Below are 1,153,433 nucleotides of genomic sequence, written 5' to 3'. Positions count from 1 at the left end.
TCATTTTATCTGCATCAGTTTTCAAAATAACGAGTTGATTCCTAGCATCTTCCATATGTGACCAGTGAGGTCTTTTAGTATCATTACTGACTAAAGGATTGAGACATATCTGGCATATTTCAATTAAGGGTGGTTAATATTCCTTCAAAATTCCAATGGTCCCATATTTGGCTAGTTGAAGACTCTTCAATTTGACTCCTTAAGGCATTTTGACATGATGATTTAGGCTTGTTTTGGCACAGAATATTTCAGATTTACAAATTTTTGGCATTTTTAATGCCAAATATTTTGGCGTTACAAAATATTTGTGTGTTTCTTGCCCTAGACCTGCAATTAGCCATTTGTCCAAGAAGCTCTGGTTTCTTTTAGTGCAAAATAGTACTTATATTCCACAACGTAGACACCAGGGGTACTCACTGCTACTTGGCCTATTATTATTAAGCCCCCTTTTTTTTTTAGATGGAGTCTTACTGTGTAATCCAGGCTGGAGTGCAATGATGTGATCTCGGCTCACTGCAACCTCCACCTCCCAGGTTCAAGCGATTCTCCTGTCTCGGTCTCCCGAGTAGCTGGGATTACAGGTGTATGCCACCACAACTGGCTAATTTTTTTTATTTTTAGTAGAGGTGGGGTTTCACTATGTTGGCCAGGCTGGTCTTGAACTCCTGACCTCAGTTGATCCATCTGCCTCGGCCTCCCAAAGTGCTGGGATTACAGGTGTGAGCCACCGCGCCGGGCCTAGTAAGCCCTTTTAAAGAACAGAACTGACATCTATATGTGTGTGTATATATTTTAAAATTACATTATTAGTTCATATTTACATTTCCAATTGAAATTTTAGGATTATAAAGTTTTAATGTATTTCTTTGATTCTATCTTTTGTTTTCTCATGCCAAAAATTCTGGTTCCTAACAGCATGCACATAATTATTTACTTCATTTCTCTTATATAGTATGTAACAGCTTGGCCAGGCATGATGGCTCATTCCTGTAATCACAGCACTTTAGGAGGCTAAGGCAGGAGGATCACTTGAGCCCAGGAGTTCGAGACCAGCCTGGGCAACATAGCAAGACCCTGTCTCTATTTTAACAAAGTAATAGTTTCAGAATAGCCATGCCAATAGTATTAGTAGAAATTTGAATGCTAAAAAAACAGTTTAAGACTTTCTGCTTGTTTGATTTTATGGTACATACCATTAGGGATGTAACCTCAGATTACTGTATTTTAAAGTGACTTAAAATACTTCCTCTGTCTGTGCTTATGCCACCAACTCGTGGAACAGTTAGGTTTATTCATTTCATTTTGCCTTGCTTTATAAAGATAGCTTTTAAAAACAATTGTGTTTTAATTGTTTACAGTAGTATTGTATCGTACATCAACTACATTTTATAGGGTCACCCTTGTGTCCATCATGTAGTTGCTATACGTGTTATACATTGTTATACATGTAAATATATATATTCAACGCCCACCTGATCCTTATGCCAATTCCTCTTCAGTCATTTGTTTGTCTTTTTCTAGTAGGTTCCTTACGAAGGGCACAGAGAACAATACTCCATGAGTTCTGGCATATTCTTAACAGTTTCTGCATGACTTTAAACTTGACTGGATATAAAATTCTTGCCTACATTTTCTTTTCTTTTCTTTTCTTTTTTTTTTTTTTTGTTTTGGAATGGAGCTTTGCTCTTGTTGCCCTGGCTGGAGTGCAGTGGCATGATCTCAGCTCTCTGCAACCTCCGCCTCCTGGGTTCAAGCGATTCTCCTGCCTCAGCCTTCCGAGTAGCTGGGATTACAGCTGTGTGCCATCATGCCTGGCTAATTTTTTGTATTTTTAGTTGAGACTGGGTTTCACCATGTTGGCCAAGCTGGTCTCAAACTCCTGACCTCAGATGATCTGCCCGCCTTGGCCTCCCAAAGTGCTAGGATTACAGGCGCGAGCCACCGCGCCCGGCCTTGACTACATTTTCTTACTGTTTGTAATATACTTTATTCCATTGCCCTATGGTATAAAATGTTGCTGTTGAGAAATCTGTCAGTCTTAGTTTCTTTCCCTAATGAGTGGCTTGGTCGTTTTACTTTGATGTCTAAAGATTTCATTTGGTTTTTCCCTTTTCTTTCAGTTCAATAAATTTACTTTAAAAAAAAGTCTCATTTTGGCCACTATCAATGGATTTTCTGAGGTACCTCATGTGCCCGTTAAAGATGTGGATTCTGATGTACTTGATATCAAGAACATTTTTCTGAACTATAGTTCCAGTTTGTATTCACTCCCCTTGCTTTGGCTTTCTTCTTTTGAGACTCTTATTACATGTATGCTAATATATAAGTAATAATCTATTACTCCCTCTCCAAACCATTTTCAAAAATTTTTAAAAATATGTTTTTTATTTTTATAGAGACAGAATCTTGCTATGTTGCCCAGGCTGGTGTTGAACTGCTGGCCTCAACCAATCCTCCTGCCTTGGCCTCCCAAAGTGCTGGGATTACAGGTGTGAGGCACCAGACCTGGCTTCTCCAACCCTTATCTTTTTTTAAAATTTTGTTTTAATTTCTTATTTTCCTCTCATTCTATTTTCTCTTTTCTTCTTATGATGTTTATTTGTCCTTAAGCTCATCCTACTTTGGTCTTCATTTCTGAAATTATTTTTACTTTTACTCCTAGTTCTTTTTAAAATTCTCTTAGCTCACATTTCAAACTTTTCTTTTGTCCAATAATCTCATTTTCTTTTTTTTTCCTCTTTTTAAATATTTTTTAGAGACATGGTCTCACTGTGTCACTCAGGCCGGAGTGCAGTGGTGCAATCATAGCTCATTACAGCCTTGACCTCCTGGACTTCAGCCATCCTCCCACTTCAGCCTCCTAAGTAGCCAGGATTACGGTAGCACACCATCAGGCCTGGCTAATTTTATTTTTTGTTTTTTGTAGAGACAGGGTCTTGCTATGTTACCCAAGCTGGTTTTGGACTTTTAGTCTCAAGCAGTCCTCCTGTCTCCCCCTCCCTAAATGCTAAGATTACAGACTCATTTTCTAATTCTGATTTATGGCATTCTTCCATAGCTACAATCATTTTCTGAAATTCTCTAAGCTCATTTGGAAATATTGGGCTAATATTTTTATTATTGTAAGTTCATGTCTTTATGACATGATTTCATTATCTATAGGAATAATATTCTCTGTTCACATAATCTTTTTTTTTAATTACATCATATGGGATATTCAAGCACAATTACGCTTTAGCTCATGGCTTTCCTATCCTCTTAGAGATGAGGATGCCAGGAATATCTTCCCTAGGGCCAGTGTTCTAGGGCTTCATTTTCTGTTGTTACTGTGCTGCATTGAGATCTATGAACTGAGATCCAAACACAGACTTAGATCTGAACACACCACATTCTGAGATGTGTTCCCTTTCCAGCTTGGTGTGGCTCTCCTCTTTCTTAAGTTTTGGTGTCCCTGTTTTGTTCTGTTTCATTTCAATGCCTGGCAGTCTCTCCTCAGTATGGGGATTTGTCCTACTTTATGAAAGCGGTGTTGAGCATTTCGGTGCATAAATATTAACCGTTTTCTCTTCCTTGTGAATTTTAACTTCTAGAATTAAAAAGACTCTTTTTTTTTTTTTTTTTTTTTTTTGAGACAGAGTCTCACTCTGTTGCCCAGGCCGGAGTGCAGTGGTGTGATCTTGGCTCATTGCAACCTCTGCCTCCTGGGTTCAAGCAATTCTTCTGCCTCAGCCTCCCATGTAGCTGGGATTATAGGCACGCACCGCTATGCCTGGCTAATTTTTGTATTTTTAGTAGAGGTGGGGTTGCACCATGTTGGTCTGGCTGGTCTCAAACTCCTGACCTCGTGATCCGCCTGCCTCTGCCTCCCAAAGTGCTGGGATTACATGCGTGAGCCACCGCGCCCGGCCAAGACTTCTCTCTTTTTAAACACATTTTCATCTGAGCAATCACAGAGTTTGCAGGAGATCTGGAGCCTGCAAAGGCACCCCCTTCCCCCACCAACAGTTTTGGCTGCTCTTGTCAGATTGACCTGATGGTCTGAGAGTGGACTCATCCCCTGGGGAATGGGTGGCTTCCATGCTGACAGTGGACTCTTCCCTTTGGGAATGGGTACTCCAGCTGAGAGTGGAGTTTTCCTTTTGGGAATGGGTACCTTCCATGCCGAGAGTTTGCTCTTCCCTTTGGGAATGGTATTTTTCCAGGCTGAGAGTTTACTCTTCCCTTTGGGAATGGTATTTTTCCAGGCTGAGAGTTTAAGCTTCCCTTTGGAAATGGTATTTTTCCATGCCGAGAGTGACTCTTCCCTTTGGGAATGGGTAGCTTCCATGTGGAGAAAAGACTTTTCCTTTTGGGAGTGGTTGCCTGTTGCTAATTTGCTTTCTAGGCTGTTTTTTGGAAGTCATTTTTCTTTCTTCTGTTTCTTCCTATGGCCGTTACCATACATATGTTATTGCTGTTAGTGGTTTGACCCCTGCTCCTCGTGGGAATATCTTATCACTTTTGTTGTAGATGTCCACAAGATTTTGCTTTGCTGTATCAGTGGTTCTGTCTATTTTTGTAGGGGAATTGGGGGAGATTAAAACTTTTTAGCTGCTGCTGCTATTTATTTGCCTATGGGTAATTCTGGAGCAAACATGGCGCTGTAGACGTTTTGAAGCATGTTAAACCCAAGCTGATGTTTTATATGTTTTCTTTATAATAATATTATCCTTTCCCTCTCCTTAAACCTATCAGATAATAAACATAATACTGATGGAAAATACGATAAAAATCATTGAACAGGACCCGTAAAATCTCAGAGATCCCAGGAGAGAACGCTGTTTTGTCTATGTTTGTAACATTATGGAATAACATTCCAATCCCCTTCAAAATAAGTACTGAGAATTATGACCTTTTCTCCCCTATGATAAGCCTCTTAGAAAGTCAATAAAGAATGTATGAATAATAAACCAAGAAACACAAACTGGATGAATGAAAATGAAATCAATTTCTAGACTTTCAAGATCTGTCTGTTACCATATAATATGCAGCTGACAACATCTTATGTCACTTATTTTCTATTCAAAATGATTAATAACCCATAATTTCTTATCACATGGTATGACAATTAACTTATATAATTGTTTCTGGGTTGTTGTTGTTTTTGTCTGAAAAGAATTTGATTCTTTTCATGGAGTAACTAAGTACAGTATGTAACATACAAAATCATTTCAGGGCCAAGCGCGGTGGCCCTGAATCCTGTAATCCTAGCACTTTGGGAAACTGAGGCAGGTGGGATTGCCTGAGCTCAGGAGTTCAAGACCAGCCTGGGCAACATGGGTAAACCCGTCTCTACTAAAATACAAAAAAAAAATTAGCTGGGCGTGGTGGCATGTGCCTGTAGTCCCAGCTACTACTAAGGAGGCTGAGGCAGGAGAATTGCTAGAACCTGGGAGGCAGAGGGTGCAGTGAGCTGAGATCACGCCACTGCACTCCAGCCTGGGCGACAGAGTGAGACTCTATCTCTTAAAAAAAAAAAAAATCATTTCAGTTAGCAATTTCTATTGTGTATACAGCTACTACCTTAATTGATATGCCCAATCTCCCAGAAATGACTCTGCCAACCACTCAGTTGCCCAGGCTGGAAACTCAGGTATCACATTAGACTCCTTCTTACACCTCACCCCTCCTTTAAATGAGCTATCACATCCTGATTACTTCATCTAGAGATGTCTCTACTTCTCTCTTCTCGCTGCTACCACTTAGCCCCAGGCCACTGTCTCTCTTGCCTGGGCCACTGTAATATGCACCTTCTCTCTCCTCCTATACCATCTCCAAATTTTAATTTTCTATTTACTTATTTACTTTTGGGACAGGGTTTTGCTCTGTCACTCAGGGTAGAGTGCAGGCATGATCACAGCTCACTACAGCTTTGGCCTCCTGGGCTCAAGTGATTCTCTCATCTCAGCCTCCTGAGTAGCTGGGACTACAGGCAGGCACCACCACTCCCAGATAATTTTTATTAGGAGGAGGTTTAGAAGGAGGATCAGGTTAGGAGTTTGAGACCAGCCTGGCCAACATGATGAAACCCTGTCTCTACTAAAAGTACAAAAAAATTAGCTGGGCGTGGTCTCACGCACCTGTAGTTCCAGCTACTCGGGAGGCTCAGGCAGGAGAATCTCTTGAACCCAGGAGGCGGAGGTTTCAGGGAGCCAAGATCGTGCCATTGCACTTCAGCCTGGGTGACAGAGCCAGACTCCATCTCAAAAAAAAAAAAAAAAAAAAAAAAAAAAGCCCTGTTGCTGTAGGTTCTCCATGTTCTTTGTATTTTCTCCATAACACTTATCATCTTGACTGTTTCATGTACATTTCTCTCACTGGACGGTGAGCTTCATGAGGGCAGGGACTGACTGTCTTGCTTACTACTCACTCCCTAGAACTGAACCCCGTGCCTGATACTCAGCAGGTGTTCAATCAATATTTCTTAAATTGCTTGGACTGCCATGAAATCCACATACATAACACAATACCCGTGGCCCAGAGCTAGAATTTGGCTGGTCCAGGGCCTCACTCACTTCTGGTGTAAAATCTCAGAGGGTACAAAAAAAACACTCAGTAATTAGGATACATAATATTTACGGTGGTTAATGTTCTGTGTCGACTTGACTGGGCCACGGGATGCCCAGATACCTGATTAAACACTATTTTTGGGTGTGTCTGTGAAGGTGTTGAATATATTTTTGGAACAGCCATCTCTCTGTTGCCCAGCCTGGAGTGCAATGGCATGAACACGGGTCACTGCAGCCTCAAACTCCTGGGCTCAGGCGATCCTCCTTCCTCAGCCTCCCAATCTCTTAAATACTAAGAGATTAGTATTTAAATGGAGGAACTGAGTAAAGCAGATGGTTCTGCCCAATGAGGGCAGGCACCACCCAATGCGTTGAGGGCCTGAATAGAACAGACAGGCAGAGGAAGAGGAATTTGCCCTTTTTCTGCCTGACCACTGAGTTGGCACATCAATATTCATTTCTCCTTGATGCTCCTGGTTCTCAGGCCTTCAGACTCAGATTGGAATCTACACCATTAGCTCTCTGGCTCTTAGGCCTTCCAACTACACCGCTGGCTTTCCTGGGTCTCCAGCTTGCAGAAGGGAGGAATTTTTCACCTCTATAATCACATGAGCCAGTATCTTATAATAAATCTAAAAAAAGATTTAGATTGATTCTCCTATCTAAATTGCTTCTGTTTCTCTGGAGAACCCTGACTAATGCAATATTTAAGATATCAAAATTAATGCAAAAATATCCATGATGAACAAAATATCAAAATTTTAGATAAGGCAGGCATGGTGGCATGTGCTTGTATTCCCAGCTCTGCAGGAGGCTGAGCTCAGCAGGAGCATCCCTTGAGTTCAGGAAGTTGAGGCTACAGTGAGCTATGATCATGTCACTGCACTCCAGCCTGGGGACAGAGCGAGACACTGTCTAAAAAAAAAAATTCCAGATAAAGTCAGAAACAGTCACAGTGCTGCATTGAGCCAGATTTGCAGCCTGAGGCCAAAAGAAAAAAAAATTCAGTCATAATGATCCTGGCTTTATTTAAAAATTGGATATTTGTCTATTGTGGGTCTTTTTGCATTAATTTTGATTTATTAAAATATTGTATGAAGGCTGGGCACCATGGCACACGCCTGTAATCCTAGCACTTTGAGAGGCCAATGCAGGAGCATTACTTGAGCTCAGGAGTTCGAGACCAGCCTGGGTAATATAATGAGACCCTTATTTCTACAAAAAATTTAAAAATTATCCAGTCATGATGGTGCAAACCTATAGTCCCAGCTACTTGGGAGGCTGAGGCAGGAAGATTGCTTTAGCCCAGGAGGACGAGGCTGCAGTGAGCCATTTTCGTGCCACTGCACGAACACTGTTTGAAACAGAGTGAGATTCTGTTTCAAAAATATATAAATATTGTATGAAAACACTATTTGTCTGGATCACCAAGTGTTCTGGAGCACCCTTAAATTTTTATTTTTATTTTTTATTTTAAGTTCCATTAGTTTCCTCCATGCATTCACCTTCTTAGAGTCTGTTGTTCCTAAAAGCCCAAAGCCCTTTTCCTTTGTCTTGTCATTTCTCTGTAAAATCATTGTTCTTTCATTATAATGCTATATAAGCCCAGATTCTAACCACCCCTATGAGTCCCTCATCACTAACTTCTCCTGTGTGTATGAAGGATGCACGTGTTAATAAACTTTTTGTTGTTGTTATTTTGAGACACTGTCTCACTCCATTGCCCAGTCTGGAGTGCAGTGTTGTGATCTCGGATCACTGCAACTTTTGCCTCCTGGGTTCAAGAAATTCTCGTGCCTCAGCCTCCTGAGTAGCTGGAATTTCAGGCATGCACCACCATCCCCGGCTACTTTTTGTATTTTCAGTAGAGACAGGGTTTCACCATGTTGGCCAGGCTGGTCTTGCACTACTGACTTGATCCACCCACCTCGGCCTCCCACGGTGGTGGAATTACAGGTGTGAGCCACTGTGCCCGGCCTTTCTCTTGTTCATCTGACCTTCAGCAGTCTAATTTGCAGGGATCCAGCTAATGAACCTAAGGTGAGTAGAGGAAAAAGGAATTCCCCATCACTCTGTCCACATTGTACTATCTCCTCAGTTCCCACCAGAAAACACAAACTTTTCATACCCATCATTTAATTATGCAAAACAAGCAAGCACCTTTGACTAAATTCTTCTCTCTATGACTTGCCCAACGACCCCTATTTTCTAAACCGAATAAGTTCATCTAGGTGTTTTTTTTGCCAACGAATATCCCATTTTCTACAAAAATATGTAAGCAGATGCCTCCACTCTCTTAGAATGCAAAGCTTAGCTATCATTCTTTCCTAAATAACTATGAATTTTCTTTTCTTACATATGGATCTTATATTTATTAACAGTTTACTGCTTGCAAGGAACTACGCTAGATACTTTTCAAATATTTTTATACATTTTCTGTTCTTGCAACTATGCAATATGGATATTATTGCCTCCATTTTATAGATAAGAAAATTGAGGCTTAAAGTATTTTGGATGTGAGGCGGATCTGGCTGTGGCATCTGTCACTCCATTGATTGCCAGGGTTGATTTGGCTGATCTGGCTGGCTAGATGGGTGTCCCCTTCCTCACTCACTGCCCCATGTGCATTCCTCCTGAAGCTGTGTGCTAGGTTGAAGAGGATGACCATCCCCGATAGAGAAGGACAGGTCTTTCGTTAAGGGTATATGAGTAGCTGCATTCCCCTGCTAGAACCTGCAAACAGGCTATCAAGAATTGTAGTATTTTGCTTGAAGTCATATAGCTAGTAAGTTGGTGAATGAATTTGAATCAGATCTAACTTCCTAGTCTGCGCATTTGTAATGAGACTATGTCGCCTCCCATAATTTAGCTTCCCCCCTCCCTCCCTCCTGCCTTCCCTTCCTCTCTTCCTCTCCCCTCTGCTCCCTCTTTGCTTCCTTTCTTCCTTCTTTAAACAAATATTCACTGTAAATGTCGCAGTGTTCTAGGTGCTGAGGATACAGCACAGAATAAACCAAGTCCCTGCCCTCATAAAGTTTATATTTGAGTTACTGAAACCAATTTTGCAAAGATTATGACAGTGAGAGGAATCTAGCATGGCTGATTCCATCTTGCTTCTAGCCTCAGAGGCCACCTGTCCTCACTCAATTCTGGGCAGAAGCCAAACTAACCACGGCAGGAATTTAGTTTATAGTTTAACTTGGAAGGAAGGATGATAATAGACCCTCCCTAAAACTGATCCCGTCCTTGTTCAGGGACTGAAACTGCCTTTGTAAGGCTAATAAAAGGCCACAAGATTAGGATTACAAGAGGGGCCTGAAATCTGCTAAAATGTGGGTGTAGTTTCTATGATCCTTTACTGCTCAGGAGTCATGTGGCCAGAGGTCACAAGATTTGTGACTTCCCCAGGCGCACCCATAGACAACATCACTATTGTAGAACCTAACATTTGTCTTTTGAGATGTTTTTCAGACTTTTGCATTCTGGAAACTGACTGACCCCACCTGGATTTGTGATTCTTGACTCAACTGGATCTGTGGCCCCCTACTCAGAGATGGACTCAGTGCAGGAGGACTGCTTTCCACACCCCTATAGTTTCACCCACAATCAGTCAGCAGTACCCATTCCCTGGCCCCCTATCCACCAAATTATCCATAAAATCCCTAGCCCCTGAGTTCTCAGGGAGACTGATTTGAGTAATAACTCCAGTCCTTCCACTTGGAGACCTTGGGTTAATTAAACTCTTTCTCTACTGCAATACCACAGTTTAAGTGAAGTGGTTTTGCCTGTACATCAGTCAGGAAGAACTCACTGGGCAATTACATTAGGACTGAGTGTAGAGACAGACAATAAACAAATAAGCAAATTTGTATGTTTGTGTGTCAGGTGGTGGTAAGTGTTGAAGCTCCCACCATCATTCCTCCACCCACCAAAAAGGGCAACAAGATTTGAGGAACAGGGAGTGCTGGGCAAGAGGTTTGCTGCTTTATACAGGGCATGCATATATGTAGCACAAGACCCACATATTTACTATTTATTACAATAGAAAAATCTCTCCATCAGCCTCTTTCCCACATAAATCTTTACTAAAGTGAAAAATAATTTGTCATTTATGTCATTCTTTTTTCTGTATGCTCTAAATGCTTTTAATGAATATATAGCAATATTGCATGCTCTTCTGTTGAATGTTTCTCAGCTCTCATCAACACAGCTTGGTGGTAAGACAAAGCTGAGTTTACTGCTTACCACGGTCTGGGAGAACACTGCCTTGGCAGAGTTTCTACAGGGTTTCAGGGAGAAAGGCAAGGTCACATTTTATTGACAATTGGAAGTTTGGTTTAAGGTGGGGCTTTCAAAGCAAGAGTTTGACTAGGATTGGGTCAGGATCATGTTTACCAGTTTAGGGTTAGTGGAAACAGCATAGCGAAGAATTTGAGGCAAGCGGTTCAAGAGTCTGACAGAATTGTAAACCAACAGTTGATGCTTCCCAGTGAAAAGCTGACAGATCTTTTGGGAACTTCCAGTAATGAGCAATCAAGTCATTTCCCAGGGCAAGAGTACCCTGGAAGAGTCAAGTGCCAATCGAGTTATAAGGTACAAAGACAACATAGTAAAGTCATGTTAATGTAAACACTTTGAATATATAAATAGATGGCATGCATAGTAAAAGTGGAATAAAACAAGTTCATGCAATTCCTATAAACCATAACATAGATACATTTTTAAATTTTTGAAAAGTTGGTTTCGGGAACTGTATGAAATGTCATGATTGGAGATGATTGTCAGTGTCAAATTTGTTTTCTCTATTTTCTGTTCTGAAACTTCCGAGGTGTTTTGACATCCATTCTTTTTGTCATCTGGATCCACAGTCTAAAATAGGACAAAAATGGTGTTTCTGACCCATTTTAAATCTAGATTTAAAATCTAGATAGATTATATGAACACATATTATTCTATTTGCTTAAATTGGCTGTGATTCAAATAGGGGTGATTCTAGGCCAAAATATTTGTTCTTTGCAACTTTGCAATTTGGCATTTGATCACCAAGTCTTCACTCCACTTTTTTCACTTTTCACACCTGGCCCCCAATTTTCCACACTGCTTCATATAGATGTGCTTCTTTTATGATGGTGGCAGTGGTTAGAAAGAGGTGAGGAGGTGGAATGGAAAAGTCTTAGCTGGCAAGTTCCCCAAAATACTTTTTCAAATTCTCTGGCCAATTTGGAGAAGTGATCATCATTCATGGGTGGCAGGTGGGGCCATTCATCCTCTTTGATGCATTTCAGTTTCAGCACAGCTGTCAGGCCAAGGAAGTTATAAATCTTCCTACATGTTAACATTCACATTTAATTAATAATGATAGGCAAAAGTGTCCCTAGAGGGAGATGATGCTATAGGGAGAAGGAAATTTAAGAAGCAGATAATAAAGTATGATAGTATTATATCTGGATCAATCCAGTTGGATTACTAACAATATTACCTTCTGTTGATATTTGCCTTTTTTTTTTTTTTTTTTTTTTTTTAGAAGCGGCTCTTCTGTCATTTGGATTTGGAGTTTTCTAATGCTTACTTTAAAAGATTAGATATCTCTCCCTTTTTTCTTTGGAAAATGTAGGAGAACAAACTCAGACCCTTCCAATTTCTCATGCAAGATTTTAGAACTTTTATACCCATTCCTGACATCCATCAGTTTAATGGAAGTCCCAGACAGTTTCTTTTGGGCATCAGGGTATGACAATGTCCGGAGGCTGTGATTTCTAAATGGTCCTTGGGCTCAGCCAAAGTCAAGTTGACTCAGCAGCCATGAGTTATGCAGGCATTAACAGTCCTTTGACGATTTCACCCTGCATTTTCTACATGCTAAAAAGCAGCCTAGAGGATGACCTTCCCTTAGGCGCCTAAGGCAATCCCTATTTAGATAATGAACAACCCATGCAAATTTGGGGGAAAAAAACCAAAAACCACAGCATACCCAGAACAGTCCTATTTGGTTGTGTTCAATGAGTGATATGCTTCTGAGACGGGTGATGGGAAAGGAAGCCTCATTTAACCTCCCTTCTTAACGTGCATACTCTTCACCTTCGATCTACGGTATGCCTGATACAGTGGCCTCCCAGGGAATTTCCAAATATTACCCTTCCCCAGGTCATGTTTTTCACCAGAGATGATCTCAGGGATTGTCTGAGTACCTTGTAGCCACCTACAGAGTGTGGAAAAGTGGTCAAGTAGTCCAGCAACGTCGCATCTGGATGAATTTACTTTCTTCTCCAGGCTCTAGTGAGGGTAACTTCCCTTCCTTCCAGATTAAAAGTCTGACTATCAATGTGTCAATATTGCCAATTGTTAAGACTTCTTTTTATATTTATTTACTTCTAGAGATGGGGGGGGGGGTCTCACTATGTTGCTCAGGTTGGCCTCAAACTCCTGGGCTCAAGTGATCCTCCCATCTCGGCCTCTCAAAGTGCTGAGATTACAGGTGTGCATAACTCCACCCAGCCAAAGCCTCTTAAACAATTCCTGTATCTGATTTTTGGCTTTTCGTTAGGATGGTGAGCCACGATGGGTTGCTGGCTTTCTTTTCCCAAATCAACCTTGGAGAATCTAGTAGTAAGACAGAAGCTTGGAGCTGAGAAACTAACATAAATATGGCATGAACATCCTGGGGAATGTGAACAGTGGGGTGAACTCCTGTGTGTGGATGGTGGGTGAAATGGGGGCCAGGTTGGAGAGACAGAGACAGCTTGAGTAGAAGGATCTCACAGGCACAGTGAGAGCACAGCTTGAAAAAAGCTTTTATGTTCTGCTGTTGCTTCTTTCTTCCAAGATCTTGGGTTAATGGTTGCTACACTCTTCACTGCAGGAATCAGCCATTATAGCCTGGGTCTTCAGGTTAACATCAGAGCAGAACAAAAGCCTTCCAAGAGTGAAGAGTTTATAACAGTATATGAGAAATGACTAGCCACACTCTGGCACTTTCTTCACCTCTGTCTCTCTAGGGCAAGTAGGTTGTAACTGAGGTAGACTATCTACTCACAATGCCTATTCTTTTGAGGAGTTTAAAGATGAATTCTTGACTGGAGCAGGTGCTCACCAAGTGTGAAGCATGATGAATACATTAAATAAATAAACAGCAACAAAAACTCCCTCGCCTAGATGCCGTAGTCACATTTCAGAACGTCAAAGACAAAGAGAATTGTAAGTTTCTAGAGATAAACAGCAGATCATCTACAGATAAACAAAAATCAAACTTTTCAATAGCAATGCTGGATACAAGAAAACAATGGCTTAGTATTTTAAAACAAAGAGAAATGAACTTTGAGCCAAGATCTTTATATCTAGCCATATGGCATTTAAACATGAGGGTATACATAAAAATTTAAGTACTTTCTCCAAGTGTGTGTTGTTTATACAACAGCAGTTCAGGATTAATGTGGCAATTTCATGGTATGGGGGCCTATTCTCCTTCGATTATGTTGATGTGTCATCCCGAGGTGCTGGCCTCATCTGTATGATCCACTGTTGTTACTCTGGACACCACCATTATATCCTCATTTCAGCCATCAGAAATGAGGAACTGGAAGATATACCCATTTGTGAGATGGGTGACAGGAAAGGAAGCTTCATTTAACCTCTCTTCTTACATGCATACTCTCTACCTACAGAAGCAATCTATGGGATTCCTGATAGGGTGGCCCTTTTTAAAGTTACAAGCAAAAGATGATCACATCACTTCTACTCATACCCCATTGACCAGAACTTAATTACGAGGTCACATCTAGCTGCAAGAGAGGATGGTAAAGGCAGTCTTAATTCTGGCTGGATATAACTAGTTAAAATTCAGAGTTTCTGTAACAAAATGAAAAAGTGAAAAAAGGAGATATTTTTCCTACCACTATATACCCCAAAACAAAAAAATTCAGTTTATAATAGAGGAAAAGACAACAATGTACGTCTCTAACACCACTACTGCTTAACATAATTCCAGTGAATGCCATAAAAAAAAGAAAAACAAATGGTGTATAAAGCTTGGTCAAGAAAGAGATAGATAATATAATTTACCTAGGAATGGAATCAATAGATAAGCTACTAGAACAATTAAGGGAGTTGATCAAGCTTGCTGCATATATGATCAACATAAAAATCAGTAATTTTTAATACTTGTATTAACTGTCTAGAAAATACAAGAAAAATAAGGCATGATTTACAATTTCAATAAAAACTAAAGGTATTTAGCAATTAACAAAGAATAAACCTTTTTTGAGAAAAAAATTTTCAACTGAACAAAGGACATAGCAATTAATCCAACTAAATACACTTTCAATGTCTCTGGATGGATGTTAATATTATAAAGATGTCAATTCTTCTCAAATTAATCTATACAGTCAAGGAAATTTCAATGAAATTCAGGGTTAAATTTACTACAAAATTCATGTAAAAGACTAAAGGTCCATGAATGGTCAATTTGATCTTTAGAAAAATGAGAAATGTGGCTTCTTCTGTTCTATCAGATACTAAGACATACTACAAAGCCTCACAGTGCTAGAAACAGTGTGATATTGGTAGACAAGCAGACAGTAAGACAATGGAACAGAACAGACAATTCAGCAACTTAATATATGATGAAGATGGCTCTACAGATTAATATGAAAGCATACATGTTAGCAGATGACGTTGGAAACACTGACTCCCATATAAAGAAAGATGAAACTGGTTCCTATCTACCATGTGCAAAGTTGGACTCCAGATAAAGACTTGGATATGAAAAACAGACATATCAGATTTAATAGAAAATATAGCATGAGAATATCCCCTTACATGAGGGATAGGAGAAGGCTTCTTCTACTTTTGCAAAAGATATATCATAAAGAAACAACTAAGGATTTCCATGCAATGAAAGATGCCACAGACAAGCTTAGAAGTGACAGATATTGAGAAATCATTGGCAAGGCCTAAAGCTGACAAGGAATCAAAACCTAGAAAACGCAAGGAACTGGGGATTTCTGCACATTAACCAGAAGAAGGTAGGAACCCTGACAAAACAAAACAAAAAATCTAAGAATACAAATAGGTGATTTACAGAAGGGAAAATCCAAAGAAAAGTTAACAAACAGCAGAGTTGCTCCAATATATTATTCCTCAGAATTGTAAGTCAACATACAATGAAGTATCATTTCCACACATTAGCCTGGCAAAGGATAGGGATGTGGAATTACAGGCACCCTCATGAATAGGCTGTGGAAGTATAAACTGGTGTTGCAGTCTTGAAGAACATCCTGGCAGGAAATCTTTAAACTGAGTATGCATATTTCTAGGATACAGGAATTCTCTTTCTTGGTATTTCTGGAAGGAATTCACATACAGGCCCACGTTGGAACAGGCTTACGGATATTCATCATAGCATTGTTTGTGGGAGGTGGAGGCCATCAGGGTACCCATCTCTGGGATAGAGGATCGGTATTATGTTCTGTATGTCTGCTGTGGAACACAGGGCAGCCCTTAGAAGCAATGCACTCAACGTCCACACAGCAACATGGCTCATTCTCAAAGACAGAGTGCTGAGTAACAGTTGGAAGAAAGAATGCTACCTGTAGCTCAAGACCATTTACGTAATGCAGTAAGAAATGCACACAAGACCGGGCGCGGTGGCTCATGCCTATAATCCCAGCACTTCGGGAGGCCGAGGTGGGCGGATTACTTGAGGTCAGGTGTTCGAGACCAGCCTGGCCAAAAGAGTGAAACCCCGTCTCTACTAACAACACAAAAACTAGCCGGGTGTGGTGGCACACCCCTATAATCCCAGCTACTCGGGAGGCTGAGGCAGGAGAATTGCTTAAACCTGGGAGGCAGAGGTTGCAGTGAGCTGAGATTGTGCCACCACACTCCAACCTGGGCACCACCACACTCCAGCCTGGGCAACAGAGCAAAATTCCATCTCAAAAAAAGAAAAAAAATAAATGCACACAAACCTAAAATAAACTTCTTGAAAGAATAAACACAGACGAGAGGATATGCATCAGAGATATTAGAAAGTTTGGTGTGGCAGGGAGGTTGGAGGAGTGGGAGTGGGAAAAGAAGAGAATAACTAGAGAAAGGAGGGAGGAGTCCAGCACAGACCATTACTGAAAGCGTTTTCTGTTTGTTTCCCTCCTGAAAACATTAGGATGGGTGAGCCCTTGGAGGGATCCTGGCTCTGAAGGCACGTAGGTGAGAATGGATGAGGTATAGTGTGAGGGCATGGATGTGAGGCTGGTGGATGGGTGAACGGATGACTTGAAAGGTGATTTGCTACTGATAAGGATCCCAAAGAGGAGAAAATTAGAATCCAGGTGAGTAGCGCCTTCTTCCTAGTTTTGCCGGCTTTTCCTTGGGAAAGCACATAATATTTATGTTGAAAAAAAAAAAAAAACCCAAGGCCAAGTAGAAAACACAGGGGGGCACTTTTCCCTTATTAAAATTGAAGATCCAGCATCTTAGAAAAAGGAGTCCAGAGAACACGGTGGGAAGGCTCCCTTTCACGACACTGGGGAGTTTCTGGCTCTACAATTAATTGCCAACACCTGGGCTAATTTCCCCAGGTGTAATTTGTCTCCACAAGGGGCCAACCTTCAAAGTCTTACAATGCATCAAATATAGCAGAGAAAGTACAGTTGAAAGAAAAAAAAATAGCCATTCAAACCTTAACATCACCTGATCGAAATAAAATTAAATAGCATAATACTGGTGCAATGGTATATTTGTTTCTTCAGATTCCCCAGAAATGCTTTATGAGTCTATACTTTAAAAATATTTAAACTCTTCTCTCTTAAAAGCCTTCCTAAATCCTAAAATATTAGTTTTGGAAAGCTCTGATTTATTTCTTCCTAAAGCTGGGATTTTGTTTCTAATTTTGCTCTTGAAAATGATTTCAAATTCATTTACAAACAAACGAAATAACATAATGAAAATTTTTGGAGTATGGCTGTAACAAAAAGGTCAACTTAGTAATATAACAGCTCTATAGAATATCATCTTATATAGAGACTTTAAAATACCAAAAAGTATATTATTTTATTTCTTATGAATAAAGGTAGTTGGGGCAGATGTATTATCCTGAATTCAAAAAAAGACAAGTCTTTTAAGTGAAAATTTCAAGGGAAGTATTGGTATTTGAAGTAGATTTTGAAAAATGGGTAGACTTTAAATGACAAAAAGGTCACTGAAGGCAGAGGGAACAATTGGAACAAAAGTTCACATATTAGTCCTTTTTCACATTGCTATATAAGAACTGCCTGAGACTGGGTAATTTATAAAGGAAAGAGGTTTAATTGACTCACAGTTTCACATGGCTGGGGAGGCCTCAGGAAACTTACGATCTTGGCGGAAGGGGAAGCAGGCACGTCTTAAGTGGGGGCCCACAAAAGAGAGCGCAGGAAAAACTACCATTTATAAAACCATCAGATCTCGTGAGAATTCACTCACTATCACAAGAACAGCATGAGGGAAACTGTCCTCGTAATCCAATCACCTTCCACTAGGTCCCTTCCTTTACACAGGAGGATTACAATTCAAGATAAAATCTGGGTGTGGACACAGAGCCAAACTGTATCAGTTGAGAAATGATAAAAGTGAAGACATGTTTGGGAAATGGTGTTTCTATTTGTTAGGTTCTAAGACTGGTCATAACAAGAAACACCAATATAATACCTACTAAGTGCTTGGTACTATTCTTAGTGCCTAATATCCATATATTAACTCAATCTTTACACAACCCTAACAGAACACTTTTCAAGTGAAGTTACTGACACATAAAAAGTTGATATCTGAGCTCACACAGATGTTGAACTTTGGTGACCCGGTGCTGATAATAACAAGGGCATAGTTTGTAGTTTGGATATTGACTGTGGAGTTAATGCAGGACAGGTGAGCCCCCAAAGTGAGGCTAAGCCCACGAAGTTTCTTGGCTTCACCCAGGAAAGAAGTCAAGGATAAGCCAGTGGAATTAAGACAGCAATCTTTTAATAGGATGCTACTGCTTCCTGTAGAGTAGAGCTAACTCACAAGCAGGGCACCACAATCAGCAACAGCCTGGGCTGTTGGCCACTGTATTTATACTCACGTGAGCCCACTTTCAGTTACATGCAAATTGAGGGGAAGTTACTTTGACCTTTTAGGAAATGAGGCAGTAACTTCCAGGTTGTTACCATGGAAAGGAGAAGTCATTTCCTGGGTTGTTGCCATGGCATTTGTAAACTGTCATGGAATTTGCAAACTGTCATGGCGCTGGGGGGAGTGTCTTGTGCTAGTAAGCAATGAAGATAGCTGGTGATCACTTTCCTCATCTTCTGCTGGTTCCTGCTGGTTGGTTTCTTTCCTTTTTTTTTTTTTTTGCCTTTTCTTTTTTTGAGACAGGGTCTCACTCTGTTGCCCAGGCTGGACTATGGTGGCATGATCATAGCTCACTGCAGCCTTGATCTCCCAGGCTCAAGCCATCCTCCCACCTCAGTTTCCTGAGTAGTTGAGACCACAGGCACAAATCAACATGCCCAGCTAATTTTTGTAGAGACAGGGTCTTGCTATGTTGCCCAGGCTCGTCTTGAACTCCTGGGTTCGAGCCATCCTCCTGCCTCAGCCTCCCAAAGTGCTGGGGTTACAGGTGCGATCGCAGCCTAGTTTCTTCACTTCATTGCCTTGCAATTGAGAGAAACTGCACATTTGCTCTTGGAACAGCAGCATGGCATGAGACCGACATATGACAACTCTGAAGAAAAATATTTTGGAAGTTCCATATAGGATCAATCAGGTTAGGAAGTAAGTGAATTCAAGGGACCAGTTTGGATGCTAGAAGAGGGGAAGGTGGTGACAGAGAAAATATATTGAAGAGGTGAAAAGAGAGGAGGAGAAATTAAAGATAAAGATAAATCTAGGAAATCTAACCTGAGAGGCTTGACAGTGGCTCAATAGCATCATCATAGGAAATAGGCCGAGAGGAAGGTTTAGTTTGGGCAGGAGGAGCAGTTAAACAAGAACTTAAGTGAGGTGCTGGTGGGAAATCACGGTGGCGAGATATCCAGGAAGCTTCCAGAAATAGGAGTGTTTTCTGTTCACTAGAGAGGACAAAGCTGGAGATCAAATTTAGGAGTCATCCAGTTAAGGAACAAGGAAGTCAATCCATGCATGCGAAATGTTCCCTGAGAATCACAGCAGAGGGACAGAACTAAGAACTGGACCACAGAGAAAAGCATTTTAGCCTATATTTTTCGAAGGTTTTTGACTTTCTTCCACCCGCTAAATCCAGAGCCATATAACATACTCATGCCACTAACAAACCCTTTAACTGATTATTACAGGACTCAACATCACTTTACGACAAGGCGGCCTAAGCAGAGCCTCTGGGAAGGCCACTCTCAGATGTTGAGGCTGAAAATCTCTTGCTTCTGTGTTAAGAATGATTCTCTTTCTGCCTTCTACCACTTGTTCCTATGCTGTGAGTGGGTGTGGTGGGTCCACTTATTATAGCTGTGGATCTTGATCAATAAGCTATTATTTTATGTTTTATTTATTTTTTTGTACAGATGGGGTCTCGCTATGTATTCCAGGCTGGTTTTGAACTCCTGGCCTCAAATGATCCTTCCACCTTGGGTTCCCAAAGTGCTGGGATTACAGGCACGAGCTACTGTGCCTGGACCCAGCTATTATTGTATACTTTCTGCTTTTTCTGTTCCTGAAAGAATGCTGCAGATGAGGACATCACTGGAGAACTCGCCTCCTTTCCCCAGTAAAAATGGAATTTAGTCTGGCTTGCCAGGGGTTTCAGAAGGAGAAAATGTTATGTTCTGTGTGTTTATCATGCTTGTGAATTCCATAGATCTGCCATTTTCAAATTCAAGAAGCCTCTGAAATTAAAAAAAAATCCCAAGATACTGTCTGGGCCAAGTGAAAACTTTCCCTTCACCCTCTGAAGGTTCACTGGAAATCACTGAAAAGAAGCAGATTAAGGAGAAAAAGCATACACATTTATTTAATCTTAATTTTTTTTTTTTTTTTTTTTTTTTCGTGAGACAGTGTCTTGCTCTGTTGCCCAGGCTGGAGTGTAGTGGTGTGATCTTGGCTCACTGCAAGTTCCACCTCCCGAATTCGTGCCATTTTCCTGCCTCAGCCTCCCAAGTAGCTGGGACTACAGGTGCCCGCCACCATGCCCAGCTAATTTTTTGTATTTTTAGTAGACATGGGGTTTCACCATGTTAGCCAGGATGGTCTCGATCTCCTGACCTCATGATCTGCCCACATCAGCCTCCCAAAGTGCTGGGATTACAGGCGTGAGCCACCGCGCCCAGCCTTGATCTTAGTTTTATGTGACATGAGTGCCTTCAGAGTGAAGACCCAAAGATACAAAGGTAATTGTCAATTTTTTACTTAGGTGCAACAGAATATGAACAGCCATGTAGAAATAGGCTTGGACAAAAAGGTCTGATCTAGTGCTAATGGACTAAGTGGGGAAACCCAGCAAGGAATGTCTATCTAGATTCTTCTTGGCCTCTCTGTGCAGCGGCAATTTTTCCATCTGGGAATGGGGCACAACCCTCTCTGGAATGAGGGTCTTATGACCTATAGTCAATGTATTAGTCTGTTTTACCATTGCTGATAAAGACATTCCCGAGACCAGGAAGAAAAATAGGTTTAATGGACTTACAGTTCTGCATGGCTGGGGAGGCCTCACAATCATGGTGGAAGGCAAGGAGGAGCAAGTCACATCTTACATGGATGGTAGCAGGCAAAGAGAGAGAGCTAAGCAAAAAGGGGTTTCTCCTTGTAAAAGCATCAGATCTCATGAGACTCACTCACTACCATGAGAACAGTATGAGAGAAAGCAACCCCATGATTCAATTATCTCCCACCAGCTCCCTCCTACAACATGAAGGAATTATGGGAGCTACAATTCAAGATGAGATTTGGGTGGGGACACAGCCAACCGTATCAGTCAAACAAGGTAGATCAAAGAATTTCCTTATGGCTTGTGGATTTTTTGTTTTGTTTTGTTTGAGACAGGGTTTTACTCTGTCACCCAGGCTAGAGTGCAGTAGTGCGATCACAGTTCACTGCAGCCTCAAACTCCTGGACCCAAGCAATTCTCTGGCCTTAGCCACCTGAGTAGCTGGGATTACAAACTTGTACCACCATACTCATCTAATTTTTTAATATTTTGTAGAGTCTGGGTCCCAGGCAGTTCTCAAACTCCTGGACCCAAGTGCTTCTCCCACCTTGGCATCCCAAATGTTGGGATTATTCAAGAGCCACCACACCAGCCCTTATGGCTGGATTTTACGTGAAAACTTTATGGTGGGAGAGTTAGAATGGTATTTTTAGGTTTTTTAGCTGGTTTGGGGGAAAAAGCATTTCTGGTTTCTATGACCTGCCTTGGGGAAAGAAGATTCTGGTTTCCATGGCTAGCCTTGGGAGAGAATGGGATGAGAGATGGAGGGCAGGAAAAAGAGAAAAACTTTTGCTTCTGAGATCTTCATTTTGAGGTATTATTTTCTGAGTCCCAACAATACTATGAAATTTATTTATATTTATGAGACATCATCATAATGCATATTTTGCCAATGAACTCCTAATCTGTGTCTTTAATATGTTATGGATCCATTCATTCTGCAAATGTTTTCTATCACCTACTTAAGTAACAGTATGGTTCAAAGTGCTCGGGATACAGTGTGAACAAGACAGTCAACATTCCTGTCCACTAAGAGTGTTGACTACCAAACAGGAAAACTGTGAGTTTGAATGTGTTTCCTTAAATGAAAAGAACAATTATAAAGAAAATAAGAAAAGAAAAAGGTAAAGTTAAATTTCTTAAATATAGAGACAAGTAAAAATCAATTTAAAAAGGTTAATTGGTCATTCCTTTAAAAAAAAAGTATGGGAGAACTATCTGTTACTTTTATGTGGGGCTCAAAATAAGTCTTATTATTTCAATATCTGTATTGAAACATTATAAATTCTCAATATGTGTTTTATGTAAAAATGAATGGATGAGAAAAAGGCATGCGGAATTTTCCTTCCCTCAGGTGTCTATTAAGTGCTGTTTGTTTCAGAGAGAAGGAATCTTCCTTTCCTAGGCTGGATAATATTCATCTGTTCAGCTCTGCTTAAACCTGATGACCAGCTATATAAAAAGGCGCATTCTTAAAATGTCAACTCATCTTTAGTCTGTAATTTTAGATTTTGCAGTCTTTTGTATTAAATTTTTATTATCTAGCTGTCCTTTCTTCTAATTAAATCTTTAAACATTTTTTGTGTGTGTGTGGTGACACTTGTCTATTCCTATATCTCTATCCTATTATATCATTGACACATGCCTATAATTTATACTTACTTAACAATACTCCTAAGTAAAAGTTGTTTCATTTTAAAGGCATTTTCTCTGAAAACGTGAGTCCCAGTAATACCACTGATATTATTGCACTTATTTAAACTATTTTCCAGAACAGATTTAAAATAACTAGGACAACATCAGTAATTCTAAGGTGGAATGAAATCAGTAGCAGCAATAACATGCCATAGTTCTCAGAAGAAAGGAAAAATATCTTCTTCCAATTCAGTGGCAACATGAGGTCATATTTGATGGGCACCTGTGGAGACAGTAGAGATTCCTAGGTTCACAGCTGCTAATAACTTGCTTTGGGACCTGGAAAAAGAATCGTTTCTCTTCCCACTGGTTGGCTTTCACAGCTGGAATAGAAAGGGTAATTAGACTGTTGTTTGGATAAGGCAGGAAAGAAAATTGGAGCCGTGCTCTCCTTAGCCCAATAATCTAAACACAAAATATGATATTGGCTCAAATGATCTGAATAACTCCTTCAAATTTTTATTTTGTGTGTATGTTGGAGACTTGATTGAACAGACAAAGTGGTCATCAAAGAAAAATTGTCAAAGCAAAACAAATAAAAATGCCTGTGTGGGAATAAAACAGTGAAAATAATTGGCCGCGAGAAGTTCCAAGTTAGTAAGTTTCTCAGAGAAAGCAAGAAGAGAATGCCAAGTTGTCCTGGCTCTATAATATTAGTTATAATATAAATTTGACTAAATTTCTATAAGATGTTAAATATCACTGAAACATCTTAATAGATGGTGATAAGATAGGGTACAAAATAGAGGTGATAAGATAGGGTACAAAAATGCCAGCTAGGTCAGACATGAAAAGTTCATCATCAAAATAGGCAAAATATAATTATATTCATTCTCTAGCCTAGATAATCAATTCATTAGAATCAGGTGCCTCTGAACACAGGTGCAAAATAGGACTCATTCAAATATGCAAAACATAATTAAAGGAACATTTTCCAAGGGAAAACTAATTAAGCTGGATAAACATACAGTTATCTCATAACTTAAAAGTGAAATTACCACTTAGACCTCGTGTAGAATCTGGGAGAATAAGAATTCTGGTTTATAACCTAAGCGATTTGGAACAGTGAGGTGATCAGCGTCCTTGGGATGGAGCCATCCTAAGTAATTCAGCGAATGTAAGAGTGTAAGAAAATGCTCTCCAAAGGCCAGGCACGGTGGCTCACGCTTGTAATCCCAGCACTTTGGGAGGCCAAAGCGGGTGGATCACGAGGCCAGGAGATCAAGACCATCCTGGCTAACATGGTGAAACCCCGTCTCTACTAAAAAGTCAGCCAGGCATGGTGGCGGGCGACTGTAGTCCCAGCTACTCGGGAGGCTGAGGCAGGAGAATCACTTGAACCTGGGAGGCGGAGGTTGCAGTGAGCCGAGATCGTGCCACTGCGCTCCAGCCTGGGTGACAGAGCAAGAGCTCATCTCAAAAAAAAAAAAAAAAATAGCCGTAGCTGTCTCTCCAGATAAAAATAAAATTTAAAAAAAAAGAAAATGCTCTCTGGAAGCATGGTGAGTACGATGATGTGAAATGCTAAACAGAGGTCTTCTCATCGAAAATTCTTCTGAGGGATTATCATTTCCGTGGCCAAATACGAAGGAACGGAAGGGACAACGTCTAAAAGGAAGAGATCTGAAATGAGGCATTTTATTCATCAAGGATTTTCTTAATTATCAGAATGTTTTGGCTTTAAATAACGATTCCTGTGCTATTCATGTGACTCTAGATCAAAAAGGCCTCCAGATCTTAATTTCTCACCTCCTACTCTTGTAGGGTACAGAAGAAGAGAGATTTAATTTCTGTGCAATTTCCTAATCACAATAGTACTATTTGTTAATCCCCAAATGACAACCTTTGATATTCCATTTGGACATCCAATTTTCCATATTTAGCTTTTGGAACAAATAAGTCTCTTGAATGAGTGTTTGATTTTACTGAATTGTACTTTTCTGGGCTCTCAGGCTTGCTTTTTAAAAACTTTGATAGTGATCCAAGAAACCTATTTTACCTGTGGAAAGCAATGGTGAAATGTACTTGGCTTTGAATAATTTATAGTATCTTTTTAGGAAAAAAGGTAAACATTTTACAGTAAATAAAATATATATTTAAAAGAACAACATAAACATGAGATAGGTCCCTGGGTCACTGTTTGTTCAGAATACCTTTGCACAGAATGTGTTATATATTTAGACCCGCAATATATTTTATTTATTTATTTATTTAGAGACGGAATCTTGCTCTGTCACCCAGGCTGGATTGGAGTGCAGTGGTGAGATCGCAGCTCACTGCAAACTCTGCCTCCTGGGTTCAAGGGATTCTCCTGCCTCAGCCTCCTGATAGCTACAATTACAGGCCTGCACCACCACGCCCGGCTAACTTTTGTACTTTTAGTAGAGACGGGGTTTCACCATGTTGGTCAGGCTAGTCTTGAACTCCTGACCTCAAGCAATCCACTCACCTCATCCTCCCAAAGTGCTAGGATTACAGGCGTTTTCTTTGCAACAACTCTGGGAGAGAGATATTCTTATTCAATTAATGAATTCATTAGAATCTTTAAAACACATACCTTCCACTTAATTCTAAAAAGGCCAGAGGAATATACAGTGGAATGTGAAGTCTCATGCCACTCCAATGCTTCCTCTCCTGAAATAACCATGGCTACCGCTTCGCTTTGTGTATACAGAGTGATACTTGAGTAATACGCTACTTTTCCTAAACAAGGCAAATGGGACCGCACTATACATAGTTGTGCACCTTGCTTTGGGCACTTAGTATCAAGAATGATATTTTTGTCCTTAATTTATAAATGAGGAAATTGAGGCTCAGAGAGGTTAAGTTGTCTTAGCAAACTGAGCAGAACTGAGAATTCAGGTCTCTCTGACCCACGTCTCAGGTTTATTTTCTTCTCTCTTGTTGACACTTGAAAGCACAGGGATGCCTTTTCATCTATAAATAGCAGTGACTGCCACCAAGCCTGGGTGGATTTACAAAGCACCGGAAGTCCATCTTTTCCCCTTCCTTTGTGAATTCTTCTCCCACCTCCCAGAACTCTCTCTCCCAGCCCTAAGCTTCTGGTGCCTTCATACAACTCACAATGCCCTACTTTAGCTGTGTCCTTATTATAGCTCTCTATCCTTACGGTTTTCTCCAGAAATGCCTAATGCACCCCCTTCCAATTCTCTCTCCTTGACACCTCTCACTCAAGATCAGAAATTCTTTTTCTAAATAAAATAGCTAAGTATTGAGCTCTCTGGGGAAAGTACCCCACAAAGGGGAAAGGGAGGGATCAAAGAACTCTGCAGGTGACGGCATGTGACTGCAGCTAGACAGCCACAGCCTTATCCCTCTTACTAGAAAGATGAGCTTCTGACTCCAGCTGGGTCCTGTGCAAGGATTTTTCTAACTGAAGCTGGGGTGAAAGCCATCTCTTCGGGACAATATAGGGCAATAGGTGTGAAGCTGCCTACAGCTGCTAGATGAAGAGAGCTCTCTTGCATTAGAAAGAAGTAAGTTCACATGCATTGTGTTCAAGAAAGGCTTTCTGAGGGAGTTTGAAGCTGAGATCCAAACGACAAGTAGACATTAGCCAAGTGAAGGATGGATGTGTGGGTGTTGGGGGGTGTTGAGTATACAGCATACAGGAGAGGGTCTTGGAGAAAACACGGCATATGCAAAAGTCCAGAAACAAGAGAGAGTATGTCACGCTAGCTCAACTGCGGGAGGATGAACGTGGCTGGAATACAAAATGAGATGAGGAAACTGGAGAGGTGAGAGATGCTTGACTCCCAGAGCAATGCTAAGGATGCAGGCATGAACAGGAGGCCACTGGAAGCATAGGTGGGTTTGAAAGGGATGGAGGGAGCAGACATTTCATGATGTGCCAGTCAGTGCTCCTGGTTACAAGTAATTGACCTGGGCAGCAGTGGAATTTAATGGGAGGATATTTATTGGCTAGTTCTGGAAACATCAGGAGGACTAGAGAACAGGGATTGGGAAATAGACATAAACCCAAGGAGGCCAGGCAACAGAAACAATCCCACCAGGCGTCGGCTACAGACACTGTTGTGCAATAGATCACTGCACGTTTGTCTTTTAGGGCCATCATTCTTTCTGCTTGGGGAATGGAGGGGAAGTGGTGGTGGTGGGCAAACTGACCACAATAAAATCAGATAAGAGGCTGTTGCAATAATCCAGACAGGAGAGAGAGTGGTGGCCTGGACCATGGAAAAGGCAAATGGCAGTGTGGATGGAGAGAAAGGAATGGGTTCAAGAGGTATTGATGACATTGAAAGTGTGTTGATGTGTTGGATGTGGTGGCTGGAGGCACTGAAGAAGAACAGGGAGTGAGGGGTGACACTCATGTCTGGCTCTGGCATCTTGCTGGCTGAGGGTGCCCTTCATTTAGAGAAATGGTCCCCAATCATTTTGGGACCGGGGCCTGGTTTTGTGAAAGACATTTTTTCCACAGATGGAGTGGGGGTGGTTTCGGGATGGTTCAAGTGCATTATATTTGTTGCACACTTTATTTCTACTATTATTGCATTATAATATAGAATGAGATAATTCTACAACTCACTATAATGTAGAATTGGTGGGAACCCTGAGCTTGTTTTCCTGCAACTTGATGGTCCCACTGGAAGGTGATGGGAGACAGTGACAGATCATCAGGCATTAGATTCTCATAAGGAGCAAGCAACCTAGATCCCTCACATGCGCAGCTCACAATAGGGTTCGTGCTCCTATGAGAATCTAATGCTGCTGCTGATCTGACAGGAGGCGGAGCTCAGGCGGTGATGTGAGTGATGGTGAGCGGCTGTAAATACAGATGAAGCTTCGCTCACTGGCCCGCCACTCACCTCCTGCTGTGTGGCCTGATCCTAACAGGCCATGGACTAGTACTGGGGCTTGGAGACCTCTGATTTAGAAAACCCAGGAGGAGGAACAGAGTCCCTAGTAGGTTCACTTCACCCTTATTTTGCAGATGAAGAAACTCGGAGAAATTAAACATCCCACTCAGAGTCACATACCCAGTTAATGGCACAGCCAAAATCCACACCAAACCTGCTTAAATAAAAACGTCATGCTCTGTATCTTACAACAGGGTGCTCTGAGTACCAGCATGGGAAGACCGCGGAGTAATCTATTAAAATCTCAGTACTATATTTACGCGTGATCTTTTCCAGAGAATTATGACCAAGTGAAATTTTTAGTGGGAAAAAATATTTTCATGGGAAAACAACTTGCTTGAAATTTTTCAGTCTGTGGCTGACACATTTATCTGCCCTTTCATTCTGCTTTATTCTGCACTGTTTACTGACGCAAGCTTCTCCTTATATTTACTTTTCTATCATTACTGTGATTGTACCCAGCATTTCTGAAGGCCACTGAAGTTTTCAGAGGAAAGGCAGTGGTTAGGTTAGCTACAGAAAAATGTCAGTTGCATATTATAAACACTTTGGCATTTACATTCATTTCTGTATTTAACAAATGCTTATTTTGTCCCTTCCATGTGTTCTAGGCACTGGCAACGCAGGAATAGGGCAAAATAGACCAAGTCTGTGCCTTCATGGAGCTTCCATTGTAATTGGGAGAAGTCTCTAGCAATGTACAAATAAATACATAATGTATTTGACGGTAACAAGTGCTAGAGAAAACATAAAGCAATGTAGGGAGGTAGGAGATGTTGAGTGTCTAGGGTTGAAAGGTAGTTCTTATTTTATTAAGGCAATATTTGATTGGACTAAAGAAAGAGGGGATAAGTTCAGAACATACCTGGAGCAAGAGCTTTTATGGCAAAGAGAACAGAATGGCAAGAGCAAAGGCACGGTGACAAAATCATGTTGACCCTGTGTTTTACAATCACATCATACATTTCCTTCCCAAGTGTACAGAACTGATAGAAGGGATGTAATCAGAAAATGATCTTAAGTTTATGCCTGATTCCCAAATATCCCTAAATATTTATCCTCAATCTTGAAATATCAGATCATGGTCTAGAAAGATGCCTGGGAAAAAGAGGGCTTTAAATGAAAAGAAAAAGTTGGATTGCTTGTGTCAATAGACCTGGAAATTTTCTACCAAGTCCAAAACCTACATGCATATAAGTAGGGACAAAATTGGTCCTGCAAATCAGTAGTGAGGATTATTATTCTGGTTAGTTGCCAATGACTGTAGAATCAGCTATTTGCTAATTTTCTGTTCTCTGTTGTCAGAGATAGGTACAAAATCAATACTAATTTTTAGTGTTAAATATAGAAATGGAACAACTGATACTTTTCAGTTATACTGATTCTTAAGCTATGGATAAAAGTGTTGAGTATTTTACATGGTTTTATTTAGGTTTAATGCTTCAATGATATTAAGAAACTTATTTTTAGTATGTTGAGTAGTCAAATGGCATGTCAAAAACCTGCACGGGACCATGGACACACTTCACTCAAACAATTGTTAAGATCCTGTCTCATTCTTGGTTTGAAAGAAATTGTTTTTATTAAGCAATTAAGCATCTGGCTCCTTTTTGATTTAAGATGTTAATTTGTTTTATCATTCTGTTTGAAGATGCTGTCAAACTCATCTTGTTTTACTAAAGTTTCTTTTCTTTTCTTTTTTTTGAGATGAGATCTCGCTATGTTGCCCAGGCTGGCCTTGAACTCTTGGGCTCAAGTGATCCTCCTGCCTCAGCCTCCCACGTAGCTGGGATTACAGGCATGAGCCACTGCACTCAGCCTCAGATTTTTTTTTTTTTTAAATTTAGGAAAGGTTGCTAAATATATCCTTTCTAAGATGATAAAGGTTTTCCTCCAACACTCCAATAATATGGTAAATAAAATTAGATTTTCTCATGTTGAACCATCCTTGCACCATAAGAATAAATAGTAATGGTTCTTGTATTGTAATTTTGGGGATTTATGGTATATAAACTTTGTTCTTTCATTTGAATTGCTGAATAAACAAGCCACACAATATTATTGCTCTACTGAGGAATAATTGCATAATTTCTATTTCCTTTCTTGGTATAAAATTCTAGGTTGGAAGTAATTTTGCCTTATAATTTTGAAGGTGTTTTCTAGCTTCCAGTATTGCTACTGAGAATATAGTAGTTATTCACTTATCTAGTGTTTATTACATGCCGGACACTGTCCTAACCTCTTTATATGAGTAACTCTTTAATCTTTACAATAGTATTATGAAGTATATATTACTATTATTATTATCTCCATTTTAAATATAAGGAAATTGAGGCACAAAAAGTTAAATACCTTGCAGGCTAAGCAGTTGCAGGTAAAATACCTCGCAGGTAAGTGAAATGACCGAGATACGAACCCAGGTAGTGCATCTTGAGAGTTCTTTTTCAATCACTAGATATCACCACCTCTTATGACAGTTTAATTCCCGATTCTTTGTATGCGACCTCTTATCTGGTGTCCAATGCTTAGGTTTCCATATTAGTGCTGTTGTAAACTTCAGCTTCCCAGCATACCTCTTCTTCCTGGAGCTTTTTTGATACCGTGGTGTCATGGTGATATTTCTGCAGGAACCGACCTGGTCCTCACACATGTGCAATGTGAAAGTGTGAGGGAATTTACAGCTCAGGAGACAACCCCTGACAGATGAGGAACAGTGGTGGATAAAGGCCCCTTTTCTCTGCCCTTCAGGTGAAAGATTCTGAGACTTATTCCATATGGTGTTCCAGTGGGTGCCTAGAGGGATTGGGCTCCAGTTTCCCATAGAATGGACCAGATGAACCATTTCGCCATCCCTCATTCTTGCTGCTGGAGAACACTTCTCAAATAAGCTTCCTGCTTGTAAGCCTTTGCCTGAAGCTTCGCTTGGCGATATGGGACATGGTGAGCCGGTCAAGCGTTGGTATCAGAAGTGGCCCTGGAAAGCAGAACCTTAGGAGGGGGCTCTGGAATTGAATCTTAGCAGTTAGATAGCAATAAGGATCCCTTTGTTGGTGGTGGGTGGAGTGGTAAGAACCCTTGACATCCCAATGAGAGTCTCACTGACATGAAATCAGGCGAGGTGCAGGTAGAGATGAACCATCCCATTGAGAGACAGGCAAGTCCTTTCAATAGTCTGAGGGCAATGGTAATGAAATGAATCATGAACTGCCTGATTTTGGTTAATGCTTTAGAAGTTTTAAATTTAAAAATACCAGCCTTAGGTTAGCTAAATATCCACTCAATGCTGGCTTTGAAAGCTGGAAGACCTCTATGGCAGCATTGAAAGAGGGGATTATCACTTGCAGCTGCAGATCATTTTGGCCCAGGATTTAATCTTATGGGTGGCAGCGCTACAAAAAGGATGGAACCTACAGCCTTGACAGGTCACCTATGCAAACGGCAAGGTTATGACAGGAAATGAATGAGACTTTGAGAGCTGTCGTGGAGACATTTGGGTGGATTAGCCTGAGCATCTTGAACCTCCAGGCTCCCTTAACTCTCTGGGATGGCAGAAACAGCCCTTTCCTTTTGATGAGAGCAGCTTCATCTTATCTGGGTATACCTCGAAGACCTCAACAGAGGCAGATACTTCTTTTAATAATGTCCTCCTCAAGAAGTGGTTCCACCTCTCTCATTGCCTCCAGACCAATAACTAGGGTCAGTCACAGGATGGCTTAAGAAAGAATATGCAGTCTGGACTCCGGGAGAAAAGAGCATACCCACCAAAATAACTGGCCAGGTGCAGTGGCTCACACCTGTAATTCCAGCAATTTGGGAGGCCAAGGTGGGCAGATTGCTTGAGGCCAGGAATTCAAGACCAGCCTGGCCAACATGGTGAAACAGTGTCTTTACTAAAAATACAAAAATTAGCCTGGCATGGTGGTGGGTGCCTCTAATCCCAGTTACTTGGGAGGCTGAGGCAGGAGAATTGATTGAACCCGGGAGGCGGAGGTTGCAGTGACCTGAGAATGCGCCACTGCACTCCAGCCTGGTGACAGAGTGAGACTCTGTCTCAAAACAAACAAACCAAAAAGAATTGCAGCACTTAGTAGCAGAAACTGAGGGGGCATATTTGGGCATGTACCTTGAAGGCCTTGGGACAGACAAGGCAGAATATAAGACTGAAGAAGGGAGAATTTGTTAACATAGGAACATTGTCTTGAGAATCAGTCTAATGTGGGGACACAGTCCCTCTGCAGGATGCCTGTCACTCATTCTTGTGTAACCCGAAAATGCAATGTGCCCTGGGACCTGAGGGAGTAATGCTAACCTGCTCTCAAGCAGAGAATACTGAGGCACTTTCTACGAAGCTCATCACAGACTCCCTGGCATGATCAAGTCTGTTACTCTCAGGAATGTCCAATTTGATGATATGTTTTACACTGGCTTTCTCTCCTCTGCTTTTCTTTGTCTATGTTCTCATTTCTCCTCCAAGGGATTATTTTTAAATAAACCACCTGGCTGGCACTGTGGCTCATGCCTGTAATCCCAGCACTTTGGGAGGCCCATACAGGAGGGTCACATGAGCCTAGGAGTTTGAGATCAGCCTGGGCAGTATAGTGAGACACCATCTCTACAAAAAATAATTTGTTTTTTATTACATAGCATACACCTGTAGTCCCAGCTACTTGGGGGGCTCAGGTAGGAGGACCACTTGAGCCCGGGATGAAAAGGCTGCAAGTGAGCTGTGATCACGCCACTGCACTCCATCCTGGGTGACCGAGTGAGACCCTGTCTCTATAAAAAATAAATAAATAAAAATAAACTACCTGTACAAAAATCCCCATCTCAGCTTTGCTTTTGGAGATTGTGGGGAAGAGCCAGGCTAAGATAACCTATTATTTAGATGACAATTTCCTTAGATTGATCTCCCAATTTTCTTACTTTTTTTTTGTTTTTTTTTTTGTGTGTGTGGGTGACAGAGTCTTGCTCTGTCACCAGGCTGGAGTGCAGTGGTGCGATCTCAGCGCACAGCAACCTCTGCCTCCCAGGTTAAAGCGATTTTCCTGCCTCAGCCTCCTGAGCAGCTGGGACTACAGGCACGCACCACCATGACCAGCTAATTTTTTGTATTTTTAGTAGAGACAGAGTTTCATCATGTTGGCCAGGATGGTCTCAATCTCTTGACCTTGTGATCCGCCCATCTCGGCCTCCGAAAGTCCTGGGCTTACAGGCACGAGCCACCACACCTGGACCTTTTCTTACTTTTTTATTCCATTTTTGGGGAGCATATTTCATATTCTTTGGGTTTATTCTGCTGTATTTTTCCTAGTGTTTTCAGTTGGATGCTTAGCTCAATAAAGCTCAATTTTTCATATTTGCATTTAAAGCTATTCATTTTCCTGTTTTCACTACAGTCCACAATTTGGTTTGTAGTTTTTGCATTATTGGTGTTTTATAAATATTTTCTAGATTTAATCAAGATAACTCTTTGACCTATGAATTACAGACAGTCCCTGGTTCATGATAGTTTGACATACAATTTTTTGACTTCATGATGATACAAAAGCAATATGCATTCAGTAGAAACCATACTTCAAGTACCCATACAACCATTCTACTTTGCTTTTTCTTTCTGTCTTTTTTTGGGGAGGGGTTGGGTTCTCACTCTGTCACCCAGGCTCAAGTGACATGGCTCACTGCAGCTTCCACCTCCTGGGCTCAAGTGATCCTTCCACTGCAGCCTCCCGAGTATCTGGGACCACAGGTGTGCACCACCACACCCAGCTAATTTTAAAATGTTTTTTGCAGATACTGAGTCTCTCTGTGTTGCCCAGACTTGTATTTTCAGTGCAGTATCCAATACACTACATGAGATATATTCAATCTTTGCTGTAAAATAGACTTCGTGTTAGATGATTTTGCTTAAATGTAGGCTCATGTAAGTGTTCTGAGCCCTTTTAACGGATGATAGGCTAAACTACGATGCTTGGTAGGTTAGGTGTACTAAATGCATTTTTGACTTAAGATATTTTAAATTTACAACATGTTTATTGGGATATAACCCCACCATAAGTAAAGGAGCGCTGTATCTGAGTGTGTTAGTATGGGGATCATCTTAATCTGTAAAAAATTGGTTTATAATTTGTCTGATTTCTGATCAGAGAACATGGGGTTTGTTGGTAGTTGCCATGAGAACTGAAATATGGTTAGTTTTCAAAAATAATCCAGATTAGTTTGGGAAACATGTATTCTTTTGAATTGTGTTGCTCAATCTGTGTTTTCTGCTATTTTGTCGTCTCTTTGAGTGAGAGAGGTGTTGAATCTATCAAATTTGTCTTGGATAATTTGAAGTTACGTCGTTGGTTGTTTCACACAGATACAGGACTGTATCTACTGTGGTGTGCCTTTTATTATTATGAAATTTCCCTTCCTTTCCTCCCTTCCTTCCTCCCTCCCTCCCTCCTTTCTTCCTTCCTTCCTTCCTTCCTTTCTCTTTCTTTCTTTCCTTCTTTCTTTCTTTCTCTCTCTTTCTTTCTTTCTCTCTCTTTCTCTCTCTCTCTCTGTCTCTCTCTCTCGTTCTTAGACAGAGTCTCACTCCATTGCTCAGGCTGGAGTGCAGTGGCATGATCTCGGATCACTGCAACCTCCGCCTCCCAGGTTCAAGCAATTCTCGTGCCTCAGCCTCCCAAGTAGCTGGGATTACAGGCATGCACCACCACGGCTGGCCAATTTTTGTATTTTTAGTAGAGATGGGGTTTCACCGTGTTGGCCGGGATGGTCTCAAACTCCTGACCTCAAGTTATCTGCCCACCTCGGCCTCCCAAAGTGATGGGATTACAGGCGTGAGCCACTGCGCCTGGCCTTCCCTGTTTGTGTTTATCAATACTTTGCACCTCCATATCTGTTTCGTCTGATATTATTTTAGCTTTCTTTTGGCTAAGATTTTCTTTGTATATCATTTTACATACTGTTACTTTCAATTTTTTTCTGTGTCATTTTTCTTATTTTCATCTAATCTGTGAGTTTCTTTTAACTGATTATTTCACGGTCATAACTGATGTACTTGTATTTATTTACACTATCTTATTTTGTGCTGTTTTTTTGACTTCTTATTCCCTACCTCTTCCTTGCTTTTCTGTCTTCTGTTGAATGGATTAATTTTTTTTTCTATTTCTTTTTTTCCTTCCACTGGTTTAAGAGTTATACTTTTAAGGCCAGGCACAGTGGCTCACGCTTGTAATCCCAGCACTTTGGGAGGCCAAGGCAGGCGGATCACGAGGTCAGGAGATCAAGACCATCCTGGCCAACATGGTGAAAACCCGTCTCTACTAAAAAATACAAAAATTAGCTGGGTGTGGTGGTGCATGCCTGTAATCCCAGCTACTCAGGAGGCTGAGGCAGAAGAAGTGCTTGAACCAGGGAGTTGGAGGTTGTGGTGAGCCGAAATTGCACCACTGCACTCCAGCCTGGCGACAGAGCCAGACTCCTTCCCAGAAAAAAAAAAAAAAAAAAAAAGAGTTATAACTTTATTTTTCAGTAGATGTCTTAACATTCACAAAGTGCCTATTTGACGTAATACTGCATAAAGGTAATGATTATTTCTTCCCACCTTCACAATAATACAAGGATCTTATTATGCTTGAGCTCTGATCCCTCCTGTCTGTCTTCCACGTTATTATTGTCTGTGGTTTCAGTTCAGTCTTGTTTTGTAGTTCCCGTTACAGATGAGTCATCATTGTTTTGTGTTATGTAGTCAATGATGGTTTGCCATTTTCCTTTTTCATTTTTATTCTTGCATCTCACTCCTTCTTTCTGGGGTCAGTTTCTTTTCTCTTAGAATGTACCATTTACAGCCATCCCTTGGTATACCCAGGGATTGGTTCCGTGCCCTCCTGCATAAAGCAGTCTGTGTTTATACAGGTCCTACTGTCAGCTCTGTGGAACCCATGTACATGAAAAGCTGGTCCTCTGTATCCTTGGGTATTGCATTTTGTGAACATGATATTTTCTTCTCTCTCTCTTTTTCTTTTCTTTTAGAGACAGGGTCTCACTCTGTTGCCCAGGCTGGAGTGCAGTGGCACAATCATAGCTCCCTACAGGTTTACTTCCTGGGTTCAAGCCATCCTCTGGCCTCAGCCTCCTGAGTAGTTAGGTCTAGAGGCGAATGCCACCACGACTGGCTTATTTTGATATTTGGCTATCAAGGATATTTTGCATTAATTTTTAACAACAAAAGAGCTTCATGCATGAATTTCAATTCTAACTCTGTCTCACTAGGAACACAATCTTCTTTTTTCATTCTGTGCATAGATGTGAACACTGGCTGGGCAGGTTGACATGTATCTGTAGTCCCAGCTCTTTGGGAGGATGAGGCAGGAGGATTGCTTGAGTCCAGGAGTTCTGGGCTGTGTTGTGCTATGCTGATCAGGCGTCCACCCTAAGTTTGGCATCAATATGGTGACCTTTTGGGAGCAGGGGGACCACCAGGTTCCTAAATAGTGGTGAACTGGCCCAGGCCAGAAACAGAGCAGGTTAAAACTCCCTTGCTGATTAGTAATGGGATAGTGCCTGTAAACAGCCACTGTATTCCAGCCTGGGCAACATCGCAAGAACCCATCTCTAAAAAAGTAAAAATGAAAACAAACAAAACCAAACCTCCAGGTTGCCAGGATGCTAATGCATCCCATGTGAGCAGCTGTGTCAGGTAATACACTTGCTAATCTTTTTTTCTGTTCATTCCTCAGTTCTGGTACTCGTGGATTTCTCTTTCATTATTAAGAGGTTAGCTGTGCACTCATTTCTAATTATCATATTTTATAAAACATTGCTAAGTGTTTGTAACAGATCCCTACATTGCTTGTGTCAAAAGACAAAATTTTAATAAATTTAGTTAAATGATCTAGTTGGATTTTATTTGGGAGTCATTAACCCAGCAGCATGTCGTCTGAAAATAAGGAGGTGCCACACTGGATGTGGCAGAACGGTTGGTGTTCATAAGATAGCTTAAGCTGGAACCAGGAAACAGCAAAGGAAATTAGTTACTATCAGGTTACTTTTGGTTACCTCCTTGCAAGGGTTAGGGCAGAGGGAATTTCCTTATCCTGCTAGCTAGAACTGGTCTGTTTGGAGATTTGGCTGTTATTGCTCTCACCTGATTTCTTAGAAAGTCAAACTGCTTAGTTTTGTAGCAAGAGTCATGCCATTTTGGTTTGATCTGTTGGGGCCTAGTACGGGAGCTCAGTCCAAATCCATAGCCTCTTATAGACTTTATTTAACACTTATTGGTCCCCTCCTTCCTTCCCTCCTTCTCTCCTTCCTTCCCTCTCTCCTTCCTTCCCTCCCTTCTTGCCTCCTTCTTTTGTTCCTTCCTTCCTTTGCTCTTTGTCCCTCTCTATCTCTTTCTCTCTCTTTCTTCCTTTCCTTTCCTTTTTTTTCCCTTTCATTTTTCCCTCTTTCTGTCTCACTCTGTCACCCAGTCTGCAATGCAGTGGCATCATCATAGCTCACTGCAGCTTGAAACTCCTGGGTTCTAGTAATCCTCTTGCCTCAGCCTCCCAAAGTGCTGGGATTACAGGTGTGAACCACTATGCCTGGGGAATCGGTATTCTTTCTATCATTTGCTTACAAGTCTGAGTTTTCTTTCTCCCTTCTCTGAAAGCTTTTTATACTTTTTTGGGGAGGAGGAGGATAAAACAATAATTACTTTTTCTGACTAGCAGGATTTTTAATGATTTAATTATATCTATGCATGCTGAAAGATGAAGAAAATAATGTGCTTTTACTACCTACATCATTTCCCTTCTTATTTTATCCTTTCCACTATTTGCCAGAAACTGGAATTTTCCTTTCAAGATTTATTACTTCAGTGTATTATTTCATATTTACCTAGCTATTTTTATACAAAATGTTATACTTATATTGTGGAATTCTAATATTTAAACTTAATTCTATTTTTACATTGCTTATTTTCTCATCTGAATTATTTATGAACAAGACTTCATTGTAAAGTCCTTATTTTGATTCACGTTTTACTGCCGAGCTATGGCTCAAGTTGATTTTTCTTTTTTTAGGATACACAGGTAAGTGTTGTGTATTCTGAGTTCTTAAATATTTGAAAGTATTTGAAAATCTCATAGTTAAAAACACTTGCTTTTCCCTATGAAAACCATCATGGCTGGGCATGGAATGTGTGAGCCACATCTTTTCTGCTTAAAAACTCTGTAAATATGATTTTGATTTTGATCCTTTTGTTTAAAGTTGCTGAGGTGAAGTTGGAAGCCAGGTTAATCTTTACCTTTTTCTTCTTTGTTGATGTTTTTAGAATTCTTTTGTCTTTGAATAATGTCCGCAACCAATAAGTCATGAGGTTAGTCATTCTCTATTAAATTTGTCTGTAACACCATGAGTCCACATAGTGAGTTCAGACAACAAGAAGAAATGTTGCAGATTCACATGTTCCTTTGCTTCAGGAAAGTTTTCTTCTATTATGTCCTTAGTGTTTTTAATGTTTCATTGTAATGCTTTTTTAAAAAGAACATCTAATACCTACAAAAAAAAAAAAAATAGATGTGGCCAGGCGTGGTGGCTGATGCCTGTAATCCCAGCACTTTGGGAGGCTGAGGCAGGCAGATAACGAGGTCAGGCATTCGAGACCAGCCTGGCCAACATGGTGAAACCCCGTCTCTACTAAAAATACAAAAATTAGCCTGGGGTGGTGGCACTTGTCTGTAATCCCAGCTACTCAGGAGGCTGAGGCAGGAGAATCGCTTGAACCGGGAGGCAGAGGTTGCAGTGAGCCAAGATTGCTCCTCTGCACCGCAGCCTGGGCGAGAGAGTGAGACTCCATCTCAAAAAGAAAAAATAGATGTATATTTAATATCTGTCTTTGGGCCAGTCACGGTGACTCATGCCTGTAATCCCAACACTTTGAGAGGCTGAGGCGGGTGGATCACCTAAGGTCAGCAGTTCGAGACCAGCCTGGCCAACGTGGCAAAATCCCATCTCTACTAAAAATACAAAAAAATTAGCCGAGCATGATGGCCCACACCTATAGTTCCAGCTACTCTGGTGGCTGAGGCAAGAGAATCGCTTGAACCTGGGAGGCAGAGGTTGCAGTGAGCCGAGATCATGCCACTGCACTCCAGCCTGGGCAAAAGAGTGAAACTCCATCTCCAAAAAAAAAAAAAAATCTGTTTCTGATACATATATATATTTTTGATCAGTGTAATTTCCCTGTCCTTTTCCTGTGTGCGTTTTCTTTTTTTTTTTTTTGCAATTGTCACCAGTTCAATCTGACATTGATTCAGATTTTTGCCATATAAGTTCCGCCAGATATTCTAAGTTCTGCAACATTTTTCTGTTTTGTTTTGCTTTAATGTTGTCAGTTCACTTCTCAACATATTCTATTGCCTTACTACCTCTTTTTCAGTTTTTCTTTCTTTGGACTTTCCTACCATAGTGTTTACATTATATTTAGTTTCCTGGGGAGTATGAAGTGATCTTGCTTAAATTTTTCTGCTGTTTCCTGGAGTAAGTCTCTTCCAACACATTTTCTTCACTTCCCTTTTTACTGGTTACATTTCTTTCCTTTTATCTTATATTTTCCAGAACATTTGCATAATTTCCTTTCCTGTCTGGTCATCTTTGAAATAAGTCATGCCTGTTTCTTTCTGCTACTTGCTAGGAATATTGTGAATGGAAATTCTCTGGCAGTCCTTCTTTTTTCTTTGTGTACTTGTTGAAATTTAGTTTTGCATTATGGGCTGGCTGTCGATTTTTTTTTCGGTTATCTGTTTATAGTTTAGGTTATATGGAATGAAGAGGTGGGGAAGAGAAATTGGAGGAAGAAATTTTGACAGAGTTTGACATATTATCTCTGCATGCTCACTCTCCATCCCTCAATCTATTGAAACAACTGAAGTTTTGCCTGGTCTGACAGGGTTTAGAATTAGGCAGGATATTCTGACCCTGGGAGAGGCCAGTTTGGTGTGAAAATCAGTAACTCAAAAACTTTTTGTTTATCAGATAGGTAGAACAGATACTCATTTTTCCTTGGTAAATTGACTTTAGTCAGTAGCCACAACATTCTTTTGCAGCATCTCTCCCTAAGTTTAGCAGCATCTCTAGGTAACTAGCATTCCTCTGGCAAGAACACTACATTTGCTGAAAACAGAAATGTTAGCTTCCAACTCTTTTTTAATCTTGCAGCCCTGGCTATTCACACTGATTATTATTTGTTTTTACTGTGGTCTACTCCTAGCCTTTGCCCTTTCAAATTGAGAATTAGTAGGGCCTTAACAAATTTTCTACTTTTTTTTTTTTTTTTTTTCAAGAGACAGGGTCTTTCTCTGTCACCCAGGCTGGAGTGCAGTGGCATGATCTTGGCTCACTGCAACCACCGCTTCCCCGGGTCAGGTGATCTTCCCACTTCTGCCTGCCAAGTAGCTGGGACTGAAGGCATGAGCCACTGTGCCTGACTAATTAAAAAAAAAAGAAGACTTTTTGTAGAGACGAGGTCTTGCTGTGTTGCCCAGGCTTGTCTTGAACTCCAGGACTCAAGTAGTTCTCCTGCCTCAGCCTCCCAAAGTGCTGGGATTACAGGCATGAGCCACCACACCCAACCAACTTTTCTACTTGTTTCCCACAAATATAAGATCATAAATAGAGGAGACATGTCTTGAAATTGGCATTCTTGTCCAATTAGTTCACCTTCAGCAGGAAGTTTGTGAAATGGGATTGTTGCCATTTTATAGTCTTGAGATACTAATAAATAGTGTGCATTTCCCCTTTTAGTCCTTTATAGTGTTTTAAGTGTATTCCAAAGAGAGGGATTTTGGAAATTTGAATGTTTATATGTTAAAAATCTATTTTATAAAGTGAATAATTCTTATATTTTGTCCTGTAGTTTTAATAGTACTCTTTAAATTAAAACTACTTTATGTGTAGAATTACTTTTTTTGTTTTTTTTTTTGAAACAGAGCCTCACTCCATCACCCAGGATGGAGTACAGTGGTGCCATCTCAGCGCACTGCAACCTCCACCTCCTGGGCTCAAGTGATCCTCCCACCTCTGCCTCTAGAGTCGCAGGGACCATAGGTGTGCACCACCATGCCCTGCTGATTTTTTTTTCTTTTGGTATTTTTTATAGAGGAAAGGTTTTGCTATATTGCCCAGGTTGATCTCGAACTCCTGGATTCAAGCGATCTGCCCACCTCGGCCTCCCAAAGTGCTGGGATTACAGGTGTGAGCCACTGCGCCTGGCCCCCATTCTTTAATATTCAACTAACAGCGGTCAAAAATCTGTAATAAGACAGACTTGGAGAGATACTGAGGTCATTGATTTCTTCAAGTCATTTCTACTTTTATTTATATCCTATGATTTATTGAAAATACGTAGTCTTGGTTATCATAGTCTTATAAACGTCCTCCCCAAGGTATAGTTTAATGTTATAAATGACCTATTGTCCTGTAGTCCTCACAAATCTTTAATGTTACAAAAACCAATCAAGCAGTCTGAAACATCGGAAATCATCCTTTCTAAACAGAGAGGTAAAAATGTCTTCTGAATGAAGAAAAGAGTCTTTGGTGCATCAATTTTTTGTGCGTTTCTCACAGCATTCGTTTTTTTCCTTATATTGAAGATGTTCATACATACCAGTGAGATATATTTGTATCTACTATGTATATAGTGTGTATATACATAGTATACATCTATATGCATTCTATATACACATATTTGTTTATATAGCGTGTGTATATATACATATGATCTATGTAGAGATATAGCATATTGATGTACACTCATTCACTGTTATGTATCAGTAAGAATCTTCAATATAAGGAAAAAAATTATGTAGATATATTATAGATATCACTATATATACATACTATAAACAAATATATGTATATATAGTTTCTATACATTTATATTATATACATAATATATAATCATGTATATATACAATATAATATAATATATTATATATAATATATACATAATATTATATAACAATTTGCACATGCATAATTATTATACGGAATGTATATGCACAGTATATATAATATACATAATATATAATGTATATATACATACATATATAGTATAATGTATCTAGTGTCTATATATACATTATATATTATGTATATACATAGTATATACTATGTATATAATAGATACATAGTATATACTATGTATATAATAGATACATAATATGTATACATAATACATATGTGTATACATGCATATACACAATATGTATATACACAGTATATCTTCTGTACATTTCATATTATGTATATAGTGTATATACATATATATTATGTATATAGTGTATATACATATATGTTATGTATGTATCAAATGTCAAGTAGACACTTGATATTTGTGATTCATCTTTCTGAATCCCCAAATCCACACTTATGGAAATCTCACACGTTTCTAGCTTTCCCCTGAATCATCTTTTTTGTGGAAAGTCACTCGTTAGCCGAATAAGAAACCTTACACTCCAAAACAGAAACTTCGACTTTCAAGATTTCCATAGGCCTGGAGAATTTTTATATATCAAACTTCCCAATCATTTTTTAAAAGTTATTTTATGAAGGTAAAGAGATTCATCATGATGAATACAGAATAACAAAGACCAAATGGGAGGCCCATGTGGAGTGGACTGGGTGAGTGAGGTAGGCTCGCCACTTACCACAGGCTTGGGAGCAGCGTCTGGATGTCAACCCGAGTTTACGTTTCAATTCCTGGCCTCAGCAGCATTTCAAATTACTACATGGCATAGATCTTTAGGGTTGCAAGTCAAGCCTGCAAATATTAAGCTACCAAATGCACACTTTTCCAGTAGTGGTTCTATGGCTAATAATGTTAAAGTATCATGTTCTTGTCAGGTTTCTTTCTCTCTCAAGGATGAGCAAGATAATTCATATCTTACCCACCCAGGTCTTAAATTAGAAAGCTTGTGTTAAAGTTCCCTACTGTCAAATTTTAACACTGGGCTCAGAATTCCCATTGCAAATTTACACTTGTTTTTCCAATTAAAATGGGCTTTTGTGAGTCCCCTGCTGATAGCCATTGGCTTGATAAAAAGTAACTTCATTTGCAGCAAGGGTGTTTAGGGAACCCAGTGCAAGGCTAACTCTTCTGCTGTTGCCTTGAGCCCAGCTGTGCTGAAATATTAAACTTTAGTAAATTAGGTGAAATTGCAGCTTCCTGGCTGATACAATAATGCCTTTTTCTTTTTCTGCAAACTATGTTCAGCATTAGTTTTCTGCACAATTTTCTGCACTGAGATAAAAATTGGAATATCTTTCAAATCCAGGCAACTCTTCATTTTCTAGATAATTGTGCCATATTCTACTTATTTAACAAACGGCTTAAACTTTGAAATATGTAGAATTAGATTACTGTATTATTCTATCACTACCTGAATATAGCATTACTTTATGTCATACTCAGATGAAGCAACTGAATCCCTATAAATATTAGTTTTACATAAAAGTAGAAGCCTATTTTTATTCTTGATTAGTACATATATTAACAGCAGTGATGAGCTATAGAAGGAAATCATATACCTAGTCACATTTATTTTTAGTTTTTTTGCTCCATTTTCTCTTTAAAAATGACTGTAGTTCTTATGTGTTTTTATTCATTGATCAAACATTTTTTGATCAATTATTATGTGCAAACTTCTGTTTTGTATTCAACAAGATGTTTTTAGAGTAAATCCAGAATTAGCAGAAAGAGACTAGGGACACTGGTATCTCTTTCCTTGATATATGTTTTCTTGTGATGGAATCTTTGGTGACAGCTTTATTTAGCTGTCTGGACTGGTTGCTCCCAAATGGCTCTCACTTTGGCCTCTTTCAGGTGAAGACCATATGCTTCTAGGAGATGTCAGTTGAAATATCATATTTTTGTTGCTTGGGAAAGTTAACTCATGAAAGCCTTTTCAAAGTTGAAGTCATTTCAAAAGATCTTATCAAGGTACTCCGAAGATGGTGGAATCCAAGTGTTGCATTTGGAAAAATCTCAAAACTATACAAAAGTAAGAGTGAATAGTTTTATAAGCCTGCATATAACCACAATGGAATTAAAACCTAGGGAAGTGGCTAAGTGGGGGCTTGGGCAGTCAGGATAGTTTAGGGCATAAAGAGTTGAGACCCACTTCTAAATAAATAGAGAGCCAGTCTGTTTCATAGTGTCATTGGATCACTCTCCTGCCACAGATGAGATACTAACCAATATGATCTAGACCGTGGTTTAGTTCTGGCGGCCATAAGAAGGATACCATAGGCTGGGTGACCGAAAGAACAGAAATTTATTTTTCACAGTTCTGGAGGGTAAGAAACCCAAGATCAGTGTGCCAGCATGGTCAGGTTCTGGTGAGGGTCCTCTTCCTGCTTGGCAGAAAGCTGCCCTCGTGCTGTGTCTTTACACTGCACAGAGCAGAGAGAGAGAAGGCAAATTCCCTGCTGCCTGCTCTTATGAGGGAACTAATTCCACCAGGAAGCCTCCACCCCATGAACTAATCAGGTATGAAAGACCCTACCTCCAGATACCACCACATTAGATTGGGGATTTGAGTTTCAACATATGAATTTTGTAGAGACACAAACATTCAGCCCATAGCAGTGTTAAAAGAAAAACATCAGACAAATTAAATGTAGCACAGTTTATTTGAGCAAAGGATGCATGAATTGGGCAGCATGCACAACCAGAGGAGGTCCAGTAAGGTCCACCCCGTGGTGTGAGCAGCAAAGCCTGATAGGACAAACTCACAAGCACAGTGGAGAAACTGATTGACTATAGCTATGCAGGCTGCCTTGTGGGGCCTGGTATAATGAGTTGGTTGCCTGTGATTGGCCAGTAGCCCCCTGTTCATTACAGCCTAATGTAGGTTTCCATTGTTAGGTGGGAACTCAAGGCACAGAGACAGCCTCAAGCTAATGGCCTCTTGCTTATTTAAGAGCAGTATGCAAACTTTTTCTGGAAAGTTTCAAATGGTAAATATTTCAGGCCCTGTGGGCTATGCCACCTCTGTCATCACTACTCAATTATGCCCTTGCAGCCCTAGATCATACAGCCATATGCAGTCACTGATAATACAAAGCCATGGGCATGGAGGTTTTCCAATAAAACTGTTTGCAAATACAGGCAGGGGCTAAACGGGTCTCCGAGGAGTAGTAATGTGCTCACGCCTAAAGGTCTCCTAGCCCCTCATACCAATTCACTGTCCCTCTGAATCTGGGTTGAAGTAAACACAGGTTACTGCTTCTGTTCAGTGTCGTGATCCACCTAGCAATTCCCCAGTCCCCAGCTTTCTTCATGCGTGGGAGGATCCAGCCGAGCGACCGCAGAGTTTTGAAAGTTTTGGAAGCGGCCCCTTTCTCCCCTCCTCTCTCCGCAGGCAGAGTTGTGGTGTGGCCGGGTGGTCTGCGTGGGCTTCCAGGGGACTCCCGGGCACTCGAGACGAGGCGAGGGCGCAGAAAAGTTGGAGCCCAATCAGCACGGAGTTGAGCTTCCGCGCCCCAACCTTCAGGTGACCCCGCGCGGCGGCGGCGGCGGCAGCAGCAGTGGCAGCGGCGACCGGAGCCCGCAGCAGCTCGGAGCGCCTCCGGGAGGACAGGCGGCGAGCTCGGCGAATCGTTATCTGCCAGCCGATCGCGGCGCTCGGCGGGCCGGGGCCGGGAGCCCGGAGCGAGCCCGAACGCGGTTTCTTCTCCGCCCGCCGCGGAGACTCTGACGGGTGGGCTGCGGGCGCCCCTCGCTGCCGCCTGTGAACGCTGTGAGTGCGCGGGGCTGCGGCCACTGCGGCGGTGGCGGCGGCGGCGGGAGCCGCGAGTCGGGGCCGCCCGGGCTGTGCTTCGCCGCGGCAGCAGCGGTGGCGGCGGCGCCTGTGGCTCAGGATGCGGCCGGGGGGCGCACTGCTCGCCTTGCTCGCCAGTCTGCTGCTGCTGCTGCTGCTGCGCCTGCTCTGGTGCCCGGCAGACGCGCCCGCCCGCGCCAGGTAACCCACCCACCCGCCCGCCGCGCCCCGCGCCGCGCGCTCCGCTGGCGCCCCAGGACCCCCAAGCCGCCCATCACTTCCCCTCGGGCGCGGAGACTTTTGGCCGCGGCGGGGAGCAGCCCACGGGCGGCGACGGCCTGAGAGTGGAGTGGGGGAGGGGGTCGCAGAGAGGCGACCCTCAGACCGGTGGACAGCGGCTGGGGAGCAGAGGGACCGGTCAGGGCTGCGGGGGCTCTAGCGCGCATCGCTGTGGGCGAGGCAGCTGTGGAGCGGGACCTGCCGTCGGGTTCCCCATCAGGATCCCGGGCTCCCCATTCTGGTCCTTGCTGTCCCTTCCTTCCCGCCCTAAGGCTCTTCCAACTCTGGGGCTGGGGACCTGGCCTGGAAGCCGGGGAGCGCGAGATCTCCCTGCCAGGCAAGGAGCGCGACTCCCAGCCTGTCAGCCAACGGCTCCCGGCGGGGTGTAGCAACTTAAGTTTTCTCCCCGGCTATGCAGGATCCCGGTGGAGGAAAGCAGGGAGGCCACCCACGGCACCCCCGCAGCGCTGAGGACGCTCCGGAGCCCGGCGACCGCGGTACCGCGCGCCACGAACAGGTACAGCGGCGCCCAGCGCGGGCGGACTGGGGCTCGGGAGCTGCGAGCCGGGCATGGGGCGCGGCTGCACCGGCTTGGACTCGCCGGGGGTAGGCAGGCTGGGAAAGCGCGATTGAGTGTGAGAGTGTGCGTGTGTTTGAAGAGGGCGCGGGGTTGAGGGGGGCACCCTTCACACTCCCTCAACCTTGTAAGCCTCGATGTGAACGGTCTTTGAATCAAGGGGGATCCTCCAACAGCTGCATTTGAAAAATGGGTGCTGAGTTTTCCTCTCGACAATGGTGTGTTGAAACCACCCCCCCACCCCGCCCCCCGCTCCACCCCGCCACCTTTCGAGAGAAGCAGCTCTGCCTGTCTTTATGGAGGGATTTGGTTGGTTTGCTTTTTGTTTTCTATGCTTTAAAGTGCACCAGTGTTAAGATTCAGGTTTCTTCTGCGTGCTAGGAATGATTTTGTCCTTAGTGATTGGAGGCTTAAATTTTTTTTTCTTATCATTCATATGTGTATTTATTCATAGGCAGTAATTGTTTTTTTTTCTGATTGTAAAAGTAATACAGCTTTGTGCAGAAAGTTAGAAAATAGAACTGTATAAAGGAAAATGTTATTCATTCAGAGTCCTTACCTCTCAGAGACCATATTCAGGGTGGTTTTGGTCTATATTTCTTCCAGTAGTCTTTTCTATATACATATATTTTAAAAATATAACTTAGATTATACGTTGTAGTTTATGTTCTGACTTTTTTCTAAAAATCCTAGACCTATACCTGTCATTACGTTCCCCTCCCCCCACAAAAACATTGCTTTGGATTGTTGCATAACTTAGTATCTGAACGTGCCATAATCTATTTAATAGTTTCCATTTTCAGACATTTAGGTTGCTTCTTGTTTCTGTTTTATTTTGTTTGCCATCAGTAATTCTATGTATGTAAGCATCCTTGTATGTAAATCTTTATCTTCATTTCAAATTAATTACCCAGAATGGACGGATAGGAGTTGAGATTATTAAGTCAAAGAGTATGTACTCTTTAGATTCTAAGTCGCATTGTCAGTTGCTTCCTCGAAGGGTTGAATCAATTTACATTTTCACAAGCACTACTTCCTGCCTTAGCATTGCTATTATGATTGCAATCTTGTATACGGTCTCTTTTCCTCTTTTCATCTCTTGCAAATCCCTTTTCTTCTGCGTATGCTTCTCTATATTCTTGGCTCTTGGATCCACCTTAATCTTCTGATGGTATGACTCCAGGAAGCTCTAGCACGGCTCTAAGAAGGGTCTGGAAGTGGCTGGATAAACCCTGAAGTGAGGAATACCACTGCCTGCCACCCCGTCACTGGAATTTCACAGCATATTAGAGGCATTAGGACCTCCTGGAGTAACAAAAGCTTTTGAGAAAAATAGTGTCCTATAGTTTTATTCTATTCAGGTTGGTGTACTATAGGTAGCCTAGCTTTCTTGATGAACTGAGAAGCATTCCATCTTTTCCCAAGTCCTGTGGCTATTACACATTCGAGGGTTGACCCTTTGGGAAAGTTTGAAAGAATGTACTCATTAAATGGTTTGATCTCAGGTCGTTTTTAGAGGTAATTCTTTGATGAATTTTTCACTTTCTTTTGACATACTTGTTTTCTACTTGGCATACTTCTTCGGCTAATATAGGTAACTCATAATTCTGAATATGGCCCATTTTATTAAGCTTTTTTAAATTTATACCATTTTTCTGTGTTTGTAAAAGCCTCTTTAAGTTTTGATTTATTTTATGTCCCCTTTATCATTTATGATTTTGGTTATTTATGGAGCAGGGGTGCAAGTTTTAATCCACCATACTACTTAGTTGTATAGAGAAATTGTAATTTCCTCATTTTTCTGGAGCTAGTCTGATCTTCCCACATGAGCCTCATGGGAATGATGCTGGTAGGAATAAGGAGAGCCAACACTTTATGAACTCTTCTTATGGGCCAGACACTGATCTAAGCACTTGACATTTCTAATTAAAAAATTTTTCAAAATAGGTTTAGGGGGTAAAGTGCATTTTTGTTACATGGATATATTGCCTAGTGGTGAAGTTGGCATTTTAGTGCAACCATCACCCAAATAGGGTGTACTCATTGTACCCAGTGGATAATTTCTCAGCTCTCCCCTTACTCTCACTCTCCCACCTTCCTGTGTCTCCAGTGTTTATTATTCCACAATCTGTGTCTATATGTACACATTATTTAGCTCCTATTTATGAGAACATGTGGTATTTGACTTTCTGTTTCTGAGTTATTTCATGTAAGAGAATGGCCTCCAGTTCCATCCCTGTTGCTGCAAAAGACATTAAATCCTTCTTTTTTATGGCTGAGTTGTAGTATGTGGTATATATATGCCACATTTTCTTTATCCAGTCCTCTGTTGAGGGACACTTAGGTTGATTCCATTACTTTGCTGTTGGGAATAAGCACTTTACATTTAATTCATTTAATCCTTAAAAAATACTAAGAGAAACTATTGTTATCCTAATTTTTATAGAGGGGCAAATCGAGGCAAAAAGATTAAGTAAATTGTCCGCAATCACAGAGTTAACACATTGTGGAGCCCAGAGTGAAACCCAGGCCTGGGGAATCCAGAATCCCACACGTTTAATCCCCCACTGTGTTGCCTGCCGTAGGTGCTGGGAAAGATGCTGTGTGTATGTGTTTGTGTGTGTGTGCGTGTTCAAATATTCAATCCAGGCAAAAGCTTAGAGGTGACAATTGAAGAGCCTCTTTCTGGCAATATTTGTTCTTTCTGAGGAAAAATGCCCAGGCTCTCGGATTGCTCCTACCATCTCATCTCACTTTAAGATGCCATCCAAGTACGCCGAGCACGGAGGCTCATGCCTGTAATCCCAGCACTTCGGGAGGCAGAGGTGGGTGGATCACTTGAAATTAGGAATTCGAGACTAGCCTGACGAACATGATGAAACCCTGTCTCTACTAAAGGATACAAAAATTAGCTGGGTATGAGGGTGTGCACTTGTAGTCCCAGCTACTCAGGAGGCTGAGAGGCGAGAATTGCTTGAACCCACGAAGGGGAGGTTGCAGTGAGCCAAGATCATGACACTGCACTCCAGCCTGGGTGGCAGGCCAAGGCTCTGTCTCAAAAGAAAAAAAAAAAAGATGACATTCAGGTATATTAGGGAGGGGGCCTTAGGTGATGCAGCAGTCAAGAGTTGGAGCTCATGATTATGGTATCTTTTCTGTCTAATCTACAGGGTGATGTTGATCCTTTTCCATCTGGTGGCCAGGCACCCTGTTGAGAGCCAATGATAAGTTCTGCAGCTTGTGGCTCTTTCTATTCCCTCAGGTGTTGCACCTGCTGTTGCTCCTGGCTAGTCTTGGCCTCACCTGAGATCTTACTGATGTTACCTTTCAGGGATCTAGCAAAGATTCTCTTTTGGTCCTATCTTGGGTTGTCTCTCTGTGACATTTGCTATGATGCTACTCCCTCAGCTGTTGCTAGCTAGCTCCACAGCCACCTCTCATCTGTTTCTGGGCCTCATCTAAACATATAAGAACCAAAACTAGTTCAGAAAACTAAATATTAAGGCCTCCCTCTACTTGCTCCACCAAGTAGATGTGACCCTACTCTTAGTTATCTCAGGATGGATATTGCCATAGAAGTGATCTATTTCAAAATCCTAATTGGAGGAGGAAGCAAAGCTTTTTTGTCTTTGTTATCACTCTTGTCACTAGCTTTTTATTGCCCCCATCTTTCTCTCTCTCCGAGCCAAAACTTTCCTCTTTCTTTTTTCTCTTCTGCTCCTACTGACTCAGTTCCAGAAATTTGCAGGCTTCCCTCTGTTTCATATTCTATTTGCCCTGATGCAAACCTCCAGGTCTAACTGAAACTCAAGCCTTAATGATAAATTGTGGGGACTAGAGGAAAAGGATTGGGAAAGTTCAAGGAGCTGTGTCTTCCAGGTAAGATGGTTAATGTGCTAAAGTGGGAGAATGAAAATAATTTGGAATATATTCTCTTGAGGCTGCAGAAAATTTTATTTTACTTGTCTAAAGTGGATTATTACCTTATCTTCTCTTTTTGCATTCTTTCAGGAAAAAGCCTTAATCTCTTCTTCCTCCCTGCAAAGATGTTTCAAGTGGGCTAGGGTAAGGTCATATACTCAGAAAGACAAAAGAGAAAAATAAACTAGTAGTTTTCAAAATATTACCCCATTACAATGGATCCTTTCTCTTGCTAATAAGCTTTGTCAAAGTTTTTCATTGGCTTTCTTGTTCTTTAAATAACCAGCTCTTGGATTTATTTCTCAATTTATATATATTTCCATGTTCTATTTCCTTTGTGGTACTTTTATCTTTTAAAATATTCTATTTTTTCAACTTAATATCTTGAAATGAATACTTGATTTATTTATATTATTTTTCCTCCTTTTTTGTAACAAAAATATTTAATACTATGAATTTTCCATTGAATGCAGCTTTGGACTCATTTCTTCAGTTTCTATATATAATGTTTAGATTTTTAAAAATACATTCTAAACTATTTGTAATTACATTTTAGAACTTTTTGTTTATCTTCAGAGTCATTTAGGTGAAGACTTTGAATATTTTATTCCAAAATATTATTTTCTTAAATAATATTAATTTCATTTTGATTATGAAAGAAGCTCAATAAAATCCTGCCAGCCGGGAACAGTGGCTCACGCCTGTAATCCCAGCATTTTGGGAGGCTGAGGCGGGCGGTCACAAGGTCAGGAGATTGAGACCATTCTTTGAATGGTGAAACCCTGTCTTTACTTAAAAAAATATATATATATACAAAAAATTAGCCTGGCATGGTGGCGGGCACCTGTAGTCCCAGCTACTAGGGAGGCTGAGGTGGGAGAATGCAGTGAACCCAGGAGGCAGAGCTTGCAGTGAGCTGAGATTGCGCCACTGCACTCCGGCCTGGGTGACAGAGCGAGACTCTATCTCAAAAACAAAAACAAAAACAAAACAAAAAACAAACCCTGCCATAATGCCATAAGTGAGTACCCAAATATCCAATCATTAGAAATGAGAGGTTGAATTATTGGGAGATTAATGAAACGGCCCACATAATCTTGTGTAACTAGCTAATTTGGAGTTCCATGGGAACATCCATGTCTTGGCTATGATTTGGCACCTTTTGGTGGCAGCTGTCCACTTTGGCTTTAAACATCTATGGTGATGATTTGGGATTGTGTGGCTGGTTGTGACGTCCTGGACAGCAGCTGCTGTTATTCTTTGAATGTCCTGGTTAGTTGGTGTCTGTTTCATTATCCCATCTGGGATGATTGAACCATGAGTTTACCAGAGACAGGGGACCTCACCTTCATGTCTCTGTTTTCCCATAGAGGTTCGCCTGCTATTTATCTTAATGGCCTTTCTCTCCCTTTCCTGTGGCCCTTTTTCTCTGCAGAAGGACTTTGGCCTCTACTTGCTAATTGCTAAAGCTAATTAGAAATCCTCAAACTAGGCCAGGCACAGTGGCTCACACCTTTAATCCCAGCACTTTGGGAGGCCAAGGCAGGCAGATCACTTGAGGTCAGGAGTTTGAGACCAGCCCGGCCAACATGGTGAAACTCTTGTCTCTACTAAAAATACAAAAATTAGCCAGATGTGGTGGCGGGTGTCTGTAATCCCAGCTACTCAGGAGGTTGAAGCATGAGAATCACTTGAACATGGGAGGTGGAGGTTGCAGTGAGCCGAGATCGCTCCACTGCACTCTATCCTGGACGACAGAGGATATCTGTCTATCTCAAAAAAATTTTTTTTTTAATATTAGTTAAATGAATCTACATAGTTTTTGGGGTCATGTGGCAAAGGGGTGGGCTTTTTAGTTAGTAGTTATTATTTTATTATACACTTTTTCCTATGAAAATTATTTTTTGATTTGAATTGAGTTATTGCTTAACAACCTAGTACTATTTAGATTATCTTTTCATTGCTTGGAATTTATCATTTTAAATGATCCCCTCCTCATTTCTTCAGTTCTTTGTTCTTTATTTCTTTCTTGGTCATAAGCTTAGTATTTATTTGCAAAAGTCTAATAGTTTTAACATTGGAATATGGATTATAGTCATGAAACTTTAGATATTTGAGGGCACTTTTTTTTTGGTAGTTCATGGAAGCTTTTATTTTATTTTAAGGACAAAATTCTTTTTGTTTTTTTCTTTTGAGACAGAATTTTGCTCTCGTTGCCCAGGCTGGAGTGCAGTGGCACAATCTCAGCTCACTGCAACCTCCACCTCCCAGGTTCAAGTGATTCTCCTGCCTCAGCCTCCTCAGTAGCTGGGATTACAGGCCCACGCCACTGCACCTACCTAATTTTTATATTTTTTGTAGAGATAGGGTTTCACTGTGTTGGCCAAGCTGGTCTCCAACTCCTGACCTCGTGATCCGCCCCCCTTGGCCTCCGAAAGTGCTGGCATTACAAGCATGGGCCACTGCTCCCGACTACAATTCTTATTTTTCATACATGGATTCTGTTATTCGATCACAGCTTTATTCTTTTTTCTCTTTTCTTATCTTTTTTTTTTTTTTTTTTTTTTGAGACACAGTCGGTAATGGCACTGTCTTAGCTCACTGCAACCTCCGCCCCCAGGGTTCTAGCAATTCTCCTGCCTCAGCCTCCCAAGTAGCTGGGATTACAGGCAGCATCCGCCACCACGCTCGGCTAATTTTTTTTTTTTTTTTTGTATTTTTGGTAGAGACCAGGCTAGTCTTGAACTCCTGACCTCAGGTGATTCACCCGTTGCAGCCTCCCAAAGTGCTAGGATTACAGGCATGAGCCACCGTGCCCAGCCCTTTCTTTCTTTTTATTCTTAAAGCTTTGTAGACATTTTTCCTCTATTTTGTGAAGTGAATCTTTGTTTTATGTCTCGCATAGTTCTTATTCTGCCTTTTTTTTCCACCATCCCCTCCCCAAGTTAATAACTTTATTTCTCTTTCAGATTTTGGCTTTTTCTTTTTCCTTTGCTTTCTGGGATGTCTTCTCAAATTTGTCTTCCATGTTACTGAATTACTTTTGCAAAGTGTCACTTCTCTGTTGTGCTCTATCAAAAACAGTAAATTGGCTACATTCTTATTCTTTACAATTCTTTTCTTCTCTCAGCCTGAACCTCACTGTATCAGTTTACATCTCAGAAAGCATTTAAGTAGCCTTTTACATCTCACTTTCCATTTGTTATTTTGTGTTTTCTTATATTTCATTGAGTCCACCAAGGGACTGTTTTCTAAAGATTTCCTGTTTCTTGTAGTTAACCGTTTTTCGAAAGTATGATTTTTCTCTGCATTTTAAGAGCAATAGCCTCCTCCTACATTATAGAATATTTTCATAAGTTTTGTGATTCTTTTTGTTTGTTTTCGACCTAGATGTCCTCAAGTGAGGAGTCCTCTGTCGCACTGTGCTTATCAGATTGGAGGACTTAGGACTTCCTGCTGTCCACCTCAGGGACTAAAAGATTTTCCTTTTCACAGCATTATGGCCACCAGAGCCATATACCCCTTCAACAAATCTCTGAATGTTTAAAGTTTGAGTTTTTTTTTAATTGTGATAAAATACACATAACATGAAATTTACTAATTTGAGTTTTTGGATACCAGACCCCAAAACTATCTCTTGCTCTCGTGCCTTGGTTTCATGACTGTCAGAAGTACATGCATTCCTAGGTGATCCTGGTCACCCTGACCTGGCAGCACAACAAATGTCATCTAATAACCCTGAGAGGGCTGGGTCCACCGTGCTGTCCCAGTATCCACCACCCTCTTCCTATCCTCAGGGTGCAAGGGCCAATTGACTCCCTTTCCCGTTTCCTTTCATTCTTTCAGTGTTGCTGTATTATATAATACAATACAATAGAATATAATGTAATCAACACGTAATCTCAAAAGGATGTAGGAAGAGAGAAATGAAGGGGCACTGGGGACAGAGGCACCCAAGCAGCCCTTTCTGCCTCAGGCAGCAGATCCCTTTCTGTGTGGGAGAAGCTACCTGATTTTCCAGTTGGGGCAGGCTCTCTATTCTTTGGAAAAGAAAGGCAGACCGTGGGAGGAGAATCAAAACCTCTCTAGTTTTTTTCTCCCTGGACCTGGTCTGTTTCTGAGGTGAAAATTTACATCAGGTGCTGGTAATTCCTCAGAGTGGTTCCATATTTGCTCTTGTTAATAATATCTCTTCCCCAAGCCAGATAAATTTCTGAAGCAGCTGATCTGTTGCCACCGAAATGTGCGCTTGTCATTTTGTGTAGACTTGTGTCTGTTTGTAAGAATGTAAATAGTCTGGAAGAGAGAAAATCAGGCACTGTTTACTCTCTGCTGTCTTATATTGAAAGTTGTAATAATGTTTTATTTGACATTTTTTGTTGTATAGGTTCACAATGGGATCATAACTACAGGCTTCAGAAAATTCAAGATGAGTGTGAACTAGAGCTTGAAAAAAGAAAACTAAACCTAACTCTAGAACACTTGATTTTTACCCTTTTACCCCTTTCCTTTCCACCTCATGCTCCAAATAGATGAAGGCTATTAGATTTTACTTCCAAGAGCAATAAAAGGTTTTTCACTGTTGTGTCTTTGCTTTTTGAAGTAATGATACTAATATGTGTTCTCATTTTAAAAATTCAGAATGCTTTAAAGTTGCCTTGAGTCTGGTTTCTGAAAGGCTTTGAAATAGGCTTTAAATTTTGCATTCTGCTTCTTTTTCTACTTCCTAATTCTATCTTAATTGCAACCCTTCTCTTTTAAGACTCAGAGGGGTTTCTCCCCCATCTCTATTCTGATGTGACTTGCTTTTCTCCTTGCCTTCCCTGTTTGGAAATGGGTTTCACATTTGCTTCCCAGGTTGACATTTTTCAGTGCCTTCATTCTCTGTCACCTCTCTGGCTGCTCTGCTCTGGAAAAGCTATCGGGTGCAATTGTCTGGGGCAGCTGACCCAGGTAGAGGGCTATAGAGTATGGGCTGCAGTCACCCCTGAGCTTCTATGGGTGTCTTTTCACATGGACAGGAGAGCTAGGGAGAGCTTGAAGGACACAAGGAAATGCCCTGCTATTTGTCTTTCCTCTATGGACTGGGTAGAGGAACAGGGCAGCAGTTCATGAAGAAATGGTGTCTGAATGACCCACCTCCCATTTCAGAGGTTGTTGGAGGTGGAATTTTATTTTCTGTCTCACTCATATAACTCTACTACTTACTTGACAGCACTTCTCTTAACAAAGAGGCTGGGATGTTTCTTTTTATGACTCACGAGGCAACGTTCGGCAGACAATACCGTTTACACACATATGTCAAAGCAAAGGTGGTTTCCCTGCAACAAAAATCAAGACTTCCTTAGTGGGGTAGTGTTGTCTGGTCTTGTGTATTAATTAAGCGTCTCCTTATTAGACATTTCCTTTCAGGCAACAGGCATTAGCATAAATCTGAAAGAAGAAAAAAACCTGACTGCCCAGGGGAGGCAGGAAGGATATCTTTGGAGGGGTGGTTATAGAGAAACACAGACATTTTGGCCTATTAGGTGCTAACGCTGGAAATAATGAGACCAGAGGCTTGGTTACAGCAGAAGGGACATGCAAGGAAGAAAAGGAAAGAAATACATCCCCCCTTTGCAAGGGTGCGAGGGTTCCGAAATCTCTCATTTGCAGGGCAAAAAGAGAAGCCCTTTAAAGAGCCACTGATGGTTTGGTAAACATGAGAAAGGTGCTCTTTTCTTCCCCGATGCCTTGTTTTATAGCTTCCTTTGCCATTAGGAAGATGATCATTGCTGTAGTATATTTATCTACATACACTTAGGAGTTTAGCTTGTCCAGGGCAGCTAAGCCCATCTTTTCTATGTCCTCAGATTTAAACAAATTTATTATGATTTTTCACCAAGTACTAAGAATGATTTGTACATGCTGTAGATAATCAGTCATTAATTCTCGGGAACATTCATATCCATGGGCATAATTATTTCTAAAGATAATTTTATAGGGCATAACCTGTGCTTTTGCAGTTATGGTAAAACAATTTTTGTTATCTTGCTAGTTATTGTTGTTATTGTAAAATACACCGAAATTCTCTACCGTATAATTTTTAAATGCAGCATTCCAAGAAATTGAGGTTGTAAAGAGACCATTAATTTTGCAAATGATTAAAGTCTCTCACTGGTTGCTGGAACCTCTGTTGGAATGCTGTCTTTAGAAGCTGCATTTGGATTCCATATATTCTTTTTTTGAGATTATATCCCCTTATTTCCCAACTCTATAAATGTGTGATTCCAAAACCTGGTGTTTGCCAGGTGTCTTCTAAGTCTATAATATGTATTTTATAATATTGTTGGTACTTTGCTATTTCAGGAGGACACCTATATCCTACATATTTATATTTGCCAATGTCGCTTTACTGTTTGCACATTAAGTTGTGGGCATATTTTTGTGTTTTTGAGCTGGGAGTCCATCCAACACACCATGTTCACTTTGGGTATACCAAAGTATTTATGCTTCCTATATCTAGGGAATATTATACATGCAATAGATTGTAGTTCTGGAAAGTCAGAGCCTTGTCTATCTTTTTCACCACTGTACCCCAATTATAATCTAGAACAGCAGCTTTTTGGGATTTGAGTTTTGTTGCCTTGTCTAGGTTTTTGGTGGTGCACTTTACCATGTTGTATTACAGGATAGACAGATAGTGAGATTTACGTGACAAAATAGCCTGAGTTTATAGTTGTGTGCTTATGTGTGAGCATATAAAATAAAATTTTCTAATTGGAAGAGGATGATTTAAACCTGCACAGTTGAAAACCCGTATCTATAATTATTTCTTAAAGGCAGACTGTATATTAACAAAGAATTTGAATAATAAGCTGGTATGAAGTCTTATGATATTTGTACTTAGGAGAATTTTTTCAAATAAACAATTTGGAGATTAATGATCACATATTTCTTCAGTCAATGCTAGCACTTGCTTCTGGAGGATTTTGAACACTCTTTGAAAAGCTACAGATCAATGGAAACTTTGTATAGAAATGTAACTTTAGAAAAATAATGATTTAAAGAAATGCATCTCCAAGGCAGAAATTAGTGTTACTCAGGTTTATGCTGGGCTGCTGCTAGACAATCCTTTTGAAGAAAAATGGCATATTCTAAGCTAAAAAGTATTCACATAAATTTTTTGATTTTGTAGTATATCACTACTCACATATGTGAGTAGTAATATTGGTTTCTTGGGCTGGTTTCTTGGAAAAAGCTGTAACAACCTGGAAAATATTGCATTTACCAAACATTGCCCACTGTATGCCCACTGTATAAGTTTTCTTCCATTTTCCTTAAGAGTGTGTTTTGGCAGAATGAGACACATATAACATTTTAAAAGATTGTTTTGGCCAGGTGCAGTGGCTCACGCCTGTAATCCCAGCACTTCGGGAGGCCGAGGGGGGTGGATCACAAGGTCAGGAGTTTGAAACCAGCCTGGCCAACATGAGGAAACCCCATCTCTACTAAAAATACAAAAATTAGCCAGGTGTGGTGGCAGGCACCTGTAATCCCAGCTACCTGGGAGGCTGAGGCAGGAGAATCGCTTGAACCTGGGAGGTGGAGGTTGCAGTGAGCCCAGATCACGCCACTGCACTCCAGCCTGGGTGACAGAGCAAGACTCCACCTCAAAAAAAAAAAAAAAAAAAAAAAATTGTTTTATATCATCTTTACTATAAAAACAATAAAAATTACAGCTTGTGTTTAGGGTCAATTTCAAATGTGGAACTTTCAGATAAGTCTTTTTAATAAATGTAATTTTATTGAGTTTGACAGATTCTTTCCAATGAAACTTAATTAAATTAATTAACAAATTTAGAGGTGGGACTTCCAGATGGTGGAGCGAGGATAGTTTTCAACAAATGGTGCTGGCACAATGGGATCTCTATAAGCAAAAAGATAAGCTTAGATCCAGGGGCCGGGTGCGGTGGTGCACGCCTGTAATCCCAGCACTTTGGGAGGCTGAGGCGGGTGGATCACCGGAGGTCAGGAGTTCACGACCAGCCTAACATGGTGAAACCCGGTCTCTACTAAATACAGAAAAATTAGCCAGGCATGGTGGTGCATGCCTGTAATCCGAGCTACTTGGGAGGCTGAGACAGGAGAATCGCTTGTACCTAGGAGGCGGAGGTTGCAGTCAGCTGAGCTCGCGTCATTGCACACCAGCCTGGGAAACAGGAGCAAAACTCCATCTCAAATAAATAAATAAATAAATAAATGTAAGTTTAGATGCTTACCTTACACCATACACAGAAGAATGGTTTCCACATGGATCATAGACAAAAGCTACAGACATAAAATGTCCAAAAGAAAACATACAAGAACAATTTTAGAACCTTGGATCAGGTAGAGTTCTTAGATGTGGCGCCAAAAGCATAATCAATAAAAGAAAAATTTGATAAATTATATTTTTCCTAAATTAAAAAAAAAGTTTGTGCTTCAACAGACACCATTAAGAATATAAAAAGATAAGCCATCGACTGAGAGAAGATATTTGTATATCACACATCCAATAAAAGACTTGTATCCAGAATATGTAACGAACTCTTGCAACTCAATTAACAAGAAGACAACCCCAGTTTAAAAATGGGCAGATGTGAAGACTTATCTTCAGCAAAGAAGATAGACAGATGGCTAATAAGCATGTGACAAAATGTTCTACATCATTAATCATTAGGAAAATGCAAACCAAAACCACAATAAGATATAACTCCATGCCTTTTATAATGGCTTTTGTAGCAATGCCACCGTGACATGGAGAAGGCTTCCTCCCAAGGTTAGCTTCTACTGCCGAAGCTCCTGACAGTGGTTCTTTAGTGGGATCACAGAAAGGTTCATTACTTACATAGGCAGGAAGTCCTGGGGTAGGGTTAGAGGAGGATAAGAAGTTTCAGAACAGGGAGAGTGCATAGCCGGTGTAGTGCACAGTAGTTTTGTCTACTCCTTATGAATCTATGGATAGCCCTAAGACCTTGAGGCAAAGTTTTACATTTGAGAAACTATTACAAATTACATTTGAGGCTGGGCGTGGTGGCTCACACCTGTAATCCCAGCATTTTGGGAGGCCGGGGCAGGTGAATCACTTGAGGTCAGGAGTTCGAGACCATCCTGGCCAACATGGTGAAACCTCGTCGCTACTAAAAATACAAAAATTAGCAGGGTATGGTGGCGGGCACCTGTAATCCCAGCTACCTGGGAGGCTGAGGCAGGAGACTCGCTTGATCCTGGGAGGCGGAGTTGCAGTGAGCTGAGATCATACCACTGCACTCCAGCCTGGGTGACAGAGTGAGACTCTGTCTCAAAAAATATATATATATATTTGAGAAACTATTGAGTTGACAAACTATTACAAAACTGACTAAAAATCAGTATCCCTTTGCCTCCAGGAGTTGTGGAGTAATTTCCTATTGCTTATGATTATGAAAGCCATAGGCATTGTTATCCTGAATCCCATAGTTATACCCCATTCAAATTGCTGTAATGGAGTGAAGCCAGAGCTGGCATCCGATTTAAGGTTGTTGGCACTGGGAGTTTATTTAAGGTCTTCCTTTCCTCATTGGAAGATCCACGTAGTTCTAGGGAGTGTTGAATCTTTGTTGTACAATTGAAAATACCTCCATTTGTGTTCATGCACTTTGCAGGAACAACTGCATAGATATTTTATTGCTCTAATGATTTCTAATGAGCCATTTCCTCCTGGGAGATAGTCTCAGCATGCCTTGTAGTGATTCCTCTTCTTCACGTGCCGTTGGCCTGGAAGTCTCTAAATTGACACGTGGGAAGTTGGGGTAAAGTGAGCCTTGTTAGGATTGTGCAGGAGGCAACAGACATGGCGGGGAGATGAGGCTTAGAGATTGCTGGCACTAGGTCAGACATACTTGGAGGTCCAAGTGCAGCTACTTTGGAAAAGAGTTTGGCAGTTTCATAAAAAGTTAAATATCTGCTGGACATGGTGGCTCATGCCTGTAATCCCAGCACTTTCCCGAGGCCGAGGTAGATGGATCACCTGAGGTCAGGAGTTTGAGACCAGCCTGGCCAACATGGCAAAACCCTGTCTCTACTAAAAATACAAAAAATTGCAGGATGTGATGGTGGGTGCCTCTAATTCCAGCTACTCGGGAGGCTGAGGCACAAGAATCACTTGAACACAGGAGGCGGAGATGGCACTGAGCCAAGATTGCACCACTGCACTCCAGTCTGGGTGACAGAGAGAGGCTCCATCCCCACCTCCAAGAAAAAAAAAAAAAAAAGAGAGAAGGAAGAAGCACAGAAAGTAATGCATGACCTGTAAATCACATGTAGTGAGATGTGTAAAAAGCTGAATACCTGAACACTTGAGATATGAATCTGAAAAGCTGGAAGAGGAAAATTCTATCTCAAGAAATGAAATTATCATTTTAAATGAAGAAGATAGCATTTTCAACTTGAAATTAAGTAGAAACTGTAAAACTGTAAAACTGTAAAAAGCTATAGTTTGGAAGGTGGTTTGTGTTTTTTATTTGCCATGATATGTCATCTTAGGGAGGCTGTGAAGCACCTTTTGGGTAAAGCTGTTTGAATCAGTGACCAACACACTGGGTTGAAAAAGAATTGTTAACTCTGAAAATGTGACTAAATGTGAAGAGGCTCAAAAGGTAAGAGTTATTCTAACAAGTTCTGTGCACTATTCTCTTGGTCTCAACCCCTTTTCCTCAAAGATAAGAGTTTGCCTTTCCTTTTAGTACAGAGGAAGTGTCTTTTACATGGGAATTTAATCTTTTGCTTTTAATAAATACCGCAAAGATCAAAATGATTTTCTTTGTTATCTTCTGGTTTCCAAGTGTCTTTAAATAGTCAGTATGACAGAATAGCTGAGGGGTTTTGGAGAAAGAGAGCTTAGCTTAGAGAAAGATAAAGAGGAGGAGGTGTAGGAAGGGAAGGGAAAGGCTTTGGACTGGAAAGTCTTAGCTAGCTCAGAGGCAGTCTTTGAGTCCTGAATGTGTTTTGGAGCCTTCAGATACCAATTGAGATATGTGTCCTATTTGGACTGTATGATTTTATAGGTGTGATTTTTTTTTTTTTTTTTAGTTTAGTTTTCAGAAAAACAGACTCTTTGAATGATCTCCATAATGTTTGTATATGTTACCAGCTGGGGTCCCAGAGCTGGGAGCTGTATTGGCATGCTTTGAACTTTGAGAGCCCATTTGTAAATAAATTTATCTAGGTGATTCGGTTTAATGCCGAATACACAAAAGCCAAATTAAACTCTAAGTGTGCAAATGAATTGGAGTACAAAGTACATACTTATCAAGAAAGATGATAACTCTACTCCAGTGGGGAAAAGTCCCTGTAACCAGGAGAGGAAAAAACCCTTTCTAAACAGGAGATCTCATAACTAGGAGAGGGAAAGACCTCTCATAACCAATTCCCAAATAAAATCAAGCTCAGTAAAATAAAATAAAAAGAGAGTTTAATCCAAGAGAGACTCAACAGGCAGTAAAAGAGGCAACCTACAGAAACAGGGGGGCACGGCCAGGCATGGTGGCTCACACCTGTATTCCCAGCACTTTGGGAGGTTGAGGTGGGTGAATCACGAAGTCAGGAGTTCGAGATCGGCCTGGCCAATATGGTGAAACCCCATCTCTACTAAAAATACAAAAATTAGCTGGGCATGGTGGTGCCCACCTGTAGTCCCAGCTACTCGGGAGGCTGAGGCAGAAGAATCACTTGAACCCAGGGGAGATTGCAGTGAGCTGAGATTGGGCCACTGCACTCCAGCCTGGGTGACAGAAGAAAGAAAGGAAGAAAGGAAGAGAGAAAGGGAAGGGAAGGAAGGGAAGAGAAGGGAGAAAGAGAAAGAGAGAGAGAAGGAAGGAAGGAAGGAAGGAAGGACGGAAACAGGGGGTCCAAGGGGCCTGAATGTGGGTACCACAAGCCATAGTTCCACGGCCTGTTTTTGATCTCTCCAAGTTGAGTCTGCTTCAGACCCCACTTCTGACACCAAGTATGCTGAAATCAAAATAAAATATAGAGATTGTCCAGGCATGGTGGCTTATACCTGTAATCCCAGCACTTTGGGAGGCCAAGCCAAGAGGATTTCTTGAGGCCAGGAGTTCATGACCAGCCTGGGCAACATAGTGAGACCATGTCTCTATAAACTAAAAATTAAAAAATAAAATAAAATTAGCTGAGTGTGATGGCACATGTGTAGTCCCAACTACTTGGCAGGTTGAGGCAGAAGAATTGCTTGAGTCCAGGAGTTCAAGGCTGCATTGAGCTGTGATTGCGCCACTGCACTCCAGCCTGCCAGCCTGAGGCAACAGAGCAAGACCCTACCTCAAATATATGTGAAATATGTATGAGAGAGAGAGACAGAAATGAATCTGTAAGTGAAATGTTTTATTTGGGAATCACAGAATTGCAATTTGGCGCATACACACAGATGGAGTGGTCTTGGGTATGCCTGAAGAACAAAGAGAAGGTTGGGAGTTTGTATTAGTTTTCATGCTGCTGATAAAGACATACCCGAGACTGAGCAATTTACAAAAGAAAGAAGTTTAATGTACTCACAGTCGCACGTGGCTGGAAAGGCCTCACAATCGTGGTGGAAGGTAAAAGGCATATCTCACAGGGTGGCAGACAAGGGAAGAAGGCTTGTGCAGGGAAACTGCCCTTTATAAAACCATCAGATACTATTCACAATAGCAAAGACTTGGAACCAACCCAAATGTCCAACAATGACAGACTGGATTAAGAAAATGTGGCACATATACACCATGGAATACTATGCAGCCATAAAAAATGATGAGTTCATGTCCTTTGTAGGGACATGGATGAAGCTGGAAACCATCATTCTCAGCAAACTATCGCAAGGACAAAAAACCAAACACCGCATGTTCTCACTCATAGGTGGGAATTGAACAATGAGAACATTTGGACACAGGACGGGGAACATCACACACCGGGGACTGTTGTGGGGTGGGGGGAGGGGGGAGGGATAGCATTAGGAGAGATATCTAATGCTAAATGACGAGTTAATGGGTGCAGCACACCAGCATGGCACATGTATACATATGTAATTAACCTGTAGGTTGTGCACGTGTACCCTAAAACTTAAAGTATAAAAAAAAAAAACAAAAAAAACCCCATAAGATCTAGTGAGACTTACTCACTGTCATGAGAATAGCACATGAAAGACCTGCTCCCACGATTCAATTACCTTCCCCCCGGGACCCTCCCACAGCACGTGGGAATTAAAGATGAGATGTGAGTGGGGACACAGCCAAACAATACTGGAGTTTTATCGGTAAGAGAAGTGTTACGTATTGTTTTGAAAGAAAGCTCATTGGTACGATAGAAGGTTTTGGGAGCTGGCAAGCTCTGACTGGTGAGTGACCGTGGTAAGTAAAACTAGTCTTAGAGTCACAGCAGGTGATTCCAGCAGCTGCTAAGTAAAACTCATCTTAGGGTTACAGCACATTGTTTTAGTAGCTGGGTTTGTGGATAATTTTTGAAACAGGTGCTATGTGTGGAGTGCTTTTCCCTCCGCTGGTCCCTAGACTCTGATTTATTTGGGTATGGCAAGAATCGCCCAATTCACATAATCAACTTTCACAGAAGTAATTTTGTTTTTGGGATACGAGAGGATGTAACTGTTTTTGAAGAGCATCAGCTTTTAAGAAGTCTCGTTAGGGAATCCACATTGTTATAAAAAATATCTTGAGGTGAGACACAGAATGGGCAAAATTCTCCATTAATATTCAGATTTCTTGCATTGCCCGCCCCCCACCCCCCACCCGCCACCCCCCATTTTATAAGCAGTTCAAGTCAGGGCTGAAATGCTGTCTGTTTAAGATAGAGAATAGTCACCCAAATGGGAGTCCCTGTGATGTATGGGGCTTTGTGTCAAGCTCAATAGAACCAAGGAAGTTTAGCAATTATTCAACTGTTCCTAAGTGCCAGGTTTCAGCAGCTTTGTATGATTTCATTTAATTCTCACCACAACGTTATTATGTAGAACTGGTAATATTCTCATTTTACCAAAGGAGAAGCCAAAACACAGAGAGGTCAGTAACTTGTCCCAGGCCACAAAGCTGAAGGCTGTGCTCCTCATGGTCTTTGCCCTCATGGGAATTAGGCTCCAGATGGTGAAACAGAGATAAGCTGCAGTGTGTCTCATAGGAAATGGAGATAAAGCTTTCCCTAAAGCTTTCTGGACATTTAGGGGACTTGGAAGAAGGAGGTGAGCACATGTGACAGGCTTTTGGGGACAGAGGGCCTTGGGGAGACCCGGAAGTGATAGAATTTGGCCTAGAAGCCACATACCATACTGAGAGGCAAGAGACCAGCTCAGATCTTTGAATCTCTTCAGATTATGAAGTCAAACTTAATGAATTCAGATATGCAGGAGCAACAAGGAATGCAGAATAAGCCACGCATGGTCAGCTTCAGGGGGCTGGCATCCCCCTAGGTGTAATTTAGGCCCCAGGCCATTTTTGAAAATAACCTGGAGAGCTTTCTCAGCATGGGAGTCCTTGCCGAATCTGGGAGCTTGGAGCTGCCCCAATCTGTGTGGGTGGGTCGGAGAGTCTGTGCCCAGCCTTAAAGGCGGAAGCTGGTGTTCTGGTGGCCACCTCCAAAAACTTGCCCTCTCGTGTCACAAGAGAAACCATAAACCATGCCAGTGAACATGCACTGAGGCCTCATTATTTACTTTACCCAAGTTGCAGTTAACCAACTCAGTTTCCCTTTCCCGTGTGTGTGTGTGTGTGTCCTCCCAACACCTACAGACACAGGTTCACCCTTCATTCCTGCTGAGTGCAGGCTGTATTTGTGCGACTGCACTGTACTTTCAGGAAGGTCCAGGGAATAAGCACATCCGCTTCATTCACCCTGAGTTTCATTAAGAGCAAGTCCCCTAAGAAAAGAATGAATTTATATCCAAAGATTCTATCCCAACTCACTCAAAAAGATGATTTTCTTTTCTTTTGAAAATATTCTTCTCAGCACAGTACTGACTCTAGCACACAGTCAAAAGATTATTAATGGCTTCGTTCATCCGTTCAGTGGATATTTATGCTGCAGGAAACCTGTGCTCTTATCTTAGAGCCTGGATACCAACAGGGTGAATATGCAGGTGGTACCTAATTTGATCGGGTAAAAACATCCTTCTTTCCTTAGGAAGGCAGGTGCTAGGTCCAGCTCTGCAGTGTTTGTAGCAAAGCACGTCAACTGTCGAATCTTAGAAGATTTTCTGGGACTCTGCGCTGGTCAGCCGGAGTTTCAGAATCTGTGGACATAGTCCCAAGAAAGCATCTGTCCCTGCTCCCAAGGAGTCCCCCATCTACAGAGTGGGAAGCAGCATGTGTAATGACCATTCTGCATAAATGCTGTCCTTGAAATATGTCTAGGCATGAAGAGGGGGTAGCCCAGGGGAGAGAAGCCAGGGGAGGCTAAACAGGTACAAGTGCCTGTTTTGAGTCTTGGAAGGATAAGTAGAAATTCCTTGAGCAGGCAAGGAGGGAAGAAGACAGTTGCACCACATCTAAAGGCTTAAGGATATAAGAACAAGATGGGTTTGTGAAGCTGAAAAATCTCTCGGGATGGCTGGGTCCCAGGATATGCGTTGAGGACAGGTGAATGTGAGGCTGGAAAAGTAGATGGGGGGGCTAGAAAACAAAGGGACACTCCTTGCTAAATAATTCAGGCATTATCTCACAGGTTTTGAGACTCTATTGAAGGCTTTTCAGGTGAATGACCTGATGAAGTCTGTAATCTGGAGAGATTACTGGGGCTACAGTGAGGCAGAGCTGATGTTCAAGCCAGGATGGCCATACCAGTTATTAAAGTGCCGAGAGGGCTGCATCCCTGAGTCCCAGGTGCTCTGTCCCCAGCCCCTGGCCCTCCTTCCAGGGACTCCAGAGGTGGATACCTGGTTGAGTGGCTGTCTACACTGGGGAAGTGCCTACCATGGGCCCAGCATCTGTTTCTGATCAGTTGGGGTCTATCATGAACATTAAGTATTATTATATTTTTGTTAGCTTGATGGACGAAAATGGTATCTCTTTGTTTTAATTGGCATTTCCTTGATTACCAATGGTTTGGATATTAAAGCTCTATCTTAGATCTTTAATCTGGCAAATAAATTAGTGATGCCCTGTGATTATTTTTTTGGACCACAGGTGTTTAACAATTATTTAAGCAAGGGTGTGTGTAACAACTTGATATAGATGTGTCACGTGTGTTTAACAAGCTGATATAAAAATGTGTTATTGTCCCGTTGAGGAAAGGTACAGGTTATTTTTTTCCCCCAGATTTAAAATGTTCATTAGTTTCCTGAGTCATATAAAGAAGCCAGAGAAGTTGGGATGTGACCTGTCATTGGTCTGTTAATAGAGAAACTTCAGCCAAATTAAATTTAAAGGAGTTTAATTGAGCAACAAATGATTCATGAATCGGGCAGCCCCCAGAATCACAGCAGATTCAGAGAGACTCCAGGGATGCCTCATTGTCAGAGCGAATTTATAGACAAAAAAAAAAAAATAAGGAAATGACACACAGAAATTGGCAGTGAGGTACAGAAACAGCTGGGTTGGTTACAGGTTGGCATTTGTCTTATTTGAACACAGTTTGAACACTTAGCAGTCTATGAGTGGTTGAAGTATGGCCGCTGGGATTGGCCAAAACTCAGCTACTGTTATAGTCACATACTTTTAAGTTAGCTTTTCAATCTTGTCTGACTATTAAGCTAGGTTACAGTTCGTCCACAAGGACCCAAATATAGAAGTATGGAGTCCTCAGGCCATATTTAGTTTGCTTTAACAGGTCTCACTCATCTGTTTCCTTGAGCCATTAAGTAGGATCTAAATCAGATACCAATTTGGTGTCAACTCTTTGAAAAGCTGAAAAGTGTGTTTATCATTGTCTGTGAGCTCATATGCAACTGCATTTGTTGGCTATATTTTTTCCTGCTAGCATGTTTTTAGCATAAAGGTCATAAACGGGCAATAATAATGTATCATAAACGCAGGCAGTCTCTTGAAATTCACATTCGTATGCATTATATCACGGCAAATCCGTGGGGTGGAAAAGGACCTTCTCCTCCTGTCTGCCTGGATTGTTGTAATTGCCTCGGAACTAGTGCTCCCTTCCAGAATCTATTCTCAAAACAGCACACTGAGTGGTCCTTTTCAATACAAACTCCATCCTGTCCTCTCCTCCAGTGACTCCTCAGTTCACTCAGTGAAAGCCGAAGTCCTTTCCGAGGCTGGTAAGTCATTAAAAAATCTGGTCCCCACTGCTTCTCTGACTTCATCTCTTTCAATCCTCCTTGCTCACTATGTTCCAGCTGCATGGAACTTCCAGTTATTTCTAGAACATAGTATGCTCTGGCGCCTTGTCTCCAACCGTGTTCTCTTCCTGGACTAAGGCTCTTTCATGAGCATCCCCCAGATACCCACCTAGTCTACTTCCTGCTTCCGGTTTTCGGCTTCTGGCTTCCAGCTGTCTCTCCCTTCAGACTCCACTCCTAACCCTACTTTCTGCTTCCTCTTTCTTTGCCCTATTTTTTCCTGTACCACTTTTCACCATATGACACCACATATATTTCACAGTACTTGTTCTTATCTATCTCCTCCTACTAGGCAGCAAGCTCCACGTGGACAGAGATGTTTGTCTGTTTCCTTTACAGTTGTGCCTGGAATAATAATGGCATATAGTAGAAAGTGACTATTTGTTGGGCAAATTCCTTTTTTTTTTTTCTTCCAAACGAAGACCATGAGGCACAGAGAAACTGCAGTGATTTGCCTAAGGTCACACAGCTAGTAGGTATACAACTTGGGACTTGAACCCAGGATGCCTTCCTGCAGGGTTGTTTTTAGGACAGAGAGGATCTCACGCTGGCTTTCTGAATTCTTTCCTTGTTTTTGCAGCAGGCTTTGCGTTGTTGTTCTAACAGTTTATGCTTTTTCTACCATAGCCCGGGCGGGCTATATTTTTCAGAAATCCAAATAAATCTATATTACAGTCACACCCTTTCCCCCCCTTTAAAATGAAACTTTTATTCACTAAAATAACTGCTTTCGAATCGGTATATCATTATTCCGGTCACACTTTGAAATGATGTGCTTGAAATACCCTTAAAACAGTACTGTGAAGAAATTTCTTTTATATAAATGTTACAAATGTGGTTCAAAAGACCTGCCCTGACTTTCTCTTACTCTCCATCTCGGGGTGGGAGCTACCTGATTCTCAGGTGACTTCCAGCCATCCTCAGCGGCTAGTTCTCATCCTTATGTTGGCCAAAGGTGGCAGCCCTTGGGGCAGTCTGCATCACAGCTGAGAAGGAAAAAAAAGGACAAGAGCAGAGGGCTTCTTCCTAATGAGGCTTTGCCTTTGTAGTTGAAAAGGAAATCCCTACTCAAAGATTTCTGCCTAAATCTTTTTAGCCATAAGTGTCACATGCTCAGCCTTGGCTTCTGGAAGTCTAGAAATATAAATGTCTGGCTTGGTGCCTGTGTATTGAAGGCAGGGAAAGGAAAGGGGTTTGGGAATGGCTTTGGGCCACTGTCTACCACAAGAGGGAGCCCCAGATCACACTAAGCAAGTCTTTCATGTAACCTTAATAAGAATATAAAAGGAATAATCAGCAGAGTAAATAGACAACCCACAGAATGGGAGAAAATATTTGCAAACTATGCATCTGTCAAAGGGCTAGAATCCAGAATCTACGAGGAACTCAAACAAATCAGCAAGAGAAAAAGAATCCCATCAAAGAGTGAGCAAAGGACATGAATAGACAATTCTCAAAAGAAGATGTACAAATTGCCAACAAACATAGGAAAAAATGCTTGACACCACTAATCATCAGGGAAATGCAAATTAAAACCACAGTGAGATACCACCTTACTCTGGCAAAAAATGGCCATTATTAAAAAGTCAAAAACAACAGATGTTGGCGAGGATGTGGGGAAAAGGGAACACTTAGACACTGCTGGTGGGAATGCAAATTAGTACAGCTTTTATGGAAAACAGCATGAAGATTCCACTAAAAGTGGATCTACCACTCAATTCAGCAATCCCACTATCAGGTATCTAGCCAAAGGAAAAGAAGTCTATATGAAAAATACACATGCACACACGTTTATAGTAGCACAATTCACAATTGCAAAGATGTGGAACTGACGTAAGTGCCCATCCAATGAGTCGATAAAGTAAATGTGGTGTATATACACCATGGAATACTACCCAGCCATAAGAAGGAACAAAATAATGTCTTTTGCAGCAATCTGGATGAAGCTGGCGGCCATTATTCTTAATGAAGTAACACGGGAGTAGAAAACCAAAAACTGTATATCCTCACTTATAAATGGGAGCTAAGCTATGAGTATGCAGAGGCATACAGAGTGGATATAATGGTCTTTAGAGACTCAGAAGGGGGAAGATGGGAGGAGGGCTAGGGATCAAAAAACTACACATAGGTACAATGTACACTGCTCGGGTGATGGGTACACTAAAATCTCAGAATTCACCACTGTACAATTCATCCATGTAACAAAAAAACACTTGTACCCCAAAAACTATTGAAATAAAAAAAATTTTAACAAAGAATATCAATATTTGGAAGAGAAGCGATGCTATAGAAGAAGGTACCAGATGCTAAATGAAGCTCCAAATGGTAAAACGTGAAGTACAAATAGAAGTTGAAAAAGTAAGGCCAGGCATGGTGGCTCACGCCTGTAATCCTGACACTCTGGGAGGCTGAGGCGGTCAGATCGCTTCAGCCTAGGAGTTCAAGACCAGCCTGGGCAACATAGTGAAACCCCGTCTCTACACAAGATACAAAAATTAGCTGAGCATGGTGGCACGCACCTGTAGTCCCAGGTATTCTCAGGAGGGTGAGGTGACAGGATCACCTGAGCCCGGGAGGTGGAGGTTGCAGATTTCATGGGCACACAGGGAGAAACACACAGGGAGAAAGTGAGAGGGAGGAGAGGCAGTTGGAAGGGCTTCCCGAGAAAAGCAGCCGCTGAGCTGTGTATCCAGGGAGGAGCTAAACAACCATCCAGGTAGAGGAAGAGGCAGCCAAGCAGAAGGAACGGCAAGTAAAAGAAAAGCTGATTTCATGCCACTGCACTCCAGCCTGGGCAACAGAGTGATACCCTGCCTCGAAAACAGAAAAGAAAAATAGAAATAAAAGGTAGAAAAAGTACTGAGGAGTATGTGGGGGTGCTGGTGGTGGGGTTAGTCGTGGTGATGATCTATTAATACCCCTAAAGTGAAAAACTGGCAGTATAAATGAATAAGCGATCATAAATTGTAAGGGTAATTGATGTAGTCCAAAATATGAAACCAAGTTTTAAAGAGATATATCTACTAATACTAGATATAAACCAACAGAAGGAGGGGGCACTACAGAACAAAACACAAGATGTTAAATGAAGCCCCAGATCGCGCTTACCGTATGTGCTACTAACAGCATCATGAATCCCCACACACAACAGGAAGGGGGTGTGGTGGTGCAGCTCAGGCCACAAAAGCCACATAACATGTTGACAGCGTTCAACCCCCATTCATGTCTCAGGTTATCACGGACTGACTTCTGCCCCACCTACTGTTCTCCCAGCAGGCTTTCTGCCGAGATGGTCGGCAACGTAGCCAACAGGCATCTATCCTTGTATTACTTCCTTCCTGGAATTTGACCACGCCTTCCGCATCACACAGTGCCAGCTCTGTGGCTGTCCTCTGCTTCTTGGCGCCGCTCTTCACCTTCCTGTCCCCTTTTCTATCAATTCAGACACATTCTTCTGTCTGGCCTCTGCGCCCTTTTACTTGCTGTTCCTTCTGCTTGGCCGCCTCCTCCTCTACCTAGCTGGCTGCTTAGCTCCTCCCTGGAGACACAGCTCAGCGGCTGCTTTCCTCGGGAAGCCCTTCCAACGGCCTCTCCTCTCTCTAACTTTCTCCCTGTGTGTTTCTCCACATAGGTCAGTATCACGCCAGTGTCGACTGACTTTATTTGCCCACTTCTTGGGTAGATTGAGAACAATGCAACAGCAGGGACTACCCATCATTTTTATATCTCCAGCATTTATGGAGGGTCATATATCGAATAAAAATAAGCATTTGCTACATGAGTGAATGAATGAAAGTATTAGGATTTGTAATGTGCTCTACAGACAGGAAGCCATCAGCAAGACAAGGAGGACGACAGAGTGTGGGGAGGGGAGAGGAAGGGCTGATGGCGGCTGCACCAGGACACACCCAGCTGGGTGCTTGGCACATATTATCTGCTTATCATCACAGCAACCTATGGAATACATGTTCCAGTTTTTATGTGATATCATTTAAAGAAATGGACTTTGAGGGAGATTTGGTCACTCACTTTAGTGAGGAAATCTGCTAGAGATAATACTAAAAGTTAATAGGGCTTAAAATGAAGTCAAAACAATGTCTCAAAATGCTCTGACAATAAACACGATGATCTTGTTTCTTTTTCTTCATACAAATAGAAGGACTCTTGTGTACTTCTTGCCTACTCGAACTCAGAAGCAAAAAGAGAAACTGCTAGTCAGGGCTGTCCTCTTTTCATCAGCAAGTGTGTTTCCATGAATCCAAGATACCTGGCGATTTCCAATAGGACATCGCTCCTGCTCCTTCAGGAATAAAGGACGAAGGGCAAGGCATCCCCTTATCAATAGGCAAGTGTCCAATGATTGCCTCTGTGAGACTGAGTCTGACTTCAGTTCTCAATATTGTCTTTTTTGGAAACCCCTTGTCATCCTGTCCCTGGAGAAGAATGTCCACGTATATCAGGACTTTGGCTGAATTCACATTCAGCTGCCATCCTCAAGTTCTTGTTTTCACTTGCCTGTCTCCTTGGCCTTGATCTATAGAAAGGGAATCCCATCACCTTCTCCTCTCTCACTGTGAGGCAGCAAAGACAAAGCTGCTGATTGTTCTATGGCTTCAGCTCATGCTGTGATGGTGCAGCGCACTTTGAAGAGGCCTCTTCTGGAATCATTCTGACTCTGTCATATCCCCATCCCAGGTCTCAATCAGGTCTCCATCGCTCTACATTTGAAAACCTTTGGTTGTAGAAGCTTGGCCTAGAGCCAAGTGTGGTCCCGAGACCAGCAGCATTGGCAGCACCAGGGAACTCCTTAGAAACACAAATTCTCAGATCTCACCCCAGAAGACTTAATGAGAGACCCTCCAGTTGAAACCCAGTCCCTCCTAATGACTTTGATACATGCTAACATCTGAGAACTCTCATTCCTCAATGCTGGAGGTATTAGCAGTATCTTTGATCATCAGACCGTGGCATTGAACATTTTTCTGTTTTTTCTTTATCCCCCTTTCCCCCTTTCATGCATATAACTTTTTTTTTTTTTTTTTCAGACACAGTCTTGCTCTGTCTCCCAGGCTAGAGGGCAGTGGTGGGATCTCACCTCATTGCAACCTCCACCTCCAGGTTCAAGCTATTCTCCTGTCTCAACCTCCCAAGTAGCTGGGACTACAGGTGCACACCACCATGCCTGGCTAATTTTGGTATTTTTAGGACAGACAGGGTTTCACCATGTTGGCCAGGCTGGTCTTGAACTCCTGGCCTCAAGTGATCCTCCCACCTCTGCCTCCCAAAGTGCTGGGATTAGAGGCGTGAGCCACTGTGCCTGGCCCCATGCAAAGAACTTTTTCTGTAGCAAAAGATGAAGTCTTTCTGCCAGTAGATCCATGAATTTTGTGGAAAATATCAAGAAGGGACAGGATTTTGGTCTAAAAGACCACCACGCTTTTACATTGTAGCAGCCAGGCTCAGCCCGTAGCCCCTCAGGTCTTACAACGAAAGTGCTTGCAAGTCAACTTCCACCTGCCAGCCTGAACATTTCTTTGCTTGAGGGCTTTCTCTGGCTGGCTGAACCACTTTCCTTGAGATGTGGGAGAATTAATGTCCCTGGGAGCAGCCTTCAATCAATGACTGACAAGTGTTGGCTTTTAAAAACGCCAGCTCTTTTTCCCACTTGGGTATCTCTGAAGCTGGTTCTCACTGGCTCCCAGAACTCTCCACACCGTTTTTTTGCTGCAGTTTCTCAGTTAGCCATGTAAAAACTTGCTAGATAGCATGCATTTTATGACATGCATTTCCTTATGTATCTGTTTTAATTGCCTCCTAGTCACCCCATTGGTAAAGGGAGATTCTCACCCCAGGATTATGGGGATGCCTAGACACATGACACCCAGCACTGGATAAGGAGATGGATGGCAATGTATTAGTCCCACATGTTCACAGCAGGGCAGAAGAGGACATCGTATGCTACACAGGGTCACCAGCACTTGGGAACAGAGTGAAGAAGCAGGGGCTGTGGGAGGCTGGCTTTGTAGTATCAGCAGGGTGGAGCTTCCTCTAGTGCCTGTGGGAGGATGTGACTGTCTCGTTTGAATAATGCTACAGGGTGGCAGGCAACTGAACCCCACTACTCAGAGATAAGCAGGAACCGTGACTGGTTCCTGTAATAAGGAGGATGGCTTGGCTAGGGTACCTTATCTGTGGAAAAAGAGTGGGGATGGGAACTTGCAGTTAGGGCATTTGAGGCCCTCACAGTTTTTCCCAGATGTCAAAGCATGCATAATATTGGATCTTAATTTTAGGCCTTATACCACCGTATCTCCACCTTCCCGCTCCCCTCCCATTTTACCTGCGATTATCTCCTAAACAACCTACTTACATTTCTTTCTTTCTCTTCCTTCCTTCCTTCCTCCTTCCTTCCTTCCTATCTTTCCTTCCTTCCTTCCTTTTCTTTCTTCCCTTCCTCCCTCCCTCCCTCCTTTCTTTCTTTTTCTTCTCTCTCTCTCTCTCTCCTCTCTCTCCTCTCTCTCTTTCTTTCTTCTTTCTTTCTTTTCACAGGGTCCCACTGTGCTGCCTAGGCCAGAGTGCAGTGGCATGATCTCAGCCCACTGCAGCGCCGCCTCGCAGTTTCAACCATTTCTCCCACCTCAGCCTCTCAAGTAGCTGGGATTACAGGCGCACCACCATGTCTAGCTAATTTTTATATTTTAAGTAGAGATGGGGTTTCATCGTGTTGGTCAGGCTGGTCTTGAACTCCTGATCTCAGGTGATTCAGCCTCCTCGGCCTCCCAAAGCACTGGAATTACAGGTGTGAGCCACCCATGCCTGGCTTATATTTCAGTCCTTGTCTTGTGGTCTGCTTTTGGGACAACCCAAATTGAGACAACTATATGTATATATGTAAGCATATCCTGCCACTTGAGATGTGTGTGTGTATATGTAAATAAATATATATATTTTATATATATTATATATATGTAATATATATATATTACAAATATATACATATATGTTTGTAATTTCTGAAAGTCATTTCACTTTATAGAATATTCCTAGGTTATTATTCCAATTTTGAGTCCCAAATAGCTGGTGGTAAGTTGAAGCACTTTTTTTAGAGTTAACATTGACGGGTGGCTGGGTGTGGTGAGTCATGCCTGTAATCCCAGCATTTTGGGGGCTGAGGCAGGAGAATCACTTGAGGCCAGAAGTTTAAGACCAGCCTGGCTAACATGGAGAAACCCCGTCTCTACTAAATAATACAAAAATTAGCCATGTGTGGTGGCTTGTGCCTGTAATCCCAGCTACTCAGGAGGCTGAGGCATGAGAATCGCTTGAACCTGGGAGGCAGAGGTTGCAGTGAGCCGAGATTGCGCCACTGCACTCCAGCCTGGGTGACTGAAACTCTGTCTCAAAAAAAAAATTTATGATGTCATGTATTATTTCTTCCTAAAAGAAAAATAATTAGTGGTTGATGGGCACAGCTGCAAGTAAAACGGGGAGATAATGAAATAAGTATGAATAAATGGAGTGAGGAGAAATCTCATATTAGACCTGTCAAAATATCCTGTATAATGAAAATACGGTTTGTCTTTTATCATTGACAATCAGAGCACAGTCTTTAAATGAATACATTAATAGATGGCAGGCTTACACTCACACTCATATACTCACATACACACTGTGCAGGGGCACAGGCAGGATTGAAATATGGTGTCTGTTACAATGATAATGATGCAACAACAGAACTTGGAAATAGGCCAGGAACGGTGGCTCACACCTGTAATCCCAGCACTTTGGGAGGCTGAGGCAGGCAGATCACCTGAGGTCAGGAGTTTGAGACCAGCCTGTCCAAAATGTTGAAACCTCATTCCTACTAAATATACAAAAATTAGCTGGGCATGGTGGTGTACACCTGTAATTCCAGCTCCTCAGGAAGCTGAGGCACGAGAATTGCTTGAACCTGGGAGGAGGAGGCTGCAGTAAGCTGAGATTGTGCCACTGCACTCCAGCCTGGGCAACAGAACGAGACTCCATCTCAAAAAAAAAAAAAAAAAGAAAAAAGAATTTGGAAATAATGTTATAGAGGTCAAAGGTAAGGCAGTTAAGGCATCAGGTGGGGTGACAGAGAGAATGTTGCTGCAGGCGGAAAGTTAGAAAGTGTGAGCATGACCATAGCTGGACAGAAGGATTCAAGGGAGATTTGCTATCTGTCTGTCCTTGATGTGGGATAATTTTGCAATAAATGTCACGTGGTAGGTACTGGATGAACATGTGTGGTTTCTGCATCACTTTTGTTATCTACAGAGCACCTAGTAAGATATATACTGTGTGGTTCTGAAGATGATTTCAGACAGAGATGTAAGATTCCTGTGAGATTATTGCCTATGTATTTTGGGGCCCATCAGGGATGCCCGACTGCACTGGAACAAGTGATCTATTTTGGTGTGCAGAGTACAAAGGGGTGGGAGGGGCATGCCCCTTTTCTGTAGATGTCGTGTTGTTCTAGGGATGCTGTCTGCTATTGTATTCTCATCAGAGTGGTGGTGGAAGAGAAAGGAAGAGCATCTAGAGACAATGCAAGTAACAACCCAGAAAAGACTGGAAAGTGAAGAGAACTGCTGGTGTGTGAGAAGATTATTAATTTACTAAAAAGTATATTTGGAGCACCTGTAATATAAACCCACACTGCGCTAGGAGTGCAAAGAACCAAACAGACATGAGGTCTCTGGACTCATAAGCTAGTTGGAGGAGGGAAACACAAATTACTGAATCCCAGGAATATTAAGTTACGTGTAGGAAATGAAAATAAGATGCTACGAAAACAGATGACAAGGAAGCCAACTCTGGGGGATTCCAGAAGTTTCCCCCAAGGAAATTAATTATTAGGATTTCGAAAACAGGAGTGAGCAATTGTAAATATAGTGAATTTTACAAGCTTCCACTTATTTGTTTTAGTACATGTTTGGAATTTCTGGGATAGCTGCTGTTCCTGGTGCAGTTTCAATGCTTCTGTCTAATTACTTGCTAATTTGGCTGCATAATTTATCAGGTCCATATTTTTTGTTACCAAGCATTCCCTGAGTGTCTCCTTGGCTCCGGTGCAGCCAAATGAATGGCAATACTATTCTATTAAAAATTGCACCCATGCACATTTATTTTCTGTTACGTTGAACGGGATTTTCATCATTTTCCACTTGGCTGTATTCAAAGTGAAATTAGCCTTGTGCATCATCCTATCTAGAACGTATTGTTCAATAATTTCTATCCTTTCTATCATTCGCTTCTCTATCTCTTAGCATGCTGAAAATTGTTCAGTATTTCTTATTGAATTTTGGAAATTTTAGCAAAATTCAGTTGGCTTTTAAGTGATACTCAATCAGTGAAACCCAGTCATTCCAGGTAATTTTAAGTACCATTGACTGTAAAGACATAGACACAGCATCGTCATTAAAGTAGAAGAAGACAAATTGTTGCCCCTCAGAGTCAGTAAAATAGTTTTTTTACAGTCCATTTCACTAAGGGTTTAGAATGTGTGTTACCTGATCAATCAATGTGTCTTGAGCCATGACAATGTCAACGTATTCTCACTGTTCAGTACAAGACTGGCAGCAAGAGACGAGCAGAATTCTTGAGGTCTATTTGCCATGAAGTAGCACATTATCAGGCTTATGATTAAAGTAGCTGTTGGCTAACATTTGGTAAAGAGAACATCAGTATGATGGGAGGACAGAAAAGGATATATACATTTTGTCTTTCTGATTCAAAGTAATTGGATCTGACCGGCTAACTCTTGTCCCATAAAATAACTCTTAATTACTTGTGGGAGGGGGGAGGTGCTTCAGGCAAAAATGTGGACCAGGGAATAAATTCATTATTTTGGACATTGAAAATGGTATTTCACAAACGTTTTAGAACAGTTGACTCTTTCAAATGTAAGCTTTTCCCTAAAGATTTTTATATTTATTTTGCTCTTCAATATTCAGTTTTTTTCTCTTTTAGCGTGATTAAAGACTGTTTCTATTGGCTTAAAGATTGTCCTCTTGATTAAAAGTGAAAGAGATCATTGTTAGATGTTCTACTAATATCATTGTTAGGTGTTCTACTTTATTGATGCAGATTTAGGATTGAAGTTATCTTTATGTATGAAATTATAAATTCTATATTATACTAAATAAAATCTATAGTATAGTCTATAATAAATTCTGAAAAGGGCTGTATAAAGCAAACACTTGCAGAATCTTTATTCTTCTCTACTTGTTTCCTTTATACTTTAATGGCTGCGTACCCATGGAAAATGTTGTCATCAAAAGGAAATAAAATTGAAGGCCAGGCAGAGTGGCACCTGCCTATTATCCTAGTACTTTGTGAAGCCAAAGAGGGAGGATGACTGGAGCTCAGGAGTTTGAGGCCAGCCTGGATACCATAGTAAAACCCCATCTCTACAACATTTTTTTTTTTAATTAGAAGGGCACGGTGGCACACTCCTGTAGTCCCAGCTAGTGGGGAGGCTGAGGCAGGAGGATCCCTTGGTCCCAGGAGGTTGAGGCAGCAGTGAGCTGTGATTACACCACTACACTCTAGCCTGAGCAACAGAGCAAGACCCAGTCTTAAAAAAAAATTAAGTTTAAGACTTGTTCTAATTTGTATGAATCCTTTTAGTTCTAAGATCTCACTCATTCAGGGCTAGTTAATTGGGCAATTTATACACACAATTTTTTTGCATGCCTGTTAGAAGCACAGGTCAATTAAACTACATACTATACAGTTTCTTTTGTATTATGGACTGTTGTAAATTGGATTTCCTGGGCAACACTCTCTGGGATACAGATTTGTATATAGGACACTTATTAGGAAGTGCTCTCAGGAACAATGCCCATGAGGAAAACAGGACTAAGCAGCAGGAGAAGACAGATAGATCCTAATGCACTTGCAGCAGAGGACTCAGCCAGTTCCACAGGGGGCTTGAGGCTGGCATGGCCCTTCCCAGTTGTTTTCTACCCCAGGTAAGGAGCTAGGCATCAGTCAGTCATGACGTGGCTGCCTCTCAGGAGCTGTGATATGGTTTGGCTCTGTGTCTCCACCCAAATCTCTTGTCAAATTGTCATCCCCATGTATCAGGGGAGGAGCCTGGCGGGATGTGATTGGATCATGGGGCTGGATTTCCCCCTTGCTGTTCTCCTGTTCTGTTCTCATGACTGAGTTCTCATGAGATCTGATGGTTTAAAAGTGTGGGTACTTCCCCCTTTGCTCTCTCTCTCCTGCTGCCCTGTTAGAAGATGTGCCAGCTTTCCCTTTGCCTTCTGCCGTGACTGTAAGTTTCCTGAGGCCTCCCCAGTCAGGTGGAACTGTGAGTCAATTAAACCTCTTTTCTTTATAAATTACCCAGTCTCAGGTAGTTCTTTATAGTAGTGTGACACCAATACAAGGTGTCACCTTGGAAGAGACAGTTCCTTCCACAGAGGACACCTGTGTGGGAAGGATCCAGTGTGGGCCATCAGCAGACAAAACTCCCAGTAGCTGGCAGGATGAAAGTAGAGGGCCTGGGTGGCATGCCACAGCATTCTGTACAGGTGTTATCAACTACTACATGGTGCCTAAATCAGCCCCAGGAGATACGCATCAGCATCTAGTCTCTAGACGACCCTTATAGAGTTTTTGGGTATGATCACATGTAATGCAAATATTCACATGACTTTCACCATAACAAAAATGTGCACTAGCTCTTTTATTTATTTTTATTTATTTATTTATTTATTTTTTTGACGGAGTCTCACTCTGTCGCCCAGGCTGGAGTGCAGTGGCGCGATCTCGGCTCACTGCAAGCTCCACCTCTCGGGTTCACGCCATTCTCCTGCCTCAGCCTCCCAAGTAGCTGGGACTACAGGCGCCCACCACCACGCCCGGCTAATTTTTTGTATTTTTAGTAGAGATGGGGTTTCACCATGTAGCCAGGATAGTCTCGATCTCCTGACCTTGTGATCTGCCTGTCTCGGCCTCCCAAAGTGCTGGGATTACAGGCGTGAGCCACTGCACCCGGCCCACTATCTTTTTTATAAAGCACTTTAGAGTCTTTAGTCTTTGAGGTAATAATTTTTTTAAAAAGTTAACTATATCATGGTTATCATTTTAAAACCTCCTTCTTATCTATTTGGAAAATGTGTGTCTATTTAAGGCTCCACCAGGTGGTAATATTTTTTTGAGGAAACTCTGATGATATAAATGCAAATGAAAAAATAGGAAAGCATCTTTCAAATTAGCATGACTGCATGATATCAGATTCAGAAAGGGTAGGTGGAAAGATAAAGTGTGTGTTAAAAAAATGTGTGCAAATCAATGGCTGTGAAGTTGTAAGAAGATCATAGGAAAAAAGCTAAAGGATACAAGAACCTCCAATGTTTTTTGATAGCTATGTTTTAAACAAAAACAAGAAAGGGATAAGATGCTCATTGTTCGGAGCAGATTGCATATTGTTCCCCGAGGGTGGGGAAATCAGAACAGCTCGTTTTTCCTTCTGTCTATGACTTCCTTTTCAAAGACAATGATCTTCGTACTGGAAACATCTAGCCATAAAGGAGGCAATGGAAACGTGACTGTGTGGAGTCGCTTTTTATTTTTGGTTTTTTGCTTTTGTTTGTTTTGAGACAGAGTCTTACTCTGTCGCCCAGGCTGGAATGCAGTGGCACAAACATGATTCACTGCAGACTCATCCTCCCTGGCTCAAGCCATCCTCCCACCTCAGCCTCCCAAGTAGCTGGGACCACAGGCACACACTGCCATGCCCAGCTAATTTTAAAATTTTTTGTAGAGACAAAGTCTCACCATGTTGCCCAGGCTGGTCTCGAGCTCCTGAGCTCAAGCAATCTTCCTGCCTTGGCCTCCCAAAGTGCTGGGATTACAGGTGTGAGCCACTGTTCCCAGCTCTTTCAGTCATTTTAAGCAAATTTCATTCTCCAGATGGAGACAAATTACAGCCTGGTACTAAAGGTTTTTTACACATATAATTCGATACTTACTATTGGTGATCATTAATGAATCACAGAGAAGTTGAGAGATGATAGAAAATGACAAGGGGAAAAATGTTATTTTGATATGTAAAGGGAAGATAAAGATTTATTTTGGAAACCATAAATTGGTGAGCATGACTTAAATTTTTCTTTTTTTTTTTTTTTTTTTGAGATGGAGCCTTGCTCTTATTGCCCAGACTGGACGGCAGTGGCACGATCTCGGCTCACTGCAACCTCTGCCTCCCAGGTTCAAGCGATTCTCCTGCCTCAGCCTCCCCAGTAGCTGGAATTACAAGCGCCTGCCACCACGCTCAGCTAATTTTTGTATTTTTAGTAGAGATGGGGTTTCGCCATGCTGGCCATGCTGGTCTCAAACTCCTGACCTCAAGTGTTTCACTTGCCTCGGCCTCCCAAAGTGCTGGGATTACAGGCATGAGCCATTGCGCCCAGCCAGCTTGACTTAAATTACTGTAAACAATTTGAAAGGAAAATGCTAACAATTGGAGGCCATATGTCTGGCTAACCTCATTTCTTGCTTTGGAGGGAAGCAAGGAGAATGCTTATAACAACAAGGGCCCTGTAGGTAAAAGCCATGGGTTTGAATCCTCCTTTTGTCATCTATCAACTGAATGACAGTGGTCATGTCCTATGAACACTCAGAGCTTCAGTTTTCTCATATGTATGTAACCTTGTTGAAATCACAGGCCCATGGCATTCAGCCCAGGCTGGTATTTCAGGAAGCACAATTCAATATGCCAGGAAAAAAAAATTGTGTCCTTATTTTCCTTCTTCTTAAAGTACATAAAAAGGGCACCAGGCTGCACATGGTGGCACATGCCTGTAATCCCAGCACTTTGGGAGAATCACTTGAGCTCAGGAGCTTGAGACCAGCCTGGACAACAAAGCAAGACCCCATATCTGCAAAAAAATACAAAAAAAAATTAGCTGAGTTTGGTGGCACATGCCTGTAGTCCCAGCTACTTGGGAGGCTGAGGTGGGAGGATTGCTTGAGCCCACGAGCTCCAGGCTGCAGTAAGCTTTGATCGCACTGCTGTACTCCAGCCTGGGTGACAGAGTGGCCCTAATTCAGAATCCTCATCTATGCTGCAATCGCCTTTACTCTTCTCAGTTATTTATTTCCCACACCCTCTCCCAAACTCAAGTTTGACAAATGCTGAAAGAACTTTCTCACTTACACCTGGACTATATAGATTTCTTTACCCTTCCTGTACTCCCTCCCCTACCTCCTCACATACATCTCTGTACTTTATTATTTTTGACTGACAACGGATTTCTCCAAGTCTTTCCCCTCCTAAGCCTTTCAGGTTCTATCTTCTATTAATTCCCTGTCAACTCTCTAACTCTGATGTGTGAAGAGCCCAGGACTGGTCTAGCTGAGACAGTTCTCCCTAGGAGACAGATGGGGCAGAAACAAAAGGAGAAGCAGGGAAGGCAATTAGGGGCTTGTTTTGGCAGCCTGGAGCTGGGTGGAGAGTCTGAGATCAATTTCATTCTTTCAGTGAACATTCATTGTGTGCCAGGTCTGTGCTTGGTGCTGGAGAATATGCAGGGAGCATGCCAGACAAAAGCCTGCCCTCCTGGAGCTCATTGTGCTAAGTGGTAGGAAAGAAGTAGAAATAAATGCTGAGGGCAAGGATGGGAGGTGAGCGTTCCATAGGGAGTAGCAAAAGTCACTCTGAGGGGCTGACATTCGAGTTAAGACCTGAAGGACGAAGAGGAATGTTCAAGGCAGAGGGAACGGCAGCCCTAAACGTGGCATATTTGAGAAGCAGAAAGAATGGATGATGGAGGGTGATAGGGTTTGAATGTTTGTCCCCTCCAAATCTCATGTTGAAATGTGAGCTTCAGTGTTAGAAGTGGGCCTAGTGAGAGGTGTTTGGGTCATGGGGGCAGATCCCTCATGAATGTCTTGCAGTAATGAGTGAGTTCTTATTCTTTGAATTCACACAAGATCTGGTTGTTTCAAAAAGCCTGGCACTGTCTCCTCTCTCTCTCTCTCCCTCTCTCTATCCATGTGATGTGCTGGCTCTCCTTTACCTCCCGCCATGATTATAAGCTTCCTGAGTCCCTCACCAGAAGCAGATGCTGGCACAATGCTTTGTGTACAGCCTGCAGAACTGTGAGCCAAATAAACCTCTTTTCCTGATAAACTACCCAGTCTCAGGCATTTATTTATAGCAATGCAAATGGACCAATACAGAGAGCAAAGGAAGAAATAGATCTACTGTCAGGTTATGTTGTAGGATGCAAGCCTTGGTGAGGATTTGAGTTTTATTCTAATAATAAGTGAAGCCTCAGAAGGGTTCTGAGCAAGGGCATGACAATATGTCATGTATGACAAGTATGATTTAAGTTTTTAAAAGAGTACTCTGATAGCCACATAGAGAATGTGTGGCAGTCAGGCAATTGAAGCAGAAAGACTACTTATGGGGCCATGGCTTCCATCCAGACAAGAGCTGATGTGCCTTAAATGAGGCAATAGAAGTACCGATAAAGAAGTAGATGGATTTACGGCTGAATCGTCAAAAGCCCGGGTATAGGAGAGAAGAGAAGGAGAGAAATCAGAATGATAAATGTTTGGCTTGAGCAGTTCATTACCATCCATAGAGATGGGGAAGACTGGAAAAGAGAGAAGGAAGTCAAAGGTTATGTTTTGGTTATGCTACGTTTGACAAGACTATTAGACTTCCAATTGGAAATGTCAGATGGGCATTTCGACCATATAAATGAGTATGGAGCTCAAGGGAGAGGTCAGAGCTGCACATATCAATCTGGGTGTCATCGCCAGAGAGATAGGACTCAAAGCCAGAGAGTAGAATGAGCTCACTTAGCTCTGGAGATAGGTGGAGAAGAAAAGGGGATCTAGGAGCAAGTTCTAGGGTATTCCCACATTTAGAGGCTTGAAAGATGAGCAGAAGCCAGCAAAGGAGAGGCAGAGGGAGCAGCCGGGGATGCAGAAAGAAAACCAGGAGAGTGTGATGTACTTTCAGGGAAGAGGAGCAGTTGACTGGGTCAGGTGTTCTTGAAAGATCGAGTAAGATAAGTGCGGCCCAGTACAGTGGCTCACGTCTGTAATCCCAGCACTTTGGGAGGCTGAGGCGGGTAGATCACTTGAGGTCAGGAGTTCAAGACCAGCCTGGGCAACATGGTGAAATCCAGTCTCTACTAAAAATACAAAAATTAGCTGAGCATGGTGGTGCACCTGTAATCCCAGTTACTCGGGAGGCTGAGGCAGGAGAATCGCATAAACCTGGGAGGTGGAGGTTGCAGTGAGCAGATATCATGCCACTGCACTCCAGCCTGGGTGACAGAGCAAGATTCTGTCTCAAAAAAAAAAGATAAGTGAGGAGTCCATTGAATTTGGAATATGGGGGCTGTTGATGAGCTTGAGATGAGCCATGTTGGGTGAGAGATCCCTTTCTTTCCACTCTGGATGTTCGATATTTGAGTCTGAGAAATAAACTAACAGATCACTTAACAAGAGAAAAGGCAAGCACATATATTATGTGTACGCGTGCATCCCAGGAAGGTGAGTGCCCAATGACCCAATGGGATTTAGAAGCTTATATACCCTTCTTCACACGGAGGGGGAAGGGTGGGATGCAGACAATTTAGAGAGGAGTAAATGAGTTTTAGGGAAGATAAATGGGCCTGAAGAACAGATGGTAGCCTGAGACAAAGCCCATCTGGGGTCCTGGTGTGGCATCAATTCTAGTCTTCTTTTCCTGGGATATGCTTCAGTCTCCTCCCACTTGATGAGATACCATGGGGAAGTGATTGATAACGATTGAGTATCTTAGGAGAATCCAGCGTTTAGGTAGGGAGGGACCTTTGGGGAAAGCCCTTCTCTGCATTTGCTGCTCTCCATGTGCTCTCAGTTTGAAGTCTGAAGTGTCATATTTTGGGCTTTCATTTTCTGAGTCCCAGAAGCTACATTAGCCAGTTTTAAGTCTTCTGATGAGGGAATAAATTGTTGAGGAAGGGGAAGCAGTAATTTTAGATAATTTGTTAGAGAACTGGTGCTTACGGGGGTAGAAAAATGAGTTGGGAGATAGAGAGGGATTATGGAGTCAAGGGAGGGGCGTGTTTGTGTGCTTGTGAGAAGGATAACCCTAGTTATGTAAGAGAAGGAAGAGATGAGGGGGTCAGTAATGTTAAGAGAGTGAGACGGGCAGGGGCCAGAACATACTGGGGGTTATTGATTTTTGATGAGAGCAGGGACATTTTTTTCTGTTGTAACATATGGTAAGATGAACAACACAGGCACTATGAAGGACTGAATTCTGTCTCCCCAAAATTCATGTTGAAGCCACAGTCCCAAATGTGACTATATTAGAAGATAAGGTCTTTAGGGAGATAACTGTATTTAAACGAGGTCATAGAGCTATCCCTTAATTTGATAGGGCTGGTGTCTTTATAAGAAGAGGAAGAGACACCAGCACTCTCTCTCTCATGCATGCACCAAGAAAAGACCATGTGAGGACCCAGCCAGCAGGCAGCTGTCTGCAAGCCAGGAAGAGCGCCCTCACCAGGTACCAACCATGCCAACATTTTGAGTCTTCAGAATATGAGATGAAAAATTTCTGTTGTGTAAGCCACTCATTTTATGGTATTTTGTTATGGCAGCCCAAGCTGACTAAGACAGGCACAGAAACTTAGAGATTTTTAGATACAGTGGGAGCAGTATGAAAGTGTTGCTCCTCTGCAGGCTTCTATTTTTTCAATAAAGCATGAAGTGAGGTCATCAGCGGCAGAGAGTCAGTGTGGAGGTGGCGACATGGAATGCTGGAGGAGACGGGAGAATAAATAACAATTTTGAAAGAGGAAAATGAAATTTATTAGGAAAACATAGTAGGATTGCCAGGTATCCTTAAATGCCCATTTGAAGTTCATAGAGCTGAGTTTAGAGTGAAATCATTCAGGAGAGTTTCTCTAGCAGTATTTGGCTAGTCAGGGGTAGCCCCAAATGGCAAAGAGGTGGGTACACCCATGGCTCCAAATTTGCCAGTCAAGGACAACAGAAAAAGAAATAAGAGAGATAAGAATGTTTTCAAGGGTGTGAGTTGGAGAAGGAGGGAAATGAAGATAGGAGGCACGTATGAAGATAGGATGCATGTGTTGGGCATGGGGGCTTCTCAATGAGATTAAAGAATCACTGCAGAGAGAATACTAGAGTAAGTGAGCTGGATAAATAGAATGTATTGACATCAACAGTAATATGTTCATTATATGAAACTAGTGATAAAAAATACCCACTTCACAGCATTATTCCAAGGAACAAATGGAAATACGTGGTAAACGATAATGTGAGTTATCAGTCTCTTAACTAAAGTAATGTAGAAGATAAAACAGATCTGGATTTCTTTAGGCCATTCTACTACAACTATCATGAACACAATCATAATACGTAAATGATAACATGCTAACTAGATTTATGACTATGACCATTGACGAAGAATATCAAAATTGTTTATTCTGCTTATTTTTAGCTCTGGCCCAATTCTAGGGCCATTCCTTTGTCAAAATGGTCAGTATTTCTGTGTAAGACAATCCTTTATGTGAGAAATTTCAGAGTGGGATGCCGTGTAAGTAAGCCATTTGGTGTCTTCCAGGTATCAGCAATGATTAGACAGAAGCGATGTCAAAGAACTATAATTTCAATTTCAGGAATTTTAAGCAAATAGTTGGAGGAACTCTGAAGAAATGTAGACAGTCTGTTTTTCTTATATCTTGAATTGCTCAAGCAGAATGAGAATGTGATAAGACTCGTAAATTCCAAATTACATTCAATTGTATCTAATAAAGAGATTTAAGAAGTCGAGAAAATATATGTTATTACTGGGAAAGAAACAGCAAGTTAAGCAAAAAAAAAAAAAAAAGAAGAGGAGAAGAAAAGATAATAAGTAGTTGAACTACATGGAAGCATTCAATGCCCAAGGAAAAAGCCCATAGCTGTAATAAAAATAATCATCCTGAATATTATATTCCTTGAATTTAAAAATGCATTCAATCTTTGATAGAGTTGAAAAAGAGGTGTTTTAGATAACAAAATGCTAGCACTGTGTAAACATTGATCTCAAATTCTTCTTAGTTCTCTTACACTAATATGCACTTATATGGATTTACGGGTACTTAGAAGTACTTACTGATCCATACATACTTTTATCTTTTTTTAATTGATGCAAAATAGATGTACATAGTTTTGGAGTACACATGACAATTTAATACATTTGTATAATTTGTAAATATCAAATCAGTATACTTGGGATATCCATTACTTTAAGTATTTGTCTTTTCCTTATGCTAAAAACATTCACCTTTTTCTCTTTTAGCTATTTTGAATTGTACAATAGATGGTTGTAAACTGTAATTACCCTGCTGATCTATCTAACATTAGGTCTTATTTCTTCTATCATATTGTATATTACCATATATACTTTTAAGTACTTACAGATATTTACCCATTCCTGTAAAATTCTTGTAGTCAAAGTTCCTACAGACGTGAATATTAGGAAAAATGCAGGTTTAGTCCTAAAAAGGATACGGTGATGCAGCCATTGATGTAGCAGTGACTGGCTCCCCTAGGCTCAAACAATGCATTGACCTTTGGAGGGCAGTCAAGTGGAGCTCACGCAGGTTAATTCCAGTGCGTGGCCTTGTTAGATCACATCATATCCCCTGCCTATTGCCAGACACTTAATGCAGGAATACTATGGTTTCAGGAGGCCCTCTCTGTCCAAAATTTGGTACCTGCTTCAGAGTCAGAATCCCAACTTTAGTGCCTTTGATTGGATTAATAATTTCTCTGAGCTCCAAGTCTGGGGACTGGGCTTGGCTTGGCAGTTGGGTTAGTCAGTGGGATAGGATGTGGCTCTAGAATTGGGGTGGCTGGAGGTTGGAGGGCCTGGGGTGAGGGATAGGCTAGCAGGGAGAGCCGGCATTGTCCTAAGAAACAGAAGCCCAAAAATCTGTGATGTGAGGATGGTCACAGCAATTGCTAACCACGGTCAAGAGGGATCCCCAAAGGTGAAAGCTGAGAATGGCAAATCTGTTCAGCTGGAGTGGGGGTAGAAGTTGAGACAGGGGCAGACATGGGCAGGCTAGGGAGGCAAGAGGGGCCAGAGTGCAGCGAGAGGGGCTTAAGTGATTGCAGCCATCTGAACAGGCTGGCCATGGCTCTCTTTGGTTTTGCTTACAGGCAACCGAGTTGGGAGTGAGGGAAGAAAAAAAAAACGTTCCTTAAAAGCATTTTCTGAAATGCAAATATATGTTCATCATGAAATGTGAAACGTTAAAAACTCATTAGAACTCATTGCCATGCATGATCCTGCTCACAAAGACTAGTTTTTCAGCTGAATAGGAAATAGGGCCAGGAATTAAAGAACAAGAACAGATATCCTCCAGGTGGAAGGTGCTTTAGAGGGAAACCTGAGATGTCTTGGAAAAGAGGTCTTGCAGGCAAATACAGACAAAGCACCTGGGCTCTGCCAAGTTAGAATGAAGACAGCAAAGCAAAAGAAAATCTGCAACAAGACAAAGTAGCTCCAACTTAACTAGATGCAGATTATTCCAAATTTAAGTGAAATAACAGTGGGGCATTTTATCAGCTGGGAAATTGGGAATAAGCAGATAGAAGATTAATACACTTTCATGCAATCAAGAGTTCAAGTCTGGGCCAGGTGCAGTGGCTCATGCCTGTAATCCCAGCACTTTGGGAGGCCGAGGTGGGAAGATCACCTGAGGTCAGGAGTTCGAGACCAGCCTGGCCAACATGGTGAAACCCCTTCTCTACTAAAAATACAAAATTAGCTGGGTGTGGTGGTGGGCACCTATAATCTCAGCTACTAGGGAGGCTGAGGGAGAAGAATTGCTTGAACCTGGGAGGCAGAGGTTGCAGTGAGCTGAGATCGCACTGCACTCCAGCCTGGGCGACAAGAGTGAAATTCTATCTCACATACACACACACACACACACACACACACACACACACACAGAGTTCAAGTCTGTTGGGTAGGGTTATTCCTTCTCAGTTGTCTGAAATGACACGTGATTGATTGCACTTCTCAGAACCGACCACCACATTCAAGTAATTTTATTCCATCTTTTTTGAGGATCATTGTTTTGTGTGTTTCCTTGTTGAAATTCATCTGTAATTGTATCACTTCATTTTGTGATTGATAGGTCCCTTGGGATGCTCTGCTAATTACAGTTTACCTAAGCACAGTAAATTTGGTTAGCCAATTCTCTTACACTTTCATTAAATATTAATGAGAACACTTGAGTAACATCATTTTAAATACAGTAAAATCTCAATTAACTAGAATAAACAAGGATTGAGTTTTTCTAGCTAATTAAATCTTATAATTAGCTGAAGGTTAACCAGGGGATCTTTTGGTTTGAAACCCTCCTGGTGATTTTTTTCTAGTGTCTTATTTTGTTTTTCCACCTGATCCACTCCAGATTTTAATTTTCCCTGGATGAGTTACCATCTTGCAATACCTCATGCTTAGTTGTCTCTTATTCATTCATTCATTTGTTCAAATTTACTAGGAGGCTACTAATAGATGAGGAAGTCATACCAGAGACAGACATGAAAACGGTAAAATACCAGATAAAGGGCAAACTCTAGAAGTTGTTCTTTCAACAAATTCTAGTTTATAGTTTTTGTTATTATTGTCTTACAAAGCGTGGGTCATAGAAAAAAAAATCTTGGTTGATGGGGAGATTCTTGTGTGCTTCCTGTTAACTGAATGAAGTAGTTTTCCCCCTTTGCATTTCAGAATTTTGAAAATCATCATTATTTTTTGACAGGGCCTTTGCCTCATTTATAAAACTGTCTCAGTATGATGAGACATTTCACTTGCTATTTATACTTTATTGTGACATACTCTTCTTGCCATTTCATTTCTTATTTAAGGTGCATGCAAATGTTTGGGCATGATTTCTGAAAGATTTTTTGCACTAATCTTTGTTCTGATGACCCTCAGCTGAACTCCACAAATAAGCCCCAAACAGTCTTTAGAAGATACACAAACATTCTCCAGTTTTGAATGTTAAGCCAGCACATTAGAATTCTGTTCACTGCTCACATGTGTCTGACAACTAGTTTTTGTAGGGTTAGGTTTTCATGGTATATCATTTCCGTGGGGCTTCCAAATTAATTAGGCAGCTTTTCCATATTGGCTCCCAGACTTGGACCAGTTTTCATTGGTTCACTTCTTCCTTGCTCTGTTGGCCAGAAATCACTCTATGATTTTTGTTTTTTGTTTGTTTGTTTGTGATGGAGTTTTGCTCTTGTTGCCCAGGCTGGAGTGCAATGGTGCAATCTTGGCTCACCAAAACCTCCGCCTCCCAGGTTCAAGCAATTCTCCTGCCTCAGCCTCCCGAGTAGCTGGGATTACAGGCATGTGACACCACGCCTGGCTAATTTTGTATTTTTAGTAGAGACGGGGTTTCTCCATGTTGTTCAGGCTGGTCTCAAACTCCTGACCTCAGAAGATCCGCCCACATTGGCCTCCCAAAGTGCATTGGTACGACCACAGCTTACTGCAGCCTCATACTCCTAGGCTCAAGCAATCCTCCCACCTCAGCCACCTGAGAAGCTGGAACCACAGCTGTGCACCATCACATCTGGCCAATTTTTTTTTTTTTTTTTTTTTTTTGGTATAGGCAGGGTCTTGCTATGTTGCCTAAGCTGGTCTTGAACTCCTAGGCTCAAGTGATCCACCTGCCTTGGCCTCCCAAATTGCTGAGATTACAGGCATGACCCAACAAACCTGGCTGCTCTACCTATTAAACTTTGTTTTGTCTTGTTTTGTTCTTTCAAAGAAGATTCCCCAACACCCTCTATAGGAGTTCCTAGGTATTGAACCTGATGCTTTCCTGAAAATGAATATAAAATATGAATATGTAAAAGTTGAGCTATAGACTTCCAGACTGTAAGAGAATCTTCACTCTTAGATGAGTAAACTTATTTTAAAACTGTAGTTATGGTTCAAATAGTTAAGTATTTGTACATTCTTTAATGTTACAGCACCTAATGGCCATCTCAAACACTTAAATTAGCATGGAGTCAACATTGAATACAGATAAAATATATTTTCCCATTAAAATTCTTATTTCAACTGGATGCTGTGGCTCACACCTGTAACCCCAACACTTTGGGAGGCAGAGGCAGGCAGATAACTGAGGTTGGGAGTTCGAGACCAGCCTGACCAATATGGAGAAACCCCATCTCTACTAAAAATACGAAAAAAAAAAAAGAAAGAAAGAAAAAAAATTAGCCAGGCATGGTGACACATGCCTATAATCCCAGCTACTTGGGAGGCTGAGGCAGGAGAATCTCTTGAACCCAAGAGGCAGAGGTTGTGGTGAGCCAACATCGTGCCATTGCACTCCAGCCTGGGTAACAAGAGCGAAACACCGTCTCAAAAAAAAAAAAAAAAAGAATAAAAAATAAAATTCTTATCTCAAAATTCACTTATTTGAGTTTTAGTGAAGATATATTTATTTATTCGTTTATTTATTTTATATTTTTCTTTTTTGAGACAATCTCGCTCTGTCGCCCAGGCTGGAGTGCAGTAGCACGATCACGGCTCACTGCAACCTCCACCTCCCGGGTTCAAGCGATTCTCCCTGCCTCAGCCTCCCAAGTAGCTGAGATTACAGATGTCCCCATGCACAGCTAATTTTTGTCTTTTTAGTAGAGACAGGGTTTCACCATGTTGGCCAGGCTGATCTTGAACTCCAAATCTCAAGTGATCCACCCTCCTCGGCCTCCCCATCTGCTGAGATTAGAGGCGTGAGCCACGGTGCCCGGCCTGAGGAAATATTTAATTAGCAGAGAAATTTACTTATTTTTTTGGTTGGGAAAAACAGCTTGCTGATGGTGATTGCATAGCTAATATGGACATGTAAGCATGGATATAACTGACATTTAATGACATTTCCAGAACTTACATTCTTGGATTGGGTGTTTTCTCAGAAGAGACAGGGTTTCTTCGGTCGTCATCCAGTTTGCTTGCACAAACCCTATTCAAGGGTTGCATTTGTCGGGCTGGACCCAGAGTGGAGCCTGACTGGGGGCTTTGGCCATGATGGATGGGGGTTATTCTCTTCTCTGTAGCAGAACTCCTGGGAGACTGAACCATGCCACTGAATCAGGAAAATAATTATGTTAAATGTTCCCAGTAACATAAGTCTCCTCTTCCATTATTTCCTTTGTTATGGTTTTTATCTGAAAATTAAAAACAAAACAGAACACTTATTGGTGACATGATGACTTAGCTCACTTTACTTTTGTAGCTTTTAAATGGACTCATTGCTTTTCCCAGAAACCCTTCTGCCTATGAGACAGTCCCACTTTTCTTGTGTGTGAAGTCTTGTTCTAGACTCTTATGAAAAAGACTGTCAGGGCAGAACTTGATCCAGGAGACTTTTAAGAACTTGTTACTCAAAGTGAGACCCTTAGTCCAGTGGGATTGGCATTGTCTGGGAGCTCGTAGATATGACACCAAACCAGGTTCATTCTCCCTGCACACAGTAAGCCAATCACAGTGACAGTGGGTCTTGCAAAAGAGAAAAGATTTATTCACAGGGCAACCCAGCCAGGAGATGGGAGAACAGTTCTCAAATCTACCTTCTCAAGGATAGTGCTTAGGGATATTTACGGAGTAAAGAATTAGGATGGTCTAAGGTGGGGAAAGGTGATTGAGGGTAGGGAGAAGTGAGATAACTGGTGATCTGAGCAAGTGCAGTCTGGGCGCATGGCTCTTCCTAGGACACATGGTCAGAAAATAGCAGTGTTAACATGATCTGAGGGTGGAGTTTTGGCCCTCTGATGGCAAGTGTCACTTTTCGGACATCCATGCAGGTGCATTCAGAGGGTTGGTGGTCTCAGCTGGTTTGAACTGGACAGGGGCCGCCCCAAGTTCCTAAAAGACAACTTAAGCAATTGTTACTATGGTGACATATATGTCAGAGTGTTATTTATAGGGAAGCTAGTGAAAGCTCAGTTATAGCATTTAGCAGCCTGACTTTAAGCTATGTGGGTTTAAAAAATCAACAAGCAGCAAAAATCAACAAGGTGCAAGCAACTTAAAAGATTAGCCCTCAGTAGCCGGGCGCGGTGGCTCACACCTGTAATCCCAACACTTTGGGAGGCCAAGGCAGGCAGATCACCTGAGGTCAGGAGTTTGAGACCAGCCTGGCCAACATGGAGAAACCCTGTCTCTACTAAAAATACAAAAATTAGCCAGGTGTGGTGGCACATGCCTGTAATCCCAGCTACTTGGGAGGCTGAGGGGGGAGAATCACTTGAACACGGGAGGCGGAGGTTTCGGTGAGCCAAGATCACACCATTGCACTCCAGCCTGGGCAACAAGCAAAACTCCATCCCCCAACCAAAAAAAAAAAAAAAAGATTAGCCCTCGGTTTCAGAAATGTAGAATATTAGGGCCTACCCTGGATCTACTCAACCAGAATCTGCATTTTAACACATTTCTCAGGTGATTCATGGGCACACTGCAGTTGAAGAAGTGCTGCCTTAAGAGGCCTGCCAAGACAGTAACAACCGCCACTGTATAGACTATGAATGGGAGAAAAAAGTAACCCTTCCTCAACCCTCGTATGTTTGTAGTTGGGATAGACTCACAAGAAAAGACAGATTAACAAGAGAAAAACAAGCAAGTGTATGAATGCATGCAGTGCATGTCCCATGGGAGGAAAGTAACTCAAAGCAGTGGCTTTAGGAGTCTGGCTTATGTCGTATATTCGACAAAGAACAATACAGTTCAGAGAAGTAACAAGAAAAAGGGGAGGCTGTCCCAGGATCCTAGAAGTGGGAAAATGTGGGAAGGCAAATTTATGGGAAATGAACGGAGTGAAGTCCACTGGCAGAACCTCCTGGCTTTGTTGCTGAGCTGATAAAAGGTTGTAAAGGAGAATTTACATCCTGGCTTTAGGTGCAAAATAGGGGGAGGGTAGAAGACCTTTTGTCTTTGCAATTCTCTGCCCTGCTTTTAGGCAAACAGAAGGAAGGCAGAGAGCTTTTCTGTCTGCTTCTTAATTGCCTTTAGCTCAAAAAACATTTATCAAAGAGGCATATTTTGAGGTGACACATTCTGGTTTCTTTCAACAAATACTCCTGAATACTGATTATTAAGCAGGGTCTCCACTCCAATGACTGTGCTAAGTGTTTTTATGCATTGTCTCATACAGATTTTGCATCAAATGAATCAAAGAGAGGATTATTCTCATTTTGCACCCGAGGAAGCTGAAATCATAGAAGGGCTAAATAACTTTCTTCCTTTTTTTTTTTTTTTTGAAATGGAGTCTTGCTCTGTTGCCCAGGCTGGAGTGCAATGATGGCACGATCGTGGCTCACTGCAACCTCCACCTCCTGGATTCAAGTAATTCTCCTGCCTCAGCCTCCTGATTAGGGGGCACTACAGGCACCCGCCACCATGCCCGGCTAAGTTTTGTACTTTTAGTAGAGACAGGATTTTGCCATGTTGGCCAAGCTGGTCTTGAACTCCTGACCTCGTGATCTGCCTGCCTTGGCCTCCCAAAGTGCTGGGATTACAGGAATGAGCCACCACATCCGGCCAATAACTTTCTTAAGGTTAAGCATCTAGTGTGTATCAGAGCAGGAATCTGAGTGATTGTCCACTTGCCTTTAAATTTTATCCTCTTGATCACTGTAATTTGTTTATTTGATTCAAAAATGTTGTCAGCACCCTCATTTGAGGTGTTAAAGGATAATTTTCATATAAAGCTAAAACCATGTATTTCATACAGATACGAAAATGATCACTTTTTAAATATTTATTTTATTTTTATTTTTTAGACAGGGTCTCATTGTTGCCAGGAGTTCAGTGGCGTGATCGTGGCTCACTGCAGGCTTGAACTCCTGGGCTCAGGCAATCCTCCTGTCTCAGCTTCTGGAATAGCTGGGACTACAGGCATGTACTACCATGCCTGGCTATTTTTAAAAATTTTTTTATAAAGATGAGTTCTTGAAATTTTGCTCAGGCTGCTTTCGAACTCCTGGGCTCAACCGTAAAGATTTAATTTAAATCATCAGTGAGAAAACTGGAAAGGTGTTATAACCAGTTCAAAGGGGAATCCACAGAATAGATACATTTACATTACAGATCAGAACTATTGAGATGAGTGTGTCAATGGAGGCAGAACTACTTTTTCCTTGTGGTGTGGGAGAGGGAGAGTTGCCTCTCCCCTGGACACAATTCATTTGCATACCTATGGATATGCACAATTTATAGAACTGTAAAATAGCTCTGTTAAAGAAGAAAGTATTCATGACACGCGTTAAAACAGTACGGCAGAATTTATTCAGGACTATTGTGGTAGGTGTAGAGACTACTGCAATGGGGTTTGCAGTAGGGAAGAGAGACTGGGGTCAACTTCGAATGCAAGGAAAAGTGGGGATTTATAGGCAAGGAGCAGGGCAGCGAGCTCAGTGGATGGAAAATCACTAAGAGGAAACATCAGAGGTAAGGTGCAATTCTGGGTAAGGCTGACTAGGGTGATCAGACATCACCTAGGGCATGGTGAGGGATGAAGAATTTTATCAGAAATCAAAGATGGTCAGATATTAAGCGTAGAGAATTCTGGCCAAACTGACTTAGTAAGATCTTTGCTAAGATGAGTTATTGAGGCTGTGTCCAAGGATGAGGCCTTGTTGAAAAAGAACTGAGGTAGCTTGGTTAAGGAGAAAATCTTTGTCAGCTCCCATAGACTCAGAATTCGATACAATGGAGGGGCTGGTGGTGCTATGGACAATGAGATGGTTCTCCATTGAATGGCAAACTTTCCCCTATGAGGGAGGTAGAACGGCATAATGTCTGAGTTCAAAACTCCACTCCACTTCCAACTCGCACAGTGACTTCGGGTATGTTATTTAATCTTCCAGTGTCTCAATTTCCTCAGTTTATAAAATGGACCTAGTACCTAACCTATATGTTCAATGTGAGAAGTAAATGAAATGAGATGACACATGTGTAAACTTCTTAAAACAATACACATGGCACCTAATGACTATTCGATATACTTCACTCTTATGACCTTCATTCTTTTTTTTTTTTTTTTTTGAGACAGTGTCTTCCTCTGTCGCCCAGGCTGGGGTGCAGTGGCACCATCTCTCTGCTGCTCACTGCAGCCTCTGCCTCCCGGGTTCAAGCGATTCTCCCACCTCAGGCTCCCAAGTAGCTGAGATTACAGGCATGCACCACCACGCCCAGGTAATTTTTTTTGTACTTTCAGTAGAGACAGAGTTTCATCATGTTGGCCAGGCTGGTCTCGAACTCCTGACCTCAGGTGATCCACCTGCCTTGGCCTCCCAAAGTGCTGGGGTTACAGGCATGAGCCACCGTGCCCGGCTCCTTCATTCTTAACTAAGATGGCATATGAGGATTTTTACATCAGGGAATGTGGATATTAATATTAAAAAATAATTAGCGTATCCAAGATTTTCAAATTCAAGGCACACTCAAGAAAGATCAAAATAATCTTAGCTGTTTAGAGTAAGAAAAAATATGTATTTTAGACCAGACAAGTGCAGTAACGAGAAGGGGAAAAAGAGTAGAACGAGGAATTCAATCTGTAAATGATGGTGAACAATCACTTGAGATAACTCACTACCTTCAGACCAGCCTAGAGTAAGAGAATATCGTTGGAAGTCGGTTAAAAAAGACAGAAACACTGCACTGTGGGTGAATTCCACACTGACTCTACACTTTTAGGCTTGCTTCCTACAGCCAAGGACCTGTCACTCCTGGACCAGTGAAATGAGACACGGATGCTCATGTTTGCAACTTGTTTTCAATCTATTTTATTTTATCTCTACTCGCCTAAAGACACCATTTCCTAATTAGGGTCCTAATTTTGCACACCGAATTTGAGGTTTTTATAAATCTCCATATCAAATCTGTCCTTTTGATAACTCCCACTTCAGGCAACTGAGGCAAGCCAATACTTTCTGACTGCCCAAAGGACTCACGCCTGAGCCAGGTCCATCTGTTTCCCTGTTTGGGGTAATCTGTGGGGTGGGGGGAGACTGAACTTCAGAAGAAGTGAGTCTGTGAGGTTCATTCCTGTGAATCCTTCCCTTAACATTAGAGTGATGGGCGGCAATAGTGTTCATGGTGTAGGGAAAATTTTGTGCCACAATGGATAGGTTTGCACTGTTGAGATCACATACTTCTTTGACTTTGTTGTTTTCTTTTTTTTTTATTATTATACTTTAAGTTCTAGGGTACATGTGCATAACATGCAGGTTTGTTACATATGTATACATGTGCCATGTTGGTGTGCTGCACCCATTAACTCGTCATTTACATTAGGTATAGCTCCTAATGCTATCCCTCCCCCCTCCCCCCTCCCCAACAACAGGCCCCGGTGTGTGATGTTCCCCTTCCTGTGTCCAAGTGTTCTCATTGTTCAATTCCCACCTATGAGTGAGAATATGTGGTGTTTGGATTTTTGCCCTTGTGATAGTTTGCTGAGAATGATGGTTTCCAGCTTCATCCATGTCCCTACAAAGGACATGAACTCACCCTTTTTTATAGCTGCATAGTATTCCATGGTGTATATGTGTTTTCTTAATCCAGTCTATCATTGATGGACATTTGCGTTGGTTCCAAGTCTTTGCTATTGTGAATAGTGCCGCAATAAACATATGTGTGCATGTGTCTTTATAGCAGCATGATTTATAATCCTTTGGGTATATACCCAGTAATGGGATGGCTGGGTCAAATGGTATTTCTAGTTCTAGATCCTTCAGGAATTGCCACACTGTCTTCCACAATGGTTGAACTAGTTTACAGTCCCACTAACAGTGTAAAAGTGTTCCTATTTCTCCACAACCTCTCCAGCACCTGTTGTTTCTTGACTTTTTAATGATCACCATTCTAACTGGTGTGAGATGATGTCTCATTGTGGTTTTGATTTGCATTTCTCTGATGGCCAGTGATGATGAGCATTTTTTCATGTGTCTTTTGGCTGCATAAATGTCTTCTTTTGTGAAGTGTCTGTTCATATCCTTTGCCCACTTTTTGATGGGGTTGTTTTTTTCTTGTAAATTTGTTTGAGTTCTTTGTAGATTCTGGATATTAGCCCTTTGTCTGATGAGTAGATTGCAAAAATTTTCTCCCATTCTGTAGGTTGCCTGTTCACTCTGATGGTGGTTTGTTTTGCTGTGCAGAAGCTCTTTAGTTTAATTAGATCCCATTTGTCAATTTTGGCTTTTGTTGCCATTGCTTTTGGTGTTTTAGACATGAAGTCCCTGCCCATGCCTATGTCCTGAAAGGTATTGCCTAGGTTTTCTTCTAGGGTTTTGAAGTCTCTCATCCATCTTGAATTAATTTTTGTATAAGGTGTAAGGAAGGGATCCAGTTTCAGCTTTCTACATATGGCTAGCCAGTTTTCCCAGCACCATTTATTAAATAGGGAATCCTTTCCCCATTGCTTGTTTTTCTCAGGTTTGTCAAAGATCAGATGGTTGTAGATGTGTGGTATTATTTCTGAGGGCTCTGTTCTGTTCCCTTGGTCTATATCTCTGTTTTGGTACCAGTACCATGCTGTTTTGGTTACTGTAGCCTTGTAGTATAGTTTGAAGTCAGGTAGCGTGATGCCTCCAGCTTTGTTCTTTTGGCTTAGAATTGTCTTGGCAATGCAGGCTCTTTTTTGGTTCCATATGAACTTTAAAGTAGTTCTTTCCAATTCTGTGAAGAAAGTCATTGGTAGCTTGATGGGGATGACACTGAATCTATAAATTACCTTGGGCAGTATGGCCATTTTCACGATATTGATTCTTCCTATCCATGAGCATGGAATGTTCTTTCATTTGTTTGTGTCCTCTTTTATTTCATTGAGCAGTGGTTTGTAGTTCTCCTTGAAGAGGTCCTTCACATCCCTTGTAAGTTGGATTCCTAGGTATTTTATTCTCTTTGAAGTAATTGTGAATGGGAGTTCACTGATGATTTGGCTCTCTGTTTGTCTGTTATTGGTGTATAAGAATGCTTGTGATTTTTGCACATTGATTTTGTATCCTGAGACTTTGCTGAAGTTGCTTATCAGCTTAAGGAGATTTTGGGCTGAGACAATGGGGTTTTCTGGATATACAATCATGTCATCTGCAAACAGGGACAATTTGACTTTCTCTTTTCCTAATTGAATACCCTTTATTTCTTTCTCCTGCCTGATTGCCCTGGCCAGAACTTCCAACACTATGTTGAATAGGAGTGGTGAGAGAGGGCATCCCTGTCTCATGGCACTTTTCAAAGGGAATGCTTCCAGTTTTTGCCCATTCGGTATGATATTGGCTGTGGGTTTGTCATAAATAGCTCTTATTATTTTGAGATACGTCCCATTCATACCTAATTTATTGAGATATTTTAGCATGAAGGGCTGTTGAATTTTGTCAAAGGCCTTTTCTGCATCTATTGAGATAATCATGTGGTTTTTGTCTTTGGTTCTGCTTATATGCTGGATTACGTTTATTGATTTGCATATGTTGAACCAGCCTTGCATCCCAGGGATGAAGCCCACTTGATCATGGTGGATAAGCTTTTTGATGTGCTGCTGGATTTGGTTTGCCAGGATTTTATTTTGGAGACAGAGTCTCACTTTATCACCCAGGATGGAGTGCAGTTGCATGATCTCAGCTCACTGCAGCCTCCACCTCCTGGGTTCAAGCAATTCTCCTGCCTCAGCCTCCCAAGTAGCTGGGATTACAGGTATGCGCCACCACGCCCGGCTAAGTTTTGTATTTTTAGTAGACATGGGGTTTCACCATGTTAACCAGGCTGGTCTCGAACTCTGACCTTAGGTTATCCACCAACCTCAGTCTCCCAAAGTGCTGGGATTACAGGTATGAGCCACTGTACCTGGCCAGATCACACACCTCTGAGTTACCTGATTCTGATCCTGTGGGAGCTATTTTATAACTCCAAGTTGCAGTTAACTGATAGCAATGCAAAATAATTCTTGTCCATAAATATGCAAATTACGTCCTGTGTGGTAGAGGTCCTAATGACTCACCCTGCCCCTCACTTTGCCAGTTCTTTTACTGGCACATTCATCTCAATATTCCTGATCTGCAAAGGTGGTGGTGCTCTGCATTCTCCTTTGAACTGCTTCCCTCCTTATGAGTAAAATAAAAGCTTTCACACATGTTCATTTTATATGTGCATGAGAGTTACAATTTTACTTTTTTTTTTTTTTTTTGGAGACAGAATCTCCCTCAGTCATCCAGGCTGGAGGGGAGTGGTGCAATCAAAGCATACTGCAGTCTCCACTTCCCAGGCTCAAGCAATCCTCCCATCTCAGCTTCCTGAGTAGTTGGGACCACAGGCACGCACCTCCACATCTGGCTAATTTTTAAATTGTATATAGAGACAGGAGTCTCACTATGTTACCCAGGCTGGTCTCAAACTCCTAGGCTCAAGACCCTCTCCTACCTCGGCCTCCCAAAGTGCTGGGATTACAGGTGTAAGCCACCTCACCTGGCTGATTTTACATTGTTGAAAAGTATCTTGCAACTATGGTAGGAGGGCAAAATACATTATGGTAACTGACTCAGAAGCAGAGAGCTAGCTAATTAATCTTCATTGAGGGTAACTGAAGGCAAATAAAAGCCAACTAAGCAGAGATTATTTGCAGACATTTTTGCCATTTTAAGCTGCCTGCAATGTTTGTGTATAAAAGAATGAACTTCTATGAAGTCATTTTAAGAAAAGTTCCTCTATTTTGAATTAAATGGCATTCACCAAAACATAGAATCATGGTTTCTTGAAATTAATATGATTATGGAAGATAGCCGGCTTTCATTCTGCAAGCTCAGATGGTAATTGTGTGTTTACTTGTCTGTCATCCCCACCAGGCTGTTTGCTTCAAGGCAGCAAAGAAACTGTTTTCTACCTTGTTTTATCTCCAGAATTTACCATTCTCTGGCACAGATATCAGGTGAAGGACGAAATTAAAAGGCAGCCAGAATCTGCCCCTCATCTTTGTAGGCACCGTGACTTGATTTTGTCAGTTCTTGAGTATAATGGATATACAAAGGCAGACTCTTGTTAACCAGATTCATACAAGATGATTTATAAACCAGAATATTCATTTGTTAATTAAAAAGAGTATTCAAACCATGCAGTAGACTACGATGCTTGCCTTTCTCCCTCAGGAAAACTATATGGTGTGTGTGTGTTGGGGGGGTGGTGGCTACATTACAATTAGAAGTTTGCTTAATGAGCTGGAAGTTGGTGCACAGCTAATGACTGTGGCATCTGTCCCAGGGGCAGGTCAGCCTGTTACATCCCTCTACGGTGCTCAGGATGCTGGTGGCTAGGGTGCTCTCCTGGCTCCTCATCCCTGGAATGAGGACAGAGTGTTTCTAAGTATATGGAAAGAACCTTATAACCCTTTGGGCTTTCTGTTCTTTGATAATATTCCCTGTCTGTTAAAACATTCTTTCTTCAGAGACAGTAACATTGATTTGGTTTTAAGCTTTACATTTAAATTCACAATCCAGTTTTAGCCCCTGTACAGTCACTGTAAATACAATTTGGGATATTCTTGAAACTCCTTTGTCGCCCATGTGCAGATTATTCTTCGGGATGTTTTACTTGGCCAGGGGACTGACTGCATGATTGTATTAATTACAAGTCATATGCAGAGGGTGACATTAATTCTATGTTTTAGAGGTCTTTGTGGATGATCGGTAAGCACTGATGGCATTATTTTGTAGGGATTGAATAGTTTGTTTCCTTCAAGAGGCATTCTTCACACTATCAGTCTTAATTTTTTTTTTTTTCTTAAGATGGAGTCTTGCTCTATCACCCAGGCTGGAGTGCAATGGTGCAATCTCAGCTCACTGCAACCTCTGCCTCCCGGGTTTAGGCGATTCTCCTGCCTCAGCCTCCTGAGTAGCTGGGATTACAGGCATGCGCCACCATGCCTAGCTAATTTTTGTATTTTTAGTAGAGATGGGGTTTCGCCATGTTGACCAGCCTGGGCTTGAACTCCTGACCTCAGGTGATCCACCCACCTCAGCCTCCCAAAGTGCTGGGATTACAGGCATGAGCCACTGTGCCCAGCCCAGAGTCTTAATTTTTCTTACTTGGCAGTAGCCATTGTAGTCTCTAAGCTTTTGGCTATTCTGTGGAATCTTATCAGCAGGGCTTGTAAAGTGATCACTTTCAACTCAAGAATGACTTATACAGATCTAATTTTTTAAAAGTACATCAACCATATGTGGATAACAGTAATAGCAGAACTGCTTGTTTTTGTGTATCTTTTCTTTCCAACCTTATTAAAGATTTTTCCCCCCAACATACTGAAGTGATGAAAACATGCCTAAAGTCTTGGTTGCCAGTACCAAACAAACAAATTCTGTAATCAAATAATAAAAGCAGCCAGAAGCCATAATATAAGACTGGAAGGAATTAAAAAAGGGAAATGTGTACCAATTAATGGTTAACAAATGCAGGCAGGGGCCAGGTGGTAGATGGCTTTGCATGCCCAGTTAATAAGGAGTACAGAGCACATCTCAAGAGTGATGGGGATGGAAGGTCTTTGAGCAGGGAAATGATGTGATCAAATGTGCACAGGAGGCCAGGCGCGGTGGCTCACGCCTGTAATCCCAGCACTTTGGGAGGCCGAGGCGGGTGGATCACCTGAGGTCAGGAGTTCGAGACCAGCCTGGCCAACATGGTAAAATCCTGTCTCTGCTAAAAATACAAAAATTAGCCAGGCGTGGTGGCAGGCATCCTGTAATCCCAGCTACTCAGGAGACTGAGTCAGGAGAATCACTTGAACCCAGGAGGTGGAGGTTGCAGTGAGCCGAGAATGCGCCATTGCACTCCAGCCTGGGGGACAACAGCGAGACTTCGTCTCAAAAAAAAAAAAAATGTGCACACGAGACAACCCCCCGCGGAGAAAATGAGGATGGAGCTGAAGGGGAAAGAGGTTGGCAGAGGTGTTTACAGGAAGCCAGCAGACTAAGACACGAGACATGGAGGCAGTGTATGGGGGAACACCAGTAAACTGAATACCAGCCACTTACTTTAAATTCACATCAGAAAAAGAAGACTCATGGGAAACACCCACTCTTATGCACTGGCCCAAGAAAGAACCTGCGAAAGGACCTGAATAGTAGTCGGAGGTCAAAGGACAAGAAGAGAGGACTGCCGTGGAAGCCAGGTACTGAGTGAGTTGTCAGTGGTTCAGATACCCTCGGGGGTCAAATGGCAAATGTTGAAATAGCTCTTGGACTTGGTGATGCTTTCCAAGAATGGTTTAGTGGATTTGCAGGTAAAGAAAAAGGACAAGAGTTAGTTGCACTTTGAACGAAAGGTAAGGCAATAGATGGAGGAGCATAGCAGAATGGGTGATTTCGTTTGTTTTTGATTTTGAGATGGAATTGAGTTGGGAAAGGAGACGGTGGTAGGGAAAGGGGAAAGATTCAGGAGACAGAAAAATCAAGGGATGGGCTGGATCTCAGAGGAGATAGAGAGGGATGTGATGGCAGGTGGATTATTCTTTTGTGAGAGGAGAGACATTTCTTTCTCTGAGAAGGAAAGTCAAGGTGGCTTGTACTTACAGGCCAATGCTCACCCAGCTGTACCATGTTTCTCTGAAAAAGGAGCACAGTTAAATGAGAAGTTAGGAGTCCAGAGAACAGGCAAAGACAATAAGAAACAGTGGATGCCTAGTGTAGCCATGGAGGGAACTGGGCATGTAATAGAATTGCCAAGGTATATAAAAGGCCCTACAAATTGGACACTATGAATTTACCAAGGCACTAACTCACCTGCATGATTTTTTTTCCAGCACTCCTCATGGGTCAGGTATAGGAATACAGGATTCCAGTGGCTGTATTGCTACATTATTGCAGATTTGCCAGGTGACAAGATGTCAATGGATCAGGGAATTGAGAAGGCTGTCAAGATGTGACAAATGCTACAAGTGGGCAGAAAAATAATCTTGCACAGTGACATGTGAACAGAGATTGTGATCTTCTAATGGAGCAATTAGAGAAGTATTGGCAGAACAGTTAGAGCCATCTCCACTCATCGGTCGGAGGCTTCTCATGCTAACCCGACTACAGAGTTCTTGCAGAACACCATGAGGGTCGCCATGGTCTCTCCCATGACTTGTGTCTTTGGGGGTGCTCTCAACTGTATAGTTTGGCAGTTCTGATGTGAACAGGTCATTATTTCTATTTCAGCTAATTCTGGTATGAAGTGCTTCTATTTTTTTTTTTTTTTTTTTTTGAGTTTCGCTCTTGTTGCCCAGGCTGGAGTGCAATGGCGCAATCTCGGCTCACCACAACCTTCGCCTCCTGGGTTCAAGCAATTCTCCTGCCTCAGCCTCCTGAGTAGCTGGGATTACAGGCACGTGCCACCACACCCAACTAATTTTTTATTTTTAGTAGAGGTGGGGTTTCTCCATGTTGGTCAGGCTGGTCTTGAACTCCGGACCACGGGTGATCTGCCTGCCTTGGCCTCCCAAAGTGCTCAGATTACAGGTGTGAGCCACCACACCCGGCAAGTTTTTAAGAAGTGCTTTTAACAGAAAATTGGAATAAAATTTAAAATTTTTTTTTAGTCTCAGAATTGACTGAAACAGAATTCATACTTTGAGCCTGCAAGAGTCTGGCTTCAGGGTTTTGGTTCTTAGAGTTTGCTTGGCAACCCTACTGAGTCCTCTTCTTTTTCTCTCCCTAGACTCAACTGCTCAGACTTCTAACTTGGTTAGTTTTAGGTGGGTCCCTCTGCATTCATATGCTGGACTTCTACCTGGAAAGGAGTTCTCCTGCAGCAGGATGTGATATGATCCCCAGTATATTAGTCGATTTTCATGCTGCTGATAAAGATAAACCCAAGACTGGGTAATTTATAAGAAAAAGACATTTAATGGACTCAGTTCCACGTGGCTGGGGAGGCGAAAGACATGTCTTACATGGTGGTAGACAAGAGAGAGAATGAGAATCAAGCGAATGGGGTTTCCCCTTATAAAACCATCGACTTATTCACTACCATGAGAACAGTATGGGGGAAACTGCCCCCCTGTGATTCAATTTTCTCCGACAGGGTCCTTCCCACAACACGTGGGAATTGTGAAAGCTGTAATTCAAGATGAGATATGGGTGGGGACACAGCCAAACCATATCATCCAGTAATCCTTCCTGGGCTTACAAATCAGCCCACGCTTGTCTTGCAGCCATCTCTTGTGCCACCATGTTGTTCCTGGTTTAGAGTCTTTGCAATTCCTACTTTCACCTTGAGCAATTTCTCTCAATCCCCTATGACTTGTCTGAGAGATGTCCCCACATCAGCATTTTTTAAAAAAGGACTCAACCCAATGTCTTCACTTGTGGTGTGCCCCAACCTCTTAGATGGGATCTGCTCACAGCTAGTGTCCTCTCTTATCCCAGAATTGAGAAGGTCTCTTTCTGGAGCAAGTTTGAATGACATTAGATGAAAAAAGGAAGAAAACTCTGAAGACTCTTGAAATGAAAAGGAGGGGACAGGGAAGGTATAGAGGCAAAGATAACTAAAAGGGCTTCTCTGTCTGTACCTTTCATTACTGGGTGACTTCTTACCAGTGTGAGATGCTTCCTACCTCTATGGCAATAACAATGACTGATTTGAGGAAGTAATGCAATAACAACTTTGAGAGAGTAAGAACACATTTATTTACTGACTTCTGCTTGTCAGGTGTTTTTATATACATCCCATTAAATTCCTAAAATTCCTTTATTGGGTAAGGATTTTTTTTTTTTTTTTTTTTTTTTCTTAAAGGCAATCCCAAATCTCAAGAGCTAAAGTCAGAGAGTGGAGCCCAGATTCAGAGACTGGCCTTGCTGACTCCGAAGACCCTGTCTGGTCCCCAGGACTTCATTCTGTCACCTCCACTTCTACCCCAGATCCTCTCATTTGTTTCCACGTATCTTCTGTGATTTTTGTTTGCCCAACTAAACCTGTTCTGAGTTTTTATTTAAAAAGATACCCTCTCTGATTTAAGAAGAGGCATAGGAGACACAATCCTATTGGTGCATACTGGTCACAGTTTCACAATTCAATACTGCAACGCCATCATAATTCAAAGCATTGCTGGCTTGGTAATTCACTTCATTAACAGTCCTGCCTGCATAAAATACAAGGCAAACGGGAAACAAATCCTTGGACAGTATAATACATTCAGAAAGCACAGAGGGTGATGCAAGGAGACTGAACTAGAGGGAGGTGGGAAGGAAGTAGCGGGGGAGATATTCTATCAGGATTAAGAGGGACTTTTGTGAGCCCATGTGTACTCTGCAGGCAGTGTTTTTAGAAAGGATTTCTGAGAAATATTGGAGAATTAATTATGAATCTGTCTTGTTTATTTCTTTACCTTTATGTCTTCCTATCCCTCACTTCCCACATCCAATCTCCTAGGAAATCCCGTCAGTCTTGCCTCTAGAATGGATCTCCAAATCTGTTCACTTCTCTTCCTGCCGATGGACACAGGTGTGGTGAAGTCTCCAGTTACACCTGTGTCAGATCTCCTCTCTGGGGACACAGGAGGGTGGCTCATTTCTGACTCCCACGTTGCAATCAGGTGGGGCATGTGACCCGCTCTGGCCAATGATGCATTGTAATTCTGGTTCAAACATGTGGATACAAGGCAAGACCTTCCAGCATGTTCTTCTCCTGCCACATCAATTATGGAAGCAGGTTATTGAAATGAAGGTGCCACAAGACTGAAGCAATTTAGATCCCTGTATTAGTCAGAGTTCTCTAGAAAAACAGAAACAATAGAGAGATAGCAAGAGATTTATTACGAGGGATTAGCTCCCATAATTAGGGGAGGCCGAGAAGTCCCATGACCTGCCTTCTCCAAACTGGAGCCTGAGGAAAGCCAGTGGTGTAGTTCAGTCTAAGCCCAAAGGCTGAAAAGACTTTGATGGAAACCATGGGGCCAACAGTATAAGTTCCAGTCTGAATATGAAGGTCCTAGAACCAGGAGCACCGATGTCCAAGGGCAGAAGAAAACGACGTCCCAGCTCGAGAGAGTGAACTCACCCTTCCTCCACTTTTTTGTTCTATCCAAGTGCTCAGCAGATTGGATGCTGCCCACCCACATTGGTGAGGGCAGCCTTTACTCAGCCTACTGATTCAAATACTTATCTGTTCCAGAAATACCTTCACAGCCACACCCAGAAATCATGTTTTACCAGTTATCCGGGCACCCCTTTGCCCAATCAAGTTGACACAGAAAATGAACCCTAAGCCCTAAGCCACATGGAGCACAGCTGCCGTAGACATGCCTCCAGACATACAGTGGGCATTTCATGGGCAAGAAACAAACCTTTGTTTTGTAAAGCAATTGAGAGCTTGATGTTGTTTGTTATCACATCATAGTCTATTCTATCCTGACAAGTAAAAGGAGTTGCCATCAGCTCTCTCCTAGAATCCTATAGAAACCTCCTAACTTTTTTACTTCCTCTCTTGCCCCATTTCTCCTCATTTCTCTGCAATCACCCCATGGCTCTTCAGCCTTGAATCCTATTATCTTTTCATTTCCTCAGATAATCCAGGCTGCTCCCCATTTTGGAACCATTGCACATTTATTTTTTTGAGACAGGGTCTTACTCTGTCACCCAGGCTGGAGTGCAGTGGCCCGATCATGGCTCACTGCAGCCTTGGACTCCTGGGCTCAAGTGATTTGCCTGCCTCAGCTCCCCAAACTGCTGGGACTAGAGGTGTGAGCCACTGCGCCTGGCCTGCACACACTTTTTCCTCTGACTTGAACGCACTACCCACTTTGTTTGGATCATCCTTGGGTGTCTCCATTTAAATGACACTCCCTTGGAGGCCTCCTCTGACCCCTCAGTGTGAGTAGAGACCTACTCCTCTGAGCCGCCTACTCTGGTTCAACCATAACCAATCACAGTTCACAATTCCATATTCATTTGTGTGGTTATTTGTGGATTGATATCTTTCTCCTTAATCAGACTGCAAGCTCCATTAGGGAATGAGACCATGTCTATTTTCTCCTCCTCTCTGTCCTAAATAACCTGTGTGTGGGCCCAACCCATATTAGGCTATCGACGAATACCTTCAGGATGATGAAATAAATGCATTAACAGCAAGTTAGAGTTGCACATATATTTTTTAAGTCTAAGGAAAGAGATAGTTGATTTTTTTTTTAGCACTTAATATATGTGACGCATGTTACAAGTGGTTTACGTTGTTTTCTTAGCATACATATATCATGGCAATAACACTATGAGGTAAGCACAATTATCCTTGATTTAGAAATATGGAAGTCTATGCCTGGAGTGGGTTAAATAACATGCCTATGTCCATGAGGCTCATTAGGCAGGCTAACTTTGTAACCCATGTCCTTAACCTGACTTTGGATTTTTTTTCTTTTGTTCCACCTCCAATTTTCAAAGTTTATAAAACAAATAGCACCAGGCCAGTATATTGCAGCTATCGGAATAATTAAAGGCCAGATTTGTGTTCATTATGGAGAGAGTTAATGATCTCCTACATCTGCATATTTTCTACCAAAGAAAACATCCTTTAAAAATAAACGCGGCTGGGCACGGTGGCTCACGCCTGTAATCCCAGCACTTTGCGAGGCCCAGGTGGGCGGATCACGAGGTCAGGAGATCGAGACCATCCTGGCTAACATGCTGAAACCCCGTCTCTACTAAAAAAACACAAAAAATTAGCTGGGCATGGCGGCAGGCGCCTGTAGTCACACCACTCGGGAGGCTGAGGCAGGAGAATGGCGTGAACCCGGGAGGCAGAGCTTGCAGTGAGTCGAGATGCACCACTGCACTCCAGCCTGGGCGACAGAGCAAGACTCTATCTCAAAAATAAATAAATAAATAAATATAAAATAAACGCACAGTGATTAAAACTATTAAGTAACTTGTTCATTGTAAATACTAACCTCAGGATATGAAAACCTAGCAGTATAAAGTCCTCAAAGGCCAGGCGCGATGGCTCACGCCTGTAATCCCAGCACTTTGGGAGGCTGACGCGGATGGATCATCTAAGGTTGAGAGTTCGAGACCAGCCGGACCATCGTGGAGAAACCCCGTCTCTACTAAAAATACAAAATTAGCCAGGTGTGATGGCAGGCGCCTATAATCCTAGCTACTCGGGAGGCTGAAGCAGGAGAATCGCTTGAACCAGGGAGGTGGAGGTTGCAGTATGCTGAGATCGTGCCACTGCACGCCAGCCTGGGCAACAAGGGCGAAACTCCATCTCAAAAAAAAAAAAAAAAAAAAAGTCTTCAAAATAGAGTTATGTTTGACTTTACAGCATAAGTTGTTTTTTTTTTTTTTTTCATTTAGACCCATCAGAGGTGAAAATATTAATTTCCTTTTCCATGGAGAAATCCAATAATGGAGTAAAAATCAGACTTCATTTGGACACACTTTATCAATTAAATCTGATTTTTGTTAACAATATCTTATAAGCTCTCATTTTAAATCAATCTTTTTAAAAATCTCTTTCATGAAACAGCACATATCTGAATGAGAAGTCGCTCCAACTGACGGAGAAATGCAAAAATCTGCAATATGGCATTGAGTCTTTCTCTAACAAAACGAAAGGGTAAGTTCTACTCTTCACATTTAATTTCCTTTTACAAGGGTTTTATATTCAGAATGTTTGACAGTGTCTCTGAAGTCATTTGGAATATGAGACTGTGTTCACTCTCAGGCTTACCATTGGGCTCTGAAGCTCCTGTTAATGAGCATGATGGACCCGGGGCCAAACAATGTGTACCAGGGTCAGACCCTGGCAGTGGGACTCAACTTATTTGTCCCTGGATCCGCATTTGTTAAAAATACCATGTAGGGGCCAGGTGCGGTGGCTCATGGCTGTAATCCCAGTGCTTGGGGAGGCAGAGGCTAGAGGATTGCTTGAGGCCAGGAGTTTGAGACCAGGCTTAGCAACATAGCAAGACCCCCATCTCTACAAAAAATAATTAAAGTTGGGTGGCATGTGCCTGTAATCCCAGCTACTCAAGAGGCGGAGCCAGGAGGATCGTTTGAACCCAGGAATTCAAGGTTGCAGTGAGCTATGATGGCACCGCTGCACTCCAGCCCAGGGGACAGAGCAAGACCCTGACTCTAAAACTAATTTTTAAAATTTAGCTGAATGTGGTGGCTCAGGTCTGTAGTTTCAGCTACTCAGGAGGTTGAGGAAGAATTGCTTGAGCCCAGGAGTTCAAGGCTGCAGTGAGCTATGACTGCACCACTGCGTCCAGCCTGGGTGACAGACCGAGATCTTGTCCCTAAAATCAACCAAAAAACTCCTCAAAACACCATGTAGTTTTACTTGCTAAATTTTTATAGGCCCTCAATCCTTTTGAGAACCTGATGTGTATTCTGAAAGCTATCCTAGAAAAATACACACTTGTACAAAATTGTGCTTACAGTTTCAGCAGGTGAATGATTTACCCCCATTCTCAGCTGTGACACTCCCTCAGCTTCCCCTGCGCTGCTTACAGTCCTAGATTTTAGAGGGTTTGCTACATCATCTCCTTTAAAAAAAGGAAATCCAAGTGCTCCATGCCTCTTCTACATGGAAGAGGCACTGGTGGCCTGAGACTCTGATGTGAGAAGCACAGTGCTGATTGTTCCTAGTAGGTGCCCAGTCCAATGGTGCTGGACAAAGGATGTGTGTGTGTCGGGCAGGGACACGAGGTTATGCCTGTAACCTCCCTGAAAGGAAGTAATCCGAGTTTCATCTTGCTTTATGCTTGCCTGACAACATTTGAAGATAGTTCAGGATAATGTAAACGCCCAATGGTTTCACCTTGCCCACTGCCTACACAGAACCGATTTATCAAGACAGGGGAATTGCAATGGAGAAAGAGTAATTCACGCAGAGCTGGCTGTGTGGGAGACCGGAGTTTTATTACTCAAATCAGTCTCCCTGAGCGTTGGATCGGTGATCAGAGTTTTTAGAGATAATTTGGAGCGTAGGCGCTTGGGAAGTGGGGAGTGCTGATGGTCAGGTTGGAGCGAATCAGGGAGTTGAAGTGAGTTTTTCTTGCCATCTTCTGTTCCTGGGTGGGATGGCAGAACTGGCTGAGCCACATTACGAGTCTGGGGGGTGTCAACTGATCCATCCAGTCTAGGGTCTGAAAAATATCTCAAGTACTGATCTTAGGTTTTACAATAGTGATGGTATCCCCAGGAGCAACATGGGGAGGTTCAGACTCTTGGAGCCAGAGTCCGCATGACCCCTAAACTGCAATTTCTAATCTTGTAGCTAATTTGTTAGTCCTGCAAAGGCAGACTGGTCCCCTGGCAGAAGGGGGTCCTTTCAGGAAAAGGCTATTATCAATTTTGTTTCAGAGTCAAACCACGAACTGAATTCCTTCTCAAAGTTAGTTCTGCCTACACCCAGGAATAAACGAGGACAGCTTAAAGATTAGAAGCAAGATGGAGTCGGTTAGGTCTGATTTCTTTCATGTCATGATTTCCTCAGTTATAATTTCAAAGATGGTTTCAGTAAGAGGTATTGCTGATTTCCACATGCCAATCCTATACAAGGAAGACCCAGTGAGTGGTCTTCCTGCCTTCATGTTTTTCGCTTTCTCTTCCTAATAATAATTCTCTTTCTCTCACTCTCTTTCACACACACACACACACACACACACACACACACGCCTCTTCTTTTAATGTTAGAAACAGTGTTTATGCAGCTGCCTCTAATGCATTCCTTCCCTTCCCTGGGGGTGTTGGAGTTTGACCTGGGGATAAAGAAACCAAGGTAGGTAAACTGGTTTAACCTGTTTCTCCACTGAGCCTCTGGGTAAATAGACTAACGATATTTGCTTAGAGGAAGAGACACATCCATTGAGTGTCCCTACCAGGCTGATCTCTGGCTGAGGTCCTGCTTAAAGTTAATGGCATCCAGGATCCGGGAGGCAGGACTCCCTGGAGAATGGCTCAAAGGCTGTGGAACTCCCTGGGTCTAAAAGAGAAACCGTTGAACAATTCAAAGGTTCCTGCTGTGTGAGGAAGCCCACTGACCTCACCTAGAAACCTCACCTACTATCCTGGGCCATGTGCAGTGTGGGAAGACAGGACTGGGGTGTCCACCCTTGATGTCCCAAGCCTGTCTCTGCTTTGTCTGAGTCTGTTGACACAACCAGAAATTATGTTTTACCAGCTATCTGGGCATGCCTGAGCCCAGTCAAGTCGACACAGAAAATGAACCATTGCAAGCCTTAAACCACACGCAACACAGCTGTCCTAGATGGCCCTCCAGATATACAGTGGGCATTTCATGGGCAAGAAACAAACCTTTGTTTTGTAAAGCAATTGAGAGTTTGGCGTTGTTATCATATCATAGTCTATTCTATCCTGACAAGTAAAAGGAGTTGCAATCTCTCTCCCAGAGTTCAGCACAAACCTCTTAACTTTTTCACTTCACCTCTAGCCCCATTTCCCCTCATTTCTCTGCAGATCCTTGAAATGATTAGGAAAGCCTGATACTGGCTAAGATCTCTGATTTGAGTTAATCGATTTGACAGCATTCCAGTCCTGTATGTTAGCTCCGTTTCTCACAGAAGGATAGCCCTATTAAAATCCTTGTTTTCTGGGCCGGGCGTGGTGGCTCACACCTGTAATCCTAGCACTTTGGGAGGCTGAGGCGGGCGGATCACCTGAGGTGGGGAGTTCGAGACCAGCCTGACCAACATGGAGAAACCCCGTCTCTACTAAAAATACAAAATTAGCTGGGCGTGGTGGCACATGCCTGTAATCCCAGCTACTCGGGAGGCTGAGGCAGAAGAATCTCTTGAACCCAGGAGGCGGAGGTTGCGGTGAGCCAATATCGTGCCATTGCACTCCAGCCTGGGTGACAAGAGTGAAACTCCGTCTCAAAAAAAAAAAAAAGTTCTTGTTTTCTTTTCCTTAAAGTCCAACTAGCGGGCCTTAAGCTTGCGAGGGGAATCCACGGTGCTGTGTGTCTTCCACTGGCCCCACTCAATCCACTTTCACCCTCATAGCTTTTCACCCCCCATTTCATCTCTGCCTGACTTTTCCCAGGGAGGCTGACATACGTGGAACTTACCAATAGGTTCTGGGCTCTTTTGCCATCCGGTTTTTCTTTGGACCAAGGAGGAGCATGAAAAAGAGATCAGAAAGAGGGAGGTGAAAGACTTTTCCCGGGACCTTGAAGCTGGCGGAGGCCTGAATAACTCCTCCCTTCTCAGGCCCAGTCCCAGGGCGCAAGGCCACTTACGTCATCAGCGTGCGTCAGCAAGATAGCAGAAGCCGGGAGAGAGCTGTTCTGAAGACCCAGAGAGAGGCCGACCGGGTACCACGTAGCAGTTACATCAGACCCACTTCCTGTTTACAGGAGACTATAAAACCCCTGCCCGTCCTCAGTTGGGGCTGACGCCATTTTAGGTGTCGGCCTGTCTGCTGTCAGGCACTCATTAAAACTGCCTGTTGCTCCACACTGCCTTGTGTTGTTTGTTGGCGTTCTCTCAGGGTTCGAACCAATACAAGAGCCTTGCAGGAGGAAGGAGAAGAAACTCTGTTTTTGGTGTCGTTGCGGGTTAACTACATGCTTTTGTTTCTTTTTTCTTGGAGATAGAGTCTCACTGTCACCCAGGCTGGAGTGCAGTGGCGCGATGTCAACTCACTGCAACCTCCGCCACCCGGATTCAAGTGATTCTCCTGCTTCGGTCTCCCGAGTAGCTGGGACTACAGGCACGTGCCACCACTCCTGGCTAATTTTTGTGTTATTAGTAGAGGCAGGGTTTCACCATATTGGCCAGGCTCCTGACCTTGTGATCGATCTCCTGACCTTGTGATCTGCCCGACTCAGCCTACCAAAGTGCTGGGATTACAGGTCCGAGCCACCGTGCCCGGCCTGTGTGTGTGCGCGTGTGTGTGTGTGTGTGACAGAGTCTCACTCCGTCACCCAGGCTGGAGTGCAGTGGTGAGAAGACAGCTCACTGCAGCCTTGACCTCCTGTATTCAAGCGATCCTCCTGCCTCACCTTCCTGAATAGCCAGGAAGACAGGTGCATGCCTCCATGGCTGGCTAATTTTTATTTTTTGTAGAGATGGGGTCTTTCTGTGTTGCCCAGGTTGGTCTCAAACTCCTGGGTGCAAGTGATCCTCCTGCCTTGGTCTCCCAAAGTGTTGTGTTTACAGGCACGTGAACCCAGAAAATCTGAGACAGGTCTCAGTTAATTTAGAAAGTTTATTTTGCCAAGGTTGAGAATGCGCCCGTGACACAGCCTCAGGAAGTCCTGACAACACTTGCCCTAAGTAGCTGGGGGACAGCCTGATTTTATACATTTTAAGGAGGCATGAGACCTCTGTCAGGCCTCTGAGCCCAAGCCTGCACGTATACATCTAGATGGCCTGAGGCAACTGAAGAACCACAAAAAGAAGTGAAAATAGCCAGTTCCTGCCTTTACTGATGACATTACCTTGTGACATTCCTTCTCCTGGACAATATGTCTCCAGAGCTCCCCACCGAGCACCTTGTGACCCCTGCCCCTGCCTGCAAGAGAACAACTCCCTTTAACTGTCCTTTTCCACTACCTACCTAAATCCTATAAAACTGCTCCCACCCCATCTCCCTTCGCTGACTGCTTTTTCCGACTCACTCTGCCTGCACCCAGGTGATTAAAAAGTTTTATTGCTCACACAAAGCCTGTTTGGTGGTCTCTTCACACAGTCACGCATGACAACATCAATCATTATATGTAAGAAGTAACTTGGTTTAGTCTGGAAAGGGGGTGACAACTTGAAGCAAAGGCAGGAAGACTCGAAGTGTGGGGGGAACTTCCAGGTCACAAATAGGTGAGACACAAATGGTTGCATTCTTTTGAGTTTCTGGTGAGCCTTTCCAAAGAAGGCCATCAGATATGCATCTATCTTAGTGAGGGGAGGGATAACTTGGAATAGAATGGGAGGCAGGTTTACCCTAAGCAGTTTCCAGCTGGAGTTTTCCTTAGTGATTTTTGGGGGCCCAAATATTTTCCTTTCACATTTCACCCTTTTTCTTTTTTAAAATCTTTTGGAGAAAGGATTTTACAAAAAAAAAAAAAAAAAGAGTCTCTGGTCTCAGGTTTCATCTGATCTTTCATGGCTAGGATGGTTTATTCCTAGATGGGTAGGTCCGGAAAGTTCATTTTAGCAGGTTGTTTAGTCTCCTGTCCTGTGAAAAGAAAATTAGGAGGAGGAAGGGGGAAAAAACAACAAACAAAAGAACAATCCTGGAAAAATCGATATAGGCCACATTACTCAGAAGTCCATACATTAGTAGGTAGGTATGAAAGTGGCTTATGTATGTAAATTGGTTGCTGTTATTTTCTTCTTAAGTTTAAATTGTCTGGCTTCAGTTCTCATGGTTTGAAGAAAGCACAGCTTAGATTTTAGTGACTCCAAATTAGGAAAAATGGAAAAAAAAAATGGAAAACATTATTTTGAAGACTTGTAGCCAAGAAAAATTAGAATTTGGTTGAAACTGTAGAAAATAATAAAAATGGAAAATAAAACATTAGGTGAGACTAGAATCTAACACGTGTACTATCGTTCTGAAACACAATTTTTTTCTCTCTCCAGTTTCCCATGTTACTAAAGACAAATCATGGTAGCACTGGTTTGCTTATTATACTTGGCCTAATTATTTGTATACAGTGCAGCATGAATAATTATTTTTTACGTAGTTTTTTAAATTGGCTTTGATGGAACTCTGTTCCATAGACAGAATCTCAGATAAGACTTTTTAAAAGCCAAGCCCAGCCATGGATTTGTGCCATCAAATACTTAACTAGTTTCGTGAATTTCCTCTCCTCTTGAGGTTCCAAGTTTAACCTGGGGGTTCTGTGCCTGTCAGAAAGTGACATTCTGTTTTTACCACAGGTCAGAAACCCTGTACAGGGACTGTGTACACAAAATTTGAGGCCAGTTTTTCCAAGGGCTTTATTGGCTCCATAAATCAAGTTTGATTCTTTAAAGGAAAGCACAGCATTCCAGTCAAAGCCTTGGTAAAATAACCAGTTTCTCCAACTGTGTCCTGTTACAAATGAAAACACATTCCTATTGTGCTTATGCACATAACTGTATTGCCATAAGTTAAGAATATTCACAAATAGTTTCCAAATTCCAGAGAAATCAGTTAGAGACAAACATGCTCCAAATTTCGTTCATGGGAGTATACTAAATTGTTAAAAGCTGTCAATAGCTCAAAAGAAATGTTTTAAGACTCTGAAAAACAAAACAAAGGATCAGTAAACATTTTAAGCAAAAAGTCAAAAAGATTGGTTTAGTCCATGCAGTTAATTCCTGTGTTTTGCTTGATACTCATGAATATATTAGCTCTCCCTGAGTTCTGAAAGTTTTTCCTGCATTCTGATATCACAATCTACAAAGTTATTAGAAACCTGCATTTAAAAGCACCTGTTGAAGTTTTATAGCTGATTATAAAACCACCCTCTAAAAAGGAACAAAACAAGACAACAATTGTCCATGGATGAAAAAGAAGTTTTCACACAGCCATAGTCAAAAGACAAAATTGACAAGAAAATTTGTTACCTCTGTGGCACACAATGATTATAACAATTATGATTATTACTGATAATGTACACTAAGTTAAATCAGAATTACAGGAGTTTCCCATAATTTTGGAATGCATATCAATAACATATTTATACAAACACAGCCCTAAGAAAACTAAATACCACTTTATATTTGACAATGCTTCCCGTATAATTTTTATACCAAATAAGCCAAATTATGTCATTTTTTGGACTTTAGGGAACCTAATGTCTTAAAGGATTAATTAGATTAGAAAAAGACACAATTTATAATTTGATTTTAGAAAGTTTGTCATATATCCAAGGTTTAAAACACTTGATATTACAAAATAGGATTACAGGTCATTGTGAAGTCATTTATTTAACCAAAGTGATAATTCAAGTATTAAAAAAAAAAGTGAAAACCTTCATTCTTTGTGAGAAGAGACTTAATTTTCTAAACAAGAAGCCCTAATAAAAACAGCATGAAGCCAATTACATTTGTTCAAAATTTTGTAAACAGTCTATAAAATTTAATCTTGATTATAAAATATAACTTCCACAAGCCTTTTATAACCTTTATAACCTTTATTAAGGAGTTGGTTAATGCTTCTAGAAAATCTTGTTAATCTGACACAGGGATCCATATACTAGTTTTGCATCAGTGTGCCTTTGACACTAATGATTAATTTATAGAGAAACTGAACTTATTTTAACTTTCAAAATCGGCCCTTACGATCTTATGGGCCCACCTCTTTCACAGTAGTCCCTGGGCCTTGAGGCGTTGAATAGCTTTAATTTCTTGCCCTGTATCTCAGGCATGCAGTTTATTTTGATTGGCATCTTGTATGGGGCCTGAAGATAAGGCTTTAATTGCTATCAGTGTTTAAGATTTAGCAGGACTTGATGTCCTTTTTAAACCCAGGAGTTAAAGCCCTGTAACTCAATGTTACAAGGACTTCAAAAGCATATAGGGGCCAGGTGCAGTGGCTCATGCCTGTAATCCCAGCACTTTGGGAGGCTGAAGCAGGCAGATCACCTGAGGTCAGGAGTTTAAGACCAGCCTGGCCAACATGGTGAAACGCTGTCTCCACTAAAAATACAAAAATTAGCCAGACATGGTGGCGGAGACCTGAAGTTCCAGCTACTCTGGAGGCTGAGGCAGGAGAACTGCTTGAACCTGGGAGGAGGAAGTTGCAGTGAGCCGAAATTGTACCATTGCACTCCAGCCTGGGTGATAAGAGCAAGACTCTCTCTCAAAACAAAACAAAACAAAAAGCACCTACAAGAAGATACATGGATGTAATAACCTTAATTTTAAAAAAAATTTATCACTGAAACTTCTTTTATTGGAAAATTCCCAAATAATGAAATGTCTATTATTTAATTTATTACAACTTTATATTCTAAATTATGACCAGTTTGTCTACAAGTATTTATCCCATTACATTTACCTAATTATTTATTTTAATAGTTTACCTAGATTATTTATGAAAACCGTGATAGTCATGATTTAAAGTTATGAAACCACCATTGCAAAATTATAACTGAGACCGTGAAAAAATTTTGACTTGACTCCGTCTTGCTGTTAACCTCCAAGCTGTCCTTGTTCATTCCTGAACACAGGCCAAGCTAACTTTGGGAAAAACTTAGTTTATAGTTTAGCTTTGAAACAAAGACGATAACAGTTCTTTCCCAAAACAAACCTCTTTATTTTCTGTGGACTAGGCTGCCTAAAGCCACAGGATTAGAAGTTATGATAATCTTACTAAGTTTGAGATACAGCTATTTTCATTAAACCCATATCAATGTCTTACTTATTAAAAATTACACAAGCAAAGATCATTCTGTTTGGGGCTGGGTTTACAGTTTTGTAACCCATGCCAAATTCTGACACGTCATAGTATTTGGCAAGGATAAGTATGAAATTGCTTGATTAATAAATGCAAACAAAAATGTATGCTGGCAATTCTTAAGACACTTATAATATTACTTTACCAATAATTTTAAAGCCAGCTTATTTATTAAAGATTTTACTTAAGTTATATAACCTTTAAAAGCATGTGTCTAGTCTTTTTTGGTATTTGATTTAAGCACTTTTTTTAAAAGCCAATTAATTAGAGCTCTTTTGTGTATTTTTAGTAGTGAAACACTGTGTACACAACACCTAAATACATATAAAGACGTATTAGGCATGCCAATGGAAGTACATTTTATAGATTTATAACCCCACCCCCTTTTTCCTATTATAGACTTTCAAATTCTTGATAATCTGTTTTACAACCCTAGGTAGTTGTCAGCTAAATAGCCTTAAGTTTGCAAATTAAAGGAAACAACTCAGATGAAAATCAAATAGCAAAATTTACATCATAAGGTATAGAGAGAAAAAGTCTGGTGGTACTAGAGGGAGACACTTTCATGTTTATTTGAGTCAAATTAAACATAAAATTAAACTACACTCTTCCTTAAAAACCCAAGTAACCTCTGTTGCAATAACTATGATAGTCAAAAAATCACGTGACAACAGAACTCAGTCAACTGAGAAGATAAAGAAAAAAAAAAAACTTTTGCTCAAAAAAAGACAAGATCTTAGGAGAGAAAAACAAAAAAACCCCTCAAAACATGAAGCCCTTTCAAATACAAACATGTACACATACCCACAAACACACACACACACACACACATACACAGAAACACACATACACACACACACAAACATGTACACATACACACACACATACACACATACACATACACGCAAACACACAAACATGTACACATACACACAAACACAAACATGTACACATACACACAAACATGTACACATACACACAGACACAAACATGTACACATACACACATACACACAAACATGTACACATACACACACACACAAACATGTACACATACACACATACACACAAACATGTACACATACACACACACACAAACATGTACACATACACACATACACACAAACATGTACACATACACACATACACATACACACATACATCTTGGCTGTTAGCCTTTTCATTAAGCTGACTTTTAATCATGGAGCGCCTTACACAAATTTGTTTTTTAAATCTTATTACCATATTTCAGCTAGGACAAAATGCTGCTATTTCAGAAGTACAGCCATTGCTCTTTCAGTTTGGTCTGGCTGGCAAAAAGGTGGCCTTGTTATGTAAATAAAGCCCCTTTTGTAGTTAAAATTAAAAATCTTTTTTTTCCTTTTGATGGCCATTTTCCTCCCACTTCAGAGATCCTGTTGCCCATAATTTAGGGTTCCCCTTCGGATTTGACCAAGACAGAAAGAAACAACAAAACCATTAAGCAAAACTAACAATGATCACACAAATTATATGACTTCTGCGTGCTGTAAGTGAAAGCAGAAATTAACACCAGTTGGTTGTTAAACACTAACTTTTGTTGTTTAAAATAATTGGCAAGACGGAATCCCAAACCAGTTTCTTACTTAGTGATGGGTCTCAAGCTGTAGACTGTCTCTACCATCCTAGAAGCAGGAAACAAACAAAACAAAACTTATCTTCCCTGTTGGAAGCGAGCTCAAGGTCCATAAAGGAGGTACTTGACTTCTATCGACATGGAAGCAGCAAAACTTGCCTTCCTGTTGGAAGCAAGTAAAGTCCCCCCAAAAAGGAGTTGTACAGAAAAATAAACTTTAGATCTCAACCAAATTTTGGGAGATCGGAGATTCTCTGGAGGGTGCTCTCAGACCTCAGCAAATTGTCCTACTGGTTTGAGCTATAAAGTTAGCTCATGCTGGTACCAGGCACCAAAAGGAGATTTGTCAAAGGTGAGGGACATCTCCACTCAGAATCCCTTCATGGTTACCAAATGTGAATCCAGAAAATCAGAGACAGGTCTCAGTTAATTTAGAAAGTTTTTATTTTGCCACGGTTGAGGACACACCTGTTACTCAGCCTCAGGACATCCTGATGACATGTGTCCAAGGTGGTCGGGCATAGCTTGGTTTTATACATTTTAGGGAGACATGAGACATCAATCAATATAAGAAGTACATTGATTCGGTCTGGAAAGGTGGGGCAACTTGAAGCAAAGGCAGGAAGCCTCCAAGCCAGGAGGGAACTTCCAGGTCGCAGATAGGTGAGAGACAAACGGTTGCATTCTTTTGAGTTTCTGATTAGTCTTTCCAATGGAGGCAATCAGATATGCATCTGTCTTAGTGAGCAGAGGGATAACTTTGAATAGAATGGGAGGCAGGTTTGCCCTAAGCAGTTCCCAGCTTGAGTTTTCCTTAGTGATTTTGGGGGCCCAAGATATTTTCCTTTCACAGGTGTGACCCAACACTCCTGGCCTACATCCTTGACTGAATGAAGTGCTGTATCACAGAACAAACGCTAAGGTGATTATTAGGTCTCTCACCCTCTCCTTTTCTCATTCTTACTCCTTCTCTCTCACTTTCACTCTAGCTTTCCCTCTCTCTCTCCCTCTCTTCCATTCCCTCCACTGGACCCTTGAACTTAGGGATAAGCTGTTAATAGTCCCCTACGATTGTACCTGTATTTCTCTACAACCTGCCTAGCTAGATCTTTGGGAAAAGTCCCTTCGGTTTTTTTTTTTGAGACGGAGTCTCACTCTTGTCTCCCAGGCTGGAGTGCAGTGGTGGGATCTCAGCTCATTGCAACCACTGCCTCCGGGATTCTTCTGCCTCAGCCTCCCCGGTAGCTGGGACTACAGGCGCCTGCCACGCCCGGCTAATTTTTTGTATTTTTAGTAGAAACGGGGTTTCACCATGTTAGCCAGGATGGTCTTGATCTCCTGACCTCATGATCCGCCCGCCTTGACCTCCCAAAGTGTTGGGATTACAGGCCTAAGCCACTGTGCCTGGCTGAAAAGTCCCTCCTTTAATCCCTTCTTAAATTCCCTGATTGGAGCAGGCCATCATTCTTGCCAGGACTCTAGGTTTCTATAGACTGGTTGGAACAGACACTTTTGCAGATGCTTCTCCCCTTTCATGATAAAGCCACTGATTTTGGGGGTGGACTTAAAGTAGTTCATGCATTGGAGATGCACTACCTGCCGGTTTTGATGTTGAAGCTGTTGTTTTGTCTGTTGTTTGTTGGGTATGTGCGTATTACAAGGATCTTTATGAAGCTTTTCTTTAGGGACTTGAGTTCCAAACCTTTTGTGGCACCCTCCACACATCAGACATATGACAAAATGATGCAGGAAAAGTAGAACGGGAAAATTGGTCTTTGCTCCACCGGACCCTGTGGAAAGCTGGCTATATTCCTTGACAGATGTGCAAATTAGTGAGTAAAACTTGCCTTTGACTCTCTTCAGTGGTCTCTGACATTACCTGCTTTTGCTTTACAAAGTGACAAAAGTTCTCAACTTGAGAGTGACAAATAGCTGTGTGTTTTTGCAAAACACCTGAGTGAGCGAGGGAAAAAATTCTTTAATCATGGAAGGCATCTTTTTCAAGGCAGGGAATTTGACAACTCTTTGATGTGCATCAACAAAAGTGGTTAACTGCAGTATGCTAATGAGAATGCCAGCTGCCCATACCCCCATGTTTGCCCTCTCACTCCTTCTCTGTTATTTTGTTTTTTGGTGCTAAGACCTTTTCTCAGCTATTCTTTAAGGGGACGCCTTTCCATTAAACACACGCAATTTTCAGCTAGCTTATATAATTAGCCTGCACTGGTATTCTGTTCCGCAAAGGTCTAGAGAGAGCAGGCATGAATTGCCTGTTGTTATACAAATGTTATTTTGCACACAGGAGACTGATTTTTTCAGTTGTATTGTCTATGGTCAGGGGTTGTGTGTTCCATAATCAGTGCTATTACAGACTTAGGGAGCACAATGGGGAAAGCCATTCAGTGTATGGCGATAAAAAAGTAATTTCATTTTCTTAGAAATAATTATCTGGCCCTATTTTTGTCATGGTCTGTTAAAGACTTAGAATTTTCTCTTTCTTCAGCCTATCTGTCCCTTTCACATTGCTAAAATAGGATTTAGAAAGATGGAGTTACAGTGGGAGGGAAAAGTGCTCTTTTTCTCCCCTAAACTATATTTTTTGAATAAACGAAAATTAGGCAGTTGCCATTAGGAGAACAAGTGGGATAGGGTCTTTTGTGCCATAATTCTTTATTCTGTATTTCCGATTTTGAGCTCCAAAATGAATGGGACAATTTCTTGTTCACACGTCTATCCCCTGGTGCCAATCACAAGGGTTCAGCATACAGCAGTTGCTCAATTAATTTTTGTTGAATAAACAAATAATTGAATGAATGTTTTTCTTAGGTTTTCAAAGCATTTTTATACCATCTCTGTTAGGCGTGTCCATGTGAAGAGACCACCAAACAGGCTTTGTGTGAACAATAAAGCTTTTTAATCACCTGGGTGGAGGCAGAACAAGTCCGAAAAGGGAGTCAGCAAAGGGAGAGAGGGGTGGGGCAGTTTTATAGGATTTGGGTAGGTAGTGGAAAATGACAGTTAAAGGGGTTTTTTCTCTTGCAGGCAGGGGCAGGGGTCATAAGGTGCTCAGTGGGGAGCTCCTGAGATTCATTGTCCAGGAGAAGGAATGTCACAAGGTCAATTGATAATTAGGGTGGGGCAGGAACAAATCATGATGGTGGAATGTCATCAGTTAAGGCAGGAATTGGCTATTTTCACTTCTTTTGTGGTTCTTCAGTTGCTTCAGGCCATCTCGATGTATACCTGCAGTTCACAGGGGATATGATGGCTTAGCTTGGGCTCAGAGGCCTGACAAACTCTAATTCCTAGATTTAAAAAAAATTATAAATCAATAAACCAATACTTTTTTGAAAACTATTTTAACTTCTTTGACTCTTTCTCTTACTTTGAGTCTGTACTTTTCTGTTTTTTTTCTACCCCATCCTCTTCCCTTGAATATTTCTCTGCCTTTCTGCAGCTCTATTCTTTCTAGTAGGTTATCTCCCAGATAAAATATTATACTGTATTGAAAATGCTTTATAGCCATCTTATCGCTGCTAGTTTGCTCATTTTTCAGTATGGCAAACTTATTACTTGTAATCTTTCTTGCTTATATTTTTAGAAAAATGTCTCTATGGATATCCAAGCTGTCCATCTTATTCCTCATTGCCTCAGATAAATGAAATGATTTTTCTAAGAGCAGATACTTAGAGGTGCTGAGCCAGGAAATCAACTCATTTCCTTTTCTTGGGTTTTTCTGCTTCTGTTGTTTTGCCTTCTCTTTTTTATGCTTTTCTTTCATTTCCCCCAAGAGTTGGCTCCCAAGAAAATGGACCATTAGATTTGTTCAGTTTCTACCATTTGGTTTGAGTAGACACACTGCTCTAACAAAAGCTCTCAAAACTCGTAAGTCTGAGCACAAAATTTTACTCTCTCTCGCACAGTGTAAAATATTCCTTCTTTATCAGGCAACCCTCCTGGGTGGCTTTCCCCCCAGATGTTGATTCAGGGATACTGGTTCCTTCCATCTTAAGATCAAGCCATTTTCAACCATCTTGCTGCTCAGAGTGGCTACTAATAAAGAGAAAGCAGATACTGCCCGCAGCCTGCAGGGGGCGCACATCACCCGCCCCCCCCGCCCCCCCCGCCGCAATTCTCACTCTGCCATCTGGGACTGGCCCTTCTAGATGGTGGAGACATGTTGGGGGTTTTGACTAATAAAATGCAAGTGGCATTGATGTGCGGTGGGTGTTTGGGAATGGAGTGTCTGGCTGGGCAGCTGCTTGTAGCAACAAGTGTGTACTACAGAAAGGGAGCACCAATCAGTGGTAATCCGCCAGGCATCTCTGCCACGTATGTATTAAATAACTCTACCATTCTGATCATTCTGTTGATTATAGGCCTCTAGGGTGTCTGTTAAAGGTGGGAAGAAACATTTTTTTAAAAACAACAGCAATCTTGTACATCTTCTGGGCACCAGAGCATTTAAATAGATCCTCTACTAAGGGATTGAGATGTCTTCTAAGGAACAGCATGTAAGCCACTGCCTTGTAACTTTCTGCACAATTGCTAGGGCATGGTGGGCTCACTTGTATTCAGATAGCTTTCTGGGGTGAAATACAAATGCTCAGAATCAAGATTTGGAACATCTGGCTTGCACAGACTGAGTGCAGCTTACGCCATAGGTGAGTGTCTATGTTTGATGAGCTATTTCATGCTGTATCACTTAAAATCACTGAGAACAATTGAATTTTCTGAAAGATATCTTCTTCACGGGGTGGACAAAGTTGTTACTTGGGAGGCACCGTTTTGCAGGGTGAAATGCAAAGTGAACTGAAGACTTGCCCTAAGTGTTCTTCACTCTATCATCCTGGAGAGAACAACATGACGTGATTGCTGCTTGAAAAGAAAAGGCATAAATTATGGCCGATCAAACTTCAAAAAGCCCAAATGTGAGCATATCACTTGAGAGCCTGCTAACTATGCAAGCAGTCCTAAGTTTCAAGTTGTCCATCAGGAAGAAAGATTTTTGGTCATAGACAAGATTTTCTTGGCCTAGAATGGTGCATGACTTGTTTCCATTCTGCTTTAAATCTATGGTGCTTTGATTGCTTTTTGAAGCGGTGTGTACATTTTTGTCTTTCTACTCACCTCTGACCTTTTAACTTGCCTTTTCTCATCAGTTTTTAAGAGTTCCAGAGCTGGGCATGGTGGCTCACACCTGTAATTCCATTGCTTTGGGAGGCTAAGGCTGGAGGATCGCTTGAGGCCAGGAGGTTGAGGCTGCAGTGAGCTATGATCACAACCATGCACTCCAGCCTGGGTGACAGAGTGAGACCCAGTCTCCAAAAAAAAAAAAAAAAAAAAAAAAAATGTATATATATATATAAGAAATTGGAAAAAAAAGGAGCTATAGATCAGAAAATAACACATCAACACAAAACAGCCATTCATACCAACGCACTACATTCTTAGTATTTTGGGAAATTTTTCTTGGTAATCAAAGCAAAGGCTGTGTTTGCTGATACAAAATTTCAAGTTGGGAGGGCAGTTGAGCTAAATATATATATATATATATATATATATTTATTTATTTTTGAGACAGCCTCATTCTGTCACCCAGGCTGGAGTGCAGTGGTACGATCTCGGCTCACTGCAATCTCCGCCTCCTGGGTTCAAGCGATTTTCCTGCCTCAGCCTCCCAAGAAGCTGGTGCCCGCCACCATGCCTTGCTAATTTTTGTATTTTTAGTAGAGATGGGTTTCACCATGTTGGCCAGACTGCTCTCGAACTCCTGACCTCAGGTGATCCACCCGCCTTGGCCTCCCAAAGTGCTGGGATTATAGGCATGAGCCACCGCACCCGGCCAAGCTAATAATATTGAGAGTGTGATAGAAGCCTCTGAAAATGTTCGCATTTAAACAAAAGTTATGTCAAATTTATTAAAAGGTGGTTTAACAATCATTCTGTACTTCAAAGAGTACATGAAAAATAATCACAGTCTAACAGTTTGAAAGCATAGTCTCTCTTAAATTATTTGAATTCATATATTGTCTGTTTCAACTATGAGCATGTATGACTTTTTTTTTTTAACTCCCTCAGTTTAAAGATTAAAAAACGGGATTATGACTTGTTCAAAGTCACGCAATCTGTTAGTGGGAGGATGAGAAATAAAAGACTATTTTTCTCGTGTGTGTGTGCGTGTGTGTGTGTGTGTGTTGTGGTTGTTGATGTTAAAAGATAACTAGCATAATCCTAATCTGAATTCCTTAATTAACACTTGGTAAGATTTCCTTACTATCATTTTTACTATGCTGAAGATTGGAATCATGTATTATTTTATTACAAGTACTTGTCAGTGGAAACAAAACTGAATTTCCTCTCAGAGAAAAATGGAAACGCTGGCTTGCTAGACTACAATGTTGATTACGCATTCATATCAGAAGGCTTCCTCATAGTTCCTCAAATAACTAGTCATTTGAACGAAGCCTTTCTGGGAAGACCATGGCAATAAAAATAATCAAACTTATTTAAAGTCGTTGAGAAATAATTGGAATTATTTTCTATTTTAAAAGTGGCACCGGGAAAGATAGCAAATCTGTTGCTGTTTTCAATGTCTTCAAATATAACAGGCAATGTTAAAGGTATAGTTTATTTGCTATTTGTAGTAGCCAGAGCTGCAAGGTGACTGTCATCCAAAAGATCATCAGAATGGCTAAAATAGTAGAAAGGAGGGCTTTGATTGGCAGTATCAGTTTGCAAACTGGGAAGAGAGTCTCCAGCGTGGACCATAGGTGCTCTCTCTTTAAAGAGAGGAAGAGCAGGTTGGGTTTTATGCCTCGCAGGGTCTGTATTACATGGTAAAGTCAAACATATTCAGCAGGTTTTGGGGAAAAGTTATGCATATTTATAAGGGGGAGTCAAATGCATGTGCTATATATGTAACATACATCCCATATTCACTTTGGGGTGGGTTTTAGCATTTAAATGAGGTGGAATTTGGCTCCTTTATGTCAAAAGGTGAACTATAGGACACAAAGACAGTTTGTGCACAGCCTCTATAAGCTGCCGAAATTGGCTTAAGGTCTGCTGGAGTTGTTCGTCAGAAAACAATGTAAGGCTGTCCTCCGTCCAATCAGAGGTGAGGTTATCTGGGTTATAAATCAGCCTAATAAATTGCCTGATAGCTCCTGTTAGGGAGTTTAGAAAGAGTGTGTTTTTTCTTGCAGCCATGGGAATTTATGGAGTTGCCATGCTGGATGCCCTGTACCCTCGATCTGTAGGTAACTTTTGTTTTCCTAACCTTGTGGTCCTTTCCAGTTCATAAAAGGGCATCTATTTTGGTCTCTCAGATCACAGCCTCAAAGATCCTCTCTTCCTGGTATTGATACACTTCTATAGTCCCTGTCAGCCTAAAGAGGGCTGCCCCATGAAACCAATAGAATATTGCAGAAATAATGTGTGACTTTCAAGAAAGGTCATAAGAGACTTTGTGAGTTCTGTGCAATAATGAATGTTTACTGTTATTTTAAGCCACGAAGTTTTGGAGTAATTTGTTACATAGTCATAGGTAACTAGCCCATTACTCAGTTCATAATCCTTTACATTATTATATTTTTGTCATAATGATGATAATTATTATTACTGTAATTATCAATAGTGATAGTCACAATTACCATTTTTGTGGGCTGACTCTCTGCCAGGTAATTTAAATGTATGTATAGTTCTTGCAATATTTCTTCAGAGTAGGTTTTACTATTTTAATTTTACAAATGAGACAAATGAGCTCTGAGGTTGGCTTGCAGAATATCAGACAGTTACAAATAGCAGAGCTGGGATTTGGATAAAATTCTAACTATTCTCTTTTCACTACTCCGAGGCACCACTCTTAATGACAGCAGAATTTTAAGTCAGAAATTTGAAAACAGAAAGCATTAGATTTTGATTTTATAATGTGAAGCTATTCAAAAGTGATCCAGCTCCAAAATAGTAACACACATTCCTCACTTTTTGTTACTTATTTTACACAAGCGTCCATAATAGAAATATACTTAGATAGCATTATCTTACGTAGCAGTACTCTACTTGCAGCTTGGGTATCAGTATGGTTTCTCTTGGTAAGATCCTGGCTGATGGCTAATTATTGTCATTGTTTAAAATTGGTGTCTGAAAGCTTTGGACATTTTTAAGTTCTAGTCATATATTAAATATTAATTTCAGAAATACAAAGCAACTACTAAGTGCCCAATACCATGACAAGCATAGGAAGAGTTATTTTCGACCTGGAGAGTGCATTAGACTCACTGGTGAGCTTTTTCAAAGTATACATAGTTGAGAATGGATTTAGAACTCTTGTATATAAGGAACATGACAATAAATATATTATTTCTATTTCTTAGCAGTCCACAGTATATTAAGAGAGTTGTATATTTAAACAAATATTTATCATACAGTGGCTTTCCCTTCTCATTTTTTACTTTTTTTTTTTTTTTTCATGGAGTCTTGCTCTGTCACCCAGGCTGGAGTGCAATGGCATGACCTTGGCTCACTGCAACCCCTGCCTCCTGGGTTCAAGCGATTCTCCTGTCGCAACCTCCCAAGTAACTGGGATTATAGGTGTGCACCACCACGCCCCGCTAATTTCTTGTATTTTTACTAGAGAAGGGGTTTTACCATGTTGGCTAGGCTGGTCTCAAACTCCTGATCTCAGGTCATCCTCCCACCTCTGCCTTCCAAGGTGCTGAGATTACGGGAATGAGCCAATGTGCCCAGCCCCTTCTCATTCTTCATTGTAGATTCCTTCTCATGTCTCCTTATTTTTGACACTGGATGCCCCAGAATTCAATCCTCAGGCCTCATTTCTCTTCATCCTCATCCCTCAAGGACCTCATTTAGTCTCATGGTTTTAAATACCATACTGACAATTCTCAAATTTCTATCTCCCACCTGAACCTCTTCGCAGATTTGTATGTATCTCTGCCCAGTCAGAGCTTTCCTGGACTGTCTATAAGGGATCTCAAGCCTAGTCTGTCTCACACTGATGTCCTGGAATTCCCTCTCAACTTTGCACTTTAGCACTCTTCCCTGTATCAGTTAATGACACATCTATCTTGTCAGCCCCTTGGGCCTGAAACTTTGCAGTTATCCTTGATTCCTCTCTTTTTAGCCATACCATGTCCAATCTATAATTAAATCTTACTGGCTACCTTCAAATCAAATCCAGAAACTGCTGATTTCTTCCTAACCTCACCAATCCCACTTTGGTTTAAGCCACCTTCATCCCGCTGCTGGATTATGGCAAACATCTCTTAATTTTCTCCCAGCTTCCACCTCTTGTTCTCTTAAGGACTATTTTCAACAAAGTAGGCAGGGGGATCCTATTTCTGTAAGTAGACAGATAACTTCTCTGCTCCAAAGTCTTTCAATTTCACTCAAAATAAAGGACAAAGTTCTTCCAGTGACCTACAAGTTTCTTACAAGTGCGTCTCAAATATATATGCATATATTTGCCATTAACAGCACAAAGGAAGTGGGTTGGAGCAAAGGTATACTGTGCTATAGAAATGACAAGAGATGATAAAGTAATAATGATAACAAGGTATAGTTGGGTTTGTAACATTAATAGGCATAATACCTATAATAATAATATCATAATTAAGGAGAAAAAAGAATAGAGCTATGTAGGAATAATGTTTCTATGTATCCCTCCCTACAATTAAACTAGTATAAATCTGAAGCTGATTCTGATAAGTTGTGTATGGTAAACCTTAGAGCAACCACACTGAAAATAGTTAAAATTATTAAAGATGTAAGACGCTACATTAGAAAATATTTACCTAAGTCAACACAAAGCTATAAAAGAAGAATAGAGAAACAAAAAAGAACATGAAACATACAGCAAACAAAAAGTAAAATAGCAGACATAAATCTAACTATATAAATAACAACATTAAATTTGAGTGGATTAAATCACCCAGTCAAAAGTCAGAGATTGTCAGGCCGGGCACAGTGGCTCAGGCCTGCAATCCCAGCACTTTGAGAGGCTGAGACAGGCAGATCACGAGGTCAAGAGATTGAAACCATCCTGGCTAACACGGTGAAACTCCGTCTCTACTAAAAATACAAAAAAAAAAAAAAATCAGCCAGGCATGGTGGCAGGCGCCTGTAGTCCCAGCTACTGGGGAGGCTGAGGCAGGAGAATGGCGTGAACCCAGGAGGCGGAGCTTGCAGTGAGCCAAGATCGCGCCACTGCACTTCAGCCTGGGCGACTGAGCTAGACTCTGTCTCCAAAAGAAAAAAACAAAAAACAAACAAACAAACAAAAAAAAACAAAAAAACCCCAAAAAGTCAGTGATTGTCACACTGAATTAAAAACATGATCCTGTTCTATGCTGTCTACAGAAGACACACTTCAGACTCAAAGATACAATAGATTGAAAGTAAAAGGATGGAAAAAGGTACATTGTGCAGATAGCAACCACAAGAAAGCTGGAGTGGCTCTACTGATATCAGACAAAATAGACTTTTAAAACAATAAAGTTAACAGATAAAGGAGATTTTATATGATAAAGGTCATCCATTAGCAATATATAATAATTATAAACATGTATGCACCTAATAACAGCACCAAAATACATGAAGCAAATAAAGAGAGAAACAAGTCAACAATAATAATTCAAAACTTCAATATCCACTTTCAGTAGTGGATAGAACAATGAGAAAAAGATTAACATGGAAATAGAAGACCCTGAAGAACACCATAAACCCACCAGACTTACAGCACTCAATGTAACAACAGACTGTGATGATCTTCTCAAATGCACACAAATCATTCTCCGGGATATACCATGTGTTAGATCATTTTTTTAAATGCAGTATATTTAAAAGAATAGAAATAATACAAAGCATAATATCTGATCACAATGAAGTGATATTTGAAATACATAGCAGAAAAACAATTAGGAAAACTCCCAAATGGGTGAGAATTAAATAACACATTTCTAAATATCCAGTGCATCCAAGATGAAATCAAAAGGAGAATCAGAAAATACTTTAAGATGAATGAAAATGAAGACATAGCATACCAAAACTTATGGGATGCAGGGGGTAATAAAGGATACAGGATTTTTTTTTGAGGTGATTAAAATGTTGTAAAATTGACTGCGATGATGTTTGAACATATCTGTGAATATAACCACCACTTAACAGTACACATATGATGGGTGAATTGTGTGGCATACAAATTATATCGCAATCAAGCTACTAAAAACTCTTAACTACATATCACCTGTGGGATTTTGTTTCAATATAGATTCTAATTTTGTGAGTCAGGGATGGGGCCTGAGATACTGCATTCTTAACAAGCCTAGCCTATGTGATGCCAGTACCACTAGTTTCAGGTCCACCCTTTGAATAGCAAGGCCAATAGCATCAGACTTCTTATTACCTTTCTGATCTCATCTCCTGCCACCTTCATGACTGGATTCATGAGTGACTCAGAGGTGGATTACAGCCACCCACATCATTTTGTGTCCCTCCAACACACCATGCCTGCCTTTACCTCCAGCCTTTACAATTTCTTTCATTTTGCCCAGAATGCTCTCCCCACACTTGCACCCCCTTCTATTTGCACAGCCTACTTATTACTTTATTAATTACTTAACACATTTTTCAAGTATTTGCTCAATTATCACCTCTCAGTGAGGGCTACCGTGGCCACTCTACACAAACTGCAACACTATTCCTCGTACTTTCTTTCCTATTGTCCTTCTTTCCTTTTTTTTTTTGTATTACTTAGTACATTGAAGTACCTAGCACTTTAACATGCTATTAATGTATGTATTATTTCAGTTTGCTATCAACCCTTACTACAATATAAACTTCACGAGAACATAGGTTTTTTTTTTTTTTTTTTTGTGACAGAGTTTCACTCTTGTTGCCCAGGCTGGAGTGCAATGGTGCGATCTCAGTTCACTGCGACCTCCGCCTCCCAGGTTCAAGCAATTCTCCTGCCTCAGCCTCATGAGTAGCTGGCATGTGCCACCATGCTTGGCTAATTTTGTATTTTTTTTTTTTTAGAGATGGGATTTGTCCATGTTAGTCAGGCTGGTCTCGAACTCCTGACCTCAGGTGATCCACCCACCTTGGCCTCCCAAAGTGCTGGGATTATAGGTGTGAGCCACTGCGCCTGGCGGAGAACATTGATTTTTGTGTTTTGTTGATTATTACTGATGCATAGAACAGTGTCTCATGCATAGCAAATGCCCAATAAATATTTTTTCAATAAATACATGAAAATAAAAGGATAAGTGCTGTAGGGATATGTAATAGATATAGGGGTGGCGCAAAGGAGAGTCAGGAGGGAGGGAAGGGTCAGCTCTGCTTATGTGTGTTCGGACAACTAAAGATGCAAAAGGTTAATAGCCACTCATATATGGCTTAAGAATCTTTGCAGGTGTTCTATGCATGCTTGCTCATTCACTGTTGTAACTTCAAGAAATGGTGAAATAGTGAATTTATTGGTTTTATCAAACTCTGCAATTTGTAGGTCTTACTTGTAAAAACTGATGGTATAAGATCACTAAATTGTCACTTTCATCTCTGAATATTCTCTTATAGGTCTGGAGATTTCATTGAAACTTGAAAAATGGGTCATCATTTTTTTCATCTTCAGAAATCTTAACAGTGATTGTATGACAAGAGGAAATACAAAACTCTTAAATATCAGACTCTTTATTTGTTTACTGATTCTCTTTATCCTGGTGATATATTTGCAGGTTGCAGATATTTGTGAAGAAGAAGTGATATGGTTTGGCTGTGTCCTCACCCAAGTCTCATCTTGAATTATAGCTCCCATAATCTCCATGTGTTGTGGGAGGGACCTGGTGGGAGGTAATTGAATCATGGGGGCGGGTTTTCTCATGCTGTTCTTATGACAGTAAATAGGTCTCAAGAGATCTGATGGTTTTATAAAGGGCAGTTCCCCCGCACACATTCTCTTGACTGCCACCGTGTAAGACATACACTTGCTCCTCCTTTGCCTTCCTCCATGTGTGTGAGGCCTCCCCAGCCATGGTGAACTGTGAGTTCATTAAACCTCTTTTTCTTTATGAATTACCCAGTCTTGGCTATTTCTTCATAGCAGTATGAAAATGGACTAATACACGAAGCTTCAAGATACTGAAAATTCTGTTTTGTATTTTGCTGTGAGCTACTGCTTGATTTTGGCATTGTATCAAATTTTCCATTGAAGTACAATTCAGTTACCCCAAAATAATGCTGAGAAGTAACATTACGAATAGATTGCTGTTTGTGCTATAAGTTCTTGGCTGATCATTCGGATCTACCATCCGTGCTTTTTCTTCTTGCTGCACGTCCTTGAGGCTGACTTCCTTGGACTACATTAGTTGGACCCTCTTTCTCTTACCCTTTGGGTTCTGGTTAGGTTTAGCCTATGGGAGTCATTGGCAGGAGAGTGGAAGGTGGAAACAGAGACCGTTTGGGGGATTTACTCCCATGGATCCCTCTCTATGGGCTGGGATTAGGGATGACTGCATCTTCTACCAAAGGCTACCACCCTTGTCTTCACCTACAATCACAGCTCTTTCTGGGTCACCTGTAGATTTGGGGGTGGTAACAGCTCTCTTACTCTATCCTGTTGACAGCCCTAGTGTGCTCCACCCATCTATAGCTTTTGCTGCATCACATCCCACCTCTTTGTAAATAGATACACCATTCCCTCTTGGTTGGCTGAGGTTAGTCACTGCTCACAGCATTTCCTAGCCCATCTTGAGTATATACTTAATACCAGTACCCAACAAGTTAATTTTGTAGAACAAAGGAAGCATCCGATGAAAAAAAAAAAAAAGAACGCCTGGCTTTTTCAAATAATACAGTACAGCACTTTGGAGATTTCATTGGGGCTGTGAAGAAGTACATTGGCATCTTCAGGAGTTAATCTCTGAAGCTGTGTTCTAATATTTATTTAACTTGTCTTAGGGACATTAAAAGATACAGAGAAAATAAAAGTTGCAGATCCCTTTTTCCCATGCCAGTCGACAATACCCATGACACTCTAATTAGAAGTTACCATCATGCATAGCTGAAAACAATGTAAATTGAACTCTTCTACCTCTAGTGGATAAAATGTCGGTGCCACTACCTAGCTCAACTCAGTCTACCCGCCACACACTTCTCCTAGTTTAGCTTTCATACACTCATTAGCTATTCCTTTAAAGAGTATTACCCAGTGGAAATGATTGACTGTATTGACTGAAAGTCTTGTAGCACTGTATTCGTTTGCAGAATTTATTTTCAAGCATAACTGAGCTCTTCAGGGGCTTGGTGAAAATGCTGCAAAAGACTTTTGATCTACACAGAACATCACTCAGAAAACTACTGACTTAATATTACTGTGTTGTCCCTACCTGTTTCAATGGATGAAAAATGGCTGGCTTTCACCATGAAGAGATGTCATAGGAAACCAAATTGGTATCTCAGCTGCTTACATAAGACTAGTAAATGAGTATCTCCAAGATAACTTCTATGTACGTAGTAAGTACCCAATACAGTAGTCCCCCTTATCTGCCTGGGATATTTTTCAAGACCCTCTGTGGATGCCTGAATCCACAGATAGTGCAGAACCCTATATATACTATGTTCTTTCAGTTTCATAACTGAGACGGCTACTAAATAACTAAGTCAGCAGGCAGGTAGCACAGACAGGGTGGATCTGCTGAACGGAGGGATGATTTACATCCCAGGCAGGATGGAGCAGGACGATGTGAGATTTCATAGGTCACTCAGAGCAGTCACGATTTTAAACTTACGAATTGTTTATTTCTGGAAGGTTCCATTTAATATTTTTGGACTGTGGTTCACCATGGGTAGCTGGAACCCAAGAGGATGAAACCATACGTAAGGGGGAACTACTGTAAATATTTAACCATTTAATTAATTAACCATAAATTATAGTGCTTGAAAAGCCCTATTTATATCTTAATTGAGATAAAACTAGTCACAGCATGTGGGTCTTCATCTTCAAAGAGACGTTTCTAGAAAAATGTTTAAAATTTTAATATGACATTTATTGTCATTTAGTAGGTTATTTATAATTTGTGGTTCATTTTCAGTATTACTAATAATGATTTAAATAGACATTATTTATTCTTTTGAACATAACTTGCTACATTATTTAGTGTGATTTATTGTATGGCTTGGGACAGAAAACATTTCTGATGGGATTAATTTTCAGTTTCATTATGAAAATAGATGAGATACAACATGATATATTGGAAAGAGCCAGAATGTGAATCAAAAGACATGAGTTTAATTCTTAGCTCAACTACGTACAAGGCAATATTGAGCAAGCTGTTTATCTTCTCAGAACTTTCAGTTTTGTCATCCAGAAAAACAGAAATGATATCTGAAGCAGAGCTACCTCCCAAGATTTTGGGGTGAGATCTGGGCTTTATAAACTGAAAATCAATTATATATGTAAGTGTGCAGAAAATATGATGTGATTTAGAACAATTTTACTTGACAGGAAGCTGTTGCAGAGACACACCTATCCCCAACTTGGCCCAAAGCTGGAGCACACATGTGGTTTTTCCTCCTCAAATGATTTTTGGTTGCAACCATGCTTCCATTTTATAATTGTGATGATCCTGTGGCAATCTTAATTTTCTCAAAAAGCTTTTGGTGATTTAACTTTCACTAAAAAGGACAAGCACTTAGAAAAAAATTTCCTTCGATATCCCTTATTCTTTTGACTTCTCCTCTATAATGTCAGAGGATAAGGCTTCATTTCCAGATTGGATGTAAAAATGACTTTTTGAACATTTAATCTCAGGGAGAAATTACCCTGAGTACTGTCTTCCAATTGTAAAATGGCCAGAAGTATATCTAATAATAGATGGCTCTGCTATAAGGTATTCATTTGGTTTTACCTATCAGTGACCATAAAGTCAAAGGCCATTTTATTCAGCTAACTTACCAGTAAGCTTAGATACATTATGATTGGCGTCTTTCAATATTAGGTTAAATTGGAACCAGCTACAATATATTGGGGGAGGGATGTTTAAAACAAAATATTTTAAAGACTATCCATATTCTACAATGCACATTTTTCCCAATTGTCCATGGATGGCAATTTTAATGTTCCAGACTAAGCTCAATATACAGGCAAGAATGATTGCAAAAAAATCTCTGCTTTTCAAGTAAGCTAAAGTAAAAGTATCATATACTCAGGAGCATTTGCACACAATTTTTGTGGTAATAAAGTCATCTTTAATTTGCCAAGGTAGTACTTGCTGTTTGGATGTTATATGATAGTTTTGTATAACCCAGAACCTCTCTGGATCAGTCTTATTTGATGAGTTAGATGTGGCAGCAAAGTCTTACCTGGCCTTTTCAGCAAGCCTCAGTGAAGCTCAAACTATGGGGATAATGAATGAGTATGAGCCAGGCCAACAGGCTCGCAGCTGGGATGAGAAGTATAGGAGCTATGGTGAGCTCATCCATGTTTTACTATTAGCTTGGGTGGAGGGGGGAAGCAGAGAAACCTGATTTGTCAAATTTGCCAGTTCCTGTGGTATAAATGCTTCCACTTTGGCTGATTTCAAGCTACCAATGGTTTAATAACCTGTTCACAACATTCCTGAAAACTTAACAGTCAGCTCCCATAAGCTTGTATGAGCCAACTCCAGTATATTAATAAGATAAAGTATGGAGGAAAGGAAGAGAGGATCCTCACACCCTTGCCATGCCAACAAAGAGGGCTGAGAAAGGAGATTACCCTCAAGTCCAAGAGTCAGCCAAAAAGAGAGGGATTTATTGTATTCTTTAAGTTGCAGAGGTTAGATCACTACTACCAAGCAATATAAACCCCTTTCTCCATTTCCTATGTGAACTAATTGGCAAGTTCTACATTGATCACTATTGAGGGAGCTCAAAAAGGAAGATGGGTACAGTTAGTGTATGAGTTACTCATGGAAAAAGGGGGTAGTAGTTTAACAGGATACACACACACACACACACACACACACACACACACACACACACATGCATGCCTTTAATGCTAAGAAACTGGCTGAATTGGATTACTGGACTGAGAAAATTGACTAATGAGTTATTGAGCTCTAATGTGAGAATTCTCAAGTGATAGATACATTGAAGGAGGGCTGGGCTTTAAATGGGGAGATTTGTAAATAGGAAAAGTCAGTGGAAGTAAGTCAGTACTGAGGGAAGTTTTAAGTGGAAATCATAATTCAAGCTTTGAGCTTATTCAGAATAGTTTATGACCTCATTACATGTTGTATTTATATTTAAACATGCATTTCCAGGCCAGGCGCAGTGGCTCAGGCCTGTAATCCCAGCACTTTGGGAGGCCAAGGTGGGTGGATCAAAAGGTCAGGAGTTCAAGATCAGTCTGACCAACATGGTGAAACCTCGTCTCTATTAAAAATACAAAAATTAGCCGGACATGGGGACGCGCGCCTGTAATCTCAGCTACTCAGGAGGCTGAGGCAGGAGAATAGCTTGAACCTGGGAGACGGAGGTTGCAGTGAACCGAGATCCCGCCACTGCACTCCAGCCTGGGCAACAAAGCGAGACTCCATCTCTAAATAAATAAATAAATAAATAAAATGTATTTCCTAGGTTAATAAAAACAAATCAGCATGTCGTAGGGATTGTGCTGGGTGAGAAATGGTCAGTCCTCAAAGTCCTGAGGGGAAAGAAGAGACCAAGAAACCAACATGTAAACTCATAATTAAATTTAACGTGAGAGAGGCTATTATAGAAATGTTGGTCAAAGCAGTCTGAGAGCTCATAGGAAGTAGCAACTTATTAGCTATCCAGGGAACTCTTTAAAAAAGCATATCAATTTAAATATACTGTAGGTTCATAATAAATCAAATTTCAAATTTTAGATATTTGATCCTTAAAAATGGCTGATATGTAATGCTTATTATCTTAGTTATAGCATCATTGAAAATATAATTTTTAGTTTAGTAATAAACAAAAGTTTTTTGAGGAGTAATGTTCAATGAACTTAAGTGTATAATTAATTTGTCAAGTGTTGGCATACGTATACATCATTTCTACAATCATTAGATGATTACGTCATCTCCGAATAAAGACAGTTTTACTATTTCCTTTTTAATCTGGATGGCTTTATTTCGTTTTCTTCTTTATTGCATTGGTTGGACCTCTAATACAACGTGGAATAGAGATGGTGAAAGTGGACATTCTTGTCTTTTTCCTGATTTTAGGGGGAAAGCATTCATCATTCAGTCTTTCACCATTAAGTATGATCCTAGCCATAGCTGTTTTTGTAAATGTCCTTTATCAAATTGTGGAAATTCTGTTTTACAGTGAGGGTTTTGTCATTGCTGAATGTTGGATCAGGTCAAATCCTTTTGTGTGCTGAGATTATTATTTGTGTTTTTTTATTCTGTTAATATGGTGAGCTGCTTTGATCAATTTTAAAATAAACCAAATTCCTGATATACACTTCAGTTGGTCACAGTGCTTTATCCTTTCTTCTTGTTTTTGGATTCAATTCAATAATATTTTGTTGAGGATTTTTTTTTTTTTTTTTGAGATGGAGTCTTGCTCTGTCGCCCAGGCTGGAGTACAGTGGTACAATCTCGGCTCACTGCAAGCTCCATCTCCTGGGTTCATGCCATTCTCCTGCCTCAGCCTCCTGAGTAGCTGGGACTACAGGCGCCCGCCACCACGCCCGGCTAATTTTTTTTGTATTTTTAGTAGAGACAGGGTTTCACCATGTTAGCCAGGACGGTCTTGATCTCTTGACCTCGTGATCCGCCCGCCTCGGCCTCCCAAAGTGCTGGAGTTACAGGCTTGAGCCACCGAGCCCGGCCTTGTTGAAGATTTTTGTATCAGGGTAACCCTGTTCTCATATAGTGAGTTGGGAAGTGTTTTACCCCCTTGAATTTTCTAGAAGACTTTGCATATAATTGGTATTAATATTCCTTAAATGTTTGATAAAATTCTCCAGTGAAGCCATTTGGGCCTAGTGTGTGTGTGTTGTTGTTGTTTTTTTCTGTTTGTTTGTTTGTTTTTCTGTAGGAAGAATTTTAATTACAAAATCAATTTTATTAATGGCTATAGGACTATTTATGTTATTAATTTCTTCTTGAGTGGGCTTTGGTAGTTTGTGTCTTTCAACACATATCGCCATTGCATCTAAGTCACCAACTATTTTGGCATAAAGTTATTATACTTTTAATGTTTTAAGGATTCTTAGTGCTCCATCCTCTCTCATTTCTGGTACTGCTCATTTATATCTTCTCTCACTTTTTTCTAATCAGTGTGGCAAGAGTTTTATCAATTTTATTGATGTTTTCAAAGAACGAGCTTTTGATATCATTGAATTTTAAAGATTTTATCAATTTCTACTCTAATCTCATTTTTCATTAATATTCTTTGCTTGGGAATATTATTTTCTTGTAGTAATATTCCTTGCTCAGAAATATACTATGAATATAGCCCTTCTAACTTTGTTTTAATGATTGTTTTTACTTTTATTTGCTTACTTATATAAAATATGCTTCATGTAGACAATATGTGGATTGGTTGATTCTTCTTCTCCCTCTTCTTCTTCTTCCTCTTCTTCTTCTTTTCTTCTTTCTTCTTCTTCCTCTTCTTCCCTTCTTCTTCTTCCCTTCTTCTTCTTCTTCCTCTTCCTCTTCTTCTTTCTTCTCCCAGTTTGACATTTTTTGCCTTTTAATTGGTATGCCTAGATCATTTATATTTATTGAGATTAGTCACACAGTTGGGCCTAAATCCGCCATCTTGCCATTTGTTCTCTATTTACCTGTTCTTTGTTCCCTTCCCTCTTTTTCTGCCTGCCTGTGGCTTGAGTATTTTTATGATAACATTTTTATGATTTTGTTTGGTTTTGCTCGTTGTTTTAGGTGAAGAGTGTTCATCTTTTTCTTATTGCTGTCAGTTGTCAAATGATTTATATCACTCCTATTTCCACTTTCCCGCCCCTACCTCTTTCTGGCCTTTGTTCTATAGCTGTCATGCATTTATGTCTACATTTATAACCCCACCTCAAATATTATTATAGTCACTTTAAACAATTTTCTTTCAAGACGACTTAAAAAATAAGAAAAAGTCTTTCACATATATTTTAATATTTTCCATTCCCAGTACTCTTTATCACATTTGTCAATCTAGGTATCGGTCTGGTTTCATTTTTCTTCTCCATTACGTCTTCAACATATATTCTATCTCATTGTTGTAGAGCCTTTTATCACTAATAGCTGGCAACTAATGAGTAAGTTACTAATTGAAATAAAATTTAAGAGTTTTCTCACTCAAAGGGATATTTGCATTTCAAATGAGAACACAAAGACTAAAGGATATTCTGTGCTTTAGAAATTAATACTTAATGGTGGAATTTCAGATAGGGAGAGATCTAACAGGGACTGGGATCCTGCTCAGTGCTTCTCAAACTATACCACTCTACCTATAGATTTTTATGTCAGTAAACTTCTCTCTCAATAGTACAATCTGGGTGTTGAATGTACAGTTCAAAATTATAACTTAATTATTTGGAGGAAAATTTTGTCTTTACATTCCAAGGTAAATATGGGAACTTAGAGTCTGAAAAAATCTATCGAGTACATATTTATGGCAAACATCTATAAAACAGCTATAAATATATATTTATTTGTCAATTATTTTAAGCCAAGGTGGAATGTCCATAAGATACATATGCGAGTTGGTGTGTTGTCATGGTTTTTAATACTACACTTGGCTTATGATATGTGCAAATTATAAATCCCTAAACCAACATAATAATCATTTACTAATTGTATTTTCTCGGTGTTTTGAAATGAGTATGATTTTAGTTATTTCTGCCTCACCTTATATCAAAAAATATTTATAGACTAAAGTGAGTAGATTATAGAAGTATCTTCTAAGAAGACTTACATATGAGATCATTATTTTCTAATTATATTGACATTTAATTTTTAGGTATTCAGAGAACGACTACCTTCAGATTATCACAGATATACAGAGTTGTCCATGGAAACGGCAAGCAGAAGAATACGCAAATTTTAGGTAATTTTTTTCATAAATAATATGAGACTTTAAAAATGTCTTGTTCATTTGCTTTGTAGAAAAATAGGCAGTATGTTATTAAAAAGAGAAGTGGAACCAACCCCAGCTGGCAATGAGGCCGACTGAATTCTAAGACCCTCTCATGAGGCACAGGGCATTCCATCTCCATCTCTTGTGTAGAAATTTGCATTATGTTACTGTTTTAATTACAAAAATTCCCAAATTAACAAGAAAGATTTTAGTATGTTTGTAGGTTATATTTTAGAAGATGTTGTGTTTTTTGGTACCATTTACATTTGGTATTTATTTGTTTAGTAAATAAAATGTCATCGTATTAAAGAATGTTTGGAAAACATAATCTATAATCCCATCACTTTAGAACAACTTTTGTTTCCTGCGTACACTCTTCCAGTTTTTCCTCATTGACTTTTTAACACAAGTGACATTCAGGGGCGTGAGTTGCTCTAAGTAATAACCCAGGAAGGAGGTGTCAACTGGCAAAACCAGGTTATCACTTGACCATTATAGGGCTGTGGTTGGAAAACTTGAAGCCCATCCAGACAGAAATAAACTTTGTTAAAGCAGTATGCAGTGAGGGAGCATCAGTACTTATCTGATAGTTCTTACCCCCATATCTCCACATATCATAGATCAAGGTCAGTTGTCTCTGTGCTTGCTTGGTCTAGATTGCTCTGGTTTTTGTTTTGGGGGGCGGGGCTTCTTTTCTTTTTCTTCCTCCTCCTTCCTCTTCATCGTCTTCTTTCTTCTCTTCTTCTTTCCTCCTCCTCCTTTTTCCTCTTCCTCTTCTTCTTTCCTCCTCCTCCTTCTTATTCTTTTTCTTCTCCTTCCTTCCTTCCTTCTTTCCTTCCTTCCTTCCTCCCTCTCCTCTTCCTTCTTCCCCCTCTCCCTCCTCCTTTCCTCCTCCTCTTCCTCCTTCTTTTCCACATTCTGATTCTTTCCTGTACATCCCATTCCAATTTCGTCCTATGCCAAATTATTTTATCTTATTACAATCCAGAGACTTGTCTTTATCTTTACTCATTATTTTCAAAGTTAACTTGAAGCATTAAACTTGTAAAAAATATTGCTAAAGAGACTTTGCTTTCCCCTAAAATACTCTAAGAAATACCTGCAGTATGGTTCTCTTTTTTTATGTGGGAAGGCAGTTCTTCTCATGTGCCTTATGTAGTGGCTCTGCCTGATCCTTCCTTAGTCAGAATATGCTGGTATGATTAGACCAACTGCCTTTGATTCTGCTGCCAATGTGAGGAGGGTTCTGCTCCACCTCCAGTAGGTGAAAGAGTGCCTTCCTGGTGGTGTCAAAGCTAAAAATGGGTGTATCTTCCCTCCACTGGGTAGACACATGGATATCATGACTTCCTGCAGGATAGCATTAAACATCTTTCCTACCTGATATTTTAGGAAGAGAGGCTGGAAAGGGGATTCCTGTTTAACTATTTCATTTCCAGGACGTTTTATGCCAAATTCAACCTATTTGAGACTGCATTTGAGAGGTCCTGGTGGCAGGAAGATGAGATTGAAAATTGCACAATTATAACCTAAATGATCACAGGGTCAACAAGTGATAACAGAGTCTGATTTTGAGAAACCTTTCTGCATATGCAGAATAGACAAAAAAAGAAGAGGAAGAGATTCAGGTAGTGAGCTATTGAGGATCAATCTAAGATAATTAGCTGGAAAGATAGATTTGTAACGACTGTAATGATCAAAGTAGGGAGTATAGGAGGTTTTACTTCTGGCTGTTAAGTTCAGACCAAGCCTCTTGAGAGTAACGAAAAGAAAACAAAATCTACCAAACACCTGTGTGAGGACACTGGCGCAGGTCCTCCCTGCCACCAAGGCAGGGAGAATTTAAAGGACTAAAGCCCAGAAGGTGAAGGGAACCCATCAATTTGGGCTGGTTTTTCTCACAAAGAACTTGCCAAATACAAAAGCAAAATTTGGCTGAGAGGCAGAGAAGCTGAGCAGAGCTTCCAGCAATCCCTGGAAAAACCAGTTTTCAAAAGAACTGAAGGCCAACTTTGAATCCCTGGAAAAACCAGTTTTTAAAAGAACTGAAGGGGCTGGGCGTATGGCTCACGCCTGTAATCCCAGCACTCTGGGAGGCTGAGGCTGGTGGATCACGAGATCAGGAGATCAAAAGCAGCCTGACCAACATGGTGGAACACGGTCTCTACTAAAAATACAACAACAAAAAAAATCAGCCAGGCATGGTGGCACGCACTTGTAATCCCAACTACTCAGGAGGCTGAGGCAGGAGAATCGCTTGAACTCGGGAGGCGGAGGTTGCAGATCACGCCATTGCACTCTAGCCTGGGTGACATGACAGAGCAAGACTCCGTCTCAAAAAAAAAAAAAGAACTGAAGGCCAACTTCGAAACATTTCCATCCCGAGCTGGATTTAGATCTGCCCTTAGCTTAGATGCCGGATAGGAGCAAAAGGAAATCCCTTCTTGGGGATTCCCTTGGGGGAAGGGAACTTTATTCAGAGCCTTAAATCATCTCTATAAGTATTCACTCACAATGTCTGGCTCCATTTAATAACTATATTATCTGTAAATCTTTTGTCTTCCTTTCCTTTCTTTTTTTTTGACAAAAATCAGTCTCTTCAAATCCAGAGCTGTATGAGAGTCACTGCTGCAGATTATGAGGTATAGAATCTGTATAGATGGCTGGTCCATGGAGGGTACAGCCATTCTTACCTTAGTACCATTTTCACGTTAAAAAAAAATGCATCAGTAACCATGACAATTACTCCCAATGGCCTATCCATCCCTTCAGGGCCAATTTAAGTAAACATCTTAGGCCAGGCGCAGTGGCTCATAACTGTAATCCAAGCACTTTGGGAGGCTGAGGTGGGTGGATCACTTGAGGTCAGGAGTTCGAAACTGGCCTGGCCAACATGGTGAAACCTCATCTCTACTAAAAATATAAAAATTAGCTGGGCATAACGGGGCATACTTGTAATCCCAGGTACTCAGAAGAATCACTGAGGCGGGAGAATCACTTGAACCTGTGAGGCGGAGGTTGCAGTGATCTAAATTGTACCACTGCACTGCAGCCTGGCTGACAGAGTGACTATGCCTCAAAAAAAAAAAAAAAAAGTAAACATCTGGGGCTATAATACACTTTGTTGTCAGAGAAGAGAACAGGCACACAGACATATATTTATTGACTTGAATATTTATTATATTGTAATGTTCTTTTTATGGGCATATTTCTAAACTAAATTATAGAAACCCTCAACAGAAGTCTATGCAATTAAATAATAATAAACCACCCACTTTCCTGAATTTTTACCAATATAGCTAGCCAAATCTGGGGAATCTCTGGCTTGTTTATAAAGCTGGTATTATAGATATGTTCCCTGTAATTATAGACGTCAGGTAGCTAAATTATTTTTAATTTTCTTTTATTTACTTAGAGCATTTTATACCAAATTGAAAAAAAGTAGAATGTGAGTTTTTCAAACGTGGTAATTTTTAAGCAGCAATTACAAAAGTTACATTAAATTTGTAAGAATACAGACAAGTCAATATATTTTAAACTCATCTGCAACCTGATTGTTGAAACTTCCAACAGCTGACACCTAGGGATTATTTGAAAATTATAGGACTCCGGTGGTCAAATGATCTAACAATGAGAGAGCTTAAAAGTTATTTTTCTTAAGTAAGTATGTCACTTGCTATCAAAAAAGATAAAGTTTACTCAGCCACAAATATTTAAGATTTACTAAGTCAGAGCACTGTAGCCTTTTTTCGTTCCTGGTAGAGTGCTGGGCACAAAATAGGGCCTCAATAAAAAAAATATTGAAGAAATGGATGCATGAAAGTAAACAAAAAAGTGTAATGTTTTCTTACTGAACTCAAAGAATTCATAGTCACTTTAGAAAGACAAGAAATATAAATATGAATTTATATGTAGACAAGTAACTACAGAATGGTGACCACCTACAACATCAATGGTAGCTATGAAAATATCAAGAGAGAGATGCTTGACTATGAGCCCTTTGGAGACATGGCATTATCTTGTTTATCTTTGTATCTCCAGTGCCTATCACATAGATGGTACCCAATAAATTGCTCTATGGCTGAAGACTTGGTAGGACTTGGTTACTTGTTGACTTTCAGTTCTCTCATTGAAGGAGAAGAAAAATAAAGTCAAATGAGAAATCTTGCATCTGGAATACTCATGCTGCTACTGACAGAAAGATTTCAAAGAGAAATTGGATTGAGAAGATAAAAGCATCTCGGACAGGATGTGTTTGAGCTGACTTTAGGACAACTGGATACAGAAGACCTTTTCCTTGGTCTGGGGAAAATATAAATGCTAAGAGAAAATGAATTCTCTCAAAAAAGAAAAGCAACTGCAGTTTAAATCTGGCTTTTGTAAGAGATAGGGCTTCTCCAAGTCTATCTTCTCAGCAATTTTATTTTAACTTTCTTTTTGTGCTACGAGGGGGTTTGTCCTCTTTTTATATATTCCTGAGCTTTTACTCATTCAGCACTTAATTGTGGGTCTGAGAACTTGGCAGCTTGGCACTTGAGTCTCAAACTTCCTTCAGCTTTTACCCGGAAACATGAAAGGCCTAACTAGGAAGATTCTTAATCTGAAGTCCATGAAAGTGGTTTCCTAAAACACTCGAAACTGTGAGATTTTGTACATGTTTCTGGGAAAAGAATCTGTGACTTTCATCAGATTCTCAAGGAGTCTAGGACCTTCCACATGGACTAATGTATTTCTAAGGATTTTTCTGGCCCTGAGACTCTGTTTGGGATTCAATTGCCTATCCAGGATGCCTATCCACTCACCTTCCAAGATGGCATGGTTATCCCAAGCATAGGTGTGAATCTGGCTCAGATTTACCTGAAATTTACCACAGATTCTAAGTTTCCGCTATGAATTTGCATTTTGTGAGATACTAGTTGAACTCAGTTAAAGAGAGATTTAAGTAAGAGTTGAAGATGTCCTGCTCTCTGTTCTTTCTTGGTATCTAATTTCTTTTAGGTGTAGCTGTACAAAGTCAACAATGTTGAGGTGTCTGCCTTTTCTGCTTTTAAAAGCTTGATTGATTCTCCTATAAGAGGTCCCCACCCCCTTCCCTCCAAGGACAAGCTAATGCACAGAATAATTTGTGAAAAATCTACCCGGATTTCAGTCTAAGAAATTATTGCTCTTCACAGTCTCTCCCTCTGATTTTTAGAAAACTGATGGATAATCATTTGCTTGAGCGTGACACCCAGCTATTTGAGAATAACATTGAGATGCTTAAATTTAAATTAAACTTGATATGAGATGCCCTCTACTCCTCCTTCCCCACTTCTTCTGCTTCACCCTTGAAGGCTTCTTTGTGAAGCTCTGGAAACTTCTGGTAAGCAGGTTTTATCCCCACAGATCTTTGAGCTCCAGTAATTAGTCTTAGATTCCCTAGGTAACTTGCATGGTAATTACTGCATTAGCTTTCTTGAATGGTTTTCTAACTTAAAAGAACCGTATTCATTTGTGTAACCAATTACAGAAAACTAATAGGTACACAGTAACAGTGCTTAATTTCTATTTTACTTTCTTCCCCCCACCACCCGAAATACACAAATACACACACTATTATTTTGTTTCTTAGTTTCTTTTGGAGCCACTAATACCATTTGATTTTTATAGACATCGTCATGTTTCAAAGAGATGAGCTGGAATCCAAGATGACTGAATATTATCAATCACATATTTACTGAAAACTTAGTGGCAGGAAACAGTGCTATTATGTCAACCCACACATTTATGACTCATGCAAATGAGATACCTTTCAAATGACTTATAAAACAGGTATTTCATGCCTGATTACTTTGTTACAGATAACTATTACACTGTGGCAATTTTATTAAATCTTGTATTATCCCCTCAGGTTTGATTAAAATTTCTTGAAAGTTATTCCTTTGTCTTTCTTGTGTTGGATATGTAAGAAAAGATTCCAGTGCTGTATTTGTAGATTCATTGATATTTCTAAAATAACAGTCACCGTGTTGCTTTTTTATTTATGTTCTTTGAAGAAAATAGTGTTAAACAAAATACATATGCATATCTACCACCTATGTTAATTGTTTTAGCTATATGGCATTTACATTATTCAAACCATACCATTTAATGATTTAATTTTGTGAAAGGATATAAATTATGAAAAGAGATGGGATAAGTTAATCAAATTTTTGCATTAGATCATAAAACTGGAAAACCACACTTAGTTTGACCACAAAGTTTTCACTTATTTTCTGAATCATTTCTGCAAAAGCAACGGTATTGTTTGATTTTGGTAAGTGTTCTGTGAGCTTACACTTTTTCATTCAGTTAACATTTATTGAAACTTATTATGTCCCAGGCATTTTGTTTTGTGGAACAAAGTTCTTGGAGAAAACCAAAAATCATCCCTGCTAGGGGCTTCTTTCGATAATACAAGACTAAGTTCATTTTTCTGAGCCGCTAAATGTTTGCTGTTTACAATTCATACAGGGTGACTACATTGACAGCTGAAAGCAATACATATTTTATTTTTTTTTAATTTAAGAAGATGTGTACTTTATGATAGGTGATTTGAGTCAGTTGTCAGATTGAAAAAGCTTTTTTCTTTGTTTCCTCTGCATTAAGACCATTTTTCATCATTAATATACTGTCATATCATCTTCTATTTGTCATTGCCACACAGCAAGGCTGTGCATTTAGAAAAAGCAACAGAAACCACACCATGTCATTACTTCTGCCGTATTTAATAACAGAAACTAACTCTTGCACATTTAGGGACTAGCTCCTCTCCTTGGTCTTCGGAATATAAACTTTGCCATCAAAGTATATGGAACTCACGTGGGGTTCACTGGTCTTCTAAATTCTACTTCAAAATTTATCTCCCAAGTTGTACTTAATATTAGGTGTATATTTTTATGTTCACATGTCAAATAAGCTCCCTTTTAGGCTGCCTTGTGTTTCAAATTCTCTTTTTCTTATAACATTGCTTGCGATGTGTTCATTGGTACATTACATTGTTTACACTGTACAATATCCCAGTAGATAGATCTTTCTCCAGTGTTTTAACATTGTTCCTTCACTCATGAGTTTATATTTCAATTGACTTCCTATCCTTTGCTTTAATCATCATATTCTTTTATATTTCATTTTACCTTGCGTTAGTTCTGACATTCTACTCAAATATGTGAGCTGATCTTTTATAAACTTAACAATATCCGCGAAGGCCCGCGGCGGGTGTTGACGCGATGTGATTTCTGCCCAGTGCTCTGAATGTCAAAGTGAAGAAATTCAATGAAGCGCGGGTAAACGGCGGGAGTAACTATGACTCTCTTAAGGTAGCCAAATGCCTCGTCATCTAATTAGTGGCGCGCATGAATGGATGAACGAGATTCCCACTGTCCCTACCTACTATCCAGCGAAACCACAGCCAAGGGAACGGGCTTGGCGGAATCAGCGGGGAAAGAAGACCCTGTTGAGCTTGACTCTAGTCTGGCACGGTGAAGAGACATGAGAGGTGTAGGATAAGTGGGAGGCCCCCGGCGCCCGCGCCCCCCGTCCCCGCGAGGGGGCGGGGCGCAGGGTCCGCCGGCCTCGCACAAACAGAGAGCCAAATCATGAGTGAACTCCCATTCACAATTGCTTCAAAGAGAATAAAATACCTAGGGATCCAACTTACAAGGGATGTGAAAGACCTCTTCAAGGAGAACTACAAACCACTGCTCAAGGAAATAAAAGAGGATACAAACAAATGGAAGAACATTCCATGCTCATGGGTAGGAAGAATCAATATCATGAAAATGGCCATCCTTCCCAAGGTAATTTACAGATTCAATGCCATCCCCATCAAGCTACCAATGACTTTCTTCACAGAATTGGAAAAAACTACTTTAAAGTTCATATGGAACCAAAAAAGAGCCCGCATCGCCAAGTCAATCCTAAGCCAAAAGAACAAAGCTGGAGGCATCACACTACCTGACTTCAAACTATACTACAAGGCTACAGTAACCAAAACAGCATGGTACTGGTACCAAAACAGAGATATAGATCAATGGAACAGAACAGAGGCCTCAGAAATAATGCCACATATCTACAAGTATCTGATCTTTGACAAACCTGACAAAAACAAGAAATGGGGAAAGGATTCCCTATTTAATAAATGGTGCTGGGAAAACTGGCTAGCCATATGTAGAAAGCTGAAACTGGATCCCTTCCTTACACCTTATACAAAAATCAATTCAAGATGGATTAAAGACTTAAATGTTAGACCTAAAACCATAAAAACCCTAGAAGAAAACCTAGGCATTACCATTCAGGACATAGGCATGGGCAAGGACTTCATGTCTAAAACACCAAAAGCAATGGCAACAAAAGCCAAAATTGACAAATGGGATCTAATTAAACTCAAGAGCTTCTGCACAGCAAAGGAAACTACCATCAGAGTGAACAGGCAACCTACAAAATGGGAGAAAATTTTCGCAACCTACTCATCTGACAAAGGGCTAATATCCAGAATCTACAATGAACTCCAACAAATTTACAAGAAAAAAACAAACAACCCCATCAAAAAGTGGGCGAAGGACATGAACAGACACTTCTCAAAAGAAGACATTTATGCAGCCAAAAAACACATGAAAAAATGCTCACCATCACTGGCCATCAGAGAAATGCAAATCAAAACCACAATGAGATACCATCTCACACCAGTTAGAATGGCAATCATTAAAAAGTCAGGAAACAACAGGTGCTGGAGAGGATGTGGAGAAATAGGAACACTTTTACACTGTTGGTGGGACTGTAAACTAGTTCAACCCTTGTGGAAGTCAGTGTGGCGATTCCTCAGGGATCTAGAACTAGAAATTCCATTTGACCCAGCCATCCCATTACTGGGTATATACCCAAAGGACTATAAATCATGCTGCTATAAAGACACATGCACACATATGTTTATTGCGGCATTATTCACAATAGCAAAGACTTGGAACCAACCCAAATGTCCAACAATGATAGACTGGATTAAGAAAATGTGGCACATATACACCATGGAATACTATGCAGCCATAAAAAATGATGAGTTCACGTCCTTTGTAGGGACATGGATGAAATTGGAAATCATCATTCTCAGTAAACTATCGCAAGAACAAAAAACCAAACACCGCATATTCTCACTCATAGGTGGGAATTGAACAATGAGAACACATGGACACAGGAAGGGGAACATCACACTCTGGGGACTGTTGTGGGGTGGGGGAAGGGGGGAGGGATAGCATTGGGAGATATACCTAATGCTAGATGACGAGTTGGTGGGTGCAGCGCACCAGCATGGCACATGTATACATATGTAACTTACCTGCACATTGCGCACATGTACCATAAAACCTAAAGTATAAGAATAATAATAATAATAATAAAAGAAAACAAACAAACAAACAAAAAAAAAAAAACAAAAAAAAATATCAATATACACATTAGCTGTTAAGGGAAAAACTTAGACATCTGAGTTGCTGATTGAATTTGGACTTTTTGAAGAGTTTTACTTATTATTCCTTTAAATTTAAATGTTTATTTTTAATTGATGAATATTGTATCTATTTATGGAATAAAATATGGTGTTTAGATATATGCATACATTGTGGAATAATTATATCAAGCTAATTAACCTATCCATCAGCTCACATGCTTAACTTTTTTTCCTAGTGAGAACATTTAAAATCTACTCTTTTAGCAATTTTGAAATATGCAATACATTATTAGGAACTATGGACACCATGCTGTGCAACAGATCTTGAAAAATGTATTCTTTCTGCCCAAGTGAAACTTTGCACACTTTGACCATCATCTCCTCCTAACCTCTTGTAACCACCATTCTACTCTGTACTTCTATAAGTTCAACTTTCTTAGATTCCACATGTAAGTGAGATTATGCAGTATTTGTCTTTCTGTGCCTAGCTTAGTTCACTTAGCATAATGTCCTCCAGGTTTATTCTTGTTGTCTGCAAATGACAGAATTTCCTCATTTTTTAAGGCTGTATACTATTCCACTGTGTATATATACCACATTTTATTTATGCATTCAACCATTGATGGACACTTAGGCTGATTCTACATCCTGGCTATTGTGAATCATGCTGTAGTAAACGTGGGAGTGTAGATATCTTTTTAACATATTGATTTCATTTCCTTTGGGTATCTATTCATTTTCTTTCTTTAGCTGTCATGTTATGTGGGGCCCTAGGAGTTTGGGTTTCATCTAATATGTGATGGTGGAATAATTTAACGTAAAATGAAGGTTAAATATAGATGTCCTGGTTACAGTACTAAAAATTTTTTTTACTTTTATCCTGGAAGAAATTTAACTTTTTTTTTTTTTTAACGCCATTTAACAAATGAAGAGGTAGAGGTTCAGAGAGTTTAGGTGAATTTTCCAAGGTGTCATCACTAGTAAATGAAGGAACTGGATATCTAGTCTTGGAATTCTCGATATCCATTGCCATCACATGTCAAAATGATTAGTGCAGTAGACTTGTGCAGGATAGTTAGGACAGGTGGCCTCTTCTGCACTGGGCCAGGTGTGAAGTGATGAAGACTTGGACTGAGAAGCCCAGTAGAGCAATTAGAGGAGAGATGCTGGGGTGGGGGCAGGGAAACTCAGCAGTTTCAGGGAAAGGGAAAAGTGGCAAGATGATGACATGAGGCTTCTCCAGTTGTTGCGGTCTCATTCTTGGCTTTTCTGAATACCATGTCTTCCATTTTGTATCTCACTAGATTCATTAAGGGGCAATCACTGATGTCTGACTTTCCGATTCTAAATGTATAGGTCATGCCACCTTCCCAATTTTTTGAGGGAGCCAAGAGTTTGAAGATCAAACTCTACTCTGAGATTAGTGTCATGGATTAACCTGAAGCAGGGATAACTATCAATGGCCGTATCTTACCTGTCAGTGTGATGTCAGCCTGATGATCACACAGACTACAGACAGCTCCCCTGTAGGTTGCTGGGATTTTTCCCAATGTACCAAGTGGCTAGTTCAATAGACAACTCTATTTTAACTGAGGTATAGATGTGTTGCTAAAAAAAAAAAAGGGTGGTGTCTATTTGAAGCTCTTAGTTTTCCTCCAATCTATTGGGGCCGAAGTGGAATGTTTTCCTGCCTTTGGAATCCCTAAATCACTGGATTTCTTCGATCATTTTTGTTTTGTTTTGTTTTGTTTTGTTGAGATGGGGTCTCACTATATGGCCCAGGCTGGTCTTGAACTCCTGGGCCAAAATGATCCTCCTGCCTCAGCCTCCTGAGTAGCTGGGGCTAGACCATTGTTTTCTTAATAACATAAACTACTCCTTTAGTATGAAGCAAGCATTCATTGTGAGCCAGTCGATTCTAAAATCACAGTATGTCAGCATGCCATCTTGATTTTATTTTTTGTTTCATTTCTTAAATACTCGAAGTTGCTTTGTCCTCCATGACACAGCCAAATCCTGGCAGGAGTTGTCTATACCCACTCTCTTATAGTACCTTCTACTTATTCCATGACCTTCAGACTGGTCACCATGAACCACCATGAACCATGATGAATCCTTCTCATCTACTTCTGGCCCAATAACTGGAGGGACTACGGACTTTGGCCACATCACTCCAACCACTTCCACCCCTGCCCCAACCAGTTTAGAGCCAGTTATCCCTTCCTCAGGGTAGCCTTCCCTGGACAACCTGATTAAGTCATTGCTGATGTATTATCCTGAAATTCACCTTCATTACACTAGCCACAATTAATAAATTTTCATTTTTGTGTGTATGTGTGTGTGTGTTTATTTAATTTACAGACCTGGTTAATCTGAGTCATGTGTTTTATGTAATGCATCAGGAAGAACAAAGGATCTTTCTAGGTGGTTCAGAAAATAGGTCAAGACTCACTATAGGAACTAGGAGTTGGAAAGGGCTGGGGAGTACAGTCTGGTTTCTAGGCTCAGCTTTAAGTTGACTCCATGTGTCTTGTTTGTTTCAGGCATCTTATTATTGATGTTTCTTGTTTGTTATCCCTAATCTTTCATTTTCTTTTAAATTCGGTCTCCCCTGTAAGTGAATGAGTTCCTACTAAAACATCTTAAAGGCAGCATTTTACCTTCGCCGCTGGTTATTGATGGCAACGTCTTTATTCTTATTAGGCTAAGTCACTTTTCCCAGCCAGTGTCTTCATCAGTAAAATGGAGACAATACTTACCTCTGTGAGTTTTTATGAGTATTCAATATGTCAAATGCTCAGAACAGAGTCCATTATATATTAGAATCTCAGCACATGGTAGCTATTCTGATTATTTCCAGTTTAATATCATTTTTCTGGCTTACAATTAATATTTTACTAACTAGTTTAAACTCTTGGTATCTGCAATAAATACAGCAAGTCTATGATGGAGCAATAACGCTATAATAGTTTCTGTTCCAGTCCTCTGCCTAGGGAGATGTGTAAACATTTATAAACCCCGGTTTTGCTTTTGTGACCATTTCATATGGATTATACCACGTGCTTGGTAAGGACCAACTATTCCTGTTTAGTTCGTTCTGTCTGAACTTTCTTTGGTCTTTTCATGATGGAAAGCAGGTCACACCACACGAAGCAGAAAGTATTAAACTTCAACTTTCTAGGTTATCGTCTTTCTGTGCATTATTTTCCGTAGAAAAGGATTTACCTTTATATGAACTGTCTGCGGCTTCTCCCTCCCTTTCCAGTTGGCCGGTCAAACCACGTGCTCTGAGGTCTAATCAGGAATCGCTCTGAATTCCCTGAAAATTAATCAGCTCGAGTATAGGCAGAGCCAAGAGTTACGCTTCCCGCCCCGCCCCCAGATTACTTAGCCCTTCACTAGGGCTAAGTAAGGGCTGACGAACCCAGGGTAGGAAGGGATCATTCTTATTTGAGATTCTGCTGGGTGAAGCCTAAGGGCATAGATGAAAAGTTAGGATTTGGAAGGCAGCCAGAAGCCAAAAGCAGTTCCCAGAGGCCAGGCAAAAACAGAAGCTGAGTGTGGGGCTGAAGCCAAAAAGCGGAAGATGATGAATTCCACAGCGAACCGTGGGAGCTGTCCTGGAACAATGCCTGAGATGTGCGCTGGCTTTCTGGGAGCAGTTAGGGCCCCTTTAGGTATGTGAACCCGCCTCATTAAATGGCCATGAGCAGAACTGAACTGCCTACCTGTTTCTCCACCTGTGCAAGACACAGTTTCTCAGAGCACAGACGAAGCTCCTTGAAATAAATGTGCATTGCTGGCCCTCGCCGAAGCCTACAGTTAGGACTTGGTCTGGTAAATTGAAGTTCATAAAATAATGAGACCTTTTATAAAAGAGGGTGGCATAAATACAAAATATACCAGGAACATTTCCTTTAAGAAATGTTTCACAGAGTAGCATATTGGTGTAATTACACATAAGACTGATTCAGCATTATAATTACAAAACTGTTTTCATAGGATTCAGTGTTAATTCAGGCTCTCAATATGTTGCCAGACAACGTCTGCAGAAAAAAAAAAAAAAAAAAAGTTTCCTACTCTTCCCTTTTCCTTTCCTGAAAATATCTAACTAAATAAAAGTTTATAATCTGTCAACAAGAATTGGTTTCTTTACATTCTCTTCTTCACAGTTGAACAATAATGGCAGTGACCTAGATTTTTTTTGTCTGCAAACTAAAATATATTCTGAAATCTTAACATTCATCTTAACTGTTGATTTTGTATTTTTAGAACTTGTGTTTTTCACACTTAGCAATTCACAATCGGCTTTAATTTTTTTTTTTTTTTTTTTTGTTGCCCAGGCTGGAGTGCAGTGGCGCGATCTTGGCTCACTGCAACAGCCATCTCCTGGGTTCAAGCAATTCTCCTGCCTCAGCCTCCCGAGTAGCTGGGACTACAGGCACAAGCCACCACACATGGCTAATTTTTTGTATTTTTAGTAGAGACAGGGTTTCACTGTGTTAGCCAGGATGGTCTCGATCTCCTGACCTCGTGATCCACCCGCTTTGGCAGGCAAAGGACACTCATGCAATTAGACCCCTGGGGGGATCCTTGCAAGTCACTCCTGTCACAGCTTTATGCTCATTGCAAATGGCACCTGAAGGCAGCCGGATGGGTGCACCCCTTACCTCTTTCCAAAGATTTCACAGTCCTGCTTTTTCAGTCTCACTCCGATTCTGCAACGTGATCCCGTTTATCTTTTTCTTTACAAGTCTTAGCATGAATTAAAACCACAACAGGTCACCACCTTCATTATTATCATTGCCCTTTCCCCTCTCGTTTACGCTACTCTGTGTGTCAGAGAAGTCAGCATCCTTCTCCCAGTGGCCTGAATCAGAAACCCCTGCATGACCCTTGCCGTCTTCTCCTTCAGTGCCCACTTCTAGTCCATCGCCAAACTTTTGCTAAAGTCTCACACCCTAAATATGTTTTAAATCTATCCTTTTGCAATCTCACCATCCATCTCTGGTCTGGGTTACTGGGATGGCTAATTGTATGTGTCTACTTGGCTAGGCTATAGTACCCAGTTATTTAATCAAATGCTAATCTAAGTGTTGCTGTGAGGTACTTTGTAGATGTGTTCAAAGTCAACAATCAGTTGACATTAAGTAAAGGCGCTTTCCGTTGATGATGTGGGTGGGTCTCATCCCAATCAATTAAAGGCCTTAAGAGCAAAACCTGAGGTGTCCTAGAGAAGAGGTATTTCTGCTTCGAGATTGCAGAATCAACTCCTGCCTGGATGTCCAACCTGCAGGCTTACCCTACAGATTTCAGATGTGCTAGCCCTTGCAATTGTGTGGACCAATTCTTAAGTCTCAATAGATAGATAGATAGATAGATAGATAAATAGATAGATAGACAGATAGATACATAGATACATAAATACATAGATACATAGATACATACATAGATAGATAATATAGATATAAGATAGATAGATAGATGATAGACTGTTGATTGTATTTTTCTGGAGAGCCCAGACACACATAGCTATTGTTCTCTCTTAACTGGCATGTTGGTTATCTATTGCTGCATAATAAACTGCCCCCAAACTGATGGCTTAAAACAGTGATTTCATATTCTCTCTCAGTTCCGTGGGCTGCCTCGGCTCAGCTGGGGATTTTTGTTGTTGTTGTTGTTGTTACTGTTTTTGAGACAGGATCTCACTCTGTCACCCATACTGGTGTGCAATGGCACCATCACAGCTCACTGCAACATTGACCTCCTGTGATCAAGCAATCCTCCTTCCTCAGCCTCCTGAGTAGCAGGGACTATAGGAGCATGCCACCAAGCCCAGCTAATTTTTGAAATTGTTGTAAAGATGGGGTTTCCCTATGTTGCCCAGGCAACTCCTGGGCTCAAGCGATCCTGCCACCTCAGCAAAGTGTTGGGATTATAGATGTGAGCCACCACACCCAGCCCAGGGAACTCTTAATGGAGGGCTTTCATAGGGTTGCGGTCCACTGGAGTCATCTGAGAGCTTGCCTGAGTTGGACATCCAAGATGTGACACTCACATGTCAGTTAAGTTACCATTGACTGCTTACTAGGAATTCAGCTACAGCTGCCATCTAAAGGATCTTCAAAGGAAACTCCATATGTGACTTGAGCTTCTTGCAGCTCAAGAAGGCTCAATTCCTTTGGGGAATGGCTGGATTCCTTGGGGAAGTGTCCAGAGAATGAACATTCAAAGAGATCCAGGCAGAAGCCACAACACTTTCTATGATCTCGCATTGGAAATCCCAGAATGTCACTTCTTCTGTCACATTCTACTGGTTCAAGTACTTTCTAAGGCCAGCCCCGATTCAAGCGGAGGAATTTTAGGTTTCATTTCTTGTCACGTGCATGTAGGGACAGAAAGAGTTGATGGTGGCCACTGCAACACTGGGTCATTGCCTATCCTTCTAACTGATTAGTGGGATCTTTCTGCAGACCAACTAATCTATCCTCACTGAAGCCAGGGTGCACATCCTAAAATGCATATCCCATGTGTCACTTCCATAACTAAGATCCTTCAATGCTTTGCCCTTTCCCATAGAAGAAAGCCACATTGTTGATTTTGTGATGCCTGTAAGACTCTTGCTATAGTTCTCCAGCATTCTCCACCTAGTTCTCCATCTGCCAAGCCACACAGGATTTCTTTCAGAATTTTGCACATTCTATTCTCTCTCTCTCTCCTCCAGGCTTTCACATTCCCTCCTTCCTGCTTCTCAAACAGTCTTTGCCCCTCCATCTCCTTCTCCTGCCTCACCTGGCTAGTTCTGTTTAAGTTTTCGGCTTAAGCTTTGTGTCTTCTGGGGAGCTGAGTCCCCAAACCTTGGGTGGCTTAGGTACCTTCCAACGTGCTCTTGATGCCATGGCTGGCCCAGTTCCTTGGGCTTGCATGATTGTGGATTTGGACTCAGCCAAACTTGCTTGTAGTTTGCTTTAATTACGGAACCAGCAAAATATAAACACAAGATCAGGGAGTGGATTGTCCCACTCAGAGCAGCACCTGAAGTGCTCCAGGCGTCTCAGTCTCAAAGGAGAGGAAACGGGCCTTCGTGCTGCAGTCTCACCCCTCCCAGCTCCTTCTGCGAAGCCTCAGAAGCATATAGTAGGCCTGGCCTAGCCCAGCTCTTCCCTCCTCCTCCTCCTGTTGCAGTGCAGACGGACGGCACCATGTTCTAATTATTTACTGTTGTCTCTCTCCCACCAGCTAAGAGTTCTCCATGGGATGTTCTCTATCTTTTTTTCTGTTGTATTTCTGGTAGTAAGAATAGTAGTAAGTGCTTGATTTGTTTATCCACTCATGTCCACGTGAATTGTATTTGTTCATCTGAGTATTTCCATCCTATCATTTTTGCAGGAGTTTGTCTTGGTTCACCCAGCCCCAAGCAATCCGTTGCCTGGGCAGGGATTTTCACCCTTAGCCTTGACTCCATGCACTCCAGTTTCCAACCTGCAGCCCCTTAACCTGTATCTGGCTGGGTCTTCCCTGGCCCTTGCGAGAGAGGGATTTGGACACTGTTTCCCTCTTTTCTTATGCATATAGCTGTGAACATTCGGCACAGCTTAAGAATATCTAATCACAATTTCCAAAATTTCCAAAGATGTAGATATTTTCCCACGAAGGACAGATGATGTGGTTTGGCTGGGTCCTCACTCAAATCTCATCTTGAATTGTAGCTCCCCTAATGCCCATATGTTGTAGGAGGGACCCAGTGGGAGATAATTGAATCACTGGAGTGGTTTCCCCCATACTGTTCTCATGGTAGTGAATAAGTCTCATGAGATCCAATGGTTTTATAAGAAAAGAGACCCAAGTGGTTTCACCTGGCTCTCATTCTTTCTTTGCCTGCCACCATGTGAGACGTGGCTTTGCTTCTCCTTGCCTTCTGCCAGGACTGGGAGGCCTCCCCAGCCATGTGGAACTGTGAATCCATTAAACCTCCTTTCTTTATAAATTACCCAGTCTCTGGTATGTCTTTATTAGCAGCGTGAAAACTTACTAATACAACAGAGTTTATTCATGTCTTGTGACAGTGACTGTGTGGGCTTTCTTCTTGACTTTTTCCCCTCTGTACATCTTTGCCATGGTTTATTTGTGCATATATTAGACAACAATTAGAGGGATATAGGGCAGTATTAAGAGTACACAGCTATTAAGACTAGACTGCCTGTGTCCAAGTCTCAGTCATGTCATCAGCTAGCTGTGTGACCTCAGGCAAGTAACTTCACCGCTCTGACCCAGCTTCCACATCTGAAAAATGGGGACAACAACTGTGATGATAATAGTGCTTCCCTCATAAGGCTCTTATAAGGATTAAATAATACATAAAGTGCTTGGAAGAGTGCTTGAGACAGTAAAAGCCATGCATGTATTTATTATTATTATTTATGCATCTATAGACATGAGCTTCAAACACACATTTCCCTTTTTATGCTCCTACCTGAGCCACTGTCTGGCGTCTCTCTTTCTGGGCACTTTCTGTGGAACATTCTGTCTGTGTAAACCTGCTCCTCTGTGATCACGTGTTTGCATTTCTATCTATTTAATGTCTCTATATCCTTGGTTTCTGTGGGTGACTGTCTTTTGCCTTCTGTCTTCATCTCTTCTGTTTTTCTCAGGGCTCTCTTTCTGTGTTTTATTTCATGTGTCCATTACTTTTCTTTCCTCCTCTGTTTCATGCAATGTTCACCTGTTTCTTCTTCTTCTTTTCCCTTGGTTTCTGCAGTCTTAGTTTGCTCTTTCTCTTTAACCTCTCCACCTCTCTTCTGCAGGTACCAATAACATCAGAGCTGAAATTTAGAAACTATCCTCTGAGCTCATTAAATAGTTTTCTATTCCCTTTTCAAACATTTATGAGCTTATGAATACAATATTTTCTATGGCTCTCTAGGGGAGAATCAAATTGTTGTTTGCTTGCACAACCATCTATTGATTTTTCTTCCTGTGGTTCAGTGACCCTTTGTAGAGAAAAGATTCCCTCTATCTTGCTGACCTTTCTTTCTGGACCATAGTTAACAACCGTTGTTCACCTTTGTTACCTTGTTCAGAGGCTTCATCCACCTTCTGCTTCTCATCTACATTGTGCTGTCCCAGGAGCAAGAAGAGGACAGGCTGGGGGTCTGGGTCATTCCTTGGCATACCCCCAGAGCCTAGCACAGTGCAAGGCACCCGGGATGCCCTTGATGAATATTTGTGAAAAGAATGATTTGCTCTGGGAGTACTGAGGTTTAGGGGAAGACCAAGAAGAGCATCTCATATCGAGCCATTATCATAACGCCCTGCTGCCTTTGTCACTCTTATTTATTTTTATTTTTTGAGAGGGTGTCTCTGTCACCCAGGCTGGAGCATGGTGGCACGATCTCAGCTCACTGCAGCCTCTGTCTCCTGGGCTCAAGCAACCCTCCCACTTCAGCCTCCTGAGCAGCTGGGACTACAGGCGTCCACCACCACGCCCAGCTAATTTTTGTATTTTTAGTAGAGAGGGAGTTTCACCATGTTGGCCAGGCTGGTCTCAAAACTTCTGAATTCGTGATCCATCCGCCTTAGCCTCCCAAAGTGCTGGGATTAGAGGCATGAGCCACTGTGCCCAGGCTGTTCTTTCCACCTACTAAATATATCTCAAGTCTCCTTCCTCCTCTTTTCAACTTTAAAATTACTTGTTTCATGTAGGCCCTTTTAATCTTTAATTAGGTGACTCTAGTAAAAACCTGGCAGCCATGTCCCAGCTGGCTTTCCTCCCTCTGATCTCCTTCCACTGCCATCCATCCTATATGACCCAAATAATTATCCTCAAACACAAGTTTATTCATTCAATGAGGAAATATTTATCAAGTGCCTCCTGTGCGCTGGGTTCTGTGTTAACAGCTCCATCACAAAATCTCCCCTAACTTCCAGATTGGTTAAGTGCCCCTCCCCTGTGCTGCTCTCATAGCCTCATATTATAGTGAAATGATACTTAAATGCCAGTGATGCTTTGTGTCTGTCTCTCTTAATACACTTAAGCTCCCAGAAGGCAAGGCCCATCCATGTTTTATTCATATTTGTATTTAATACTTTGCAAAGTGTAATACCATGACCTTGGGCCATGGACATCACCACTGGCTGCTCAGTGAATGTGGGCTGAATTGCTCTATGTATTGGTCTTTGTCTCAGTCAGCTTGGGCTGCTATCACCAAATGCCATAGACAAGGTGGCTTTAACAACTCACATTTATTTCTCACAGTTCTGGAGGTGTGAAGTATAAGATCAGGGTGCCAGCATGGTTCTGGTAAGTTCTTGTGAGGGCCTTCTTCTGGGTTATAGACAGCCAGCTTCTTTTTTTTTCTCTTTCTTTTTTTTTTTTTGAGATGGAGTCTTGCTCTGTTGCCCAGGCTGGAGTGCAGTAGTGCAGTCTCCACTTACTGCAACCTCTGTTTCCTCGGTTCAAGCGATTCTCTTGCTTCAGCCTCCTGAGTAGCTGGGATTACAGGTGCCTGCCAACACACCTGTCTAATTTTTTGTATTTTTAGTAGAGATGGGGGTTTCACCATGTTGGCCAGGCTGGTCTCAAACTCCTGACCTTGTGATCCTCCTGCCTCGGCCTCCCAAAGCACTGGGATTACAGGCATAAGCCACCGCACCTGGCCCCAGCTTCTTACTGTAACCTCACATTCATCAGAGCTCCACCTTCATGACCCTAATCACTTCCCAAAGACCTCACCTCCTAATACCATCACACTGGGGCTTTGGGTTTCAACATATTTATTTTGGGAAGACACAAGCATTCAGTCCACATCAGTCCTCATTCTGTATCTTGAAGCTACAGAAGTTAAATCTAATTATTCTTTTACCTTATGGTCCTTAAAATATTTGAAGAGAGCTATTGAATCCCCCAAATCTGCTCTTCTCCAGCCGGGACGTTATTAGTTCTTCACCTACCATGGATTTCAATCTGTTCCCTCCAGACAGGCCCTGGTTTGTCAATTGCCTTTGAAAGTAAGCTTCCACAACAGATCCAAGCACACTAGGCATGGTTTTGAACATTATAGAGTAGTATGTATCTCTCTCTTCCCTTTGTAGCCATGATTCCTTTAAATATGCAATTTAAGATCACACTTGAATTTTGGAAAGCCAGTGCACACTGCTGGGTTCTAGAAAGTCAAGTGAAAGCCTGTAAATCTTCTTCTTGCCTTCAATGGCCTCTAACCAGAGATGACTTGTTCTCAACCTGTAATACCAAATTATTCTTTCTCTTTCACCTTCTCCATGCCTTGCCTCCCATAGCTGTACAACACAAGCCCACAGGCAAACACACAGACTCCTGCAAAGTCTAGAGCAGTCACTGGGACATGAAGACTGTGTGTGGAGCCTGGGCAGCTAGGGTGCAGGGCGTGGGTCTTCTACAATATGTGACAGCAATGGAAAGGCCCCTTGAGCCCAGAAAGCTCTTTTATTTTTTGATAAAGAAGTTCTTCCAAATACAAACTTGAGAAATCTAGAAAAATATTTTGGGTTGTTAAGATACAGTGGCTCAGATAAGAACATTTTAATTTCACCCATTGCACACCATGGTTTTGTTGGAAATAAATATTCGGTGCTGTGAAAGAAATAGCACTTGAACATAAATTTTCTCAGCAAGGCAATTTTACTTCTATAGAAGGGTGTGTCTCTTGAAGGGAGCAATGGCGAGAGCACACCTGAACAAGGGAGGGGAAGGGGTTCTTATCCCTGACACAGGTAGCTCCTACTGCTGTGACATTCCCCTATTGGCTAGTGTTGGACCACACAGTCTAAGCTAATTCCGATTGGCTGTTTTAAAGAGAGCAGGGGTACGAGCCAGAGTGGCGGGGTGAGCAGTTTTGGCAGGAAAGACAGTTATGGAACAGGTGACTAAAGGTGACACAGGTCAGAGCAGGTGACCGGGGGTGACTCAGGATGGAGCAGGTGACCAGGGGTGACTCAGGACAGAGCAGGTGACCAGGGGAACAGATGTGAACTACTGATGACAACTGGTGGGAAGGTTGTTTACTGAAACTAGGGGCAAGGAGACGAAGAGTATAAGGAAGTTAAACTTTAAAATGGAGAACAAAGAACTGAACATATCGACATACTGATTCTTTGAAGAGAAACTTAGAACTCACTGTATTTAACAGTTCTTTGCAGTGCAAGCCCCGGCAGTGGCTTTAGAGGAATAGTTTGAATTCTGGGTTTGAATCTTTGCTTTGCTACTTACTGCTTTACAAGTCATCTTTCTAAACCTTTTTATTTTCTTTCCTACTGGATCACAAACACTATAAAGGCAGAGACAATGCTTGATTTATTGACCAATGTGTAGCCAGCACTTCTCATAGAGCTCAATATTTAATAGGTGCTAAATAAATATGAATGAGTGAATGAAAATGTGTCATATGTGACCTTCTTAACTTTATGATCCTAAGTTATCCCCATCTATAAAATGAGAATATTAATTGCATCTATTTTATAGGGCTATTGTAGGGTTTAAGTGAAATAATCTACGTAAAATATTTAGCGTGCAGTGAGAATGCACTAAATGTTGGTTATTGTTATTATTGGTCAATCCATGAATTACATGTCAAATGAGGCAAGAAGAGAGGCAAAAAAAGGGGGCCTCAACAGGAGAGAGGCAAGTGCTGGATTGTTGGCCTATGTATGTTATGTTTTCGTGAAGAAAAAGAAATGTGGCCATTTTAGAAATGGTTTGGATGGTAAATAAATCCTTTGACTTTCTGCTGTGCTTACCTTTTTAAAACTCTTTTTTCCTAGGACCCTCATTAGAATCATAGAGAATGAATTCTGGAAAGGTAGCTTTTTATCAACCCTGGAAAATGTCTGCAGCCTCTACCTTATGGGAACTTTTTCACATCTCATTAAGGAGGCTCAGAGTTTAATAAACAGAAGAGGTGCCTGGGAGCCATGGGTTTGGGCCTTTAGGTCGTTAGCCTCGCTCTGTAAACTGTGAGCCTTAAATAGTTGTTAACACTTCATGGAAATCCAGGAAGCACTGCATTTAGAACTGAAGAAGAATTTTGACCTGAGACTTGAAACAAATAAAAACAAACAAAAGAAAGAGAAAAGGAAAATAGCACCTACAGTGAAAAAAAAAGGAATTTTTACAATTTTAATAAAGATCCCTTTCTCAAAAGGAACTTGTAATGCAAAGATGATTTGACATCTGGATGCAGATGCAAAGGTGATTTTGCAGAGCTTCGATTGCATCTTTATAGATCCAGGTGAAAAGCATTAAGTCAGATTCTCCCAGAACCAACCTACTCCTTGAAAGTTAAGCATTTTTCAAAGTGTATGAACTCTCCTGAATTCTAGAACTTGGTGCAGTACAGAAAGTCTCAATTCTTTCCTTGGGGGATGCCACATGGATGAGCAGTGTATTCTCTTTTGAACCTGGGTTGCATGGAGGAAACTGCTGAAGGTAGGACGCAGCAAGAGTTAGACTCTCATCAAGCCAGAGGCTTCTTTTCAATTTATTTTTAGGGCGCATTGTTCGGGTCACCTGATAATCCTGCTCCCATAGGGCAGCTTATACATCTTCCACGTAAAAGGGGAGCCTCAAATGTCTCAGTTATACAGGCTTTGAAGCATTTATATGTACATTGTATGGTAGCCTTTGAATTGAGTCTAGGTAGGTTTTCAGCAAGATGCTACCAGCATTACTTTGGGAACAACTACCTATGCTATGGTGGTACCATTTTGGAAAGCGTCCAAGGGGAACAGGCTTAGATAATGACATTTCCCCAATTACAACATACTCTAGTGTAAACTGTAGACAAGTGGATGTCAAAACACAAAGGTGTGAGTTGTTTACAAACTGTACGCTTTGGTCATATAACTTACCCTCTCTCAACCCCAATTTTCTCATCTTTAAGATGGGAATAATAGCCGGGCACGGTGGCTCACGCCTGTAATCCCAACACTTTGGGAGGCCGAGGTGGGCGGATCACTGAGGTCGGGAGTTCGAGACCAGCCTGACCAACATGGAGAAACTCCTTCTCTACTAAAAATACAAAATTAGTCAGGTGTGGTGGCACATACCTGTAATCCCAGCTACTTGGGAGGCTGAGGCAGGAGAATCACTTGAACCCGGGAGGTGGAGGTTGTGGTGAGCTGAGATCACGCCATTGCACTCCAGCCTGGGCGGGAAGAGCAAAACTCTGTCTCAAAAAAAAAAAAAAAGGACTAATAGTATTTTCTGCCGCCTTGTGTGCTGTGGAAATCGGGTGGGGGTAATGGCAAAAGTGTACAGTGTTTTACCGGGTTAAGCCTTGTGCCTACTAATCTGGTGGGGATATTTACTGCTATGGAAGGTGAAACCTTGCATTATAGACAACTGAGATGTCATGGAAATGGCAGGATTTCTGATGAATACTCACAGTGTCCTCCATTTCTTAATGTATCCTCTTCTTTTTACCAAAGAAGGGACAATGGCCATACCCATTATTGTGAACATGTCTAGCTGACTTTAGAGTCACCCAAGATCAGAACTGACTCTGACTTTAGGGGTGATGGGAAATAGCGTAATAAAGATAAAAATTCCATTTTGTTTTATTTGTTGTAAGCAGCTCAGCTTTATACCAACACTGGCTCTTACTCTCTGTCACATGGATGAGCTGGAAAGTGACAAAGAGCATATGCTTATCACTCCGCCACTGCACACAAAAGCTAGAAAAGTCCCCTTAGCCTGTGACATCTTAGATTATCATTCTGATATTTTTCCTGGGAGATTATAACGAGTGCTTTGGGGTTGAATGTTGATTTTTGATAGTGAGATCTTCAAAAGTTGCAAGGGGGATGGCTAAACCAACTCTGGTACATCCATACCATGGAATACTACTCCAGCAATAAAGAACAATATGCTGCTACACAAGGTGTATTAGTCTGTTCTTGCACTGCTCTGAAGAAATACCTGAGATGGGGTAATTTATAAGGAAAAGAGGTTTAATTGGCTCACGGTTCTGCAGGCTGCACAGGAATCATGGCTGGAGAGGCCTCAGGAAACTTATAATCATGGCGGAAGACAAAGAGGAGGCAGGCTCATCTTAAATGGCCGGGCCAGGAGGAAGAGAGACAAGGGGGAGGTGCTTCACACTTTAAAACAACCAGATCTCGTGAGAACTCAGTCACTATCACAGAACAGCTAGGGGGAAATCCACCCCCATGATCCAGTCACCTCGCACCAGGCCCCTCCTCCAACACGTGATTACAATTCGTCATGAGGTTTGGATGAGGACACAGACCCAAACCATGTCATATGGTAGCATATATGAATCTCAAAACACATTTAGGCTGAGTGAAAGAAGTCTTACCTAAAAGCATACGTGTAGGCCAGGCATGGTGGCTCATCACGCGTGTAATCCCAGCAATTTTGGAGGCCGAGGGGGGGGCGGATCAACTGAGGTCAGGAGTTCGAGACCAGCCTGGCCAACATGGTGAAACCCCGTCTCTACTAAAAATATAAAAATTAGTTGGGCGTGGTGGCAGACGCCTGTAATCCCAGCTATTCGGGAGGCTGAGGCAGGAGAATCGCTTGAACCTGGGAGGTGGAGGTTGCAGTGAGCTGAGATCGGGCCACTGCACTTCAGCCTGGCTGACATAGTGAGACTCCATCTCAAAAAAAAAAAAAAAAAAAGCATACATGTGATATAATTCTGTTCATATACTAGAAGAGGAACACGAAAAATGAATTTGTGGTGAAAAATCATCACAAAAGTGTCCTCTGGGGCTTGGCGTAGGGTCTGGAGATAGGAAGTGTTTGAAGGTGACATGCACTCAGATCTATAATTTACTTTGAATTGCAACAAGTACAACTATAAAATTGGATTAATGGACAGATACACAATAAGGCAAATATAGTGAAAAGTTAATTGTCAAATCTAGCTGCTGGTTATTCAAGTGCTTATTGTCCAGTTCTTTTAACTTTCCTATAGGTTTGGAAATTTTATACGATATTTAAAATATATAATTTCAGAAAAAGGCCCGATGCGGTGGCTCAGGCCTGTAATTCCAGCACTTTGGGAGGCTGAGGCGGGCAAATCACTTGAGGTCAGAAGTTCAAGACCAGCCTGGTCAACGTGGTAAAACCCCATTTCTACTTAAAATACAAAACATAAGCCGGGCGTGTCGGTGCACGACTGTAGTCCCAGCTACTCGGGAGACTGAGGTAGGAGAATTGCTTGAACCTGGGAGATGGAGGTTGCAGTGAGCCGAGATCCCACCACTGCACTCCAGCCAGGGCAACACGGTGAGACTCTATCTAAAAAAAAAAAAAATCAGCAAAAACTCTATTAATATTTTTAAAAAGCATAAGGGGAGATCTGATTTGGTGTTTTTGATGATACAGTATTCTTGTAGTTACTGAAAATCCTCAGAGAAATTGTTTGCCAAAGGTAAATGAGAATTTATTATGTTGCCTTTTCTCAAAATGCTAGATAAAAGAGCCATTAAAAATGATATACACGTAAGAATTTCTGAATTTGCAATATGTCACACAAATTTTTATCAAATTAAATGTATAATTAAAAACTACTTAGTATCATATTTTTGACTACACACCATTTCATTTTCATTTTTTTCTTTTGTTAATCTCCATGAACCATCTTTTTTAAATGGTAGGTTGTAAAATACAGAAAGAAATAATAAGTGGGTGACAGAATCCAATTAAGAAGGATATACTATTTTAATGAATATTTTAACATATTTAAGTTAACTGATAAGAAGTATTTTTAACTTTGAGGTGCAAATATTACCCTTACTTTTCATGCCTTGAGAATTATTGGAATTCAGAAGACTAACTTTTAGATGACCTTGACAAATTAGAGCATTGTACTTCTTCAAAAGGACAAAATTCAGTAGAAACATGTTTGGAAGCTTACTCTTCAGGACTAAACCAAGAACAGAAGTGTGGGCTGAGGAAGGACTATCTAGTGACTCACTACCACCAACATTTCTTGCTGAATGTTCACTGACTCTTGTCTTACGACTGGATCCGGCTTGGATACAGATTTTTAAGTAATATGGAGAAATAAGTTGAGGTTTAAAGAGAAACGAGATGACTAAAATCATGAAAAACTGGTCCTATGAGGAAAACCTGAGAGAAGAGAAAATTCTGTAAACTCTTCAAGATTGAAAAAGGCTAAAGCTTTGCTTGATTTCCATTTTCAAGTACCTGAAGTATTTTCATAAGGAGATTCTATGAAAACCTAACAAGGAAAATAGATTTATGTTAAAACATAGTTTCGTTGTGCAAATGCAGAAATCTCTTTGACTTTAAGATTGATTAAACCCTGGAACAATTATCAAGAGACTTTAAGGCATCTACATCATTGGAGAATTAAAGAAATGAAATATGAATTCTAAGTGGTTCTACATGCACTTGCCAGAGGTTGGGGGTTAACTCAGATGATCCTTGAAAGCACTTCCTAGGTCTACATTCTAATAATAATGTTTCACTCCATGGTAATCATTTTGAAACGTAGCTTGGTATTAATTTAAGCTTCGCTGGGCTTTCTATAAGGAATGGCAAATTTAAATTCGCCCCACTTAAAAATTCACTGTATTAGATATTTCTTTTTTTCATTGGATTTTTCTCATAATAAATGATTATGTATTGTTTTAGTGACTGTGATACTGTTCTTAACTTAGTTTCTGTATTTTATTATAATAATAATAATAATAATAATAATTTTTTTTTTTTTGAGACGGAGTCTCGCTCTGTCTCCCAGGCTGGAGTGCAGTGGCGCGCTATCGCGGCTCACTGCAAGCTCCTCTTCCCGGGTTCACACCATTGTCCTGCCTCAGCCTCCCGAGTAGCTGGGACTACAGGTGCCTGCCACCGCGCCTGGCTAACTTTTTGTATTTTTAGTAGAAATGGGGTTTCACCATGTTAGCCAGGATGGTCTCAATCTCCTGACCTTGTGATCCGCCTGCCTCGGCCTCCCAAAGTGCTGGGATTACAGGCATGAACCACCGTGCCCAGCCTGTATTTTATAATTGTTATAAAATCATTACAATGAATCCTCTCATTTTTTGTCTTTAGTGTTACAACAGTATCATCAGAAGAAAGTCTGTATTTTTAAAAATGTTATATTCATGAGCATTTTGTATTGGTGAGTAGGTCCCTACCTAAGTGTGTTTAACTGCTTTGCCATTTATCTTGCCAAGTCACCATGCTACAATCTAGGGCCAGTTAGAAGTCTAGTGAGATTTAAAAAAAAAAAAACCAGGTGCAGTGGCTCACGCCTGTAATCCCAACACTTTGGGAAGCTGAGGGCGCAGATCACTTGAGGCCAGGAGTTCAAGACCAGCCTGGCCCATATAGTTGGACCCTGTCTTTACTAAAAATACAAAAATTAGCCAGACATGGTAGCAGGTGCCTTTAGTCCCATCTACTCAGGAGGCTGAGGCAGGAGAATTGCTTGAACCCGGGAAGCGGAATTTGCAGTGAGCTGTAATTGTGCCACTGCACTTGAACCTGGGGGACAGAGCAAGACTCTTTTGCAAAAAAAAAAAAATATATATATATATATATCCCAGCACCATTTATTAAATAGGGAATCCTTTCCCCTTTGCTTGTTTTTGTCAGGTTTGTCAAAGATCAGATGGTTGTAGATGTGTGGTATTACTTCTGAGGCCTCTGTTCTGTTCCATTGGTCCATCTCTCTGTTTTGGTACCAGTACCATGCTGCTTTGGTTACTGTAGCCTTGTAGTATAGTGTGAAGTCAGGCAGGATGATGGCTCCAGCTTTGTTCTCTTTGCTTAGGACTGTCTTGGCTCTATGGGCTCTTTTTTGGTTCCATATGAAATTTAAAGTAGTTTTTTCTAATTCTGTGAAGAATGTCAATGGTAGTTTGATGGGAATAGCATTGACTCTATAAATTATTTTGGGCAGTATGGCTGTTTTCACAATATTGATTCTTTCTATCCATTAGGATGGAATGTTTTTCCATTTGTTTGTGTCCTCTCTTATTTCCTTGAGCAGTGATTTGTAGTTCTCCTTGAAGAGGTCCTTCACATTCCTTGTAAGCTATATTCCTAGGTATTTTATTCTTTGTGGCAATTGTGAATGGGAGTTCACTCATGATTTGGCTCTCTGCTTGTCTGTTGTTGGTGTATAGAAATGCTTGTAATTTTTGCACATTGATTTTAAACTAAAGAGCTTCTGCACAGCAAAAGAAGCTAGCATCAGAGTGAACAGGCAACCTACAGAATGGGATTTTTGCAATCTACCCATCTGACAAAGGTCGGATATCCAAGATTACAAGGAACTTTAGCAAATTTACAAGAAAAGAAGAACCCCATCAAAAAGTGGACAAAGGATATGAACAGACACTTCTCAAAAGAAGACATTTTATGCAGCCAACAAACGTATGAAAAAAAGCTCATCATCACTGATCATTAGAGAAATGCAGTTCAAAACCACAGTGAAATACCATCTCATGCCAGTCAGAATGGCAATTGTTAAAAAGTCAAGAAATAGCACATTGGGTGGCTGAGGCAGGCAGATCACTTGAGGTCAGAAGTTCGAGACCAGCCTGGCCAACATGGTGAAACCCTGTCTCTACTAAAAAAATTAACTAGGCATGGGTGGTGCACACTTGTAATCCCAGCTACTCAGGAGGCTGAGGCAGGAGAATCACCTAAACCCAGGAGGCAGAGGTTGCAGTGACCCAAGATCATGCTACTGTACTCCAGCATGGGAGACAGAGTGAGACTCTGTCCCAAAAAATAAAAAAACAAAGTCAAGAAATAGATGCTGGTGAGGCTGTGGAGAAATAGGAACACTTTTACACTGTTGGTGGGAGTGTAAATTAGTTCAACTATTGTGGAAGACAGTATGATTATTCCTCAACGATCTAGAACCAGAAATACCATTTGACCCAGCAATCCCATTACTGGGTATATAGACAAAAAAATATAAATCATTTTACTATAAAGGCACATGTACATGTATGTTTATTGCAGCACTGTTTACAATAGCAAAGACATGGAACCAACCCAAATGCCCATCAGTGATACATTGGATAAAGAAAATATGGTACATATACACCATGAAATGCTATGCAGCCATAAAAAGGAATGAGATCATGTCCTTTGCAGGGACATGGATGAAGCTGGAAGTCATAATCCTCATCAAACTAACACAGGAACAGAAAACCAAACACCACATGTTCTCACTTATAGGTGGGAGCTGAACAATGAGAACACATGGACACAGGGAGGGGAACATCTCACACTGGTGCCTGTTGGAGGAAGGGGAGGGAGAGCATTGGGACAAATACCTAATGCATGTGGGGCTTAAAACCTAGATGACGGGTTAATAGGTGCAGCAAACGACCATGGCACACGTGTACCTATGTAACAAACCTGCATGTCTGCATATGTATCCCGGAAATTAAAGTAAAATTAAAAAAAATTTTAAAAAGAAGTCAAAATAGGATTAAACAAAAGACGAAAAAAGAAAGAAAAGAAAGAAAGAGAGTCAGTCCCAATCCTCAAGGGATATAAAGCCTGGAGGACAAAAATCAAAGTCATGTTTGTGAATAATTATCTTCCTTTTGAAAGTCAGTTTGGCAAAATCCTCTTTTGCATTGTCCATTGTGGTCTGTATTTTCGGTTTCTTAATCTTATACCTTGGCTTCTTTTTTATTCTTTTCCTTTGCAGAGCAAAACTTGCTTCCTGCTGTGATGCTGTTCAAAACTTTGTTGTTTCTCAGAATAACACTCCAGTTGGGACTAATATGAGTTATGAGGTGGAAAGCAAAAAAGAAATCCCAATTAAGAAGAACATTTTTCATATGTTTCCAGTGGTGAGTAAAGATTTGTGGTGGGTTATTTGTGTTACCATTCCAGGTGAATTTTCTTTTACTTTAAGCTGTGACTTATAATTATGATGGAATCAATTAAAATACCATATTATTATGTTGTATAAAATTTGGATAGTGGGCTATTTTTTAAAAGGTCCATTTTGAATGCAGTGTGGCTCTGTAGGGAAGGATTATTTATATCTTAAATGATAAGCTCTTCCAGTTGTGAGTATTCCAGACTCTTCTTCGAATGAGATGAGACACTTGGGCTTCCAGCTTAGTAATTACTGAGGCTTGTGAAGACGGCCATTTTTCACCTCAAATAAGATTCTTCCAATTGTCAGTTGTGGTGACTAAATCAATTCCTTCACAAGAAATGGTGCGTTTATGTGGCTCATCTTTGGGAAGTAAATATGTAAGAATTTATAGTCAATAAACGTACCCAACATAAGACAGAGATTGTTGTCTGCTGTGTTCACTGATATATCCCAAACCCCTAGAACATTTCCCAGTACGTATATGCACTCACTACCTATTTTTAAAATTAGAAAAATGAGTAATGATATGATATAAAACCACTTCACACAGTAAGGAGAAACTCGACCCTTAATGCAAATCCACACGTGGGGAAGTTTTGGTTCTGAGGAACATAAACATCTCATTGCTTATAAACATACACTCTCCAGCATCTTTCTATGATTCCATTAAAAAGCAATTAGGCCATATCAAGATGGTCAAAATAGGATCCCTTTATATATGCAGTATACTAACTGTAGGATATGAGATTCTTACAGTTTTGTTTTGTTGCAGCTTTGACCTCTTTCAGCTAATTTTTGCTGCTCACGTAAATTGTTCCAATTTTTTTTATATTAGGATTCAGAGGAAGAATAACTTGCTGAGCATGAGTGAGAAATAAATAGAAAATGATAAAGAAAAAATACTGTAAATTTTCTGGAAGGAAAAGGGGACAAAAAATATAACTTATAAAGCTTTCTCATGATGCCCTGAAATGACCAGTGATTGAAAAGATGATAAGGAAAGAGTATTTATCTTTCCTATCAGCGAAAGCCTTGGAAAGTTTGACAGTGAGCCCTTTCACTCATTCATCCATGCAGGTTTTGCCAGTGTCTGCCATGTTTTCGACTGACCAGAACAGAGGAGCGGCAACTACCCTCATATGGCACTTTGAAAGGATTAACTTAATATAGGCCTGATAATTATGTATGCAACTGGGAACTGCATCTGCTTTCCAAATTTATACTGATTTTCTTTTTTAAACTGAGGAGAGGAAATTCTGCAGTCAATACAGCAGCAATTGCAGAGCCAGGTCCCTATTTTTGTGTTGCTCCAGCCTTCTCCTTTCATGGACGGGGCTCGTGGTGGAGATGTCCTCTTTCCCATGTTGCTTACTCTGCCTTTATACACAAAACTCTCCAGGACGAACTGCTGGGCACACAAGAAGATCGCATTAAATGTTTTAATGAAATGATGTGGAGCTACTTCCTCCACAAACTTTGCAAAGTTACTTGCAGAGAAAAAAACAAAAGTTGATTTTCAACCAGAGTGGGCAATGAGCAGGCAGTGGAGCGTGCACATTTGCATTTTCTTAGGAGGTTTATTTAAGGAAACGTTGAGATTTGTAATTTATTTAAATGCATACTGAACATGAGATACTAAAGCATATAGATGTTTTCCTCCCAGTTGACCAAGAAACCAGAGAAAAACATTCCTTATTGTGAGTGCATAATTTGAGATATGTTTCCTTCAGTAATCTTTTCTATTTTATACCATAATGAGCCTATTTGCATTTTTGCATCCTACCCTATCTATAAAATTCAGAATTTATGGTGGCACCATTTAGTAGATACTGGCTGAAGACATCTTGAGCTAGAAGTTCAGTGACATGAAATAGCCTGAGGTATCTAGGAACCATTCATTTAAGAGCCAGTCACTCTGCTAGCCATTGCAGATATAACAAGGAATAAGATACATAATTATACATAATTATCATTTTAATCCATGGAATTGTAAGAAACGATAATGTGTAGTGGTTTAGAGCAGGTACTCTGGAGCAAACTGTCTGGGTTCCTATCCCAGTTCTGCCACTTTCTAGCTGTTAGTTGGACTCATGCCTCCATTTTCCCATCTGTGAAATACTCAAAAGGTTGCTGTGTAGGTTAAATGTGCTAATAAAGTATGTACTTGAAATAGTGCCTCTTGCATAAAAAGTGCAATATGACTTTTATGTTTCAAAGACAAACCTACAAAGAGAGTTGTACTGAAACCGAGTTTCTTTGCTAGTTGGGCAGCTCCCAGAGCCAGCATTAGGGGCAGACAGCAGTCACAGCGGTTCTGGGGCATCTTCTGTCACTCCGGGCTGCTCAGAACCACATCGGCCCTGGGCTGTTGCCAGTAGGGCTGGTAAACTGACTTTGACAAGGGCAATGTGCCTTGATTTTGTAACCTTTGCCAAATTCAGTGGTGTCAATACCCCAACCCTGGGCAATTTTTAGTCCAATGCTTTAAAAAACCAGCTCACAAAATTCCTGAATGTTTACCAGTGGCCCCTTCAATGGTTACAGGCCAGGGTCAGGTTCGTTCTGCACACGTGCAGTCAATTAATTACCGTGATACAGGTTTTGCAAAAGAAATAAGATTTATTCACAAAGCCACCTAGTGAGAAGGTGGGAGAGCTCGTTAAAGCCCATGAGATGGGTATTGAAAGCTGTGCACATTGCACTACGCAAGATCGGGAGGGAAAAATGAGGGGAAATTAAAAAATAATAAACAGCCTCTCTGCTTTTGAGGACTTACACCTTAATCCTACAGACAAAATCGGTAGATCAGGACCTCATCACTGGGAAGCATGAGCTGGCACCCTGGCTGTGGGCTGAAGGTCATATTATCATTACTTGATGGAAACTGACCAAGAAAGGGAAGGAAAGTGCACCAATGAATTGAAAAGTTAGATTTCAGTCTGCAGAGAACTTGGGGAAAATAGGAAACCTTCTGGGGTAAGCAGGCCGGGTCCTAAAAGGAATAAAAAAGATTCAGGTCTTGGAAATTAATCTGAAATATGTCAATCCAGTTGGTTAGGCCTCCCTGAAGCATGCTGGCTGGTCATTCGCAGAGACGGCAGGCATAAATCTAACGCCTTACTGAGCCTGAAGGTATAACTATTTAAGAAGCAGAGGAAATTTTTGCTAAATCACCTATTAATTGTATGCCTTAGAATAGATTTAATGCTGCTTCCTAATTTCTTTATTTTCTCTTTCTTGCTGAAAAAGTCCTTGTTTATCAGAAAGGCAGAATATGGGGTTTTGCCATTCTAACTTTTTTCCTTAATTATGTGACGAAAAATACATGACACTGTATTTTGTATTATTACATTATGCCGTGTATCCTATGATGTCTATTTCTCTCAAGAGAAATGAAACTTAGGTTCACATAATGACTTATTTTATTTTATTTTACTTACACATTTTTTAAAATTTAAGAAACATGGTCTTACTCTGTCGCCCAGGCTGGAGGGCAGTGGTGCAATCATGGCTCACTGAAGCCTGGAACTCCTAGGTTCAAGTGATTCCCCTACCTCAGCCTCCCAAGCAGCAAAGACTACTGGCGCTCTTCACCAAACTCAGCCAATTTTTCTACTTTTTGTAGAGACAGAGTCTTGCTTTGTTGCCCAGGCCCATCTTAAACTCTTGGCCTCAAGTGACTCTCTCACACCAGCCTCCCAAAGTGCTGGGATTACAGATGCGAGCCACTGCACCCGGCTGGTTTTTTGTTATTGTTGTTTTGTTTTGTTTTGTTTTGGAGATGGAGTCTCATTCTGTCGCCCAGGCTGGAGTGCATTGGTGCCATCTTGGCTCACTGCAACTTCTGCCTCCTGGGTTCAAGCAATTCTCCGCCTCAGCCTCTCGAGTAGCTCGGATTACAGGCACCCACCACCACGCCCAGCTAATTTTTTTTGTATTCTTAGCAGAGACGGGTTTTCACCATCTTGGCCAGGCTGGTCTTGAACTCCTGACCTTGTGATCCACTCGCCTTGGCCTCCCAAAATGCTGGGATTACAGGTGTGAGCCACTGCGCCCAGCCCCGGCTGGTTTTTTATACTAAGCCGTAATAAGTTGATTAGCAAACTGGGCTGCTGCTTTTTCTTGTTCTTATTCTTCTCCTTAGCATGTATAAAGAGTTAAGTTACTAGAATTAAGCTGTTGTCTATGGTTCCAAAATTAACGTTATTTCATGGTAGTTTTCCACTTTCTCCTGCTAGTCCCAGCCTTTTGTGGAGTACCCTTATAATCAGTGTGCAGTGGTCGGAAATGGGGGAATTCTGAATAAGTCTCTCTGTGGAACTGAAATAGATAAATCCGACTTCGTTTTTAGGTAAGACCTGTGAAATTGGTTTCTTTGAAATAAAAGATCAGTTGGGTATTTCAGAGGGGGATAGTGTAAAGGTATCTGTTGTATATTTTCACCTTTGAGCTCTGTTACAAAAGTTTACTAATTACCCGGGAAGGTTTTCCTGAAGTGTTACGTGGCTCATGAGTTCCTCAGAATCTCAATACCAGAAGAATCAAAATGTGCTATGTTTATGTATGTTTAGGAAACTCTGGGTGAAGTTGTGGTGAAAGAGGGTTTGGGAGTGCAGGACCTTTCAGAGCGTTCAGTATGTTAATGGCTACCTTGGGAGGACTCTGGAGGGCAGCATGTCTCAGGGTCACCTGACCTTGAAGATCTTTTTTTATTTGTTTGTTTGTTTTCGTTTAACAGAGCATTTCAAGGATGTTTTGTTCTTATACAGTACTTGGGAAAATGCTGATCAAGACATTTTTCAGCCCTGCAAACTATATCATTATTTCGTTTTCTGGCTTGCAATTTAAAAAACAAATTTGTACAGCTTCTAAGTTCTGGTCTTTTAAAATGTTTTCTATCTGAATATCAGCTAGCGTGCAAAAATAGAAACAAAATGGTTTTTCTGCGTGCCTTGTACTAATAAGCCATACCAAAGCACCTCCACTGTCTCAGTGTAATGGAAAGGTAATTCATCCTTCTGAGGATGGGTTTCAATTGAAATGCACCTTTTCAAAGAGTGAGTGGAAGTCTGGTTCTTCCTGTTTTAGGAGCACTGATTTCATACATCAGAGGAGATGCTTTGATCCCTCTTGATTTAATGCTGCCCTTTTAAGCAACTGAAAAAGAAACAGGGTTTCTAGTAAACAGCTCCCTCCCAATTTTAATCTCATTTTTACATTTTGTGCTGCAGGTAATGATGAAGCCACAACAGACCTGACAGTGCAACAATTATTGAATGTGTTCTTCATGATTACTGTGAAAATGGCCAATATCTGAGTGGTTTACCCATTTTGTTCAAGTACCCAGTGTGAAAAAGCCATAAGGAAGATCATTCTTCTTGCAGTAGACTTTTCATAGTCTTAAAATTCCCAAAACATCTGTGATGAGGATCAGGCCTAAACATTCATTATACTTTATAGCAAGTATAGGCAATACAGTAAGTTTTGATTTAAAACCCAGAAGAAAAATATCTCAGCAGATATTTCATTTATAATTCTAAAATAACTGTCTATGTTTCTAGATTCCACATTTGCTGATGACAGGTATTTTCCCGAATATTGAATTTCCTTTAAAAATAGCCATTTGAACTGAGAGGCAAAATGAGGGCTAGACGTGTTTGGTGTCATTAAAATATATTTAATTTTTTAAGCCTGTACTTATTTTGGTGCTTCAGGTTAATAGTTCATAAAACAAACTTTTATTTTTCATCTCAAAAGATTTGGAACTATGAATTAAGTGTGTGAGGAACAAAAATAGGCAATGACTATATATACTACTGCTATATATGACTATACCAGTTTATATACACACATATATGTATTACAGTAGTAGTAATATATATAATCACATATATTACAGTAGTAGTAATATATATAATCACATATATATTACATTAGTAGTAATATATAATCACATATATATTACAGTAGTAGTAATATATATAATCACATATATATTACAGTAGCAGTAATATATATAATCACATATATACTGTAGTATACTGTAATACATATAATCCAGTAGTATTCATATATTACATATTATATATACATATTATACATATGTATGATAAATATATAATACTGTATTATAGATTGTATGTAATATATTGTACATTGTATAGTATATAATATATAATAGTATATTGTATACTATATACTATGTAATACAGTATTATATGTAATTATATATGTATATATGTATACATTACATATATACATATTATATAACATAATATGTATACATTACATATATACATATTATATAACATAATATGTATACATTACATATATACATATTATATAACATAATATGCATACATTTTATACATCTATAATAGCATATCTACATATATTCTTTATAAAATTATATAACAGTATTATATATAATTATATATGTATAATATGTATACATATATTACATATTATATATACATATATAATAAATACAATTATATAACAGTATTATGTGTTATATATGATATGTATACATATTATATATTACATATTATATACATATGTGTTACATATGTATATAATATGTATGCATATTATATATTACATACTCTACCTACATGTTATATAATATACATATCTATTACATATATACATATATAATATACTAATACTATATATAATATATAATCTATATGTATGCATGTACATATATAATAACATATAATGCTGTTATATAATTTAAATGTAACATATATGTATATATGTATAGTACATACCATGACCTATACTACTGTGTGTGTGTGTTTGTGTGTGTTGTGTGTATGTGTGTGTGTGTGTGTGTGTGTGTATACTCCATATTCAGGAAAATACCTGGCATCAGCAAAAGTAGAATCTAGAAACACGGGCATTTTAGACTCATAAATTAAATATATTCTGAGATTTTCTCTTTTAAGTTTTAAGCCCAAACTTATTGTATTTCCTCTATAAAATACCCTTCCCTATGGAATCTCCTATGATATTCTACTAGAAATCACTTTTGATTATTCAGAAGAATGTGAGACTGTTCTAGAAAGGACATTTGTTGTGGGAGGCCCACTACTGAGATCACCTTTATGGCCTAGTAGCTATGATTAATCTTTATCATTTAATATTTATTGTTAATACTTGATTCATATTTATTTTACCAAGGTGCCATATTTATTTTATTTTCTGACATAGCTTTTATATCAATGAGGGAAGTTCATGTTTCACATTCAGTCATGTGTTTTATAGGACATGGTACGGCTTATTTCATCTTCCGTTATGTTATAGACCATATCAACTTTGAACAACTTTCCTTAGGAAGCACTCAGAGATGCTTCCTTCTTATGTTTAGCCTTACTACTTGAAATTCAGTAAATGATACTTAGAAAGTCATAACCGATTTTTCCTTTTTTGTGACAAGAATATAATTACTCAAAATTAGAATTCTTAATTTGTTTTCCAATTTAAAAGCAAATTAGTACTCAAAGGAAGATGAGAACATCAGTATGAAAACATCTCTATAAGAACATTAGGATTTTATTTATTAACACCATAATTTGGTGGCAAAACTATCCACATGGGAATCGGGAGGTTTTGATTTTTTTAATTTAGTCTTTGCTTCTGGCAGACTGTATAACTTTAGTCACAGCACATCAAATTTTTAAGAATATGCAAATTGGTGATCATACCACTATGGGAACATAATCAATAGAAATAATATAAATAACAATTTTAATAAAAGGATTGGGAACTCTTCTAAACTTAGACAAGGTGTAATTGTCATTTCTGGTTTTGATACTTATAAAAGTTATTATCCATATTGAAAGCATCTATCAAATTTTTGTATTTTAGCTGGGCAGGGTGGCTCATGCCTGTAATCCCAGCACTTTGGGAGGCCAAGGCAGGTGGATCACTTGAGGTCATGGGTTCAAGACAAGACTGGCCAACATGGTGATACCCTATCACTACTAAAAATACAGAAATTAGCTTGGTGCATGCCTGTAGTCCCAGCTGCTCAGGGGGCTGAGGCAGAAGAATTGCTTGAATCCGAGAGGCAGAGGTTGCAGTGAGCCCAGATAGCATCACTGCACTCCAGCCCAGGCAACAGAGCGAGACTCTGTCTCAAAAAAAAAAAAAAAAAAAAAAAAAAAGTGTATATTTTATACAACATTGAAATGTCAACTAAGAACTGAGTAATTACTAAAGTAAATAATTTAAAATAGAAACCAAATGGATTCTGAGGGTCTCTTAATAGCAATGATTTCTCCAACATAAGAACAATTATTATAGATATGTATGTATGTGTGTGTGTGTGCATATGTGTGTATACAATCTTTTTTCTACAAGTTCTATTTTGAAAATGATTTTCTTTTCAAATTTCAGGTGTAACCTCCCCCCAACCACAGGAGATGTTAGTAAAGATGTTGGCAGTAAAACAAATCTTGTGACTATAAATCCTAGTATCATAACTCTGAAGTAAGTAGCTGCAAGTTACATAACTGATCAAGAACATTTTTTCATTGTTCAACATGATTCTCAGCTTAAGCACTAATCTTGTTTCTGAGGCTGACTTGCAATACAGGTGGAATGAGTTTTTGGAAAAATATATAAGAATTCATTTGCAAATTGTGGCATTCTGTCAAGGTCCTTTTTCATAAGAGTTATGATTCAGTTGTACTTTCAATGTCATAAGCTAATCAAATGAGAACATACTTATTTCATCTCTTTTAACAATAATGAAGCCACTTTTTTCCATTTTCTTTTAGAGTGTTAGCATTACTCTTCTATCTTGGTAGCACTTTCTTGATAAAACTTACTCTATTTAGAAACTTCGGAGAGTAAGGGCTAAGACAACCTGGCAAAATACAGTTATCACGTTGAAGAGTTTATTACTAAAAAATAATTACCATCTTTCATTTCTGCAGTGTAACTACCATAAAATTGTTGGCTAATAAATAATCTTATACAAAGTTTTTACTCCATTGTTTTCATCAAAAGTGACTGATTAGCATTAGTAATAGAATATGTTCATGCTAATAGTTATAGCATCCCTTGAAAGAAAATAAAATAAATATTGAACTTGCCTTTCAAAGTATATTTTCTAAACAGTCACAGTTATACTTATAAGGATACTAAGTTATTTAAATCATACATATAGATACTACAATGCATGGAGGAAATTTTAAAAAATAACCTATATGTATATCTATATTTGCATTTAGATATTTTAAATCTTCTTTCCTTCTTTCCTTCCTCCCTCCTTCTTTTCTTTCTTTCTTTCTTTTTCCTTTCTTTTCTTTCTTTTCTTTTTCTTTCTCTCTCTTTCTTTCCTTTCTCTCTCTCTCTCTTTCTTTCCTTCTTTCTTCCATCTTTCTCTCTTTCTTCTCTCTTTCTCCCTTCCTTCCTCTCTCTCTCTCTCTTTCTTTGTCTCTCTTTGTCACCCAGGTTAGAGTGCAGCAGTGCAATCACAGGTCACTGCAGCCTCAAACTCCTGGGTTCAAGGGATCCTCTCACCTCAGCCTCCCAAGTAGCTGGGACTACAGGCATGCACCACCATTCCCAGCTAATATTTTTGTTGTTTATAGAGATGTGGGGCAGGGTCTCGCTATGTTACCCAGGCTGTTCTCGAACTCCTGGCCTCAAGTGATCTCGCCTCAGCCTCCCAAAGTGCTGACAAGCATGAGCCTCTGTGCCCGGTCTATTTTAGGTTTTCTAAAGGAAACTTATAATGAAATATGTGCAAAAGATGCGCAAATCATAAGTATGCAGCTCAATGAATTTTTTAAAATGTATTGATATGCATACTATGCTTGAAAAAATATTTTATCATTATACATTTGGAAGGTGTTTCAATAACAAAAAGCAACTTTAGGAAAAATTAACAAATAAGAATAGAAAATAATACAAGAAATGTCTGTTCAGTAAGGGTATAGCCCAGTAAGAAAGCAGAAATTGAAAGGATTCCAAGAAAGAGAGATGAAGAGCTAGCCGTTGATATTGACATGATGCTTACTTGAATGAGTTTTCTCTGAGTCCACACTTTATCTGTTTTATATACAGTATACAAATCGTTCAGTGTTTTGACCAATGGTAAATTCAGCTTTATGTTATCAAAACTGCTACTTTGATTATTATTCTTGGGATTAATATAATTTTTTTTAATTTGGCAGATATGGGAACTTAAAAGAAAAAAAAGCCCTATTTCTGGAGGACATTGCAACCTATGGAGATGCATTTTTTCTTCTGCCAGCATTTTCCTTCAGGGCCAACACAGGTACCTCTTTTAAAGTGTACTACACACTCGAAGAGTCTAAAGCAAGACAAAAGGTTCTATTTTTCCATCCCAAGTACCTGAAAGATCTGGCCCTTTTCTGGAGAACTAAAGGTGTGACTGCATACCGCTTGTCCACCGGCTTGATGATCACAAGTGTTGCAGTGGAACTGTGTAAAAATGTGAAGCTGTATGGATTCTGGCCCTTCTCTAAAACTGTAGAAGACACACCTGTCAGCCATCACTATTATGACAACAAGCTCCCTAAACGTGGTTTCCATCAGATGCCCAAAGAATACAGCCAGATCCTCCAACTTCACATGAAAGGAATCCTCAAACTGCAATTTAGCAAATGTGAAGTCGCCTAAACAAAGTATCTTAAAACGGGAATAATTTTAATATAATGCAGTAGGTGATTAACAATGTCTCCAAACACCAAAGGAGGTGGCTACAGAGTATTCTTAGATGAGCCCCAAAATTTGGTTTGACCAAAGCTTCCCCACTCATTTTGCAACGATGGCAAGTCATTCAATCCTTCTCATCTTCATTTTTTCTCCTTATAACATGGACATCATGATATCTGACTCATACAAATTTTTATAATTTATGAAAATTATTGGCATGGTCTTTGGTGTGAGGTAGAGACTCAAAGAATATTTCTTTGTTACTATTTATACCAGCCATCTCCAACTTCACCAGACCGATAATAAAAGCCTGCTTTCTTGGAGATCTCTTCTAAAGAGAATTGCTGCATTACCAGTATCCATTGGATTTCTGTCTGTGGCAGGTCTCTATCAATAATATCCTTCCATTTTTCTGTCTCAAAGACTGCATGCAAGAAAATTATATACTTAAGCAAAAAATTCTTGATCATTTGGGAATGAAATTCTTCTCTGAGTATGGCAGTATGCCTGCTTCTGATTAAATTCACTTTTAATAGTAGCTGTGATGATATTTTGGTCAGATTTAAGCCATTTATTTTCCTCTTATGTCTACATTTTTTCATCACTTAATAATTTTATTTTAACTTCCTGCCTCATTCTTACACTTCTTTCTCTCTCACTTATACGATGTACTTCAAGGACATGAACAGTTACAATACCCAGTCTTTCTTACCTGTTGTCTTGTCTGTGGGGTCACTCACTCAATTTTGTTTTAAAATTACTGAATAACTACTTCATGCCAGGCCCTGCACCAGGCTCTGTGAGAGGACAAAAAGGATTATTGCCTCTTGTAGGAAAAAACAGATGTGCATATCATTAATTATGATGGGGTATGATAAGTATTACAATGACAAAAGCTATGAATAAAGTGCTACAAGGAACAGAAGCAGGGATAATTAAATCCATTTCAGTGGAATCTATTTCAGTGTACAATAGTCTCCCCTAATCTGCAGATATGGGAAGACCCCCTGTGGATGCCTGAAACCATTGATGATATTAGAAATATGTAATTGATTAGTAAAAGTAACAAAACATACTGAAATAATTAAATATACAATGTGGGGACTTTATATGCTATTTTAATAAAAATTACATATAGTTAGGACATTTAGAGCTTACTTAAGTTTTTTTCCCATATAATATCCTATCTTAAAAATTTTTCTTTAGAACATCAAAACAGAATCTCTAGTGTCACTGATATGGATTTCAGAAATATTCCAAATGGTGTGAGATCAAACAGCATAATGATACCCATGTTCCAGTAAAAGCTTAGGAGAAAAAAAATGTTTGCGGGTTTTCTTTTGTGGAGAAAATTGTAGACATTTCCAAGTTAACACATCCGAAGTTTCTGGTTCGACATCTGTGTTGCCGTCCTAAAAGCACATTTGAAATTTTACAACAATCCTACCCAGATTCATGTTAGCCAAAAATCTTTGGCTAAACAGACACCCCGAGATTTCATACAGTGTGTTATAGTCAGAACTGGTGGTAATTAATCTACAAATCTGCAAAATAGTGTTCATAGTTTTTCTTTTTATTTTGATCTTGGTGAAAAACTTGCAGTAACTCACCATTACAGAGCGACAAGAACTGTGACTTATGTTTTATGATTTACATAGCTGATGTGGTGTATTATCGATATCCATATTCTGTCATATTTAGACACATTCATTGTGACACATATGTGCATTCTTTTTATCTTTTTCTCAAGTGGGTCTATAGTTGTGATTTCACAGCAGACTGGGGTTGTTGGCCATTATTTGAAGCTCTCCTACTCTCTTTCTAGCATAGTCAGTGTGTTGCAGAGAACTAAAGGGAGTGAAAGACACAGTGCCTCATTCAATCCTAACACTTTCTTCCTGGTAGAGCATATACCCCACCTTCCATATATCCTGCTGTGTGGTGCCAATAATGTTCTTTTGTTCCAGAACAGAACATTACTTAGAACTTTCTAAAATACGACAGAACATGAATGTTGACAATACAGCATGTCAGCTATGTAAACTGTAAAACATAAGTCACAGTTCTTTTTGTTCTGTATTGGTGAATCATTGCAAATTTTTCACCAAGAGCAAAACAAAAAGAAAAACTATAAACTCCATCTTGCAGATTTGTAGATTCACCACAACCAAGTCTGACTGTGACACTCCCAAGAAATCTGTATGTAAGCAGCATTGCTTAAATGTTGTTAGATCTAATGTGATCTTCTGCTCTTAAAACTCAAGTACATCTAAGGGCATTGAGAATGGAAAGTCTGAGTTCTGGTACTAGACAAGAGTAGCACTTTAGGCCAGGCGCAATGGCTCACACCTGTAATCCCAGCACTTTGGGAGGCCAAGGTGGGTGAGTCACTTGAGGCCAGGAGTTTGAGACTAGCCTGGGCAACATAGTGAGTACCCTTCTCTACAAAACCAAAAAAATTAGCTGAGCATAGTGGTGTGCACCTGTGGTCCCAGCTACTTGGGAGGCTAAGGAGGGAGGATCGCTGGAGCCCAGGAGGTAGAGGCTGCAGTAAGCTGTGATCGTACCACTGCATTCTAGCCTGTGTGACAGAGTGAGACCCTGTCTCAAAAAACAAAAACAAAACAAAACAAAAAGAGTAGCCCTTTAGTTAGGATTCTAGCTCATAATGCTACATAGTACCAGTGTCTAAGAGAAATACTAGCTTGCTGGATTCTATTTTCCACTTGTTGTTCAGCCTCATTGAGCAATGAAACAGAATAACAAGATTCCAATATCATTTTCAGCCAAATCCAAAGGCAAGGCAGAAATATTCATTTAAGTATATAGTCCATAGTACTCTGTGGTCCCTGCAAAGGGCTTCATGATCAATTGCATAGTGTTAATTTTTGTGCAGTATAATAATCCTCGAACATCCTTGAAGTCTCTGGTGCTTTTCCCTTGGAACAAAAGGCAATGACAAATAGATCATGGCTTTCACTAAAGGAGATTTCCTTCTTCATGTAAGTCCTAACCCAGTAACTGCGTGGGCTCTCAGCCAGGTAATCAGTCAAAAAGTCTTTTTTTGAGGACTCTGTGTAGAATACAGAATTAAGCAGTAAATCAGACCTGTGTTTGCCTACATTTTTCCTTGCAATTAAGTATTATGTAATGTCAAGTACCCTAAATCAATCCATGAATTAGGAAGCTTTGGGAAAATTGGAAAATTTTGTGGAAAACAGGTCCACTAACATCCTAAACAGCTACTGCAGAAGTATAGTTAAGATGTGATATATAATATATTGTGACCTTCAAAATGTTTCATTTATCTAACATGACATTATTATGCCATTAAAAACTGAAGGCATTGTAGGAATTCATCTGATATATCAGATCTAATACGATTATTTCTTTCTTTATACTTGATTAAAAAAATCCACTTGAGGCTGCTAGGAGTGTTGAAGTTTTCCTATTTACCTGTGGCTTCAGAAAGCTGATCCCATAGTGAGGAACAGTGCCACCAGCACCCTCCTGAGAGTGGAAAGGCAAGAATATTTCTCATGCTCTTTCTTATTTTGGGTCTTCCAGAACGCTCTTCCAGAAGCGTTCTTCTTTTTATAAAAAAAAAATGTGGGTGATATATGATAAAGATGCACTACTTATGTAATGGAGACAGGGCAAACTCTTTAGCAGATAATATTGAAACATTGGCTCACTCTATGGAGAAAAATAAATGCCTACATTGCACCAAATAAAAAGTTGGGCTCCAGAGGGATGAAAACGATGGATTAAAAAGAAAACTTTAGGGGGAGGAGCCAAGATGGCCGAATAGGAACAGCTCCGGTCTACAGCTCCCAGCGCGAGCGACGCAGAAGACAGGTGATTTCTGCATTTCCATCTGAGGTACCGTGTTCATCTCACTAGGGAGTGCCAGACAGTGGGCGCAGGTCAGTGGGTGAGTGCACCGTGCGCCAGCCGAAGCAGGGGCGAGGCATTGCCTCACTCGGGAAGCGCAAGGGGTCAGGGAGTTCCCCTTCCAGAGGTGACAGACGGCACCTGGAAAATCGGGCCACTCCCACCCGAATACTGTGCTTTTCCGACGGGCTTAGGAAACGGTGCCCCAGGAGAGTATACCCCGCACCTGGCTCAGAGGGTCCTACACCCACGGAGTCTCGCTGATTGCTAGCACAGCAGTCTGAGATCAAGCAGCAAGTCGGCAGCGAGGCTGGGGGAGGGGCGCCCGCCATTGCCCAGGCTCGCTTAGGTAAACAAAGCAGCCTGGAAGCTTGAACTGGGTGGAGCCCACCACAGCTCAAGGAGGCCTGCCTGCCTCTGTAGGCTCCACCTCTGGGGGCAGGGCACAGACAAACAAAAAGACAGCAGTAACCTCTGCAGACTTAAATGTCCCTGTCTGACAGCTGTGAGGAGAGCAGTGGTTCTCCCAGCACGCAGCTGGAGATCTGAGAACGGGCTGACTGCCTCCTCAAGTGGGTCCCTGACCCCTGACCCCCGAGCAGCCTAACTGGGAGGCACCCCCCAGCAGGGGCAGACTGACACCTCACACGGCCGGCCAGGTACTCCAACAGACCTGCAGCTGAGGGTTCTGTCTGTTAGAAGGAAAACTAACAGAAAGGACATCCACACCAAAAACCCATCTGTACATCACCATCATCAAAGACCAAAAGTAGATAAAACCACAAAGATGGGGAAAAAACAGAGCAGAAAAACTGGAAACTCTAAAAACCAGAGTACCTCTCCTCCTCCAAAGGAACGCAGTTCCTCACCAGCAACGGAACAAAGCTGGACGGAGAATGACTTTGACGAGCTGAGAGAAGAAGGCTTCAGACGATCAAATTACTCCGAGCTACGGGAGGATATTCAATCCAAAGGCAAAGAAGTTGAAAACTTTGAAAAAAATTTAGAAGAATGTATAACTAGAATAACCAATACAGAGAAGTGCTTAAAGGAGCTGATGGAGCTGAAAACCAAGGCTCGAGAACTACGTGAAGAATGCAGAAGCCTCAGGAGCCGATGCGATCAAATGGAAGAAAGGGTATCAGCCCTGGAAGATGAAATGAATGAAATGAAGCGAGAAGGGAAGTTTAGAGAAAAAAGAATAAAAAGAAACGAGCAAAGCCTCCAAGAAATGTGGGACTATGTGAAAAGACCAAATCTACGTCTGATTGGTGTACCTGAAAGTGATGGGGAGAATGGAAACAAGTTGGAAAACACTCTGCAGGATATTATCCAGGAGAACTTCCCCAATCTAGCAAGGCAGGCCAACATTCAGATTCAGGAAATACAGAGAACGCCACAAAGATACTCTTCGAGAAGAGCAACTCCAAGACACATAATTGTCAGATTCACCAAAGTTGAAATGAAGGAAAAAATGTTAAGGGCAGCCAGAGAGAAAGGACGGGTTACCATCAAAGGGAAGCCCATCAGACTAACAGCGGATCTCTCGGCAGAAACCCTACAAGCCAGAAGAGAGTGGGGGCCAATATTCACCATTCTTAAAGAAAAGAATTTTCAACCCAGAATTTCATATCCTGCCAAACTAAGCTTCATAAGTGAAGGAGAAATAAAATACTTTACAGACAAGCAAATGCTGAGAGATTTTGTCACCACCAGGCCTGCCCTAAAAGAGCTCTTGAAGGAAGCGCTAAACATGGAAAGGCACAACCGGTACCAGCCACTGCAAAATCATACCGAAATGTAAAGACCATTGAGACTAGGAAGAGACTGCATCAACTAACGAGCAAAACATCGAGCTAACATCATAATGACAGGATCAAATTCACACATAACAATATTAACTTTAAATGTAAATGGACTAAATGGTCCAATTAAAAGACACAGACTGGCAAATTGGATAAAGACTCAAGACCCATCAGTGTGCTGTATTCAGGAAACCCATCTCACGTGCAGAGACACACATAGGCTCAAAATAAAAGGATGGAGGAAGATCTACCAAGCAAATGGAAAACAAAAAAAGGCAGGGGTTGCAATCCTAGTCTCTGATAAAACAGACTTTAAACCAACAAAGATCAAAAGAGACAAAGAAGGCCATTACATAATGGTAAAGGGATTAATTCAACAAGAAGAGCTAACTATCCTAAATATATATGCACCCAATACAGGAGCACCCAGATTCATAAAGCAAGTCCTGAGTGACCTACAAAGAGACTTAGACTCCCACACATTAATAATGGGAGACTTTAACACCCCACTGTCAACATTAGACAGATCAACGAGACAGAAAGTCAGCAAGGATACCCAGGAATTGAACTCAGCTCTGCACCAAGCAGACCTAATAGACATCTACAGAACTCTCCACCCCAAATCAACAGAATATACATTTTTTTCAGCACCACACCACACCTATTCCAAAATTGACCATATCCTTGGAAGTAAAGCTCTCCTCAATAAATGTAAAAGAACAGAAATTGTAACAAACTGTCTCTCAGATCACAGTGCAATCAAGCTAGAACTCAGGATTAAGAATCTCACTCAAAACCGCTCAACTACGTGGAAACTGAACAACCTGCTCCTGAATGACTACTGGGTACATAACGAAATGAAGGCAGAAATAAAGATGTTCTTTGAAACCAACGAGAACCAAGACACAACATACCAGAATCTCTGGGATGCATTCAAAGCAGTGTGTAGAGGGAAATTTATAGCACTAAATGCCCACAAGAGAAAGCAGGAAAGATCCAAAATTGACACCCTAACATCACAATTAAAAGAACTAGAAAAGCAAGAGCAAACACATTCAAAAGCTAGCAGAAGGCAAGAAATAACTAAAATCAGAGCAGAACTGAAGGAAATAGAGACACAAAAAACCCTTCAAAAAATCAATGAATCCAGGAGCTGGTTTTTTGAAAGGATCAACAAAATTGATAGACCGCTAGCAAGATTAATAAAGAAAAAAAGAGAGAAGAATCAAATAGATGCAATAAAAAATGATAAAGGGGATATCACCACCGATCCCACAGAAATACAAACTACCATCAGAGAATATTACAAACACCTCTATGCAAATAAACTAGAAAATCTAGAAGAAATGGATAAATTCCTCAACACATACACCCTCCCAAGACTAAACCAAGAAGAAGTTCAATCTCTGAATAGACCAATAACAGGAGCTGAAATTATGGCAATAATCAATAGCTTACCAACCAAAAAAAGTCCAGGACCAGATGGGTTCACAGCCGAATTCTACCAGAGGTACAAGGAGGAGCTGGTACCATTCCTTCTGAAACTATTCCAATCAATAGAAAAAGAGGGAATCCTCCCTAACTCATTTTATGAGGCCAGCATCATCCTGATACCAAAGCCTGGCAGAGACACAACAAAAAAAGAGAATTTTAGACCAATATCCTTGATGAACATTGATGCAAAAATCCTCAATAAAATACTGGCAAACAGAATCCAGCAGCACATCAAAAAGCTTATCCACCATGATCAAGTGGGCTTCATCCCTGGGATGCAAGGCTGGTTCAATATACGCAAATCAATAAATGTAATCCAGCATATAAACAGAACCAAAGACAAAAACCACATGATTATCTCAATAGATGCAGAAAAGGCCTTTGACAAAATTCAACAACCCTTCATGCTAAAAACTCTCAATAAATTAGGAATTGATGGGACGTATCTCAAAATAATAAGAGCTATTTATGACAAACCCACAGCCAATATCATACTGAATGGGCAAAAACTGAAAGCATTCCCTTTGAAAACTGGCACAAGACAGGGATGCCCTCTCTCGCCACTTCTATTCAACATAGTGTTGGAAGTTCTGGCCAGGGCAATTAGGCAGGAGAAGGAAATCAAGGGTATTCAATTAGGAAAAGAGGAAGTCAAATTGTCCCTGTTTGCAGATGACATGATAGTATATCTAGAAAACCCCATTGTCTCAGCCCAAAATCTCCTTAAGCTGATAAGCAACTTCAGCAAAGTCTCAGGATACAAAATCAATGTGCAAAAATCACAAGCATTCTTATACATCAATAACAGACAAACAGAGAGCCAAATCATGAGTGAACTCCCATTCACAATTGCTTCAAAGAGAATAAAATACCTAGGAATCCAACTTACAAGGGATGTGAAAGACCTCTTCAAGGAGAACTACAAACCACTGCTCAAGGAAATAAAAGAGGATACAAACAAATGGAAGAACATTCCATGCTCATGGGTAGGAAGAATCAATATCATGAAAATGGCCATCCTTCCCAAGGTAATTTACAGATTCAATGCCATCCCCATCAAGCTACCAATGACTTTCTTCACAGAATTGGAAAAAACTACTTTAAAGTTCATATGGAACCAAAAAAGAGCCCGCATCGCCAAGTCAATCCTAAGCCAAAAGAACAAAGCTGGAGGCATCACGCTACCTGACTTCAAACTATACTACAAGGCTACAGTAACCAAAACAGCATGGTACTGGTACCAAAACAGAGATATAGATCAATGGAACAGAACAGAGCCGTCAGAAATAATGCCACATATCTACAACCATCTGATCTTTGACAAACCTGAGAAAAACAAGAAATGGGGAAAGGATTCCCTATTTAATAAATGGTGCTGGGAAAACTGGCTAGCCATATGTAGAAAGCTGAAACTGGATCCCTTCCTTACACCTTATACAAAAATCAATTCAAGATGGATTAAAGACTTAAATGTTAGACCTAAAACCATAAAAACCCTAGAAGAAAACCTAGGCAATACCATTCAGGACATAGGCATGGGCAAGGACTTCATGTCTAAAACACCAAAAGCAATGGCAACAAAAGCCAAAATTGACAAATGGGATCTAATTAAACTAAAGAGCTTCTGCACAGCAAAGGAAACTACCATCAGAGTGAACAGGCAACCTACAAAATGGGAGAAAATTTTCGCAACCTACTCATCTGACAAAGGGCTAATATCCAGAATCTACAATGAACTCCAACAAATTTACAAGAAAAAAACAAACAACCCCATCAAAAAGTGGGCGAAAGACATGAACAGACACTTCTCAAAAGAAGACATTTATGCAGCCAAAAGACACATGAAAAAATGCTCACCATCACTGGCCATCAGAGAAATGCAAATAAAAACCACAATGAGATACCATCTCACACCAGTTAGAATGGCAATCATTAAAAAGTCAGGAAACAACAGGTGCTGGAGAGGATGTGGAGAAATAGGAACACTTTTACACTGTTGGTGGGACTGTAAACTAGTTCAACCCTTGTGGAAGTCAGTGTGGCGATTCCTCAGGGATCTAGAACTAGAAATTCCATTTGACCCAGCCATCCCATTACTGGGTATATACCCAAAGGACTATAAATCATGCTGCTATAAAGACACATGCACACGTATGTTTATTGCGGCATTATTCACAATAGCAAAGACTTGGAACCAACCCAAATGTCCAACAATGATAGACTGGATTAAGAAAATGTGGCACATCTACACCATGGAATACTATGCAGCCATAAGAAATGATGAGTTCATGTCCTTTGTAGGGACATGGATGAAATTGGAAATCATCATTCTCAGTAAACTATCGCAAGAACAAAAAACCAAACACCGCATATTCTCACTCATAGGTGGGAATTGAACAATGAGAACACATGGACACAGGAAGGGGAACATCACACTCTGGGGACTGTTGTGGGGTGGGGGGAGGGGGGAGGGATAGCATTGGGAGATATACCTAATGCTAGATGACGAGTTGGTGGGTGCAGTGCACCAGCATGGCACATGTATACATATGTAACTTACTGCACATTGGGCACATGTACCATAAAACCTAAAGTATAATAATAATAATAATAATAATAATTACAATAAAAGAAAAAAAAAAAAACTTTAAAGCTCATAGAAGAAAATGTAGGAGAATTATGTTTAAGATTTAGGTGAGGAACTGTACTTCTTCAACATGACCCAAAAATATTTTTTTAAATAATTGGGTTAAGAAAGGATGGCTATGACTGTATTAAAATGAAAGAGTTCTAGTCAGTGAATGACACCTTAAAGTTAATAGGCTGGGGACAGACTGAAATAGCTTTTAGTAATGCATAAAATTAATGACATTAATAGAGAGACATTCCAAGGAATTGTAAATCAACAAGTAAAAGACAGGAAACTCAATATAAAAATGAACAAAAGATAAGAATGTGATTTAGAAAGGGGAAAGCTGAGTAGCTAATAAGAATAGGAAGTGATACTCAAATTTACCAGTAACCTGAGAAATGCAAATGAAAGTGAGATACTACATCCACTGCATTGGTAAAAATTAGTAAGGTCATTAACTTCAAGTGCTGGTGGAAGTATAAGCGGATTGAATCATTTTGGAAAGCAACCTAGGAGTACTGAGTTAGTAAAATTCATCATATGTCTGTCCTATAATCCAGTAATTGCACTTTTGCATATACAGCCAAGAGTACCTGTTCTGATCTGCACAAAAAAACAAGTACTAAGATATTTATTCCATTATTGTTTGCGGTAGTAAGTAGACAATTGGACACACAGATGTCTGTCTCTTCACAAGTCAGTGAACTAACTTGACTGGATCCATAGTGTGGAATACAATACAGCAGTTAGAAGCAACTTACTGGACATATATACAGAAATAAGGGTATGTCCTTTAAATTTAGCATAAAGGGAAAACAAGAGCTTTAGCACAATGCCATTTAATTACTTTAAAGCATATGCATGTATACATACAAACATATTCAAGGCTACGTGTCAAATACAAGAAGGGTACCCATTAAGAAGAGGGTAATCGGAGTGGGTTTAGGGATAAAGAAGAAAAATATACATGTTATTATATTTAATACAGCAAGCCTTTGACATATATATTCTTATACTCACATACGATATTCTTACTACTACATAAATAAATATAGAAGCTGACTCAAAATGGTAAGTAACTTATATAAGGTTGCATTATATATAAGAGCAGAGCTAGTATTCAACTCATATGTCTGACTCTAAAGCCAATATTATTTCCATTATGCAATTAAAAAATGAAAAGAAAAATCAGTATTATCCCATGTCATTGACATGTAATAAATGGCACATATTTACGTACATGCATATACCCATGAAACCTTCTCTGCAATTAAGACAATGTATATATTCATTACCCCAAAATGTTTTCTTGTGCTACTTTGTAATCCCTCCCTCTTCCTCCTCTCTGTCCATCCCACCCTGGTCCCCAGAAAATTCCTAATCTGTTTTTCTATAGACTAATTTACATTTTTACACTATAGACTGATTACATTTTTTAGAATTTTATATAAATGGAATCTTACTGTCTGTATTCATTTCTTGTCTTGCACTTTTGCTTGACACAATAATATTAAAATTCATTCATGTTGATTGTGTATCAGTAGTTTATGCCTTTATTTACTGAGTAGAATTATGTTATATGGATGGACCACAATTGGCTTATCCACTCATTTGTTGATGAACATTTTAATATCTCCTGGTTTTGGCTATTACAAATAAAGGTATCATGAACATTTATGTGCAAGTCTTCTTGTGAACATATTTTTATTTCCTTGGGGCAAATATCTAGGATTGGAATGACTAGGTCACATGGTCCATGTATGTCTAACACTTTTAGAAAACTACCATGCTGTTTTACAAAGTGGTTATAACATTTCATGTTCCTATCAGTAGCCTATGCCAGTTGCTGTTGCCTGACATCTTTGACAAAATTTGGTTTGAGTAGTATTTCATTTTCGACAGTCTATTGGGTACACAGTTTTATCTCTGTATCTCATTGTGATTTTGATTTTCATTTCCCTTATTATTTTTTCATGTGTTTATTTGACTTCCATATATCTTCTTTGATGAAGTGTCTGCTGAAATATTTTGGCAATTTTTAATTGGGTTGTCTTCTTATAAGTGACTTATAAAGGATATTTATATATTCTAGATACAAGTCTTTTATTAGAATGTATTTTGCAACTACTTTCTCAGCCTTTTCATTTTGTTAACAGTGTTTCTCAATAGCAGAAGTTTTTAATTTTACTAAAGTCTAGTTTATTAATTTTTAAAATTTTATAGTTTGTGTTTCTGGTGTCAAATTTAAGAAATCTTTGCCAAATCCAAGGTAACAGATTTTCTCCTATGTTTTCTTTTAGAAGACTTATAGTTTGTTATATTTAAGCCTGTGAGCCATTTTGAGTTAATTATTTTACATATGTGTTCATAGTGTAAGGTAAAGATTAAATCATATTTTTGCATATATCTGATGAGTTGTTCCAGTAGAATTTGTTGAAGAGATTTTCCTTTGTTGTACTGCTTGGCACCTATGTTGAAAATCAATTGATTTATATTTGGGTTTATTTATTTGTAGACTCTATTCTGTTGCACTGATTTGTCTGTTGTTATGCCAATATCATACCATTTTTATTACTGTAGCTTTATAAGTCTCGAGATAAAACTCCAATCTTAATTCTTTTTCAAAGCTGGTATTGGTTTTGTTTGTGTTTATGTTTTGCTTTTTGCTATTCTGGAAGAATTTGCATAAGTTCGGCATTTTCTTCTTTACATTTGGAAAAATTCACCAGACAAACCATCTGACCTACAATATTCCTTGAGGGAAGATTTTTAATATTGAACAATTTCTTTAATAGATGCAGGACCATTCAGACGGTTTATTTCTTCTTGAGTGAGATTTGGTAGTTTGTGTTCTTCAGGAAATTTATCTTCTTCATCAGAGTTGTAGAATTTATCGTAATAAAGTTGTTCATAATATTCCCTTATCTGTTAATATTGTAGAGTCTGCAATGATCCCCCTGTCTGATTTCTCACATTGGTAATTTGTGTCTTCTCTCTTTTGCCCCTGGTCTGTCCATTGTGAAATTTATCAATTTTATTGACTGTCTCGAGAACCTGTTGTTTGGTCTCTGATTTCTTCTCTGGTCCTTATTATTTCTTTTCTTTAGTTGTATTTGCTTTTCCTTTTATAGTTTCCTAATGTCATCGATTTGAGATACCTTTTTTTAAACTTGAGAATTTAGTGCTATATTTTCCTCTAAAAACTGTTAGCTGTTTCCCACAAATTTGTATATGTCATGTTTTCATTTTCATTCCTTTCTAAATACTTTCTAACTGCCTTTTGAAGTCTTCTTTGGACAAAAGGGTTATTTAGAAGTATACTATTTAGTTTCCAAATATTTCTGATTTTTTTCATATGTGTTACTGTAGATCATTTTAAATTAATTTCACTGTAGTCAGTGAATATGCTTAGTAGGATTTAAATCCATTTAAATTTATTGAGACTTTGTTACAGCCGAGAATACAGCCTTTCTTGGTAAATATCTTGTGGGCATTTCGAAAGAATGTGTGATCAGTTGTAGTTAGGTGGAGTGTTCTACTAATGTCAATTAGATCAGATTGATTGATGCTGTTAGTCAAGTCTTATCTTTCCTAATTTTCTGTATACTTCTGTCAGTTATAGAGAAAAGAGTGCTACATGTTTGACAATAATTGTGGCTCTATTTCTTCTTGCAGTTCTAGCAATTTTTGCTTCATGTATTTTGAAATTCTGTTTAGTATATGCATGAATATTTAGGATTGTTATGTTTTCTTGATCAATGACCCATTATTATAAAATAATCCTCTTTATCCCTACTAATATTTTTTCTCTAAAATCTAATTTGTCTGATATTATTATAGCCACTCCAGCTTTTTATGTTAGTGTTAGCATATCTTTTTTTCGTTGTTTTACTTTTAAGTTGATTCTTTATATTAAAAGTGTTTTTAATTAACTGAATATAGTTGAGTTTTGCTTTTTGATACAACCTGGAAATCTGCCTTTTATTTGGTGTTTTGTAATTAATGCCACACATTATTCTTATACATATATTGTAAACCCCCATGACATTATTATATTTCTGCTTTAAACTGTCAGTTACCTTTCAAAAATATTTTTTTAAGGCTGGGCATGATGGCTCACACTATAGTACCAGCACTTTGGGAGACCGAAAAGGCTGGATCGCTTGAGCCCAGGAGTTCGTGACCAGTGTAGGAAATATAGCGAGACCTTGTCTGTACAAAAAATACAAAAAAACAAAAAAACAAAAAAACCCAGCCATTGTGGCACACACCTGAAGTCCCAGCAACTTGAGAGGCTGAGGTGGGAAGATCGCTTGAGCCCAGGAGGTCGAGGCTGCAGTGAGCTGTGATCATGCTACTGCACTCCATTCTGGGTGACAGAGTGAGACTGTGTCTCAAAAATATTTTTTTCTTTTTAAAGAAAATATTTTTTTCTCTTATCTTTCTTTGGTTTTTTTAAATTAATTATTTATTATTTTACTTTAAGTTCCAGGATACATGGGCAGAACATTCAGGTTTGTTACATAGGCATACATGTGCCACGGTGGTTTGCTGCACGTATTAACCTGTCATCTAGGTTCCCTCCCCTCAGCCCCCAACCCCCCAACAAACCCTGGTGTGTGTTGTTCCCCTCCTTGTGTTCATGTTTTCTCATTGTTCGACTCACACTTATCAGTGAGAACATATGGTGTTTGGCTTTCTGTTCCTGTGTTAGTTTGCTGAGGGCAATGGCTTCCAGCTTCACCCATGTCCCTGCAAAGGACATGATCTCATTCCTTTTTATGGCTGCATAGGATTGATTCCATGGTATATATGTACCATATTTTCTTTATCCAGTCTACCATTGATGGGCATTTGGGTTGGTTCCATGTCTTTGCTATTTTAAATAGTGCTGCAATAAACATATGTGTGCTTGTGTCTTTATAGTAGAATGATTTATATTCCTTTGTGTATATATCCAGTAATGAGATTGCTGGGTTGAATGGTATTTCTGGTTCTAGATCCTTGAGGAATCGCCACACTGTCTTCCACAATGGTTCAACTAATTTACATTCCCACCAGTGGGGTAGAAGCATTCCTATTTCTCCACAGGCTTGCCAGCATCTATTGTTTCTTCATTTTTTAATAATTGCCATTCTGACTGGCATGAGATGGTATCTCATTGTGGTTTTGATTTGCATTTCTCTAACGATCAGTGATGTTGAGCTTTTTTTCATATGTTTGTTGACTGCATAAATATCCTGTCTTGAGAAGTATCTACTCATAACCTTTGCCCACTTTTTGATGGGGTTGTTTCTTTTTTTCTTGTAAATTTGTTTAAGTTCCCTGTAGATTCTGGATATTAGCCCTTTGTCAGATGAGTAGATTGCAAATATTTTCTCCCATTCTGTAGGTTGCCTGTTCACTCTGATGATAGTTTTTTCTGCTGTACAGAAGCTCTTTAGTTTAATTAGATTTCATGTATCAATTTTGGCTTTTGTTGCCATTGCTTCTGGCGTTTTCTTCATGAAATCTTTGCCTATGCCTATGTCCTAAATGGTATTGCTTAGGTTTTCTCCTAGGGTTTTTATAGTTTTGGGTTTTACATTTAAGTCTTTAATCCATCTTGAGTTAACTTTTGGGTAAGATGTAAGAAGGGGTCCAGTTTCAGTTTTCCACATACGACTAGCCAGTTAAGAAAAGAATTTATATTTACTTATATTTACCATTTCCAGTGTTCTTCATATTGTGTGAAGATTTAGACTTTTAATGATTATCATTTCCCTGAGGGATTTTCTTTAACATTCCTTACAGTGCCAGACTGCAGGTAATAAATTTTTTCAGCTTTTGTGTGTTTGAAAAGTGTTTATTTCTTCATTTTCAAGTGATATTTTTGCTGGTTATGAATTCTAGATTGATGGCATCTTTCACTACTTCAAATGTGTGCTATTCTGACTTGTATCGTTTTCAATGCAAAGTCTGTTGTCATCCTTATTTTTGTTCCCAGATACATCATATATCTTTTTGTTATTGTTCCTTTTAGGATATTGCTTTCTACCACTGGTTCTAAGCACTTTTATTTTTATATCTATTGGTGTCATTTTCTTTATGTGTTTTGTACTTGGAATTCTTTGAGCTTCTCATTAATAGATCTGTGGGCTTATAGCTTTCATTAAATTTGGAAAGTTTTTTTGCCATTATTTTTAAATCTTTTCTGTGTACTCCCTTCCCCTTTTCAGGGACTTCAATTACTCATACATATGAAGCCACTTTAATTTGTTCTGTAATTCACTGATTCTCTGCTCATTTTATTTGTTTTTTTCTTTGGAAAAGAACTTTCCAAAGTAAATTCTTTAGATAATTTCATTGATTCTCTGTTCATTTTATTTCTGGTTTTTTTTTCCTTTGGAAAAGAACTTTCCAAAGAAAATTCTTTAGATAACCTCTGTTATCTTTGTATACTACATAATTTTTGTTTGGATCATTTCTGTTCCTATTTCTTCAACCTAACTAGTATTTTCTTTTGCAATGTCTAATTTTCCATTAATCTCAATCTAGTGTGTTTTTAATCTAAAACACTGTAGAAGTTTGATTTGTGTCTTTTTCTATCTTCCTTGTCTATTGTCTTAGTCCATTTGCACTCCTGTAACAAAAATATCATAGACTGTCTGGCTTACAAATAACAGAAATCTATTCTTTCTCACCGTTCTGGAGTCAGGGAAGTACAAGATGCAGGCACCAGCCTTGGTCTAATGAAGGCCCACTTCCTGGTTCATAAATAACCTTCTTCTTACTGTGTCCTCACACGGCAAAAAGGCGAATGGAATTTTCTGGAGTCTTTTCAATAAGGGTGCTAATCCCATTCATAAGATCTTTGGCTTCATAAGCTAATCATCTCCCAAAAGCCCTACCTTCAAATATCATCACATTGGTGATTACGTTTCAACATATGAATTTAGGGGAGACATAAACATTTAGTCTATAGCATCTCTATTTGACATGCACTATCATTCTTCTATCCTCTTCAACACATAAAATATAGTTTTAACTCTTCTAATGTCCTTTTCTACTAATTTCATCATCTGTGTAATTCCTGGATCTGTCTCTACTAATTAATTTTCTTCTCATTATGGGTTATATTTTCCTGCTTATTTGAATGTCTGGTAATTCTTTTATTGAGTGCCAGACATTGTGAATTTTACTTTGTTAGATGCTGGATATTTTAATATTCTGACAAATATCTTAAAATTTATTCCCAAAGCATTTGAGTTACTTGTAGACTTAGAAACAATTTGTTTCTTTCAGAGGCTTACTTTTAGTCTTTGTTGGAATGAGAGCAGTGGTTATTCTAGTTTTTTGGTGTTTAGTTTTCTCTTGCATCTATTTTAATTTTTTCCCGTTCTCAGACAATACCCTTGTGAGTACACTACTCCAGTTCAGGGTCACAGGTGGCCAGAGCCTATTCGAGCAGCTTCAGGGCAAGGAGGGAACCAACCCTGGCAGGATTCCCCTGCATCCCAGGACACATTCACACCCACACCCCACACCCCACACCCAGTATTCTCATTAGACTGCAACCATGTTGACACACCAATTCATGTAATGTGCACATTTCTGGTATATAGTGAGAAATTGGAGTACCCGGAGAAAACCCAGGCAGGTGTGGAGAGAACATGCAAGCTCTACACGGACAGTGGCCCCAGCCAGCAATTAAGGTTTTTTTTTTTTTTCTCATCAACAATATAACAAAACAATGTTGAATGAACCCATGTTGTTCAATGACCTGCTGGGCAAGGCTGTCCTTTCTGTTGGGTGGGAGCATGAATTATTGCTGGTCTTCAAAGTTTCAGGGGATGTTCCCTTTGCTCCTTTGGGGTGACTTTTCCCAGACTCAAGTAGTGATATGGTTTGGCTGTGTCCCCACCCAAATCTCATCTTGAATTGTAGCTCCCATAATTCCCCTGTGTGGTGGGAGGGACCCAGTGGGAGATAATTGAATCAAGGAGGCAATTTCGCCCATACTCTTCTCATGGTAGTGAGTAAGTCTCACGAGACCTGATGGTTTTTTAAGGGGGAAGCCCTTTTGCTTGGCTCTTATTCTCTTCTTTTTTCTGCCACCACGTGAGATGTGCCTTTCACCTTCCACCATGATTTTGAGGCCTCCCCAGCCACGTGGAACTGTGAGTCCATGAAACTCTTTTTTTTTGGTGAATTGCCCAGTCTCGGGTATGTCTTTTTCAGCAGCAGGAAAACAAACTAATACAGGTAGTTTCCTCCCACACATGTGCTGGTCAGGACTCAGTTGAAGACTAGAGGGAACCCTCTGCTGAGATCCATGAAGCTGCCTTCCCTCTGCAGCTCCCTTGGTGTTCCAGGCTCCTAGATCTGTAACCTGTCTACTCAGAGAGACCTCTGGACCCCACTGAGTTCCTCCTGCCTGCGCTGTAGCCTGCAAACCCTCCAGGCAGTGGGCTGGGCATCAGTAGGTTCACCTCATTTCTTTTCTCTTTCTTGGGGATCACAGTCCTGAGTTGCCTGATGTCCAGTGTCTGAAAACCATTGTTTCATATAGCTTGTCTGGTTTTCCTTTTTACACTTGTTTAGATGGGGCTAAATCCAGTCCCTGGTACTCCGCCTTATTCAGAAGGAGAAATTACCTTCTGATTTTATTTTTACAGTGTTTGTCTCTTGTCTTTATTGGGGTTGCTGCAAATATCTTCTAGTAGTTCTCTTTGCCCATCTGAAATTTGAGCCTGTCTTCTTAGTCCCGAGATTATGTGATCACTTTCAACTTAGACCACCAGAAGTCAGTGGGATCCCACGGCACTAATTCTATTAGAAGAAAGTTTTATTTTAATAAAAACATTTCATTGGCCGGGTGCAGTGGCTCCTGCTGTAATCCCAGCACTTTGGGAGGCAGAGGCTGGCAGATCACTTGAGGTTGGGAGTTCAAGGTCAGCCTGGGCAACGCGGCAAAACCCCATCTCTACTAAAAATACAAAACTTATCCCGGCATGGTGGTGCATGTCTGTGGTCCCAGATACTTGGGAGTCTGAGGCACGAGAATCGAATCACTTGAATCCAGGAGGCAGAGGCTGCAGTGAGCAGAGATCACACCACTTGCTGAGGTATTGGTGGTTAGCATAGCTGCCTTCCAAACCACTGCATTCCAGCCTAGTCAACAGAGTGAGACCCTGTCTCAAAAAAAATTTTTTTTTATTAAGTGCTTACTATATATTTGGAACCTATATAAGCACTTGGCCTAGATTATCTTATCTTATTTAAACCTAAGTCAGGGTAGAGTTTTACTATCTACATTTTATAAATCTGAAAACTGAGGTTAAGAAAGGCTAAGAAACTTGCCCTAGGTTATATAGTTACAAACATTAGGGGCAAGTTTCAAATTCCGATTGTATACCCAGAGCCCATGTGCTTAATCAATATCTTTTAGTTTCATTGTTGTTGATGGTTGAAAAAAATAACATCTAAAATTTTAAACTTTTGGAATTTTACGATCACTATATTGGTTTTTTGTTTTTTTTAATTGTCTGGTTCTTTGTGATTGGTTCCAAATTTTAACTTTTCTCAATTAAGGAATTATCACTCAAGCTTATACTATAAATTTGGTTTATTCTACTGGATTTATTTTAAAGTTTAATTAATTTTGGAATTATCCAATATGTTGTACTCTGATAAATTAGTTTATTTTCTGAGGCTTTAAGAGTGTGTGTGTATGCATGTGTGTGCGTGTGTGCGTATGTGTGTGTGTGCGACATCCAATAAAATACCACTGCATTATTATTCTATTCTTCGTCTTTTGAGGATCTCAAAGAGCTTGAAAACCCTTACCTCAGCGATTACAGTGTCTTCCCTGGACGCTAATATCACCAACTCATCTGATGTGAAAATGCAAGCAATCAAAAATCCAGGCTGTTAAACATTTGCTTAATTGTTCCCTAAGTTAGTAGCAGGTATTCAGTGTGTAGACAACCAACACCCCACGTCTGGTGTCCTTTACTAAAAGCTTGCTCTGTGTCGAGCACTGTGCCTAATACTTTACATGTATTATCATGAGTTATTGGAAGAATGCAATATAGCTACCCAGTTGACTTTCACAGATAAAAAACTGGCTTAGAACCATTAGAGTGCTTTCAGCCACAAATATCAAAAAGCCCCATCAAATTCTTTTACACTGTTTGGAATTCTTGGCTCACAGATCTGGAAGTCCAAAGACAGGGAAGCTTAACAGTTGCCTTCACCCTTTGGTTCTGGCTTCATTTCCCTGTGGCGTCTTAGCCCAGTTTACCTCTGTGTGATGACTTCATGCTGAGACCAGCTGTTGAACAAGTGTCATACATGCAGGTCTCACATCTGTACATCTGTATATCTGCAGTGTAGAGGAGAAGGTCACTTCTGGACTATCCCAGAAGAAAGAACTTTCCTTAAAGCCCCTACAAACCTTTGCTTGTTTCTCATTGGTTCAAATTGTCCACATGCCTATTCTATTCTATTCTATTCTATTCTATTCTATTCTATTTATTTACTTATTTATTTATTGTTTTTATTTTTGAGATGGAGTCTCGGTCTGTCACTCAGGCCGGAGTGCAGTGGTGCGATCTTGGCTCACTGCAACCTCCACCTCCCAGGTTCAAGCGAGTCTCCTGCCTCAGCCTCCTGAGTGGCTGGGATTACAGGTATGAGCCATCACACCTGGCTAATTTTTGTATTTTTAGTAGAGATGGGTTTCACCACGTTGGTCAGGCTAGTCTCATACTCCTGACCATGTGATCCACCCGCCTCAGCCTCTCAACGTGCTAGGATTACAGGCCTGAGCTACTGCACCCGGCCCACATGCCTATTCTTAAAGCAGCCATTGGCAAAGGGATTTGGGGTGTAACCTTCACCTTTAGTCTCATCCCTAGGGGTTCTAAGGGGGACACATATGTACCTGAGCAAATTGAGGGTTCTGTCGGGAAGGAGGAAGGGAGGAATAAATGATGTTGGATGGGCAACTAACCATAGTTAGTATTAAGTATCTTCCCCTATCTCCTAAGTGACTGAACTAGAGTTTGAGCTCAAATAGTTCGGTCTCCGCATTTCATGATCTTAAGTCCTGAAGCTTCTTAGAATGCCATCCTGCTGATCACTGAGCAGATACGCTGTAGGTGACATTAAATTTTCCCCCATAAAATTAGTTACTGGACACGACATGCATTCACTCTAGAAACAATGCTTATATCGATACCTTTTAAAAATTCCTTTTATGCACTGATTAAATTAAATCATCAATATTTTATTAATACCACAGTGTGTAAACACTAGAAGATATTATATAAATATCATCGATACTGTGTTAATAACATAGTGTGTTACCACAAGATGATATGAAATAGATAAATATCATTGATATATTTTATTAATATCACGGTGTGTTAACACTAGATGATATGGCTGGGCGCAGTGGCTCACACCTGTAATCCCAGAACTTTGGGAGGCCAGGACGAGTGGATCACCTGAGGTCAGGAGTTCAAGACCAGCCTGGCCAACATGGTGAAATGTCGTCTCTACTAAAAATACAAAAATTAGCCGGATGTGGTGGTGCATGCCTGTAATCCCAGCTACTCTGGAGGCTGAGGCAGAATTGCTGGAACCTGGAAGGCGGAGGTTGCAGTGAGCCGAGATCATGCCATTGCACTCCAGCCCACGCCGACAACAGCGAGACAGTATTACAGGGGAGTGTACACACCCCCTGTGATATAGGGGTACTATCATCCTTTCTCTTCCTGGATGTTACGACCGCTATCATAGGGTGTATACATGCCCTGTGATATCGGGGGTACTATCAATCTTCCCCCCGCTGGATTTTTCGATCGGTATCATAAAGGGGTGTACAAACTCTCCGCTATATTGGGGTCACTATCATCCTGTCCCTTCCTGGAAATAATATCCGGAATCACAGGGGAGTGAAAATGCCACGTGTGGTATGGGGGATACTATCATTCTGTCCCCCCGTGGATACTGCAACCGGTATCACAGGGGGGTGTATACATCCCCTGCAATATGAGGGGTACTATCATCCTATCTCCCTCTGAATATTACGACCACTATCACAGGGTGGTGTATATATGCCCTGCGATGTCGGGGGTACTATCATCCTGTCCCACCCTTGATATTTCGACCCGTAGCATTATCCTGCTTCTCCCTGGTTATTACGACCGGTATTACAGGGGTGTGTACACACCCCCTGCAATATTGTGGGTACTATCATCCTGTCCCCTCCGGAATATTACGTCCAGTATCGTGGACTGTAATTTTAGGAGTAATGTCTCTGTAGAATACGATAAATAATATCACAGAATGTACACCAACTGTGATATTAGGTGTAATATCTCCCTAGAATATTAAGAATAATATCCCAGTGTGTACACCCCCTTGTGATATTAGGAGTAATATCTCCCTAAAATATTGTGAATAATATCACAGGGTTTACACCCACTATGATATTAAAAGTAATATTTCACTAGGAAATTACGAATAATATCACGGTGGGTCTACACCTTTCATACTACCTGTGATATTGGGTGTACATCCACCGTGATATTAGGAATATTATCTCCCTGGGATATTATGAAAAATATCACAGGGTGTACAACTACTGTTATACTAGAAGTAAAATCCTTCTAGGATATCACGAATATCACAAAGGGTGTACACACATGGTGTACATCCACTGTGATATTAGGAGTAGCATCTTCCTAAGATATTACAAATAATACTCCTAATTATTTACTCCTAAATATAATTCCTAATATCACAGATGGTGTATACTCATGATGTACACCCACTGTGATATTAGAAGTAATATCTCCCTAGGATATTACAAATTACGTCACAGGGTTTACATAAATGGTATATGCTTAATGTGATATTAGCAGTAATATCTCCCTAGGATACGTACAAATAATATCACAGGGTGTACACACATGGTGTACATTCACTGTGATATTAGGAGTAATATTTCCCTAGGATATCATGGATAATAAAACGGGGTGCACAGACTTGGTGTAAACCCACTGTGAGATTAAAAGTAATATCTTCCTAGAATGTTACAAATAATATCAAAGGGTGTACTCTCACTGTGATATTAGTAGTAATATCTCCTTAGGATATTACAAATAATTTCACAAGGTGTGCACCCACTGTGATATTAGGAGTAATATATTCCTAAAATATTACCATACTATCACAGAGCCTACCCCCACTGTGTTATTAGGAGTAATACCTTCCCAGGATATTATGAATAACATCACAAGGGTGTACACCCACTTTGATATTAGATGTAATCGATCCCTAGAATATTATAATAGTATCATAGAATGTACACCTATTGTGATTTAGAAGAAATGGCTTTCTAGGATATTGCACATAATATCACAGGGTGTACACCCACTGTGATATTAGGAGTAATATCTCCCTAGGATATTACGTATAATATCACAGGGTGTATACTCACTTTGATATTAGGAGTAACAGCTCCCTAGGATATTATGAATAATATTACAGGGTATACACACATGGTGTACACCAACTGTAATATTAGGAATAATATCTCCCTAAGATATTATGAATAATAGTGTGTTAACACTAGATGAAATTATACAACTATCATCGATGTACTTCATCAATATCATAGTGTGCCAACACTAGATGATATAGAAATATCATTGATTTATTTCATCAGTATCATAGTGTGTCAACTCTGTATCAACACTAGATGATATTACATAAATATCATCCATATTTATTAGTATCACTAGATGATATATAAATATCATTGATATTTTATTAATATCATATTGTGTTAACACTAGATGTTCTGTATTAAATTGAAATGTAATGTGGAGGATTTGATATTCTTATTTTTCTTTTTCATAAGATAATACCTTGATTAGTTTTTTCATCAAACAAGTGTAATGAAATGTGTGCTCATGTGTGAAGTCTTAGAAATAGCTATTAAGACTAGACTTTGTAGTAGACTTTCTGGACCTACTGATCTTTGGGTAAAGATAGTGATATTTTAACAAGTTTGTCTAAAGAGCTCAATGCTGATGGCTTCCTAAAATAGTTGCCCTTTCATTCAGTATTCACCCAAGCTGCTCTTCTAAGAATGATGCAATGTCTTGTACATTAGCAGCACCATAGTAGTTCTACTCATAGGACAATGGTTTGTTTCCTAGCAATAAACATCTCTGAAGAGAATGCATCTTTTCATTTTGCATCAGTAAGTCAACAGCTTATAAAAGTTTATTCTGTTTTGTTTTCTGATTTTATTTTAAAAGTCATATATTTGAATTAGTAAATTAAAAAGAAAGGTATAGAGTAAAAAGTAGAAGTTATGGAGTAAAAAAACTCCATGAACAAAATGAAAATATAGTACACAAAGGATTATTCTCCTGACTATATAATTACTGACATTAAATCAATACAAAACATTTTAATACAAAAAAGTTAATAATAAAAAGAAGTAATTCACAGTTTTAAAAATCTAAGCTTCATGTATACTCAGGAAAATGTAATCGTTGAAATCACACCGACATACCATTTTCAGTCCAAGAGACTTGGAGGGGAAGTTATGAATAACGCTAAATGATTAATCTCAATCTACAAGTAAGAATGTACATTAGAATCACTAATTTAGAGAACAATTTGACAATATCTAGTAAAGATGACCACGCACACGCCAGAGACTCAGAAAATGAATTTCCAGGTATTCGCCCAAGAGAGACTCTTGCCCATGTGCTCAAAGAGAGATATGTACTGGTAACTAGCATTGTTCATAAATGCAAATAAAAAAGACACATTAATCCAGATAGTGGATAAATAAACTGCATATTATACACTACAATACCACGAGAAGATAAAAATTAACTAAATTTAAAAAGTATATGTTTCAATGGGTTAATCTCAGAAACACAGTCTGGAGGGTTTTTAAAGTAAATTTGCAAGTAGTAGAAGAATATGTGCAATATTATATTATTTTATAAAGATACTATTTAATAGAGTAATCATATGTCCTAGTTTGCCCAGACAGTCCTAAGTTTATCCTTTTTCATTCTCAAAGTTGTCCAGTTTGAATGGCAAAGTATATAGTCACCAAGGTTCTTTGAAATTAGAATTTCATAAACAGAATTCAGTAAGAATGTACCATATCATTACTGAAAGGTTTAAAGTTCAGGTTTTTAAAACTCTTAACCAGAAATGGCATATTTCTAACTCTCTGAGATTCAAGAGGACATTGATACCTGGTCACACGGGTGTGTAAAGGTCTTTAGGGGAATTGCCTGAATTTTGAACGCTTTGTATCTCTACTGTGAATGGATTTTGTTTTCTGAATGGGCAACTCTCTAGAAATGATGCATAATTAGAAAACTATGAGGTCAGTTCCAGTACTTCCCTGATTCATTCCAGTACCAGCTTCCAATTGCGGTCATAAATATATTTAATCTCTCTTGTTCTTTTGCTTCATTCTAAGAAATGTAGATGGAAGTACCCACGCCACAAAATATCTTCATAGATTAATACGTTCAGCATTTTAAAGGCAAATGCAACCTATCACTTAAATATCTTAACATATTTATTGTCAGCTTGTCAAAATATTTCTGGATACAATTAAAGCTAGACATTGTAGTCACCAGAGTAATTACAGTTCTCCTGAAGATCAGAAAAAGAATTCACTGTGTGAAAAATAAAACTGGTCCTAATTTAAACACAGGTTTCAAAAGAAGACCTTATGCAGCCAACAAACATATGAAAAAGAGCTCATCATCACTGGTCATTAGAGAAATGCAAATCAAAACCACAATGAGATGCCATCTCACACCAGTTAGAATGGCAATCATTAAAAAGTCAGGAAACAAGAGATGTTGGCAAGGATGTGGAGAAATAGGAACGCTTTTACACTGTTGGTGGGAGTGTAAATTAGTTCAACCATTGTGGAAGACAGTATGGTGATTCCTCAAGGATCTAAAACTAGATAGACCATTTAACTCAGCAATCCCATTACTGGGTATATACCCAAAGGATTAGAAATCATTCTACTATAAAGACACATGCACGCGTATGTTTATCGCAGCGCTATGGACAATAGCAAACACTTGAAACCAACCCAAATGCCCATCAGTGTTAGACTGGATAAAGAAAATGTGCACATATACACCATGCAATACTATGCAGCCATAAAAAAGAATGAGTTCATGTCCCTTGCAGGAACATGGATGTAGCCGGAAACCCTCATTCTCAGCCAACTAACACAGGAACAGAAAACCAAACTACACATGTTCTCACTCATGAGTGGGAGTTGAACAATGAGAACATATAGGCACAGGGAGGGGAACATCACACACCAGGGCCTTTTGGGGGGTGGGGGCAAGGGGAGGGATAGCATTAGGAGAAATACCTTATGTAGATGACGGGTTGATGTGTGCAGCAAACCACCATGGCACATGTATACCTATGTAACAAACCCGCATGTTCTGCACACGTATCCCAGAACTGAAAGTATAATTTAAAAAAAGAAGAAAAATAAAACTGGTCCTGATTTAAACACAGGTACCAGCCCACTCAAGAGGAGGAGCCAATACTTATTTTCCTGTTGACAAAGTATTCCTCCCATCTCCATAGCACAGTAATAACAGTAAACAGGCTTCCTTGTCTATACATGCCAGAGACAATTATTAATGTTATTTTTTTTTAAGACCAGCAGTCTCCCTTTGTTACCCAGGCTGGACAGGCTGGAGTGCAGTGGTGTGATCATGGCTCACTGAAGCCTCGAATTCCTGGGCTCAAGCAATTCTTCCACTTCACCCTCCTGAGTAGTTAGAACCACAGGTGTGTACCACCACGCCTGGATAATTTTTTAAGTTTTTGTAGAGATGGGGGTCTCACTATGTTTTCTAGTCTTGAGCTCCTGGCCTCAAGCCATCCTCCCTCCTCAGCCTCTCAAAGCACTAGGACTACAGGCATGAGCCACCATGCCTAGCCAATTATTAACATTTTTATGGTATACTGGAAAACTTAAGAAAACATTTCTTTGCTTCTTGCTTTTTGTCTGTCTTTTCTGTGTTTTGAGAAGCTACTAAAAATTCCATACCATTTCTAAATAAATCTTAATGTCTGATAAATTTCCAGTTCTTTCCATTTCATTTAATACATCTTTGGGTGAATATGTTTGTTTTATAACTAGAGGGCTTCTGTGATAAATAGCCTGTTTTACAATGTTTGCATTTGTAAATATTGAATATCATTGAGCACCGATGGCAATGTAATAAACATGGTATCAGCATATTTTCTTATCATAGTAGATATCATATAAGGACTCAGCTACTTGTAACTGACTAAAACCAAAATACATAATCTGTTATTTATAAATAACTTTTGAGATTTGTATAAACTATCACCAACTTTTCTTGAGTTGCCATTTTATTGAATTTTTTGAGGTTGTCACTAGTGTTTTATCCTCATTTTATAGATAAGAAAATTAAAGATTCAAAACTTGAGCTAGATTTGCAGCTGATAAGTGGAAACTAAAAAAAAGTTTAATAACTTCTTATTTTGAAATATTTTAAATTTCCTAGTAATAATATTTTCAAGAATAGTATAATAAATTTCCCATGTGCTCCTTTACATGAAATTACCAATTGATTTGGGGTTATATGAATGAGACTATGATTCTTCATCCTAAATTCCTAAATCAGCAAGTCCTTTCTTTTTCTTTCTTTCTCTATTTCTCTTTCTTTCTTTTGTTCTTTCTTTCTTTCCTTTTTCTTTCTTTCTTCCTTCCTTTCCCTCTTTCTTTCTTTCTCTCTTTCTTTCTTTCTCTTTCTTTCTGTCTTTCTCTCTCTCTCTCTCTCTCTTTCTTTTTTGTTTTTTTGAACAGACTCTTGCTCTGTTACCCAGGCTGCAGTGCAGTGGGGCAATTTCGGCTCACTGCAGCCTCCACCTCTTGGGCTCAAGTGGTCCTCTCACCTCAGCCTCCCAAGTAGCTGGGACTACAGGCATGTGCCACCAGGCCCAGCTAATTTCTTTTGTATCTTTTGGTAGAGAGAGGGTCTCACTATGTTGCCAAGTTTGGTCTAGAAATTCTGGGCTCAAGCAAGCCTCCCACCTTGGCCTCCCAAAGTAATGGGATTACAGGTGTGAGCCATTGAGCCTGGCCTCACCAAGTATTTTCTAGGAACAGTATCATTTGCTTATATAACTACAATATAATTAGAAATGAATTGCAGAAAACCAACTTCCTTCTTTACCAACATACTCGATTGCCTCCTCCATCTGGGTAAAGAACAAGAGTATTATTTATGTCTGCAATCCTTGAGTCAGTTATTTATTCGGTTCCTGAGAAGAATTTTTCTAGTGTTTTTGCTATTCTTTGGCATATTTGTAGGCAACTGGTGAGTGGTATTTTACTTGTTAGGAAATACAGTCTGAAAATACTTCACAAAAATCTTATTATTATAACTCATTTTTAGCTAGCTTTTAAGCAGCCTACATAGCCTCTGGATGCAAATTAGAAAACTGAGCAAGACTTGAGAGTCAGCAGATTTTCTCTTCCAAAATATCATTCAATACATTTACTGCAGTGAATCAAACAAAACAGAACACTTTGGTCTTCACAAGTCTTTGGTTTCTTCTGTATGCCTTAAGAAAATGTTAGGGTCATTCATTTTTGTCACAGCCTTTCTGAGGATTATTACAAAACACTGGAAGGTTTTAGGGTTCCCGTCTTCATTTCCAGCAAAGGGGTGAACACTGGTTTTTAAAACATCTTCAAGCAGAGGACTCTGTAGGCTTCCTATGACATGTATTCCAAGGATGTTTTTCTTTCTTCTGCATAATAAAATTTGGAATCAATGAATTCTGACCTTAAGGACTTCACTACATTTACTGGTCGAGCCACGAACCTGGAAGTATTTTGTGAGCTCTCAACCTTGGCACTGTTGCAAGGCAAGTGATATGGTTTTGCTGTGTCCCCACTCAAATCTCATCTTGAATTGCGGCTCCCATAATTCCCTTGTGTTGTGGGAGGGACCTGTGAGGAGATCATTGAATCATGAGGGCAGTTTCCCCCATACTGCTCTCATGGTAGTGAATAAGTCTCATGAGATCTGATGGTTTTATAGGTGGAAACCTCTTTCACTTGGTTCTCATGCTGTCTTGTCTGCCGCCATGTAAGACGTGCCTTTCACCTTTTGCCATGATTGTGAGGCCTCCCCAGCCACGTGTAGCTGTGAGTCCATTAAACCTCCTTTTCTTTATAAATGACCCAGTCTCAGGTATGTCTTTATCAGCAGCATGAAAACAGACTACTACAGCCAGACACAAAAACAAACCAGCCACATTACAGCATCCCATCACAGGTAACAAGTTTGACTTTTCATCCTAGTTCTTCAGCAGATAGGCAGCAAAATTGTATGTATAATATTAGGCACTTGGAGGTATGACCTGTCAACCTCTGAGACAATGGGGATGGCAAAGCACCTCCGTTTAATAAAGAGCAGTATGAACTGGCACTTCTGACATTAAACATAACGTCCATCTTTCCCCAGACACTTCATGGAAGCTAGATTCCTGATGAGACAATCTCATTCCCATTTTATTTTTCATAGATCTGCAGTCACAAAGCTTAAAGCTGGCATACTTTTTTGTTCCCAATATTTCAACCATATGTCAGATTCACAGAGTTGATGAACTCAAGCCCCTTGGCATGCTGAGGGCTCTGCCTGCTTAGCCACCCGCCAGGTCTCAGAAGAGAGCTCAGAGATTCCTGCCCTAAGAGGTTTGCTGTCCTCATCTCTAAAGTTCTTTCCTTCATTCCCCCAAATCAACAAACCAGTGATGACTACTTTATCCAAGACAAGGTGGGTGGGGAGGACATTTTAAAGGCAGGATGGGGCTGGACATCTTGGCTCACACCAGAAATCTCAGCACTTTGGGAGGCCAAGATGGGAGGATCACTTGAGCCCAGGAGTTCGAGACCAGCCTGGACAATGTAGTGAGACCACATCTCCACAAAAAGTTTAAAAAATTAGCCCACTGTGGTGGCACACACCTGTAGCCCCAGCTACTTGGGAGGCCCAGGTGGTAGGATCACTTGAGCCCAGGAGTTTGAGGCTGCAGGGAACCACGACTGCACCACTGCATTTCAGCCTCAGCAACAGAGCAAGACTCTGTCTCTACATTTAAATAAATAAATACTAATTTTAGATGCAGTTAATTATTTCTTTGAGTTGCCTTCCCCATAGGGCTGTGGGGTAAATGGCCAGGAAAAGTGAGAAGCGCATAGGGTCTCAACACATGTAGCCATAGCTGTTTATTACTATTATTATCATCTCACACACATTTCTTTTTTTTTTTTATTTTGAGACAGGGTCTTGCTCTCTTGCCCAGGCTGGAGTGCAATGGAACAATTACAGCTCACTGGAGCCTTCAGCTCCTCAGCTCAAGCAATCTTTCTGTCTCAGCCTCCCAAGTAGCTGGGGCCACCGGTGCACACCACCATGCCCAGCTAATTTTTGTATTATTTTTTTTTTTTTGTAGAGATGGGGTCTCACTATATTGTCCAAGCTGGTCTCCAACTCCTGGCTTCAAGCAATCTACCTGCCTCAACCTCTCAATGTGCTGGGATTACAGGTGTGAGCCACTGTGCCAGGCCTACACATTCCTTTTATATCCTCTAAATGTATGGAACAGAGATGTGTCAATGAGAACATCCTAAAAGCTGACGGTATGCAAATGTAACTTCTAGTGAAATAAAGTCAATATTATATATGTAAAGAGACTTCTGCCATTATATTTAAACTGCAATTAATCAAGACTACATTGTAAAGCATCTTATTCTTTTTTCTTTTGAGGTATATAAATGGTTGTCTCTTAGTTTTGATTTCCAAGTGCAGAAATTTTTAGTAGGTACCCTGGACTTCCCCTACATTATTTTTGTTCCGGTGAAATGCAGCTTCTCATAGGTTCTAGAAATCTATACTTGAATGAAGTCATTTTTCAAAATAAAATAATAGTAAGTGTTTTCAAAGATATATTCAAATGACTGGATTTTTAAAATATTAATCGACATTCAAGAGAGGCAAAATTAATGCACTGTTTTTAAAGTATAAGTCAAGTATTGTTAAGCTATTTCAGTCAGGCCAGGTGCAGTGGCTCATGCTGGTAATCCTAGCACTTTGGGAGGCTGAGACGGGAAGATCACTTGAGCCCAGGAGTTTGAGACCGGCCTGGGCAACATGGCAAGGCCCTGTCTCTACAAAAGATTAAAAAGTTAGCTAGGTGTAATGGCAAGCACTGGTAGTCCCTGCTACTTGGGAGGCTGAGAAGGGAGGATTGTTTGAGCCCAGGAGGCTGCAGTGAGCCATGTTCACACTGCTGCACTCTAGCCTGGGTGACAGAACAAGACCTTGTCTCAAAAAAAAAAAAAGAAAAAAAAAATCCAGGCCATGTGTGGTGGCTCACGCCTGTAATCCCAGCACTTTGGGAGGCTGAGGCAGATGGATCACCTGAGGTCAGGAGTTCGAGGCCAACAAGGTGAAACTCCGTCTCTACTAAAAATACAAAAATTAGCTGGGCCTGGTGGCAGGTGCCTGTTATCGCAGCCATTCGGGAGGCTGAGGCACGAGAATCACTTGAATCCGGGAGGCGGAGATTGCAGCGAGCTGAGATTGTGCCATTGCACTCCAGCCTGGGCGATGAAGCGAGACTCCATCTTAAAAAAAAAATCCAATAACTACTTTGTGTTTAAATCTTTGAAAAAGTATAAAGATGCATTTGGTTCATTTGGCGACTAAGTAATGTTTTAAGGAACGAGCAAAGACATCTTTTTATTCTGTATTTATGGTTTCTCTGCCAATGTGATTTCTTCAAAAACTTAAGAAAAGCCTCTGAAATTTTACTTCCAATCAGTTGCTTGTGTTAGTAACCAAACCTGTGTTCTTTCCTAGATGTAATCATCAAGACCAGTTAATTTTTTTTTTTTTCTATCTCTCCTGCCTGTTTTTTTCCACTTATTTTTAATTACCTTAAGGCCGGCCGGGCGCAGTGGCTCAAGCCTGCAATCCCAGCACTTTGGGAGGCCAAGGCGGGCAGATCACGAGGTCAGGAGATCCAGACTATCCTGGCTAACACGGTGAAACCCCGTCTCTACTAAAAAAAAAAAATACAAAAAAATTAGCCGGGCGTCATGGCGGTCGCCTGTAGTCCCAGCTACTCGGGAGGCTGAAGCAGGAGAATGGCGTGAACCTGGGAGGCGGAGCTTGCAGTGAGCCGAGATCGCACCACTGCACTCCAGCCTGGAAGACAGAGCGAGATTCCGTCTCAAAAAAAAAAAAAAAAAAAAAAAAAAAAATTACCTTAAGGCCGTGCAATGTAGATAAGGCAGGAGGGAAGGCTTGGAAAAGTTGTCATGCTGAATCAAACTTTTGGCAAAACTGTCACTGCAACAAATTGGGAAGAAGACCACGTGCCTACTAAAACTCTAGCTTTGAGGAAAGAACTTGGAAATCAGAACATTAGAAGTGTTCATTGTTATCACTTATATTTAGCAAAGTGTTTTAAGAATGAGATGAGCTCACATAAGAAATGGCTGCTTTGAGACACAGATAGAAGGGAACCGAGTGAGACCATCCATCTGGCGATATGAACTGTTGAAAAATCCATGCTTTGCACTATGCAAGGGATGCTTTTGGATCCTATGCAAAAGAGGAAGACCCCCAAAAGTTTTCCCTGAGATTGCCACTGACCAAGCATCATAATTCTAAAGTACTAAATGCTACTGCTAACTCCTTTGTTTTAGTTGAAAATTCTAGCATTCATAAATATAACTGGCAGTCCCCAGCTTATTAAGTGATTGCATAAATAGAAAAATCAGGCCAGGCACAGTGGCTTATGCTTGTAATCCCAGCACTTTGGGAGGCTGAGGCAGGTGGATCACTTGAGGCCAGGAGTTCGAGACCAGCCTGGCCAACACGGTGAAACCCCATCTCTACTAAAAATACAAAAATTAGCCAGGTGTGGTAGCAGGTGCCCATAATCCCAGCTACTTGGGAGGCTGAGGCAGGAGAATCACTTGAACCTGGGAGGCAGAGGTTGCAGTGAGCCAAGATTGCACCACTGCACTCCAGCCTGGGTGACAGAGTGAGATCTCTCTCAACAAAGAAAAAAAATAGAAAAAGCATGTAATAAAATGTAATGTAATCTTTATTAGATGATATTCAACTGCTCTTATTATAATTGTAATCTGAATTCAGTAAGAGATGAAAATGCATTATCTTCATCTATAAAACACATACACAGCACATACATATTCACACACAAGTACACAACAACACACACACATACACCTAAATTAGAACTCTGTGACTCCTTGGCAGTGCCACTGGGAAGCACAGATGACAGAAACTTTATATTTGGGTTTCTAGGAAAGCACATTAGAATAAGTTATAACAATGATATTTTCTACCAATTTACAGTTTCCTTGTTATCTGCACTTACTTTAAAATCTCCCCAATAATGGTCTTTACTGCAAGTATATTCACAGTTTACTTATAGGAAAAATGACATAACCATAGCTACCGGCCTGGTGCGGTGGCTCCCCCCATAAACCCAACACTCTGGGAGGCCAAGGCCAGCAGATTGCTTGAGCTCAGGAACTTAAGACCAGCCTGGGCAACATAGCAAGACCCCATCTCTACCAAAAATACAAAAATTAACTAGACATGGTGGTATGTGCCTGTAGTCCCACCTGCTTAGAAGGCTGAGGTGGGAGGATCGCTCGAGCCCAGGAAGCCAAGGCTGCAGTGATCTCACCGCCCCTGCACTCCAGCCTGGGTGACAGAGCAAGACCCTGTCTCTAAATAAATAAAAACAGTAGCTACTATTTATTGAATGTACTTGCTGGCATTTTATACATATCCTCTAACTTTCACAGTTGCCCCCATATTTAGGTACTATTAGCCTTGTAGTGGGTGTATTTTATTTTCTACTAACAGGAAATTCACTTTAAAATATCTAAAAAAAAAAAAAGGAAATTGACTAAAATATACTGCCTCAGTCAAGAGCAGTTTGACCTCTTGTGTGACTTAAGCCAAGAAACGAAAAGCCATGGGATACCAAGACAGCCCCCTCTTCGGTCACGCTCCCTATGTCTGGAACCACATTGACCTTGATTTCCACATATGGCTTCTAGTTCTCTGCTGTCTGACTTTCTTAGCTTTTTCTCGCACCTGCTACCCCACCATTCTCTGGTGGCAGTCACAAACAGAGATTCAGTGACAGCTATTTCTTGTCAACTACAACTTCCCTGGAGAGGAAAGCTAATGGTTCAGTCTGGGTCACACATCACATCCACTCCAGATAACAGTCATGCAGTAACAAACATGGCTGCTAAATGATTCACAATAGCCAACATGTGGAAACAACCGAAGTGGTGAATGGATGAATGGATATAATGTGAAATATACATACATACACAATGGAATATTATGCAGTCTTAAAAAAGAAGGAAATCCTGCCATTTGCAACAGCATGAATAAACTTGGAGGACATTATGTTAAGTGAAACAAGCCAGACACAAAAAAGACAAACATTGCATGAATCTCACTTATTGTGGAAACTAAAAGAGTCAAACTCACAGAAGCAGAGGGTAGAGTGATGGTTGCCAGGGGCTGGGAGTAGAAGGAGAGGTGGGGGAATGGGGACATGTCAATCAAATGGTACAAACTTTCAGTTATAGATGAGATAAATAACTTCTGGAGACATGATGTACAGCATGGTGACTACACTTAATAATTACATATTGTACACTTGAAATTTGCTGAGAGGAGATCTTAAGTGTTCTCAACACACACACACCCATACACACACACAGAAAATAATAAATAATAACTGTGAGGTGATGGATATGTTAATTCAGCCCTCATAGAAACACACAGCATATTTTAATATGTTAATATATATTAATTGGCTTGATTGTGGCAATCAATTCACAAAATAAACATATACAAAACATCATATTGTACTCTTTAAGTATTTGCAATTTTTTTGAAGACAGGGTCTTGCTCTGTTGCCCAGGCTGGAGTGCAGTGGTGCTACCATGGCTCACGGCAGCCTCCACTTCCCCAGGCTCAAGTGATCCTCCTACCTCAGCCTCACAAGTAGTTGGGACTACAGTTGATGCCACCACACCTGGCTAATTTTTTGTATTTTTTTTTTCAATAGAGACAGGATTTCACTATACTGCCTAGGCTGGTCTTGAACTTCTGGGCTCAAGCAATCTGCCCACCTTGGCCTCTCATAGTGCTAGGATTATAGGCGTGAGCCACTGCACCTGGCCACAATTTTTATTTGTCAATCGACAAAGTTTTATTTGTCTCAATAAAGCTGGGGGAAAAAAGCTCACGTGGCTGCCAACCCTCCAGTCTGAGCAGGAACATAGGAGGAGGGGACTTACTTAGAGGAAGGATACTATGAGGTCTAAGCACACACCATAAGGAGATATTCTACAACCACTATCTTAAAAATAAGAAAGCAGAGACATTTGAGAAGGTGAATAATTTATCCAAAGCTGCTAAAAAGAGGAGAAGCCAGCAGGATTTCAACTCGGGTCTGTGTGACTCCTAAGCCCATATTGTTAAGCTTTGCTCTCAGCTTCCTGTAGAGCATTCACTGCAGTTCTTTGAATCACCATCTTCTGATTTTATTATCTGAATTCAGATACATACAACTCCTAAGTAAATGAATAACCCATGATCATCATAATCCTCAACTCCTTTAGAAATTTTAATAAATTTTCAGTTAACCTGTCTTCTCTTTAAGGATTTATCCAACATGAATACACAGTGGAGAAATAAGTAAAATTTAAAAAGCCTTTCTATTAATTTATTTTCCCACTAAATCCAGTAGATTTCCCAGAAGTTGAATCTTCTGGGAAAAAATATTTACTCATTGATAGGCAGAAATGAGAGACCCATTGAGTAGATAATATGGTTCCTCCGGAGGTGACTTTTTTTTTTGCTTTGAGATAGGGTCTCACTCTGTCGCCCAGGCTGGAGTACAGTGGCGCTATCTTGGCTCACTGCAACCTCCATCTCTCCCGCCTCAGCCTCCCGAGTAGCTGGGATTGGCACTTACCACCACCCCCAGCTAATTTTTGTATTTGCAGTAGAGACAGGGTTTCACCATGGTGGCCAGGTGGTCTCAAACTCCTGGCCTCAAGTGATCTGCCTGACTCAGCCTCGCAAAGTGCTGGGATTACAGGTATGAGCCACCACACCCGGCTGACATTTTTAAATTCTTAAGGCCTGCTATTAGTTGTAGTTAGAGCCTTGTAATTCTTCTTCATAACCAAAATAAAGGAGCGCCCCTTGAACCAGCTGGTATCTTAGTTATGACACTTCTGTTCTGCAAGAAGTCAAGGTGAATGGATGGTAAAATGTTTTCTGCTATCAGAAAATAAAGATTTTATGATTCTGAGAAAACAAAAAGTAATAAGAGCAATTCCTGGTGAAAGATTCTGTGCAAAAATTGGGTAAGCTTTTAATCTTACCGGAAGAGGAGTGATTCCGCTTTGTGGTGCTTGAACCTGTCTAAATGGAAACAGGCTGTCACATAAAATCAGCATGAATTCACACATGCAATGGCTTTTTGATGTGGATTGACTATCCTGTAGGGCCCTCTAGGGACTGAACTGTAATCTCCAAAACTCGTTTCAATCAGACCCGAGAACCAGAGGTGAAACCACTGTGTTCAGGTGACCCACGTCTTCAGCTCAATCTTGCCTTAAAGAGATTTTCTGCAATATGTCATTTGACTTCATTCACTAGGTACAAAACTAATATTTGAGAGAGGAAGGAAGAGGTGCATCATCATATTTTCTTAAAGGATTATTTATTTTAGTGGAGAGTAGCTATCAGGGAACCGAAGTTTCATAATCATCACTACCTAATAACCTGCACTGTGGCTACATCAGATTTGCTCTTCTCCTGAAATGAAGGATTAGCAGAATTGCAGGTGCTGAAATGGCAATTTAATAGAAGCTTCTATTTTCTACAGTTTAACAGAGGTGAGAACGGTTGGCACTGCTTGGGACATAAAGGTGTCCAGTGGAATGCATAATGCTGACAGCCATGTGGAAATGCATCTGCTCTAATAGATGATTCTTTCTCATTATACACAGAATGCTACTCACAAGCTATAAACTACAGAGAGTCAAAATGTTAGATCACAAACACAGGACACATTAAAAGTTAAACCGGCTGGGCGCGGTGGTTCACGCCTATAATCTCAGCACTTTGGGAGGCTGAGGTCAGGAGATCGATACCATCCTGGCTAACACGGTGAAACCCCGTCTCTACTAAAAATACAAAAAATTAGCCAGGTGTGGTGGCGGGTGCCTGTAGTCCCAGCTACTCAGGAGGCTGAGGCAGGAAAATGGCGTGAATCCAGGAGGTGGAGGTTGCAGTGAGCAGAGATCGCGCCACTGCAGTCCAGCCTGGGCAACAGAGCAAGACTCCGTCCCAAAAAAGAAAAAAAAAAATTAAACCAAGCTCTCCAGATTGCTAAATGGTGACTTGGGCTGATAGTTATTTTCAGCTTTTGGTTTTCAAAGCTTTCTGAGGGTGCTTTGGGTTGCTCACGGGTCAATGTTCCTCTTCTTTTTGTTTCATAGGGAAATAAAATTCTCACCTCCCGGGTGTTGGGAAGAATTTTCATCCTCAAAAAATTAGGTGGTGGGGAATAGTGGAGATACTCCAACTTGCTCAGGATTCAACTTGTAAAGCCTCCAGTATTCATAAATTTCAGCTCATGTAATCTTTATTGTAGACAATTTAAAAAATTCTAGCCTGGATCTCTTTTATGAAGTGGGTCTTCTGTGTTATAAATCATTTAGTGGGAACTCAAAAATATTTATTGGTTCACAGTTTCATAAATGTGGTGCAAGTGACTGTGGAAAACGAAAAAATAGTGTTTCTTTTAAAATAAAATAACACTCGATAAAAAGTTAGTTCTTCTTCTCTCCCTTCTCAGGCTAGACATTAATCCCATGGTGTTCTTGGCATTCTGAAATACAGCAATCCAAAGGAAATATTTCTTTCTTTCCATGCACATATGTATGTTTGAATGAATGTAAGCTACCTTCAGTGTTTTCAACTGATTCTGAATTACTGGCAAAAGAGCAATCGTAGTGCCACCACAAGCCATTTGATCAGCTTGAGTAATAGTGATACCAGGTTATAAAAAAGAATTATGACTTCTTCCCTTTTATCTTTTTTCCATGAGGTCTTCAGGGTGGCAGCTCTTAACCAGTAGTTCAAAAGAGCAACGTTTACATTTTGATTTAAAAAGAAAAAAAAGTAACTCTCCACCCAAACAATACTGACCCAATATTACAAAAAGAGATTGTTGAGAAGAGAGATTATTTAGGCTTGACCTGGTATGCCTAGCAGCAGCCTCTTTTTTTGCATATTATTATTATACTAAGTTGAATTTAGTTTATTCACACTAGAATTGTTTATCAAATGATTTTGTAGTCTGTGTCACCTGCACATACAGCTTGAATCCTTAAAAGGTGCATGGTAAATATATACAAATTTACCTATAAAAGGTGCAGAGTAAATGTATATAAACTTACCTGTAAAAGGTGCATGATAAATGTATAAAATTAATGTCATACATGCATAGTAGCAGGTGGAGTGTTGCACAGAGTGGAAGAGAAATGCGTTATGGAGTGAGTACCTGCCCCTGCAAATGATTGGTCTCACTTAACTTCATGTCGCTGTCAAGGAAGGAAAAGCATTTAGGAAGCGGGTGAACACTTGAACTCCTGAGTAAACCAGAGAAGGCTGTCAGGATAGGAAACTGTTCTATTCAAAAGATGCTAAGGGCAATTAATTGCACAAGCCGAGGAAACCCTCAATTTCACACCATGATGTATTCAAGAAATAATTATTACTGTGGAAACCCATTTCTGACCATTCGTTTTGTGTTATGTGAACCCAAAAGTATCTGAGACATATCTCAATCAATTTAGAAAGTTTATTCTGCCAAGGTTAACGACACGCCCGTGACACAGCCTCAAAAGGTCCTGAAAACACGTGCCCAAGGTGGTCAGTGAACAGCTTGGTTTTATACTTTTTTTTTTTTGAGACGGAGTCTCGCTCTGTCGCCCAGGCTGGAGTGCAGTGGCGCGATCTCAGCTCACTGTAACCTGCGACTCCAGGGTTCATGCCATTGTCCTGCCTCAGCCTCTGAAGTATCTGGGACTACAGGCGCCCGCCACCACGCCCGGCTAATTTTTTGTATTTTTGGTAGAGACGCGGTTTCATCGTGTTAGCCAGGATGGTCTCGATCTCCTGACCTCGTGATCTGCCCTCCTCAGTCTCCCAAAGTGTTGGGATGACAGGCGTGAGCCACCGCGCCCGGCCTGTTTTATACATTTTATGGAGACATGAGATGTCCGTCAATATGTGTAAGATGAATACTGGTTCGCTCTGGAAAGGCCGGACAACTTGGAGCCAGGAAGAGGGCTGCCATGTCATAAGTAGCTAAGAGACAATTGGTTGCATTCTTTTGAGTCTCTGATTAGCCTTTCACTGAATACACAATTTACCTGTGAGATGAGAGTAGAGGAATAGTCACTCAAGCCTTAGTGTGGCTCAGTGAAACAACGCAGAGGAAGCTATCAGATATGCATTTGCCTCATGTGAGCAGAGGGATGACTTTGAGTTCTGTGTGTCCCTTGTCCACAAGGAATTTCCTTGTGGGCGAATCGTGACGGAGGGAGGTAGCTTGTTTATCTTTGTAGCTTTTTTATTTAGAAATCAAATGGGAGGCAGCTTTGCCTGATGCCGTTCCCTGCTTGACTTTTCCTTACGGCTTAATAATTTTGGGATCCTGAGATACGAGTCTCTAGGTCCCTCCAAGTACATCCCAGCTTTGCACATTTGCAAGAATAAATCAGACATGGATCCTATGCTCAAGAATGCAACACACTATTTAGGGAAGTAAAATATGTAAGAAGCAATTCTAATAAAGCCTGGAAGTGAGCCACAGCGTGTGAGAAATAGAGGGGGATAGCTCAGCTGTGCTGTGCAGACTTTCCTGCGGATCCTCCGGGAGGAGACCTGCTGTGGGGAGTGGAGTTAGCTAAAGAGCTCCACCAGCCCACCTCCAGGACCCACTGCAGACTTCAGCCAGGGCCATACACTCTCTGGGCTGCTCCCAGCCAGTGAGGATGGGACACCTGAGCCAAACCATTCTGCTCCAGTGCAGGACTCTAACAATCTTTGCTCCAGGGCACTCCATCATCCTGGCCAGACTTTCTCAGAGCTGCACTGGAGTCTGAGGTTCTTCCTGACTCCTCCTCCTTCCTCTTCTTTCGCAGGTGTCAGACTGCAAGCCTGGTCTGGAAGCTTTGCCAACTCTTGTTCCTCCTCTCCTTTACCTTCTACAGGGGATTCCAATTCCCCTAATAAATTTCTTGCATGTGTTATTCTATATTGATATCTCTTTCCTGGATGACATGAACTGATACTGAAAGCTAAAGTCTTTGAAGGTTCGGAAAAGTGATCAGTTTTCATTCATTTGCAGAGATTAGGAAAGAAGACAAAGATAAGGGAACATTTGAGCTGGGCCTCTCTATGAGGCAGATGGGAGTAAAAGTAAAACAGAGTCTTTAGCACATTTAAAAATATAAAATAGATTATATTAATGAATGAATTCTAAGACCATTCTTTGAGACTGCCATAGTGGTGATCCATTGATTTCAACACCAACTGGTATGATTTGGATCTGTATCCCCTCCCAAATCTCATGTCGGATTATAATCCCCAGTGTTCAAGGTGGGGCCTGGTGGGAGCTGCCTGGATCATGGGGTGGATCCTTCAGGTACGTATGGTCTAGCACCATCTTCTAGGTGCTGCTCTCATAATAGTGAGTAAGTTATCACAAGATCTGGTTGTTTAAAAGTGTGTACCTCTGGCCGGGCATGGTGGCTCATGCCTGTAATCCCAGCACTTTGGGAGGCCGAGGCGGATGGATCACGAGGTCAGGAGTTCGAGACCAGCCTGACCAACATGGTGAAACCCCGTCTCTACTAAAAATACAAAAATTAGCCGGGCATGGTGGTGTGCACCTGTAATTTCAGCTACTTGGGAGGCTGAGGCAGGAGCATTGCTTGAACCTGGGAGGCGAAGGTTGTGGTGAGCTGAGATCGTGTCATTGCACTCCAGCCTGGGCAATAACAGCGAAACTCCGTCTCAAAAAAAAAAAAAAAAAAAAAAAAAAGTGTGTACCTCTCCCTTTCATTTCTCTCTGGTCCTGCTCCAGCCACATAAGATGTGCCTGCTTCCTCTTCACCTTCCGCCATGATTGTAAGTTTCCTGAGGCCTCCCCAGAGGCAGAAGTCATCATGGTTCCTGTACAGCCTGCAGAACCATGAGTCAATTAAACTTCTTTTCTTAAGTTGGGCGCAGTGGCTCTCGCCTGTAATCCCAGCACTTTGGGAGGCCAAGGTGGGTGGATTACTTGAGGCCAGGAGTTTGAGACCAGCCTTGCTAACATGGTGAAACTCCATCTCTACTAAATATACAAACAAATTAGCTGAGCATAGTGGCAGGTGCCTGTAGTCCCAGCAACTCGGGAGGCTGAGGCAGGAGAATCACTTGAACCCGGGAGGTGGAGATTGCAGTGAGCATGCAGTAAGCCAAGATCACAAGACTGCACTCCAGCCTGGGTGACAGAGCGAGACTCCATCGCAAATATATATATAAAAAAATAAAGCTTTTTTCTTTGTAAATTACCCTATCTCAGGTATTTCTTTATAGCAGTGCAAGAACAGACTAATACACCAACTGCAGCAAAATTCATCATTGGGATTCCATGACATCTCTTTCCCACCAGGTATTCTAGCAAATGGCTTACCTTGACCCCTTCTGCCTTCCCTGCCTATGCTGCAGATGAGGGAACTACAGAGTTGTAAAGTTGCATAAGTCACTGGGGGCAGCTGAGGGACAAAGCGAAGGAAAAAATATTCCACTAATGATCTCAGCCTTAAGATACTCAACTACCCCACTGGGATTTATGTCTTTGAGAAGAGAAACCATTGTTATCTAGCACCTCACTTCTACATTAATTTTCCTAAAACATTTACTAGCTTGCTCCAAAAGCTTCTGTGGCTCTTCACTCCCTAGAGAAGGTCCAAGAAATACAAGAATCTCAAACTGCTTTCCACTTCACAAACAGGGCAGGTGTTGGGCATCCTATGGTTAAATAAGATCTAGAAATAGTTTGTACCATAGCATACACTGAGGGGGATTTACCATGCACATACACAGAGAAGGTCTTGGAAGTTCTAAAGCAAAGAAAACATTCAACTTCATTTACTTTAGTGTTTGCCAAACTTATTTGATCACAGTGTTCTTAATTCAGCCACCCCTAATAAATATCTCACACAATTTGTCCTCTTCGAGAAATTCTGGCTTGGAAGTTTCTTTTATTTCATAAAAGTTTTATTTATTTTTTTTTAGTCATAAAAGAACACTGTGATGGTTAATTTTAGGTGTCAACTTGACTGGGCTAAGGGATACCCAGATAGCTGGTAAAGTATTATTTCTGGGTATGTCAGTTCAGGTGTTTCCAAAAAAGATTGACATTTGAGTCAGTGAACTGAGGAAGAGAGATCTGCCCTCACCAACGTGGGTGGGCTCCTTATAATCCACTGAGGGCCCAGAGAGAACTAAAAGGAAGAGAAAAGGTCAATTTCCTTGCTCACTCCTGGAGCTGAGATGCCAATTTTTTCCAACCCTTGGACGTCAGAACTCCAGCATCTGCAGCTGTCAGACCCTGGGATTGCACCAGTGGCCCCCCAACCCCAGATCTCAGGCCTTCCGACTGGGGCTGAGCCACAGTATTGGTTCCCCTTGCTCTCCAGCTTGCAGACAACCCATTGTAAGACTTTGCAACCTCCATAGTCTTGTGAGGCAATTCCCCTCATAATTATTCTTTCTTTCTTACTTTCTTTCTTTCTTTCTCTCTCTCTCTCCTTCCTTCCTTTTTCTCTCATTTATCTATCAAATCATCTATCTCTATCATCTATCATCCTACCCATTTATCTCTACCATCTCTCTCTATCTATCTCTCTTAGTTGTTTCTCACACTGCTATGAAGAAATACCTGAGACTGACTAGTTTATAAAGGAAAGAGGTTTAATTGATTCACAGTTCCACATGGCTGGAGAGGCATCAGGAGACTTACAATTATGATGGAAGGCAAAGGAGAAGCAGGCACCTTCTTCGCAGGGCAGCAGAATGGAATGCGTACAAGCAGGGGAAATGCCAGATGCTTATAAAGCCATCAGATCTCATGAGACTCACTCATTATCACTAGAACAGCATGGTGAAGACTGCTCCCATAATCCAATTACCTCCACCAGGTTTTGCTCTGGACACATGTGGATTACAATTCAAGATGAGATTTTGGGTGGGGGCACAGTCAAACCATATCATTCTGCCTCTGGCCCCTCCCAAATCTCATGTCCTCATATTTCAAAATGCAATAATACCTTTTCAACAGTCCCCCGAAATCTTAACACATTCCTGCATTAACCCAAAAGTCCAAGTCCAAAGTCTCATCTGAGACAAGGTAAGTCCCTTCCACCTATGGGCCTGTAAAATCAAAAGCAAGTTAGTTGCTTCCTAGATATGATGGGAGTACAAGCCTTGGGTAAATTCTCCTGTTCCAAGTGGGAGAAATTGGCCAAAACAAAAGGGCTACATGCCCCATGCAAGTTTGAAATCCAACAAGGAAATCATTAAATCTTAAAGCTCCAAAATGATTTCCTTTGATTCCATGTCTCACATCCAGGTCACACTGATGCAAGAGGTGGGCTCCTATGGTCTTGGGCAGCTTTGCTTCTGTGGCTTTGTAGGGCACAGTCCCCTACCTCAGCTGCTTCCACAGGTGGCATTGAGTGTCTGGCTTCCAGGTGTATGCTGCAAGCTGTCAGTGGATCTACCATTCTGGAGTCTGGAGAACAGTGGCTCTCTTCTCACAGCTCCACTAGGTGGTGGCCCAGTGGGGACTCAGTGGGGGCACCAATCCCATATTTCCCTTCTGCACTGCTCTAGCAGAGTTTCTCCATGAAGGCTCCAACCCTGCAGCAAATTTTTGCCTGGACATCCAGGAGTTTCCATACATCCTCTGAAAACTAGGTGGAGGTTCCCAAATTTCAATTCTTGACTTCTGTGCACCCACAGGCTGAATACCACATGGGAACTGCCAAGGTTTGGGGCTCACAGTCTCTAAGGCAACAGCCCAAGCTGTACTTTAACCCCTTTTAGCCACAGCTGGAGCTGGCACAGCTAGGATGCAGGGCACCAAGTCCCAAGGCTGCAAACAGCCGCAGGACGCTGGACCTGCCCCACAGAATCATTTTTTCCTCCTAGGCCTCTGGGCCTGTCATGGGGGTAGGGCTGCCATGAAGTTATCTGTTATGCCCTGGAGACATTTCCCCCACTGGCTTGGTGGTTAACATTTGGCCCCTCGTTACTTATGCAAATTTCTGCAGCTGGCTTGAATTTCTCCCCAGAAAATAGATTTTTCTTTTCTGTTGCATTGTCAGGCTGCAAATTTTCCAAACTTTTATGTTCTGTCACCTCTTGAATGCTTTGCTGTTTAAGAATTTCTTCTGTCAGATACCCTAAGTCATCTCTCTGAAGTTCAAAGTTCCACACATCTCTAGTGCAGGGGCAAAATGTTGCCAGTCTCTTTGCTAAAACATAGTGAGAGTCACCTTTATTCCAGTTCCCAACAAGTTCCTCATCTTCATCTGAGACCACCTCAGCCTGGACTTCATTGTTCACATCACTATCAGCATTTTGGTCAAAACCATTTAACAAGTCTTTAGGACGTTCCAAACTTTCCCACATCTTCCTTTCTTCTTCTGAGCCCTCCAAATTGTTCCAATCTCTGCCTGTTACCCCGTTCCAAAGTCACTTCCACATTTTCAGGTAGCTTTATAGCAGGACTCCACTCCTGGTACCAATTTACACTGCTATGAAGAAATGGGTAATTTATAAAGGAAAGAGGCTTAATCGACTCACAGTTTAGTATGGCTGGGGAGGTCTCAGGAGACTTACAATCATGGCAGAAGGCAAAGGAGAAGCAGACACCTTCACAGGGCAGCAGAATGGAATGAGTACAAGCAGGGGAAATGCCAGATGCTGATAAAACCATCAGATCATATGAGACTCACTCACTATCACAAGAACAGCATGGGGGAAACCACCTCTATGATCCAATTACCTCCACCTGGTCCCATCCTTGACACATGGGGATTACAATTCAAGATGAGATTTTGAGTGGGGACACAGCCTAACCATATCACTATCTGTCTTCCTATCCATACATCTATCATCCATCAAATCATCTATGATTTATGTCTTCCTATCTATCTCCCTATCTATCATCTAACTATTTCTCTTCCTATGTATCTATCTACCTAAACATCTATCTCTATCTGTCTATCTATGTCTATCCACTATCTTCCTATCTATCTCTCTATCAAACTATCCATTAAATCATCTATTTGTCTCTCTGTTTATCAAATCATCTATTCTCTCTCTCTCTCTCTGCCATTGGTTCTGTTCCTTGGAGAACCCTGAGTAATACAAACAGACATTAATTAAAATCAAGACTCAAAAATATGTGAAAGACAGAGGCAAAACCATCTCTGATATCTTGTCACATGATACTATTTAATTTTGGAGACCTGCTTTTCATATATTTCTTTATATCCATACACATATAGAATGATGCATAGATATTGATATGGTTTGGCGCTTTGTCCCCACCCAAATCTCATGTCGAATTGTAATCCCCACATGTCAGGCGAGGGTTCTGGTGGAGGTGATTGAATCATGGGGGCAGAGTTCTCCCATACTGTTCTTGTGATAGTGAGGTGTTCTCACGAGATCTGATGGTTTAAATGTGTGGCACTTCCCCCCTCAGTCTCTCTCTCTTCCTACCATGTAAGAAGTGCCTTTCTTCTCGTTCACTTTCCACCATGATTGTGTTTCCTGAGGCCTCCCCAGCAATATGGAACTATGAGTCAACTAAACCTCTTTTCTTTATACATTACCCAGTCTCAGAGAGTTTTTTATAGCAATGTGAAAATGGGCTAACAGAGATATCATACATATTTTTTAATCTTGGGTCTCTCTCTCTCTTTCCTTCCCAAACATTGGCGTTACTACTATCTCTCTCCACCACCAGCAGAAGCAGGGTACCTTGTGTACCAAGCTACAGAGCATTCTTCTGGACCTTCCTTCATGCTTTTATACAAGCATAAACACAGATACAGTGTGATTTAATTTTTTTTTTTACTAAAATGAAATCATATTATGGAAATTCCTCCATATCTTAGCTTTCTCACTTAATACATTGAAAAAATATTCTGATTTGATCTATTTAGATCTAACTCATTTTAAAATTTTATTTTACAAATTTGTTTAAAGTTTTTTAAATTCTTAGTAGAGGTGGGATCTCACTATGTTGCCTGGGCTGCTCTTGAACCCCTGGCCTTAATTATCTTCCTTCTTCAGCCTCCCAAAATGCTGGGATTACAGGCATGAGCAACCATGCCTGGCCGTAACTCATTTTTAATAGCTGAACAATTGTACATGGTATGGAGGTATTAATATGTTTTCAGCCATTTTCCTATTGATGGGATTTTCTTTTCTAAAAATTTCTACAATATTGCTGTAAAACCTCCCTGATCATATATCCCTATAGATTGTTGCTTTTATATCCATGGGATGGATCCCTAGAATTGGAATTACTAAACAAATTATACACACACACACACACACACATACACACAACTTGAACTTAAATGGATATTATTGGATTGTTTCTCAATAGGTTGTGACAATTCATATTTCCACCACCAAATATAAGAGAATCTTTTTTTCCTGTGGGCCTCCAGCCATAAGCATCTGTAATTCCACCTTGTAATTGCCAACATTATGGGGCACAATGATGTCTATTGTTTTAATGTGCATTTACTTGCCTACCAGTGCAATTAACATATTTTTGCCCTAGTAGTTGTTGCAGATACTATCAGTGTTCTGTCAGGTCCTCTTACTCTTACCTTTTTCTGTGAATGCCTGCTGGACTTCCAGCTGCCAACACCTGCATCTCCTTGCTAGAGGGCTTTCCTCAGCTGTGACAATATCTTATACTGCTGTCTTTCTTAATTGTAGATCTTTCATTATCTTTTCCATCCCTTCCATGGTAATTTGTTTACTCATGGTTTTTCCTTCCTCTGCGATCAATAGTGGCAGCTTATATTTTGCTAAAAAAAATACACATTTCCTCCAGCTTTTGACCTTTATTTCTATGCATCGTATTTAGGATATTCTTAAAACTATTTTAATGCCTTATCTATGGTCTTGTTTTCTTTCTCATTCCTAAGCTTGGATATTTCTGTCCTCCTTAATTCTTGATTAAACTCAGGAAAGTTTGTCTGTTTTATTGGTCCTTTGGAAGAACTGGCTTTGGGAAATATTTAACCTATTATTACGTTTTATTTCTTTTTGTTATCTTAATTCCTTTTCGTGCTACTTTTTGTTTTTTTATTTCTAATTTCTTAAACCAAGCATTGCATTTTTAAAAAAATTTATTGCTTCTTCTATAATCATGGAGGCATTTGTGGAGAAGGTGCTAACTACAGGTCTGGCTGCTAAACTCCACATGTTCCCAAAAAAGGCCTGCCTTTGGGATCAGCCTTAGCTGGCTCCTGGGAGCTGAGTTCTGAGATGTTGAAATATTCTGCAGGATCAGAGAGTTTTGCATGACTGAGGCCTGGGGCTACCTGGTACTAGTTTAGTCAGATCATTTATGCTAACAATGTCATTTATGGTGATACTTATTTTTGCTATTTTTGCTCTGAGAGGCTGAGGTCAATCATGCATGTACTACATCTATGTTACTGACTCTGCCAATAAAAACCCTGGACACCAAGCGTCAGGTAAGTTTCCCTGGCTGGCAATATTTTGCCACACATTCTTGCTGGGAGAATTAAATGCATCTGTGTTTCTCTACTGGGAGAGGATATCTGGAAGTTTGCACTTGGTTTCTCCCGGATTTTGCTCCATGACCCTTGGCATTTTGCTGATTTTAATCTGCATCCTTTCCCTGCAATAAACTGTAATTGTGAGCACAATGGCTTTTCTGAGTCCTCTGAGTCCTTCTAGTACATTGACAAGCCTGAGGGTGGTCTTGGGGACCCCCAACATAGCTTTCAAGGTTGTAATCTCCCACTCAGTATAGTTTTCATTGTGTACCAGATGCTTTCATTATTATTATTATTATTATTTGAGATAAATTCTTCCTCGGTTGCCCAGGCTAGAATACAGTGGCGTGGTCTCGGCTCACTGCAGCCTCCACCTCCTGGGTTCAAGCGATTCTCCTGCCTCAGCCTCCCAAGTAGCTGAGATTACAGGTGCGCACCATCACACCCAGCTAATTTTTGTATTTTTAGTAGAGATGGGTTTTTACCACTTTGGCCAGGCTGGTCTCAAACTCCTTACCTCAAGTGATCTGCCTGCCTCGACCTCCCAAAGTGCTGGGATTACAGGCAGGAGCCACCATGCACGGCCTGTGTGCCAGAGGTTTTAGAATGTAGTGGCCTTCCTTTCACTGGTCTACCTATAGTTGATGATTTTGACTTTTCTCTTCTATCAGAGATTTAAGTAGAAGTGGATTTATTATTTTCTGAGTAATAGAGGCATAGTTTTATTTTTTGCCTGTGTCAGATTATAATCAAGGAATGTGGTCTCTTAAAATTTCTTCTTTTGAAAATGTATTAGTTTTTTTTTCTTTGTTTGAACAAGTAGCTTCATAATTAAATACTGTTTCTTGACTATTACATGAAAGCAAGATAGAATTCCTATATACTTCAGATACTCTATTTCCCTATTGCTTTTATTCATACACCAGAAAGAAAATAAATTTAAACTACTTTTAATTTTACTTAACTCACTCCCATCCCCTCAGGGCCTAGCTTTTGCTAAATTTATAACTTTTAGTACAAGACTGTTGTTAGTATTTCACACACAGTGCATGGAAGAAAGAGGCTTTGTACTCTATATGGATCAGATCTGTCAGAGGCAGCTTAAATCACTTCTATACCTGTTGGGAATAGAACTGGTAAGGGAAGAAAAAGCTCTCTAAAAAATAGGAGAACAGGCACAGTGTGGTGGATTCATTATCACAAGGCCAGAAAGTTCACATCCTGAGTGGTAGGTTACTTATCACAAAAGTGATGAGTTAATTTACAGCTGAAGTGAAGAAAATCAATTTCCCATAACAAACGTTTTAAAGCTTTGTGATTAAACCATTGTATTTACAGGCCTTGTTGTCAAACACTTACCATTTCTCAGGAATTTTTGTGGTTTTTTTTTTCTTATAACTATCAGTAAATTTAGGGACAGCACCTCTAACTGAGCTAGCATATGGTTTGTTCTCCCAGACCATGAATGCTTTTAGTTTCTAGCACTGTTTGTTTGTTTAGACTGCTCTCGTGGTCACCAGGAAATAAATATTCTTTATCTTTTTTTTGTTATCTTGCTAATGTTGGAAGTAAGAGCTCGGGGTCACAAAGAAAATGAGCACTAAAACAAAGAATTTCTCAGCAAGGCAAATTTACTTCTGCAGAAGGGTGCTGCTCATAAACCTGGCTGCCACAAGAGCAAGCAGAACAAAGGAGAGTAGGGGGGTTTCTTCCTAATGCAGATTCTGCCTCTGTGTCTTTCCCCCATTGGCTGGGGTTGGACCACACAATGTAAACTAGTCCCAATTGGCTAAACATTTAAACTTTCTTAGATAAGGTAGGCAAGTGATAGAGGAGAGAGGGAGAGGAGGAAGGTGTCAACTACAGGAGACTAGAAAGCTAACCTATTCCCACATAAGGAAAGGAATGTGGACTGGGACTCCGGCATGTCTAAGTATATTTAGACAGGTTAAGGCGCAGCAAAAGTGGGGGTGGGGGGCAGGTACTTGGAATGAGAGAATAACGAACGGAGGAACTGGGCAAGCTATCTGAAGAGGAACCTAGCTGTATCTAACACTAAGAAACACAATATTAGCACAGCCCTTAAGGACTTAAGTCACCAAGCCTAGTTTCCTCACAGGGCTTCTCATCAGATAAAATGGCAAATTAGATTTCTATCACTAAGATCAGTCAAAAAAATTAAATGCATAATTTCTAATTTTTTATATTCTACCGTTCTCTGTTTAGACTTAACAATGTATACATTTTTTGAAATGTTCATTATTGGTCACTGTTTAATCTTCTTTTCCCCTTTCTCTGTCCTCTGATCTCTGAGATATTTTGTTGTTTGGCTAAAAGTTTTTTCTTGAATATTCTCCTTGAATGTTCACAGATTATATAGTTTTGGAATTCTGGCATATTTATAAATATCTTTGTTTTCCTTGATGGGTGAATGATACCTTAGATGGAAACACATTTCCTGGATTTTAGTCTGTGGGTGTCCAAACTCTTCCATATTCATTCCATAGATAAACGTAATGCTAATCTTATATGTGTATGTATACATTACTAAATTTTATGTCTAGAACGTTGTAAAAATTTATCCTTCATTTTGGAATTCAGCAATTTTGACAAAATGCATAGAGACGCCCCAGAACTCTCAATTATTGAATTTTAGACTCAGTTGGGAAAATATGCAGAATAGTGGTCTTCCAAAGATGTCTAATCCCAAGAATTTGTGAATATGTTCTATTACAAGGGGAAATTAAGATAGTGGATGGAATTAAGGTTGCTAATCAGATGACCTTGAGATGGGGAGGTTATCCTTGATTATCTAGGCGTGAGAGGCAGGAGGGTCAGAGTCCTGTAGAGATTTGAAGAGGCTCCTTTGCTGGCTTTGAAGATGGAGGAAGAGGCCATGAGCCAAGGAATGTAGGTGGCCTAGAAAAGGTAAGGACATGGAGTTTTTCCCTAAAGCCTCTTCAAAAAACACAACCCCACCAACAATTTTCTTTTAGTCCAGTGAGACCTATTTTGAACTTCTGACCTCCAGAACTGTAAGATAATAGATTCGTGCTGTTTTTAATCTGCTAAATGCATGGTCATTTGTAACAGCAGTAATAGAAATCTCATACAGTTGATCTGGCATCAAGAGGGAAACAAATCCTGCCTAAGCTACTTCCTGTGGGCCTGGGTAGAGGCTTTGCTGACATCCTCCAGGTCTGCTAATGGCTTGCAGGTGCCAAACTACAGAGAAACAGCTGGAAATTGGAGTCCAGAGAAGAGGACAGGAGGAAAGCACTCTGGAGTCCTCTCGGTAAAATCCTCATTACTTAAGCTTTTCAACTTTCTCTCCTGCCATTCCCTAGCACCGTATCTTCATGTTAGCCCTGGGCTTCGTTTCTCTAGTAAAACCAGGCTACATACTGTTTTTCCATGCCATTTGTTTGAGTTGAAATATTCTATTGTGTAACAAACATAGAGGTTGCAGGCAAGAGAGAGGGAAAAAAAAACACCTAGATCTGAAAAACAAACAAAACCATTGTCAGGTATTGCTCTTGTTGTCTGGGAGATAAAACCAGAGTTATGGGTCACAGAGATTTTGACATTCCCTGAACTGTGTAGGGTAAGAGAGCCTCTAACTACAGTAAACAAATAAATTAGTGAGAATAATTAGCATGACCTACAGTAAGACCAGGGTTAGGCTAAAGAAAATAACTGACAAAATAGAGTTAAAGCCATGCCTGAGACTTTCAGTGAGGGAATTAAAAAGCAACAGATCTAATTAAGTAGTCTGGTACACCATTTGGAATTTGGAATTTGCTTGTTAATTAGAAGCGTTGCTCTATTTGGCAATAATTATTGCTGACTGGAAAATGTATACATGCAGCAGTACTCTTTTTAATGAGGCAATGCACTCTCAAACACACTTCTCTGTCAAAAGTACATATTACCACAGGCAAAAATAAGATAAAAGGCACAGGAATGTTTCTAGATATCAGACAGCAGTTTAAGAAATGTAAGTAAAATAACATCAAATGTTCAAGGAAAAATAAGCTACATCGGATTTTGTTTGGAGGGGAGAGGATGGTGAATTGCAGAAGAGAGAAACCCACCAGGGATGGGCTAACACTGGATGATGAAGGGAGATGAGGGTCCTGTCTGAGTCCAAGAGTGGACAACAGGTGGTAAGAACAGGATTGGGGAACTACAGCCCATGAGCCCAATCAGCCTGCTCATCATCGCAAATAAAGTTCTATTGGAACATAACTAGCACCCATTGGTTGAGTCATCATCATCTACAGCTGCTTTTGTATTACAGCAGCAGGGCTGAATAGTTGTGGCAAAGACCATATGGCCCCCAAAGTTGAAAATATTTACAGCCTCACCCTTTACAAAAGTAGTTTGCTGAGCCTTGGTTAGAGGAAAGTCTCTGGTCATAGCTCTCCATAGAAGCACTGAGATTAGTTGTGAGGTACATTGGGATTCAGTGGTAACTTATAACAATTTAATGGCCCAAGTTGACAAATGATTCACTTTTTAAAAATTAAAATAGAGCGGATGCAAAGTTATCCCCATGAACAGCTCTCCTATACTCTCCTTGGGAAAGAAAGAGATAGTAGGCCACGTGTGGTGGTTCATGCCTGTAATCCCAGCATTTTGGGAGGCCAAGGCAGGTGGATTGCTTGAGACTGGAGTTCAAGACCAACTAGATAACACAGTGGGACCCCCAACGCTACAAAAAATGTAAAAATGAGCTAGGCAAGGTGGTGCACACCTGTAATGCCTGCTACTTGGGAGGCTTAGGTGGGGGGATTGCTTGAGCCCAGGAAGTCAAGGCTGCAGTGAGCCATGATTGTACCACAGCACAGCAGCCTGGGTGACAGAGTTAGATCCTGTCTCAAAAAATAAAAGCGAGAGAGAGAGAGACAGAGAGAGAGAGAGAGAGAGAAGAAGAAGAAGGAGGAGGAGGAGGAGGAGGAGGTGGAGGAGAAGGAGGAGAAGGAGGAGAAGGAGGAGGAGGAGAAGGAGGAGGAGAGGAGGAGAGGAGGAGAGGAGGAGGAGGGGAGAAGGAGGAAGGGGAAGGGGAAGGGGAGGGGGAGGGGGAGGGGAGGGGGAGGGGAAGGGGAGGGGGACGGGGAGGGGAAGGGGAGGGGAAGGGGAGGGGGAGGGGAAGGGGGGGAGGGGAAGGGGGGGAGGGGAAGGGGGGAGGGGAAGGGGGGAGGGGAAGGGGAAGGGGACGGGGAGGGGGAGGGGAAGGGGAGGGGGAGGGGAAGGGGAGGGGGAGGGGAGTTACAGCTACCCAGCAGAATTTTATATTCCAAGAAAGGAAGGAAGAAAGAAAGGAAGGCAGGCAGGCTGGGTTGCAGCTATCAAGCAGAATTTTATATAGAAAGAGAGAGAAAGGAAGGAAGGAAGGAAGGAAAGAAAAAGTGAGTTACAGCTAGCAAGCAGAATTCTATATGTCCAGGAAAGAAAGTGAGTTACAGCTACCAAGCAGAATCTTCTGTTCCCTGGACATGAAATGAAAGTGAGACTCTATCACGTGACTCACTCTCAGGGTTAATCCCAGCACTCCTTTTGAGTGAGTCGTGTGGTAGACATGACTCACATCTATCATGAATACCTGCTGAAAACACAAAGTAAAAACTGCTTCCCTAGAGAAGCCTGAATTAAGGGTTTGGGGAAAAGTTTGTGTGTGTGTGTGTGTGTGCACATGCACGTGCATGCGTGTGTGTGTGAGAAAGGTGTCAGTGATGAGGAGACCTAGAGGACCTTTCTTCTTCAGCAGCACAGCCTGAGCTAAACCTCTACGAGGCTCACCTTGCATCCTCCAGCTCTGATTCAGGGGTCATCGTAGGGCTGCCTGTTTGACAGCCCTCCCTCCTAGTTGTCCATCCAAAGGTCAACATCAGGTTTTCCTTTCGATTCACTGAAAAGGCCTAAAGGTGATTTCAGGTGTTCCTTGTATCCTAAAAATGTTCTACTCTCTTTGTTGGAAGTTTAGGGTGGTGAGGGTGGTGGGGAGGTGGGTATGGAGTTGAGGACACAGGATGAGAGGTTTAGAGAAAATGCAATGTGTGACTGAGCAAATACCTAAGAGTGAATCTGTAAGCTACATGGACGTGCTTTGGTCAAGAATTAGGCTGAGGCAGACATCCAGGCCTGCATGACTTAGTGAGTTTAGGGCACAGGCGCAATACTCCACTTGTTATATAACCTGTTTGGGTAAGCTCATACCTGTCTTTGAGCCATTATTGTTTGAAAAGGTATAACTGCCCGGCTGACACTGTGCATATGGCTTGGCTCGGCCCAGCACGGAACGGAATGGCTCGACATGGCTCGGGCGCTGGTGCCCAGAGAGAGAGTAAGGCTACTTACCCCTGTAAGGGAGAGTGCATCACCTTGAAGGCAGGCAGTGGGGAGCCAGGAACCAGCTTGTGCTCAGAGGGTAAGAGTTAAGCTGCTCTCCCTGTAAGAGAGAGCTGGCCTTGTAGGCCAGAGAGTGCAGCTGCAGGCGTGGGGTGGGCGAGAGCCACAGAGCTGGAGCAAATAGCCGAGATAAAGGTGGACAGTGTGAGTAAGCGGCTGATGAGAGAGCTGCTGCATAAAACCATATTCACCTGCCTATGCCCCCGCTGAGTGTTCTTTCAGCTATCTGCCCATCCACCCACCCTCCTCAAACCTCAGCTGGGGCTCACACCTGAAAGAATCGCTTTCTGTTAGTCCCTACTTAACTGATACCAGATTCTCTCTGGTTTGGGGAGTGGAAGGAGGTGGAAAGAATAATGGCAAAATGGTCTCCTAAAAAGTAGAACGTCACAAACTTTTCCCAAGGCAGACCTGGGAAGGTATTGAAGGCAGAGACGGGATCTGGGGAGAGAAATTTTGAAGCTCATAATTTTATGAAATGCTGAGCTATTTACCTTCAATTCAACCAGGAAAAACAGAAGCTTTATGTCAAAACATGTCATTTTTTTCATAAAGGAGACTCCTGCTTTAGATTACATAGAAAGATATTTGAGTTTGTCTTGATTACTTTAGTCTTGTTTGTTTTTTTAAAAAATCATATATGTAAATTCCATATGCTTTAAAGGTTGGGACTTTATCCTATCTCATGTTAAATGCATCTGTTCTAGGGCCAGATAGCACTCAATCAATGAGTTGATTGCAATTAATCACAGACACTTCACAAATGGTCATTTAACAAAGTTGAGCAATGCTTATCCAGGTGTTTAATATGGAGGAGTGATTTCATTCCTGGAGGTGGGGGAAGAAGCTAGTGCTTCATTTGTGAGATCCGAAATATTTTTTGATGTCTACCACCATAAACGTATTGTTCCAAATTCCCCCTTACACTTATGGGCTCAGAAAGGAAATAGAAAATGGGAAAAATTCACCATATATATATGTGTGTGTGTGTGTATATATATACCCACATATGTGTATACATACATACATATGTATACACCATAGATATATACCATGTATATAAGTATACCGTGTGTGTATATATATGACATATATACCATGTATGTATACAATAGAAATAGAAAATGGGAAAAATTCACCATCTATATGTATATATACATATATATACACATAAGTAGTATATAATTTAAGCACCTGGAGGGCAGAGTCTTTATCTTGTTCATTGTGTATCCCCAGAACTTAAAATCTTATCTGACACACAGAAGAGACCAAGTTTTTTCTTTTCTTTTTTTTTTTGTTTTTTTGTTTTTTTGAGATGGAGTCTCGCTCTGTCGCCCACTTCGGCCTTGGACTTGGATCTGCCCGCCTCAACCTCCCAAAGTGCTGGGATTACAGGTGTGAGCCACTGTGCCTAGCCTATTTATTTGCTTTTGAGACAAGGTCTCTCTCTGTTGGTAGGCTGGAGTGCAGTGGTGCAATCATAGCTCACTGCAGCCTCAACCTCCCAAGGTCAAGCAATCCTCCCACCTCAGCCTCCGAAGTAGCTGAAAATACAGGTGCACAACACCATGCTCAGCTAATTTTTATATTTTTTGTCAAAACAGGGTTTCACCATGTTGCCCAGGCTGGTCTCAAACCCCTGGGCTCAAGTGATCCTCTTGTCTCGGCCTCCCAAAGCTCTGGGACTCCAGGCATGAGTCATTGCACCTGGCCAAGGCTAAGTACTTTTAAAATTGTACTCTTAACAGACTTTTTTTCTTGTGTTGCTGTAGTTTTAACTCCTTAAGTCAAATATTCTGATTTCTGAATGTCTTTCTGCAACCACAGGGAGCACTATACCAGATGTTATGCAGATCAAATTTAAGATGTGAATAAACAAGAATAGAGAAGTAGACTTTATATATATTTGATTTCTCAAGAAAGTGTTCCTTTACTTCCCTTACTTTATTCTGTCGCATCTTATTTATTTTGCTTTATCAATTCAAAGATATCATCTCAGTGTTTATTTTCACAGGGGAGCCTGTGAGGTTGGGGGAGCTACTGTTTCTTTAGGGAAAAAGAAGCAGTGGGCCGGGCAAGGTGGCTCATGCCTGTTATCCCAGCACTTTAGGAGGCCAAGGTGAGTGGATCACTTGAGGTCAGGAGTTCAAGACCAGCCTGGCCAACGTAGTGAAATGCTGTCTCTACTAAAAATACAAAAAAATTAGCTGGACGTGGTGGCGGGTGCCTGTAATACCAGCTACTTGGGAGGCTGAAGCAGGAGAATCGCTTGAACCTGGGAGGTGGAGGTTGCAGTGAGCTGAGATGATGTCACTGCACTTCAGCCTGGGTGACAGGGCGAAACTCAGTCTCAAAAAAAAAAAAAAGAAGAAGAAGAAGAAGTGGCAACCACAATGTACTCTTTACACAGCAAGGACTTTGTGTAAAAAGAGGGCATTTATATGAGTTTGAGGTAAATATAAAAATAACTTCCTCAGGCTTCCAAAACCCTTCACTATGCCCTATATTCTTTCTTTAACAAGAAATGAATAAAAGTGAAATCTAGAATGAGGTTAATATTTTAGAAGTACTGTGATCCCATCTGTTTGGTAAGAGAGAAATAATATAACCTTCACATTTTTAAAGTTCTTTCAAGAAGATTTGAAGTAAGTACGAGAAGGAATATAGGTTCATAACTTTGGTCTACTACAAGTCATAGATATTTTAGGCTTCTATAGGAGGGATGGTGTGCACCATAGCTGAGCCTGGTGTACATCATTCTTTTATAGCTATACATAGTGTTCATTTGCCTTCAAATTTGAGATATCCATTAACCTGATATTTCTATATTTATGTCTCAAGATAGCTGGAAAGAGCAAGAATCAGCAAAAGGTGATGATTTAATAGGGGACAATTGTGTCATATTCTTAGACTAGTGAGTGGGGAAGACTTTAGATTAGAAAATAACCAAAAGTAAGACTTTATTATTATTATTTGAGAGGGAGTCTCACTCTGTCACCCAGGCTGGAGTGCAGTGATGGGATCTCGGCTCACTGCAACCTCTGCCTCCCAGGTTCAAGTGATTCTCCTGCCTCTGCCTCCCAAGTAGCTGGGACTACAGGTGCACACCACCATGCCCAGCTAGTTTTTGTATTTTTTGGTAGAGATGGGGTTTTACCATGTTGGCCAGTCTGGCCTCAAACTCCTGACCTCAAGTGATCCTCCCACCTCAGCTTCAAGACTTATATTATTTTAACATTGAATTGGAGACTATAGGGTGAGTTTTAAGGAACTGAATAAAAATTATCATTTTCTTTAATTAAAAAGTTGTACGATGTTTATATTTCTAAATAAAAGGAGGTTACACTATTATTTTGAGTTTTTCTGTTTGATGATCTTCAACTCACTTATTTCTGGAGTATCAAAACAAGGTGGGAATTGGGTCCTATCAAGTTGCTGGGCTTCTGTATTTAAAAAAAAATGAAAAGTTAAAAAGAATCATCAAGTTCATGTCATTCACACTTTGAAGTTATTTTACATAAACTTTAAATTTCGAAAAAATCACCATAAATTGAAACAGAGCTCAAGGTTAAGAAAGCAATTAGAGGGTTTGGAGCAGAGGCAGGAAATAGCTATTTGACTGAGCCAGTTTCTGAATAATGCTATAATTTGGATTTAATCTTCTGGCCGTGTGGTTTGTTATTCAGTCCGCTTTAAGACTTTCTCAAAATATTGAATACTTTTATGGAGTTCTTGATTGCTAGCTATAGATTATATCATGCTAACGTGGTTTTATTTCTCAGGTTTTAATGAAACTCTTATGCTTAAAAGAAAAATTCAGCATATTGATTCTTCTTTACCCATGTTATAAGCTCTGCAATATCATAGTAAAACACACTGGCTTCATTTTTTATGTTAGTAGTGTTTTGATATAAAATTCCTGTTAATTTTCCAGCTAATAGAACAGCAGTGTGTTCTGATTCAAATTGAGACTGGCCAGCTTTGTTGTGCATATTTGATGGAAAATAATTGCCCTCCCTGCATGTCACCTAGCTAAATGGATTTTATCTTATTTCTGAGATGTTTTATATACCATAATCACATGGAACTTGAAAGGCACATGAAAGCTTGCCTGTGCTGGCAAATCTCACCTTATTTGAACCATTATTATGTGTTAATTTCCTTCTGTGAGTTTTTGCTCTGCCACTGATTATAAATCAGAGTCTGTTTGTTCCAATGTATTAGTCATCAATAATTATGACATTTATAGATGGGTGGAACATGGTAATTTTCAGTGATTTTTCTTATACGTTGTCCCATTTGGCCCAAGGGGGCATTCTTCTTCATTTTGCAGAAGGGAAGGCCACAGCTCAGCAGAATCAAATGGCTCCAGGTAGACCCACCGTGGATGAATGACAGAGCCAAAAGCCATGTTGTATTTCTGGCCTTGAGGATTGGTAGAGCTCTCATTCCACATGGGATGAGTTTTTAAGATGTCCATCATAAAATGCCAGCAACAATAATCTATGGTAATCAACATAGATCTTGGATTGAAGCTTCAATTTTCTAGAACCACTGCCTCTAAAGGAGCTCTAGTGTATCATACAAAAGGGTTCTATTTCATCTTTTGGTGTACTTCAGGAACTAGAAGTTTTCATACTAGAGATTCTGCAGAAGATACTGAATTATTTAAGCCACTGAAAAGCTGCCCTGAGAAGAGTGAGGGAACCACTTGAAAGATCAGTTTAATGTGGAAGGATAATGGAACAATTTGCTGAGTTTTAAACCACCACCTTAGCAAGCCGGTTGCTAAGCTAATTAAGCCTCCAGTCCCGTGTTGTGCCACTGAAAGCTGAAGTCCTCAACCAGTTGCCTCATTTCCATTCTCCTGCTTTGAGAGCCTGCGTTTCTCCCAATGAAGAGGTAAACTGTTTCTTCTCTGGGAAAGCAGGGGGCTGCCTGCCATTGGCTTTCATGCTGCACCCTTTTGTGCTTATTATCCCATAAAAGGGAGTCCCTGTCTCCTGCCACTGAAGTGTACCTAACACCTGGATTGTTGTGATACGTGCACACTTTGCCTATGTGAACTGTGCATTTTTGCAAAAGTGTATCACTATTATAAAGGGCCCTGCCCTACCCTGTTGTTCATCACATGCAGGATGTATAGTAAATGTCAGCTGATGGAGTAGTGATTCTTCTAAGACTTTCCAGCTCCTTTTCTTAAGCTGGCAAGCACCTGTGCTAGGTGCTTTTATGTGTGTTTATTTTAAAAGAGAAGAAGGAGGCTTAAAGGGGAGAGCAAAGAAGCTGGAAAGCACCAGCTTAAGAAAAGTGTTAGCAATTAAGATAGTGGGAGAGGCTGGGCGACGTGGCTCATGCCTGTAATCCCAGCACTTTGGGAGGGCGGGGCAGGTGGATCACTTGAGGTCGGGAGTTCAAGACTAGCCTCGCCAAAATGGTGAAACCCCGCCTCTACTAAAAATACAAAAAAATTAGCTGGGTGTGGTGGCGCACATATGTAGTCCCAGATACTCAGGAGGCTGAGGCAGAAGGATCACTTGAACCTGGGAGGCAGAGGCTGAAGTGAGTCAAGATGGTGCCACTGCACTCCAGCCTGGGCAACAGAGAGAGACTCTGTATCAAAAAAGATAGTGGGAGATAGGGCCGGGCACAGTGGCTCACTCCTGAATCTCAGCACTTTGGCACCAATCCCACATTTCCCTTCTGCACTGTCCTGGCAGAGTTTCTCTATGAAGGCTCCAACCCTGCAGCAACTTTTTGCCTGGACATCCAGGAGTTTCCATACATCCTCTGAAATCTAGGTGGAGGTTCCCAAACCTCAATTCCTGAGTTCTGTGCACCCACAGGCTGAATATCACATGGAAACTACCAAGGTTTGGGGCTCACACCCTCTGAAGCAACAGTCCGAGCTGTACTTTGACCCCTTTTAGCCACAGCCAGAGCTGGCACAGATAGGATGCAAGGCACCAAGTCCCAAGGCTTTGGGAGGCTGAGGCCAGTGGATCACGAGGTCAAGAGATCGAGACCATCCTGGCCAACACGGTGAAACCCCATCTCTACTAAAAATGCAAAAATTAACTGGGTGTGGTGATGCGTGCCTGTAGTCCCAGCTACTCAGAAGGCTGAGGCAGGAGAATTGCTTGAAGCAGGGAGGCAGAGGTTGCAGTGAGCTGAGGTTGCACCACTGCACTCCAGCCTGGTGACCAAGGTGTGAGCCCCAAACCTTGGCAGCTCCCATGTGGTATTCAGCCTGTGGGTGCACAGAAGTCAGGAATTGAGGTTTGGGAACCTCCACCTAGATTTCAGAGGATGTATGGAAACTCCTGGATGTCCAGGCAAAAAGTTGCTGCAGGGTTGGAGCCTTCATAGAGAAACTCTGCCAGGACAGTGCAGAAGGGAAATGTGGGATTGGTCCCAAAGTGCTGAGATTCAGGCATGAGCCACTGTGCCCGGCCCTATCTCCCGCTATCTTCTTGGATACAGAGTCTCTCTCTGTTGCCCAGGCTGGAGTTCAGTGGCATGATGTCGACTCACTTCAGCCTCTGCCTCCCAGGTTCAAGCAATCCTCCCGCCTCAGCCTCCCGAGTAGCTGGGACTAAACATGCACACCACCACACCCAGCTATTTTTTTTTTTTTGTACTTTTAGTGGAGGTGGGATTTCCCCATTTTGGCCAGGCTAGTCTTGAACTCCCGACCTCAAGTGATCCACCTGCCCCACCCTCCCAAAGTGCTGGGATTACAGGCATGAGCCACGTCGCCCAGCCTCTCCCACTATCTTAATTGCTAATGCTTTTCTTAAGCTGAGACTCTGTCTCAAAAAAAAAAAAATACTGAGAGATACCCACTGTGGAATCAATGCTGCAGTCTACACAGGTGAGGTCGGGAGAAGCCAACTCAGGCTGCTTTCTTCTTCCAAAACAATGGTTTGTTTAGTTATCCATGAGAATTCTTTCTACAATGCCTACCTCCATAAGAAATGACTCTCTTTAGTATTTCTAACTCATGAAGGTACATCTCATGGAATTCATGTCTTGACATGAATTTCTAGGCAATATCAGCTCTGAGCCTGGCCACAGCCCAGATTCTGCAGAGCAAAACAAAAGCAAAAATAAAGGAGGCAGTAGGGAAAGAATTCCTTGAATAATCCATATCATAAACTATCACACAAAAACCACACTGAACTTCTTTGAAGCCTGAAAGCTCTGAAGCTGACCTGTAGATAATTAGATATTTACATTCTCTAGAGTTCTAATTTAAAGCAGAAACAATGGCAAAGAAATCAGATGAGACAGTTTGCTAGTTTACCAGACATAAAAACCGTGTGTGTGTGTGTGTGTAATCTTATTTTCCTTTCTGAAAATCTGGAGCAGATTTTTTTTTTCTTTTGAGATGAGGTCTTACTCTGTTGCCCATGCCGGAGCGCAGTGGCATGATCTCAGCTCACTGCAACCTCCACCTCCCGGGCTCAAGCTTGAGCAGGTTTTCTGAAAAGATCATTCACTCCTGACAAAATGAATTTTCAGGAACCACAGTATAAGATACATCAAGTCCATAGAATCCATAGATGGACTACTGTTAACCCTCAGATCAGAGTCATAGAATTTAGTCTGCCTACTAAAGAAAAGAGAAGAGGAAGCGAAGCAACACCTATTAAGCCCTCATTTGAGGCCCTCCCTGTGCTAGGTGCTTTTATTTGTGTTTGTTTTTAAAGTGAAGAAAGATGCTTAAAAGGGAGAGCAAAGAAAGATGACTTAGAATAACCAGGATGCCAAATGCTTGCTTTGAGTTTACAGCTTGACTCTATCACAAGGTAAAGGATATAACCTTAAACTAGAGAACACTCTTTCATATTCTCCACTCTAAAATACAGTGTCTATTTAGACAACTAATGGTCCTTAAAATGCCTCATCAAGGAAACTGTGGAACACGTCTAAGATGTAGAGTTGTTTTTCCTTTCTTTTTTCCAGGTAATAAACACTTGACATTTAGAAAATGCAGTTCTAAATTTACAAAGAACACCACGTTTTCAGCTGTGCTCACAGTCACATATGTAAATATTTCTTATCAAACAGGCTTCCATTTATTACTGTGGGAGTTACTGTCAGCTTTAGAAAGGAAGATTACTGCCTGTAATCTCTCTGTCTGTAAATGGAGAATACAGTGATATTCAATTTAAAATTTTGGAAGGAGAGATAACTACTTTGTAATTACTTACCCTGCCTTTCTTGGTGCCTTATGTACCTTGCACAATTATGAATCATGGCTTAAATTGTATTCCCTCAGATCATCACAAGAAGGTTGACAGTAGCTTTAGGGAAAAAATAAAATGCAGGCTTGGTTCATTAGGGTTTTAGTGGCAAGCCAGATGTTGCAGGAAGTCAGGGACGCCGAACGGAGGGACCGGCTGGAGCCATGGAAAAGGAACATAAATTGTGAAGATTTCAGGGACATTTATCACTTCCCTAATAATATTCTTATAATTTCTTATGCCTGTCTTACTTTAATCTCTTAATCATGTTACCTTCATAAGTTGAGGATGTACGTCACCACAGGTCCATTGTGATGATTGTGTTAACGGTAAAAATTGATTGTAAAACATGTGTGTTTGAACAACGTGAAATCAGTGCACCTTAAAAATGAACAGAATAACAGCGATTTTAGGGAACAAGGGAAGACAACCATAAGGTCTGACTGCCTATGGGGTTGGGCAAAAAGAGCCATATTTTTCTTCTTGCAGAGAGCCTATAAACGGATGTGCAAGTAGGAGAGATATCACTAAATTCTTTCCTAGCAAGGAATATGAATATTAGGACACTAGGAAAAGAATTGCATTCCTTGGGGGAGGTCTATAAATGGCCACTCTGGGAGTGTCTGTCCTATGCGGTTGAGATAAGGACTGAGATATGCCCTGGTCTCCTGCAGTACCCTCAGGCTTACTAGGATTGGGAAACCCCACCCTGGTAAATTTAAGGTCAGACTGGATCTCTGCTCTTGAGCCCTGTTTTCTGTTGTTTAAGATGTTTATCAAGACAATATGTGCACAGCTGAACATAGACCCTTCTCAGGAGTTCCTGATTTTGTCCTTGCCCTGTTTCCTCAGAAGCATGTGATCTTTGTTCTCCTTTTTGCCCTTTGAAGCATGTGATCTTGTGACCTACTCCCTGTTCTTGCACCCCCTCCCCTTTTAAAATCCCTAATAAAACTTGCTGGCTTTAAGGCTCAGGTGGGCATCACAGTCCTACAGATATGTGATGTCACCCCCAGCGGCCCAGCTGTAAAATTCCTCTGTTTGTACTCTTTCTCTTTATTTCTCAGACCCACAGACACTTAGGGAAAATAGAAAGAACCTACATTGAAATATTGGGGGCAGGTTCCCCCAATACCACAGACTCCACCTCTGGCTATCTTGAACTGCATTTCCAATTTATTGGAATGAGATGGGAGTTGGAGAACCAGGCTTGGAAAAAACAGCCAAGAAGCCTGGGGAAGCTAGAGAGCTGGGAATCACACAAAAGAACACGCTGTGTCTAGTCCATAAATCATCAACGATGTGGCCATGAACATAAACCTCAGACATGTCTCTACCTTCCTAACACTCATTGAAGATTTGAAGACCAAGGAAAGAGTCCTCCATCCCTGACTGCTTTGTGGTAGAAAGAGGAATTGTCTGTTACTTAGATTTCAGTAGAAAGACTTCCACACTATGGGAGATTTCCTAAAAGGGAGAATAGGGTACTAACAGAAGAATAGTGTCGCTGTTGGACGATGCTTTGGATGACATTATATCCTCAACATTCAAGGACAAGCTTATCTAAAATAGAGAACATAATATATTCTTATATTTAATCTTATCTTTTGTTATAGGTAAAATGTTTATTCAGAAACAGAACACTTGTTCCTTGGTACTGCAAGGAAAAATCACCATTCAGGCAAAAAGTTTTCTCAGCAGGGCAAATTTACTTTCTGCAGAAAGGATGCTCCTCGCAGACAGAATAATGGCGGGAAGGAGGGAAGCAATTTTTATCCCTTAAACAGCTTGTCCTTGCTACTGTGTCCTGTCTCCATTGGCTGGAGCCAGACAGCACAATCTAAACTGAACCTGATTGACTACCAACTTAAAACCTTTCTAAATAGATAAAAGCAATGGACAACAAAGGAAAAGAGGAAGTTGTTTATGAAAAGACTTAGAAAAGTGTAACATTCCTAAATAAGGAAGGGGTATAGGCTGCGAGCTGGGACATGCCTGTGAGCACATCCAGCACAGATATCTTGGTTAAAGTACAAGGACATAGAATGTACTCATTCCTTTATATCTAACAGCTACATAATATAGGGCTTAAAAAAGAGTTATTAGTATGAAGCAAGGAGGTTTGAAGAAAGTTAGTCTTTAAAAGAAACTATGATTTCTAACACTTATGATTTATTCTTTAACAAGAGGGGATAATTTGAAGAGGAACTTTTTACTGTCTACATCTCTCTTCCTCTGGCAATGAACACTGTTAAATCAAGTCTAGCCTAAAGTTACCTCCCTACATATTTTAAGTTCAGCCTAAAGGTTTCTCTGTACATAGTGAACCATAACCTAAATGGAATTGTAAACAGACTGTAGCCTACTCTTGCGCCAGTCACCGTTTTGCCAATCACATTGGCCAACTGTTCAAACCATGTTCTGATGAGGCAAATGCCAAGCAACAACCAATCTGGCTGTTTCTGTCCCTCACTTCCATTTTCTGTATGTCATTTTCCTTTTTCTGTCCATAAATCCTCTTCCAACACATGGCTGTCCTGGAGTATCTGAGCTCACTCTGGCTCAGGATGCTGCCTGAGTCATGAGTCATTCTTTGCTCAATTAAATTATTTTAAATTTAACTTGGCTACAGTTTTTCTTTTAACCCCACCATCCCTACAACCAGTTTAAAAGCAAAGAAGACTATTGGCTATGATCTAGTTCAAAGTCCTCCTTCTACAGGTAAAGCAAGAATCTGAGATAACCATAGTTTTGCTCAACACCACCAGTGAAAAGTAACAGTGCTGGGCCTTGAACACATTTCTTCTGAGCCCATATACAGTGACTTTTTCCATCAATCATGCTCAAGTCTCAATCACCCAATAGTGGCAAAAACACAGAGCATTTTCACCAATTAAATAGTACTTTCTGCTCCATGAGGCTCTACCTTAAGTTCTGTGGGAGTGAGAATACCTTTCATTTGTCAACTACATGGTCTTAAACAAATTGCTTAATTTCTCTGAATTCCTGTTGCTTTGCTTGTAAAATACATAAATAAATAAAAACAAACTCACCCTTCCTACCTTACACCATTGTTTTACAAAATGATGATGATAATATGTAAGGAAAACATTTGTTTACCATAAAAAATTATCTGTGGGTAAAAATACTTTAAAGTATCATTTAACTAATTACAATAATTAAAACACGACTTTGGGCTGGGCATGGTGACTCATGCCTATAATCCCAGCACTTTGGGAGACTGAGGCGTGTGGATCAGTTGAGGTCAGGAGTTTGAAACCAACCTGGCCAATATAGTGAAACCCTGTCTCTATTAAAAAATACAAAAATTAGCCGGGCATGATGGCACACGCCTGCAGTCCCTCAGACCCCTCAGCTCCTCAGGAAGCTGAACCAGAGAATTTCTTGAACTTGGAGGGGGAGGTGGCAGTGAGCTAAGATCACTCCACTGCACTCCAGCCTGGGGTGGAAAAAAAAAAAGCAAGAATCTAGGTAGAGGAGTCAGCGGAGTCTAAGGAGCTACCAAACCTAAGTCAGAAAACACTTTATCAATATTAATATCCCACTGTATGGCTGGGCACGGTGGCTTATGCCTGTAATCCCAGCACTTCAGATCTTGTGGATAATCTGAGGTTAGGAGTTCAAGACCAGCCTAGCCAACATGGTGAAACCCCGTCTCTACTAAAAATACAAAAAACTAGCCAGGCACAGTAGTGGGCGCCTGTAATCCCAGCTACTTGGGAGGCTGAGGCAGGAGAATCACTTGAACTCGGGAGACAGAGGTTGCAATGAGCTGAGATTGCGCTACTGCACTTAAAACCTGGGCAAGAAGAGCAAAACTCCGTCTCAAAACAAAAACAAAAACATAAACCAAAAAGCCCACTGTTGTTAATAGCAACTAATTTTGAGGGCTGATTGCATAGCAGGACTTGACAGAGTTTTCTAATCCTCACACTGCCTACATTGTCATCTCTCTATTGTGCAGATGAACCCTGAAGCCCAGAGATACTATATAACCCAGCCTAAAGTCCTCCATCATTCTGGTGGTGGAACTAGCACTTAAACCTGCATCTTACTTCCTGCAAAACAGCATTCTGTGATGTTCCACTGCTTGCTCTACCACACTCTTCCCCAAAGCTACAGTGCTATGCTTAAAAATTAAGGGATGACTCTTGCCTGTAGTACCAGCTACTCCGGAGACTGATCGCTTGAGCCCAGGAGTTCAAGACCAGTCTTGGCAACACAGAGAGAATCCATTCTCAAAAAAAAAGTGTGCTGGGGAGAAATAACAGCTGCATTATTTTGTCTAAAAACAATTATAATACAATCATTATTGAGCAGTCTATGTGCTAATGTCTTATCTGTCTTATCTCATTGAACTGTTCACAATATTCACAATATACTCTGAGAAATCTGAGGCCTAGAAAAGTTAAGGAAGTTGTCTATGACCTGCCAGATGGCAAGTTACCAAGTCAGGATGCAAATTCACCTGTGATTCCAAATCCCCTTAGCTTAATTGCTTGCCATTGCCAGATTCTACAGAAAGCCTAAAGCTGAAACAGAACAAATTAACTACTGGGATTTAATTCTGTCACCCTAGCTGGAGCAACCATGAACTTCTGGGCTCAGGCGATCCTCCCACCTCAGCCTCCTGAGTAGCTGGGACTACAGGCATGTGCCACCACACCTGGCTAATTTTAAATTTTTTGTAGAGAGAGGATCTTGCTATGCTGCCTAGCCTGGTCTCAAACTCCGGGGCTCAAGTAATCTTCCCAATTCAGCCTCCCAAAGTGCTAGGATTACAGGTGTGATCTACCATGTCTAACCTATGGGGGCATTTCTGATTCAGAACTCAAACACCTCTTCTCTCTCATGATAAGTAGAATCTGTGTATTGGGAATGGATGTTAAGTAAATTTTTAGTATTTATTTATTTATTTATTTGGAGAGGGAGTCTCTTGCTCTGTTGCCCAGTCTGGAGTGCAGCGGTGCAATCTCGGCTCAGTGCAACTTCCACTTCCCCGGTTAAGCGATTCTCCTGCCTCAGCCTCCCGAGTAGCTGGGACTACAGGCACGTGCCACCATGCCTAGCTAATGTTTTTTGTATTTTTAATAGAGATGGGGTTTCACCATGTTGGCCAGGATGGTCTTGAACTCCTGACCTCAGGTGATCCACCCACCTTGGCTTCCCAAAGTGCTGGGATTACAGGTGTGAGCCACCATGCCTGGCCATTACTGAGTGTGTAATGTGAACCACAGGCGCTTTGAGTTTGTGGTCTATAATTACTGACAGAGTCATTTAGGGCAGGTATCCTCAATTCTCATTTCTAGCTGAGAAAGAATGAGATTTGGGGGACTAAATAACTTGGTAGAAATTACACAGCCAATAAGTAAAAGTTCCTGGATATGAACACAGGTTTATCTTCTGACTGAGCAGTATTACTTCCCATTCTTCTTGCTGTTTTTCAAAGCACCATTTTTGATGAGGTAGGTCCTGGGGTCATAAAGAGAAAGGAATTTTACTCTTCCCTGGACTGTGTGAAATATTTCAGGTATAGAGACTAAGTCAATGATTATCTATCTGGTGGGTTAAAGAACAGACAATTCAGAAATGGTCTTGATGGTCATAAGTTAATTTTTAAAATTTGTTTAGAAGGGATCCTCAGGAATGCCTAATTGTATCCATTGGATTTTAATTCTTTCAATTCCGTGCAACTAAATGTGGCCCTTGGAAAAGTCCTGTGACTTCCGAACCCACCAGTAGATGTCAGTATTTCTTTGGACACCACAATGGCCACTCAAGTTTTTGCCCTACCAGGCTCTTCATAAGATCCATTGTGTCTGAAGAAGGAGCAGCGTCTTTTTTTCCACATTTTTACTTGGTTGGAACAATCTTCTGAGATATCTTCAAGGGTGTTAGTGACCCCAAGGCAATATTCTCTTGCTCTCTCTCTCTCCCTGTCTCTCTCTGTCTCTCTCTGTCTCTGTATGTGTGCGCCTCTTTCCTTCTCTTTCTCTCCCTATTTCCTCTCCCCATACTCCTACACTGACATTTTTTTAATGAAAAAGATGATTTTCTCCCATGAAGATATGTCTGTGCAGATGTTGGAAAACGACATTTAAGACACTAAAGTCAGATTTTGTCAAGCCCTCTGGCTGGTAAACCAAGCAGATCCCACTCTCCAGGAATGAAGCAACTATTATGTTGGGGCTAAAGTTATTGCTGTTACTTTTAATGGCCAAAAAACACGATTTTTTTCCCCAACCTAGTACTACCATGCTAAATGCCAATTCAAAAAGGATTGCCCTTTGAAGAAAAAAAGTCAGAAGTTAGCAGGAATGATAGCTCACTTGAAGTATCATCAGAGTTAGCTTAGGTAAAGACTGTAGCTTTCTACTAAGGCGTAATTTATTTCTCAAAGAATATTTTATATGCAACTATTTTCTGGGCTCTGTTCTGGAGCTTTATTAAATGTGTAAGAAGGCTGAATAATTGATCAGGTTAACCGAAGACTAGAATTTAAGCTGACAGGCATTTGATTTTAGATGTTGGTGTCTCATTTGTGTGGCTTTTTCATGCATCTGCCAGCAGCGGGTATGCTAAGACAATTATGTTCTTCCCACTAGACTGCTTTTTCTTGTCTCCTTTTCAGGACGATCCTTCTATTTTTTTTAGAAAAACCTTTGCTCTAGGTTAACCACATAAAATTATTTGACAGGTATCTGAAGAGACTCACTTCCTTGACAAGGGAGGTTAATAGTAGCGTCTCAGTGAGGAAAAAAAAAAAAACGCTGAGAGGGATTAAATAAGAGAAATGCTTTCTGAGTCATTAGATGCTAGACAGGTTAAAATACCAGAAAAGTACACTGTAGCATTCAATTTGGCACGAGGTAATGACTTAATGGTTTTCTCGATTTCTGATATTCGGTGTGGAACACTTAAGCCTTTCTGAAGCCTGATTAGCCAACAGTTTTATTCCCCTTTGCAGAAGAGGATGTAATCAGTTGTTAGGTAGACAATTCAGAAGTGCTTTAGGATTATTGACAATGCTGGTTTTATAATTTAGCGATTATGTAGCTTGATGGTGAGAGTCATTATGTTCAAGAAGTTTGGAAATTGAACTAGTTCAGTGTTTCCCAGAACCTCATCTATTTACAAGATAGAGGTTTTTGGTTTTTTTTTTGCTATTAATATTCTATTGTGGTTGAGGACATATAGTGTGTAACTGCATTCAGAGCCCAGCTTTGTTATTTACTAGCCGAATGACCTTGTCAATATTACTTAACTTCTATAAACTATAGTTTCCTTATCTGCATAATGGGGGTGATAACGCTTTATTTGTAGGATGATTGTGAACTGCCTATAATGTTATTGGTTCTCTATCCCCATCCTCCACTCTGAGAACTGGTTTTAAGTATGTATGGGGGAGGCTGGCCTATCACAGATTTTATCTGCTCTTTCAAAATAATCACAAATTTTGCACATACTCTGTGCCAGGCAGTATGAACTGAACACCGAAGATACTCCAGTGAACAAGACAGAAGAGGCTTCTACTGGCGTGAAACTTACATTCTAATGGAGGACACAGAAAATTATAAAGTAAACAAATACATAAATATAGAATAACATAGATAGTATTGAGTGTGTAGAAGAAAAGTAAGGTAGGATAAGGAAACAAAGTAAAGAAGAAGATCAAGGAAAGTCACTTTGAGTAAATGACTGTGTTAGTCCCTTCTCACATTGCTATAAAGTACTACCTGAGACTGGGTAATTATATAAATTACCCAGTATAAATTTATAAAGAAAAGAGGTTTAATTGACTAACAGTTCTATAGGAAGTACAGGAAGGGTGCCTGGGGAGGCCTCAGGAAACTTACAGTCAGAGTGGAAAGGGGAAGGGGAAGCAAGTATATCTTCACGCAGCAGCAGGAGAGACAGAGCATGAAGAGGGAAGTGCTACACACTTTTAAACAACCAGATCTTCTGAGAACTCATTGTTATCACAAGAACAGCAAGGGGGAAGACCGTCCCCATGATTCAATCGCCACCCACCATGCTCCTCCTCCAACACATGAGGATTACAATTTGACATGAGATTTAGCTGGGGACACAGAGCCAAACCATATTAATAACATTAAAGGAAAACAATAATTTTAAAACTTTAGTTGGGCCTTCGTGTAGCTGAGGAGGCCATCAAAAGATGGCTGGATATGTAATGAATTCCTTTTCTCAAATGCAGAGAGAGCCAAGGCACAGTCTGAAAAAAAGAGAATAAACAGAGACACTGTTCTGTCTCAAAATGTAATATTTTCTCCTCATTGGAGGCTCAGAGGAATCTGCAGATTCTGCTGCATTTACGGAAATACTCTTCTTTAATAAGAAGTAGTGTGTGGCCCTGATGACCAAACAGATGACTATGGAGGTTCAGAGCTCCCTTTGAGAAATGGAATACAGCTGATTGAGAGTCTCAAGCTGTCATACCTCTGCATTCTTTCTAAACCAATTATACCACTAGGCTGTTCCCACCCAATGATGTAGCCTGGCATGTACACTGGCATAGGACCATTTGCCTGATGAAAGATTCCTCTAATGGGCAACTTTTGTTCAGGACTCCCCATAGTCCTAGCCAAGACTTTTCTTAGAGAAGCTCTGTAAGCTCAGACTCTTCCAGATCAATTCTTCCTTTTTCCTCTCTTTTTACAGATATAAAACTTACACTGTGATCTGAAGACTTGACCTGCCTACTTCTTCTCCAGCTTCCTTTATCTGTCACAGACTGTATTAGTCTGTTCGTATGCTGCTGATAAAGACATACCCAAGGCTGGGCAATTTACAAAAGATAGTGGCTGAATGGACTTACAGTTCCACATGGCTGGGGAGGCCTCACAATCACGGTGGGAGGCAAGGAGGAGCAAGTCATGTCTTACATGGATGGCAGCAGGCAAAAAGAGAGCTTGTGCAGGGAAACTCTCATTTTGAAGACCATCAGATCTTGTGAGTCTTATTCACTATCATAAGAACAGCACAGGAAAGACCTGCCCCCATGATTCAATTTTCTCCCACTGGGTCCCTCCCACAACACATGGGAATTCAAGATGAGATTTGGGTGGGGATATAGCCAAACCACATCACAGACATTTCATCCAATGTATCTTTTGTACATATAATCCTATCTTGGCTTCTACTTCTTAGAAGACCTGAACAGACACAGTTGGAATCAGGAGTGATCAGAGAAAACAGCTAGTAAGATAAGGTCTACAGGCCTGGACTGATGGTGCAGGATGGGATGTCACTTAACCATTAGAAGCCAGGGAGTCACGATGACCATAGGGACCAGCAATCTTGGAAAAGCAGCCAAAAAGTCTTGGCCTACAGAAAGTTGTGAAGATGGTTAATAGAACCTAGCTCCTTTAGGGGAAAAATAGACAGTCAACCAGCAAGGAGGCTTCTTAATTTCTACAACAAGAAAAAAGGCAAGAATGTAGAAGCAGAAAACTACTAGTGATCACCTAATAAAAAGTTCTCATACCTTGCTCAGTTCTCAGACTTTAGTAAATTTTCAGATCTAGAAGCTATTGGCTCAAGAGGTAGCTGGAGCCCTAAGAGAAAGAACTCTGCAATGCTGCAGCAATAATTCCTGTAATGATTCCCAAGTCTTGTCTCCAGAGAGATCTGCAGCTGTTTACCTGAGCAACTGTACACCGGGGTAAGTGGAATGTCTAGACCTTTTGGGGACTTTTGGACACAGGCTCTCAACTGATTATAGTACCCAGAAATCTGAAGCAACACTATGGCCCCTCTGTTAGAATGGAGGATTTGGGGCAAGGAAACAAACAGGGTGCTGGGTAAAGTCTAATTCAGAGTGGGACCACTGGGTGCATAGACAAGTCCACTCATCATTTTTCTAGTTGGTAAGTGTACAGTTGAAATGAATGTACTTGAGAACAGGAATATCCCCACCTTGGGACATTAGCTTACGAGGTAAGAGCTATCACAGTAGAAAAGGTCAAATAGAAGTCTGAATCTTGCCCCACTCCCTGGTCAAGATGGTAAATTACAAACAGTATCACATACCTGGGGGATGGCAAACATAAATACCACCATTAAAAACCAAAGGAATGCAGGAGTGGTGGGCTCTATCCGATCTCTGTTCAATTCACCACCAGCCTGAGCCTTGCAGAAACTGGCGGATCCAAGAAAATATCTGTAGACTAATACACACTCAACCAAGTAGTAGTCCCTATTTTGGCTGCAGTGCTGAAAGTGGCATTGCTAGAACAGATTAGTAATGTCTCCAGTAACAGCGTGCTGCCATTGATTTGGCAAATGTGGGTTTGTGGTGTTTTTTTTTTTTGAGACGGAGTCTCATTTAGTCACTCAAGCTGGAGTGCAGTGGTATAACCATGACTCAGTGCAACCTCTACCTCCCAGGTTCAAGTGATTCTCCTGCCTCAGCCTCCCAAGTAGCTGGGACTACAGGCGTGTGCCACCATGCCTGGCTAATTTTTGTATTTTTAGTAGAGACGAGTTTTGCCATGTTATCCAGACTGGTCTTGAACCACTGACCTCAGGTGATTCGCCCACCTCGGCCTCCCAAAGTGCTAGGATTACAGGCATGAGCCACTGCGCCCAGCCTCTATTCTTATCAGAAACAGTTTGCATTCACGTGGAATGGAGAGGAACATTCATTGACAGTTTTGCTCCAGGCTTCTGTTAATTCCCCACTCTCAGTCATGGTGGGATCCAAGGAGATCTAGACGTCTCACAGAATATCATATCCATTCCCTATATCAATGCCACCATACTAATTGAGCAGGACTAGGAAGAAGAGATGGCCAGGACACTGAAGGCCTTGGTAAGAAACATGCACAGCAGAGGGTGGAGGATAAACCCTGTGAAAAGTCAGGGACCTGCCGCTTTATAAAGTGTTAGGGGTCAGAGGTTAGGAAAATGCCTGGCTATTCCCTCCAAAGTGAAAAATAATTGCTGCATCTTGCATCCCTTTCCCCAAAGAACAGCACAAAGCCCGTTAAACCACTTTGGAACCTTCTTGGTTTATGGAATGCTGCTCTGGTCCATACACCAGGTAACACAGAGGGCTGCCTGCTTTGTGAGTCCAGAGCAAGGAAGGACTCTGCAGCAGGTCCAGCCCATGGAAAGAACAGCCTTGATTCATTGGCCATAACATCCAGCTGACGTTTTGATGTTGGAGGGGTCCTCGGTGAGAAAAGATGTAGTGTGTCATTTATAGAAAGCCCAAACAGGAAAAATACTATGCAGACCCCTGGATTCTGAAGGAAGGCCATGTCATCTGCAGAGAATCACATCATTGAGGAATAGTTACCATTACTGCATCTTACTAAAGATGAAAATGATACATCCCAAGTTAAGCCTGAACAGGGCCAGAGAGCACAGGTAAGCTGCAGGATCAGGCAGCCCAGAGGTCCCCAAGTCACCATCCATGGTTGCATTAATCTCCCTTTCCCAGCTCACACCCGTGGCCCTATGGGGAGAGATGCCACACAACCAGATGAACGAGGAACAACTTGAGTTTGGTTTATATATGGGTTGGCTCAGTTTGTGGGTATATGATGAAAATATCTGGTGGTTCCATTGCTGACATATTCAGAGGTGGCCTTAAAAGATAATGGGGGCTGGGTACAGTGGCTCAGGCCTGTAATCCCAGTACTTTGGGAGGCCAAGTTGGGTGAATCACCTGAGGTCAGGAGTTCGAGACCACCCTGGCCAACATGGCGAAACCCTGTCTCTACTAAAAATACAAAAATTATCAGGCACGGTGGCACGTGCCTGTAATCACAGCTACTCAGGAGGCTGAGACAGGAGAATCTCTTGAACCCGGGAGGCAGAGGTTTCAGTGAGCCGAGATTGCACCACTGCACTGCAGCCTGGGCGACAGAGCAAGACTCCATCTCAAAAAGAAAAAAAAAGATAATGGGCAGGGGAAAAAAGTTTCCTAATGAGCAGGATGCAAGTGGTGCTTCTGGTATAGAAGGAGAAGGAGCCCAAGGTAAGATTATATAGATATCCCTAGGCTGAGACCAACAGCATGGCTAGCGGGTCAAAGGCCTGGAAAGAAAAGGACCAGACCATTAGACACAAGGAGAGCTGGGGTAGAGGCAGGTGGATGGACAAAATGGAGATGCACAGCAATAAAAACATTAACATGTGATCCAAAAAATTTTGTACACAAGGTTTTTGTATCACATGTTAATGGCCACCAGAGAGCATCCCACCACAGAAGTCACACTGAACAGCCAAGTGGACAAAATGACACAGCCAATTAATATTAGCCAGCCTCAGCATTGATCGCTCTGGAACTGGGAAAATGAGCATAAAAATGGAGTGGGCATGGTAGCCAACCAGAGGTTACACATGGGCCCAAAGCTATAGACACCCATTTCCCAAGGACAGGGTACCTACTGCAGGCACTGATTATTAAAGTCAAGCAGGCCTGCCCGCCCCTGGGCCACGTGATAGCTTTGCACTTAGTATGCATAACCAGAGACCCCCAAATCTCTCTATGTTCTCTGAGCAGCTGGCTTGATTCCACAATTTATCTTCTCTAGCTTTGAAGACAGTAGTCCATCCTTAGCAGAAATCCATTTACAACATATTTTTAGAACATCCAAAAAAACAATATTTGAAATTCAACTTTGCATCATTCTACTATGCTCACATTTTATAACCTCAAAGTTTATTTGCAGAAACCTATTAAAAAGAAGGTCCATTAACAAAATTATAAGAATGCAGAGTTGCTTTGGAATAGGCCGCCTTGTCGTTTTTCTGATGGACCTTCTTTAGATAGTTGTTGGCATTACCAGGTCCTGCTTTTGTTGTTGACTTTAGCACAAACAGTAAAATCTCATCCACACAATATTGTCAAGAGAATTTTATAGTCAAGCCAAGAAATGTCATTAGCTCATGGTACTGAAAGCCAGGCATAGGTCTGAATATATCAAATTCTTGAATACAACAGACTGGAACTGCCTGGGTGACATTCTGTTTTCATTTTGCTCCGTCAGTTTGAGGAAAAAAAACTCAAATAGTAACTCATGGCTTGAAAGGTGGCTACTCAGAATAGGCAGAATGATTTGCTAAAGCACATGGCAATTGGAACAAAAATTGTCTCTATCTGTCAAACCCCATAGGGAGAAGCATTTTGAAATGTGTACTGTCTGGCGCCCCTTGCATTGTTTTATAGGCAGTTCATCCTACCTACCACCTGGGGACAACGTCAACCTATCCATTTCTTTTTTTCTCACAGTAAACCAGTTTATGATCAGTGAATCACAGAGGGGAAGAGAATTCATCTGGAGGTGGTAAGGAGAACATTCAGTTATCTGACTATACCCATAACCCTACATACACTGGATTTTACAATGGTAATTTATATTATCCATATTTAATTGGAATTCAAAGATAAGATTTCTGAGGTGAAATTGGCAACAAATAGGAACAGAAACATTTTTAAGATTGTCAAGCATAATACAGGCTTTCCAGAATTAACTTCAGACTATGTATTTATCTAAAATTAATTTTGTTTGTAGTTGGTGGACAATTAGATATGACATTTGTGTATTGTCAAAGAAATCTTTGAAAAGTCATAAAGGGACATTAAAACCATCCATTCATCATCTTTTTTCCTTAAAGAAGGAACACATTGCTTCAGGTCAGAAGACAGGGGACAGAAAGAGAATGTTGGATACGTGTTATAGCAAACTGTCAGAAAAACTTTTGGGTATATAATGCTGGCATCTCCCTTTTAAGGGTCCTCCTCAAGGTAATTTTCTAATTAACACATGTTAGAGCAATGCTTGCTCTATCAAAAATAAAATTTCATACACATGGGTTCATTCTTGAGTACTTTATTATGTTTCCTTGGTGCCTGTTTCTGTACCAATCTACACTAGTACATTTTACTACAGCCCTATCTGGTAGGATATGTTTTTCTGTCTTGATATTTTCCTCATCCTATCTTATTCTATTCTTATCTCATCCCATCTTATCTTACCCCATCTTATCTTATCTCATCTTATCTCATCTTGTCTTATCTTATCTTATCTAGGGTGTCTTATCTCCTCTTGGCCTTTTGCTTTTCTTTATATATAACTTATCTGTAAATAGTTTTGGATTTTCATGACATTTTAATCTCTTTTATTACTATGTCTTTTAACTCTTTATTTTTTTGAGACAGGGTCTCATTCTGTCACCCAGGCAGAAATGCAGTTATATGATCATAGTGCACTGCAATCTCAACTTCCCAGGCTCAAGCCATCCTCCCGCCTCAGCCCTGCCTGCACTGAGTAGCTGGGACTACAGGCGTGGACTACCACGTCCAGTTAAATTTTTAATTTTTTTGTAGAGATAAGTTTTAACTATGTTGCCCAGGTTAATCTCAAACTCCTGGGCTTAAGCAATCCTCCCACTTTGTCCTCCCAAATTGCTGGGATTACAGGGATGAGCCGCTGTGCCTGACTTTTTTTTTTCCCCCCTATGGTACAATATTGGATAGGAGCGGGAATGGATAGTGTGTATTCTTTTTTTTTTTTGAGATGGAGTCTCGCTCTGTCGCCCAGGCTGGAGTGCAGTGGCATGATCTCGGCTCACTGCAAGCTCCGCTTCCCGGGTTCATGCCATTCTCCTGCCTCAGCCTCCCGAGTAGCTGGGACTACAGGCGCCCACCACCATGCCCAGCTAATTTTTTGTATTTTTACTAGAGATGGGATTTCACGGTGTTAGCCAGGATGGTCTTGATCTCCTGACCTTGTGATCCGCCTGTCTTGGCCTCCCAAAGTGCTGGGATTACAGGCGTGAGCCACTGCACCCGGCCCAGTTAGTGGATATTCTTGTTCTTTTGATCTTATAGGGACTAGTTGTATTATTTCACTATTGTTTTTTATATTTACTCTTGGTTTCTTTCTTTTCTTTTTTTTTTTTTTTGAGATAGGGTATCAGTCCCTCACCCAGGCTAGAGTGCAGTGGCACAATCTCTGCTCACTGCAACCTCTGTTTCCTGGATTCAAGTGTTTCTCCTGCCTCAGCCTCCTGAGTAGCTGAGATTACAGGCATGCACAATCATGCCCAGCTAAATTTTTTTTTTTTATATTGTTAGTAGAGATGAGGTTTCACCATGTTGGCTATGCTGGTCTTGAGCTCCTGGCTTCAAATGAACCCCCACCTCAGCCTCCCAAAGTTTGGTTTCTTATATATCCTTTTACCAAGTTAAGAAAATTCGTTATATTCCTATTTTTTCAAAATTGTTTATAATGATTAGATGTTGAATTTTATGGAACATTTTTTTCTATATCTCAAGCTGATCACGTTACAGCCTCGCCAATGCACCACAATGAAGCAGTATCTCGTTGTGAGGTATTACCTGGAGTTCTTTGCCTCATGACCAAGAGAATTAAGGAGTGTGGACACCAAGGGTGAGGTTGGAGCAAAAGTTTAATAAGCAAAAGAAGAAAGCTCTCTGCCATGGAGAGGGGGCCTGGAAAAGGGTTGCCATTTTTACAATTGAATGCAAGAGCTTTTATAAAAAAACCAATGAGGGCTAGGCATCTCATTTGCATAAGGTGTGAATTTCTGGTAGCTCCACCCTGTCCTCCTAATGCGCATGCAGGCCATTAGGTTGAGTTACTCCCTATTACTTTGTTCCCCTTAGTGTGCACATGTTAGGGGACAGAATTTTCCATTGCAGGCATGTCTGGAAAAGTCACCTGTGTAGTGTTTCTTACCTGTGTGGCTGTAGGCATGTCTCAAGCAAGCCGCCTTATGCAAGCTCCTTATCTGTGCCTGCAGCTTGAGTTTTCAGGCTGTTCTTTTGTTTGAAAGAATTCAACTGAGGACCCACCCTAACTGCCTGCCTGACAGGTTTTTTCCTTTTTCCTCTCTCCATCACATGATTTTCTGCTTTAATTTTTTTTCTTCCTCTCTTTTTTTTTTTGTTTTTTTTTTTGAGCTAGGGTCTCACTCTGTTGCCCAGGCTGGAGTCTAGTGGTGCAGTCATAGCTCACTGTAGCCTCAACCCCTGGGGCTCAAGCAATCCTCCCACCTCAGCCTCCTGAGTAGCTGAGACTACAGACATGCAGCACCATGCCCGTCTAATTGTTTTTTAAATTATTTTCTTTTTAATTTTTTTAATTTTTTGCACAGATGAGATTTCACTATATTGCTTAGGCTGGCCTCAAACTCCTGGGATCAAGTGATCCACCCACCTCAGCCTCCCAAAGCACTAGGATTACAGGTGTGAGCCATTGCATCTCACCATTTTTCTCCTTTAATTTCTTAATGTATTAAATTGTGTGAATCAATTTTGAATATTAAAATAATATTAGTTTTCTGAGCTATATCCAACATGTGTATTATCTTTATACACTGATAATACATTTAAACATTTTAAAATATATTGCTAGATTTGTGTAGTGGCAAGGAAAATAGATCATGAACATCTCTTGTTTCAGGGAGCATCATTAACTGACAGCTCCACTTGCCACTCTTCTGGATTCATCACTACATCTAGGTCAAAAGCATGCTTCCCCCAGCCTCCTCCCAACCAATGACTACATGTGGTAAAGATCATGTTACTGACCCATTCCTATGGGACATATAATTCCTCTAAACTGTGACTGACTTAAGGACCCCCTCATTGACTTGGCCAAAATTTTCTTGAGTCTTCCCTGCGATCTGAGGTACTCCTATTCCTCCATCCTTCCCTCTCTCCTTTCGCTGGTGTCAGACTTAAATTAAAACCTGAAGTCTCAACTGCCTACTCCTACTTCTTCCCATTTATCCTTCTCTATAAGTCTCTTGTACATCTAAGCCCACTTTTTGCTTCTCAGAGAACCTTAGCCAACACAATTGTTTTGCTGATACTTCATTAGGATATTTGCCTCAATATCCCTGAATAAAGTTAGGCTGCAATTTTCGTCTCCTGTTGCATCTCTGTATAGTTTTGGAATTAAGGTTATGCTACTGTTTTTGTCCCCTTCAAAATTCATGTTGAAACCTAATCCCCAATGCAACAGTATTGAGAGGCGTGGGCTTGAGGGGGTGATTGAGCCATGACAGTTACACTCTCATGAATGGGATTAGGTTTCTTATAAAAGTCTTGACAGAGGGAGTACAACGCTTTTCACCCCTTCCATCTCTTTTGCCGTCTGAAGACACAATGTTCCTCCAGAGGGGAAGATTACAGCAACAAGGCACCATCTTGGAAATGAAGAGCTGACCTGACCAGACTCGGAACCTGCTGGCGCCTTGATCTTGGACTTCCCAGCTCCAGAACTATGAAAAATAAATTTCTGTTCTTTATAAATTACCCAGTCTCAGATATTTCATGACAGTAGCACAAATAGATTCACAAATATAGTAAGTTTGATAATGTTTCCTCATTTTCTGATCTGGAAGCACTTGACTTGACTTTGTATATTAAATGCTTGGCAGAACTTAACTGTTAGGTCATCTTGGTATTTTCTTTTAAGAAAGACTTTTAATTATTGACTTAACTCGATGGTAATGAGACTATTGAGATTTTTCTTTCTTTTCTTTTTTTTTTTTTTTTGAGACAGTTTTTCTCTTGTTGCCCAGGCTGGAGTGCAATGGCGCCACCTCTGCTCACTGCAACTTCCGCCTCCCGGGTGCAAGCAATTCTCCTTTCCCAGCTTCCCATGTAGCTGGGATTACAGGTGCATGCCATTAGGCCCAGTGAATTTTTGTGGTAGAGATGGGGTTTCACCATGTTGGCCAGGCTGGTATTGAACTCCTGACCTCAGGTGATCCACCCTCCTCGGCCTCCCAAAGTGCTCGGATTACAGGCGTGAGCCACCGCTCCCACCCTATTTAGATTTTTCGTATCTTCTTCAGTCAGTTTTGATTGAGACTTCCATTTAAAAGATTTATGGTGTTTCATTAACCTAGTTGAGGTACCCTGCAATAAACTCACCTTCAGTCAAGGAGCACACCAAATGCATGTTACTTTTGCACCATCATAAAGTGGAAAAATCATAAAGTAAACAATGGAAGAATAGGTTGTATCTATGGTAGATTGTATTTGCCAAAATTGCACACAATCTTATCTCATCTCGCGTGCTCTTCTGTAGTGTGACCTTGCCACTCTCCCATGAAGAAGTGGAATCTGTTTCTCTACCCTTGAATTTGGGTGGTCCTTGTGATTTATTTGACTGACAAAATATAAGGGTAATTATCCTGTGCCATTTACAGATGCAGCCCTTATCAAACCTGGACATTTCTGCTTTCTGCCTCTTAGCAGTGAGTCACAATGCCAGAAGCATAAATAACCTGAGATCTTGCTGTGAGATGCCTAGGCCCTGGATTCTGAGATAATTAGTAGAAAGTTAAATAAGTCAAGGAGCACTGAAGAATGAGACAGAAGAATGAAGAAGCCATCTTACAAGTCCAGTACAGTTTGCTTCAGATAACCACAGCTCAGCTGCCATCTCATTGTAATTGCATGAACATTCTCAAGTAAACTCTCCAGCTAAGCCAACTCATAGAACCATAAATTGTTGTTTTAAGCCACTGAGTTTTGCAGTTAGATGTTTCAGAGTGGCAATAGATAACTGGAATGCAAATGCTCTTCAACTTGTGATAAGATTAACTCCAAGTAAACAAATCTTAAGTCAAGGAGCATACTCAATGCATATCTCTTTCACACCATTGTAAAGTGGAAAAATCATCAAACCATTGTAACCTGGGGACACCTGTACCTCTCCCCTCCATAAAAACAACTGTAGTGTTTGGAACACACACACACACACACACACACACACACACACACACACACACACCCTTACCTGTTTGAATGCCTATGAAAGCAAACAACGCAGTCATGAATTGAGTTGGAGAGTTATACTCCTTGAAAGAAGAAAACTATCCAAGGTAAAATTCATGTTTACCTGGCTTTTCCCATGAGGGTAATTTCCAAACGAGGGAGAGAGAACTCAAACATAAAATGGAATTCTTATTGGGCTGAGGGGACAGGAATTCATTCCAATTATTGGCCATCTCCTAAGCTGCATGTTCAGGAAGAGACTCCAAGAAACACAGCAGAAAACAGCACCCAGGGAGCTAAAAGTTGGGCAGAGATTTCAGCACCTGAGTAGTGTTGGAGAAACAGAAGTTAGAGTTTAGCTCTGCCAAGGTGGAAGGGCTTCGATAAACGCACGCAGGTTGTAGTTGAGGCCAAGAAATACCCCACACTAGGGCTAAAGAACGCAGTTGGGAAGTAAGTACCAGTACTAAGATAATGTTAAAATAGACCAGCCCTAAGAAAGGCTAAAACTAACTCTGGCCAGGATTGAGGTAATGCCTGGTTCTCCCTTTGCCTGTAAAAAAGAAAACTTTTCTTGTTCTTTAGAGGAAGAAATCCTCATCCAGGTCCTACATAAGCATTCATTTAAAATGTCCAGCATTAAGGAGAAATTATGAGATGTGCTAAAAAATAAAAAAAGAGAGACCAAATGATCATAACAAAAACAGAAGATGGATAAATGTAATTCACATATTATTCACATGTTGACATTAGCAGAGAAGGGCATTTAAGCCACTATGAAAAATAAATAGATAAAATAATATAAGTACAATTTATATAATTAACAACATAAAGGAGAAGGTAATAGAAAAAATATCTCATATTCTGGAGAGACAGAGGCCTATATTGAGTTATGAACAGCATCAGGACTGGAATCTACTGTCTGAACTCCAAGGACAGAACTTGACCCTCCTTCAGGTTACCTTGTGTCATGGAGAATTGAATTGAACTGAACTGACCTGGTGGCCTGCTTTGCCACATTTACCAAGTAAAACCGGTAGGCCGTACTGGTCAACATTCCTGCAGAAGATAGCTGTTTTGTGGAGACTGGAATTAATGGACTACAGTTGATTTAAGAAGTAGACAGTGCTTGCCTGTAAGCATGTCCTGTAGGCTTTACTTGTGCTGTATGGCTTTTGTATGTACTATGTACAGTTAAACATATATATATAGTACACCTCATGCATTTTCCTTATGTTCTCTGTTCTTTCCCACTAGGCTGATAGACTGTGAACTCAGTAAGGGAGGAAACTTTATCATTGTACAGCCAGCACCTAGCATAGTGCCTGATACATACAAGAAACTGAAACTTCCTAAGAAATCTGCCTTCTGGTATTGTGGAATGAGAAAAATTTTCATTGGCGGGTACCCTACTTGTTGACTCTTCCAAGGTCTTCGACAGCTGCTTGCTCACCTCCTACAGTGCCCTAAAAGAAGTATTTGCTTGACATGAAAGATCTTTGTAGAAAGACTCCATGGAACTGACCTCAAATTGCCCTGACTCTAGACAAGGGACCAAAAAAAAAAAAAAAAAAATGGAGAAGCCGAGGAGTCACAAATGATCAACAAATCTGTAAGCCATGCATTCCCTATCAATGATTTTGCAAATTTACAGCTTTTGAAAATCTGTATCACAGACCTATTGTGAGTACAGACAAGCAGAGTGTTTCCCAATGTTTAATGGTGATCCTAGTATGAGCTGAAGTGTGTTTCCCCAAAATTCATATGTTGAAGCCATAACCTCCAGTACTTCAAAATGTGGCTGTATTTGGGCCGGGCATGGTGGCTCACACTTGTAATGCCAGCACTTTGGGAGACTCAGGTGGGCAGATCACTTGAGGTCAGGAGTTTGAGACCAGCCTGGCAAACATAGCAAAACCCCGTCTCTATTCAAAATACAAAAATTAGCTGGGCATGGTGGTGTGTACCTGTAATCCTAGCTACTTGGGAGGCTGAGGTAGGAGAATTGCTTGAACCCAGGAGGCAGAGGTTGCAGTGAGCCAATATTGCGCCACTGCACTCCAGCCTGGGTGACAGAGTGAGATTCTATCTCAAAAAAAAAAAAAATTGTAGCAGTATTTGGAGATAAAGCCTTTAAATAGGTGATTAAGGTAAAAGGGAGCCATATGGGTAGACCCTAATCCAATGTGACTAGTGTCTTTAGAAGAAGACACTAGGACACAGACCAAACAGACTAAGGGGTGACCGTGTGAGGTCACAGGGAGAATGTGTCATCTGCAAGCCAAGGGGAGAGGCTTAGAATAAACCAACCCTGCCAGCACCTCTATCTTGGACTTCCAGCCTCTGTCACTGTGAGACAATAAAATTCTGTTGTTTAAACCACCCAGTCTGTGGTATTCTGTTACAGTAACACTAGCTGAGTAGTATAGACCCTTCTTCATGTAGCTGGTCTGGCAGGTTGGAGAGGGAGCCTTCGTGTGGGCATAGTGTCTGCTTTATCCTTGCTTCCTTCAAAAAGCTCATGAGTGATCCTTAGGATGGGGCTGTCTCAGGCTGTTTCGGGTGCTGTAACAAAAGCATGTGCACTGGGTGGCTTTTAAGCAACAGAAACATTTCTCACTGTTCTGGAGGCTGAGAAGTTCCTGATCAAAGCACCAGCAGATTCCGTGTCTGGTGAGGGCCACTTCCTGGTTTATAGAAGGTGACTTCTTGCTGTGTCCTCGCATGATGAAAGGGACAATTGGGTTTTTAAGGGTCTCTGTTTTTTGAGGTGGGGTCTCCTCTGTCACCCAGGCTGGAGTACAGTGGCACCTTCTTAGCTCACTGAAGACTTGAGTTCCTGGGTTCCTGTGATCCTTCCACTTCAGCCTCCAAAGTAGCTGGGACTATAGGCACGTACCACCGTGCCTGTTTTTTCATATTTTTATTTTTTGTACATATGGGGCCTCATAGTGTTGCCCAAGCTGGTCTTGAACTCTGGTCTCAAGCAATCCTCCTGCCTCAGCCTCCCAAAGTGTTGGGATTATCGGGTTTATTTTATTTTATTTTATTTTTTTGAGGTAGGGACTCACTCTGTCACCCAGGCTAGAGTGCAGTGGCATGATCTTGCCTCATGCAACTTCTGCCTCTGGGGCTTAAGTGATTCTCCTACCTCAGCCTCCCGAGTAGCTGGGACTACAGGTGTGCACCACCACACCTGGTTTGTTTGTTTTTTGTTTTTTGTAGAGATAGGGTTTCACCATGTTGCCCAGGCTGGTCTGAAATTCCTGGGCTCAAACAGTCCACCTGCCTCAGCCTCCAAATGTGCTGAGATTACAAGTGTGAGCCACCACGCCCACCCCGGAGTTTCTTTTATAAGGGCATTAATCTCATTCATAAGGGCTTCAGCCTCCTGATCTAATCACTTCCCAAGAGACATATCTGAATACCATCACGTTGCATGTTAGGTTTCAACGTAGAAATTTGGGGGGGCACAAACATTCAGACCACAGTTGGAGTGAAAGTCCGTCTCCCTCCCCCATCACTACACACACTCACTCCGTTAGTCTCATAGCCTGGGAAGAGATTTTATTTTTTTAGCGCCTTTGTTAGCAGCTAGTTGTGGGAAGACAACTCACTACATTTTAGGCTAAAAGCAGACATTTGTTTCATTCACCAGCAGCCTCTTCCATCTGTCACTGTGAGAAAACTTAGCAGGACTTTACAGTCACATGAGTTCCATGGATTTCACCATCCCCTTAGTAACTTTTTTCAGACTTAAACACTTTATGCCACCATTTCCTTCTCCCCATCCCCCTACTTTTTTCCATCTCCTTTAATCTTGGATTAATATTATACATGAAGGAACCAAGCATTAATCTCTCTTTCACCATAGGTGGTGAGAACATAGTTTCTTTTTATAAATTTTTCAAAGTGGAAGATAAGGAAAAACACTAACAGTATAACTAAAGATAAAATAAAAGAAGACTGAAATAGATTTGAATTCTTCTGAGACGGGGCCCCTGAGAAGCTTTTCATTATGGTCTAATTTCTGACAGTCACAGATAACGGAGGCCCACTCCTCTTTTCCATTTCTGGGATGTGACTTTAGAAAGAGCTGTAAGAGATTTTTTTTTTTTTAATTGAGATTCAGGGGGTATATGTGCAGGTTGGTTACATAGATATATTGTGTAATGCTAGAGCTTGGGCTTCTACTGAACCCATCACCCAAAGAGCGAACATAGTACTGAATAGGTGGTTTTTCAACACTTACCCTCCTCCCAATCTCCTACTTTTTTAAGTCCCCAGTGTCTGTTGTTTCCATCTGTAAAGGATTTTTTTTTTCTTTTTTTGAGACAGAGTCTTACTCTGTTGCCCAGGCTGGAGTGCAGTGGCACAATTACGGCTCACGGCAACCTCCGTCTCCTGGGTTCAAGCAATTCTCATGCCTCAGCCTCCCAAGTAGTTGAGATTACAGGTGTGCACCACCACCCCTGGCTAGTTTTTGTGTCTTTAGTAGAGACGGGGTTTTGCCTTATTGGCCAGGCTGGTCTTGAACTCCTGACCTCAGGGGATCCACCCACCTTGGTCACCATGCCTGGCCTCCATCTGTAAACGATTTTTAAGGGTGGGAGTCTACTAATCTCAATAGGTATGAGCAGAACTTGCTGTCCTGGTTCTCTTCCCCTGAAAGAAAACTGTGGCTTGTTGGAATCTGGTGTGTGAAGAAAGCCAATATGGGGCTGAGGTCTTCCCTGGATGACCCTTATAAGCCAAAGGTGGGATAGAAGTGGAAGAGGAGACAGGGATCATAGGGTTAGGAGGCTGTGGGGAACAGTGGTGATTATGGCTAAAGACCAGAAAACAAAATGAAAAATCAAATAGAAAAAGTTTTGTAAGGGCCCAAAGACCGGGATGTTTACACTAATAAAATTAATTATGCCATTTTCCATGTCAGTTGTTTGAATATGGGGGCTGAGGGGACAGACACATTTTCTGTAAGATTATGCTAAGGGTAGCATGACCTGACCACATACAATCTATTGTCCAAACTGTTATTATTAATAATTATGCTTACACAACAGTCATAAACCAAGAGTGTCCCAAGTAAACTAGAATGTAAAGTTTAATTTTACATTTAGAATGGCTAGGAGTTACTTCAGCAGCCAATCCTTTTTTTCTTTTTTTTTTTTTCTAAGACAGGATCTCGCTCTGTCACCCAGGCTGGAGTTCAGTGATACAATCTTGGCTCAATGAAACCTCTACCTTCTAAGTTGAAGCAATTCTCCTGCCTCTGCCTCCTGAGTAGCTGGGGTTATAGGCATGCACCACCATGGCTGGCTAGTTTTTGTATTTTTTGTGGAGACAGGATTTCGCCATGTTGGCCAGGCTAGTCTGGAACTCCTGACTTCAAGTGATCCACCCGCCTCAGCCTCCCAAACTGCTGAGATTACAGGCATGAGCCATTGCATCCAGCCCCAATCTTTTCTTTATTCATGCAGTACCCACAGTAACCAAAATGATGAAAATCACAGTGAACATTCCTGCAAATGGGCAGGGCTTTGTGAGAACCATCTTACTAGGCAACTCCAGAGAGAGGCAGATGCAAACACAGAAAAATTATGACACTGTCTACCACATCATTCTCAGAGGAGAGAAGATAATAATATTTCCAGAATTTGAAACTTAGAGAAGTCCGAGAATGTACTCGAAGGAGTTTTTACTCCAGAACACACATTATTGACCATTACTACGCTATTGCCTCTCGGCAATACCTTCTCTCGTCTCTTTATATAAGTTCTATGCTCACACTGAGTGCTTTCTAGGGAGCTTTCCATGACTGCCCCACTTCATTTTTATTGTTGCAGACTTTGAAACCTTATTACACCTACAGTTAGCACCATGTGATTCACATGTAATAATCTCATCTCCCCGGAAGAAAAGGTAGGGGGTTTTATTTTGTGCCTAATGCCATTCTCCAAACACGAAGGTCTGTAAAAATATCTGTATCTATAGATAGATGGATATAGGTATAGATATCACACACATACACAATAAAGCAGAGTGGTTTCATATATTAAAACTTGGTGAACTAGGCTGAGAGTGGTGGCTCATGCCTGTAATCGCAGCTTTTTGGGAGGCGGAGGGAGGATTGCTTGAGCACAGGAGTTCCAGACTAGGCTGGGCAACACTTTGAGACCCCATCTCTACAAAAAATTAAAAAAATTAGCCAAGTGTGTGGCTAGTTGTGGGAAGACAACTCACATCTTAGGCTAAAGTTAGACATTGGTTTATTTGTTTTGAGTACTAGCTACTGAGGAGGCGGAGGTGGGAGGATTGCCTGAGCCTAGGAGTTGTTGGCTGCAGTGAACTATGATTGAGACACTTTACTCCAACTTGAGTGACAAAGTGAGATCCTGTCTTAAATAAAAGAAAAACTTGGTGAACTTTTTCCATTTCTCTGCATCTTGCTAGCAGAAGATAAGCCCCTGTATCTTGGCAACTTCCCATGCTTTAACTCCCAAAGTGGAATTTGTGTTACTCATATGCTGTATGTACTGAAAAAGTTTTTATTTTTTAATTTTAGGAAGTCTGTTTGTTATGATTAAAATCACAGAGCTGAGCTCATTTTATAGAGACCTATCTTCATTTTGGTACAAGTTATTTTATTCGACAGCACTTATTTGTAAATGTTTTTAAGTAATAATAAAAAGAAGTGAGGTCTATCAAAAATGACAAAATTAAGAACTACATCTCAAGCATACATAACCTGAATTTATCAAGTTACATGATTGTAATGACAAATTAACTAACAGGACCAAGTAGAGAATTGTTTAGATATTATCCAATAAATAACACAACAAAAGAATTTTTCCAAAGATTTATTGAAGCAGAAACAAGTTGATCGGATACTTGCTGGAAAAAAAAGCAGTTTTAATGGTATTCAAAATACCTTTTAAAAAGTATTCTAGCACAAGATTTTTCTGTAAACTAGATTATTTTGTAAACTTTTTTCTAAATCTTTTAGGAGTGTCGGTTGTTAAGAACTAGAGCTTATTCCTATTCCAAATCTATCTTGCGCTCCTGAAAAACTGCAGAAAGGCACTTGAAAGCTGTTTCTTTAAGATATGGATTTCTTTTTTATTCTTGCTGGTAATATATTGCTGCACTGAGTGTGTGCAATTTTTATTCAAGGTCATCGTGATGCTGAGAAGTTTCGTTGATAACCTGTTTTAAAAAAAAACCAAAATAAATATAATGCCACATGCCAAAGATTAAATTATCCTATATATCATGGCAAATAAAAATCCTGCTAAATATATGTAATTTATTGTGCAAATCAGAAGCCTATGTTGCTTCTGCATGAGTGAACGCTAGAAGGGGCAGACACACAAGACCCTCTTCCACTTGGATCCTTATATTGGATCCAGGCAATATAAGGATCCAATGGAATGTTGTAACTTACAAAAAGAAATTTTTTAAAAAACTGTGTTTATAAAAGATGGTATAATAGTTGTACACAACACAGCCAAGTTTAAAAGCAATTAAAACATATTAAAATGTGCAGCAGGTACATTTTAAATTTATGTGCAAGGGAAGATTTCATGATGACTACAATAAATTGCAACTATTTCTTTCCTGGCATAGGGAAGTAATAAGAAACTAAATGATCATATGGCACATGCTTGTATTATATAGATGGATTTAGGAATCTATAAAGTATGGAGGTAGGAAGACGCCATATTGTCCAGGATCAAAACATTCCTCATATTGAGGTAGTCTAGTGAAGCTGTTTCATGTAGCTGCTTTAGGAAGTGGTTTAAGGAAGCTTACTCCCACTTCAAATTAAGCACCAAAGCAAATCACTAATTTTGAAGCGCAGGAAGATTGCTATCTCAACTTCACATCCAGGAGCCAAATAATTAGTTGGCTGTGTGTACTGCTGGAAGAAGTAGCCTATTCTTTTTTTAGTAGGCATGAATGAAACCTGAACCTCTCAAATTAGCCAGCTGTATCTGAGATGCAGATTCATTGATTTTAAAATATATCAACTCCTGTCTGAGATTACTCTATTTTTTACTTAAAAGATACCAACCTGTCCATCTCTAGTTTCAACCGTCTTAATCAGAAGTGTCCTTTTTGAGTGGGTGTCAACCAGAGGGAGTGAATCCAGATTAGTTTCTAAATAAACAAACAGGCCAAAAATGAGTAAAAATGAGTTTTTTCTTGGAAAAACCAAGTAACCATTTTACTGAAACAATTATGATTTGTGGGGGAGAGGCAACAGTGTAAAGTACTGCTCCCCAAATAATTTTAGAGTAGTCTCTGTTTGCAAACCCAGGCCCTGACACACTTGAGCATCAGGATGAAATAGTACTTGCAGCAGGAAGAAGGAAAAAGGAGTTTGCATTTAACGTAAAGCATAGAATGCAACAGTGTACTTGGGTTTGAAAATTATAGATGTTTTATAGAGTTTTCTCTTCTATGGCATTTTTCAGATATCCTAAAAAAAATGAATGCTTTGACATAAACACAGTGGTTACAAGCTGCTGATGTTTTTCTTAAAGGGAAATAAAATGCTTACCCCTCAGGTTCAGGGAGGAAAAGTTTGGAAGAGGCAGAGAAATCCTATAAACAGATGAAGAGAAACAGTAAAATTCTTGGCAAATAACTTCAACCACTAGGAACAAATTAACACACTTTTTGTTTTTGTCACGTAAGAAAACGTACTGTTTTAAATCATAAACTAGAGATTTGTCTCAGAAACATTTTCCCATGACTGGTCTTGTTAGTACATTTAAAATATGTTACTACAAGCATTTTCTCCACAGGGCCATGAACAGGAGTTAGGAGTGGAGGCTTTGACAGAGTTGTGGGTTCAAATCCCAGCAAGTCACTTACTCTCTCTCAATTCAAATTCCTCCTCTACAAAAAGTGGAAAGTAGTTACCTCAAAGAAACTTTCTAAAGATTAAATGTGACACTGTGCTTAGAGCCCAGTGGCACAGGGCCTAACAAATGGTCACCATTTGTTCACGCATCCAAGTCTGAGTTCCCTACCTGCTCTCCTCGCCTTCCAGCAGCTTCCTGTAGGTGGCAATCTCAATGTCAAGGGCCATCTTAACATTAAGCAGGTCTTGGTATTCGCGAAGGTGACGAGCCATTTCCTCCTTCATATTCTGAATCTCATCCTGCAGGCGGCCAATAGTGTCTTGGTAGTTAGCAGCTTCAACGGCAAAGTTCTCTTCCATTTCACGCATCTGGCGTTCCAGGGACTCATTCTGCAGGAGGTGATAAAGATGTCTGGTGTTATTTCTCAGAAAAACCCAGCCGTTCCCAGAACCATTTACAGACCTTCTGCAATAATTTCCATTAGCGGCAAATGGCGACCACTCTAATTTTAGGTGGAGAATGCAAGTACCAAGTCCTTCATATTAGAAGCAATGATATATGCAAGCTAAAACCTTCAGGAGTTCCATCAAGTCCCTTTTGAGTCTGTCTTGATAACTCATTTTCTTTGCATTATGGTATAAATTTTTACTCACTCAACATTTTGTTCAGGTATCACCATGAGCTTAGTCAGCAGAATGGATCATTATTTTCCCTCTTTTACTGCAGAGTTGGTACTCACGGTTCCTTTAAGGGCGTCCACTTCACAGGTGAGGGACTGCACCTGTCTCCGGTACTCAGTGGACTCCTGCTTTGCCTGGCGCAGGGCGTCATTGTTCCGGTTGGCAGCCTCAGAGAGGTCGGCAAACTGTCGAGAAGAAAACAGAAATGTAGATTGCTCACATTCAAGTCTTTTGACTCTCTTGGAAAAAAAAAATCATATTTCTCACTGAATGTCTTCCAGTATAGGTTTAAATGTCTGTTTTGAAAGCCAGGGAAAGAGCAGTGGAGTACTGACATTAGTATTTTCAGAGTTCACTCTACAGTGCTCATTTCAACACACTGGAGGTCAAAGGTATGGCATTGGGGTTTACTTGGAGGCAAGGTTAGGGGGAGGGGAGTCTGCTATTCTGAAGGAGGTGATGTGGCCAGGCGTGGTGGCTCACACCTGTAATCCCAACATTTTGGGAGGTTGAGGACGGTGGATCACCTGAGGTCAGGAGTTTGAGAGCAGCCTGGTCAGCATGGTGAAACCCCATCTCTACTAAAAATACAAAAATTAGCCAGGCATGGTGGTGCTTGCCTGTGGTCCCAGCTCTTAGGGGGCTGAGGCAGGAGAATCACTTGAACCTGGGAGGCAGAGGTTGCAGTGTGCCAAGATGATGCCACTGCGCTCCAGCCTGGGCAGTAGAGCAAGACTCTGTCTCATAAATAAATAAGAAAATAAATAAATAAATAAAGGAGGTGATGTGAGTGGTCGGGAGGCTGTGGCGACAAACACAATATGAGCAAGAAGTCAAAGCCAGCTTTGCATTGGAGCTAGAGGATATTTAGGAATCACACACAGGTATGGGGTTTTGAGAACACAATGCTTTTCTTTGGTTGAAGCCGCACTGATTTGTTTCCTACCTTGGACTTGTACCATTCTTCTGCCTCCTGCAGGTTCTTGGCAGCCACGCTTTCATATTGCTGACGAACGTCACGCAGGGCAGCCGTGAGGTCAGGCTTGGAAACATCCACATCAATTTGGACATGCTGTTCCTGAATCTGAGCCTGCAGCTCCTGGATTTCCTGCAAAAAGAACAGACAGACGGTCAGCTCTGCCAACCGTGGGGGCTGCCTTACCCCATTCATTCTCTGAAAGTCACTCCACTAACCTCTTCGTGGAGTTTCTTCAAAAAGGCAATCTCTTCTTGCAAAGATTCCACTTTGCGTTCAAGGTCAAGACGTGCCAGAGATGCGTTGTCAACATCCTATTTTGAAAAGAGAAAAGACAGGACATGGAGGATGTAAAAGTCTATGGCTTATCTCCTTTATTTGTCTTAGATTAACCATCTGAACCTAGTCTTCTTACTATAGAAAAGGTGTTGACACATTTTATGACCCTTGAATAGGTTTATAAATCATTCAGTGCTATAATATGCTGTGCTTTCTCCTGCTCACTAATATATTTTAATTGTGACTCCTTGTGTTTTACTCAAGGTGGTGATTGGACAATTTTAAAATAAATAAATGTCCACACACGGTAAACTGCACTCAATCATGACCGAATCCACATTTTACCAGTGACATTTTAAAATTACTTTTTAAGGCTGGTCATGGTGGCTCATGCCTGTAATCCCAGCACTTTGGGAGGCCAAGGTGGGTGGATCACTTGAGGTCAGGAGTTCGAGACCAGCCTAGCCAACATGATGAAACCCCGTCTCTACTGAAAATACAAAAATTAGCTGGGTGTGGTGGCACACACCTGTAGTCCCAGCTACTTGGCAGGTTGAGGCAGGAGAATTTCTTCAACCCAGGAGGCAGAGGTTGCAGTGAGCCGTCATAGTGCCACTGCACTCCAGCCTGGGCAACAGAGTGACACTCTGTCTCAAAAAATAAAGTAATTCATTTAATGTAATTACTTTTTAAATCCAGAAAATCTATGCCACAACATTTTTAAGATTTGGTTTGTAATTTCATGGAATAACATGATGATAGAAGTGGACAAATTTTCACAACTTCATGTACACTTGAGTACATGGAGAACAGAAACTTGTGCTTCAAGAGTTTTAGCTTTTTTTCTCCACTCAAATCTTCTGAAACTTATCCTTAGGCGCCAAAGCAAATATGTAGTCATCTGGCATCCATTGTACAAGGCTAGATTTATATTCAATAACCCAATTCAGAATATGCATGCCAAAGATTCAGTTCAGGAAAAAATGGAAAAGAAATGTAACTCTGAACTGTATTTGCTTTGCTTTCTCTGGTGGATTTTTCTTCTAAAACTCCTTTGACTCATCCTATAAAGGCGTGTCTTTTTCATTGGCCACTGTATCAGTTCAGTTAGCCTGTTTCAGAATGACTGGTCAAGCTTGCAGAGAATGAAACTACATGAAGGATTTTTGCGGATTCAGCTGTCCTTCTATGTTTCCATTTGTAAAGCTCAACATTCCAAATCAGAATATGTAATCTTGCAACTAAGATTTTATTTCCTCTCAAACAGATGCGTGAGGATTGCTTATCTTGTCAGCAACTATATTTGGAGTTTATAGCCTTATGGTCTTAAACTATTGAGACTTTTCTATCACCTTAGTGGAAAAATGAATGAAGAGTGGGTGATAAAAAGATCAGACTTGATGAAAACATTCATTTTTACTTGTTAAGCCCTAAAAAAATACATAAAAGATATTTTACTAACCTCCAAAGAAAGATCAATGTGGTATTCTATTACATTGAAGAGAATGAGAAATTTTGCTTAATCTCGAAACAGAGGATCTTTTGTATTGATGTTGTTTTACGTTAACTCACTACTCTGCAGAAAACATGACAGGTATGATAATCAAAAATGCTCAAGGACTAAAACGAACCACACATTGCTGTGGTTAAATTAATTTGGTAAATGTATTTCAGTTTCAAAATGTTATACTACACTATTCATCTGAGAGTGCTTTGCAGTTAATCCCAGTAAATATTCCAGGGAATAAAGTATAAACTATAATGGAGATCTTCTGGCTTTTTGGATTCCAATTTTAAGTTAAAAATTCTGTAAGTCCATTTAATTTTGGTGAAAAAAAAAAAAACACGCACAAAAACCCTTTAGTTAAAATTCAATTTTTCAGCCTTGGGTTTATTACTATTACTATTTTTTATGGCGAGAGTGCTAAAGAACACAAGAACCCAATCAAAAAAGGACTTTCAAAACGTGAGGTATGCTTGTAGCTTTAAAAACTTTTTACATTACATACTTCTCAAGTCTAGGCCAGATATTAGATAACGGATGTTAGCAAATACTTGTGTCCAATTAGAACCGTGCTTACATCATTACATATTCAGTAAGAATATAGCCTGTTGCAAAGCTTCCCTGGGAACACAAAGACTCCTATTATTTCTGTCCAGAGCCACATTTGCCAGAATGTCTGTATCTACATTCCATAGTGAAGCCCATAGAAACCATTAATACCCCTCAGCCGAGGGGACAGATGGCTCCTTTTCACCCTTATTAGATCACAAAATAGTTGTGCACAGTGATACTTCCACCGAACTTTAATGCCACAATAGAAGTTGCAAAGAAGAAAAGAAACTTGCTGGCTCCATTCCAGTTGGAAACTAAGTTTTCTTATCTTCCAACACGTTTTCCATTTTAAACTGCAGGGCATAACTGCGCTTTTTGTGGCCTTGTAAAAATTAAGCAACTTGACTTTGGTAAACCACAATCTAAAATTGTAACCGTTCGAAACCAGAAGGTCAATGTGTTGCAAAACTGTGCAACATTTTGGAAACAAAGTAAAAAGTTAAAAGATTTTTATGTCCCAAGGAACTGCTTAGAAATCATTCAAGGATCGTTTGAACCCGGGAGGCGGAGGTCGCAGTGAGCCAAGATCTCGCCACTGCACTCCAGCCTGGGCGACAGAGTGAGACTCCGTCTCAAAAAAAAAAAAAAAAAAAATCGTTCAAGGGGTTTTATTAATATTTTTTCTAATCATGAGAAGCTCCAATCTGTGGTCTTCCCGCCACTAGAGGGCTTTACGCGCAGCCCTGAAGTTTTGCACTTTTTAGACGTCAGTTAAGCAACTTTTAGAATTGCTCGTGGGTTGTGTTGGGTGGGGTCAGGCGACTGCGAGTGGGAAGAGAGTCTACAAACCTGTCTGAAAGATTGCAGGGTGTTCTCGGCTTCCTCTCTCTGAAGCATCTCCTCCTGCAATCTGAAACAGTTGCGCATTAACCAAAGGGGAACGGGGAAACCGCCAGGGGCGGGGCGGCCACACCCAACCACCACGTATTCGCTCTGCGCCTCCAGAGCAGCTGCGCCACCTCCGCGCAACTAGCGCCTGCAGTTTTCAGACCTGCTGCCCTCGGCAGGTTTCAGCGGAACCTCGGGCACCGCGCAGAGGGTCAATCACGGTGGCCGCACAGACCTGCTGGACAGCCCCGCCATCCCCGCCCCCGAGGGACCATCCCTTTGTCTCGCTCCCTCCACCGCCTTCCCCTCCTTCCTTCTCCCGCCCGGTGATTGGCAGCCCGCCAGAAGGGGCAGGAAACTTTCTAAAAGTTTGGAGGACTCGCTCTCATTGTGCCCAAGGGCCTTCAACTGCACACAAAGTAGTAGTTTTAAGAAATCTGTAACTTGAAACGGAGCGTCCTTGGGCAATGTGTGGGGCCAGAGGGGGAAATGCGAGCTGCAAGGTCTGGGTTCTGGGCGGGGCTGCGCCGCCACAGCCACAGCCCCGCTCTCCGCTGTCCCCCGAGCAGGCCTCCCCCCCGCCACATCCCCAAGGGCGTGGCAGCTCTCGCGGGGGCCGGGGGGGCGTTCCCCTCTCCCTCCAGCCCCCTCCCGAGGCCCAGCGAACTTGCATGGGCGCAGCCTTACTTCTCCCGGAGGCGCATGATGTCCTCGGCCAGGTTGTCGCGCTCCACCTCGACGCGGGCTTTGTCGTTGGTTAGCTGGTCCACCTGCCGGCGCAGCTCCCGCATCTCCTCCTCGTAGAGGTCCCCCAGGCGCGACTTGCCCTGGCCCTTGAGCTGCTCGAGCTCGGCCAGCAGGATCTTATTCTGCTGCTCCAGGAAGCGCACCTTGTCGATGTAGTTGGCGAAGCGGTCATTCAGCTCCTGCAGCTCCACCTTCTCGTTGGTGCGAGTGTTCTTGAACTCGGTGTTGATGGCGTCGGCCAGCGAGAAGTCCACCGAGTCCTGCAGGAGCCGCACCCCGGGCACGCTGCTCCGCAGGCGCACGGCAGAGGAGCGCGTGGCATACACGCCGCCCGGGGACGAGGCGTAGAGGCTGCGGCTAGTGCTGGGGCGCAGCGCGCTGCCCAGGCTGTAGGTGCGGGTGGACGTAGTCACGTAGCTCCGGCTGGAACTCGGCCGGCTCGCGGTGCCCGGGCCGCCGAACATCCTGCGGTAGGAGGACGAGGACACGGACCTGGTGGACATGGCTGCGGAGGGTGGCGATGGGCTGGGCGGCGGCGGTGGCGCGGACTGGCTCCCGGAGAAGAGGCGAACGAGGGCGCGGTGGGTGTGGGTGGTGGGAGCGCGGCTGCGTCTCTGGCGCGGGGACCTCGGAGCGAGAGTGGCAGAGGACTGGACCCCGCCGAGGGCGCTGTTTTTATAACCCCGTTAGGAAAGAGGGTCCCCTCCCACTGCCATCCCAGCCGCGGAGCGCGCCAGCCAATAGGGACCTAGCGAGAAGCGGGGAGGGTGGGCGGGTGGGGTGTAGGCGCCCTCGAGTCTTCCTGCTCCGGGGGCTGGGACTGGGCACGGTCCCGTTACTTCAGCGCTGGGCTGGGACTTTTGGGGGCTTTCCGGATGATAGTCTGAGCTGGGCTTACCCTGGGGTGCTGAAAAAGGCGGGGTCATGCGGTGAGGGGGGGATCCGCCCCGGACTGAACCAGAGGGGTCCGGTGGCACCGCGCCAAAGGGGCGTGGGAGGAGGCGCGCGGCGGCCTCAGGGCTGCGGTCAGGTGGGGAGACCCGCGGGCAAAGGAGGCGGGAAGAGGAAAGAGTAAGGAATCCAGCAGATCTGAAGTCTTGGAGAAAGAAACAAAGAGCGCCTGAGATTGGAACGCGGGGTGGGGGCGCGCACAGCGCAGGAACGCAGGGCTCGGGCCTCGCGCAGCCTCGCGCAGCCGCGCGCACTGCCCGCTTGGAAAGGGGAGCTGCTCCGGCCCGCGCCTCTGTCCATCGACTTGCCTTGTCGGGGAGATGTTGGGGGGAGGGGAGGTTCTGTCGAGGGACCTAACGGGCTCAGTACAGCTTCGGACGGCGGGAGTTGCGAGACGGCGGTGGCAGAGGAAAGCCCGAGGGAGAGGGGTGGGGTCGCTTAGTCACCGGCGGTGACTCACCGCGCCCTGCTGTCCCGCCGATTGAGGGATCCTAGCGGTTTAGGGGAAACCGTTACACCAGATTGATTCAAGTCTCCGCGGGCTCCTCGCGCGCTGCTACTTCTCAGTGCTACCAACTTAGAGCTGGGCCATCGCTTTGATGTGTGCGGTCGGGCCCTGTGGGGGACAAGAGAGCCCCTAAGTTCTTAATAACTTGCTAAAGCCTGGCTTTGCTCGAATGTGCGGACTTTTTGTTAGCAAGAAACTTCTGCAGCCTTTGGAGAGGCGCCATACGTGGGCCTCCCGGATCACGATTGCACCGGGAAGGTTTTTCTTGCAGAGTCCCCGCCCCCGTCCCTGCGATCTCCTCTCGCTCTTCCCCCTCCCCCCATGAAACCACACCCAACTTTTTAAACAAGATCTGAAAATTCTGGGTGAAAGAGGAAACTCGACGTCCGTAGTTTCAAAATCGAACTCAGTGATCAGTGGTTTTTACCCTGGTGGAAGTCATTAAAGGTATAATGTGAGCCAATTAAAGAATTAATTAGGTGTTGCTTAAAAATCCCAATTTGATTAATGAGTTCAAATGAAAGGCAATTATATAACACAAATGACAGAATGTTTGGTGGCAATGGATTTATGTGTTAATTTTAGGACAGCAATGCACACACAGTACAGGGTTCACGGTGATTTGTCTGGGAAATGTCACAGGTCCTGTTTTCCAAAAGATTTCGTGCAATTGACCTTGGGGTGACGGGGATAAAACTGTCTACGGAGCAAAAAACTTCTTGTCCAAGACACGGAGGGAGTGTTCAGATTCGGTCACCTTAACCTTTCTAGGGAAATCACTCAATTCAAGGGCTGTTGTTTCAATATTAGTAACGAGCAGAGCTGAGCACTTACCCGCCAAGGGAGATAAAAGGAGCCTATGTAAATCAGTCTTCTTGTGATTTAGTAGCAATTGAAAAAGCACAGGTTTTTGGGTATTTAGATTTATGGTGTACTGAAAGGATTAACTGCAGAACCACTGTAAAATTGATTCTGCAGTGGATAGGAGAAAAAAAAGTATTTCCCTCTTTTTTTTTTTTTTTTTTTTTTTTTTTTGGTGAGGGCAGGGAGTACTGCAGGTTACCTGGTATTTAAGAAAAATAATTTAGAGGCAAATGAAGAGCTTATTCTGACTTCTTTGGACAAGCCTCTTTTAGGCAATATTTTGTTTACCTTATCCCAGTTCGTTCTTGCAAATGGTGCTTGCCAAGGTGGAATTACAGGACTCTCTACTGTCCAGCTCGCCTGCTGGGGCTTTCTTTTATTCTCTCTTTCACTGGGAGGCTGCAGGTCATTCCCCAAGAGCATTCCTGGGGCTGGGTGCCCTGGAGGACAGGCCTATGCTCTGAGTTACATCTTGCTTTCTGAGAGCCCTTTATTCAAGCCACTGATCAGCAAATGTCACCATTGTGAGTTTGCCTGGAACCCTTAGAATGAGAAAAGTGATCTCCCTATGGGAGGAAGAGAGTGTGGAACTCACTTCTACATGCAGTGCCCATCCCAGGGCAATGTGGCGGCACTGTCAGGGGATGCTTGCTGACTGACTCACTATGGAAAAGGAGGACAGGGCATTGGCGCGGTGTGGCACTGTGCCTTCCTGGTGCCCATAGCTGATTCCTCAGGGCTGTGGTGATGTCTCCTGGAACGGGCACTGGTCTTCTTCATCATCTCAGGGATAGGTGGCTCCTCTTTCCAACCTGTCCCCATTCTGAAGTCTCTGGGCTGTGATAGGCTGCTCTGTTGCCACAGACATATGTTTGTTTGATGCATATAGAATGTGTAAAAGCGTAGGTGTTCTGTAATCCCAGCACTTTGGGAGGCCAAAGCAGGCGGATTGCTTGAGATCAGAAGTTTAGGCCAGTTTAGGCAACATAGTGAGACCCCATCTCTACAAAAAAAAAAAAAAAAAAAAATATATATATATATATATATATATGTGTGTATAATAAAAAAAAATAGCCAGGTGTGGTGGTGCACACCTGTGGTCCCAGCTACTTGGGAGACTGAGGCAGGAGGATTGCTTGAGCCTGGGAAATTGTGGCTGCAGTGGGCTGTGCACACCACTGCACTCCACCCTGGGCAACAAAGTGAGAACCTGTCTCAAAATAAAGTATATGTATGTACTACACACACATCTACATACACACATACACAGCATTCAATGTGTCTTTCCTATTAGAAAATACCATTGTTTTTGGTGGGCTGTAAGAGAAGTGCAAGTTACAGAAACACTTTCACTCATTCACGTAGAATTCATGAGACTAAAGAATTCATTTCATTCTGAGATAAGATATACAGTGCCTCAATCAATGGGTGATAGTCATCAGTCAGGGAGGTCAATGAATCTGAACTCACATCCTCGAGTGAGACAACTCAGCCTGCTCTCTATGCTACTGTGTTCTTAGCTATCTTTTGGGTACACAGACATAGCTTTCCCGGGTTTTGTGGTTATTTTTTGATTGCTATGAAAACCTATCTGAGAAGTATTTTTAAGTGCTGGACTAGGAAGCTGCTTTCAACACAGCATGATGCAAGTTGCACATAAATAAAGACACGGTGGTATAATTCATAGGCCAGGCATAAACACTACCACATATAAATTACCAACAGTGATTTTGGAATTTGCAAGCTGTCATGATGTCAGTTGAACTGGGTGACTTAAACTGACGGACCAGCCAGCCGTGTGGACAGAAGCTTAGTGGCCTATGGAGGCTTTGGGAAAGCTGGCTAGCCATGCCAAGAGAACAGCATCTAGCAGGACTGTTTGGATGGAATGTTAGAAAGAAGAAGGAGGGTACAGTGAGAGCATGAAAACCATAGCAAAACCTAAACTCCATGGAAATACAGGTAATAATAAATAGTATAATAAGTGATGTTGATGCCAACTGAATGACAGGCCCTGTGTATATATTTGATTTAACTTAATGCACTCACACCCTCCTGCAAGACAGACTTGATCATCCATTTCACTAATGAGGAGCCTAAGATGCAGGCTAGCAATTTTCTTGTGGTTGTATGACTAGCAGGGGCGGGAAGAAGGGGACAAGAATTTGAATCGAGGCCTTTCTGCCTCTAAATGCACTTCTCTTTTCTGTTTGCCTTGATAACAAAATTTTGCTTACTATCAACCAGTTCAATTCACAAATATTAAGTGCTAGACTTATTATTTAGGGACCTACTGTGTTCCAGGAACTGAAGAGATGGGATGATTAACACAGATCTTGCTGCGAAGGGGCAGATTTTTAGAGGAATTTGGCAGACAGCTATAACACCATGTTTACGATGTAAAATGGTGTAAAAAACAAAATCAAATGATGTAACAGTGATCATACTATATAAGAAGGGAGATTTGTTTTCACCTGCATTCTAAAACATTACTTTCATTTGTGAGTTAAAAATTTTCATTTAGATTCCGTTTTGCCTTTTAGGAGGAATCATATGCAAGATTGGGTTTAGCTCGTCTCACGCCCTAAAACCCATGAACCACTGTCGCTTCCCCTGCCAGCTTCCCTGTCTATTCAGGGCAACACAGCAAAACAACAAGATTGGAAACTTTCATCACTGCCACTTCCTAACTCTTCCATCTCAGATCCAATGGGTATCATGCCCTGCTCTTCTGGATCCACTCCTCTGTTACGTTGCTGTCACTCAGATCCAAGCCATTTCATACCTCCTTCCTGCAATACTGCAATTGGCTTCGGTTCCTCCATGCTTGCTTGCTTGCTTTTTTTGTTTTTTGAGACGGAGTCTCGCTCTGTCCCCCGGGGCTGGAGTGCAGTGGCGCGATCTCTGCTCACTGCAAGCTCCGCCTCCCAGGTTCAGGCCATTCTCCTGCTTCAGCCTCCCGAGTAGCTGGGACTACAGGCGCCCGCCACCACGCCCGGCTAAGTTTTTATATTTTTTTAGTACAGACGGGGTTTCACCATGTTAGCCAAGATGGTCTCAATCTCCTGACCTCGTGATCTGCCCTCCTTGGCCTCCCAAAGTTCTAGGATTACAGGCGTGAGCCACCGCGCCCGGCCCCTCCATGCTTTCTTTTCTCCCACCAATGCATCTATCTTCAAGCCATCACCCCTTTTTCTTTAAAACTTACATATATATATATATATACACACACACACACACACACACACACACACACACACACACAAAGGCTTGCTCTGTTGCCTAGGCTGGTGTGCAGTGGCACAGTCATAGCTCACTGCAGCCTCTTAACTCCTGAGCTCAGCATTCCTACTGCCTCAGCTTCCCTAGAAGCTGGGAGTGCCACCCATTCCCAGCTAACTTTTTATTTTTTGTAGAGCCAGGATCTTGCTATGTTGCCCAAGCTGGTCTTGAACTCCTGGGCTCAAGCAATCCTCCAGCACTGGCCTCCCAAAATGCTGGGATTACATGCATGAGCCTCCACATTTGGCCAAAAACTTCCTTCTTTAAACTTCTTGGCAGGAATTGCTCATCTCCTCACTAGAATGTAATCTCCCTAAGGGCAGGTAGGAATTTTTCTCTCTTTTGTTGACTATTGTCTTCCCACTGGCTAGAGAAAAGCCAGGCATATCTGTTGAATATATACATTAATACATGTGTAGTTCATAGAAGGAAGAAATATAGTGTGGGGGGCTAATATTTACTGGTGCTTATTATGTTTAAGCATTGTGACTACATTTAATCTTCACAAGGTATCGTGATACACAACTTTTACTCATTTACTCCAAACATATTTATTGAATATTTGCCATGTGCCAGGCAGTCTGGTAGACACTGGGGAAGGGACCAAAGCAGGTATTGCCCAAAGCTTCTTGGAACATAGTGTTGAGTCTGTGTATATGTATATGATACAGAGAGACGATATTCATAAAGGAACAAACAAAATAATTGCAACTGGTGATAAATACTATGAGGGAAACAGAAATTTTCCTGCGGAGGAGGTTGAGGATCATAGTTAACTGGTGGCCTTTGGAAGCTATGTTAAGTAAGTATATCCATCCTCATTTTCCACTGTTCCCCCCAGGCAGCAATTTCAGTAGAACCCTAAGCTCCTTCTTCTTCCATGAATATAGTACATTTCCCCCACCCTCAGGTCTTTCCTCATATTCCATTCAACAGATAGATGTATTCATATTTTTTTTGCACTACCTGCAATGTTTCTTAGTATATTTCAGTAAGTAAGATACTTTTTATGCCTCTAGGGATCTCATAGCCTTGTATAAGGATTAGAAAGCAGATAAAGAGTTGGAATACATAGCAGAATGTGGTAAGTGAGTGCTGTTGCACAGATAGGATAAAATGCTGAAGAGTTTAGATGGAGAAATAATCATTGCAGTGCTATTCACAATAACAAAGATATGGAATCAACTCAGGTGCCCATTAACAGTGGATTGGATAAAGAGAACATGGTACATATACACTGTGGAATATTACATAAGCATAAAAAAGAATGAAATCATATCCTTTGCAGCAACATGGATACAACTAGAAACCATAAAGCTAAGCAAATTAATGCAGAAACAGAAAACCAAATACTGCATGTTCTCACTTCTAAGTGGGAGCTAAACATTGAGTATACACAGACACAAAGATGGAAACAATGAACACTAGGGATTCCCAAAGTGGGAAGGGAGGGAGGAGGCAAGGATTAAAAGACCACCTATCAAGTACTATGTTCGCTATTTGGGCAATGGGATCATTAGAAGCCCAAACCTCAGTATCACACAACATAACCGTGTAACAAACCTGCACAGGTACCCCCTAAATCTAAATTTTAAAAAACTGTAATACTATACCTAAAAATAAGTTAAATATTGTTGAGAAAACACATGATCATATCTACTTGGAGGAGAACAGAAAATGTCATTAGAAAAGATAGTATTTGAAGAATGAGTACAATTTCTACAGCTTATCATGGCAAAGAAAGGTTGCTCTAGTGCTGACCAAACAGTATAAGCAAAAACTGTGTGGGTGGCAGAGTGCTGAGGACATTTAGGGAACAGGAATAATCCCAGGGTTGCTGGATTATGGAGTATTTGTAGGGGAGAGAGGGAACTGAAAGTTAACGTGGGGCCATGCGCTGGATGAGTAAATGCCCGGAAGAGGAGTTGATAATTAATGTGGTGGGCAGTGGGAATGCACTGTGAATTTCAACTAGGAGAAAGACATGCTTTTAGCTGTATTTTAGGGGTTGAGAATGAGGCTGATTTGAGGTCTGCTTGAGGTAGAACAAGTGAATGGTAAAGGGAGCCTGACGCGGAGATGATTTTAGGAATTGTGATGTTTAAGGGCAAGGGGATAAGCAAAATCGAGTGGGCTCTGAGCCTTGTGAACAGGATAATTAAAAGAATAGATGCGGCCGGGCGCGGTGGCTCACGCCTGTAATCCGAGCACTTTGGGAGGCCCAGGCGGGTGGATCATGAGGTCAAGAGATGGAGACCATCCTGGTTAACATGGTGAAACCCTGTCTCTACTAAAAATACAAAAATTAGCTGGGCCTGGTGGTGCATGCCTGTAGTCTCAGCTACTGGGGAGGTTGGAGCAGGAGAATCGCTTGAACCCAGGAGGCGGAGATTGCAGTGAGCCGAGATTGTGCCCCTGTACTCCAGCCTGGCGACAGAAAGAGGCTCCATCTCAAAAAAAATAAATAAATAAATAAATAAAGAATAGTTGCCTTCCAGACAGAAATAATTAGTTGGAAAGTTAATTTGAGTTGAAAGACGCTTAATTCAGGTCCCTTAACCTGGATGTATCTTCCCTTCTCTAGTCTATATAAATTATAGTCTCATGAAGGTGAGCTATAATTGGATAGTGTGGTTTTACATTATGCAGCAGTGGTCCTCAGCCTTTTTGGCACCAGGGATGGATTCCATGGAAGACAATTTTTCCACGGACCAGGCTGGGGGATGGTTTCAGGATGATTCAAACATTTCTATTATTATTACATTGTAATATATAATGAAATAATTATACAACTCACCATAATGTAAAATCAGTGGGAGCCCTGAGCTGGTTTTCCTGCAACTATATGGTCCCATCTGGGGATGACAGGAGACAATGACAGATCATCAGGCGTTACGTTCTCATAAAGAGCACACAACCTGGAACCCTGGTATGCACAGTTCACAATGGGGTTCACTCTCCTACAAGAATCTAATGCCCACCGACCACTATCAGACCATGGCCCAGGGTCTACAGCATTTCTAAGCACTTCTAATCTGTTCACTTAAAGGAATAAAGTAGATGGTCTTATATTGTCATTTAGCTGCTTTGAGTGTGTTAGTCTTGTTCGCACAGCTAGTATAAAATCATGAACTTCATCACGATTCTCTAAAACAGTGTTTAAAACATCAGAAGGGAAAGAAAAACCTTAAAGACACTCTCTGGGAGGTATCTTTGAACATTTGAAGGGGAAAACACAGCTAACAATTCCCTGTAGACTATAAGTGATTTTTAACTTCATCAATGTCTAATTCACAGTCTATGACAGAAGAAAGAGAAGGTGGCAAGTATGTAGGGGGAACACAAGAGTTTAATTAACACATGGATGAGAAATCTAGTGCAAAAATAAGTTCCAGCTGATGTTGGACAAAGAATTAAAGCCAGATTTTCAGTATTAGTTCACTTGATCAAAAAACAATAACAACCAAAAACAAACAAAAAACCCATCAATCCAGTTATAAAAACCCCATGTCACTTGAAAGAGCCCTAAATGACATCATCTCAGTTTGGTTACTGGCTGAGTGAGACTACCATAAGAAAACTAGCAGGTATTTGCCCAGTGGCCTATAATATTGTTTTTCCTTTTTTTTTTTTGTAGCGAGAAAAAGGTTATGCCACAGCTAGAAAATTTGCCAAGTGCAATTGGCATCTTGGGAATTTACCCTGCCTACTTTGAGGAGGTCATGTAGTTCCCCAGTGGTAGAAGTTTTTTTTCTCAAGATATTTAGGTAAGGGAGCTAATAATAATTTTCTTTAATAGCACAATTTTCTTTTTTAACTTTTATTTTAGGTTCAAGGGTACACGTGCAGGTTTGTTATATAGGTAAATTCATGTCATGTGGGTTTGTTGTACGGATGATTTCATCAGTCAGGTACTAAGTCTAGTATCCAATAGTTATTTTTTCTTATCTTCTCCCTTCTTCCACCCTCCACCCTCAAGTAGGCCCCAGTGTCTGTTGTTACCCTCTTTGTGTCCATGTGTTCTCATCTTAGTTACCACTTATAAGTGACAACCCGCAGTACTTGCTTTTCTGTTCCTGCATTAGTTTGCTAAGGATGATGGTCTCCAGCTCCATCCATGTTCCTGCAAAGGACATGATATCTTTTTTTTTTTTTTTTTTTTTTTTTTGTGAGACAGAGTGTAACTGCCTCCCAGGTTGGCATTCAGTGGCATGATCTTGGCTCACTGCAACCTCTGCCTCCCAGGTTCAAGCAATTCTCCTGCCTCAGCCTCCCAAGTAGCTGGGATTACAGGTGCATGCCACCATGCCTGGCTAATTTTTCTGTTTTAGTAGAGACGGGGTTTCATCATATTGGCCAGGCTGGTCTCGAACTCCTGACCTCAGGTGATCCTCCCACCTTGGCCTCCCAAAGTGCTGGGATTACAGGCGTGAGCGACCGTGCCCGGCTGATGTTCTTTTTCATGGTTGCATTGTATTCCATGGTCCATTTTCCTTAGCCAGTGTCCCATTGATGTGCATATCAGTTGATTAATTTTCTTTTAAAGAACAGATAAATTTATAGTATAAATTTTTATTTGCCTTCATGGTAACCTGTGATGTTGGAAGGGGATTATTGACCATCTATATAGTCATAGTCTCTTTCCTATAAATCTGCGAAATATAATGGAACTCCATCGTATGTATTTCAAAACTGATTAATGAATTGACTGATATTTTCAAAAATGGACAATTGGGAGATGCTTTAACTCTGGCATATCACATTCACTCAGCCAGTGAGATGATTTTCTTCAGTATATTAAATATTATATTTAATTGTGAATATGTTTGATGAACTCAGAGTTGAAAATAAACCTCTCAAGCTTTGGTTTTTGTGTATGGTGACAAAGATCAGTATGATTTGCAGAGGTTGGAAATGAAAATCAAAGACAAATTCTAGAAAAAAAAACACAAAGTAACCCTAAATGAAGCCATGTAGCAAACGGAAGGAAATATAAAATGACATAATGACAATATACAAGGATGAAAAGATAAGAAAATTCATTAACATTACAATGAGATATGAGTAAAGAAAGACCATTCAGAGTTAACTGTAGCAGAATAAAGGATTTGGCAGCCCTCTTTGTAATTCTACCGTGACGATTTCCAAACCACTGAATAAGGTTTTATATTTCTAATTAGCTAAGTACTAGAAATATGTTCTCTAATGTGACTCATATGGATATGTGGCATATGGACAAAAAAATTCTGTGGTACTCAAGCTTAATATAGATTAAGTACATGTTCTTTGTAACATAAATTATGAGAAATTTTTCCGATACAATATTGTAATTTACTTGAACGGCATCTCTAGAACTTCAGACAGGTGTGATAGAATACACTGAAGAGATATTTATGTGTTTGATCAGGCTTTTTCTTTTTCTTTTTTTAAGACAGAGTCTCACTCTGTTGCCCAGGCTGGAGTGCAGTGGCACTATCTCGGCTGCAACCTCTGCCTCCCAAGTTCAAGCGATTCTCCTGCCTCAGCCTCCCAAATAGCTGGGATTACAAGTGCCCACCACTATGCCTGGCTAATGTATTTTTAGTAGGGATGGGGTTTCACCATGTTGGCCAGGCTGGTCTCGAACTCCTAACCTCCAGTGATCCACCCACCTCAGCCTCCCAAAGTTTTGTAATTACGGGTGTGAGCCACCACGCCAGGCCAGGGTTTTTCCTTTGCTAACTCTAGGCTAGCTTTCACAGTCCTTGACTAATACTAGGTCCTTGAGTGAACCCCAAACAACCATCACCAGGCCCACTTTGATATCATTGCTAAAACTGGAGTCTGACCTGGATAGAAAGGCTAATGGTAACCATAATGACTGCTTTCATATATTGAGTGCCTACGACATATGAAAGCAATCATTATGTACTGCCCATGGGTTAACTTATTTCATCCTCATGACAGCCCCGTTTGACATATGAAGAAACTGAGGCACAGAGAAGGTAAGTAGCTTACTCAAGTTTATTCAGCCAAGAAGTGGCAGACCTGAACACAGGACTTCTGGCTCCAGTCCCCAAACTCTAAACCTCACTGTGCTGTGGTAATTTATATGCCATGGTAATTTTGTGCTACCACTGGAAATGTCCCCAAATCTCTCTGGCATTGTTACCGTGTTTATCTCTTTGGTGTACTTTTTTCCTGTTCTGATGCAGCAACAGGACCCATTTTGATTCAGAGAATATGGTGCCCTTAATGAATCATCAAGAAGTCCATAGACAGTTTTAGGGGTTTTCTGTGGAGATCTCATTTCTTAATTCTGACTCAACCCACCAGAATGAATGGATAATTATGGCATTTGAATCTTGCATACGATTAAGTGAATAAAAATGCTTTGCCCCATTTGCTAGTAGAAAAGAAATAAAACCACATTTTTGGAATGCAATACTTGTATCAGTTAAAAACAACTTCTCCCTATACTTACCGCCTATTAGTTTGATTTTTAGGGAGATTTATTAATATTTTAGTCCTTCATGGTAGTACTATTGTGCAATCCAAGAATTATGGGGGAGTTTTTGGAAATGAGAGGAGACTCAGGGAATTATAGGCAAGCAAGATTCTCAAGGCCAAACCCAACAGCGTTACTGATAATATGTATGTGCTTACTATCCAGTTTTTAAATTTTCTCATGCAATACTAATCTCACTGCTTTTGTATGTCAGATTTTCCTGAGTAGTGCTCTTCAACACCAGGTTTATTTTAAAATAGAGCATGCTTAATGTCCTTCACATGTCTGCAAGGGCAAGAGCAGCAAATACCACACTCCCATGGTAAATATAAGGGAAAAAGAAAAGCATATATGTGTTAAAAAGTCTGATGAATGGCTCATGCCTGTAATCGCAGCACTTTGAGAGGCCGAGGCGAGAGGATCACGAGGTCAGGTGTTCGAGACCAGCCTGGCCAACATGATGAAACCCCGTCTCTTTTAAAAATACAAAAATTAGCTGGGCGTGGTGGCAGGCGCCTGTAATCCCAGTTCCTCGGGAGGCTGAGGCAGGAGAGTCGCTTGAAACCAGAAGGTGGAGGTTGCAGTGAGCTGAGATCGCGCCACTGCACTCCAGCCTGGGCAACAAGAGCAAAACTCCGTCTCAACAGCAACAGCAACAACAACAACAATAACGACAAAGCCTGATGAAATCCTAACTCAGTAGTGGCACAATTACTTCATAGATTGGATTATTTTGAAAAGAACCAGCAAACTCCATTTGGTGGACGTATTTTGAGTCTTTTTTTTTCTGAGACAGGATCTTGCAATATCACCCAGGCTAGAATACAGTGACTCCATCACAGCTCACTGTAGCCTCGACCTCCTGGGCTCAGGCAATCCTCTTACCTCAGCCTCTCGAGCAGCTGGGACTACAGGCACATGCCACTATGCCCAGATAATTTTCTTAAAATATGTTTTGTAGAGACAGGGTTTTGCCGTGTTGTCAGGCTAGTTGCAAGCTCCCGAGCTCAAGTGACCCCTCCTTGGCCTACCCGAAGTGCTGGGATTACAGGCATGAGCCACTGCGCCTGCGCGGCCTGCATTTTGAGTCTTTAGGTGAGCTGGTTCCCTGCTAGGTGCTAAGGACACAGAAATGAATACCACCCCTCCCTTCCTCGCAGAGGGCTCCCAATCTGCTCCTCTTTTCTCTGTTAAATCATTTTGCCTTTGAGTCTTGCATAATGATGTGGCCACATTGAGACCTAGTTGAACAGTTTCACAATAATTCCCTTAAGTCAGAGGGCCTTGGTGAAATAACATTGACTTTTACTCTGAAATCCATGGAAATGCAAAGTTTACTGTTTTGTTCTCCTTGATAAAATATAGCATAATAACTAGTTGCTGGGTTACTACCTAAAACACAGGCCCCAAACTACAGCCAGGAAGGACAGTTAGCAATTAAGTAAAGGAAATGACTATGACTAGTGGGTTTGAAACCCAACACACTGCCCATATCCTTCTTAGCATAGGGAGGCATTGATGTTACTTAGGCAACTTTTATCACTAAGGAAGTAGTTTTGGTGACTCATGCTCATACAGAATGACTTATTTCAAGACCTGAATGTTCAGTAACCTTACCATTATGCTTCTGTTTTCTTTTTTTGGACTCAGACAGCAAAGCTCCCTTTGGATGACATAGATTTATTACTTAGTAGTATATCATGTATTGGCCGTCCCACATTTTGAAATTTAATGGACTCGTGGTGATCAGAAGAAAAGGTCAGTATTTCCTACAATATATTGATACATTAAAGGTAGAACTAACACCTTATTTTCTAAGCAGAAATATTATCTTATTAACATATCTTATTAAATGTCTAAGTTGACATTTCTTGCCAATTATTTTTTACTTAATGTAACAGTGCTGTTTCAAATACTAGTCATTATTTAATAACTAAAATGGAATGCTGAAGAATTTTATGCTATGACATAGAATGCCTTATTTTTTTCCCCAAATATATGAAAAATGGAATTAAAATCTCCACTGAGTGTTGCCATTACAAAAGGAAGAAATGCTAAGGAAATTCATTGGCTAGGTTCTCAGTTCAGATTTACAGCCTACCTGCTGATGGCCCAACAGCATTTATTTCTTGACAACTGACATTTTTTTCTGTGTTAAAAATAGCTGAAGAGTTGTAGAAAAATTAGTTAATTAAAAGAGTTATAGGATGCTAATGTGTTTGGAGAGCTATATGGAAGAACTTACTGTTGACAGAAAAAGCAAGCCACAAGCCAAGGACCTGAGCTGGCTTCTGGGGTAGTGCAGGAGCAACTTGGCTTGGGTTCCAGGGTTTGTTGGGAGCCTTGGAGATGCCAGCTTCCAGTGTGGTCAGCCTAGGACTTACCTGAATCACTAGTATACCTTTTGTCCTAATTCCAGAAATCATGCCATAAATCTCAAAACTTGTACAGTGTTACTTGAGCTGTTTTTATTTTGCTTTCAATCGAGTCCTTTTCTGGCTTTAATTTTGTAGCTGGAACAGCTTGAAAAAGGCAATGAGTCATGACAAATATTTCTTCTGTTCTCGATATAGAAGCCTTCTATGTGAGGCCCAGGCATTGAGTACCATGTGTGCGATTCATGAGCCTTGGCATCTGAACAGGTTTTTGGAAGGATCCATCAAGACAACACATCGGGGGCGTACTAGTGAAGTGATTTTCAAAATGTGCTACTCAGACCTGTAGCATCAGCATCACTGGATAATTTGTTAGAAATTCCAACTGTTAGGCCCCACTTTACACCAACTGAATGTGAAACTGGGAGTATGTGGGGCCCAGCAATTTGTGTTTTTACAAGACTTACCAGGTGATTCTGAGAACCACTGTGCTAGTGAATTGTTCCTGTCTGTGGCCACGTAGAATAACAAAAGTATAGGGTTGGAAAATGGGGAAATTGATGAGTGTTCACTTATGAGGAAATGAAGAATAGATAGAAAAGAATTAGTTAACTTTTGGAATTCGAAAAAGAAGCAATTTGTAAAGCCAGGAATTTGATTTGAAGGACTAATTGCTTGCAGAATCTTTGCTTTCTCATAGAGGGGCAATCCAGATCACTAGGTTACCGTGAAATATATTGGTATGGCTCTAAAATTCTAGAATAATCTCTCTAGTGAGAAAAGGCATACCTTTCCATATTAGGACAAAACTTCAAGTCAGGTTTGTAAAATCCTATAAGATTATTGTATCCCATTGCCATGCCCAACTTGTTTGTCTCTGGAGGTCCCAGTTTCTACATCTGAAAACCATCTGCATTTCTGCTCACCAGGAATTGTCTCGCTGAATGAAGCAAGAGATTCAGGATGTGTAAGAGAATTTATGAAGCATTTGGATTACCAAGAAATGTGAAGTATAAAGATCAAGAATTATTAATACAAACACTGATGGTAAAGAGGTGTTTCGAAGTCGATACAAAAAATGAGTTGCTTATTTCAGTCTCTCTTTGATATATCTGCCTTTTTAGTGCTGACTCTATCATGTATTCACTATATGATTTTAAGTGAATCACATTTTTTAAAGCTTTTCATCTGTTTCCTCCAAAAATATATTTTTAATAATATTTACTCACAGGATTGTTGTGAGAATAAAATTGATTCGATTGATTTGCCAAAAAAAAAGGAAATATATTTTTAAAAAATAAAGCAGTACCATTTTTGGATATGCTAGTGCTGTGACTGTTATTTTATGTCTGGGTGAGGAATCCTAAAGGATTGTTGACATAATGACATCATCCAGGGGTTTGGAATAAGAGTATACATCAGCAAGTTTTCTGATTACAAAAAGTAGCTATGTTTACTTTTCTGTTAATTCTCCTTCAGTGGAATGTTTCAATTTTCTCATGAAATGGGGGAGATCCATTTTTTTGAGAGCTCTGTTTTATTAAAGAAAGCAAGTCTGGTGGCTCATGCCTATAATTTTAGCACTTCAAGAGGCTGAAGTGGGAGGATCACCTGAGCCCAGGAATTCAAGACCAGCCTGGGCAACATAGCAAAAACCCATCTCTATGAAAAATTTTTAAAAATTAGCTGGGCATGGTGTTGCATGCCTGTAGTACCAGCCACTCAGGAGGCTGAGGTGGGAGGATCATTTAAGCCCTGGAGGACTAGGCTGCAGTGAGCAATCGGCTATGATCATGCCACTGCACTCCAGTCTGGAAGACAGAGCAAGACCCTGTTTGTTTAAAAAAAAAAAAAAGGCAAGTTTGATACTTTGTATCCTTTGAACTGAGAAAATACATTTCATTCATTCTTTCAGGGAAAAAAGTGGGGCTCCGGAGTCAGAGTACCCAAGCTAAATTTTTCAGCTCCTATGCTTACTAATTATGCTACCTTGGAAGAGCCTCATTTTCTTGACATAAAAAATGGAGGTGATAATAACAGTTGCATGTGCATGAAATGAGAAATGTATATAAAATACATTATCGATTGTCTGGCCTAGAGTAAATCCTCAATAAGTGTTGATGGTTGGTGATGGTATTATTGAAAACTATGGCATAAACAGGAGAAGAAAGAACCTGTGTCCAAAAACCAAGGCAGGAAGGAATAAGAAGACAAGAGAGCAGTTGCTAAACAATCATTTTACAAATGAAAATTCGTGCAGCTCCTGTGACTTTTCCAGTCATTTATTAAAACCAAACCATTCTTTGATCACTTCTAAGGAGAAAAGTGATCATAGCAATTTACAATGCTCACATGTATGTAACTTTCAAAATTTCAATCTTGCCCAAGAGTTAATATCCTCCCACCCGTGGCTTGACTGTGCCTTAGGAAAGGGAAGTCCTGGGTGTCTCACTCTCCCTACTTAGGTGCCTCCCTTCCTCCTTCCTCATTTTGCTAAGGTTTCTTGCCACTGCAGGGTTAGAGCTCACAGAGGGAAAGAGGTGCAGGAGATAAGAAAACTCTTACTTGACAAGGGCTATTGGTGATCTGGTGTTTACACCTCGAGGTTTGGCATATGCTTAAAGCTGGCCCTTTTTCTAGCAGGTGCTTCTTTGGGGTTTTCTTCTCTCTCTCTATCTCTTTCTCTCTCTCTCGATTTCTCTCTCTCTCTCTCTCTCTGTCTCTCTCTCTCTCTTTCTCAAAGCTTCCCTGACATGCAGACATGCCCTTGTGTCCTGCTTCTCTGTGACTGCTGCCACAGCCCCTAGGAGTCATTCAGTGGTATACGCCTTGTTCCTTTTTGCATGACACCTTTTTTTCTTGTGAGTGACCCCTTGAACAGGGCTTAAAACAGCTTTCTGTCTTGTATGGCTCAGATCTATCCAAGGGAATTACTTTGCCTCCCCAAACTCAAAGGTTAGAGGGTTACATTCTAAACTCTCTGGGTGGTTCTCTGAATCTCCTTGTCTCAGGCTTGAGGTGAGAAGCAGACAGCCTCTATAGCATGCTGATAACTTTCTCCAAAGACCTTCTCTTTGTCTTCAGGAATCTTCAACTCTTTTATACCTTCAACATAAGTGTATGGTTGTAAGAATTACGTAACTATTTCTGCACCCCTTCCTTTGAAAAATTTGCATTATACTTCTATATTTCACTTTGGAATATGTTTCTAGTGTTTGGGTATCTTAGGCAAAATATACTCACTTTTTTTTCCTTTTTCTTTTTGAGAGACAGTTCTCACTAGTCACCCAGGCTGGAGTGCAGTGGTACAATGATGGCTCACTGCAGCTTCAAACTCCTTGGCTCAAGTGATCCTCCTGCCTCAGCCTCCTGAGTGCCTTGGACTACAGGCACACACCCCCACACCTGGCTAATTAAATTGTTTTGTTTTGTTTTGTTTTGTTTTGTTTAAAGGCTGGTGTTTAACTTCTGGCCTCAAGGGATCCTGCTGTTCTGGCTTCCCAAAACACTGGGATTGTAGACATGAGCTACTGCACTGCAATGGCCAAAATGTGGTCTGTAGCACCATATTAAAGGTAAAAGGGGGAATAAATCACTTTGTGGATGCCCTGACTTTACAGAGCATCATCCTGTAGGAGCTGAGGCTGCTGAGGAGAAGATGCTTTACACACGCAAGGGTTGTAATTATGACTTTCATGGTACTCAGTCTAATCACAAAATAGAGCTTTAAAGGTGAATTATTTTTGAAATGTTCATATTTAGTTTTTTCCTCATAGGCAGAATTTTGAAAGAGTGCTTATCTGAGGCCTGACATATTGTTTTGGGAGCTAAAATGTGTTTAAAATGTAACTTTCAGAGGAAGTTAACTGCTAACTTTTCTCAGTTGTGAGATGATTCCAGATTCCCGTGTATATAAAATACATCAGTCTTAAGACAAATTAAACAAAATGTATTATGTATTTTCTTTAAATTATTATTTTTTGCACTTCAGGCATAAATATTTTTAAATATGAAAACTCCACATAAACATATGCATACAACTCTGAACTCATGTCAAAAATGTCTGTGACTGCCTTGTCATAGTTTTGGAGATGAACATCTTTATTAAAAGACATTCAACAAACTTAAAATTTTTTTTAAGGGGAGGATGGAATCAAGGTTAACAGAAGGAAGTGCCTTTATTTTTTGTATACCTTTGTAATTTGTTTTACCCCTGGAAATTAGCATGCATTATTTTTAAAATTCAGAAAAATAAAGTCAGCATTTAAAAAGGGTATATATCTTTGATGTGTTTAATGAAGTACAGAACTGATAATGATAACATATTAGGTGAAAAAGAGCTAGGTATAAAACATATATGCAATAAGATTCTGATTTGGGTAAAACACAATTAGTTCAAAGACTATGGGGGAGAAACCTCAAAATGTTAGCTATGGTCAGGCACGGTGGCTCACACCTGTAATCCCAGCACTTTGGGAGGCCAAGAAAGGCAGAACAGTTGAGGTCACGAGTTTAAGGCCAGTCTGGCCAACATGATGAAACCCGTCTCTACCAAAAATACAAAAATTAGCCAGGTGTAGTGGTGCATGCCTATAGTCCCAGCTACTCAGGAGGCTGAGGCAGGAGAATCACTTGAATCCAGGAGGTGGAGGTTGCAGTGAGCTGAGATCACACAACTGCATGCATATTTTACTATTAGCAAAAAAGAGAAAAAATGGTCAGAAGAGAGACTCTTGCAGTTATATTGAGCTTTCAGTACTTTGGGCTTTTCCAGTGTTTGTTTATTAAGTCCCTTTCACTTTAGGTGATAATCACAAATTTATTTTCCAAATAATAATGCCTCATCTCTCTAGGGAACAAGTAACATGATAAAACTGCTTTTTGATTTTAAAACTGTGAACTCTACAAAGATATATAAATAATGCTGTTTGTTGCGTTCTTTTTTCACTCTATTCTAGGATTTGGTCCTAAAATGAAAGGAAAAAAAAAGACATGCAGATTCCTGACATTCTTTCCTAACCAGAATCCTGTCTAACTCCTAATATGAAATTCTTCCTCAAAATATATACTAACTCCCTTTCATTTTTATTTGATGACTTCCAGCCTATTTTTTCCTCAAAAAACTAGAGTTATCGTCTAAATTCCCTTCTTTTAAAAATATGTTTGTGTGATTTGTAAATAAATCTGTTAACCTGAACAATGTTAACTTTTGTGACTTTGAGCAAACGACGTGAAGTTTTCTACTTTTTATTTGTAAAAAAGTGAATATTAAAAAAGAAAAGCTGATAGGTCTCAAATGCGTTAGGTCTCATAAATAGGTCTCATAAGCATTTTAAACATTTATAAAGTTATTTGAAACATTCAAGTCATTATTGTGTTATTATTGATATTTTTCTGTTAGTCAAACATACTTTTTCTGTCTTTTGGAATGTGGTCTATTTTCATCAGCCAGTATTCTCTGAGTGACTAAACATAGTACCAATCCCATTGGAGGATTTATATATTTTAACTTAGCAGTAATTACCTTAAATGGAAATAAAACATTTTAGTCTTGATCTGCAGGAATAAGTTTAACTCTCTAAAGTAAAGATTGATAGCCTCTAGAACATGAGGCTAGAGGAGAAAGTTTGAAATATGAAATGTGCTTGTATGTTGTAATATGCTCACATAAGTGACTTCGAAACTGATAAGAAACGTTTTAATAATTTTAAATAACATGAAGTTTTTTTCTTATAGAGTGAATAGATACAGTCATGGCAGTACTATGAAAGTGTTACTACATTTTAGTTATATTTGTCATTATTGGATCATATGAGAACAATTCTAAGTGATACTGTTGTCTACCTAAACTAGTACGTAAGTAGGGTAAAATTAAAAGTCTTTGTCTTTGAATTTTCTCTGGGTTTTAGTTTATCAGTTCTGATGATGTAGCAATGCAGAAAAAAGACTATGAAGGGGTGTGTGCCTGTGTATGTGTATATGTGTATGTGTGTTTTCCCTTTCCTGGTGTGAGTAGGTTTGATTTGTGTTCTTTGGTTACCTTGAGCAGTTCTAAATGTTCAGATAAATTACATGAGAAAAGAAGCAAAGTACTAATAGCTCTCCAAGGTACTAAATTCTGTCTCCTATATTCTCAACATGGATTGTGTTTTTCCACCTGAAAAGATTGAAGGCTATAATAGAAAACAATAAGGAAAGACATCTTGTTAGGTAATATGCAAATTAATCTCTTGGTAATATACCCTTTATGAAAACATACTAGGAAAATAATTCTCTCTATTGTTAGAAGAAATGGGTTATATATTATGACAAAGTTGTTCAGAAAGTGAAAGGAAACCAGTATTTATTGTTCTAGGCACATTATTGATATATATATCTATCAGTGTGTGTGTGTACATATGTATATACTGATATAATACATATATACACACTTATATACATTGTGTTTATATTGAAATGTACATATATACATTGTCTATATACACACATTTTATATATAGATATGTACACATATAAATGATATATGTATATATTGATATGTACACATATATAATTGATACATGTACAATTATATTATATACACATGATATATATATACACACAGTTACCTTGTTATCAGATATTACCTTGTTATCAAATATTACCCGTTTAATATGTGAAGAAAGTGAGTATTTGAGGCAGGATCCATGGTAATCCATCTAGTTCTAAGGACCATACTCTTTGTACTGTATCAAGCTGTCTTTGCAGGAGTGATTGCGCAGGGGATCTGTTGTAAATGTTAAACGTTAGTTTGTGAGATAGTCTATTTTGTGCAGCTATGTTAACATTTTTGTCTGGCTTTTATAACATGCATTGCCATATCAGATCAAGTTTGCTTCATGGATCTCTGAAGTTGCCCTCAGTCCTCAGGTCAGCCTGTTCTCAGGAAGTGACATATTGTGGCTCCTAGGATTGCTTTGGTTTAGACCCCTAGCCTTGCTTCTGGGTGTAGAGGGGCAGCAGGCGGGACCAACTGAGTCTACTTAGTTATCTTTTATAGAAAGTTACAGTGTAGCTGTTGCTCTACCTCTCTATCTTTGCTCCCCATTCCAGAGGAGATTTTGTTTGAACAAAAGGCTTTATCTCTAAAAATAGTTTAAAAAACAGTGTATCAAATAGTCCTTAAGAAACTTTCTAGTTCTAACTTTCTGTGAAGTTAAGAAAGCAGTTTTAAAGAATGGATCCCACTATATTTACTTTGAAACATCATCTTTTAAATTTGCTGCAAAATATTTTTAAATTGGGAATTTCAGAATGAGTGTCCAAGAGCAAAATCCATGTTAAAAATCTATGAGTACTTTGAAATGGCAAAGTATGAGGCAAACTGCATGGTTTCTATTTTATTTGGCAGAAAATGTATAATTAACTTTATTCATGATCCTGATTTTTAAAAACATGTTTTCTTTTTATTCCTTCTGAGGTAAGTGTAAGATAACATATACACAGTCAGAAGTCACTAGAATATACTTTATAACAGAAAAGTACTACTTCTGGCTGGGCGCGGTGGCTCATGCCTGTAACCCAGCCTTTTGGGGGGCCATGGCGAGTGGATCATTTGAGGTCAGGAGTTTGAGACCAGCCTGGCCAACATGGCGAAACGCCGTCTCTGCTAAAAATATAAAAGCTGGGTGTGGTGGTGCACACCTGTAATCCCAGCTACTTGGGAGGCTGAGGCAGGAGAATCACTTGAACTGGGAAGGCAGAGGTTGCAGTGAGCTGAAATTGCACCATTGCACTCCAGCCTGGGTGACAGAGTGAGACTCTGTCTCGAAAAAAAAAAAAAAAGTACTACTTAAAGACGTCATGAGGTTCATTTTCCATCTGTTCTTTTTCTCTTGAAAGTTTATCACATCCACTGACAGAACACATCTGCTGTTCCTGTTTCTTTTCCTCCATGACAGTTTATCAGTAAGGTGACTGGATAATAGAGAAAGAGAAAGAATGTTTAGCTGCAAGGTTTGCTTTGAGTTCGTTTTGCCCCATATTTTGGGGGACATTTATTTAAAATTGGTGCTCAGTATCCAATAATTGATGCACACATTCCAACACTGGTCATTTATTGATGGGCTATTAATAAAGGCTGTAACTAAAAGGGGCCATGACTGCAGAGCAGCTCTGCCCAATAGAACTGTCTGTGATGATGGAAATATTCTACATGTGTGCTGAGCAATACGGAGCACTTGATATGTGCCTAGTATAATTAATTTAATTTTAATGTTAATTAAATTAATTTAAACTTAATTTACCAAATGTGGCTACTGGTTATCCTATTGGATGGTGAGAATCAATTAAATTAGAAAAAAATGCCCTATGCTTAGGAAATGAAAGTACTCAATTGCATTTTTTACTATTGGCACTTTTATGGTCTGAAATAGATTACAAAGTTTTGCACTTTGTAAGTTTTTTGTTTGTTTGTTTGCTTGTTTGTTTGTGTTTTGAGACGGAGTCTCGCTCTGTCAGCCAGACCTCCCAAAGTGCTGGGATTACAGGCATGATCCATCACTCCGGCTGCTTTTTAAATTTTTTTAATTGCAAATCTCCTCAGTGCCTAGTATATGAAAGAGTCAACACATGACTAGCTGCTATTAATAGGTTCCCCTCCTCTGCACCCCAGATCTCCCCAGTTCATGCATCCTGGTTAAGGTCACTGAAAAAATTTTCCCGGAAGATTGTCAGAGCTGTAGCTCTGGCCTTCACAGCAATCTTGGTTCTTCTGGAAGTTAAGGGTTAAGCGGTGTCTATTTTACTATGAATTCTGCTGTCTATTCTCTGACTTCCTTATTTCCATGCTGAGGCAGCTTCCAGACTTTCAGTCTTTACTCCACGATGGTCTAAGCCAAGGAACCCTGAACACTTCCTACAGGGCCCAAAGCTGCCCTAGAGCCCTTAAATGTCTGTAGCCATCTGGTTCGCTCTACCATATGCTGATCTGACTATGTTCAGTTTGTTTCATGCAGTGTTGGCTCCTAAAATGGGTACCACCAAGCTAGGCTGTGAGCAATGTGAGGGATCTGAATCATGCCATGTGATAGTTCATAGCCGACAGGACTGAGAATGCATCACTTAGAGGATGTCATTGTACAGGCACTCTTTATTTAACACACATTTATTTGTATTGTGCTAGGCACTGGGCTAAGTGCTTTTAATCTTCATAGCAACTGCATGTCCTATTATTTATACATTTTAGAGGTGCACTTGGGCTCAAAAGGATGTAGTGACTTTCTCCACGTCACCTAGCTAGGGAGCAGCAGCAGCAGATGTGTGCTTCCTGTCTACAGTGGCTCTCAAGCTTGCATTCTTAACCACAAAGCAAATCATTATAGAAGAGAAAAAAATCTTTTTTTTTTTTTGAGATGGAGTTTCACTCTTGTTGCCCAGGCTGGAGTGCAATGGCACAATTTCGGCTCACTGCAACCTCTGCCTCCTGGGTTCAGCGATGCTCCTGCCTCAGCCTTCCGAGGAGCAGGGGATTACAGGCATGCACCACCACGTGTGTCTAATTTTTGTATTTTTAGTAGAGACGGGGTTTCACCATGTTGGTCAGGCTGGTCTCGAACTCCTGACTTCAGGTGCTCCACCCGCCTCGGCCTCCCAAAGTGCTGGTATTACAGGTGTGGGCCACCTCACCCAGCCCACAACCGACTAATTTTTGTAATTTTAGTACAGATGGGTTTCGCCATGTTGACCAAGCTGGTCTTGAACTCCTGACCTCAGGTAATCCACCCGCCTCTGCCTCCCAAAGTGCTGGGATTACAGGCATGAGCCACAGTGCCCAGCCAGAAGAGGAATAATTCTTTAAAATCAGTGCAGAGGGCAAATCTAAAAGAAACTGGAATTTAGGAGACTATAAGGAAGAATTTTCTAGTAATTCCAGCTGTTAACCATGAAACATTTCATTAGCAGTTTGCAAGCTAAGGCTTATTGCCCACGGATCAGGAAAATAGTAGAAGGCATTCTCAAATAAGTGGGAGCTCAGAAGTGGTAAATGAGCTCTGTGGGCCTTTCCAATTCAAATTTGTAAAATTTACTCTCTTGAGGACATTTCTTATTGTCAATTTCTTCTCATATGGCTTTTTCTTTTTCCATGCAATTCATAAAGACTTTCTTTTTCGGTATAAAACCAGAATGCAACTTATTCATGACTGAAATTGGCATAAGCAGGGTGTCCTCAGCCTGTAAGCGAGCCTGTATAGGAATCCACATCATGTTTTGCTGAGAAATAGAGGGGCCTGGATCATGGAAATTCAAAGACGATTGCAAAAGCATTTTCAGCACTTGGAAAACTTTATTTCTTTTAATTAGATATTAATGATCAGTGAAAGAACACATAAGGGAAGAAGATAAAAATGTCATTAGATTCCAAGCCCAGTGCCTTCAATAATTGAGTGTGTGTGCTATTACTTTTAATACGATCGTTAGTATTGTGATGTGCCCCTTAATTATTTCTGATATGCTTTATATGTGCCTTTATTTTCCAGGTGTTAATTAATGTGTTTTTTTTAAAGAAACGCATTTTCTACTTTTAGAGAAAATGTAGTAAATATACTAACATTCAAGTTTTGATATTTGCTTGCTTTTTTAAAAGTATGTCTAGTTTCTCTAATTAAAATATAAATAGTATTGTACATATCATTGAGGATGACTTTATGGGAAACTATGGGACTAAAGAGCTTTTCTTCTCTCTTATGAGCCTTCAGGATTTGCTTTGGGAAAAAGTAATCAATATATACTTTCGTTCTGCTCACCTCACTTTTTTCCTCAACTACTCCCTATTGTACCACCTCCACCAGCCCTCCCACTCTTCCACCACATCATGTGATTTGTGCCGGTGATTGGAAGACGTTTGCATACATAATCCCAGGGGGCCTAATATCTACAGATGCTTCCATGGAGATAGTTGTAGATGATGATTATGGAGAGAGTTGTCATTCTTGAAATAATTATCACGAGATAAGCCTTAGAGAGGAAATAATACATAAAGATATGGCACATATGAGGTGAAAATTGGGCTAGAAGAACTGGAAGGATTGAATCGCAAGTACAAGGGTGATCTGTATTTCAGAAGATGAGGGAGACCTAGGAGTTGTAATGTGTCAGGATATTTTAGGCTGGGAGTCTAGAAGGAAGGTTCCACTTGAAGTATAGGTCTTGAAGAAGTCTAGGAGATTTCTAGAGAAGGGAAAGAACACAAGCAGAGAAGTGAAGTGAAGGGTATGTTTGAGGAACACCAAGTAGTTTCATTTATAGCAGAGTTCAAGAAGAGAAAAAAGTTAAGGAAGAAAAGTAAGTTCAGGGCTATACTGTGAAGATCCTTAGGTATCAGAGTAAACAGTTTGTAATCAGCCTGTGTGGGGAAGGGGTTTGAGGCTCCTTCCTCTCAGGAAGTTGGTATTTTTCATTAACTCTGCCACGTTTCTGTACTGTCTCTTCCCTGTAGGTAAGGTCTTTTGTCACATTTATTTGATTTATAGCATGAATGCTGAAAATTCCAGATTTATTTAATATATTGGTTTTTGGCTATATATAAATCACTATGACTACATAGCTCCCTTTACATTTTATGTACTGATGTTTATTTCTGGTACTATATGTAATAAATATTAGAAAAGTTTGCTTCATGCATTATACATATGTCAGTATGTACATGGTTTCTGTAAGTTGAGTTAGTTTAAGAGTACATTTGCTTAAAGCAGGTAACAAGTCTTCTTTCTACATATTTCAAATTCAATAAATCATTAACAGGTTGCCAAATCAGGTCTCATTTTTTCTAATTTGAATTCAGCCATGAATTCATTTCTTGGAACTAAAACACCCTCAACAATCCATCTCTTTCTGTTCCCTTCTCCTTTATCTTATTGATGAGGAAACCAGGGTCATCTCAAAGTCACACAATCAGTTAACTGGCAATGCCAGGGCTAAAGCTGGGTTAGCTGGTATCTTTCTACCATACACCTCTTCTTATCGGAAAGTGACTAACAAAAAGCAAAGCAGTGGCCAATGCACATGTACAATTTAAAAAGTTAATTTCATAGACCACATCAAAATGAACCAGTGAATTCTATAATTTGGATGCAGTCATTATACTTTTATTTGTTAACAGTATTACATCAGCAGGCATGCAACATTTCTAACAAATCAGTTATTGTTACTACAAGTGGTACCCCCAAGTTCCCCCTAACAAAAGCCTGTGGCAGTGTTGGGAACAAAGAGAAGAACACTTCACAACGGGAACATTTTCCATCCTCCATATGGGTACATTATTTTCATTTATAATTGACTGTAAACACCACCCCCCACCAAATTTCTAAGCTCCCCCCAACTGACTGAGTGAACACCTCCACCAAGCAGATTCCGAAGAAACCTGAAAAACTAGTTCAGGCCATGCTGGGAAGGGGAAGGTCAGACATGCCTCATTATACTCTCCTCTCTTTGGAGTTCGGACACAACTGACCAGTATTAATATTAAAACAAGAGATCTTCATACAGACAAAACAGACTCTTCTTAGCAATAAGATACCAAAATTCCAACCTGACTCTAGTATAGCATCACATGAAAGATAGCAGGCCCTAAATCAAAGCATTTTACCCTAAAATAAATTTCTTTGACACATTTTGAAATGGTCCTGCACAGCCATCTCTCGTGGGGAAAATCTACATTCTATAGAGACTCCCTTTCCCTTTCTAGGTCTTTTCCTGATCCAAGAGAGATTTAACTAAGAGTCTGGCATCTTTTTACACGTGATAAGAGACGTTTGCCAATTATTCTCTCTGAAGCCTGTTACCTATGAGACTTCATCTACATAATAAGAACCTTGGTCTCCACCTTATCTTAACCCAGACACATTCCTTTCTATTGATTCCAGGTCTTTAGGTCACAACTTAACTCTTTCAACCAACTGCCAATCAGAAAATCTTTGAATCCACCTGTAACCTGGAATCCTTCCCCTTTTTGAGTTGTCCCATTTTTATGGACCAAACTAAGTACACCTTGCATATATCAATTAACATCCTTATGTCTCCTTTAAACCATATAATCCCAAGCTGTAGCCCAACCACCTTGGGTACATGTTCTCAGGACCCCCTGGGGTTGTGTCGTGGGTCACGGTCCTCACCTTGGGCTCAGAATAAACCTCTTCAAACGTTTTACGGAGTTTGGCTTTTTTCGTCAACATGAGCCTCTAACAATTGGTTACTGGATCATCCTGAGGAATCAAGGCCCTAGCACTTAAAGACCCATAAATAATCCTGCATGATATTCACTGTGTATTCTATGTAGGTGTAATTTCCAAGCTAAAACATAATTAACCCCACTAATAGACACAACAAACATCCTCTGTATTATTAGCACGCACACAGGGCTTTCTCTGCTGCGAGTGGACTTGTGTCCTTGCTTATAATTCTGGAACCTTCTCTAGGAGAGAGGCTGGTCTAATTTATCTCTGTTGACCCAGGGCAGGCATGATGCAAGGCACACTGGAAAGAATGTTTGAATGTTCAGGCTTATAAGTGACAGAAAAGCAGCTTGTCTGAAAAATGATTTTTTTCTGGCTTCTAACCAGTGTTAATTCACTTGGAAACCAAGGCAGTTTTCTCCCCTTTACTGAACTCCGGATTTCTTTTCCACTCAAGGCCCCTGACACCAAAGAAGGAAATGGAGCGTAAATCAGGCTACAGAGTGGCTGCCATTCATTCGGTAAGCCTTACTGTTTTCCGTCCTTTGTTCCCCTCTCCACCCTTGCCAACCCCCAGGCCGCGAGGACCTCTGAAGCCCTGAGCCTGGAGCGGTAGGAGACGGGGGAACTGAAACGCCGCGGAACCAGAGGCTGAGGGAGCGGCGCGATGAAGGGAGGAGGAGCGACGGACCGGCAGGCCTAGCTCCGGGGCTGCGGCGGCTGAGGCGCGGGGATGGAGCCCCTGCGGGTGCTGGAGCTGTACAGCGGCGTGGGCGGCATGCACCACGCGCTGAGAGGTGAGAGTCCATCGAGCACCCCTCTCTATATTCGCTCACGGGGGCTGGTCGGAGCACCCGCGCCGGGAAGGGGCGGAGCGGCGAGACGCTAGGGGCGGACACTGTGGGGCGGACACTGTGGGGAGGCCCTCGGTTGTCCTGGAAACCGCTCCTGCGCGCCGGCCCGTCCACCCCTCCAGACGCTGACTCCCTTCTCCTGGCGCCGAGTCTGGCTCGAGGGGCAGCACATGGCGCCTCCAAGGGCTCAGCTGGGAGTCGGGATTCGCAAGGCAGTAAATCGAACTCAAAGGGTATCAAAGGGGCGAGACCCTCGCCCGGTGCCAAGCCCCCATTCTAAGTGTGCAGCCACCGAGAAGCATGGAGACTCGGTCCTTCATCCTGGGGGGCTTCCCAGCTGGGGAGGGAGGGAGCTAGCTGGGGCTCCCCCTGGTGAGAGATGGATCTTGGAAGGGGTAATAGCTACAATTCAAGGTAGAAGTTTGCGAATGCTAAATAGGACGGTAGAGGAAGCTTGAAGAACTTGGAAGTCTGATCGTTGGAAAGAAACGTGTCTTCTATAGTTCTGCGTTTAGATGCCAGAGAACTGAGTCCCAGCTTGGTGGCAGTGTGACGTTGGGCTAGTTCGTGAACAGTAGTGAACCTGTTTCCTGATTTTAAAAGAGAATGATTATTATAAGGATTAAAGTCTGTCAAGTGCTTGTTAGTGCCTGATACATTGTAACCACTCCAAATATTATACATTATTATCTCTATTACTTTAAAACGACATCACGAGGTATTATCAAGCAAACTATTACTTTTATGCACGTCTTTGATTTTGAGGTTTTTTTATTTCTTTCGTGCTGAGTTGGAACTGGAAGGTTTACTTTTGGTGATATTCACTCAAAATTATTTATTGGGCTTCTATTCTGTGCCAGATTTTGTGCTAGGAGCTGGGGATATAAAGTGACAAACAGGCTTTGAAGGTGCATGTTTATTCTTAAATTACTAAGACAACCACTAAACTGAAACTTCCTTGCTTCCTTATTTAGGACCAAGAGTACAAGAGACTAACTGTAAGATACAGACAATATTTAAAGGGTTTAGCATATAAGTTTTTTGAGCAGATTTATTGAGTTTCAATTCTAGACTAGGTTAATGATCATTAAGTTTTTAGTACTTGTTTGCTGGCTTTCTATCTTTATTTCTCTTATTAAAACTTAGCAGCATCAAAGCAAAACTCAGGTACTATTTACTCTTTGTTAATTCTCTAAAGTGATATAATGTGCGCGTTTTCCCATATCTTGAAACTCCTTAGTGAATTGCTTAGTACTTTATCATAAGCTGTAATTCAGCCACTCCTTAAGTGTCGAATATTTAGATCATTCTTCAGTTTTTTTGCAAGTACAATGTGCTACAGTTACATTCTTGAGCATAATGCCGATTTTCTCTTTAAGCATGTTTCCTAACTGTTGGAATTAATTCAATAGTAAGACTTAACTGTGTGCTAGTTACTAAGTGAAAAACTATGAGAATTTTTAAGGCTTTTGAGAGAGAGGATAGCAAATTGCTTCTCAGAGATTTTTGAGTGCCTTAACTACATATTCATCAGGGTTATGTATTATCAATTTCTAATCCTTGCTAATTTGTTAGGGGAAATTGTGTAATTTTAAGTGACAGTTTTGGGATTAATGAAAGAGTAAAATATTTTCTCTCCTATTAGCCAATGCAATGTGAATTTGTACACGTTTTTCTATTGCCAGTGCTACTGTTGTGACTCTAAGCTATTATGTTCTCTAATTTAAATTATTAACATAGCTTCCCAGCTTCTCTCCTTACTTCCATTCTGCCTCCTACTCCATCTGTTTTCCTTCTAGCAGGCAGAATGATCATTTGCATAGTAAACCAGATCACGTCACTTCGTTGCTTAAATGGTTCCCTTTGAGGTTGTAATCACAGTCCCATCTTCTTAACAGGCTTGTGAGTTCTGGCTTCTGTCGTCTCTTCAATTTTATCTGCCACTTCATCCCGCTTCACCGTCAACACCCAAAGCTGAAATTCTAATGAAACGATTCCCTGAATTCTTTCCTCAGACTTTCTTGTCGAGGCTTACTGGTTTTCTTTCTCTCTACTCCTCAAACCCTCGAAGTTCTTCGATGTTCTGGCCTTTGCTTTTGCTGTTGCCTCATCTAGAGTGCTCCCTAACCCCAGACTTTTTCACTCTAGCTTCGGTTCACATTTCATGTCTTAGTTCATATATTGGTCTTCCCTGGCTGACAATGTAATCCAAAGCAACTTTCCTGCCTCCCTGTATCTCTCTGCTCTCTCATCTTTTGGGTGGAAATCTGCATATTAGGGATATAGACTCTTCATCATATTGATGCAAATATTTTTCCACACTTGTTTGCCTTCCAATGTTCACTTATTTGATGTACTAAAGTTTAAAATTTACCTGTAATGAAATGCATTGCTCCTTTCCAGGTGGTTTTTAATATAATAATAAAGACTAATAACAGCAGCTAACTTTAGTGTTTATTAGGGATCTTTTAAATTCAGGTCCTTTTTTAAGTATGTAATAAACTAGTTAGCAGTAGAACCAGTATTCTAACCTAGGTCTACCTACCTGACCTTTTAACCATGCTATGTTGCCATTGTTCTGGTTAGATCTACTAACTTCCTTGGATCTATATATTAAATAATATAACAAGCAGCACAAAAGGAATAATATTGAACTTCAGTTTTGACTGATTTCTAGATAAGGTTCATCATGGAATTTTTTTCATTGTGGTAAAACACAACATGAAATGTATCATTTAAACTATTTTTAAATGTATAGTTCAATGGCATTAAGTACATTCACAATGTTGTGCAACCATCCCCCTTGTTCGTTTCTAAAACTTTTTAATAATCTCAAACAGAGCTCTGTACCTATTAAACAATAACTCCAAATTCCCTTTCCCCCCATTCCCTGGTAACCTTGATTCTGCTTTGTCTTTATGAACTTGTCTACTCTGTGTACCACACATAAGTAGAATAATACATTTGTCCTTTTGTGTCTGGCTTATTTCACTTAGAATAATGTCTTCAAGGTTCATTTATTTTGTAGCCTGTATCAATATCTCAATTCTTTTTGTGGTTGAATAATATTCCATTGTATAGCTGTACAATTTTGTGTATCCATTCATCTGTTGATAGACACTTGAGTTGTATCAATTACCTGCTGACCATTGTGAATAGCGCTGCTTTGGATATTGGTGTATAAGTATTGTTTGAGTCCTTACTTTTAAGTTTTGGGATATAGACCTAGCAGTGGAATTGCTGGATCATATGATAATTCTGTTTAACTCTTGAGGAACCACCAGACTGTTTTCCACAGCAGCGGCACAATTTTCCATTGCATGAGCACTCCGTTTCCTCCATCTGCATATTCTCCACTTGTTATTCCATTTTTTAAAAATAATAGCCATTCTGATGGATATGAAATCATATCCTATTGTGGTTTTGATTTGCATTTTCTTAATAAGTAAAGATGTTGAACATCTTTTCTTTTTCTTTTTTTTTTTTGAGATGGAGTTTTGCTCTTTTTGCCCAGGCTGTAGTGCAGTGGCGTGATCTCGGTTCACTGCAACCTCCGCCTCCCAGGTTCAAGCGATCTTCCTCCCTCAGCCTCCCGAGCAGCTGGGATTACAGGTCCCTGCCACCATGCCTGGCTAATTTTTTGTATTTTTAGTAGAGATGGGATTTCACCATGTTGGCCAGGCTGGTCTCGAACTCCTGACCTCAGGTGATCCACCCACCTTGGCCTCCCAAAGTGTTGGGATTACAGGTGTGAGCCACTGTGCCGGGTTGTTGAGCATCTTTTCATGTGCCTGTTAGTCATTTGTTTTCTTCAATATAGAGAAGTGTCTTTTCAAGGCCTTTGCCCATTTTGGAATTTTCTTTTTGTTGTTGTTGAGTTGTAGGCTTTATATATTCTGGATCTTAATGTCTTATTAGATATATGATTTGCAAATATTTTTCCCCACATTACTGAATTTTAAGTTATAAAAAGTATATTTAATTTCTTTAGCAACATGATAGATTTGCCTCAAACCCAGTGAACATTTAAAAAAAAGTCAATAAAAGTTTTTCATCCTTATCAGCATATCCAATATGCTGTTGCATTTTTACAGTCACTACATAGATGCTTCTGTATTTTCTAAATTTCATTTAACTTTATTTGTATCGATATTCCCATGTATTTACATGGCTTAAATGTAACATCCTTTGTTGTTCCCTTCTGTTCCTGAACAGCCTCTAGCACAGTACCACACTCTTTCTAGCTTACTATTCAGATTACTATTGAATTGATAATCATTCTGCTATCGTTTTATCAAATGATGAAGGTTTATTTAGCCCAGATTCTTTTTTTGTATTATATGTAGTTCTTAGTTGCAACCCACAGAATCCACTCTAGCTAACATAATCAGGAAAAAAAAAATTAAAAACATTTGGAAACTCACAGAATCTCCAGGACACCCAACAAACAGGTTAGGTGAACAGGAGCACTGCCCACACTATAGTGTGGGTATTGCCACAGTGAAGCTTTATCCCGACATCACAGCTTACACCAACAGTGCTGGGGTCTGGAAGCCAGAAGTGCTGTTGCAGTTTTCCCTTGAGAGGTGGATGCCTCTTACCACCTCCCTTGCCAGAAAGATGGGTTTCCTCATTTGTTTAAGTCCTTACATTGCTACCTCTGAATTGAAGTCTCTCCTCACACTGCGAACTCTAAACTGAGGTCTTATCATGTGGATGCAGGTGGTTGGTAGGCACTAGATCCCACTGCCAGACAAGGGAAGCTGAGAAGGTGAGTTCTGGCTTCTATTTGGGGAAGGAAGGATCCATACTGTGGCAAATTTTCAAACACAGGAAACATAGGCAAAGATTCTAGATGGCCACAGCATAACAATGTCTATTACATTTTTAAATACATATTTGACCTATACAGAAACTACTTATGCACACTTTGATATTTATGTCTGCACAGTCTACAAAGTTTTGGCTAATGAGAATCTTCCAAGTGAAAATATCTTCTTTCAGAAAGCAGTGGAAGAAGTAGTGTCATAGGTTATATATCAGTGGAGCCTGCAAGGTCACCTGCAAATATATGCAAATAAGATTCTGTATTTTTCTCATTTTAAAATGTAGTATCAGGAGAAGAGTAAAATGTGGTTTAAGGTGGCAAATAAAGGAAAGCTCTAGCTGGATGACTGTTTTCTATATAGTCAAATATTGGAGTCAGCCTTAAAAGCAAAAAAGGGCTGTCTGCCAAATAGCTTCCAAAGCTCTTCCAAGGAATTGGCTTTGAGTTTTATCCCATAATACTTCATTGTGTTTAATAAGAATTACTCAGCCTTAATATTTTCTTTTAAAATGCTAAGCCTCTCGTTTGTCACGTATTAATTATTCATTTTCTGAATTTCTTTTGTCTTTGTTCCTCAACGACTTACATGCCAACTTGGGAGTCTACCAAACCAGTTTGTAACTGGGTGTGTTTGTAACTGAATCAGGCAACTACATTATGATGAAGTGTATTTGTATGTAGATATGAATGTCACCTAAGGATATTTTTATAGCATCAGTTGTTAGGGGCTGGCATATGAACCGCTTAATTTTTTTTTCATTTATACATACCTGTCTTTGGGATTATAAAATTTTCCTTTTCATGCCTATTTCCTTCTAGTTACTCTTATATAGCATGTCAGATTTAAAGTGAAGCAACGTAAAAAGTTGTCCTATTAAAATAAATTTATCATGTCTTCTCTGGCACCTGTGGAAGTTAATAAACTTGAAATACAAAAAAGAAATATGTAAGATGAATTTTGAGTATTCTGTAAAAGAGAACTTTAACTTCCCATTAGACAACTGAATTACTTATCTTTTCTTGTGAGGAGTAATGTGTGCTTACTTCACTGGAAAGTATTTTTTGGGGTTGGGGTAAATGTTTTTTTTTTTTCTTTTTCAACTTCTAGATTCAAGGGGTACATGTGCAAGTTTGTTACTTAGGTATATTGTGTGATGCTGAGATGTGAGGTATCAATGATCCCACCACCCAGGCACTGAGCGTAGTACCCACAGTTAGTTTTTCAACCTTTGCTGCCCCCCTTCTCCCTCTAGTAGTCCCCAGTGTCTGCTGTTGCCATCTTTTTGACCATGAGTATCCAATGTTTAACTCCCACTTATTAGAACATGAGGTATTTGGTTTTCTGTTTCTGTGTTAATTTGCTAAGGATAATGGCCTCCAGATGCATCCATGTTGCTGCAAAGGACGTGATTTTGTTCTTTTTTATGACTGCATAGTATTCCAATGGTGTATATATACCACATTTTCTTTATTCAGTCCGCCATTGATGGGCACGTCTTTGCTATTGTGACTAGTGCTGTGATGAACATGCAAGTGTATGTGTCTTTTTGGTAGAACGATTTGCTTTCTTTTGCATATATACTCAGTAATGAGCTTGCTGGGTTGAATGGTAGTTTTGTTTTAAGTTCTTTGAGAAATTTCCAAGCTGCTTTCCACCATGGCTGAATTTATTTACATTCCCATCAACAGTGCATAAGGGTTTCCTTTTCTCCGCAGCCTTGCCAGCATCTGCGTTTTTTTTTTTTGACTTTTTTTTTTTGAGTCGGATTCTTGCTTTGTTGCACAGGCTGGAGTGCAGTGGTGCACTCTTGGCTCACTGCAACCTCTGCCTCCCGGGTTCAAGCTATTCTCCTGCCTCAGCCTCCCTAATAGCTGGGATTACAGGTGCGCACCACCACGCTTGGCTAATTTTTGTATTTTTAGTAGAGACAGGGTTTCACCATGTTGACCAGGCTGGTCTCAAACTCCTGATCCCAAGCAATCCACCTGCCTTGATCTCCCAAAGTGCTGGGATTACAGGCATGAGCCATCACACCTAGCCTTTTATTGACTTTTTAATCGTAGCCATTCTGACTGGTGTGAGATGCTGTCTCACTCTGGTTTTGATTTGCATTTCTTGAAGATTAGTGATGATGACTATTTTTCTTCATTTTGTTGATGGGCCACTTCTTTTGAGAAGTATCTGTTCATGTCCTTTGCCCAGTTTTTAAATGGGGTTGTTTGTTTTTTGCTTGTTCAGTTGTTTAAGTTTCTTTTAGATTCTGGATATTAGACCTTTCCCAGATGCATAGTTTGCAAATATTTTCTCCCATTCTGTGGGTTGTCTGTTTACTCTGTTGATAGTTTCTTTAGCTCTGCCAAAGCTCTGTAGTTTAATTAGGTCCCACTTGTCAATTTTTGTTTTTGTTGCAATCGTTTATGAAGACTTAATCATAAATTCTTTTCCAAGGCCCATGTCCAGAGTGGTGTTTCCTAGGTTTTCTTCTAGAATTCTTATTGTTTGAGGTCTTACATTCAAGTCTTTAATCCATCTTGAGTTAATTTTTGTATATGGTGAAAGGTAGGGGTCCAGTTTCATTCTTCTGCATATGGCTAGCCAGCTATCATAGCACCATTTATTAAATAGTGAGTCCTTTCCCCATTTTTTTTTGTCTACTTTGTTGAAGATCAGATGACTGTAGGTGTGTGCCTTTATTTCTGGGTTATCTATTCTTTTTCATTTGTCTAATATGTCTGTTTTTTACCAGTACCGTGCTGTCTTGGTTACCATAGTCTTATAGTATAGTTTGAAGTCCAGTAATGTGATACCTCTGGCCTTGTTCTTTTTGCTTAGGATTGCTTTGGCTATTCAGGCTTTTATATGGTTCCATATGTGTTTTAGAATAGTTTTTTTCCAATTTTATGAAAAAATGATGCTAGTAGTTTGACAGGAATAGCATTGAATCTGTAGATTGCTTCAGGCAGTACTACCATTTTAACAATATTGATTTTTTGAATCCATAAACATGGGATGTTTTTCCATTTGTTTGTCACATGTATGATGTCTCTTAACAGTATTTTGTCATTCTCCTTGTAGAGATCTTTCACCTCCTTGGTTAGATGTATTCCTAGGTATTTTTATATATTTTTTGTGGCTATTATAAAGAGGATCACATTCTTGATTTGACACTCAGTTTGAACATTATTTGTGTATAGAAATGCTTCTAATTTTTGCACATTAATTTAGTATCCTGAAACTTTGATGAAGTCATTTATTAGTTCCAGTAGACTTTTGGTGGAGTCTTTAGAGTATTCTTCTCACTCTGTCACCCAGGCTGGAGTGCAGTGGCTTAATCTCGGCTCACTGCAACCTCTGCCTCCTGGGTTCCAGCGATTCTCCTGCCTCAGGCTCCTGGATAGCTGGGACTACAGGCATGCGCCACCATGCCTGGCTAATTTTGTGTTTTTAATAGAGACGAGGTTTCACCATGTTGGCCAGGCTGGTCTCGAACTCCTGACCTCAGGTGATCAGCCCACCTCGACCTCCCAAAGTGCTGGGATTACACGTGTGAGCCACTGTGCCTGGCTCCTTTATTTCTTTCTGTTGAGGGATTGCTCTGGCTAGTACTTCCAATACTATGTTGAATACAGTGGTGAGAATGGGCATGCTTGTCTTGTTTCAGTTCGCGAGAGGAATGCTTCCATCATTTGCCCACTGAGTATGATGTTGGCTGTGGGCTTGTCATAGATGCCTCTTATTATTTTGAGGTATGTTCCTTTGATGCCTACTTTCTTGAGCGGTTTTTATCATGAGGAAATGTTGGATTTTATTGAAAGCTTTTTCCACATCTTTTGAGAGGATCATATGGATTTTGTTTATTCAGTGTACCTTGATGTTCAAATACGTTTAGAAACTCTCCACACAACATCTTTCCTTGAGACCTTCTCAAGACACGTGAAATGTATCAGAGGTTTTGAGAAGTGAAGAAGCTGTTAGGCTTAAAACAGTGCTTTTCATATGTATTTATATTTGGGCAAGGACCCTGCTGCTCCTGTCTCCCGCCCACCCTTTTGTTTTGGGGGGAAGGAGAGCACATCTACATTGTGAAAACAATGTTCCTTAGTGCGTGTTTCAGGAAATGTCTGATAGGCAACAAAAGGGTAGTGATGGAGCTTTGGGAGGCTGGGGTTGTGAAAGAGAAGAGGCGCCAGGGCCATACATATTAGCCAACTATGTTCACAATTTGGACGAACTTTGAAATAAGCTTCTCTGTAATTTTTCTATTAAGCAGGTATTGTCGTTCTTACTATCTCTGTTTTCTCCTAGAATGCCCAAAGCTGAACTACTGGTCTCTGGTCCCTTCCAAAACTTGCCACTCTTGTAACCTGCCTCACCCCAATAACAGGTGGCTTTGTTCTTCTAGTTGCCCACACCTGAGCCTTGGAGTTATCTTGTTTCTTCTTTTTCACCCATATCAGCGAGTTCTACAGGCTCTACCTTCAGACTATGTTTATAACTCTATAATTTCTCTCCATTTTCACCTTTACCCCCTGATCTATAATCTTTCTCCTGTCTTGTCAGACTTAATTTTTGCACTGCCTAGATTTGCTTGCCCCCACCTACCTCCTGGCCTGGGGCTGCTTGTTCAGTGTCACACCCTTACTCATGCCACCTTGCCTCATCTGACACTGTCAGGGGGTGATGGCCGAGCATGACCCTCAGGATGATTGTCGACCCCTGTACCTGGACTCAGGTGAAGCATCAGGCTGTGGGCATGCACTCTGGCTGCTCAGTAGCTGTCTTGAGGAGTCAGATCACAAAACCTGACTTGTGTGTGTAGGTAGCAGGGAGGTGGGGAATCACGCTTTGGGGGGACTTTTGACCAATAACAGACAGGATGAGAAAGGAGCCAGCAGATACAACTCTCTCCTTCCTCCCCCTATGGTGCTCCTTGCTCAAATGCAGTGAGAAGATGGGAAATGCTATTTCAGACCCAGTAGCATCTCTACTGCAGGGCATCTCATCATCTCCCACAGCAGAGACAGCCCTCCCCTGACAGCTCTGAGGTGTGGTCATCCCATCCAGCCTGGCTCTACCAAATCCCTCATGCCAGAGCAGTTGGCTGGGTTTCTGGGAAGCATTGACCGACGTGCTGATGCACTCCCTCCTTCTCTGCCTCACTGCCTTAACTCTTGCCGCTTTGGAGTTTTCTTTCCAGATAAAGCATCTGCAGCTAAGCTTGGCCTGAGCAACTTTTCTGGGACCCTGGACAAAGGATTATTGCAGTAGCCTCTTTACTGATCTTGCTTCTGCTCTGGCATCGCAAGTTTGTTTTCAGTAGAGTGGCCGGAGTGATCTTTAAAAAATATATCTGATAAGTTATTACTGTGATTAAAACTCCTGAGGAACTTCTCCGACCACTCAAAAACCAGAGTCCTGAATGGGTCCCCAGGCCTGCTTGGTCTAGAGCCCGTTTCTCTCTGGAGCCACATCTCCTGTGGCTGTCCCCTTGCCCACTCTACTCCAGGCTCCCTGGCCTCCTGGTTGTTCTTCCTACAAAACCAGCATGTTCCCATCTCTGGGCCTTTGCAGTGGCTCTTCTCTCTGTCCTAGAAAGTGCTTCTCCCTGATATCTGTCAGGCCCATCCCCTCATCTCTTCCAGTTTGCTGCTAAAGAGACGTTCTGTAACTGACCTACATAAAACTAGAACCACTCTCTTCTCCCATGCTGTCTTGCTCTGGTTTTTAGTTTTCTCCATAGTACTTTTTATTGTTAGGCATAATTTAAACTTGTTTGTTTATTGTCTGTCTCTCTCCTCTAGAATGTAGCCTCCATGATAGGATAGGCTTTGTCTGGAATAATCCTTATATATACTTGTTGAATGCATGAATGAACAAATGAAAAAATGAACTATAGGCATGTTTGCTGTGAAATATCTGCAGCTTGAAGTAGATATCATCCTACTGTGATAAGTTTAAACTTAAGTATTTAAGTGTCAATCATGAAGAGTTTTTGTAGGCATGGTTGTGTGTGAGATTTTAATAGATAACAAATATTTTTCTGTAATACATGATAAAACTTTTTTGTTCTTTTTATTTAAAACATTTTAAATATTGTCAAAATAATCAGGGCTTTTGAGAATAAGTTGGTCTTTACTCACTGTGAAATGTAAATCATATGCTAACAGTGAGCTATGGCCAAAATAATTAAGCTTAAGTGGTTTTTCTTTGCTCTTTTATTCCTGTCAAGAAATATGAACTCTTTATTTTTCAAAGTTGAAAAGAAGTTGATGTATGAGAGCAAGTCTACACATAATTACACAGTGATTATTATCATAATGATAAATGAGGTCAAGGTTACATGTACAGTTTGGTGTTTGGAACCTCTTTAGAATCTCTGTTGCCTTTTGCTTTCCCATGGAACATTATCAGAAATATTGGTGAAAAGTGCTACCCAGGAATAGTGCCAACCAGCTCTCATTTTGTCTAAAAGCATAAAATTATATCTCACTTTTAGGGACTAGGTAAAGTGTATGTTGGAATTTTAAAAATTACCGTTACTTCGCCTAGACCAATGATTTCTTTTACTTACATCCACTAATTATTTTCATTCTGAGACTTTAAATCACCACAAACCTAGCCAAACCCCTTTGTCTAAAGTAAAACAGCTCTATTAGAGAGTTGAACATGAATATTAAATAGTTCTTGTGCATCCATTACTGATTTTTGTTCGAACTCAATAATGAAGTTAATTACCCTCTCGTACTCAATGAATGAGACTTAAGAAACAAATGCCAGAGTCTTTTAGCACATACAGGACCCCATAGACTTTGGCAGATGCCTTCATTAGAGTTGAATTTTGGTTCAAAAAGAACCTATAATTCAAAGGATTTGTAGTTTAAAAATTCTAGTTAAATTTAAGTCGTATGTTAGCATATGATTTTAACATCATGTTAGCATATGATTTTAAATTAACTAGAATTTTAAAACTATGCTAAACTTTAATAGATCGCTAAGGTTTAGATGGTAATAAAGCACCAGAATAATTTCTCTGCTTCTTCAGAACAGATGTTATTCTTGTGTTCTCAATTTATTTTTGTGTTATTGTTTGCTGAGATAATTGTTAAAACCATATTATTTGAATATTCAAATTAAATGATGTTCTTTGTTGATTGTGACTTAATCTCTAGCTTGTTCTCCATCCAGTGAGATTTCTTTTCATTAATTTTGAACTGTCAGAATGTTGGTACCATGGTTTGAAGAAAAAGATGTGAATCTACCATTTTTCTAAATTTTTTATGGCTTTGCGTATCAATATATGGCAAAGGCAGTATATTTAAAATCCAAGCATTTTTCGCTATGAAGACATCATCTTTTGCATTTCCTTCATGACTGTAAATTCAAAAGGTTTGTGATCCCATTATTTTAACTAAGAACAAAAACAAAATACAAACGTATATACATATACTCTTATAGACATGTTTGGCATAAACTCTTCTATATGAGATATTCATTTTACCCGAAAAATTATACTTCAGAAAGAGAGTGTTGCCTTATAATTTAGTCTTCAGAAAGGAAATCTCTTCGTATTACTCAATTACTAAACTTTTCAAAAATAGCAAATCAAGAAAGTACTGCTTGGATAAACTACATTAGCCTGAAGAAACTTAATACCAGTTCTACATGCTTATTGAGGTCACTCAATGGAATTGGCCAAAAACCATACAAATGAATTTAAAGATCTAGAAGTAATTTTTAGGAGGATGACCTCACAATTACAAGTGTTGGATGTTGTTGTAAACAAGCCTTTTGAAAATTACTTTATAAAGCAATACAGTAGGTGATTACTTTGTGGAAATCACAAATAGCTACTGGGTATTTGTGGTGGGCATAAAATTTCCAGTGACATCATTATACACGAACTCAAAAAGGGCTAGTTCTCAAGTAACTCTGACTGAAGGAAAGTTGGTGTGTCCTTGAACACTGTTAGATGATTTAAAAGGTAGCTCTGTTGATGATAGTGACCCTGATTTCAAAGATGCACATGAGAAAGTAGAATAAAATCATTTCATGAACTTTGAGTAGAAAATATACAATATTTCCAAATGAACATGCTAAGGTAGTGTTATATAAAATATGTTGGAGGCTTCTCCTTGTGTGAAGCTCTGTGGGAGCAGGGATTCATTGTTTTATCGTCTTTGCCTGGAGCCAGAGCCAGTGTCAGTCATGCTCAATAAATATGTCTTGAATTCATAAATGAACCTGGTTATAAACTCACAGGAAATACTTGCTGAAAATATTTTGCAGAGCATGGATAAAAACTTGACAGGGTTGGTAAAAGGTTTTCATAAGCATTGTCCAGTTCAGTAGTCAGGGGATAAGAAATCCTTTCTCTATTTTTTAACGATATTACCTGGAATTATATCTTTATAAATTCATAACAGATCCTAAAGATTACCTCAGATGGCTTCTTCAAGCACATATTTATTGAATACAAGCTAGCCAGACCTGTTAAATGGGATAAATACCCTTTTCCCTTCCCATGTTAACACTTAAGAGCTGTAATTCTTCATGCCAGTTAAAAAAAAGTTCAAAAAACAGAGTTTGTTTTACTAATGTAGGACTTAATTTTAATATAAAAATAGTAATTAAACTGAATATAAAAAATAAAATATGTTTAAATTATAAATTATACAATATGAAGTCATTTGACTATTTTGGCTACATCCTTAAACATTTATGTAATGAAAATGGCCAGAAATCTAATTTTGGATATTCTCATGGGGAAAATAGGGGATTAACTTTTATTCTAGTTGTCTTATATTTGGGCACATACAGTGGGTATGTGTGTAATGTATTTGTGTTTAGACACAGAAAAAGGTCAGGAAAGATGCACAGTGAACTGTTCTCAGTACCAACACTTATATCCTCTGCCCTGCCTGCCTATCCTCTGGCCTGTTTTGTTTTTCACTTTAGCACTTATTACTGCCTATCATATTTTGTATTGTACTTGTTTATCTTTATAATTGACTGCCTCCTCTTCTAGAATGTAAGCTCCATGAGGGTGGGGATTTTTTTGTTGCATTTTGTTCTGTTTTGTTCACCATCGTATCCTTGGATCTAAAAGCACCATTGTATAGTGGATGCTCAACAAATATTTGTAGAGTTAATGAATAAGCTATAGTACCTGAACATTTTAAAGGTTGTTGATGATTGTCAAATTATTTTCTTAAAAGGACATACTAGTTTATATTCAATAATGTCTCTGTGAGCATAAATATGCCAATATAATATGTTAACCTATATAATTTACTAGGTGAAATTGTTATCTTAATTTTTGATTACTAGTGAAGTTGAATATTTAAAAATTATTATTATGTGCATTTCTTGTTTTTTATTTTTAGCAATATTAATAATACATTTGTTAAAAAATTGGGACACACGAAAATGTTCATTTATTCAGTACGTAACTATGGAGTGATTTTTTCTTTGTTGCTTACTGTGTTGTATGGTGAGGATACAGCATTGAACGAGACAGTCATGTTCCTTTTTCCAGAGATTATGCTCTACTGGGCAATACCAATGCTACGCAAATAGAGAAGAAAATTTAAAAAAATCACCAATGATGCTAATGCAGACACAAACACTGGTGAAGGCTTAGATTATATTTTTTAAATCTTTATTCTAATGTGACCATGAACATTAAAATAAATTATAGCTTTCTTTCTTTACTTAGAATATCTTGCATATTTTCTCTTGCCATTAAATGTAGAATTTATAAACTTTTAATGGTTGTATGATACTCCACTTTATGAAAGTACAGTATTTGTTCGAATTAATCGTCTATTCTGGGACATTTAGATCATTCATAATTTTGCACTATTATAAATAAAATAGCATCACTTACCCTATATATAAATATTTTCTTTGCATCTCTAATTATTATCTTATGTGTGAGTTTCCTATTGCTGCTGTAACAAATAAACATAAACTTAGTGGCTTAAAGCAACACAGGTTTATTATCTTATAATTCTGGAGGTCAGAAGTCTTAAAATCAAGGTATTGACAGGGCTGCATTCCTTCTGGAGGTTCTAGGGGAGAATTCATTTGCTTGGCTTTTCTAGCTTCTAGGGGCTGCCCATACTACATGGCTCATTATCCCTTTTTCTATCTTTGAAGCCAGAAGTGTAGCATCCCAAAGCCTTCTCTCTGACCTCTACTCCATCTCCAAATCCCCTTCTCTGATTTTAACCTTCCTCAGTCCTTCTTGTGATTATACTGGGCCCACCTGCATAATTCAGGATAATCTCATCTCAAGTTTAATCACATCTGCAAAATCCTGATTCCCATGTAAGGTAACATTTTCACAGGTTTCAGGGATTAGGATGTGGACGTCTTTGGGGATTATTATTTTGCCTATCAAACCTTAAGAAATGTGCCAAAACGTAAAACTAAAAAATGCAAAGTAATTTTTAAGGTTTTAAATGTATACCGCCAAATATTCATTGAAATATTGAGTGTTAATTGATGCTCACAACTGCATTGACGATATTTATTTATTTGTTTATTTATTATACTGTAAGTTCTAGGGTATATGTGCACAACATGCAGGTTTGTTACATAGGTATACATGTGTTGGTGTTAACTTGTTATTTACATTAGGTATATCTCCTAATGCTATCCCTCCTCCCTCCCCCAACCCCACAACAGGCCCTGGTGTGTGATGTTCCCCACCCTGTGTCCAAGTGTTCTCATTGTTCATTTCCCACCTATGAGTGAGAACATGTGGTGTTTGGTTTTCTGTCCTTGCAATAGTTTGCTCAGAATGATGGTTTCCACCTTCATCTATGTCCCTACAAAGGACATGAACTCATCCTTTTTTATGGCTGTGTAGTATTCCATGGTGTATATGTGCCACATTTTCTTAATCCAGTCTATCATTGATGGACATTTCGGTTGGTTCCAAGTCTTTGCTATTGTGAATAGTGCAGCAATAAACATACGTGTGCCTATGTCTTTATAGCAGCATGATTTATAATCCTTTGGGTATATACCCAGTAATGGGATGGCTGGGTCAAATGGTATTTCTAGTTCTAGATCCTTGAGGAATCGCCACACTGTCTTCCACAATGGCTGAACTAGTTTACAGTCCCACCAACAGTGTAAAAGCATTCCTCTTTCTCCACATCCTCTCCAGCACCTGTTGTTTCCTGACTTTTTAATGATCGCCATTCTAACTGGTGTGAGATGGTATCTCATTGTGGTTTTGATTTGCATCTCTCTGATGGCCAGTGATGATGAGCATTTCTTCATGTGTCTTTTGGCTGCATAAATGTCTTCTTTTGAGAAGTGCTGTACTGACGAGTTTTAAATCACACCTGGTCCTTTCTAGCATTTGATATTCTCATTTTTAAAAAGTCTTTGCACTTTCAATAATAATAATGGCAAAGATTTATTATATGCCAGACACTAATCAAATAATAATCTCCAAAGATGTCCCCATCCTATTATAGTTATTAACTCATTTAATCCTCTGAAAACTTTATGGCATGGGTACTTTATTATCCTCTTAATAGGTGAAGATACTGAGGCTTAAAGACACAAAGAAACTTGCCTAAATCACTCAACTGGAAATAGCCATGCTAGGATTTAAATGCAGAATTCTAGCAGAGAAAGAGAGAAAGAAATACACAAACAGATATCCATTTTCTAAATCTTCATCAGGACGTGTGAACACACACACACACACACACACACAAAATTCCATAAGAATGTCCCTAAGATAGCTTTGATAAAAAATAAAATCATAATGCCTAATGTTGAATACTGTGTGGCTTAGTGGAAAAAGATTTGTAGAGAATGATATAGTTAGGAGGAGACTTGGAAAGGGGAAATGAGTGAGGCAGTTGAAATTGCATAGGTCTTATGACAAGCCTATACTTTCTGGCCTAGTGCAAATTGTAAAACTTAACTCTTCTTTTAGAGGTATCTGTAGCAGAAATTATACTGCTAGTATTTTGCAGGATAGGATTTGAAATTTTATTGAGTCAATAATGATGAAAAGTAGAAGCTTTCAAGGAGGGCTAATTATAAAGCAAAGAAGGCTCAAAATGGGAAGACAAATTTAGAGAGGATTTTCTTAGGCTAATTTTAGGGATCTTTGTGAGTTAATTATTTTATATATTATAGTATATGTTATAAAATATTAAAATAATTATAATTTTACAAGACTTTAAAAAATTCAGTTAACTAGATATAGAGTACTAATGTTTATATCACTTCTCATTTTTTCATTGACTTTTCCATAAATATGTCAGAAATGATCACCTTATAAATTATGAGAAAGCATCAGTGAAGAGGACCGTAAATATTTTATAGTAAGGAACCATTCATGAGTGGTCATTCACTCAAAACAAATTTATGTAAAACAAAATCAAAGTCTTTGTTGTTCACACCTGTAATTGACCGGATCACGTGTGTTTCTGTTATTTCTTGACTTTTTAAGTAGTTTATATCTTTCGACTTCTATAAGCATGTGAATAGGTTACTTTCAGCTCTACATTTTTTGGGCATATGCTAGCTACTTGCTGATCTTTAGAAGACTTTCATAAAGTAGTTAAATTTTTAGTTTTTCTTTTGATTATTGTTGAGTTGGCAGATAAAATAATGCACTCAGTTATAATTGTTTTAATTATAATGAGTTATAATTGTTTACTGGTGTGTATGTGCCTGTGACAGGTCACAGTGCAATTGGCATGCTTTGAGAAAAGAGCCAAACCTTTCTTGTCTGTCCTCGTTACTTTCCTTTTGTTGTTTTTCAGGGTCAAAACCAAGAGCAGCATTGAATTCTTTCGTTCCAAAATAAAAGTCATTTTTTGTTTGCTTTTTGCCAATTATAAAAATAGTACATTCTTGCCAGGCGCGGTGGCTCATGCCTGTAATCCCAGCACTTTGGGAGGCCGAGGCAGGTGGATCACGAGGTCAGGAGTTCGAGACCAGCCTGGCCAATATGGTGAAACCCTGTCTCTTACTAAAAATACAAAAATTAGCCGGGTGTGGTGGCACGCACCTGTAGTCCCAGCTACTCAGGAAGCTGAAGCAGAAGAATCACTTGAACCCAGAAGGTGGAGGTTGCAGTGAGCTGAGATCATGCCACGGCACTCCAGCCTGGGCGACAGAGCAAGAGTCCATCTCAAAAAAATAAATAAAGATATAAATAAAATAATAGTATATTCTCAATGAGAAAAAAATTCAAATTATTCAAAAGAGTTTAAAGGAAGAAGAATTACCTCCAAATCTCACCACCAGGAGATAGCCTCTGTTGATATTTGCTGTTTTCTCTGTTTTAAGGTGCACACATACACATACACATACACTTTATAAAACTTGGATTTTTACTCAAGATATTCTGTAACTTCTCTATGTAGTAAATAACATGGATATTGCTTTGTGAGAGTAAATATGGATGTTATCTTTTTAACATCTCTATTTTCATACATGTATGTAATCTTACACTCTTATCTTTACATACTTGTCTACAATTTCCTTAGCAAACATTTCCAGATGTAGTATAACTAGGTCTAATAATCAGAAGAATTATATCAATTTATACCACAAATGACATGAGGGACAGCACATTTTCTTAAATCCTTGCTGGCATTAGACAGTGTTCATTTATTCAATCTTTGCCAAGCTGCTGGGTAAAACTGGTTAATGTGGATTTCTGTCATTATTGATGAGGTTTGGCATCTTTTATATGTTTATCGATCATTTAAAATTTGGTATTTTTGAATTGCTTGTAATGAAATTTCTATCTTAACTGTTTTACTTTCAGGACTTGAGCTTTGTAAGAATTGATGAGACTGGGCAACTGAAAATATTCTATGCTCCTTAAAAGACGTGGGAGCTACAGTTTATAAGTAGCTCTCTCTCTGTATTTGTTGTATTTAGTATCCATATATAGAAATAGGTAATTGGGTATTACCATAAGGAAGTCTTCACTCCCCAAATTGACGACTCTTGACCTTGTTTCTTCAATTTAGAACAGTTTTATCAAGAAAAATACTTCTATTTTGTAGATGCATGGTTAATTAATTACTTATTTACAGGACTTTTGCATTCATATTGCTCTGTTTGCCAGTTTGGAATTTGAAATGCTTCTCCTCGCAGGAACAAATGGCATATTAGTTTGTGTTCACTTGAATGCCACTTTGAAGTGTTATTTGCAAGTGACAGAAACTTAGCTCAGACTGGTTTCCTAAAAGTTGTAAATATGGACTCATTTAATTGACCAGGTCCAAATGTAGGCCCAGTTAGGGGTAGAGTCTGAAGCAGGGGCTCAAATCATGTCACCAGAAACCAGTTTTTTTCTCCATGTATCTCAGCCTTGTTTCTTCTAGGTTGGGTGCATTTTTATATATGTTCTCCCCTTATTGCATCAAAATGGCTGTAGTAGCCTCTGAACTTATCTCCATCCAAGGTTTAACCTGGTAAGAAAGATCAAGCAACTCTTGCTATTAATAGTTACACAAGAAAAAGCCAGGGGTCACCTCTTATTGTGCCTAATTGGCTTGTTTTGAGTTGCATGCCCATCCTGAAACCGGTCTGGCTAGTCTTACTGGCTCAGGCACTTGACCCGGGCTTCTAGAAGCTAGGAGAGGGGGATGTGAGGCCATCTGAACCACTTCAACAGAGCATGAGTGAGGTAAGATTCCTCCAAAGAAAATCTGGGACTATTGCCAGAAAAGGAGGGGCCAGATGCTGGTAAAACAGAAAACAACTGTCCACTCATTTTGTATCCTCAGTAGAGTGCTCAGTACATGATAGGTAATCTCACAGATACTTACTTACTGCCTGACAATAGCACTATTGGGACTATATTTAAGATATTTGTAACATAAATAGAATTTTGTAGGTTTCCTGGGAACTTCATTGTAGGTGTTTCCAAGGTAAAAAATTTGACCTAAATGTCAAACAATTACTTAAAAATGAGCATTCAGATAGATAATCTTATAAGTTCAGACATATTAAATACTTTTTAAGCTAGCAGTGTTCTCAGAAACAGGAGAACAAGGAGGATAATCAGTAATAATCAGGAGTTGATTTTAGGAAGTATAATTCACTTATTCTCTTGTATGTATTCAGTCAATAGACGTTTATTGAGGGCCTGTTCTGTGCCAATTACTGCAATGCCTGGGTGCTGAGAGTACCCATATGAATGAGACATGGTGTCAGTACCCATATGAATGAGACATGGTTGTCTAGTGAGGAAGCCACTGTCCTGGGAAAAATGTGACAGTAGAGTGAACTGGAGTGTGATGAGAGTGCACAGATCAGCCTTCATGGTCCGTCACAGCAAACGGAGCTCAAGTCATTACATCTGCTTTTCAGACCTCCAGTGGAAAGGCCAGAAAGCATAGGGAACTACCACTCTCTTCCTTTATAGAACACTCTCTGAGAGTCTGATGCACTTATTCTGTCTCATTAGTCTGACCTTAGTCCATGGCTGCATCTAGCTGTAGAGGGGTGGCAGATATCCTTTTAGCAGGGTGCATTGCCACAGTGAATAAATTCGATGTTTGGTTATTGAAGAGGAGGAAGAAATAAATGATGGGATATGCAAATAATTTTTGCAGAGATAGTATAACTAGAAATCATATTTTTGAGTCATTAGTAAAACATATTAGTACGATTTCATTAGTAAAATTTTAATTTAATGTAAAATTTACTTCAAAGAGACTGAGCACTAAGGAGAAATTGTGAAGTTCCTTGAGTTCTATAATAGGAAAAATATGTTGTTTGCTATCCATCTTTCATACTGTTTCTTAAGTACTCATTTGCTTAGTGTTGAGTTTAGCATATTGTTAGAGAGTTTGACAAGGGAATTGAAGATTGATATCATCAAAAAAGGCACGGCACTATTTCACCTAAGGTCCAGCTTTGTCTGGGAAATATTAGTTTCTCTCCCAATAGACAGTTATAAGTAGAAGGAAAAAATTAAGCATTAATGCAGTGTTACTTCATGTTGATTCCCACAAATCAGGTTTTCTCTGTACCGAATATGGAAAGAGAAATTTTTTTTTTTTTTTGAGACAGAGTTCTGCTCTTTTGCCCAGGCTGGAGTGAAGTGGCACGATCTCGGCTCACTGCAACCTCCACCCCGTAGGTTCAAGTGATTCTCCTGCCTCAGGCCCCGAGGAGCTGGGATTACAGGTGCCTACCACCATGCCTGGCTGTTTTTTGTATTTTTAGTAGAGACGAGGTTTTGCCATGTTGGCCAGGCTGGTCTCCAACTCCTGACCTCAGGTGATCCACCCACCTCAGCCTCCCAAAGTGCTAGGATTAAAGGCATGAGCCACCACACCCGGCAGAAAGAGAAAATTTATATTGTTTGTCATAGTTTACTTATAGACTTACTATTTTTATTCCTTAATAGTTATTTTAAATGTAGTATCTAGGAAAGGCAAATTAATAGACAAACATAACCATAAAAGAGCATTTCTCTTGTATCAGTTCTTTAGTTTCTAACCAGTGAATTAGGGTGAAAAGGCCAAGATCTTTGTCAATGATGGCAGGTAGTAAAAGATGATCTGAAGACCTACACTTCTTACCTAAATGCTCATAGAGTATTAGGGCTAGAAAGTGTCTTTAGAGGTTTGCTTAGTGGGACTATCCTCCTCCAAATTGGATAAAAGAAGTAATAAATATCCTGGGAAGAAAATTTTTCTGCCCTGTGTTAAAAAAATCCTTTCCCCAATACCTCCGATTTCTCTCTTTCATTCCAGGGTTTGATAGCAAGGTCAGGAAAGCTTTTCCCATCAATACTAGTCTCTTGGGATTAAATTTTAGCCCGTTTTCTGTTTTTCCTTTTTTTTTTTTTTTTAAGTAGAGATTGGAATCAGCTAGTTTTTGTCATTTGTGAAGATCTCTTCTTACATTACTTGAAACTCTTTCAAAAATATTTCTCCTGCAATTCATCTCCCAGATGAACAGTATGAGTCTTAAGCTTTTGTCACTGGTCTAATTTTCTAACCTTAATAATAATGATAATGATTGTTGTAATTTTGATTTTTAAATTTTAATTAAAATAATCATTATCATTATTATTTTATCTATTTAATCTATAATATTTCAGATAAATGCCAAGCAGTGAATATGAATTTTAATAATTATTGAGCGTTTACTATATCCTAGGCGTTCATTACCTATATGCTTTTTAGAGACCAGTTTATGCCCCTGGAAATTGAGGTCCCTGCATCCTCAGGACTAAGGGTACTGCTGGGCTATGTGGCCTTTCTGTAGCCCCTGCTGAAAGTGGATAACTAAATTGCTTTTTCTCTTCTCTTCTGCCAAGGAAACCTGGTGCAAAGTTGTGGGTTGAGGGGCTGGGGAAACTGTATTAGCTACCTCATGACATTAACATGACTTTAAATAGGCTTTCCTAGAGACGTTCCGGAAAGATTATTCATGCCTTAATTTTCTTTCTCAAGGTCCTCCTCAAAACTCCAAATTGCATTATACTATCTGACATAACATCTTTATTTTCCATTCCTTGTAAATTCCTTCAGTGTGCTCCTTTTTTTTACATTAATTTGCCATATTTCTCTCTTACACCACTTCTCTGGCTCTGGTATGTCTTTTGGTATTTTGTTGAAAAATAAATTCTCCTAAGATACAGTGTCAAGGACGTGATAATTTCATAGATCTCCAGCAGTTCCTATCCATATTTTGGCTGGTGGTCTCTTATATTTAGTCGGGTGTTAGTAACAATAATAATCTAAGGTATGTCTTGACACAAAGTAAATTTTTTTTTGACTATTAGCTGACTATGGAAACTTTCTAAGGAAATTGGATCTTTGAAAAATATTTTTAATGTATTTTTTATTTTATTCTTGGAAATAATTTATCAGCAATTTTTAAAATGCAAGAACTTTTTTTTTTTTTTTCCGAGACAGAGTCTCATTCTGTCATCTAGGCTGGAGTGCAATGGTGCAATCTCAGATCACTGCACCCGCCGCCTCCAGAGTTCAAGCGATTCTCCTGCTTCAGCCTCCTGAGTAGCTGGGATTACAGGCACGTGCCACCATGCCCGGCTAATTTTTGTATTTTTAGTAGAGATGGAGTTTCACTATTTTGGCCAGGCTGGTCTCAAACTCCGAACCTCAAATGGTGCGCCCTCCTTGGCTTCCCAAAGTGCTGGGATTACAGGTGTGAGCCACCTCACCCAGCAAAATACAAGAACTTTTAAAAAGAACCAAGCAATATACTTTACTAATAGTGATAAAACATTTGGCAGCAATTTTAAGTTCAGATCCTTATAGATCTGTACGTTCTTTAGTACTTTTATTCCTAACTAAGCCAGCACTTTGAATGAAAGGACATTGGATGTATTCAACTGATCTTTCATCTTACAACTAGATGTCAGTGTTAACATAACTGATTAAATGTCTCAGGTGTGAGTATAATGAGTAATTCAGTAGTTACTCACCTATATGAGATATAGATTAGAAAATAAATAATAAAGAAGGAATAGAATTTTAAAAATTTCTTTCCTTATTTCAAAGTGGACTGGTTATGCCTTAATTTTCTTTCTCAAGGTCCTCCTCAAAACTTCAAACTGCATTATGTTATCTAACATAACGTCTTTACATTTACATTTTTTACATTTGCATTTACATTTTGTAAATATTGATTTTTTTCCCACATTAATAACTACACAAGAACAGTTAAATTTTTTTATTTATTTGGTTAGGAAAGTCAAGAAGAGTGTGAACTTGTAAAGCTTTTCACTACTACCAACAAAAAGTTCTTCCCTACAGCTTTTCCAGAAAGAATCATCAGAAAAAGAAAGTATTGCTATTCAAAGTGTGTATGTGTGTGTGTGTGTGTGTGTGTGTTTCTTATCTATTTTGGTAAGAAGCATATTGAAAGCAAGAATTATGTATGTATCCTCAGTGACATTTCTAACATCTTACCTAGAAGTCTCTCTTGAAATAACTAAATCTACCTTTTAAATTTAGTCCTCATATGAATGGAAGCGTGATGTCCTTATGTATTTCCTTTCGGAGCAAATCTGACGACCTTTTAAAATAATTTCTACTGTGTTTCTCAGCCAAGTGTCGTGGCTCAGACCTGTAATCCCAGCACTTTGGAAGGCTGAGGCAGGCAGATCATTTGAAGTCAGGAGTTCGAGACCAGCCTGGCCAACATGGTGAAACCCTGTGCCTACTAAAAATACAGAAATTAGCTGGGTGTGGTGGCACGTGTCGGTAGTTTCTGTTACTCTGGAGACTGAGGCAGGAGAATCAAATTGCTTGAACCTGAGAGGTGGAGGTTGCAGTGAGCCGAGATCATGCCACTGAACTCCAGCCTGGGTAACAGAGTGAGACACTATCTCAAAAAATAAATAAATAAATAAATAAATAAATAAATAAATAAATAAATAAAATAATCATGTTTCTCTAAGTAGGATATCTCACCTTTTTTTAAAATCAGGCTTCCTGTTAATAAATATGAAATCCTGAATAATAACTGAAATATCATGAATAAAGTCTAGGCAAAGTAATACGTCAAAGTACTGAAAACACATCCTCTTCGTCTGTTTCAATGAAAAGATACTCACGAATCTCTTTCCCAAATTCTGCCTCCTTTTTGAGAATTACTACTCTTGGATCACTCAAGTGATGGAGCTCACATAGGCAAAATTCTATAGAACTATATTCACTTTGACATTTTTAATTATACATTTTCAAAATCTATATATGTAACTTAAAAGTAAAGAATTTTGGAGATTATAGATTTAAACTGTATACTAAGAAATATCAAGACAACTAGTCTTTGGAATTCAAGTTAAGATTTTGACAGAATTGACAGGTTTGCTTTTTAAAACTTATCTGTAAGTTTAACCTTTTCCTTAGAAACAATAACCGCCCCCCAATTCTATTTTGAAAAGGCAAGTTGAATTAGTGTCAGTAATATCTTAGTACATCTATTTCTCTTAATGGAAATAACTTTTTAAGTTATGCAGTAGGTCCTAATTTTATAACAGTCTAAAATATGTGCATCAGTCCATGCAAACAGTGCATTTGCTTATTGGCTTTGAAAATCTATTCTTTCCTGAGAAAGAACTTTCAGTTCATCAGTTTTTGGATCACCATATGGAATACTCATTTGGCAGTTGATTTTCGTCAGTTTTTGTGACCTCCAGGCATATAACACAAGAACATAAAATTAATTATTGATTACAGTACAGATTCAGCACATCACTGTACGTTTTCACTCTGCCTGAAAAAAAAGATACAAGTCCTATTAATCAATATCAGGCAATCCCAGTTTGCTTCATATATGGTGGAAATACAAGCAGGCTACATCATGCTGATTACAACATATTTAACAAAACAGTAAAATAGTACAATGAAGTTTATTTAATTTTCAGCTCTCTTACAGTGATTAGTAGTAGCTTAATTCTTGACTTGAATTATGATAGTTTTGTGTTTGCAAATTGATCCTTATATATTAATATTTTCTTTTGTTTAGAAGCCTTCTTGATATATGTTTCAAGATCTGATGGCTTTAACAGATATAATTTATAACCTTAAATTTATTTTATACTAAGGCCAGTAACTAGTTATTGCATTTAAATGCAGAAGAGGCAGCTGTCTATGGCATTACTAATTAGACCACCAAGTTTGCAGCATGCAGGCGATCTTACTTTTCAGCAGGGTACCTGCTGAGTGTCTTGAGCCTAGCAGCCATTTAGTATAAATCCTTGGAGACATTTGTGCCTTTCTTTTCTTCCTGGCCTCATCTCTTCTAGGCCTCAGTGGAAGGTGATGATTGTTTTCTGAGCGTGTGTGAGCCTTTCTCTTTGCTGTGTCTCCTGTGGTCTGCTTTTATTTCCGGGTGCCTGCTGCATGAGTCCTAGTTCGTCACACCATTCTTTTTTTTTTTTTTTTCCTTTTTTGATATTTGGGATAAGCTAATCAGCTAACTATTAATCAGCTAGTGGTATTAAAGAATTGGCTACTTGGATCTACTATGTAATATTGTATTGCTTTCTCTGATGATTTTCTTAAGTCTCAAATACTTTTATTTTTAAAACTTCACACTTTCTTCTGACTTGGGTCAGGGCATGCACATAATTGGTTTTATACATATTTGGGGAAAGAGAGTGATCATTGTAAAATATAGCTACGGCTACAATTGTGGAGTTGCAATTTTGGCTAACATTAAAGAATATGCTGGAATTCTCTGAATCTGAAAACATTTTGAAAATGGTTTTTTTCACCAGCAAGACAGAAAGGCAGTGAAGGCGTTCCTTTATAATTATTTCCCTTATTCTTCTTATATTCTCTCCTGGTCTGTCAACATTTAAAATGTTGGTAAATGAACCATTTACATTTGGATACCAATTAATTGTTCATCTCATTTAAAAACTTATGTAAGCTCTAATTGGGTGAATTTTGTCAAATGTGAATTACATCTCAATAAAGCTGTTACTAAAAAAAAAAATTAAAGCATTTTCAATGGTACTGTGAAGCAACTTTGTATTAATGTGAGAAGGTGCAGAACAAATGGTAGTTTATTTATATAAAGTTCCAAATCATAGGGTTTTTAGAATATATCTCACTTTTCAACTTTTGGTTTTTTTAACTTAGGAAAACTTTCTATTTGACTTATAAGTGTGTCTCTTAATGAGGGAGGAAAGAAAATATAAGAGGTAAGCACTAAAATATTTAAATCTTATCTTTAGCATTGGAATGCTGTTTAGAGAGATGAACCGGAAGTCCGTGTTCAAATATTTCACTTCTTGCCTGGCTTCCCCAGGCCTGACCTTCCACTGACAGTCTGAGATGAGGCTAATAAATGAGGAAATAAGGAAATGGATTACTAAATTCTGCTATTTTGATTTCTTTCTATAATGAACTTAAGGACTTTTCTTTTCAGGATATTCCATTTATCATTACAGAAAGCTGTATACCTGCACAAGTGGTGGCTGCCATTGATGTCAACACTGTCGCTAATGAAGTATACAAGTATAATTTTCCTCACACACAGTTACTTGCCAAGACAATTGAAGTGAGTAATTGTCATTGTTTTAATAAGTATGTAGCAAGGGAAATGTGATTGAAAAACACTGCCTAATACTGGTTTCCGTTGGCTTAATTGGAAGATAAAGCATATATAAATTTAAGAGTTCAGGAGAAGGGAATTAACATTTTGTATCCTATCAGAAGATAGCATGCTTTTAAAAAAAAAGCCCAGCTACAGACAGGGAGATCAATATTTTGGTCTCTCAGAGAAATAATTGAAAAGTAAGGATATGCTTGACTTCTAAATGCTTGGTTCTGTGGTGATATTGAACTTCGAAAAAGTATTTACTTTTATTAAATACTTATGCAATATATATAGCATGCAGTAAGAACAAGGGAGAAAATCATTGGCTATTACTGAATGCTTCTTATTTTAGCAAACCTGTCAAGGTTAACCTTTTTCACCCGTGGTGACTTCAGCACAAGTATTGAAACACTGATTTATGTTGAGTTATTTTTTAAATAATGTGAAATTGGCTGGGCGCGGTGGCTGACGCCTGTAATGCCAGCACTTTGGGAGGCCGAGGCAGGTGGATCACGAAGTCACGAGTTCAAGACCAGCCTGGCTGACATAGCGAAACCTGGTCTCTACTAAAAATACAAAAATTAGCCAGGTGTGGTGGCACATGCCTGTAGTCCTAGCTACCCGGGAGGCTGAGGCAGGAGAATCACTTGAACCCAGGAGGCGGAGGTTGCAGTGAGCCGAGATCGCGCCACTGTACTCCAGCCTGGTCGACTTTGTCACAAAAAAAAAAAAAAAAAAAAAAAAGAAAGAAATTGTGTTGTTTCTCCTAATTTATCATGAAAAATTTTACAAACAAATTTCTCATGGAATTTCTCATAACTTACATGCAATAAACATGTAGTTTATTGTATGTAATTTTAAGTGGGCAGTTTGAGTTTCGACTCAGTCATCAACTGTGTAACTACCACCACCACAATCAAGACTTAGAACATTTCCATCATGCTAAATTGTTCTTAGTGCCACATTTCTGTCAGTCTCCAACCCCAACCCAGGCGACAATGGATCTGCTTCCTTTCATTATGGATTAAGTTTTCCCTTCCTAGTGTATCACAGATAAAATCATAAAAGTGTAATTCTTTTGAGTGGAACTGCTTTTTTTTAGTGTTGATGGTTTTGGAATTCATCATGTTTTGTTGTATATCAATAGTTTGCTCTTTTTTATTGTTGAGTAATATTTTGTACAATAGAATATCATATACTACAATATGTGTATGTATTCACATTATTTTAGACATTTAAGTAGTTTCTAGTTTTTTACCATTACAGGTAAAGTTGCAATGAACATATATGTACAAATCTGTGTGGATCTTAGTTTTCATTTATTGTAGATAAATACCTACATCTGTTAAACTTTATGAGAAAATACCAAATTTTCCAAGTTTTTGAAGTGTTTTTACCATTTTACATTGTCACTATTAATGTTTAACTGAGAAATTTCACATCCTTGCCAACATTTGATATTGCTGGTCTTTTAAATTTTAGCCATTACAATCATTAAAAAGTCAGGAAACAACAGGTGCTGGAGAGGATGTGGAGAAATAGGAACACTTTTACACTGTTGGTGGGACTGTAAACTAGTTCAACCCTTGTGGAAGTCAGTGTGGCGATTCCTCAGGGATCTAGAAGTAGAAATTCCATTCGACCCAGCCATTCCATTACTGGGTATATACCCAAAGGACTATAAATCATGCTGCTATAAAGACACATGCACACGTATGTTTATTGCCGCATTATTCACAATAGCAAAGACTTGGAACCAACCCAAATGTCCAACAATGGTAGACTGGATTAAGAAAATGTGGCACATCTACACCATGGAATACTATGCAGCCATAAAAAATGATGAGTTCACGTCCTTTGTAGGGACATGGATGAAATTGGAAATCATCATTCTCAGTAAACTATCGCAAGAACAAAAAACCAAACACCGCATATTCTCACTCATAGGTGGGAATTGAACAATGAGAACACATGGACACAGGAAGGGGAACATCACACTCTGGGGACTGTTGTGGGGTGGGGGGAGGGGGGAGGGATAGCATTGGGAGATATACCTAATGCTAGATGACGAGTTGGTGGGTGCAGCGCACCAGCATGGCACATGTATACATATGTAACTTACCTGCACATTGCGCACATGTACCATAAAACCTAAAGTATAATAATAATAATAATAATAATAATAAAAGAAAAAAAAATAAAAAATAAAAAAAAAAATAAATAAATTTTAGCCATTATAGTGAGCATGTAGTGGTATTATGGTTTTTAATTTGCATTTCCCTGATGACTAATGAAGTTGAGTATCTTTTTATGTGCTTATTGGCAATTTGTATATCTTCTCTGTCAATAAATTTCTTCCCCAATTTTTATTATTTGGGTGTTTGTATTATTATTATTTAATTGTAAGAGTTGTTTATCTTTTCTGGATTTAAGTTGTCAGAAATATGCATAACAAATATCTTCTCCAATTCTGTAGCTTTTCTTTTTATTTCCTTAACTATGTCTGTCAAAACACAGATGTTACCTTTTTTTTTTTTTTTTTCTTGTAGAGGACATGTTTTTTGTGTCCTAAGAAATCTTTGCTTACTCAATTTTTCTCCTGTTTTCTGAAATTTTATAGTTTTAGTTTTTCATTTAGGTCTTTGAACATTTAAGGTTACTTTTTTGTGTAGATTGTGAGGTATGGGTCAAGATTTATTTGTTTTCTTACAAGGGGACATAACATCGTCCCAGAACCATTTACTGAAAAGAATGTCCTTTCCCTAATCAATTTCTTTGATGCCTTTATTTTAAAAAATCATGTATGTGTGGTCTATTTCTGAACTCTCTCTTCAGTAGTATTTATGTTTATTATTATACCATTAACACTGTTTTGATTGCCATAGCTTTATAGTATATATTAAATTCAGGCAGTGTTAAGTTCTTGAACTCTTGTTTCTCTTTTTCTAAGTTATTTTGGCTACACTGTTCTTTACACTTCTGTGTAAATATTAGGATCATTTTGCCAATTTCTAAAAAAAAAATTTGATTGAAATTGCACCGATTCATTTTGGGAGAACTGACATCCTAATAAAATGGAGTCTTCCAATGCACAAATATGGTATCTCCTTTTATTTAGGTCTTCTTTAGTTTTTATCAGCAATGTTTTCTAATACTTAGTGTATAAGTCTCACACATATGTTGGTTAATTTTTCCCTAAATATTTTTGGGGTTTGGTGCTATTATAGGTGAGTCTTTTTAAAATTCATTTTCCAATTGTTTGTTGCTAGCATATAAAAAATATACTTATTTTTGTTTATTGCTTTGTATCCTGTGTCTTCTATATTCACTTATTAGTCCTGCTAGCTTTAATATGAATTTTTAAAGGATTTTCTCCATATGCAATTATATTGTCTGAAAGACAATTTTACTTTTCCCCTTTCAATTTGTGACTTTTCTTTCTTATCTTATTGCATTGTCTGGGATCTGTTGTACAATGTTAAATAAAAAGGGTTAAGGTGGATATCTTTGCTTTTTTCCAAATGTTAGGAGTGGAGTATTTAGTCATTTATCATTTAGTGTGGTGTTAGTTGTAGTTTTTCATAGGTGCCTATTATCAGGTTAAAAAAGTTCCCTTAACATCTGATTTCTGAGAATTTTTATTATGAATTGGTGTTGAATTTTGTCAAATGTGTTTTCTGAATCTTTTGATGTGACTATATTATTTTTCCTTTTAATGCTTTAATATGGTAACTATATTAATTACTTTTATGAATATTAAATCAATCTTGCATTTCTGGAATAAATCCTACTTAGTCATGATGAATCATCTTTTTAATGTAGTACTGGATCCAGTTTGCTAATATTTTATTAAGAACGTTTGCATTTACCTGCATAGTGTTTTTTTTGTGGTTTCTTCATAATGTTTTAGTATGGTTTCAGTATTAGGATAATAGTAGTCTCATATTTTCTGGAAGAGTTTGTGAGGAACAGATATTAGTTCCTCTATAAACATTTGATAGAATTTTGTTAGTAAAGCCTCTTGGTCCTGGGGTTTTGTTTTTTTGGGAGGAAGGTGTTTATGAATTTAACTTTTTAAATTGCTTTAAGTTTACTGAGGCTATTTGTTAATGTTTGCACATATACTTTCATCCTTTTAATCTTACCCTAATTATGTTTTTATATTTAAGTTAGGCTTATCGTAGACAGAATATAGTTGGATCTTTTTTCTTACTCATTCTAATAATCTCTGCCTTTTAATTGGAGTCTTGTAACATTTACATTTAATCTTGTTACAATATGGTTGAGCTTAATTTAACTACCTTGTCACTTGTTTTCTATTTTTCTAATCTGTCTTTTGTTTCTTTTTTCCTCTGTTCTTGCCTATTTGGATTTTTAAAAAATTCATTATTCTTCACTAATGTCTTTTTAAACACAATTAGTCATAATATTTATTCAATGTAAACTGAAATTTCTTTTTAAATATCTATAATCTATATCTATCTTTGTTTTATTTTCTTATTGGATTCTCTAGGGTTTGCAATATGCATCTATTACTTGTGGAAGCCTGCCTTCAAATAACATTATACCACTTTATGTTTAAATTTTAACAGTATTCCTCCAGTTTCCCCTACTGGTCTATTTTAATATTTTGTCTTGCATTTTACTGCTACGAATGTTATAGGCACCAGCATACATTGTTTTGGATTAAGTAGTCAAATATCTATTAAAGAACTTTTAAAAAGCACAAAAAGTCTTTTACATTTATCTATATATCTACAATTTTCAGCACTTTTTATCCTTGTATTTTAAATCAAAGTTTGCATGTGATATAATTTTTCTTCTTCCTGAAAAATCTTTTTTAGCATCTCTTGTTGGCTATATGTGGAAAGGGACAAATTACCTTGGTGCTTTTGAGTAAAAAAGTGTTTTATTTTGTCTTCATTGTGAAATATAATTTTTACTCATTTTTTTTTTCTTTTTTGGAGAGGCAGGGTCTCACTATGTTGCCAAGGCTGGTCTCAAACTCTTGGGCTCAACTGATTCTCCCACATCAGCCTCTCAAAGTGCTGGGATTACAGGCATGAGCCACTGTGCCTGGCCCACTGAATGTTTGATTGCATTCATTTTGAAAGATATTTTTGTAAAAATCTGTTTGTTTTCTTTTAATACTTTCCAGTGTTATCTGGGTTACTTAATTTCTGACTTAAGGTCTGTAATAATTTCTGTTTTCATTCCTCTTAATATATTGTGTCTTTCTCTGTCTACATTTAAGATTTTATCTATATCACATGTTTTGAAAAGTTTTATTTTGATGTGCTCTTTATGTTTTTCTTTTTGTAGTGCTTGGACCTTGTGGTGCTTTTCTTATTTATAATTTTCATCAAATTTGGGGATTTTGACCATTAATGCTTCAAAAATAATCTCTGTTCTCTTTCTTCACTTTCTCCAGTTACATACTGTAGAGTAAATGATAGCTACTGAAGACAGAGTGATCCATGATAAATATCATTAATGCCTCTGAAGAAGAGAATGACTCCAGTGGAACAAAAACTCTTAATGAAAATAGATAAAAATTTTTCTAGAATGAAATTTACAATATAACATCCATGAGCCCTTCTGGAACAGATGACTGCATCACTTCATCTAGCTGAGGAAGAGATGAATCAAAGTAGAAAACCCAGGAATGAAGCTGCCATGTTAGGAGGAAAACTATGGTTAGAAAATAGGTGAAAATGTTGTAAAGCTTTGCAGTGTAGAAATAATAATGTAATCGCAGTGGGAAGAGGCAGTGAGACACAAAAAATATGTCTTTGCAGATAAATGAAACTATCAATTTTTTAGGACATTATTCAGTGTTATTGTAAGGGTCTCAGCAGAGATGGGAAAGAGAAAGCTCAGCTGTCAACAGCGTTATAGTAGCTGATGAAGGCCACAAACCAAAAACGAAAGAGTTAAGCCTTCACTCACTTATGGTGGTGTTACTGGCAAGAATCTAAAAGCAGAGACAATGCCACTCTCCCGGTTCCATTTACCCATGGATCAGTGTATATGTGAGGGCCCTCTCACTGTTGAGGGAATCTTGGCCTTAAAGGAAGGGAAAGCAGGGAGGGCTAGCAGTGGAAAAGTGCTGGGGACTGAGTCAGAATGGCACACTCTTCAGGTGTCTTCAGTGTCTTCAGGGTTTCCCACACCTCCCCACATAAGGAGGCCTTGGCAGAGAAGTTCTGCTCAAGGCCTCAAACAAGGAGACCTCAGAATAAAGGCTCTGGGACTAAGAATGCAAATGTTAAGAGCATGACTGCTGGCCTGGTTGCCTGAGACCTTGACTACACACACACACGTCTAAATCTAGTAACATACCAAATGGTGAAACTTTAAAAGTATTCTCATTAAAATAATAAAAAGACAAGGATGTCCACCATTAGCACTATTACTTGATATTGTTGTGGATCTGTTAACTAATGTACTTACACAGAGAAATATCATATAAATAGAAATAAAGATTTAAAAATGTGATTGAGTATGCCGGAAACACCAACAAGTTAAGCAAAAATAGTATATGAGGAATAATTAGTGCTTTAATAAGGAGGCTGTCTACAAAAATATGCTAACCTATAGCATACTATATACTAACAAAAACCTACTAGAAAACATAATAGGAGAAAGTTCCTATTTTTAGTAACAACACAAGAATCTATATAACAAGAAATCTATATAACTCACATGGGAGTTAAAGAGACTTGAAAAATGATGAAAGCGTACTGTGGTCTTGGATAGGATGGCTGAATATTGTAAAAATATTGGCTCTCTTTCACTATAACTTCAATAAAATAGTCAAAAGTTGTTGTTTTCTAATCTGCCAAGTTCTTCCTAAAGTTCAAATGAAAATTAAGTTTAAGAATAGCCAGAAAACTTTCTGAGAAAATAAGCAATAAGGCAGGCAGAGGGACAAATACACCTGCCAGTCAATACAGGATGAACAGTGTTAGCACACTAACTTGATCTAATATTATCTGAAAGCAAAAGCATTTTCCTTAACTTGTATAGTCATATAATGTAAAAAATCAATTTCCATTGGCTTTAAAATATTTAGTCATTAAAAATAACCTGTGTATTTCCATGACTACTTTATTTAATACAAATACACTTTCATTGACCTAGAATACCAGGTTAAATAAGTTGTGAATGGTTCAATTTAGTGATGAATTTTTTGCCTAACTGCCTTATCAGTTGGCCTACACTATTAAAAAAAATCACCATTTTCAAGAATCTGTTACAGCTGTAATTTTTTTAGTGGCTAGCTATATTAGAGACGTTGACTCTGTTTACTTCCTTTTGATTCTAGACATAGGATGCCCCTGGAATAATTGCTATGAGAAATTGTTGTTTTATTTTTACTTTAGTTTTAGGAATTTAGCTGTTATCATTCCACGTCCAGTTGCTTATCATAATGGCCCTGTATGTACAGGCTGTTGAACTTGAATGCGATGTGCTAATACCCTGCCCGTGTGTTCTGGCAGACTGCTTACTGTAGGATTTTCAGATTGCTTTCCTTAGCACTGGGGAGTCGAGAAGTGCTTTAGGAAATTTTCAATATCTGATTTTGATTTCATTTTCACAGATGTATCTTTAATTATTTAAAATCCTATGATCAAAAACTGATAGACATGCACATTCAAACTGTTAATACAATGGAGACAACTAACATGTTCCCACGTTAACTCATTCTTCACAGAATTCAGAGTAAAGCTTTTCCTGCTTTGTTCATGTGCTTGAACTTCTTAGAAGTGGGCTGTAATTAGGAAGGTTTTGATTCTGGGCTCATTTCTTTAAGTTTCTAGCTAAAGATGTGCACTGAGAGTGCTTAATGTGAGTTGGCAAACCCCTGACGTATGCTTCCCTGTGTTTGTCTTCTGAGATATAGAAAGGGAGCAACATAGCACAGTTTTTCAGCTACTTAGCCCATTAGGAATTCTTTTGATTCATCTTGTCAACAGTCATTTGAAGTTCATTGCACACAACTGCAAAACAAAATAATTGTGGATATCTGAGAATGAGGCCCTTTTCCATTTGATAATATATTAACAGATGTATATGAAAGGGATGGTGACTGGTCTGCAGATCACATTTGCTTAATAAAGAACATTATTGACAGGTAGGTATTTAAAAATTTCCTAGACCCCATCCCCATGAAAATTGTCAATTATAAAATAAGGTTCTCCACATTTTGCTGCAGAAAACAATGTTACACTTGAGGCGTGATACAGGCCAAATGTGCTTAGGATCCAGGAAACAACTGTTCCAGCTCTGGGCTGGTGCTGGGACCTTGGGGGAAGTCACTTAATTTTTTGTAGCTTCAGTTTACTGCCCCACTTCCTTCACAGGATTGCTTTGAGAAGTTAGTTAACCAAAGTTGATTTGACAAGCATTGTATTATAACTGTTTCAGTTTCTGATATATTTAGTTATACTTGTATTTTCCTTCTTCCCCATTCTATCCATGTTTTTATGTTCTTTTTTCCCCCTGAATGTTCATTCCTCAGGGCATTACACTTGAAGAGTTTGACAGATTATCTTTCAATATGATTTTAATGAGCCCTCCGTGCCAGCCATTCACAAGGTATGTGTCATAAATATTTCACTGTTGTATTGGTCCATTTTCATTCGCTGATAAAGACATACCCGAGACTGGGCAATTTACAAAAGAAAGAGGTTTACTAGACTTACAGTTCCATGTGGCTAGGGAAGCCCCACAATCATGGCAGAAGGCAAGGAGGAACAAGTCATGGGCAGCAGGTAAAGAGAGAGAGGTTGTGCAGGGAAACTGCCCTTTATAGAACCATGAGATCTCATGAGACTTATTCACTGTCACAGGAACAGCACAGCAGAGACCTGCCCCCATGATTCAGTTACCTCCCACTGGGTCTGTCCCACAACTTGTGGAAATTCAAGATGAGATTTGGATGGGGACACAGTCAAACCATATCAAGTGTAGAGAAAGTGCTTCTGAAGGACTTACTAAATCAGATCATACCGTAGTGTCAAACATGGACACTCTGAAGTTTATTAGCTGCATTTCATGGTTTGGAAATTTTTTCATAAATCCTTTTATCTACTTATGTATGTATTTATTTGTTTTTAAATAATAATAATTATTGGGACAGGGTCTTGCTCTGTCACCCAGGCTGCAGTGCAGTGGCATGATCACAGCTCCCTGCAGCCTCAATCTTCTAGGTTCAAGCAATCCTCCTGCCTCAGCCTCCTGAGTAGCTGGGACTAAAGGTATGTACTGCCATGCCCAGCTAATTTTTAAATTTTTTGTAGAGATGGTGTCTCACTATGTTGCCATGGCTGGCCTGGCCCTGGGCTCAAGCTATCCTCCCACCTCGACCTCCCCATATGCTGCGATTATACGCGGAGCCACCATGCCCAGCCTCCATTCATATTTATAATTAAGCATTAATCACAAAGGAAATAGCAGTTGCTACCAGATGAGCAAATTAATTTGGTCAAAAGTAGATATGCAAGACTGTAGGATGCCTCTTTTATACTTACCTAAGACACAATGTTTATTTCCAGCCCAAAGTACCTTAATTCATTTAAACTAATGAGCATTCAAGAATATCTTTCTAATACTGATTAAGCAAAGTGAATTTCCACAATAAATATTCAAGTCCTAAATTGCTTAATTGTACAATTTAAAAGCTAGTTAAGCATGCACTTGTGAACTTTACATTACTTAAAATTCATATGTATTTTCATATGAATTTTGAAAAATTCATATGAATAATTCTGACTTTTCATAGCAACATTACAATCTCTTCATTTAAAAAATTAAATATATGTGTATATGTATATATATTTGGCTATATGTTTCAGGAAATTATGTCTTCGACCAAATCTTGACTAATTCATTTTCATTTAGGTATTTTTAATAAGAGTATTTTGAATTATTTTAAATGATAATAGCAATAGTAATCCTCTAAGTGTCTGTGTCTTACGCAGAGGATGTCATTTAACAAGCTTATGGGGTAGCCATTGCTGTTATAATGATTTTACAGATGAGAAACTGGGGCATAGAAAGGTTAACTTTCTCAAGGATATACAATTAAAGAATGTCAGAGCCAAGATTTGTCAATCATTTTATATATTCCATGATTTTAAGTAGAATATCATATGTAATAACCAGTCTAATTCAGTGAATGAATATTCTAATGCCAAATTTCCATCTACGTTTGGATTTATTTAAACAATTCTCTAGGAAATGAATTTCCCAAGGATTTGTTGTTCACCTACAAGCCAGGCATTATTTTTGATGCTGTAGTTCCTGTCCTTTGGGAGCTCATAGTCTAATGGGAATGGCTGACAAATAATTATCTTATAATGTTATCTCAAATTATCTTATAAGCTATATAATAAAAGAATGCTGAAAGTGTCACAGGAGTAAAGAGGAGAAAAGGGCTTTCCGCATACCAAGAGAAGGGAATTCTTTCAGAGGTGATGTCTGAACTGTGTCTGGAAGTAGATTAGGAGTTTATCAGAGCAGGCAGAGGCCATTCCATCTCAGGGTGGCTCTAGGCATGTGCAAGAGTGTGGCCTGTGGAGTACAGTGAGCAGGATATACACAGCGGAATGCAGCTCCAGCTCTGTGAAGCCTCAGGTAATACTGCAGAGGGCCCCGTAGCTTTCCTACTCCCACCTCCCCCTTGTCTTAGCACAGCTCCCGCTGCTGATGGCAGGAGTAACTGATTCTGTAGTCCTCATGTGAAAGTGACAGGAAAGGACAAATAAGAACTGAAGATTTCTGAGAAGTCTGTTCACATCCAGTCTAATCCCATAGCTGAACCTCAGATCCACTGATGGTTTTGGTCCTGCCATCAGGTATGAGGAAACTGACCAATGATGCCAGGTAACTTATTTAAGACTCTGAAGATAAATAGCATGCTTTTTTTTTTTATTATACTTTAAGTTTTAGGGTACATGTGCACAACGTGCAGGTTTGTTACGTATGTATACATGTGCCATGTTGGTGTGCTGCACCCGTTAACTCATCATTTACATTAGGTATATCTCCTAATGCTATCCCTCCCCCCTTCCCCCCACCCCACAACAGGCCCCGGTGTGTGATGTTCCCCTTCCTGTGTCCCTGTGTTCTCGTCGTTCAGTTTCCACCTATGAGTGAGAACATTCGGTGTTTGGTTTTTTGTCCTTGCAATAGTTTGCTGAGAATGATGGTTTCCAGCTTCATCCATGTCCCTACAAAGGACATAAACTCATCCTTTTTATAGCTGCATAGTATTCCATGGTGTATATGTGCCACATTTTCTTAATCTAGTCTATCATTGTTGGACATTTGGGTTGGTTCCAAGTCTTTGCTATTGTGAATAGTGCCACAATAAACATACGTGTGCATGTGTCTTTATAACAGCATGATTTATAATCCTTTGGGTATATACCCAGTAATGGGATGGCAGGGTCAAACGGTATTTCTAGTTCTACATCCCTGAGGAATTGCCACACTGACTTCCACAATGGTTGAACTAGTTTACAGTCCCACCAACAGTGTAAAAGTGTTCCTATTTCTCCACATCCTCTCCAGCACCTGTTGTTTCCTGACTTTTTAATGATCGCCATTCTAACTGGTGTGAGATGGTATCTCATTGTGGTTTTGATTTGCATTTCTCTGATGGCCAGTGATGATGAGCACTTTTTCATGTGTCTTTTGGCTGCATAAATGTCTTCTTTTGAGAAATGTCTGTTCATATCCTTTGCCCACTTTTTGATGGGGTTCTTTGTTTTTTTCTTGTAAATTTGTTTGAGTTCCTTGTAGATTCTGGATATTAGCCCTTTGTCAGATGAGTAGATTGCAAAAATTTTCTCCCATTCTGTAGGTTGCCTGTTCACTCTGATGGTAGTTTCTTTTGCTGTGCAGAAGCTCTTTAGTTTAATTAGATCCCATTTGTCAATTTTGGCTTTTGTTGCCATTGCTTTTGGTGTTTTAGACATGAAGTCCTTGCCCATGCCTGTGTCCTAAATGGTATTGCCTAGGTTTTCTTCTAGGGTTTTTATGGTTTTAGGTCTAACATTTAAGTCTTTAATCCATCTTGAATTAATTTTTGTATAAGGTGTAAGGAAGGGATCCAGTTTCAGCTTTCTACATATGGCTAGCCAGTTTTCCCAGCACTGTTTATTAAATAGGGAATCCTTTCCCCACTTCTTGTTTTTGTCAGGTTTGTCAAAGATCAGATAGTTGTAGATATGTGGCATTATTTCTGAGGGCTCTGTTCTGTTCCATTGGTCTATATCTCTGTTTTGGTACCAGTACCATGCTGTTTTGGTTACTGTAGGCTTGTAGTATAGTTTGAAGTCAGGTAGCATGATGCCTCCAGCTTTGTTCTTTTGGCTTAGGATTGACTTGGCAATGTGGGCTCTCTTTTGGTTCCATATGAACTTTAAAGTGGTTTTTTCCAATTCTGTGAAGAAAATCATTAGTAGCTTGATGGGGATGGCATTGAATCTATAAATTACCTTGGGCAGTGTGGCCATTTTGAAGATATTGGTTCTTCCTACCCATGAGCATGGAATGTTCTTCCATTTGTTTGTATCCTCTTTTATTTCATTGAGCAATGGTTCGTAGATCTCCTTGAAGAGGTGCTTCACATCCCTTGTAAGTTGGATTCCTAGGTATTTTATTCTCTTTGAAGCAATTGTGAATGAGAGTTCACTCATGATTTGGCTGTTTGTCTGTTATTGTTGTATAAGAATGCTTATAATTTTTGCACATTGATTTTGTATCCTGAGACTTTGCTGAAGTTGCTTATCAGGTTAAGGAGATTTTGGGCTGAGACAATGGGTTTTTCTAGATATACAATCATGTCATCTGCAAACAGGGACAATTTGACTTCCTCTTTTCCTAATCGAATACCCTTTATTTCCTTCTCCTTCCTGATTGCCCTAGCCAGAACTTCCAACACTATGTTGAATAGGAGTGGTGAGACAGGGCATCCCTGTCTTGTGCCAGTTTTCAAAGGGAATGCTTCCAGTTTTTGCCCATTCGGTATGATATTGGCTGTGGGTTTGTCATAGATAGCTCTTATTATTTTGAGATATGTCCCATCAATACCTAATTTATTGAGAGTTTTTAGCATGAAGTGTTGTTGAATTTTGTCAAAGGCCTTTTCTGCATCTATTGAGATAATCATGTGGTTTTTGTCGTTGGTTCTGTTTATATGCTGGATTACGTTTATTGATTTGCGTATGTTGAACCAGCCTTGCATCCCAGGGATGAAGCCCACTTGATCATGGTGGATAAGCTTTTTGATGTGCTGCTGGATTCGGTTTGCCAGTATTTTATCGAGGATTTTTGCATCGATGTTCATCAAGGATATTGGTCTAAAATTCTCTTTTTTTGTTGTGTCTCTGCCAGGCTTTGGTATCAGGATGATGCTGGCCTCATAAAATGAGTTAGGGAGGATTCCCTCTTTTTCTGTTGATTGGAGTAGTTTCAGAAGGAATGGTACCAGCTCCTCTTTGTACCTCTGGTAGAATTCGGCTGTGAATCTGTCTGGTCCTGGACTTTTTTTGGTTGGTAAGCTATTAATTATTGCCTCAATTTCAAAGCCTGTTATTGGTCTATTCAGAGATTCAACTTCTTTCTGGTTTAGTCTTGGGATGATGTATGTGTTGAGGAATTTATCCATTTATTCTAGATTTTCTAGTTTATTTGTGTAGAGGTGTTTATAGTATTCTGTGATGGTAGTTTGTATTTCTGTGGGATCGATGGTGATATCCCCTTTATCATTTTTTACTGCATCTATTTGATTCTTCTCTCTTTTCTTCTTTATTAGTCTTGCTAGCGGTCTATCAATTTTGTTGATCTTTTCAAAAAACGAGCTCCTGGATTCATTGATTTTTTGAAGGGTGTTTTGTGTCTCTATTTCCTTCAGTTCTGCTCTGATCTTAGTTATTTCTTGCCCTCTCCTAGCTTTTGAATGTGTTTGCTCTTGCTTCTCTAGTTCTTTTAATTGTGATGTTAGGGTGTCAATTTTAGATCTTTCCTGCTTTCTCTTGTGGGCATTTAGTGCTATAAATTTCCCTCTATACGCATGCTTTTGAACCCTGGTCTTCTGTTCCTGCTGCTCAGGCTCAATTCAAGTCTTCATTTCTGCTTTATCCTCTGTTCCTGCTGCTCGGGCTCAATTCAAGTCTTCATTTCTGCTTTATCTTTGGTCATGTTGTGAATCTTACTTGTAGGATCTATTTGCTAGCCCAAATACTGCCTGTTTACATGACATGTTTTGACCCTAGTTACTCTAACCAAGTTGCACCTCCTGCTTATAGAATCTAGACTTCAGCTTAAGTCTCTCCTATTTACTTTGGACAAAATTGTGTTAGTTTTACCTACTGCTTTGATTGGCTTAGATTGGCCACCAGTGCCATTAGCTTCGGGTTGCTACTCCATTCAGCAGCTCATTCATCTGAACTCTGGTTATATCACCAAGGGGAGAGCAAAAAGTGTAGTCAGCCAGCACATGTGTGTGTGTTTTCCTAAACAAAGTGATTTTAAGAGAGCAGTTGGTTTTATTCTGCGTTGACTTCTTGTTCTTTTTTGATTAATGTAAGTCATTTGTCATATTGTTTTATAAAGATAAATTTTAAGTGTATTTATTAGATATGTAAGGATTTTTTTCTTTTAAACCTCTGCCTTCCAGGTTCAAGTGATTCTTGTGCCTCCGCCTCCTGAGTAGGTGGGATTACGGGCCTACCCCACCATGCCCGGCTGATTTTTGCATTTTTAATAGAGATGGAGTTTTGCCATGTTGGCCAGGCTGGTCTGGAACTCCCGGGCTCAAGTGTTCTGCCCACCTCAACCTTCCAAAGTGCTGGGATTATAGATGTGAGCCACCACGCTCGGCCTAATTTTTGTATTTTTAGTAGAGACGGGGTTTCGCCATGTCGACCAGGCTGGTCCCGAACTCCTGGCCTATAGTGATCCACCTGCCTCACCTCCCAAAGTGCTGGGATTACAGGCGTGAGCCTCTGTGCCTGGACCCCTTTTTTCTTTTTAAATGAATAAATGTATTTTCTTCTCTGTAACAACAAAGATGACCCTATTTTTTGTGAGGACCAACTTATTTTTATTCTCTGTTTTGACTTAAAAAGTGATTTGACATCTTTTTATCAGATTCCTAATAAACTTGTGGTTTTTTTTTTTACCCCTTTAGGATTGGCCGGCAGGGTGATATGACTGATTCAAGGACGAATAGCTTCTTATATATTCTAGATATTCTCCCAAGGTAAAAACTTAGGTTCCTGTACAAGTTTACCTTTAATTTGAAACTCCAGGTCTGGAAGAATGTGACGTTTGTCATTTTGTAGAGGATAGCCATTTATACATGCTGCCTTGAGATATTGGGCATGTCATTTATCTTCTCCTGCCATGACTAATAGAGTAACTGCAAATGTTTCACAATTCCATGCTTGCCACCACAGTGAGTGACAGGGAATCACAGCCTACTAGCTAGATTCTGCTGCCTCTGCTCATAGTGTTGATGCAGATGGTGCTAATGTTAGTGAATGCTGTTACCCATGGCCTGGAAATATGTGCAAACCCTTAAAGCCACCCTTCTATGTGAGTAGCAGCCCTTTCAGTTGTCACCACAGAGGCTCTGTGTGAACCCATGCTTGAGATAAACTCCAATGGAAATCAACATTTCAAATGTTAACTTTATCAAGTGTGCTGTGTTTAAGGAAAAAATGAATAAAATATAAGTTGTCTGCAGCCTTATAAAATTCCATTTTAAAAAGAGTTCAGAAAATTACTTACCTCGTATTTCCCACAAGTAATGATTTTCTTTACTTTTTCTTCTTAGTAATGAGATATTTAGAATTCCATTTGTTTATTTTTTTTATAGATTACAAAAATTACCAAAGTATATTCTTTTGGAAAATGTTAAAGGTTTTGAAGTGTCTTCTACAAGGTAAAAAAATGTATTTGTCTTGCATGCATCTTAGGCTTGGTATATCTTATAGTGGGAACTGTTGTGAAATAAAAATCTTAAAAACCAGTGCATACATTCTGACATTTTATATATTAAATGTCTTATTTATCAGTATTGATTTTGACTAATAATGTAAAGTATTACAAAGTTTTGTTCAACTGATTCTCTTCTATTTTGTATTTTCAAATTTTTCTAGAGTAAGTGGTTGGTAAGAATGGCATTTCTCGATTTTAGTCATTTATATTGGTGCTTATTTCTGTGGAAGTAGAAATGTTTTCAGTAAGAATTGGTCCTGTTGACAAGTATTTTCTGCCCTACAGTTGGATGCAGGAAGAATCCCTGTGTCGGGGTTCTTTCAGATGGTGGCTCAGCTGGAGAGAAAGCATCCACCCGAGTCCTTGTGTCAGCTGCTGTCTGTAACAGTGCTCCCATCTGACTGGCCACCTTGAATATAAAGTTCTAGTTCCCATGGGAAATTGATCATCACTAGATTAGCAATTCTGACTTTCATCAGTGTGGATAATTTATCTGGCAGCTTTATTTATTTGTAATAAAGAATTATCTATATCTTTTGATTCAATATTATTTCTGAGGTGCTGAACTTAGTAAAAACGTAGGGTCATTATCTTTCTAAACAAGTGAAGTTACAGTTTTCACTTAAAATGAGGTTTTGTGGGCCGGGTGCGGTGGCTCACGCCTGTAATCCCAGCACTTTGGGAGGCCGAGACGGGTGGATCATGAGGTCAGGAGTTCAAAACCAGCCTGGCCAAGATGGTGAAACCCCGTCTCTACTAAAAATACAAAAAAATTAGCCAGGTGTGGTGGTGGGTGCCTGTAATCCCAGCTACTCAGGAGACTGAGGCAGAGAATTGCTTGAACCCGGGAGGCGGAGGATGCAGTGAGCCGAGATTGCACCATTGCATTCCAGCCTGGGCGACAGAGTGAGACTCTGTCTCAAAAAAAAACAAAAAAAAACAGGAAAACAAAAGAAACCCAGTTTTTGTGTACATTATTTAAATAAGAACCGCCATTCCAAGTAAAGAATTAAAGCTTTTTTTTTTTTTTCTTTTTAGAGACCTCTTGATACAAACAATAGAAAATTGTGGCTTTCAGTACCAAGAGTTTCTATTATCTCCAACCTCTGTAGGTACCACAGTTATAAATGCTTATATGAATTATAATTTAAAGGCTTTTTTTCCCAAAAGAAATTTGATTCGATAATCAGAATGGCTTTATTTTGGATAATATTATAGGTAAACTCTGAAAATAGTTTAGATTATGGGTCTTCCTTCCCAAAGAATTTAGTGCATGCATATAAATTCATTCATACCTATTTTATGAAAAAAATTATATAGCTTGAAAGAGAGACTATATTTCTCTTTTAGAGAGCAAAGGATAGCATATTTTGAAAATATGTCAAATTTGGTATTTCCAAACTCGGTGTTAATAATGTTAATAATTAATAATGTTAATGTTTCAAAATAATCCAAAATAGAAAACAAAATAAACATGTAGTAACTTTCTAATTACTGCTTTGGGGACATAACATTAAGTTGAAAACACTGCTTCATGGATAAGAAATGTAAGTAACTGATCATGATAAGACAAGTTATTTGACAGATTTGAATTTTGCAAGTGTTGCTGTCAGCTTTTTGTTATTGTTCTTGTTAGTTTCTTGTCATCTTTAGCCATATTATATTGTTCTTTGCCCAGAAATTAATAGAAAACCCATTACAAAAATTCAAGATACAAGCTGTGGAAATTGGCAACATATTTGATCTCTTTAAATTTATTTCATATTTATTGCCTTTTAGCTTGTAAAACATAGTGAATCATCCTTTTTTAACAAAATGAGGTAATAAATAGCCAAGAATAGCTATATTTGAATTTTTAAATTATTAATATATTATCAATAATGAATGTAAAAATATCTATACTACGTCTTAGCTGGGAAATATAAAATGGAAGTGACTTGTAGATATATTTGTCAGCTTCAATCTTTAACTCATTCAAATAAAAGTACAAAGTAGCAACTTAATAGTTTAGAATGTACTACAATGGAGTCTTCTACAAATCCGTAGCAAATTTTGCTGTGGTAGAAGCTAAATGTAGGCTCGTATGAGTTTTTTGTTGTTGTTGTTTAACTTGGTGCTAAAGTTAGTACCGCTCTCTTTAATTTTCTAGAGTAACTAACTGCTTTGCTTTGCTTACAGCTTGGCATTCCAAATTCAAGGCTACGATATTTTCTTATTGCAAAGCTTCAGTTAGAGCCATTACCCTTTCAAGCCCCTGGTCAGGTATTATTATTGGAATTTTATTATGAGTATTATGGCTTATTTATTATAAATATATATTAGTCTGCTAATTTATTTTCAAGAACTACTTTGTGTAGGTGTCTCTGTGTCCTATAGAATCTAAAGTATAGACCATGCCCTACGTCCATCTTCAAGGCCGTTTTCCTCTTGCCACTTTTATTGTTTTAAAACAAAACAAAAACAAAACAAAACAATTTTTCTTTTCCTTATTAGAAAACAAATGAGTTAAAAAACTTATCATTAGTATTGTTATCTTCCTCCTTCCCCCATAATTTCCCTTTTGACTGTTGACTATTTTGCATTTATCATTTTATCCTTCCCATAGAAGCCATTGGTTACTTTTGATAAAATTTAATATTTTATCTTAAAAGTGGCTTACAAATATTTTAATACATAGGTTGCATTTTCTTTAAAGCCAATGCTATTTAGCTTAATTGATTAAAATATAGTAATGATTAGTACAAGCTAGAATAAAATGCTTAATTGCTACAGATAGAATCTCTAATTACGCGAGCAGTTTTACATGCTTAGTTCAAAAAATGGGGATGGATAACTGAGTTTCAGCATTTTGGCGAAACTCTCCTTAACTTTCATAGGTAAGGACACAAAAGTCATGTCTACTAATAAGGGATTGGTAGTGTCACCTCAATCCCTTTATAATATAATACTAATATTGCTCCCTTTCCATAGTAGCCAATTCCAATGTAAAGTTAATATGCCTTACACATTGTATTAAGTTAATAGTAACTTTATACATTGACTTCAAAAACTTCATCATTAAAAATTCCTGGAATGGTTTTCCTTTTACAAAATAGGACTTTATACATGGTTATATGTTTTGCAGAAACAAGTTTTTCCCATAGGACTCATGAGTAGAAATAACCTTTCACAGTGAAAAGCGCTTTTCTTTTTTTAATTGCTAGTTTTCCTTTAGATCATAGCTATGTTTCGGTTTTTCCTTTTTAATGAAGGAGTATGGCAAAACTTGATTCAAAACACGTTTTCTGGAAATGTTAGTGTTGCTTTCTAAACTTCTCTTCCAAATAGGATACAAATATGATTTATCTATATTCAGTATATACTTACTGTTAGTTTATTGAATGTTTTTATTAATAAATACTGTAAACACTAATCCATGAAATAAATCATCTATAGCCTGATGACAATATAGTTATATGATTAATAACTTGTAATAACTTGTACAAATACAAGTAAACCACAATTTCTATCTTTTAATGGCAACCCCATAAAAACTAATGAGGTTTTTTTCGTAATGTTGACTGGACGTTATTAATTTCTCTTATTTTTAATGCAACTTTTGACGATTTGTATATTTTTATGTAATGCCAGGTACTGATGGAGTTCCCCAAAATTGAATCTGTACATCCACAAAAATATGCAATGGATGTAGAAAATAAAATTGAAGAAAAGAACATTGAACCAAATATTAGCTTTGATAGCAGCATACAGTGTTCTGGAAAAGATGCCATTCTTTTTAAGCTTGAAACTGCAGAAGAAATTCACAGGAAAAATCAACAGGATAGTGATCTCTCTGTGAAAATGCTAAAAGATTTTCTTGAAGATGACACTGACATGAACCAGTATCTTTTGCCACCAAAGTCATTGCTGCGATATGCGCTTCTATTAGACATTGTTCAGCCCACTTGTAGAAGGTCCGTGTGCTTTACCAAAGGGTAGGTTTTAAAGATCTATTCATCCTGTATCCAAAATAACCAGGTTTTTTAAAGCTGTTGTTTCTTTAAGTTCTTCTAAAAACAAGGAGCATTTTATAAAATGTTTTTGCTAGAATGATGTATTTTCCCTTAATTGCCTCCTTCATGTTCCAATAGAACACAAGTAAAAATTCCATTTGGCAGAACATTATGTGCACCACCCACAAAAGTGCTCATAAAAGACAATGTCATTTGTTTGGTGACCTTCACAGGAACTTAAATACCCATAGTGGAAACATGGTTTCTATAGACTATTACTTGCTAATTCTTTAGCACTTCTGTGGCACATCATACCTCAAAGAATTGTGTTCACTCTTATGATCAATGTATAATAAGAAATTAAATTTTAAGCTAAAGAAGTAATATTGAGTCATCTGGAGAATATTAGGGTAACTTTTAAATTTAAATTTTATTCAGGTTTTTACATGAGTAATATATGCGCATGGTTTCCAATTCAAAAGATAACTAAGATTGTAAGACTCCCTTCCATTTCTGTCTCTTGACCATTGAGTCCTTCTCCCTACATGCAACCAATGATATCAGTTTACTGTATAATCTTCCAGAGGTATTGTATCTGAAAGTGTATTTAAATATCAGTGTATATTTTATCCCCCTTTATAAGTAAATGGCAGGATACTATATATATGCCCCTTTTTTCACTGCACAATATAAATAGAATATTATTGCATATCAGTACTTAAAGGACTTTCTGTTTTCATGGTATAGGTATATTATATAATTTACTTTACTGGTTACCTATTCATGAACATTTAGAGGGCTTCCTTTGGGTTATTTCTTGAACATTTAATACATTTCTCACTAATTTTTTTTAAACCTAGAAAGGGGAAAATTAGACCTTTTTAAGAAAAATTTTGGCCGGGCACGGTGGCTCATGCCTGTAATCCCAACACTTTGGGAGGCCGAGGCAGGTAGATCACCTGAGGTCAGGAGTTTGGGACTAGCCTGGCCAACATGGTGAAACCCTGTCTGTACGAAGACTACAAAAATTGGCCAGGCATGGTGGTGGGCACCTGCAATCCCAGTTACTTGGCAGACTGAGGCAGGAGAATCGCTTGAATCTGGGGGGCAGAGGTTGCAGTGATTCGAGATCATACCCCTGCACTCCAGCCTGGGCGACAGAATGAGACTCTGTTTCAAAAAAAAAAAAAAGAAAAATTTTGCCTAGGATCTCTATCTCTGTTTTCTGAATGCTACTCAACCTCATTTGATAGGTAGTTGTATGATTTGTCAATTCAGGCTTTCTGTTCTTACCTTCTAGGCTATTAATATCTTGTATGATACACTGTACCCCAATAGAACCATACCAGAGTCATTCTGAGTTTATTATACTCTGCCCTTGTACTTCAGGGGAAAGGTTTATTGCTTTCCATTACCTTGAAAGACTTCACTGGGCTGTTGTCAATTACCAGTTCAATAGGTTCTGTTTAGGACTCTCATAAAATAAGACTTAGCAATTTTGTAATAAAAAACAACCTTGAAATTCTTTTCTAATTGTAAAGATGGCATAAAAGAAGCCTGATGGTAAAATTTATTTTTGGTATAGATACTGTGTGTATATACACACATATTTATATGTGTAATATATATGAAAAAGACAGTTTGAAAAAAATTATTTTTTTCCTGGTTTGACTTTTTCCCTCTAATTCTTATTTTAAACTGTTTTCTTTGTGAAAAAGAAATAATGCTAATATGTTGAACGGCCAGCTTGGCAATAGTCTTAGAGAGAGAAATACTGCTAATGACTTGCATTTCTGAAGTGTTTTATACTTTCTATGCAGTTTTTTATATAATGGTCTGATTGTTTTATGAAAGTGATCATAAAATCGTACTGTGTTAAATGACAAGCAGACATAGGCTCAGTGGCACTGTGTTTGCTGTGGTGTTAGAGAGCAGGGTGGTGGGTTCCTGAGAGGAAATGATGGTTCAGGCATGACAAAAATGGCAGCAATTTCTTTTCATCTATACAACATTTAGGTTAATGTGGCAAGAGAGCCAATATTGAATTATATTTGAATATGAAGTGTGTCCTTTCCAGTGATGAACATTCAAGACAAGACAATTAATAAAAAGAAATGACAATTTATAGTTCATCATTCAGTAGTGTTTACTCAACTCAAAAAACTGTGCCATGTTTCATTTCTGATACATTTATTATTTATTATTTATTATCTTTTTTTGAGACAGAGTCTCACTCTGTTGCCCAGGCTGGAGTGCAGTGGCGTGATCTCAGCTCACTGCAACCTCCGCCTCCCAGGTTCAAGAGATTCTCTTACCTCAGCCTCCTGAGGTAGGCACGCACCACCACGCCTGGCTAATTTTTTAAATATTTTTAGTAGAGGCAGGATTTCACCATGTTGGCCAGGCTGACCTCAAACTCCTGACCTCAGGTGATCCACCCGCCTGGGCCTCCCAAAGTGCTGGGATTACAGGCATTAGCCACTGTGCCTGGCCCATTGATGAGACGTCTAAATGGAACTATATTATGTCTTTTTCCCAGTAATTTTTTACCTACAAAGGATATTTATGTGACATTATTCAAGATATTTCAGAAGGATGTAACTGTGTAGATTGATTAATTCATTCAATAAATATTTAAGAAATTTAGCATTAACACATACATCAGGTGCCACATAATAGTTGTGTTGATTTTTCAGATATGGAAGCTACATAGAAGGGACAGGGTCTGTGTTACAGACTGCAGAGGATGTGCAGGTACTATGCATGTTTTAAAGCTAAAACACTTTAAAACTTTTAACTAAAATTGTTTAATACTTTGAGAACATTAAAATAATTTTATGCATTCAACTGGCCGTGAATATATATTTTATTCATTCATATGTATATTCATATATATAATATTTTATTACTGTTGAATAAATCTTTTTCTTGTTGCTCTACATGAGTATATGCACAAGGAATGTTTTATGTTTTTCTTTTTCTTATTTTTACCTTCTGCTTTTCTTTTATTCCATAAATAGTAGTTGAAACTCAGCCTACAATAGTTAATGTTCTCTAAAATGTTGTACAAACATCTTAATATTGGAGCCCTCCTTTGCAGCACACACTATAAAACTTCCTTTTAAGGAAAAAAATAATCTTAGCAATGTGCTTTATGAATACTTCAGTTGTTAACTCTTCATGGTGTCATGGTTGAATACAAGTCTAATATATAGCAAGTTTTTTTTTTTGAATAATTTTAAAGTGAGATCACATTATCTTTTATACTGATTCAAACTTTTAACTACTAATAAAATTTACCCATGGTAAAAATTCTGTTATAGGCAATTGAATGTCTGGATTTGAGAAATTGTAGTTGCTTAATATATTTAATCATTTTAAGGAAGTATCTTGATGAAACTGAGTATAAAAAAATAAAAGTTTTAATGATTCTCCTGTTTTATTGTAAATCGACTTCATTATTTTGTCAAGCTTCTTTTGCATTTTTCATTATATTTCTTTTATATTGTCATTTATTGTTTATACTCTTATGATTTTATTTTAAGGGCTCAAAAATGACAGACACCCTGAAAAATATCCTGATCTGTTGAATGTTAACCTTTTTTTTCGTTTCAAAGTTTGCATTGCCCTTATCGAGCCAATATGTAGTCTATTGCACAGAGCCATTTTGCCCTGTGCGCTTTGCCACTGTGTGTTACAGCAGACTGTATGTCCATCGAGTTTAAACTATCTCACAGCAGGAGATCTTAAATCTAGTTGCACATTACTTTTTTAGTTATCTTGGGTATTTTCTTACAGGTTGAGAATATCTACAAATCCCTTACCAATTTGTCACAAGAAGAACAGATAACAAAGCTGTTAATGCTTAAACTGCGATATTTCACTCCTAAAGAAATAGCAAATCTCCTTGGATTTCCTCCAGAGTTCGGTATGTGGGATACATGCAGAATTCAGCTTTCATGTATTAAAACTCTCAAAAATCTTTAGGGACTTGTGTGTCTAGGACTTGCCTAAACAAATAGGATCAAGAAACCTCTTTCCTTTCCTGATCATGCCATTTATGGCAACTTTCTGCCCTCTTTCCCCTCATAACTGCCTCATTCAGTTCTCTCCTGACTCATTCTCCCTCTCTCTAACTCCACTAGTGGGCCACAGAGGTTGGCATGGCTAGAAGGGTCACATTGGCAACTCCTCGCTTCTTTCCACAGATGGCTGTGCATAGCATCCCCTTTCCAGCTTATTTTCTTTTCCAGAGGTCCTCTCCTAATCACCCCACACTAGAGCTTGCGAAAGAATGCTTTCGATTGCCTTTTTTATAAATTAAAAGGCAGTTGAGGGATTATTTTGGAAGGGTGGGGGTGTATTGGTATTTATTCTCCTCAGAGATACACCTGTGTCAGCTGCGTGCCCCTATCCTTCCCTACAAGGGGTAGGTGGAGAAAGAGGAGGTGGAGAGGCTGTCTAGGAAGGAGCTTTCCTAATGGAACGAAAGGGGGACTCAAGATGAAATTGACACAGGAGATGAATTGATACAGAATTGATGAAAGATTGGGGACCTACAGCAAGGAATCTCAAGAACAAATGGGAAGATTTAGTTGTAGAGTGATAAAGTCAAAAGCCTAACTCCATTGGCAGTCCAGGAAGTCCAGGGATTGGTGCTCTGAAGAGATTGGACACACTGCTTTGGCCTTCTCAGAGATGCCCCAGCCCTCTCCCTGATCCCACTCCCAGGGCCAGTGCTCTCAGCTCTGAGGAGGCTGCGGGTTTCTTAGGCCTGGGGTGGGCATGCTCCCAGTACCTGGCTGATGGGCTGGGAGAAAGACTGACCTCCCTAGCCTGCTTCCCTGGCTAGAGAAGGAGGAAATGTGCTTTTGAGGACTCTGAGAGTTTGAATGCAGAAAAGTCAAACTTGGTTAAGTCCAATACTTTCGTAATATTAATATGGCACTATCCTTCAAATAAATAATGGGTTTAATAGATCATGTTTCAAATTCTAAATAATGGATTTAAGCTGAGGTTTTGGAACACAACCATTTTGTACATAGGGAACAAACTGCCAATATAATTTGACTACCCTCTTGGTAATTGATTCTCTGAGCGTAGTCGCAGCAACCAGGTTTATTTTGTACTCCCTGCCTCTTTCTTGGTGATCTCATTTTTGTCCTAAATATCCTGGGGAGAGTTGTTTAAGAAAAACACAAACTTTCCTTTAGTTTATGTCACGCAACGAGTGACAGCATTACAAAACAAATAAAGAGCTGAGAATTAGACTCAAGAATTCTCATTCCTAGTCTGCTTTCCTAGCTACTATTTTTTTTTCCTTTTTTCAGATGAGCAATCAGACATACTCTTGAAGACAGAAAAGAGATTAACTATCTAATTAAAATGAATTCCTCAGCTTTTTTCTAGGGCTTTTTTGTTTTCAAAGGGCAGTAGTCACTTTGGTAATACTGAACCTTGGTAAGGAGCACAGAGCCCAGAGTCAGACTGAGTGATTTCATATCCCAGCCCCACCTTAACCATTCCCTTCTTTAGTTTACTTCTCTGTAAAATGAGGATAATCATAACTCCTGCTTCATAGAGTTATTGTGATAGTTAAATGAGTTAATGTTTATGAAATTCTTATATAATATCTGAGACATAATGTAAAATTTGTTTTAGCTTTCATTTTTAGAATGAGCCATTTATTTACTTTTATAATCTTTATTTCATAAATATTTTCTCATTTTTAAAAATTTTAAGTGGGTAAAATAGAATTTTTCAAAGCTCTCTGAATATATATGTATAATACTTAGAAAAACAGCCTTTGAAATTACTGAACCTCCTTTTGAAATACGTGATATGTTTGTGGAGTTGAGCTTACCCTGTTGTCGCCACTGAGCAGCACCGTGACACAACTGTCCTTCCTGTGTGTTTCCAACATTATTGACCTTGGGTCCAAAAATGGGCATTGTTTGAGCTGTTTGTCTACTGGCAATGATGGATCTGCATTAATCCTTCCAAACGCTCTGTCCTGGTTCTGTGACTGGTGGTGTGTATTCTGTGGTAGCGGGCTTTTGAAGAAAAACACTAACCTGCCCTTATGGGTGAAAGCTGATATCTTGACCTTGTTCATCCCGTGTTTCTTTGTTTTTGAGGATTATTATTGTTATTTTTAATGTATCTAAGTTTTTTAAAAGTTGTCTTTTAACTTAAAAAATTATGTCATTTTTTTACAAGTTGTTAGGCTGGTACAAAAGTAATTTGCCATCACTTTCAATGGCAAAAACTGCAATTACTTTTGTGCCAACCTAATAGTTTAGATTTAAAGAAATGTGCACAGATGCTTTACTTTCAGTGGCAAAAACTGCAATGCTTTTGTGCCAACCTAATAATTTAGATTTAAAGAAATATGCACAAATGCGCACACACACACACACATGCGCGTGCATACACATAGATATAATTTGTACAAATCTTACTTGTTTGTTTTTCAAACCTTTCTTTCCTTCTGAGGTAACTGTAATATTGCAAAAGATCATCTCTTGGATAGTCTAAAAGCCTGTTTGTAGTTACATTTGTACCTCTGGCTACTTTGAAGTAAATAATTTTAGATAAGTAATGTGCTTGCCTAAGATATTATCTTTAGAATAGAAAGTTTATGATCATGTTTAATTGCAACAGTAATTGCTGTTATTTTATTGCAGTTAATAAAATGTCAAGTGTCAATGAAGCAACTTTATTGTAACTAATTCTACATTACTTTCCTCACGAGTATGTGAAATTTTGCTATTCTTAATGCTCCTAATTTTTTTTCATTTTCTCATCTAAGTTATTTTTCCTTTATTTCCTTGCTATGCTAGAGTATGCTGAATGTGAAATCCTGACATTATAACTAACATTATAGTGCACACTCTTGTACGTGGACAGTCTTTTATGCTGATATTTGTTTGCAAGGCCTTCTTCCAGCATATGAGGGATCCATGGGCCTTTTTGTTTTAAGAAAGGAATGTAGCAAATGGAAGTCCAGTATGAGAAAGGCAATTTGTGGAAGCAGAGTGTAAAAACAACCGTGGGGGACTTGTATCCAGAATATGTAAAGGACTCTTACAATTCAACAATTAAAAAAAGATAAATCCAATTTTAAAATGGGCGAGGATTTGAGTCAACATTTCTCCAAAAAGGATAGATAAATGGCCAATAAGCACATTAAAAATATGTTAGTTAGTTATTAGGGAAATGTAAATCAAATCACAATGTGATATTACTTCATACTCATTAGGATGGCTAAAATAGAAAAGACAAACAATAATAGTATTGATGAAGATGTGGAGATATTGGAACCCTCATACACTGCTGGGTACAAATGTAAAATGGTGCAGCTGCTTTGAAAAAAAGTCTAATGGTTCCTCAAACATTAAACATAGAGTTACTGTGTGACCCAGCAGTTTCACCCCTATGTATACATCCAAGAGAACTGAAAATATGTGTCTATACAAAAACATATATGAATGTTCATAACAGCATTATTCTCAACAGCCAAAAAAGTAGATACAATCCAAATGTCTATGAATGAATGAATGGAAAAATAAAATGTGATAAATCCATACAATAGAATATTATTCACCGACAACAAGGAATGAAGTATTAGTACATGCTATGATGTGAATGAACCTTTAAAACATGTTCAGTGAAAGAAACCAGACACAAAAGACAACATATTTTATGGCTCCATTTATATGAAATATAATCCAGTAGACACCCCTAGAAACAGAAAGTAGATTAATGGTTGGGGGCAGGGAGGTAATAAGGAGTGACTGCTAATAGGTACGAAATTTTTTTTTGAAGAAATGAAAATATTCTGGAATTAGATAATGGAGATGTTTGAAAAACTCAGTGACTATACTAACATCCTCTTAATTGTACACTTTAAATGGGTGATTTTTATGCTATGCAAATTATATCCATAAAATGATTATTAAATCAGAGAAAGAACTGTGAAATAATGGCAGCCACAGCTTTTTAAAAAAGTGCACTAATACATGCATTTCTCTGAGTTCTGTGGATATTATATGTGTACGTGTGTGTGTGCTGAGCATAACACATAATGTGATGTGTTACTATCTCACTGTGTAGGCAATATAATGTTATAGAATATTTTTGGCTCCAAATTCTCTTTTGTTAATAAAACTTCATGGAGACCTTAGTGATTTATTTATGAAATGACCACTGTGCCCTTACTAAAGGATACATCCTTTCATCTCTGGAAATTGTGATTACAAATGATTTCTTTAAATTGTTCTTTGTCTTTTTAGGATTTCCTGAGAAGATAACAGTGAAACAGCGTTATCGCCTACTTGGAAATAGTCTCAACGTGCATGTAGTAGCTAAACTAATCAAAATCCTATATGAATAATTTTGAAATAACTCTGAAAGATGGTCATATGATATTCCTTCATTTTCAGAGAGTAATTCTGAAATTCTATTTTGAATTCTGGTGAAATTTAACTAAATTATTTTAATCTGTCTTTAATAAGAAATTTGGATTTTATAAAAAAAACCACGTGTTTCCTCAAATTTATATTACTGTATTTTATAAAATACGAACTATTGTTATGCTTTGTGGAGAGTATATTTTCATATGAAACTGGTAAATATATATGTGGAATATTCTTTTTAAAAATGATTTTATAAACAAATCAAGGAGCACTAGAGCTTTAGTTTCTACATGAGTATCTTGTGAAATGTCATAACAGGCATAACATTTTTATGTTAATTAAAGAAGTTTTTTATTTCTAATTTTAAAATAATGATTCTAATTCTAGCCCATTGAATGTTTTACTTAATTTCCAATCCTGTAAATATTTCTTTATTTCATCTAAACAAATGCATATGATATGTAAACCAAATTATCATTATTCAATTTATACAGCAGTCTGAAGAATATTTCAGGAAAAATAATCCTAAATGTTTGATTACCTCTCCATCAAGCGGCCACAGAAACTGTTGGTGCACATTATCTACATTTTCCTCAGCCTCTCATCTGAAGGACAAAACTCATTTTTCCTTCTTCATTTTGTATGTACTTTCCTTTAGTTGGCTATTATCAAAGCTTGTTTTTGTCTTCTCAGCTTCTGAGTTGAATTTGCCTTTGCACACTGAGGAATGTAGCATGACGTTAAGATTTCATGATCAGAGGAAGTTGCCCTCTGATCCCATGTCATATGACACTACTCCCCTCCCCGCAGTTGTTCTTTACTGTGGCAACATACACTGTGAATTAACTTTTATGACTTTTAACTTTCTCTGTCTCTCTTCCTCAGCAGACCTCTTGGAATTAGGGTTTCTAATCAAACTAAGTGTTGCATCATAAATTCTATGGTTTGTGATAAAAGCAAGTGACAAAGAGAAGAGAGATGGAAAGAAACAAGTCCAGAAATCGTATTACAAGATTTTAATTCAAATTTTTCTTCTTAAAAATCAACTATTTTGAGGTGGATAAATTGGAAGTTTGTGCATTGCTTGTGGGAACGTAAAATGGTTCAGCTGCTGTTGGAAAACACTATAGAGGTTCGTCACAAAATTCAACATAGAATTACCCTATGATTCAGCGATTCCATCTCTGGCTATAGACCCAAAAGAATTGAAAGCAGAAACTTGAACAGATATTTTTACACCAGTGTTTATAACACCATTATTTACAGTAGCCAAAAGGTAGAAGCAGCCCAAGTGTCATCCCATTCACCCATGAATGGATGCAGGAAGTGTGTTCCGTGCATGCAGTGGAATAGTACCAGCCTTCCGCAGGAAGGAAATTCTGACATACGCGGTGACACGGATGAACCTTGAGTACATTATGCGAAGTGAAATAAGCCACTCTGCGGGGAGGGAGAATGGGTAGTTAGTGCGTAGTGGATACAAAGTTTCTGATTGGGGTGATGAGAAAGTTCTGGAGGTGGATGGGGAGGATGGTTGCACAACAGTGTGAGTGTACTTAATGCCACTGCAACTGTATATTTAAAAATAGTTAAAATGATAAATTTTACATTATGTATATTTTACTGCAATTGAAAAAATCATACTTTATTACCAATTTTTCAGGACTCATAGATAAATATGAATATAGGGAAGCTGTAAGACAGCCCATATACAGAAACTATCACTATCTACATTTTTCATATGTGTTCAGACAGAGCCTATTACAAGTCTCATAAATTTCAGTAAACAATCGCAAATTATTTTGGCACACTTTCATGTAGGTTCTGTTCACTGTTGAAATATTCTAAATAAAATGGTTTAGAGTTTCACTGTAACTACGAATAATTATGCTATAATTATAGTATCCCACATTCAGTTGAGCAACATTATACAAAATAAGTGTCGAGTTACTGTGCACCAACTATAAACACTTGAAAGGTCTGTAGAGACATTTGCTTACAAACTGGAAGACAGAATGTAGCTTAGTGGAATTCTTAAATTATGGAAATGTATTCACAGGAAGACGGTGATTCTTGCCCTTAATTCATAATTGAAAATATACAGTAACAAGCATAAAACTCACATCTTAATGAAGATGTATCTACCAGTGTCATTCAATTAGCAGATGTATATGTATGCATAATTAATTTGGAAAATGTTATTTTATGGAATGTCTGCTATATGCTTTTGGTAATAATGCTGTATATAAAATTTGCACTGGAAATTCTGTTTCCTGATATTTGGACTTGTACATTTATTCAGATGTTGGAAAACATAGCTTCTCATTTTCGGAGAACTATGTGTAATTCAGTCTTCACCATACCTAACAGTAAACTGATTTTTCATTCTCCTTTTCCCATCATCCCTGCTCTTTTAGTATGTCTTCAGGATCCAAAACTAAAAGATGACCAAATCAATTAATGTAAACAAAATGAGTCATAATTGGAAAATGATTTTGAAGAGGTGGGTAGTCATTTTAGGAGGGGTCAGAGCCTGACAATCCTCAGTGGCAGGCAGGAGAGAGGAATGACAGCATCACCTGCACAGAGGACCCTGGACATGGTGTTCTGGCTGTTAAATCACACCTGCACCGTGGGCACTGCCCTATGTCTGGAAAGATGAGAAAATACCTCCAACCTTCAGCCAACTTATTCTTCCTCAAAAAGTAGAGCCTTCTAAAGAAGCAAAAACAGTAGTCGAAATTGTGAACAGTGAGGGTCCACCCAGCACTTTTTTAGAAATTTGAGGGTAAACTGTTGCTTGAAATGATCCAACTTTTCAAAGAGGTAAAGTTATTTAGTAGAGAGGCTTTTAAGTTGCCCTGAGAGGCTGTATTGCTACCATGTGGGATGTAAAATTGGATGGGGTTAGAGATGAGTGCAGGCAATTCAACGCATTGGTAGGGGTGGAATTCCTTGGCAGAAATCACCATCTGGGTTTTGCTCCCATCTCAACCTAGTTCAAGTCTAGAGTGATTCAGTTGGAGACTTCTGAGGAGAGAGAAATGAACTAAAGATAAATACAACTGATTTGATTTTAGCTATAGCAGAACAGAACAAAGAAGCAACCACATTTCATCTAACATCAAGCACCTACTAAAGGATGCATTCTGCAGGCCAGCTGCATCTGCATCCAAACCAAATTCACTCTGGTTGCTCTTTTGCTTTGATAACTTAAGAGTTTAGAAACAAGAGGTTTCTAAAAAAGCCAAGATAACACAATAAGGACCAAATTTTAATCCCACATAGACAAAGAGATTAAAGTGGGTTTTCCTGAGTTGCTTATGTTATGAACAGAAGGTTACCTTGTCATAATTTGGCCTTTGGCTTGGGATTCTAACTGTTTTAGGCCACCAGTTATGACACTGACTTACTAATAGCTTTGGACTTTGAAACTGTGTGAGAGTCATATAGCCTCAGCAGTTTTCTTGTAGCCTGTGATTGCACTGAGATTATATAATTTTTAAAGACATGGCCTTTGGACCTCTGTCTACTAGTTAATCTCTTCCATCTACCATTCAAATGTGCTATATACAACTATCATATCAACTTCTTAGCAAGCACTTTTCTGGTCCTCCGTCACACCCACCAAGATGTCTAGTTGTGCCTTTCATTTGAGAGTTTCCCTTTGCTGTTTTTTTTTTTTTTTTTTTTTTTTTGAGACTGAGTCTCGCTCTGTTGCCCAGGCTGGAGTGCAGTGGCGTGATCTCGGCTCACTGCAATCTCCCCCTCCTGGGTTAAAGTGATTTTCTTGCCTCAACCTCCCTAGTAGCTGGGATTACAGGCATGTGCCACCACACCTAGCTAATTTTTGTATTAGTAGAGATGGGGTTTCACCACGTTGGCCAGGCTGGTCTCGAACACCTGACCTCAAGTTAATCCACCCACCTTGGCTTCCCAAAGTGCTGGGTTTTACAGGCATGAGCCACCACACCCGGCCTCCCTTTGCATGTTTTTTAAAAAGGCATTAAGCATCTTGCACATGTTCTTTAGTTTCAGTTTGCATGAGTCAACCTGTCTGCATCATTTTCCCTTTCACTATTTCTTGTCTTTGCTGGTAAAATTTTAAAGCTTCATTTAAAAAAAAAAAAAAAAGTCTTTTTTGTTGTTGTTTCTAGCTTCTGTTTCTCTCTTTAGGCTGTCTAGGAACATTTTAGGGTACTCATGCTCTTCAAAATCTTACACAATCAAGATCCAAACTCCGTCACCATTCGTGAATTTCTTTCTTTTTAAATATATTTGTTCAAGAAATATGAGCATGTGCAACGAGCTGTTTTGGCTTTGTATTCCCCAAGTTCTCATATAAATTGGCTTTATACTTACCATAGATTCTGAGTCTTACTTTCAGCCACATCCAGCACTTACTGAAGTCTCCCTCAAGTACTCCACACTTGACTCCTAAAGCTTCCAAAATCTCATTTTTCCTATAAATATGAGACTGGAAATTTTCACAAAAATTACGATATAGGAACTGAGTTCTCCCATGGAACTCTTTTCTGAATAACCCTAGAGTTTTTTCATTTCTGTGCTTGTACCTAGCATGGCTTCAGTGTTTACTTCAAATATTTGCTCTGTATTTTGTTTGCATTTTGATTTCTATTTTTATCAGGACAGATTGAAATTATAAGAGTGTACATAGAGAACATGTTTGTTTAGCTAAATTAGCTCTATAATCAGATGAGATCACCCAGAGGGTCAGAGGATGAGAGTGAAAGAGAGAAAGAGAAGAGCAGAGGCTTGGAGCTGACTTATCTGAAGATTCTGTCCTTCACTTTTCATGCCATTTTTCTCAGAGATTCTCACCCTTTCCTACAACTTCAGCCATTTTGCCGATGACACCCAGATGACTCTAAATCTGCTGTTTTCCTAAGTCTTATTCTAGAATCTTCATGCTGGGACATTCTTAACTTGGATATCTTGCTATTCAAGTTGTATCGAATTTGCATCAAATTTAGCATGCTTGCAACCTAAGCACACTCCATTCTATAGTCAGTTCTGCTCTTGACTTTAATATTTATGGTACGGTTAGTCTCCACATCTTCCAAGTTCAAGCCTCATAACCAAAGATCATCTTCACCTTCCTTCTCACTCTGCATTCCATTGGTCAGCTTCTGTTAAAATGGCCTTCCTAAGGCAGGCCTCTGAACAATCATTGATTTTTAGGAAAACTTATAAAAAGTCACTGAGATTTAAAAACATCCACACATATATTTGCAATCATATTTGTGTGCTTGGTTAAACATGTCGACATTTAACAGATTTGAGCCTTCTAAATTTAATCCAGCATGAATGTCATTTTTACTAAAATATTTGCTATTTTACTCACTTAGCTGGTTCCTTACACAAGTCCAGTTAAATATCACATGTGAAAAAAATGACTGAAAACACCTAATGGAATGTGATACTCCTTGTGTAGTAGAAATGAGTTGAGTTTCATATTTAAGAGCTGATCCTATGAATGAGTAGACAATAAGCTGAATAGTTGTTAGGATCTGAGTTTTAAAAATGGAAAATGTTTCATGTTTTAGAGAATGTAAACTTCCACAAGGGCAGAGATTGTTAATACATTTTCCCCCCAGTGACTTAAAACATTACTGGCACATAGTAAGCACTCAATAAATATTTGTTGAATGAGTGAATGTAGGAACCATACTGGAATCAATATTGAAGCTACATAGAAAGCATCACACTGTGGAGTTCAAACAATGTCTTTAAGTTGTTCTGTTGAAAACTAATTTGTCTGTTACTGCCACTTTTTCCATGCCCAGAGGAACAGCCAAAGTTACTCAAGTCCGGAACACATGATTTAAAAAATCATTCTGGGTTAGGCTTTTGGCTTTTGGAAAGTAGTGCAAATAAAAATTTTTAAAATACTGTATTCTGACTTCTGCTCTTGACAAGAGAGTGTAGATTTATTTCTCCCTGCTCCTCCTGAAAAGTACAATTATAAACTCTGCGTAAGTATAATTATAAAATAATGCAAGAGGAATCAGAGAATTCTGAAAGGTGGGAACAGGAAGACACACTGGGGAGGGACCCCAGGACTCGAGGAACAACATGGTTCCAAGACATCTGACCCCTCATCCAACAGAGGAAGATTACCTAGGCTTGGTGTTTCCCGACCTACAACGACACAATAGAAGGCAGCCCAGAGAGGCTCGTTCCTACAGAAGAGGGAACTGAAGTCTGGTCGGTAATACCAGATGAGTCTGGTTCTACCAGCATGGGGGTATATCAGGAACCCCACTGACAAACATCCAGACCTGAGACTTGTCTTTTGTGCTGAGAGATGAGCATCCAGGGGCCTCTGGCAAAAAGCATCTGACCCGGGAAGATTTTTTATTACCCTGAGCCCGAGACTCCCTTCTCCCAGAGGTACCATGGGACCTGGCTTGGGGGAAAATCCTTCTTTCCCTAAAGAAGCATCATGAAGGACCATTCGGGAGCCCCAGCAGCACCAGATAAACCAAGCAGAACAAAATAACACTGCAAAGGCTTTAAAAACTAAATTACCACTGGAGTCATAGCCCACAAAAACTAAGCCAGGGCTTGCATGCTAAACATAAACGGAGTGACTGCCTACTAAAAATAAAAGATTAAAATAATAGACAAAATGTTCAGGATACAATGTAAAATAGCCTGTCATACCAAGAATCAGAAAAATCACAACTTGAATAAGAAATGATAGTCAACAGATGACAACACTGAGACAAATCAGATGTTGGAATTACTTGACAAGGATTTTAAGCAACTCTCATAAAAATGCTTCAACGGGTAATTACAAATTGTCTTGCAACAAAAAATAGAAAAGCTCAGCAAAGAAATAGAAGTTAACAAAAGAACCATTATGGTAGGTGCACTATATGCCAATTTTTAAAAATAGAAATAAATGGCAGTTATGTAACTGAAAAAATACAACCAAAATAGAAAACATTCTGTGGTAACAGATAATCTGATTTGATCCTGGACATTTTGTCTGTTAACTTTATTTTCAGAAATTTAATTATGATGTGTCTTGGCGTGAATTTCTTTCAAAGTGGCAGATATTTCTAAGTGAATGTAATATCCTGTTTGGTGTTCATTCACCTTCTTGAATCTGTACATTTATATCTTTTGCTAAATTTGAGATCAGTAGTAGAGAGGAAATGACAGAAGATAGAAATCAATGAACCTGAGGACGGATCAGTAGAATTTACCTGATCTAAATGATAGGGCAAAGATGGGCTGACAAAAAAAATTAACAGAGCCTTGGGGACTTGTGGGACAATAACAAAAGAACCAACATTTATATGTTTGGGGTGCCAGAAGTAGAGGGGAAAATATGGAGCTGAAAGAGCATTCAAATAATGGCTGGAAACATCCCAAATTTGGCAAAACCTTAAAAGCAGCCGGAGGCTGGGCACGGTGGCTGACACCTGTAATCCCAGCACTTTAGGAGGCCAAGGTGGGCAGATCACAAGGTCAGGAGATAGAGACCATCCTGGCCAACACGGTGAAACCCCGTCTCTCCTAAAATACAAAAAAATTAGCCGGGCATGGTGGTGCATGCCAGTAGTCCCAGCTACTCGGGAGGCTGAAGCAGGGGAATGGCTTGAACCCAGGAGGCGGAGACTGCAGTGAGCTGAGATCATGCCACTGCACTCCAGCCTGGTGACAGAGTGAGACTCCGTCTCAAAAAAATAAAAATAACAGCAGCTGGAGAAAAATGACACGTTGCTATGGGGCGGGGGACACAATTTGGATGACAGTAGATGTCTCATCAGAAACCATGAGGACCAGAAGGAGGTGGCATTGTCAACTATGAATTCTATATCTAGCCAAACTATCCTTCAAGAGATCTCTCTTATATCTATATATGTATAGATACACATATACCTCTATGCAGCTCTTTACAATTATTAGGGAGAGCAGGTGGTTACATGGAATTAGGCTTATGTGATATGTGAAATAATCAAAGATGAAAGGAAGAGACCTAACGTATAGCTAATGATTATAACTGTGAAATTATTCATCTAAAAATAGATTGGAATAAAATAATGATAGTTATGTTAGAGTAATAGCATTTTAATTTTTCTTGTTTATATTTTTCAATTGAATGTAATCTTTTTTGTTGTTTTTGTTTTCATCAATGTGGCATAATATTAGCTTTATAATTTAAAATGTTCTTTCTTTCAAAACACTCCATTTCAAGTCTTTACTGTAGAGTCTGGTCGTTGTAAGCTTGTAAGTTGCTACCTCATTTGCATCTTGATGCTATGTAATATAATCCCCTCCCCTGCTGACTTTTTTCCTCCGGACCAGAAGCTACATCTTGCCCATTTGTGTATCCTCAGTACCTTTCTCAGATGCTGACAGATAGTGGGTACCTAATAAATAATTGTCCAATTAACTGACTTAGATATGAGTATGCTGAGTATGATAATGGAATTGTAGATTCTTTCATGGCTTGGGGGATTGTTTGAATAATTCTGTCAGCTAAAAAGAAAAGAAGCTCTGGGCATGGTGCCTCACACCCGTAATCCCAGCACTTTGGGAGGTCAAGGTGAACGGACCATGAGGTCAGGAGTTCAAGACCAGCCTGGCCATGATGAAACCCTATCTCTACTAAAGGTACAAAAAAAAAAAAAAAGAAAAATGAGCCGGGCGTGGTGGCACGTGCCTGTAATCTCAGCTACTCAGGAGGCTGAGGCAGGAGAATCGCTGGAACCTGGGTGGCGGAGGTTGCAGTGAGCCGAGATCGTGCCATTGCATCATTCCAGCCTGGGTGATGGGGCAAGACTCCGTCTCAAAAAAAAAAAAAAAAAAAAAAAGAGAAGCACATTAGATGTTACTGGAAGAATATTTAATGCCAAAATTGTGTATAACTCCTAGGGTATTGTTTATGTCTCTTCTAAACATAGTCTAGGAATTGTTGACGAAGCTTGATTTAGCAGTACTTCCGTAATAAATATAGTCCAAGTCACTATAAAGAAAACATACAAAGGTGTTGTTTTTTATAGATCTTAGAATAATGGCATTGAAAAAGACAGAAGTGAGGTCATCTCATCCTTTCTGCCATTGATGACAGCACCTTAAATCTTCCCACAGATCTATGTGGCACTTCAATTAACAAATCCCCTGGGAATGATGTCCCTTTGTAAGGCATCAGCCTTGTTAAATCACTCCTTCCGCCATAAATCACATCCATAATGCAAAGCTTCCTCTCACAAGATAAAGATGCCTGTGTGTACTGCTTCTGCGTCTATCTTCCCAATTAAAGGTACAAGAGGCAGAGTCTGAAGAGTGCCAAGTATCCCCAAACTTTGTTTTCTTTTCTTTTTTTTTTTCATTTTCCTTCCCAGAAGAGAACCAAACTGTTTTTTTCTTCCCCTGTTCGGTGGTGACATCCTCACCTCTCTTGCTCTCCTCCCCTAATAGAACACAAAATATTGTCACAAAGATGTACTTTCCCCTTTTCCTAAGATCAGATCCAATATAAGTTGTTTGCAGTTATTTACCACCTACATTTCTTCTGTCATTCATGCTGAAGTCTGAGTGCAATCAGACATTTTCCTTTGATTATTGTATGAATGGTGTCTAAATATTTAACTTCACCGCCTTGTTTGGGGAATTTTAGGAGTCACCAAGTAGAAAACTCATTTTGTCCTTTTTAGGTTGATTTGGAACAGGATGGCAGGAGGGTTCACCTATGGTAAACTCCGCTTCACTTCTTCACACCTTCTTGGAAACCAAGCTTGGATTAATCTAATGGAGTTGCTGAAGTCCCCATTCCGGGAGCTGTTGGAGGTAGAGAAAGCTCTGTTGATTTTTTTACTAGCTTTTGGAGCCTTTAATCCTAGCAAGTAGTATCTCCTCTGCTATGGCTGATCCTTAACCACTCCCTGTCTCATAATGATGCAAGACCTTCCAGTGCATATTTTATGTTTTCTGTAACATTTGCTTGAGTTACAATTAGGAAGCTGTGTGTGCACATGTGTGTATACATGTGCCATGAACACCCCTGTGCTCCTCCTCCAAAGCCCTATTCCCCTATTGCGGTTCTCCCTCTGGATTTGAATTTCATTATTTTATTCTCATTGTTTATGAAGGGATTATATTACTTAAAAAAATAACTTGAAAAAAGTGGAAAAGTTCTCCAAACTCTCAACAATCTGCTTTCTCAGGAAAAGCTCTGCCAAACCTCAGTAATTTAAATGGTAATGATTAACTTATAATTCTTTTTCATTCTACTCAAAGATAATTGTAGTCATTGTAATAATGAGCATGGAGAACAAATGTCTGCTTTATGTGCCTTGAGCCAAGACCACACTGCTTTCAAAAAGATCAGTTCATCACAGTAGTAGACTTGGTAATTTCCTAGGTGGTAATGCACTTCCCATGAAATGAGCAAAAGAATAGTTTTAAAGGTACCTTGATTTCCATAATTATTTTATGTAATCCTTCATGGAAAATGAATGAATTGGAACAATGTTATATTGCCCCGAAATTTTGCAGAAAATCGCAAAACTGACATATGTAAATGTATCCCTTAAGCAATGTTACATCCCTGAAAAAGAGAATGAATTAAGTGTCATGAAGGTTAAAAGAGCGTTATATTCACAAATGTTTCCATTAACGACTAAAAACCAGATTAATTCTACAGTGTTCTGTTTTAAACTGATATGAAAATGAAAAGGGACTAAAAAAAGCATGAAAGCCAGATTGAAACTATAACACGTAATGGGAGCTAGCATTAGGGGTGTGAAAATCTTGCCAATTTGTCCATCCTCCAATGCACCTCTGCATCTCAACCCTCTCCTCATTTTTATGACTCCCACATTGATCCAGTCCTCCAGATAAATTCAGCTGGCCTAGCAGAAATATCACATAAGGATTATTGCACTCAAGATAAAAGAACATCCCCCTATTAAAAAGATTAAATCAACATTCTTTAACCTGCCACTTAAGGCCTTCTGTCGATGTCTCTTCCTTTACCCAGCCACTTTCTTCCAAAGTCACCCTGCTGGACAAGTGGAACAACCTTTTTTTTTTTTTTTTTTTTTTTTTTTTGCAGAGTTTCGCCCTGTCACCCAGGCTGGAGTGCAGTGGCTCTCGGCTTGCTGCAACCTCCACCTCCTGGGTTCAAGCGATTCTCCTGCCTCAGCCTCGCCTCCCGAGTAGCTGGGACTACAGGCGTGTGCCACCATGCCTGGCTAACTTTTTTGTATTTTTGGTAGAGACAGGGTTTCACCATGTTGGCTGGTCTCAAATTCCTGACCTCAAATGATCGGCCTGTCTTGGCCTCCCAAAGTGCTGGGATTACAGGCATGAGCCACTGCGCCCGGCCAGTGGAACCACTTTCTATAGTGTGCCCATACTGGGCCTTGGACATCTTTCCTAGTTTGGTACCTGCTGTTTACTTAACAGCATGTTACTGTATATTCTGTGCCATCTTGTCACACTTGTCTTTGTAATGTTGCCTAACTCCGGCTCTCCAGATTTGTACATTATGACTTTATTGTAAATCAGAGAAAGTCAATAAAATAAATTTACTTCTTTGAAATTTCCCCCATGGTCAAGGACTTCATATATCTTCACTAAATGCTTATGAAGCCTCTAAAACAATGTAATTTAGATAAAGCTGGTAGGAATAAAAAGTGAACCTTGGTATAAAAAATAGTAGTGAAATATACTAATGTGGCAATGAGATGCTCTTCAAGAATTTGGAGAAAAATATAGAAAATAAGAGGGTAAGTAAAGTCTGTACACTTAGTATAAAATCTCCAGTCACCTCTACTAGTCCAGGTAGAAAACTGGAGAATTTTTTTCTGGACAAAGTGAACGTCTCTAGGGGAAAATCCCTTCAAAGATGGGCATTTGGGTTTCTCCAGTGAAATTGTCAGTTTGCCATTCAGTTGCTCTGTGGCAAAGCCTACCAGTTATAAACACCACCCATGCACACAGAGCCTATCATCCGCTCTGTAATATTTTTAAATGTCAATGAACGTATAAGGATCCATAGGTATTTGAGGAAAGCCTTTAGCATGAAATAGAAAGACCTAAACCAGCAAACAAATGGGAGAAAAACAACTTAGAGAAAACAGAGCCCACGTAGGAAACAAGAAAACGTCAAAAAGCAACTATCTAAAAATTACTAGATGATGTTACAACTATGAAACAAGAACAAAAAAGTGGTTTTCAAATTTAAAATGATAGCAACATTTTAAAACAAATTACTAGAAAATTAAAAGATACTTTCTCAGAAAGTATAACAAAACAAGACAAAGAGGTGGAAAATAGAAAATTATTTAAAAATTGGAGAATCAATCTAAGAAAAATGTAGAAATGGAAATGCAGACGCAGTGGCAGGGACTTCTTGACTCTCTTCATGAGTGAAGGTGTCTTTGTGCTCCTAGGTCACTTTAATGAGTGTACAGATAATTGGCAGGGAGAGGGATCTTTGTAAAATGAAGATTCTAATTCAGCAGCTTGGTGGTAGCACTTGAGATTTTGCATTTCTGACATGCTCCTGAGTGATGCCTGTGCTGGGTCTGTGGAGCACACTTGGAGTAGCAAGGTTCTAGTCTACGCCATCTCGACATCTTGCCGACTCCCATCTTAGATGGTTAAACCACTTGCAGAGAGTGAGGCCTGTGAAGCAGCAAAGAGTGGTGGATATTCCTTAGAGCTCTAGGTATCCAAATCTGAACTGTCTTTCCTCCAAAATCTTCTTCGCCTGATTATTCTCTTAATGACATCTCTTTCCTTCCAATTTTCCAAGCAAGAAACCTCTGCATTAACTCATTAACTTCCCCCTAGTTCTCTTTTTTTTTTTTTTTTTTTTTTTTTTTTGAGACAGAGTCTCCCTCTGTTGCCCAGGCTGAAGTGCAGTAGTGCAATCATGGTTCATTGCAGCCTCCGCCTCCCGGGTTCAAGTGATTCTCCTGCCTCAGCCTCCCAAGTAGCTGGGACGACAGGCGCATGCCACCACGCCTAGCTAATTTTTGTATTTTTAGTAGAGACAGAGTTTCACCATGTTGGCCAGGCTGGTCTTGAACTCCCGACCTCAAGTGATCTGCCCGCCTTGGCCTCCCAAAGTGTCAGGATTACAGGCATGAGCCACTACACCCGGCCAACTTCCCCGTCTAATAGTTCTAATGAAATATTAACTGCCCAAGTATTTCTTTAGCCTGTTTTCTGAATATCTTTCTCACTGTCTCCTCATCTGACTGTCCATTGCCTTAAGTCTCCCCAGGTCACATCTCTTTAAATGTACTCTAGGCGGGTGGATCACGAGGTCAGGAGTTTGAAACCATCCTGGCCAACATGGTGAAACGCCGTCTCTAATAATAACACAAAAATTAGCCGGGCGTGGTGGTGTGCACCTGCAATCCCAGCTACTCGGGAGGTGGAGGCAGGAGAATTGCCTGAACCCAGGAGTCAGAGGTTGCAGTAAGCCGAGATCGCACCACTGCACTCCAGCCTGGGTGACAGAGTGAGACTCCGTCTGCGGGGGGAAACATGTACTCTAACCTCCTTTCTAACTCTGGGTCTCAGACATGGCTCCACAGGGATGCCTGTAAAATGCAAACATGACCATGTTAATCTCTTCCTTAAGAGACTCTCATAATTCTGCAGTATTAAAAGTAAATAAAATCTAAGCTCATTAAAATGATATTTCAAAGTCCTTCTTGATTTGGCTTCGTGTTCATTTTTAAAACTTCATCTCCCACATATACACACTGCTGTAGCCCTGCTGAGCTACTTTCTACTGGAAAGCTTTGTATATGCCATTACTCTGCCTGAAACTCCTCACTCCACTATTCTACCTGGGAACTACTCAGATGGACTCCTGGGAAGCCTGCATTCCCCTTCCAGGCAGAGTTAATTCTCTCCTCCATTGTTCTCCAATAAAGCTCTCTCTCTCTCTCTCTCTATCCCTTTGTTTTTGTCCTTAGCCATATTCTGATTACCATGACCCCTTCTTAACCCTAAATTCCCCTCGTGAAATTCTAGTATACTGGGATTAACTTTCATGTATGTTTTTGATGACCATTGGAATTTTTATTTGTGAAGTCTGTGGGAATTATTTAAAGGAGGAGCAAAGAACTGAGCGTTCAGAATATAAAGGGAGGAAAAGTGGATGTCACAGAAGGAGAAAAGGTTGCACAGAGATATCTTGAAAATCATAAAAAACAGGAGAAAGGAGTAGTTCATTCTAATTCTTACAACCACCTTCAGGTGGTTTTGGAAGGAGGGAGGGAGGGAGAGAAGGGACCTAAGACTTCTGTGAGAAAGGCTGTGGAGCCAGGATGAGGAAGAAAGAGAAAGGTGAGACCATGCGACAGGACCGGAGCAGAAGTCAGCAGGTCATGAATTATGGATGAGCAGTACACTGAACATTTGGATACCACCCTCATTCCATGTACCATGTATGATATCAGCAACAATACAAAATACATTTACATGCATCTTGCTGAAGAAGTCAAAGAGAGTAAAGGCTGATGAGTGCAAATCAAGAGTACAGCGGACACCATTATAAACTTAAAGTCTACAACATGCCATTGATGTTATCAGTGTTCTGACCTAAGGGTTTTATTTATTTTTTATTATTTTATTTTATTTTTATTTTTTGAGATAGAGTCTCACTCTGTCACCCAGGCTGGGGGGCAGTGGCACGATCTCAGCTCACTGCAAGCTCCGCTTCCCAGGTTCAAGCCATTCTCCTGCCTCAGCCTCCTGAGTAGCTGGTACTACAGGCACCCGCCACCAGGCCTAGCTAATTTTTTGTATTTTTAGTAGAGACGGGGTTTCACGGTGTTGGCCAGGATGGTCTTGATCTCCTGACCTTGTGATCCACCTGCCTTGGCCTCCCAAAGTGCTGGGATTACAGGTTTGAGCCACTGTGCCCGGCCCTAAGGGTTTTATTTTAATGAATGCATACAAATGTGCATAAGGGTTCATTAGGTAAACTGTCCACCTAGGTGCCCTCTTCCAAATACTGAGCAGCCCCCAGAGCAGACCCTCCCTGTTTGACGGCTCCATTGCTACCACCCCATACAAAAGCTTCCTCACCCCGGTTACTCAGTTCCACTCAAGGACGATACCATTTCTTTTGGATTGCCTGCTCTTCAAAACTCTTGGATTTAAATGGAATCTTGCTCTCCACCCACCAATGTGGAGTTGTTGTGTGCTTCCTGGAGTCACCTTGCCTTGTTCTTAGACATCAGTTACCTTTTCCTCACACCTCTAACTCCAGGTCAGCAATCATCTTCCTCACTCAAAGTCCCCAATTCATCTCTCTGCTCCAAAATCCTCTTTTATAGGAGAAGTGATCAGACACCCTTGCTTCTCCTTGTACCCAAGATTATAAAGACAGCTATGAATTCTTTTTGTCATTTTTTCTTTTAAGGAACCTAAACCCAAGAGAGGATAGAGGAGGGTGAGGATTATTATATTTCTTTACATGATATTGATAACAGCTTATATTCAATGAACACTTATTTTGTGCCAGAAACCTAATGTGCTAAACATTTTACATAACTTCAGTGCTGTTATTATCTGTCTGCTGATGAAAAAACAAGGTTCCATGGTCAGTAAGTGATGGAGTCAGACTTTGAACGCACATAAATGAGCTTCAGGCCCATGTTCTTAACCTTCAACCATGTGGTCTTCCCTACACTGGAGCCTTCAGAGGGAAGAATCTGCAATTTATTACATTTCGTATTGCTATCATCTTATAGATGGCTAATATGTAAAGGGCACATGCAGAATATTAGTGGAATGCATTCTAGATTAGTGAACAGACAGGAGCTTTACTAGTCAATGAAAGATAGAATCTCAGGTCTATAGAATGTTTACCTTGGGGGAGGAGAAGAAGAGAGGTTATTTACCATATAGATCTGAAAGTCATAGATTCGAAAACTACTTTAATTCATCTTTCCTGAAGTATTTCTGAATAGAGTAAGTAAACAGAATGAGTGACAATGCCTTTGAAACAGCAATTGATTTTTATATTGCTTTTCACAGAGTCAACATATGCAGACAGTCTGCCTTGCCTATTGATCTGAGCTACAGTTGAGTGAATGAGCTGGATGTAAAATTCCCTAACTCATCACTAAAAGTCAGTCAGACCTTGAAAGACTGTTACTTTATTTTTTTTTCTAACATGGGGGACAATGAGCAATTGAATGCTTAGATTGGGAGCTGAGAGATTATCTTTACTTTGTTGAGTAATAAACACATCAATTAACAAAACAGGAAAATCCTGTCAAAGAGGAAGTCCTTATTAAGATCATGCTGGAGGCCTTTTCTATTGCACTGGAAAGATTAGCCGAGTTCAGTGGTCTTTAAGAAAGTATAATGATGAAAGTAGTTACGTCCAGAGCTCAGAGAGTTTGAATTGTCCTTTTGGTTGGAAGATTCTAGCCCAGACTATTTTATCCTATTCTAAACTTGCCAAAAATTTCGTATTGTCAAGCTTTCCCTCCACCCCATGCCAGGTTGTTAAGCTTTCAAATAAACAAATTTATTATGATAAATTTCATCTCTATTGATGTAAAGACTATTGTATATCTTTTCTTAGCATTTAATTTAATACCAAATTAATATTTTGTATCATCCTGATATATGAAGACATTTACAAATATAGAAGAGAAATAATTTTAATCAGTTTTATTGTGCTGTAATTTACATCTACCAAAGATTATCTATTTTAAGTGTGCAGCTTTATGAGTTTTGACAAATTTATACAGTCATGCAACCACAACCACAATCATGATACAGAACATTTTCATCACCCTTAAATATTCCCTCATGCCTCCTTGCAATCAATCTCCTCCCCAACTCCTGGCCTCTGATTTGTTGTCTATCAATGTAGTTTTGGCTTTTTTAGATTTTCATATAGAATCATACGATATAGAATCACTTAGGAAGCAATCTTTTGTGTCTTACTTATTGTTGTCCTTGAAAAATATTTTTAAGCAAACAAAATGACATGCCACAGGTTGGCAGAAAAATATTTGCAAAATATATATTTGAAAATTCTTGTATCTAGAATATATGAGCTCTTACATTCAATAAAAGACAAACAACAAAATTTTTAAAAATAGGCAAAAGATCTAAACAGACAGTTCACTGAAGAAGATAGACAAATGGCAAATATACATAAAAAGATGCCCAACATCTTCGGTCATTAGGGAAATATAAATTAAAATCACAGTGAGATACCTATGTTGACACGAAGACCTGTTCACAAATGTTCATAGCAGCTTTATTTATAATAGTCCCAAACTGGAAACAACTCAAGTGTTTATCAGCTGATGAGTAGAGAAGCAAACTATGGGATAGCCATATGATGAAATAATACTCAATAATAAAAGGGAACCAATTATTGATATACACTACAGCACAGATGAATTACAAAAGCGTTATATTGAGTGAAAGAAGCAGATACAAAAGACATATAGAAGAAATTGGGAAGGTTTAAAAAAATTTTAAAAAGCAGTGACTATTTGAGTATCACAAGTAAAGAGTTTTTTTTGTTTGTTTGTTTGTTTTTTTTTGAGACGGAGTCTCGCTCTGTCGCCCAGGCTGGAGTACAGTGGCGATCTCTGCTCACTGCAAGCCCCACCTCCCGGGTTCACGCCATTCTCCTGCCTCAGCCTTCTGAGTAGCTGGGACTACAGGCGCCCGCCACTATGCCTGGCTAATTTTTTGTATTTTTGGTAGAGATGGGGTTTCACCATGTTAGCCAGGATGGTCTCGATCTCCTGACCTCGTGATCCACCTGCCTCGGCTTCCCAAAGTGCTGGGATTATAGGCGTGAGCCACCGCGCCTGCGCCCGGCACAAGTAAAGTATTATATGCTATAGTATATAATGATCCTATCCTCAAAGAGCCTACATAAGTAAGACACAAAATAAGTTAAACACAAAGAGGCTTGTCCTGAAAGAGCCTGCATGGGTATTAACCAATGCAATGGTAATTACCTAGAGATTTTTCTTAGAAGTGAGATTTTATAGCTCTCCCTCAAATTCAGTTTTGTCTGTGTGCTCATGGAAAGTCTGAGTGCATCAATAGTTGATTTTACAATCGAAATGTAGGATATTTTCATCACTCTCAGTGGTTTCTGTAGTCCCAGCACAGAGTCAGTGGGGACATCAATGCTCCATGTCCTCAAACCATATATCCAGCTGGAAGGGTGTATAGCGCAGTGTGGAAAGTGGGAATGGATTCCACAGCCGTCCATAGGTCCCACAGGGATGATGAAAAGTAAAAAGTACAAATTCTTTGTACATTCTGGATATTAACCCATTATCATATATATATGATTTGCAAATATTTTCTTCCATTCTGTGAGTTGCTTTTTCACTCTGTTGATGTATTTTTTTGATGCACAAACGTTTTTAATTTTGATGTATTCCAATTTGTATCTTTTAGTTGTCTGTGTGTTTTTCTTTTTTTGCCCATGCTTTTGATATCATACTCAAGAAATCATTGCCAAATCCAAAATGCAAGGTCATGAATTTTTCTCCTATTCTTCTGAGTTTTATATTATAGTTTTAGATTTTTTGAACCATTGTAAGTTAATTTTATAGTTTTAGCTCTTAGATTTAGATCTTTGAACTTTTTTGAGTTAATTTTTGTGTATGGTATGAGGTAAGCCTCCAACTTCTTTTGCATGTGGATATCTAGTTTTCCTAGCACTGGGTAAAATTGGGACTCCTCTGCAAGGGAGGTGAGGAAGGAGGGGAACAGAGAAAGGTGTAAATAATGACCAGTTTACTTTTGTTGAAACCTAGTTACTTCTTAAGCAAAGATTGTTTAAGTGGATGTTTTCAAAGCTGCTTGTTACTCTTTCAAAGGTCAAATAGATAATGATTAAGTTGCACATCACTTAAGGTAGATTTTGACCTCTCACAAGTTGAAGAGTACTGAAGATCTAAGATCATTTACATCCCTCTGGAAGAAAAAATAACATAGGCTTCTAGGGCAAAGAAGAAAAAACTCAACAGTTACAGGATATTCCATGGTTCAAAGTACACCTGCCTGGTTTGCTGTTCTGCAAAATCCCATACTTGGTTGGAGTGGCCTCACTCTTACCTGCCAACCTGGGAGGTTGGTGATGAACATGTCTTTACCTTTTCTTTGGAGTTTGCTTACCTTATTAACATTTGCTGAAGTAAATGGCGAAGCTGGAGGACTTGAGCTGCAGAGACAAAAAAGAAGCATCAATCTCCAACAGTAAGTAAACACATGGGTCATTCCTGCTTAGGGACTAGGCTAATTCCTCACCAGTTTTCCCAAATAGCCAGATAAACAAAGGTGCAGTTTTTCTTGAGGCAAATTATGTTGAGAAGCAAACAGGGAAAAACATTTAGACTGAGGTATGAAATTACTTTCCTATGCACAAATTATTATCTGTCATTTTGCAAATAATCTGTTTGTAATTGCCAGGAGGTATCTCCAAGAAATGTGCAGAGAAAAAAGTGGCAGATGAGCAGGGGCAGTTGGGTTGAGTTGATCAAAAAGTGAAGATGTATTTGGCCTGAATTATTCAGTAAGAAACTTTGTTATTTTGGTTTAAAAATTGTACCTGCTAATTACTGAGGCATTCTCTGGTTTGAATTATATAGGCCTCGAATGGCTACAGAGAGAGGAAATTTGGTGTTTCTTACGGGGTCTGCTCAAAACATTGAGTTTAGAACCGGATCCCTGGGAAAAATTAAATTAAATGATGAAGATCTCAGTGAATGTTTACATCAGGTAATATACTGGAAATATCTTGAAGTCATTTTGTATATCCATATATGGTGACTTAATTGAACAAGTCTAGATTAATCTGTACCTTGAATCTTTTTTAATTATTATTTTTTATTGATACATAATTTGATGCATTCCTATAATGTGTAAAGTTCAAATTAGGGTAATTGGGATATCCATCACCTTAAATATTTGCCTTTTCTTCATGCTAAGAACATATGAATTGTCCTCTTCTAGTTATTTTGAAATGTACAATAGATTAATGTTAACTATAGTCACCCTACTGGTATGTCAAACACTAGGTCTTATTTCTTCTATCTAACTATATATTGTACTCATTAATCAACCTGTCTTCAACCTCCCTCCCCTTCCTGGTGTACCTTGAATCTTTAGCATAGAGAACGTAACTGGGCATCAGACACGTTCTTGTAAAGGACAATGGCCTGGGGTTAATGGTGGGTAGAGGGAGTATGCTAAAAGATAGAAGCTCGTTGTGCCAGACAATGCACCCTAGTCCAGAGAAGGCACAGAGGGTAGAACTGAAACTCCTCCACAGGGGATGCGAGGAAGGAGGGGATCAAGGATATGTGGACATGTGACCAGTTTGCTTTTGCCGCAGAACAGAATTGGCCAGTTATTCTCCTGCCTTACTGGGTGTTTTCAGTTCCCAATAATCACTGCATATTTCAGTCATAATGTTAGAAGTCAGCATTATTCAGAGCTTACTGTGGGCCATCCACTGTGCTTAGCACCATATGGATGTTATCTCATTTGACCTTCATGGCTGTCCTATGAGGTGGCCTTTATTGTCACCCTAGTTTTACGAGAGGTAAAGAAACCCTGAAGCAGTTAAGTAACTTGCCCAGGACGTGCAATAAATAGCTGAGCCAGGACTTAAAACCTAAACAGTCTGCTTCTAAGCCAGGTTTCTTAATAAGCACCCTAAACTGGTATTATAGGAAAACATACAAATGGAAAATACCTTGATCTATTGTTACTGAAAAGCATAAGTGGAATTATGCTGTGGCTATTTTAGCCCAGTGTTTATTACACATGGTGTTGTTTTGCTTTTTATAATAATAGGCAAGATCTTAGTGCTTAAAGTAGAATACTACTCAAGTTTTTAATTATATTACTGTAAGATAAATATGATATTTTCACTAGTGCTCTTCATTTCTTCTTCTTTTTCTAAAATTAGATCCAGAAAAACAAAGATGATATTATAGAGTTAAAAGGGAGTGTAACTGGTCTGTCTCAAAATATATCTAGTCAAATCTATCAGCTTAATTCCAAGGTAAGTCTGACATCCACATCATAAGAACCAATGAGTTCTCCCTAATTCTATTTTATAAGTAACTGTTTTGTAGGGGATATACCAACTTTGCGTGCTTTTTAGAGACTTAGCATGTAACTACGCACTGTTTGGTTAAATGATACAGCTGTAATGGAGGCTGTAGAAGTGATGGACAGAAGGCAGGAAATGCTGTGCAAGCACTTGTTGCAGAAGTAGGCCTTGGGCTGGGCGCAGTGGCTCACTGCAAGGGAATGGATGATTAATATAAAAAACTGCCTATAATCCCAGCAATTTGGGAGGCCACAGAGGGAGGATCACTTGAGCCCAGGAGTTTGAGACCAGCCTGGGCAACATAGTGAGACCCCGTCTCTACCAAAAAAAATAGCTGGGCATGGTGGCATGAGCCTGTCCTCACAGCTACTTGGGAGGCTGAAGTGGGAGGATGGCTTGAGCCAGGGAGGTTGAGACTGCAGTGAGCTATGATCATGCCACTGTGCTCCAGCCTAGGCAACAGAGTGGGACCTTGCCAGAAAAAAAAACAAATGAAAGAGAGAGAGAGAGAGAGAGAGAGAGACAGACAGACAGACAGAAAGAAAGAAAGAAAGAAAGAAAGAGAAAGAAAGAGAAAGAAAGAAAGAAAAGAAAGAAAGGGAAAGAAAGGGAGAGAGACAGAAAGAAAGAGAGAGAAAGAAAGAAAGGAAGGAAGAAAGAAAAGAAGCCTTGCTGAAGTTCTGAGAGCAACCTTCTTATTGTGGAAGTGGATGTATCACTGACATTTATGAACATTCCCGTAGTCACTGTGTACAGAGAAGCAATCAGTCAACTCATCAGTGGGTTGTACTTTAAAAAAAACTTAAAAACAAAACCAGAAATCTATGTGATAGGAGGGAATAGGAAGGAAGAAAATCCTGAGGGGAGAGGAATGAAGAGGAAAAAGGGAGTAAAAGGAGGAATGAACAAAGTGTGTCCCTAGCAGAGGGCATTAGGACAATATGTCAAGGATATAACATCACATGTGCAATGCCTTTGAACCAGCTAACTGAAGCTTTTTCTTCCCTATCGCCAGCTGGTGGATCTTGAGAGAAAATTCCAAGGCTTGAAGCAGGTACGTCTCATCCTACTACATACCCAACATCTTTCACAGAAAACATACTAGAATCATTAATAGAGCTGCTATTCTTATTTTAAAGGTGAATGGATGATTAATATTAAAAACTTGCTTTTTCCCATAATTTAATTCTCCTCCCAGCATATGCTTCCCAGGATGCAGATGCAGAGCTGAGTCTAAGACAGATGAAATGACAAGGCTGAGGTCTCTGAGCCTGTTAGGGCTTCTGACCCTGAGTTTGTAGCCCGCAGCCCACATCCTTCACCATTGCCCTTTAGCTCTGTGTGCTGTGCTTGGTCAGCTAGTGATCTCCCAACTTGCTAATTCTCCCATCAGGGACTGAGGCTTGGAAAGCAAGCATCCTCTCTGACACTAAGCTCGGAAGTCTAGGTGTATCACAAAATAGTCCAAATTTTCTTAAAACGACATTTGCTGGTAATTAAACTTGAACAGCTTCTTACAGAAAACATTCTATAACTGTACTACATGCTTGTAGACTGATCTGTGTAAACTTAGGCTTCCTACCTCTTTTGTAGGAAGCTGACCTTTTAAAGACTTTCATGGAAGCCGTAACCTTCCATGCAGAGAAATGTGCAGAATCTCTTCATATTTAAAATTTTGCATAAAAGCCTGGGGATTCCAGTGTAAGAATTTCTGCACAAATATTCTTCATCTGTTTTGCTCATGCTTCAAGCATTTTCCTCTACTTTTAAGTTTGATCTGTCCCACTGTGAAGGACAGATACAAAAAAAGGACTCATGCAGATTGAGGCAGGTCCTACCGTTCCGGCAAGGATTGCTGCTGCAAACCCTTTTGTCATTTGATGAACAAGTTCGTGTATTCCTTTTCTCCACTTAGATAATACATTGACCCCTCAGCTGTCATTTTTTAGAGAGTAGTTGAGCGAAAGAAAATGAGTAAAGAATAGTGCTGTGGACCATGACACTGCACTCAAGTTTTGTCTCCTGGAGGGCTTCATTATTTTCGCTCAGCTGGTCCTCCTACCCCCCATTCCCTCAGGAGGAACATTGAATGATTTTCAAATGTGAGTGCCTTTGTGCCTTTGGATAGGGCAAGTGCTTTCTGGCCACCACAGTCCCCACCGCTCCCTATTGTCTTCCTCCTGACTCCTGATTTCATTTTCTACTGGGCCCCTGCAGGCTTTTAAGTTTTTAGTCCCCAGACAGTGTTGCTTTTGTCCGACAGAAAACCTTTGAATGAGTTTGTGGTTAATGTTCTAAAGAGCATTCTATGATGGACAGAGCCAATTGTTGTGCTAGCACAAAGAGAAAAATAGAATAATGGAATAAAACAGGGTTCATAAAGAGACCCCCAGATGTATAGTCATCTAATTTATGACCAAAGTGGAGAAGGAATGTGCTTTGCAGAAAATGGTATTGAGTCAGTTGGCTATCCTCTGGCTTTCTATTTCACCCATAAAATGAAGGAAACAGATGTAATTTTTTTTTGTGAGTCACTGTGTATAGTATGTTGTGTTTGTATGTGTGTATGTATGTGTGTGCATATATATAGACACATATATAATATATATGTATGTGTGTGTGTATACATATATATGAAATGTAATGAACAGTTTGCCCCTATTTTAACTTTTTAAAAACAGATAATTAGGTTGGGTATGGTGGCTCATGCCTGTAATCCCAGCACCTTAGGAGGCCGAGGCAGGTGGATCATGTGAGGTCGGGAGTTTGAGACCAGCCTGGTCAACATGATGAAACCCTGTCTCTACTAAAAACAGGAAAATTAGCCAGGCGTAGTGGGACATGCCCATAGTCCCAGCTACTGAGGAGGCTGAGGCATGAGAATCGCTTCAACCCAGGAGGTGGAGGTTGCAGTGAGTTGAGATCATACCACTGCACTCCAGCCTGGGTGACAGACCGAGGCTCCATCTCAAAAACAAAGAAACAAACAAACAAAACAACAATACTAACAAAAACCCAGATAATTGGACTATGAGTGAAATTCATCAAATGGCCATCATTGCATAATCAATTGTTCCCTCTAAAGAAGTTTTCTCTGGCTGGGTGCGGTGGCTCACGCCTGTAATCCCAGCACTTTGGGAGGCCGAGGCAAGTGGATCACAAGGTCAGGAGATTGAGACCATCCTGACTAACACGGCGAAACCCCGTCTCTACTAAAAATACAAAAAATTAGCTGGGCGTGGTGACGGGCGCCTGTAATCCCAGCTACTCGGGAGGCTGAGGCAGGAGAACGGCGTGAACCCGGGAGGTGGAGCTTGCAGTGAGCGGAGATCGTGCCACTGCACTCCAGCCTGGGCAACAGAGTGAGACTCCATCTCAAAAAAAAGAAAAAAAAATCAAAAAAAAGAAAAAAAGAAAAAAAGAAGTCTTCTCTGCACCCAAAGGCAATAAAAATCTTAACAAGATTCAAACTGGTAGCTGACATAGGGACAGATTCCCCAGGTTATGTAGATGTAGATGTAGACAAAGGTAGGTCTGTTTGTGATCCGGGCTGAAAGCAGTCAGGTGAGCACCAGCGTGAAGGGTATGTCTTAGCTGGCCACATTTCAAACAAAGGGACTTGGAGCAGGAGTTCAGTCACCTTAACCCATGGGAGGAGGGGCAGCAGCAGCACCAGATGATTATATTTCAAAGGCTCACCTCGAGGGACCAAAGATAAGAATCACGGGTAAAAGAACCGGAATCTCCATTTTATTTTCTTTGTGCAATAGCAACATCCGTTATTATTTCCACACCTGAAACCTTTACTCTTGTCTACTGAGGTCTCTTTCTCAGGTGAATAATACTTTTCCAAGACAAAGTGAGAATCTTCTCCCCTCAGACTTCATCCCAGCCATGGTCAAAAGCATGTTGAGAGTTAAGGAATAGGAACAAGACTGATAATAGAAAACGCTTTCTGTTTTTTCACAAGAGAGGTGATTTGAAGAAGAACATAAGTAACGGCTTTAAAGTGTAGAAGGAGACCCCCACTGATTAAGAGTTAAATGTAATCCCACGTGCACGGTAACACGCATTTTGTTGCTGCTGACTGCAAGCCATCTCATTGACTGTCCTGTTTTTGTTTCAGACTGTTGACAAAAAGGTTTGCAGCAGCAATCCTTGCCAGAATGGTGGAACCTGCCTCAATCTGCATGATTCCTTTTTTTGTATCTGTCCCCCACAGTGGAAGGTGAGTCACTTGCTCTTTGGTTAAGAATGATGGCGGGTCAGCATCTGTGGTTTCCTTGGAATCATCAGGAATATTTAATTCTCCATCTAAAGTTTCTAGGATTCTGTGACCTCCGAAATCAGATTGAAGTATACCAGGTATGCTAAAACCCAAACAGTGGTGAGTTTGATTGTATAACCCACTGAATACTAAAGCCATTGAAAGGAGAGTTTCACTTGATTGGATAACTGCCTGGAAGAACACAATATTTCTGTTAACATGAATTTAAATTGTTCAGCATTGGAAAGTACCAAACAAATCTTGACATACCTATGCAAATTTTCTTGTTTTGTTTGTTTATTTTTTCTGATAACGGTGGAAACTGTCTCCAGCATGCACATAAAAAAAAAAAGTAAGTATTCCCAGATGTAGCACCACTGTGAACTGAGGATTCTATGATGTTTAGATAAGGATTCCTCTCCTGTGACTGCTGCGATCTTGTGAAGAGCTCTTGGGTTTTATTAGGTGAAATCTGAGTTCCAGAGGAAGAATAGCCCGGGGTTAATATCAGTATTATTGTATCTGGCTTTATGAGGACTTATATACTGTCCACGTAAAAATCCTTAAACGTATCATGTGAATGTTGGCTCCAGATACCTCTGTGACCTTTGGCACCTGACTTTGTTATATGATCACAGGGTCCTCTCTGCTCAGCTGATGTTAACGAATGTGAGATTTACTCAGGAACACCCTTGAGCTGCCAGAATGGAGGCACATGTGTTAATACAATGGGAAGTTACAGGTAACTTTTTTTTTTTTTTTGGTAAATATCAGGTATATTTTTGAAGGCCTAAAATGTCCCATAGTTAGGAGCATCCTAAATTAACTATCTGTATTCCAGCAAAAGTTGGTACTCCATGAGGAAATATTTAGCTCTTGCTTAATGTCTGCATAGCTATTTTTACTTAATTGAAGAAAAGCTCAGGAGTCCTTTACTCTCACCCCGTGAAGAAATCCTTGCTCTAACATCCCCAAGGAACTGGAGGAAGGCTGCCGTGATTGGCACAGAGAGTAAGCATGGCCTGGTGCAAGAGAAGCTGAAGACTTAGGAGGAGCCGGAGCATTGAAGGGGAGCCACTGAGTGGCCCTAAGTAGAAAAGGGGACACCCCACCACACCAGTGCCCCCAGCTGCACTCGTTCCATGTATTAGCAAGCTCATAGTTTTGAGTAAAGAGAGCTTTATTCAATGCTATGTCAAAATGTGACCATAACAAGGTCAAAGATTAAACTGAGGTTCAATGAATGAAGTAACTGTCTCTGACCACAGTCATCATTATCATTACAGCTCTATCTTCTCTTCCGACTTACTCTGTCAAATGACTTGTCCACAGAATTCTCCTGCTCAGCTCAGGCATCACTTTCTGCAGGAAACCTTCCCTTCCCTTTTTAAGCAGAGTGAGGCATCTCAGGGCCTCTATGTTCCCATCATGCTCTAGGGATATCCATCATCAAAGCTTTGCTGATGACACACACATTGTCTTTCTAATAACGAAGTCCAAAAATTTAAGGCAGATCAATGGCAAACTTACCTTTGTACAGTTCTTTGAAGTCACCTTTTAAACTAGACATTGTGTTTCCTTATAGTTTGGCTGGTCTCTTTTATTGTGTGATTTTTAAAAGATTAATAAATAAATTCTGCTATAGAATGAACAAATCCTTTCAATACTCTGGAGTAGAATCTCATTGGATTAAAGAGCAATTATTTGCTCTCTTACTGGTGTCTCTGCTATCTTGTTCTTCAATTTCCTCATAACAATATCCATTCTAGTCTTTCCAGCCAAAATGAGTGCAGTAATTTTGTTTTTTAAACCATCACTATTTTTTTAAATTTTATTATTATTATACTTCAAGTTTTAGGGTACATGTGCACAATGTGCAGGTTTGTTACATATGTATACATGTGCCGTGTTGGTGTGCTGCACCCATTAACTTGTCATTTAGCATTAGGTATATCTCCTAATGCTATCCCTCCCCCCTCCCCCCACCCCACAACAGTCCCTGGTGTGTGATGTTCCCCTTCCTGTGTCCATGTGTTCTCATTGTTCAATTCCCACCTATGAGTGAGAACATGCAGTGTTTGGTTTTTTGTCCTTGTGATAGTTTGCTGAGAATGATGGTTTCCAGTTTCATCCATGTCCCTACAAAGGACATGAACTCATCATTTTTTATGGCTGCATAGTATTCCATGTTAAACCATCACTATTAAGGCACACTCCTAAAAATGCAGTCACAAGCCTTCTCTTTTTATTTGATACTTTTGTTTTTTTGATCTAATCTTTAAAACTTTTACTCATTCCCGCTTATAAACTCAAATCATTCAAACTTCTACTAGATATGTCTATGAGTTCAATCATTATGCAAAACTAAAATTAACCACTTCTGACTTAAATTTAGTGTTATATTATTAAAGAGCTTTTTGATTCCAGGACTCTGTTTCTCATTTAAATGAAGCCTTTTTTGCCTGCCTTTGTTAGGCTTGGGCTGGAAGCAAAATGCAGTCTAGTCTCTCATTTCCTTGAACCCATTATCTCCTGATTTCTGTTTATGGGCATTTATCAAGGAGGATTGCTACGTAGAGGTATTGGTGGCAAATGTCCAGGCTCCTAGAACTTCTGCTTTCTGACCTTCGTGATATCTAGGAATGTTATAGAGATTAGATTTCACTCCTAGTCTTCCTTTATCGTCACTGTCTTTTGGAGTCTTGTGGGCCAATAGAGCGACAAGTATGGGCAAACTGCGATGAGATCCATAGACCAAGATAAAGGCTGTTGCTGTTTTCAGCACGTTATTTTTTGCCCCCTGCAAAATGAAAAACAAAACAAAAACCCCTTTACTATTCACCACTCTTTGCAGCATGTCAGAGGTTAGAGTTCTTTATCCACACACACATGATAGAATAAGAGCTAGGAGGGAAGGAACCATTTATTTGTTGAAAGCTGCATTTCTAAATGACAGATTCAACTTTGTAGGAACAGTACCAAATTCTCTCTTGCACTCTTTTATAAAGGAGAGCAAGAATGCAGAAGAACTGATGATGTGTGGATGGCTTTGGAAATGATCTTGATTCCTAGTCTCTGCCCTTCATGGATTTGCTGGAGGACATTAGAGAACAGAGCATTTAAATCAGGGTGCGTTCTCTTAATAGGGGAACAGTTTCTGAAACCTCATGAATTCCATTTCATTATCTACACTTTAAGTCCCCTAATTCAGGCATATGTTGGAGACTTTTTGAGGGAATAAAAGAAAATGAAAAAAGGTGCATGAGCGTAAGATTAAATTATTGCTTTGTGGAATCCACGTGTAATGAAACAAGTGAACATTTAGATACTTTCTTGAGTTCTGTTAATTATGTGAGGTTAAATTCTTGTTAATCAGGATATTCACTGAGGCTAGAAAACCCTTTGGGAAACTTCAACACACATTAGCTAAAAGAAAACTTGAGCTTCAGAATCATCTGGACCTGCAAAAATGTAGTCATGGCATCAAAGTGCGCTTTGGAGTTTGGACCTCCTTCAGTTTCTTTAACTCTTTGAGCTCTTTTACTTGGATGGAAAAAGGAGTCTTTAACTGGATTAATAATTTGCCATTGTAAAGACCTCTGAAAAGGTGCAGATACTCATTCATGGGATGTCCTGTTTCATAGGTAAACTTCTGGTAGAAATTCTTTTTTAGAACAATGATTATAGCACAAGAAACATCATTTTCTGTTTCCACTGATTCTTTTGGCTTGAGGTCTAGACCCAGAGCTTCAGACAACTAACACAAGATATTTCGCCACTTCTCCATGCTGTTACTGCCTCTTTGTTCTGAAGACTTGATTCTTATTGTTTCCCTGCTTACTTTGTTTTGTTTTGTTTGTTTTTGAGACGGAGTCTTGCTCTTGTCACCCAGGCTGGAGTGCAATGGCTGCAACCTCTGCCTCCTGGGTACAAGCAATTCTCCTACCTCAGCTTCCCGAGTAGCTGGGATTACAGGCACCTGACACCACACCCAGCTAAGTTTTGTATTTTTAGTAGAGATGGGGTTTCACCATGTTGGCCAGGCTGGTCTCAAACTCCTGACCTCAGGTGATCTGCCCACCTCAGCCACCCAAAGTGCTGGGATTACAGGCGTGAACCACCGCGCCCAGCCTCCCCTGTTTACTTTGGATTTAAGACAGCCCTTGGGATCTGAACTTGCCTTGCATGGATGGTGTGTATTGTACATATAAGGCTCAGATCTAGAAGGCTTTCCAGAAAAACAAAAAGTTGAGTTTGTCTGGTTTTCCAGAAACATGATGATTAGTAAATTTTATTTCATTTATTTCCATTCATATCACTGGTAGATTTTACATCATACAGAGCTTAAACAATGAGGATAATCTGGTTTTAGCTCAGGTGGTAGTTAGATATTAAACTTATTACCTTTTTCAGTCAGTCAGTAAAATTAGTATTGAACCATGGACTCCAACACAAGTTAAACTATGACTATCAAAGTGTGTTTAACCTCTTCTCAATTGCCAAAATGCACTTGCAGTGTTTTCAAAGAAAAACCTAGATTTGTTCTACTGGAACCAAGTTGGCAATAAAAAGTCATAGAAAAGACACTTCTGCTATATCAGTAACTAATAACTAAAGGAGGAATAGTAGTAAGTTGGTTTTAAAAATACAATATATGGCTTTTATTTTCACTTAGGGAGGTATGTAAGTAATTGTTCATTTTTAAAGGCCATATCAAGACACCTTGAAAATATATTTTGCCTGTTAACCCTGTTATTTTTAAAAGGTACATGAGGCTGGGCACGGTGGCTCACACCTGTAATCCCACCATTTTGGGAGGCTGAGGTGGGTGGATCACCTGATATCAGGAGTTCAAGACCAGCCTTGCTAACATGGTAAAACCCTGTCTCTACCAAAAAATGCAATACTTAGCCGACATGCTGGCACACATCTGTAGTCCCAGCTACTTGAGAGGCAGAGGTGGGAAGATCGCTTGAACCTGGGAGGCAGATGTTGCAGTGAGCCAAGATCGCACCACTGCACTCCAGCCTGGACACAAGACCCTGTCTCAAAACAAAACAAAACAAAACAAAAAGGTGTATAAAAATGCAGCATCTTCATATAACTCTACTTTTCAGAATGTAAGAATATAACATGCAGGAACAATGGTGCAGGAGTTTGGTAGACCTAAGTGTCTATTTATCTTCTGCCAATTATTCATTTTGTGGTTTTGGGAAATGTTAGTCTGTAAAATGGGATTAATAATACTTGTCTTTGAGGATCATAGGAAGGAATCCTATGGTTTACTTGACTTTCTTCTTCCCTTTCTCTATCTTCTCACATCATCTAAACTTAAGTGAAAGAAGTATACTCTGTAGCTATTTAGAGAACAGTATAGGCTTAATGCCTACTCATCTCCCAGTGATAATAGCAAGGATGAAGGAAGAGAGAGATAAAGAGAAAGGATTTAACTGTAGGTCCATGGACCAGAATCTCCTCCCAAATCTTACGTAATTTTGCAATAGTTAAGCACTTAGTGATAAAATAAAGACAATCTTCTTAGCACTTCCTACAGGGGAATGCCTTTGTACTGCAATATGACCATAATTCACAGAGATTACCACAATTATTTCATAAGAAATTGAGGCAGAGGGAGTTACTACATTGTCTGGGTGAACGGTTAACAGGAAGGACCAAAATTTAGACCTAGGCAATTTAAGCCCAGGGGTTTCCAAACACTCAGATCTCCCAGATATAGAAAATAGAAAGCTAGTAACAGTTGGTTTAAAGATTCTTCAGCAGGGTGTGGTGGCTCATGCCTGTAATCCCAGGACTTTGGGAAGCCGAGGTGGGCAGATCACCTGAGGTCAAGAGTTCGAGACCAGCCTCTACCTCTAGAAAAGAGACTTCTGCTAAATCAGTAACTAATCAGTTGGTTTCACCACGTGGTGAAAACCCATCTCTACTAAAACAAAAATAAAAAATTAGCTGGGTGTGGTGGCATGCACCTGTAATCCCAGCTACTCGGGAGGCTGAAGCAGGAGAATTGCTTGAACCTGGGAGGCGGAGGTTGCAGTGAGCTGAGATCACACCACTGCACTCCAGCCTGGGTGACAGAGTGAGACTTCATCTCAAAAAAACAAAAACAAAAACAAAAAAGATTCTTAAACATTTTTGGCAGGTGTTGGGACAGGTGGCAAAATAAACTTTTAGTAATGAAGCCTCCTGGATCAAATGCTCAAATATGTGTATGAACTGTTTTAAAGTTCCATAATCCTCAAGAGTCTAATTAAATTCTCTATACAAATATTCTATGTAAAGATGGGAGGACAAAGAGGAAAGAAAACAATATGAGAAGGAAAGTAGGGAGAGATGCAGGGAAGATAAATGGCTATGGGGGGGATGGATAATTCAATTTCTCCTTAAGTTTAATTATTTATTGTTATTTTCCTATGACTTTATCTTAATGAGCCATTCCAAAGGCAACTTTGGAATGCTCAGAAATGTCATGTATTAATGAATCAGCTTTTATGTAAATATATACTGATGTTGTAAATTGCATGGAACATATCTATACCAAAAAATATTCATTTATTGGAAACTCACATTTATTTGGGCATGCTGTATTTTTATTTGCTAAGTCTGGCCTCCCGACATGAATGCATGGATGGTGCTCCCTGCATTCTTATTCTCCATTTCTGGCCACAGTCATTGCTCTCCTCTTCCTTAGAAACTGCCAAAAAGCTGCCACCCCAGCAACTGCTTCTGTGGCCCACCACGGGCAAGCCGAATCCTGTGCCTGGAGTTTGGTTCTTGATGCCTTTCAAACAGTCAAATGCTAATTTCCCACAATGTCATTCATACATTGTCATCCATGGGCATTACTAAGCTCCTTGTACCTCACTGTGTCTTGTTAAAATAGCTTTTTTCCATTGTAGAATGGCATGGGAGGGAGGCCTGACCACGCAGGCATGCCCTGTTCCTTGTCTCTGACCCCTGGCACCAACAGTCATTTCCCCCATGAGAGCTTTTCTTGCCAATTCTGCTCAAGTCGGGCAATCAGCAACCTCTGGGCCTGGCCCTCCCTCTCCATCAGATGTGCCCTGGCATGTGGGGATAGGCTTAGGCTTCTGGGACTCCTCTACCCTCCTCCTCCCCTAGCTCCCATGCTCAGATCATAGACGTTCCCATTAAGCTGCAGAGATAAGGCTTAAGCAGCTTTAACAATGACAAGGGTTTAAAACAACATTGCTTATTTGATTATTATTGAACTAAAATCTTCTAGTAACAAAGCACCCACTGCTAGCTTAGGCATAATGTAATAATTACCACATTTTGTTGGAAACTCAAATCTGCCTATGAAAGAAATGTCACTATATTATATTATATAACTACACCTTTTATGGATAGAAGACATATTGCCCTTTGTAATATAATAATAACGATCATAGACTGTGAGATGTGGACACTGGATTGCTTGTGGGGTTATATAATCCTAGAGAGCATTTGGGAGTTATCAGTGTAGCCCACGTTGCCTGTGCTTTGTGGCAGGTCCAATTGGACAGATGATGAATGGTTTTGCTGATCTCTCCCTTTACCTTGTTGAACTAACTCTATTACCTCTGGCTTATACACATCTGACCTTTGAAAATGCTGTTTGATGACCTGATAGCACAAGAATTTATAGTGCTAGGCTTACCAGATAATAAGTTGTGATTCACCAACATTGTATTTACTCAATCCACCACTTGGAGCAGAGCAGAGTGATTTTCTCCCGAGACTCCAGTCAGTAAATTTGCATTGCTGGCTGACGATTCCATGTTAACATCGTTGATTTGTAATTTGAATTATTTTTCTCATTGATATTAAGAGACAGGCACTGGCCCCAAAGCACATGACCTGACATCGTGCTCTTTTGTAACCAACAGTTGTCACTGCCCACCTGAGACATACGGACCCCAGTGTGCATCCAAATATGATGACTGTGAAGGGGGTTCTGTGGCACGCTGTGTCCATGGCATCTGTGAGGATTTAGTCCGAGAGCAAGCTGGAGAGGTGGGTCCCTTCCCCAAATGTGCCTCCTTACAGAGAGCCATGGTTAGTAGCTCCTCCTCCTCCTATGCCCACTGTATACAAGCACTGCCTAGAGCTTGCAGAGGTGAAGTCACTTCCTGTCTGTAAGTGGGATGTAGGCGAGGAGGGGAGATGAAATATGCAGGAAGTAGGACCCAGAGATTAAGATGTCATTATGTAAAATAGGATCTTTTTTTTTTTTTTGAGACGGAGTGTCATTCTGTCGCCCAGGCTGGAGTGCAGTGGCACGATCTCAGCTCACTGCAACTCACAACACCTCCTGGGTTCAAGCAATTCTTGTGACTCAGCCTCCTGAGTAGCTGGGATTACAGGAGCATGCCAACATGCCTGGCTAATTTTGGTATTTTTAGTAGAGACGGGGTTTTGCCATGTTGGCCAGGATGGTCTCGATCTCCTGACCTCAGGTGATCCACCCACCTCAGCCCCCCAAAGTGCTGCGATTACAGGCATGAGCCACCATGCCTGGCCGAAATAGGACCATTTTTATTATCCCGTCATGACTCTCTCTGAGATAAGACCTTCTCTTGGCCTTGTAAGTTTTATTTGAACAGTGACAAAACACAGGACTATAAAAGGACCAGTCTTGTTGGCAACATGTGGTTTCAAGGAGTCTGACTTTTCCTGGCCTGAGTCTCTGGAACTGCTGCAGACTCTAAGAGCCCACTCCCCAGAATGCCCCTCCATGCCCTGGGTCCTGATGACTTTGACTCCTGACCCTCAAGGTTGTCCAGTCTTGGCTGACTGGGCTCTTCATGAGAACTTTAATTCTTTATTTTTAGTTGTATTTTTTCTACCCATGGGATGGAAAATAGTTCCCGTCCAATGATGGGGATGGAAGGGTTGAGGAGGTGGGTAGGAGGAAGAACTTTCCAAAGAAAAACAAACAGAATTGGTTTTCCAAGGTCTGTGCCTACATGGGTGTTTTTCCCTCTAAAAACATAGCAGGCTGAGTTGATAGACTTTAATTATATTGACTTACAGTTCTTGATTGTTGTTACTCTTTCCCTAGCATCTTCGGGAGAAATTATAGCTTGCTTTTACTCTGAAATAAAGATGTTTCCCTTTTTGCATGGTCCGGTCTAAATGCTTAATCATATGGGAAGAAAAAGAGAAGCCAGCGGATGGCCTTATGGAAATGAACGTTAGAGGATAAACAGTTTGGGGCTTGATGAAACATTCAAAGGCTTTTCTTGCTGATTTTCATGATTGTCTTTATTCACGCTGTTGTCATCCTGCCAGCCCAAGTACAGCTGCATCTGTGATGCTGGGTGGATGTCTTCACCGAACAGCCCTGCCTGCACGCTGGATAGAGACGAGTGCAGCTTGCAGCCTGGGCCTTGCTCCACACTTGTGCAGTGTTTCAACACTCCAGGCTCTTTCTACTGTGGGGCCTGTCCAACAGGTACATTCTCAGGGCCACGTGCCAGGGCTCTGCATGCCGAGTTGGCGAGGTGCCAGAACCAATTTTCTTTCACTATTGATGAGTAAGAAGACCATTCTTAGGAGATGTTCAAGTCCAATTTTGTGTCCTGGTTCACTAGCTTCTGCTCGACGATCTCACTGCTATCACAATTCCACGTCAAAAGGGGGAGGCTTGTCCAAAACTGTGCTAGAGTCAGACTTTGGGGCAAGGTTAGCCATAGAATTTGTAAGTTAGACACTGCATTGCAGTGACCACCAACTGACCAGATTTGAGATCAGAAGAGATACTCTAGTCCCACCTTTCATACTAACCAGATGTTTGTACACGTGGGGAAATTATTTGACCTCTTTGCATCTCCACCACAGTCTAGTAGCTCTTGCCTGGGTGTGTCATTAGAGTATCTTGCGGCCTTGACATGAACAGATATCCAGCTCCATTACAGCCCCTCAGTGACTGAATCTCAAGGGATGCCATATGTTGAGTCAAGGAAAACATGGGCTCCATGAGTCAAAGACTGCCTGGGTTTGAATCCGAGGGCATCTTTTGTTTTATGAGATAGTCATCATACATTCCACACATTTTTTTTTTTTTTTTTGGTAGGATGCCTGCTATGAGCAAAGCACTGTGTTGGGTGCATTGGTAGGCAATTAGCCAGACCTCAGGTTCATCTGTGCTCCAGGGGTATTCTTAGAAATGGAGCCGCAAAGATAATGTAATAATAGTAGCTGATTTTGTGTTGTTGTTGTTGTTGTTGTTTTGAGACAGAGTCTCTCCCTGTCGTTCAGGCTGGAGTACAGGGGCATGATCTCAGCTCACTGCAACTTCCACCTCCTGGGTTCAAGAGATTCTCCTGCCTCACCCTCCTGAGTAGCTGGGATTACGGGCACACACCACCACACCCAGCTAATTTTTGTGTTTTTAGTAGAGACAGGGTTTGCCATGTTGGCCAGGCTGGTCTCAAACTCCTGGCCTCAAGTGATCTGCCCGCCTTGGCCTCCAAAAGTGCTGGGATTACAGGTGTGAGCCACCACGCACAGCCTGGTTTTTATTTTTAATAAAAGTGTTATTAAGGCACTGTATAAGCAATTTTTAATTCTTTTAACTACAACCAAACCAAGACATGGTAAGAATAAGTATTACTCACATTTTACAATATGAGAACTTGAGCTTGAAGAGGTTGAATTACTGGCCCAAGATCGCATAGCTTTACAGATAGCCAGAATTGAAACCCAAGTTTCTTGGCAAGTTTCTTCTTGCCAAGATAGCCCACACACCTATTGCCCCATGTAGTGATTTTTGGTTTAGCGGTTTTCTGCGTGTATATATTTAGATCTTGTAAAACTGGAAAGAAATGGAAAAAAAAACCTGTAAAGACTTTTTCCGTCTTAGTTCTCAGGGGCAAACACAATTTGCAAGCAATCACATTTTGAAGGTAATTTATCATGGACAATCTTTAAAAACTATAAATCAGAAAAATAAGTTGTTTAAATTAGAGGATTCGCAATGTGTTTTTACATTCTTCTTTTTATTGTTGGAGAGGAAAAAGAGAAACAATTTTTTTTGTTTTCTTGTTTACCACCCTATTTTTCCTGAAATATATAATATTATATTTTATAAGCAGCAAAGCAATATATGCTGCTTATAAAATATCACTGCAAAAATACGGAAAAAATAGAAAAAAATACCTTTGATCTTATCACACAGAGGGCCATGATGAACATTTGGGCATTTTTTTCTTCCAACTTTTTTTCATGTACACATTTTGCCATGCACAAATATGATATTTTTCTTAGGTAGAGTCTTAGAAGAGGATTCTACTTAAATCAAAGAATATAAATATTTTTAAGTCTTTAAAGGTTTTTAAGGATTCTAGTAATTTTAGCAATTTGAATTATAAATCTACAACCATTGAATAAAATGGGAACCACTAAAGTAAAATTATTAAATCTCATCTTCCTAATGATACCATTAGTCATGTTCTCTCTCCTCTTCTACCTTATTCTTCATTCATACAAGCACATATGCAAGAGTTTAAAAAATTCTTTCCCAAAATTAGGAGTATGAGCCCAATCTTCCATATGATTTTAACAGTTAGTTTGTTTTTGTTTTTGTTTTTGAGACAAAGTCTTGCTCTGTCGCCCAGGCTGGCGTGCAGTGGTGCAATCTTGGCTCACTGCTTCCTCCACCTCCCGGGTTTGAGGGATTCTCCTGCCTCAGCCTCCCAAGTAGCTGGGACTATAGGTGTGAACCACCACATCCGGCTGATTTTTTTATTTTTAGTACAGATGGTGTTTCACCATGTTGGCCAGGCTGGTCTTGAACTCCTGGCCTCAGGTGATCTGCCCACCTCGGCCTCCCAAAGTGCTGGGATTACAGGTATGAGCCACCTTGCCCAGCCACATTTAGTATTTTAATTAATGTATATACAAAAATTCTTTCAATGTGTGTGTATGCAACTGTAGGTACACAGGTGTACACATGATATTAAAAAGTGTTTTTAGTATTCGGTCACAAAGATGAGTCATAAGGTGTTCAGCTATGCTTCTATTGATAATTGAGGGGTTTTTCCCTATTAAACAGTGCTGCAGTAGACATCCTCTTACCTACTTATACCAGTATACTACCATCTTAGTATACTGGTAGTTTTATCACAATAGGCTGAGTTTTAATAAGTGCAATTGGTAGTAAAAGTCTATGTATTTTAAAAATTTTAGTGAATACTGCCAGAGCTCTTTCCAAATAGGTTATATCAATTTAATGTCTAACTATCAGCATATAAGAGGAGCCCATTTGCCCACTTTGTTGTCAGAATTTGATTTTAAGAATTCAAAACAACTTTTGCCAATCTGATAAGCATATCTCATTTTTTATTTTATAGTTCCTTAGGTGGAGAAGGTTTTTATATGTTTTGACTCTTGTATTTCTTCCTTGTTGACTTGTCTATAGAGCTAAACTTTTAAATCCTCTTGTTTTTCTAGGCTGGCAAGGCAATGGATATGTTTGCGAAGATATCAATGAATGTGAGATAAATAATGGCGGCTGTTCTGTGGCTCCACCTGTTGAGTGTGTGAATACACCTGGGTCTTCCCACTGCCAGGCCTGTCCACCAGGTGCTGCCTCAGTTCAATGTCAACCTCCTGACCCCAGTACAGGGAACACAGACATATGAATACGGAATCTAGTGCTCCATTTAAAATATGATTTCTGGCTGAGCGTGGTTGCTCACGCCTGTAATCCCAGCACTTCGGGAGGCTGAGGTGGACAGATCACATGAGGTCAGGAGTTCGAGACCAGCCTGGCCAACATGGTGAAACCCTGTCTCTACTAAAAATACAAAAATTAGCTGGCCATGATGGTGCATGCTTGTAATCCTAGCTACTCAGGAGGCTGAGGCACGAGAATCGCTTGAACCTGGGAAGCAGAGGTTGCAGTGAGCTGAGATCACACCATTGCACTCCAGCCTGGGCAACAGAGTGAGACTCTGTCTTAAAAAAATAAAAAATAAAATACGATTTCTGTCTTAGGAGAGAAAATAGTACAGAAAGTTTTGCTTATCTTGTGAATTCAGGACACATTAGTACAACTCTATGATAAGAAAGAAAAAACATTTTGAATATCAGTAGAAAACAACAAGCTTTACAAACTGTCAAATAGCTACAGAGATAATGCAGAATTTGAAAAGTTTTCTGAGTGGATCACAGACTTACTGTTCCGTTGCCCTCACGAATAATTTATTAATGTCGTGCACTCCTGAGTTGTTTTGCATATACCAAGTTTACTAAACCACAGGCATCACAGTAGGCATATATCGTAATTGTTGGTTTCCCTCCTTTTCTGGAAAGAAGTCTTTTCTGCTATTCTCTAATCTAAATTAAATTACTACCCAAGAAGTTCAGGGAGTACTAAGGGATAAACTGAAACCTTGTATGTTTTAATAACATGGAACTACAGTACTTTGGGCTTCTATAATAATTGACCTCTAAGAACATCAGAGTCACTGTAATGTAAAAATATTAACTTTCTTAGTGTCAGCACTTTCTAAGTCTACCAGTAGTTTTATACATATTTTTTTCATTAGAAACAACCCAGAACATTGTTTATGAAATCAGGTTACTAATTCTTGTTATTTTTCTTTTTTATGAAATTTCATTTGTTGATGACATTTTATACTTACATTTTTTGTTTTGATGATAGAGGATCCCTGATTGGTCTGTTTCATGATATTTGAATCCCAGACAGGCATTGTCCTCCCATCTTCTTGACATTGTTTCTTATGCCCCGGCTCTTGTTCTCATCAGGGTACCAGGGTGATGGAAGAGTGTGCACACTCATAGACATCTGCTCAGTCAGTAATGGAGGCTGCCACCCAGACGCCTCATGCTCCTCAACTCTAGGTAATGACTCATCTCTCTCTTTGGCTTTGGGTACTGTAATATGACCTTCTAAACCAATTCAGCATCTTACACACAAAATCCTCTGTTCTCAAAAATTGTTATTTTGACCTTCAAACCTAAAATTAATCCATGTCATACAACTACACATTTGGCTTTCTTAAAAATGTAATAAACTATGCTTTTTAATGGTCTGCTCTGATTTAGGAGACAAGATAATTAAGCCAGCTAATTAATGACTGTATTCCAACAAGAAGGCAGGAGAAAAGGAGGAAGAAGGCAATGCCACCTTCTTTTAAAGGAGTCTTACATTTCTAGGCCGTTGCTTAGAACTGAGTCTGGCTGCAAAGGGAGGTTGGGAAGTACAGTCTATATTTCAGGCATCCTAAGTCCAGCTGAAATAAGGAGTTCAGAACGAAGGAAGTAGAAAATAGATCTAGGGTGACAACCAACAGTGTTTGCAATGCTGCATAAAAGGGTTTAACCCTGTAATTTAACAAAATACCTACTGCTAAACTTTCTCCAAGAGAGGTTGTATCCATGTATGTATTCATCGACAGTGTATAAGAATACATATTTACTCCATCTTTGACAATAATAGATATTATTATTATTTTTTGTCTTGGTCAGTTTTATAGGCAAAATTAGTTTTTCCATTATTTTCATTTATTCTTTTTGATTACTAATAATTAATACTTTCCATATTTTCACTGGGCATTTTTCTACTTGTTCATCCCCTTTGCTCTCTTTCTTTCTTACTGATTGGTAAAATTTCTTTATGCACTAAGGACATTATCTCATTATCTGTCTTATGTTTTATAAGTGTTTTTCCTGGCATGTTGTTTTTGTTTTAATCATGTAGTGGTAGTGCTATTCAGAAGTTTAGAATTTTTATGTAGTCAAAAAGATAAATCTTTTCTCTTATTATTTCTCCCTTCACAGTGATGTTTAGGAAGGCTTTCTTTACTGAACTCTAAAAATTGTCAAGTACATGTTCTTTTATACTTTTATGGTTTCTTTTTTTATGGTAAGATATTTTATATTTTTAGAATGTATTTTTTATCTGTAGCATCGAATAGAGATCTGGCTTGGTATTTTTGCTCAAATAAGTGGACCCAATTCCATTTCTTGAATAATCATATCTCTTGCTATTTCAAGATACCACCTTTATTTTTTATTAATTTGTCATATACTTGCATATATAAAGAAGAACATATATGTGTATGTAAACACACACACACACACACACACATATATACTTGTGACTAAATGCTTATTAAATGATTATCAACATACCGAAGTGGTTAGGAGCATGATTTCTAGATAAAGACTGCTTGCATTTTTCCCTGGGCTCCACCATATTTTAGCCGCTTGTCCTCAGTCAAGACACTTAATCTCTATGCTTTAGTTCTTCATCTGTAAAATGAGGATAATAATATCACCTACCTCAGGGTGCTTCAGATGATTAAATGAGTCCTTATATGTAAAGTGCTTGTAACAAATACTATTACAAAAATAACTCTTTTTTAATATGGAAGACAGTCATAATGTTGATGACATGAAGTATTAATAACATTTTATGTACTTTTAGGCTGCCCTTCTTTACTACAACCTGTAAGCTTACCCTGGGAATCCTAAAACATTGCTATGCAGAGCTGCAACAGTTTTAGAGCTTACTTACTCCATTTTTCCCTATAAATATTTTTAAAAGAAGTAATTAACTATAAAAATGCATTTCTAGGCAATTATTTATTTAAAAGAAACATTTGTGTTTTTTAATATTGAAATGGAATCTTGCAAGTAATATAAGCTGAGAATATAAGAAAACTTATATTGTGGCCAGGCGCGGTGGCTCATGCCCGTAATCCCAGCACTTTGGGAGGCCGAGGCGAGTGGATCATGAGGTCAGGAGATGGAGACCATCCTGGCCAACACGGTGAAACCTCGTCTGTACTAAAAATACAAAAAATTAGCCGGGTGTGGTGGCGGGCACCTGTAGTCCCAGCTACTGGGGAGGCTGAGGCAGGAGAATGGCGTGAACCCAGGAGGCGGAGCTTACAGTGAGCTGAGATCACGCCACTGCACTCCAGCCTGGGCGACAGAGCAAGACTCCGTCTCAAAAAAAAAAAAAACTTATTGTCATTCAATTCTACTGTAAATCTGTCACACTGTATAATTTGTTCTATTTTTAAAATTATTCAGCAGGGTTTTTCTATCCATCTTAAACAGTTCTTGCTGATGGAGGAATGTAGTTAACTGCCACATTGATTTCCTTGTTTATTTCAATCATTGTGCAGTAGTAGAAAGAACATATATTTCTGCAATGAGATGTGGCTTTTTGCTATTAAGTGAGAAATCTGGAAAAGTCTCTGGATATTAAATTTAGTAAACTTTTGTAATGTCTATGATGAGTGTTTTTTACTTAACATTGCGTAAGAAAACTGTCAAGACACTGGATGCTCTAATACTATTATTAGCTATTACCTCATGTACATCATAATTAATCATGGATGTTAATTCATGTTTTAAATAGACTCAATGATTTCAAATTCCTTTTGACCAAGTTCCTTCCCAACCCAGTTCGATTGCCATTGTTTTAACCTTGTACCATGGTGATGAGGAGCTTATCAGAAGTGTAGGAGAAGTTTTCGTGCTAGTGTTTTGTTGATGTCCCCATATACTTATGTTACTGTATTATCTTCAATCTGTGGTTTTATTGCAAACATCTTTTAGAGACTTAAGTTCATTCTGTGATGGCTATTTAGCCTGTTTAAAACTGGCAGCATGCAATCTGCACATCCAAATAACTGGGGACATGCGGCCTGCCTGTGTAAGCTACACTCCTGTACAGATGTGCTGTACGCACCCTACACATGAGGGGGCTGCTTGCTCTCTGGGCTCCTCCTCATTCTAGCTGTGTGTTTGTATCCTTGGCCAGGACAGGCTGTCTGTGCTCTGGCTTCATCTGTAAAATGGGGATTATAAAAGAGTACCTATATAGGGCCTTTTTTTTTTTTTTTTTTTGAGATGGAGTTTTGCTCTGTTGCCCAGGCTGGAGTGCAATGGCAGGATCTTGGCTCACTGCAACCTCCACCTCCTGGGTTCAAGCGATTCTCCTGCCTCAGCCTCCTGATTAGCCTGGACTACAGGCCACCATGCCCCACTAATTGTTTTGTATTTTTAGTAGAGACAGGGCTTAACCACGTTGGCCAGGCTGGTCTCAAACTCCTCACCTCAGGTGATCTGCCTGCCTCGGCCTCCCAAAGTACAGGGATTACAGATTCCATAGGGCTCTTTATTATTATTAAAAAATTTTTTTTTGGAAATGGAGTCTCACTCTGTCACCCAGGCTGGAATGCAGTGGCACTATCTCAGCTCACTACAACCTCTGCCTCCTGGGTTTAAGTGATTCTCCTGCCTCACCCTCCCAAGTAGCTGGGGTTACAGGCGTGCGCCACCATGCCCGGCTAATTTTTGTATTTTTAGTAGAGATGGGGTTTCTCCATATTGGCCAGGCTGGTCTCGAACTCCTGAACTCAAGTGATCTGCCTGCCTCAGCCTCCCAAACTGCTGGGATTACAGGCGTGAGCCACTGTGCCCGGCCCTCTATTGGGCTCTTGAGAGGATTAAATCAGTCAGAGTAAGTCCAGTGCTTGCAACAGATAGTTTCATCCTAAGAATCTCCTTTTCTGCGTTAACTCCTCCATGATGAGGAATGTCTGTCTTCCGCAGATGCAGCTCACCTTTGTGCACAGCTCAGGACCGACCATCTGACATATGGGCTGACAGCACCCATGTCAACCCAGTACGTCAATAATGTATGGAAGGCATTTAATGGCTTTCTTATTTTAAGATAAGAAATACAAAAATAAAGATTCTAATATTTTCTCCTCATACCTTGTTTTGTCTGCCCATCAAAATACGCAGACTGGATGTTGGTGGATCCTTGTCTAGACAGCAGATTCTGAGTTTAGATACTGCATCTGAACAGAGGAGCAGACCTGTATTTACACATTTTTTTTTTTATTTCTGAACAGGTTCCTTACCTCTCTGCACGTGTCTCCCGGGTTATACTGGAAATGGTTATGGGCCAAATGGATGCGTGCAGCTCAGTAATATTTGCCTAAGTCACCCTTGTCTAAATGGACAATGCATCGTGAGTCCTTTGTTCTTCCTGTGGACAGAGAGTACCTGAGAATAATTTTAGTTTCACACCTATAAAATGTATCATTATAGGATTCAGGAATGTTAAGATAATGAGTCAAGTTTCAGATAAGGAACTGTTGAGAACTCTCAGATAAAAGATAAATAATGATTTTAGTTCTCAGGAAAAAACACTGAGTTAATTTTTTGTCTCAGTGGTTTACGAAGTACTAAACTATGTCTGCAGTTTGATCTAAATAAATCTGACTTATACTTAACAATTACATTTAAACTTATTAATAACAAGCTAGACCACTAGAAAATACTTATATATACATATATATACATATATACATATATACACACATATATATATATATATTTGTAGCACCTGTTAAATTTATCAGTAGGCCGGGCATGGTGGCTCACGCCTGTAATCCCAGCACTTTGGGAGGCTGAAGCCGGTGCATCACGAGCCAGGAGTTTGAGACCAGCCTGACCAACATGGTGAAACCCTGTCTCTACTAAAAAAAAGTTAGCCAGGCGTGGTGGCACGTGCCTGTAATCCCAGCTACTCAGGAGGCTGAGACAGGAGAATTACTTGAACCTGGGAGGCGGAGGTTGCAGTGAGCTGAGATCGCACCACTGCACTCCAGCCTGGGCAACAGAGCGAGACTCCATCTCAAAAAAAAAATTATTATTATCAATATAATAATTATATAGATAATTGTATATATTACAATTATCTATATAATTATACATATATAATTATTACATATATAATTATTATTTTTAATATATAATAGTTATATATTATTTTATATATAATAATTATATATAATTATTATTTATTTTTTATATATACTCCATGGCACTACATTCCTATTATTTGGATTGATTAAAGTGTATTGTGTATCCATTTGTTTTATGGTATTATGTGTTTTTTTTTTCCTTAGGACACAGTCTCTGGTTATTTTTGTAAGTGTGACTCAGGTTGGACAGGTGTCAACTGTACAGAAAACATCAATGAGTGTTTGAGCCACCCCTGTTTGAATGGAGGAACTTGTGTTGATGGCGTTAATTCTTTCAGTTGTGAATGCACACGTCTCTGGACTGGAGCTCTCTGTCAGGTTCCCCAGCAAGGTACAGTCAGCATTTCTTATGCCACGGATGCTCACAGCATAGCAGCAGCATCCTTTAGTGAGTCCCTCAGCAGATTCCTCTGCTGAACCCACTTTCTTGTCCAGTTGCTCAGATACTGAGAACTAAGTCTTTCCCTGCAGAAATGGTACAAAATTCACATGGTAAATATTTATAAATCTCACGTAAGAATTTTTATTCCAAAGAATAATTACATTAGTATTTGCCATTTTCACTATGTCCTTTTTGAATATAAAACATGCTAAGGTATTGTCTTTTATGGAAGTTTTCTGAGGAGCAGTCACTTAATTTCCCTTAGAGTACTGCATTGAATCAAGTCACTCTCCCTTCCCAGGATACACAGTGGCTTCCCGTTGCCTGTTAAATAGAGACTGGGATTATTTTTCAATGATCTTCTAGAACCAAGTCTCACTCGATCCATCTAACGTTTTTTTCACTAGTTCCCTAGAAATACCTTCACTCAAGCAAGTTTTCTTTCATCACCAGACTCCGTGTGCCACCATGAGTTTTTTCCACTGTGTTCATTTATTTGGAATGTTTCTCCCGATAAACCTCCTCACACGTCTTCCTTGTTTCTCATCCAGATGTGTCTGTCCCTCAGGAGCACTTCCCCCTCAGCTTCCTCCATAAAGTCACTTTTGACTCTTCTGCCCCTCACTTAAACTCCTGATTTGGAATCAACACTTATTGAGAGGTTGTTATATGTTTAGGACAATAGTAGGCCCTATGGAAAAATAAGAAAGTATAAAATACTGTCTCCACTTATGAACTGCTCACCTTGCAGTTGAGGAGACAAGACCAACCCCAATGGGAGAACAGATACAAGAGTTAAAGATATGAACTACGTTGTGTGGGGTGAAATTGGGTGTCACAGGGACATAGAGAATGGGAATCAGTGAAAACATAAGACATGGCAGTTCATGGAGCAGGTGATGAGGCATCAGCTGAGCTTTGAACAAGAGGTGGGATTTCCATGGAAGTTGACAGAAAAAGGGGACAGAGGAGAGGGAATGGCAGGGCTTTTGTCTCCAACCTTCATTACTCAAATTTTCTCTAAGTTTGTCAGCAGCAGGGTTACAGTTGCCCAACCTCTTCCTTTTAGAAACCTCTGAAAAGCACAGTTCATCTTTTCCTTTGCAGTCTGTGGAGAGTCCCTCTCAGGAATAAATGGAAGCTTCAGCTACAGGAGCCCGGATGTTGGTTATGTTCATGATGTTAACTGCTTCTGGGTTATCAAAACTGAAATTGGAAAGGTAAATGTAGTAACTGTTGCCCAAATGCATATTATATTTGTATATATAAATATGGAGTATGTGTATACATTACATAAAATACATGCAATGATAATTCAACTATCATATATTGAGTGTTTACTAAGTACGGAGTGCCATTATTTTGGCTAGACATATACCTACCTTTTTATAACCTTACATTAATTGTTTGAAATAAGTCACAGGGGCCAGGTGCAGTGGCTCTTGCCTGTAATCCCAGCACTTTGAGAGGCTGAGGTGGGTGGATCACCTAAGGTCAGGAGTTCCAGACCAGTCTGGTTAATATGGCGAAACCCTGTCTCTACTAAAAAAAAAAAAAAAAATTAGCCAGGTGTAGTGGCACATTCCCGTAATCCCAGCTACTTGGGAGGCTGAGGCAGGAGAATTGCTTGAATCCAGGATGCGGGGTTTGTAGTGAGCGGAGATAGTGCCACTGTACTCCAGCCTGGCCAACAGAGTGAGACTCCATCTCACAAAAAAAAAAAAAAAAAAAAGTAACAAGGCCAGGCCTGGTGGCTCACGCCTGTGATCCTAGTACTTTATGAGGCCGAGGCGGGCGGATCGCCTGAGGTCAGGAATTCAAGACCAGCCTGGCCAACATGGTGAAAATCCGGCTCTACTAAAATGACAAAAATTAGCCAGGTGTGGTGATGGGTGCCTTTAATCTCAGCTACTCGGGATGCTGAGGCAGGAGAATCACTTGAGCTCAGGAGGCAGAGGTTCCAGTGAGCTGAGATTGTGCCACTGCACTCCAGCCTGGGTGACAGAGCAGACTCTGTCTCAAAAATAAATAAATAAATAAATAAATAAATAAATAAATAAATAAATAAGAGGATCCTCCTTTTATAGATGAAATAATGAAAAGTAGGTGAAGCTAAACATTTTTTGTTAACACTTCTTAGCTTGTAATTGTAATAGTTGAATTTAAAAGTCAAGTTTGTCTGGTTCCAAAGTCCATGCTTTCTCCAGTATGAATGATTCTCTACACTGGTTGACTGACTGCAAGCCACTAGTTAATTTGTAAAATCATGTTGTTACTGAGACAGTATTTTAGAAGATGGTCGCTCAGTATTATGTTGATTATTATGCAAAAATGGCCACTGATATTAAGATAGTTTTCTTATCAAATGTCTTTGCTCTGCCATGTTCTATGCTAAGTGCTTCATATACATTACAGCATTCCATTTTTAACTCTCATAACCCTGAAAGATAGAAATTATTATCTTCATTTTACACATGAGGAAACAGAGCCTAGTGCCATTGAGAAGTGTGTCCGGGTGCATGTGGTTCCAAAGTGGCATGCAGAGACTCAGACACAGGCCGGTCACCTCCACAGCCTGTCACTCTGAGCCGCTCCGTGAACGCTCTTCAAATTAAGATCCAAGTCCAAGGTTTTTAGTGCTCTTATACCCGACATTAATTACCCAGGCATTTCTAAATATTGTTTCTCAACCACCTCCTGCATTCATAAAAATAAAGTGGTATGTCTGAAGAGATAAAATTTTCCCTTGAAATCCCTATTAACTTTTTCCAGCAAACTATTACAGAGGGCATTGTACAAGGGTCAAAAACATTTTTTTTTCCCTTGAGGAGGGAGGACTATTTGCGACCTGGTAACCTCACACTAAAATAAACTCCAAAATAAATTTCCCAGTGGGTATGCTATGTGAATTTCCTTCCTTCCATTTAGTTTTCATGAATTCTGTTTCCTTGCATTGAAAACATTCTTTTGAAAAAAAAATTCTTAGGTGAGAAACTTGTAATACTTTTATGACCAATTTGTAAGAAAATTCATCTTGTTTGTTTTCTTGATTATTGTGATTTTATATCTTCTCACTCATAATGGACATAATATGGTAGAAAATATATACAAATCAGGATAGTTCAATTAATGAACATTTGAGTTTCATTTAAACTGTTTTAAGAAAGTCATGTAGTAATAGGTAACTGATCTTAAAATACCCTAGCACAGAATTTCAAAAATTCCTTATATTCTTTTTCACTAGCTGAATATTGTTGTGATTTTACATTCTGATGAAAATTAAATTCGACAGCCTTCTTTTGATTGTTTATCTCAAATGAGGTTGTCAGTACATTTCGTAAGTTATATTACTATATTTGAAGTCTGTATTCTAATCCACTCGGACACATTTTTGTGTTTATTCTCTTCTACTTGTATGCTCAGTATTTTTCCTGTTACCTTCCTCTCATTCTCTACTCTTGGTATTACTCATCCTTTAATTATATCCAGTCCCTGAAGCCTTCCAGGCCTTGCTTGTCTACATCCCGCCTACTCCGCCCACACCTGAGCGTGTCGGTCTGGGCTGGCATCAGAATCTTAGCCCCTCTGGAATCAACATCCCTGGCGGGCAGTGATGAATGTCTGTGTGTTTGATACAGGCCACAGGTTATTCAGGGAATCAGGGTGTACATTCTTGTGAATGGTAATATTAGCCAGTTAAACTTAATTCAGGTAGATTTTCAAATCTCCAATTTATTTTACTGCTTTGGAAACAATGTCAGTTATACAATTGAAATACCTTGGTCTGGTGGACTTGACAAGTTTAATGAAATTGGGGTAAATCTATGTTATTAACATTAAGATTTTTTGATATATTTTGATATTAGTTGGAGTTTGTTTTTAACAATATTTAGCACAAGTTATTTAATATATAGATTGCCGTATGTACTGGTGGATAATTAGGGAATGATAGATCTAGCTCTTGAAAGTGCCTCAGTATGAATGCTGCCTAGGAAGTGGGAGAAATACTTTAAAATTAACATGGAAGTAAAAGATAATATATGTGGCCTTTGTGTTTTTAGGTCCTGCGTATCACTTTCACTTTTTTCCGGTTAGAATCCATGGACAATTGTCCACACGAGTTTCTTCAGGTGTATGATGGAGATTCCTCCTCTGCTTTTCAACTTGGAAGATTTTGTGGCTCCAGCCTCCCTCATGAACTCCTCAGCAGTGACAATGCTCTCTATTTTCATCTCTATTCTGAACATTTAAGAAATGGGAGAGGCTTTACAGTAAGATGGGAAACACAGCAACCAGGTATGTGTGAACCTGGAGAAAAAAACACGCAAAAATTTTGAGGTTATTAAGTTCTCTTAATCAGTGTTAGACTTTTGGATACATGAGATGTTTTGGAATCTGAAGATATATAATATTTTTATAATTTATTTTATTTTATTCATTTATTTATTTTGAGACAAGGTCTCACTCTGTTGCCCAGGCTGGAGTGCAGTGGCCTGATCAGGGCTCACTGCAACCTCGACCTTCTCTGCTCAAGTGATCCTCACACTTCAGCCTCCTGAATAGCTGGGACTGCAGGTGTGCACCACCACTCCAGGCTAATGTTTTGTGTGCTTTTTGTAGAGGCGGAGTTTCTCTATGTTTCCCAGGCTGGTCTCAAACTCCTGGGCTCAAGTGATCCATCTAATTTGGCCTCCCAAAGTGCTGGAATTACAGGCATGAGCCACTGTGGCCAATCATAATTACTTTAAAATCAAATCAATCTAGAATGAATTAGAATTTATTTTGTGTCTAAAGACAACAAAATTAGCATGAAATAGAAGGGATTAAAAAACATGAGTCTTAGTTGGTCCCTTATCAAATTACTGAACAGCCTTTTTATAAGCTCTGCTAGTAGTTTATTGCAGAAATATTGAGGACATTGTCCACCCCTTCATGTAGTATTCCTTCATCTTAATGATCACTCAATAATTTTTTCTTTTTGTTATTATTTTGTTTTAATTATTCTATTTTCTTTTAAGTTTTTACTATGAAAGTTTTAAACAAATAAAAAGTAAAGAGATCACTATACCAAGCCCGCAATTCATTCATCAATATATCTGTAGATCAATTTCAGCATTTTCTCATCTTTTTTACTGGTGTTTTTATCTATCCTGATGCTACCTAGGCTTAACTTCTGAAGCTTGAAATCTGAGAGTGTAATTTCAACTCTGTTCTTTTCAACGATGTTGGATACTGTGCATTTCCATATAAGTTTTTGAATCAACTTGTCAGTTTTCCCAAAGAATTTTATGGGAATTACATTGAATCTATAATTAACTTTGGAAGAAATGACCTCTTAAAAATATTGAGACTGCCAATGCATGAACATAAATTATTTTTAAATTTAGTTCTCTTTTAATTTATCCTGGCAATGTTTTATAGCTTTCAGTGTCTAAGTATTCCATATCTTTGTTAGATTTATTTATAGATATTTGATATATTATGCTTAGTGAAATATTAATTTTCTAAAATTTAATTTTCACTTGTTATGTGAAAATATGTATTTTTAAAATATTTGATTTTGATTCCATATACATTGTTAAATTCATTCATCATCTCTAATTATTTTTTGTAGATTCTTTTGGATTTTTTAAACATACACAGTTACATCATCTGTGAATGAAGGATATTTTTACTCTTCCTTTCCAGTCTTTGTAACTATTATTTCTTTTCCTTGACTTATTGCCCTGGCTAGGACCTTCAATACCAAGCCGAATAAAAGTGGTAAAAAGGAAATCCTTGTCTTTTCCCCAGCTGCATGGGGAAATGCTCAATATTTCATTGTTGAATGTGATGTTAGCTGTAAGTTTTCATAGTTAACTTTTATCAGATGAAGAGCGTTCTTTCCTATGTCAACTACTATTGCTGTATAACAAATTTCCCACCAATTCAGTGTTGTAGAACATTAATCATTTGACTTTGTTTCTGATTTTGTGGGCCAGGAATTTGGAAAGAACCTAACATGACAGTTGCTACTTGAAATCTATTCAGCAGTTATAAGCAAGTGTCAGCTGGGACTGTAGCTGTCTAAAGGCTGGACTGGGCTGAATATCCAAGATGGCCTACTCCAATGGCTACCAATTGATGCTGGCTTTCAATGAGAGTTCAACTAGGCTATGGACCTGAGTGCCTACATGTGGCTACTCTAAAAAGTTTGTCTTAGAATAGTGAAACTTTTTTCGTGGCAATTGGCTTCTCTCTGAGCAAGCATTACAACAGAACCAGACAGGTGCTGCATGGGATTTTTTCAGCCTATGTTTGGAAGTCATTGTGTTATTTCTGCCATACTCAATGGGTTAAATTAGTCACAAGCTGACCCAAATTCAAGGGGAGGGGACATAGGCCCACTTCTAAATGGGAGAGGTGTCAGAATTTATAAACCATTAAAAAAAATCCACGCCTTTTGTTCCTAGTTGCCAAGAATTTTAAAAAATCATGAATGAATGTTGAAACACATAAAATACTTTTTCTGACTCTATTGAGGTGATCATATGTTTTTTGTCCTCTGTTCTGTAAATATAGTGAGTTAAATTGATTGATTTTGAATGGTGAATCAACTTTGCATTCATCAAATATTTTCCATTTGTTCATGGCAAGTTATGCTTTTTATACATTGCTAGATTTTATTTGCTAATATATATTTTTAGGATTTTTATATCTATATTTGGGAGATATTCTTTTGTAATTTTGTCAGGTTACAGTAATGTCAATCTTTTAAAATTAATAGAAAAGTGTCCTCTCTTTTTATATTCTCTGGAAGGATTTGTGTAAGATTGACAATATTTCTTAAATGTTTGAAATAATTTACCGTAAAGTTAGTTGAGCCTGCTGGCTTCCTTGTGAGAAGGCTTTAAATTACGATTCAATGTATTTAATATAGATCTATTCAGACTTTACATCTCTTCTTTTTTCAGTTTTGGTAATTTTTTTCTCAAGAAACTCATCTGTACTTTCAGAATATTTTCTTACTATGTTTTAGTGTTCGTAGGCTCTGTAGTGATGTCGTCTCTTTTCATTCCTGATATTGATAATTTATGTTATCTTTTTTACCTTGACAAGTCTTACTAAGGGTTTGTTAGTTTTACTAATGTTTTCAAAATTCCAACTATTGGCTCCGTTAATGTTTTCTGTTGATTTTTATTTCATTGATTTTCCTCATGGTTTTATCATTTTCTTCCCTTGTGTTATTTTGCACTTAATGTACTGTTACTTTAAAAATTTTTCCTAGCTTCTTGATTTGGAAGCATTGACAAATGAGTTTGAACTTTTTAGAATTTCTAATGTATGCACTAAAACTAATGCATTTTCCTTGGAGAACTTTTATTTGCATCCCACAGGTTTTAATATGTATGTTTTCATTAGCATTCAGCTGAAAGTATTTTGTCATTTTTATTTTGAATTCTCTGTGACTATAGGTTTTATGAAAATTATACTGTTTATTTACTGATGTGATCACTAATCATGCAGTATATTATTTCAATCTTTAAAATTTGTTGAGATTTACTTTATAGACTAAAGTCTATTTTGGTGCATTTATCATATGGACAGGAAAGAATGTATATTCTGCAATGGTTAGATGTAGTCCTCTACATATATTAACTTAGTCAAGTTGGTAAACAGTGTTTTTCAAATATTAAATTTCTTTACTGATTTTAAAAAATATTTGCTTTATTACTTAGTGAGAAAGTTATAGTAAAATCTCAAACCATGATTATAGATTTGCCACCTTTTTGTTCTGAAACTTTTGCTTTATATATTTTCTTATATTATTTTTATCTTCTTTTCCCAATCTTTCAAGCGTTTATGTTTTTCCAGCTTTATTGGAGCTTAATTGACAAATGAAAGTTATATATATATATAAGATGTACAATGTAATGTTTTGATATTTTGATATATGTGTACCTTGTGAAATGATTACCACAATCAAACTAATATATCTATCATACATAGTTACCATTTTAGTCAATATGGTGAAAATATTTAAGATCTACTCTCAGCAATTTTCAAGTGTATAATACAATATTGTTAATGATAGTCACCATGCTGTACATTAGATCTCCAGAACCTATTCATTCCAGAGAACATAAACGTTTTACCCTTTGACCAACATTTCCCTATTGCCCCCACCTCTCAGCTCCTGGCCACCACCATTCTACTTTCTGCTTCTATGAGTTTAACTTTTTTTAGATTTCACATATAAGCAAGAGCATGCAGTATTTGTCCTCCTATGTCTGGCTTATTTCACTTAGCATGTCTCCCTGTTTCATCCATGTTGACACAAATGACAGGATTTCCTTTTCTTTTTAAGGATAAATAATATCTCATTTATGTCTGTGTGTGTGTTTGTGTGTATTTATATATTGCACATTTTCTTTATCCATTTACCTGTTGATGAGCACTTAGATTGATTCCATATCTTGGCTATGGTGAATTTATTGTGAATAATGCTGCAATGAACATAAAAGTGCAGATAGCTCTTCCAGATATTTATTTAATTTTCTGTGGATATATAACCAGAAGTGAGATTGCTGAATCATGTGGTAGCTCTGTGTTTAATTTTCTGAGGAACCTCCATATTGTTTTAAATATGGCTGTACCAGTATGCTTTCAACAAGGGTTCCCTTTTCTCCACATCTCATCAATACTTGTTGTCTTTTATCTTCTCGATAATGGCCATTCTAACAAGTATGAGGTCGCATCTTATTGTGGTTTAGATTTGCATTTCCCTGATGATTAGTGATGTTGAGCATTTTCTCATATATTTGTTGGCCATTTGTATTTCTTCTATTGAGAAATGTCTATTTGGATCCTTTGCCCATTTTTAAGATTGGGTTAGTTTGTTTTGTTGATATTGAGTTGAGTTTTTTATATATTTCAATTGTGCTTTTCTGGTCATATCCAAAAAAATCACCACTCAGACTAATGTCATAGGGCTTTTCCTGTATGTTTTCCTGGATTAGTTCTTCAGTTTTAGGCCTTATGTTTAAGAGTTTAATTTTGAGTTGACTTTGTATGTGGTGTGGGATAAGGGTTCAGTTTCATTTTTCTGCAAATGTATATCCAGTTTTCTCAGCACCATTTATTATAGACTATCCTTTACATGTTGTGTGTTCTTGCCATGTTTGTCAAAAATCAATTCAGCATGATGTATGGACTTATTTCTGGGCTGTCTATTCTGTTCCATAGGTCTAGATATCTGTTTTTAATGCCAATACCAACAGTATGGTATTAATGCCAATACCATACTGTTTTGATTACTACAGTTTTGTAATATATTTTAAAATCAGGTAGTGTATTTTTATTTTAAATATATTTTTAAATCAGGATGCCTCCACGTTTCTTCTTTTTGCTCAAGATTGCTTTAGCTATTCGGGGTCTTTTGTGGTCATATAAATTATAGGATTATGTTTCTATTTTGTGAAAAATACCATTGGAATTCTGTTAGAGATGGCATTGAATCTGTAGACTGCTTTGCATAGTATGGACATTTTAACAGTATTCTTTCAATTTGTGAACACCAAATACATTCTTTTTTTCATTAATGTGATATAGTTTTCAAACTACAGATATTTCACTTTCTTGGTTAAATTCATTCCTAAGTGTTTAACTTTTTGACACTATTGTAAGTGGGATTTTCTTCTTAATTTCCTTTTTGTATAGTTAGTTGTTAATGTATAGAAATGCAACTAATTTTATACGTTGATTTTATATCCTGTAACTTTACTGAATTAGTTTGTTCATTTATTAGTTCTAAAAGTATTTTGGTGGAGTCTTTAGGGTATTCTGTGTATGAAAGATCACGCCATTTGCAAACAGACCATTTTACATTCTAATGGGATCATTTTTCTTCAGCCTGAAGAACACCTTTTAATATTTCTCACAGAGCATGTCTGTTGAAGTCGGATTCCCTCAGCTTTTGTTTAAGAATGCATTTTTCACCTTAATTTTTGAAGGACATTATTACACATAGAATTTAGGTTGACCATTTCCGATTAGCTCTCTAAGAATGCCACATCAGTGTCTTGTGACTTCCATAATTTTTTTGGGGAGAGGAACCTCAGCAGTAATTCTTGTTGTTCTCCTGAAAATAATGTGTCTTTCTCTCCCCCCTCACTGATTTTTTTGTTTGTTTATATTTAATTTTCCACAACTTGATTATGGCGTATCTAGATCTAGTTTTCTCTGTGTTTGTCCTGCTTGAGAGTCACTGAGAGTTTTGAATCTATAGGTTGCTTTCTTTTATACAATTTTGAAAAATTTCAGCCAATATTTTTAAAATATTGCATTGCCACTTTTTTTCTCTTTCTTCTCCTTCTGAGACTCAAATTACACGTATGCTGAAGGTTTTGACTGTTTCTAATAGTTCTTATGGTTTTATATCCTTGCCTTCTTTTTTTGCTTTGATTCTATTTGGTTATTTTGTTTTGGAAAGTCTGTAAGTGCTGTTGAAATATTCTTCAACTATTTTGTCAACCTTTTCCTCTAAGTTTTATCATAGTTATTTTGGAGTCATTGTTTGGTAGACTCAGTATCTGGAATGTTTCTGGCTTTGCTCAGATTGCCTGTTTTATTTATTATTATTATTATTATTTTTTTACTACTTCCTCACAGGCCTAGTCAGTTTTTATTGTGAACAGGACATTATACGTGATATGTTGCAGGGGTTCTGGATTATATTATCTTCCTCTCAGAAGGGTTGGGTTTTGTTCTACTAGGCACTTATGTTCCTGGCAGATCACTTTCATTCAATCAAGGCTTGAATTTGCAGGGGACCTGTTTCAAATTTTCCATGAATCCTGGTGGATTGCCATATTTCCTAGAACATGAATCTTACTCCTGTAGCATACTTTTCTCACGTTTCAATTCAATTCTCAGGGTTTTCATAAAAGTATCTCCTTTCTGACTGAATGAGGCAACACATCCCTTCAGTATTTATTATGCAGTCTCTCTTCAATTCTTAGCAACTTCCCTCCCCTCCGAAACTTTTCTCTGTTAGACCTGCTGTCTTCTCTGTGCATTTGCAGCTTGGGAGTGAGCTAAGGACCCATGGAAATGCCTGTACATTTTTGAGGTGCCATTTCCATGCAGCTGCTTTCCTTATAGTATGCAGCTCCAAAATCCCCAGATGCTTTGGTAGCCCTAAATCGTGAGTTGTTTGTTTACCATAGCAAGGGTATTGCTGTCTCCTTGGGCTTCACTCCTTTGGATTCTTGAGTGTGTATGGGACACACTTCATATGCTTCTCTTTTCAGAGATTACAGTCCTTTGCTGTTTGTTCTCAATGCCCAAAAATGATAAAAACTAAAACAAACAAACAATAATTCCTTACTATTATCAAACATTAATCATTGTTCATTTTTTCTTGAGTGAGAGCAAGTTTATTAAGAAAGTAAAGAAATAAAAGAATGGCTACTCCATAAGCAGAGCAGTGGCATGGACTGCTTGACTGAGTATACTTACAGTTATTTTGTGATTATTTGCTAAACAAGGAGTGAATTATTCATCAGTTTTCTGGGTAAGAGGTGGGCAATTCCTGGAACTGAGGGCTCCTCTTCTTTTTAGACCATATGGGGTAACTTCCTGATGTTACCATGGCATTTGTAAACTGTCATGGCACTGGTAGGAGTGTCTTTTAGCATGCTAATGCACTATAATTAGCATATAGTGAGGAGTGAGGATGACCAGAGGTCACTTTCCTCACCATCTTGGTTTTGGTGGTTTTTGACTGGCTTCTTTACTGCATCTTCTTTACTGCATCAGCAAGGTCTTTGTGACCTGTATCTTGTGCCAACCTCCTATCTCATCCCGTGACTATGAATACCTTAAACTCCTGCAAATGCAGTCTGGTAGGTCTCAGCCTTATTTTATCCAGCCCCTGTTCAAGATGGAGTTGCTGTGGTTTGAATGCCTATGGTTTATTACCCCACTATCTTTTAAAGGGGACCTTTAATCCTAAGGGTTGTAGAGGGACAATGGTCCATTTTCTGTAACTCCTTCAGGATGAATAGGGGTGATGATATTCCTGCCTAACTATTAGGGTCTCTTGTATTCAGGGTAGAGAGGAGCTTAGTCAGAAAGCATCAGTATGGTGAGGCCCATTCATAACTCTGATAAAAGGTGATATCCACAGTCGGCCAATTGGTGCTGCAGTCTGCTTCCTATGGGTCAGGGGTTTCCTCCGTATCGTCCCTATGGGGTTTGCCAGGATGATGTTACCAGAAAGGAGTCCTGATCTAGACCCCAACAGAGGGTTCTTGGACCTTGCGCAAGAAAGAATTTGGGGTGAGTCCATACAGTAAAGTGAAAGCAAGTTTATTAAGAAAGTAAAGGAGTAAAGAATGGCTACTCCATAGGCAGAGCAGCCCATTGTTCAAATTTATTTGTGAAAGAAATGGATTGTTTGTTCTGTAGATCATCCCACATCTTGGATTTTGCTGTTTATATTCTACATGCCATTTGTCATGTTGTTTGTAAACTGGTACTTATACCAAAAAGTTTGGTTAAATCCAGGAGGTTTTATTTGGTAAAAAATAATCTTTTCAGTAGCTACATGAAATCTGCTTTTCTATTATGACGTTAACATTGGTCAAAGTGTTCTGATCTCCTCAGGTTGAACTTCGCATTAAAAGCCTGTTTTGCACTTTCTCTAATGGTTTTAGCATTCTTTAGGTTCATTATTTAGATGAGTTATTCACTGAGACCTACAACATGATCATAGTTTGATTTTATTATTTTTTCTTTCTTTATTTATTATTTGAAGTTCTTTAATGGACTATAACTTACTCATATCAGCTATTTGGTTGCTCTCATACAGAGATCGTGTAGGAAAGATAGGATAAATGCTTGATTTTCTCTCTTTTTCTTTTTTTAAAAAGTATTCAAATTAATAACTTGGTTCCTTAGCATTCTTCAAAATGGTCACTTATTCCACTTTATTTTATTTTGTTTTTGATATCTGTACATTTATATATTATATCACATTTGATGTGCTTTAATCAATTCTAGGCATTTAAAAATGTTTCATTTTTCTATATTTTGTTTGTTATGTTTGTTAATAATTTGTTTTCAAAACTCTGGAAAATTTTCCAGTTAGTTTCTGAACTTCTTTAACCAAACTCCAGTTACCTTTGAAAGCTTCTTTGCTTTCTGGTCAGAAAAAAATGTTCTAGGCTCTTCCTGCACGTTATTTACTCTCAGGACTGAAAACCCTGATTTCCCTAAAGAGCTCTGACTCTTTCTGTGGGAAATGGTATTTAGATCTCACAATCTGGGTGCTACGGATGGCTATTGGTACTGGGTGTGTCATTGTCCCTAGACCTTTCATTGGACAGAATTAGAAAACACTTTCTTGTTGTTTTTAAAGAAAAAATACACCATATAGTCATAGTGATCTCACACTATATTGGAATATTGAGATTACAGAGTTGCATATTTTGTTTCTTTTTTTTTTCTTTTTTTTTTACTTTTCATTTGTACCTCTTCTGTCATACAGTAAAAATCTTGGTTCCTAATGACATGAACATATTATTTATGTACTTAGTCCTACTGTACACATTTTCAAAATAACAATACTAGTATTATTACTAATAGTATGATAACTGGAAACCATTTAAGATTTCTTTGCTCTTTTTTGTGTATTTAAAATATGTTTTGCTTGAGCGGTATAGTCAAATTACAGTGTTTAAGGTCCCTTGGAATATTTCTACTCTCTATGGTTGTCAGCTCAATGCAATTATTTCATCAGTTTCACTTCAGTTGTGATTTTAAAGATTTCTTTCATTTTTCTCAAATTTTGCTTTATAATTATGTAAAATATATTTATAGTTCCAAAGCCAAATCAATGGGCATGGTAGATTAAGAGAGCTCTAGCTTTTTTTCCTGTCCCTTCCACTCTGTTCTGTCTCCCCTCTTAGAGAACAGTTTTTATTAGTTTTTGATTTATCCTTCTATTTAAAAATTAAGCAAATGATGTCATATAATTGTATTTTCCTCTGTCTTAGATAAAAGGGAGCATAATATACACACTGGTCTATAATTTGCTTTTTTTCACATCATATATCCTGGAGATTACTCCATAATCAGAGCATAGTATGTCACCATGCAATGTCTCATTTTCTGTTCAATCAGTATTCTATTGACGGACATTTGGCTTGTTTCCAGTCTTTTGGCCATTTTCTTTCTAGTCTTTTATTTTTTATTTTTGAGACGTGTGAGATCATGGCTTACAGCAGCCTCAACCTCCCAGGCTCAAGTGATCCTCCTGCCTCAGTCTCCCCAGTAGCTGGGACTACAGACACACATCACCATACCCAGCTAATTTTTATTTTTTTGTAGCGATGGGGTCTCCCCATGTTGCCCAGGCTGTTCTTAAACTGGGCTCAAATGATATTCCTGCCTCGGCCTCCCAAAGTGCTGGGACTACAAGCGTGAGATACCACACCCAGTCTTGTTTCCAATCTTTTGGAATTCCAAATGTTACTGCAACAAAATACCTTATTCACTTGTCATATTGTATTTTTGCCAATGTACCTTTGGGATATCTTTCCAAAGGTAGTATTGTTTGGTCAAAAAAAAAATGAAATGCATACTTTTTTGCTAGGTATTGCCGTATTCTCTTATGTAGTGATTGTACCATCTTGCATTCTCTAGCAATGTGTGAGAATGCCTGTGTCCCCACAGCCTCTCCAATAATTTGTTTTCAAAACTCTGGATTTTTAACATTCTGAGAGGTAAGAAATGGCATCTCAGTGAAGGTTTTATTTGCACCTTCTTTGTGATGAGTGAGGTTGAACTTTCATATGTTTAAGAGACATCTGAACTTTTTTCAGTACACTCTATTCATATCTGTGTTCTTTTTAGAAGTTCTGTATATTTTAAGATAATAACTCTTTGTTGCATATTGCATTTTTTCTTATTTTGTCATTAATCTTTTACTTTGCTTATGGTATTTTCTGCGTTTAAAACTGGTAACTTTTAAAGTATTACACTGGGAAATGCCTCTTTTTCTGAGGAACTGAGAGGTTTTCTCAGTAGGAACAATGAGACTCATGGAACTAATTTGTTTCATTTTTTACTTTGGCAGCAAAATTTTTATTTGAACAACCTGTATAGCTATGTAAATTTCATATCTTACACATCTAAAATGTTACCCTCTCACTTATTTCTAATGTCTGTATTACTACAGTCTAGATTTTTATTATTTAGTGTTTCTATCATTTGATTTACAGTAGCATTTCTCATAGAAATCTAAGCCACTGTAGAGTCTTTGTTAAGTAAATGTGGGTATTAATGAAGAACAGGTTTTTCCAGTCACTGGTCAGCAACGTAAGGGGGCTGGTGTGGTATAATGAGGATGGTAGTGGGGTCAGCATCAGAATGCCTGGATTGGTCCCTCACTTGCTCCATTCTTGGAAGAGTGGCTCGATCACCACAGACATTTGAATTTTTTCATTTATAAAATGAATGTTTTAACTATATGATAGTATTAAGAAACTTTCTCAAATGAAAATTATGTAGCGCTTAACCATTTTAATATGCAAAGTGATCTGGTTTGCTGAAACACATAGAGGTTGGCAGAAGTTCTGGAATTCTTTACAATTTCACATACAGAAATTAATACCCTCAAAGTGAAAAAGATGACTCTACAATCCTGGTATTCATCCCTCAGATGGTTCAGCCCTGTTTAAATTGTGTCAGCATGTGATGGATACAAGCACAGAGCTTGACACATGGGTGATTCATTTATTTATCAATTGATACTTCTAGACTTGTAACTTTGTAAAACTGGAAAATGTAAGTCTTTTTTAACTTATGAGGGTGTCTAAAACTGCTCATAGTTATTTAAACAAAGTTTGGCTTCTTACGCCAAGGGCTCTGATCATTCTCCATGAATTATAACATCTATACAAATGTAACATTATTTTTCCCTCTTATTTTAGAGTGTGGAGGTATACTGACTGGTCCTTACGGTTCTATTAAGTCTCCGGGGTATCCTGGAAACTATCCCCCAGGAAGAGATTGTGTCTGGATTGTTGCAACTAGTCCTGACCTCCTGGTAACATTTACTTTTGGGACCTTGAGCCTCGAGCACCATGATGACTGCAATAAAGATTACCTTGAGGTAAGTAATTATATTTAGATAAAACATATCACAATATGATTAGGACTCGGGGCACTATGGTCTAGCCATGCCCATGGATGACCCCAAAATATTAGCAGTAGTTAGGTGTGTTTCTCAATAGTCAGTCAATATCTAACTCTTGCAAAGTCTCTATTTTTAATTGTGCCTGTTTGTTGCTTCTTCTTCTGGGTTCCATTTGAATCTGGGAAACATATTACCTTGCCCAGCTATGGTGTTACCTGGAAGCCCACACCCCTGCCATGAGAATGCAGAATTTATGAAATAAACACTCAGTAATAGCCATCTCCTTCAATGCAGATTCAAACCTTCAGTTGTCTGTGGTAAACTGGCAAGGTCTTTCACAACTTAACTATAGTATTCCATGAAGAGGTCGGGCGTGGTGGCTCAAGCCTGAAATCCCAGCACTTTGGGAGGCCGAGGTGGGCAGATCACTTGAGGTTAGGAGTTGGAGACAGCCTGGCCAACATGGTGAAAACCCATCTCTATTAAAAATACAAAAACTAGCTGGGCGAGGTGGCGGGTGCCTGTAACCCCAGCTACTCGTGAGTCTGAGGCAGGAGAATCGTTTGGACCCGGGAGATGGAGGTTGCAGTGAGCTGAGATCATGCCACTGCACTCCAGCCTGGGTGACAGAGTGAGTCTGTCTAAAAAAAAAAAAAAGAGAAAGAAAAATAATAGTGATTGTGTTGAACTGGGTTAGTTCCTGGAATAAATTAATCATTGTTACTGAGAGGAGAGGTATCAGCCAAAGCTCCTTCTGCCTACCCATTAGTAAAAGATGAAAATATGGAGGAGTAGAAAAGGCTCTTATATTCAAATGCCATTTGAACATAGGTGCATCAAAAAGTGTTGCTCTTCATTTGTAGACTGACAAGATAATGGAGAAGATTGAGTTCCTAGGTTGTCCTGTATTTTTTATCACCATTTTTTAGCACCCCTTTCAGTAGTGCTAAAAAGACAATATGCATTTCCAAGTCCATTAGAGGGAAATGGAGTTCAATGGAATTATTCATAAAGGATAGAAGGATGTGGTGTCAAAAAGGGGCTCCGCAAGTAAAAGTCATTAGTAATTCAGCAATAATGGATTTGAAACCTTTGGGAATGACTGGAAGATCTGTCTTTCTCTGGAAAATTTCTGCAAAATGGTCATTTAAATGTTGACAGAAAAGTGAGTTATCTTGAAATTAATTTTCAATAAATTCCATCAAGTTAAAATTAGAGGCTTTAAAAAATTCCTACACATTCATTTCTGGAGACCATATGGTAGAAAGTGTCAACCACTCTGACAATATTGAAATGTCTCTCATTTCTCTTTAAACTACAGTATTTCAAAGAACCAGTCAAATATTAGAATAAAGTAATGCTGCCATATAACTTTGATCTCAGTAAGAAAAGTAATTTGAATGACAAAATTGACCATATTAAAATATTCTTTAGTTCATTGACTCCTCGGTGGTCTATATAGTATAGAATTTGCAATTACAACAAAATTATAGAAAGATTGACATGATTACATAATAGATTAAAAACCAACAATTAAAAAAGGATTTCTAAGGTCACATCATTATCATTGTAGTACTTACTTACTATCAAAGTTGCATTTTTAAATTCACTAACCTGTCTTTATGTTGTGTCTTATCTGACGGCACTTCCTCTCTACCTCTGACCCTTCTGAAAACCTGGACCAAGTTATGAATCAGTTGGCATCAGTGGTGTTCCTTCTTCTGTTTTCTTTGTTTATATTCATTTTCTTCTAGATCACTAAGAATTTATAATGAAAAAAATCAAAGGGGAAAGATATTTGATTAGTAACATCATGAGAAAAATTCAAACTATATGTCCAGCTTTGGAGTTGAAATTCAGTCACAGGCCAGGCGCGGTGGCTCATACCTGTAATCCCAGCACTTTGGGAGGCCGAGACGGGCAGATCATGAGGTCAAGAGATTGAGACCATCCTGGCCAACATGGTGAAACCCCGTCTCTACTAAAAATACAACAATTAGCTGGGCGTGGTGGCAGGCGCCTGTAGTCCCAGCTACTTGGGAGGCTGAGGCAGGAGAATTGCTTGAACCTGGGAGGTGGAGGTTGCAGTCAGCTGAGATCGCGCCACTGCACTCCATCCTGGTGACAGAGCAAGACTCCATCTCAAAAAAATAAAATAAAAATTCAGACAGAGAGAAGGCATTGGGGTGATGGGAGAAGAAGACACCCTTTGCTGAACCTCAGCCGTGAGTTAGATTTGGATGTGATAGAGAAGCTTCCTTGAGCGATCACTTTTAAATGACAGATTTTATGAAGTTAATATCCAGAGTGACCTAGTTTGTTAAAAATCTGACCACTTTGAGCTTAATGATTCATCCTTTTGTTTTAGATTCGAGATGGTCCTTTGTATCAGGACCCCCTTCTTGGGAAGTTCTGCACCACTTTCTCTGTCCCACCGCTCCAGACTACTGGCCCCTTTGCCAGAATTCACTTCCATTCAGACTCCCAGATTAGTGATCAAGGCTTCCATATCACCTACTTAACATCACCTTGTAAGTAACCTACCAGTTGGGAGCTTAAGAGGGATTTGAAGGCCAATGCTATGCTTACATCTGTTTTATATTTTAATGTGATTCAGAGGATGACTGACTGTCTTAGACCAAGAACATTTTTTTATAAATATTTCTCTCATAGCTTCAGATTTTTTCTTTATCTTCCCAATGCTTTATTATTAATACTGCAATAACCTTTGATCCCTAAATTATGGGATCCACATCATGATAAAGATGTATGAGATACACAAACTTAAATAATTCCAAGCCCCAGGTCCCTCGTGGTGTTTGATGTTTCGTTGTGAGAGAGGTTTGTGCATGTGAGCAGTGCAGTCTCTCTGGATTTTATCCTTGGATCAAGTCCAGCTGCACAGGGGCTGGGGCTGGCTTCCAGCATCACAGTGTCCTAGACTCTAGAGCTTCACTTCCAGCCAAATACTATTAGCTGTTAGGACCTCACTTGCTTTGATACTTTAAAACAAACAAACAACAAAACACAGGAAATACTATATGATTTGGATTTTTTTAGGGAAGTGGAGGATTTTGTTTATGACATCTATTGTTGTGCCCTTAATAAGTGTTCTCAGAAAAAGTATCTTTTAATTTCAATATCAGGAAGAGTAACAATGAACATCTTTACTTGTCCCCTTTCTTCATTTCCTTTTGTTTCCACCGAATCTGGTGCCAAACTCCTGTTTCCCTTTCAATTGTTTTCTGTGCAAATCAACTCCCCCTGGCTACATCTTGCTATTCTGTATTCATTTTTTCTTTAATTTGCTTCATGTATACAGTTATGTAGTTTATTTTGTTACATGTTTTTAATAACCATCTCAAATCTTATTGGAATGAAGCAGAGCATTAATGTGTTTAAAAAGCAACTTATAGAAGAGAATGGCAGATTGGAAGCTAGATCACACATCTCTGCATCTATTTCTTTAAGCCACTACAGAGATGTCCCACAACACATCAAATTGAAAATCTTAAAATTAGAGGCACAAGCCTATAGAGGGTGAATAAAGTGGGTATGTGCTTGTGTGTGTGTGTGTGTGTGTGTATGTGTGTGTGTGTGTGTAAATTTTTAGAAACTGGATCCAATGCCTGCAAGCCAGAGCAATGCCATTGGCGTGACCTGTTCATCTCTTCCCTGTTCTTAGCGGATCTGCATTGTGGTGGGAACTACACGGACCCAGAGGGTGAACTCTTCCTGCCTGAGTTGTCTGGGCCTTTCACTTACACCAGGCAATGCATCTATATGATAAAGCAGCCCCAGGGAGAACAAATACAAATCAACTTCACCCACGTGGAGCTGCAATGCCAGAGTGACAGTTCTCAGAATTACATTGAGGTAACTTTTACTACTCAATCGCCCTTAGATGACATTCATCAACATTTTTATATTCTGCAGAGTGGTGGTCTTCAAAAGATTGTTGGGCCACCAGCAGCCAGAACACCTGAGAGTTTGTTAGAAATACAATAATAACTAAGCTCTAATGACTAAGGTGCAGGCAAATAAGGCTGATAGGATGTACTAATAAGATACAGATTTATTATCTAGAATAATTGATACAGGAAAGAACTCAACCCAGGAAAGTGAAGGGATTTGCCCAGATGACCCAGCTAGTCAGTGGTAATAAATTTGTGTTGAATGACCCTTGTTTTGGAGGTTAGGGTTTTTCCTTCCTTTATTCTGCTTGCTCTCCTCCAGAAATCTTTAATTTTGATTTAAGTGTGGGTAATGATTGTAATACAGGGAATATTTGAAACAGAGACAGGCTGTTTTTGTTTGCTGGGCCTGGTATTTCTTATGCTAAATTATTGGTCAAGCCACAGATTAAAGTGTTGAGCAAGATAAAACATTGTTTTTTGGGCATAATCATTTTACATAAACTAGAGAAGAATTTACAATTTTGTTTGTTTGTGCAAGTTAAATCCATTTATTCATCCAGGAAAAACCTATGTGACCTCCTGTCCTCTTCTTTCTGCATTTAGACAGAGGAAACAGAACTTTAGCATGAGATCTAGCTAGACTTAGTTGAAGTGCATTGACCAGAGCACTACAGCAGTATGTATGTATGTAGGTATGTATGTATTTACTTTTTTTGAGATGGAGTTTCTCTCTTGTTGCCCAGGCTAGAGTACAATGGCGTGATCTCGACTCACCGCAACATCTGCCTCCTGAGTTCAAGCAATTCTGCCTCAGCCTCCTGAGTAGCTGGGATTACAGGCATGTGCCACCATGCCCGGCTAATTTTTATTTTTAGTAGAGATGAGGTTTCTCCATGTTGGGCAGGCTGGTCTCAAACTCCCAACCTCAGGTGATCCTCCCGCCTCCGCCTCCCAAAGTGCTGGGATTACAGGCGTGAGCTACTGCACCCGGCCTGCATTTTTTTTAATGCAGAAATTTTTATTTCAGATCATTTCAGAATGGGTATATTTATTCAGTTTAGGTTTTCCAAAGTCTCTTATAAAGTATATTAAAGTTTTACACTATGGAAGAATTTCAAATATTTTTATGTAAATCAAAATTAAATTATTAACCATTTTTTTTAGCTTTTGAGAACAGCAAAAATAGCTTTCAATTAGAGAGTGCTTCCTATACTCCAGGCACTATTATAAGACTTTAAAATAGCATAACAAATTAAATAGATAATGATTTTTGTCGGCTTACTGCCTGCCATGTGTGATAAGTGCTTTTCATGAGTTATTTCATTGAATCCTCTCAACAACCATTATTATTTCTGTTTTAATCTTAGGGAACTGTAGCCCAGAGAAGTTACTTGTCCACAGTTACATGTCTAGCAAGTAATGGGACTGGGATTCAAATTTGGGAGATCTAGTTGTACTGATCTTCAGTAAAAACAGAAATGCAATTGTGCGACTTTGACTACAAGAAGTGTCTCATCTTCCATAGGGAGGAAGGTCTTGTGAATTACCCAATTCCATACCTGGCTCTCCGATCATGAGACTAAAACATGAAGCCGAGCATCATGATTTTCTCAGATATGCAAGAATGTAATTATAATTTTCAGGGAAATTTGGGGCCCTTTCTATTAAAGCCTTCATGGCACTTCTGTGGTTCTAAAGAACTATCAGTACCTCTGAATGGTTCATCCTCTCAGGCTTTGCAGAACACTAGAACTGAATTTCAGTGAGCAGTGCCATGAACTCCTCTGAATTGTTCTGAAAAGTTCGCACAAAAAATCATAAAACTGGCTTTGGAAGGCTTAATTTTATAAAGTAGAATGGTGGAATGTTTTGTAGCCAGAAGGGGATTAAAGTTAGTTCACCTAACTTCTTATTTTAGTTCATTTGTCAGATGACCATAAAACCTTGGACAATTCTTTATCTGGATCTTTCAGTTCCTACTTCAGTAAGATGTCCTATCTATTTCTCTAAACTTTGGGGGTAAAATCAAGGAAATAAATGAAAAAAGAATCTTGAAGTGTTAAAAAAATAATGCAAGTGCAAGGTTTTTCTGGAACAAAGTTTTAACTCTAGCCTTGAATTTATCAGTTCAGAGACAGCCGATGTGACTGTCACAGTTGGCCAGCGAGGTATCTACATTCTGATGTAACCACATATCCTCAAAGTCTTGACCAAATTTCCCTCAAGGATTGTTTATTGAAAAAAAAACTGTATTATTCAGAAGGACAGGTCATATACAGTGATTTAAATATTAATAGTTAGATAAATTTTTCTATTATATCTTTGACCAACCAACCTAAAGGAATAAAACCAGTCAACCTGTAGAATTTTGACATCAGCAAGGACCTTAATTTTACAAATGAGAAAATTGAGGCTCACAAAGGTCAAACTCTAGTTATTGTCAAGGTAGAACTTAGATGTACCTCTATGAGATTCTAGATAGACATACATTGACTTTGGTTAAAGCTCTTGTCTTTAAATCATCTCTATCCATTGGGAAAATTTGTGAACTGAACCCATTTTCTAAAAAGTATATTCACTTCTCTTGTTGCTCTTCAGATAGTGGTCATAGAAGAAAGTGATACTGGAACCAAATTCTAATGACATTATTGTGACTCAATATATTGTTCCCTAAAATGATGTCTTCATTTTTTAAAGCTATCTCTAAAAAGTGAAATATTTATGAAAAAGAATTAAAAAAAGAATGTTGGTATTTCGAATACTTTGGTGGTTTAGAGGGGGGTTGACTTTGTCCTTTACTGACTCCATTGATGAGTAAAAGCAGTCCACCCAAAATTTTAGAAAGAGTGGAGAACAGAAAAGAAATTCTACAGAGATGTGGGAGAATGATCCTAAGGACATTTACTATGAGTGTGAATAGGTGTACTTTTAAGAATCCTAGATCTTCTCTTTGTGTTGTTTTAGGTGCCTTGGTTGCCAGGCAAACATATCCTTCAAATGAAGATTAAGGTACCATTGCTGAGTGTGTATCTTTCATAGATACTGTGCTTTTGAAAGACTTACTTTTGCTCAGTAAGAGAGTTCCATAAGCATTCATTAAAGAATAGATTTTAACTGCAAAAGATAAGAATGGTATTGACCCAGTGTAGCATATCTTTCTTTTTTTTTTAACACAAGAAACACACATTAACATATTAATCCTTAGATTTATATATCTCTCTTAAGTGAAGTTTCTACTTTTAAAGATATACATTACCTATGGAAGATGTGACATGGCTACAAATGAATGAATACAAGAACAGATCAATTGTTAGTTCCTCTGTTTTTGTCGAAGAGAGCTTTTAAATTGTATAGAATAGTTCAAATGAAGGTGATGGAAGCATCTTTCCAGAATAAAAAGCAGCACCTCTCATTAATATTTCATAAGTGATGTAAGCCATCAGAACTCTGAGTGAAGGACACATAGGTAATAATGAAAGTTTAATTTTAAATCCCAGAGAAGGGAAGTTGTAGGCTGAATAATAAATTCAGAAGGCTATAGGATGTTAAGGTGAAGGCTTGAGGTAGGATACGAAGGGAAATGAGTAGAATTGTTTACCCATCAAATCTCCTTGACCAATCCCAAAGTATCTGCCTCCTCTCCCTGAAGACACTGAGGAACCAGAAAGGGAGCTCTACAAGAGAGGCAGGGAGAGTGATGTGCCTTCTGGAGAAAGAGAAGGGCTTTCGAGAAGTTGTTCTTTCTTAGATGTGGAAAGCAAACACAAACAGAAAAGTTGGAAAATATAATCAATAAGACAGGAAGGAGTAATTTACATTGAATTTTATTTCTGAAATCTAGGGAATATACCTGTTCTACAAGTGGCATTGAACCCCAAATTCATCATATTTTAGACCTCTATGACAATCCCAGTAAATTAACAAAGCAGAAATTGTACATCTCTTCACAATATAACATAACCCAAGATTATTTATAAACATTTTAAAATGCCCAAGTGTGTGGAAGTATGTGAACTCTCTCCAAAATAATCATTGGATTGAGAAAGAAATAAAAAATGAAAGACTATATAGAAAATGACAAAGAGGAAATGCTGTGTATCAAAACCTGTGAGATGTGATGAAACTCAACTCCCTGGTAAAATCTTTAAGATTTAAAAGAAGAGAACCAAAATAATTGGGAAAGTGGGAGAGCAGAAGCTGAGGCAGGAAGGTCTGTCCTCCATCTGAACCTTTTCTTTCACCACCTTCCCCTCCATCCTTCCCTCTACCTCTCCCTCCCCGCTACACTCCTGCTTCGGCCTAAGCAGCCCTCCCGCATCTCCCGCATGTCTTTAGATGAATGCAAATCCACAAAGGACCTCCTTTTGTGACTTCTTGGGCATTGAGATGATTTCGCTATGAGCTTGGGACTGGGTGGGGGAGAGCCAGGACTTGTGGAATGCATGAGGCACTTGCTTCCTTCAAGTGGACCTGCTGCTCAGAGTCTCATGGCTGCAATTCACAGAATACACACCTAAATGTCAGAAAAAGAATAAGTCCTGGAGCAAGCAAACACACCACATAGGCTGAATAGTATTGTGTTTTTCAGGTAAGTACATATTGAAATTAATTGTAGGTCAGAAAAATATCTTTCTAGAGAGGGTAGGGTAAAGGGAAAAGGGGGAGATCCTCAAGAGTTTTCATTCTTGGCTGGGCATGGTGGCTCATGCCTGCAACTCCAGAACTTTGGGAGGCTGAGGCGGGTGGATCACCTGAGGTCAGGAGTTTGAGACTAGCCTGGCCAACATGGTGTGAAACCCCATCTCTACTAAAAATACAAAAAAGTAGCCAGGTGTGATGGTGGGCACCTGTAATCCCAGCTACTTGGGAGGATGAGGCAGGAGACTCACTGGAATCCAAGAGGTAGAGGTTGCAGTGAGCTGAGATCACGCCACTGTACTCCAGCTTGGGTGACAGAGTGAGACTCCATCTTAAAAAAAAAAAAAGAGTTCACATTCTTGAGCATATTGGATTTAGGGTTTTGACAGAGACTAGGAACATTTGGTTAGACTCTGAGCTATCTTGTTGTCAGCACAGTTTTTCCACAACTGCTGGGCCATCCTGATGCTTTTTAGTAAAGGAAGAAGATAGGCCATTCCTCTAGTGAAATAATTCTGTAGGTCGGTGTAGTAGGAGGCAGGAAAAAGACTGAGAGATGATAGAACACCTAATTTGGAGTTGTGAGAGCTTTTAGAGAATACATTTTTGCTGTGTTTGAAGGAGTTGCATGCTCATGTAGAAGTTGCAAACCCATTGAACATGCGTGATGTAGAGCAGTGAGCAGCAATACGAGGATATGGATGGACCATTATCAAGAACATTACAAATTCCTAAGTCAAATAGAGGGTATGGCTAGTACTTTTCTGATATAAAATGGAAACAATATTGCATGGAAACATGATAAAACCCTTCAGCTCCCTGTGTTACTAAAGGCAAGATACCTGTAAGCCATAGCTTCCTCATGTGTAATAGGGATAGCAATAGTACTTTCCCAAAAGGGACTGAAAGAGACCATTCATTCATTTATCTATTTATTCTCTAAATATTTATCAAACCACTTAGGTTCCAGTCACCATGCTAGGGAATGGGTATGTAAAATAGATATTAAATAAGTAAGCACACACTACATAATTTCAAGAGGGGATAAGTATGGGCAGGAAAGAAACAGTACCGTAAGAGAAAAGAACAGGGCTACTGACTTCAGTGGAGTAGTCTGAGTTTGCTTCTCAAGTGTCTTTGTATGGCTAACTCGTTCTCATCTATAGACCCTGTATGTAGGATCTGCAGATGGGGAGTCAGCAATGCAAAGAACTGAGAGAAGGAGGACTCCAGGTAGTGGTGCTAACCCAGCCCTAGAGACTGAAATCAGAAAAAATAAACTAAAATAATTGAAAATAGACCAGGGTTGCTGGAATCACACAGGGATGGAAGAGAGAAATATGAGTTAGGCAGGAGCTAGACCCTGAAGGGTCTTGTAGGCTGAGATAAAGAGCCTGAGTTATATTCTATATGCAAGGATAAACAATTAGAATGTTCCTTGTACAGTGCCTGTCACACAATGAATGCTCACTAAAGTTAACATCATGATGATAATGACGATGATGATGATGATGAAGGGGAGAAGAGAGGGCAGGAGAAGGTGACCTACTGGAGTTTGCAATCATGAAGGAAGACACTTCTAGGTAAAACTTATTCACGTGTTCTTTATTTTAGAATATCAGTTCTTAAAAGATCAGATAAAGGATATATTTATTAATAGAGATGTTAGAAGGGACACTGTTTCACAAGGCATGAAAAGGTTTAAAATATCAACTCTAAAAATCATGAAACATACTAATAAAGAACAAAGGATAATAACCAAAGTAAATGATTTTGAGATCCTAAATGGCTTCCCTCATCTCTTATCCTCCTCACCCCTTATTCTCTCATTGGGGCAGTGCCTCATTCCTCTCCTGCTCACCCAGATTAGCCCAAGGCTCCTCTCTAAGATCCAGTCCTTACTTAGCTAAGATATATGTCAACCTGAAGCTCACTTCACAGAAAGCCACATGTTAAACACTACCATATGGTTTGGTTCTGTTTTCAGCTCTCAGATGGACTAAGTGTAAGTGCCAGCATATTTGATTGGCTTTGAATTAAAATTTAATGCTTCTTATTTTAGAAACTATAGTATAAAACCAAACCTGGATTCATAGTGGAGGAAGACAAATGAGCGTGCATATTAAGACATGGCTTTGGGACTTGACTCATTCCAGATGTTAAAGCTCACGACTCAGTGGGCTCAAGAGCCCACATTTAAAATTTCATGTAAATGGTGTTTCTCAGCCCAGTAAATTTTAGTTCTTTCTAAAGAAAATCATTCCTTTACAAAAACTCGTTTTTTTATGAGTAGTTTCTCTTCTGGAACTAGTTTAATCTGATGAATGTAAAAATTGGAAGCCATTTGGAATACACCATATGCTGAACATCCTGGAACCTGAAACCTTCAGTGTTTCCTGGACGAGTAAGGCAACCCACAAGAAATCTGAACCTGGTCCATGAAACACTAGAATTTTGAACTGGTCCTTGTTGTTTCCTTGCAAATGCGTTTCACTAAAACGAATGAATTCACTGTGACTCCTCTGCAAGTGATCACGGCATGGCTTCACCTGACTTAGAAAAATTCAGTTTTTCTGCACAAACCAGACTCAGATATTGGTCATCTTTCTCTAGGTTATGCTGCAATAACAAACAATTAGTAACAACAACCAGAAAAATCAAAAACAATAACAAACCAAAAGCATCTGTGGCTTTCAACAACGTGTGTTTATTCTTTGCTCGCAATAGCACGTTAGTTTTGGATCCATTGCAGTTCTGTTTCCTATGTCAGTTTCCTGTGACTTCACCGTCCTGAGACCCAGGCTCTAGAGCTTGCTAGGGGAAAAGTAAAAGATGGTTGAATTACGCAGTGACTTCCAAAGCTTCTACTTGGAAATTGGTGTATCACTTTTGCTCACACTCTGTTGGACAAAGCAAGTCCTATGGCTAAGCCCATAGTCAATGGGAAGAATATGTATTAATTCTCCCTATGGCGGTATTGCAAGTCACATGGCAAAAAGCATAGACAGTCAATCCTTTTACAGGAAGGGAAGTGAATAACTATGTAAAATAATGCCATCCATCCCAGTTCATGAGCATAAAGGAAAGAGGTTTTTTTTTTTTTTTTTTTTTTTTTTTTTTTTTTTTTTTTTTTTGGTGGGGTTGCAAATTTATCAAGTCCTAGATTATTGAATGCAATACATGCTACAGAGGTAGTTAGGGTCACTTTAGAACATCTCATGAATTTTATTCTAGTGTCTCTTTCAAAGGAGTCGTAGTTAAAGTATTGCCATGTCTAGGATCCAGGGAGAATACAGGCTTTCAGAATTAATAAGGTTTCATTTCCACAGAGAGAGAGAGAAACAGAGCCAAAATCAATTGCACCTTCTAGGTTCAGGGCCCTTGAGCCCTATAAGTTCCTCTTAAAACATTTGGACTACAGCTGCCTTTCTCTTTGTTAAAATCCTTGAATTTCATTAGTTGGGGCCCAGGGGAATGGCCCACTTTAGCTTGCAGCGATGCTATTTGGCTGTTTTTTTTTCCTTCTTGTCATCTTCTAATGGGCAAAATAGAAAAGAGAGACTACAGTCTTCGAAGAAGCAAATAGAACCCTGGAGGATTAGCGAGCAGGAAGATAGCTTACTCTGTGTTTCATGCTATCTAGTTTTCAAGAACTGCAGTATGTCTCTATCTCTAACAAAAACCGAACCATCATACTGTACCTTAAAATTAATGAATCAACAAGAATTTGTCAAATACCTATTTGCAAAGTTTTTCTTATTAAATGCTGAAGGGCAAACAGAAATTTTTCCCTTCCCTCGGAGACTTACTGTTTGGTTAGAGATAAATTTAGCATAACTTTACTACAATATGTGAAATTTGTGTTACAGATGTTGTAAGAGCTCAGAGAAAGGAACTAGTATGAGCCTGAGTCAGTGGAGAGGCATGTGATTTTTTCGTGTCTGTGTGAGACTCTATCATATGGCTGAATCATGATTTATTTAATCACCTCACTATTATTAGGCCTTTAGAATGGTTTCAATTATTGTTATTATAGAGCAGACTTGGATGTGGATCTGTATGTGTCTTTTCCTGCATCTTGAATATCCTTGTGATACAGTGTTAGAAGTGAAATACCCTTAATACATATCGTCAGTTTATTTTCCAGAACTTTATACTTCCACCAGTTACGGATGAGAGTAATTGTGTCGCCACATCCCTACCAACTTCGAATATCATCCTTTTAAAATCTTTCCTTTACTGGCTAGGCACGGTGGTTCACATCTGTAATCCCACCACTTTAGGAGGCCAAGGCAGGCGGATCACCTGAGGTCAAGAGTTCAAGACCAGCCTGGCCAACATAGTGAAACCCCATCTCTACTAAAAATACAAAAATTAGCTTGGTGTGGTGGCGTGCCCTTGCAGTCTCATCTACTTGGGAGGCTGAGGCAGGAGAATTGCTTGAATCTGGGGGGCGGAGGTTGCAGTGATCCGAGATCATGCCACCGCACTCCAGCCTAGGTGACAGAGTGAGACTTCATCTCAAAAAAAAAAAAAAGAAAACAAAGAAAAATCTTCTCTTTACTACATGTATGCCTTGGCCTAGATAACTCCTACTCAGCTTTCAAGTCTCCGCTTAAATGTTATTTCCACTGAGTTTTCCATAATACCCTGGGTGAGTTCAGAGTCTTTGGTTAACCCAGTGGTTCTCTACATTTTGAGACTTTTTAATATAATTCCTTGATTATTCAGAAATGAAATTCACTGATATAACCCCACTAGACACATTATATTTAAAAATATGTAAAGTTGTAAGAATAACATTAAGAAAAAACAAAGTAACAGAATAAAATCACATTTATTTCAGTATCTGAAAAGCTAGGCAAGCTGTACTTGAAGACAAAATAAAGTAGTTGATTGTCTGGACCCCAAATTGCTATGAGTATGACAGTACAAATGCAGGATGACATAGTTATGTGGGTTGGTGACTAATTTTTCAGAAGTAGTGACCAACTCTTGACAGATTTCCAGGAGAAAGAATCTTCAATTTACACTTTACTTGTAATCCTGGAAAATTCAGTATGCATTAAAATTGCACAAAAATACTTTGTGCTTAATATGTAAAATAGAGCGAGATTTTACATGCAATAACAGAACTTTCACTTATGTGAATGTCACACAGGTTCAGGAGAATTCTTGTTGTGTGTGACTCTCATATTTCATGCTGCCTTGTGTCTTTGGTCCCTTGCTACTTACTAAATGCCAGAATGCCGCATGATTGCTGTGATAATAATTAACACAAAACCAAAAACATACTCTCAAACATTTCCCAAATGCTAAATTGTGGTCCCTGCTGAGAACCATTGGTTAGGTAACAATGAAGCATCCTGTGCTTCCCCAAAAACCACAGTCATCATGCTTTTCAAAAATGTTCCTGCCTATTGTAAGTTCCTTGTGAGCAGTGACTGTTTCATGGTATTGTCACCTGCACAGTTCCTGGCATTTATTCATGCCTTGATAATGTTAATGAAGTGAATGAATTAATAGTTGGATGGCTATATCCTTCAGAATAATTGTACTGAACAGCGGGGGTATATATATCCATTGAATAATTCCTGCTCATAGTAGCAAGCCTCCAGTGTTTCACCTCTGAAAATGTCCAGAATAACAACAGCTATCCTTAGTCAACATTTTCTGTTACCAAACATTTGGCTAAGGAATTCACACTATTGTTTCATCTGTTTGCTTCAACAGCCCCATGAGCTTAGATAGAGAAACTTGCTCAAGGCTATTAAGTGAGGTGGTTTGTAAGTGACAGAGGTAGGTTTTGAACCCAAGTCCACAGACTGTGTTCATGGCCACTATACTATAAGAGCTGGCTATTTGGCCAGGCACGGTGGCTCACGCCTGTAATCCCAGCACTTTGGGAGGCCGAGGCGGGTGGATCACCTGAGATTGGGAGTTTGAGACCAGCCTGACCAACATAAAGAAACCCCGTCTCTACTAAAAATACAAAATTAGCTGGGCATGGTGGCATATGCCTGTAATCCCAGCTACTTGGGAGGCTGAGGCAGGAGAATCGCTTGAACCCAGGAGGCGGAGGTTGCGGTGAACTGAGATCACGCTATTGCACTCCAGCCTGGGCGACAAGAGTGAAACTCTGTCTCAAAAAAAAAAAAAAAAAAAGAGCTGGTTATTGATTTAAAATCAGTAGTCTATTATACGAAGGAAATTTCTTTTTTCTTCTAATAAAACAGGAATGCTAACAATGGTTTTTGAATTTATGGAGTTATCACATGGCTTATCTTATCCGATCTACTGAGGAAGTTAATTTATAGTTTATAATTTCTAACCTTTCTTGCACTATTATTATTCCCGTATTTGATCTGGTATACAAGCTGGCAATGGACTGTGAATTTACTTTTCTAGAACTGTGTTTAGGATTTGTGTATCTATATTAATAGGTGACATCAGTCTATAGTTTTTATTTCTATAATCTATGTTGGGATTTGGTAACAGCGTTCTGACAAAAATTAGTTGGAAATTATTCTATGTTTGAGGATGGCTTAGAATAAATTATACGTGGGAATTATCTCTTCCTTAGAAGTTTTAAAGAATGTACTAAATAGAGCATCTTATAGGAGATTTTTCTTTTTGGGGGTTGAGGGTGGGATGGGAATAATTATTTGATAATGTTTTCAATTTTATTTATAACTTATGTCTGTCCAAATCTTATTTTTCTTCTCCTTCAGATAATTTTAATGTTATACTTTTTCTGAAAATAGCCCATTAAAAACATTCATAGAGTTGTACATAGATTTCATATTTAAAAAATCTTAGTATCTATGTCTTTGTCATTTTTAATTTTGTATATTTGTGCTTATATATTTATTTTCTTATTAGACTTGCCAGAGATTTGTCTTTTATATCCCCAACCATAACCTTCCTCAGAAAAACAGTTCTTGAATATATTTATGAATACCACATTCTTTTGTATTTCATTTATTAAGTTTTGCTCTTCTTTTTACTGTATTCTTCCTCATTTTAAGGATTTTTTTGTAACTTAAAAAAATTGTACATAGAGCTGGGTCTCACTATGTTGCCCAGGCTGTCTCCAATTCCTCCCGCCTTGGCCTCCCAAAGTGCTGAGATAATAGGTGTGTGCCACCGTCCCTGGCCTTTTTTCTAAGTTTTTAAGTTGACTCCTTACATTCTTTTACTTTCTCTCTCTTTCATCAACTTTTCTTTTTTTCCTTTTTTCTTTCAATGGCAAAAATAGTTTAGTCCATAACTTTCTTTGATTGCAGATTTGGCTAACACGTGTGTTTTTTCATAGGTAATATTCTCATTTTTTATTGTTTTCCAGGTAGTCTAAATTGTGAATTTATTTCCTCTTTGACATTGTGAAAATTATTAGGAGAACATTGTTTAAATTCTTATGCTTTGGGACTTTATTGGCTTAAGACTTTATCAGCATTTCATGTTATTGCATTGTGCTTAAAAACGACCTACTACTTTTGAAAATAATAGAAATATGTAACTCAAATTAGATTATCATTCATTTTGAATTGGCCATTTTTTCATCTCCAAGTAATGCCACCATTGCCGATGTAACTTTCTTTATTAGAATTACATCTCTGTTTTATTTTTCTCTTTAGGTTCGAGATGGTGAAACCTTACTTGGAAAAGTCTGTGGCAATGGAACCATCTCTCACATTAAATCCGTTACTAATAGTGTCTGGATCAGGTTTAAAATAGATGCTTCTGTTGAAAAAGCTAGTTTCAGAGCTGTTTATCAAGTCGGTAAGGAAACATATATAATTTTTAAATGTCTAATTTGCCTGATTGTAATATTTTAATTCTTCGAAATAATTTAGTCATTTTATGTCCTCAAGTGTTAAGTGGAAAATATTCTCATAGAAATGTTATATTTGGTTATCTCCTCAGGCAGTATTAGATTTTGCAATAAAATCGAGATAAAATTGTTAATATCTGGACAAACACTACTATAATTTTTATGCTTACAGCTTGCGGGGGTGAATTAACTGGAGAAGGGTTCATTCGCTCGCCTTTTTTTCCTAACGTGTATCCTGGAGAAAGAATCTGTAGGTGGACCATCCACCAGCCCCAAAGCCAAGTCATTCTCCTCAACTTCACTGTCTTTGAAATTGGAAGTTCTGCCCACTGTGAAACAGATTATATTGAGGTAAGAGGGAAAAAATCTTTGAATTTGTATTTGGTTGTATATTATAAAAAATATTATGGGTTGTTGTCTTCAAATCTGTTATAGGAAATGAAAGTAGTTTATGTAGACCAATATGTCTTATGGATATATATGTAAAAATCCTCAACAAAATACTGGTTCAGTGAATCTAGCCTAAAAAGAGGATTTATATACCATGATTAAGTGACATTTATCCCTAGAATTCTAGGTTGATATACAACCCCAGAATCAGTTAATGTAATAGATGGTACCAATAAAATAAAGAACAAAAACTCCATGATCACCTCAATAGATTTGAGATCTGGATTTTGCTAGATTTGACAAAATTCAACATCCTTTCATGATGAAACACTCAACAAACTAGGAATAGAAGGAACCTTCCTTAATCTGATAATGGACATTCATTTAAAACCCACATCTAACATCGTATTTAATTATGAAACACAGTGCTTTGCCCCTATGGTCACAAAAAGACAAGAACGTCTGTTCTCACTACTTCTATTCAGCGTTACACTGGAAATTCTAGCTAGAGCAATTAAGTAAGGAGAAGAGATAAAATGCATCCAGAATGAAAGGGAACGAGTAAAATTCTCTCTATTCACAGATAACATGACCTCTTATATAGAAAATCATAAGGAATCCACACACATAAAAAACTATTAGAACTAATCCATTCAGCAAGGTGTGGGTTATGAGATCAAAATATAGAAATCTTTCTTTTTTTATACACCAGCAATGAACAATTTGAAAATGAAATCAAGGAAACAATTCCATTTACAATAGCATTAAAAATAATAAACATCAAGGAATACAGTTATAAAAATAAGTGTAAAACTTGTCCTCTGAGACTATAAAACGTCCTTGAAGGAAATTTAAAAAGACCTAAATAAATGGAAAGACATTTAATGTTCATGGATTAGAAGACAATATTGTTAAGATGGCAGTACTCCCTAAAGTGAGCTAAAGATTCAATTCAATCCCCATAAAAATCACAGCTGCCTCTTTTAAAAAAAATACATAAGCTGATTGTAAAATTCATATGAATATGCAATGGAACCAGAATAACCAAAATGTTCTTGAAAAATTACAAAGTTGAAGGACTCACACTTCCTGATTTCAAAACTTAGAACAAAGCTACAATAATCAGGACAGTATCTTATTGAAGTAAGGATATAAATATAGATCTATGGAACACAATTGCAAGTCCAGAAGTGAACACATACTTTTATGGCCAATTGATGTGTGAAAATGATGCCAAAACATATCAATGGAGAAAAATCATTTTTTCAACAAATGGTGCTCAATAGCCACATGCAAAATTATGGTGCTGGACCCCTTCCTTATAGCATACACAAAAATTAACTAAAAATGGATTATAGACCTGAATGTCAGAGCTAAAACCATGAAACTCTTAGGAGAAACCTAGGAGTAGTTTCTATGCCCTTCAGTTTAGGCAAAGCCTTCTTAAATATGACACAAAAAGTACAAAGAAAGAAAGAAAAAAGAAAAATAACTTCCTCAAAATTAAAAACAAATAACTTGATTTTTAAAATGGGCAAAGGAGGCTGAGCACAGTGGCTCACACCTCATCCCAGCACTTTAAGAGGTCAAGGTGGATGAATTACTTGAGCTCAGGAGTTCGAGACCAGCCTGGGCAACATAGTGAGACCCCATCTCTACAAAAAATTTAAAAAATAGCTGAGTGGGGTAATACACGCCTGTAGCCTCAGCTACTCAGAAGGCTGTGGTGGGAGGATCACTTGAGCCTGGGAGGTAGAGGCTGCAGTGAGCTATGATTGTGCCATTGCACCCTAGCGTGGGTAACAGAGTGAGACCCTGTATCAAAAAAAAAAAAAAAATGCCAAAAACAAAAGGACACACCCATAGGATGGCTATATAAAAAGAGTCGGATAATGGTGTTGACAAGGATATGGAGAAATTGGAACCTTTATACACTCCTGGTGGAGATGTAAAATGGTACAGCCACTTTGAAAAATAGTTGGCAGTTCCTCAAAAAGTTAAACATAGAGATACCATCTGATCCAGCAATTCTACTTTTAGATATATTCTCAAGGGGAATGAAAATTATGTGTCCACACAAAAATTTGTATGTGAATATATCTACAGTCATCATCTATAATAACATATACAAATAGCAAAATGCAATCATTATTTTTAATTTTAAAAGTAGAAACAACTTAAGTGTCCATCAACTGGTAAACAGATAAATAAAATGTGGTATATCTTTACAGTGGAATATTATATGGCATTAAAAAAGAATGAAATAATGATCCATGCTACAACGTGGATGAACTTTGAAAATGTTATACAGTGTGAAAGAAGCTAGTCACAAAAGACCACATATTGTATAATCCCATTTTGTTTGAAATGTCCAAAATAGGCAATCTACAGAGACAGAAAGTAGATTAGTGGCTGCCTGGGGCTCTGGTTTCAGGGGAATGAGGAGTGACCGCTAAAGGATATGAGTTTTTTTTGGGGGGGTGACTAAAATGTGCTAAAATCGATTGTATTCTCAAATTGATTTGTACTCTGTTAAAAACATTTCAGAAATAATTATTCTTGAAGCAGTTTTCAAAATTGATACACAACATAGTTGAACATATCTTCTCTAATTTTAGATTGGTAGCAGTTCCATTTTGGGTTCTCCTGAAAACAAAAAGTATTGTGGTACAGACATACCTTCATTTATAACATCTGTGTACAATTTTCTTTATGTCACATTCGTGAAAAGTTCTTCTACTGAAAACCATGGTTTCATGGCTAAGTTCAGTGCTGAGGATTTGGGTAAGAGATTGTCTCTTTTTTTTTCCTCCTCTTGAGCTTGTATCAGAATAAGTGAATGATAGAAATAAATTATATGAAAATCATCTATACTGTGAAAAATTTTAAAGTACACTCAAAGACAAAGAATATATATTTTCTAATCAACATTTATATCAAAAGTTAATTGTTACTTATTAACAAGAGAAAAATCAAGTTATCTTAAGTGGTATCTAAGAAACATTTTTCCTTTTAATCTTTGAAGAGGTTATTATCAGAGCCTTTTAATTTGAAATCCAGGTAGCTTGGTTACTTGCTGCGGTAATTATAATTTTTATTTCAACAGCTTGTGGAGAAATTCTTACAGAATCAACAGGGACCATTAAAAGTCCTGGCCATCCAAATGTCTACCCCCACGGTATCAACTGTACTTGGCATATATTAGTCCCACCTAATCACTTGATTCGTTTAATGTTCGAAACATTTCATCTAGAGTTTCATTACAATTGCACAAATGACTACTTGGAAGTTTATGACACTGACTCTGAGACATCCCTTGGAAGGTAAGGTTATTTTTGTTTGTTTGTTTAACAATAAAACTTTACTGATTTCCTGCTTCAGTGAAGGATCTTAAAATCGACCACGTTGTGTTATGAAAACCAGGTGAGGTCCTCATGCTTCTTAATGACCATTTCTACATAACTACTCTGTAGTTTTGGCCTGCAGGCATTAAGTTTTGACATCTGTATATATTCATGAAGTCAAAACCAAAATTGAAATAATGCATATATCCACTACCCACGAAACTTTCTTCCTTTCCGTTATAATTCCTTGCTTTTGCTCCTCACCCCCACCCACAGGAAACCACGAATCTACTTTCTATCCCTGTAGATTCGTTTGCATATCATCTAAATGGAATCGTACTATACATACTGAATGTTTTTCTGACTTTCCTCAATTAGCATAATTTTTTGTTGAGCTTCTTGGATCTGAAGATTTATAGTTTTATCAAATTGAAACATTTTTGGCCACAAGTTCTTAAAATATTTTTCTGTCTTTCCTCCCCATTAGGGACTCTGATTTCATGTATATTAGGCACTTGAAATTGTTCTACAACTCTCTTGATAGTCTGTTTGATTTCAAGCCTCTGTTCTCTGTGTGTTTTACTTTGGAAAGTTTCTATTACTATATATTCAAGTTCACTCATCTTTTCTTCTGCAATGTCTAATCTGCTATTAATTTTACCAAGTGTATTTTTCATCTTAGATATTGTAGTTTTCATTTCAGAAGTTCAATTTGAGTCATTTTATATATAGTCTATGTCTCTACTTTACACATGAATTTTTTTTCTCTAGCTTAAAAAATCTATGAGATATAGTTGTAGCTATTTTAATGACTTTATCTACTAATTCAAACATTTGGATTGTTTCCTGCTATGGTTTTATAGATTGATTTTTCCTCTACTTTCCCACGTCTTTTCATGTCTGGGTAATATTCAATAGGATACCAGACATTTTCAATTTTATGTTTTTGGCTGCCGGACATTGTCATATCCTGTAAGTATTCTTGAGTGTTGTTCTGGAAAGCAGTTAAGCTACTTGGAAACAGGTTGATCCGTTTCAGTTTTGCCTTTAAACTCATTTGTTTCCTGTCTCCGAAGGTTTGTTGTCCTACATTGCTTGATATCCAGTGTTTTGAGAGCCATTGTATTATACATTTTGTCCAGGATTTTTGTTGTTTCAGGTGCAAAGTTAAATCTAGCCCCTGTTATTACATTTCTGTTGGAAATGGAAACCTTTTGATATTTTAAAATTTATCTTGCATTTTATTTTCTTTATTTCTCATTCATGTTTTAAACATCTTTCTTATCCTAATCTTTCATCTTCTTAACTTTCTTCTTTTTCTTTTTTGGGAAGGTACTTAACATATCACCACTGCAAAATACAGAACGTTTGCTGAATGGCATAAACTATAATGATCTTCCTCAAATTTCATATACATGGGCATATACGAAGGCATTTAAAATATCAATTAGTTCACCTACCTTTATTTTGATCAAGATATTAAATTTTTTTTCACATTGCAATGGTATTATACACCAAAGTTTCTTTCTTTTTCTCCTTTAGCAATTAACTTATCCATTTCCCATACTCAACATTTCCTCTTTTTTTGGTTTCTGTATTTGTTTTCTTTATCATTTCTTTTGGTTAATTTTACCAAGTGTGCTTTGATTTGAGATTCCTATTTTATTGTCACTCCTCCCTACAAGTATTTCTTCAGATAAAAGCTCAAGGCGTTCTGTCTTTTATCACAACTCTCTTTTTAACATTAATAGAATAGTTTTTCTGAGCTAAACTACTTTTGTTCAGCAGAAACATGGCATGGCTGAATCATCACTCTTATCTCTTTATAAGTGAGCTGTTTAAGGACAATAGATTCCCTCTATAGGGATTACGATTCCAGGCACTGTTCTAAGTGCTTTATATACAGGGTATTAACTCATCACATTTTCAAAACAACTCTATGATGTAGGTACTGTCATCATTCCCATTTTAGGGATGAGGAAGGCAAGGCACAAGGATCAAGTGATCTATGAGTTTAGATTAGAGAGATGACTATGATTTTATGATATATTGTTTCCCTTTGTTGTATATGTTTATTACATTTCTATTAAAAAGTGTATTAATATGCTATATGGCAATCTAGTGTAGCTTTTACTAAACTTCTCATACATGACAACTCACATAGCCAGTCACATACCTAAAACCATTTCAGAGATATAATCATGAACAGGACAATCTTTAGTAAGTTTGCAAATCTTTTTTGCCTGAAATATATTTGTGTTTTAAGGTTGATGAGAGGTAGAGAACAAAACCTATTATTATATTTACATGTCCTAATTTTTGGTACATCATTTTCAATATACCAAACTAAAATACACATATCTGTCCTTTCTTTGTTTGGAATAGATACTGTGGAAAATCGATCCCGCCTTCTCTCACAAGCAGTGGTAACTCATTGATGCTGGTGTTTGTGACTGACTCCGACCTCGCTTATGAAGGCTTCTTAATAAACTATGAAGCAATCAGTGCAGCAACAGGTAACAAAACAGCATTGCATACTCGGTTTTATTGACTCCATGCAAAACAGTGCTAATAGCTAAAACACAATGAGAATACATCATCCGCAAACCTGTGGCACACAATGAGAGCTATATTTAGAATAAAGGGTACTGACTTAAATACCTTCCTTATTGAAAGTAGTGACTAGATAAGAATATTGTATCAATATTAAATCTTCTAATTTTGGTAATTGTACTGTGGTTTTGTTAAAAGAATGTTTTTTCTTCCCTTAGGAACAATACACTGAAGTTTTTAGACGGTAAAGAAATATAATGTCTCCAAAGTACTCTGAATTGGCTGAGATAATAAGTGTGAATGTTTGTGTGTCTGTGTGTGTGTGTGAGAGAGAGAGAAAAAAAATGATAAAGTAATGCGAGCAGAATACAAATACATAACAAATCTGGGTAAAAAGAATTCAGGAGCTCATTCTTGCATCTTTTAAAATTCTATCAGAATGAAAAATTACCAAAGAGACTGAATACTTATGTTACGAAATTAGAAACAGAACAACAACATATAAAAATTAGAGACTACTGCATGAAATTCCAGGGAAAGGAATGGAAGATTTCTTGGCAAAATATGCGTTTCTCAATTTGACCTAATGAAGTTAATCTTTTCAGCATTTATTCCTTTCATTGTATTTTTCCTACTTCTTAATTTCTCATTATTACTATGCTCTTTGCAAATGAGGTATAGGAAACAAATCCCTTTTGCAGGCACAGTCTTTGAGGTAACATATGAACCAGAGATGATCCCAGCCCCAAGAGCCTGTGCATGGGATTGATGAAGGAGTCATATTTCGTTAGGCTCATGTTTCCCTAGGATGTGTTCTTTTTTAGAGACTCTGAGCTTTCCTTTTGCATCATTGTATTAAAGGACCCAAATAACATCCAGTATAGACCCATAGTAGGCATATGGTGACCATGCCTTCCAAGCATTTCTCAGCCTTGGGATTACCCCAGCAGCATGGTACAATTCACTGAGATCCCTCCAGAAAGGACTGGTAGCTTTTCCTATGTTGGGACATGCACCCTCTGACACACTCTTGCATCCTCAGAACCCCAGATGCTTATCTTTTAAAGTCCCCACTCCCTAGAGTAAATAAAAGTTTAAACATCTCCCACTCAAAATCTTACCCAATTTCCCATTTATTTCTCCTTCAGAGGGGCTGGCCACTACTCTTGATTTCAGGCAAAACTCTGCAGCAGTTCAAGTTGTATGTTTGAAAGCATGGCTTTAGATTTGCTCCAGAATCCTGAGTGTGACAGAATCAATCAATACTTTTCTCCCAGGTGGGAATCTCTGCAGGAGCAGTTCATTATCCAGCTCAAGCGCAAGCGCACGCGAAATGGAATCTCTGGCAGTTACAACAGGCTATGGTGTGTGATTGACGTATTCACTGGACTTCATTCAGTGGTTAATATCCAGTGACCAAAACTGGTTTCATAAGAAATTATAGGGTGCACACCATTTTTCATGCTGTTGTAGTTTTATCTGTCTCGTATGTTTGGCCCCAAAGCGTGCGGAATATTAGATCAGGTTTTGGAGCAAGTCACTTGAACTCTCTAGGCCACAGTTCTCTCATCTGTAAAATTAAGGAATTGGATTTGGTAAACTTTGAGATGACTTCTGGCTTTAATCATCTATGAACATAATTTTAATTTGCTGCATGAATAAACTGGCTGTATCTTAGATAACATATAATACAGGCAGGGCCTCCTAAAAATGTGGAAATCTTTGTAATGATATGCAAAGTAAGACATACCTTTGTAAAGCAATTCTATTACCACCCTAGCTTGTAAGGCAATATTTTGTGCAGAAAGAACCCAGAGCAGTTAAAATAATTGGGCAGAGAGGATATTAGATTTTAATTGTAAAAGTTTTCAGAAAGATAAGATACAGGTAAAATAAAAATGAGTCAGGAAAAGAGATGGAAGCAAACTGGACAGGAAAGGAAACTATAAAGAAAGACAGAAGAAAAAGCAAGCGATAAAAGTGAAGGGGAGACGATGTTTTCATAGAAACTCAAAAGATTCTCCAGCCAGCTTCCCTGTGTGATAATCATTACTTTGGCCTCTATTTGGTCTGCATAAGGCTGAAATCACAGACGAGGGAGTGTTCGCTTTCTGTCCCTGGGCTGAGCCTGGCTGGTCACTGTGCCCGCTTGTTGTTGGATGAACTCATAGGTCTGACTAACACAGTCAAGCCATTCTAAATAGCAATCAGATGACGAGATCCAGGAAGACACAACACACCTTCTGTTTATAATTCTGGAGCCTGTCACAGTTTCCCATAGATCAAGACCCGAGAGATCGGCTCACATGCATTGCTGAGGGGGGGTCCTGCAGCATTTTTTAGGGAAGGGCTGGTGTCAGGAGACTGAGCTGGGGTTGGGCTGGTGACACCAGGTGGTCGGCTAGTCCTCTAGCGCAGTGGCTAGACCTGGAAGGCAGCCAGAGTCAGAGTGAGCTGCTGGTGTGGAAACACAGAGATGCTAGGACTCATTCTTTTCAGGTGTCATTGTATGTTGGATATTTTCTGCAGAATAAAATAGCATCAGGGAAAAGCATCAAGGGAAGCTCAGTCATTGGCCCTCATCTTACTTTATTGCTCTAACAGAAGTTATTTCCAGAGCAGTAATGTTGGTATTTGGTTGTTGATTTCTAGCTCCTCGGCCCAACAGGTGTGCGTTTGCCTGCTGAAGTCTTTCCTGGCTTCATCTGATAAAGGTTAAGTTTCCGGATTTGAGTTCAGATACTTTTCCATCTGTAGTCTGTGCCATGTGGCTATGATGTCAGCCCCAAAATATGTGTTTGGGAGAAAAAAGATTGGCTTCTTTTGATTACTCGGACTTCCTCCCTTGTTAGTTTGTTTCTGCCTTTATCCAGATGTGCCTGGGAAAACAGGAAGAAAAGAACTAACAAGTACAAGGTTAACAGGTTAAAACTCTTATGAATTTCTTAGGAACTACAAGACTAAGCTTTAATTTAAAGTATTAGATTTTGCTCGTTCAAACTACGAAATATTTGAATCCTGAGAGAATGTAATTGACTAATGTTATCAATTTAAAGTAAAATTTTATATTCTATAACATGTATTGCATATACATTAATATATAATCCTGCTAAGAGGGAACTTTAAAAGTATAAACAGGAACAGATAAATGTACCTGATTCATTTTCAACTTTAATATTAGAGGAAAACCTATTTAACATCTAGTCCAATGTTTTTCAAACTGCAATTCATGACTCATTCGTGAGTCATGAAATTAATTTATTCGGTTGCTACTTGTGACTGTTAAAAGTATGGAGTAGAATAGAAAGGAATAGGAGAGAAAGTATCAGAGTTTATCATACAAAGTAAGGTGCCGCTTCATGAGACCTGTTTGCAGTATCTCTGCCCACATGGGTGGTTAATGTAAATGTATTTTTTAGGGTATGTCAAGAAAGTTTGAAGCACAAATCTATTCCAGTTACCTTAATTTTTAAATGAGGGAGATAGAAGTCTAGGATGTTGAATTTATCCTCCCAAGAATACATAGCTAATTGGTTTGAAAGTCAGACTAAACAACTGAGTCCAGTCTTAGAATCCATTTCTTTTGCCATGTCTAGGTTAGCTCTTAGAAACACTCTGAATGAACTGCATATAACAGCTAGTAACATTTAATTCAGGGCTATCATCAAACTGTGGTGGATTTTTCATATTTCCTGCAAAGCGAAAACCTTCACAATTGTCCAGGGAAATGGCCAAGGATGATCACAACAACAACAACACAGGATTAGAGATGAGCCCTACTGGTCTTTCTTGGCCTCCCTCCTTCCCAAGGCAGGATTCCCACCTACTCATCAGTGGGTGGTTAGTGCTGTTTTTTATCAGTGATCCTGGAATGAGCTCAGAAGAGGCATCTAGGAGTGCAAAGTTAAGAAATGATGACAAACATGCCCAAAGAGGCCTTCTTTACACTAAATGGGTAAAGAGAGTTCTGTTCTATTTTAAAACTTCAGTTTGGGAGTGTAGTGTTCTCAAATTCTAGTGTTCATAAGAAATTTGAGATGGGGGATTTTCTTCCTATAAATTCAGGCATCTGGGCCCCACCCAGAAATTCTGATTAAAATAGGTCTAGGGTGCATGTTTACCAAGCAATTCAAGGGGTTCTAATGAAACTTTGTAGTTTATCGAGGACTCTAAAAGTCAAGCCTTAGCATGTGAATTGCTGTAGAATTACAAGGGAGATACAATAGTGGATTGGACTGTAACTGCTCATGATGGAAAGTACTATTCATGACACAGGGAAAGGGGATGCTGTAGGGAGGTCAGAAGTCTTGGTCCTACTCTCAGCCTTGATACTAATTAGGAATACTTTTTTTTGTTTGTTTTTGGGTTTGTTGTTGTTGTTGTTTGTTGGTTTGTTTGTTTTTTGAGATGGAGTTTCGCTGTTGTTGCCCAGGCTGGAATGCAATGGCAAGATCTCGGCTCACTGCAACCTCCGCCTCTTAGGTTCAAGTGATTCTCCTTCCTCAGCCTCCCAAGTAGCTGGGATTACAGGCATGGCCACCATGCCTGGCTAATTTTGTATTTTTAGTAGAGACAGGGTTTCACCATATTGGTCAGGCTGGTCCTGAACCCCTGACCTCAGGTGATCCCCCCGCCTCGGCCTCCCAAAGTGCTGTTATTACAGGCATGAGCCACCGCACCCGGCCATAATTTGGAATACTTTGGACAACTCACAAGCCTCTCTGATTCTTTCTATCCACCTTGAATTCTGTATTCTTTGCTATGAGAGATTCAGATATTTTCCCTCTGGAAAAGGTGTTGTAGTAAGTCGATTTGTCTGTTAAAGATTTACTTTCTTACTGTCTACTGTTTTCTCATAATTTTGTATGTACAGGTGTCCCAGCACTTCTCCACTCAGTTCATTTATCTTGTTTGTTATATTTCTTACTCCTTAGAATAAAAATGCAACAAAATGCTTAATCATGATATTCTGAGTTCCCTACTTGTCTTCATCCTTAAATTAACATTTCCTGTGTAGAAAAACCAGGGATTGTGGCCAGGCAGGGTGGCTTATGCCTGTAATCCCAGCACTTTGGGAGGCCGAGGCAGTTGGATCACCTGAGGTCGGGAGTTCGAGACCAGCCTAACCAACATGCAGAAACTCAGTTTCTACTAAAAATACAAAATTAGCCAGGCGTGGTGGCTCATGCCTGTAATCCCGGCCACTTGGGAGGCTGAGGCAGGAGAATTGCTTAAACGTGGGAGGCGGAGGTTGCGGTGAGAGAAAATCGCACCACTGCACTGCAGCCTGGGCAACAAGAGCGAAACTCCATGAAAAAAAAAAAAAAGAAAAGAAAAACCAGAGATTGTTAAAGAGAATAAGATTTGGAAAGAGGGGACTTGGGTTCATATTTTATGTTGGCCATGTCTGAAGTAAGTGTCTTTTAGAATTTAATCTCCAGGAAACTGAGATCTCTCATCTACACCTCTCTAAAAAGTGTGGTGATAATGCCTGGCTGTTTTGCAAAGTTGAGGAAGACAAAATGAGATATTCAATGTGAAAATTACATTATAGTTGTAAAGGAACATGACTTTGCCAGATATAAAATATGGTTCTCAATATCCAAGGACAATTTTACAATAGCTACTTTGCTTATTTTTATATGAATCTGCACTGGTCATCTGAGAGGGAAAAGAAAAAGCAATGACGATGACCACCTAGCAGAAAATTGTAGCAAAATGTTGGGTTTGATTGAGAAGGCTTCTTCTTTCTTAAGGAAGAAACTGAACCTGTAATTATATCTTCCCTTGGGTCTTCACTTTGAAGGATGCTAAACCAAATATGTCTGTGGAAGCAGATGATGGCTCCTGGGTTGGCTGTTTTTTTAGCACATTCCTAGAATATCTGAGGTCATATGGATTCATTCACAAACCAAACGTTTCATAAGTGATTTCAGAAAGCATAGCCTAAAGATTGAGCCTCAATGTAATTGGATAATCACATAAATCATCCCATAATGCAAAGCAGGAAGGAGCTGGAGCAGTTCCCCATAATCTAGAGTCTCCCTATGAGATGCATTCCTCTCTCCACAGGATCAGTTTATCCTATGTGGCTCAAATTTTATGGGACTGTATCATTGTTGCTTTGTGGTTTGGAAGGTTATAGATGTTTCTCATTTTCCCCTTTGATAATGAGCCAAGTCCTGTGTTACAAAAACTTATTTGAAAATGTTTAGTGAAGGCAAAGATACATTGTGAGGTTTAGAAAAGTCTCGTTTTGTGATTTTTGTAATGGTCCACAGAAGGCATTTGTATGTTTTCTCTTTTCTTTCTTTCTTTTTTTTTTTTTTGAGGTTGGTCAGAGAGAAAAATATGTGAGTTTTGCCAACAGTTGTCTTTGATCCTCAGAGACATGCTTTTCCATTGCTAGTTCAGTTAAATTTAGGGGATAGAAAAAATGTACTTTGATTTTTCATTTCTTCGTAAATGTTCTTAGACCATAATAAAAGGCTAAACTGACATTGGATATGAATTTTCCTTTGGCAATATAAAATAAAATAAAAGGCATAGATACATTTTTATCTTTGCATTTTGTATTGATGTAATAATAAGCATCATGCCAACACATAAATATCCTTGTATGGAAACACATTCTAATTTAATCATTTGTGCTTTGTTGAAAATCACAAGAGGAAACCAAAACTTAGTATTGATATTTTTCAGTATTACTATTATTCTAGGAGCCATTTATATTGTCAAGGGAAGAAATGTAAACATCTATAGAGTTCAGTGGTAGTTAAGAGGGGTTTTTAATCTTTCAAGAAATAGATACATTAAGTTCAGAGAATAATAATTTTTCTCTCTATGAAATTTGAATCACATAAAACTACCATCAGATTTTAAGATTAAATATTCTATTATTTAATATGTATAGCAGGGGTCCCTTCAAATATGATATTTTATTTCTCTATTTCAATTTTATGTATTCTTTATTAGATATCTGAGTTATTTGTTGGACTTTCTCTAGAGAGTGCAGACTGTCTGTGCACAGAACTTTCAAGCTTTTAACATAATATGGATTTTTTTCCTGTAATTTCAGTAAATTTATCCATAATTTTCAGAATTGTGTACACCCATTTAACCACCTCTCCATTCAAGCTGTCGAATACTTCTGTCCCTCCAGGAGGGATCCTCGTGTTCCTTTGATTAGTTTCCTCAACACCCTCTATGTCAGCAACCACAGACCTGGTTTCTACCAATATAGAATAGTTTTAACTGTGCAACAGGCAGCTGTGAACAGGAATACATAGTATGTACTCTTCTGTGTTTGGCTTCTTTTTTTTGAGACGGAGTCTCTCTGTCGCCCAGGCTGGAGTGCAGTGGCGCGATCTCGGCTCACTGCTACCTCTGCCTCCCAGGTTCAAGCGATTCTCTTGCCTCAGCCTGCTGAGTAGCTGGGATTACAGGCGCACACCACCATGCCCGGCTAATTTTTTGTATTTTTAGTAGAGACGGGTTTTCACCATGTTGACCAGGCTGGTCTCGAACTCCTGACCTTGTGATCTGCCCAAATTGGCCTCCCAAAGTCCTGGGATTACAGGTGTGAGCCACCGCACCCGGCTTGGCTTCTTTCGTTTAGCATAATGTGTCTGGAATTTTTTCATGTTGCTGTATTTATCTGTTTTTTTTCTTTCTATTGCTGACTAGCCTTCCATTGCATGGATGTATCGTAATTTGATTATCTGTTCACCTGTTGGTAGATAATTGAGCTTTTCCCAGTGTTTAGCTATTACAAAAAAAGCTACCATGAACATTGACGTGCAGGTTTTTTGTGGACTTATTCATTCTCTTGCGTAAAATACCTAGGAGTAGAATTTCTGGGTCTCGCATGGTAATGATATGTTTAACTTTATAAGAAAGTGCCAAATTGTTTTCCAAAGTGGTTATGCCATTTTATATTCCCACCTATATGATTGACAATTCTGAAATAGGAGTTGGGGCTCAACACCAGACCAGATGGAAGACTGGCTAAAACAGGGAAGAGACAGAAGCACCTCTGCATAAGACATGCCCAACAGTGCCATGACAGTTTGCCGTTGCCATGACAACACCCAGAAGTTACCATCCTTTATCTAGAAATTTCCAAATAACTCACCCCTTAATTTGCATGTGGGTGTAAATATGACTGCACGACTGCGCCAAGCTGCTACTCTCAACACGTTCCCTATGGGGTAGACCTGCTCTGCAGGAGCAGTCACGGAGCTGGAACACTGATACCTCAGTGAAGCTGATTTTTTCTACCACTGGCTCACCCTTGTATTCTTTCCTGGGCAAAGCCTAAAACCTTCCTGGGTGGAGTCCCAATTTGGGGGCTTGCCTGCCTTGCAGTTCTTTTCTACATCTTTCCCAATCCTTAATATTGCCAATCTTTTCATTTTTAGCCTCTGGTAGTTGCATAGTAGTATCTGATGGTTTTATTTTGCATTTCCCTGATGACTAATAGTGCTGAGTCCTTTTCACATGCTTTTTGACAATTCACTTATTTTCTTTTGTGAGGTGTTCATTAAAACCATATGGCTCATTTTTGTTTGTTTCTTCTTAATGAGTCATATGTTATATATTCTGCATACAAATATGTCCTTTGCCAGATAAATGTATTGCAAGTATTTTCTTCCAGTGTGTGGCTAAACTTTTCTTTTCCTTATGGTATCGTTTGAAGAACAAAAGTTCAACATATCCTTTTATCCCTTTTATGGTTAGTGCATTTTGTATCTTGTCTAAGAAATATTTGACTACCGAAGTTATCAGGATCTCCCACGTACATCCTTCTAGAAATTGTTTTTTTGTTTTTGAGACGGAGTCTCACTCTGTTGCCCAGGCTGGAGTGCAGTGGCGTGATCTCAGCTCACTGCAAGCTCCGCCTCCCGGGTTCACGTCGTTCTTCTGCCTCAGCCTCCCGAGTAGCTGGGACTACAGACGCCCGCCACCACGCCCGGATAGTTTTTTGTATTTTTAGTAGAGACGGGTTTCACCGTGTTAGCCAAGATGGTCTCTATCTCCTGACCTCGTGATCCGCCCTCCTCGGCTTCCCAAAGTGCTGGAATTACAGGCGTGAGCCACCGCGCCTGGCTCCTTCTAGACGTTTTATAGTTTGAGATTTTATATTTGTTCTATGATCCATTTTGAATCAATTTTTCTATATGGTGTGAGTTGTGTGTCCAAGTGTGTTTAGCAAATGGTATTTAATTGTTCAAGCACCATTTATTGAAAAGATTCTCCTTCACTCCCACTCCCACGAAATTGCTTTTGCATTTTTGTTGAAAATCACCTGCCTGTGTTCATGTGTGGGTCTGCTTCTGGAATCTCTATTTCATCACACTGATGTACATATTTACCCCTTTAACAATAGAACATTATATTACTTAATATTACATAATTTCATATTGTTTATTAAAATCTGGAAGTATAAAACCTCTAGATTGATACTTTTCAGAATTGTTTGGGCTATCCTAGATTTTTTGTATCTCCATATTCATTTTAGAATCAGCTTTTCAATATATAAAAAACTTGAGAATTTGATTGAGATTGCGTTGAATTTACAGACCAATTTGGGGGTAAAGGTCATCTTAAATTCAGCCTTCCAATCCATGAACATATTTTACCTCTCCATTTATTCAGATCTTCCTTCATTTCCTTCAGCAATAAAGTTTTCAGTGTAGAGTTTGTGCATATTTCTATTAAACTTGTTATCAAGTGTTTCGTGTTTTTATGCTATTATAAAATGACATGCCATATTATATATGCTATTTTAAAATTTTACTTTCTGGTTGTTTGGCTGATATATGCAACATAAATGGATTTTTGTATACACGTATCTTGTATTCTGCAGTCTTGTTAAACTCAGTTATTAGTCCTAATAACTTAAATAAATCCTTTAGTATATACTATATAGATGACAATAACTGTGAATAAGTTAAATAAGTTTTATTTTTTCCCTTCTCTCTCTCTGTCTCTCTTTCTCTGTGTACGTGTATTGCTGTGATGGCTAGAACTTTCTGTGCATTCTTGAACAGAAAGGGTAAGGTTGGAATGTTGACCTTTTTCTTACTCTTGACAGGAAAGCATTTAGTCCTTTACCACTTAAGTATGATGTTAGCTTTGGATTTTCCATAGATGCTATTTATCAGTTTGTGGAGTTCCCTTCTGGGCATATTTGCTGAGTTTTTATCCTGGGTGGGTGTTGAATTTTTCTGCATCTTTTGGTATCTTTCAAAGCTTTCCTTTTTTTTTCTGTTTAGGTGGTAAATTATGTTGATTTAGTTTTCTACTGTCAAACCAATATTGTATAATACATCAGAACTCCACCTGGTTCTGATCTATTATAATTTTTATGTATATTCAGAATTGTTATGCTAAAATTTTCTTATGGATTTTTGCATCAATGTAAGACATACTGAACTGTAATTTTTCTGAATTTCTTTGTCTGGTTTGGTATAGGAGTAATATTGGTCTTGTTAGTTAGAAAATATCTTCTCTGTTTTCTGAGTTTGTGGAATATAAACAATTTCTTAATTGTTTGATACAATTTCACCAGTGAAATTATTTGAGCCTGTAGTTTTCTTCGTAGGAAGGTTTTATATTACAAATTTAATTTCTTCAATTAATAGAGACTATTAAAGCTTTATATTTCCTTTTGAGTCAGTTATGGGAATTTTGAAAGAATTAATCTATTTTATGTATGTTGTCAAATTTATTTGCACAGTTTTTTGTAATGGTGTCTTTCTATGATTTTAATGTCCAAAGATTCTATAGTGACATCCCCTCTTCATTTCTGAAAATGGTAATTTGTTTTTTTTCTCTTTTTTCTTTGATCAGTTTTGGTAGAATTCTATCAATTTTAATAATTTTCTCAAAGAACCAATTTTTGACATTGTTTATTTTCTCTATTGCTATTGCATTTTCCATTTAATTGATTTCTGTTCTTATATTATTTCATTTAATTATTGCCTTAGTTAGCTTTTTTCTAGTTTTTTAAGATAAAAATTAACTGCAGATGGATATAGATATAGCCTTTAAGCACTACTTCACTTCACCTCCCCAAATTTTTTTTTTTTTTTTTTGAGATGGAGTTTTACTCTTGTTGCCCAGGCTGGAGTGCAGTGGTGCAATCTCGGCTCACTGCAACCTCTGCCTCCTGGTTTCAAGTGATTCTCCTGCCTCAGCCTCCCAAGTAGCTTGGATTACAGGCACTCACCACCATGCCTGGTTAATTTTTGTATTTTTAGTAGAGACGGGGTTTCACTATGTTGGTCACTCGGGTCTCAAACTCCTGACCATGTGATCCACCCACCTTGTCCTCCCAAAGTGCTCGGATTACAGGAGTGAGCACTGTGCCCGGCCACCTCCCAAATTTTAATGTTTTATTTTCACTAACTTCCAGTTCAAAATATTTTCCAATTATCTTGTGATTTCTTCTTCGTTCTATGGATTATTTGCAAATGTATTATTTAATTTTCAAATATTTGCAGGTTTTCTAGATGCCTTATTGATTTATAATTTCAGTTTTATTGTGGTTAAGTGATATACTTTCTAAGTTTTCAATTGTTTAAAATTTATGGAGAATTGCTTTACAGCCCTGCATGTGGTCTATGTTGCTGACTGTTTCATGTACGCTTGAAAAACTGTGTTGTCTGCAGTTATTAAGTGTAGTGCTCTCTGTCAATTAGCTTAAGTCGGCTGATAGTGTTGGTCAGATTTTCCATACCCGTATTCATCTTTATCGGTTTCATTTTCAGTTACTGAGAGAAAGGTGTTAAAATCTTCAACTCTAATCATGGTTTTATTTTTTTCTTTAATTTTTGCCTTTTCACTTTCCTTCATGTGTTTTGAAACTATTACTTTGTGCATGCATATTTAGGATTATTATGTTTTACTGATAAATCGTCCCCTTTGTCATTATGAAATGTCTTTCTATAAATCTAATAATATTATCCCTCTTGAAGTCACTTTTGTTTGATATTATTTCAGTGATTTCGGCTTTCTTACATTTACTGTTCATATGGTATATCTTTTTTCATTCTTTTGCTTACAACGTAACTTCACCATTGTATATAATGGTGTCATTACATATAATGTGCATGTATAGTAAAAAACATATAATTGGTTCCTGCTTTTTCTGTGTTTTAGTTGAAGTATTTAGACCATTTACAACTAATGTAATTATTGTTATGGTTGAATTTAACATACTATTATGGTAGTTGTTTTCCATTCGTCTCTTTTTATGTTGCCATTATTCTGTCTTCATTTTGGTTTACAGAATATTATTAGTATTCCATTCTATTTCCTTCATTGTCTTTTTAATGATACCTTTTTTTTGTATTTTTACATTAAGGCTAAAAATATACTCCTTAACTTAATAAGCAAGTTTTCTTAGAGTTAATATGCAGCTGCTTTACATTTCATACCTTCTAATTCATACCTGACACTTCATATTACACACATTCGCCTTTATACTTCACAAGTGTAATAATCTCATACTAGTGTAATTCCATGTGCCTGTCCTTCTGTGTGCTGTTTTAGTTATATCTTTTACTTCTCTGTATGTTATAAATTCATCTTATGATTATTTTTGCTTTAAATCACTAATTCTCTCTCTCTCTTTTTTTTTTTGAGTCTGAATCTCACTCTATCGCCCAGGCTGGAGTGCAGTGGCATGCTCCTGGCTCACTGCAACCTCCATCTCCCAGGTTTCAGCAATTCTCATGCCTCAGCCTCCCGAGTAGCTGGGGCTACAGGCATGTACCACCAAGCCTCGCTGATTTTTGTATTTTTTTTTGTAGTAGAGACAGGGTTTCACCATGTTGGCCAGGCTGGTCTCAGACTCCTGACCTTAAGTGATCTGCCCACCTTGGCCTCCCAAAGTGCTGGGATTACAAGCGTGAGCCACCACACCCAGCCTACTTCTCTCTGTATTATAAATTCACCTTACTATTATTTTTGCTTTAAATCACTAATTCTCTTTTAAGGAGATAATGAAAAGAAAGCCTAGCATTTATATTTATACAATGATTTATCATTTCCAGTGTTCTTCATTCCTTCTTGGAGATATTTTCTGTTTGGTATCATTTTCCTTTGGCCCAATGGATATTATTATTTCATACAGTACAGGTCTTCCAGTGACAAACTATCTGAGCTTCTGTTTGTCTAAAAATGTTACACTCTCGTTTTTTAAAAAAGTAGTTTTGCTGGATATTTAAACCTTTTTTCCCCATCTCAACATTTTAAAGATGTTTTCCATTTTCTTCTTGCCTCCATTGCTTCTGATTAGAAGCCAGCTGTCATCCTTATCATGATGTCACTGTATGTGATGTGGCTTCCCCCCGCCCCGCCCCAACTGGCTCCTCTGTTTTCCTTGTTTCTGTTTTCTAATAGATTCACTCTGACATGTCCAAGTGTGGTTTTCTTTTATTTCTCCTGTTTAGTATTGACTGAACTCCTATATCTTACTAGACATTTTTCATAAAATTTAGGAGAATTTTAGCCCCTATATCCTTCTCTTTTTTTGACCCATTTTTATTATCTTCTCCTTCTGGTTCTCTAATTGTATGCATGTTAACCTATTTGTTGTTTTTTCTTTGTTTTTTTAAATATCTGTTCATTTTCCTGGAGTTCTTTTTTCTTTGTTCTTTAGATTAAATTACATCTATTAATACATATTATAGTTTACTGACCTTTTTTCTTCTGCCTACAGTTTACTGTTAAACTTATCATGAAGTTTTAATTTGAATTAGTGTAATTTTAAGTTATATAATTTCCATGGTTCCTTTTAATAATTTTCTCCCTTTTTGGGCCAAAATTTCTCATCTCTTTTCTTTTTAAGGCTTTTTCTTTAAGTCTTTGCACTTATTTTTAATGGCTGCTTTAAAGTCTTTCTCTTTTAAATCTAACACCTGGATCATCTTTGAATCACGAGATGACATTTTTTTCTCGATTATGACCACATTTTTCTTGACTACTGATCACATTTCTTTTCTTGATTTGATTCATATTTTCTCATTTTTTGTTTTGCTTTGTTTTGTTTTGTTTTTTTAAAATGGACTCTCACTCTGTCGCCAGGCTGGCGTGCAGTGGCACGATCTCGGCTCATTGCAACCTTCACCTCCCAGGTTCAAGCAATCCTGCCTTAGCCTCCTGAGTAGCTGGGACTACAGGTGTGCACCACCACACCCAGCTAATTTTTTGTATTTTTGGTAGAGATGGGATTTCACCATGTTGGCCAGGATGGTCTTGATCTCTTGATCTCATGATCCACCCGCCTTGGCCTCCTAAAGTGCTGGGATTACAGGCATGAGCCACTGCACCCGGACCATGTTTTCTCATTTTTTTTTAACATTTGTAATAATTTTGGGTTTTATAGTGGACATGATAGGTTGGGACATGATATAGGTGTCCCATATCATGTGGGTAAATTATGTGTTGTAGACACTCTGTATTCTATTATCTTCCTCTGAAGCTAGTTTGATATCTAACTGATTACTTTGTATCTGCATAGGTTTATATCTTTACTTGCTAAAGAATATTTGTGAACATCCCTGTTTCTCAAGCCCCTCTAACTTGGTAGGTCTCAACCTCCAACTTCTATGATTCCTGCAGGTCTTGTTAAGACTTATCCTTTGGTAGGGAAGTTCTAGAGAGCCCTACTCTTGGCCATGGTCTTCCCTTGTAAGATATGGCCTTTTAGTTGTCTTATTTGAATGCCTGAGGTGTTAAGGAGGTATCCCCATTCTGGAATGGGAGAGAACTCCAAATGATCTTATTTCTGCTTCCAGCCTAGTAGCAGCTCCTGTCTGACATGCTTTCTGAAGTCTCACCTTATGTATTCTCAGCCCAGGCTTAGCTAAGAATCCATGGGAAGCCCTACTCAGATGTCCGGCTTTCCTCTCTATATACTTCTTCTCTGTAGAATTTCCATATAGTTCCAGCTGCTTTGGCAACCCTAATCTTTGCATCATCAGCTCAGTAGGACTGTCATTCACTACCTGGGCTTCAGCTCCCTTCTGTGGTCGGGAAATTCTGCCCAGGTAGAAAGTCAAGGAAATCAAGAGTCGTACATCACGAGTTTCCTTTCTGTCAAGAATCACAATCTTGTACTGCAGATTGTCCAATATTTTGTTCAGTTTTACAGTTCTTAAAGAGAGGAGCTAGTTTAGTACAGTTGCTTGTCATAGCTGGAATAAAAAAAAAATTAAAGAACCTCAGCCAACCAGGATAGAGTACAGGAAGAAGAGAGAGAGGAAAAATGAGGTGAGAAAAATAGAAGTCATAGGATTGGGGTTTAGGGGTAGCTTGAAAGAGAAGAACTGAATGGAGTAGGGAGAGTGGGAGGAACTTAGATGCATGTACCAGTCCCCTTCGTTTCCAACACATCATGTAATAATATTTCAATAACTACTTACAGGGACCTCATCTGGGCCAGGTACTACAGTGATAGTAAATAATGGTTAATAAGGTCTTATTCATATCCCAAGGTTTAGTAAGGTAAATATACTCACATAAAAACAATTACAAAATATGTGTGGGGTTCAAATTGCTATTTGCATAAAATTTTATTATGCGAGATAAATTAATTCTGCTTGGTTGGGAAAGGTTTCAGCCAACCTTAAATAATGGGTAAGAGTGTATATGTAAAACTGTGTATTGTCAGGGGTTGTGGGGTGGCAGGTTAGGTAAAGGGTAAAGCATTTCAGACAACGTGAATGGTGTAAATATCATTGGAACACATCAGGAACTGTAGTTTACTTTTGTGCCAGCAATATAAAAGGAGCTTGGTGAGTAAATCAAAATTTCAGTAAAGATTAACAGACTCCCACCAGTTGTTCCAGAATAATCACATGCATGTAAGCAAGATAAAGAGAAACTACCCATCATTATTGCCCCAAAATGTCATTAATTCAGGTTCCTCCACCTGAGAACCTGATCACACTTAACATTCTCCCGCAGACAAGTTGCATTAGAGATATGCGAGACAATTGTATTTCCCCTCTGGGAGTACAGTGAGTAAGCAAGGAGCATTGTCTCTTTAAGAGCAAACAACAACAGATAATTTCCTCTAAATATTTGATATACTGGCTAAAGCTCTCTGAGTGTGGGTAAATGAATCTGTCTATTCTGTCAACTCAGGGATACTGGGTCATTGCTTTCATTTGATGTCCTTTTTTTAGCTTAGCAAGTTTCATTACTGGGTCTGAAATATTAATAGACCAATGCTATACTCCTCCCTGCTCTCTTTATCCCTCTTTTCTACCTTTCCTGTTGTCTCCCTTCTGTCTCTCTTATTCCCTTCCTCTCTACCTTCCTTTCCACTTGTGGAAATATTTTGGCAGACTACAGAAAAGCATACTTTTCTATACTTTGGGAGTTAAACATAATCTTTGGCGTTAAATGTCACTGCGAATTCCTTCAATAAAGTAAAGCCTTGATTGCTTGCTGTTTAAAATAGAGTAAAATCAAATATCTGGCGAACGCCCATTACTTTGAGAGCTATACACAGATGGTAGAACCTATAATACGTTCTATGCATCTCTATGTTTTCAATACCAGTGATTCTTCTTTTCCGAGTATGGGGATTATATAGCAGCAACTAGGGAAACAGCATAACTAAACATCCTTATTATTATTATTATTTTGACTCACAATGAAACACTTTTACTGTATCCAAAACCTTTTAGTAGGAGACCTCTGTCTACTCCTATACCCTAGATCTAGGTTATGGCTGGATGCAATTGGAAATACATTAAAAATGCATTTATTTGCTGGCCATGGTGGTGCATGCTTGTAGTCCCAGCCTCTGGGGAGGCTGAGACAGGAGAATCGCTTGAACTCGGGAGGCAGAGGTTGCAGTGAGCCAAGATCCCACCACTCCACTCCAGCCTTGGCAACAGAGCAAGACCCTTTCTCAAAACCAAAAACAAAAACAAAAGCATTCAAACAAGATTTTCTTTGTAAAATATTTCAGATTTGGAGGGCATAGGAGATTGAGTGGGTGGTAGTAAACACAGAATCAACTGAATAGGTGATGTTAAAACTGTTAAACTAGAAAAGTTTTTAAAGAAGATATTTATTTAGGACTTCAAAATTGTCCAGGTACTATGCTAAATGTTTTATAAATGACCTAATGTCTTCCTTATAACGTAAATGACCACCATTTACTGAGTGCATATCATGGGCCAAGCCCTCGTAATGCATTATCTTTAACTCTTAAACCTTCACTCAAAGGTAGCAACCCTCTTCATTTGAGAGATGTGAGAACTAAGGCTTAGAGAAGTATAGTAACTCTCCCAAGGCTGCAGAGCTTGTCACTGTTTGAGACGGTTTTCATTTGAGATCACTCTGATCCTTCAGCCTGGGCCCCTAATCTTCACCCCATGGTGGAGGTACCTGCTTTGTCATTTCTCATAAATACATGCTTTGGTGAAAACCACTTTAAAGGAAGCTTAAGAAAAGACAAGACTGAATTATTTCTAGGACCTCCTGCAGTGGATCCTAATTTTTAACGTTTATGGTAATTTGCAAGGATTAGAAAAACGTAACACTTTCAAGACTTAAAGGGTTGTTTACTCAAGATATATGTAACAATTTCCACTCCATAGCTTAGATTTACTGTTGGTAATTATTTTGTCTTTAAGATTACAACAATTTTGTTTCAGAATGAAATCTTTATTTGCACATTCCAGAATGGCTTATTGAAAATCAAGTATAGGCACAAATTAATGAAATACATGTTACTGGATGTATTATAAACGCATCAATATTTTCTATTTTCTCTCTTATGGTCTGTTTCTGTTCACAGCATGTTTGCAAGACTACACAGATGATTTGGGGACATTTACTTCTCCAAACTTCCCCAATAATTACCCCAACAACTGGGAATGCATTTATAGGATCACAGTGAGAACTGGCCAACTGATTGCAGTGCACTTCACAAACTTCTCCTTGGAGGAAGCCATTGGAAACTATTATACAGATTTTCTGGAAATCAGGTCAGCATTTTTATTTATTTCATTATAATCTTTTCATAATTTATTCTCATTAATAATCTTTCCTAGGAAGATTAAGGAAAAAAAGTATGGAAATTCTCTGCAAAGCTCCCTGCTGTGCACTTTCTTGCAAGAAATAAAGTTTGTCATTTGGAGCCTGACTTAGGAGACATACAGGAATTACATAAGATTCTGTGGTTATTTTGAAGTGATTATTTTATTGGAAATACTTGAAAATAAACTCCAGATTTTATGTGGGCAAAGAAACAGATGTGCTACTACTCTGAAATGACATAACTTGCTACTGTTGAATACCTACTTTAATTATGTAAAATCGATGTAAATTTTAGGCTGTTTGCTGTTCATTTAATCTAATTATATTATAAAATGATGGCAGGATAGCAATCTTAAAGTTTTCATGTTCAGGTAATAAAAGTCTAGGCTTGTGAATTTCAATACAAGGCATTATTCTTTCATTATCATCACTCTGAAAGAATGTGTTTAAAAATTTATGTTTGCAGTAAAAGTAAGTTAACTTATATGTTACTATCTCTCCATGGCACTACTTTGAGTCAAATTAGGCTAATCATTCTGGTGGGCGTCTATATCAAATATTTCATTTGGGATTTTAAATCTGGAATCTTATGTATTATAATAAGTGTTATTCTATAATATAAAGTAAGGTATTAAAATAATAAATCATAATTGGACCCTATCATGCTAAAATGACATAATTTTCTTAATTTACAGCAGTTACTCACTGGACTTTGTTGTTGAATAAATCCCTTTTTTTGTTGTTTGTTTGAAAAAAGCTGCAGATTATAAACTAGATTTAAGGCCCCAAAAGTTTTTAGGAAAATGCTATTTCCAGAATTTTGCTAAATATATCAAATACGATATATTACATTTCAAAAATTTCCAAATCAGAAGGAAAACATTGAAAGATTCTCTGTAAAATACAGCAGTATGTTTATATTGTTAATAGTATAGTTTCTTTATCGTGTTTTCTCTGACACATTTGCCAGAGGCTTTATTTGAAAGGGTGAAGATTAAACACATTCTCTCAGTTTGTGATTGGTTATATAAAACACCATGCCAACCATGAATGAAGGTTATTCTTTGTTAAGTCATTCAAATACGATTTTAAAAAATTTAAAAGTTAAAATTGTGTTTTTTAGAGTAAGTGTAGTGTTTGAGAGAAATTACTTCATCCAATAAACTGCTAATGTTTGCAATCCCAAAGTTCAAATTATGTTAAATGTTTACACAGTAATATTGTCAGTAACCCAATAAATTTTAATTTCTGTATTCTGCCAGAGATGGAGGCTATGAAAAATCACCAGTGCTGGGAATATTCTATGGCTCAAATCTACCCCCAACAATCATCTCTCATAGTAACAAACTATGGTTAAAATTTAAGAGTGACCAAATAGACACAAGGTCTGGATTCTCAGCTTACTGGGATGGGTCATCAACAGGTAAACAGCAAAGAGCTGTCTTTGACTGGAGAAGCCAATCTGATTGGTTTCTGGATTCTGGAATTGTCATGCTCTGTCCATCACTCGTCCCTGTTTGCCCAGCTGTATTTAAACTTCAATATTGCAAATAATTTTAAATTAACAGCAGCCATTCCTTTTTAACAGACAAAGGGAGAAAGTTCTAGTTTCTTTTTACCAATAAATAAGAATCCTGGTTAGAATAAGGAAATTGCATTAATGGAAATTGGGGCTGGGTGCTGTGGCTCACTCCTGTACTCACAAACACTTTGGGAGGCCGAGGCAGGGGAATCACCTGAGGTCAGGAGTTGGAAACCAGCCTGGCCAATATAGTCTCTACTAAACATAGTCTCTACTGGCCAACCCCGTCTCTACTAAAAATACAAAAATTAGCCGGACGTGGTGGCTGGTGCCTATAGTCTCAGCTACTAGGGAGGCTGAGGCAGGAGATTCGATTGAACCTAGGAGGTGGAAATTGCAGTGAGCCAAGATCATGCCACTGCACTCCAGCCTGGGTGACCAAGTGAGACTCCATCTCAAAAAAAAAAAAAAAAAGAAAAAAATAGAAATTGGGTTTGTAGGCTAACTACTCTTTCGTGATGCCATTTTGCTGTGCAATTTGATTTAAAGGCTAGTAGAGTGGCACCCGTTTAATGCAGACAAAAAGATTCAATTTCCCCAGAAGGAAAAGGGTGTGTGTCATTCCATTTCTTTCTCCTCTAGGTTGCGGGGGTAATCTCACCACTTCAAGCGGCACGTTCATATCTCCCAACTACCCGATGCCCTATTACCACAGCTCTGAATGCTACTGGTGGTTGAAATCTAGCCGCGGCAGCGCATTTGAACTGGAATTCAAAGAATTTCACTTGGAGCATCATCCAAACTGCACTTTAGATTACCTGGCTGTATGTATAACGTTTCCGTTGTATCGTTCCCTGCTCCCATCTCACCCAACACACAATGCACTTATTTTTATTTTCAAGATTCAGGAAAGGGGAGTGTCTAAACCAAACATCCATATAAAAATTCAAACAAAATAAAAACATAAAAGAAATTTGGTGAAAATGACTATCTTCGAAGTACTGAATGGCTTGATACACTAAGTGTTTAAAATATATTGATGATAGACTATTAAGATATGGTGAAAATCTCCTGAAAGGGATTACAGGATTTATTATAATCATTATTTATGTTATTTCCACATACGCATTGAAAAAATCACAATTTAGAAGACAGTTTTGGCTAAGTAGAGAAGATAATTTGAGTCATTCAACTAGGACTTTTCACGGTACAACAATTCACCATTGTTCATTTGTTAAAAATCTAAATAAAAATGTATTGAAGTGTCATGAATCATAAACTATGGAATCAAAGAACAAGGAGGACAATTGACATCAGCTATGGCATTACAATATGTATTGGGCTTTCATTTTCAATCTTCAGCCTTCAGCATAAGCTCACATGCTTATTAATGCTGCACGTGTCCACAGCTTAATTGCCTGAGTTTATGGCCTGAATTTATAAATACCTAAATATAATTTGTAAGGTTATTTTATTTCATGGCTATTCTTTTGTGATGTCATATATATAACAAAAAATATATATTTATTATATATAAAGATAGATTTATTTTATATATATTTATGTTTACATATAAATATTTCATACATATATAAATATATGTATTTAATACATATATGTATTTAATACATATATAAATATACGTATTTAATACATATATAAATATGTATTAATACATATATAAATTTATGTATTTAATACAAATATAAATATATATTTAATACATATATACAAATATATGTATTAAATAAATTTATTTTAGAAATATATTATATAATTAATATTTATAATATTTTATATATAATTACATATAATATATTTATTTATAATATATATACATAGTAAATATATATTTTTTCTTCCTCACTTCTTCTGGATTATAGTCCTTTACATAATGTTTATAGTCTCAACCATCTAACATTCAAAATGTTTTCTTAAAGGTGTATGATGGCCCAAGTAGCAACTCTCATCTGCTAACTCAGCTTTGTGGGGATGAGACACCCCCTCTTATTCGTTCTAGTGGAGACAGCATGTTTATAAAACTGAGGACAGATGAAGGTCAGCAAGGACGTGGCTTCGAGGCTGAATACCGGCAGAGTAAGTGTGAATACCGGCAGAGTAAGTGTGAATACCGGCAGAGTAAGTGTGAATACCGGCAGAGTAAGTATGTATACTGGCTGTTCAGTGCCTAGAGTGGGCCTTCAAATTCTTGAAACAAACTGAAATAAGTGTAACGCATTGGTGTGAGCAATTGAACTTCATCTTAGTTTCTTCTATGAATAGTTTAATTCCATTTAAGGGAGAAATACTTACGTATTAAATTTAATCTCATATAACTAAAACATCTGGCAAACTATAGAAACTTAGAAGAGTATTTAATATGCTGAGAGAGTTGCAATTCAGCGAAAGATCAGTGTAACAGACTAATGACTAATAGCTTTTCATTTGCCTCACACATTGCAATCTTGCAGTGTACCTTATAGTATTCCAATGTACATAGTATTCTATCACACTAGTCTCTACCTTAAAAGGTACCTTAATTTTATTAAGGAAAGCTGTGGTCCATGTGAGTCATGCATGGAATAAGCATGTTCTTTACAGTAGAAAAATCTGGCCATTGTACAGATGCCATTTTAAATCTACTTTTCCCATATAGCAACATGGTGGATTTAAAGGAACATTGAGCAAAATGTCAAGGGGCCTGGGGTTTGTTCTGGCTCCTAACCTTTGAGAAAGTCACTTTTCCTTGTGGTCCCACGGTTTCTTCTTTTAGAAAAGGAGATTAAATTAGATGGTCTCTAAACCTGCCTTCTAGCTCTAGAATTAAATGCTTTTTGAAGTTAGTTCCAAAATGGACATTCAAGAAAACAATATTTTCTTGAATTTGTTATTTGATAGAGACTTTTACTTTATCAAAGTAAAGTCTAGGTTTTGGAAACATAATTCTACTGAATCAAAATTTATCCATAATTTTACACAATTGTCTTTTCCCACAGAATCAAAATGTATCCATAATTTTATGTAATTATCTGAAAATGGAATTAGAAGTCACAAATTATTAACTGAATACACAATATCCCTTGAATTAACTGAAAGAGTAATAACATTTAACCTTGATTATGTATGAATTTTAAGACTCACATTGATTTACATCTGAGGATTAGGCTGAATCCTAGATAGTTTTGAATATTGAGTTTTAATATATAGCTTTGTTCTTCAGAAATGTATCACTAGTATATAAAAAGGTCTCCTAAGTTCTATCAGAGATACATCTGTTTGACTATATAATCATTTCTCTAATTTTATTACTGCTGTGCTAATCTATTTCTGGTTATAATCAGATTGTTTAAGGGTTTCTTTTTTTTCTTTTTATTTCTGAGATATTTTATTTTTCTCTCATAATTTCAGAATCCTGAAAGTGTAAATGAGTGAACATAAGAGGCAAAATCAGAGCAAACTAGTGAGATTATCTGTAAAATTTGCCATGGGAAATTGGAGATTTACAAATAGTGTAAGGTCTGAGTGCTGAGAGTGGCCCGTGTGGTTTACTGGAATGTATTTTCCTGGGCCCTGTGTTGCCCCTAGTCATCGAGGCACGTGATACCTATCTGCCTAATAGGTGTACCTTCTCACAGGCTTCTAAAACAATAAGATTATTCTTTAAAAATCCTTTATGGACAAAACTGTGACCTAAAGATTTTCAAACAGAATGGGTTTAAGTATTCTCCCTGCTCCAACAAAGCAATATTTTGAAGAGCCACAAATGTACACTTTTTTAAACCAAAGTTATAAATGATGTTCTACCCACCTTCAGAAAGCATACTGTAGTAGGAATACATCTATGAATCACACTTTCAGAGACAGCTCATTCCATATAATGTTTATTTCCCATTCTGTTTTATTGCACATCATAGAGATAATATATTCCTTGTTTAAGTCATTAGGATTGGCTGAATTGGGCACCCAGGATTAGACATACTTAGAGGTATCTGGTTTGGTTTTGTTGAAAGCTCAGCTCAAGAAAATGCCACCATTGGACTGAAGACTTTTTTTTCTTTAAATTCACATTTTCATTTCTTCTTTAAATCCTTTATACTCTGTCTATTCGCTTGGTACTTCCTGATGACTAACCAGAGGAAGAACGGAGTCTTTATTGTGAATTTCACGCAGACTTTTGAATGTTCAACAAAGCCATGTTGTTACTAGTTTTTAGCATTCACATAGGATTTTGAGTTTTTAAACTGTTGAATTTAAAAGTCAGAATTTCTGTCCCTTCTGAATGTTAACATTAAAAAAACAGCAGCACAGAACATTGAATGCGCTTCTCTAACAAACAAATCAGACTGATCCCTGAATATAACCAAGTTATTCTGCTCTCCACAAATTCAAGGGAATCTGATGCCTATTTTAACATGACTATTTAATTTTCATGACTCTTTAGTATGAATTCACTTCAGTATGATTTCACATTTCTTCTAAATGGAAAACCTTTCACTATGAAAATACTGCACCAAATATATATGTGTGTGTGTCTCTGTGTGTGTATATATACACACACATATATACACATCGTGTGTGTGTGTGTACACACACAGATGATTTTTATTTTTTTTTAAAGGGAAATCTCATCTTGGAGCAATTATAAAGTATATAATAGTGGTTCTTAACAGTCATTTTTTTTTCCAGCATGTGAGAATGTGGTAATAGTCAATCAAACCTATGGCATCTTAGAGAGTATAGGGTATCCAAATCCTTATTCTGAAAATCAGCATTGCAACTGGACCATCCGGGCAACAACAGGCAACACTGTGAACTACACATTTTTAGCATTCGACTTGGAACATCATATAAACTGCTCCAGAGATTATTTAGAGGTATGTATTATAAAGCTTAATTGATCACTGCATTTTCAGATCAAGGGAGACAAGTCAAGTTAGAATCCATCATGCTTTTTAGAATCAAATCCCTAACTCTGCCCCATGCATCTATAACACACCAACCACCCATGGTATTTGAACAGGTATATTTCATATTTAATGTATTAAATTGTGAATACAGAGAACTATCTATGTTTTTAGGTTTCAGTGTAACTTCTGGACTCGTTGACCTCATATTACTTAACTTACATGGAAGGAGAGTAATAACCTCTATTTTTTGTTGATTGTTTTTGTTTGTTCTCTGTGTATAAGAGATCAGAAAATGTTTGGGTATCTTGGATTTATTTAAGATGTCATTTGCCTAGTATGAGGTATCATGGTTTTAATTGTTGTTTTTATTTTTAAATGTAAGTTCATTTCAGTGTATTTTTATTTTTGTAAAATTGAAGTTTCAATTGTTATAATCATGTCCACTAGTAACATTTATTCAACTGTCTGTATGCAATTTTAGGCAATAAATTTTGCTTAAATATTAGGCAACCTTGAATATAAGGTAATCTGCTATTTTTGCAATAAGAAATTTTATCTTAAAAAGCTTTTTGATAACTTGCATAAGTAACTTTTAGGGCTGTAAATTGGGAGGTTATTTTGGTATCTACATTTCGTCATCAGTAAAATCACTTTTTGAGTCATCTAACACATTATCTTTATTTCTGTCTATATTGTTAATATATAATACTTCAAAAAATCCACATATAATGTTTTCACTAGATACCCTTTCTGAAGCGATAAGTACTTGCTCTGACAATAGGACATTTTTTTCCACCTGTCCACCTGCCTGCAGCCTAGTGACTTAAGGTAGTTGTTTTTAAGGTGGTCAGTGATTTTTAGAAGTCTTACTTGCAAAGACTTCAACATCCATTGCTTGCAACTCTGGGGTCATATTCCCAGGAAAAAATGTTATTCTTGTAAAATGTTCTTAATTGTGTTTTTACAAGTTCTATAGGAAAACTAGCATTGGTTGAGGTTGTTTGAGGTTAACATATATTTTCCAAATAGCACTTTTGTTTATGAAAACAAAGAGTGACAACAAAGCATTCTGCACTTTGAGAGACTCTGTGAGGTCCTAACTATAAGTAGATTCCCTTGTTTTTCAGAGAGAATTTTTTGGGAAAAAATTTTGCCTTATATTTACAAAAGTACAATATTATAGAAATATTAGCCATAGTGTTTACCCATTAGAAAGTTTTGTTTACCAGTATTCTAAGAAAATATGACACAATATGAAACAAACTTACAAGCACGTACTTGGCAATGGTTTTAAAGTCCATCTTCCTTGACCTGGAGTTCAACTGGTCTTCACAAGCTTAATGATACCAGGCTGGTATCTTGATGATAGAATAGGCATCCATTTCTTCACATGGTGAGACCTTGTTCATGTTTTAGAAAAAGCAGAAAAGTTGCTTTCAAAGCCCTTTGTTTATACCGTGAACACAGCAGTTGGTCATACCTCTTTTTACCAGTTAGGACTATCCTGATTCCCTACTGGACTGTGGGCTTCTCAAAGGTCTGTGCTGTCTCCTACTAACTTTGTAACCCAGACACTTATTATACAGGTGGGACATTATAGGAGTTCAATAAGTTCAAGTTGAATTGAATATCACAGCCATATTTTAGAGTCAGTCTAATGATAACTACTAATGAATGGGAAAGATTGAATTCCAAACTGGCGTTTTTGTATGACCTCCTACACATTCAGTGCAATCCTACAAATTGGAGCACAAACCAAAATAGAACTCATGACCTTGCCGAGCGTTGCACGTGTAACAGTGTGCTTGGCAGCATAATCATTATTTGGTAAAGCATAATGGAGAAAGCTACAGAAAGGAGGATGCTTTTGATTGCGCTTTAAAGGAGGCTTTGGCAGAAAGAGGGCGGAGGAAAAGAGATGAAACATTTCCAGGACCTGAACTCCACTTCTTTGGATTCATTTGAGGATGGAATGGTAACAAAAAGGTGTTTTAAAATTCAAATTAAAAAATGCTTTTTCCGGCAACTGCAGAGTAGCTCATTAGAGCCCCTTATGGATGACGTGTCTGTCATGTTATGATCATGCCATTTCTCTTGTGCAACATTGACGGTGAAAGAGCAAAAATACAAAATGAGAACCAGAAGTTCAGAAAGGCCTTCCAAAAAACGGCACTGTTGCCAGAGGGAGGAGATTGTTTTCCATCTCTGTGAGCCAAGAGGCCAGACCAGAGCAATAGCTGCAATAGCTGGTCTATGATGGAAATTTTAACACAAAAACAACCATTTACAGAGAGAAAACTCACAAACACAGAAATCTAGCTTCCATTATTTTAATCGCTTCTGAGTTTTTCAACTGACTTCCCCAAATCCCTATTGGACGCCTGTTACTAGAGACAGAATTTAGTTATTCTGAATTAATAAAATGAAAACTATAAAAAGACTTCATTATGTGCTGATCAGACACTATCCCGCCTTGATGAGAAGTATGGGTTGGTAAAGATCCCATTGGAAACCAAATCCATCCTTTATTATTTCACCCTCTGGGCAAAACAAAATGTTTCAGATCTGGAAATAAAGTATGCAGTGGGAGAAGGGACCATTTGCTTAAAGGAGTAAGAGCGTTTGCCCATGCAAACATGGGGAATCAACCTGAAGAGTTCTGGCTGTATTTTACAACTTGATTTCAGTCTTCCATTTTTATTTTGAGTCTGAATCTCCATGCAGAAGAGGAGATTTCAAACGCGTGATTGAATATAGAAATGGAAATGATAGATTTGGGAGAAATCAACACGGAGATGTATAGGAAGCCCAGGGTATTTGTTAAGTCAACAGGGAGCATGTGTGTAGTGAGAAGAGGAAGTAGGAACACTAAGAGGTGATTGTGGCTGGGCGTGGTGGCTCACACCTATAGTCCCAGCTACTCAGGAAGCTGAGGCAGGAGAATCACTTGAACCCGGGAGGCGGAGTTTGCAGTGAGCTGGGATCGCACCATTGCACTCCAGCCTGGGTGACAGAGTGAGACCCTGTCTCAAAAAAAAAAAAAAAAAAAAAAGAGGTGATTCTGTCATGGGAGCCAAGGGAAGAGCAGTTGAGAGAGGTCGTGGTTCAGAAGGGTCCCTTGGAGATCAGTGTGACTCTGGTCAGAGCAGTGTTTGTGGGGTGGCGAGAGCAGGAACCAGACAGTGTAAAGAGGTACAAAGAGGAGAGTTAGTGTAGACTGAAGTCTAGGTCCCTGAATTCTGAGGCTGTCTATAACAAACCAGAGTAGGTGATGGCTTCTTTTCTCCAATCCTTATCCTTCGTTTCCCTAACTGGTCCTCATCTAGTTCCCGTGTGTGGGACACACTCCTTTGCATGTTCTCTTGTATGTCAGTGCCTCTTTAAACGTGGCCCCAGAATTGGATGCAACAGTTCAACTAAACCTGGCTAGGCCCAAGTAGGTTAGAACTATATTATCCAGTTCATATATTTCTGGTGTTGTATGCTGAAGTTAAATGGGGTTTATTGTAGCTAAGTCATAATATTGGCCTATATCAAGATTTATAATCTCCATATCACTTTTACATGAATTATTATGACTTTATAGATGTAGTTTATATGATTTTAAAAAATCTAAACAGAGATATTTTTCTTAATAAGTCAGATTTGATTTTGACTGAAAATCCCAACACATCATGACCTCCCTAAATCTTCATTCATTGCTTTTCAGAGCATTATTCATTTGCATATAGACTCACTGGCCACTGACCTAGTACTTCTTCAAAAATAATTGATAAAATGTCAAACAAGATTGCGTCTATTTCAAATACTCTTAAACGATTAGTTCTTTTGGTTAAAATTGATCTATTATTAAGTGCTTTTGGAATAGCACTATTCAAACCACTAGATAATAAAAGCTAATATTTATTCAGCATGTATTATTTGCCAGGTAATTCTCACAGCAACCCTGTATTGTAAGAAATATTATCCCCGTTCGTTAGGTGAGAAAAATGAGGCAGATATAGGTTGTTCATATTCAGAAAGATTAAAAGTGTCAAGGCAGGCTTTCTAGCAGGCACTGTGACTCCACACCAGTGCTCTCAGCCATTACACCACATACCCCGGGAGCACTCTCACAGCTTCCTGTCACCCTCACAGGGATCATGGGGAAGTGTTCCCGCAGCCCCCAAGTCTACCATTCTATTGACACTGTCGCAAAGAGAAATCAGTGTTTTGCATGACTCCATAGATAAGCAGGTGTCATTTATTATAATCACCTCTTTCTTTGCTTCATGTTGACAAATTATTTTTACTGTCTAGTTTAGAATTTTTCCAAAAATTACTGTTACTCTTACTGATCTACAAGATTCTAGAATGAATCTTTCCCCATCTTGGAAGCTGGAACGTTTTCCCTTCAGCCCCCTGGCAGCCCTGCTGGTTCTCCTTGACTGGGCTTGCACTCTTGGTGGCGGCACTGAAACACAATCTGAGCCACATGAAGAGATCAGATGCGTGTGACAGGCTGCTTACTTTGAGAAGGCTCACACCTCCCCACACACAGGAGAGGCTGAGAAGCCGGGAGAAAGTGGGAAGCCAAGACAGTGAGGCGGATTCTCCACTCCCACTTCCTAAGGCTCTGCTACTGCTCCCTGACCGGATTCCCATCCATTCCCATCTCTCTTCCCAAAGGCTTCCTCTGAGCTTCAGCAACCTCAGAATTTTAGCTTCAACAACATGACCACCCCAGCCTTGACCCTACAGGATCATTTACCTCAAGTGCTTACATACAACCAGACTTTCCCTTGGTGACAAATCCCCAGCACAGGGAGCTCATGTGTTTAAGCTCGACAGCAAATGCATGGGTCTAACCTGCCTATGGACAGTACCCATTAGGGCAGTGTAGCCAAGCCCTCTCGCCAGTGATGTTCACAGATTATGTTCTGGGCAGAAGCAGAACTCGTGAGCAGGGGCATAGATTCTGCAGGAATGCTAAAACTTTTTTTTTAATTTAACTTTCATGTTCAGGGTATGTGCACTACCCTAATAGTAGTACACATACCCTGAACTTATTTATTATGTAGGTAAACTTGTGTCATGGGTGTTTGTTGCACAGATCATTTCATCATCTAGGTATTAAGCCTAGTTCTCATTATTTTTTTGGATCCTCTCTCTCCTCCCACCCTCCACCCTCAGGTAGGCCCCAGTGCGTGCTGTTTCCCTGTCATGTGTCTATGTGTTCTCAGCACTTAGCTCCCACATATAAGTGAGAACATGCAGTACTTGGTTTTCTGTTTCCTGCATTAGTTTGCTAAGGAAAATGGCCTCCAGCTTCATTCACATTCTTGCAAAGGACCTGATCTTGCTCTTTTTTATGGCTGCGTCAAAAACATTAACCATGAACTAAGCACCCATGAATTCACCAAGATTAGAAAATCAGCTCTGTAATGACTATACCTTTCAGTGCTGTGGAACATAATTCCCTTAAGCCTGGAAATTTCATTGAAATGAGTTGACTCTTTTATCTTCTAAACTGGAATTCCATGTCTCTTCTTCCAGTGTCAAAATCAAACTAGGCATATTTCTACCTCCTCTTCATTGACATCACACTCTCTTCTGAAAGCATCCATCCCATCCATGTTTCCATCTTTCATTTGCCCTAGTCACAGACTTAAAATTAGACATTTTTTCTAATGTTCAATGATATTTTTCTGTGCCATTTCCCAAAGTTTAGCTAGTTCATATGTGTACCCATAAAATGATCAGAATGTTCCATGGAGCCTCTTGGGTTTCTGCTTAGATTGATTTCTTTAGAGGGTTCTCCTTTTTTGCACCCCCCAAAATTATTTCTGATTTTGTAGTGAGAATTTAGTTTTTCAGAATTTGCCAATTTTCTAGAATTTTCTTTCCTTTTCAATTGCTTTTTCATTTGTTTATTTTTTTAATCCATAGGTTTATATCTTGTTTTGAAGTTTGAATCCCCAAAACCTTAGTCTGGTTAAGTGGTCAGCCATCACGGGCTCTAAGTTAAGGCAAGGCGATCACTGTCTCCTAATGTTTTGGTCACTTCCATATTAACAACCAATTCTTTGCTAGCCAGAGTTAGTCCAGAGTTGTACTTGTCTCCTTTATATGAGGAAAGCATATAAAGAATTCAACAAATGCTATATTTTTGGGGGAACAAGACATCTCATAGGTGTCGAGATGGTTGAAACAGTCTCCCTGTCACCACTCCTGTAGATCTCTTTTGGTACATTAGTGTTAATAGATTTCCTTTTCAAAAGATTGCAGTCTCTACTGAAAAGAAGCTGAGGTGGGAGGATAAAGTCCTTATAACTGGCTACCAAATCTGGCTGCATTCCAGAATCATCTGGGGATCTTGTTAGAAAAATTTATTCCTAGTCCTCATCCCAGACTTAATCAAATCCTTGAGGATTCCCCAAGAGCAAGCTTTGCACAAGCCCCTGGTCCAGCACTTGAGACCACCGTTCATAGCCCACTTCCACCAAGATAGCCTGTTTTATCCTCACTTCAATGCTCTCTCCTGGGAAGGGAAAAGTATCTTAATAGGTGTCTTGTTAACATACATTTGCCTGCTATTAAATGTTACTTTCCAATGAGGACTTACTCTTCCATTGCTATGGCTGAGTTATGTATTTTATCTCACCAAGGCCTGGTCATACTGTTGATATTATGTTTACCTCATTATATTAAAAATGTCAGATTCACTTTACAGTTTTTGTATTCTGATTCTAAACTTTCTCCCCCTTTTCCTTATCGGGCACCTTGACCACTATCATCTTCCATTAAATCATTTTCTTATTCCTTCCCCTTTTCCACTAAAGTCCATTTCAAGTCCTCGTGATAGTGTGGGGGACTTCAATCAAAGGCATTTCCCTCCAGTCTGTATAACATACATTTCATCTCTTGCCAAATCCTTGCTGATGTCATCCTGTTCACCCCAGATGCTTATATCACAGTTTGTTGCACTCCCGTATCCTCCTTTCGGTTGCAAAATAATGCATTCCAAGTGGAAGAATGGATAAAAAACATCACCAGTATCCCTGAATCTTGCAGTTTCACATCCATATTCTCCATGTCTATAGCCTAAACAATATATTCTATATACCATGACTGAGAAACATCGGGCTCATGGGATATTGTCCATACTTAAAGTGATGCTAGCTGTTATGGAGAACTCATACATTCTCAGATGCTTACTGCAACACAAGGTTATTTCTAATCACATCAGAGTCAAAGGCAGGTGTTCCTGGCTTCCATGTGGTAGTTCATGAAACCAAAGGAAGGGGAAGTCAATTTGCGGAAGCCACATAACTGTCTCTGCCACAAATGTTGATAGATGTTTCACAAATAGAGACCTATATTCTAATAAATCTGGGATATGCCAAATTAAAACACAATTAAGCAGGGTTTGTTGTTTTGTTTTGTGTTTGCTGTGGTATTTCCTCAGGCTGTCACTACCCTAAATATGCATTCTTCATTCCTTTCTCCATGCATCCAGTCAGTAGGATATATTTTAGACACTTAGGCTATGGACATGTTACTGTTTTATCATCAGTTTTCCTTGTCATGATGGAGGAAACACACCTTAATCAATTTATCACACAATAAAAATTTAACCACAGGCAGTGTTAAGTGCTGGGAGGGAAAGTTATAGTATATCCAGAAGGCATGAGATGGGAACTGAGCTCCTTTGTGGGTCAGGAAAGGCCTCCCTGAGGATGAATAACACACCAGGTGCCAGGAGGCTTGAGATGTGAGGGACTGGAAGGAGAGCAGTGTGAGGCTGTCAGGTGGACAGGGACCTAGCCTGCAGAGCAGGGTGGGCACGTTAAGAGTTTCAGAGACCTCCCGGAGAGCAGCAGGAGGTCCTTCAAGGACGTTGTCAGATCTGCACTTTTGAAACAATCACTCTGGCTACCAGAATAAACTGGAGGGAGGTAAGAGTAACAGTGGAGACCCAGTAAGGGGATTGCTGTAGGCCAAGGGAGAGAGAGCTCCAGGTTTTCACCATTGCTGGGGAGGAAGCATGTGATCGAAGGATTTCAGAGCACTTAGGAGGTACAATTGACAGAGATGGATGAACAACAGGTTGAAGGAAAGGGAGACATCAGAATATAGCCTGATAGATAGAACTGCATGCAGGGACAACCACCAGGGGAGATTAGTCCCAAAGAGATTATCCTTGCCCAGAAGTCTGATTAATGAACATCTATTGGACATTTGTATTCCATAGAACATACTCAGGAAAACATTATTCTAGAGATATTTTCCCAGTTTATTTCATTTCCCCCCATACAAACAAGCAAACTTTGAAGTTCATGAGGCATTAGAGAGTTATTCGCATCTCAGATGTTTATTTTGAGAATTACAGTAATATTTGTCATTAATGGAATGCCCATCATGTGCTAGACACTATTACCAATACTTTGATAGATATAATTGTCTATCCTTATAATAGTCCAGTAACTGAATATAATTATGCTCACAGGAGAACAGGGATTGAGATGGGGAACCATACTCAGTGCAGGAAGTGTCATCACTACAGGAAGTGATGAAATTATGTTCACACTCAGTGCTGCATGAATACAGTGTGGGCTCTGGAGTCCACCTGGTTCCAAAGCTCTTTACCAGCTGTGATCTTGGGCAAGGAATTTAACGTCTGGCTGCTTTGGTTCTCTCGTGTGTGAAATGAAGATAGTAATCCCCACACCTGGAAAATATTGAGTCCTCAGGAAATGCTTATTACTCCCCTCCACACCCCTTCTGGAGAGAGCCCAGCTCCTGCCTGGTCATTCAGCTTCTTCCTGGGACACTTCAGGAAATGGTTTCTCACCCTTACACCAGCCGACCTCCACATCTTGGAAATGCCATCTCCATTCCTTGTGCCCTGCCAGTTAGGAGTGGTGGCTCCTCCCTAGCGAGGTCTGTCTTTCTCTCCGGGCAGAGTTCACATTTTGTTTTCTTTCTCTTCCGAGTTCCCTAACTCGATTCATGGACTCCTCCATAAGGGCTTTGCTTTCTCTCTGTGCTCTCAGAATCTGTTTAAAGGCAAATTTCCTCTGTCCTTGTAAAGACCTTGCATCCGCTCTAATAAGTGAAGCGTAAATCAATGTTTGTGTTTGCAGTGCACATCACTGCTGGTCACATGACGGCATAACAGATTCCAAACAGGTGCCAGGGATGGTTCTTCAATTTCCAAATTGCTTGGTATAAGGTAAACGCCAGTCTTTAGCTCCCTATTGAAAACAACTCCAGGCACTGTGCTTTCTATTGTTCTAGAGGGGAGTCACTGGAATTAGAACTGCCTCAGCCAGCACTCTTCTATCTGCTGACTACCATGGGATGCTAATGACAAAGATATAGTAAGTCCTCTAGCACTCATTCGCAAGAGAATGTCTTCTAGGCACCCAGACACATGATAGAATGTGCTAAGTTGGTAGTGTCTGTACCTGCTTCAGAGTGAAGCAGGTAACTTCAGAATGAAGTTTAAACCCAAACTCCACTACTTAGTAGCTAGGTGACCTCGGGCAAGTTCCTTAGTGTCTATGTGCCTCACTTTCCCCTTCTGTAAAACAGAGTAATAAGAGTCAATGAGTCCATATATGTAAAGAGCCAAAACAAAGTCTGGCACATAGCGAACACATCTATAAATGTTCACTGTTATTATTTGCACTGATGCTGTTGTAAGAGAAACACCTCAGTAAGGTGTAGAGAAATTCACAAATAGAGAGCCTTCAGTTCTTTAGGCTGAGATATAATTAATGATTCATTTCTCAAGACATTTAATTTTCCCCTTGTTTTCTGCCGGCAGCCTGCATGGTTAACGCATTTTGACACTTCTCACTAAGGATAAATGACAAATGGTAAATCCAATAATTTTTGTCCACTTATTTTACTCAAAGCTCCATTAAGAAAAATAATGAAAAAAATTTTAATTTCAGTGACTAACAGGAGTGTTCGTATTGTCCCTATCATTTTAAAAATTGTTTTGGTTACTCTCTATTATTACAGAGAATAAAGACTTGCTGTATCCTGGAGTTTAACAACTCTTATTTTATTTTAGAGACAGAGTCTTACTCTGTCGCCCAGGCTGGAGTGCAGTGGCGTAATCTTGGCTCACTGCAACCTCTGCCTCCCAGGTTCCAATGATTCTCCTACCTCAGCCTCCCGAGTAGCTGGGACCACAGGCACCCACCACCACGCCTGGCTAATTTTTGTATTTTTAGTAGAAATGGGGTTTCACCATGTTGGTCAGGCTGGTCTCGAACTCCCGACCTCAGGTGATCCACCCACCTCGGCTTCCCAAAGTGCAGGGATTACAGGCATGAGCCACCAAGCCCGACCAACAATGCTTATTCTTAAGAAAAGAATTGCCACTGAAGGAAATAGGAAAAATTCTTTTTGAGTAGTTGATGCCTTTCAAAGTATTAAATTACTAAACCTCTACCTACCTCAGTTTCCAGAACTCTAAAATGGAGATAACAATACTACCTTCATTACATAGCTGCTAGGAGTTTTAACTTAGAATAATGACCAGCATGGAATAAGTGCTAATACATATTATCTATGGTTATTTTAACATAAACATAGTCTCATGGATTATTTTTTGTGCTCTGAAGCAGGAGACCCCAATCTTTTTGGCATCAGGGACCGTTTTTATGGAAGACAGTTTTTCCACAGACCAGGGGTGGGGTGGGAGGGTGGTTTTGGGATGATTCAAGTGCATTGTATTTATTGTGCATTTTATTTCCATTATTCGTACATTGTAATATATAATGAAATAATTATACAAGTCACCATCATGTAGAATCACTGGGAGCCCTGAGCTTGGTTTCCTGCATTAGACAGTACCATTGGGGGGTGTTGGGAAACAATGACAGATCATCAGGCATTAGACTCTCATAAGGAGCACACAACCTAGATCCCTCGCATGTGCAGTTCACAATAGGGCTCGTGCTCCTATGAGAGTTTAATGCCAGCAGTACTGGTCTGGGGATTGGGGCCCTTGCTCTATAGCATTTTGTGGGAAATAAATCTGTGGTTTTCAGAGCAGTCTTCCCAATTGTAATTAACATCAATTGGCCCCACTGTGTTGAAAGCAGTGCTGCTTCTCCTGCCTCCCAGTTTTCCTACAAAAGCCAATGGGACTGTAGATAAAATCCTGTTTTCCAGTTGGCGAGATGCAGAGAAGCAGATGAGATTTTGTCTGAGCAGCGGTGGATCCGAGCCGACTTTGATTATGGCTCTACCGCCAACGCTTCCTGGGCAGATGAGTCATGCTTCCTGGAACTGTCTGTCAGAGGAAGTTTGCTTCTGGCACTTTTGCATTTTGCTTAGAGCTTAGAGATAAGCTATTATAATTCTAAGTTCAGCTGCTATTTAAAAACATGCATAAAAGCTGGGAAGAGTTTACCAAACATTTCAATTTATATCTTGATACCAGATATGAGTCCAGCACCATATTAAGCATGATACCTAGATTCAAAAAAAGTTTAGAATGAACTATATCCGTTAGTTAGTGAAGCCAGATGCTTTATAGTGTCATTGAGTTTAGCATGAGGCATTTTAGAAGAAATTTTAGTTTTAAGATGGCCTGAGTAAAATGTGATTTTTTAATTATAAAAAATTGAAAGAAGAAATGTTATTTCAGTGTGATCAGAATCCCTTTCCTTAAAAAGAAATTCTGATCTTTTCTGACCATCTTTCACAATGAAGGATTTTCATATGATTGCATTAATTTGCAGCAGTTAATGAACCAAATGTTCCAACCTTCAAAAGAGCCTCTGCTCTCAGATTCAAAAGAAACTCTGCGTGTTTCCTCTCTTCAAACATGAAGGACAGAATTAGGATGAATAATAATCAAACCTAAAATAATTTCTGAACTACTCTGAAGCAGTAAAAATTCCATTAGATGCTCAGAACTTGAATTGCCCTATGCACACTGTCTTTGCTGGTTGACCTCAGGTTGCTCTGCTCCTCAGACTGGCCAAAGGCAGGGCGACCGAAAGGTCTCTTCCACTATCAGACAGGCTCATGGTATGAATAAGCATGCATTGAGCAAAATGCTAAATTTTAAACACTGGTAATCACAGTTGTGGATTTCAGCTAACTATATTGACTTTCTACTTTTTAAAATGGGAAAGATTTCCAATTGCAACATTACAGAATTTTGTTTAAACATATCTTTACCCTGCAGTTCCTACATTGGCTCTTTATTTATTTATTTATTTATTATGTTTTCTTTCTTTATTTTTTTTGAGACAGAGTCTCAGTCTGTTGCCCAGGCTTGAGTGCAGTGTTGCGTTCTCAGTTCACTGCAAGCTCCGCCTCCCAGATTCAAGCCCTTCTCCTCCCTCAGCCTCCTGAGTAGCTGGGATTACATGCGCCCACCACCACGCCTGGCTAATTTTTGTATTTTTAGTAGATACAGGGTTTCGCCTTGATGGCCAGTGTGGTCTCGGGCTTCTGGCCTCACATGATCCACCCACCTTGGCCTCCCAAAGTTCTGGGATTACAGGCGTGAACCACCGCACCCGGCAGGCTCCTTATTTAATAGACTTTCTTTTCCTGCTCTCACTGTCTTCAGGGAGATCCCGGATGGCTGTCCTCCGGCTTCTTCCAGCTCAAAGGCCTATGATTTCACATTGTTCTACGAACCAGGTTCTTCTCTGTTCCTGAGACCATCTGCAGCGGGTGGCGAGAATTTTAAGAGGCATAATAATAATAATAATAATAAATGTTTAGTGTTTTACTGTAGCAGGACAATTGGCAGAGGGAAGGCCGAGGTTTATGGAATTAAATTTTCATGTATACACAGGAGAGTATGCTTAGCTTTCAAAGCATTTCACTTACCACTAGGGAGGGATTTAGGAGCCCTTGCTCCATCAGTGACTATCGAAACTTATGTTTACATGAAGCCGTCAGTCCCTGAACATCTGAAGACATTATTATTTTTAAAATTTTTAATTTTTGTGGGTAATTAATAGGTGTATATATTATGGGGTACATGGTGTGTTTTGATACAGGCATGCAATGCATAATAGTCACATCATGGGAATAAAGAAATATTTTTTTATAAATAGCCTAATTAATAATAAAAATCTAGTTATGATAAAAGGAAGCATTATAGGCAAAATATGATTTTAAATTAATGCTGGAGCAGATTACCTTACATGGTAACATTTCAGTGGATTAATTTTTACATATAACCTTGAGATACATAAGAAAAGATTATGGAGATAGACAATATAATATTTTTAGTAGGCCAGGTGTTTATTTGACAGTCTAAAAGGGTATGAAATTCTGAGATTGGAGAAGCATTACTAATGCATATCTCTACTGCCATGTCAATAGGTCCCCAAAGATATTGCTTTACAAACAAATTTATCAGATCACAAAGGAATTTATAGTCATTATAGGAAATTGGGAAAATGTAGAAAAAGCTAGATTAAAAAATCCTAAATTATATCACTATTACTAATATTTGGTGGTATTGATTTCCTGTCATCGCTCCTTGTATATTTATTTTATTTTAATATGCGAAGGAGATTATTCAGTACATACTAACCCATAATGATTTTTTTCACCTAACAATAGCTTGTGACTATTTCCGCATGTTATTTATTGTGTCATTTTCAACATTGCACATTCCATCATCACAATACAGCCACCAATTCCTGTTGTGAAACACTTAGAATCTTTTCAAATCTTCACCATTATAAACAGTTCTGAGATAAGTATCTTTGTAGTTAAATGTTTTCCCATATCCATGATTAGACAATGATTTAAAAAATAAAAAGACCCAAATTGTGGCTTCTAATAGGAGTAATATATAGAAAGCAAAAATAAAAATGTAAATTCACTAGTAAAAGCAGACAGCAACTAGCTACCACATAGAAAGGAAACACTGGTTTTTGTGTGAGACAGACCTGTAACTCAGGGTGACACCAGGTAACTCAAAATGTGGTCTTTTGATGGGTTTTTTGCTCTCATGCAAAGCCCGACATTATGAGTAATTGTTACTTTTAGATGATATTTCATATTTCCTGTGCCACCCTGTCAGCACATGGCAAGGAGGCTTTTTCTGTGCCTATGGCAGGGAGCGTGCTATGAGTGGCCATGTGCCTTATGGAGGGGACTTAGCCTCCTGAGGGCCATCTTGGAGTCAGCTGGGATCAACCATGCTCTGCTTATCAGCCTTCCTCTACATTTGCCTCATTTATCCACCATGATTTGATTTTGCATTTGCCCCCTTGGGCTTTGCTTATCCACAATGGGAGCGCTGTGTCTCCTCTGTGATTCTTATTTTTTGTTTATTTATTTTTTTTGAGACAGAATCTTGCTCTGTTTCCCAGGCTGGAGTGCAGTGGTGCGATCTTGGCTCACTGCAAGCTCCACCTCCTGGGGTTCAAGCGATTCTCCTGCCTCAGTCTTCCAAGTAGCTGGGATTACAGGCGTATGCCACTACACCCGGCTAATTTTTTGTATTTTTGGTAGAGACAGGGTTTTGCCATTTTGCCCAGGCTGGTCTTGAAGTCCTGGCCTCAAGTGATCACCCGCTTCGGCTTCCCTAAGGGCTGGGATTACAGGTGTGAGCCACCACGCCCAGCCTCTGTGATTCTTGTTTTGCAATTTCTACTGTTGTTACAGGAACATTTCAAAGCCCTTCAAATGTAAAGTAACCTAAACTTCGATAAAGTTCCAAGTTTCTCCAGGAGATGTGAGTGCAAACCTCAGCAACAACATTTTTAACAATCACCCTAATGAAGCCTCTCCATAGATCCTGCTGTGGTGGTTGTTGGGGGTGGGGAACATGTGAGCAGATGCCCTGAGAATTCCCTAGGTCCCATCCTTCTGGAGCTCCAGTGATTCAGCAGCAGGAACTACAGGGCTGGGTAGGACCCAAAGGGGAAGGGAGGCTGCAGCAGGAAGAAATGCTTCTCACTTTTAGCATGAGAGCCACTTTGCTTGCCAGTGGACTCTCTCCACCTCACCGTGGCAGCCTTAACAGCCTCTGTTTCCTAACTCTCTTTGCTTCTGTCCCCCTGCATGGTCTGTCCTCCCGCAATCCCTTCCACACACACAGCATGCTTATCTCCACCCCACACAGGATGATTCTCCTTGGTTTCTGCATGGCTATCTGGGATGCCTCAGTCTCCACAATGCCCAAGTTGTCATAGCAACACACTGCAAGGAATGGCCTCCACCTCCTCACTGAATTCATCACTTCCCCATCTGCCCTACCAGTGATGATTTCTATGAACTCTTTTATGTGAGTCAGCTCCTGTTCTCTAATCCCCAACATCTTTCTTTTCTCATAGCTATTTTGGGTGGTTTCTCTGGAAAAAATGTTGATTCCCTTTGCCTCTGACAAAGAGTTAGAGTAACAATTTGAGCACATTCCATATGCCAGGCCTCATAGCAAACGTTTTACATTGTTTATCTCATTTGCTGTTGGCAACAATATTATAAGTACCATTATGGTGCCAGATTTATAGATAAAGACATTTTAGCTTGAAGAAGTTCAATAATTTTCACAAAATTGTGTTCTCTAAATTTTAGAGCTGGGCTATGAACACAGAGCCTGGCTCTGGCTACATTGACATTAGTCTAGTACGTTCTACAGTAAAATGGCTTTCCTGCTTGTGATTGAAATATAATCTTCTATTAGTGACACTGACTTCAAAATGCCACTCTATAAACTCATTGAGTATAGTTCTCAAAAATTTAACGATCGTCTTTTCATTAAGTAGAATTTTTATTCTGTAGAAAGAATAGGGGATTCTCTACTACACCCAAAATTTCTCCTCACAGCAGATGAATTATTTCAATTACATATTAAGCTCTAAAGAATAGAGGTTTTTTGGAATTTGCAAAGATTTATAATTGGAAATCGACCAAATTATTCTCCAGAAGTTTCTCCATGTTTTAATGATATCATCCTAAAGAAACTCTTGAGTTGCTTTTTCTACATGGACTATATTTAATTAATTCTTAAAATTGATCTTCTCCTATTAAAAAGAATTTTCTTCCAGAAAACCTTCCAGGAAATAAAAGAAACAACATTTACAAACAGTATGAATTAGATGTCAATCTAAAACAGAAAGGGCTGAGTTTTAATTGTCACTTACTGTGATTCTAAAGTGAGTTTGGGGCTGGGCATGGTGGCTCACACTTGTAATCTCAGCTCTTTGGGAAGCCGAGGTGGGCAGATTGCTGGAGCCCAGGAGTTCGAGACCAGCCTGGGCAACATGGCAAAACTCTGTCTCTACAAAAAATACAAAAAAAAAATAGCTGGGCATGGTACTGCATGCCTGTAGTTTCAGCCTTCAGGAGGCTTAGGCAGGAGGATGGCTTGAGCCTGGGAGGGTGAGGCTACAGTTAACCTTATTGCACCACTGCACTCCAGCCTGTGCAACAGAGCAAGATCCTATCTCAAACCAACGAACAAAAAAATAGTTAATCTCTACATCCCAAGCTGATATATATAATTACTTGTAATTTTAATTTATTACAGTTTTAAATTTTTAGCCATAAAACAATTTAGCAAGCAAGGCACTTGAAAGGCATATTTTTGTTCTTGGAGATCCTGCAATTCATAAAGTTGATTTCTACTGAGGGGACAGGTGGGGTGTCTGGGTCTCTGCTCACTTAGAACTTGACTGTCAGTGACTCCTAAGTACCCTCAGTCTTACAAAGAAATTGGATCTCTATCAGTGATTGACCACACTTGGTGTCTTCAGTGTTATATCCTCCCCTTTGTTATGGGTCCTTCCTATTTAGAAGTCCACAGATCATTTCCTATTGCAACTGGAGTCTGAATTCACTAATGGTATTGTAAACTATGTGCCAAATTATCAAACCCGCACAAAGGAAGTACATAGAAACTGGTAAGTGTGGCTAAGGCAAGAGATTTCCTTCCTCTCTGAGTGTGTCAAGAGGAGTTGAGATATTTGGGGGTAGGGTGGGGGTGGGGAGACCTAAACCACGAAAATCCTAAATGAATAATCTCTTTAAGAGAATAACAAAAGATTTCACAGAGGAAGGTTTTGTAATATACACATCTCCACATCTGAAGATATATTTAATGGCCAATTTGAAAATGTAAGCATTATTTTAGTAATTTAGAAAAACACCCCTAAACACAGTTATAGAAATTAGATCTGCATATTCAAGGTGAGAATCGCAATCTTTCTTAGCTTTTACTAGTTTCCTTTCTGTAACTCAATTAGAACTTCAAGTATTGTTCACTCTGAGCAGTGAACTTTTAGGCTCTCTAAAAGCAGGGCCACTCCAGCGAGCTTGTCAGTAGTCTCAATGAGTCACAGCTGGAACGTCCTGTGGTTAACATTCTGCTCTGAAAACAGAATCAGAATCAGTGAGACGGGTTTCCATGGTAACCTGTATTTGTATACTTTGAAAAATGACTGTTCCTTTTTGTGTGGTTTTGGGTGGTCAATCTGCGCGGGAATGAATTGTAGAGGTGACGTTACCCATCTGTGGGAATATAAACAAAAAACCTGATTTTATTAACGGCAAACTTTAAAAAACGAGGTATGAGGTTTTTTTTTCCCTTTTCGAGACATTGTTCTACACATTTATTACTTGATTGGATATTTAAGCATTTTCATAAATGTCTATTTGATGTTTATTTTAATGCATAATTTTCTCCCCCTCAAAGGCAAAAAGAAACTAATTGTCATTCATCAGTGTTGCCCCCCAAACCTACTGCCTCGCCCCTCCACCCCCACCCCCACCCCCACCCCCACCCACTACTTTTACAATGTGTTATTAAAGACCACTGAACAGCCGAGATTCAGGGGTCTCCTTCAATGTGTAATCCCATCTGGAAGAAAGGAAAAAAAAAATCCCTCTAAGTCATGTGAAAATGCCACGTCTCTTAACCTTGCAGAGCTGAGAGGCAAAAATGCTATGTTGTTCATGACCTTGTGCAGAATTAAAATATGATTCCTCAACATGTTGCGACCTAGTATTCCATAAGACCCATCGAGCTTAGGGTGATTATAGTTATGGAGAAATCTTACCTTATGTTTTGTTGGATAAGGGTTATGATGGCTTAGCTTGGGCTCAGAGGCCTGACAAAAATGAAATAATTTATGCTTTGGTCACTAAATTACAATCCAAAGGTTAAGATTTTGGGAGTGAAAGATGGTAGAGCATTTGCTTGCTAATTACTCCACTAATTGGGAGCAGTATGTTTGTTTCTGTGCTAATTAGTTTAAAACTGGACTTCATGCCCTAGAATTAAGAAAAACTCTAAAGCTGAGATGAATCTCCTGCAGGGAAGCAGGGATTTAGAAGCACAGACTGCAAGGTTGGCCTCTCGCCCTCCCGTTTCTCTGCCTGCTTGAGAGGGTGGGACTGAGCGCTAAGGTGAAAAGCTTCTGTTCCATTTCGTTTCTCTCTTCATTTTCTGTTGTTTATTATTCTCTCATTCTCCCCTATTCATTATAGGGGAGGCTTCTGATAAATGTGTAGAATATTAGAAACTTGGTAATAAATATACACATTCAAAGCAGCAGTACGAAAAACAGAAAAAAAGGAAGCTACAGCAGTAAGCCTGAAAAATAAAACTCATCTTTATTCATTTGCTTAAAATGCTTAGGTTTAGTACTTTGGGGTGAATGACATAATGGGCTTCTGAGCTTGTCTTTTTAAAAATGTCTGCTGACCTTCCCTGAAATCTCACAAGCACTTATGTTGAGCAGCCAATTTGAGAACTCAACGAGACAGGCCAAGGTTTAAAAATCTGCCATTTATCATGACCTTAAACAAGGCCCTCACCTGGTTCTCCCTTCTACGGAGTGGCACAAAGGGTCCAAATCCTTTATGGTCTGAGAGGAGCCTGTTGAAATTGAGGATTGTATGGCACTACTACCTCTCTAACTATACAAAGTGCAAGTCATCATGCAGATTGGGTCCTAAGTAAAATAAATACAGCTGGCGGGGGAAATCACTGCCTTCATTCATTGGAGATGCACGGGGAAACTGCCTTTATCAAAGCCCTGCTCTGGGCAGTGAGGGGAAGGCCAGAGGTGGTCTGTGCTTTAAGGCGACTCACAATCAGTAGGGGAGGTAAGACACACAAGCCCATAACAAGAATGCCTGGGGATGTGACCATTTCCACAAAAGAAGCACAGACGAAAAGCTAAGGGCTTTCAAAGGCAGACTAATTTATGCCTGACTGCAGGGATTAGGGGCGGCTCCATGAGGTGCTTTGTAACATTTGGTGGTAAAGTTCTCCACACTCAAATCAATATATTTCAAACAATATTTCATGTCATAACGTTTTTTTCAATGAAAATAATTTGGTCAGTCCAGAATTTATTGAATCCAGATTATACATTTATGCACGGACACGTGTGCAAACACACAGACACTCACACATACTCTTAAGTAGATGTACTCTCCAAGGGAATCCTCGAGGAAATCCATGAGTCCATTACCAGGTATTTTCTGTTTCATTGTCATGGGCAGCTTATCCCAAGGGTAACTGGAACAAAGTGTTTAAAGGGAACATGAAGGCGATTAGGTGACAATGTAATGGCCTTAGTCCTGAGGAAGCCAGTCTTTTTGGATTGCCATTATCTTTCTCAAGTGAAGAGATATACTAGAGAGATTTTTGTGTTTTTTAATTTTTATTTTTCAGTTTGGAGATATACAGCTGATAAAATCATTAAATGAGGTAGGTTAAGGGGACACAACCTTGCACCCTCCATTTCTCCTTGAAGATGTATAAATACCTCAATGGAAAAATGGGCAAAGACATCAGTAAACAATTTCCAAGAGAAGAAATCTAAATGCCCCTAAACATGAAAAAAAAAAATCCTTCAATGTCAAAGTGATCAAAATAACACAAATTAAGACAATTACAAAAAGGCAATTTTTCACTATCAGTACTAGTTTAAAACATGATCGTCATCATAACTGACAAAGCTCTGCTGAAAGAAACACCTCTGTTAACTGCTGGTGGGAGGACAAGTTGGTATAAACTTTCTGGTAAGAAATTTAATAATATTTTATAAAAAGCCATATGATTATACTGTTTGTTATTCCCTTTCTAGGAATCTTTTAAAAGACACATTTGAAGTATCAAACAGCTATTTATATCAGCAAAAGATTGGAAATAAATGAAACAACAATAGAATTATAATATAAATACATTATATTTGTGGCATTTTATGCCAAGGGTTACACAATTAAGTGATATGTTCAATGAAAAACAAGAAACACAACTAAATACATAGCTCAAATGTATAAACACATATATAAACCTGCACAAATAGGTATATTACACATATATACAAATGAAAAAAGTATCAAGAAATTTTTGGATTTAATGAAATATTAACAGTGTTTGTCTTTAGTCGAATCAATGTTTGTATTTTCCTTTTTCATATATTTCTAAAATGTCTGATTATTTTACAGGTAGCATTTATTTTAAAAATTACCTCTTGAGAGGATGGCTACTCCATTTTCTATGACATGATTATTACACATTGCATGCCTGTGTGAAAGTATCTCATGTACCCTATAAATATATACACCTAATATGTACCCATAAACATTTAAAAATATTTTAAAATTATATCTTACAATTATAATAGCTGCTATTCATTGAGCCCCCCTATGTGTTGTTAATATGTGAATGCCTACTATTTCCCTATTCTGAGCCTGAATTATACTTTGGACTTGCTAGGTTGACATAAAACCAAAAGTTACTAGTTGGGTTTCCAAATTTATTGGCTTAGGAATCAGATCCATCTCTAATACCCTCTCTATGCAATTATCAATTTTTAATTCTTATGTTGAGTTCTGTGTACTCAACCCTCCTCAGGAGATTTACCTCTAACTTTTGAACCAAGGAACAGCTTTTGCTACTTGGGTAGACTTGGATTTTTCCATCCGACCAACATGTGTTTTTACATGGGAAAGTTTCTCTTTGATTTCAGCTCTATGATGGACCACGGCGGATGGGACGCTACTGTGGAGTAGACCTGCCCCCTCCAGGGAGTACTACAAGCTCCAAGCTTCAAGTGCTGCTCCTTACAGATGGGGTTGGCCACCGTGAGAAAGGATTTCAGATGCAGTGGTTTGTTTACGGTAAGCCAGGTGCTGATCTCAGTTGTATTTGCAGTTGCTATTTGACCAAGAATTTTTTCTTTTTCAATTCCAAACTTAGAAACAATACCATGAACAAATAATGGAACCCTGGTAGTAATCTTATGCAAGGGTTTAAGAAATATACTTAGACATTGATGGAACTTGGAGAGTTAAGTCTGTTAGGATTAAGAGAGGAAGTGACATCAAAGTGGAAAGAATTTGGTTAATTGTAGGTGTAGTAATAAATTGCCTTAGATGAAGAAAGAAGCAGAATGAAGTTTCTAGGGATGAAGAGTTGAACCTGGGTATAGCAAGCTAACTGCAAGTTGGGGTGGGAGTATCTCAGCAATGGAATAGAATGAGACTTAAGGCTCACCTTGACGTTAAGCAGAGAAAGGGTAGGGATAGACTAGAAAGAATGAAAGTCAGTCAGACAGGGTTGGGGAAAAGGAAGGGGCAGGGTTGGCCTGAGAGGAGGAGAATTTGAGTTGCGATGCACAAAGCCAGGGGCATGTGTTGTAGTTGTCAAACAGGAAGGGTCACATCTGGATCCCACCTATGAATTGGTGGTTCAGGAAGCAGGTAGGGATCATCATTCCTTTGAAGATGAAAGGTCTTCCTTAACAAGAGATCTGAAATGTCTTCAAATCTCAGGTGGGCCAATCTGCAAGTGGAGAGCCCCTGAGCAGTGGTTACCAAAATGTGGTCCCCAAAATGTGGTCCCTAGAAAGCAGCATCAGCATTACCTGAAACCTGTTAGAAATTCGAATTCTTGGGCCCCATCCCAGGCCTACAGAATCACAAACTCTGAAGTGGAGCCCAATAATCTGTGTCTTAACTGGTCTCCCTGGTGATTAAAGTTTGGAAACTACTGAGAGGTGAAGCCGGCTGAGGTTCTAGGTCAGGTGGGGACTTGGAGAACTTTTCTGTCTAGCTAAGGGTTTGTAAATGCACCAATCAGCGCTCTGTGTCTACCCAAAGGTTTGTAAATGCACCAATCAGCACTCTGTAAAAACCCACCAATCAGCGCTCTGTGTCTAGCTAAAGGTTTGTAAATGTACCAATCAGCAGTCTATAAAAACGGACCAATCAGTGCTCTGTAAAATGGACCAATCAGTGCTCTGTAAAAATGGACCAATCAGCAGGACGTGGGCGGGGCCAAATAAGGGAATAAAAGCTGGCCACCCTAGCCAGCAGCGGCAACCCACTTGGGTCCCCTTCCACACTGTGGAAGCTTTGTTCTTTCACTCTTCACAATAAGTCTTGCTGCTGCTCACTCTTTGGGTCCACACTACCTTAATGAGCTGTAGCACTCACTGCGAAGGTCTGCGGCTTCATTCCTGAAGTCAGCGAGACCATGAACCCACTGGAAAGAAAAAACTGCGGACCCATCTGAACAAACAAAATCCAGACACACCATCTTTAAGAACTATAACACTCACCACGAGGGTCTGCAGCTTCATTCTTGAAGTCAGCGAGACCAAGAACCCACCGGAAGGAATAAATTCTGGACACATTTTGGTGACCCACATGGGACAATCACCAAGCGGTGAGTACCACTGGACCCCTTTCGCTTGCTATTCTGTCCTATTTTTCCTTAGAATTTGGGGGCTAAATACCGGGCACCTGTCAGCCAGTTAAAAGTGACTAGCATGGCTGCCGGACTAAAGACACGGGTGTCAGGCTTTCTGGGAAAGGGCTCTCTAACAACCCCCAACTCTTTGGAGTTGGGAGCGTTGGTTGGCCTGGAACCAGCTTCTGCTTTTCTTGTACTTCTGGGCTGAACTGAGGGTTGACAGAGAGGAAAGCCATTCAGCTCCAGGGTCCCAACAACAAGTTGGTTGACCCTGCAGCCATGAGTGGAACTCTCAAAGTCATGTCACCCAGGCAAGACTTGCCCATCTATCCTATCTATCCTGACCCTTGCCTCCTGGGTCCTAATGCCTGTCAGACAAATTTCCTCTCGCCTCTCTTCTCTGAGGCTAGTCCTGCTTCTAAAAACCACTCCCTGTCTCTGGTGCTTTTCTAGTTTCTCCTGTAAGAATGATTTCTAATATAAACTCCAGGACTCTGTTATCTTCTTTAGGCACCTGGGCTCACCAATCAGAAAGACATAATTTTTGCCCAAAGCCCCATCATAGGGGGTACTATCTGGAATCTTAGGATCCCTCCTCAGACAAGCAGGCCTAACAAAAGCTATTCCTGAAGCTAGGATATGGGTAGCCTCAGAAATTGTATCTTTCCTATTCATATAAGTGAGGACAAAAGGCATCACTCTTCCAACTCTGGAGATCCCTTCCCTCCCTCAGGATATGGCCCTCTACTTCATTTTTGGGGCATAACATCTTTATACGATGCAGGTAAGGTCCCAGTACTAACAAGAGAATGCTTAGGACTCTAACAGGTTTTCGAGAATGTGTCAGTAAGAGCCACTAAATCCAATTTTTCTTGGTCCTCCTTGTGGTCTAGGAGGACAGGAAAGGGTGCAGGTTTTGGAGAATACATTGGTAAGGGCCACTAAATCTGACCTTCCTCAGTCCTCCTTGTGGTCTAGGAGGAAAACTAGTGTTTCTGCTGCTGCATCGGTGAGTGCAACTATTCCGATCAGCAGGGTCCAGGGACTGTTGTGGGTTCTTGGGCACAGGGAGAAACAAAACAAACCAAAACCATGGGCAGTTTTGTCTTTCAGATGGGAAACACTCAGGCATCAACAGGCTCACCCTTGAAATGCATCCTAAGCCATTGGGACCAATTTGGCCTGCAAACCCTGAAAAACAGGAAGCTCATTTTTTTCTGCACTATGGCCTGGTCCCGATATTCTCTCTCTGATGGGGAAAAATGGCCACCTGAGGGAAGTATAAATTATAATACTGTCCTGCAGCTTGGCCTTTTCTGTAAGACGGAAGGCAAATGGAGCAAAATACCTTATGTCCAAGCTTTCTTTTCATTGAAGGTGAATACACAACTATGCAAAGCTTGCAATTTACATCCCACAGGAGGACCTTTCAGCTTACCCCCATATCCTAGCCTCCCTATAGCTCCTCTCCCTATTAATGATAAGCCTCCTCTAATCTCCCCTGCCCAGAAGGAAATAAGCAAAGAAATCTCCAAGGGACCACAAAAACCCCCGGGATATCGGTTATGTCCCCTTCAAGATGTAGGGGGAGGAGAATTTGGCCCAACCCAGGTATATGTCCCCTTCTCCCTTTCTGATTTAAAGCAGATCAAGGCAGACCTGGGGAAGTTTTCAGATGATCCTGATAGGTACATAGATGTCCTACAGGGTCTAGGGCAAACCTTTGATCTCACTTGAAGAGATGTCGTGCTATTGTTAGATCAAACCCTGGCCTTTAATGAAAAGAATGCGCCTTTAGCTGCAGCCCAAGAGTTTGGAGATACCTGGTATCTTAGTGAAGTAAATGATAGAATGACAGCCAAAGAAAGGGACAAATTCCCTACTGGTCAAAAAGCCTTCCCCAGTATGGATCCCCACTGGGACCTCAACTCAGATTATGGGGACTGGAGTCATAAATATCCAATGACCTGTGTTCTAGAAGGACTAAGGAGAATTAGGAAAAGGCCCATGAATTATTCAGTGATGTCCACCATAACTCAGGGAAAGGAAGAAAATCCTTCTGCCTTCCTTGAGTGGCTATGGGAGGCCTTAAGAAAATATACTCCCCTGTCACCTGACTCACTCAAGGGTCAATTGATCCTAAAAGATAAGTTTATTACCCAATCAGCTGCAGATATCAGGAGAAAGCTCCAAAAGTGAGCCCTGGGCCCTGAACAAAAGCTGGAGGCGTTATTAAATGTGGCAACCTTGGTGTTCTATAATAGGGACCAAGAGGAACAGACCCAAAAGGAAAAGCGAGATCAGAGAAAGGCCACGGCCTTAGTCATGGCCCTCAGACAAACAAACCTTGGTGGTTCAGAAAGGACAAAAAATGGAGCAGGCCTATCACCTGGGAGGGCTTGTTATCAGTGTGGTTTACAAGGACACTTTAAAAAAGATCGTCCAGTGAGAAACAAGCCACCCCGTCGTCCATGTCCACTATGCTGAGGCAATCACTGGAAGGCACACTGCCCCAGAATGCAATGGTTCTCTGGGCCAGAAGCCCCCAACCAGATGATCCAACAACAGGACTGAGGGTGCCTGGGGCAAGTGCCAGCTCATGTTATCACCCTCACTGAGCCCCGGGTACATTTAACCATTGAGGGCCAGGAAATTGACTTCCTCCTGGACACTAGCATGGCCTTCTCAGTGTTAATCTCTTGTCCTGGACGACTGTCCTCAAGGTCCGTTACCAATCCAAGGAATCCTGGGACATCCTGTAACAAGGTATTTCTCCTACCTCCTCAGTCATAATTGGGAGACTTTGCTCTTTTCACATGCCTTCTTGTTGTGCCTGAAAGTCCCACACCCTTATTAGGGAGGGATATATTAGCCAAAGCTGGAGCTATTATCTACATGAATATGGGGAACAAGTTACCCATTTGTTGTCCCCTTCTTGAAGAGGGAATCAACCCTGAAGTCTGGGCACTGGAAGGACAATTTGGAAGGGCAAAAACTGCCCACCAAGTCCAAATCAGGCTAAAAGACCCCACCACTTTTCCTTATCAAAGGCAATATCCCTTAAGGCCTGAAGCTCATAAAGGATTATAGGATATTGTTAAATATTTAAAAGCTCAAGGCTTAGTAAAGAAATGCAGCAGTCCCTGCAACACCCCAATTCTAGGAGTCCAAAAATCAAACGGTCATTGGAGACTAGTGCAGGATCTTGGACTCATCAATGAGGTGGTGGTTCCTCTGTGTCCAGTTGTACCGAACCCCTGTACCCTGCTCTCTCAAATGCCAAGGGAGGCAGATTGGCTTGCTGTTCTGGACCTCAAGGATGCCTTCTTCTGTATTCCCCTGCACTCTGACTCCCAGTTTCTCTTTGCCTTTGAGGATCCCACAGACCACACGTCCCAACTTACATGAACAGTTGTGCCCCAAGGGTTTAGGGATAGCCCTCGTCTGTTTGCTCAGGCACTGGCCCAAGATCTGGGTAACTTCTCAAGTCCAGGCACTCTGGTCCTTCAATATGTGGATGATTTACTTTTGGCTACCAGTTTGGAAGCCTCATCCCATCAGGCTACTCTAGATCTCTTGAAATTTCTAGCTAATCAAGGGTGTAAGGCATCTAGGTCGAAGGCCCAGCTTTGCCTACAGCTGGTCAAATATCTAGGCCTAATCTTAGCCAGAGGGACCAGGGCCCTCAGCAAGGAACGAAAACAGCCTGCACTGGCTTATGCTCAGCCGAAGATGTTAAAACAATTGCGGGGGTTCTTTGGAATCACCGGCTTTTGCCGACTGTGGATCCCCAGATACATGGAGATAGCCATGCCCCTCTATACACTAATCAAGGAGACCCCGAGGGCAAATACTCATCTAGTAGAATGGGAACCGGGGGCAGAAACAGCCTTCAAAACCTTAAAGCAGGCCCTAGTACAAGCTCCAGCTTTCAGCCTTCCCACAGGACAAAACTTTTCTTTATACATCACAGAGAGAGCAGGAATAGCTCTTGGGGTCCTTAGACTCATGGGACAACCCCACAACCAGTGGCATACCTAAGTAAGAAAATTGATATAGTAGCAATAGTCAGAGGCTATCAAAATAATACAAGGAAAGGATCTCACTGTCTGGACTACTCATGATGTAAATGGCATACTAGGTGCCAAAGGAAGTTTATGGCTATCAGACAACTGCCTACTTAGATACCAGGTGCTACTCCTTGAGGGACCAGTGCTTCAGATACATACATGCACAGCCCTCAACCCTGCCACTTTTCTCCGAGAGGATGGGGAACCAATTGAGCATGACTGCCAACAAATTATAGTCCAGATTTATGCCACCTGAGATGATCTCTTAGAAGTCCCCTTAGCTAATCCTGACCTTAACCTATATACTGATGAAAGTTCATTTGTGGAAAATGGGATACGAAGGGCAAGTTGTGCCATAGTTAGTGATGTAACCATACTGAAGTAAGCCTCTTCCCCCAGGGACCAGCAACTAGTTAGCAGAACTAGTGGCACTTACTCGAGCCTTAGAACTGGGAAAGGGAAAAAGAATAAATATGTACACAGATAGCAAGTATGCTTATCTAATCCTACATGCCCATGCTGCAATATGGAAAGAAAGGGAGTTCCTAACCTCTGGGGGAACCCCAATTAAATACCACAAGGAAATCATGGAGTTATTGCACTCAGTGCCAAAACCCAAGGAGGTGGCAGTCTTACACTGCCGAAGCCATCAAAAAGGGGAAGGAGAGGGGAGAACAGCAGCATAAGTGGCTGGCAGAGGAAGGGAAAGACCAGCAGAAAGGAAAGAGAGAAAGAAACAGAAAGTCAGACAGAGAGACAGAGAGAGGAAGAGACAAAGGGAGTCAGAGAGAAAGTCAGAGAAAGAAAGAAATAGAAGAAGACAGAGAGGAAGAGAAAGAAGGATAGAAAGTCAAAGAGAGTGAGAGAGAGGAAGAGACAGACAGAGAAAGAGGAAGATAGGAAGTCAAAAGAAGGAGACAGAGAGGAAGAGACAGAGAGACAGAAAGTCAGAGAGAGACAGAGAGGAAGAGACAGACAAAGTCAGAGAAGGAAAGAGAGGAAGAGACAAAGGAATCAAAGAGAGAGAAAGAGATAGAAGTAGTAAAGAAAAAACAATGTACCCTATTCCTTTAAAAGCCAGGGTAAATTTAAAACCTATAACTGATAATTGAAGGTCTTCTCTGTAACCCTATAACACTCCAATACCACCTTGTTGTCAGTGTAAACAAGGGCATAGCCCAAAAGCACTGAGGCCACTGACAACCTGTAGCCTTCCTATCAAAAATCCTTAAGCCAGCAGGTTTCCTAACAGGGGATCTAAATCTTAATTACCATACAAAGGTCCCACCAGACATAGGAGGAACTCCCTTCAGGACAGGATATAGATGGTTCCTCCCAGGTGATTAAGGAAAAAGACACAATGGGTATTCAGGAAACTCTTATAGAAGCAGAGTTAGGAAAATTGCCTAATAATTGGTCTGCTCAAACGTGCAAGTTGTTTGCACTCAGCCAAATCTTAAAGTACTTACAGAATCAGGAAGGAGCCATCTATACCAATTCTAAGTTAATATGGATGGAGTGAGGTTTTATTAATAGCAAAGAAAAATTAAAATCCCAAACTTACAAGGTTTTCTACTAAAGTAGTTTGCTAAGTGTAACATGCATTATCCTACTACCACACACTCTCAAAGCATTTCTCAGACAGTTTGCAAGAAATAACAAAATCTGTCCAGTAAGGATAGTAACTACAATCCCAAATAGACTCTTTGGCAGCAGTGACTTTCCAAAACCGCTGAGGCCTAGACCCTCCTCACCGCTGAGAAAGGAGGACTTTGCACCTTCCTAGGGAAAGAGTGTTGCTTTTACACTAACCAGTCAGGGATAGTATGAGATGCCACCCAGCATTTACAGGAAAAGGCTTCTGATATCAGACAATGCCTTCCAAACTCTTATACCAACCTCTGGAGTTGGGCAACATGGCTTCTCCCCTTTCTAGGTCCCATGGCAGCCATCTTGCTATTACTTGCCTTCGGGCCCTGTATTTTTAACCTCCTTGTCAAATTTGTTTCCTCTAGAATCAAGGCCATCAAGCTACAGATGGTCTTACAAATGGAACCCCAAATGAGCTCAACTAACAACTTCTATCGAGGACCCCTGGACTGACCCACTGGCCCTTTCACTGGCCTAAAGAGTTCCCCTCTGGAGGACACTGCAACTGCAGGGCCCCTTCTTTGCCCCTATCCAGCAGGAAGTATCTAGAGTGGTCATCACCCAATTCCCAGCAGCAGCTGGGGTGTCCTGTTTAGAGGAGGGATTGATAGGTGAAGCCAGCTGAGCCTCTGGGTCAGGTGGGGACTTGGAAAACTTTTCTGTCTAGCTAAAGGTTTGTAAATGCACCAATCAGTGCTCTGTGTCTAGCTAAAGGTTTGTAAATGCACCAATCAGCACTTTGTAAAAACACACCAATCAGCGCTGTGTCTAACTAAAGGTTTGTAAACGCACCGATCAGCACTCTGTAAAAATGGACCAATCAGCACTCTGTAAAATGGACCAATCAGTGCTCTGTAAAATGGACCAATCAGCAGGACGTGGGTGGGGCCAAATAAGGGAATAAAAGCTGGCCACCCGAGCTAGCAGCGGCAACCCGCTCGGGTCCCCTTCCACGCTGTGGAAGCTTTGTTCTCTCACTCTTCACAATAAATCTTGCTGCTGCTCACTCTTTGGGTTCACACTACCTTTATGAGCTGTAACACTCATGGAGAAGGTCTGCGGCTTCATTCCTGAAGTCAGCAAGACCACAAACCCACCGGGAGGAACAAACAACTCCGCACTACCTTTAAGAGCCGTAACACTCATGGTGAAGGTCTGCAGCTTCACTCCTAAAATCAGCGAGACCACGAACCCACTGGAAGGAAGAAACTGTGGACACATCTGAACATCTGAGCAAACTCTAGACACACCATCTTTAAGAACTGTAACACTCACTGCGAGGGTCTGTGGCTTCATTCTTGAAGTCAGTGAGACCAAGAACCCACCGGAAGGAATAAATTCTGGACACACTACTGTCTTAGAGTGATCTAGCCCTGGAACATGTAGTCCTTGTGGGTCTCATAGCAGTAGTTCTCAACCACGATGCTAGAGCTCATTGGTGTATTTCAATCAACTGGAAAGAGAAGTGGAGTTCTAAGATTATACCAGGAATCAAGCATAGACATCTAAGCTGTGGCCCTGCTGTCAAAATCAGGGCTGAGCTCTAGCTGAGCACACATGAATTTGTGCAGTGGTTGACTCTTAACATTGTTCACATTCTGGTGCACTCATTGTATGAATGTCAGAGCTACGTATAACTGAATAGCCCTATTATACACTTAGGAGTGCTAGGCGTTCTGAGATTATAAACTGGGCTCTGAGTGTATGTCTGTTAAAATATGTGTGGGGCTTTCAGTATTTAAAAATAGTCAGTAGTCATCCACAGAGCTACTTGCAGCTTGAAGCATGCATTATGAATTCCCAAAGTAAATGAGTTGTGATAATTAAGCTTGTAGAAGTTCTGGACCTTCCTCTTCATCAAGTGAGTAGATATTTATTTATTTATTTATTTATTTATTTATTTATTTATTGAGATAGGATCTTGCTCTGTCATCCAAACTGGAGTGCAGTGATCTGATCATAGCTCACTGGAGACTTGAGCTCTGAGGCTTAAGTGATTCTCTCACCTCAGCCTCTTGAGTAGCTGAGACCACAGGTGTGTACCACCGCACCTGGCATTTTTTTTTCTATTTTTAGTAGAGTTGAGGTCTTGCTGTGTTGCCCAGTCTGATCTTGAACTTCTGAGCTCAAGCAATCCTCCTGCCTTGGCCTCCCAAAGTGCTGGGATTACATGTGTGAGCCACTGCACCTGGCCCAAGTGGGTAGATTCAACCTAAGTCAACTCATTGATCCATTAAATGCTGGAATTGGATTGATTCATCTCTATAATACAGATAATCTGTGGTATTCCATGATTCTGAAACACATGATTCTAACTAGAGACAGTGTGAAAAGAGACAGAAAGGACAGGAGAATCCTGGGAAATGGCCCAGATTTTCAAGGGCTGGGGCATTCTCCAGAGCATACGTGCTACCCAGATGCTCCTGTGCCCACGAACCCTGGGGATCTTGTTGGATAGAGAATGGGGTCTGGGGCAAGGCCCATGAATCTGCATTTCTAACGAGCTCCCGGGTAATGCTGCTGGTGCTGCTCTGTGGACCGCTCTGAGGAACAAGGTGAGAGCAAGTGTTGAGACTGGAGAAATGAGATGGTAGAAAGACAGTATCCCTAGAGACTGGAGAATCTTTCTGAGATGTTGAAAGGGCACATTGTACTGTTTGTTTTAATGACAGTAGGATAATAGCAAGATCTAAAGCAGAGAGAACTTTCCCCAGGGACAGAAGTGTAGAAGGTAAGAAATGTTAACCAGGAAGCCTGGGTTCAGGGCCCTGGAGAGTGTTCTCAGTCCTAGATGCACCATTGGAATTGCCTGGGAGTTTTAAAAAGTGCCCATGCCTGGGTTCCAATATCCAGAGATATGATTCAGTTGGTCTGCAGTGGGGCCCTGACTATTGCTAATTTCTAAATGCTCCTTAAGTGATTCATCCATATAGTCAGGATGGAGAGTTTGGGGGGGCAGTGATTTTGCTGATTACTTTCTCCTAAGTGCCTGCTTCCTCTCCCCTCCAGGCTGTTCTAGCCTTACTAACCCAAGGCCACTCTAAGGAGCTTGATTGAACGGTCATGGCAGGCTGCGCCCAGATTACTGTATCAATGGGCTCTTCCAGCCAACATGCTGAATCTTCTGGTGAAAGCTCTGAGTTTTATGTTGGGACCATTTTTTTCTACCAGTTCTACTTGGAATCTGTCTTCCTTTGGGAGAGTCAAAGGCACCCTCTGTCTATTCTCCTTTCCTGTTTACTATTTCAAAACTTTCTCCCAGTTGCTGGAAACTCGGAGCCAGAGTTATGCAACAAAATGTTGCCAGCTGGGACCAGAACTGAAATATAAAATTGTTTTTTAACTCTGTGCTGCTCACAATATGTAAATTATACCTGGGAGGAAAATTCTGGAAAGGAATTTTTAGTCATTTAGATCTGTGCAAAATTGACTGTCATATTCTATAGGTATGCAATGCCGCAGGTACACAGAGTTCAATACTCTGCATCTGAAGTAGGTCTTTAGTTTGAGATAACCTGAGAAGGGGAGCCCACAGAGAGGGCGAGCTCTTCCATGGGAGAGGTCTCGCCATTTTTGATCCATTGGAGGTAAATGCAAGACGTAAATCATGATGTATCATTCACGCATTTGTTCATTCCACAGACACTAAGGATGTCTTTTGTGCCAGGTACTGTGCTGAGACGGGGGACACAGAGTGACTCAGACCAGCAGGCCTGGTTTCTACTCTTACAGAGCTAGGCTAGGTGGGAGAAGCAGACATCACGCAAAAACACACTTAAATAAATAGAAAATCAAAACCATGAGTAGTGCCAAGCGGGCACACACAGGGCATCTGACTTGGGCCCAGCAGGAGGTCAGGGATGATCTCCATGCAAATGAGACCGCTGAACCAAAACCTAAAAAATAAGCAGGAGTTAACTAGTCAAGCAGGAGAAGGAAAAGGATTCCAGGTAGAAGAAAGACCCTGTGATAGGAGGGAGCAGGGTGAGCCCGAGGGACCTGAAAACTCAAGAGGCTGGAACTGAGTTGAAGAGGAACAGCGCTGCCAAGGTGGCTGCAGAGCTAAGCATATAATGTGGCTAAGCACACACACACACACACACACACACACGGGGAGGGATTCTGCAGCCATGGGGCCAAAATAAATTTAAAAATTACTCTCAATGCTCAAGACACACACACACCACACACACCACACACACACAGACAGGGAAGGACTCTACAGCCGTGGGGCTAAATAAATGTAAAAATTACTCTCAGTGCTCAAGAGACACACACACCACACACACACCACACACACCAACACACACCACACACCACACACACATACACCACACACACACAGGCATACATGGACAGGGACTCTACAGCCACGGGGCTAAATATAAAAATTACTCTCAGTGCTCAAGAGACACACACCACACACACACCACACACCACACACACACATGGGCAGGGACTCTACAGTCATGGGGCTAAATAAATGTAAAAATTACTCTCAGTGCTCAAGAGACACACACACCACACACACACACCACACATACCACACACACACACCACACACCACACACACACACAGACATACATGGGCAGGGACTCTGCAGCTATGGAGCTAAATAAATGTAAAAATTACTCTCAATGCTCAAGAGACGCACACACACACACACGGGCAGGGACTCTGCAGCTATGGAGCTAAATAAATGTAAAAATTGCTCTCAATGCTCAAGTGTAATTATAATTATTTTTTTTTTTGAGACAAGGTGTCATTCTATTTCCTAGGCTAGAGTGCAGTGGCTCAATCTCAGCTCACTGCAGCCTCAGCCTTTTGATAAGGTGATCTTCCCACCTCATCCTCTTGAGTAGCTGGGACTACAGGGTTGCACCACTACACCCAGTTAACTTTTGTATTTTTTGTAGAGATAGGGTTTCTCTGTTTTCCAGGCTGGTCTCAAACTCCTGGACTAAGCAATTTGCCCACCTCGGCCTCTCAAAATGCTGGGATTACAGGCATGAGCCACTGAGCTGGTCATAATACTCTTAAATGCATTTGTGTGAGTGTGTGTAACATATCAGAAGGAAAAGAATTAGAAAGGCTCCTCCCTGCACAGCCCTGCAAGGAATGTTCTCAGAATCAGGTGGAGGGCTCAGGACAGCCCCCCTAACACTGGCCCTGGAGTTGCTCTTCCTGCCCTGGCCAGGTCAAGTGGCTTTAAACTCCTAGCCTCTTTTCCTCAGAATCCTATCACCTTGCAATCCCTTCCCCCCACCCCATCCTCCCCACTGGACTCTTTTCTAAACTGTGCAGTACGATCTCCAAACACCAAGCAGAGAGTTCATACTCTGCAGCGACATCATTTCCTGAGCACTGCTTCTGAGGAAGAGTTCCTATGCACTCCATTCATTTCCCCAGTTCATACATAAACGCATTTACAAAATATGCTTCTTTGTGAACGACACAAACCTTCTATTGGCTTTAAGAAAACAGATCTACAACCAGGCTTTACCTGTGGGCTCTTTCTGAACATGGCCATGTAGACGTGAGACAAAGTAACATTGCAGGGCCTTTTATGCGGGTCCTCAAAGAGGGCCCCACCCTGGAAATAAAGAAATGGCCACAGTTGCCCTGTCTCTAATCGGTTCATGGTATTCAGCCTTGACAGCATTGTCCAGCGGCTGAATTCGGCCTTGGAGCCCTCTGTCTGGGTTGCAGGGGGAGGGGGTGGGTGATGGGGTGGGGAATACAGAAGTTTCCGCAGGCTGTGTGAAAAGTGGCCTCCCAACCAGCTGCACAGACCCCCTCTCCTCTTCTGGTCGTTGCTCCCAGAGGCCTTCTTTCACTTAGTGATGGAATCCAGCATACAAACAAGGTCAAGGAGCTTTGTGAGAGAGAGAGTGACATTTGCAAACGGAGCGAACCCTTCAGCTGGGAGCTCGCAGGGACAGGGCTGAGGGGCATGTGATCAGGAGGTGATGTCACCCAGGATTTCCACAAAGGAAAAAGTGGCCTTTTCTTTGGGAAGATAGATGACATCAGCCTCTCAAATGGGGGCTGGGTCCATTTTATCTTCCTTTTAGCTATTAAGTAGATTTCTCAAACCTTGAGAAGTTTCAGAAATTAGTTAGAAGAGAACATTTTAAAAACCGTGTCAACATCTTTTATGACTGGCTCGGTTTGGATGTAAGCCAGTGCCTTCTTGACTACCTGTGGGCATGAGGCACTATACCAAAGGGTTTTTAAAAAACATCTTTAGAGCACTGGCAGAAAACTGCCATGAGGTCAGCAGTGTTTCTCTTAAAGTTAGATCTTCGCTCCAGGTCTCTTTCTCTCGAGTGGTCTTTCATTAGTCTTTGTTTATCACTGGTCTTTCAGGGGAATTCCTTCTCATTCAAAAATTTTATTCCTTTTGTGACTTAGAGTACATGTAGTAGGATTTCTGGGAGGTTCACCCTTTAAAGACAAAGGTTTTATCTTTCGTAATTCCGTTATCCACTTGTCTTGTGTGAGAGAGAATGCCTTAGGGTATGAGGGTGAGTAAGCTGGGCTCTAGGAGAAGATCTGCTGGGCCCAGCCTATAATGAACGGCAGCTACAACTGTGAATCATGTTAATTACATGATTATTTACATGTCAATTGCACATAACCTCTGCCAGCAGATATTTTTTGAGAAGAAGTTTTTCATTCATTCAACCAACCAGCCAGCACATATTTTGGGCTTGGTGTCTAAATATAGAGAGTATTAATTTGCTTGGGCTGTCATAACAAAAATGCCACAGATTGGGAGGCTTAAGCAGCAGAAGTGTGCTGTCTCCTGGAGGCTGGGAGTCCAAGGTGAAGGTGTTGGCAGGTTTGGTTTCTCCTGAGGCCTCTCTCCTTGGCTTGCGGACACTGCCTTTTCCCTGTGTCCTCACATGGTGTTTTCTCTGTGTGTGTTCATCCTGATAGCTCTGTGTTTCCAAATTTGCTCCTTATAAAGACACCAGTCAGATTGGATTAGAGTCCATTCAGCTTCATTTTAACTTAACCACCTCTTTTTAAAGGCCCTATCTCCAAAGACAGTCACATTCTGAGGTCTGGGAGTTAGAACTTCCACATATGAATTTTGGCAGAGATAGAATTCAGCACATACCAGGAAGGAAGGAGATCACATTCTTGACTTTGGGGAGTTAGCCATCGAGTAGGCAAGGCAGGTAAACCAAGTGTAGAAATATATACATAATCCAGGACACCAAGGGAACACAGAAAAAAATAGCTAGGACAGCCTGCGGAAGTTTGAAGCGCTCTCCAGGCAGCTTTGAGATTTGAACTGAGTTTTAAAGAATGGGCAAGAATTGACCAGACAAATATCTGGGAGAGGAAGGCATTTCTAAGTAGAAGCAGCAAGGCGTGAGGGCACAAAAGTTTTGCAAAGAGCAAGTCCTTCAGCTAGACCACACATTCTCTGCATTCTCTGTTGGGGCAGTATCAACTCCAAGGAGGTAAAATTGGCTCTCGGTAGGGGGATTAAGAAATTCTTACTCTTTAATATATAAAGCATAAAGATATACAGTACATAACAGATATTCAATATACTTGTGGTATTAAGTTTTCATGGTTGAGAATTTAGAAAAAAATGTCTGAACAATCTCTTTAGGGGGCTGATAATGAACAAAAGGTGAGAAACACTAGGGAAAGGGAGTGATAGAAGTTGAGGCAGGACAGGTTATCAGAAACCAATTGATAAGAAACATCACAAGAATTTGGATTTTATTCTGCCATCAGGGAAAGACCGCCGATGGATTTTTAAGTGGGAAATCTAGTGATGCAAATAGAAGTACACTTTAGAATAAGAGTTCTGGTAAGTAGAGGGATGCCCAAGAAGAGGAAGAGACTGAGAGTTTGGTGACTAGTTAGGGAGCTATTAAATCAGAGCAGGGAGAAAGGAAATGAGTAGTGGTTGAGGTAGTGTATTAAAGAACTGTTTAGGGCTGGGCGCAGTGGCTCACACCTGTAATCCCAGCACTTTGGGAGGCCAAGGCAGGTGGACCATGAGGTCAGGAGTTTGAGACTGGCCTGGCCCACCCCATCTCTATTAAAAATACAAAAATTAGCCAGCTGTGGTGGTGCATGCCTGTAATCCTAGCTACTCAGGAGGCTGAGGCAGGAGAATAGCTTGAAACTGGGAGGCAGAGGTTGCAGTGAGCCAAGATGGCACCACTGCACTCCAGCCTGGGCAATAGAGTGAGATTCTGCTAAAAAAAAAAAAAAAAAAAAGAGCTATTTAGAAGGTAGGATGGGCAGATCTGATGGTGGAGTAGGTGTGTGTCAATCTGGGAGACAGAAGAAGGAATCATGGATAGCTCCCGTTTTCCTGCGGTATATGATTTGGCGCATGTTGGTGCAATTATTCATAGATAGGAAATCCCAGATAAAGACCATGTTTGGGGGAAAATTGTAAGCTTCTATTTGAACATGCTGAATTTGAGATGTTCGGGGGATGTATCCTTTCAGCAATTGCCGGTGTCAGTATAAAAATTAGGTGAGGATTTGGGCCAGAGAAAGAGACTTTGGAATAAACTACATGTTGGTGAATTTGGAGTTGTGAGCATGATGAAATATATATCCAAAACTGTGCAAGGTATTTTTAGGCGTATGAAAGAAATACCACGTTAGTCTTTGTCTTCAAGCTGTGCATGATCAGTTAGGAAGCAGGTGTAGAAAACTAATAGAAGTGCTGAACTGTGAGGTGCCTACTGCAAGGCTAGTAAGGAGGCTGGAAGTCATTGGGGAAAATCTTCACGGACTCTGTGAGATTTCAGAGCCCTTGAAGAATGATCAGGACAAGAAATGACAGATGGTGCCTGGATAAGCATGAGCAGAGAAAGAGAGAGAAACAAGCCTGATGTAATGAAGACAGTGGGATATGAGGCTTTGTACACCTCCTGGGCTAGATTCTTTAGAACTCTCAAATCCAGCCAGACTAGTGGGAACTTAATGTAGTAAGGAAAAGGGAACCACTGTTGTTTTAGACAATGGAGTGGGAAATGTCAAGGGAGGAGATTACAACTGGAGAAATCATAGATCGCAGTGACAGAAGCAACCCCAGGGGACCTTTCTGGGTCCTGGCTACTAAGAGCAGGGAATAGCGGTCTGCAAAGACAAGACAACTGACGATCCAAGGTGAGTAACATTCTGATGAATCCTCAGCAAAGACACTCAAGGGCTATGTGGCCAGTGCTGTGGTAAATCCCGGAACAGAAAATATTAGACCAATTGCCACATTCTATCTTCTTAATAATTTCTTCAAAGTTATAACTTTGAAATACAGACTCGTGATTACCTAAGTTTTCCAGTTTGAAAATGATTTTAGGACTCTTTTTTGTTATTGAACAAAAAATTTTGTTGAACAAAAAAATTTTATTGAACATAAAATGTTCAATTTAAAATGTTTATTATTGTGTGTCCTTGCTGCCACATGGTGAAAAAATTCACAACAATCTGGAAGTATGATGTTGGCAATGAAAGTGATTTATGAATTGTGGTCAGCAAAGATTCTAGGGCAGGTTCACAGGGCTGGGCTGTGAATCACACTGTCTGGTTCTAATCTCAGGCACAGACCTTCTCTCCATAGGTGATGGAATTGCTTTCACAGTGTGGCTTCCTGCTAGGCTGTGATAGACATAATGTCACACAGAGAGAAACGGTAAAGCACCCATCCTTCCGCCTCCAAAGTAACCTCACGAATATGATGTCAGATAAGGAAATCCTGCTTGGTTTTGGTAGAAATTTAAGTAAAAGAGAAGCTTTTAAATACAACTAGCTCTGTTTAAGTTAGGAGATATTTCCCTAAATGCTGACTATTCTTTCTCTGACATTTATACATGCTATATCCCATCCTGTTTATGATGGCTTTTTCAGCCTATTTGATATTTTGGGCTTTTGTCTTTCTGATACTCTTAAAATATTTTTAAGCATGGAGACTGGGAATGAGTTCCATCTCAGTGTGGAACCAAAGCACAGGTTTTTGCGTCATGATACTGAGTCTGATTTTTATTTATGACAAATTTTCATTTATATATTTTCTGCAAAGGAATTCTTAATGGACGATGCTCATTTCTAAGAAACCTGTTTCTAAATAACTCCTTGTTGTAAAGTTGGGATAATGACTAAGAAAATCCTGCAGCTCTTTTGGCCTTGACTTCAGAGCTTCTCCAGCAAGGTCCCAATGATCAGAGGCAGCATTAAAGCTGTGCATGCGCAGACCTTTCAGAATGAGTGGAAAAGCTCACTTCTGACATTTCTGCCTCCTTGACGACAGCAGTAAATACACATCCACACAGTTGACCTTCATCTCATGTTGGCTCTGAGTCTCTTCACCAGCAAGGCCCTCTCAGGAGTTTCGCCTCCCCATTCCCATGTCGCCACTGTTTGAAAAAGTTGGAGTTCTATTTCTATTGCCACTCTTTGCAACAGTTATAAAAAGAAAAAAAAAAATAACCCTCAAACCACCATGACCTTCCCAAATCATAGATTGCACAATTTGTAATAACAGTCCTTGAGATCTGGGCCAAAGATAGGGCTTTCTCGAAACTTCTGTTTGTGTTCTGGTTCCCTGGCAACAATATCCCCAATAGAGAAATGCATGTACTTTGCAGGGGATTGCACACTTTTTCGTATGACACAAAAACCGAAACCATACTTTTTTTTTTCAGTTCAAATATCATAGCAGCCAAAAATGAAGTGTAGAAACTTGAGTTCTAAGCCAACTCAGAACAAATGTGACGTTTAGCATAGAACCTGAATTGTTGTCCCCAGAGGTTTCTCTTTTTGACCATTGACTTAAATGTTGCCATATTTGTCTCAAACATTACATATCCAAGGACTTGTTTTGTGTGAATGCATTGTGTACTCAGAGGAACAGAGGAAGCAGTGCCAGGCGGCAGCAGCATTGTCTCACAAACAGAACAAATCTGGTGGAGGACAGTAACTACCACTTATAAGAGTTAGTAGAATTTGATAATCTGTAGATCAGTAATGACAATAATATACTTTGTCTCTGATTTTTTTCTCCTCCTAGTTTCACAGGCTACTCAAATATAGACTATTTTGACTCTGTGTACCAAAATAATGAAATTGAAGGAATGCAGGATAAATAATATAGATTTTACCACCTAAATGTAATCTTAAATTTGTCTGAAGATATTAATTATGATAAAAATAAACTATCTTGCCATATAAAGAGTGAATGAAAATATGATTAAATGCTTAGTGCATTGGTTTAATTGACATCTCATTCACTATTACTGTTGTTGATGTTATCATTTTAAAATATGACTCAACATATGTAATTTAAAAATACGATCTTGAGAAGTGAAGCCAGCTGGACTTCCTGGTCCAGTGGGGACTTGGAGAACTTTTCTGTCTAGCTTGAAGGATTTTAAATGCACCAATCAGTGCTCTGTGGCTAGCTAAAGGTTTGTAAACGCACCAATCAACACTCTGTAAAAAGAGACCAATCAGCACCCTGTAAAACGGACCAATCAGCACTCTGTAAAGTGGACCAACCAGCGCTCTGTAAAATGGACCAATCAGCAGGGTGTGGGCCTGGCCAAATAAGGGAATAAAAGCTGGCCTCCCAAGCAGCAGTGGCAATCCACTGGGGGTTGCCTTCTGTGCTGTGGAGGTTTTGTTTTTTTGCTCTTCACAATAAATCTTGCTGCTGCTCACTCTTTGGGTCCGCACTACCTTTATAAGCTGTAACACTCACTGCAAAGGTCTCCAGCTTCACTCCTGAAGCCAGTGAGACCACAAACCCACTGGGAGGAACAAACAACTCTGAAGGTGCCGCCTTTATGAGCTGTAACACTCACCGTGAAGGTCTGCTGCTTCAGTCCTGAAGTCAGTGAGAAGACAAACCCACCCGGAAGAACGAACAACTCCGGACACACCACCTTTAAGAGCTGTAACACTCACTGTGAAGGTCTGCGGCTTCACACCTGGAGTCAGCAAGGCCACGAACCCACCAGAAGGAAGAAACTCTGGACACATCTGAACATTTGAAGAAGCAAACTCCGGACACACGGTCTTTAAGAACTGTAACACTCACCATGAGGGTCCGCGGCTTCATTCTTGAAGCCAAGAACCCACTGGCAGTGAGACCAAGAACCCACTGGAAGGAACCAATTCCTGACACAATCTCATGTCTCATCCCAATAATTTTCTTAAATGAGCGTTATCATTCCCTTATTATGGATGAGAAAACTGAGGAAGGAGCCTGAGAGAAGTTAAGTAACATGTCCAAACTTACAAATCCCGTAAGCAATGGAATCAGAACACAAAACTCAGTGTGTGGTGTCAAACTCAAAGGCCATGCAATAAATAGCACGACGGTGCCTGAAAGCAAGTATTTTTTCCCCACAACTTTTCATTGCAAAAAAAGGTCAAATGATATTGCAATGCAAAGAAGGTTAGAGCTTATAGTAGGTAATTTTATAAATTCCCGGAATAATACATGTTTTTAAAGAGATATGTGCAATCTTTCCCAAGTAAATGGTGATCCAGTTTCAAAGGCTTCCCACTAAATGACACAATTCATTGTTTCTTTAGGTTCAAGTGGCAATAATATGTGGGTTGGGGCGGAGGGGCGCATTGCTTGGCAAAAGACAAGTTCAAACTAGCTGATGTTATTTGCAATCCTTAAACACAATTTCTGCTTTATTACTCATTTATAAAGTGCTGTTCTGGAGCTGCTATACGTTGCTGATGGAATCCACCGATCTGGGACAAACCACGGAGGTCATCTAGTCAGTTACCAAGGTTTAGTTATACAAACTCGCTTACAAGAGGGAGAAGTTATATTAAAGTAAAGAGTGAAAGGGTAGCTGCCCCCAGAACAGCTTGGCCGGGCTGGGGTGGACCATGGGAATGGGGTGGAGCATGTGAGGATTTGGGTAATTTAGTTGTTTTGCTTCCCGTAAGCTAAGGACCCAGGCTGGCTGGATGCAGGATTTGCCCTGCGAGGAGCCTGCAGCATGGGATGTTGTAATCATAGAAAACAACCTTGAGGCTCAGATTTGGACAGAGTTTAAAGGGTCACAGAACACCACTGCCATGGATGTGGTGCTGCCCACATGTGTCCATTTCCCCGGGTGGAGTCCACTCCCTGCAGAGGGAAGGTTAGAGGTTGGAGGAGGTGAGGGAAGGAATCAGGGAGAGGCCTGCAATGTACGTCCCTGGAGGCTCTTTGAGCTTTTCCCTGCAAGAGCCCTGTGTACCAAAATAATGAAATTGAAGGAATGCAGGTCTGAATAATATTTCTAAATAGAAGTATGACTGTTGAACTTGGAAACTGCCTACAGAGAACATGTTTTCTCTGTCTTTGTTTGTTTGAGAGATTTCATAAAGAAGCTTTCAGTAGCCTTAGGCATGACTACTTATTTCAGGGGAGATTAGTACAGTTATCTTAGTCTCATTTCTTTCCTTGTATCTTTTTATACTAAACTTTGTTTGGAAGTCTTCAATCATTTCAAAAATATCTAAGGAGAGGGAAAAGAGATTGATCAAATGATTGATTTCTCCTGAAGAAGTCTAAGCAAGGGATTTCTACTGGGAAACCATTTTTTAATTTGATTGAAATTAGTAGCTTAAAAGGAAACTGATAAGGTTAATCAAAGTGAAAAGATGACAAAATTGGCTAACTTCTCTAGGTTAAGAAAAAAGATAGTATCCTTTTGTATACAGGAAATTAAAATTTATATTACACAGAAACTCCAAATTTATAGCTTCTTTGGATTTCTTTCTGTTTGATGATGTACTAAAGGGAAACACATCAGTATTTAGATCTAGGCCATCTTAGATAGTCAGACGGCTATGACAGTCTTAACTTTGAATATTTATATGACATCTTGAATAGGAATGTAAAGGTCATTTTATAGCGGTCAACAGCATTGATTTCTAAGCTTCTTGTATCTGTTTTCCAAGTCACTGACCATGCAATAACTTATTCTGTCACTCTTTTTTATTGTATCTCTACCATTGAAACCCAAAGCTCTACTTTATATCCACTGCTGTATAGAAATTAGTCGAATAAAATGGATTATCACAAAATATGGGGCAAGGATGAAGTCTCCATGGAACATGAAACTTTCTAAACGTTCATTGACTCTCCAACGCTAAAAATCGTTATGACTTAACTCCCTGGTTCTTGGGTTTACCTGTTTCTTCCTGATGTGATACCCGGCCCTGTATTTGCTGCTAGTCTTCTCAACAGTAGACCTTTTCTATTTTCATGAAAATCTTATCCTTGACCAAACATCCCCTAAACCTCAAGATGACAAATAGGAAGTAATAATTACAAGATGGAATACAGAAGGTTTACAAATGTGCACACCTTAAATACCACACAAATAGTTGTTACCATTTTGTACCTACCTGGGAGTTTGGCCACCTCATTTATCAGGAAAAGAATGAGGATATATTAGCTTCTTAGGGCTACTGTAACTAAGTACCACAAACTGGGTGGCATGGGACAACAGAAATTTATTCTCTTTATTCTGGAGGCTGGAATTCCAAAGTCAGGGTGTTGACAGGGTCACCCTCTGACGGCTCTAGGGAAGACACTTCCTTGCTTCTTCTAGCTTCTGTTGATTGATGGCTGTCTTTGGCTTTCTAAGCCTTGTAGATGCATAACTCCGATTTCTGCCTCTATCCACACATGACCTTCTTCCTTCTTGGTGTCTGGGACCAAATTTCCCTCTTCGTATGAGGATACCAAGAATATTGGATTTCAGTTCCACCCCAATCCAGTATGAACTCATTTTAACTTGATTACATCTGCCAAGACCCTTTCCTCCAAAAAGGCCACAGTCACAGGTTCCTGGTAGGCATAAGTCTGGGGGGACAGTGTTCAACCCAATACAGGGACAATTCTCTCCTCTCCTGGAGTCACGATGTTTTGTCCTCTTCTTCCTTTTTACTCTCTTCTTTCTTCCTTCTTTTTTCTCAAGGAAATTTTATGTTCCTTGGCCTTTATATTACTTGATTTTCTTCTTTGATTTCATCTCGCGATCACTCCAGTTTGTGTCTCCATCCTCACAGAATACATGCTATCTGAGCAAATCCCGCAGAAAAATCCATCTGCACATGCTTCATGTCCTTATGAATTTGAGGAGCTCCACCCTTGGCCTTGTGTTCAGAGAGGACTAGTGACCCTAGTAGGACAGATGCCTATCACTTGGCCACATACCTGTGAAATGTTGGGGAATTAACTGGTAACATCAAACCAGGAATTACTGACTTTTTGTGGTTCTCATTACATGCCAGTCACCTTTGGACAACTTTGGCCATTTTAAGGAGCATGTATTCCTGTCCACTTCCCCACCCTCCCTGACCTGAAAGTTTCTGTTCAAAATCCTTGTAATTACATTTTTTTATGTTTCATAGATATATCAGAAGTGAGGCCTGTATACTCACTACAGGAAATAGTTCACTTTGTCTTGGGTTGGGCCTTCCCCAGATTCTGAGCTCTTAGTTACCAATTCACATCACACCTGCCTTACCAAAAGAGTCCTTGCTTGCAGTTTCTCTTCTGTGTCCTCCCTTCCTCCACAAGCTGCCTTTTTTTTTTTGAGATGGAGCCTCATTCTGTCACCAGGCTGGAGTGCAGTGGTGTGATCTCAGCTCACTGCAACCTCCACTTCTTGGGTTCAAGTGATTCTCCTGCTTCAGCCTCCTGAGTAGCTGGGACTACAGGTGCCTGCCACCATGCCCAGCTAATTTTTTATATTTTTAATAGAGACAGAGTTTCACCATGTTTGCCAGGATTGTCTCGATCTCCAGACCTTGTGATCCACCTGCCTTGGCCTCCCTAAGTGCTGGGATTACAGGCATGAGCCACAGCGCCCCGCCCACAAACTGCATTTTTACACAATGAAGGCAAACCGGCCTCGCCAAACAGGCACATCTCAAGGTCTTATAGAGCAGAAAGAGTTTTTATCGTTAAGTTATAGAAAAAAAGCTATTAAAATATAAATTGACCATTTTAATGAAGCATGTGAACATTGTCACTAATTACGTTTAAAATTTAATTCTCTTTCACTGTGCCTTGGCTTTTGGCTTCATTTTAACAGCAACTGTTGATTTCCCAGGCATTTCCTTTAGGAATGAAGGGATAAGGGTGGGAGGGTGTCCGTGTTGGATCACTTCTCTCTTCCTTTTCTCCCATCCTTTTTGGGCTTTAGCCATGTCAATTTCAAGACGTTATTCCTCCTGATGCCATCGGTTTATGGCATATAGTTTCAGGAAATTGCCAGCCAGCAAAGCGCTGACTGCATTTGAGCAGTCACCGGGCAATACAGCATTTACTTTTTAAATTTTGTGCCTTGGATTCCATTTAGCTGTTTCATTACTGGTTTGCTTTTATTAAAGCTCTTATTAAAAACACACAGATATGAACTTAAAGATAGTACCTACATAGGAGATTATTATTAAATGTTTCAGTACTGGAATTTTATAACTCATGGCTTGTTTTGGACAAAAACCAAAACAATATTAGTGAAGTTCTTTTATGAAGGTATTTTAAGTTATCTACACAAGTAAGCAGGTTTAGCAACAGCTTGTAACTCTTGGTTGTTATGAGTTCAGCAGATCAATGTGCTTCCTGCAGATAAAGCAAGCACTTCCTTTCAGCCGATGACTGAGAGTTTGGAGGAAAATCAAGTCAAACAGATGATCAGTCACCAGTACTAAAACTTTTATAAAGATTAACTCTTTAAAACTGAAAAACATAGGCTTCTCTTCAGGGCATTATTTTATTCCAGTTCAGCTGATGTCTAATGATGTATTCTGTTAGATTTTGCCTCAAAGTCAATTAAAACATTTTTGCTTTGTTTACATTTTCCAGGTTGCTATGGTGATTGTCTTCAGTGGAGGGACAGGACAGTAATGAGGGCAGCATTCAACATTGTTAGTTCAGTGGCTTTGAGCCGAAGTTCTCGGCAAGGCAGGGGAGAGAGAACACAGAAGTGGAGGTCAGGATGGGGGAGGGTTGGTGTCAGAATAGGGTTTTGCACCCACATCTGCCATTCACTAAGTGATATGAGCATGTTCCACAGCTTTCTTGAACGTCACTTTGCTCACCTCTACAATGGGCCTGACATTATCATTGTTACCTGCCTCATGTTGTCATGATTAATTTCAAATAAAATAATGCATTTCAAATAAAAATAATTCAAATAAAATAAAAGCACTTGAGAACTGAACTACCATACAAATATGGATTTTCTTTTTAAAAATTTTTGTGCACCTTAATGAAAAACCAATTTCTTACCTCTTCTCTAGCTATTCATGATAGCTTTTTAACCAGTAATTCCTCTTCTAGCTCCAAGTCTTTTCTCAAATCTGGGGATAAAGTCTTATGAGGATACAAAACACAGCCAGGTGTGGTGGCTCATACCTGTAATCCCAGCACTTTGGGAGGGAAAGTTGGATCACTTGAGCCCAGGAGTTCAAGACCAGCCTGGGCAATATAGCAAGATCCTGTTTCAAAAGAAAAGAGTAAAAAAAAAAAATGTAAAGATAGAATACACAGCATGTATGAAAGGATTATGATATGCACAACATTTAGCTAAAAACTTTGGATTGTTTCATTTATTGTATGTAACAACCCTATGAAGTAAGTATTCATACTGCTATAGATGAAAGAAAAGTTAGATTACTTACCTAGGAACTATCACAGCCAGTTTAGGCATCCATTTGTCTGAACTACAGCCCATGCTTCCTCTGTTACACTATAATGTTTCCAAAAGTTTTGCAATCTAACATGCCAATTAAGCAGTTCTAAAATCATGTCTACTCCATGAAAACTTTCTCTTACCAAAGTGACAAAGAGCCACTGTGTCTATTTCTCTCAAAACTCTTTATTCCTCATGTCACTGTTCCCTTCTTGGTTGGCATTTTCATCTTTTTCATTTTTGAGACGGGGTCTTGCTCTGTCACCCAGGCTGGAGAGCAGTGGTGTGATCTCGGCTCAACACAACTTCCACCTCCTGGGTTCAAGCAATTCTCCTGCCTCAGTCTCCTGAATAGTTGAGATTACAGGCGCATACCACCAAGCCCAGCTAATTTTTGCATTTTTAGTAGAGACCGGGTTTCACCATGTTGGACAGGCTGGTCTCGAACTCCTGACCTCAGGTGATCTGCCCACCTTGGTCTCCCAAAGTGTTGGGATTCCAGGTGTGAACCACCATGCCTGGGTGGTATTTTCATCTTTTAAATTATCTTCTTTTATCTTCTTTTGAAAGGCTTTTCTAAATCATTGTCATCTATTTTAGATTACGAATGACCAGTTTTAAAAACTTCTCTATTTCTTTTACATTTTATTGTTCATTCAACCAGACAGGTAACCGGATGACGACAAGGATGTTGGTGGTCTAAACATCCCTGCCTGTGTTATTTCCTGATGGGTATTGGTTGATATAACTTCTTTCCTCTCCAGACTTGTGTATTCTCCATCTCTTTTTCCCTTCCCTGTTTGTGATCCCTTTGTCATGCATCCAGAGTTGCAAATATGACTGGTAATGGCAGGATGAGTTATTTATTCTTATTTGTAACTTACCAGTGATTAACATGTAAAGGATAGAATAGAATTCAGATTGTTTTCTTCAAATAAAAACTTATTGAAATCACTCTTAGTAAACTGAAGGAGAAGCAAAAAGGGTTTAATAACTTGCAAGAAGACATGTGGGCAATAACACTTTTTATGTCTATAAATATCTTTCTTTTTTTCAAGACATATTAAATACATTTGGCTTCTATAGCACTGCTTGTATTATGGGCAGATGCTCAATAAACACTTATGAGTGAATGAATGAATAAATAAATGGAATTGGGAAGCTATTTTACCTCTTTCAAATTTTAGAAATACAAAGAGAATTAAGTTTCTACCATAATTACCAGAATTACAATGTGCAGGTTTGTTACATATGTATGCATGTTCCATGTTGGTGTGCTGCACCCTCCTAGTACTTTACAATTTTGACGAAAAAGTACCACTAATCTATCCTATTTTGCATTTGCTGTGAAGTTTTAATTCAAATGTTTCCTTTTGATATGTTAATCCTCAGAGGTAGTGAGAGCATGAAGGAGAAAAAGAAAACTTCAGAGATTTCAAGCCCTAACAGTTTCTTTCCCTCTTTCTCATAACCATACAATATTTTTCCTGACAGAGTATCACTTATAAAATTGAAATTTCTCAGCTGGGCGTGGTGGCTCACACCTGTAATCCCAGCACTTTGGGAGGCCAAGGCGGGTGGATCACCTAAGGTCAGGAGTTCAAGACCAGATGAAACCCCATCTCTCCAAAAAAAAAAAAAAAGAAAAGAAAAAAAAAAGAAAAATAAATTTTTCTTTAAGAAACATACATACATATGCTATTAACAAGATATACTTAAAAATAAAATTTTGCTCTTTTTATTAAACAAAACCTTGTTGATTATTTGCTTTAAATCCTAGGAAAAAAGACATCGTGGGTCCATATAACTGTACTGTCATTTTTTTAAAACATTACTGAATGCCACGAGTCTGTATTACCATTCCAGTTTACAGCAACTAATTTAAGGGTATTAGTATCCTGTTATTTGCAAAGGAATTCACAAGGAAACGTAAAACAATTGGAAAAGACAATGGAAAAATGTTACACAGAGTTTTATATGAATCAACTGAGATAAAAAAATTGAATCAGATTGGCTGATGAACGAATGCTAAATAAAAATGCAGAAATGAGCTATCTAAACTTTCATTTCCTTCTTATCTTTTATATCATGTGGCCATAAAGTTATTTGTCTCTAGATTTTTTCCATTGGATAATTTATTCGATACCACTGATAGAAAGAACCAGCAGAGCTGAAAATACAGGTTGAGAAAAAAATTTCCGTAACAGGCTTTGCTTACCTACAATGTATTTTAGTAAAAGATGGTACATCTTAACACGAGTTACGAGGCACTGTGTCGTACCACTCCAGAAGCATCACGTTATAGAATGTTCTGTGAGTGGTGCTCCCTGGAGTTGAGCATTGGTACAGGAGATATGGACAATCTGTGATGATTTTGGCTTCAGGAATATTTGCCATGTGTTGTTGTAGTGGGACAAATATTTTCTCATCTTTTATCATACTTATGTTTTTTTAAGATTCACCATAGTCTGTAAACAACGTCAGCACATCTAATTTTAAACAGCTTTTTTGTAGGCTTTAGAAATAAAAGCGGGAACTTTATAGGACACAGGAAAGATGTTGCTCTGCAATACATTTAAAGTCTAAAAATGCAGAGGTTTTCAAGTGCAAGGAGACTGAGAAGTCAAGAAGATGGTAGTGCTTTGAGCTAGAGTCAGATTTCTCTGCCGAATCAAGATTCTTAGAATTCTCAGTGCTTCTCAGTGCAGTGGGGAATTCTGCATGGAGATTTTTTTTTAAACTCCTTAACTTTTAAAAGCTTTTCTTCTAACTCACTGTACAGGAGGAATTTGCATAGAGTGGATAGTAGACAAGATCTCAGACTTGGTGTCTTACTTTAGAAGCCATGGTAGTTTAATGTTATTCGTGTGAAAAATGCACATTTACTCATAATGGAGTGAGGAGGCACTGTTTTATTTTTTTATTTTTTTTAATTATTATACTTTACGTTCTGGGGTACATGTGCACAACATGCAGGTTTGTTACATATGTATGCATGTGCTATGTTGGTGTGCTGCACCCATTAACTCATCATTTACATTAGGTATTCCTCCTAATGCTATCCCTCCCCCCTTCCCCCACCCCATGACAGACCTTGGTGTGTGATGTTCCCCACCCTGTGTCCAAGTGTTCTCATTGTTGAATTCCCACCTATGAGTGAGAACATGTGGTGTTTGGTTTTCTGTCCTTGTGATAGTTTGCTGAGAATGATGGTTTCCAGCTTCATCCATGTCCCTACAAAGGACATGAACTCATCATTTTTTATGGCTGCATAGTATTCCATGGTGTATATGTGCCACATTTTCTTAATCCAGTCTATCATTGATGGACATTTGGGTTGGTTCCAAGTCTTTGCTATTGTGAATAGTGGCGCAATAAACATATGTGTGCATGTGTCTTTATAGCAGCATGGTTTATATTCTTTTGGGTATATACCCAGTAATGGGATGGCTGGGCCAAATGGTATTTCTAGTTCTAGATCCCTGAGAAATCGCCACACTGTCTTCCACAATGGTTGAACTAGTTTACAGTCCCACCAACAGTGTAAAAGTGTTCCTATTTCTCCACATCCTCTCCAGCAATTGTTGTTTCCTGACTTTTTAATGATCGCACATGAAAAGCCTTGATGAAGAATAAGAGCAGGTAATTGGAAGAATTTACCAACCAATAAAGAATATTAAAAAAAAAAAAAACAAAACAGAAAAAGAGGCCCAGAAATGTTAAGAGCAAAAAATGTTTTGTTAATCACCAAACATTGCTGTTGGAAAACAAGATAATTTCTTTTCTAATTGTGTCTCTCATAAGCCTTCCTCAAATTTTACCTCTTCTGCAAAGTTTTCTTTTCCTCTCCATACTGAAATCTCTGTCTGAATTCCTGCAAATGATTTGAGAGCCTGTGCGGTATAGTAATGAAGTATTAAGATACAACCAGATCACCTCAGTTAGTGTCCTAGTATCAATTAACCTTGGAAAATCCACACCACCTCTGTTTGCACTGATTTGCTCATTTAAGAAATGGATCCTAACAGTACCTACCTCATGTGGTCCTTATGAGTATTGAAACAGAAAATACATGGAAAGCCCATATGAGCACTCAATGAAAGGTGGCATTATTCTACTGTGTGCCACAGGCTACAGCATTTGATTATTTGTTGTCATGGTCTGCCTGAATGGCTTTCTAAGGCATGACATATCAACATTCTGAAACACACGCTGTTGTCTTTTACCTTGGTTGGATTTTTCTATATCCATTGTATTTTTTTTAATATAAATTTGCTGAGTTAGGACCTATATAATTTACGTGTTTATTTCCTACAGTCTTTGGTACAAAGCTAAGGATTTTTAGCCCTTAAAATTCTAGTTCTTAGATCTGCACGGGACTGCGGAATAATGTAGTAGCTACAAGGACACTGAAGGCCCAGGAACCTGAAGTTCGCGACCCCGGCTCACACAGTCCATTGTACTTCCTACTATGTTATGTAATTCTTACCTCATTATAAAAGAAAATCTAAAATTAGAATGACTTATTTTTTTTTAAAGTACAAACGTTTGATATGGTAAGAAAAAGGATCGATCGAGCATTATTGTACTAAATTATATATAATCAGTGTTTTTTTTTTGAAAGGATAAACTTAATAAGTTGTAGCCATGATTTTTTTTCTCATTGTTTTATAACTGCATAATTATAACTTTATTGTAACTTAACGGTTTTCTCCTAAATTAGGCATTGTATATTTTTGATGACCTTTTGGTGAGTTGAATTTGTGAATTATTTTCCACGGGCTGTTGCCCACTTTGAACTGACTGAGCCGTGCTGTTTTAACAGGTTGTGGTGGAGAGCTGTCTGGGGCCACAGGCTCCTTCAGCAGCCCCGGGTACCCCAACAGGTATCCACCAAACAAGGAATGTATCTGGTACATTAGGACGGCCCCCGGGAGTAGCATTCAGCTCACCATCCATGACTTCGATGTGGAGTATCATTCAAGGTGCAACTTTGATGTCTTGGAGGTAGGAAGTGAAATGGTTTTTTCAGCACATTTCGAAGTTTGGGGTAGAACAGGAAATCACTCTGCCAAGATTCCGAATTCTTTCCAGTAGTCAGCAGTGTTCTATTCTTAGACATTTTAATGAGCATCAGCCCTTCGGTGATCATTTGGTAGACACGGGATTAATATGTGGTTTGGGTTTTCCTGAAGCAATGCCTGAGGGCCTTGCTGCAGCTGAGTTAGGAGGTGATGCCAGGAAGCAGGAGCCCAGGGCGAGTGAGTGAAGGAAAGGAGGAGGGGGAACCAGCAGAGGGAGCCCCTGGGGGCAACTTGGGCTCCGTCCGCTGGGACCCTCTGAAGGACCACAGTGGAGGCACTGGTCCCCCAACTCTGGTTCCCATTGGTAAGGACTGCACTTGGGATGGCTAACACCTCACACTTGCAGTCTGAGAAAGCTCCCCCAGAAACAGCATTCATGTGGCGGAGCATAGAGACTGGGCACTGCCAACAGGCACAGGGACGGCCTACCAGGGCTGCCGCTGCTCTTCAAGGGGCCGCCAGGGCCATCTGCCGCAGAGGGCTTTTGTAAAAAAATGGCCACCTAGGTAGCATGAGGCATTTGAAGATGAAAATTTTCCCAGCGCTACTGCAAAGGGTGTGTCTTGGATTATTAAAATAGTCTTTGAGAATCTTGAGCCCAAAAGTTTATTATAATCAATGTCTAATTGCAGGAATCTAGTCATTAGAATATGTGCGTGTGTGTATGTGTATTTTTTTAAATATATAGCTTTAAAATATTTTGTTATAGTTTATAAAATTATATAAATATAATTCGTTATAATTATATAACATACTATATAATTACATTATTTGTGTAATATTCGTATGTAATTTTATAACATATATAGATATGTCCCAGATATATGTAATATATTATGTAGTATATTATATACTTACATTATAAATTATAATTAATAATTACAATAATTAATATTTATTATTATAATAGATTATATTACTATATATTTTAATGTAAGTATATAATACACTACATAATTATGTAATATGTTATATATAGTTACATGTGTGTAACACATTTATTATGTATACTTTGAACTTTGACCTGTCTGCAAATTTTAATATCTTCCAAATACACACAAAAATCCTGTCACCTCAGCTCTAGGGACTGCTGTAGCACAGCATGACAAGGATTCTATATCCAGTAGAACCTAAATTGCGTGAGGCTAGATGTTTGTTTGCTTTGTTTTACTGCTATATTCCCAGCTCCACAGAGTACCTGGCAAAGAGTAAACACTCAATAGATGTTTGTGGAATGAATGAAAGCATCAAAGTCTCTGATGGTCACACCGTAATAATGCACATTTAGGGCACTTTACAAAGGAATTTTTACCTCCATGTTCTCATTTAAACATTAAATCGTTCCATGAGGTAAGAGGGGAATTTTATTCCCATTTTCCAGTGGTGAAAACTAAGGCTCAAAAAGATTAATGGGCTTTTCCATGATCACATGGAAGGGGAGTGGAAGAGCTAGTAACTGAAGCCAGTCACTGCTCAACACTCCAGTAAATCCTGACACCATAGATGGGTGCAGGGTGCAAGGGCTCGATATGAGTAGTATGGACGTTACAGGAAACTTTAACAAAAACTTTAATTATAAAACTAGAGTCCTTACCTTGAAAAGAAATGGAGTCATCCCCTCAGTGAGAGTCGCTAGGAATTACTTTTAGTAATTCATCACTTTTAGTAATTTAGTAAAGTCATCCTTCTCAGTGAGAGTCACAAGGAATTACTTTTAGTAGCTCTAAAAGACTTACCATTTCTATCTCTGATTTCATTTACTGTAGCTCTACAGACAATTTACTATTGTGATTGCAAATGAAATCACATAGACCTGGAAAGTCCTCACGGAAGGACTGTTGCCAAGTCATGACTCCACGTCAGAGGAGAAACAAGGTGCCTCCTGAAATTCACACTCACAGCACAAAGTAGGACTAGCATCCACGTGCAGAATGTTCCGATGGCCTCGCTCGCCTGCAAGGATATTGCTTGGTTGCATAAAACCCCTTATCACTTACAAAGGGCTGGCGGTAGATCTTCCACAGCTATGTGCAATGTTCCAAACCCTTTATTTTCATACTCCAAAGTGCATGTGATTGTTGCCCACTTGGCAAATTATAAATGGGCCAATTGTGTTTCGGGTTGTGTCACACCCATTATGGGAGAAAGTAGAGACAGGAGCTGTTCCCTGCAAGCAGGCCTGGGGCCTGAGGGACGAAATCAGGGACTCCAGGCAGAAGGAGCTTTCAAGGAGAGCCCTATGCCTGACAAAAATGGCTGTGAGAAGACGCACGGTCTGCTTGGGGCTTATTTTTATTATGACAAGCTGACATTGCAGTGGCCTCCCATGTTCCACCAAAAGCAGGGTTTGGGGGACTATTTTGAGGCCCTTAAATATTTGGGGAAAGTTTTTTTCTGAAAGCTAAAATGAGCAACCCTCTGACATTTTGGTCAAAAGCCTTGTTTTGCTTTTCTGCAAATGTTCATTTGGAAAATGCTGTAATAAAATCGGGCTAATGGTGGTGGAATGGTTTTTTCACCCCTCCCTAGCTGCTGATAACATGTTAGTAGTGGCTTTAAAAGTTTGTTACCCATGATGGGCATGTGATCTAGAAACTTTGCTGATTTCTCAGCCTGCACGTGAGTGTAGTCAAGTGGGGCCTTACAGTCACTAAGTATTGGGCTTACCTGGGTTTCACAAAATTTATTCAGAAGCCATTTTTCCCCTGAAAAATCAAAGTCTGGAAAGTGGCCCATTGCGAAAAGCAGCAGCTGTTTGGTTACTCATAACCCCGGAATGCTGACTTGATTGTAACAATAAATGGAGCCAACAGAGCAGAAAGAAATGTTCAAAACAGATTAAAACCATAGGCTTTGAACTGTTCTCCATCCTGAGCATTCGCTAAAACACATTTTTAAATCTCTGATCATCAGACCACTTCTTTTTCCCCCAAACTTTAGTCATATGCTGTAGTTGAATGAACCACACCCTGAAATTCTTTCCATCTTTTTCTTCTTTTGAAGAGTCATGTGCTAACTATCGGTTTTATTTGTGGAAGCCAGAAGGACCATTGTTTCGGTCATGGAAACACTCTGCCTGATTTTACTTTAATCTCTGAGAAAGTCTTTAGAGAGATTCCGAACTGGCATTAGGCAGAAAAGGAAATCCACTCCTTGGAGCAGTAAACCAGGACAATTGCTTGGTGTGGACAGTTAGCTCAGTCTGGCCTCTTTGCGATAGGCTTTTGTGAGCTCAGCCTTGCAAGAAGGGAAGCAAATAATGTCCAAAGTGGCAGTGTTTATTCTTCTAGAGGCTTCTGGGTCCAGCCAACTCATACCCATTATGTTTGTGATCTCAAGGGGATGTTTGAGCAGAGAAAACAAAGAATATTTTGCCGACGTGCGAGTTTTCTTTGTTAGAACTTAACACTTGCGTTCAGTGGTCTCTCCAAATATGTGCTGTTGATTGGGCTTGGGTGATTGGGAGCACATGCTGTTAGTTTCATGCTGTGGGGACTGTGCCCTAGGCGAGGGGGTAGGGAGATCTTGAAAATGGGAAAGAAAGCTGGCTCTACACACCATGCAAGCTTGCTTCTGCCATTTGCATATGTGTACGTGTCAGGGGCCACACAGGGCTCTTCCTAAAGTCCTGCTTTTGATGGGACTTGGGGGGGAGTGCACAAACATCAGCTCCTCCTAATAAAAATAAGCCTGAAGCAGTCAGTATGCTTCATTCCTTTGCAATTACTGTCCTTGTGCTCAGCCCTCTGTGGAACAGCAGTTTCATTCATTTTGGCCTTTCCCGGATGGCTGGGGGGAATTAATCAGACAAAGAAATCATTATAGATTCAAATCACACACTCCTCCCCAAAGTAGGCTTCTTGTTCTCACTCCCTCTCCCCAGAGAACACTTGAGTGATTTTCCTATCAGTCAGCAGTGGGCCCTGAGGGTGGGCAAGGGCTGGGGGTGCTGAGGAATGGGGGCAGAGTGTCCCGAGGTGGAAAGGCACAGAGGGAGGGTGGGAAGGCGCTGTGCCCAGATCCCCCTGACAGCCGCCTTCCTGGCTCTGGCCCTGAGTGCCTGTACGTGGAAGGCTGCGGTTGCAGTTGTGAAGGTCTCAGATACCAACTCTTTGAAAACTGTCTCCCAAAGATGGTCTTTCTTTTACAAATTGAAGTTTGAAAAGACCTGAAGATGAGGAGTCAGCATCTTCTATTTGATTCCCATCCTCCCTTCGCCACCCTCCCTAGCCCCACACATACACACAGGAGATAAACAGTACCCAGAGGAGACTGAGAAACCTGTCCGTGAGGCCTCCTGGAGGCCTGGCCTAGGCTATCCTTGCCTGCAAGATGCCCTCTGTGAGCCCAAGGAGACCCTTTCCAGATGACTATGTCACTGGGGTATTGGATTCCAGTCAGACAGACAGTTTGGCAGATTTGGAGGAGCCTACGTGGTCTGAAGTCATGTGTGATAGATCTAGAAGTGAAAGAAGAGAGTTCCCTGACCACCCCGTCGCAGGACCTGTGACGGGGTGTGGCACATCTGTTCGGCTGTGGTGCCCTCAAACCCCTTATGGGAGGGGGAGCATGCAGACTGGCAGGTGCAGGAACCCAGGCAAGATGCTACCCACAGTAGGGTCTAGGGGTGGATGCCTGGGACTCTCAAAGCCCCCATGGACAGGCTACAGTGTTCTTTTAGCTCTGCCATCCACAGAGGGCTTAAGTGTTAACCAGCTCAGTGACTCTTGGTACCCGGCTTGTCTGGCATCCAGGAAGAATCAGGTCACACACGGACTTGAAGGATGGTGAATGTGGGGATTTTATTGGGTGATGGAGGTAGCTGTCAGTGGAATGGATGGGGAACTGGAAAGGGGATGGAGTGGGAAGATGATCTTCCCCATAGAGTTTGGCTGTGCCACGGATGATCAACTGTCTGACCATCCCCAGCCAAATTCCTCTCAATGTTCAGATGCTCCTTCTCTCCCCTTCTCTGCCATGTCACTCTTCTCCTCCTCTGCTCTTCTATTCATCTGCTCATCTGCTCATGGAGCCTGGGGTTGGAGGTTTATATGGGTACAGGATATGGGGATGTGGCAGGCCAAAAGGCAACATTTGGGTGTGAAAACAAGAATGCCTGTTCCCATTTAGGGCTGTGGGTTTCCAGGCTTGGGGATGGGGCCTTTGCCAGGGAACCACCCTCTTCTACCCAGTGTTTCCCTGTCTGCTGTCTATATCAGAAGGAGCCATCTGGAGTCTAAGGCAGAGTCTAGGGCAAACCCTGAGCAGAAAAGTGGGATGCACTTAGTCAGGTTCCTGGGCATGGGCGTGCTGGGAGCAGGCATAGGGAGGATGCATAGCATCCCCTTCCTTAGGCTCCAAAACACACCCAGAAAGCTGGTATTTCCACTCCTCCTAAAGAAGCATACGTGTTACATTCAATATGTGGTCTTAGAAAACATTCAGTTTGCAGGGTAGGTGGGAATTCCTAAAAATATAACTGGGATATTGGTAGCCTTCAGTGAACTCAACTTTCATAACAAAATGGCTTTATGCTAAGGCTAATCATATGTGCCAGAGTTAGAAAATCAGACATTTCTTTTTTTGAAGGTCCCCCTAAAATTCAGAAAATCGACTTAATATTGTATGATCTGTAATGTTTTTGCTAGAGAAAGCAGGAAAGCCCACAAAGACATGAAAAAGACAAAAAGAGGAGACAGGGAAGATTCTGGAATAATCTACTCCATCCTCCTCTGCAATTCTGGCTGATGAAACAAGCAGGCGTTTTATGAGTGATTGAACTTGTGTGTTCCTAAGGCACAGGGAGTGCCTTTGAAAACTCAGCTTGAGTTTATAGTGCATCCCCACCCAGGGAGGCTGAGATTTCAATCTCTAATAATCACAGAACCCAAGGAGCCGGGGGTTAAAATGAGCCAGGGGAAGGGCCTGTAATTACTTAAAATATTTTTAAAAGTCTTTTTTCCTACATCCCATGTTAGATCTATGGAGGCCCCGATTTCCACTCTCCCAGAATAGCCCAACTGTGTACCCAGAGATCACCTGAGAACCCCATGCAGGTCTCCAGCACTGGAAATGAGCTAGCAATTCGATTCAAGACCGACTTGTCTATAAATGGGAGAGGCTTCAATGCTTCATGGCAAGCAGTCCCTGGAGGTGAGTAAAAAAAGGTACTTAAAAAAAAGGTACTTCCTAAAGTACTTAAGCCGAGCCCTCATTAAATTTCATGAAATGCTTGGGAAAATGTATGAAGGCTGCACACTGATTGATAACTTAGTGACATCCCAAAGGGCAGCCTACTGAGACCTGACATATACCCTTCCCTAAAATACGTGATAAAGTTTAACTTCCTAAGGGTCACCACATACATGAAAACAAGAATGTAAGTGTGTAAGTCCATGGTGAGAATGGAACTAGGGTGATCGGCCAAACCCACTCTCCAAGGGCTCATACCTCTTAACCAGCCTCCATACCTCATGCCATAGTACAGACCTTTGGATTCTTGGCAATTATCAAACTTGCAAACATTAAATTTGTGAATCCCAAGGAATTACTGTGTGTTCTATGGTGACTTTCTGCCCAAGATTTTAGGTAGTCTAAATAAATTGCCTGTTGTATATTTTTAAACTATAACAACAAACTATGGCACAAAATAGTTTAACAGATGTTAGCATATACAACTACAAGAGATAGCCACATTTGCAGAATGCTTACTGTGTACCAGGCACTTTTCTAACTATTTTATGAGGATTACCTCTAGTCCTTACAACCACCCTATGAGGGAAGTCTGCTTCATATCCTCATCTTACCAATGTGGACACTGAAGTTTAGAAAGGTTAGTGACTTGCCCGAAGTTCCACAGCTAGAAAATGTCAAAGCACATATGTGATCCCAGGCTACCTTATGGCCACACTTCTTCAACTCTATCATAACCAAGGTAGCTATGTAAGAGCTCTCCCCTAAAGTTAATTATGTAGTAATTTAAATACACACACACGCACATATTTAGTGTTTAGATTACCCCTAAATGATTCTCCATTATTAGAAAATAGTGCCAAATTTTTCTATTATTGGTTTATATTATCATAAATCCAAGAAATGGTGGGTCATAGAGAAGACATTGCACTAACAGGTATTTGATAACATCAAAGGAATTTTTAAAAACCTAAGTAACTGTACTATATCCAGAATATTAAATTTTTAAAGGGTAGATAGTAAATTATTTTTAAATGCATGCACTACTAGATTATCACAATTCTTGGAAGGAAACATGTTATTCTTCCAGTATGCTATATTTTTAGAGGACAATGAAGAAGCAGCATTCCATGGCTTTGTGAAAACGTGATTTCATTTGCGTTTCCTTTTAATTATTTTTAAAAATAAATTTTGGCATCTGTATTTAAAGTGTTTGAAGTATTTTCTTAGTATCATCCATGTCATCCCTTCTTATTCTGTTGGGATAAATGACTTAATGTGGATATCAAATTCTTCAGTGTTTTTAGCGTAGACTAACTAAAACTGATAGTCAAGCAAAGTAATGTATTGATCTACACAACCAGGTAATGGATTATTTTAGAGCATCCATGATTCCTCTCATGAAATAATTGTGTTCCCCACTTCCAGGTTGTGGTGGGATTTTCCAGGCTCCCAGTGGAGAGATTCATTCTCCAAATTACCCCAGTCCTTATAGGAGCAACACAGACTGTTCTTGGGTCATTCGGGTTGACAGAAATCATCGTGTTCTCTTGAACTTCACTGACTTTGATCTTGAACCACAGGACTCTTGTATTATGGTAAGTGACATAAATTTCAAGCATTGTCTCCAGTCAAACCTGGGTCAAAACACTGCCATATAAGCATATTTAGTGAATGTATTACTTATGGGTGTTTTTAATGTCAAATCATAGGAAACCAAACTATTAGCAACTTAAAATGTAAGGACATTTATTTTTTACCTAAAAACAAATCAGGAAGTAGATAATCTCTAGGTTTGTTTAGCAAGTCAGTTTCTGCTCTACCATTATTAGCATGTTGGCTTTTCGTTGTATTGTTACTTCGTGGTCAAAAAATGGCTGCAGTGGTTTTTATCTGAATGTCCTACCTGAGTCTACCTCTGAAAAAAGGAAGAAGCAATAGTGTTAACTATTTCTGTTTTGTTTGTGTTTCTCTTAATAAGGAAAGCAAATTTTCCACAAAAGCCCCCCATATATCATTAGCCAGAACTGACTACAAAAGAGATACAGAAAGTATCATGGAATAGATTTATCATAAATGTTTTAGATCTATTATTATTAAGGCTCTGGGATTTTCACAGGATTCTGCTTCTCTTGAGACCAGGATATCTTGATTTGCTACTTGAACAAATCCATGTTCTGATAGAACAGGTTGGGAGATGGGAGTGGAGGAGGAGGAATATGGCTATGAATTGGTCAGATGACAAAAAAAGTTTCTCCTACTGAGATGGGAGAGTTTCCTTGACTCCTTCACAGGACTTGCGAAGGGGGTGGCTTATTTGCTTGGCTGCCTAGCTGAATTCAGGAGGGAGCACACGAATAGACAAATGCAGGAACTGGGGTGAACGAACCCTAGAACTGGCTGGTCCCTCCTCTCTGGTAGGAGCAGGCTCTGTGCACGGCCCACGGCAGCGTCCAAGCTTGTTATAATGCTCTTTTAGCTCTGCCATCTCGGAGAGGGCGTCTGCAACCCCCAGAGCCCCAAAGGGCATGTGTTACAATCAGTGCTCTTTTAGCATTTGCCGTCCATGGACAGCTAAGTGTTAACCAGCTCAGTGGAGGGTCAGGGTGACAGCCTTTTACACCCTGACCCCTTGGTACCCGAGTTCTTGTCCAGTGTCCAGGAAGAATCAGGTCACACGAACAAATTGAAGGCTGGTAAATGTGGATAACTTTATTAAGAGGTAGAAGTGGCTCTCAGCAGGAAGGGGAGCTTGAAAGGGGTTGGAGGAAGTGGGTTGCAGGAGTCTGGCCTTCCTTGGCTGAACTCCTCTCTGACCATAGTCTCCGATGTCCAGCTCCTTCTTCTCCTCTTGACGTTCAGACACTTCTCTCTTCTGTGTGTGTGTGCGTGTGTGTCTGCTGAGTCTGGGGCTTGGAGTTCTTATGGGCACCGGATGGGGGCAGGGCAGGCCAAAAGGCAACATTTGGGTGGGAAAACAGGGATGGTTCTCGCTTTGAGTGGCAGATCCAGGCTTGAGGGTGGAGCACTCACCAGGGACCTCAACCTCTTCTGCCAAGCATTCTCCTGCCTTCTGTCCCATCGCTACTACCAACACTTCTAATGCAGTCCTACCTGAAACTAATGCTTTGCGCTTAATATAAGAGTGAATGAAGTTTTATTTTGAAGGTTTCTTTTTTCTTTCTGTTTTTAAATTTTTTGGCTACCTGATTTTCTTTTATTATTGTTATTATTATTATACTTTAAGTTCTGGGATACATGTGTAGAACCTGCAGGTTTGTTACATAGGTATACACGTGCCATGGTGGTTTGCTGCACTCATCAACCCGTCATCTACATAAGGTATTTCTCCTAATGCTATCCCTCCCTTAGCCCCCCACCCCTCGACAGGCCCCGGTGTGTGATGTTCCCCTCCCTGTGTCCATGTGTTCTCATTTTTCAACTCCCACTTATGAGTGAGAATATGCGGTGTTTGGTTTTTTGTTCCTGCATTAGTTTGCTGAGAATGATGGTTTCCAGCTTCATCCATGTCCCTTCAAAGTACATGAACTCATCGTTTTTTATGGCTACAAAGTATTCCATGGTGTATAGGTGCCACATTTTCTTTATCTAGTCTATCATCGATGGGCATTTGGGTTGGTTCCAAGTCTTTGCTATTGTGAATAGTGCTGCAGTAAACATACGTGTGCATCTGTCTTTATAGTAGAATGACTTATAATCCTTTGGGTATATACCCAGTAATGGGATTGCTGGGTCAAATGGTATTTCTGGTTCTAGATCCTTGAGGAATCACCACATTGTCTTCCATAATGGTTGAACTAATTTACACTCCCACCAACAGAGTAAAAACGTTCCTATTTCTCCACATCCTTGCCAGCATCTGTTGTTTCCTGACTTTTTAATGATTGCCATTCTAACTGGTGTGAGATGGTATCTCACTGTGGTTTTGATTTGCATTTCTCTAAGGACCAATGATGGTGAGCTTTTTTTTTCATATGTTTGTTGGCTGTATAAATGTCTTCTTGTAAGTGTCTGTTCATATCTTTTGCCCACTTTTTGATGAGGTTCTTTGTTTTTTTCTTGTAAATTTGTTTAAGTTTCTTGCAGATTCTGGATATTAGCCCTTTGTCAGATGGATAGATTGCAAAAATTTTCTCCCATTCTGTAGATTGCCTGTTCAGTCTGGTGATAGTTTCTTTAGCTATGCAGAAGCTCTTTAGTTTAATTAGATCCCATTTGTTAATTTTGGCTTTTGTTACCATTGCTCTTGGTGTTTAAGTCATGAAATCTTTGCCCATGCCTATGTCCTGAATGGTATTGCCTAGGTTTTCTTCTAGAGTTTTTATGATTTTAGGTCTTACATTTAAGTCTTTAATCCATCTTGAGTTAATTTTTGTATAAGGTGTAAGGAAGGGGTCCAGTTTCAGTTTTCTGCATATGGCTAGCCAGTTTTCCCAACACCATTTTATTAAATAGGGAATCCTTTCCTCGTTGCTTGTTTTTGTCAGGTTTGTTAAAGATCAGATGGTTTTAGATGTGTGGCATTATTTCTGAGGCCTTTCTTCTGTTCCATTTGTCTGTATATCTCTTTTGGTACCAGTACCATGCTGTTTTGGTTACTGTAGGCTTGTAGTATAGTTTGAAGTCAGGTAACATTATGTCTCCAGCTTTGTTCTTTTTGCTTAGGATTGTCTTGGCTATACAGGCTCTTTTTTGGTTCCACATGAAATTTAGAGTTTTTTTTCTAATTTTGTGAAGAAAGTCAATGGTAGCTTGATGGGTATAGCATTGAATCTATAAATTACTTTGGACATTATGGCCATTTTCATGATATTGATTCTTCCTATCCATGAGCATGGAATATTTTTCCATTTGTTTGTGTCCTCTCTTATTTCCTTGAGCAGTGGTTTATAATTCTCCTTGAAGAGATCCTTCACATCCCTAGTAAGCTGTATTCCTAGGTATTTTATTCTCTTTGTAGCAATTGTGAATGGGAGTTCACTCATGATTTGGCTTTCTGTTTGGCTATTACTGGTGTCTAGGAATGCTTGTGATTTTTGCACATTGATTTTGTATCCTGAGACTTTGCTGAGGTTGCCTCTGTCTCAGCTTAAGAAGATTTTAGGCTGAGACGATGGGGTTTTCTAAATATACAATCATGTCATCTGTAACAGAGACAATTTGACTTCCTCTCTATTCAAATATGCTTTGTTTCTTTCTCTTGCCTGATTGCTCTGACTTGAACTTCCAATACTATGTTGAATAGAAGTGGTTAGAGAGGGCGGCCTTGTCTCATTCCGGGCAACTTGATTTTCTAACAAAAAGTTTTTCATCTTTCATTTGTATATATCAACACTTCATTCAAATACAAACCAGATTCTCTTGGTTACTGGATCTTTCATTGTTAGCTTCCTGATAGTTTCCCACACAAGTTCCAACTGGCTAGCTTCTTTCAAATTTATCTCAAGAAAACTCAAAGGTTGTTTTACATTTTTCCAAGTAGTCCATTTTAATGGTATGATTTCAATATTATTTTACAAGATTAGGTTATTAATGAAAGTTAAGTTTATTTATCACTGTATATTAACCATCCAAATGAGTTTTTCAGAGTCTAAGTTGGCTAAGCATCATGCAGACTGAAAGTGTAGAACATCCAGCTACTCTCCTGACAAAGACCATTTCAAAATTTTGGATGACATTTACAAACATCTTTCTAAAAGTAGCCAATGGCTCATGAGGTAGTGTGAAGTTTCTGAGTGAATATCTGAGAGAGGTGTGAGTCCAGTCTTTGGGACCATTTTTGCCTGCAGGGCTTTACTGATCCACAAAGGTTTAGCAGCTCTTCTGAGAGCCTCTCAGGACAAAGAGGACCAAAGTTTGAGTCCAGAGCTTTGTTAGAGTGGCAGTCTTGGTAAGCCATTCATATCTTAGGTAAAATGAAAGGAAAATGGCTTTCACTGAGACTGCATTCGATGTTTGAGTTACCTGAGTGAATCCCCAGAATCTGAAGCCGTCAAATAATGAGAGTGAATCTTGTATTTCTCGTGCATGTAGGCACTGGACATCCAGCAAAAGCAATTTAAAATCTTCTTCAAAGAGAGATATTAACATTCTAGACATCATTTCTACCTATAATTTTTCATGTGTAATAGCCAATTAAATAAGAGAGTTCCCTGACCTCCCTTGCAGGACATGCAACAGGGGTGTGTCTCATCTGTTCAACTGCTGCATGTTCAAACCCCTTATGGGCAGGGAAGCATGCAGACAGGAGTGCAGGAGCCGGGGAGAGTGCTTTTGGACTCCGGGCCCCATGGTAGCATCTAGGGGTGGGTGCCTACAACTCCCAAAGCCCTAGTGGGCATGCTACAGTGCTCTTTTAGCTCTGCCATCCTCAGATAGCTTAAGTGTTAACGAGCTCAGTGTCCTCTTGGTACCTGTCTTCTTGTTTGGTGTCCAGGAAGAATCAGGTCACACATGGACTTGAAGGATGGTGAATGCAGGGGTTTTATTGGATGATGGAGATGGCTCCCAGTGGGATGGATGGGGAGCTGGAAAGGGGATGAAATGGGAAGATGATCCTCCCCCTGGAGTTAACTGTCCCATGGCCGATTTCTTCTTTGACTGACTCTGGCTGAACTCCTCTCAGTGTTCAGATGCTCCTTCTCTTCTCTCTTTCTCTGCTGTACTGCTCTTCTGCTCCTCTGCTCTTCTATTTATCTGCTCATCTGCTTGTCTACTTGTGAAGCCTGGGTTTAGGGGTTTATATGAGTACAGGATAGGGGGGTGTGGCAGGCCGAAACGCAAAATTTGGGCATGGAAACAGGAATGCCTGTTCCCATTTAGGGCCATGGGTTTCCAGGTTTGAGAGTGGGGCCTTTGCTGGGGAACTGCCCTCTTCTACCCAGTATTTCCTTGTATCCTCTGTGTATCACCAACACACTATCAAAGATAGTCATGTACTTGAGGGGACAATATAACAAAAATGAGATGTGATATGAGTAAGAGACAATAGAAACAAATCCACGAATATGCCAGATACTAAAGTTACGTGGCACACTTGCTAAACAACTGTGATTACTCAACTCATGGAAATAAAAGTCAAACTGAGAACTTTCAGCAAAGAACTGCATACTATAGAAAGTGATATTGCAGTATGAAGAACCAGCTACAAATTTGAGAACTGATAAATACCATAGCTAAAATTAACACCTCAGCAGAAGGTTTTCTGGGGGGATTAGGCAGAGATGAAGAGAGAAATAGTGACTACAGAGAAATAGTGAACTGGAAAATAAGTCAAGAAGCTACTCAGAAAAAAGTATGGATAAAAAAAGGATGAAAAATATATAAGAGAGGTTAAGACACATAGAGGACACTCAGAAAATATATCACACACACTTAATTGGAGTCTCACAAGGAAAACAGAGATACATGGAACAGAAGCAAACTTTGAAGAGCTACTGACTAAAAATTTTCCAAAACTGGTGGAAGTCATCATTAAAAAAATAGAATCGCAAGGAACCCAAACAGCAAAGCAGGATAAATAGAATGACGTACTTTTCTTAAAAAAAAAAAATAAATAACAAAGATAAAGAAAAAATGTTACAGTCAGCTAGAGGAGTAGGTAGGTGGGGAACAGATTGCTTCTTAGAATGTAGAGACTAAATGCTGACTTTTCAACCAGGATTGGAAGCAAAAAAAAAATTTTTAAAGACAATTGAGTGATATATTCAGTTTAAAGAAAAAAAAAGTAACTACCAGCCAGGAACTCTATGCTCTCCTAAAATTCCTTTAAGAGTGAAGGTGAAGCTGTGTATGATAGATCACACCTGTAATTTCAGCACTTTGGGAGCATGAGGCAAGAGGATCACTTGAGCCCAGGAGTTTGAGACCAGCCTGGGCAATGTAGTGAGACCCTGTTTCTACAAAACAGTTAAAAAATTAGCCAAGCATGGTGGCACAGACCTGTAATCCCAGCTACTTGGGAGGCTGAGGTGAAAGGATCACTTGAGGGTGGAAGGCAGGAGTTGCAGTGAGCACAGATCTTGCCACTGCACTTCAGCCTAGGCAACAAGCAAGACCCTGTCTGTTAAATAAAAAAAAAAAAAAAGAAGTAAAGGTGAAATAAATATTGAAGCAAAAGAAGGGTCTTGGCCAGGCGTGGTGGCTCACGACTATAATCCCAGCCCTTTGGGAGGCTGCGGCAGGCAGATCATGAGGTCAGGAGGTCGAGACCATCCTGGCCAACATGGTGAAACCCCATCTCTATTAAAAATACAAAAATTAGCTGGGTGTGGTGGTGTGTGCCTGTAATCCCAGCTACTCGGGAGGCTGAGGCATGAGAATCGCTTGAACCCAGGAGGTGGAGGTTGCAGTGAGCCAAGATTGCGCCACTGCACTCCAGCCGGGCGACAGAGCGAGACTCCGTCTCAAAAAAAAAAAAAAAAAAAAGAGGGTCTTTAAGAGAAGTTTGAATGGGGCAGAGACAAAGCTACTCATAGTTTTGACTATGGTGGTTATTGCTCTACCCCTTGTTTCCTCCCTCATCTGCATGGTGTTCTTTTCTTTGCTACAGTGCATAATCCATGGAATTTAACATACAAAGTGTGTCACCAAACCAAAGCCTAGGTCAACTGCATGCCAGCATGGCTAGGTTTTTCCCTCTTGTGGTCATGAGGAGGGTTTTCCACCTACGTGGGACGTAAACAGACAGACAAGGTTTTCTATGAACACTGCCATATTTCAGCTTGCAGCCGGGCTTGGCTTAACAAAGTGCAGCAGGAGGAAACAGGCAGCAGGAGTGAAACCTCAAATGTGATCGGGTCTTAGGCATGGAGATGGAAACTCAACTCAAAAACAAGTGCTGGAAGGACTTTGGGCTGGTAGGTAAGGCAAAATATAAAATGTAATAGTCCAAACAAGTTGTCACATCAGATAATGCTGTATGAAGTACAGTTGACTCTTAAACAATGCTGGGATTAGGGTCTTTGGCCCCCTGCTCCCCTGACGTGCAGTAAAAAATCTACATACAACTTTCAAGTCCCCCAAAACTTAACTACTAATACCTATGGTGGACAGAAGGCTTACCATTAACATAAACAGTCAATTAACAGATATTTTATATGTTTTATATATTACATACTGTATTCTTACAACAAAGTAAGCTAGAGAAAATAAAACGCTATCAAGAAAATTGTAAAGAAGAGAAAATATATTTACTGTTTATTAAGTGGAAGTTGATCATCATGAAGGTCTTCATCCTCATCATCTTCACATTGAGTGGGCTGGGGAGGAAGAGGGAGGGGGCACTGGTCTTGCTGTCTCAGGGGTGGCAGAGATGGAAGAAAATCTGTGTTTAAGTGGACCCAGGCAATTCAAACCTGTGTTGTTCAAGAGTTAACTGTAGGCCGGGCGCGGTGGCTCATGCCTGTAATCCCAGCACTTTGGGAGGCCGAGGCAGGGGGATCACGAGGTCAGGAGATCGAGACCATCCTGGCTAACACGGTGAAACCCCGTCTCTACTAAAAATATAAAAAATTAGCGGGGCGTGGTGGCAGGTGCCTGTAGTCCCAGCTACTCGGGAGGCTGAGGCAGGAGAATGACGTGAACCCGGAAGGCAGAGCTTGCAGTGAGCCGAGATGGTGCCACTGCACTCCAGCCTGGGTGACAGAGCCAGACTCCCTCTCAAAAACAAAACAAAACAAAACAAAAAAAAGAGTGAACTGTAGTTGGAAGATCCCAGCCAGTGGGCGGAAGAGACATTAGAAGCAGATACCTCTAAGCACCCAGGTAAGACATTAAAATAAAAAGTAAGCCACACCGATAGTGTGAGTCAGCACAGTGCCTCAGCTAAGAAATCTAGCTCTGATATAGGGTGGATCTGGGGCTGAGCCTGGACTTTGTGATATTCTAGCTGTGTTCTTTGGAAGAAAGTTAATATTTCAGCCTCAGTTTCCTTAATGGAAATGGGGATAATAAGAGGACCTGGGTCAGATTTATTGTTAGGTATTTGAGATAATATAGATGACCTGCTTGCTGTCACATAGAAAGTTCTCCACTTGTGCTAGCCATTATGATGCTGCTGATGTGAGTGTTTTGGGGGAGGTTCATTTAATGAGGACTGTAAGAAGAGACAGCGTGAAATACTAGGAGCAGAAATGCACTTAGAAGTCAGAGTCAGACATGCATACCTGTATCCATCACAGCACTGTCCACAATAGCAAAGGCATGGAATCAACCTAGATGCCCATCAGTGGTGGATGGGATAAAGAAAACATGGTACATATACACCAGGGAATACAACACAGCCATAAGAATGAACAAGATCATGTCCTTTTCAGCAACATGGGTAGAGCTGGAGGCCATAATCCTAAGTGAAGTAACACAGGAACAGAAAACTGAATACTGCATGTTCTCACTTAGAAGTGGGAGCTAAACATTGAGTACATATGGACATAAAGAAGGGAACAACAGGCACCAGGGCCTACTTGAGGTTGGAAGGTGGGAGGAGGGAGAAGATTGAAAAACTACCTATCACATTCTGTGCTTATTACCTGGGTGACAAAATAGACTGTACACCAAACCCCCATGACAGGCAATTTACCTGTATAGCAAACCTGCACATGGACCCTTGAACCTAAAATGAAAGTTTTTTAAAAAAGAAGTCAGGGTCAGGACTTGCCATCTGTAATTCTGGGCGTCAAGCTCTTAAGTAGAAGAGCCTACTTTTGAATCTTTCTCGTAGTATAGCGCCTAGGATTTAGTGTATCTAGGATTCAGTGCTCTGGAATCATTGTGAAAATGGCTGACATCATTCATTTGGGCCTGGAAGCCAGGGAAGCTTTCACACTGGAGGTGACATTTAAGTGGCAGAGTCTCGCCAGTAGAAATGCAGCAGTGAGGCCAGGAGGGGAGGCTGCAAGGGAAGGATGGGGAAATGGTGCACACACATTTGGGAATAAAAAATGAGAGTGTTGTCCCTGGAGCATGAACAAATGCTGGGGAGCATGTGGAGACCAAGGGGCTACAGAAGACATCTGAGCTGTCTTCTGCTCCAGTTAAGAATTTGAAATTATCCTATAGGTAGTATGGAGTTAGTGAAAATTTTCTGTAAAATGGGAATAACATACTCAGAGCTGTATTTTACAATGACAACAGGCATCAGTGTGTGAAGAATGGGTTGGCAGAGAAAAAGAAAGATGGTAGCATGTCTGTTTGGGAAGCAATGGAAAAAGCTTGGATCAGAGGTGATAAGGTGTCCTAGTAGGCAGTGGTCTTGGGACACATGGAGAGCGCAGGGACACATGGAGAATTGTCACGGTGGCAGTCACTAGAATTAGAGGCTAATTACATGGTGGTGGGTGAGGCTGGTGATAGAGATGGTGGGGAGAAGTCTGTTTGCTTGAAGAATGAATGAATGGCCGGGAGTGATGGCTCATACCTGTAATTCCAGCACTTTGGGAGGCCGAGACAGGAGAATTGTTTGAGCTCAGGAGTTCGACACCAGCCTGGACCCCATCTCTGCGAAAAAATAAAAAAAACTAGCCTGGCAAAGTGGCACATACCTGTATTCCTAGTAACTCAGGAGGCTGAGGTGGGAGGATGGCTTGAGCATGGGAGGTTGAGGCTGCGGTGAGCTGTGATCACACCACTGTACTCCAGCCTGGGTGACAGCATGACCCTGTTTCAAAAAAAAAAAAAAAAATAGGGTGAATGATGAGGCCATTAACTGAGTAAAGAGAGTAGATGATAGTGAGTTTGACTTGTAAACTTTTGGGTTTAAATATTATATAGTTTGACATAAGAGTTCAGAGCTTGGGATAGGATCTGAGCTAGACATATACAATTGAGAATAATTTCTGTATATTTGGGTGGCTATTAAAGTTGTGGTAGGAGGTATGATCACTTTTAGAAGTATTTCATCAAGAGAAAGGGGCCAAGCCAACTCTTCGGGAAGCACTGCCATGTAAGGGGTGGATGAAGGATCAGAGGAGAGGAGGCTGAGGAGGTGCACTGAGTGCTCGGCAGAGAACCAGAAGAGAGTGTTAGCATTCAAACCATGAGGGAAGCTGAATGTCAAGGATGGGTAATCAAAGGTATCAAATCCCATGCAGGATACCAACGAGCATGAGGATTGCAACGAAGCCCCTGGATTCCATCTTTCATAACCTGCAAGGAGCAGGATTGGGGTGGGTGGTGGTGGAAGACTCAAGGTCACAGCAGTTAGGAGGTGCAGGAGCTTCTGAGCTTTTCCCCAGAGTTATGGAAATGAGTGGCATAAGGAGAAAATGGGCAGTAACCAATGGGTTAACCAAAATCAGTGGAGAGTTGGTTTTTTTTTAAAAAAAAATGGAGAAATCTAAGTTGTGTCAAGAGGGAAGGGTGGAAAAAGAGCAGCTGAATGTAAGAGCCAGGCGAACAATAGAGAAAATCATGTTTTCAGGACAGAGACACCAAGAAGCGCCAGATTGGTTCTATTAATTTCATATTTTTTAGAACAAGAAATTGAAACACATGGCTTAGCACAAGATTTTTCTGATTTATAAATTCATTATGTTAAAAATTGCATAAATTGTATACAAACCAAGTCATTTTTTCTTGGATGATTTATAAATCAACTTTACAAAAAAGATAAGGAAGTTTTAAAAAGGAAACAAGACTGTCCAGGTAAGTTGGGGTGGAGATCTGCTGTATATTTGCCAAATGCACCCACTTAAGGGGACAGGAGTTCTGCAGAGGTTTGGAACCAGACCAGGCAATGCCCTGGCAAGGCTGGAAGCTTGGCTTGCAGTTACAGTTAGTTGTCCAGGGATTCATGAAGGCCGGCATTGAAGCACCAGCCCTCTATCTTTACAGCCAGATGGACACTGGACGTGAAACGTACCCCAAAGTCCAACATCTTACATAATATCTATGCAGTCTCATTTCATACAAAGCCAATCATTCATTTTGGAGACATACAAGTTAATGTCCTGGTCCTGTTGCTTAGACAGAGTTATTAGCAAAGAGAAAAATATTCAGTCGCCAGTGATGCTGTCAGATAATGTTGGGGTTCAGGAGATTTTTAATAGAGTTCAAGTGTACTCTTTAAATACCAGTGAAAATTATGCTGGAATGGGACCAGTCATCCTGTTTTTTCAAAACTTCTATAACAATTTGGGTTGTTAGAAGAAGAAATAGTAATTTAGCTGTACGTTCAATATGATTTAACATATGATTAACTGTCATAAACCTATAGATACATAGAATGTTAAGGTTGGAAGAAGAAAGCTTAGAGTTCACTTGCTGTTGTCTCCTAATTTTTTAAAAAAAGACAGTGGAGTGGAGGTGGGGCAGTGCAAAAAATAAAAATAAATTAAAAAAATAAAAAAGATATTGAGATCCAGAAATGTCAGGGTCAAGGCTAAGTAGAAATTAACAGCAGGATCAGCACTAAAATGAAAGCCTTATGCTTCCTACGAGGTGAATAAGTATTTTGGTAAAATATAAAAATGGCAGTTATGTACAGGAAACGGAATGGCAGACTGGAAAAATAGAGGGAGAAAATAAACTTAGGGTCAGGCTGGAGCCACTTTGATTTTTTTTTTTTTTTTTTTGAGATGGAGTTTCACTCTTGTTGCCCAGGCTTGAGTGCAAATGCATGACCTCAGCTCACTGCAACTTCCACCTCCCAGGTTCAAGCAATTCTCCTGCCTCAGCCTCCCAAGTAGCTGGGATTACAGGCATGTGCCACCATGCCAGGCTAATATTTTGTGTTTTTAGTAGAGATGGGGTTTCACCATGTTGGCCAGGGTGGTTTTGACCTTCTGACCTCAGGTGATCCACCCACCTCGGCCTCCGATTACAGGTGTGAATGCTGGGATTATAGGCGTGAGCCACCGTGCCCAGCCCACTTTGGCTTCTATATCTGATGAACCCAGCCTTCATTTGTCAATAGAAGGAAAAGTGTTAAGAATTCAAATATGAAATGGAAAGGTCCTTGCTTTGAAGTCAGGAGGTCAGGGTTTCCTTCATTACTTTCTTCTTCGGTGCCAAATATGTACCAGACACCGCCAGGCGCTTGTTTCTGGACATGTAGCACCCCTCACCCTCTTCATGGCTTGGGGTTCTTAGTTTGCTTATTTAGAAAATCAGGTGCCTGGGGAACGCAAGCAGAAAGAAGAAAACTAAGGAAGAGGATTCAGTTAGGAGTTGCATTTGTGGGTAAGAAAAGGAGGACAAGATGACAGATGAAATGGCCACTGAGGGCCCAGTGACGTCAGTGGTGGTTTCATCCTCAAAGTTGAAGTCAGCCTCAGGCAGCCACTAGGCTTCACATCATCTCTGGGTTACAAGACTATCCCCATACTCTTCTGGGAATACAATAGAGAGCTCTTCTTAGAGTAGGCCTAGTCCCCACAGGTTCCAAATTGAGGCAAGCTAAGCCCAGATGTAACAGCCATTACTCTTGGTGTCATGGAAACAAAGGCAAAATTCGCCAAGTAGAAGAAACAAATGAACATGTAAAAATGGAACAGTAGACTGGGCGCAGTGGCTCACGCCTATAATCCCAGCACTTTGGGATGCCAAGGCGGGCAGATCACGAGGTCAAGAGATCGAGACCATCCTGGCCAACATGGTGAAACCCCATCTCTACTAAAAATACAAAAATCAGCTGGGCTTGGTGGCGCATACCTGTAGTCCCAGCTACTTGGGAGGCTAAGGCAGGAGAATCACTTGAACCCCAGAGGCGGAGGTTGCAGTGAGCCGAGATCATGCCACTGCACTCCAGCCTGGCAACAGAGCAAGACTCCATCTAAAAAAAAAAAAAAAAGAAAAAATGGAACAGTAATACACAGCCTCCATCCTCTTTCACAGAACCCACAGCAGTAGTCTTTATATCGCCAAAGCACCAATCTTTTTGATGCATGAATTGTTAATAGATGCGTGGCTGAATAAATGAATTTTTGTCGTCTCTACTCCTGCAATGATCAGTGCTTTGGTGGAAAATCTCAGAGGACGCCATCGGGGATGTGCTGTACTGCGTTCACTCCCTGGCACTGTTATTGATATACAATCTTCATGTTGTGAATCACATGAGGATTTAGATAACATCACAGAAGTGCGTTTTCTAGAATTGCATGCTGCTATAATGAGAAAAGGGAAAAACTGAATTTTTTCATTTCTATTGAAATGGTGATGGCATCGTGGGGAGCTAATCAGGAAGCTGGACTTGCAGGCAGGTTTCAACACATTTGGTAATATATTTGCACTTTCTGCTGAGTCACCTTCAAGTGACTGGTGTAATTAACCTTGGGCTCTCCTCAATGACACATCAGGAGCATTTCTTGCTAAGGAAGCTGTGGGACCCATTGGCTGGGCATGGCCTTGTCTGGTCAGCACGCAAGTGGCTTCATTACGTTTCCTTTCACGAAGGCTGAGTATTAAAGTGACCTCCGACTGACAGTTTAATTGCTTAATTAGAGCCTTTCTTCTAAGTCTTCGATTCATGTAGCTCTGCAAGCTCTTATTGATCTCCTAGAAAGGCTGCTTGTAGCTCAGTGTGAGAGCAGGAAGAGGAAAGTCCATTCAGCAGAACCAGCTGGCCCCTAGAGATTCCTGACCTCTGCTTCCAGCATCCTCTTTGCTCAGCTCATTGGAATGTCTGCCTTGTGAGAATCAGCAAGGAGCAGCTCAAAGCAAGCCGACCATGGTCCAGGTCCTGCCTCTCATTTGGAGGAAAACACAAACGAGGGCTAACAGAGCCTGGTACCACAAAGAAAAAGAAAAAGCAATATGATTAGTAACTTCTGAAGCTTTTTGTGGCTGTCTAGGAGAAAGAAAGAAAAGTGTCTGACGTGATCCGGAAAAAAAAAAAAAAAAAAAATTCCCTGTGCTCCCACCCAAAGCTGCAGTGTCTGTTGTTGTTCCATTATTCGACAATAAAATGCAGGGTGGAACAGGGCAGATACCTAACGCAGCATCCTCTTTTGTTGTATTTTTGTAATACACCACCCATGATGTGTTTCCTTTTAAAACACTGATCGTTTCCAAAGCAGAGCAAACAGACACAGGAATAATAGAACTCAGGGTTTCAAAGAGATGATGGAAACAAGTCTTCTTTAAATATTTACTGTTTTACAAACAAATCCATGACAGAAACCAGTCTCTCTCTCTCCCCTCTTCTTCCTCTCTCCCTGTCTCTCTTTTCCTCTCTCTCTCTCCCTGTCTTTCTGTCCCTCTTTCTTTCCCTCTTCCTCTTCCTCTCTCTCCCTCTCTTCCTCTTTCCCTCTCTCTCCCCTTCTGTCTCTCCTTCTCTCTCTCCGTCTCTCCTTTCTCTCTCCCTCTGTCTCTCCTTCTCTCTCTCTCCCTGTCTCTCCTTCTTTCTCTCTCCCTTTGTCTCTCCTTCTCTCTCTCTCCCTCTGTCTCCTTTCTCTCTCCGTCTCTCCTCTCTTTCTCCCTCCCTCTGTCTCTCCTTCTCTCTCTCTCCCTGTTTCTCCTTCTTTCTCTCTCCCTCTGTCTCTCCTTCTCTCTCTTTCTCCCTCCTTCTCTTATCTTTCCCTGTCTTTCTTTGTTCCTCTCTCTCCCTGTCTCTCTCTCTCCCTCTCCCTTTTTCTCTCTTTCTCTCTGTCTTCCCTCTTTCTGTCTCTCACTCTCTCTTTCTTCCCTCCCTCTTTTATGCCCCACCACAGGAATTTTTGTTTCCATCTGATACTTGAGGATGATCTTTTTCAAACGTTTATCTTGTGACTTGCATTTGTTAACATGCTTAGCTACTTTGCTTCCTGGTGCGGGTGTCTTATTAACAACCAAATGCTGAGCCAGCGCTTTGCATCTGCAAGACGAAGAAAGAGTTGAGTTGAAGCCACCGCTCTCAATCTGTGGACATGGATTTGGTTTGGCTTGGTTTCCATTTCAGCTCAGACTCTCCTTAAATGTTTATTTGTGAAAGTAAAACGAGCATCTTGGATTTCTTCTCATGTCAACATTTCCAGGAATCTTTGAGTCAGTGCTCGCAACAACTGCAAATTTTTAGAGTTTATAGTCTCTTGTAAGATGTGAAGACTGAGCGGGAGAGTGTAGAACAAAGAAATAGGGGTGAACGCATTGTGATATGAGATGTGGGGTTGTGAATTGAACTTAGTATTGAATTTCCAAGGAGCATAACTGGAAAAAAATCACTGACAAAGGAAACCAATGCTTCCTCCTTCCCCAGCCCCAAGAAAAGATGCTATAATGAGTAATATTTTCATTTCCTTCCGCACTCACATTTATGACTGTAACAGCTTGTATAATTTCCTGAGGGATTTCCCTCCCTATCACTTAATGTTTCCTCTATTTTGGAGAAGTTCATATTCCAAAGTGGGAATTCCATTAGCAGCTATACCGCCGTATTATAACATGTGAAAATACCTCGTGGACTCTCAATCCTCAAATGGACTTTGCACCTCCGTGTGAATTCTCTCTCCTGTGCCCTAAATGTCTTATCCTTCACCACATTTTTGCACCCTGCTAAGATCAAAGGCAATCCAGAGCAGGAGACCTGTGTTACCATCTGGAGTTAAAAATGTAGCATAGTGGGACTGGCGCAGTGGCTCATGCCTGTAATCCCAGCAGTTTGAAAGGCCAAGGTGGGCGGATCATTTGAGGTCAAGAGTTCAAGACCAGCCTGGCCAACATGGTGAGACCCTGTCTCTACTAAAAATACGAAATTTAGCTGGGTGTACTGGTGCATGCCTGTAATCCCAGCTACTTTGGAGGCTGAGACATGAGAATTGCTTGAACCTGGGAGACAGAGGCTGCAGTGAGCCGAGATCGTGCCACTGCACTCCATCCTGGGTGACAGAGCGAGACTCTGTCTCAGAAAAAAAAAAAAAAAAACTGTAGTAAAGCATAAGGGTCCAGGTGAGAAAGAGGCCACACTAGATCAGAGAATGGCGGTTGGACCAGAGAAGGACAAGGAGGAACTTCATATCTGAATCCAGGAATAGAATCAAGTTTATGTGGCAACAATAGAAGTTCTGGGTTTATTTATTGACCCCAGACACTGTGCTCTTTGTTACCCATTCTGCTAAGTGAGCCATGCTGGGAATCCCATGCACGTTCAGTGGAATGGAATGCAGGACAGATGCCAACCACTCGGAAAGCCACAGGAGCCCAATACAAGACTCTCAAATGCTACCGAGGATGCTTCATTGCAGGTTCAGACACAAAGGAGCGGGGACTCCCACCCTATTTCCAGAGCTGCTGTGGTCTTCTTTCTTGGAGACCGTGAACATCTCACTTAGCTTCACAGAATCGTGGTCTCTCAATATTCTAACTGAATGAATACAACTTGATTTCACCTTTTCTCTAGGTTTAATCACAACTGGTCGGATGTCAGACAGATGCGGTTTGTATATTGGCTCCGCACAGCTAAGCGTGTGATTGGGCAAGTCATGTATGTTTTCAGAGCTCAGTTTTCCCTGCTGCAAAGTGGAACTGTAAGAATCAAATGTAAACAAATGTATTTAAAGTACCTATCAGTGTCTGGTTCAGATAAGTATTTGCTGCTATTCCTAATTTTTCTATTACAATGACTCCTGCTTCTATTACTATTAACGCTGTGTTAAAGATCTTAAGTAATCTTTTAAAAAAATTTTCTCCCTGAGCGAGATGAAACTTAGTAAACAAGAAGATAAAAAATCCAGTAGAAAAAAATTCCTCATTTCCTACTTTCCAACTATCTCAGGGAATATATTCCTGTTTTTTTTTTTAGAAATAAAAATACACATATTACTGAGGAAGCTACAATTCATTTTCCCCCCTCAGTCATGAGGGGTTCAAACGATGACTGACATTTCAGTCAGGTGGTCACGAGCCATTTAATCACTCCAGGGTTTTGATTACAGCAGAGAGGGGCAGCCGCTGAAGTGCTCCGCATCACGTCCACATCAATCACGTGGTCTTTAGTTCTTAAGCAAAGCATGCGTGATTACTGGTCTTTATTTCGCGCAATTTAAAAATGTATGCTCAGCTTTACTTTTGTATTTGATGTTACATTTTAGAAAGCGCACACTGTGCACTGGCAGTTGTTTTGAGACTGAATGGAAGGAAGACACAAATGGAAGGCAGGGGAGATTTCAGGCTGTTGTAGTGGCCTAGGCAAGATGTAATGAGGCCCCACACCAACACACCAGAGAGGGACATGGATGAAGTAGAGGGAAGGAGCCAAGCGATACATCCGACAAAGAGAGGTTAGAACATGCTGATCCATTACATGTAGCAGGGATGGGGGGGTTCCCAAAACGATCTGGCCATTGGGTACATGCTTCCGGTATTTACTGTGGCAAGAAATGCAGGTAAAGGAGAAATGAGAGGGACAGGAAGAGGGCTTCAGTTTGAGACACTGATTTTCGGGGTTTGTGGAACATGGAAGAGATGATGTCTACGATACAGTTGGCTATATGAGCCTAGGGCTTAGGGGAGAGGACTGGGGCACAGTCATAGATATTAGGCAATGAACAGATGCTTTGGAGATCTTAAAACAGAAGCCACGTCCATTAAACTTGATACATTCCTGGCGGCAGCAAGAGGCTAGATTAACTGGCATTAGTAGCCATCTGGCTTGGGTACTGCAGTGCTGTTATATGAATAGTGCCCTTTCATGTCTGTATGTAATCACTTATGCGTCTGAGTGATGAAACACTAAAGAACTTTTAATATAGATTTTATTTTTAAATCTTACATGCTCCTCATATTCAATTTGTAGAATACAGAAAAGAAGAAATAAGAAATTAATGCCATCCTTAGTATTACAATATAAATACAAACTATTGAAATTTTGGTTTATTTCCCTCACAAACACACACATACAAATATATACACACACTCATGTACACACAAACATGTATAGTTAAGATAATATTATATATAATTTTATATCTTGCCTTTTTCACTTCATATTATTTGAAATTTTCTTACATAGTTTCTTTGGCTAGTCAATGAAATGGATGTGCTGTAATTCAGTTAGCCACAGATTTATTATTAACCATTGGATTATTAATGGGTTTTTTCTTTTCTTGTTATAACAATGCTATGAGGAGTATCTTTATATGTGAATCTTAGTACATTTCCTATTATTTCCTTTATATAGCTTTTCTTTTCTTCATTGAACACTCTACTATGAAATATTTTAAGTATGTAGAGAAATACAGACTATATAATGCATACAAAGTATATAACATACAAAAACTTCTCCCTGTCCAGACTGGCCAAATTTTCATATTTTGCCACATTTGCTTCAAGTTCTTTTGTTTTCTCCCAAACAGAAATGAACTGTTCAAGACACAGGTAAAGTCCCACGTGCTCCTATCATTGATCCCATGCCCTGTTCCCCGTCCCAGAGGAAACTGCTAATGAGATTTCTGGTTTATGATTCCCATGAAGGTTTTTATAGTTTTTTCATTATATGCATATATCCATACACACTATGAAATATTATTTTGCATATTTTAAGACTTTATGTACATCATGTCACACGCTACATATCCTTCTTCAACTTGCTCTATTCACTCATTATTCTGTTTTTCACATTTTCTACATTGTAAGGCATACAGATCTAATGCATTCTTTTAGTCACTACACATTGTATTTTATATATGCACCACAAGTCGTTTGCCCATTCTCCTGTTAATGAACATTTAAGTTGCTTGCAATATTTTTCCTTAGCAGCTTTTTGTACCGAATATTCTTGTAGCAATATCTGTACGTAACCACCTAAGACTTTCTCTAGTGTAAATCTGCAGAAGTGGAATTGCTAGCTTTTAACTTTTCTGTATGTTGTTAAATTTCGTTAGAAATTTATATATGAGGCCGGGCACAGTGGCTCATGCCTGTAATCCCAGCACTTTGGGAGGCTGAGGCTGATGGATTGCTTGAGGTCAGGAGTTTGAAAACAGCCTGGCCAACATGGAGAAAACCTGTCCAACATGGAGAAAACCTGTCCCTACTAAAAATACAAAAAATTAGCTGGGCGTGGTGATATGTACCTGTAATCCCAGCTGCTCGGGAGGCTGAGGCAGGAGAATCGCTTGAACCTGGAAGGCAGAGGTTGCAGTGAGCACCACTGCACTCCAACCTGGGTGACAGAGTGAGACTCTGTCTCAAAAAAAAAAGAAAGAAAAGAAAAGAAAAAAGAAATGTATATATGAGAATTTCTGGAACGAAATGAGAAAAACTTACCTTCATACTTGTAATCAGTTTCCACAAAACTTTCAATACATTGTCTTATTCAATCTTTACAATAACCTTATGAGGCTGCAAGGGGAGTTTACTTACCCTCATTTTTAGATGAGGTCTCTGAGGTGGTTACTGCAAAGAGCAGTACAGCATGTGACTGGAATACAGCCCTGGACAGCCTCATTCTTCGGAAGCCTTTGTTCTTCATTCCACACCCGCAGACTTACTCCAGAACTTACTGGCTTAAGACAACAACATTTACAGTTTCCGTGGGTCAGGAAGCCAGGTGCCACTCACCTGCGTGCTTCCTGGCTCACTCATGTGAATGTACACAGGGTTCAGTTCCTTGCAGGCTGTTGGCTGAGGCCTCCCTTGACTCCCTGCCACACAGGCCTCTCCACGGAGTATCTCAGAACACGGCACCTTGCTCACCAGGGCAAGCAATAGAGAGGGAAGAGAGAATCCTACAAGACAGAAAGTGCTAGCAAGAAGGAAGGAACCATCTTTTCTCACCTCATTATGGAGGTGACAGACTATCACTTCCATTGTATTCTGTTAATTAGAACAAATCACGAGGTCTATCCCATACCCCAGGGAGGAGATTACACAGACACATGAAATACCAGGACGTGGGGATCACTGAGAGATGGGTCAGAAGTTGCCTACCGCCCCCCATCCCTACAATCTCCAGTTGGAAAATTTTCATTTCTTATCTCTCCCACTCCTACCTACCCATATTTCGGGACAACCCGCCCCCCCCGCTCCACCTCTTGGTTCTCTTTTCTTTTTTGCCTCCATAGCTTTCTAATTCCCTACTTCATTTCTTACACAGCAATTTAGCTCCCACTTTGTCTCACTTTAATAGTAGAGGCTAACATCTATCACACGCTTACACATGCCAGCCACTCTCCTAAGTATTTGTATCTTTTAACTTGTTCTTATGAACAGTATGAGCTATACATTCATATTAATCCAATTTTGCAGATTAAGAAACTTAGCAACAGATGAGGAAGCAAAGAGGGGGGGGCAACTTGTCCCCAACAACATAAAATAACACCTCCCCTACTATACTCATGTTCTGAGAACCTATGAAGATATTTTCGTCAATAAAGTTTGCTTTTCCGACCGGGCGCCGTGGCTCACGCCTGTAATCCCAACACTTTGGGAGGCCGAGGCGGGCGGATCACGAGGTCAGGAGATGGAGACCATCCTGGCTAACACGGTGAAACCTTGTCTCTACTAAAAATACAAAAAATTAGCCGAGCGCGGTGGCGGGTGCCTGTAGTCCCAACTACTCGGGAGGCTGAGGCAGGAGAATGGCGTAGGTTGCAGTGAGTCGAGCCCAGGAGGCGGAGGTTGCAGTGAGTCGAGATCGCGCCACTGCATTCCAGCCTGGGCCACAGAGCCAGACTCCGTATCAAAAAAAAAAAAAAAGAGATTGCTTTTCCCTCTAAAAGGAATCCTGCCACCCACTTTTGAATATGCAACATACTTTTAAATAATGCTTATTTATACGACAAAGGTGTGTATGAGAAGTAAAAATTCCCTTTGCTTGGCTTCTTTATTTTCCCCCATTACTGTTCTTTAGAACTATGATCACAGGCCTCCAGAACTAGAAATGCCACCAGGAGGGGATGTTGGTCTCTCACTTGAATGGTTTTCCTCCTGTGTCACTTGATATGTGACAAAGTTGAACACATGTTAACTTTAGAAATGATGGACATTTATGCAAATCTCCTCAAGGTATTGAAGCATCAAGTATGAAAATTAAGGCCGGGCACTGTGGCTCATGCCTATAATCCCAGCACTTAGGGAGGCTGAGGTGGGAGGATCGCTCGACCCAGGAGTTCCAGACCACACTAGGCAACACAGCAAAATCCCCTCTCTACAAAACATTTAAAAATTAGCCAAGCGTGGTGGTGCACACCTGTAGTCCCAGCTATTTGGGAGGCTGAGGTGGGAGGATCCCTTGAGCCCAGGAGGTCAAGGCTGCAGTGAGCTATCACACCACTGTATGCCAGCCTGGGTGACAGGGTAAGACCCTGACTACAAAAATAATAATTATAATAATAATTAAAAGAAATTTCATAAATGTTTGGCTTAGTTCTCACTTCTGGCTACAGCTTAGGATGTGGAGGGGACTTGATAGCACCATAATATATCATGTGTTCAGAATACTCTGGGCCTTGGGGATGGGTCCAATGTCCTCTGTCCACCTTCTGCCTCTGCCTTCTTTCACCCTGTTGGTGAAGGGCCCCTGGGAGCAGAGTGCATGACATTGGCTGTGCCCTGTGGTTGGGCCCCTTCATTCTCCTTCAGACCTGGCATATAGGAAGCCTGCCCAGAAAGCAGCCGAGCTGACCTCCTTCCCCCTGCGAATAGCCTCTTACCCACAATTGTGTCTACTACGTGTTTATACCATTGAATCCATGAGGGCAAGGACAGCTTTTTCTGAACTCAGGGTTTTGCTCAACCCTAGTCCTCAATTTTTAGAGACCAACAATTGTCATACATATTCATTTATTCATTTGTTCATCAAACATTTATTGCCTGTTATGTGCCAGGTTCTGTACTTTTTAAAAAGTCTCCTATTTTTATATAATAAAGTTAAGCTTTTTGTTTTTGTGGGGTTTTTTGGTTTTGTTTTGAGATGGAGTCTTATTCTGTCACCCAGGCTGGAGTGCAGTGGCACCATCTCCACTCACTGTGGCCTCTGCCTCCCGGGTTCAAGCAATTCTCATGCCTCAGCCTCCCGGGTAGCTGGGATTACAGGCACACGTCACTACGCCCGGCTGATTTTTGTATTTTTAGTAGAGATGGGGTTTCACCACGTTGGCCAGACTGGTCTCAAACTCCTGACGTCAGGTGATCCACCCACCTCGGCCTCCGAAAGTGCTAGGATTACAGGCGTGAGCCACTGCACCCGGCCTGGTATGTATTTTGAATATGTGTGTTAGTATCTTGATATTTTATAAAATTCTGGATATTTTACAAAAAGACTGGTCAACTTTTCTGTAGAAATTAAATGACCACTCCACTAGATCTGCCTCTGTTTTAAGAGCTTCTGTAGTTGGAATTCTCCGGGGAACAGTGGCCACTTTTTATTTTGTGGCTTCAACTTCAAATTTTTATTTTATTACTATCATCTAGAAATGAATTAGTTGACATGTACAAAGTTTTATTTTGTTTGTATACTGCCCTGACTTTTAAGTGATCGTTACCACTTAAGTAACGATCGGAAAATCAATGCTGAGGCCTAGCAAACTCTTGGCAGTAGACTTAAGTAAGAATTATATGTTTTATTAATATATGTGTATCCAATAGTAATATCATTTGCTAGCTTTGCCTTGGGAACTAAATGGAAGTTAAGGGGAAATTCATATTGATAATTTTTATGACTTTAGAATTGTAAATGAATGGGAACAAGGTTTCTCATATTTTCTTTCTTGAAGTGCCTTTCTTGTGGAATTTTATAAAATTGAAACTTTAAATGTGAGGTTTTTTTTTTTTTTTTTTTTTTGAGACGGAGTTTCGCTCTTGTTGCCCAGGCTGGAGTGCAATAGCACTATCTCAGCTCACCACAACCTCCGCCTCCCAGGTTCAAGCGATTCTCCTGCCTCAGCCTCTTGAGTAGCTGGGATTACAGGCATGTGCCACCACACCCGGCTAATTTTGTATATTTAGTAGAGATGGAGCTTCTCCATGTTGGTCAGGCTGGTCTTGAACTCCCGACTTCAGGTGATCTGCCCACCTCGGCTTCCCACAGTCTGGGATTACAGGCGTGAACCACTGCACCAAGCCTGAGAATATCGATTTGATATTGTAAGTGTCAAAAACACTCAAAAGAATTTACCTTTCAAACTCTGTTAAAAATATTCTCCCTCCTTGATAGCCTGAGGTTTTAAAATTTCATAAAATGACAATTAGTTACATAAAACTTAATAACTATCATGCTACGGTTTGAATGTGTCCCCTCCAAAGTTCATGTGCTGGAAGCTTAATGCCCAATGCCACAGTGTCAGGAGGTATGGCCTTTGGGAGGAGTTCAGGTACTGAAAGCCTTGCCATCATGAATGGATTAATGTTGCTATAAAAAGGGCTTGCAAGAGCGGCTTCCGCCACTTGACTACATGATGTTCCTCCCCCCAAGAGGATGCACCATTCAAGGTGCCATCTTGAAGCAGAGAGACCCGGCTGTAACTTGTTGCCATCTTGTTCTTGGACTTCCCAGCCTTCAGAACTGTGAGAAATAAATTTCTGCTCTTTATAAATCACCTGGCTTCAGGTATTCTATGGTATCACAAAGAAGCAGACTGAGATGTGTCATGAGCATTTTAAAGAGAAGTAACATGGTAAATCTAGAATTTGGAGAGAGAAGACTCTACTACTCACTAGTGATGTGAACTGGGATGACTTACTAGCTTACATTGAATGAGACAGTAGTTTAATAGCTTACTCACTTGCCTCCCTGTCTTTATTTTTATAGAAAATCACATAGGTTAGGATGTTTGTGATGGAGCTTGTAAAATTCTAACATGCTCATCACATTTGGGGTGTCACTGGTATATAATTTCAATTCCGGGACACATGGAAACCTTCTTTTTTTTGGGATGGAGTCTCACTCTGTCACCCATGATGGAGTGCAGTGGGGCAATCACGGCACACTGCAACCTCTGCCTCCTGGGTTCAAGCAAACCTCATGCCTCAGCCTCCTGAGTAGCTGGGATTACAGGCACCCACCACCATGCCTGGCTAATTTTTTTTTGTATTTTTAGCAGAGACATGGTTTTGTCATGTTGGCCAGGCTGGTCTCGAGAAAACCTTCTATTTTTGATCCATTCCTTGTGAAGTATTACTTCAGCCAGATGAATTTTAGCAGAGGTCTTGTAATTCCAGGACCTCAGGGGTTGGGGGCAGGGGAAATAGCTGGGAAGTCTGTAAAGCTTCTAGATGTGCCCCTTTCAAAGATCCCCAAGGAAATGGGTCATTCGGGTGATTTTCTGAAGATTTCAGCCTTAATGTTTTAGTTTACTTTTGTTCCCCTTATTTCCTCCTGTCCCTTGAGAGGATTCCAACCACTCAGACTGAAAACAAGGACTTTGAAAGGGAAGAAACAATATGTACTTACTCCTTGGACCTTTGAATTTCAGAGAAAACTTTTTTAAAACCAGAAGAGTCTTGTTTTGTGAGTCCATGGACTTGCAAAATCTTAGAGTTTTGTCTTTTTTTTTTTTTTTTTTCAGAAGGAGAAGTCTATAAACACCATAGAACCCATAGTTCCACTAGTTTAAAAAATTAAGAAATGCTAGACACTTAGGTTGATTCCATATTTTGGCTATTGTGACTAGTGCTTCAGTTAACAAGGAAATGCAGATATATTCAACACACTTATTTAATTTCCTTTGTCTGTTTATCCCAGGAGTGAGACTGTTGGATCATACGGTAGTTCTATTTTTGATTTTTTGAGAAACCTGCATACTGTTTTTCATAATGGCTGTATCAATTTACATTCCCATCAATAGTGTGTAAATGTTCCCTTTTCCCCACATCCACACCAGCCCTTGTTATTTTCTAATTGGGATAAAGTGGTATTTCACTGTGGCTTTGATTTGGATTTCACTGGTGATTAGTGATATTGAGCATTTTTTCATTTACCTGTTGGTCATTTGTATGTCTTCTTTTGAAGACAAAAAGACTTATCAATGGATGAATGGATTTTTAAAATGTGATATATATAAACAATGGGATAGTACTTAGCTATAGAAATGAATACAATCCTGTCATTTGTGGCATCATGGATGAGCCTGAAGGACTTTATGTTAATGGAAATAAGCCAGGCACAGAAAGATTAAATATTGCATGATCTCACTCATTTGTGGAGTGTAAAAATGCTGATCTCGCAGAAGTACAGAGTAGAATAGTGGTTACCAGAGGCTGGGGACGGTAGCGGGGAGGAAATTATGGGGAGATATTTGTCAAAGGGTACACGTTACAATTAGGTAAGAGGAATAAGTTCTGATGTTCTATAACACAGTAGGGCACCCACAGTAAACAATATTATGGTTTATAAATATTATAGTGTGTTAAAAATAACTAGAAGAGAGGATTCTTAATGATCTCACCACAAATAAATGATAAATGTTTGAATTGATGGACATGCTAAATACCATGATTTGATAATTACACAATGTATATGTGTATTGAAACATCACACTATACCTCATACATGTGTTCAATTATTATGCATCAGTTAAAACCAAAATAAAAAATAAATATAAACTATATATATTCATAAAATTGAATCTTAAAATTTTATAAAAATGAAAAAATGCTATTCTAAACAAATAAATGAATAAATTATCTTGCGAGAAGTAAATAGTCTTTGCCTTAAGATTCAATTGGTATATTCTTCATACTCCGTAACCACAGATGTTCTAAGAAGGTATTCATTATCCTTTGATATTAAAACTAAGACAGTATTAATAGAATATTACTAAAAGCTTAGGATGCTGTATCTATAACCTTAGGACAGCATAAAACCAAGTATAGAGATAATAAAGACTTGAATTAAACCAATGGTGGTGATATTTGAGAGTAGACTCAAGTGTGAATGTAGTAAGAGGTTCGTAGTGATGGTTTAAATGTCATTTTGTCTACTGTTTACAGTGTTCAACGTGTTCAAAGGAAGCATTCATACTAGATTAGAAATTATAATTTGAATTGGTTAAAAAATGGAATTTAGTTTTTAATCAATCTTTGTTGAATGAAAATCAGTCATCAGGTTTCATTTATTGGATATATATATACACACACATATATATATATATATAAATTTTGAACATTAAATAATAAAGAAGAAAAGATTTGTTGCTCCAGAATAGACCCACATTTGTTTTAAACTTATTATTGTAAGAGCTTTAGCTCCTCAGAAAGTTAAAAATCCTATTGATATTTGATTCATGGGCTTGTATAAGCCAAACTGAGAATATCCTGCCAATCATACCTGTGGCTAAAGAGAACATGCAGAATCATACCTGTGTGCTAAACAGAACACTGATTATAATCATCACCAGATTTTTAAAGTCACTTGCGAGTACCTTCCTTACATTGAATCTTTGAACTTTCTATTTTTTTTCCCAAGATTTTCTTAAGAAATATAAGTGGCAATTTGTTTTGAATGAAACGGCCATATTTTACCTTCATACTTTCAGTCACATTCTAATGGTTGGCAGGTTGATGCATGCATCCTGCTCAGTTGATACCTTGCAGCGAACAAGAGGAAAGGGTTTCAATTCTGGACTCTGGAATCTAGTGGTCTGATTCAATGTGACCTGCTCTCTCTTAGGAATTGTGTGACTTGGGCCCATTACTTAGGCTCTCTGTGCATCTGTTGTCCTGTTCTTAAACATGGAAAGAAATTTGGGAGGATAAAATGGGACAGTGTATGTGAAGGGCTGAATCCAGTTCCTGGCACATAGTAAGCACTAATGAATGGGAGTTATGATGAATCATCCAAGCAAAGGAACTCATTTCCCCTTGATTTACACATAAGAGTTTTCAAAAATTCATCTACACACTGAGTTCCAAGCAAATTAGTAAGCTTCAATTTTTACAAATTAATACAGAGATTTCAGGTATATGTGATGTAGATTCCATTTCATTACACGCATGGAGGGTCAGCTAGGTCCCACTGTGGCACTAGGCAAGACAGAGACCAATAGTTAAAAAGAGAGAGGTAATTTTCTTTTCCCTTTTTTTTTTTTTTTTTTTTTGAGACGGAATCTCACTCTCTGTTGCCCAGGCTGGAGTGCAGTGGTGCAATCTCAGCTCACTGCAACCTCCGCCTCCCAGGTTCAAGCAGTTCTCCTGCCTCAGCCTCTGGAGTAGCTTTGACTACAGGTGCACACCACCACACCTGGCTAATTTTTATATTTTTTATTAGAGACGGGGTCTCACCATGTTGGCCAGGCTGGTCTTGAACTCCTGACCTCAGGTGATCCACCCACCTCAGCCTTCCAAAGTGCTGGGATTATAGGCGTGAGCCACCATGCACGGCCAAAAAGAGAGAGAGGTAATTTTCTAAATCAGCCTCATATCACCCCTATCATTTGAAAAGAATTCTGCCATTTCTCTTCTCTTGAGCATTACCCTATCACGAAACCTATGAAGAACAAACAGATCCAACAAATGTCAGGATTCTGACAACAAATGCTCATCACTCATCATTATTTCTCATCTGTTTTCTCATGTGTCTATTCTTGCATTACACATTTCCAGCACATGTTGTGGGCATGGCCTGTGAGGTGACTACACTGGGGTTGGGGAGGAAGAGGAGTGTGGAAGGGATGGCATTTATGAAGATATCAAGAGATCTAATAGTGGCTCTGACAGAGGAACTCCTGCCGAAATTCACGTCAGCATCCCTAGAAATGACCAAAGACTTGTTACAGCTGTGAGACAAGAAAATAAAGCCAGTTTCCCTAGATCCAGCAAACGTGTGATTTTCCACTAGCACATCTGCGTGCAGATAGTTCATGGAATACAGGCCTTCTAGATGTGAATCTGAACCACTGTTTGCCCTGTCTCCTTTCTTGTAGGCATACGATGGCTTAAGCTCCACAATGTCCCGCCTTGCCAGGACGTGTGGAAGGGAGCAGCTGGCTAACCCCATCGTCTCCTCAGGAAACAGCCTCTTCTTGAGATTTCAGTCTGGCCCTTCCAGACAGAACAGAGGCTTCCGAGCTCAATTCAGGCAAGGCAAGTACCCTGTGGATCTTCCCAAGCACAAGAGAAATCTTCAGTGCTCTGTTTGGTGCAACAGTGAAATGAGACCTGTGCTCAGAAATTGATCACAGCCTTCTACTTAACATGTAAAAAATTAAATAGAACAAAAGAACTGTGACTTACAATTATCCAAACTCCTGATGCTTGTAACTTTCTCCTTCTCTGACTTTCTTTGGACCTGCATCTCTAACAAGTTTTCAGAATAATACTTTTTAAAAGTGTTTTTAAGACTAGAAACAGTATAGAAAAGTTTTTATCCAAATTCACTGATCTAGCACTACCCAAGGCTTTACACTAGAATGGGATACACTGCTATCAATTACAAGACTTGCTTGTAATGTAATCAGATTCCAGCCCCCGGAAGCAGAGGTTTCCCTCATTTCTGAATCCTGCCGTTGTCCAACTGAGGAGTCACTGTTGTTTTCCATTTATTTTTCTTTCTTTGTTCCCTCCGTTCCTCCCCTCCTCCCCTCTTCTTCCTTTTCCTCTCCTCCCCTTCCTTTTCCTCCCCTCTCTTTCCCTCCCCTTCCCTTTCTTTCCACAGGGTCTCACTGTGTCACCCAGGCTGGAGTGCAGTGGTGCAATCACGGCTCACTGAAGCCTCGACCTCCCAGGCTCAGGCAGTCCTCCTACCTCAGCCTCCTGAGTAGCTGGGACTATAGGTGCACCCCCATGCCTGGCTAATTTTTTTTTTTTTTAGAGATGGGATCTTGCTGTGTTGCCCGGGCTGGTCTCAAACTCCTGGCCTCAAGTGATTCTCCTGTCTTAGCCTCCCAAAGTGCTAGAATTACAGGCATGAGCCACCGCACCCAGCCATTGTTTTTGTTCTTAAATCACCACTTCTCCAAGACCTTTTTACCCATTGCCTTTCATCTGCTCGTTCTAAGAGATGAACCCCTTATCCCATAGTCAGAGATGACTTGTATTCAGGTGATTCAGAACATTCACTACAAATATATTTAGTCTGTGTAGTCATTATGTCTATCTTAGTCAACTCACTTACATTCTGTAGTGAAGAGCTCTGGATAGGAACAGTGCCTGGATCGTGGGCTCCCAAATATGCACCACAGACCTTTAGACTTTGGAGCAAGACAGACTGTATTCTTGTTGATTTTACAGAAAAACTAGTTTCCTAATAGTTCTTTTGCATGTTATTATTCACTTGTATGTTGCTTCATAGTAAAAAGTCCCTGCTAGCTTTCATCTGGACTATAACAACCTCCTCAAAGTCACCTACCCTTACCCCGTCTCTCTCCAAAGTCACCTGTGAAAGCCCTGCTCTGATCATGCCATTGGAATGCTCAATGTCTGTCCTGTGTCCACCTGGCCTGGAGAATGAAACTCAAGCTCCTGCAGATGTTAACCAAGGGCCCCAGAACCCACCCTGACCTCTCTCCAGCGTCAGTCACCCACATCCCTGGGGCACCCATGCTCCAGCTGAGCCTGTATAGATGCTCCTCTGTGTCTGCTCAGGCGGTCCCGTCCCTGGCCTCCCTTTTCTCACCCTCCAAGTCCTAGTTTAGCCTTGACCTCCTCCTCGGCAAGACTCCTCTTACGCCCTCCAGCGGTGACCGCCTTTCCCTCTTCAGGACTCACATCGAATTTTGCTCTTCTCTGGTAATCTGCAGTCATCCTTATGAAGCCTTGTTCAATTGAGTATTTATTTTTCTGAAAAAAAGAGGTCGTTTATAAGCAGATTATCCCTATACCTATGATTTATGAGTGGGCAGTGTAAGTGAATCCATGCAAGAATTTTGTTTGAATGAGTTAGGCAATTCCTAGCCATTTAGTCTGTTGCTTTTTGCCGCTTCCTACTTCCTGTAGTTGAAGAATAATTGTTAAAAATATAAACTGCGCTCCTGTTTTCTCATGGTTTATGTACAGCTCTCCTTACGGAGAACTTTCTTGGCATGCATTTTAGAAATAAGAAGAAAAATCATTGATTGTTTTATTCATCAAATAATTGTTTGTACGGTCAGTAGAAATGAAAAGCATATGACATGTATGTGTGTTTGTGTGTTCCCCAGCCTGCGGAGGCCACATCCTCACCAGCTCATTTGATACTGTTTCCTCTCCACGGTTCCCTGCCAATTATCCAAACAATCAGAACTGCAGCTGGATCATTCAAGCACAACCTCCATGTAAGTAACAAAAATAAAAAAGAAAAGGCACACAGGAGAGAAGGTGTCTGTGGGAAGGTCAGTCTATGAGTAACCTTCTTATCTCAGTGCTAACAATCGATGGCCTTCCTCTTCATCTTTTGCAAGTCCCGATTCCTGATGTGCGCAAGAACAAGCATTTCCTAATCTGATAGGGAAGTCATTTTTACAGTTGCTTCTAAATTTAAAAACAATTTCTTTTTTCATTTCAAGGCCTAGCAAAGGTTAAAAAACACACATACAACAACAACACAACACACCTACAATCTTACTGTATTAACAGGCGTATGCAGGTGTATGAGATTGGGGGTAAACCAAAATAATCGATAAATGGTTTTTGACACCTGTGCCTTGAGTATAGCTGATGCTCAAGACAGTTGCTGAGTGAACAAATGAAGAACAGCCACTGACGGGAGAGTCAGTGACTCGCGGGCCAGAATGCAATTCACGCACCTAACCATCAAAGCAAACATTCATAAAACCTGGGCTGTCCTGCAAGGTACTATTCCAGCACAGGCCTAGAAGAAACATTGAATAAATGCTTACTTTCTTTTCTTTTTTGGAACCCTAGAATCTTATTTTCTGACCTGGTAACAGTCCGATGGTAAGGACTTCTGTCCTCATTTTACAGACAGAGAACATCAGGAAATGCCCCTCAAGGACATGACGGAATGGCTGCAAAGCGGGTGATCCTGGGGCCCTTCTGAATCCTGTTTCAGAGGAGCCCTGCCCTCCTTTGCGGTTTGCAGGAAAATACGGTTTCAGGCATAATGTAGGAAAGGCTTTAAGTTCTTCACTCTGCACAGTAATTAATCGCCTGCGTGAAAATAGGGAAGTCACTTAAGCTAATCAGGCCATGAAAAAGTAATCTGCAAAATGAAGTTTGGCTTAAATATTCTCTAGCACTTTCCCTTGGGATGTCAGGAGTTAACAAATTGCTAGTATCTTTATTGACATGCATAAGATGTGGCGGCCGATGATGTCATCCTTAGCCAATTCAAACGGGGAGGTGGAGCCCCAAAGAAAGTTGCCAGCCAGCTAGAAACTGAGCTGTAGATAAAAAAGCCCCCTCCCTTGAACGGAGCAGTTTTTGCCTGAGGATTATTTTCTAATGAGTTGTAAAGCATTTAGATGAAAGATCTCACTGGTTCAAGAACAGCAATAGGAAAAGATCCTATTCTGAAGATTAGGGAGCTTGAAGAACAACAAAAAGAAAATGTATCCAGGCGCTTGCTGTTCTGCAAGTAATTCAAAACTTTCTTGATAAATGTCTCTGAACCTTAGGGCACTAGCTCTAGCCTGAAAATAAAAGTGAGTGAGCTAAAATGTGCATGCCAGGAAGAAAAGAATGCCTTATTTACAAGCACATGCAAAGAATCCGAATTTAAGGAAATGAGTCTATTGAGAAAAATGCTTCTGCAAGGAACACAGCAATGGTGATATAAAAACTGGAAAGATGGCATTTTCCAACAAGATATTCTCTTATAGTGCCTGGAATGAACCTACCCAGGAGTCCTCTTATTTACCACTACCAGTGTTTGAGATGCCACAGGCACTTTCAAAAGCATCTATTCCATTACTCTTCAAAGGAAACCATCTATTCTGTTACTCTTCAAAGGAAACCATCTAGCATAGAAGTTGTCCCCTTCCCTTGCTTTATCCCTTCAACCATGTGCAAATCCGCCTCATACATTACTTCTCTGCTGGAGAACCCTTACATGAAATTACCAGAAGTAAAATTTATCTCCCTGTGTGTTTTTTAATTTTAATTTTATTTTGTAAAAAAATTTTATTGTTAATTTTTGTGGGTACATAGTAGATGTATATATTTATAGGGTACATGAGATGTTCTGATATAGGCATGCAATGAGAAATAATCCCATCATGGAAATGGGGTATCCATCCCTTCAAGCATTTATCCTTTGTTTTACAAATAATCCACTTATACTCTTTTAATTATTTTTAAATGTACAATAAGTTATTATCGACTACAATTACCCTGTTGTGCTATCAAACAGGTCTTACTCATTCCTTCTTTTTTTTGGGGGGTACCAAATTGCTTTATTTGAAGGAATGGTACAAATCAAAGAACTTAAGTGGATGTTTTGGTACAACTTATAGAAAAGGTAAAGGAAACCCCAACACGCATGCACTGCCTTGGTGACCAGGGAAGTCACCGCACGGCTATGGGGAAATTAGCCTGAGGCTTAGCTTTCATTATCACTGTCTCCCAGAGTGTGCTTGTCAAAGAGATATTCTGCCAAGCCAGATTCGGGTGCTTCCATCTTGCGCAGGTTGTTCACATGGTCACCCAATTCTTTGATGGCTTTCACCTGCTCATTCAGGTAATGTGTCTCAATGAAGTCACACAAATGGAGGGTCATTTTTGTCAGTGGCCAGTTTGTGCAGTTCCAGTAGTGACTGATACACATTTTTTTCCAAATGTAATGCACACTCCATTCCTTCTATTTTTTATACTCATTAACCATCCCCACCTCTCCGTCTTACCCCATCTCCCTATATGTTTTATTTGCCAGCACTTTATGAGAGAATCTTCTTTTTTTTCTTCCAGTAAATCATATCACCATCTCTTTTACCCACTTTGAACTTGAAAGAAGCACAACGTGCGCACGTGACTTTGTAGAAATTTTGGACGGCGGCCACGAAGACGCACCCCTCCGAGGTACCTCAGCGCTCACTCATCTGCATCTGTGGTCTTGGCTGTGCTTTATTTATAGATCTGCATATTTATAGGCTGCCATTCTAGGTTAGAATGTTTCCAATAAATAGAAAGAGAAGCCTAAGCCAAGTAAAGATGATTAGAGGGTAAGAAAGTAAGCTTGAATATGGGGTTCAGGGAACTCAGCCTGTTTATTAATATATTCAAACATGTGAATAGTTTGTGTATATGTTTTCAAACATTTAAAAATTGCAGTTGCTTTAAAGAATAGTGGAATGCAACCCATCCCAGCATTACATAGCATTCTGTCAGAAATTTCTTGTTAATATTTGACCAAGTTCTTACATTCACATGGAGCATGTTTCTTTCAGCCTTGTCCTTAGTGGAAGCAAAAAAAAAAAAGCACTTAATTAGTTAATTAATTAATTAATTCCATTAAAAATCTGTCACTTGGTTTGTTAGACATCCCAATAAAATTAAAGAGTGCCACTATCTAGTTTCTGAAATACTCTCAGGCAAAAAAAAAAAACCACACACACATCAGGTCATTTAAGCTTTCTCCATAAACTTCCTAACTTTTGAATTTTGTTGTAAAAACTTCTCATCCTGCACTAGAAGACAAGGTCTGTCAGAGAGGAGACTGTTGTGCCTGTTGCCTAATTCCCAGTGCCCAGGACAGTGTCTGAGACAATAGTGAACAATCAATGAATTCTCCACACCCTATGCACACCTCTAACAGCATTGCCTGAGGTCTTTGTTAGTAAGCATTTGACTAAGGATAAGTCTATGTTATTTAACAAGCTGTTACATAGCAATACCTTGTGCTGAGTACTGTTCTCAATATGTTATAAATAGTAAGTCAATCCTTGTAATCTTATGAGATAGATTTCATTATTTTCAATATGCCCCTTTTGCCAAGTGGGGAAACTGAGGCACCAAGCACTTAAGTGACTTGCCTAGGATCACACAGCTAGCAAATGGCTGAGCCAGGAGCTGAATCCAGGTAGCCTGGCTCCAGCATCCACACTTTTCTGTGCAACAACATATTGAATATTAGTGCATTTATTTGTACGGGTCCAACTGGGCAGGAGATTTTTGCTTTAGATACATGTGTCCCTTGGTCATCTAATTTTCTCTTCTGGTCCTGTTGTTCTTATTGTTCTTGATCATGTTTATAAATCACCTCTCCTATATATAGCTCCTATATATAGTTTATTTTAAATCATCAGGTATTGTCTCAAACACTGACCCTGAATGAAGTGGTTCTCCTAGTGGCAATTTCTTCCCTTTGTTTTGGTCTCTTGTAATTCGAGTAAAGATGTGTTTCCTAGAAATAGCGGCCTCTGCCATGTTGTCATTCATTCTCGTTGTTATCTTCATTATTTAGGCCGTTACTGTGGCACTGACATGCCCCATCCTATCACATCCTTCAGCAGCGCCCTGACGCTGAGGTTCATCTCTGATTCTAGCATGAGTGCTGGGGGTTTCCACGCTACGGTCACTGCATCAGTGTCGGGTAAGAAACCTTAGCACCTGGGCTCTAGCAGTTAACAGGGATGTGGTAGAAATTCTTGGTTTGTTATTGGGGACTCTGACTTTCGTAGTTGGGAGCTAGTTTCCTGAGATCACCTCTGGGCCAAATCTTACCTTCTTCCCAATTAAGTGACCGTGTTGTCAATTCTAGCAATAATGAACTCTGGAAGTGTGGAGGATTGGTTGGAAATGTAGCTGTCTTTTCAGCTACACCCCATGCCCTCAGAGACTTGGTGTTCTTTTGGTTTTTTTGAGATGGAGTCTCACTCAGTCACCCAGGCTGGAGTGCAATGGCACGGTCTTGGCTCACTGCAACCTCTGCCTCCCCGGTTCAAGCGATTCTCCTGCCTCAGCCTCCCGAGTAGCTGAGATTACAGGCACCCGCCACCACACCTGGCTAATTTTTGTATTTTTAATAGAGACGAGGTTTCACTATGTTGGCCAGACTGGTCTCGAACTCCTGACCTCGTGATCCGCCAGCCTCAGCCTCCCAAAGTGCTGGGATTACAGGCGTGAGCCACCGCGCTCACCCTGGTGTTCTTCGTTTTGGCTTGTTTGTTAAGGCAGCTCCAACCTGGGGAGGAGAGGAACGAGGAGCTGCCCAGGACTGGGTTTCTTAGCCTCTTAGCCCTGAGAGTGCTGTTGGTCACTGCCATCTTCCTTGTTTTTAGTGGTTAAAAGCTACAGAACACCTAGAAGATTGATGTGTGCATTTCAGTGCTCTATTGAGAGGGAAAAGCAAGCATGCTGCCTTGGGTTCTAGGCCAGGGTTGAATAGAATCCGGGTCACAAAAGCCAAGTGGCTGTAGGATGGTAAACAAGTCTTTTATTCTTCAAAGTTACCGTTCATAGGGAGAAAAGGCTTTGAGAAAAGACATTGCAGAAATTTCTTCTAATCCACCACACTGCATGGCCCTTGGTCTTCAGTTTGCAGAATCGTTCCCTTATTTTATATGACATGAATGTTTTAAAATGTGAGATGGTAATACTGTCTATACTTTTACATTGATAATGGCTCTAGCGTTCTTTCTCCTTTATTTTATAGTGTCTGATGCAGTCTTTGCTCTGATACTCACTTTATTTCTATTTTCTTCCAGCTTGTGGTGGAACGTTCTACATGGCTGAAGGCATCTTCAACAGCCCTGGCTACCCAGACGTTTATCCCCCTAATGTGGAATGTGTCTGGAACATCGTCAGTTCCCCTGGCAACCGGCTCCAGCTGTCTTTTATGTAAATCCTTTTTTATGGTGTATTGTTTCAGTGCTAATGAATCTGTAGGAAAGAAGTTCTGGTGCTAATAGGATGGGCAACTCACAGTGTACGTGAAATTTAGGAAGTATTTTTCCAAATTTCCTCTGTTTCAGTCATAGTTTGAGTTATAAATAGCATGAAGATTCTCTTGACCATGGTTCTTGAGTCGTGTCTAACATTCCCAAAAGTACGTTCTTGAGTCCTTGGTGAATGAATGAATCTGTGGCCCATTCATGTTCAGAGTACAGGAATCGTATCTTTTTTTTGGAATTAGACACATGAAGGTTCTTCCAGGGAATCACTAGTATTGTTTATTCCAGCAGAGACCTCCCATCTCAATTAAGCATTCTTTACACTTTTATCTTATCCCCACCTCAATCCACCTTTCCTTCTATTTCTGTCAGAAGAATGGTTTGGGGCTGGGTGTAGTGGCTCATGCCTGTAATCCCGCACTTTGGGAGGCCAAGGCGGGTGGATCACTTGAGGTCAAGAGTTTGAGACCAGCCTGGCCGACATGGCGAAACCCCGTCTCTACTAAAAATACAAAAATTAGCTGGGAGTGGTGGCGGGCACCTGTAATCCCAGCTGCTTGGGAGGCTGAGGCAGGAGAATCACCTGAACCTGGGAGGTGGACGTTGCGGTGCACTGAGATTGAGCCACCGCACTCCAGCCTGGGCAACAGAGTGAGACTCCATCTTGAAAAAAAAAAAAAAAAAAAAAGAATGGTTTTGGAAGGTTTTTTAACTTCCAAACTTAAACTTACTTAAACTTTAAACTTAATTTTTTGGAACACTTTCATATTCCTCATTGCACTAGAACACTTTTTGAAATGGACTATAAACATGGAATTAGTAGTAGGATCCTATCACATTCTCAGTGGTCTTAGATTAAATTAGACAGCAACAATAATATCTCCTAGAGTAGATGTAAAAAGCACACATTTTAATCAACTGATAGAGAGGTATATGTGACACGTCACACTGATAATGGATGCTTATTATATACTAAGAGATAAGATCTTGGAATTTAAATTGCCATTTTGAATTAAAATTTATTTACCAGTCTATGTTACATATTACTAGGCTGTGGTTGGGATTGCTAATTCTGTTTTGAAGAGAATATAAGTAACTTATTGTTGAGAGAGGAGGATTGTTTTGAGGACCCTGGCCTGTTTATTTAAAAGTCTTACTTTTCTTCTAAGACTTGCTGATCTGTGCATCAGGAACTGATTAAAAATATGGGACAACCATCCTATTTGTGGACCAAGTTCAAACATCTCAAGTTGCTTTTTTTAATCCATCAATCAGACAGAACCTCTTCAGGGTATAAGTGGCCTTGTGTTAAAACAAAGACACCCTCTGCGTGCCGAAAGGCAATGCAAGTTTAAGCTGCCTCACAGGAAGGAGGTTTTGGTTTGTCTTTTTTTTTGGAGACACAGTCTGGCTCTGTTGCCCAGGCTGGAGTACAGTGAAGTGATCTCAGCTCACTGAAACGTCCACCTCCGGGGTTCAAGCTATTCTCCTGCCTCAGCCTCCTGAGTAGCTAGGATTACAGGCACATGCAACCATGCCAGGCTAGTTTTTATATTTTTAGTAGTGATGGAGTTTCACCATGTTGGCCAAGCTGGTCTCGAACTCCCGACCTCAAGTAATTCACCCACCTTGGCCTCCCAAAGTTCTGGGATTACAGGCGTGAGCCACCGTGCCTGGCCTGGTTTGTCTTTGTCTTCACTAAGAGCACAGAGTTCTGGATGGGAAGAAATCTATGTACTTTATAATGTTTACCAGACATATATTTATTCTTTTACTCAAAAGATATTTATTGAGCTCCTAATATATGCTAGGCATGTAGTTGGCACATGCTACTCTCCTATGAGGTGCTTTCTATATATTGATCAATAAAACACCATCATTGTCCTTAGAATAAAATCCAAAGCCCTTCGCACAGTTTTAGTAGGCTTATCAGAATTGCCATATAAAATGATTTTTTTTTTTTCGGTCTTTTCCTCTTTGTCTCTACCACATTCACATTGTTGACTGCTCTCATTCAGCGGTTGCCAGGAACTGAGCTAGGTGTTCAAGACAGATAAGATTTCAGGTCTTGACAAATTACTCATAAACCAACATTAAAAAGCTATTTAATTAAATTCATTTTATTTCTGTGGGATAATAATAAGTTTCTATAAACAAATTTATAATAATTTCAAATTTCTAGGACTGTGAATGTTAAAGAAGATGTCAAATTTGAAACGCATACCACACAGCTAGTGCATAGCAAATGTTCAGTGACTTAATTCTCTCAATGTTTACCATTTCTGAAGTATCTTCTGTGATAGTTCACAAATAAATCCAAACAGGCAGCACTAGGCTCTCCTTCCAGAGGGTGGAGATTACACACACAGAAAGCAAGTTTCATCTATTTCAGTGCTTAATAGACATTACATTTTAATTACCATATAGAACATCGTAATGACTCAGCTATTTCCTTTCTTGCCTGTAAGAAGTTAATTTTGATTACTCTGAGTTACTTGCTTGAGTTTTATTTTTAAAACGGATTTTTTAGGCTGCAAGATGCCTCTTTTTTTGCAGTTGATTAATGAGAAGGGAAGGCCTGTGAGTTATTTCTGCCCTGTTCTAAATTCTATCCAGATGGATGCTTGGAAACATTACCCTGGGGTGTGTGAGAGCATATGAGAAGCATGTGTATCACATCAAGTTCTAAAACATGGGGCTGGGATTGTGGTGAAACTGAGTAGGGAAGAAGACTGGAGAAATTCTGGTTGAATCTGCAACAAAAAGGAACGGGGAGAAATAAAACCTAAAAAGGAGTTTTTTGTAAGACATATATTTAACCATTTATTACCCATAATATGACCAACAATGTGAAATATGCTAAAACTGTTTTCTTTTGCTTCTCAGAAAGCAGAAAGGGAAGAAAGGGAGATCATTTTCCTCAGAAGATAAATTACATGGAGTTGCCTCTAAAATCTTTCTATTCAAAGTGCAGTGCAATCTTTCTGACCAGTTACTTCACCCCTGCGGTTTGGTAGGCAGGGAATTGACAGAAATTGTATTTTATACTTGCAGAGTGCTTTTAGAAAGTGATAGGTCTCGGTTCAAGAATCAGAATGAGATAATAAGAAACGGTGATTGTACTATTTTTGTTCCACATCCTACATTTACTAACAGATCTAAGCCAAAGGGTGTAGTTGCTTATAAAATGTACCAGCCTAAAGCAAAGACTTCCAAGCATAATAAAGCTTTTTTTAAAGTTTAATTTAATCCTTCTAGGTATTTCCCTACCACCATGTCCAATGGAATGTCTTTTCTGCCGTCTAGCACTGGATTACACTAGTCAAGTACTTAGAAAAGACCTTCACTTTGTAATCTTCTGGCGCGTCGGACAGAATGCTAACGTGCATGTTGATCACCTAGGATCTTGCTGAAATTGACTTTCTCACTGAGTTGATTGGTGGGGCCAGATTCCTTGTTTCAAACAAGCTCTCCGGTGATGCTCATGTTGCTGGATTATGCACTGCACTTTGAATAGAAAGATTTTAGAGGCAACTCTGTGTAATTTACCTTTTGAGGAAAATGATCTCCCTTTCTTCCCTTTCTGCTTTCTGAGAAGCAGAAGAAGACAATTTTAGCATATTTCACACTGTTGATCATATTATGGGTAATAAAACTGAGCCTGAATGTATGGATGAAACTTGGCAGCCATCCCAAAGATGGATTTAGATAATAAAGAAATGATTGAAGATACAAATATTGTGTTATAAATCATCAGATTGTCAAAGGAGACAAATATGTGGTTTGCTTTGTCTGATGTGGATATATCCTGATTTAGATTATCAGTTATAGCTTGCTGTAAAAATTCCATCTACACTAGTCCAGATGGTCTATACTGTACTGACCCACCTTGGTGGGGTTGTGAGAGCCACCAGCTTACCACCAGGCTTACCGATTTGGTTAGAGACCTACCAATGCTAGTATCTGGCATGAGAGCTAGGGTAGAGCAGAGCTGACCAGTTACTTCACCCCTGTGGTCTGGTAGGCAGGAAATAACCAGAGATGTGCCTGGTGTACTGATTAGTGGTAAGGCTTGAGGTGGCCAGAGCCTCCAGGCTGGTTATCTCTAACCATTCTCCTCCATTAGCTGAGATAGAGCCCCAGGGGAGCATTATACTTAGCATAAAGTAAAATCTTGCAATGGATAATGTTGAGCATTAACAGAAGGATACACATGGCAGAGAAGTACATTTTTCCTTTCCTTTCCTTTCCCCTTCCCCTTCCCCTTCCCCTTCCCTTCCCTTCCCTTCCCTTCCCTTCCCTTCCTTTCCCTTCCCCTTCCCCTTCCTTTTCCCTTCCCCTTCCTTTTCCCTTCCCTTCCCTTCCCTTCCCTTCCCTTTTTCCCTTCCCCTTTCCCCTTTCCTGTTTGAGTTCGTGCTTTCATTTCCTCGGGGTATAAACCTAGAAGTGAAATTGCTGGTTCATATGATAATACTATGTTTAACTTTTTGAGGAACCACCAAAGTTTTCTATAGGGATGGACTGTTTTACATTCCCGTTAGTAATGCATAAGAGTTCTAGTTTCTCCATATCCTCATCAACACTTCTTATTTTCCATTTTTAAATAATAGTCTTCCTAGTGGTTTGCAGTGTTATCTCATTGTGGTTTTGATTTGCATTTCTCTAATGACTAATAATGTTGAAAATCTTTTCATGTTTTTATTGGCCATTCATAAATCTTCTTTGGAGAAACGTCTATTCGGTTTCTTTGCCATTTTAATTGGGTTATTTGTTTTTTAATTTTCGAGTTGCAGGAGTTATTTTATATTCAGGATACTAGCTTGGTCATGTGTTTTTATTTTCTTTGGGTATATATTTAGGGGTAGAATTTCTGGGCATTAATTTGATGTGCATTTAATTTTACCAGAAACTCCCAAATAATTATTCAAAGTGGCTATGTCAGTATGCAGTCCCACCAGGAATATATAAGACTTTAGTTGCTTTGCACACTTGTCAACAATTGATCTTGTCAGTCTTTTAATTTTAGCCGTTATGATGGGTGTGGAATGATATCTGACTGTGGTATTTAAGTTGCATTGCTCTGATGACTAATCATATAGAGTACTTTTCACATTCTCAGTAGCCATTTTCTTGTCTTCTTTTATGAATATCTGTTCAAGCCCTTTGACCACTTTTAATTTGGTTGTTTTTTCATTATCTGTAGGAATTCCTTTTATATTTCAACTATGAGTCCCTTGCTAGATAAATGCTTTACAATTATCTCCCCTTTCCCCACCCCGGTCTGTAACTTGCCTTTTCGTTTTTTTAAATATATATATTTTTCTGGACAGAATCTCACTCTGTCGCATAGGCTGGAGTGAAGTGGCACGATCACCCCTCACTTCAGCCCGGATCTCCCAGGCTTAAGCAATCTTCCTGTCTCAGCCTCCCAAATAGCTGGGATTATAGGCACAGGCCACCATACATACCTACATTTTATTTTTTGTAGAGAGGGGGTCTCACTGTATTGCCCAGGCTGGTCTCAAACTCCTGGGCTCAAGTGATCCTCCCACCTCAGCCTCCCAAAGTGCTGAGATTATGGTTGTGAGCCACCAAACACAGCCTACTTATTTTCTTATTCATGTCTTTAATGAAATGTTTATTTATGAATTCAAATTTATTAATTTTTTATCTTACAGTTAGTGCTTTTTGCATTCTGTCTAAGAAATATTTGCCCATCCCAAGGTCACAAAGATTTTTCTCCATGTTTTCTTCTAGGCTCATTATATTTCTAGCCTTTATATTTACATCCTTGAGAAATATTAAATTAGTTTCTGTGTACGAAGATAGGCAGAAGTAGAGGTTCTTTTTTTCCTCTCTCTCCATAAGGTTATCCGTTATTGCATCACCATTTGTTAAAATGAGTTTTCCCCTTGATTTGTCTTGGCACCATGGATTGAATTGGATTGACAGCATATTTGTGGGTCCCCTTCTGGAAATTCTTTCCTATTCCATTCATCCATTTGTCTACCCTTACACCAATACCACTTTATCTTGAGTAGCTCATGTTTTTAAGCAGTAAGGCCAAGTTTTGAAAGTACTCAACTAGCACCTACATGTTCCAGACTCTTTAGATATGTTACCTATGAACATCATATGAGGTAGATACTATTTCCTATCCTTGACTCCCCATCACATCATAGTTGCAGAATATAAGACAAGTTGAATAGGTCACATTCCAGCACTAGCGTGTGTTGTTACAAATCCCATAATTTTGCTGCCTCTCCAGAAATTAAGTACATACGCCTTTGCAGGGCATTTAAGTGCCACCTAAATGATCCCATCATATTGCCCCAGTTACATGTTTTAATGGTTTCTTTTTTTTTTATTATTTACCTTCAACCAACTCACACCATGTCTTAGAGGCACTCAGTGTTTTAAACAAACCAGGTATCTCGCAGTTTTCTGAATATGTCCCACCCTTCTCTGCACATGTGCCTTGGTGGCATGATTCTTTGCCCAACATCTATGCTCCTTACATCCAGCTAACATGTATATTTCCATCTCAAAAAGTCTTCCTATCAAGCTATTGCAGAGCACCACAATCAGATGTGATGCCTCTGCTTTGCAATTCTTAAATGCCACTTTATAGCTCTGATGGCACTCACACTATTCTGCCTTATATATTTTTTTCTGTATTCTCGCCCAGTTTTGCCCACTAGGAAGAAAACTCCTTGACGGAAGTGTATTCATTGTCTTTGTAGCTATTGAATACACATTTCAACAAATCCTAGTGAAAGAAATTTTTTGAGACAGCCAAATAATCTTGTGATCAAAGTTAAAGAAAGTTTAAAAAAATGAACGGGTTAACCTAGCATGTGATCCAGGAGAATCCCAGTCTATTCTCTCAATTTAATCCCTATAAATATTTTTTTCCCCAAATCAGATCTTTCCAGTTGGAAGACTCTCAGGACTGCAGCAGAGATTTTGTGGAGATCCGTGAAGGAAATGCCACGGGTCACTTGGTAGGCCGATACTGTGGAAACTCCTTCCCTCTCAATTATTCTTCCATCGTTGGACATACCCTGTGGGTCAGATTTATCTCGGATGGTTCTGGCAGCAGCACAGGCTTCCAGGCCACATTTATGAAGAGTAAGTTGTTTCTATTTTAGTGATAGTTTCTGAATATGTCTTACAAACTAGAAATAATAATTTTCTCAGTAATATATTAAGCAAGAACAATCCTAAACTCTACACTATTTTCCTACATTGTCTTTGTGAATTACCTTATAACATATTAGAAAAACTGAATTATATATGAATGGCTCAATAAGGGCAAGGGAGAGCACTCTCAATGGTTCTATTGTATTTTTAAGCTCTAATTTCTACCTAATGTTAAATTAGTTTTTTTCGTGATATTGTGGTAGAGTCTTGTAATATATTATAGTTTGGATTTGGTGTATTTATATCAAGTGTGTTTCATTTGATTTCATAAACTGCATTCTTCACATTTAAGACATTTAGTATTACTTTGGGATTGGCTTAAGTGCTCAAATATAACGATAGGTTATTCTTCTAATAGTATAAAATGTTAAATATTTTTATTCTCTAGCTCAACTTTTCCATTATTGGCTATTTCGTATGTGATTTCAAACTATCGGTTTTTCTTGTAAATTTTTTTAAATGTTCCATTCTTTTGAAAAACAAAGTAAAATAGATAAACCAAAATTAGAGAGTGGGGCTGCTCACCCCACCTTCCCATGTCCCCAAGTCCCCTAGGGGCTGGGAACCCCCTTTTCACATGAGAATTTGTGGCCTCTTTTCACACCATGCAACGTTTTAAGGACCTTTTCTGAGGAAGTGATAGCCCAGAAACCAAAAAGGAAGCAATATTTCTTTCAATAGTCAGAAAAGAAATCACAGTCAATTAAAAGTCCATCCTTTTCAACATCCTTTGCCTTTTGTTTTTTTCATTTGATTAAAGAGCAATTCTAAGTGGGTCTGATTTACTACTCTGTCTTCCCTCCTAGTATTTGGCAATGACAATATTGTGGGAACTCATGGGAAAGTCGCTTCTCCTTTCTGGCCTGAAAACTACCCACATAACTCCAATTACCAATGGACAGTAAATGTGAATGCATCTCACGTGGTCCATGGTAGAGTCTTGGAGATGGACATAGAAGAAATACAAAACTGCTATTATGACAAATTAAGGGTGAGTTTCCGCATGCAATCAATGTTCATAAATATTAGTGAATTGCTATTGGTAAAAATAAATCCAAGGTAACGTCTATTCAAGCATTTGCAAATCATGTGGGATAGTCTGCTCTAAATCATGTTTAGAGCAGACTTCCTCTAGATTACATGGACAAAGGCAATTTCAGTATTGTATTTATTATTTTCCATTTCATATCTAAGGGGTTTTTTAGGATTATTATAATTTTCCTGTTGAGCTTTGTCTAAGCATGCATGTATGTCCTAAATAAGTATTTATTCTGTCTTATTTCCTACTACTCTCTTTGTTTTTATGTTAGAGTATTAAAAATTTTAAGGATCATATAAAAATAAATATAAATATAAAAATCATGGTGATCATTGCTATCCAGACATTGGCTGCTGTATCATTTCCAGAAACACAATCGGATTCTTACAGGCTATGACCCCACCTTATTCATCTTGGATTCTTGGTCATGAATAGAACCCAGTGCCTGATGGGTGCCCAATACGTATGGGAATGACTATTACATAATTTGTTTGGTAGAGGATTTTGTAATAACTGTTCATATGAATTTGTCCTGAGCTATTTAAAAATTATCACAGAATATGCCTCCAAATAGGTAATTTGAGATTTTAAAACCAAAGGTAGGAGATTTACTAAGTGCTTTGAACATGGTGAGCCCTGCAAGTTTTGGTTATTTTGTTGCCATTAATTATTCTTTCCTTCTGTGGAAATACGGGCTCCTTTAGGATACCTGTCCACTTTCTCTCATTAAGGCTTTTCTCTTCTTGTTATTTTCCCTTCTTTCTTCCTAATTCCTCCCTTTGAAGCCCCAAAGCACATTTATTAAGTACTGTTGGTAGGCAACCATCCTCGATCCTATTTTTCCATCCACAAATTTTACTGTAAATCATCTTATGAGTGATTCCCACAGTGCATGTTTATTAATACAATTCTGCAACAAAGATGCAAATGTTTTCAAAACATTAAATTACCTTCGATAATATTTTATATTTTCTGGCAGTATCTGTTTTAAGCTAAAATAAAATGTATACTCATTTGTCATTTTTTTGTTATGATAACATTGTAATAATATAAGGCATCTTTTTTATTTTATCTTTTTATGAAGAAAAATATAGATGATTGACTAAATACAGTGCTCTATTATCTGTTTTTATGTGCAGATCTATGATGGGCCTAGCATTCACGCCCGCCTAATTGGAGCTTACTGTGGTACCCAGACTGAATCTTTCAGCTCCACTGGAAATTCTTTGACATTTCATTTTTACTCTGACTCTTCAATCTCGGGGAAGGGATTCCTTCTGGAGTGGTTTGCAGTGGATGCACCTGATGGTGTTTTACCTACCATTGCTCCAGGTGTGTTTGGTAATAAATGAAGTTCTTTTCAGGACCGGTATGTGCAGGCCATTATTTCAAAGGGTCCCATCATAACAGGGGCCAGATATAAAAACAAGAATAAGTACAGCCCCAAAGCCCTTCCACCATATGTTCAGATGTTATTTTAAATTCATTAAACACTACCTTTTGTAGAAATTGTACGTTTCTTTCTAAAAAATGCAGGTTTCCCATTATATTGTTTATATTAAATAATTAGAGGCTTGATATCCATAAGCTCGTCTACTTACAATTTCTAGAGACCACTTTAGAAATCCCTGAAAATTTGATTTGCAGATACTACACATGTACATTCACACACACACACACAATCAGTTAGTTAAGGATCAACTCATAAAAGGAACTATTTTTCCTCTGCATTTTGTTTCAAATGTACCTTCAGAAATGCTTCAGTTTATCCTTAGCTGGTTGTAAATTTCCATGTTTCGAAGTAAAATGGGCCGAATTTTAAACTTCTATTTTACTTTTTTACATTCCTAATCCCCTCAGTGAAAGTAATATTGAGCTAGCATTGTTTGGGGAGACACTTTTCTTGAAAAATTTTTAAATGAGGCCGGGTGCGGTGGCTCATGCCTGTAATCCCAGCACTTTTGGAGGCAGAGGTAGACAGATCACTTGTGGTCGGGAGTTTGAGACTAGCCTGGCCAACATGGCAAAACCCCATCTCTACTAAAAATACAAAAATTAGCTGGGCATGGTGGAGCATATCTGTAGCCTCAGCTACTTGGGAAGCTGACACATGAGAATTGCCTGAACCAGGAGGCAGAGTTTGTAGTGAGCCGAGAACATGCCACTGCACTCCAGCCTGGGCGACAGAGTGAGACTCCGTTTCGAAAAGAAAAGAAAAGCAATTTATTTAAATGAATTTGAGCGTTTCTTATGGATTTGAGGATTGACATAGAAGAAATTCATCAGATATTTCTTGGAGGATATTCTAAGTCCTTGAATACTTGATTGGAGCACAGAATCATGCTATCTCATTGAAGAATATTCGAACTCTGAACTTGTTCTATGACTTAAAAGATTAGCCTATTTGCTTCTAACTTCTTATATCGGCAGAAGCCACTAATGAAGATAATTTGTACTTATATTTATTTAATGTCCCTTAGTATTCCATTCTGAAATGTTGTTCTTACCTCTCTAATAAGGTGCTTTCATGACATTGAATACAAATCTCTTCCTTAAAATATTGATCTGTTTATCTAAGAGCAAAGAACCATCAGCAAGATTGACAAATGCAATTTAGAGGCAACATTTAATTCTGGATGGATATATCCAGAGCTCTTAGAAATAAACTTGAGTTAAGCTTTCTTTTATATTTACAACCCTCAAGGTAGAAAAGGAATTATTTACTTGTGTAAAATATTATACCAACAAATTTTCTTCTAATTTTTTTTATGAAATTCCATAATTATATGATGTAAGTGGACAGGTGAAGAGAGAGCCATAAACCTTATTTTTCTTAGTCAAGAAGAAAAAGAAAAAAGGAAAGTAAGGGGTCAAGAGAATTTTAGAGTTTACTAATTATCTAGATGGCATAAGTGATTATCTTGTAATGATACCACACTGTGAAAGTGTCATTAAAACTAAAAAAAACTTAATATTTTGAAATATGTCAACTTATTGAGCATTGTCCTATCAGTATTTCTTTTTTTTTTGAGATGGAGTCTCGCTCTGTCGCCTAGGCTGGAGTGCAGTGGCGCAATCTCAGCTCTCTGCAAGCTCCGCCTCCTGGGTTCTCGCCATTCTCCCGCCTCAGCCTCCTGAGTAGCTGGGACTACAGGTGCCCGCCACCACACCCAGCTGATTTTTTGTATTTTTAGTACAGATGGGGTTTCACCGTGTTAGGCAGGATGGTCTTGATCTCCTGACCTCATGATCTGCCCACCTCGGCCTCCCAAAATGCTAGAATTACAGGCGTGAGCCACTGCGTCCATCCTGTCCTATCAGCATTTCTTATACACGCATATATTTATTTTAAATCAACGCATATTTATTGAGAATTTATTATGGATACACCGAGGAGACTAAGAAAGGAAAATGAGATACAATCTCTACTCTCCAGGAGCTTAAAAGTAATGGGAACCAGGCATAGTGGCTCATGCCTATAATCCCAGCACTTTGGGAGGCTGAGGCAGGAGGGTTGCTTGAAGCCCAGGAGTTTGAGACCAGCCTGGGCAACAGAGGGAGACTCCATCTCTACAAAAGATTAAAAAAATTAGGTAGGCATGATGGTGTATGCCTGTAGTCCCAGCTACTCAGGAGGCAGAGGCAGGAGAATTGCTTGAGCCTAGGAGTTCAATGCTGCCAGTGAGCAGTGATCATGACACTGCACTCCAGTGAGACCCTGTCCTAAAAATAAATAAATAAATAGATAAATAGTAAAAATAAATAATAAATAAAAGAGATTGGGAAAGAAAAAACACTCATATGTGAGTTAAGTAATGGTATCGTAATTAAATGGGTACATGACAAAAGCCAGTGGTAACAGTAGCAAATAAGCAAGGGAAGAAAAATGAGCTTACTGTGGACTAGGGTCAACTGAAGGAAATTCAATGTGTCAAGCAGGAAAAGCAGTCAGTGTGTCAGTCAGGAAAAGTTCAGCCATATGGCGGTAACAAACAATTTCAAACTCTTAGGGGCTGAAAACAGCAGGTTTCCTTCTACATGTTCCTCTTATGTTAACTGGGTGCCTCTCATCATCTGTCACTTCCTAACTCAGGCTGTTGGAGCTGCCATTGTCTGCGATATTGCCTGAGACCATGGTAGAAGGCAAAAGAGCCCTTGGATGTCTTGGTTTAAAAGTGCTCAGTGTAAAGTAACACATGCCTTTTGCTCATAGTTCATTGGCCAAAACTGGTCAAATGGCCTCTCTCAGCCACTTGCAGAATGCAGTTCTACCATGTGTTTGGAAGTGGAGACAAAGGAAATATTTGGCAAACAGCACTAATGACCCACAGTCATTATAACCATATTTTATAAATTCAAGATAAGAAATATTTCACATAGAGGAAAACCTTAAAATTTGAAGATACTGGATAACATTCAGCATTCAGATTTTCTATGTGAAATTGCTTTAAAAAAATCTGTAGCCTACACAGTAATAGGATAAAGAAATCAGGAACTAGTTCTACAACATTTTATATTCACTTCCTGTTGGCCCTGATAAGATTCAAACATATTATGGTATAAAAGTCGTAAACTTCTGAAATGGTGAAGATTGGATCTCTGAAATCTATTCCTCCATAAAAGTGATGGCAAAAATAATTGTTAAAATCAACTTTTTGAGAACGCTGGAAATAGACCAAAGCCTTACAACAATCTGCGGCATATTTATTCAAGAAAAATCACTGAATCTCAGTAAGAGTCATCTTTGTGGCATTTTCTTCCTATTCCCATCTCTCTCTCTCTCTCCTCCTAGCTTTGTAGTAGCCACATGACCCCAGTAGCTGTGAAAATGAGCAGCTTTAACAGCCGTGGGTGGTGGGGCCACAGAGGTCCAGAAAACAGCCCATCTCCTCAGCATTGCCACTATTCCAGTTTAGCGACTTCCTGGAAAACTGCATTCTCAGGTCTTGTCTTCACAGGACCTGGGCAAGAGCTCACTCTTGTGTAAACAGCCCTGTCCCTGGGGTCTTTGCTGAACACAATTAGCAACAGCTGTTTCACATCACAATCGTGCGAGGCAGTGACACCAATTACAGCTAATGAGAAACTGACCAGTAAACTTGAAAGGAAAAAATGGGGAAGGAGATGCCCACTGGGGCTTTGAAAAGCTCTGACATGTTTCTGGAAATCTAGAAGGCCACACACATAAGCCCAGCTGTACACATGCCCAAAAATAGACCCCGAGAAGGCCCTAATCTGTCACCTTAAAATTGCCTAGATATAAATTACATAAGTAACTACGCAAAAATGATAAAGAAACATGAGAAACACAGGAATGAATACAGTTCTACCTCAGTAATACAGGGGATCCTCTACGTGTCTTTATTGATGCCTAAATAGTCAGCACTCAATATTAAATGGGTTATATAGCAAAATTGTGGTGAAAATGGAGAACACAATGCATTTTTTTTACATCAAAGATCAATTACGGAAATTGCAGCTCTCCGAATCAGTGGGTTACATACAATAGTCATTGATTTCTCTGAGAAATTGCTTCAATTGGTTGCTTCTTTTCAGTAGAGGGCTGTCACTTTCAAGTGAAAAAGTGCTAGCTAGCATCTTTTCCATTAGGGCTGTGTCAAAGATGTTGCTTTCTATTCTACAGGTGCTTGTGGTGGCTTCCTGAGGACGGGAGATGCACCCATGTTTCTCTTCTCCCCGGGCTGGCCTGACAGTTACAGTAATAGAGTGGACTGTACGTGGCTCATCCAGGCTCCCGACTCTACCGTAGAACTCAACATCCTTTCCCTGGACATTGAGTCTCACCGAACGTGTGCCTATGATAGCCTTGTGATACGAGATGGTGAGAACATTATAAAGAATGCTGAGTTTCAACCCTGACACATGTTTAGTTCTAGTCCATTATCATCATACTTGCGTACTGCCTCCTCCCGTTTGGTTTGGAATTACACAGATATTATGGTCAAGGAAGGCATCAGTACCAGAATTGGCTACAATTTCTGAAGGACATAGGAAAGTATTAAATTACCTGTCACAAAATGTCAGGAATAGCACATTTCTATAAGGAAAAAAGGCTTTTTTAGAGGCTTAAGAAGGAAAGAATAGTCTGAATGTCAACATTGTTCACCTGTCCTATTGAGATATCTCTGAGATAAATATTGATATTTTATATTTCTGGCTTTAAGAGCCAAGTGAAAAAAATACTTGTAATGTGACTGGACATGGTGGCTCACACCATAATCCCGGAACTTTGGGAGGTGGAGGCAGAAGGATCACTTGAGTCCAGGAGTTCAAGACCAGCCTGGGCAGCAGAAGAGACCGTGTCTCTAAAATAATAATAAGAGTATAAAAGAGTAATGTATTCATTTCTCTTTGTCCCCTGAATCTGGGTAGAACAGGTAGAATTAAGGGGTGATATTGTTGTATTCTTTCCTCTGTACACAGCCATGCTGTTGCTATGTGACATAAAGTTAGAGACATAAATATTGCTAATGTATGCCTTATACAAAATTGGGCTTCACAGTTTGCATGGACTGGAATGAAGGAGGACAGCAGAAAGGCCACATCCTCCACGTCAGTATTTCTCACTGTGGCCCCCAGATCCACAGCATCATTTGTTAGATGTGCACATTCTCAGCAAAAAGAAACGTGTTTGCCTTTGGCCCACAGGTTGCTAGTGTGCAAGATCTTGTCTCCCTTATCCCTGATCCCTAGACCCCTGCTGAGTGAGAAAAATCGAATGGTGGAGGTGCTTTATGTCCCTTCTGTAGAGGCAGGACACTAAGTAGAGACTCAAGTCAATCATACACACATGATGAGATGTCAAAGCGTGACACTCCCCCATTTTCCCATCAGCAATCGGCTATCAGCACGTTGCACAGAGGAGCATCAAAGCACCAGAATGCTCTCTTCGCATCTAAGCCTTCCTGTGCATATTGAAATTTAAAACTTTTCATGTAATGGAAAGGATGTGTGTCCTTGCACACATATTCTAGTGTTCAGAACCTACTAGAAGCTTTAAAAAATATCTTCGAAAAAATCTTAAGTAGGTAACTGCATCTATGAAGTAAATTATGGTTATTCTTTTAAAATCACATTCCATTGAGTTGTTTTTGTTCCATCACTAACTTCTCTTGGAAGCAGAAGGCCTGGGGAGCAGTCCTTTTTTCCTGCGTGGCTTTGTACAGGTCACCAAGTGGCTCCAAACCCGTTCTATCTGTGAGATAAACAAATACCTCCCTCACAGGCTTTTTCTGAGGATTAAGGAAAGTAATAAATGAAATCTTTTTAGCAAAAGTACAAGCATTTTGTAGATGATGAATTTGGAATAGTTTAGATTTAAGTTTACTTAGATGGAAATTTCTAAGAGAGGTTTAATCAGTGTCCTTGCTCAGGCACAGGGCGGCTTGAAAGAGCTAAAGAAACTAAGGTGCGTGCCAAAACAACACACATGTTTTAAATTGGTTATGCAGCCTTTCCATATGGATTCCTTTTTATGCACTGGCAATGTGAGTAGATGCTCAATAAGGTTCTGTCCTTCCTCATTTGTTTAATTATTTATTCAAGAAATAGTTATTGAGTGCCTAGTCTGTGTCAGTTGGTGGGTATTGTAGTCATTTACACATTGTTAATATATTTTTATGACTAAATTTATTTTTTTATTTTTTTTTTGAGACGGAGTCTCACTCTTTTGTCCAGGCTGGACTGCAGTGGCGCTATCTTGGCCCACTGCAAGCTCCGCCTCCCAGGTTCATGCCATTCTCCTGCCTCAGCCTCCCCAGTAGCTGGGACTACAGGCACCCGCCACCGCGCCCAGCTAATTTTTTTTTTTTTTTTTTTGTATTTTTAGTAGAGACGGGGTTTCACTGTGTTAGCCAGGATGGTCTCAATCTCCTGACCTCGTGATCTGCCCACCTCAGCCTCCCAAAGTGCTGGGATTGCAGGCATGAGCCACCACACCTGGCCTATGACTAAATTTTAAATCCCATTTCAATTATTTGTTCTTCGCCCAGCCAGCCTTTTGCTTCTGAGTAGCAGAAGCATGTAACATTCTGAAGCCAACTGGCCACAGACAAAGATACTTATAGGCTATTCCTGCTCATGCAATTGGCCTGTCATCTCAGGCCTTTGGCTGTATGGAGGCTGTGAACCTTCCTGGGCTACCCCAGAGAGGGTCATGCAGCATTCTTGGGAGAACTGAGTCACTGTCCCACCTGTTTATTGATTTTATAGAGTTGCCATGGTTCAAAATGAATCAGTTTCTTCCAGACCACGCACCTACCCATTCTGCATACCAAAGATCCCTCCAAACTGAGATTCCATGAAACTACATTGGTCCTAGCAAAACTTTTAAATAGAAAAGAAATTGTATAAAAAATCAGTAATCCTTTAATCTAGTTCCAGATCTTAAGTGTACTTTCTTCATGACCTTAGATAAATCATTTAATAGCATGGTTTTGGGGTATCTGAGGTTAATCTGCAAAGGTTAACATCACTGTTAACCTCTATCTCTATGCCCTTGCATACAGCAAAGTGACTTGTATCTCCTATAAGATTCAGTTCCTCATATACAAAATGGGGATAAAAATAAATGCCTACCTAATAGTGTCACTGTGAAGATAAAATCAGATAGTACATGTGAAGCACTTAAAGGGGTATATAGTGATTGCTCAATAAATGTCAGTCTTGAATAATCTTGGGGCCTCAGTGTCTATATCTGTAAATTGAAGAGGTTGGACTAGAGAAAGAATTCCCAAGTTGCCTTCTAGTGCTAGCCTTTACTGTTCTTTGACTTCCCCTCCTCTTTAAAGATTAGGCTCAATCTTTCTGCAATCTATATGTTGAGGTTTTGGAAGGCTCCAGAAATACCCCAGTACTCAGTATGAAGACTGAAGGGTTGGGTGGGCAAGTAACAAACCATCTGTGATTTTTGGGTCATCTTCCCACTAATGAGTAGGCTAATCAACAAGCACTTATTTTGAGATAAGCATTGTTTCACCAGATGATCTGGAGTGAATTTTAAAAAAGAAATCAAAATCAATAGACTCAACTCAGTTTCGTCCAGTGATAAAATATAACGTGAACTAATAACATATAATAAACTTCAAAATTTTGTAGTACAGATAATCAGAGAATAAGTCAACAAAAATAATATTGGGTGAAATGTGTAGCAAAATAGCATAATGAAGTGCACTCATTATAAATGCAAAAGAGTATAAGAGATACACTTTTGAATTATAAAGAATGCAAAAGTTTCCAGAGATCAGAAACCCTCCAAAGAATGCCATTTCGAGATTTTATATTTATAACTCTGCCATTACATTTGTAATCACAAGAATAGAAAATAACTTATTTTCTAAAGTGGTTAATAATGAATGAGTTTCAAGTTGTAGTCAGTGCCACAAAGAATCCATGTGGCTGGTTGTATAAAAGGGCATATTTACTCATGTCTCATATTCTACTTTTGTTTTTTTATAAACTTGAAATTTATTAATTCTCTGCCTTAGGACAAAAGAAAACAAAACAACGTATTTTCCCAGCCACGGCATCCAAGTCTGCTATAATCCCCTTTGCTCCATTTTGGTTTCAGCCAGCACAGGGGCTTTGATCAAAGCTTGTATCCAAGATAATCAAGATGAAAGGAGACTTGAGGTGCCCCTGCTGTCCTTTGTGTCTCTGTGGGGATGGGGCACAGTTGCTGGAACTCTTCTCTCACCCTCCACACCAGTGTGTGGTTGTTTTTGTGCCAAAACAAACAAAAGCAATGAACAAACACAGATGAAAAGTTTTGTTTAAAAAAAACCTACTGGCACTGAAGAAAGGGCATATAAAATTGCATACCTTTTGGTGAATGATATTGTAACATTAGTGTAGGATCTGAGGTCAAAAAGCCAACTTTTTTTTTCTTTTACCTACTTGACCTTCAGCAATCAGAGTAACTGAGGTCAGAGTCTCTAATCGACACACATATCATCACTGGGCCTCCATCGCTTCCCAATCCCAGATACTCTGATTTTGAGTTTTAGTGACAGGGAGAACTGGCAGCCAGTTTTTAGAAAGACAGTGGAAACTGTCAAAGACATCTTTATCAAAAAGGGTAAGGAACCCAGCACTTTGGGAGGCTGAGGAGGGCGGATCACTTGAGATGAGGAGTTCAAGACCAGCCTGGCCAACATGGTAAAACCCCTCCCTCTACTAAAAATACAATAATTAGTCAGAAGTGGTGCTTCACCCCTGTAAAACCAGCTACTCAGGAGGCTGAGGCAGGAGAATTGCTTGAACCCAGGAGGCAGAGGTTGCATTAAGCCCAGACTGTGCCACTGCACTCCAGCCTGGGCAACAGAGGAAGACTCCATCTCAAAAAAAAAAAAAAAAAAGGGGGGGGTGGGGGTGAAGAAAAGGGCAGGAAGCACCACTGTAAGCTGGAGCCAGAATGATATCACCCCTGAGGGGTCCTTCTTTTTGAGAATCCCATTATCTCCTACGAGTCCTGATGTTCTGAGAAAAATGTGTGAGCTGCTTTGGCTAAACTGCAAATGATTGTAGAGTAGATTCTCAAGACTGTATTTTCATGTTGTTCCTTTTCTTTCAACATAGGAGACAATAACTTGGCCCAGCAGCTAGCAGTTCTCTGTGGCAGAGAGATCCCTGGGCCCATCCGGTCTACTGGAGAGTACATGTTCATCCGCTTCACCTCAGACTCCAGTGTAACCAGGGCAGGCTTCAATGCATCCTTTCACAAGAGTAATGAGTTCAAATATTTTTTTAATCCCGTGTTATCTCATCTCCTCTCTTTTCCTCTCTCTTTCTCTCTTCCTAATATAATTTTTTTGGGCACCAGGACATGAGACAAGTCAGAGGACATGGGTCTCTGCCCAGGCTCTGGATGGCTGGCTCCCCTTACGTCAATGCTGAGTCCTGATCCAAAGCACTGGGGCCAAGTCATACAAAAGCGTGCTGCCTTCAGGTCTCTGGTGGGGCGTCTTCGCTCCAAAGGAGGTGTGTCCAGGGAGTGCATGAGAGAGAGCTTTAAAGCAATTTTTCAGCCTAGCTGAGGGCTGGAACTAGATAGAGCACAGCTCATATCCATAACTCATCGAAGGAGCAAAACGTCATCATTTATCCTCATAAATTACTTGGTTGAAGTCATCCATCTGAGGGTTGGCAGGAAGAGTTTGTTGTTCTTGAAATATGAATTTGATGAGTCAAAAGCAGGCACCATATATGGGATACCATCATGCACAGTATGATTGAGACTTTTCAAACTTGACATATGAAGTCCAGTAACAGCCTTAAATCCAAACTAAATGAAAGGTAATAAAGTAGTCCAAGGAAGAGTGAAAGACTCTCATGTTTTTAATCGAAAAACATAATTTTAAAGTAGATTCTCAATCTAACATTAAAAATTAATCTAATATTTCCTCCATGCTTATATATACGTTTTATAAAGTAGGGAGCAACTGAAGATAAGTTGTGTTCCTCACGCTCAAGGGAGGCAGGCTGCATGGTGGCTTAAGAGCATGGGCTTTGGAACTAGACCTAACATACATTTTCACCTCTACAATTTAACTAGCTGTGTGAGATGTCTACCCTTACTGATGGGCTTCTAGTCCCTGACAACTGGAGAATTAATGCCTCCTCCTTTTATCCTCTTCCTTTATCTCCTGCCCTCTCACTCTCATGTATATATTAATATGTATCGCAACTCATTATACATACATACATGTATACATATGTATGTATATAGTAAGAGTAGAACCACTGTAATTGATTTATATGTGTATGTATATGTGTGTTTATATATGTATATAATATATATAAATATGTGTGTGTATCTATGTATATATACATACTTGGCAGCTCCTGGTCTAGAATGTATTTCAAATTTAACCTGTGAGTGGTGTAATGGACTTTGGAGACTCAGAAGCGGGGAGGATGGGTGGGGTATGAGGAATACAAAACTACATATTGGGTGTAATGTATACTAGTCAGGGAACCAATGCACTAAAATCTCAGACTTCACCAGTATGCAATTCATCCATGTAATGAAAAACCACTTGTATCCCAATTAGATAAATAGATAGATAGATAGATAGATAGATAGATAAACAAAAAAATTTCACCTTTGGAAGTTGAACACTTTATTCCCACCCTTTTCCACGCCACCACCCCCCAATTCTACACTCCTCATAATCTTAGCAAATGGAAAGTACATTTTTGTCATTATTTAAGTCAAAAATCTTGATGTTATTTTTGACTTTTCTGTTTGTCTCACACTTAACCATCAACAAATCACACTGGCTCTACCCTCACAATGTATCCAGATTCCAACCACGCCTCTCCATTTCTGTTGCTACCAGCCTAGCCCATGCACCTATCATCTCTCCTTGGCCTGAGGCGGTCCCCTCCTTATTGGACACTCTGCCCCTGCCCTTCCCTGTCCTCCACCCCTTACAGTCTAAGGACTGCACATAGAGTGATATTTTCAAATGTAAGTGAGATCATGCCATTCTGATGCCCAAAACGCTTCAATGTCTTCCTCTTCTTACTCAGAATAAGTCTTTTCAGTTTCCTGCATGACCTAGCCATGCTGCCTTTGGAATCTCTCATTCTGCCTCATCCATTCTGACTTCCATGATGTACCTCTAACACATCAAGCCTTTACACTGTTTTCTGAACTGGAATGTTTTCTCCCACATAACCATCTGGCTTGATCCTTCTTTTCATGCATATCTCTGCTAAGATGTTACTCCAATGACATGGCCTTTCTAACTTAACTCTAACAATAAAGTACCCTTCTCCCTCCTCTCATCCATTTTTCTTTATAGAATTTATCACCATCTCACATATCAAGTATTTGTTTATTGTATGTCTTCCCCATCTATAAAAAAACTTTATGAAAGCAGTTAATTTGTCTTGATTACTTACCTCTATATCCCAGATCTCAACGACCACCACAAACTAAGTAGCCAATAGCATGTGCTCAATACATGCTTGTTATAATAATCATTTCCTGCACTCTGGCTTTATTTTCAAGCATTTTTATTGCCTCCACTGTGAAAACCCCCCAAGAAAACTAAGAAAGCATAAAAATCCAGTTGCCAATGCTGTTTAAATAACCGACCTTGTTTCTTTGTGGGAAGGCTGCGGTGGATATTTGCATGCAGACAGAGGGATCATCACATCCCCCAAGTATCCGGAGACTTACCCATCCAACCTCAACTGTTCTTGGCACATCCTGGTCCAAAGTGGCCTGACCATTGCTGTCCATTTTGAACAGCCTTTCCAGATTCCAAATGGAGATTCTTCTTGCAACCAGGGGGATTACTTGGTGGTAGGTCTTGCTTGCTACCCTTTCTAGTTACATTTTCCATACACTTCATTCAGAAAACAAAATGATGATTTTTCTCTCCTGGGATGTAAATGGATAAGAATTATGTACTCCTTCTTTTGCAGTCTAAAGGAGTTGATGCAATTTTAATTTGTCTTTCCAGCTAAGAAATGGTCCTGATATCTATTCTCCACCGTTGGGACCCCCTGGAGGAAATGGTCATTTTTGTGGCAGTCATGCTTCATCAACTCTGTTCACCTCGGATAATCAAATGTTTGTTCAGTTTATTTCTGATCACAGTAATGAAGGGCAAGGATTTAAGATCAAATATGAGGCAAAGAGTTTAGGTAAGTATTTTCACTGAGAGTTATATCTACTTTTCCTGCAACTGCTTGATCTTCTTTGACATAAAGTTTTCTTTTCTGAACTAACAGTAATAGAATTAATAAGAATGCCTACTCTCAAGTGCTTATTATATTTGATACATTCAATATCTCATTGTGACTACTTTTCAAGTAAAGTATCATTATTTCCACTTTAAAGATAAGTAAAATGAGGCTTGGACTTTTCCAAGACCACATACCTAATTAGTGACCAAAGTGAAATTTTCCATGAGTATAAGATAAACTCTTCTTCTTGATCCCTGAAATTCCTTAGACCTTTCCGTTACAAGATGTCTAATTGTGAGTTAATTCTAGTTACAGAAACATTATAAGAATTACATTTGTCTTATTTTGTAATAATTTGTATGCTGTTTTTAAAAGAACACATAATTTTTTGATTCTATTATTACTGATTTAATTATATATTATATGATATCACTAATTGCTTGTACTTAATTATACTTGATTATAATTGCATTTAATTCTACTGTAATGATTTGATTTTGATGACATTTGCTTTTTAGTAATGTTTAATTGAATAAATAAATAAATAAATAGGCATCACTTCAAAAAAAGAGAGTAATGTCAGTAGAAAGTAATATAATAATAAATTTTTGCTTTGTCCCACCAGAAATTAGATAATATAGATTTCAAAATGATCCTATGACTTGAATCTCAGATTCATATATATATATATATATATATAAATGAAATCATATGTTTTATTGCACATTGTATGAGATTTAAAGTCAACATGGTTTCTTTATTTTGGTAAAAGAAATGAATAAGAGTCTTCACCAACTGACACACAAAAATGAGTGAATAGCTTGAGTAAGGTCCAAAACACCAGGGAAGGAGCTTTGGTCACTTCCCCCAGCTCTGGCAGAAGGAGGGAGCTTTAATGCAGCTCTGTGGGCACCTGCACCATTGCTTTCTAAGCTGAGACCTTCTCATCCCTCCCTCTCTTGATGCTGAGCTTTGCAGCTGAGTCATGAATGGGCAGTTTTCACCTGGTACCAAAGCATTTCAAGAGTAGCAGTGTCTTGAGTCTAGTGAGTAGATGTCAGCCCATCCTACATAACTCTACTTTTCGTTTTTGTTTATAATAGACTCAGTCTTTTTTTTTCTTTCTTGAGACAGGGTCTCTCTCTGTCGCCCAGGCTGGAGTACAGCGGCACGATCTCAGCTCACTGCAACCTCTGCCTCCCAGGCTCAAGTGATTCTCCTGACCCAGCCTCCCTAGTAGCTGGGATTATAGGCATGCACCATCATGCCCAGCTAATTTTTGTACTTTTGGTAAAGATGGGATTTCACCATGTTGCCCAGGCTGGTCTTGAACTCCTGAGCTCAGGTGAGCCACCTGCCTCGGCTTCCCAAAGTGCTAGGATTACTGGAGTGAGCCACTGTCCTCAGCCAATAGACTCAGTTTGATTTATATTTTTAAAGTCAACATTTAGTGGTAATTCAGATACACTAAGAGATACACTAAGGGTGTGTTTGACATTGCACCTCTTCTGTTCCTTTGTGGATTCACTGTTCATGCAAGTATGGTTATGGCCATTACTTTCTCCCTGTCTTTCTTGAAGCTTGTTATGACTGCTGTTGACATCAGACTTAAAAGTCTTTTGATTTCAACCTGTTCTTGGCAACCTGAAACAACAGCATCAGTGTTATTTCTCTCTACTTACCAACTCAACTATGTTCCATAACTATAGCCAGCCTTCTGCTTCCCACATCTATCTGGCTATCTTGCCACCATATCTATTTCCATGCCACTCCCATTTCTCAGCCTTTAACCTAGGTCCTTTTGTGAACATTTTTCGACATCAAATCACCTAGTTTTATACCATTTTTCTCAGAGACACTCCTTTGCTATGGTTGATTGAGATTTCTAGGACCCTGTGGTAGTTGCCTTTTATTCTCACCTGATTAATAGGCCTATTAATTAATTAATCAAACATTTACAAGGTGTTTCACATCATGCAAACTACCGAGTTCTGCCAAGGAGTTCACAGTGTGGTAGAGGAGACAGACAAGCAAAGGCACAATTAGAACATGATATAAGGCTGGGCATGGTGGTTCATGCCTGTAATCCCAGCATTTTGAGAAGCCAAGGCAGGAGGATCACTTGAGCTTAGGAGTTTGAGACCAACCTGGGCAACATAGAAAGACCTTGTCTCTACCAAAAAAGTTTTCAAAGTAGCTGAACATGGTGGCACACTTCTGTGGTTTCAGCTACTCAGTAAGCTGAGTTGGGAGGATCACTTGAGCCCGTGAAGTTGAGGCTGCAGTGAGCCATGATCATACCACTGCACTCCAGCCTGGGTGACAGAGCAAGACCCTGTCTCAAAGGAAAAAAAAAACAACAACATGGTGTATGGTATAATAAGTGCCAGAAAGAGGAATGCACAGAAGAGAAACACCTACTTCAGCCCAGGACATCAGAGAGGGCTCCAGGGGAAGTGGATGAAGAGATTTGCCAATCAGTGATAAAGAGATGTGAATGCATAGAAAGTCTCAATGTTATAAGTCATATTCAATAGTTTGAAAGAATTCACTACTGCTAGAGAACAGAGTCATAATAGTGATGAAGCAGGCAGGAATCACTGTGCTCAGGGCCCTGGATGCCACCCTAAGTTAGTTAAGATGTTAATCAAAAGGTTATGGGAGGCACTGGAAGATTTTGCTCCAAAGCCTGAACAGCATGATCAGATTAAAAACACTAATGTAGCTGCAACACTGAAAACATTGGAGGCAGGAAAGACTGAAGAGAGAGAGACTAGATGAAAGAGTAATTTAGGGAAAAAAATTACTCCCTGAGCTAAGGCAATGGCAGTAAGAAGGTAGGAGAGAGGGCTTATCAAAGATATAAATATGGGATTGAGTGAATTTGGAGGTCAGTTGGATGTGAGGCAGGACGGAAGGGATGGGAGGAGCCTTAGGAGCAGTTGTTAGGTTTTTGGCTGGGTGGATCCGTTCTTCCCACAGACATTTATCAAGAACTTTCCACGGGACAGACACTGTGTCAGGCCCCGGGGACGTGGCAGTAAACAAACAAAATCCATGTCCTCATGGAACCTAATTCTAGTGTTAAGATGCAGACAATAAATAAGTAAAATATATAATATGCCATATGGTGAAAGGTATCAAGGAGAAAAATAAGGCAGTAAGAGTGGATACAGAGTGTCCATAGGAAGAGGGGCTGATGCTGTCATCAGCAGACTCGGGTATGGAGCTCTGGATGACGAGCAAATGAGAGTGTTCATTTGAGACAAGTTCAATTTGAAATCTCTGAATTACCTCCATTGGAGATGCCCAGTAAGTGGTCGGAGCAGGAGTCTTGAGGTCAGAACAGGGATCTAGACTGAATCTGTAAATACGGAATAATCAAGACTGCTTATCATTTAAGTGATGAGGATGTATGACAGCAATTGGGAAATTATTCAGAGTGAGATGAAAGGCCTACAGGAGGATTCCTGAGGCCCTCCAGCAATGTCAGGGAAGCCCTGGAGAGATGCGCCCAAGAGCCAGAGGAAGAATGATGCAAAGAGTAAAAGGAGGAGAAGAGCTTGGGGTCAGAAGCCAAGGGACAAAAATGTAAAGAAGGACAATGTGATCAACCGTGTTAAATGCTGTGGACATAAAATAAGAATTTAAAAAGTTCTTTGGGCATATAACTGTGAGGTGACTTGGGAGAACGAGTGCTTTCATAGGGTTGAAGAAGGAAGGGCGAAAAGAGAGAAAGAGAGAGACAGACAGACAGATAGAGAGAGAGAGATTAAATAGGGCAAGATCCTGGAGGAGATAGTAGGGTGGGAACTTGATCCAGAGATACAGGAAGTTAATGTACAGAGGGAAAAATAGAGTGTAAAGATGCAGATTAATTTATTGAGGATAGTAACAAATTAGGGGTAACAAATGGAAGGGATTCTCATCTGATTTCTTCTACTTTCTTTGTAAAGTGGAGCCTAATGTAATGTGCTTAGAATCAAGAGGAAATTGGGAAAGTCAAGGGTTTAGGGAGTAAAGTTCCAAACAGCTGTTGTAGTTTATATGAAAAGTAATGGGTGAATTGCTCGGCGGTGTTGAGATGGGAGAAAGTATATTTGCAGGGGCATCAATTTCCATGAATGAATGGCTTGAATTGAACACAACCACGGAGTCATTGTTTTGCAGGGGAAGTTTGAAGGAAAGACATGAAGCAAGGGAGTTGGAGCTCATTAAAGGGATTTGCAATTTAGAGTTTCAGAGATGGGGGAGTTGGAAGTATTGACAGAATTCAGGATGTGACTATAAGTGGATGAGTGACAGTGGACATAAATGTTCTAGAGTTGAGCAGATCAAGCATGTGTATGGCTAAGTGATTGGACAGGTTAATTTCATTGGCATCGTAAGTACTTTTACTCCTATCTGGTTTGTTTGTTGAAAATGCCAAAGAATATTTACTGATAATAGAAAGATATTTTGTGACAATACTTTGGTTTTTTAGAAAACAAATATTAAAAAGCTCCTTTATCCTCTGGCATAACATGGCTAGTAAATTGTTTCATGCCATTGATCTTGTTTCTCAAATGCATCTAAATCCTGAAGAAATGTAATGAATGAATGCTCCCAGAGTTGTGCAAAGATATATCTGCTTAGTCTTTTAAATATACTAAGATCATAGCTCTGCATCGTTCTGCTGTACTGAATGCTCAGTGGGAAGCTGTAACTGCTAGCATACTTACATGCTTATCAAAGTGGTGGATATTTATCCATGCTTCTGTGATGTTCTGCCCCATGCACCATGTGCCATAATCATTTGGTTGGCTTTAAGAAAGAATGAAATTTCCAATGAGAATAGATAGATGGTCTGGCAAATTAAAAAGTGTCACACCTGGTAGCTCCCTCGATAGCAAATTGAGAATTTGTTTGCTGGAAAAGAAAATGAGAATCATAACAGATGAAAGGAAATGGAGACAAAATACAGAGAAGTTGACTTTAAAAGATGATTTGTGGCTATTGACTGCATCCCCTTCAGCAGATCGTAGACTGATTTAACTGTGTTTGCTCACAGCCTGTGGGGGCAATATCTACATCCATGATGCTGATTCTGCTGGGTATGTGACCTCCCCCAACCACCCTGATAATTATCCCCCACACGCTGATTGCATTTGGATCTTAGCGGCTCCACCGGAAACACGCATACAGCTGCAATTTGAAGATCAATTCGATATTGAAGTAACACCCAAGTATGTCACTTCCATTTTCATTTTTTTCCTACCCAAAGTTAGTATTTTTTAACTGTCGTGTCTCAAAACAGTCCATTTCTTTCAGTAGCACATACTGCAAGGAAATCTAGGGGAAAAGGGAAATGCTTAATGGCTCAGGCCTGAAAACACAGTCGGCCTGCCACTCTCCCATCAGCTGAGCCGGTTATGTACATGGATACTGTCCCTTGTGACCCTAGACACTTCCTGCAAGGGACACTGAGGGTGGCTACTTGAGAATGATGTTATCCATTCTTCCTCCCACAGGAAATATATGTTTCTGATAGATGAATATTTATTTGCCCAGCCTCATATTCGGTGTCACAAATGATAAAATGTCTGTTTAACAAATGGGAATTTGTGTGGTGTGTCATCAGGGGTCACCAGTTTTGGAACAGTACTAAAGCATGCACAGTATAATTTCTCAGTCTTTATTTAATAAGAGTTCTGAAAGGATTACAAAACAGAGAGTAAGTCTTACTATGTTGAAGAGAAAGAAAAACTACATTGATTGTAGAAAACATTTTCCTCTTTCCTTGAACAAAAGTGTGTATACATTTGCATGAAGGCAGCTGTGGTGCAACACTTGGATATAAGATCTTTTGTTGCTATTTCTGGCACTGGGTCTAATACTACTCTTCCACTCATGGAGCATTAATTGGCTGATGTGACTTCCTGAAGAAATGTTGGATACATGCTTATCTACTTTTATGGACACAGAAAATTCCAGTGGGGACCCTCCATTAGTCCCAGTTACAGAGCTGTTAGAGAATTTATCTTTGTCATGTGAAATGTATCAAATCATTGTGTGGAACAAAATACTTGTTGTTTTTTGAAATTCATAGGGACTAATTTGAAAACAACATTTATATTTGTAAAACCAATACAGAATATGGAAGAGAAGTAAATATTCTTGAATGTAGAACATGTAAAACCTGTCTCTTGAGCTACTAATAAAAGAACGTATTATTAGAAAAAATATCATACAGCATTTTAAAGTGACATGGCTTATGCTGATTCTATCATAGTTTTTTATGCTAAGAAATGATGATTTAATATCTTCAAAGAAAGTAAGTGAGGTTGTCATTATCAAAATAAGCCATTTGACCATGTGAATTTAACAGAATTTTGTTTCCACTTCAGCTGTACTTCCAACTACCTTGAGTTGCGGGATGGAGTGGATTCAGATGCACCAATACTTTCCAAATTTTGTGGGACATCTTTGCCCAGCAGTCAGTGGTCCTCAGGAGAGGTTATGTATTTGAGATTTCGATCTGACAACAGCCCCACACATGTGGGATTCAAGGCCAAGTATTCTATAGGTAATAATTTTTTTAAAACTTTTATTTTAGGTTCAGGGGTACATGTGCAGATTTGTTATATAGGTAAATTTGTGCTTGGGGGTTTGTTGTAGAGATTATTTCATCAGCCAGGTACTAACCCTAGTACCTAATAGTTATTTTTTCTGCTCCTCTCCCTTTTCCCACCCTCCACCCTATCAAATGAAAAAAACATTCCGTGCTCATGGATAGGAAGAATCAATATTATTAAAATGGCCATACTGCTCCCCAAAATTTACAGATTCAATGTGATTCCTATCAAACTATTATGACATTCTTTACAGAACTGGAAAAAACTATTTTAAAACTCATATGGACCCCAAAAAGAACCCAAATAACCAAGGCAATCCTAAACAAAAAGAACAAAGCTAGAGGCATCACAATACCTGACTTGAAACTATACTACAGGGCTACAGTAACCAAGACAGCATGGTACTGGTACAAAAATAGACACACAGACCAATAGAATGGAATAGAGAGCTCAGAAATAAGGTCTCACACATACAGGCATCTGATCTTCAACAAAGCTGACAAAAGCAAGCAATAGGGAAAAGATTCCCTAGCCAATAAATGATGCTGGGAGAACTTGCCAGCAGTATGCAGAAGATTGAAACTGGACCCCTTCCTTATACCATATACAAAAATTAATTCAAGATGGAGTAAAGACTTAACTGTAAAACACAAAACACTGGGAAACATTTTTATATTAAATAAAAGAGTTATTGTAGAATGAATATGTTAAAACTTTTTTAAAAACAATGACTTTTTAAAAATAGGTCTATTTGCCTAATTCTAAAAATATTTTAATGCTAGAAATAAGTAAGGAGTGTAAATGTTTGAAACCACAGTCATTAATCAACTTTAATTTCTCTTTTAATTTTCATTTTAAAACATATTCCTAGTGAACTTGAATATTTTGTATTTTCTCTAACTTGTGAAGAAATATATGTAGTTAAATCAAACTCCTGTTTCTTCAGCTTACTATGAAATACAATAGTTCTCTCTTATCCATGGTTTTATGTTCCATGGTTTCAATGTCCTTGGTAAACAGAGGCCCAAAAATAGGTGAGTACACTATAGCAAGATATTTTGAGAGATCACATTTACATAACTTTTCTTTTTATATGAGAGATCACATATACATAACAGTATACTGTTATGATTATTCTATTTTATTATTAGTTATTGTTGTTAATCTCTTATTATGTCTGATTTATACAGTAAACTTTATCATAGGTACATATATAGAGAAAAAAATAGTCTATATGTCTGTATAGGGTTTGGTACTATCCGAGGTTTTAGGCACTCACTGGGGGTCTTGGAATGTATCCCCCAAGGAAAAGGAAGAACTGCAGTATGTTTATTACCTTAAGTAATAAAACTATTTAAGAACCAGATAACTATATTTAGAACAGTATCTTTGAATTCCTCGTCATATATAAAATAATTAAGCTTTTTTTTTCTCTGAGTCTCTAGTGCCAAATCAGTCACTGGATAAAAAGCAAATGTGTCAGTGGGGCATGGTGGCTCATGCTTGTAATCCTAGCACTTTGGGAGGCCAAGGCAGGTGGATCATGAGGTCAGGAGTTCAAGACCAGCCTGGCCAAGATGGTGAAACCCTGTCTCCACTAAAAATACAAAAATTAGCCAGACATGGTGGTAGGCGCCTGTAATTCCTACTACTCGGGAGGCTGAGGCAGAGAATTTCTTGAACCCGGGAGGTGGAGGTTGCAGTGAGCCGAGATCACGCCACTGCACTCTAGGCTGGGTGACAGAGTGAGACTCTGTCTCAAAAAAAAAAAAAAAAAGAAAAGAAAAGAAAAGAAAAAAAGAAAGCAAATATGCCTCTTCAGCATTTTGATTTCCTTATTTAAAAATGAGCGGTAACTTTGCTTGTTGAAGATTCACTATAATATGGTCACAATAGCACATAATTTGGTATCTAATAGGTCTAGACACAAACCAAACAAATATTTAATACAGCGAAAATTCAGAAAGCCTAGTGGTAACAATGTTTAACTACATACATAGATCATGTTATATCCTGAGTCAAGCTGCATATAATTCAATTAGCTATCACACCCAGGTAATAAGACATAATTGAATAGTAATTTTCAAGGCCCTGAGATATCGGTTACTGTAGTGAACTGTTTAGTTGAGAGTAAAACTAGAAATGGCAGGTGTCCCCACAGTACTCCTTCCAGCTGAGCTTGGGTTCAGTCTTTAGGATCAACACAGAGTACTAGGCAGGCCAGATCAGCCTATCAGTTGGTTCTTGAGATGAAACTTACTTGCGACTAGTAGCTCTTACATAGTGTCCCAAAAAGAATTAATGTGACATTACAGAATATTCCATTTAGTCGTCATCTTCTGTTTCCCATTATTGGACTGGACTTGTGTCATTTCTGTTTACATCAGTGGTAGAACTCAAATAATGTGGAAAGCACTAACCATTTTCGGAATCTTAAAAACTTCAATTCAGAGTCACTTGGCCCTAAAAGTTTTCAAATGTGCTGGTGAAATGAAGAAAAAATTTGTAATAGAATAAATCTTTCTTGCTTGCTTGCTTTCTTATATTTATTTATTTTTATTTTTGCAGCTCAGTGTGGGGGAAGAGTAACAGGGCAAAGTGGTGTTGTTGAAAGCATTGGACATCCAACACTTCCATATAGAGACAACTTATTCTGTGAGTGGCATCTCCAGGGGCTCTCTGGACACTATCTCACCATCTCTTTTGAAGATTTTAACCTTCAGAATTCCTCTGGCTGTGAAAAAGACTTCGTGGAGATCTGGGACAATCATACCTCTGGTTAGTAAAATATATCTGCTCTCTTTTGGGTGTTTATTTTCACATGTACTTATTCAGCCTCTGAAGTTTCTTCACTTCCAAGAAAGGCAAAAACATGTCTATACTCTGCAGAGAAGTGCAGACTAATGAGCTTTGGTCAGTACTGGTGATTCTCTCCCTCGGTTCTACCATTAACAATGGATGCCCGGAGCCCAGGTGTCATATAGCCCACCCTGGAGGCCACCTGGGGAGAGCAACGGTAGTGGGAAGGCACCTCTTGCTGCTGAGACATCCCATTGCCACATGCCGTTATTTGAGGGGTGTTTATAGCTTGAGATGGGGAAGGGGTCATGCATGTCTCCTAGTGGTAGCATAAGGCAGATATTTGTCACTCTGTTGTCTCAGATCATTTTTTTCAACCAAATGAGCAAGCCTTCCTCATTGTGCAGAGATATCCTTCCCCTAATTGGTTGCATTTTTTTCATTTCTTCATGTATTTGAATATGTTCATTTTTATTCATGTTTTCCTGTTGTCTTGACAGAAATTAACATTTCTTCATAGGCAGGGTCTTGTTTTTTATTATTTTCTTTGTACACACAGGACACCTTGAATAGAGGTTAAAAGAAATCAATCACTTGGACATGTATATTTAATTATTTGTCTCTCACAGGAAACATCTTGGGCAGATACTGTGGAAACACTATTCCTGACAGCGTAGACACTTCTAGCAATACTGCTGTGGTCAGGTTTGTCACAGACAGCTCTCTGACTGCCTCAGGATTCAGACTGCGATTTGAATCCAGTATGGAAGGTGAGTTCATTGATTCATTCAACACAACATTGAGCACCTGCATTGGACAGACACTATGCTAGGCACCGGTGTTAAAATATTTGAAAAACAAAACAAAACATGACCCGTATTTTCTTGGGCCTTAATCAAAAAGTCACAGTGATAAACGAAAAATCACAGCTGTGATCAATGCTATAAGGGAAAATAACTAGTATCACGAGAGATATAATAAGAGGATGAGAGTTATACTGTAATGCCCACCTTAAGAGAGTCCTGTAGTTACTCAGAATTTGTCTTACTGCAAAACCAACAAACTCAGACAAAATAAAGATCTTGTTCAGAAAAACTGGGTACTTAATATTAACTTTCTGATTTTCCTCTTTTTTTTTTTTTTTGTATACATGGGGTCTTGCCTTGACCTCCCAAAATGTTGGCATTACAGGTGTGAGCCACCACTCCTGGCCAATTGTCTTGATTCTTTCTTTTTTCTTTTCTTCCTTTTTTTTTTTTTTTTTTTTTTTTGAGACAGTGTCTCGCTCTGTTGTCCAGGGTGGAGTGCAATGGCATGATATCAGTTCACTGCAACCTCCGCCTCCCAGGTTCAAGCAATTCTCCTGCCTCAGGCTCCTGAGTGGCTGAGATTGCAGGTGCACGCCACAACGCCCAGCTAATTTTTGTATTTTTAGTAGAGACGGGGTTTCATCATGTTGGTCAGGCTGTTCTTGAACTCCTGGCCTTGTGATCTGCCTGCCTCGGCCTCCCAAAGTGCTACAAGTGTGAGCCACCGCGCCTGGCCCAATTTTCCTGATTTTTAAGTTCATGACATTCATTGGTCTCTCATTTCTTGAGCCATGATGATAACTAAATTGCTGCCTGTGGACTATCATCCATGGAAGGCAGGATTAAATATTAATAGAGACAAAAAGTGAATGTATATGTTCACTAAAATCCTCATGCACATAAATAAATACGGAGAATAATTTTATCTAGAAGGATTATTTTTAAATACCTGAATTTTGAGAGCTCTCCTCATGGAAGGAAACATTTTGATTTGATTGGAAGTTTCTTGGCTTTTTTCCCCCCACATTAGAGTGTGGTGGGGATCTTCAGGGCTCTACTGGAACATTTACTTCTCCCAACTACCCGAACCCAAATCCTCATGGCCGGATCTGCAAGTGGAGAATCACCGCCCCGGAGGGAAGGCGGATTACCCTAATGTTTAACAACCTGAGGCTGGCCACGCATCCATCCTGCAACAATGAGCATGTGACAGTAAGTGTTCCCTGCCGCCTGAGATGTTATATTCCATCGTTTAAAGAGTTTACTGACCCACAAATCATAGTCAGAAAACTAGGTCAGGAAAATTGCCATCTATGCAACTATAACTCAGACAAATTCTAAGTATTGTTGAGGGAACAAAATCATAGTAACCTGTCAAAATAATTGTAAAAGTTGTTTTAAGAGACTATCAGCTATCACTCTGTGCATCAGGGTCATAGGATAAATTTTAAGAGTGAATGATCATGACAAATGGCAAAACTGGTGAGCTTGTGGGAAGCTAAGCCTACAGCAGCACATAGCTGAATGGGACCAGAGTCACAGCACAAACCACCACGAAAGTTCTGAGCAGGTGGGTGGTCCTGCATAATCACTGCTCTCTCCAGGGGTGCAGAGGGACTCTTGGTGGGAGAGCACTGCTACATGACCTCCATGTCGCCAACCTCCAGTGGTTTCAGATGTGCCCTCAGCACTCTCAGCTTCCTGCAGTGAAAGAAAGCAAATGAGATCCCTGAGTGTGAATAACAAATAGACTGCTAACTGTCAAGTACTATGCACACATATGTGTGTGTAGATAGGTAGATTGGATTAATATTAGTAAATTTCTCCACCCAACTTGCCCCTTCTGCAGTATTTGTTATCTCAGTAAATAATTCCAAACTTCTGGTTGCTTGGCTCAAAAATCTTGATGTCTATTTTGGAATCCTTCCTTTCACACCCTATATGGCATCTATAAGCAAGTCCCATTGGGTGTATCTTTAAAAATATCCACAATTGATCTACTTCTCATCATATCTACTACTAATACCCCCGCTGTTCACTTGGATTATTTTAGAAAGTTCCACCTGGTCCCCCTGGTTCCGTTCTCATCTCCCTACATTCTGAACACAGCAGCATGTGATGGTTTTAAACCTCAATTGGATCATGTTGCTCCCTTTGAAAATCCTCTAATGGCTTCTCATCTAACTCAGAGGAAAATCCCAAATTGCACCTGTGGCCCACCTGGCTGACATTCTCTGCTGCCCCTCCCTCTTCTACCTGTTTGTCTTATCTCAAACTCCTCTCTTCTTTGCTCTCTGGGATCCAGCCACCTGGCCTCCATTCCGTTCCCTGAATGTGCTGAGATGCTCCCCATCTGGGTGTTGCCTTCATCTGGAATGCCCCTCCCCAGATGGCGGCCTGCTCTGCACTCTCACTTCACTGTGGTATCTCCTGGAATGCCTTTTAATCCGTAACGTCTAAGTACCTTATACTACAGACCCCACCCTGGCCTGACCCTTCTGTGCCATCTGTTTTACAGCACTTCACACCTGCTGCCATACATCATTTTGATTTGTTCATCAGTTTATTGTCTGCTTCCCCTACTAGAATGTAAGCTCCTTGAGGTCAAGCCATAGTTTCATTCGCTGCTGGGGATTCACTGAATCCCCAGTGCCTGTACATAATAGAGATAAATAATTGTTCAATGAATGGATAGTAGAGGTACTATCATTATCCCTTTTATAACAAGCCACTTTTGTTTTCAGTTTAATTGTCTCTTGTTGGGTAGTGAATTTCAAAAATATGAAATATCTTTGTATCTTATGACCACTTTGTATTGCCGTAAAATGATCTCATTCAGCCTTCAGATTTTGTTTCCAAGTTCTAATATCTGAAGGACTGAACTGTTGTCTTTCAGATCTTGAAAATAAGAAACCAAGTGTGTTTTCTTTTACTTGAGAGACAGGAAATTTTGGACTAAGGTTGTTTATTATAAAGAAACTTTTTTCCTATTATTGATTGAATTATGTATACAAAGATGAAGTAGAAAAAATACTAACTATTCCCACTATACCATAGTTTGATTCATTTTCTCATCTCTTCTTGGCAAAGCATACTTTATGTACTTGTTATCATGTGATATAAATCCACTTGAATTCTGATTTTAGTCTATTTTTCTGGTTATAAATATAATGGATGCTTACTGAGCAATATTTGGAGAGTTCAGAAAATAAAAAATAAAAAGATATTTTTAATTCTACTCATATATTACTAAAATTTTGAGGTATATGCTAACAGTTGTTTTTTACCTTTGAAATTATTTTCATAGTTTAGATCATACTGAATATAATGATTATTAGGAACTTTACAAGCAGAGTATTCACATGTCCTTTAGGAAAGAGAATATGAACAGTCATAGTTTTAGATCTCAAATAAAGATAAAAGTTATGGTCACAACCACAAATTCCAAAGCAGATTTTACTTGTCATCTCCCTATCCCTTAATTATCAACTTATAACTCTTGCAGCTACTGCTGGTCGGTTTTATGTCATTATTTCTAAATAATATTCCTATTCTACTACTCCTTGCTTTTTTTGGACGTTATCTATCCACATACTACTCTAGAAGATGAGAATTACCCCTCTGCCACCACAAACACACATGGGGTATGCACAGTTTATATACTTTCCCAATTGTCTCCCAAAATACATATGTTTTAGCTTTTGCTTAAATTGCCATTCAGCTGACATTACCATGATTATGTAAACACCATTCACAACTGAACCAAGTAGTGTACTATGGCAACATTTGCTTTTGTTTTCCTAAGGAATAATAATAATTGGGTCCTCTTTACAGTTTCTTGGGTTTTATGCATTGATCACCTATTCGTCCACACCCTCTCCACCCCAGATGTGCATCTTTACCTTCTGTAGTAAAACATATCAGTTCCATTTGTTTTCCTCAGTAATATCCTTCCTTGAGCCTGTGTACATCAGCTGCAAGCCTGATGCTAGCTGTCATTTCAGAATTTCCCTTTGCCATCAAATGTGCAAGTTCCTTCATTCTTCTCCTGGGCTGGAAAGCTGGCTTTGTGATGCTATGCATGTCCCTTCCTTGGTTAATTTCCTCTTTTGGTGAGGCATTTCCTCTTGTAGCTCCCCAAGGAAATGGGCAAGGGCAATAAATTTTTTGAAAAATGGTATACCTGAAATTATCTCTATTTTACCATAAATCTTTGAAAAGTATATATTTAAATATTTTATATATTTGATATATTAATATATATATGAATATATTAGTAGTAATTTTGAAGTTTTGTATTGCTTATTTGGGGTCAGTTTTCTTCATGTTCCTATCTCCTGTTTACTAATATTGATCTCTGCCTTTTACACTAATTACTTCCCTAAATGTCTGCTGATCCTTGGGTATTCATTCATATTTAAGAATGAATTACCGAAAGGATGACTGGCATCTCTGTATGCATGAGGGGGTCCTGACTCTTTCATCAGGGAAACCTGCAAACCTACAAATGTCATATCCACAGGTCTTTTCTCTTGGGGAGGTTAAAACTCCAGCAACGAATCACTTTCAGAATTAACTTTTCTTTTGAATCTTTAGTATAATGTCCACATTCCTTTTTTTGAAATGTATTTTTATATGTTCAATGTTTATTTTGGTTCCTCTTTACTCTGCTCCAAACAAGGGCATGTGGGTTGGCCTTTGCCCCTACTCTATTTGACTGAGAACTTGCCGAAAAGAGGAAGAAGAAAGATGAAAGAGGAAGAAGAAGAAAGAGAAGGAGGAGGAGAAGAGGGAGAAGAAGAAGAGGGAAAAGAAGAAGAGGGAGAAGGGGAAGGAGAAAAAAAGAAGAACAAGAAGAAGGAGAAGGAGAAAAGAAGAAAAGAAGTAGAAGAAGGAGAAAGAGAAGAAGGAGGAGAATGAGGAGAGGGAGAAAGAGAAAAGAAGGAGAAGAAGAAAGAAAAAAAAGAAAAGAGTGAAGAAGAAAGAAGAAGATCTGCTGGTGCAGAGGAGGCAGATTTAACTTTCATTGCACTGCTTCCTGGCTAATACCTTCTCCAGCTGGACTGAGCCTAAAATTTCTCTAAACCCACCTGCCTATCTGACTCTCTGTACAGATAGAGAAAATGAAAAGCTATGCCACCCAGTGTGTCCTACAATAAGACCTGTGTCTGATTTTGTCCCTGCTCATAGCAGATTCTAAATCTCACGTGCCTGCTTCGTATCCATTTGTACTCTGAGAGTTGTAGTTTCTGAGTACAAAAGGGATTAGAGGACAATGATGGGAATTGCATTCTGGTTGCTTCTAACAGCAGAAGTCCATGTGATAAATGGATGACTATAACATGTTCAGTCATTGTGATTCTATGCCAAAGGCAGACTCAGAGGCAGGATAACAGCCATTGATCACTGTTTCCAACATGTCCCATTAACCTTATAGTTGATTCTAATCCCTTTTGATTCTGGCAATGTGGTGCCCATTCCTGTTTTCAGCATTATAGAAATATTTTTCCTCATCTGTTTCTTTATGCATTACTTCATGGTTTGGAATCAGAGGGATGGTTTGAATCCCAGTTCTATTATTACTAGTTATTTGAACTTCAGCAAATTACATCATCTTTCTGGATTCTGGTATCTTAATCTGGAGAACAGGGATACTGTTATCTGCCTGGGAGGGTGTTGTGTTGATTGGATAACACAGGCTGAGTGGATGATAAGCAAAGACTGGCATTTTTGTCTGCTCAGTACCTGATAGCAAACTCTTCTTCTGGTCCAGTGAGCTGGAAGACACTTTACACCAGAAGCCCCCAGAGAGCTAAATTTGATTAATTATAGTAAATTTAAAGAGATGACATCTTTTGTTGTGGAGTGCATTCCCTTTCTGCATAACTGTTAGTGCCATAGTCTGAGTCATTATTTCTAATCTTGAGTCATTCAAATCCTTTTAAAAATGGGAATATCAATCATTCAATCAGTGAATTATTGTTCAGTTATTTCATCTAGATTTTTTTTGAACTGTGAAAACCAGGCATGCAAATTCATTTGATTTTGTAAAGCATTGGAAGAATAGTTTGCCAATTATTGTAACTATGTGAATGACTACAGTTATTATTTAATATTTTAGAGTCAGTAATAGTCCATTCTTAGAAATTCAAATAAGTAAGAAAATTGAAGCTTTGAATCCATAACTAATGAGGAAAGAACTATTATGTTTAATTGCAGGTGGAGATTGATTTTTCAAATTACTTTTCAAGGTATTTAAAAATATCTACTTGCTGGGTGCTGTGGCTCACACCTGTAATCCCAGCACTTTGGGAGGCCAAAGCAGGTGGATCACCTGAAGTCAGGAGTTCAAGACCAGCCTGACCAACATGGCGAAAACCCATCTCTACTAAAAATACAAAATTAGCTGGGCATGGTGGTGCATGCCTGTAATCTCAGCTGCTTAGGAGGCTGAGGCAGGAGAACTGCTTGAACCTGGGAAGTGGAGGATACAGTGAGCCAAGATCACACCATTGCATTCCAGCCTGGGCAACAAGAGCAAAACGCTGTCTCAAAAAATAAATAAATAAAAATTAAAGTAAATAAAGAAAAATATCTGCTTTATTATATACATGAAATCATCAGAAACTGATATTGAAGCTTTCCTTCCAAGTAACAAATGTCCTGATGCATTGTTAAGAAAAACTGCCCATCAGTGAGCTCTGCAGACCACATTGTAAGCACAATGGCTCATCTCCTTTAAATTGAGAGCACGGTTTCCAGTTGCAAAGTGTATAGCAGCTTTTAATCTATCACCACGTGGCAGGAAGGCATTACTGCAATACTTTCATTCTAGTGAAATCACCCTGAAGTCACAAAATGTGCTCAGGGTAACAGTGGCTTGTGGCACTGCGATAGAAACCTGCATTGTTAGGTCATTCATTTTGGGGCAGGGTTCCTATACAAGGAAGTGGGTCTGGGCTGGGAATATCACCTCCTAGGAAATATGCAGTAAGATGGATTGTATGCCTGAAGGTTAAACTCTTTTTCCAACAGGTATTCAATGGCATTAGAAGTAACTCACCCCAGCTAGAGAAGCTGTGTAGTAGTGTGAACGTAAACAATGAGATTAAATCTTCAGGAAACACAATGAAAGTCATTTTTTTCACGGATGGATCCAGGCCATATGGTGGCTTCACTGCTTCCTATGCCTCCAGTGAAGATGCAGGTAATGTAGGATGTTGTAAATGCACCCCATTTTAATCAGGTGCACTGCAGATGCCCCCAGCTACTGCCAGTGGCAATAGAGCTATCCATTTTCCCTTTAGTGATACTTGGAATCTTTGACATAAGACAAACACACATAAGCAGATCAAAAACGCACTACAGACAGAAAAAAAGCTTTCCGATTTCAGGAAGAAACTGCTATAGTGAATTTAAAACTTTTAATGCTATTAGATGAGCTTCTAGCACAGTTTCAGGTCATGTTACCATGAGGGTTGGTGACCTGTTCCGTAGTCCCTGGTCAATTCTTTTGTGCTGAAAGAAACCATCTACCTCCTAGAGGGTAACTTAGTCTCAGAGAGTAATTAATTTTGCTGGCGACAGAACAGGCTTTATTGTTTCTAGTCATCTATCCACACACATATTTCCAGTGAAAATAAATGGGAGGTTTGATTTGAAGAGAATATTCCAAAATTAAGCAAGATATGGCCTCTAATTATAAATATCCTCCTATTTCCTGGATTGGTGCTATTATCTAAGGGTTTTAAAATTTAGAAGTGGGAGTGAATATTAAAAGAAAAACACTAAGTTATTTCATTGGTACCAGAAGCATCTGTTCCTTTATTAAAAGGGGGCAAATTCATTGGCAAATTAATGTCCTATTATCTGTTTGATTTAAAATAATTTATTAGATCAAGTGGAGAATTGCTAATCAAGCCATTAGGACCTGCCACCATTATATTTATGTATTCCTCTAAATTAAATATTAATGAACAGTAGGCCTCAATATTTGGACCTATTGATACAGAGCCAAACCCCCACCACTTAATCTACAGCAACAGGAAAATAGAGAAGTTGTTGATTTTTGCACATCTTTCCTTTATAAACTTGCAGAAACTTCCATAATTTGCATGCCTTTTACTCATAACTCTGACTGCATCTAGAAAAACAAATCAAAGCAGTAATGTTGATGTTTTAGTTACTGTTCCTGTATTGTTTATCTCTTCTGTTGTGGCCTGAATCTTACTACTACTTTCTCTGTTGCCTTCTGTTTTCTTAGTGTGTGGTGGGTCTCTTCCAAATACTCCTGAAGGAAACTTTACTTCTCCTGGCTATGATGGAGTCAGGAATTACTCAAGAAACCTGAACTGCGAATGGACTCTTAGCAATCCAAATCAGGAAAATTCATCCATTTCCATTCATTTTGAAAATTTTTACCTAGAAAGTCACCAGGACTGTCAATTTGATGTCCTCGAGTTTCGAGTGGGTGAGTTCTATCTAAGAACACATTCTCCCATTTATCTACAATATTCTTTTTATCTTTTTTATTGTTGTTGCTGCTGTTGTTGTTGTTTTGAGACAGAAGCTTGCTCTCTTGCCCAGAATGGAGTTCAGTCGTGTGATCATAACTCACTGCAGCCTCAACCTCCCAGGCTCAGGTGAACCTCTTGCCTCTGTCTCCCAAGTGGCTTGGACTACAGGTGTACATCACCACATATAACTAATTTTAAAAATTTTTTGTAGAGATGGGGTCTCCCTATGTTGTCCAGGATGGTCTCAAACTCCTGGCCTCAAGTGATCCTCCCTACTTGCCCTCCCAAAATGCTGGGGTGACAGGCGTGAGCCACCACGCCTGGCCTACAATATTCTTCTTATGCTTGGAGACTACTAACAATGAAGGGAGTCAAATGGTTCTAACATAGGTACACACGATCCAAAAGAGCTCTGTTCAGAGCCATAATTCTGTGGGTGCCCAGCTGAGGAAAATGAACGCCAGGAACAGTGAGTGAGGTGGATCACTGTACAACTAGACTCTGTGTTACAGTCACTTCGTTTCCTGGCATGTGACTTTTGCCAAAGGGAGTGTCCACTACTATCAAAACTCCTTTCCAAGGAGACTGGGACTTAGCATGCTCAGCATGTGTTGGCAGTTTCCTGAACTTCCAGGATTTATGAAGGGGCTGCGAAATTCTCCTGAGGCCTTAGGAGTTAAAAGAAGTTTTGCAGTACACCAGATGGAGAGACACATGGAAGCTATTTGGGGAAATAACCCCAAAGCAGTCATTTGTCTTGGTTTTCGTGATGGAAAAGGATTGCGGTGTACTCAATAAACCATAATTCTCTTAAGAATTTTTAAAACTCTGTGTTCAAAGAGGATGAATCAATTTTCTTTCTTTCCTATAGTCAAGATGTAGGTTATTCATTAGGTTGCTTCCATAATTATGCTGACACTTTTTTCTCAGTAAATAAACAAGTAGATAGAGGAAGACAATAATATTGTAAATAGTACGTAATCATCCATACTGTCAAAGTTTTGCTGAGTTCTGTGTAATCCCAAAATTTAAAGAAAAGGAGGCTGAAAGCAGCAGAAGCTCATCAGTTAGTTGGTGGAGAAGTCCTTGCGAAACTGAGAAGTCAATGTTAGTTACCTTTGAGAACATGAGCAACAGAATTTTCAAGAAGGAGAATTTGATAGAGGATGTGCCCACGGACCAAGGGCCTCAGCCAGAGAGTCCTCCAACCTCTCTGAGGCTGAAGAGTCTAAAAAGGCTTATGAGGGAAAGGGAAGTTGTGGTTTGAGGATGTTCTCCATGGAATTCTGATAAACCCTCACCCCCTCTACCTGGTTCAAAACCACAGGCTTGTGGTGGTAAGCAGAACAGAGGTATCTCAAATTTCAGTCAGCTAAATGCTGTCTTCTCTTTATTTGCTCAGGTTTAGAGGCAGTTAAAATACTATATGTCATTGATTTAGAAGACCAGTGATGTTTATCTGACAGAATAAAAAGAAAGCAGATAAATGAGAGCTCTGTTGGTGCTCTGTACATGTTCATCAAACCCATGAAAAGTAATCTTCATGAAAAATATTAGGCTCAGATCTGACAGCTCTTGGCCTGAATGCCGAATATTGAGTCCACTTCAGTTGATTGAATATAGTGAAGAAATCTTTCACATTTTAGGCAATGATCACTTTATCTTGAGGATATATTTTATCACTGTTGGTATTATATTTCTTACACCCTACAAAAGGTGTGTCCAAAAGTGCTATTTTAATTCATTGTATCTCTATTTAGATATGCTGAAATAACTATGAAAACACAAGTTGGAAAAAAATGGTGTCCATCATAGAGGTTCTTTTCAAAATTGCTTTGATTTTTTGTGTTTGTTTTACCCCCTTGGAGGGACTTTCTTTTGCAGTTAACAGAGACAGAGAAACGTTGTGCAACGTCTGCTACTAAATCAGAATTTAAATGTGTGTCAATGAATATCTTGAAATTTGCTTTTACCAAATTCATTGAATGTATTTCTCAAAAGATGTATCAATGATGGCACTTGGTATATTATTTTGTTCAGGTGATGCTGATGGGCCCCTGATGTGGAGACTTTGTGGTCCTTCAAAGCCTACATTGCCATTGGTTATACCTTATTCTCAGGTATGGATTCACTTTGTCACCAACGAACGTGTAGAACACATTGGATTCCATGCAAAGTATTCCTTTACAGGTAAGAATTATAATTAAGATCTTGATAAAATTACTTATAAAGATTAATGATTTTTTTCCATAAAGGTTTCTTTTATATTTTGTTAGACTTATTTCTACATAGCTATTAGTTTTGTTAATATTATCAATGAGATTTTCTAAATTACATTTTTTAATTGGTTGTGGCTGATATCTAGAAATTTTATAATTTGCATACATGTAACTTTAGTCCAAAGATCTAGGTATCCTCATTAGTTTTAATATGTTGTCTATAGATTCTCTTTGATCTTTCTGTGTAAACAATCATGTCTTCTGCAAATGTTAGTTCTTTTTGCTTTCAGTCATAATACTTAATTTCATTTTCTTGCATCCTTTTGCTAGCTAGGGCCACCATCAGAATATTGAACAGAAGGAATGATAGCATCTTGTTTCTGACCTGGATGTGACTGTCTATGACATTTTATTATTAAATATATTGGTTGCTCTTAAGTTTCCAATAAATGTCTTTTGTTAAAGAAAGTCCCTTCCATCCTTAGTGTGCAAAAGCTGTTTTAAAATGTAAACGGGCATAAGATTTTATCAGATGATTTTCTGCATCCGTTGAGATGATTCGACTTTTTCTCCTTTCATAAGTTAATGTGACAAATTATATGAAAGATTTATTTCTCTTGGTAAACCATCATTGCATTTCTGGGATAAATCCTATTTTGTCATGATGTGTGTTTTTTACATGTAATGGGTATTATTTGCTAGTGTTTTGTGTTGGATTTGCATATGCAACATTCAGAGTTTGTGCTGGAAAACCCAGCCCTACTCTTGACTGCTTCCCTTGGCTATGGGAGGTTTTCTAGTCCCTTTTCACGAGCATGCCAGTTTGTTTAGATTCCCAACTTCATGTAAAAGTCTCAATTCCAGTCCACCCAGAGCCCTATCTTCTCCTCCTACCCAGTCACCAAAACATCAGAGCCCAACCCTGGGACCCAAACCTGCATTCTTTACCCTCTCAGACTTCACTCTTTCAGTTTCACTCCTCTCACTTTGAGTACACTTACTGCTGATAGATTTTGGAGAGCTGCTTTTCTTTCCATTGAGTTGGCTATGAATCAAAATATGTTTTAGTTATGGTTTTATCTAACATTCCTTTGTGTTATAACCAAATGGCTGGTTGAAGAAGGAGTGAAATTGATTATCTACTCACTCAACCATCTTGCTAGTTGATTTTCCTTCATCAGATTCAAAGAAAACAGTCAGGTTTCAGTAAGCAGTATTATTTGTATTGAACATCAGACCTTATTATGCTTCAGAAACGTATTTGTTTTTCAATTTTCAATTTTCTATGCTAATACCTTATGGAATTTTGTTATTCCTAAACTTCTACCCAATTTTACTTTTCTTCTATGTAATTTCATTTATTTTATACATACATATACAAAATATAAGTATACAAAAAATATGCAAAATATATATACATAAATATATATATATATATGCAATATATATATATATATGTATATGGTTTTTTTTTTGGGATGGAGTCTTGTTCTGTCACCCTGACTGGAGTGCAGTGCCACGATCTCGGTTCACTATAGCCTCCACCTTCTGGTTCAAGCGATTCTCCTGCCTCAGCCTCCTGAATACCTGGGACTGCAGGCAGACACCACCACGCCCAACTAATTTTTGTATTTTCAGTTGAGATGGGGTTTCACCATGTTGGCCAGGCTCACCTCATGTGATTTCCCCACTTCGGCCTCCCAAAGTGCTGGTATTACTGGCGTGAGCCACCATGCCTGGCCTTACTATGTTTTTAATCACAAAATCTGATGGCTATGATTACTACTTACTTTGGCATTATCGGTTCTTTTTTTTACTTCTGTTTTATTGAGAGGGTTACCAATCTCATTTCAGATTGTGGCGGAATACAGATAGGTGAGAGTGGAGTGATCACAAGCCCCAACTATCCAAATGCTTATGACAGCCTGACCCACTGCTCTTGGCTGTTGGAGGCCCCACAAGGGCACACCATCACTGTGAGTGCTAATGACTGGGTGAAATGCTTCTGAGACAATAGAACCACAATAGCCTGTCCTGCATGAAAATGGAGCTCTTTTAGTAAGCAAGTGATTAGAGAAGGCTTTGATTCTGCAATGAGATCACTGTTTTTCCCTAACATTTTCTCACTGGAGCACATACATGGGCATTTATTATTAATGAAGAGTGAAATCTCTTTTTTAAGCATAGGGAAAGATACACATAGAAGATAATTCTGCATCTTAGAGAGAAGTGTATTCAGTTTCTTAATATGAGTTGCCATCCCAAACTAGGGAAATGTCTTTTCTCAAAATTTCCAAGAGAACCTTCAATAAGGAAAAAAAAATAGAGGGGAAAGGAGAATTAAATAAGAGACAAAAATACAAAGTATAAAAATTAAAACAAAATTAAAGGATTTGTAAGGGCCTTATCTACGTAAAGGTTGATAAAAGCTCACTGACAACCATTTTCTTTTTTCTCCTGCAGCTCACATTTAGTGACTTTGATATTGAACCCCATACAACTTGTGCTTGGGACTCCGTCACTGTCAGGAATGGTGGGTCCCCTGAATCACCCATCATAGGACAATACTGTGGAAATTCAAACCCCAGGACAATACAGTCGGGTTCCAATCAGCTGGTCATGACTTTTAACTCAGACCATTCATTGCAAGGTGGTGGATTTTATGCTATGTGGAACACACAAACTTTAGGTAAAAGAAATGTTTGCTGCACTTGATTTTCTTTTTAGTGACGTATATTATGAACTCATAATATGTACATTTTGTACCTACTTTACATCAGGCTTAATTCTAAATATTTGCACATGTCATCTCATGCAGCAACCCTGGTGGGATAACACAATATCAATACCTGGCATCTCTATTTTGCATGGGCAGAGACTGAGGAAGCATGGGTTGATCATTTGCCCAGATACATAGCTGATAATTGGTAGGGTCGGGATTTGAATAAAGGCAATTCAGTCCAGAAACTTTGATCTCAACACTTCATGATTCTGCCTTCATCGGCAAAAGGGTATGGCACAGCCTGGGAATCTCAAGTAATAGAAGCATGAGTTGGAATCCCAATTGCTTGAAAATATCTGGAGCCTAAAAGCAGAATGCTGAATGGTGAGCTGGGGGCAGGAAAATAAGTCCACAACATAAAGAGCCTTGGTTTATATGTTATCCCTTGAGCAATGGGAAACTATTGAAGAGTTTTGAAAAGGAAGGTGACAAGATGAGATTTGTAATTTAGAACAAATGCTGTAGTGAATGGGTCCTGAGTCAAAATGTGACAGATTTCATTTTAAAAGAATAGTTTTTGTGCATAGAAAGTATAAACATTGTGAAAATTCTCAGAAAATACAAGGACTTGTATCAGATACTTTATTAGGGATTTCTGTAAATCTTGATATATCACACAAGGCAATTCTTTCTGGTAGAGTCACAGTTATTATGAAGCTCTTTGTTGACTGAGTCAGACTTCCCTGGTTAACAACCACTGGCTGTTGTTGAAGTCCGAAGGGAGTTTTAGGTGAATCCCTGATTTCCAGGGGTTTCTCAGCAAGAGATTCAGAGAATGCCTCTTTAACTTCATTTTGTTTTGAGTTCATATTTTTCTTTGCCATCTCTTAATTACATGTTTTAAAAGTATGAAAATTCTAGATTTTTCTTCCTTTGAATCTACATAATTAATTTTGATCCATCAGTCAGTTTCAATATGAATGAGCCAAATTGCTTAATAAAAGGATTTTCCCCAACTCAAAATCACTTTCTCTAGTCCAGTTAGAGTAAAGTTGCAAATGGAGTGTAGAGTGATATTCCCATGTGTGAATGGTAATAAAATACAGAACTTAGCATTGCCAGGTTACATATGCTACATAGGCTCAAAGTAGCATTGCCAGGTTACATACACTACATAGGCTCAAATAAAAATACAGCTCTTGTTTGAAGACAGGATGGAAATCTATCCTCTCTATGGCAAGGATTAGTGTTCTTGGTTGAATTCAATATCATTGTAACACAACTGTAACAGCTGAAATTTTCTCTCAATTTAACTCACCTTTCCATTTATGGAGAGAGCTTGCTGTGCACCTGACTGGAAGATGATCACTTGTAAAAAATGATGAATTGAAATCTCACATTTAGAAATGTTCCTTCTGTGGCAGTCTTGAGTTTCCAAAATTACTTTCCTTGCCAATTGATGGCTTTTTACATGGCAATATTTCAGGTTGTGGTGGAATATTTCATTCCGATAATGGTACAATCAGATCCCCTCACTGGCCTCAGAATTTTCCCGAAAACAGCAGATGTTCCTGGACGGCCATTACTCACAAAAGTAAACACTTGGAGATCAGCTTTGACAACAACTTCCTAATCCCCAGCGGTGATGGACAATGTCAGAATAGCTTCGTGAAGGTTAGTACGCTTGTTCATTTAATTGGAGCCAAGTTGATTTTGTGAACATTAGTGTTTAAGCTAGAAGTGATTCATTGTCTCTCAAAGAAAGAAAATTTTGCTGCCTGGATTCCTTGGATGAAAAGTGAGAAAGTGAGAAACCTCGACTGTTAGGAAGTAGAATTTCTTTTCTTTCTTACTTTTCTAATAGATCCTAAAGGGAAAATGCCCTTTATGATGTAGGGCACTGCCACAGGCAAAATTTAAAGCATGCCACAAAAATTACGGATCGTTGAAGAAGCAGCTAATGCCAGCCTTCACCTTGGGCCTTAAGACCCCACAGTCTGAAAAAACCATGAGAAACCCTTGTAAAAATGATGGGAATGGGGCATCAGGAGAGCAAGACTCTTTCAAAATCTAAAGTTATAAATGCTGCTCGTGTGGCAGTGGCTTGTCACTTTCCACTGACTTGTGACTATGATAACTGTCTTAGAAATTCATTTCATCTGTACTGTTTTACATCTTCCAAGTTATATCTCTAAAAGTTTGTGCCTTTTAGAGAAAGAGTGCCTTATTTCCACTGTGCCTTTCCAGTGGAAATAACACTGGTCATGTTAGCCCCTCCATTCATGTCTCTCATACCTACCACCTGCATGTTCTTCTCTGAGCTACTTAAACAATTGGCCTTTAAGTTATTCAACTGTAAAATGAAGAGCATGATTCCTTCTTTAGTAGGGCTGTTTTAAGCGTTGGAGGTAATACGATGTAATAACATAGGTAGTGCTAAGTACTTGGAATTTAAAGTCACTTGATGAGTCAAAGTGGCTTTTATTGTCAGTGTTATTACTTCCTATCAACTCTCAAATGATGTTTTATATCTCATTGACCCATGCTTACTGTTTAAATGAAAATCTCATATGTGTATAACATATGTATATAATAAAATACATTTAATATACACTTTTCTTAATGGCTTTTTCCATGAACTAAATGAACTCTCTTCTCATGAAATGAATCAATATCAAGTATTCAGACTTAAGTAAAACTTTCAAGTGCTCCAGTTGTAAAACTGGAATGTGGAAAATGGCCTAGGCTCATTCCTCCTCTGTATTGAATGGGGGTCCCTCTGACAACATCAGACAAGCCCAACGCTGCTGGCGCGTGGGATGGATTAGGAACCCTGCCAAAAATAAGTGGCCATGGGAAGCACTCGTCTTTTCCTAATGGGCCTGAGATGCTTGTTTCTGCCAAGAAATGCTGTGTGGGTGGACGGAACCAGTAAAGTGACCCAGCTTCAGCAAGCAGCCCCTGCAGGAAGCCACTTAACACCTGTAAAGCTGAGATTCTCTTTACCCACCCAGAGACACCAGGGTAGGTGGGACTGGAAAAATGGGTCCCAGTCACAGAAAGGGGCCCAGTCTGGGAAGCGTCTTTGTCCCCACAGGCCAGACATGCTCCTCTTCCACCCAGAGACATTGAGGTACCCAGGAGGTATTGGTAGGGGAAAATTACTATACCCTTTGCGTCCAATTGAGAAACACACAGAGCCCCTCAGGTAGCACCAGCAAGAACCAGTGAGAGCCCTGGTAGTACCGTGTAAACCAAGCAGACCAGAATTCCACCACACAGATTCTGAATATTGAAGAGCAACTGGAACTGTAGCCCACAAAATGTGCAAGGCCACATGGTAAACATAAACAGGGTGACAGCCTGCTAAAATAAAAGATTTGAATAGGACCCAAAGATTCCTAACATAATAAATAACATGTCCTGGGTACAATCAGAAAGAACACGTCGTATCAGGAATCAAGAACATCACAACTTGAAAGAGAAAAGAATCAAGTGATGTCAACAGTGAGATAAATCAGATGTTCAAATATATGACAAGGATGTTGAAGTAGCTTCCATAAACATGCTTCAACAATCACTGACGAGTTCTCTTGAAACAAATAGAAAATATCAGCAAAGAAATAGTGGTTACAATAAAGAACTAAATAGAAATTATAGAACTGAAAAATACAATAACATAAATAAAGAACATGCTGAATAGGCTCAATAGTAGCATGGAGATGACAGAGAATAGAATGAGTGAACTTGAGGATAGAACAATAGAATTCACCCAATCTGCACAACGAAGAGAAAATAGACTGAAAAAACAAACAAACTAGATCAACACAGACTTAGGGACTCATGGACAATAACAAAAGATTCAACATTCTCTCAAACGGAGAGGAGAGAGTGCAGCTGAAAGAACAGTCAAAGAACTAGTGGCTGTAAACTTTCCCAAATTTGGCAAAAGAAACACACCTATAGGTTCAAGAAGCTGAGTGAACCTAAACCAAGATAAACACAAAGAAATGTAAGTTCAGACATATCTTAATTAAACTTCTGAACACTGAAGGCAAACAAAAAGTCTTGAAAGCAGTCAGAGAGAATTGTGACATTACCTAGAGAGGAAGACCAGTTAGAACAAAAGCAGATTTCTTGTCTGAAACCATGGAGGTCCTAATGAATTGACACTATATTTTTCAAGTGCTGAAACAAAGGAATTGTCAACCATACATTTTATATCTGGAAAACTATCTTTCAGGAGTAAAGAGAAAATAAAAACTTCTCATAGGAAGGAAAACTAAACAAAATTATCACTAGGAGACCTACTGTTAAAGATGGTCAAACAGAAGTTCTTCAAACAAAAATGAAATTATTAAAGAACCATGGAGCATGAGAAAAGAAAAAGGAATGTGGAAAAAGCAAAAATATGTATACATATAATAGAATATCCTTTTCCCCATAAAGCTTGTGAATCATATTTAATAAAACAAGAAATTATAATGCCCTCTGATACTCAGTATAATGATATGGAAAAGTTGAAAGGGGACCTATATGGAAATCACATTTCCACAAGTGGTCAGATGTGGATGCTGGTAGACTTTTATAATCACATAGGCATATTGTCACACCCAGAACAACCACTACCAAAACTGTGTGAAGAAATTTACAGAAAAACGCTAATATCAATCAAAATGGAATCCCCAAGACATAAAGAAAAGAGAAATAGAGGACCAAAAAGCAGATAAAGTAAGCAGAATTTATATAATAAAATGTAGACACAGAACTGATATATATCAGTATAATTGTAAATAGTTTAGTTAGACCAATCACAATAGAGGTTATCAAGCCAAAACATGATCTAAGTGATAACAAACTGATTTCAAATTCAACCACATAGGTACATGAAAAGTAAAAGGATGGAAAAGGATGTCGTGCAAAGGTTAACCAAAAAAAGCAGGAGTGGATATATTTATATCTGATGAAGTAGACTTTAGAGTACAGAAAATTACAACAGAAAAGGAGGAATCTTACATAATGATAAAAGGATCAATCCACCAGGAAGACATAATGATCCTCCTAAATGTGTATGCACCAAACAACAGAGACACAAAATACATAAAGCAATAACTGATAGAACTAAGAAGAGACGTAGACAAATCTTCGGTTATAGCTGAGGACTTCAACACTCTCCTCTCAGTAATTGATAGAACAACTAGACAGATAATTGACAAGGATATAGAAGAACTCTACAAAACCATCAGTCAACAGGATCTGACTGACATATATATGTGTGTGTATATATATATATATGTGTGTGTGTGTGTATATATATAAATATATATATGTAAAATATACCACACAGCAACATCAGAATACACAATTTTTTAGGAACTCTTGTAACATTCCAAGGTAGATCATATCCTGAGACATCAAAAAACCTCAACCAAGTCAAGGAATTGAAATACAGAGTGTGTTCTTTGACTATATTAAAACTGAACTAAAAAACAATAACAGAAAGAATACCTTACTAAGCACTGAGCTGAGCTGGAGAGAACTGAGCTGCCAAGTGTTGGAGCAGCTAATTAAAACAACAGGCCAAAATGTAAGTAACAGTCCTGTCTTTCATCATTTTCTGCTGTGGTGTAAGAGGCCAAACAGGAGAAAGCTCTGTCTCCCTCAATCGTCCATTCTTTCCCATGGGAAGTGCCTGGTAATGATCAGATGGATCAGTGTAGATGTAGAAATGGTCTCATTGCCAAGTAAGCCCCAAACAAATATGTGCAGGATCTGGGTGCTAAAAATAATGAAATGCTGGCATAGACCTAAATCAAAGAGACAATTATATTTATGAATTGGAAGACTCAACATAGTAAAGATGTCCCTTCTCCCCAAAATGATGGATAGGTTTAATGCAATTCCTATCAAAATTTCTCCAAAGTCTTTTGTAGGTATAGACAACTTTTTCCACAACTTATATGAAGGCACAGACCCTTCAATGGCTAAAAGAATCTTGAAAAAGAAGAATAAAATGGGAGGAAGAATTCTACCTTACTATTTACCTAGGCTTACTTATCTTAGTTACAGTAATCAAAACAATGTGGTATTGGTTGAAAACCCAGATGAAAACAGAGAACCTAGAAATACACTCACACAAACATCCTCAATTGATTTTTGACAAAGGTGCAAAAACATTCCAATGTAGGAAGAATGGTTTTTTCAACAAATGGTACTACAGCAATTGAACATCCACAGGCAAAAAATATGAATCTCAACCTAAACCTCATATTTTGTAGAAAACCTCACTCAAAATAGATGATAGACGGAAAAGTAAAATATAAAACTTCTAGAGAAAAAAATGTAGCAGATGTCTTCAGGACCTGGAGATAGGCAAAGAGGTCTTAGATGAAACAGCAAAAGAATGATTCATAAGAGAAAAAAGAAAATGATAAATTTTACCTCATTTAAATTAAAAATCTTATGCCATGTGAAATATTTTCATCCAGTGTGTAGCCGGTCTGTTCATTTTCTTCACATAGGCAATGTACTACTATGTAAAATATATAAAGAACTCTCAAACTCAGGAGTAAAATACAAACAATTCTATTAGAATATGGGAAAAAGACATGGGCAGATATTCCACCAAAGAGACTATACAGATGATAAATACCAGAAAAGATGTTCAACATCATTAACTTCTGGAGAAGTATGAATTAAAACCACAGTGAGCTATCACTACACACCTATTCGAAGACCAATATTTACCAATTGCACTCTGGGCATTTATCCAAGAGAAATGAAAACTGTGTTTACACAAAAACTTGTTTACGAATCTATATAAATAGCACCTTTATTTGTAATAGTTGAAACCAACACTAAGGCCTTTCAACAGGTGAATGGTTAAACAAATTGTGGTACTTGCTTACCGTGGAATATAACTCCTGAATGAAAACAAACTATTCATAGATTAACAATCTGGACAAATCACTGAGGGATTATGCCAAGTGAAAAAAGGCAACCTCCAAAGGTTACATACTCTGCTGTTCCATTTATATAATATTTTGAAATGATAGTGTTTTAGAAATGGAAAACAGAGAGCCAGAGATTAGAGAGAAGGCAATGTAGGAGTAAATTGTGTGTGATTATAAATAACAAGAGCAACCTAGGGATTCCTGTGGTATTGGAATTTCAGTATCTTGAATGCAATTGTGTACAACTTGTATATAACTTAATACACACACACACACACACACGAGTTCAAGTAAAACTAGGAAACTGAGTAAAATTGGTGAGTTATATCAATGCCAGTAACCTGGTTGTGATAGTATACTACAGTTTTGCAAGATGTCAGTATTGGAGGAACTCAGAAATGTGTACAAGGAATTTCTCCATATTATATCTTACAAATCTATGTGAATCTGCAATTATGTCAGTAAACATTTGTTTAAAAAAATAGTTGAATGATAAAATACAACCTACAACCTGACTGAATTGTATGGAACACTAAGAAAAATCAGAAAGTTTTTGACCTGATGACAATTAAGTAACATTTTGTAGGTTCAATATAATTTTGATGAGTCCTCTGTCATATAGCCAATGAAATGAGTTCTTGATAGGCAAGGCAGAAATGAATATTGAATAACTCTTTACCATCGTCATCACCATTATCATCATTATTATTAAACTTATGTTCCTAGGCCAAAAGGTAGAGATGTCAGATCTATAATTAATGACTTCAGAAAAGCATAAGCACTTAAGCATTCTTGGATTCCTTCATTAAAGAACTTGAGGCTCTTTACTAAGTTTTAGCCCTTCTTACTTTGCCTGTTTAGTAATGTTTGTAAAAATATAGTATATGGCCCAGGCATGGTGGCTTATGCCTGTAATCCCAGCACTTTTGGAGGCCAAGGCAGGCAGACCACTTGAGTCCAGGAGTTTGAGACCAGCCTGGGCAACACGGTAAAACCCCATCTCTACAAAAAAATACAAAAAACTAGCCAGACATGGTTACATGCACCTGTAGTCCCAGCTACTTGGGAGGCTGAGGTGGGAAGATCACCTGAGTCCAGAAGGTCGAGGCTGCAGTGAGCTGTGATTGTGCCACTGTGCTCCAGCCTGAGTGAGAGTGAGACCCCGTCTCAAAAAATATATATATATAAAATATATATACAGATTATCTATTAATAAATTGTGTTTATAATTTTATGAAATGTGGATAAAAAACTGCCATATACTGTTTCCTTGGATAGATTATTAGGGGGAAATCTAATTAGAGGTCATTAAGTAAAATTGAGTTGTGCATTTTTTTCCTGACATTTTTATTGATCTTAGGCATTTGGCAGAATATCTGCAATTTTGTTCTCAGTAGGTCCAGCGCCAGGAACCTCCCTTATCTAATAAATGGCTAATATAATTTGTCTTCAGTAGGTTGACTAGCAGCTGGATACCCAGTGCTTAAAAATCAATTGAAACGATATGGCTTTAAAGAGCTGAGAATTATTAAACCAATGCTATGAATCAGTGCTATTTCACATCTCTTCCTATGGACTGATTTCCCAATAGAAATGTTTTTAATGACTTGGTGTTTTATTGCTCTGAGTGAGGAATATCCTTGAAAAAAGATGTATTTGGAATGAGTAATTTTGTATCATTCCATGTGAAAAAAATGTTGAATAGTCAAGTAAGATTAATACACACCCAATTACATCCTTGACTGAGATAATTCTCTGTTGGGAGAGAGGTTGTCTTGTGCACTGTAGGATGGTTAGGAATAGTCCTGGCCCCTGCCCACTAGATACTACCCATCACACCAAATGTGACAATAGAAAAATGACTCCAAACCTTGCCAGAGGTCCCTGCTCCTAGTTGAGACCTCTGAACTAGGATGAGCTTCTCTGGTTAATATGTTTAATGTTTTTTTTTCCCCAAGTTATGTATATTCATTACCTAATATGCATACTTTCCTTGAGTGACTCAATATTGTAGATAACCATGATCTCTCAACTGAACTAGGGCAAAACCTACCTGACTGTTTTCCGGCATCCCTTCTGACTCCTATTTTCCAAATTGTAATGTTTTCCAAAAACCAAGCTGCCTGGTGTCTCCTTGCTGTATTCAGGACAGTGGACCGAGTCTCTAACGTGTCCTGCAGCCCCTTCTGCAGCCTTCCTCACCCCTTCCTCCTTGGTTTTCTCTCTGTTCTCTGAACTAGCTGTGGCCCTTCCTGCAATCAGGGTTCCCTTGGCACAGGCTCACTTCTCCCAATTAGGTAAAGCCACCAATTATATATTCTCAACAGCCCCATCATAATGCCTTGTTTATAGCTGGAATTTTGCATGTAAATTTATGATTCTGTGATTCATGTCTCTGTTTTTCCCTGGACTGATAAGAATTGGTTTGATTTGGAATTTTGGTGCTCACCATTTATTTCCCAGCAACTGTTTTTTTGCATGAGTATATAAATTCAGTCATTCGAGGTGGCCAGACCAATTAAGTGACAGCCTAGGTCTACTTGGAAGTTGCCAACCGAATCTTTGGTGAATAGCACACACTGACTGGATGTCAGCTTTTCATCAAAATGGACCCTACAATTCCACACAGCCAAGAAGTGTTCTGATTTATTCCAGTTCATGCTGATTATACGTATACTTGGAATTCATGCTCGCTTTCTTCATGCACCACAATGTGCCTCTTGCTTGCTGGTGTTGTCCAGCTGCGACCACAATTTGCTATCTTCCCAGGAGCAGGGCTGAGTTCCACCTGGCTGCTCCGTCTCCCTCAGCACCCGGGAAGCTCAGCTAGGTCAGGGCAACTAGAAGTTATGAGGAAACCGAACAGTGATCCAGGAAGCTGTATTTTTAAAAAATCATCACCCAGCTATGCAAAAAGGAACGCCATCTCCTTAGAGAACTCAAGAATGGGACATGCTATTTTAAAAGCAGCTTTAAAAAAATTATCCTCAAAAGAAAATACTACAGATTTGTCCGTGTTTTGTTTACTCTTATGCTTAGTTCTGTATACGTGTGAGTGCCATTATTCTGAAACCTAAGTGCCTTAAAATATTGATGGGAAACCGTTGAGCATTAAAGTTCTGTGTATGTCCCTGCTAGGTGTGGGCAGGAACTGAGGAGGTCGACAAAGCCCTGCTAGCCACCGGCTGTGGGAACGTGGCTCCGGGTCCCGTTATCACACCAAGTAACACATTCACTGCCGTCTTCCAGTCTCAGGAGGCGCCAGCTCAGGGCTTCTCCGCGTCCTTTGTTAGCCGTAAGTAGCCCTAAGAACCAAACCCAGAGGTCTTTGAGGGAGTGTGGTTGTCACAGGCAGGCAGGGTTGGCTAAACCTGGGGGTCTAGGGGAGGAGCATGGGGGTCTACGGGGAGGATGAGTCACCTAATCCCGAGAAGACACCTTTCTTCCAAATAGCAGCGAGAACAGAACTGAATTGAGAAGTGATATAAAAGCCATGCGGGGCACTAGCCAATGTCTAGAAATAAGCCTGGCACCCAGAGTGGGCTGATATCGGGCAGAAGCGCAGGTGGCTAGTTCGTTAGCAAACAACCAGTGTGGCTGGCCTGTGGCACCTTGACCACAAAATCCCTTGGGGGGCTTGAAACACATGCAGATTCCTGAGCCTCACTCCAGGCCCGTCTGAATTCAGAATTTCCATGAGCGAGGTCTTTCATGTTTTTTTTTTTTGAGACGGAGTCTCACTCTGTTGCCAGGCTGGAGTGCAGTGGTGCAATCTCGGCTCACTGCAACCTCTACCTCCTGGGTTCATGCCATTCTCCTGCAACGTCCACCTCCTGGGTTCAAGCTATTCTCCTGCCTTAGCCTGCTGAGTAGCTGGGACTACAGGCGTGCGCCACCATGCCCAGCTAATTTTTTTTTTTTTTTTGTATTTTTAGTAGAGACGGGGTTTCACCATGTTGGCCAGGATGGTCTCGATCTCTTGACCTCATGAACCGCCCGCCTCGGCCTCCCAAAGTGCTGGCATAAGCCACCGTGCCCGGCCGGTCTTGCATGTTTTAACTGTCATCCAGAGGGTTCTCATGCTCAGCCAACTTTGGGAGCCAGTTTCTTTGGGAATGTTCTTTCCTAATTTTGATTAGGAAGGATGGATCTCCTTTTCTAGCTACTGTACACTATTAGATTCTTGGGAAATGTAGCAGTATTCAAGTCAGAGAAGCAATGGTGTGTGCCTGTTGGCTGAGTTAAATCAAGTGTAGCCACTCATGGCAAACCACTGTTTAGGGAAAAGTTTGAGGAAAGGAATTAGAGGAAGTAATACAATAGACAGGTTTTTCAGACTGAATCAGAGAGTGCTGGAAAGGAATTAGAGGAAGTAATACAATAGACAGGTTTTTCAGACTGAATCAGAGAGTGCTGGAAAGGAAGTACTGAACGGCAACCCCAGACCAAATCTTAGGTCTGCATGTGGTCCACTGTGTAATTGTACACGTGTGTACTTCTGTGTGTTTTAATGTCAATTTAAAAGGGTAGAGATATTTTCATGCTTGGTAGATCAGAGAGTGAAGTGGATTAACTAGTCAATGGTTATATGAAAACAAATCATTTTAGTGGTGAAAAGATATTTCTTTTTGTTTCAAAAAACAGGTATGCATGTAAGAATTTGATAAGAGTTGGGATTAATAAATCCAGCTAGTTTTAAAAAGCAACCATTGTTTTGGCTAGATTACAATGGTAATGAAAATAGCAGTTTTCTAATAATAAGACATTTTAAAAACATTAATTGTGTAAAGTACTAATCAGGTGCAAATTATTTTTCATCCATTTTATTTCTTTATCTACATGAACCATATTCGATCTTTGCTCATTTGTCCTTTCTTAATATCTTAATATTAAGGGATTTGCAGTAGATTTGTGGTAATATTTTGAGGACTCAGTCCATAAAACTCTGCAGCATTTTCTAAAAATATATAATGTTCTTATTATGCACATATGTATGTTTTTAAATCAGAGCTTTATTCTCTTCGTTCTTGATTCTTCCATTTGGAATATCTCAGGGAACTATGTCTATAGATAATTTAGGAAAATGCCCCTTTCCTTCACTGACAAAATAGATACATGAGAAAAAAGTGGTCTGATGATGACTTTTTGTTCCCACATAGGATGTGGAAGTAATTTCACTGGCCCTTCAGGTTACATCATTTCTCCAAATTACCCAAAACAATATGACAACAACATGAATTGTGCCTATGTCATAGAGGCTAATCCTCTGTCAGTGGTCCTCTTGACTTTTGTGTCCTTCCACTTAGAAGGTAAGTTTATTCTTTTCAAAAAATTACGTTTAGTTGACAAACAAAAATTGTATATTTATGGTGTACAACATGTTTTGACATATGTACATGTTGTAGAGTGGCTAAATCCAGTTAATTAACATGTCCACTCACTCACATATGTACCACTTTTTGTGGGGAGAGCATTTAAAATCTCTCTTAGCAATTTTTAAGTATTCGGCAAGTAATCAAGTATTTCAGGTATTCAACCTTGTTATTAGCTATTGGCACCATGTTGTACAGCAGGTCTCCTGAACTTATTCCTCCTAGCTGAAATTTTGTATCCTGTGACCAGCATATCCTAAATCTCCACTCCCACATACCCTACCAGCCTCTGATAACCAACATTCTACTCTCTGCTTCTATGAGTTCAACATTTTTAGAGTCCACATGCGAGTGAGATCATGCAATATTTGCCTTTCTGTGTGTAGCTTATTTCACTTAGCGTAATGTCCTCCAGGTTCATCCATGTTGTCACGAATGACAAGATTTTATTCTTTTGTAAGGCCAAAGAGTATTCCATTGTGAATATCTACCACATTTTCTTTATCCATTCATTCACTGATGGACACTCAGGTCCATTCCATGTCTTGGCCATTATGAATCATGCTGCAATGAACACGACAGTACAGATAATCTCTTGGACATGCTGATTTGATTTCCTTTGGATCTATGCCCAGAAGTGAACTTGCTGGATCATATGGTAGTTCTATTTTTAATGTTTTGGGAAACTGCCATGCATTTTTCCATAACGGCTGCACTAATTTACATTCCCATCAAGAGTGTACAAGGAAGAGTTCCCTTTTCTCCACATCCTTGCCAAAACTTATCTCTTGTCTTTTGGTAATAGCCTTGGAAGATAAGTTTATTCTTAAGTAAACTCTAATTGGTCCTTCAGAAATGAATGAGGAGTAAGTAGAGGCAGAAGTCTAAAACTCATCATTTAAAGAAAATATTGAAAATATGTTACAGAGTAGATTTAATGTAAACGTGATTAAAATTTCATCCAATTTTTAAAGAATACAAGTATTATTCTATGTATTCCATCTAGATGTAAAACAATAGTGAAAGAACTTTAACAACACAAATATTGCATAAATTGCTTAAAGAAAATAAGTCTGAAACGTTTCATGTTAACATAGTTTTTAATTAATCCACTTGCATTTCAAGTTTATACACATACATGTGCACACGCACACCCACATTCATGCACACACCATTAACCAAACCAGTGAGAGAAACTGTCTTATTGAGTCAACACAGGTGTTCGACAAATATTGAATGAGTGAGTAAATTAAAATTAATATAGGCCGGGCGCAGTGGCTCATGCCTGTAATCCCAGCACTTTGGGAGGCCAAGGTGGGCAGATCACCTGAGGTCGGGATTTCGAAACCAGCCTGACCAACATGGAGAAACCCTGTCCCTACTAAAAATACAAAATTAGCCAGGTGTGGTGGCACATCAGCTACTCGGGAGGCTGAGGCAGGAGAATCGCTTGAACCCAGGAGGCAGAAGTTGCAGTGAGCCAAGATCACGCCATTTCACCCCAGCCTGGCCAGCAAGAGCGAAACTCTGTCTCAAAAAATAATAATAATAATATATGTGCCCTGCTTTTAGTAAATACTACCATTGGGTGTTCTTTCTTCTGCTCCATCTCGGTCATCTTCATCTTCTCAGTCCTGACTCTTCAGTGCCTGACTTCCTGGCCACAAGTGCCCGCTGTGTTCATTCTCCCACTCTAGGGAATGGGCCGTTGGCAGAGGGAGCAGTAGAGATGCCAATTTGGGCTGGGCTTTGACTGACAATAGACACAACTTGGTGTTTAATGGAGGCTTTGACACAGTGGAAAGGAAATTCCTTCAAATAGACGGATATTTTCAACCACTCATAACCATATTAATTTTCTTTTTACGTATCAGCTTTCTATTTCTAAACCACAATTTATCTGCAGATTTGTCAAGCTACCTCGGTATATTCGAAGTTTCTTACTCTTGGGTTAGTCTCTCATGGCAGTGAAAAGTTACACTTTGCAAAATGTTCTATAGCATTCAACATCTGGGAAATGTGTGGTTTATAAAAATGACATGTCAGAACTCATAAATGGATAAATTTAACAAAGCTTGTCTCATTTAATCCTTTTTCCTATGACCTCACTACCTTTTCATACATCTCTGCAGTTGTAATTTTTAGCACATGTGTTTGCTTAAAACAATGCCAAGTGTAAATCAATGTATGTCACTGTAAAAACGGAATATAAAGTAAAGTGTCATCTTTTCAGCATTTGCTAGCACAAAATCCCAGTACCATAAAAAGATGCCCATGATATATGAAGGCTTGAGGGAGGGTAAAATATTTTGTATAAGATGATCCAATTTTCTTTTTAAAATAACATGTTTGTGAATAAAATCTATAAGGCTATTAACCAGTACATTAAGAGTTGTCACCACTGTGTGATAGATTTATTCGAGATGCTTATTTTCTTCTTTATGACTTTTATGTTATTTTTATAATTAGGACAATTATTTTAATAGCAGGGGAACAACATGTGGCTTGGATTTTGTGTTTGTGGTCATTAAGTTAAATAAACAGTGCATCTCACAAGACCATATCATTCAGACTAAGAAAGGAGACTCTAGTAATTGTACTATAAAGCCACAGAAAGCACTGCTGATACCAGTGGTATATGTATTATTATAAGAGACTATATAGTGACCTGAGACAGCTCCCTGAGTTCAGTTGATCAGGTGAGATAAAGGGGAGCAACTCTGGAATATCTCAGTGTAGTACAGGGAAAGTGAGCACAGCATTTAGGATGGATCTTAATGCCAGTTCAGCCACTTACTGCTATTGAAGTGGCTTTGTGCAAATTACTTCACTTTTATTTCTGATACTTACTTATATATATAGCACTTTGCTATATGTGTGTGTGTGTCTAATATATATATGTATATATGTATAATAGTAGTTCTGAAAGTCAGATAATGTTAGATTGATTTCTGCTTCCGCTAATGGAATCAGTCTTCACTCAGTTGAAGACTGATTCTTTTCTAAGATGATATCCTTATGACAATGCCTTCGTCATTTCCAGTGTTTAAGTGTTCAGCATTTTCAAACTGCTGCCTGAGTAATTTCTGGCTACAGATTCATCGAATTATGATGATTCCCCAAAACGGTGACATTAATCAAATTTATTTTATAATTAGGTCCTTATCCTTAACCATATCAATGCTGACATTTATTGAATACCGTCACCAAGCTAGGGATTCTCTAGCTACAGTAAAAGTAACCTTTCACCAGCCCTTCTAAAGCGAACCTGAGGGATTCACGTGCAATATATCGTGATGAAACTGAGAATTGCTCTCAAGGAAGGTCATAGCTTTATTGAAGGAGCCTTGGCCTTTCTAGCTGCTATAGGCACTTGGAACTGTTTCTGAGAGACTCTGTTCAAATGGCTAAGCATTTCTGAGCCCAGGATCCCAGCAGAGCCAGTGTTGACTTAGGTGGTGATGAAGGTTCTAGATCTGTCATCTTGGTGGGCCATTAGCACAGAAGGTGGGACTGGCAAGGAAAAGATGTGGTATCCCAGACTACAAAATACTGTGAGGAAACATACTTGTCCCTATATGGCGTCTACTAAACATTGACAACTGCTTAGGGAAGGTTTTACTATGAAGGGAAAAATACAGATTGTTGAACCACACGCAACTCTTAGGTTACAAAGGCTCAGTGACCTACTTTCTGCTTACCACAAAGTAAGTTGCTCCAAGTTTAATGTTGGTCTAAATTTCTCTAACTTTCTCATTATTTTTACATTTCCAATACTAGACATTCCATGAACTACAGACCATTGATGTTTGTCCTCATTTTGGAATCTGGTATTATTAAGTAACTGCTTATTTTATTTTCCCAAATATTAAACAGTCCAAAATTTTGTGTTCTCATTATTCATGTGGCCAACTAGATGCCCTCAATCTGCTACAAAAAAGAAAAAAATTATAGATCCAGTTTTCTTACTTCATAGATAAAGAACTTCATGAGGCAAAATGAAGCAAGCCAGTGCCTTCTAAACCTTGATTATTCTTTCATTAAAATTGGATAGTAGGCCGGGCATGGTGGCTCACGCCTGTAATCCCAGCACTTTGGGAGGCCGAGGTGGGAGGATCACGAGGTCAGGGGGTCGAGAACATCCTGGCTAACACGGTGAAACCCCGTCTCTACTAAACAAAATACAAAAAATTAGCCAGGCATGGTGGCGGGCGCCTGTAGTCCCAGCTACTTGGGAAGCTGAGGCAGGAGAATGGCGTGAACCTGGGAGGCGGAGCTTGCAGTGAGCCAAGATTGCATCACTGCCCTCCGGCCTGGACAACAGAGCAAGACTCTGTCTCAAAATAAATAAATAAATAAATAAAATTTTAAAAATAAAAAAAAAATTGGATAGTAACATTAATTCACCTTGGTGATAATGAGGAATTTAGAAATTCTCAATTTAAAAATTCTACATGCAGTAAACTGTAAACTCAGTGTTTCTCAGATCTAGTAATTCTTGACAAGCATTGGAGGGTGGAGCAGCACTTAGCTCATGAGATGGAAGCACCAAAGGGACAAATGACTTTGCTTGTTGTCCTCTAGAGATGGCTTCAAAGCCCCAACAGAAGTGGGCCCAGATTCACACCTAATATTTGACTAAATTCTCTTGGATTAACTGAAGTCCCAGTTTATGGGTTATACCTAATAGAAAGCTTAAAGAAAAAAAGTAAAAAAAAAATTTACTGTTAGATTTTTCTTTTTGACTTTTTTTCGCCATCAAGAAGCACAATAAATGAGCTTTGTCAGTTTTCTTTATTTCCTTCTATTTAAATTTTTTAAAAACTGATATTGCTCAACTACTGTTTCTTCTCTTTGCTTTCTCAGTTGTTTCTAAAGAACTCAGAATGTGGTCGCATTCCACATTACTTTAGAAAAAAGTGGGCAGTGGTCCTTTTGAAATGTTTCCTATTGATATTTTATTCAATTGGCAAAGCCCTGGAGCAGATGGTGTCGTTTCTGTGAAATCCCTTGTTTGCCTGTGTTACACTCCAATTTGCTTTAATTTGTTTGGCCTTCGTGCACAATGGAACTTAGCTGTGTACTAGTACATGCTTCCTCCTCCTCTGAAGCATGCCTCCATAGAGAAGACCAGTCTCCCAGCTACTCAGGGTAAAGTTAACAAGACAGATGACAGGTCTCAGTCACTGCTGCCTGGTAATTCGTGTGTCTCTGCCTAGAACCCATTTCTTTCTTCCTTCTTTCCTTCCTTCCTTCCTTCTTCTCTTCCTTCCTTCCTTTCTCTTTCTTTCTTCCTCCTTTCTTTTCCTTTCCTTTCCTTTCCTTTCCTTTCTTTCCTTTTCCTTCCTTCTCTTCTTTTCTTCACAGAGGCTTGCCCTGTTGCCCAGGCTGGACTACAGTGGTGCAATCTCGGCTCACTGCAACCTCTGCTTCTCAGGTTCAGGCAATTCTCGTGGCTCAGCCTCCCAAGTAGCTGGGATTACAGGCACCAGACACCATACCCAGCTAATTATTGCATTTTTACTAGAGATGGGGTTTCACCTTGTTGGCCAGGCTGGTCTCAAACTCCTGACCTCAAGTGATCTGGCTGCCTCAGCCTCCCAAAGTGTTGGCATTACAGGCATGAGCCACTGTGCCTGGCCCCTAGAACCCATTTCTATTTCCTGAAAATACTTGATCTTATCTACAACATGGAAATATCCCAAACAAAGGGTCTTCCCCTCATCTCTAGTCGTCTTTAGTGTCTCTGCCCATGCCCTCCCCCCACTTTGGAGAAAAATTGTGTTCCGACTCTAAATCCCACAAGTTAATTCTATTTGTGGAATTTCTCATCCTTAGTTTTCCTTCAGTTCTCTCATAGTTCTTAGAACTATGATGAAGTTTGGAATTAGACGTTGCCCAGTAATAAATCCCGGAAAAATAGAACAAAAAATTAAATTTTACCGCATGGCATAGAGCCTTGCCCATTTCAAACAATGAATATGTTTTAAACTTTTTAGGAAGGATGGAAAATAGTCATAAAAACAAATAATAGGGGACAGTTTTGCAGCTCAGAGATTTCAGTAGTAAATGTCTGTCAAGTCACTTGTTGAAAATAGAGTTAACAATTACTGAGCTCCCGATCCCATGATGTGGACTCTAGTCCACAGAGAAAGTATTGTTCAATTTCAGGGTGCTTCTCTTCCTCACAAGTTTGCATACGTCTGATCAAATGCTGCCTCTTGGTCATAAACTTTGATATCCATCTTGCTCCTTGAAGAAGTTTTTCCAAACCTCAACTAAGTTTCCTTCTCTCCCTAGAAGACAATCACCCCGATTATGAGAGTTTTGTGTATGTTTTGATTATACATGCAACTGGCTCTTCCAATAATGATGAGAAAGTGTTTAATATAATTATTTCCTGATGCCTTTAGTCTGTCACCAAGCACCTTCTTACTGAAGTATCAGGCTGATATTTTTGATCTAATGCAGTGATGGGATATATAAAACTTTACAATATGATATATGTGTGTAAAGTACTTAATGCCTAGTGACACACATGTCCATTTTCTTGCATATTACTTTGTTCATGTTAATTTTTGATATTTTCTTAGACTTTAGCTAATTTTACCAGCTTCTAATATTATGTACATGTTTGATTTCTTTTGGAGAGAATTTGAAAGGGCATAACATCCTACCTTAAAGAAATTACTACTAGAAAGGATACAAGAATGTTTTAATCCATGAAATAAGTTGCCAGATATTATAACTTCTACATTTTACTGAATTAGGCTTTGAGAAGCAGACTGTCTTACATAATTTGTTTAGTTAGTTGATATTCTATTGCCATCTACAAAAAATCTAAAATCCCTTCTCAACTTCCTCTGCATTTCCCCAACAAACTTCCTTGTTGTTCAATGTAGACATTTAATAAATTGTTGATGAGTTTTGATTATGTCTCGTACCACTGCCATTTCATGAATGAACTTTCTGTATTTCAACTAGTTCCTTTAATCAACTATTTGTCAACATAATCAAGTATAAGTGACACTATACGTTATGTTTCACAGCCTTTTCACTGTTTTCTAAGACAACTGCCACTGTGATCATCTATATCATTAACCCACAACTTAACAACTAACTCTTTAATACTTAACACATGCATAGCAGCCTATTTGATCAAATGTGGGACCAAGATTTCAATCCAGCATCAGCAATTTTTCCCTACATTCTGTGATTTTGGTTTTATAACTTGAAATATTGTTGCTAAATAATTTCTATAACTAATGCACAATTGTTTTACTCTCAAACCCATCTACTTTGAATTTTTTTAAATTCCATTGGAGATTTTGATGTCTTAAAGACAAATACTGAGGTTATAACTAAGGTACATAATTTGGCAATATTCAAACCATGAATCTGAGTTTAATTTATTTCTTTTTTTGTCCTCTTTTTCCACATCATACTGCTTCTAATTACATGAAAAGGCCATTGAAGTTCAGTCTTTCACTCTTTCAACTTATAGATTTGTGCCCAATTAGAAATATTTCTATTCCAGCATTTTCAAAATAAGGGAATTCTTTGAGATTAATTTAAAAATGTATATCTTGAATTGATACCTCAAGATTTCTGCAGGCTGAATAGAAACTTAGCGAAGGAGCTGAATGTATTCTTAAAATGATTTAAGAATGTGTGGTAACTCTTTAATGCACAGATATACTTTTTAAAAGTATTTGTCAAGATTCTTTGAATGGCAAATTATCTTCAAAAGTTAGCTTAGATACAAAGTAGGGTTTATAAGAAGGATACTGGGTGATTTCATCTCATCAAAGGAAGGGCTTCTAGAACAAAGGAAACCAGGGACAAGAATCTGTCAGCATACTCTCTCTTCCCCACTCTTTTTGCTGCTTTCTGCACAACAACTTCTTTTTCCCTTATGGCAGCCTGGCTTCCTTAATGTGTCAGGAAACATGGCTGCAGACATTTTTTAAGTTTAGTATCTTTGGCTCCTACCATTGACTCTTACTCAGTTGCAGTTTGGACACATCTGATTGGCCTGGATTGGGTCTGATGCCATGCCTTGCCATTGATTGACTGGAATTATCAATCAATCAATCAATCAATCAACCGTGGTCAGGATGGTGGGGTTGTATAAACAATAGCAACGGTGACTCTAATCATAAAAATATCTACCATATCTATTAGGAGGTTTTATGGCGCAATTAACAGGAAATGTGATTCAACCTGGTTTAAACACAAAGGAGCAATTCGTTGGTTTTTAATTCTGGAAGGTTTCAAAGTTAGGTGTGCCTCAAATCTCTCAATTCAGCATTTTAATTATGTCATCAAATATTCAACTGTTTCTGTTTTTACTTTGTGTTACTCCAGTGTGAGCCTCATCCTAAGGCTGGCTCCTCTCATTGCTGTAGGGGTGCTGCTCTCACAGTGGGTACTCCTCACCCACATCAGAAAGAGAGATGGCTTCTACCCCGTGGTATGCTAGAGTTGGGTTGCACCATCTTGCAAGAGTCAATTTTGCTCATCTATTCCTATTCTGCATTTAATGACTTGTTGTTAATAGCTTGAAATTGGCTATCGTGGGAGTATTTATATGATAGAAATTGGCAAATGCCACAAATCTCTCAGAGAGTTGGTTGTTATATTTACCAGCATACTACTGCCTCTATTCCAACTTCCAAATGTCAAACAAGGGTGTTGAAATTCACCTTTATTGGATTGGATTGGGTCACACACTCACCTTTGAACCAAGGTCTATGGCCAGGGGACTTGAAATTATAAAGTAAGTGTGCATAATGATTTTGTCAGCATGCTCTTATAGGAAGAGTATTCTAACAGCAAACAGCAAACAGGATGTCTGATTTCAGAGTCCACTGTGCCATAGTATGTGCTTACATAAAATAATATAGTTTTGGTCATTCCCAATGGGGCATTTGTAAGTAAGTAAATTTTGTGTGTTGGGGTAATGTGGATCATTAGATATATTTTCAAGTTAGCATCGCCGTGAAATAAAAGTATTTTGTTCTTGTGGTTTGTAAATGAAAATGGGAAAATATTTCACATTGTTAATCATCAGAGCAATTAAAATTAAATATCACAATGAAGTTTCATTTCACATGCACCAGAATGGCTAAAATTAAAAAGACTGACAATGTCAAATGTTGGCATCCCTGCAGAGCACTGGAAGTCACACACATCCCTGGTGAGAATGTATACTGATGTAACTACTATGAGATATAGTTTGGCAGTTTCTTATAAAATTAAATACATACCTAATTTGGGGGCTAATAATTTCACTCCCAGTTATATACCCAAAGGAACTGAAAGCATATGCCCACACAAAATCTCATACATGAATGTTCATAGCAGCATTATCCATAATAGCCAAAAGGTGGAAATAAACCAAATGTCTGTCAACTGATGAACAGATAAACAAAATATGCTATCGCTATAAAAAGGAATATATTCAGCCATAAAGAGGGATGACATACTGACACATGCTAAACATGGATGGTCCTCAAAAACTTACATTAAGTGAAAGAAGCCAGCCACAAAAGGTCACATATTGCATGATTTTATTTATGTGAAATGTCCAGCATAGACAAATCCATAGAGGCAGAAAGTAGTTTAGTAATTGTGTAGGGTGGGAGACCATATATAGAAAGAATGATACTGGAGTGATTGTTAATGGGCATACCATTTGCCTATGGGCAATGAAAACGTAGAATTGGGAAGAATGTCAGATGCCAAAGATGCTGTGGGAGAGTAAGTCGGCAACACTCGTCTAGGGATCATTTGATAACCTGAAAAAGAATCTTACCTTAGTGCCAGTATCTAACTTCTAAAAACTTATTCTGATGAAATGATGAAAAACTTCCTCAAATATTTGTGTACAGGAATGTTTGTTTCAGCAATATTTTTATTTACAGAAAAGTGGAGAATATAGAATTTCAAGCAATAGGGGATTGATGGAACGTGGGATGGCACATCTATATGTTGGAATTTGATATAGGCATTAATATATTATGTTGGTGCAAAAGTTATTGCGTTTTTGTTTTTTTTCCTTTCCTTTCATAATAATATAATGTTTTATTTTATTTGAGATGGAGTCTTGCTCTGTCGCCCAGGCTGGAGTGAAGTGGCGCAATCTCAGCTCACTGTAACCTCTGCCTTCCAGGTTCAAGCGATTCTGCCTCAGCCTCCTGAGTAGCTGGGACTACAGGCACGCACCACCACATCTGACTAATTTTTGTATTTTTAGTAGAGACAGGGTTTTGCCATGTTGCCCAGACTGGCCTCGAATTCCTGAACTCAGGTGATCCGCCCGCCTCGGCCTCCCAAAGTGCTGGGATTATAGGCATGAGCCACCATGCCTGGCCCTAATATAATGTTTTAGAAGAATATTTAATCACATACAAATGCACGATGGATGTAATTTCATATTGATACAAATTAGATTACCATATGGGTGTCATTTCATATTAATACAAATTAGGTATGATCCAAGTTAATATTTTAACAGTATGTGTTCACCTACAAAAATCACTGGATATGTTGTAGTGGACAAATATATTTTTAATTTCTTGTTTATTTTGTTTTATATTTTTCTTTGGGGGATGGTAGGCTGGTGCATATATTCACATTATAATTAGCAAATGAAACAACAATATATATTTTATAGTCCTTAAACACTAATAGTGTTTGTGTGAACATCTAAAATGGTTGTTCAATGAACATTAAGGAGTTTCTAATGATATCTCCATGATAGGAGTCCCTTATCTGGACATAAGCTTGGAGCAAGTTTTCTCAGTAGCAGCGCTATTGACATGTTGGGCTAGGTAGTTTTTTGTGGGTCCCAGAGGGTCCGGGGTGTAGGGGCTGCCCTGTGTATAGCAGCATCTTCAGCAGCATCCCTGTTCTCCACTCCACTCTACAGTGTGACAGCAAAAATGCCTTCAGATAGTGCCAGGTGTTCTTGGGGAGGCAACACGGTCCCCAGTTTACAGTCACTGAGTTAAAGGAACCATTATCTAAAGAAAGGAAATTCTGAATTGTTTCAAGGTGGAATGTGTCTATTGTGAAGTCCTACCTGTTTTCTCATACCTGTGCTTGTTTTGTAGTTAGAGTAAACATCGTTTCAACAGGAAACTAAGTTAAATATCTCTGGTTTCTCATTTTAATTTTTATAGCAATTGCATTAATCATCATCACATTTTTGTTTTTACGTTTATGGCATTAATTGTTTGTGTTGGTTCTGATCATAATGTGGTTGTTCCATGCCTTTTCCAGCTCGTTCTGCTGTGACGGGAAGCTGTGTCAACGATGGCGTGCACATTATCAGAGGTTACAGCGTCGCCTCCACCCCATTTGCTACTGTGTGTGGGGATGAGATGCCAGCTCCTCTCACCATCGCCGGGCCGGTTCTGCTTAACTTCTACTCCAACGAGCAAATCACAGACTTCGGATTCAAGTTTTCCTATAGGATAATCTGTGAGTAGCCATAATGACAGAGTTTGGAATTTTCTTCTTTTCTGAGTAATGTATACAAGGAGTTTTCACTGTGATTCATACAGCACTAACTTGAAGATTCAGAGAATTTAAGGGACAAAAATTGTCAATGAGGTTCGTGGTTAAAAATATATATATACACATTTTTTCTTAAAAAGAAGAGGACCTTTTTCAGGAACTTTGACTAGAACTACTCTGAAAATCAAATGAAGAATTGACATTTGTTTTGTGATTTAATTTAAATAAATACTACTGCTATTTTTTTGTTTTTCTTACCTTACCCAAGGTTGCCTGTTAGTCCAAATTATCCAGATGCCTGTTTTGTTTCCCCAAGTCATTTTGCTAATACAAAAATTAATATTTTATATATTTAGAAGAAATATAAGAGAATGTCTTTACAATCTGATAGGAAAGACTTTTTTAAAACACTATGCACAAAGCACAAGCCCTAATGGAAAAGACTGATATATTCAATTATGCTATAATTTACAACTTCTCTGCATCAAAGGCAAAGAGAAAAGAGGAGCAACAGACTGGACAGAGGTATTTGTTGCTACCCAGAAAATTCTAAGCTTGCATTTCCCGATCTTGAATAGTCTTTTCCCCTCCTGCCTGGTTAGTTTGCTGACAATATTTATGCACTATCTAATAGACATCTCAGCTACAGTCAAACTGGCACACAAATCTTGTAAAATCTTTCTTGAGTCTGTTTCATCTTTGCTCCACCAAACCCATTGCTAAAGGTAGAAAGTTAAATAGTTTCCCTTGGAATAAATTAGTTTCCATCCCCAGAGAAGACTAAAAACATGTATTTACTTCTGAAAAGGGCCTCCATAATTTGTTCACATTAACTGCTATCTGCATCCTGACTCCCACAGTTTGTAAAGTATGATTACGTATGGCTGTGTAGCTCTGTTGGCTCAAGCAGAATAGAACCACACAATTAACATTTCCTCTCCTGTCGTCTTGTTGAATAAAGAGAAGGATGGATTTGTTTTATTCTTTTGGCACAACTGCTGCTTTGGAGAGGTAAACTCCTGCTTTATATTCTTCTTCTCTTTAATCTCTCATTTTCCTACAAGGAAGTAGTCAAGATTCAATATATTCTAGTATAAGAGTCCCACTTAAAGAGTGTCGTTGATGTTAAGACTTCAAATGCTGATATTGTGCAAAGATGGGAGTTATTTAGGCCTTGATAAACTTCCAGAGACCGCGTAATTGTGTATCAAGTGAAAAGGAGGGATTGCTACCCTTATCTGACATGTAATTCACTTTTACAGATGGACCCGGGGGTCTGAACACACAAGTACTTACAGGCACATAGAGAAGAGTGCTCCCTGCAAGGTGGGCTCAGCTGAGGCAAAAACAGTAAAGAAATAAAGAGCCTGACATGGCAGCCCCAATTTGTGCCTCATTTCTGAGGATGTAAAGTGGAACGTGTCCATTGATAGTGTATAAACCATGGAAATACTTCAAAATGCGTTAACCCCATTATAATTTTAGAATCATAAATATACATAGATAGGTCTTTCCACTGCAGTGAGAGTGATCATCAGGAGGTACAATCTGATCCTCATATGTAAACCCAAGCAAAAACAATCATTTTATATTGTGGATAAGAGGGCTTTATTACATTTTTATGTCTGTTGTTTTATTGACTAATTGGTCTAGCTCAAGGCTCTAAGCTGTTAATTGCTGGAATCCTGGAGAGGAATGGGCCTGGCCTCCTCCTGCTTGTTGAGGATTGAGGATCAGTGATATTAATACAAACTGGGGCAAGTTTAGTCCTTACCAGTCTCACAACTGACTGCAAATCCACCAGACTGGAGAGCTATGCATTTGAGCCCACAGAAGGAACTAAACTGGAAAGTTCCAAAAATGATTTCCGGTAGTTTACCTTATAATATTCTATCCCTGACAGAAGAGACATGGATCTCTATTATTTCAGATTTCCATATCACAATCTTTCCTAGATCTGTATGCCCAGAACATCATTCTGGCCACCTTTTCCATACTTCGTTACTGTTGTCATCCCTCTCTCAACCTGTCAATGAAATACAGCGAAGTGATGGTGAAATGTTCCTTCTCGTCATTCTCACTCTGGCCATTAAGTTGACTCAGACTGACTCCTTTCCAAGATGTGCCTTTAAATATTCTTCCCTATTTCTACCCTCTTGCTGTCTTTCATTTTCCTTCCTAGTGGAAAAATCAGAATTATGTGTAAACACAATGAAGGGAGATGTAAGTCACTTTAAGAAAAATAATTATTACCTCTCTTAGGGAAAAATATACAATAGTATAGAATCTCTTAAAATCATTTTTCCATGCTGGGACTAATCATTGTTCTCTTCATATTCCCTTGTCTTCTGTTGCAGCCTGTGGTGGTGTGTTCAATTTCTCTTCTGGAATCATCACGAGTCCTGCCTATTCATACACGGACTACCCAAATGATATGCACTGTCTGTATACCATCACCGTTAGTGATGACAAAGTGATCGAGCTCAAGTACGTAAGACAAATTGGCTTTGTTAAGAAAATCCTTTCAGCATTATTTATAGAAGAGCCATTCCTTTATTGATGGAGAGCACTCATTCTCATCGGCAGTCTGAAGGGAAATCTACACGGAGGAGTGACATTCCTAGATGATAGTTCAACCTGGGAAAGGACACTCCCCTTCTCCACACAAGCCGGTAGTAACTAAGGGCGAAAAACAAGCACTCACCAGTTAAAACAGTCGTTATAGTTTTCCAACAATTGTGAAGGAGCATCATAAAATGGATTGTCAAGGTATAATAAGCCCATCTTGAAATCAAAGGAGAGAGGAAGGGCAAAAGAAAGCAGTTGCCGTGTGTTGGGTATTTATTATACACAAAGAACTTTGATTCACACTTGCCATAATTATCTCATTGTATTCTTAAAACAGTCATATGAGGTACATATAGATTCTAGATTGGGAATTGTATAGATTATTCCCATTTCACTGATGGCGAAACTGAGGCTCAGAAGGATCCAATCGCTTTCCAAAAGTAACACACACATAAAGAGTCGAAATGTGTATTCATGCCAGGCTTCCTCCAAACACGACGTCCTCAATGTTTCCCAATACTGTCTCTCAAAGGATACCTTTTCTTTTTTCTTTTTCTTTTTTTTTTTTGAGAGAAGGTCTCACTTTGTCACCCAGGCTGGAGTGTAGTGGCACAACCTTGGCTCACTGCAACCTCTGCCTCCCAAGTTCAAGAGATTCTCCTACCTCAGCCTCCCAAGTAGCTGGGATTACAGGCAGGCACCACCATGCCCTGCTCAGTTTTGTATTTCTGGTAGTGACGGGGTTTCACCATGTTGGCCAGGCTGGTCTCAAACTCCTGACCTCAAGTGATCCTCCCACCTCGGCCTCCCAAAGTGCTGGGATTACAGGCATGAGCCACCGCACCCAGCCTCAAAGGACACATTTTCTAACTACTTAAGAAATCTATTTTTATTTCTGTGTCAGAACACCTCTAAACTGATGCTATGAGAGATGGCTTGCGTCAATGGTCAATTTTCACCCCAGTCTTACCTATTCCCAACAAGACTGATGAGGGCGATGCAACCTCCCACTCTCCAGAATGATAAAGTTCAAGACTGTGTTCACCTGACAGCCTATTTCAGTGATATACGTACAGCATGTGGTGGGAAACTCTGAACGGTAATATAGTTTATGGTCATGTAGGACTTTCCATATAGAAGCCTGATGGGCTAAGACCACACCTACCTACCTACCTACCTCCCCTCTATTTGTCTGTGATCGTTTTCTACCCTAAAGATTCTTTACTCCCTGCAGTTTACTTCCAGAGGCCTCATGTATCAGTTGGCTCTCCAAGTGAACAAGCGATGTCTTGATAAAAGACATCTCTCATCAAGCCTGATTTGGTTCCTGTATCAGGCGTTCTATAGGCTGGACCTCGAAGAAAACTGCAGCTCTTACCTGGACTATTTGTAGGAAAACAGAGTGTCCTTTAGGTCCTGGGGACAAAAGAACAGAAACTGTCAGACGGCCAGGAGCAGGAGGTCTGTGAAGTATGCCTGCACAGGCGTGGAAGTGTAAGGGGGAGCCTTTTGCTACTGTGACTCACTATTTGTTTCTCATATGTGTAGGGTTGATTATTGCCTTGTTCTGTTCAGGTTGCTTTAACAAATACCATAAACTGGATGGCTTATAAACAACAAAAGGCTGCAAAAGTCCAAGGTCAACACAGATTCGTTGTCTGGTGAGCTCCTGTTTTCTGGCTCATAGAAGGCACCTTCTTGCTGTGTCTTCATGAGCTGGAAGGGCCTCTTGTAAAACACTAATCCCATTTGTGAGGGGTCCTCCCCCATGATCTAATCACCTCCCATAGGCCCCACTTCCTATACCATTAGCTTAGGGAACATATGAATTTAGGGGAACACAAACATTCCAACCATGGTATACATACCAACTCATAGAGGTATGTTATATATTCTCTCTCTCTTCTCTATCTCTACCTATATATGTATGTATATAATCTAAATATATGTTTTCGGTTTTCAGCCTGGATCCTGGAGCTCACCATAATCAAATTTACATCTGCATGTTTATTTTATTTTATTTTACTTATTTATTTATTTGAGACTAGCTCTCACTCTGTCACCCAGGCTGGAGTGCAGTGGCGTGATCTCAACTCACTGCAACCTCTACCTCCTGGGTTCAAGTGATTCTCCCACCTTAGCCTCCCGAGTAGCTGGGACTACAGGTGTGTGCCACCAGCCTGGGTAATTTTTTTTTGTGTGTATATATATATATATATATATTTAGTAGAGATGGAGTTTTGCCATGTTGGCCGGGCTGATCTTGAATCCCTGACCTCAAGTGGTCCATCTGACTCGGCCTCCCAAAGTGCTGGGATTACAGGTGTGAGCCGCCGCACCCAGCCTACATCTGCAGGTTTAGAAAATTATTTATTGTGCACTAAGAGCCTACATTCTATGAAACAGATAGGATTCTAGGTGTGGTAGAAGATGCAGACATTAATAAAAGGCTCTCAAAAGATTCTGGCTACACAAGCTTTTCTGTCAATGGGCTTTTCAGATCTCTTCTGTGCTCTCCTGGGAAAATGATGTAAAATAAAATGCCAAAGCAGATTTAAGTCCTCTTAGAAACTCAGATTTTATCTCTCTTTGTGGATTCTTGTTGTGGAAAATAAATGTGTTGTCTGTAGAGAATTAAAATGAATACAGTGTTGTTGGAAATTATCTAGCTATTGTTCTTCCCTGATCTTTTACAATAACATTAAATGTTAAATGTGGTAAAAGAAAATCAATACGGTTTTCATCTCGTTCCTCATCATCAGTCTGAAAACCTTCAACCAACCAAAACCTTTTAGAAAAAAAATTAACAATTTTTTTTCTCAAGGCTGTTAAAAGGAAGCATTTATTATATATTTTATATATAAATATATATTATTTACTATATATTTTCAAAATTATTCCATATTATGAGTTGTTTGTTAGAGCTACTGCCAAAATAAATTGAAAATGCAGGCTGGGCATGGTGTCCCATGCCTGTAATCCCAGCACAGGGAGGCCGGGGCAGGCGGGTCACCTGAGGTCAGAAGTTCAAGACCAGCCTGGCCAACTGGCAGAAACCTCATCTCTACTAAAAAATACATATATAATTTAAAAAAGTAGCCAGGCATGGTGGTGGACACCTGTAACCCCAGCTACTCGGGAGGCTGAGGCAAGAGAATCACTTGAACCAGGGAGGCGGAGGTTGCAGTGAGCTGAGACTGCACCACTGCACTCCAGCCTGGGCGACAGAGTGAGACTCTGTCTCAAAAAAAAAGAAAAAAAGAAAAAGCAGAAGAACCTACAAAAATGAGGACAGGATATCAAATATTATTTTTTTAAACAAGTTGTAAAAATAAGCTATAATAAACCCACCATAAAACTCTAAAGTAAATCCATGTAAGAAGCCTTGCTTGTTCAGGAACTCTAGAAATCGTTATTTAAAATCACAAAGAATAAGGCCTAAATTAAACACTGTATAAGACAGAGAAAAGTTAGGGATGCATCTGTCAGGATAGGTTATGCTCATAGTAACAAACAACTCCACCTCACAGCAGCTTAACTCAACAAGTTTATTTCTCTTTCTAACGAGCATGTTCAGTGTGGCCTGGCATGGAAGCTGTGCTCATCGTGGTCATCCAACAACCCAGGCTGATGGAAGCTTCATTTTTACATTTGCTTCCATGATCATCACTGCAGTGAGAAGGCAGTGGGCAAAGCAAGTAGTCGTTTGTAAAACTTCTTCCATAAAGTAGTTATGTATCCCTTCTGCTTACATTTCTGTGGTCAAAGCAACTCCTAGGAGCCATGTCAAGCCTCAAAGTGTGCACCTAGGGCAATCCTACCAGTGCTGGGGAGGCAGAGAGCTGGGACCATGTGCAGGAGTGTCAGCCACCACCTCAGAGATCTTAAATGTGAATTTCCTGTTCTTCACCTGACCTTAATATAAACTTCATTTTAAAAGAGGAAAATGAGACGGTGAGGAGAATGGAGCTGTGATTCTAAAACCAGCATTTCTTCTATTATATTAACATGCTTCCCGTAAGTTCTACTTCGTCTCATAAAATAACAAGGGAAGAGTAAATATGGTATTTTTAATGAGACCTAAAAAACTAAAGTATTGCTGGGATAATCAATATCAGTTCAACTTGTCAAAAGTTGATCTCAGATGGACTTTAATATGCCCTAGACTGTGAATTCCTTGAAATGTAAGACTGTATCTTACTCACCTTGACATCCCCAGCTGCTGTCACAGTTTTTGGTATATTGTAATTACTAAAAACAAATTTGGCTAAACTTTTGAACTGATCAGTAAAGTACTGTTTGATTTCTAATATTTCCTATCAAGTGAGTTTTGAATGCTCTACTGGTAGTTTTTTCCTTTTCATTTTTTGCAAGAGCTAAAGCTACAATTTAATAGAAGTCCAGATGGAAACATCAGTATTAACAAGGTACATTTCACAGGTTCAGTGATTTTGATGTGGTTCCCTCCACCTCCTGCTCCCATGATTACCTGGCAATTTACGATGGTGCCAATACCAGCGATCCCCTTCTTGGCAAATTCTGCGGTTCCAAGCGCCCACCAAATGTGAAGAGCAGCAGTAACAGTATGCTCCTGGTGTTCAAGACAGATTCATTTCAGACAGCAAAAGGCTGGAAGGTATCTTTCCGGCAGACATTGGGTAAGAATTCTGGACTTGTAAATCTATTTTTCAGGACTGTTACCTTTCTGCTTTATTTAATTCCTCCCCGCCCCCCAACCTGACTATGGTTGCTTTTCCTTGAAGCTTAGAAGAATATGGCATGTAAGGGCTTGGTTTTAAAAATTATGTATGACATATTTTAATGTTGTAAAAAAATCACTCAACAAATGTACCCAGCACTTTGGGAGGTCGAGGCGGGTGGATCACCTGAGGTCAGCAGTTCAAGACCAGCCTGGCCAACATGGTGAAACCCCATCTCTACAAAAATACAAAAATTAGCTGGGCATGGTGGTGTGTGCCCGTAATCCCAGCTACGCAGGAGGCTGAGGTGGGAGAATTGCTTGAACCCAGGAGATGGAGGTTGCAGTGAGCCAAAATCATACCATTGCACTCTAGCCTGGGTGACAGAGTGAGGCTCTGTCTCAAAAAAAAAAAAAAAAAAAAAAAAAAGGATCACTTTGGTAGCACAGTGGAGGAAGGCTAGAAGAACCTACAACATGGGAAGGAAGAAGCTTATGATAGAAATCTGGATGGGAAGTGTCAAAGCCTTGAACGGACCCAGAGGGGAAAGAGATAAAGGGAAGGGCAGAAATCTGAGAGATGGAAGGCAGAATACGTTGGAAGCGCAGTGTTTGGACTCTGATGATATTTTAATGAGGACATGAATTGAGGATGACTTTCTATAGGTAATTTGTTGGATGGTGGTGGCTTAGGAGACTAAGATTTAAGGGAGAAATGTTATATTTAATTTGGAGTATTTTAAGTTGGAAGACCTGTCTAAATGGAGCTGTCTAGTTGGAAGCTGATGCTTTAGAAGGAATTTGGACTGGAGAGGGTGATGTGGGGGGGGTAGGTAAAGTTAGGTGAGAGGATAAACTGAAAATATGCCCCAGATTACTCCCACTGCATGTGAGAAATAAATTATCCACATCAAACACTGCCTGTGAGAAATACCCAGATCAAATTAACTCAGAACTTTGAATAATTTAAAATAAAAGGTAGTTAATCAATTACCTGTTTGACTATTCTAACAGCATCAGTGACACAGTCTAAGATCATTAATATTCGACTCTGGAAACTGTTTTGATCCTTTTCCTTTTGAATATAGATGTGATTAATGTTCTAAAAATGCACAACTCTCCAAACAAATCTCATACTCTGTGAAGACTCAGAAAAATCCAGGCAGTTTTCTGTAATAATAACCCTGATTCACTTTTCAAACTTTCTCTTTCTCCTATAGTATGGATAAACTTCATTTCTCTGATGCAAAACAGAGTTTACCTTCAACTTCTTGATATTGGGCATGTGAATTTTTCCATGCAGTACTTGAGGAAAGCAATTAGACATTGTGTTTTGAAGGCTTCCCGGTAAACCACACACCCCAAGACAAATTGTATCAGAAAATCCCTTTGCCACCTCCCCTACTCAGCTGTCTCAACAGTAACTTGAAGGCAAGTCTCACGGGCAGTCAGAGAGTGTTGCCCTAACAGAACTGTGTAAGTGAAGTAGCATACAAAAGCCAGAAGGCTATTTTGAAAGAAAAATTAATTTTCCTGTGGAGATTTTTTTTGCACAAAAAAGGGATATATTCTTGCCTTTAGCACAGACTTTGGACCAAATGTCCTATGTCTGCATTTGCTTTGCTACCTTTCAAGTTGTTTTTCTTTTTCCTAATATATTCTCCCAAGAAAATGGTAATTGTTGTGTTAACACTCTCCTCACTGCTATTATCTGCATGAAGCTTCTCAAGTGAGCCAGGGTTCCCTAGCCTCATTAAATTACTATGTCTTTCCAAGTCACAAAGAAGACATTTTTAGACCTATTGTGATTTAACAGAAGGAAAAGTCTTACACTGTCAGAAGCATTGTCTACGCGTGAGTCATTGAACTATTACAGTCACTTACTGTTTTCCTCTGGCTACAGTTAGAGAAAAGGTTTAAGTGGAAAATGTAGAAACGGAATTCCTTGCCAGCATTGTGTTACCCCTGTATTTCATGAAGATGATTTTTACCTCTTTTTCATCTGCATAAATGCCATCAGCCACTTGGAAATACTTTAAAAGTCATTGTAACTACTCTTTGGTGGTAATGTTTAAATGAAAACCTAAGTATTATGATTTTGCATTTTGGTTTTTGTTGTTTGTAGTGAGGAGACGGGGAAGCAACAATAAGAATAGCTTTGACTGTAAGGTTTATAGAGTCTTTTAGTTATAGCTCTGGATGGAAACAAACTTGGCTAATAGGATGCCCCTTTTACCTCCAACTCATTTATGTCAAACAACCCTGTCTTTCCCCTGAAGAGAGGGAAAGCAACTTTGTGGACCAGATAGTGGATTTTCATTTACAAAGCTGTTTGTTCAGCCTGGAAAACAATATCTTCACTTGGTAATTAATTGATGTGAAGAGAAGACCATTTTAGTCTATGACATTTCTGTTTCGATCTTAACTAAAACACTAAGTAAGGTTTTGCAGATTTGCTATTTAGATTATACGCTTGGCAATGTTTTACGTACATCTGCTTCAATTTTTCAGGATGAAGAGATTGGCTTATATAATTATGTGACTATTAGGTTAATTTCACCTTGTGCATTTGTTATATTTGTATTGCTAGTGAGTCACAGCAAATTTGGGGGAACTATCCCTAGTTGCTGTTTACTAAATATGTAGTGAAATTGGGTCTCCTTTCTCCTCGGAACGTCTGCTGCTGGAGGCCCATGTGCACGGATGTGGGGTAAGGAGAAAGCATATTTGGCAAGCAGGAGCAGATCTCTAACTGCAATGGAAATGTGCCTGCTTGTCTCCCCCATGTGCTCCAACGCTATATGAATAATTGATCCTGAATGGCTGACAACCAGCAAAATGATCACACTGGGCTGCAGCAATCTGTGAAACTGAAATAATCTGCAAATCAGAGCATTTTTCTTAACCGAGTTCATAGTTTGCATCAGATTGTCAATGGCTTCTATGCTCCTATAAAGTTTAAAAAGCTGTTGGTTCTGTGGATTTGGCTAAGTGGGCATGGCCTGTAGGCAGAACGGATGCTTTTAAGTACCTTCTGTTCTGTTAACTTCGGCTAGTTTTGTTGCTGCCCCTTCCTTTACCAGCAGGGTCAGCTCCAGCCTTGACTCTGCTTATGTGTGTCCCGCACAAAGCACTTCACACTTGCAAACGTGTTTTTAACCATCAGAGCCTCCAGTTCTTCTTCCTGAGGAGGTCTCATACCAGAGAGTTGCTTGGTCTATTCACAATATGCACGTCACACTACACACCAAACTTCTACACACAGGGTTAGATCAGGAGCTTTCAGTAAACTTATTTATTTACTGTGCAGTACCATCGTTGTTTCATTTTTTTTTTCTAAAATGATGTATTCTATAACACTTCAGCAAAACTTCAGTGTAGAAAATGGAACTTGGCTCTATTAGATGGGAGGTCTGGAGGCATTTCAATTAGTGAGTCGCCAAGGAGAGACTGAGGGGTGTCCCCTGCAAGACAGCAGGGGGACAGCACAGGAAGACAGATGGGGAAGATGCACCCTCAGGGACAAGCGGTGGCAGTGCCTTTGTGTCTGGAGTTGGTTCCTTCCGGTGGGTTCATGGTCTCGCTGACTTCAAGAATGAAGCCACGGACCTTCATGGTGAGTGTTACTGCTCTTAAAGTTGGCATGGACCCAAAGAGTGAGCGGTAGCAAGGTTTATTGTAAAGAGTGAAAGAACAAAGCTTCCACAGCATGGAATGGGGCCCGAGAGGGTTGCTGCTGCTGGCTGGGGTGGTCAGCTTTTATTCCCTTATTGCCTCCTCCCATGTTCCATTTTTGTCCTATCAGAGTGCCCTTTTTTCAATCCTCCCTGCGATTGGGTAGTTTTAGGGTCCTGCTGATTGGTGCATTTTACAGAGCGCTGATTGGTGCATTTTACAATCCTCTTGCTAGCTACAGAGTGCTGACTGGTGCATTTTACAATCCTCTTCTAAGACAGAAAAGTTCTCCAAGTCCCCACTTGATCCAGGAAGTCCAGCTGGCTTCACCTCTCACCTGGACCCAAAGCTCCCAGCCAGCCCCTGTTGCCCAGAGCACACATGCTGACGATGAGGGCCACTGTCTGCCTTCCTCCACCTAGGATATTTGTCACATGAAGAATGAATCAGGTTGCATTAAGGTCAGTTCAGAGACCTTTGCTAAGAGACCAAGCAAAAATACCCAAGCACATATATAACAAGGACAGAATGAATTAGTCCAACAAATGTAGAAATATGGTCAGGTAGGCTGGGCGTGGTGGCTCACGCCTGTAATGCTGGCACTTTGGGAGGCCGAGGCAGGCAGATCACTTGAGGTCAGGAGTTCAAGACCAGCCTGGCCAACATGGTGAAACCCCGTCTGTACTAAAAATACAAAAAATTAGCCAGGCATGGTGGTGCATGCTTGCAAACCCAGCTACTTGGGAGGCTGAGGCAGGAGAATTGCTTGAACCCAGTAGGCAGAGGTTGCAGTGACCCGAGATCGCACCATTGCACTCCAGCCAGGGCAACAAGAGCATAACACCGTCTCAAAAAAAAAAAAGTCCGGGCATGGTGGCTCACACCTGTAATCCCAGCACTTTGGGAGGCCGAGGTGGGTGAATCACCTGAGGTTGGGAGTTCGAGGCCAGCCTGACCAACATGGAGAAACCCCGTCTCTACTAAAAATACAAAATTAGTCAGGCATGGTGGTACATGCCTTTAATCCCAGCTACTCGGGAGGCTGAGGCAGGAGAACTGCTTGAACCTGGGAGGTGGAGGTTGTGGTGAGCCGAGATTGTGCCCGGCCTGAGCAACAAGAACAAAAAACTCCATCTTAAAAAAAAAAAAAAAAAAAGAAATATGGCCAGATGGAAAGAGCTGATTGATGCATAATATCATTGCTTGGTGATATGGCTTTAGAAAAGCCCTATAATGTTTTGGAACTCAATTTTTATCTACTAAAAAACTGATCAGTTTGAAATATTACAACTGTTTATCTTTTAAGAATGTGATGGGGATAAAGCAGATAATTTCTAGAAAGCACCTTAGCTGTCAGAGTGAAAGACTCTATGTATTAGAAAGTAATATTGAAATCTCAAATTTTCAAGCCCCCTCGACCCTATTTCCAAGGTTGGGGGGTGGCTGAGGGTGGGGTGGGCAGGGATCATCATTCTCAACAGGACCACATCATGCTACAATGATTTCTTGTTCTTTCCTACCCACTTTGCAGTGATACCTAACTGTCAAATCCTAAAGTACATTTCATAACCTAAATCTGAAATCAAAAGCTACATTCTGATTAAATCCTCAGGCCTTGCAGAGGCCTGGTGCACAATTGTTACTCCATCGATATTGTCCATATGAGTGATTTACAGAATAAATGGATAAATTGTGCCTACTTCAAAATCATATTTTATAATGAGATATAATAATATACCATATAGAACCCATTAGATTTTATCTAGATTCAACTCATTCTCAAAATTCAATCCTGGTTTATATAATTGTTGGGTAAGCTCTAAACAGGGAGGTAAATTGAATCACTTTCATCCTCAGAGAATTAGGAATACCAGATCACACTCAATATTTAGGTCATCTGTGTTTCTCGCCTGTGGGTTTTCGCCTGTTACCTTAACATCTGGAAAATGTCTCTCAAACACACTAAAGGAAGACAGTGGGAGTGGCAGGACGAAGTTGAGGGGGATGAAAAAGAAGGAAACAGAGAAGAAAGAAAGAAGGAGACGGAGAAAGCTGAAGAGAGTCTAGGGCCAGAAAGATGGAAAACATGGTCACAACAAATGGAAAAAAAAATCGAACATGTCCAATTCAGACTTCTGCTTCTAGTTATTTTTAAGTTTCCCAGTTTTGGTGTTAAATTTAAACTTTGTGAGGCATTCTAAAATAGCTAAACAATACAAGAATAAACTTAAAAATTCAATGGCATCAAAAATATATGTATGTGTCTCTAGGTACCTCTTGGCGGCCTGCTTGAAGTTGTCAGCTGACGTTACTGTTAGAAGTACAAATGTAATAAGGAAGTTGAATTATAACTGGAATAATTAGATAAATCACTGATCAAATAACTCTCAGTTTAGCAATAATGAGGGTATTGCTCGAAAGCAACCAAGGAATGTCATTTTTCTGGTTTCCTAATGTCATTTGCTCCCTGTGATGAAGTCAGAGAATGAGATGAGCTGAAACTGTAAACCCATTTAAAGAAAAACCCAACTAAGCTTATTTCCACCCTTTTTAAGCCCTGTACCTTTTACTGGTGATTAGACTTCCCTTGGGGGATGATATTAAAGACAAGGTTATCTTCAGGTTATTCTTTGTGGGTTTTATGGGGAAAGGTTTTTTGCTGAGCTGAGAATGTGGGAACGGGATAAAGAAACCAACAAATGCTTAGTTCACCAAAACTTTACAAAAGCAAGTACACAGGAGTTAAATGCCAAATCAGCAAGAAGAAAGGAAAGGTTCTTATTAAATATATTTCAACACTGGAGTCTTTGCCCCCACCGATGACTAGATTGCCACTCCTGGTCTTGAAGGGTGGGGCTGTCCTTGTGAAAATAAAACCAGATGGTATTGTGGAGACCAAACTAAGTGATAAAATTGAGTTAATGGTAAATTATAGGGTAACATTTTGAAAAACACTGAACGGAACAGGTGCTGGGAAGAAGCACTTATTCTGTGTAATCTAAAACACAAGACGCAACCTAGTTTTGTCGCAGGTAACTGGTTATTTTGGGTTAAATTATTTGTACCCATAAATTCCCTATAATAATCATCATCCTTACTCAGATCAGCCTGGCTTTGTTATAGCATTCCCAGGAACATAAAAACAAAATATATGCAGTCAGCAATAAAAATTTTAAAACATTCTTTTGTTATAAATAAATTGTTAGGAAATGTAATAGCGGGACCGTGTTCTTCTCTTCATTCTAATGTGTGAAAAGTCTGTTAACATTACATGGTAGCTGTACATTTTGCTCGCTCACAAGTAAAGACTTGTCAGAAAATCCCAGGGCATCGTGAAAATCACTGCCTGTCCCTGAGCCTGTGCCCTACCAGATGTAGCATGAGCTGCTTGATGTATATTACTTTATCTAATCCTCAGAGCTACCAGATGAGACAGGAATTATCCCATTTTACAAAGGAAGAAAGAAGAATTTAAGAGATTAAGTAATTTTTCTGTGGTCCAAAGGGTTTGTAAGAGGTAAAGCCAAGCTTTGAACTAGGTTTGACTGTCCCCTAAACTCAACTCATGATTTTCTTAGTAAGCCTTCATTGCCTCTGTGGCAATTGATAAATATACCCAAGGATGTGATGTGTGTGTGTGTGTGTGTGTGTGTGTGTGTGTGTGTGTGAGAGAGAGGGAGAGAGAGAGAGAGAGAGAGAGAGACGGAGTCTCCCTCTGTCACCAGGCTGGAGTGCAATGGCGCGATCTTGGCTCGCTGCAACCTCCTCCTCCCAGGTTCAAGCGATTCTCCTGCCTTAGCCCCCTGAGTAGCTGGGATTACAGGTGCATGCAACCACGCCCGGCTAATTTTTGTATTTTTTGTAGAGATGGGCTTTCACCATGTTGGTCAAGCTAGTCTCGAACTCCTGACCTCATGATCCACCTGCCTCGGTCTCCCAAAGTGCTGGGATTACAGGCTTGAGCCATTGCGCCTGGCCCCCTGGGATGCTTTTTAACAGAAGTGTATGCAAAAGGGCACTGGAAGCACAAAAGAAGGGATCTATGGTACTTGGATGTTCAGTGGAAGAAAGGACACAGGATTGTTAGAGGATGCACCTCAGAGAATGTGAGTCCTGAATTATGGTGCAGTGGGTAAGAGGGTAAACGTGGAGTATCACATCCCAGATTCAAACTCAGTTTGTACATCTCAATGAGGTTGATCTTGGACAATTTACTTATCCACTCTGTGTCTTGATTTTTTTTTTATCTGTAAAAACAGTACACTAATGATAATGACCTTATAGGGTTCAGTGATTACATTAGAAAATACTTGTCACTCATTTCACATGCAAGAATTTTTAGCTATAAATAGTATTATTTTGGAAGGATAAGAAGGCATTCATTGGCCAGGCATGCTGGCTCACTCCTGTAATCCCAGCGCTTGGGAGGCTGAGGCGGGCTGATTACCTGAGGTCAGGAGTTCGAGACCAGCCTGGCCAACATGGTGAAACCCCATCTCTACTAAAGAATACAAAAATTAGCTGGGCATGGTGGCACGCACCTGTAGTCCCAGCTACTGGGGCAGCTGAAGCAGGAGAATCACTTGAACCTGGGAGGTGGAGGTTGCAGTGAGTGGAGATCACACCACTGCACTCCAGCCTGGGTGACAGAGTGAAACTCTATCTCAAAAAAAAAAAAAAAAAAAAAAAAAAGGCATTCATTGGGAAAATGGATAATCTATGGAGAAATAAAACACATGCACAAAGTTACAGGTGCATCCCATTTCAATGGATGCTGGCTAACATGAACACTGCTAATGCTTCGGGGCATAAGGCAGAGAACAATAGGTACTGAGAGAGGAGAGATATGCAAAGGCCAGACATGGAGGGCTCTGTATCATGTGCAAAGAGGAGCCAGTAATTGTTTTGAGCTGGAGAGTGCTATCATCTAGTCAAATTTATTTTAGAAAGCACATCCCAGCACCTGTAGGGATGATGCTTTGAAGCAGCATTTCAGGGAAAAAGTTTGAAAAGTATTGCAATAGTTTAGGCGTGGGATGATAAGAGCAGTGGTACCATGAAAATAAAGAGACTGAAAGGAAAAATCCTCAAGACAATGAATCAATAACACAGTGTTCCATTTGAGAGAAGTGGCTTGGGAAAAAGAAATAATAATGCTCCTAAGGTTTCTGGACAATATCTTGTGACACCACTATTCAAATAGAAAATTACTAAGAGAGGACAGTGCTTTGCAGAATGAAATAATAAAAATTTTGGGTTTTGTCTGGAGAATTTGGTGCCTTTAGGATATCCAGCTAGTGTTCAATAGGTAGTCAGATAAGAGAGAAGCTCGGTAGAAACATCTTGGCTAGAGTTTTGCTCTTTTTTATTTTGAAGCCATGTAATGTGGCACATATACGTCTATAATTATTATATCTTTCTGGTGGATTGACTCATACCATTATGTAACAACGTTTTTAAATGTTTTTTGCCTTAATTTCTACTTGTTCTGATTTAGTGTAACTTCCATAGCTTTCTTTTGGTTCATATTTGCGTGATATATTTTTAAACCCTTTTATTTTCAACTTTTCTCTATCCTGAAGAATATATTTGGCTTTTGTTTGGCTGTGTCTTTCTGTTGGAGAATTTAATGTGTTTATATCTGATAAAATTACTAACATTATTAGTTTTAAATAGACCTTTGTACTATTTGTGTTTTGTTTGTCCCACCTCTTTTTATTTTCCTTTAACTATTTTTCTTTTTAAAATTAATCCCTTTTTTATTACTCCCCTTTCGAAAGTATTATTTATAGATCCTGTTACTCCTGTTTCAGTAGTTACCTTAAAGATTACAGTATTCAACCTTAATATGTTAGAATCTAATTTAAAATTGATACTTTTATCGTGTTATAATCAATAATCAATCCAAGGACCTTGGAACATTTTAAACCCATTTACCCACTTCCTGTCTTTTATGCTATATATGCCAAGCATTTTAATTCTACACACATAATAGGTATACAAAACATTTTTATTATTTTACACGATTATTAATAATGTAAAATTACCATTGCTATTATTTTTCTTTTCTTCCTGAAATTCTATGCTTCCATATGGGATTAATGTATTTCTTTTAGAAGACCTCTCTTCTGTGTTTCTTTTAATGGAGATCTTCTGGTAAAAAGTGTTCTTTGTTTTGTTTTTCAAAAATGACTTGATTTTCTTAAATTTTGTGGGATTCTTTCTCTGAATATAGAGTTCTAGTTTGGCATTTATTTTCATTCAGGACTTTACGATGCTATTCCATCATGCTCTGGCTTGTATTATTTTGATTAGGAAGTCATGGCATTCTGTAACTGGGGACCCCCATCCCTCCTCTGGACATCTCACTGTAGAGTACTGTTATTGTTGCTGTTGTTGTTATTTAATTTTATTTTAGCCATGCTGGTAGGTGTGTATTAATATCTCATGTGGTTTTAATTTGCCTTTCCCTAATGGTGAACAATTTTCATGTGCTTTTTGTCATCTATATATCTATTCTCTGGTGAAATATCTATTTATATCTTTTGCCCATTTTCTAATTAAATTGTTTATTTTTCTACTGTTGGGTTTTGAGAGCTTTTTATCTATTCTCAATTGATGATCCTTTGTCAGTATGTGGTTTGCAAATGTTATTTCCCAGTCTATATCTTGCCTTTTAATTTTCTTGCCTTATATTGGCCTTTGACTGAACAAAAGTTTTTAATTTTGAAGTTCAATTTATTGACTTTTTCTTTTATAGATCATGTTTTTGGTACCAAATCTAAGAATTCTTTGCCTACCCCAAGGTCACAGAGATTATTCTGCTGTTTTCTTTTAAAAGTTTTATGATATTACATTTTTCATTTGTGTCTATGATCCATTTTGAGCTCATTTTGGTTTAGATATGAGATTTAGGTGGAAGTCAGTTTTTTGCCTCTGGATGTCCAATTGCTCTAGCACCATTGGTTGAAAAGGCTGTCCTTCCTTCATTGAATTGCATTGGCACATTTGAAAAAAATCAGTTGGGCATATTTGTATGGGTCTGTTTCTGGGTTCTGTATTCTATTCCATTGATTATGTGTCTAACTCCTCACCAATATCACACTGTCTTGCTTACTATAGCTACATGGTAAGCCTTAATATCAGGTGGCATGATTCCTCCCACTTCATTTTTCTTTGTGAAGTTGTTTTAGCTATTTCAAGGCCTGTGCCTTTCCATATAAATTTTAAAATAAAGGCTGGGTGCAGTGTCTCATGCCTGTAATCCCAGAGATTTGGGAGACCAAGGTGGGAGGATATCTTGAGGCCAGGAGTTCAAGACTGGCCCGGCCAATATAGCAAGACCCTGTCTTCACCAAAAATAACAAAATTAGTCAGGCATGGTGGCATTTGCCTGTGGTCCTAGCTAACTGGGAGGCTGAGGTAGGGGGATCCCTTGAGTCCAGGAGTTCAAAGTTGCAGTGAGCTGTGTTCACACCACTGCACTCCAGTCTGGGTGACAGAGCAAGACTCTATCCTAAAAAAAATAAATGAAAAAAAATAAAAATAAAAATAAGTTAAGCTTTCTGATGTTTGCAGAAAAACCTTGCTGAGATTTTTATAGGAATTGCATTAAATCTATGCATCAATTTGGGGAAAACTGATGTCTTTACTATGTTGAGTTTTCCAATCCATGAATATATATGTACCTAGACTTATTTAGGCCTTCTTTTATTTATTTCATTATTTTGTAATTTTCATCACATAAGCCTGTATATGCTTCATTAAGTATATACCTAAATATTTCATTTTTTTGGAATGATTATAAATGGTATTTTTAAATTTTGGTCTCCACATGTTAATGGTTAGTATATTAAAATTTGATTGATTTTTGTGTATTGCTCCTTTTTCCTGAGTTCTTGCTGAACTCACATATTAGTTGTAAGAATGTTTTTCTATATTACTTGGGATTTTCTGCAGCTAATAGTTACTTGCAAAAGTGGCAATTTTGTTTCTTCCTTTCCAGTCTCTCTCTCTATTTTTTTCTTGCTTTGTTCTGGCAAGAATTCTAATACTATGCTGAGTTAGAGGGGTGTGTGAAATCAATATCGTTGCCTTGTTCCTGATCTTAGGGAGAAAGCATTTAGTATTTCACCATTAGTTATGCTGTGAGCTGTAGGTTTTTGCAGATGGTTTTTATCAAGTCAAGAAATTTCTCCTCTATTCCTAGTTTGCCAAGAGTTTTTATGATGAATGTGTGTTGGATTTTGTCAAATCCTTTTTCAGCATCAACTGACATGATCATGTCATTTTGCTTAGTAAATTATTTTTTTAATTTCCAAGTTGGAAAGAATGATTCTCATAAAATGCCCTGGGGCTAATGATGTATACATAGAGCATTTTCAGTGATATCTAAATAATGCAAGATAAATTAAAAGAGAATGATAAAATTTTCCTTCTCCTAAGTTCTTTATACAAGTATTGCTCTTTTTCTATTAACTATAGCTACTGATTAGCTTGCTGAAATTACCTTTCTTTTAGTAAATTACCATTCTTTTAGTTTTATGATTCCTAAATATTACCAGACTAAATACACATTTTAATTTAGATTAAGCTGGGTTTCAAATTAGGATAACTAAAGTGAGTCAAATTGAGTGAAGCTACTAAAAACAAACAAAACAATAAAAAACCTCATTACAAAAACTACTAATATTTTTTCTTGTATAACATAAATATTATACCTAAAGTATTATACACATTGGAGGTTAGGGAGTAAAATAATAAACACTGTTTACGTTTAGAGAACAAGACAAAACAGGTTCATCTGAAACCTAGTTGAATGTTTTTACATGAATACACTGCTTTGGGGCAATTGTGTATCTGCAGCTTTATAAATCACAGTAAGGCTGATTCCAAAAAAGGATAATGCATTTCTAGCCCTGCATCCCTGGGTGGTAGAAAGGAAGCTGTCTAGGTGTGCTCGCATTCCCCTAAGGCACCAGCTTTAAAGCTTCCTTCAGCTGCAGCCTAAAGCTACAGATGGCTTGCTGGAAACAGGAGAGCGCCTGAAGTCAAGCCAGTCTATCTGCTGCTACAGCACGCTGTGCACCTTCTCAGTAGTGGTCAACCAGAGACAACAGGCAGAGATACTATCCAGACAACCTCAAGAAAATGTCAGCCATATAGAATGTGAGCCACAAAAATGTCAATTCTCCAAATAACGATTTAAAAATCTATCTAACTCCACTGAAGCCTTCGAGATGTTTTATCTGAGAGAATGTAACTATTTTTTCCCTTATCAGATCGATCTTGGCTTAAGCTTCACTCTGAGGTTTAGTCACTGGAAGGTAATAATTCAGGATTCGGTTACTGACTTTTAATTAAGTAGATTTAGACTTGGATCTCATCCCTTATTATGGGGTTATATTTCCAATATTTCTTTAGCCAAAACATGTATTTTCTCTGAAGAAATGGCTCTTTTGTGTGAGAGAGATATTTCCAATTCAGGGAAGAAAGTTAGAGTGACATTTGTTCTTGGACACATGGTGTGTCATCAGAGAGTGACTAACACACCTGAATGATGAGGCAGGTGCTGATGGATGAGAGCTGTCTAGGTGGCCCAAAGATGTGTGGTAATGAGGAAATGATGGATTGGTGATGCTAAACATATCAAGGTTAAGATGGCTTATACATTAAAAAAATGCAATTTCAAAATATCAGTATGGTAAATATATATGACTTTCTGATGCGTGGGAGTCTATTTCATAGTCACAGAGGTCGCCCTTGTTTATATTCCTCCACCATTGAAACACAGAAAGAGCAATGTGGCAATAGCTCCTTTTGGGAAAGAACCCTTCTTTTGTTAATATTGATCATTACATTTCCTCAAAGACATATACACTTACATTTCATTTTGCATGGAGCAGTTTTGCTATATTTAAGCACTAAAGTGGGGGAATTAGAGCAATTGCTATTCCCTGCACTACACAAATACCTCTTCACTCATGTAATACTATATTCCCTTCAAATATTTGACTATTTTGGCCAGGATTATCTCATGATAATTTTTCTCCATGTTCTTTATTCTGCGTGTATATTGTATGAATTGAACAATGAGCTCTATTATAGTTTGATAGCTCAAACAAGCTATTAATATTAGTGTGTGTATTAGTCTGCTATTACCATGACAGTGCTACATAACAAACCATCCAAAATTCAGTGTCTTATAATGAAAGCATTTTTTTTTATCACTTATGGGTCCACGGACTAGCTTGCCTGCCTCCGTTCCAAGCTGCGGGTTGGCTGTAGTTGGCTGTAAAGTTGAGTCTGGGTTCAAGTCTGCTCCACATGAATCCACTTTTTCTTGGAACCAGCAGTTACTCAGCGCATGATATCTTAGTGGATCACAGGAGCACAAAGTCCTAGACAACAATAAAAACAAGAACAAAACATAAGCACGTTTAAGGCGTCTGCTGTTTCATGACCACGAACACTCATTCTAAAGCAAGTCGTAGGGCCAAGCCTAACATCAAGTGCATAGAAAAATATACTCTCCATTTTAGTGCAGTGCAAAGAGAGAGACTGAGGAATTAAAAATCAGCCAGTTAAGCAGGGCATGGTGGCATGCACCTGTAAGCTGAGCTATTCAAGAGGCTGAGGTGGAAGGATTTGCTTGACCCCAAGAATACGAGACCAGCCTGGTCATCATAGCAAGTCCTCATCTAGAAGGAAGGAAGGAAGGAAGGAAGGGAAGGAGGGAGGGAGGGGAGGGGAGGGGAGGAGAGAGGAGGGGAGGGGAGGAGAGAGGAGGGGAGGGGAGGGGAAGAGAGATAGAGAGAAAGAAGAGAGAAAGAGAGAGAGAGAGAGAGAAGGAAAGGAAAGGAAGAAAAAAGAAAGAAGAAGGAGTGAGGGAGGAAGAGAGGAAGGGAGGGAGGAAGGAAGGAAGGAAGGAAGGAAGGAAGGAAGGAAGGAAGGAAGGAAAGGAAGGAGGATGGATCACCCAATTTACCACTCAATCCATGGCAAACACATCAGTGATTTAAGGATGCTTGTTCTGGGGTTCCCTGGAATGTGGGTGCACTGCCTTATGGCATTAGTCATAGCAGTAGTACTACATAATAAGTGTGTGTAATGGCATTCACTGGGCCCAAGTACAATTGCCATCTTGCCCTTATGAACTTATTAGTAACAATTAATAAACAAGTAGTGATAAATATAGCTTGAATGTTTAAAAATAACATTTAGTTTTTGAAGCTGATGATTAATAGAATAATGCCCAGCAACAGCATTTTCCTGTCTACCCACCTCCAACCCTTCAGCGCTCCTACCTGCAGCCCTCGCCACAGCAATGTCCTTTCACCTGGTCTCATCCCCTTCAGTCCCATTCCCTTACATATAAAATGCTGGTTCTGGATCCATTTTTAGATAAGACTTGATTAGCAAGTGCATCCTGATTCTACCACTTCTTTGATTAAAAATCTTTCAGCTGGATCCCATTAGCCACAGAACACAGTCTGACAACCAAACTCTGCATAATCCAGCATTGAAGGCCCTCTATAGAAGACCCCATCCTGTTTTCCCAATCCTAGTTCTCATTATTCTCCTTCATGTGCCCTATTCTTTTCTCAGAGTTATGCTTGCCCATGCATATAATGTTAATTCTTGCCCATTTAGCCTTGGATCAAGAGATTCTTTCAGGCTGGAATTGCCAATGCCAATTCCATTTCTACATGGTTTTTATTCTATTTATGCTTCAAGACCCAGATCCAAATCACCTCCTCCTTGGAACAGTTGAGATCCTCATAGCCCAAAGTAATCTTCATCTTTTTGCAAAATTATAAGACTTTTCTGCCTCTTTTACTGAACCTATCATTTTCTAAATTGCGTCATCATTATTTATCTGTGTCTTACTACTAATGGACTATCATTTATCTTTTTCTACTTAAATACTAAATATACTTTCTTGAATATTAAAACAATATGTAATAAATAAATTTATCAATCCATTCATACCCTCAGTCATCGTTCTTCTGTACTATGCATGCCAATAAGCTTAAGTGGTTTCCTTAAGTAAGTCAATTCACACTGGAATCAAAGCTGCTCAAACTCCACAAACTCCAACCCTCTCTTTAGTTCGCAGGCCCATTTCAGATGAGCAGAATCATTAGCAACATGTGGTGAAGCACTGCGTATTGCTTACGTTTCAGAATAATTTTGTCGTAGATGCGTTCTGTGAATATATCAGGGACTGGGCCTTTGGAAGCATTTCAACTTTGGGAAATGTCTGACTGTGCAAATACTCTATAGTTTCGCCTGACTTAGAAGCTATGGACAGGCCAAGCCTGACCTACTAAGTAATGTGCCTGTAACAAAAATCACCCTGCACGTTTGCTATCCATTAGATTTACAGACAGAGTTCAGGAGAGCCACCATTGTTCATGTTTACTGCCAAGGTCCAAGTACAAAATATTAGCACCCCCTAATGTTGAAAACAGTCTTTTCACCGTGAGCAGAAAATGGAATGAGAAAAATAGAGTGAAGGCCAATCCCAGTGAAGTTTAACTTTGGAACTAGCCATGACCTATATTTGTGTAGAATGCAAACTTTACAGACATTAGTTTCAGCACCAATTTAATCCCTGTTCCTACTAGGGCTATTTTGAGCTTATTTCATCCTCACCATTTCTTTCAAAATTATCAATAAATTGTTCATCCCTTTATGCTCTTCTTAAATCATTTCTGAGCTATCTGCTTAAGCCATGGAGTAGACAAAACTAAATCTTATGTTCGGAGGATTTTTTTTTATATTCTTTTATGGTAGACCTTTTAATCGTCTTGAGATTATTCTTTATCTCTCCTTTGTATTTTTATTCTGAATTATAAAATTTTTATCACAAAGAAGGCCTTTTTCTTCTATAAAGATTTTTTCCTTTAGCTTCTCATGTTTTGGAAAAGAAAAAGTTAAATATAGAGTGTGGCTGAATATAAACTGGACTGCAGTGTTAAATGCCTCTCAGCCTCTTTCTCTCACACTATGTAAATAAAAGATTTGTTGGCAGCAATTTTCTTGGTTTGTTGGGTAAATTCTTCATAAATTCAGTTTTCAGTCTGACAGTGTTCATAAAAGTGGAACATAAAAGTAAAACATATGCACATTTTCCACCAGTTTTATTATGCAAAATACTTGATTTTATATAAAACTGGATTTTTCAAGGCTAGGAAAGTCTTAAATAAATCACATCAGCAATCCCAAAAACGTATATAGAACCCTATGTGTTTTCCCACTTCTTTCAGCAACTCTGTGAGTAAGAAGGAGACACCTGAAGGCTCTGTTATGGAAGCAAAGAGGGAGGGAGGGAAAGATAGAGTGAGGGAGGGAAAGATAGAGTGAGGGAGGGAAAGATAGAGGGAGGGAGGGAAAGATAGAGGGAGGGAGGGAAAGATGGAGGGAGGGAAAGATAGAGTGAGGAAGGGAAAGATAGAGGGAGGGAGGGAAAGATAGAGCAAGGGAGGGAAAGATAGAGTGAGGGAGAGAAAGATAGAAGGAGGGAGGGAAAGATTGAGGGAGGGAAAGATAGAGTGAGGGAGGGAAAGATAGAGTGAGGGAGGGAAAGATGGAGGGAGGGAGGGAAAGATAGAGGGAGGTTAGGGAAAGATGGAGGGAGGGAAAGATAGAGTGAGGGAGGGAAAGATAGAGGGAGGTAGGGAAAGATAGAGGTAGGGAGGGAAAGATAGAGGGAGGGAGGGAAAGATAGAGGGAGGGAGGGAAAGATGGAGGGAGGGAAAGATGGAGGGAGGGAAGGAGGGAGGGACGAGGCAGGGTGGGGGGAAGGAAGGAAGAAAAGAAATGAGGGAGGAAGGAAAGGCGGGAGCCCAGGAGGGAATGATCTGATCATGTTCTCAGAGTGTGACAGAAAATGGAATCTATGTTCTTTTTAAAAACCCTCCATGTACAATGTAAGGTTGGTTCTGTTTGGTCTGCATAGTGATGTGTCTTTGTTTTAATGCAGGGCCTCAGCAAGGATGTGGTGGTTATCTGACAGGCTCGAATAATACCTTTGCCTCTCCTGATTCTGATTCGAATGGAATGTATGACAAGAATTTAAACTGTGTATGGATCATAATTGCACCTGTAAACAAAGTAATTCACCTCACCTTCAATACATTTGCTCTGGAGGCAGCAAGTACTAGGCAAAGATGCCTTTATGATTATGTAAAGGTAAGGCTGTTTTATTTTTTTAACAGAGTCTACTCATCCCAGACTCTAATATAGTGTATTCCAGTTTATATCATTACAGGAAGTCCTGAAAATTGTGAGTACAGGTGCTACTTCTTTTTAAAATGACCTATTCTTCAGTGATGCTACCTTTAATATTATAGATGTTCTATCTTCATATCAAATTAATCTTTAATATGGGTGACTCAAATATTTTGTGTGACTAGCTTCCAACATCAGCATTTAAATCTCCTATTCATCAATGTCTTGCAAGAGACGATCTATAGGAAGGTCGGTTTTCTGGAGAGAGATATTCAAAGGACCTTTGGCAAATCCTAAAATAAACAATGTCAGTGACACAAATAATCACCTCTTAATTTGTCTATTTCTTAGGCTTATAGATTTGCTTATCACATTATGTTTAGATATTAAAATGGTTGTGAAATCCCATTAAAAGTAAATAAAGGCTGGGCACAGTGGCTCATGCCTGTAATTCCAGCAATTTGGGAGGCTGAGGTGGGAGGATCACTTGAGGCCAGGAGTTTGAGACCAGCCTGGCCAACATGGTGAAACCCTGTCTCTACTAAAGATACAAAAAATTAGCCGGGCGTGGCAGCGGGCGCCTGTAGTCCCAGCTCCTCTGGAGACTGAGGCAGGAGACTCGCTTGAACCCGGGAGGTGGAGGTTGCAGTGAGCTGAGATCTTGCCACTGCACTCCAGCCTGGGTGGCAGAGCAAGACTCCATCTCAAAAATAAATAAATAAATAAAATAAAAAAGTAAATCAAGAAACTTCTGTTCAATTTTTAATGACTCTTTAATATTAAATTATTATACCTATCAGGTTATATGGGTTCAGATTACAAGTGTTAAGTAGCATCAATCAATATTTGCTACTGCACTCTCAGGGGAAAAATAAAAAGTATGGCAAGATTTATATTTATGAGGAGCTTAAGTCTGATTAGAAAATTATGGGATGATACATGCAAACTAAGAATGCATAATTCAGGGTAGTCAGCATTTAAGCGCTAATGAATGCATTCGATGCAGGCTTGAAGCAATGAGCAAGCTTGAAAGGAAAGAAAGTTTGTGAAACTGGCATGATCAAGAAAGACTTCACAGAGCAAGGGAAAACTTACTCAGGACAGGAGAGAATTCAGGCAAGGTGAACATTTTCAAAAAGGCATAGAACTTGATATGTGCATGTTCTCGAAAGAGTAAAGAGGCTGGCTGTATTGAAGCAGAATAGTGCTAAAGAGTAGCAAGAAATAAGATGGCCTACATAGAGAAATACAGAGATTACAAAGGATCCTGAAAGTCAAACTAATGACTCTGTGTGGGTGAAAATAAGGAGTGGTTGAAGGTTTTCCAATGAGTGATGTGACAACAGCAGTAGCTAGGGAAGACTAACCTGAAATCAGCAGCTGTGGGAACTGGAAGGAGAGGAGGCTGGGAGGGCTCCAGAGAGAGGTCCCTCCTAGGTGAGAAGGTCAGTCTTAGACCTGGATCAGGTGTGCAGCCATGGCAGCGATGGCAAGAGGGGTGCAAGAGAAACTTAAGTTCTAGGATTGCAATAAACTTTAAAGAAAATTATTTTAAAAGAAAAGTAAGGAAAATCTGTGGAGGGAATACCCATTTGAGCACTTAATTATATGCTTATGTTTTTACTATGAAAAGGGCTAAGGCTTGGAGACCAGAAAAATAACAGTGTGGTTTTGGTGAAAGCAAGACAGACAAGTGAGACTGCAGTGGGCAGAGAATGGAATGGGGCTTCAGTGAGAAGACAGCTCCATGAATAGAGAGGACGCAGCAAAGAGCCTTCCTTCTATCAGGAGAAAGGATGCTTTCTTAGAGGGAGTCAGCATGGATTCCAGAGAGTCAGGCTCTCAGCTCCAGGAAAGGTACCCAGGGAGGCAGTTGGAGAAAGCAAAAGGGGCAGGAAAAGAACAGATGCGTCATGAAAAAATAAATGTGAAGCCCAGGAATAGTGTAGTATCCCTGAAGTCAAGGGGCAGGGGGATTCTTTTACAAAGCATGGGTGGTCAGTACTATTAAATTGTAAAGTAGAGGCCAAGAAGGGAAAGATGAAGAACAGCCTCATTGCACTGGATGACAACCATTTTAATAAAGTGTTGGCACAGAAGCTGGATCAGAGGAGTTCATGAAAGACTAAAGATAGCAAGGAATGTCAATTCCGGTTTAATTCTCCTTTCCTAAAATGAGACCTGGCCGGCCGGGTGCGGTGACTCACATCTGTAATCCCAGCACTTTGGGATGCAGCGGTAGGCAGATTGCTTGAGCTCAGGAGTTTGAGACAAGCCCTGGCAACATAGTGAGACCCCGTCTCTACAAAAAATACAAAAAAATTACCTGGGTGTGGTGGTGTGCACCTATGGTACCAGCTTCTCGGGAGACTGAGGTGGAACCCAGAAGGTATAAGCTGCAGTGAGTCGTGATTGCATCACTGCAAACCAGCCTGGGCAACAGAGTGAGATACTTTCGCCAAAAAAAAAAAAGAAAGGCTGGGAGAGACCAAAATGACTAGAGCAGTCCTAAAGCTGAATTCAAAACTGTTTGAGAGCTCCCCTGGCTTTTCAGAAAGGTAATAAGGTTTAGAGACAGACAGTATGGGGACTCTAACCCAATTTTGCTGTCAGACAAATTTCCTAATCTCCCCGACTCCTCATCATTTCATCAATTTTTCTTTAAATCACATAATAGTACCTACCGTGAAAGGCAGTTTTGAGGACTAGAGTGTTTAGCACTGTGCCTGATGTACATTGTAAACAAATTTACCTCCTTTTTTTCCCCCCTTGGAGTAATTCCAAATAGGCATGAGCACTACGGAATTTCTTTTTCTTAAAAACTAAAAATAATGGATTTGCATATAAAATTACAATTTTAAATTCTTATAGAATGTTTTGAGTATGACCCTGCTAGGAGAGTTGATTGGATTTACTCTCAAGATCCGTTTTTATGGAGTGTGACTTAATAATGTCATCAAAACAGCCTGTCATTGTCTGAATTTCCGCAATTCATTCAGGCCAGAAACCGCAATATCAAAAACAAGGAGTTATTTTCTTGCTTCAAAATAAAATACTGTTTTTTTCAAATAAATTCTGTTCAGAACTATTCTTGTTTTCCCCCTTGAAAAAGCAATTTCCTTCCATTGGCAACGTTTCCAACTACCAGTAAACTGGCAGATCAAAGAATAGCCCTTGGAATGTGGAGCTTGGTGCTTTCTTTATTAAAGAGATTTTTCTGTAATAGATGGGACATTTGATTCCTTTTAGATTTTTTTTTTTAGAGATTATAATCAAATGACTTTTTAGAAAAGCTAATTTAACTGAACTCTGTGGTAGATATACAAGTAAAATCATACCAATTCCATTATTCATTCATAATTCTATCATGATTGTTTGTGAAAGGGTTGGCTTGGGGAGTAATTACGGTAACTGAATCACCTAGTGAATTGTGCATGTCACTGAGCGGTCTCTGTTGAAATCCACATCGCATCCATTGCAGAAGGAGTTACTTGGCAAGGGTATGTGCCAGGTCCTGTACCAGCATCACTGGAGATGTAGAGAGTTAAAGACATATCTTGAAGAGTTCTAGCTTCTTGAAGAGCTGCTAGTAAAGTGTAGGAGACTGACATGTAAACAAAAAACATACATTTAAATAATTACATTTAAAGTACAAATAAATACATTTTTTTTTTGAGATGGAGTCTCGCTTTTTCGCCCAGGCTGGACTGCAGTGGTGCAATCTCGGCTCACTGCAAGCTCTGTCTCCCGGGTTCACGCCATTCTCCTGCCTCAGCCTCCTGAGTAGCTGGGACTACAGGTGCCCACCACCACGCCCAGCTAATTTTTTGTATTTTTAGTAGAGATGGAGTTTCACTGTGTTAGCCAAGATGGTCTCGATCTCCTGAACTTGTGATCCGCCCGCCTCAGCCTCCCAAAGTGCTGGGATTACAGGCATGAGCCACCGCGCCCGGCCAAAATACATTTAAATAATGGACATTTTTTTCACATTGTATAACATGTTGTATAACATGACAAAAATCATAAATAGAAACAACATAGAAGGGCAGAGCAGAAGAGGCTCTGATTGGCTTTGTTTTGGCTAGGAAAGCCTTTCTAGAGGGTGATGGCTGAGCTGGGATTTACAAAATGAACAGAAACTCACTCCCTTTTGTTATCCTTTACAAAACTGAGAGGAGCATGAACCTAGCTGACTTTTTCTGCCAGGAAGTATGGAACCAGCAGAGAGATGTCCTCATCCTAACATTGCCCAGTTTTTCCTCAACCCCATTGGTGCCCCTTTTCTTTTTGTTTTTCTTTCTTTTTTTTTTGAGACAGAGTTTCTCTCTTGTCACCCAGGCTTGAGTGCAATGGTGCGATATTGGCTCACTGCAACCTCTGCCTCCCGAGTTCAAGTGATTCTCCTCCTTCAGCCTCCCAAGTTGCTGGGATTACAGACATGCACCACCATGCCCAGCTAATTTTTGTATTTTTAGTAGAGACGGGGTTTCACCATGTTGGCCAGGCTGGTCTCGAACTCCTGACCTTAGGTGATCCACCTACCTTGGCCTCCCAAAGTGCTGGGATTACAGGTGTCACTGCCCCTTTTCATAGCCAATATTTTGTAATCCTTCCTTTCCCACCTGAAGTGAATGTCATCTATGCTATAACCTACCCATAATGTAATTTCAGAAAATCACTATACTATCCCAAAGGCAATGAAAAGGAGAAATAAAAGGAAAGTATATAAAATAGTGTGTCTTCGCATATGTAAGTACTCTAACACTGCTACACAAAGTCACATAATAAAATAGATTCCTTTTATATGTAGAATGGTGGTGAATAAAAGTATAAATGTAAACAAATACGGGTGGGTTGTATTTGCAACCCACATGCCAATAGCGGCATCACCATCTGCAACGTAAGTTCCCAAAACGGTGGAAAAACTCAAAACAAACATTTCTAAACCAAACAAAGTACAGTCTTCCCTCAGCTTACACAATAATTGCATTTCTGGAAATTTGGTGCATAACAAATCTGTACAAAAATATTTTTGTGTTTATATATAAAATGGACTTAGGTTCTGGGATCAAATAATTATAAGCAAGTTTTTTTTTTTACACAAATGTCTGACAGGACATTCAAAAGTTAGGTGGGACAAAAATCTTCACTTTGCAAAACTGTCCTGTGAATTACTAAATGCCAGTTATAGGCCCAAATTATAGTGATGACCCAAAAACCACCACACTTGTGCAAAACACTCCCTACAGGGTGGTACTGATCTCATTGAGAAGGTCTGACTTAATGCACCGGGCTTAACCATTCGGTCTGTGTCAGACACTGGAGCTGAGGACGGGCTGTCCATCTTTGGGGAGAGGATCAGCAGTCTATGGAAGACATCACGTTCCTATGCACATGAGGTCATATCTACTATTCATTCATTCTTTCATTCAATTCAGTGTTAATTAGCATACCTACTATATTCTAGGCATTGCTCCAAGAACTAGAAGAGAACATCGAGATTTTAGAAAACAATACTAGGAAAACTCCTGCTCTTGTAGAGCTGATTCTAATCATTGCTTCTTTGTGGCTTTTTCCCAGACATCTGAGACTAGTATAACTTTTTTCTCCAGAAGATTCTGAAATGGGTCAGAGTTTAGCCCCAAACCCGAAAAGTCACTCTATTCTTCTTCCCATACTAAATTATGCCCTGGCATGTTGCCCAGCAGACCTCATCAGAGGTTCTGCAATAAGATCAAAGAATTCATGAAGATACTCTAAGATTCTGCTCCCAGTAAGAATATCAAAATCCTCTTGTGATCAAATTCCCAGGAAAATATTAAAAGATAAAGTCCTAAGGATATTAATGTATGAAATTATTACATTTGAAAAGAATTATAGTCCAATATCAAAGTCTATTGCCCTTGTGCATTAAAAGTTCATAGAAATTAAAATCCCAAAATTTTCTTTCCCAGTTTTTCTAACTGCTCAAGTCAATAGCTGGGTGAAATGTGGGATTTTGCCGTGGTTGTAGCAGAGCCTGCCTGCCACTAAGTTATTTGTACAATGCCTTCAGGATCTTTAGCAGATTCTAAAACTATCAGATTTCTAAAAGTTGAGAAAATATAACATTCTTCTCAGCACTTACCCGCATCCACAAGACTTAGAACGTAATTCAAGCTCCAGGTCCATCGCAGTTGTGCCAGGAAATGTTTGCTCCCAGAATGTGGCCCATAGCTGCATATAATGGTGTAGATCCTAAAGGCACCATTTATATCCCAGTTTATATATGATCCCTCCTCATCATTGGATAGGGCACCCCCTGCAATGCACTGTAGGGCAACCTGGCAAAAGTCTGTAGTGAAGATTTAGTGTTATCAGACAATAAGAGAGCAGATAGAGATCTTGGGTTTGACGCAGAGGAGTTTAGAGCCTCCTATGTCAGTTATCCCGAGGCCACAAGCTATTTCAACTCACTTAGGAGAAATCTTACTGTGGCAATGAATGAACTAACATAAGACCAGCCTGGGGCCAGGCATGCATGTCATTTCCTTCCATCCAGCCCTGGCTTCTGCCTCCTACCTTCCTTCACATTTACCAGTTATCCATTTAAAACCCAAATCTGATCTTACATCACGGAGGATCGGATCCAGACTCCTTGGATGAAATGTATGGACCTTCACAGCTTTGTTTGTTGGACTTCATCATTTCTCCTGTTCTCTCACCCTAGCCTCCAGGGCCAATGAAGGGGGTCGGAAGTTGTTGACACGTGCCATGCATTTCACACTTTCGTGGCCTGGCATTTATGTCTGTCTGTCTGGGATACCCTTCCTGTTTTGTAGGTCTGGAAGGTCTTTTTTTTTTTTTTTGAGACAGAGTTTTGCTCTTGTTGCCCAGGCTGGAGTGCAGTGGTACGATCTCGGCTCACTGCAACCTCTGCCTCCCGGGTTCAAGCAGTTCTCCTGCCTCAGCCTCCCAAGTAGCTGGGATTACAGGCATGCGCCACCACGTCTGGCTAATTTTGTACTTTTAATAGAGATGGAGTTTCTCCATGTTGGTCAGGCTGGTCTCGAACTCCTGACCTTAGGCGATCCGCCCGCCTCAGCCTCCCAAAGTGCTAGGATTACAGGGATGAGCCACCACGCCCGGCAGGTCTGGAAGGTCTCTACTTCCATTTAAGGACCAACCCGAATGTCTGTCTCCGTCATGTGGGTTCTCATGATACACTCCCATTCTTTTATTGTAGCACTTATTTTTCTCTGTTTTGTATATAATTTATATACACACATATATTTATGTGTATGCATATATAGTGTACGTGCATATATACACAGATATATGTATTTGTATATTTAATTTGTAGGCCTTTACTCTCCTTTGTTCATGAGGGGGTCTTATGTCTTGAAGGTCTAGAAAGGGCTTTATACGTCCTTGTATGCATGGGATCTAGCACAGAGGCCTAGCACTCAGGTCCCAGAATAAAAATGCTTGCTAATATAAATGTGATCATAAAGACAGCAATGATTATCATGAAATTTTAACTTGTTTACTAGAAAAAGTGCATGACCTAAAACTTGGCAAATGTGCTCTTCCATGAAACAAAGGGGTGAAGATTAGAAAACTCGAGTTTCATCTGATTCTGAATTAACTAAAATCATGTTTAAGTTGGAAAGACAGTGCCATCTAGTGGTGCATTTCTTTTTCTTTGCCAATGACTGGTTTTAGGCATTCCTGTCTTACATAATCCTAGCACTTGAGAATAATGTCAGTGGTCATCGTCATGGCTGTTCTGAGGCCTTGAACACATCATAGCTCTGTTATGAATTTAATATTTGGAGTTAGATACACACAGACACTCATTTTAGAAACACAATGAAGATTACTCAGAAGAAAACGTTTCCTAGTTATTTGTTTCAGAGAAATCCAAGCACCCACTATTTCAATGGATGTTTCTAGAAGGGTGCCATGGTTGGGAATTGTTCTGGGTGCTGGCGACACCACAATGAAGAAGTCAGACAGAGTCTCTGTCTCCCCACCCGTGAGACTTACATCCTTTTTGGGAAAGAGACCGGACAAAGTAAATAAGCAATAAATAAGGTCAGTTTTGATTATAATAGGAAAATAAAACAGGATGATGCTATGGGAGGGCAACATTCAATAGCATTGGCTTCTCTGAGGAGGTGACATGTCAGGTGAGGGCCTATGACAGGGAGTCCTTAGCTGTGTGTGTTCAGCTTCACCTGAGGAAGGAAGAGCAGCAGGAACAGGGCTGTGGACAGGAGTCCTCCTGGGATGGAGGAAGTGCAGCTAGCAGTGAGATGTGGGCGGCCTGGGAAGGAGGCACAGGCCAGAGCAGCTGGGGCTTGCAGACCGTGGGAAGGAGCTGGAATTTTATTTTAGGTGCAACGGGGATCTGCCGGAGCATTTTAGACAGAGCAGGAGCGTCATCTCATTGGAGTTTGCAGACATGCAGGCAGTTCAGTGGAGAACACTATGGCTGCTCCAGAATTAGGTCTATTAAGAAGATGTTTCAGTGGGAACAGGTGAAGGACGATGGAGGTCACCTGGAGATGGAGCCCTCTGGGATATATTTTGAAGGTAGAATGGAGTGGTTGTGGAGTGAAGAGAGAGAGAGAGGAATCAGAGATGACTACATTTGTAGCCTTGAAACACTGAGGTAAAGATGGCTCGGGGAGAACAGTCTTGGGAGGGCTAGTGGGACAGAGGAATCAAAGCACTTGTTTATTTTTTTATTATATATTTATCGACAGCCTCTCTTGTGCAGACACTTTTCTAAAAACTGGGAACATGGCAGTGAGCAGAAAAGAAATCTGAGCATTCATGAACTTCTATTCTCTTCAGAGGGAAAGATAATGAAATAAGCAAGTTTAGCCTGGACAACATAACAAGACCCCATCTCTAAAAATTTTTTTTAATTAGCTAGGCATGGTGGCATGCACCTGTAGTCCCAGGTACTTGGGAGGCTGAGGTGGGAGGATCACTTGAGCCCAGAATTTCAAGGTTGCAGTGAGCTATGATTGCAGCACTGCACTCCAGCCTGGGCAACAGCGTGAGACCTTGTTTCAAAAAAAAAAAAAAAAAAAAAAAAAAAAAGCTAAATATGTAGTATATAGAAGAGGGTAACAGTTGCTGTGGAGAAAAATCAAGCAGGAAAGGAGATGGGAATGTTGGGAGAGTTTACATACGTAAGGTCTTATTGAGCTGGGGATATCTTTTTTTTTTTTTTTTTGAGACAGTCTTGCACTGTCACCCAGGCTGGAGTGCAGTGGCACCATCTCAGCTCACTGTAACCTCCACCTCCTAGATTCAAGTTATTCTCCTGCCTCAGCCTCCCAAGTAGCTGGGATTACAGGCGTGTACCACCACGCCCGGCCGAGTTGGGGATATGTGTGTAAAGACCTGAAGGAATGCCGGAGGACAAACTATGTGGATATACAGGGAAGAGCATTCCAGGCAAAGAGAACAGCAAATGCCATACCCAAGAAGCAGGAACACACCTGAAATTAGATCAGAAAGGTCAGGGGTGGGAGAGGAGAGAAGGCCATTGTGATGCCTTTGGCTGTTCTATTGAGTGGATGGGAAGCAGTTAGGACGATTTCAGCAGAGCGGTGACCTGGTCTGACTTAGGTTTTAACAGTATCCTCTCGATGACATTTTGAGAATTCACTAAAGAGGAACACGAGCAGAATCAGGGGCTTCATGGCTTCATGGGAGGCTGCAGTGATCATCTAGGGAAGAGATCAGAGCAGTTGGGGCCATAGTGTGAGTGGGTGCAGAGGTTAAGGTAGCAGTGGGTGAGCGGACTCTCATAACACCTTCTTTTAAAAATCATATATTTCCCAAAGAGGAAAAAAACGTTAAGCATCATAACAGGTCTTTCCTGAAAGTCATAATATAATCAATCCAATTATAATTCTGTTCCTAAATTAAGACTACCTCTAAGAACATCAATGGAAAAATGTTTAATCGTGACCTATTGTGACTTCACGTCCAGTTTAGTGTGAAATATGCAACTTTTTTGTAAGAAATGGAGAAGTAATGAATTGTTTTTCTTCTCAGTTATACGATGGGGATAGTGAAAATGCGAACTTGGCTGGCACGTTTTGTGGTTCCACAGTACCTGCTCCTTTTATCTCTTCTGGTAACTTCCTTACGGTTCAATTTATCAGTGACTTAACATTAGAAAGGGAAGGATTTAATGCTACATACACCGTCATGGACAGTGAGTAAATAGAAGCATTTTTATATGTTTATGAAATACACATGTGTTTATGCACTGAAAAGAATGCCCTGCTTATTATATCGAAATTTCAATGTTAATTACTAAACGCAATGTCAATTACTATCTGAACTCAATGTCAATTGCTAAACACCATGTTAATTACTGTATGTTTAATCTGTGGTACAAATTTGATACAATCTTTAGTCAAGGATATAAACCCTGAATTCTTAATAGAGTGATGAAAATATAGCTCCTCTGGGGTGGGAGGCAGGGAAGACAGAATTTTAAAGATTGCCTGAGATGAGACATGAATAAAATGTCTCCTGTGTTGCTTTTTCTTCCCTCCCCAGTGCCTTGTGGTGGAACATACAATGCAACTTGGACCCCACAAAATATTTCATCACCCAATTCATCAGACCCAGATGTCCCATTTTCCATCTGTACTTGGGTCATTGACGCCCCTCGGCATCAGCAGGTCAGGATAACTGTGTGGGCGTTACAGCTGACCTCGCAAGACTGCACGCAGAATTACTTACAGCTTCAGGACTCACCACAGGTGAAGTATAGGGTGAATGGCAGTCGCATCTAGTGACCTTTTCACCAGTATTTGCAAAACACTTGAAGTAATGAAGCCATGATGAAACAATTTTCTAAGTTACTTCCAGCTTAATGTGTTTTTCGTCCGTACACAAAGCCCTCCAATCAGGTGTGACGAGAAACTTGAACTTGGTCCTGTAGGTCCAGAGCTCTCAAAGCTTCATGTGCCTAAGAATGCATTAAGATGCATCTTAAAAGTGCATCCTCCCTGGCCCACCCTCAGAGACTGAATCCCCCATATAACACCCATTTATCTGAATTTTTGACAAACACCTCTGGTGTTTTGGTGCCAATACCAGAGCTCCATGGACCATGCTTGGAGAAATACCTCTAGTTAGTGGGATTTACCTATAGGTTGAATTGAAAGGGTCAATACAGAACACAAGAGAATCAGTGAAGAGGCCGTTTGGCACTAGTCTCATAGGTTTATATTCATGGTAATATAAGACAGATAAAAAGAAAAGGGTTGGGTGTGGTGGCTTATGCTTACAATCCCAGCACTTTAGGAGGCCAAGGCTGGTGGATTACCTGAGGTCAGGAGTTCAAGATCAGCCTGGCCAACGTGGTGAAACCCTGCCTCTACTGAAAATACAAAAAATTAGCTGGGTGCAGTGGTGCGCACCTGTAATCCCAGCTACTCAGGAGGCTGAGGTAGGAGAATCGCTTGAACCCAGGAGGCGGAGGTGGCGGTGAGCCAAGATCGTGCCACTACACTCCAACCTGGGCGACAGAGTGAGACTTCATCTCAACAACAACAACAAAATCCATTTTGAGCTTTAAAAAATGCTGAGTCTGAATTTCTTCTGGAATAAGATGTTGAGGATACAGTTGGACACAAAGTGGGATGTTGACCGAAGGCCCAAAGATTTTTGTGCATCATCATTATCATGATAAGTAATTGAAAAATGAGAAGAATGAGATTATCTGGGGAAAATATGTAAAGGGGTTGGCCATGAACTGAGGATGGATACCGGGAGAACATCTGAGAATACCTGGATTGTCTTTCTGCAGTTTGGGGAGCAACTAATCCTCCCCAGTTCATTCCAGTAAAATGTCATGGTCAAAGCCCCATATGCTGGACTAGTAGAATATCTGTTGTCTTCTGAGTTTTCGGGTCCCCTTCATTATAAATCTGGGGTCCCCTTCTTCTCACGTGGTCTTGCTGGGGAAAGAAAAGTCCAGTTTGTCTGACTCCAGTGTGGAGAGGCATGAGATGTCCTGGCAGCTGAATAGGCCCTGGACTTGCTGAATTTTGTGCAAAGCATAGATGCTGAGATGAGCTCCCAAGGTGGACAAGATGCTAGATTATCGTCATTCCATTGGTAATGGTTTTCAGGACAAAATCTCTATTACCCAGTGGTACCCTAGAGGACTTAGAGCCAAGTGGAACAAGGCCCTTTGGGTGAAAGCTCTTTCAATTTCCCCCGGCTTCATGAAGCTAAGATAATGGGGATCAGGGTGGACCACTCAGTGGGGTACAGAATGGCACTTTCAGGGCACAAGGCACCGGCTGGAACATAACAGCCACTGGAGCAGCCTCGAGTAAGACCCAGTGTTTGTCATGACTGAATAATATTTTCCACTGAATGAATACAGGAAACAATCAAGGGTTTCAGACTGGGTAGGTAGGGAGGAAAGACAAACATTGACGGATGAGCTGGGAGAAACTGGGATTCTTGGGGTATCCAAGAGTAGACAGAGCAGCCCTAATTGGCAGATCATGAAGGAATGATGTGTAGGGCAGTTACAGAGGATGCACAGTGGCTATCTGGCATTGGAGATGAGCAGAGATGCAGAGATGGAAGGCACTGGTGTTAAGAAATACAAAGTGAGGGTGTTTAATGTCTTGTCTATAAAAACACCGAAACCCCTAAAGGGTTCAGAAAGGAAATTGGGAGCAGGAGATGACTATGAGCTGAGACACCTCAAGTCCTTCATAAATGAAGGGAAGTAACTGGGAGAAAAGCAAATGAGAGTTATGAGAATGGTGAGAATATCTTTGGCCAGACATAGAGACTCTCAAAGGAGAACCAGCTTTGAGACGAGGATGGAAGCTGTAGTAGCAATGTGGAGCATCCCTCCCTTCCCCCAAGGCTGGCCCCCAACCCTTCCCACTCAATGAACTGTGGAGCATGGGGAAAGAACAGCCTCTACCAGGAGGCTGCTGGAGAACCAGGTTTTGCTAAGGCCACAGAGTGGAAAGGTGGGGAATGTATACGAAAATGACTGACAGTGTGGTTAAAGTTCACAGGATACAGCAAAGTTAGACAAGGACCAAGAGCAGGAGGTGGTGGGGAGGAGGAGTGGAAGCCCCAAGCAGTTACAGGAGTTTTGCAAGCAGAGATGGGTGGGGTCTTTCAGTAGGTTCCTAAGGACTGCAGATATTAGAGACATTCCTGTGACAGGGAGGCTGCAAATACCCTGACTTTGGTACAACTTGTTTTTACCCAAGAACTGATGGGCATTCGACTGCATTTACCCCAGGCTTTTGAGAGGTGATGAGGGCTGCCCTAGTGTTACAAAGGGAAACCAGTACCTCATGACAGGCCCCGGCTGGCTTGGGGGATGTACAGAGGAACCAAAGGATCTGATTAGATTTGCTAAGGGGTAGCAAGGGCTGGATCAGGGCAATGGTGGTTGTTAGTCCCATGGAGCTCAGGACAATGGCAAAAGGCCCAGGAGGCGAGATCCAGTGAGCTCTCAAACAGCCTAGCGATCCTCAGAGCAACGGCACAGGCCTCAGCTAGGAAGTCGCATAAGAGGCGAGGGATCTTGTTTTTAGCAGGGAAGTGTCTGTGGTTTCAGCAGAAGCTTTGCCTCCCTTCCCCCCCCGCCCTCTGGGAAGGTACAACTTGTGTCGATTCCAAGCCCAACGTGAGTCTTCTTGCAGAGCACTTCCAACAACAGAGTTAGTTTCCATGGTTAAATATTTAAGCCATACTTTTATATGCAGTGTAATTTCTGTTATGGCCTGTTCTCTTGTAAAACTAAATCTAACATGATTTGGCTCCCATTTCACTTCAGGGTCACAGAAATTCAAGAATTCAGTTCTGTGGCAGAAATGCTTCAGCTGTGCCAGTGTTTTATTCTTCTATGAGTACTGCAATTGTCATTTTCAAATCAGGAATTGTAAACAGAAACTCTAGAATGAGTTTCACCTATCAGATCGCAGGTGAGCCCTGGAACTTCATCTTTTATTCAGAAAAGCTGCCATCATTACAGTTATTCCTAGAATAATTACAATTATTTCTAGAATTGACTCCTGTGAGTAAATTTGGATTTGTTAACAAAAACCACACCCTTCTCTTAACTAGAACCCAGGCCCAATTTAGCAAATTACTAAAGTTGGTTTCTAAAGAGATAAAGAGAATATAATACTAACCAAGATGGTTAGAATGCTAGCATTTTCTTCAAAGTATATGTAGTTGATTTTAAAAATATACCGTTATCTTATTAATTATCCACTTAACCACATTGAATATACATTTTTATTTACAAGAAACATACATATTTATTTACAAAGCTTTATCAAAATATAATTCTCATATCATACAATTTACCCATTTAAAGTTTATATTTCAGAGGTTTTTAGTATTTTCACAAAATTGAAAATCTTAGAAAATTATTTTGTAAAAATCAAAGAGCCTTGAAAGAGTTACCTGATTACTATCACTAAGAAGTTTATTTTTGCAGAACACTTTATTTAGTACTTATTTTGAATTGACTCAAATGAAAGCTTCCTTTGGTTAAAACAAACAAAAGTACTTTTGGTATTTTTTTACCAAAAAAAAAAAAAAAAAAAAAAAGGTAAAGAACGATTTGCCACAAATAACAATGGATTTAAAATCCTTGTGCAAAACTCTGTCTTGGAGGTAGCGTCCTTGTCGAAAAGAGAGTCTGAATGCTACTTCCACCTCAGTGTGATCAGAAAAGTTCAAAGGATGCTCGAGTATTCGTCTTTAAAGGAGAAGCCTCCTGTGTCATGCTTCCCGTAGGGGTGTTTGTGTGAACGAGCTGTTGCGTTGCACCTGTGTGTGCTGCTTGAGCAATTCACTTTACTGCTCAGGGTCTCAATTATCTGAAAGGTAAATGACGAATCTGGATTACTTTTTTCTAAAGTTTATCAAATGTAATTATCTTTTTGAATGATTCCTGTGAAGTTGAAAGAGCACTAAATATTGGAATGCATACATTAATTATGCATATTTTTCCTCTAAGATTGCAATAGAGACTATCACAAGGCATTTGGCAACCTGAGGAGCCCTGGATGGCCAGACAACTATGATAATGACAAGGATTGCACCGTTACTCTCACGGCCCCCCAGAACCACACCATTTCCCTCTTTTTTCATTCATTTGGCATCGAGAACTCAGTTGAATGCAGAAATGATTTCTTGGAGGTAACATGCATTTGAATATCATTTGAATGAATTATTTAAAAGATGGTGGATCACTTCAGATTTTACACCTTTTCTCTAGTGCTGCTAATACTATATGATTCTTATTTGTTTCATTAATTTATTCATTACCCTTTCATTCCCTAAACATCTACAGAGCACCAGTCCAAACACCGGAAATTGGGAACCTCAGGGCCCTCAGGAGACTCCTAGTCTGGCAGGAAGGACAGATGGGGTATAGCCAATTACAGCACAATGTGGAAAGAACTAACTGGGTCCAGCATGGGTAGGGGTCCCTAACTCAATCTGGGAACTAGAAGGCTCAAGAGGGCAATATGTAAGTTGAGACCTAAAAGGATCAGAGGGAAGTCTAAGGACAACATGCTGGTTCTGTAAAGTGAAACTCAATGATACTAAATAGCTCACCTAATTTCCCTGACAGCTACAGTAAGTTTGGGGCATCGTCAACATCCTCTAAAGACAAGTGTTTCCTTGAATAAGTGCTTCCTGGTCTCAGGGGGTGTGCTCTGTTCTTTCTCCACCACAACTCCAGAGCTTGAATTTGGGCACAGAAGACACTTTGCTGTTTGCCCATCCTCCACCCACCCACCCTCCACTCCCACCCCAGGACACACTGAGAGAGAAGCCCCCTTGTGCCTGGAGCAGGCAGAGCCATGCGCCTTGTGGGCCTGAAACTTTGGGGTCCTCCAGTGCCCCCGATGAGCTCCCTCTGTGCTCTTTCTGCCCCATCGCCTGCATTGGGCATATGAGATGGAACAAGAACATCATCGCTCATAGGCAGGAGACAGTCTGAAAAAGCCTCATCTGATGTGGACCCAGTGTGTGGAACTCAGCCCCTGTGTTTTGCCAGAAAAACCCCAGAGCTCATGGGGTTGTGAGCTTTGCAAGCTCTGTCAAAAATGCATTCATCCTTAGGAAATATACTTAGGTGGAACCTAAAAACCAAGAGCATAAAGATGCTGAGTTCCTCTGTGAGTAGAGTTTAAATCTAAACCTCATCCTGACCTTCTCTAAACTGGCTTTGTACCACACAAGAGTCTTCAGTAAAGTTTCCAAAAAGTATGCTTGTTCCTCTACCCCTGATCTGGAGTTGTATTTTTTATTTTATTTTTTTCTCACTGCCTCTTTAATCAGGTCTTCATTCAAAATAAGCTGCCCAAGAGGATTTGACCTTTGTAGCATAAACAAATGTACTGGTGTATGCAGCGGGCTCCTTTCCTTCTGTGGGAGGATTCTTTCTAGCGGGCCTCTGCTCAGCTGATAGTTTCTTGGTAGCTTCAGCCTTTGTTCCCAACAAAACATCTTCTGCTTCTTAGCACCAAGGGCCTTCTTTCTTTCTTTTCTTTCTTCTTCTTTCTTTTCTCCCCTGCAACCCCCCTCATCTGATTTGGCTCCTAGGGCTGCTGGCACCTTCTGCCCGGCCTGGCCAGGAAGGGTGTTCCGGCATATGGTCTTTGCATATGGGTTTAGCTTCAACATGATGCCTGATGCGGAGTTTTATCATCCTGGAAAGCTCTCCCCTTTGGAATTCATCTAAATCCTTTATTAATCAATAGCCTTAACATACAGCGCCATAAATAACACTCAGAGGAAGCTCATGCCTTTTCTAAAGGAATACTCGCCACGACAGGAGACCGAAAGAGGTATATAGCAGGGAGGAAATGAAGAGGCAAATACAGTTATTCTTTGTGCCGGTCAGGTTATTCAACTTGGACCTGTGTACCTCCCCCACCATGGAGATCCAAATATTTATATGAAGTGTAAAGCAGAAAGAATGAGGGGAGTGGGATCTGGAGGAAAGATGGAATAATCCCGTTAGGTTGGAGTCACAGTGCAACTAACTCTTAACTCACTCCAGCGTGAATGGACCATTATTGAGCAGAGTCAACATTTGCCATTTGCCTGATAGATGCTGGGAAGCAAAGCCTTGCTTTCCAGCCTGGAGAGTGAGAATTCCTCCTCCTAGCTGTCCTTCATTACTCCACAGAATGGATCTGAAACTTCCTGTCCCATAAGCAAAGAAAGGAAACCACCGCTTAGGCCTGTAAAATGTAGCTCCATCTGGCTCTCAGTGGGAAGGCTGTGGGCATAGTTTCTTGGCAGCTGTACCAGGAAGCCTCAGCATTCCGTTCTTGTGAACTGCGGTGGGAACGGAAATGTCTGACTGAGGATTCTGACTGTGTTACTACCAAGCGAGGGCCGAGCTCTAGACCATGCTTGAAATCTGTTTTCATGCCTTCACCTCCCCTTTCAAGATCCTCTGATGTCCCAGAGATGCCCACTGCGCTAGGTGGCCCCATTCCTCCTAGGAGAGGAAAGTGAATAAGACAAGTTGTCAGCAGTGTCAGTGGAAATTAGTATCTCGCTGCTTCTCTCAGAGCAACGGCATTTTAAAAGAGGACCCTGAGGGAAAAACGCCCAAACTCAAGAGCGTGGTGCTGGCTATGGCAGCCCTCCCATCTACTAGTGGATGACTGGCTACTCTGTCATGGCAAAGTTACTTTGTTTAAACACTTAGCAGAATAATCCCCAAAGCACTAGAAAGGCATTATTCTCTCCCATGGGCTACTACATAGACCTAAAAGGAATCTCACCTGATCAACACAGCCCAGCAAGGCGTCTTAACTCTGTGACTTAAGATACCAGCAATTAACCAAAGTTTAAACCATGGAATTATAAAAGGAACAGAGGAACTTCCAGTATTTTGAATACATAGATCAGTAAAATCAGCATTTCCGCATGTCAGCTGGTTCCAACATACATTGCCTGTGTAACGTTTCCCTAAGAAGCATCAAGAGCCCTCCCGGAAGCAGGGCTGGTTGTGAATACAGGGTAGGAGCCAGGATGGGGGAGACAAAGGGGTTCAGTTCACAGTGTGGTTCTCTCTCCCCCTAAAACACTGACTCATCTCCTGTTTTTATATGTGTCTACTCAAAACTGAGTTGAAACAAAAAAGCAACAAGGCCTCAGAATGTGTTTGTAAAACACATTTAACAACAGACATTGTATAGATTTATAATTCTGTCCTTTGCCCATACAGAAATTCCTTTCGTTCTGAACTTTATTATACTTTGCATTGTATTTTTTCATAGCCTCTTTACAGCCAAGTAATTTTCAATGGGAAACATGTGCACAGACACACACACACACACACACACAAACACAATGAAAAACATATAATAGTTGACTGGAAACAGAGCAGGCAACATTGCCCCCAACCATCTCCACCTTTTAAAAATTCACTTTATCTACATTCTCCAAATTGTTTCCCCGGAAGCAAAGGCTGCAGGATCAGAGCACAAACTATGGTATAAAAAAGTTGCCTGGTGTTTTAATTGCTATAGGTTAATAGATATTTCTGAATCCAAATGCAAATGTTTTTTGATCTACACATGGAACGTTTTTCCCCCTTGCAAAAGTGAAGGTGACTTCTGCATGTATTTTCAGAAGACCCTTCATTCTTAACTGTATAAAAAGACAAAGCTTTTCCAAACAATGTCATCTTTCACATTGTCTCCCATTTTAATGTATATACCTTAGAGAAGAAAGTGTAAGGTTAATCATGAATGACTCCTTCCTGAAGGTGAGAAATGGAAGTAACAGCAATTCACCATTACTGGGCAAGTACTGTGGAGCTCTGCTGCCAAACCCTGTCTTCTCTCAAAATAATGAACTATACCTACGATTTAAGAGTGATAGTGTAACTTCTGATCGTGGATATGAAATCATCTGGACTTCATCACCCTCTGGTAAGACATTTGCACTTTGTACGGGAAAGCAGTGTGAGAAAAACATGAGGTGTCTAATAGAAAAAGGCAAAGTAACTTTATATTTTTACCTACCTGTGTACCTGATTAGTTTATGTTAAGAATAGAGATTTTTAACAATGAAAGTACAGATTACTTTTTTTTTTTTTTTTTTTTTGAAATGGAGTCTCGCTCTGTCACCCAGGCTGGAGTGCAGTGGCATGATCTTGGCTCACTGCAACCTCCACCTCCCGGGTTCAAGTGATTCTCCTACCTCAGCCTCCCAAGTAACTGAGATTACAGGCACGCACCACCACGCCCAGCTAATTTTTGTATTTTTAGTAGAGACGGGGTTTCCCCAAATTGGCCAGGCTGGTCTCAAACTCCTGAACTCAGGTGATCCGCCCATGTCAGCCTCCCAAAGTGCTGGGATTACAGGCATGAGCCACCGCGCCCAGCCAGATTACTTTAAATTCTACATTTATTCATTATTTCTGTTTATAAAAGAATATGTATTTATATATGAAGCATATATAAGGTAAGGTAGGAAGATTCAAAAATTCCTTGGGAAATTAAATTTTGTTAGACTTTTTGACTTTGGCTTGAACATCAAGGAAGTTCTTTGAGAATTTAAAGAAAAATTTTTACCAAAAATCCAACTTATGAACACATTCTGGCATATATATGAGTGGTTGTGCTTCTCGCAGGCCCTGACATTTCTTGGCAGTCCTGGAGAGAAATTGCTTTTTTTAGGGTAGTAAGTATCTTCTCACATTTTTCGTTGGCTATTTATCAAACAACTAAAGAAAATTTAAGTCATGTCAATACATTTAATTCAAGAGAGGAGGAATACCTTTATGAAACGTCCCAAAATACCAAAATACCTTCAAAATAAGAAAGATAAACAGAACTCACTTTAAATATCTTCAGAAAAGGGTTCTATTAAGACAATCATGGGTAACAGAATCTTGGCACCCAAAGGAAACTTAAAGATGGCCTCCAATGCTCAAATTTTATCAATGAGCAAATAAAACACCAAGATTAAGCTAGGCGCTGTAGCTCACGCTTCTATAATCCCTGGGAGACCAACGCAGGTGGATCACCTGAGGTCAGGAGTTCCAGACCAGTGTGGCCCACATGGTGAAACCCCATCTCCACTAAAAATACAAAAATTAACTGGGTGTAGTGGCACATGCCTGTAATCCCAGCTACTCGGGAGGCTGAGACTGGAGAATCACTTGAACTTGGGAGATGGAGGCTGTAGTGAGCCGAGATCACACCACTGCACTCCAGCCTGGGTGACGGAGCAAGACTGTCTCAAAACAAACAAACAAAAAATCCACCATGAACCCGGGAGGTGGAGCTTGTGGTGATCCAAGATCGTGCCACTGCACTCCATCCTGGGCGACAGAGCAAGACCCCATCTCAAAAAAAAAAAAAAAACAAAACCCACCAAGATTAATGAGTTGCCCAAAATGCTCCACTAGACTGAGGTGGAGGTGGGATTAGACCTCGGTGGTCAGAGGCCCAGCCACGTGCTCTGTAACTGTGCCAGCCAGCTTCTTCCTGTCCCAGAGATGACCTGGATCTCCACAGATATGTAGTCTAAATCATGACAGCCTTCGTATACAGATTAACAGATTGAACAAATTAACACCAAAACTTGAAGTATTTGACCTTAAGTATGTCAGTGATTAGCTTGGTAAAGTCACTTTTATAATGAAGTCATTCCTGCCATCACCTACAATAACACACTCCCTCTTGGTTTAGCACTGAAGTTTACTTCTAATTTTACTTCACTCACATCACTAGCGTCAACTCTGGGCATGCAAAGATCTCTACACCATTGAAAGCACACAGACAACAACTCAATTTTCTCCCACAGTTACTTTATCACGTTTTTTTTTTTTTTTTTTTTTTCCATTCTGCTCTCAACCCCCAGTTTTCAAAGTACAGTCCTGGAGGAAGTTGTCCCTGGGTTGTGATATGCAGGCAAAGGCACGTGTGTGGAGGATGGAAGAGGTGGAGGTGGCGATGGGAAGAGAGGGGAAGGGAGGAGAAAGGGTGTAGCCCAAAGAAGAGGAACACGAAAAGGGGTTTCTGCCTCCATTATTCTTGCAGAGTCTCAGCACCTTAAGAAAATAAAGTCTTATGGCCTAACAAGCCAGACTGGACGGCTTATATGTTGTTGAATCAAACTTCCTGTCCTGTTTTCCTTGCAGGATGTGGTGGAACTCTTTATGGAGACAGAGGCTCATTCACCAGCCCCGGCTATCCAGGCACGTACCCAAACAACACACACTGCGAGTGGGCCCTCGTTGCTCCTGCTGGAAGGCTTGTCACCGTCAACTTCTACTTCATCAGCATTGACGATCCAGGAGACTGTGTCCAGAACTATCTCACACTCTACGATGGGCCCAATGCCAGCTCTCCATCCTCTGGACCATACTGCGGAGGCGTGAGTAAAACAAACATTTTATATTCTCATTTGTTATTTTTAGACAATGATGAGTCACTTAGTGTAGAATTTTTTTTTGTTTGTTTGTTTTTTGAGACCGAATCTAACACTTGTTGCCCAGGCTGGAGTGCTGTGGTGCGCGAGATCTCGGCTTACTGCAACCTCCGCCTCCCGGGTTCAAGCAAAGCTCCTGTCTCTGCTTCCTGAGTAGCTGGGATTACAGGCACTCGCCACCACCACACCCAGCTAATTTTTGTACTTTTATTAGAAACGAGGTTTCGCCATTTTGACCAGGCTGGTCTCGAACTCCTGACCTCAGGTGGTCCGCCCGCTTCGGCCTCCGAAAGTGCTGGGATTACACGCGTGAGCCACGCGCCCGGCCTAGTGTAGACTTTTAAAGGCAGACACTTGCAGAGGTGGAAGCACAGCCTTTAACAAATTGAGCAGTTTTCCGACTTGCCTTTCTATTCTGGGAGCATGAGTGCCATCTGGTGGACATTGCATTAAATTACTATTAAGAGTTACCAAAGTCGGCTCTGAGTCAGAATCACCTGTGGAGTTACTTACATCAGACTTCCGGTTCCCACGGAAACCCACTGAATCGGGATTTCCCAGGGAGGAGTCCCAACATGCTGTTTTTTTAAAAAAGCTCCCTTTGTGACGTCAGTGCACTGCCTAAGGTTGAATACCCATGTTTATTTCTGCATAAATAGAACTATAGAAAATTTGGACACTTGGCTCTACTTTATCTACTTCTTGCTGAAAATTGCAGGAATTCTTTGAAGAAATGGTGACTGATAGTTTGTTTTTGTAAAGCTCTGATATCTTCCCTAAACAACAACTCAGAATCTGACGTTGATTAAATATTGCAGGCATCTGTGCTTACGATCCTCTCATTTGATGTGCAAGTAGATACTTAAAGAGAGTAAGGGCTCACAGCTGTAATCCCAACACTTTGGGAGGCCCAGGCAGGTGGATCACTTGAGGTCAGAAGTTTGAGACTAGACTGGCCAACATGGGGAAACTCCGTCTCTACTAAAAATACAAAAATTAGCTGGTATAGTGGCACACGCCTGTAATCCCAGCTACTCCGGAGGCTGAGGCAAAAGAATTGCTTGAGCCGGGAGGCGGAGGTTGCAGTGAGCCGAGATGGCGCCACTCCACTCCAGCCTGGGTGACAGAACCAGACTCCATCTCAAAAAACAAGAGAGTAAGTAAGGGAAAATTGGCTGTTGGCAAGCGGGTATCTGTTTCTGACTTTTCTGCCCTTTAATCACTTAGACTTTGTAATCAAACTAGACGGAGAACTGTATCAGCTGGAAATCCAGATGGTTTTTAAAATATAACTTACTATTTATAAAATGGATAAATGCTGTTTTCAGAAGTATCAGAAAATAGTCTAATTTTTCTAAAACCCTAGGCATTCTCATATATTCTTAACAACTTTCTTTGAATATATTTGCATGTATTTTTACATGTATATTTTTTACTGTTTGATGGTGTGTTTTTTCCACTTACCAATAAATCATTAGCATCTTATATCAATAAAAACACTGGTGCATCATATTTAAGTTTTGGAGAGTATTCCATTGCATAAGTGCGGCCTAATTTATTTAATGAAGCCCCTCTAAGTGGACATTTAGGTCTCTTGAACTTTTTGCAACTACAGACAACACTTAATAAACTTTTTGGTAGTGATATCTTTATACATACAGTCACATTACTTGGTGAGAAATGGTAATCACAGGACCAGCAGACACGGTATCACGGGGATGCACAGAAGGCCCACAGAGAGACAGACCCCAGTAAATGTACCACACATCAGATTTAGAAGCTAATCAGCTCTTAGACATTGAATCGAAATTTACAAACATTTCAAAAGGTAGGAAAAGAGACAATTTTAACAATACCGTGACTTTATATTGGTAGGGTTTTTTTTGTGGGCATGGTTTTCAGTGGCTTGCAAACATACAACCCCGTTTGATCCCCACAGTGACACTCCCATAAGGTGGAAAGAACAAGTATATCCTGGACTTGTATAAACCGAGTCCAGGTTTATACTGAACAAGTATAAACCGAGTTACTGAGAGAAGTGACGGCCATTTAATCCAATGCCATGTTAAGGTGAAGTATACAGTGAGGTACATCAATTTTTTTAACTGTTGGTGTTTATAGTATTTTCCTAGTTTTACATTTTCTTTTATAAATGTGGATATAATTTCATATGTAATTTTTTTCTTAAAGGTACCACTGATTTAACACTTTATAAATGTTAAACATAAATGAAAAAATATAAAACATAAGCATAAAACATGAAGTACAGAGGTAGCTCTTATTTTGCTAATATTTACATACTTACAACTTTTTGTAAGTGGTAATATTTTCCTAATATTTATATACATACAACTTTTACATGTTACATACATACATATTTACAAGCATATTTACATACATACAAAAGTTGTATACTTTTGTATGTATACTCCTTAAGTATACAATTCAACTTTTTATGTATGTAAATATGCATGTAAATGTTTGTTAAATTTGTAATATTTATATACATACAGTATTTAAATAAATACAACGTACATACAGAGGTAGCTCCTTATTTTGCTAATATAAACACAAACTCTGATTTGGAGATATTTTATATTATGGTAAATACCATTGTTCGCAGGGAAATCCTATATCCCTTGCAGCTACAGAAAATGAACATCTAGCAAATGAAAGAATAACGGGACAAACAAGGAGAATCAAAGGAGATTCTAAAACTTCTGTTGACTGTCTGTTGACGTACTAGTTTGTCAATATAAAAGAAGTTGTTGAAATTTGGAAGCAGATTAAAATGGAAGTAAAAAGTAGATGTGCATAGGAATAAAAATATTGTATATTCCTTGATGTACTTCTTACAGAAAAAAAAATCTACACTCACTTGAGTAAGTGAGTATCTTGGAAATAAGCCTGTGTTTTGATGACTTGGGGTGGGGCTGAGGGAGGAAAAGCCAGTCATGTAAGCCTCATGAGAGCAGGGCTTTTTGCCTATTTTGCTCATTTTTTAATGTCTTCTTAATACCTGCAGCATGGCAGTGCCTTGATCAATATTTGCCAAATGAGTGACTAGAAAGTGAGAGACAACGGGGACCCATCTATCCCTCCAACACACACACAAACACATACTGTTCCACAGAAGTATATGAAAATAAATCTCAAGAGGAAACTATAAACATTGAGAATGAAAATACTATATTTTACTTAATATCATTTTAATTATATACGTTTGTTTCAGAAAAATTAAATTTGCAGTAAGAACTTGAATAAGAAGTTGAAGTTTTTTGATAACAGTTTTATTGAGATACAATTTACATACCATCCAATTCATCTCCTTAAAGTATACAATTCAGTGGTTTTTAGTAGATTCACAGAGCTGTGTGGCCATTATCAGCACAGCCAATTTTGGGACACTTTCATTACCCCCCAAAAGAAACCCTGTACCCATTAGCAGTCCTTCCCCATTTTCCCTCAACTCCCCATGCCCAGAAATATTCCTTTATAAAGCATTTGCATTCATTCTTTGCAAGGTTACTTCAATAAATATATGCAGGTTCACCATAAATTCTATAAAGTTTCTTTATGTGGTACTTTGTTACCAGGCTAACATTTCTAGAAAAACGTTAAAATATGTGAAATATATTAATTTGATACTTTTTTTTTCAATTTTAGGACACCAGCATAGCTCCCTTCATGGCTTCCTCAAATCAGGTCTTCATAAAGTTTCATGCTGATTATGCACGACATCCATCCGCATTCCGATTAACTTGGGACAGCTAAGTGGGTAACAACTTGTGTTCACTCAGCACTTTCCCTCTGCAGCACACTGGACAGAACTCTGCCATCTTTATACATGACCCCTGCTGATGCCACAGAGAATAAGCTGAACTTGTATGGTTTTTCACCAAACCATGGACAGAATCAATATTTGTAGGCCAGGCATGGTGGCTCACCCCCCTGTATTCTCAGCACTTTGGGAGGCCGAGGCAGGTGGATCACCTGAGGTCAGGAGTTTGAGACTAGCCTGGCCAACATGGTGAAACCCCATCTCTACTAAAAATATAAAAATTAGCCAGGCGTGGTGGCAGGTGCCTGTAATCCCAGCTACTCGAGAGGCTGAGGCAGGAGAATTGCTAGAAACCCAGGAGGCAGAGGTTGCAGTGAGCTGAGATCACACCACTGCAGTCCAGCCTGGGTGACAGAGTGAGACTCCATCTCAAAAAAGAAAAGAATCAATATTTGTACATTTTCTCAAACATAGAATATAGCTTCTTTAGTCTTGAGTGTGCATTTCATTCTAATATTTTGAGCTGAAATTTAAAAAAACTTTGAAAGAGTTGGAAATGATTATGGCATATGTGACATACATTTTTAAAAGTTAATAATAATAGCCAGGGGCAGTGGCTCATACCCGTAATCCCAGCACGTTGGGAGGCCATGGTGGGAGGACTGCTTGAACCTAGGAGTTCGAGACCAGCCTGGGCAACAAAGTGAGACCTTATTTCTACAAAAAATCAAAAAATTAGCCAGGCATGGTGGCATGCACCCGTGGTTCCAGCTACACAGGAGGTTGAAGCAGGAGGATCACTTGAGCCCAGTAGGTTAAGGCTGCAGTGAAACCCTGTGAATTAACCACTGTACTCCAGCCTGGGTGACAGACTGAGACCCTATCTCAAAAATGACAACAAGAACAACAAAAGTTAATGATAATATAGAAACATAAATTTCCTGTGAATGTTCAATTAGGCATAATAAACATTATTGAATTGTATACCATTATGCTGCATTAATTTTTTGACTTATTAAATCTCTGTCTTTCACTATGGGGCATGTATAAATTTTCAAGTTTAATTTTTACATTTTGGCAAAGAATTCAACATATGTATGAATCTTCCAGAGCTTCAGTTCTGGAGCCAAGCTGCCTGAGTTTGAATTTTAACTGTACTAGTTAAGTGCTTACACAATCTCTCTGTGCTCAGTTTCTTCATTTGTATAAGGGGATTATTTTACCTGTCTCACAGGGTTGCAATAATTAAGTATATATGTGTAAAGACTCAGAACAATACCTGGTGCATATTAAGTAATCGGTAAATGCTAGCTTCTATGTCAATTAGTAGTAGTATGACTCTCCTCCTTACCATACAGATGTACCTGCTTTTCCTATACTCCTCCAAAGCCAGGCCCAAGTCTCACCTATGTTTACCTTTTGCCATGCCCCTAGGTCAATCTGAGCTTCTCCAAAGACCTTACCTTAACTACAGAGAAATTTGCTGTAACCTCTGAATTCTCTATTTCCCTCCCATTTGCCTCAAACTTCTGTTTCTCCTGGCCATGCTGAACCTTTTCTTCATTTATCCCCAGGACCCTGTACTCTCCTGGTTATTTAATTTCTCTGAGTATTGTCCACTCTCTTGTAGAATGGTGGCGCTCTTCACACAGCTCCACTAGGCAGTGCCCCAGGAGGAACTCAGTGTGGGGCCTCCAACCCCGCATTTCCCTGCTTCACTGCCCTAGTAGAGGTTCTCTGTGTGGATTCTGCCCCTGGAGAAGGCTGCTTCCTGAAAACCCAGGCTCTTCCATACTGCCTCCAAAATCTAGGCAGAAGCTGCCAAGAATCTACCACTCTCGTACTCTGTGTGCCTGCAGGTTTAACACCCCGTGGAAGCTGCAAAGGCTTATGGCTTTCATTCTCCAAAGTGGCAGCCCAAGCTGTACCTGGGCCCCTTTGAGCCATAGCTGGAGCTGGAGTGACCAGGGTGTGGGGAGCCCTGTCTTGAGCCTGTGCAGGGAAGCAGGGCCCTGGGCCTGGCCCATGAAATCATTCTTTCCTCCTAGGCCTCTGGGCCTGTGATGGGAGGGGTTTCAGCAAAGGTTTCTGAAATGTCTTTGGGGCCTTTTCTCCATTATGTTGGATATTAGCAGTTGATTTTTAGTTACACAAATATCTCTAGCAAGTGGATGCTCCACAGCCTGCTTGAATTCCTCTCCTGAAAAAGCTTTTTCTTTATCTGCCATATGGCCAGGCTGTAAATTTTCCAAATTTTTACACTCTGCTTTCCTTTTTAATATAAATTCCAATTCGAAGTCATTTCTTTGCTTCCACACCTGAGTACATGCTATTAGAAGCAGCCAGCCCAAATCTTGAACACTATGCTGCTTAGAAATTTTTTCCACCAGGTACCCCAGGTTGCCACTCTTTAGTTCAAACTTCCACAGATCCCTAGGGCATGGACAGAATGCAGCCAAGCTCTTTGCTAAGGCATAATATGTGTCACCTTTGCTCCAGTTCCCATTAAGTTCCTCATTACCATCCAAGACCTTGGCAGCCTGGACTTCATTATCCATATCACTACCAGAGTTTTAGTCACAACTTTTAAACAGTCTCTAAGAAGTTCCAAATTTTCCCTCATCTTTCTGTCTTCTGAGCCTTCCAAACTCTCCCAACCTCTGCCCATTACCTTCTTCCAAAGTCAGTTCCACATTTTCAGGTATCTTTATAACAAAACCCTACTCCTGGTACCAATTTTCTGTATTAGATCATTCTTGCATTGCTATAAAGAAATACTTGAGACTGGGTAATTTATAAAGAAAAGAGGTTTAATCTGCTCACAGTTCTGCAGGCTTTATAGGAAACATGGTGCTGACATCTGCTTGGCTTCTGGGGCAGCCTCAGGAAGCTTATAATCATGGAAGAAGGCGAAGGGGAAACAGGCATGTCACATGGTGAAAGCAGGAGCAAGACAGCGAGAGTACGGGGCAGGTGCCACACACCTTTAAGTGACCAGATCTCATGTGAACTCAGAGCAAGAGCTCACTTATCACCAAGGTGATAGTCCAAGCCATTCATGAGGGATCCACCCCCACAATCTAAACACCTCCCACCAGGCCCATCTCCAGCATCGGGTATTATAACTCAACATGAGATCTGAGCAGGGACAAATATCCAAACTCTATTATATATTTATGCTCAAGAGTACAAAGTTTCCATAAGCACTACCATTGCCTATTCCTTAACACAATATGTTGTTATAAATCAACAATACGGTTTGCCATTTAACAAGAAGTAGAAAGTTAAGTAGCACAGCCTTATCTCCAATGCTGCCAGACATGTAACTGAGGTAGTTATTAGCTTCCTTTTCATAAGAAAATTCAATGCTTTTATAAAGTTTTTCAGTGCCTCTAGAAAAGCAGAAGCCTTTACAAAGGAGATTTGCTTTATGTTAATTATGCAAAATCAAGGGTCATTAACAAGAGACCATGTGAATGAAAGAAGCTGAGGAATGTATTACTTCATCTTACTCTAATACTCAAATGCCAGATAAATATTTCTGGACAGAGTATGGAGCCACATAAACAAAATACTCTCACCTTAAAAATTCAGCTACTCGGGAGGCTGAGGCAGGAGAATCGCTCGAACCTGGGATGCGGTTTCAGTGAGCCAACATTGCGCCACTGCACTCCAGCGTGGGTTACAGAGTGAGACTCCATCTCAAAAAAACAAACAACAAGAGCAAAAATTCCTGCTCTCTTTTTGTATTATGGATAGATATATCAACTTTATGGGTGACAATTATATTGGAAAGGGCGGTGAATGCGATACATAACACCATCAAATCCAAAAGGTCTTGATAAGCTAGAACAATGGGCCAATTGTAACAGACGAAATGTGACAGATATAAGATCTTCCTCTTTTATCAAAAAATGAATTGCAAAGGTACAGAATATAGGGAAAGTTTAACAATAACATGAAATGACATAGTACTTTTCTAAAAGCAAGATTAACATGATATCACTGTCAAAAAAATGATGCTTTGATTATGGACTGCATCATTAGAGTAATGGTATCATTTCCACTCAGAAGGGCATGCTTTTCTAGGAGGCATATTGGAATATCCGGAAGGTGTGTACCTGAAATTGAGGAAAGCATAGTTAATATTATTTTATAATTTTAAAATTAAAAATACAGGAAAAAAAAGAGACAAAATGAAGCTTTACAAAATCTTCCAGGCTGGGCATCTAGGAAATAAGCAGTGATTTTTTAGTGGGTTAGGGATGGTCAGGCTTGGGAGTATGACATTTTCATGTAGAGCAAAGGGAAGTAGTTATTGAGTAATTCAGTTTTTGAGTAATTCAGCTGGAAGAAGGAGAAAAGAGTCGACTCTACTCTCATTAGTAAGACCCATCATATATCGTCTGGTTCTGCTTTACATTTAATTCACTTGTTTCCAAATGTTTATTGAGCATCAGCTATGTGATATGTATGCAGCGCACTGAGGATAAAGCCGAGAACAAGACAGCCATACAAGACTATCAGCTGATGCCTCCCGACTTCACAAAGCACACTTCCCAGCTCCATCTTGCTTGATTTCCTGAGCCAGTCGCGAGGCAAAAACCTTAATATTCTTATCTGGTGAAACATACACTGAGCCAACTTCCCAGATCTAGTGGCCAAGGGATAAGTTTCCTGATTCCAAATTGTGTCACCATGAAGTTTCACTGCTAGCAATCAGGACCCTGGACAGGCTAACCATCATCCTAGCAAATTAATCAAACCTGAGAAGGGGGTGTGGGAACCCTGATTTATAGCTGGTCAGTCAGAAGTATAGGTGACAGTCAAACTAAAGTCTTGTGGAAATGAACCCTTAACTTGTGGGATTTGACTGTAAGTTGAGGTAGACAGGATCAGAATTAAGTTAAACTGTAAGACACCGAGCTGGTGTCTGCTGGAGAACTGTTTCATGTGTGGGGGATTCTCTGGTGTCAGAAGTGTTGAGCCAATGGAGAGTAGCAAAAACAGTTTGGTTTTTCCTATCTCAAATGGGAGTGAAAACAAATTCCTATGAAACAGGAGTGAATGGAGGCATGCAGCTCAAAATAACTTCGAGAGAGACATGCAGGAGGGCTGGGACTCTCTGTTCCAGGTGTTACCTGGATGTGGGGCTGGCAGGTGCACTGTGAGGGGCTAAAGCCAAAGTCAAGGAGTTGCCCTAACTGGCACTCACAATCCACCATTTCCCTCCACCTGCAAAGGTAGCCGGGTGATGACCTGCAGGCATAACACTGGGTTCTTGCCTCTAAAGAAACTCAACTATCAGTCTAGCGATCTAGGAAGAAAACAATACACGCAAACAAGAGACCACTCCAGCTATCTAGAAAAACCAGTTCCGATCTTCACACTTGAACTCAAAAGGACAACCAAGAATCAATCACCAGAGAGGGGAAGAATCTTTCTTTTCTAGGGGAAAGACTAGATAAGTACACATAAGAATGCACCCTTGAAGAAACATAATTGAGTGAACAGAAGAGAGGTTTAAAAACTATTATCCTCGGTGATACTTGAAGAGAGTACATTCATGAAACAAATGCAGGGTGTTATTATAGGCCGGCAGTCCAACAGGACTGGTGTCCTTAGAAGAAGAGACACCAAGGGTGTGACTGCGTAGAGAAAGTGCCCTGGAGGGACACCAAGAGAAGACAGTCATCCATAAGGCAGGGGAAAGGCCACAGGATAAATCAAATCTGCTGGCACCTTGATTTAGAACTTCCAGGATTGTGAGAAATTTCTGTCGTTTAAGTCATCCAGGCTGTGGCATATTGTTACAACAGCCCTAGCCAACTAACACAGGTACTATATGTCTTCAGCCTACATAGGCAAGATTCACTATTAGAAATGGATGGAATAAGAAAAATTCTGATTGCTTCAAAACAGGACTTTTGCTTTAAAAGAGTTAATGATTCAAGAAATAAATGTATTAGGAGATTACCAACTAATACGTATAGATGAAATTATGAAGTTAGAAAATCATCAAGTGGATGCTAAAACTTGTGGGTAAAAATTAGATGAGGAATGGGGTGTAATCAAGTAGCACCTCCCCCCCAGCATTATTTTTAATCATAAAGAAAAAAATAGTAACTTTATGGTGAAAGAACCTGGCAGACACTACCTTACCTTAGTGAATACCACCTATACTGGGAGAAACCGATGTCATCTGTACCTTGATATCATGCACTGGAAAAGACACATCGCTTTAGTGGTGTTTTTCCAAAAATTCATAACCTGAAAGGGAACATCAAATTTACTTTAAAGGATATTCCACACAATACCTGGTCTGTATTCTTAAATAATGTCTAGTTCAATAAACTTAAAAGCCAAGGACGGTTCCAGATCAAAGAAGACTAATGCAGGAATAACTCTTTCATCTAGAATGTTTTTCAAGCAAGAAGTACCTGCTTTAGAATCTAAGAGTGCAGATCCTTTTTTTACCCAATTGGTTCGGAGCTATAATTACATTATTTTACCACATCTCCTTAAGGCTTTGATCCCTGCTACAATCTACAATATATAAACGCATATGTGTGGTATCCGTCTATCATCAATTTAGGTGACCAATAGGAGAAAAGTGCCTGGTGCCAGTCTTTATTCCATAGTATGAAATAGTCTCTCAGGACAGGGTTTTTGGTGAGAGAAGCACAGGATATTGCTGGGTGACTGAGACTGGGTCAGGAAATAGGGAGGCAGAGGGCAGCAGTTTCGCTAGAATTTAAAATTTGGTTGCTTTTGGAAGAGAAAGCGGGAGATTCCTGGAAGCCAGAACGTCATGTTTCACAGATGTAAAAGTCCTAGTTGGGAAAGACACATCGCTTTAGTGGGGTTTTCAAATGACTTTTAAAATAGTATGGTTTTACTTGTAGCTTCTAGCCCTGAGGGTAGTTCCTGCTGCTCAAGAGCAAAAGGGTCAGGGCTAAAAGCCAGCCTTAGAAACCTGTCAAAAAAGATTTCCAGCGGGGCGCTGGGGAAACGCAGACCGCGCCGGAATCCCTGCCTGGAGAAGCTCTTAATAGGGCGGGAAGCTGCGTGCCCCACAAGGTCCCTCAGAGGCACATTGTGGAGACGGGCTCAGGGTAGCAGCTTCTGGCGAGTGGAGCGGCTATTACAGAAGCGAAACATTCGGAAGCAATTTACTTCCAGCTTTCGCAACACCCACCCTCAGCCACCACCCTCCCTTAAGAAGTCACGCCACAAACTTCCCCGCTTCCGCCCACAGCCCTCTGGGCTTCGACCCATCAACTGAGCTTGCGCCAAGTCTAGTGCGCACGCGCCAACGTCGGCCCAATCAGCGTCCCAAACCGTGGGGTGGACGCCACAGGGATAAACTATCCTCAGGGTGGGGCGGGGTCTCGAAGCCGAATGGCGAACGTGATTGGCCAGCCTCTTCCGCAGACTTTTAAGGGCGGAGCCTGGCCCTGGAGCCACGTCTAGAGAGCTGTTCTCCTAATATGGGTAGGGTCGGGCGTGGAGCTGGCAGCGGCGCTGTGTGCGCCTGCGCGGGGCGCGGAGACAGGGTGTGTTCGCTGTTCAGTGCCGGTGTTGCAGGGAGTGAGGGCACTCGGAGTGCGTCCTGCCGAAGCCTGTGGTTGCACGCCCACCCTCTTAGGGACTACCTTCCGTGGTGAGTGTGTGCGGCGTTGCACTTGGGGTTGTTTCTCGCTGCGTGGCCGCAGCGGGGCTGAACCCTTCCCACTCCCCTACCCTACCCCATCCCCTCCCCGCACCCGGACCAGCCCCTGGGACGCCCTCGAACGCCCACCCGCTCCAACCCTGGGGAAACCCCAGAGTGACAGCGAAGGCCCTTTCCTTTCCGCCCCTGCGCTTGCTGTCATCGCCCACGTGCTTTGTTGTTGTTTGGTGCAGACCATGTCCAAGTCTCTGAAGAAGTTGGTGGAGGAGAGCCGGGAGAAGAACCAGCCCGAAGTGGACATGAGTGACCGGGGCATCTCCAACATGCTGGATGTCAACGGCCTCTGTGAGTTCTCGGGCAGGACCCTCCCGTGAATGAGCTGGAAGGCTTTCTAAGTTTGCCAATTCACTGCTGGTCCTGCTGTGAGCCATTGTACTGGTTTAGACCCCAGCCCCTGCTTGTAAACATCACTTGTCAGGGGCTTCGCGCAGAGGGTTTGCAGTAGGATTTGTTCTGTTCCACCTGGAAAACGATCCTGAGAGTCCACGATGAGAATCACACAGACAGCTGTGCCTCATCGGTTGTCTCTGCTGTATGGCATTGAGGTGGATTTTCCACATAGTTTGCTTAATAGTCACTTTAATTATAAATTGAAAATTAATTTTGAGTCCTTCTTCCTGTCTCCTAATACAGTCTTTGTCCGTGAACAAATGACATAGAAAAGTTCCATGATTAATAAGCATTCTTGTGCCTGGAGCATTTTAAGCATTTCTTGAATCTTTACATTCTTCTGAGTATTTATTCTCCGAACTTGGTTCAGGCTTTTGTCACCTCCTCATGCTGTGGTGAAATCCTCCTAACTTGCCCTCTTGTCTTCAGTTTCACTGCCCAGTTTAATCACTGGGTCACTTTCAGTGTTATTTTCCTGTAACCCGCGTCTATGGTGTTACCCTCTCCCTTAAAATCAGGGATTGCAAATTAACGTGCCTCCAAGTGAGGGCGGCCTGGGGCGGTTATGAACTAGATGAGAGGTGTCCCACTTGAAGGGGCCAGCTGCTGCACCTGCTACTCAGACACATGTCACCATAGGAATGTTGGCCCAGTGTGCCAGATTATTTTCTTAAAGGAACCAAGATTCTATATTTTTATGTGAAATTTGCTCATTTTTAGATGTTGGCTACTAATTCTAATATTTGAAAAACCTGTGAAAAGTGAGCTAAAGCAGGTCTTCAGGCTGACGTGGCTTTGGTTTAAGCCCTCTCCGCACTTCTCCAGGTTGTCCATTATCGACGGTAATGCTCCACGTTTCTTGTCGTGATGTAAAAGGCCTTTCTGAATCTGAACACAACCTTACCCTTCCATGCAGTTGCCATTCCAGCCATTCTGAACCTATTGCCCTTCCTGGACCAGAGCCTACTCGTTCAGATCTTGGTGCCTTTACAAATTCTGTTTTCCCTCTTTCTCAGTCTTTTGCACCTGAAATCCTTTTACTTCTAAGAGTCAGCTTAGACATCACCACCTGTGTAAAACCTTATCCGTCTGCACCAAGCTCACATAGCCCTTCCCTCCTCTGTAAAGGTGGTCGTGTGTGTTGCTTTGTGACTCTTGTCACACAGGATTGTACTGATTTTTTCTTTTTTAATCTAGAAGTCTCTCTTCTCCGCTGGGACATTGGGAAGACAAAAGCTGTGCAATATTCATGCTTGCTTTTTTTAAAATAATAGTGCCTGGAGCACAGTAGATGCTCAAAAATAGTTGAGGAATGAAGAAAATGAAAGAAGGATGGATTAGGTCTGTGAGTTTGGGATATCAGGTCCAGGATGTGACAAGAGAGAAGAAGGGAGATGTTCAGGAGACCCTGAAAGGTGATGGATAGCCATTTAGGCATGGAGAGAACGGCAGAGTCAGGTTTACTGTGAATTCATGGTTTTCACGGTTTGAAAACCTGCCTGGGTCCAGAGGTTGGAGTTGATGCTATTGATATGTCTTGGCAGAAGGAAAAGGGAGGAAACGTAGATTTGCGTTTCATAGGCTTTATGAAAATACGTGCCATTAAACTTAGGTTGTGTACTAGGTAGCCTCTCAGGCTTGGTGTGTGTTGTTCTCTTGCATTCCGTAAGGGTCCTTGCTGTCAGCAACTGAGCAGATGCCTCTGGAATTGGGTATCTGAGTTTGCCCCTTGCTGCCACTGCCCGGCTCTGCCATGACCATGGTCATTATTGGGGGCCCTGTTGATACGGCAGAGAAAGAGAAGGGGATAGGGAAGATGATGCATAGCGGGACCCTTGGCCCCATGGCCTTCCTCCCAGCAGCACTCATTGTCACCGGGTAGAAGAGAGGCTGCTTTCAGCAGAGGAGCTTTATACCCTTCGGCTTTTGAAGAGGAGACTTTATGTAATATTTATAAATGGGGAGAATGGCTTAGCTATTTCGGTTCAGCTCCGTTATCTCTTTGAAGCCTTGGCTTTTATTAAGGAAGAAAAGATAGCCACTTGCTTCCTGAAATATATTTCCAGTATAACATTGGGTGGTGAAAAGCGAGATCATTCTTAAATTTTCCTAAAGAAGTAGCTACCAAAGGATAATAGTACTTTTTAGGAAGTTGGGTGAAAGTGAATTTGGAGATTTCCAGATTCCACATCCTCTGGCTTCTGTAGCATTGACCCAAGGCTGCTCTCTGCAAACTCCCTGACCTCGAGACTCCCCGGAGCCTAGGGGGTTCCAGGATGCTCTTCGGAGCCTCCACCAGGGCTCACTTCTCAGCAGTGCACACACAGTGACACAGTGCTTAATATACACAAGTATTAAAATACTTCACATGGCTACCTTAATTATAAGTGTCAGAATTTTTTTTTTTTTTACCCCTGAAAACAGGGTCTCGCTCTGTCACCCAGGCTGGAATGCAGTGGTGCAGTCACAGCTCACTGTGGCCTCAACCTCCCAGGCTCAAGCAGTCCTCCCACCTCAGCCTCCCGAGTAGCTGGGACTATAGGTACACACCACCACGCCTGGCTAATGGTTTTATTTTTCATTTTTTTGTAGAGATGGGGTCTTGCTGTGCTGCCCAGGCTGGCCTCAAACTCCTGGGCTCAAGGAGTGCCCCCGTCTTGGCCTCCTAAAGTGCGGCATTACAGATGTGAGCTACCACACCCAACCTCCATGTTTCTTTACTGATAAAATTTTAGCTGTACCCAGGAAGTTTTATATATTAGTATCCAGCTTAAACACAGGGAACAGTTAACTTGTATGTACAGAGAATAGCTGTTTCTTGCATCTCAAGCTTTCCCTTTATGATTCTTACTTTGTTTAATTTCTCAAGAGGTTAGAATTAAGCTTTGAAGGTAAAAGTAAGGTTTTGTACTACTAAGCATATGAGGTGCCTGTCTTTCTTCCTGGGAGAGTTGTATCTTCTTTTTATTTATTTATTTATTTATTTATTTATTTTTATTTATTTATTTTTCTTTTATTATTATTATTATTATTATTATACTTTAGGTTTTATGGTACATGTGCGCAATGTGCAGGTAAGTTACATATGTATACATGTGCCATGCTGGTGCGCTGCACCCACCAACTCGTCATCTAGCATTAGGTATATCTCCCAATGCTATCCCTCCCCCCTCCCCCCACCTTCTAACGCAGCCCTTCCTTAGAGACAGCAAATTACCTTTAAAAGATGTTTTGAGGAGTTTAGTTACCAAGAACTTTCTGATGGGAAAAACTTCTTAGGCTGGAGACAGATATCAGACAGGTTCTACAGTTTTCTAGTAGTCCAGCCAGATTCTAGAAATGCTCACTTCTTATCATGAGAGGCAGAGGAGTACAGCACATAGCAGGGGAACTTGGATTTGGATAGATGTGGATTCAAATTCTGCTACTTGGTACTGTGTAACCTTAGAGAAGCTACTTAACCTCTCTGATCTTCAAGTTCCTTAACAAATGGTAACCTAAGTAACCACTTCATAAGACTGGTTTAATGGTTTGCGTTAAATGCAATAATGCACATTAAATGTTAGTTATTAACTAGTTAGTGTTAGAGCCTATAATGTACATTAAATGTTAACTATTAATATGAATATCCAGCTATAGGCCCATATGCCTCAGACATACCGAGTTCCAACATAGTCAACAGCCTGAACCAAGAACTTTGCTTTGTTAACTCGACTGGGTAAGGCATTTGTATGAGGTGTTGGAATTTTTTGTGTGGCTTATTAGAACCTGTAGTATTTGGTACTTTTGCCTAAGGTTCTAATTGATTTAGATAGCTGTTTATTTAAAATTTGTCCTGATTTATTTCTTTTCCATCATTTTGTTTTAACATGGCATGTAATTTGCACACACATTCTCCTTAAAGCTTCCAAGAACACCAGTGTGGGCAATAGAGTGAGACCCCATCTCTACAAAAAATTAAAAAATGAGCTGAGGGTGAGGTGCAAGTCCCAGCTTTCAGGGAGGCTGTGGTGGGAGGATTGCTTGAGCCCAGGAGTTTGAGTTTGTAGTGAGCTATGATCGTGTTACTAGGTGACAGAACAAGACCTTGTCTCTTAAAAAAAAAAGCTTCCCAGCATAATCGTAATGCTGCTGATTTTATTCTTTTTATTAATGAGATTTCACTGCAGAAACTCTTTCCCAAGCAGCAGCTGTCTTCATCTGGTTGATAAAGTTGATTTTGAAGGGCCCTGTAATCAGCTTCCGTTTCCATGGAGACAGAATCCCAGCTGTAGCTGGAGGAACTTTCTTTCATTTCTCTTATTTAAGTGTTTCCTGATTTTTTAATCTCTTCAAGTGTATTGCCTTCTCTGGGTGGTCAAGCCTTTATCATTTTTTTTTCCAAGTTAGACTAAAATATTTTTCAGATAAATCTTGAAAACAACCTACTTTCAAAGGAGTGGTCTTTCTAAAGGACCAGGAAAAATAATAAACAAATATGATCATGGGTTATCTGGAAGAGCTATCTCAAAAGTCTTGTTAAACCTGGAACACATGCTATCCATGTCTACCTTCTTTGGGGGATAGATTAAAGAGCTGGGGAGGCCCTGTAATTTTAGCTATAATCTTTATTAAAATCTTTTTTTATTTTTTAATTTTTTTTTCATTTTTGAGATGGAGTCTTGCTCTGTTGCCCAGGCTGGAGTGCAGTGGCGTGATCTCTGCTCACTGCAGCCTCCACCTCTTGGGTTCAAGCGATTCTCCTGTCTCAGCCTCCCGAGTAGCTGGGATTACAGGGGTGCGCCACCACACCTGGCTAATTTTTGTATTTTTAGTAGAGACGGGGTTTCACCATATTGGCCAGGTTGGTCTTGAACCCCTGACCTCAAGTGATCCGCCCGCCTTGGCCTCCCAAAGTTCTGGGATTACAGGCGTGAGCCACCATGCCTGGCCTTAAAATTATTTATGTTTTCACTCCTCTAGGTTGTGTGTATATGCCCACCTTTCTATTTTTAAACACGCTGCATCTTGGCCTAGGGAGCCCTTTTCCTTTTTCTCTCTCCAGCTAGCCCTTGCCCCCTTGTCAGTTAGTGCTCGTTGAAAGAAGGAAGGACTTAACTGTTCCCATGACTCCATTTCCTGTCACCTCCTCCAGGAGGCCCCTTGAGAATACTCATTTCTGACCCACCATCCCATCCAGCCTAGCTGAAGCGTCTCTGCTTGGCATAGTGCTTGGGAAAAATTTGTTGAAGAAGGAATGTTACTGCTTTTAGTTAAGAGATTCAGGTTGGCTAAGGGAGAAAGCATAGCTCTGGAGAAAGAGCATGTACTCTGTCTCCTTCCTGTAGGCTTCTCCCCGGTTTCCGGAGGGAAGCAGTTTCCAGCTATCAGGAACAAGATGGAACTGATAACTTCTATTTTTGATTGTATGATAGGGTTAAAACTGGAAATGTTTCATTGAAACAAAGAAGAGTTGTAGCCCCTTTGGGATGACTGAATCAGTAGTGGCATTTGACTGTTTGTCAGTCCTCTGACATTCCGGCGCTAGTGGCCCTGGTGGCTTTTTTGTAAGCATCTTTTTTGTTTGCTACTAGCTGTGTATCCTTGGGCAAGTTGCTTGACCTCTCTGTGCCTCAGGTGCCTCATCTATAAAATGGGAATAATAAGAGCACCACATAGGGTCATTGTGAATATCTGTAAGGGCCTAGTGTACCACCTGGTACCTGATGGTCTTAATACTTGCTATTATTAGAACAGTCATGCATTACTTAATGGTGGGGATATGTTATGAGAAATGCATAATAAGATTTTGTCATTGTGTGATCATCCCAGAATGTCCCTACACATACCTGGGCTAGATGGTGTGCTTGTGACTCAGGCTTTTGCTTTTAGGCTACAAACCTGTATAGCATGTGATTGTATGGAATCCCATAGGGAATTGTAACACGGTGATGAGTATGTGTGTCTTTATAGAAAAGTACAGTCAAAATATAGTACATTATTGTTATCTCACGGGACCACTGTCATATTTGTGGTCCATTGTTTGTTTGTTTTTTTGAGACAAGGTCTCACTCTGTTGCCCAGGCTGGACTACAGTGGTGTGATCTTGCCTCACTGTAGCCTCAGCTTCCTGGGCTCAAGTGATCCTCCCACCTCAGCCTCCCAAGTAGTGTAGATTACAGGACATGCCACCACTGCCGGCAAATTTTTGTAATTTTTGTAGAGATGGGGTTTCGCCATTTCTCCCAGACTGGCGTTGAACTCCTGGACTCAAGCGATCTGCCTACCCCAGCCTCCCAGGTGGTCCATTGTTGAGTGAAACATCATTAAGCGGTGCATGACTATTGTAAAAACCATTTTATCTGTGACGGTGTAACAAATGCAAAACAATATCTTTGTTTCTTGGAAATCTTGGTGATGGTACTTCTCAGTGGTCTTTGCCCACCTGTCCCATGGTCTTGTCGAACCAGCACACCCACTGCCTTATTCCTCACCTGAGTCAGAATTCCCAGGAGAAGTTGGGTGGCTGGGCCCAGTGTGCTGGGGTCAAGAGGAACAGTCATGGCCACACACTGGAGAGTTCAGAGCTGTGCATAGCCCAGCGGGGGGCTGGGGGAACAGCAGCAGGATTTTCGTTGGGATGTGCTTGTGGCCAGGTTTCTGTTGAGAATGGCAGACATGCTTTGAAAACTGGGAATTTTTCCACTAATAATTAAAATACTCTGTGTCCTGCAGTAACTGTTTATTCAATGTAATTTTTTTATGATAGGCATTATGTAACCAGAGTTCGTTTGGGAGTTTATATTGAATTTTTTAATTTCTTTTTTTGTATTTTTTGAGACACAGTCTCTCTGTTGTCCAGGCTGGAGTGCAGTGGTGCAGTCTTGGCTCACTGCAGCCTCCGCCTCCCAGGTTCAAGTGATTCTCCTGCCTCGGCCTTCTGAGTAGTTGGGATTACAGGCGCCAGCCACCATGCTCAGCTAATTTTTGTATTTTTAGTAGAGACAGGGTTTTGCTGTGTTGGCCAGGCTGGTCTTGAACTCCTGACCTCAGGTGATCCACCCCCCCCCCCCCCCCCCCGCCTCCCAAATTGCTGGGATTACAGGCGTGAGCCACTGTGCCTGGACTTACATTGAATTTTAAAATTATCTAGTGATAAATTATTATTTGTTATGTTAAGATGACTATAAGGTGTCTATTACATGTGAAGTAGTTATATTTTCACCATAAGAAACTATAACACTCACTGCTTTGCCATTACAACCAGTGCTACAATTGGTATGGCTAATAATTGAAAACCATACCCTTTATTGTTTGTTCATAAATTCACATGAACCAAGTTGAAAGAAAACACAGTCTAGACACAGGAGATCCATTGTTAGAGAAAAGACTAGAGATGACTTTTTTTTTAATGCAGCATAAAGACCTCTTCTTTGGGTAGCAAGTTTGTGCAGGTGGATTAATTTTTTTATCTTTTAAACCAAAAGATAATGTAAAAATGTGGCCAAGGAGCAGTTGGTCTAGATCAAGTGTGTGACCAGCAGGGGTCAGTGTTGAGCCTCTGCGTTTTGCTCCTGGGCTTCTTGGGAGGCTGGACACAGCGCATCTCATCTCCACACAGACCTTTGCTGCCTCTACAGTTCTTCCACCTTCACTCGCCAGGTTCTATCTTTGGGTAGAGAGATGGAGTCTTAATGGCATTTCGTCTGTGTAGCTCACAGTGAAAGAAATCTCAAGTATGTTACAGTCAACCATAGAGCATCTTTGAGGTTGGCATGTTTCACAGCTGCATTGCATGTGGCCTCTGAATAGAGAAGTGCTGATCAGAGTTTGTTTCCAGTCAAAGGAAATGGAATTTGCAGTGTCCCCATTGAGCAGATTCCATCAGCGTGTGATGCTGAATGATGTAAAACAGTGTTTCAGGTTTGAGGTGCTAGCAAAGCCCAAAAGGCCAATAATAGGATTAATAGTACCTACTTCGTTAATGTCCTAGGGCTGCAAAACAAAACACCGCAGGCTGGGTGATTTCCGCAACAGAAATTTATTTCCCACAGTCCTGGAGGCTGGAAGTTCAAGATCACAGTGTCAGCAGGGCTGGCTGCTCCTGAGGCCTCTCTCCTGGGCTTGCAGGTGGCCGCCTTCTTGCTGTCCTCACGTGATCTTCCCCCTGCGTCCCTGGTGTCCCTCAGTCTGTTCAGTTTCCTCTTCTCATGAGGGCAATAGTCAGATTGGGATAGGGTCCACCTTAAGGACCTCATTTTAACTTAATCGCCTCTTTAAAGGCCCCATCTCCAAATATAGTCACATGTTGAGGTATTTGGGGTTAGGGCTTCAGCATATTAGTTTTGGAAGACATAGTTCATTCCGTAACATCTAGATTAGAGGTTCTCAAATGATACAGACCTGAGTGCCTACTCTGTGGTAAGTGCTTCTCACACTCATAACATCCCTCTTTGGTTCACCTGATTATCGTCAGCATTTTATAGATGAGAAAGTAGAGAGCTATTAAGGTTCCATAAAGTCCCCAGTGTCACTCAGGCAGTGGTGGAAACGGAGTGCACTTTTTTTTTTTTTTTGAAATGGAGTTTCACTCTTGTTGCCCAGGGTAGAGTGCAGTGGCATGATTACGGCTTACTGCAGCCTCCGCCTCCCAGGTTCGAGCGATTCTCCTGCCTTAGCCTCCCAAGTAGCTGGGATTACAGGCGCCTGCCACAATGCCTGGCTAATTTTTTTGTATTTTTAGTAGAGATGGGGTTGGGGTTTCGCCATGTTGACCACGCTGGTCTTGAAATCCTGGCCTCAGGTGATCCACCTGCCTTGGCCACTCAAAGTGTTGGGATTACAGGTGTGAGCCACTACACCCGGTTGGAGTTCACTCTTGAGTGTGTCTGAAAGGTTTGCTGTGTGATACTGTGCTATGTTGTATCCTAGCCCTGAAGGGCTCACCAGGGCCAGGCTTGGATGCCAAGGAGAGGTGACTCCTAGGGCCTGCCTTACCGTAAGGCATTCATTTTCAGAATTCTTTTTTTTTTTTGTTTGTTTGTTTGTTTGAGACAGAGTCTCACTGTGTTGCCCAGGCTGTAGTGCAGTGGCGTGATCTCGGCTCACAGCAAGCTCCGCCTCCCAGGTTCATGCTATTCTCCTGCCTCAGCTTCCCCAGTAGCTGGGACTACAGGCACCCACCACCACGCCCAGCTAATTTTTTGTATTTTTAGTAGAGACGGGGTTTCACCGTGTTAGCCAGGATGATCTCAATCTCCTGACGTTGTGATCCGCCCGCCCCAGCCTCCCACAGTGCTAGGATTACAGGCGTGAGCCACCATACCTGCTCTCAGAATTCTTTAAAACACTGTGTTAGGCAAATATAAAAAACGTGTTATTGGGCTAGCCCTGCCAGCTTGGAAACTTGGGTTTACAGGATGGCTGCAGAGCTTTGACTGTTGAAGAAAACATTAGAAGCAACTTAATCTCCATCTGATCAATATTAGCAGAACCCTCCCCACTTTCTTTATAGTTTCCTGAAAAACTATTAATCCCAACAGAATAGAATGATCAGATGTGATATCTTTGTATACCGTATATTAATTCATTTTCTTTTGTCTTGAAACTTAGAACATTAGCTTAAAACACTACAAAGTATGGGGCTGGAAAAGATTGTTTTGGGGAAATATTGGTTCATGTATCACATAGAATAAACCTGAAGTACATTAAATGGTAGTTTTAGTTATAGTATCCATACCTCATAAAGATCCTTCTTATTTCATCAATTTCTCTGCATATCCATTAATTATTCCTTTGGACTCTGTGTAGCTTATAATTTTAGGGTGAGGCCAAATGAAAGGCACACATCAGAACAAGCAATTACTTGCAAGAAGGTTTCGCCTCTTAGTTTTTCAGGACACAGTGCAGACCAGAGAATGGTAATGTGGTTTGCAATCTCAGTGTTTGAATGGTGGTCTATGTAACTTGGTTTTCTTAACAGCTGTAAGTGAGGCTGGGCGCAGTTGTTCATGCCTGCTGTAATCCCAGCGCTTCGGGAGGCCAACGTGGGTGGATCACCTGAGTGAGGTGAAGAGTTTGAGACCACCCTGGCCAACATGGTGAAACCCCCTCTCTACTAACAATACAAGAATTAGCTGGGTGTGGTGGTGCATGACTGTAATCCAAGCTACTTGGAAGGCTGAGGCAGGAGAATCGCTTGAACCTGGGAGGTGGAGGCAACAGTGGGCTAAGATCATGCCATTGTGCTCCAGCCTGGGTGACAAGAGTGAGACTCTTTCAAAATAAATAAATAATAAAACAGCTGTAAATGCTTAAGTCTTTAGGGTGTGTCAAAGATGCCTATGTAATTTGTTATGTGTTTGTATTCTACAAAGTTGTGCACGCTTTGTTAGGAGGATGAAAATAATAATATGATTGAAGTACCATGCCATCTATGCATGGAGTGTATTAATATAATACACACACACATTTACCACGTCCCAGGCATTGTGCTAAGCCCTCTCTATGGATTAATCTTTCAAACCTCACAATGTATTGTCATTATATAGTTAATAGTTAAGGAAACAGATTTAGGGAGCATCATTAACTTGCTCAAAGTCACCCAGACAATAAGTGGTAGAGCTCAGATTTGAAGCCACACCTGCAGACTTCAGAAGCAGTGTTGTCAGCTTCTCCCGTTTTGCCTTACTCGTTTCTGACACTCATATGCACATACCCTGTGGAGGAGATGAAGATAACGGCTATTTCAGCGAGCATGCTGAGTGCCTGTGGCCACCTGGTCATGTTCTAGAAGCCATGGTAGCTGTCCTGTCTGGGCTAATGATTCTGTAACAATTTAGGAATGCATTCAGGGACACTACCTATGCTTATCCCATTTGAACCAGGGCAACAGGAACCTTCATCTTCCCAAAATACTTATACATAGTTTTAAAAAAATCTACTCCAAAAAACATTATCGAAGTATTTATATTGATAAGTGCATAATGACAGTACAAGTTGACTTTCAAAACAAGAAACATTATCAGTAGGTTGGGAGCTGCTGCTCCTCCTAGTCACTCTCCCTTTAAGTGCTGAGACTGCCAGCCTCCTGAGCTTACACTGGTAGTTCCAGTGGAAATACATAACAGGATGCAAGGCTTTTACCTAACTCCTCCTCCTAGTCCTCATCTTGACCTCCCTTCCTCTCAGAACCGTGCCTCTCACAGATACGGGTGATGATAGAATTGGAATATCTCACATTCTTAGATTTGGTACCTGATACGCAATTAACAATACTAATATTACTAATGCCAGTATTGCTAAAAACAGTTGTCTTATGCATATGCTATCTTCGTTCTCCCTCTTAAAAAAAAAAAAGCTTTTTTTTTTTTTTGAGACGGAGTTTTGCTCTGTCGCCCAGGCTGGAGTGCAGTAGCGTCATCTCGGCTCACTGCAAGCTCTGCCTCCCGGGTTCATGCCATTCTCCTGCCTCAGCCTCCCGAGTAGCTGGGACTACAGGCGCCCGCCATCACACCCGGCTAACTTTTTTTTTTGTATTTTTAGTAGAGACAGGGTTTCACCGTGTTAGCCAGGATGGTCTCGATCTCCTGACGTCGTGATCCACCCGCCTCAGCCTCCCAAAATGCTGGGATTACAGGCATGAGCTACCGTGCCAGGCCAAAAAAGGCTATTTTTTTAAGAGCAGTTTTCGATTCACAGAGAACTGGAGCAGGAAGTACAGATCCACGTCTCTTCTCCATCCCCACTTCCTAGTTTGCCATATTAACATCTTGCATTGGTGTGTTACATTTGCTGTGATTGCTGAACCAATATTGGTGCGTTATTATTATTATTATTATTATTATTATTATTATTATTTGAGATGGAGTCTCACTCTGTCACCCAGGCTGGAGTGCAATGGTCTGATCTCGGCTCACTGCAACCTCTGCCTCCCAGGTTCAAGGGATTCCCATGCCTCAGCCTCAGCCTCCCGAGTACCTGGGATTACAAGCAGGCGCCATCACACCTGGCTAATTTTTTTTAAAATTTTTAGTAGAGACGGGGTTTCACCAAGTTAGCCAGGCTGTTGATGCATTATTATTAACTAAAGTTTATAGCTAACATCAGGGTTCACTGTATATAGTGTAGTTTTATGGGTTTTGGCAAATTAATGTAATGTATTCACCGTTATAGTATTATATGGAACAGTTTCACTGCTCTAAAAATCCTCTCTGCTTTACCTCTTCATCCCCTCTCCCTCATTATCTACCTCCAAAACCTCAGACAACCACTGAAATGTTACAGTTTGCCTTTGTCTCTATAGTTTTACCGTTTCCAGAATGTCATATAGCTGGAATCATAAGGTGTATAGCCTCTACAGATTGGCTACTTTTGCTTAGCAACATGCATTTAAGATTCCACCATGACTTTTTGTGGTTCGATAGCTCATTTCTTTTTAGCAGTGAATAATATTCCATTGTCTGGATGTACCACAGTTTGCTTATCCATTCACCTATTGGATGCTATTTTGGCAGCTTCCAACTTTGGACAATTATGAATAAAGCTGGTGTAAACATTGTTGTGCAGATTTTTGTATAGACAGAAAATTTCAGTGCATCTGGGTAAATACCTAGGAATGTGATTACTGGATCATGTGATAAGATTATGTCTAGCTTTATAAGAGACTAATAACTGTCTTCTCAAGTGGCTGTACCATTTTGCATTCTACCAATAAAGAATTGAGGTTTCCTGTTGCTCCACATCCTCACCAGCATTTGGTGGTGTTGGTGTTTTGGATTTTAGCCATTTTAGTGGGTATGCAGTGGTATCTCATTGTTTCCATTTGCAATTCCCTAATGACATATGATGCTGAGCATCTTTTCATATGCTTGTTTGCCATATGTTTATCTTCTTTGGTGAGATGTCCATTCAGATTTTTCACGTACTTTTTAATTGGGTTGGTGTTCCTGAGTTTTAAGTCTTCTTTTTATATTTTGGATTCCAGTTCTTTATCAGATATGTGTGTTAACAAATACTTTCTCCTTGTTTGTGCTGGTCTTTCATTCCCTTAATGATATTTTTCACAGAGAAGAAATTTTTAATTATAATGAAGTCTTATCAAGTTTTTCCTTCGTAAGTTGTGCCTTTGGTATTGTATCTAAGAAGTCATTGCCAAATCTCAGGTCAACTAGATTTTTCTCCTTTGTTATATCTAGAAATTTTTATAGCTTTGTGTTTTATATTAGGTCTGTGATTCATTTGGAGTTCATTTTTGTGAAAGATGTTAGGTCTTTGTCTAGATTGATTTTTGTGTGTGTTGATGTCCATCTGTTTCAGCACCGTTTGTTGAAAAGACTCCTTTTCTCACTGAATTGCCTTTGCACTTTTGCCAAAGATTAGCTGATTATATTTGTGTGGGTCTATTTCTGGGCTTTCTATTTTATTCCAGTGACCTACTTGTCTGTTGTTTCACCAACACCACACTGTCTTGTTACTATAACTAACATTAAGTTTTGAAGTTGGGCAGTGTCAGTGCTCCAACTGTATTTTCTTCAATATTGCATTGGCTGTTCTGCCTTTCCACGTAAATTTTAGGATCAGTTTGTTGATATCCATAAACTTGCTGGTATTTTGACTGGAATTGATATGTAGATCAACTTGGGAAGAACTGACATCATAACAATGTTGAGTTTTCCTATTCATGAACCTGGAATATCTCATTGTTTATTTAGGTCTTTGATTTCTTCCATACTAGTTTTGAAGCTTTTCTCATATACAGCTTGCACATATTTTGTTAGCTATATATCTAAATACTTCATTTGTTTAGTGTTAATGTAAATGATGTGTTTTTAATGTAAAATTCTAATTTTTTATATAGAAAGCAGTTGCCTTTGTATATTACCTTGTATCCTGCCAACTTGCTGTAGTTATTAGTTTCAGTTCTTCTTTGTTGATTCTTTGGGATTTTCTACATAGACATCGTATTATATGTGGACAAAGACAGTTTTAATTCATCCTTTCCAATCTGCATACATTTTGCTGCTTTTTCTTACCTTACTGCGTTAACAAGGACGTCCAATGTGATTTTGGCTAGAAGTGGTGAGAGGGGACATCCTCCTACAGTCCCCAACTGTAGTAGGAAAGCAACTAGTTCCTTAACATTAAGTATCATGTTAATTGTAGGTTTTTTGTAGATATTTTTTATTAAGTTGAGAAAGTTCTTCCTCTATTCCTAGTTTGCTAAGAGTTTTTATGGGTGTTGAATTTTGTCCAGTGCTTTTTCTGCATCTATACATATAATCGTATGGATTTTCTTCTTTCACCTGTTTGAAGTGACGGATTGCTTTTGTTTTTGAATTTGAACACCTTTGCATACCTGGAGTAAGTTCCACTTGGTCATTGTGTGTACTCTTAGTGCATTTTTGAATTTATTTGCTAATGCTTTGTTGAGGATTTTTGTATCTATGTCCATGAGAGAGATTGGTCTGTAGTTTCTCCTTTTTGTAATGTCTTTGGCTTAACGAGTTAGAAATTGTTCTCTCTGCTTCTGTTTTCTGAAAGGTATTGTAGAGAATTGGTATAATTTCTTCCTTAAATGTTTGGTAGAATTCATGAGTAAACCTATCTGGGCATAGTGCTTTCTCTTTTAGAAGGTTATTAATTTATGATTCAGTTTCTTTAATAGACATAGGCCTACTCAAATGATCTATTTCTTCCTGTGTGAGTTTTGGTAGATTATGTCTTTACAGCAGTTGGTCTATTTTATCTAAGTTATAACATTTTTGGACATTGAGTTGTTTATAATGTTACTTTATTATCTCTTTAACATCCATGAAATCAGTAGTAATGGCCCTTATTTCATTTCTGTTAGTAATTCGTTCTTTTTTTTTTTTTTTTTGTTTAGCCTCCCTAGAGGATTACCAGTTTTTTTGATCTTTTCCAAAAACCAGCTTTTGAACTCAGAGATTTTCTCTATTATTTCCCCTTTTAAGTATCACTGATTTCTACCCTAATTTTTATTAATTTTTTTCTGTTTACTTGTAGTTCAATTCATTCTCATTTTTCTTGTTTTCTAGGGTAGAAGTTTAGATTATTGATTTTATTAGGTTGGTGCAGAGGTAATTGCCATTTTGCCATTACTTTTGCACCAACCTAATAGAACTTTCTTGTTTTGTAATACATGCATTTAATGCTATAAATTTCCTTTAGCATTGATTTTGCTGCAGTTCACAAATTCTGATAAGTAGTATTTTCATTTTCATTTAATTAAAATATTTTTAAAAATTTTTTGACATTTCTTTGACATGTTATGTAGAAATATGTTGTTAATGTCCAGATGTTTTGGAATTTTTCAGCTATCTTTCTGTTTGATTTCTAGTTTAATTCCAATGTGGACTGACAGCATATATTGTATAATTTCTATTCTCTTAAGTTTAAGGGGTGTTTTATGGCCTAGAATGTTGTCTGTGTTGATGAATGTTCTGTGCAAGCTTCAGAAGAATGTGTATTTTTCTCTTGGATGGAGTAGTCTATAGATGTCAATTATATCCAGCTGATTGATGGTGGTGGTGTGTTTTTAACTCTGTCCTTACTGATTTTCTGCCTGCTGGATTTGTCAATTACTAATAGAATGGAGTGTTGAAGTCTCCAAATATAATAGCAGATTTGTTTATTTCTCTTCGCATTTCTGTAAGTTTTTGTCTTACGTATTTTGACGCCATTGTTAGATACATACACATTAAGGATTACTGTGTCTTTCTTGGAAAGTTTACCATTTAATCGTTATGTAATACCCTTTTTTGTTTCTGGTGATCTTCCTTGCTTTGAAGTCAACTTTGTCAGAAATTAACATGACTACTCCTGCTTTTTTTGCTTAGTGTTTAGTGTCATCTATCTTTCTCCATCTGTTTACTTTTAATTTAGTTGTACCTATATTTTATATTTAAAATGGATTTCTCATAGATAACATATAGTTAGATCCTGTTTTTTTTTTTTTTTTTTAAAAAAACCACCCTGATAGTCTTATAATTGATATGTTTGGTTATTAACATTTAATGTGATAATTGGTATTACTTAGATTAATACCTACAAAATAAGTGTTTTCTATTCTTGCCCTTGTTCTTTTTTTTTTTTTTTTTGTCTTCTGCTCTTTTTCTGCTTTCCATGGCTTTAATTGAGCATTTAATGTGATTGCATTTTCTCTTCTCACAACATATTCCATTTTCTCTTCTTTCAGCAAATTTACCTTTAAAAATTTATTTTTTTTACTAGGAGGATAAAGCAAGGAACAAAAACTTCTTAATGATAGCCCTAGAGTTTGCAATATGCATTTACAATTAATCTTAACTCACTTTTAAATAACACTGTGACACCTCAGAGCCAGTGCGGGTAACTTAAAATCAAACATTTCCAGTTCCTTCCTGTTGTCCTTTATAGAATCGCTATCATTCATTTCAGTTATCTGTAAACTATAATCAACCAACACATTGTTGCTGTTACTCTTTTGAACAATCTGTGATCCGTTAGATTAAGAACAATAAACCATTTTATATTACTTTTATTCATTTATTCTTTAACTCTTCCTTTCTTTATGTAGATCCTATTTTCTGCTGTATCATTTTTATTCTCTGTGACGAGCTTGTTTTAATACATTTTATGTCTTTTCAGTTCTTACTTTGGTGAGAAAGTATTTCTTCTTTATATTTGTTGGATAATTTCACTGAATACAGAATTCTAGATTGGAGGGTTTTTTCCCTTCAGCACTTTAAATATTTTACCCCATTCCTCTTCTTGCTTGCGTGGTTTCTTAAGAGAAGTCCAATATGATTTTTATTCTGGTTTCTTTATAGGTAAGGTGTTTTTTTTTTCCTCTGACTTCCTTCAATATTTTGTCTTTGTCCTTGACTTTCTACAGTTTGAATGTGGTATGTGTAGGTGTAGATTTTCTGATAATTACCCTTTTTTGTGTTCCTTGAGCTTCTTGGATATGTAGTTTGGTCTCTGTCATTAATTTTGGAAAATTCCGAGTTATTTAAATATCATTTCCTGTTCCTTTCTCTCTTCTCATGTTCCCTTTATATGCCTGTTACGCCTTTTGTAATTATCCCATTGTTCTTAGATATTTTGTCTTACTTTTCTCCTGTTCTTTTTTCTCTTTGCTTTTGAGTTTAGGAAGTTTCTGTTGACATGTCTTCAAGATTACTGATTCTCTCCTTGGCTGTATCCATTCTACTAATGAGCCAGTCAGAGGCTCTCTTTATTTCTGTTACAGTGTTTCTGAACTCTAGCATTTCCTTTCAATTCTCTCTTAGGGCTTTTGTCTCTGCTGACATTACCCATCTTTTCTTGCATGTTGTCTACTTTTTCCATTAGAGCTCTTAGCATATCAATCATATTAATTTTAAAGTCCCAGTCAGATAACTTTAAAATATCTGCCTTATGCGAGTGTGCTTCTTTTGCTTGATTTCTCTGCTCAGCCTTTCTTCTTTTTAGAGTACCTTGTAATTTTGTTGTAAGCCAGACATGATGCATTGGATAAAAGGAACTGAGGTAAATAGGCTTTTAGTGCGAGTTTTCACATTTTTGTAGCTTTGAGTGTCAGAGGGTAAAATTTTCTCTTGTGTCTTCCTTGTTTTTTCCTCCCCTTTCGTCTTAGATTTTCCCTGTTGAATCCTTAAATACTGTGTGAGCGTTGAACTTCTGCCGTAATTCCGTATTATTTTATAGGATCCCTTCTGATGAGAAGGCATCGGGAAAAGGGAAATGTTCTGTAAACCTGTACTTAGATCTCTCTAGTGAGCCTGTGCCACTTGGCTGTGACCTTCACATCTGTTTCTCAACTTCCCCGCATCCCCCCTGCAACAAATTGAGACAGGAAGGTGTGAGCGGGCTGGAGTTGGGTATTTCCATTGGTTCCTGTTGATCAGGCTCTGGTAAATCCCAGGTAGCCTAGGCTTTGCTAAATCATTTCTCCTTTGTTAAGGAGAGTAGAATGCTTTGGGCTTCTTTGACAGTGGTTGCTCTTCTCCCCTTCCAAGAAGCACAGAGGGATTTTTTTTTTTCTATCTAATTTTTTCACCCTTAGAACCTGGTAGGGCTCTTAGAGGTAAAACTCAGCAAAGTACAGGAGACCCCTTAAGACTGGGCCCCCAGGAATTTGTTGTTGTTTTTGTTGTTGTTGTTGTTTTTAATCTCTCAAACTAGTCTACCACTCAGTCTCTGGCAATTAGGCAGTTACCCTTGAGGCATCCCTACCGGTTGCTGGCTCCAGCAGTTATTTCTGCTCCTAGTATGCTGATTCTCTGTGTTTGCCTGTCTCTAGATTTCGGAACGGTGGTTTGCCCTGTGACCTGAGTTTTCTGATGAATCTATGGAAGAGTTTTTTGTTTTCTGTTTGCTAAGCATTTTTCTTACTGTGAGTATGGTAGTGACAACTTCCAGAATCTCTATTTGCTAACCAGAAACCCGATACATCTCTAATCTGGTATTAATTTTGGAAATATGGCTCCCTGCTTTTTAGAATTTGAACTGTATCTAGATTTTCAGCACATATAGCCATTTCCTATGATACAGTCTCTCCTTTAGCCCTCATGTAGTCTTAGTTCTACAGGCACCTCTATCTTTTATGCGCATTAGGAGTCCTTAGGACAATGTATCTCTAGTTATTTTGATTGTCTGAAGCTTATAGTCTGGAATATTCCTCAGAAGGGTGTCAAGAGAATAATCCCAGAGTTTTTCCTGTGGATAGTACGTAAAAATGTGTGTTCTTTTTACATGGAAGTCAATTTTACAGGTATAGAGACTCACAGTTTCTTTTCTGGAGTGTTGTCGATGTGTTACTCTATTTCTTCTGGCATAAAGTGTTGTCCGAAAGTCTGGTGATATAATTTTATTTCCTGTAATTTTACTGGAGTATGACTTGGTGTAGGGTATAGGTCATTCCGGTCTGATTATTTCCCAGGTATGCAGTATACTCTTTAAAGTTTGAAAATTGTATTAGTCTGTTTTCATACTGCTATAAAGAACTGCTCAAGATGGGTAATTTATGAAGGAAAGAGGTTTAACTGACTCACAGTTCAACATGGTTGGGGAGGCCTCAGGAAACTTACAATCATGGTGGAAGGGAAAGCAAGGTGCCTTTTTCACAAGGCAGTAGGAAGGAGAAGTGCTGAGCGAAGGAGGAAGAGCCCCTTATAAAACCATCAGATCTCACGAGAACTCACTATCAGGAGAACAGTATGGGGGAAACCACCCCCATGATTCGGTTACCTCCACCTGGTCTCTCCCTTGACATGTGAGGATTATGAGGATTACAGTTCAAGATGAGATTTGGGTGAGAACACACAGCCTAACCATATCAAAACTTTTAAATATGTTTTATTTCAAGAAAGTATTTGTATTGTGATTTTTACTCTATGAACTCTTTCCTTATGTTCTTCTTTATGGTTTTCTGGGGTCTGTATGTTGATCTTTTTGCCCATGTTTAATATTTGTCACTTTCGCCCAGATCCCTGTTCCTGCTTCATTTCTTTGTTGTAAAAGAAATCCCTCATGCCTGTAATCCCAGCACTTTGGGAGGCCGAGGCAGGCAGATCAACTGAGGTCAGGAGTTCGAGACCAGCCTGGCCAACATGGTAAAACCTCGTCGCTACTGAAAATACAAGAATTAGCCGGGCGTGGTGGTGGGCGCCTATAATCCCAGCTACTCAGGAGGCTGAGGCAGGAGAATTGCTTGAACCCGGGAGGCGGAGGTTACAGTGAGCCGAGATCACACCACTGCACTCCAGTCTGGGCAACAGAGCGAGATTCCGTCTCAAAAAAAAAAAAAAAAAAGGAAAAAAAAAAAAGAAATCCCCACTTTAACTTCTGTTTCTTGTAAAGTATCATGTATTGTGTTTATTTGCTCTTATATGTCTTTGAATTTAGCTTTCATTTCTGAAATAATTTTTTTGTTTCTAATTTTTTTCTCAAGTTTTGTCCCTTTATTGCTGAATTTTTGGAAATCAGATTTATGTTTCTGTTTTATGTCATGTATCGTTGTAATGTCTTTTTACCTTGTTTTGAAATAGTCAGTTATAGTTTTGCCCTGTTTTCTGGGCATCTTTTTCATTAGTGAGTTTTCATGGTCAGTGATGTTCTTCTACACTTTCTTTTTCCTTGTATTCCATAATAATGTTAAGGGATTTGCTCCCAATATTTTTTATGTTGCTCATTTTTAAATGAAATTAATTTTCCTAAACATTCAGAGGAAGGCTTAGTTCTAGATAGCTTTTCTAACTTTACAGAGCTCTGTCCTCTGGTTGATTTTATGTAGTTTTCAGAAATACAGTGGCTTGCTTTCAGATGACTTGGTTCAGTCCTTCTGCCCACGTTTATCTGGATCTTCTCTATCCTTGGTCTCTTTTTTTCTCTCTTTTTAAAAATGTTTTATTTTTACTTACTGCTCCTAGTGGAGTAGGGCTACCCTATAGGCAGTGTGCTTCTGTCATTGGTCTCTATTATTTCTGTCTTATCCAGCTTTGATTCTAGGCCCTATCCTGCAAGGGAACCCTAGGTGGTCAGTTTCCAGGTCACAGGGCCTAGACTTGTCCTGATCCATCAGACCCTATTGCAGGCCTCGCTGTTGGAATGGACAAACCCTTTCTAATTTCAGCTGCTGTTCTCACAGAGGTCTTCTGGGCTTTCTGGTGAATTTGTTTAGCTATTTGGGGGTTCTCTGTTGTCAAGTTTGTTAGTCGCTCCTTGGGTTCTCTCTGCTTTCATCACATGCACGCTGATATCACGCCAATCTTTGGGTTACCGGTAGCTTGTCCTCATCTACGTGTATTTCGGAGTTTTTTGTGGGGACACTTTATAACCTAATTTTGTTGTAAATCGTGTCCTTGAATTTTTTCTTGCTGCCTAGTTTCTCTATTTTGATGTAGGGTTTCAGGATTCTTAAAATCTGCCATGCTGCCTCCACGTTTCCTGCACCTACACTTTTTCCTCCTTGGTACAGTGGGAAAAATAAGCTTCTCCTCACATGAAGGATAATGTGTATGTAGTATCTGATGCAGACCAGGTACTCAAAAAATGATCATTGTGATGAACAGTTTGACAATTTCATACTTGTTGAGCTGAGGCATAGTCTGTTTTGAAGCTGCCATTGTGGGAGCTCTGATAAGAGGGGGATTTAGGGGTGAAGAGTCTAATGGGCCTTTGGGGTGAGGAAGGAACAAGAGAATGAGGATTTGTGAGTGTCGTTGATGGCAGATTTGTTAACAGTGTTGAGAGAAAGCCAGAGGGAATGAACTGGAGCAGGATTGGGAGAAAAGACATCATACACGGTGAAGATCTAGCGAGGCCCTGGAGCAGATCAGAAGAAACAGACCTAAGTTTGACTTAGGGGCCAGTTGATGATCAGTGTCAATCTAGGTGACTGGTTACAGGATTGGAGAAGGCAACACTTGGAGGCCAGGATAAGAGATGACATGTGGGGAGAGAATCAAAATCCAAGGTTAAAAATAATGGTTGAGCTGCCTACGAGACCAAATCATGTTTTGCCTTCGGGTAAGAGCAGGTGGCACACCATGGTCTTCTAATATTTAGTGACTGTTGAGGGACTTAGAACTCTTAGAGCTCCAAGAGTCATGTGGCTTTTGTACAGGCAGCAGGTTTAGGATTCCAGCTCCTCCTGCTTGGAAAGGAGGTTTACTTTTCCCAGGGAAATGTGGGGCCAGGTTCAGGAGAGAAGTATGGGGGAAGGTTGAGGCGGATGCAGAGAGCTGCTGCCCACGGGGAGAATGGAGAGTCGTAGAGAAGCGTCTGACATCAGACCCTGGGAAGAGGGTGCCGGCACCCCACCTGGGTGGCTTGTTTATCTCTAGGGGTCCTGGGGGTTGAAGATACACCCGATTTTCTGAAATGTAAAGTGTGCACAGTTAATACCGCTCATGTCTTAACTTTGGCAAAAAAAAGAACCTATGTACTTAAACTCCTTCTTGTCTTTTGAACATCATAAAATGCCATGCAATTGGCAAACTGTGGATGCAACAAGTGGCATATTTGTTTAGCCAGTAAAACAGTATCAGAATTAATCAACTTCTTGTTTGGAAACAGCTTTTAGGGGGTTCTCTCTGCTTACTAGTTCTGAAATCACAGGCAAGTTACATAATCTCTTGTGTCTCATTTTTCTCATCTAAAATTGAGAGGGAAGAAGATACTACTATTGCCTTGTAGGGTTATTGTGAGAAATAGGTGAATTGATAAAGTTCTTAGAACTGTGTCAGTCATGTTTTAAGCATTTGGTAAACATTAGCTATTGTTGTTTGTTATTACCTTATTTTGTTTTAACTTTTTTTTTTTTTTTTTTTAAATGGAGTCTAACTCTGTCACCCAGGCTTGGGTACAGTGGTGTGATCTCGGCTCATTGCAACCACCGCCCTCTGGGTTCAAGCCATTCTGCTGCCTCAGCCTCCCCATTAGCTGGGATTACCGGCACCCACCACCACACTTGGCAAATTTTTGTATTTTTAGTAGAGATGGGGTTTCACCATATTGGCCAGGCTGGTCTCGAGCTCCTGACCTCAGGTGATCCGCCTGCCCTGGCCTCCCAAAGTGCTGGAAATACAGGTGTGAGCCACCACGCCGGGACTGTTTTAACATTTTTGATTCTAGTGAACAGATACATAAAGTGCTCAGCACAACACAATGATGTAGTGGTCATTATATAAATCTTTTTTCTGTCTTTTGTTTGTTTCATTTTAAAGATAAGAAATTTGTGCTCCAGAACAATCCAGTGACTTTCTCAGGATCTCATGGGATGACAGGGCAGGTCTCATCTCCTAGGAACTGTGCATTCTTTGCTTTGCTTTTGTGTCTTATTTTATTCTAGATAGGAAGGAATTTTCCGTTCAGGTTTATATTATTTTTATTATGGTTGGAATTGCTGTCATAAAGGACATTCCATCCAGGTGTCAATAATATTTTTCCAGTTTGCAAAGAAGAAGCTCAAGATTTAGAATCTGGAAACCTTAATTGTACTCTGTTCTGATTCTGGTGGCCTGTGGAATCTTAGAAGAATACCTTTACTTCTCTGGCCCACTGTTTTCTTATCTGTAAATTGAGGAGCTTAAGTTCTTTGATTTCTAGGGTTCCTTTGGCTCCAACATTCTACAACCATGATTTCTAAAACTACACACGTTTTGTGTTACACAAATAAAATAGTTCATGCTAGAAAAATTAGTCAATACAAACAAGCCAAAAAGAAAAAGGAAGAGACAGAGGAGGAAGGTAGTTAGATATAAAATAAAATGGACTGTGGTCCTTGAAGGTTTTATTAATCCTAAAAAAATTTTCAGGCACTTCCCTTTTAATGGGAGTTTCAAAGCAGCTTACTACTTTTATGGTACAAGTCTTCTGCCTGTCAGAGTTCTCCAGAGAAACAGAATCCATAGGCTATATATATATGGAGATTTATTATGGAAATTGGCCCAGGTGATTATGGAGGCTAAGAAGTCCCATGATGTGCTGTCTGCAAGCTGGAGAACCTGGACAGTTGGTGATGTAATTTAGTCCAAGGCCAAAGGCTGAAGAGTCACAGGAGGGGTGCGTGTCAATGATGCAAGTCCCAGAATCTGAAGGTCCAGGAACCAGGAACTCTGATGTCTGAGGGCAGGAGAAGATGGATCTTCACGAATTCTCCCTTCCTCTGCCTTTTTATTCTATTGAGGCACTCAATGAATTGGTTATTGCTCAACTGCATTGGCAAGGGTAGGTCTTCTTTACTCAGTCCTCTGATTCAAATGCTAATCTCTTCTGGAAACACCCTCACAGACCCTGGAAAAGAACATTTTACCAGCTATGTGAGTATCTCGTAGCCCAGTCAAGTTGACAAATAACATTCACCATCACATTCTGTATTGTATCCTAGTGTTTTATTTCATCTCCTTATTGCAGAGGAAGCTCATTGAGGGCAGCAGCTGCATCTCACTCATATTCTATCCCTGTCCCACCAAAGAAGTACAGTGGCTTGCAGAGTAGTTGTAGCTCACCAAGTTTTGTTAATGCCATCCAATGACTGCACAATAATTAGTTGTGAAATAAGGAAAAGCTTTCATCCCACAGTGATATTTCAAAAGTCTTAACTTATGAACAAAATTCAGAAGAAAGCTTTTTATGATTCTGAGTGTGTTGATGAATATGATATTTTTATTATTTATTGATATCAAATATTTTATTGTCTGTCTTCATTTTAATACATTGTCAGAACCTGCATACGTAAGTAGATCAGAATCTGTGTCCTACTACCAAGGGTGAAATAACTTCAGCCATGCGACATGGACAGGCATTTTAAGCAGCATCACGGAGATGCAGACCTCAAGTTGGTCAGCATTGCTGCCCGGTGCTGACATCTGGCCAGCTTCCATATTCCTGTGGAGCCTCTGATGATGGTTATTTAAAGCCGTGGCTGTTTCTAGTCCACCAGGGAGCCAAAATGGAAAAGCCATTTACACCCTGCTACATGTTAAGATCCAGTTAATTCTTTGTGGTCTAGAACTCTGGGATGATTTGCATTAACATGGCTGTCTCTGTGCACAACTGCCGAGGGGTTCTGTCTACAATGCAATTTGTAGAATCTTGCAGAATTGGAATAGTGCAGCCTGCAGTGCTAAAACAAGGCGGCCTCCTTTGAATATCCCAGAAGGTATGGTGGTTCTTCCAGTATGTTACATTTGAAACCACAAGAGGTGTGAAAAAGCACTGGCCGGGCACGGTGGCTCATGCCTGTAATCCCAGCACTTTGGGAGGCTGAGGCGGGTGGATCACGAGGTCAGGAGTTCGAGACCAGCTTGGGCGACATAATGAAACCCTGTCTCTACTAAAAATACAAAAATTAGCCAGTTGTGGTGGTGCGTGCCTGTAGTCCCAGCTACTCAGGAGGCTGAGGCAGAAGAATCATTTGAACTCGGGAGGTGGAGGTTGTAGTGAGCCGAGACTGTGCCACTGCACTCCAGCCTGCGACAGTGAGACTCTGTTTCCAAACAAACAAAAAAGTGATGAACCCTTTGCGGATAGCAAAGGCCTTTTTAGTGGCTTCCATTCGGGATGCACAGTCTATGAGCTGAACTGGTGATTGCAGTCTAGTTTTTATGACCAGCGTTACAGAACCTTTCATTTAGAGTCCAAGATGGCCAGTGCTCACCCATGAGAAGATCTTAGAAACTTCGAAGTTCCGTATCATTTTGTGTGTTTTCAGTCCTCATTTCCCGTGTCTCATCCTGGCTTTGTTCCCCCTCATCTCTCTGGATGTAAGTGCCATTCTGTGACACTAGAACTTTTTCCCATCTCTGAAGTGCTACTGAAGGAATCATTTGCTTCCTAATATGCCAGATTGAAAACTATGGAGACAAGTTCCAGAGTTCCACATCTTTGTGATATGTTGGGCCACCTTGGGAACAAGTCTGTAATGTCATCTTACAGGGCTGTGGATTGTATCCTACTTATTTTTCCTTCCTTATATTGTCTACTTTATCCTGAAGAAGAGGAAAAAGCGGGACCTATTTCAAATACCGATACCTGCTTCCATGAGTTATCTAGACATAATGATTCTTTTTCTAGCAGTTTTAGTTTTTTATTTTTCTTTCTTTTTTTTTTTAAGACTGTGTCTCGCTCTGTCGCCCAGGCTGGAGTGCAGTGGTGTGATGTCAGTCACTGCAACCTCTGCCTCCTGGTTTCAAGCAATTCTCCTGCTTCAGCCTCCTGAGTAGCTGGGACTACAGGTATGCACCACCATGCCCGACTAATTTTTTGTACTTCAGTAGAGATGGGATTTCACCATGTTGAACAGGCCAGTCTCGAACTCCTGAGCTCAGGCAGTCTGCCCACCTCGGCCTCCGAAAGTGCTGGGATTACAGGCATGAGCCACCACATCTGCCCAGTTTTTTGATTTTTTTTTTTTTTTTTTGACAGGTGGCACACGCCCGTAATCACAGCACTTTGGGAGGCCAAGGCAGGTAAATCACCTGAGGTCAGGAGTTCAAGACCAGCCTGGCCAACATGGTGAATCCCTGTCCCTACTAAAAATACAAAAATTAGCTGGGTATGGTGGTGCACACTTGCAACCCCAGCTACTCAGGAGGCTGTGGCATGAGAATTGCTTGAACCTGGGAGGTGGAGGTTACAGTGAGGCAAGATCACGCCACTGCACTCCAGCTAGTTCTTTGATTTTTCTGAATTTACTCCATTAAAATACTGACCACTCCTTCCAGGTTATATCCTGTATTAGTACGTTCTCACACTGCTATAAAGAACTACTTGAGGCTGGGTAGTTTCTGAAGAAAAGAGGTTTAATTGGCTCACAGTTCCACAGGCTGTACCTGGAAGCATGGCTGGGCGGCTTCAGAAAACTTATAATCATGGTGGAAGGTGAAGGGGAAGAAATCACGTCTTCGTGACGGGAGCAGGAGAAAGAGAGAACAAATAGGGAGGTGCTAACACACTTTCAAACAACCAGATCTGGTGAGAACTCACTCACCATCATGAGAAAGGCAAGGAGGAATCCATCCCCATGATCCAGTCACTTCCCACCAGGTCCCTCCCTCAACACAGAGGATTACAATTCAACATGAAATTTAGGCGGGGACACAGCCATACCCTATCATATGCCTTCCTGTTTTTCATCTCTGTGCTCAGATAAACCTGGGATTGATTCCATCACCCATGAGTTGTATAGGTCCCCTGGGTGCATGGTGTACTCTCTACCCTAAAGCATTTCTCAATTTGTCATGCTACGATAAGTAACATCTCTTTCTGAACTGCCATTGTCCTTGTAAATCCACCTCTGTACCTAGCGTGTTAGGTGGTTGGTCCACATTCTCTGTTCCGTAAGTTGAGTGATCATGTAGCTTATCCTCCAAACGAGGACATTTTTAAGAGGGACAGTTGGTATAATCCAGGACCATTCCAGGCTAATCAGGATGTGTGGTCGATGCTGCCTCTAAGAGACCAGGGTAGAGACAGCCGGCGCTCTGAGTGTGATCGGTAAATATCCAGTCAATAAGTGCCTGAGTGAGGCCTTGATTGTCTTTCTTGTGAAATTATTGAACCATCTAGTTCCTTTTGAGCATTTTCCTCCTGATTCCCTTCCTGGCTCAAGAATAAAAAAATCATAAATCACAGGTACAGTGCCAGCAACCTCACCCTGACCCCACACCCCACAAATGCTTCCCTCCCAATGATTTTGCTTCCCACTGTTTAGTTTGGCCGGATCCAACGTTCACCTAAATAACATTCCTAAAGAGACTAGAGATAGAATGATAACCAAGGCACTGTAGTATTTAACTGTGCACGTCAACACATTTTCTTAGTTACTGAGTTGAATTTTGAAATGTATTCTACTCTGAAAATGCCCGGGCAAAGCATAGTTGAATATTGCTTTAGGAATTTTAATAACAGTTTGTTCTCACTGCTTTGGGGGAGCTCATTCTGAACGGTGTCTGGTTAGCAGGAGCATTAGAGGATGTTATCAACACAGCAGAAAATCTACCAGGTGTGATTACGGTCAGCAAGGCAACCGGTAGCGGGTCAGTGGTACAGCCTGCTCCCATTTTCCCGACATGTTCAATGGGGGCAGCTTTTGTACTTTTAAATAACCCGTTCTATTTTGGTAGACCTTTTCTCCCTTCTTTTCTAACAGTGCAGTTTCCATACAAGACTCACAATGAACTCACCATTCCCGCGTGGAAAGGAGTGACTGGTTGTATAAATACATCTGTCTCCACTTGGTCTTTGCCTGTCCGGGCTTTGTGGGGGTCTGTTGATTCTTTCAACGTAACTGCCTTCCCTGCAGACCCGACCTGGAGTCCTTTGTTGCCCTAAATATTTTTCTCAAAGATCTTTTATTAACTTTTTCTTTTCTGCTCTTGTTTTTCTTCCTCTTACCTACTTTAGCATGTAGCCCTGTGGCAAGAGTGAGAAAGAAAAATACGTTCTAGTGGTGTGATCGGGTGAAGCAACTACTGAATTTCTCTTCTCCATTAAAGAAAAAAAAAAGAAAACACAACTTGTGAACTTTTTTAGTTTCTCTCCTAAGTGTTTGTTGAAAGGACACAATGAAATGACTGAAAAGAACCAGTTTTCCCTCATTAAATCTGTCCTTGTGAACCTGAGCTTGTGAACTTTGCACTTTTTTGAGAAGAGCAACCTTTTTTTTTTTCCTTGCTAATTAGTTGCTTGTGCTGTTTTCGGAGAAATTAAGGAAGGGAAGATGGGAGTACCTTCAGTTTTCTTTTGATTTCAGTGACTCTCAGATGGATGGTCTGCAGATGTGAGAGACTGCCAATTGTCTGCCAGTTTCGGCTCACCCATCTTTCTTGGTAATAAAATCTCTAATTTTTAGCTGGCACGTGGTCACTCAGAAGCCAGCCGTGTAGCTAGGAATCACTGTGTTACTAAATTTTGATTAATTGCTTGTAAGCGGAAATACCTTGTACAACTTCTTGGAAGTATCCTGAAGAAGGAAGCTGTCTTGATCCTTTCCTTTTTCCTGAGATGAATGTAGATGTGATGGCTGAGCTCAGGCTGTCATTTTGGACCATGAGGTGTGTTTTAGTCAGCCCTGTCCATTATAACAAAAATACTATAGACTGGGTAACTTAACAGAAATTTTTTATTCGTGATTTTGAAGGCTGGAAAATCCAAGATCAAGGTACTGCCAGATGCATTGTGTCCGGTGAGGGCTGTCTCACTGGTTTGTGGAAGGCCACCTTCTTGTATCCTCACCCAGTGGAGAAAGAGATCGTGTCTCGCATGTCTTCTCTTATGAAGGCACTAATCTCATTCATGAGGACTCCACCCTCATGACGTAATCACCTCCCAAAGGCCCCACCTCCCATTACCATACACTGGGGATTAGGGCTTCTGTATGTGAATTTTTTGGGGAAAATTTCCAAATGTACAGTCCCTAGCAAGATGGGAGCCATGCACAGGGGATGGCTTGGTAACGGGAAACCAGGGGCCTCTGGACTGCCTGTGAGAGAGAAACTCCTGTTTTGTGTAACTCCTGTTGAGTGTGGTTTGCTCTTACATGAAGCTGAGCATAATCTTAACTGATACATCTATGAATCTATTTAATAATCTTGTTTGTTATCAGGGATTTCTGGGAAGATTTTTTTCATGTCAGAATATACATCTCAGGGATAGAGCAATGCTTTGTCTGGTGGACAGAAAAATCTGAACTCTTAGAAATAAAAATGTGTGAGATTTCTGCAGTGTATAACATCTTAACCATCATGTGAGAAACCAACATCGGGATTCTGTTTAAAAGCCACAAAAATGCTTTTCGTCTTCCCCTTGGCCTCTTTCTGTCCCATTCTGTAACAATTCGGTCCTAAAGCCATTAACTGGTGTATTAGTTTGTTTTCACACTGCTGATAAAGACATACTGAGACTGTGTAATTTATAAAGAAAGAGGTTTAATGGACTCACATTTCCACATGGCTGGAGAGGCCTCACAATGATGGCAGGAGACGAAGGCAGAGCAAAGGGACATCTTACATGGGGGCAGGTAAGAGAGCGTGTGCAGGGGAACTCCCGTTTATATAACCATCAGATCCTGTGAGACATATTTACTGTCACGCAAACAGTATGGGTAAACCACCCCCCATTATTCAGTTATCTCCATCTGGCCCCGCCCTTGACTTGTGGGGATTATTAAAATTCAAGGTGAGATTTGGGCGAGGACACAGCCTAACCATATCAGTGGGACAGGAAAAGACAGGCTTTCAGGGGTGGCCTTTGGGGGAGCATTGGCGCCTTGGTGAGGAGAGCAGCCATGCGGGTTGGACAAGTCGGGGCCCAGGCAGAGTGAGGAGGGTGTCCTGGTGGAGGTGGCCTGGCATGGAGTGTAGTATCAGGGCAGAGTGAGGAGGAAGGGGTGATGGGGAGGTTGGTTGCTCTACGTAGTGGAACACGTGTTGGATAATTGAAAGGGCTCGCAAGATTCCACAGCTTCTGCTCACCTGAAGACTTAATAAAAGCACAGGAGGTGGTTCAGCTGGAGGAAGAAAGAACAAGCCAGCATTGGTGACCCAAGAGACTCACTGGTGTGGCTCCACAGGGCACATTTTGTCTCCAGATTATGAACCATCAGGACGTGTCCAAGGAATCTTGGTGTCAGGAGAGCCTGGGCAAAAACATCGAGCGCTGTCTTCTGTGCTTGGCCAGTCACCAAGCCAACCCAGGCCCTGTGTGTAAGGCATTGATCCGATCCTCACCTCCCTGAATGGTCTAAGCAAGCTGGCTCTGGGGACCACCGGGGACGTTTTTAACTTTAAGAGGGCCCACTCCTCCTTATCTTGATTAAGAATCAGTACCAAACTTCCAGGTGTCCTTGCAGATGAGCACAGAGCTGTCCCGGTTTCACTGTAAGATAACCGTTTTATGCAGCTCTATATAGGGGTATTTATTAAATAAGTAAATGGTTTAAAGACCATGGAAGCGGAGTTCTCGTCGTTAGAGGAGAGAATTACAAATACGGAAAGGGAGAAAACTAGAATGAGCCCTGAGATGTATTGGAATTGGGTACATTGGGGTGAACATAGGGTGTTTAAAAATAGAAATAGACAGTGAAATCAATACAGGTGTTAGGAGTGTGTTATTCCCTAGCTCTGACCACTCAGAGGGGCCGAGCGTACCTAACTCCCCTGCACCCCATGGCAATGAGCACATCTAGTGCCTGAATTTTGGCTTATAAATATTATTTCCCACAAAAAGGAACCAGAGATCATGGGATAAATGGCTGATTCCAGGGCTGTGGCAGAAAAAATACAAGATGAACCTGAATATCTTGTGTCAGAAGGCAAGAAAGTGCTGCAAGAATGAGGGGGCGTGTTGACTAAGAAGCCAGCTTGGATGGACTCATACTGGCCAAATCAGGGACAATTTAACCATCACTGTAAATAATAATGATAGATTACAACCCATCAACTAAAATAGCAAGCCGCAAAGCCATGCAAGTATAACTAAATACACCATGATCTCCCAGCACCAATGCTGTTGACATTTTGGACTGGACGATTCTTTGTCACGGGTTGGGCTGCCTTGCGTGATGTAGGATGTGTGTCAGCATCCCTGGCTTCCATCCACTATACCAGTGCTTTACGCTAGTGCCATCCAGCAGACAGAGAATGCCAGTCACCAATGAAATTTTAGATTTTCTAGTGGCCACAGTTGTTACAATCCAAAATGTCTCTGGACATTGCCAGATATCCCAGTTGGGGGTGGGGGGGCGGGGGGTGAGGAAGTTGCCTTGATTGGGGACCAAAAGACACAATAAGTTTAGAGTTTGTTGAGGAACAGGATATTGACATTGTGTCAAAGTACCCTTCCTCCTTTTCCCAAATTTACTAATTACAAGAGGGGAAAACAAGACATTGGCAATGGAGAGGCCAGGCAGACTTCAGCGATCAAAGTGAAGATCCTTATCAATGGGATAAATGGAAGTCGTGTGTCCTAGGTAGGGTGCCATGACAAGAGCACAGTGTTTCTGCGATATCCGTACCAAAGATGCTGATAGGGTTTGGATCTGTGTCCCCACCAAATCTCACGTGGAATTGTCATCCCCATTGTTGGAGGTGGGGCCTGGTAGGAGGTGACTGGATCATGGGGGCAAAGTTCTCATGAATGGGTTGGCACCATCCCTCCTGTATTAGGGTTCTCTACAGGGAAGGAACTAATATCATATATATATATAGAGAGAGAGAGAGAGAGAGAGATAGAGAGTGAGAGAGTGAATGAGTTTATTAAGTAGTATTAACTCACACGATCACAAGGTCCCACAATAGGCCATCTGCAAGCTGAGGAGCAAGGAAAGCCAGTCCAAGTTCCAAAGGTGAAGAACTTGGAGTCCAACATTCGAGGGCAGCAAGCATCCAGCACAGGAGAAAGATGTAGGCTGGGAGACTAAGCCAGTTTAGCCTTTTCAGAGGCTAAGAGAGTTTAGCCTTTTTCTGCCTGCTTTATGTCCTGACCATGCTGGCAGCTGATTAGATTGTGCCCACCCAAAATTAAGGGTGAGTCTGCCTTTCCCAGCCCACTGACTCAAATGTTAATCTCTTTTGGCAACACCCCCACAGAAACACCTAGGATCAATACTTTGCATCCTTCAATCCAATCAAGTTGACACTCAGTATTAACCATCACACCACCTTTGTACTGTATAGTGATAGAGTTCTCATGAGATCTAGTTGTTAAAGAGTGTGTGGTACCTCCCCCCAACCCCCCACTTCCTCCTGCCCTGGCCATGTGATATGGTTTGGCTGTGTCCTCATCCAAATCTCATCTTGAATTATAGCTCCCATAATTCCTACCTGTCATGGGAGGGACCTGGTCGGTAACTGAATCACGGGGATGGGGCTTTCCCATGCTGTTCTTGTTATAGTGAATAAGTCTCACGAGGTGGAATGGTTTTATGAAGGGGAGTTCCCCTGCATAAACTTTCTTACCTGCTGCCATGTAAGATGTGCCTTTGCTTCCCCTTTGCCTTCTGTCGTGATTGTGAGGCTTCCCAGCCAAATGGAACTGTGAGTCCGTTAAACCTCTTTCCTTTATAAATTACCCAGTCTCAGTTTTGGGTATGTCTTTACTAGCAGTGTGAGAACAGGCTAATTACCCCATGTGAAGATGCCTGCTCCAGCTTTGCCTTCTGCCATAAGTTCCCTGAGGTCTCCCCAGAATCAGATGCTTCTATGCTTCCTGTACAGCCTGCAGAACCGTAAGCCATATAAACTTCTTTTCTTATAAATTACTCAGTCTCAGGTATTTCTTTATAGCAATGTGACAATGGACTAATACAGGTGAATGAATCAAGAATCAACAAATGACAAATCTCCAGCCTGGGCAACAGAGTGAGACCTCATTTCTAAAAAAAAAAAAATAATAAAATAAAAAAATTTAAATCAAGCAAGCATGGTGCTGTGAGCCTGTAGTCTCAGCTGCTTGGGAGACTGAGGTGGGGGGATTGCTTGAGCCTGGGACGCTGAGGCTACAATGAGCTGTAATTGCACCACTGCACCCCAGCCTGGGCAACAGAGCAAGGTCATGTTAAAAAAAAAAAAAATTCTGCATAGAGGGACATAATACAAAACAATTGCCCCTGCAATCTTCACAATTGCCAAGGTCATGAAAGTCAAGGAAAGAGAAATTCTCAGCTTAGAGGAGACGACAAAGACCTGACAGCTACCTGCAGCGTGAATTCTCAACCAGATCCTATTTCTTCCCTAAAATAAATGATTGGGACATTTGGAGAAACTTGAATGGGGGCTAGGATTAGTTAACCCAGATGTACTGGGTTAACTATTTTAATGGTTGTATTGTGGTTATGTACATTTTTGCTTGTAGGAGGTATACCATAGAGTTTATGGGGCATCAGGCCAGTAGCTTAATCTCAGTGGTTCAAGCTGGGAAAACAGGTTTTTGTATTGCATTTTGAACTTCTCTATAAGTTTGCAGTGGTTTGAAAAAAAAAAACAAACAAACATGCGGCCGGACTCGGTGGCACACGCCTGTAATCCCAGCACTTTGGGAGGCCAAGGTGGGCGGATCATGAGGTCAAGGGATGGATACCATCCTGGCCAACATGGTGAAACCCCATCTGTACTAAAAATACAGAAATTAGCTGGGCATGGTGGCACGCACCTGTAGTCCTAGCTACTGTGGAGGCTGAGGCAGGAGAATCGCTTGAACTTGGGAGGCAGAAATTGCAGTGAGCTGAGATTGCGCCGCTGTATTGCAAACTAGCGACAGAGTGAGACTCAGTCTCAAAAAAAAAAATGCAAAAGTTGTGGTCAGTAGAAGTGATGCATATTTTCTTCAAAGCATGCGGAGCCCCAACATCGAGACCCTTCCTAAGAAAAATTTTTGTCTTATCCATTTAAGGAAAAACCTCTACTGCATTAATAGAATGTTCTTATAGAAATAATATTGGAGGCTGGACACAGTGGCTGATGCCTGTAATCCCAGCACTTTGGGAGGCTAAGGTGGGAGAATTACTTGAGACCGGGAGTTTGAGACCACCCTGGGCAAAATAACGAGAACCACATCTCTACAAAAAATATAAAATTAGCCGGGCATGGTGGCATGCGCCTGTGGTCTCAGCTACACGGGAGGCTGAGGCAGGAGAATCATTTGAACCTGGGAGGCAGAGGTTACAGTGAGCTGAGATCGTGCCACTGTACTCCAACCTGGGCAACAGAGTGAGACCCTGTCTCAAAAAAAAAAAATTGGAAAAATTTACACACACACACACACACGTGTATATGCATATGTGTGTAAATGCTGACACATGCAGTAAAGTTTTAGACCCCAGAGTAGACGGCAGATCATTTCTCTGTTTTACTTTTGTGCCTCTGTATATATTTTCTTTATTTATAGTTAGAAAAACCATTTTTTAAGCAAACCTAATCTTACTGAGCAGATTAAACCGCCATGATAATGTTTGAAGCTGGAGAGCCATCTGCATTTCAAATCAGTGCTTTGAAATGTCAACCAAAATATGTTTAGAAGAAATTGTGAAGGGTTTTAACTCCTATCATCTGATAGCATGGAGGAGAATTTCTGGATGGGCACGGAACATAGCTGAAGCAATAACACTGGCAGCCTTCTGCTAGATAAAGTTTCTGTTTGGATGAAGTGGCTTCAAAAATAATAATAATTAAAATTTTTTAGCACAAGGTAAGGCCCCTGTGCACCTCTGCCCCCTTGGCTGGTCTTTCTGACTGGCACAGATAATTGAAATGGATCACTAACGGCTGGGCAAGCAGGCCCGGGCGCCACGCAGAGCTAACTGGCCCTCGTTATGTTGGATTCTATGACATTAATCTCATTAGCTCTAACTTGCTGAGCTAATTGCACCGTTAGTTGCATGCCTTTTCTTCCTTTGGTTTAACATTGAACAGATCGTGTTACATGAATCCTAGCTTCTATTTTGGTGAGCGATAATGCTTCAACCTGTGAAAATAACTTTGCTGTTTGCTTTGTAGGAGTATAGGTAGAATCCGGATACAGTGATACATTTACTGACTGTTTTTTGTTGTTTTTTTTTCTTTTTAGTTACCTTATCCCATATCACACAACTGGTCCTCAGCCATAACAAGCTAACAAGTAAGTGATGTTTCTCATTTGTTACAGTTTCTGACATTTAGGTAATCCTATGGCACTGCTGAGTCTGTTACTGTTTCCTGCTAAGAAACTCATGACAAATGATTATTTGCAGAAACTTTAGTTTATTTTGGTGACACTAAGATGGGAATATTGTCATCCTGTATCTTGTCCTTTTGTAGTTAGCTCTACTTTGAAGATTCTTTTCTTTTTTTTGAGACAGGGCCTTGTTGTGTTATCCAGGTTGGTCTTTCCTGGGCTCAAGCGATCCTCCTGCCGTGGCCTCCCAAAGTGCTGGGATTACAGGCATGACCCATGGCGCCTGGCCTAGACATTCTTTCTTATCATGTTTATAAACCAAAGAGAAAAAAAATGACATTGTTGCTCTGGAAGTGGTTCCATTCAGAGATGGTGAATGCTATGCTGACCTGAACTGCCAGACCATTGGTGAGCATTTCATGAGCAAAACTTACTTGAAAGCATTGAAAACTTGAAATTATTAGAACGAGTTCTTTGTTTTCATTTATATTTCCTCCTCAAAAGGAAAAGATTTAACTGTTCAATACACTTTCCGTCCCTGCTTGATGGGGGAAAAGATGCAAGATTGTATACATGATAAACCTTTACATCTGCATTTTTCAAATTTTTGAGTCTGGCTTCCCCAAAAGAAAAATTCTGCTGGGCATCCATAGAGCCCCACAGTAGAAGTATCTGCTTAGCATACAGTAGGATGAATGCCTATTTTTATATGACTATCTTGTGTGTATGATGGGCCATTTTCTTCATAGAGCTGTGGCTTTAAAGATTTTAGTGATGGGGACCCACGCTCCTTTCCCATTCCTAATGACTGTCAGTTCTTTTTGCTTGCCATTTTTCTTGCAGACTTGAATGATTTTCTAATCATGTGGCAAGAATTTGTGAAGGAGCTTTCCGAGTCCAGTGAAATTGAGCAGAATGTCATGTTGAGGGATTTGTGTCGTGAATTTATGTGTGTATGTGCATTATATACAGCTTGAAGCAATGTCACAGAGCTGTTGATTATTGACAATTAAGAGTGGCAGCGAGGTCCCCTCATGCGCAAGAAACAAGCGGATTAGTTCGTTGTTAGCCAAAGCGCGTATTTGTAAGGCAAAGGCAGAGTGACGGCACAATTGTCACACTTAAGTAGTGGTGGCCACAGAAGTCAAAAGTGAGACCTGCAAGGCATGTGTGGTCATTGTTGTAATAGGTAATTTATTGCCGGTTCCATTGTTTTTCTAGGAAATGGTCCCGTGGTCCACAGAGACCCGATTCTCAGTTCAGAAGGGATTCGTGGTTTGTTTTGAAGGGTGGACCACATGATTCCTAAATCCCCCAAGATTTGTGAGCAGTAATAACTGACATGCTCTGTTGTATAGTTTATTAAAGTATTTCTTAATTGCGAAGCTTATATTGTTACAACAATGATACCTTGTTTTGCTTATCTTGTGCAAACCAGTTTACACAAGAAAGCAAAACTGGCCAGGATCAGTGACTGATGCCTGTAATCCCAGCACTTAGGAAGGCTGAGGTAGGAGGATTGCTTGAGCCTAGGAGTTTGAGACCAGCCAAGGCAACATACTGAGGCCCCGATCTCTACCAAAAATCAAAAAATTAGCCACTATGTCCATAGTGGGCCCAGCACCTGTGGTCCCAGCTACTCAAGAGGCTGAGCCTAGTAGGTCGAGGTGCAATGAGCCATAATGACGACCCTGCACTGCAGCCTGGGCGACAGAGGGAGACCCTGTCTCCAACAGAAAGAAAGCAAAACCTTTATTTCTATTATGTCATTCATTGATCTCTTTAAAAACATCTTTCAGATCGCTGTAGTTTATTTCTTTTTACATCTTCACAAAGATAGAAATCTCAGGAGTCAATGAATCAGTTTCTTCCTCCAGGCATTATAATATTAGGTTAATTTAGAGGGGCATATTTATATGTGGAGTTACATTGTGTTGGCCATTCGGGAGACTGACTGTGAAAGAATCCAAACTTTATATTTCTGCCTTGCCAGTTTTTTTTTTTTTCCTTTTCTTCACTCCATTTGAGACACTCTTGACTTAATCCAGTAAACTCTAATTAATGGTCTTGGTAAATTCTGTTTCAAGCCATCCTGAGTAGTGTCACTGACACCCGATCTGTTTCAGTAAGGTCAAATTAGCATCCTTTACTATTTTTCTGGCATTTAAATGAATGACTTTGCTATGGTTTTTCAAGTGTTTATAGTAAATATGTCCATTTGATGGAAATATAAATATGCATTAAATGTAAGTGGCTAGGCACACCCTGCTGTCACTTTTTATGGTAATCAGTGTCTTTCACTTTCTGTTGTTTTTAATAGGGACCAGCTGACAACGCCACATTAAAACCACAGGGACTCAAAAGATAACTCCCCCACCCCCTCACCCGGCGCTGCTTTTATCTTGCAAAAGTATTCATGTTTTTGTCTTAGTATGCCAATTACACCGTTGTCTGACATTTCCACTTATGTACTCATGGAAGGAATGAATGGTTTACTCAAACTGGGACATTGATTTGGGGACACTGTTGACTCCACTGACTTAAGATCTACAGAGTTATTGAAACAGTGTGGCACGCGGTTGACTTCCCTTTTCTTGCCAGTGGTTTTGGCCTCGACGTGTCCACCCAGGGCAGTAAAAGCGAGGCGACGAGGAAGCTGAAAGTGGGATCTGTGATTCTGAAATTCCTCAAGAATCTGGGAGCAGAAATTCCTGAACTTTTAAACACTGCAGTTCATAAAAATATTTATGTATTGTCAAGCTAATTGCTGTTAATGCTCCAAGACTATTATGGTGACAGTATTTGAATTTAAACCTGGGAGCTTGGGGCAGCGTTGATGGGTTTTTGAAGTCAGCGGGGGACTTAATCTGTCTGTAGCAACTTTCCTAGATATGTATATATGCATGATGTATTTAAGGAGACGGGAAGAATAGTTGCAAGTGAATTTTTTTCTTCTGCCTTTTTGCCATGAATGGGCAGATACTGACTTTGAATGCAACAAAGTCATTGGCAAAGTCAGAATGTATAGCCATTCTGGCCCAATGGGAAGAGTTTCAGATTAAAGATCCTTTCAGAAACAATGCTTTCTTTGAGCACTTGCGTGTGATGCAGTATGCACCTGGCAGAAGGCTGGCTCGCTCTCATGTGCTCACTGTCTCTCTCTGCCTTTCAGAAACTGCCCTAATCTGCCCCACATCCCATGCCAGCCTCTCCTCTTCATATGCTGCTCTAGGAAGATGGATCATCTTCTGTCTCCCCATAGCCCTGCCTCTGGGCCTAGGGTCTACTCCTACCTTCCTTTCCTCCTCCCTTCTCCTCCCTACCAGCCTCTCCCCATCCTCCCCTGGGAGCCCCCTGGCTGTTCTGGCCCATCTGAAGCCTTTCCTCCCCAAACTGTCTTGCATGTACACTCTTTAACTCCAGCAAGGCATTCCCTGTCCTTCTCTTGCTTTGTGTTTTTTCTCTCTCCAAATAGATGGTCAGCTTTTGTGGAAGCAGGGATCATGTCATACTATTCCTCAATGCCTGTGACTGGGCACTTAGTCGCTTCCCAGTAATTACCTGTATAAACCGAGTGTTCATTGCTCCCAGGAGGTATGTGAATGACAGGGAAGGGCAGAGAGGAAACTGCTGGCTGGAGAGAAAGTGGAGAACATTGGGATCAGATGGTTTCTTTGGGATTAACTGGTATAGGGACTTGAGTAGATGTGGCCGCCACAGACTTCTGTTTCTTACTCATTGTGTGCTCATTTCAAACATGGTAGAGCGTGATGCTCTAAAGATACATGACCTTCAGCCTGGGCAACATAGCAAGACCCCGTCTCTTAAAAAAAAAAAAAAAGAGCCAGGCATCTCAGCTACTCTGGAGGCTGTAGTGCGAGGATCACTTCAACCCAGGAGTTTGAGGTTGCAGTGAGCTGTGATTATACTACTGCACTCCAGCCTGGGTGACAGGGCAAGACCCTATCTCAAAAAAAAAAAAAAAAAAAAAAGGTATGTGACCTTATGTCCAGTAAATGATGGCCATGTCATCTTTACAATCATAGAGCCAAGGAATGATGGCCTGTGATGTGTTACTCAGGGACACAAAGGACTCGCAGCCGGGGAAACTGGTATCACGACCACTCAGATGCGTGGGAAGGCAGCAATAATGCCGAAGGTCATCTTCCTGTGTTTCTTTGCTTTTCCTTCCTGCCTCTGGCCTCTGTGGTTACCCTCCCTTTCAAGCCACTGTCAGCTGAATCTTTGTTAGTCTGCTCCTTAATCCAATCCCCAGGTCTTATGGTGTTTGGAAGGGTGAGCTTTGTAAATGCTTTCCTACTTGTTTTTTGTTTTTAAAAAGGAGTTTCTTTCGGGGACAACCATTTTAAGACTTGTCCACTAGAGGTCACTGTTGAGACACATATGTCTCCTCCAGGTTTTGTACCTAAAGATTAGAAACCAAGTTTGTGGTGAGAATAAATTTTGTGCAGGCGCTCCAGCCCTGCACCACAGGGCATGTTGCTATTGCTGCTTACACAGTGCAGTTTTTTACCACATTTAAGGTAAATCCTTATAGAAGGAGGTACGCTGTGTTTTTTGTTCTTCTACCATGAAAATAATCCAGTTTCACGTATCATTTTTTAGTATTTATTATGGCTACTTTCTCAAATTAGAAACATTTCTTTTCCTCCAATATCCTTACATTGAAAGAATTATACTGCTTTCCATAGTATTTTGTATTGGGCATATATGAGATTTTTTTTTTAAATCTGTGGAAGAAAGTTTGAAGTATTTATGTAACCAGATTTTAATTCAAAAATAACTGTAAAAATCAAGAAAATGTTTATTTTGTGCATGCATGTTTATGCTGATTCGTATACTGCTCAATTCCATTGTGTTGGGGAGAATATGAAATGAATGTACAACAGGAAATGAATTGCATTCTGTACCAGTGATAAAACAAGCTCTGGGCATTACGTCTTTAAGTGAAGTTTTCCTTAAGTTTTAAAAATAATTTTATTCCAACAGCAAAACCCATACGTAAACATTGCAAGCTACTACTGCACTCCAGCCTGGGTGACAGGGCAAGACCCTATCTCAAAAAAAAAAAAAAAAAGATAGATGACCTTATGTCCAGTAAATGATGGCCCTCTCATCTTTACAATCATAGAGCTAAGGAATGATGGGCTTAAATGTGACAGTAGTTTTTTGTTTTTTTTTTTAATTTTGCGACCCATGTGTGTTGAGGATTAGACGTTCATCATTTTGTGCAAAAAAATAACCAAGGATATCTGTTTGCTCTGTGCAAACATTGAGAAGCCGACATCTGTGTAAAACCTTTCAAAAGTGTGGGTCTCTGAATGTAATTGTTTAGTTTTATACTTTTAACTTTTAACTGCCATGTAAAACCTTTTCCTGAGGTATTGGCAGTTTTGCCTACAATTTCAGGTCCTCACTGTGACCATATCTCGTCATTTAATGCATAGGAAATGGCTAGGCAGGTAGTAAACCTAAGTTTTATAAAGGCAAAATGGGTTTTTTTTTTAATATACACTATTTCCTATTAGTTATAGCTTATGTATGAATTTAGAATTATAGCAAACAAGAAATACTAAGATACCTTCTTTGGTGGTTTCAATAATTTATTTATCAAAGATAATATTCTAAGTACATAGAATTTAATACTTTTAAATTTTATGCAGATGTATATATTGATTATCTACCATAAGTCGTATTAGAAACAAATTAAGCAGCATATTTCACATGAAAATACTGCATTCTTAAAATTTGTAGATCCAATTATAATGAAAATTTAGCAGTTTTTAAAAAGCATAATACTTTGAAACCTTTTTATACGGACATAATAGATTGTTGGGATGATTGAGAAAAATTAACTGTCTGAATTCCTGAGGACGACCTTCACCGCTCTTCTCAGACCTTGCTGTTCTTAAGTCTGTAGTTATTCCCTCCTTCATAGATTATTTGTCATGCTTTATGCAAAAGTTCTTGTGCATGGCTTGTATGAAATTAAACCATGAGGGGGGAATATGTAAAATAAATGGTCTCTGTGTCATGAATTTATCTTGTGACAGTATCAAAACAACTTGCTGTTTGCATTTTAACAGAGTGTAAATGTATTTATAATACAGAGGCTTTGATCAATAACTTATTTTTTAAATTACTGCACATTTATCAGTTTGCTTCTGTGCCATCATTAAAAGATGAGAGTTAAAAAAATATACATAGTATCTTTGAGTCTAACAGCTATTAATTAAACAATATGTAGCTGATGGTACCGGTAGTCAGGTTACTATAAAAAATCACTGGCAGTTGGGCACGTGTTGCTATTTTTCGGCTTTACTGAGTGAGCACCTGAGATTATGCTATGGGAGGGTCTGTTGACCCAGGGACCCAGAACCAATGCAGCCAAGGCCAGCGAATGAAGTCGAAGACGTGTCCTCCCGGTGGCATCTTTTCTGTCCTCAGCTTGTAGACTGTGGCCACCCCCCACCCCCATTCCTTTTGTTGTCAGCCCCACCAACCAAAATGTACCTGTTCTAGAATCCTTTTTCTAGAGGTCCTGTTTTGTGCTAAGTGGAAGCCAGCTAACGTGCTAATTCCTCCACAATATATTTTTAAATGGAACCACCCCAATCGTGAGAACTTCAGAACGGTGGCAGGCTGTGGAGAAAATAAGACGGGGGAGTGTAAGCCTGTCACTTCCCAACTCATCATTAGCCCATGTGCGGGGCTGATCCTGAAAAAGGTTTCTATTGCTATTGATGATAGAACGTTTATCAAACAGAATTGATTTAATAGCAAAATATTATACATAGATTTTCAGTTGATGTACTCTCTCCTAAATCACTTGATGTGTGTGTACATTTGAGTATGTGTGCAGAATGATAGACGAGATATACTAAGAGGTGCGATACTTAGGTACATACGTTCTTGTAGAGTATCTCTTCTCTTTTTTTATGTTTTTATTTTTTAGAGAGAGTGTTTTTATCACCCAGGTTGGAGTACAGTGGCACAGTCCTAGCTCACTGTAACCTGAAACTCCTGGGCTCAAGCAAGGCTCCTAGATAGATGTGCACCACCACGCCTGGCTAATTTGCCCAGGCTGGACTCAAACTCCTGGGCTCAAGTGGTCTTCCTGCTTTGGCCTCCAAAAGTACCAGAAATACAGGCCACTGTGAGCCCCTGTGCCCAGTCTTCTTAACTTTTCTTAAGTCACTGATCTTTTTAAATAATAGAGTGAAAACTACAACCCCGATCCCTAGAGAAGTGCACGTGATGGTTGTAATTCCAGCAGAGGCTTGTGGATCCCATTGTGTTCATCCATGAATTCTTTAGAGGTCCACGCAGCTCAGCTTTAGAAACTCCAGAATAGGATGAAGATAACACTAGTATGTTTGCATGCAGTGTGGACATAGGGATACTATTTTTTTGTTTGTTTGTTTGAGACAGGGTCTCACTCTGTCACCCAGGTTGGAATGCGGTGGCGTGATTTCGGCTCACGGCAACCTCCATCTCCTGAGTTCAAGCGATTCTTCTGCCTCAGCCTCCCTAGTAGCTGGGACTACAGGTGTGTACTGTCATGCCCAGCTAGTTTTTGTTTTTAGTAGAGACGGGTTTCACCATGTTGGCCAGGCTGGTCTTGAACTCCTGGCCTCAAGCAATCTGCCTGCCTCGGCCTAATGATGCTATTTCTTAAAGGAGATGCTCCTTGGAGATTTGTATAAAACTTTAGATGATTTTTAATGCATCACATAACTCATTCTTGATGACTTTTTAAAAAATGTTGATCAGTGCCACCTTATTAATCTGCTTAAATTTACATTTTGTTAAATAAGAATTTGTAATCCTGTAGCTCCCAGGGTTGAACAGGACATGTGTGTGGGCATATGGGAATATGCAGTTTTTTTTTTTTTTTTTAATGGAATACCTCTCCCATTTCTATTTTTCTTTCTGTTCGTCAGTCAGCCTCGTAGACCAAAACCACTCAAATACAATTGATAACCAGTTAACAAACTCATTGACCTTGCGTTTTGCTGTTTTCAGTCTGAACCGTCTTTTGTCTAATTTTTTGCTGTTTCTTTAGCTTTTTTCCCCTGCCTATCTATTCTTTGTTCTAGTCACCTGATTTTTTTTTAAAAAAACTGATGTTCCTACCCCTCTCTCTGAATTTGGCTTATCCTATTCAGAAAGTTGAGATGAATGCTTATCTTTCTCTGTGAAGCCCTCCTTTTCATCCAACTGAACCAGTACTGTGTGGAAAGAAATACAAGGCACCCCACAGGCTGTGGGACCATCAAGAACAACACCTATATAATAACTTCAGCAGGAAGTGAAAGAGAAAAGAGTGAATTTGTTGAACCCCCACTCTGTATCACGTGGAGGAGACAGGTGTAAAGTGGTTAAGTGACCAGAATGAGGAGGCGACAGAGCTTTCTGTACGGCTTCCAAGTGGCTGCTCCGCCGTGTCCCCTGCTGCCTCTGCAAGTGATCTGTGTGTGCACTTGATGTCCCGTTAGGTCAGTCTAGGAAGTCCATGGACGAAGCGTTCCTGTAGCTCTGGATCCTTACTCCTTCCAATTGAAGAACGGGAGAATTCCTAAGGTTAAAAGCCATAGTAGTGTTAGTTCGAAGAGAATGATCAAAGCTCCCATGTGGATTTGGTGGATTTTCCTAGCCCTGGGCCTCTTCCTTTCCCTCCCCTTCCTGCCCTCCTCATGCAGTGACCCTAAACATAAGGGCCGGTAGGAAGAGAAGCAGTCCAGTTGTGGCCTCTTGATGGATTTGATGGATTAATTCCTTTTTTTTTTTTTTTTGAGACAGGGTCTCACTTTGTTGCCCAGGCTGGAGTGCAGTGGTGCAATCTCAGCTCACTGTAGCCTTAACCTCCAGGCTCAAGTGATCTTCCCATCTCAGCCTCCTGGGTAGCTAGGACTACAGGCGTGCACCACCATGCAAAGCTAATTTTTTTGTAGAGGTGGGGTTTCGCCCTGTTGCCCAGGCTGGTGGGAAACTCCTGGGCTCAAGCAATCCACCCACCTCGGCCTCTTTAAAGTGCTGGGATTACAGGTGTGAGCCACTGCACCCAGCCTAGATTAATTCTTAATTGTGAAAGACGACAGAAACTGATGACAAAACGTGCTTTTCCTTTGTGCATATAAAAGAGTGCAAGACAGAATGTGACTTGCTTACTGTCTACCTTGTAATGTTAACAATCGAGGCTTATGTGTAGATATACATCCATATATATTATACATAGTAAAGGCATGTACTCATATAAAAGAGCCTGGATCACTCCTTTTATAACACTGAGCCTGCTTTTCTCCATTGATGGATTGAAGGTGTTTTTTTTTTTTTTTTTTTTTTTTCCATATTCTCCTCTCTCTTTCCAGTATTTTGGAATTGTCTAGGCATTTTTCCTACCCTTCCTTTTCTTACCCTTCGCTGGATGTCACTTCCTCCCCAGGCCACTGAATGCCATTTCCTTTCCTCTCAGTGCTGCTTCTCCCTCCCAGCTCCCCAATTAAAGCTCTTTATTGATGTATGGCTTAGCTGGAGGGGCTGCACATCAGAACTGGAGTGCAATTTAGAAGCGGTGTTCCTGCAAGATTTTAGAGTTCATACATCCTCCTGAAGATTCTTTGGGAGTTAACACAGGATTCAGGCATTAACTAATTTTTATATCCTCAGAGGAGAAGAAATCCATACTTGTCAGCTTTTTAGGAATTCGTTTGGTTATGCATACATATTTTTTATAGCTCAGGAACGTATATTTTTGCATGTTTGGCTTTATACTCTAAAACGACCTTATCACTTGCTTATGCCTTTTTTTCCTCTAATTTTCACGTAACTGATTTTTCACATTGCTGCTGAAAGAGTAGGACCATTGTGTTGCAGTGAGTTAAGCCAGGGGATTTTTTTGTTTACTAAAATGACTTAGGCTATAGAATCCTGAGGTGGCTCATGATAGCATAGAGTGAGTGTGTGCTTTTGGGGCACAGGTCCTCAGTAAATACTTGTTGTTTATTAACCAAAAGTACATTACCATTGTTATTTATAAAGCTAATAATTGGAGGATGTTGGCCTTTCTTGGGGTAGATGCTGAGATACATTGCTGTTTTATGTTTACCTTGAGGAACATGTAGAACCTTTTAAATGAGAATTTGCTTTACCGTTTCATAAACTTTATGTTTTTAAATAACCTGGAACTACTGTAATTCACTGCTTTAATAGCTGCTTTGGGGGAAATCCCATAAAATCTGTGAAGACAGTTATCATTAGTATACTTTTGAACGTCAGACTCTTGTGGTAATATGTAATTAGTTCATTATTATCCACCTTGTGTTTTTGGCCAGAAAACAAAGGTAATTAATCACTATAACTACAAATGACCTTTTTTTTTTTTTGGCATGTAAAGTGCTGAAGAGTGTAATTATTCCTACGCGAGAGTGAGAAGATTCTTCTTTATGTATAATCATTAAAATGGCATTGAGAACTATGATTTGCTGAAAGAATTGGCATGTATGTAATTAGTCTAGACACCACCTCTGTGCTATGAATGGACTCATGTTCTCCAGTTATTACAGCTAGAGATTAAAAAGGCTGTGCCTTTACTTGAACCACGGATGCCCCATGTCATATTTCATCTAGTTTCTGCTAATTTGGTTTTTTCCTCGCTTACTTTATTCAGGCCAAAGGGGGACACTTGTTTTTCAGTATCATATTCATCAAATGCTAGGGCAAGGAAATGTTTGCTTTCACCATTTTCTCATAAATGGTCCGTCCCCCCTCCCATATATATAATGAAGAATCTCACTCGTTTTCACCTATTCTCATGTTTTTAGTATTTTTTCTAGTAACTTGTTTGTAGTAATGTAACATACTAAGTTATCTAAATAACAAGCTAATTTTAATATCCTCTACCATCCTCTATCCTTCTATGCTTTATAAAAAAAGCTGTAGAAATATATGACATTGTGAACATCTGCCCAGGCATTTTCATTTGTTATGACAACAGACAAAAACTTCCTTTTTTTTTTTTCTTTTTTTTTTTTTAAAAATAGCAGTATGTCAGGTTTTTAGAAGCAATGCTACTCGGTTTCATTTTGCTGTGACTCATTCTGTGTGGTTTCTTTGGGGACTCTGAGGATTGGTGGCACTTTTGCTTCCTGGAAATGGGCACGAGACAGTAGCGTTGCCTCCATTGCAGCAGAAGGGCGAGCATGCCCCTGTGCCACCTGCTGTCCTGGCCCTGGCTGTGAGCAGTTGCCTCCCACGAAGTACCTGCCTTAAGTCCTCCTCTTCATTCCCTTGCTGTAATTCACAATCCATCACTGGAGGCAGAGGCTGAGCTGTCACTTCACTTGTTTCAAAGAGGCTGGGTCCCCTGGCTTTCATGCCCTGGGCCAGCCCTAGCTCAGGAATCACCAGCTCTAAAAACATCCTTTGGTGCTCCTTCAAAAACAGTTGGGTGTAGTGCAGCCCCCACCTCCCCAGAAGTTTGGTGGAGATGGTGGGTGGAGGTCACCTCCAGATTTCATGCCTGTGCTGCAGAGGGAAAGCGCCATGTGTTTGGAGCAGCTTCTGGCTTCCTGGCAGCCGTGGGTGTGCGTTAGCATGGTGCAGGCTCTAGTGCTGCCCTTCTGGAGCTGAAGAGGACCTGGCTGTCGCTGGTAACCATATGGCTCTAAAGACCAAAGTGTGATCCCCTGACCCTCCCGTGGGCTGCACCCAGGCAGAGCTCCTGTCCTTATGTTTTTGCGTGGTGCCTGCTGCTCCCAGAGTCTGTCGCTCCTTACAGCTTCGTTTTGTTTTTTTTTTTTTGCCTCAAGGGCCACAAGATGCTTTTGCTCAAAAAGCCCCCAAATCAGCTGCACCCAAGCCGATCTGTCTGTACCATCACTACCACCCAGCATCCTGCCGTTAGGGCTCAGTGTTTTGAAGCCGAGCAGTAGAGCAGGTGACGTCTCTTTGTGTGACTACCCTTGGTCGTGATGAATTTGCCACTGAGTGACTTAATTCAGTGTGCTAGGGAATTCAAGGCTTTTCTCCTCTGGAAAGTTGTCCATCTTAAGCAATAGTGATCTCACCATAAAATCCTGTGTGGGGAAGCAGAAGTTGACTAGAAAGGGTTTGATTGTGGCATCCACGTTGAACGTGTTAGGCTACCTAGAGTATCATTTGTTTCACGTGTCATCAATTCCCCAGGCTCAAGAGGCATCTTCATTTGGATCAGATTGATTATTATACTCATTGCATTATCGCATGGGGTAAGGGACATATGTGTTGGATTGATAATCGTGATGCTGCCAATGAATTAAAAGTTTTCTGAGCCAAAATAGGGTTCCCAGACCAGCAACATCGGCATCCCCTGGGAAGTTGTTGGAAATTCAGAGTCTCAGGCTTTACCCCAAACCTACTAAATCAGAAACTCCGGGATACCCCTCCGTCTGTGTTTTAGCAAGCCCTCTGGTGATTCTGACGTCTCTGTGGGTTGAGACCCACTGCCATCGGGCACGGCTCTGTAATAGAATGTTCTGCGGTGATGGAAACGGTCAGTATCCCTGCCATGCAGTAGTGGAGCCACTAGCCACCACATGTGGCTGTCAAGCTCTTGAAATGGGGGTGCTGTGACCAACAATAGCATTCATCATTTTATTTAACTTTGATTAATCTAGGTTTAAATTCAAACAGCTGCATGTAACTAGTGGCTGTCCATCAGATAGCCCAGCCCCAGAACATACCCTGCTAATTATTATTGTGTAAACGCCTAAAATGCTTTAAGTTGTTGGTTGTGGAATTATTAATTTTAGATCATAGAACAGAATCTTCCTTACTCAATTCAACAGAATTGCAACTGCGATTGTTATATAACAGTAGGTGATTTTGATTCTTCCTGTGGAGGGGAGACAGTTTGCGGGCTGCTGGCCAGTTGGGGGAAGGCTATTCTTGAGCTGATTGATTGTTGATTTTGTGAATGTGCATCAGTGGTGCAGTACCGGCTGGCTCATGCCTGTTGCAGATATAACCGATGGCCGTAGATACATGTCCTTTTAGGAGTAAAGCTGTTGCTCAGGGAAGGGGCTGTGTCAGTGTTTCGCACAGATGGACTTTGGTTTATCCAGCCTGTCCAGCAAAGTGGAGGTGCTTCCGGCCAAAGAGAAGTTAATGAACCCTTCAGGCACTTTGGGCTGCTTGTGGAACCTTCCAGAAACTGCTGGGGGAGATGGGAGTGCTGAATTGCCAAGTCTGGGCTGGCACATCAGATGGAAAAAACTCTTGAATCGTGTTCAGTTTCTTCAGTTTAGGAGGACCTGAAGGAAAGAAGGTCATGCCGGGTGTGTTAGGCGGAACTGCTGCTGCAAAGTCCAGAAGAAACTTTGAGATTTGTCTCTGGGGTGATGTGACCACATCCTTGTCACCTTTCCAAAACACCAGCAGAGGCTCTGGGACGAGAGCATCCTCAGCAGTCCTGTGATCCTGCGGCCAGAGCGAAATGGAACATTGAGGAGCCAGGGGATATGTGAGTCCTTTGGGACTGTTCCCGCAAACCTAGCAACTGAAGTCTCAAAATTAAAACAGCCATCTTTGGCTAGGCAGAAAATGATACTCAATTCTCTGTCAGAAGCAAAGTTCTACATGACTAAGCTTCCTAATTGAGGGCCCCATTTGTTGAATTATTTAAAGCCATATCATTGATTTTCATAATCCATCTCCTTTTAGAATCCTAGAATGTTAAAACGAGGTGGAAGAGACCTTGGAAATGGTCATAATCCAGCCTTCTTATTTTACAGAGGCCCAGAGAGGTTATGAGTTGAGTGAGGGCACACACAGCACTGTAGGGTCAGGGACCACGTTGCTCTTTAGTTCCTTTGGTGTCATAGGTCAGCTGGGGTCATAGATCAGAAGCTGGACAGATTGATGAAAAAGGATCGTTTCAAAGATCTAAGAAATACACTGATACGCACTGTTAGGTTTTAAAATGCTTCTTGCTCATGCATCCTGTAGATATCTAGAAAATTCCAATAGAATATTTTGACTGGTAAAGTATTGCAGTGGCCTTTTTGGAATAGCTAAAATTGTTCCCGCCACGTATGTATAGGATTTAGTCATAGCACAATTGATATCGCTAAGTGGTTATTTTTTCAGAGAGTTTGGTTGGGAGTAGTTTATTTTCCAAGCACTAGGCCTGTTTCAGTTGATTGACTTTGATACCCTGTCTTTTGTAACTTACTTTCTTTAAATAACATGCCTCTCCTACTTTATCCCCAAAGTATTGAGATGCTGTGTGTGCAAAGTATGGCACTGTGCACCTAATCAGCATTCTCTAAATATTGGTTCAAAGAGTGAATACCATCCCATCTAGAAGGGTCTGCATGTTAATTTCTTTAGATTTTCACTATGGCTGGGGGTTAAAAAAAATTCCATATATTGAGGAAGACTGTTAGCTGTGTATTATTTTTTTTTCCTCGTCTAGCTTGAATGGAGTCTTAAACGAAAAATTCACATGCTCACCAAAAGGCTGGGAGAGGTTTTGTAAATTGAATATGGGGTTATTGTTTGCGTTCACAAAACAAAGCCCTAAATCACATTTAGCATAATTTGTGGTTTTAAATTGGACTGATTTAGCAAGGAGAGTGAAATAATCTCTCATCCTGTCAAAAAGGCGATACCTTTAGACCAGCATTTAATTGCATTGGCAGAGTAACTTCGGGAAGACGGCAGTAATTCTGGCTGCATTATTCTTGGTTTGTGGCTAAATTGAGATCATCATTTTCTCCTGGTTTCACTAACTTTCGTTATTGCTCTTCAAACTAATCAGATGAATGTGCTTTTCAAACTAATCAGATGAAGGCTTAGTGGTAGCTGGAAGGTAGACAGGGGAGGGATGAGGTCTGTGGGCCGCTATACTATATATACTTTATGATCTGGGGGGAGAAGATGACATCCTGTGACCCAGAAGGCACAGCCTGGTGATTTTCTTTTCTTTTTTCTTTTTTTTTTTTTTGACATAGAGTTTCACTCTTGTCACCCAGGCTGGATTGTAATGGCTTGATCTCGGCTCACTGCAACCTCTGCCTCCCAGGTTCAAGCGATTCTCCTGCCTCAGCTTCCCAAGTAGCTGGGACTACAGGCATGCGCCACCATGCCCAGCTAATTATTTATTTATTTATTTATTTATTTATTTATTTATTGTAGAGATGGGGTTTCACCACGTCGGCCAGGCTGGTCTCAAACTCCTGACCTCAGGTGATGCACCTGCCTCGGCCTCCCAAAGTGCTGGGATTACAGGAGTCAGCTACCACACCAGGTCAATCTTTTCTCTTCTCTACTCTTCTCGAGATAGAGTTTCACTCTTGTCACCTAGGCTGGAGTGTAGTGGCATGATCTTGGCTTATTGCAACCTCTGCCTCCCACGTTCAAGCGATTCTTCTGCCTCAGCTTCCCGAGTAGCTGGGATTATAGGCGTCTGCCACCATGCCCAGCTAATTTTTGTATTTTTAGTAGAGTCAGAGTTTCACCATGTTGTTCAGGCTAGTCTCGAACTCCTGACCTCAGGTAGTCCACCCACCTCGGCCTCCTAAAGTGCTGGGTTACAGGCGTGAGCCACCGCTTCCGGCCCTGGTGATTTTCTTGGTAATCGCTTACACACAGTGAATACCATTCATTTGCACGGAAGTGTTCCATGGACTGTGCACCTAAGAAAGAATGTGCATTTGCAGCCACACTGTACAGGTAGGGTTTATTTGCATTCCTGCAGGTATCCAAGAGGGAGGGTTCTGGAGGAACTTTGAGCTGTCTAGATTACGCAATGAAAACTTCTTTTATCAACAGCCACTTCAGGAGCTCACCCAGGGGCTGCTCACTAGACTACTGCTCCCTGCCCGTGTGCCCCAGTTCACAGTAATCTGCATTCTTCACAGACCCTTCTTCCAGTGAAAGCATCTCTTTTACCTTTCACCAAACCTTACCTCTAAAAGGCCAGTGATACCTTAGACATTTCAGAAAGCTGAAAATGATAACTCAAAACTATAATGAGCAATGTGCTTGTCCCTTTACTTTTGTTCCCCTGGGAGTTATCACTTGGTCTTCTTGAAATGGCTAGCTGCTTAAATATTTTAGATGTATGTTTGGCATTTTACACACACCTTTGTGGTGGTTCTAATCACAGGTGCTCCCGGGTCTGAGTTTAGGTCTGACTGCAGGAAGCAGGTTGGTCTCCCAGACTCCTGGGGCACCCCTGGAGGAAGCACATGGGATGGGTATGAAACCTGACTGATAAGAAACATCACACTTTCTCGGGCTGGGTTCCACGCCCCTGTTCATGTTCTTAGTTACCTGGATAGTCTTGGTATCAGAGTTTACGTGAACCATGGCCAAGCTTATCACCCATAGAAATGTTTGTAGAAAGACTGAATAGCAAATGGGATAGATGAACTACAGTCTATGGAAACTCCTGCTGCTGCCAATTTACAGTTTGTGCTTTTGACATAAAGATGCCTTTGGCTTTTACATTTGTATTTTCAAGTGTATATATGCTAGGGAAGGAGGAACCTTTCAGGTCCCCAGTGGTTGATTTTCACCTTTGATCTGAATACTAGTATTCATAGCATGCTACTGAGTTGACTTTTTTGTATTTCTATATAATAACAGTGTATCGATCTGTTGCTAATCTGAAGTAACCTTTGTGTGTGTATGTATATGTTTGTGCATGTATGTGTGTGTGTGTGTTATTGATCAAGATAAATTACTCCAGAGGCCAAAATCAGAAACTAGGGAGGTTGAATATTTCATCATTTAAAATTGAGCTTATATTGTTATTAACGCAATGTTAAGAGGACAGTTCTTCAGATACTGGGTTATTTAAGCAGCTTCAATGTACATCACCCCGGAAGGGATTTGGAGGTTGCCATCTTTCTTCTGGTGGGAATGCAAGAAAACCAAAAGGAAAAAAAAAAAGTTGCACCTACAAGATCATATATGACAACCATAAGGATATATGCTTTATAATACTCATTTTTATAGGCTGTTTATGGTACAGAAATTCTCTTTTGTGCGTTTTTGCTCTGTTTCCCCCCTCATTGTCCATCTGAAACAAACTGTGCCAAGCACTTAGCTAACCATATATGAAGAAGCATTTAAGCGGCCACTCAGAAGTGAGCGACTGCTTATGAAAAACCTGTAAAAAGTAAATAAGACCCGTAGGTGAATTCGATGGTCCTTTGGAAGTTATATCTTTCTTTGCTTTGAAAGAAAAACAAAATGTGCGGCTGCCATCCCTTGCTAGGAGTTCCATTCCCAGATTCACACTCAGCATTTTTGTTTCCATAGCGGTACCACCAAACATCGCAGAACTGAAGAATTTGGAAGTGCTCAACTTTTTTAATAACCAGATCGAGGAGCTGCCCACACAGATCAGTAGCCTTCAAAAACTCAAACACCTGAACCTTGGGTGAGTATCAGTGGAAGGGAAAGGATGGAGAGGAAGAGAGTGGAAGGGGCGTGCCAGGTAGGGCCAGGGGAGGGATTCCTTTTATATTATTGCACAGAAATGGATTTCTAATTTCTTTTTATGTTTTGGGTCTTAAAAAAATTTTATTGTTTTAATATATTCTTTCAGTGGCCTACATTAGTGAATATTTGAGAGCTAATTGAGAAGCTAATTGTTGGCGCAATAAGGAAGCTAAATTTTTACTGTATTTTGTGTCCAGTAAAATTTTATCTCACTTCTGTTGACCGGGAAGGGACTTATTTGCATAGCATGAACTGGCAGACAAGTGGTAATATGGCTGATTTTTTTTTTCTCTCTGTGTTAAATTGGAATAGTTTACAAAGCACCTTCGTGCCATGGAGGGAAGAATATTTTCCCTAATGATGCTTCATTCATTTTTGCAATTCTTCTCTTTAGCTGAGAGGTGACAATCCTCTGTCTTTCTTTATGCAAAGGTGAAGAGAGGAGTTTTGATTCAGCTGAGGTTGCAGAACCAGGGAGCAGTAAATAATAATAATGATAACCTATTTTTTTGTATTGCGTTGCAGCACTCGACCCTCTCAACATTTGAGAGGTAGGGAGGGCAGGTTTTAGTGCTTTCATTGTATACAGAGGAAGCCAAGCCTTTTCAAAGGGGCTAAGGGCCTGGCTCCTGGTCACCCCTGAGGTTAGCGACCAAGCTGGGAAGATGGTTCTGGGTCTAAAGGCTCCTTCAGACTCCGTTGATATGGTTTGGGTCTGTGTCCCCAACAAACCTCATGTGCAATTGTAATCCCCAGTGTTGGAGGTGGGGCCTGGTGGGAGGTGATTGGATCTTGGGGGCGGAGCTCTCCTGAATGGTTTAGCACCATCCCCTCTTGGTACTATCCTTATGATAGTGAGACCTGGTTGTTTAAAAGTGTGTAGCACCTCCCCCCTCGTGCTCTCTTGCTCCTGCCATGTAATATACATGCTCCTGCATTGCCTTCCACCGTGAGTAAAAGCTCCCTGAGACTTCCCTACAAGCAGCTGCTGCCATGCTTCCTATACAGCCGGTAGAACCATGAGTCAGTTAAACCTCTTTTCTTGTAAGTTACCCAGCCTCAGGCATTCCTTTATAGCAATGGGAGAACAGACAAATACATCCATAGACCCCAACTGGAACTGCAGCATCAGAATTCCATCTTCACTGGCGCAGCTATCAGATGAAACTGCCCACTCATGCTTCAGTCTCTGTGCAAAGTCATATATTCGTTAAATTGTAGCCACTAAATGCTCTGGTTAAGTTAGTGATTGACGTGGAATGGCAATAGATGCTGGCCAGGTATTTGCCAGGTTTTTTTTTTTTTTTTTTTTGAGACAGAGTCTCGCTTTGTCGCCAGGCTATCTCGGCTAGCTGCAGCCTCCGCCTCCTTGGTTCAAGCGATTCTCCTGCCTCAGCCTCCCTAGTAGCTGGGACTGCAGGCGCACACCACCATGCCCAGCTAATATTTGTATTTTTAGTAGAGATGGGGTTTCACCATGTTGGCCAGGATGGTCTCAATCTCTTGACCTCATGATCCACCTGCCTTGGCCTCCCAAAGTGCTGGGATTACTGCATCTGGCTGTATTTGCCAATTTAATAGGTAGCAGTTATGAAAAAAAATCTCATTCATGGAGTGATTTTTAGTTTATTCTTTCCATAAGGAGTTTGGTCAGACACATTATTTTGAAGTTCACTTGGGCTTAGGGACCAACTTTGTAAGATCCATGGGCAGCCTTTATTCTTACGTCTGAGGGAAAGTGAAGTTAAAAGGAGGGAGAAACATCACTTGAGATGAGATTTTTTTTTTTCTCCCTACAAATTTGGAGCCTGTATACCCATCTGGCAAAGCAGAAATGAAAAGATTCTCCATTTATATCTTGGTTTTACAGGCTTTTCTATCCTGATCTTTAATTTGTATGTGAGAAAGAAGCTAAAACTACATATAGATGTATATTCTTACTGTTAATTTGTTCATTTATTAAATACATATACACATTATATATTTTTACATATATAATATATATATATAATGTCAATCACTAGGAACAGTGCTTGGCACATACTGAGCAGTACCTAGTATTAGTTAGCTATTGTTATCATCATAATCATCTTATTTACGTTTTCATTGATTCCATGACTATGTAAGTGACTATTCTATGTCAGGAATCTTCCTAGTACCAGGGAGCCAAGGTGAAGGTCATGGTCCCTGACCTTACCTATTGGGGCAAGGCTGGTTATAAACAGGAACAGACCAGTGAGGTCACAGATGTGCTGGCGGTTGTGGACCGGCAGGGGGACAGCAAGACGGGGAGCACTTTAGTCCACAGGTGAGATCTTCAGGAGCACAAGCTCAGCAGGTAGCACAGGAGCCGAGACTTGATGCGTGAGAATTTCTCAGACTTAAAGTCGAAGGAAGACGTCTTAGATGGAGTGAATGGCACTCTTTTTTTTGTTTTGTTTTTGAGACAGAGTCTCACTCTGTCATCAAGGCTGGAGTGCGGTGGTGCAATCTTGGCTCACTGCAAGCTTCACCTCCTGAGTTCAAGAGATTCTCCTGCCTCAGCCTCCCAAGTAGCTGGGACTACAGGCACCTGCCACCATGCCCAGCTAATTTTTTACATTTTTAGTAGAAATGGGGTTTTGCCGTGTTAGCCAGGATGGTCTTTATCTCCTGACCTCATGATCCGCCTGCCTCGGCCTCCCAAAATGCTGGCATTACAGGCGTGAGCCACCATGCCTGGCTGAGAATGACATACTAAACGCTCACAGCACTGCCTGCCTGGGGCCTGGGAACTGTCAGTTTTTTGGTACTGTTGAGTATAAAGTGTGAGGCAGGCAGCTGTAAGGTCAGAGGTCAGGCTAGACAGGGAATCCTGGATGTCTACTGTTCGGTGAATGAGGATTTATCAAGTTCCCCACCGTGTACCAGGCATTGTTCTAGCTACTGGCCATCCAGCCCTGATGGAGCTTCCACTACAGTTGGGGAAACCAACTATAAACAAATAAATGTTTATAATAATGACAGGGAGTAAAAAGTGCTAAGAAAAGCGCTCTGTGCTAAATAAACCAGCTCCTCTCGGGCGTGGTGGCTCACACCTGTAGTCCCAGAACTTTAAGAGGCTGAGGCTGCAGGTGATCTGAGGCCAGGAGTTCGAGAACAGCCTGGTCAACATGGCGAAACCTCGTCTCTACTAAAAATACAAAAATTAAGTGTGGTGGCACGTGCCTGTGATCACAGCTCCTCTACCTGGGAGGCTAAGGCAGGAGAATCATTTGAACACAGGAGGCAGAGGTTTCAGTGAACTGAGATTGCACCACTGCACTCCAGCCTAGGTGACAGAGTGAGACTCCATCTCAAAAATAAATACACACATAAATAAATAAACGGGCTCCAATTTTATACTGACCATTGAGAAATTTGCATAGCAGAGTAGCAGATAGGAGATATGGTCAGATTTCCCTATGAAAGACTATGCAGAAGAGGGTGGAGGGAGGTAAACTAGAGGTTAGGAGACCAGTAAGAACACGAGCTTCATGTCCCATGTGAACTAGGACAGTGACAGTGGAGGCAGGGGGGTATTTTATATGAAAAATATACAGGCGGTAACGTTGACAGACAGTAACTGATGGGATGGAATGATACCTTTATTTCTGTGTTGGGCAGCTGAAAAGTACAACAGATGGAGACAGGTTTGGGAAGAAGACAGTAAGCTCAGATTTTGTTCTTTTTTGACTTTCCTAATAACATTTTGGTTTGAGGCAGCAGAGGACAGAGTCGTACACTTTTCTTTTTTTTTTTTCTTTTCTTTTTTTGAGATGGAGTTTCGCTCTTGTTGCCCAGGCTCCAGTGCAATGGCACGATCTCGGCTCACTGCGACCTCCACCTCCCGGGTTCAAACGATTCTCCTGCCTCAGCCTCCCAAGTAGCTGGGATTACAAGTGCACCCATCCACACCCAGCTACTTTTGTATTTTTAGCAGAGATGGCGTTTCACCATGTTAGTCAGGCTGGTCTGGAACTCCTGACCTCAGGTGATCCACCTGCCTCGGCCTCCCAAAATGCTGGGATTACAGGCATGAGCCACTGCGCCCGGTCCTAAACTTTTCTTTTTCAACGAGTGCATCTTAGTTGCCTTCTTGTTCTCTTTGGAGTTGTTTGTATTTTTGGCTGTCGGTGCTGTATTGATTGTGTAAAGCTTTTTGTATTTAATTACATAGCTACATAGACGGAGATGTCAAAGTTTGAACAAAACTCCCAGTTCTTTGAGAAAGGAGCTAAGATGGGTTTCACTAAAGGATACTCTGTCCTCAAATGGCATAAAGAATTGTACTCACACAGTGAGGCGAGTTATAGGGAGGACTCCTTATTCTAAGGAGCCAGGGTGAAAAGCATACACACAAGAGATCACAAAGCAGAGATGGGAAGCCACTTGTATGTGTGATCGAAAAGGCACCCTCCATCAGAGTTGGCTTTCAAAGTTTTTACAGTATTTACAGTTTATTCTCATGATTGTAAGACATGAGAGAATTTTAGGCCACCTGAATAAATAAAAGAAAGTTTAGTTGTGTTCTCAATTCCTTAAATGCGGTTTATTTCATAGAGTTATTTTCCAAAAAGTGTGAAGCCACATAGGTTGATGTGGCTTCAACAAATATCCATGTTGATGATTATTTCTAGGGTAACTTCACTGCAGGACCACCGTGCCCAACTATTCGGGAATAACGTTTGACCTCGTTTGTTGCTAGAGCTTGTCTCATAAACACATAGAAGTTTTTATTAAGTCCCGCGTTGGGTATTAATGGATTTGGATTATTTATTTATTTATTTTTTGAGACAAGATCTTGCTCTGTCACCCAGGCCGGAGTGCAGTGGCATGCTCTCCGCTCACTGCAACCTATGCCTCCTGGGCTCAAGTGATCCTCCCACATCAGCCTCCTGAGTAGCTGGGACCACAGGTACGCACCGCCATGCCATGCTAATTTTTGTAGGGTTTTTTTTGTATAGATGGGTTTTTGCCATGTTGCTCAGGCTGGTCTCGAGCTCCTGAGCTCAAGCAATCTGCCTGTGTTGGCCTTCCAAAGTGCTGGGATTACAGACGTGAGCCACTGGGCTCGGCCTGGATTTTTTTTAATTTTTATTTTTGATAAGTGTGAGTAGGTCACTGTGGAGGTGAGAAAAATTAGTGCCTTTAGACAAGAAGGTTTCTTTGAAGTGGGAGGTGCTCAGGACATCCTGCAGAGAAGAAACTGCTCTGAAAAGGAGGCATTAGTACAGACCTTTCTGGGGCTTTAGAAGAAAAGGAAAAAATATGCTGAAATAGCCTGAAACCCCCTGGTTTTATCAATTTCTCCATCATATGCAGGCATTTGCCCACTTCCAACACGCATTTGAAAAATCTTCCCATGCAAACAAAAGAATTGATACCACTTGGCATAGTTGAGCCCTGCGAAGCTTTATGTTTAAACACCTGAAGTCACCTGAGATTAAACAAGTGTGGCACAAATAGAAAACCACAGTTGATAGTTGGGACTATCCAGAGTGGCTTGTCATGAGGTGAGCTTGCTCGCTTAGGGCTGAGTCAAAATTTTCTCTCAAATCTTTTGAAAAATAATTCTAGCAACAGCTCTCATTCCCTGAGAAGCCACGTGGGAGCCATGGATTGGGTGTTGGGTGCTTCAGATATTTTCTCTTTTATCCTCTCAGTGATCTTGCCCTGAAGGTGTTGTCAGCCTCATTTTATAGTTGAGGAAACTGAGTCTCAGAGAAGCTGAGTAACTTGGTGAAGGTCACGCAGCTAGCAAGTGCTGGAGCCGGTCTCCTCACCTAGCTGTCTCCTACCTTAAAGCTCCATACTTGTCCTACCCCCACTAGTAGCCTCTCATGGAAACCTTGATTGCTAGCAGTGTCAGAGTGGGGCCCTGAGCACGGAATTCCTACATGTGGAAATGTGGATGGATGGAGATGGATGTTAGCACCTGCTGGTGGGAGGGGGGACAGCCAGCATGTTCCATCCTTCATTCTGCAGAGAGAGATGCCACCAGGTCACCATGCACCTGGACTGGTGTCCGGAGAGGTGGCCAGAAGTCTCTGCAGTTCCTTGCACGCTTTGTAGCTGGGGCTGTTGCTAGCAGTTCTTCTGAAGTTTTAGCATTTGTTTAAGGGTTTCCTTTCTGCCCACCAGGGTAGTGTGCCTACTACTGTTACTTACTGCTGTCAGCTACACATGGGACTCTGCTGTGTTCCTTACATGTTGTGGGTATTGATTTGTCACTCAAAGGAAAAAGGAATCTGCAATTAAGTAGATTCTTGCCACCAGGAGGTGGAGGGGCTCCAGGCTTGCTCTGGGTTGGAGATTGAGTGGGAGCTCTCTCTCAGGTGAGATGCCTCTTCCCTCTAAGCCTGTCTAACCGTGGATTTCCTCTATCTAATATTGCAAAAGTGTATTTATTTGCAGAGAAAAATGTTAAGGAATCAGCAGTTTTCAAAAACAGATAACTTAAAGCAGCATTTAAAGACAGAAGCACCCAGTGTGTGCTTCTCTGCTGTCCTCTCTTTGACTTGCAATTCTTCTCAGAATCCTTGTATCGGAGCCCAAGGGTCTGGAGTGGCTTTGGCCTCCATGAGGTACGGGGTGCTTCCAGACACATGTCACCTTCATCAGTCACTTCTGAGGTCTTGGCTCCTTACCCTCTCTTAGGCTGTTTTTTCATCTCAACATAGCATTAATGATAAGCTCCATCTTGCCTGTATTACAAGGTAGTTTTAGTGAACAAGCGAAGTACTTGCCATAATGTGCTCCACAAATTGTGACTTCATGGAGAATGTTTGTTCTTGCTGTCGTGGCAGTAGATAGTCGTTGAGGTAGTTTTGCTGGGTGTAGTCTGTCTGGGATGTTTTCTGCCTGAGAGGGGGAACCCGCGTTTCCCTTTTGGCTGCCCCCCTCTGCTGTCAGCTGTTTCTGGTGAGGCCGGCTTGGTAAGGCTGGATGGAGCTGGATGTGTTATGAGAAGGATCGATGGCTAGAATGATTTTTATTGTCACAGTCCCTTCCGCCTTTCAATATCTGTCAACTTTTATTAAAGTTTTTTTTAAAAATTGGCTTTTAAGTATGCTCACAGGGAACTGCATTAAGAAAAATAAGGGGCTTGAAGAAAGGATAAAAGATAGTGTAGAAAAAAATGACCTTAGATTTCATTGGAGACACGCATACACACGCACACCCACACACACCCACACACACCACACCACACCACACCCACATATCGTGTACACACACACCCACATACACACCACACACACACCATACCCACACTGCATACACACACACCACCACACCCCCAAACACACCCCATACACACACCACACCACACCCATACCCCCCACACACAGCCCCCCCACACGCCCTTCACACACCACACCCCTCACACACCACACGAAACACCCAGATACACATACACATAACACCACACACACACACACACACACACCCCCCCCCCCACACACACTTACACACAATTGACCCTTGAGCAACACATGGTTGAGGGAGCAACACAGTGACTCATGCAGTCAACAATCCACACATTACTTTTGACTCCAAAAAATCTTAATTCCTAATAGCCTACAGTTGACCGGAAGCCTTACCAAAACTAGAAATAGTTGATGAACACATATTTTGTGTGTTATATGTATTCTATTCTGTATTCTTACAATAAAGTAAGCTAGAGAAAAGAAAATGTTATTAAGAAAGTCATAAGGAAAAGAAAGTGCATTTACTGTGCTTTAAGTGGAAGTGGATCATCTTAAAGGTCTTCATCCTCTTCATGTTGAGTGGGCTGAGGAGGAAGAGGAGGGTTGGTCTTGCTGTCTTGGGTGGCAGAGGCAGAATAAAAATATCTATGTGTCATTGGACCCAGGCAGTTCAAACCCATGTTGCTCAAGGGTCAATTGTATCATTTAAGAATTTTTTAAGTTGTGATAAAATGCACACAAAATGTACTGTCTTTGTAGTAGACAGCTCAGTGGTGTTAAGCGTATTCACATTGTTGTTCATCCAATCCGCAGGATTTTCTCATCCTGCAAACCTGAATCCTATGCCCATTAAACAACACCTCTCCATTCCCCCTCCCTCCAGCCCTTGGCCATCACCATTCTAATTGAAGATAATTTTCAGTGTTAGCAGTTGTAGAAGAAAAACATGATTTTCCCTCCAAAAAGGAATAAATGGAATGAAATCAAGCAAAAGTCTGAAAACTACAAAGCTTCATGTGTATATTTCGAGATGTTATCACTATATTCATAAGGAAGTTGTTCTTTACAAGGGAAGATATTTTGTAATGGTTTGAGTTTTTGTGTAAAACAGTGGTTAAGTTTCACCATTGGAGAAAAATAACAACTAAGAAATTTTCAAGTGTTTCAAGAACGTATAAGCTGTCTGACTGAAATTATTAGTCTAAATAGGACAACATACCACACCTTGTCACTTATATGTGGAGTGTAAAAAAGTAAACTGCGTCGAAACAGGAAATAAAATGGTTACCACAGGCTGGAGGGAGAGGGGAATTGCAGAGATGTTAGCCAAAGGACATGAAATTTTAGTTAGGAGAAATAAGTTCAAGAGAGGGATTGTACATCATGGTGACTGCAGTTAATAACAATATGTGGTATACTTGAAAATTGCTAAGAGAGTGAATTTTAAGCAGTCTCACCATAAAAGACAAAAAAAAAATGACAAGCATATGAGGCAGTGCATGTTAAATAGTGTGATTTAAGCCATTCCACGATGTATTATACATGTATCAGAAGTAACATGTTGTACACCATAAGTATGTACAATCTTTGTCATTGTAAATATTAAATAAATGCTTTTTTTTAATTAAAAAAAGATAGAATGGGCATGGGGGCTCACGCCTGTAATCCCAGCATTCTGGGAGGCCTAGGTGAGAGATTTGCTTGAGCTCAGGAGTTTGAGACCAGCCTGAGCAACATGGCAAAACCCTGTCTCTGCAAAAAATACAAACATTAGCAGAGCGTGGTGGCATGCACCTGTGGTCCCAGTTACTTGGGAGGCTGAAGTGGAAGGATTGCTTGAGCCTGGGGAGGTTGAGGCTGCAGTGAGGTGAGATCCTGCCACTGCACTACAACCTAGGCAACAGAGCAACACCCTGTCTCAAAAAAATAAAAAATAAAAATAAAGTATAAAGTGACTCTAGGATCATGGCACTGTCTTACACTTTCAGCCTCTGAAACAGAGGTGCCCTTGATAGTCTGTATGAACGTGTCTTTGGTGTTGTGACATAGATTTCTGTCCCCCTGCAACAGCATGAACAGGCTGAACACTTTGCCACGAGGCTTCGGCTCCCTGCCAGCTCTTGAGGTTCTGGACTTGACTTACAACAACTTGAGTGAAAATTCTCTTCCTGGAAACTTCTTCTACCTGAGTAAGAAACTTTCAATTCCATAAATCTCCTCAACCTTGTACTTTGTGTTCTGAGAGGGAAATTTATTTGCCAGGACCCAAACTCAAAGAGAAATTATTGGACAGAGATAATTTTTTCTTTAGAGACTCCTTTTGAATATTCCTTCGTAGCTCAGCAGTATGTGCATTTGATATATCGTTATGTGACACCATTGGACTGAAGTGGACTTAGTAATGTCATATTAACATTCTGAGAGAGATTATATACCTAAGTGAGATCAAGCCTCACATTTAGCTAAGAGACTTGACTTTCTTTTTTAAATAGCATGCCAAAAAAAAAAAAGTATCTTCCTATGTTGCTATTAATTCTTTGTAGGAAATTTGCCCAGGATATTCCAATCAATTTTTTATTAAAAAATTTATTAATAAACCACTAACAGAATTTTTAAATTTTCCAGCCAGTATTCTTATTTTCAGCCTTTTAAAAAGTACTCTTATTGACCTATTTATCCAGTACACAGGCATTAAGAAATTATTGGCCACAGGTGAACACACTTTATTCTTTGATATGCAAACAAATTTCTTGCTGGAGATGCTTTTGAACATTAAAAAATGATTTCTTCTGGGAACTCGTGCACTGTTTTGGACAAGGTTCGCTTCCCTTAGATTACTGTTCTGTTTCTTCAAATAGTAACTTGTGTGGCATTCAGAAAATCTGAATTTTCAGAGCTGGTCTCTAAAATTTTATTTTTTACCTTATGTACATTACCTCTCTATGACTTTCTCAAGCACATGAAACCAACTATAAAATATTTTCTTGGGCAGTGGAGCAACTATTTTTATTGTGTTATATTAACATGCAGTTCTCGGGAATCTGAGCTACAAAGATCACTTGAGGCTAGGAGTTTAAGACCAGCCTGGGCAACATAGAGAGACCCTGTCTCTAGAAATAAAAATTTAAAAAGTAGCCAGGCATAGTAGCATGAGCCTGTGATCTTAGCTACTTGGGAGGCTGAGGTAGAAAGAGTGCTTGAGGCCAGGAGTTTGAGGCTGCAGTGACCCACTGCACTCCAGCCTAGGTGACAGAGCGAGACTCTGTCTCTGAAAAATAAATACTGGTAAACAAAACATGTATCTAATTATACTCAGCTTTTTTGGTTGAGGATAAACAGATGCTTTAGAATTTTAGCCTTCAGTAGATTGGAATCGTATTATCATTGTGTAATAATTATGAACAAATTTCTGACTACTGATATTCTCCTTAAGTTAGGATTTCCTCTGTTAACTTCATGTCATTATTTTAGCCTCTTTGTCTTCATTTACTTTTGTCCTTAAGGCTGTAGAAACAAATAATAATAATTAGTCAGATTATGGAACTGACGAGCTGTGGTTATGGCCTCCATCACCAGAAAGCCTTTCATTAATTTGTAACACAGTGCTATTTACATAGGAAAAGGTCTATTTTAACAGAGTTGTATTCTCTTGAAAGAACCCTTTTGCCCTAGGTATCCATAAAAGTGGCACAGTAGTGTTCTTTGTTTTACTTTGGATGCGAATGGAGAAATAAATGTGAATCAAAAGTAATCTATGAGAAAAATAGCAATCTTTTCTGAAAATGTGCTGAAACTCTGTGCCCCAAAATGCTGGCGCCCACAGTTGTTAATTGCGTCATTCTTCTTGGATGTAGATGTTTTCCTGGACACACCAGCTACACAATAAGCCAGTAAATCTAAGTTTGACCTGCTTGTTATTATTGGGAGCCCTAGGTATGTCAAAGGCTTTTCACCAAGCCAGGGTTATTAATCAAAGCTGACTCCCTCGTATTGATCAGACCTCTAATGGTTGGGTTCCATGCCACCCTGTTTATATGTTGCTGTTTAATTTGCAGCCACCCTGCGTGCACTCTATCTAAGTGACAACGATTTTGAAATCCTGCCGCCAGATATTGGGAAGCTCACAAAGTTGCAGATAGTAAGTAATTTATCTAAATTCTTAGAAAATCAATTCACTGCTGCAGTCTTGTAGGGGTAGAATCAAGTCAATTTGAGCAGGAGTAAGGTTTGTTTTGTGGGAGTAAACCACTACTCCTGATAGTGTTTCTTGATTATCCGCCGGCACTTGTAAATAAATGGAAAGGATTGAGCTTTAGTAGAAGAGAGAACATAGAGGATGAGAGTTTCTGTGGAGCACCTTTTAATGTGTAAATATGTTGACAACTCCTTGTTTTCTTCTGTTTAGCTCAGCCTTAGGGATAATGACCTGATCTCGCTGCCTAAGGAAATCGGGGAGCTTACCCAGCTGAAAGAGCTCCACATTCAGGGGAACCGCCTCACCGTTCTGCCCCCAGAACTAGGTAAGGTTGCTGATGAATGAACTTACCTCTGGGTTTCATGAATAACAATTATCCTAATGTAGCAATTCTGAACAACCTGTCTCCTCTTCTTGGCAACTACTCTCCACCTAGGCACCCAATTCTCATCATTTGAGAACCATTTGTCATTGACCAGTTAGCTGTTACAGGTTCGACCTTCCCCGATCCTGTGTTCTGCAGCTCTAGTGTCCCGTGTCTTAGAAACTGCTGATGAAAGATGACCCCGCTCCGCTGCCTGCGTGATGTAGTGGAAAAAGCATGGGATTAGTAGTAAGAGCCTTATCTGTGGCTCCTCATTGACTAGCTGGATAAGCTTTCTGGGTCTTGGTTGGTTATTAATAACTTTAAGTATCACTCTTACTCTTCAACCCCTTACATTTTTATTGACCTGGAAAAACTTTTACCAAATAATTAAAGTAGTTGTTAACGGCTACTTGAACATGTTAATACCTCTGTGGGTCGTGAATTTGCCTCTCTCCTGATGCCATCTCTAGTAGGAATTGTTAAATATGTTCTTGTTGGGAATGGATCCTACTCCTGGCCGCTGAATCCTAATCCTGTTCCTCTGCCAGGTCGTTCCTATTTCCAGAGTGGGTTTTTGTCCCCCGCCAGAAATAACCTCCAAGCCAGTAATTCTGTTACTGCTTCTTTCCACTGCAAAAGGTTCACGAGTTCCCTTACTTTTCTTGTGCAGACCCTTCATAGCCTCTCATTTCTTTAATCCTTTGAACCACATTGTTTTCTCAAACTGCAGTTATTTACTTTTCAAACTGTATTTATTTACTATCAAAATACCATCATTTTTAAGAAACATATTGAGGAAGCAGTTCTTTAAACAAGTCTGGCGGTTTGAAGAGGCCATTTGTTAGAAATTAGAATGCAAGCACCAGGAGGGCAGGGACATTTTTGCATTTGTTCCCTGGGGTACAGTAGGTGCTCAGGAAACACTGACTGAATGAATTAATGAAGCAAGGACCTTGGATGACAGGATGTTAGGAAGGTTATGAGCAGGCTCTTGTGGCTAATGGTTATGCATAGGAAGGCTGAGACACAGAGCACGCCTATCAGCACCTAGAGTTCTGTTGGCAGCCACGTGATTTCGTGGACCAGCTGGGAAGTCCCGCCTCCTCTCCTCCTATTTCCCTTAGCTCTCTTGCTAGTGTTAAAAATCCACCCAAAGGATTATTTAATGATTTTTTAAGGGCTGAGGAGCGACTCAACACTTCTCTTTACTGAGTTGCAAGTAGTCAAGTGTTGCTTTGGGAGCAGGGTGACAGAATCAAGAAACACTTTTTGCAAACATTTTCAAGGCAAAAAACTTCTTGTTAAAGGAGAGATCTTGGGCCGGGCACGGTGGCTCACACTTGTAATCCCAGCACTTTGGGAGGCCGAAGCAGGCGGATAGCTTGAGCCCAGGAGTTTGAGACCAGCCTGTGCAACGTGGTGAAACCCTGTCTCTACAAAAAGTACAAAAAATTAGCTGGACATGGTGGTGCATGCCTGTAGTCCCAGCTACACGGAAGGCTGAGGTGGGAGGATCACCTGAGCCTGGGAGGTCAAAGCTGCAGTGAGCCGTGATCGTGCCACTGCACTCCTGGCTGGGTGACAGAACAAGACCCTGTTGAAAGGAAAAAAAAAAAAAAAAAAGAGATCTTGTACAGTGGTTAATAACCACGGATGTTAGCATTAGTAATAGCTGGGGAGCTTCTGCAGAACTCAAACACTTGCTCCCTCCCCAACCTACTAAATCAGAATCTCCATGTGTGAGGTGAATTGTTGTGTAACTTGGTGTAAAGCTCACTTAATGCCTCTGACATGTATCCTTGGTTAGCGTGGTTAGTAGAAACGGAAAAATAAATGTGTATTTTGATGTCATTTGATCTTACTTCATTTTTCAAGCAGTGAGGCAACGTAGGATATTAAAGAATTATTTTATCAGACAGTAATTTGCCACAAAAATGTCTAGTTGAACCTACACATGCCTATGTATATATTTTAAAATCTTACTCATTTTGCTTATCTTATTTAAATACTGCATGAGGTCATATTTGTTCAACATTTCTGTAAGGCTTTCCATTAACAAATCATGTATATTTTTATTCAGGTGTAGAATTGAGGGGGAAGGCTTTAAATGACTTTATTTTTGCCAGCCGTATGTAGAAAAGCTTAATCTTAACATTTGCCTGATAGCAGTTTTTCCTGATTATGGACAAACACTTAGTTGTAAGTAAGTGATAAGCTTTTAGAAGTCACTGTCACAAGCAAAACTCAAGATGAAGCAAATGGACTATTTATTTTTGAATGGTGATTTTTTTTTAAAAAAAGTCAAGATTAATGTAATACTAATACAGTAACAGCTATTATAATAATAGGTAGTATCTATTAAGGCCTGGAATTGCAAGGCACTGTAAATGTTTTTCCTGCAATGTCACCTATAATTATAAGAATTGTAAGCAGACTTTTTACAGGTGAGGACACTGAGGCGTAGAGAGTTGGTTGGTGACAAGTCTTTGGGGACACAGCTAGTGACTCAGGTGAGATTTGAACCTGACAGTCCCTCCTCTGGGTCCAGCTTCCTGATCACGGTGAGGTCCTTTTTCCCACCCATTGCTGGTAAGAGGATTCCTAGAAATGCAGTTTCCACGTTTGAACAAAACACAACCCCAGCACACTCTCCCGAAAAGGCAGGTGGAAAGATGCTGCTGGATGGTGAGTTGGCGCGGGCTTTGCCGGCATGTGAGCAAGGCTAGCATAACACTTTGCAAAATGCAGCTGAGGTGGCCTCTGCAAGACAAATTGCTGGCCCTTTCCAAGCCAGTTGCATTGTCCCTGTGTCTCTTTCCCCTCAGTAAACATGCCCCAGGATGGGATCGTCTTTGGTTTCTTTGTGTCCCCAACACCTGAGGTGACCATCTGGATGCTGCTCCGGGCTGGCTGATGGGCAGTGCTGGGCACTGGTGATGCACATGAAGCTTATGCTGCGGGTTTGCTTCTGGGGGTGTTTTAAAGTGTGGATGATGATCTCTCCCTGTGTATTTTTTACATATCTGAATACACGAGATAAATGCTTTCGAGATTTCTGTGAAATTTTCTTTCGTAATAAATCCAGAGTTTATTGCCTTGTAACCTTTTTGGTACTGGTATTTCAGCCAAGCAAGAGAATCCAGGTGAGTTCTGATTTATCAGGTCTGAGAACATACAGGGACACAGCAAAATAAAGTCAGGGGCTTGGCTGGAGGTTTAATATGTGATTGTATTACTTTACCTTTACTGTGTGTCTTTGAATAAACTATTTAAACTGTTATGTCTAGATCTTAAGTAGTAAAGCACTTGCTTTCATATTAGTCTATATACCTATAAAAATGAGATGTAGGTTGAGTCTCGTGTACCCATTCATTCATTTATTCATTCAGGTTAAGTTCCTATTTGAGAGCAGATCTTTGAGTCCGAGGAACTTGCCTTTTCCGGTAAAGTAGGAGTCACTTATTCAACAACTGTTTGTTGAGCCCCTGGTATTTGCTAGGGATTAGGACAAGAGACAGAACATGCGTTATTGATGATGTTCTAGTGGGAGAGGACAGAAGAAAGAGAGAGAGAATATGAATGACAGATATGTGGTATTAAGAGCTTTGGGAAAAAAATGGAGCATGGAAGGGAGAGTCCGGCTGGGAAAGGGGTAGTCAGAGAAACCCTCACTCATAGGGTGGTGCCCTTTATGCAGAGACTTAAAGGAAGGAGGGAGGTCTCCTGACGGAGAGAATGGTAAGTGCAAAGGTCCTGGGTGGGCTTGTGTTGAGGAAGAGCAAGGCCGGTGTGGCTGGAACAGAGTGAGTGAAGGGGAGAGAGTTGTAAGCAATGAGCTTAGACAGGAAATGGGGTCTGGTTCACATGGGAACTAGTAGGACGTTGTCAGAACTTGGGCTTTTACTCTGTGTGAAATGGGCACTCCCATAGATGCTCCCGTCCTAATCACCAGAATGTGAGAATTTGTTACCTTATATAGAGAAAGTGACTTTGCTTATGGGCTTTGGAGTCTTGAGATGGGGAGATCATCCTGGATTGCCCATGTGAGCCCAGTGTAATCACAAGGGGCCTCCTAAGAGGGAGGAAGGAGGGTCAGACGTAGGAGTAGAAGACGTGGTGACAGGAGCAAGAGGCTAGAGTCACTCGTGGAAGGGGCCACGAGCCGAGAAGTACAGGCAGCCTACAGAAACTGGAAAGGCATGCAGCCGGATTTCCCCCCTGCAACCCGGAAGCCTCCGGAAGGAATGCAGCCTTATTGGCACCTCGATTTTAGCTCCATAAAATCCAGTTTTTTGGACTTGTGCCCTCTACAACAGTAAGAGACTAGATTTCTATTATTTTAAGCCACTGCTTGTAGTCATTGTTTAGAGCAGCAAAAGGAAACTGATACAAATGGGAAGACATTGAAGGGTTTTGAGCAAAGGCATAGCATGATCTGACTTTCTTATTTGAACACAGAATCTCATGTGATCACCCAGGCTGGAGCGCAGTGGTGCAATCATAGCTTACTGCAGCTTCTGTCTCCCAGGCTCAAGCGATCCTCCTGCCTCAGCCTCCCAAGTAGCTGGGACTACAGGCATGCACCACTATGCCCCACTGATTTTCTCAGTTTTTTGTGGAGATGGGGTCTTGCTGTATTGCCCAGGCTAGTCTCAAACTCCTGGGCTTGAGTGATCTTCCTGCCTCAGCCTCCTGAAGCACTTGGATTACAGGCATGAGCCATGGTATGCAGCCCCTGACTGTTTTTCAGAGGAGTTCTTTGGCTGCTGTGCTGAAAATAGGCTGGAGGGCAGAGGGCAAGGGTGGAAGTGGAGAGTCTGAGAGATAGGAGACTATCATAGCAATCCTGGTGGGAGTAGATGCTGGCTTCATCCAAATGGTAGTGGTAGTGGTACAAGTAATGGTCGGACGCTGGATCTCTTTCAAAGGCAAAACTAGTAGGAATTGGTGACAGTTTAGATGAGGGGTGAGAGAGTTAAGGTTAACTGAGGTTTTGGTCTAAGCAACTGGAAGGCTGGGAAAGATTATAAGAAGAGTAGATTAGGAGACGGATTGAGGAGAGGAGGTCATCCTGAGCTGAGTTTCAGATATCTTAAATTTGAGATGCCTTTGGGGTATCTCATTGAGAAGGCAGTGGGGTATAAGAATCTGGAGTCCAGAAGAGATACCTAGGCTGCATATATAGTTTGGGGCATTGTCAGCATACATTTAAGGCTACAGATTGGATGAGATCCCTTGTGTGTGACTGCAGAGTGAAAGATTGAGCCTGAAGCACTGTGGTTCCTAAACACTGAAGCCAGAAGGATCGAGGATGTTTATGGGTCGAACTGACTCCCAGGCAGACATCCGTGGCCAGTCAGGGACTGTGGCCACCTCGGTTGACACTACAGATGGCTCCCCATTGCTGGAGCTGTGTGGTGTGTTTTAGCTTCATAGGAAAAAGGGGTTCTCTTATGAGGCAAATGGGGGATGGGGGATTATTCTTTTTTTCCTGACATATACAGTTAACTCGGCCAGGGCAGGACAGTGGAATGCACGTAATTGAAATACCCTCTGGAGCCTGCCTGAATGTAGAAGTCTCTTTTTGCCCAGTACTTGCAGCCAGCATCCAGTCTCCTAAAAAGCAGCCAGCCATGTGGCTAACTGAACTTTCACCCCTTTTTTGTTCTTTTATATGTTATTTCTTGGAAGAATTAATTAGTAGAGAGGATGAAAATCCTGCATTGGTAGTGAAGAAAGGAAACTCTATATACCTTGACCAATCCTCAGAATAGGTCAACAGCCCCAGAAAAAAAAAAAAAAAAAAAAAAAAAAGGGTGACTGGGGAGCTGGTGGTGTCACCTGGGGTTTGTTAGCAGTTTTCTGTTCCACTTCTGCATTTTCTCACCTGCCGATGAGACCGCTGTTGTGTGAGCTGAAGATCTGGATTCTGTGTTTTGCATAATTCTCTTTCCTGAGCATTCCATGGTTTCTGCTGCTTGTTCTGAATTGGAATCGTTTCTGGTTTCTTGGCTTCTAGGCAGTAATGGGACCTCTTCTCCCGCATTTGTTACCCAAATAATTTTGCCTTTGGAGAAGAGGAAAAAAAATCACATCGGTCTGCCCGGCATGCAACAAAACAAAGTGCTATAGACATCAAAACCTTATTTGCACCAATCCCAGCAGCCTACGGGACGTATGTCTGCAACGCTGCGTACACCTGGGGCTAGCCAGCTTAATGCCCTACAATATGTGCCCACAATCGATAGCATTTTTTACTACAGTAACTGTGAGAAGCATAGTATTTCCTAGCATACTTGTGAAGAGTGGAAACAAATACTAATCCCCTTCAGAGAGTAAAGGATGTTATGAATTGAGAATTTCCTCTCAATTATATTCTCCAGAATAAACAGAATTAACAATGAGTGGATGTACAGTCAAAAATCTCTTCTGTTATATCTCTTAATCCTTTTCCTGTGGACATTAAGAAGCTAAAGAAAAATAACTTTCTTTACTGAGGCAGGCAAGAAGAAAATCCAGTATTCTTTGTTTGGTCAATTAAGTCCCTGATTATAAGTGTCTTGTTTATCTTCTCTTCTGTTATTGTCATTCTGTCAACTGGTTCCCATTTATTTTATCCAGAGGTTTAAAACATTTTTTAAATGTAAACAGTAGGGGATATAGGTTAAGTGCTGGACTCTCCATCACTAGGCTTGGGTTCAAACCTCACTCTCCCACTGCCTTGTTCTGTGACCTTCCGATATTGATATGATTTGGCTCTGTGTCCTCACCCAAATCTCATCTTGTAGCTCCCATAATTCCCACGTCTTGTGGGAGAGACCTGGTGGGAGATGATTGAATCATGGGGGCGGGTCTTTCCTGTGCCGTTCTTGTGATAGTGATTGGGTCTCAAAGGATCTCACATGGTTTTAAAAATGGGAGTTTCCTACACAGGCTCTCTCTTGTGACTCCTGCCATTCATGTAAGATGTGACTTCCTTCTCCTTGCCTTCTACCATGATTGTGAGGCCTCCCCAGCCTCGTGGAACTATAAGTCCAATTAAACCTCTTTCTTTTGTAAGTTGCCCGGTCTCGGGTATGTCTTTATCAGTAGCGTGAAAACGGACTAGAACAGATACTTTATTTTACCTCCCTTCTATACCTCATGTAAAATGAGGGTAATAACAGCTCCCACCTCGTGGTGTCTTTGTGAGGATTAAAAAGATAATCTGTTTAAAGAATTTAGCCTTGATTCAGGAAGGATACAGCTGCTCAGTGAATGTTAGGTAAATGAACACACACACGCACATACATATACGGGCACAGTGGATTTTTATGCTATTAAACTTTGACTGTTTAGAGGCCAGCTTTCTGAAACCTGGGCTCTTCTGAAACAGTCTAAGCAGAGAGGTCACCCCAGCCCCACCCTTTTGACAGGGAAGAGGCAGTTAGTTACCGAGTGCCTAGTGAGAAAGAAACAACAGAGTAGATCCAAAGCCAAAGTCTCACCTCACACAGTGGGATTGGTCAGTGTATCCTGTGGATAAAAGAAAGGCTGGGAATTATCCTCCTGTGTGAAAATTGAGGCACATAGGAAGGGTCAGAAGAGAAAAGCGAGGGAAAAGAAGGGGCAAGAGGGAGGAGCTCAGATGAAGAGATTCTGCATGGCCGGTACTCAGGGTGGACAAAAGACATAGCAAGAAGAGTATGCCTGCAGTCCACCAATCCTAAGAATTTTATAATAACAAGCGATTTTCCAAGTCTATGCCTTTCTTGGGAATTTTATATTGAGGCTGGGAGCAGGTTCTGGTTGTTCTATATAAAAAGCTCTATGATTGGCTTTTTGGTTGGACCATTGATTGTTTCATTCACTCATTCGCCCATTCATTCAATTCTTTCTTTTTGACATCCTTTATAGGATTATTAACTTGTTCCTAGTAAGTGTTGGGTACTTTGTAGGACTTGCACTAACTGATTAGACTCACTTCTTTATCCATGTTAAGATCTTAAACTACCTCTCTGCAAGTGACAACATTATTTTCTAATTGTTTAATTTCTCACTGCCTTAACGTTACCTTTTGTGACAGCACTTATTTCATTGGGGATTTTTTTCCTTCTCCCAGAATTCATGATAACCACTGTTCTGAACCAATTGCTTCATTTGTTAATATCAGTTGTGTGCCTACACTATAATGCTTTTGTCACTTGTCTACATATTAGTAATTTATTTCATGTTTAAAATACACTATATAAATCCATCTTTTGAAATCTTTATTATAAATTAAAAGCATTATAGAAAAAGAAGTCTCTTCTGGAGTTGGACAAAGTAGTTTAGCTCTCATATGACATATTTTCTTTCTTCTCTTTTCTTTTTTTTTTTTGAGTCAGAGTCTTGCTCTGTGTCACCCAGACTGGCTTGCAGTGGCGTGTGATCATGGCTCACTACAGCTTTGACCTTCTGGGCCCAAGTGATCCTTGCACCTCAGCCTTCCAAGTAGCTGGGACCACAGGCGTGCATCACCATGCCTAGCTAATTTTTTAACTTTTTTAGAGATTGAGTCTCCCTATGTTGCCCAGGCGGGTCTCAAACTCCTGAGCTCAGGCGATCCTTCCACCTTGTCCTCCCAAAATGTTAGAATTACAGGAATGAGCCACCCACCTGGCTAAATCTTTTAACTATTTCCTTAAGAAAAGACGTGGTGTGGTTATTAACTACGTCTAGAATAAGCAGACTCCAAATACATAATAAAAAAGTTAATTTTTTTAGACTAGATTTTTGATTCAGGGTAATTACCTTCCCTAACCCAAGGCAGCTTTATGTTGTTATCAGAATTGGTTTTCTTGCCTACATCCTATTACTATGAAAAGAAGATCTAGCTGAATAGATAGAGCACTAAGTGACAAGGATGTTCTTTATGGAATTGTAAACTGTGCCACTTACGCATGAATAAGATTGAATTTGTCAACTGATCACTAACATTTTTCAGATTAGTTTTAAGCTAGATATAATTACAGACATATCTTAGTTTTTATGCAGAATATCGTAATTTGCAGAAGAGTTTCATGCCTTAATCTCAGTTGTATAATGTAGGCAAGGAGAGCTCTCCGGCGTCTTTTTAAAGATGATGGGACCAAGGGAGATTGTGACTTGCCTAAGGTCACATTATTGACATGGCTTATTATAGACAGAATCCAGTTTTTAGTTCAGATCTTTCTAATTCAAAAGTAAGCATTCCTCCCAATGGTATACCCATCAATATGTCAAAACTGAGCCAATAAAAAGGCCTAATTTATTATTAGATGACAGATTGCTGTGATTCCAAATATATGCCTTAATTTTATTTGAAAAAGAAAATGTTGGGAATAGAATATTTGTACCCAACTTTGAATTTTGACTTGGATTTTATTGCATGCTCTTACATTTTATTTCTGCATTAATATTTCTTTTGCCATACTTCACAAAAAATCATACCATATACTTTGATTCCCCTGGCCTTCGCTGGTAATCAAAAATGACTCCCGTCAAGTCTCCTACATGATATTTTTTAACAAGTTCCATTTTATATATTCTATTTCAGTGAAATCTTTAGCCCCAGAAAATGTTTTCAGCGTGGATTTTTAAAATGCTAAGTGAATTATATTTCTGCCTGGTGAGTTATTGCCTTAAAGGGGGTGGGAAGTTGCAACACATAAAACGTTTCCGTTTTCTAGTATAAATTTCAGGAAGCCCAGCGTCAGGTTCAGTGTGATTGAACATGTGCATCAATCTGTGTTAACACCAGCTGGAAAAGCTTGCCACTGTGTGCAGTGGACTTCCTTTGATTTAATAGGATGCTAAATGTATTTTTGCCCTGGGAGAAATGCCGGCAGTGCTAACGTTCCAGATTTAATTTTTTTTTTTTAATTCCAGAGGCATGTCTGTAAATACAGTTGTTATCACCTCAATACATATATAATATCTTACATTTATGTAGCCTCTCCCTTTGAGGCATCTCCTATATATTATAGTTGTCCTATGTTAAAAAAAAAAGCGAGGTTATACTGAGTCAGACCCAAATGGTATTGCATGCGTGTGTGAGTGTGAGAGTTTCTTTCAGAGTGCAGTGGGAGTTTGAAAGGAGTGAAGTGGGTGACAATTGTCCCTCATGTTGTCAACACCAGAAATCTAGGCCTTACCGTGACATCATGGATCAGTCTTTCATATTTATATTTAGACCTTTCCAGAATTCACATTTTCAACTGAGTATTAATTCCATAAGTTGACTACCTATTACATAAAAGCATCTCATTGTACCATTTGTACTCCTGTGAAGTTTTAGGTGATAGCATTCTAATATTAGTAAATAAGCTTATGCTCATTTTTTCAACATACATAGAGTGATTTTAACACGCCCAGTACTATCTCTGTTGCCTTTTATATTTGCTGTTTTAAACGTATCAGCTCTTCTCTTTGGACAGCCCCTATTGAATCCATCTTACCATATCAGAATCTGACTTCCAACCCCATATACATTATATTTCTGTAATCAGCTCAGTTTGGGAAACACTGGTTAAATGAAACATACATAACCCTTACCTTCATGAAGAAAATCTTTGAAAAAAAGAAACAACTAAACAAATAGTTAAACATTACAAAATGGCTGCTAGAATGTACGCTTCCCCAAGACATTGGTTTAAGCCACCCTCATCTCTCACCTGGGTTGCTGGAATAACCTCCCAACTGGTTTCCTGCTTCCTACCTTCCCTTTACAATCCATTCTTCACCCCGTAGTCAAGGTGATCTTACAAAATTAGAGTGGATTGTATGCCTTTGTCAATTAGAGCTCTTTAATGTTCCCTAGGAATATTTGAGGCCCATCTGGCACCCATGGTTTCCATGCTACTTATCACCCTCACTCACTCATGAGCTGCTGTCAATAACCTCCTCTCAGTTCTTCATGATCTTTGCTCTCTCTTTGGAATTTTCACCTGAATATTTTTGCAGCTCATACCACACAATTCATACATTCTAACTGTACAATTCAGTGTTTTTTAGTATGTTTAGAGTTGTAAAACCATTACCACTTTAGAACGTTGTTCATTACCTCAAAATGAAACGCCGTACCCTTTTCTTTCTCGCTCCAATCCCTCCATCTCTCCTAGCCCTAAGGGTTTTATAGTTTGGCTCTTACATTTATATCTTTGATCCATTTTGAGTTAATTTTTGTATGTGATATGAGATAAGGATGCAGTTTTATTCTTTTGCCTGTGGCTGTCCTGTTGTTTCAGCACCATGTGTAGAAAAGACTGTTCTCTTTTTATCAAATGGTCTTGGCACCCTTGTCAACAACCAATTGACAGCAGATACATAGTTTTATTTTTGTACTCTCAATGCTATTTCATTTATTTATATGTCTATCCTTATGCCAGTACCACACTATCTTTAGTACTGTTGCTTTGTAGTAAGTTTTTAAATTGGGGCATGTTAGTTTCAACTTTGTTATTCTTTTTCAAGATTGTTTTAGCTATTTTGAGGCCTGTGAGTTTCCATATGAATTTTAGAATCAGCTTGTTGATTTATACAAAGAAGCCAACTTGTATTTTGGTAGAAATTGCACTGAATTTGTAGATTATTTCAGGGATTATCATAATCTCAACAATATGAAGGCTTCAGATCCATGAACATGGGATGTTTTTTCCATTTATTTAGACCTTCGATTTATTTCAGTGATGTTTTGTAGATTTCAGAGTTTGTTTTATACTTTTGCTAAGTTTTTTCCTAAGCATTTTATTATTTTTGATGCTATTATAAATGAAATTAATTTTCTTAATTTTACTTTTGGTTTGTTGGTTGCTAGTATGTGGGAATACAATGGATATTGTATTGATTTTGTATTTTACAACCTTATGAACTCAGTTATTCTCATTGTTTTTTAGCGGATTCCTTAGAATTTTCTGTTGATAAGAGCTATTTTACCTCCTCCTTTCCAATCTGGATGTCTTTAATTTTATTTTCTTGGCAATTACTTTGGCTGCAGCTTCTAGTACAATGTGGAATATAGATGGCAAGAGCAGACATCCTTGTCTCAAATCTTAAGGAGAAAGCGTCCAGTCATTCACCTTAGAATATTATGTTATCTGTAAGTTTTTTTTTTGTAACCTTTGTCAGGTTTTACAAATGCTCTTCTATTTTTTGTTTGCAGAATGATTTATCATGAAATGTTGAATTTTGTCAAATGCCTTTTCTATGTCTTTGTGGCTTTTATTTTTTGTATCTTCCTTTTTGTATATTTGTGGATTTCATTTGTTAGTATTTTACTTAAAATTTTTCCATGTTCATGAGGGATATTAGTTTGTAGTTTTCTTCTGGTATTATAGTATCTTTGTATAGTTTTTGTTTCAGGAATATCGAGTCTCATAAAATGAGTAAAATTTGATAATGAATTCTTTCAAACATTCAAAAAAGAAAAATTATTGACGTCATCTGGGTCTTGAATTTTCTTTGTGGGAAAGTTTTGAATTATGAATTCAGTTTTTTGATATAAGGCTCTTCAGATCTTGTTTCCTCTAGTATCTTTTAGTAATTCACATGTCTTAAAAATGTACATTTTGGCCGGGCGCGGTGGCTCACGCCTGTAATCCAAGCACTTCGAGAGGCCGAGCCTGACCAACATGGAGAAACCCCATCTCTACTAAAAGTACAAAATTAGCTGAGTGTGGTGGCGCATGCCTGTGATCCCAGCTACTCAGGAGGCTGAGGCAGAAGAATTGCTTGAACACAGGAAGTGGAGTGAGCTGAGATCAACCCATTGCACTCCAGCCTGGGCAACAAAAGTGAAACTCCATCTCAAAAGAAAGAAAGAAAGAAAATGTACATTTCTTGCAAATCAAAACCACAATGAGATACCATCTCACGCCAGTTAGAATGGTGATTATTAAAAAGTCAGGAAACAACAGATGCTGGAGAGGATGTAGAGAAATAGGAACACTTTTACACTGTTGGTGGGAGTGTAAATTAGTTCAACCATTCTGGAAGACAGTGTGGCGATTCCTCAAGTATCTAGAACCAGAAATACCATTTGACCCAGCAATCCCATTACTGGGTATATACCCAAAGGATTATAAATCGTTCTACTATGAAGACACATGTGCATGTATGCTTATTGCAGCACTATTTACAACAGCAAAGACTTAGAACCAACCCAAATGCCCATCAATAATAGACTGGATAAAGAAAATGTGGTCTATATACACCATGGAATACTATGCAGCCATAAAAAATAAGTTCATGTCCTTTGCAGAGACATGGATGAAGCTGGAAGCCATCATTCTCAGTAGCCTAACACAGGAACAGAAAACCAAACACCACACGTTCTCACTCATAAGTGGGAGTTGAATGATGAGAACACACGGCAACAGGGAGGGGAACATCACACACCGGGGTCCGTTGAGGGGTTGGGGGCAAGGAGAGGGAGAGCATTAGGACAAAAACCTAATGCATGTGCAGCTGAAAACCTAGTTGATGGTTTGATAGGTGCAGCAAGCCACCATGCTACATGTATATGTATGTAACAAACCTGCAAGTTCTGCACAGGTATCCCAGAACTTAAAATAATTTTTTTTTAAAGTTCATTTCTTCTGAGTTAGTCTGTGTTGTCCCCATTTTTATTTGTTAATTTGTGTTTTCCATTTTTCCCCCCTTTGATTGATTGGTCCAAATAGCCAGTTGTAGTTTCACTGAGTTATTTTATTCTTTGTTTTGTATTTCAATGATTTGCTTTTCTTCTTCACATTCTGAGTGCAGCTGGCTTTGATTTTTCTAGCTTGTTTAGCTGAAAGCTTAAATGGTTGGTTTTTTGTTTTTCTTCTTTTTTTCTTTTTTTCTTTTTTATGAGATGGAGTCTCGCTCTGTCACCCAGGCTGGAGTGCAGTGGCGCTATCTCGGCTCACTGCAAGCTCCGCCTCTCGAGTTCATGCCATTCTCCTGCCTCAGCCTCCCAAGTAGCTGGGACTACAGGCACCCGCCACTGCGCCCGGTCAATTTTTTGTATTTTTTTTAGTAGAGATGAGGTTTCACCATGTTAGCCAGGATGGTCTTGATCTCCTGACCTCGTGATCCACCTGCCTCAGCCTCCCAAAGTGCTGGGATTACAGGCATGAGCCACCGCACCTGGCCTCTTCTTTTTTAATATAAGCATTTCAAGTTAGAAATTTTTCTCCATTGTTTTAGCAGCATCTTACACATTCTGTAATTTCATTATCATTCAGTTTCAAATTTTTTTTTTTGTAAGACCCGTGGCCTGTTATTGAGAAATAGAGAATTTGTTTGTTTTCAAGTATTTGGAGATATCGGAAACATTTTGTTACTGATTTCTAATTTAAATTGTGTCCTGATCAAAATTCATAATCTATATAATTCTAATCCTTCACAATTTGTTGACTTGTTTTATGGGCCTGCATATTCTCCAGTTGGGGAATTTTACAAGCACACTTAAAAATTTTATGTGCCCTATCAGTGTTCCATAAATGTTAGGTTACATTAGTTGATATAACTCCCAATAATATATATTTTTTTTCCTTAAGTTAGTTATCTTAAATAACTTTAGAGAGGAGGAAAAAGTTTTTTGCATTGACTGCACCCTCTCTATTTACCATTTCTGACACTCTTCTTTCCTTGATGTAGATAGGCGCTTCCATCTGGTATCATTATCATTATCCTGAAGAATTTTTTCTTTTGTGTTTATTGTAGTACAGTTCTTTTTGGTCATTAATTAGCTTTTGTTTATCTGAAATATTTTTATTTTGTTTTCAGTTTTTGGAGGAATTTTTTTTCAGGATGAGAAGTTTTAGGTTGACAGGTTTTTAATTTTTTTTTACTTCTACCTTGCTTCAAGGGTGTTTTCTTGTCTCTGGTTTGCGTTGTTTTAGTGTCATTCTTACTTTGTTCTCTGTGTCTATTTTTCTGTGGCCTCTTGTAAAATTTTCTGTTTATCATTGGATTTTAGCAGTTTCATATGTAACATGTTCTTTATTTCTTTTTGACAGTTTTATGGAGCTTGTCTGACATATGGGTTTATAGTGTTCATAAAATTTGATAAATTTTCAGCCATTTTTAAAAATTGATTGGTTGGTAGCTTGGTAATTTTTAGGCTTTTTTTTAATTGATTGATTGATTTCCTGTCTCTCTCTCATCTCATAGAACTTACATTACTCTTATGTTAGATCACTTGATATCTTCCACAGGTCACTTATACAAAACTTTTTATCTTGTTTTGTTTCTTTTCAGCATCTTCCCCCTACCCCCACCTGCCATGCCCCTTTTGGCTTCAGTTTGGATAGTTTCTTTTGCGCTGTCTTTAAGTTCAGTGATTTTTTTTGTTCTGTAGTGTCTAATCTCCTGATAAGCATATTCAGTAAGATTTATTGTTTCAGATGTTGCATTTTTCACTTCCAAGTGTATCCAAGGTATAGCTCTTCTTATAATTTCATTTCTCAACTTAGATACTATTTATTTCCTTATTATGTTCATGTTTTTCTTTAAATCTTTGCACATATTTTAAATTGCTGTTTTAACATTTTTATCTGGTAATGTAATTTCTGATTCTGTTTGCATTGACGGATTTTTCTTTTGTTTATAAACCACTTTTTTCCTCTTACTCTGCATGTCTAGTTTTTTGTGGGTTTTTTTGTTTTTTGGTTTTTGGTTTTTACTGTATCATAGACATTAAGAATAGTAAATTTTTGGTTGTATGAATTCTTTTTGTCTTTTTTTATGGTCTGTTGGGTTTCATTCTAGCAGGTCGTTAATTTTTTGTTAGCTTGATTCTTTCAGGGCTGGTTTTTAATGCCTGTTAGACTTGGTCCTTACTAGTCTTTACTCCTGGGCTAGATTAACCCTAATCTTAAGACTTCTGGGATTACTACCTCATGACCAGGGTGCTTAGTAACATCGTTACTCTCTCACTGATCAGAGTGTGAGTGTTTTCTAGTTCTGTGAAAACTCCAGTTATTGTTTAGCTTATATCTTCCTTGTAATTAGTCTTTCCCTGGTATTTATATCTTCCTTGTAGTTGGTCTTTCCCTGGTAGTTTTTGTTTTTTCTTTCCCAGCCTTGAGGAGTCTTGTCCTGAACATTGCAGTTAATATTTTGGCAAAGATTCATGGGAATTCCTGTGCAGCTTTCTGGGCCTCTTTTTCTTCATAGCTCCTTCTTTCCTGCTTCCTTGCCCCACAAATTCCAGCTCATTGAGTAGCGTCAAACTCTGATTTCTGTCCTTTGAATTCAGCATCGCCACTGTATTGTTTGATCCACTCTTGCATAGCTGTCTGGAAATGCTTCTCAGAGAAAACCAGAGTGATTGTGGAGGTTTCTTTACTCATTTCCCTTCCCTCATGCATCATAGTCCTGTGCTGCTTGTTTCCTGATATGGTTTGGCTGTGCCCCCAAGCAAATCTCATCTTGAATTGTAGTTTCCATAATCTCCACATGTGGGAGGGACCCAGTGGGAGACAGTTGAATCATAGGGGCTGTTAGTCCATGCTGCTGTTCTTGTGATAGTGAGTTCTTACAAGCTCTGATGGTTTTATAAAGGGCTTTTTCCCCTTTTGCTTGGCACCTCTCCTTGCTGCCGCTATGTGAAGAAGGACATGTTTGCTTCCCCTCTGCCATGATTGTAAGTTTCCTGAGGCCTCCCCAGCCATGCTGAACTGTGAGTCAATTAAACCTCTTTCGTTTATAAATTATCCAGTCTTGGGTATGTCTTTATTAGCAGCGTGAGAATGGACTAATACATTGCCCAATATCTAGAAGCATCTATTATACATTTTGTCCAGTTACTTCAGAATGCCAGAAGCAAAAGTCTGGATTAATTTTTGATAACTGCTAGTGTGGAAAGGTATAATTATTTCTCTGCTCTTTTCTTACCCATTTACACAACCTCCAGAGGTTATTTTTGCTTAGGTCATCCCCTCAACCCTGCATTCACTGGCTGGATTCCATAGCAAACATAGCAGTATTAGGATGCATATATCAGTCTTCATGTTATGTACACGTGTTCTTTAAGACCATTTTCATCTTTATTCTTGGTAGTATCAAGTTTTTAACCCCTAGAGGAATTTCTTGGTCTTTGTTGCTTTTTAACTTGTCTGTTAATGCACTGTTATAGCCAAGACCAACTGTATTAGTTTGCTGGGTCTGCCATAACAAAGTGCCAAAGACTGGGTAACTTAAGCAACAGAAATAAATTTTCTTGCGTTCGTGGAGATTGGAAGTCTAATGTCAAAATAACAGAATTGGTTTCTTCTGAGGGCTTAAGGGAACAATCTTTTCTAGACCTCTCTCCTTGGCTTGTGGGTGGCCATTTTCTCCCTGTGTCTTCACTGTGCCTTCCCTCAGTACCTGTCTGTGTTCAGCTTTGCCCTTCTTATAAGGACACCAGTCATATTGGATTAGGATCCAGTCATATGACCTCATTTTAACTAAATAATCTCTGTAAAGTCACCATTTCTAAATACAGTCACATTCCGAGATATTGAGGGTTAGGATGGAATTCAGCCCATAACACCAACCATTTCTCTTGTTTCTTACTTTTTGCTTCTAAGCCTTGGTGTAAAACTTGATATCCTGTGATACTGTTTCATTGTTCACCTGCTTATTCATGTCATCATCCTTTTTCATTATTGCAACAATAAGTCAAGTTTCCTTAAACGATTGTTTTTAATCTTTTCAGAAATCTTTCAGAAACAAGTGAAACCTATGGAGGTGACCCCCCCAATGTATATTTTCACATATGAAATTTTACATCTAATTTGGAGAGTTTTAAGATGCCCCCATATCCACGCATGTGCCCTTTAGCACAGAATTCCCACCCCAAATATTCATCATTGTAACCCCTTATTCTAGGTTCCATCCACTGACTGATACAGATGTCATTCATGTATATCTACCAGATTTCCCTCTGAATCACATGCAAATAAGAGTGTGTGAGCACAGGATGCATGAATGCGTAGTGTAGGAAGTTACAGCTATTGAAAGGGAAAAGCAATACATCACTCATTTGATCTGCTCTCTCAGATCATAGGATGTAGTGGTAGATGGTCACATATTAAACTTTAAAGAGGTGTTGGCTTTCTTCCCCCTTGCATTTAAAAGGTTATGTGCTGCATTGTGAGACAAATAAATCATGATTCACTACAACAGTGTTGCAGTCAGTTATATAAATTGCCAATGAAACACTAAATCTGTCACTTTGTGTGTTCCGACAATTTAGCAATTGGAATCGTGTTGGAAGAGGGCTGACGGGGAACAAAAGAGGCTGATATAGTGGCAGACGCAATTAGCAAGATCAATGGTTAGTGTTAAAGGTTCATTGTTTGGTCATTTTGGTTGACCGAATTGAAAGCAATTGCTATCTAAAAGACTTTGCCAGCTGTAATTTGCTATAAGAGAATGCAGAAAAGTTAGTTGCCCAACTTTATAACATCTTGGAGACTGTTATTTCTCAACTTGCTGTGTTCCTAGGACAGTGACCAAAAGATTCAGCTTGTTCTTCTCATTCAAGTTCATTCAAGCTTTTAATAGATATTCTAGAATTTCTGCATGCTCAGTATATATACGTTTTTTACTTTAGCTGTTCACCTACTTCTTTCACAAAAATTTTTGGGTCTGTGTTACAGACTTTATAACAGTTCTTTGAACCCTAATTTATCACAGCTTTCTGTTGCTTCAGACTATGAGAGTTTTCACTGATCACTACTTGAACTGTAGCAAACACCACTTTGAATAACATTGGGTTTTCTGTTTTTATTTGTTTGTTTTGAGACAGAGTCTCACTCTGTCACCCAAGCTGGAGTGCAATGGTGTGATGTCACTTCACTGCACCCTCTGCCTCCTGGGTTCAGGCAACTCTGCTGCCTCAGCCTCCTGAGTAGCTGGGATTACAGGCACCTGCCACCGTGCTTGGCTCATTTTTTTTTTTTTTTGTATTTTAGTAGAGATGGGGTTTCACCATGTTGGCCAGACTGGTATTGAACTCCTGACCTCAGGTGATCCATCCACCTCGGCCTCCCAAAGTGCTGGGATTACAGGCATGAGCCACCATGCCCAGCCGGGTTTTCTATTTTAATAAGATTTATATAACTTTGCATTTCAGTGCCTTAAATTGACCAGTTTTTAGAAATGAATATAGGTGAAAGTATTTGCCTAGTGATGATGATGGCTGATGATACTAATAGTCCATTTATGAGTGCTTATCTTCCCTAAGATAGGTCATCTTAAATAAGATATTTCTATGAGGTGGAGTTACTTTTTTCCCATTTTATAGATGAGGAACCTTAAGCTTAGAGTAACCTGTCAAAGCCTTGCAGGTAGACTTTATCAAACTCCATCCATGCTTTCAACCTTGGAAGTTAACCAAGAGCTTTTAACCACTTCTGCAGAAGTGGTTAATAACCTATGAAATATTTATTAAATTCTTATCTAATATCTTTGTAAGCCTTTCTGAAAGGCACAAAAGGTATGACCCACTTCTGTTTCTAACAGAGCTATTAACCTAGTGAAACCTGAAGAATAGTTAACCTGTTAAATTAGAACACCAAGTATCACTGCAGTAGAATTGTAGCCTGGGCAGAAATCATCATGGCTTGAGATAGTCTAAAAAAGCTTCAGCAGTATCTTAGTCTGCTTGGGCTGCTATAACAAAAATACCATAGACTGGGTGACTTAGACAGCAGAAATTTATTTCTCATGGTTCTGTGGGCTGTGAAATCCGAGATCAAAGCGCTGGCTAATTCAGTTCCTGGCAAGGGCTCTCTTTCTGGTCCCAGGTGACACATCCTTTCTGTATCATCACATGGCAGAGAGATCATTTTTCTTGTGTCTGTTCTTATAAGAGCGCTAATCCTATTTATAGGGCTCCACCATCATGACCTAATTCTCTTCCAAGGACCCGACTTCCAAGTACCATCCCATTAGCACTTAGGGCTTTAACATATGGATTTGGAGGGGTCATAAATACTCAGTCCACAGCAAGTAGAGGTGAGACTTTAGCTGGCACATAGCAGAATCAACAATGGTAAGAAAACGCAAAGCAGTGGTATATATTACATATCATGACTTGAATATAAATTTAAACTGTAATTAGGCTATAGTCTCTGTCCCTTTGTGTATTTTCCATGAGCACTCATCAGAACTCCTCTGCCTTTCATTCAGTTAGGTCTTCTGTGACTAGTTGGGTAATACTGAGGCATCAGTTTGGTGGAAGCTACTGATACTGTACTTCCTCATTTAGCCCAGTTGGTTCTCAGAGTTTATAAGTCCATCGGCCCCTTAAGAAAGTCAATGAAAGCCATAGATTCTGTTTAGGAAAAATTGTATATACTTGACCATGGGACCTGGGATTAAATATCTCTGCCCTGTCCCTGCAATATCAGCTTATCTTAACCACTCTCAAAAGTGTTGGAGATAAATGGCAGAAAGCTACTTTTTATACCTCAGTAGAAGAAAAATGAGTAAGAACGGATATTTCACAAGAGAAGATCAATGACAAAGCCTATAAAAAACTGGTCAGCCTTAGTAGCAATCAATGAAATGCAGATTAAAACAAGTTACTATTTTTTAGAATATCGATTAACAAAGATTTTAGAAAATGATAATGCAAAGTGATAGTAAAGGTTTGGTGAAATAGACATTTTCGTGCATTGCTGTTGGATTGTAAATTAGCCTGTTAATTCTAGACGCATTTTTGGAGTATATGCCAGGTACTGTAAAAGCTTCCAGCCTTTTGTTGCAGTAAGCTCCCTTGGAATTCTATCATCAAGAAATAATCAGGAACTCAGAAAAGATTAGTATAAATATGTTTTTTGCCGCAGTATTTTGTTGTTGTTGTTTTTGTTTTTGTTTTGAGACGGTGTCTCGCTCTTTTGCCCAGGCTGGAGTGCAGTGGTGCTATCTCAGCTCACTGCAACCTCCGCCTCCCAGGTTCACGCCATTCTCCTGCCTCAGCCTCCCGAGTAGCTGGGACTACAGGTGCCCGCCCCCATGCCTGGCTGATATTTTGTATTTTTTAGTAGAGACGGGGTTTCATTTGCCACAGTATTTTTAACAGTAGAAGCTTTGAGGCCACCTTGATATAAAAATGGTTAAATTAACTAGTAGATGATGGAACATAAAATGACATGAGAATACTTACAATAACACATTATATAAGATTGCATTTACAAGGCCGGGTGCCATGGCTTATGCCTGTAACCCAGCACTTTGGGAGTCTAAGGCGGGTGGATTAGGAGTTCTAGACCAGCTTGGCCAACGTGGTGAAACCCCGTCTCTACTAAAAATACAAAAATAAGCTGGGCATGGTGGCGGGCACTTATAATCCCAGCTACTTGGGAGACTGAGGCACGAGAATCGTTTGAACCCAGGAGACGGAGGTCGTAGTGAGCCAAGATCACCCCATTGCATTCCAGTCTGGGCGACAGAGTGAAACTCAGTCTCACTGAAAAAAACAAAACAACATTGCTTTACAGTGTGATTCCAGTTACAGAGAATATTCACATAGCTGCATAAATAAATGAAAAAGTTATTGGTTACTGTCTCTGTATGTTGAGATTCTCAGTGATTTTATTTTTCTACTTGTTTTTTATTTTTTATTATTTCTCCAGTGTGTTGGTGTTAGCTTTATAGATTATACAAGTAACCTTTTGCTGCACAACAAAATAACCCCAAGCCTAGTGGATTAAAACAAAACCATCTTGCAATTTTGTTTGAACTGTCTAAGATTATATTTACTGGGCTCTCTCCTGAATGTGGGGTCAGCTGGGGGGTTGGCTAATAGGGTACCCTAGGATGGTCTCACTCATGTGTGATGGTTGGCAGACTGTTGTCCAAGGCACTGCGTTTCTCTTCCGGGTGGCTTCTCATGCCTTCTGATGTGCTAACTTGGGATTGTTCACATGGTGGTCTCTTCCAGAGACAGTACAAGGTACAGCTCACATGCATTAGGTGCAAGTTGATACAGTTTGAATGTTTGTCCCCTCCAAATCTGATGTTGAAATTTGATCCCCAGTGCTGGAGGTTGGGCCTGGTGGGAGGTCTTTGGGACATTGGGGCGGATCCCTCTTGAATGGCTTGGTGTGTCCCCATGGTAATCAGTGAGGTCTTGCTTTATGAGTCCCCAGGAGAGCTGATTCTTAAAAAGAGCCTGGCACCTCCCTTCCCTCTATCCCTCCATCCTCTCCGTGTCATCTATACACAACAGCTCCCGTTCCCCTTCTGCCTTGAGCGGAAGCTTCCTGGAGCCCTCACGAGAAGCAGATGCTGGCGCCATGCTTCTTGAGCAGCCTGTGGAACCAGGAGCCAAATAAACCACTTTTCTTTATAAATTACCCAGCCTCAAGTATTCCATTATAGCAACACAAAAATGGACTAAGACATAAGCCCAGGTACACAAGCACTTTCCAAGTCTGTTTCATTCACATTTGCTAATGCTCTCTCTATTGACCAAAGCAATTCACATGATTAGGCCCAGAGCCAGTGTACAAGGAAACACCAAGGGCATGGAAGGTACAGGGGAGAGGGAGGGATGATCGCAGCTGTTTTTGCAAACAATCTTTGACATAAACAGTGATATCCATGCCATAAAAAAGAAAAATAAACCCCTAATTCGTCTGAATCCTAGTGCAGAGCCTTCTGAGAGTGATAGTATCTTTATGTTTTGACTGCTTCAGAGGTCTCCATATCTTTTCATGCCTTTGTGGTTATAAGGAGTAGGGAAGAGGGGGGCGGGCAGATCACTGACCACCTTCCTTGGCCTTCCTTGGCCATCTAGCCTACAGTTAGCCTTCCTTGACTGTCTAGCCTTCAGTTACCCTACCACTCCCTTTGAAAAGTTCAGCCTGAGTGGCCAGGTACTTGGGCTTATCTGTTAATTTTTCTTTCTCTTTCACTGAAACTTCCTGCCACACCCAGAAGAAAACCAATGGCATGGTACGCACAGGGAGGTGAATAGAATTATAATCGAAGAGTGCTCATTTTGTGGGTCTGAATTGGAAGTGTATTTTTGTTTTTGCAATATTGCTAATAATGTTTCATAGCTTTCTGTAAGAATTAAAACGTGTTGCATTTCATTGCAGATTTTCTGTGCCAAGACAAAAGTAGATTATTCTACTCTCACTTTGTGTAACAGGAGGCAAAAGCTTCCATAGCTGCTTTATGAATAGTATTTTGAGGCCTAGAAAAATAAGTTGCAGAATAGCTGAAAGTGCTAATGGAGATAAATACATGGCATATGTTTGCATAGTGCCTTAGTTTCCTGTTGCTGCTATAAACAATGAGCACAAACAGTGGCTGAAAACAGCACCAATTTATTCTCTTACGCTTCTGGAGGGCGGAAGTCTGAGATCTGTTTCACTGAATTAGACTCCACATGTCACCCAAGTCACTTCCTTCAGGAGGCTCTAGAGGAGAATGGCTCCTTGCCTTTCTCAGCTTCTAGTGAGTGCCTGCATTCCTTGGCTTACAGCCCCTTTGTTCATCCTCAGAACCTACCACATCATTCTCTGCTACTGTCATCACATTGCATTCTCCTCTCACTCTGATTCTTCTCCCATCCCTCTTATAAGCACCACTGTAATTATATCAGGGCCACCCAGATAAGCTCCCCAACTCAAGATCCTTCACTTATTCACTTCGGCAAAGTCCCTTTTGCCTCATAAGCTGACATGCACAGGTTCCAGGGATTGGGACAGAAATATATTTGGGGAGCCGTCACCCCACCTCCCACACATAGTAACACACCTATGAACCTCATAGTTCCGTTGTGTTTGTGAAAATGGTTTCTTTCCCCTGCTTCACGATGGGCCCACCTGTCATCTTCTGGATGAGCTGGCTGGTCTGCAGGGTTCTGCCTTACTTCCTGATCCTGATTCCACGGGGATTTGGGTCTGGGTATGATGAAGGGTGTAGGTGTATATGTGACTGACTTTTATTCTTCATATTGGGGAGAAATGAAGTTTATTTTGCTCTCCTCCCTCATTCTATATATTGATATTATGATTAATAGCTTTTGACACCAAACTATTTTGAAATGTGAGTCTTTTATGACGTATTTTGAGAGCAGCAATGGCATGCTTTTCGCTGTTCTAACCGGAGTAAATGACAGGGGCCACTCGCTCATTATTTTATACCCAAGTAATCAACCAAAGATGTCAGGTCCAGAAATAACACTAAAATGTCAACCACCCAAATCTCTTGCAAATAGTCTCATTCAGAGGGTTGGAATCTGCCTTACTTGCAGTTTTGAAAGATACAATTTGTTGAAGACAGGGAGCCCTAAGTGATTTCTTTCTCTCTCCGAGATGCCAGATGGATGTTGAATGAAGTCCAGTTTTTAGTTTTTCTGTAGATTTTTTTTTTAAGTTTGTGGTGGTGTTTTGGATCTTCATCCGTGTGTTCTCCCTCCTCTAGTCCCCCACGGCTACCCACAGCCTGGCAGCAGTATGGTTGCCTTGGTACCTGTTCCTGAAGGCTGTCTGCAATGAAATTTGGTTGTCTAAATAGCACGACTTGTCATCTAAAAGTAGAAGTCATTAGCACGACGCCGTTTGGCTAGTGGTGTCTTGAATGCTGTTTTAAAAATCTTCTTATTTTATCACTTTACTGTTACTGTTTACTCATGTCATCACTGGAAATTTCAGGGCCTGGTTCACAGTATGGATCCGGAGTGAAAAATGCGAAATGTTCTCCCTAAGAGTCTCCCATAACTTGTGCCAAAAACAGTGGCCCGAGTTGGACATTTTGTATATTTTTAGAGACACAGACTTTGAAGTTCCAGCCCCGTTATTACCTAAATGATCAGTAATACTTGCATATTGGTAGCGGCAGTCCACGATTGAACAGCCTTCTGCTGTTTCTGAGGGAAATGAAATTCCTGCCAGCTTCTGTTTGAACTTTAATTGGCCTTCATTGTGATCGTGAATTTGCCAGAAACACATATTTATCTCAGAAAAGGTAGAATGTTTGTTTTTAAGTTTGATATAAAAGTTGAATTGGGTGCTTTGGGAGGATTTGTATCCATTTGCCTCCAATCAAGTTATCTCCTCTGTGAAATTATAAGAAAAGATGCAGCCAGGCGGAACATCGTCACTCTTTCCGCCCAGGTGAGTCCACTCTGAAGTCAATGACTCCTGTCACTGTAGGTAAGATGGGAGGCCACATCCTGTTCCCTTGTGGTAGGCATCTTGGCAAAAACCACCAACTGGCAGCCTGTGTTGTGAGGAATGCACATTAATTAGTTCCTTGAAACTCTTCCCTCATTAACTCCAGGTAAGTTGTTAAAGCAAATGTTCTGGAGTTTGGAGTGTTGCTTTTGATAATGAGAAAACAAGTTTAGTCATCAGAATCTGTCATCTTGTTTATAAAACAGTCAAACCATATGCAACGCCCTTCTGCATGGTAGATTTTGTTTTGTTCCTTGAACCTACTGGCTCACTTCATCCAGTGCCTACAGATAGTAAATAAAGAGGTCCATTTTTTTAGGTACATTAAATGCTACAAATTTTGGGAGGGGAGGTAGAGTAGGAGCGTGGTGGGCAGAAGGTAGCCAGGCCATTTTTTTGGTAACTAATTCAATATGAGAAAAAGATGGTATTGCTATCATAAAAATAATTTATATTCATTTTTTCAACCAACTGAAACATCCAGAAAGCTAAAAACATTTCAGTCAAATTCCCACCACCTTGAAATAATCAGAAGTATGTTTTGGTGACTATCATTCAAGATACGTTCCTGGCCGGGCGCGGTGGCTCACGCCTGTAATCCCAGCACTTTGGGAGGCCGAGATGGGCGGATCACGAGGTCAAGAGATCAGGACCATCCTGGCCAAGTTGGTAAAACCCCGTCTCTACTAAAAATACAAAAATTAGCTGGGCGTGGTGGTGGGCGCCTGTAATCCAGCTACTCAGGAGGCTGAGGTAGAAGAATCACTTGAACCTGGGAGGCGGAGGTTGTAGTGAGCCGAGATTGCGCCACTGCACTCTAGCCTGGTGACAGAACAAGACTCTGTCTCAAAAAAAAAAAAAAAAAAAAAAAAGATACGTTCCTAAGATAGACAGAAAGGTAGGTCAAGAAGTGGGTAACTATATTGACAAATGAAGAAACATAATATTTTTAAATGTAAATTTGAATCTAAGAAAGGAAAATCAGATGAAGTAATTACTGAACTTTTACTATGTGAGTCCAAGAATATTAAGCTATTACTTCCTAAAATATTACTGTAAAGTAAAAATAACAATTATTGACAATATTGAGAAGTTTTATATGTATATACACATATATACGTGCGTATGTATCTGCATTCTGTGTATGTTTTGTACATATGTAACTGTATTTTTAAACTGTAATTTTCAAAATCGTTTTGATACCTTTTTTATTGGTTGCTTATCTGGCTAGATGTAATTGCCAAGAATTTTATTTTTGTTTTTTTCAAATATGGTTTATGTTATATGTCCTGTGTTCCTGCATACTTGATGTCTTAGTCCATTTTGTGCTGCTTTCACAAAATACTTGAGACTGAGTAATTTATAAATAATAGAACTTTATTTCTTACCATTCTGGGGGCTGGGAAGCCTGAGATCAAGGAGCCGACAGGTTCAGTTGTCTGGCAAGGGCTGCATTCCATCTGGTGACACTGCATCCTCTGGAGAAGAGAAATGCTGTGTCCTCCCGTGACAGAAGGCAGAAAGGCAAGAGAAAGGAACTTCCCTTCTCAAGCCCTTTTATAAGCGCACCAAATCTCTTTCACAAGGATTTAGGTGTGCTTATAAACATCATGAAGGCCCCTCCTCTCAAGATGCTTTCACTGATAATTAAGTTTGAACTTGAATTGTAGAGGGAACAGAAACATTCAGACCCTAACACTTCAGAGTATCTGTTCCTTTCTCATTTAATAGATAATTTGTCTGGGTATAAAAATCTGGAGTCACCTTTTCTTTTACTGGAACCTTATAGATACTGTCTTTGGGCATTGAATTTCCTTAATGTGACACTCGGGGCTAACTTGAGTTTCCTACTTAATGATGACTTGCTTTCTCTACTAGGATGTACATAGGATTAGTTATTTTTATTTATTCATATTCTCTCTCCTCCCATCTCTGCTATATTTATTAAAGCATTGTACATGTACAGAAAAGCGCATATAACATAAGCTTATAGTTCAGTGAATGATCAACATGCAAAAACTCACGACAACTATTCAGGTGAAGAAATAGAATACCACTGGAGTTTCAGAGTTTCCTCTGGTCTCCTTTCAGTCATTAGGCAGGCCTTCCTCTCTGCTCAAATGTAGCTACTTCTTCAACTTCTAATATTATTGACTTTTGCTGTTTTGGGATTCTACATGAACGGGACCATTCAGTATGCATTCTGGCTGCTTTCACTCAGCATTGCTTCTTGAGATTGATCCTGATTGTTGCATAGAGCAGTATTTCATTCATTTTCCTTGTTCCCATGATATGCGAATTATCTATGTGTCAGCCCTAGTTCTCGTTTGAGCTACTTACTGGCTTAAGCAACAGCCCTGTCACTTTTGAGTCATTCCCCACTTTGGGACTGGCAGTGAAATAGAGGCTGTCAGTGGGCTGATGAGTGAGCACTATGTCCCCTCCTTCGTTCCTGTCACTTCCTTCACGGACAGTAAAGTCACTGCTCGTGATTCCCCCTTCTGCTCCTCTTCTGCCATGTGCTGTTAGCAAAGTTTCTCTGGGGATATCCACTGCTGCCCCTTTCCTTTTAGTATGTTCTCACTCAGATGTTAGCCCTTTAGCCAATGGCTCATTTCAGTGGTCTTTTAGGACTGAGAAAAATCTGTGTCATGCTTGCATTCCAAGGAGCCGTGTGGTCACTGCTAATGCCCGCCCTCATTTTGGTCCAGTTTCCCTGTATTCAGCTAGTGTTCATTATAGTTTGTGGTGTTGGAGTAATAACTATTTATGAAACCATTTTGTTATATTTTATTCTCTTCTCTTTCCCAGTAGATTTTAAGGAAGGAGAATATACAAAAATGTTTTTATTCCTTCCTATTTAACTGCATATCTCAGCCAGGCCCAGTGGCTCATGCCTGTAATCCCAGCACTTTGGGAGGCCAAGGCAGGCAAATCACCTGAGGTCAGGAGTTCGAGACCAGCCTGGCCAACATGGTGAAACCCCATCTCTACTAAAAATATAAAAAAATTAGCTGGACATGGTGGCAGGTGCCTGTAATCCCAGCTATTCGGGAGGCTGAGGCAGGAGAATCGCGTGAACCCAGGAGGCGGAGGTTGCAGTGAGCCGAGATCACACCACTGCACTCCGGCCTGAGCAACAAGAGCGAAACCCCATCTCAAAAATAAATAAATAAATAAAAATGCATGTCTCATAAATTAGCTTAGGAATAAGTGCATTTTTTAATAACCCAGGACTGATAATGCAGAGATTTACCAACATGGTGAGTATTTGCCATGTTGTTATATCTCTGCACGGGTGGACTGAGTTTCCTTTTGGGGCCATCTCAGTCGCCTTCCTCGCCCTCCCTTGTCCCAGTGTCCTGCCCTCCACCCTCTAGTCCATCTTTCTGCAGGCCTGGCTATCCACTGTCCTGTGTTAGCCCTGACACCTGCCAACCCATCTGAAGTTTCCCATTCTTCTCGGAGGCTGGTTAACTCAGAATGCTTTAACCAGAGGGGGTAAATTATAGTATGTGGCTAGCTTTATGTTCCTTTATAGGTTTTTAATAACAGGGAATGGAGAATTATTGTATGCTGTGCTGCCTTTGAGTATGAGCTTAATATTCTCATTGATCATCAAAAAGCATCTGGAATCTGCCTTTGGAGCTCTTGCTCAAATGCTTCACTGAACTGTAGGGAGGTGCTTTTTGTTCTAGTGTGTATAATTTGGTGCCAACATGGCAGCCCCTTCAAATCAGAGCCATAACTTTACAGAAGGAATAGTATCTCTTTAAAAATAGACACAGGTTTAAGATTTAAAGTGACAGCAACATTTTTGAGAACGTTTTTTATCTGAAGCTTGAAAAAACATTGGATCTTACATAATTAAAGAGAAATGTAACCTTTATGTCTGACTGTATCTTTGCTTTCCACTTCACCGAAATGGTACCCACAGTTGAAAACACTCATAAGAATAATGAATTCACATTGCGGTGGACTTTGCTCTCCCAGCTCAAATTATGTGCCAACTAATACAGTAAATCGTATGATATATATATGTGTACATATATATCACATGATATATATGTGTGTATGTATGTGTGTCTATATACATATACGTATATATGTGTGTTTGTGTCTATATACATATATGTATATGTGTATGTGTGTGTATATGTACATATATGTATATGTGTGTATATATACACAAGTATATATGTATATGTGTGTATATATACACATATGTATATATGTATATGTGTATGTGTGGCTGTATACATGTATATATGTGTATATATGTATATAGACACACACATACACATATATACAGATACACACATATGTAGTTTGAGTTATATAAAAAATGTGCTCTTAAGACAGATAGCTTGCTTTTCTCTAACCTCCATTGTCTGGAATATTGTCTATTTGGCCCTTTTATAAATGCTATATAGACCCATAATATCCTTAACTTTAATTTTGGATTTTTTCACTCATGATTTCTAACTCCATATCCCCAACCTAGCTAGTCCTCTCACCTGGTACCCCAGATGATAAATCTTATTGCTTGGTGGATATTTTCACTTTGATGTTCCAGAGGCACCTCACATTGTAACATGCCTGAGGTTGGGCTCCTCCACTCCTCTCGAATTCTGTGCTTAGGTCGGTGACACTACCATTCATACATCCACCAGCTAGAAGCCTGGGTGTCAGCTCCCATGCTTCATCAAATCCATTTCCTGGATCAGCGGTTCTTACTTTTCATTTGTTTCCTGAAACATTATTCCCACCTCATTAGTGTGGGATATGTTCCAAGACCCCCAGTGGATGCCTGAACCTGCAGATAGTACTGAAACCTAGATAAACAGTACTCTGTTTTTCTGATACATGCATAACTGTGATAAAGTTTAATTTATAAATCAGGCACAGTAAGAGATTAACAATAATAATCAAATAGATCAGTTATAACAATGTACTGTAATAAAAGCTATGTGAATATAGTATCTCTCTCAAAATATCTCTTCATACTGGACTCACTTATTTTTGGACCATGGGTGACTAAAACCAGGAAAATGAAACCACAGATAAGAGACAACTACTATGATAGTACAGTGGCAGTAGCAATAGTCACGGTAGTAATTCATAGTACAAATTTCTGTTGTACTTGCTGTGTAGCAGGCTTTGTTCTAACAGCTTTACATTAATGTTTTAATCCCTTAGTAATGCTGTGAGGTAAGCACTTATAACCCTTATCTTTTAGATGAGGCAACTGAGATGCAGAGAGGGTGAATATGAACTTGTCCAAGTTCATATTGTTAGTACATCCGGGATTCTAATGGCAATGTGTGGAAATGGAGAAGGAGTACCAGGGCTTTGATTTTCCATTGCAGTTACCAAGTGATTTGCCACCCACATCTCTCCCACTCGGAAAAGCCTATTGCAATGCAAGAGAATGAGCGTGATACCATTAAAGGGTTAATCTTGGATCTAGCCTAATTTGTGAAGAATATTTTATAAGTCACTCAACTATCACGAGTAACAAATCGCTGAGAAAGTGGCTTAGGCCTCCCAGCCACGTGCCAGGAAGCCTGTGTAGCAATGACTGTTGCTCTGTACAGAATGGCTCAAGTGTTCTGTTAGAAGCAGTTGGACCTTGTGGCTTTCACGCTGTCACCCTTGTATTATTTCTTGGCGTGTCCAGGTAAAGCTGGAGCTCCTTAGCCCAGCCAGAAAGGCAGCTCATGGTGCATCCCCTGCCTGCCTCTCTGGACTCATCTCCCCTGCTTCCCTGTTTGCATTGTGGTTTTTGCTTTCCACCTCTAGAGATTTTGGAGACTCTGCTGTATTCACTAAGATCTGGTTAAGCATCTCCTTCTCCAGAAAGTCATTCCGAGCCTCTTCGCTGCTGTCTCTACACTGGGTCAAGAGCCTATGGTGTTCTCATGAGCTCTTTCTTCAGTATCCATGTGAACCACTAGACCAAGAGCACCTGACGGACAAGTTATTTATCTTCGTGACACAAACTGTACTAATGGAATGCTTGTGAAGGAAAATGTACTTTGATGAACCAGAACCAGATACTTTATTTATTTATTTATTTATTTATTTATTTATTTATTTATGTGAGACAGGGTCTTGCTCAGTTGTCCAGGCTGGAGTGCAGTGGTCCAGTCTCAGCTCACTGCAGCCTCAAACTCTCAGGGCTCAGGTGATCCTCCCACCTCAGCCTCCCAAGCAGTTGGGACCACAGGAGTGCACCACCATGCCTAGCTAATTACTGTATTTTTTGTAGAGATGGGGTTTCACCATGGTGCCCAGGCTGTCATGGCAGCCCTAACAGATGAATCCAGTGGCATATGAAATAACTGCTAAGAACCATGTGATAGCTGGACGGGGATTTGTGTGTGCACACATGCACACACACAAGACATCCACACGTGTGAAAGAGGGCATTGCAATCCTTAAGAGTAGTATACTTATTTATATATTCTGTGTAGTATACTTATTTATATGAGAAACTCTAGTGCATGAGAAAATGTTGAACAAGAATTTAAGAGGGTTTTCTGTTTACCCTGAGTTTAACGATAAAATTAGAGTTCTTCCCTAAATATTATTGTTAATATTATACATGTTTTTTGCTGTAAAATATTCAGAGATTATCTAAGTAATTCTGCCACTATCTGTCATGATTTAGTAATTATGTACATTTCTGTTGGACATTTAATTTCTATTTGATAATTTATTTCTGTTCAGTATTTATATTTGTAGAATTATTTCTGAGATATCGATGTTTCACTGCTATCCAGAATATTTTATGTAATAAACTCTATGTTTTTTGTCATAACTATGCTTAGGTACTGGTTTAGGGATAATCAGCCAGTTGCCTTGACTCCAAAGAACATCAAGATTTATTTGCCATTGCCACTGTCATGTTTCTTTAAAGGGAAGAGATGGGGAAAAAGGAAAGATTGGAAAGAGTTGAGGGAAGGAAAGCAAATGTCCCTTCAGACACGTGATTGTGCCACATAGGAAGGATCAGACCCTGGTTTGAATCCCAGTCTCACTGTGTACTGACCCTGTGACCTTTGGGAAATGAGTTGATCCTTGCACCACATTTTCCTCAGCTGCAAAGCACCTCAATTTGCAGGTTCCTTTGAGGGCTGAGATTATATACATAAAGCGTGTGGGCTAGTCTCTGGTGTATATATGCAAAAAGCGTTGTCCCCAATCTTGAATTGTTAGATATTCATTTAAGGCAAACATTTTTGTTTTCTTTTTCCCTACTGAGTGAGAGAAGCTGGTAAGGAAACGGTGGGATGTGGCCAAGTGATAGCAGCGCAGACATAGCAGCCATTGATGCAGACAGAGCTTAGAGAAGGTGTCATTACCAGGCACCACACTGAGCAAGTCTGTGCGGCCCCTGTGCCCATGGGGCTTACAGTGCAGTTGGAGAAACAGACCAAAGGGAATAAACGTGAACAAAATAATTGCAAAATATAGTAAGTACTGTGAAACAAACCAATAGATTCTGGGAGAAACTAAAATAAGAAGGAGCAACTTTTAGTGGAGACATCCAGGAGGTGTCTCTGAAGAGGTGACATCAAATAAGTTACGTTTTAGGAAGCAGAGGGGAGAAGAGGGTATTTGGGTAGGTGAAGAAGTGAGACAGCCCATAGTGTGTTTGGGTGATACAAGTGAGCCACCGTTGTCTGATGGAAAGGGACTGGAAAAGAAACTGGATTGCCGTAAGAATGATCTTGAATGACATTGGGGTTTTTCTGGTTTGTTTTTGTTTTTGAGATGGAGTTTCCCTCAGTTGCGCAGGCTGGAGTGCAGTGGTGCTGCGGTCCTAGCTCACTGCAGCCTCAAATTCCTGGGCTGAAGTGATCCTCTTGCCTCAGCCTCCTGAGTAGCTGGGACTAGAGGCATGTACCACCACACTCAGCGAATTTTTTATCTTTTTGTAGAGATAGGTTGTCACTGTGTTGCCCAGGCTTGTCTTCAACTCCTGCTGTCAAGCAATCCTCCTGCCTTAGCCTCTCAAAGTGTTGGGATTACAGGCATGAGCCTTACGCCCAGCCAACATAATTTTTTTTTTTTTTGAGATGAAGTTTCGCTCTTTGTTGCCCAGGCTGGAGTGCAGTGGCACAATCTCAGCTCACTGCAACCTCCACCTCCAGGGATCAAGCAATTCTCCTGTCCCAGCCTTTCAAGTAGCTGGGATTAGAGGTGCCCGCCACCATGCCTGGCTAATTTTTGTATTTTTAGTAGAGACGGGGCTTCACCATGTTGGCCAGGCTGGTCTCGAACTACTGACCTCAGGTGATCTGCCCACCTCGGCCTCCCAAAGTGCTGGGAATACAGATGTGAGCCACCATGCCGGGCTGCCACTTTTTTTGTTGTTACTTTATTTTATGATTTTTAAATACAGTTGTATAAAATTTGAGCCACGAGTCTGACCATTCTGAGAGGCCTACTTTTGTTTCTCCTAAGATGTACCATTTACCGTTTTAAATTTTCATCATTGGCTAGAGGACCTTGCTCTCCATTTGATTAAGGGACACCATTTGTTCACATTTGTTGATGTCAGACTACTACCAAACAAAAATTTTTGCCCTTGGGACCATCTCTTTGACTTTCTGGATCAGGATAATCAACTAAAATGATAAATATGAATAATGTATAACATGTCACGTATAGTTTATTTACTGCCTAATAGTTATTTACTATTTTGTGTTTAAAATAATTCTTGCTACGGAGTATAAATTCTGTGTTCCCTTTTTTGGTGTCAGTTTTTGTTATATTAATGCTAAGGAATATTAGAATAGTCTGGAATTTGGGAATTGATAGTAGCAAGCTGGAATTTGGGGATGGAAAATGCTGTGTAAACCAGTAACAAGAAGTGCCAATGCTTGGAGTCAAGCCAGGGCCCAGATAATTCAAGCTCTATTTCTTTTTCTTTTCTTTCTTTTCTTTTTTTTTTTAAATAAATTGAGCTTTGGAAACACCTTCACATTTGAAAATGACTTTGTGTTTGTTGATTGTTTTCTTTCTTGAGTAGAGTATCATAGTACTTTCTTTTTTTGTTATTTGTTACTGTGACAGTATTTCATATTTTTAACCCAAGACAGTTGGCTTTCCAAAAATACTGGAAACAAATGCATGATGTAATCATCCTCACCCGCGTCCAAAATTGTGGTAGATCTCCACTTTCACTCTGTTATTTATAGTAATGCGTTTTTATGTGTTAGGACTGGTAAGTTGTCTAAGTAGATCCTTGAGAGGCGGGATAGACATTTTTTCCCTTGAGTCATATAGTTAATTTGCTTTCATTTTTCTTGAGTCCTACTGTTAAATTTTTGAAGTACAACAGTTTATGTCCTTGGCCTGTGCTTGACTGTGGAGTAATACTAGACAATAAGGCATCCTTTATTTATATTAGTTTTGGCATGTAGTTTTTGTTTTTCTCAGATTTCTCCAGTCCTAAAGAAAGTTATGTTCATTTATCTGTGTGTTTACATACATGGTTGTATGGAAATAATTGCTTTCAGATAGTTGTGGTTTTCTTTTCATTGCTTCTTCTGAAATATTCTTGTTAAACCTGAGAACAAGTGAAAATGTTTCATGAAAATGCATTAAAATGCATTGTTAACATGTAACCTAAAAACAATTGGATTGGTTTATTTTTAGCATGAAGAATTTTGAATTCAGTGGAATTTAAGTTACAGTTGTTGCAGTTTTTATGTAGACTTGGCAGTTATGTCACTCATACTTCTTAATTATCTTTGTACATATTTTATATGACATAATATCTGCACACTCACCATTTCCAGCCTCTGTAGAGAATGTAACACATAGCACCAAAGTAATAAAAATATAAGCCCCAGAGCGGGAAGCAAAGCTGAAACAAGCCATTTTTACATATAACTTAAGTTTAGGTTCTCTATAGTAGGTTGATCCCTTACTTAACCTTTAATAAAATTGGATTCAAGGGTATTTATATGTAAATAAAAAAATAAAGTTAATTTCGTTTCCTACTTCCCTATGAGCAAGTGTCTAGTAATGTATTACAATGACATTTAAACTTCAGTATTTGTCCTATTGGCTGAAAAAATTCCCATACTTTTTTAGCAACAGTTTTTGAGGTTAGACATTAAAAAGGGAAGGTTCTTAAGATGAATATTAAGGTTATGTGATCATATTCACAGTGATTAAATCAGTCTCTATTTGTTTGACCTCTTATCTCCTATGAAGGTATCTAAGAAGTCATTTCCTCCAGTTACATATTTTAGAAATTAAAATTTAATAATCCCTCATACCCTGCAAACTTCTCTGAAAGGGCTCTTTAGTTGTACAGGCATCTAGATCATGGTCAGACTCCTTTTCTAAGTAATGTTATCAATAGTGTATTTGTATACATGGTTATAGATCAAAGGTTGAAGTACACTTATCAGTGCCTACTGAAGAGGCAGTCCCCTGGAGTCTTCTTATCTCACCTGATGAGTGTGGTCTTTTGGGGCTCATATCATGTGTGGAGGGAGGTGGCAGGGATCAGGAGGGCATATCCCCTTTGCCTCTCATTCTCTACTCAACTTCCCAGAGAAAGCAGCATTTTCAAACTTGCAGAAATATGTGAGGGCTCTCAGAACTGCTTAGGATCAGCCATGTACATTGTGAAAAGTGAGTCATGGCTTTTTCTCTGCAATAGTGTAGACGTTTCTACTCTTAAAAATAAAGATAGATTAAAATATAACACCTCAACTCCAAGAGCTCCAAGCCTCCCACAGAACATCGTAGTCCTGCTACACTCAGTTGAACATTTATGCCCTGGCCCTGGCACCCACCTCCCTTAGCCTGCCTGTGAAGGCGTCTCTCTGATGCCCTGTCTAGACCTGTTCTTCCTTTTCCTACATTTGAACTTTTTCTGAGATAGTTTCGGTTTCCAAAATCTCTGTGTGATGATTTTCATCAAGAATTCCAACTAAGGAGATTTTATTCTTTTAAAAAGATTCATTCAACATATATTACATGAGATTTTGTTTTTTTAAAGACTATGTAAATAAATTATCTGATTAAGAAAAATTTTTCTACTTTGTTTTGACTCTTGAATAGGGAAATGCTTGCCTATATTTAAATGCAACCTGCTAAAAATATTTGTTCTGTCCTGTTAGTGAAAGTATGTCACACTATCTAAAGCAATCTATAGATTTAATGCACTCGCTATGCAAATCTCGCTGATGTTTTTTGCAGAAATAGAAAATCCCATCCTAAAGTTCATATGGAATTGCAATGGACCTCAAGTAGTCAAAACAATCTTGAGAAAGAACAAAACCGAAGGATTTAACAATTCCTGATTTCAAACTTGCTACGGTTAAAGTAATCAAAACAGTGTGGTACTGGCCTAAAGGCAGACATATTGGCCAATGGAATAGAATAGAGAGCCCAGAAATAAATTCTTGCATATATGGTCAAGTGATTTTTTGACAAGTGTGCCCAAACCACTCAATGGGGAAAAGACAGTCTTGTTAAGAAATGATGAAGTGAAAAACTACATAGCCATATGCAAAAGAATGAAGTTGGACCCTTGCCTAATAACATATAGAAGAATTAACTCGAAATGAATCAAAAACCTAAATGTAAGAACTACAACTATAAAAATTTTAGAGGAAATCGTAGGATAAAATCTTCAAGATGTTGGACTTTAAGATGACTTCTTGGCTATGACACCAGAGGCCCAGACAACAAAAGAAAAAATAGGCAAATTGGACTTCATGAAAATTTAAAAATTTTGTGCATCAAAAGACAATATCAACACAATGAAAAGGCAACCCAGAGCAATATGGCCAATGAGAGTTGCCTAGTGCTCATCCCTCCCCAAAAAGGGGATCTAAACAACAAATAAACAACTATATTTCAACTAGAGTGACTGAGGAAGTATGCTGGACAGCACTAGGGGAGCAGCGAACTTCCTGTGGTGCATGGAAGGCCAGGACAGCACCATGGACAGGTGAGCGAGGCATCCTGCCTCTGCCACAGTCTCCCCCAGTGGAGACTTGGCAGTCATGGGGTGCTGTTTATGGGGAAAGGTATGCTGGTGATTGCCAGCAGTCCCCATTGCCACCAGAAATGCTATCAGTCTTTGATATAGAAGTCCCCTAAACTTCACAGGCCCCCAGTCCAGTTTGGAGAGTAGCCAGGAGCTCACACAGATGCAGTGCCTCAGAGTCCACATTGAGGACCCGCAACCTAAGCAGCTTCAGCTCTGTCCCATCTTGAACCTTTCCTGCTGCTAGAATGCATCCTGCCCTGCACACCAGTAGCAATTGACTCTCGTCATCCTGGAGGCCCAGCTATCCTTATACCACATTCACACAGGTACCTGCAGCACCATGACCATAGCTACCCAAAGCATAGGTCACATGGAATGACTGAGACCCCAGTGTTCAAACCCAAGTGACACACTGCATCCCGCCACCCCCCAGGGAACAGGCAGATCTGTACGGTGCTGAAGTCACTGAACAGTCAGCCAGTTACCTCTCCTGCACATACCTGCACCATAGCCACCTGTCCCACCAAGCATGGTGCACCCATAGCTGGTCCAACTGTTGGTCCTGTGGCAACCTTGTTCCCCCATACAGACACCCAAAGAGCAACTGAATGCTACTCTATGTCTAGCCTGACAGCTGGTCCAGCAGCAGCCCTACCTCCCAAATAACTGTAGGGCTGCCCAACCCCATTTCACACTGGCATCCAGCCCAAGAGCTGGGCCAGTGGTGGACCTGCTCCTCTAGACAGACTCCTACAGGGCCACCTGACACAGCTGCACCTATGTGCAGCTGGCATAGCATCAGACCAATAGACTCTTCATCCATCCTCTTGAAGAGACAGCCACATAGCTGCTTAGCTAGCCACACCTATATGCACCTGAGCTCAGCCCAACAGCCAGACTAGTGGTGGCCCCACCTCCCCGAGAAGCCTGTTGGAGAGCGTTTTGGCTTTCCACACCCACACATTCAGCCCAACAGCCAGCCCAACACCCCTGCTCCCAGCAAAACCACACGCTACAACTACCACAAATACCTACAGCATAGGCCATTGAGGCAATTGCAGACATTGCTGATGAAGATTGCAGCTGAAAAAACTACATGTAGACCATGCTACTGAGTCCACCCAGAACTAAAGCCAACTCACCACACTCAGATGACACCTTGGGACCTATCTACAGGAAGAATTATCTCCTAATGAAAGTTACTTCATAAACTTGGAAAAGGTCACTATTCCACTATATGTTCAGATATCAGCATAGGGACACAAGAAATGTGAAAAAGCAAGGAAACATGATACCTCCAAAGGAACACAATAAGTCTTTAGTAAAAGACCCCAAAGAAAAAGACATTTGTGAAATGCCTGAAAATAAATTAAGATAATGTTAAGGAAACTCATGGAGATACAAGAGAATACAGCAAATAATTCAGTGAGATCAGGAAAACAATGCATCATCCGAATGAGAAATGCAACAAAGATAAGTATCGTAAAGAACCAAACAGAAATCTTGGAGCTGAGGAATTATGAATGAAATAAAAAGTGCAACTGAAAGCTTCAACAACACACTAGATCAAGCAGAATAATTTCTGAACTTGAAGACAGGCCTCTTGAATTATCCCAGTCAGAGGGAAAAAAAATAAGAATTTTTTTTTTTAAGTGAAGAAAGCCTGTGGGACTCATGCGACACCATTAAATGAACAAATGTTTGCATTGTAGGAACTTCGTAGGGAGAGGAGTTGGAGAAAGGCACAGAAAACCTATGTAATGAAATAATAGATGAAAACTTCCCAAGTCTTGGGAGAAATACGGACATAGAAATTCAGCCAGTTCAGAGGTCCCCAGTTAGATTCAGTGCTCTCTGAGGCACATTATAATCATACTCTCAAAAGTTAAAGACAGAATTTTAAAAGCCACAAGAAAACAGTGTCACATCACACACAAGGGAATGTCCATTAGACTACTAGTAGATTTCTCAGCAGAAACCTTGCAGGTTAGAAGAGAATGGGATGATATATTCAAAGTGCTGAAAGAAGGGGGGCTTGTGGGGAGGAGGAACTCTCAGCCAAGGATATTATATCCAACAAAGTTATCCTTCAGAAATGAAGGAGAAATAAAGACCTTTTCAGACAAGCAAAGGCTGAGAGAATTTGTCACCAGTAGGTTGGCCTTATAAGGAATGCTTAAGGGAGTGCTACCACTGGAAAAGAAAGGATAGTAATTATCATGAAAACATGTAAAGGTGTAAAACTCACTAGTAGAGGTAAATTCATAAACTTAAAATACTCTAGTGATTTAATGGTGGTATGTAAATCTCTCAATCCTCTAGTATGAAGACTTAGAAGTCAAAATGGTCAAAAACAACAACTACACTTAGTGGCTACAAATATATAATAAATAAGTAAATTAAGGCAACAAAAATATTAATTGTATATGGGGTTAAGTCTAGAATATTTTCATGCAACCAGATTTAAATTGCTATCAGGTTGATGTAGTCTATTGTAATTATAAGACTCTTATGTTAGCCCCATGGTAACCACAAAGAAAGAAATTACTACAGAATAATAAACAATAAGGAGAAAGAAAACAAAACTTTGCAGCACAGAAAACCACCAAACCGCAAAGGAAAATAACAAGAGTAAAAGAAGGGGGAAAAAGATCTACAAAACAAGCAGAAAACAACAATATGGCAGGAATAAATTTTTATTGATATAACCTTGAATATAAATGGATTAAAGTCTCAAATTTAAAAATACAGAGTGGCTGAACAGGTTTTAAAAATAAGACCCAACTATCTGCTGGCTACAAGAGGCTCACATCATCATTAAAGACAAACATAAACTGAAAGTGAAGGAATGGAAAAACATATTCCATACAAACAGAAACCAAAAGTGAGCAGGAGTAGCTATAATTGTATCTGATAAGACAGATTTTAAGTCAAAAACTGGAAAAAGAAAAAAGGTCATTATGTCATGATTAAAGGATAAATTCAACAAGAGAAGTTTGTAACAATTATAAATACATATGCACTCAACCCTGAAATATACAGATGTACAAAACAAACATAATTGCACATAAAGGTACAGATCAACTGCAATACAATCATAAAAGGGAAGTTTGGCAAAGAAATATCAGACTAAAACTGCATCAAAGACCTAATGCACCTAGAAGACATTTACAGAACATTCTAACAGCTGCAGAATACAAATTCTTCTCAATTGCACATGGAACATTCTCCAGGATAGAGCACATGCTAGGCCACAAAACAAGTCTTAACAGATTTGAGATAGAGATCCTATCAAGTATTTTTTTCTAACCACAATGGTATGAAACTAGAAAACAACAACATGAGCAACTTTGGATACTTTGAAATATGTGGAAATTAAACAACATGGCCCTCAACAACCAGTGGGTCAATTAACAAATTAACAGAGAAATGAAAAATTGCTTTGAGACAAACAAGAACACAAACACATCATACCAAAACCTGTGAGACACAGGGAGAGAGCAGTTCTGAGAGGGACTTTTATAGCAATACACAGCTACATTAGAAAAGAAGAGAGATTTTTAATGAACAACCTAATGATGTACCACAAGAAACTAGAAAAACAAGAACAAACTGAACCCAAAATTGATAGAAGGAAAGGTAGAATAAGGCTCAGAGCAGAAATAAATTAACATTCAAAAGATCAACAAAACGAAGAGTTGTTTTTTTGAAAAGATAAGCAAAATCAACAAACTTTAAGCTAGACTGAAAAAAAACAAGACTCAAGATCAGAGATGGAAAAGGAGATGTTACAACTGATGCTACAGAAATACAGAAAATTATAGAGAATATTATGAGCTGCTATATGCCAACAAATTTGATAACATGGAAGAAATAGGTAAGTTCTTGGACACATACAACCTACCGAGATTCAATTATAAAGAAATTAAAGATCTAAACAGACTAATAACTAGTGAGACAATTAGTTATAAAAAGTCTTTCCTGGATAGAGAAAATGTGGCACATATACACCATGTGGAATACTGTGCAGCCGTAAAAAAGAAAGGGTTTATGTCCTTTGCAGGAACATGGATGAGGCTGGAAACCATCGTTTTCAGCAAACTAACACAGGAACAGAAAACCAAACATTGCATGTTCTCACTCATAAGTGGGAGTTGAACAATGAGAACACATGGACACATGGAGGGGAACATTACACACCGGGGCCTGTTGGGGGGTAGCGGGTAAGAGGAGGGATAGCATTGGAGAAATTCCTAATGTAGATGATGGGTTGATGGGTTCAACAAACCACCATGACACATGTATACCTATGTAACAAACCTGCACGTTCTGCACATATATCCCAGAACTTAAAGTATAATAAATAAAAATAAAAAAAAATTTTTAAATTCTTTCATCAAAGAAAAGCTTAGGACCTGATGGCTTCACTACTGAATTCTACAAAACATTTGAAGAAGAACTAATAACAGTTCTCCTCAAACTATTCCAGAAAATTGATAAGTGGGGAGTATTTCTAAAATTTTATGAGGCCAGCATTACCCTGATTCCGAAACCAGACAATGATACAGCAACAACAGCAACAACAAAAACTACAGGTAAATATCTGTAATGTGAACATAGATGCAGAAATTCTTAATAAGATATTAACAAACTGAATCCAGCAGCACATTAAAAAGATCATTCACTGTGATGAAGTATTACTCATACCAGTGATGCAAGGGTAGTTTAACGTATGCAAGTCAATAAGTGTAATGCATCACATTAACAAAAAGAAAGACAAAAACAATATGATCATTTCAGTAGATGCAGAAAAAGCATTTGACATCCTTCAGCATTCTTTCATAAAAACTCAACAAATTAGTTATGGAAGGTATGTACCTTAACACAATAAAGGTCATGTATGAAAAACCCACAGCTAACATCATACTAAATGGGGAAAAGCTTTCTTTTAATATATGGAACAAGACAAGGATGCCAACTTCTGCTACTTCTTTTCAATATAGTACTGGAAGTCCCAGCCTAAGCCATTAGGGAAGAGAAAGATATAAAAGGCATCCAAATTGGAAAAGAGGAAGTCAAGTTGTCCTGTTTGCAGACATGATCTTAGATATAGAAAACCCAAAGGACTCTACTAAAGAACGGGTAGAACTAATAAATGAATTCAGTAAAGTTACAGGATACAAAATCAGCGTACAAGAATCAGTAGTCTTTCTATGTATTAATCATTATTAATATTAGTTCATTAACTATCTGAAAAAGAAATCAAGAAAACAGCTCCATTTATGATAGCTAAAAAAAAAAAAGGATAATAGAAACAAAACCAAATTGAAAGCTCTCTATATTGAAACTCTAAAACTTTAACGAAAGAAATTGAAGAGGACACAAATGGCAAGCTACTTTGTCTTCATGGATTGGAAGAATTAATATAGTTAAGTTGGCCATATTACCTAAAATGATCTACAGATTTGATGCAATTCCTATCAAAATACTGATGACATTCTTTACACAAATAGAAAAAAAAATCCTAAAATTCATATGGAACCACAAAAGGACCCAAATAGCCAAAGCAATCCTGAGCAAAAAGAAAAACCTGGAGGTATCACACCAACCAAGTTCAAAATGTACAGTTGACTCCTAAAGAACTTAGATTTAAACTGTGCAGGCTCACTTTTATGTAGATTTTCTTCTGCTTCTGCCACCCCTGAAACAGCAAGACCAATCCCTCAACAGGAAGCCTACTCAACAGGAGGACAATGAGGTTGAAGACCTTTATAATAATCCACATCCACTTAATAAATAATAAATATATTTACCCTTCCTTATGTTTTTCTTAATGACATTTTCTCTAGCTTTATTGTAGGAATATAGTATATATGTAACATACGAAATATGTTAATTGACTGTTATCGGTAAGGTTTCTGATCAGTAGTAGGCTATTAATAGTTTTTTGGGGGAAGTCAAAAGTTGTTGTTCAAGGATCAATGCTACTACAAAGTTATGGGAACCTAAACATGGTACTGGCTTTAAAAACAGACACGTAAACCAGTGGAACAGAATAGAGAGCTGAGAAATAAATTTACCCACCTATAGCCAACTAATTTTTCATAATGGTGCCAAGAACACACATTAAGGAAAAGACAAATCTTTTTAGTAAATGGTGCTGGGAAAATTGGATATCCACATGCGAAAGAATGAGTCTAGACCTCTACCTCTTAACCATTAAAAAAAAATCAAAACAGATTAAAAATGTAAATGTAAAACCGAAACCTATGCAACTACTGGAAGAAAACATAGAGGAAACTTTTCACAACATTGACCTGGAGAAGGGTTTTTTAAATAAGACTTCAAAAGCAAAACTAGACAAACAAGATTATGTCAAATTATAAAGCTTTTGCACAGCAAAGGAAGCTATTAACAGAGTGAAGAGTCACCTAAAGAATGAGAGTAAATATTTACAAACTATGTATCTGGCAAGAGGTTAATATTCAGAATATATAAGGATCATAACAGCAAAAAAAAAAAAAACTGATTTAAAAAATGGGCAAACCACCTTAATAGACATGTCTCAAAAGCAGACATACAGATGGCCAACATGTATATGAAAAAATACTCAACATCAGTAATCATCAAGAAAGTGCAAATCAGAACCACAATAAAATACCACCTCACTCCAGTTAGCATGGCTATTGTTAAAAAGAGAAAAGAAAATAAGTGTTGACAAGGATGTGGAGAAAGGGAATCACGTTGTTGGTGGGATTGTGAATTAGCCATTATGGAAAAGAGTATGGAGATTCTTCAAAAAGTTAAAAATAGGACTACCATACGGTCCAGCCATTCCACTACCAGGTGTATATCCAAAAGAAATTAGTATGTTGAAGAGAAAACTTCAACTCTCATGTTTATTGCAGCACTGTTTACAATAACTAAGATACGTAATCAACCTAACTGCCCATTAATGCATGAATGAATACAGAAAATGTATATATACATAGTGGAATATTATTCAGCCATGAAAGTATGAAACCTTCTCATTTGCCACAATTGGATGAACCTGAAGGAAGTCATGTTTTGTGAAATAATCCAGACACAGAAAGACACATAACACATGATCTCACTCATATGAGATCTTTTTTTCTTAACAACAACAAAAACAGAGTTGGTATCCTTGAAACAGGAAGTAGAATAGTGGTTACCAGCGACTGGGAGGGGAGGGAAGAGAAGGAAGGATGCAGAGATGTTGGCCAGTGGGTACATAGTTACAATTAGACAGTAGGAATAAATTTTGATGTTCTGTTACACAGTAGAGTGACTGTAACTAACAGTGAAATATTGTATATTAGGAAACAGCTAGAAGAGAGGCTTTCAAATGTTCCCACCACAAAGAAATAAGTGCATGAGGTGATGTATACTAGCCACCCAGATTGGATAATTATATAGCATAGATATGTATCAAAACATCAAATTGTACCCCCATAAGTATGTATAATTTCACTGTCAATTAAAATATATTTTTTCTAAAAAGACCACCCACAGAATGAGAGAAAATATTTGTAAATTGTATATCTGATAAAGGATTAAAATGTAGAGTATATAGGGAACTAAAACTCAACAACAGCAACAACAAAAAACACAACCCAATTGAAAAATGGCAAGGGACTTGAATAACTTTTTCCCAAAGAAGATACATAAATGGCCAATAAGCACATGAAAAAATGTTCAACATCTCTAGTCATTAGGGAAGTGCAAATGAAAACTACAATGTTATATAATTTCATATCCATTAGGGTGGTTACTATAAAAAAATTACAAGTATTAACAAAAAGATGAGGTTGGGAACACTTGTGCACTGTTGGTGGAAATGGAAAATTGTATGACAGTTTCTCGAAAAATTAAAACTACCATACGACCCAGCAGTTTTACTTCTGAGTATATTCCCGAAATAATTGAAAACTGGGTCTCAAAAAGATATGTGTACAGCCATATTTATAGCAGCATAGTTCACAGTGGCTAAAATGTGAATGCAGTACATGTGTACATCAACAGATGAATGGATAAGCAAAATACGGCATTTACATTTGGCCCTTCGTATCCACAGAGTCTGCATTCACGTATTCAACCAACCACAGATCAAAAACATTTGGGCTGGGTGTGGTGGTGTGTGCCTATAATCCCAGCTACTCAGGAGACTGAGGCAGAAGGATTGCTTGAGCCAAGAAGTCCACCACCAGCCTGGGCAACAGAGAGAGACAGCATCTCTCAAAAAAGAATCAGCCAATCAATAAATAAAAATAAAATGTGTGAGGACTGGGTGCAGTGGCTCACTCGTGTAATCCCAGCACTTTGGGAGGCTGAGGTGGGCTGATCATTTGAGGTCAGGAGTTCAAGACCAGCTTGGCCAACATGGTGAAACCCCATCTCTACTAAAAAATACAAAAATTAGCTGAGTGTGGTGGCACTCGCATGTAGTCTCAGCTACTTGGGAGGCTGAGGCAGGAGAATTGTTTGAACTGGGAAGCAGATGTTGCAATGAGCTGAGATCACGCCTCTGCACTCCAGCCTGTGTGACGGAGCGAGACTCTGTCTCAAAAAAATAAATTAAATGTATGGGGTAAAAAAACAACAGAACAACAATTTTAAAGATACATATTTTAAAATATAGTATAAAATCATTTATGTCACATTTACATTTATTATAAATAATGTAAAGATTATTTAAAGCATACAGAGGATGTGTATGGGTTATATGAAGATTTACATCATTTTATATGAGAGACTTGAGCATCTGTGGATTTGACATCCACAGGGGACCTGGAACCTGTCCCCCATGGATACTGAGAGATGACTGTATATAGAGTTGAATATTAGCCTTTAAAAGGAAGATAATTTTGACATATGCTACAACATGGACGAACCTTGAGGAAATTATATGAAGTGAAATAAGCCAGTCCAAAAGAAAAAATGCTGTATGATTCCATGTATATGAGATACTTAGAACAGTCAAAATCACAGTGATAAACGGAATGGTGGTTGCCAAGAGATAAGGGAAAGGAGAAATGGGGAGTTATTGTTGTATGGTTTTAGAGTTCAGGTTTTACAAGATGAAAAAAAGTTATGGAGGCAGATGGTACAGTGGTGTTTGCACAAAATTACAAATGTATTAATATCAGCAAACCATACCCTTAAAAATCATGAAAATGATAAATTTTATCCTATGTGTATTTTAACGCAAATAAAAAGTGGGGGAAAAACTAACCAGTCAACTAACTAATAAAAGCAGAGGATATTATTTTTTAAAAAATAATCAATTTAAAGTAAAACCAAAAAAAAAAACTAAACAAAAAGAAAAGAAAGTGTATTCACCTAATGCATTACCCCACTGGGGTGTTTTAATTTAAAAATAAAATTTCTGGAGGTAATGGAGGTAATAGGGCTTTCAGCCCAAAGGGAATGATTCTGATGACAGAATTCTGGGCCCTATGAGGGAGGTGAGTGACTTGTTTTTGTGTATAACTCCCCAGTGCTCCTAAATCATGTCACATTATTGATTATACCAACAATATTCAATACCTTTTTACAGGACGGAGAAAATCTGTTAAGTGTCATGTACTGGAAAGACCAAGGCCTTTGAAAGAGCCAGATAAATTGGTTTTTAAATACCTGCCTGGCTGCCTACTAGTCACATGACCTTGAGTATGAATCCTAAACCCCCAAAATGGTAGTTGCTGCTTCTTAATTTTAAGATGAGATCATAATAATGCCTTCCATGCAAGATTATTGTGACACGCTGGAATAATGTATGCAAAGCTCTTGAAATGATACCTGGTACACGGTACATGTATAACTAATAAAAACGGATATTATTATGATAATGATGATTCTCTAGTTGGTGGGTTTTTATCCTTTGTAGAACTTGTGATAGTATCTAAAAATTCAGATTTCTTTTTCAGTACTCAAAATAGATTTAATTTTTTCTTTTATTTAAAATTTTAAAGTTCTAATGTTAAAAATTTTATCCTTGTGAAAGAAAAGGGATTTTTTTAGAGTGTGGTCCTTCGGCCAGAAACACCATCATCCACTAAGAACTTGTTAGAAACGCAAACACTAGGGCTTCACCCAAGATCTATGAAACTAAAAACTCTGGAAGTTTTAGTCATTCTGTACAAAGTATTCTGATGCACACTCAAGTTTAAGGACCCCTGCTTCAATAAATCTGGGAAACAGAAAAGGGTAGCATTTATGATCTGTCATCCAAAAATAACGACTTTAAATTCTGAGTTTTTTTTCCAGCTTTTTCTCTGTTCATATGCATATACACTTATATGTGTATTTCTTCTAGTCTTTTTCCTATACACCTGTGTATATATTTATGGTGTTTTAAAAAGTTATGATCATGCCATATAAGTTTTATAGCCTTCATTTTGACCTTCAATATTATGTCATGACCATTGCCCCATGTCATTAAATTGTATTTGAAAACATTTTTAATTATATGGCTACATATTATACCATGCTCTGAGTGTCTCATAATTATGAACCAACCCCCTAGACATAAGCAACACTTATGTTGAAAACATAAGAGCAGGAGCAAGAAAGGAAGTGGGGAGGTGCCCCACACTTTTAAACAACTAGATTTTGTGATTACTCGCTGTCACTAGAACAGCACCAGAGGGATGTTGCTAAATCATTCATGAAGGACTGCCCTTATGATCCTGCCTATGTTTCTAGTTGTTCAGAAGGACATAAGCAACACTCAGTTGAAAATCTGTATTCATAAATCATTGTTAATATGAGTGATTATTTCCTCAGCATAAATTTATTACTAGGGTGGAATTACCAGGTCAAACAGTATGAACATTTTTACAACACTTAATATAAATTGCCAAATTGCTTTTCAGAGAAGAGGTGCCAGTTTGGATTCTAACCAGCAATGTAGGGAAAATGTTTGTCCATTCCTCTAACGCAACCAACGCTGCAGTATTAGTCTGTTCTTGCACTGCTATAAAGAAATACCTTAGACTGGGTAATTTATAAAGAAAAAAAGTTTAGTTGGCTCAGAGTTCTGCATGGCGTATAGGAAGCATGATGCTGGCATCTGCTCGGCTTGTGGGGAGGCATCAGGAAACTTAAAATCATGGCAGAAGGCAAAGGGGGAGTGAGATGACTCACATGGTGGGAGCAGGAGCAAGAAAGGAAGTGGGGAGGTGCCCCACACTTTTAAACAACTAGATTTTGTGATTACTCGCTGTCACTAGAACAGCACCAGAGGGATGTTGCTAAATCATTCATGAAGGACTACCCTTATGATCCTGCCACCTCACACCAGGCCTCACCTCCTACATTGGGGTTTACAGTTCGACCTGTGACTTGGGCAGGGTTGCAGATCCAAACGATATCATTCTGCCCCTGGCCCCTCCAAATCTCGTATTCTTCTTACATTGCAAAATATAATCATGCCTTCCCAACTGTCCCCCAAAGTCTTAACTCATTCTGGCATTAACTCAAAAGTCCAAAGTCTCACCTGAGACAAGGCTGGTCCCTTCCATCTGTGAACCTCTAAAATAAAAAGTTTGTTACTTTCAAGATACAATGGAGGTATAGGCATTGGGTAAATACTCCTGTTCCTGTAGGGAGAAATTGGCCAAAAGAAAGGGGCTACAGCTCCCATGGAAGTTCAAAACCCAGCACGGCAGTCATTAAATCTTAAGACATCAAAATTATCTCCCTTGACTCCATGTTCCACATTTAGGACACTCTAATTCAAGAGATGGCCTTCCAAAGCCCTGGATGGCTCCCTGTGGCATTGGCAGTGTTTAGCTCCTGTGACTGCTCTATTGGGCTGGCGTTAAGTGCCTGCAGCTTTTCCCAGTGCAGGGTTCAGCCTGTCAGTGGATCTACCATTCTCTGGTCTAGAGGTTGGTGGCCCTCCTCTGATAGCTCCAATAAGGCAGTTCCTCAGTGGAGACTCTGTGTCTGGGCTCCAACCCCATATTTGTCCTTCACACTGCCCTAGTAGAGGTTCTCCTTGAGGGCTCTGCCCCTGCAGCAGGCTTCTGCCTGGACATCCAGGCTTTTCCCTACATTCTCTGAAATCTAGGCAGAGGCTTCCAATCTTCAACTCTTTCACTCTGGGATTTGCCCAAGTCAGTGAATGGTTCTTGGGATCAGGAGCGAGATCCTCCAGACTTTTGTCCGTTATGTCCTAACATTACCTGAGCAATGAAAAGGAAATCTGGCAAGGAAAAACAAGATTGCCTCCCACATTTAGAAGAATGCTTGAGAAATCCTAAATGAATGCCAGGTTTAAAACATAAATTATTTACTTAACAGCCATTTCAACTTGCAACATAAGGCAACCTTGGAGGTGACCATTGAGGATGGCACTGTTCTGTTGCTGGTTAATTATATTTATAAGCAACTGAGAGCTCCTTCTATCCCTTCTTAACCTGGACCACAGATATCAAATGGCCAAGAAGAGCATCAGATGGAAGCAATGTAAAATGCTATTTTTCTTCATTGGCATAAGGAGTTCTGGGCCTCTTCACACCAGCACACACTTAAATCAGGTGCTGCTTGTGTTGGAACCATTTGGTAGGGTGGTGGTTTTCTCTTTTTAAACCTTTTTTTTTTTTTTTAATGTAAGTTGTACTATCTTCCCTGACTAGATCCAAAGAGTAACCATTTATTTTAGTATGTATCTTAAAGCAGCAATGCAATGCATGTATTAAATGTACAGAATGCCTCTTTTAAAAATGTGTTGCTGGAAAGGCCAAGCAGGCAGTTGCCAGAATGACAGTGTGGCCTTGCGTTCCCCACAGAATAAATTTGAGAGCTGTCATGAGACATCCCAGCTTTCATTGCATTGATGATGCACAGAAAGAAAAGCAACCTCAGACCTAGATTCTCATTCCACTTAGGTTTATAGACCGTCATCTATTACGCAGACAGAAGAGAATGGGCCGCAAGCGTGATGTTCACTGCAATAGGCTGTACTTAAATTAAGGGATACTGTTTTGTACCACTTAGGGTGCACCATGTGCTTTAAATTTGTTTTTGACCATTCCCTTTCAATGTACTTTAATCTTTTTAAATTATGAGAATAATCCATACTGTTAACATGGAATTCTCCAAATCGATAATTAATGTTTATCCTTTGCTCTGCCAGTTCAACTTCCTGCCCTACCTTAATTTGAGAAAACCAACATTAATATTTCCCTTATTTGAGAAAATCAACCTTAATAACTTAATATTATCCTTTTCTTCTTTTACACATAAACATTTAGTCATATACATATATGGATTTCTTCTGTATTTTTTTCAAAAATTGGTTGATAGCAAGCTTAGTAGATCTCATTGTTTTCACTATAGTTACAGACATCCCTCCAGGTCAGTGCATACAAATAACTCTATTTTAATAACTGAATAGCATTTCATAGTATGGCTATAGCACATTATTCTGCTTATCACCTGGTAATGAAATTTCCGGTTGTTTCCAATGTTTAGTTACTGCAGACACTGTCTGTTACAATATGAGCATTTTATAGGCCTTCTGATCATTTTCCACTCAGTAAAGTGTGTTCCTAAACAAGTGAAAAAGTAGGAACTTTCCAGAGTCAGCCATTTGTCTGTAATCATGCACTGCTATAGTTAGTAGCCTAGCACATGATAATGAGAATTATGGAGACTTATGTGTAGAATCTTTGTCTATGTGGGAGAGTCCCTAAATGTAGCTTTTATTTTGTATTGGAGTCATTTGTGGTTAGCTTCCATGTGAGGATTCGCTGCAGAGAGGAGGTGATCTTTCAGCTGTTATTATGTCCCATCTCGATCCTTTCTGAGCAAATCAATTGCTTGGGTTTGGACAAATCTAGTATAGTAATGATGGACTATACCCAATCAGCCACTTTTTTTTAGTTTTATCTTGTTAGACCACAATCTTAGATATTTATGAGTGAATGAGAGAGTGTGGCTTTTGGAGTGCATTAATTTAAAAAAGCTCTCTGTGGTAGTATTTTGAAATTAGGAAGGGAGGGAATGCTACTTTGATGACGTGAAAAATTTGCCCAGATCGCCTCGATTGCTTACTATGTGATAAATGGTGCTGCTGGCCACATGTTTCAGGATTTTGAATACTCAGGAAGAATTCTTAGAGTGTGATTATGGAAACAACCAATTTCCATAAGTGGAAATGAGCATGCTTATTAATGGGGCTGCAATTGCCTATTGCATTCCATCACATTTATAACCAGCAAGGAGAATAAGTGTTTTGCATGATTTAGTGTTTACACAATTGCAGTTGCATGGCAAAGCTTGCTGTACTAGAGGCTTTGGAAAGAAGCATATGTGGTCCTTTTGCAGGTAATAAAATGGAAAATCCAATTTGCAATTGCAGAATAAGCCTCTGAGTGATATACGATCTTCATAGCAGCATCGGTCAGAGGGTCACTGCTAATCACGGCGCTGCCTGGCTTCCCCAGTGGCCTGCGTCTTCCGACTGAGGAGTGAGCAAAGTGAATCTGCGTCTGGGAGCCAGCCAGCGTGTCTGTAGATGCACCACTTTCTAGCTTATTAGATCCTCTTTGTCACAGTGCTTAATCCTGCTGCCTGATCCTTGTTAGAACACCACCAGAGCGCCGCTCAGCCTTCTAATAAAGGGGATGGGTGAGGGCTCCTAACTCAACGCACTGAAGCGTGCAGCGTCAGGGCGATTGCAGGCTGACTGACAGCGGGGTGAGATGCTTCCTGCATGTTATTACTTAAAAGGGAACCTACCTCCGACAGCTGACAGACGAGCTCTGCCGAGGCAATGGTAACTTGTTGCTAGGCCAATATGAGTCAGGTGTCATCTTTTCACACAATATAATGGCCAGCTTTACTCTAATTATATTAACCCTCTTCTGAAATTGCTTCATCCCCGACTGGTGCAGAGTGAGGCAAGAGAAGCCAGAGACAAATCGCTTGCTGGGAGGATTGCAGCACTACAGAAACAGGTATTGTGTTATCCACCGGTGACATTAAGTTGAAAAACAAAACAAGCATGCCCTATTACAGCGAGTCCCAGTTCTAACTCCAAAGAGACATTGCTCTGTTTCGCTCGCACAGTTTCCATCTCTGTCATTTATAATAGTTTCCTCCTTTAAGGTTTGCCACGGACATTATACCTGGGTTTCATGACTCTTTGTTAAAAAGAAAGAACAACATCATACAGGAAGCTTTTTTCTTTCCTTTTTTTTCCCCGGTGAAGCCTAATCACTCTTTTCTATTAGGCTCTTAAGTTCATGTAGCTTTAGGAAGCACTTGTGAATTTAATTTAGTAGCATTGCTTGATGCTGAAGTAAGCAAATGAGGGCGGGAAGGGTAACCCAGTCATCTGTCCCCTCCTTCGCACTCCCCATCCCAGCTAAAATGTGCAGATGGGTTGAAAGTGATATAAGTGAAGATGATCGTGAATGGCCTGTGGTCCTTTATGTTAACTCTGACTTGCAGGCATCAGCGTGTGACTCCTTTTCCCTTAAGGGAGTATGTCTAGCTCGCCTCCAGCATCTCCTGTGTGCTCCAGTTAGCAGCCGTCATTAGCAATCTGTGATGCCTCTGCCATCTCCACTGACAGCACCTAAATAGAGACATCACTTGGGATTGACAGATCTCCAGGGGGTTACAGGCTTCAGACAAAAGGGCCCAGAGAACATGGCTGACCTTTCTTGGCATTATTCTCCTTCCATGAGTGGCAGTCAGGGAGCATAGAACTTTAGTACATTATTTTCAGAGGATTACCACTGAAAAGACTGCACGCTTAGTAAGATGCTGTTAATAAGTTAACAAGAGGCTGTGTGCGTTCCAGAGTGGTTTTGCAGGCCGTCAGTAGTAGAACACGAGTGCTTCTTTCCTGCAGAAATACGTACCTATTCCTTAAGTTCAAGGAGGGGTCTTTAAAACCAGCTTTACTCATAACATACCTCCAGTTTCGGATGATCGGGCAAGGCTTGGGACTCGGCAGAAGGGAGCTTCTGATGCAGGCTAGAAAAGAAGAGTCTCTTCCCCTCATTATCCCAAGCAAGTCTTCCCAGGGAAAATTTGAAATAGCTGAGACTTGTATGTGTCATCCTTCCCGGATCCTTTCCCTGCTCCACGTTGTTCTCATGCTCGCCAAGGGCTCTGAAAATACAGTGTGGTGAGAAATGCTCTGTGACCAAATGTAGCTGACTTCCCTCCTCTTCTCGCTCTTCCCAAAGTAAAAAAAATAAAAATAAAAAAGGTGTGTTCCTGCAATCCCCCCTCTGAACCAGATGTTAAAAGCAAAGCAGTTGTGTAAATGATTGAAAATTTTGGACGCTTCTTCAACAGAATAAAATTCTACCAACTAGAAGTTTCGACTATATTTCTCATTAGGATGACCAATTTTGCAGAAGGAAAGATATTTAGGGCAAAATACTCACTAACTAGAAAATCCCCTTAGCTTAGGAATTCATTTCTGTCCTATTCCATAAATATGTAGTTTATACTTTTCATGGCTTCTGCTTCTTTTTTCTCATCCACTTTGCAAATATTTTTTTCTTTTCTTTTTTTTTTTTTTTTAGACAGTCTTGCTCTGTTACCCAGGCTGGAGTGCAGTGGTGCCATCTCGGCTCACTGCAACCTCCGCCTCCCGGGTTCATGCAGTTCTCCTGCCTCAGCCTCCCAAGAGGCTGGGACTACAGGTGCGCACCACTGCGCCTGGCTAATTTTTGTATTTTTAGCAGAGACTGGGTTTTGCCATGTTGGCCAAACTGCCGTGTGGTCTCCAACTCCTGACCTCAAGGGATCCACCCGCCTCTGCCTCCCAAAGTGCTGGGATTATAGGCGTCAGCCACCGCTCCTGGCCAAGAATACACATATTTTTTCCAAGCACCTCAAGTTTATTTTTTTCATAGTTGATTCATGCTGATGTCTGTGGGCAGAGATTAGAGGCAGGAAGATGACGAGATGTAAGCATAGGTTGTTTCTCAGGTGAATGTTTAAGAGAGATATATTGAGCTCCAGCACTGCCATTCCCAGCTGATGAGGGCATTGCTGCACCGTGGTCACTGTTGTCCGGTTTGTAACCCCTTCCCTTACTAGCCCTGCCTCCTAAGCACGATGGGCAACATACCATCATGCGCATAAAATACGACACATCAGAAATAGACTTGTTTTTAAATGAATGGCTTCTTTCCAGGAATGTATATTATATTCATTTTTAGGAAAAGGAAAAATTGGAGAAAAAAACCATGAAAGAATTATATGGAAGACAAATTGAGTGCAGCAAACTAGATTTTAAGAGGAAATAAGAATTATAGAGAAATGTAAACAAGGGGTCAGTTTCATTCTTGGGACTCTAAAAACCCCATCCCTAAGTAAAGATAAAAACAAAGATCAATGGCAGCCCCTTGCCAACAAGATCAAACCCAGGTGAGATACTCAGCTAAGCAGAATGCATACCACCCCTGGGTTTTCATTCGCCCTAGGCAGCTTTCTGACTCAGGTTTAGAGAATCAAGCTCACTGATTTCCCAAGTGACTTAATATCTGACTAACGATGTTTAACCATTAAGATGAGGAAATTGACAATATTGATAATCTTGGAGAGAAATGGATCTGCTTGTTTTTGTACCAAGTGCCAACAAATTCTTAGTAGCTTTGGAAAGATGATGAATTACTCTCTCTTGATATTTAGTAGTGTCTGTTTTCTTTAAAAAGATTTTGTGAAATTGTAGTCGTTTTTCTTTTGTTTTTCTCAATAGTTGCAAGTTCATAGAACAAAAAAGAAAGATTCAAAGTATCTATTATTTTGTTTTAAGAAGCAATATTGCATTATCTTCCTCATAAAAAATTTCATTTATCCTTTCATTTCCAAAGCTCAGATCAGCTAGGCAATGATTTGCTTTGTCCTATACTTGCGTCCCAGAATATGTTTTCATTGTCCTGAGTTACCACCTATGAAAACATAGGCGGTAGAGCCTGGGAACAGCAACAGCACATAACTTCGGTTGTGTCTTAGCAAGAATCTTTGCTGTGTCTCTAGGTTCAAACAGTGCCAGGCCATGGACGAGAAGTCTGAAAATTGATTTCCTCAGTAGGACCTTTAGGGACAGACCTTCACATATATCCCTGCTGCCTAACTTCTCTTTCTCTGCTTCTTGCTTTCATAGGCGAGCGCATTTTAGGAAGTTCTTTCACACATTGCCTTTTCCATTTTTGAATATATCAAAAAGAAAAAAAAAACAGTCAACTGGTCATCAGCAGAGGATATCCAGATGAGGGGTGCTTGCTGGCTTTTTTATGCTACCTTCATTAACTCAACCTTATCTAGATTGATATGTAACCTGATGGCCTCAGCAGACACTGTAGAAGGAGTATGAGATTGAGCATCAGCTTGAAATCTTCATACTGGCTTTTTCTGATCTTGGGCATATTAGTTAATTTCCTTAAGTTTCCGTTTCTTCACCTATAAAGTAATATTAGTATCTGACCTTCCGGATTGCTGGAGAATGAAATGAGGAATGATTTTAAAAGGTAATTAGTCTTTATCACTGCCATGTTAATGAGATTCATTTAGGGCTGATTCCGAGATGTGCTTATGCTCTTATACTTGAGTAACAACAGTTTGACTTGGGTAATATTCCTGTCTTTCTCCATTCATACGCCGTGTTGATTGGTGAAAAAAGTGGTGTTGATCAGGTTGGGCCCAGATCAGCCAGGACAAGGTGTGATGAATACTGATGTGGTCAAAGTAGAATTTCAAATGGTTTTCATATTATCACTTCTCTTAATCTTGAACAAGTCATTTTTGTCCCTGCAGCAAATACCTCCTTCCCTCTGCTCTGCTTTCCTTTTCCATCTGTCTTCTTTCTTCCTTTGTTCTTAATTTCTTGGGCCAAGGTACTGTCATGACTGTGTACCTGTGATGACTTGGGTTAAGAAATTTTAAACAAGTGGGATCAAGATCCTGAAGCATGTCTTTGAAGAATTGTAACAAGAGATGAAATATGGCTTCATTGGTACCATCCTGAAGACAAAGTACAATCCAAGTAATGGCTACCAAGAGGTAGAAGGAGTCCAGTCAAAGCAAAGCAAGAGTGAACCAGTTAAGAGCAAAGGCCATGGCAAGAGTTTTAGAGGATGCTCAAGGCATGTTGCTTGTTCTATTTCTGGATGGCCAAAGTACAGTAATATCTGCTTATTGTGAGAGTATTTTAAGAAAGTTAGCCAGAACTTTAGCAGAAATACACTAGGGAAAACTTCATCAGACAGTCCTTCTCCTCCATGACAATGCCCCTGGTCATTCCTTTCATCAAAGAAGGGCAATTTTGTGAGAGTTTGAGTGGGAAATCATCAGACATCTACCGTGCAGTCCTGATTTGACTCCTTCTGACTTCTCTTTGTTTCCTAATCTTAAAAAATCTGTAAAGGGCACCCATTCTCCTTCAGTTAATAATGCAAAAAAGACTGCATTGACATGATAAAATTCCAAGGACCCTCAGTTCTTTAGGCATGAAAAAAAAAAAAAAAAAAAGAAATTTAAAAGACATCAAATGATCCAAGAGGTACTTAGGGTTTGATTTAGGGTACTTAGGCTGTGATTACTGAGAAGGACTTCTTAGACCTGATCTGTATTGGATGAAGTGACCTTCACTTTTTTTTTTTTTTTTTTCCAGGAAACTTGGATTTAACTGGCCAGAAGCAGGTATTCAAAGCAGAGAACAATCCCTGGGTGACCCCCATTGCAGACCAGTTCCAGCTTGGCGTGTCCCATGTTTTTGAGTATATCCGTTCTGAGACATACAAATAGTAAGTAGATTCTGATTTTCTGAAATAGTAGACTGTGATTTTATAGTATTTATAATTATGCCTTTAAAAATATTGTGTGACAGTATCCTATTGGTGGCAGTTAACACTTAGCATTTTAAAATGTTTTATTAAAAACTGCATGTCGGCCAAGTGTGGTGTGGCTCAGCATGTCGGCCAAGTGTGGTGTGGCTCACACCTGTAATCCTAGCATTTGGGGAAGTCGAGACTGGAGGATTGCTTGAGCCCAGGAGTTTGAGACCAGCCTGGGCAACATAGCAAGACCCCGTCTCTACAAAAGAAAAAGAAAAAGAAATTATCCAGGCATGGTAGTGCATGCTTGTCATTGTAGCTATTCTGGAGGCTGAGTTGGGAGGATCACTTGAGCCCAGGAGATTGAGGCTGCACAGAGCCGTGGTCATGCCCTGCACTCGAGCCTGGATGAGAGAGCAAGACCCTTTCTGAAAAGAAAAAAACAAAAACAAGAAAAAACAGCATGTGGTCATTGTCTCTCTTTGTAAATTGTTTTTTATTGATATTTTCAAGGGGATTTTTACCGATTTTCTTTAGAGAATTTTTGAGGTATTAAATTAGTTGAATATTCATGGCACTAAGGAAATTCACCATTCAGATCAGAACATATTTTTTTCTTCTGTGACTGCAAAGAATTACAAGTGTTCTGAACAAAATTGTTAAGCAGTTTATTTATAAAATCAGTAGAGAGTACTAGCAATGCGTCATTCTATTACAGAGAAGCTTTTACTCTAGTGAGATGATAATCTCTTAGAGAAAAGGAAAAGGCAGGAGAGGAAGCGGAATCTGCCAGCTTAAAGTCACAACATCAAAATACCTCAAGTCCTCACTGGAGGTGAAAGGAGTCTATGCAAAACTGTCCTAAAAACCTCACCATTCCTGCTTCTTTCTTCCTCCGTGTGTCAAGGTTGAAAGGAATTCTGCCACTTCCACATGCTTCTGTTGTTGTATGTACCATCATTATTTTCCTACCTTATCCCAGCCCCCAGCTGCAAAACAAACTGTCATTTATCAAATACTTGCCTGACCCCAAATGCTGAGATCTAGTATAATTTTAAACATACCCAAAAAAGACAAAAAACATCCCTAGTCAAATGTAATCTGTTTTTGTGTGTGACATCAACTTTTAAAATTTATTTTTTAATTAATTAATTTTTTTTAAGAGACAGGGTCTCACTGTATTGCTGGGCTGGAGTGCAGTGGCATGATCACGGCTCACTGCAACCTCAAGCACCTGGGCTGAGGCAAGCCTTCCACTTCAGCCTTCCAAGTAGCTGGGACTACAGGAGCACACCACCATGCCCAGCTAATTTTTTTTATTTTTTGCAGAGACAGGGTCTCCCTGTGTTGCCCAGGCTGGTCTCAAACTCCTGGTGTCAAGCAATCCTGCTTTCATCTTCCAAAGTGCTGGGATTACAGTCATGAGCCACCATGCCCAGCCTGGCACCAACTTTTGAGAATTTAACATCCCAACTATTGGAAGAAAGCTAGAAGATTGCTAAAGGTCACATTTAGTTAAGAGTTTCTTTTCTTTTTTTTTTTTTTTTTTTGGTGTCAGAAATATGTCCCACACTCAAGAAAACCCTGTGAATCTGTGCCAGGCCAGTGGGTCGGGATTGATTGGCAGGGCAGAGCCTCTTCCCAGAAATGGCTGGCTGCGTTTCTGTAGTCTTGCAGCCTGAGCGCCATGCTCCTGGTCAGACATTTAGCGCTTGCAGTGGCCATGTTTCCACCAGACAGAAACAGAGAAGACAAGCTGTAAAGAATAATGGCCGGCCTGAGCATGGTGGCTCACACCTGCAACCCCAAGACTTTGGGAAGCCAACGCGAGTGGATCACTTGAGGTCAGGAGACTGAGATCAGCCTGGCCAACATGGTGAAACTAAAAATAAAAAAATTAGCCAGGCATGGTGGAGGGGCACCTGTAATCCTAGCTACTCAGGATGCTGAAGCACAAGAATCGCTTGAGCCAGTGAGGCAGAGGTTGCAGTGAGCTGAGATCATGCCACTGCACTCCAGCCTGGGTGACAGAGCAAGATTCCATCCCAAAAAAAAGAAAAAAGAACAATGGCCTTAAAATGAAATACACTAAAATTGCCAAAATGATACCGTATCCTCCTATATAAAAGCAACATAAAGCGTGGTTTAGATTATTTTAGACAATACTATGACACTTACAGTATAAGTCTAAAGACTTACCTTAAGAATCAAATGAGATAGGTATAGGATGTGTATTAATTGTTTCATAAGCCATATAGATATATACAGTTATTACAGATTTAATTTTTTTAAAAAAATGAATATAGCTCACCCTTAGAAATTAATTATGAAAATGTGTGAAAATGTAGTCACAAATTAGCAGATGATTGTTTATCTTTTTCCTATGAAATTGTTAATCATTGCTATCATGAATTTTAGATGGGGCTCTAATTTTTTCTTAGTAAACAGGAAGCTATTTAGAGCTTGGTTTGTATGGTATCTTGAAAAAAGTCATTCTGTATATGATAGTATACAGAAAAATGCATGAACAAACTCCTAGCCATCTGGAATTAGAGGAAGTTCTCTGTTTATTATTCTGGTTAACAGTTTTTAATTTTCCATAGATCAGTTTAAAATTTACAGAGGATGAGAATACATTTCATATGAAAGTGCTTTTAATTTTAAAAGATTAAATTGTGAGTTTATGGATTTTGTATTACCTCAAAGTAATTATTAGGCAATTAATCACCATTCTGCACTGTTACAGACTATTTTAACTTTATTTGAACGTGGTTAGGATTCTGGATAAATGAGAAGTATCTATAACATAATTGATGTATCTGTTTTTATGTCTGTTATTAGCATCCTATTTTGGGGGGTTGGCTTAGTCTAAGCAGTGTGTCTGCTAACTTTTTCTGTTTCGTTTCCTCATGGAGCCTTGGATTACTTTTTATGCAGTTAAGTCCACATTAAAAAGCTGCAGTAGGCTGGGTGCGGTGGTTCACGCCTATGATCCCAGCACTTTGGGGTGAATTGTGGGGTGATTCACCATGAGGTGGGTGAATCACTTGAGGCCAGGAGTTCAAGGCCAGCCTTGCCAACATGGTGAAACCCCATTTCTACTCAGAATACAAAAATTAGCCAAATGTGGTGGTGGGCACCTGTAATCCCAGCTAATTGGGAGGCTGAGGCAGGAGAATCGCTTGAACCTGGGAGGTGGAGGTTGCAGTGAGTTGAGATAGATGGCGCCACTATACTCCAGCCTGGGTGACATAGTGAAACTGTGTTTCAAAAAAAAAAAAAAGAAGAAGAAGCTTCAGTAAGCGCAGGAGGGCCATTGCCCCCTTTCCACAGGGACCAGCTGGTTCCATAATGGCTGCTTTTAGGGGCATCTACATGATCCTCTGCTGGGAGGTCACAAGGTACATGAGCTGTGCTAGGGCAGGGGCCTGCTGTGAGTTCTCTTCTCTCCTCCTTGGGAAGGAGAAGATGGTTGGTTACTTTGTGTATTTCAGTTTTTTTGTCCTTCTCTCATTCTCCTCAAACATACTAGCCCAAAATATGGACTGTTAGCTGATAAGACAGTAAGTCAAACTCTTAGTCATTACAAAAAAATAATAACTGTACAAAAATGCCACTATTGTGTTTCACCAGATTAACACACACTGATTTTCAAAATTAAGGGCCTCCTTTATATGAATAGATCTGTGCTGTATTAAGTATATCCTCATGTAATTAGAACCCAACTCAACTCTTTGAAGCAGCCATTTCATAATTAGGGGATTTTTAGTATCCCATCTGAAAAATATTATGTGAATTAGCAGGTATTTGGCTACTTTTTAAAAAGTTTTACATGTGGCATCCTTCGGGGGAGGCAGTTTATTCATGATACTCATGGTTTTTTTAAAAAAGCAAATTTCACATTCATTGCCTTAGTTTTTGATGTTCTAGTCTAAAACTTATTATAGTTCCTAATTTTCACTTCTTTGTTGTTTAAGCCACATACTTCCCCTTTATTAAAAAGAATCCTTACTTATATATTTATCAGTGTCTGTGTGTTGCGGATGTGTATTTATCTGTCTATCTTTAAACTACCATGAAAGCATACTTTTGGTTTTGGCACTTAAAATGCCTGTGAACCTCCTCCTCCTTCCCCAACCCCAACCCCTTCTTTCTAACCAGTTAACCCATTACCTAAATGAGAGGAATAAAGAACTAAAAAACTTACTGGAATGTTTTCTTTTCATTCACATCCATGATCGGCGTTCACGGTGACCTTCCTCAGAGCACATCCTCAACTTCTTCTGAGTCTAGGGCAGAGGAGATGGATGATCTGATTTGTAGGCTCTAATGGACTCCAAGAGGACACATGGATGCTTGAAACAAAACAATGAATTCAGTGTGTCAGCAGAATTAAAATACTTGGAGATGGCTTAGCTTCATGAAGACGGGAACTTGTTCCATTAAGCAGGAGGGGTGTGGCTGGTAGGATGGTGAGGTATAGTTCTTCAGAGATTGCTCTTTGGAGTAACATTTTGGGCATTAATCACGGCCCCTTCATCATGTCTCAGGTGGAAGCTGCTCTCTGTTCATCTTTCGTGCCTTCCACAGGGGAACGTGTTGGCTGGTGTCATTGAGTTGCCGGTTCACATAAAATGATGTGCTTGGTTGGGTCGTTGAAGCTCACATCCTACATGCTCCATTGTGTTTTTAAACTGTTGCTGAGTTATACAGTTACGTGTTAACTCTTTATTTGATGGTGGTTGTCTCTTCGATCTCTTTTATTTCTTTGAAGCAGAATTATGATGGAATACTCAACACTTAAGTTTCCAGAAGGTAGATTTTTTTTTCTCCCCTAGGAGAGGCAGTCAGGTTGAAGTCAGCACCCTTGACAAGATTCTTTGTGAAAGGGCGTAACTCACACTTTGCACATTTCCATCAAGGAACGTGGATAGCAACTGCAATCCATTTTAAAAGCTGACAGGTTAACTCTTGTCAACGAATTAACAAAAGAAGAGATTTGACAAATGTTAGGCTGAAAATGCGTCCATTGAAAGAGGTATTTGGCAAACAGGCGTCATCATGAAAACTGCAATTTGCCAAGCATGGCCGTCCTAAAGCCTCATTTCCAGCATGGCATCACTCAAAAGATGCTTCCTTGTCATTCTGCCCGTCTTTTTCACCTTTCTTTTCTCTCTCCGGAAAAGTTCCCCACTCATTTGTTTTTTTGTGTGTTCCGTTTTTTTAACCTTAAATGAAAGACCAGCCATACTATTATTCATATTAGTTAACAGAAACATTTTAACAAAGCAGTCTTTGGTGAATGGTGGGAAACCATGAGATAAAAGCTGAGAATTCCTCTTTATTAGAAATCTAGCCAAGTAAATCATCCTGTTTGATTTATAAGGAAGCATTCTTTTGGCTGTTGGTTATTTTTCACGTTGTTTTACTTGTGGAATTAAAGCTAAGTAATGTTTTATTTTTCTTCTGCACTCTGTGCAAACCTGTTACAAGCTATAATGGACATACACAGGCTTTATTAAACAACTACTATCCTCTAGTGACTGCTGAGTCAGTGGCCTGGAAATTCTTTAAATAACTTCACTGATACAACCGGTCCACCACAAGGCTAGGGCATTTCAAACCTAATAGGTGAGCCCATTCATTTTAAAACAGCCCTTGACTGTAGGAAATTATCTCTAAGAAAAACTTAATAAACATCTCATGAAGTGTAAATGGGTGCATAGAGCTAGCAGATGGTTTTGTCAATATCTTCACAAAGATGGAGGAGAGGGTGAAATTTCCAGGATCTTTCTAGTGGTTAGTAAATTGAGCATAGTGACAATCAGTATGTAGAACAATGTAGACTCTTCTTTTTCATTGCTGTGTCTGAAAATAGCTCAAATTAAGCCACAGAAGAACAATATTTCTGTGTAGTAGACATGAAAATGAAGAACCATTTTTCTTTAAAGCTTTTTTTTTTCTTAGAGACACAGTATCACTTTGTCACCCAGGCTGCAGTGCAGTGGCACCATGATAGCTCACTGCAGCCTTGATCTCCAGGGCTCAAGCAATCCCCCTGCCTCAGCTTCCCTAGTATCTGGGACTACAGGCACACACCACAACGCCTGACTAGTTTTTTATTTTATTTTTTTGTGGAGACGGGGTCTTGCTCTGTTGTCCAAGCTACTCTCAAACCCCTGGCCTCAAGAGATTTTCCTGCCTCAGCCTTACAAAGCGCTGAGATTACAGGCTTGCACCACCGCACCTGGCTTTTAACATAAAGGTAGTTTTTACATTTTACAAGTTGACTGTGTATTCTCTTCCTGGTGATATATATTTTCTTTATAAGTGCTACATATTTATATTATTTTTTCTTTTTTTGTTTTTTTGAGACGGAGTCTCACTGTGTTGCCGAAGCTGGACTGCAGTGGTGCGATCTGAGCTCACTGCAAGCTCCGCCTCCTGAGTTCACGCCATTCTCCTGCCTCAGCCTCCCGAGAAGCTGGGACTACAGGCGCCTGCCACCACGTCTGGCTAATTTTTTGTATTTTTTTTAGTAGAGACAGGGTTTCACTGTGTTGGCCAGGATGGTCTCGATCTCCTGACCTTGTGATCCATCCACCTTGGCCTCCCAAAGTGCTGGGATTACAGGCCTGAGCCACCGCGCCTGGCCTATATTTTCTTTTTTAAAGTTGAAAATGCATTATCACATTTTATCCATAATATGTGACTCAAAGTTTTGGCATGTCTGGACCTATTTGCAAGAAAATATGTTGCATTTAACCAGTATTGCTAAAAAGTATCAGAGAAAAGGGAATCCCATATAATATGTCATATTTGGGTTGTATTGTGTCACATCTCTTATTTCATGTTAACTTCGGTGACAAAATTAGGTAGCCTCACATTTTAAAACACAAAAAACTCCAGAATGTTTATTTTACTGAATAAAAGTAAGCCAATATGTAATATTAACTTTTGAAGGCTGGGTGCAGTGGCTCATGCCTGTAATTCCAGTACTTTGGGAAGGCTAGGCAGGAGGATCACTTGAGCCCAGGGAGTTCAAGACCAGCTTGGACGACATAGTGAGACTTCGTCTGTATCAAAAATGAAAAAAAATTAGCCGGGCATGGTGGCACTTGCCTGTAGTCTCAGCTACTCGGGTGGCTGAGGTGGGGGTATGCCTTGAGCCCAGGAGGTCATGGTTGCAATGAGCCAAGATCACACCACTGCACTCCAGCCTCAGTGACAGACTGAGACCCTGTCTCAAAATAATAATAATTTGATTTTTTGTTTAATTGTTCAACTGTTCCTATATGTGATCATGAGGTATCAGTTACCCTGCTAAATTGATACCTCCCTCTTTAATATGACAGGAGGAATACAGAGGATGTAAGGAAGAATACATAAGTTCTTACTCTCTTCCAAGTGTTGTGATAGATTGCTTAGTGTATTTTGCATTTAAAGGATTTTTTTTTCTGCCTTGTAACTTGGTTAACACTATTATTCATATATACTTTACAGGTAACTAGTATTTTTCCCTTTTTTGCATTTTCATAATTTATTCAATATATGATGTTTTCACAGGCTTTTGAGGCTTTACTTTTCTGTAATTTTATAGCTCATGCAAAATGGTTCAGTTTTTTAAATGGAAGGTGCTTGTTCCCATTTGATATTTCCAGGACACTTGGATTCTGTGAGTTAAGTTGGGAACTTCCATCCCCTAATCCTATGAAGGTCAAAGGTGAAACTCTACTAGGGCTTAAAAACCAGCTTCAGGAGACTAGCTGTATTCCTGAAGGCATCTAGTAAGACTCCATTTTATACGTGTCCTCCTCTGGAGTGTTTTTCACTGTGAGACGCAATAGATGCAAACAAAGACTTGGAAAATGTACCCTCCCGTATCCACGTTGCTTTCTCCACTACTTCCCTCTGGTCCTCTAATGTGGTCAATCCTCCAGCACTCTGTGCTTGCCTGGGAGCTTTGACTGGGACCTGGTAGGCTCAGGTTTGACCAGTGAAAAAAAACTCTATGCTCCTTGCCTTTTTTACTCAATGCAATTTGCATTTTATTCAATGACTAGTGTACTTGTCTTTGAAGAGTTGTGGATAACTATTAGAGGGGCATAGGGGAAAAAAACTACAGCTGCAACATCAAAGGGAGAAGAGAGATTTATCCTGAACCTTGCACTACAAAAGGCTTTTCCGTAGGACTTTAAAGAGTAAAACTATCTCAGTCTCTCTCTGTGTGTGTCTCTCTCCTCCTATTCCAGTCCCCTTTCCCCTGTTCCCTTCTCCATCCCCCTCGCTTGATTGTTGACTATCAAGCCTGCATTTGGCATGCCTTATACAGCTCCCAAAGTGGAGCATGATACATTACAGTATCAATTTAAGGTAAACAGAATATAGATAATTTGTCTCACTTGACAGAAGGAAAATAAATATCAGCTAGACTCCATCCATACTCCAAAAAACCCAAAATGTGTCAGGTTACGTTCTCTTCAAGAGGAGCTATTCTGAGCTCCTTTTTTTGGATGCTATTCATTTGATATAATCATATTGAACTATTGGATATTGACCTCAATGAAGTGAAATTGGTCAACTCTACATGTTGATTATTAACTCCCAGAATCTTAGAAGTTCAATGCTTGATGCTTTCTCTTCAGCTAAGATGAATTATTGCCTGCATTTGCTGTTTTTATTTGAGAGATAAATTTAAAAGTGGCGCTTTTATAATAAAACAAAACTGTCTGTGGTTTCTAATCTCTACACGGTAATATCTTGTTTTATTACATGCTGGTGTTTTATTGAGCTCTGGTCTCTTATTCTGGCCAGGCATTGTTGGAGGTTTTGTGGGGTTTTTTAAATTGTTAATTTTGGGCATTTAAGGGTTGTTCTGTGTTGTCAGTTATTTTAGATTAAAATGCAAAATGCTATGAAAGGAGTTTCAATCAACTTTATCAGATAAAAAACTTAAATGTGAGTTATGTTCACAGGCATTTATCCATGCCTCAATGTATTCATCAAGCATTAAGGAAATAACTTTCCATATTTTGTTCTACTGTGTTTGCATATTATTTGCTTATAAGACTCTTGATATTTTTAAAAATGTAGTCAAGAAGAAAATATTATTTTCCACTTTAATAGTTCTCTCTGAGATGCATGAACCAGAGCAACTCCATCTTGAATGGGAGGTGGGTAAAATGAGGCTGAGACCTGCTGGGCTGCATTCCCAGATGGTTAAAGCATTCAAGTCACACGGTGAGATAGGAGGTCAGCACAAAATACGGGTCATAAAGACCTTGCTGATGAAACAGGTTGCAGTAAAGAAGCTGGTCAAATCCACCAAAACCAAGATGACGATGAGAGTAACCTCTGGTCATCCTCACTGCTACCCTCCCATCAGTGCCATGACAGCTTACAAATGCCATGGCAATGTCAGGAAGTTACCCTATATGGTCTAGAAAGGATAGGAATGAATAATCCACCCCTTGTTTAGCATATCATCAAGAAATAACCATAAAAATGGGCAAACAGCAGCCCTTGGGGCTGTTCTGTCTATGGAGTAGCCATTCTTTTATTCCTTTACTTTACTAATAAACTTCCTTTCACTTTACTCTGTGGACTCGCCCTGAATTCTTTCTTGTGTGAGATCCAAGAATTCTCTCTTGGGGTCTGGATCGGTACCCCTTTCCTGTAACAGTTCATTGTTAAATAATCTCATGTGGTTTTGTTTGGTTTTGAGACGGAGTCCCGCCCTGTTGCCCAGGCTGGAGTGCAGTGGTGCGATCTCGGCTCACTGCAACCTTTGCCTCCCAGGTTCAAGCGATTCTCTTGCCTCAGCCTCCCAAGTACCTGGGATTACAGGCACACACTACCATGCCCAGCTAATTTTTTTGTGTTTTTAGTAGAGATGGGGTTTTGCCATGTTGGCCAGACTGGTCCCAAACCCCTGACCTCAGGTGATCACTCACCTCAGCCTCCCAAAGTCCTGGGATTACAAGCATGAGTCACCATACCCGGCCTAAATAATCTCATTTGGAACATATGCAATACTGTCATTGTCAAAATGCACATACTTTATATTCTGTATCCAATTAGGTAATGTCTATTTAGAAATTAAATTATTGAAGTTTCGGTTATTTTTTTATGGCAGGTTAATGAATAAGTACAGTGGCTTTTGGATGTTTCTTTTTCTTTTCCTGGTGACAGCTGATTTTGTCTTTACTATTTGTATTTGTTTGCTTGGGCTGCCGTAACCAAGTACCACAAACGGTGTGGTTTAAAAGCAGAAATTCATTGTCTCATGTTCTAGAGGCTGGAAGTCCCAGATCAAGGTGTCAGCAGGGTTGGTTTTTTCTGAGGGCAGTTAGGGAAGGGTTTGTCTAAGGCCTCTCTCTTTGGCTCTTTTACCCCTGTGCTTCTTCACATCATCATCTTTCTAGGTATCTCTGTCTCTGTGTCCAAAGCTCCCCATTTGACAAGGATATCAGTTATCCGGGGTGAGGGCCCACCCTAATGACTGCATTTTAACTTGATTATCTCCGTAAAAATCCTGTCTCCAAATATGACCATTGAGGACTAAGCTGTGTTTTTTTTGTCTTGCCAAAATTCCTGTTTAGAGAGTTGGGGAGTCATGCCCTACAAACCATAAATTCTTATCAGGTGGGTTTTATTTAACCCTACATATCCTGACTTACTTTCCAATCTGATTCTGGCATAACATTATGTGACAAAGAAGAAAATAAAAATCTTTTACCCCAAAACATGTTTCTTTGCCATATTTTGAAATGGCCCTGCAAAGCCATCCTCTGTGGGTGAAAATGTGCATCTGTAAAGAATCTCTACTAACATAGCTAGATCTTTTTCTTTCACCGCCCTCCCAATCCTGAGGAGATGAACTGAGTGTCTAGCACCTTTTATAGGTCTGAATAGGGAACATTTGTCATCTGTTGTCTCTAAGGACAGCCACTATGACACTTCAAGAATATTGGTCTCCACAATCTTTTATCTTAACCTGAGCATTTGCTTTCTATTAATCCCAGGTCTTAGACAAACTCAACCAATTGTCAACCAGAAAATGTTTAAATTTACCTAAAGCCTGGAAGACCCAGCTTCGAATTGTTCGAAGTTGAACAATTGAATTGAAGTTGAATTGGTGAACTGCCTTTGGACCAAACCAATGTATTTCTCAGATGTATTTGATTGATGTCTCATGCCTTCCTAAAATGCATGAAACCAAGCTGCACCCCAGCCACCTTGGGCACATGTTCTCAGGACCTCCTGGGGGCTGTGTCACGACCATGGTCACTCATATTTGGCTTAGAATAAATCTCTCCAAATATTTTACAGAGTTTGTACTCTTTTTGTTGACACCATATTCTGAGGTACTTGGGGTTAGGACTTCAACAAAAAAGTATTTGGTAAATTTGCCATGTAAAATAACCAAAACTTCAATGATAATTTACCCAATCTTGATATAAACACCATCAATTAAAAGTACGTGCATGTCAAAGGTGATAGAATTGTCTGTCTTCCCAATGAGATGATTTAAAAATTAACCATTATAGTGGAAAACAGTATTTTCTGGGCTATTTTTTAATACCATGAGGCTTATAAACACATATGAAATAATATACAAACACAATAGAATGAAATATTTATTGTTACGCAGATGCCCAGAAATGGCATTCAGTTCTTTATGAATTTGTTCCTTCATTTTCCTCTCTTCATCCGTAGCCTCTACACCTTCACAGGGAGGCACATTCTGTTTATGAGCCAATGCGTTTAAGTGGCTAAGTCTTGATCCAAGCCACTACCACAACACACACACACACACACACCCATCCCTCTCTTAAGGCTTGGGTTTCAACATCATGTTATTCTCCAAAAATGCACATTTACCACTGTTTCATTGTAAGGAATGGCAGAGGGGTCTGTTATTGTTAATCTTTTAAGAATGGACCCTGTTAAAACAAAAGCTGCTTCGAATTTGAAGATGCGTTAGGAATGAAAGGTACCTAACAAACCGCCTCTTTGTCCTATTTGGTAGAGAATTCATGAAGGGAGGGTTCCACAGAGCACCAACCCCCATTGTTTCCTTCACTCGTAAGGAGGGCATGTGCGGTGTGGAGGGTCTTTGTGTCTGCGTCATGTGATGGGACCCTCTCCAGTAGGTGTGGAACCTGGGACCTGTGTGGTCCTGTGTGATGGCTGTTGGAGTTTTGTTACAGGAAAGGGGTCCCGATCCAGACCCCAAGAGAGGGTTCTTGGATTTTGCACAAGAAAGATCCAGGGTGAGTCTGCAGTGCAAAGTAAAAGTAAGTTTATTAAGATAGTAAAGTGGTGAAAGAGCAGCTACTCCATAGACAGAGTAGAGTGTTCCTGAAAGTAAGAGGAGGAACGCATGTCCACCCTAGGTAACATGCGTATGTGTGTGTGTGTGTGTGTGTATGTACATATGTGTATATATATGAATGATTTTAAAAGACCATGGGGAGATGTGTTCTGCTACAAGGGTCTCTGATAAAGGATTAATTTTCTTATTTACTATATTTTGCAAGAATCAATATTATCTTTAAAGCAAAATTAGGAATGCCTTTGTTCTCCAGGTATCGGGATATCAGGACACCCCAATTCTGGGTCTGTTTAGTCAACATTATCAGTCTGTTCCCGTAACTATAAGCATCTAGAGGCTAGGAATGCCTAGCTTTCTGGGAGTGCAGCCCAGCAGGTCCCAGCCTCATTTTCCTAGCCCTCACTCAAGATGGAGTCACTCTGGTTTGTACGCCTCTGAGGGTTTTGCCCTATAGAGTGTGGAGTCAGAGATTCCCTGTCCCATCTTGGGACTCTGGTCACCACATCTACAGCCTTCATGATTTTTGTCTCATTTTTCCTACCTTGTCCCAGGAGATCTATGGATTGGTGGGTAGCATCAAGAGGCACAGAATTATCTTCTCATGTAGTTAAAGCTGGCTTGCTTTCTCAGCATGCTGAGAGGGGTATCAAAGATGGAGTGCTTATTTTCCTAGGGTGCACCATGCTGTAAAGACACAGTGACTCTTCCGTGAAACACTAAGGAAAAAGAAGGGGAAATAAGGAATATAGGACTTGTTAGAGGAAAAAGGCTCCAGGTAGAGATGGATTGATTTTTATTCTAAATTTGAACTTTTTAAAATCAAAATAACATTGTTAAAAAACATACAGCACATATATATGGCATATACATAGGACTTATTCTTAGATTACTCATCTTAGAAGTGGCTTCTAGTGTCAGTTTTCTCATGGCAAATGACCTCATCCCACCCACCTCAGCTTCCCTGTCTGCACAGCTCAAGTTTCAAACTAGATCATCTCTGAGGGTCATCCTAGCAATGATTTCTAATCCTCAGTTCTTTATTTTTCCGGGAAACATATTTTATTGACATCAATTCATTATTTTTTTAATTCAGTTTAATTCTTAAATTTGCCTCCCATCTGGATTTACTTTATCAATTTTTTTAAGGCAATAGAAGACAATGATGACCCTGAATACAAATTGTTACAGGAAAATGGATCCAAGATAAAATTACCAGATCAACCTTTCTATTCCATATTTTATGGAATATCTAATAGATGTTTGGCAGTAACTTATTCTTACACATGAATTCCTGACAGTTTCGATTCTTCAGACTTATTAGTCAGTGTAGTCAGCACCAGAGCAATTTTATGAGACTTACCAGTCATCAAAAATTTATTATCAGATAAATCAAAGAAACAACGAGCATCTTAATAGGGTAGAGAAAGTGGCATGTAAAGGATCATTTAAGATGGTGCTTTTTGTCAGTTGTGTGTTATATTTACAACCAGTATCTAAGAACTTACTCATAATTTCATGCAAATAGTCAGCAGGGTTGTAGTTGCTGTCTTAGGTAAACCTTTTCTCTTTTTCTCCAGCAGAATGTTGTGTTTGGTGCAACTATAAGGCTAACACTGTTAAATAGATACACAATAGGAAGCATCGTTTCCCAATGTTAAGCTTGTAGTATTTATTTTAAAGCAGTATCTCCATTTTCTTCTGGATTTTATTAGAGTTGTCATCCAAAATTAAGAGTTACTGAGCTCAGCCCTTTCCCTTGGGAACAAGGTGCTAAACTTGAGATCTTTGTTTTGTTTTGTTGTTTTGTTTTTTCCTGACATAGTTTGGATATCTGTCCCCACCCAAATCTCATGTTGAAATGAAATCCCCAGTGTTGGAGGTGTTTGGATCAGAGGGGAGATCCCTCATGAATGGCTTTTGCCATCCTCTTGGTGATGAGTGAGCTCTCGCTCTGAGTTCACGCAAGATCTGGTTGTTTAAAAGTGTGTGCCACCTCCCTCCCTCCCCTTCCCTTTCCTCTTGCTCCTGCTTTTGCCACCTGACATGCCTGCACCCCCTTCATCTTCTGCCATGTTTGTAAACTTCCTGAGGTCTCCCTAGAAGCAAGCAGATGCCAGCACTATGCTTCTTGTACAGCCTGAAGAACCATGAGCCAATTAAACTTCTTTTCTGTATAAATTGCCCAGCCTCGGGTATTTATAGCAACGCAAGAATGAACTAACACAGTCCTTGTTTTTTTATTTTTCTTCTTCGTACTATTTTTTTAAACTTGAGCTCTTTGGAATGTCATGGGAAAATGGTATTCAGATTGCCTTTCTTATGTCCAGGCTTCACGTGTACCTTCTGTCATGAGACACAGGCCTGTGTCTGCTGTATTCTTGGCACTGTTTTTGATACCCTGTTAGAGGTGTAATAAGAGATCAGATTTCTTAAAAATCCAGTTTTTGGCTGGGTGCAATGTCTCACACCTGTAATCCCAGCACTTTGGGAGGCGACGGCAGGCAGATCACTTGAGGTTAGGAGTTTGAAACCAGACTGGCCAACATGGTGAAACCCCATGTCTACTAAAAGTACAAAAATTAGCCAGGCATGGTGGTGCACATCTGTAATCCCAGGTACTCCGGAGGCTGAGGCTAGAGAATCGCTTGAACCTGGGAGGCAGAGATTGCAGCGAGCCAAGATTGTGCCACTGCACTCCAGCCTGGGCAACAGAGTGAGACTCTGTCTTATTAAAAAAAAAAAAAAAAAGACTTGGGTCTTTATTGTGCCAGATGAGGGGAGTTTTTCCATCACCCTATCTTTGCCCTGAGTGTTCCTGCATCATAGTATCCTCTAGGGCAGAAGGATGGTGATGGTGGGCCACGTGGGAGCTGAGCTGGCAATAGAGAGCCTTCAGACAGAGCTGCTGGGAATGGACCCAGAAAGACAAGGCCGGGTTACATCCCAGCAGAGATACAACCTGCTTTCCACCTCACATCCATGTGTGCCGCCTTGTCTGTCTGGAATGCTCTTTCTTCACATCTTTACCTATTGAATGCCCAGTTATTCTTCAAGTCTCAGGTTAAACATCGCTTCCTCAGAGATCTTTTCTTGGAAGGTTTCCCTACTGCCCATCAACTCTAGGCTCCTTTTATCATCTTTCTTTAGGGCCTCTACTATCATTAGTAGTAATTTTAATAATAACAGTAGCTATCACTTACTTCCCAGGTGTCAGACATTATATGCCTTGTATGTACTGTATGTGGGTTTCTCACTCAATATTTATTGGGGTGAATATTTTAGTAGTTAAGTATGTGTTTTTTTCTCCTGTAAGAGACTGAAGTCTTTTTGAAAGCAAGATTCCTTCTTGACTGAGCTTTGAACATGACATCCCCAGTGTCTTACATAACTTCTGACAGGTCACCCTAATTTCTGAAAAGTAAGACCATTCTGGGGTCTGGAGTGTTCCAAGTTATATAGTTCATTGTTTTTGGTGGTAGGTAATAAACAGTACTGGAAACATTAAAATGTGTTCTCAATATCTAATACTCAGTTTAGATTATGTCTTCCCTATGGTACTTCATTATTTTTATAGATCTTTCTTTTTACCACACTACTCTTAAGGTGCAAATGAAACGTTTCTTTAACCAGTAAACTAATTATGTTTGAAAGTAAGACTTTTTTTTTAAATTCAAATCTTAGGGACCTGTGATTCATTTGTCTGCCTTCTCTTTTTCCATTGATGGAGTAGTCCATGGGGCATGTAGAATATGTGATTGTGCTTGTAAGTGGATGGAATATTCCTGAAGGATAGGCAATAAACTAGTAATGGTGGTTATCTCTAGGGAAAGAAACTGGATGGCAAGAGACAGGGAGGAATGGGCACATCCTCTTCACTCTTTATCCTGTGGTACATATTGAATGTCCTATTTTTACATGTATTCACTATTGAAAAGATTATTTCTTAAAAAAAGAAAATACTCCCCAGTAGGAAGTTTTTACTTCCCCATGAAGGTATAAAGGAAGAAACCACAAAGAATGTGGCTTTGTAACTGGTTTTTTCTACACTATCTCCTATTTTCATTCATTTGGAGATTGTGTGGAAGTCCTCCTTTTTACTCTCTCTTTGATCAGGTACACTAAAAATTTTCAAGGTGATATCACCTCATAAAATGAGTCCCGAATCTTGGAAAGAGACGATTTGAAAGACAGCTTGAGAGAAGGTTTCTTGCTTAATGCGTGGACCATCCCAATTCTTGGCTGAAGCATTGTGAAATCTTCCACTGTTTATAACACCTGTCAGATAACATTAGGCTTTCCTGTGTTCTTGGAAGAATCTGTGGCGGTCTGTTTTTCCTTGAGAATCAAATGAGAAAAGATGGTCATTCATGAAGACCTAACAAAAGAGAAGAATAAAGAAAAAGCAAGAAAATGAATTTCAATGTTGGGTTTGTTTTGTTTTGTTAGGGGTATTTTCCCACCTAAGACTTTAAGTGAGAGAAAGGCTTTTCTATTTTTGAAAGGGCATGAGGGTTTGAAATAAGGAGGAATGGATCTTGAAAGAATTGATTGTGTCTTAAAGGATGGAAATGCGCTTCGGATTCCTACAGTGAGACAAGGATTTTTTTTTTGTTTCTTCTCTCCTTCATTTTTTTAAGCTGTCAACTAAGATGACGTGTGTGTTTCAGACTGTTTATGTGGGATTATGAGCATGTTTAATCTGTTCTTGTGCATTCCCAATAGAAACTGCGTGAGTGGTGTGATCTTTTAATAGAATGTGTCTTGCAACTAACAAATGTATTTTGGTGCTAAATTCTGGATAATTCCTAAGAAATGTAAATGTTGTCAATAAAAGTTTTTGTTTTGAAATACTTACAATCTTGGAGCTATATTATTTTAAGTTTTCTGAAGACAGTCTCTGCTTCATTTTTCTAAGTTTAGTTGAGACAGGGCAACAAGAAAAAATACTGGCCATAAAGTAAAAATATTCTTTATAAATTTTTGGAACATGGTTAGAAGAGAACTGCAAATGGGGAAACAGCTCCTTGCAGGCCACTGTACGCATGCATGATACAAGATGACTTGGGTTTACTGTGGTTTCAGTACTAAGAGTATTGAGTGGCTTTTACTAGAAAAATTCAGGACCTGCATTATAAAGTCAGCTACTCCCAACTTCCTACCCCCATTTTTATTTTCTTCATGTAGATTAGTGTGTGATACAGTTTGCCTCAATTACACGAAGGAGAGAGAATTGACATTTATTGAGTTCTATGTTCTGCCATGCACATCCAGGCCCTGGTGAGTTCTTTACAGAATTCGTCTCCTGTAGTTTCATGATTTGCCTCTGCTTTCAGATGAGAAAATGGACAGTCACCGTTTAAGTAAAACAACTGGTGACTATGCCAGAAATCAAGTTCTGGCCAATTTAAAAGAACGTTGTCTCATTTTCCATGTTGCTTTGAGTAACATCTGGGAAGAAAATAAGAAAATGTTAAGTTTATGTTGATACCCTCAAAGGGAAGCCGGTGTATGAAGTTTAGCGGAATGTACATGATCATTTGACTTTTCTGATTCTTGAATCAAATTCAGCCTACTACAAGGCCTCATTCTCATACTAGGGTTGCAGGCACATGCGACATTCAAGGGTCCCTAACAGTATTCCTACTGCCAGCTCCTTAGTCCCTCAAGGCTATCTTCCTGCAATTTACCCTGATTCTAATTTAACAACCCCTTATCTGAGTGGTTCTGGTACAACAAGTACAAATCTATCTTTCTGCTAGATACACCCTCTGATTTTGGGATTAGGGATACTCAACCTGTATAACTGCAGCCCACAGTGGATATATAACACACACTTATACAGGTTGAGTATCCCTAATCCAAAAATCCAAAATCTGAAATGCACCATATCTGAAACTTTTTTAGTGCTGACATGACACTCAAAGGAAATGCTCATTGGAACATTTTGGATTTTCAGACTAGAGATACTGCACTGGTAAATAGAGTACAAATATGTCAGTCCAAAAAAATCTGAAATCCAAAACACTTCTGTCCCAAGAATTCTGGATAAAGGATTGATATGGTTTGGCTGTGTCCCACCCAAATCTCATCTTGAATTGTAGCTTCCATAGTCCCCACATGTTGTGGGAGGGACCCAGTGGGAGATAATTGAATCATAGGGGTGGGTTTTTCTCATGTTGTTCTTGTGATAGTGAATAAGTCTCATGAGATCTGATGGTTTTATAAAGGGCAGTTCCCCTGCACACAGTCTCTTGCCTGCCACCATGTAAGATGTGCCTTTGCTCATCCTTCATCTTCTGTCATGATTGTGAAGCCTCCCCAGCCACGCAGAACTGTGAGTCCATTAAACCTCTTTTTCTTCGTAAGAAGTTTAATTTATAAACTACTCTGTCTTGGGTATTTCTTCATAGCAGTATGAAAATGGACTAACACAGGGATCAACCTGTGTTATTTTGTAGTCGGGCTTCAGTCTGTTAATGCATATTAAAGGATATGACCTTTCTCTAGAATACTTACTAGTACTTGTCTCTTTTGGACTTGAGGATGGACTCCTGGCCTTTCTTGGCTTATCATGTACCAACTGACTGTAATCAGATTGGCCAGGACAGTGTCTACCAAGCTTTCTCCGTGATCCCTTCTTTGTCTTTGCTTTATTAGCTCTAGACTCAGGCTCTAATTCTGTTGCCCATCCAAGAATGAGCTCTTCTCCAGGGAGCTCTTATTCACTAAGTGGAAAATCGTATTAGAATCCAAATCTGAGGCCCAAGAAAGTTTTAGAGCATGGAAGTAGAGGCAGGGTGATGTCAGGTCTGCCAGCTATTTGAATGACAAAGCAGAAAAATTACTTTCTACTCAAAGGAGCATGCGTTCATGTTGATGTTCTCCATTTACTTCTATCTTTTTTACGTTTATTTTGTCCTTACTATATTACCAGAATTTATTAATCCAGTCCCCCTTTGCCAAGCCATACGTACTAACTGAAACCATGTGTTTATGTGAATAGTGATCCCATATTTCCAAATTTTTATTTTCTTTTCTCTTCCTGACACTGGTCTCTAGTGTTCTGGAATTGGCTCCCAAGTGTGTAAGCTCAGGAAGTTCCCCTTGTTACTGTCCACAGAGCAATACCTGCCTGAAAAGAAAAAGAAACAGCGACCTCGCTGTAGGTTTTATACTTAAAAAAAAAAAAAAAAAAAAAAAAGCGTGGGCCACTCAGTAGTAGAAAGCCTTAGGTCACCTGATGTCTAGATAGAATACCATTTAATTATGGAACAATAACAGTGACATAGGGAAGACATAACTACAAAACCTTTTGAAGTCTGTTACCTCCTGATTTTCTTGGGCACTAATATTTGTCTTTTAACACTAACAGCTTTACACTTTTTTTTTTTTTTTTTTGGTGACAGAGTCTTGCTCTGTCACCCAGGCTGGAGTGCACTGGTGTAATCTCAGCTCACCGCAACCTCCGCCTCCTGAATTCAAGCGATTCTCATGCCTCAGCCGCCCAAACAGCTGGGGTTACAGGTGTGTACCGCCATGCCTAGCTAATTTTTATTTTTATTTATTTATTTTTGATACAGGGTCTCGCTCTGTCACCCAGGCTGGAGTGTAGTGGCACAATCTCGGCTCACTGCAACCTCCGCCTCCCAGGTTCAAGAGATGCTCCTGCCTCAGCCTCCCGAGCAGCTGGGATTACAGGCATGCACCACCACGCCTGGCTAATCTTTGTATTTTTAGTAGAGACGGGGTTTCACCGTGTTGGCCAGGCTGGTCTCTCAAGTGATCTGCCCACCTCGGCCTCCCAAAGTGCTGGGATTACAGCACCTCACCAGCTTTACACTTATATTCAATTTCTAAATGGCCTTAGGCTTGCTCTCTTATCTCATTCAAGTTTTAGTTCAAATGCCATCTCAACAACACTTTTTCCATATCACTATATCTAGAGTGGACCCCATCGCCCACCACCCACTCCTGCCTCCAATTTTATCGTCTTTCTTATGCTTTGAATGGAGGCTCCTGCAAGAGTGGGGAGACTTAGTTTTGTACACTGCTCTGTCCTCGGGAGCCTCAGACATTGCCTGGCACCTAGTGGACTCTGAATATTCGATAAATGAGAGCTGTTGTTCTTTCAAGCATACTTTGTCACCTGCAGTGTAAACATTTCTGTTAGAGGATTAAAAAAAAAAAAAACCTTCCATGACACGTCCGTGACACATTTTCAGTGTTTCCCTTTTCCTTGTGTCTGAGTTGCTCAGATTTGATATTATTAGTGCCACTTCCATCACCACAAATGTTGCTCTGATGTTTCCAAGGCTGCAGCCTTTCCCAACCAGCTATTTCCCATCAAATCTAGTCACTCTTTTTAGCTAGGCTTTGAAAGAAACTCCTGCACACAGAATTTTAAAGGGCATTATCGGGGGCTGGGGGCGGGGGGAACAAAAAAACAGACGCTTTGTTTGACCTGGACTCAGCGCATTTGCCTTATATTTTGTTTTGTTTTTGAGTCAGCCAGGACTCCCATCCCCTAACAGACACCTCTGTGTGTGGGACCTAGATATTGGCTGCTGAGAGCCTCAGGATGCAGGTGTTGCTTTTGTGTTCCATCATGATGGTGTGAAAGAGCCTATAAAAGGTAAATTGGCAGGCTTTGAACTATAGTAATTGCTTGAAAATAAACAGCAGAGGAGAGGGGAGGGGAGGCAGCTCTTCTTCCCAGCCCTTAAAATATGTGCGGGTTACATTGGCAAGTCAGAAAAACTACTTAGAGCCTGATCTCTGAACCTAAGGACCTAGGCAGAAGGGAGCATAGAGTCCCTCAGTCATCGCGCAGTCTTTGGGTGCCAGGGGTCTCCTGATCAGCCCCATTGAGAAGCAGCTGTGTGCTGCAGGAGGCTGTGCCGTTGCTCATCCTTCCACCTGTGTCATTTGAGATGGAGCCTGACCTGTTGAACACAGGGACACCCAGCGACAGTCAGGCATAATCATGTGCTTCAAGAAACATTTGGCTTCTCTCCACACAGAAGAATCCTGTCAAGACACGGCTTCTCCATTTGAGCTTAAATTTTCTCACAGATGGAATTAATTTTCTATATTGCTAAGAAAAATTCTCCCAAATTCCCATTGTTAATTAAGTGGTGAGGAGAAAATTGGTATTTTGTTTCTTTCTCCTAAAATGTGGAAATAACATGATTTCATTTTAATTATGTATGGCACCAGTAAAAAGAAAAATTTGTAGCTGCTCTGTTTATGTTGGAGCAAATTTCCTGCTTTTGAGAATAAGTGTGGCTGCGTGCTGTGCAAAAGAGAAACAGGGACTCCACAGCAGTTGTCAGAACCACAGTGAGTATCACAGCGCTTCTGGTCTCTGAGTCCTACCAGGTACTGGAGATGCATGCTTCTGCCAGTGGGACTTATGGACCCTGAAGAAGCATTTCTATGGGGCCAAAGGACTTCTGAATACCCCCTAAGGAAATGTACAAAAACTATGAAGTGCCTTTTAATGAGAAGCAGGTATAGCCTTGGAGAATAAGCTGGCCCTAGGAGACGTGCTGGATTCTCTTCTACCTGTAGACCAGTGGGTGTAAGCGTGGCCCTGGAAACAGGCTGCCTGGGTTCAAGCCCTACCGTTACCTTTTGCTAGCTTTGTGACATTGGGCCAGATAGATTTGTCTTTCTTTTAACATCTTTATTTAACAACAATTGGCATACAACAGACTACAATTAGGGTGTACAGTTTGATGCATTTGATAAATGTATACATCTGTAAAACAATCAACTTAAGAGAGTGAACAAATTCCTCATTCCCAAGAGTTTTTTTGTGCCCATGTATAAACCATATTTCTCATTTGTGCCTCTCCCTTCTTTTCCCCCATCCCCAGGCAACCACTGACCTACTTTCTGACTGTATGTTTGCATTTTGTAGAGTGTTCGATAAATATAGACATATAATGTGTACTCTATTTAAAAAAAAAAACAACTGGCTCCTTTCATTCAGCATAAGTATTTTGAGAGTCATTCATTCTTGTTCCATGCATCAGTAGTTGATTTCTTTTCATTGCTGATTTGTAGTCCATTGTGTGGATATAACTCAGTTTGTTTATCCTTTTGCCTGCTGATGGACATTAGGCTTATTTCCAGTTAGGGGCTATTAGAAATAAAGCTGCTGTGAGCTTTTGTGTAAAAGTCTTTTGTTGAACATGTGCTGTTGTTTCTCTTGGGTAAACACCTACGAGTGGAATGGGTGGGTCACATGGCAGGTATGGATTTACTTTTTTTTTTTTTTTTTTTTTTTTGAGACAGAGTCTTGCCCTGTCGCCCAGGCTGGAGTGCAGTGGCGTGATCTCAGCTCACTGCAAGCTCCACCTCCCGGGTTCACGACATTCTCCTGCCTCAGCCTCCCCAGTAGCTGGGACTACAAGCACCCACCACCACGCCTGGCTAATTGTTGTTTTTTTTTTTTTTTTTTTTTTGTATTTTTAGTACAGACAGGGTTTCACCATGTTAGCCAGGATGGTCTCAGTCTCCTGACCTCATGATCCTCCCCCCTCAGCCTCCTAAAGTGTTGGGATTACAGGCATGAGCCACCGTGCCCAGCCGGATTTACCTTTTTAAGTAACTGCAAAACTGTAAAATAAGATAATCCTGGATTATCTCATATACAATTTCTCACTTAAAAGCCTTTGAGCCAGCCGGGCATGGTGGCTCACGCCTGTAATCCCAGCACTTTGGGAGGCTGAGGGGGGTCAAACACAAGGTTAAGAGATTGAGACCATCCTGGACAACATGGTGAAACCCCATCTCTACTAAAAAAAAAAAAATACAAAAATTAGCTGGGCGTGGTGGTGCATGCCTGTAGCCCCAGCTGCTTGGGAGGCTGTGGCAGGAGAATTGCTCAAACCCGGGAGGCAGAGGTTGCAGTGAGCCAAGATGATGCCACTGCCCTCCAGCCTTGCAACAGAGGGAGACCCATCTCAAAAAAAAAGAAAAAAAAAAAAAAAAAAACCTTTGAGCCAGGTGTGGTGGTATGCGCATGTAGTCCCAGTTACTTGGGAAGCTGAAGTGGGAGGATCGCTTGAGCCCAGGAGATCAAGGATACAGTGAACTCTGATCATACCACTGTACTCCAGCCTGGACAACAGAACAAGACCCTGCCTCAAAACAAAAACAAAACAACCCCGTTTGGGGCCTTTGAGGAAATGACTAATTGCAGGTCCCTATCAGGAGAATGTAGAACAAAACCTCAAACATCTTACCAATCCAGAAAGCAAGGGAGCTATCAAACATTGTCAAAAGATCACACCTGTAATCCCAGCTCTTTGGGAGGACAAGGCAGGAGGATCACTTGAACCCAGGAGTTCCAAGACTAGCCTGGACAACATAGTGTGACCCTGTTTCTACCACATTTTCTTAACCCAGCCCACCATTGATGGGCACCTAGGTTGATTCCATGTCTTTGCAATTGTGAATAGTGCCGTGATGAACATAGGAGTAGGTGTAAATTGTTCTACCACAAGGTTCTTTCATTTCAGTCATTTCAGGAGCTTTAAAAGGGTTCTGGCTGGGTGTGGTAGCTCATGCCTGTAATCCCAGTATTTTGGGAAGCCAAGGCGGGTGGATCACCTGAGGTCAGGAGTTCAAGACCAGCCTGACCAACGTGGTGAATGAAACCCCTTCTCTACTAAAAATACAAAAAATTAGACAGGTGTGGTCATGGGCCCCTGTAATCCCAGCTACTAGGGAGGCTGGAGCAGGAGAATCACTTGAACCTGGGAGGTGGAGGTTGCAGTGAGTCAAGATTGTTTCATTGGACTCCAGCCTGGGTGACAAGAACAAGACTCAGGCTTAAAAAAAGAGGTTCGGTGGCGCTGTCCATGGTGCTGACCAGTACTGACCAAGGGAACGCCAGAAGAAAAAGAGGCAAAGCAGGGAGCGTGAAAGATGAGTTTGGTCTTATGTACACTAAATTTGAGGTTTTGGGAGACCCTTAAGTGGACAGATATCTAGTCGAGAAGGTTTTATGGGCTTGGAATTCAGGAAGCAAGTTTAGACTGGAGGTAGAACTTACCTTCCTGTGGCCAAGTCCTCCCAGAACCCCTGCTTTGATTAGTTACCAGCGTGGCAACCCCTCATTATGGTGCAGCCCAGAACACTGCAGCAACAGAATATTCTAGCTTCAGGGCCTTTTGCTTTGAAGAGGTAGGATCTCAGTTTATCAATTCATGTCTGTGGGTATGCATTGCTAGCTGCTTTCAGGAGTTTTGTTTATCAGATGAGTGGCCATATCTTGGATCTTACCATGGAATAAAAAGGAGTCTTTAGCACGTACAATTATGTAGCGAGCTCAGTGAACACTATCGAAATCTATCTCTTTTCATTTTAGGCACCAAGCCAACTTTGCTAGCCCCTGTGCTTTCTTCTGTAATTTAAAATGTTCTACATTTTTCCTCCTTAGTTATTCTCCAGCATAAGCAATGGGAAGTAGACAATTCACCTGGTCAGCTTAGAAAACAACTTACTGAATTGATTTGCACTACATGGGCCTGAGTAGAAACTTTATCTAGATCTTAGTTTTATAATTTGGGGGAAAAAATGGACCTAGACACCATTTGTGAGAGACCACAGTTTCTATGAACTCCTCTTAATCAGTCTATAAGGTAAGAAAGACATACTATATCCTATTAAATACCAGCACTTTTGCCTTCTTGTTCTGACTTTGGGCATGTAAGTATGAATAAAGAAGAGAAGATGAATTTACGATAGCAAAGACATGGAATCAACCCAAATGCCCATCAGTGATAGACTGGATAAAGAAAATACACCATGGAATACTACGCAACCATAATATAGGAATGAGATCATGTCCTTTGCAGGGACACGGATGGAGCTGGAAGCCATTATCCTCAGCAAACTAACAGAGGAACAGAAAACCAAACACCACATGTTCTCATTTGTAAGTGGGAGCCAAACAATGAGAATATATAGACACAGGGAGGGGAACAACACACACACATAAAACAAAAAAAAAGAGAAGATGAAGAAATGGCAGCTTTTGTAGATGAGTGTAAGTGACAGGAAGAGGGAGGTTTCTCTTTGATTATGTGGAAAGAAGACATTGGCTTGGCTTTCCCTGGGGTGGGTAAGTAGCCAAACATGGTGAAAGATCAGCAGCTGGTAGAAATTCCAAAAGGGGAATTAATGAAAAATGGTTAAAAAGCAGTGTGGTGCTTTGGGGGGAGGGGGGAAACATAAAAGAAAATGTTAATTTCAAGAAGACAATACAACAGAAATCACATGGGCCTTTTAGAGTGAGGCAGGCCTGGGTTTGAATGACAGTTCTACATTCTCGGTGGTCACATGATTGTGAGCGCATTATTTTAATGCCCTGAATTTTTTTTCTCCTGTAACATATTAGGAGTTGCACGTTTGTAGGTCACACTATGCACAGCTCTGGTCTAGCATTTGTTTTGGGAAAAATAAGATCTGATAGCACAATTCTAACATTTATATAAATGTTCCTCTTAAACAACAGAAACTTACAAACACTCTTTGTAATAGACTGCAGGTCAAAGTAGTGAGGCTTGAACCGCTACAGAAAGCACAGTAGTGTTAAAGGAAAAGTGCACCACCTCTTGGTGAATGAACATGTCTTATGACCATAACTATATATAAGATTCTCTGAGAAGTTTGTTAACTTTAAACATGTAACCAGCCATATTTGTACACAACAGGCTTTCTGAGGAGACATAGTTCCCTGGAATCATGTCAGTGGCTGATACTCTTGAAACGGCAAATTGACATCACAGTGGGAAAAGTGTAAACCACCATCAAAGACAGAAAATGAGGTCACTGCAGTGTGCCTCCTTTTATTTACAGATCTAGGAAAGTTAATAATGAAGGAGATCAGAGGAAGGGGAGTAGAAAGGAGACAAAATGGGAATGCTCTTGAAATTTATATCTGAGGACCTTTGTGACTGCACTGAGAACCAGGGAAAGCAATAAAACTTGGGGGGGGAAAAAAAAACATGTTCAATTAAATCCTATTTCAAATGTTTTATGATGTTCAAATTTTATAGAATTATAAAGTTCAGGAAACCATACAAATGATCTCATTTTCCTTCTTACTTTTTAGATGATGAAATTGAATTCCAAAATGATTAAATGACCAACCCAAGATGATCTAGCTAGGTAATATATTTTGCTCACAGGATCTTCTCAACCACCGGTCCCTCTGCCTGAAACGTTTCTCCTATACAATACTCATCCTCCTTCATTGCACAGTTAATTTCCACTGTTCTGCAGATTTTAGGTCTTTTATCACTTTCTTTTGGGAGTCTACCCTAACCACTGCCCCCACATCTCATCAAGGTCAAATAATGATAATAACAGAAAACAACCACATCTCATGTTCATTGAATACTTATTTAATCATGATAACTCTATGAGATGAATACTGCTTATCCCCATTTTCTCAAAGGAGAAGCTGAAATACAGGGGGATTAAGTAACTTGCTCAAAGTTACAGTTTTAATATGTGGTAGAGCCAGAATTGAAACCCAAGCATTTCTCACTGCAAACTCCAAGCTCAGTCCTAGTCTACCAGTTATTCTATTCTCAGAATACCTTGATCCTCCTTTAGCGTTTAGTGTTCTCATATGTTTGTATTTATTTGTGTGGTTATTTGATTAATACATTTTTTTTTTCTACTAGAGTGTAACTTTTAGGCTCAGATTACATATCTTTTTGATTCACCAAATTTTGCTTAGAGCCTAAGTACCTGATATCTGGCAGGCTCATTGAATATAGTTCATATGTAAACTAGAGGTGATAATAGCATATTTTGGCCAGGCGCAGTGCCTCATGCCTGTAATTGCAGCACCTTGGGAGGCCAAGGTGGGCAGATCACCTGCGGTGAGGAGTTCGAGACCAGCCTGGCCAACATGGCGAAACCCTGTCTCTACTAAAAATGTAAAACTTAGCCCGGTGTGGTGGCGCACGCCTGTAATCCCAGCTGCTTGGGAGGCTGAGGCACAAGAATCACTTGAACCCGGGAAGCAGAGGTTGCAGTGAGCCAAGATAGCACCACTGCACTCCAGCCTGGGTGACAGAGGGAGACTCTGTCTCAAAAAATAATTAATAAATAATAGAGTTAATAGCATATTTTATGGTACTATTTAATTGTTCCCTAGTACTAACTGCATTGTTTGGAGAATTCAGATAATATATACAGAGTAGTCACTAGTTCATGTCACTCGCTAGTACTCAATAACTGAAAGGAGGTTAATTGTAATAAATAGATTTAGCTTAAGATCACAAGACAGAATCTGAATCCAAATGCTCAGTGCTCTTAACTTTTATTCCCTACCCCTTTGGGTACCTATAATGAACATAATTAGAAAAGTGAGTCTTAGAAAATATATTGCTTCCCAGAGGTGATTTCAGATTAACTAACAGACAGCTAAAGTGTAAGTTCCCTCCTTGGTGTCAGCTTTATTCTTGAGCTGAAGATAGACCCAGAGTCTTTATGACTCAGTGGTAATTAACAGATAACTTGTTTTTTCCTTTTTTGTTTGTTTTGCTTTGTTTTGGTTTGGTTTTTTTTGATGCGGAGTCTCACTCTGTCGCCCAGGCTGGAGTGCAGCAGTAGCGCGATCTTGGCTCACTGCAACCTTCGCCCCCCTACGCTGGGGTTCAAGCAGTTCTCCCGCCTTAGCCTCCTGAGTAGCTGGGATTACAGGCATGCGTCACCATGCCTGGATAATTTTTGTATTTTTATATAAAGATGAGGTTTCACCATGCTGGCCAGGCTGATCTTGAACTCCTGACCTCAAGTAATCCACCCACCTTGGCCTCCCAAAGTGCTGAGATTACAGGTGTGTGCCACCACACCCGGCTGATGGCTCATTTTTGAACACCTTGAGTTTGAGGTGGCTGCGAGCCCACCTAGAGATTTCCCAGGGGCAGTTAGGTCTATCCTTGGAAAACACAAGCTTGTTATAATAGTTTTGGACTATTTTTAAATACTTTAGTGCAAACACTATGTGATCCATCTGCCTCGGCCTCCCAAAGTGCTGGGATTACAGGTGTGAGCCACCACGCCCGGCCCAGATAACTCTCTGAACCAGCATCTCAAGCTTTGGCCATTAGGAAAGTCTAAAGTAAGTATCTTCAGATCAACATGTTATTTGAGAGTGCAGTTGTGATGTCCTTGTTCAGTTACCACAAGAGAAGGGCACTTGCTTCTTTACCCTTTCTTTGACCTTTTAGATGTATTTGTTTCTACACGCATTCCGTAGCTTCCTGTGTATATTTCAAAGATGTAGATATGATCTATTATTTCAAATCATATCCTTGAAGTTAGTTCAGCAGTGTTATCTCTAGGTATAAAAGTACATGTAGTAAGGGATCATCAATGTATTCTAGTATACAGAACTAGAATAGCTGTAGAATAAAAATTGAGTTATATTAATAACCTGTAAAATAGTCACAGATAAAATGGTGAAGAGATCAAAATTAATCTTAAAAAAGCATAAGCCAAAAATGCAGATATCATAGGGTCAAAAATAGTGATATTCATGAAAGTTATGATTAATTATTTAATCCCAAGGACACAGTATACTTTCAAAATATATTTTAGGTTCACAATTGACTAGCTATTTTATGTGGCAGAATACCAGCTTTGCATATTTATTAAAATTTTTCATAACTGCATAGCTGTCTAGGTGAACTGTTGAGTCCTCGTTCCTTTGTCCAATATATTATCTTGTCCATTTATCATAGCACTGTAATAGAAATTTATCTAAATTTTAGGATGATCCGTGGAATATCTTCAGTGTCAGCATCTCTTAAATATTTTATTCTTTCCATTTTGCCTAATGTGATCCTTTTACATAGGTTTAGAAGATATCGCCATGGGAAAAAAATGCAGTTTTTTAAGGAATAAATTTTAGACAGAAGTCTTTGTTCAATACGAAAAGTCATTATATATCGTTAATATTTATGTGTCAGAATATTTCTGTTACCTAAAAATCTGGACAAGATGTGAATGCTTTTGTGGAAGAATAGAAGTTTGTGTTCTTCATGCAGATTTTGAGATAACTCTGTTTGCTTTGAGTATTATTTGTTGAGAATTTAATGCGTTGCTGTGGTCATTCAATTTAACAGTGTATTTGGATGGTGGGTTTTGGAGTCAGACTTCCTTTAGTTCAAATCTTGAGCCCACCACTTAGTGTTTATGTTGTTTAACTTTTTGAGCACCAGTTAGCTCATCTGTAAAATTAGATGATAATAGTGTTCGTCTTGGAGAGTTGTTAGGAAAGAGTGTATGAGATAATGCATATAACAGCACTTAGAACACGGCCAGGTGTGGTGGCTCATGCCTGTAATCCCAGCACTTTGGGAGGCTGAGGCAGGTGGGATCACCTGAGGTCAGGAGTTTGAGACCAGCCTGGCCAACATGGCGAAACCCCATCTCTACTGAAAATACAAAAATTAGCTGAGCGTGATGGCATGCGCCTGTAAGCCCAGCTACTCAGGAGACTGAGGCAGGAGAATTGCTTAAACCTGGGAGGCCGAGGTTGCAGTGAACCGAGATTGTGCCACTGCATTCCAGCCTGGGTGACAGAGTGAGACTCTGTCTCAAAAAGAAGAAAGAAAAAAGAACTGAGTCAGACACATAATAAGCATTCAATAAATACTAGGTGCTGTCAGTGTTAATAATAGTATATCATGGAATCCCTCAGCAAGCATAGGCTAGAGTTTTAGCAAGAATATATGGTAAAGAGAAGTTTATTTCCGGTATTATGTCTCTAAACTGCTAAAGACTTCATTAGAAGATGATGTTAGGAAAGAAAAGTTGTACAACTCTTAAGCTAGAATATTAATTAAATTATAATATAGTAGAGTTCAAAGAAGTCTCAGATAATCTAGTTTAATGACCTCTCTTTGCGCAGGTAAAAAGTGCAGTTCCCATAGGTCAAGTGACCACTGCAGGATCACCCATCTGGGACTGCAGACTCTAACCTAGGTCTCCTGGTTCAAAGCCTATACTACTCGGCCTGTTTTGAAACACTCATTTATTAGCAAGAAGCATTCATTGATGTTGTCTTAGATGCAGCAGTTATTTTGGGAAATAAGCAGTACGTGAAAGTTTAGCCAGTATGTAACACTTCCTTGCTTCTCTGGGTTTGGTGTCCTAGTGACTTTTAAGCCTCCAGAAATATCTTTCCACATACCTAAAAGTCATGCAGAAAGTGATTGACTGTCGCAGAGCTAGGGCCATCATCAGTGCGTGTGAGCAGTTCTCCCTGAATTCCTCATTGGAACAGTAGTGATCGTTTTTGGTATGGGTACAGAAAATGGAATGTCCGTGGAGTGATCTGTAATTTCCCTCAAGACCTCATAAACGTCTAAAATTAACATAAAGCCTTTCTTCCTTATAAAATAGAGGCATGTGTTAAAGGAGATGCATTAGATGCTTCTGTGCAGTATATTTTAGTGGGTTCTATAAAATTTGCAATAAAGGAAAGGTCAGTGTTGGTACCATAAACAGTGTTCGTGGAGTCATATTTAACCCTAGTCTCTTCTGTGATTCCTGGAGTGTAGAGTAATTGAACTACTCTTCTTTGAAAATGCCCCTGTACCCATCACTGCCCAAGAAAGACCCCACTACTACCCAGCACTCTTTTGTCTTAGAGGCACTACCTGCTCCTGGCTCTGGGACCCACCTGTCACCGAAGGGCAGTCTGAAAAGAGGGTGGATTTCATCTCATTCACAGCATGGGAGTGGAAGCTTCCCTTCTGGCTTAGCCACAGTTTTGTAGTTGAGGTTAAAGTGAAAAGATTGTCATCATGCTGATCTGTGGGATATGCAGAGTGGAGTCCTCCTTCTGTATTTTCGTGGTGATCACATGTGAAACTAAGAGAACGCAAGGGTGACCTCTGCATACTGACGACACAAGTAGTTGTTCTGCACGGCGAGTGGCTATTCATGTGACCTTTCTGGCTGTAGGCGTAGCTTCCCAGCCTGCAGAGCCTCCTGCACTGTATAATGGCAGAGATAATGGCCCTGGGCTTGTTTCACAGAGCAGTTTTGAGGCTTAATTGAAGAATATTTTTAACCCATTATCAAGAGCATTAGGAGGAAATGTTCAAAGAGTCTTGGCTTGATACAGCTCTTTCAATTGAAGAAAGTAGACTCCCAAGTAAGCAAATTACAACCTTAAATAGTAATCCATCTTTATTTGCAATCCCTTCATCTTTCCAGGATAAAGACTCCTCTCTTCACTCTGAGAGCATGAAAAGGGGCAGATCCAGACAGAGCATCACACATGCTTCTTCCTCCTGGCGTACAGGAGCGCATAGGGCCCTTTGTTTAGAACAGGATGCCTTTGAATGGACTGCCTTGAAAAAATTTTTCAGAACAATCCTAACCATGTCTGCCAGGCTCTCATGGTGCATACAGATCTGGTTGGAAGATATTTAAAGGTGTTCAGACAACGTGAAGGGAAAGCACCCATCTGAGACACCATGAATGGGCTTTTCTTTACGTCATTATTTCTAGCTCCTTTATGTTTTTATGCTGAGCAAAAATTTGCTCTCATCGTTTCAAACTTAGAGGGTGTTTTTTTTTTTTTTTGAAAGATTGCTGAGAGATGCCCCCGAAATTATGATTACCACAGCCAGTTTCTCACTCAGTCATGGACTATAGTCAAATTTAATCTTATCTTTAACTTCACAGAATAGTTAATGTTATCACATGCTTGATTTCTTGGATTATTTTGTCTTTTACTTTTAAAATGGCAGGAGAAAAATAACCCGATTTTTTTCTGTAATTAAAATAAGTCTGTATGAATTAGCATATGAATGATCAGATAATATCTAACCAGTTGAAGTTTGGAAGCTCCTTTCGTTTAAACAAAAATAGAATTTCAGCACCATTTTCATGTATTGATTCTTCTTTTCCTGTATTTCACAGTTTTTAAAAATGTGTTTGAAGTCACCAAAAATATACTTCTAATGCTGTGCCTAATTTGCCACAATTAAGACACCCAAGAGTCCATCAGGGTTAAAGTAGGCTACAATATGTATATAAGGACAGGCAAAAGGTGTCAGTGTAATTTTATTAGGAAAGTGGAAAAGAGAAGTCTATGGGCAGTCAGGAACAAGCTGTTTACCAAAAATATATGGTAACTTCTCTTTTAGGTGTGTAGTGTGTATCTCAGAGAAACACATATTAGTTCACAAGGATTTATGATTTTTTGATTAATCAGAAATCCATTCAAAAAATTTACCAGTATTTCTCAAAGAGAAGTGCTGTCTGTAGACACCATGGGCGCATGAAGTAAAATAATCTGTGAAAATTCTTTGTCTTGTAAAAATAGGAGTGCCAATCTGATCAATGTATTGGGTTATACCAGCTGTGAGGGTGTTACAGAATGAATTTTGGTCTCAATTTTGTAACTTACAGAAAAGCTATAATTGCAGTCTCTCCTGCCCACTTGTATGGTCAACTAATTTTAACCATCTCTAAAAGGCACTTGTAAAAAGGGAAAAATGCCCGATTCTTGGGTGCCTGGGCAAAATATACATATAGAAATGATAGTTCATGAGGACCAGACATTCTGAAAACCTTCTTACCATGGTAGACTAGATGCAGAATGAGTCAGAGAAATGTACTTTATAAATATATTGCTGAACTTGTAAGAGTAGAGGAAAATCCTCAAGGGGCAGAAAGACCTTATAATAATTTGAAACCAAAGAAATGTGCTAAAGGAGACCAGGACTGTCTCAATAGCAATGCCCATGTAAGGAACTCAGAACTTAACCACTATGGAAAAAGATGACTAGGCCTGGGGTTTGGGTGCAGTTGGAGGACCAAACTCTTTCACAAAGCTAGAACATTCAAAGGTGCTACCCCCTCAGAGAAAGTCAAAGCTGAAAAAATTAGCCTACCAAGAAAGGAAGCAGATGGGAAAATGTGTCTGCTTTTGCCATTGCTCTACATCAAGGAAAAATAGTAGTCATCATAGTCATCTTCTCCTCTCTCCTCACCATTTGTGACTATAAGCTTATTGTTGGATGGGCATGCAGTATAAGTATACGCTACTTGCAAGGTCATGGAAACTCTAATCTAAAAAATGTAGATAACTTGTTTCCAAATTGGTGGAACTCTGTGGCATTTGGTAGAGATAAGCATAAATCTGGAGCAAAGCATTAACAAAATCATGTCCTAAGAATTCCTACAGATTCAGCTGATATGAAGTCATCATAAATACACACACACACATGCACACACACACACACACACACGTGCACACACACACACACACACTCTACATATCACACATACACTCTCAAGAAAGCAATGAAAAATTACCAAACAGGGAATAACATAAGCCAAAATTTGCAAGACTCAGCAGAAACAAGAAACACAGATCTACATCCCCCATGCCTTATAACATTGAGGTGCAGAATACTGCATATAGAAAAATACATGTGAGCTATATAGAGAAAAACGTTGAGCAAAGAGTCAGCAACCATCAAAAACAACCAGAAAGATCTGAAAAATAACTCAATAGAATAACAAGAAATGAAAAATATAATCATCGCAATTAAAATTTCAGTAGATAGGTTAAAAAGGGTATTACACATAAATGAAGAGAGAATAAGTGGGCCAGGAACAGTGGCTCACACCTGTAATCCCAGCACTTTGGGAGGTTTGCGGTGGGTGGATCACTTGAGGCCAGGAGTTCGAGGACAGCCTAGCCAACGTGGTGAAACCCCATCTCTACTAAAAATACAAAAATTAGCTGGGCGTAGTGGTGTGTGCCTGTAATTCCAGCTACTAGGAGGCTGAGGTGGGAGGATCACTTTGAGCCCAGGAAGTGGAAGTTGCAGTGAGCCACGATGGTGCCATTACACTCCAGCCTGAGTGACAGAATGAGAGCCTGCCTCAAAAAAAAAGAAAAAAAAAAAAAGAGTTCAAGAATAAATGAACTGGAAAGTCATGAAAAAGATAACCCAACACAAAACACAGAGTAACAAGAGATGAAAAACACTAAAGAGAGAGAAAGACATAGGGATGACAGATTGAAAAGATTTAACATATGTTGATTGAAGATCCAGTATATTAAAATACTGAAAATGAGAGAAGTTAAGAATTGGGAAAGGTTTGAGATTTTACCTTCCTTCCAAGCTCATAAATTAGCTTCCCACAGTTTCATGGATGCTGTTTGAAGACACGACATTCCTGGGTCAAACACAAAGGACTTTATTTCTCACTGTACAACAGGTAGCATGAACTTTATGTTCAAGCCAATTCCCCCTGCTCCCCAAGTCCCATGGGGATGATGTGGCCTTGATACACACTGGGCGTGCAGTGAATTTGAGTCATGCCCAAAGACACCTGAGCTTCGGAAGCCCAAGCCTTTTAAAATGGTCTGTAAGCAAATGTGCTCTTTACCTTGGAGGGAGACATTATCTTTAGTATTATTTATCATAGTAGAGAGTATTACCTTACTAGACAGTAAACAAATCTGCTGTCTGCTCCAGAGAGACACTATCTCTATCTTCCAAATATCCTTGAATAGTTTTTTCAGAACTGATGCTGTCAGGGCCTCTGCTCACAAAACATGCAAAAGTTTGTGAGTCCCATGGAGAATTATTTCCCGCTAGTGGAGAAACAATTTAAGACTGAGACGTTTCAGAATGCTAGAACATTGGAATCCTCTGATACAGTTTACACTTTGTATACCAAGCAGCACTAATACATATATAGTTAGACCTACCATGGTGGACACCAAAAACAAAAGAGGAGACATTAAAAGCAGCCAGTAAGAAAAGAGTTCAAATTGACAAGCTAATTCTGCAGTTATTTGGAAGAGTGAAGGGTCAAAAATAACAAAAACCTTCCTGAGGAAGAACCAGAATAGTAGAGATGGGCTGTCTCGCCTTAGAGACATCAAGGTCTGTTATAAAGCTATAATAATGAAGACAGCCTGGTATTAGGGTACCAGTATAGTTATAGACAAAGAGACCAATGGAACAGTATAAAAAGCCCGTAAATAATCTCATGCATATATGCACACTTGACTTACAATGGAAGGAGTATTGCAGATCAATGGGGAGAGAATAAACTAATCAATAAATCATGCAGTTACAAGATCATACATGTGGAGAAACAAAATGAAACCAGATCCTGAAGTACACAAAAAATCGGTTCCAGATATATTAAATATTTGTGTGTTTAAATCACCAACAGAAAGGTTTTAAAGGAAAGGAAAACAATAGAACTTTCAAAGAACCGAAAAAAAAAAAAAGAGAGAGAATATAACCTCAGAGTAGAGAAGGATTTCTTACCCCAAACTCAAGAAAACACAGACTGTAAAGGAAAGATTAATAAATTCAACTACATTAAAATGAACTTTCTCTTTATCAAAGGATACCATTAATAAGTTGAAAAGATGCAAGCCACAACTGAGAAAAGTGATCTGCAACACACACATTGCTGACAGCCGATTAGTATCTAAAACATTTAAGAAAGATAAATAAAAATTGATAAAAGGTATGAACAAGCATTTCAAAGAAAAGAAAACATGACTTGCTAATATACATGAAAAATGTTCAGCTTCAGTTGTAATTAAAGAGCTAGAAATTAAAACCATAGTAACAGCATTTTATATCTACCAGGTTGGCAAAATTAACATTTGGAACAATACAGTTTGTGGGCAAGGATACGGAGCCACAGGAACTCTGATGGTCTCAATCTAATTCCCTGCAAAGACCAAGGCAGACGTGTATAGTCTAACTTCTCTAGGGTATTATCAAACATAAGGAGAAGCTGATTTAACAAAAATCTTATCTGTTCTTCTTAACGAGCACCAAAATATTTTTATTATTTATTTATTTATTTTAGAGACAGGGTCTCACTCTGTCACCCAGGTTAGAGTGCAGTGGCACGATCTCGGCTTACTGCAACCTCTACCTCTCGGGTGCAAGCAGTTCTCTTGCCTCAGCCTCCCGAGTAGCTGGGATTACAGGTGCCTGCCACCACGCTCAGCTAATTTTTGTATTTTTAGTAGAGACGGGGTTTCACCATGTTGTCCAGGCTGGTCTTGAACTCCTGATCTCTGGTGATCTGCCTGCGTCAGCCTCCCAAAGTGCTGGGATTACAGACATGAGCCCCTGTGCCCGTCCACACCAAAATATTTTCAAGCCAAATTGTTCTCTGGTCAAACCTTGAATATTGAGATAGATGTGCTTTATATTTTCAAGGGGAAATAAATACCTGCATAGAAAAATCCCCTGCATCCCAGATGGATACCAGTTTTGTTTGTCTTCATCCCAATTTCCAAGGTTAAATAATTCAAAAGAGAACCTTAAGGAATAGCCCTCTTAGATATATTCTGCTTTTATTTGTATTGCAAATGGAAATTGACAAATTGACATACAAAATGAAAAATTAAAACACAAAATATATAGTGATTGGAATAAAGGAAAGGGCACAAACTGCTAAAATTCTCCATGCTTGAGAGAGAAATGAAGCAATGGAGCCCTGTTATCCCCTAGAAGAATCCCCCGGGGCATCAAGTTGCATCTTGCCATGAACCAATGAGACAGGATTACAGAATTTTTTATTAATTTTTTTTGAGACGGATTCTCACTTTGTTCCCCAGGCAGGAGTGCAGTCGTGCGATCTCGGCTCACTGCAACCTCCGCCTCCCAGTTTCAAGCAATTCTTGTGCCTCAGCCTCCCGAGTAGCTGGGATCACAAGTGTGCACCACATCCGGCTAATTTTTGTATTTTTAGTAGAGATGGGGTTTCACCATGTTGGCCAGGCTGGTCTCGAATTCCTGGCCTCAAGTGTTCTGCCCGCCTCAACCTCCCAAAGTGCTGGGATTACAGGTGTGAGCCACCGCAGCTGGCCCTTTGAATTACAGAATTTGATGATAACGGGTTCAAAGCTGTCTGGAGGATAACCTCCGGGGCAACTGAACAAGATTACGAGAAAGGAATAATAAAGAAAATATTCTGAAGTCTGTCTATGCAAACAAACACAGATGTCTACTCTGAAAGAATAAAATGTACCCTAGAATTGCTTTTTTTTTTTTTTTAGTATGATTGAGGTGTTATGGTAATATTAAAAATGAAAAAAAAAAATCCCAAAAGTCTAACCTAGAATAACTGCACTGATCATATTGCCTTGTTCTTTAAATTCTTAGTATCCAAATAACTTTCAGTATTTAGTGAGACATATTTGTACATACTCTTACTACCAGACAGCCTATTTATTAAACATTCTTAATTCTTGAACTAAACTGAATAGTCAAGTAAGTTACCTAATTAGCCAGGGAAGCTAAAGGAAGTACTAGGAGTTACCATCTTGGGGAAAAATTTCCATGCTTGGATTTGAATACTTGTGAAACTTGGTAGCAGTGGACTAGATCGGAATCAGTATCTCTGCCTGGAAGTCATATAACCTCTATGAGAGATTAATGTGGCTCCTGTTCGACTCTGTGTTCTCCATCAGCTAAGCATGTGCACGTGTCATTCATATTTTGTTTTCAGCTTGTTACACTGACAGGAAAATCTCTGCAGAATAAAGAACCAATTTTCTGAGCCTCTAAAGCTATACTGTATTTGCATATTTCCAAGATTTAAAGAGAACAGTGTTTTCCTTGTGTGGATGGTTCTTCTATTTGTACTGTACTGGAAAACATTGACAGCTACCAAACTGTCTCTCATTTTGTTCCTGCTGATTACTAATTTTGTTGATTCAATAGTAGAAGTGGGGAATTTTTTAAATTAGATGGCATATTTCAAAAACGTTTTCTTAAAAACCCTGAATAAAATGTCCGACTTTTGTTAAAGCCACTTTTCTTTGTGCATTACGTGTTGTGTTTATGGAAGAATTAATATATATAAGCCGATTCTGTTAGGTAGATAAGACCTTCCAGTTTTACCTCTGTTAATTCGATACATGATTGTACATATGCTTGTGTATACTTGGTTGGTCAAGGATGTATGATGGAAAGGAATAGTGAAGCTACCTGAGAATCACTTGTTTAAATACATTGATTTTATACAATCTCACTCTGCAGGCCCTGGTTGACACCTTAAAATAAAATAGAATTCTTTAGCTGGTGTTCCCTTTATTTTGTCCATAAGGTAATCCTCTTAACAAACAAGCAAACAAAAACTTAATCTCATTTGTAATGCTAACAATTGGAAACAACAGAATGCCCTGTGAGATTTGATTGATTAAGTAAATAACAATGCAACAATATGATTGAATCCTAGGCAACCATTTCAAGTTGTCATGTATAAGATGGTTTAATGACTTTGAGAATTTTCATAACATACTATAAATTTGAAAAGCCAAGAGTCTATATCCCAAGGCAAATCTGTATGGAAACAAAAAAAAGCTTTGAAGGATACATCTCAAATATTAATAGTTTTCTTAAGTGGTAGGATTGTATGTGGGTTTTTTCTCTCTTTATGCTTTCCAGTACTTTGTAATTTTTCTCTAATTATTATGTGCAACCTAATTTATTTTTTTCTAACAACCTGTAAATTTCAATAATTTATCATTTTGGCTAAAAACATAGAAATGTTTTAATAAACTTTCATGATGAGAAATATATTAAGAAAAAAAGAACATCACATTTCTTGTATTTTTATTATCACAGTAGTATTCAGTATAATTACAGGCAGTCCTCAAAGATATCTCAGCTCCAGAACACAGCAATAAGGCAAATAGTGCAATAAAGCAAGTCACAGTGCATGTAACAGTTACGTTTATACTGTACTAAAATCTATTAGGTATGCAATAGCATTGTATCTAAAAGAAATAGTGGACATACCTTAATTTAAAATACGTGCTGCTGAAGATGCTGACATGGAAATACAAAGCGAACACCTACTGTTGGAAAAATGGCACCCAAAAGCTTGCTTGACATAGGGTTGCCACAAACTTTCAGTATCTCCAAAGCATAAGAAAACAAGGTATGCCTGTATTATAAGCATATGCTTTAAATGCATATAGAATTAACAATTATATAAATATGAATTGTATAATAAGCAATTATATTACTGCATACGTATGCAAATTGTATATAATATAGAATTATCAAACTGTTATTGTATATCACATACTCTGCTAAGCTCTTTATACAAGTTTTCAGGTAGGCAGAAAACATAATCATCCCCACTTTGTAGGTGAGCAAACTGAGGATTTGATCAAGTGCTTTGCCCTCAGTAGTGTTAACCTCTAAGTGACAGATCCCAGCTTTGACCTGGAGCCTAAGTCCCAAGCCCATGCTCTTAAGCATTGCCCTTTTGTCTTTTACTTTATTTAATTGTTGTTAAATATTAGCAGTGGTTTTGCCTTTATCCATTTCTTGTCTTCCATTTCTCATTGCAGAAGAAGATGCAATTTCATTTGAGAGAAAATTATAAAGATTGTCACAATTGAATTGAAGCAAGTGGTATTTTTAAATATCTATTGACTAATTATTAGATTGCATTTCACTTATTTTATTGAATGATACAGAATGCATTTCTCTCTCTCTCTCTTTTTTTTTTTTTTAAGGGACAAAGTCTTGCTCTGTTGCCCAGCACTCCAGGCACATTCATGGCTCACTGCAGCCTCGATTTCCTGGGCTCAAGTGATCCTCCCACCTCAGCCTCCTGAGTAGCTAGGGCTACAGGCACGTGCCACCACACCCACCTGTTTTTCAAAAAAAAATTTTTGTAGAAATGAGGTCTCACTATGTTGCCCAGGCTGGTCTCAAACTCCTAGCCTCAAGTGGTCCTCCCGCCTTGGCTTCCAAGAGTGCTCAGATTATAGGCATGAGCCACTATGCTGGGCCTATTTCTCTATTTAGAAAGGAAAAGGTGCACTTGGGCTGTGTCAAAGGTTGTGATTCTTAAATTCACACTAAATCATTTCCTTTTTTTTGTTTTTGTTTTTGAGATGGAGTCTCACTGTGTCACTAAGGCTGGAATACAGTGGTGCAGTCTGGCTCACTGCAACCTCCACCTCCCGGGTTCAAGCGATTCTCGTGCCTCAGCCTCCCAAGTAGTTGGGATTACAGGCACACGCCATCATGCCCAGCCAATTTTTGTATTTTTAGTAAAGACAGAGTTTCACCATGTTGGCCGGGCTGGTCTCAAACTCCTGACCTCAAGTGATCCACCCACCTCAGCCTCCCAAAATGCTGGGATTACAAGCATGAGCCACCACTCCCGGCCAATTTCCTTTTTTTTTTTTTTTTTTGCAAATTTAGGTGTAGGCAACAAACCAAATATGGCACACATTTGTGTTTCAAGGTCATACCTTGTGAGCGGTGGCACACACCTGTAATCCCAACTCTTTGGGAAGCCGAGGTGGGCTGATCACCTGAGGTCAGTAGTTCGAGACCAGCCCGGCCAACATGGTGGAACCCCATTTCTACAAAAAATATAAAAATTAGCTGGGCATGATGGTGAGCGCGTGTAATCCCAGCTACTCAGGATAAAGCAAGAGAATCGCTTGAGCCTGGGAGGCAGAGGTTGCAGTGACCCAAGATCACACCATTGCACTCCAGCCTGGGCGACAAGAGCAAAACTCCATCTCAAAAAAAATAAAAAAGAAGTCACACTTACCCTCTTACTGTAGGCACTTAGGGTTACTTGGGGGTGTATGGAGAGACAGGCATTATTAATGTAGAGTCTTTACTTGTGTGTTTACAAATCTAGGGATTAGCTCTGGTGTCACATTGGGCGTCAGTGAAATTCTGTGAAATTCCTTTGATAATTCAATCTCCCCTCTCCCCAATTTTCATAAGATTTCTAGAAAGCATATCCCACTTGTTAATGCACAGGTAGTACGTTCTTGTCTGATATTATCTTCTTTCTGCTCGTCTGAAATCTAGTACAGCTGGCTTCAATCAAATCATAATACAAATTGCATACTGAAATAAAAAATAATACTCAGTGTTTGCAGCCAGAGACCCCTTTTGGCCCTAAGTATTTAGCTTATATGTATTTTCAGGTACAAGTATTACTTGTTGCAGAATTTTCAACCAAGGAGTGAATGAATATTTAAGAAAAAAAAATCTCGATTGTTTCAGTTCATGCTCTTAGTCAAAGCACATCCCAGCACATTTATACTCATCCATCCTGTGTGGGCGAGGAGGGAAAGCCGTGTTACTACCATGTGAAACTTGCAGTGGTTTTTATTTTTACCCTCTGCACACACACAACAGAGTATTGTTTTGTGAGAAGAATTATGTGTAGGAGTTTTAGAGATCTATTTGTATCCTAGCTCTTTCCTAATTGTATATTCTTAGGGATGTCACTGAACTGTTCTGTATATTTCATCAACTTTAAAATGGAGATAGTGTTAATAGCCTGTTGTAACACAGGAACTTGTTTATTAAAAGTAGGTAACATATGTCGGAGTTACACAGACTTGAAGCCTGCTTCTTCCCTTTCTTTGCTTGCCTCATGAGCACTCTTAGAACCTTTGGAAAGATACTTCTTTTCCAATGGCAATGCAAGATTTAGTGGTTTGTCTCTTGGCTCTACTTGTATTTTTTTCCCTAAATTTTTTTTAGCTCTCCCTTTTATATTTGTCTGTTCTCTGTGTAAAGAAAGATTCATTAAAAATTAATTAGGCCAGGCATGGTGGCTCATGCATGTAATCTCAGCACTTTGGGAGGCTGAGGCAAGCAGATCACTTGAGCCTAAGAGTTTCAAACCAGCCTGGGCAACAGAGTGAGACCCCGTCTCTTTAAAAAAAAAAAAAAAAAAAAAAATGTAGCCAGGCATGGTGGTGCATCTGTAGTCCCCTTTACTCGGGAGGCTGAGATGGGAGGATCATTTCAGCCCTGGAAGTTGAGGCTGCAGTGAGCCGTGATCACACCACGGCACTCCAGCCTGGGTGAAAGAGTGAGACCCTGTCTCAAAAATAAATAAATAAAATAAGATTTTTAATTTTGTATCTAATACATTAAAATAAACTTATATACATTTGCCATGTTTATGAGTTATTTTTTAATTGAAGTGTAATTTACATACATATGTACAGACCGTGTGTGTGTGTGTGTGTGTGTGTGTGTGTGTATAATATAGTTCCCTAAGTTTTGACAAATATGTATAACCAGTATACCAGTTTAGGTATAGAACATTCTGATCATCCTGGAAAGTTTGGGAAATGTTTTTTCCACTTAAGAATGGCTCATTTCTCCAGATTCTTGGGGTTTTTTTTTGCTTTGGGGCAGATGAATCATCTCTCTTGTTATCAGCGCCCCTCCTGTAGCTTCAGAGCTACAGTATTTCTCAATCAGCCTCCTTTTACTGATGACATGCTTCTTGAAGAGGAAAAAGTTTGCTTTCTTTTTCTATGAGAATGTTCCAGTTTTTTGTTTTGTTTTGTTTATTATCTTCCTAGCATCTCTCTTCCTCATTTCCAGGTGGTGCTGGCGACATATTTTACAGTTTAGCACAACCTTGAGACTCCAAAGAGGTCATTTAAGGGTCCTTTCCAATAAGAAACATTTTAGTGTTGTCTCTGAAATTTTTTTACTCTCCCCCTGCACCACTCAGAATTTACGTAGTTTTTGTGTACATAAATGCGCTCTCTCCTCCCCCAAATTTAGTAAAATGTAGAAGTCTGAGTTACTGTCAATTTTGGGATATGTAGGAAATTTAACTCAATACCAAACCAGCCATTTCTTTGAAGTAGAAATAAATATTTCATTTACTTACTTTATTTTGTTTTCCTCTTGGCAAACACATAATATTACGTTAGTTTAAACTATGTCTATTATTTTAAGTCAGTTATTTGTTATTTTTTAAAGGCTTCATTAGGTACAAAAGCTATCCGTAAGTCAAGCTTTTAAAGTACTATTGAGAGTTGTCAGCCATAATTCAATTTTTATTCTTTGAATCAAGACCTAAACTAGTACCTTTAGAGTAATGTTTCAAATGAGCACTACTTACTAGAACTGTTTTTGAAAGTATGCAAAGTGTGTTTGTTCTACCTTGCCTTGTGTATTTACACCTCTTCGATTTTGCTTTATGAGGAGCAAAAGAAACTGTCACTATTTGCTGTAAATTGAAGCTTTTAATAACTAAGTCTTTTCTACTGCATTTGTCAGCTTTGAATATTCTGTCAGTGGAAAATAAAAATAGCAGGGAAACACAGCAGTGGTGACACTGAGAATTTATCTGCTTATGCTAAACTAAGGTAAAAAAAATAAAATCTTGAAGGTTGAGCATTTGACATTTTTCTTTCAAATAAAGTACATTTGAACTGACAATTCCTTGAATAAATTTTAGATGAAAAGTTGGCAAAATAAATGAATAAGTTTCATCATTAAACACAGAACACCTTTTAACCTAGAAACAAGAGAATAAAGAGGTTGCTTCATATCATTGATTCAATCCTGTATGCCTTGTTTGACATCAGCTTGAAAAATAAGTTTTATAAATACATAAAAAGGAACATGATAGCTCAGTAACAAAAACGTTGATGCATATGGTGTTTAAATTTTTAAACTATTTCATAGTAAAAATTCATGTGCAGATCATCTTGGATATGTGACAATAAAAAATTAATTTATCTAATAAAGATGATTCAAGTAAATCAAATCTAAATCCCATAGTCCACATTTTTCATAAATTGTGTGCATCCGTTATAAATATTAAAAACATGAATGAAATATACATTATGAAATACTCACTGCTTTCTCTTTTTGGATAAAAACATTGAAAGTTTTTCAGCTGGGTGCAGTGGCTCATGCCTGTAATCCCAGCACTTTGGGAGGCCGAGGCAGGCAGATCACAAGGTCAGGAGATCAAGACCATCCTGGCTAACATGGTGAAACCTCGTCTCTGCTAAAAATAAAAAAAATTAGCTGGGTGTGGTGGCGGGCGCCTGTAGTCCCAGCTACTCGGGAGGCTGAGGTAGGAGAATGCCATGAACCCAGGAGGCGGAGCTTGCAGTGAGCCAAGATCGTGCCACTGTATTCCAGCCTGGGCGACAGAGGGAGATTCTGTCTCACAAAAAAAAAAAAAAAAAAAAAAAAAAAAAAAAAAAAAAAAAGCTTTTCAGGACTCCTTATTAGTGCTGACTTCCAGTTTTAGTTAGATCTGCTTCTTGTTCTTCTGCCTCTTTCTTTTCTTTGCCTGTGTACTTGTAAGTCTCTTCTCAAAAGATGCCTTTATCATTGTCTTTATGAATAACAGTGAACTTTTATGGAGGACCTACTGTGTGGCAGGTTTGATAAACCTAACAATAGGTCAGCACTATTTTGAGGAGGAAGGAAAATGTTGTTGGAAGTGTGCTTAGCTATGCTACTGTATAATCTTCATTTAAACCTCTGTTGTAATAGAAAGGTGATTAATGAGACCCCATGAACCTGCCTCCTCCTGTCAACCTTTTGACATGTCTGCAAATATACAGAATTTTAAAAATAACCTCTCAGTGAGCTGAAGAGATAGTCTCAGCTTTTACAGCATGGACATGCCTGTGTTTTTTAATTTAGCTTTCTGTTAACGTGATTCCATTCTTACAGATTGAGCCTGAGGGAAAGAGAGAATTAATTATTGTCAAAATAAATGAGATAATTGCATATGTGTAATTTTACAAAGCGCTCTACAACTGTGTTTCTCAGTGATGAGAAATGCCTAGTTCTAAAAGTTCCTTGGGAAGGAGTGGAATTTGAAGAGTTTTAAATGGCAAGATGTGTTTACTTTTGGTTTTAAACAAAAGTCCTAGTATAGTGTTAGGGCCTGGTTTTTCATAGTGATAAATTGGGACTTTATTGCTGTATGAATGGTGGGTTTTTCTCCCCCCAAAATTAAATCTCCTTATGTCTCTTATGAAATCTCATTTCAAACAAGATTACAGGGGTCATTTCTGGTAAAATTTGGACATTAACACACATTAGTGATTTGTGAAGATGGTTGAATTTTTTGTACGGAGAATTTTTATACTAAATTCAGTAAATAGTTCTGTTGTGCCGCCCGCCCCCTAGAAAAATCACGTGCCTATAAAGAACTTAACAGGGAAAATTGAAGATAATGATTTTCCTCTTTGGCATTTTTGTCGCTGATTTGCAAGGTGGTAACAAGGCATTTGAGTTCATTTTCTGTTTTGTGTGTGCCCCTTGCATATTGGAAAGTTGCAATTTTTATTTGCTTTTGTCTTTTTTTAGTAGTCTGATTTTGAGTACCTCTTAGGAGTTACAAAGCTGTCAGGTACAATATTTCTCTTTTAAAGACTGATAAGATTTTCCCCTTTGAATATGCTTTTTCTTTTTAATTTTGTTACTTGATTTGGATAAATAAGCTATTCCAATTGTTTGGATAATAAAGAAATAAGATGCATATCTCAGAGAAGGAGACTGATTTAATTCCTCGTTTTCATACGTGCTGAATATGCCTTCGTGATTCATAAGAGCCATTTCTAATCTGCATTTTGTTAGCATATTTGTCTTGATTCTAAAGAGTGAAAACCTTTTTAAGTTAAGACTGCGTTGATGGTTCAAAAAATAAATTAAAAATGAAGATGAGATTGTGTAAATCTTCGATTAATAAGCAAGCTCATAAAATTCTCATCAGTTTTAAGGGAATTATTTAAATGGATTTTTCCTAACCATTTAAAAGTCTCAGAACAGAATCATTTTATAGAGTATCTACTGGAAAGAGGAAAGTGAATATACCACAGAAGTCTTTCTTTATAAATAAATGAAATCTTAAAGTCATCTGCTAATGACTTTTATACTAATGCTTTTATACTTGTGACTTGGGCAAACTGTTTAACATTTTACAGCCCACGGTTTCCTGTTCTTAATAGTAAAGCAAAGCTATTTATTTATTTATTTATTTATTTATTTTAAGTATCTTGGTTTTCAACAATAAATTGTGAAAGCTGGCAGCTCTTTGTTCTAAATCTTCTGAGTATGTTCCAGGTACATTTAATTTTCTGGAAAGCAGTGCTTTTAAGTAGAATAGTGAATAATTGAATTTCCCATTTGAGTTTAGAAAAAAAAAGAATTCCTGTTGTTTACTTTAGCCATCTGTTCATCTCCCTTCCTCACTATTGTCCCCTTCCTGCTCTTTCAAACAAGCCATAGACTTGGCTAATTGTAGATTACAGCTTCTCCTCTGTCTCCAATGTGGAGGCTCATAGCAAGCTTTGACCTATCTTCGCAGGCAATGTGAAGGAGAAAAGCAATAAGCTCTCTGCCCAGAGTTATCACATTAGCATTTGAGAAATCAGGTTATCTGACTTTTGTTGATTGAGCTGCCTTTGAACTGCCTTAGTTTCCCCAAAATGATCAGTCTTTGTGAGATGGAAGACAAAAGTGATTCAAAGAGACTTCATTCAGAAGAAAGCACATAACACCAGGTGTGGAGGCTAGTGCCTGTAATCCCAGCACTTTAGGAAGTGGAGGCAGGAGGATGGCTTGAGCCCAGGGGCTCAAGACCAGCCTAGGCAACATAGTGATGAGACCACGTCTCTACAAAAAAAAAAAAAAAATTTTTTTTTTTTTTTTTTTTTTTTTTTAAATTAGCCAGGCACAATGGCTCATGACTGTAGTCTCAGCTACTTGGGAGGCTGAGATAGGAGGATTGCCTAAACCCATCAGGTTAAGGCTGCAGTGAGCCTTGAGCAGGCCACCACACTCCAGCCTGGGTGACAGAGCAAAACCTTGTCTCAAAGAAAAACAAGAGAAAGAAGAAAGCACACAGTTTAGCAGTCATCCCAATTCCTGCCTTTGTGCCAGTCAAAGAATAGTCAGATGCCAAAGAGCTCATGTGGTAGTAGAGTTTTTTTAAATAGCTTTATTGAGATAAAATTCACATCCCATACAATTCACTCATTCAAAATGTACAGTTGAGTAGCTTTTTATATATTCATACAGTTAGCATTCATCCCTAAAGTCAATTATAGAACATTTTATAATCCCCCCAGAAGATGCCACAACCCTTGGCATCACCGCCAGCTTCTCTTCCCCCAGCCCTTGGCAACCACTCATCTACTCTCTGTCTCTCTATATTTGCCTGTTCTGGACATTTCATATAAATGGAGTCATACCATATGTTAGTACTTAATTCCTTTTTATGTCTGAATAATATCATACTATATGGTTTTACCATGTTTGTTTGTCCATTCACAAATTGATGGATATTTGAGTTATTCTGGCTATTATGAGTAATGCTGCTGTGAACATTTCCATACAAGTTTTTGCATGGACATATGTTTTCATTTGTCTTGGGCGTATACCTAGGAGTGGAATTGCTGGGTCAAATGGTAACTGTGTTTAACCATTTGAGGAGCAGCCAGACTCTTTTCCAAAGCACCTGCAACCACTTTACATACCTATCCACAATGTGTAAAAGTTCCAGTACGGGCTGGGTGCGGTGGCTCATGCCTGTAATCGCAGCACTTTGGGAGGCGGAGGCAGGTAGATCATGAGGTCAGGAGATTGAAGCTATCCTGGCCAACATGGTGAAACTCCATCTCTACTTAAAATATAAAAAATTAGCTGGGTGCGTTGGCACGCATCTGTTATCCCAGCTACTCAGGAGGCTGAGGCAGGAGAATCGCTTGAACCCGGGAGGTGGAGGTTTCAGTGAGCCGAGATCACACCACTGCACTCCAGCCTGGAGACAGAGCAAGACTCCATCTCAAAACAAACAAACAAAAAGTTGCAGTACCTCCACATCCTGGCTAACACATGTTACCATCTGACATTTTGATTCCAGCCCCATTTCACACCCACTGGTATGAAATGCTATCTCATTGTGGTTTTGGTTTGCATGTTGATTCCAGCCCCATTTCACACCAGTGTGATGTCTCATTGTGGTTTTGATTTGCATTTCCCTAAGGGCTTTGATGCTGGACATCTTATCCATGTGCTTACTCACATATTTTAATATTATTAGTTACAATGCCTTGCAAGCTAATGCTTGCCACCATTGTATCTTTGAGACTGTTACTCAGAAGTATTGACTGACATGTGCCATGTAGTAACCCCTGGAGCTGGAAGGAGCTTGAGGCCCTGCCTTGGTGACGTACAGGGTAGGAGGAAGGAAAAAAACACTTTAAATATATGAAATAAAGTGTTTGGGGAGCTACGATGGAAGTGCGTGCAGGGACCAATGGGAACATCAGGGTGGAAGGGTTTGATTCTGCTGGAGAGCAGGGACTTGATCAGGGCAAAACAGTCAGAGAGGAGGTGATGGTTCATCTGTAAACAATGATGTTTCAGTCATTGAACCAAGAAGGAGGATACCAGGATGAATAAACCATGGCTCCTGACTGTACGGATAGTGAGCAGGGGCTGTTGTGAGTCTTGATTCTTGACAGTTAAGATGTTTGAGGCCACAGTTGAACACAGCATTCCTGACCTGGTGTCTTTCTCCTTTACTGAAACCCTCCCAAATGGGGAACGGGCTTTTTCCTATCACTCAGAAGGGGCAGGATATCACAAAACACCAGAATGAGGGCTGTGCCCAGTGGTTCCAGAAACTGCTTTCTTGCTGTTGCTTTTGTTGTAGTTGTGGTTTCTGTTTTTGAATGCACATTTGTATGTTTTTTTTTTTTTAAAAAAAAACCTTTTAGACAAAATGTGACTTGTTTTTGTTTTTTTTGTGACGGAGTCTCAGTCTGTCGTCCAGGCTGGAGTGCAGTGGCGCAATCTCGGCTCACTGCAACCTCCGCCTCCTGAGTTCAAGTGACTCTCCTGCCTCAGCCTCCCAAGTAGTTGGGATTACAGGTGTGCACCACACGCCTGGCTGATTTTTGTATTTTTAGTAGAGATGAGGTTTTGCCATGTTGCCCAGGCTGGTCCTGAACTCCTGAGCTCAAGCGATCTGCCCGCCTCAGCTTCCCAAAGTGCTGGGATTACAGCGTGAGCCGCCGCACCCAGCCAAAATGTGACTTGTAATCTTTGATTTATGAGATATGAAGTGACTATCTTAGGTCTGTTGCATACATGAAACAAATTTTGTCTTTTGGAAAAGTTTGTTTTCCAATGAAATGTTTGGATTTTCAGGGTTTTTCATTATTACGATTCATTCTTATTCTGATATCTTCTATGACATTTTGGAGGAAAAGATGAGCTTTTGGGAAGCATGCAAACAAACAAAACCATCTTTGGTACTAAATCTCACCTAGAATGAATACTTCTGCATTTTAAAAACTCTCCAAGATACGGTTTAAAAGATGAGAGTAGAAGTGACCTCCACCAACCTTGCTAGCCCAAATCCTTATTTATGTTTACGAAATTTGCAACTCTGACATGATATTTTAGAAAGCCATATAAAATGATTTTGCCCATTGGTTATGGCGTTTAATGGCTTAAGGAAAAATATATTTGTATCTTGAAACTTCTGGACCCATTCCAACAAGACTGCTTTTTCCCCCCTTTAAGATATATGAACAAGCGTGCTGAGAAATCAGAGCTGTTAAATATTATCATACAATTTCCTTGATTTTATTTTCTTGCAGATAAAATTAGACCAGGAATATAGGGTTTTCTGGAATGCTTTCCTGAAAAAATAGGTGATTGCAGAAATGCCATGAAATAATGAAATCTCAATTATTTGTACTGGTGTTTTCTTAAATGTAATTTAACCTGTCACAATACATATTTTTGCTTATCAAATCACTTTTATTAATAGCATTGAGAAAATGTTCACTCTTCCTCCTGCTATGAATATTGCTCTACTGTTCACCATAAATATTCCCTTTCCTTTTCTTCTTTCTGCAGATCCATTTAGCAGGCAAAATCAGAACACTGTGCTATGTGTAGCAGTTAATGCCACAGGTCTGGGAGACCCAGAGCCTGGTTTCTGTTCTAGAGTCACTACTTTTTAGCTGTATGACCTTGAGCAAGACCTTTAACTTCTCTTAGGGCTCAATTTCCTCTTCTGTAACATGTAAAGTCTGTAATAGCACATATATCCAAGGACTACTTTGAAGAATAATAAGATAGTGCAGAAAAACACAGCCAGGTATCTGGCACGTGGGAAATGCCACTCATATAGCCTGTAATCACCATATTTGTGGTTATGTCTACTTAGGGTAGGAAAGGGGAGTGTTTAAATTCAGATCCCTCAGACTATCAAGAAACATGTTTGTTGTGGAGATGACTCACTTTGAAAACATGAACTTCCTATATAATTTGTAAGTCATTTTCATTGGGGAGCATGGTAGTGAGTTGTAGATAGTAATTGCCCCAGCTTATAGTTATTGACAGCTTTGCAGGTGCCAAACACAGCTCTAGGGACTATATAATCACTCTTCAGTAATCATAGGGGATTGGTTCTAGGACCCCCCCTCCACCCTCTGCCTACCTTACAATACCAAAATCTGCAAATGCTTAAGTCCCTGAAATAAAATGGTGTATTTGCATGTAACCTATGCACGTCCTCCCCTATACTTGAAATCATCTCTGGATTACTTATAATACCCAATATGATGTCAACGTTATGTAAATAGTTGTTGCACTGTATTGGTTAGAGAATAATGACAAGTTTTTTAAAAAAAAAATCTTCACGTGTTCAGTACAGATGCAGCCATCCATTGTTTTTTCTTTGAGTATTTTTTTATTTAGAGTTGATTGGGCTTACAGATATGAAGGGCTGAATATACTTGCATTCTCTACTTTAGCCTTAACAGCAACCCTTTAAGACAGGTGCTGTTAGTATGCACATTTGGAGAACCATGTTCCAAGTCTATTACGTAGATTTGGAAACTGAGACACAGAAAAGTTAGCTAACTTTCCCAAGATCACAGAGTTAATAAAGGTGGCACCGGGATAGGTAACTCTATGGGCTGTTTTGCATACTGATCACTTTATGTTACTTGAGTGAGAGTGAATATGAAATACAAGGTGTTTGTCATTTTAATTCTTGGAAGGAGGAGAAGTAAGGCAACCAGAGTTCCACATATACTTGTTTCTAACCTAATTTTGTATGTAATATATAATTTATATATTTTAAGTCTTGCATTCATTATCATAAATAAAGCTTCTGCCTACAAAGTACTAAGCTAATAATCTAGCCAATTTTTTAATGTATGAGCATTATTTATGTACTGAAAATAACTTGTACATCTTCAAAGTATCTACTAGGAATCCATTGAAGCAAAGGGTAGCTATCATTTTTAAGGCAATGATGGTATTTCATGTCTCAGTAACAGATCACATCTTCCATGCTTTTCTATAAATTGTTATTTGTGTGTTCGAAGTCATCCAGACAAATCCATATGACCCCCATAGCTGGGCATTACTGAGTTCTTATACTGTATTATGATTATTAAATAAACTAGTTCTGTACAGATTCATAACTGTCCTTCAAGGTGATATCACTGCATAGCCATGCTGTTTTATAAATCCCATCATTATGAAAGTATGGATTTTTTTTGTCTTCTAAGTAAGCAGTAAACACTTGTACTTATCAAAAAGGACTTGTTAACATTTCACCTCTTAAAATTAACATTTTAATTATAAGCATTGGTAAGTTTTTGTTTTGACTTGTTATTTAAAGAATAAACATGAAATTTTACTGTACATAAATTATACCTCAATAAACCTGACTTTTAGAAGGCAAAGGAATGCATAACTATTGGAAATGTTGAGACTGGCGAAGAAGTATGCAGAAATTCAAAACGGAATTTACAAGGATTTTGTTTGACGCGGTGGTTAGTCTTTTGGAAATAGGTTTAAGATTAGTGCTTTTACATAATATATTATTTCAGGGTACATTTAGAGAATATCTGTATGACTAGAAGAGAATGTTACAAATTGAATTTTAAGAATAATGCTCTAATTTTACCTAACGCCAAGAATGATGTTTCTTTGTTTACCTACAATATGAAAACATGCCATCCTGGATATCATTAATGGCCAGAAAACTTAAGACGAAAGAAGGTGGCTCTTCCCCCAGCTTGCAGCTGACAGTCTATGAAAAATCACTGATAGGAAAGGTTAGAGACTCAAAAATCTATCTCTGGTAATAGATTCCTATTGCTAACCAGAGTCCAAGGTGAGAAGCTGGCATTGGTGCAGTTTCTGCCTGCAAGATGCCCTCTGTGGGTCTCCCCAGAGCAGCACGTTGTTTTTCTACAGCTTTTCTGGATTATCCATTTTGGTTTTCCAGACATTTATTACCATGTCCCTTGCCTCTTTTCCTCCTCCCTACCTGCCTGCCTTAGTTCATCTCACTGTTTTCTTAGTAACATTATTAAAGAGAAAGTGGATATCAGTATTCCTGTCTATCAGGTGATGTGTCAGGTAACAGAGAAAATCAGAATCAGACTGAAATCAGACTGCTGCCTGTTACCAGTTCCATCTCTGTTTCCATATCCTAGAAAAATCAAGAGCAGCAGGATGTTTTTATAAACCTGTAATACCAAGTTTACAAAAGTTAGCTGAATCTTAGATTGTCAGTGCTAAAAGGAATCCTGTGGTACACTTTTCACACTTGGAGCAGCCAGCTTGTCAGAGGGTCCTGGGCCAGGTTCCACACCCTGCTGCCCGCTCTGCTACATGGATCAGGTTTCTGATGCCTTACCCTGCTCAGAGCCAAACTGCACAGCCCAGCCCAGCCCGTGCCTTCCTGCTCTCCTGCCTGGATGGGAAGTCGGTCTGCTGTGAAAGTGGGCACGACTGCTACTGGATGTGAACCTGGGATGAATATCCCTGGGTAGTAGCAGAAGTTGAAGAATTATCCAGGCTTTCAGGCTCCAAGTCACATTCTGGGAAGGCAGGGGCTGTTGTTGGCAATGGAAATTTGGCCTGAGAGTTTGAGACAGCCAGGTTCATTAATGGGCCCACCCAAGCCCTGGCTGTGTGCTTGTCCTAATAAAGATGTACTTACAACAACCAATTCCATATACAGATGTGAGTGTGGGTGTGTGAATAACCTTCTTAATTTTTTTTTTTTTTTTGAGATGAAGTCTCACCCTGTTGCCCAGGCTGGAGTGCAGTGGCGCAGTCTCGGCTTACTGCAACCTCCGCCTCCTGGGTTCATGCGAGTCTTCTGCCTCAGCCTCCCGAGTAGCTGGGACTACAGGTGCCTGCCACCACGCCCGGTTAATTTTTTGTATGTTTAGTAGAGATGGGGTTTCACCATGTTGGCCAGGCTGAACCTTTTTAAAGTCTTCAATCTGCTTTGAGGAAACAAACAACCTGATAACATAACCAATTAGCTGGTGGAAGGTAGTGTTGTCAGGTGATTCCATTTGTGATCCTAGAGCCTGAGTGTTTATTTTATGTCATTTTAAGTTCCGGGGTAAATGGGCAGGACTTGCAGGTTTGTTACATAGTTAAACGTGTGCCATGGTGGTTTGCTGCACCTGTCAATCCATCACCTAAGTATTAAGCACAACATGTATTAGCTAGTTTTCCTGACGTAGAGGCTGACTTTAATGGTGGCCGTGGTGGGAATGATGATACTACAAGCCTTCTTCCCTAATAATAATGCTGTGGGAGGACCCATTGTTCAGTTCCATTCTTTCAATCAGCAGCACTGCCTCAGAACCTGTTTCATGTTTATGACAGGCCCTTGGCTAAGGGATTCAATGTGCCTGAAGACAGGGAGCTTCATAAATAGATGTAAACTCAAAGCATGGTGAATCAGGCTGTGCTATGAGAGCTTGTAACAGGGGACTCAACAGCCAACTGAACCCCTGAAGAGGGGCAGGAGCTAACCAGGTGAAGGAATGACAAGGCGGGTACCATCCGGGTATGAGCCTAGAAGGCGTTCCCAGCAGAGAAAAGCACACATGCGAAGGCCCTGTGGCAGCAGACGGCAAGGCCCATTTGAGAAATTGACTGTGCTTGGAGTAGTCACCAGTGGTCCCAGGGAAGGTCAGAATGCAAGCAGGGGCTACCTTATTCCAGGCCCAGTGGCCCATGTTCAGGAATTTTATCCTCTAGTAGCAAATGTGAAAGGGCAGGGGTATGATCAGATTGACTTTTTAAAAAGATTGCTTTAGACTCTGCATAGAATGAAGTGGAGAGACCGGTTGCTAGGCTATTTCAGGAGCCAGACCAGAGACAGTGGTAACTCAGACCAGGGGGATGATGAAGAGGTTAACAAAGTTACTTAGAGTTGAGAATCTGGCAGCACCTAAGTGATGATTAGGTAAGAGGAGGTGTGAAATATCAAGGGTTGTTTCTGGGGGTTATGCTCCCACCACAGGCAAAATAAATACAGGATCTAAAATTAAAAATGCAGTTCTCAATGATTGGAGTCCAGCATTTATCCTCTTTCTCTCCCTCTCCTTCTTTCTTTCACCTTTTCATTCCCCCTCTTCCCCTGTCATAATTTTTCTAATTTTCTGGGTTAAACTCAGGCAGAAAGATTGGGTACTTCTAAAGAAAGTTTGTAAACTTTGGCCCATAACTTTGTAGATACCCAATGCTAGATCAGTTCCCATTAATATGAAATGGGATTTTGATATGAAACCTTTCTAAAATACATTGTCTCATTTATATTAAAAAGGATACAACTTCTGAGCATTTATTTGAAGCTCACTGGTGAGATAAAACATGAGCTGGCTGGGTTGTTTCTAGGTGCTAAACCAAATGTCCGCTTGAATTGCAGTGTTGCTGTAAATATTTCCAGGCACAGACAGATAGATGCAATAGGAAAAACCCGAACAAATTCTTAGGATGCCAATATTGTCACAAAGTCTCCATGCAGAAGGAAGTTGTTTGACAAAGTGTTTCCCTGGTGATTTGGCTGCAGATGAAAATGTCTTTGGCAATAAAATTTCATGCCCGAGTCTCAGCTCCGTGCTCTCATCAGTCAACAAATGACATATCAAGGATCCTTTTTGCTGTATTAGTTAATATGTTGGCAGAAATATGTGAAACATTGTTATTCCCCTCCAGTTCTGTGCATAGATTTTTTTCTACCTTTAAACCCACATTAATTGTACCAAAATATTTTGCCAGCCATAAATTTAATACTAATCAGTAGGATTGCCTTAGAACAGAGATAAAAGGTTCTTTATTACAATGGTTTTCTTAGTTCACCAGTATTAGAGGATATAATAGTAAGGACTGCTGTTTTGCCATCATTTGAAAATGGTTTCAGGTAAATTTAAGGATTGGTAAGGCAATTAGTAGTGAAGCATATTTTAATTATAGTAACTGGATAAGCTGCTTACAGCTTTATGGATTAATACGTTATTGTTTAATAGGCCGGAGTCAGGTGTGATTTTAATCACACTTCTCACTGTAGCCACAGTTTTATTAGCAATGGTGTTTTATAACTTAATAATTTATACATAATGAGTTCAGAAGTTCCATTTACATGATATCCAAGAAATAATTTACCCCATACATTACCACTCATCAACAGGAAAGAAGACCTTCAGGATCACAACGAAATAACTGTCCGAGATTGTTTTGCATTAAAGGATACTTATAATAGTGAGATCATTTTACACTGCATTGTGTTATTTCTGTTGATGCCAAGTCTGGGTTTTACAAAGTCATTTAAAACACAGGAGGAAGATGAATCACAATAATTTCACACATATTTAATAAGCATGAATTATCCACTGAAGTCTACATCCATTCTTTAAGTTGTGAAAACCATAATGTGTTTGAGTTAATGCTCTGTTGTAGAATTTTCTCGTCTAGCACAGCCCTCCTCCGTGCACCCCCTCATTCCCGCCAGGCCTCCTCGCATTTCAGAAGCTGTTATATGGACGGGATTGAGCTGTGTGTATTTTAATGACACGTGTGTCATGGTTTAGCTTAGGGTTTGCAAAGCCTCTGTGTATGCTAGCCTCTGGGCATCCATTACCGTCTCCGAGAACACAGTCTCATCTCATCCAAAATGAACCTCTCAAAGAGCCCCCTGTGAGGACACCTCGGGGCCCCTGTCCTTCTGCGGAAGCAAAGAAACTAACATTCGGTGATTGACTACTTTACAGCAGATGCTGTGCTAGTTTATACTTGTCATTTTCCTAAGGATTTTTTTTGAACTCATAAACCCACTGGGGTTTCAGTTCTTCAAAGTCTTTTGAGGCCACGATGTGTGATATTGCAGAATCTTTTGGTGGGGATGGTCTGCGTAAGACACAAGGATGTTAAAAGGTACTACACACACACACACACACACACACACACACACGAAAAAAAGGCGTTATGTTCAAATGAGCTTGGAAACCTTGGCGAGACCGTTTTCTGATATGCAATTGTACATCATGAGTGTCCAGGGAGCCGACCCAGCTTGCAGCATTTCCCAAACTTAATTGACCATAGAACCCTTTTTGGAAGAGTAGCTTAACTTCAAGTTCTTTGCCTATAAAATATATAAATCTAAATCAAAATATATGAAAAAGTACGTCGCTACACTATTCTGGCTACCACACAAATTTTATCAGGGCAGAAAAGACAATGTATGTTCAGGTGATTTACAAGCTGGAAAGTACCATAAAAATGCAACAGATGATGATTTTTTTCTCCTTTGATCTTTTTGGAAACAGTGTGGAAGAAATGATGTGCCAATGCTTTAATTGTTCAGAGTCTAAGGATGCGGATACTGTTCTTTGTGTTCCTTTATTCTTCTTCCTATCCAACTCTCCTCTTTGCTAGGAAAATCACTTTTTTTTTTTTTTTTTTTGAGGATCCATATTACTAATTGCAGAAAATTGCCGTTAGTTGGTGCTTGGTCTTGAGTTCTCATTTTAAGTGGCTTTACTAGTCATGTTTACATGGTCATCTAAATGCTCACTCTTATAATACCTACAATGGCTTCTCTTTATAATGGGGCCCTATAATTATCTGTGTGTTCCCTCTGTTTTCCATACACTGCTTTTCCAGAATGGTCTAAGGTTTATTAAAAGAACAAAACTAAAAAACAGGGAATCTTGTGTCTTATGCAGCTCATCCCCGCCTAAGGATTCTCCAGTATCACACATCATGGCCTCAAAAGACTTTGCAGAACTGAAACCCCAGTGGGTTTATGAGTTAAAAAAAAAAATCCATAGGAAACTGACAAGTATAAACTAGCATGGCGTCCGCTCTAAGGGAGTCAGGATGGGGGAGCAAAGTTCACTGCAGATTCCCCGCTGCACAGGTTGGTAGACGGCAGGCCCCTGCGTAAACCCCCTTCTGACTCCAACCTCCTGATTCCTCCTGTCTAACTAGTTTACACTCACAGTGGTGTGTTCATCAATGTTTACTGAATTAACAGATAACTGTGGATATCATAGAAGTGCTCTTTTCATTTCATTTGGGGGCAAGAGTGAATTTCTTCATGGTTTGATTTGGTGCAGTTGAAACTGCTTATGGTGGCTTGGAGAGCAGTGGCCTCAGCGAGCTAATTTGTTAATAATGTGGTTTATCTGTAATGCTTTGGTTGCAGGAAGTAAAGGAACATGTTCCACTCAATACAAGCATAGCCGTTCTTTTATTATTCATTTATTTATTCAGCCAATATTTATAGTGCCTGTTTCTTACAAAAGGGAATAAAATACAGAATCCCTGTCCTCATGCAGTTTGGAGTCTAGTGGGGAGACAAACAGTGAACAGATGGCTGTGTATTGTGCCCGATGGTGGGTGATAAGAATGTGAGGGGTAGGGGATGTGGGGGGAGGAGATTGCACACTTATAGCGGATCAAAGAAGACCTCAGAGACCTAAAGGATGTGCGGAAATTTAGAGAAAGAATGTTTCAGACAGTGGGACTGGCAAGTGCACCCACCCTGCCCCCCAGGGAGAAGCAGGTTCACACAGGAGAGAGCCAGGAGACAGATCAGATAGGAGGTCTCCTGCACCATTTTAAGGAGTTTGGCCTTTGTTCACAAGGAGACCCGAAAGCCTGGGTGTGTTTTAAGCAAAAGAGTGACAGGATCAGAGTAATTTTTTCAAAATGATCACTGCTACAAGGAGGTAAAAAGGGAAGCGCAGAAAACAGGAGGCAACTGCAATCATCCAGGCAAGAGCTGAAGGTGGCTTGGCCCAGAGTGCCAACCACAGACGGGATGAGAAGTCGTAAAATGCTAGGTATTTATTCAAAGAGGGGAGAGGTACAGAGTTTGGCAAAGAATTGGATGTAGGATGGGAGAGAAGGAGAGGAGTCAGGGCTGACTTTACATTTTAGCTGAGCGACTTGAAGAATGATGTTGGCATTACTAAGATGGGGAATATTGAGAGTGGAACAGATTTGAAGGAGGGGGCAGTTTGGGGATAGTTAAAGGTGAGCTGCCTCCAGATATCTAAGTGGAGATATTCAGTAGGCAGGTGGCTCTAGGCATCTGGAGGCAGGATTGAGATCTTGGCTGGAGATAGAGATGTGTTGTTGGTTGATAGTGATGAGTCTGGAAGAGATCACTTAGCAAGTGAGTATAAAAAGAAGAGAAGTACTTCATACACGAGCCTGGAGACACCAGCAGCAGGAGAAGAGACTAGCACAGGAAACTGAGGAGGAGCAGCCAGTCATGAAGAAAACCAAGAGGGCGCATTGTCCTGGAAACCAAGGGAGTTGAGTATCTCCAGAAGGTAAACCTTGTTCGCTTTGCCCACTGCTGTTGATGACTGGTGTAACATTAAGAGGGAGAGGTTGCCTTTTGAGTTGAGGATGTGGAGGTCCTAGCAAGGTCAGGAGCTGGCTTTGGTAACGTAATGGGGCTAGAAGCTTACCCGTGATGGGTACAACATGGGTAAGTCCTTGAAGAGTTTATTCCAAGTGAAGGCAAAGATATTGCAATCGCTGGAAGAGGATGTTGGGTTAAGGAATGGTGTTTTTAAGACAGGCAGTAGCACAATGTGTCTTTTGTAATTACGGGTGGCTAGCAGAGTGGGGACAATGAGGTAGGAGATAGGCCCAGTTGCTGGGGCAGTATCATTGTGCAGGGAAAAGGGATTGGGATCTTGAATGCCAGTGGAGGGACTGGCCTTGGCTAGAGTCCCAGCGACAGGGGAAAAGGCAGAATGTATAGTAGCAGCATGGTAGGCTGGTAAGGGTGTGGGGACCAGACAGAAGTTCTCTTTGGAGTGTTTCGGTTTTCTCAGTGAAATACGAAGCAGGGTTATCAGCTAGCTGAGAGGGAGGATGGAGGAGAACGTATTATCATATTAGAGTTTTGCAGAGAGAGGAAAGGATGTGAAATAGTTGGTTAGCAGAGGGATAGAGAATAGACTGAAGAAGAAAAGTAGAAAGATGATAATTCAAGAGGTGATAACTCTAGAAAATTGAACTTTCTCTTCTCATTGCTGCATCAGGAGAATTTGGTGTAGATACTGGCAAAAGCGGCCAATATTCCATTGCACATGTATACCACAATTTGTGTATTTCATTTGCCTATACTGGGCATGATTGTTATTTCCAGTAGGAGGCTGTTATGAATATAGCTGCTGTGAACATTCATTTACGGACGTCCGTTTTCTTCCCAGAAGCAGAATGGCTGAGTCATAGAATAGGTGTATAATAACTTGCTAAGAAACTGCCAAACAATTTTCTGAAGTAGTTGTTCTGTAAAAGTAACCAGGCAAATGTTTCACCCATTAAGGTAGAAAATTAGCTATAATAAATGAAAAGTAGAAATGTAGAAGTTAGAAATTTAGATAGAATTTATATCACTATAGAAAGTCAGCTTCTATAGTTTCTACTTAGTCACAGCTAAGTCTTAGCAAATCTTAGGTACATCACCGAACATCCATGGACTCAATTTCCACAGGTAATTGAGGTAACTGGGTGACCTGTAAGGTCCCTTCCAGACCCCACATTCTTTGATTTTTGGTGAAATTGTGCCAAATGATAATGGATAAAAAGCCACCTCTGTATACATTTTTATCCCATGGGAGTTGAGCAGCATTTAATGTACTGGACACAGTAAGAAAAAATCTAGAACATAAGATGCAGAGGCAAAAGGATGAGGCTTCTACGAAGTATATACTTTTGTGTGAAAATCACATATTCTTTCAAAAAACCATTGCAGGCCGGGTGCGGTGGCTCACGCCTGTAATCCCAGCACTCTGGGAGGCCAAGGCAGGAGGATCACGAGGTCAGGAGATCGAGACCATCCTGGCTAACAGTGAAACCCCGTCTCTACTAAAAAATACAAAAAATTAGCCAGACGTGGTGGCGGGCGCCTGTAGTCCCAGCTGCTCGGGAGGCTGAGGCAGGAGAATGGTGTGAACTCAGGAGGCGGAGCCTGCAGTGAGCCGAGATCGCGCCATTGCACTCCAGCACTCCATCCTGGGCGACAGAGCCAGACTCTGTATCCAAAAAAAAAAAAAAAAAAAAAAAAAACAACCATTGTAAGGTGATACAGGACTCTACGCTTGTGTAAAAAGTTATATACCTATGAATAGCTCCAATTCTGTTTTAATTATAACAAATACCGGGAGATGCATTTGGATGGTTTGAGGAAAAAAAGGTTGCCTATCCACTGTTTGGATTGTTGTGGCTTGTTTTGAAGCCAGCGTGACAAAACATTTGCCTCTATTACTTTTGTAGTACTGCTGGGCAAGTGTTTTGTCTACCTGGGCTCTCTCCAGCCAGGAGAGAAGAAATTTCTGTTTCCTCCCACCAGACAGAGTCGGTAGCCCCAGGGCCATCTTTGCTCTAGCTCTGGTCAGTAAATGTATCTAAATGAGTGTTGCTATAGATCTTTCTCTGTTAATCTTCTAGCTGTTCCCAAACTTCAGCACTGCCTAGTGAAGGTGCACTTCGCCAAAGACTGAGGAGTCATGGTTCACTTGGTGGAAGCTGTCTGATAAATAGAGGATGCTGGAAAAGACAGATTGAACATCAGTGTGAGATCATGCACTGCCATAATCTGTCTTTCGGGTTAATGAGAATTAGGAATGGGGAGGGGAAAACCAGTTGGAGATAGCCCCGAACAAGGTGGTGATCAGTGGTGGAGGGAGATGTCCAATCGGTCTCGGTCACCCTTCGGGGTCCTGGGGTTGTGAGGTCCTGACCCACCCAGGGCAGGACAAATGCCCTCTGCTTGTCACTGCCTTTTTGGAAGGGACTCTGAGGAGTGTGAGCATTGAAAAGCACACAGAAGCCCATGGAATCGTGGAGTTAAGACAGTGGAGGTCACTTAGGCCAAACTCTTGCCCTGGGTGGAGTTCTTTTCACGGCCTCCCTGAGCTGGTTGTCATCTGGCCCCTGCTTGAATACCCCCAGTGACCTGGGACTCACCACCTCAACATAGTCACTGTATAGGACTCAGGCATTCCAGAACATTCCTTGAGGACTCAGCCTCACCACACCAATGTTGAATAACCTTTCTTCCATGATAAAGAAGAAAGACTCTAAAGCTAGCTTGGGGATAACAGCTCTGGATGTTTTTTTTTCTCTCCCTAGGTGGGGATGGGTGTTGGACACAATAAGCATTTTATTTCTGTTTTTTCTTGGAGATACAAATTAACATTTTTTCCTACCCAGGGGCCATCATACCCTAAGCTGCGCTGATTTTTAAATTGGTCTATAGAGACAACTCGTTTCCCACGTTCGGCTGATGCTCTCCATAGCTACCCAAAAGTCCATTTATTTGTAACTTTAAAGCAATGACTCCCAGCCACAGCAATTTCACACACACCCCCACTCCCCCTGGGGACACTCGGCGCTCTCTGGAGACACTTTGGTTCCCACAGCTGGTGTGGGGGTGCTATTGATACCAGTGGGTAACAGCCAGGGGGTGCTGCTAAAGACCCTACAGTTCACAAGACAGCCCCCAAAACAAAGAATGATTTGGTCCAGAACATCTCAGTGCCAAGGCTGAGAAACTCTAGTCTAAAGGGACCATAAATAGCCAACCAGTAGGACCATCTGCATTTATATTTGTCTTCAGGGTTTTTTTTTTTAATTTTGTTTTGTTTGAGATTGGATCTCACTCAGGCTGGGGTGCAGTGGCATGATCTTGGCTCACTGCAACCTCTGCCTCCCAGGCTTCAGAGATCCTCCCATCTCAGCCTCCCTAGGAGCTAGGACGTGTACAGATGTACACCACCACACCCAGCTATTTTTTTTTTTTTTTTGTATTCTTGGTAGAGACAAGGTTTTGCCATTTTGCTCAGTCTGGTCTCAAACCCCTGAGCTCAAGTGATCTACCCATCTCGGCTTCTCAAAGTGCTTGGATTACAGGTGTGAGCCACCACACTCGGCCTTTCTTCAGGGTTCTTACGGAGGAGTTCGTGTAGAAGCAAGCAGTTTGCTGTAGAAAGAATTCGTGGAAAATCAGGTGTTGTGGGGCATGGTGGTTGTGATAGGATGCAGGGGCACTGCAGTTTGCCAGCTTTCAACCATAACTTTCCTCACAGATTGGTGGATATCTTTGAATCATGATCAGGAGCTTATTTTTAAAAGGCCTCTCGGGTTTTGTAAGACACATCCAACTTATTACTAATAAACCAAGGCGGTATCTGTTACCTCCAGTTAGAGGAGAAGACATCACGAAGTCCCAGTCAAAGAGTTTTAAAAAGCCTTGTTTTTTCAATAGCTTATTCATCCTGTTTAAGAAAGCAATTTGTTTGCTGTAGTTTATGGAGAATTCTAAATCTGGTAAATTGCTTATTGCTTGATAGGGGTTTGCTTTGGTTGATCTCATGTATGTACCAGGGGAGACCAAAAATATTTTTCTTGAAAAAACACATGAGGTCATTTTTTTTCTCCTTGACTTTAGAAGACAGTGATGCAAGTGTTGCTATATGGTGGTGGGATGATGACAGACAGAGGCACTGGGTCATTCCCACACCCGCTTTCTGGGGTAGGGCCCAGGCTGAGAGAGGAGGCAGAAGAGCTTGTCAGTCAAGGCAGCAGCTAATTTCACTGAGTTCCAGCACTCTCTGGACTCTTCCAGAATCAATCACATTTGCCACAAACATCCGTTCAGGTCCCCTTTTCCCCCATCCCCATGACCGAGACCAATCCAAACTTGAAAATGGATGAAATCAACATTTCTGGGATTCCCCCATCTGTGCTGGCCTTATCTGTGGCTTGGTGCAAGATCCCAGAATGGGAACAAGAGGTACGCGCTCCTTAGGGACAAGGAAGTTGGGGCAAGGAAGGAGTCCTGGGCCCACCATGTGCCTTGGCAACGTAAGACCAGCAGTATAAACAAAGGACTGTGAGATTCTGAATTGTCCCACCAGGTGAAATCCTCTTTTTCTTTTCTGGCTTGTGAGCATAATGATTGAGTGACACTTTTCACTTTTAAAGTGAAAATGGCAAAACTTAAATGGAGTTGTTATTAAGTCGTGGTGGCCCAGTTGGCGTTTAAACATGTTCTAGGGCACGGTACAGGGATCCTCCTCCAATTGTGTGATTTTCCCCCCCATGGTAAAAGTCACGCGGTGTTTCCTCTCCTCGTGAGGCTCATGGACACACACAGCCGAGGTTCTGATGGTGGCCGCCGCCGGACAAGCGCACTCTCTGAGGTGTGGCCGTGTCCCTGCCGTGCTAACAGGCCCCAGTGCCAGTGCGCCCTGGGCTTATTTGTGGCTTAAATCATCTCAGCACCCTGAATTCTTCCCTCTGGAGACATGCTCGGAACCGTCCCCCCAATTGATGACATTGCAGCTCTCATGCAAGAGCCTGCCTTCAGATCTCTCCTGTGGAATGTGACAGTTTTCTCTGTGATGGCCAAATTAATTATTAGAAATGGTTTGCCAGCAGACAGTTGGATGCTAATTATGACTGGAACATTAGGGACCCTGGAACCCAAATGTGTCGATGTTTGTTGTTGCTGAGAAAAATGAAAAACCATAAAATAAGAAAGAAATGTTTTTAAACTGAAAACAATGCAGATTAACCAGGAAACTTTTGGACTGAGTTAACTGAGATCTGAGTGAAATCTACCCAAACCCTTGCTCACAGTGAGAAGGTTTAGAGAAGTGGTTAATTAGTTGCTACTTTCTGTTAGAGAGGGGATTGAGCTTGGCTATTTCTACGTAAAGCAAAAAGACTGGCATTGATTAAATTGGAGATGACATTTGGGAGGTGTTCTCAGAATATCTAAGTTTGATTATCTAATTTGCCTTCATACTGTGTCCTGGGTTTGTGAAGCCTTTCTAGCAAGTACCACCCAGGAAGAATTATTTTCAATTAAATGGATTGTGACCACTGCAGAAGCAATCATGAAACGCACCTGTAGCGTGGGGTCGTGATGTGAACAAAGTTGCCGGCCTCACAAAGAGACAGTCTGGGAGTCGGCTGTGCTAATGCCGACTTTGAGCATCATTTCACTCCTTCCCATCAACAGTTCCATTAATGAGATACAGAGATGAAGGCAGGCAGATAACTTCATGGAGCTGTGTGACGCAAGATTGATGCTGTCGCCAGCTCTCATTGGAACGAATAAGAAAGAGGCCGACAGACCCTTGATCATTAGAAGGGCTGATAATCTATTGTGAGTTTGTCAAAAGAGGAGGAAGGACATCAAATATTAGTGGAGAAAGAACACAGAGTAAAGAACACGATGGAAACTTCCTAATCATTTCGTGTAGTTTTGAAATGGGTGGCTTTATTTAGCAATGCATATGATACGATACAGGCAATATTCCAAGCATGCATTCTAGAGTAATCTTTAATAAATAACTAAACAAAGGCCAGGGCGGTGGGGCTTGCACCTGTTGTAATCCCAGCACTTTGAGAGGCCGAGGCAGGAGGATCACTTGAGCCCAGGAGTTTGAGACCAGCCTGAGCAACATGGTGAGAAGCCACCTTTCAAAAAATAAAAAAAAATTTTTTAAACTTTAAAAAGTAAACAAAGAGCATCCATAAATACTTTTTTGGGGATTCCATGGGATTTTTTTAATAGTCATTTTTTTCTCAAAGAAAGTTAAGTAATTTATAATTTCTTGTTAAATGAGGGTGGCTGTTACAACAAGATAAAAAATAAGTTTTGTCTAATGTTGCAGCTCAATCGTTATTCATCATACAGGACTGTCTGGTGGCAGACACAGTAATTTCCCCTTAGTTTCACCGGTGGATGCAGCAGGTCAGTGAGTTCCCCCACTTCCTTTAGAGACACGTGAACCACTCTAAATACAGTCATTTCTCAGGGAAAATTTACACAGAGGTAATGACAGATACATAAATTCCATTGTTCCAGAGCAGAGCAGGTATGGTTGAGGGAGGAATGATGTTATAAGAAACTCCTTTACAGTCCCTGAGATTCTTCTCCAATTACATTTAGGGTTGAATTTTCAGATACTTTTTGTTGCATCCAAGGAAGGAATTTTAGGGGAATTATATTTATTAAATCTCATTTTTCTTTGCTTCATCCAGCTTTTCCTTGATACTTTTAATTCTTACCATGCAGTAATTCAGTGACCTCAATTCTCCCTCCCCTGAGCCAGAAAGGAAAGCCCTCTGTGTTTAAACAGACTCAGAGCCTCCTGCCTGTCCTAGTTCTGCAGAAAGGAAGCTGCACCTTGCAGAGCCCCTCTTGGCACAGGTAGAGATTGGCCAATTCAGTCCTGTTCAAAAGGTTAAGGAGGGTAGGGGCCAATTCAACAGCATAAACATCTGATACTCAAGTAGCGTCTCCCAAACAGCAGCATCGATATCACCTGGTAACTTGTCAGAAATGCAGAGCCTCAGGCCCCACCCCGGACCCACTGCATCAGAATCTGCACGTGCACAGGGTCCCCAGGCAATTCCTATGCACAGTGAAGTGTGGAGAGCTCTGCAGGTCTAGCAGGCTCCCAGGCAAACCCCAAGCTGACAGACAGAGGAACACGGCCTGAGTGTCACTCCATGGCAGCGGTGTTGATAGTGCTGTGGCCACGAATGACGCATTTGAGGAATATATGAGGAACGGAGGACAGCGAGGAAGGATGAAAATGACCTGAACACAAGCAAAGCTGTAAAAGTGAAAAATCTCTCTTCATGGACCTTGCTGCTTGTGTGGTTGAGGAAGAATTTTTTTTCCACCTTTGGAGAAGAAATTCATTCTACATTGATTGACTGGAAGGTCAAACAATGAATAAAAAGTAAGAATTAATTAAAAAAGAGAGAGAGAGAGAGAGGGAGGCAAAAACTTAGTTATAAACCAAGGTTCTCATGTTCAGCTAAACTACAGGGCACTTTGCCTTGTATTTTTTCCCTGTAAGTTCATATTTCTTATAAAACAACTACAAAGTAAAAAAAATCGTATGTATATATAACGTGTGTATATAAAATAATTACTTGTATCTCGTTGAGAAAAAAATATAGCATGCATTAACAAATGCCTTTCCTTTCTCATATAGTTGTTTATTGAGTTTAAAATGTAAAATTTCTCGCAGTTTGTTTATTCTAATTAATAAGTGAACTTGACACCTCACTTACAGAAAGTTAAATGATGTGGTCAGTGATGTTTTTAAGGTTTATATTGAAAGAAATTAAGTATTAGGTACACGACTTAAATTGATTAGAACGTAAATCGAATCTACTGAGAAGTGTGAGCATATAAGTATGTTAACACGTGGTATGAATAATGTGTTCTGATATGGAGGAAGATTACATAGTCTTTGATTTTATAATGCGTTGATACTCTTACAGAAGGTCAAAGCAAACCAAAGTGTTGCAAGAATGTTCAAAACTATACACCCTAACTTCTAGGATCATGTTCTCCAAACTGCTAATTAATGAAAAGTCAGCTTCATATATTGAGATGTTTAATCAATTGGCAGATTGTTGTCAATAAATATGTGTCGTAAGTGGTTTGTAATAGACAGGCTAATGAAGTACCCTCTATGAGTGTCAGAGCTGTTTGGAAAAATCTCTCTCCCTTCTGGGCAGTTTGCCATACGTTATTAGTCTCCCTCTGACTCAAGGAAGAGTGCTCTTCAACATCGCTGGTCTCACCTCTGGATGGAGGAACTGGAGAAGCAGAAAGTAAATTTCATTTTCTACTAGCAGTTAGTCAAGCAACAGGAGGCGGAAAGAAGGGTGGCTACTGATAATATTAATGATCATCAGAGAAGCCAACATTTCTTAGGCAGTTGCTTCTATATGTGCTGGACTCCGCAGTCAGTACCATAATTCAGTTACTTCTTTTTTTTTTTTTTTTTGGAGATGGAGTTTCACTCTTGTTGCCCAGGCTGGAGTGCAATGGCGCAATCTTGGCTCACTGCAGTCTCTGCCTCTCAGATTCAAGCGATTCTCCTGCCTCAGCCTCCCGAGTAGCTGGGATTACAGGCATGTACCACCATCCATGCCTGGCTAATTTTTTGTATTTAGTAGAGACAGGGTTTCACCATTTTGGTTAGGCTGGTCTCGAACTCCTGACCTCAAGTGATCCACCTGCCTCGGTCTCCCAAAGTGCTGGGATTACAGGTGTGAGCCACCACGCCTGGCCAATAATTGTTATTTCTTAATCTTCACCCTATGAGAAAGATTCTGCAACCTCTCAGATCCTTCATTACAAACATTTTTGTCATGCCACTACGATCCTGAAATAGATCTTGTAGCTAACATAACCTACTCTACATGTAATTGTTTTAAAAGTCATTATAATTCCCCAACTATAACATAATGAAGAAATAAAGGGAATAGAATTGACTGTTGAGTACATTCATTATATAAGTTATTTGTTTCTGGCTATAATGGAGGGAAGTAATAGACGTTTGCATCTGTGCATAGAAATCCTGCGAATCTAACAGCTGTAACTGCAGACTGATGGAGAAGTGATGTTCTAGCTACTCACATTAGAACTAGTCGTCCTGTCAGTGAAGTGATATTATAAATTGGTTAATACTTCTTAGAAAAGTTCCCCAAATTCAGTCTCACCTCAATTTGCACAGGAATTGCATTTCTGGAATATCAGTATACATTGTTACTGGCCAGAAAATGCTTTGCCTTCACATATAAAACAGATTTAGGTTCTAGGCACAAATATTCGTAAACAGGATTTTCATTTCCATGACTACCCACTGGGACATCGAGAAGGTATGCAGCCTGGGAGACCACTCCCAGTGCTCCAGGCCTGGCTTGTTCACGAAAGACATCTGGCATCCAAACCTTCATTCAATAAGTACTAGTAGAATCCCCCGTTCATGATGTTGACAATGAACCGCCCCATAGATTTCCAAAAGTCTACAGTGAAGCGTTGCCACCCCACAAGACCAGGCTACTAGGATTTTCATTTCTCCTTTTCAGATGTGGCAACTGAACCTTCAGTAGTTTCCCCAAAGACAAAGAGCTAGGAAGTAGAGGAGTTGGGATTCAGACTCTGATCTGTCTGACCCCAGAATCTCTGCATTTAACCCATTGTTCTATCCTCCCCAGTGCATCAAGACAGGCCAGCACTGCCACAGAAGAGCCCGAGTAGGCTTACTGGATCATTTTTTAGAATTGTGCTTATGAAAAGGAAAAGGATTGATCAGGCATGGTGGCGCATTCCCATAATGCCAGCACTTTGGGAGGCCAAGAGTTCAAGACCAGCCTGGGCAACATATGGACACTCTGTCTCTACAAAACATAAAAAAACAAGTTAGCCAGGTGTGGTGGCATGCACCTGTGGCCCCAGCTCCTCAGGAGGCCTAGGTGGGAGGATCACTTGAACCCAGGAGTTCAAGACCAGCCCAGACGACATAGGGAGACCCTGTATCTACAAAAAAATTTAAAATAACAAATTAGCTGGATGTGGTGGCATGCACCTGTAGTCCCAGCTATTCAGGAGGCTGAGGTGGGAGGATCGCTTAAGCCTGGGAGGATGAGGCTGCACCAAGCCCTGATCACATCATTGGCACTCCAGCCTGGATAGCGGAGTGAGACCTTGTCTCAAAAAGAAGGAAAAAAGGAAAAGGATTGGTTGAAATGCACTGAGCGCCCATCCCATCTCTTGCCAGCTGTAATACCATGCCCCGGTGCTTTGCGTATGTTACCGAATGTTCGCAACAGCCCTGCAGTGTAGTTAGTTGTGGGTAATCCCTTTTCACAAACAGGAAGCCTGAGTTTGAGCCCTTTCCCAAGTCAACCAGCCTATGAGAAGAACTGAATTGATTTCAATCTTGTGTTGACTTCAAAGCCCAACCTCTTGCTCCTACTCCTTAGACCAGAATGGGCCCTCAAGAAGATCAACAGGTGTGTATAACCTATTGATGCCATTCACCCACCTCTTCTTGATTTCCCTCCACTTTCTTTCTCATTACCCGATAAGTAAGGTGAGCAAATAATTTATTGGCCAGGCAAGGACATTTTTGAGAGTGACAGGGGACACTTCCACCAGGACATTGATGTGGGTCACTCAGTGATGCCTATTTCAGGGCCTTGAAGCAGGCAGCAGCCTTACCAAGTCATGGCTGATGCTTCTGTACAGAGTGGGAAACGTGTCGTGGGTTTCCCGATCAGAACGCACTGGGGACCCTGCTGTCCCAGGAACAGTGCTTTGCTTCTTTCAGTGAACGCATGATTATCTTGAGGATAGTGACATTTTTCTGTTGAGATCTTTTCTAGTTTAAAAAGTCCCCACTGTTTTCATGAGGCAGGGGTAGAGGAGCCTCGGGCCATCATGAGAGTTGGTGGGGGCAGGCCTGGTGAGGACACACCAGACCCCACGAGACAGAAGCTCTTCACAGTTGATGACTGGGAGAGAGTCTGCTTCCCAAGTCCAGTCTGGTTCACTTCCTCTCAGGAACAGGACAAGAGAAGGCTTCCTTCAGCTTACATGAAAAGCTTGCAGTAAAAGAATACAAGTGACGGATTCTGCCTGAATTTCCCCAAGTGTCTGCACTTGTCTTTGTTTATTATATTAATAAATACTATGCAGCTAATGTTCCCATCTGGCAGGGCAGAGAAAAGAGCATAAAAATGAAGTTGTGGCTACATCACTTAAATACTAATGAAGGTGATACCCACTTGGCATGGTGGAAAGGTGGGTCTTTGTTTTAGAGTTCTTAATTAAGAACTGCCAAGTGACTAATATTAATTAGGAAGCCAGCTGTAGCCTTCAGTTTCATGGTATATTTCTTCTTAGGAACCTGTGACGGGAGTCAGTCTGAGCCTTTTTTAATCAATCAGCCCATGAGCAATTACCTATTAAATATACCTTGCGTGCATGGGACCAGAGTGTGTGGACAGAGATTTATAAGATTCTGTCTTTGCCTTCCGAATCTCCACCTAATCAAAGAGTGTGCAGAGATAGAGAGCCAGTATTTCAGAGAGTGAGGTCAAAGCATTTTCACAACACTATGAGTGAATAAGAGAAGTGTCGCACTGCGGGGTCAGGGAGCTTTTCAAACTACACTGGTGCCTTTCCTGCTCCGGGGTTGCAGTAGTGAGCCAGTGTAAGTGATGGGAGGGTATCATACCCCTGGGAGTCTGGGGCACAAGGGTGGTTATGGACCACCCGGCAGGCTGAAGAGTTGGAGTTCAGAGGGAGGATTGACAGTCTTGGGCAGAAATAGTTGGGATGGCTAGAACTGGGCTCTCAGGAGGAGGGATCAGATTTCCAACAGGTGAGGAGTGATGGGCAGTCACAGACGTAGAAGGAAAGAGGTCAGGGCAGTGGGACCAGAAAGGGAAGTAACTGGCATTGAGCTGGGATGTCCACTCCAGTCCTTCAGCTCTCATTCTCAGCTACCAGCCATTACATTACCGATTCTGTTGACTCTGTTGACACTTAGACACACACAAACACACACACACACGTGGAAGCTTGGCCTCCTGCAGGGACCTGATACCCTGAGCTAGAGGACGGGGGAGTGGTTAAAGAGGGGACTGAATACACTATGTGTAGCTGACATGACCACCCAGCATGTCATAAAATTGGACCTAGAACAATACCTAGTTGTGGGTAGTCCCTTTTTACAAACAGAAGCCTGAATGTGAGCCCTTAGACTGAGAAGCAGAACTGAGTTTCATACTCATTTTGACTTCAGAGCCCAAGGTCTAAGATCTAAGGAGCCAGGAGCAAGAGCTCAAAAAGAAGCACCTCAAAAGCTGTGTTTTAATGTCTCTTGACACTGATGTGTTAATATCCATTGAATTCTAGTTTCTTGAATCTCTTGTAACTGGAGAAGGGTTTTATGAAGATAAGTTGTAATGAGGGGCCAACAAACATGAAAAAATACTCAACAGCACTAATCATTAGAGAAATGCAAGTTTAAAACCACAGTGAGGTAGTATCTCACACCAGTCAGAATGGCTGTTATTGTAAAGTCAAAAAACAACAGATGCTGGCGAGGCTGCAGAGAACACTGAATGGTTATGCACTGCTGGCGGGAATATGAATTAGTTCAATCACTGTGAAAAGCAGTTTGGAGATTTCTCAAAGAGCTTAAAACAGAATTACCATTCAACCCAGCAATCCCATTGGTGGGTATATATCCAAAAGAAATCGTTCTCCCAGAAAGACACATACACTCGTGTGTTTGTTGTAGCACTATTCACAATAGCAAAGGAATGGAATGAACCTGGGTGCCCATCAGTGCTGGATTTGATGAAGAGAATGTGATGCATATATACCATTGAATACTACACAGCCATAAAAGAATGAGATTGCGTCCTTTGCAGCAACGCATGGAGCTGGAGGCCATTATCCTAAGCGAATTAACACAGAAACAGAAAACCAGATTACTGCATGTTCTCACCTATAAATGGGAGCTAAACATTGGTCTTCATGGACAAAAAAATGGCAACCATAGAAACTGAGGACTACTAGAGGCAGGTGGGAGAGAGGGAGCAAGGTTTGAAAAACTATTGAAAAACTATTCTCAGTACCTGGGCGATGAGATCATTCATACCCCAAACTCGGCATCACACATTTTGTCCAGGTAACAAATCTCTACATGGACCCCCTGAATCTAAAATGAAAGTTGGGGGAGAAAAAAGATTAGAATGTACTTTTTCTTGATTTACACAGAGGGTTAATTATTACAGTTTTTTTCAAGTTGAGTTGTAGTCTCACATGCAGCTCTCTCCTGATTTCATACCTAGACATTCAGATCACTGAATTGTATCTGCAAAATTGCACTTCTTTTAGATTGCCTGCCAGAGCGCTGTGGGTCTTGTTCAGGGGCCCCGAGGCCAGGCAGTCTGTGACTCTGCTTGCTCCTTGATAAACTTTCATGAGTAGCATTATTTTAAATCATCCAAGAACACTTCAAGGGCAAGGATCCTTAACCTTGATCCTGGGCCGTGGTGATTCACAAAGGCTTATCCTTTGTAGATTTAGGCTCATCTTTCTGGGAGCTCAGTCTGATATGCTTTTCTCTCCTCTAACTCTGCCATTCAACATTTTTTTTCGCAGATCTATTCTCACTGAGTGCTAATTTTAGTTCAGGTTGCACCTGTGTGTATGTGTGTGTGTAAACCCTCTGTAGCCCTAGTTTATAGCCTTTTTCAATAAAATCATATCCAGAGAAATTGTTTTCCCACGTGAGCACTTTTTCAGAGTGTTTTCCAGAACTCTGCCTGCTATTCTAAAGTCAACATCAGTTGCCTTCTTAAGAACGCTTCCCTAATGCAATGGTTCTGAAATCCCTGAATATATTTTTACAAGCACGGTTCCCTTCAGAAAAAGAAACCTTGGAAATGGTGGATCTATGCTTTTGTTTTTCATTTTGGAGCTTGGAGAAGGTTGTCGACCTCATGTCATCATCAGCCTCCAACTGAATCTGTTAAACAGCCAGTGTGAATAATATCTATACAAAAACACAAAGTAAGCACAGAAACACTTTTTCAGGGGAGGTATTTTGTCATATTCAAACAGCACCTATGTTGGGGTTTTAAAATTTTATTTTAATTTTTGTGGGCATTTAGTAGGTATGTATATTTATGGGGTATATGAGATGTTTTGATACAGGCATGCAGTACAAAATAATCAGAGCATGGAGAATGGAGTATCCATTCCCTCAAGCAAGGCACCTGTATTGTTATAATGTTTTTCCTTTAATAAGTTCAGTTCTCAGATTTACGTCTAAAAAACTTTATAGCAGTATTCTAAATGAAAACTAGGTTTCATTTGCTATCAATAAAATTACATACATAGTCGTTGATATGGTTTGGCTGTGTCCCCACCCAAATCTCATCTTGAATTGTAGCTCCCATAATCCCCATGTGTCATGGGAGGGACCCATTGGGAGGTAACTGAATCATGGGTGGCAGGTTTTTCCCATGCTGTTCTTGTGATAGTGAATAAGTCTCATGAGATCTGATAGTTTCATAAAGAGGGGTTCCCCTGCACAGGCTTTCTTGCCTGCCACCATGTAAGATGTGCCTTTGCTCCTACTCCACCTTCCACCATGATTGTGAGGCCTCCCCAACCATGTGGAACTGTGAGTTCATTAAACCTCTTTTTCCTGATAAATTACCCAGTCTCAGGTATGTCTTTCTTAGCAATGTGAGAACAGACTAATACAGTCATTAAAATTGACAGCTTGTATCTGTATACACATAGAATCTTCTCACAGAACATCTTTGGGAACCACTACTGGTAGGAAATGTTACATTTCAGGGACTGAGGCTAGGTATGGGAAACAGAGCCAGTTACCATAGTGTTCATATTCGTAGGGGCCTCAGATTTAATTTTACCTGTAAGTTTTTTTTACACCAGAAATTTTCAGCCTTAGTACTGTTGACGTTTTGGGCCAGGATGTCCTGTGCAGGGTGGCATGTTCAGTGGCATCCCTGATCTCCACCTGCTAGATGCCAATAACACACCCCCACAGGCGCCCCTAGGTGTGACAATCGACAACCAAAAATATCCCTAGACTTTGCCAAATATCCCCTGGCAGGGGCAGAATTGCACAGGTTACGACTATGCCTGTGTCACACATAAGTGACACATAAATCATTATGTTGCTTTGATTCTTCTGTGTGTCCTTGGTCTTAAACTGTTACTTGGTTAAGTATGCAGATTGAAAAAATACTGCAAGGGAATTTTTTAGAGTCTCTCTGCACCTATTCTGGTTTCAGGACTGCCCAGTTTGCATGGTGGTTTGTTCAAAATGGAAAGAAGAGAGGGAGGAATTTTTTACAAAATAAAATTCACTACAATTTTTGAGACTTTTTTTTTTTTTTTTTGAGATGGAGTCTCACTCTGTTGCCCAGGGTGGAGTGCAGTGGCGCGATCTTGGCTCACTGCAAGCCCCACCTCCCGGGTTCACACCATTCTCCTGCCTCAGCCTCCTGAGTAGCTGGGACTATAGGTGCCCACCACCACACCCGGCTAATTTTTTGTATTTTTAGTGGAGACGGGGTTTCACCGTGTTAGCCATGATGGTCTCAATCTCCTGACCTCGTGATCCGCCTGCCTCGACTCCCAAAGTGCTAGGATTACAGGTGTGAGCGAGACTTTTTTTTTTTTTTTTTTAACATTTTGTACATATGCCAGTAACTCCCCTCCCCCAAAAATGGAAGATTGTCCTGGCCTCTCATGAGACCTGCTGAGGCCGCACCAGGTTCCCCAGCTGTAGAGGTGAGTTAGGTCTCCCCACTGACTGTCAGTTCCCAAAGAAATCTCATGTGTAAATGAAAGACCAGATCCTCCCTCCCCTCTTCAGTGTTTTTTGCTTATATGTAGATGTGATTCCTTTCAAGAAAACTCAGTGAGAAATTACTTCACTATCATCTACTATTGACATCAGCAGCAGCCTACATTTTTTTCGAGATACTTACTTTAAGTGCATTTTCGCTTTTAACTTTCACAACACTTTTATGTTGCAGGTTAATATTATTGATCCCTACTTTTTTATGAGAAAACCGGAAGCTTAGATAGGTTAAATAACCTGCTCAAAGCCACACCACTGACATTGCTATTCTGATAAAGCAGAATATTTGAAGCAGTTTCCCCCAAAACAGAGCAATGTTCACATTAATTATGAAACATAGCATGAATTCATAGGTAGCCTGTCAATAATTATGAGTATGTGGTATACTGATGTCATAATTTTTATATAAATGTATAAACCTGTTGGCACCCTGTGATTGTTACTGGTTTGTTTTTTTAAGTACCTTGGATGAAAACTTGAAAGAAATATACGAAAATAGAAGCAGAAGTTGTGTTTAAGTGGGATACTTCTGCAGTTTTCTTTTGAACTCCCTTGTGAATTTCTAAATGGGTTGCAATATATTTTTACTTCTTTGGAAAATGAAATTTATAAGTTAAAAGTGAAGGGAGATATAGCTAATATAACTGCCAAAGTTGCTTTTTCTCTGTAACTTTAGCTAGGAAATGACCGTATTCTGTCCATGTGTCCGTATGTCTAGGCTCAGGAGTCTTTCAGAGTTGATTTGATGTACCGTTGAGCTGAGGGCTCTGTCCTGCCACCTCTTGTTCAAGGAAACACACGAGGCACTTCCTTAGGGAACCCAGTGAAGATACCTACTGATGGGAAGCAGGACAGTTGATTCGCTCCCTCTGTTTCTGTTTTAATGCTACACTGGGGTGAGATTAAGTGGTACCTCCCAAGAGAAAGGGCAGGGAACCTGATGTGCCTGCTCTGAATCACAGCACTTGTTCCTGTTGTCATCACGGAGGGGACATTGATGGTAGATCATGTCACCATCAGCTCTCCCTAGTGAAGACTCATATCTGGAACCACATGGAGAAGACTGTGAGGTGAAAACATGCTACTCTGTGTCACGTACTGCCAGGTAGATGCTTGCTGCTGGCAGAAGGCATAGAATATTTTGTAAACTACGTGAGTATTCTATCAAGTAATATTTTTCTGAAACAGGCTTCCATCTGTCTTTCCATTCATTTTTAATTTCTTAGCACTTCATAGTAGACGTATTTTGAGTATTTTGGTCAGAATTGTAAACATTGTCCTCTAAGGGAATCATTCTCAATGAGATGCTAAGTACCTGATGTTCAGTCCTCATAACTATTCTATTAGGTAGCAGGTGGAATGCCCATTTTATTTATAATTTTTTTAAAGTTCTGGGATACATGTGCAGAACACGCAGGTTTGTTACCTAGGTATACATGTGCCATGTTGATTTGCCACATCTATCAACCCATCATCTAGGTTTTAAGCCCCGCATGCATTAGGTATTTGTACTAATGCTCTTCCTCCCCTTGTCCTTTACCCCACCATGGGCCCCAGTGTGTGATGTTCCCCTGCCTGTGTCTATGTGTTCTCATCATTTGACTCCCACTTATGAGTGATAGCATGTGGTGTTTGGTTTTCTGTTTCTGTGTTAGTTTGCTGAGAATGATGGCTTCCAGATTCATCCATGTCCCTGCAAAGGACTTTAACTCATTCTTTTTTATGGCTGTATATAGTATTCCATGGTGTGTATGTGCCCCATTTTCTTTATCCAGTCTATCATCAAAGGGCATTTGGGTTGGTTCCAAGTCTTTGCTGTTGTAAATAGTGCTGCAATAAATATACGTGTGCATGTGTCTTTAGAGTAGAATGATTTATAATCCTTTGGGTATATGCCCATAATGGGATTGCTGAGTCAAATGGTATTTTTGGTTCTAGATCCTTGAGGAATCGCCACACTGACCTCCACAATGGTTGAACTAATTTACACTCCCACCAATGGTGTAATAGTGTGCCTATTTCTCCACAGCCTTGCCTGCATCTGTTGTTTCCTGACTTTTGAATAATTGCCATTCTAACTGGTGTGAGATGGTATCTCATTGTGGTTTTGATTTGCATTCTCTAATGACCAGTGATGATGAGCTTTTCTTCATGTTTGTTGGCTGCATAAATGTCTTCTTTTGAGAAGTGTCTGTTCATATCCTTTGCCCACTGAGGAGCGTTTTAGTTCCAATTGTGTGGTTGATTTTAGAATAAGTGCCCTGTGGCACTGAGAAGAATGTATATTCTGTTGATTTGGAGTGAAGAGTTCTGTAGATGTCTATTAGGTACACTTAATCCAGAGCTGAGTTCAAGTCCTGAATATCCTTGTTAATTTTCAGTCTTGTTGATCTGTCTAGTATGGACAGTGGGGTGTTAAAGTCTCCCACTATTATTGTGTGGGAGTCGAAGTCTCTTTGTAGGTCTCTCAGAGCTTGTTTTATGTATCTGTGTGCTCCTGTATTGGATGCATATATATTTAGGATAGTTTGCTCTTCTTGTTGCATTGATCCCTTTACCATTATGTAATGCCCTTCTTTGTCTTTTTTGATCTTTTTTAGTTTAAAGTCTGTTTTGTCAGAGACTAGAATTGCAACCCCTGATTTTTTTTTTTGCTCTCCATTTGCTTGGTAAATATTCTTCCATTCCTTTATTTTGAGCCTTTGTATGTCTTTGCACGTGAGATGGGTCTCCTGAATACAGCACACCAATGGGTCTTGACTTTTTATCCACTTTGCCAGTCTGTGTCTTTTAACTGGGGAATTTAGCCTATTTACACTTAAGGTTAATATTGTTATGTGTGAATTTGATCCCATCGTGATGCTAGGTGGTTATTTTGCACATTAGTTGATGCAGTTTCTTCATAGTGTCCTTGGTCTTTATATTTTGTTATATTTTTGCAGTGGCTGTTACCAGTTTTTCCTTTCCATATTTAGTGCTTCCTCAGGAGCTCTTGTAAGGCAGGGAATGCCCATTTTAGGTATGAGTAAATGAGGCTCAGACCAGTTCAGGATTCTTGCCTCGGTGGCTCTGCATGGTGATGTATTCCTTAGTGAGTCCTCTTGAATGTGGGGTAAGTCTATTTATTGTCTGTCATCTAAGGGAGCTTGCTTTTTGTCTTCTGGTGCATATCAAAAAGTGGCTGTTTCCTCTTTTAAAAGCTTATTTTTAATTTTTGTGGGTACACAGTAGGTGTATGTATTTATGGGGAATATGAGACACTGTGGCTCAGGCATGCAATGTGTAATAATCACATCGTGGTATATTGGGTGTCTATCCTTTTGAGCATTTGTCCTTGTTACAAATAATCCAATGATACTCTTAAGTGTAAATTATTGATTATAATTCCCTTGTGGGGGGACTATAGTAAATCATTTAATTATTGTTCATTCTATTTTTTTTTTTAACCATTAACCATGGCTACTTTTCCTCCCAGCACCCACTACCCCTCCCAGCCTCCAGTAACCATCCTTCTACTCTCTATCTCCATGAGTTCAATTGCTTTGATTTTTAGATCCCACAAGTTAGTGAGAACATGGACTAGCTGGTTCTTGATTTAACATCTACAACATTTTCAGATTATTTTTGCTTGTTTACAGTTTTTATATGTCATACTTAATTTGAAATTTAGATATTGGTGAATTAACTGCTAAGCACGATTATTTCCATTAAGTACGGGGGAGCTTTGCTTACCTACTTTGTACTTCTTGTTCCTAAGTGTTAGGGTTATATAGCTCATCTCAGCACTAACATTATTCCTTACCCATATTTTGAACTTTTTTTTCTGGCCTTAATGTTATTGTCCACAATCCCTGCAAGTACCCCTGAATCCGACCCAGTAGTTTTGCCTTGTAACCTCAAATTCACAAGGAATATAGCCTGGTAAGAGATTGTTTCATGTATTTTTACATACGTGTGATCTTCACATCCATCAGTGGTTAGTCTTCTGCACTCACCAAAAGCACGATGTCATGTCTGGGGAAAGGTTTTTTTTTTTTTTTTTTTTTAAAGAGCTGTAGACATTTTAATAAAAGTTTCTTCTCAGCTTTTCTCTGATGCGTATCTGGAGGAAAGTATAGTAACAGAGAATATAGCATTACTGCAACATGCCTGTCTGAATACATTTCAGTTCATTGAGCTAGATTTCCCTGAAAAGGGAACATTCCCAGCCAAGTCTGCCCTAAAATCATAACCAAGGTGGCAAGCCCAGATTCTTGGTGTCTGCAGGTGTCATTTTTGTAATATTTTATTCTCCAGCACAGTGGCAACCAGGATCAGAGCTAATAGCCTAATCAAAACGAAAGATGCCCAGGCTCAGATGGGGATGGGATGAAGCCCTACACCCAGTTAGAGTGGTGAAGTCCACTAGTGTTTCTGACCAAGGTGCCGACTGTTGGCGTGAACCCACACAGTCTCTGAACTGTTGTGCTGGTCATGACCACTAAGGCGTGGCAGGAAGGTGGTCTCTGTGGAGACTCACAGCCTGCTTACAAGCAATTCCAGGAGCAGGAAGCACAGAGACATATGGAAATTCCACTCTCATGCTTAATATACAACATGCAAAATGAATTTTTCATCTTGGCTTTTTTTAAAAATGGAAGAGTTCCAGCTTTGCCTCACTGGTGTGCCTTTTGGAGTTAGTGTCCTTTCAAGCAGCCAAAGGGGGAATAACTGTAATGTAAGCAGAGTGGTGTTTGCAAGTGAGAGCTGGGGGAGAGGCGATGATGATTTTGGAAACATTATTCTGGGTGTTGAATTGAACAAAGAGTTATTACTGAAGGAAAAAATACCCAGAAATGCATTGTTAATGCTCTCTCAGATTTGGGCCTGGAGAACCATACTGTGAACTGAGTGGAAGATAAATAGAGAGGAAAATAGCAAATTAAGGGGACAAATAACCAGGGGGAAGAGGAGGGGGGAAGGTTGCCTGCTGGCATCAGGAGAGGAGAACATATAACCAGTGTCTGATGCATTTCCTTAAGAATCAGTGTGTTTGCAAATTGCTCCATTGCATCTTAGCAGAATCTAATCTGGGTAACGAAGAGCTGACTAGCGAACATAGTTGGATGAATTCCCCAAGTACTCCTGAAATATAACAGAGCAAGGAACAGTATAATGAAAAATAACAGAGAGAGTAGCTAGAGGCTTAACTTATGATCAGTGTTCATTACAACAAATGACATTTTCACTGCAGAGTTACCATAAGATTATTGACTCTTACGTAATATGGTTCCCATCTGAATAGATTCGAGAACAGCTTAGCCTGTGAATGGGAGAGCTGCAGCCACCAGAGGACTGAAGATATACTCAGTCCCCTTATTCATGTTTTCAATTAGTCCTTGGGAGCTGCCTGTTCAGGACCATGGACAGAGCAAAAAGAGTTTACACCTTCCTCCAGGCAGAATCTTGGTGATTGTCTTTGGCAATGACTGGCATGGTCATGTGTAACATTCAGTGAAAACCAGGCTCAGAGAGTGACTAAACTTGTTGGTAGTTTCACATCCAAGGCCTCCTCCTTATGTTCTCTGCCATTTGCTATTTTCCTCAAGCATACATATTGCAACATTTAAAAAATATATCTCTCTTTGGAAAGAAACTGTGTTTTGTCTAAAACTTTGGGCACACAACCATAAGGCATATTGCTACTCTATGGCTTCAACCACATTTGAATGGACAACCCCAGTTCTGAGCGTGGTGTGGCATTGCCTTGGTTTACTGAGCACCTGTTTGATACCTGCCGAGCACTCTGTATTTCTGTTATTTTGTCCTCCCAACAACCCTATTGATTTAGGTGCTATTATTATCAGTCCTATTTTATGGAGGATAAAGCACTCTCAGAGAGGTTAGGTAACCTGTCCAAGGGTACCCAGCTGCCAAGAATCACGAATGAATTTCAAAGTCATTTCTACCAGTCTGCTGTACATTATAACTTCCACACAGGTGCTGAACATAAAGAGAGATTCATTCATATTCATTATCTCACTCTCTCTCGCTCTCTGGAAAAGCAGCCTGGATAGTAAGTCTATCCAGAAGCCTTGCTTTCAACCAGTATTCATGAGTCATACCAGCATTGCTTGCTGTGTATTTTAAAAGTTAACTCTATACAGGTGTCTCCCATGAGAAAGGGTTTACTGTCACTATTAGCTGGAGGTGCACGTGTCAGCCCTCAGTACATGGGAGTTAGAAGCAGAGCAAGAGAACACAAAGAGGCCAGTGGGTGAGGGGCTGTCTTGTTGCAGGGAAAGAAGCAAAGTGGTATTTGGAAACAAATCAACAGTTGTCAAAAGAATAATGAACACATCTATGGGAACTCGGTAGTAGCGTCTTCAGATCTCGCCTTTTCTTTAGTTTTCAGTTGTGTATTTCTAAATTTTATGGGGAAAAAAAAATACCTCAACAAAGAATGGGGAAGTTAAAAAATACAGTTAGCCCTATTATAACCAGGGGATTTCCTGTTTGTTTCCTATCACTTCTAAGCAGTTTATTGCCTTGTTTATAAAAGCCTGATTGGGACGTCCCTCCTCCTGGCCACTGCAGCCTATTCTGGAGACTTTCCTGCAGCCCGTCTTTCCTGGCAATGGGCCCAGGGGCTAGACGTAGTATGGCCACTCGAGAAGGATCACAGCTGAGTGAGGAAGTCTGGTCCACCTTGGAAATGGCAAACTCATGAATGCACCCAGCCTGTAGTCACTGCTGCTTCAGCCCCCAGGGAGGGCCTCATGGATAATGCACTGTAGCCAGCTGGGCACTGGGGACCTTTGGCTCTTAAAGCTGCTTTTATATTTTTGTGCTTTGGGGGAAGAGAAGGACTGAACATATTTTCTCCAACCAAGTAGCATTTACGGGCTTCAGGAGTTATTCATTTTGGCTTAAAAACCTTTCCAATATCACAACTATTACAAATAAGGATATTGGGAAAATCTCTAGGTAAACGGGACTCTAGATAACAGATTTCCTGTGTGTATCCTTCCTTACTCTAAACCAGCAGTCTCCAGCCTTTTTGGCACCAGGCACCAGTTTTGTAGAAGACAGTTTTTCCATGGACCAGCAGGGTTGGGGGAAGATGGTTTTGGGATGCTTCAAGCACGTTACATTATAGTGTGCCTTATTTCTATTATTATTGCATTGTAATATATAATGAAATAATTATACAGTACACCATAATACACAATCAGTGGGAGCCCTGAGCTTATTTTCCTGCAACTAGATAGTCCCATCTGGGGGTGATGGGAGACAGTGACGGATCATCAGGCATTAGATTCTCATAAGGAGCGTGCAACCTAGATCTCTCGCATGCACAGTGGGGAGCAGCTCTAAATAAAAATGAAGCTTTGCTTGCTCACCTGCCACTCACCTCCTACTATGCGACCCAGCTTCTAACAGGCTGCAGTTAGGTACCTGTCCACGGCCCAAGGGTTGGCCACCCGTGTTCTAAAGTATTAAAAGTAACCAAGTGCCAGGATGACAGGAAAGGGGCCATCAGCCTTTAAAATGTCTTTCATCTAAGTACAAGAAGGTGGCTCAACTCCACCATATTCAGCTTGTCTATATCTGCTGTGCAGTAGCATAGCCACCAACTACAGGTAGCTCCTGAGCTGTTGAATTGTAGCTTGTCTGACAGACAGTGTGCCCTAACTCTAAAATACTCACCAGAGTTCAAAGACATAGTACTCAAAAAATCATTAAATTTATGTAATAAATTTACTAAATTATTCATCATCAAATTACAGATAACATAGATCACGAATCATTTTTAAATTGATGACATTGTTGAATGATATTTTGGCTATATTGGGTTAAATAAAATATGATATTAAAATTAATTCCATCCAGTCTTTTTTACTATTATAATGCGGCTATGAGAAAATTTAAAGCTACATTCATGGCTCAAATTATATTTTGGACAGTGCTATTCTGTAGAGATATGTGGAATATGGAATGTGTCTCTGCAAATTGGATGTACTAATGGGTGTTTAAGAAGATTTTAGAAACAGCTTATGAGAAGAGAAATTAACTCACTCGAGGTATTCAGTGCAGCAAATACTAAATAAAAGAGGGATTCTTTTACCTTTTTGGGGAGATACGTTGGATGGAAATTTTCTTAGATGATCGTTGTTCATGGAAGAATACTTTTCCATGAGAATATTGTTGGGGTAGTAGGAGACGATTGTTACAGAACATGGTTTGTTGACATTTGAAAATAACCATGGTGCACACGTTCCTTTGGAATGTTCCATCCAGTGTCATCGTACGAGGCCCGGGAGGTGCTTGGCTTTGCAGACACCTGCTCCTCTGCCATCTCCACCCCACGCTTTTACTTCCACCTCGCTTTCACCAGCTGTATTTAGCATGCTCTAGCACCTTCCAGGGGTGTTTTGTGGGTGAGATTCTTAGATGAAACACTTTGGATTCTTGGATGCTAGGGGCTGTTATGACAAGCTTCGGCTCTTCCCTCCCCACCCACAGCCACAGTTTTGCTTGCAGCCTACGGGGCCTGTTGGGGGCATGAAGCAGCTAAGGCTCTCCCCTAGCCAGAGGCAGCTCCTAGGTGAGGCAGTGCCAGGGTCCCACTCAATTCCTTGCTGATGCATGGAATCTTCTCATAGATCATTTTTAACATCAACCTTAAACCATAGACATCTTTTAAGATTTTTGCACTTGCAGACCATACATTTTTCTGAGATTCTTAAAAATCGGATTTTAGGCTGGGCACCATGGCTCACACCTATAATCCCAGAAGGTCTGAGGAGGAGGAGGTCTAAGGCCAAGGCAGGAGTATCATTTGAGGCCAGGAGTTCTATATTAGCCTGGGCAACATAGCAAGACCCTATCTCTACACAATATTTAAAAATTAGCCAGACATGATGATGCGCACCTGTAGTCCCAGCACTTTGGGAGGCTGAGACAGGAGGATCTATTGAACCCAGGAGTTTGCGGCTGCAGTGAGCTATGATCACACTGCAGCCAGGGCAACAGATCAAGACCCTGTCCCTAAACTAGGAGGAAATGGATGAAAATTATTAAGTCTGCTGAATCTACCCAGGGCTACAAGTATTTTTTTAAACTTTAAACTCTTCATTCTTTTTCACGATTTTTTTTCCCAAAAAACTCAGAAATGTGAAAGTGAAAAAAGAAGGGATAGAGTTCAAAGTCTCATCTCCTGTTGAGCTCTCGGAGATGCCATCTCCATTATCCCATTGCCAGGTGTTGACTTGCTCCTAAATACCACTTTGCTCTTTCTGCACACCAGCAGAAATGAGATGCTGTGTTTGTGGATAGTATTTGCCACTTCAAAGAGAACATGGCTTACATGGGGAAGTTTGTCTTTGCCAGGGAAGTGGAAAAAGGTACCAGATGCAGTTTCTCTGAGCTGCTTCTGCCTAAAGCTCACCTGGTGAGAGCCTCATGGATAAAGCACATGTAGGTAGTAGAGTAGCTGGGTATGTTCTGGCGTTGATTCCTAAGGATTTTTAACATATCATTACTCTACTTGTTTTTGTTTTTAAACAGACATGGGGTATTGCTATGTTTCCCAGGCTGATCTTGAACTCCTAGGCTCAAAGGATCCTCCTGCCTCAGGCTCCGAAAGTGCTGAGATTACAGGCATGAGCCACTGCACCTGGCCTACTCCATAAGTGGAACATGATTCACCTTCCAGAAAATCCATGGGCGATGAAGGAGGGGAAAATAATACAATGCTGTCTAAAATCTCATGATAATGGCCAGGTGTGGTGGCTCACGCCTATAATCCCAGCATTTTGGGAGGCCAAGGCAGGTAGATGGCTTGAGTCCAAGAATTCAGGACTACCGTGGGAAACAAGGCAAAACTCCATCTCTACAAGAAATGCAAAAATGAGCTGGGTGTGGTGGCATGTTCCTGTAATCCCAGTTACTTGGGAGGCAGAGGTTGCAGTGAACTGATACCACTCCATTGCACTCCAGCCTGGGCAACAGAGCAAGACTCTGTCTAAAAAAAACTCATGATAATTATAGATTATCATGCCATAATCTAACCGGAGCACAGAAGGAATCTTAGAGGTACAAGCCCTGTAGAGTTTCACATAACGTGATTTGGTTAATATTAAAGTGATGTGCTCTACAGGGTTCCTGGGCAAAGCATGTAAGTTCCATTTAGATGCCCAACCCTGACCAGGTTGAATCCTTTGCCTGGAGTGCTTTATCTTAGTGAGGTCTGGCACATTTCAACAGAGCACCTGCTCAGTGTGTGATATCTGCCATGGATATGAGATGGGGAGTAGCAGTGCTCAGGCCAGATAGTTACCACCCCTGTTTAGATCCAGACACCTCCTTTTTCTGTTTGGGGAAACGCAAATCACCCTGCTAGTGGATTAATCCCAAAGCCTTCTGAATTCCAATTCACCATTCTCTGCCCTGCACTCTGAAACCTATAGGCCTGAACTTAGATTAAACGTGAGGTCCACGTTTCCACTGACATGGTGTATTAGTCTATTCTTACACTGCTATAAAGACATATCTGAGACTGCGTAATTTATATAGAAGAGGTTTAACTGGCTCATGGTTCTGCAGGAGGTACAGGAAGCATGGCAGCTTCTGCTTCTGGGGAGGTCTCAGGAAACTTAGAATCATGGTGGAAGGCAAAGGAGGCAGCCAAACCACATGGCAGAGCCAGAACGAAAGAGCGTAAGGGGGTCAATGCTGCATGCTTTTCAACAACCAGATCTCGCGAGAACTCACTGTCGCGAGAACAGCACCAAGAGGATAGTGCTGAACCATTCATGAGAAACCGCCCCCATGATCCAACCACCTCCAACATTGAGGACTACAATTCCACATGAGATTTGGTGGGAACATAGATCCAAACTATATCACACGGCCATGTGTCACCTGCTGTGGTGAAATCATCAGGTCACCTGGGCGGAGAGAAACTGAGATGGAGGGCCAGTGCCAAGGGCAGATGGCGAACAGCCACAAATAGGGAGAGGAGGAGGAATATCAGTGGTGATACTAATACCACTATGTATGATATGCTTTTACCGTTTGTCCTTATCGTAAAACAAGACAAAGCAAAGGCTTCTCTCTAGATACTGGCATTCCTTTTCATGAGACACCAGATCTGTGTACTGTCATCACATCTAGAGCCACAGGACAATGTGTGCTCCACATGGTTTCCTTTACATGATATTGCTTAAGGCTTCAATGACTTAGTATATACAACGTGGCAGAGAAGCTTCCTGTGCGCACACTACAGGAATCCTGCCCTGGTGATGCCAGCCTAATGACTCAGAGGTCATGACCGACCCTCAGCTGCCCATGTAGCAGCTTGGTGAGGCCAGAACGACTCTAACCCTTCCATGATAATAAAAATTCATTCTGATTTTTTTTCCAACAGAAAGGGAAGAAAACACTACTTTTATGTTAATTTTAGCTGGGCCTGGTGAGTTGTCCCTGTAATCCCAGCTACTCAGGAGGCTGAGATCACTTGAGGTCAGAAGTTTGAGACTAACCTGGGCAACATAGCAAGATCCAATCTATAAAAATAAAGTTTAAAATATATATATAATGTTAATTTTAACTAAATTCTCTTATAAATTACTATCTTCAACTAGTTCTTATCAACATTAAAAATAATTAACATTCTATAAAAGTCCTTTGTACCTTAAAGGAATTTAGTAGAATCACCCTGGTCATGGTACTGTAAAAAAGTGTCCACAAGAGGACAATGGCCTGGCTCCCAAAAGGCCTCACGAAGCAGCGCTGCAGCACCTTTACTAAGTACCTGGTCTTCCCTTTAGCCTTAGAAGCCCTGCAAGCTGGCAAGGTGTGCTCGTAATCCCAGCACTTTGGGAGGCTGAGGCAGGAGGATCACTTGAAGCCAGGTGTTTTTAAAAAAAAAAATTAGGCATGGTGGCATTTGCTTGTGCCAGCTACTCAGGAGGCTGAGGCAGGAAGATCACTTGAGCTCAAGAGGTGGAGGCTACAGTGAGCCGTGATCACACCACTGCACTCCTGCCTGGGCAACAGAGTGAGACCCTGTCTCAAAAAGGCAAGAAAAATGAAACCCTGCAGCCAGCTGAGGAAAAAACATAAGAAGCTGTTGGAGGAACCGGAATTCCACAACAGAGGATAACTGCCCCCAAAGATGGGAACACTTGCCTCAGTCTGCACAGCACACATCCCTTTGGTAGACAGCTCCAGGCGGGAAGCTGATGGTAGTCACCTGATGAGCGTGGAATTGAGGACATCAGGAAGTGATCCTTGGCTCAGATGTTCAGTCACTCCTTATTTTTGGGGTGACAATTGTGTACGAGGCACCAGGCACTGGAGAAACAAAAGTGATGTAGGCCTAGTCCCTGTCTCAGAGGCACTAATGATCCAGTTGGGATCCATGTATTTGGATATTTGTAATACTTCCTAGTAAGTACAGCTATACACACTTTCATTCAGTCAATCAACAAACATTTCTAGTGTGTCCCAGGGACACTGAACAAGACAGATAAGGTTCTGGTGCTCTAGGAATGAACCTTCTATCAGGGGAGGCAGGAAACAGACATCAAATAAATAACTAGATGGCGACGAGTGGTATGATGGAAATGAACGTAGTCAAAGATAGAAAGTGTGGGCAAAGATGACCTGGCTGGGGAACTCACATGTGCAGTAGACCAGAGTGGTGATGTGTTCATCAGGACCAGCATTACTTTGATTACAAGGAACACAAGGCCTAAGAGGGAGGGGGATTATTTGATGATTTTACACTAAACATCATCCAGCAATACAACTGACTTCAGGCATGGGGACCCACGCAATGTCCTTTGGCCCAGTCTCTCTCCGTCCTTCACTCCTGCTTTGTGTGCTGGTTTCTCCCCCAAGCAGGCTCTCTTGCCACAGTGCTAGGACAAGGTACCGGCAGATCTGGGCTCATCCTTCCTACTTCAAGTAAAACAAAAAAGAAAGGACTTTTCTTCCCATGCGGTTTGAGCTCCGATGTGAGGCCTGTTTTTCTCGTTGGCTCTTCTTGGCCCCGTGCTTGTGTGTAAACCAGTTACGGTACCCAGGGTGTGACAGGACACCCTGATGGACCTAAGACTGAGTCATGTTGACACGAACATCAGGAAAGCACAGCCAGACCCCGGAGTCTGAACACCTGCGGTCACATCACAGTATTTAAACTCTATGCCTTGTTTCCCCACCTGTCAAATGGGAATGGTGGTAGCGCCTGTCTCAGGGGGATCTTGAGATGAGCATTCCAGGCAGAGTGAATAGCAATGGGAAACAAGCCCCTAAGGAGTTGGGATCGGGGCATGGAGGGTCACGGCAGAAGGTATGGAGGGGAGCTGGCCAGAAGCTGGACCGTGCAGGTGTGGATCACGTGTGCCGGGTGGGCAGTGCTGTGTTGTTTTCTGTGATTCCTCGTAGACACATAGTCCCGCCAGGGCATCCACAGAACTCACAGCTGCTGGTCCCCACTGCCTGCATTTTCTCCCCCGTTTTCAGTGCTGACTCTGATGGGCAGGTTCTCTCTCCAGCTTTGTTGATATCCCTGGTCTGCTTATAGTCGAGGCACACTGGTCTGGGAGTTATGCTGGTGTTATTTTGGGTGACTTTTCATGTTTCTGCTTTGATCTATTCTGTGTTGATTTTTATTACTTAACACCCAGGGGAAAACCTTATTTCCCCATACGTTCAAGTTTTGGGGTGGTGCCTCACTCTTGCCCCGAACAGAGTCATCCCCAGCTAGTTCTGTGTTGGCAGGGCATAAAATCTGAAGCAGGTTATGTTAATATGGACCAAAGTGATCATTGGTGACTATATCGTATCATCATCCAGCTAGCCATTTTAAGAGGTCCATTAGATGATTACTCTCTAGGTTCTGAGAGCTAGATTCAAGTTAGTGCATTTGCATAGTAGTGTTTTTGAAGAATAATTTTTAAATGGGTAAATTGCCCATACAAAAATAATTCCTAACTTACTTCCTTATATTTATGAATAGGTTTGTGTATCGTTGTATTACAAGCACATACATATACAGTTGGATGTCTCTTTTTAGTCTCTGCAGATGCCAAGTACTAAAATGATTCTTTCTTTTCATAAATAAAAGAAATCCACTCCAGGTATGAAGTCTATCAGGGAAGTAACTTACCAGTGCCCTTGGACTGATTTCCTTTTGCCTTTGAGTTTATTCTGGAAACTGCAACATTTAGCACTTTGCAGTTTTTAGTTTAAAAGGATTACCTATTTTCTTAAATGCTTAAGCAGGGAAGCAAGTTGCAGTTATTGATTTTTCTCCACATGTATTCCATGAAAGCTCCTTCCCCAGGGAACATACCTCCTGAACTGCATGCCTGCTGGTGACAGCTTGGACCTCTGATACATAACCAAAGACCTTGCCTAATATCCTTGCAACTGCTCCGGGAATTTTTATTAAGTAAAAGCATCATTAGAGTAGACAGGATGATGAAGTTTAATGAGCACGTTTTGTGCATGATATTGTTAGTTTTGCTCTGCCAGAATCCTCATTTCTCCCCTCCAGTGGGGCAGATCGTGAGTCTAGAATATACGGCTGTTTTGAAATCTGCCTTATATATTATAGCCTATTTTTCATATAGCTTGCTATCTGTCTTAAGCCAACTACACATTTCCTTGTGGCTGTTTATATAGATGCCATTTGTGCATGCATGTTTATACTTTCTTTCTCCACTATGTTGGGAACAGAAAGCAGGTTATAATGGAGAAGAATGTGACAGACACACGCTGCCATTCGTAAATTGCATGGAACCATCTCTTGGAGGTTTGATCTCAAAAAAAAAAAAATCATTTCCTTTTGAATTAATGAGACTTCTCGCAGGAATTAGGGTAACTGTTAATTTTTTTTTCTTTAGGACTCAGCAATTTACATGTTCAGGTTCTGTCACCAGCCCGATAGCTGCCGGATAAGAGAAATAAAGCTATTGCGAGTGCTTATTAATAATCTCGGCTTCACACTTTGTCCACAGATCTATTTGCAGAGATTTTAAATTTAGCAACCTACCAGAAGATTACAGATTAGAAGCAAAATTATTTTTCTCCATTATTTTCACTGGCCATATCCTGAGATTTTAAAATTGGTTCTTTTCTTGGTCTGTATGAGGACTTGCCATGGAAACACCCAAAACAACAGTAGGGATACATATGACACGAGCAAACGACTTCAGAACAGCATATTGCACCTCTCATATACCTGGCATTCTGAAAGACAATATTTACATAGCACACAATGTGTTTCTAGCAGTGCCTGGAGTGTATAGACTACAAAAGAAGTTAAGCCTGCACTCCCTGCCCTGCAGAAAATGGTAGACGACTTAAGAAAACAAAACCAAGATGGGAGATGAGGTAACTTAGTGCTTTAAGAGTTTGAACTTTGGAGTCATTGCCTGGGTTTATCGGAGCCTCAAGCTGCTAAGCCTCAATTTCCTCATCTGAGAAATAATGATCATAATAGGAGCTTCCTCGCTGGGTTGCTGCGACAGTGAATAATGAATGCACGTTAGCTGCATTGGAAATGTTGTGCTATGATCACGGCACTGTGCTGATGTTTTGAGATAACACGCCAAGGTCAGGAGTCACTTTATGTATCATCAAGGACTTAGTGATGAGATCCTGATACATCCCATAGGGCTTTGTGATGGCAGAATGGAGAAGGGGAGGAGGAAGCTGTGAAAGTCCTCAGGGCCTCAGAATATGGACAGAGGAGATCTCAGTTGCAGAGGGGACCTAAGCAGGCATTCCTGGCAATAATAACACAGATAAGCAGCAACAACAAAAACAAGCCAAAAGGAATGTTGGCTGTCAGGAAAGGCTTATCTCAGGCCTCAGATTGAGTTAGCCATTTTTTCATTTTTCAATGAGTGAGCCCAAGGCAACCTGATTACCAGTTCACCTGCCAGGTAGATAATGAGCAAATACTCCCTTTTCCGGTTCAGATGGCAGAGGTTCTGGAAAGATACAGGACTCTGAGGCTACTCAGCTAATAGGTGGCAGAACTGACACTCACTCCATCTTTCCTGCACTCTGCCCTGCCTGCCTCAAGCCCAGCCTTACCTTGCACACGCCTGTTCGTGCAGAAAGAGAGTGGACATTAGCCAAGCCAGATCCCCCAGCCGCATGCCCTGTGGCTGCTCTGTGCCAGATGCCAGGCTAGGTACCCCATCCAGGGGCCAGAGGTTGCTGTTTTTCATGCATGCACCAGGAAGAGTTGTTCAGACATCCTGTGGAGGACACACTGGGAAGGGAACTCACCTGCATCAGGAAGACCAAGAAGGGAACCATTATAATAATTGAATGGCCATGTGACATGGGCCTGATTAAAGAAGAAAAAAGGAATGGATGATTTAAATAAATGAGGTACCATAAAACAGCTAATTAATGAATTATGGGCCCTTTGAGGAGCTGATGAAAACTGTCGTCCCTTTCTGCCAAAATATACATATACAACTTTACTTAGAGTTTCAGACACTTCTAGGGTCCTAGGCTAAGAACTTCTACTGTAGAGGAAACTAAATTCCTATCAGACCTGATTGATATGGTGACCAAAAACAAAAAGAGGAGAATGTCAGAATAACTTAGCATTTGCTCCTGAAGTTCTGGAGACATGGAGGGACAGACCTGTGGAAGGTGGGGTGAGGGACACTTCCCTGCCTTTTGGGGATTCATAGCCAAAGTGTCCCAGTGGGCTGAAAAGGATGAGGACTTGGAGAGCAGCTGCTCAGAGACAATCAATCATTAAAGTTATAAAATTAGATGGGAAGAAGACACAAAGACAGACAGGACCAAAGAGGTGTCCAGAGAGAAAACAAGAACCAGGATGACATCCTAGAGCCAAGGGAGGACATTTTTAAGAATGAATGTCTCCGCGGGGTGGGGGTCTTCCTTGCTGCTGCAGCAAAGGGATATGAGACCCTTGGATATGACATAAGACTCAATTTTTCCAAAAATGAAGATGCCCATATTAAATAAAATCCAGGCACTGTGGCTTACACCTGTGATCTCAGCACTTTGGGAGTGTGAGGTGAGAGGATTGCTTGAACCCCAGAGTTTGAAACCAGCCTAGCAACGTAGTGAGACCCCACCTGTACAATAAGATTTTAAAATAAGCTGGGCATGGTGGTCTGCACCTGTAGTCCCAGCTACTTGGGAGCCTGAGGCAGGAGGATCTCTTGAGCACAGAGGTCAATGCTGCTGTGAGCTGTGATCATGCCACTGCATTCCTGGGTGACAGAACAAGACCCTGTCTCAAAAAAAAAAACCCCACCCCCCCCCAAAAAAAACACGTCAGAAAATCATGCATAATACATCTGCTTAATCAAAAAAAAGTTGCAAAATTTATTCTGAGTACTGGAATTTATTCTGAGCACTGGAATTTTTTGCTGTGCAATCTTAGCTGTCTGGGCGGTAGTGGTCAGTTGCACGGAACTTGAAGCGGCCTGTCTGCAGGCTATTTTAACAGCACGCCACCGAAATCACCAGCCTGCCGACCCAGGCAGTCTCCAGTATCGTTTCCCAATGATCCTTCTAGAGATGGGCTTCAGCATGGGTTCCTGGGGTGGCTGCTCAGGGCAGGGCCCACTCCCACATTGGCATTTGGGCTTCACAGTGAGATCAAGAGCCCTTGTGAGCCTAGCAGACTGGTTCACTCACCTCCCACCACTGAGAGCATCGCAGGCATCTCATCTTTGAAACCGTCTTCAGTGACACAAGCCTGTTCTTCAGACTCTCAAGAACAACCGATCCTCTTGTGTCACTTCAGAGTGCGCTTTCTCGTTTTTTTCCCCACTTCTTAATCATCTCCCAATTCTCCTCTCTGAACCCCGGGTATCAGGGGAGAAATGTTCTAGGGCTCCATGCCAAAGGGTTTCCTCCAGTTCCTGGGCTAAGCATTTTACCCACCAGCCACTGCAGCCCCATGGGTGACCTTGGGCCAGGCTCCCTTTATCACTCTCCAGCTGTCATAGCCGAGTGGCAGTGCCCACCGAAGCTTTCCCAGAAAGATCTACACCAAAGGCACAGGCTGGCAGTGCAGATTCCGGGCAGCACGAGGGCATGGCAGCAGCCTGCAAGAGGTGGAAGGAGCTGGCCCTGGTAGCCTGCGTCAGAGAAGCTTCCTGAGAGGTTAGAAGCGGCAGCTGTCATTCTGAAATGCCTACTGTGTGCCCAAGGGACAAGAGCGTTTCCCTAATTTAATCTTCTCCCAAGCCCTCCATGGTAGCTGGGAATCTTCATCTTCCTCTTGCAGATGGAGACATCAGACTGTGGGAGGTGAGCGAGGTTCCCCAGGGCACACATCGTTCAGGGCCGAGCAGGGTGTGGAAGGCAGAGGTGGCTGTCAGTCCCAGAGACTGTTCTCCAGGAATCGCCGGTGCAGGATGTGGTGGGCTCCTGTAGGGCCAGACAGGTACCACGTGAGCAGAGAGCTGCGGTGGCCCCGAGGGCACATGCTGTCTAGGAGGGGACAGTGGTGCCCGGGTCTGAGGGATGGTTGGCGTTTCCCAGGTGAAGGAGATGGAGAAGCTTTGTTCACCAAGGCCCTGGGGGAAAAGCACAAGTTACAAGAGGTCAGGACAAAAGTTTTTCACCAATCCTGGCACTTCCCCGCATGGCCCTGCGTGTTATATCACACTCTTTCCTCTCAGCAACTGCAAGGAATAGGATGTCTTTCAATGGCACTGACTGTTCTGTCCTCTGTAGTCAGTCACTGCTATAAATTCAATCCAGGTACATGCAAAACACAAGCCACGAGTGTTAGCTTCAGAGGATGGTGGGACAGGGACCAGCCAGTTCGTAGTAGCAAGGGGACAGTTTGCAAAGTTGTTTGCACTTCCTCTCATAGAAACAACACCCATTTTTCCTTTGGGACACACCTTGCCTCTCTGCATCTTGGTTCTTTCATTTCTCCATCTTTTTAATTTACCCCAGAAACTCATTTTTCCTATTGAAATTAAGCAGAATCCTCATGGACAGGCCACCCTGTCAGGCCCAGAGAGGCTCACCTACTGTGTTAGTTCTCTATTGCTGCTCTAACAGATTACCAAGAACTTAGTAGTTGAAAACAAAACGAATGTATTACCTGACAGTTCTGGAGGTCAGAAGTCTGAAACCAGTGTTGCTAGGTTGCCTCTTTCAGGAATTCTAGGGAAGAGCATTTCCCTGTTTTTTCTGGCTTACACAGACCACCTGTGTTCCTTGGTTCATAGCCCTTTTCCCCATCTTCAGAGGCTGCAGTGTAACATCTTCCAAATCTCTTTCACTCTGACCCCCTGCCTGTTTTTATTTTTGATTGATTGTTGAAGACAAGGTCTTGCCCTATTGCCAGGCTGGAATGCAGTGGTGTGATCACGGCTCACTGCAGCCTCAAACTCCCAGGCTCAAGCGATCCTCCCCACGCAGCCTCCCAAGTAAGTAGCTGGGACTACAGCTGTGCTCCACCACACCTGGCTAATTTTTTTTTACTTTTTGTAGAGATGGGGTCTCCCTATGTTGCCCAGGCTGGTCGTGAACGCCTGGCCTCAAGCAGTCCTCCCACCTTGGCCTCCTAAAGTGCTGAGATTACAGATGTGTACCCCTGCACCTGGTCCCACCTGCTGCTTTCTTATAAGGACCCTTTTGATGACACTGAGCCCACGGGATCATCCAGGATTCTCTTCCCAGCTCAAGGTTCTTAACTAAGTCAGTCAGGCCTGCAGAGTCCCCACTGCCATGGAAAGTAACAGTCACAGGTTTCAGGGATCGGATGTGGCCATCTTTGGGAGCTGTGATTCTATCTTCCACACTTACTTGCCCAGTTGAGGCCCCGTGGCTCCTAACTGGCAGAGCCAGGAATGGAACACCAGACTTTGGAGCTTGTTGTGACTGCACCGCCACTGCCATAGCCACATCCCTGTGAAAATGGCCACTTATGGCCGCTTAGTAAAACGCCAGCTCTCATCTGCCCACACAGCTGGAGGAGTTAAAGGATCGTGCGGCGGACAGCAGCGTCATCCAGCCCTGCCGATGACTCACTGAGGAAGTGGGCCATGCATTTAGCTCTGTCTTAGTTGCTTTCTTCAAAAAGGATTAAAACCTTTGTTCCAGAGGTGTTTGGGGATTTAGCGTTGATAGAAAATACCGTGCTATTTTGCAGGGGAAACAGCCCTAAAGAAGGAAGGTAATCATATAATTATCTTGATTTAATCACTCTTGACTGTAACCCCACATCTGTCCTACTTTTCAACAAGCATTCGCTGACTGCTTCCCATAGGTTTACCATGGTGCTGGGCTTACCGAACCACCCTGCAAGGAAGACAGACCACATCTCTAGCTTACAGATAAAGAAACTGAGGCACGGAGAGGGAGGCAAACATTGCTGATCATTTGCCCAGAGTCGTCAGCTAATAAACGTCAAAAGCAGGATTTGAACAGCAAGTTCAGGGCCACCGGCTCCCACCTGGCCCTTTGTAGTGACTTGCTCTACAGCCCCAGGATGTCCAGACACACGCAGTGGGATCTGAATATAAAAAGGCAGAGACTGAAACACTGGAACATTCCAGTTCGCTCTGAAAAAGGAGAAGAGCCCTGCAGCTTTTGCAACCCCTTCTGAAATCGCTTGCCTGGATCCCCATCGTCAGGGCCCAGCTGAACACCCACCTCAGCCCTTCTCGCATTCAGCACTTGACTGGAAGAAGGGCCTTGTCAATCCTCTCAATTCCTACTGCTCCTCTCCGTCTGCTGACCTCTTATCATTGCCAAGACCCTTTCCTTACACTCGGATATTGCTAGGTTTCCATGGGCATGAACAGTGGAGTCATCTTTCTGTCAACTTTTAGAATCCTTACAGTTTGGAGGCCAGGTGCGTGGCTCATGCCTGTAATCCCAGCACTTTGGGAGGCCAAGGTGGGTGGATCATTTGAGGTCAGGAGTTTGAGACCAGCGTGGCCAACGTGGCGAAACCCCATCCCTACTAAAAATACAAAAATTAGGCAGGCATGGTGGCACACGCTTGTAATTCCAGCTACTTGGGAGGCTGAGGCACGATAATCACTTGAACTCAGGAGGCAGAAGCTGCAGTGAACTGAGATAGTGCCACTGTACTCCAGCCTGGGTGACAGAGCAAGACTCCATCTGAAAAAATAATAATCCTTAAAGTTTGAAACTATCGTTGAATAAACACGTACATACATACTTTTGTGCTCTGTGCAGATAAGGGGTTGGGAAATAGAGGAAAGATCTCTGAGGCTGTAGGGAAGCTGTGTGTGTAGCTGAAGCTGCCGAGGCCATAGGTGCCTGCGTGAAGACACAGAACAGAGTCAGACCCTTGCTTCCTGCCAGGTGAGGGGAGCTTGGAGACTTGATGCCTCCAGGGTTTATTACTCTGCAGTGTTAAGCCCTTGAGCATTGAGTCAGTGGCCCTGAGTAAATCAACATCCCAGGACAAGGGCAGGTGCTATTAGAGGAGTAAGCATGTTTCGGAGCTTGGAGGATGAGGAATAGAATGGAGGGATCTACTTTGAGCATTTCCTCTGCCTAGTTGTTGTGTCTGGGAGAGATGCCAAGAAGGAAGAACACAGGTTGAGTCCACATGGCTAATGCAGGGTGGTCCTTAACTTCGACAGAAGCCGCTTCTGTCATGTAAGGTAACATACTCCCAGGTTTCAGGACTTGAACACAGATATCTTTGGAAATTAGGGGCAGCAACAGAGACAAGGTGGGACCCACTGAACTTTACTCCCTATCTAAATCAGTGGTCTCCTGCCTGGGACCTGGGACACGAGACCCAGGACCCCCAGGTGCCCATGGCCTCGTCTTCAGGGGGACCTGTGACCCTTTTAAAAGTGCAGGTTGGGGGAGCCCCTATAGGTTGAAAAATGCGCTTTCATGAAGCAGATTCTTTTTTTTTTTTTCTGAGACAGAGTCTCTGTTGCCAGGCTGGAGTGCAGTGGCATGATCTCAGCTCACTGCAACCTCTGCCTCCCAGGTTCAAGTAATTCTGCTGCCTCAGCCTCCCGAGTAGCTGGGACTACAGGCACGCACGCACCACTATGCCCAGCTAATTTTTTTTCTTTTTTTTTTTTTTTTAGTGGAGACGGGGTTTCACCATGTTGGCCAGGATGGTCTCGATCTCTTGACCTCGTGATCTGCCCACCTCAGCCTCCCAAAGTTCAGATTCTGTTAAGGAGATGTTTCTTCTGTGGCTTCAGAGGAGGCATGGCCAAGCTGGGCAGGACAGGGCTACTGTCTCCATTACACAAGCAAAAAGGCCTCCAAACTAATTCCTAGAGATGTGGAAAGCCAATTTGCAGGCTCTTATGTTCTCTGTCTAGAACATATGGAACCTTCTTGATGCAAAAGAATGGCCTAGCCTTTTCCTGGAGCACAATCCCAGCACCTGGCTGGATGTGCACGCCCTGGCCCGTGGGTCTGTCTCTGGCCAGCTGTGAACCCTGCGTTCTACACTCCGTGAGAGTGACTGCCGATGGAACCTGCTTGTACTGCCTCCAAGGCGACACTTGGAAGACTGGAATAGTTAGAATACAGTATGGCCTCTCAAAACCATAGTGTCCAGCTTTCCTGGATCACAAAATCAATTGGGCAGTTCTATCTGCCAGCCCTTCCCCTCTGCCTGTCAGCCATGGTGCAGATGTCATCAAGAACACTAGTATTGGAGGCCAGGCACAGTGGCTCATCCCTGTAATCCCACTTTGGGAGGCCAAGGCAGGAGGATTGCTTGGGGCCAGGAGTTTAAGACCAGCCTGGGCAACCTAGTGAGACCCCATGTCTATTAAAATAATTTTTTTGTTGGGGCATGGTAACTCATGCCTGAATCTCAGGACTTTGGGAGGCCAAGGTGGGTGGATCACTGGAAGTCAAGAGTTCAAGACCAGCCTGGCCAACATGGTGAAATCCCATTGCTACTAAACATATGAAATTAGCTGGGCATGGGGGTGCATGGGGGTGCATGCCTGTAAGCCCAGTTACTCAGGAGGCTGAGGCAGGAGAATTGCTTGAACATGGGAGGCGGAGGTTGCCGTGAGCCAAGATCATACCACTGCACTCCAGCCTGGGCAACAGAAGAGGACTCCATCTCAAAAATACATGTGATATATATAATAGATAATATATGATATATGTATTATATATATCATATATATTATATGTATTATCATATATATTATATATCATATATTATATATGATACATATATATTTTAATTAGCTGGGCATGGTGGCATATATCTGTAGTCCAGCTACTCAGGAGGCTGAGGCATGAGATCGCTTGAGCCCAGGAGTTTGAGGCTGCAGTGAGATGTGATCGTACACCGCCCTCCAGCCTGGGGAACAGAGTGACAGAGTGAGACGCTCAGGAGGAAAAAAAAAAAAAAAAATGCCGGACGCCAGTATATGCTAAACAGCCCAAGATGCCAGCATCCAGAGAGTGTGTTTATTCCTTGTGTGGATGCTGGAGCTGGGCCACCTGGTGCAGGGACGTCAGGCTCTGTGCCAACCCTCATTCACAGCAACTGCGGGCTGTGGAGCCGGGTATGCCCTTGCTGCAGAGGACCTGAGACACCCACCAGGCTCTCTTGGAGACACAGTTATATCAATAAAAGGAGTTAAGTTTGAGCTGTATTTATTTTAGGGTGGCTTTTAATTTGGTTTAATCAGAATTACTTATAAATTATCGATTAATTACCTTCTGCTGTTCAGTTAAATCCTCTCAGCCACGGAGTCAGCTTTGCTGTGCAATGAATGCCATCCACCGTAATTATAGGGCACTTTGTCAGCATTTAATCAGTGGTACTTATTAATGTGGCATTGATGTGTGGTAGCCAGCCCCACACTATCCATCACGGGTGAGCGGCCAGCACAGATTTGGACACCATTGCTGTCTGTCCCATTAAGCCAGCCCCTGGGCTTTCAGGCCAAGCATCATGCTCGCTTTTCACTAAATGGACACTCTGTCTCTTCCATTCAATCCCATTTTTATCATTGTCGACTTAAACACTCATAAGCTTTTGAACTTCAGTCCAGAATGTCTGAGCAGGGCCTGACCACTTCTCCCAGTGAGCGTGAAATCCCGAGAGACTGGTCCATGATCGGACGGCATGGCCTGCCGTGCATGTGGAAGAGAATTTTATATTCAACACAGCGTAGGACCCAGAGAACACAGAAGTGATCTTTTGGTTTTCTTTGGCTTACTGAGTATTTTTGGGGATTCTTCTATTCCTGAAAGCTCTTCCAATGAAAGCTATCTTGTGTTGGCAAAACAGATCTGATAGTGTCCTTTCTCTGTCTTTGCAGCCTCTACGGCAGACACATGCAGGCCAACCCAGAACCACCAAAGAAGAATAATGACAAATCGAAAAAGATCAGCCGGAAACCCCTGGCAGCCAAGAACAGATAAGGAAGGGACTGGCATCAGCTGGCTTTCCAGCACCTTCTCTCTCCAACACTTCATTCTCTCTTGCTCTGTCTCTCAAATAAACACAATGCGTGTGTTGCCTTTTTTATTTTTCTTTTCACTCTCTAATGCTTCCCACCTTACCTTTTAGATTCTTTTGCTAGGTGGGAGATAGATTGTTATAAGGTCTTTAAACCATTTCCATTTGTTTCTTTAAAATTACCAAAAGCAGGGAACAAAGCTCTTATTCAACTGCAAATTCCATAGTGGGCTCAGGCTTCTCTTGAATAGACATCACAAGGTTGCTTATTATCAAAAGAATAATTAAAATCATGTAACCATTTAAATGTCACTGTTAACACTTTTCACTCTTTCTGTTGATTCACATAACTCATTATTTTGCTTTATTAAAAGTCTTCCTTCACCACCAAGATATGTTAATTTAACTTACAAATGATTTTAATAAAATCTTGAGTTTGTATCACATGTTACTTATTGACTCAGAATAAAAGAACAGTCTGATCTTGGGGTATAACACATTTTCATTTACTTTTCTCCCCCAAAATCATCTTGTACAATTTTATTGGTTATACGTGATAAACTTTTCATGAAAGAAATGCAAAATTAAATCACAGTTCGTTTCTTCTCACATTAATTTGTCAAGTTTTTTTTTTTTCTTTGAAGACTTTCTAAATTAGGAAGCAGAAAAACAAATCTCTAGGAGATTCTGCCAAAGGATTTTGGAAAGTAGCATTCCTTCGCCGAAGAAATGGTGGTTTCTGCCAGGGGCTGGTAGACAAGAACTGTGAAAGAGAGAGAGAAAAAACCTCAACTATGTTTTTTGTCACGGCAGAAAATCTGCTCATATCGAAGCATTCTTCTAAGCGACTTCGATGCCAAGGAAGTTGTGTAAATGTGCACACGCTACACCACACCCAGGGTGGAAACCACAGTTGCAGAGTCATTAAACAATCAATTGTTTAACATCTGTGATAGGCAGCTTTCCTTCTTCTCAACAGTGATACCTATGAAAATGAAAATAAATGCAAGCTGAGGTTTTTTGCTCACTGAAAGGGCTGCCAACCCCAGAAGGCCGATACAAAAAAATGGTATGTGAAGATGCACCGTCTTTTCAAATGGCCTGGGACAGGGGGCCTACCCTTCTCTGCTGTGTCCTTTCGGATTCCCAGTTGAGCTCCCAAGACCAGGACCCACTGGGGCATATAAAAAGCCAAAAATCAAAATCAAACAACAAGTTTGAGTTAATTAGGAAACAGACATTGCATTTCAATCAGAGAGGCCACAGAGCAAGGTCTAAACTTCTGGCTTCTAGACAAATTCCTGATAGAACATTTAACTGTGGGAAGCAGCTTCCCCAGGTCCCATGCCCTGTTTAGGGATAGAGTTGATATCATTTTTATAGGTGCCATGTTTGCCTCTGCCTGAATTTTTTTAATTGACTTTTGAGCTTTTGAGATTGCAGGAGGGAGAACAAGTCCTCTGCTGTTGTGAATAGGAAAGACTTAACCTAAAATTAAACCAGCAAGAAAGCACTAGTAAAAATCTAACAATATGAACGGCTCTTATGAGTCATTTTTTTCAAAAGATGAAAACTCCAGAAATGCACAGGAACGAAATACCTCCCAGAAACGTGAAGCAATCATCGAAGACTCACTGGTAATATTTTTAAAAAGTATACAGATCAAAGCAAAAATAAGCCATGTGTAACAAAGAGAAATGTGCAAATATTTTTTAAGGCATTACTAAGTGCAAGAGGAGTAACATGAAATAAACATTCTTTCACACGGCTACTGGGAATATAAATTTCACTCCAGAAAGGCCGAAGCAGTTTGACGATAGGTGGCAAAACCTTAAGATTGTGTACTCGGGCCCAGAATTTTTATTTCTAGGAATGTATCCTGAGGAAATTATCAGAGATCCCCACAAACTGCAATGTTTAGGAATTGTCCTTATAGCATTGCATACACAAGAAAAACAGAGAAAAGCCTGATGCCTGTCAATGAAAAAGGGGTTCAATGAATTATGGTGTATCTGCATGAGGCTTTTATGACATTAAAAATTGTTGAATAACGGCCAGGCACAGTGGCTCATGCCTGTAATCCTAACACTTTGGGAGGCCAAGGTGGGAAGACTGCCTGAGCTCAGGAGTTTGAGACCAGCCTGGGCAACACGGTGAAACCCCGTCTGCTAAAATACAAAAAATTAGCTGGGCCTGGCAGCGTGCGCCTGTAGTCCCAGCTGCCAGGAGGCTGAGGCAGGAGAATTGATTGAACACAGGAGGCAGAGGTTGCACTGAGCTGACATTGTGCCACCGCACTCCAGCCTGGGCGACAGAGCAAGATTCCATTTCCAAGAAAAAAAAATTGTTCAACAATAAGGGCAAAGGGAGAGAATCATAACATCTGATTAAACAGAAAAAGCAAGATTTTTAAAACTAACTATATAAGGATGGTCCCAGCTGTGTCAAAAGGAAGCTTGTTTGTAATATGTATGCATAAAAAATTAAATAGAGATGAACACAATTTTAAGGCAGATAAATTATCTCTGTATTGTGAACGAAGACTTTATAGAATTTTACACTTATTCATTCTGTACTTAAGTTTTTTCTAATGAACACATATACTTTTGTAATCAGAAAATATTAAATGCATGTATTTTTCAAAATGAAATTGGTATGTCATGGTATATTATACAATCCAGGAAATATATTTAAGCTCAAGACATAATATAAAATGTCAGGAGGGTTTTTTTCTCTTGTTACCAAAATGGGTTTCACGTCTTTTCCTACAGTTTTTAGTTACTTGATATCTGGATCAGCAAACAAAATATCCAAAGTTTGAAAGGTGGCTTTTTTTTTTTTTTTTTTTTTTGAGACGGAGTCTCTCTTTGTCACCTAGGCTGAAATGCAATAGCGTGATCTCACCCCACTGCAACCTCCGCCTCCCGGGTTCAAGCAATTCTCCTGTCTCAGCCTCCCAAGTAGCTGGGATTCTGGCGCCCGCCACCACGCCCAATTAATTTTTGTATTTTTAGTAGAGACGGGGTTTCACCATGTTGGCCAGGCTGGTCTCGAACTCCTGGCCTCAGGTGATCCATCTGCCCGCCTCGGCCTCCCAAAGTGCGGAAATTACAGGCATGAGCCACTGCGTCCAGCTGAAAGGTGGCCTTTTCACAAAGATAATCTAACCTTTTTAGCCCAATGATGAAATCAACTGTCCCCATTGATGACTTGCAGTCGGTCTTCCAACTGCTAAGAGCCCACATGGGAACCCGTGCATATTTTTTTATTCCTTATTTGAAACTTCTTCCCCAGGGTTTCTCCCCTTTATGTAAAACACTGGCCTTGCCCACGTGGCTAGGTATCTTTGAGATGTTATGCAAAATACTTTCATGCACATAATCACTTACGGTTTGTCTAAGAGCCTTGTGGGATAGGCAAGACAGGTTATTTGAGAATAAACTGTATAATGGTTCTCAGATCTAGGAGAGAAGTGTTTCTCTTTATTTGCTGGAGGTGATATAATGTTTATTAGGAGCCTTTTTTTTTTTTTTTTTTCAATTAAGGTAGGAGCAAGTAGAAAAAGTGGATGGGCCATTTGGCCACAGAACCACTTCTCTAAGCTTTGTACCGCCCTTATAATCTGTGGAACCCACGTTGGGAAATACTCTGTGGGACGAAGTAACAGGCCCCCAGTCACATCAGGTTCGCCCTTTGGAATAGAAGCGACTTGTACACCACTCTGCAGAAGTGAATCTTCACTTTGATAAACTTAAATATAGAACAGAAATCCTGTGACTGCATAGAGAACCGGGTTGTCCCAATCATTGTGGCCATATTCACTGAAAACAGAAGTTGCCCCGTCCATGTTTTTATCCTGTACTTTTACTTTCTTCTACAGACTCTGTACACACTTGTTTGTTGCCTCCAATTGCAAAGTTAAGTCACTAATAGTTCAGTTTCTAATAAAGCTTCATAGTCATAATATCCCACAAGTACCATGTTAGAAAATCCTCTAAGCCCTTCCTGCAAAACATAACCCGAACTGAAGACTTCACACCATCTTCTTCCACACTGGCCCAGGTCACCCTGCCCTCTTGCCTGCTCCACTCTGGTATCCTTTGGTGGGACTCCTGCTCTTGCTCTTGCACTGAGATCTCCATGCAACAGAGCAAATCTTTATATGCTGACATCACATCAGGATGCTCTTCTGCCCACTGTCTTCTAGTGAAGTCCCCTTGTCTCTTTCACTCAGAGTGAAAGCCTAGGTTACCAGGGTCTAGGATCCCCCCACTCCTCCAGGTTCTTCCCCCATCAAGACTTTTGTGCAGGTGATCCTTTTCTAGAATGTTCTGCCAAATGTATACCTATAACTCCTTCATCTACTTCAAATCTTGGTTAAACAGTCACTTTCTCAACAGAGTCTCCCCTGATTACCCTGCTCTAAATTTGCAATTTATTTTGTCTGTCACCTGCCTCCCACCCCCAGTGAAGTAGAGGTTCCTCCAGGAAAAGGGTCAGCCAACTACAGCTCAGAGGCACCCAGAAGCCAAACCTGGCCCACGCCTGTTTTTGTAAATAAAGTTGTGGGAACACAGCCATTCACATTCATTTACTTAAGGTCTGTGGCTGCTGCTTTTTTTTTTTTTTTTTTTTTTTTTTAAATTTTGGAGAGGGAGTCTCCCTCTCTTGCTCAGGCTGGAATGCAGTGACACAATCTCAGCTCACTGCAACCTCCACCTCCAGGGTTCAAGTGGTTCTCGTGCCTCAGCCTTCCAACTAGCTGGGATTACAGGTGTGCACCATCAGACCCGACTTTTTTTTTTTTTTTTTAAGACAGTGTCTTGCTCTGTCTCCCAGGCTAGAGTGCAGTGGCACCATCTTGGCTCACTACAAGCTCCGCCTCCTGGGTTCACGCCATTCTCCTGCCTCAGCCTCCCGAGTAGCTGGGACTACAGGTGCCCGCCACCACGCCTGGCTAATTTTTTGTATTTTTAGTAGAGACGGGGTTTCATCGTGTTAGCCAGGATGGTCTCGACTTCCTGACCTCATGATCCGCCCGCCTCGGCCTCCCAAAGTGCTGGGATTACAGGCTTGAGCCACCGCGCCTGGCCTCATTTTTGTATTTTTAATAGAGACAGGGTTTTGTCATGTTAGCCAGGCTTGTCTCGAACTCCTGGCCTCAAGTGATCCATCTGCCTCAGTCTCCCAAAGTGCGGGGATTACAGGCATGAGCCACCATGCCCAGCCAGTCTGTGGCTGTTTTTATGTGACCACAACAGAGCTGACTGGCTGACACAGAGACCTTATGGCTCACAAAGCAAAAAGGTTTCTACTATCCGGCCCTTTCCAGAGAAACTTCTGCTGATTATTCTATCAGCTGTTACATCCCTAGCACCCAGAACGGTGCCTTGTATAAAATAGGGGCTCAATAATTATTTAATTGAATAGACTACAAATTGGATACTTGTGATTTGGATGATATAAAGCTAATATTAAGGTAGAGGGAAGGGAAAAAGTCCTAGACATCCCTTTTATACTTCGTCATTCTAGGCTACTTTATCAAAGCTGAATTCTCCTAAGGGAAAAAAATGTATGAATATTATTACAGGTGAGAGTTTATGCAACCCTGTAAGAGTTGAAACCTTTACCTGGATGTTTGGTTTTCCTTATAATTACACAGTTGTTTCATACTTGACCCTTTAGCCTTCCTCAAACAACCATCAATTTCTTCAGTAACAAAACCAGAAAGGGCTGGCACCCCAATTTACCTGTATGAACCCAGAAGAAGGGTTCGTGTCAAAGGCAAAATCCAAACTGGCCTTGTCAATGTGAGTCAATTCAGATGTTTAGAAGCAGCAGAACTGGTAAGTAAAGTGAAAAGTCTCTGTTCTCTGGACATTTTGTGACCTAAAATTAGGCATTAATCATTCATGTGTGTATCTCTCCATTTATAGTATCATGTGATCCTACCACATATGGTGTGTCCTTATTTTTATAATTGATCTTCCCATCAATAACAGCTTTGGGAGACTCCTGCGCTCTAACATCATGTTTCTGTTATGACTGCATAAACATTTTGTGTATTACTTCTTTCTTACCGCATGCTTATTTTGTACACAATAGAATTTGGTGATTTGCCACTGTTAAATTTCCCCCTCAATCTATTTTCTTTTACTAATAATAGCACTCATTGATTGAAGCCTGTTCATGTATCAGGCACTTTGTTTCCTTTCATTCTCACTCAATGGATATCCTCATTTTGTGGGTAATTTGACCTCAGAGAAATTAAGGAACTTCCCGCAAGAGCCCACAGCTGCCAAGTGGCAGAGGAAGGATGGAAAAGAACATGCATTTGACTGTAGAGCTAATGTCCTTTCCTCAATCCCACATCACACTCTGCTGTCAATCAAGACTCCCTTGGCCTATCCAAAAGGCAGCAATTTTCCTTCCCATGAAGGAAGTTTCTGCTTTTGAGTTCCTGAAGTGTTCATTTTATTAACACATTTAAGTTACTGCATGATGACAGCTTTACCCCATTTCTATAAATGACAGAAACCTTTGGTTTCCGCTGTCTCTGTTCCTCATGCTTGGTCAGGCGACAGCATCTTTCTGATGGTTCAGTGATGGATTGACCAAAGCGGATAAGCCTCACTTCTGAGAATAACTGTGCCCTTTCCCCATCTCATCCAGAAATTCACTTCCGACACTGTCCTATCAATGAACTATTTTACTCCAAAGGGGATTCCCTCATATGACCCACCCAAAGAGCAACGCTTCCTGAAATAGGTAGAGAGTGGCTTTGGGTTTCGTTTTGAAGCAGGTTTGGGCTGGCATCATCAGACCACCTGGAGACTTTGTTTTTAGTCATTCAATCAGAGACTGAGGGCTGGGTGAGGTAGCTCACATCTGTAATCCTAGCACTTTGGGAGACCACGGTGGGAGGATCGCTTGAACTCAGGAGTTAGAGACCAGCCTGGGCAACATAATGAAACGCTGTCCGTACAAAAAAAATTTTTTTAGCCAGATGTGGTGGCACAGGCCTGTGGTCCCAGCTACTCAGGAAGCTGAGGTGGGAGAATCACCTGAGCCTGGAGATCAAAACTGCAGTGAGCTGTGATCTTGCCACTGCACTCCAGCCTGGGTGGCACGGTGAGACCCTATCAAGGAAAGGAAAAAGGAAAGGAGAAAGGAAAAAGGAAAAGGAAAAGGAAAGGAAAACCAGAGACTGAGGAGAGACCCCATCTCATCCATCCTGGTCTCACAGCTAGTGAGTACCTGAAACCTTGGACATTGAAACATTATTGCATGCATGTTCCATTTCCACTGGATATTTCTAATGCCCTACTGACATTGTTCCCTAAGCATTTATACTCCCTCTATAAATGGAGAGACCATGTCCTGTGATGGGATACAACAGCCAATATCTCTAAGTTTTCAGACCCAGGAATTGGGAGTGAATTAAGCGATCAGGGTTGGATACAAATATAGCATTATCAGAAAAGACTTGTAATTAGAATTGCTCATCTCCAGTTACTTAGGGGATGTGTCAGACCCTCCTTAGAATCAACAAGCCTTCAGTTACATAGCTGACATACACACAGCTCCCTGGGGTCAAGAATTGTGCTGTCCCCCAGCATCCACCCCAGGAAGCCTCCTGGCTGCATTCACAGGACCAACTTTATCTGTCTCTGGAGACACAGTCTTCTACATACATCTACTGTGCAGCACACTCTGACGCTGCCATTTCCAGTGTACAGATGTTGTCAGCAAAACTGACTCCTTCCTGCCCTAGGAAGAAAGCGCTTCCACTGACTAATAGCTGAAAGCAGGGAAAGAAGCACAATCCATTCATAACTCCCCCAGAGTGCCACCCAAAATAGCCCTGCCACACCAGGTGGACAATCTCGCTGTTTGTGTGGGCTGCTGTATTTGTCATTGTGCAATCAGGATTTTAACAAAGAGCCACTTTTTAACTCGCCATGCACAATGCAGCTGCGAAACCAGTATTTTCATTAAGGAAGGCTGGCTGGGTCTGAGATGCAGACCATCAAACCATTTAGCCGCTCCAGTGTGAGGTGGAGCTTTGCTGTTGCTGGTTAGGATCAGTAACTGGAAGGATTTGAATGAAAGGCCATAGAAAGACACGAGGCCAGGCACGATGGCTCATGCCTGTAATTCCAGCACTTTGGGAGGCCAAGGTGGAAGGATCTCTTGAGGCCAGGAGTTTGAAACCAGTCTTGGTAACATAGGGAGACACTGTCTCTACAAAAAAATTTTTTTTTTTTTTTTTTTTTTGGAGACACAGTCTTGGTCTGTCACCCAGGCTGGGGTGCAGTGTGGCAATCTCTGCTCACTACAACCTCTGCCTCCTGGGTTCAAGTGATTCTCTTGCCTCAGCCTCCCAAGCAGCTGGGATTACAGGCATGCGCCACCACACCTAGCTAATTTTTTTGTATTTTTAGTAGAGACGGAGTTTGGCCTGTTGGCCAGGCTGGTCTTGAACCTCTGACCTCAGGTGAACCATGCGCCTTGGCCCACCCAAGGTACTGGGATTACAGGCGTGAGCCGCCACCATGCCAGGCCTACAAAAAACATCCTAAAAATTAGCCAGGCATGATGGCAAGCACCTATAGTCCTAGCTACTTGTTTCCTAGGCACACTATATTCAAGTACCACCAATGTGGTCGCTTGTATTCTCTAACATTGCTCTTCACCATGAAGAGCAATTAGCACAAATTGAGTTCACCATTGCACCAATGTTTCATAAACTGTCATAAAATCAGAGCTCTACAAAGACACTCATATGAAATATTTAGAAATAGTCCTTGCAGATGTAGTTAGTGATGTTAACTTCATCACTAGGTAGGCTGGGGCTGGAGGATTTCTTGACCCCAGTGGTCCCACGCTGCAGCAAGCTATGATCACGCCACTGCCCTCCAGCCTGGGTAACAGAGCAAGACACTAGCTCAAAAAAAAAAAAAAAAAAAAAATGGTATGAGAAAGTAGTTATTTAAACCTCAGGTATGTAAAAGATACTGGTGTCCCTGCTGGCTGGGAAGACCCAGCAGAGAGTTTGTCACACTTGCCTGCCTTGGACACTGTTCTGGGTTGAAGAGTGTGCCTCGAAGATTCGTGTCCATCAGAACTCTGAGAATGTGACCTTATTTACAAATAGTCTTTGCAAATACAGTTAGCCATGTTCAAATGAGGTTATTCTGGATTAGGGTGAGCTCTAAATCCAATGACCGTGTCCTTATGAGAAGGCTGTGTGCCCTGGACATGCAGGGAAGAGGCCACGTGATGAAAGAGGCAGAGATTGGAGGGATACAGTAATAAGCCAAGAGAGCCTAGGACAGCCAGAAACAGGAGAAGCTGGAAGGGGCATGGAAGGGTCCTTCCCTCGAGACTTCAGAGGGATCGTGGTCTTCCTGACACCTTGATTTTTGGACTTCTCACCTCCAGAAATTTAAGAGAACACATTTCTGCTGGTTTAAGCCACTACAACGTTGGCGGTACTTGGATACAGTGCACCTAGGAAACAAATACAGGCACCCAGAATGAGCTCAGAGCAGATGCTGCGACATGAAACGTTGCCTGCAGTGGTTGCCCCTGTACTCAGAACAGGGAAGCCAGAGCAAACCGGGGCTGTCTGGCTCTGCATGCCGTTGTTGGCAGGCGCAGAACTGTGTGTGACCAACTGCCTTGGATGCGGCAAATCAGCCTGGGCAGCGAATCCCCCGAAGTGCCTTGGGGACATTCCCTACCCCAGCCTTGTGTTTCTGGCTCCCCATTTAAAAACCCAAATGGGGCCAGGCACTGTGTCTCATGTCTGTAATCCCAGCACTTTGCAAGGCCAAGGTGGGCACATCACCTGAGGTCAGGTGTTGGTGATCGGCCTGGCCAACATGGCAAAACCCTGTCTCTACTAAAAATACAAAACTCAGCCAGGCATGGTGGCAGGCACTTGTAATCTCAAATGCTTGGGAGGCTGAGGCAGGAGAATTGCTTGAGCCCCAGAGGCGGAGGTTGCAGTGAGCCAAGATTGTGCCATTGCACTCCCACCTGGGCAACAGAGGGAGACTCTGTCTCGGGAAAACAAAACAAAACCAAACCTGAAAGATTCTTATTTCACCAGGTAGCTTCTGTTGCTAAAATAAAGTCTAAGAACAGAATTATCTCTTCTGTGGAAACAACATCTTTTTGGTTACCTCATTAAAGAATTCTCCTTTCTTTATAGGAGTTGGGTGACATTCTATAATCATTGTTGATTTTCTGATCCAGAGCTATAAACAAAGACAAAAAGATTCAATATGAAAAGGTTTGTTTTCATGTTTTTTTTTTTTTTCCTGAGCTGGCTAAATTATGGGTTTTTTGTTGTTGTTGCCTAGGTAAGGCTTACTCAACACAGTTTTATGAACAGAATGAGAAGCTCTCATCTAATTGCCCCCATGAAAAACTTTCACAATGGGTTTGCAATAAGAGCGATTCATGAATTCATTCATCAAAAGACTATTTGTTGAACATATGTGAAATATATGCTTATATATTCACAGATTATCCCAAGAATGAGATCTAAGCAATGTAACAGAGGTTGCATCTGGGGACAGAAAATGAAGACTTATTTTTACTGTATATCCTTTTTAAAAAAGCATCAGTGTGACAATCATCATTGTGATAATCATCAATGTGTATGTATATGAAATATTTAGAATAAAATTTAAGTTTTTAACTTGGCAATGGTTTCTCTAAAATATATATATAATACACACACACACACATATTTTTCGAGACAGAGTCTTGCTGTATTGCCCAGGCTGGAGTGCAATGGCATGATCTAGGCTCACTGCAACCTCCACTTCCTGGGTTCAAGCGATTCTCCTGCCTCAGCCTCCCCAGTAGCTGGGATTACAGGGGTGTGCCACCATGACCAGCTCATTTTTTGTGTTTTTAGTAGAGATAGGGTTTCACCATGTTGGCCAACCTGGCCTCGAACTCCTGACCTTGTGAACAACCCACCTCTGCCTCCCAAAGTGCTGGGATTACAGGCGTGAGTGACCACACCCAGCCCTCTAAAATGTTTTTAAAATAAATACTTATTAGGTGCTTATTACATGTCTATACTGCACTGATTATGGAACATACATACACTTTTTTTTTTTTTTAACTTTTAGGTTCAGGGGTACATGTGCAGGTTTGTTATATAGGTAAACTCTTGTCACAGGGGTTTGTGGTACAGATTATTTCATCACCCAGGTACTAAGCCTAGTACCCATTAGTTATTTTTTCTGATCCTCTCCCTCCTCCCACCTCAGGCAGGCCCCAGTGTCTGTGTCTATGTGTTCTCATCATTTAGCTCCCACTTGTAAGTGAGAACATGCTGTATTTGGTTTTCTGTTCCTGCATTAGTTTGCTAAGAGTAATGGCCTCCAGCTCCATCCATGTTTGTGTAAAGGACATGACCTCATTCTTTTTCGTGGCTGCATAGAATTCCATGGTGTATATGTACCAGGTTTTCTTTATCCAGTCTTCCACTGATGAACATTTAGGTTGATTCCATGTCTTGAGCATATAGTTTCAAATGAAGCAGACACAATCTCTGCCCTCATGGAACTTAATAGCCTAGTCTAATGGAAGAAACTATAAACTAATATTCACAAAATAATTTTGTCATTCAAAATTGGATAATTATCTGAAAGAGAAGAATTTGGTACTGTAAGAATGCACAATAAAAGGGACCAAGTAAGATCAGAGCATCATGGAAAACTGTTGAGGGAATTATGAGTCATCTGAAAGAAAGCAGAAGTTAACTAGACAAGAAGAAGGAAATTAGTGGCATGATGAAGCTCTTCAGCAGAACATGAGCGTGGTCTGTTTCTCTAACTGGAAGAAGGTCGGTGTGGCTGGAGCGGAGTGAAGAGGTAGGAAAGATAGAACAGGGAAAAGATCTTGCAGGATCTCTATTCATTCAACAAGCACTCATTGGGCACTCCATGCCTCATGCTGTTCCCAGCACCAGGGACACTGCAGTGAACAGACACAGGGCTATTCCAGCCATCTTATGGAGGTTGGATTTGCTTACAAAGCCAAAGGGAACCCACTGAAGGATTTGAAGCAGAGAATCCATATGATCCCATATAGTTATTTAAAAGACCACTTGGGGGAGGTGGAGAATAGATGTATCAGACTGTCTTGGCACAGTAGCCCCTGGGTGATGAGCTGTGTCAGGCCATTTTGCTGCATGGAGACCAAAGTGAACAAGACCAGCATTTATTTTACTGGCCTTAAATGGCAAAATGGCAGCCATTCTATTCCACAGCAATGGTATATCCGTACCCATTTCCATTCTTGTAGAAAACCAAGAACTGGGAAGATAGCATTTTAATCTGGTTATTGGTTTTGACTGCTAACTTTTTAAAAGGGTAATAAACTTCTTTTCAGCATGAAGACCAATTAGCACAAATTGAGTTCACCACTGCACCAGCATTTAACAAACTGTCATAAAATCAGAGCTTTACAATGACGCTAATCTGAGTCCAGGCACCAAATTGTCACACTGAATCAGATAATGACATTCCTGTTATAAGACAGCTTTTATTTTGCCATTTTACCCTTCAAAGGCACTAATGCAGCCCTCCTAGCTGCTCATTGATTTCTTTTTCTATATGATTTCTGACTTCAAGAGAACAGAGATCACCAACTTTATAGAGATCATATGTACACATTATAAAAGAGTTCTTACCACATTTACATTTTTCACATTTTCCCAAGAAATGCTTCCTTGCATATAGTTAGCAACTTATGCCATTATATATGGAGACAAGAGTAGATAGATATAAGTTTCCTACTCAGCCAATTTCATTTAATCAAAGTTTTGGGAAAAAAAAATACTGTCATCATCTTATCCACATCCCCCTCCTCCTCTTATACAAAGATCATAGTCTGAAAACTGGATGTCAGAGAACCTTGAAGGATGTGCTCAGGCAAGGCTTCCAGAGAACATCTTGTTCAGTCCCTTTATTTGGCTGATGAGAAAATAGAAGCACAGAGACAAGTTGAGTGATCCCAGAAATTCAAGAGTCTCACAGCAGATTAGTGGCAAAATAAAGACAAGAATCTGGACATCCAGACATCATTAAAGAATCATCTCAGTAAAATACTAAAGAAGAATAGAAACAAACCAACGAAATGTATGCTAATGTGGTCTATCCTCAGAATTTCATTTTTTTTGGTGTTTTCTTTTTGAGACAGGGCCTCACTCTGTCAACCAGGCTGGAGTGCACTGGCATGATCATAGCTCACAACAGCCTTGACCTTCTGGGCTCAAGCGATTCTACCACCTCATCCTCCTAAGTAGCTGGGACCCTATGCACACATGAATCAATCAATCTATGTAATATATATGTATATATGTAATATGTATATATACACACATATGTATACACACACATACATATATATATATGTATATATATATATACCTCACTCTCCTCATCTGAAAAGTGGGAATGACGGTATCTGTAGCTTTTGTTTCTTTTATGAGGAGTTGAGTGATTTAGGAGATTTGCTATTTGGAGACTGCATGGAATTACCAACAGCAAAGTGTCAGTAGCCTAAGAACGTGGCGTAATATGGTTATTATGCCACAGTGCAAAACGCTCAGCCCCACCATTGGATTTGAAGGCGAACCACCGGGGTCAAGTCAAGCTGATTCAAAGCCCACATGGTTAAAGCCCTGATACCTGGAACGTGATATAACAAGATGTTTATTTGGATAACGGCAGAGACTGATTGAGGTTGGGGTGAAAATACAACCTAAAAGACCAAAAACAACCCGCTTTCATTAATTATCTCAGAAAGGCACCATAAGAGCTCATGCAAAGATGAGCGTAATTTGTTCAAAACCAATGAGAAAGATCAAGTAAACTGAAGGGCTAGTGAAACAGAGCTGGTGGTTTTCTATACTTTTTGAAGACTGCCTGAAGCAGAGAACTACATTTGAGTTAAAAATCTATCTCAATCCCCTCAGCAGACACATGTATTTCCAGCAGGTCTCTTGTAGACCATTCTGTTCATTTGGAACTAGATTTCTCTCCCAAGCTAACAGAGCCAGAAGATAAAGGAAGAGAACTAACTAACTATTGTTTGACCTGGTCTCTGATATGTTCTGGCTCCTTATACATTGTTTCAGCTAAATTCAAATAACCCCAGCATAATATGGCAGTGCTAAGTTGTATGTTTACATCTCTCCACCCATTGGTCTTTTTCATTCACCCAGGGTGGGACAAACATTAAACCTGGATGAAATGAACAGCAGCATCCTGTTACATCTTTTCCTCCCCTGCTCTCTTTCTCTCTCACCCCTATAAACCCTCAATCTCCTCTAAAACAAGGATACAAACCCCAAGCAGCTCTCCCTAAGAGGGAGCTTGAATCCACAAAAAATAAGGAATCCACAGAATAACTAATTATCTAGAAAGATGGTCAAGGGATAGCCCTTGAGTGGCCTTGTTCGTGGGCATCAAAAGCCTAGAATTGCCAGAATAACATGGAGGAGGCAGGTGAAGGTAGCAGAAAAATTGTTGTGGAAAATCTGCATGACAATAAAATAATTTGGGTCATTAACAACCAGAATGATGGGAGTCACATTTTTATTCAGTATTGTTTGAAGTAAAGGCAAATCATCCTAAATTGCCTTCATCACGCCTCTATTTTGGACACGTAAATTTGGTTAAAGTTTTTTGTTTGTTTTCCAGTCAGATCAACTGAAATCCTCCTCTTAAGGGTGTTCATTCTCCTCCCTCTGGAAATACACAGCCAAGCAGTGGACTTCTGCCCTCTTTTCGACAGAAAAGTTTAACATGGCAGAAGTTTTGAGAATGATGTTGTCTACCATAATTTTATGCTTAGATCTGTGTGTGGCGCAAGAGTTGTTAAGCATCGGTACAGGCTCTAGCTAAATTCCACTGCTTCAAAGGTGCCTAGGGAGTGAGCTCTGAAGCTTGCAGAGTCACAAAAGGGTTCTGCACTGGGTGGAGGGGGTTGACATTACGGAAGAGTCTGTTATAGATGTGAACCTCTTGCTGTATTTCAAAGGCTGTGTTTCTTGAAATATTTTAATGTCGTCCCTCAGTTGGAATCATCTGTGTCCAAAATAACAAATGGTCCCCCTATTTCCCCCCCGCCCCCTGCTCTGTATCTCAGGAGGCTTGCTTTTTTGAAGTAGATGGAAATTGGTGTGGAAATCATGAGGTTTAGAGAAGAATCAAATCTGCCATTCAAAGCTGCCATCAACCCCTGGGCCCCCTCTAAATTGCTATTTCCATGTCACAGAATTTTTTCATTTTAAAACATTCTGAGATATTTTCATGGTGTTGTGGCTAACCATTTTTAGTCAGTTAAAAAAATGCCTTTATCACCTCCCACCAGGAAACTCATGGAACACACTGTTGGAGATGTTAAAACTTTTTTTTTCATTTTTCTCCTTTAAAAATATTAATGGTAAGCATTAAAAAAGAAACAAAAAGTCTTTAATTTGGTTTTCAGACAGCTTAGTTTGAAATTAAAAATTGTTCATATCACCGTGAATCAAGCATCTGTGAGTAATCACCGTGAACCAACCTGATCATTTTTATCAAACAGCAGGGTAGGTGCCAAGTTCTCCATCCCACCGAGTGGGTGTAAAGTGCCAGTGTGCACTGGTGGAAATGGCTCTGGGTTGGAGGGCTCTGAGTTACAAAATTAAAAAGCTTCAGTTCACAAACAGTAAGAGGTCTGGTGGATGGGAAAGACAAAGGAAGAGGAAAGTAGCCAGGAGCTGGGGTAAATGAAGAAGCCGAGACCAGACAGCTTCTCAGCTTGGCATAATGAAGAAGGCTGCGATCCACCTGATGAGCAGGAGTCTTTGTTAGGTCTCCTCTCAGTTTCCATCTCTTTTCAGCAATGAAACCCAGGGCTCCCTCCCATCCAGCTTCCCTCCAGGCCAGGGGCAAAGTGACTGTGGTCCTAAATGACCACCCAGATGATCTTTGTGTTTCCCAAAAGCAGCCGAGGGTGCTCACTCAACTTTTCATAGCTTACAAACCCTTCTTTCATCCAGAAGAGCTTGAAAGTTGGTAAAAGGTATTATGTTTTGCTTTGATTGGTGGACTACATAAACCATGGCCAACTTCCAGCCACAGTCTCTCATAGAAGAAAAGGATGGCAACAAGACAAAAATGCACTCACAAGCTCCTGGCCATTGGTATTTTCCCCCATTGTGGGAAGAAATGCAAATGAATACAATATGATTTTCCCCTTTTCTTAAAAAGAGCAAGAAAATAAGTGAAATGAAGTTGGAATGGAAAAGAGTGACAGAAACAAAACCAAGGAAGATAACATAATTATTTATAGAAAGAGCTCAGTATATGCACAATTTCCACAACAGCTTTCACCTCCAAGTGGATCAGAAATCCACCCGTAGTCAGAGAAAGGGAATGTGCTACAAAGAAGGGAGACCTAGTATACTGAACACTTGGCCAAGTTCTTACTTCCTCACTTATTTTCTCTCTCTGGAAAGATGATTTTAAAATCTTTTTAAAATCTTTAGTAAACAGACACGTGAACTAAAGCACATAAATGAGTAGTGCTCTTAGGGTGAATTATACCTCCACAAAAATTCATATGTTGAAGTCCTCAGCACTGGAACCTTATAGTGTGACCTTATTTGGAAATAGAGTCACTGCAGATATATTTAGTTAAGATAAAGTCATACTGGAATAGGGTGAGCAACTGATCCAATATGACTGATGATCTTATTTCTTTTAATGTTATTAAAAAGAGAGACATACAAAGAGAGAAGATAATGGGAAGAGACGCAGGGAGAAGACGAATCTAAAGCCAAAGAGAGAGGTTAAGATGGATCCTTACTTCTCAGCCCTCAGAAGGAACCAATCCTGCTATCACCTTGATCTCAGACTTACAGCCTCTGGAATTATGAGACAATAAATTTCTGTTGCTTAAGCCACTCAGTTTTTGAGACTTTTGTATTAATCTGTTCTCACTCTGCTAATAATGACATACCCGAGATTGAGTAATTTGCAAAGGAAAGAGGTTTAATTGACTCAGTTCTGCAGGGCTGGAGAGGCCTCAGGAAACTTAGGATCGTGGCAAAAACAAAAGCAAACACATCCTTCTTCACCTGGTGGCAGCAAGAAGTGCTGAGCAAAAGGGGAACAGCCCCTTGTAAAACCATCTAATCTCATAAGAACTATCATGGGAACAGCATGAGTAACCGCCTTCATGATTAAATTATGTCCACCTGGCCCCTCCCACAACATGCAGGGATTATGGGAACTACAATTCAAGATGAGATTTGGGTGGGGACACAGCCAAACCGTAACACTTTGTTATGAAAGCTCTAGCAATCCAATATAAGAAATTTCTTTAGAGCAAGATAGTATCACATAATATCAAAAGTAAATGAAAGCTAAAATCCATTAAGCAATTTCTAGGTGCCAAGGCCTATGCATTGTATATGCATCATTTCTGTTGATCCTCACCGTTTCAATCTTCAGTTGCATCAGGATTTGATGGCTGGAGCTGTGGCAGCCATTTTTATCCACAAGTGTGAAGACTGAAGCCAACATACGGAACCTATCAGGGTTGAAAGACAGAAAAATCTGAGTCTCTCATGATATTGGGCCACTGAATCAACCAACTCTAGAACCCTCTATACTTTGAGACTTTTTAAATGCAAGATAATATTATTTAAGCCACATTTTGTTGGAACTTCTGTTACTTACAGTCAAGAGCATACCAACTGATACAGTTCCCTCCTAGTAAATGTTTTTTTACTAACTTTCTCCAAAGGTAAGGGTTATGTTATGCTAATTTTTACATTTCTAGATCCAACCACAGGGACCATCATATGGAGGTAAAATTCAATCAGCATTTGTTGAATAAGCAAACAGGTAAATTTCTCCTCAAACAGATGTCAGCGGTGTTTGACAGATGGAGAGATGAAAACTCCATGAATTTAACTGATTTGCTGAAGATCATGCAGTAGTTCAGTGATTCAATGATAGGGCGGGAGTCCCGTGACCACCTCACTTTCACACTGCACTGCCTCTTTTACCATTTTGTATAATTATGGAATGTTCTCTATAATTCTCTAATATTCTCTCTTCCTTCTCCTCTGCAATACTTTCAACCTGTACACGACGTGCATACTTCCTACTTGTCCATTGTTTAGAATTTTGTTTTTTTCTGCCTGTGAATACTTTACTCATTTGTATAAGTAACAGTCTTAAAGCCAGGGACCATATCTGTGCTGTTATCTCTGTGCAACACCCGATATAGCTCAACTTTAATTTGGCAATAAATAAATCCTCCTGGATGATGATGGTATCTGAAAACATAAAATGAACTCCGCAGAGAAATAATCTTCTCTTCTCAGCCCATATCCTATATCCTCTTTAGGAGGGAATGGCTAAATGAGAAATTAATAGGATTGGAAACATGTTGTACCTGTGGACTGAACCACATAGATTTTTTTTTAAAGTTTGTGAGTTTATGACCTTTGTACTTTGTGTAAGTTGCAGTTGTGGAGAAAGTATTCACACTGTTCTCAGGTCGTATCTCCACATTTGGGACTGGTAAATGTGGAATGATTATCTTAAAACTCTGGTCTTCATCTGCAATTGCCTAGTGGTTTGTTTTTTTTTTTTTGGAGACAGAGTCTCACGTGTCACCCAGGCTGGAGTGCAGTGGTGCGATCTCTCCTCACTACAACCACCGCCTCCTGGGTTCAAGCGATTCTCCTGCCTCAGCCTCCTGAGTAGCTGGGATTACAAGTGCCTAGTGGTCATTTCTATTGGAATGTTTCATTGCTACCTCTATTTCAACATGGTTATGAAAAAACCCACGATCACCTGTGAACAAAAATTGGCTTTTTTTCCCCCCCAAATCTTGTCACTTTTATTCCCATCCTTGAGGCCACCAAGATCGAAAACTTTATCTTCTAATTATTCCCATCTTTCACCCTCCATATCTAGCCAGGTTCTGTCCATGTTCCCTATAAAATTCATCTAATCTATTACCACTCCCTTCTGTTCCCCTTATCACCACCTAATTCAGTCCCCTAGCTGCCAAGGACACTGTTATATCTTCCCAATTTGTTTCCTCGAATCCAATCTGTCCCCCATGAAATCAGTCCTTATGGTGCAGGGAAGCCAACTCCCTTACACACACTCATCAGGACAGTGACTTATTTCTTTTTATATCTAAATACATTTGTATTTCCAGTCCTATCCTAATTCTCCTATGTAACCATATTTTCTACTATTCACTCATGTACATTAGTCCTTGTTAATGGATTGGTTTTAGTATATTCCCAAGAAAATCAGGGTTGAAAAACAGACAAAGTCGGGGTCTCTCATGATGACACTGAGTCACTGAATTAACCAACTCTAGAACCATCTTGAGATGTTTTTCTAATATGAGATAGTATGATCATTTGAGCCACATTTTTTTGGAACTTCTGTTAATTGCAGTCAAGAGCTTAACAACTGTTACAGGACAACTGATACAGGCCTTGGGAAATGATATTTCCAGACATTCGGGACACAAGAACATGCCTATGTATGTTCAGAAAACCAAAACACTCTGTTCTGTTTGGTAGAACCAAGTATTTTAAGTTGTAAATATGTTGTTTTGCCCAACAAGGTAAAGGATCATCCTACTCTCTCAGTCTACTTGGGATGTTGATAGAGCCAAGTTCCAGAGAGGAGAATGTTTCTCCCTAGGGACTCATACAGTTTATTATGACTCTAAAATCAATCCACATTCACGAGGGAAAACTTTTAAATATAAAAACATACATATATGTTAAATATAAAAACATAATTTTGTGCTCAAAATTAAAAATAAATCTTGGTCTCACCATCCAGGGATAATCACTTAATAAATTGATTTATTCATTCAGTTTTTAAAAATGAGTATACAGGCAGGGTGGGAGGACTAGGAAGGATAAAAAATCTACATATTGGGTACAACGTATACGACTTGAGTGACGGGTACACTAAAATCTCAGACTTCACCACTCTACAATTCATCATGGAACCAAAAACCACTTATACCCTTACAGCTTTTGAAATAAAAAACATAGAATGAAAATTAAACAATGACTACATATACTTGAATATACTGTAAAAAGTGAAGAGCACTATACATTCAAATACTTTGAATTTATTTATTTATTTAGAGATGGAGTCTCACTCTCTTGCCCAGGCTGAAGTGCTGTGGCACAATCTCAGCTCACTGCAACCTCTACCTCCCGGGTTCAAGTGATTCTCCTGCCTCAGCCTCCTGAATAGCTGGAATTACAGGTACACGCCACCAAGCCCAGCTAATTTTCTTATTTTTAGTAGAGATGGGGTTTCACCATGTTGGCCAGGCTGGTCTCAAACCCTGGCAGCAAGTGATCTGCCTGCCTCAGCCTCCCAAAGTGCTAGGATCACAGGCGTAAGCCACCTCGCCTGGCCTACTTTGCTTTTATTTATTACCATTACTTTTTTGAGACAGAGTCTCGTTCTGTCACCGAGGCTGGAGTGCAGCAGCATGATCACAGCTCACTGCAGCCTCTGCCTCCCGGGCTCAAGCCATCCTCCCACTTCAGCCTCCTGAGTAGCTGGGACCACAGGTGTGTGCCGCCACACCTGCTAATTTTTTTTTTTTTTTGGTAATTTTATTAGAGATGGAGTTTAGCCATGTTGCCCATGCTGGCCTTGAACTCGTGAGCTCAAAGTGATCCACCGGCCTCAGCTTTCCACAGTGCTGGTAATATAGGCATGAGCCCCCGTTCCTGGCCTACTTAGCTTTTATTTAAAACACACACACACATTTTTATTGCAGACATCTGAGAGTACATAAGATGACATATAAAATATTATTGTCCCTCCTTATATTCATCGCATCAATATTTTCGTACAGAGATAACCCGTTAATAATTAGCCTGTATCTTTCCTGGTTTTTCTATGCATATGCAAATACATATTTTTATTTTTACAAAAATAGCATACATATTGTTATGCATCATATATGTTTCTACATAATATATTTTGGATAGCTTCCTACATGGTATAACTCTATCTCTTTCTTTTAAATTTACATTGTAATGCCATTGAATAAATGTAGCAAAAGATTCTTAACCAATCTCCATTTATGGCTTGTGGATTCTTTGTTTTTGCTCCGACAATTGCTTTTGCCAAGAATGTTTCTGCACACATGTATTTCAATACTTGAGCAAGTTTTACTGTAAGACAGATCTGAGAAGTGGAAATACTGAATCAAAAATGTACAATCTAAATTTTGTAAGATACTATCTATCTGCCCTCCAAATATTTTCTGATTAGCTCTTAAAAATGAATTTATTTGGATCAAACTTGTTGAAAATTAGCAGAGTTTTAGTAAAGGATTCACATGTGTAACTACTATTCTTATTTTAATTTGCTTGCAGTATAAGGTCAAAATTATATCCCAAATTGACTTTTTAAAAAAATGGTGAGTACATAGGTGTATATATTTATGGGGTACATGAGATCTTTTGATCCAGGAATGCAATGTTTAATAATCACACCATGGAAGATGGGGTTCCCATCCCCACAAACATTTATCCTTTGTGTTATAAATAATCCAATTATACTCTTTTGGTTATTTGTAAATGCACAATTAAATTATTTTGACTATAGTCTCCCTGCTGTGCTATCAAATACTAGGTATTATTAATTCTTTCAGGGTTTATTTGTAGCTGTTAACTATCCCCACCTTCTCCCTACCCCCTGCTACCCTTCCCCAGCCTCTGGTAACTATCTTTCTACTCTCTACCAGATTGACTTTTAGTTTTGGGTTGAATCTATCCCTTATTCTCTGTGCAAAATCTCTCTTCCATTGAACAGAGTTGGAATGTCTTTGATGTCTGCATAAGTAGGTACCAAGGTTTGCAATAAGAAAAGTAGTATACCTTGGTGACTGTGAAGTCAGACAGATTACATTTGACTCCTACCTCTTTTAATCATTAGCTGTGTGTCCTTGGGGAAATGACATGACCTCTCTTAGTTTCGGTTTTCTTTTCTGCAAAAATGGAAATGACAACAATAATCGCTACCTTGTAGGGAGGTTTGGAGAGTTAAAACTCGTTCTACAGTGTCTAGTACGCAAAGATGCTTGTTGGTTGGTTGGTTTCCTTCTAAGGGTGCAACGGGTATGGCTCAAGCAAGAATGAAACCTATCAACTGAAGATGATCCAAAATTAGTTGCCAGAAGGCAGACGTCAGACCAAAAAATCCCCCTGTCCACATCAGTCAGGCAATTGGCATTGGTAACCTGGAAGACTTTTAAATCATCCTTATCATTTAGTTTCCCTAACTAAATGATAATGACATTTAGTCTAACTAATGACAAATAAAAACAAAGTGGAAAGTGAGATGCCTAGATTCCCCTGCAACTAGATTTATCTTAAGAGCAAAGGAGGCAGGGCATGGTGGATCACACCTGTAGTCCCAGCACTTTGGGAGGCCGAGGTGGGTGGATCACAAGGTCAGGAGTTCAAGACCAGCCTGGCCAACATGGTGAAACCCTGTCTGTACTCAAAATATAAAAATTAGCCGGACATGGTGGCAGGTGCCTGTAATCCCAGCTACTCAGGAGGCTGAGTCAGAGAACTGCTGGGAGGCAGAGGTTGCAGTGAGCTGATATTGCACCACTGCTCTACAGCCTGGGCGATAGAGTGAGACTCCATCTTGAAAACAAAACAAAACAAAAACAAACAACAACAAGAAATAAACAACCAAAGGAGACCTTTCCACAGGTGTTAGTTGACAGAATTATAAGCCTTGCATGTCTAGGATGAACCAGACAAGGAATATTTTGCAAAGATTAAGGCAGCAAGGAAATGTTGTCATTCTTGTGTAAGCAAAGTCTACGTTATTCTGCTATAACCAGAGCATTTTGCATTTGTGCAACAATTCTTGCCCTTATGGGTACACCAGAGCTCAAGTGTGTCATGCAAAGGTAATGGCAAGAAATTCCACAGAAGAATGAGTGACAGTAATTGGAAGCAATTTGAGAAGGGATATGAAAAAGTAGCTTTTGATTATTCACTTTTTTTATAATATAAATGATCATTGGTAACACATTTAATTTGACAGTAGTCCAAGGCCTTCAAAAATATTCCTACGAACCAGTTATAAACTGTGATAATCAATTTCTTGGCAATTATACTGATTAAGGAAATTATTCATCTACTACATTCTTCATCTCAGATATTTTTCAAATGTCACTTGAGTCTCTTAAGCTTAAAAAAACCTTGCTATTAGCCAGTACGCACAATAAATGTAAAACCGATGGCATCAATATTATGAATAGTACCTCTTAGGACAAAATCTGATTTGTTTGAAGGCAGATGACATTATAAAGGATAGTCAAGATGTCACTAGAGGGACTTGGTATGCAGCTTGATTTACTTAGCATCTTTGTCACTTTATAGATTGAAATATGATTGATGGTAACATTAATATAGAAAGTATGTTAATATTAGAACAGCCTTTAAGATCCCCTACTAGAAAATTCTCCACCTCCGCAAATTGATATAATTTGGAATAAAATGCTCTAAGTATGCAATGATTCTTAGTCTTGCTACCCCTTGATGTAAGCTTTTATTTTTTTTAGAAAATTAAATCAGTTTTATTGAGGTACACTTTATATACAATAAAATAATACACCCAATTTTGGTATACATTTCCATAAGTTTTGACAAATGTGCACACCCGTATAACCATTACCACAATCAAGGTACATTTCATCACCCCAAAAGTTCCTTTTTGGTGCTTCCCAGGCAACACCCTCTACCCCTCAGCCCTAGGCAACTGCTAACCTATTTTATGTCACTATGAATTGGATTAGATTTCTCTTTTCTGGAGTTTTATATCAAACAATCTTACAGAGTGTAGAATTTTGTGTCTGCTTCCTTTACTCAGCACAATGCTTCTGAGATTCACCCACGTTTCCTGTATCAGCCGTTCATTTTCTTTTTTCGGCTTGTGAGAACATAGTGTAACGTGTGTAGACATTCAATTGATGACGGCCATTTTTGTTTCCAGTTTGGGGCCATTATCAGTGAAGCTGCTTTATCTATTCATAAATACATCTTTCTTGTGGACATATTTATTTCTCTTGGGTAAACATCTAGGAAGAGTATTGTAGGGCAGCAGTCCCCAGTCTTTTTTGCACCAGGGATTCATTTTGTGGAAGACACTTTTTCCACAGACTGTGGGTGGTGGGGGATGTTTCTGGGATGAAACTGTTCTACCTCAGATCATCAGGCATTAGATTCTCATACAGAGCATACAACCTAGATCCTGGGCATGCACAGTTCACAATAGGGTTCCACTCCAAGGTGGGTGGATCATCTGAGGTCAGGAGTTCGAGACCAGTCTGGCCAACATGGTGAAACCCCATCTCTGCTAAAAATACAAAAAAGTTAGCCGGGTGTGTTGGCATGCACCTGTAATCCCAGCTACTCGGGAGGCTGAGGCAGGAGAATCGCTTGAACCTGGGAGGCAGAGGTTGCAGTGAGCCAAGATCACATCACTGCACTCCAGCCTGGGCTACGAGAGCAAAAACTCCCATCTCAAAAAAAAAAAAAAAAAAGAAAAAGAAAAAGAAAAAAAATATCGAATGCCCCTGCTGATCTGACGGAGGGTGGAGCTCAAGCAGTAATGCTAGCTCCCAACTCACCTCCTGCTGTGCCGCCTGGTTCCTAACAGGCCAGGGACCAGTACTAGTCCACCACCTGAGAGTTGGGGAGCCCTGTTGTATGGCACATGATAATATGATTTTATAAGAAGCTATCAAACTGTTTTCAAGAGGGGTTGAACAATTTTATATCCTCACGAGCAGTGTATGAGACTTCAACTTGTTCCGTACACTTGCTAACACTTGATGTTGGCAATCTTTTAACTTTTGGCCATTGCAGTGGGTCTGTAGAAGGATGTAGTTGTGGGTAATGACTAATGATGTTAAGCTTCTTTCCATGTGCTCAGGCATGTGAATATTGATTCATATCATTGCTCATTAAAAAAAATCAGGTTGTCTTATCGTTGAATTGCAATAATTCTTTTTATTTTTTAGATGTAGTCCTTTGTCAGATATGTGTATTTTAGGCTGGGTGTGGTGACTCACACCTGTAATCCCAGCACTTTGGGAGGCCGAGGCTGGCAGATCACTTGAAGTCAGGAGTCTGAGACCAACATGGCCAACATGGTGAAAATACAAAAATACAAAAAAAATACTAAAAATACAAAAAAAAAAAAAAAGGAAAAAAAAATTAGCTGAGCTCGATGGCGCGTGCCTGTAGTTCCAGCTACTCAGGAGGCTGAGGCAAGACAATCTCTTGAACCTGGGAGATGGAGGTTGCAGTGAGTTAAGAATGTGCCACTGCACTCCAGCCTGGGCGACACAGCAAGACTCTTTTCAAAAAAAAGAAAAAGATATATGTATTGTGATTCTCCAATCTGTGGCTTGCCTCTTTATTTTCTTAACATTGTCATTTGAAGATGAGAAGTTGTGAATTTTGATGAAAAGGGACGCTTTTCAATATCTACTTCTTTGTCTCCTCCACAGCTTTGAACTTGGAACTGGGCTTTTTTGAACACAAAAGTAGAGGCTTAGTTAATCTTTGTTTATTGACAAATTAGAAAAGGCAAAAAAATTCACTCTGAATTGAGAATTCTTTTTTAAATATTGTCATTCTTGCTTCAAGTAAATTATGCACATTTTTAAAAAGCAGTCCCATGAGGTCAAAAAATATGACTGCTCCCATTTCATAGAAAAATAACCTGAGGTGTGAAAACCTGAAGCCCATGACCCGAGGTGATGAAAAATGACTGAGGCAGAGCAGGGGATGCAGTGAAACTAATTGGTCACAGTGAAGGGTCTCAGCCGAGCCCTCTGGGGGCTGGCGCTGGTGCCTAAACTCACTGAGCTAAATAATTACAGCAAGGCTGGGACCTGGAGGGATTCGTCCAGGTCTGCTGCTGTTGACTCTTCTTGCTTCATTTTATTTCTCTTTTTTTCCACCCTCCTTCCCTCTCTTCTTTCCTTCTCTATTCTTTTTTGTCTGCCTTCAGTTCCGTATGAACTCCATTCAGCTGTGCTCGGTTCTGCAATTCTTTGTCTCTCCATTTCTTTCTTCCTCTCCTCTCCCTCCCTCTTCTCCTCCTGTGTGTCTCTCTTCCCCTCACTCCACCTCTCTACCTCTCCCCCTTTCTGTCTCCTCCCTCACTCTTTCCCTCTGTGCCTTTCTCCCCCTCACTCCACCTCTCTCTCTCTGCCTCTCCCCCATCTCTCTGCCTCCTCCCTCACTCTTTCCCCCTCTGTTTGTCTCTCTTCCTCCCACTCCACCTCTCTGCCTCTTCCCTTTTATCTCTGCCTCCTCCCTCCCTCTCTGCCTCTGTGTGTGCCCTCACCTCCCTCTTTCTGCCTCCCTCCCCAGTCCCCCACCATTCAACTCCCTCTTTACCTCCCTCCCCATGCTCCACTTCCCTCTCTACCTCTTTCCCCACCCCCGCCTCCCTTTCTTTCTCTCTCTCTCTGTCTGCCTATCTTAAATGAGGAACTCTCCTTTCGTAACTGATCAAAGCTTCATCTCCATGTTGTACGGGAATATATATGTGTGATTACAGCTATATGATCTTCTGAGGGTGACAGGACCCAAAGCAATGGCGAGACTCCCCTTCAGAGGCACAGATATCAGCCTGGGCGAAAATACTGACTGCCAAGCGGCGTCCACTGGGACTGAAGAACACACCTCATTTTAGCGGAAACCCCAATATGTTCTGGATTGTTGTTCTCTCAAGTTTACTAAAACTGATAATTTTCCTATGACTATACCTCTAAAAAAAACAGCAGTCACCTCTCTAGGCTTTAAACATAGTGATCTTCTCATGATAGGACATTTCCCTGCTTCAAGCTTGAAGTCCTAAATGCTTCAGGCAGCCTGCAAGGTCCTGTCGAATTTGCATCTCTCTCTGCTTTCCCCTCATTTCTGAACACTCCCTCAAGTTCCACTGTTGGATTTTTTTGTGTGTTGTCTCCTTGTTCATTTGTTTCACACCAAGCCTCTCCCACTTCAGACTATTCCCATGAGAATTCCCAGTTCCGGAAATGCTCCTCCTCCTGTTCAGTTGACTTCCTGCCCCTCACCTTCTTCATAGTAACTAATAACTATGTTTGTTTACCAAAAATGCAGTATGCTTCAAATCAACAAACTCAAGCAATACAGAGCTCAAAATAGTCTTAAAAAAGTCAGTTCCCCACTAATTACTATCATTCACATTGAACATTATTTCAAACCTTGTTTATATACACAAATACATAAATATGTATACATGTTTAAAATATGTAGTACATATTAAATATATACACAAACATACACATAAAATATATTTAATATACATTTATATGTATATACATTTAAATGTATGTTAAAGTATGTATATATATTTTATACATGCTCATGTGATATATATTACTTACATAATACATATACACACACATATATACATGTAAAAAGTACTTCATGCTGGGCGCAGTGGCTTATGCCTGTAATTCCAATATTTTGGGAGGCTGTGGCAGGTGGATTGCTTGAGCCCAGGAGTTTGAGACCAGCCTGGACAATTTAGTGAGACTTTGTCTCTACCAAAAAAAATTGTTTTCTAATTAGCCTGGCATGGTGGTGTACCCCTGTATTCCCTGCACCACTGCACTTCAGCCTGGGCGACAGAGGGAGACCTTGTCTCAAAAAAAAAAAGGCCACGTGTGGTGGTTCATGCCTGTAATACCAGCACTTTGGGAGGCCGAGGCAGGTAGATCACTTGATGTCAGGAGTTCAAGACCAACCTGGCCAACATGATGAAACCGTGTCTCAAAAAAATTCAATTGTCTTCTGATAAATTTTTCAGAATGGAACCATCTGAAAATTACTAATGCTTGTTTTCTATTTTAACAAGGGAGGTAAGGGAAAAATATCCCAATCCATGTCATACTTTGGAATTAAGAAACAACAAAGCCTCGTAAGAGCAAGTCACGAACTGTGCACACTCTGTAAGGATGTGTTTGTATTTCATAAACAGCTAAAGGGCAGGAGCAAGAATGACTGCTGTGTGGCAAATAAACCGTTCTTTATACTTCCCCCAAGTGTTCCTCTTCTGCCTGGCTGCCACCCCCAACCTCTCCAAGCATTTGTCAGTATCTAGCACAGCTTCCCTCACATGTAAGAAACAAGCAGCTGGGTGCAGGGGGGCTCACGCCTCTAATCCCAACACTTTGGGAGGCTGAGGCAGGTGGATCACCTGAGGTCAGGATTTCGAAACCAGCCTGGCCAACATGGTGAAACCCCATCTCTACTAAAAATACAAAAATTAGCTGGGTGTGGTGGTGGGCACCTGTCATCCCAGCTACTCAGGAAGCTGAGGCAGGAGAATCACTCCTGGGAGGTGGAGTTGCAGTGAGCCAAGATTGCACCACTGCACTCCAGCCTGGGCAACAAGAGTAAAACTCTGTCTCAAAAAAAAAAAAAAAAAAAAATCCCCCTAAAGTTAATAAAAACACAGACTAGTAAATAGACTTCTTCTGTTTTATAACAGCTTTCTGGAGCTGTACTTGACAAATTGTAAACTGCACAAACTCCAAGCATCGAAGGTGGTAAGTTTTGTCTTTGTACATGCCGTGAAACCATCTCCCTACTCGGGAGAGTGAACACACCTTCACTACCAAAAGTTTCCTCATACACTTTTGCAGATTCCTTTCTTTTACCCTTCCCTGCCACCTTTCCCCAAACAGATGTGCTTTATCTATAAACTATAGATTACTTTGAATTTGTTAAGGGATTTCTATAAATAGAATCATGTAATACACACTCATTTTGTCTGGCTTATTTCACTCAGGTAATTATTTTGAGATTATTTGATGTGTTGTTGCATGCATCAGTAATTTATTCCTTTTAATTACCATATAATATTTCATTGTACCTATGTACCACAATTTGTTTATCGTTACCTGTTGATGGATATTTGGGTTCTTTCCAACTTGGGGCTATCGCAATGATAAATTGGACTTCCTCACAAATGTAAAGCATCTGCTCTTCAAAATACATTGTTGAGAGGAAAAAAAAGACAAGCCACAGACCCGGAGAAAATATTTGTAAAGCACATATCTGATAATGGGTATCCAAGTGATATAAAGACTTCTTAAAACTCAGTAAGTAAACTAACAACCCATTATAATTTTTAAATGATGTGTTTTGATTTTAACAGATTCTGTTGACTCCTTGCTACAAAAGATTAGAAAATTAGCATTCATACTTTCTCCCACAATTTTTCCCTCCTCTTTCTAGTTTTGCAGTTTTATTACTATTTTTATGTTGTCAAGGTTTATAAGGTTTTCATTATGGCCCTAACCACAATTGCCATTGTGTTTATCCTTAGTCCTTTATCTAAATAGATTCAGTGCTCACAGCTAGTTCTTCCACTATACCATCTTAATTACTAAATTTAGTTATTTTTTTAAGACACAGGGTCTCACTATGTTGCCCAGGCCGGTCTTGAACTCCTGGGCTCAAGTGATCCTCCCGCCTTGGCCTCCCAAAGTGCTGGGACTACAGGCATCAGACACCGCACCTGGCCTAATTACTAAATGTACACTAAATTTGGTAACTAAGCTAAAATTTTAAATTTGTATTTATTCATGAGCTGCTGGATCTTGTCAGCAAGCAACTTTGTCCAACAAGGGTTCACAGCACTCTGTTCCTTAGGTTCTTGAATGCTTAACATAGCTTTCTGTTGCCCTCACTCCTGATGCTTGGTTTTGTCTACATACCTTCTGTGAAATCTCAGCCTAAAAAGTAGTGATTTTTAACCCTTTTCCTGTTTGCACTGAGAATACTCGCTGGCAGTACTTGTGGATGCAGCATTTACCCCGAGATAACTTTGCCACAAAATAGCTCACTTTTATTATTATTGTATCGCTCTACTTCATCGACTTTGGAAACCAAAGACATCATTCTATTTATAGCATTCTGTTTTTAGTAGTGGTATTTCCATTTACAAAATATAGTAATTCTCAATTGCTGAAAATGTCAAATTCTAGAAAACGTAGCATTCCTACGCATGATGTTAATATGATTCTCTAACAGCCGTTGGCCGAAAATTCATTTCATGAATCTGATTTTTCTGAAACAGACAATTCTGATGATTCAGATTGTTCTGATGTTAGTTTTGTTTACAAATAGCCCCAAGAATAGAATTTTTGGTTTTGTTTTTGAGATGTCATCTCGCTCTGTTGCCCAGGCTGGAGTGCAGTGGCATGATCTTGGCTCACTGCAACCTCCACCTCCTGGTTTCAAGCGATTCTCCTGCCTCAGCCTCCTGAGTTGGTGAGACTACAGGCACCTGCCACCCCACCCAACTAATTTTTGTATTTTTAGTAGAGATGAGGTTTCACTGTGTTAGCCAGGATGGTCTCAATGTCTTGACCTCGTGATCCGCCCACCTTGGTCTCCCAAAGTGCTGGGATTACAGGCGTGAGCCACCGCACCCGAACGATTTTTGGTAGAGGCAGGGTTTCACCATGTTGGCCAGGCTGATCTCCCTCAAATGATCCACCCACCTTGGCCTCCCAAAGTGCTTGGATTACAGGCATGAGCCACCATGCCCAGCCATGTTTTTATATGTCATGTCCACATTGAAAATCAGTCAGATTTGCTTCAACTTCAAAGAGCATATTTATGTAAAATTAAATGAGTGCTGGCAGCAAGCTGCACTTTTTCTAAATGGGAAATGGGTAAGTAAGGCTGCATTAGTCCACTCTCTAATTGCTATAAAGAAATGCCTGAGGGCTGGGCATGGTGGCTTGCACCTGTAATCACAGCACTTTGGGAGGCCGAGTCAGGAGGATCACTTGAGTTCAGGAGATCAAGACCAACTTGGGCAACATGGCGAAACCCGTCTCTACTAAAAATACAAAAATAAATAAATAAATAACCAGGCATGGTGGTGCATACCTGTGGTCCCAGCCACTCTGGAGGCTAAGGTGGGAGGATCATTTGAGCCTGGGAGGCAGTGGTTGCAGTGAACCAAGATTGCACCACTCTACTCCAAGCTGGGTGATAAAATGAGACCCTGTCTCAATTTTAAACAAGAAAAAGAAATGCCTGAGACTGGGAAATGTATTTTTTTTAAAATAGGTTTAATTGGCCCCTGGTTCTGCCAGCTGTACAGGAAGCATGATGCTGGCATCTGCCTGGCTTCTGGGGAGGCCTGAGGAAACTTACAATGAGGGCCGAGGACAAAGGGCAAATGAGCACTTCACATGGCCGGAGCAGGAGCAAGAGGGAATGAGGTGGGAGGTGCCACACACTTTTAAACAACCAAATCTCATGAGAACTCAGCATAGTGAGGACAGCACCAAGGGGGATGATGTAAAACCACGAGAAACCTCCCCCATGATCCAACCATCTCCCACCAGGCCCCAGCTTCAACATTGTGAATTACAATTCAACATGAGATTTGGGTTGGGACACAGATTCAAACCATATCAGAGGCCTTCCATGAGTTTAGTATTTGGCTAATCAACCTGTACCTTACCTCCAACTTACATAAGACCATAACTCATCAATAATTTGGCCACTTAACAAAAAAGAATTCACGTAAATCATTGACGAGTTATGGTCTTATGTAAATTGTTGTATGTAAGCATGTTATTGTATACTTAACAAGTATAATAAGTATGTTATGGTATACTTAAGTATGTTGTGGTATACATCCATGTCATGGATGAGTTATGGTCTTATGTAAGTATGCTGTATGTTGTTATGTTCACATAAATCATTGATGAATTATGGTCTTATGTAAGTTGAAATTTTCTAAAATGTAAATTTTAAGGGTAGAAATTTTGTCTTTCTTGTTTACCACTCTCTCAGAACAGTTTGTGGTTCAAAGTAGGTGCTCAATACATTGGCTTATGCATTTAATATCTATTGTTTGAGGAACTGGAGATACTGTAAATCAAATAGACAACAACAAAAAATCTCTACCTTCATGGAGCTTACATTCTGGTAGGGTGAGGCAGAAAATGAACCCATGAACATATATAGTATGTACAGTGTTTTGGAGAGATAATAAATATAATTTCTATATATTAAATATATAGTATGTAGAGTGTTTCAGAGAAAACTAAAGAAAGGCATAGGGGTTATGGTGATGAGAGATGCATACTGTTTAAATATGGTGGCCAAGGAAAGCCTTACCTGCAAAGCGACATTTAAGAAAATAGCTCAATCAGGCAGCATTCACTCAGGACCAGGACGAAGATGGTAAGGAATGAAGACAAAGTGTGACTGATACAAACATGAGGAGGAAGAAAGCAAGCTTAGAATAGATATCTAATCTCTTTCTTATTATAGGAGTCCACCTTCAACTGGGAATTTATTCTGAGCTAAGTGGCAGAAATATAATTTGGATTTTCTGATTCACTTCTTTCCCTCAACCATCCCTGTACTGATCAAGGAAGGAAAGGATGTTGGGAAGCCCTCTCAGCCCTCTGTGGGACTGCTAGATCTCAGTCACAAAATAGGAACAAAAAGTAACCACCTCTCTAAACCGAGGAATTTTAATGAAATAACTCCCAAAAGGTTAGGAGTTTCTGTTTTCTGTTCATTTCAGAAGAGAGAGGATAGAGAAGATTTATTCATTCTTTCAGTAAATTCCTGTTGAGCTTCTTGCACGTACCATAAACTGTACAACGTCTAGGGGATACAGTTGTGCACATAGCAGATAAGTGTCTGTCCTCCCCGCATCAAGCTTCCAGCTTAATGATTAATGCTAGAGGGTTACACACTAGATTTACACCACAGAAATAGGCAAACCCTCCAAATCAGAGCTCCATGTCTTATTTGTTGATTTTCCAGGCTTTAAGTGATGGAGAAAATGTTAATCCTACACACACAACACAAAAATCTGTTGTGTGTGTAGTTGCTGTGTTTCATACAGCACAGAAGCATAAGGCAGTATTCTAGTATTCAAAAACTATTACCTGAGAGGATAAGAAGACCAAAGGGGGAGAAATGGCAGAATAGAAGGCAGGACTAATCTGCATCTCCCACTTTGATGGATAGAGAAGTGTGTGGACACCTACGTCTTGAACTTTTGCTCCAAGGACTACTGCAGGAACATACCAGGAAAACTAAGAGAATCCACACACCCTTTGAAGGAGGTGGACTGCTGCTGCAGGCTCCGTGGGACAACTGAGGAACTGTGAGTCCTCTTGCTTTTGGAGCTGGGAGGCTTCTATCCTGGGGCAAGTTCTCCGCCCCGCTCACTGGCTACCTGGAAATAAACTTGGTGCTGTTGGCGGGTCATAGTTGGAAAGAGAGGAGACTAGCCTTTTGGCTGCAGGCTGTTTGAGAGCTGGGTGAGGCCTCTGTGTGGCTGCCTGCTTTCCCTCACTTCTTTGGTGACCTGTGTGATGCAGCAGAGACAGCTATAATCCACCTGGGAACATAACTCCATTGGCCTGGGAACCACATCCCCATCTCCCACAGCAGCCACAGCAAGCCCCACTCAAGGAGAGTCTGAACTCAGACACACCTATCCTTGCCCCAACCTGATGGTCTTTCTCTACCTCTCCTGGTAGCCAAAGACAAAGGACATAATCCCTTGGGAGTTCAAGGGCCCCCCCCCCCCCCCACCCCCCATACTACCACCCAATCCACCCTATGCTACTGCAACTGAAAGTGCTCTTGAAAGTGCCAACTCCTGGCTGGAGGCCAACACAAAACATAACACTTAACAAAAATACAACCAAGGACCATCACAGAATCCACTTCACTGCCCTGCTACCTTCACCAGAGTAGGTACTGGTATCCATGCCTTAGAGACCTGAAGACAGATCACATCACAGGACTCTTTGCAGACACTCCCCAGTATCATCCCAGAGCCCAGTAGCTCTGCTGGGTGGCCAGATCCAAAAGAGAAATAACAATCACTGCACTTTGGCTCTCAGAAGCCCCATCCATAAGGGAAAGGGGAGAGCACCATATCAAGGGGGCACTCTGTGGGACAAAAGAATCTGAACAGCAGCTCCTGAGTCCCAGATCTTCCCTCTGGTATAGTCAACCGAAATAAGAAGGAAACACGAAAACAATTCTGGTAATATAACAAAACAAGATTCTTTAACACCCCCAAAAGATCACACTAGATTGCCAGCAGTGGATCCAAACCAAGATGAAATCGCTGAATTGCCAGAAAAAGAATTCAGAAGGTCAATTATTAAGCAAATCAAAAAGGCACCAGAGAAAAGTGAAGTCCAACTTAAAGAAATTTAAAAAATGATACAGGACACGAATGGGAAAATCTCCACTGTAATAGATAGCATAAATAAAAAAACAATCACAACTTCTGGAAAGCAAGGACACATTTAGAGAAATGCAAAAATCACTGGAAAGTCTTAGCAATAAAATGGAATAAGGAGAAGTGAGAACTTCAGAACTCGAAGACAAGGCTTTTGAATTAACCCAATCCAATCCAACAAAGACAAAGAAAAAATAATTTTTAACAATGAACAAAGCCTCCATAAGTTTGAGATTATGTTAAACAACCAAACCTAAGAATAATTGGTGTTCTCTAGGAAGAAGAAAAATCTAAAAGTTTGGAAAACATATTTGAGAGAAAAAATCGAGGAAAACTTCCCTGGCCTTCCTAGAGATCTAGACATCCACATAGAAGAAGCTCGAAGAATGCCTGCGGAATTCATCACAAAAACATCATCGCCTAGTCATATGGTCATCAGGTTATCTAAGGTCAAGAGAAAGGAAAAAGTCTTAAGTACTGAGACAAAAGCATCATCAGGAACCTATAAAAGAAAACCTGTCAGACTAACAGCAGATTTCTCAGGAGAAACCTTTCAAGCTAGAAGGCCTCCTTAAACAAAACAAGTATCAGCCAATAATTTTATATCCAGCAAAACTATGCTTCATAAAGAAAAGATAATCTTTTTCAGACAAATGCTTAGAGAATTCGCCACTACCAAGCCAGCACTACAATAACTACTGAAAGGAGCTCTAAATCCTGAAACAAATCCTTGAAATACATCAAAATAGAATCTCCTTAAAGCATAAATCTCACAGGACCTATAAACAAAAACACAATAAAAAAAAAGAAACAGGATATTCAGGCAACAAATAGCACAATGAATAGAATAGAACCTCACATCTCAATACTAACATGGAATGTAATTGGTCTAAATGCTCCACTTAAAAGATACAGAATGGCAGAATGGGTAAGAACTCACCAACCAAGTATCTGCTGTCTTCAAGAGACTCACCTGACACATAAGGACTCACATAAACTTAAGGTAAATGGGTGGAAACAGATAGTCCATGCAAATGGACACCAAAATTGACTAGGAGTAGCTATTTTTATATCAGACAAACCTTAAAGGAACAGCAGTTTAAAAAGACAAAGAGGGACATTATATAATGATAAAAGGACTAGTCCAACACCAAAACATCACAATCCTAAATACATATGCACCTAACACTGGAGCTCCAAAATTTATAAAACAATTACTATTAGACCTAAGAAATGAGCTAGGCAGCAACACAGTAATAGTGGGGGACTTTAATACTCCACTGACAGCACCAGACAGTCATCAAGACAGAGTCAACACAGAAAAAATGGACTTGAACTATACCCTACAACAAATGGACTAAACAGATATTTACAGAATATTCTACCCAACAACTGCAGAATATACATTCTATTCATCAGCACATGAAACATTCTCCAAGACAGACCATATGATAGGCCACAAAACAAGTCTCAACACATTTTTAAAAATTGAAATTATATCAAGTACTTTCTCAGACCACAGGGGAATAAAATTGGAAATCAACTCCAAAAGACACCCTGAAAACCATGCAAATACATGGAAATTAACCTGCTCCTGAATGATTGTTGGATCAACAATGAAATCCAGATGGAAATTAAAAAATTATTTAAACTGAATAGTGACACAACCTATTAAAACTTCTGGGATACAGCAAAAGCAGGGCTAAGTGGCAAGTTCATAGCATTAAATGCCTACATAAAAAAGTCTCAAAGAGCACAAATGAACAATCTAATGTGACACCTCATGGAACCAGAGAAAGAAAAACCAAACTGAAACCCAGCAGAAGAAAAGAAATAACCAAGAGCAGAGCAGAACTAAATGAATTTGAAACAAAAACAATACAAAAGATAAATGAAACAAAAAGCAGGTTCTTTGAAAAGATAAATAAAATTGATAGACCATTAGTGAGATTAACCAAGAAAAGAGAGAAGATCCAAATAAGCTCAATTAGAAATGAAATGGGTGATATTATAACTGATACCACAGAAATACCAAAAATCATTCAAGGCTACTATGAATGTTCGCCTTTACGTGCAGAAACTAGAAAACCTAGAGGAGATGGATAAATTACTGGAAATATGCAATCCTCCTAGATTAAACCAGGAAGAAATAGAAACTCCGAACAGATCAATAACAAGCAGTGAGATTGAAATGGTAATTAAAAAGTTACCAACAAAAAAAAAAGCTCAGGATCAGGCAGATTCACAGCTGAATTCTATCAGATATTCAAAGCAGAATTGGTACCAATCCTATTGATGCTATTTCAAAAGATACAGAAAGAGAGAACCCTCCCTAAATCTATGAAGCCAGTATCACCCTAATACCAAAAACAGGGAAGGACATAACAAAGAAAGAAAACCACAGACCAATATCCCTGATGAACATAAATGGAAAAATTCTTAACAAAATACTAGCTACCAGAATACAACAGCACATCAGAAAGAAAATCTACCATGATCAAGTGGGTTTCATACCAGGGATAGAGGGATGGTTTAACATCCACAATAAATGTGATACACCAAGCAAACAGAATTAAAAACAAAAATCACATGATCATCTCCACAGATGCAGAAAAAGCATTTGACAAAATCCAGCATCGCTTTATGATTAAAATCCTCAGCAAAACTGGCATAGAAGGGACATACTTTAAGGTAATAAAAGCCATCTATGACAAACCAACAGCCAGCATTATACTGAGTCAGGAAAAGTTGAAAGCAACCCCCTGAGAACTGGAACAAGATACAGATGCCCACTCTCACCACTTGGTATTGGAAGTCCTAGCCAGAGCAATCAAACAATAGAAAGAAATAAAGGGCATCCAAATTGGTAAAGAGGAAGTCAAAATGTCACTGTTTGCTTATGACATGATTGTATACCTAGAAAACCCCAAAGACTCATCCAAAAAGCTCCTAGAACTGGTAAATGAATTCAGCAAAGTTTCAGGATACAATACTAATGTACACAAATCAGTAGCTTTGCTATACACCAACAGCAACCAAGTCAAGAATCAAATCAAGAAGTCAACCCCTTTTAAAATAGCTGCAACAACAACAAAATGCTTAGGAATATACTTAATCAACGAGGTCAAAGACCACTACAAGGAAAACTACAAAACACTGCTGAAAGAAATCACAGATGATACAAACAAATGGAAACACATCCCATGCTCATGGATGGGTAGAATCAATATTGTGAAAATAACCATACTGCCAAAAGCAATCTACAAATTCAATGCAATTCTTATCAAAATACCACCAGCTTTCTTCGCAGAACTGGAGAAAACAATCCTAACATTCATACGGAACCAAAAAAAGAGCCCACATGGCCAAAGCAAGACTAAGCAAAAAACAAAAACAAACAAAAAACACCAAATCTGGAGGCATCACATCACCCAACTTCAAGCTATGCTATAAGGCCATAGTCACCAAAACACCGTGGTACTAGTATAAAAATAGGAATATAGAAGAGTGGAACAGAATAGAGGATGCAGATATAAAGCCAAACACTTATAGTCAACTGATCTCTGACAAAGCAAACCAAAACACAAAGTGGGAAAGGATACCCTATTCAACAAATGGTGCTGGAATAATTGGCAAGCCACATGTAGAATGAAACTGGATCCTCATCTCTCAAGCTATACAAGAAACAACTTGAGATAAATCAAAGACTTAAATCTAAGACCGAAAACATAAAATTCTAGAAGATAACACTGGAAAATCCCTTCTAGAAATTAGCTTAGGCAAAGACTTCATGACCAAGAACCCAAAAGGAAATCCAACAAGAACAAAGATAAACAGATGGGACTTAATTAAACTACAAAGCTTCTGCACAGTGAAAGACACAATCAGCAAAACAATCAGGCAACCCACAGAGTGGGAGAAAATCTTCACAATCTATACATCTGACAAAAGACTAATGCCCAGAATCTACAAGGAACTCAAATCAGCAAGAACAAAACACTCACATCAAAAAGTGGGCTAAGGATATGAATAGATAATTCTCCAAAGAAGAGATACAAATGGCTGACATGAAAACATGCTCAACGTCACTAATGATCAGGCAAATGCAAATCAAAACCACAATGAGATACCACCTCACTCCTGCAAGAATGGCCATAAAAAAAAAAAAAAATACATGTTGGAGTGGATGTGGTGAAAAGCGAACCATTTTACACTGTTGGTGGAATGTAAACTAGTACAACCTCTATGGGAAACAGCATGAAGATTCCTTAAAGAATTAAATCTACTATTTCATCCAGCAATCCTACTCCTAGGTATCTACCTAGAAGAAAAGAAGTCAATGTACAAAAAAGATACTTGCACATGCATATTCATAGCAACACAATTCACATTTGCAAAAACATGGAACTAGCCCAAATGCCCATCAGTCAATGAGTGCATAAAGAAAACGTGGCCTGCATATATATATGTGTGTGTGTGTGTGTGTGTGGGCCATCTACCATGATCCAAAGTGAGTAATACACACACACGCACACACACCCCATGGAATACTACTCAACTATAAAAAGGAATGAAATAATGGCATTCACAGCAATCTGGATAGAATTGGAAACCATTATTCTAAGTGAAGTAACTCAGGAATGGAAAGCCAAACATGGTATGTTCTCACTCATATGTGAGAGCTAAGCTATGAGGATGCAAAGACTTAAGAATGACACAAAGGACTTTGTAGACTTGGGGGAAAGGGTGGGAAGTGCGTGAGGGATAAAAGACTACACATTGGGTACAATGTACACCGCTTGAGTGATGGGTACACCGAAATCGCCGCTGAAGAACTTATTCATGTAACTGAACACCACCCATTCCCCAAAAACCATTGAAATTAATGAAAAGTTTATTACCTAAATCAGCAAAGGAGCCACTCCCATCATTGACAAATGAGCGAAATTCCTATATACATTTCCTTTGTTGTTTTACTTTTTTAATCATTAAGGTGAAGGAAAACATCAACATTCATGTCAGAACTATGCTCCTTTGTCATTCACACAGCATGGCCACAGATACAGGTATTCATCAGAAGGCAGCATTCTGAACAATCAGTTGGCTCACATTAGAATCCACTGTTGTTTCTATCCACAGCATCATCATGATCTTGAAATCAAAAGACAGAAGGGCAAATGCTCTGCATTGTTTGTTGGTTTGTAACCAAACATCTACCATGGTGCAAGGTGAGTAATGGCAGGGGCTGAATATGCAGCAGAGTTACCAACTCTGGGTAGGCTGACCAGGATAAATTGTACGAAGTTTGGGGGACACAGCTGTGTGTATAGCAGATACTCACATCCCCACATCAAGCTTCCAGCTTAGTGATTAATGCTAGAGGGTTACACACTAACATTTACACCATGGAAACTGGGAAACCCACCAACTCAGAGTTGGATTTTTATATTTTTATTTTTAATTTTTTTTTTTTTGAGATGGAGTCTGTCACCCAGGCTGGAGTACAGTGGCATGATCTCTGTTCACTATAACTTCTACCTCCTAGGTTCAAGCGATTCTCCTGCCTCAGCCTCCCTAGTAGCTAGGACTATAGGCGTGCGCTACCATGCCCGGCTAATTTTTGTATTTTTAGTAGAAATAGGGTTTTACCATGTTGGTCAGGCTGGTCTCAAACTCCTGACCTCAGGTGATCCACCTGCCTTGGCTTTCAAAAGTGCTGGGATTACAGGCATGAGCCACTGTGCCTGGCCCAGAGCTTGAGTAATTAATTGATCTTTTTAGGCTTAAGAGAGTGATAGAGAAAGTGTTAATCATGCCAATTAAACTAAAAACAAAATTTTTTTTCAACTTGCTTCTGAGAAGGTACCTCTACTGAGCCTCCATCATGCAGATTTATTCCTGGCTCCTGATTGTGAGTTCTATTGCGTTGAATTGTTCTCTCCTTCTCTGTTTGCCTAAGGCTACCACTGGGCTACTGATGGGTGTGGCACCAAGCTACATCAAAGGATTAAGTCAGCACTCATAAAACAGTGTTACCTCTGTGAGAAACAGGGCCCACCTAGGGCACTAATCCACAGCCTAGGCTAACTGGCTTTTTAATGCATATTCATACACAAATATTAGATAAGAGCTGGAACAGCAGCTCCCCTTTTGTGGGTTGAGTCTTTGCGTTTCAGCATCCCTTCCTCAACATTTTCCTGCAAACTCCAGCCATAAATGGCATATCATAAAAAGGACGAGAAAGTTTATATTCTATAACAGTCTAGGAATTCACTCCTTTGAGGAAGTATCTCTACTTTATACCAAGATGTGCCAAGGCGACCAAATGAATGGGTTTCTGAATAACTGGATAAAATATGTTTTTGAATGACCAGGACACTCGGTATATGCTTGTTTTCAGTGCTTGCTAACTCTGGCTTTGTAGATTTAGGCAAGTGATGCCAAGTACCTATTGAATGCATGACATAACAGTAAAGGAGGAGGAAGTAGAGTTCTTCTTCAGAGTCCCTGGAACTGGATCAGCTCCTGGCCCAGAGGACCAAGGACACAAGGATTTGTGGCGTCATGGATTAGATGGCAAAGCTGGATTTGGGATTCTCAATTAGGTCAATGATCTGTCTAGCAAAACAGTTAACATGTTGTTTTACTAAATGCAAGCACTCTTTTCCTTTAGCAATTTATTAATGAGCTAAAAGCATTCTTAAAGTGGTGGAAGCTCACTGGATGTGCTTTGGGTCACTGTTTAACTAAAACAAAGTTATATATACAGATTTATTCATGCACACATATATTAAAAGTGTCATATATATTTACATGCACGCAAATATAGAGAGATGCATGACTCATGGGATGCTCTTATGGTTGGGATATAACCGGGAATCAGAAACCATTTGAGTTTTTAAAAAAGAAGCAGTTTAGGCCAGGCGCGGTGGCTCACGCCTGTAATCCCAGCACTTTGGGAAGCTGAGACGGGAGGATCACGAGATCAGGAGATGGAGACCATCCTGGCTAACATGGTGAAAACCCATCTCTACTAAAAGTACACAAAAAAAAAAAAATTAGCTGGGCGTGGTGGCCGGCCTGTAGTCCCAGCTACTCTGGAGGCTGAGGCAGGAGAATGGCATGAACCTGGGAGGCAGAACTTGCAGTGAGCTGAGATCACGCCACTGCACTCCATCCTGGGAGACAGAGCAAGACTCCATCTCAAAAAAAAAAAAAAAAAAAAAAATCAACTAAAGGGTTAAACTCATGCCTAGGTCACAACACACTGTGCCAATTTACTGATTGGATTGTCCAGTTGCATGTCAGCGTCTTTTTTTTTTTGAGATGTAGTCTCACTTTGTTGCCCAGGCTGGAGTGCAGTGGCTTGATCTCAACTCACTGCAACCTCTGCCTCCTGGGTTCAAGTGATTTTCCTGCCTTAGTCTCCCAAGCAGCTGGGATTACAGGCACATGCCACCACGCCTGGCTAATTCTTGTATTTTTAGTAGAAACCGGGTTTCACCATGTTGGCCAGGCTGGTCTCGAACTTCTGACCTCAGCTGATCTACCCACCTTGGCCTCCCAAACTGCTGGGATTACAGGCATGAGCCACCATGCCTGGCCCAGAGCCAACATTTTAAGTTGATCAAAGTGGGTGTTTCTCCTCCTTTTCCTAACTCAGGCCCAGGAAGCTGTCCCTTCACATTGTGTGTGGCCATCTTAGACTGGATTAAGACCATCTTAGACTGGATTAAGGCTGTGATCAGTTTCTGCTGTTTCCCTGCTTTGCTCTTCTTTTCCTCTCCATGTTGCTCAGTGCAGTTTCCAACACCTTCACAAAGGGGGCAGAGAGAAGTGATGAGCCTCAAAGAGGGGCATGGAGGGTAGGGCAGGAATCTTATTTGACCAGTGCTATCAAAGCTTGGCTTCATGCTTTCTGCGCCTGGCAGATGTTTAATGCTTCCTTTCTCTTGTAGACATGTATATGGGTTTCTTGGAGAGGTTTCCAGAGTTGAGTATCTCCTACCTACAGTTCCCTTGTATTTGTCTGTTTTCACACTGCTATAAAGAACTACCTGAGGACAGGCACCATGGCTCACGCCGGTATTCCCAGCACTTTGGGGGGCTAAGGTGGATGGATCACTTGAGGCCAGGAGTCTGAGACCAGTCTGGCCAACATGGCAAAACCTCGTATCTACTGAAAATACAAAAATTAGCCGGGTGTGGTAGCGAGTGCCTATAATCCCAGCTACTGGGGAGGCTGAGGCACAAGAATCGCTTAAATTCAGAACGGGGAGGCTGCAGTGAGCTGAGACTGGGTAATTTATAAAGAAAAGAGTTTTTATTGGCTCACAGTTCTGCATGACTGGAGAGGCCTCAGGAAACTTACAATCATGGCAGAAGGCAAAGGGGAAACAAGGCACGTGTTACATGGCAGCAGGAGATAGTGAGCACAAAGGTACAAGTGCCACACTTTGAAACCATCAGATTTCATGAGATCCTACTATCACCAGAACACCAAGGGGGAAACTACCCCACTATCCAATCACCTCCCACCAGGTCCCTCCCCTGACACATGGGGATTATAATCTGAGATGAGATTTGGGTGGGACACAGAGGCAAACCACATCATCCCCTAATGAGGGAGAAGGAATTTCTTTTCCCGCTGGTCTCTAAAAGGCTCCTTTCTCAGCCTCTGTGAATCTGGACGTCACCACCAGCCTCTTTGCACTGAAGTTCCTTCACATTGTGTGTGGCCATCTCAGACTGGATTAAGACCAGCCCATCGGCACCCTCCCACATAATCCATTTCCAATCTGCAAGAAATCTTTGCTCCAGTAAACTCTCATGGAGCAGGGAGTCCCCAGCTCAACTGTTCCCCCTTCCACTTGCCAGCCTGCTTTCCACTCTCAGGAGTTGCAGTCAGACACTGGGCCAGTGGGCCCCACCGTGCCACTCTAACTGTGGGGTCCTGATGGAACTCCACTGGGCTTGAAGTGCAGAGCAGAGCCTCTCCATCTGCTCCTAGGGTGGGTGTGGTAAAAGGGGACACCTAGCACCCTAATTGCTCCTTTTACTCCTTCAATGTGGGTAGGGGCTTAAGAATCTTGTAATACTTTTTGGTTTTCTCTTTTAAAAACTTGCAGCTTGGCTTGGCACTCAACTAAGGAATATCATCTATTTTATCTCAGTGCATCAGTTGCAATTTATTTTTTCCAGATGGGGAATCTTAGAACTAAGGGAATCTCCTGATTGCATGAAGAGAACATGCCCACATTTTGAGAGAAACGGATGGATCTTCCAGTCTCTACTTTTTTCTCCCATACTGAAACTATCCCAGATACAGCCCTGGGGATATCACTTGACTTTAGAGACTAGAATCCAGCACCACACTCAACAACTTTCCCACCTATGCAGGAATTCTAATAAACTTAGTAACTTGGACAAGTGTCTGTGAGCACTATAAAAATCACGTTTCATCAGCAAGCTGTCATAAGCAACTTTAGTTGACTTACAGCTCAAAAAAAAAAAAAAATCAACTTCATTTTCCCTGCAGCATTCATGTTATGCCTTGGTGTTTCAAAGATTTCTCATGTCTCAACATTGAAACATCCATCTCGACTAATGGCAAAATTATACCCACAGGGTTTTACAAAAGACAAAAATTTGTCCTCATTTTCTATCAGAGTATCTCCTACAATGTTTCAGTCCAGTATCTTTGAAATACCATGTTTCATCAACTATATTTATCCCTATGTAGCTGGTAGACCCCTTACAGTTTATTTTCTTGTCTTGCTGATGCAATTGCATATGAAGGCATTTTGTATGTCACAAATTAAGAGGAAAATAGCAAAGTTGTATCAGGAGAAGAGAAACAAGTTGTTCACAGAAGAAAACAAAAAGCCTGTATAAACAAACTGCACTTACTAAATGGTTATCATAAAATACATGATTTGTTAACCTAGGCACAAATACCCCTTTCCAAACTTGGATTCTGCCATTGTCCTATACATTTCTTGTCACTCACATGTCATATTTTCCCCAAATACCAATTTTCAATCAGAGTTCCCCAATTATAAACACATTTCTCTCTGCTTGGAATGGCTTTCTCCTTTGTGGCCTGATATCCACGGATTAATTCAAATGTCTGTTTCTCATGTTTAGGCAGAGTTGGTTTTTCTATTCCTTGTAATCCCCTAGAACAGAGGTTGACAAACTACAGTCCTGTGGGTCAAATCCAGCCGACCACCTGTTTTTATAAAGTTTTATTGGAACACAGCTACCTCATTCACTTACATATTGTTTGTGGTTGCTTTCTTGCTAGTATGTAGAGTTAAGCAGTTGCATCAGGGACTGTTTGGCCCACAAAGCCTAAATATTAATTATGTGGCACTTGACAGAAGAAAACTGCTGACACCTGCTGTATTAGTCCGTTCTGGCATTGCTATAAATACCTGAGACTGATAATTTATAAAGAAAAGAGATTTAGCAGGGACATGGATGAATCTGGAAACCATCATCCTTAGGAAACTAACAAAGGAACAGAAAACCAAACACCACACGTTCTCACTCATAAGTAGGAGTTGAACAATGAGAACACACGGACACAGGGAGGGGAACATCCCATACTGGGGTCTATTGGGGTGGGTGGCGGGAAGGGGAGGGAGAGCATTAGGACAAATACCTAATGCAAGCAGGGCTTAACCTAGTTGACGGGGTTGATAGGTGCAGCAAATCACCATGGCACACGTATACCTAGGTAACAAACCTGTATGTTCAGTACATGTATCCCAGAACTTAATGTAAAATAAAAGAAAGAAAGAAGAGAGGTTTAATTGGCTCACAGCTCCACAGGCTGTACAGGAAGCATGATGCTGGCATCTGCTCAGCTTCTGGTGAAGCCTCAGGAAACTTAACAATCATGGTGGAAGGCAAAAGAGGAGCAGGCAGGTCACATGGCCAGAGCAGCAACAATGGAAGTAGGAGGGAGGTGCCACACACGTTTAAATGACTACATCTCAAGAGAACTCACTATCACAAGGACAGCAGCAAAGGGATGGTGCTAAACCATGCATGAGAAATCCAGTCACCTCCCACGAGGCCCCACCTCCATCCAACACTGGGGACTACATTTCAACATGAGATCTGGGCAGGGACACACATGCAAATGATATCACCTGCCCTAACACATTACATAGGTACAATAGGACCCTTGTCATCCTGGATGGAGATTGTTTGCTAACTTACAAGTTCACCCCCACCCCCCCAACAGTGATAGTCCTTCCTTGTATAGACCATGAAGAACAAGGTGTCTGAAAGTTTCAAGTTTCAGCTCTGCCACTTATGAGTTGTGTGGCCTTGAAAAAACTATGTAATCTGTCTGGGCTGCTGGTTTCTCACTTGCAAAATAGGGATAATAATAACAACAAAGGTTTACTGACAGGATTAAATGAGATATACCAAAAGTGCTTCCAATACCGTCTGGAACAACAACAAAAAAATGTTAGTGATAAGTAATCTTTTTATCCCACATACCATGGAAGTAGCCCACACTAGTAGAGTGCCTGAAATCTAGTGTCTTCTCCATAAAGTTTCCTGCATTTGTTGGCAGAGTCAATGAAAAAAGATATAAATATTCCTGGAAGATTAAAATAATGGAAAATATCCAAAGTCATAGACTGATTCCATGCACAAAGCAGAAGCTTGACTCAACATAAAGGAGGTACAATAAAGCAAAGACATAAAAATCTTCATAGAAGGATGTCTTACTCCATATGCATTGCTATAAAGAAGTACCTGAGGCGGGGTAATTTATAAAGAAAAGAGGTTTATTTGGCTCATGCTTCTTCAAGCTGTGCAAGCATGGTGCCAGCATCTGCTTGGCTTCTGGTGAGGGTTCAGGAAGCTTAGTGGTAGATGATGGGGGGAGCAGGCATGTCACATGGCAAGAGTGGGAGCGAGAGAGAAGCCAGGTTCTTTTAAAGCACCAGTTATTGTGTGAACTAACAGAGTAAAAATTCGCTCATTACCATGAGGAGGGCATCAAGCCATTCATGAGAAATCCACCCCCATGACCCAAACACCTCCCACTAGCCCCACTTCCAACACTGGCGATCACATTTCAACATGAGATTTGGAGGGGACACATAACCAAATCATTTCAAAGGAGAAAAACTGGAATATAAATGTTGAAGAATATAAATCCTCCTTGAGTTACATGGTTAGTTTGTGTCAGACGGAAATCACAGAAATGTAGTAGGAAAGTCTACCCTCCACCCTGCTCTGCTATTCTGTTGAGTTTGAAAGAAGGAAGACAAGACACCGATGTAATTCTCACCTGAAGTTCATGCTAAGTGAGGAGCCTCCCTAAATCCTTATGTACCATGACTTTTTTTTTTTTTTCTTTTTTTCTGAGATGGAGTCTCGCTCTGTCGCCCAGGCTGGAGTGCAGTGGCGTGATCTCGGCTCACTGCAACCTTTGCCTCCTAGGTTCAAGCAATTCTCCTGCCTCAGCCTCCCTAGTAGCTGGGACTACAGGCATGTGCCACCATGCCCAGTTAATTTTTGCATTTTTAGTAGAGATGGGGTTTCACCAGGTTGGCCAGGATGGTCTCAATCTCTTGACCTCGTGATCTGCCCACCCCAGCCTCCCCCATGACTATTGAATTAACCAAATACATGTTATACAAGAAATACCCACAACTTGGCCCCCAAATGGGACTAGATACTCCTCCAGCTTGTGCTACACCCAGGGCCTCACCTGCCCATCTCTTTCCTAAGTCTGTGGGTTCCTATGCTCTTAATTCTGCAGCCTCTCTGCAGAACCCCAAGCCATAGCACTGTAGCTGTGTCACTGCTAAGGGGAAACTGTGCTCATTTGCCATGATTAGAAGATCTTTGAAGGTCTTTGGTAGTTTTTATCAAGGCATAAAAAGCAATTATTGCAATTAATGCAATTTACCATGTGTTACTCTTCCAGAAAAGCTATTTCAGGGTAGGTCTGCCATCTGTCCTTTTCAGAGCGATAAGCCTTATCATTTAACACTGTCCAGAGTCTCAGGGTTTGCATGTAAAACCTCAGGGAGTATCCTCAGAGAAATCCACTCCAGCATTTCCTGTGGGGCTCTTCCAGGTCTCAGGCTGATAGACAGTCTTCACCTCCAATAACAGAAAAGCGTTTGTGTCTGGGTAGGAAGAAGAAAGAACGCGATCTCTAAATGGATATTCAGACATTCGTTTCTGCAGAGGAAGCCCTCAACCAGCAGAGGGAGCTTACTTTTTGCCATCAACAACTCTATCCCTTAACACAACACTGATGCTTGAAGATGTAGTCTACCAACATTGCTTCTGACAACCAGGAAATACAGAGGAAACACCATAACTGGCATATGTTGTTGCACGAGCCAAGGGGAATAGAAGAGTTCTTGCCAAAGAGATCCAAGCTAAGCAGGAAGGAAAGGAGACAAAATCACGACTCATAGTTTATATTGGGTGATTTTTCAAATATAAAAAATAATGGACATCTAAGACCAAAGTCCAACTATCACAGATCAAGTTAAAATTCACCTGCTATTTTTAATCTTTTGAAAAAAAAAGAAAAAACAACCAAATACTTGATTCTTGTCTTTGTCTTTTTTAGATGGATGATGTGGGGTTCTTGGGAAATATGAAGTGGTATAAACCATTTTAAAAAGCATAGTGCCAGCCAAATGGCTGGAAAACTCATTCTTTGCTTCTCACCAATCTCCCTCATTCCTCCCTAAAAAATCTGGCTGCAGGGCTGCTAAGTGTATCGTGAAAAGAGAAACAGGGCAGGATTTCCCCCGTGAAAATAAGATTCACGAAGTCACTGAGAAGCAAACCAGCTTTTCTCCTCATTCACACATTTGGTAGAAGCTGCCATTTTCCAAGTTTGGCACCTTTTTCCTTTCCAATAACCAAGAAGATTTTATGTATAAAATATTTATGTATCTATCAAGTACTGTCTCTATGCTTTTTAATGACTAAATGTTTCTGTAATTCTTAAAATCCCAATGCTTTGGTTTGTACACTGTCTTTTTTTTTTTTTTTTTTTTTTTACTGTGAGCCATGTAGCCCTTGGGTTTATGAAAAGTTGCTGGAAAATAAATTAGGCTCTTTGAGATGATATTTGGAACCCTCTGCACTTGTTTATCAGGAGACAGGCTGTTCCCTCCTTGCCTACCTTTCAATGAGCCCAAGGGACTGGGGCAACGGTGTTTGTCTGAGGTGTAATGACAGCGTGTCCTCCTTCAGTGGAAAGGGCAGGGGTGGGGCAGAGAGTTATGTTGATCGTTCCTGAAAACTTTCCATTTTTCTTCCAATCATGAGCTAATGCAGGCCTCTCATTTACTTTTTAGATTTTTTTTTCCAAAAGATTCTTCTGTACTAAAGGCTTTTATTTATGTGGTAAGGGAACTAGAGATGTCAGTTTCATTGTCAGTTTCTTAAAAAGACGGTTTTCTTCACAATGTTTGAACAGCGTGTCCACTGTAACATTTTATATTTGCTATCAGGCATTTGTTGACAAGATAGATATTTAAAAATTACTAGCAGGGTTGGGTGTGGTGGCTCATGCCTGTAATCCTAGCACTTTGCGAGGCCAAGGCAAGTGGATCACCTGAAGCCAGGAGTTTAAGACCAGCCTGGCCAGTGTGGTGAAACCCCGTCTCTACTGAAAATACAAAATAAATAAATAAATAGATAAATAAATAAAATTAGCCAAGTGTGGTGGCAGCCACCTGTAATCCCAGCTACTCAGGAGGCTGAGGCAAAAGAATCGCTTGAACCTGGGAGGTGGAGGTTGCAGTGAGCTGAGATCACGCCACTGCACTCCAGCCTGAGGGACAGAGTGAGACTCTGTCTAAAAAAAAAATTACTATGAAGATGTTGCATTCAAGTTATTGGAATATTTGAAGCTTTCAAATTTTAAGTTATTGAATACTTGAAGTTTTCAAACAGATTCAGTTTTGCATATCCGATGTGCAAATGAAATATAATTTGCAAAGTAGACTAAATAAAGTTAATAGATATGAAAATAACCAATGAAGAGATTATTGTTGTTCCAGCAACGCCCCGGCTCCCTGCTTTTGCTTTCTTCGCGTTCTTATGCCACTTCAGACTGATGAGCTTTGAAGAACACAGGTGGTAACTGAGAGTCACCTAAACAGAATATGAAAGCAAGGCACCCCAGGTGTGCATATCGTGGTCACAGACAACCGTTCCTTCTGCAAGAACGGCCACTGACTGGACCAGTGGCTTGTCGGGGGCCCACAGACAGCCCCAGAGCCACTGGGCACAACCCACAAAGTCCCACAAAGTACCCTAGACAGTCTGGCCATAAACCTGCGCAATGACCTGATATGGCCTCATACAAAGGACTCCTCCCAAAGTCGCTGTGGTAATGAACTAAACAAAGGAAATGAATTCTCTCTGGAATGGAAGAATAGATAAAGGCAGGGTCAGTTAGGACCTACAGGAGAACTGAGAATCAGGGAAACAAGAAGCCGTACTTAAGAGAGAACATACAGACCAGATGAGAAAGCCAGCAGAAAGTCTCTTTGAACACGCCTCATTTCTTAATGGTTTTTGCTGTAGCCCATGTGTGTTTTTATGCTCTATGCCACTTGGCTTAAGTTGCTCAAGGGAGGCTGTGTTCCTTCTTTCCAAATAATCCTAGCACCACAGGTGAGGACTACTGTAAATAACTCAGTTCACTCTCTGGAACAGAGAGTGCTGTTATTTTTAAATATCTCATAAATGTGCTTTTAAACCTGTTGTATTAGTCCGTTCTCACACTGCTATCAACATACTACCCAAGGCTGGGTAATTTAGAAACCAAAGAGGTTGAATTTACTCACAGTTCCACAAAGCTGGAGAGGCCTTAGGAAGCTTACAATCATGACGAACTGGGAATCAGACACCTTCCTTACAAAGTGGCAGGAGAAGGAAAAAAAGGGAAACCTGTGGAAACTGCCATTTATAAAACCATCAGATCTCGTGAGAACTCGCTCACTATAACGAGAATAGCATGAGTGAAACCGCCCCCGTGCTCCAATCACCTCAACACCTGGGGATTACAATTTAAGATGAGATTTCGGTGGGGACACAAAGCCAAACCATATCACCTGTATAGAATAAAGACCACTTTTTATTTTCGCTTAGTAGTCTGTAGACTCGACTTCTGGTAATAAGGTATTTTTTGCTACACCAACGCTATATAGATGATTAAACAGTTCTCTAGAGAATACAGTTACCTGGTGCATACCCACCTAGAGAACCAGGTGCCCCTAGAGATTTCTCTAGTGAGAATGGTGAGAAAAAATATGATATTTGTTTGCTTGTGGCTGTTCTTTTTACTTAGTTGATTTCAAAAATAAATTTGGAGGCCAGGTACAGTGGCTAACACCTGTAATTCCAGCACTTTGGGAGGCTGGCTGGGAGGATCTCTTGAGGCCGGGAGTTCGAGACCATCGTAGGAAACATACCAATACCTCATCTCTACTAAAAATCCTTTTTAAAAAATTAGCTGGGCATGGTGGCACATACCTGTAATCTCATCACTCAGTAGGCTGAGGCAGGGGGATCACTTGAGCCCAGGAGGCCAAGGCTGCAGTGAGCTGTGATTATACCACTGCACTCCTGCCTGGGCGACACAGTGAGGCCCTGTTTTGAACTCCTGACCTCCAGCGATCCTCCCACATTGGCCTATCAAAATGCTGGGATTACAGGTGTGAGCCGGCACACTAGACCCTCAGTAGGTTTTCTTACAGCAGGTCTTCACAGCTGTTATGAGTTTACCAGGGCTGCCATAACAAAGTACTGCAGACTGGGGGGCTTAAGCAACAAAAATGTATTGTCTCATGGTTCTAGAGGCTGAAACCCATAATTCAAGGTGTTGGCAGGGCTGGTTTCTTCCAAAGGCAGTGAGGTAAATACCCGTTCAGGGTCTCTCTGTAGGGCTTGTGTACATCCATCTTGAGGTTTATTCAGTATCTTCCCTGTATATGCCTGTCTGTGTTCCTATTTCCCCCTTTTATAAAGACACCAGTCATATTGGATTACAGCCCACCTCACTCCAGTGTGACCTCATCTTAATTATATCTCCAATGACCCTATTTCCAAATAACTTCACATATTCTGAGATACTGTGGGTTAGGACTTCAGTATAGGAATTTTTTTTTGGGGGGGTGGAGAATAGAATCCAGCCCATAACAACAGCTTTTGTGAACTTGGGTCTTCCAAAATTGTACATCAGACCAAGTCAGTCCCATTCTCCGACTACACTAAGATCCCTTCAAGGAAAGAGTGAACCCTAATGTAAATTATAGAGTTTATAATAATGTGTCAGTATTGATTCCCCAATTGTAATAAATATGCCCACTAACGCAAAGATTAACATCTTTAATAATGGGGAAACTGAGGCAGAGGAAGAGGGGAGAAAATACCTGGGAACTCTGTACTCTCTGCTCTATTTTTCTGGAAAGCTCAAACTGCTCTTAACAATAGTCTATTAATTTTTTTTTTTTTTTTTGAGACGGAGTCTCCCTGTGTCACCCAGGCTGGAGTGCCGTGGTGTGATCTTGGCTCACTGCAGCCTCTGCCTCTCGGGTTCAAGCGATTCTCCTGCCTCAGCCTCCTGAGAAGCTGGGATTACAGGTGCACAACACCAAGTCTGGCTAATTTTTGTAGTTTTAGTAGAGATGGGGTTTCACCATGTGGCCAGGCTGTCTGGAACTCCTGACCTCAGGCAATCTGCCCGCCTCAGCCTCCCCAAGTACTGGGGTTAGAGGCGTGAGCCACCGTGCCCAGCCCTTGTTTTAAAAGGAAAAATCCTATGTAAACGGAAAAAAAGAGCCCTTAGACTGGCTACAATGACCAGAGCCTCCAGGGACCTTGGGGAGTTGCTCCCTTCCTTGTGTGACTCCTCCTCCTGTTCGCTTCACTCTGCACCAACCATGTGACTTTCCTTCTGTTTCTAGAGCCTGCCAGTCTTGTTAAAAATCAAGTGCCTTACACGAAGTTGTTCCCTCATCCTGGAATCTTTTTCTCTCCCCAGATTCTCCAGGTCTCAGTTTACCTGTCAGTCCTCCCAGAGGACAATGCCCCAGCTCTCATTTTCCTCACTGAATTTATCATTGCTAGGTTTGATTCCCTCATCTATTACCTCTTTCTTCCTTTTCTGTCTCTGATTCTTGCTCTCATTGGGCCCCCTCTGTCTCCACCAAGACCTCCTGGTCTAAGCCACCATCTGACTTGATCCACAGCAACTGCCTTCTCACTGGTTATCAATAAGAAACTAATGAAGACAGGTGGAAGTCCTTGAAGATGTGTCCAACAATTTTGTTCTTTCACTGCAATGTGAATTTAATGAACAAGGATTTTTTTCCTCCCTATTTTCCTCTTGAACAGTGTTGCTGTAAACACACACACAGACGCACACACACTCTGAACGCCCTTTTTCCCAGAAAGATCTTTGTTTAGCATTTCCGATTGAGCATCTTGGAACTGTTAGGGTAACTGCCTGAGTTGATCTCAGCTGGTACAGTTGAGAAAGGTGATCCTGAGAACAGCAAGAATTTATGAGGCAATTTAGAAAGAGATAGATTTAAAAACATTGAGCGTTCCTGATAGATTTGGGAGCACAGGTGTACTATCTTTGATTCGGAAAGAATTGCAAAGAAATGCTGTCCAGCACTGTACATGAGCTGATGTGTGGGAACAGCTCCTACATTACCGTGGAGCAAATGGGCTTTAATAGGCGATCGGAGAGATAGAGGAGGAGGGCAGGGTTTTTACGCTTTGTTTTCTGAAGGAAATCACCTCTATTTCTCAAAATACAATCACAGGGATGAGTGAGTTAATGGTTTTGTTTTGGTTTTCGTTTGATGTTTGTTTTGTTTGGGGTTTTGTTGTTGTTGCTGTTGTTTTTCAAACAGCAGAAGCAAACTCAAACCAGTTTAAGCAAAGAAGCGGGGGTTGAAGGCAGGGACTCAGGAGCATCGAGCGGAAAAGAAGGACAGAGATGGACATTGGCTCCATGAAGCTCCCAAGCCTGCTCCCCTCTGCCCGACTGTCTAGTCCTCTTTCTCTGTGAACTGCCTGCCTTCCACTGTTCCACAAGGTAGGCATCTGCTGCCCCTCTTCTATTGCCTAAATATAAAAATATAAGTCTTGCAGCCAGAAGAGGATGCCGTGAGTCTCTTGGTCTCAATCCAAGTTCCTGGAAGAAGTAATCTGCATGGTACAGTGTCCATCTGTGGTCCAGTCTACTATAGCCAAGATGAGGGGTGTGCAGAGACTCATGGTACAAACACTCCTACTTTCCCTCCATGCTTTGCACGCTGTGGAGGAGAAATGAAGAGACAGGGAAGTGAGATGATCCTCAGAGAAGGGAGCTGTTAGAAGCTCAATTAATATTCCCCAAGGGCTCCACAGAATGGGTATATGTGTCATTCATTCATTAAAGATTTATTGAGCCACTACTACAAGAGGGAAGAACTTCAGGCCTTAGGGACAACTCTCCCCTTTAGAAGCTGGGATGCTAGCTGGGAATCAAAACATGCATGCATGGAATTGTCAGGAAACATGTAAATAGGACCTTATTTAGGAAAATATTCACTGAGTGTCTGCCAATGGCGAGATACTGCAGGGTGTTAGGGAGCAAGAGTACTAAGCGCTAGCACCCCTCCTCCTTGCCCAAGTTCTAAACCAATTGAGAAATGAGATAAAGCCAACAGAGACCAAAGCACTACCTCTATGACCAACAAAGGCTAGGTTGGAGGATGTAGTTTACAGCGGCAGGCAGATGGGCTTTCTTTTCTAAACCCCAGAACAAGGCCGGGATGGGCAGAGCCGGGCACAAATGGACGGGCAGAGCTGAGCACAAAGAATGATCTTCCAAAACCCATTCACTGAGCACCTTCTGCATGCCAGGCACTGCTCTGGATAAGGAGACACTGCAGTGAATAAAACTATATTTCTGCCCTTGTGAACTTGATTTCTAGTGAGGGAATACAGACCCCCCTTCAAAAAAAAAGCTGGATGGTGATATACACAGCTGTGTTACTTTGATCAGGCTGCCACAGAAAAGTAGCATGGACTGGGTAACTTAAACAACAGAAATGCATTTTCTCAGCTGGGTGCAGTGGCTCATGCCTGTAGTCCCAGCACTTTTGGAGGCCAAGGTGGGTGGATCCCTTGAGGCCAGGAGTTGGAGACCAGCCTGACCAACATGGCAGAACCCCATCTCTACTATAAATACAAAAATTCACCAGGCGTGGTGGCATGCGCCTATAATCCCAGCTACTGGGGAGGCTGAGGCACAAGAATTACCTGAACCTTGGAGTCAGAGGTTACAGTGAGCCAAGATGGCGCCACTGCACTCTAGTCTGGGTGACAGAGTGAGACTCTGTCTCAAAAAACAGAAAGCAAGAAATTAATTTTCTCTCAGCTCTGGAGGCTGGAAGCCGGAGACCAAGGTGGCAGCGGGGTTGGGTTCTTCAGAGAGTCACGAGGGAAGGTCTGTTCCAGGGCTTTCTTCCTGGTGTGTAGATGGTCTTCTCATTGCATCCTCACACGGCCTGCCCTGTGTGCATGTGTGTGTGTGTGTGCTAATCGCCTCTTTCTTAGAAAGACACCAGTCATACCAGATCAGGGCCCACAAGAATGAGCTTATTGTAATTTGAAGATCACCTCTCTAAAGACCCTGTGATCAACAAAGTCTAGGTTGGAGGATGCAGTTTTTGGATGCAGGCAGATGGACTTCCTTTAATAAACCCCAGACTGAGGCAGGGATGGGACACAGCTGGCACATAGAAGTGTGTGCCAAATACAGTCTAAAGACCCTACCTCCTTTACTTCCAAGATTGGGTTATAGAAAAATAATAATAAATAAAATAAAAAATAAAAATAAATAAGAAAAGACTCTATCACCAAATCACCTCCCTTCTGGAGGCTCTGAATCTGAGATTGAGGTGTCTGTGGGTTGCTTTCTTGTAAAGTCCCTGTCCCTGGCTTGCAGACGGCCACCTTCTCCCTGTGTCTTCACACGGTTTTTCCTCTGTGCATGTCTGTGGCCTAATCGCTTCTTCTTAGGAGGGTACCCACATGAACGTATCTGACCTTAATTACCTCTCTAAAGACGCTTTCTCCAAATACAATCACATTCTGAGCTAACTAGAGGTTGGGACCTCAACACACAAATTTGGGGTGAGGAGGTACAATTCAGCCCATAACATCATAAAGAAAAAGAAAGCAGTGTTATAGGATTTTGGCTGACGGAGCACTGTTTTACACGGAAGGACCAGGGAAGACATTTCTGAGAAAGTAACATTTGAGTAAAAGCTTTCTTTTTGGTCGAGTGCAGTGGCTCACGCCTGTAATTCCCACACTGTGAGAGGCCGAGGTGGGAGGATTGCTTGAGACCAGGAGTTCGAGACCAGCCTGGGCAACATAGCAAGACTCTGTCTCTACAAACAATAATGAATGAATGAATGAATGAATGAAAAGTTTTCTTGTGATGAATAAGTGCCTTGAGACCTGGAGCTCTTGGAGGCATTCTAGATGAGTAGCATAAACAAGAACCTGGGCCTTGACATGTGTGAGAAATGTCATGGAAAGTAAGAAAATAGATCTGGAGGTCATAGAAGAGTTTTATATTATTTTGTTTTTAGTAGCAATAGAAATTGACATCCTATGCAGGGTGATATGCTAAAGTTATAGCAATAGAAATTACAGTCAGAAGTCAAAGACTAAATAAAGTCATAATTAGGTGACAAAGTACAATTAATGAGAAGTTAGAGATTTGGGATTAATCTTGAGACAACTGGATTGAGAGAGTCCTTTGAAGTTTCAGGGAAATGGGAGGAATCATGAACATGGTCTCATGGGAAGAAGAATCTCATCTCGGTACACAGAATGAATGAGAATTGGGATAAACTGAAAGGCCAGGTGACTGTGCAGGAAGCTATTCTGAGGCCCTGTGTACATGGTCATAAAGGGCTGCTTTAAATCGCAATTGTAGCAGGAGAAATACAAAACTGGAGATAATTTCAAAGGAAGAATTGACTGAGTCAAAACTGGCATTGAAATCTCTTAGTTACTTGAACTAAGTCACACTCATTAAACTCCCTGGAAATGGTAACCTAGAAAGGAGCTATGCCATATCTACAGCTCATCTGATGCCACAATTAAAATGCATGAGGCGCAGCCAAACTCGGATTGGAAAATGCTGAACAGGTCTCTGGTCTCAGGAGACTGCAAGTTCCCGGCCATGCTGTGATTGGAATTTTCATCATTCCTTCATCTCTCAGGCATATTCACACCTAAACCACTTGTTATCGGCTAAATTGTGTCTCTCCCAAATGCATACATTGAAGCCCTAACCCCCAGTACCTGAAAATGTGAGTGTTTTTGGAGATAGGGTCTTTAATGAGGTAATTCAAGTAAAATGAGGTCCTACGGGTACCCTTCTAAGAAGAGAACAGGACACAGACAGGCACAGATGGAAAACCACATGAAGGGGAACACGGGGAGAAGATGGACATCTACAAGCCCAGAGATGGGCCTTAGAATAAACCAACCTGCTGACACCTCGGCCTCAAACGTACAGACTCCAGAACAGGGAGAAAATTAATTTCTGGAGTTAAGCCACCCAGTCTGTGGATACTTTGTTAAGGCAGCCCAAGCAAAAGATTACACCATTCTACTCAATGGCCACTTCTGAGCATGCCAGGGGCTTCCAGGAACCTTTCTTGATCCTCTTTTCCAGTGATTTGGCTCACAGCCAATACACAGTTTCATTGCTTCCTCTTAAATCCATTTTCTCTTGCCCTGTCCTTTAGTAGAGAAAATGAATTCGTATCATCCTCATCATACTGCATCATTTAATACATAACCACTGGTCACTTATGGTTATTTATTTATTTATTTTAGACGGAGTTTTGCTCTGGTCGCCCAGGCTGGAGTGCGGTAGCGTGATCTCAGTTCACTGTAACCTCCGCCTCCCAGGTTCAAGTGATTCTCCTGCCTCAGTCTCCCTAGTAGCTGGGATTATAGGAGTGTGCCACCATGCCTGGCTAATTTTTGCATTTTTAGTAGAGACGGGGTTTTACCATGTTGGCCAGGCTGGTCTCAAACTCCTGATTTGAAGTGATCTGCCCGCCTCAGCCTCCCAAAGTGCTGGGACTACAGGCGTGAACCACCACACCTGGCCCACTTATGGTTATTTAAATTCCACTTAATTAAGAGGAAATGCAATACAAAATTCAGATTCTCTCTTGCAGTAGCTACATTTTAAGTGTTCAGTAGCCACATGTGACTAGTGCCTAACTTATTGGATGGCACATATAGAACATTTTCCTTATCGTAGAGAGTTCTCTTGGACATGCTATAGGAGAAAGCTTAAATCCCCTCTTTTAGAGCCCCAACTTGGTTGTATTTGTTAAGGTTCTTTCAGTTGTAAGCAACATAAACCTGCTCGAGGTAGATTTTTCTTCTTTTTTTAAGGTGGAATAGGAAGGTAGTTGTGGGCCTTATTGGAAGATATAAATACCCCACGAGATCAAAAGGACAGCTGGAAGAACCAAGGGCAGCTCTGATGACTTTGGCAGCAGGCTTTTGTGGCCTTTCCTCTGTGGAGCTGCCAGTGGTCTTCAGTTTCCAAGTCTTTCTTTTTTTCTTTTTTCTTTTTTTTTTTGAGACAGAGTCTCACTCACTCTGCCGCTTAGGCTGGAGTGCAGTAGTGTGATCTCAGCTCACTGCAACCTCCACCTCCTAGGCTCAAGAGATTTTCTTGCCTCAGCCTCCCCAGTAGCTGGGGACTACACGTGCTGACCACCACGCTTGGCTAATTTTTGTGTTTTCAGTAGAAATGGGGTTTTGCCATGTTGGCCAGGCTGGTCTAGAACTTCTGACCTCACGTGATCCACCCGCCTCGGCCTCCCAAAGTGCTGGAATTATAGGCGTGAGCCACTGCACCTGGCTAAGTTTCCATGTCTTTTTGTTCCAAGTGTCAAAAATCAGGAAAGAGAATCTGATCGGCCCATGTCGGGACAAGGGTTCACTTGGTCAAATGTGGCTGGTGAAAATGTGGCAACTGGGTCCTCAAGGACAGAGGACAGCATGGCTACTGGCCGCCCGTCCCTGTGTCTTCCCAATGATCCTGGAGAACGAGGAGTCACTCTGAGTGGGGCCATGACCTCCACAAGGATCCAGGGTACTGGATGAAGGTGTCCCTTTAGTGGCTGATCCAGAACCCTTCATTGTACCATAAGAACTGCAAATGCTTTGATCTTAGCTTTACACAAACATGCTATTTCTTTTTACTCATTTGGAAAAAAACAATTACTGTGGCCTTACTTGGTGCACAGGTGCTGGTATAGATGCTCTGGGACATATAAAAGGGAAGAAGATATGTTTTCTTGCAAATATATCCAACCCCTGAATACAGACTTTTTCTATCCAAAACTGAATAATGTGGGAACTGAAAGGAGGCTGGCTTCTTTGCTGCTTCTTTCTTTAACAGCCTTAAGAAATATTTTTATGATTTTGCTGCTTCATCATTATGAAAAACGAAACAAAACAAACAGCCCTCGAATCTGAGGCCCTTCTTTCAAAGAATCCTGTTTACTTGAACAAGATCTTACTGTCAGAATCAGCGATGGTATTTATATTTTCCTCCCATAGCCCCCAATTTTTTGTTATGGAGAAAAATCCTATCATTTTTCACTTTCATGAATAGTTCATCCAAAAAGCTTTTTCCACCTCCAATCATGTACATTTTAGTTAAGTCCATAAAGATACGTCTCAATCACCCCACTATCTTGGACTCTAGGATTGCAGCAAAATTCCTCCCAAAGACTCCGAGTCCCCTTAAAACAGGCTATCTACCACAAAGAAGCCAGTTCGTTTCAGAGAACTCAATTTAGATTAAACTCTCTCCTACTTTAAATTTAAAAATATTACACATGTGAGGCCAGGCACGGTGGCTCACGCCTGTAATCCCAGCACTTTGGGAGGCTGAGGTGGGTGGATCACGAGGTCAGGAGATCAAGATCATCCTGGCCAACATGGTGAAACCCCGTCTCTACTAAAAAATACAAAAATCAGCTGGGTGTGGTGGCGGGTGCCTGTAGTCCCAGCTACTCAGGAGGCTGAGGCAGGAGAATCACCTGAACTGGGGAGGCGGAGGTTGCAGTGAGTGGAGATCGTGCCACTGCACTCTGGCCTTGCGACAGAGCAAGACTCTGTCAAAAAAAAAAAAAAAAAATTGTATGTGAATAATTAAAATGATTGCATTTGTGGTTAAAAAATTAAATTATGAATGATTCCAAATTTAATAATCAGGAAACAAAGGGAGGAGTATATAAAGAGGATGACAGCCAAAATGAATCTCCTGGCTAACGAAACAGCAGAGATTTTAATTTGGAGTTGCCGACTCCCAGCCCTCCACTCAGAGCACACATCCATCAAGTTTCTGATGAGTAAAAAGGACGGTGGTTTATCATGCCACCAGGGCGCTCATTAAAGATGACAGTAGATTTTGAGTTGGTGGAAGAAACTGGCACACAATAGCATGGCAGACTTTCACATTTCCTCTCGTGCCTGCCTTCTGGTTATTTTCTTTATTTCTTTCTCTCTTTCTTCTTTCTTTCCTTTCTTTTTTTTTTCTTTTTTGAGGCAGAGGCTCCTGCTGTCATCCAGGCTGGAGTGCAGTGGTGCGATCTCAGCTTACTGCAACCTCTGCCTCCTGGCTTCAAGTGATTCTCCTGCCTCAGTCTACTGAGTAGCTGAGACTACAGGTGCATGCCACCATGCCCAGCTAATTTGTATTTTTAGTAGAGATTGGATTTCACCATGTTGGCCAGGCTGGTCTCGAACTCTTGAGCTCAAGTGATCTGCCCACCTTGGCCTCCCAAAGTGCTGGGATAAAAGGCGTGCGCCACCATGCCTGGCTAATTTTTTGTATTTTTAGTAGAGACGGGGTTTTGCCATGTTGGCCAGGCTGGTCTCAAACTCCTGGCCTCAGGTGATCCACTCGCCTCGGTCTCCCAAAGTGCTGGAGTTACAGGTGTGAGCCAGCGCACCTGGCCTCCCTACTCATTATTTTTAATTGCACTGAAAAATAGTGTAACCGTTGTTTCAAAGAGGTTCCAATTTTTCGATATGCTCACAGTGCTTCAGCATCTTTCCATGACCATGATGGGATTCAAACACTGAACTTGAATATGCTGCCATGTTTGAAACTTGAGTTATTCTGAGAAAGCTTGTCTGTAAAGCCCTCAAATACAGCAGCCAAATCATTTTTCTCCCTCATTTAGATTCTCCTTTACTAATGTAAAGTACCCATATTTATTCTTGTATTTTCTTTTTTTGAGACAGGGTCTGGTCTGTCACTCAGGATGGAGTACAGTGGCACAGTCATGGCTCCTTGTACCCTCAACCTCCCAAACTCACGCAATCCTCCCACGTCAGCCTCCCAAGTAGCTGGGACTACAGTCACATGCCACTATGCCTGGTTAATTAAAAAAAAAAAAAAATTCTGTAGAGACAGAGTCTCACTGTGTTGTCTAGGCTGGTCTCGAACTTCTGGACTCATGCTATCCTCTTGCCTCAATCTCCCAAAGTGCTGGGATTACAGGTATAAGCCACCATGCCTGGCACATTCCTGCATTTTTTTCTCCCTAATTCCATTCTCTTTTGTGTTATGTAAAAGTATTTACTTCCCCTGTTTGGACACATAGTTTATTATTTTGTTAGAGCAGTTTGCCTGTTCTCTTTTGCTGATAGAAGAGTGTTACCTTTTGAGCAGTTTTTGGTCCTGAGTATTAATGCAACCATCCCAGGGATGGCAGTACCTTCCACTGAACCCATTTCCAGTTCATTTGCATTGCACAATATACATTTCCATATTTGTGTCTAGATTTAAGAGGAGCTGAAGATCATTAAAATTCTTACTATACTGAATGCTCAAAAATCTTCAGAAAATTCATTGGCTGTCTCAAGAATACGGTGATGGCTTTACCTTGCATATCCTTGTCTGTATTTTGGAGACTTTGAGTAATTATGCAATGACTTACTATAGGGCAAATTAAGGAGTTACTGCGGTTGAAATAAATTTTCTAATTATAAGTTACAAAGTAAATGTGAGGGGGAAATGGCTTTTATATTTGCAGTAAGTAGATCAGTGCTTGCAAATTCAAAGAGGGTGCATACAATTGTTAATTTTTTATTAGAGTAGTTCCCAGCGGTGATGAATATCATTATCAAATAGTGTTGAGAATCATTTTCTGTTTTCAAAATTGAAGATTTCAGTGTGATTTTGTTAACTTCCTATTTGCTCAAGGTTGTGTTTTTATAATGCGAGTAGTAACATTTTTATATCTGTAGTAATTCACGGGTCAAAATATTGTAGGCATGACTTGGGAACAAATCTGCCAAATTGTTTAATTTTTTTTTTTCTGTAGCTAGTCACACACATTTGACTGATCTTTTCAAATTACTTACTGAAGAGAAACAGAAATGTGGAATTTATTTGCATTCGTTCTAGCTGAGTCTCATCGCTCCAGTGATAGCATTTACTGAACTTTTGCTTTTTATTTGAAAACGAGTTGTCACTCCTTCTGGTGGAAAGTTCAGTCTCTGCTCTTCAATCTATCCCATCCATTCTGTTCTTGCTAATTGTGCATTTTCTTGGGGTAGTATTTGCCTCTTATTCAACATGTCAGCTTTCTTTGAATGAATTTCAAGGTGTTCTAGGAAATGGTGAACTGGGTAAGACTTGAACTGCTTTAGTTCCTCATTGAGAAGCAATGAGCAAAAGCAGAATGAGGTAAGTGTTTTCAGGAGGAGACATTCAACGTGCTTGGGAGCACAAGGAAGAAAGATCCAGTGGTCGGCAGTTCGGGGCTCAGGGGGGAGAGATGGGGGAAGGAGGTGACTTTGCAGCAGGGTCTTGAAAGAGTGATAAGACCAGGAGGAGTGAGAGCTGGGCATGGTAGCTGACGTCTGTAATTGTAGCTGACGTCTGTAATTTCTTTATTTTCTATAAAGCCACCTTTAATTAGTATCCATGATATTATTTTATATCCCTCGCTTGATAAATTCTTCCCAGAATTCTGTGATAGGAAAAAATCTCCTCTCTCATGCAAAACTGGAATGTTTATTTTAAAAAATCATAAGATAAGGGTAACTTGTAGTGTTTCCCTTTTTGCCTTGGCTATTGGGAAACTCAGAAAGTATTTTTATTTCCTATATAGCAGCTATCATCCTTGACATAGCACTTCTGGTACAATTCCTTCTTTTCCGTGGCCCTTCTTTCAGCCACATAACTGTAGGTCTCTTATTTTTATTAAAAAAAAACTATTTTGTATGTCTAGGGTATAGACAAAATACTTGTCCACAAACCTTAAAGAGATGAGATGAAGAACCTCATAGAATATCCACTGAGGTACATAATTTAGGTGGTTCATACGGCCACGATCTTGGGCAGAGATCTGTGAGAAAGTCATGTTCTCTTCCAGTGACCACAGTGCAATCTCTGCTTCCACCACACACACGGTGTGAGACATTTAGAAAATACGATAGTGAAACAAATCCAATCATATATTTAAACTATTAGAACCAGTTCCAAATATCAGCGGATCTGCAAGCATCCCTTCCCATCACATATAAGGTCTGACATCCAAGGCCCTAATACATTTTAAACTCCAACTCTTGTGCAAGTTATCTCTCTGTTCTTATCTTTACTTCTTTTGTAAAGAATTGACACTAAGCTGGCTCTTAATCTAACCTCCCTGGCAGAGTTGAAAGAGTGTCCAGTCCTTTAGGGAAAGTGGGTCATAGAAATGCCTAATTTTCTGTCCAGGCTTGTTCACTACATCTAGGTTTCTTAAATTTATAGAATATTTTGCAAGCTGGGCTGTTTGTTCCCAATTCAGCCATTCAAATAAACAAACATGTATTTAGCCTTAGTAAATGTGTCCTTGGTGCCTGGGTGTGGGAGTGAGGGTGGGGTTGGAGACCACAGATTAAGAGACTTCGTATTTCTCTCAATAACAGGAAAAAGGATGAGGGTATACGGCAAAAGCAGAATGAGGTAAGTGTTTTCAGGAGGAGACATTCAACGTGCCTGGGAGCACAGGGAAGAAAGATCCAGTGGTTGGCAGTTCGGGGCTCAGGGTGGAGAGATGGGGGAAGGAGGTGACTTTGCAGCAGGGTCTTGAAAGAGTAATAAGATCAGGAGGACTGAGAGCCAGGCGTGGTAGCTGACGTCTGTAACTGTAGCACTTTGGGAGGTGGAGGCGGGAGTATTACTTGAGGCTGGGAGCTTGAGACCAGCCTGGGTAAGTAAGACCTCATCTCTACAAAAAAAAAAAAAAAAATGCCTGGTGAGGTGGCAAGTACTTGTGGTTCCAGCTACTTGGGAGGCTGAGATGGGAGGATTGCCTGAGCCTGGATGCTGGATGCTGGATGCTGCAGTGAGCCATGATTGCACCACTGCATTACAGCCTGGACTGCAAAATGAGACACTGTCTTAAAAAAAAAAAAAAAGAGAGAGAGGGAGGAGGTGGATTGAAAGAGTCAAGGGGAAGGCAAAATGAGAAATGACAAGGTCATTTAAGGTGTAAATACTCGATAAGTGAACAATGGAGTAGAAGAGAGGGCCAGTTATGAAGATGAAACCTGGGAATTTAGAGAAGCTTAGCGCCCATGGTGCAGGGCTTGGCAACACGGAGTCAGGCTTTCTGACAATGTTGACAACAAGGAAAGATATCATTGTTTCTGAGCTGAGTGGGCACAGGCTGTGAGCAGTTGATATAGGAAGATGACCACTGGTGCCCCGTGTGAGACAGTTTGGAGATGGGAAAGGCTGGAGGAAGGGAAATGGACAGCAAAGTCCACTTCTCTTCTTGCATGTTTTAAATTAAATTGAACTAAACATTACACATTAATGAGAAGACAATAGAATGGATATACCCAGAGAATTCATTCTAGCCAGTGCAGTCAAACATGAGATTAAAACATTGGATTAGGGCCTACTGGCTCTTTCAGAATTTCTGAAGAAAGCTTGATTGTGTAGTTTAGATTTAGTGCATGATTTAAAAAAAAAAATGTTTTATTTTTGAGACAGAGAGGGTCTCAGTTTGTTGCCCAAGCTGCAGTGCAGTGACACCATCACAGCACCAGGCCTGGCTAATTTTTTATTTTATTTTTCATAGAGATGAAGTCTCCCTATGTTGCCCAGGCTGGTCTCGAACTCCTGGACTCAAGTGACCCTCCTGCCTTGGCCTCCCAAAGTGCCGGGATTACAAGCATGAGCCACCGTGCTTGGCCCAGTGCATCTTTGCTGAGGACACTTCTCCTAAAATCCCTTTTAATTCGCTCCTAATTTTTTTCTCTTTTCTGTTCAAGAACTTTTACAAAAACTGCCACTGAGGCTGAATGCACCCTCATTCCCGGGGAACATGGGCAGAGGGCCAGTCGCTTGTCTGTGTCATGACAGAACAATGTTCCTATGTACTGGGGCTTTGGACAAGAAGAAACCATCATGGGTACTCAATATCTGACCCTCATTATGTAGCCATTGAGACCCTCTGCCTACCTACAAAAACAAATTTTTAAGAGTAAATGTAAAAGAAATAATATACATATATATAATGGAAGGCATACACACAAATGTAAATACATAATGGATAATGGATATCCTATTGGATAATAGACATGTTCAGGTAATCCCTTAATTTAATCGATAGTTTTAACTTTTTTTCACCCATTGATAACAAAACAAAAACCAACCAACCAACCAAACAAACAAACAAATCTTACCTCTGTCCTTGTCCCTGCAAAGTTGCTGGCTTACTGGAATGGTTCAAACACCGCAGCAGCAGGCAACAAAAGGCTAAAACTCTCAGGATCATTAGCATCTTAGAAGTGGCTAGAACGGGAGAAACCTCTTAACTGCTGATATGTAATTAGAGGGGCCTGTGTGAAAACGTAGATGCCTTTGTGGGTATTGGCAGGTGTAAGGATTTCCACTTGTATCTTGACTAATCCGGGAAAAACGAAAGCTCCAAATCTCCACCTAAGTAGGACCAACTTTTACAGAATTTTTCCACTTTCCAGAGCCAGAGATTAAATTATTGATTAATGAATTAAAGCATGAATTGTTACAGCTACTTTCAATGGGAAACACTGAGGTATACAACTACTTATGTGGAACATACAGCCACTTGCAATAGGTTACTTTTGTCTTCTCTCTTCTCCTCCTGCAACTTATTACAAATCTAAAATTCCTTCACAATTTACTTTTAGGATTATGGTTTCAAATTACATCTATTTTTACATGTTACAGAACTATCCCCAAGAGACTGCCTGCATTAGGGAAAAGCTGGTATGTCTATTTGCACATAAGTACCCAAGAGGCATGGTATTTGTTTACAGGATGTGCCGCTCCTCGTTGAAGGTGACTTGCTCTGAAGCTACATTCACATAGGAGTGGGGCTGAATATACTTTCCCTTGGTGTTCATGTCTCCTCCAGCCTTATTACTTTAAGAGCCAGATTCTAGAAATCTCAGTCGCTCTTGGCAAGTTCTGGCTCTGTTGGGGGCTCTCTGCAAACTCTGCTTTCAAAATGCTTGATGCTTTAGGTTTTTTGAACAAAACAAAACAGTACAATAAGACAACTACGATTCTCATCACTGCCTGCCCAGTTGACAGCTTCTCACTTGACTTCCTATGATATATCTTTTGTTTGAAAGTTCCCTGTAATCTAATGGCAGTTGCTTTTAGTTCTTTGAATTCACTTATTTTCCTTGTATGATGAGTTATCATGGCTATAGCTTAGGAGGACTTGCTAAGCTCTCAGATCTCATTCTTGGTAACTTTTCCTTTAATTCTACATCAAGTAAGGTCATACGGATTGAACATTCTACCTACGGCAGGTATAAAGTGTCACATCCATACTTGAGATTTCATCCTTCTCTTGACTGATATAGTTAGAATTTTGGACCAACATGAAGCCATACATTTTACACTGAGTCTTCTGTAATGTGCTGGTAACCATCTCCATTTAGCGGTTCAATAATTTTTGACAATACACCTGCCAAGCTAGCTTTCCAACTTGCCTTCTATGGAGAGTTTCGTGTTGAAAATTCCCTAGAAATGTGGCTATGACTTAGGTGTCTTTCAGAGTGACTGCTCTTCTGGTTCATGTACAAAGTGGGGCCGGGCTCAGTGGCTCATTCTTGTAATCCCAACACTTAGGGAGGCAAAGGCTGTTGGATAATTTGAGGCCGGGAGTTCGAGACCAGACTGGACAACATTGTGAAACCCTGTCTCTATTTAAAAATACATATATATACACAAAAATTAGCTGGTATGGGGTGCATGCCTGTAATCCCAGCTATTTAGGAGACTGAGGCACGAGAATCCCTTGAACCTGGGAGGCAGATGTTGCAGTGAGCCGATATAATGCCACTGCACTCCATCCTGAGTGATGGAGTGGGACCCTGTCTCAAAAAAAACAAAAAACAAAAAACAAAAAAAACCAACCCCCAAAACAAAAAACAAACAACAAAACAAAGCAGCCCTCTCTGGTATGTTTGCTTTTTTGAGAATTGTTATCCACAGAAACAGTTCCTGAATAACGACCTCAATAATTTTTAAGTATATTTGCAACTTGTTGACTTGCGGAATTCCTAGAGGACAAAAAGCATGTATTAATACATCCTACTAGGTCTTACATCTGAAAATTTGGGCTATCAAAGCGCAATGAATTCAAATGACCTTGATATAAAACTTTGTCTTCTTACTTTGGAGAAGGGTCATGTGATCCTTGTTTTGAGTTTTGAGTTTTGTTTTGCTTGATATTACAGGAGAGTACACCTCAGCAACTCTCCTGGAGAACTTTCATGTTCCCCTCAGTTTTATCTAAGTCTAACATACTTACCATTCATTTTATGCCATTTGTCTTAAGTCAGGCCCTTTGGTTTCAGCTTCCTTTACTAAGCCTTGCATTCTTCCACTCAATTCATAGGCATACACTACTCATTAGTCCTACAATATACTAAGTTGACAGTTGGCAGTTATTAGGCTCTTATTATAAGTTGGGTACCATTGTAATTATATGCATTAACTCACTTAATCTTCACTACAACCCTATAATTTAGGTATTAGTGTTATTTCCACTTTACAGAAATGGAAATCGAGCCTCTGGGAGATTAAGTAACTTTCACAGCTCCTAAATGAGGAAGCTAGTATTCAAATTAAGACCCATCTGATTCCAAAGCCATAAGGATATACGGCTTCACTACATAACTCCAGGCAGACGCTTTCTGGTTAGAAATGTACAATTCTTCAGTCAAAGGAGTATATGTTCTGAAATGCAATTTGGAGACCACAAAATTAAAGGTAAATAGCGGATCTAGTCCCAATTTTTTTTTTTTTGTATTTTTTATGTCTGATTCTCTAGACAGTCCTTGGGTTTGTTAATTTATTATTATTTTTTTCCTGTTCTAAGAAATGCTATTTCTGCTTAAGTGCTGCTGGATTTGGAAATCATTTTCATGACTAAATATTTGTCTGCCTGGTAAGAGCCCAGTGTAGGGCTGTGCTGTCCGTAGATACTCAATAATGATTAATGGATGGCCGTGAATGTCTGTGTGGGAGTCGCGTGCTTAGGATCTGCTCAGCTCTCCGAAAGCAACAGAAATGATGTGGGGAAGATGAAAATCACAGGATTGTGATCCAACCACGATCACGGCTTTCTGGATTAGATTTCATCCTCTGGAGGGTCCTCAAGGCCCAGGTACAGGTGGAATGGGAGTAGGGGGCCTGGTGTTTTCTTGAGAGATGGTTGGGAGATACTGCAGAAATGAGATTCCAGGGCCCACTTCCAAGATTCTTATCGAATATGAGAGAAAACTTGGTTCTCTAATGAGGACTGAAGAAAATCAAATATTTTTTTAATTGACACATTTTCTATTATTATATATATAAAGATGATGAGTAATATGCCATATCAGATGGTTTATCCAAACTGTCAGAACAAGAGCTGAAGCGTGAGTAACTTTGCAGAGAAGCTTCTGGGAAATTCAAGCAGTAGAAAGTGTCAATAACCAGCCATAAGTTCGTTTACTACCAAGTCATCCTCGAAAATCGTGGGGGAACCAAAAGGTTCCCCCAAAGTGCACAGTGAGACACTTCTAGAGGAGAGGAAGGAGACCAAGAATTTAAATTTGCTTCACTACAGAGCCAAATATCCATGCGTTGCACAGGCTTGTGCAGTTAATAGAAAGTCTGGGGTCAGCCACGTGGCCTGGGAGGGAGTGCCTTCATGATGAATGATGACTACTGAGTGCCTTTCTAAATCTCAGCAGAGCTTTAAAATGTGAGGGCACTCACTTGCAAAATTAAATTTGCTTTGGCGTCAGAGAAAGTAGAAGGAGGAAAGCCTCAGTTACTAGAACTAGTATGGCCAGTCTCTGGCTGGGATGGGATATATCCATATTGTGTAGAGGGGAGTACAGCAGCAAGCTCGTTGAATGGCGCCGATCCTCCTGGAAGCTCTCTGTTTCGGTCTCATCATCTGCATAAACAGAGGGTCCATTTCAATTCTAATATTTTATAAACATTGATGAGCATTTTATGAGCATTCGACTCTAATATATCTTAAGTGTTAGTCAATGGGAAAACTCCACATAGCTTGAGGTTTTGATGAGAACTTCTCTGTACATCTCTACCTTTTAAAAACTCCTTTTGTGTCACCTACAGAACTCTTCATAGCAATAGAGAGGCCTTATGAAATTTGATAATTTGGTGCATCAGAGTTTTATTAATATCCTACCCCCGCCCCGCCCCGTGCTGGCAGCAAACCTCACCATTTTGTCCTCCAAAAGGAAGGTGACTTTTAAGAAGCAATCCAGAAGGTGTGTTACGAAAGTAAGTATTATGGCCAGGAGAGAACTTATTTTGTGTTTGCTCCTTAAAAATATGAAAATAAGGCAGCTCATGTGAACAAAAATATTATGGAAATATGTGTATAATTATGCCCGCACAATAGGCGCGCATTTATAAAACCACTACCCTAAAATAAAAGTTAAGGGCTTGAGAAGTGGGAAGGCCTATTTTCCAATACCAGGAGCAGTGTGGCTCTGTCAGTAGCCAGGAGGTGGAGACCCCCACCCCGCTGAGCCACACAGCACATCTTTTAGGGTTGATTCTCCCAGCCAAGGCCTCAAGGAGCTACTGACATTTCTCATAAAAGAATCAATCAATCTTTGTTTCCTTCTGTCTGCTCATTTGACCTTATTTTGTTTTGAAACAGAGAAGAAGGAAAGAAAGAACTAAATTGGTGGGATGGACTGGAGTAGGCTGGGGGGCGGGGAGGTTGAGGCACAGGGAGGAAAGGAGAAGTCCAAGCCGTGACACCCGCAGACAAGATCACAGGCTGCTGATCGTCACCCAGGATGTTACTGTTTGCTTGCTGTAGTCTTATTTGTTCCTGCTTTTCTCATTGCAGATTCTCACCCTGATGTAATAAGTCGCCGTCTTCCCAGCCATCATCCTTGTATTGACAAGCAAATGTCACCTACGTTTGATTGACATCTGTTGCTCCTGAATGCAGAAGTATGATTTAGGAATCAATTCTACTTATTTACTTAAAGCCATTCTTGTGTGTCTTATGTATTTGTTGGTGGGGTAACTTGCCTGATATCTACCCTGGAGGCCTTCCAGTAATATGATAAACCATGCTGTGTCTTCTGCAGCTCACCCACTGAGAATGGGGGCTCTTCTTTCTTGTATTTCTCCTACTTCTCCCCTCCCTCAATGTACATTCGGGAAATCTGCTATGGAGCTTATAGAACTCTTTCCATATTCTAGGAAAAGACCTTGCCCAGCACTTGTGTAAAAGCTCCTTGCTTGATCTTTTGACGCCATTTTGACAAGTGATTATTTCTCGTACATTTAGCGACTTTAAGTAAATGCAACTTTAGGGCCATTGGCAGCATCCCCTGAAAGACTGCTAGAACTGTAAGCCTGTAAGTAGAGTACATATGTATGCGCTCACCACGGTGCAGCATTTGTAAAAAGGACCAACCCCCTCCTCCCCCAGATGCGGTGGACATGTTCATTTAAAATCATTCAGAAATGTTCTTTGGCTTTTCAACATACCTCACTGTTCTTAGGGTAACATCTTATTCATTTAGAAGGCAGAGGAGGAAAACCATCAGGTTAAAAGAAAATCACATCTACCATCTGGAAAATTCTAAAAGGCCCTCCTTCTGTTAACAGTGGCATTTTGAAAACACCTGAAGCACTGATTGTAGAGGAGCTAGCAAAGAAACACTGTCAACTCAGCCACCCTCCTTTCAACCTTCACCTCCACCCTCCAACTGGGGCTGCCGGCAGTGGGGAAATCTGGGACTTAGGTGTGACCCTTGAGCCCTGAAAGCTGTCGCACAGCTGTCTCCCTCCGCCAGGTGGGTCCAGCAGGACCTGCCATCGCTTGGTTCAGCAAGGGAGTATTCAGAATCTCACTGCTCATCCATGTGCAGAGAGAGAAAAAAAGAGAGGCCGAAAAAAAAATCCCACATTGTCAGAGTAATGCCAAACTCTCTCTGAGTGGGATGAGCAGAGCAGATGCTGCAATGAGATGCCAAAGCGGCTCCCCTTCCTCTGTGCCTTGGGTGCCTATAAATTGCTCCGGCGCGCGTTTGTCAGCCTCCTCTTCTCCTGGCAGGTGGTACCCAGGCAGAATTCTGCCTTCAGTCTCTCTCTCGCTCCGCTCCCGGCCGTGAGGCGCTCGCCGCTGCTCGCTCGCTCCTCCGCCCCAGCTTTGAGCCTCGCCGTGCCGACCGTGCCCGCCGCCGCCGCTGGGCGCACCCGGGGGACGCCCGGGCCCACGCGGGGCTTTGGGGTGCGCGTCTATTCGAGTTGTGGTGGTGGCAAAGGAGGAAGAGAGAAAGGAGGAAATAAAAAAAAAAAAGGCAGCGGACGGGCGAACTGAGCGAGCGAAAGAAGAGGAGGAGGAGGCAGAAAAAGGCAACTTCAGACGGAAAGTTGGTGCGAACTGGCGCAGTCTGCAAAAACGGAAAAGTCGATCGCAGGCGGCGGCGGCATAAAAGTGTGAGCTGCCCGGGAGAGCTCAGGAGGCGGCGGTGGCTGGCTCTGCCCTCCCGGTGGCCGCGCCGGCGCCGGCTGCAGCCACAGGTGCGAAGGAGCTCCCGGGAGGCGAGGGCGCCCCGCGCACCCCTCCCCCGGCCCCCACCCCGGGCTCGGGACTTCGGCTCAAGTCACTGGGCGCCCGCGATCCCTCCCCAGCCGCAGCCTCCGCGGGGGGAGCAGGAGTCGGCAGCAGCGGCCGGCGCACGCCCGCCCAGGGGAGTTGGGGTTCGCAGGGGGTTGTTTTCGGCTCTGAAGAGGTCCCCGCCCAACCTTCAAAATTCTGTCCAAAAGCAGACAAGAGGATCGCCCCGCGCTGAGCCGGCTGGTGGGCAGCAGGAGGCGCCTGATCGCCGCCGGGGCGCTGGGGGTGGTGATGGTGCTGCTGTTGGTGATCCTCATCCCGGTGCTGGTGAGCTCGGCCGGCACGTCGGCGCATTACGAGATGCTGGGCACCTGCCGCATGGTCTGCGACCCCTACGGGGGCACCAAGGCGCCCAGCACCGCTGCCACACCCGACCGCGGCCTCATGCAGTCCCTGCCCACCTTCATCCAGGGCCCCAAAGGCGAGGCCGGCCGGCCCGGAAAGGCGGGTCCGCGCGGGCCCCCCGGAGAGCCCGGGCCACCGGGCCCCATGGGGCCCCCGGGCGAGAAGGGCGAGCCGGGCCGCCAAGGCCTGCCAGGCCCGCCCGGGGCGCCCGGCCTGAACGCGGCCGGGGCCATCAGCGCCGCCACCTACAGCACGGTGCCCAAGATCGCCTTCTACGCCGGCCTCAAGCGGCAGCACGAAGGCTACGAGGTGCTCAAGTTCGACGACGTGGTCACCAACCTCGGAAACCACTACGACCCCACCACCGGCAAGTTCACCTGCTCCATCCCGGGCATCTACTTCTTCACCTACCACGTCCTGATGCGCGGAGGGGACGGCACCAGCATGTGGGCTGATCTCTGCAAAAACAACCAGGTGAGCGCGGGCGGGCGGCGGGGAGGGCGGGGAGGGAGCGCGGGAAGGTGCGAGCGAGAGGGAGGAGACCCCGGAAATGGGGGTGGGAGCCCGCGGAGGAAGGGCGCGGCGGCCGGGCTCCCCGGAGCGACGGCGAGGGGGAACGCCGTCCCACCCTGGAGAGGCGGGGGTCGTGCGCGCAGGAGGGCGCCCCGCGGCCTGGAGAGGGCGGTTCCGGAGTCTGGGACCCTCGATCGGTGCGCGCGCCTGCGAGCGCGACCCTCGAGGGGCGGGAAGCCGGGAGCTGGGTCCCCGGGACAGCTCGTGCGCTGGGGAGTCCCGGCGCGGGAAGCGACCCCTGGCCGTGGGATCCTCCGCAGCATAGGGTCGCTTACAGGCTTTCTGGGGAGTGGAGAGGGCTGGGGGAGTCCGGAATGGGCGTGGCAGGGTGACCGACTCCGGGGTGGTTAGACAAAGGCCCAAGGGAGAAACAAGGGCCCCGAAGGAATGAGTCCAAGCAGGGCGCAGCCACAGCGGAGGAGCGACCGTGGGGCCCGCCGTCGCCGAGTCCTTGCGGTGTCCCAGGCCATGAAACTCACATATAGTCAATTTCAAGGTGCAAACTCCAGTTTCGTTTTCAGCCAAAAAATAGCGGATGGGAGAGTCAAGGAGTGCTGATAACAAAAAGAATAGTTGAGATTCGGGGGTTCATGCGGTGAAACACAGCGCGCAGCCAGACTCAGAACCCAAACTCTCTGTGGAGTCGGAGGACGCTCAGGCAGGTGGCCTGGGGGACGACCGGTTCGAGCCCAGCCCCGGGTCTATCGGGCCTCTGGACCAGCCGGCCAAGAGGATTTGATTCCCTGAGCCGGTCGGCGCCGCTCCAAGGGCTACGCATGGGTCTGCAGTATTCTGCTGGGGCCACTTTACTGTGGAGAAATTCGAGGCCATTGCAAAACCGAAGCTTGTCTGATCTCTTAGTCAGAGGAGGAAAATAATATTTGTAACTACCTAAAAGTGTAATGGGACCTTCTGTGCACGCCGAATCAGTAGCCACTGAGGCGAGGCCTTGCAGCCTGCAGCCTGCGGTGTGGGCTGAGTTTCTCGGTTTTAACTTTGCTTATTGAGTGGCATAGGGGATGGCCCGCGACCCTGGCATCGCCATCAAGAGACCTCCTCTCCTGCAGCAACTTTGACTTAACGAGGTCTATTGGGCTTTAGGTAACTCGACCCCTGGACATTCAGAGATTCTTAGCTATAACCCAGGTTTCTGTTAAGCACCATTCAAGCAGGATTCGGAAGACCTACTTCAGGGCCAGAATTCTTTCAAAAGTGACAGACCAAAAAAAAAAAAAAAAAAAAAAAAGTCCTAAATTCGTAAGAGAGAAAAAAGACAAAAAACGTCCTGTTCTCTACCCTATCCTACAAATAGCTTAAGGGACCCTCAGGACACAGAACAAAAAGAGGAAAAATGGCCACCAGGAGGCACTGACAGGGTTGTTTATCATCGTTATTATGCATGAAAATAATATTAAGATAAATAAAAATTATTCACAGAGCAGTAAAACAGTTATAGGCAAATGGCTAAAACGGGCAGGACTCACTGTACCAGAATGGAGCTATTGAATCACCCTCACAAAAAGGCTTATGAACAGCCCCTCAGCAGGCAGCCATGAGACACCCCTTTATTTGCAAATTGGCTCTCTTCTGACTCAAAGGTCAGGTCTGGAAAATACAATCGGGCTGAAGAGATGATTTTTAGAGGTATCAGTTGAAATGAAATGATTCCAATTTTATCAGCAAATGTGTAAAAATGCTCACATCTTTAAATATCTGGAAATTGCAATTGCATGAAAAAAGCAGGGATTAATACATTTAAATTAGTTTAAGTGTTGATGTCTAGACTGCTGAGCCTGTGTATATTACGCTGATTTGAAGAAAATAACACCATGTAGGTGTTCTATGTGCGTTTTGTTTTTAAAATTATTTCATTGTTTGGGGTGTAAAATCTTCCTTTGTATCACGCTAGCATACACATTCCATGAGGATCAGGAAAAATAATAAGGTAAAACAGCTGACCTTATAATGTATAATGCTTTTCATTGGTAATATTAAGCTGCTACTTCTGCAAAAGGTATGCAACAGGTAATTCAGAAAAATAAATCTATAGTGGTCAACATTTTTTTCTTAGTTCACTGTGGACTATTTTGGAAAATGGTTACTACACTACTACTGTTAAGCAATTTTATCTCTAGATTAGAACTATTTTGTCAAGTCCAGTCTGCAGGCAGTTACAAATGAGAAATCTTATAAAATCTTTTTATTAATTTTAAATAATACTTCACTCTTGCTTTTCAATTATATTCTGGTCTGATCACTTCTTAGAATGCCAGGTTCCCTCTCTGAGCTGATCTAATTTGTTTTCATAAAACAGAAACTCAGAGATCCATGTCAGTGTAACGTTCTATGGATTAAGTGGATTTTGAGAAGCACAAAAATTAAACTAAAAATGCAGTTCCCTCTAAGAGAGAGAAATGCTTCTGGACTGTAACCATATGAGAGCCATTTTATTTATGCTTTGTGTAGAATGTAAGATCACAGATGGAAACATCAAAGACCAGTAAATTAACCTGATGTGCCACTTAACCTTTTGTTTATGATTCCACAGAAGTACAGTGAAAATGAAATTACGAGAACATCAGTAGCAATTCATTAAATTACAAATGTCACCATAAATATTATCTCTAATGATAGATCCTCACTAATAAGATAATGCTAAAACTATGCAACCTATTGCAGACACAGAAACATACCCCTAAAATGACCGAAGCTCTCATACTCTCCATGAAGCCATCAACCTAAACTTAATCCTACCATTTGTTGAAAGCCCATGACAGTGCATATTAAAGGTAAAAGTTCAACTCAAATAGCTTTACATTTGGAAAGAGGAAATCTCTTTAATGTTGGTAATCCTTTTAGCAGAAAACATGAAGAAAAATTGCTATTTGAATACAATCACTCTAATGCCACTATAATAAATAAGCCACTCGAATGAAAACTAAAACTGTTTCAGGATTAAAAGCATAAAATAATTAAAGACCAGTTGGTACTCTTAAAAATTTATTAGTTATGGCACCGATGAACATGAAATATTTTTAAAAGGATGAGTGGTTTGTGGGTTGGTATTCGCTTATTAGAGAGATCAATGACATGTCAAATTCATAATCTTTTTAGGGTTAAAGAAATATGGACTAAAGATAAAGCAGAATCTAAATAGTTATCTTGTAATAAGAAAAGACATTGGAGTAAATTTAGGTAGAAATCGGTAGATTGCGCTGAAGAAAGGATGGATCTTATTCCCAGACAGAATGCTGAAATCACTGTACATTTAGGAATCTGGAAACAGTCTCCAGGGTGAACACATTACCTTCCTCAATAGTTTGATGGCTTGAAAGAATTGAAGTCACTGAGCTGGATACTAGAGCTTGAAATTTCAAGTCTTGTTATATCTTTAGAGTATGATCAGGTGAGCAGCCATACCAAAATCATGCCAGGTACACTGGAGTATGGCAATTATTTAATTGGGACAGTCTTACGGTACAGTATAGGTTGAAATCTTAGAGAATTACATTCATTAAAAAGCAACCACACTGGCTTGATCCAACAAAGGTGGTGGAAACTGTGAGGGTAACCTTTCAGTCTGTGGAATCACTCTAATGCATTCACAGGTTTTTGTGGTTACACCTACTGAATTAAAAATGGTGACGTTCACTTGGTTTTGTGGTTACACCCTGGAGAATAAAAATGGCATTATATTTTTAAAAGGATTATTATGTCTAAATCAAGTAATTTTAATATGTCCTGTTTCTCCAGTACCTTCATGTAGAAAACCATGTTAAAGCCCAGTAACCATAGAACATGTCCTAAATACCCAAAGCACTGAATAAAATGTGTCTGGTTATTAGTAATAGCTGAGGAGTATATTATGGGTTGATAACTAATGTATTACTAACATAGCTCATGAATATTTTGTTTTTAATTTTTTTCACCATTAAAAATCCAAAGATGAGAAAAAAACACAAGTCATAATAGCAATATCCTTCTTGTAGATTTGTTTCCCTGGGAATTAATGGCTAGATGAAATTAATGAATCAACGCATTCAACTCCTACAAACTCATGATTAATCTTTAGAAAATATTTTGAAGTCAGACTGCATCATTATTTAATGGTCAAAACAGACCACTTTACTAAATTGGCATATACATTGGAGTCAGTGCTTCCAAGCATAATTACATGGTATATTGCTTTCATTATATTAGTGCCTGTTAGTACAGTGTTAAGCAATTCTAAATCCTTTAAGCCATTTTCTCCTTTTGCTATATGATACCCAGAAAGACATTTTAAAGATACTACTCAAATGACTTTACAAGTTCAGCAGTGTTAAAGAGTCTTCTCCTTTTTTTTTTTTTTTTTTTAACATTTCAGCATTAATGTGAGAATATATCACAAGAAAATTTAATTGGAAAACTCATCATTTAAATTTTGAAAGAAATGCATGGAAATTCTTGACTTCTGTCTCATTTCTCTCATTTTGCCAAGTGATAAAATCCAGCATATTGTACCCCAAATCATGCATTATTACATAGTGCAGGTTTACAAAACCACTAAATCACTTGCTGTGTTATTCAGGGAAATATCATTATAGTGGAATAGAAATGAAACAAGCCACAAAGTAGAAGATGTTTTACTGAAATAAATAAAATCTAAGTCTGCCTGTTGAAAGATTTTCCAAGGCAGAATCACAATATATCTAAATGAATATGAAGCCTAATTTGAGCTAAGGATCTGACAGAATGTCCACAATGCATGAGACGATAGGCAATTTGACTGTTTGTAAATGTCTATCAACTCACTAATGAGATCACAGGCTTACCATGGGCAGATTATAAGCAGCCTCTGTCCTCAAATCAAGCCACATATTTAGAATCTCCTAAGTGGGTATTCAATGAAATCATTAAAAAATTCTTCAAACTTGAGAGGCCTCAGAGCATGAAAATTTAGTCCTTTAACTTTTAGATATGTTGAGGTTAAATTGTTGATTTAAATGCACATGTCATAGTTAAGTAATAAAAAGACATGATGGAAAAAAAGAACTCTGAAAACTCAGGTGATATAATCAAAGATGTATAAATGAGCTAAGCTTATGAAGCAGCCTGGTAAAGGGGGCTTTACATGAATTAGATTTGGAAAGCCCTAAATCAAAAGACTTTTTCTTTTTTTTTTTCTTTGTAAGTAGTAGAGGAGTTGGTATTTTCCTGGGTATTTTTAGCTATTACATACCTCAATTTTCTAATAATTGTGGTGAACAGCTGAACTTAAACTTGAACTTCTGTATTCATAAACAGCTGATTAGAATATTGCTATTTGGCTTAAATTAAAATGCAAAAAATACTATTAGTTTCTTTTCAAAATGTGATTGGGCATAGGGATTGAAGGAGTTAGAAAAACGAGTGATACAGGAAGATAATAAATTGTATGCACGGTTTAGAATGTGTAGTTAGACTGCCAGAATGGTCCCCACTGAAGCACTATTTTGTCCCTTCCTGTCCTCCTTCTCACTAATGTAGCTGAAACTGCCACAGCACTATCCTCATAAAGCTCTGAGGTCAACATGGACTTTCCTATGCTAAATTCTGTACTATGGCAGCAAGTCAGCTTGTGATGCTACACGAATGGCAAAAAAGAAAACTTGAGAATTCTCATTTACGCATCCTAACTCTTGTCTGTTTCACATAGGTGCGTGCTAGTGCAATTGCCCAAGATGCTGATCAGAATTACGACTATGCCAGTAACAGTGTGGTTCTTCATTTGGAGCCGGGAGACGAAGTCTATATCAAATTAGATGGCGGGAAAGCCCATGGAGGAAACAACAACAAATACAGCACGTTTTCTGGATTTATTATTTATGCTGACTGATAATGCAGAAACTAAGATTATTATTCTGAGTTTGAACACTGGATTCGTATGGCTAACGTCAGTGAATCAAGGATCCCAGGGGATGCCAATGGCAGGGCACCTCAGTTGTGTATATGTGGGGAAATCAAATGCTACCTGACTCACATCTGTATCACTCAGAAACATTATGTAAAAAATATCAAAGCAAGATAAGCAGATGTGTGATCCACTACCGCCAAAGCAAATACTCCTTATCGTTAGTGTCCATGTGAATGAAGTCCTATATAGATCACAAATTTTTATAGACAAATCTAAGACATTGAATTATTTCTTCTATATATATGATACTTTGGTGTACTGTGATCTTGCTGCTTTTATCCATATGTCAGCTTTGGTTCTTGTGAGTTTACCTGCTTATTATGATACTTGGAGTCCATTCATAGTGTGGGGAAGAATGATTTTTACCCTGCAGGAGAAGGTCTAATTGAAATAATGCTGCTTGTCCCCAAAGAAATTGTTTGCCTTGTACTCTTGTTAACTTTAGAGCTAGACCTGGGAATGATTCAACTTCAAGCCTTAACCTGGAATTTTCTGGATTTGAGGGAATTCCCAAGCCTATGATCATTTTCATATTTTCTTTTTCTTATATGAATTTTCTTTTCTCTCTTTTCTGGTGATAGTCTTTAAAAATAGAGATTGACAGTGTATCATAGGATTACCCTCTAAGTGTGAAAATGTGTAATTATGTACGGTATTTAGAAAAAGCCCTTATGTGTCCATTTTGTCAACTGAATACATTTAGATTCACTGGGAAAGTCAGAGAAATTTATTCTTTAGTATCAAATCAAACCGAGGCTTTTGCCATCTTTGGAACAAAAGATTATTCATAACCCAATGCACAAAGGTTTAATTTGAGCTGCTGCATACGTCACCAAGGGGACACTAGGTGAGGCCTTCAAATGATTACTACAAGTCTGTGGCCTGAGGTTATTTCAAAATTAACAATTTCGCATATAACCGATATGACAACAGAGTGTTTATATTTTATACAAATATCTGCTAAACATGCACAGATATACTCACACACACATATATATGTTAGATGAAATGTTTTATATATGTATAAAACATATACATATAAAACATATATATATGGCTTTATTCCACAGGGCACAGTGGCTGTATAGCCTCAAAATTTTAATATAAAAAAGTGTATGCATATATACACACACAAACATGCACAAATTATTTAACTTATTTTGGGTTAAAATATATTTTGAATGACAATATATGGAGTAGCAAAAACAGTTAAAATGACTTCTCTTTAAGAGTTATCCAGAAAATTAATTGTATTAGGTTAAAATGCCCCTTATTTCACAGGTCTGTAAGTTAAGGTTATAGTTGCTCTATTACCATATGCCAATCAATACTTTAACTGCATTCCGTGACAGACTGTTAATATGAGGACTGCAGACACCAAGTGGCTCTCCTTTGCAGTGTTTATGAATTACATGCATTTGAGCTATCAATTTTTTTTTCTTTTTTCTCAGGTGGAGTGAAGCTGACAGAACAGTAGATTTGGAGAGTAATACAAATCCTTTCTTTCTGGTTAGAACACACTGCCAAAAGCCATCTCTTTCATCTAAGGAAAAGATTAAAAATGCATGTTGATATCTCCTAATTATCACACAACTTTCACTATTACAATGAAAAATCTGTTCCCCTTTCATTGCCTTTGAAAACTCTGTGACAAGTAGATTTCAAAAACAGAGATTATAAAAATTTGCTTGCTTTACTGGTGAAGGACATTTGCATTTTTTTTTTTATTTAAAGGAATTAATTTGTTCTCCTGGCTCATTCCTCTTTGTTACTTTCTGTTCCAATACACAGAAAGCTTGATCATCTTTGATCAGCAGAAATATCTTTTATTTAGCAAAGCTCAACTTCCCAAGAGTTATGCATGGTGTGCCTATCTGAAGGTAGTGTTAGCTCTGTTGAAATGCCTGGGTCTGAGTAACTGTCATGATTTTTATGATTAAAAACAGACTCTTCATCAAGAATAATGACGAATTCTAACTGGCCTTTGTGATATGTAAGATAACTCATAAATGAATTGCAATGGATTTTATTTCAAATTAACTATATATTTATCAAAGAGGAATTGGCAGCAAGGGTTTGGAGAATATTTTTAGGTACCAAATAGCATAGTGAGGATTCAACCAAAAGATGAATTTATAAGCAGCAGTGCCCATCACCTAAGTGTTTTAACTAAAAGTTTTTAAAAACGTTTTATTTACACAAAATATCAGGGCTGGATACCTTTTAAAGAGGAGGCTCTAGTATCGGGCTGTCATTTCCAATAGATCTGACCTTTTCTTCAGATAAATAAGCATTATTTTCTCTGTTTAGGTCCAAGGAAAAACAAAAGGTAAAGGAAATAAAGGGAATATATATAAGGCAAACATTTCTCTTTTTTTTGCATTATATCTTACTAATTAATTAAATTGTGGCCTTTGTTATAAATGTAATGATTCATTAAACTATATTATGTAATATATTTTGACTTTTATGATTGAATTTTTATAATTCAGTAGTGTTATGTGTTCTTACACAAACTTTGCAAAACAGCAAAATGTATGGCAAAATAGATACCAGAAAGCCAAAGATATCAAAATCACTTTATTAGAAGAATATATAGATAGGTGGACAGTATAAAATTAACCTTTCAAAGTATTTTTATCATTGTGAATTGGTAATCGTATTACAGTCAGTATCCTTTGGGGAAAAAGTCTCAAAATTTAACTTCCCTTGTTGCAGAAGCTATTTTACAGTGCCATATTATTCATTAACCATTAATTAAAGAACCGCAGGATAATTAGTAGGATCATCAATATTACAAGAAACATTACATCGCTCAAGAAGGGAATAATTCAACTAGAAACACTTTAAATTTTCTCAAGTAGTGCAGCTGATAGATTAGGGAGAAAAACAACAACTCCGCTTAGAGGATATAGACTTCAAATCATTGTTTAGAAATAGGTACTTCTGTATTTATTTTGTTAAGGCAAAATAATAGGGCTCAATTAGGCTGAGTAACTCCCTAGAGGCACAGTTGTAATAGCTGGTCTCAGAGAAGGCAAACCCTCCTAGTTCTCATCAGAAGGAAATGATCAGTCATTAGTCCTAGGTAACTGATTAGTATCTCACAGTGGACTGGAAATCGCTGAATGTTCTCTGCAAGTTTTATACTCAAGGTGTGAATTCATAAGCAACCATCCTATTTGAAAGTTAGCCATTGCTTAGGGTTCTCTATCAGAATCTTATCAAGCACATTCTCAGTTATACCTCTCAGCAACATTTTAGGAACAACATTGGTGAGTATATGAGAATAGCCGTGACCTCCATATTTCATCAGCCGGGTTTTCGTATGTATGTCATGTGCTACCAGAATTCGATCTTCATAGCCCTCTTCCACCAGGAGACGCACCCTGTGAAAAATGTTAACTCATTAGATGTCATTTGTCTTTCATTTTCGCTTTTCAGGGTGTTTTCGACTTTTTACTCATTAACCTATTGTGCTTGTCGTAAAGATACTGCCTTCTACTGTGGCGTGTGTACTGAGAGACCTTTAATAAATATTGTGTGGTGATGATAAAAATATTGCTGCATCCTAGCAGGAACACATCCTTATTCCATGCACACAGAAATTTCTAACCTGTGATATTTATGACAACGCCTGGCAATACTGCATTAAAGATAGCTTCTGATAGGATGTGCCAGTTGGGATGAATGACCACTTTGGCATTTCACTAAATAACTTTGTTCTGGATTTGTATTCAGCAATCCTCTCTCAAATGCCTCTCTCTGTGGGCCCATTTTTCAGATCTCATTCTTGCTCTCTCCTTTTATCTACCAAATAAATATCAAGGACTATTTGCGATTAAAATAGGGAAACAAAAGGAATGTCACTACAAGTAAAATATTCTGAGAGCAAAATCAGTTGGTCTGCAAGTGAGGGGCACTTGATAAGCTACAAAGCCACTGAAAAAAGGTTGGTCAGTATTTTAACCATTTGCCCCTTTGAAGTCTATGGAAATTTTGATTTAGTTGTAGTCTCTGAGCATTGGATGAAACTGACCAATACAAATATATTCTGTCTTCTTTCCATGTCAGCAAGATTGCTAAAATAATAAGCTGTTCCTTTAAATTTATAGTCGGTGGACTAAAGAACAGCTTCCTGACTATTCTCTAAAAATGAAATCCTCTTTGCTTTGTTAAATGCTGGAATCTGTAGAGTGAGTCACCTCCTGACAGCCACCATCTGTACGTGTCTGGACTCTGGGCAGTGTCTGTCGTGACTTCCATGGGTCTTTGATGGTAGAAGATGCCACTCGCAGACAATGGCTCTTCTATGGGATTCTCTGAATAGTTTTTTTGGCGTCTAGAATCTAAAGTGGATCTTGGCGGATGGACAGTGCCTTCCTCCAGAGGTTGATTATTTGAAAGGTATCTTTTTTTGTTTCAAAAGCATTTCTTGGTGTCCTAGTACATGAGTCATATTTAATAACTACTACAGTGAGCAAAACGTGGGGTACTACACACACAAAAAAACTGAAGCACAAAGCCCTGCCCTCTGAGAACACATATTTTAAAATAAATTATAATGGAAGAATAGACTTTGTATCTGCAGGTCAAAGGAATGCAAGCACCAGCAGGGAAGAGCCATGCCTGTCCTATAAGTGCATGTAATGACTTTTGTGCCACTAAGATTTTTTGCCTCATTGAAATTTGTATAATATCCTGAAGTTCTGATCTGCAGTTACTTTTGGAACACACTCAGTTTAGGGGAATTATCTAAGATAAGTTATATGATCACATAAAAAGACAAAGATTTGACAGAATGCATGCACAATGCTGAAGCTTAGGGTGACAAACCTTGATCCACAACTGCAAAGAAGTATCATGGTATAGGAGGTTTTAGGAAACACTTTCTCCCTGATATTTTCTGGGCATTTTCCAAAATTTTTGCCTATGTTTCTTATCTGATAAATACAATTTCTCATATTATAAAGGCAGATCATGTGGATAAACAAATTCCTCTAAGATGTCTTGTGTCAGACCTTGAAACACAATGTTATCAAATCATGAAGTAGAATGAAAGAGTATAGAGGACAAGATACTCATACTTAAAACCGGGAATCCTTAGAGCCCATCAAGTCAAGAATCTGGAGACTACTTATCTCATGAGAAAGATAACGTTGTGGCTCTGGACACACAATCATATCCTGACTATCAAGAAAACCTGCCCCGTCCTGCTTACACTAAAAGATCATCTCTCCTGTTGTGCCATTATATGGAAGAACAGGAGTTACAGAGATGCTGCCAGAAAAGGGGGAGCCACTACAGACGAGAAGACAAAAAATCACGGTAATTATAGAAATACAAATGAGTTAGTGTTTGCAAACAAATATTAGAGAGAGACTACAAAGTGTGAAAAGGCAGAGATATAATAAGATTTGAGAAATGGAGCAGAAGATTGAAAACAGGTGTTAGACACTGAATTTCTGGTGCTGAACACCAGAGGTAGGCAGAAGCGTGCTTGTGTGTTCATGCACTTCAGAGGTTTAAGACTACAATGGCTCAGAAAAGGACTGCAGATGCATGATGAAAACCAAGTGTGCAAGACAGTGGGGTACCGGAGCACATGCAACCCAAAAGGGCATTCAGTGCTTAACATGGGCTGTCCTTGGGTCAAACGATAATGCATGGTTTAATTTAAGGAAGATTAAGCACACATACATATACATATGTATGGAATAGCACACAGGCATTACATATATACACACACATTCATATTATAATAATTTTTATTATTTCCATACATCCAGAATGGCTATATTTAGCACAGTAAAGGATAAACAAATGGCCAGAAGGAGCTAAGAAGGAATGCTGGGGGAGCCATCGGTCATCTGACCCTTCTATCTCCTTCACAGATGCTCCTTTACAGATCTTCTTTCTCTTGTTCTAGAAGGTCTGGGAGCCTCATACGAGACACAGGCGTGCAAAAGATGCACCTCACTACCACAAAGGGGCTTGGGAAAAGGCGATCCAGAGTGCAAAGTTCCCATTTCCAAGATGATTTAGAAAACATGTGTTGAGACTGGGCACGGTGGCTCACGCCTGTAATCCCAGCACTTTAGGAGGCTGAGGTGGGCGGATCACGAGGTCAGGAGATCGAGACCATCCTGGCTAACACGGTGAAACCCCGTCTCTACTAAAAATACAAAAAATTAGCCGGGCGTGGTGGCGGGCGCCTGTAGTCCCAGCTACTCGGGAGACTGAGGTAGGAGAATAGCGTGAACCTGGGAGGCAGAGCTTGCAGTGAGGTGAGATTGCGCCACTGCACTCCTGCCTGGGCGACAGAGCGAGTCTCCATCTCAAAAAAAAAAAAAAAAGAAAGAAAAAAGAAATAAAACATATGTTGAGGGCATTGATCAGGAAATCATGTTTTTGAGATTGTGAAAGATAAGAATGACTGAATGCACTGCCCTATTTTAAATTCCAGATGCCCTTAGGCAAGGAATAGTCTCCTCTGAGTATAAACTAACTAGTAGGGCTTTAGGGGAACAGGTTCACCTGTATTGAATCGGGTTCCTCGGCAAGTACATTAAAATAATAAAACAAAAATAAACAAAGAAACAATATATCTACTTGTCAAATAACTGATCTGAGTATTAAAAGAAAAGACAGCTTCATTGGTCAAGACAGGTGAAGTCATTTGCTCATGTAGAGTTGAGAGTTGCCATCTTACTTAACTAACGCAACACTGATTAACTAGCTTTCCCTAATGATACTAAACTTGAAGCATAGTACTATTAATGAGGTGATCAAGGCCAAATGCCAGTACTTGGAGACAGCAGAAGGCATACAGACGTAAATGTGACTTCCCAGGGAAAGATCCTCAGGATGTCCCAACTATGACCACTGGCTCAAGATATTCCCCTCAACCCAGCGTGCCTCATTCAACTAGCAATACTTGAATCTCATGGTTCCTGGACATCACTTCTCAATTCCCGCTTTGCTACTTCCATTGCAACCACTTTTCTGTTCTCATAATTATATTCTAGTTCTTGTTATCATAGGGAACTACTGCTCCCCCTTGGAAATCTCCATCTTTAGTTTCCCACTCTGATCATGTTACATTTTTCTACTTTTTCCACTCACTTCTTCTACTGTGTATATATATACACACACACATATATATATACACATACACATACAGTATATATATTTGAACACATATATATGCTCCACCCACTTCATTAAAGCCTGCAGTCCAGTTATTTGCCCTGCTATGCTTTTGCTGTCTATCTGCCCATTCCTCTCTATGCTTTCTTCCCTCCAGCTTGGATCCCATGACCCTCATCTCAACCCTTCCTTTGTTATCCATCTCTTTCAGATAGAATCCCAACTCTCAATCTCTTGAACTGTTCCCATTTTCTGCTTGTATGCACACAACTTCTCTGGTTCCACTACCAAAATGCAAAACGGTTTTGCTTTTGGAAAATAATCACCAAATCATGTGCATTGGTGCCAATACACAGGCATGCAATCATGATTTCTAGACTCAACTACGTCTTGCACATAACACATCCATGTCAAGATCTCTCTCACTGACCTGACAGCCATTCCTAGCCTTCCTCCTGCTCTACATGGTGCTGCCCTAAATCCCCTCTTTTTTTCTCAGGAGATAACCATGTCCACCTCACAGAGACACTAGAGGACAAGTGGCCATGTGTCCTCAGTCTCCTGTTTCCCTCACTAAGACTTCTATTTGCATTCACCCCATTGCTGTGTTGTGCCCTCTCATTTCCATGGAAAAAGCATCCTTTTAATTGACTTTCTATTTGTTCCCCAGATTCCATCTATTTGTCGCCTTAGAAACCTTGCTCTATATTTCTTATCTATCCAGAGTTTTTAAAGTCAACATCTATTGAACACTTCCATATTCTGCACCAGACACTCAGACAAAAACTTGGAAAACATTATTTCATGTCAATTCTATAGTAACCCTGTGGAATGGGCACCACTTCCCTGGACTCATTCTCTCTGGCTCTGGCTCTGCTCTTGCTCTTAAGTCACATAAACATTGTTCAACTCTTACTAGAAGCTTCCCTTGATCCTTTATTGACTTCTAACTCCAGCCCCATTTCCTTGCTTCCCTCCACTGCCAAGCTTCTTGAAAGAGTCACCTCAACATCCTCTCTCCTCTTCCTCACGGCCCACCCATTTCTCAAGCCTTTTCCACTGAGACTGCACTTACTGTTTATAAAACGTGAGCCTCCTAATTGTGAAATCCAATGGATGCTTTTCAGTCTTTATTTCCCTTGATATTTGTCACTTATTACTGGCATTCAAGCCCTTCTGCCCTGAGACTTCCTCTCTACTGACTTCCATAACAACATATATCTCTCATGTTATCATTTTGAAAACTTCTCCTCGACCTTTCCTTGAGCAACGGTTCCTACTCCATCCCTTAAATGTCTCTGTGCCCGGGTCTCTGTCCTCATCCTCTTCTCTGAGTGATGTCATTCATTCCCACGGTTCAACTATCACATACAAACCATATCTTAGGGCTTCACTGGATAGCAACACTTAGATATTCCCAAAGGAAAGTCTTCCTTGTCAATGTCCAATTTATTTCTCCTCCTAGATTTTCTAACTTGGTTCATTCAATCTTCTTATCACCATGTGACCAAGACCAAACTAGGTAGCTGTCACTGACGCCTAAAACTTTCTACTTGATTACAAAGAATGACTCCTGCAATTATTGGCTAGCATCACACATACAATTTTGGAAGACTGTATTCATTTTATATGATATTTAGTCTTTAAACCTTATACTTTTAGCATTTAACTTGAAATCACCTTTTTAATGAAAACTTTTGATAAAGCATTTCAAATATTACTTGTAGGAAGTTATGGCTTTAGTGTGGTCAACCTGAGAGAGGAACAGCTTATTTCATTAGGGGTAAAAAGAGGAAAATGTCCTTTGTTCTCTGATTTTCATGGCAGGGGTTGGGTATTATCTGTGTTTCCTGTCAGCTGCCCATCTGCACTGAACTTCTAAGGCTCTGCTAAGCTTTAGCCTACTTAGGATGACTCATTTTCTCCTTAAAATAATATAGAGAGATTTTCTCCCTGAAACAGCATAGATATATTTTTCTCTGCAAGTCTGTGCTTCAGCCTGCTTACTGTTTTCTGAATCTTTGCTAATACTTCCCTAGATATGACAATCAAAAAGGGCTAGGGAAAGGGAATGCTATGAGAGACTTTACCATACTTACCTTCTAATTCTTTTGTTATCATCAGGCATGTCAATATCTGGGCCGAGTTGGTAATGAAGTAGTTCAGTACCAAAGAGATCATATTCCAAGTAGCAGCCAAGTTGAGCAAACTCCAAGAGCTCCTTCTTATCAAGTATAGTCCTAGAAACAATATGACAGATAAATTGTTATTATGAAGAGCCCGTTTTCTACATGTACATACTAGAAGTTTCAAGCACACTATGTACAAGAACATAGTTGAAGTCAAGTAACAGAAACTTCTGAAATGGCTCTTAATGATGTGAGTATAAAACAGTAAGTTCAATTTGTTACTAGAAACAACAGAACTTACTCATCTAAAAAGGAGTTTTCCCCTCTAAAGTACTTGGGTACTACAGACTTAGTTTAATGATGCTTCCATTATTCCAAAGCAAGTTTGGAATTCTCCCTCAGAACTGTGTTCAGAATATGCCCCCACACTATTTTGAGAATCCTTAATGGGGTAAATTTTCATCCTCTAAGGACTGCTATGAACTGTAAAAACTATCAAAGGAAATCTGGCCTCAGGTCTGGTGAATTAGGTGAATAATGCGAATCTGGGTAACACATGAGGCTTTGCCCTATGGTAGCAGGATGATTTTCTTGTGAAGATTGTAAAGTGGTTCTAAAATTAATTCTAAAGCCTTTAAAGAATATCATTCCAACATTTTCTTTCAGGCACAATACTCATACAGATATTTATGTTCTGGAGTGCTTATTTTTTAAATAAAATTTATTATTTTATGATAAATTTTATGGATATCTTCTCATTTCAATAGATATCATATAAAGAATAAAACTATTTTAGGATGTAAGATTATGTAAATGAAAGGGAAAGGAGAGAAATGTAAGACAAGTACAGGCTACAGACAAGAGTAGAGTACAGAGCAAGAGTAGATTATATCAAGAAATTTGCATTATAACAAGTAAAAAGAGATGAACTAAGGTAACCCCAAAATACCACTGTAGAGATCCAATCACACAGAGAGCTAAGAAGGAATAAAAACATCCTAGGAGAAGACAATATGGGAAAAAAAAGTGAAGGAAAAATATACCCATTAGACATTTCATGAAGGGAAGGAAGACACTGCACGAAGGGAATGAAGGAAAAGTATACCCCATTAGACACTGCATGAAAGGAATGAAGGACCTAGAGAAATGTAAGGGATTGTTTGGGATTGGAAATTGGCCTGGAGATGAGTTGCGAACATTAGACAGTCATTGTCTTATTGGCTTTTTATCCATGTTGATATGTCTATTACTTTGGGAACTCCACGATGTGAGGATTAAAGCACTATTTTGTGGCAGGGTGCAGTGGCTCAATCCCAGCAGTTTGTGAGGCCGAGGTGGGTGAATCACTTGAGGTCAGGTGTTCCAGACCAGTCTAGCCAACATAGTGAAACCACGTCTCTACTAAAAGTACAAAAATGGCCGATGTGGTGGCTCACACCTGTAATCCCAGTACTTTAGGAGGCCGAGGTGGGTGGATCACCTGAGGTCAGGAGTTCAAGACAAGCTTGGCCAACATGGTGAAACCCCATCTCTACTAAAAATACGAAAAATTAGCTGGGCATAGTGGTGGGTGCCTGTAATCCCAGCTACTTGGGAGGCTGAGGCAGGAGAACTGCTTGAACCTGGGAGACAGAGGTTGCAGTGAGCTGAGATCACGCTATTGTGCTCCAGCCTGAGCAACAGAGTGAGACTCCATCTCAAAAGACAAAAACAAAAACAAAACAAAAATTAGCTGGGGGTGGTGGCAGGCACCTGTAATCCCAGCTACTCGGGAGGCTGAGGCATGAAAATCACTTGAAACTGGGAGGTAGAGGTTGCAGTGAGCTGAGATAGTGCCATTGCATTCCAGCCTGGGTGACAGAGCAAGACTCCATCTCAAAAAACAAAAAGCACTAATATGTGGCTGGGCGTGGTGGCTCACGTCTGTAATCCTAGCACTTTGAGAGGCCAAGGTGGGTGGATCATTTGAGGCCAGGAGTTTGAGACCAGCCTGGCCAACATGGTGAAAACCCATCTCTACTAAAAATACAAAAAAAAAAAAAAAAAAAAAAAAAAAGCCCTATCATGTGTCCATGAATCTACTTCTAAGAGGTCAGAAGTATTTTCAAAGTTTTTTTTTTTTTTTTTTGAGACGGAGTCTCCCTCTGTCGCCCAGGCTGGAGTGCAGTGGCATGATCTCGGCTCACTGCAACCTCCATCTCTCGGGTTCAAGTGATTCTCTTTCTTCAGCCTCCCGAGTAGCTGGGACTACAGGTGTGTGCCACCACTCCCTGCTAATTTTTGTATTTTTAGTAAAGACGGGGTTTTGCCATGTTGGCCAGGCTGGTCTCGAACTCCTGACCTCAGGTGATCCACCTGTTTCAGCCTCCCAAAGTCCTGGGATTACAGGCGTGAGCCACCGTGCCTGGTCAAAGCTTTTCTTATAAACCATAGGAGAACCAATTAAGCCTCCGTGTGCCATGGGTGCGGGAAGTTTCTCCTTTCCTGTGAGGTTCCTGGGAGTTGACTACTGACTTTCATTCTGAGCTATCATACCCTGGCTGGCTCATTTTCATTTTCTTCACCAAATTAGCATAATTTAGAGTTCACGATGTTGTTTTAGGCAGGGAGGCTAAAAAATCTTTCCTTTATACTATAAAATGTACATTAGCTCTGTGCTATCTTCTATTAATACTACTCATTTTCCATCTTCTTACCATGGAGACCATCTTTTGCTTCCAAAATTACTAGGCTGAAAGAATATGTGTTTTTCTATAGAAAACATATTCTGTTTTCCCCAAAGAACCATACTTGAAAAAAACAAAATATACACAATTAAAGTAACGTAAGCGGGGAGAGGTAAGTTTAGTGTTTTTCCTTTTGAGTAAATTCAGTGTGTTAATTATCCAATATGGGCAGGGTACTGGGGGAGGGGAGGAGTCAGCAGGGAAATGGAGCCACCAGTTACAGGTTGGATCATACTCTTATTTCTGCTCCTCATGGCTTTTTCTGTCCTTTGGGCCAATGCCTTGAGAATAACTTTTCTAAATTTTCAGTGCTATATCCAGGCATATACTTAGTGAAAAGTCCGTGGTAAGTGTAAAGCCTTAGAAAACTCCTTAGCCTTAGCTCCAATTGAAAATAAAAAGTAAAGTCACTTAGCATCATTATCACCATGATGACAATTATGAGAACTTACTATGTGTCTGACATTGTGCGAAGTGCATTACATGTATTATCTCATTTAATACTCTCCATGATCCCAGCAGCTCTCAGTTTTAAAGACTGAGAAACTGGGACTTGATTACATACTCACTCAAGGTGACGTGCTAGAATTTAAATTCATCTCAAAGTTAGAACTTACGCTGTAAACCACCATACTGTATGGCTTCTCCTATTGCTAAATATTGTTTTTTACTCAAAGGACATTTTCCAGAATTACAATGACTGAATGTGGACAGAGTGTGCTTTAATTTTTAATTTGAAATTTCCTCCCCATGGTACCCTCAAACTGCACTTGAAAAATGGAGAGTTTACCATCAAAGGGTAGTACGGGGGGAAGAAAGTGAAAATCCCAGAAAGGTAAGAAAGGATTCGCTTGTGGAGATTTTTAATTGCTAAGTCAGAGGGTAACTATATATAGTAAGCAGGATTAAATCTTTACAGTTATTTTAGACAATCTGAATGACATGATCAAAGAGAAAGGAACTATGGTAATCATGACAACTGCTTACTTTCTTACTATGGTGTGTGTGTGTGTGTGTGTGTGTGTGTGTGTGTAGTTATTCATTTTTTTAACTGACATATAGTGATATGACCCCCTCTGGATAACTAAACACTAGTGTGAAGTCAACTAAGAAATGAATATTACAAATATTGGCTGAGCATGGGGGCTCACACCTGTAATCCCAGCACTTTGGGAGGCCAAGGCAGGTGGATCATTTGAGGTCAGGAGTTCAAGACCAGCCTGGCCAACATGGTGAAACCCTGGCTCTACTAAAAATACAAAAATTAACTGGGTCTCGTGGCATGCGCTGCAGTCCCAGCTACTCAGGAGGATGAGGCAGGAGAATCGCTTGAACCTGGAAGGCAGAGGTTGCAGTAAGCTGAGATCGTGCCACTGTACTCCAGCTTGGATGACAGAGTGAGACTGTGTCTCAAAAAATAAAAATAAAAAAATAAAATAAAAGAGGAATGGGGAGATGGCAGGCATGGTGGCTCATGCTTGTGGTCCCAGCTACTTGCAAGGCTGCGTGAGGAGGATTGCTTGAGCCCATGAGTTCAAGGCTGCAGTGACCTATGATCACACCACTATACTCCAGCTTGGGAGACAGAGTGAGCCCCTTACTCTAAAAAAAGAAATATAAACAAATAAAAAATAAAAGATGAATGGGGACTGTAGGGACCCAATTCTCCAGATGCAATGAAATATAAATGTTACCTACGTTATAAAAGTTAACTGAAGAATCTCACAATAAGCAGAGATGTCTTTCTAGAGGAAGACTAACACTGTTCAATAAGATTCATCCACACATGTAAGTTTCAAAAGTAACCCCTGGCCGGGCACATTGGCTCACTCCTGTAATCCCAGCACTTTGGGAAGCCAAGGTGGAAGGATCCCTTGAGCTTAGGAGTCTGAGACTAGCCTTGGAAACAAAGCAAGACCCTGTCTCTACAATGAAACTTTAAAAATTAGCAGGGCGTGGTGGTATGTGCCTGTGGTCCCAGTTACTCAAGAGGCTGAGGTGGGAGGATCATTTGAGCCCAGGAGTTTGAGGCTGCAGTAGCTATGGTCGCACTGCTGCACTCCAGCCTGGGTGACAGAGTGAGACCTTGTCTCAAAAAAAAAAAAAAAAAAAAGTAATCCTTGTGAATGCTTATCCACTCAAAAAGCTTATATAAAGGGGTGTGACTTTGGGGAAGCTGGTTCCTCTGTAAAAATGCTCTTAAAAATTTCACGGTCACATGCGAGGGGAGATTGCTTCAGAAGGGAAGCAATTAGGCTGATATTTTACACATCAGGAAAACGCAGTTGAAAAAAGGGGCAAGGCCAGATGCAGTGAGTGGCTCATGCCTGTAATCCCAGCACTTTGGGAGGATGAGCCTCTGGGAGGGTTGCTTGAGCCCAGGAGTTTGAGACAAAACACAGAGAGACCCTGCCTCTATAACATAAACAAACAAATAGAAAGAAAAAGAGGGGAGGAGAAATTTGCTGTCATAAAAAAACCAAGACATACATACATATATATGCAGGGTTTTTTTCTGATTTTTTAACTGCCATTTATTGATATGACCTCCTTCGGGTAACTAAATATTAATGTGAAGGCAATTAAGAAATGAATTCAGCTGCGCACAGTGGCTCATGCCTATTAATTCCAGCACTTTGGGAGGCTGAGGTGGAAGGGTCACTTGAGCTCACAAATTCCAGACCAGTCTGGGCAACATGGCAAAACCACATAGTGTTGGAAGTTCTGGCCAGGGCAATTAGGCAGGAGAAGGAAATAAAGAGTACTCAATTAGGAAAAGAGGAAGTCAAATTGTCCCTGTTTGCAGATGACATGATTGTATATCTAGAAAACCTCATTGTCTCAGCCCAAAATCTCCTTAAGCTGATAAGCAACTTCAGCAAAGTCTCAGGATACAAAATCAATGTACAAAAATCACAAGCATTCTTATACACCAATAACAGACAAACAGAGAGCCAAATCATGAGTGAACTCCCATTCACAATTGCTTCAAAGAGAATGAAATGCCTAGGAATCCAACTTACAAGGGACGTGAAGGGCCTCTTCAAGGAGAACTACAAACCACTGCTCAATGAAATAAAAGAGGACACAAACAAATGGAAGAACATTCCATGCTCATGGGTAGGAAGAATCAATATCGTGAAAATGGCCATACTGCCCAAGGTAATTTATAGATTCAATGCCATCCCCATCAAGCTACCAATGACTTTCTTCACAGAATTGGAAAAAACTACTTTAAAGTTCATATGGAACCAAAAAAGAGCCTGCATCACCAAGTCAATCCTAAGCCAAAAGAACAAAGCTGGAGGCATCACACTACCTGACTTCAAACTATACTACAAAGCTACAGTAACAAAAACAGCATGGTACTGGTACCAAAACAGAGATATAGATCAATGGAACAGAACAGAGCCCTCAGAAATAACGCCGCATATCTACAACTATCTGATCTTTGACAAACCTGAGAAATACAAGCAATGGGGAAAGGATTCCCTATTTAATAAATGGTGCTGGGAAAACTGGCTAGCCATATGTAGAAAGCTGAAACTGGATCCCTTCCTTACACCTTATACAAAAATTAATTCAAGATGGATGAAAGACTTAAATGTTAGACCTAAAACCATAAAAACCCTAGAAGAAAACCTAGGCATTACCATTCAGGACATAGGCATGGGCAAGGACTTCATGTCTAAAACACCAAAAGCAATGGCAACAAAAGCCAAAATTGACAAATGGGATCTAATTAAACTCAAGAGCTTCTGCACAGCAAAAGAAACTACCATCAGAGTGAACAGGCAACCTACAAAATGGGAGAAAATTTTCGCAACCTACTCATCTGACAAAGGGCTAATATCCAGAATCTACAATGAACTCAAACAAATTTACAAGAAAAAAACAAACAACCCCATCAAAAAGTGGGCGAAGGACATGAACAGACACTTCTCAAAAGAAGACATTTATGCAGCCAAAAGACACATGAAAAAATGTTCACCATCAATGGCCATCAGAGAAATGCAAATCAAAACCACAATGAGATACCATCTCACACCAGTTAGAATGGCTATCATTAGAAAGTCAGGAAACAACAGGTGCTGGAGAGGATGTGGAGAGATAGGAACACTTTTACACTGTTGGTGGGACTGTAAACTAGTTCTACCATTGTGGAAGTCAGTGTGGCGATTCCTCAGGGATCTAGAACCAGAAATACCATTTGACCCAGCCATCCCATTACTGGGTATATACCCAAAGGACTATAAATCATGCTGCTATAAAGACACATGCACACGTATGTTTATTGCGGCACTATTCACAATAGCAAAGACTTGGAACCAACCCAAATGTCCAACAATGATAGACTGGATTAAGAAAATGTGGCACATATACACCATGGAATACTATGCAGCCATAAAAAATGATGAGTTCATGTCCTTTGTAGGGACATGGATGAAATTGGAAATCATCATTCTCAGTAAACTATCGCAAGGACAAAAAACCAAACACCGCATATTCTCACTCATAGGTGGGAATTGAACAATGAGAACACATGGACACAGGAAGGGGAACATCACACTCTGGGGACTGTTGTCGGGTGAGGGGAGCGGGGAGGGATAGCTTTAGGAGACATACCTAATGCTAAATGATGAGTTAATGGGTGCAGCGCACCAGCATGGCACATGTATACATATGTAACTAACCTGCACATTGTGCACATGTACCCTAAAATTTAAAGTATTAAAAAAAAAAAAAAAAAAACCATTTCTAACAAAAATACAAAAAATCAGCCAGGTGAGGGTGGTGCACGCCCGGGGTCCCAGCTACTCAGGAGACTGAGGTGGGAGGATTGTTGGAGCCCAGGAAGTCGAGGCTGCAGTGAGTCACGATCAAGCCACTGCACTCCAGCTTAGGTGACAGAGCAAGTGAGACCCTGTCTCCAATAAATAAATCAACCAATCAATCAATAAAATAATTAAATTAAAAATAAAAATGGGAATGAATTCCTTTAAATTCTTCTTATTGACAAAACAAACTGAGTGCAAAATTCAGGGGAAGAAAATAGTGTGAGTGATCACACATGGTTTTCAAAGGAAAGTCCTGAAAATAAGTAGAATGTGGTATGAGATATTAATAAGGGGTGGGACCAGAAACAAGAAAATCAACACCTGATAGTCATCAGGTATTTAATATGGCCCCAGCTCGTTTAATCCTTACAGAAGCTCTATCAGGAAGGTGTGACTGTCCCCATCTTACAGATGAGGACTTTAAGTCTCAGAAAAGATAAACTCAGGTCTCAGCCTGAAGAGCTTCAAACAAACCCAAACTGCTTTTGTGTTCAGAGGCCATGTTCTTAGACCAGGCTGCCCCTCCAGGGGTGAGAACACCCAGGCACCACGGCAACTCCGTTCCTCCTACAAGGCACTCACACCACGGAGACACACTCACCATCGCAGTAACATCCAGGAACAAGCACCTTGCACCGTGAACGTCTAACAAGGTGACTTACCCATGTGAAATTGACATTCAGCTGGATGGCTTCCAGGGACTGCCAAAGCGCTACTGAAGTTGCATTTATGCAAGTGACTTTCTTTTTCACTTGGAGAGGGTTGACCCCAAATGTCAGTATATTACCATGGGAAAATGAACTCTGTGTGCCATCCAGCAGATGAGGATTAAACAGAGGTCCTGTCCCTCCCAGTCACCAGTGATCTCATAGCACATCTTAGAAGAGTGAAGGTGCTAACCTCAGCCAGTTTTCCTCATTCTGCATTCTATATCCATGAATACTTCTTGAGAGTTGTTTTTTATTTTATTTTTTTGAGATAGAGGCTCGCTCTTTCACACAGGCTGGAGTGCAGTGGCGCGATCTTGGCTCACTGCAGCTTCCACCTCCTGGGTTCAAGCGATTCTCCTGCCTCAGCCTCCCGAGTAGCTGGGATTACAAGTGCCCACCACCACACCCGGCTAATTTTGTATTTTTAGTAGAGACGGGGTTTTGCCATGTTGGCCAGGCTGGTCTCAAACTCCTGACCTCAGCTGATCCGCCAGCTGATCTGCCTGCCTCGGCCTCCCAAAGTGCTGGGATTACAATGTGAGACACTGCGCCCGGCCATCCATGAATAATTCTGTTCTTTCTTACTCCAACCTTTCCCAGCTTTTAAGGTCAGTATTTTTCACTTCTTCCCCTGAAGAGTCAGTGAAGTGATTGTGACACACAGAAGAGCTACCGCATTTCACACTGAAAAAAAGTCCCATCTTCAAGGTGGATGAAATGATTGCAATGTCATTTACAAAATATCCTGGGATTTCCCAGAAGGAAGACCAGATTTTTGTATCAAGTACTTGTTCATGTCATTCATATGATATCATTTCTTCTGCTGCATATTTTATACTTTTGCTCAACTAGTAAGTAACTTTTCTGTATATAAGAAACAGGCATAAATTTAGGGAAAATAAATTGCCATCAGCTAAAAAAAAAAAAAAAAAATGGTGTCCAAAGTGATTTGGCTCTTTATTCTCAGAATACAGTTATCATTTACCCAGTTTCTTAAGGCTGGTACTATAATGCAAGACAGGTGATTCTATTTTCAACCCCCTTTTATATTCTAGATCTTATCCGTATGCTGAGGGGTTTAGTTTAATGTCAAAATGCACTCTGTGTGGGAGAAAGGAAGTCTGCATGAAGTGATAATTTAGACAAGGGTCTGTGGGCTCCCTAGGTAGAAAGAACTGAGGAGCAGAGGAAAGAATTTGATCCGTGGGTAGGATCAAGATAACGAAAGCACCTACCATTTGTCTTGGGCTTTACAGTTTCAAATAACTCTCAGGTACTTTATTTCATTTCACACATTGAAACACACCTTCATAAATTAATTCAGTGAACGTCTACTATCAGCTATCTTGCGCTATTCTCTGTGTTAGGAATATAGACATGAATAAGAAATTTAAAATGCTATCTCAAGGAAATTAAAGTCTGCAGAAGGAAGATATTTAAGCTAATAATTATAGTTAAATGTGCTAAAAACATTTAAGTACAAATAAATACAAAGTATTACAAAAGAAGAATGAAACACTTAATTTTTTTCACTTGATTCACTTTGATTCATTTGAGTTGAGTCTTAAAGGACACTATTTAGACAAATGTTGGCAGGGTTCAAGATGAACTATGCAGACAGGCTGCGCATATGGCTCATGCCTGTAATCCCAGCACTTTGGGAGGCCAAGTCGAATGGATTACCAGAGGTTAGGAGTTTGAGACCAGCCTGGCCAACATGGTGAGATCTTGTCTCTACTAAAAATACAAAAATTAGCCAGGCGTGGTGGCAGGTGCCTATAATCCCAGCTACTTGGGAGGCTGAGGTAGGAGAATTACTGGAACCCAGGAGGCAAAGGCTGCAGTGAGCCAAGATTGCGCTACTGCACTCCAGCTTGGGTGACAGTGTGAGATTTCATCTCAAAAAAAAAAAAAAAAAAAAATCCAGAGAATCACCTGCTGAGAGGCAAAAAGGGTGTAGCTTATCGGAGAAAGGGGAGAAGAGAGGGGAATCATCCATCCATCTATCCATTCATCTATCCATCCATCTATCCATCCATCCATTTAACAAGAAATTGTTGATCACCTACTTGCAATCAGCCATGAGCGGGGAAAGCAAACACAAATAACACCAGTCCCATCTTGGAAGAAGTTCAGTATCTACTACGGAAAAGAGCCACGGAAACAAATACTTGCTGTACAGAATTTACCAAGTGTCATGGTAAGAGTGCTGCTAGGAACTAGGCTGGCAAAGAGAAGGAGATATCAAACAGTGGTTGGCTGGTTCTGGAAAAGCTTCATAGAGGAGAAAACCCCTGCTGAATTGCATTCTGAAGAAAGATTCTGCTAAATAGATAAGGGGAAATAGAACATTCACAGCAGAGAGAATAGCATGTGTGAGATGCATATAAGGACAACCAATACAGGGCACTCAAAGACATGGTCAGTGTGGCTTTGGCCCAGAGACTGTGCGCATACTGGGAATAACGAGAGATAAGGTGGAGGGAGGCGAGGGAACCAGAAGACCAAGGCCTTCAGATTTTGTGCCTGAGGCAAAGGTGACCCATTGGAGGGTTTTAAGTCAGGATCAGGGATATAATTAGAATGGCCTTTGGAAAGATCTGGTGGATTGTGGAGGCAAGATCTGGGACCAAAACTAAGGGAGGGATTTGTGTTTGGAGACTTATAATAATTCAAATGATAAATGAGGGGCTGAATTCAGAGAACACCAGAGGAGTGGATAGGAGAGCTTGTATTTGGAGGTCTTTAGGCTAACAGCTGGGTAAATAGCGCTGTTATTAGCCAGATTACGGAGCACAGCAGCAAGAGTGAAGGATGAGGCATTGGCTCCACAGGGACAGCCATGCAGGAGGAGAATCACAAGCCTGTCTTGCTTGGGCAACTGGTTAGATGTTGGCACCATTAAATAACAAGAACAAGGAGCAGGTTGTGAAACTCACAATAGACTGGTGAAATAATTATGTCACATATTAATGTCACTGCACAAATAAAGAAACAAAAACATGGGTCTTCTTTAAAGTGATCAACAATGCAGGTATTCCAACTCCTAATCTAGTGCCCTTTCCATTGTGCTGAGCTTTGATTTAATTGTAACTCATCACCCATTTGACTTTGTGAATTCCTTGGGCAAGTGGTGGGCCTGTGAGGGCAGCTCTATGTGGCTCATGGAGCTAGCTCAGGCCCTGACATCTGAAGAATCATAAATTGCATTCCCTGATAAAACTTACAGACTTGATTAAGTATGTTTTAAAAATTGGCATACAAATAAAATAACAATAGAATGCTTATATATACAACTGATTTACTGAAAAAATTGTTGAATTTCAATGACTGATCATTAAAAATTGTTTACCAAAAAAGTAATTCCAGGCCGGGCGCGGTGGCTCACGCCTATAATCCCAGCATTTTGGGAGGCTGAGGTGGGTGGATCACTTGAGGTCGAGAGTTTGAGACCAGCCTGGCCAACATGGCAAAACCTCATCTCTACTAAAAATACAAAACTGGCTGAGCGTGGTAGTGCATGCTTGTAATCTCAGCTACTTAGGAGGCTGAGGCACAAGAATCACTTGAACCTGGGAGGTGGCGGTTGCAATGAGCTGAGATGGCACCACTGCACTCCAGCCTGGATAAGAGAGCAAGACAATGTCTCAAAAAAAAAAAAAAAAAGTAATTCCAAAAAATCTTTGTACTCCTCTCCCTTGTGTTTATCAATTTAGAACCAACGAATATTTGTACAACTATGTGGAATTCTTATTTTTTTTAAGTTTTTCAACAACTACTTAAAATAATTATTAAACTCAACTAGAATTATACACTTAGTAACCTAAAATTAATTTTAAAATGTTTATAATGCAATATTTTAAAAAAGCAAATTACTATAATTGAGTGATTATAACCTAATTTACTATACTCTGATATTAACATAATTTTAAAACATTATTCTTGTATATTCTTACACTGCTAATGACAGCTCCACTGCAACTATGAGATCTGAGAAATTCTTAATTGATGGAATTTAACTGATCTCAATTAAAAATAAATTTAAATGTCAAAAATAGAAAGTAAATAGAGATGATGTAAATTTTTAATGTGTGGTCTAAACATTGCCTATGATTAAAAATATATAATTTGCTACTTCTACTAACAATTTGCCAAGAATTTTAGTTTGATCCAGACTCAAGCCATAAATGAGAGTGGTACGTTTGCATTAATATACTAGTTTATGCCCAAATACGTAGGTATTTTAAAAATTTATTTTTTATGGGATTCTTTTTGCATGAAGGCATGACTTTTATTGAACAATATTTTTGGTATTGGAGAATAACTGGGAACGAAAAATAATAAAAAAATTCAGTATGCTATTATCTGTATTTTAACAAGCATCTCCCCCCACCACTTTATTCAGTTCTCTGACTGCTTGGGTCGCTAAAGAAATGTTTAATGACATCATAGGAAGGAATGACGTCACCCTTTCAATATTATGACTTAAGTGTAGGCTTAAGCAAAAGGAACAGATGGCTGCAAGAGAGAAAAACCCTTGTTTAAATTAGACTAAACCCAGAAGTTGGCTCCGAATTACAAAGTGTAATTAAAACTTTATTTTAGAATGCATTTCACAGTTTATACATCCCAGGAAGAGCTTTTTACCATATGAACTCTTCAGCTACCACACAGCACAAAAGAGGTTGCGTTTTTCATGTAAGGCGATACACGGTTCAGGGAATGACGATATTGAGGAGAGTGAAGACAAATCTCATAGACATGGCAATCCTATTTGTTAAAATGTCACATTTCATGGGAATGGTGTCAGAGTCATGAAAAATTGCCTTAGAAAAAAAATTACTCGTGGAAGGCTTTGGTGGGTGGAATGTACTGGATAGAGCACATGCCAGTATTTCCCTTTCACCAGGAAGGCAAGTGTGTCCAAAACGGTATAATTTGGGATACTCCACAATTAATTATTAATTATCACCATAACTTTATTGCATTTTATTTGGCACTATTTATGAATATAAAGAATTTTGGTGCATTTTACTTTGTCAAATATTTGCCTGGATTTCTTTCTCTTTCCTTTTTTCCTTCTTTCTTTCTCTTCTTTCTTTCTCCCTCCCTCCCCTTCCTTCCTTTCTGCCTCCCTCCCTCCGCCTTTCCCTTTCTTCCTTCCATAGGTTCTACATGTTGAGAGAAAATACATAGTAAGCAATAATTAGGGCAGAGGTGGGAAACATTTGCATAACACTTTAGGGTTAAAAATAATTTTTCTGGCCGGCTCAGGGGCTCACGCCTGTCACGCCAGCATTTCGGGAGGCCGAGGCAGGAGGATCACTTGAGGAAGGAGTTGAAAATTAACTTGGGAAAGAAACATAGCAAGTCCCCATCTCTTTTACTCTTAAAAATTAAAAAAAAAATTGTTTTTAAGAATAAAAGAAACTCAGTGCCATATTCATAGGATTCTAGATGTTACAAACAAATACATGCACATAGCATTCCAATTGTTCTTAAACACCACTGTATTACTTAACTATATCAGTATGTTTTGCTCAATTTCAGTTTGTCAAACATTTGCTTGGAATTGTTTTTGAATGACTTCCCATTAATTCACGAATATTCACAGGGATTAAATGTGTGTAAGTTCCAAGGAAACCACATAATTATTTTTTGTGACTTTTCACAGAAAACCTTAAGGTTAAAAATCACCATAATTATAATTAAATAATGACTTTGAAGGCAGAGAGTGGGTTGTTCTTCAGGCTACAGCCCAGCATCTGGTATATGGTAATTAGACATGCAAGTATTTGTGGAATGAATGAATGATGTGATATCCCACTCTCTTCTTTCATCTAATTAAGAGCATGAAAAAAATATCAAAATTATAGCTTTCCAAGAGTTTGGCCAATTTGGCACGAATGATCAGAGGCAAAGGGAATAAAATGTGCTGTTGGCCGGTTCCCTAAATGTTTCCCTCTTGTTGTCTTTCAGAAACCCTCAGGTCAATTCCTCTACCTTCCTCAGCTAGGAATTTTCAAAGACAGTGATGCGCTATTTTCCTTCACTTAATTATCATTGTGCCCTTAATCAAACTCTAGGCCCTGGATTTCTGTCAAAGCCCTTTGGCTTGTTGAATAGATAACCAAGTAGAAAAAAGATTCAAGCACACAGCACCTGTCTGTTGCCCCTCCAGGGGGCTAAAAAACTTAATCAGTAAATAGTTGCTACCCAAATACCTGCCAGCCATGCTGTTTTACTCAGCTTTCATAGGTAAAGAATTTTGTTGTCATAAAAATACCTATTGCCACTCTAGTAGTCCATTAAGGATAAAATCTCCTTGAAGATGAATGGCAAAAAGGATATATGTGGGGTGTCGTTTTTTTCAATCTCATCTAGCCTGTATTAGACTGGAAGCCAAGGCAGTGCTATCATTACACGTCACCTGGACATGTGGGTAGAGTTTTAACAAGCAGTAAAATTATAATCAGTGATTGAAAGGTAGAAAGGCTTCATAGATTAAGACCAAGCACGAACACTTAAGTGCCAGGTGCTCTTTTCCAATAAATGTTGACTTTGGGTGGCTGTAACCATCAAGGGTAGCCCCCTGCAATGTTCCCAAGGGTTACATTCACAGCAGCCAACAGGCCCATGTTTCTTAAAGGGAGCAGATGGTTAGGGGACGGCCTAGACACAGAAGCAGATTTATCTTGTCAAGCTGTTATCTCCTAGTAAATGACCTTAAGCAGGTCACCAATGGTCACATGACAATAATGTAGTTCGGAGGTCTCCTAAGGTGATGGCCATTCATTAACTCTTCCCTCTCAGGGTCCCAAATGCCCCTTTTGGATAGCCATGTAGCAATTTGTTGTTGTTGTCGCAATGTGTGTATGTGTGTGTGTGTGCACCCACACAAATGCATGAATCCTAATGAAGACTGTATATCTTCAAAAATATTTACCTGCTTCAATGTGATTGGGGGCATACTGTAATATTTTATTTTTGTATACTCAAATGATGGAAATACTACTTTAACGGGGAAAAATAAACTGATCATGGGTAGGTAAGACTGAGGGTCAGTCCAATTGGAGAGTCCCAGCATTCTGGAGGTGGCTATGAAGAAGAGCCACCGCCTGATTATCTTCCAATCACAGGGTAGCCTCAGAGCCTTTTTTTGGTTTTTAATGTCTGAAAAGGCATGATGGGGGAAATGAAATGATTTACCATTTTGTCTTGGTTTTTATTTTTTGGAGGCCTTGTTTTGGGGATGCAGGTCTGTTTTGTGAGGCTTCTGTGCATTTCGTTGCATGAAATACATGCCTTTTGTGATTTGTCCCCATTACAGAAAGCTGAAGTCCTTGGCCGTTCAGTACAGCTCAGATTGTATGCACAGCCCTGCAGACCTCAGAGAGTCTGTGAGAGGCTGACCCAGTCAAACTTCAGCATGGCCACTGTCTTGCTGTGAACAGCCACTTCAAAGAGCTAACAATGCCTGCATCTGCCTCCCTGATTATTTTTTTCTGTTACTTTATTTGGTATGTTTTTCCGAATGCACTGCTTTTTCTAAAGCCATGTTCCCTAGCCGCCTCCCTACTGAAATGCTCATACTTTCATGTATGACTTTTTCATGCACTGGAACCCTGAATAATCCATCAGATAGGTACAGAATGGATGGCTGCTCTAGCGATGGTCTCAGAATTTTCTAGAATGTTCTGAGTTTGTCTGATGTCAGGTCAACCTTTCCATTCTGTTCTGAGCCATTCTAGAGAGATATATTGAAACTGCAGCCAAATGGAAATCTGGTAATGTATCTTTATTGTTTAACAGAAAAAAAATACATATGTGTGTGTATATACATAAATATATACATATGTGTATATATAGGTGTAGTGTATACATATATGTATATCACTAGGCAATAAAGAAAACATTTGCAATTTATATATTGTTTGATTTTATGAGCAGGGAACTACTACTGTGGTAGAAGTAAAGGTTTATTTCACATTTTCCAATGAAAGCTTGTTTTCTATTTGTGCCAAGCATAATTTTCTAACTTACATACATGTCTAACTGTAAATAGATGGAGATAGAAAGATTCTTCTTTACGAATCATCTTGAGCCAGTTTCAAGCAGTATGGCAGACTAGATGTTCACAGAAAAACTTTCCAGCAGAATGCATGTAAAATACTACATTATATTGAAGAGAGGGGAAAAAAAACCACCCTATTTTGAAATGTTTGGTTTAGCTGATGGGAAAGTAACACTTACTTGCTCAGGGGACAGAGACAACAAGAGAGCTGAGAAAATGAGGAATAAGTTGAGACCTAGAGCTAGCATTTGCCTAAAAGGAATTAATGAACCAAGTAAGACAGAGCTTGGGCTTGAACTGAGTAGGAGATCAGACTGGAGACATATAAAGGGCTACTCCCTTTATATGGAAGGCAACATCCTTGAGGATGAAGTAGGTAAAAACTTGCCCCACAAACAGTTTTTGGAGATTACAGATGGTCCCTGGCTAGTTTGCCTTAATGCTTTTTGGACTTTACAATGGCATGAATGCAATACACATTCACTAGAAACCGTACTTCAAGTACCCAGAGAAACATTCCATTTTCCACTTTCAGTACAGTATTCAATAAATTACATGAGCTGTTCAACACCTTATTATAAAATAGGCTTTGTGTTAGATGATTCTGTGGAACTATAGGCTAATGTAAGGGTTCTGAGCACGTTTAAGGTAGGCTACGTTAAGCCATGGTGTTCAGTAGGCTAGGTATACTAAATGCACTTTCAGCTTACAATATTTTTGACTTACAATGGGTTTATTGGAACATAACCCATCTTAAGTCAATGGGTATCTGTATATACCTTCCTCAGTCTTGTCTTCTAGTGAAAGGAAGGTAAGTTGAGAAAAAATCTCCCTTGAGAATCCATAGCCCCATTCCTGCACTTGCTAAGCTGAGGGGTCAGAACTCATAGCACCTGTGTGGGTCTAAGTCTCTCAAGTCTAAAATTTAGTTTAAACAGTCACAAAAAGCTTTATGTGATTCCATCTACATGAGGTACCTAGAGTAGTCAAATTCATAGAGACAGAAAGTAGAATGGCGTTTGTCACAGGCCATGGGGAGTGAATACACTCAACATTACTGAACTGTACATTTCAAAATGTTTAAAAGATGATAAATTTTATGTTATGCACATTTTACCACAATTAAAAAATTTAGCATAAAGTGTCCCACGTAAGTAGTGCCACAACTTCCTACCAGAAATAAAGAATAAATAACCAAAAAAAAAACAGGGATAAGAGGAAACCAGCCTAACGCTCATAATAATTTCCAAGAAGTCTGATCTCACAACAAAAAATTGTACTCTAAAACATAAGGAAATAACCTCCTATCAATGACAGCCAGAAGAACTAGTAAACTATATCAGAGTAAAACAAAGGCAGTAGAAATTAGATTTATCAATTACAAGTTATACATTGTATGTTTAATATTTTTTAAAGGTTGAATTGAAACCATGTTGAAAGGAAAATAAATGATCAAAATTAACCAAGCAGATATGAAAAGTAACCAACTAGAACTTAACAGGTAACAGAAAAACTATGTAGTTCTCAATATTATAAACCAAATATATTGGCTAAGCGACAGATTGATTCTGTTGGAAAGAGAAGTAGTAAATAGGAAGATCAAACTGAAGAAATTATAGCTCAGTGATGCACATGGATGGAAATATGAAAGAGATGTTAAGAAATATACAGTATAGGTAAGAAAGCCCTACATATATCAAATTGGAGTTTGTGATACAGATGATAAACAACATGTGAGTGAAACAATATTTAAAGAGATAATGACTGAGGCCTTTCAGAAACAATGAAAAATACATCCTTACATTCAGGAATCCCAAGGAATGTCAAGCACGCAATTAAAATAAATTTATGACCAGGTACAATGGCATATGCCTATAGTCCCAGAACTTTGGGAGGCCAAGATGAGTGACTTGCTTGAGCTCAGGAGTTTGAGACCAGCCTGAGCAACAGGGCAAGAACCTATCTCTACAAAAAATATAAAAATTAGCCAGGTGTGGAGGCACATGCCTGTAGTCCCAGCTTCTTGGGAGGCTGAGGTTGGAGGATCACTTGAACTTGGGAGGTTGGGGCTGCAGTGAGCCAAAATCATGCCACTGCACTCCAGCCTGGGCAAAAGACAGAGAGACTCTCTCTCTCTCTCCATATATATATGTATATATATATATATATATACATATATATATACACATATATATATTTATATTTATATATATATACATATATATATACACATATATATATTTATATTTATATATATTTATATATTTATTTATATATTTATATATTTATTTATATATTTATACATATTTATATATTTATATATTTATACATATTTATATATTTATACATATTTATATATTTATACATATTTATATATTTATATATATTATATATATTTATGTATTATATATTTATGTATTTATATATTTAAATTAGTAGAAATGCAGAATACTTGAACATGATAAACAATTATGTTCTAATAGACATAGAACACTTACACTGTGTAATAACTGCAGAACGCAATGCTTTTAAGAATCTAAAACATTTTATAAAATTTAAAAGTATTAGTGTAATACATTTTTGAAGGTATGAAGTACTTCACAATGTTTAAAAAGTATCATCCTTACTCAATAAATGTGCTACATATATCCCACATCATACAAGGCAACATTATAAAATACATTGTTTTAAATTCAAATTAAGCTGTCCAAGATCTTCCACCAATGAGAGTCAGAATTTAAAGATCTCACTGGGTCCAAAGAGTCTAGTTTTCACAGTCTGATGCATTGCCTCTGTGACCAGTATATAGAAGCATGCCTCTACTTTATCAGTGCAACCAGAAGATTCCTCCAGATAGCCAAGTATGGATCTTGATACCAACCTGGTTGCCAGGAGAATTGCCTTTATCCTATTGTGCCTCAGTTTCCCCATTAATACTGACTTCTCTGTTCTGCTATAACTACAACTTGTTTATATTTCCTGCACATGATTTTACAATATTTTTTATTAAGTAGAAGAATTTTTTTTTTTTTCTTGAGACAGGGTCTTGCTCTGTTGCCTAGGCTAGAGTGTAGTGGTGTGATCATGGTTCACTGCAGCCTCATAAGGAGAGGCATTTTATCAATACATTTTGTAGGACTGTTTATTAAATAGCAATGTGTCCGGTCTGATAATCAGGATTTATCAATATGTTAATATGGCTTTACTCCAATAGGCAAGATAGAAGTAACTGTAATATATTATTAGTCTCACTGGTGCTGTATTAATTCTGTAATAAATTCAATTTAAGGCTAATGAGTAGCCTTAGCAACACTGTTAGACTTGTTCATAAAATTAACAGCAGCTGGCATTTCTTCATTTCGTCGTTTATTTTACTGTCCCCTATGCATCGAAAATAATATTTAGGGATTAAATGGTGAACCCCAACAAGATAGGTCCATATTCTAACTCTTGGAACCTCTGAAAGTGACATTATTTGGGGAAAACGTCTTTGCAGATATAATTAAGTAAATGATCTGAGATGAGATTATTCTGGATTATCTGGATGGGCCATAAATCCAATGGCAACTGTTGTTGTAACAAACAGAAGAGAAGACATAGACAGTGAGGAAAACGCTATGCGAAGACAGAGGCAAAAACTGTAGTTATGCAGCCACAAACCATGGAACAGCTGGATCTGAGGCTATGGAAGAAGCAAGGAAAGATTCTTCCTGCAGCCTTTGGAGGAAGTGGGGCCCTGACAATGTTTCATTTCAGATTTCTGGCCTCCAGAACTTTGAGAGACTAAATTTCTGTTGTTTGGGGGCACCCAGTTTGTGATAACTTGTTACAGCAGCAATAGGAAACTAACGCATGATACTACCCAACAAATGCTATACTTATTACCATTATTTTTATAATTGTATTTTCCAAAATTCAGATGATTCAAACCACAAGTGACACAAATGTGAACACTTATATTTGCGGTTTTCTTCTCTGGGTGAAACCATTGACATTCCCTCCCTTTATATGTGTGATAATTTTATTACTCCAACTACTGGTAAACATTGAGCAAGTGGAATTGGCAGCTACTTTGATAGCATCCCATGAGACAAAGAAATGAAGTAGACAGTGACACCTGTTATGAGTTATGAAGGATTGAGTAAACAAAAGGAAATGGCTTATGCAAAATACCTTATGTGAAATACCTAGGATACTATCTAACACAGAGGAGGGACATAAAAATGGCAGCATTGACTTTTATTCATGTCAGTTGTGAAACTTTATAAATACTACCTTCCATATAGTTAGTGGTTTTCTCTACGTGATTAGTATTGCATTGACTGATTACTGTAGATTCTTAATTTGATCATGCAATAATTATATGGTGGTTTGCATTCATTTGTAAGATAGCCTGCTTACCTATCCAGGTGTGACATGACTGTTTTGGAGATGTCTGCACCTGCTTCTTGCAATATTCGGATAATCTGAAATGGTGCCCTGGAGCTCCGTCCAGGATGGATAATAACAGGACAACCAAGCTGAGCCTGGGCATGAGCTGTGGCCTGGAGAACCTTTCTTTCACTCTCAGTCAAAGGCCAGGAGCAACCAATTTCTCCAATAACGCCACACTTGATACTGGTTCCATCAGCTCCATGGAGAATTTCATTCATAAGGACATCGGTAAGCTAAGGAAGAGTGAGAAGGAACATATTTTATAGGTTGTGAAATTTATCAAAATAGATCCACCACAGTATGGGAATGAATTTATTTATTTTGTCATTCATTCTTTTAAAAATGTATTCAATATTTATCAATTAATATTGGCCAAGGAAAAAGGCATTTTGCTGGCCAAATCGCAAATCAATAAGTTTCACTAAATCCAAGATTAGATAATATCATACCGTGATTATTTAACAAGAAATTTATAGCTTTAGGAAGCTGGAGGGGGACAAAGTGACTTAACGAGAGTACATTCAGGATGAAGCAAAAAAAATCTGTAACTTAACCTGGGGAGCAGCATCTAGAATATACAAGACTGCTAATCAATTGAATCTATGTCCCGTGTATCAATTCATTCTTTTTCTTTCTTCTTTGTTTTTTTTTAAAGAAGCAGAGGTCTCACCATGTTACTCAGGCTGGACTTGAACTCTGAGATCAAGTGATCCTCCCATCTCAGGCTCCCAACTAGCTAGGACTACAGGCTTGCATCACTGCACAAGGCATCAAGAAATGCTTTAATTCTCTCCTATTTATTCAGTCTTTTATCATAGACAGCACAGAAAATTCACAGCACACTATACTACTATTACACTTTTGGGTTCATATGTATAGTTACCACTAAGAGTGGTTGAAAGAATATATAATCCTCATCATCAGCATAGTCTTTAAACAACATAAATACATTAAAAAAAATAAAGTCCTGGTTGGAAAATAATGCAGAAAAAATTTTGAAATAAAAAATATTCTAGAGAGTAAGTGATCTTTTGCAAAGACTTAGCTGACACCCTATGCCTGTCATGCAGGCAATGGAAGATACATACGAATATATACATATATGTGTAAACATGTATAAATAGATACATGTGTGTTTAGAAAAAGAACACATACCCATGCAAAAAAAGGTTTTGCAGCTTATTCTTTTTGTCCCTAAACAATTTACTTCCTTCTGCCCATTCTTAAGACCATATTATGACAAAACACAGGGGAATGAATTTTCTTCCACCTCTCCTGTTTTGTGAAAGGAGAGTGAAACATATCCACAGATGTGCCAAGTCTTTGCCTGCCAAGTTTCACCCTACAGTGAATCTTCATTGCTGGTTATTATAAAATCCAGGGTGAAAAAAAATCGAGGTAGCATAACTGAAGATGGAAAAGTGAGGTTTACAAATAGACTGTGGTGCCAATACTGAGGACAGATACGATATACACAAATCTAACTATTACCATGTTGGATTTTCCAATGACCAGTGCACGAAGATCTCTTTCTTTGACACTTATTATTATTATTTTCTTTTTTCTTTACCACAAGGCTTGCTTGCAAAATTGGCACTTTCTTTATGAAATACAGTGCTACTAACTGGGGCCCCAACTGGCAGATGTCTTTGCTAGCTAGCAAATTTCTGTAGCATGCCCAGCTACCTCTGAACCCAGGGCATTTCCAACGTTCTGGCTCTTCTGAATTTATGAACAAATACTGTCAAAGAACTTAGGCTTTTTACCTGCTCCACTGACATGGCCCTGGTCTCTGAGGAGTGAGTTGCATCCACATAAAACCCGGCTCCGGATATGATATGGACGCCAGTCTCTTCTGCAAGCCTCTTCAACGTCTGCGTGTCTCGGCTAATCCCAGTGGTTGTGTTTTCCACCAAAGCCCCTCCACCATTAGCTTTAAAATACAACAATTCTTCCTTTATGGCTTCTGTCTCCTGATTTAATTGAAGGTTTTCTTTATGGGAATAGGCGTTTTTCTGAATCCAATATAAATTTTTCATCACGATAGGTTCTTTGGAAATAGCTTCCTGGCATGGGGGAGGTGGACAGTAACAGCAGTCAAAGGTCATGGCCAAGTGCTCATGGGTCAGGGTGCGGCCCAGTTTGCTTGGCTCTACAAGGCCCAAAACGGTTTGGACTTTTCCACTTAAGGAAGACATTTCTGATGGTACCACCAAGAGATGCTCTAAAAGAGGATTTTTTCTTTTTTTCTAAAAACAAACAAACAAACAACTACAATCAGAATATTTAACACGCACATAAACTCTTGTCCATAAGGTATGGGAGGCTGTGAACATATATCCATGTAAGAAGGCAAATCAATAAAACTAGAGATACGATCTCATGATCCCACCGACGTCAGAATCTATCCCTACTGCAGATCTAAGTGACATGTGTGGTGTTAATTGCCTCCCACCCCTTCTATTGGGAGTCCTCTGCCTGAGTTAGTCCTAACCTTATCTACTGGAAATATTCTTTGATATTCATTTCACTTTTCTTTAACTTAATTGTATCTTGTAATCATAGCTATGCATTCTTGGATACATCAATAGTAATTGTAATTAAAAAAAAGTATTCAGAATCAATAACTTACATCCAAACTAACCATGTAACAGTACTGTTTCACTTGTCACTTTTTAGCAAAATTAAATATCCGGAAGCAACTGATCTTTCCTCCTTTTTATTTTCTTTTTCAGGGAGAGCCTTGCTCTGTTGCCCAGGTTGGAGTGCAGTGGTGGGATCTCAGCTCACTGCAACTTTTGCCTCCGCCTCCCGGGTTCAAGGGATTTTCCTGCCTCAGCCTCCTGAGTAGCTGGGACTACAGGCATGTGCCACCAAGCCTGGCTAATTTTTGTATTTTCAGTAGAGACAGGGTTTCCCTATATTGGCCAGGCTGGTCTTGAACTCCTAACCTCAGATGATCTGCCTGCCTTGGCCTCCCAAAGTGCTTGGATTACAGGTGTCAGCCATCGCGACTGGCCACAACTGATCTTTCTAGTGTTCTTCCACTACCCAAACAAACAAATTTCTGTTGAAGGTCCATTATGTGTCAGAAATTAGAGCCATAAAGAAACAAAAGACAGGATCTCTGACTCACATGACTTCATAGAATACGCCCCTCCCCAAAACAACTGAGGAGTGTACTTGGTTGAATAATGAAATAACAACAACAAACGAACCTCTTCAGGTTGAATGCTTGATTGTCTAGGGCACACAGAAACACACTTCAAAAATACTGAAAAGCAAAGATTCTTAGCCATAATGAAAGCGATTGTGATTTATTGAAACTGAAATCGGCTATCTCTAAAAAGAGCAAAGCCCTCTCTATTCTCGATTTGCTTTCATTTGTAGCACAAATTAAGTGTTCACCAATGTCTATCAGTGATACCAAGAACGCCAATTCCAGTGCTTTCCTTTAAAAGTACATTTCCTTTTAAAAATTTTGTTTAAAGTAAAAATTAAATGGCCAGGTACAGTGGCTCATGCCTATAATCCCGGCACTTTCGGGAGGCTGAGGTGGGAAGATCACATAAGGCCAGGAGTTTGAGACCAGCCTGGCCAACATGGTGAAACCCCATCTCTACTAAAAATACAAAAATTTGCTGAGCGTGGTGGAGCGTGCCTGTAATCCTTGCTACTTGGGAGGCTGAGGCAGAAGAATTGCTTGAACCCAGGAGGCAGAGGTTGCTGTGAGCCGAGATCGCGCCACTGCACTCTAGCCCGGGAAACAGCGAGATTATGTCTCAAAAAAAAATTTAAAGTACATTTCCTAAACGAAGGGTTTATAAAGGAACAAGAGCTACTGAAAATAGTGAGGACAAACTCCTGCATGGTCAAGAGCAAAACCAGGATTCGAGTCCCACACTCTGGGAACTAAAGAAAAGGAGCATCACGTGTTTCCAAGCTCTCAAACTGTTCCTTCAAACAATGTTCTGAAGTCATCATTTCCCCCATATCCCTTGAAAGCCTTCTTTGACTTCCATTTTTGTCATCTGTAAATTAAAATAACAAAGCACATTTCATAGACTGTCATAAAAATAAATTAGATACCACAGGTAAAAATACCTGTAGATGCATTTGGCATGCAGCCCATATTCAACAAATAGCTTTGTTCTGCGAATTCTAGGAACTATTCATGTATTTCCTAGATTATTTCTTTTCAGAGGAAGTGGCTGATGAGAGGGGAGATGATTTGGGGGAACAACGGGAAAACTTGTGAAGGGTATAGTACACACGTAAGACAAGGTGAAAACAACATCAGAGGTCAGAGGGTGACAGAATTGTATGCCAATTTATAACAAGCCACTGCAATTATCTGGAACTCAGGTGTTTGAGATATATTGGCTTATAAGACATAAATGATGGATTTAGACTTTTGGACAGAACTTAGGACTTGTGGCTAACATGGCCATTGATTTTGTTTGATAGTACCTTTCTGGAAGCCAAACTTCTATCAGCTAGGCAATTCAAATGGTGGCTAGGAGAAAAGCAGGCAGTGTCTGTTCAGAGAATCACCACACAGCTGCCAGGCACTATACAGGGCAGTATTTTCCATTGATGATAGATAGGAATTTACTGTTCAATGTCTTATTCCTTGCTACTGAGAGCAAGGAGTATGTAGTTCATGCCTTCCGTTGATGAAATCACAGTACCATTAATAGTAGATGCAAGCTTCCATATGGGTTAATTTGCCGTTTCTTTCCTTCTGGCTGACCATCTTACAGACATGTTCCAGAGAGTCACAGAGGGGCAGAAACTGAGCTAAATTGATAAAATGCTATCACTTTTGCTAGAAAAGTACCAAACTGCATATTTAATTGATGTATATTTGAAAGAGCAATGTTGGTACGTTTCAAGCTCACAAGCTGTGAGTCTTTCTGAAAAAAAAAAATCACTTAAGAAATGTCATCCCTTCTGGGAGATTCCTCTAATGCTCTCAAGCAGAACTGGCTGGCACTTCCTATGATCACACACAATGTAACCTCCACTCAAAGGATAAGAAACGATTAAAGAACAAACTGTAGCCAACATTGCTCTAAGCTGGAATGTCTTTGAGTAGGGTAGAGTGTGTATCTAGAATACACGCTTCCTGTGCAGTGAGGGAGCCCTTTCCCCTCTGCATTCAGCTTGGAGGTTGTTCTCTTCTCAACATACAGGCAAGGGGCTATTCATGGCCTTCCCCCATAGAGAAGAGAGTTCACAGAACAAGGAGGAAGGTAAGGAACGATGAGAGCAGCTATACCCAATAGTGCAAACAGGACTGGTTACCAACAAACAAAGCAGGCTTCTGGCATTTTCCAGAGTATGCCTGAGAAGCTTAAGCATCACTCACATACACTGGCACAGAAGCTAGTGAGAAAGTGGGTAGCCAGAGCTATAAACACATGGGTCAAAAGTTCTGTTGCACTTCATATGTGAAATTTGAACAATCTGAGAGACTGAGGATAGACTGCAATTACTATTACAGCCTAGCCAAGGGGAACAACCTTTCTAATTCTGATGCATCTAGAACCGAAAAAGAACAGAGGGTTTAAAGACAAAAAATAAAAGGGATAAGAGAAGAGAATCAGAGGACAGTCCTCTAGCACAGCTGCAAGCCAGAAACGATAAATAGGATTTGTCTTATTTAAAATACACAGGTTTAAAATATGTATATTCTAAAACTATATGAATAAATCAACTTCTACAAAATATTTAGACAATTCACCTAATTGTTGAAGATTTGGTGTGCAGGATGGTAGTTTGGGGGCAATTTTAGTTTAGTTTCACTGACAGTTCCTCACAGCTATTTCACCCTGGCCATTATACTTAAGATGATTCTGTCTGTGTAGATTGAATATATTTTTCAGTGGCATTTTGAATTTCAGAGGGTAGGACTTTCCAGAACTCTATTTTACTTGTGAATGAGGAGAGCTTCTCTTAACTGCAATACACTGTCCTTATTTCATAAACATAGGCTTTTCTCCCACCCCTGACTCTTTTATACCCAGCCCTCGACCTGGTTGAAGGTACTCCTCTAACAATTTTAAATGCAATGGTCAAATTAGGTCAGGCACAGTGGCTCACGCCTGTAATCCCAACACTTTGGGAGGTCGAGGCAGGCAGATCACTTGAGGCCAGGAGTTCAAGACCAGCCTGGCCAGCACGATGAAACCCCGTCTCTATAAAAAATACAAAAATTAGCTGGGCCTGGTGGCACACGCCTGTCATCACAGCTACTCGGGAGGCTGAGGCAGGAGAATTGCTTGAACCTGGGAGGTGGAGGGTGCAGTGAGCCAAGATTGCACCACTGCCCTCTAACTTGGACAACAGAGAGAGACTCCATCTCAAAAAAAAAAAAAAAAAAAAATGCAATAGTCAAATTAGAAAATTGAGTTTTGGTGGATCAGTTTTCAGTTGACTTTCCCAACTCCTCCCCTAACCATGAAAAGTCTAATTCTTATCATACATCCCTTGTTTCATTTTACTCATAGTATTAGGTTGGTGCAAATGCAATCATGGTCTTTGCCATGACCGTGATTACATTTGCACCAACCTAATACTATGAGTACAATGAAGTAATGGTAAAAACCGCAATTACTTTTGCACCAACCTAATAGTTTTGTGGTTCTGAAGAAACCCTAACTGACAAAAAAATGGGAAGGCATCTCAGGGTTTTATGCAGACGATATGAAGTGAAGAGCCTGGCAGCCGTGCACGAATGGATGAAGGGAGGGGGGCCGTTGTACCTGCAGGGAGCCCCATAGGATGTCGCTATTATCCAGAAAAAATCAGGTAGTGTCTTGTCTGAGATGACACCAGTGGAGATGGCAAGAAACCAGAAACAATAAGAGGCAGAGCAGATGGAACTTTCTAACTGGACTTGCTGGTACTATAAAAGTATCCTCCAAATAAATGGACTTCTAAGAAAAAAGTGCTGTCTGGCCCAAATAGATCAGCACTTCTATTTTTTGAAGTGTTACATCACAGAGCGCGGCTGCACTCTAGAAACACTGCACTTAACACTGACATTTGTGACAAAAATATTTTTTAAATGCATCCTCTTTTTTTTAAAGCTTGTTTGAGTACTTCCATTGTGCATGCAGGTTCAGACCTGCAACGTGTCTTCTTTGAAGCAGCCTGGGCCTGGACGTTGACCAACGGTGACACCAGGAGTCCCTCCTTGGACATAGTCACCACGCTTCTACTCTCTCAGATATTTATGGTGTAATGGCCCTACTGCATGTGGATTTATAACTTTTAATATTAAACACTGTCAAAAGAATCAATAACCATGCCTGAATGAAGAGAAAGAAATCCCACCACTTCAGGATACAGAGCAATAAAGGGACCCAGCAAGTTCTTTAAACTGTGACATAAATAAAGCAAAACTGCTCAGAGACACAAACGAGCAGCTTGTCGTTGGAGGAAAATGTTGGGTTTCATTCCCAAGCTTTCCTTTTTTTTTTTCTTTTTCAAATTGACTAAGAATGTAAGAAGAAAACCTGAGGAAATTTGCAAATTCTAAACAATTACGAGGACTATGGCAGTGATGCACCCAGGAAGTGACAGCGCTGGGAAAAGGCCTTTGCAGACAGGTCAGCCTGGGAGAGGTCTCCTCCTCTGGGTCAGCTCAGGCTTTTGCCGTCCTGCATTCCTTGATGTGAGCTGTTCATCTTAAACTGGTAAGTAAATCCACTGAAGCCATTTAAAAACCCAGAAAACACATCAGGCTCCTTGAATGAAAAAAATCAGCTTGTGGCTTCATTAACTCTTCAATTTAACATGGGCCAGTCAACCTCAAGTCACCAGGGTTGAGCAGATGGCCTTTGTGTAGACTGTGGTCTACAAACTTGTAACTAGTACCACTGGCTTCCCAAATTTCTCTGTTTAGTGGCCAAATGAAAACATTTTTTTTTTTTTTCTTAAATGGGGCTGGGCACGGTGGCTCACGCCTGTAATCCCAGCACTTTGGGAGGCTGAGGCAGGCAAATCACCTGAGGTCAGGTGTTTGAGACTAGCCTGGCCAACATAGTAAAGCCCCATCTCTACTAAAAATACAAAAATTAGTCAGCTGTGGTGGCAGGCACCTGTAACACCAGCTACTCAGGAGGCTGAGGCAGGAGAATCACTTGAACCCGGGGGGTGGAGGTTGCAGTGAGCCGAAATCGTGCCATTGCACTACAGCCTGGGCAACAAGAGCAAAACTCCAACTCCAAAAAAAAAAAAAAAAAAAAGGAAAGGGAGAGGGAGGAAGAAAACAGTATTTCAACCCAGATCGAAGTGCAACATTACTCACTATAGTAACATCCTAGAGTTGGGACAAGTGCAATATTATTGTCAAGACACTGTCGGAATAACTGACCTTTAAATTTTACTTAATTTGAAAAACAGATATCTCATCTCTGCCCTTTTCATTCTCAGAAGGTTCCACACTCAATGCCTTAAGAATGTTTGATGTAAAATTCTTGATTTTGCTAGCAACATATATTCCTGAGAGTGAAACATACACCAAGTTACTTGAATACAATGGTTATCACCTGCTTTTCTTCATGAAGAACTCTCCACGTTGAAGTCTGTCCTCTGCTTTTTCTACAGGGGATTTTCTGTTCCATGGAACCCTAGTCATAGGTTGCCTCCCAGAAATAGTGATACTTCGAGCCAGCTGCACAACTGGTCTTTAGCTGTATTTGTTCAGTAAAGTGCTTAAAATTTGTATTACTTTTAAGTCCTGGCAAGCCATAGACAAATGTTTTAACATGTAAAATATCTATATTCCTCTCATAGTTTCATCTGGAAGGCTATTCTTGAGGTGGTGTGGTCTAGTTGGTAAAATGATGGGTTCAGAGGCAAGAATCCATGGCTCTTTACTAAATAGCTGTGTGGGTTTGGGCAACTTAGTTAACCACTCCACACCTGTTTTTCCCGTCTGTGAAATGAAGGGGTTGACCAGATAACTTCCAGATGGCATCCATGCATCTGTGATTCCTTTAGCTTGAAATGGATATTATTGACCACCTATAGATCATTAACAAACAATGAAAGCTATACTAGCAGAGTGGATTTTTAAATGTAAATTTTAGGCTGGACGCAGTAGCTCACACCTGTAGTCTCAGCACTTTGGAAGGCCGAGGTGGGTGGATCATTTGAGGTCAGGAGTTCAAGACTAGCCTGGCCAACATGGTAAAACCCCATCTCTAATAAAAAAATAAAATAAAATGTGTATTTTATATGCATGTGCAGACATCCATCCATCCATCCATTGATCGATCGATCGAAAGACAGAATGAATTTCCATTTCACGTCCTTCAAAGTTTAAAAGAGAACTTGAGGCCCAGCATGGTGGCACATGCCTGTAATCCCATCACTCTGGGAGGCCAAGACAGGCAGACTGCTTGAGCTCAGTAGTTTGATACCAGCCTGTGCAACAAGGCAAGCCCATCTCTACTAAAAATACAAAAATTAGCCAGGCATGGTGGTGTGTGCCTATAGTCCCAGCTACTTGAGGGGCTGAGGTGGGAGGATTGCTCGAACCTGGAAGGCAGAGGCTGCAGTGAGTCAAAATCACACCACTACACTCCAATCTGGGTGACAGAGTGGGACCCTGTCTCAAAAAAAAAAAAAAAGAGAATTCTAGGATGGAGGGATGGTTTGAACAAAACCCCAATGCCAGGCACAGCAGCTCAAGCCTGCAATTTCAGGACGTTGAGAGGCTGAGGTGGGACAATTGCTTGAGTCTAGAAGTTTGAGACCAGCCTGGGCAACATAGCAACACCTTGTCTCTACAAAAGTTAGCTGGGCATGGTGGGGCACTCCTGTGGTCCAAGCTACTCTGGAGGCTGAGGTGGGAGGATCACTTGAGCCTGCGAGGTTGAGGCTGAGGCTGCAGTGAGCCTTAATCACACCACTGCACTCCAACCTGGCCAACAAAGTAAAACCCTGTCTTAAAAAAAAAAAAAAAAAGGAAGAACCCAAAACTTGGAGTCTTGGCTCCAATGTTTTCTGGTTGTGTGACTGTGGAGCATTTAAAAGCTTCTCATGACTTAGTTTCCTCACTTGAAAACTGGAATAATATCTGCCTGATTAACCACATAAGATTTGAAATAAAAAGCAAGTAAAACGATACCTAAAAGCACCACTTAAATAATAAAGTACCGGGTCAGGCATAGTGGCTTAGGCCTGTAATCCCAGTACTTTGGGAGGCTGAGGCGGGCGAATCACGAGGTCAGGAGTTTGAGACCATCCTGGCCATCACAGTGAAATCTTGTCTCTACTAAAAATACAAAAATTAGCCAGGTGTGGTGGCATGTGTCTGTAGTCCCAGCTAGTCAGGAGGCTGAGGCAGGAGAATCGTTTGAACCTGGGAGGCAGAGGTTGCAGTGAGCCGAGGCCGAACCATTGTACTCCAGCCTGGGCAACAGAGCGAGGCTCCATCTCAAAATAATAATAATAATATTATACAAATGTTCAGGATTGTGATTATTAAACTGATAAGAACAGACACTACACTTGATATTAGCCAAAAGACCAAGAAGTGATAGGATTATGATTATACATTAAACTTTGGATTATTTTCCAAATATTTGCTGAGTATCCTTGGACAAATCAGCGTAAACTTGTTCTTTCAAAAAAATAAGCAATAAGGGGCTTAAGTTTATGAACCAAACTGAAGCTGTAATTTGCTTATCCTATAAATGAATTTCTTCATTTAAGGCCTGTGATTATTAAAAGTAGATTGACAGCTGCAATTGACATCACAACACATTAGGTTTTTGGAAATGATGCACCAAAGTGACTACAGCTACAGGAGGTCCTCATTATCCATGGATAAGCAGTACTGGAAATGACGGTTTTGATGAATGTGCTTCCTACAGTGGGTTAGTCTCCATGATGACCTTCGGTGCATTCCAATACTCAAATCCTTGTGTAGCCCCCTTCTACCCTGTACTGAGCTGGTCTGTGAATCACTTTAACCAACAGAATGTGAATAAAGTGATGCAAAGCCAGTTTGGGACCCATATCATTGGAAGCAGCTTCTGCTTTTGTGCCTTGGGAAACCTTGAGTTGCAATGTAAGAAGTCTGGCTACCTTCCTACATAGAGAAGAAGAGGCCCTGAGACAATATGGAGAGAAAGAGAGAGGCTCCATCCATCCCAGGGCACCCAATCATCTCAGCCTTGCGGCCGTCCCTGTGAAGGTAGCAGATAAGTGAGTTACCCTGGACATTCTAGTCCAGCCAAGATCCCAAATGATGTCAGGCCCAGCTAAATGCAACTGGCAGAGTCTGACCAACCCACAGAATGATGAGGGACAATAAAATGGTGGTTGTTTGTAACCTCTGGCTTAGGGATGGTGCTATAAATGTGTATGTCCCTCCAAAATTCCTATGTTGAAATCCTAATCTCCAGTAACAGTATTAGCAGGTGGAGCCTTTGAGAGGTGATCAACTGATGAAGGTAAAGGCTTCATAAATGGAATTAGTCCCTTTATAAAAAAGACCCCAAAGAGGTTCCTCCTTCCTTCTACCATGTGAAGACACAGCAAGATGACCATCTACAAACGAGGACATAGGCCTTCACCAGACACCAAATCTGCCAGGGCTTCGATCTTAGACTTCCGGGCCTTCAGAATGATGAGAAATAAATTTGTTTTGTTTTGTTTTTTTGAGATGGAGTCTCACTTTGTCACCCAGGCTGGAGTGCAGTGGCGCAATCTCGGCTCACTGCAACCTCTGCCTCCTGGGTTCAAGCGATTCTCCTGCCTCAGCCTCCTGAGTAGCTGGGATTACAGTGCACGCCACCATGCCCAGCTAATTTTTTGTATTTTTAGCAGAGACGGGGTTTCACCATGCTGGCCAGGCTGGTCTCGAACTCCTGACCTCATGATCCACCTGCCTCGGCCTCCCAAACTGCTGGGATTACAGTTGTGAGCCACAACGCCTGGCCAAATTTCTGGGTTTTTTTTGTAAGCCACCCAGGCTATGTTATTCTGTTAGAGCACCCCAAATGGGTAGTTGGTTTGTTACATAGCAGTAGATAATCAAAATATAGAGACTAATGCCGAATAATATGTCATTTTTAAAGGGCTTAAGATTTTACACTAAAGAAAATCAAAATAAGTCATCATTATAAATATGCCCTAATGGTTAGAACAAAGAATTAGTTGAGTGTTAGATTTGGTGGGGAGGGAAGATCATTTTTCTGACAAAATTATGTGAGGTGACATTCTTTTCTTGACTTTTGTACCCCAGTGATGAAAAAAGTTTTGCAAAATATTTTTGAAGACAATCATTTTTTTTACCAAGGTCCTCTATTAACTGGTTGTTATGCAGCTTCTTCTATTCTGAAGCACTTGTCTTGATACCATTCCTACCAATTTCTCCTCTTGGGCTCTTAAGGGTCTAACTCCCAGGTTCAAACAATTTTCCTGCCTCAGCCTCTCAAGTAGCTGGGATTACAGGCACGTGCCACCACAACTGGCTAATTTTTTGTATTTTTAGTAGAGATGACGTTTCACTGTGTTGGCCAGGCTGGTCTCGAACTCCTGACCTCGTGATCTGCCCACCTCGGCCTCCCAAAGTGCTGGGATTACAGGCCTGAGCCACTGCACCCAGCCAGGCACTTTATTATTTAAGTAGTGCTTTTAGGTATCGTTTTACTTGCTTCTTATTTCAAATCTTATGTGGTTAATCAGGCAGATATTATTCCAGTTTTCAAGTGAGGAAACTAAGCCATGAGAAGCTTTTAAATGCTCTATAGTCATACAGGCAGACTTTGGCTTTGGAGGTATTTTGGTATTTCTCCAGTATCTGTTTCAGCAGCTTCATGACAAACTGCATCTTTAAGGTTTTCAGTTTTAGTTTGCAATTTCTTTGCATCTTATTACTTGATATTTATGAGCATTTACAGCATTCGGCCAGAGACGAAGAAAAACACGCGGAGATGCAAGGTAGGAACAGAAAGTGATATTAAGGACATAGGAATGCTTACAGGAGAACTAACTTTTTTTTTTTTTTTTTTTTTTTTTTTTCAGACAGAATCTCACTCTATCGCCCAGGCTGGAGTGCAGTGGTGCGATCTCGGCTCACTGCAACCTCCACCTCCCGGGTTCAAGCGCTAGGAGAACTAATTTTTAATAGTGAGTTCATTTGTGAATAGATTTCGTTTATCTAAGTAACTTACTAACTCGGGTGTGGTGGAGAGGAGGACTCATAATAAATACATCATGAGGTTCCACAGTATATCCCAGCACTGCGTGGACTTGTCTTCCTTTGACTTCATCAGGGGCTTCCTCAGGTTAGAGGTGGGGTGGGCAGAAGGTCTCCTTTATCCCCAATAGTTACATAGTATCTAGTGTTTAGTTTGCATCAGTGAGGCTCAATTGAGCTGAATAGAGAGAAGGAAAGTGTAATAACTAGTTTATACCTTAATTAAAGAATGAAAGAGCCAAACGGTTTATTCCAAAGTGAATAAAGTACAATGTGCTCTAACTCTAAAATTCCAATAAAGTTTTTTCCTTTTTTTTTTTGGTTGAAGTTTGCAAGGAAATTGGGTATGTAATATGGAGAGCTATGCCCTAAGACCTACTCGATTAAATTACTCTACAAATAATTACTTTATCTTTTATGTCCAGACAAACATGAAGTCTGGTTTAAATGTTGACTTCTTAGTGAGAAATGAAGAGAATAGAAGCTACGTACATAAAATTCTCACTTCTATAAACTAAACCTGAAGCACAGTGTATTTTATTTGTATAAATTCCAGAGAGCACAACATAATAGAAAACTGTTCAAATTTCAAAAAGCTGTCCAGAGGTCCAAATGCCAAAGAAGAAAGTATTTATTAGGAATTACTATCCCCAGATAAGCCCCAAAACATGGTGGGGGAGAAGGACTGTATTAGTCTGTTCTCAGGCTGCTAATAAAGGTATAACTGAGACGGGGTAATTTATAAAGGACAGAGGTTTAACGGACTCACAATTCCATATGGCTGGGGAGGCCTCACAATCATGGCGGAAGGCTAATGAGGAACAAAGCCATGACTAACATGGCAGCAGGGAAGAGAGCTTGCACAGGGGAACTCCCATTTGTAAAACCAGCAGATCTCGTGAGATTTATTCATTACCAGGAGAACAGTATGCGGGAAACCGCCACCGTGATTCAATTATCTCCACCTGACCCCACCCTTGACACGTGGGGATCATTACAATTCAAGGTGAGATGTGGGTGGGGACACAGTCAATCCGTATCAGGCATACATGATTCCAGTTTTATCGTGGGATAAATGCTAAATAATAAAAATAATATCTATATAATATTTAAGGAACTTATACTAGCAATGCAAGAAACACCAAATAACCAATTGCGATTTTTTATTTATAGATATCTAGCTTCACATTCAAGAAAAAATCTTTCCATTTAAAATTGTAACTTAGTCCTTAAAAGTTAGCAGTAGTCATATTGTGGGAATCCAATAGAAAGCATCACTTGAGAGACAGTTACAACAAATAAAGCCCGTTCACTGACTCGACGTGAAAATAGGAAGATTGTAGTAAGCGTGGAGGTATGACAACCTCCTAGCCACAACGCTGGCAAAAGTGCAAATTTGCCCAACTTGTCTGAAAAGTAATTTAGCAGTAAGGATCCCAAGTCTTAAAAATATTACTCTTTTGGTGAGACTCTTTCTTAAGGGAATATTTAGACACGTGTAAGAAAGATTTATGCTCAAAGAGTCCATTATGGCATTATATAGAATGGCAACAAAATGTCTTATAACATAGGAAAGTTTACATATAAACAGGATGGAACATTATGCAACCATTCAATTATATTTGCAAAGAATATTTGTCATTATAGAAAAATGTCATTGTCATTAGACATGTGTCTATGTCAAATGTCTATGTCATTATAGAAAAATGCTCTTATATTCTGTATGCTCTTTGATGTAAAGAAAAAAATGAGGAAAATAAAGAAAAATGCTCTTATTACCTGAAAAAGCAAAACACAAAACTAGTTTAAGTATTTTAAGTGCAATAAAAGTTTATACGGAATGCATGTATCTACACATAAATAGGACTTAACAGCCAGAGATACTAAAATGTTAAGCTTATCTTTGAGCGGGAGGAGTGAAGATCGACCATTTTTATTCCTTCATTACAATTTAATGTATTTTCCAGTTTTTAATGTTTACAACATTTATAATCAGTAAAAGGGAGTAAAATGGGAAAAGATCAATGTTACTAGTGTAAATCCATCAGATGCTTATACTAATGTCACAGGTAAAATAGTAAAATATAGATTTTGAATCCCCCAACCAAAACACACAGGCAGGCAACGAGTTATGAACTCAAGAGCTATTTCAAATTCTTTATTATCACAAAGTTGCTAATTGCCTGTCTTGCCTGAGACTTGATACTGTTCCTGAGCAATATTTCAGATCAAATTACATGCCTTTCTAGTGCTATGGTTCATTTTAATTTAATTCAAGCTGTTTGAGGTAGTCCATCGCTGACTGATTTTGACTTTGGTGGAAGTCTTGAAGCCCAGTGACAATTCTGGAAAAAGCTCCAGGGCCTGAATAATTCTTATCACAGTTAAGCCAGACCAGGAACAAGATCTCATTTGAACACACTCATGTGAGGGGTTAGCAGCGGAAATGGAGGCGGGGGTGTTGTGAAGGGAACTTCCTTATCATAAATTAGGAAGTGTCAGTCATCATTTTTAAGTTAAAAAAAAAAAAAAGAATCAAGAACAATAAATTTTAAGTAAAGATAAACCATAAAAATAGAACCATAGAAAAAAACCTTTTTCAAGAATAGAACCATAAGAAGAATTTTTTTTTTTGAGATGGAGCCTTGCTCTGTCGCCCAGGCTGGAGTGCAGTGGCACAATCTTGGCTCACTGCAACCTCCACCTTCCGGATTCAAGTGATTCTCCTGCCTCAGCCTCCCAACTAGCTGGGATTACAGGCACCCGCCACCACACCCAGCTAATTTTTGTATTTTTAGTAGACATGGGGTTTCACTGTGTTGGCCAGGCTGGTCTTGAACTCCTGACCTCAAGTGATCTGCCTGCCTCGACCTCCCAAACTGCTGGGATTACAGGCGTGAGCCACCGCTCCCTCCCAAGAAACCTTTTTAATGGAGGGTGAAAAGCCTCAACAAGATGAAATAAAAAGTTACTATGGATTTGATAAATATGTATTAAGCAGTTAATAAGTGTAAGATGCTATTCGAGGCAGGTAAGGTTTATGGGTGATACAAAGATAGATAAGAGTCCTGTGGCCTCACTTGGAGGCTGGGAACCAACAATAATGCCTTTTGTTCATTGACTAAGCTTCTACTGTGTTGCTTAAAGCACTTTACATCTCTTATCTCAAATTCTCACGAATGCATTGCTGGCTTGATATTCTATGAGGAAAGTAAGGCCAAGAAAAGTTAAGGAACTTGCCCCTGGACTGAAAGGCTGCAATTCCAACCTGAGTCTGCTTAGAGAATGCCAAATATTGACTATGAACAGCACTTCATACAGAGTTCTGTTAAGATTAATTAGACCAGTTTAGCCGACAGTGACAATAGATAGCAACCTTATTGTAAAATTACCATGTGCCAAGCCCAGCACTTAGTAATTTACATGACATTTCTACATTTTTCACATTCTCTCTGATGCAACATCTACAAATGCTCTTATTTAAATTAAAAAACAAACAAACAAACAAAAAACAGCCAGGCATGGTGGCTCATGCTATAACCCCAGCACCACTTTGGGAGGCTGAGGCAGGAGGACTGCTTGAGCCCAGGAGTTTGCAATCAGCTTGGGCAACAAAGTGAGACCTCATCTCTAGGAAAAAAAAAATCCTAAAATTAGCCAGGCATGGTGGCATGCACCTGTGGTCCCAGCTACACAGGAGGCTGAGGCAGAAGCATCACTTGAGCCTGGACTCGAGGCTATAATGAGCCATGTTCACGCTCTCAGAGACAAACAAACAAACAACAGAATGAACTCAGATTTCATCCAAGACTCCTGCCTCACCCACACCCACTCAGTTTCTAAATCCTGTAAATTCCACTTTAATAGCTCTTTGATTCATCTTTTCCCCTTCATTCTCACAGTGACGATCTTAGTAGGAACCGCCATCATCTCACAGATGGATTCCAGTAAAAGCTTCTCAGCAGTCTCTCTGGCTTTGCAATCCACCTTAGGAAGCCTATACAGTGCTCTTTCTAAAACGCAGACATGAATGTGTCTCTCCCTGAGTCTTCTTCTAATCTTAAAAAACAAATCTGAACACAGAGCCTGATAGTACCCTGTGAACGCACTCTGCACTCACCTGCCCTTTCGTGGATTTCACATCTTTTCCCCTGTCCCAAGGTCTCTGAGCAGGTTTCTGCCTCTTTGCTCCCAGCTTGCAAATCCAGCTCACTCCCACTCTGCCTCCCTAACCCTTTCCCAGTCCTGGCCAACTTCTACTCGGCCTTCAGCACTCTTCCTAACTAGAAGACTGTCCTGTGGTTCCTCCTTGTTGCTCAAGCAATACAGGTAAGATGTCAATTCTACGTACTCTCATAGCACCTCAAGTTTCACCTTAATAATGCACTTCTTCTGATTTTTGTTTTTTGGCTTTTTTTTTTTTTTTTTAAAGAGATAGGGTCTCACTCTGTCACCCAGGCTGGGGTACAGGAGTATGATCGTAGCTCACTGCAGCCTCAAACTCCTGGGCTCCAGTGATCCTCCCACCTCAGCCTCCTGAGTAGTTGGGACTACAAGTCCCAACTATTTTTTTTTATTTTCTATAGAGAAAGGGGTCTCCCTGTGTTGCCCAGGCTGGTTTTGAACTCCTGGACTCAAGGGATCCTCCCACCTTGGCCCCCGAAGTACTGGGATTATAGGCATGAGCCACTGCACGCAGCTACCTTCTTCTGTTTTATGTCTTTTCCATCAGACTTTGAGCTCGTTGGGGTGAGTCACATCTTTTTTGCCTCTCAGTCCTCAGTTCCCTGCAGTGCCTGGTACACAGTATGTATTTAATGAACATCTAGATGCTTGCTTGTTTTAGTCCAGCTTTATCCACAAAGGAAGCATATAATAAAGTAAGAAAACAAAAATTAAAGCAGAAGCAAAGAAATTATAAATAGAAGTGGAATTAACACTAGAAAAGAACAACATAAATGTGTAGTCAATAGAGGTTAAAAGTTATTAAAAAAAAAAAGAGCTAAACGTTTTCCTGGAAGTTTTTTGTTTTGAGATGGAGTTTTGCTCTGTCACCCAGGCTGGAGTACGGTGGCTTGATCTTGGCTCACTGCAACCTCCGCCCCCCTGGTTCAAGTGATTCTTCTGCCTCGGCCTTCCGAGTAGCTGGGATTACAGGTGTCTGCCACCACACTCGGCTAATTTTTGTATTTTTAGTAGAGACGGGGTTTTGCCGTGTTGGCCAGGCTGGTCTCAAACTCCTGACCTAAAGTGATCCGCCTGCCTCAGCCTCCCAAAGTGCTGGGATTACAGGCATGAGCCACCATGCCTGGCCATTTTCCTGGAATCTTTATTTAATATATTTCTGACAATAGATAATTCTGAGATCACAGCACAGCCCTTTTATGGAATATCACATTATTTTCCCAAATCGGAAGAGCTAAAAATTATTAACAAGCATGGAAAATGTTTTTCCAAAAGTGTTTGGGCTCTGGATTTTGAAGCCAGGTTTTTCAACTTTACTGTATCTTCACACTCCAAGTTCTCAGAAGGCAGCAAATATACTATTTTATTTTACTATTATTATTTTTTGAGATGTAATTTTACTCATGTAACCCAGGCTGGAGTATAATTGCACGCTGCAACCTCCATCTTCCGGGTTCAAGCAATTCTCCTGCCTCAGCCTCCCGAGTAGCTGGGATTACAGGCACCCACTACCACATCTGGCTAATTTTTGTATTTTTAGTAGAGACAGCGTTTCACCATGTAGGCCAGACTGGTCTCGAACTCCTGACCTCAGGTGATCCACCCACCTCAACCTCCCAAAGTGCTGGGATTACAGGCGAGTCACTGCGCCCGGCAGCAAATGGGCTATTTTAGATTATTCTTCTGTACCCAACTACATAGGAATACATAGCCTTTTTATGTTTTGTTTCTGTTTTTGTTTTTTTAACTTTCCCTTACTATCCACAGTAGTGCCCTCTTATCCAAAGAAAATCTGTTCCAGGGCCCCCAGTGGATGCGTGAAACCGCAAATAGTATCTAACCCTGTAGAGACTGTTTTTGTCCCATATATACATACTTATGATAAAGTTTAATTTATAATTTAGGCACAGTAAAAGATTAACAACAATAACTAATAATAAAATAGAAGAATTATAACAATATGCTGGAATAAAACTTACGTGAATGTGGTTTCTCCTCTCTCTCTTTCTGTCTTAAAATATCTTAATATTTTCAGACTGTGGTTGACTACAGGTAACTGAAACCACAAAAAGCAAAACCATGGATAAGGGGAGACGTGTAAGAGCCAGAATCTTGAGCATATAAAAAAATAACAGCAAGTGACTTCATCTCCAAAGACATTTCCTATCTGCATTGGTGGAAGTCAACTGAAAATCAGAAAACTAAAAATACTTAGTAAAATTACTGCAGGTGACTCATGGCCATAGGTCTTCGTTTATAAGAAGTAAAACTGGATAATGTCTCTTAGGCAAATGTTTTAAATGTATAGACCATCCATAGGAATTTCTTGCTAAGGCCGTTTAATTTTTAAATAAACTTTGAATCCCAGAAAGGCTGTATGATGCAGTTGCACAAATAACAATACAGTATATCTAAAAGGTATTTCCCACACAAGTCTCCCCAGGTCCTTTGAAGATCACACGGTAGACTCTCTGAGAAAAGTCTCGATTTCGGCTACTATGTTTTGCTAATCCAGAGTTTAAAAGAATCAGTCCAGGTGCAGTGGCTCACGCCTGTAATCCCAGCACTTTGGGAGGCAGAGACAAGCAGATCACTTGAGGCCAGGAGTTTGAGACCAGCCTGGCCAACATGGCAAGACCCCATCTCTACTAATAATACAAAAATTAGCTGGGCACGGTGGCCCATGCCTGTAATCCCAGCTACTTGGGAGGCTGAGTCACGAGAATCACTTGAACAGGGGAGGCGGAGGTTGCAGTGAGCTGAGATGGTGCCACTGCACTGCAACCTGGGTGACAGAGCAAAATTCTGCCTCAAACAAACAATCAGTGCAGGTACCTGTTTTTAGATGGTCTAACCTAGCCTGTTTGGTGTAAAAAAAAATGGTAGTTATAACAGAAAAAGGTCTGACAGCCACTAGCAGGGAGCTCAGAGACTTTTCCATTCTGACTCTAGCCCTTGCCTTGCTCTGGTCTGCTGCCTGCCTGGACACCTGTCTGGGAAACTCAACACCATAATTGATGAAAAGGAGAGTTGTACTTGTAACTAGATTTTGTTTTGATAACTAACTCTATTCCCATACTTGGAACACTATGTACAACTCTAAGCTATAACAGTGATATGGTTTGGCTCCGCGTCCCCACCCAAATCTCATCTCAAATTGTAATCCCCATCATCCCTACATATTGAGGGAGGGAACAGATGGGAGGTGATTGGAGCATGGGGCCGGTTTTCCCCATGTTGTTCTCATGATAGTGAGTGGGTTCTCACGAGATCTTGTGGTTTTATGAGGCAGTTTTCCCTGCTCTCACTCGCCCTTTCTCTCCTGCTGCCACGTAAGACATGCGTGATTCCCCTTCCACCACAATTTTACGTTTCCTGAGGCCTCCCCAGCCAGGCAGAACTATGAGTCAATTAAACCTCTTTCCATTATAAATTACACAGACTTGGGTAGTATCTTTATAACAGTGTGACAATGAACTAATACAAACACCAATTGCACAGAGGCAGATGCTCAATAAATGTCTGCTCAACCAACAAGCAAATATTTGGTTCTGTTCCATCTACCCTTCAATTCCACACTGATGGAATGTAATTTCAGCCACAAGCAAGCCTATGTTTTCATTGGCATTATGTCCTCTTTATAGGCTTGTGACCAACGATCTTTACGCTTCCTGAAATATTAAGAAAAACTGCTTTGATTTACAGATCTGAGGGGGCAACTTGGGTCTTAAGTTCTCAGGGCATAGGAAGGGAATACAAGGAAATCAGCTTTCCAAACATGTGCTAATTTCACCTGCATACATTTCAATTTAATGCTGCAAATGTTTGCTGAGGATCTAATAACTTCAACTGAAGATATGCAGGGAAACAAAGATGAAAAAGAAACAATCCTGGCCCTAGGAGAGGAGCCACCAACACAGTGCCTAGCCCATATATGCGAAGCATTCAATGAGACACTCATTGTTTTTTATATATTTATAGGATACTTACGATATAAAGCAGAGTGCAGTAAATGTTAGGAGAGAGGTACTGATATGGTTTGGCCGTGTCCTCACCCAAATATTATCTTGAATTGTAGCTCCCACAATTCCCATGTGTCATGGAGGGACCCAGTGGGAGGTAATTGAATCATGGGGGTGGGTCTTTCTCATGCTGTTCTCGTGATAGTGTTTAAGTCTCACGAGATCCGATGGTTTTATAAAGAGGAGTTCCCCTGCACGAGTTCTCTCTTCCCTGCTGCCATGTAAGATGTGACTTTGCTCCTCCTTCCCTTCCTGACATGATTGTGAGGCCTCCTCAGCCATGTGGAACAGTGAGTCAATTGAACCTCATTTCTTTATAAATTACCCAGTCTCAGGTATGTCTTTATCAGGAGCATAAAAATAGATGGATACAGGTACAAAGCAAGTGCCCTGTGAGATCGGTATGGACAACATTCACTGATACTGGAGGAATGAGAAGGCTTCCTGGAGGAGGTGGCATGTCACAGAGACATTCTGATGATACGAGCAAGAGGAACATGTTTCCAGACTTTAAAGCATCCCGTAAAGGCTGATTGTAGGTTGCACATTAGCTTACAGTGAAAAATACTGACACAAGGGCTTGGCCCAGAGGATGAGAACTATATTAGGGCGATCATTTTACGCAGTTGGAGTACAGGTTGAAAGCTGGAGAAACCGGAGACCAGGAGACGAGTCAGGAAACAAAAGTAATTTTCCTTGTTCCTCAGGGATCTTAAAAGCAGGACTGTGTTTCAAGGGAAACACAAGCCTGGATAAATACTCTTTTCCCCACTGCTCCAACTTACAGAAGTTCTGTAATAATCATAGTTTGAAAACAAAATAGGAAAGCCTTCAAAGTTGAGTGAAACCAGCATGACGTGAATACTTAACTGATCCCTCGAATGTGTTTATTGACAGGAAAAAAGTTAAATCAAAATGCTTAGAACAATTAGAAAGTTCCTAGGAATTGAATTCTGAACTCTCAAGCTGACAACGATGACCACTATTCATAAAGTATTGTATGGATGTGTCTTCATAAAACTCTGACCATATTAAACCCTCAGCTTTCTATATTGGTGGTTTCATTACCTTCAAGAGATTATGGAAGATCAGAAGTGTTATCTGCCATAATAATGCTGTGTTTCTCTGAAGAACTTAGATCCTCTACACACTTTAATTAAATCTCCTAATGTACCGGTGAAGTAGGCAAGGGATCAACAGAAGGTGAGTCATCAAAAACAGTGGAAGACCAGATCATCGGATGTACTTTGAGATAAAATCCACTTTTATTATTATTGTTCCCATTTCACCAATGAGGAAATGGGGTTATTATTGAGACAAGGATGATGAGCTGTATTCCACTTTCACTAAAGGCAGAATCCACTGCTATAGGTCCATAAGCATCCCGCGGGAGACCTTTAAAAATAGTATAACAACCATGACTTCTGAGATTTCTCCTTTGGGAGCCGACCAACACTTATTAATAAACACCTAAAATGTGGGCCAAAGAAAATATGCATTGGTCGGGCGTGGTGGCTCATGCCTGTAATCCCAGCAGTTTGGGAAGCCGAGGTGGGCGGATCACCTGAGGTCAGGAGTTCGATACCAGCCTGGCCAACATGGTGAAACCCCATCTCTACTAAAAATACAAAAATTAGCCGGGCATGGTGGCACCCGCCTGTAATCCTGGCTACTCGGGAGGCTGAGGCAGGAGAATTCCTTGAACCTGGAAGGCAGAGGTTGCAGTTAGCCAGGATCGCACCATGGCACTCCAGCCTGGGTGACAAGAGCGAGACTTGGTCTCCAAAAAAAAAAGAAAAGAAAATATGCATCACCTGTTTCTTATAAAAGAACACAGGACAAGAATCCCAATTTATCATGATAATCTCTTAGCTTTAATTAAGTGGTTTATCAGGAGCTTGGCTGAGTTCTTCCCTCTGTCTCCAAGTTTCCCTCAGCTTGAGAGATGAGTGAGCATCAGTATTTTTTTTTTTAAGACGGAGTCTCACTCTGTCGCTCAGGCTGGAGTATGAAGAAGTGCAGTGGCACAATCTTGGCTCACTGCAATCTCTGCCTCCCGGGTTCACATCATTCTCCTGCCTCAGCCTCCTAAGTAGCTGAGACTACAGGCACCTGCCACCAAGCCCAGCTAATTTTTTGTATTTTTAGTAGAGACGGGGTTTCACTATGTTAGCCAGGATGGTCTCAATCTCCTGACCTTGTGATTTGCCTGCCTCGGCCTCCTAAAGTGCTGGGGTTACAGGCATGACTCATCACGCCCAGCAGGCGTCAATCTTAAGGAGGTAATGTTAAGAGTAGATTATGTGGCCGGGCACGGTGGCTCATGCCTGTAATCCCAGCACTTTGGGAGGTTGAGGCAGGTGGATCACTTGAGGCCAGGAGTTTGAGAACAGCCTGGCCTACATTGTGAAACCCCGTCTCTACTAAAAATACAAAAATTAGCCAGGCATGGAAATGCATGCCTGTAATCCCAGCTACTCAGGAGGCTGAGGCAGGAGAATCGCTTGAACCTGGGAGCCAGAGGCTACAGTACGCTGAGATTGCATCACTGCACTCCAGCCTGGGCAACAGAGCAAGACTCTGTCTCAAAAAAAAAAAAAAAAAAAAAAAAGAGTAGATTATGTGGAAGACACAATACAAATCGCAGGGCTGGAAAAACTGCAAAGACTAGAAAACTCACAACAAGTCTTAACTCTTGACTCTACCCTTAGGATACTGGTATAAACAAACCCTAAAGTCAGACTCAGGAAAACAAACATACACGCCACCATCATATATGATTTAATTTGTAAACCAACTGTACTTCTTATAAAGGAAATAAATAAAGGAAGTAAACCACTTTGACAGATTATCCACTGCTCTCTCAATCCAACCACCTCTCAGAAAGTCTAGGAAAAGGCTGGGCATGGTGGCTCACACCTGTAATCCCAGCGCTTTGGGAGGCTGAGGCGGGTGGATTGCTTGAGGTCAGGAGTTCAGGACCAGCCTGGCCAACATGGGGAAACCCCATCTGTACTAAAAACACAAAAATTAGCCGGGCAGAGTGGCAGGCGCCTGTAATTCCAGGTACTCGGGAGGCTGAGGCAGGAGAATCGCTTGAACCCGGGAGGCAGAGGTTGCAGCGAGCCGAGATCATGCCATTGCACTCCAGCCTGGGCGACAAGAGCAAGACTTCGTCTCAAAAAAAAAAAAAAAAAAAAGTCCTAGGAAATACGGTCATGGCTTCCAGTAAAACAGAGACCCCAGTGTGGAAAAAAAAGTCATGAAAAAGATAAATGTTGTTATTTCAGGTAATAATTTGGTATCACTCAAGTCTTAAAATGTAATGGAAATGCATATAAAGAAACCCTAGGGCAATATATGGTTATAAAATAGGTATATTGATTCAGAATATGCTTAAAATGGTTTGATGATTATAAAAACAAAAAGAAAATCAAAATTTTGTTGAGAGTTTGTGGAACTCCAAGTTTGAGAAAAATTGCTTTAGAGGTAGCCTTTATTAATGGTCTAGGAAAGAACTCAAAGTAACAAATTTTTTCTGGTCCTAAGAAAGTGTGGCACCTGACAGAGAGAAGTGTTTTGGGGAAAGACTAGTATTTGACGTACTAAAAGTAAGGTAACAAACAGCTAATTTCAACTCCTGAAAGCTGATTTACTACAATGGGGTCAAGGGCAAATCTGTAACGACTACATGTGTCATAGAGCAATAATCAGTCTTTCCTGGTCTTTGAGATGGCTGAGAAAATACTCTAAATGAATTCTAAATTCTCTAGAGAAGAAGTCTCGCAAAAACAGAAAAAATCTCCACTATCAAATAACAAATTTTTATTAACTCATATATATATAATTATATATGTAATTAAATATAAAGGAATTTAATTATATTTAATTTGCTTAAATTTAATTTGCTTATATATTTTCCCCATAAAAATAAGCTGCAGTAAAATATTAGAAAGGTTTGTCTAGCACCATAGCTTAATTGAGCACCTCAATCATTGCTATCACCTGCTTCCTAAGAATTCACAATCATATATTTAAAATATTATTTGACACAATGATTTATCTACATACTTATATAATTATGCAAGCAAAAAATCTCCTTTCACTGTAGTTTTAACTGTAATTTAACAATATTGCTGATATATCGAATGACTGTAATTTTTGGCCAGGCGCGGTAGCTCACGCCTATAATCCCAGCACTTTGGGAGCTGAAGCAGGCAGATCATCTGAGGTCAGGAGTTCGAGACCAGCCTGGCCAACATGGTGAAACCCCGTCTCTATCAAAATTACAAAAATTAGCCAGACATGGTGGCGGGTGCCTGTAATCCCAGTTAATCGGGAGGCTGAGGCAGGAGAATCGCTTGAACCTGGGAGGTAGAGGTTGCAGTAGGATGCCTGGGCAACAGAGTGAGACTCTATTTAAAATAAAAAGACTGTAATTTTCATCTCTTTTTGATTAGATTTATATCTGCAACTTTAATGATTTTAATAAATTTCTTAAATAAAAAAAAGTTTAAGTCAAATCACAAATCTACTGCTAAAAAATGTCAAATTATTAAATGCCATCCAAGTAAGAACTGGTTTTGAATTGAGATTAATGGTTTCTAAAGTAGGTACAATATATTATTAAATATTAAAATGTATAATGCTTAAAATGAAAATATTTGCATTTCAATTAATGTTAAATACTATTTGATTTTAGAATTTTTGAGCTGGAATAAACTATGGAGATCGTTTAATTTCATGACTTCATTTTTAGATGCTAAAATGGAATCCTTAATCTTTTGAAGGTCAGATAGCCTAAACTAGAACCCAGTCTCTCAACTTGTCCAATGTTCGTTTTACTAAGCTATGTAGGTATTTAGTATAAACATCAAAATTAGTTATTCTTGTCTCTATTTATACGGAAGTATTAATCCAAGGTAACATCACATCTTAGCCTAAAAAAGAGGCTATGCTAACCCAGGACCAGAAGACCTAATCTCAATTCCACTGTTCACTGAATGACACGAAGCAAGCCCTTTAACTGCAGTGTGCTTTCCTTTTCCTAATTAGAAAAATAAGACTCTAGTAATTTAAATTGTCTCTTCTTCATTTGGTCATTGCAAGAAGGGGTAATAAAAATAATTCTGGGCTGGGCGCAGCAGCCCCTGCCTGTAATCCCAGCACTTTGGGAGGCCGAGGTGGGCAGATCACCTGAGGTTGGGAGTTCGAGATCAGCCTGACCAACATGGAAAAAACCTCATCTCTACTAAAAATACAAAATTACCCAGGCATGGTGGCGCATGCCTGTAATCCCAGCTACTCGGGAGGCTGAGGCAGGAGACTCGCTTGAACCTAGGAGGCGGAGGTTGTGGTGAGCCAAGATGGTGCCATTGCACCCCAGCCTGGGTTAAGGAGAGAGAAACTTGGTCTCAAATAAGTAAATAAATAAATAAATAAATAACTCTGAAATATACAGCATATCTAAGTGCAAAGCAAATACTTAATAACATAAACTCAACTATATTTAAACTAAGGAGCAAGAACTACTCTGAGTCATAATTAGGAGAGAATACATACGAGCTGCTGTGTGACCTTAGAACGTCTGAACTAGCAGATGTAGGGGTGTATCTAACAAGTTCTGTAGTTCCTAAATGTTCCTAGTTTTTTAAAAATAATCTATGTTTATGTAAACCATACAATAATTATCAGTTTGAGAACAAATTAGAGCCCTATGATTTCTCAAAGGCCCCATTGATTCCTTAAACAGAGACAAATGTGGAGTAGCTATAGCACTGCTAGTAGAATCTGAAGAATTTACTATAGACCCACCCCGTAACTGATATATGCAGAGTATAAACCTTTGCAAGTATGGTTCTCTAATAGTAAAATATACTTGCCCAAGTGACACGTAAAATCATCCAGCTTGAGCTGACCTTTAAAAAACAAACAAAACTTATCAACTGGAATCTCTTGGATAAGAAATAGATCTTGCGACTGGAAGGGGTGAGAAGAATCACTAAGTAGGTTTTAAAAGTGTTGTAGAATGCAAATTTTTGAAGAAAAATACATTGATACTATGCATAGAGAATAGTCTGAAAGAAAATACCCAGAGATGCTAATATAGGTCATCTCTGGGGATAGAATTTTTAAGGTTTTTTTAAAATCTTTTTTCCCTTTTCACTTATCTGTTCTGTCTGATTTTGAATATGGACTAATTTTGTTGTATATAAAAAAGGTTATTATTCACGGAAAAAAATTGTGCTTTAGTTTCTTGTATTGAGGGAGGTAAGGTGCTTTATGCCCACTTCAAAAATGAAACAAAAAGGCTGTCAATGTTAGCGGTTGTGATAGGAATGGAAATTGGACCCATGCTTCTTGTGTCTTGGTACTGCTGTTTTTGCTTGCTTTAGAGGACCAGCAGAAAGGGAGCAAATCTGGAGAAGCACCTTTGGTGACAGCTTTCACATCCAGTAAATACTAAAGGGCAGAGTTGCAAATGGTTTCTAGATACTTCTAAGCTTACATTCGCCATGCACTCCTTCCCCACAACTTTCATTCCTGGATTGCACGTCTCCGTCTCAAATTTAAACAAGCATTGCTTTCAGTGTTTAATTACAATTTAATGGAAATATGACTTGCATTCCAATTAGCTTTTGGTTTTCACATCACGGATGTGCATCCAAGTTATTGTGTCATTATAATCTCATGTTATAATGGCTTCATAACGCAAGTCCCTGCAGGGTTGAATTAGTAGTTTCCTATGGTAATCGTCCATCAGTATAATATCATAATCGCATAAGCACAGTCCCCACATGCATACACTGCAATCACTTTGACATTGTAAGAGCATTTTAATAGTATTAGCATAGATTCTCCAGAGAAATCATCTCATTGTCACTGCATTACCATATAAGATTAATTGTGATGGAGCCAAGTTGTTGTGATATGAGAGCTTAAAAAAAAAAAGTGCTGGGCAGCAGCAAAGCATTTCACTTCTCAAAAGTTCAAACCATTTTGCAGTCAGGTCTTCCTACAATCCTTAATTGAATATAAGGTCCTTCCACAAGATATTAGGGTTTCTTTTGTTTTGTTTTTCTTTTTGTTTGCTGACAGTTCATACAACAGTAATAAGTTGGGTCAGACCCTCTCTACCGTAGACACAGGAAAAGCAGACATGGTGCCTGTCTTCAAGGAGTTTGCAATTTAATCAGGTTTATAACAAATTTTATACAGCATGTAGGTAAATGGAATGAATACACTTATGATAAACAAAGTACTTTGAGGGCCCCGCATGGTGACAGATGCCTGTAATTTCAGCACTTTGGGAGGCCAAGGCAGGTAGATCACCTGAGGCTGGGAGTTGAGACTAGCCCGGCCAACATGGTGAAATCTCGTCTCTACTAAAAATACAAAAATTAGCTGGCTGTGGTGGCACGCACCTGTAGTCCCCGTTTCTGGGGAGGCTAAGGCAGGAGAATCAGTTGAACCTGGGAGGCAGAGGTTGCAGTGAGCCAAGATTGCGCCACTGCACTCCAGCCTGGGTGACAGAGTGAGACTCTTTCTCAAAAAAACAAAAACAAAGTACTTTGAAGTAACTGGCATTACACAGCGGTGACAGTAACTAAACAAGGCTTTCCTAAAGAAGAAATGCTTAATAATCAACTAAAGGGGCCAGGCACAGTGGCTCGCGCCTGTAATTCCAACACTTTGGGAGGCCGAGGCGGGCGGATCATGCGGACAGGAGATCGAGAGTATCCTGGCTAACAAGGTGAAACCCCGTGTCTACTAAAAAATACAAAAAATTAGCCAGGCGTGGTGGCGGGCGCCTGTAGTCCCAGTTACTTGGGAGGCTGAGGCAGGAGAATGGCGTGAACCCGGAAGGTGGAGCTTGCGGTGAGCCGAGATCGCGCCACTGCACTCCAGCCTGGGCGACACAGCGAGACTCCATCTCAAAAAAAAAAAAAAAACAAACAAAACAACTAAAGGGTTAAACGTATTAAAGATAATGACTATGAGGCAGAAATGAAGCGCATGTAACTCGCTGAAGTCTTTGTATTCACTAATTCACTCTGGGAAGAAAGAAGGCTGTTTTCATGCTGCTGATAAAGACATAACCGAGACTGGGTAATTTATTTAAAAAAAGAGGTTTAATGGACTCACAGTTGCACGTGGCTAGAGAAGCCTCACAATCATGGCAGCAGGCAAGAGAGAATGAGAGAGCCAAGTGAACGTGGAAACCCCTTATAAAATCATCAGATCTTGTGAGACTTATTCACTACCACGAGAACAGCATGGCGGAAACCGCCCCCATGATTCAGTTACCTCCCACCAGGTCCCTCCCACAACATGTGGGAATTATGGGAGCTACAATTTAAGATGAGATTTGGTTGGGGACACAGCCAAACCATATCAGCCACCAAAGACACTAGCAATGGACACAGCCACAGCCCTATCCAAGAAGGGAGCAAGAACAGGTAATGCGCAGAATTCTTCTCCCCTGCGGGTACCTCTACTGCTTTCAGTGGAGAGAATTGAAGGTGGGACCTTGTTCTTTATTGCTAAGAGAAGAACAAGCAGAGCTGTTCTTCTGAAGCCTGAGACCAAGAGCCAGAAAAAAGGAAACTCCTATGCAGAACAGCATTGCCCAGCTTCCAAAAGTCTCCTTGGTTTGCTTTTCATAGTTGCAACAATGGTGCAAAATGACTACCCTATGTCAATGACAAATGATGCACACTGCAGAGACTGGCAGGATATTGTGTTCATTTGAGGGGCCTCTAATCTCCTGGTATTCTCTGGGGACACCACAGGAGAACTACAGAAGGATTATCATAACTCTTACAGAATCATCTCTGCTCAATGTTTAAGTGAGAACAGCATCACAGACAGCATTTAGTACAATGGATGGCCCATAGCAGGATTCTATAAATGTTTATGGATGGATGGATAAATGAACTTGACGGGAAAGAATGTACATGTTTTAGAGCTGCTTTGAGTCTCAAAACACAGGTGAACAGATTTAGAATATGTACTCTCTGGTAGCATTAACAGAAGAATGAACAACTGGCAACGTCTTTTGCACTGTGAAAACTTACTTGCCTTCTTGGTTATGGCAAATCACAGCATTCCGGGGATGATGGTTGTTCATTTTCCCTGTCTCAGTTTCTGTTGGCCTGGGAGAACTCAGAATTACTTGGAGGCTCGGTTTCAAAAAAAAAGTAATAACACTTTTTAAATGGGAACACACTAAGTATAAAGATGTGTTCTCTAAGTGCTCAAAGTGACTTTTACCAACAAGCTGTGGAGCAATCCAGTATAAACCTATTACAAACACAAAATTAGCTGTCCTTCCTTTGAAATTATTTTTCACTTCATAGGTAAAGTCTCTATGGCACTTGCTATGCTATTCTTGAGTTTTTGCTTAGGTATCAGATGAAGTTAAACCTTTACCTCTTGGCTTGCTCTTTTCATTTTTTGAGAGGGTCTCGCTCTGTTGCCCAGGCTAGAGTGCAGTGGCATGATCATGGCTCACTGCAGCTTCAGCCTCCCAGGTACAAGTGATCCACCTCGCTCAGCTTCCTTACTAGCTGGGACCACAGAAATATGCCATCTCGCTTCACTAATTTTTTTATTTTTAATAGAGACGAGGTATTGATATGTTGCTCAGGCTGGACTCAAACTCCTGGGCTCAAACGATCCTCCTGACTCGGTCTCCCAAAGTGTTGGGATTATAGGCATGCGTCACTGCACCTGTTAATTTGTCATTGACACATGCTAATCGTTTTATACCACGGTTGCAAATATGGAAAGCAAACCAAGGAAACTATTGCGGCCAGGGCAGTACTTTTCTGCACAGAAGTTTCTCTTTTTTCTGGCCCTTGGTCTGATGCTTCAGGAGAACAGCTCTGCTTATTCATTTTTTGCTTTGTTTTGTTTTGAGACAGAGTCTCTCTCTGTCATCCAGACTGGAGTGCAGTGGCATGATTATAGCTCACTGCAACCTCCGACTCCCAGGCTCAAGTGATCCTCCCACTGCAGCCTCCCTAATAGCTAGGACTACAGGTGTATACCACCATGCCCAGATAATTTGTGTATGTTTTGTAGAGACAGGGTTTCACCATGTCCCCCAGGCTGGTCTTCAACTCCTGGGCTTAAGTGATCCACCTTCCTCAGCTTCTCAAAGCGCTGGGATCACAGGCATGAGCCACTGCACCTGGCCAGTTTAGTCTTTAGGTAACTTATTTCATACAGTTTTCATTATGCATTAATATGAAAATGTTCTTTTATTACATTTGATTATCAGCTTTTATTATTTCATTACTATATAGTGCTTATTAACAGTTTATTATTATATATTAGTATTTATTGTTCTATTGTTATTAGACATAATTGTAGATTAAAAATCAAGAACTTGGAATGTTTAAATGTACGTATACTTACTTGCCATAAAAATGGAAATTATATTGTGTCTTGACATTGCTTAGAAAAATATGTTTTTCTCTCTTGTTCACGTATATTAGAAACACATGTAATTCCTGATTCAATAGGCTAATTCTCCAATTCAATAGGTTAATTTTTTTTTTGAGACAGTCTCACTCTGTTACCCAGGCTGGAGTACAGTAGTGTGATCTTGGCTCATTGCAACCTCTGCCTCCCGGGTTCAAGCAATTCTCATGCCTCAGTCTCCTAAGTATCTGGGATTACAGGCGTGCACCACCACGCCTGGCTAATTTTTTGTATTTTTAGTAGAGATGGAGTTTTGCCATGTTGCCCAGGCTGGTCTTGAACTCCTAGCCTCAAGCAATCCACCCACCTTAGCCTCCCAAAGTGCTGGGATTACAGGCATGAGCCACTGTGCTTGGCAGGTTAATTTTGTATTTATACAAATAATAGTAGTTATAAAGTCTCTTCTGTGCCACCAAAAATTAATGTTAACTGACTGTATTTCAAAAATGGCTTAGAAGTGGAGTTGGTTGACCATGGAATTTCTGTAATTTAAAATAAAAGTGGATGCTATTTCATTGTACTCCAAAAAATTGTCTCCCTCACAAAAAAATGGACACAGATGGGACAACATAATGCTTTCTGAACATATCACTATTTCCCCAAGAGGAAGAAAAGCTAAAACTTTCCCAACTGCATAAATATGACAAAGTGGATATGCCAGAAGCACGTATTTGGGCAAATCACTTAGTCTGAGGACCTCAGTTTTCTCATTAATAAAACAAGGGAGTGGAACAAAGTGATTTCTAAGCTTCCTTCCAGATACAAGTTCTATGAGTCTATGTGTAGAGATGTTACATGGGCTCTCAATGACCTCTCCAGAAGCTTCTCCATTTGTTCACATCTGTTTAAATATTAAATGGATGGGGATATATGTATAGTAGAAAATCAGAGAGATCATTTTGTTACAAGGAATGTGAAAACTATTGATATCTTTCTTTATATGAATTTTTTCTGATGTCCCATTAGGCAAACCATACTTAAATGAACCATATTCTAGTATTTACTTTACTATAAACTTAGTATAAACAACAGATTATTACTAACAGATGCATAAAATAAAAATACTTCACAACCCAGAAGTTCCAGATTGTTAATTATTTATTATCATTCTTCATACTGCTTGTGAGTAAGAATAAAGGCACAAGTATAAAATAATGGTGTCTTTATAGTAGCCCTCAAATACGTGATGCTGACTGCCTAAGCAACTGAAAACGGCTGGCTATATTCCAAATAAAAGTTTATATAATCCACTATTTATCTAGGCATATATGTATATATGTGTGTGTTTTTATATATATATTATATATATGTATATATGTGTGTCTGTATATATGCACAATTTTTAGTTTCCAATAATCACAACACAAGTACAGAAACTACTCTGAAAATTTTGTACCAACTTAACCAAGAATAATTTTATTCTTTAGTAGATGGTGAAATAAGTGTTAAAAAAAAATCAATAACCTGGCCAGGTGCAGTGGCTCATGCCTATAATCCCAGCACTTTGGGAGGCTGAGGCAGAAGAATCACTTGAGCCCAGGAATTCAAGATCAGCCTAGGCAACATAGTGAGACCCCATCTCTATTACATTAAAAAATAAGAAGAAATGGCTGGACACAGTGGCTTACGCCTGTAATCCCAGTAATTTGGGAGGCTGAGGCAGGCAGATCACTTGAGGTCAGGAGTTTGAGACCAGCCTGGGCAACATGGTGAAACTCTGTCTCTAAAAAAGTACAAAAATTAGCCGGGTGTGAGGGCATGCCTATAATCCCACCTACTTGGGAGGCTGAGGCAGGAGAATCACTTGAACCTGGGTGGCAGAGGTTATAGTGAGTCAAGACCATGCCACTGCACTCCAGCCTGGGTAACAGAGCAAGACACTGTCTCAAAATAATAATAATAATAATAAATGAGGAAGAAGTAGAAGTGGAAGAGGAAGAGGAAAAGGAAAGAGAAGGAGGAGAATCGTTGTCATCAGCAGCAGCAGGACAAGAAGAAGAGGGAGGAGGAGGAGGAGAGAAAACAAAAAGTCACAGCTGGGCACAGTAGTTCACGCCTGTAAATCTCAGCACTTTGGGAGGCTTAGGCAGATGCATTACTTGAGGTCAGGAATTCAAGACCAGCCTGACCAACATAGTAAAACCCCATCTCTACTAAAAATACAAAAATTAGCTGAGCGTGGTCATGCACACCTATAGTCCTAGCTTCTCAGGAGGCTGAGGCAAGAGAACTGCTTGAGCCTGAGAGGCGGAGGTTGCAATTAGCCGAGATCACGCCACTGCACTCCGGCCTGGGTGACAGAGCGACTCAATCTCAAAAAAAAAGAAAAAAAAAAAAAAAGTCAATAATCTGCTTGGTTTTTTCAGTGCTTTCAAAAACTGTGATATTATATATATGTATCTGTATATGTATGTGTGTGTGTGTGTGTATATATATATATATATCTCCCACTGGTGGTTCAAACTGATTTTAGGTGATGTATGGGCATTTAAAACTTTTTTAAACAAGTTGTTATTTATTTTAATGTGTTTTAGAAAAAAGAAAGTAATCAACATTGCAAGCCTGTGATTTCATAGATATTATTGCTTAGGATGGAGCTAAAGTAAAAAACTGGATTGGTTTAAAGAAAAACTATTATGTAATTAGTGGTAAAGGTAGTACACAGGCATAGCCAACACTCTGGAAGATGATATGAGCATAAATCAAATTTCACAAGAACTGATGAAAATTATACTGAGTTTCCAAAAATTAAAGGGCTTAGCAACATCTCCACAATGTCTTGTAACGAATTCATTTTATTTCATCTATTAAAGAAGTCCTTTTCTGGGGGGTAATAACCCTCCCAACACATCAGATATATAGACTGACTTCTAATTAGGCAGAGAAAACTATTGTCCAATTTTATTTTATTTATTTTTGAGACGGAGTCTCACTCTGTCGTGCAGGCTGGAGTGCAGTGGCACAATCTTGGCTCACTGCAACCTCTGCCTCCCGGGTTCAAGTGATTCTCCTTCCTCAGCCTCCTGAGTAGCTGGGATTACAGGAGTGCCTCACCACACCCAGCTACTTTCTTTTGTATTTTTAGTAGAGACAGGGTTTTGTAATGTTGGCCAGGCTGGTCTCAAACTCCTGATCTCAAGTGATCCACCCACCTCAGCCTCTCAAAATGCTAGGACTACAGCGTGAGCCACCATGCCCGGCCTATTATCCAATTTTAACTCTCAACCCTTGTGATGGTTAATATTGAGTATCAGCTTGATGGACTGTAGGATGCAAAGTATAGTTCCTGAGTATGTCTGTGAGGGTGTTGGCAAAGATTAACATTTGAGTCAGTGGACGGGGAGTGGCAGACCCACCTTCAATCTGGGTGGGCACCATCTAATCAGCTGCCAGTGCAGCTAGAGTAAAGCAGGCAGGAGAAGATGAAAGAGCAGGCTTGCTGAGCCTTCTGGACTTCATCCTTCTCCCGTGCTGGAGGCTTTCTGCCCTCAAACATTAGACTCCAAGTTCTTCAGCTTTTGGACTCTTGTACTTACACCAGTGGTTTACCAGGGGCTCTTGGGCCTTTGGTCACAGACAGAATTTTAAGGATGGAGTTCTTTAGTGCATTTTGGGGTTTCCGGAGTTGACTGCTTCATCTAATGACATCCAAAAATGCTAAGTACTCTACTTCTAATAGTATGGAGAACGCTGATAGTCCTTAGTGCAAACTATTTAAAGAGTTATGCAAAATAGATGCATTTGATACTCCTGATTCACCACTCATGAGGGGCAAGGGGTTTAGTGACTCTGTACATAATACCTTTGATCATATGTGGAGAACCAAGGAATACAATAAAGTTGGTTGGTTTCTACTTAGTTCTCTGGACAAGGTAATGAAAGTAAAGGATGAGTTCAGGGATTCTAACTTGCAGCTCCAGAAGCACATACTGAGCCTCTTCTAAGATTGCCTTGAGGGAGAGTCTTATCTCCTGTAGACAAAGGGCTGAAATTGTGGAAAATCAGACACAAGCTTTTATCATGTGAGTGGCTGATCTGCAATGAAAGCTGGATGCTCAGTCTCATCAGATGTCTGCTGTCAAAGTGAGGGCATTGACTGTAAAAGAATGGGACCCTGCAACTTGGAATGGGGACATGTGGGAGGACCCAGATGAAACTGGGGACACCGAGCTTATAAACTCTCATGAGCCTTTTTTTTTTTTTTTTTTCCACCAGAGGAAACAGCTTCCCCATCCCCAGTGGTGGCAACATCCTCTCTTCCACCCATACTGCCATCAGCCTTTCCACCTCTGTCTGAGGAGATTAACCATGCACTACCTGAGGCAACAGTGATGGCCTCTCCTGAGGCAGTTGCCAGGCAAGACAATGTCGATTCTCCTCAGGACCCACTCCCAATACCCGTTTGCTTCTAGATATGTAACTAAAGTCCCAGTAGGCTCCTAGAGATGAGGTTCAGAGTATGACCCATGAGGAGGTGCACTACATTCCAAAAGAATTGCTTTAGTTTTCTGACTTACATAGGCAGAAATCTGGAGAAGAGGCATGAGAATGGATATTAAGGGTATGAGATAATGGTGGATGGAACATAAAGTTGGATCAGCCTGAACTTACTGATTTGGGCCCACTAAGCAGTGATTCTGCATTTAATGTTGCAACTCAGGGTGTTAGAAAAGGTTCTAATAGTTTATTTGTTTGGTTAGCTGAAATGTGGATCAAAAGATGACCCATTGTGTGTGAGCTAGAAATGCCTGATCTCCCTTGGTTTAATGTAGAGGAAGGGATCCAAGGGCTTAGGGAGATTAAGATGCTAGAGTGGATTAGTCACTTTAGACCTACCCATCCCAGCTGGGAGGGCCGGGAAGATATGTCCTTCACCAATACCTTGTGAAATAGATTTGTGAGTGGAGCACCTGCATCCTTGAAGAGCTCTGTAATTGCTCTTCTTTGTATGCCAGATCTTACAGTGGGAACTGCAGTCACTCAACTACAAAATTTAAATACAGTGGGAATAATTGGATCCTAAAGTGGCAGAGGCCAAGTGGCAACACTCAACCATCAAAGACAAGGTGGGCATTGTTACTGTAATGGACAGCAGAAGCAAAGAGGCAGAGGTTGCAGTGAGCCGAGATTGCGCCACTGCTCTGTACCCTGGGCGACAGAGTGAGTGAGACTCCGTCTCCAAAAAAAAAAAAAAAAAAAGACAATTATTGTTGAAACCCTTATCCAAGAGTAGCTGGAAGAACATCTTTTAATAGAGTTTTAGCTCAGGTCTGAAATACAGTGGGTCCAGTGTGTCCCTGGACTCACCATGTGGTCATTTCCCCAGTACCAGAATGCAGAATTGGCTTAGACATACTTAGCACCTGGCAGAATCCCCACAGTGGCTCCCTGAATGGTAGAGTGAGGGCTACTATGCTGGGAAAGGCCAAATAGAAGCCATTAGAGCTGACTCTACCTAGAAAAATAGTAAATCAAAAACAGTATCGCATTCCTGGAGGGACTGCAGAGATTAGTGCCACCATCAAGGACTTGAAAGACGCAGGGGTGGTGATTCCCACCACATCCCTGTTCAACTCTCCTATTTGGCCTGTGCAGAAGACAGATGGATCTTAGAGAATGACAGTGGATTACTATAAGCTTAACCAAGTGGTGACTCCAGTTGCAGCTGCTGTACCAGATGTGGTTTCATTGCTTGTGAACATTAATAAATCTCCTGGTACCTGGAATGCAGCCATTGACTTGGCAAATGCCTTTTTCTCCATTCCTATCCATAAGGCGCACCAGAAGCAATTTGCCTTCAGATGGCCAGGCCAGCAATATACCTTTACTGTCCTACCTTAGGGGTATACCAACTCTCTGGCTTTGTGTCATAATCTTGTTCAGAGGGACCTTGATCGCTTTTTCCTTCCATGACGTACCACACTGGTGCATTACATTGATGACATTATGCTGATTGTACCCAGTGAGTGAGAAGTAACAAACACACCGGACTTATTGGTGAGATATTTGCATGCCAGGGAATGGGAAATAAATCCGACTAAAATTCAGGGGCCTTCCACCTCAGTAAAATGTCTAGGGGTCCAGTGGTGTGGGGCCTGTCGAGATATTCCTTTTAAGATGAAGGATAAGTCGCTGCATTTGGCCCCTCCTACAACCAAGAAAGAGGCACAATGCTTAGTGGGCCTATTTAGACTATTGGAGGCAACACGTTCCTCATTTGGGTGTGTTACTTCCACCCATTTATCAAGTGACCTGAAAGGCTGCCAGTTTTGAGTGGGGTCCAGAAAAGGAGAAGTCTCTGCAATAGGGCCAGGCTACTATGCAAGCTCCTCTGCCACTTGGACCATATTACCCAGCAGATCCAATGGTGCCTGAGGTGTCAGTGGCAGATGGGGATGCTGTTTGGAGCCTTTGGCAGGCTCCCATAGGGGAATCACAGCAGAGGCTTCTGGGATTTTGGAGCAAGGCCCTGCCATCTTCTGCAGATAACCAGTGTCCTTTTGAGAGACAGCTCTTGGCCTGTTACTGGGCTTTGGTAGAAACTGAACGTTTAACTATGGGTCATCAAGTCGCCATGTGACCTGAACTGCTTATCATGAACTGAGTGCTTTCTGACCCACCTAGCCAGAAAGTAGGGTGTGCACAGCAGCATTCCATCATCAAATGGAAGTGGTATATAAATGATTGGGCTTGAAAAGGTCCTGAAGACACAAGTAAATTATATGAGGAAGTGGCTCAAATGCCCATGGTCTCCAATCTGGCCACACTGCCTTCTCTCCCCAGCCTGCACCAGTGGTATCATGGGGAGTTCCCTATGATCAGTTGACAGAGGAATAGAAGACTAGGATCTGGTTCACAGGTGGTTCCGCACAATATGCAGGCATGAATATATGCAGGCATATATATAAATACAATGTATGGTGTAAAGAATATGGACAAAGACCTTATAGTCAGAGATAGTATAGCCACTTACAAAGCTTTCCAATATTTATAGATAAAAACACTAAAATACATCGTTCTTTGTATAGAAACAACTTATAAAAAATTGTCCTTAATGCTAATGTGAAATTGTTATGTTATATAGTAATAATGAATGTAAACCTATTTTGACCAAGGTATTACTAACACAAAAATAAAAACAGAGAAGTGAAAACAGGTTAACAAAATGCTGGTGTCACTACATAATGCATTATGAAAATTCCACATAAAAAATATTTCACAGGCTTAGTGCAGTGGCTCACACCTGTAATCTTAGCACTTTGGGAGGTTGTGGCTGGAGGATCGCTTGAGGCCAAGAGTTCAAGACATTGACCTGAGCAACACAGTGACACCTTATCTCTACAAAAGTAAAAAAAAAAAAAAAAAAAATTAGGTGTGGCATGCACCTGTCGTCTCAGCTATTTGAGAGGCTGAGGTGGGAGGATTGCTTGAGCCCAATAGTTCAAGGCTGCAGTGAGCTATGATGGCATCACTGCACTCCAGCCTGGGCAACAGAGCAAGACTCTGACTCAAAAAAAAAAAAAAAAAAAGAAAGAAAAAAAGGCCGGGTATGCTATCTCATACCTGTAATTCCAGCACTTTGGGAAGCCAAGGGAGGCAGATCGCCTGAAGTCAGGAATTCAAGACCAACCTGGCTAACATGGCAAAACCCTGTCTCTATTAAAAATACAAAAATTAGCTGGGCATGGTGGCGCATGCCTGTAATCCCAGCTCCTCGGGAGGCTGAGGCATGAGAATTGCTTGAACCTGGGAAGCAGAGGTTGCAGTGAGCCGAGATTGCACCACTGCACTCCAGCCGAAGCAACAGAGGGAGACTCTGTCTCAAAAAAAAAAAAAAACCAAAAAAACAAATAAACAAAAAAAAGCTTTTACAGTCTTGGTGGTCTATCAAAATAAAACAGAAAGAATTTAAAAATTAAGCCTTTTGACCTCACCATGGCAACAATAACTAGTAGCAATGGTCCATGAAATGTTTCTAATGCTAAGAAACTGCATATGTTCTTTAATATATATAACAAATCTAACAATTAAATTCAATACACAAATGGAACTATGTAGAGTCTTCATGGAGAACATTTTAAACTTGAACTTTTAGCTTGAAATATTTTGATCTCTCTATCCAACTATAGTAACAGGCAAAGAGTGAAAAGATAACACTTGGGAGGAATGAACGTCAACAAGGGGCACCGCACCAGCCTGACCAACACGGTGGAAACATGTCTCTAGTAAAAATACAAAAAATTAGCCAGGCATTGTGGTGCATGCCTTTAATCTCAGCTACTCAGGAAGCTGAGGCACAAGAATCACTTGAACCCGGGAGGTGGAGGTTGCAGTTAGCCGAGATCACACTGCCACACTGCAGCCTGGGCGACAGACCAACTCTGTCTCAAAAAAAGAAAAAAAAAGAAAAAAAAAGAAAAAAAGTTGGGGTGGGGTGGCATGCATTGCACCTCTATTTGTAAGAGCCTTCTCCCCACCCCCGAACATTCAAGATCAACTATGGTTGCAAGTCAAAGTCTCAGTAATGTCAGTATTTGAAATAGCAAATTCTTTACCACTTATGCACTGAGCTGCTCCGAAATATTTGGCACACAGGAGAAAGACGAACACTCCTGAAGATGCACTTTACTAAATAATAATGGGGCAAGCTCAAAGCAGCACCAAAGCGAAAGGGAATCATCTATGCCAGGCCTGACACTTATGCAGAAATGTGAGCGAGACTCACAGGCCCAGGACAACTTCTAATCCTAGATATGCAGGCTGAGAGGACTTGGATGGGCTTTGGCCATGTCAGCCCCTCAGGAGGCAGTGTCCTCTGAAGAACACCCAGGAGAGAGCATGGCTTCCTTGGTGTCAGCCTGTAGGATCCTTCCTACAACAGCAGGGAATGTTTTTAGAGAAGATATTGGGCAGAAGGCACTAGCTGTGCATGGTGCATCGGTGCATCGGAGACAAGTGGCCCCTTTGTAAGTTTCTGTGTTCACTGGATTTGCGCCATGGCTAATAGGCTCTGAAATCAAAGACTGAACTTAGAGACACTGCAGCCTAAGAGCCTGGGAAACGCTAACTGGGAGAAAGGCACTGACTCACGGAAGTAATAGACATGTCATATGTCAGAGAAGCATAAATAAAAAATGTCTCAAATAATCTAGGCCAAAACTAGGAAAGATGCTCTTCCAGCTACTCTTGGATAAGGGTTTCAATAATAATTTTCTTTTTTGTTTTTGAGATGGAATCTCACTCACTCTGTCACCCAGGCTAGAGTGCAGTAGCGCGATCTCAGCTCACTGCAACCTTCGCCTCCCAGGTTCAAGCCATTCTCCTGCCTCAGCCTCCTGAGTAGCTGTGATTACAGGCATGAGCCACCACGCCCAGCCTCAACAATACTTTTCTACAGAGCGATTGGTAGTTAAAACCATACTCGACTTACTATTGTCTAACATAGGCATGCATACCTCATTTAATGTGTCCCTTATATAGTTATCGAATTTTGCATCACAGGAGGCCATATATTTCACTCACTTATTCTCCTTTTTAAAAAATAACTTTTATTTAAACTTTTTAATAATAGACATTCTCAAAAATTTGCTAATGTAGAGAGTGCAGTATAGTGAACCCCTACTCATCCATCATACAGCTTCAACAATACATTTCCACTTAAAACACTTTTAAAGAGAAAAGTGTTTTACAGCCCATTCAAAACCCCAAGTTTTACTTATATACTCTTACATACCCACGTAACAACCCTCTAATATTTCTGACTACCAATTTACTATGCAAGATTCTTTTACGGATAAAAAAAAACCCTATTATTCTATTCTGAAGGAACATTGTAAAAGCTCGTCAGAATCAAAGATAGTATGCATTATAGATATGGACAGATAATGTCAAACTGAGGCCTTCTGTGCCTTCACATTCCCCAATATTTCTTTGAATATAAGAGCTTTGCTAGCTGGGTGTGGTGGCTCATGCCTGTGATCCCAGCATTTTGAGAGGCCGAGGTGGGAGAATCACTTGAGCCTTGGAGTTGGAGACCAGCCTGGGCAACAGAGTGAGACCCCATCTCTACAAAAAAAAAAACTTTTAAATTAACCAGGCGTATCCCTGTGCCAGAAGCCAACCTGGTCTTCCCGAGGGGTAGTGCCCCAGTGAAGACAAAAGCACGAGAATAAAGTTCCCTGTAGGTCTTCTGTCCAAAAAAAAAAAAAAAAATTAACCAGGCGTGGTATTGAGCACCTGTAATCCAGCTACTCAGGAGTATCACTTTAGCCCAGAAGCTCAAGTGAGCTATGATCACCACCACACTCCAGCCTGGGCAACAGAGCAAGACACTGTCTCAAAAAAAAGAAAAGAGGCCGAGTGCGGTGGTTCATGCCTGTAATCCCAGCACTTTGGGAGGCCAAGGCGGGTAGATCATGAGGTCAAGAGATTGAGACCATCCTGGCCAACATGCTGAAAATATACTAAAAATATAAAAGTTAGCTGGGCGTGGTGGCAAGTGCCTATAGTTCCAGCTACTCGGGAGGCTGAGGCAGGACAATCACTTGAATTCGGGAGGCAGAGATTGCAGTGAGCCGAGATCGCTCCAATGCACTCCAGCCTGGCAACAGAGCGAGACTCCATCTCAAAAAAAAAAAAAAAAAAGAAAAAAAAGAAAAAGAAAAAGAGCTTTTTTAGCTTCTTAGGCTCACATCTATTCTCAGAGACCTTTCTGTTTTCAGTTGATAGTATCGTGACAATTATAAGACACAACATATTTAAGCAAGATGAGCACAAGATACCACTTTATAGAAAGAGCAGATAGGACCACAGCATACTCTAGAGATCCTCTTGCCCTTTTTGATGGTACACGGAAGCACATGGACTCATCATAGTAAGTTTCTGATTCGGAGAGGAAATTTTTGGTAAAAATATCTGCGAGTTGTTATAGCAAATATTTGGATGTTTGTTGTTCAGATTGCAAGGCATGCTTCATTATGTACATTTTTTTCTTAACTGCTTGATGAACTCTATCCAATTCATTTAACAATGTGGCTTCCCTTTTTACCTAATTACATAAATGTTTAAAGTCACAAGCATTAAGCTCTTCTCCAAGTAATGTTAGTTAAAAAGAAGTTCCTGAACGGCGGAGATTCTCCAAAGATGTGTAGTCATCACTTAGAAGATCAAATTTAACAATCAAAGAAAATAACTCCAAAACAGTAGCTTCCAAACAGACCATTACTATCGCAGGGTAGCATTTTGGGCTCAATTGTGTCTTCCTGCAAAATTTGTCTGTTGCAGCCCTAACCCTCAGCACCTTAGGATGTGGTTGTATTTGCAGATAGTCTTTACAGAAGTAATTAAGTTAAAATGGGGTTGTTAGGGTAGGTCCCAATCCAATAGGACTGGTGTCCCTATAAAAGATCAGTATACAGACATGCATAAAGAGAAGACAGCCATCTACAAGCCAAAGAGAGAGACCTCAGAAGAAGCCAACCCTGCTGACACCTTGATCTGGGACTTCCAGCTGCCAGAACTGTGAGAAAATAAATGTCTGTTGTTTAAGCCACCCAGTTTGTGGTATTTTGTGATGGCAGCCCTAGAAAAACAAATATAGTGAGTAATGAAGGTCATCTAATCTAAGCTACAGAAATGGCCCTTAATTACACCTAGGAGCTCTGAATTTTATTTTATTTATTTTTTTTGAGACAGAGTCTCACTCTGTCACCCAGGCTGGTATGCAGTGGCACAATCTTGGCTCACTGCAACCTTTGCCTCCTGGGTTCAAGCGATTCTCCTGCTTCAACCTCCTGAGTAGCTGAAATTACAGGCATGTGCTTGGCTAATTTTTGTATTTTTAGTAGAGACGGGGTTTTGCCATGTTGGCCAGGCTGTTATGGAACTCCTGACCTCAAGTGATCTGCCCGCCTTGGTCTCCCAAAATGCTAGGATTACAGGCGTGAGACACCATGCCTGGCCTGCAGGCTCTGAATTTACAAAGTGAGAAGAAAATCTGTTAAAAGAGCAGGTCAGGCACATGCAAGTCAACCTAATTCTTTATTTATTTACTTACTTAATAGAGATGGGGTCTCACTATGTTGCCCAGGCTGGTCTTGAACCCTCCTGAGCTCAAGCAATCCTCCCACCTCGGCCTCCCAAAGTGCCAGGATTACAGGCGTGAGCCACCATGCCTGGCCCACCTAACACTTTTAAACAAATTCTGACGGCAATCAGATGACAGCTCAGAGTATGGGCTCTGACCAAATAAATCTTTATTTCAATTACTCAATTACATGGTCGGGCTTTATCTGTCCTCCAAACTGTTAGAGAGCAACACTGATAACATCTAACCCTTCAGATACGCAAGGAATGTAGGAGATGAGACATGTTGAATTGTGAAGGCATAAACATGAGATAACTTTGAGAATTTATGAAAATTTAAAAAATATTTTTAAAAATCAACACACAAATAATTTTGAAAATAGTAAGCCACATCAGGAAAGAAATTTTGTGGGTACACAATAACACCAAGGATTTTGTGGTCACAATGGGCTTTCAGTTACACAAGAGCATGAAATTAACAATATTTACCAATATTCTCTTCAAACTGCTTTTCAGACACCAAATAATTACCCAATTAAGCCACTGCAAGATAAGCTGCTATTACTCTGGATTTGGTAAAAAGAACTAATAATTACTCTTTTAACAGTTTCTGTGAAGAAAGAACTCAGTGTTTACCATATACAAGTGAGCACATCCCACCCTTTTAATGAGTAGGGAACAGGAAAAAAAAAAAAAAAGGCTGATTATGTAAGTGAATTCAGCAGAGGACAGAGATGACTAAGAACCACAACCTGTGAAAACTGAGAATATGTAAAGCAGAGACCACCATTGGCAAAAGGCTATTTATGAATACTGCCAATACTTAGCATTGCCAGCTGACAATAGGAGATCTTCAGTCATGCCCTGAACAACATAATTCATCACACTAGCGCTTGGGGCAGTCATGTCCAAGCAATTTATCATCATCATATCACTCGCCTTAGTATGAGAAGGGGAGAACTTTGATTGTTAACCTCTAGGGAGACTGGATTTACAGCCAGTGTCCCCTAAGAATGCAGCACAGCTCTGTCCAAAGCACAATGCTCCCGGCTTGCCTTCTGTTTAACTCAGAATAAAAGAGTGAACACACTGCCTCCAGGACATTAACAGCAAAACCCAAGTCTGATACTCTTAGATCCGAAATCAGATAGCCAGGAAATCATATTTAAAATACTCTTTGAAACTGCCTGAAAAAAAATGTATTAGTCAATGGTAAGTATGGATGATTCATTTCAAATGTCCTTCAGTGACAAAATAATTTCTGAAATGTATCCACTGATAACTGCATTTGGGAAGAATCATCTTTTCACAACTCACCCACGAACAATCCTCTGTATTGGAAAACTTGGAAGTGCATTGAAAATTGTTAAAAATATATAAATTGTGTTTTTCAAAGTAAAAATGAAAGCCTTGATTCTTATCCCTTCCAGGCATAGAGCCTTTACCTATTTTACACTTTAACATGGTCTGCCCTTACAGAATGCAATTAAACATCTAAATGCCATTTTTGCCACTTTTGATTAAAATCACAAAGCAGACTGGAGCATGATGGGAACAGCACACCTGCCATCTCCCACACAGTAAAAGGAGCATGATTCATAGGACAAGCCTCTTTCAGGGCCCTCCCCAGAGCTCCCAAGGTATCTGGTAAACCAGAGCCAGAAATCCCTGTATACATGCAGCTTATCTGATAATATTCATTACACAGGCTTGACCAGGCTAGGCCACAGTAACACTCAAATCCCCAAATCTCAGGGTCTGAACACAATAAAAGTTTATTTCTAGCTCATCGAATATGTCTAACACAGGAAGGCAGGGGGCTCCACTCACTGTCCTCTATGACCCAGGCTGAGACCGCTGCCTCCATGTGGATGGTCACTGTGGCAGAGGGAAAGTGATTGTGACAAATCTTTCACTGGCTTTTAACACACTTTTACCTGGAAGTGACACAGGTCACTCCACTTGCGTTTCATTAGCCAAACAAATCACGTGGACATACCTGCCTGGAAGGAGACAGGGAAATGGGTAACACTCACAGCTCTCACGCTGAGCAGGCAGAGAGGTATTTGTACTCAGGTGGTTATCGTTTTGACAAAATAGATAGAACCACAGAGTCAGTTCATGCCAAATGGAACCAGATATTTTATTTTTCTTGTTTTCTTTTTTTTTTTTTTTTTTAAGAGATGATGTCTATGAATGAGAAGGCTTTTGTTATAAAAGTGTCATTAAGGGCCGGGCGTGGTGGCTCATGCCTGTAATCCCAGCACTTTGGGAGGCTGAGGCAGGTGGATCACCTGAGGTCAGGAGTTCAAGAGCAGCCTGATCAACATGATGAAACCCCGTCTCTACCAAAAGTACAAAAAAATTAGCTGGGCGTGGTGGTGCACACCTATATTTCCAGCTACTTGGGAGGCTGAGGCAGAAGAATCACTTAAACCTGGGAGGCAGAGGTTGCAGTGAGTCAAGATAGCGCCACTGCACTCTAGTCTGGGCAATAGAGTGAGACCCTGCCACAAAAAAAAAAAAAAAAAAAATCTTATTAGGAAAACCTGGACCACTGAAAATACACTAGAAAGAACAGCTAAAGAAAACAGAAGCCACATTTGATGTATGAAAAAATATTCAACAACTGTCTCAGTGAAGTTCATAGGGATACTGAGCAGACTAGAGCTTGATCAGAAATTCTCAATATTGTTACTATATGGCTTACTAGGGTATTTAATGATTTGAAGTTGGCTGGGTGCCATGGCTCACGCCTGTAATCTCAACAATTTGGAAGGCCGAGGTGGGAAGATCACTTGAGCCCAGGAGTTTAAGACCAGCCTGGGCAACAAAACAAGACCCCCCATCTCTACAAAAATAAATAAACAAATAAATATTTTTAAAAGAAGTATTTAAGGATAAACATTCCTCCTGTATGAACACTTTAAAGCACATGGAAGCAAAGGTGGACGTTTACCAAGCTCCTCTCATGCTATACAGTTCATCACTCTGTCTTTAAGCTTAAACCTGAGACAATCTCTAAAATCCTTGCATCAGGGCTGCTTACTCAACTTAAAATAGTCACAGGGATCCTATGGCCAAGCCCTGGCACTGAGTACACGGTCATGTACTTCTCCAGATTCTAAATGATCTATTTTTGTGTTCTCTTGCTCTCTGCTTCTATTTGGCTCAAAATTTACTGACGCTTCAAAGGATATTAAATTGCATTTTTTTTCAGAAATGCTTCTCACTTTAGCCATATTCAAGGTATTTTCTGTCCTTCACAGGGAAGGGGAAATTTGCCCGGTGAAAATGATCTTTCCATAAGTCCCTCCAGAAGAGCCACTGTCCTGATTTTCCTCCTGTCTCACAAGCCACCTTCTGGCTGGATACTCACCTACTGACCTCTAAAATACACATTTATTGATCTTTGATTGAATAAACAGACCCTTCCTGACTACCTTGTAATTTCAGCAGCAAATATGACCCAAAACTGGAAGACTCTCTCAATCTATTCTGGTTTGAGGGCTGCCCAATTAAAAAGGAAAAAAACTGGCCCAAAATGTCATTAAATGGTAAAATCAGGATCTTATCCTCATAAATCCGTAGATTATTAGATCCACTAGCAACCTAGAGACCACCTACCTTTTTTTTTTTTTTTTTTTTTTGAGACAGAGTCTTGCTCTGTCACCCAGTCTGGAGTGCAGTGGTGTCGTCTCAGCTCACAGCCGCCTCTGCCTCCCAGGTTCAAGCAATTCTCCTGCCTCAGCCTCTCGAGTAGCTGGGATTACAGGCACGTCCACCACCATGCCCAGCTAATTTTTTGAAGGAAAGGGGTTTCACATGTTGGCCAGGCTGGTCTGAAACTCCTGGCCTCAAGTGATCCACCTGCCTCAGCCTCCCAAAGTGCCGGGATTACAGACGTGAGCCACCGCGCCTGGCCTGAGACCACTCACCTTAATGTGTCTAGAAAACATAGGCAGGCCAGGCGCAGTGGCTCACACCTGTAATCCTAGCACTTTGAGAGGCCGAGGCAGCGAGATCATTTGAGCCCAGGAGTTTGACACCAACCTGGGCAAAATGGCAAAACCCTGTCTCTACCAAAAATACAAAAAAATAAAATAGAAAAAAACTAGCCGGGTGTGGTGGTGTGCACCTGTGGGAAACTGAGCTGGGAGGATCACTTGAACCAGGGAAGTGAAGGTTGCAGTGAGATGTGATAGCACCACTGCACTCCAGCTTTGGTGAAAGAATGAGACCTAGTCTTAAAAAGCAAAAGAGGCCAGGCGCAGTGGCTTACCCCTGTAATCCCAGCACTTTGGGAGGCCGAGGTGGGTGAATCACAAGGTCAGGAGTTCGAGATCAGCCTGGCCAATATGGTGAAACTCCGTCTGTACTAAAAATAACAAAAATTAGCTGTGTGTGGTGGCGCGCGCCTGTAATCCCAGCCACTCAGGAGACTGAGGCAGGAGAATCGCTTGATCCCGGGAGGCGGAGGTTGCAGTGAGCCGACATCGCACCACTGCACTCCAGCCTGGGCAAGGGCGAGACTCTGTTTTAAAAAAAAGCAAAAGAAAACCAACTTGTCGAAAGTCACTGAGCTGGAACCAGAACTAGAATAGGGGTCTACTCTTTCTGGGTCCAAAGTTCTTTAAATCAGCAACCCCTCTTACTGCCTATGTAAGGGTATACCTTTAGTTCCTGTTGACTTGTGATGTACAAAGAATGAGGTAGTCTAAGAGAGTAACAGCACACAGGCTATGGAGTCAGAAAGACTCCACCTCTAAACTTTGTTTCCATCTCTAAACTTTCCAGCAGTGTGGCCTAATTTTTCTATACCTTAGCTTTGCCGTTATCACTAGAATCCTTCACAGGGGTGCAGAGTGGATTAAGCAAGAGTGCACAGGACTCAGACATATGACTGCTAGTAATTAGCTTTTACAAACTGTCAAAAAATATAGACCTGTAATGCCAGCACTTTGGGAGGCCGAGGCAGGCAGACTGATTGAGCCCAGGAGTTCGAAACCAGCCTGGGCAACATGGCGAGACACTCTCTATAAAAAAATACAAAAATTAACCGGGCATGGTGGCACATGCCTGTAGTCGCAGCTACTCAGGAAGCTCAGGAGGCTGAGGCAGGAAGTTCGCTTAAGCTCAGGAGTTCGAGGATGCAGTGAGCTGTGATCGCGCCAAATGCATTCTAGCCTGGGCAGCAGAGCCAGACCCTGAATCTTAAAAAAAAAAAAGCAAGCTTATTAAAGGAGGCTTAGTAGGGAATAGCCGTCCCCACCCAGCACAGCTATCCGATGACGCCCCCGGCCATTGCTGTCGAGCCACAGGGAGCTGGCGCCGCACGGGACTGGCGCTCTTTGCAACGTCCCTCAAGCACTTAGGGAGAGGCGGCAGGGCCCAAACGCCAGCGGCTAGAAAATCCTTCCTTCTGGCAGGACCCTCCCGTGGAACTCCGCAGCGAGCCCCGGCGGCGCGGCCTCCGCCGTCGGGCCCCACTCTTCCTACTGGGCCCACAGTTCCGGCTCCTGCTCTGACTCCTAGGAGCCTTACCTCGGGTCACAACGCGCCGCTTTCTCCCCTTGGAACTTCCGCCAGGCCAGCCTCCCTGGCCTTTTTAGTCTCCCCTGTTCCCTCCCACTTCGCCCTCTGGTTCTCTCCCCGCCCCTGGCCCGAGGTCACGCCCTCACCGAGTCCTAGGACACGCCCCGTGGGTCCTTGCCAAGCCCTACCTCTTCGTAGGACACGCCCTTCAAACCCTTGCCACGCCCCACCCTGGTCCGGGGCCGTTCCCCGCGTTTCTGCCTAGCCACACCCTCCAGCAGGCGCTGTCTGTCTGTAGTTTGGCTGAATGAAAAAAATTCGGGGCTACATCCCCAAACGGAAAAAAACTGTTGCATTTTCTCCAGATCCCAGTTCTCCATAGAACAGCCTGGAACAAGGGAGCATTCCGTAGCTCTTTTAGTTTTCCCCAAGAATAAATCGGAGGTGGTGCGCTGGAAATTTGATGTCACAGTGGGTTCTGGATCCTCATGCTGCACACGGAGAACTTTGGTTTTGTGTTCCCACTTGTCACTGTTTCCTGCCCCGGGGCCGCGTTTCCTTCTCTTTAGAATTAGAGTGCTGTGCTAGAGCACTTGAACTGGCCCTGGTACTTGCTTGACTGAAATAAACTTAATGAGTATGTGTGAGTCTGTTGGCAAAACATGATGCTTGGAGCACCTGCCACAATAAAGAGTCATACCTTTAGGTATTGTAGGGGGCCAAGGGCAAACCTCTCCTTCGTCCTCTGAAGGTTTGCTGAAAATCAACTGACAAAAGGCAGTTTCACGGTAGAAAAGGCATACAAATATACTAGATCAGAACTTTATGTGATCCGGGAACCTTCAGAATGAAAACCCAAAGATGCAGGGGAAACGGCCCATTTTTTTGCTTAGGTTCAACAAAGCATGGACCCCCATGCATTCAGCTGGTGCAAAAGTAGTTGCGGTTTTTAGTGGCAAAAACCGCAATTACTTCTGCAGCAACCTAATAGATACTACGATGGCATAAAAAGGGTCTGATCTAATGCTAATAGACTCAGTGAGCAAGCCCTGTCTGTTTAGATTCTTTTTGGCTTTTCTGTGCAGTGTTCCTTCCTTCTGGGTATAGAGCAGGAGGACCCTTTCTGGAATGGGGATCTTATGACCTACAGTCAAACAAACCAGGCCAGAGAATTTCTTTACGGCCAGTTTTGACACAGAAAGGCAGGGGACACACAGAGCCAAACTTTTAGGTTTTATGCTTGGCTTTGGTGATAGGGGGATTCTGGCTTCTGTGAATCACCTTGGGGAAGAGGGATTCCAGTTTCTAGAATGAGGGGCCAGAGGCAGGAGGACATGAGGTTAGAGAGAGCTGCTTCTAAGGCCTTCATTTTGGGGTATCATTTTCTGAACCCCAACAATATTACACTGTCATCAATTATTATTATTATTATTTTGGAATGGCTCTGTTGCCCAGGCTGGATTACAGTGGTGCAGTCATAGCTCACTGCAGCCTTGAACTCCTGGGCTCGAGAGATCCTCCTGCCTCAGCCTCCTGAGCAGCTGGGACTACAGGTGTGCACCACCACACTCAGCTAATATTTGTAATTTTTGTAGAGATGGAGGTCTCGCTATGATGCCCAGCCTGCTCTTAAACTCCTAAGCTCAAAGGATCCTCCCACCTCAGCCTCCCAAAGCGTTAGGATTACAGCCATGAGCCACAGCACAAGGCCTAGTCAATTAATTTTATCCTAAATTCTGAGAAAAAAGAGAATAGGTATGCAGATGGGAAGAAGCTACAGATGTCATTTCAAAGGAAAGTAGAGATTTAATAATAATATTAATAGATGATGTTTATCGGGGCCAACTCTACCAGGTTTTGTAATGGGTGTATGTTATTTTGTTTAAGATTTTGAGCAACCTGCATGTGGCAGGAGCTATTTCCCTCCAATTACAGACAAGAAAACAAACTTAGACAAGCACCTTGTTCAAGGATAGGACTAGGGACCCAGATTAGTTGATATCAGTCACTACACTATGGCTTCATAGTAGAGAATGGGGAATTTTTTTGGTTTGTTTGTTTGTTTGTTTTTGAGACAGAGTCTTGCTCTGTTGCCCAGGCTGGAGTGCAGTGGTGCAATCTCACCTCACTGCAGCCTCCACCTCCTGGTTTCAAGGGATTCTCCTGCCTCAGCCTCCTGAGTAGCTGGGATTACAGGCACGTGCCACCATGCTCAGCTAATTTTGTGGAATTTTAGTAGAGATGGGGGTTTCGCCATGTTGGCCAGGTTGGTCTCGAACTCCTGACCTCAAGTGATCCACCTGCCTTGATCTCCCAAAGTGCTGGGATTACAGGCGTGAGCCACCACACCAGGAGAGAATGGGGTGCTTTGATAGGAGATTAATAGAAATAAATTAATTCATTTAAATCAGAAAAAAAGGAAGAGAAAAGGATATACAGGTCTTGTTCTCTGTTTTTTGTTTTTTTAAGGGTAAAAGTACAAGAAATTATTTAGAAAAGGGGTTGGTTGCTAAGGGACAGTCAGGGAGAAGATACTGAGGAAAAAATTGGTTCTTAAGGAGGGTGGCTGGGTAAATCCTAGAAACAGAAAAGGGATAAAAATAGGGCCCAAGAGTAGGAGAGACAAGAATAACTGTAGGGGTTAAGAACTGCAGAGGCATGAGTGCTGAGACAGTTGGATATTAGTAGCAATGACGGGCTCACACTGAGATTCTGTAATGAGGAGATGGATCCAGGGAGGCTTCTGGAGTGATTTCAGTGCTGGCTCCCACTTTGTGTGTGCTGCAAGCACGGAGCCATATAAATGTGTATCTGACAGTGGGTGTTAAGGAGAGGCTCGAAAGTCCATTATTTATAATGTTATGTATTTTAGTAGTCTATGGTGCTAGATGTTAAATGATACACAAGGACCTTGTTAAAAAATGACTTCAGGCCAGGTGCAGTGGCTCATGCCTGTAGTCCCACCACTTTGGGAGGCCAAGGTGGGCAGATCACTTGAGGCCAGGAACTGGAGACCAGCCTGGCCAACATGGTAAAACCCCATCTCTACTAAAAATACAAAAATTAGCCGGGTGTGGTGGTGCATGCCCGTAGTCCCAGCCACTCAGGAGGCTGAGGCATGAGAATTGCTTGAACCTGGGAGGTGGAGATTGCAGTGAGCTGAGATCACACCACTGCACTTCAGCCTAGTGACAGAGAGAGACCCTGCCTCAAAAAAAAAAAAAAAAAAATTGAAAAATAAACTTTAGTTTTTCTTTATGGAAGTTACTAAATTCTCCACTGCCCACATTAAATCCACTGAGCAAGATTTTTGATGGATTTCAAATGCAGGCTATTATTTCCGTGGCTTTAGTCCTTAAAAAGTGGTAAAGAGATTTTATTTCTCTTTTGAAAGAAGCAGCTACAAAGAAACTTCAAATTAATATGCAGGAGATTTACTTCAGGAACTTTCTCAAACTATTGTCTACAGGTGTGTTCAAAGAAAGGCAGAGGCCAGGTGTTGTGGCTCACGTCTGTAATCCTAACAATTTGGGAGGCCAGGGTGAGCGGATGGATCCCTTGAGGCCAGGAGTTTGAGACCAGCCTGGTCAACATGGTGAAAACCTAACTCCCCTAAAAAAAAAAAAAAAAAAAAAAAAGGCCGGGTGTGGTGGCTCATGCCTGTAATCCCAGTATTTTGGGAGGCCGAGGCAGGTGCATCACAAGGTCAGGAGTTCAAGATCAGCCTGGCCAAGATGGTGAAACCCTGTCTCTACTAAAACAACAACAACAACAACAACAACAACAACAAAAAACACACCAAAAAAACTAGCTAGGCATGGTGGTTGGTGCCTCTAATCCCAGCTACTTGGGAGGCTGAGGCAGAGAATTGCTTAAACCTGGGAGGCGGAGTATGTATTGAGCCAAGATCACGCCACTGCACTCCAGCCTGGGCAACAGAGCGAAACTCCATCTCAAAAAAAAAAAAAAAAAAAAAAAAAAAATTAGCCGAGCGTCATGCCGTGCACCTGTAGTCTCAGCTACTCAGGAGGCTGAGGCAGGAAAATAGACTAAACCTGGGAGGTGGAGAGTGCAGTGAGCCGAGATGGTGCCACTGCACTCCAGCCTAGGAGGTAGAGCAAGACTCCATCTCAAAAAGCAAAAACAAAAACAAACACAAACAAACAAACTAAGAACAGTAGAGAAAATCATGTAAATCCAATGCACAAGAATGGAAAACTTTTTAGCATATAGCACCTGTGTATGTACTGTAATCCTATTTCACTAAGCACTATTGTTAGTTAAGCACTAAATGCTATTGAATCTTTTAGAAAGTAAAATAAACATTCTTCACTACTGGCCTCAAAATCTACTAGCCCTGGGATAGGCGGACAAGAATGGGTGAAAAGGGTTCTTGATGATATTCTGCTGTCAAACATGATAATCTGGCATCAAGCTTGTGCCCAACTTTATTTTTCAGTCTTTCTTCCTAGAGAAGCTTAACTTGAAAATAATTTTTGAAACCGATATTATCAATGTGCTGTCATATGTCTGTGATGAAATAGCAAAGTTGAAAATCACATTATTAAGGAACCGAGTTTCCAAATCAATCTCTCAGTTAAAGGTTTAGTTCAAATGCACTCTCATTTCCACAGTACTTGCTTTTCATTTTCATAGTATCTTTGAATTTTGACAGTACCTGTATCCGGGAACACTAAATTGGCAAAAAGAATGAAATCAAAAGCAAACTTCCAAAGCCCCTGCTGTTTGGGTTAAACTTCTAGAAAACACCCAGGTTTTCATCACCCTAGTTAGTTGTTTTAAATATTTACACAAATGTAGTTTATAGAAACAATCTGGGGAGGGCAAAATAGAAAATAATCCAGATAATTATCACATAAACAGCAGGAAAAAAAAGCAGGACCTATGATGTCAATTCTATCAATGATGTTGCTGTTAGGTTTTAATTGCTACTTGGAAGCTGAAATTTACAGTGCTGCAGAGATTTTCTTGGTTTAATTTTGAGTCATGGTGTGATAAGCCATTCCTATCATTTATAGGACACCTATTAGATACTAATGTCACAAGAGAACTAGAACAGAACTTTGAAGACACAGATCTTCTTCTATCAAATTCCTATTCTTTGTACCCCCCAGAAAATACAGCTAAGTATTCAACATATATTATTACTTCACTTAGAAGCAAAGGAAAAGTGAAATTTAAATCATTCTAGATCTTTTTTATCTTTTTTTTTTTTGGGATGGAGTCTCTCTCTGTCACCAGGCTGGAGGGCAGTATCAGCTCACTGCAACCTCCGCCTCCCAGGTTCAAGTGATTTTCCTGCCTCAGCCTCCTCAGTAGCTGGGACTACAGGCACGCACCACCATGCCCAGCTAATTTTTGTATTTTTAGTAGAGACGGGGGTTTCACCATGTGGGCCAGGATGGTCTCGATCTCTTGACCTCATGATACGCCTGCCTCAGCCTCCCAAAGTGCTGTGATTATAGGCGTGAGCCACTGCGCCTAACCTCATTCTAGATCTTAAAGAACCAGATTGAGAACACATAACCCCGCAACTGAGTGAGCCTTTCATCCGGGACTATGTCTTCATCAGTACGTTTTTACAACCTTCTGTAGAAGCCAACTACAAGTTTGTCTTAAAAAATATTTTGACTTCATAGCTGCTGTGGATAACGGGCAGGCAATTCCTCAAAAAAAAATCCATCGTAATTGCCATGTGATCCAGCAATTCCACTTCTTGGTGGAATTCTACCAAAGAAGTAAACGCAGGAGCTCAAACAGTCTTTTATAGCATTATTCACAATAGCCAAAAGGTGGAAGCAACCCAAATGTCCAATAGATGAGCAGATTAAAAAAAAAAAAGTGGCATATACATGCAATAGAATATTATTTAACCTTAAAAAAGAATACAATCCTGGGCCAGGCGTGGTGGGTCACGCCTGTAATCCTAGCACTTTGGGAGGTTGAGGTGGGTGGATCACCTGAGGTCAGGAGTTCGAGACCAGCCTGGCCAAAATGGTGAAATCCCGTCTCTACCGAAAATACAAAAAATTAGCCAGGCGTGATGGCAGGCACCTGTAATCCCAGCTACCTGGGAGGCTGAGGCAGGAGAATCACTGGAACCCAGGAGGCAGAGATTGCAGTGAGCCGAAATCACACCATTGCACTCCAGCCTGGGCAACAAGACAGAAAATTCGTCTTTAAAAAAAAAAAAAAGAAAGAAAGAATAAAATTCTGACAATGCTGGAGCTTAGATGAACCTGGAAGACATTTTGCTATGTGATATAAGCCAGACACAGAGCAGACATTGTATTATTTCACTTCTACGAGATACCTTGAGTAGTACACTTATAGAGACAGAAAGGAGAAAAGTGGTTACCAGGAGCTGAGGGAAGAAGAAAATGAGCTGTTATCTGTTTGGGATGATGAAAAAAGTTCTGGAGAGCAGCAGTGTGGGTACTTGTACAACAATGTGAATGTACCCATATTGAACTGTACTTCAAAATGGTTAAAACCAAAAATAATAATAATAAAAGTTTAAAATAGTAAATTTTATGTTGTGTATAGTTTGCCACAAAAAAAAATATTTGACTTTAGGTGGCTGCATAGATAACCAGCAATAACCTGAATTAGAACACCTATTACTCTCACTAATATTTGTTAGTGTTAAAGAAAGGGTCAGAATTTTAAATTATATCACCATTACTTAAAAAAACTTGTTAATCAAATAACTTTGTTGATATATATATCTATATATAATATAGATACATATAGACATATATATAATATAGATATCTATCTATCTATATATCTATATATAGATATCTATCTATAATCTATATATATAATATAGATATATATAATATAGATATATATAATATAGATATATAGACATATATATAATATAGATATATATCTATATTATATATATAATATGTATATTATATATGTATATATAGACAGAGCCTCACTCTGTCACTCAGGCTGAAGTACAAGGCACAATCTCAGCTCATGCAACCTCTGCCTCCCGGGGCCAAGCAATTCTCCTGCCTCAGCTTCATGTATAGCTAGGATTACAGGCATGTGCCACCATGCCCAGCTAATTTTTGTGTTTTTAGTAGAGACGGGGTTTCACCATGTTGGCCAGGCTGGTCTTGAACTCCTGACCTCAAGTGATCCACCCACCTCAGCCTCCGAAAGTGCTGGGATTACAGGCATAATCCCAGCCTATATATTTTTTAGCTTAGCAATTTCTTTTGGTATTTGTAACTGTGCCCAGCCTATGTATTTTTTTTAGCTTAGCAATTTCTTCTGGTATTTGTGACAGAGACTGAATGGTATTTGGTGACTGTGCTCACTGAACCCGTTTCCCATTCCTCCTGGACACATAGCTATACTACATTTCCCAGTCTCCCTGGCAGTTAGGTGTGTTCCTGCCACCACATTCCAGCCAATGGGATGTGGGAGAAATAGACATATTCCTTCCAGAACCAGCCCATCAACAACCATCCTTCCTCTCTTTGTTCGTCTGTGGGCTGGCTAAAGAGAATTCTCTAGGACCTGTGGAATGCAGCCCCAGGAGGGCAGGAGGCTATATTTGAAGAGCTGTGTGGAGCAGAACCCTCCTACTAACCCTAACATCTGATATAAATATAAATGATATAAATAAAAAAATGTAGGCCAGGCATGGCAGTGCACACCTGTAATCTCAGTTACTCAGGAGGCTGAGGCAAGAGAATCGCTTGAACCCAGGAGGCAGAGGCTGCAGTGAGCCAAGATCACACTTGGCTGGATTGCACTCCAGCCTGGGCAACAGAGCAAGACTCTGTCTCAAAAAAAAAAAAAAAAAAAAAGAAAGAAAGAAAGAAAGAAAAATGTAGTTTTATTGTGGTAAGTCACTGAGATTTGGGGATTATTTGTTACAGCAGATAGCCTACCCTAATTAATATGGTATTTGTCCCAGTAAGAGAATTCGAAGAACCTATATGCAAATTGAAAACCACCTTTCTTTAGCAAGCCATTCATTACTAATATTAAATAGGTCCCAGGATGACTTCCAAATCCTTGGGAGAATTATTTAAATACTAGAGGCATCTATTAGCACACAATAATGTGATTATTGGTCTCTAATAAATACAATGTTGAGAGCTGGATTAATTAAACAGAAGGAATTAAACCCTCAAAATGATGGCCAGGATGCTATTTATTAACTGGAAGCTCAACCATGTGTGTCTGTGAAGAATGCCAAATGGTGGTGTTCTCAGTGTTGAAAAACAATGTGGTCTGGAACCAAACATTGCAAGGATAACTTGAATTTATAAATCAAATTCCTTGACTTTTTTTCTTTAAGTAATATGAATAATTTTTTTTCATTTGAAGGTCTTCTAAAGAAATTTTTCTGCTGTGGAGCTAGTTAAAACTTCTAATCAGAAACTTTGTTGCTCATGCCTGTAATCCCAGTGCTTTGGGAGGCTAAGGCAGGAGGATCACTTGAGTCCAGGAGTTCAAGAGCAGCCTGGGCAACTAGGAAGAGCCTGTCTCCACAAAATGGAAAAACTAGACATTAGGCAGGCATGGTGGCACACACCTGTGATCCCAGCTACTTGGGAGGCTTAGGTGGGAGAATCTCTTGAACCTGAAAGGTCAAGGCTGCAGTGACCCATGATTGTGCCACTGCACCCCAGCCTGAGCAACAGAGCAGAGACCCTGTCTCTTAAAAAATAAAAAAAAGTCCTGTTTCTGATTGTACTATGTAAGGAACACAGGCCTTGGCAGCTTTAGTTACTAAAGAACTCCTCTGCATGTGTAGTTTGCAAAATTATGTCACTTAGTAAATATTACCAGGATATATAAAAATAACTAGGATATATAAAAATATCTAGGATATATAAAAACATCTAGGATATATAAAATTATATATAAAAATAAAAATCATAGATACAATATATAAAAATTATGTTGCAGCTAAAATAACCAAAGAGTTTGACTCAATCTCCTAGCTAGAATAAAGGGGAACTATCAGAGTCTTGTCTTTGGAATGAATCTCCTGCCAGGGTGTGCTGCAACACATGGATTCTCTGTGAACACAGGGGACCAGGCGGTGTAGACCAGTCCATTGGAAAGTAGCTCTGCAGTCAGATAGACCTGACTTCAATTTCTTGCTCCTCTCTTTTCTTGCTATGAGAACTCTTAATATCTCTGAGCCATGGTGTCTTCACATAAAGTGGGGATATTATTACATTGCTCTGGCCAACTCCAGGTTGCCTCAAAGATCCTTTTCCCTTTTCTGTCACACAACTAACTTAGTGAGGTTCACGGCCTCCCAGTTAAAGATGACATTGCCCAGCCTCTCTTGCAGCTAGGCATGGCCCTATGACTAAGAAGATTAGGTGCATATCCCACCCCACTAGGAGATGATGAGAATTGAAGAAGCTGCCTGGAAACCAGAGTTTAAGTGTTGAGGATGGCAGAAACCCTGTACCTTCGTAGAATTGGCATGTGAATTAAATGACACACAATATGAAAGTGTCTTATTTGGGGTCTTTAGAACAACACTGTGGAGTTTGCCAGACAAGAGAGGGTAACTGGGATTTAAGTTACAGAGAAGTCAGAAATAGCAAACAGAATTGAGTAAATAATGTGCTTTTAACTGAGGTCAGGAGTTTGAGACCAGCCTGGCCAACATGGCAAAATCCCATCTCTACTAAAAATACAAAAATTGGCCAGGTGTGGTGGCACACAGCTGTAATGCCAGCTACTTGGGAGGCTGAGGCAGAGGAATTCCTTGAACCTGGGAGAAAGAGGTTGCAGTTAGCTGAGATCGCACCACTGAACTCTAGCCTGGGCAACAGAGCGTGGCTCCATTAAAAAAAAAAAAAAAAAGGTGGGGATGGTGGCTCACACCTGTAACCCCAGCACTTTGGGAGGCCAAGATGGGCAGATCACCTGTGGTCAGGAGTTCGACACCAGCCTGGCCAACATAGTGAAACCTTGTCTCTACTAAAAATACAAAAATTAGCCAGGCGTGATGGTGCCGCACCTGCAGTCGCAGCTACTCGGGAGGCTGAAGCAGGAGAATCACTTGAACCCGGGAGATGGAGGTTGTGGTGAGCCAAGATCATGCCACTGCACTCAAGCCTGGGTGACAGAGGAAACTCCGTCTTAGAAAGAAAAAAATAGTGCTTTTAGACAGGAGGGTAGGTGGGACTCAGGGTGTGGTAGCCTCAGCGATCACCATGCAGGGAGCATCTGCCAGAAGCCCAGGATCCAAAGGTCAGGAGAAAGGATCCAACACCACGACTGCGGGCAGGAAAATCAAGTTATCAGTTCCCTGAATCGAGAGTCTAGTTGCAATGATTTAGGAATCTCAGTCAATATAGTGGCAACAACAATAATAACAGTGACAAAAATAACTATCATTTATTAACAGTCTGTGTGCCAGTCTCTATTCTAGTAGTGCTTTGTAAACATTTTAAAAGTTTACAGGCACATAATCCCCATTTTACTGACGCTCAGATATGTGAAGTCTTTTTGCTCAAGGTCTCATAGCTAATAAATGGCTAAGTCAAGATACAAATTGACATGGTTTGTTTGTGTCCCCATCCAAGTCTCATCCTGAATTGTAGTTCCCATAATCCCCATGTGTCATGGGAGGGACCTGGTGGGAGGTAATTGAGTCACGGGGGCAGTTACCCCCATGCTGCTGTTCTCGTGATAGTGAGTGAATTGTCACAATACCTGACGGTTTTCTAAGGGGCTTTTCTCCCTTTTGCTCAGCACTTCTCCTTCCTGCCACCAGGTGAAGACGGACATGTTTGCTTCTCCTTCACCATGATTGTCAGTTTCCCGAGGCCTCCGCAGACCCACGGAACTGTGAGTCAATTAAACCTCTTTCCTGTATAAATTACCCAGTCTGCGGCAGTCCTTTACAGTAGCATGAGAATGGACTAAGATGGTAAGTCTAGGATGAGCTGACTCTAAAACTCAAACTCTAAGAACTGCTCAATAATCCAATCCCAGTTATTTGGGAGGCTCAGGCAGGAGGATTGCTCAAGATCAGGAGTTTGAGACCAGCCTCGGCAACATAGTGAAACCTCATCTCTTAAAAAAAAAAAAAATTAGCTGGACATAGTGGCAAGCTCTTATTGTTCCAGCTACTCGGGAGGCTAAGGCAAGAGGATTGCTTGAGCCCAGGAGCTCGAGGCTGGAGTGAGCTATGATCACACCATGGCACTCCAACCTGGGAAACAGAACGAGACCCTGTCTCTTAAAACAAAACAAAACAACCCAGTAATCTAAGTGAAGTGTTTAGCACAGTGCATAGCAAAAGGATCAATAGATGTTAGCTGTCACCTAGACAAGGGATTGTTAGGTACAGATCAGCAGAAACAAAGTGGAAACTCACCTGGAGACCCTGTGAAGCCAGGCTCCTTATATACTGGTGTATGCGTGTGTGTGTGTGTGTGTGTGTGTGTGTGCGCGCGCGCATGCAGGCATGTGTGCATGCGTGGGTGTGTGGAGGGGAGGCCAGTGTGTAGGTGGAGGGACACAGTGGGAGGTGTTCTGGTGAGTAAGGAAACTTGACTCATATCAGAGAGTAAAGAAGTGAGAAGTCAGAAAGCAAAGGTATTCCTAATTTCAAGCATTCTTTCTTCTCTCCAATTGTGCAGAGAAGGAACCAGATGCTTTCATAACAAGGATGCTGGAAAGAAAAGCTAACACTCTTCCTGATTATCACAAAATGAGAGATGTTTAGAGCCAGAAGAAGATCTTAAAAACAATCTAGTGTCCAATCCTTTCCTCTTGGAAGGAGGCAAAGGACATTCACTGGGATTTTTAAAAATCACCATCTGTGGAGAAATAAGCAAACTCAAAGGGGCTTTTAATGCAAAGAGCCTGAAGTCTCAGAGAGAGGTTTTAGAGAAGCAGGGTGAGTCAGAAAGCACTTCATAATCACAGCATATGTGTGAGATTAAGGTTAGAATATGTGTTAATAGGAACAGATGTAATAGGAAAACTTTCATATTAGGCTTTGGCATTCTTTTTCTTAAGATTGCTTAAACTGTTTAAAAATAGAGTATTTCATTATTCTGATATTTAGATGGTAATAGGATGTGAGGATGATTGGGTCATTTTCATAAAGAACTATCTTTGGCTGGGTGTGGTGACACACCTGTGATCCCAGCACTTTGCGGGGCCGAGATGGGAGGATGGCTTGAGCCCATGAGTTTGAAACTAGCCTGGGCAACATAGCAAAACCTCATCTCTACAAAAAATAAAATAATTAGCTGGGCTAGGCGCAGTGGATCATGCCTGTCATCTCAGCACTCTGGGAGGCCAAGGCAGGCAGATCACTTGAGGTTAGGAGTTCAAGGCCAGCCTGGCTAACATGGCAAAACCACATCTCTACTAAAAATACAAAAATTAGCCAGGTGTGGTGGCACATGCCTATAATCCCAGCTACTTGGGAGGCTGAGACAGGAGAATCGCTTGAACCCGGGAGGTGGAGGTTGCGGTGAGCCGAAATCACACCACTGCGTTTCAGCCTGGGTGACAGAGTGAGCCTCCATCTCAACAACAACAACAACAACAACACAAAATAATTAGCCAGGCATGGTGTTGCATACTGTAGTCCCAGCTACTTGGAAGGCTGAGGTGGGAGGATGGCTGGATCCCAGGAGTTTGAGGCTATAGTGAGCTATTATCGCCCCACTGCGCTCTAGCCTGGGTGACAAAGCAAGACCTTGTCTCAAAAAAAGAAAAATTAAAAAAGACTATTTTTTAAATCTAAGGAGCATAATTGTGGCAGCTCTTATTTGAGGGCAAGCACACAGGGGTTTTTTTTTAATTGATACAAATGAATAATGCAATATATATTACGTAATTTATAAGGCCTAGTAATAAGGTAAACAGCTGTGAACCCAACCCAGCATCGTCAATACCATTGATGTTCTTTTCGTATCTCCCCACTGCCACCTTTCTCACCTCCCCACTGCAGGCAGCCACCCTCCTGAATTTTATGTTAATTATTCTTTTTTTTTTTTTGAGACGGAGTCTCACTCTGTCACCCAGGCTGGAGGGCAGTGACGTGATCTCGGCTCACTGCAACCTCCGCCTCCTGAGTTCAAGCAATTCTCCTGCCTCCGCCTCCTGAGAGGCTGGGATTACAGGTGTGTGCCACCATGCCTAGCTAATTTTTGTATTTTTAGTAGAAATGGGGTTTCAACATGTTGGCCAGGCTGGTCTTCAACTCCTGACCTCAGGTGATTCATCTGCCTCGGCCTCCCAAAGTGCTGGGATTACAGGCATGAGCCACTGCGCCCAGCCTATGTTAATTATTCTTCTGTTATTTTTAGAGACATCCAGTACTGCAGGCCCTTCACCACCACCACCTCCTGCAGGAAGGATACAGAATAGTGGGAAAGTGTTACCCTTGAAAATCAGACCTGCAAAGTGACAGCAAATGCCATTTTTCTTAATACAGTTTTGCTCAAATTTAAGTTGTCTTTAAAGTTAACGATGGTACTTTTCAGACATGTAACATAAGACATAAGTCACTTATAAAAGTTCCTTCAAGCGCTTGAATCAACAACAGTATTCAACACATAGTATGTCAGTTAGATGCTATAACAAATCAATACACTTGACTTTGTCTAAGCTTTTTAGGGATAAAAATTCCCAAAGGGCTAATTTCTAGAGTAATTACCTATTGAAAGACTGTTCTGTGTTTGTCAGATTTTTTTTTTTTTTTTTTTTTGGGTAAAGGTAGGGGGTCTCACTACATTGTGCAGGCTGGTCTTGAGCTCCTGAGCTCAAGTGATCCTCCCACCTTTGCCTCCCAGTGCTGGGATTACAGGTGCCAGCCACGGCACTTGGCTACGTTTGGCAGATTTTGAATGATTGAGAAGACTTCCTGGCTCACTCCTCTGCTCTTTAAGTTAGAGATCCCAAGGGTTTACTGTTGAAACTCTATATTGTAAAAACAGAATGACTCTATTTTTGTAGGCACAGCGTGGGCTGGGAAAATTCTTCAAAGAGGGTAAGACCTTGATAGGGGCAGTTCTGGCCACACTGGCTTTCCTGTTGAAGTTAGAACGGGCAGACCAAGAGCCTAAGCACCAAGACTTCAGGATCTGTGGGATCCACCGCAAGTTTCACTGAACCTTCAGAACCTCAGTTACCCCATGGCGTCCGAGGAATACCACAGATAATAGATCCTCCATCTCAATACTGCTTGGACTCACTCTCCCAGTGAAACATCTTGACTCAGGTCATTCAACAGAAAGAAACCTGAGAATTAGAGTCCCAGAGCAAAGGATGATTTGGGATAAGAAGGCATGTGACTGTCAGAGTGTGGAGTGCAAATGAAGAAGAGAAGAAAATGCAAGGCAGTCCTGGCTTTGTCTTTCTCTCCAAATAGTAAGTCAGTAACTAAAGACAATGATGTTAAATAACTTGCTTTATTCTTTTGAGTATTTTGATATCAATGGTTTGAAAAGGAATATTGGTTGTGTCTTATTTTGCACCTAATTTTGGCACATTTCTCTCTGCCTCTAGTTTTGTGTTCCAGTAATAACATTGGCAAAGGTCTCAGAATGCAGATGCCAGTGGCTAATACGTGCCTGCTCTGAGACAGTGGTTTATGTTGTGCTGTGTTGAAATGCTGCCACGAGCTGCTGAGTGTTGCCGTAGAATTCCTGTACCTGATTAGCAGATTGGATAAGTTTCCTTTGCCTGGCTTGAGAGTTGCGCTTTGCTAATGAATTACATGAACACCTAATGTGGTTCTTAATGGCTCACACCTGACCTTGTAGTTGCACCTGTACCGAGTGATTCCTGTGGTTCTGTTCACATTCAAAACCCTTAACCAGCCTTATTTAAAGATGACTTCCTGATTGGTAGCGGGATAGACGGAAAGGCAAGGAGAGAAAAAGTTGGAAAAGACAGGATTTGAAATTAACCAGGGACTTCTTTAAAAGGACGAGCTATTATTACTCCCATTATTTATTATAGTAATAGAAGACAACCTAATTTTGTTTGGACATCAGGCAAATTCAATATTTTACAAGAAATCTTGTAGGAATAAGGTATCATTTGTACCCCTCGGAGATGGGATTATTGCTTTCCTTCTGACATGGGTGCAATCATAGAAATGTTTATTTCCCTAACTTTTTTGCTTGCCTTCTTTCCTCTTTTAGATAACAGGACAGCCTGTCTTATCAGCATAAAAAATATTTCTGTCAGCATCCAGAGAGCACCAAGTAAGTGTAAAAGGATAGCAGTTATGTCAGCCTGCACTTTTAACCTAAGCCTAGACACCAAGGGCTGCTGTAAATTAAAAAAAAAAGTCTCAGGCTGTCACACTAATTAACAGATGATAAGGTACAAATATGTTAGCACATCATACAACAGGCAAATTGCACCTTTTGACAGGCGATAGAAACCGCACATGAAAATATTTAATCGAATGTGAGTATTAAGGTGGAAAACACGACTTTAGGTGGGAAGAAGAAAAAACCCTCTTACTACAGCAAGACACATTTTCCCTTCATTTGGAAAAGGATGCAGTTCAAAATAACAGTCCACGTGTGTATCGTGTCTTCGCTGAATTATAGTACTGACATAATCTGCTCATCTCCCAAAATAAAAGCGCTATCACCACTTTCTTTTGAATTTATTCAGTTATACTGAGAGGTGATGTTGGAAAGTTCTCTTAGGATCAGCTGAATCCCTAATCTCTTTAAACTGAAAAACTTAATTTTAAAATTGGAATGGTGTTTACATATAAATTCGGGGTCTTGACTAACACTTCACTTTACAGAAGAAATTAATATTTTCTGGGGGTTCTATTACAGGTGCTTTTCCTTGGAGGCAAATCTGAAACTCTCGTCATAAGAATAAATTCCAAATACAGAATTAAAAATTGTGTGCTTTTGAGTAATGGTTTTAAAATACGGAAATTAACCCGTTCTCCATAGAAAAGCGGGGGAATTAAAATGTGGTTGTTAAACTTCAGAGCACTGGAGAGTCACAGAGTATTGAGTGTTAGGCTGTAACTTTGTATTTCTGAAGGTCTCCACGATTTTACACACTGTAATTATATCCATTTACAGTGTGCTGCAGAAAGAATCACATTTGGGTGACTTCCTTACAAGCAGCCTGTAATAGCTGGCTGCCTCTGGAAATGAAAAATGGTGGATTTTACTTTTCTGGTAAGGGTAGTTCTAGGCAAAAGATTTGCATGCACAAAAAAATGTCTTTTGACTGGGTGTGGTGGCTCATGTCTGTAATCCCAGCACTTCTTTGGGAGGCTGAGGCAGGAGGATTGCTTGAGCTAGGAGTTCGAGACCAGCCTAGGCAACATAGTAAGACCCTGTCTCCACAAAAAAATTGCTTAAACAATTAGCTGGGCACAGTGGCACAAACCTGTAGTCCCAGCTACTCAGGAGGCTGAGGTGGGAGGACTGCTTGAGTCTGGGAGTTTGAGGCTGCAATGAGCTATGATAAGCCCACTGCACTCCAGACTGGGCAATGGAGCAAGACCCTGTCTCAAAAAAAAAAAATTGTTTAAAAAATTGGCTGGGCATGTTGGTGCAGGCCTGTAGTCCCAGCTACTCAGGAGGCTGAGGTGGGAGGATTGCTTGAGCCTGAGAGTTTGAGACTACAATGAGCTATGATAACCCCACTGCCCTCCAGCCTGGGCAATGGAGCAAGACCTTGTCTCTATTTAAAAAAAAAAAAAAAAAGCCAGCCAGGCACAGTGGCTCATGCCTGTAATCCCAGCACTTTGGGAGGCTGAGGTGGGCAGATCACGAGGTCAGGAGTTCGAGACCTTCCTGGCCAACATGGTGAAACCCTGTCTCTAGTAAAATACAAAAAATTAGCCAGGCATGGTGGCACACACCTGTAGTCCCAGCTACTCGGGAGGCTGAGGCAGGGGAATCGCTTAAATCCAGGAGGCGGAAGTTGCAGTGAGTTGAGATTGCGCTACTGCACTCCAGCCTGGCAACAGAGCGAGATTCCATCTCAAAAACAAACAAACAAACAAAATAAAACCTTTAATGTCTCCCACCATTTTCCCAATACACATCCATTTCTGTCTTTTTGATGATTCTCACACAGGCTCTCTGTTCTCCATTGCATGCTCTCCTCACTCTGGGGTTTCCTGTAATTTTTACTGGGTAGTGCTGTACATGAGTTCAGCTGGTCAGCAACTTTCCTCGTCGACGCCCTAGCGCTCACTAGGTATCACCGTTCTCTCTTAATCACACCAACATGAAAATCCCCTGTTGCTGCAAGTTTCAAGTTTTTTGATGAAAAAAGAAAAAAAAAGCCTTACACGTGTAATCCCAGCGCTTTGGGAGGCTGAGGCAGGAGAACCACTTGAGGCCAGTAGTTTGAAACTACCCTGGACAACATAATGAGATCTGCATATCTACCAAAAAAAAAAAAAATTCATGCTCAATTATTTATGCAGGATAATGTATTCAGGAGTTGCCCATCTAGTTAGGATATTTGCATACTGCCATGGTCTGAATAATTGTGTCACCCCACCCTCAAATTTATACATTGAAACCTAGTCCCCAGTGCAATCGTATTAGAAGGTGAAGATGTTGGGATGTGACTAGGTCATGAGAATAGAGCCCTCTCATATGGGATTAATGCCTTTATAAAAGAAACCCCAAAGAGCTAGCTAGCTCCTTCCACTATGGCAGGTGACAGTGAGAAAGTGCCATCTATTAACCAGAGAATGAGCTCTCACCAGACACCAAATCTGGTGCCTTTAATCTTGGACTTTCAGGTCTCCAGAATTGTGAGTAACAAATGTTTTTGTTTATAAGCCACCCCATTTATTCCGTTTTTGTTATAGTAGCCCTGTCAGACTATGGTACATACTCTCAGTTGTCACCTGGGAAAGACGCCCTTTTTAATCTGAGTAAAACCAATCTCATAAGACGTATTGTAAAACAGTATCCCATTGCCAATCAAGTTTGAAACATACTGCCTATTATGTCACATTTTTTGGAGATTTGTAATGCTTAGTTTTTCCAAATGCCAGTAAGTTTTATGGTAAATGCAACTATTTCTTTAAATCTGGGATTTCTTTACATTCATGGACATTAATGAACATCTGTCTGTGTGTATGGTTTTTTCTTAGTATGACATAGATTAATGCTCTACGGAGTACACACTTAGAGATATATACTGCCTTCATTCAAAGTAGTGATTTGTCTGATGGTATGGGTTTCAGATACTGTGATGGCAACTTGGGATGAAGTTTTTTTTGTTGCCCAGGCTGCAGTGTAGTGGCACAATCTCGGCTCACTGCAACCTCTGCCTCCCGTATTCAAGCGATTCTCCTGCCTCAGCCTCCCAAGTAGCTGGGATTACAGGCGTGTACCACAACACCTGGCTAATTTTTGTATTTTTAGTAGAGATGGGATTTCACCATGTTGGTCAGGCTGGTCTCGAAGTCCTGACCTCAAGTAATGCACCTGCCTCAGCCTCCCAAAGTGCTGGGATTATAGGTGTGAGCCGCCATGCCCAGCAGGATAAAGTTGTTTTTTGTTTTTCTTTTTTGAGACGGAGTCTTACTCTGTCGCCCAGGCTGGAGTGCAATGACACAATCTCGGCTCACTGCAGTCTCTGCCTCCTGGGTTCAAGCGATTCTCCTGTCTCAGCCTCCAGAGCAGCTGGGATTACAGGCAAATGCCACCACACCAGACTAATTTTTGTATTTTTAATAGAGATGGAGTTTCACCATGTTGACCAGACTGGTCTTGAACTCCTGACCCCAGGTTATCCGCCCGCCACGGCCTCCCAAAGTGCTGGGATTACAGGAGTGAGCCACTGTGCCGTGCCAGCATAAAGTATTTTGAAGTTAGAGAATCTTTCAATACTGCTAAAGTCAGACCGTGTAAATAACTGTCTATTCCATAAATGAGGTGTTAGCTTTCTTATCCAGTTTACCTTAATTAATAATCACTTCTGTTTATTTGATTAATTCAAACAAATCATTTACATATGCTTTACCCCTACTTTTAGCTGCTCATTCAAGACAGAGGACTGTGTGGCCACAAAGAAAAGCCTCGTCATGTTTCTTCCAGCCAAATGTTGACCATTTCTTTTCGCCCAAAGGAGACAATCTGTAATAACAAGGATCGTTGCTCAGAGCGTGTCACTCCCACGAAACATAACTCTGAAGGACCAGCGATCATTGTTGGAATCTGGGAGACAGAGAGGCAATCTGTTTCCCTTTGCCCTGGATCAGCTCTGCAGGAGATGATCTGTGGGTGTGAGCTGGGAGCTATCTCAAGGACTCCAGTTGCCGTTGCAAAGCTGCACTGTCTGAGCATGTATGCACAGGAAATGGCTTGCTTTTATTTAGAGGCGTTTCTTCATATAATTTGGGATTAGGAATGGAGAAGCGATGTAGTGTTGATGAAAAGAGTCAAACTCTGTAAAACATTTGAAGAGATTTATTGTGAGCCAAATATGAGTGACCGTGGCCTGTGACACAGCCCTCAGGAGGCCCTGAGAACATGCGCCCGAGGTGGTCAGGGCACAGCCTGGTTTTATATATTTTAGGGAGGCATGAAACATCCATCAAATACATTTAAAAAATGCATTGGTTCGGTTCAGAAAGGTGGGACAACTGAAAGTGCGGGGCTTCCAGGGTATAGGTAGATTTAAACATTTTCTGGTTGACAACTGGTTGAATTCATCTGAAGACCTGGGATCAAGAGAAAGGAAATGTTCAGGTTAAGATAAAGGATTGTAGAGACCAAGTTCTACTGTGCAGAGAAAGCTCTCAGATAGCCGACTTCGGAGAGAGCAGGTTGTAAAATGTTTCTTATCAGACCTAAAAGGGTGCCTGGCTCTTAGCTAATTATCTCTTGGACCTGGAAAGGAAGGAAGGAAAACAAAGGGGAAAGGGGATTCTCTATAGAATGTGGATTCTTCCCACAAGAGACTCTGCAGGGCAATTTCAAGGTATGGCAAGGAAATATATAATGAAGTTAAACATTTTGATTTTTTTCCTTGTCTCATAATGTTATGCCAGAATCAGATTGGAAAGTAAGTCACGATATATAGGGTCAAATAAAACCCATCTGGCTGGGCGCCTGTAATCCCAGCAATTTGGGAGGCCAAGGCGGGCAGATCACTTGAGGTCAGGAGTTTGAGACCAGCCTGGCCAACATGGTGAAACCCCGTCTCTACTAAAAATACAAAAATCAGCCGGGCACGGTGGCGTGTACCTGTAATCCCATACAATTTGGGAGGCTAAGACAGGAGAATCACTTGAACCTGGGAGGTGGAGGTTGCAGTGAGCCGAGATTGCACTGCTGCACTCCAGCCTTGGCAACAAAGCAAGACTCCATCTCAGAAAAAAAAAAGACATCACTTTGCAGATTCCAAGGATTTCAGGAGTTGCATGATAGGAAACAGGGTTGAAGACCAAATGTATATTTCATAATATCACATTCTGTCTTCAGTAACTCTGTCTGGCATACAGTCGCACTCTTAAGGGAATTAGAATCACCTGGTCCTCACATAAGATGCATCAATAATTTTATTCCTCTATAAATTGGGAAGAAATTAGAAACAAAAACCTTAGAAGCACAAGTATGTGTTAGTTTAAATTACTCTAGGGTGTGTAATTTCTGGTGAAAAGTAAATAGTATGTACTGGTTTACAAAGGAAGTAATCATGGAATAATTTACTAAAGAAAAGCAGATTCATCCATCACGCAGTACTTTTCTTGAACATTATTTAAGAATTTATGGGGGAAGATATTGTTCTCCAAAAACCACAACAAACAAGAAGTGGTAAAAATGGCACACATTAGAAGCTTAATTTTGTTCTAAAACAATGTAAAAGACATTATATTTGTCTGTATTTCCTTATACTTTAACATGACTTTCCTCACGCCTATAATCCCAGTAATTTGGGAGGCCGAGGCAGGCGGATCACTCGAGGTCGAGAGTTTAAGACCAGCCTGGCCAACATGGTGAAACCTTGTCTCTACCAAAAAATACAAAAATCAGTGAGATGTGGTGGTGCATGCCTGTAATCCCAGCTACTTGGGAGAATGAGTCAGGAGAATTGCTTGAACCTGGGAGGCAGAGGTTGCAGTGAGCCAAGATCACGTGCTGCGCTCCAGCTTGGGTGACAGAGTGAGACTCTGTCTCAAAAAAAAAAAAAAAAAAAACAAATAAACAAATACATAAATATGACTTTTAAAAAATATTGCTCAGAACTTTCAAATATTGCTCATAAAAGCTATAATTTTAAGGACGTACAGGTCAAATTCTGCTAAGTGAGAGTTTTGATAAACTCCACTCAATCTGTTTACTGGAAAAATATACTGGGCATATAGTAAATTTTATGGATTATAATAGTGTGAAAGTATTATATAACATAAATACGAAGCAGATCAAATTGCTATTATTATACTGTAATTCAAATTTCTTTTGGGGGAAAAGTTATAAGAAAGCAAGCCATTCTGATTAGAAAAGGTAGGCCAGGTGTGGTGGCTCAAGCCTGTAATCCCAGCACTTTGAGAGGCCGAGGCGGGTGGATCACTTGAGGCCAGGAATTCGAGACCAGCCTGGATAACATAGGGAAACCCCGTCTCTACTAAAAATACAAAAATTAGCCAGGCGTGGTGGTGCATGCCTTTAATCCCAGCTACTTGGGAGGCTGAGGCAAGAGAATCTATTGAACCCGAGTGGCGGAGGTTGCAGTGAGCTGAGATTGTGCCACTACACTCCAGCCTGGGCCACAGAGTGAGGCTCCATCTCAAAAAAAAAAGAAAACATAATAAAACATAACTGTGGCCCCATGCCAGTATGCCAACGAGCCTCACAGTGCCTCTGTCTCTATGCTCCGGTGAAAGAACTAGAGTTTTGAATGCTCATCCTCAAACACTGGCTGACCCTAGATTCATGAGAACAAGCTAAAGAATATTTTCTACCTTCTAAGAAAAGAGTTAATGCATTTGGGAAAGTTGTTCAATAACAAGGATTGAAATGAAAATGTTTTCTGTTTAACCCAGAGTTAAACAGAAGTTTATCATTGTTAAAAATTACAAAGCACATTCAAACTGACCACAATACCTTTTAGTGAATATTTATACTAACCCAAGGGAAGAGTGACTTTTCAGAAAAAGGATACCATAGGAAAAACGGTGGGCATAGGATCACGTGGGCCTATGGGTTAAAATGCGTATCGGTGGGTTCTGTGCCAAGAGATTCTGATGCACTGATTTAGGATAAGGCTTAGTAATTTTCCCAGTCAAAAATCATGACCCCTTGGCCGAGTGTGGTGGCTCATGCCTGTAATCCCAGCACTTTGGGAGGCCGAGGTGGGCGAAGCACCTGAGGTCAGGAGTTTGAGACCAGCCTGGCCAACAGGGTGAAACTTCTTTTCTACAAAAAATACAAAAAAATTAGCCTGCCATGGTGGCACATGCCTGTAATCTCAGCTACTCGGGAGGCTGAGGCATAAGAATCGCTTGAAACCGGGCGCCGGAGGTTGTGGGGGCTGAGGTTGCAGTGAGCCCAGATCACGCCACTGCACTGCAGCCTGGGTGACAGAGGAAGAATCCATCTCAAAAAAAAAAAAGAAAAAAAAAAAATCACAGCCCCTGACTGGGGCAGTGACTTATGCCTATAATCCAAGCGCTTTGGTAGGCCAAGGCAGGAGAAATGCTTGAGGCCCCAACTTTGAGACCAGCCTGGGTAACATAGTGAGACCCACCTCCCCCACGTCCCCACCCTTGTCTCCACAAAAAATACAAAAATTAGCCAGGCACAGTGGTGCATGCCTATAGTTCCAGTTACTCAGTGGGCTGAGGCAGGAGGATTGCTTGAGCCACCGAGGTTTAGGCTACAGTGGGTCGTTATTGTGAAACTGTACCTCAGGCTGGGAGGCAGAGGGACTCAGAAAACAAAAAAAAAAACAAAAAAAAAACCCCAAAAACCAAAACAGATGACCCTACCCCTCCTATCCTCACCCCCATCCCAACTCCCTCTGATAGTTTTCATGCAGGAGGTCTGCAAATACACTTTGAGAAACTCTGCCTGTATCTCATTGGCAGGTTGTTAATATTTATCTTTATAAAATGTATCCTAAATAGATGCATGCAGAGTTCTGGATCAGAGATAGATTTCATATCAAACACCCCATAGTAAATGTAGTAAGTGCGCTGGTACCCCTAGCTTCAGTCTTACCCCTGAGGTAACGTGGTGAGAGCCAAGTCAATTGTCCTACAGGAGAAGGCAAGAACAAGGAAAATAATTTCTCTTGTTCCTAAAAGGGTAGGAGGCAGTTGCTCCCTCCTCTCCCGAGAAAGTCTCCTCCTTATCCAATCCTTTTGTGTGTAAATAAAATCTAGCCAGAAGCTGGATAGCTTGGGTGTCTCTGCCTTAAAGATCTTGAGACCTCTTGAAATTCCCAGACTTGGGAGGATATGGTGGCTCACACCTGTAATTCCAGTATTTTGGGAGGCCAAGGCAGGCTGATCACTTGAGACCAGGAGTTCAAGACCAACCTGCCCAACATGGTGAAACTCCATCTCTATTAAAAATACAAAAATTAGCTGGGAATGGTGCTGCAGGCCTGTAATTGCAGCTACTTGGGAGGCTGAAGCATGAGAATTGCTGAATCCCAGAGGCCAAGGTTGCAGTGAGTCAAGATTGCACCACTGCACTCCAGCCTGGGCAACAGAGAGAGACTGTCTCAAAAAAAAAAAAAAAAAAAAAAAAATTCCCAGCCTTGTCTCTCTTTGAAATGCAGATACCTAGAAATGTAGGACTGCTGCTTCTCTTGCAACTTGGGCTCAGCCTAAGGTACCTACTCAGGCTGTAACTCTGTGGTTCACCTAGGGAGATAAGAGAAGTTAGTACTGTTTCAGATCAGAACAATTAACTAGACAATGGCTACAGATGAAGGCTAGGGCTTCTTACAGAAACACGGAAAAAAATTCAGGGACGTTTTCTTTTTTGCCTCTTATTTACCAGGAGGAGAAGGAAAGAGAAACTTTCTAGCAGATCAAAGCTGCAGTAGAAGTAATTCTTTCACGTGGACCTTATAATTTAGCAAATTCAATAGTGCCTGTGCTCTATTGGGATGGATTATGGAACTTGTGTAAAACCCTGGTGGATTTAAGCTGTAAAGCAGCCATTTTTATGAATGGATATCCAATAACAAGAACTGTCAGGAAGGTAGGAAGGCAGGTAAGAAGGTCTAAATAGGAGGAAAAGGAGACTAAGCAACAAAGGACAACAGAGCCAGTCCAGGGGCCCAGTATGGTGGCTCATGCCTGCCATCTCAGCACTTGGGGAGGTCTGATGTGGGAGGGTCACTTAAGCTCAGCCCAGGAGTTCAAAAGCAGCCTGGACAACACAACAAAACCTCATCTGTCTTTAAAAAAAAAGAGCATTTTCTCTTTCTTTCTTTCTCTTTCTTTTTCTTTCTTTCTTTTTCTTTCTTTCTTTTCTTTCTTTCTTTCCTTCTCTCTTTCTTTCTCTTTCTTTCTTTCTTTCTCTCTTTCTTTCTTTCTTTCTCTCTCTTTCTTTCTTTCTTTCTTTCTTTTCTTTCTTTCTCTTTCTTTCTTTCTTTCTTTCTTTCTTTCTTTCTTTCTTTCTTTCTTTCTTTCTTTCTTTCTTTCTCTCCCTTCCTCCCTTTCTCTCTCTCTCTTTCTCTCTCTCTCTCTCTCCCTTTCTCCCTTCCTCCCTTCCTTCCTTCCTTTTTTTTTCAGGCAGGATCTCACTCTGTCACCTAGGCTAGAGTGCAGTGGCACGATCTCAGCTCACTGCAGCCTCCTCCCCCCAGGTTCAAGCGATTCTCCTATCTCACCCTTCTGAGTAGCTGGGACTATAGGCACTAGCCACCATGCCAAGTTAATTTTTGTATATTTTGGTAAAGACGGGGTTTCACCATGTTGGCCAGGCTGATCTCAAATTCCTGACCTCAAGTGATCCACCCACCTTGACCTCCCAAAGCGCTGGGATTATAGGCATGAGCCACTGCGCCCGGTCCGCATTTTCATTTTCGTTTTCACTGCCACTGCCGTTCTTAGGCACACAGCCATTTACACCAATGAATGCTATGCTCTTAATGCCACTCAGTCCCCAGGAAAACACTTCTGGACATCTCTTTCTCTACATCCTTGAAACAAAATGCCACTCTACCCAATGCCGTGAATGTAGGTAGCATCCCTGCCAACATTAGAGATGAATACTGCTTCAGGGCACAGGGAAAAGAAGGAGCATAAGAACTTAGGTAGGAGAAGTGCGGAATTAATTAGTCAGATCCATCTCAGACACTATCAATGCAATTTATTCTTACATAGGAAACAACATGTCTTAGCAGAAATGTTGACTATCCAAGGATCAGGCACGGTGGCTCATGTCTGTAATCCCAGCACTTTGGGAGTCTGAGGAGGGTGGATCACTCGAGCCCAGGAGTTTGGGACCAGCCTGGGCAACATGGTGAAACCCCGTCTCTACAAAAAAAAAAAAAAAAAAAAAAACAAAAAAAAAAAAACGTTGAACATCTGCTTTACTTTCCTGCTTCTTTTCATGTTCTAATTTGCACTCCTGAGGATGCTCACAAATCAATGTGGTCTTTGCTATAGTGACACATGGTGGTTGAGGACATGTTTGCTTTATGAATTCATGTTACTCTTACATTTGTAAATACTTAGGTCTAGTCTGCCATTATCATCTCTGGAAATTGGATGCTACTGCCATTGCCACCAAAAATTTTGAGTCATTTGGTTCTCAATTCTGAGTGAAGAGTTTATGTATTGATAGATCAAGGACCAATACACCCAGTGCCTACCTGCAAGGGATTTGGTATTGTGGGGCTTCTATAGTAGAATGTGGACTTTGTCTCCTACCAGTTCCCAAATGTTGCCTATTGCCCAAGTATAGGAAAAGGCCCAGATAGTGTAGGCAACCAAAAAAGCAAAATGAGACAAAATGAAAAAACAGTAACAACACAAGTCTGCAGCACCCTGTAATTCACACTGTGCTATGTGAGCAATAGGACTGTTCTGTAAGAGTGGTGGGTGTATGCTTAGATATTGATTACTTTTCTTTTAAAAATCTTACCAGGAGGGCCGGGTGCAGTGGCTCACACTTGCAATTCCAGCACTGTGGGAGGCCGAGGCGGGCCAATCACGAGGTCAGGAGATCGAGACCATGTTGGCCAACAGGGTGAAACCCCATCTCTCTAAAAAGACAAAAATTAGCTGAGCATGGTGGCATGTGCCTGTAATCCCAGCTACTTGGGAGGCTGAGGCAGGAGAATTGGTTAAACTAGGGAATCAGAGGTTGCAGTTAGTTGAAATCGCACGACTGCACTCCACCCTGGCAACAGAGCAAGACTCTGTCTCAAAGAAAAAAAAAAAAAGATCTTGCCAGGAAAGACTGCTACCATTGAAGATAACAGCTTTTACACTTTTTTGATTCTCTGCTTCCAGTACATTTTTTGAAATTAAGCTTCTAGCTAGTCCTATCTTTTCTTTTCGTTTATTTTGCTTCATTTTCTTTATTTTTATTTTTAAAATTCTATCTTGGGAACCATGAATAGTTTTCGTAACCACTTTTCCAACACAACGCACAAGCTCATTTGCTTTATATATTTTCTCAAGGAAGTTACTGGGTGATTTGTGTCTGTCATCTGGGTAGCTGTTAAAAGTACAGATTACTGATTTACGGACATGAAAATTTAAATGTTATATACAATTATGCATCACTTAATGATGGGGATGCGTTCTGAGAAATATGTCATTAGGCAGTTTCATCATTGTGTGAACACTATAATATACTTACACAAACCTAGATGGTGTAGCGTACTACACACCTACGCTAGATGCTACAGCCTGTTCCTTCTAGGCTAAAAATCTGCATAAACTCCTGACCTCAAGTGATCCACGTGCCTCGACCTCCCAAACTGCTGGGATTATAGGCATGAGCCACCGCACCTGGCCAAAACATGCATATCTTGATATATAATGAATCTCTCTCCTCTATTGTATGCGTTTTCACGCTCCCTTTCTATTTCTTTGCAGACTTCCATGTTTAAGTAAGCAGATGTTTCATGAGACACATGAAACAGAACCTCATACTTCTGTGGTTCTTCATATAAAAACAAAACAGCATCAACAACACAAGGTAAGGTAAGAGAATATCAACAAATATGTAACAGGTACCTTTGCTAATGTAAACCAGAACTGTATAAATAGGGATGGTGTGAGCTATGCATTTCTACAAATACAGAAATTTGGTGCCAGATTTCCATGGCATCACCCTCTAGATCTATTATTATTCCCTTCCATTTGAAAAAAGCAAACATATTTTTTAAATTCACAAATATTGAAAATTTGGACTTAGTCTTCCTTATCTCCTCCATCAGGAATGCAGCTGTTCATTTTAAAACATCATCATCCAGGCACTGCTTTGCAGCAACTGTTCTTCAAAAGAACACCAGGTTGTATGAATGTTGAGTGTGGATTTCCTGGGCACACTGTTGATCACAGGAGTCTTCCACCAGCAGACTGGTGGCTTTTGAGGCTTTAGAAAATGTGAAATTAGTCCAGGTTACTTCCTTACTGCAGTTGGCGAGGCTTTTCAGCTCATAGGAGATAAGATGTTTAATGAGGCAGGGCAAACAAAGAAACAACATTGAGTGCTGAGGTTTCAGAACTTCTGAACTTTTCCCAACTTCAAGGATCTTCACCATCAACAATGCTACAATGTTCCCAGCATACAATCATATTACCTCACTCCCTCCTTCACTCCTTCACCAAATCCCAGACATGATTCAGATTCTGCAGGTCATATAGCTCTGTGTGTGTGTGTGTGTGTGTGTGTGTGAGAGAGAGAGAGAGAGAGAGAGAGAGACAGAGAGAGAGAGACAGAGAGACACAGAGCGAGAGCAAGAGAGAGCATGCAGGCACTGGTTCCTTAATCACGTTGATAACTTCCTTTTTTTTTTTTTCTTTTTTTTGAGACAGTCTTGCTCTGTTGCCCAGGCTAGAGTGCTGTGGTGCAATCTCAGCTCACTGCAACCTCTGCTTCCTGGGTTCAAACGATTCTTGCCCCTCAGCCTCCTGAGTAGCTGGGATTACAGGTGCCTGCCACCATGCCCAGCTACTTTTTTTGTATTTTTAGTAGAGATGAGGTTTTGCCATGTTGGCCAGGCTGGTCTCAAACTCCTGACCTCAGGTGATTCATCCACCTCAGCCTCCCAAAGTGTTGGGTTGTATCTCATGTGAGTACACAGAAAAAGAATTTTTCTTCCTTGAGATTCAGTACCTAATATTAGTCATAATTAAAATTAAAGTGAGAAAATAGAAATAATTTACCCAGTTGGTTTTGAGGCACACACAGTCAATTTTGGGGTGTGTCCTACTTGTGAATATTATGGGAATACATTTTAAAAGCAAGAATCAAAGTAGCTCACAGCCATTTATCCTAGAAAATATAAAAGGAAGCCATATTCTTTCAAATGCCTTGTTGCTATGGGAAGTTTCATGGTGATATGCACCCTAAACTGTTTTCAAAAATGAAATAGACAATGCAATAAAAGTGAAGTTCTTTGTTTTTCTACACATTTTAAAAAGAGGTAGCATTTGATCATAAAATTTCTAGGATTTCTCTTCTATTAACATGAAAAAGAAGTTGTCTTCATTTGTGGTTTTTATAGAGGTAAGACCTCCTTTATAGCTGTTCAAAAATAGAGTGATAAAGCTGGATATAACAAGAGATAACATACATGACACCTAAAAACAGGCACAGAGGGAGACACACACAGGAACTGAAGTGGCAGGGCTGAAAACACGTGCACAGAATGCTGACTGCAGGAAGTACAAAATTCGATGGATTATTGCCAGATTCTCATTTGCTTAAACTGAAACAAAGGCAGAGAAACATTTAAGAGAGTAGGGAAACAAGATACTATCAGGTAGGAGCCCAACCTTATGTGCAAGGCAAATGAAAGGACTCCGTGACCAACATAATCAAAAGCAGCTGCCATTTCTAACACAAATAAGATCCGAAAATGTTGGTGGAACTGCTTATACGTCTATTCTGACTCCCAGAGAAAGACCCTATTAAGTCAAACTAAATTGTTCCAAGTGCCTTAAAGAGATAGCTGTCTGTTTTAATTTTCCTGACATTCCTCACCGAGGCCTGGTCTAATAGTGATTGTATGGAACTATTAGGAATGCACCTGATAGAAAACTTCAATTGTCAGCTACTGCTTTATTATTTTGATGCTATACAATAATTTTTCTCTTGACCGTTGTTACAGTAAAAGGATATATTGACCTACCATCTTACACCCTAATTAAGCAACAGTGAAATTTTATACTAATATTGGATTCAAAGGGAAGATTGTATTGAAGATTGCATTTATCTTCAAACCTTACCCCATTATCATTAGTGTGCTATTCTAGACATAAAGAAGTTCACTTTAAAAATGGATTTAACAATGCAATGCATTTTGTTCATTATTTTTTTGAAATCTAATTCCTTAAATTAGCTGAGTTTTTAACACTTACTTTCTCTTTAAAAATGAAGGCTAGAATAACTTTATATCTGGCAAAGACATTTGGTAGGAACCTTTTTTTTCTTGTATTACAAAAATAGATGCTATAGAGATGTCACATTGCACTAATAATATATTTTGATTGTTTAAGTGATGAACCAATCTCAGCAGATACAAATTAACCTGAAAGAAATGAGGAGTTCTTTTCCAAACAGAGAGACCACTTTGAAATTAGTAAGAAAATCGATGAGGTGAAATTAGTCAGCTAGTGAAACACAGTGAAGCAAAAAAAAACGATTGATCACAGCTTGATTCATCTGTGTTTATTTTAGGCACACGTACTTTTATTTCCATCTTTGTACTTTCATAATTTGGTATTTCCTGGCCCTGAGCATCATAATCATTAAGCTCCATGCAAGAGCCAGGTGATCTGTGCCCACTGCGTTCCTGCCTGCTTCTCCTGACCACTCCTTCTGTCTCAGTGCCGTCAGTTTTGATTCTTGTCCTAGTTTATCAAATACTATTTCAGCTCCAACTGGCCCTCTGTTTTTCCTTTCAAATTGGAAGCAATGTATTTTCTTTTTTTTTTGTTTTTATTCATTTATTTTTATTATTATTATTATTATTACACTTTAAGTTTTAGGGTACATGTGCACAATGTGCAAGTTAGTTACATATGTATACATGTGCCATGCTGGTGTGATGCACCCATTAACTGATCATTTAGCATTAGGTGTATCTCCTAATGGTATCTCTCCCCCCTCCCCCCACCCCACAACAGTCCCCAGAGTGTGATGTTCCCCTTCCTGTGTCCATGTGTTCTCATTGTTCAGTTCCCATCTATGAGTGAGGACATGTGGTGTTTGGCTTTTTGTCCTTGTGATAGTTTACTGAGAATGATGATTTCCAATTTCATCCAACGTAATCAAAAGCAGCTGCCATTTCTAACACAAATAAGATCCGAAAATGAACTCATCATTTTTTACGGCTGCATAGTATTCCATGGTGTATATGTGCCACATTTTCTTAATCCAGTCTATCATTGTTGGACATTTGGGTTGGTTCCAAGTCTTTGCTATTGTGAATAGTGCCGCAATAAACATATGTGTGCATGTGTCTTTATGGCAGCATGATTTATAGTCCTTTGGGTATATACCCAGTAATGGGATGGCTGGGTCAAATGATATTTCTAGTTCTAGATATATTTTCAATTTCTGGTGAAAACAGTACCTCCAGCTGCTTATAGGGTCTTTACACACAATATCATTTAAGCAGCAACATTTCTATAGGGAAGTTATAATTATTCTAATTGTTTTCATGTAAGAAGCCAAGAGTCAGAAAGGAAAATGACTTGCCAAAACAAAGTATCTCATTGCTGCTAAGTGGCAGGGGCAGGATTTGAACCCAGGGTTGTCCAACTTTGCAATAAATGCTCTTTCCCCCTTGTAAACCACACCTTCTAAACAGAGATCCTGAAAGAATTTTGGTGGATGTCTTGGTCTGTTTGGGCTGCTATAACTCATAGACAGAGTGGCTTATTAATAGCAGAAATTTATTTCTTGCAGTTCTAGAGGCTGGAAAGTCTGAGGTCAAGGCTCTGGCCAATTCAGTGTCCTGGTTCTTAGATGGCCATCCTCTTGCTGGGTCTTTCTATGGTGGAAGGAGTGAGGCAGCTCGCTGGGGTCTCCTTGATGAGGGCACTAATCCCATTCATGAAGGCTTCACTCTCATGCCATGGTCATCAAGACCCAATCACCTTGGGGATTAAGCTTCAATCTATGAATTTTGGGAGGGACACAAACAGTTCGTTTATAGCAGTGGAATTGTTGGACAAGTGCCTGAGAAAGCAAAATGGTCTGTGGAGGGATCATGTAGGAGGAAATAATGCTTAGAGTGATTGGCTAAGGATAGGATCGGTTAGCACATTCGGAGGTGAATCCTGAGATGTTCAAGAAGTTGGTGGTGATAGCAGCTGTGTCTTTTGGGCTATCTGAGTGGATCGCAGAGTGCCCAGCAGTGAAAACCAGAATTGGCTCTAATGCAGCAGTCCCCAGCATTTTGGCACCAGGGACCAGTTTTATGGAAGACAATTTGGGTGGGGAGAGATGAGGAATGCTTTCAGACTGATTCAAGTGCATTACATTTGTTGTGTACTTTATTTCTATTATTATTACATACTCACCATAATGTAGAATCAGTGGGAGGCTTGAGCTTGTTTGCCTGCAACAGTCCGATGTGGGGGTGATGGGAGACAGTGACAGGTCATCAGGCATTAGACTCTCATAAGGAGTGCACAACCGCGATCTCTCACATGCGCAGTTCACAATAGGGTTCACACACCTGTAACAATCTAATGCTGCTGCTGTTCTAACAGGAGGCAGAGTTCAGGCGGTAAAGCGAGCAATGCGGAGTGGCTGTAAATACAGATGAAGCTTCTCTCACTCACCAGCCACTCACCTCCTGCTGTGTGGCCTGGTTCCTAACAGGAACTGGCACTGGTCCCTGGCCTGGGGGTTGGGGACCCCTGCTCTAAGGCAGCCGTTCTCAACCAGGGTGATTTTGTGCCTCCCTCCCCCTGCCCTGGGAACAGTTGACAATTCTAGAGACATTTTTGGTGTCTTAACTTGGTTGGAGGGTGCTACTAGCATCTAGTGGTAAAAGTTCAAAAATGCTGCTAAACATCCTGCAATGCACAGGATAGCTCCCATAACAAACACTCATCCAGCCCAAAATGTCAGAAGCACTGAGGCTGGGGATCCCTGGGCTAGGGTGATCCAAAGATATCAGAGTAAGAGAATAGTGCTTCAATATGGTCCATTTCATTGCCCTAATTTTTCTATGTGTGGACAACTGATTTCATTATTTTCAATGAGTTTGATTTAAATTAATTTAAAATGAATGAAGCCATTTTCAGCTTGTTCGTGTTGGGTTGATAGCTATTTCGCTGCTATGCTATAGATGCAAAGTGTTTTCTAATGTATCTTCCTTCATTATTCTTCAACCCTAATGACTTTGAAGTAAATACTTACTTAAAAACAGCACTCTGGGTGGGCATGGTGGCTCACGCCTGTAATCTCAGCACTTTGGAAGGCCAAGGCAGGAGGATCACTTGAGCCCAGGAGTTCGAGAGTAGCTTAGGCAGCATAGCAAGGCCCTGTCTCTACAAAAAATGAGTGGTGCATGGTGGCGCATGTCTGTAGTCTCAGCTACTAGGGAGGCTGAGGCAGGATGATTGATTGAGCCCAGGGGGTCCAGGCTGGAGTGAGCCATGATCACACCACTGCACTCCAGTTTGGGTGACAGAGCAAGACTGTCTCAAAAAACCAAAAACAAAAACGAAAACTCAGCCCTCCACTTTGTCTGTGATGGAGGCAACATCTTCACTCTTTGCATTGTTTTTAAACCAGAGGTAGAGCGATTTTGAGAGAGAGAGACTGAGAGAGAGAGAGAGAAAGTACTTTATTTGCAACCCTCCTTCTGTTTGTGTCAAATCCCATAAAAATCAGGGAAGGTATGATGGCTTCTGACAGGAGACAACTTCTCAGAATGTGGTATCATGCTGTCCAATCTTTAAGCGAAGATACTTCTTCATTCTCTGTAGGTTTCTTTTCAAAACACCACAATGAAATCATTCCTTTCTCCCTCCAAGATGGAATCTAAGATCTAGCAGGGTATCAGCGGCTCATATATTCATCAGCCTCTTTTATTTTTTGAAGATAAGGTTTCTTCTGTGTTGAGTATGAAAAGGCATTTTAATGCTCTCTCTCTGACTTATTCCCCTGTGCCCTTCCCCTTCCATGCTCACATTATTCTCGGTGATATCCACTCTTATTTCTTTTTAAATAGTGTGGCTTTTGATCAGGGTAGATTCTGGTGGAAATGATCAGGGAGGATTTCATAGAAATATTGCGTCTAGCGAAGGCTTTAATTCCCCCTCCTAACAGACTGAACGAGAATAGTGTTTGTCCTCTTTCAGTTCCACGGCCCAGAGAATATTTACTGCTTTTCTTTATCAAAACCTCCTGTGCTTGAGGTTCTTGAAAGGTGAATCTGAAATAAAGTATTTTTTTCCCATTCCAGCTATTGATAGGCCATTCAGTGTGAAAGGATATTGATTATGATCTTGGATAGAGAATAGAGTGGAAGAACAGAAGGAGTGATTCTCTGCTACGTTTTTTTGTTTTTTTTTTCTGACAATTTGCTGCCTCCACAAAACAGTCACTTGGCAGCATCTCACTTGGGCCCCAGTGTCCTCATTTGCTAGAAGTAATGCAAGGTGTCCCATCGGTCCCCCACGTCTATGCAAGGTACCTGATGCTCCACAGATAATGGCGCATAATAACTACAAGATTCTCAGGAATTTCAACTACCCGACACAGTTTTACTAAGCACTCATTAATAACCAGATTAATGAGGCTTGAACACAATTGTTCACATGTATAGTCTGCTCCAGGTCTGCATTAATGAATATTGTTGTCAAAATTAAGTTCAAAAGGCCAGACCATTAACCCATATTTTAAGGATCAAAGGTCAAGATGAGGCACATTGCAGTTAAGTGGAAAACTTCTTATTTTTAGGTAACCCCCTAAACTAGAACTGAGCCTGAGGGAACCACAGCCTGGCTGGGATTGTCACATTTTGCTCTTCTGTGTAATTACGGTAAAGTTCATGGTAAAGTTCATCTCTTTCTGCATTTCCCTCCTACCCACCTTTCTGCAAAAGGATTTGCTGTAATCCGACAGGCACTCTCTCTCCATATACAATCTCCCCCATTTGATCTTTGTCTAGCAATGTTTCATCTTTGTTCTTCTCATACTTATTGGGCACTAATTAAATACTAGGCTTAAACATTCTGACATTTCCAGAATGTGGGTACCAGTATTAGCTCTCATTTCACAGGTAAGAAGCTATGATTTGGATACTTAGCACCTTGCCCAGAGTCACCCAGTGAACAAGTGGTGCCACTAGACCTTGGGCCCTTAGACTTTTGAGGTAGGAGCCAGGACTTGCCTCAGGAAGTGGGACTTGACTCTGAAGACAGGGTTCTAACACTGGGCCAAACTGAGGACTAGTTAAAACAGTGACAGGCCAAGCATGGTGGCTCATGCCTGTAATCCCAGCACTTTGGGAGGCCCAGGTGGGCAGATTACTTCATGCCAGGAGTTTGAAGCCAGCCTAGCCAACATGGTGAAACCCCATATCTACTAAAAATACAACAACATTAGTCAGTCATGGTGGTGTGTGCCTGTAATCCCAGCTTCTTGGGAGGCAGAGGCACAAGAATTTGTTGAACCCAGGAGGCGGAGGGTGGAGGTTGCAGGGAGCCGAGATCGCGTCATTGCACTCCAGCCTGGGCGACAGAGCGAGACTCAGGGACAGAGCAGAGGCAGCTTTCCATAAGGCACACCCACCAGTGTGCCATGTCAGTTTACCATTGCCATGCAGCACCCAGAAGTGATTGCCCCTTTCCATGGCAACGACATAATGACCCAGATGTTATCACCCATTTTCTAGAAATTTCTGCATAATTGCTCCTTAATTTGCATTTAATTAAAAAGTAGGTAAAAATAGGACTGCAGGACGGCCTCTGAGCTGCTACTCTGGGCACGCAGCCTATGGGGTAGCCCTGCTCTGCAGGGAACAGTGCCTCTGCTGCTGCTGTGCACTGCTGCTCCAATTAAGTTTGTTAAGACCCCTGTAATCCCAGCACTTTGGGAGGCTGAGGCAGGCAGATCACAAGGTTAGGAATTCAAGACTAGCCTGACCAACGTGGTGAAAACCTGTCTGTACTGAAAATACAAAAATTAGCTGAGCATGGTGGCATGCCCCTGTAATGCCAGCTACTCAGGAGTCTGAGGCAGGAGAATTGCTTGAACCTGGGAGGCAGAGGTTGCAGTGAGCCAAGATCGCACCATTGCACTCCAGCCTGGGCGACAGAGAGAGACTCCATCTGAAGAAAAAAAAAGTTGCTAAGACCACTGGTTCACCTTGAACTCTTTCCTGAGTGAAGCTAAGAACCCTCTCACGCTAAGCCCCAGTTTTGGGCTCGCCTCTCCTGCATCAGCTTAGCTTCAGAGTCAGTTAGGTCTACTGTATCTGACTGACTGCTGTATTCTTCCACCACCAGAGAAACGAATCAGTGTTCGATGCACATTTGTTCTCTGTACGATCTTTGTCATTATGGCCGTGGAAACCTAGAGATGGTATGAGCCACCTGTTTACCCTTGTGGATCGCCAAAGATCACCCTTCCAACTATAGTGAATGGACAGTTCTTTATGTTCTTAGTAAAAAGAACTGAATCCTAACCTCCCTATTCTGAGGCCTGCAACTATAGTAAAGAGTTGTGAATGTGGAATCGAAATAAAAATTTTGGGAGAATGGTAAGTTCTTTTAAAAAAAACAAAGTGCGGACCAGGCTCATGCCTATAATCCCAGCACTCTGGGAGGCCGAGGTGGGAGGATCATTTGAGCCAGGAGTTCAAGACCAGCCTGGGCAACAAAGTGAGACCCCATGTCTACAAAAAGTAAAACTATTAGCTGGGCATGGTGGTGCACGCCTGTAGTCCCACTTCTCAGGAGATGGAGGCAGGAGGATTGCTTAAGCCCAGGAGATCAAGGCTGCAGTGCGCTATGTATGATCGTGCCACTGCACTCCAGCCTTGTCAACAGAGTGACACCCTATCTCAAAAATAACAACAACAACAAAGTGTATGATACACTAGGGATAATTCTGTTTATTTACAAACTCATACTTAACATGATGTAACGGAGAAACACATTTCTATCTTTAAGAGAAGTATGAGGTAGCTTTCTTTTCCACTTCCTGAGATCACTTTCCAGTGGTTTTGACATTTTAGTTTCAGAGAATTTTACCGGGCCCTGGGTTAACGTCTGTTACTTCTCACACATGTTTGTTTTCTCATGGTGTTTGAGTAAAGTGGTTTTTTTTTTTTTTCTTCTCTGGTCCCTAGATAGACCTTCATTTTGTTTAGAGAAAATTGAAGGTTCCTATTGCTAAAAATAAGAGAGATGAATTGATAGTTAAATGTATTAAATAAAAACATTATACTTGGCTGAAAATGAGACTAACAAGACATAAAAAATACCATTATAATATTTTCCACTTCTCTTAATTTGACACTAAACGGCTTGCTTTCCTTTATACATAGTCAACATCAGCTCACCAGAAGGTTTGGTAGTTAAGAAACAAGCTGTTAAATATTAAAGCTGTATCTATGTAATTGAATGTTTTTGGTATGGCTGTGTTCTAAATATATCCTATTAAGATACTGTTCTACAGAGATATTTAATTACTGACATCTAATCATGTTACTGCTGTTTCTTTAACCAAGCGAAAATATGAAGTGCTAGAAAGAAAACAGTTTCATTTTAAACAGCAACATTTTATTAATCTCAGCCATAAAAGCAAACTCGGATCTCCAAATGAAATCATACCATTTTTAAAGACAGCATTTTTCAGTTTGGTAATCCTTGTGTAATGCGGAGATATATGGCTATACTTCAGGCGTTAAAACATTCTCACAAATAATGCACACAATAAAAGTTAATTATGCTCATTTATTACATCAAAATAAAATCTAAACTATGAAATTCACAAGGAGAATTTCGCAGTCAACTATGGAACATTATTTTAGATGTTTATGACCATAACATTTTTAATACCGTAGACAATTTAGGAAGACATTAAGACCATAATGAGACAATTATAATGTCTTTCACTTGTGGAGTGCTTTCACAAATTCACGAACTTTACCTCATTTTATCAAAACAGCAGTTCTGTGAATTAAGTGGGGAAAATATTGTTATAATCATTTTGACATACGGCAAAATTGAGGCCATGGAAATGTGTGTCTTGTTTTAGTTCACAAAGTAAGTAGCAAAAGTGGAATTATAATCCAAGATTCTTAATTTCAATTCTTGAAAATTAGAAACTAGGTTAAATGTTAGTAGTTTTTAATAGTGGTTTCTGGTGTTCAATCTTATGCTTTTTAAAATTAAGAAGGTACCATTTAAAGTGATGTGGGCCGGGCGCAGTGGCTCACGCCTGTAATCCCAGCACTTTGGGAGGCCGAGGCGGGTGGATCATGAGGTCAGGAGATTGAGACCATCCTGGCTAACATGGTAAAACCCCGTCTCTACTAAAAATACAAAAAATTAGCTGGGCATCGTGGTGGGCACCTGTAGTCCCACCTACTCGGGAGGCTGAGGCCGGAGAACGGCGTGAACCCGGAAGGCGAAGCTTGCAGCGAGCTGAGATCGGGCCACTGCACTCCAGCCTGGGCGACAGAGCTAGACTCCGTCTCAAAAAAATAAAAATAAAAAATAAATAAATAAATAAAGTGATGTGGCAAAAATAACTTCATCAATAAATATTTTCCCTCAGTCCAACATACTAAAAGTTCTAACTTCATACAAAGACCACAAAACAACTACAAAGCCATTTTGGTTCTAAGGTAGTATTGTGGAGGGAAGAAGCCTATTTATTGATTTTTCTCCTCATACTCACTAAATAAATTCTCTTACAAGCACGTTAATTTTTCCCTCTGTTTTTTATGGATATAGAATCTTGCTCTGTCACCTAGACTAGAGTGCAGTGGCACGATCATGGCTCACCATAATCTTGGCCTCCCAGGCTCAAGTGATACTCCCACCTCAGCCTCCTGAGTAGCTGGGACTGCAATCACGTGCCACCATGCCTGGCTGATTTTTGTATTTTTTTTGTAAAGATGGGTTCTCAGTAAGTTGCCCAGGTTGGTCTTGACCTCCTGGACTCAGTGATCCTCCTGCCTTGGCCTCCCAAAGTGTTGGGATTACAAGCAATAGCCACCGCACTTGGCCAAACAAGTTAATTTCTATCAAAGAGAAGAGAGTGACTCTTTCTTCCTAGTGTCTGTGAATACATTCACAAGAGGCAAGTAGGAAGGAGAAATGATGTACCTTCAATGCTAAAAGGAAAGTTGCCCCTGTTAAATACTGACACGATGATTTGGTCCATGTTCACAACGAAAGAGTCAGGAAATTTAAAGTTTGATCTTTGAATAAGAAATGGGATATACCACTCTCTTATCCCAGCTATCAAGATATTCAAAATAAATAAACTGACCAGCTTTATAATTTCATGACTTGGGATTAAAATGTCAGCCCACTAATCTACTGGGTAAGAGACAGCCCAGCCAAAGAGATGGACAATCAATCAATATCCATGATAGTGAAATATGTGAATTCAGCTTTCTGATTTTTGGGTTTTTTGTTTGTTTGTTTGTTTTTTGTTTTTGGTCACACCAAGCACGTGAACCCATGAATTCCGCTTTCAGAATGTTTAATCTAACCTGCTTTGAACAAAATTGTGATTTTTTTTTTTGAGACAGAATCTCGCCTTGTCACCCAGGCTGGAGTCCAGTGGCGTGATCTTGGCTCACTGCAACACCTCCATCTCCGGGGTTCAAGTGGTTCTCCTGCCTCTGCATTCTGAGTAGCTGGGATTACAGGCGTGTGCCACCATGCCTGGCTAATTTTCGTATTTTTAATAGAGATGGAATTTCGTCATGTTGGCCAGGCTGGTATCAAAATCCTGACCTCAGGTGATCAACACACCTCGCCCTCCCAAAGTCCTGGAATTACAGGTGTGAGCCAATGCACCCGGCCAAAATTCTGATTTAATGATCCTTTTGTAGTTCATGAGCATGACCATTGGGTGTTTACATGCATGTGTGAGATATGCCACCTTCTGAACCTTGTTACGGCATTGGTATGTTACCCATCTAACCTGAAAAAAAATTCTTATTTAACCTTTCTAATTATCTAGACCAGTAGTCAACCAACATCTTATGTAAAGTGCCAGACAGTAACTATTTCAGGCTTGCAGAGCATAGAGTCTCCATCGAAACTACTCAACTCTGCCATTATAGTGCAAAAGCAGCCACAGCCAGTGTGCTAACAAATGGACCCCACCACATTTCAGTAAAACTTTTTTTTTTTGAGGTGGAGTTTTGCTGTTGTCGCCCAGGCTAGAGTGCAATGGCGTGATCTCGGTTCACTGCAGCCTCTGCCTCCCGCGTCCCAGGTTCAAGTGATTATCCTGCCTCAGCCTCCTGGGATTACAGGCCTGTATGCCACCACACCCAGCTAATTTTTGTATTATTAGTAGAGACAGGGTTTCACCATGTTGACCAGGCTGGTCTCAAACTCTTGACCTCAGGCAGCCACAGGCAGCAGGTTTGCCGACCCCTGATCCAGACAGGTTGGATTTTGTTATCTATGAAACATTATGACAAAATGATGAATTTCACTGTGCTTTTTCTTCCAACCATTTACTTTGGCCTGTTGATTTTATTTGCTTGTCAAATAATAGCCTTACAGCAAAATTGTCCTTGCTCTCTTTTTTCCTTAGTTTTCTTTGCCACGAATTTTCAGTTTAATTTATTGAACATCTGCTAAGTCATAGGCAACATTCTAGGCTCTGGAGAAACAACTTGAAGACCCAAGATACCTCCCTCTGGGGGATAATAGTCTTTTCTTTTCTTTTTTTCAGCTGGAGCCTCACTCTGTCACCCACACTGGAGTGCAGTGATGCGATCTTGGCTCACTACAACCTCTGCCTCCCGGGTTCAAGCAATTCTCCTGCTTTAGACTCCCAAGTAGCTGGGATTACAGGTGTGTGTCACCACATGTGGCTAATTTTTGTATTTTTAGTAGAGATTGAGTTTCACTGTGTTGGCCAGGCTGGTCTCGAACTCCTGACCTCAAGTGATCCACCTGCCTCGGCCTCCCAAAGTGCTGGGATTACAGGCGTGAGCCACCGCGCCTGGCTGATATTAGCCTTTGAGGGTGACTTCTGTAAACAAATCATCCTTTGGTGTTATGCAGCCAACATGGACATTTCTAAATGGAACGCTGGGCTCACAGCCGGTAGGCAGAATTATGGTCCCCCAGAGATGTCCATGTCCTAATCCCCAAAGCCTGGGAATATGCGACTTTATGTGGGAGAAGGGACTTTGAGATGCACTGTGGATCTCAAGGTGGAGAGATTATCTTGGATTATTTTGGTGGGTCCAGTGTCATCAGAAAGGTTCCAGTAAGTGAAAGAGGGAGGCAAGAGAGTTGCTGCAGAGAGGGAGATGAAACTTGATAACAGAGATCAGAGTGATTTGAGGAAGGGACCACAAGCCAGGGAATATAGGCAGCCCCCAGAAGGTGGAAAAAGCAAAGAAACACATTTTCTTCAAAAGCTTTTAGAAAGAACACAGTCCTGCCAACACCGTGATTTTAGGACTTCTGACCTCTAGAATCGTTAGGTGTGGCGAGATGGCACCATTGCACTCCAAACCTGTTAAGTCATTAGGTTTATGGTAATTTGTTACAGCAGCAGTAGGAGTAAAGATGGGGGCCAGGGATTGAGGTAATTCTGCTGAGCAGAATGGGAAGTAGAATCATGATGGGAGACCAGGCACGGTAGTTAACACCTAGAATCCAAGCACTTTGAGAGGCCAAAGCGGGAGGATTGCTTGAGCCCAGGAGATTGAGACAAGCCTGGGCAACATAGTGAGAACCCCTCTCTACAGAAAAATTTAAAATTTAGCTAGATGTGGTGGCATATGGAGGTGGTCTCAGCTACTCATGAGGCTGAGGTGGGAGGATTGTTCAGGCCCAGAAAGTCAAGGCTGCAGTGAGCCGTGATTGAGCCACTGCACTGCAGCCCAGCAACAGAATGAGATTCTGCCGTAATAATTATTATTTAATTATATTTAATTTAATTATTTTTTAGTGATTTTAATTATTATTATTATTATTCTTGAGGAGATGGTTCTTGAACTGTTTTTGAAAGATGAGGTTGTGTTCTAGAGGAGAGAAGGGTTTGGGAGGCAAAGGCCTTTCCAGGCAGAGTCAGCAATTCAAGAACAGATTCAGAGGCACAAAATAGGCTGGTGTCTTTGGGTAATTTTGAGAAATTTGCTAATTCACTTGCTAATTTAACATCCTGGTTTTGTCCAAGCAGGGCTACAGAGACAAAACCTGGAGAAGGGGTTCAACTTCTAAGTCATTGTGAGTGGGAAAGCAGTACTTCCTTCTTATGCCTGAAATCCCCTGATGTCACAGCTGGAAGAAAGTGGGCCATACCCGTGCCTCTGTCCCGTCACTGAAATTTTGCAGCTAGAGGCTACTGCCCTCAGCTGTGTCGCTCAGTCCTTCCACCTTGATCATCTCTCAAAGGAGCTTGCAGAAATGATGGAGAGAAATGTTGCAAGAAGTGTATTTGTAACTTTAACGTTAATTCATTTAATAAACTCTTTTGGACCAAAAAATAAACTCTGGATGCCTACCTTAAAAGAAAATACAGCCACATACCAGGAGAGTGCTTACACGGCTAAACTGCTGCTACTTTTCCAAGTGGATTGCTGTTCCTTCAATATAAAAGGCAAAAATCGGCCAAGCGTGGTGGCTCAGGCCTCTAATCCAGCACTTTGGGAGGCTGAAGTGGGCAGATCACCTGAGGTCACGAGTTGGAGACCAGCCTGGCCAACATGGCGAAAACCCGTTTTTACTAAAAATACAAAATTAACTGGGCATGGTGGCACTTGCCTGTAATCCCAGCTACTGAAGAGGCTGGGGCAGGAGAATTACTTGAACTTGGGAGGCGGAGGTTGCAGTGAGCTGGGATCATGCCACTGTACTCCAGCCTGGGCAAAAAGAGCAAAACTTGGTCTCAAAAAAAAAAGTGGTTGGTGTTTTTCATTGAGCACATTATCAGCTCTTTGCCAAAAATAACTATGTACTTTACACTGGGCTCATATGTGAGATTTTTCCCACCAAAGAAAGGCAATCTAGAGTTTTGGTCATGCAGGTAGAGGTGTTTGTTTTCAGAGTTCTGTCACTGACCATTGGTTGTTTCTGTTTTTGTCGTGAAAAAAAAAAATGCATGAAACAAAGATTAATCGCTCATTTGAGCAATGACTTTGCTCTGATTATACTATTTAAGACATAAAAGTATAGTTGAACTGTTGCATTTCAAACAAGGGATCTGGCTCCAGGAAAAAACTTCTCAAGTGGGACCAGTTCTGATTCAGGCAGACACCATCAAAACAAGGAAGCATAAAGAAGAATAAAGAGCCAGGCTCAGTGGCTCACACCTGTAATCCCAGCTATTTGGGAGGCCGAGGCAGGCAGATCACTTGAGGTCAGGAGTTTGAGACCAGCCTGGCCAACATGACAAAACTCATCCATACTAAAAATACAAAAATTAGCAGGGCATGGTGGCACATACTTGTAGTCCCAGCTAACTTGGGAGACTGAGGCAACAGATCAAAACCCTGTCTAAAAAAAAAAAAAAAAGGATAAAGAAAGAGATAATTTATGAGTGTTTAGCTCACACATATGCTCACTTTTCCTTTGTTTTTTATGTATATTTTTTGAGAAGGAGTCTCACTCTATTGCCCCGGCTGGAGTGCAATGGTGCAATCTCAGCTCACTGCAAATTCCGCCTCCTGGGTTCAAGCGATTCTCCTGCCTCAGCCTCCTGAGTAGCTGGGATTACAGGCATGCACCACCATGCCTAGCTTTTTTTGTATTTTTAGTAGAGACAGGGTTTCACCATGTTGGCCAGGCTGGTCTTGAACTCCTGACCTTGTGATCCACGTGCCTTGGCCTCCCAAAGTGCTGGGATTACAGGCGTGAGCCACTGTGCCCAACCACTTTTCCTTTCTTAAATTGGAATTCTCCTGTAATTCCAGAAGTTTGAGAGGCTGAGGTGGGAGGAGGATCACTTGAGCCCAGGAGTTTGAAACCACATTGGACAACATGGTGAAATCCCATCTCTCTAAAAAAAAAAAAAAAAAAAAAAAAAAAAAAAAAAAAAAAAAATTAGCTGGGCATGGTGGTGTATATCTGTAATCCCAGCTACTTGGGAGGCTGAGGTGGGAGGATCACCTGAGTCCAGCAGGCAGAGGTTGCAGTGACCTGAGAAAGCACCATTGCACTCAAGCCTGGGTAACAGAGTGAGACTCTGTCTCAATAAATAAATAAATAAATAGTTGAAGTTCTGCTTCCTAAGGTTTAGTCCAGAATGCTGTATTTGAATGGAAGCTACTAGAAGGTGGGAATCATACCTATTCATGGTTGCATCTTCCATAGTTCCTAATACAGTATTTTACACATTCTAGGTGTTTAAGACAGTGAACAAATAAAAGGATGAGTGAATGAAAAGATGAATTAGGAATAAAGAAATGAACAGATTGCCCTGCTTTATCCTGGTAGATTTGGAATGGAGAAAATAATGGAAACATCAATGGCATTTTAACCCTACTACTTATTGCTATATTTTATCACATTTACCAAATTATCCTGTTATGTTAGATTTCTTTGGTGCTGATTATCCTGTTGTATTAGATTTCTTTCGTCACATGCTGACCCCCTTGTTACAAGACAAGTACCATTTTTTCTAGGAATTGCTGAACAGAAGCCCACCAGATTCACATCAGGTTCATAGGTCTTTAAACAGGAATTCAATCCGACCCTGGCAAACCATTGAAATTCTGATCCCTTTCCCCATCCAGGTCTGTGCTGTGAGGGAGGATATCATATTGCTGAACTTGTAATAAGATTCAGTCGTTCTGATAAATATAAATTATTTATCACTTACTCCCCATTTTATGGGCTTGATGGTATTTAGAATTACATTACCCAGCGTCATAAGCCTCCCTTTTCCGCATCTCACAGTACTGAACCCCTCTGCTAAAGGGAAAAATTGGCACATGTGGTATAAGGGTGACAGGCTTTCCAACAGATAGATGAAGTGATTGTATAATTTAATCCCAGCCACTTACTGCATAAGCCTTTATGAAGGAGAGAATCACAGTAGCTATTTTTCCCCTTCAAGGACATAAGCCAAGTGATAGTAATCTTTGATGATTGAGGTATTGGTTTGACCGGTTGGCAAAAATGCAGCAACCTTCACCAAAAGCGGAGTACCGTATGAGCTATGTGGGTTGTTATTCTTCCATAACTGCCTGATGAGGAACCTTCCACTAGTTCAAATCAGAGGGTATCTGGAAAGAGGTCCCCTGGCAGATAGCTGAGCATCTAATTCTAGGGAGAGAAATATGAGTGCACTAGGAAAGTAAAGATCAATGTACAGTGACTTGCTGAGCTTATTAACTCCAACACCCTTACAGTTGACCTCCAGAGTCCAGCAGCTCTATTCCTGGAGGTGAGCAGCATTTAGCAGAAACTAGACATAAAGCAGAGAGAAAGTTGGGGGTTTTGTCTGATAATTTAAGACTCTTAGAGCTGGAGCCATTCACCATCAAAGATGCTTGTAGGTGACGAAGAGACATTCATACTTTTAAAAAATACAAATGTGAACTGAAGCAATCCTGGACTTGGGACCTGGCAAGGTATTTACATCTCTCCTAAAGCAAGGCAAACAGGACCAGGGTTCAAGGTCATTTAAGCAGAGACAGAAAACAGCCGCCTCAAGAATCTGGGAGCTGCATATGTAATTCAGGCAGACGGTACGAGCTTGTGCATGTCCAAGATGTACACACTGATAGAACCAATGATAGATACATTAATTAGAAAGGAGGTTCTGGCTAAAAGACAAGAAAAATGAAATAATCAATATGTCAAGGGGAACTTGTTTGCGGTGATGGATGGAACATATGGTAAGTGGTGACCCCTGGAAAGCAGTCAATATTGATGGAGTTAGACGGTCATTTGGGGGCTGTTTACAAAGAGAGTGGGGCAGAAAGGTGCCGCCCTCTGTGAATGAATAGACTGCAATGCTTTGGAGAAGCCAGTCAAATCTTGATGTGGAATAGATTTCACGAATAAGCAATCTTGGGATTTCTCTAGGCTGAAACATATTCATTCTAATAAGTCCTTCTTGGCACAATTAGCCTTTCCTTTCCCTCTTCACATTGTCTTTTATTTTATTCTGTGTTCTTGTAGCAGGAGAAAATTACCCAACTGCCTCTCATAATGCTCTCCTTATAGAATGTAAGCTCTGTGAAGGTGGGGGGATTTGGCTTGATTTTCTTCTCCCCTGCTATATTTCCAGTGTCTAGAGCAGCATCTGGCGCTTAGTACATGCTCCATCAATATTTATTGGAATGTCTGCATTTCCCCTTTTGGTTTTTCTTTCTACTCCTCACTGCTTTTCCCATGAATTTTATTTATTTATTTATTTATTTATTTATTTATTTATTTATTTATTTTGAGACAGAGTCTTGTTCTGTTGCCCAGGTTGGAGTGCAGTGGTGCAATCTTGGCTCACTGCAATCTCTGCCTCCCCGGTTCAAGCGATTCTCCTGCCACAGCCTCCTGAGTAGCTGGGATTACAGGCGTGCGCGATGACACCCAGCTAATTTTCGTATTTTTAGTAGAGATGAGGTTTCACCATGTTGGCCAGGCTGGTCTCAAACTCCCTACCTCAGGTGATCTCCCGGCCATAGCCTCCCAAAGTGTTGGGATTATAGGTGTGAGCCACTGTGCCTGGCCTCTACTCCTCATTGCTTTCTACTCACTCTCCTGTTTCAACTTGCTGCCAGAAACCTGAGCTAGCTAGGATAAAAACAAATAATAGAAAACTTTCTATAGTGCTGAAAGCATCTCAGATTTATTGACTCCCTTCCCTAAACACTCTCAGTAGGAAGAATCCATTGGGTAACAATTCTGGCTGAGTCATCATTCAGTCTGTGCTTGATTACCTCCACAACAGGTAGCTCACTTCTATTCTGAATTCTCTATAGCATTTCTGGAGATATCGAATGGTTTCATTGCCTTTTTTAACATTTAATGTGAAATGCCTTCTTACGACATTCACATACCCGTGATCTTACCTAGCGTCAATGCAGTAAGTCTATGTACAAGCTATTATTTGAAGAAAGACACGTTCCTTTCCCCCACCCCCAAGCTAAACGTAGTAGTTTATGGATTCTTCATCATGCTTGAAATCCACTTTTGGCCCCATGGTAACCTAAGGATGTCTCCTTTTAAAATGTCATGCTCAGAGGTGAATCTGTTGAAAATAAAACAGTGGTTTGACCAGCATAGAATAGAGCAGGATCACTTCCTTTCAAGAACTGAAAAATCACACATGTATGAATTGCAGTACCAGTAAGGCTCAAACAAAACTTTTTTGCAATGACATTTTAAAAAGCATCCTCAGCCAGGTACGGTGGCTCATGCCTATAATCCCAGCATTTTGGGAGGCTGAGGCGGCCAGATCACTTGAGGTCAGGAGTTCGAGATCAGCCTGGCCAACATGGTGAAACCCCGTCTCCACCAAAAATACAAAAAAAGTTAGCTGGGTGTGGTCGTCCATGCCTGTAATCTCAGATACTTAGGAGGCTGAAGTGGGAGGAGGCGGAAGTTGCAGTGAGCCAAGATCACGCCACTACACTCCAGCCTGGGTAACCGAGTGAGACGCCATCTCAAAAACAAACGAATAAACAAACAAACAAACAGAAACCATCCTGATGTTTTTCCTTTTCATTCATGCTTCTGTCCTTTCCATGATCTTACTTGTTTTTGGTTCTTAGGCCAGCCTGTGAGGGTTACTTTGCAACTTGATCATTATCCATTTCTGGGTATTTATTCCTTCTAGATTTGTATCATCTGCATAGTCCTAGGTCTGCATCTTCCTAGGTAAGGTGAGCATGTATACTAAGTCTCCATCCAAGCTACCGATAACAGGGTTGAACAGGACATCACCAGAAAGCAGCATCTTGCCATCCCACTAGAAATCTTGTTTCAGGCTTTATGGCTGTTATCTACTTTCTTCTGGAGGGTAGTATCTTTCTGTGCAATAGATACACATTCAGCTAACATTAGACCATCTCATACACCAGATCTTGCTGAAATTGTGACATATGTCTGAATAGCATGTTCTTCAGCTACAATTGTAGTAGATCTATCAAGAAAGAAAATGTGGCCGGGTGTGGTGGCTCATGCCTGTAATCCCAGCACTTTGGGAGGCCAAGTGGGCGGATCACTTGAGGCCAGGAGTTCAAGACCAGCCTGGCCAAGGTGGTGAAGCCCCGTCTCTTCTAAAAATACAAAATTTAGCTGGGCATGCTGGCGCACACGTGTAATCCTAGCTACTCGGGAGACTCAGGCAGGAGAATTGTTTGAACCCAGGAGGTGGAGGTTGCAGTGAGCCCAGATCACACCACTGCACTCCAGCCTGGGTGACACAGCAAGACTCTGTCTCACACACACAAAAAATAAATAAATAAAAAGTAAAAGAAAAGATGAAGTCCAACAGAGCTTAAAGGGGAAAGGAAGGAAGGAAGCAAGTAAGGAAGGGAAGAAATTATACAAGCCCGACACCTACCCCTTACTGTGGAACAGAGGGGAGGGGTTGAACTCTGAGTAGAAAATTGGACTTGTGGCCACATGTGGTGGGTTACTTCTGTGATCCTAGCACTTTGGGAGGCCTGAACACCTGAGCTCAGGAGTGCGAGACCAGCCTGTTCAACATGAGGAAACTACATCTCTACAAAAAACACAAAAAAATTAGCTGGGCATGGTGGCATGCACCTGTAGTCCCAGCAGGTTGAGGCTGCAGTGAGCCAAGATCATGCCACTGCACTCTAGCCTGGATGACGCAGTGAGACCCTGTCTCAAAAAAAAAAATGGACTTTTTCTGAGCCAACTGGAATATATATGGAATCCTGAAAACTATTTGATCAGTTCTTTATTTCGGGTTCAATCCATAAGCAGGGGCTCTTAAACTAAATGGAATTCAAAATCAGTTGGTGGAGAGCTTGTTTAAAAAGCAGAATCCTGAACTCCACCTCCAAGGTCCTGATTCAGTGGGCCATGGTAGGCCCGAGGAGTTTGTGTTTTCATTGAGGTTCTTTAGGTGGTTCTGTTGCTGAATGCCAGGGGTTCATTCTAGGTTTGGTTGCTCACCGCACAGAAAGCCAATTGCTGAGACAAGGAGACTTGCCAAGAAGAAAGGCTTTACTATGGGTGACATTAGTTGGAGAGACACGGGAGGTGAAACCTTAAGACCCTCTCTACTCTGCAACCCCTCTGACTAAAGGCAGGGGTTTATTCAGTGGGGAAGGAAAACAGGCTGGGTAGGGAAGACGAGTTGGCCAACAGGCAGCAGGTGCATCTCATTGTCTGGGTGCAGTGATCTGGAAAGCCTCAGTTTCCTGATACCATCCAGGAGGCCTGGTCAGTTTGTAAGACAGGAACTCAAATAAGGCCGGGTGTGGTGGCTCACGCCTGTAATCCCAGCACTTTGGGAGGCCAAGGCGGGCAGATCATGAGGTCAGGAGATCAAGACCATCCAGGCTAACACGGTGAAACCCCGTCTCTACTGAAAATACAAAAAATTAGCCGGGTTTGGTGGTGGACACCTGTAGTCCCAGCTACTCTGGAGGCTGAGGCAGGAGAATGGCTTGAACCCAGGAGGCAGAGCTTGCAGTGAGTCGAGATGGCGCCACTGCACTCCAGCCTGGGCAACAGAGTGAGACTCTGTCTCAAAAAAAAAAAAAAAAAAAGGAACTCAAATAAGACAAATGTAAGTTTTTCAGACTTCAAGTCTATGGGAGGATTGGGCCCTGTTCAGTTCTGATGCAGCTGGATGATAGACCGCATGTGGACAAAGAGTCACACTGAGCCATGCAGTGCTTCACACTTGGCTCTTGCTCTCTAGCCCCCTAATCCCCACACTGCCCTCCATGATGAGGCTCCCCCAGAACCCTTGCAAATGCTATTGTGTGTGTGTGTTTTTTTTGTTGTTGTTGTTGTTTTTTTGTTTTTTTGAGACAGGATCTCTCTCTCTCACCCAGGTTGGAGTACAGTGGCATGATCCTAGCTCACTGCAGCCTTGAACACCTGGGCTCAAGGGATCCTCCCTTCTCAGCCTCCCTTGTAGCTGGGACCATAGATGCTCACCACCATGCAGTCTAATTTTAAAATTTTTTGTGGAGACGGGAATCTCACTATGTTGCCCAGGCTAGTCTTGAACTCCTGGGGTCAAGTGCTTCTCTCACCTTGGTCTCCCAAAATGTTGGGATCACAGGCATGAGCCACTGTCTTCAGCCCATGTTTCTGCTCTTCGCTTTTACAATTCTTTCTCCACATTTAAGTTGGCCCAACCTGTGATCTGTTCATTTGCAGCCTAGCTTCCTAATGCACCCAAATGAGGTTACATGTGTATAATTAAGGCTTCTTTTTTTTAAAAAAAATTTTTTTGAGATGGAGTCTTGCTCTTGTCGCCCAGGCTGGAGTGCAACGGCATGATCTCGGCTCATTGCAACCTACACCTCCCAGGTTCAAGTGATTTTCCTGTCTCAGCCTCCCGAGTAGCTGGGATTACAGGTGCCTGCCACCACGCCCACCTAATTTTTTTTTTTTTTTTTTGTATTTTTAGTAGAGACAGGGTTTTGCTATGATGGCCAGGCTGGTCTCAACTCCTGACCTTGTGTCCGCCCACCTCGGCCTCCCAAAGTGCTGGGATTACAGGCATGAGCCACCACGCCCGGCTGTGTATAATTACGGCATAAACCACAAGTGTTGCTAGAGATTGGGCCAGGCATCTCAGCAGGCTCAGGTGTGGCATATTAGAGGATGGGTTAAACTTTGTATAACCTGTAAGCAATGCCATTATGTGGTTGTCTTCTCTACATTTACCCAGCGACAGATCCAAACTTATAGCCTGTGAATCTGGTGACAATAATATTGCTTATTGGACAATGACTACGGGCCAGTTACCTTGTATTTATTATCCTTTTTAATCATCATACAAGGGCACATCTGGGATTTGTAGGGCCTGAAGTTTGTACGATTTGAGAAGCTTGGTTTAAGAACATGGATAAAGCCTAGGTGTGGCGACTCATACCTGTAATCCCAGCACTTTGGGAACCCAGCATGGGTGGATTGCTTGAGCCCAGGAGTTTGACACCAGCCTAGGCAACATGGTGATACCCCGTCTTTACAAAAAAAAAATACAAAAATTAGCTGAGCATGGTGGCACGTGCCTGTGATCCCAGCTACTTGGGAGGCTGATGTAGAAGGATCGAGGCTGCAGTGAGCCATGACCATTGCACTCCAGCCTGGGCAATAGAGTGAGACCCTGTCTCAAAAACAAATACCTTCCCCCAGCAAAAAAAAAAAAAAAAAAAAGAAAAGAGAAAAAAAGGACAAACACAGAATGAGGTACAGGGCCTTGGAAGAGACCTATGTAAGTGGGCAGTCCTCGTGATTAAGTTTCATTAGCATCACTGCAAAGCCCCCTGGGTCTTTGACCAATGCTAAGAGGCAGGGGCGTAAAACCTGTGGTGCAATTAACAAAACTGACTCAGCAAGTTTGAACACCTTGCCCGGTATCATGCAGTTGAATATGGTAGAAGTGGGAATTGAAGCCAGGTGTGCCTCACTCCAAAGATTATACCCCTGCTGCCCTGACAAGTAACAATGGGCCTCTTCCAGTGAAATGCTTCCGTGGCTGCCTGCTGCTCTTGGTTTTGGTGGCATCTTGTTTTAGGACTTCCCTGCACATCCTGATTGGAGGACAAGAGTGAACGAGAAGATTTAAAGTGAAAAAGGACATTGAGTTGATTTGAAAGAGAAATATATCTGCAAGGAGGTATGTAGATTAGTGTGTTCTGTCTCAGTCTCTCTAATCAATTTCCAAAGGATTCACTAAATTATGGGTCCAAGAGTTTATTTCTTTTCTTTTCTTGCTCTATCCCAGGCTGGAGTACAGTGGTGCAATCTTGGCTCACTGCAGCTTCAACCTCTTGGGCTCAGGTGATTCTCCCACTTAAGCCTCCTGAGTAGCTGGCACTACAGACTTGTGCTATCAGGCCTGGCTAATTTTTTTTTTTGAGACGGTCTCGCTCTGTCGCCCAGGCTAGAGTGCAGTGGCACAATCTTGGCTCACTGCAATCTCCGCCTTCTGGGTTCAAGTGATTCTCCTGCCTCAGCCTCCCAAGTAGCTGGGACTACAGGTGCTCACCACCATGCCCGGTTAATTTTTGTATTTTTAGTAGAGATGGGGTTTCACCATGTTGCCCAGGCTGGTCTGAAACTCCTGACCTCAAGTGATCCACCCACTTCAGCCTCCCAAAGTGCGGGGATTATAGTCGTGAGCCACGGTGCCCGGCTGGCTAATTTTTTTGCTTTTTCTTTTAGAGAGGAGGTCTCACTATGCTGCCTAGGTTGGTTTCGAATGCCTGGGCTCAAGGAATCCTCCCACGTTGGCCTTCCAAAGTGCTGACATTATAGGCATGAGCCACCGCGCTCGGCCAGGTCCAAGGGTTTAAACACTATTCTTTTCTTTTGCATTTTGTTTTGATGAAATAGCAAATAGAACTAAAATAGAATTTTGTTATTTAAGAATATTTAACACAACGTCTTGATAAAAAGACTGCTTGTGAATGGGAGGGAAGGGAAAGATAAGTAACTCATATTTTTTGAGAGATTATTGTGTGCTAAGCATATAAACCTCAATGTGAACCTTTGGGATAGACACACGAATCTCGATTTCGCCAATGATTGAGGGGACTGAGACTCAGATTAAGTAAATAGGTCAAATCTATACTATCACAGAAGGGAAGAGGCTGCTATTTGTTTTAAGACAAAGAAAATTTCTACAAAACACCATGTCAAATCCACATGTATTTTAACAAAAGTTAATTTAACCCAAGATAGTGGTTTTCTGCAAAAGAAAAAAAAGAGTCTCATTTTCACAGATATGAAATATGATTTATCCTATATGGTATTGCATCACTGACATTTTTTAATTGCAGTCTATTTAAGGGGTTAGTTAAAAAGAATTTGTAGGACCTATTAACACACGGTACAAAAATGTGACAGAAGACTAAGAGAACAGACAATCCCAATTTCTAATTGTGAAATCAGACCGTGCTTGGGTTCAGTGCGGATTTGCAGCAAGCTCATTAAAGTCCTGTAAGGGACCATCTCTCTACTCAGAGCTGACTGCGTTGAGCCCCCCTGAGAAGTGATCTGATTGTTAGCCCAAGTCTGACATATAGGGCTATATGTCAACCTCTGACCTTACAAAGGTGGGAAGTTTCCTTGAGGGCTTAGAAAATATTTCTCTCCCTTGATCATCTGTAGAGAACTGTTCCTAGATTATTCTTGACACAAAAGGAAAGTAATCATTGTGAATGCAAACTTTGAAGGTCTTTGAATACATAAAGTAATAAAGAATAGTATGTCTGAGCCTTACAATAGATAATAATGGGAATGCAAATCTTAACTTCTGCCTGGAACAATGTTATCCCAGCTTTATTCAGTGAGAACATGCCAATTTCACACAATAGTAAGAAACTATAATTTTGGTCTCTTTTTGGCACACTGGACATATACATTGTATTATAAAAATTATACAATAGAGGTATATTTTCTCTTACAGATTTCCCCGTTTAGATTTCCTTTTCTTTTTTGGAGACAGAGTCTAGGTCTGTCGCCAGGCTGGAGTGCAGTGGCACGATCTTGGCTTACTGTAACCTCCGCCTCCCAGGTTCAAGCAATTCTCCTGCCTCAGCCTCTCCAGTAGCTGGGAGTACCAGCATGTGCCACCATGCCCAGCTAATTTTTGTATTTTTAGTAGAGATGGGGTTTCACTATGTTGGCCAGGCTGGTCTTGAACTCCTGACCTCAAGTGATCACCCACCTAGGCCTCCCAAAGTGCTGGGATTACAGGTGTGAGCCACTGTGCCCAGCCGCCTTTATATTTTCATCTTTTCAGAGGGTGTCTCAAACAAAAGTCACCAATTTACTTAGGGTCAATATAGCAGAAAAAAAAATTTAAAGAGTTTGTCCCTTAATATAGTCTCTGCAGAATTACTGTAAAATCTAACAATTCATAATGATAGTAGTGTTGTTTAGGTTTCTATTGCTTTCTTTTCATCATTTTCATAGGATCATGCTTCATCGATTTTTCTCAGACTGTGTTGCTAGTGGTTCACTGATTTCAACCCAGTTGCATTTCTTTGGATATCTGTCAGGACCCTTTCCTGGGTCTGAGCAGGTCTTATTTGCAGAGTGCTCACTCGGACCACTGAAGCAGAGGCAGCCAGCTGGGCGCATCAGCAGTTGGCATGCCTTCCCCACTCGGTTTCTAACCATATGCCTCGTTCCACGTTTTGGCACGGGCTCTGCGCGTGTGTGTAGGAGCAGCCTAATGGACAGCTGCAGCCTACTCGAAGGAGGTAACCCTTCTGAGATAATCAGATCTGCTTCCTCCACGGCTCTGTGAATTTTACCTTGCCCCTCCACGGGGTGAGAGTCTCTGATGATTGCCATGGTGATCAATTTGTCCCCCGGGAACCAGCCAGAGACAGTCACACTGATTCTATGCAGGCCATTAGGTAATGCTGAGAATCTTGGAGAGAATTGCATTTTTCTACGAAAAGAATCCCTGTGGACGACCGGTGCGAGGTTTAATTGGACTGTATAGTTAATGCTGACTGAGAGGGGACAAAGGGTCTGGGGAAATAGTCACAGAAGTGAACTGACTGATGGGTTAGTCATATTCTGCTCCATTGTTCTTTTTTAGATATTTAACAGGAAGGAGGTGAATCTCAGTGTTTTAGGGCCAAAAGCGAGGGGCTATTTGCAAGTAATGGATTTGCAGATAACAAATAGTTGGGAAATTTTTAGAATACAGCATGCATTTAGGACTTCATTGCTAGGACACCTGAAAAGTAATTGTTGCTTCTTAGAGACCAATTACTAGACATCAGCTCGGCTGGAGGCCACATTCCCTTTCTTCCCAGTTCTTGCTGAGATTTTGCCATAGACCAACTAACCACTCATGGGCACCTTTCTGGACCTTAGGAACCTCGTCTCTGTCTTTGCAGACATTGTTCAATCAACCTTGTTCTGATACTGAGAACTCCATTGTGGGGTTGAGCACCACAGCCCTCTGTGAACTCCTTCTGAGGTCTTCAAACAGTGATTTTAGGATGGCTACCTAAGCCATTAATGAGAGTTACATATAGGCATGAGCAATTTGTTAATATCACTACAATTTGGTGCCTGCTGTTCTATGCTGTGCCTATAGGCCTTCAAGTAAAAGTCATCAAGGCGACTTGCCCTGAGTGGTCATACAGTCGATTAGAGGAGGGAGGCAAGACTAATATTAAAGTCATCTGGCTTAAATTAAATGCACTTTATGGTTACAGGATTGCATTAGCTTTGCTTGGTATTCTTTGCTATTCAGATTTTCTAACTTCAATGTGTATTGGACTAGTCTTACAGAGTTCCAACTATGCTAATTCCTATGTTCAAATTCTCTTTTTCCACTGGGATTTCCATGTCTAGAAAATAAGAATGTCAGCAGAGAAGAAGAGCATCCCATTCTGGAATATTCTAATCCAGTGTCAAAGCCTCTCCCTACCACATAGGTTTCCACAGTCACCTTAATACCATTTCTATTTAAGGCTCTCCACACTTTACCTTCCTTTATACCTTCCTGTACCTCAGCCGATGGTTACTATTTATCTCAGATGCACACATACAAGGTGTTATTTATTAAGAAACAGGGTCTTGATCTGCCTCCCAGGCGGGAAGTACAGTGGTGTGAACATGGCTCACTGCAGCCTCAACCTCCTGGACTCAAGTGATCCTCGCACCTCAGCCTGCGAATAACTGGGACTACGGGTGCATCCCACCAAGCCTGGGTAATTTTTAAATATTTTGTGGAGACAGGAGTCTCACTATTTTGCCCAGGATAATCTTGAACATTTGGCCTCAAGTGATCCTCCTGCCTTGACCTCCCAAAGTGCTGGGATTAAAGTTGTGAACCATTGCACCCAGCCCACAGGGTGTTATTAAGTTGGCTGACACCCTGCTTGGAGCCTTCTTCTCCCCCAGAACACTGAGCTGTTTCTCTTTCACCTATCACTAGAAATGCTGTTACATCCGCTACTCTTCCCTGCAGGCCACCCAAGAGATAAGAGTAAAGCTGACCATTCCCTTTACAGGGAGGAAGTTAAACTCAGTGGCCCCCTTCCTTGATGCCATGTTGATAATCTATGTCTTAATGTATGTTATCAAGATGTATTCATTTGAACAGCTACTAAGCAGCATGTTTTAGACCATTTCTGATAAAGTTTTCCTCTTCTATATTCCAATAACTGATTATCTTTGTCAGCCTAACAAAACTAGCAAAGTACTATGCACTAAATGTGTAACAAAGTAACGTGCTAGGTAAAAACTAAGAACATGTAATCACTGCAAATGCACATATACACCAAATAAACAGGACCTAAACAGTCACGCTCAATGGACATTCAGTAGATGCTTCCAGAAGATGATGGTGATGATTCATGAGATTTGGTTAAGCAAATCACAGCTGCTCAAAATATGATTGAAAATTCCTTAATTTTAGCTGATGGCCTTAAAACTATTTGGATTGTAGATTTTATTACTATGACTTTGTTGTCTAGCAACTTTTCTGACTTTATCTATGAAGTTTTATTCTTTCTCTTAAAGGTCAAGCTTTTTTTTTTTGCATTTTCCTTCCTTTTTTGAGATGGAGTTTCATTCTTGTTGTCCATGCTGGAGGGCAGTGGCCTGATCTTGGCTCACTGCAACCTCTGCCTCCCACGTTCAGGTGATTCTCCGGCTTCAGCCTCCTGAGTAGCTGGGATTACAGGCATGCACCACCACTCCGGGCTAATTTTGTATTTTTAGTAGAGACGGTGTTTCACCATGTTGGTCAGGCTGGTCTCGAACTCCTGACATCGGGTGATCTGCCCACCTCAGCCTCCCAAAGTGCTGGGATTACAGGTGTAAGCCACCATGCCTGGCCTCCTCTTTTTTATTTTTGATTCTTTTTCTTTCTAAAACTTAATTTCTGTTTCATATTCATTTTCCCATAGCTTCAGTACTTCCTGCAAAATGTTGTTGTCATAACTCAGCAACATCCCTTCATCATTTGTCTACATTCTGGTTGTGATAGCATTCTCCCTTGGTGCAGACACTATAAGAAGCAAAGGAAAAAATAAATCCTTGACTCATTAATCATTTTCTCAGTCTCTACATCAACTGAGACCATGACAAAGGTTAATCATAAAGCAGGTGTCCATCTGTACCGGGCAGTGCTCATGAACAACAGTCATCAATGAGTCATCTCTGAATCAAGAACTTCTGTAGATGATTGTGTACTTTTTAAATAAAGGTCAACCATTTGGGCTAGGTTAAAACCACTGGTGGAGCTAAGGTGCAGAAAGTCATGTACAAGTCCAAAAAATTGACATAAACATTAGCTTACAGTGGTTTTGAACCTTTGCACTCTTTTAAAATAAGTTTCCTTATTAAAAGAAGCCTTTTAATAGGTAAGTTTGGTAAGGTTTCTTTAACACATCTATTTCTTTGCCAAAGAACTTGATGGACTAAGGGTAGTTTCAGATGGCTCTAAAATTTCACTTTTAAAATTCATTAAATTGTGTTTGAGTTTGTTTTATATCTTATGAGACTCTCCACCTTATGAAAATTTCATCACTTTTTAAAGTTAATTCCATTAATCTTCCAAGTCATTCCTTGATCTTATGAGATACGAACTAATGTTATAAGTTCTCTGAAAAAATGGTTATATCTGTTTAAATTCCTCATTAATTTCTATCGAAATATGCTTAAAATGTTGTAGAAAAATTTCATTTTTTAAAAGCAGTATATATCAGACAAGGCTGTTATTTATTTTTAATAGGCTTAAACATTGTATCTGAATTAAAAATTTTAAAAGAATAATTGGAATGGGCTAAGAGTTGAGATAGGACCAGGTACAGTGGGTCACACCTGTAGTTCCAGCACTTTTGGAGGCTGTATTGGGGGGATTGCTTGAGCCCAGGAATGGTTGAGACCAGCCTGGGCAACATAGTGAGACTCCATCTCTGCACAAAATTGAAAAAATTAGCTGGGCGTGGTGGTGGTGGTGCATGCCTGTAGTTCTAGGCTGAGGAAGGAGGATCATTTGAGCCTGGGAGTTCGAAGCTACATTGAGCTATGATTGCACTGCATTCCTGCCTGGGTAACAGAGCCAGACCCTATCTCAAAAAAAGAAAAAAAAAAAAAAAGAAAAAAAGTTGACTTAGAAATGAAGTTAATGGAGGAAAGCTGTTTGAATCAAAACAGCAGGCACATGTATATCCAGCAAGCAAAAAAGGGAATGATAAGGACTAGGAGTTCTGAAACTAGCAGACCTGATCTGAAGTCTAGGCCAAGCTCTAACTGGCTGTGAGACCTGGGGCAGGTGGGTGCGCTGCTCTGAGTTGTGCTCATGTGTGTAGCGAAGGTGGTGATGATGATGCCGCCTCGCTACCTCCATAGGGTCTTTCTGAGGAACACAGGAGCAGAGTGCTTAGCTGTATGCTGCACAGCATGGACTAAATATTTTATTTTTTAAGGTGGGCTTATTCACTTTCTGCTTTTATGTTTAAAAACTAGAAAAAAGCTTTTTCTTTAGAATGCTCACTAGAGGGTCAGGCGCAGTGGCTCACGCCTGTAATTCCAGCACTTTGGGAGGCCAAGGCAGGCAATCTCTTGAGGTCATGAGTTTGAGACCAGCCTGGGCAACATGGCAAAACCCAGTCTCTACTAAAAATACAAATATTAGCTGAGTGTGATGGTGTGCTCCTGTAGTCACATAGTCCCAGTTACTCAGGAGGCTGAGGTGGGAGGACCGCTTGAGCCTGGGAGCTTGAGGCTGCAGTGAGCTGAGATCACATCACTGCGCTCTACTGTAGCCTGGGCAACAGAGCCAGACCATGTTTAAAAAAAAAAAAAATAGATGCTCACTATGGGTGGAAGATATGACTCAAGATATTCCCATGCTTAAGAAAAAAATGGAATGATACAACTAAGGCCTGAGATGTAAAGGAAGCACCATTTTCGTCTACTCTGGGTGAAATTGAACCTAAGTCTTTTTTTGTTTTGGTTTTAATTGACAAACGATAATTATATATACTTATGGGGTACAGTGTGATGTTTCCATACATGTATGCATTGTGGAATGATCAAATCAGGCTAATTAGCATATCTGTCACCTCAAATATTTATCATTTCTTTATGGCGAGAACATTTAAAATTTCTTTCTATTTAGCCTTAATACTAGAGGACAACTAACTAAAAATCCACCCCCCCACCTTTTTTTTTTTTTTTTTTTTGAGATGGAGTTTTCTTCTTGTTGCCCAGGCTGGAGTGCAATGGCGTGATCTCGGCTCACTGCAACCTCTGCCTAACGGGTTCAAGCGATTGTCCCACCTCAGCTTCCGAGTAGCTGGGATTACACGCGCCTGCCACCACGCCCAGCTAGCTTTTTATTTTTAGTAGAGAAGGGGTTTCGCCATGTTAGCCAGGCTGGTCTCGAACTCCCTACCTCAGATGATCGACCTGCCTTGGCCTCCCAAAGTTCCGGGATTACAGGCGTGAGTCACTGCACCTGGCCTAAAATCCCCGTTTTAAGATTTTTCTTTCTTTCTTTTAAATATAGATGGGGCGGGGTGGCGGGTCTCATTCTGTTTTCCAGGCTGGTGTTGAACTCCTGGGCTCAAGTGATCCTCCTGCCTTGGCCTCCCAAGGTCATGGGATTACAGGTGTGAGCCATTACAATCTGCCTGTTTTTAGGTTTGAATGCCTTTAGGTGGACCCAGCCTTTCCAATTGGCCACAGGCTCCATCACTTCCTCTTGTCTCCCCTTTCACCCATTTCCCACATTTCTCCAATCTCTTATCTGTTGAGACAGAGATAAGTTGTGGATTTAGTTACATCAGTTTAAACTTTTTTTGTTGGTGGGGGTAGTGGGGCGAGGTTCTCTGATCTAAAGGCCGATCGTGAACTTGAGAGAAGATAATCACAAATCTATGCCACAAATAAATGTGGGTACTCAGAATCCCCAACGCTACATCCACAATCATAAACAACTGCAGTGATGGCTAACACACACCCTTCAGGCCCCAGCAACTTTACCCACTTTTTTTTTTTTTTTAAGACAGAGTCTTGATCTGTCACCCAGGCTGGAATGCAGTGGTGTGATCGTGGCTCACTGCAACTTCTGCCTCCCAGGTGCAAGCAATTCTCCTGCCTCAGCCTCCCAAGTAGCTGGGATTACAGGCATGCACCACCACGCCCAGCTAATTTCGTATTTTTAGCAGAGACAGGGTTTTGCCATGTTGGCCAGGCTGACCTTGAACTCCTGAGCTCAGCCAATCCGCCCTCCTCGGCCTCCCAAAGTGCTGGGATTACAGGCATGAGCCACTGCGCCCGGCCACGTTTCTTGCTGCTTCACCTTGAAACAAAAGGGGGCTGCACTTGATCGCCCTCAAGGAATGCCTATGAGGTTTGTGGGTTTGGGGACTGTGCAGCCAGCTGCTGCTTGGGAGGGCTGGGTTGGAGAGGGACCTGGGGACTTGGACTGGACTTTGTGGTTTGTTTTTTTTTTTGAGACGGGGGCTTGCTCTTTTGTCCAGGATGGAGTGCAATGGTGCGATCTTGGCTCACTGCAACCTCCACCTCCCAGGTTCAAGCTATTTTCCTGCCTCAGTCTCCTGAGTAGCTGGGATTATAGGCGTGTGCCACCACGCGCGGCCAATTTTTGTATTTTTAGTAGAGATGGGGTTTCACCATGTAGGCCAAGCTGGTCTTGAACTCCTGACCTCATGATCTGCCCACGTTGGCCTCCCAAAGTGCTGGGATTGCAGGTGTGAGCCACTGCGCCTGGCGAATGGGACTGGGCTTTGAATAGTGGATGTACCTAATTGATGGGAAGACAAATGAATTAAGTTACCAAAGTTTTCCTCTCAAATGGTATACACCCAATAGATTCTTGTATAGCAAGTAGAACCTAAAAACTGAGAACTCAAAGCTGAAAACTGAACCTCAGTAGAACCAAGGGGTTAGTTTTTAGCTTTCCTTCCTTTCCCCACTCATGGTTCTGGAGGTACTAAGCAGTATGGAATTTAAAAGACAGGCAGGTATTTGCAGAGGAGCATTTTGTTGCATTAAATGAGTCAAGTCATTCTTAAGTTTCTGCATACAGTACAGGAGCGGTGGCTCACGCCTGTAATCCCAGCACTTTGGGAGGCTAAGGTGGCCTGATCGCTTGGGCTCAGGAGTTCAGTACCAGCCTGGACAACAAAGTGAGACCTCGGCTCTCCAAAAATAAACAAAATTGGCCTGGCTTGATGGTGTGTGCCTGTAATTCCAGCTACTTGATAGGCTGAAGCAGGAGAGTCGCTTGAATCCAGGAGGCGGAGGTTGCAGTGAGCTGAGATCATGCTACTGCACTCTAGCCTGGGCAACACAGCAAGACTGTCGCTAAAAAATAAAAAATTAACTCGGTATGGTGGCACATGCCTGTAGTCCCAGCTACTCAGGCTGAGGTCGGGGTGGGAGGATCCCTTGAGCCTAGGAGGTTGAGACTGCAGTGAACTATGATCACACCACTACAATCCATCCTGGGTAACAGAGTGGGATCCTGACTCAAAAAAAAAAAAAAAAAGTTTCTACATATATGTAGGCTTAGGAGTGTAAAGCAGATATAAATTCTTTACAATGGCAATTAAGTGAAAATTGAAGTCTAGAATTACAAGTAGTTTCATTTTTATGAGTATACTTAATGAGATTGAATTAAATTTTCAAAAACTATTTAAATTTAGTTAATTAAAATTGTTATATACATTAATCATAATATGTATTTTCCCTTGATTTTAATTAATCTCTATTATAGAAGAAAACACCTTTTTAAAAAGAACATACAAATATTTGATTTTTCACATTTATATTAATTTACCTTTTGGATAAAATATGCTCAAGTTTTGGAAACAATTAAAAAATTTAAAAATTCTTTATGTGATGACGGATAATTGAGCAAAAATTATGTAAATATCTTCATTATAATAGCATAATTATTGATTTTTGTGGAAAGGCAAAGAAACTGAAATTATAATTTATGAAGTATATATCATTATGTTATTACTCATCTAATCATCACTGGTGCATTGACAAAATATTTGGACATATACAAAAATAATTAAATTCAGCCACCTTCTGTTTTACTGACTTTTAGTTACGTAAAATTCATAGCTTAATATACTGGTTTTTATTAAGATATATTTGTGAAGGCGGGGGAACAATAAACAATTTTGTAGATTTTTGGCTGGATTTTTAATGTGAAAATATTTAAACAAATATTATATCTGTCTACATTTGTCAACTTAACCTTCTATTCCCCAAATGTTAGCTGCAGGTCTAGAATGAGGCAGAGTGGAGCATCTAAAGGGAGACAGTTACTCTCGTTTCCCTACTGAATTCTAGAGAAGATTTTATAGAAACATGGCAGAAATTACTTTGTACTGACCTCATAGAAATTGACCCATGTATTTCTGTTTGGTTAATTGTGGTTCCATATTCAAAGTTCCTTGACTCGAGAAGTTGCTGTGTCTCTCATAGTCCTTGTCTATAAAAACAGACACTCTGATAGTAGAATTGCATCAAATACTGATCAAGAAAACAAAAAGGAATTAGAGGGTGGAATTTATAATAACTACTCTTCTTTAAAAAAAAAGTGGGGTTGATGTCTTACTGTGGGAAAAATTAGAGACATTTTAGAGGTGTCATTTTTACTAAAACTGTACTTAGATTTTATGTCATTTTAGTGATGAATGTATTTATGTACTCTTTCTCTACAAAAATGTTATGTACCTACTTGGGTATTTACATGAAAATGGAAGCACTCTAGATGAGTTAGTAATGGTCTTATCATATGAGCTATGCATCATACTGTTATTACGTGAATTTGGGATTAAAATACATTCAAAGTTCGTTCTTTACAGAACTTACCATTTCAGTTCTATTTTTTCCTTGTAAGTACTTTAAAAACACACAGCTTTTTGTACTATGAAAACACACATTTGTAAAAATGGGATTGTGTCTGTGCTGATGTTAAAGTTTACTGAATTTTTCTCACTTTACTGTGAGTGAAATTAATCTGGAGAGTTTTACATGGGGGCCATGTGACTTACCTCTGGGGAAAAGTCTTGAACTTTTCTCCCTAGAACCTGAACACAAATGTCTGTCACTCTTGTAGTTATTTCGAGACCCGCCTTCAAAAGATAAAGGGTGGCTTTGAGCAAAACTGATCTCTTTTCCTAACAGCTGCTGTATTTATGGGAAAATGTCCCTGCCTGTGACTATCCGGTGATTCTGTCATCTTATCTGTTAAACACTTGAGTAGCTTGACATTGATGATTTCTCATGTTTCTTGTGACCTTCGGGGCTTCCTTACTGGAGGCTTCAAGGATAAAGACATGAGTTGTAAGCTCCTTAACTCCTAGAGAGGAAAGAGCCTACTTTTATGTTTCCATGTGTTCCAGATACAATACTTTAATTTTCTAAGTGTCCAACAGTCAATGAAGTGACTTTGCCTGCAGTATTGATTCTATCAGACACCCAGAAAGCATGATTTATAAATACTCAATGCCTTTTTCTATTCTTAGGCGAATGGAATCTATAGTAAGTATAATGAAGATTAGACACTCATGAGACTTGGTGTCCAGGTAGACATATTATAAATTTTAAGTGCTGATGATCAACTCAGAGCAGAAATTTTGTGAAGTGATCCAAGGACATGCCCTTGTCAGGATCACCCATATCGCTTTTATTTTATTTTATTTTATTTTTGTTTTACTCCCTTTTTTTTCCTTAAGCTCTTTTGTACTTGAGCTATATAGCATATAAAGATTTAAATTCCTGGCGGTGTGCTGTGGCTCACATGTGTAATTCCAGCACTTTGGGAGACCGAGAAAGGAGGATTGCTTGAGGCCAGGAGTTTGAGACCAGCCTGGGCAACATAGGGAAACCTTGTCTTCACCAAATAAAAAAAAAAAAAGAAAAGAAAAAAGATGCAAATTCCTAAGCCCACTCTTTACCTACCAAATAAAAACTGGGGGGCAGTGAGAGGATGGAAGGAGTTGGAAGTTATACTCTTTATGTTCTACTTGACTCTCCGCATTCACTCTTCTGTCTTTACTTGGTACCCAAGGGGCTGGTCTGTATGGACATGACTGAGCACCTTGCCTTCTGGCTTCCAGGTGTGTTCAGCAAAGTAAGAGGCAGAGCAGGAGACAGGATGGAGTGGGGAAAGTGAGTCTGTATATTTCTCTCTCCTCCCTGCACCTCTCCCTGCAGGTCATTTCTAGCTGGCTACCTCCCTCCTAAAGATTCTATCAAGGTAGTACTCTCTACAAGACTCCTTTTTTAATTGAGACAGAGTCTTACTTTACTCTGGAGGCTGGAGTGCAGTGGCACCATCATGGCTTCTTGCAGCCTCCATCTCCTGGACCTAAGCTATCCTCCTGCCTCAGCCTCCCAAGTAGGTGGGACCACAGGCATGCACCACCATGCCTGGCTAGTTTTTCAAACCTTTTTTTTTTTTCCCCCCCATAGAGATTAGGTCTCACTATGTTGTCTAGACTGGTCTTAAACTCCTCGGCTCAAGTGATCCTCCCACCTTGGCCTTCCAAAGTGCTGGGATTGTAGGTGTGAGCCGCTGCACCCAGCCTACAGGACTCTTCTTTATCCTGATGGCCACTTCCTTCCTTGTGCCTGTGGTCTTGGGGCTGTTAGCCCTCTGTTACTGCACTTTCTCTTATGGTTTTCTTACACTCTGCTTGTGTCTTTAAAATAACCCCTTTATTAAATTCTCCTCAAATGACCTAATTTGAGTATATGTCATCTCTTTCTACTTTTTGGTGGAATCCTGATACAGAATTTTAAATATCCATCTAAAATTTGCAAGATCTCTTTGTTCCTGGAGATAGCACGTTGCTATATATCTTCTGAGTACACTGAGTTTATGTAGAATGAGTTTTCATTCTGTGCATGCCTATAAATGGTAATTTAAAAAAATTTTTGCTTTTGAAATTCAATTTATTGCACCCATTTCAAGTGTACAGGTTGAGTTTTGAAAATTGTATATCGCTGTGTAATCATCTTGACAATCAAGTTAAAGAACATTTCCATCACACCAAAAAGTTCTCTTCCCTGCCTAGCTCCTCTCTATACCAGCTCCAGGCACAAACTGATCTGCTTTGTCGCTACAGATTAGTTTTGCCTGTTCTAGAATTTTATATAAATGGAAATGTATAGTATTTATTCTTTTAATTTTTTTGAGACAGTGTCTGAAAAGACCTGTAGGTGACAGGTGCACTAAAACCTCAGACTTCAGGCCAGGTGCAGTGGTTCACACCTGTAATCCCAGAACTTTGGGAGGCCAAGGCAGGTGGATCACCTGAGGCCAGGAGTGGGAGACCATCCTGGCCAACATGTCAAAACCCCGTCTCTACTAAAAATACAAAAATTAACCGGGCATGATAGCATGTGCCTGTAATCCCAGCTTCTTGGGAGGCTGAGGCAGGAGAATTGTTTGAACCTGGGAGGTGGAGGTTGCATTGAGCCAAGATTGTACCACTCCACTGCACTCCAGCCTGGGCAACAGAGTGAGACTCTATCTCCAGAAAAAAATAAAAATAAAAAAAAATAAAAATAAAAAAACTCTTCAAACTTTACACTACACAGTTGATCCATGTAACAAAAAACCACTTATACCCCAAAAGCTATTGAAATAAAAACATAAAAAATAAAAAATATATAAATACCTGTCTGTGCCCAGGCTGGAATGCAGTGGCACAGTTATTGCTTCCTCTAGTCTTGAACTCTTGGGTTAAGAAATCCTCGTACTTCAGCCTCCCAAGTAGCTGGGACCACAGGTGTGTGCCACCACATCCAGCTAAATTTTTAAATTATTTTGTAGGAACAGGATCTCTCTATGTTGCCCAGGCTGGTCTTGAACTTCTGGGCCCAAGGGATCCACCTGTCTCAGCCTCCCAAAGTGCTAGGATTATAGGTGTGAGCCACTGCACCCAACCTATTTATTCTTAAGTCTGTTTTTCTATTCATCATATGTTTGAGACGTATCCTTCTTGTGTGTCTATCATTGGTTTGTTCCTTTTTTTTATTGCTCATTAGAATTCCAATGTATAAACATACCATAATTTGTTTATTCACTTGGCTATTAATGAATATTTGAGTTATTTCTAGTTTTTGGCTATTATAAGTAAGCTGGTATGAGCATTCATGAATGTGTTTCTGTGGATATGTTTTTATTTTTTTCCATAAATATCTGGGAGTAGAATGGCTAGATCATAAGGAAGGTATATATTTAGCTTAATTAACTGAAAATTTCATAGTATTGCTCTTACAAACCATAAATATATTTATCCATTGACTTAAATCCTATTTAATTTCTCCCAGTAGCATCTTAGAATTTTCAGTATCAAAATTTTGCACACCTTTTCTTAGATTTATCTCTAACTTGTTGTGTTTGTTGATGCTATTTTAAATAGCATAATTATTTAGACTCTATTTTTTGTTGCTGATCTTTAGAAATACAATTGTTTTTTATACACTCATCTTGGAACCAGCGACCTTGCTGAATTTATTTACTATTTCTAATAATCTTTCTTTTTTTTGCATGTTGTCTGTGAAAATCATTTTAACTACAAATAATGAACAATTTTTTTTGCTTTCTAATTCTAATGCATACTTTATTTTTCTTGCCTTATTACACTAGCTAGACCTATATGATTTTCAATAAAATTGCTATTAGCATCTTTGTCTTTTTCTCGACTTGGTGAAAGCTTTGAATATTTCACAATTAACTGTGGATTTTGGGGAAACATTGTCAGATTAAGGAAGTCTCTTCTATTCTTACTTTGGTAAACATTTCTTTCTTATCATAAATGAGTATTGAATCTCCACAAATGCTTTTGGGGGTTTATTTACCTGATTATCTTTGGTAGAACTGTAATTTGTAGATTCATTTAAAAATTCATTTTTTAAGAACCTACTGGTTGCTGGTTCACTCTGATGGTAGTTTCTTTTGCTGTGCAGAAGCTCTTTAGTTTAATTAGATCCCATTTGTCAATTTTGGCTTTTGTTGCCATTGCTTTTGGTGTTTTAGACATGAAGTCCTTGCCCATGCCTATGTCCTGAATGGTAATGCCTAGGTTTTCTTCTAGGGTTTTTATGGTTTTAGGTCTAACATTTAAGTCTTTCATCCATCTTGAATTAAAGACTTCAAGGAAGGGATCCTGTAAGGAAGGGATCTAGTTTCAGCTTTCTACATATGGCTAGCCAGTTTTCCCAGCACCATTTATTAAATAGGGAATCCTTTCCCCATTGCTTGTTTTTCTCAGGTTTGTCAAAGATCAGATAGTTGTAGATATGCGGTGTTATTTCTGAGGGCTCTGTTGTGTTCCATTGATCTATATCTCTGTTTTGGTACCAGTACCATGCTGTTTTTGTTACTGTAGCCTTGTAGTACAGTTTGAAGTCAGGTAGTGTGATGCCTCCAGCTTTGTTCTTTTGGCTTAGGATTGACTTGGCGATGTGGGCTTTTTTTTTGGTTCCATATGAACTTTAAAGTAGTTTTTTCCAATTCTGTGAGGAAAGTCATTGGGAGAAAATTTTCACAACCTACTCATCTGACAAAGGGCTAATATCCAGAATCTACAATGAATTCTAACAAATTTACAAGAAAAAAACAAACAACCCCATCAAAAAGTGGGCGAAGGACATGAACAGACACTTCTCAAAGGAAGACATTTATGCAGCCAAAAAACACATGAAAAAATGCTCACCATCACTGGCCATCAGAGAAATGCAAATCAAAACCACAATGAGATACCATCTCACACCAGTTAGAGTGGCAATCATTAAAAAGTCAGGAAACAACAGGTGCTGGAGAGGATGTGGAGAAATAGGAACACTTTTACACTGTTGGTGGGACTGTAAACTAGTTCAACCATTGTGGAAGTCAGTGTGGCGATTCCTCAGGGATCTAGAACTAGAAATACCATTTGACCCAGCCATCCCATTACTGGGTATATACCCAAAGGACTATAAATCATGCTGCTATAAAGACACATGCACACGTATGTTTATTGCGGCATTATTCACAATAGCAAAGACTTGGAACCAACCCAAATGTCCAACAATGATAGACTGGATTAAGAAAATGTGGCACATATACACCATGGAATACTATGCAGCCATAAAAAAGGATGAGTTCATGTCCTTTGTAGGGACATGGATGAAATTGGAAATCATCATTCTCAGTAAACTATTGCAAGAACAAAAAACCAAAAACCACATATTTTCACTCATAGGTGGGAATTGAACAATGAGAACACATGGACACAGGAAGGGGAGCATCACACTCTGGGGACTGTTATAGGGTGGGGGGAGCGGGGGAGGGATAGCATTGGGAGATATACCTAACGCTAGATGACGAGCTAGTGGGTGCAGTGCACCAGCATGGCACGTGTATACATATGTAACTAACCTGCACATTGCGCACATGTACCCTAAAACCTAAAGTATAATAATAATAAATAAATAAATAATAATAAAAAAAAACCTACTGGTACTTTGTCTCCACCATCATTTGGATAATTATTTAATTTGCTTTCTTATTTATTTGCACATTTTCCCCCAATCTCTGAGTAAACTCTTATTACAATGCTGAGTTTAAAGAAAGGTATTTTTTTAATTTACATTTTATAATTTTTATAAACTTTGATTAAAATCACTTTTCAATTTTTTTTTTTAATAGAGTCACACTCTGTCACCCAGGCTGGAGTGCAGTGGCAGGATCTTGACTCACTGCAACCTCCGCCTCCTGGGTTCCAGCAGTTCTCCTGTCTCAGCCTCCCAAGTAGCTGGGACTACAGGTGTGCACCACCTTGCCTGGCTAATTTTTGTATGTTTAGTAGAGATAGGGTTTCACTATATTGGTTAGGCTGGTCTGAAACTCCTGACCTCAGATGATCCACCTGCCTCAGCCTTCCAAAATTTTGGGATTACAGGCATTAGCCAGTGAGCCCAACTGCTTTTCATATTTTTTTATGGATAATAAAAGCATATGTTTTGCAAGGTATGGTGGCACACGGCTGTAATCCCAGCACTTGGGGAGGCTGAGGCTGGAGGATCACTTCAGCCCAGGAGTTTAAGAGCAGCCTGGATAACGTAGCAAGACCCCATCTCAAAAGAAATGTATATCTAAACTCTCAAACCTATTTATATTTTTAATTTGTTACAATCTATACGAGTTGTTTTATTTACTGTGAACCTACAACTCAATTATTACACCTAATTTTAGAACGAGTGATTAACAAAATAAGTGTTAATTATATGTAACCAAAAATAGGGAGATAAAAATTGGTAAAAATATTCTTTCAAAAATATATAGTTGCATTCTTATTTCTAGTGCATTCAAAATGTGAAATTCTTTGACTTTTGGGCTCAGTCTCATGCTTATTTTCAGAGGCCCCATTCAGTGGTAAACAGGTTCTCAGATGGAGATGAGCTTCCAGGAGGTTTATTAGGAAATTTACATGTAAGAAAAGTAGGGAAGCCAAATGGGATCAGTGGAGAAGTCCAGCTGCAACGCAGCCATAATAGAGACCTCAGTGATTCCCACAGGGACTTCTAAACTGAGATGTCTTCGGTGTCACCCCACGTTGAGGCAAGGAGTCAAGACTTGCTACTCTTCTTTGGGGCAGTCACTGGAAATGGGCTTCCCTCTGGAAGGCATGCAACCTTTGACCAAGGGCAGTTCCTGGAAAAGGATCAGTGCTGGGGATTCTGTCATAAACATTTCCAGCAGTTGGGGAGCGAGTCCTTCAATTCTGATGGGGAGCTCTGTGCAGCACAGCCCAACGTCCACTACACCTCGGTGTTTAAGAAGATAGTATATTAGGCTTGACATGGTGGCTGATGCCTGTAATCCCAGGACTTTGGGAGGCTGAGGTGGGAGAATTACCTGAGCTTAGGAGTTTGGGACCAGCCTGGGCAACATAATAAGACCTATCTCTACAAAAAAAAAAAATTGTTAAAAAGAAGATATGATATTAAACTAAATAATTTAGAATTGGGTTAATCCATCTTTCTTTTTGGTTTTTGAGATGGAGTCTCGCTCTGTTGCCCAGGCTGGAGTGCAGTGGCTTGAACTTGGCTTACTGAAAACTCCGCCTCCTGGACTCAAGCAATTCTCCTGCCTCAGCCTCCCGAGTAGCTGGGACTACAAGCACACTCTACCATGCCTGGCTAATTTTTGTATTTTTAGTAGAGATGGCGTTTTGTCATGTTGGCCAGGCTGGTCTCGAACTCCTGACCTCAAGTGGTCCACCTACCTTGGCCTCCCGAAGTGTTGGGATTATAGGCGTGGGATTATCTTTCTTGATAGTGCTTTGATTTTGTTTATATAGTGACCTACAATAGTTTCTCCTGTGCTAAGAGGTGGAAATGAGATTTGGAAGGCTGTTTTTTTTCATTTCACTTCTGCTATTTTGCACCTCTCTGTGTACTTTTAAGTATGAAGTATGGTCACTTAAGGCATCCGCATCTTGGTTTTTCTGTTAAATGAAAGGAATAGTATACTTTAAAGTCGAGAGGCATGAGAAATTAGTAAACTGTTACCTCGTACTTTGCTTTTGTATTTTTGCCAAATAATTTTCCAGTACACGTTTGTAGATTATTTACTTTAGTTATTCACAAACCAAATCTCATGGAGTGACTTGAAAAATATTTAATTGCACTATTTTAGAAGCTGGGTGAGATGGCTGATTCTAAGGACCTCTGAATAACTGAATTAGTCTCACATATTGACTTTCTGTGTAATACATAGGAACTAAAAGGCAATGGCCATTTTAATAGGACACCTACTTGAACTCTGAAGAGCCCTGCCCTAGGAGTTAGCATTCTAGTTAGTTTCACAGGAAAAGTATGTCTTTAATAGAAGACCAAATGGACTCTGAAAGTTGATATTATTACTATTCAGGGATGCAGTTTTGCACTCAAACACAAATATTAACATAAATAGACACATGGAGTAATCCATGCTAGTGAGTTACTAATTTCCGGGAAAATGCCTCCTAAAATTTCCCTGCTGAAGGCTGCATAGCGGCTCTTCTTTGAGTAATCTTTTCCTTGTCTCATATTTGTAGTAATCACTCTTTTCCAATGGGACATATGTGGTCGTCTTTCTTTTTCTGTGGCACGATTATCAATTCATAAGCAGTGGCTGTTTGAGGCTGAATTTTAATTTTCCCTGGACTAAGCTGGATATTTTTCCTGTAGCTGATCCTTAAAGAACACACCGAACCTGGAGGCTGCAACTAGGTTCAGAAGGTGAAGTGCGGTGGGAGAAATCCACCTGGAGTTAAAAAAAACAGTTAGTTGATTTGTCTTCCTCGACCTTTGTTATTCTATGTGACTGTGAGATGTGTTACATCTCCTAAAATATCCACTAAATGTACTTTCTCTCCCCGTCCCTGCCCCTGAAATGACATTATGAGATTTCCTCTTCTACGCAAGTTAATTGATAGCTAAATTTCGTCAAAATCAATTTGTGAATAAGTAAACCCCTCATAATAAATAACCCACTTTCGAAGTACCTGTTTTCTGGGATTGATCTAACAGCATCCAATAAGTTCTGCCAATATCATTTCACATTAACTTCTGTCACGTTTAAATGCTTTTATAGGCTAATGGAGCAGTTTGTAATTTTGCCATACCTATGCTATTACTCAGATACATGGCATATGATGGATAAATAAGACGTCCACAAAGGTATTTGTATTAAATGTTCGCTGGGGGTTTCCTCTCTTACTGCCCCCACTCCCAGAAGCTACCCTGGGAGATGAATGTGCCAGGATAAGTTATCTGGGGCTCATAAAATCTTTTTCAGAAGATTGAAATAAAGTCAGCGCTTGCAGAAGACAAATCAATTGTGACATTTCTGAATAGAGTGCGATGCATTTAATTAGCACAAGACATACTAGCAAATGCTGAATTACCCAATAAATCACTGGATGCTGGAACCCATACAGAGCGGGGAATCAGCTGTCTTGTGAGATGTACAGCAAGTGATAATAGGGAATCTGGCCATTTGTATTGTCACTTTGCCCCATTTTCTGCTAATTTTTTCTGTGTTGACATTTGCGCATAGAGCCCCTGTAATTATTCTAAACTATCAGCAAACTCTGTCCCCACCTAGTCTGAGAATATTTTACAAATATTTGCATTTGCAAAGGACATTCACTACTGTTGATGTGATATGGCAGATGTGGCAGTAAGGTCCTCTGTAGAGGGAGAGAGCGTTCAGGTAAAAATCTTCAGCACTGACATACTGAAAAAGCAACTAACAGGGTCATTGTATTCCAGTTCATTGAAAATATTGAAGGTGTTGCTTCAGTCATTTTTAAGTCTCACAAAGATATCTACCAGTTTAGGCAGAAAAATGGCTCACTTTAATGTTTGACAGCTTTGGATTTTTTTTTTTTTTAACCTGGAACTTAGATGCTACTTCAGTCTGTCTTTGAAATGCTGCGGCTTGGGAGCATTAAGGCTTAAATCCAATGTTTTGGAGATAGGGAATCTGGGAGAAAACTGAAAATGAATTCTAAATGAGTCTTGCTGGCTCTGGAAGGCAAGGTAAAACGTTCCCTCCGGTGAGGGGCACTTTATGGATAAATTGGTGATTGTGCTAGTGAAGCTTTAATTGAGTAGGTTGCTATGATGGAAACATTAAGGTAGCTCACCTAATGAGCACCAGATCATACAGAAGATGCCTGCTACATACCCACTGCACTCTGCTTTGATACCAGGTTAATTGGTGACATTTCATAGGTAGGTAAAGGTAGATCCAATCAGGTTTTCATTTACTAAAAAATCTCAGGTCTGCAAAGCTGGAGTCTGATATTCTGGAGAAGTGAGACTTGAGAAATACCAGCACCATTTATCTGAAGGCATGGGAGTCTAGCTTGTGTTATTGGGGCTTATGATCACGATGCAGACAGGAGAAAAAAAAATCTCAGAATAACCAAAGAAGGCTTTGCAAATTATGCAAGGGCCCTTTCCTCCTCGCCCGTCCCCCCGCACCCATCCCAGGCATCCTAAAACATGAAAGGGAAAGAGTTCTCCTTACCCCAAGAGATCAACAGGGATGGAGAGGCAGATAAAACTAAAAAGATGGAACTCATAGGCAACCAACAATATCTGCTGCATGGACACTGTCCAAATCCATCATCACCCACCAGTACCTTTCTTTGTTTTTCTTTCCTTATGTCTTGCTCTGTTGCCCAGGCTGGAGTGTAGTGGCACCATCATAGTTCACTGCAGCCTCGAACTCCTGCACTCAAGCAATCCTTCTGCCTCAGCCCCCCAGTAGCTAAGACTATAGGCATGCACCACTACGGCTGGCTAATTTTTGTATTTTTTCTAGAGACAGAGGTCTTACTTTATTACCCAGGCTGGTCTCGAACTCCTGGTCTCAAGTGATCCTCCTGCCTTGGCCTCTTTTTCTTGTTTTCCCCATCACTGCTCAGGGAAGATGACGTCCACATCCCCAGGCAGTTGAATCTTGATTAGGGTACACCTGTCCTGACAGTTCCCTTCCCTTAGCCAGTGTCTGGTTGAGGAAAGGGGACGTCAGATAGTTCCGACCAATGGGACGTCTGGGGAAATCTGTTGGACAGTTTCTAGGACAGTTTAATGCTTTAAAATAGAGGTACAGAAAGAGAAATAGCCTTTTCTGTCACTGAATGAATTTGAATATAGAGAACTCAAGCTGATGTAGTCATTTTTAGCAATGAGAGCACAGGCCCCAGGACCAAAGCTAGCACCCTGAGGATGAAAGGACTCGTAGGGTGACCAACCATCCAGGTTTATCTCAGACTAAGGGGGTTCTCAGGACATCTCATTTGAAGTGCTAAAACCAGGAAAGTCCCAGAAAACTGGGACAAGTTGGTCACTCTAGAAAAGAAAGCGTTGGATGTTTGATGACATCATCGCTGCTAAGTTAAGCAGCTCTGTGGAAGGTCTACCTCTAGACTTCAATCCTTGTGACAAGTGTCTTTATTGTTTATGCCATTCTGAGCTGTGTTTTATTTTATGCAGCTGAAAGTGTCCTAATGGCCAATATAGAAGGAATTGTGTTTCAAATAAAAGCCTACACAAAGAGCTGGATGTGGTGGCTCATGCCTGTAATCCCAGGACTTTGGGGAGCTAAGGCTGTAGGATAGCTTGAGCTCAAAAATTCATGACCACCCTGGGCAACACAGTGAGACCTTGTCTGTACTAAAAAATAAAAATAATTAGCTGGGTGTGGTGGTGTGCCCCTGTAGTCCTAGCTACTGGGGAGGCTAAGGAGGGAGGATCGTTTGAGCCCAGGGGTTGGAGGCTGCAGTGAGCTATGATGGCACCACTGCACTCCAGCCTGGGCAACAGAGTGAGACCCTGTCTCAAACCCTACAAATATGAGTGGTGCTATAGTAATAGGAAAATAGGGCCTTTCACATATGCTCTTCTTAATCTTAAACATTTCCTTTATAGTTAACTAATACATGGATATTTATTAAAATGCGTTTAATAGAGATTAATAGTTCATCACCAGCCATATTATGTTGCCTTATTTTAAATTGCTACTCTCTGCTCTTAGAGTGTGATGAATTCTTAGACATACAAATGACCATAAAGCAGAGCAAGCCTGTATTATTGGTGAAATATCTTTTACATCAGCAGCAATAAATGTCAAATGAGCAGGTACGAATTCAAAATGTGAAATAAAGCTTTCATTAGCAGCTTCAGATGATCAAAGCAGCAAGCAGCTTAAGCATTAACAGAAAAGAGACCTCAATATTATCATGTTTGAAAACTTAGATTACTGTCGATTCACCATTAGCTTTCTTTCTTTTGAGACAGAGTCTTTCTCTGTTGCCCAGGCTGGAGTGCAGTGGCAGGATGTCAGCTCACTGCAACCTCCGCCTCCCAGATTCAAGTGATTCTCCTGCCTCAGCCTCCCGAGGAGCTGGGATAAAGTGCCTGCCATCATTCCCAGCTAATTTTGGGTTTTTTTTGTAGAGATGGGGTTTCACCATGTTGGTAAGGCTGGTCTTGAACTCCTGACCTCAAGTGATTCTCCTGCCTTGGCCTCCCAAAGTGCGGGGATTACAGGTGTAAACCACTACACCCAACCACTATTACCTATTAATTGTCTGGAGATTTCTTACTCTGTGCTTCCAGGGAGAAGGGTTCTACTAGAAGTCTGTCTCAAAGTCTAAGCAACCTTGAGGCAGAGAATTGCCTTCTTCGATGTGTCCCTTACTTAATTTTGTCACAAATACTGAGGAGTTCATTTGTAGAGTGATTGTTAAGTACTGGCCTTGCACATGACTTCAGACAACCAATTTCATCATCTCTCTAAACACAGAAGAATAATAGAAATTCACGCCAGCAGAATTGCTTAATTGCCTAGGTATCATTGTAATTGCAATTCTGGAAAAAGCCCTGGATATAATTGGGCATTATAACATTTGACAATAGAAGTTCTGTTCAGCCTGGTGCAGTGGCTCGTGTCTGTAATCCCAGCACTTTGGGAGACTGAGATGGGAGGATCACTTAAGCCCAGGAGTTCTAGAGCAGCCTGGGCAACACAGTGAGACCCTGTCTCTAAAAGAAATCATGCAAATTAGTTGGGCCATGGTGATGGGTGCCTATAGTCCCAGCTACTAGGGAAGCTGAGTCAGGAGGATTCCTGGAGCCCAGGAGACTGAGGCTGCAGTGAGCCATGATCATGCCACTGCACTGTAGCCTGGGTGACAGAGTGAGACCCTGTCTCAAAAAAAAAAAAAAAAAAAAAGTTATTAGAAGTTTTGGTTCAGGATACTATCTTAGTACCTTGGGATCCATTTCCATCCATTGCTCCTATAAAATGTGCAACGATACCACTCGAGAAATGAGGAAATGGTGTTGGCAATAGGACCATCAGCACACTGACAGCACTCGGCTGTTAATGTCCCTTTGTCAGAGCTGGATGGTGGCAGATTTCAACGCCTGGTGAGTTGAGGCTCTGAATCAAAGTGAACCGCTAGGACTTGTGATCCACAATCAGGGATGACAGCATCTAGGGGAAATCCTCAGCGGACAGAAGGAGGTCTCACGCTCAGCAGAAGGATATATAATTGTACCTTGTAATTTTTCCAACTTTAATTGGACAATTCTCCTTTTAAAAAGATAAGAATGTTTAAAGGAATCCAAACTAAGCCTTTCTTGTGTCTTCATATTTTCCTTTTTCAGACCAAAACAAACCGAAACCTGCTAGCAAGAGTATCTGATTTCCACAATAATGTTTTCAAAAATTGCTGGGTTTTTTCTTTTTTTTGTTTTGTTTTTGAGATGAGGTTTCTCTGTTGGCTGGTCTCAAATTCCTGGGCTCAATGGATCCTCCCGTCTCAGCCTCTGTAAAAGCTAAGACTATAGGCACTCACCACGCACAGCTAAGTTTTATTATTTTATCTTTTATTTTTACTTTTTTATAGAGATAGTGGACTTGCTATGTTACCCAGGCTGGTCTTGAACTTGGAATAAAGCAATCCTCCTCCATCAGCCTCCCAAAGTGCAACAATTACAGGTGTGAGCCACTGTGCCTGGCTCAAAATTGCTGCTTTGTGATTATTAAATTAATGACTTTCTTTGCCTTGCAGTAAGCCTGTTTCTTGCAAAAACTTTTCTCTGATTAAAGGATGTGGTTACCAATGCTTGATTAATTTGTCATTCTTCACTTTATGTTTCTGGAGAAGCTTCACTCTGCCTCTTTAATTCTCTTTAAGAATGAACCCACCAAGCACTCTGGGTATACCCCATAATAAGTACATATTCCTCTATAAAAGAATCAGAAATTAAAAATCAAAAATCAAATGTCACTTCTGGAAATATTTAGGAAAGGATCATATAAATCATTTATAATAGCTTCCAAAAAAAAATTAGAAGAATTCTGAATTTTCATCTAAACCAGTGTGACCTTTTTTCCTTGAAATGAGATAGTGATGCATAGATGCTTAGACTTAGAGCATGGCTTTTGAGATCCTGCAGAGTCTGAATTCAAATCCTTGGCCACTTTCCTGTGTGACGTGCGTCAAATTACTTAAGTTTTCAAAGCTTCACTTCTGCTCATTTGAACATTGGAATCATAATACCATCCAAATGGGGTTTTAAATTAGATGATGTAAAGGAATTAGCAGTGTCCAGCACATAGTGCTCAATAAATGGTATCAATGTAATAATAGTGTAACCACCCAATGGATTCACCTTGCCTGCTGCCTAGACAGAGTCAATTTATCAAGACAGGGGAACTGCAATAGAGAAAGAGTAATTCACACAGAGCCAGCTGTGCAGGAGATCAGAGTTTTATTATTACTCAGATCAGTCTCTCTGAGGATTCAGGGATTAGAGCTCTTCAGGGTAACTTGGTGGGTTGGGGAAGGCCATTGAGTTGGAAGTGCTGACTGGTTGGGTCAGAGATGAATCATAGAGAATTGAAGCTGTCCTCTTATACTGAGTCCGTTCCTGGGTGGGGGCCACAAGATCAGATGAGCCAGTTTATTGATCTGGGTGGTGTACTTGATCCATCAAGTACAGGGTCTTCAAAATATCTCAAGCACTGATCTTAGGAGCAGTTTAGGGAGGGTCAGAATCTTGTAGCCTCCAGTTGTATGACTTCTAACCCATAATTTCTTTGTATGTGTGTGTATGTGTATGTGTGTGTGTATGGCAGGGTGTTTCTCTGTTGCCCAGGCTGGAGTGCAGTGGTGTGATCTCGGCTCACTGCAACCTCAGCCTCCCAGGCTCAAGTGATTCTTCTGTCTTAGCCTCCTGAGTAGCTGGGACTACAGGCCCATGCCATGACGTGTGGATAATTTTTGTATTTTTGGTAGAGATGGGGTTTCACCATGTTGGCCAGGCTTGTCTCAAACTCCTGACCTCCAGTGATCCACTGGCCTTGGCTTCCCAAAGTGCTGGGATTAGAGGCGCGAGCCACTGTGCATAACCCAGATTTGTGTTATCTCTAACTCTACAACCTGTTCACTTGACTCCATGTTGCTCTCTCAAACTCTGCACGTTGACCAACCAGCTAATCTCCTTGTGAAATCGTCACCTTTATCACGTATTTTGGAACATTTTTCTTATTGTTATGAGTCTTGTAGCCAATGCATTTTGCTATTACCATTGACTATTTTTGTTTTCCTAGTTAGAGGTTCAATTATCCTTTTCAGATATATGTGATAAATAACACAAACAATTCTTTCTCCCCATGACGAGTCATTATCAGTATCAGAGAGATAAGAAAAAAAAAATCAGAAGTTTTTCTTGCTTTTCTTTCTCTGGGTCATTTTAAAGGAGAGAATTAACTACTCTATTAGTTGCCTGGGGCAGCCATAACAAATTAACAAAAACTGAGTGTCCTAAAACAACAGAAATGGATTCTCTAACAGTTCTGGAGGCTGGAAGTCCTAAGTCAAGGTGTTGGCAGGGTTGATTCCTTCCAGGAACTCTTAGAGAGACTTTGTTCTAGGCCTGTCTCCTGGCTTCTAGAGGTGACTGGCAGTCCTTGGTGTCCCCTTGCTGCAGGTGCATCACTCCAATATCTCCCTTCATCTTTACCTGGCCCTCTTCCCTCTGTATCTCTGTGTATCTTCAAGTCTTCCTCTTCCTCCTCCTCCTCTTCTTCCTTCTTCCTCCTCTTCCTCTTCTTCCTCCTCCTCCTCTTCTTCCTTCTCCTCCTCCTCTTCTTCCATTGTCGTTGTCTTGCTCTGTGGCCCAGGCTGGAGTGTGCAGTGGCGGGATCATATCTCACTGTAGCCTTGAACTCCTGGGCTTAAGTGATCCTCCCACCTCAGTCTCCCGAGCAGCTGGGACCACAGGTGTGCACTGCCACACCCAGCTAGTTTAATTTTTTGTACAAATGGGGTCTCACTGCGTTGCCCAGGCTGGTCTTGAACTCCTAGGCTCAAGTGATCCTCTTGCCTCAGCCTCCCAAAGTGCTGGAATTATAGTTGTGAGCCGTGGGCCAAATCTCTCCCTCCTTCTAAGGACACCAGTCATTAGATTCAGAGCTCACCCTAATCCAGGATGACCCCATTTTAGCTTCATTATACCTACAAAGAATTTATTTTTAAATACCATCATTTTCTGACCTTCCTAGTGGACATTAATTTTGGAGGGACACTGATCAACTCAGTACAACTACAAACAAACCTTCATTTTTTAAGAAGGGTAAGTAATTTAAGTGTGTTTGCAGCAGTTTTCTGAAGAATCTGCCACTAAAGTGGCCCTTTGTATATGCCTATGTTACAGTCTGGCCAGTGTACCGCAAGGTAGCAGTCACTCCTTGTGAGGTATCACTCAGAGTTCTTTCTCTCATGAGCAAGAGAATTAAGGAGCCAGGACACAAACGGTGAGATTGGAGCAAAAGTTTAATATGCAAAAGAAGAAAGCTCTCTGCCACGGAGAGGGCAACTGGAAGATGGTTGCCATTTTTATAGTTAAATGCAAAGGCTTTTTATAAGAAACCAATGAGGGTGGGGCATCTCATTGCATAAGGTGCAAGTTTCTAGTAGCTCCACCTCCTGGTGGGCATGTGGGCCCTTAGCTTCAGTTACTCCATATTGCTTTGTTCCCCTTACTGTGTGTGTGTGTGTGTGTGTGTGTGTGTGTGTGTGTGTGTGTGTGTGTTAGGGGGATGGAATTTTGCATTGTGGGCATGTCTGGACAACTCATCTATATAGCCTTTATCTGTGTGGCTCTAGGCATGTCTTAGGCAAGCCCCCCTGTGAAAGTTCTCTTACCTGTGCCTGAAAGCTGTTCTTTTGTTTAAAGAATTCAACCAAGGACCCACCCTCACTGCCTGACCAGTTTCTTCTTTTCTCCTCTCTCAACCCCTCCCCCATTCTCAAATTCCCATTGTCATCATTATCACCCCACATAAGATTATAGTGTACAGAGCTAATGTTTTAAAATGTGTAATTTGATCTGTTTTGCTTTCTCAAGTACATACATAAATGTGGCCCTAATTGGCTTGGGGCATGTATCTTCTAGGGGTGGGAGATGGGAGATAGAGAAGAATTAGCATTTGTTGGCTGGGCGTGGTGCCGCACACCCGTAATCCCAGCACTTTGGGAGGCTGAGGCAGGCGGATCACCTGAGGTCGAGTTCGAGACCAGCCTGACCAACATGAAGAAACCCCATCTCTACTAAAAATACAAAAAAAAAAAAGGCCAAGCGTGGTGGCTCATGCCTGTAATCCTAGCACTTTGGGAGGCTGAGGCAGGCGAATCACTTGAGATCAGGAGTTTGACGCCAGCCTGTCCAGCATGGCAAAACCCCGTCTTTACTAAAAATACAAAACTTAGTCAGGCATGGTGGTGGGCACCTGTAATCCCAGCTACTCGGGAGGCTGAGGCAGGAGAATTGCTTGAACCCGGGAGGCAGAGGCTGCAGTGAGCCAAGATCGTGCCATTGCACTCCAGCCTGGGTGGCAGAGCAAGACTCTGTTTCAAAAAAATAAAATAAAATAAAAATGCAAAAAAAATTTGCTAGGCATGGTGGCACATGCCTGTAATCCCAGCTACTCAGGAGATTGAGGCAGGAGAATTGCTTGAACCAGGGAGGCGGAGGTTGTGGTGAGCCGAGATCATGCCACTGTACTCCAGCTGGGCAACAAGACTGAAATGCTGTCTAAAAAAAAGTTTTGTTAAAGGAATAGAAATAAGGTCAGCTTTTGACTTTCAAAATAGGCCTTTATAGTCAAAATTGTCTTATAAACCTACCTACTTGTTGGAAAGGAAATTACTAAACTCCTTTTGCACTAATCTTTTTATATTTTGTGACATTAATCGCTAAACCAGGGATTCAGGTCACAGAGTACTTGTAAAATACATAGAAAATACCAGTATCTGTGATTAATACTTAGCTAGGCATCTGGAATTGGCAAGAAGGAGGTGTATAAAAACACCTCTGTTTCCTGTGTTATAGGAAGAAAATTGGGAGAGAAAGGAGAGTTAAACAAGATACTGGTCAAAAATATCTTCTAGGTAGGATGAAAAAGTTTGTGATAGACGATCATTTCTGCCATAATAAAATGGGCAAATATAAAATCTAAATATTTTAAAAGCCAGCAGAAGGTGCAAAGAAATGTAAAGGAACTGTTACTGGATGCCACCACTTACCCAAAATTAGCCTTTGGGTTGGAGGTTTCCTTAGCATTGTCCCTTCCATGGTCCTTAGATGTTACTGAAAAGGAGTCGCAATCCAGACCACAAGAGAGGGTTCTTGGATCTCAAGCAATAAAGAATTCAGGGAGAATCCGTAAAGTGAAAGCAAGTTTATTAGGAAAGTAAGGGAATAGAATGGTTACTCCATAGGCAGAGCAGCCCCGAAGGCTGCTGGTTGTCCATTTTTATGGCTATTTCTTGACTATATGCCAAACAAGGGGTGGATTATTCATGCCTTCCCTTTTTAGACCATATAGGGTAACTTCCTCATGTTGCCGTGGCATTTGTAAACAGTTATGGCGCTGCTGGGAGTGTAGCAGTGAGGATGACCAGAGGTCACGCTTGTTGCCGTCTTGGTTTTGGTGGGATTTGGCTGCTGCTTTACTGCAAACTTTTTATCAGCAAGGTCTTTATGACCTGTATCTTGTGCCTACCTCCTGTCTCAACCTGTGACTAAGAGTGTCTTAACTTCCCGGGAATACAGTCCAGCATGTCTCAGCCTTATTTTACCCAGCCCCTACTCAAGATGGAGTTGCTCTGGTTCAAAGACCTCTGACAGAACTGCATTCCAGAGAAGGGCAAGCCTTTTCTAGGTGAGAGAAAGCTGTAGCCAATTTCATCCCAGGGCAAATTAACAAATTAGGACATGGACAGGCCAATTATTTGATCTGCCACAGGCAGAGGACTTTCTGCGGATAATGAGATACCAGCAGAACTCGAAACCATTGTGGGTAGGCTGGTGACAGATTAGAACATAGAGGAACTTCAAATGCACAGCTAGTTCTTCCTCATTCCTGTTTTTCCTCTCCCTCAGAATTTTGCTGAGTATGAGTGACTGTGGGAAGCTGAGGAAAGAGCTGGAAAACAGAGATTGATAAATATGGCAAATCTTGCCGTTAAGATATTTGAAACCAGTAGTGAAGCAAAAATAAAGTGGCAACCCAGCCTCAACCCAGCACAGTTCCTG

The 1,153,433-nt window shown here is 40.4% G+C and overlaps 7 protein-coding genes, 1 long non-coding RNA gene, 1 other non-coding gene and 1 pseudogene across 22 annotated transcripts; 6 read left to right on the top strand and 4 right to left on the bottom strand.

Moving 5' to 3' along the window:
* The first annotated feature begins 45,650 nt into the window (after window positions 1–45,650).
* Window positions 45,651–182,246, top strand: ST8SIA6 (ST8 alpha-N-acetyl-neuraminide alpha-2,8-sialyltransferase 6). Its single transcript, XM_054435551.2, has 8 exons — window positions 45,651–45,823; window positions 46,320–46,418; window positions 109,313–109,402; window positions 140,809–140,895; window positions 171,091–171,235; window positions 175,509–175,621; window positions 179,674–179,766; window positions 181,461–182,246. The coding sequence occupies exons 1-8, from the start codon at window positions 45,723–45,725 to the stop codon at window positions 181,927–181,929; spliced, it is 1,197 nt and encodes a 398-aa protein (XP_054291526.1). The 5' UTR covers window positions 45,651–45,722; the 3' UTR covers window positions 181,930–182,246.
* An 87,972-nt stretch (window positions 182,247–270,218) lies between these two features.
* On the bottom strand, window positions 270,219–279,869 carry VIM (vimentin). Its single transcript, XM_054435574.2, has 9 exons — window positions 277,811–279,869; window positions 277,085–277,145; window positions 274,119–274,214; window positions 273,871–274,032; window positions 272,984–273,109; window positions 272,413–272,633; window positions 271,938–271,981; window positions 271,449–271,534; window positions 270,219–270,580 (listed from the first exon to the last, which is right to left on the bottom strand). Exons 1-9 carry the CDS (start codon window positions 278,371–278,373, stop codon window positions 270,539–270,541), a joined length of 1,401 nt encoding a protein of 466 aa, XP_054291549.1. The 5' UTR covers window positions 278,374–279,869; the 3' UTR covers window positions 270,219–270,538.
* An 11,218-nt stretch (window positions 279,870–291,087) lies between these two features.
* Window positions 291,088–364,142, top strand: TRDMT1 (tRNA aspartic acid methyltransferase 1). Of its 8 annotated transcripts, XM_054503530.2 has the most exons (14): window positions 291,088–291,720; window positions 293,267–293,384; window positions 295,791–295,912; window positions 306,126–306,345; window positions 333,178–333,287; window positions 341,851–341,927; window positions 348,532–348,603; window positions 349,222–349,287; window positions 350,382–350,451; window positions 351,522–351,605; window positions 352,974–353,296; window positions 356,032–356,089; window positions 357,134–357,263; window positions 361,630–364,142. In XM_054503530.2, exons 4-14 carry the CDS (start codon window positions 306,282–306,284, stop codon window positions 361,728–361,730), a joined length of 1,155 nt encoding a protein of 384 aa, XP_054359505.1. In that variant the 5' UTR covers window positions 291,088–291,720; window positions 293,267–293,384; window positions 295,791–295,912; window positions 306,126–306,281; the 3' UTR covers window positions 361,731–364,142. The 8 variants fall into 8 exon arrangements, with proteins under 8 accessions (XP_054359505.1, XP_054359508.1, XP_063526506.1 ...); XM_054503533.2 differs by lacking the exon at window positions 351,522–351,605; XM_063670436.1 differs by lacking the exon at window positions 361,630–364,142 and having other exon boundaries at window positions 352,974–353,317; window positions 357,134–361,610.
* Window positions 364,143–380,764: 16,622 nt separating this feature from the next.
* Window positions 380,765–685,690, top strand: CUBN (cubilin). Its single transcript, XM_054503528.2, has 67 exons — window positions 380,765–381,015; window positions 381,408–381,537; window positions 382,733–382,828; window positions 383,895–383,933; window positions 387,006–387,107; window positions 387,785–387,888; window positions 395,054–395,180; window positions 396,459–396,621; window positions 399,621–399,752; window positions 400,941–401,036; window positions 405,071–405,189; window positions 406,133–406,319; window positions 407,478–407,590; window positions 410,432–410,666; window positions 422,348–422,529; window positions 424,922–425,084; window positions 426,239–426,429; window positions 438,746–438,890; window positions 439,115–439,293; window positions 441,951–442,116; window positions 442,439–442,655; window positions 445,062–445,192; window positions 463,057–463,246; window positions 464,561–464,721; window positions 465,463–465,644; window positions 466,761–466,917; window positions 469,507–469,694; window positions 490,700–490,850; window positions 520,678–520,859; window positions 526,915–527,089; window positions 528,557–528,726; window positions 556,921–557,080; window positions 559,135–559,248; window positions 561,839–561,949; window positions 563,334–563,462; window positions 564,577–564,709; window positions 571,688–571,893; window positions 572,772–572,956; window positions 574,144–574,336; window positions 578,649–578,846; window positions 583,601–583,747; window positions 586,147–586,337; window positions 586,498–586,681; window positions 591,774–591,948; window positions 593,110–593,288; window positions 595,906–596,115; window positions 596,766–596,906; window positions 597,976–598,157; window positions 603,981–604,152; window positions 605,209–605,415; window positions 607,502–607,651; window positions 609,535–609,656; window positions 610,144–610,369; window positions 611,889–612,076; window positions 620,494–620,650; window positions 622,515–622,664; window positions 634,014–634,214; window positions 636,608–636,737; window positions 641,259–641,476; window positions 659,180–659,388; window positions 669,487–669,649; window positions 670,000–670,205; window positions 673,271–673,418; window positions 674,465–674,646; window positions 678,248–678,413; window positions 680,633–680,868; window positions 684,589–685,690. The coding sequence occupies exons 1-67, from the start codon at window positions 380,801–380,803 to the stop codon at window positions 684,694–684,696; spliced, it is 10,965 nt and encodes a 3,654-aa protein (XP_054359503.2). The 5' UTR covers window positions 380,765–380,800; the 3' UTR covers window positions 684,697–685,690.
* Window positions 685,691–687,499: 1,809 nt separating this feature from the next.
* On the bottom strand, window positions 687,500–691,967 carry LOC129045169 (uncharacterized). Its single transcript, XR_008504908.2, has 3 exons — window positions 691,144–691,967; window positions 690,866–690,973; window positions 687,500–688,824 (listed from the first exon to the last, which is right to left on the bottom strand). It is a non-coding gene; the product is annotated as an uncharacterized LOC129045169 (long non-coding RNA).
* A 179-nt stretch (window positions 691,968–692,146) lies between these two features.
* On the top strand, window positions 692,147–914,158 carry RSU1 (Ras suppressor protein 1). 2 transcript variants are annotated; one of them, XM_054503526.2, is made up of 9 exons: window positions 692,147–692,366; window positions 692,609–692,720; window positions 727,872–727,922; window positions 745,290–745,410; window positions 754,772–754,890; window positions 756,757–756,839; window positions 757,107–757,221; window positions 814,130–814,262; window positions 913,408–914,158. In XM_054503526.2, the coding sequence occupies exons 2-9, from the start codon at window positions 692,612–692,614 to the stop codon at window positions 913,508–913,510; spliced, it is 834 nt and encodes a 277-aa protein (XP_054359501.1). In that variant the 5' UTR covers window positions 692,147–692,366; window positions 692,609–692,611; the 3' UTR covers window positions 913,511–914,158. The 2 variants fall into 2 exon arrangements, with proteins under 2 accessions (XP_054359501.1, XP_054359502.1); XM_054503527.2 differs by lacking the exon at window positions 727,872–727,922 and having other exon boundaries at window positions 692,196–692,366.
* Window positions 914,159–984,663: 70,505 nt separating this feature from the next.
* C1QL3 (complement C1q like 3) lies at window positions 984,664–994,581 on the top strand. The gene is made up of 2 exons (XM_054436194.2): window positions 984,664–986,097; window positions 991,874–994,581. Exons 1-2 carry the CDS (start codon window positions 985,510–985,512, stop codon window positions 992,051–992,053), a joined length of 768 nt encoding a protein of 255 aa, XP_054292169.1. The 5' UTR covers window positions 984,664–985,509; the 3' UTR covers window positions 992,054–994,581.
* Window positions 994,582–994,695: 114 nt separating this feature from the next.
* PTER (phosphotriesterase related) lies at window positions 994,696–1,071,871 on the bottom strand. Of its 6 annotated transcripts, none has more exons than XM_063670434.1 (7): window positions 1,071,740–1,071,871; window positions 1,071,275–1,071,408; window positions 1,041,581–1,041,657; window positions 1,023,958–1,024,440; window positions 1,022,159–1,022,424; window positions 1,001,380–1,001,520; window positions 994,696–995,520 (listed from the first exon to the last, which is right to left on the bottom strand). In XM_063670434.1, the coding sequence occupies exons 4-7, from the start codon at window positions 1,024,387–1,024,389 to the stop codon at window positions 995,310–995,312; spliced, it is 1,050 nt and encodes a 349-aa protein (XP_063526504.1). In that variant the 5' UTR covers window positions 1,024,390–1,024,440; window positions 1,041,581–1,041,657; window positions 1,071,275–1,071,408; window positions 1,071,740–1,071,871; the 3' UTR covers window positions 994,696–995,309. The 6 variants fall into 6 exon arrangements, with proteins under 6 accessions (XP_063526504.1, XP_063526502.1, XP_054292167.1 ...); XM_063670432.1 differs by lacking the exon at window positions 1,071,275–1,071,408 and adding an exon at window positions 1,070,478–1,070,573 and having other exon boundaries at window positions 1,071,740–1,071,771; XM_054436192.2 differs by lacking the exon at window positions 1,041,581–1,041,657 and having other exon boundaries at window positions 1,071,740–1,071,853.
* On the bottom strand, window positions 1,032,584–1,032,748 carry LOC129007044 (U2 spliceosomal RNA; annotated as a pseudogene).
* Window positions 1,071,872–1,110,976: 39,105 nt separating the features above from the next.
* Window positions 1,110,977–1,111,081, top strand: LOC129007021 (small nucleolar RNA U13). Its single transcript, XR_008492201.1, has one exon. It is a non-coding gene; the product is annotated as a small nucleolar RNA U13 (small nucleolar RNA).
* Window positions 1,111,082–1,153,433: the final 42,352 nt, after the last annotated feature.

Source organism: Pongo pygmaeus, chromosome 8 (genome assembly GCF_028885625.2).
Source record: "Pongo pygmaeus isolate AG05252 chromosome 8, NHGRI_mPonPyg2-v2.0_pri, whole genome shotgun sequence".
Classification (NCBI taxonomy): domain Eukaryota; kingdom Metazoa; phylum Chordata; class Mammalia; order Primates; family Hominidae; genus Pongo; species Pongo pygmaeus.
This window is presented reverse-complemented; position numbering and strand designations above follow the sequence as displayed.

What these genes read in the sequence shown, in the direction of transcription:
- PTER (XM_063670434.1), bottom strand. Translation starts at nt 1,024,389, where the DNA reads ATGTCTTCCTTAAGTGGAAAAGTCCAAACCGTTTTGGGCCTTGTAGAG. An exon ending in GGGCCATGTCAGTGGAGCAG is followed by an intron (nt 1,022,425 to 1,023,957) that starts GTAAAAAGCCTA and finishes ACTCTTCCTTAG; the next exon opens with CTTACCGATGTCCTTATGAA. An exon ending in GATAACAAAAGAATTAGAAG is followed by an intron (nt 995,521 to 1,001,379) that starts GTAAGTATGGTA and finishes CATTTTTCACAG; the next exon opens with GGTGCGTCTCCTGGTGGAAG.
- ST8SIA6 (XM_054435551.2), top strand. Translation starts at nt 45,723, where the DNA reads ATGCGGCCGGGGGGCGCACTGCTCGCCTTGCTCGCCAGTCTGCTGCTG. An exon ending in GTACCGCGCGCCACGAACAG is followed by an intron (nt 46,419 to 109,312) that starts GTACAGCGGCGC and finishes TTCATGAAACAG; the next exon opens with CACATATCTGAATGAGAAGT. An exon ending in TTTTTCATATGTTTCCAGTG is followed by an intron (nt 171,236 to 175,508) that starts GTGAGTAAAGAT and finishes TTCTCCTGCTAG; the next exon opens with TCCCAGCCTTTTGTGGAGTA.
- TRDMT1 (XM_063670435.1), top strand. Translation starts at nt 306,282, where the DNA reads ATGGAGCCCCTGCGGGTGCTGGAGCTGTACAGCGGCGTGGGCGGCATG. An exon ending in CCGTGCCAGCCATTCACAAG is followed by an intron (nt 341,928 to 348,531) that starts GTATGTGTCATA and finishes TTACCCCTTTAG; the next exon opens with GATTGGCCGGCAGGGTGATA. An exon ending in TTTGAAGTGTCTTCTACAAG is followed by an intron (nt 349,288 to 350,381) that starts GTAAAAAAATGT and finishes TTTTCTTTTTAG; the next exon opens with AGACCTCTTGATACAAACAA.
- CUBN (XM_054503528.2), top strand. Translation starts at nt 380,801, where the DNA reads ATGGTTCAAAGTACACCTGCCTGGTTTGCTGTTCTGCAAAATCCCATA. An exon ending in GTGGAACACACAAACTTTAG is followed by an intron (nt 610,370 to 611,888) that starts GTAAAAGAAATG and finishes GCAATATTTCAG; the next exon opens with GTTGTGGTGGAATATTTCAT. An exon ending in TTTCACCTATCAGATCGCAG is followed by an intron (nt 673,419 to 674,464) that starts GTGAGCCCTGGA and finishes TTTTCCTCTAAG; the next exon opens with ATTGCAATAGAGACTATCAC.
- VIM (XM_054435574.2), bottom strand. Translation starts at nt 278,373, where the DNA reads ATGTCCACCAGGTCCGTGTCCTCGTCCTCCTACCGCAGGATGTTCGGC. An exon ending in ATCATGCGCCTCCGGGAGAA is followed by an intron (nt 277,146 to 277,810) that starts GTAAGGCTGCGC and finishes CAACTGTTTCAG; the next exon opens with ATTGCAGGAGGAGATGCTTC. An exon ending in CCCTGCAATCTTTCAGACAG is followed by an intron (nt 274,215 to 277,084) that starts GTTTGTAGACTC and finishes TTTTCAAAATAG; the next exon opens with GATGTTGACAACGCATCTCT.
- C1QL3 (XM_054436194.2), top strand. Translation starts at nt 985,510, where the DNA reads ATGGTGCTGCTGTTGGTGATCCTCATCCCGGTGCTGGTGAGCTCGGCC. An exon ending in ATCTCTGCAAAAACAACCAG is followed by an intron (nt 986,098 to 991,873) that starts GTGAGCGCGGGC and finishes TGTTTCACATAG; the next exon opens with GTGCGTGCTAGTGCAATTGC.
- RSU1 (XM_054503526.2), top strand. Translation starts at nt 692,612, where the DNA reads ATGTCCAAGTCTCTGAAGAAGTTGGTGGAGGAGAGCCGGGAGAAGAAC. An exon ending in CTCAAACACCTGAACCTTGG is followed by an intron (nt 745,411 to 754,771) that starts GTGAGTATCAGT and finishes CCCCTGCAACAG; the next exon opens with CATGAACAGGCTGAACACTT. An exon ending in AGCTCACAAAGTTGCAGATA is followed by an intron (nt 756,840 to 757,106) that starts GTAAGTAATTTA and finishes TCTTCTGTTTAG; the next exon opens with CTCAGCCTTAGGGATAATGA.